This window comes from Chiloscyllium punctatum, chromosome 42 (assembly GCF_047496795.1).
Source record: "Chiloscyllium punctatum isolate Juve2018m chromosome 42, sChiPun1.3, whole genome shotgun sequence".
Taxonomy (NCBI): Eukaryota; Metazoa; Chordata; class Chondrichthyes; order Orectolobiformes; family Hemiscylliidae; genus Chiloscyllium; species Chiloscyllium punctatum.
Window position 1 is genome coordinate 6,523,534 of NC_092780.1, and position 1,086,413 is coordinate 7,609,946.

Sequence of the window (1,086,413 nt, forward strand, 5' to 3'; positions counted from 1 at the left end):
TACCTTCGCTCCTGAGGCCTGTTCAACTTGGTCACAGATGCTTATAAGTCTGGTTAATAATGGTGGATCCCTGCAGAAAACAGTGAGGTCATCCATGTATCGAGAGGCTTTGACCTGCACACCTCTGCTGTCTGGAATAGTCACTCCTCTCAGGCTTGCATCCTTCCTGATGGACACAGCAACAGGCTATATACAACATACATAAAGGCAGGAGAGAATGGGCAGTCCTGCCTGACTCTGGATCTGATTGGGAAGTTTTGATTCCAGCTCATTGATTAAGACTGCACTACTGATGTTGGCGTAGAGCAGTTGGATCCAATTGTGGATTAAACTGATAGTCGAGAGAAAATAAAAACTAAAAAAGAAAGGCCTTGTCTACTCACACAAGACAGATGGTGTCACAGAAACAATGTGGTTTTTCTTGTTTTGAACTTCAAAAGCTGAAGTCTGCCATGGCATATCCTGAGCAAAATCAAGTAAAATCTATTCCGTGATGTCACACCTGGAAACATTGGAATGTTACAGAAAGATTTATCTTATGAAGTAACTTCCAAACAACATAATTTTGTTCCTTTTTTCTTTTTTTGGCTCATTTCATTTTTAATCTAGAAGATTATAATTTTTAAAAAAGGTGATTAATCTAACCATTGAGAAACTAAATTCCAGTTTGGGTATTGAAATTATTACAGGTACAAGATCCTTTATCCGAAATGCTCGGGACCAGCTGTTTTTTGGATTTTGGAACTTTTGGTTTTCAGAATGTGACAAGTTTAATGGTGAGAATTTTAAAAAATCTTACGGGAGAAGTAGACTTCTAACTAAGAACGCACTTGGCTACGCCCAGCCACGTTGCACCTGAGTGACACACATCGAGTGGGTGTCGACTTGGGGGCGTTCACAGAGAAACCTCAGGCCTGTCGGTGCTTGGCCATGCCATGCCATGTCGCATCTGAGTGATACACATCGAGTGGGTGTCGACTTGGGTTAACTGTTTGCTCTCCAAGCAACCTTTGTTAATGAGAAAAAAACGAAAAAAATCTTTGGATTTGGAGATTTTCGGGTTTTGGATGTTCAGATAAAGGATCTTGTACCCGTATTTCATGTATTTGTCTAGAAAGTTGGTTTTAAAATCTTCATGACTTACTGCTGCCATTGACATTCTTAGTGCACACAGCTAGAACTGCAGTGAATTTAGTATTAACGGTCAGTTGCTTTTAGTGAGCTAGTGTGGATTGTTTATTATCAGCATACATCAAATCTTTGCTGAAATAGTTGCATGCTAAATATCTGTGGTATTTCAATGTAGGAACTGAAATGTATAGTGTGATTTCCATGGCGAGTCCATTTTGGGGGGAAAAACACTTTTTGATATAAAATATTATAAATTGGTATGGCACATTTGGTTCAAGCAATGACTAAATGAATCAACAGGGCCATTTTGCCCAAGGTGAGGGAGTGAGCTGTTTGCTGCATTTGTGTGCGCTCTGGGGTAGTGAGGAATACATTAACAGAAGAGAGCAATGATCTCAGTCACTGAGTTCTGTTGGAAATTTCCTGAAGAAGTCAGGATTGAATGCAACCATGACATTCTTTGTGGTAAATGGGCTGCAAACACTTCACATGGAAATGGCTGCTTGGAGAGAATACAAATAATCTGTGCAACTGTACCAACCTTGGAGTTCATTCATGCAGTTACATGAGAAAATGGGCAGAAATAAATACCTACACCTGTTTATAATCAGCATACAAATAAACAGGAGAGCTCTTGAGGCACAGTGGTGACATCCCTACCTTTAGAACGAGAAGACCTGGGTTCATGTTTCGTATGCTGCTGACATATGTCATATACACATCTGAACAGATTTATTAAAAACTTACAGATAAATAGGGAAAACTGTTGTGGTGCAGTGATAGTGTCCCTAGCTGTGCATTAGAAGGCCCAGGACACTGTCAGTGCGCCACAAGAGCTCCTGCAATTGCAATATTTTTAATCAGCCTGTTCAGGGATATAATTACACACCTTTTGAACTCTTGCTTCCAGTCTCAGGTGGGGACACTGCCACTGTGGCACAAGAGCCCCCAAACTGCAGTTATGCCATTACTGAGATGAGCTTTCAATTCCAGAGTCCTTAATTTAAATTCCACCAGTGGCAATTACAGGATTTGAACTTCCACCCAGGATTAATCTGCACCTCTGAATTACCAGTCTCATGATGTTAACCACTGCACCACCCTCTCCCTCTAGATCTTCAGCTAAGTTGCAGTTCTATATATCTGGAACTCAATTCCTGGTTGTTCTCATATACTGACTGACCAGCTCTTTTGTAAAATATAAGTCATTCAAAATTCTGTAGATCACACTCCCTCTCATCGCACAGAATTATGTGACCTCATTACTCCAGTTATTTCGAAGTTACATTAGCGTTCCAGCAAATTCACTTGCAATCATGCCCTTTTAAAAATATACTATTAGGTAATCTACCCTACTCCATAATTATTGAAGGTTCATTTGTCTTGTGTACCAAGCCCTGAAGAATTCCTTTCTGAGATGGGTATTTCTCAATTTCCCCTTTTGATTTAAGAAATCTCCTTTTTAAAACCATTTTAAACACCCAATACTTCACTCTTGTCCTCAACATCCTTTACATGAAGAATGCTTTATTAATTAATTTATTTTGTCCATATACCTTTTTGCTTTTATAGCACAGCATAGTAAGTAAGGTGCAATATAAGTGCAACTGCATAGTTAAGAATAAGACTTTTTAATATGTCAGTTATTTCTATCACACACAAATCTTGCATATAAGCCTGTTTTTAACATTTAAATTTGTGCATTATCTGCGAAATTGTAGGAGCAGCTATTTTGTGAAATAATGCAAATGTTCCTTTAAGGCAATACAGGGGTTACTTCAATTACTAACTGTTAATGAAAAATGTTTTGGAGGCACAATTTGGGTCTGCTCATGCACCAATTAGCTCATCTTAGCTCTTGAAAAGGAACTTTATGAACAGGAGAATGACATCATGTGTTTATCTAAAAGACAACAGCCGAACCCACAAGATTTTTATTAAGGCGGGAGGGGCAAGTGTAACAAATTTGTTTGACCGCTTGTTTATTCAGAATGCTCTGACATGTGACAGAATTTTCAGCAATGTGTAACTTCCAATAGTTTACTGTGAGCGTCAGCTAGCAAGTGGGGTCAGAGGTCAGTGGTTGGGGCCAACAACCCAGTACAGCTGCTTGTTCACAGTGTGCAGTATACTGGGAAGTGTACAGGACTGTTGAGTGAGTTTTCAGTTTACATTTGAATGTCTGACATTCTAGCTAAACAGATTGAGCCTGGCAGTCAGCAGTATGCCCTGTAGCATAATTGTTAACCATCTTTGGAATATATTTAGGATCATTGATGAATGATAGGAATGAGGAAGAATAAAGCATGCTGGATCCTGCATTGTTCTAATTACCAGATGAACATTTCATTGTGATATATGTTGTGTAGTTTGTTTCGTTGCGGATGGAAATCTGAAAAAAACAGCCAATCTCAAACTTCTGACAACCATTTCTGAAAAGATCACTTGCCTATGGGTTGAAAGTTGTTTTTTTTCAGTTGGATTAAAGTGAACTAAGGAACAGATGCAGATTTATCTGTGAAACTATGTCCAATATTGGAAAATCTGCCTGCAACCCAGGCTTGATCTACCAGCACTGGAACTGGGAAAGATCAGTGGGGATTGACTGCAGTTCTCCGGAGCCCCGCTGCATTTGGTTAGCTGCACTAAGGAATGTAACCTCTGAGGTAAATTCCAGGAAGAAGAGAGACAGTGATATCTCAACTGTCAAAAGAAAGCACAGCTTTCCTGTTTGGAAGGAGGAGGAGTTGCTGGTAAGGTTTTTTGGTTTGAAAGCTATGAAGTATTTGCATCAAAGTGTACTATGTCGAGGAAAAGGAGGATGCAGTCACATTTAATTTCCTAGATCCGGTTTTGCCTCAGGAAATCTTAAATAGAATGCAAGTGCAGACAGTCCTTTTGTCTGTGCAAACATGTACCACAAGTGTCTGCCTAACAAGACCCCTTTATGGCCTGTCACTGTAATCGCTCTTTGTGCTATTGATAGCCACATTAAACTGAGTGTTGAGATGATGCATTCATGGAAGATTTCTGTAAAATTCTTATGCTAATGATTAAAATGTATTTAACTAGCTTTGAATCAGCTACTTAGGCCTTGCTGGGCTAAAAAGCAGAAATCTTTTTTGTGACATGGACTGACCAAAGAAGCCCAGTTTTTTGGAAAAAAATCTTTATAAATATTAGTGTTAATCAGTGACCTATGCATACAACAATAATAGCACGATCCTTTTAAATATGTGCTGGTGCCTCCGCATATTTGAAAGTTAAATCCCACTACACTATAGAATCCTTTAGACTGCTTTATGTAACAGTTGTTGGTAAAGATCTTTTACTCTAGAGTAAAGGTAGTATTTGAAGCAGAACTCTAAGTCATCCAGAAAAAAAACAGTTGTGGTGAAGACATTCATATTTTCACAATCAGAAACTGTTTCATACACAGGATACTTATATATGCGCACTGCTGACCACCACTACTTCTGCTATCATTGACAAGAATCCAGAGCTGTAGGGTGGAGTCAGTGGTATGAGTATAACTCCTATTCCTGAACAATTAATAGTAGACTTGAAACCTTCACAGTATCTACCACTGGAGAAACATTAGTTAATGGACTTACTTCTATTCAACATTTATATCTGAAATAAGTCTATTCTGTAGTTCTTTCTGGATAAATAGTGTAATAGGTTATGTTGGATTTATAATCTATTGAATAAGAGTTCAAAACTCACCATGGCAGAGTAGTAGTTCTGAAAAAAAGACAGAATTATTTCTGCATTGGCATGAGGTGAAGGTGAATCTGTCAGATTATACGAAGAAGCCCTGGTTCATTACGTTTCTATAAGGCAAGAAACATGTTGTATTTCTACCTGCTGGCTGATTTAGGGCCAACACCACTGTTGTGCCCTTTTAATTAATAGCCATTTAGTCATAGCAAATCAGTATGAAGACAGCTGCAATGGTTCCAAGAGAATGGCTATTATATTATTTTTCTCATCACAAAACCGTATATAGAACAATACAGCACAGAACAGGCCCTTCGGCCCTCGATGCGCCGACCTGTGAACTATTCTCAGCTCGTCCACCTACACTATCCCAAAATCATCCATGTGCTTATCTAAAGATTGTTTAAACCTTCCTAATGTGGCTGAGTTGACTACATTAGCAGGTAGGGCATTCCACACCCTTAATACTCTGTGTTAAGACATCTGTCTTAAATCTATCACCCCTCAATTTGTAATTATGCCCTCTCGTACAAGCTGATGTCGTCATCATCCTAGGAAAAAGACTTTCACTGTCTACCTTATCTAATTTTCTGATCATCTTGTATGTCTCTATCAAATCCTCTCTTAGCCTCCTTCTTTCCAATGAGAACAGACCCAAGTCTCTCAGCCTTTCCTCATAAGACCTCCCCTCCAGACCAGGCAACATTCAGGTAAATCTCCTCTGCACCTTTTTTCCAATGCTTCCACATCCTTCCTGAAATATGGGGACCAGAACTGTACACAATATTCCAAGTGTGGCCGCACCAGCGTTTTGTACAGTTGCAGCATGATATCGCGGCTCCGGAACTCAATCCCTCTATGAATGAAATCTAACACACCGTATGCCTTCTTAACAGCACAATCCACCTGGATGGCAACTTTCAGGGATCTATGTACATGGACTCCAAGATCCCTCTGCACATCCACACTACCAAGAATTTTTCCATTGACCCAATATTCTGCCTTCCTGTTATTCTTCCCAAAGTGCATCACCTTCCATTTAGCTGCATTGAACTCCATTTGCCACCTTTCAGCCCAATTCTGCAGTTTATCCAAGTCCCCCTGCAACCTGTAACATTCTTCCACACTGTCCTCTACTCCACCAACTTTGTCATCTGCAAATTTACTAATCCATCCACCTATACCAGTGTCTAAGTCATTTATAAAAATGACAAACAGCAGTGATCCCAAAACAGATCCTTGTTGCACACCACTAGTAACCGGACTCCAAACTGAATATTTTCCATTAACCACCACTCGCTGCCTTCTTTCAGAAAGCCAGTTTCTAATCCAAACTGCTAAATCACCTTCAATTCCATGCCTCTGCATTTTTTCCAACAGCCTACCATGTGGAACCTCCTCAAAGGCTTTACTAAAGTCCATGTATACCACATCAACTGCCCTACCCTCATCTGCATGCTTGGTCACCTTCTCAAAAAAACTCAATGAGGTTTGTGAGACATGACCTGCTCTTGACGAAACTATGTTGACTATCTGAAATCAAATTGTTGCTTGCTAGCTGATTATAAATCTTATCTCTTATAATCCTTTCCAAAACCTTTCCTACAACAGCAATAAGGCTCACTGGTCTATAATTACCAGGGTCATCACTACTGTCCTTCTTGAACAAGGGCACAACATTTGCAATCCTCCGGCCCTCTGGTACTAAACCTGTAGACAATGACGACTCGAATATCAAAGCCAAAGGCTGTGTCATCTCCTCCCTAGCTTCCCAGAGAATCCTCTGATAAACCCCATCTGGCCCAGGGGACTCGTCTACTTTCACTCCTTCTAGTATTGATAACACCTGTTCGTAACTAACCTCGATCCTTTCTAGTCTAATATCTAGTACCTCATTCTTCTCCTCTACAATATTCTCCTTTTCCTGAGTGAAAACCGATGAGAAATGTTGGTTTTGCATCTCTTCGATCTCCACAGGGTCCACACTCAACTTCCCACTTTTGTCTTTGGCCCTATTCCTACCCTAATCATTCATTTATTCCTCACATACCTATAGAAAGCTTTAGGGTTCTCCTTTATTCTATTTGCTAAAGACTGCTCGTGTCTTCTCTTTGCTCTTCTTAACTAGAGTCATAGAGATGTACAGCATGGAAACAGACCATTACGTCCAACCTGTCCATGCCGACCAGATATCCCAACCCAATCTAGTCCCACTTGTCAGTACCTGGCCCATATCCCTCCAAACCCTTCCTATTCATATACCCATCCAAATGCCTCTTAAGTGTTGCAATTGTACCAGCCTCCACCACTTCCTCTGGCAGCTCATTCCATACACTTACCATCCTGTGTGTGAAAAAGTTGCCCCTTGGGTCTCTTTTATATCTTTCCCCTCTCACCCTAAACCTGTGCCCTCAACTCTGGACTCCCTGACCCCAGGGAAAAGACTTTGTCTATTTACCCTATCCTCTCTCTTTAAATCCTTCCTAGCTGATCTGTAACACTCCATTGCCTCATCTGAACCATATTGCCTCATCAACACATAAGCCTCCTTCTTCTTAACAAGAGATGCAATTTCTGTAGTAAACCACTGTTCCCTTACCTTTATCACTTCCTTATGTGACCTGCCCTCCATCCTGGCACCCTTACATTTGCTGCTGAAAAAGGGTCAGTCTCGAAAATGGTCTTGTAGCCAAGATGCAGCTTATAGGGAAGTAAAGAAGCAGCTATCAACTTCTAAGATGTTGGTATACTACCGTCCCAAGTGAGATGTGGGACTGACATGCAATGCCTCCTGTATTGTATTGGGTTGGTGTTAGCTCACCAGTGGCCCAGCAAAGAGGAATGCCAAATTGTATATGCTTCCCAGACTTCAGCTGATGCCAAATGAAGATATGCTCAGATAGAGAAGGAAGGTTTGGTGGTCATCTTTGGTGTGAGAAAGTTCTACTGAGACATTTATGGATGTAAATTTGTAATTGTAATGGGCTATTTAAAGAGAACAGGATTGTGCCATCCATAGCTTCAGGTTGAATTCAGCGGTAGGCTCTTATTCTGAGAGTGTACAATTACAAGTTGGAACACCATCTGGGACGCCAAGTGGCAAATGTGGATGCCTTGAACTGCCTCCCATTAGGGGAAAAAACCACCAATGGTGCCGCCACTGGAGAAGATAGTATCCTGGCAAAACTAAAACAGCTGGTGGTGTTGGGGTAAACAAGTGTTGTCATAGCCAGAATTGAAATCCTTCTGGCCCCGGCAAAACCAGACCACCATAGAGGGCGGCATGTTATCGGGAGCAAGAATGATTGACCCGAGCAAATATCGCCCCCAGAGACTGACTGAACTCTACCAGGCTTATCCAGGGTTTTTCAAAATGAAGATTCTTCATGTCTAGTGGCTAGGATTGGCTGTGTTGGTGGGGCAGCGCCCAGAGTGCCAACAAGGACAAATTACCACCAACAGCTCCCCCACATTCACTAGAATGTCCGGTTAAACCCTGGACTCAGTGGTACATCAACTATGCTGGTCCTTTTGTCGGCTCTGTTTTTAGTGATTATGGACATCCATTCAAAGTGGTTGGATATGCGTAGAGTTCATTCGTCAAACACCGGAATGATGTTTGAACCATTGTGAGCATCTTTTGCAATTCATAACACTTGGAGGTGTTGGTCACAGCCAACAGGCCATAATTTACCAGCAGGGAATTTGAGTATTTCTGAAAGTCAAATGGCATTTGGCATGTAAGGTCAATTCAATGCTAATGTCCAATGGTCTGGTGGAAAAAGCAGCCCAAACTTTGAAGGCAGGCTGAAAGAAACGGCCTACAGATCCACTCTATACGAAACCGTCCTGGTTCGTGTTTGGTTATTGGACTACCCCTTATGCAACTACAGAGACTGCACCAGCAGAGTTGCTTATGGGTAGCAGACACCGTATCAGATTAAACCAGATCTTCCTGGCCCTGGGCTGGACGGTAAAATGAAATCGATGCTGGATACAAGACACCTCTAAGTTAGACAGACAGTTCACTTCAGGGATTAAGATTTGTGTAGTAACCACCAGAATGGCAGTGAATGGGTAAGAGGCATGGTTGACTTGAGAACAGGTCTGGTGATATACAAAGTTCTGGTTGCTGTTAGAACCTGTGAGTTCTCACCCTCCACCTAGCATCAAAGAAATCTCTGAGGATGAGATGGACACAGCAGATGTTGCAGCCTTGATGTCATTACCTCCTGAAGAAGTAGAGAACTTTTGGCTGAAATACTCCAGTCGCAAGAGATGGATACTCGCACTGGATCGTAGCCTGAGGTTGAATTGGAGGAACTGGATTTGGTGCAAAAATGGCCTAGGAGCAGCTACAGGAAAATCAATGGGCCTACGTCCCAGGACAGGATGTAGTGTTTGGAGTGATGTCAACCAGGTGGATCTCCAAGAATTGAGTTCTGTGATTGGGGCTGTTAATGTGGTGCAATCAGGGAGTCCTGACTGACAGATATAAACAAGAGTATGTCTGTGGCCATACTAGTCTGAAAATACCCGATCTCATCTGATCTCAAGTTGAGCAGACTCAGGCCTAGTTAGTACTTGGATGAGAGTCTGCCTGGGAAAGCCAGGTGCAGCAGGCCCAGACAGAGTTCCGTGTTGGCCCGGCGATCCCATACTTGTACCTGTGCCCCACAACCTGAGCCACCTCAAGCGTATGTAGTATGTCTTCAGGAAATGCAAAATGGTGGGCCCTGTACAGACTGCTGCTGCATGCCATTCATCTCTTCTTTATCCACTGCCTGGACGTGACTTGGCACGCTTATTTACCACTGGGTGGTGGGGATCACTAGTGGAGGGCTTTTTATGCGGGAGTCCTCCCTCTTTCCCTCCGGTTTCTGAGGGTAGAGGGCATTGCATGCAGCAGTCCCTTGCAACCGTAGATTGTGGTGGTTTACAGACTCCCAACCCAACTGTTTGTTTTATAGAGCTGTGGAGTCCATGGGCCATGTGTATATTGGTTTTGGGTGTTTGCACTCCCTTTTTTAGTTATCTGAAGGACGACCTTCTCAGCATCATGCTCCTGATTTTTGGCACCCAGTGTGGAGGGATGCGGGCAGGTTGGAGGTACTCCAAATGGGTCTGCTTTTAGACTTGGCCAGGCTGGTTATAAATAGGTCTAGGCAACAGGCTGAGGAGGATGTCATTTCGGCCGATTGCCTGCCCCTCTTCCACGGTTATGTTCTGTCTGACGTGCCCTTGGAGAGGGAACACATGGTGTCCACCAAAGCTCTCACCTTTTAGGGAGAGGTGGGTACTGTGCGGTGGTGGGGTGGAGTGCTTTATTTTCCCCTCCAATTCTCTTTGGATTTGAATCTCTACCATTTCTCCGCCCCCCCCCCCCCCCCCCCCCCCCCCACATCTCTCTCTCTCTCTCTCTCTCTCTCTCTCTCTCTCTCTCTCTCTCTCTCTCTCTCTCTCTCTCTCTCTCTCTCTCTCTCTCTCTCTCTCAAGCGCACACTTTCACACACACCACTACTGTTGTATAGCAGTTGTGTGGGGGTTAATATATTTTCAAAAAGCAAAGGGGATAAAAAACAAAAAATATACACAACCAAATAGGAGTGTCAGGGATTCTGTTCACTCGAGGAGCAGGTGCTGAGCTAGCTGGGTCAGAGATGTACTGTGCATGTGTGAATAAAGGGTGACTGGATACTGGCCTTCGTGGAGTTATTTCAGCTATCAGTTTCAACATTGGGCATTATCCAATTTAATGGCCACATTACTCCACCATTTTAATTTTTACAGATCCCAGAGACTTAGAACATTTTTTTATTATTATTTGTTTCCCTGATTCATATTTCTAATTTGTCATTTTTTAATCTATTCTCTCATTTAGTAGTTTATGAAACTGAAGAAAGCCTGATTAATTTGGCTCCTTTTAAAGCATCAATACATTTGGATTGGTAAAGGATCCTTTTTAAATTAATCTTATGACCAAGTGAAAGAGGAGTCAGTTTAAGGAGGGAAGTTAGTTCCTTACTCTTCATTCAGGAGCATAACCATTTTGGAGTATCTTATTTGGAATCATAAGTTGGGGATCTCTGCCAATTGTCTGGTCATTACTCATGGATAGCAAAATCTGTTTTGTCGGCAGTTTGTAGCCTCTTACTATTTAGAAAATTTTCGGATTTGTCTGCTAAGGTTCAGATATGGCGCGGACTCTGAATTAACCATATAGACAGACAAAGTGAAGAACGACAGACCTGGAATGTGATGAAAGTTTTGTGAAGATATTGCAATAACTCCCAATTGATCTATTGCACAATTAATTGCCCCCAAGTTATATTTATCATGAAGATTGCTGATATTGTTGGTTTTACATAAGTAATAAATGGCTTTTCTTGTTTTATGAAAAGTAGTTTACAACATTCTAGGAATGAGAATAATAGAAACTCTTAAAACCATTAATTAACTGCCCTGGCAATTAGCCCAAAATCCCTCTTTTCTCTTCTCTCCCCCCCTCCCCCCCCTCCCCCCCCAGCCTGTTCTTAAACCTGACAGACAAGACAAAAGGCTAGTAGTGGAGGTTAGATATTAGGTTAAAGATAGAAAGAGGGAATGTTGGTAAGCTATATGCTGCACTCAATATTTGAATCTCAGGCTAGCAGTTTCAACTTGCAAATATGCTAAACTCCTCTGATCAGTTCTGCAACAGTTTGTTGAGGAAAGAACTGAAACTTTTGAAAGAGTTACTCAGTTGAGTTGGTTTTTCTGAACAGTCCCCACCTGGTACCCTACCACTTGGACATTTGTGATATGACTCCTCACTGAAAACAGTCTTTCACTCACCTTTTACTGCTCCAGTCAGTTATTTGTTCTTTGCTTCAAGCAGGCAAGCATGGTACTCCTGTCCAGGAGTCATTCTTTCTTAGATCTCACTGTTCAAATTCTAGCTGTTGTCTAACTGCATAAAGCTGCAGTATTTTACTTTAGACTCTGGCTCCTCATTTTTCCCTCCAGATTGTAACAGTTTTTAATTGATTATTTTGGACCCTGTTACAAGGTCGTAAGGTTAACCTTGCTCTTACCTTTGGCTTTCTGCAGTTGTCTCCAAAGTTGATTTCCTAACCAGACAGGTTGCTGACTGAATCATGAACCTTACACAGAATTCCAGTCTTCCTGACAAAAATCTTTTTCTAAAAGTTTAATATTAAAAGTTAATTGTAGAAGGAAAAAGTTCGAATGAATGGCTAGGGATATGACATATTACCCCATTAAAAGGAATGAAACACATTCCAGGGTATTTCATTACACTTAATTATGTGCAACAAACTCAACTTCATATCCCTTCTGTGAAATCTTTACAATCTTGAACCCCTATCTTACTCTAACAACAACAGTATACATTCTTAATTATTATGTATTTACACAGATAATTCAGACTTGTTTATACTCTTGTCAAGGCATCTTCTGTTCCATTATCCATACCCTTGATATGGCATAACTTAGTATAAAAATGGTTAATTGACAAGCCCCACTGGAACAACTGTGGTATTTTATGTTCAAATCTCTCAATAAAAGTTCATGGGTCGTAGTCTGTAAGCACCATGATGTACATACACCTTGAATTGCTGAAGGGCCTCCAATACCACCACTCTCCCTTCTTAATGGTGGAGCATTTTCTGTGATGAAAATTTAGCTTTGTTTCTTCGAAAAGTAGCCCACCAGCTTCTTGATTGTTTGGGAGCTATCGTATAGCATCTTAGCCACTTTCCCACATTTTCCCCAATACTTTAGTATCAAATATTACTGTTTGATATGCTGCATTTATAAATTTCCTTGTTAAAAACTTTGAATGATGAGAACCAAATTGCAAAATGGCAATTCTTTACATGTGCACAATACTGGATTCTGTAGTTCCATCAAGCATCATTAGCCAAAACAATTTCAAGTAGGGAAAAAAATAGTATTTCTTAATTGGTAACTATGAAGCTAACTTTATTGTAAACTTGCTGATAAAACCAATTGGGACATAAATACATAGATCCTCATCTAAAATCTCCATTTATTTTGTGCCTATTTAGTTCTAAATAGGTAGCAAATTCATTTGAGTGCCAGAATCAGGACCAGAAGTCTTTGATTTGCATTTTGCTGCACTTCATTTGGTCTTTTATTCTGTTTACATGGATATAATATTTCAATGTCTTAGAAGATGAACCGTGATCCTGCAGGGAGTCAATGGTCCGTACTGCCCAGTTTCAAAGTCTGTCAATGGTAATCAGTAGGGAACAGGTTTTATATAGGAAAATAAAGACAGACTTTTAGCCCTTAACATTACTCCCTTAACAGATCCCATGCCCTTACATGCACCGCATAGCCTTTCATACACTTTCTACCAACCTATGCCCTTGTAGCCAGCATGATGGCTGCTTACACCCTTGTGTGAAAATTACAAGCCCATTCACCCACTATGCATTCTATACAAAACCACCAAACATCATAGAACATTACAGCACAGTACATGCCCTTTGGTCCTTGATGTTACACCGACCTGTGAAACCAATCTGAAGCCCATCTAACATACACTATTCCATTACCATCCATATGCTGATCCAATGCCCTTTAAAGTTGGCGAGTTTACTGCTGCTGCAGGCAGGGTGTTCCACATCCTTACTACTTTCTGAACAAAGAACCTACCTCTGACATCTGTCCTATATCTATCACCCTTCAATTTAAAGCTATGTCCTCTTGTGCTAGCCATCACCATCAAAGGAATAAGGCTGTCACTGTCTACCCTATCTAATCAATCTTGTATGTCTCTTAAGTTACCTCTCAACCTTCTCTCTAATGAAAACCGTCCCTCAGACCTTCCTCGTAAGACATTCCCTCCATACCAGGTAACATCTTGGTAAACCTTCTCTGCATCCTTTCCAAAGCTTTCACATCCTTCCTATAATACTCAAAATGTGGCTGCATGAGAGATTAGTACAGCTGCAACATGATCTTATGGCTCGGAAGCTCAATCCCTCCACCAGTAAAACCGAACACACCATACACTGCCTTAACAACACCATTAACCTGGGTGGTAACTTTCAGGGATCTATGCACATGGACACACAGATCTCTCTGCTCATTCACACTATTAGGCACCTTACCATTAGCACAGTACTCTGTATTCCTGTTACTCCTTCCAAAGTGAATTGCCTCACTTTTCTGCATTAAATTCCATTTGCCATCTCTCAGCACATTTCTGCAGCTGATCTATGTCCCTCTGTAACCTGCAGCATCCTTCCATACTGTCTTCAACTCCACCGACCTTAGTGTCATCTGCAAATTGACTAATCCATCCTTCTACCCCCTAATCCAGGTCATTTATAAAAATGACAAACAGCCCCAAAACAGATCTTTGTGGTACACCAACAGTAATTGAACTCCAGGATGAACAATTCCCATTAACCACCACCTTCTGTCTTCTTACACCTAGCTAGTTTATCATCCAAACGGCTAAATCAGCCTCAAACCCATGCCTCCGTACTTTGAGCACTAGCCTACCATGGAGAACCTTATCAAAAGCCTTATTGAAATCCATATACACCTCATCAACCACTTTACCTTCATCCACCTGTTTGGTCACCATCTCGAAGAATGCAATAAGGTTTGCGAGGCAGGTCCTACCCTTCACAAAACAGTGTTGGCCAACCCCAATCAACTTATTCCTTTCTAGATGATTATAAATCCTATCTCTTATCATTCCAACATTTTACCCACAACTTAAGTAAGGCTCATTGGTCTGTAATTATGAGGGTTGTCTCTACTCCCCTTCTTAAACAAGGAGACAAAATTTGCAGTCCTCCAGTCATTGGTACTTTCCCTGTAGACAATTACAACATGAAGATCAAGCCAAAGGCTCTGCAATCTCCTCCCTGGCTTCCCAGAGAATCCTAGGATAAATCCCATCCGGCCCAGGGGACTAAACTATTTTCATGCCTTCCAGAATCGGTAACACCACCTCCTATGAATCTCAGTCCTATCTCAAGTTATAGCCTGTGTCTCAGTATTCTCCTTGACAACATTGTCTTTTTCCTGTGTGAATACTGGTGAAAAATATTCATTTAGCACCTCTCCTATCTCCTCTGACTTCATGCACAACTTCCCACTACTGTCCTTGACTGGCCCTAATCTTATTCTAGTCATTCTTTTATTTCTAATATACCTATAGAAAGCTTTTAGTGTTTTCCTTGGTCCTACCTGCCAAAGGCTTCTCATGTCCGCTCCTGGCTCTTTTTAGCTCTCTTTAGTTCCTTCCTGGCTAACTTCTAACTCGTAACCGCCGTAATGGAGTCTTCATGTCTCATCTTTACAAGCCTCATTCTTTGTCTTGACAAAAGATTCAACTTCATTAGTAAACCACTGTTCCCTCGCTCGAATACTTCCTGCTTGCCTGACAGGTACATACATATCAAGGACACACAGTAGCTGTTCATGGAACAAGGTTCACATTTCAATTGTGCCCATCCCCTGCAGTTTTCTTCCCCATCCTATGCATCTTAAATCTTGCCTAATCTCATTTATGATTACCTTCCCCCCAGCTATAACACTTGTATGTACTATCCCTTTCCATCACGAAAGTAAACATAACCGAATTGTGGTCACTATCACCAAAGTGCTCACCTACCTCTAAATCTAATACCTGGCCTAGTTCATTACGCAGTATCAAATCCAAGGTGGCTTTGCCTCTTGTTGGCCTATCTACATACTGTGTCAGGAAACCTTCCTGCACGCATTGGACAAAAACTGACCCATCTAAAGTACTCAAACTGTAGCATTACCAGTCAATATTTGGAAAGTTCAAGTCCCCCATAAGACTATCCAGAATCATCTTTGCAATCCTTTCATCTACATCTATGGAACCTTTTGGAGGACTGTAGAAAACTCCCAACAGGGTGACCTCTTTCCTGTTTCTAACGTCAGCCCATACTACCTTAGTGAATGAATCCTCACCAAATGTCCTTTCTGCCACTGTAATACTGTCCTAGGTTAACAATGCCACACCTTCTCTCTTACCAACTTCCCTGTTCTTAGTGAAACATCTAAACTCTGGAACCTGCAACAACCATTTCTATCCCATCTCTATTCATGTCTCCTAAATGGCCACAATATCAAAGTCCCAGGTACCAATCCATGCTGCACGTTCACCCACCCTATTCTGGATGCTGTTGGTGTTGAAGTAGACACACTCCAAACCACCACCTTGCCTGCTGCTACACTCTTGTGAAACCTTATTCATGACCTCACTACTCTCAGTCTCCTGTACACTGGAGCTACAATTCAGGTTCCCATCCCCCTGTTGAATTAGTTTAAATCCTCCCAAAGAGCATTAGCAAATTTTCCCTCTGGTTCAGATGTAGACCATTCCATTTGTAGAGGTCCCACCTATCCTAGAATGAGCCCCAATTATCCAGGTATCTGAATCTCTCCCTCCTACACCATCCCTGTAGCCATATGTTCAGCTGCTCTCTCTCCCTATTCCTTGCCTCGCTTGCATGTGGCACAGGTAACAAACCAGAGATAACAATTGTTTGTTCTAGCTGTAAGCTTCCACCCTAGCTCCTTGAATTTTTGCCTTACGTCCCCATCCCTTTTCCTACCTGTGCGGACCACGACTTGGGGCATGACTTAGGAACAATAATGTGCGTGATAAAGCTTAAAAGAAGCAAGTCTCTGCTTTCTTAAAACAAACTTGCTTTATAAACTTCGCAAAGTGTCAAATTATTCAGATATTTTAAAATGTCAATCATGGAAACTACGATTGAAATCTTTTTATCTAGTGGTATGACCCTGACTGGTGGTAATACTAAACAAGTCAAATGCCAGGGTGAAAAAAGACTTCATAGCCCTTGAATATTTATTTTTGTAATTCTTTGTGATGGAGTGCAGTCACCTACTATTCACAAGCGTCTACTAATGTTTTTATACCAAAATAATTTTGAAGTTTATCCCACAAGAAGCTGCGAAAGTTAACGGGAGACCTGAAAGAAGTGTATAAAATTATGAGGGGCATGGTCAAGTTGAATAAAAGTAGTTGTTTCCCTAGTCAGTTTGTCAATAACAATGGGGCATAATTTTAAAACGAGAGGCAGGAGATTTGAAGTAAAACATTTTCACTCAGGAGGGTGGGGGTCTGGAATGCACTGCATAGGAGAATGGTTGAGGTGGGAAACCTTATGACCTTTAAATAAAACTTGTATGAAGACTTGAAGTGTCCTAACATTCAAGGCTATGGGACTAGTGTAGGTAGTTGTACATTTTTGGTAGTACGTAGTTGATGGACTGAAGGCTCTGTTCTGTACTGTATGATTGTGTGACAATAAAATAAAAAAGCAAGAGTTATTTTACATGCTACAAGAGTTAGTTGGAATAATCCTATTATAAGATTAGTAAGCCATTCAGTTGTTTCAATTTTCTGTAAAGTCTCAAAAAGCAATAAAACTAGCCAGATCATGTGACTTTGAAATAGGCACTGAAAATGACTATGTCAAGCTGAATCCTGTTAACCCATCAAGGTCCTCCATGCCAACATCTTGGGTATGAGTGCTAGAATTGGAGCAATAATGTGGTATAGTCAAACCCATGAAATCAAACTTTAGACCCCATCCAAGATGTCATCCCAGTAGGGATGGTGACAGTCGTATATAATCAGGAGAAGTTAACCTGGGAATCCTTAAAATTCTCTGTGGACCCAGTGGAGTCTGATGCCCTAGATTATGCATGTGTATGGAAAGTCCTGTTTCTCTGGTTCTGTCTCTCTCACTCTTCTGTCTTTTGTTTTGTCTGTCCCTCCATCCCTCTCATTGATCTCCCTTCAAGGTCTTAACAGAACAACAGAAAACAAAGTAGAACTGAAACAAACTACCCTCCCTTGAGCTATGGATCTTTTCCTTAAGCTAAAAAAAACCTAATTCTAGAAATTACTAACAGACCTTTTAAGGCATAATGGTTTACTTTGCTCAGTTGTAAAATCTTAAATTAAACAAATACATTAAGCTGCCAAAGTAGTCCTCATAAATTATTTTCAAAGAAATCATTGTGGCTACAGAAGTGCTGTAAATGATTTTATTAACTTGATATACGTGGAAAACCTGTTTTGTTTTTAAAATTCTGAACAAATATCAGTACCATCTTGAATTTGGAATGTGTTGACTTAGAGAATGATGTCTTGGGTAAATGGTAGGCAGGGACTGTGCAAGATAGCTGTGCACTGATGTTGCTTGTCAGGGTGTACGTTGACATGTAAATATAGCACAGGTGCCAGAACCGCATGTGATGAGATGGCAATAGGACTGGACGTGAGAAACACCATAGAGCTCGGCATGTAATTAATGAGATGCATTTGGTAAGATATGGTGAGAAATCTCACGAGGCTTGTGAGAAATCCTCAAAAAAACTAGATGCAACTTGCATCAAAACATTTGAGATTCAACCACCTGAATCGAAGAGAAGCTTTTGCTGGGAATGAGGTAGTCTGACTACAATTTGATAGTAAAGGTGTGCTTGTACTTTTTTGAAAAGGTTTGTAGCTCAGTTTGTGGTTCAGGTTGTTAGATTGCTCGTTGAGCTGGTAGGTTTGTTCGCAGATGTTTTGTCACCATGCTAGGTAACATCATCAGGGAGCCTCCAGTGAAATGCTGGTGTTCTGTCCCGCTTTCTATTTATATGTCTTGGTTTGATAACGTGGAATATATCATTTCTGGATCTTTTTCTCAGAGGTTGGTAAATGGGGTACAAATTGATGTGTTTATTGAAGGGGTTCTGGTTTGAATGCCAGGCCTTTAGGAATTCCTGTATGTGTCTGTTTAGCCTGTCCTAGGATGGATATGTTGCCCCAGTCAAAGTGGGGTCTTTCTTTGTTTGTGTAAGGATACTAGTGATAAGCTGGTCATGTCTTTTGGTGGCTGATTTTCTGTCTGTCTGTCTGTCTGTCTGTCTGTCTGTCTGTCTGTCTGTCTGTCTGTCTGTCTGTCTGTCTGTCTGTCTGTCTGTCTGTCTGTCTGTCTGTCTGATGTAGTGTTTGTTGCAGTCCTTGCAGTGTGTTTTGTATATGACATTTAATTTGCTGATTGTTAGTATAGGGTCTTTTCGGTTTATCAGTAGCTGTTTGTATGTTGGTAGTTTTGTGGGCTACCATGATGTAAAGATGTGTAGTAAGACAGGCCAGACCATTAAAATTGACTATACTTGGATGAGGACAGCATAGTAATTCTTGATAACCATGACATGTTTCCAGGCTTTGTGTCTCCATTAAAGGGTAAGACAAGACAAGACAAGACATAAGAACAGTCAGTTCTGCCAAAATGCCATTTTCTTCAACACAAATTGGCGACTGGAGAATTTAGACCATTGTTTGTAGAATGCAAACTTCCCTTGCCTGTTTTGGCTATAATGCAATTCTGGCCCCATTAATTTAATGGCGATGCTATTGAGTGATTTTCTTATAACACGAGAACGGAAATATCATGTTATATCCGAACCGACTGTAATAAAAACCTAGTAGATGGAGGGGGTGAAGTGCAAAAAAGCAATGTGATGCATGTTGTTTGAGCATACAGGGTAGGATCAGAGTGAGTGAGTGCTCGGACAGCAAGTGAACTAGTCCAGTTCTTGATTTGGGTGTGCTCCTGACTGTAATAATTCCTTGCGCTAAGATCAAAATAATAGATGCCAGTGCAGCACTGAACTACAGGAGTATACTGTAAGTGGATCAGAAATGTGCCATGAGAGTTCCGAGAGACTGGCATGTCAGATGCCAATGCCTGTTGATATGGGTTTGGTGTTCATGAAGCCTGCCCTGAGATATTGGTGCCTGGTGTCCAATACGGAGGTCCTTTGGAGCCACCACCAAGCTGAAGTCACCAGGTACCTGCTATAAACATCTATGTTAAGAATTCATCGCATCTGGCAGGTATGGGAAGATAAGCTAAATATTAATAAGGCAAATTAGACCATAAATGAGGTGTTTATAAAGTGATTGGCAACTTGCCACTGTCAAGCAAGAAACTCAATTTTGCCACTGGGCAAATTGATAAGCTAGGAGAAAGTGAGGACTACAGATGCTGGATATCAGAGTCGAGAGTGTAGTTCTGGAAAAGCACAGCAGGTCAGGCAGCATCTAGGAAGCAGGAGAATCAACGTTTTGGGCATAAACCCTTCATCAGGAATCCCAAAACGTCGATTCAAAAAGTTACTCCTGATGTCGAGAAAGACATCAGACACACAGAAAACCCATATCTAACTAACTCAAAGTTCAAAACCTAAACATAAAAGAAATTGTGTTAAAAATACATATAAATCAGACAGTTTATATTACATATTCTACTAATTTGTTCAAGGATTCATTTCGATTAAATTAGATTCTCTACAGCGTAGAAACAGGCCCTTTGGCCCACCAAGTCCACACCGACCCTCTGAAGAGTAACCCACATAGACTCATTTTCCTCTGACTAATGCACCTAATGCTGTGGGCAATTTAGCATGGTCAAATCACCTAACCACATTTAAAATTAGTCCATATTAGTTAATTGCCTCATTTGCTGCTTGATGAGCTTTAAAGGATTATTATTTAGGATGGTTTTGATCAGTGCCTTTTTTCATTGGCTTTTGTAACATTTTCAGAAATTATTTTACAACTAATACTTTTTGAGTTATTATTGGTTAACTATTAATTTACATGAAAAAATTAATCATTTAATGAGCCGGTTATCCAAGCCAAATGTTTTAGATTGTACAAATTGAAATAAGTGACCTAATGGTTAGGGAGCTTTTAAGCAACTTTTGGGAAGATTTGTAGGGGCAGTTGAATGATTACAGCAATGAAGGAACTAATAATAAAAGAAAGGATAGTTTACTACAGCATGAACTTTGATCTTCATTTGACCCAGAAACATTGATTTTATTTTTCATATCCCATTTTAATAGCGGGTGCAGCACTAGAGTTTTTGGGGTTTTCTGTCTCTGCAAATTATAGTTTGCTATCTTGAGGCTTCTGGTTAAAGCATAGATAAACTGGGTGGAGTTTTGCTTTCTGTTTCTCTTTGGAAACACCACTGTCATCTTCTGTGCTTTTTTTTTTGAGGGGTAAATTAAGTTATATAAATCCTTAAACAATCTGTGCGTTATGTGGAGGTTGGAGCTGGAGCAGGGAATGATGCAGAGACGTCCTCTCTCAATCAGTAAAAATGGATGTAGTTTATAGTCTTGGGAGCTGATCCCTAAAGCCAGAAGTCAAGCTATAGAAGTCAAGTGGAAATACTTAGGGTAAAGTTTAATGTCCCTCAACCCCACTTGGAGGCAAGGTCGGGTATTGGGTCACTAAAGGGATTCATCCTGCTGCTGCTGGTAGTCAACCTTAAGCCTACAGGGAGCTTGTTGTTTAGCAGTGCTAACAGCAAACACATGTTTCCCAGCTGTGTTCTGAAGAGGGGAGGAGTTTCTCTCAATCATATACACTTTGTGCTTGGTCAAGGGACCCAGAATAGAAGACACTCTTTGCTCTTTGTTCTCAACCACTGCCTTTCCGCTTCAACAGTGAACTATTCCCACACTCTCGAACAAAAACAGAATTTGCTGATACAGCTCCTCCTAACCCACACAACATGCCTTATTATCACATAGTCTGCCATTACACACTACCTATTGTTAGTCACTAACAGTCTCCATTAACAGCCATTCACCCTCCTATCCAGATCGTTACCCACTTCTGTCTGTCCAACTGTTCTCCTCTCTCTTTGGGCTCTACCCTCACCTATCGTTTACTCCTTACCCCCTTCCCCTACCCTACCTTCTGCATATAAACAGACATATTCCTAGCTGCCATCAATTCTGAGGAAGGGTCACAAGACCTGAAACATTAACTCTGATTTCTCTTCACAGATGCTGCCAGACCTGCTGTGCTTTTCCAGCAACTTCTGTTTTTGTTTCTGCTTTACAGCATCTACTGTTCTTTCAGTTTTTATTCCTACACTCAACTTGGTGATTTGTGAGACAATCAATGTGAAGGTAACACTAAAATTTAAACAATGGCCAGAAGTCCCAGGCATCGTGGTACCAGAGAACTGTTGACCTCTGCTCACGAGCAGCCCTTAGCAGCATTTCCACCATACTTCGGACTTAATCCAATGGCATGATTACCTCAGAAAAACATTGGAATTATCCACCTATACCCCTGTCACACACCAGTCAAATCCTCTCGAGAAAGAATAGTGAAAAAAAATCTCCATTATTCCTGAAAGCTATTAAGCAAACTTTTGGGGACTAGTGACTGATATTATTGGTCTAAGTTTACCCACTTAACTTCAAATGATATCTTCCCCCAGCAGAAATTCATTCAACTTCCTTCTTGAAGGCCTTAAAAATGTAACTTATTCTGGAGGTGAGCGAATTGTGAAATGTAGCTTTTAATGGCATCTACTTTAACTGTTCCGGTTAACTTTTTACTAATTTCACTTTGTCCATCCCATACCTTGTCCAGCTCAAATAGTGCAGCTACAAGCACAGAAACAATTCCCCTGCTGCCTACATAACCTCAAATACCAAAGCTTATTCTGATAATTACCTTTTTGAAGCGTTCAGTAATCTCTCACTATCAGAATGGATCAAAACAGACACCATATCCTTGAAGTGTTTGAACCATGGCCCTAATATTTCATTGTTCTAAATGTATCTCTCAACTTATTCATTTCTGCCAGCCTTGCACACTGGTATTTCACCTTTTTTGACATTTTGTTAACTCCCAAGGTCCTCCTTTTTACTTCATCTCTGTTAGTGGTAACTAACCATGGAGAGTGTAAACATGCTTAGAATTATTTTGACGAAAATGCATTATTTGCACTTGAAATACATGTGTCAATACAGTTTCACTTTCCTAGTGTCTGGATCTGCCTCTTTATCTGTGGCCCTAATTGCTGAACATATCTTTTTGATCATCAGAAAATATGTGGACTATTACCTAAGGCTTTAATCTAGGTCATTTAGCTTAGGATGGTGAAAAACAAAGGATCAAACAAGAATCCTGAGTGACGTTAGTGACAGGCCTGACATACAGCCTCTAATATTAAAATCACCCTCTGCTTACACAGACACAAACAAATCTAGCTTGAAGCTAAAAGCTGCTGCAAAGCTCACAATGCAATTTTTGCTTAGTAGTCTTTTGTGCAGCACTATTCCAAAACCACTTTGAAAATGAGTATGGTCTGTTTGACTTCCTTTCCCTTCTAATTTTGTAATTTCCTCAATAACTTCCATTAGTTGGTGAGACAAAGCTTGGTACTAACTACTGCTCTTTGTTGATTATCAGACAACATATAATGCATTCCAATGACCTTCCTGTCAAAGGAAGGTACCTTAATGGACCTGTAGTTTCGAGAAGCCTTTCCCACATGCAGTGATGGAATGTACAAGCAGGCAGAGTGGCGGAGGTGAAAATCTTGGATTCCTTTTTAAAACTCTGTTGAGCTTATGATCATCATGAATAGATAAATCATATAGACTTTATCTGTAAGTCTTATGGTCATTGAATCTTTACAGTTCATCCCCCAAAATGAACAAGACTGAAGGTTTTAGTAAAATAAAATTTGCTAACAAGACCAGGAATGATTTGGAGACGCTGGTCTTGAACTGGGGTGTACAAAGTTAAAAATCACACAACCCCAGGTTATATAGCCCAACAGGCTTATTTGGAAGCACTAGCTTTCCAGGTGGTTGTGGCGAATAAGATTGTAAGGCACAGAATTTATAGCAAAAGTTTCCAGTGCGATGTAACTGAAGTTATATATTGAAAAAGACCGAGATTGTTTGTTAAGATTAGATTAGATTACTTATAGTGTGGTAACAGGCCCTTCGGCCCAACAAGTCCACACCGACCCGCCGAAGCACAACTCGCTCAGACCCATTCCCCTACATTTACCCTTTCACCTAATACTACGGGCAATTTAGCATGGCCAATTCACCTAACCTGCACATTTTTTGGATTGTGGGCGGAAACCGGATCACCCGGAGGAAACCCACGCAGACACTGGGTGAATGTGCAAACTCCACATAGAGAGTCGCCTGAGGTGGGAATTGAATCCGGGTTTCTGGCGCTATGAGGCAGCAGTGCTAACCACTATGCCGCCCACAAAGTCACTCATCTTTGAGAATGACCATGTTGGTTTCAGTTCTTTCATATGTAAATCATAAAACTTTAAAAAAAAATGTTACACTCTCAAGTGCACTTTAACAATTGGTATCATGTCAGCCCAGATAAGCTATTGAAGGTGTTAACTCCCTGTGAGGCTGTCTGTGCCACAATGGTCATATTGATTCTAATGTAACGAACAGATTTACAGAATCTTACATGGATTCATGCAGTTTTTGAGCAATATAAGTGTAAATTCTGCAAGTACAAGCAGTCACAAGTAGGAGAGACTAGTTTTACAAGTTGCTTTTTGTATAATGTATATTGAACAATTCTGAAAACAGCTGTCTCCACTTTAAAGCAAAGTTCTTTCTCATTTGGTTAGCAATCTAAGAGGCACTAATCAAAAGCTAGAAGGATTTGTAAAGCTTGTTTATGCTAGCAAGAATTGAGTAACAGTGAAAAGATATTATCTGGCAACAACAACCAGGTTATCCATTTCTGCTAAATTCAAAACAGCAGTTGTTGTGGAAAAAATATACAGAACCACCAGGAGATGCAGAGAGTTCTTCAAGTAGGTCTTTTATTTGCAAACAAAAAACCGTGACACTGAGAAAGCAGATTCTCGAATGCCCACGAACCTCGGGGTCTGTGGATTTTTATATTTTTTTTTAATCATGTTTCTGTTAGCTTATCAGCATGTCCAACTATATTAATCAAAGTACCTCACTCTAGCTACACAATCAACCAGTGATGTTAGTTCCCATTATCTCTTTAGTTGTATGTTCTACTTAATGTTATTCTAATGTCACAGTTAGATATTTATTGCTAACTCTGCTACAATGGTCTTTCATTCCAGACCCTACTTGATATTTTCCAGATGTAATGATTAGATATTTATTATCATTTCTGCTACAGTGATCTTCCAATGCAGCCTAACCTTTCATGATAGATATTTAGCTATTCCATCTATTACAATAGTCTCCTGTCTCAAGCTGACTCTACTAACTATTAATTAGGTATTTTAATGTCATGTCCCAAATATTTTATGGTCCCAATCCTGTCATAATAAAACTTAACAGAGAAACTTGCTTTATTACTTGTGTTATCACATCAAGCCATAGTGACCTTTCAGCCTTAACATTACTCTGCTGATTGGTGTAAGAATGTTCCACTATGGTTATCCCATCCTGGCTTCCACAGAATACAGATTGCCAGTGGTCTTCATGCTTTAGCCCTTCCCATGCTTTCATGTTCTTTATTTTCCATAAAGTTAGGCTAGATATTTTTGAATTTCTACATTTTGTATTTGTATATTTCAAATGCTTTGAAAGATTTTTTCTTTATTCTTTTGGCAAATAAATTAGCATGGTGCATCATTCATCAGTAGACATGCAACCTTTTCTATCAATAAGCATTAGTAGATGTGTAATCACAAAATTCTTCTATGTTCCTACTTTTCGTTGCAGGGAAACTCTTGCTGGGAGTTTACATGTGCGAGATTCTTGTCAAATGAACATGAGTTTATATAAGATTCAATAACTTTCGTTATGAGTTTGTGGTAATGAAATGAAAACAAATACTGTGGATAATGGGAGTCAGAAGTGAAAGCAGTAAGAAAAAAATCAGCAGGTCTAGCAGTATCTGCGGAAACAGAGTTAATTCTAGTGGCATGTGACTTTTGTTTGGAGTTTATAGCACTATGACTTGCAATTTGTTGTAAATTTTAATTTGTATTTTAAATCTACTTTCAAATAATTTGAGGCAGTTGACTCGTGAGGTCTGAATTTCACTTTTGAGGTGCAGGGATGTTAGCTAATGCATAATAGTTGGAGTATAGTATACCTCAAACCTTTTAGACAAATGTTGAAATGACGAAGGTTGAACCAACTGCGAACTTTCTCTAGATCAGTAGTTTCCACATCTCTTAAAAGACCCAATGAAGTCTTAAGGTTGTTAGAATGAGAATACTGTAAGGTAGAGCCAGTGTCGACATTGTGATATCCAATGCTTCCTGCACAACCTACGTGTTTCTCTGAGATTCACTCTAACGCAGAGGGTTTGGCCTGCCCTTAATGGTACACACAGCAACCGACAATACCACTTCTTAAGAGTTGACAACTATATTAAAAAGGTACGACCGATTTGACACCGACATTTTTTACAAACCCACCAAATCCCACAGCTCCCTGGATTACACCTCTTCCCACCCTACCTCCTGCAAAAATGCCATCCCATATTCCCAATTCCTCTGCTTCCGCCATATCTGCTCCCAGGAGGACCAGTTCCATCACAGAACACACCAGATGGCCGCCTCTTTTAGAAACCGCAATTTCCCTTCTCACGTGCCCTCCAATGCATCTCGTCCCCATCCCCTCCCCTCCAACTGTAACAAGGACAGAACGCCCCTGGTGCTCACCTTCCACCCTACCAGCCTTCGCATAAACCAAATCATCCGCCGACATTTCCGCCACCTCCAAACAGACCCCACCACCAGGGATATATTTCCCTCCCCAAAGACCGTTCCCTCCATGACTACCTGGTCAGGTCCACCCCCACCCCCAAACCCACCCTCCCATCCTGCCATCTTCCCTTGCCACTGCAGGAATTGCAAAACCTGCGCCCACACCGCCTCCCTCACCTCCACCAAAGACACTAAAGAAGCCTTCCACATCCATCAAAGTTTTACCTGCACATCCACCAATATCATTTATTGTATCTGTTTCTCCCAATGCAGTCTCCTCTACATTGGGGAGACTGGACGCACCCTAGCAGAGCACTTTAGGGACCATCTCTGGGACACCCGCACCAATCAACCACACCACCCTGTGGCCCAACATTTCAACTCCCCCTCCCACTCTGCCGAGGACATGGAGGTCCTGGGCCTCCTTCACCGCCGCTCCCTCACCACCAGACGCCTGGAGGAAGAATGCCTCATCTTCCGCCTCGGAACACAGGGCATCAATGTGGACTTCAACAGTTTCCTCATTTTCCCCTTCCCCCACCTCACCCCAGTTCTAAACTTCCAGCTCAGCACTGTCCCCATGACTTGTCCGACCTGCCTATCTTCTTTTCCACCTATCCACTCCACCCCCCCCCGACCTATCACTTTCACCCCCCCCCCCCCCCCCCACTCACCTATTGTACTTCATGCTACTTTCTCCCCACCCTCACCCTCCTCTCACTTATCTCTCCACCCTTCAGGCTCTCTGCCTTTATTCCTGATGAAGGGCTTTTGCCTGCAACGTCAATTTTACTGCTCCTCGGATGCTGCCTGAACTGCTGTGCTTTTCCAGCACCACTCTAATCTAAACTATATTGAAAAGCAAATTATTGTGCCCTGTACATTCAGTTTACTGTGAACTTCCAAAATGGGAATTTGGAACTTAATTATGATTGGGCGTCTTTTTGCTGAAGTTAAAACTCCAAGAGCAAAATCATCTGTACTCTGAAGAGACCACTGTCTGTTTATCCTTGGGAACTTCCTTTTCCCTGTATATTTACAAAAGTCATGAAGGGGATAGAACACCTTCAAAGTATAAATAGCGACATTGGTTTAGCATAACTTCCTGGGTTTTGTGTCCAGTGTAAAATCCTAGTTCAGCCTCAGCTGAACAATTCTGGGTTCACATTTTAGGTAGGACATGAAGACTTTGGAAGCAGTACAGAAGAGATTTACTAAAACATTTCCAGAGTTGAGGAATTATTGTTATATGGATAAATTGAGAGAAGCTAGCATGTTCCAATCAGAGAAGACTGCAAGGAGATTTGATAAGGATATTTAAAATCTGGAAGTTTAGATAAAGCAAACAAGGGGAAATTATTTTTATTTGAGGAAAATTAATAGCTAAAGGCTCCAGTTCAGCTGAAGGCCAAAGGTGACATCAGGAAAAACCTTTTTCTGCAACAAGAGGAGAAGATTTGAAATACTCTGCCAACTCATACAGCACCGAAACAGAGCCTTTGGCCCGACGACTCTGCATTGACTCCACATCCCATCTGCCAGCATTTGGCCCAAATCCCTCTAAACCCTTCCTAGTCATAAATCGACCCAGATGCCTTTTAAAGTTATCATTGTATCAAGCTTCACCACTTCCTTTGGCATCTCATTCCATAAATGAACCACCCTGTGTGTGCAAAAGTTATCCTTGGTCCTTTTTTTAATCTTTCCTCTCTCACCTTAAACCTAAGCTGTTGGGTTTTGGACTCCCGCACCCTAGGAAAGAGACCTTGCCTATTCACCCTATCCATGCCCTTTCTGATTTTATAAACCTCTTATAATATCACACCTCCGCCTCTGACATTCCAGAGAATAAAGCCCTAGCCTTTTCAACCTATCCCAATAACTCCAACTCTCCAAACCTGTCAACATCCTTGTAAGTCTATTCTGCATTCTCATGTTTAACAACGTAGAGTCATAGAGATTTACAGCATGGAAATAGACCCTTTGGTCCAACTTGTCCATGCCAACCAGATATCCCAACCCGATCTAGTCCCACCTCCCAGACCGTATCCCTCTAAACCCTTCCTATTCATATACCCATCCAAAAGCCTCTTAAATATTGCAATTGTACCAGCCTCCACCATTTCCTCTAGCAGCTCATTCCACACACTCACCACCTTCTGCGTGAAAACGCTGCCCCTTACGACTCTCTCATATCTTTTCCCTCTCACCCAAAACCTATGCCCTCTAGTTCTGGACTCCCCTGCCCCAGGGAAAAGACGCAGTGCGTCTCTAAAAGACATGCGCATCAATCAATCCCACCGCTCTGTGTCCGAACTCTTCAATTTGCCTCCCACTCTGCTGAGGGCATGCAGGTCCTGGGCCTCCTCCATTGCCACTTACTTACTACCTGATGCCTGGAGGAAGAACACCTTATCTTCTGCCTCGGGACCCTCCAACCCCATGTTATCATTGTGGATTTCACCAGTTTTCTCATTTCCCCTCCCCCCGCCTTACCCCAGTTCCAACCTTTCAGCTCAGCACTGTCCTCATGCCCTGTCCCATCTGTCAATCTTCCTTCTCACCTATCTGCATCACCCTCCCCTCTGACCTTCCACCTTTAGCTCAACCTCCATCCACCTATTGCACTCTCAGCTACCTTCCCCCAGCCCCAAACTCTCCCATTTAAACCACCCGGTACAACTATCTCCGCAAGAGGCCCAGCAATCACTTCCATAGCTTTCCACAGAGTTCTAGATTACACCTGATCAGATCCTGGGGATTTATCCACTTTTATGCATTTCAAGACATCCAGCACTTGCTCCTCTGCAATATGGACATTGTTTCAAGATGTCACCATTTTTTTCCCCTCCATTCTATACCTTCCATGTCTTTTTCCACAGCAAACACTGATGCAAAATACTTGCTTAGTATATCCCCATCTCCTGCGGCTCCACACAAATGCCACCTTGCTGATCTTTGAAGGGCCCGATTCTCTCCCTAATTTCCCTTTTGTCCTTAATGTATTTGTAAAAATCCTTTGGATTCTGCTTAGCTTTGGCAAATAGTTATCTCATGTCTCTTTTTTTGCCCTCCTGATTTCCCTCTTAAGTATACTCCCACAGCCTTTATGCTTTTCTAAGGATTCACTCTACCTCTCTTGTCTATACCTGACATGTGCTTCCTTCTTTTTCTTAACCAAACCCTCAATTTCTCTCGTCATCCAGCATTCTTTATACCTATCAGCCTTTCCTTTCACCCTAACAGGAATATACTGTCTCTGGACTCTAGTTAACTCATTTCTGAAGGCTACTCATTTCTGAAGGCTTCTCATTTAACTTGCCCATAGAAGGGCAACCAGAATTGAACATGCAGTATTGTAAATGGTGTCTCACCAATGTCCTGTTCAGTCGTATCATGACATTCCAACGGTGTTCTGACCAATGAAGGCAAGCATGCCAAATGCTTCTTCACCACCCTGTCTCCCTGTGACTCCACTTTCAAAGATCTATGCACCCGCACCCCTAGGTCTTTGTATGGCAACACTCCCCAGGGGCCTACCATTTAACTATATAAGTCCTGTCCTGCCTTACCAAAATACAATACCTAACATTTAACTAAATTAAACTCTGTCTGCCACTCCTCGGCCCATTTGCCCATCTGATCAACGTCCTGTTGTACCTATTTTGATGTCATCTGCAAATTTGCTAATCATACCTTCTATATTCACATCTAAATCATTTATATAAATGACGAAAAGAACATGATTTTATAACTCTTTTGTGACATAAGATTATAATTTATTGAAATGTGCACAGTTTGTTTTTACTGTACATGAGATGTGGATGTCAAGCTCCACCCTAAATCTCCTGGTGAATGTGGGATAAACTGCCTTTTGAGCCTTTGCAGTCCATGGGGTGTATAACACTGAAGGTGGTGTTAACAAGGCAACTCCAGGATTTTTACCCGTGACCGTGAACAAATGATGAAATCATGCCAAATCAGGATGGTGTGTGGCTTGGAGGGAAATTTGCAGGTGATAGTATTCCCATGTGTCTGCTGCCCTTGTCCTTCCAGATGGTAGATGTTAGAGGTTTGGAAGGTACTGTTGAAGGTGACTAACCTATGGGGTCGCTCCCTCAATTTTTGCACAAGCCCCAGAAATGGTTAGGAGGAACTGGTAAGCTTGGCAGTTCTAATTTGCTGTCGTTATTTCCAGTGTCTTAAGTAGTCCATGTGGTTGTATTCCTTTTTGTAGACTTTATAATGGGTTTTGATATAACTGAATGGTGTACTAGACTATTTCAAAGAGCGGTTAAGAGCCAACCATATTGTTGTTTATATATAGCGACATGTAGGCCAGACCAGTTAAGGTGACAGATTTTCCTCAAAAGGCATTTGTGAACAAGATGAATATTTTATTAAATTCAGATGTCACCATATGCAATGTTGGTTTGAAACCCATGTCCCCAGAACATAAACTTGGAGCTCTGGATTACTAATGCGCTCGTTTTACATAAGAATCTTTTGCACTTCAAAGAAAAATGTAATCCTAAATATTATTACATTATTATTCACGTATTATTATGTCACTTTGGTTGCTATAGAAGTCTCTTGTCAAATATGTTATTTAAACAGCCTGCGTAATCTTATCATGTGGTGCAGGAGGGAAAATAACACTTCAAGATTGCTTTTTGCCAAAAAGTTTGCCAATTTATAATTGCAACTTGAGATGTAAAGTGTGTGATTTTTAAAACTCATTTCTATAGAAATATGTACAAATATTTCATATTATTTTGTATATTTTAATATTATTTATTTTAGAGTTTGAAATTTGAATTAGTCATATATGAATTCTGGTCTGTATCGATGAAGAGTTTTAAAGATGTATCTGTTGTGCTTTTGGAGGCATGATTTCTTTGCAAAAGAGTTAGTTCCTGGTGTGCAAATGGAAATTTGTTTGTATTAAGAGAGTTTTTACAAACAGAGTAAACAGTGAAATGCATTAGGTTTCCAGTTCAAAGGATTTGGAATTTGTTTTTGACTTTAAGGTGACATCCATAGGTTGGAAAGCCTTCTGGTTTCAGTTTGCAGATGTCCTAGAGGAAGCCAGATGCATAAAACAATCTCCCCTGAAGGAAGGAGACAATTTTTAATTGTTAGGAAATAGGTTATTTCAATGGAAGGAGTTTAGTTTAGAAGTTCCAGACCAGAAGTTGTTTGTTCCAACCCTGAAGGAATTATTTGAAGCTACAGATGTCTAAGTTCATTCGTGTGAATACTCAAAGATGCTATCAAGCATTCAAGACCAGGAAATGAAAGCCACAGTTAAGCCAAATTCTAAAGATGTGATGAAGAAGGGAATTTCCTGTGGTGTTTGATTTCTGTGAAGGGGTGCAGTTGGGATACATGGAATATAGTTTTTTACCATGTTTTTTGAAATCTTTCATATCATATTTGTTGTAAATAGCTTGGCCTATTCTATTTTATATTCCTGTTTTTTTACATAATGAACTAATGTTTTATTGTTTAAAATCAAGTCTGCAACTTTGCTTATATTTCAATGAAATACCACCTCATTAAATAAACAAAACTAGTCAGATTTCAGTCTGGGATTTGACTTGTGAAGAAATCACATCAGCTGGGATTATAATAAACTGTATACCTTTTTAAACTTGATTTGAGATTTTAATCACTTTTCTTCATTTTTGGCTACAGACTAAAACTCAACGAGATGAGAAAAATCCCAACGAAAATGCTAACATGGTGCAGAATGAAATATTTTCATGGCCTGGTCCAAAGACTCTGCTACTACAGAAGAACTCTCAAGGTTTTGGATTTACGCTGAGGCACTTCATTGTCTACCCTCCAGAGTCAACTTTGCATCCGAGCTTTAAGGTAAAGTGGCATTTATTGTATGCAATACTAAATACTAAATTATGTTTCACACTTTGACAGAATATCTCCACAATAGAATTGTACTCATGGGTGGCTCAGTGTTTAGCACTGCTGTCTCACAGTGCCAAGGTCCCAGGTTCAAATCCAGACTTGGGCAACCGTCTGTGTGGAGTTTGCTCATTCTCCCCATATCTACATGGGTTTCTTCTGAATGTTCTGGTTTCCTCCCATCCTCCACAGATGTGCAGGTTGGGTGGATTGGCCATGCTAAATTGCCCAGAGTCCAGGGATGTGCAGGCTAGGTGGATTAGCCGTGGGAAATGCAGGGTTACAGGGATGGGGTGGAGGGTGGGTTGCTGTTTGGAAGATTGGTGTGGATTCAAACATTTGAATGGCCAGCTTCCATAGTCTAAAGATTCTAGGATTTGTGTAGACTGTAGCAGAAAATTATAAACAGATCCAATGAGGTAGTCATTTCTTCAATTTAGAGGCCGAAAAGATTTCCTGATTAAAACATGCAAACATCTAAGTTTGGAATAGGAGTATGCCGCCCTGCCCCTCAAATCAGCTCCTCATTCAGTAAGATAAGATATGATCTGGTTACTCCACATTCCTGCCTACCAATGATAAACCTTCATCCCTTTCTTAATCAAGAATTTATCTATTTCTGCCTTTAAAAAAAGATTCAAAGATTCTGCTTCCACTGTCTTGTGAAGAAAAAAATTCTAAAGCCTGTTGTTGTAATAGGTGACTTTAACTTTCCGAACATTGATTGGAACCTCCTTCGAGCAGATGGTTTGGAAGGAGCTGTTTCTGTAAGGTGTGTTCAGGAAGGTTTCCCAACTCAGTACGTTGACAGGCCAATGAGGGGAGAGGCCATTTTGGAATTAGTGCGCTGCAATGAGCTGGGCAGGTGTCAGATCTTGCGGTGGGAGAACATTTTGGTGATAGTGACCACAACTGCCTCACATTCTACATAGCTATGGAGAAGGAGAGAAGCAGGCATAATGGGAGGATATTTAATTGGGGAAAAGGAAACTATGATGCTATCAGATGTGAGTTGGGAAGCATGGACTGGGAGTAATTGTTCCATGGAAAGGGCACTATAGACATGTTTAAAGAGCTGCAAAAAGAGGAAGAACAACACCTATACAATGTATTCGCCAAAAACAGATACCCATGCAATTTCATCAACCGATGCCTAAGGGAAAGACAACGGAATGCGGACATGCCGCAACCCAAAGGACTAGCCACACTACCATATATCAGGAGCATTTCCGAACTGACAGCCAGACTACTAGGACTCATAACAGCACACAAACCAACAGCCACTCTCAGACAACAACTCACCAGAACGAAGGACCCGATACCCAGCATGAGCAAAACCAATGTAGTGTACAAAGTCCCATGCAAGGACTGCACAAAACACTACATAGGACAAACGGGAAGACAGCTAACGATCGCATCCATGAACATCCATGAAACGACACGACCAGCTATCCTTAGCCACACATGCAGATGACAAGCAACATTAATTCGACTGGGACAACACTACTATTATAGGGCAAGCCAAACAGAGAACAGCCAGGGAATTCCTAGAGGCATGGCACTCATCCACAGATTCTATCAACAAACACGTCGACCTGGACCCAATATACCGGCCACTGCAGCGGACAGCTGGAACTGACAACCGGAAGCGGCAGAGACAGGCCACTATGAATGCTGGAGGAAACCTCACAGAAGCGCTTCACAGGAGGCTCCCAAGCACGGAGGATGTCACCTAGACAGGGGATGAAACGTTTGCAATACAAATTCCCAGCTTGGCGAACAGAACCACAACAATGAGGTGTACAAGATAATGAGAGGCATAGATAGAGTTGATAGCCAGAGACTTTTTCCCAGGGTAGAAATTGTTAACACGAGGCATCATATTTTTAAGCTGTTTGGCGGAAAGTATAGAGGGGATGTCAGAGGCGAGTTCTTTACACAGTGTGTTGTGGGAGCATGGAATGCGTTGCCAGCAGCAGTTGTGGAAGTGCGGTCATTGGGGATATTTAAGAGACTGCTGGACATGCATATGGTCACAGAAATTTCAGGGTTTGTACATTAGGTTTACCTTACATGAGGATCAATGGTTGGCACAACATCGTGGGCTGAAGGGCCTGTTCTGTTCTGTGCTGTACTGTTCTATGTTTTAAAACACTTCTCCTTATCTCTACCTTAAATGGATGAACCTTTTATTTTTAAACAGTGACCCGCAAGAGGAAACATTATTTCTGTATGCATTCTGATAAATGTGTAATGTAGCCAACTGACAGCATATGATGTATAATCTAGTCTAAAAGTCAAGAATTTCTGCATAAAAATATTAACATGGTCCTGAATCTAGTGGATGTAACTGAATTTTGTTTTTTGATCTATTAGCTGTTCAGTAGAACAGGCTGTAGCTAAATATGCTCTCTATTTTTGTTGCAAAGACTCCAATTTCTTTTGATCAAATAAGAAACAAAAATTATTTGCAAACATCAGAAATAAAAAGCTTAAATCTTAGCAGAAATTAGCCGAGTGTCATTTCTCATTGGTTTCATGGAGGGCTTCTATCTGTGGGTCCTAGCGAATTTTCTCATGCTATCCACCAAAACTTTCCTCATTACTTCTACATACCTCATACATCTATGACCATGTTCGTCATACTCTCCGACTTGCTGCAGATGAAAATATTGACCACTCGTGTGACTTACCTGGCTACTGCAGCCAGGTTTGAATCTGTGCACATGGTCAAACAGTGGCAGTCTACAGCTGTCCTGTACAGTTCCTATCAATTGTCCCAGACATGTCAAGCAGAAACGAATTACCGCCATACTTTGCTGATGAGACCAGGAAGTCCTGATGGATTAGTGGTGTGCATGGGTTGCTGTCCATGCTGTAATTTGTTTGTGACTGGAGGGCCGAAGGAACAAGTGGTGCGCTGGAGTCATTAGATTACCGCTCTGACTTTCATGTCAGTAATTAGTACAGTCTGGTTTCTATCAAGTGGGTGGGAGATTGAGAAATTGCATATTAATAAGGCAAGATGAAATCATTGAGGATGTTAATTCTTGCTAATTTGTTCAGATTGGCTTCTCACTTTTTCACTCGTGTAAATTTTGTCCCACTATCCAACTCTTGGCAGGAAAACAGGACATTTTTCTCTCATCACGTGATGCTACCAACTTTCTCATTTTACTTGTCATAAATGGCTGCGCGAATTCCTGTGGTGATGATCCTCATTCAACCGTTTTAACTATAAATCTTGAAATCTTTGTGTTGACCTAACATGAAGAAATGCAATAAACAAGACAAGACAACTGCTTTTAGCTCTGCGATTTGCTCCCTTACTTTCCTCAGCAATTTGATGCATCCCAACCCTGCCTGATGACTTCTCTACCTGGAGTGCTACTAGCCTTTTTAGTACCTCTTCTTCATGTGTCACTATATTGCTCAATTGCTCAAAACCCACATTTTCAACTGGGCATCTTCTAATTTTGTAAAGAAGAAGCAAAGTATTAATTTATTACCTCTGCCGTATCCTTCACTTCAGTGAGCAGTTTACCCTTTTACCCTACTACTTTTAGTGAAGTCTGCCATCCTTTCTTAGTCGAGAGTACAGTGCTGGAAAAGCACAGCAGATCAGGTAGTATCTGAGGAGCAGGAAATTTGACGTTTCAGGCAAATGCCCTTCATCAGGAATCCTTCATCACCATTCCTGATGAAGGGCTTTTGCCCAAATGTCGACTCTTCTACTCCTCAGATGCTGCCTGACCAGCTGTGCTTTTCCAGCACCACACTCTCGACTGTGATCTCCAGCATCTGCAGTTCTCACTTTCATCCTTTTCGAGTGCTTCGTCTTACCCTTCCTAATTTGACCTTAAACCCCTCTTCTGCATTTGAAGTACTCTTTCTCATTTATACTGCTATTATTATTATTTGTCTTCCATATGCCGCCTTTGTCATCCATATTTTCTCATCAATGTCCTTAGTCATCCAGGATATCCTATCTTTTTGGGTTTCTTATATTTATTTCTCATGGTTGCTTCCTTTTCTCATTGCTTCCTCACCGTTGTTAGTATATAAACTATTCTGAAAGTATATTTCCAGTACAGTAATCAAAATATTTTTAATTCCCCATGTCAACTTTCAATATGCAAACTTGTTTATTACTCTGCAGGTGCAAGCATTTCACTTTTTGTCCTAAATATGGTAGTGGGAGTAAAAACAGGCAGCATACCCCCTCCAATATCATGGACAGGAAAGCTCACTGGATAACGTGCTTCTCAGATACTTAGTTGATCACCCGGTGGTCTTTCCATTGGAACGATATCTCAGCACAGTGATTTTCTACTCTGCCTGAAGCCACCAGCCAGTCAGAGGCTAGAAGCCACAGTAAGCTGCAGTTCAGCATCAGAGGCCATGGCTACTGGAGACATGGTGACCTAGAAGTTCAGGTTTGGAGACGCCGGTGTTGGACTGGGGTGTACAAAATTAAAAATCACACAACACCAGGTTGTAAACCAACAGGTTTATTTGGCAGCACTAGCTTTCGGAGTGCTGTTCCTTCATCAGGTGATCAATCACCTGATAAAGGAGCAGCGCTCTGAAAGCTAGTGCATCCAGATAAACATGTTGATTATAACCTGGTATAACTTTTAACTTTATAAGTTCAGGAGCAGTGGGCATTGTGAGGTACCTGTTTGGGTAATATCATGGGGTGGGATCGTGTGGAGGGTTGTGGTATTGGAAACCAGGATGGGTGGTGGCTATCAGTAGAAGTTAACTGTATCAATTATTACATCTATTTGTGTGTGTGTGTGTACATGGTGGTATGATAACTTTTTTTTGAGATTTGTATTTTTCTAATTCACAAGGTAATTGTAAAGTCGCCATTGCCCCACCAGACCATAGGGCTGCTCTCTCACGAGAGAGAAATAACTGGTGGTGAGTTTACTTTGATGGTCACCGTACCTCAGGCGAGGTTGAGAGGGTGGGACCTTCATGGTAATGTCAGCGATGCAGGAGTTGAATCTGTGCTGTTGGTCACTCTACATCACAAACCAGCCGCCCAGCCAATTGAGCTAACTGACTCCCAAAATGATTAACTATAATTTGTACGAATCGTGAAAAAAACTTTTTCCAGATTTTAAGGAATGAATCCACTCTGACACTTGGTAAATATTTGTCTGTTTCAGTCCAAACTGCCAGATACAATACTCCTTTGACTACACAACAATGCTTCCTCTAACTTGCTGTGAAATGTATTCTAAGATCAATTGCTATGTAAAAGCTCATTCCATAAAGTGATTTCTTGACACAACTGCATGTTTTCCAATTCACTGAGTCACAGGAGATGTGCTACTTCACTTAAAGGTATATTGAAAACAAACAGTTTTTGGACAGTTATAAATAATCAAATATAGCTGACAAAACTTGGCAATCAAAACCTGATTAAGTGGAGAACAATGAGTAATTGAAACAATCGCCTTTTCCATTTTAAAGCCTTTGTACTGCCAAATGTTTGCATAGATACGCAATTGCAACAGGATCATTGTATCTTTTACTATTTCTAAACACAATGATGTGCACAATATTGGGCCAGTACTTCTTTCAAGCTGACAATTGAATCGAAGAGTCAACAGTCCGAATTCTTTTTCTAATCTTCCACTCTTACTTAACCTAAAGATATTATTGTTGATATGATTGAAGACAATGAAATTGTTGATTAAGCACCATTTGTTCAGTACTGAATTTTATCTCCATATAACGTATGTTTGACCATAATTTACTAGCATTTCTTGGTGGGATCTTATTTATGGAATCTAATTTGGATAATTAAATTTTGAGTTGGTATTGATTGTAAATCAGACTGATAATTGAAAGATTTGCTGCTTTGCTGCCTATTTTGTGTGTGTATTAGGTATCAATCTTTCTGATTTTGTTGTTCAGAGAAAGTGTTTGAAATTCTGGCTTGCGGTTGAGGATTCAAAATCTGTGGTGATGTTGTAATTTTGCTAATATGCTGTTTGAACCGTTTAACTGACAGTTGGACTCTGGACTTGAAACAAAGCAGGAAATATTCAAGTTCAGCTATTCCAGGGTTCTTCCCCTTCTGCAATTGTGTGCATTTTCAACAGATAAATTAATAGTTTCCAGCTAAGTCATTTTAACTAATGTTATACTGCAGTAGTAAGCACAGCAATCCTTTCTGACTCTTTTTAAGTGTAAATGTCAATTGAACACTTCTCAAATGTGTCAGCTAATCAGTCATAGAGTCGTAGAGTAGTTCAGCATGGAAACAAACCTTTTAGTCCAACTTGTCCATGCTGATTAGATGTCCCAACGTAATCTAGTCCCATTTGCCAGCACTTGGCTCATATCTGTCTAAAACCTTTCTTACTCATATACCCATTCAGATGTCTTTTAAATATTGCAATTGTACCAGCCTCCACCACTACTTCTGGCAGCTCATTCCATACATGCATCCCCACTGCTTGAAAAAGTTGCCCCTTAGGTCTCTTTTATATCTTTCCCATCTCACCTTTAACCTATGCCTTCTAGTTCTTGACTCCCCCACACCAGGGAAAAGATTTTGTCTATTTATTCTATCCATGTCCGTCATGATTTTATAAACCTCCATAAGGTCACCCCTCAGTCTCTGAGACTGCAGGGAAAACAGCCCCAGCCTGTTCAGCCTCTCCCTATAGCTCAAATCCTCCAACCCTGACAACATCCTTGTAAATCTATTCTGGACCCTTTCAAGTTTCACAACATCTTTCCAATAGGAAGGAGACCAGAATTGCATGCAATACTCCAAAAGTGGCCTAACCATTGTCCTGTACAGCCGCAACATGACCTCCCAACTCCTGTACTCAATACTCTGACCAACAAAGGAAAGCATACCAAACGCTGCCTTCACAATCCTATCTACCTGCAACTCCACTTTCAAGGAGCTATGAACCTGCACTCCAAGGTCTCTTTGTTCAGCAACACTCGCGAGGACCTTACCATTAAGTGTATAAGTCCTGCTAAGGTTTGCTTTGCCAAAATGCAGTACCTTACATTTATTTAAATTAAGCTCCATCTGCCATTCCACAGCCCATTGATCCATCTGATCAAGATCCCGTTGTAATCTGAGGTGATCTTCGCTATCCACTACACCTCCAATTTTGGTGTTATCTGCAAACATAGTAACTATCCCTCATATGTTCATATCCAGTCTTTACATAAATGATGAAAAGCAGTGGACCCAGCACCGATCCTTGTGGCACTCCACTGGTCACAGGCCTCCAGTCTGAAAAACAACCTCCAGCACCGCCCTCTGTCTTCTACCCTTGAGCTAGTTCTGTATCCAAATGGCTAGTTCTCCCTAAATTCCATGAGATCTAACCTTGCTAACCAGTCTTCCATGGGGAACCTTGTCGAACAACTTGCTGAAGTCCATATAGATCACGGCCACCGCTCTGCCCTCATCAATCTTCTTTGTTACTTCTTCAAAAAACTCAATCAAGTTTGTGAGACATGATTTCCCATGCACAAAGCCATGTTGACTATCTCTAATCAATCCTTGCCATTCCAAATACACGTACATCCTGTCCCTCAGGATCCCCTCCAACAACTTCTGTCAGGCTCACTGGTCTATAATTCCCTTGATTGTCCTTACCACCTTTCTGAAATAATGGTCCCATGTTAGCCAACTCCAGTCTTCCGGCACCTCACCTGTGTCTATCGATGATACAAATATCTCGGCAAGGGGCCCAGCAATCACTTCCCTAGTTTCCCACAGAGTTCTTTTCGGGTATACCTGATCAGATCCTGGGAATTTATCCATCTTTGTGTTTCAAGACATCCAGCACTTCCTCCTCTGTACCATGGACATTTTTCAAGATGTCACCATCTATTTTCCTCCATTCTACATCTTCCATATCCTCCACAGTAAACACTGACGCAAAATACTCGTTTAGTATCTCCCAAATCTCCTGCTGCTCCACACAACAGTTGCCTTGCTGATCTTTGAGGGGCCCTATTCTCTCCCTAGTTACCTTTTTGTCCTTAATGTATTTGTAAAAACCCTTTTGGATTTTTCTTAACCCTATTTGCCAAATCATGACCCCCTTTTGCCCTCCTGATTTCCCTCTTAAGTATACTCACTCCTACTGCATTTATGCTCTTTGAAGGATTCACTCGATCTCTGCTGCCTATACCTGACATATGCATCCTTCTTTTTCTTAACCAAAACCTCAATTTCTCTAGTTATCCAGCATTCCCTATACCTACCAGCCCTTTTCACCCTAACAGGAGTATACTGTCTCTGGACTCTCGTTATCTCATTTCTGAAGGTTTCCCATTTTCCAGCTGTCCCTTTACCTGTGAATATCTGCCCCCAATCAGCTTTTGAAAGTTCTTACCTAATACTGTCAAAGTTGGCCTTCCTCCAATTCAGAACTTCAACTTTTAGATCTGGTCTATCCTTTTCCATCACTATTTTAAAACAAATCCATTTTGTAATCCTGCAGTTAGTGGTATATTCCTAGCTGGTGTGCAGAGCAGTCCCCCAAAATATTTCGATTTAATACATTTGCCTTATTGTACAGATTGATAGTTGTCATGTCATGGAGGCATGTCCATAAGACCATAAGTAATAGGAGTGGAAGTAAGGCCATTCGGCCCATCGAGTCCACTCCGCCATTCAATCATGGCTGATGCGCATTTCAGCTCCACTTACCAGCATTCTCCCCGTAGCCCTTAATTCCTCTAGACAACAAGAATCTATCAATCTCGGCCTTGAAGATATTTAGCGTCCCGGCTTCCACTGCACTCTGTGGCAATGAATTCCACAGGCCCACCACTCTCTGGCTGAAGAAATGTCTCTGCATTTCTGTTCTGAAATGACCCCCTCTAATTCTAAGGCTGTGTCCACGGGTCCTAGTCTCCTCGTTTAACGGAAACAATTTCCTAGCATCCACCTTTTCCAAGCCATGTATTATTTTGTATGTCTCTACTAAGTCTCCCCTTAATCTTCTAAACTTCAACGAATACAATCCCAGTATCCTCAGCCGTTCCTCATATGCTAGACCTGTCATTCCAGGGATCATCCGTGTGAATCTCCGCTGGACACGTTCCAGTGCCAGTATGTCCTTCCTGAGGTGTGGGGACCAAAACTGGACACAGTACTCCAAATGGGGCCTAACCAGAGCTTTATAAAGTCTTAGTAGTACATCTCTGCTTTTTATATTCCAACCCTCTTGAGATAAGAGACAACATTGCATTTGCTTTCTTAATCACAGACTCAACCTGCATGTTTACCTTTAGAGAATCCTCGACTAGCACTCCCAGATCCCTTTGTGCTTTGGCTTTATTAATTTTCTCACCATTTAGAAAGTAGTCCATGCTTTTATTCTTTTTGCCAAAGTGCAAGACCTCGCACTTGCTCACGTTAAATTCCATCAGCCATTTCCTGGACCACTCTCCCAACCTGTCTAGATCCTTCTGTAGCCTCCCCACTTCCTCAGTACTACCTGCCTGTCCACCTAACTTCGTATCATCGGCAAACTTCGCTAGAATGCCCCCGGTTCCCTCATCCAAATCATTAATATATAATGCGAACAACTGTGGCCCCAGCACCGAACCCTGCGGGACACCGCTCATCACCGGCTGCCATTCTGAAAAAGAACCTTTTATCCCAACTCTCTGCCTTCTGTTAGACAGCCAATCCTCAATCCATCCCAGCAGCTCACCTCGAACACCATGGGCCCTCACCTTGCTCAGCAGCCTCCCGTGTGGCACCTTATCAAAGGCCTTTTGAAAGTCTAGATAGACCACATCCACTGGGTTTCCCTGGTCTAACCTACTTGTTACCTCTTCAAAAGATTCCAACAGGTTTGTCAGGCATGACCTCCCTTTACTAAATCCATGTTGACTTGTTCTAATCAGACTCTGCTCTTCCAAGAATTTAGAAACCTCATCCTTAATGATGGATTCTAGAATTTTACCAACAACCGAGGTTAAGCTGATTGGCCTATAATTTTCCATCTTTTGCCTTGATCCTTTCTTGAACAAGGGGGTTACAACAGCCATCTTCCAATCGTCCGGGACCTTTCCTGACTCCAGTGACTCTTGAAAGATCTCAACCAATGCCTCTGCTATTTCCTCAGCCACCTCTCTCAGAACTCTAGGGTGTATCCCATCGGGGCCAGGAGATTTATCAATTTTAAGACTCTTTAACTTTTCTAGCACTATCTCTTTCGTAATGGCAACCATACTCAACTCAGCCCCGTGACACCCTTTAATTTTTGGGATATTACTCATGTCTTCCACTGTGAAAACTGACACAAAGTACTTGTTAAGTTCTCCTGCTATTTCCTTATCTCCCATCACTAGGCTTCCTGCATCAGTTTGAAGTGGCCCAATGTCTACTTTTGCCTGTCATTTGTTTCTTATGTACTGTCTCATCCTCCCATCTCTTCATTTCTCAGCTTTCGAGTGTATCAGTATGAGGAAGCAATGGCCTAGCAGTATTATTGCTGGACTGTTATTCCAGAGACTTAGGTAACGTTCTGGGGACCTGGGTTTGAATCCCACCACAGCAGATGTTGGAATTTAAATTCAATAAATATCTGGAATTAAGAGTCTAATGATGACTGTGAATCCATTGTCGATTGTCAGAAAAACCCATCTGGTCCACTAATGTCCTTTAGGGAAGGAAACTGCCATCCTTCCTTGGTCTGGTCAACATATGACTGCAGACCCATGGCAATGTGGTTGAGTCTTAACTGTCCTCTGGGAAATTATGGATGGGCAGTGAATGCTGAATGACCAGAGTAAAAGTATCATTTATTCTGGTCATCGCGTTCCCCGTATCGTGAAGGGTACTGTAATTTCTCATACCTGCTTACTGTTGTCATGTTGCCTTAGAGACTAATTGCACATAAAGAACGATAGCATGTGACAGAGAAGGGAATAGGAGTATTGAAATAGAAAACGCCAATTCATACCATCGAGCCTACTCTGCCATTAAGTTGGATAATTGCTGGTCATATGTCAATAGCAACGAGAGAAAAGCGCGCTTCTGAAGAAATTCACTTGCAACAGTTGTCTTTGAGTTGGGGTAAGCAGTTCTGGCATCATGCTGTTATTTGGAAAGCTTGACCCATCGAAGACTGAGCCCAGAATCTGGAAAGAATGTGTTATTATTTTTCCAGGCAAATAACATTGGAACAGATGAAAATCAATGCGTAATTCTCTTGACAGCTTGTGGACCCGCAGCTTTGTTGGATTATTAAGATCCTTACTTTCCCTCAGGCACCAGATGCTTCAAACCTTTCAAGAGTGGACTGACTTAGTTGAGGAATATTACAACCCCAAGCTGTCTCTAATTCTGAGATGCTATCGATTTTGCCCAGCGCTTTGAGAAGCAGGCAAATCTGTTTTGAGATTTTTGACTAAGCTAAGATAGAGGCATGTGACTTTGGTTTAACCCTTAATGAGGTGATGAGACACAATTTGGTATGTAGGATTAATGGTGTAACCAAGCAAAAGTGCCTACTAGCTGAAGCCCAATTGCACTTCAGACAGACATCACAGCTGGTCTTATGATTGGAAAATATGGTATGTGGAGCATACGAGTAGCAGTGTATTCCAGTGGAAGTGGACACCTTCACCAGGTCTACTGAGCTTTGGGTACACCACTTGAGTAAAGGCAATTGCACTGCCTCACTCAGAACAAAGGGACTCCAGGTCAGTCCAGAGCAAAACCTGAAAACAAAACCAAGCTTTGGCCAAATGGTTCAAATTTTCTTTAGGATTTGGGTTGGCAAGTCATTGCAGTTGCTACTGGAATGCAGACTTGAGACAGCAAAAAAGTCCCATGAGACTTAAAATGAGTAAGAGAATTCATAGGCCAGTGTCCAAGAGAGTGCACACCTTGGAAAGTCCACTTACATCTGGCTTGGAACAGTTAAATTGCTATGCAACATTCAAATTAAAACCAAACAAAATAAACATCTGGTTAAATAGTTACCTGGCTCTAATGGATGTTGATACCAGTGTGACCGTTTTCAGTGATCGCAGAACCAGTTTGCACAAAATTTGCTGTGGATTCCAACTTTTAAGTCTGCATTACTCCTCAGCCAGACTGAGAATATATACCGGGGATCCCTTGCAGATTAAAGAAACAACTTCAGTTGTGGTCTCCTATGAGGTGGACCTGATTCAGTTGCAGGGTAAAAACAATGACTGCAGATGCTGGAAACCAGATTCTGGATTAGTGGTGCTGGAAGAGCACAGTAGTTCAGGCAGCATCCAAGGAGCTTTAAAATTGACGTTTCGGGCAAAAGCCCTTCATCAGGAATAAAGGCAGTGAGCCTGAAGCGTGGAGAGATAAGCTAGAGGAGGGTGGGGGTGGGGAGAAAGTAGCATGGAGTACAATGGGTGAGTGGGGGAGGGGATGAAGGTGATAGGTCAAGGAGGAGAGGGTGGAGTGGATAGGTGGAAAAGGAGATAGGCAGGCAGGACAAGTCCGGACAAGTCATGGGGACAGTGCTGAGCTGGAAGTTTAGAACTAGGGTGAGGTGGGGGAAGGGGAAATGAGGAAACTGTTGAAGTCCACATTGATGCCCTGGGGTTGAAGTGTTCCGAGGTGGAAGATGAGGCGTTCTTTCTCCAGGCGTCTGGTGGTGAGGGAGCGGCGGTGAAGGAGGCCCAGGACTTCCATGTCCTCGGCAGAGTGGGAGGGGAGTTGAAATGTTGGGCCACGGGGTGGTGTGGTTGATTGGTGCGGGTGTCCCGGAGATGTTCTCTAAAGCGCTCTGCTAGGAGGCACCCAGTCTCCCCAATGTAGAGGAGACCGCATCGGGAGCAACGGATACAATAAATGATATTAGTGGATGTGCAAGTAAAACTTTGATGGATGTGGTAGGCTCCTTTAGGGCCTTGGATAGAGGTGAGGGAGGAGGTGTGGGCGCAGGTTTTAAAGTTCCTGGAGGAAGAACGCCTCATCTTCCGCCTCGGAACACTTCAACCCCAGGGCATCCATGTGGACTTCAACAGTTTCCTCATTTCCCCTTCCCCCACCTCACCCTAGTTCTAAACTTCCAGCTCAGTAACTGTCCCCATGACTTGTCCGGACTTGTCCGGCCTGCCTATCTCCTTTTTCACCTATCCACTCCACCCTCTCCTCCCTGACCTATCACCTTCATCCCCTCCCCCACTCACCCATTGTACTCTATGCTACTTTCTCCCCACCCCCACCCTCCTCTAGCTTCTCTCTCCACGCTTCAGGCTCACTGCCTTTATTCCTGATGAAGGGCTTTTGCCCGAAACGTCGATTTCAAAGCTACTTGGATGCTGCCTGAACTGCTGTGCTCTTCCAGCACCACTAATCCTGATTCAGTTGCTACTGGTTATAGTAAAAGGCTCGGACCCAAGCTTGATGAGGCGAATTTGATTGAGAAAGATTGGCTCAACATTTTTCAATTAGAAAATGGTTGCCTGAGTGAAGTTTTTCAGGGGAGTTTAGGAAGTGTCAAGGAGTCAAGGCCACCTTACATGTTGACCAGGAAGCTTTCCATGATTCTACAGGCAAAAGCAGAGGCAGAAATCAGAAGGTTGAAAAGCGAAGGAATCATCAAGCCGGTCCAGTTTGCGGAATTGTCAGCACCAGTCATACTGATTGTAAAGCTTGACTGTTCTGTTCACCTTCATGAGGATTTTAAATGAATGGTAAATTGCTTTTTGCAGCTGGATAAATACCCTTTGGATAGAAGATTTATATGCAAAGCTGGCAGGAAACTGTCCTTCACAAATCTGAACATGAGCCATGTGTACTTGTAATTGCAATTTAATGAGGATTCCCAGAAGTATGCTACAACTAATACCAATAAGGGTTTGTACCAATATGAGACTGAAAAATTGTACAGGCTGTTGATACCCCAAATGACAGTGGACAATGGAAAATATTTTACAAGGTCTACTCCAGGTAGCCATTTATCCAGATGACTTACTAATAATAAGGAAGGCAAATAAAAGCACTTAGAGAACTTGGACTTAATCCTTATAGGTTTCCCTCAGGCAGGTGTGTGCCTAAGAAGGGAAAAATGTGTTGCAAGCACCTCAAGTTACCTACTTGGGCTGCAGAATTAACAACACTGGGTTACACACATTGGAAATTAAAGTGAAAGTGATCAAAGGTGCTCCAGCTCCCATGTCAGTTTTGGAGCTTACGTCTTTCCTTGGGCTGGTGACCTATTATGGAAAGTTCATACATAACCTAGCCTCCATCCTGGGACCTTTTGCATCAGCTTTTTAAAAAAGGGTCAGCCTTGGAAATGGTTGTGTAGCCAAACCATAGCCTTCAGACGAGCGAAGAAATACAGCTATCATTGTCTAAGGTTTTGGCACACTATGATTGCAAACAAGATCTGGTATTGATATGCGATACCACCCTATGTGGCATCCGGATAGTACTAGAGGAATGCCCATTAGCGTATGTATCGGGGATTTTGGCTAATGCAGAGCACAAAATATGCTCAGATAGAGAAGGAATATTTGGCCATCGCATTTGGAGTCAGGAATACTTTACGGAAGTATATTTGTAATAATGAACCATGAACTCCTCCTAGTCTACCCAAAGAGAACAAGGCAGTGGTGGGCTGTAATACGAAGGTGTATGATTACAGGTTGGAACACGCTCCAGGAAACCAAGTAGCAAACGCAGATGCATTGCGCTGTCTCCTGCTGGCAGATACACTATCAGTAGTCCTGCCACTGGAAGAGTCTATAAAGAATTTAAATTTTATGGGCTCACGTCCAGTCACAGCTGACAATATCAGACTTTGGATGCAGAAAGATTTGGCCCTGGCAAAACTGAAGCAGCTGATGCTGATGGGGGAACTACAAAGGGCTGTCACAACTAGAATTGAAATCTTTTTGGAACCAGCGAGACCAGATCACCGTAGAGGATGTCATATTATTATGGGGAGCAAGTGTGGTTGTCCCAAGCAATGTTTGCCACCCGATACTAGCTGAACTCCACAGAGTCATCCAGGGATTTCTAAATTAAAGATATTGGTCAGAAGTTATGTCTGACTGCCAGGATTGGATGCAGTCGTAGCTGTGTTGGTGGGGCAGTGCCCAGAGTGCCAAAAAGGACAAAGATTACTGCCAACAGCTGCCCTACATCTTGGGAGTGGTCAGGTAAACCTTGGACTTGGTTACACATCAACTGTCCAGGTCCTTTTATCGGCTCAATGTGCTGATTCATTGTGGCTGTCCGTTCACAATGGCTGGATATGCAGAGTTAATTTGTTAAAACACTGGACGACGATAGAAAAGCTACGCACATCTTTGCGGTACTTGGACTTCCTGATGTGTTAATCACAAATAATGGGCCATCATTTTGAGTCTTTACTCCAGTCGAATAGTATTCATCATATGAGTGCAGATCCATACCATCCATCATCTAATGTCCTGGCAGAAAGAGTAGGCCAAATTTTGAAAGCAAGCTTAAAGAAATGGCCTACAGCTTCACTAGATAGCAACTGTCCCACCCCTCGTACCAGCATAGCTCCAACACAGTTGCTAATGGAGAGAAGACTCTGCACCAGGTTAAATCTCATGTTCCTGGACCTGGATAGGGAGTGTGAAATGGCACCAGGAATGCCAATGCTGGATACGAATCCATTAAATGAGAGAGACCGTTTACTTCAGGGACGAAGTTGGGTGTAGGAATCACGGAAATGGCTATGCATTGATAAGAGGCATGGTCAATGCAAGGTCAAGTCCAGTGACATATGAGGTTTGGGTAGGTTTCTCATCATTTTGGAAAGCCAAGTCTGGGCAGGACTTATACAGGTCCTGGGGAGTGTTGCTAAACAAAGAGACCTCGACGTGCAGGTTGAAAGTGGAGTACCAGGTTGACAGGATAGTGAGGAAGGCATTTGGTCTGCTTGCCTTTATTGGTCAGTGCATTGAGTATAAGAATTGGGAGGTCATGCTGCAGCTGTACAGACATTGGTTAAGCCGCTTTTGGAATACTGCGTGCAGTTCTGGTGCCCCCCACAATATGAAGGATGTTGTGAAACTTAAAAGAGGTCAGAAAAAATGTACAAGAGTGTTGCCAGGATTGGTGGGGGAGAAGCTGAATAGGCTGGGGCTATTTTCCCTGGAACATTGGAGGCTGAGGGGTGACCTTTTGGCGGATTATAAAATCATGAGGGGCATGGGTAAGATAAATAGACAAGGTCTTTTCCCTGGGGTGCGGAAGTTCAAAACTAAAGGGCATAAGCGTAAGGTGAGAGGGGAGAAATTTAAAAGGAACCTACAGGGTGGCGTATGTATGGAATGAGCTACCAGAGGAGGTGGTGGAGGCTTTTTAAAAGGCATTGGATAGGTATTTAAATAGGAAGGGATTAGGGGGATATTAGGCAAATCGTACTAGATTAATTTAGAGTATCTGGTTGGCATGGGCAAATTGGACCAAAGGGTCTGTTTCCATGCAATATATCTGTGACTCTGAGGGCTCGCATGCTTTTTCGCACTACCTTCCTAAATGCACTATATGAACTTCTACCCAGCCCTATGGCATTCCTTTGTCTAATTTGATTCTACCACCTGTTGTAGCCAGACCACCTTGCTAGTGCTGCTAGCAGTCAATTACCACTGTGTTCGGCAATGGAGACCACCCTGCCAGTGTGTTCTGAGATTGACACAGAGGTCCGTGCTGTCACCTCTATTTGGCAGAATGCCCAGGAGCACAGGAAGAAGATCAATGACCTCTCTACTCTGCCAGAATAAGTGTCACTGTCTTCTCTCTGATAGAAGACACTCTCGTCACACTCAGTCTATTGCTGCCACTGTGCCCACCTCCCACCCAGTCTCCTGTCTACCACTCTCACTATTTAGTGCAATATTATTTATCACTTGCTATTACCCAGCCCACTCACCCTCCATTCGACTCATGCATTTGCTTTTGTACTGATAAGTAGTCAGTCAGAAAACCTCAAACTTTTCCCACCTCAACCAATAGTGACAGATGTGCCACTCACTTTCATCTCACTATATCCCTGCATTTCGTGGGGGTGTAGCTCAGTGGTAGAGCATTTGACTGCAGATCAAGAGGTCCCCAGTTCAAACCTGGGCGCCCCCTTCCCTGCAAATGAGCCGTTTTCTAAATGTGAGATGATGCACTTTGATAACAGGAAGGCAGAGTACTGGGTCAATAGAAAGATTCTTGGTAGTGTGGATGTGCAGAGGGATCTTGGAGCCTATGTACATAGATCCCTGAAAGTTGCCACCCAGGTGGATAGTGCTGTTAAGGAGGCATATGGTGTGTTAGGTTTCATTCATAGAGGGATTGAGTTCCGGAGCCGCAATATTATGCTGCACCTATACAAAACACTGGTGTGGCCACACTTGGAATATTAAGTACAGTTCTGGTCCCCATATTTCGGGAAGGATGTGGAAGCATTGGAAAAGGTGCAGAGGAGAATTACCAGGGTGTTGCCTGGTCTGGAGGGAAGGTCATATGAGGAAGGGCTGAGAGACTTTGGTCTGTTCTCATTGGAAAGAAGGAGGCTAAGACAGGATTTGATAGAGACATACAAGATGATCAGAGGATTAGATGGGGTAGACAGTGAAAGTCTTTTTCCTCTGATGATATCTGCTTGCACGAGAAGGCATAATTACAAATTGAGGGGTGATAGATATAAGACAGATGTCAGAGGCAGGTTCTTTACACAGTGTGTGGTAAGGGCGTGGAATGCCCTACTTGCTAATGTAGTCAACTCAACCATATTACGGAGATTTAAGCAATCCTTAGATAAGCACATGGATGGTTTTGGGATAGTGTAGGGGGACGAGCTGAGAATAGTTCACAGGTCGGCGCAACATTGAGGGCCGAAGGGCCTGTTCTGTGCTGTATTGTTCTATGTTCTATTTCTCTCAGCGCAGGAGAAAAATAGCCCATATTAGGGCAAAGAAAGCAAAGAAAAGTAGTGGAGTGCCCAACATCCACATCCTACACAACTAGGGTCCTGATCCTGACTGCCTTAAGTGGCTCCCTGAGCATTCCCATGCCCAAGCCCCTGAACTGATATTGGAAGCTTGACTTTCGATACTGGAACCCCCATAATGTGACTCAGCTCCTTTCCAACTTTGAGCACATGCAGTATATTTCCCTTGTATGCTGCTATTACAAAGGACAAGGGTAGCATAGAAAACAAAAAAATGCTGGAAATCACAGCGGGTCAGGTAGCATCCGTGGACAGAGCATACTAGTGTTTCTAGTCTAGTTGACTCTTCATTAAAGCTGTTGTGAATTGGAGGGGGCAGCGTGAATGCAATAGTGAGGAGGGGGTGGGGGGGGTAGTAAATGCTGTGGGAGAAAGGGTGCTGATAGTACAGATTAACTGTTCCAAATGTGAGAATGGCAGAACAGTGCACTGTCTAACTGCCAAACTGGCAAGAACAGGTGGTCCTTTTGGTGTGGTGGAAAGGCAGAGAGGACACGGTGACCAAGAATACTTTAAATAAAGCTAAAAGAAAGTGAGAAGAAATGGAAATGAGTTCATTAATCTGAAGGTGTTGAACTCAATATTAATCCAGAATGTGTGTGTAAAATGCCTAGTCTGAAGATGAGATGTTGTTCTTCCAGTTTGTTTTTTGAATCATTGGAGCATTCTAGCATGCCAAGAACAGAGAAGTGGGCGTGCTTTGTAAAAATGACAGGCCAGGGGAAGGTTGGTGTTATGCGTGCGCATGGACAGGTGGTGTTCTGCAAAATGGTCTGTGTATGTTTTCTCCAATGTAGAGTAGGCCACATTAAGTACAGTGAATGCAGTAAACCAAATTGTAGGAGGTGAAATACTGCTTCACCTGGAAAGACTATTTAGATCCTTCGATGGTGAGCAGGGACAAGGTGAAAGGGCAGGCTTTGCACCTTTTGCAATTATATGGGAAGGTGCTGTGGGAAGGGAAGGGTGTTGTTGGTAGTTGAAGAGTGGATCAGGATGTCCTGGAGGGAACGGTCCCTGTGAAATGAAGACAGGGAGTGAGAAGACTGTGTTTGGGTTGGCGTTCTGCTGGAGTTGTCTGAAATGATGGAAAATGATTCTTTGCGGAGGCTGATGGTATGAAAAGTGAGAACAAGGGGGAACTCGATCACGCTGTTGTGAATGATAGGAAGGGGCAAGGATGGATGTACAGTTGATAGCTTGAATGCGTTTGAGGGCCTTGTCAACCACAAGGGTAGCCCTGATGTAATCACAATCTGGTCTGGTGATTGGTGACAGTCATAGCATGCAGCCTGGCTTTGTGTCTGCACGAAAAGATAAATCATGACAGAGCAAGGCAGAGATGGTTATGAGCATTGAAGGAGGCACACAGTTGAGTGAGTAGTCGGAGAATGAATGATGAGGTGCATCCTTGTCCAATCACAAACAGTTCCTGCAAACAGTGTCCTTGCAGCAGCATTGTGATGAGAGGTGCTGGTGCACTGCAAAGGGCAGCATTAAAAATATGGAAGCTTACTGTAAGTGGATCAGAGATATGCCATGATGGTGCTCAGAGGGCATTAAGTGTCAGATGCCAAGGTGCAGGGATATAGAATGTAGGATGTGTGCAACCAATGCCTATAGCCCATACACTGAGCCATTGGTGCTGGGTATCTAAGATGGAGGTCAGGGGGAGCTAGAATGACCAGATACCTGTTTTAATTTTCATGCCTGGAATTCTTGGCATCTGGTCTATCTGATGCAATAGGAACCTACATAATAAGGGTGATAATGAGCACAAATCCTGTCAATAAGCATCTCACTGCTCCAAAGTGAGAATCTTATCACAATGCCCAAGAGATTGCTGGAAATTGCTATTTGTTGCTTCCAATATTGGGAAAGGCCATGCTGGGCGCATTATGCAGTTCTCCCAGATTTCTAGCTGTAGCCCATGTCACCTCAGGATGTGTAAGATTCTGCCATAGATGTTAAAAAGATATCAAAAAGACAAAATTAAAGGCTCTGTATCATATATCCATGACAGTTTCGGGAAGAGTAATAACCACACAGTCCCTGTGGGGACAAAGTTCTGCCTTCACATTGAGAATGCCGTCTATCGTGTTGTGTGGCATTATCACAGTGCTAAATTGGATAAACTTTGAACAGACCTGGAAAGTCAAGACTGGGCATCTATGAGGTTCTATGGGCCATCAACAGCATCAGGATTGTACTCTAGCATGACATGCAACCTCAGCCTGACATATCTCCCACTCGACTATTGCCGTTAAGCCAGGAGATCAACGCTGGTTCGATGGAAAGTGCAGGAAGGCATGCCAGGAGTAAAACCCTGGTGAAATTATCAAACTACTTGCATGCCAAACAGCATAAGCAACAAATGATAGGCAGAGCTAAGCAATCCCATTTCAAATGGATTAGACCTAAGCTGTGCAGTCCTGCCATATCCAGTTGTGAATTATGGTGGATAATTAACAACTTACTGGTGGAGGAGGGTCCAGAAATATCCCCATCCTCAATGATGGAAGACATCAACACACTAGTGCAAAAGATAAGGCTGAAGCATTGGTAGCAATCCTCAGCCAGAAGTGCCAAGTGGATGATTCATCTTGACCTTCTCCAGTGGCTCCCAGCATCACAGATGCCAGTCTTCAACCGACTGGATTCACTCAATGTGATATGAAGAAGTGGTTGGAGGCGCAGGATTCTGCAAAGGCTATGGACCCTGACAACATTCTGGCAATAGTTCAGAAGACCTCTGCTCCAGAACTTACTCCTCTACTCAAGCTGTTCCAGCATACCCAAAATCTGGCATCTGCCTGACAAAATGTGGAAGATTTCCCAGGTCAGTGATCGAGATCAGAGAGAAAATTTTAAACCTCTGAATAAGTCGGCTCCTCGTTTTTAATGAAAGGGAAAAAATGTGGTCGTTTTCAGTTACAATTTAAATTGAAGAACAATTTCCATTCCCAAACTTTGACGTATCTTTATAGATATTGCGTAATCTGAAGTGCATTTCCAGCATTTCATTTCTTCTGAAAATTTGAATTAAGTTTATTTAACTGTACTTTCTGTAATTTTCAATTTGAAATGATTTGCCCTCAGATTATATGGTTGATATTGAATGGATATGTAAATATTCAGAGCATCGCAATTGCGTTCTGATGTTCAAGAATAGAACAAGCTGTGCAGAGATGAGTTGAATTTTATTATACTTGCTGCAAGTTTCAAATTGAAATGTTTTGTAATGTATTTCTACAAATGTTATGAACTGTACACAAAAACAGGACAAATCCAAACCAGCCAATTATCTTCCCATTAGTCTATGTTCAATCAGTAAAGTGATGGAAACTGCTATTGTCAACAGTGCTATCAAGCTGTATGTACTCAACAATATCCTGCTTGCTGTTGCCCCGTTTGGGTTCCATCAGGACCATTCAGCTCCTTACCTCATTTTAGCCTTGATTCAAGCATGGACAAAAGATATGAATTCCAAAGGAGTGAGAGAGATGGCCTTTGACAACTAGGTTACGTTCGAGCGATTCAGTTGAAAGATTTATTTGAGTTATCAATTCAAAAGTCACAGCTTACACAACTACTCTAAGGGAAGGTAATTTGTTTGTTCAGGTTTAAACTTGAGCTTTTGATTCAGAGCAGACACTTTCTAGGCTATGTTCATATTAGAAATTTGATACCTAGCCCTGGACATGTTGCTTTATTCATGCTTCCTGCACTGAATTGTTTTCTCAAAATGAGAAATGAATGACCTATTTCCGTAAATGCTGTCAATTGTATGATTATGAGCTAATTTAAGTCTGGAGTACTAAGATGACTGTATCCTCCTGGAAGTTATATAACATTCAAAGATTAGGATTAGCTTCAGGTTTCAAGCTGAAAAAACATGCTAACCTTTCGCATTAAATTAAATTTAAGACTCTCTGAAACCAAAAGTGGCAATGCAGTGTAAGCGCTTTCAAGCTTGGATGGAATTAGATTTTGTTGTATCAAAGTGTTCTCACTTTACTGTTTATTTGTCCATAGTTGTTTGCATTTCACTTGAAATAAGCAAGTTGAGAGTCTCATCAAAACGTAAGATTTGGACTTTGCCTGTTTTACATTTTAGTACAAAAGTGAATCTTCAATCTATTTTACACTTCACCATTTTGTTAAAAGGGGCTTTCGCTGTTACATTTAACACACTGGTCAAACCATCCTAACGACTTTCAAAAATAAACTTTTGACAGGCCTGAAATTTCATAGCTTCTACTTAATCTGCAAATTGTAGTATACAGAGAAAACCTATTGGTTAAATGTGACTGGAAACACAAAAATGCTGGATGATTATCAATAGAACACTTAGGGTTCCTGTCTTGTTCAAAGTAGTTATTCACTTTAAAGGGATGGTATTACCTGAATCCAACCAGTTCAGCTTTTGGAAGCTAAAAATATACAAAGCCATTATTTCATGCTGCATGTCTCTGTTTCTACTTGTGTTAGTGCACTTGTATAATTGCACTAGCCTTTGAATTAATTACTCTGTATAGCATAAAACCCTTCAAAGGTTACCAGACCCAAAACATTAACTTTGATTTCTGTTCACAGATGCTGCCAGATCTCTTGAGTGTTTCAGCAACTTCTGTTTTTATTTGTTCACAGCATCTATAACTCTTTCGGTTTTGTTTTGTGAAAGAGATAGGGGTTGTCTTTCTTGTGCCAGTTATGGAGGCATGCAATTCACATTATAGCAGTAACTATATTGGACAATCATTTTGACTGCAAAAATATAATATAGTAAAATAGCCAAATATCTTTTTCAGAAACAGATGCCATGTGTTTAATTGTTGAGCCTCACTTGTAGTTTGAGTCATATGGGTGGATGTAGAAACAGTTGACACTTGTGTATTGTGTGTGCATAGACGTGCATGTGATTGGATGTGAGTATGTAAGTTATTTATGTGTGGGAATGTATATGCAAACAAAAGTCAGGCAATTAGGCTATGTGAAAATTTGAAGTTTTAGAAACATTTTTAAGAATATTCACTGTTATGTATACTAGTTTCAGTCTCACATCTTGTAATAAAATTGACAGAAAATATTTGTCACTGAATGCTTTGATCACTGAAAGTTCGTGACTAAGGTTGCGAATATTTGCTGATGAAATAGGGGTTTAGATTAAACTGGAGATCCCAAAGTGCTGGCCAAGCAGGACACAGGGTGAAACAGAGTGCTGAGCAGGCTGTTAGCTCCCAGTGTTCACAATAGTCACAGCTTTGTGAATTCAGGAAAAATGAATTGGTTCTGTCAGTTGAGTTAAGAGCTTATTCATTTCAATTTTTACCTCAATTTTGGTATTGTTGCCTAGCTTTTGACCTTTCAGTCATTGCAATGTTTCTACAGCTTGTCAAAAAATATGGTGCTGGAAAAGCACAGCAAGTCAGGCAGCATCTGAGAAGCAGGAGAGTCGATGTTTCAGGCATAAACCCTTCATCAGGATGAAATGCCTGACTTGCTGTGTTTTTTTTCTAGCACCACACTTTTTGACTCTGATCTCCCTCTGCGGTCCTCACTTTCTCCTAATATTTTGACATTGTCAATCTGTTCAAGCATTGGCTATCCTTCATCCTTTTGAAGCCTTGGTTCCCAATAAAACTGTGTCTCCTCCCAAGCTGTACCCTTCAGCATGCTCCTAACTTCCTTAGATGTATTGGTCATGCTTAACCTCTAACAACCATATATAGTTAAAAATCATACAACACCAGGTTATAGTCCAACAAATTTAGTTGGAAGCACTAGCTTTTGGAGCACCACTCCTTCATCAGGTGGACAACCACCTGATGAAGGAACAGTGCTCCAAAAGCTAGTGCTTCCAATTAAACCTGTTGTACTATAACCTGGTGTTGTGTGATTTTTAACTTTGTACACCCCAGTTCAACACTGGCATCTCCAAATCACAACCGTACATAGTTCACCTTTATCACTAAGAGATAATTGTGTTGTTATCCTGCCTAACGAGTCCTGCCTCAACTGTGTTACGATCCAAGCTGATGGCATTACTAGACAAGTCAGAACCAAGAATGATAGCTGGCTTGCTCAATTTGTTTTCAGTTAACGTGGCGATCAGTCGCTGAATGAGAGTTATACGAGGCTGTAGAGTTGCTTTAACGATAGAACAAAAGTTTATTAGACAAAAGTAGAAGTTCATTTTAAAAAGCTATCTAAATATAGAACACAGTTAGAAAGATCTTAACACACTAAGGGCTGTGTCTTTCGGAAAAACAATTGTGGACTATAATGAGAAAGAATTGATTTTTAAAAATAGGGATCCAACAAGATGGCTGCACAGTTCCAAAGCAAAGAATTTTATGCTTTTTATGTACTTTGTTTTTGTGACTGCCTGTACTTTTCAGGAATCCAATCAGGAAACGTGGAGTTTTTTTTAAACAAGTGAAGTTGATTGGTTCTTAGCTATCTTAGCACATGTAACTGGAAACAAGTTACTAAGACACAGACACAGAGACCAGAGTGTGTACAGTTGTTCTTGTTTGCTTAAGCTGCCAGTTCTCTGCAAAAGGAACTAAGACTAAACTTCAAGGAAAAACATTTTTTTTAAATTCTCTTGAGCTGAGGGTTGGCTAGCTAGCATTTTTTTACCTGCTCCTTAGTGCCATTGAGAAGATAGCCATAGAGATGTACAGCACGGAAACAGACCATTCGCTCAAACTTGTCCATGCCGACCAGATATCCTAACCCAATCTAGTCCCACCTGCCAGCACCCAGCCCAAATCCCTCAAAACCCTTCCTATTCATATACCTATGCAGATACCTTTTAAATGTTGCAATCATACTAGCCTCCACCACTTCCACTGGCAGCTCATTCCATACACATATCACACTCCGTGGAAATGTTGCCCCTTAGGTCTCTTCTTTTTTATATCTTTCCCCTCATCCAAAACCTATTCCCTCTAGTTCTGGACTCCCCCACCCCAGGGAGGAGACTGTCTATTTATTTTTTAAACCTCTATAAGGTCACCCCTCAGCCTCCAACACTCCAGGTAAAATGGGCCCAGCCTACTCAACCTCTCCCTATAGCTCAAATACGCCGACCCTGGCAACATCCTTATAAATCTTTTCTGAAATCTTTCAAGTTTCACAACATCCTTCCAATTCTGGTCTCCTTCCTATCAGCAGGATTAGATTCCCTATAGTATGGAAAAAGGCCCTTTGGCCCAATATGTCCACACCAACACTCCGAAGAGTAACCCACTCAGACCCATTCCTCTACCCTATGTTTACCTCTAACTAATGCCCCTAACACTGTGGGCAGTTTAGCATTGCCAAGTCACCTGACCTGCACTCTTTGGATTGTGGAAGGAAACCCACGCAGACATGGGGAGAATGTGCAAACAGACAGTTGCCAAAGCCGTTGTGAAACTTCATAAGCTGCCTTTTTTTAGCCACTGCCATAAGTGTGCTGGAGGTGAGTCTCAATACCATTTGAGAGCGAATTCTGGCATTTTGACTGATTGGCACTGAAGGAAGGGCAACATTTTCAAGCCAGGATGGTAATTGGCTTGGAAGGGAACTTGTGGATGGTGGTGATCCCATGTATCTGCTGTAGTTGTCCTTCCAGATGGAAGCCGTTGTGGGTTTGGAAGGTGCTGTTTAAAGATCTTTGGTGAATTTTTGTAGTACCGCGTGTAGATGGTACTTGCTTCTACTGAGCTTTGGTAGGGGAGAGAGTGGATATGGTGCCAGTCAAGTAGACTGCTTTGTCCTGGATGGTGTCAGGCTTCTTGAGTGTTTTTAGAAGTGTACTCCACCTGACAAGTGGGGAGTATTCCATCACAATCCTGACTTATGCCTTGTACATGGTGGACAGGCTTTGGTATTCAGGTGGCGAGTTGTTTGTCATTAGTTTCCTAGCTTATAACCTCTTGTAGCCACAGTATTTATATGATGAATCTAGTACTGGTCAATGGTAGCCCGTTGGAATTTGACAGTGGGGGATGGTAATGCTATTGAATATGAAGGGGTGATGATAGTGAAATATGAGAGGAAATTAGTGTAGAGAGAAGTTACTGGTGATTTTAACAGATTTACAAGTGTCTGAATTCATAGGCCCAGATGAGATATATCCCAGATTGTTGAAGGAAGCTATCAGGAGATATCAGGACATTAATGCTAATTTTCAAATGGGACTAGATTAATTAAGGATATCTGGTAAACATGACAGTTGGACCAAAGGGTCTGTTTCTGTGCTGTACAACTGACTCTTTCCTTCCCATAGCAGGGTGACCAGAACTGTACACAGTGCTCCAAAAGTGGCCTCACCAATGTCATGTACAACCTCAACATGATGGCCCAACTCCATTACTCATTGGTCTGAACATTGAAGGCAAATGTGTTAAGCACCTTCTTAATCACTGTCTCCCAGTGATGCAACTTTCAAACAACGACGTACCTTAACCCCTTAGTCCCTCTGTTCAACAACACTATCCAGGCCCCACCATTAACTGTATAAGTCCTGCGCTTGTTTGTTATACCCAAATGCAATACCTCACATTTATCAAAATTAAACTCCATCTGCCAGTCCTCAGCCCATTGGCCCAATTGGTCAAAATCCCTTTGAAATCTTAAATAATCACCTTCGCTATCAATGACACCACCAATTTTGCAAACTTATTAGCCCTGCTGCCTAAATTCTCACCCGAATCATATATAAATGACAAACAAAAGTGAACCTAGCCCCGATCCCTGCAGGACACCGCAGGCCACGGGCTGCAAATCCGACAAACAACTCTCCATGACCACATTGTGTTTTCTATTGTCAAGTATCAAATTAGCAAGCTCTCCCTGAATCCCATGTGATCTAACTTTACTAATTGGTCTACCATGTTGAGCCTACTTAAAGGCTTTATAAAGTCCATGTAGACAATGTCTATCACTACCCTCATCAATCTTTTTGGTTATTTCTTTTCAGCTATTACAAGGGGGCATAGCTTTAAATTAAGGGGGGGTAGATATAGGACTGATGTTAGGGGTAGGTTCTTCACTCAGCGAGTCGTAAGTTCATGGAATGCCCTGCCAGTAGCAGTAGTGGACTCTCCCTCTTTATGGGTATTTAAGCAGGCATTGGATAGGTATATGGAGGATAGTGGGTTAGTGTAGGTTAGGTGGGCTTTGATCGGCGCAACATCGAGGGCCGAAGGGCCTGTACTGCGCTGTAATGTTCTATGTTCTTCAAAAAACTCAATCATGTTTGTGAGACCTGATTTCCTACACACCAAGCCATGCTGACTACCCCTAATCATGTACCTATCCATACCTCCAAATGCAAGTAAATGCTATCTCTCAGGATCCCCTCCAGCAACTTCTTATCACTGGTGTCAGACTCAGGTACACAGATAGTCACAGGGGATCATAGGGCTGACCTGTCATTAGAGAGATGACTTGTGGTGAGTATTAGCTGAGTCCCTCCAGGTGAGGGGTGAGGTTAAGAAGGTGAAACTGTCATGGTAATCTCAGCTGGTGTGGGAATTGAACCGGCACTATTGGTATCACTTGGCACTGCAAACCAACTAACCAGCCCTCAATAATGCTCTTGTGGAGGGCTATCAAGGCAAAGATCTACACTATGAATGGTAGCACCTTGGAAAGTAGTAATTTTTAGTGGTATCTTGTAGTCCATATCCACAGGTCCCTGAAGGTAGCAGATCAGGTAAATGTGGCAGGTTGAGAAGGCATTTTGAATACTTGCCTTTATTAGCCAAGACATAGAACACAAGAGCGGGGAGGTTATGTTGGAACTGTACAGTATGCTGGTTAAACTGCAAATGATGTGCTGTGTGCAGTTCTGGTCACCACATTAAAGAAAGGATGTGATTTCACTATAGTGGGTGCAGAAGAGATCAGAGTTGAGGGTGTGGTGCGAGAAAAGTACAGCAGGTCAGGCAGCATCCGAGGAGCAGGAGAGTTGATGTTTCGGGCATAAGCCCTTCATTAGGAATGAGCCTTATTCCTGAAGAAGGGCTTATGCCTGAAACGTTGATTGCGCTGCTTCTCAGATGCTGCCTGACCTGCTGTGCTTTTCCAGCACCACTCTAATCTAAACTCTGGTTTCCAGCATCTGCAGTCCTCACTTTTGCCTGGCTAAGAGGATAATTAAGATTTCTTTTCACTGAGGTTGTTGGGACTTACTGCTTGAAAGAGAAGTTGAGACAAAATTCTCCAAAGTTTTAAGCAGTATTTACATATTCACTTGCATTGCCATAATTGCCAGGGCTGTGGCCAAGAACTGGGTATTGGAATTACTGTGGTCATATCTTTGTTGACTGGCATGGACATGATAGACCAAGTGGCCTCCTTCTGCACTATAATCAACTATTTATATATGGGGAATTTTATGGAGGCATGAGTAATGTGGGATACAGCAAGCTTTGTGACACATTCAGGCAAGTCGTTCATTGACACTTATTTCTACTGTAATGCATTTGTCATGTGATGAGGCCGGTTTCTTACTTGACAGTCGTAAGTTGCCAATTAAAGGGGATTACAGGACAGTCCCTGATTTACGAACATCTGACTTAACCAATGTTCATTCTTAACACAATTGCATACAGGGGTGTAATTTTAAAGACTGGATATAACAAACATTTCCTGTACTTGCGATTAGCTGCTCACATTGTCCTGCATTGTGTTCCTACTTGTGTACAAATCAACTTGCGAACAGGTGCCTGAACCAAACCTATTTGCAACGCAGGGACTGTCTGTAGTGCTTGATAAATGCCTCATTAATGACTTAAATTGTCTCATTAATGGCTTCCTATCTTATTCAATGTACTGAACAAGCTAGACAACAAAAAATTGAGTATCTGGCAACTTCAGCTTGCTGTTAGCCCTAAAGGACCTCCATGTTGGACACCGGACACAAATATTTCAGGGCACACTCCATGGGGGCCAGCCACACACACTCATGTCTAAAAGATATGGATTCTGCCATGTGCCAGCTTCTAGAAACCCTCATGCCATACCTTTAGTCCACTTGCAGTGCACTTCTGCATTTCATTGTTGGACTTTGCACTGCACTACCAATTTTCATTGTAATGCTGCAACAAGGAAACAGAAAATAGTCCAGTGCATGCACCCAGCTAGTGGACTGAACCAGACAAGGTTAGCAGTGTTGGGATTGATGTTGGGATGGGTGAGAGTGAGTGGGAAAGTTGTTGCAGGCAATATTAAGAGTATGAGCTTTTGTGAGAGATGGGTGCAGTACCAGAGTGAGTATAAAGTATTTGCGGGAAGACAGTGGCACATTCGCTGTTTGAAGTAGGGGGCATTCCTGCATAGACTAAAACTGCACTGACCTAGATGGCAACCTCAGGCCAGCTGGCATGGTCTGGTGTGCACTTCTTTGCTGATCCTGGTGGATGAGGGCATCCTGTATCTGCATCACACCTACAACTCACCGATCATAAAGTTGGATGTCCATTTCTCTTGTCTCTCATATCTGGAGCAAATGTCAGGAAACATGCAGGAAAGTCCTGGACTAACGGTGCTTGTCCTAGTGCAGAATGGACTTTCAAAGATGTCTTGGGCACAAAGAATGCCATGGTTAGATGGGATGGAATTGGGCGAGAAGGATGCCACAAGAGATTGGTGGGAAGGCAGTGAGGTGAGTTTGGTCATTTACAGTGAGCATCATGCCGAGCATCCCTCTGAAAAACCAAATGTCACTTGCTTCAGAAATAGTAAGATTCAGCTTTGTGAGTCTGGGAAGCCATTGCTGGGAATAATGTAGTCAGAATACAATTTGACAATAAAGATCAGAAGTCCAAGAGGCTAGTCCCACGAAATGGATGACTACTGTTGTGTGTAAATCATCACAAATTACCTTTTAATTTGGCTACTTAGTAAAAAGATTTAAGACAATTAAGTATTGAAGCACCGATTTTAAACGTTATTGTATGTGGCAACCAAAATAAGACTCCTCAAGCAAGTTAAGTCTCTCCACTCAACTTGGCTATTACCTGATTAATAGTGGAATTTAGCTACAATTCCAATCAGCACTGTCTCTGAAAATGCCAGGGTTTGATTTGTGTGCAGTGTTGTTCTTTGAAGTTCTATCGTTGGATTCTTATACAGTTTCTTTTGTCCTTCATGATGTTATTGATGATTCCTTAGATTCCTTCATCCAAAAAATTCACTACGTCTCTGAAACAACCATCTATAGCTTGCCATCTTATTCAGAAGTAGCTTCCCTGCTTCTTACATTTAGCATCTACTATTTGTTTGAAGGCACAGTTTTCCTGCAATTGACTACTTAAATTCTTCTGCAGGGCAGTCAGTTATTCTTGTAGCATAAAGCAGTCAGTTATCAAACAGATATCAAAACAGTTTTGTCCATGTAGCTTCAACTACTCCTCCCAGGCATAGCTAATTGCTTTCAATTCCTGTCTAAGTTTGCCTTTATCCCTTTGCTGGGTTTGGAAGCCTAATGTGCAAGAAACACAATGTTTTGGGAAAGAGAGCCATTGTTTTCAAGGGACATATTTTTCCATGTTCTAAACTACAACAACCTGATGATTTGTTACTCCTTTGCTTGCTGATTTCTTTGTGTTTGAATTCATTTCTTGGCTCTTCCATATTGTTAATTACTTCAACCATGTATCCCAGGATAGAAGTCCGTGTTCTTCTAGCTGGCTTCTTGCATTTGCTGACAGGCAGCTGTCCCTTCAATCATCTAGAATCTTTGTCTTGGAGTTCTATATTTTAATTCCTCTGCCCTGCCATCTGCTTCCTTTGCCTTCCTCAAAACTCATCTATTTGACCAAGTTTTTGCTCACTCTTCCTAAGTCTACCTCTTTGGATAGTAATCTGTTGATATCCATTGAAGTTCTTTGAATTGCTTTTTCTGTGATGCTGCTTTATCAATCCAAATTATTGTAGATTTGCTTTGTCAGATCAATCATTACAAGGAAATACTTCATTCACAAGCATTGAGTAGTATTCTGTATCTCTGCTAACATGTTGGAATGGAACTGGAATCTTAATATTTAGCAGGTCCCTCATTCTTTCAAGTACATTAAGTAGTGCCAATTGTATTCATTGTTTGCTGCCATTGAAATCAAAACAGCAAATGTTGGAGAAACTCAGGAGGTCTGGTAGCTTCTATGGAGAGAGAAACAAAAACTACTGGAATTTTGTCTTTATCACTAATATTTAAAGCATTCCAACATTTAAATTTTGATATAAGTTCTGGGTATAAATTGTGAAAGCTAAATTATTTGAATCTCTCGATGGGATTCTGATTTATTAACACTATAATATCTAACTAACATGGTTGGTGATTAGATTAAGAAACTGGGCTCATGGGGCCACCTAATGGCCAGAATTGCAATTACATGATGAGGGCTGATGTAGCAAAATTGGTCCAAAATGGTTCCTTTCAGTGAGGTGGAACATGAAAGATGTGTAAGGGAGGAGAAAGTACCAGTGGAGTAAGGAGACAGACTAAGACTTGACTGGGTAATAAGAGTCATACCATCACTGTAATGTCTAGTTCGGCCAAATTGTGGAAAGGAGTAGTCTGGGCGATTTCATTCATCCCTTCAGCAAGGAACAGGGAATTTTAACAGCAAACCAGAATTTAAAATTGAAAGCAAGAGGAGGTAAAGTTTGTGAACTGCCAGTGTATACCTTAACCGATGGCCTTACTTTATAGTTACGCTTCTACTTGGAGTTAAAGCAAAATAATAATTTGGAAATTATTTAAATGCAATTCATTATTTTTGACATGTTCATATTTAATATTATTGTGAGTGCACCATTTTAGTGGGACCTAAATTGAACATTACATTTTAGGGTTCACAATACTTTTTCCCTTTGATGTGTGTAACAGACTCCTCACGAGCGAATCATTCCCCTCCAACTGTGTGGATTTGAGTTGCAATACTCTGAGTTAACAAATTGTCTGTCATAATGTTACAAATTGAAATTTACATAGAATTACTAAAACATCTTGATTCTATTTGAATGTGACAAAATTACACATATAGCAGACTGTTATAGACTGAAATGACTTTTACCATAACGTAATGAACTTTAGCAGATAAGCAGTATTGCAAGCACAAGTAAATAATGTGATGTGTATAAATGCAAGTAAGGCTATTTTAAAATCAATGAATGCTTACACCAGAGAAGGAAGTTATTTGGTCCATCATGCTGCTTGTCTGGTTTTCCTTTTTGGATAATTATTCAATTCCGTCTTGCAAGCCACATTTGAAGCAGTCACCATACACAGTCAGGAAATGTGTGCTAGATCCTAACCAGTTATCCTTGGAAGAAACAACACATTTTTCTTTTTGGATTATAAACTGGGGAAATAAAAAATTAACATTGCTGTGTAGCTAAAGGGCCACAAGAGGTGTATGAACGTAGGAAAAGGAATAGACAATTCAACATTTCAAGCTCACCCTGCAATTTAATATGATCATGGTTGATCGAACACATTTAAGACAAAGGAGTGGAGGTAAGGTCATTCAGCTCATTGAGTCCATTCCACCATTTAATCATGGATGATGGGCATTTCAGCTCCCCTTACCCGCACTCTCCCCATAGCCCTTAATTCCTTGCCAGATCAAGAATTTATCAATCTCTGTCTTGAAGACATTTAACATCCCGGCCACCACTGTGTTTCATAGCAATGAATTCCACAGGCTTACCACTCTCTGGCTGATGAAATGTCTCCTCATTTCCGTTCTAAATTGACTCACTCTATTTCTAAGGCTGTGCCTACGTGTCCTAGTCTCCCTGCCTAATGGAAACAACTTTTCAGTGTCCAACCTTTCTAAGCCAGGCATTATTTTGTAAGTTTTATTAGATCTCCCCTCAACCTTCTAAACTCCAATGAATACAATCCCAGGATCCTCAGCTGTTCATCATATGTTAGGCCTACCATTCCAGGGATCATCTGAATGAATCTCCACTGGACACGCTCCAGTGCCAGTATATTCTTCCCTGAGGTTTGGGCCTAAACTTGGATACAGTATTCTAAATGGGGCCTAACTAGAGCTTTATAAGCCCATCGCTGCTTTTATATTCCAACCCTCTTGAGATAAATGACAACATTACATTTGCTTTCTTAATCACTGACTCAACCTGCAAGTCAACCTTTAGAGAATCCTGGACTAACACTTCCAGATACCTTTGTACTTTGGCTTTATGAATTTTCTCACCATTTCGAAAATAGTCCATGCCTGTATTCTTTTTTCCAAAGTGCAAGACCTCGCATCTGTTTATGTTAAATTTCATCAGCCATTTCCTGGACCACTCTTCTAAGCTTTCTGCTGCCTCCCCACTTCAATATTACCTGCCTGTCCATCTAACTTTGTATCATTGGTGAACATCGCCAGAATGCCCCCGTCCCTTCATCCAAATCATTAATATATAAAGTGAACAGCTGCGGCTGTAGGATAAAAGGTTGGTACAAGGTTGATAAAAGGTTGCCGTGGGCAGCACGGTGGCACAGTGGTTAGCACTGCTGCCTCACAGCGCCAGAGACCTGGGTTCAATTCCTGCCTCAGGCGACTGACTGTGTGGAGTTTGCACGTTCTCCCCGTGTCTGCGTGGGTTTCCTCCGGGTGCTCCGGTTTCCTCCCACAGTCCAAAGATGTGCAGGTCAGGTGAATTGGCCATGCTAAATTGCCCGTATTGTTAGGTAAGGGGTAGATGTAGATGTATGGGTATGGGTGGGTTACGCTTCGGCGGGGCGGTGTGGACTTGTTGGGCCGAAGGGCCTGTTTCCACACTGTTGGTAATCTAATCTAATCTAAACATTTGAGGGCCGAAGGGCCTGTACTGTGTTGTACTGCTGTATGTTCCAAAGTCCTGGATCTTCCTTCCTGACTGTACTATAGGTGTACTTTGCACCCAAAGAAATACAGGTGTTCAAGAAGGCAGTTCGCCATCACCTTCTTGTGGCAAATTAGGAATGGAAAAAAATGCTAGTCCAGTTAGTGATGTCCACATCCTTTGAACAAACTTTGTTTATAAAAATATAGGACAGCTTCAAGTTGGTTTCTCCTGATACAGTTTGTGCAGGTTTAGGCAGATGAAGTCACCTCCACCTCGACCTTATTCATTGCTCTTTGACTTATGCTCAGAATGTATATTTTTCTTACTGCTGAAATTACAGTTAACATCAACACTTGGAGCTATCCACTTCAATTATTTTGTCTTGTTTTCATACACTCATTGTATGCTAGCTGGCTGTTGAAACCTGGAGTATCTTTTTAGTCCTTAGTGCCATTATTTTGAAACCATATGCAGAATTCCACCTATACTTATTTTTACAAAATAATTTATATTTACTGTTACATGTATCCTATTTGCTGGACATGCCTCAAGTTCCTTGAATTTTTTTCTGTTGCATCATTTATTGCACAAATTTTATTCACTGTGCTTTGTTAAAGCCAGCCCCATCCCAACATGTACATTATTTCCTTGTTTGATACATCAATAGTCATAGAGTGCTTTTGTATCAGATACAGGAAGTACATTAGCAGTATAATCGGACTACCTTTCCCTTGTTCTGGATCAGTGGTGCTGGAAGAGCACAGCAATTCAGGCAGCATCCAACGAGCAGCAAAATCGACGTTTTGGGCAAAGGGCTTTTGCCTGAAACGTCGATTTCGCTGCTCGTTGGATGCTGCTTGAATTGCTGTGCTCTTCCAGCACCACTGATCCAGAATTTGGTTTCCAGCATCTGCAGTTATTGTTTTTACCTTTCCCTTGTTACAGACTGGCTGGTGGAATTGAAGATATATTGTGATTAAAAACTTTTTAACAATCTTAGTTTGCTTTCAAAATCTGTCTGTGCTTTTCTGAGGCTTTGCTTGCGATGCCTTTGTTGCAGTTTATTTGCATTCTTGAATGCAATAAATTGTCTAGAATGCTACCTAGTAGTGGAAATTATATATTGAGAGTTAAATTTCTTTGAGGTTTGTTTTGATCACATCATTAAATGAAATAAGTTATATTAAATTCAGAATGAATTATTTTTCCATCAAGACTTTGAAAATACTTGGCTGTTCTTATTACTTTTTTGAATATAAGTTTTCGCCATTGTTCTTTGTTCCACCCCTAGAGGGTCATTACATTTATCTGGAAAATATAAACTGTACTTGGTGGTTCTGTAGACAGTCTCAGGTCTTATCACTAATATCCAGCACAGTAATTGCATGCCTCTGAAACCAAGTTTAGAATAGCATAGAAATAAAAAAAACTATAACACTTAGACAATTTGCTAAATTCATTTTTATAAATTAGAAATGAAACAAGTTGGTTAAAATTTATCAAAGATTTCAGTGCTGATTTGTACGAATGTTTACTGCCTAAAATATTTTTTTGAAATACTAGTTCTTTAGTGGTTTAATTTGTTTATTAACAATAGCGTATAGTATTCAATAGCTGTTAAATATTTTAATTCCCATAGTCCACTATTGGTACATACCCAATAATCAACTAAATGTAGAAGTTAAAGGAGAATTTCTGGAAAATCCAGCATCATTTAGTAAAGAGGCAAAGTTTTAATGAGCGGCTTTTTTAAAAAACATCGAGCTGCAAAAGTGTTATTGGAAATTTTGTTTTACAATTCATATTTCTGATGATACTGAATGTTGAAGGAATGTAAAACCACTCTAGATTACAGTATAATCTTTAACTGATTAACCATTAGTTATGAATATCTTAAGGGATGGTATTGCCTTTGTTGGAATTCATAGTATTTGCTTCACTTGCTTTCAATTAGTATTATATGTTGTTCTTTTTATCCTTTATCTGAATGAGAAACTAGGAGAAGCATGAAAGCCTACGTGCCTATTTATATCTCTCTGTTGCTAAAATGTCAGATGTAAATTATATCTAGTAAAAATTTACAAATTTCAATTTTCCAAGTAAACCCCTGGTCAACAAGCACCCCAGTTAAGGTTTAGTCAAAACGATAGATGAATAACAAATACTAACTGTCTGAGATAACATTATCAAGAGCGGTTAGGAGTTAGTGTTATTGTTGCCGGCAGTGCCAAATTCCAGAAATAAGACATGTTATTCACTTCTGGAATTGTTTTTATAAATCATAAGTAAAGTCAGAACTGTTACACATCAAATGATTGATCTTTTATAAACAGTGGAGCAAAATTGTGTTATCAAGTACGAACTTGTTTGCTTGTAAGTGTAATTTAGCTGAAGTGAGATATGAGTTCTTCTGAGATGTAACTTTCTGATTACTATGCCATTCTTGGAATTCATTACACACATGCTAAAAACATATCAGCAATGTGGTTAACTATAGCTACCAAAGGAATTCAACGGTTAATCCTTCCCTTGCCCCCGCAAGTCCTCCCAAGCAGTTGTTTTCAAAAAAAAATTTAGATCATGAAGCTTATAATTGCAGGGAAATAGCAAAATGAAGAATGGGCAAAATAAGACGAATATGAGGCATAATCTTTGACAGACAAAAATCCATGCAAAAGAAAGGAGTGTTGGAGAATTTTACAGGCAGGAGAAAGGAAGGTGCTAGAAATATATTAAAAAAAAAGTTCTAGCTGAGGGACCAAATACACTGATTATTTAAAGGGACATTACTGTCACAAGATAGTTGTTTCTGTAGAATATATACACAATGTGTGGCATTGACAGTTTTACCTTTATCACCATCCTGTTGTTTGAATGTTTTGTTTGACACCATGTAGAATATATTCTGTCCAACCACTGAGGAAATACTCTGATCTGGTTTACATTGAACCTTAAGCATTCTACATTTTATTATTCCAAACCTGATTCAAGCTGATTTGGTGTTATTTAAAGTTGAGCTTTGGTATCTGTTGTGTATTAGGAGAAGAAAAAAAACTGAGTGTTAAAGGAAAAATATGATTTGTGAAGTTCTTTTGTTTCCTGGTTTTAGTGTAAGGTCACTTTTTGTGTAGCATTTTGATTTTCCTCAGGACACTTTTGAAGTGTTGTCACTATCATCTAGGCAAAAACGATCAAGCTACTGAGAAAATCCAACAAAAAGCAATTAGGTAAACATAGAACCATAGAAAATAGGAACAGGGGTAGGCCATTCTTCCCATTGAGCCTGCTCTGCTATTCAAAATGATCATGGCTGGTTCATGCAACTCACTGCCCTGTTTCCACTTTGATCCCTTTAGTCCTAACATCTATATCTAAATATTTCTTGAAAACATTTAATATTTGATTTCACTGCTTTCTGAGCCAGAAAATTCTACAGGCTTACCACTCTCTGGGTGAAGAAATTTACCCTCTGTGCTGCTGTGGCTCTTGTATATCCAGCAGTGAGAACGTATCATTGTTCTTACCTGTTGATTGATATTTTCAGTGAAGTCAGCTAGTAGTTTGAATTTAAAATACTCCAATGTGAAGACCATATCTTTTAGTTTTTCTGAACTTTTGAATGTGGACTGAGAAGGGGGGGGATATTTTTTATAAAAACAAAGGATTGTTAGGGGATGGCTGTACTGTTTTGTAAAGCACGTAACCTGATATTCATTGTAAGTGATGTTTACACAGCTGCTGCTTCTTCAAGTAGTAGTGGAATGTTTGCAGACAAGCTGGAACCAATGGCCGTCTATAAATGGAAATTCAGTAGGCAATGCTAGTTTCTCTGTGGACAGGTGATCAATGACGAAGGATGTCTGCCTGCCAATATTTGTGTGATTGGTTCCTAGGTAGCTGAACAGCTTGGGGTTGTGAACAAAATATTGAGAAACATCAGGCCTTGCAAGTTCAGGAGTTGTCTCTGTTCTGTGCAGTTAAACCACTTTCAGCCTGAAGAAAACCACTTTTTTTTTCTTCAGCAGTTGTTCTAAGCTGTGACTTTTAATTAATAAATCCAAAGCATTTAACAAATGAAAACTGGTTACCGTGTGCCTTCTGCAAACAACTGAAAGTATTAATGAGGGAGATACACACAGCAGCATTCTGATCAGCTAAAGAATTATCTTAACAAACCCTATGGAGAAGGACCACTGAACTGCCTTCCCACTCTTTCTTTCCTTCCATGCATAAAACCCATGTATATTTCCTGTCTGTCTGAATGTGTGTGTAGAGAGTGGATCTATAAGTGGGTTTGGGTTTTAACTAGTAGAGCAGTAATGTGATGGTTCATAAATGTTTACCTGTAGTTGGAGTCAATTTATTTATAGTAAATGTGAATTGTTAAGTACAGTAACTTTGTCCATGCTTGCTGTCGACCTGCATCTGAAAATCAGCTAAATAGGGCAATTCTGTATACTTACTAAAATCTTTTAACTTCTGTGATGTCTCCAGCAATAGTAGGGCTTGACTGAAGCATAACACCAAATGTTACAATAATGTACATTTTAGTGTGATTTTTTTGGGTCAACTGAGGTCTTAATCTTTTTTTGCTTCTTGGCATTATAAAACTCAAATTTACCATTGGCTGTGTTACTCTTTTGTATGTTTGACACTTTGTTTGTGTATGAGTAGTCTGCATGTAAAAACAGGCCAATAGAGTTGTTCAATTAACTATTCCATACATCAAGGGGACCAGAACAAAATGTGTAAAACCAGTAATAGTTCTGATAATGTAACGTATCTTTTGAAGAAGGCACCACTGGTAAGATCCATTTAGTTAATAAGCTGATTGAATTTTGAGGGATTTTTTTCAACAGTTGACAAGCTAAATTGTAAAATTCACCTTGACAGTATTTACTCATTGTAAAAAAAAACTCATGTTTGTAAATAATCTGGTTTGTTTAGTATTACAACACAGAGACAGACAGCCAATTCAAATCAGCCTCCATATCTCTGTATTTGCAACATTGTAAAATTAAAACCTTCAAAGATCTTTAAAATTGACTTTTTGGATAGCTAGTACCATACTTTGGAAATAACTGACACCAAACTCTTTGAATAACGAATACTAGACACCAAGTTTATACTGTAAAAAAAAATTAATAATGCAGTAGCTTTAACAGAGCAAAATTAAACCATAAAGTAATCTAATTAATGTCTAAGGTTTAAACCTAGTCCTCTTTAATTCTAGCCCCCATTCTTTCTCAAAGACAACAAACAAGATAAGGGATAAATCAAGAGGAAAAAATAAATGAGATGTAGCTGGCCAGTTCACCTTTTGTCACCTCCACAATCTGTGTAATCACTGGCATATGGGATTATATCTTATTAGGTTTCTGACAACTCCAATGCATGTAGATACCCTCCAGACTCTCAAGAACATTTATTTCATTTAATTCTTACAACTGAGATTCTGTTCCTGAATTTTCAATAAGTTGATCATGAGAGGACAACCAGGGAGCAATCAAACCTCTGCCTTGTAGCTTTTACAAGCACAATCCTTTTCATCTAAACACAGTCCAAAAACAAGTTCAAAATCTGACACCTCCCTGCCACACTGACCATTTCCCCATGAGGGCCTAGTTAATGTTCAACATCTGCCATCCACTTGAGCATACAGTTGAAGCATCTATAGAGCATTTTTACAAGTCGAGCTGTAATTAACTTTTGTGCTCTCCATTTTTAAAAACAAGCTGCTGCTCATAGTGCAAAGATCATCTTCTTCAGCTTTCAACCCTCAGTTCGTAGCTCCAAACGAAAAATGATTTTTAAAAAATCAGCAAGGGCTCTAGCAGTAGCACTATTTACATCTAATAAGGCACTTCTGTAATGTAGTCACTGCTAATGTAGGAAATGAGACTTCCAATTTGTACACAGAACATTCCTTCAAACAGCAAAATGACAATTACCCAGCAGTCTGTTCAAATGATATTTATTGCTGACAAGTTGTAAGTTAACAGCAGGTTACTTTGCTTTGTTACTTTCTCATTTTTGAGAGTTTAGCGTTTTGTGCTTCCATTATGCCCTTGCTCGAGATATTCATTGCTCTGAACTTGCATAGCTGAATGTTCAACCATATGGTGATTAGTTTATCAGAATAATTTGTTGTGATATTAATATTGGTTATGTTGTTCAGATAAGCCTTTTTAAAGGTTATCAAAGAAAATTAGCATCTTTAATTATCTTATGTTCAAACAGTGGAATTGATGGAGTGCATGATAATAACTTCAAACAGACTAATACTAGTGATTTGAATCCAATAAGTTAAGCCTTTAATTGTTCATTACTGTGTTGAATGTATAAATGAGTTGTCAAATGTATTTGTTGTAATGATAAAACTATTAGCATCTTAATTGCAACTAACATTTTGAAGATAATTGAAACCAAATCAATTGCCTGTTAAACAGATGGGAATGTTTACTTTGTTTTTGGTAAAGCATGAAAACATTAACAGCCTAATTACACCTATAATGTAACACAAATCTAGAGAAGTAATAGTTTTAAATTGTCTTTGACAAATTCTGCTCAATCATGTGTTATGAACAATGCTTCAAGGTTCAGATGAGAGACTCTTTTTCACAGGAACACTAATTCTTATCAGTCTGAACATAGCTGCAATCCAGAAGAAGGGTCAGTGAATCTGAAATATTAACTCTGATTTCTCTCCACAAACGCTGCCAGGCTTGCTGACCTTTTTTTTAGCAATTTCTGTTTCTGTTGCTTTTTAATTCTTGTGTACCTGAATATTTTGACATTCCGTTATTAAACAAAATATATGCAGAAATGAATTATGAAGAAACAATGCCAGTTTTCTTTATTTTCATCAGATGAATTGGCAAACACAGCAGAATATAACAAGGAGACAGATTATGGAACTCAATTTTCTCCGTTCATGTTTAAGCAAAGCATTTTCATAGTGTAGTCTAATGACTTTTCTTTTGTATCTCCATAATATACATGATCCCTTAAGAGATAGAAAGTTATATTTTAAAATGAAATTAACATATCCAGTGATGTTTTTGTGTATTTTTGTGCTTTTTTAATTTGAGGTGCCAGTGTGATGTGGAAGTACACTTTTTCTCATTTTGGAATTCCAGCAGAAAGTGTGATTAAATAAAGTCTTAGAAGAACAAAGTGAAATAACTCTACAGAGGCCAGTATCCTGTCACCAAGTAACCCTTCATTCACATGTGGCAAGTTGTTAATGCTGATCCAGCTCCCTCAGAGCCAGCTGTCAAGAGTGAACTGAACCTCTGATACTCCTGTTCATATCTCCCTGATTGGGGATGTTAGTCTGGCCCAATCAGGGAACTCATTCTATGATGTCCATCTGGCTGTTCTCATTGTAATCACTACACAAAGCACACTCAACTCTGACCCAACAATATACACCAACGCAAAAGAGCAATTCTGGTCTCCCTGCTATAGGAAAGATATTAAACTTGAAATGGTTTAGAAAATGTTTCCAAGGATGTTGCCAGCATTGGAGGGTTTGTACTATAGGGAGAAGCTGACTAGGCTGGGGGTGTTTATGCCGAAGTATCACAGGCTGAGGGGACCCTCATAGAGTTTTATAAAGTCATGAGCATGGATAGGGTGAATAGTCAAAATCTTAAGCCCAGTGTAGGGGAGTCCAAGCCAGAGGGCATAGCTTTAAGGTGACAGGGGAAAGATTTAAAAGGTATCTGAGGGTCAGCTTTTTCATGCAGAGGGTGGTACGTGTATGGAACGAGCTGCCAGAGAAAGTGTAGGTGCAGATACAGTCACAACATTTGAATGCATCTGGATAGGTACATCCTATCCAAATAGGAACGGTTTGGAGGGATTTGGGCCAAATGATGGTAAATGGGACTAGATTAATATAGAATATCTGGTTGGCATGGATGAGTTGATCCAAAGGGTCTGTTTCTGTGCTGTGCAACTGTATGTTGCGTGGAATTAATCTTTCCACTTCTACCACTCATGATCCTGATTATTGTAGGAAAAATGTATTCTGAAATGTTTTGACAATTGCAGGTGCAAATTGTCAATGATGCAGCAAGGTCAGTGAGACATGTGGAACTTCAATGAACAACTGGAACCAACAATAAATATCTTTTAAACTATTAACTATAAAGATTAAGGCAATAACAGCAGAACGGCGGAGAAAAAGTCATGTGAATTTGAGTCAAATCCAATGGCTGAACAAACCAAAAGGAACATTTTTAAGCTAATTAGTAAAATAACTGTAGGAAATATTTCCTTGTGCAATGAGGAAGATTTGGATACAGCTTCAATGATAGCTTTCAAAATGGAATTGGATATATTGTATACACAAAAGAAAAAAAAACTGGGAAGTTGGTCTAACTGAGTTGCTCTTTGAAAGATGGTGCAAACATAATAGGCTAATTGATCACCATCTATGATGCACTTTTTCCCTGAAAGGAATTGGATTAGGACAAAGGGAGTTGTGAATCTGTGGCAGAGGCTATAGAGTCTGGGTTGTCAAGTATATCTCCGTCTTGAATAAATAGATTTTTAATCTGTAATGGACTCGAGGATTAGGGAGAAAAAAAATGTGAATATGAAAGTTATAAGAAAAGCCATCATCTCATTGGTGGAGTGATCCAGTGGATTGAATGGCCAACTTCTTTTGCAGCTTATAGTCTGATATAATTTTAAAAACAAGAAAAAAATTAAAAGAAAATCTGAATTTAAAAACCTCAGAGCAATTTTATACTTTCAGAAATGATTTTCAGTCATTTCATTTTATGGCAAGAGCGATGTGTGAGATTGCAAGAACGTAATTCGAGTCTTTAAAAGGAATCGTGCATCAAATACATCTCCTAACTTTCTGCCGTGAGTCTCAGAAATGACTGCCAGACTACTCTTGGCATCATGGTAGCCCACAAACCCACCAACACTTTAAAACAGCAGCTAATGAACTTGAAAGACCCTACACCGACAACAAGCAAAACTAAGGTTATTTAGATAATACCGTGCAGGGACTGTAATAAACACTACATTGGACAAACAGGCTGAAAACTAGCCACCAGCATGCATGAACATCAACTAGCCACAAAACGACATGACCCTCTCTCAGTAGTATCATTATGTACACATGAGGAAGGACACCACTTCGACTGGGACAACACATCCATTCTAGGATAAGCCAAACAGAGACATGCACGAGAATTCTAGAAGCATGGCATTCCAACCAGAACTCTATCAACAAACACATTGAGTTAGACCCTGTCTACCATCTCCTGAGAAAAAAGAACAGGAAATGATGTCACCACAGGAAATGGCATCACCAACCCAAAGAAACCCAAACACAAATAGAAAGCAGGAATTATCAGCAGTGCTTTGCCTGGAGGCCCACTGAAGATGTTACCTTGTAGGGTGACGAAACATCTGGAAATTAACCTTCCAGCTCAGCGAGCAAACCTATATCCAGAACTCTGTATATTCCGCTAGAAGAGCCTGAACAAAAGAATCATTTGTACAATTTGTTTCTCATAACACAGGAATGGGGGTTTTATCTAAGAGATATTTACAGTGACAGTCCAGTATTTGTAATGAATATTTGCAGACAGCAAAATCAAAACTGACTAATTATACTTGAATACCTGAAGGAACGTCTGCACATAATGCATGGATACCCTGGGTTCATGAACAGAGCTACACAGCCCAATCTTACTTTAAAATGAAGTCAATCTGTTCACCTATATGGATGGCGAGACTCCTGTTTATATACCTGTCAGTCAGGGCTCCTTTATTGGCCCAGATGAACAAGCCCAATCAGGGAACTCATACTCAATGTGATCCACCTGGCCAACCTTGTTCCATTCGCTTAATTCCCTTCACTAAATCCAGGATGTAGGCCTATAATTTTTCTCATTGCTTTTCTTGGGATGTTTTCATCCAGTTGCAGTTCCTCCCCCTGACCTGGACATGGGCAGCGCATAAGTAACTGCAGCCGTCTTTTGGGCCTGGAGGTTCTCAGGAGAAATTCCTCCTCTTCAGGTTGTAATGGAATCAAGGCTGCAACACCAGCTGTGTTCATCTTGGAACCTGAGTTTCTTTGACACTAGACTGAAGAGTGCTGGTTTCTGATGGCCTTTTTGGCTGTTCTGAGGGGCTAGGTATGTTTTGCTCCTGCCTTATGTGCAAGGTAGCAGTTTTCCTGTGATCCACATGTTTGTTCAGGAACGCCTCATCTAACAAACTTTGTATAGTCTGGGATTGGACCTTGCATCACCTTGTACCCATGCAAGGCCACTTCGTTGGTTTCAGTACTAAACCTTATCACCAAAGTAAACTGTCTCTCTCGCTTAGAGGAAGCATGTGACATTGGTGATGCTGTTTCACCCTCCCCTGCCCCAGGTCCGTGAATATCAAGTTGCATGTGGGGTGGTCCTATAGTCAAATAGGAATTGAGACAGTTTAGTATCAAGTGAAGCTGTAGGCTGTTTCTTTAAGCCTGTCTTTAACTTTTGGATTGCTCTCTCAACCAGATTATTTGAAATGAATGATGTGAAGCTGTCTAAACACTGAATATCATTTAACTATAGGAAATACTTAAAATCCCTGCAGGTAAATGATGTCCCATTGTCCGTGACCAATACTTTGGGGAGTCTACATGAATGATGCTCGCAGCCTTTCAGTTGTCATCCCTGAGTTTGACGAATTAATTCTATGCATATCCAGCCACTTTGAATGGTGTCTTCGATGAGCCCATGAAAGGACTGGCATAATAACGTGTAACCAACTCCAGGTTTACCCGGCCATTCGCGTGAATGTGGGGAAGCTACTGGCGGTAATTTTTGTCCTTGTTGGCTCTTTGGACACTGCCGCACCAATGCAGTTATGTTGGCATCCAGTCCTGGTCACCAGACATAACATCTTGCCAAAGTTTTCATTTTGGAATTTCCTAGATGACTCTGGTGGAGTTCAGCCATATCTGGTGGTCGCCTTTCCTCTGGACAATTACTCTCCTTTCCCATAATAATATACCGTCCTGTATGGTGACCTGGTCTCACTGGGTCCAGAAAAGTTTAAATTCTGGCTATGATGGCTGTTTTGTTTCCCTCATCAACACAGCCATTTCAGTTTTTCCAGGACAGGATCTTTTTGAGTCCACAGTCATATATTGTCAGCGGTGACCAGAAGGGTGTCCATAAAGTTTAAGACCAGAGTGGACTCTTCCAGAGGAAGCACTACCAGTGGTGCATCAGACCAAAACATCGACATTTCCCACTTGGCCTCCTGCACATTGTTCTAACTTTTAATTATATACACCGAGAATACGGGCCTACCACTGAATTTGACCAGAAGCTATCAGCGATACAACCTTGTCGTCTTTAAGTACCCCTAGCAGGGGTTTGCTGTAATTTACTATTACAAATTTACACCCGTAAAGGTATTGGTGGAACTTCCTCGCACCAAAGATGACTTTATCTATTTGACCATATTTGCATTCAGCATCAGCTAAAGTCCGAGAACCATTTGCTATCAGGTGTTCCACTCAGTTGGGCCACCGGTAAGTCAACACTACTCTGATACCGCTTGGGGAAGCATCTTGCTTGGGATCATAGTGGGCCAACACCCGAGATGATGATAGCAGCTTTTTCACTTTCCTAAATGCTACCTCTTGGCTACATGACAATTTCCAGTGCTGACCCTTTTTTTAATAACCGGTAGAAGGGTGTTAAGACAGAAGCCAGATTATGTATGAATTTTCTGTAATAATTCAACCCCAACCCAAGGAAAGACCTAAATTCTGGTGCACCCATGGGAGCCAAGGCATCTTTGATCACCGTCATGTTATCTTCCAACAGGTGTAGCCCTGTCTTGTTGGCTCTAACTCAAGTAAGTCACTCAGTGCCTGGAACACACACACTCTTCCCTTCTGAGGCATACACGCAGCTGGGAGAAACAGTTAAGCAATATGTCTAGGTTTTCCAAGTGCTCTTTATTGGTCTCTTTTATATGTTAAATTCATCAAAAAGTCCCGATATGAATTCCCCTGGTTCATGGACTGCCAAATAAAACTGTGGGAAATCATACTTTAATAAGATTGTAAAATATTGTTCAAAGTTTTGATTGTTAAAAGTTTTACTTTGGAAATTTTATGGGAATGTGTTTCATGTGGCTCTTCAGTTTAAAAGTATTAAAGGGGCTTGCACTGTGTTTAATTCAGGGAATAATTAAGAATATTGTCAAAGTACACAGGGAGGTGCTGAAGAAGATGAAGGACTGACAGCAAATGTAACATTAAACAGCCTTGCTGAAGCTGTACTGTGATATGAACAAGCTACAAATAGTGTAATCAGTTCTGGTCACATGACTAATTCCAAACCTGAAAATGTTCAGACAAATGCCATGACATTTGTCAAAGAGGATAGAGATTGAAGGTTGAGGATCCCATTTTAAATTCTGAATTGACTTTGGAGCAAATCAATAATTAGCAAAGTGAGATAGACCTTTTTTAATACTACTGCCCAACAGTACAACAGGCCCTGATGACTCTCTGATAGAGAAGTATCTGGTTAAGTTGAGGTATCTGACTACCATGCATACTGTGGGGTGATTTCTCATAAGACATTAGATATGTTGTGAGCGATGCATTTGTGATACATTTGGGCCAGCGAGACCTATCAACCAACTTCGAAAATTTCAAGGATTGACATGTATTGCCCTGACAACGGGTGTCTCTCCTTCAGTCCGTGTTGGTTTAAATTTTCCATTTTATTATGTGTGATGTTTATAGTGGATTCGGGAGCATTCAAGATCATCTGTTAAAGGTAGTTAAAATAGGGAATTATTAAAATCATTACAATCAAAGGTTCATAAGTTATATTTAACTACATTTATTTGGATTCTTTTGTAGGATGAAGAAAATGGAAATGGAAAAGGTGAGTTTTGCTTTAATTGTTTTTCTAAATTATGCCTATATAAAATTAGCTGCTACTGTATGGATGAAAATGCTTAGTAACTTTTGCCAGGGGAAGACGTCAATGGACTGTATGACAGGTGTGAATTTTAAGTTGTTTCTGACCCTGTAGAAGGCATTGATTAACATCATCTATTTGATCATAATGCATTCCAAAAACAAACTTGAAATGATATTAAACAGATTCCAAGCACTCTACAGGTTATGAATGGCTTTCGTTCTTGAGTATGTTCGTAATTCAATTTGTACACCAGTCAAAATGCAATACAAATAACTGTTCATAAGTAGAAGTTAATGAGTGTTGGATCTTTAAAATAAATAGTATTATGCAGTCTCATTCGTAAGTGCAAGCGTTCGTAAGTTAGAGCTCCTTTGTAAGGGTTACTTCCAGAATGTTGCTGCCCATTGGTGCCTTGTGTTTGTGATGACTAAACTTGGATTAAAATAATTTACTGTTTGGCGTTAAACTGTTTAGACGAAAACTGACCCCGTTACAATTTACTTTCCGAATGGAAAACTGTTGGAACCAATGAACCCCTGTGTTCTAAGTTTTTGTAAAGGCCATTTGACATCATAACCATTTTTTTCGTTCAAAACTTGCTAAGGCCTATCTCAAATTTTCCTTCGCTTTTCCTGCCCCATTCGTCAAACCCCTCCCATTATTCTACATGTATAGTGTTAGTGGAATCGATCTTCAATACACCTCAATTCTTTTCATATCTAAAACTCAGGTTAGACCACAATTACAGTATTGCATCCAGTTCTAGTCACTTCACTTACTTCGGATGTGATGAAGGTCCTTGAGAAGGTACCCAAGAGATTTACTTGAATGGTTCCAGGAATGAGGACTTTCAGCCACAGGGTTAGGTTGGAGACACTAGCATTGTTCTTCTTGGAGCAAAGGAGATTGAGAGGACATTGGAAGCATTTAGTATGATATCGAATTTGAATGAAGCAAGCAAAGAAAATTTGTACCTTTTTTATTCATGACACAAGAATTATGGGTCACAGGTTTAAGAATTTGGGTAAGTGATGCAGAAGAATGTGAGACTGTATTTTTTTAAATGCAGTGAGTTGTTGTAACCTGGAACACTCTACCTACGAGTGTTCCAGGTTAGCAGGAAATTGGATGGATACTTGAGACAAAAAGAAGAAAATGTGCATGGCTACAGGGATAGAATAGGGAAAAGCCTCTAGTGTACAAACCAGTTTCCCTGGTTCGGTGAATAAGGTGTGAATCTCGTGCCATGTCTGCATTTCAAAAACTTGTCAACACTATAGCCTGGATTTGTGCTCAGTGGAGAATTAGGGTTTTTTCAAATTCAATAATGGGGTTTCAGCTTCAGTGATTAGGCCAGCATTTATTACCTATCAATCCCTAATTGCCTTTGAGAGATGGTGGTGTCTTCGTGAATAGCTGCATTGTTTGGAGAGTTGGGTACTTTCAGGGTGCTGTTAGAAAGGGAGTTCTGGATTATAACTCAAAATGTTTGCCATTAATGAAAAGCACTAAAATTAATTTGAGTAATTTTTAAAGTTTTAGTGCTAAATCAGGAGATATACACTTGATAAAAATAAAGCTAAAATATCAAGAAATAAATAACTCTTTTTGAAAGATAAAATCTCGTGACTAATTATATGGTGTGTTCCAAACCTACAACACTATTAAAGATGGCTGCTGGAAACAGCTTCTATGAAGGTATCCCATGACTGGAATCTCTGTTGTCAGTACTCCTCTGCACATGTGCAAATGCTGTAATGTGCAATCAGGAGTGAGCTGACATTCAACGTTAATGTCCACTATCAAATAAGAGTCTGAACGCCAAATAGGTCAGCTTCAAATGTAAACTCAGGCCTCATAGCTACGAAAAACCTGCCTACTCCAGTATTTGCTCAATGGGAAGGCAGAGCATTTTCAATGTGATTTTCATGTTCATGATCAGGTGAATTAACTTTGCCAGAGACTATTAAGATGAAGTCGCAGAATTAAGATATTTGGCCCATCAAGTCTGCGCCGTCATTTGAACTTAACTGATGCATTTCTTGAGCCACACTGCTGCCTTCTCCCCAGAACCTTTGATCCCCTTACTAATCAAGAATCTACCTATATCTGTCTTAAATAGGCCAATGACTTGGCCCCCACAGCCTCTGTACCTATGAGCTTCGCACATCCACCATCGTCTGGCTGAAGAAATTCCTCCTCCATCTTAGTCTAAACGATCTTCCCTTCACTCTGAGACTCTACCCTCGGGTTCTGGTCTGTCCTACCAGTGGAAACATCTTATCTATGTTCTATGTATTAAGACCTCTCAGTATTCTGTAAAGTTCAATGAGACCCCCATTCATCCTTCTAAATTCAAAGTACAAACCCAGACTCCTTAACCCAGTACTTACATGACAAATCCTTCATTCCTAGGGAAGTTCTTCTAAACATCTTCTGTAACTCTTCCAAGGCCAGCACATCCATTCTTAGAAACGCAGCCCAAAACTACTTGCAATATTTCAAATAGAGTCTGACCAGACCCTTATACAGCCTCAGCAGTATATCCCTGCTCTTATATTCTAGCCCTATTTCTATTCTTGAAGTGAATGCAAATGTTACATATGCCCTCCTAGCTACCACTGAACCTGCATGTTAACCTTACGAGAATCCTGAATTAGGATACCTAAGTCCCTTTTGTGCTTCAAACGATTTCTAAAGCATTCCCCATTTAGAAAGTAGCTTTCACCTCTACTCTCCCTGCCTCACGTTTTTTCACATTATAATCCATTTGCCGCTTCTCTGCCCACTTCGGGTTCTTCTGTTTCCCTAGCTCCTCAAAACTACCTGCCCCTTCACCTATTTTTGTGTCACCTGCAAACTTAGCAACAATGCCCTCAGTTCCTTTGTCCACATCATTAATGTGTAATATGATTAATTGTGGTCACAACACCAATCCCTGCAGAACTCCACTAGTTACTGGCTGCCATTCTGAAAAAGACCCCCTTATCCCCATTTTGCATTCTGCTGCTCAGCCAATCTTCTATCCATACCACTACCTCGTCCCGAACACCATGGGTTCTCATTTAGCTTCCTCCAGCATGGTACCTTTCAAAGGCTTTCTGGAAATCCAAATAGATCACGTCCATTGGCACTCCCTTGTCTAATTTACTCATTACTTTTTCAAAGAATTCAATCAGATTTGTCGAGCAAGACTTCCCCTAAGCAAAGCTGTGTTTACACAGCCCTGTTGTACCATGCACTTCCAAGTACTCTACAATACCATCCTTAATAATGGTCCCTAAAATTTTACCACAGACTGAAGTCAGGCTAACTGGCCTATAATTTCTCATCTTCTGTCTCCCTTTCTTCTTACATAAGATGTTTAATTAGCCATTTTCCAGTCCTCTGGCACCCTCTTTGATTCCATCTTTCTTGAAAGACCACCACCAGTGCCTCCACGATCTCCACCGCTATCTCCTTCAGAACACTGGGATGAAGCCTGTCTGGTCTGAGTGATTTACCTCTTATCTCTTCCAGACTTTTCACCGTTCCCAGCAGAATCTCCTAAGTGATGGCCACAACACTCACCCCTGCCCCTGACTGTCTTGAAGTTTTGGTATGCTTCTGGTGACTTCCACTGTGAAGACTGATGCAAAAGGTCTATTCAATTCTTTTGCCATTTCGCCGTTCCTCATTGCTATTTCTCCAGCCTCGTTTACAAATAATCCGATGTCCACTCTTTCCTGTCTCTCTTACTTTTTATATATCTTTAAAAACAACTTTTGCCATCTTCTTTATACTACTATCTAGCTTCCCCTCATACTTCATCATCTTCCACTTATTGCATTTCTGGTTGTCCTTTGCTGGTTTTTAAAAACTTCCCAACCCTAATCTTCCCATTAATCTTCACCACATTGTATGTTTTCTCTTTTGCTTCAGTGCTGTCCCTGACTTTCTTGTCAGCCATGGTTTTCTCATCCGAACTGAAAACACAAAATGCTGGAGATCATAGCAGTTGAGGCAGCATCCATGGAGAGAAAGCAAGCTAACGTTTCGAGTCTAGATTACCTCATCAGATCTGAAGTGAAGTGTGGAGGGGGCAGCATTTATGCAGTTGTGTGGGGGGTGGGTTGGGGTTGGAGTATTAAGGGAGAAAGGATGTTGATAATTCAGATTAAGTGATCGGGATGTGAGACTGACAGATCAATGGTGTGTCTAACTGCTGGACTGAAAAAAACGGACAGTCCCACTGGAGGGGTGGGTGGGGTGGGAGAGAGCGGGTGGAGGGGAGGGGGGAAGAGAATGTAACAAGCAAGGCTAAAAGAAAGAAGAAATGAGTTCACAATTTGAAGGTGTTGAACTTAATATTGAGCCCAGAAGGTTGTAAAGTTCCTAGTTTGAAGATGAGATGTTGCTCCTTGAGTTTTTGCTATGATTTGCTGATGCGTTGCAGCATGCCAAGGTCAGACAAGTGGGCATACGAACAGGATGCTGTGTTAAACTACCGGCTGCGGGAAGGGCGGGGTATTGTTTGTGCACGGGCCAGAGGTATTCAGCAAAGTGGTCACCCAGTCTGTGATTTGGTTTCTCCAGTGTAGTGTAGGCCACACTGGATGTAGCGAATAGGATACACAAGATTGGAGATGGTACAGGTGAAATGTTGCTTCACCTGGAAAGGCTGTTTAGGCCCTTGGATGGTGTGCAGGGAGGTGCTGAAGGGGCAGGTGTTGCAGCTTCTGTGGTTACATGCGAAGGTATAGTGGGAAGCAGTGCAGTGTTGGTGGTCAAGCAATGGACTGGGATGTCCCAAAGGGGTTATCCTTGCAAAATTCAGATGGGGGGAGTGAGGAGAAAATGTGTTTTGCTGGATATTGACTGAAATGGCAGGGAATGATCCTTTTGAGTGCAGAGGCTGGTGGGATGAAAAGTGAGAATGAAATGAAAATGGTTTTCTCATCAACCTTATAATGTGTTCCTCCTTCGTTGGTATGAATATCTGCTAGCCCCAGAAACTCCTACCATTGCCGCTCCATCATCTTCCCTGCTAGGTTCATCTTCTAATCAACTCTGGCCAACTCCTCCCTCGTGTCTTTGTAGTTTCCTTTATTCAGTTGTAATAGCATTACATCTGATTCAAACTTTTCCCCTTCAAACTGCACATGAATTCCGTCATATTATGGTCACTGTCCCAAGGGATTCCTTCACCTTAAGCTCCCAAATCATGTCTGCCTTATTACACATCACCAAATCCAGAATTGCCTGTTTCCAAGTGGGCTTTATCATGGGCTGCTTCCAAAAAAAAAACCATCTCGTAGACATTCCACGAATTCCTTGTTTTGGATTTGCTACCAACCTGATTTTCCCAGTCTGACTTCATATTGATAATTGTTGTAATTTTTCCTTTGTTTTATGCCTTTTCTATCTCCTGATTTATTTTCTTTCTCATATCCTGACTATAGCTTGGAGGCCTGTACATAACTCCCATTAGGGTCTTTATTGCTTCACAGTCCCTCAACTCTATCCACACAGATTCAATACCTTTTGACCATATATTGCTTCTTGCTATCAATTTCATTTCATTTCTTACTAACAAAGCAACCCTGCCCTCTCTGCCCGTCCTTTCAATTGAATGCATATCCTTGGCTATTTGGCTCTCAGCCCTGATCCCCTTGCAGCCATGCTTCTATGATACCCACAACGCACTCAACAATTTCAATCTGCGCTGTGAGCTCATTTACCTTGTTTTGTATACTGTGAATTTGTATACTGTGAATAAAATTCTCATGCTTGCATTGACTGGCCACCTTTTTAGAGTTGTCACCTGGTCTGTGTCTGAAGTAAGCTTCCTGACCCTTTCCATTGTTTCTGTCCTTTTCTAGGTTTTGACAACTTTAATAATCGCTCCTGGGTGCTCGCCTCATCTTTTATTTAGTTTAAAGTCCTAATGACCTTGTTTAACTCTGCGCGCCATCAGTTCATGTACCTTATTCTTAATGCTTCGTGATTAAGCTTGTGGAAATTATTACCTTTTTCGTTCTTTTTTTTAAACTTATCCTCCTAGCTGCTGATATTCTCTCAGCAGATCTTCTTCCCTTGTTCTAACTATATCTGGGGTGCCTATGTGGACCGCGACAGCTGGATCTTTCTCCTCTTGACTCCAAGTTCCTCTGCAGCCCAGATGAGAGATCCTGAATCCAGGCATGAGGCAGGGAGCCTTTCAAGATTCTTGATCCTAACCACAGAACAGTATCTATTCCTCTGACCATACTACCTTTTGATTACAACTGCAATTCTATTTTCTCCCCCTGTGTTGAGTGGCTCCGTGCACCATGGTGATATGGTCAGTCTGCTCAAATTCCCTAGAGTTCCCATTCTCATCAAAACCGGGAACAAGAGCCTCAAACTTGTTCGATAAGCTCAAGGTCTAAGGCTCTTTCAGCATTATCTCATTGATCCCTCTACCTACCCAACTCATGGTCACACCCTTCTGTCACTGATCACTGACCGAGTTTGGGGTAGTTAATCTGACAGCTGAAACCACCTCCACATAGTGTCTCAGAAACTCTTCCCCCTCCCTGAAGTATCACAATGGTCAAAGCTGACACATTACTTCATTAATTCTGACCTGGAGCTCCTCAAGCAACCAACACTTGCTACAAATGCGGTCGCTATGAACCACAATGGGGTCCACCAGCTCCCACGTCATGCAGTTGCAATATGTCATCTAGCCCTGCTCCTCTATTGAATTTACTTCCTTTTTAGTTTGTTGGTTTTTAAATTTCCTGCTGGTCTTTTAGTTTGTAATCTACATTTTTTCTATTTACTTTTACTCTGAAAGTAACCTATAATTAATAATCAAAATTGCAGCTATTACCAAATCAGTGAACTAACAGTTTCTCTGCATTGCCAATCTTTGTTGTTCAGGGCCCTAATCCTGGGATTCAACTTATCCTTTTTTTAAAAAAAAAATCTTACAAGCTATGAGCCAAACAAAATGCAAACAGCATTACTTCCCCTCTGCACAAGATTCCAATACTGCCTCCAAAGTCCCCTAACTAAATATTCACTCAGGCTGTGTCTCACTCCAAACGTGATCTCTTCTTCCTGACTGTGCAAAGCTTACTGTACTGGAACTTTTGCCCTGTGACTATATGGTCAGCAACAGTTTTCCTATGGGTAGTTGCTGCTTCAAAACTTTATGGTGATGTAACACTGCAACGTTTTAATTCTGTGCAGATTTGTCGCAGTGTTGCACCTAGGGTAGCTTTGGTCTTAATTGAGGTAATTTTTGTATTTCAAGAAGACCAGGAGTCCAAAGTATTTAACAATAATTGGATCTTTATTAAGGAGCTGTATGCTCTGTAGGCATCAAGGTTAGATGAAACTATTTCCCTCTGTAATGTTCAATGACATCATCATCATGTAATGTGACTGGCCACCATATTTACCAAATACATCCCTCTCTTTTTAAATCAGGGGTTCCTGCAATGTAACAATTTTTATAATCATGCATACAACATTCAGTTGGTAGGATGTTCTGGATGATATTGATTTCCTTTGTGGCTGTTGGTGCACATTAACACACTTTTCTCCTTAGCTGTGGTGGAATATGACACTCACTCATTCTCTATTGGAGGCATCCTGCATGTATGGGCAATTTATCTTCCATGTGATATGTGGTTTCAGTTCTGGGGCTGTTGCTGTGATCCTGCCAGAAAATGCCACATTCTTCACCTTTGATGGTAATAGATTATTTCCAGTGTGCTTCTGAACGTGTCCTACCGTTACTGGAGTGTTCTGTACTTGTTTAAAATAGAACACTTCTACATAAGAACAGTTGATGGTCGACTCATTTGACAAAAGTAATCAAGAGCACCCATCAGTATCCATGTATAAGTTGATTGGCAATACTTAATTGTATAAGTGTGAGTTGATAGTAACAGCCCCTATGACTTGCTGCTTGAAAAAGTATCTTTGTATACAGTCTAAATATTGTGGTTTGAGGTTTGATGTTAGGGTAAACTACTGGCAGGTTAGGCAGCACCTGAGGAGCTGAAGAATCGATGTTTTGGGCCTAAGCCCTTCATCAGGAAGGGCTGAGTAAGGACATGCCCGAAACGTCGATTCTTCTACTCCTCAGATGCTGCCTGACCTGTGCTTTCCCATTGCCACATTTCTGACTCTGATCTCCAGCATCTGCAGTCTCCACTTTCTCCTAACCTACTGGCAGTAAAGGTAGGGATGGAATCATATGCCAATAAATGATCCTGAAAGCTGCTTTTACTCACTGTGCATAGTTCATTAGTCCTTTGTCTAATGATTTTGAAGCAAAAGCTATTGGCTTCCCTTCACCATTGGGTAATATGTGAGAAATGATTGCCCCTACTCCATACAGTGATGCATCACATGTTAGTTGCAATGTTAACTTTTGGGCCAGACTATTGACATTAATAAAGCCTCTTTGGCTTGTGCAAAGGCTCTGTCACATTCATTTTCCTATTTCCAGTTATTTCCGCAAAATAAATTGTGCAACAGCTTGGGAATGGTTGCAAGGTTTTAGACAAAACTGCATAATAATTCAGCTAAAATTAGTAAAATAATTTAGACGAAAATATCATCGAGTTAATACTGGACTCCTTGCAATCCACATTAAATCTATTCCATAGCACATTGGAATAATGCAGTTGTAAATGTGATTTCAAATGGAAGTGTCTTTGATTTGAATATTCTTTGTGTTACAATAGTCAGGTATTTCTGTGACTCCGAATCCACGTACATTGGAAAATAGGTTTGACTAAGGTCAATTTTACTGAAACGTTGACCTCCAGCTAGTCCACTGATTGGACTAAAGAATGAGAAAAAAAATCAATTGGAATCAGGTCTTGTTTTTCCTTGACACCTGAAAGCTTAGCTGAAGATATACTCCAGACAAAAAAAATATTGGTTGCTGTTGTAAATATAATGAGATTGAGTTCCCGGATTGGGACTGTTAACCTGGTCCAGTCAGGGAGTCCTGGCTGACAGATATAAACTGGAAGGTAAGGGATTCTGTTCACTCAGAGCTGACTTGGTACCGGGTTGTTGGCCTCTGCTGAGTTATTTCAGTTGCTGTGTCATTTCTGCATGGAGTCCTTATGAACTGTTAGCTTAATAGTACAACTTTATGAACTCGTCTTGCTTTACTTCACAGGTCATCAGAAAAGTCGAACAGAACCTATGGATACCATCTTTGTTAAAAGTGTAAAGGAAGGGGGAGCAGCATATCATGCTGGTTTGTGTACAGGTAATATGAGCTCATAAGAAATAGCAAGTTTTAATCTTCACTCTATAGCATTAAGCCAACGTCAACAAAAAGTATGCTTCTAATTTACAAGAATGGGTCTAATTCTGATTGGCAGGATGTGATGAGTAGAAGCATGTAGCTTCCAGTCTAATATGGCTTATTATCACCCTCCAAACCGGGAGTGGGGGGGTGGGTGAAGAAAACTTCCAATAAAGTGACTGCTGCTTTCCTGTTTCTCATGAAAAATTGCTTAATTTGCTCCTCCTTAACTTAAGAGTGCAGAGACTAAGTTATTCAGCTTATTTTCCATTAGTTACTTGGGTATTTCTGTTATTTGGTGGCCCTAATGTCTCTGTAACCCCTATATTCTATTTGTATGAGTAGCATCTCATGAGCTAAATTATTTGTTTCACATCTTCACAGCAAAACGATATAAATTCATTGTTTGACACAACCCTCTCAACTGATAATCACTTGCATTTAAGATTGTTTAATATATCTGAATTAATGCACCCACTCTGAAAACTAAAATAATGCAAAAGTAGTCACCATAGTTTTGCTAGACCTTAAGGCTGGTGTCTCATTGGAGAGAAATGACTGGTGGTGGTTTAACCTGAAGGCCACGAGGTCGAGAAGGAGAATCCTTCATGATAACCTCAATCAATCGGGAATTGAATCCATGCTGTTGGCATCATACTGCGTCATAAACTAGCTGTGCAATCAACTTAGCTAAGCTGACCTTCTTCTTTATTTATGAAAATGTGTGTTTACTAATAAAAATTTACACTACATACTAAGAACCTGCCTTTATTTTGAAAAGAACTGAAAGAAACAGGAGTAGGCTGTTGAGCTCCTTGAGCCTGTTCTGCCATTTATTAAGGTCATGGCTGATCTGTGGCTTTCTTATACTTGCTGTTGACCCATATCCCTTAACACCTTTGCTGAACAAAAATCCATCAATCTCAGACTTAAAGCTAACATGACTTAGCATCAACTGCCATTTGTGAAAGAGTTCTAAAACTCTGCCAACCTTTGTGTGTAGAAGTGCTTTCTAACATCTCTCATGAGTGGTCTAGCTCTAATTCTCAGACTATGCCCCCATTTCCAGAATATTCAATCAGTGGGAAATGTTTATCACCGTCTTTTCCTGTTAATATTTTGAAGACTTTGATCAGAAGAGGTTAGTGGGTTATAGGCCAAATGCTAGCCAATGGAGCTAGATCAGTTTAGGATATCTGGTTGACACGGAAGAACTGGACCAAAGGCTCTGTTTCCATGCAGTGTAAACTTCTAAATTCAAGATAAAACAGGCCTACTTTGCATAATCTCTCCACATAATGTAGCCCCTACAGTCCAAGTATCTTTCTTACAAATCTATTATACTTCCTCCGAGGCCAATGTATCCTTCTGAAGGTCCTAACATCTTAGCCCAGATTTACTCTCAGTATTCCAAGTGCGATCTAACCCAGGATTTGTGTGGCACCTCAACAACTTCTGCATCTTCATACTTCTGTCCTCTTGATATAAAGACCAGCATTCCGTTAGCCGCATTGATTATTTTTTAGCACCTGTTTGTTGCATTTTAAACATCTATACACCTGAACCCTCAAGTCTCTTTGGACATCCACTATATTTATCGAACATAGAACACAGAATGATATAGTGCAGAATAGGCCCTTCAGCCCTCAATATTGTGCCGACCTGCGAACTAATCGAAGCCTATCACCCGCCACTATCCCATCATCATCCATTTAGAGTAATTGAGATGTACGTCACAGAAACAGACCCTTTGGTCCAACTCGGTACATGTTGACCATATATTCCAACCTAATCTTCTCCCACTTGCCAGCACCTGGCCCATATCCTTCTAAACCCTTCCTATTCAAATACCCATCCAGATGATTTTTAAATGTTGCAATTGTACCAGCCTCAACCACTTCCTCTAGCAGCTCATTTCGTATATGTACCACCCTCTGCATGAAAAAGTTGCTTGTTAGGTTTTTTTATATATCTTTCTCCTCTCACCGTAAACCTATGCCTTCTAGTTCTGAACTTCCTGACCCCACAGAAATAACTTTTTCTATTTATCCTAGTCATGTCCCTCATAGTTTTATAAACCTCTATAAGGTTGCCCTCAGCTTCTGACACTCCAGGGGAAACAGCCCCAGCCTAGTCAACAACTTCCAATAGCTCAAATCCTCCAACCCTGGCAACATCCTAAGTCTTTACTGAACCATTTCAAATTTCACAACATCCTTCCGACAGGAAGGAGACCAGAATTGCAAGCAATATTCCAAAAGTGGCCTAACCAATGTTCTGTACAGCCGCAACATGATCTCCCAACTCCTTTACTCAATACTCTGACCAATAAAGGAAAGTATACCAAACATCATCTTCACTATCCTATCAACTGTGACCCTACTTTCAAGGAGCTGTGAACCTACACTCCAATGTCTCCTTTTTCAGCAACACTCCCCAGGACCTTACCATTTAGTGTATAAGTCCTGCTAAGATTTTCTTTCCCAAAATGCAGCACCTTTCATTTATCTAAATTAAACTCCATTTGCTACTCCTAAGCCCATTGATCCATCTGATCAATTACTGAGGTAACCTTCTTCGCTGTCCACCACACCTCCAATTTTGGTGTCATCTGCAAATGTATTAACTATATCTCTTATACTCACATCCAAATCATTTATATAAATAACTTCATGCAATCAAGAAAATATGTTGAACTGGTTTTTTGGCCCAAAATTGATAACCTCATACTTGCTTACATTGAACTCCATCTGCCACAGTTTTGCCCGTTCATTTAGTCTGTCAATACCCGCTTTCCCCTTATATAACTATAAAATTTCTTATTATTGACTTTGATGTCTCTTGAAAGTTTCCTTTTATAATCCCTTTTAGTAGCTCTTCTAAGCTGCTTTGTGGCTCCTTGCTAGTCTTTATAACTTTCTCATTTGGCAGGATCTGTGCTTCCCGCCCACCCCCATTTTTGTAAGCCCTTTTTGTTTTATGCTGTCCTGTTAGTTTGAGTTGTCTTACGCTGTTCTTTTCTGTGAAGTGGAGCTTTTCCATCTCTGGTATAAACAAGTCCTCTCTGCTACAATATGATATTTAGAAATGAAAATGTACTACTACTACTTCGACATATGCATTGGTGCTTTAGTCAACATATTTATACTAATGGTATAGTTGGTGGAGTAGTGGGGTTTGAGTATTAGAACATTTTTCCTGTGTAAGTCACAACATAATACTGTAAAATACAGAGAAAGATGCTCTGGATTTGACCTTCATGTACACTATTTTGCTGATCTTAATTTAGATTAGGATTGACAAAGGCTACAATTGGTTTCATATCCTCAGGATAATGGTAGTAGTGAGTGAGGGCAGGAAATAGAAAACAGTTGGCTAAGGTCCAGTGATCCTTAGAAGTGGTGATTGATAAACGATTGAACTGTTGGGATGTCTCTCTCATGGTTAAATAGCTTGGTCACATTTATACGGCTTGTATATTTAAGAGTGGTTACCTATGCTAAGACGTGAAAGGCTGGCTGCACCCAGTTAAGTGGAGGAGAACTGAGAAGAAGAAAACCAATATTCTTTTTGAAGAACTGCATGCTTGAACAGCTTTAGCATATTTATTGATTTTTGCCCAGTGCTGGGAAAGAAAAATCCATCTATTTTCTGCAGGTCAGGCAGCTTTGGAGGAGCAGAGAATCGCCATTTCAGGCATAAGCCCTTCATCAGGAATGAGGCTTGTAAGCCAAGAGGGTAGAGACAAATGGGAGGGGGATGGGGCTGGGATGAAGGTAGCTGAGCGTGCAATGGGTAGATGAAGGTGGGGGTAATGGTGATAGATTGGAGAGGAGGGTGGAGCGGATAGGTGGGAAGGTCAAGAGGGCAGTGCCGAGCTAGTAGGTTGCATCTGGGATAGGGTGGAGGGAGGGGAAATGAGGAAACTGGTGAAATCCACATTAATCAGGTGTGGTTGAAGGTTCCCCAAGGCGGAAGATGAGGCATTCCAATCATCTATTAATCCTTGTGCATGTCATTAATGTCTGCTTTGTGCATGCTTGTTCCTTCTCTTATTCTCCTGCGTAACTCTACCTAAATCTCTATCGCACATCTAGTGGAAGGCTGCAGATTCTTGGCAGCGCAGCCTTGGAAGACAGCCTCAAGCAGCTATGGACCTAAATTACCCTGCTATGAATGCTTTCTTCTTAGGGGCAATCATATTTGTATAGCGTATCCTCTTGATAACTACCTGCTATTTATCATTTATGCATGTTTCAGTGACTCCAGTATTTCATGGTTGCTCTATTTATGTTTTGTTAAAATAACACATCTGAGATTCCAGTGCATAAAATTGATCAGTTTTATATACTATGCACATTGCCGTTTCTCCTTGTTGCAAGTTGACAATAGATATGCAATGCCTGTTCTCTACTTTTCTGTGGCCCCAATCATTGTAATATGTACGTGGGTGATGGAGGAAGGGAGAGATAAAGCAATTAATGCGCTTCAGAACAGTTTTCTTTAATGTAGTGTTTCTGTAGTGATTGGAATGAGGGCCAGGTAGATCTCATTGAGTATGAGATCCTTGATTTGGATTGTCAATCTGGGCCAATCTGGTTGCCCTAGCTGACAAATATAGATATGAAATTCAGAGTCTCCTCATTCTCGGGATTGACTCTGAGCTGGCTGGCCAGAGTCCATATGCTGTACAATGTCCTGAAAAGCAGTTTAGTGCTGAGCAACATGGAGGCTCCTTGCAGTTAGCTACGAGCTGAAGTTGCCAGGAACCCATTCTCCCTTCCACATCGAGAATTTTCAACATCTAGTTTGTTTGATGCATTTAGTAAGATATGTAGCTGAATATTATTGAGATGAGTTGTGGTATTAATATGTTTGTTAATACAGGGTTTAATAAGCTATAATCCCCCTTAATTGGCAACTGACCACAGACTACAAGAAATGTACTTAACCACCTTGCAGATGTGTAAAATATACAGCAAATTGCTCCTAGTGTCGAGACAGGCCTCACTGGCTTTCTTATGCACTCCTATAATGAATCATCATTCAGGCCCCTATAAGATTCCACCCATTGTATATTTATGCATTTTAATGAAGTAACTTCTTGGGATATCAGAAGATGCTGATGCATTCATTCAGTGTAGGAGTTTATAGGAGTTGGGATGTCATGTTGTGCTGGTCAGGACATTAAGGCCACTTCTGAATTACTATGTACAATTCTAGTCATCCTTCTACAGAAAGGATGTTGTTATACTTGAGAAGATGTAGAAAAGATTTACAAAGATGTTGCAGAGACTGAAGGTTTGTGCTATAGGGAGAGGCTGAATAGGCGTGGCCTTTTTCCCTGAAGCGTCGAGCGGTGACCTTTATAGAGGTCTATAAAATCATGAGGGGCATGGATAGGGTGAATAGGCAACGGCTTTTTCCTTGTGTAGGGGAGTCCAAAACTAGAGGGCATAGGTTTAAGGTGAGAGGGGAAAGATTCAAAAAAGAACCTGAGGGGCCTTTTTCATAGAGGATGGTGTGTGTTTGTAACAAGCTGCCAGAAAAAGTGGCGGAGGTGGGTACAATTGGAACATTTAAAAGACATCTGAATAGAAAGGATTTAGAGGGATATGGGCAAATGCTGGCAGATGGGGCCAGGTCAGATTGGGATGTCTTGGCACGGCCGAGTTGGACCGAAGGGTCTGTTTTCGTGCTGTATGACTCCAAGACACACTCTATATAATGTGCTTTTTAGGGGGATATAACTGCACCTGTATGGTACAGTAAAGTTTTAGACATACAATTAAAAGAGTCTTTATAATAGTTAATGCAATTTTTTGAAATTAATTTCATACTGTTTCCCTTGAATTTATTTTGCAAATAATTTCCTTTTAATCAAACAGAAAATTGTATCCTCAAGACATGTTTTAAACTTCACTGTTTGAAATCAGGACTTTTATTTTGCAGGGGATCGTATTGTGAAGGTGAATGCAGAAAGTGTAATTGGCAAAACGTATTCTCAAGTAATATCCCTAATTCAGAACAGGTATGTTAACATAGTGAAATATTAACATATTTGGTTTCCAGTACATTAGTGGTCACTGCCATGCAGCTACCTTTACCCAGAAAATATTGTGGGAATGTATGCAAACTGCTTAATGTAATACAATTGGCCATCAACAAGGGATGTCATCCTGCAGGCAAAAGTAGGGCCTTTCCTTTCTGCTTTTATTATTTGCATAATGGCTGCTGCAATTGCAGTTTGGTGAGAAATCCTAGTTTCAGTTTTCTTGGAATTCTTGATGAATCTAATATACAGTTTGCAGGTTCTCAGCAGCCTTCCTAACAGTGAGCCACATTTGGTGTGCTTTGGGCATGCTAGTCTCTCATTTGAGCATCTGATAACTCGGGATATCATTGCATTAGCCATCCCATTGCTGCCTGTGGAATATTTGATTATCTCAGCTGCAGTTATCACAATAACCTGATTATTCCCTCAACCAATGTTAGGCTATTACGTTTGGGCAGTTAATTGGTATATTGTCAATTGTTTTTACTAGTTCTTTCTTCAAATGTCATTGATGGCAGTAAAGAATTTATTTGGGTTATTGTTGTGTTTTCCTTTTTAGGCATCCTTTATCTCAGTGATTTAAGTTTTATGGCAGTTCTATAGGCTCAAATATAAAAGGTATGAAACTAAGCCATTGTTTAGATTTTGTGAACCATATTTTTCTGTCCTCTATTTAGTGAGGATGTATTGGAACTTTCAGTTATGCCCAAAGATGAAGACATTTTGCAGGTGGTAAGTTATGAAGCTTTATTTTTTCTTCTGTCCTTATATTCAGTCAGTTATTGTTAATAAGTTCTAACTCCTTAAGTGCAACAAAGGAGATCTTGATCTCCAGATTCAGGGTTATGGCAGAAACACTGTTGCATTTTTGATAGTAAATTCTTTATAACAATTGAAATAAAATAGCTATCTGGATGAGGTGTAAAATGCCTTTATTGTATTCCATTAAGATTATTGTAAAGACCATATGAGGAATTACTGCATCTCTTTTAAATTAATATTTCAGGTTATGTGACAATTTGATGATCTACTCTCTTTTTGTTGGTTTTGCATGCAGGTACTTCAAGCAATTAGGAAAGCAAATGCTCCTCCTCATGTGTTCTATATTCTTATGCTTTAATCCAATTGTAAAATGTCTTGCTGCAATTGTAGAGGGCTTTGGTGAGGCCACACTTAGAGCATTCTATGCAACGTTGGTCTTGATTTTTAAGGATGTACTTGCATTGGAGGCAGATTGTTCTCCGGGATGAGACTGTTGTCCTGTGATAGACTGAACTTGTTGAAATTGTGTATGTTCTCTGCTGAGATGTGATCTCATTGAAACATTGAATATTAAGAAAGTGCTTCACAAAATCACAGGATTGTTATGGTGCACAATGAGGCCATTCAGCACATTTTGTCTGCATCAGCTTTGAGCAATTTCTGTTCTCACTTGCTTCAGTATCCTTGGATGCATCTTAACTATTTTTGGTATCCTATCATCTTTAAGTACCAATTGCTTATGCAATACTATCAATGAGCATCTTATCAATTTTAAACCCATTTTATGATTGAGTTTCCTCCTCCAAGACCATGGCGTGAATCTGCCTCATAGGTAAAGACAGATGCATTTAACACCTGTCCTTGCTTCCTTGTAAAGATCCGCTTTCAGGTTCCTGAGTGGCCTCACTCATTGTTTTACCATTTATTCCTTTTACAGTTTATTTATTTTTATTCATTCATGGGATGAGAACGTCACTGGCTAGGCCAGCATTTATTGCTATTCCTAATTACCCAGAGGGCAGTTAAGAGTCAACATTGCTGTGAGTCTGTAGTCAAATGTAGACCAGATCAGGTAAGAATAGTTTCCCTCCAAAAGGGTATCAGTGAACCAGATCAACTTTTCCGACAATCGACAATGGATCGATGGTCATTATTAGACTATTAATTCCAAATTTTTTATTGAATTCAAATTCCACCATCTGATGTGGTGGGACTTTAACGCGGGTCTGCAAAATGTTTCCTGTGTCTCTGCATTAACAGTCCAGCTTTAATCCTACTAGGCCATTGCCTCCCTTAATTTATGTGGCTATAGAAGACATTGAGATTTCCCTATCTAGAATCACTATAAGTTAATATATATTAAAGTGCTATATTTTTGTGCAATACTTCATTCTACATAACACTTATTTTCATACGCCCAAAGTGATTTAATTGTTCTTTAATCTTTTTTCTTTTATTATGGCATCTTTGTGATCAATGGGCGGCACGGTGGCTCATGGTTAGCACTGCTGCCTCACAGCGCGAGGGTCCTGGGTTTGATTCCCGCCTGTCTGTGTGGAGTTTGCACATTCTCCCTGTGTCTGCATGGGTTTCCTCCCACAATCCAAAGATGTGCGTGCAGGTCAGGTGAATTGGCTGTGCTAAGTTGCCTAGAGTGTTAGGTGCATTAGTCAGGGGTAAATACAGGGTAGGGGAATGGGCTTGGGTGGATTTCTCTTTGGAGGGGCGGTGTGGACTTGTTGGGCTGAAGGGCCTGTTTCCACACTGTAGAGAATCTAATCTAATCTAATCTCTTGACACCTACAGCTGACCTTGAGCAAGTCTGTTGCTACTTTTCTGGCTTCCCTCAGTTGACTGAAATATTCTAATGGTCTAGAGGGCTCCAGACTGCATGGGGTCAACCTTCTTGGCCTGACATGACTGAGACAATGGGTAACTGACAAAGGGAAGTTGAGAGGCAGGATGCCTCTGGAGTGTCCTGGTATGTCATTTCCTAGATGCCTGCTGTTACTACTTCTCATTATTGATGTTCAACAAAATTTCCCTCATCACCTGAGGTTATTTGCGCCCGGAGAGAGAAGTCAAAGGCCTTTAACCCCTTTTCACCTGTGCATTGAATGAATGTATCCATGGCTCGAGTGTTGGAGTTAAGATCTCTGTGCATTTTTAGTTAGAGCTGATTGTTCTGCTGGGCCTGGCTCTTAATGGTAGCAGCCATCTGTTGCATGGAGGCAGCCATGTGTTGGAGTCCCAAAGAGAAAACATCAGTTGTGTGCTGGTACCTCAAAGAGGCATTCTGCCAGGCTTCTCCATCCTTCAAAATAGTCTACACATGATCCCAGGCAGCTCATCCAGGTGTTGCCCCTGCTTGCTAATTCATCTTCGGCTCATTTACGGTCAGGTCGAGAGTTTAAATAATATGTCTTTTTATTTTTATGCTTTTTAAATATTACAATCTACAATGAGAAATAACTGTTTTGAAACCAGTATTATAAATGATTGCTGCATGTTTTGAAAAGCAGGTAACCTGACACTTAAGGCAAGCATGATGTTAAGAGTTTAAGCAAGCAATAAATGAACTGTTTGAAATGAATTGGAGCCTCGGAATTCTGTGCTGCCTAGCTAGACCTGTACATCAAGAAGTTGGTTGGTCAATGGACTAGTGACTAGTTATCAGTAACAAAAGCTTTTCGTACCAACAACTGTGAGATTAGTTCACCGATAATTGACCAACTGGGAGCTGGGAACAAGATATGAAAGTATTTTGATCTCCTCCAGTTGAGAGCTGTCTACTTTGTAGTCAAAACCCAATTTAAACCTGAAGAAAACCAGTTTGTTGTTATAAGTGGTGACTTTTAACTGACAGCCTTTTAAAATTAGGCACCTTGTGTCTCTTGTGAACCAGTGGAACCATGTGAAAAAAGACGACCAAAAAAGCAACACTCTGACCAGCATAATAAGAATCAAGATCATCTTAGCAACCCATGCATAGAAACCATTGAACTCCCAGTTTTGTTCTATTCCCCTTTCTCTTTTCTGTGTGTGTGCGTGTACTTTTAAGGGGAAACTTAAAAGGGGATTAGAGTTTAATTTGCATTATTATATGCTGACAGTTCATTTACCTGTAGGTAGTGTCTAATTACTTAAAATCAATAGTAACTTTTTTGTTAAGTACAGAAACCTAGTGCTTCCTTTCTATCAACCTGCATCTGAAAATTTGGTACATTGAGGAATTTTATGTTCTTTCTTTAAAATCTGTAACTTTAGCACTGATTCCAGAAATAATGGGGCTTGATTTCCAGCATGCTACCCAGGTAATTCATGATAAGAGACTCATCATCTCTAGTGGGCTCAGCCTGTGGCCTGTTCTCCAGCAGTCCTCTAAGTATCAGAGACTTCAGCCAGACTTAATTTGTCAGCAGTAGGCTCGCATCAGCGCTGAGCTCACATAATCCTGCACTTACTCTGGATAGGTTACTCACTCAGGAGCAAGTTGCTGTGCTTTGCAGGATGAAGGGGAATGCCTTGCTAGTGCATCTTCTGATCGTTCTGACTCTTTCTTACCGGTAGTATTGAAGGTGCTGGTGGAGGTGGGCCTGGCAGAAGGCGCTTTTTCCCCCTTGAGTTGGAGTCTGAGATTATATAGAAGAACATAACCATTTCATAGGCAAAAGTGAGGACTGCAGATGCTGGAGATTAAAGTCTAGATTAGAGTGGTGCTGGAAAAGCACAGCAGGTCAGGCAGCATTCGAGGAGCAGGAAAATAACCATTTCTAAGTCTGGCAAACCACCACCTTTACTCAGGACTTGCTGCTTCATGTGCAGTTAGGGGTTGCAGAGGAGAGACTTTCTTACTGGATAGCTGTACCAGTCCAGTCTCCTGTTCAGGACAGGTTGGGTCCATTGCCTTTCTGTCAGCTGTGCAAGCATACCTTCCTGCCCTGGCTGGGCATGTTCACACTACTTGAACCCATTCTTTTCCTGTGGACATAGAGAAGCATTGGGAGACATGGGTTCATTCATGTGCTCTTACCCTGAAATGATAGCTGCAGATTCTGCTGGTAGTCCCCAGAGCTGCTCAGTGTGTACTTTGTTTATAAGAAGAATGTGTTTGGCACCCAAACTTGTGAATAAATTAAGCTTAGAATTGTAATTTCTATGTCACGAAGATATCTTTGAGCTGTTAGGACTGAAGCTGCCTTTTGTGGTTGTGCCCTTGTCCCATTCAGCCTTTTGCTGAAAACCTATCAGATGTCAAAGTTCTCCTCGTTGTGAAGGGTCAGCTGATGTCTTACCTGCTGAGTGTTGTAGTTAATTATGTGTTTTTGCTGTGAACCCTGGCACGTATGGGAGCCACTACCAATTTTGTGCAGAAGTGCAACATTGAATATCACTTAACTATAGATTCCAATCAGCACACATGAGGCACGGTGGCTCAGTGGTTAGCACAGCTGCCTTGCAGCACCAGGGTTCCAGGTTCAATTCCAGCTTTGGGCGACTGTCTGTGAGGAGTTTGCACATTCTCCCTGTGTCTGCATGGGTTTCCTCTGGGTGCTCCCGTTTCCTCCCACAGTCCAAAGATGTGCAGGTCAGGTGAATTGGCCATGCCAAATTGCCCATAGTGTTAGGTGCATTAGTCAGAGCGAAATGGGGACTGGGTGGGTTACTCTTCGGAGGGTTGGTGTGGACTTGTTGGGCCGAAGGGCCTGTTTCCACACTGTAGGGAATCTTTTTTTTAAAAAAAGCATCTTACAGAGGTCTCTGTCACCCAACTGCCTGTGTTGCATTCCTCTTCAATTGTAAACTTACAATTAAATGGTTATGAAACATTGTATTTTCAATTGAGTGGCACATAGCGTGATTGAGGGCAGCAGCTGATTATTTGACACTTGAACCAGATAGTCACTGCAAATTGGCACTGATCTCCAGTGCTACCATCATATAGTCATTTGGGATGGCCTCCTGTTGCCATTTCAGGTGAAAAACATTGTCCTTTCCTGGACAGCCACTGAGGCATTGCTGAACTATGAGGTCAATTTCAGTCTCATGTCAGACATTTCCGAGAATGGTTAGAGGCAACTGCCACAGATTGGTGATGCTCCTTGCTTGCAGAGAATAGAGTGCTATCTGACATGCCTTTTAACTATGGTAGTCATGATATGGAGGTGTTGGTGTTGGACTGGAGTGGGCAAAGTTAAAAATCTCACAACACCAGGTTATAGTCCAACAGGTTTATTTGGAATCACCAGCCTTAGGAGCGCTTCTTTGTCATCAGGTGGTTGTGGAGCAGAATCATAAGACACAGACATTATAGCAACAGGATTGCAGTATATAGAACACAAAACACAAAGTTACTGCGCAGTGCAGGCCCTTCGGCCCTTGATGTTGCGCCGACCTGTGGAACCAACCTGAAGCCCATTTGTCATACACTATTCCATTTTCACCCATATGTTTATTCAATGACCATTTAAATGCCCTTAATGTTGGCATTCCATGCCCCTACTGCTGAGTAAAGAAACTATCTCGAACATCTGTCCTATATCTATCACCTCTCAATTTAAAGCTATGTCCCCTCATGACAGTCATCACCAGCCAAGGAAAAAGGTTCTCACTGTCCACCCGATCTAATCCTCTGATCATCTTGTCTGTCTCTGTTAAGTCACCTCTCAACCTTCTTCTCTCTAACGAAAACCGCTTCATGTCCCTCAGCCTTTCCTCATAAGACCTTCCCTCCATACCAGGCAACATCTTAGTAAATCTCCTCTGAACCCTTTCCAAAGCTTCCACGACCTTCCTATAATGCAGTGACCAGAACGGTACACAATAATCCCAAGTGCGGCTGCACCAGAGTTTTGTACAGCTGCAGCATGACATTGTTGCTCTGAAATTCAATCCCTTTACCAATAAAACCGAACACACCGTACACCTTAACAACTTTATCAACCTGGGTGGCAACTTTCAGGGATCTATGTAAATGGACACAAAGATCTCTCTGCTCATCTGCACTAGCAAGAATCTTGCCATTAGCCCAGGTTTTCCTTTATTCCTGTTGCTCCTTCCAAAGTGAATCACCTCACTTTTTCTCATTAAACTCCATTTTCTACTTCTCAGCTGCAGCTTATCTATGTCCCTCTATAAGCTGCAACACCCTTCTGCACCTGTCCACAACTCCACCAACCTTAGGGTCATCCGCAAATTTACTAACCCATCTTTCTTCACCCTCATCCATGTCATTTATAAAAATGACAAACAGCATGGCCCCAAAACAGATCCTTGCACCACACCATTAGTAACTGAACTCCAGGATGAACATTTCCCATCAACCACCACGCTCTCTTCTTTCAGCTAGCCAATTTCTGATCCAAACCTCTAAATCATCCTCAATCCCATGCCTCTGTATTTTCTACAACAGCCAAACATGGGGAACCTTATCAAACACTTTACTGAAATCCATATATACCACATCAACCACTTTATCCTCATCCACCTGTTTGGTCACTATCTCAAAGAACTCAATAAGGTTAGTGAGGCACGACCTACACTTCACAAAACCGTGTTGACTATCCCTAATCAACTTATTCATCTCTAGATGATTATAAATCCTATCTCTTATAACCTTTTCCAACACTTTACCCACAATGGAAGTAAGGCTCCCAGGTCTATAATTACCAGGGTTGTCTCTTACTCCCCTTCTTGAACAAGCAGGCAACATTCGCTGTCCTCCAGTCTTCTGGCACTATTCCTGTAGACAACAACGACAAAGATCAAAACCGAAGGCTCTGCAATCTCCTCCCTGGCTTCCCCTATCACCTCAGACTCCATCACAACTTCCCACTACTATCCTTGATTGGCCCTAATCTTTCTCTAGTCATTCTTTTATTCCTGATATACCTATAGAAAACTTTAGAGTTTTCCTTGATCCTATCTGCCAACGCTTTCTCGTGTCTCCTCTTGGCTCTTAGTTCTGCCTTTAGGTCTTTCCTGGCCACCTTGTAACTTTCAAACGCTCTAATAGAGTCTTCACATCTCATCCTAACATAAGTCGCCTTCTTCCTCTTGACAAGTCATTCAGCTTCTTTAGTTAACCACAGCTCCCTTGCTCAATCACTTCCTCCTTGCCAGTTACATACTTATCAAGGACAAACAGTAGCTGTTCCTTGAATAAGTTTCACATTTCAATTGTGCCCATCCCCTGCAGTTTCCTTCCCCATCCTATGCATTCTAAATCTTGCCTAATCACATCATAATTGCCGCTCCCCCAGCAATATCTCTTTCCCTGCTTGGAATGTAATATTAAACAAATTTAGCTTAAGTCTTTCACCTTGTAGCATGATCATGTTAGTTTTGGTTCCTTCATATATAAATCCCAGAACTTTTTTAAAGTTATATTCTCAAGATAGCTTTTAACAATAGATGTCTTTGGAGCTCGGATAATGCATTGAAGGTGAGAAGTTAAAGTCTGTGTCCGAGTGTTAGGTCAGACTGATTCTATGATTCTATTTCTAAAGTGCAAGTTACAGTATCTTGGATGGATTTATGTAGTTCTTGAGTAAAATAAAATGTAATTCTGCAAGTACAAATTCACCCCACAAGAGTGTATGTGTACGCGTGTGTGGAAGTGTCTGTGAGCGTGTCTGTTTGTATGAGTATAATGGGGTGTGTATCCGTGAGAGGGTGCGTGTGGGGGTGGTTGTGTGTGTGTGTGTGTGTGTGTGTGTGTGTGTGTGTGTGAGCGTATGAGAGAAGGTCTATGTGAGTGTGTGGGTGTGTGAGAGTGTGTGTATAGTGTAGTGGGGTCACCTGTAGTGTGACATGAACCCAAGGTCCCGGTTGAGGCCATCCTTAGTATTCATTCATTCTGTCTGTCTGTCTCTGTCTGTCTCTGTCTCTGTCTCTCTGCTCCTCCTTCCCCCCCACCCCATCCTTGTCTCCCTCTGTCTCTCACCGTACCACTCTCTTCACCCTCCCTTTCTCTGTCATTCATCCTCTCTCTCACACCATCCCCCCCTCTCTCTCTCTATCATTCTCCCACCACACACATTCCCATCCTCCTGTCCCTCACCACCCATTCCCGGTCCCTCTGCCCTCATTGTCCCCCCATATCGTCCCCTCCCTCATCTTCCACCCCCAGGCCTTCGCGTTCCCCCCCCCCCCCCCCCCCCCAAGCCCTGCCTGCCGTCTCTCTACCCCCACCTTCTCCCTCTTTCCCCCCTCCCCTCCCCTAACATTGGGCTGCAGACAGACTTTAACTTAACACTTTCAATGCATTATCTGAGCTCAGAAGACATCTATGGTTAAAAGCTATCTTGAGAATGTAACTTTTTTTTAAAAGTTCTGGGATTTACATATGCAGGAACCAAAACTAACATGATCATTCTAAAAGATGAAAGACTTAAGCTAAATTTGTTTAATATTACATTCCATGACATTACAATCCTGTTGCTATAAAGCCTGTGTCTTATGATTGTACTCCACAACCTCCTGATGAAAAAGCAGCGCTTCAAAAGCTAGTGATTCCAAATAAACCCATTGGTCGATAACCTGGTGTGTGATTTTTAATTTTTAAATATGGTGCCTGAAAATTCAATCCTGTAAATTCCTGATAAGGATAAGAACTGAGCCATTGACCACCTGGACCAAAATGCCTATTTTACTGGTGCTGCCAGTCAAAGGGCAGCCACTGAGTTCCCTGTCCAGTTGAAGCTTGTTAATACTGCTTATTTTTATTCAGATGCTGTCTGAACTGCTAGTTTCAGTATTTCCTATTTGAATATTGAAAATACAAGAGTTATGAGTAGCTCAGCTTTTTCGTCTTGATAGGCATAATCTTGCAGACAGTCCACAAATAAGGAGCAAAGAAAATATAAATGAATACTGTAAAAGCTGAATCGCTCAAAAAGGAAGAGAGAAGTTTGGAATAAAATGGCATTGATTTTATTCAGGTTTGTTGGTCAGGATTGCGTTTAACAAATCTGGGGTTTTTGATGATCAATTGTAGATAAGTGTAAACCAATGGATAGCATTTTCAGAAGGCATTCAATAAGGTGTCAGTAAGAGCCTGTTACTCAAGGTTGGAGTGTATAACACTGAGTTAATGTATTTGCATGAACTAAAGTCTGGCTATTAGACTAAAATTAGAGCCATGCTGTAACTGATGGAGTGCCACAAGAAGCATTCTTTGGGCATCAACTATTTATAATATATCATTAACTCTCACTCGGTCTCCTTATTTAAAATGCTTAGATTTACTTACATGAAGGGACTGCAAAGAGGTGGAGACTAGTTCATTGATTGGACAGGAAAGTGCCTAAGGATTATAATACTGGGAAGTTGGAAATTATAGAGTTTAGTGGGAAGATAGAAAAATAGATTTTTTAAAAGATCGAAGACTTGTAAGTACTTCTGAGTGCTTTGGGTACTGTATATCAGTCACAAAGTTAACATGCAGGTGGCAGTTACAAAGACAGATGTTCCAATAGGCTTTATAGCAAAGGGGTTAGCATATAAGAAACTCTTGTTATAATTGTACAGGACTTTTTAAGTCCACCACAGGAGTACAGTGCTATGTAAAACTTTGGTTTCATTATCCGAGAGAAATATAATTGCTTTAGAGTGTTGTAGTAAATGTTTAGCAAATTGATGCCTGGCTGAGAGAGCTACCCCCAGGAGGCATGGTGAAGCAGAATGAGCCTATATTCTCTGAGGTTTAGCAAGCTAAGAGATGATTGTAAAGTAGAAAATTCTTGGATAGCTTGACAGAATAACTGGTTTGTTTTTCCTTGGCTGGAGAGTCTAGAACTAAATGTTGATCATTTTCAATAGGGATGAGAATTCCTTTTGCTGAAAGAGTTGAGTTTTTGGAATTTCTCCCCTAGATGGTTATTGATGCTCAGTTAATGAGTAAATTGAAGACAGAAATCTGTAGATTTTTGACCACTCGTTCAATTGAAAGATGTGTATCAAGGTGGAAAAGTGTACAAGAACAATTTTGAAATTATTGAACTGTGGAGAATGTACAAGGGATGTGGCCCACTGATGCTTTTTTTAAATGCACAATGATCCAGTAGTACAGTTACTAGAATGTTGCTGTGAAGACACTTTTTATTATCTAATGCACTCAAGGAATGAAAAAACTCCCTAGACATATCAATGCCATAAGATTAATACCCATTGATGTCATTTATAGTATGTCATCTTGTAATTTTATTTTAATCTCAATTCTGTCTATTAATAAAATTGCAAACTTTTAATGGTTCAGACTGTTGGACGTTGTGTAATATTTAAACAGATATTCCACCTATAGGTAAAAATTTGTGATTTTAAAAAAAGTTGGAGAAAAGTCACGTTCCACACTGTTTAGAAGCTATGGCATTCTTAAAGTAAAATCAAGATTTAGATGTTTTATTATGTTTAAAATGGGAATATATTGACTTATTCAGCAATTGTATGCTTAGAAAATTAATGGTCAGAAGGAGCAAATTAGTGAACTGTGAAGAATGTACAAGGGATCTTGCCCCTGTACAGTATAAAAATTTCACATTGACTTTTGCGGTGCTACTACGTTTTTGAAGACTCCAGCCATTCTTTTCAAATTAATCTCTATGCTTCCTTTGCCAAGTCTGGGTGTAGCTACATTCCTGTGGTCTTAGGTGAATTGCTAATAAAGTGCGTATATGGATATAGGCAAAACTCCCCAGTTGTGACATCACAGAAATGTTGCAGGAAGGCCCTGATAGTCGAATCATTAGGGAAACTGCTGCTGTTCATAGTCCCAGACACTTAACAGAAAAACTGGTGATTTATTTCTCTGCATGCTAAATTGTGAAACCAAAGTAGAAGTGGTTTTCTAAGAGCTGGTTCAGTTAAGAAGAATTATTTCACTGGAAAATTCTACCTGCAATGAAGATAAGTTAAACAAGGTAATGAAAACTTCAGTGGTATTATTTTGTTACCATTTTTGTGTTGGTGTTCAGTTGGTAGTCTCGTGGTTATGCAACATGTTTGCAAACCTGCCTATGCTATTAGAAGATATGTTTGGCAGCCGAGGGGCTATCACAGAGGGAAGAAAATCAGAAAGCTTGTCTTTGCCTGCTGTTTTCGTGTACTTATTAACTGCCGCTTTAGGAGAGCTGTCAACAAGAACCAGGGATTATCAGCAACCGGAGATTTTTTGGAAAAAATTCTGAAGAAATTAGTTTATAAAATTATAGCTTATATAATTAGTTTATATTCTTTCACTATGAATATTATCTACACATTTCAAATGATGTAGATGTATTACATGAAAATTTGCTACTTTTATATAGCATTTAAATTCTGCATGTCGTTTATAAGTGTTTTTTCAGTTAGTATAAGTTAGTGAGCTTCTGATTAATTGTGGGGAAAATATTGGTAATGTTTTATAATATGAATATTACAATTTGATTAATTTTGGAAAAAAATACCTAGAATACGTGAAAGGAAAATGTGCTTCACAGTACACGCAATTCATCAGTAATAGAGGTTTCTTTTAACCCTTCACATTTGTATGAAGTCTTTGCTAAATGTGAAAAAATTATAAGAACAGATTTTTAAACTCCTACCCTTGAGCAGCCATTAAATGCCAAGGGAGAAGAGGTTGAGTTAATAAGACTCCTGATACCTTTGCGTGGCAAATTATCCAGCCCCTTGTGTTGGGAATGAAAGTGGATCACATCTTTAGGATCAAGAATTTCAAATTTACTTCAAACCTGCATAACTTCCAATAAAAAAAACTCTGCAGTTACACCACAGTCATTTTGTAACACTGCAGAAGTTTTACGTGCAGTACAAACTGTTCTTCTTTATATGTATGAAATCTGTCTGTACATCAAAAAAGTGTTTAATTGAGAGATAAAGTGACTATAGTAATTGGCAGGAAACTTGTTTTAATGACAAAATGTGTTTTTACTTCCCTTTGCCAGTGGAACTGAGTGAAGGGATATGTTATAAGCAAAAACTCAGCAGGTCTGGCAGCATCTGTGGAGAGAAAGTAGAGCTACTGTTTCAGTTCCAGTAACTCTTCTTCAGGTCACTGGACCCAAAATGTTAACTATGCCTTTTCTCCACAGATGCTGCCAGACCTGCTGAGTTTTTCCAGCAAGTTCTGTTTTTGTTCCTGATTTCCAGCACTTTCAATTCTTTTGTTTGTTTTGAAGGGATATGTTACACTTTTTACTGTTCTGATGATTTTACATGCTTCATTCTATAAAGGTGATGGGTTGTACAATGGTCATCTGTCCTTAAATTCAAACAAAATTTTAACTTTTCATTGTTTGACTGCAAGACATGTAAGTGTACAGCCCAGCACCTGTCGACCATTTCAGATTTTTATTTTTCAATGGTTGTGGGTGTCATTGGCAGAGCTATGATTCTATCCTAATTTCTCTCGAGAGGAACGAAGAGTTGGCCACACTAATGTAAATCTAGATTTATTTATAACACCTATATAAATAAACTTCAATTTTTCTTCAAATACCTATGTGACCCTTTTTGTTTTGATTGAGTCATTGTGAAATCCCAACCTGTATGTGTTGATATGGCATGAACTCAGCTTGCAGAATGCCAAGCAACATTTCAATATTCCTTTACTATTTTTGATTTGTTTTGAAACATGGATAATAAATAGAAAACATTGCAGAATACATATCTTCTGTTAGAAGATTTTATTGAGTAAGAGCCGCTTTCTATCGACTTGTGCTTTCTTATCCATTTTTTGTTGGTTTTGTTTGAACATGAAAATACACACAAGCATTTAACAATAAGTCATTTTGACATTGAGGGAATTGTTTCAGACAGTGAGCCCTTGAAGTGCTATTATGTGGGCAAAAAATTTGGAGGAATTACTGAAACTATATATGGAAGCATAAGGGGTGGTATGGTGGCTCAGTGGTTAGCATTGTTGCCTCACAGCACCAGGGACCTGCGTTTGATTCCACCCTCAGGCAACTGTAGAGTTTGCACATTCTCCCTGTCTCTGTGGGTTTCCTCCCACAGTACAAACATGTGCAGGTTAAGTGGACTAGCCATGCTAAAATTGTCTATAGATTCTCGGGATGTATAGGCTAGCTGTATTACCCATGGTAAATACAGGGTTACAGGGATAGGATAGGGGCATGGATTTGGGTCGAATGCTCTTCAGCAGGTCAGTGTGGACTTGATGGGCTGAATGGCCTGCTTCCATACTGTAGGCATTCTACGATTCATAAGCTCATAGAGATCATACATATTCCTGCAATGTTATTGAGCTGTTCTACTTGTTTATTCTTGGTTTCAAATTCAGCCAGGTTCTCCAATGATGCCACCAGAGTTTCTAAAGAAAGAAGAATATTCTAACGCATACCAATTATACATTCATGCTTTCTCTGATTTGTTGGAGATTGCTTCTCTTAAAATTGTGAATACATCTTTCAAAGAGCTTAACGTTAGCTTGTTTTCCTTTTGCTAATAATGCAATATCAACTCCTAGCTTTGTCTCACCATTTCATACAGCTCTAGGGAAATTTGTCTTTTCAGGGTACTCTTTAACTGTTTCCCATTGTTTTCTCCTAATTCTTACTTCTATGCAGCCTCCTTCAGTTGGGAGGGCAGGCGAGCAAGCTGTGTACTTCTGCCTGACTTCAGCATCAATGCCATCCCATGCTCATCTGACAGTAGATACCTGTGAGGTGAGATCGCCTAAGCTAGCCTTTAACCTGAGCCAAACCTTTCCCACCTTATCTCTTTGCTGTCATAGGTTTCTCTGCCATCCCCTTTCCAACCAAGTGGCTTGTCCTACAACTAAAGAACTTTGTTACTCTGAGCTGTTATTCATTACTAACTGTTACAGAGTCAATTAACAAAAAAATACCGTGCATTCAGTGAAATAACAGTGGCTGGTACTTTAACAGTTAATATTTACCATGGAGTGATTAGCACATTTATGGCAACGTTTTCATCTTTTCCCATGCTTAAGGCACACACAACATTGTTGATATGTGTGTTGGTTCTATTCTGCTATGGTTACTTAGCACAATGGTTAAGATGGAGTGGAGTGGAAGTTTGAAAAAACAGAATAGGTGATATTAAATATTAATAGAAACTCAGTAAATAGCAAATGTTCTGATAAAATGGGTTCCAAGACTTTATGGTATTTATTTCTTTGTAACACAGTTTGCATGAAAATTAAGTATGAAAATTGTTTTCTTGTTGCAATCTAATGATCAGTGGTTTATTCAATGTTTCCAATGGGTTTGCTTGTATCTATAATAAATGCAGTTTCTTACCTCTTTCATTGAAATTTTCAGTTCAAAGAAGTCAAAATCAAATAAAAGAAAAATGTTAGATGTTAGGCAGAAGATCAGTCAGCAATAGTGAAAAGATATAATGAAATTCTTTGTGTATGTTTGCCCTTCCTAAGAACTAAAAGTAAAATTGTAGAATTGCAGTACAGTCTGAGCCTATCTTAGTGTACTGTAACTGTCTTGGGAATTCGCTCTGCTGTGGTGATTGGTGATAGATTAGTTATCTCTATCTCCGTCTACGATAATACTGCCTGGTAGATGTGTGAATGGCTAACAGAATACAGAATCTCAAAAGTTCTTGCGCAATAGCTTAACTGCTAACATGATTAAAACAACCTGCTGAAGTGTTGAAAATTAACTTTACTTCGAGTTAGCTAACTAACAGTATTTGAGTGATTTTGTCTGCCAGATCTTCAATTTGCAGAGAATTTGGGATTACCTGTTGGCAGTTATGTAATCAGTAATTTCTTTAAGTATATTAATCTTTTGCTTTGTTCAATTTTACAGGCCTACTCACAAGATGCTTATCTGAAAGGCAATGATCCATATTCTGGTAGCGCTCAGCACATACCAGAGCCACCACCTATATGTTATCCTCGACATTTGGCCATGACCCAAACTGCAGAGCCTTTATGGACAGAGTCTTCGCGAAGCCGACAGGTGGACAATGCAATTTACAACACTGGCTCAGGTTCTGATAGGGGATTCTACTCCAACCCATCCTCACCTCCCGATAGTGTTACCACAACTAGTAGTATATGGTGTGAAAGACTGGCAAAAGCACGATCGTCAGATATTTTGGCTGAGATTGGAGTAGCTCATTCAAGTCATTTGCATCATGTGGAGGAGTTACAGTATGGGATGAAACAGAGATCAGTAGGAGTGATGAGTGGTGTACCTATTTCCTCCTCTTCAAATGCTGCCCATGGTAGCTCTGTTACACAGGGCCCAATGGGCAGTAAATATGGTTCCAGTATGACTACGGTGCAAGATAGATATGGGGGACATCTCAAAAATATTCCTTTTTCATCAATTTCAAACCACAACATTTATTCCATTCCAAAGAATAACGTAGATCAGAGGAGTCGCATCAGTTCGGAGGGTAAAATGAAAAATGACTGTTTTCATTCTGACATTAGGAAGTCACGGGAACGACTTGGCAGCCCAAAAACAACCAATCAACAATATAACCTGCCCAGTTGGCGATCAGCACAATTACCACGTCGAAGCTCCTCTGAAGATCGCTGCTACTCGGCTATGCCTCCAAAATACAGAAGTTTCTCCCAGGATAGACTTGAGGAGACTTCATTGCACAAACATTGGCTTCACAGTGCATCCCAGGACACTTTACTTTCCCCCATGAATGAATCATGGAGTTTGCGGTCTCGATCAGAAGATTATTTGGGAAAATGTGACAGATCTTTAGATAATTTGACTTGTGATGCCTTTACAGTAGCTGGGGATAGGTTGTTATGGACGCATTCAAGGACTGGAACAACAAATGATGGGATTTCTAGGTCTGGTAGACAAGAACAAATCTTTTCGCAACAGTATAGACCAGCAGGGCATTCATCAGGAAATGCTGCAATGCATGGCCAGAAGATTTTACCCCAACAGACCTCTAGCAAAACGAACGCATATTACAATGATAGGAACTCGAGAGTGACTATTCCTCCTCAGCAACAATGCAAGAACACAAGTGGTAATGCTCAATCTGTAAAGAGGACAGATGTGCTCGTAGATCATCTGCCTGTCAGTATTTCTCAAAACAAAACATCTCAGCTTTTAAATAGGGCAGCATTTGGTTCAGCTGTGACTGCTCATGCAACTAAGACTGACCGTTGTGCACCCTGTCAAGTACAGAGAATTGATGTTCCTGTGTTTCATGACCAAAGATTGACCAATCATGATCGGCAGGATGGTCTGTATCCAAAATCATCAAACAAGCATTCGAACAAGGGTGCAGCGCTTCAACATGCGATCCAACCATTTACTGTTACAAAGCCAGGAACATCGCAAATCACTGTATGTGTCAGTGATATTCCTCAGGGGATTGTACAGAAGGAACAGGAAACATCACAAACTAACGAAACTGTAATTTTAAGGCAAAAACCTCCAACGGGCCGTAGGATACCACATCCTGTCAGGCACCCAGCGTACATGGTAGCTGTGGATTTACCAGAACTGCCACCTGCAAATTTGATGCCAGCTGACAAATCTGAAAATGCATCTTTGGAGCAGACAAATGGAAAGCTGGTAAGAAGAGTTGCAAAGTCGTCAGAAGATTCCTTGGCCTCAATTCCATATATAGGTATGTATAAGAAATGATGAATAGAATGGTAGAATGAATAAGTTGTGTTAATTACATTTAGAAAATTTAAATGATCGTTTCTATTCAGAAATAAAACAGAATCCATTGTAGAAATTCAGCATCTGTGGACAGAGAAACAGTTAACATTTCGAGTCTGAGATGACACTTTAGAACTGAAGAGAGAGGTGCAAAAATTAGGAGTTTTATACTGTAGTAAAAGGTGGGGAGGTCCAAGGAACAGAAGAAGGGCAGAAGGTCAGGGAATATTAAAGGTGATTAGATATCACAGATGATAAAGGAGTGGTTGACAAGGGATTGGCTCAGAGTGGATGTTAGTAGCAGCATATAGATCAGCTCTGCTAAAAGCAAAAGCATGAAAACTAGATATGGGCCATGGAGGAAGGAGATTGAAGTTCATTGCTTAAAGATGCTCAACTAAATGTTGAATCCAAAAGGGTGTAAAATGTCTAAACAAAATAAAAGGTACAATTCCTGCAGTTTGCCATTAGGAGTATTCAAACACTATAGCAGACCTAGGGCACAAATGTGAGTACAAGAGCAAGATGGCTTATAAAAATACCGTGACCAGAAGGTCAAGGCCTTGCTTGTCAACTAAGCATAGGGCTTCTGCAAAGCCATCAGCCAGTCTATGTTTGGCCTCTTTTTTTTAGTGTAAAGGAGAATGCATTGTGAGCAGTGAATATAGTAGAATGGAGTGAAAGAAGTACAAGTAAATACGGATTCACCTGGAAGAAATGTTTGGAACCTTGAACAGTGAAGATGGAGGATGAAAAAGGCAAGTGTCGTACCAGCTGCAATTGCAGGGGGAAGTGTCAGAAAGGGGATAATATGTATAGGATGATAGAGGAGTTGACCAAGGTGTCATGGAGAGAATGCACCCCTCAGAATGCTGATAGGAGGGGAAGGGAAAATGTGCTTTGAGGTATTCGAAATAGCAGAGGATAACCTTTGAATATGGGTTCTATTGAAGTGGAAAGCACAGAAGTAGGAACTCTATTAAAGTCCTGGGAGGGAGGGAAGGGATGAAGGCAAAAATGTGTGACATGGATCAGACATGTTTGAGGGCATTGACCAGTACAGTGTGGAGAATTCCTCAGTTGACAATAAAGAACAGTACAGCACAGAAACCGGCCCTTTGACCCACCAAGCTTGCACCGATAAAAGAAGAAATATTGTAGACATCATTGTGAAAGATAGCATCATGGAACAGATGCAACAGAGATGGAGATATTGGGAGACAAGAGTATTTGCAAGAAGCATTTGTGAGGAAGTGTAATTGAGATAGCTGTAGGAATTGGTGAGTTTGTCAAGAATCGAATCTGCAGTGACTCTCTGAAGACCATCTCACCCAGATTCATCCTCCCCAATCCTGCATTTACTATCGTAAATCCACCTAACCTGCACATCTATGGATACTAACAGGGCAATTCAGCATGGCCAATCTACCTAACTTACACATTTTTTAGATTGTGGGAGGAAACTGGATGCAATGGTGGAAACCCACACAGTCGTGGGGAGAATGTGAAAATTCCACACAGCCATCACCTGAAGTTAGGAGTGAACCTAAGTCCCTTGTGCTGTGTGGCAGCATTGCTAATCACTGCACTATCGTGCTGTCTGTAAGTAAACTCCAACTATGTACAAACTGCACTTGCACAAAGATACACAATTTCCTCCAGAAGGTGTAAGCGACAACTACAATACAAAGGCTGATTCCTACTATAAGTGAGATGAGCAGTGGCATTCTGGTAATTTCACTGGACTAGCAATCTAGAGACCTAGGCGAATACTCTGGGGCATGTATTCAAATCCCCTACACTGGGAGCCAGTGAAATTTAAGTTGAATCAATTTATAGTCACTTAATGAAAATTTGAAGTTGAAACTAGGGTGGAATTTAATCCTTTCCTCCAAGTGACAAGGAGGCATTTTGTTGGGATGGTGCCCTGGTGGCGAACCTGCCTCTGAGGGAATGAAGTGATTAAGTCAATTAAAATTAAAAATAAAATACTACAGATGTTGGAAATCTAAAACAAAGACACAAAATGCTGGGGAAATTCAGTAATGCAAGCAATGTTTGTGAGAAGATATTAAGTCTAATATGACTCTTTAGAACTGAAAGGAGTTGGAGAATGGTGTTTTTAATGCTCTGATAGAGGAGGAGCAAGGGGAGTAGATGGTGGAGACCTGATGCCAAATGCAAAGAGATTGCTAATTGTGCTGAAATGGAAAAAGATGTAAAATATATTTAAATTAAGGTGTGAAATGGGGAAAATGGGTCCTTGTAGCTGAGAGCAAAATAACCATGACAAAGAGTATATTGGGAAAGGGAATGAGAGGACAGATATCACGTTGTCAGACTCTGAAGTTATAGAATTCAATAATGAATTCGAAAGGCTATAAAGTGCCGAAGCAAAAAAGTGTGGTGTTTTTCCTTGACTTTATGATGTGCTTTGTTGGAACATTGCAGTGGGCCCCGGAATGAAATATTGGCATGACAGCAAGGTTGTTTATTAAAATACCAAGCAACCAGAAGTTAGGGGTTATTCATATGGAGAGCGTGCATGTGTTATGCAAAGTGGTCACCCAGTCTGCTTTTGGTCTGAGAGACCACATTGTGAGCAGTGAATATTACAGACCAGACAAAAAAGTAAAATGCTGCTTCATCTGGAAAATGAGTTTGGGCCATGGCCAGTGAGGAATGGTCCATGCAGGATGCTGATAGTAAAGGGGAAGAAGAGATGTGCTTGTGGTTGTGGCATCCTGCTTGAGCTGGCAGAAATGGTGAATGACAATCCTTTGAATGTGACGACTAGTAGGATAGAAACTGAGAACAAGTGGAAAGCTATCATTCTGGGAAGGACGGAAAAGGATGAAGGCAGAAATATGGGAGATAGGTCAGGTGTGGCTAAGGTCCACAGTGGAGGAGACAGGGGAATCCTGTTTGAGGGAAAAATAGAGATTGTGTTGGAGGCACACCAGTGGAATTTGGCAACATAGGAACAGGTGTGGTGGAGATGAAAGTGGGAGAACAGAATTGAATCTTTGCAGGAAGTAAGATGCAAGGAAGTGTAATCGTGATAACTATGGGAATCAGTGGGCTGGTAATAGATATAGAACATTACAGTGCAGTACAGGCCCTTTGGTCTTAGATGTTGCACCGCCCTGTGAAACCAATCTGAAACCTATCTAACCTACACTCTTCCATTCTTGTCCATATACCTATCCATTGACCATTTAAATGCCCGTAAAGTTGGCGAGTCCACAGCTGTTGCAGACAGTGCATTCCACACCCCTACTACTCTTTAAGTATAGGTGGACAACCTGTCCTCACAAAGGAAAGCCAATCAGTCAAGGAAGGGAAGGGAAATTTCAATACGGACCAGGTGAAGCTGAGAGAAGGATGGAAATTGAAAGTGAAACTGATTAACTTTTCCAATTCCAGACAAGAGCAGAGAGCAGCACCAATGCCATCATGGATGTATCGAGAAAGAATTATTGGTGAGGATCCGAGCAGGTGGCGAGCGAAGTACTGCAAATTTTCTCCAGCCTTTGTAGTGCTCCCAATCCAATTGTTAGACTTGTTTCAGCTGAAATGAGTGGATTTTGCTTCATAACCACTGTCTGGAATTCCAGATCTTCATTCTTCCCATTGCACTGGATTCTGTGGTTCATTTGACCTCATGGTTTGAGTGTCATTCTGTTTAATAGGCTGAAGCTTAGTTTCAAGCTTTTGTTTTTGGGTCACTATTTTGAGTCCCTTCAAACATGTCTGTAAATTTCACAATGTTGTATAGTGTCAGCCTGCTCTCCCCTTGCAGTCATTATTATAACAGTCACAAACTATTTATCACTTTTAGACCTGATAATATGAATCTGGTGTAGAATAATTTATCCGAATCATTGGCCATATCCCTCCAGTGGCCAACACACTGATTGGCATGGCAAATCAAGGTGTGGATGCTATAAGCGTGGTGACTGGTGCTAAGACAGCAAGTGAGCAGCTGAGAGATAGAAGAAAGTGAGGGCTGGAGATCAGAGCTGAAAATGTGTTGCTGGAAAAGCGCAGCAGGTCAGGCAGCATCCAAGGGGGAAGGAAGAGAGCTTCTTCAAGGAAGGCATCCTTGTAAGAGGATTCACAGTAGGTTAAAATCTTCTAGAAGAAAGTGAGGATTGCAGACTGAAGAAGGGCTCATGCCCGAAACATAGATTCTCCTGCTCCTTGGATGCTGCCTGACCTGCTGCGCTTTTCCAGCAACACATTTTCAGCTGAGAGATAGAGCCTAGTCCAATCTGTGAACTGGATGCCTGTCTTTGCAGCAACCTTTTAATGTTAGTTGCTAGTGCACCCTGCAATGCAAGTAGGTGTTTCCTAATTGGACTGCAAATGAATTGGAAAGGTGCATAATGGCCCTGAGAGGGTAGAAAATGTCATATACCAATGTCCTTCTATGAGGGTCATGTACAGCTGGTGTTCATAGCTCATGGCCTGAAATTCTGCTTGGTACTGAGCAACCTGGAGGCTGTTAGCAACCAGTGGCGAGCTGAAGTCGTCAGGTACCCACTTTGACTTCCACGTCAGGAATTCTGAACTTCTAGCTTATTCAGAATGCTTGGTAAATTAAGAAACTCAATGTTAATGAGGTGATTTGTAGTAACCTATAATTATCCCCCTTTAACTGGCAAGTCGCAATCTCTCAGCAAACTTTTAAACAATTTAGCTGGAGTTGCTATGGATATTCAGTGCACTTTTCATATGATTCTGCCACAAAACTCACCATAGTCCAAATCACTCTGGTTCCTATAAGATTCTGTCCATAAAATTTATGTTCCATAGAAACAGACCATTCAATCTAACTGATCTGTATTTGTCCTGCACACAGTCCTCCGTAGGCCTTTATTCATCTTGCTTTGTCAACATATCCTTCATTTCTTTTCTCTCTCGTGTACTTTACAGCTTCTCTTTAAATGCATCAATACAACTCACCTCAATTGCTTTCCAAATTCATTCCCATTAACACTAGGTTATGGAAATAAGGTCATAGATGTTGCTGCCAAAGTAGGCCATTCAGCCTTCGTTCATTGAGATCATGATTGATCCATTATTCTCAACTGTACTTTCTTGCCTTTTCCCTTTAACCCTTGTTTTACCTTAATAACTAAAACTCTATTTCAATCTTGAAGGTACATAATGGCCCAGCCTCTACAGCCCTTTTTGGTACAGAATTTTACATATGCACTACCCTCAGATTCACTACTGAGATAAGACATTCCTCTTCATTTCTGTTTTAAATGAGTGACCCCATATCATGAGATTATGCTCTCTGGTCCTAGACTCTCCCACAGCAGGAAACAATCTTTCCGCATTTACTCTGTCAAGTCCCCTAAACACGCTGTTTGTTTCAATATCATTTCCTCTCATCCTTCTAAATTCCAAGGATTACAGGCCCACCACACCCAATCTCACCTCATAAGATGATTGAATTTTCTCTGGACTGCTTCCAATGTCGGTATATTTTTCCTTAGTTAAGGGAGCCTAAAACAGATCATAGTGTTCCTGCTGTAGTCTGATCTGTGCCTTGTATAGTTTTAGTAAGACCTCCCTATTTTTATATTCCATTCCCTTTGAAATAAAGGCCAATTTGCCACCCCTAAGACCTCCTGAATGTGGATGCTGGCTTTTTGTGAATTATGCACAAGGACTTCCAAATCCCTTTGTGCTAAAGCTTTGTGTAATCTATCTCCATTTCAATAATATTCAACTCATCTTATACCAAATGCATAACTTCCCATTTTCCCACGTATTCCGTCTGCCAAGTTTTTGTCCACTTGCCTGACCTGTCTATCCCTCTATATTGGGGCCTCCTCTATGTTGGGGAGACAGGCCACCTACTTGCGGAACGTTTCAGAGAACACCTCTGGGACACCCGGACCAACCAACCCAACCACCCCGTGGCTCAACACTTCAACTCCCCCTCCCACTTCACCAAGGACAATGCAAGTCCTTGGACTCTTCCATCGCCAGACCATAGCAACACAACAGCTGGAGGAAGAGCACCTCATCTTCCGCCTAGGAACTCTCCAACCACAAGGGATGAACTCAGATTTCTCCAGTCTCCTCATTTCCCCTCCCCCAACCTTGTCTCAGTCCCAACCCTCAAACTCAGTACCACCTTCCTAACCTGCAATCTTCTTCCTGACCTCTCCGCCCACACCCCCACTCCAGCCTATCACCCTTACCTTAACCTCCTTCCACCTATCGCATTTCCAACGCCCCTCCCCCAAGTTCCTCCTCCCTAACTTTTATCTTAGCCTGCTTGGCACACTTTCCTCATTCCTGAAGAAAGGCTCATGCCCGAAACGTCGATTCTCCTGCTCCTTGGATGCTACCTGACCTGCGCTTTTCCAACCACACATTTTCAGTTCTGATCTCCAGCATCTGCAGTCCTCACTTTCTCCTGTCTATCCCTCTGCAGACCTTTGAGGCATCCTCCCCATTTGCTTTCCTGCCTATTTTTGTCTCATCCACAAATATGCATTCAGTTTCCTCATCCAAGTTTTTAATATATATTATAAATAATTGTGCCCACAACACTAATCCCTGTGGCATTCCTTGAGTTAAAGCTTGCCATCTTGAATACGTACCTCCCCTCATCCCAACTCACTGTCTTCTATCAATTAGCCAGTTTTCCATCCTTGTCTACTACTGCCAACATCACAAATTCTTATTAAATAGTCTAACATGTGGTACCTTATCAAACTCGTTCTGAAAATCTAAATTACATCCACCGCTTCCTGTTTTTTGAATTTGCTTGCTGCCGCTTCAATGCATTATAATAAATTTGTCAGGCATGATTTCCCCTTTTGAAAGCCTTGTTAACTCTGCTTGATTGTATCATGTATTTCTGCTATTGTATCCTTTTGATGAAACTCTAATATTCTTTCAATAAGATATGTTAAGGTATTTGCCTATTGCTATCTGTTTTTCTGTCTCCTTCCTTATTCGAATAAAGGTGTTACATGGGCAGCTTTCCAGTCTGCATTCACTTTTGTAGAATCTAATGATTCGTGAAAGACCACTAGCAGTGGCTAGTCTTTGTAGCTGTTTCCCTTGATGCCTAGGATGAATCCTATCAGGTTTAGGGCACTTATTGGTCTTTAGCTCCATTAATTTCCCTAGCATGTTTTCTCTCATAATAGTTATTATATTTCTTTCCTCTTGTCCTTTTGCCCCTTGATTATTTAGTTAGCTTGGATTGCTATTAGTGTCTTCTATTGTGAAGATTGAAGCAAAATATTTATTCATCTCCTTTGCCATTTTCTTATTTATCCAGTCAATTTTTATTGGATTGGCCATTATTACTTACATCATAAAGCACAATTAAGAATTTCAAACTGGCATGTTGAACATCATATTTCATATCTCAATAGGTCTGGAAGCATCTGTGGAGAGAAACCAGAGTTAACGTTTCAGGTTGAACTGTTCTGAAGAAGGGCCACTTGACTTGAAATGCTAACTCTGATCTCTCTCAGCAGATGCTGCTAGACCTGCTGAATTTTTCCAGCAATTTCTGTTTTTGTTTCTGATTTATAACATCCGCAGTTCTTTCGATTTTTACCATATGGGGTATGCACTTTGCCATAAGGATACAGAAAAGCAATATTATGGGAACCAACAACTTTAAGGTCCGTCCTGTTTCACATGCCATTCTTCAATGTTGCTGGGACTATGTTCTGATATTCAATAACTAATATTGAGATAGCTGGGAATGTCCTAAAAACATGCTATGAATTTTGTTTTATTTTTCTATTGGATGTGAATGTTGATGGTAAGACCAGTATTTGTTGTCAAGTGCAAATTGCCTTTGAAAATGTGGTAGCATAACACCTTTGTGAACTGCTGCAGAGCACATTAAGTTTAGGTGCACCCAAAGTATTGTTAAGAAGGAAATTCCAGGATTTTGACCTGATAGTGAGCAAACAGCAAAATAGATCCAGGTCAGGATAAAATGTGAATTGGAGAAGAACTTTAAAGTGGTGGTGTTCCAATGCATCTGTTGTCTTTTTCCTTCCCTATACAGGTCTAAGGTTTGGAAAGTGCTGTCAAAAAAAAGTTAGTAAATATTTCCTTTCAATTGAAATTTCAGCATCACCACCAATAAACTTATAATCATTGAAAGTTTACAATACAGAGCAAGGCCATTTGAACCATTGTCTCTGTGACAGCCAAAATATGGTTCATAGCCCTGTAGGATATGTATGTTGGAGGTGCAAATTTAGGCACTTTTAAAATGTGTTCTGGGTTTCTGTCTCTCTTTTCAGACAGTTACCCTGCACACCATCTGGGTGAAAGTGTTTCCTAATTTCCCCTCTAATCTTTCTACCAATCACTTTAAATTTGTGCCCCCAGTCACTGACTTTTCGGCTAAGATAAATAAGCCCTTCCCAGCCTCTCTCCACACTCTTATCTCAATCTAACTGCCCCTCAACTGCTCTGTTCCAAAGAGAACAACCCCTGCCTATCCAATCTTTCCCATCTCTGCAATTTTCCAGTCCTGGCAACATCCTCATCAATGTCCTCTGTACTCACACAAGTGCAGTTACCTACTTTGTGTAAGGAGGTGCCCAGAATTGCGCGCACTAAAGATGTGGCCGAACTAATTATTTCTGTTGGTCCAGCCAATCCTCACTACTATTCTATCCTTAGCTAATAACCGTAAGGATTCCATTTGCCGCCTTAACCATCCTCAACCACCTGGCTGCTATCTTCAGGAATCTGTGTACATCCATTCTAAGGTCCATCACTGTCTCTATACCTCAGTATTCTTCCATTTATTTTCCTCTTGTTTGCCTTTTTGACCTACTTAAATGCATCACCTCACACCTGGTTGAATTCCATTTGCAATTTGTCTGCCAGCATGACCAGTCCATAGATTTTGTTTTTTGCAGTCTACAGCTATCCTTTTCACTGTAAACAGTTTTTGTGTCATCTGCAAACTTCTTAACCATGTCCAATACATTCATGTCTAAATAGTTAATATATTGTCACAAAAAGCAAACAATTTCATGCCTTTCCCTGTAGAATCCCATTGAAAACCACCTTCAAATTGCAAAAGCACATATCAGCAATTACCCTTTGTTTCCTGCACTGAGCCAGTTTTATATTCCGCTTCCTACACTCCACTGAATTCAAATTTTAAAAATCTGGAATTAAAAATCTGTTGATGGCCATGAAACCATTATTGATTGTCAGAAAAAAAGCCAGCTGGTTCATTCATGTCCTACAGGGAAGGAAATCTGCCATCCTCACCATGTCTGGCCTACATGTGACTCCAGAGCCACTGAGTTGTATTAATCACTATGAAGTCCCAACAAAGAAATCAACTGTAGACAGACCACCTGGCATTGACCTAAGTGCCATAAAAGACAATAGCAGAATCCAATCTGTTGACCCTGCAGACTACCATTTACTAACACCTGTGGGCTGGTGCCAAAAGTGGGAGAGCTGTCTCAGACTAGTCAAACAACAGCGTGACACAGTCATACTTAAGGAATCATACCTTATAGACGATGCCCCAGAAATCACTATTCTTGGATATGACCTATCCTAGTGACAGGACAACCTACAGAGCTGGCAATGCAGTTGCGTACACTTGGGAGAAAGTTGCCCTGCGAGTTCTCAATATTGACTCTGGAACCCATGATGTCTCATGGCTTCAGGTTAAACATAAGCAAGGAAACCACTTTCTGATTACCAAGTACCATTCTCCCTTGGCTGATAAATCAGTACTCCTCCTTGTTGAACAACACTTGAAGGAAGCACTGAGGATGGCAAATTCCCACTTAGATACTCTAGGTAAGAATTTCAATGTCCACCACCAAGAGTGGCATGGCAGCAACACTACCAATTGGGCTAGTCAGGTCCTAAAGGACATAGCTGGGTCTATAGATGGTGAGGAAACCAACAAGAACAAAAAAACAGACTTAATCTCATCCTTGTGAACTTGCAGATGTATATGTCCATGATAGCATCAGTAAGTGACCCATACAATTGGTGTTGAGATGAAGTACCCAAATAACCATGCTAAATGGAACAGACTTCGAACCAATCTAGCATCTCATGACTGAGTGTCAATGAAGTGCTATGGGCATCAACAGCAGCAGAGCTGTACTTCAATACAATCGGTGACCTGAATATCCCCCACACTGTCATTACCAAGCCAGAAGTTTAATACTGGTTCAATAGGGAGGGAAGGAGGGCATATCAGGAGCAGCATCAGGCATACTAAAAATGAGGTGTCAACCTGGTGAAGCTACCCAACAGGACTACTTACATGACAAACAGCATAAGCAACAAGTGATAAACAGAGCTAAATGATCCCACAACCAACAGATCAATTTAAGCTTTGCAGACCTGCCACATTTAGTTAGGAATGGTGGTAGATAATTAAACAACTCACTGGAGGATGGAAGAGCCCAACCAATCAGTGCAAAAGGTAAGGCTGAAGCATTGGCAGCAGTCTTCAACCAAAAGTGCCAGTGGATGATCCGTTTTGGCCTCCTCCAGTGGTCCCCAGAATCAGAGATGTCAGTCTGCAGCCAATTTGATTCACTCCACATGATATCCAGAAACAGTTGGAGGCACTGGATACTGCAAAGGCTATGGGTCTTGACCACATTCTAGCAATAGAACTGAAAGCTTGTAATCCAGAACTTACTGCTTCCCTAGCCAAGCTGTTCCAATACAGTTACAACACTGGGATCTACCTGACAATGTGGAAAATTGTCCAAGTATGTTCTGTACAGAAAAACCAGAACAAATCCAACCCAGCCAATTACCGCTTCATCAGTCTACTCCCAATCATCATTAAAATAATGAAGGTGTCACCAGCAGTTTTATTAAACAATACCTGCTTAGCAATAACCTCCTTAATTACCATGCTTTGGGTTTTGCCAGGGCCACTCGGCTACTGACCTCATTACAGCCTTGGTTCAAAAATGGACAAAAATGCTGAATTCTAAAGGTGAGGTGAGAATGACAGCCCCTGGCATCAAGGCTGCATTCAACCAAGTGTGGCATCAAGGAGCTGTAATAAAACTGGAATCAGTGAGTATCAGGGGTACAGTCTCTGCTTGTTGGAGTTATACCTGGCATGTAGCAAGATAGTAGTGGTTGTTGGAGCTAAGTCATCTCAGCTGGAGGTCACCTCTGCAGGAGTTCCTTAGGATGTAGTGGCTTGGGTGCAACCACTTTCAGCTGCTTCATCAGTGACCTTCCGCCCATTATAAGATTAGAAGTGGGGTTGTTCACTGATAATTGCACAATATTCAAAAGCATTTGTGACTCTTCAGGGACTGAAACAGACCATGGACACTATTCAGGCTTGGGCTGATAAGTGGCAAGTAACATTTGCATCACAAATATCAGGCGATGACTGGTGCCTATAAGAGCAAGTCAGGCAGCATCCAAGGAGCAGGAGAATCGACATTTCGGGTATGAGCCCTTCTTCGGGCTCATGCCCGAAACATCGGTTCTCCTGCTCCTTAGATGCTGCCTGACCCGCGCTTTTCCAGCAACACATTTTCAGCTCTGATCTCCAGCATCTGCAGTCCTCACTTTTGGCTATAAGAGCAAGTCAGAGGTTGGAAATACTGCAGCAAGTACCTCACCTCGTGACTCCCCAAAGCCTGTCCATCATCTACAAGGCACAAGTCAGGAGTGTGATGGAATGCTTCCTACCTGAATGGGTGCAGCTCCAACTGCATTCAATAAGCTTGACTCCATCCAAAACAAAACAGCCCACTTGATTGGCACCACATCCACAAGCATCTACTCCCTCCATGACTGATGCTTGGGTAGCAGCAGTGTATACCATCTACAAGATGCACTGTAGAAGTTCATCAAAGGTCCCTAGACGGCACCTACCAAATGCACGATCATCTTGAAGGACAAGGCCAGCAGATAGATGGGAACACCACTCACAATTCTGACTTAGAAATATATTGTTGTTCCTTCAGTGTGCTGAGGCAAAATCCTGAGTTTCTTTCCTTAACAGCATTGTGGATAACCATACAGCATATAGACTGCAGCAGTTGAAGAAGGCAGCCAATCACCACCTTCGCGAAGGTAATTAGGGCTGGGCAATAAATGCTGGCCCAGCTAGCAACACCCACATCCCATGAGTGAATAAAAGTTTGGAAGGTGCTGTTGAAGGAAACTTGTCAAGATGTGGCAGTGCATCTTATTTATGATAACCCTTGCTGCCTTTTTGTGTTGTATTGGAGGGAGTTAATGTTGAAGATGGTGGATCAATTGCTGATCAAATGGGCTGCTTTATCCTGATGCTGTGTTGCTGTGTTACTATTTTTGGAGCTATATTCATAACAGGTGGGAGGATATACAGTATACCCCTGACTTGTGCTTTTTAGATGATGGATAGACTTTGGGCAGTAAAAGTGAATTATCATAAACTTTCCAGTCTGACCTACTTTGAGACAAAATATTTCCTGGCTACAGATTAAAGCTCGGAATATATTCCTGGATCAGTGCCGTAATGTCAGGGACACAGGACAAACAGTGAGAAAAATATTTACAGAAGCATTCTTGATTGAAGAGATTAGAGAATGAGTAAAATGTTGCTGTGACAGACTTCTTCTTATCAATGACTGGGTGTGATAATTTTGAAGTTGGCTTCAAGGGAGACAAAGAAATACAGAAGCTGACAGATGGACATTTTCTCTCATCCATACTTTTGCTATCTTTAGGCTTGGCTATTCCAATGCACTTTTGATCAGTCTCCCACTCTCTCCCCATCACAAACTTGAGATTATTCAAACTTCTGCGTATATCTTAATTCACAACAAGTCCTAACTCTTAACACTTGCATTGTCTTTTGGTTAAGCAACACCTTGATTTTAAAATATTCCTTGTATTTAAAATCCATCAAAGTTTTGACCATCCTTATGGCAGTTTTCTGGTAGGTGAGTATTTTTCTATTAATCTTACCCAGTTTGAAATTCCCTAGTTAAGTAGGAAATGTACTGAAATGATAAGAATGTAAGCACAGACAATGTAGTGATCATAACAAGATCGGACAGGTGGTCTTTAATAGAATATAAGTTCCCTGAAGAAAACTGAGCCCAGTATGTGGAAAAAATGTGTTGTTATTTTCTAGGCAAATGACACTGGGACAAGTGAAAAGCAATGAGTAATTCTCCTGTAAACTTGTGGACCCGCAGTTTTTTCAATTAGGAGCTTAACGCTTCCTTCAGCACCAGATGCTAAAACCTTTCGAGAGTTGATAGATTTTGGAAAGAAAATTATAAGCCCAAGACGCTTCTAATTCTGAGATGCTGTCAGTTTTACTCAAAAGTTAAAGAACCCGGGGGCCACAAAGCAAATGCAGATACCTTAAGCCACCTCCCGCTGGCAGATACATCACTGTTAGTGCCACCACTGAAAGAGTCTTTAAGTAAGAGAACATCTAGGAGACAGTGATCAATATGGTAGAGTTCAGTCTGCAGTTTGAAAGAGAGAAAGCAAAATCTGATGTAATAGTGTTGCAGTTAAATAAAGGTAATTATAGGGGCATGAGAGAGGAACTGATGAAAATCAACTGGAAGCAGAGCCTAGTGGGGAAGACAGAGCAACAATGTCAGGAATTTCTAGGTATAATTCAGGACACAGTACAGAGGTTCATCCCAAAGAAAAGGAAAATTATCCGGGGAGGGGTTGGTGATTAGACAGCCATGGCTGACAAAGGAAGTCAGGAAGTGTATCAAAGGAAAACCGAGAGCCTATAAAGTGGCCAAGAGCACTGGGAAATCAGAAGATTAGGAAGACTACAAAAATAAACAGAGGATAACAGAGAAAAATAAGGAAGGAGAGGATCAAATCTGAAGGTAGGCTAGCCAATAATATTAGAAATGATAGGAAAAGTTTCTTTCAATACATAAGAAATAAACGACGGGCAAAAGTAGACATTGGGCCGCTCCAAATTGATGCAAGAAGGCTATCGCTGGGAGATAAGGAAATAGCTGAAAATCTTAATAAGAACTTATGTCTACCACTGTGAAGATTGAGACAGAGTAATATCCCAAAAATTAAAGAGCAGTTGGGGGCAAAGTTGAGTATGTAGCCATTACAAAACAAAGTGCTAGAAAAGCTAAAAGGTATAAAAATTGATAAATCTCTTGGCCCAGATGGGCTATATCCTAGAGTTCTGAGGGAGGTGGCTGAGGAAATAGCAGAGGCATTGGTTGTGATCTTTCAAAAATCACTGGAGTCGGAAAATCCCAGATGATTGGAAAATCGCTGTTGTAACCCCCTTGTTCAGGAAAGGATCAAGACAAAAGATGGAAAATTATAGGCTGAATAGGCAAACCTCGGTTGTAGGTAAAATTCTAGAATCCATTGTTAAGGATGAGATTTCTAAATTCTTGGAAGTGCAGGATTGGATTAGAACAAGTCAGCATGGATTTAGTAAGGGGAGGTCATGCCTGACAAACCTGTTAGAACTCTTTGAAGAGGTAACAAGTAGGTTAGACCAGGGAAACCTAGTGGATGTTGTCTATCTAGACTTCCAGAATGCCTTTGATAAGGTGCCTCACGGGAAGCTGCTGAGTGAGGTGAGGGCCAGTAGTGTTCAAGGTGAGCTACTGGCATGGATTGAGGATTGGCTGTCTTGACAGAAGGCAGAGAGTTGGAATAAAAGGTTCTTTTTCGGAATGGCAGCTGGTGACAAGTGGTGTCCCACAGGGTTCAGTGATGGGGCCACAGCTGTTCACATTATGTATTAATGATCTGGATGAAGGGACTGGGGGCATTCTGGCAAAGTTTTCCAATGTTAGGTAGTTAGGTGGACAAGCAGGTAGTACTGAGGTGGTGGGAAGGCTGCAGAAAGATTTAGACAGTTTAGGAGAGTGGTCCAGGAAATGGCTGATGAAATTCGACAAGAGCAAGTGCGAGGTCTTGCACTTTGGAAAAAAGAATACAGGCATGGACTATTTTTTCTAAATGGTGAGAAAATTCATAAAGCCACAGTACAAAAGGATCTGGGAGTGCTAGTCCAGGATTCTCTAAAGGTTAACTTGCAGGTTCGAGTCCATGATTAAGAAAGCAAATATAGTGTTGTCATTTATCTCAAGAGGGTTGGAATATAAAAGCAGTGATGTGCTTCTGACACTTTATAAGGCTCTAGTTAGGCCCCATTTAGAATACTGTATCCAAGTTTAGGCCCAAACCTCAGGAAGAACATACGGGCACTGGAGTGTGTCCAGCGGATTTTCACACAGCTGATCCCTGGAATGGTAGGCCTAACATACGATGAACCGCTGAGGATCCCGGGATTGTATTCATTAGAGTTTAGAAGGTTGAGGTGAGATCTAATAGAAACTTACAAGATAATGCATAGTTTAGAAAGAGTGAACATTGGGAAGGTGTTTCCATTACATGGGGAAACTAGGACACATGGGGAAACTAGGACCCATGGGGACAGCCTTAGAATTAGAGGGGGTCCATTTAGAATGGAAGTGAGGAGATGCTTCTTCAGCCAGAGAGTGGTGGGCCTATGGGATTCATTGCCATGGATTGCAGTGGAGGCCGGGGCGTTAAATGTCTTCAAGGCAAGAGGTTGATAAATTCTTGATCTGGCAAGGAATTAGGGCTATGAAGAGAGTGCGGGTAAGTGGAGTTCAAATGCCCATCATCCATGATTAAATGGCAGAGTTGACCCGATGGGTCGATTGGCCTTCCTTCCACTCCTATGTCTTATGGTCTGTTCTGGCATGAGACCCGATCACTGTAGGGAATTGCATTTTTATGTGGAAAGCAAGAATGATTGTCCCGAGCAAAGGTTGTAGCCAGATACTGGCTGAAGTCCACCAAGGTCAACCAGGGTGTCCAAAATGAAGATGTTGGTGAGAAGGTATTTCTTGTGGCCAGGGACTGTATGCAGACACAGCCACATTGGTGGGGCAATGCCCAAACTGTCAAGAAGGACAAAATGCATAGTCAGCAGCTCCCCCACATTAGTGGGAATGGCTGGGTAAACCCTGGACTCGATTACATGTTGGTATGCCAGCGCTTTAATTAGCTCAATGGTCTTAATCATTGTAGACACCCACTCAAAGTGGTTAGATATGCAAAGAGTTAATTCATGAAACATGAGGGCAACGATAGAAAAGCTGTACTGTCATTTACAAAATACCTTGCAAGAACTGTAACACCTTGCAAGAACTGTAACACCTTGCAAGAACATTGGACAAACAAGCAAAATACAAGCCACCAGGATGCATAAACATCAACTAGCCACAAAAACACATGACCCACTCTCACTAGTATCCTTACATACAGATGAGGAAGGACACCACTTCGACTGGGACAAGCCATCCTAGGACAAGCCAAACAGAGACATGCACGTGAATTCCTAGAAGCATGGCATTCCAACTGGAACTCTATCAACAAACACATTGACTAGGATCCCATTTACCACCCCCTGAGAAAAAGAGTAGCAAATGACATCACCAACCCAAAGAAATCTAAACACACAAATAGAAAGTAGGCCATGCCACCAGTGCTTCACCTGGAGGCTCACTGAAGTTACCGCCTACGGTGATGAAACGTCTGTAAATGATCCTTCTAGCTCAGTGAGCAAACCTACATCCAGAACCTCAACCTGAGCTACAAATCTTCTCAAAATTAGCTAAGAGCTTCTATTGGTATGCAAAAAGAAAGATTTTCAAACAAATATGGACCCACTGGCAGGAAACACAGGTGAATTCTTAATCATATCATCATTGGCAGCCCCTCACACATGAGGATGACTCTCTTCCACACTCAGGGTGAGTCAGCAGGTGGTTGTACAATCCGATGCAACTTCCGTAGGTTCTGTTACACTTTGGGCAGAAGGTGGTCGCTGGAAGTGGTGGGTGGGGTGTTAGCGTAGTAGACCACTCCTTACGTTGTTTTCGTCTGGCTTCGATTTTTTTTTCCAGATGACAAGTCTCAAAGTGCTCAACGCCTTCCCAGATACTCTTTCTCCATTTTGAATGATTTTGAGTCAGTGATTCCTAGGTATCTGTGGGAATGTTGCACTCTGTCAGTATTACTGAAGTGCTTCCTCTGTCCACCTGGGGCTCACCCGCTATTTTGAAGCTGGGAGTAAGGGACCTGCTAGGGGAATCTTCAGTTGGTCATGTAGCCAATGTGCCCAGCCCACTGTAGCTGATCAAGGGTGGTCGGTGCCTCGATTGTGGGGATGTTGGCCTGGTTGAGGAGGTTGGTGTTGGTGCATCTTTGTTCCCAGCGTATTTGCAGATCTTGCGCAGGCAGCAGGTGATACTCCTCCAGTGCCTTAAGGTGTCTGCTGTAGACAGTCCATGCCTCAGAGCCGCATAGGAGGGTGGGAACCACCAGAGCTCTAAATCATGATCTTGGTATCAGATCTGATGTCCTCAAACTTCCTTCTCAGGCGGACGAACGCTGTGCTGTCACTTTGGAGACCATGCTGGAGCTCTTCATCAATAGCCGCTTTGACCATCAGGACATTCCTGAGATGTTGGAAGTAATCGAAGTTTTCTAAGGCTTCCCTATGAACCTTGATAATCAAAGGTTTATTGCATAATGCTGAACCAGGTTGGACCTTCAACTTGCAGATATTCAGGTTGAGACCCATGCTCTCATATGCCTCTGTCAAGATGCTGACAATGGTCTGGATATATCCCTTGAAATTGCACAAAGGCATGCATCATTTGTGCACTGCAGCTGATACACTGGTTGGAGTGACTTTGGTTCTGGCTTGAAGGCGTCAGATGTTGAATAATTTCCTGCTGGTTCTGTAAGTTAGCTCAACTCCAGTGGCGAGCTTGTTGGAAATAAGGTGAAGCATTGCAGTGAGGTAGATAGAGAACAATATTACGGCAATGATGCAGCCCTGCTTGACGTTGGTCTGAACAGGGAATGGGTCAGTGGTGGAGCTATTTGTCATTACCACAACTTCCATGTTGTCGTGGAGCAGGCAAAGGATGGTGACAAACTTCATGGTGCATCCAAAGCAGAGAAGGATGCTCCATAATGCTTCCTGGTTGATGTCGTCAAAGGCCTTTGTAGGGCAGAAGGGAGTAAATAATAGGGAATAAACAAATGGCAGAGAAACAAAAATATTTTTTTTCTCATGAGAAAGACGTAAAAATAAAACTCTTGGGGGAAAAAAAACCAAAGGAAAAGTGAGAATGAGGAACTGAAAGAAATTAGTGAAAAAAGTAGAGGTGGAAAAATTAATGAGACTGAAAGTTGATAAATCTCTTCGACTTGATGATCTACTACCTGTGTGTTTAAAGATGTGGCTGTAGAGCTAATGGTTTGGTTCATTAGCAGCCATCTTCCAAATCAGTTCCTGCAGATTGGAAAGTGAAAAATGTAACCCTACAATTTAAGAGTGGATGGAGGGGGATCTTGGGAAAGTATAGATCTGTTCACCTGACATTGGCAGTTGTGTAAATGCTATAACCTATGAAAAAGAATGTAATAACTGGACGTTTGAAATAATGGGTTGTTGGGCAGGGTCATTGAATTCTATGACAATGAAGTTATGTTTAACAGACCCATTAAGAATTCTTTGAGGATGTAGCTAACACAATAAATAAGGGGATTTAGTATATTTGGATTTTCAGATGGCCTTGACAAGGTCCTACAAGAGAAGGTTAGGAAACAAAATTAGAGCACTTACTGGCATGAATTGAAATTTGTTTAATGGACAGAAAACAGAGAATAGGCATAAATGGGTCATTTTCAGTTATGGCAGGCAATGACTAATTGAATACTGCAAGAATTAGTGCTGGGCCACAGCTGCTCATAATCTAGATCAGTAATTTGGATTTGTGGCTGATGACACAAAATCAGGTGAGAATATGAGGAGAATACAAAGCAGCGGAGAGAGAGACTTATTGAGTGGGAAAGAACGTGACAGATGGAATATAATGTGAAAAGATATAACGTCCTCCACATTTGTTGGAGGAAGGGAGGTGCAGCGTATTTCTTAAATAGTGAGAGATTAGGAAGTGTTGCTGTCAATCTCTTACTCATAAACCACTGATAACATGCAGGCGAAACAATAAAAAAGCTAAAGGTAAGTTTGCCTTTTGTGCAAAAGGATTTACTCCTGGAGTAAAAATGGCTTCTGAAATTCTACCGAACCTTGGTAATATTATATACCTGGAGTACAGTTTTGTCGTCTCCTTAAGAAATTACATACTTACCATAAAGGAAATACAAAAAAAGGTTCACCAACCTGATCCCTGGGATGGTGAAATTGTTCTGTGAAGAGAGATTGAGAAGACTGGATCTATATTCTCTAGAATTTGAAAGAATGAATGGTGTTTTCATTGAAGCAATCAAAATTCTTGCAGGGATCAACAAGATAGATGCAGAAAGGATATTTCCCCTGGCTTGGGTACCTAGAATGTCAGGACACAGTCTCAGAATAAGCGATAGCTCATCACTTGTGATGTGGTGGCCCATCTTCATTTATGGAGGCTGAGTCACTGAACACCTTCAAGAGAAAGATTAATAGATTTCTAGATGTTAAAGGTATACTGAGATGGAAAGGCATTGAGGTGGAGGCCATGATTTTGTTGAGGAGCCAGTGACTTGCTGCTATTCACTCTGTTTTCCTGTCTTTGCAGTCTCTTTCTGTCCTACAACTTTGAAATATCTGCAGCCCTTCAATTCTGGCCACATGTGCATCTACAATTTAAGCACACTCCTCTACTGGAAGCTGCTGAGGACCTCAACTCTGGAATTTTCTCTTTAATTCTCTCTTTCCCTTTCCTTTAAGATTCTTCTTAAAACCTCTTTCCTTCCAGGTATATTTTCTGCTCATCATTTGGATACTACAGGAAAGTTTCTTTCAATTTTAAGCAAAATGACAATGAGTCAGCAAAAGGAAAAAAAAGTGAATTTCTTGAAGTACATTTTGTGAAATAATAGGAAGAGGGTTGGTATTTGGGTTTGGGTAGAACATGGAATGAACAGCTCAGTCTCTGGAACCTAAAATAACAGTTATTAAAAAATGATCTCAGTGGAAAAATATAGTTTGAGTAATGTCCTTAACATTGAATAAGAGCCAAGCATGTGTTTTGCATTTGCTTAGTTAGTTTCTCAAGAAACTGATCCATACAGTGTGAGGTAAAATTAAAGTTGGCTGTTTGTAGCTAAAATAAGGGCAATTATGTGAATGGATATTTAAAATTGCCTGGACGATTTAGTCACAGATTGCCACTCCCTACCAGAGATCTTCAATCCAAACCAGCAGGGTCTTTCTTTAAATAAGTAGTTTGGGCTGTAATTATGTCACTGGGGCCTGAGTGCTATTTTAACTGGTGAGCTGATCTGGGAATCTGTTACAGCTTTTCTGCCCCATAAAACTAGCAGGAACATGGATCAAAATAACAATAAGTATAGAATATATGGCTTTGAAATGAGGTTTGAATTATATCTATATACTCAACCAGTCTAGTCCCATTTAACTTCGAGTACATTTTGACTCCCAACGTGCATTACCTTGACAGCTTGACTGGAGTTCCAAAATTTCCGTCTTTTCATATAATATTTTAACTAGACCAAGTTATCATTAAATGTTTAAATAATTGCATCTGTGTTTGATAGGATTCCCTTTTTTTGTCTTAAGCGAATGTGAACACAGTGAATATGCAAGTCTGCAGAGTGCCAGATATAAGCTAATTATAATTGCTATTGAAATAGGCACTGGGTCCAAGCCTTTTCAGCTGGTGAATAATTCACAAAGTTGTTTACTGCAGTCTACAAACTGTGAAAGAAAAGATGATGATTGAAAAAGTCTTGAGCATTTCTCCAAACAAATTTGCCAAGAGAGACATTTTTGCTTTTGTTATTGAGCTGTCAAATGTTACATATCAGACAGAGATTATAGAACATAGAACAGTACAGGTCTTTCGGCCCTCTATGTTGTGACGACCTTTTATCCTACTAAGATCAAACTAACCTACATTGTACTATCATCCATGTGCCTATCCAAGAGTCGCTTAGTTGTCCCGAGAGTATCTGACTCTACTACCAGTGTTGGCAGTGCATTCCATACATCCACCACTCTCCGTGTAAAGAACCTACCTCTGACATCTCCCCACACCTTCCTCAAATCATCTTTAAATTATGCCGTCTCATGATAGCTGTTCCTGCCCTTGGAAACCGTCTCTGGCTATCCACTCTGTCTATGCACCTCATCATTTTGTACACCTCTATCAAGTCACCTCTCATCCTTCTTTGCTCCAATGAGAAAAGTTCTTTCTTCATAAGACATGCCCTCCAGTCCAGGAGCATCCTGGTAAATCTCCTTTACATCTTTTCTAAAGCTTCCACATCCTTCTTTTAATGAAGTGACCAGAACTGGACACAACATTCCAAGTGCTGTCTAACGCAGGCTTTATTGAGCTGCAGCATAACACGCAGCTCTCAAACTCAATTCCTCCTGTTAATGAAAGCCAACACGTTATACGGCACCTTTACGTATCAACTTGGGTGGCAACTTTGAGGGATCGATGGACGTGGACCCCAAGATCCCTCCTCTTCCACACTGCCAAGAATCCTGCCTTTAATTCTGTAATCTGCATTCAAATTGGACCTTCCAAAATGAATCACTTCACACTTTTCCAGATTGAACTTCATCTGCCACTTCTCAGCCCAGGTCTGCATCCTGTAAGTGTTCCGTTGCAACCTACAACAATCCCCCCAGACTATCCACAACTCTTCCAGCCTTCATGTCATCGGCAAGCTTACTAACCCATCCTTCCATTTTCTCATAGAGTCATTTATAAAAATCACAGTGCCAGAATAAATTCATGTGGAACATCACTGGTCACCGAGTTCCAGGCTGAATACTTTCTGTCAACTACCACCCTCGGTCTTCAGTGGGCCAGCCAATTCTGTATCCAGACAGCCAAATTTCCTTGTATCCCATACCTCCTGAATTTCTAAATGATCCTACCATGGGAACATTATCAAATGCGACACCACATCGACTGCTCTACATTCATCAATGTGTTGTGTTACATCCCCAAAACTTCAATAAGGTTTGTAAGGCATAACCTGCCCCTCTCAAAGATATGCTGACTCTCACTAATCAAGCTATGTTTTTTCCAAATAATTATAAATCCTATCTCTCAGAATCCTCTCCAATAATTTGCCCACCACTAATGTAAGACTGACTGACTGGTCTGTAATTCCCACGGTTATCTCTATTCCCTTTCTTGAAGTTCCTATTAGTTTTAAAATAGTGATGGAAAAGGATAGGCCAGATATAAAAGTTGAAGTTCTAAATTGGAGAAAGGCTAATTTTGACAGTATTAGGCAAGAACTTTCAAAAACTGATTGGGGCAGATGTTTGCAGGTAAAGGAACAGCTGGAAAATGGGAAGCCTTTAGAAATGAGATAACGAGAATCCAAGGACAGTATATTCCTGTTAGGGTGAAAGGAAAGGCTGGTAGGTGTAGGGAATGCTGGATGACTGAAGAAATTGAGGGTTTGGTTAAGAAAAAGCAGGAAGCATATGTCAGATATAGACAGAATAGATCAAGTGAATCCTTAGAGTATAAAGGCATGAGGAGTATAGTTAGGAGAGAAATTAGGAGGACAAAAAAGGGACATGAGATAGTTTTGGCAAATAGAGTTTAGGAGAATTCAAAAGGTTTTTACAAATACATTTTGGACAAAAGGATAACCAAGGAGCGAATAGGGCCCCTCAAATTTCAGGAAAATCGCTCTAGCCTGAAACGGTGATTTTCCTGCACCTCGGATAGTGCCTGATCTGCTGTGCTTTTCCAGCAGCACATTCTCAACTCTGATCTCCAGCATCTGCAGACCTCACTGTCTCCTCAAAGATCAGCAAGATGGCCTTTGTGTGGAGGCACAGGAGTTGGGGGACATGCTAAACGAGTATTTTGCATCGGTGTTTACTGTGGAAAAGGACATGGAAGATATAACATGTAAGGAAATAGATGGTGACATCTTTAAAAATGTCCATATTACAGAGGAGGAAGTGCTGGATGTCTTGAAATGCATAAAAGTGGATAAATCCCCAGGACCTGATCAGGTGTAACCCAGAACTCTGTGGGAAGCTATGGAAGTGATTGCTGGGTCTCTTGCTGGGATACTTGTATCATTGATACTCACAGGTGAGGTGCTGAAAGACTGGAGGTTGGTTAACGTGGTGCCACTATTTAGGAAAAGTGGTAAGGACGAGCCAGGGAACCATAGACCAGTGAGCCTGATGTCCGTGGTGGGCAAGTTGTAGGAGGGAATCCTGAGGAACAGGATGTACATGTATTTGGAAAGGCAAGGACTGATAGCCAACATGGCTTTGTGCATAGGAAGCCATGTCTCACAAACTTGATTGAGTCTTTTGAGGAAATAACAAAGAGGATTGATGAGAGCAAAGCAGTCGGTGTGATCTATACAGACTTCAGTCAGGGGTTAGACAAGGTTCCCATGGGAGACTGATTAGCAAGGTAAGATTTCACAGAATACATGGAGAACTAACCATTTGGATACAGAACTGGCTCAAAGGTAGAAGACAGAGGGTGGTGGTTGAGGGTTGTTTTTCAGACTGGAGGCCTGTGACCATTGGAGTGCCACAAGGATCGGTACTAGGCCCACAACTTTTCATCATTTATGTCAGTGATTTGGATGTGAGCATAAGAGGTACAGTTAGTAAGTTTGCAGGTGACACCAAAATTGAAGGTGTAGTAGACAGTGAAGAAGGTTACCTTAGATTACATCAAATGGACCAATGGGCTGAGGTGCGGCAGATGGAGTTTAATTTAGATAAAAGCGAGATGCTGTGTTTTGGGAAAGCAAATCTTAGCAGGACGTATACACTTAATGGTAAGGTCCTGTGGAAGTGTTGCTGAACAAAGAGACCTTGGAATGCAGGTTCTTAGCTGCTTGAAAGTAGAGTCACTGGTAGTTAGGATAGTGAAGAAGGCATTTGGTATGCTTTCCTTTACTGATCAGAGTATTGAGTACAAGAGTTAGGAGGTCATATTGCGGCTGTACAGGACATTGGTTAGGCCACTTCTGGAATATTGTGTGCAGTTCTGGCCTTCCTATTGGAAGGATGTTGTGAAACTTGAAAGGGTTCAGAAAAGATTTACAAGGATGTTGCCAGGATTTGAGTTATAGGGAGAGGTTGAATAGGCTAGAGCTGTTTTCCTGGAGCGTCAGAGGCTGAGAGGTGACCTTATAGAGGTTTATGAAATCATGAGGGGCATGGATAGGGTAAATAGACAGGTCTTCCTCCTGGGGTGGGGACTCCAGAACTAGAGGGCATAGGTTTAGGGTGAGAGGGGAAAGATATAAACGAGACCTAAGGAGCATCTTTTTCACACAGAGGGTAGTGAGTGTGTGGAATGAGCTGCCAGGGGAAGTGATAGAGGCTAGTACAATTGGAACATTTAAGAGGCATCTGGCTGGGTATATGAATAGGAAGGGTTTGGAGGGATATGGGCCGGGTGCTGGCAGGTGGGACTAGGTTGGGTTGGAATATCTGGTCAGCATGGACGAGTTGGACCAAAGGGTCTGTTTCCATGCTGTACATCTCTGACTCTATTTGCCATCCTCCAGTCATTTGGTACTACTCCAGTGGACAGTGATGATTACCAAAGTTGTAGCAATCTTTTCCGTCACTTCCTATAGTAACCTTGGATATATCCCCTCTGGCCCAGGGGACTTATCTATCCTCATATTTTTCCAAAATTCCAGCACATCCTCCTTCACACCTATTTCAAGCTATCCTCACAAACAAGGTGTCTCTCACTAGTGAATACCTGAAGCAAAGTATTCATTAAGGACCTGCCCGAACTCAGACTCCAGACACATGAAAATAGAATGCCTTGGGGGTTTTCCCTAATCCTACCCGTCAAGATGTTATAGAATTGGCCAAGCCACTCAAAACATTCTCAAGCAGGCAGTCCCGACCATAACTTTGCAATTTGTTTTGGTAAATGTGCAGTGAAAATTACCCAGAGTGAGGTAGCTAGGTTGACTACCAGGTTTTAAAACAAAAACTTATTCACAAGATTACCCATGAATCACTAAGAACAGAATAAAGAACCCCTACAGAACTCAGTCTATCCAAACTAGATTTAATTATGCTATCCCAAATATATACAACAGTCCTAATAAGCAAACCCTCTTGAAGCACAGTTAAAAACTAGAACAGATGCTCACAGGTTGATGTTAGAAGGGCAGAAAGAGAGAGAGTTCCACACAGTTCACTGTTGAATTCCCAACCAGTTCTGGACTGAACTAAACTGCTCAGCTAGAGACCTGACCACTCCCCTTTCATTATACAGGTCACTTCTAAAATATGACCACTTTGGCCTGAAGTCTCATCTGTTTACATATGAACAAAAAGGTCTTTGAATACACTTAATCTCTGTACCAAACCAGTCTAATTGGCATAGACAGCCGTTTATTTACTCCTCTGATAAAAACCAAGGACATCGTATCCTAGAGAAAAGAAACCAGCTTTGTGACCAAGGCTTTTTCATGCACCCTTCTAGCTCTCATAAATCCATTCTTCAGTTGCTTCCTGACTATCTTGTAACCCTCTGGAGCCCTGGCTGATCCTTGCTTCCTCAACCAAGTGTAAGCTTCCTTCTTTCTTTTGACTAGATGTTCCACAAATCTTGTCATCCAAGGTTCCTTCACCCTACCATTCCTTTCTTGCCTCAGTGGGACAAACCTATCGAGCACTCTCAGCAAATGCTCCCTAAATAATCTCCACATTTCTGTCAGGCATTTCCATGAAAATATCTGCTCCCAATTTATGCTTCACAGTTCCTGCCTAATAATATTGTAATTCCCCCCTCTCTCAATTAAATACTTTCACATACCATCTGCTCCTATCCCACTCCATGGCTATCATAAAGGTCAGGGAAATGTGATCATTATTACCAAAATGCTCTCCCACCGAGAGATCTGACACCTGATCTGGTTTGTTGCCAAACACCAAATCCAGTATGGCCTCCCCTCTAGTCGCCCTATCTACATATTGAGTCAGAAATCCTTCCTGGACAACCTAACAAAATCTGCTCCATCCAAACTATTTGCACTAAGGAAGTTCCAATCAGTATTAGGATAGTTGAAGTCACCCATGAAAACAACCCTGTTACTTCAACGCCTTTCCAAAATCTGTCTCCCAATCCACTCCATGTCTCTGTTGCTACTGTGGGGTCTATGGAAAACTCTCAAAGTAAATTAGAGTTATAGAGGTGTATAGCACGGAAACAGACCCTTCGGTCCAACTTGCCCATGCTGACCAGATATCCCAACCCAATCTAGTTCCACCTGCCAGCACCCAGCCCATATCCCTCCAAAAGCCTCCTATTCATATACCCATCCAAATGACTTTTAAATGTTGCAATTGTACTAGCCTCCACCACACTCTCTGCCAAACACACAACATCTTCTGCGTGAATAAACTGCCCCTTTGGTTTCTTTTATATCTTTTCCCTCTCACCCTAAACCTCTAGTTCTGGACTCCCTGACCCCAGGGAAAATACTTTTGTCTCTTTATCCTATCCATGCCCCTCATGATTTTATAAACCTCTGTACGGTCACCCCTCAGCCTCCGTTGCTCCAGGTAAAAACAGCTCCAGCCTATTCAACTTCTCCCTATAGCTCAAATCCTCCAACCCTGGCAACATTCTTGTAAATCTTTTCTGAACCCTTTCAAGTTTCACAACATCCTAACTATCCCTCTTTTGCTCACATCCAAATCATTTATATAAATAACAAAAAGTGGTGGAGCCAGCACCGATCCTTGTGGCACTCCACTGGTCACAGGCCTCCAGTCTGGAAAACAACCCTCTACTACTATTTTCTGTCTTCTACCTTTGAGCCAGTTCTGTATCCAAATGGCTAGTTCTCCCTGTATTAAAGTGACTGCTCCTTTCCTGTTTCTGACTTCCACATGTACTGACTCAGTCGACAAACCCTCCTCGATGATCTCCCTTTCTGCAGCTGTGGTACTATCCCTGATTAGCAATGCCACTGCCCCACTTCTTTTACCTCCCTCTATTCCTTTTGAAGCATCTAAATGTCGAAACATCTAAATGTCAGAACATCCAACAACCATTCGTGCCACTGTGATATCCAAGTCTCTATAATGACCACAACATGGTAATTCCAAGTACTGATCCATGCTCTTAAGTTCATCACCCCATATAAGTCACTATGTTCATTGTACTTAGTAGAGCTGTATTTCCAGGTAACTACTCTGAAGAAGGCACATCTTATGAAAATCCTTCAATTGATTCAGTAAAAGAATTCTAAACATTTGGTGATGATTTCATCTGAATTAGCCTGAGAGAAAACTGATGGAATTGGATTGACTATTTGTTTTACATCCTTCTCATTTTACTTGTTAATGAAATCAGGTGGACTGTTTTATAATGAACCCTTGCTCATTTGCTTTCATGAAATGACTTAGTTTGTTACAGAAATCCTGGATTGCTTTTCTTAAACCTGACGATTCTAGGAAAAAGACAGGTGTCACTAAATTGTTCCTGATGTCATGGACGGTTGGTGGTAGCAGTAGCAGTGGGAGGCAAAAATAACTCTATAGAGAAACTGTGAGATAGTCTCCTAATGCATATTAATGCTGTGGTAATTGTAACTGTTTTGAATGCAAAAGAAGCATCAGAATTTCTCCTTTAACTTCCTTTTGCTTCTCCATGTATTTCTTTTCTTAGTGCCTTTAACTTAAAACTGCACAGGTCATTCTGTTTTTTATCTGTCAGAGAGATCAAAAGTGAATATTGTGTGATATAATTTTATTTTCAGCATGAACCAAATGTTATAAAAAAAAGTTGCTAATTCTGGTGTACTCTCAAGCCTGAAGTGGCAGAATAAGTAACAATTTGTCAAAAGCTTCTGTTTGCGTATGGAATTTGTTCTTGAATGTAATCATGAATAATGAGTGTTAGGAAAAGCAAAAATAGGATCTAATAGTACAACTGGCACTAGACCTGTAGAAAATGGAGAGTTGAGATAGTTCATGAATCACATTCCTGGTGTGCCCTCCATAAAAGCACTATTGTTGTATACTACATGGTATACAGAAATCCTAGAAAGTCCCTCACAATGACTTGTAGGGCAATGGCGAATAAGCACTATCATTACCAGCTCCACCCACAACCCATGAATAATTTTTGAAAAAGCACATGCTATGGTACCTTTTATTATGCAGAAGCATATTAGTCTGAATCCTGTTTCAGACCCCAGATACCTGTATGAAACACAAGTCAAATTTACATTACAGGAGCTTTATTCTGCATCTAACAATGTTTCTTAACACAGTGTTCTATAACTTTAACTTTAGGTGAGTATGCTCCTATTGCACCAAAGGTAGCATTTTCACATTTCACATCCCAGTAATTCTACAGCATCTTAAAAGAAATTCATTAGTTATGAGTTTTATTGTGCAATAAACTTAACCCGAAAGCAGTTGAAGATATTAAAACTTATTTCACACAGGATTCAAACAATAAATAGATAGTGAAAAAGTTGATTATATAAACTGGTCACTACTCACTGATGGTGACTTTTAATTCTGTACTCACCACTCAACCCAGCTTGTATCAAATCATAAACAAATGAGCTGAATTCCAGAAGTTAGGGATTTGACCAAGTGTGGGATCAAGCTGCTCTGGCAAAAACTGAAGTTACTGGAAATGGTAGTGTTAAAAAAAAAAGTTGTTCAAATCTAGCAGCAAGGAAGATGTATGTTATTATTGGAGCCCAATCATCTGATACTCAGAATATTCAAGCAATCATATGGTAACACCCTAGACACAGCCTCCTTCATCTGTTTCATTCATGACATTCCATCTGTCATAATTAGAAATATTGGCTGATGATTCAGGACTATTCACAGCTCTTCTCGTACTGAAGCAATCTGTATGCATATGCAGCAAGAGCTAGACGATATTCAGTTTTGGGCTAGCGTGAAGCAAAACATTTCATGATACACAATGGCAGGCAAAGAGCCACAACAGTGAATCTATGCCCCCTTGATACCCGGTGGCACTACAATAAGTCAATCTTTCAACATCCGCATCATAAGGATTACCATTGACCAGACCGTTAACTGAGCCAGCCACATAAATAATGTAATTGCAAGACAAATCAGACACTAGATTTCTCCAGCGATTAACAAATTTCTTGACTTCCCAAATCCTGTGCATCATCTGCAAGATATAAGCTAGGAGTGTGTTAGAATACTCTCCGCCTGCTTAGATGAATGCATTTTCAACAATGCTCAAGAAGCTTGACAAGATACAGGACAAAGCTGCTCACTTGAATTTGGCGACCAGTTTACCACTTCAAACAATCCCTCTCTCCACCATGGCAAATATTGGCATCTGCAAGGTGCACTGAAGCAACTCATCAAAGTTTCTTCAACTGCAATTTCCAAACCCATGGCCTAAACCTTTAGAAGAACAAGGACAACGGGCATATAGAAATCCCACCAGTTACAAGCCACACGTTATCCTAACTTGGAACTTTATCATCATTCCTTCACTGTCACTGTGACAAAACCTACAGATAGAATGCAATTATTTGAGAGGGCACCATTCTTCATTCTCAAGGGCAATTAAGGATTGACAATGAATGCTGTGTTTCCAGAACACTCATATCCAGGATGAAAAATCAAAACCTTGTCAGCTTTATCTGCAAGCAGCCTGGGAATGTCTAAATAAATCTCTCAGCTCAGGAAGTTTTGAAAGCAAAACTACTGTGATAAAATTCACTTTTGTGTGCCTTTCAAAGTGATGCACTAGGATTATCACTTTTGTTATGATTACTTGAGTTCACTAATAACATGCGTTTACACAGTTTCTTTAATGTACTACATGTCCACAAGCACCACTTGGGGGAACACAGACAGGAAGTTTAAAAAAAAAATGTTGATTATAAGTGCGATTTGAAGCCTTTGGAGATTTAGTGCAGCTTTTTCAATGGCTTGGGGGAAAACAACAAGGACATCAAGTCTTGGAAAGGAATGGAAAGAAGTGAACTGAGAAAACTATAAACCATGCCAGAAATGGAGAGGTTCTGAGGTAGGGAATGGGATGCATGACCGCAGAGCAGTGGTTTTTCCACAGAAGGATCTACAGCACAGAACTAGAAAATTTGGTTCATTTTCTTCTCTCCTTCATTTGTTCATAGAATGTAGGTGTCACTGCCTAGGTCAATACTTATTGTTTTAACATTTGTTTCAGTTTTCTTAATCAATCGTTTTGAACATGTAATGACACAGCTCCAGGGCAGATAAGATTTGAAATGAACCTTCCGGCCCAAAGTTAGGGACACTACCACTGCACCACGAGACCCCTGGTCAACACTTAGGGGCCTATCTCTAATAACCTTTCAGAAGGTCATAGTAAACTGCTTTCTTGAATCTTTGCTGCTCTTTGGTTGTAGATGTACGAACAGTGCTGTTAGGAAGGGTAATCAGGATTTTGATAGTGAAAGAATGATGATATAGTTGCAAATCAGGATAAGTATGTAACTTAGGGCGATCTTACAGGTTATTCATATGCATCTGCTGCCCTTGTCCTTCCAGACAATAGAAGTTACAGATTTGAAAGATGCTATTAGTGGCGCCTTGGTGAGTTACTACAGTGCATCTTGTTGATATTATATATTGCTGTCACTGTGTGTTAATAGTGAGGAAAGTGAATGTTGCAAGTGGAGAATGAGGTGCCAATTAATGGGTCAAGCTTCTTGAGTTTTGTAGAAGCTGCGCTAATTCAGCCAAGTGGGGAGTATCCCATCTCACACCTGACTTATGGCTTGTAGATGCTGGATTGGCAGAAGAAATAGGAGCAGGTTTAGGCTATCTGATGGGGTGGATGGTGGGGGTGTGTCATGGGATGGTGAATGGGGAAAGAAGTAAAAATTGGTAAACCAAGAACAGGTATAAGTGGCCCAGACATTTGATAGAAGAAAAATGAATGGAACATTGAGGATGCAGATCATTCTACTAGAAATATGTTTCGTTGGAGGCTGCTGTGTCTTCAAAGTATTTGACATTACAATGGGTTCTGCTACAGCATCTGTTTCTTCAACGCAAATTGGCTTTAACACAATTGAAGAATATAGACCATTATTTGTAGAACACATACTTTCCTTATCCATATTAGGTATAACGTGATTCTGACCCTATTAGTTTAAATGGTGCAGCTATCACATGATTTTCTTACAATGGGAGATTACACAAGAATCAGTTATATCAGACCGACTGTATAAGGGTTAATTAGCTTAATTAACTTTAAAGGGGTAGGACATGACAGGAGAGCTCCAAATTGTAGTCTGATCCTTTTGCTCAATGTGGGAAGCCAGGCACATTTTCAGTGCTTGGGACCTGCATGCATGCAAAAAGTGTCTCCAGCTGCAGCTCCTAGAAGCCCGATGGATACTGGAGTATTCACGAGGCAGTGTGTGAATAGAGAGGTGGTCTCACCACAGACTCAGACTCCACAGGCAGGAAGGGAGTGTGTTTCCAGGTAGAGCAGGAGGGCTAAGCAGGCAGTGCAGGAATCTCCTGTGGCTATTCCCCTGTAAAATAGATATACCATTTTGGATATTGTTGAGCGGAATGGCCTCTCGGGATAACAGCAGCTGCCAAATTTGCTGCAGAGGGAAGGAGAAATAGGCATAGAAATGCTATAGTTATAGGGGATTCAATCATAGGGGGAATACATAGGCGTTTCTATGGCATAAATGGGAGTCCAGGATGGTGTGTTGCCTCCCTTGTGCTAGAGTCCTGGATGTCTTGAAGCAGTTGAAGGACATCCTGGAGGGGGAGGGCAAATAGCCAGTGGTTGTGGTACACATTGGTACTAATGACAGAGGTTTCAAAAAAAAGAAATCAGGGCCTAAAAGCAGAATACAGAGAACTAGGAAAATAGTTGAAATGTAGGACCTCAAAAGTAGTTAGTCAGAATAGAAACAGCAAAATATATAGGATGAACACATAACAGAAAAGATGGTATAAGGGGGAGTGTTTCAGATTCGTGGGGTATTAGAACTGGTTGTAGGAGAGGTGGGACCGATACAAACTTGACAGGTTACACCTGGGCAGGTCCGAGACTAATGTCCTTGGGTGATACTTAGTAGAGTGGTTGAGGAGGGTTTAAACTAGTGTGGCAGAGGGATGGAAACCAGAGGAGGCGGGCAGTAGATGCAGAAAGTGAAGGAGAGGTCAAAACCATGGCAAACATGACCAAAGAACACGAACAGGCAAGGAAATGCTGCTGAACAGAGCAGGGGCGGTGGTCTGAAATGCATATATTTTAGTGCGCGAATTGTAATAGGCAAGATGGATTAACTTCTTTGGTCAGTACTTTTAACAGTGACATTATTGCTATTATGGAGACTTGGTTGAAAGAGGAAAAGGACTGGCAGCTGGATGACCCACGATTCCAGTGTTTCAGGTGTGATTAAAAAGGTGTATAGAAGGGTTAATGGAGTTGCCTCAGGAATAAAGGAGTATCTCACAGCCATATTGAGGGAAGCTACATTAGAGGACTCATGCAGCGAGGCAGTATGGTAATTAGGGGCAGCATGATGGCTCAGTGGTCAGCACTGCTGCTTCACAGCGCCAAGGACCCAGCTTCGGTTCCAACAGTTTCTTCCCACAGTTCAAGGATGTGCAGGTTAGGTGAATTGGCTGTGCTAAATTGTCCATAGTGTTCAGGGATATATAGGTTAGGTGCATTTATAAGGGGGTAAATGTAGAGTAATGGGGAATGGGTTTGGGTGGGTTACTCTTCAGAGGGTCAGTGTGGACTTGTTTGGTGGAATGCCTGTTTTCATACTGTAGGGTTTCTATTTTTAAAAATCTATAAAACTCCAGAATAGGAAAGGTGAAATGACAATGCTGGGGGTAAAGTATAGACCCCTCAACAGCCAATAGGAGTTAAGAGAGAATATATAGACAGATTTTGGAAACATGTACAAACAGCAGGGTTGTTTCCCTTATATTGACTTGGGCTCACTTCATGCTAGGGGCTTGGATGGAGTAGAATTTAAGGATCATTCAGGAGGACTTCTTGACACAGTATGTAAAACATTCCAACCAGGGAAGGGGTGATGCTGGACCTGGCTTTGGGAAATGAGCCCATCCAGGTGAGTGAAGTTTCAGTGGAGGAGCATTTTGGGAGTAGTGACCATTATACTGAGAGGTTTAAGATGCTCATAGGGATAATAGCAGTCCTTGGGTGAAGGTGTGGAACTGGGGAAGGCAAACTGCAACAGTATTAGGTAGGAACTGGAGAATTTTGATTGGGTGCTGCTGTTTGAGGGTAAATCCACATTGGACATATGGAAGTATTTCAGACAACAGTTGATAAGAGTTCCAGAGTGGCATGTTCATGAGATAATATAGGATAGATATGGGAAGTTATGTGAATCTTGGATGACCTGATATGTTATGACCTTGATCAAAAAAGAAGTGTATGTAAGGTCTAGGAGGGTGGGAACTGACAAAGTATACAAGGAAAGTAGGAAAGAACTTAAACAAGGAATTAGAAGGGTGATAAGTGGTCATGAAAAGTCATCAGCAAACAGGCTTAAGAAGAATCCAAAGGCTTTTCATACGTAGATAGAAATCAAGAGGGTAGGCAGGCAAAGGTTTAGTCTACTCAAGGACAGTTAAGGAAATCTATGTGTGGAGCCAGAAGAGTCAGGTGGGGTCCTAAATGACTACTTTGTGTCAGTATTCACCAAACAGAGAATTGGTGGAGGATGATCTCCGGGAAGGGAGTGCCAACTTTCTAACCCAAGTTGCCATTGAAAAGGAAGAGGTGTTGTGTGCCTTAAAACTTATTAAGGTAGATAAGTTCCTGTGTCCTGATGGGATCTATTCCAGAACATTGAGGGAATTGAGAATAAATTGCTGGATCTTTGTATCCTTTTTGGCCACAAGTGAGGTCCTAGAGAACTGGAGAATAGCCAATATTGTCCCATTGTTTAAGAAGAGTTGCAGTGATAACCCAGGAAATTGCAAGTCTGTAAGCCTCACATCAGTGGGAGGAAAATTATTGGAAAAGATTCTCTGGGACAAGATCTGTATACATTTAGAAGCAAATGGACTTATTAGCAATACAGAGTATAGTTTCGTGTGGTGGAGATCATGCCTCACTAACTTGATTGAGTTTTTGAAGAGTAACAAAGATGATTGATGAGGAAAAAGTGTTTGTTGTCTACATGGACTTTGAAGTAAAGCCTTTGGCTAAGGTTCCTTATGGCAGACTGGCACAAAAGGTGAAGTCACCTGGTATCGGGGTAAGCTGACAAGATGGATACATAACTGGTTTAGTCATAGGAGACCAAAAGTAGTGGTGGAAGGATGCCTTTCTGGATGGAGAGTTGTGACTAGTGATGTTCCACAGGGATCAGTGCTGAGACATTTTCTGCTCGTGGTCCAAATAAAGATTTGGAGGAAAATGTAGCTGGTCTAATTAATAAGTCTCTGGATGATACAAAGGTTAATAGAGAATTGTCAGTGGATACAGCAGTTAGAGACATGGGCAGAAAACTCGCAAATAGTTTAATCCAGACAGATATGAGGTGATGCATTTGGAAGGTCAAGTACAGGTGGAAATTATACAGTGAATGACAGAACTCTTAGGATATTGATATGCAGAGGGATCTGGATGTGCAGGTCTACAGATCACTGAAGATGGCAGTGCCAGTAGATAAGGTAGTAAAGTAGGACTATGGCATGCTTGCCTTCATAAGAAGGGGCATTGAATATAAAGATAAACTAGTTATGTTGCAGTTTTAAATAACTTTAGTTCGGGCACGCTTGGAATATTGTGTACAGATCTGGTCACCCCACTACCAGAAGGATGTGGTTGCTTTGGTGAGGATACAGAAAAGATTTATCAGGATGCTGCCTGGTATGGGAGATTTTAGCTATGAAGCAAGATTGGATAGAATAGGTCTGTATTTGTTCATTTACTGTCTGAGCTATTGCGAACAATTACACCATTGTTTCAAGACTATGATATACAGTAGCTTCCATTGTGTCTGAAATAATGTTGAATTTCAGCACAAAAAGATCATGTGGTAAAGCACTTCACATTCTTCTATGATGAATTACATTTATTACAGATAACATAAATACAATTTCTTCACTCCATCACTTGTTACAGACTCTTAAGATGTACCAAAACAGTCCAACATTTTCTTTATAATCAATTATGCTTTGCTTTATCTTATCCTATTTTAAAAACACATGTTTTCTTTGCCTTCCTAAATCTTCTGATAATTCCTGTCTGGGATCTTACCCATTCAAAATATTAATATTCTTATTTTCCTATTAAGCATGACAAGTTAGCAAACAGTAGGGAAGTAATAGTGCCTGTATCTATTTTGTTATTCACATTTCACCATTCAAAGCAGTGACCTAATGGGTGCAAAATTAGTGGATCCATCTGGGACTGTTCACAATATGACTGGATTATGTGGATTTCTGGTCCATTAAGTTCTGTCATAAATCCTCCAAGATGGTTGGGAGGGATATGGGCCAGAAGCGGGCAGATGGGGTTCTGTTCGGTATGGGCTAGTTAGACCAAAGGGTCAGTTTCTGAGCTGTATGAATCTATAACTGTAAGTAAGGATGAGAAGATGATTTCGCTTTCTAAACAAATGTACATCTCTGCAAATACTTTCTTGCTTAGGACTAGAAGAGATCATGCAGAATGGTTGAATATCTCCCATACTAGGTTGTTTGGCAGCTCACCAATAAAACCTGGATGCTGAACTGGCCTTTTACAATCAAGGCATTAGTTTTTTTGGGCAAAACTTCTGAACCATCTGGGAGGAGGTCCAACCTTAGGGCCCCAGCCAGTTTGAATAATGGCCAGCTTTAGGACTACAGCCTGAACTTGGAAAAAGAGGACATTATAGGAGCATACTAGATAAGAACAGGAGTAGGCCATTCCGCCCTTCGCGCCTACTGTACCGGTCAGTATGATCATTATGAATCTTCCAACCTAGTAACTGGTTCCTGTTTTTGCCCCATACCTATGATCCCTTTAAATCCTGAGAACAATATCTATCTCCTTGAAAATATTCAATGTTTTAGCCTCAACCACTTTCTGTGGCAGAGAATTCCACAGCCCACCACTCTGGATGAAGATTTATTTTCCTTCTTTCAATCCCAAATGGCCTATCCTGTATCCTTGGACTGTGATTCCTGATTCTGGATTGCCTGCTGATCAGGAACATCCTTTCTGTATTTATCATGTCTAGTCCTGTTAGAATCGTAAGAGTTTCTAAGAGATTCCCTATTATCTATCTTAACTCCAGTGAATGTAGAGTCCTAACCCATCCAATCTCTGTTTCTCCATCTGTCCTGCCATTCCAGGAGTCAGTCTGGTAAACCTTGGTTGCATTCTCACCATAGCTAGAACATCCTTCCTCCTTTAAGGGGACCAACACTGTACACAGTATTAGAGGTGTGGTCTTACTGTAATTGTGCAAATTGCAATTTTGTAAGACATCTGTTGTTCTGTGCTCAAATCATCTTGCTGTGAAGGTCAACTTACTATTTGCCTTCTGCCCCACCTGCTGCAGCTGTATGCTTACTTTCAACAACTGGTGCTCAAGGACACCCAGGACCCATTCTAGCTCTCTTTCCCAATCTATCGCCATTCAAATTTGGTTTTTGCTACCAAAGCGGATAACCTCACATTTATCCACATTGTACTTCATCCGTCAAGCTGACTCACTCAACTTGTACAAATTGTACTAAAATATTTTTGCATCCTCCTCACAGTTCACCCTCCCATCCAGATTTGTGTCATCTACTAATTTGGTGATATTACATGTAGTTCCCTTATCTAAATCACGTGTATATATATGTGACTATCTGGGGTCCAAACACTGTTCCTTGCGGTAGTCCACTAACCACTGGCTGCCACTCAGAAAATGACTGGCTCTTTGTTTCTTGTCTGCCAGCCAGTTCTCTGCTGGATTATGTGGATTTCTGGCCCATTTAAGTTTTGCCATAAATTCTTCAAGAAATGAGGGTCAGTGAATTATATATCTTGCTTAAAAGATGTATAATTATGCAAATGTTGCTTGGGACTAGAAGACATAATGGAAGCTGGACTAAAGGCAAGTCCAGTGTATCAAAACAGCGTTGAGGCTGCACTGACTCTTCAAAAGATAAATCCCAATAGTCCCATTATCCAGCTGATTCTTTTAATCCCCTCAATTTTCCCTTCCAAGCGTTTATCCGTTTCCCTTTTGAAGATTACCATTGAATCTGCAACCACTACCCCATCAGTGAATTCCCAAACCTAATTATTTGATGCATAAAGAAGTTTTTCTTCATGCCATTTATTTTGTTTTGTAATTACCTTAAATATTTGTTCCCCAATGGTTGAACTGTTGGTGATCAGTTCCTCTTTATTTGCTCTACTCAAACTTTTCATAATTTGAAACACCTCTGTCAAGTTTCCTTTTAATTGTCTCTGCCCTGAGGAAAGTAGCCTGAAATTCTCCTATTTATCCATGTAAGCTATTATTCCTTATTCTCAAAAACATTCAAGTACATATCTTCTGTACCTCACCAAAGCCTGCTTTCAAATGTGAACTGTGTAAGAAAAGATATGTTACACAAGCAACTAAATAAAGCTTATACAGTAGTACCTCATTAACACTGGGTTGCTGCCTTTCACTGTAAAATTGAATCTACTTATGGAATTTTTACTACAGACTAGCTTCAGAAAAGTCTCTTGTGTCAATTTCAGATTTGTGAAATTATCCTGAAATAAACAGGATAGTTACAAAATGAACTTCCTGAAGAGGATTCTCTGCTAGGAAGAGAAAAGAAACAGCAGAAGGCCACAAAAAGAACACCTAAAACACATTCTCTCTTTAATTTAGAAGTGTTTCATATTCTGTAATATAAAATGTCACCCTTATGTCACTGAATTATATCCAACAGAAAACATGAAGCTGAACGGTTTTGGAGTCTATACCTAACAAAAGGGCTCCAAGTTTCTGGAACAGTTGTAATTCCAAGCAGATAGCGCTGCTTCTCTGAGAAATCTGCTAGCTTCCTCCAGCAGGGGATTGGGAGAACTCCGGAGAAGAAACAATATCCTCAACCCTGGAGTTTTCTTTGTAATTGTTCAGTAAAAGCAGGAGTAGGACATTTGACTGTTAAGCCTGCCCTACCATATGATATGATCATGGCTGATCAAACACTTCAATGCTTTTTACTTACCTTATTCCCAAAATGCTGTACACCACTAGCAAAAGAAATCCATCAATGTCTTAAATATATTTATAAGACTGAGCTTCAACAGCTTTCATTCTATTGATCACAACCCTCTGAGTTGAAAACAAAGTTCCACTCCTCTTCAACCTAAATTGCAACTGTCTTTATATTGTGCTGCTTGATTCTATATTCCCCAGGTAAAAACAATGACTGCAGATGCTGGAAACCAGATTCTGGATTATTGGTGCTGGAAGAGCACAGCAGTTCAGGCAGCATCCAAGTAGCTTCGAAATCGACGTTTCGGGCAAAAGCCCTTCATCAGGAATAAAGGCAGTGAGCCTGAAGCGTGGAGAGATAAGCTAGAGGAGGGTGGGGGTGGGGAGAAAGTAGCATAGAGTACAATGGGTGAGTGGGGGAGGGGATGAAGGTGATAGATCAAGGAGGAGAGGGTGGAGTGGATAGGTGGAAAAGAAGATAGGCAGGTAGGACAAGTCCGGACAAGTCAAGGGGACAGTTACTGAGCTGGAAGTTTAGAACTAGGGTGAGGTGGGGGAAGGGGAAATGAGGAAACTGTTGAAGTCCACATTGATGCCCTGGGGTTGAAGTGTTCCGAGGCGGAAGATGAGGCATTCTTCCTCCAGGCGTCTGGTGGTGAGGGAGCGGTGGTGAAGGAGGACCATGACCTCCAATATCCTCGGCAGAGTGGGAGGGGGAGTTGAAATGTTGGGCCACGGGGCGGTGTGGTTGATTGGTGTGGGTGTCCCGGAGATGTTCCCTAAAGCGCTCTGCTAGGAGGCGCCCAGTCTCCCCTTCACCGCCGCTCCCTCACCACCAGACGCCTGGAGGAAGAACGCCTCATCTTCCGCCTCTGAACACTTCAACCCCAGGGCATCAATGTGGACTTCAACAGTTTCCTCATTTCCCCTTCCCCCACCTCACCCTAGTTCTAAATTTCCAGCTCAGCACTGTCCCCATGACTTGTCCGGACTTGTCCGGCCTGCCTATCTTCTTTTCCACCTATCCACTCCACCCTCTCCTCCTTGACCTATCACCTTCATCCCCTCCCCCACTCACCCATTGTACTCTATGCTACTTTCTCCCCACCCCCACCCTCCTCTAGCTTATCTCTCCACGCTTCAGGCTCACTGCCTTTATTCCTGATGAAGGGCTTTTGCCCGAAACGTCGATTTCAAAGCTACTTGGATGCTGCCTGAACTGCTGTGCTCTTCCAGCACCACTAATCCAGAATCTATATTCCCCAACCAAGGGAAAAATCTTAACTGCATCCACTCTGAATCTATCGAAATACTTAGAGATAGACAATGAGATTACCTTAAATTCTTCAAAACTTAGAGAATTCGAATATTTTAAAATTAAATTGGACCTTTGTTTTATTAGAATGTTTATACTTTCTTTTGGCAGAACTATACCTATACCTAGAAAGGAATATGTAACTCCAGGTGCCGTACGTATAATGTCTATTTCCAGTTGCCTTATTATTTTTTAAATCTGCAGCGTTATTAATCTTTAATTAAGATTCTGCAACTATTTGCACTGGAACAGAGAAAGTTAAGCGAATATGTAAAAGAGTTTTTAAACTAATAAGGTATGTTGATAGAATAATTAGTGAAAGACTATTTGCTCTGATAGGGAATCAATGAATGAGAATAATCAATTGAAAAATTGCAATGGAAATGAAGCAAGGTTAATAATATGCCCGTGTTTGTTCTAATATGGAAGAAATGATTGAAACATAAGACTGTTGTTTTAATTGATTCGTGGGATGTGGGCATCACTGACCAGGCCAGCATTTATTGGCCAGGCCAGCATTTATTAGCCATCCCTAATTGTCCAGAAAGCAGTTGAGTGTCAACCTCATTGCTGTGTGTTTGCAGTCGCATATAGGCCAGACCAGGTAAGGATGGCAGTTTCCTCCCCAAAAGGACATCAATGAATTGCATTTCTTGACGGAATGTTGGATAAATATGTGATACCAATGAATGTACAAAGCTATGGGAAGTTTTATTTAAGATTGCTTCTTTCTGTACTGAGAAATTTGATAGCTTTATTCTTTTGTGGGAGTAACTATGAACTTACTGTGTACATAATCTCTGCTCAATGAGGCGTTTATGATTATCAATCTCATTCAGGTTTTTGTTCTGTTAATTTTCTATGTAAATCTGATCAGGATGAGAAAAATTCTTTCTTGTGTGGGTACAACACACAGCATAAGAAAGCAATGCTTCAGCTACCTGTGTTGTAATGCTGTTTTATGTGAGGAAATGGCAAAAATGTTGATACACAAATTTAAGCAGATGGTTGCCAGGCATATTATTTTGGCTGATAAATGTTTCAAAACGTTAGAAAAATTGAACAAATTGATCTGCGGTTTTATTCATGCAAAATGTATTAAATAATTGCATTGTTTCAAATTGGCAGACGCCTTGATTAAAAACAGCCATTGGTTCCACAAATTATTTTGGAGTGTAAATTGACTTTGGCCAAAAACTCTTTAAATTCTACTGCTTTGTTGGTTACACAACTAAGTTTGGTAAACCCATTTATTGATCAGCTTCAAATTTTACCATAATATTGGGAGTGCATAGTAATGGATATGTGTATGGACAATAATTGCCTTGAGTGGGGTTTGATCTGATCAGAGTTGATTTTAAATGAGTTACACTGCTTATAACTGTATGTACTTCACTGGCTGTAAAGCACTTTCACTCATGATGTTCTGAAAATGATTATAGAAATGTAAGCCAATATTTAGTGTATAAAACCAGTCAATAATATTCTTATTCCTATCTTTTCAGTAATATTATGAAATATTTCATTATGCAGTGCAGTTGATGATTAATTGTTTTATGCCTCCATCTCTTTCTCTCCACAGATGAGCCAACAAGCCCAAGTATTGACCTGGCAGCAGGTCATATCCCTGCTTCATCTGTTGTTTCAAGTGGTCAGAAGTTTGCTCCAACAATCATTACTAGTCCTGCTTCTCCAACTTTCACCTTTCCCCCTGTTCACTCACGTCATTTCTCTCAGGATTGCAGTGAGTTTTTATATGTACTAATTTTGCTAATGTTTTACAAAAAAAAATGAATCGGCATGATATAATATTTTAACAAACTGTTTCTCAGTGAATAAAGAACTATCATAGACAATAGGACATTTTAAGTGTATAATAGTCTGAGTGTAAAATGCTTGCCTTCTCTCTTTCAAAAAAAGTTTGTAGAAAAACTGTATTAAAGTATAGTCCAAACGTGGGAGGGACCTGTGAAAATTTAAAAGATTTTTGGTATATGATGGTCTGACTCAATTTTGCATCAGAAGATTGATTTTTTTTTCATTTAGTTTTTCCTTGACTCCCCTGTTGAGATGAATATGATTTTTGAAAGCTTCAATCACATCTCCTCTTAGCCTTATTCTCCAAGGAAAACAGTCCTAATATCTCCAGTCTATCGCCACACCTGAAGTTTCTCATCTCTGAAATCATTCTCCTAAATCTCTTCTATTCTCTCTCCAAAGTATTTCACCTAGAACTATACACAATGCTCAAGCTAAAGATCTGTCTTACGTAGGATCAGTATAAACCCCCTGTTCTTATATTCAATGACATTATTAAAAAAGCCTATGCTTTATTAACCACACTCTCCACCTGTCCTGTCTCTCCGCTCTTGCACAGCTTTTAGTATAGTACCTTTATTTACACTGTCCCTCCATACACGTTTTATCAAACTGTATCACCTCACATTTCTTCACATTGCACTTCATAATCTGTCACCTATCCACCAACTGTCCAAACACGTCAATGTATTTTGAGGTTTTACAGTGTCCTCCTCGTAGCACACAAGGCTTTCAAATTTTCTGTTATCTGCAAATTTTGACATTGTTCCATACACCTCAAGGGCTAGATCATTAATATATATCAGAAAAAGAAAGATCCAATACTGATCCTGAGGGATCTCCACTGCAAGCCTTGCTCCAGTTTGAAAATACCTATCAATCATCACTGTTTCTGACCAATTTTGTATCCATGTTATGATGTCCCTTTTATTCCATGAGCTGCAACTTCCCTCAAGATTGTGTGCAGCACTGTATCAAATGCCTTATGAAAGCACATGTATGCGCATCAACAGTGTTGCCTTCACCAACTTTCTCTGCGACTTCAAGAAATGCTCCAGCAATTTAGTTAACAGATCCATGCTTTCTCTTCTGAATTAACTGGCATTTGTCGACATGACTATTAATTCTGTATCATGTTATTGCTTCTAGATGTTTCCCCACTACTGAATTAAGCTGCCAGGTCCATGTTTGCTGGGCTTAATCTTAGAACATTTTTTTGAGTAAGGGCATAACATAACACAACATAACTCTTATTTTCTTCAATATCCTTGGATGAGTCCCATCTGCTCCCAGTGCATTATCAGTCTTTAAATACCAATCACTTATTCAATACAGGCACAGTGGTTAGTACTGCACCTCACAACACCAGGGATCTGGGTTTAATTCCACCCTTCGGTGACTGTCTGTGGGAATTTGCATATCCCTGTGTCTGCATGGGCTTTTCCCCCACAGTCCAAAGATGTACAGTTTGGGTGGATTAGCCATTCTAAGAATTGCTCCATAATGTCCAGGGATGTGCAGTTTAGGTGGGTTAGCATGGTTAAAAAATAAATAAAACCCACGGAGCCAAGAATAGGCCAAAATTGGTTTTGACTAGTACAACTGTTTGACAATCAGTATTACATTTTTTGAAGTTTTCTATGACACTGCAACCCAATATCCATCGCCAAGAATGAACAGGTTCGTAGCAAATGCCAATGTGCATACAATACTAGTAATTGCGGTTCAGCCATGGCATTCAAGTAGTGACAGACAAGCTAGCATTTCATGCTGTAAACACTCTTCTAGTTTCGTAATTTTTTTTTAGTTACCTAACATATTAGATGTACTATAAACCAACTTTACAGATAACAAAAGTAGGTTGCAGTGAAGAAATAAAAAATTTATAAATGGATAAGACTAGTTATGTGAATGGATCAAAATTTAGCAGATGGAGCTTAACATAAATAAGAATGAGGTTATCCATTTTGTTCTGAAGAATGAAAGGAAACTTATTATCTAAATGGAGAGAAACTTCAAAATGCTTCAATGCTGAGGGATCTGGATGTCCTTGTGCATGAGTTACAGAAAGCTAGCAGTGCAGGTACAGCTGGTAATAAGGAGGGCAAATGGAATTTTGGCATTTATTGCTGAAGGAATGGAGAATAAAAATAGGGAAGTGTTGTTGCAATTGTGCACGGCATTGGTAATACTGCATCGTTTTAGTTAGATGTAATTGCATTGAAGGCAGTTCAGAGAAGGTTCACAAGATTAATTTCAGAGATGAAATGTTTGACTTATGAGAAGAGATTGAGCAGTTTAGGCTGATACTTGAGTTTAGAGTGATGAGAAGAGATCTAATTGTGGTGTATAAAAAGCTAAAAGGGATTGACAGAGTAGACATAAGAGCGGATGTTCCCCTTTGTGGGGTAATTGATAATGAGAAGTTATTGTTTTAGGCTAAAGAGTGGCAGATATAAAACTGAGATAATGAAGAAAGATAGGAAACTTTGTTTTAACCAGCATCTTATGAACTGGCATTCTCTGTAAACTGCCAAAAATTATATGATGCAAATAATGCAAAGTTTGCTGCATTTTTGTGTCCAGCTATCAACAGTTGATTCAGGTTTGTGTCAGTTTCTCCTCAAGTGCTGCAATTTACTGAGAATGCTCTCGACTGGAAAATTTTATTTAAGACAAAGTTGCATTACTATTTCAGTGCTTTATGTTATAAATAAGGTATAATAGTAACGTATATACTCTCTGCATTACGTTTCTGTTATTTAGTGACTGTTTTACGTTGATTATGTGGACCTCTTGGTTATCCAGAACATTTGGTCACTTGGCACATGTTTGCTGTCGAGTTGTGAATCTGTAGAATTTACTACCCCAGAGTGAGGTGGAAGCTAGGGCACTGAATAAATTTAAGGGGGAGATGTATAGATTTAAATTAATAATGAGTTACATGGTTATGTAGTGTGGGCAAGAAAGTGGAGTTGAGGTCAAGGTGAGACCAGCTATAATTAAACTGCAGAGCAGGTTTGAGGGGCTTAATGGCCTATTCCCACTCATAGTTCCTATTTTCTAATGTTCATAATTACTGCTTCTAGGCAACATGAAAGCCAGTCGACGGTCGTCCTATCTTCTTGCCATAACAACAGAAAGGTCAAAGTCTTGCGATGAAGGACTGAATACGTATCGGGATGAAGGAAAAGTGTACTCGTAAGCTTTCTATTTTGCGGCTAGGTTCTTGAATTTATGCATAAGATATAGTTTATTTTTAAGGAATTCATTCTTAATATAATTAGATTCATAGCATCTTGAACCAATACTGACAAAGTACATATTTTGTTGTATAAGGAGTGTCTGGGTCATTTAGAAAATAAAGTAACAAACATGATATGAAAATACATTAGACAAATTATTTCTTTCTTTTATAAATTTGCTTGATGGTAATGATTATTAATGAGGCCTATTAAAGGGAAATTCTTATGTGGAGAAAGGGTGCCCCTGGAACAAGAGGAAAATCAGCAATTGTTTATATTCCAAGTAAGTGAATTTAGTAATTGCAAACTCTCATTAAAGAAACAAACCTGAACACTGAAACTTAATATTTAAAGTTTCTTATCTATTTTGTACAGGCTATCTGGCTTGATGATGTTTTAGTTGCTGGGTACAACTAAAGTACTCCTGAACTGCATACACAGTGGTCGTTTTGCAATTCAGTAGGATAATGGCTGATCCAACATTCTTTCAATCCATTTTCCTACCTTTTCCCCATAAACTTGATTTCGCTACTGATCAAGAATCTATCTCAGCCTTAAATATACGCAAGGACTCTGCCCCCACAGATTTCTATGACAAGGAGTTCCAAAGACATTCAACCCTCAAAAGAAATTCCTCCTCATTGGTGGCACGGTGGTTAGCACTGCTAACTCACAGCGCTAGAGACCGGGTTCAATTCCCGCCTCAGGCGAGTGACTGTGTGGAGCTTGCACATTCTCCCCTTGTCTGCGTGGGTTTCCTCCAGGTGCTCCGGTTTCCTCCCACAGTCCAAAGATGTGCAGGTTAGGTGAATTGGCCATGCTAAATTGCCCGTAGTGTTAGGTGAAGGGGTAAATGTATGGGTGGGTTGCGCTTCGGTGGGTTGGTGTGGACTTGTTGGGCCAAAGGGCCTGTTTCCACACTGTAAGTATTCTAATTTAATATAATGGGCAGCATGGTGGCACAGTGGTTAGCATTGCTGCCTCACAGCGCCAGAGACCCGGGTTCAATTCCCGCCTCAGTCTGTGTGGAGTTTGCACATTTTCCCAGTGTCTGCTTGGGTTTACTCCGGGTGCTCTGGTTTCCTCCCACAGTCCAAAAATGTGCAGGTTAGGTGAATTAGCCATGCTAAATTGCCTGTAGTGTTAGGTGAAGGGGTAAATATATGGGAATGGGTGGGTTGCTCTTCGGAGGGTCATTGTGGACTTGTTGGGCCGAAGGGCCTGTTTCCACACTGTAAGTAATCTAATCTAATCATCTCAGTCTTAAATTGACACTCCTTTATGCTGAGTCTATGCCGTCTAGTCCTAGACCCTCCCATGAGGGAAACCACCTCCTAGCATTTACCCTGTCAAGGCCCTTAGGAATCCTATATACTTCAATGAGCTCACCACTCATTCCCGCCTCAGGCGACTGACTGTGTGGAGTTTGCACGTTCTCCCCGTGTCTGCGTGGGTTTCCTCCGGGTGCTCCGGTTTCCTCCCACAGTCCAAAGATGTGCAGGTCAGGTGAATTGGCCATGCTAAATTGCCCGTAGTGTTAGGTAAGGGGTAGATGCAGATGTAGTTGTAGGGGTAAGGGTGGGTTACGCTTCGGCGGGGCGGTGTGGACTTGTTGGGCCGAAGGGCCTGTTTCCACACTGTAAGTAATCTAATCTAATCTAATCTTCTAAACCAGCGCGAGTAGAGTTTCAACTTTTTACTCATAAGACAATCCCTCCAAACCAGGGATGATCCCCGAGCACCTTTTCTGAAGTGTCTCCAGTGAAAATATATCTTTCCTTAAATAAGAAACCCTAGGACAAAAAAGTTAATGCACACCTTTCACACTAGATCTCAACACTAAATCCTGTGTGTAAGCATATCTTGAATATTTTTGTGAGCTCCAAAACATTTTATTTGATTACAATGTATACCTGTTTTAAAACAGCAATCAAAAATAGACTTAGTCATAGTTTTAACTCATAATCATATTCTATGATTATTGGATGCAGATCTGATATATTATGATCCTAGTCAAGATCTTGTTCATTTTTAATAGGAAATTGCCGAAAAGGGTTCCTAGTCTGAAGCTGCTGAGGAGCTTTTTCACAGATGGGGTAAGAGTCGACTTTAGAAATGAGAATGAAGAAAAATGAGTGACTCACTCTATTTACCAATAATATCAATATTAATAATAATCCGTACTAATGAAGTACAAAAGGACCTGTTCAGGCTTGTCCAACAAGCAGTTTGCAAGCCACAACAGCTACTGAAGGGACCTATTTGGCCCATCAAACCATTGTTCAAAATGCAATTAAATGTAACTATAAGATCCTGCTGGTCCTGTCCCACATTTGCTTCTGATCTTCTGATATCCATGACAATTGCACGAGAGAAGTAGTCCATGATTGGAGTCCAGCGTAAATCTCAACATGATAAATTTGACTCAGCTTAAGGCCTGGAGCCTCAAGAATGTCATTGGGAGACACTGGCTTGAGGGGAAGGTGTATGATAACAGGCCTGGAAGGGCATGGAAGGGGAAAGCATCATTTGGGGAAGGGAGAGAGTTGATTGGCAGAAATGGGGTGGGTCAGATTTGGAGATGGGAGGAGAAAGTCTAGCTGGCTGTCAGGTGAGGGAAGAGAATTGGCAGGCTGTCAGGATTAGGGAGTGCAGGGTAGATAGTGATTGAGAGAGAGGTCAGAAAGGATTGGGTGGGTGAGGTGTGAGGAATTAACTGGCTGACAGGCAAGATGGTTAAGTAAAGTACTGACTGATGGGGGCTGGTGTTGGCTGGGTGAGTGAGTGAGGGACTGCCTAGGGAACTGGTTGCCTGGTTGAATGAGGAATTAATTCACTCAGAGCTTGTGTGAGTGAGGAATGGATTGTCTAGGAGATTGTGTAAGTGACTGAAAGACTGACTACTGACTGTGCTGGCTGACCAACTGGGTGGCAAACTGGCTAGGTTAGTGATGGACTCACTGACTGTGGGACATGTTGGGTGGAAAAAGAACCAACTAACTGACTGATGAGCTGTCTGATTCAGCAGTGAACTTCAAAGCATGTGGCTAAGTGACCCTTATGAAGCTCCAATTAAGCATCATCCTTGTGAGGTAATGGTGGGGCTTCAGCTCAAAGTAGCATTCTTCAATGTAAGCCTTGCATTTTGTAGCTGTTCTTGTACTTTGAATTCCTTCTAAAATAAGTTTTAGTTGTGATTAAACAATGTAAACATAATTTCTGAGGGGGTGCCACAATGTATCTATTAATCGTTGCCCCCAAGTCTGAGGGTAATAGATGATGTCTCTTTAATGGATCAATATCATGATTATGCCAACTATTTTCTCCACAGCAGTTCAGGCAGCCCTTCATCAGGGCTTTTGCCCGAAACATCGATTTTACTGCTATTCCTGATGAAAGGCCTTTGCCCGAAACGTCGATTTTACTGCTCCTCAGATGCTGCCTGAACTGCTGTGCTCTTCCAGCACCACTAATCCAGAATCTGGCTTCCAGCATCTGCAGTCATTGTTTTTACCCAATATCATGATTATGCCAACTATTTTCTCCTTCTACATCCTTCAAACTAGAGAAGAAAATCCACCACCCTTTAAGTGGTTATGATTCCAAACCCAGAACAATATGATTGAGTTTAACTACCCTTTCAAATCACCAAGCAAGTCACTTGATTCAAGGGTAAAAAGGGAGGTGCAGTAAGTTCTGCCAGTGCTGCCCATGTCCCATGAAAAAAAAATTCAAACATTTTGTGGTTCATTTTATTTCTGGGGTTAATTATTGACTTCTATCAAGAAGAAAAACAGATTTTGGAACTCGACATCTGGTCTCTAAGCATCTGAAAGATGTTGATGAGTTAACTTTTCCGGTCAGAGTGTTTACCAATCCAGTTGATCACGACCAGAATTTTGGCCTCTGTCCTCTTTTTGATGCTGATTAGTTATAATACTAACATTTGCTTATTTATTTCACATTATGAGCATTCAAGTAGTATGTATTTAGAATACCGCAATTAAAATTCTTGCAGATTGTGCTTTCATCAGTGAGATTTTAAGCATATTTCTGGCTAGGAACGTTGTTAAATCTATGGCAACAATGAATTAATTTTTAATGTGCAGTAAAGTGATTAAAAATAACTATTGTCTTATTTAGAGAAAGTAAAGTTTAATTTCAACATTAATGAGTAAGAAAAAAAACATAGCATGTCGTAATGCAAAGGTGGCATAAATTTCCAATTTGTATGGATTGCATGTTATTTTCCAGAGAGCTGTATGGTGCCATGTTAGCAAAATTGCCATTATCTTTCAAGCAATATTTTGGAATAGTTCTTTGATATTCTTGATGAAGGGCTTTAGCCCGAAACATCAAGGGCGGCACGGTGGCACAGTGGTTAGCACTGCTGCCTCACAGCGCCTGAGACCTGGGTTCAATTCCCGCCTCAGGCGACTGACTGTGTGGAGTTTGCACGTTCTCCCCGTGTCTGCGTGGGTTTCCTCCGGGTGCTCCAGTTTCCTCCCACAGTCCAAAGATGTGCAGGCCAGGTGAATTGGCCATGCTAAATTGCCCATAGTGTTAGGTAAGGGGTAGATGTAGATGTAGGGGTACGGGTGGGTTACGCTTCGGCGGGGCGGTGTGGACTTGTTGGGCCGAAGGGCCTGTTTCCACACTGTAAGTAATCTAATCTAATCTAATCGATTTTCCTGCTCCTCAAATGCTACCTGACCTGCTGTGCTTTTCCAGCACCACTCTAATCTAGACTTTGATCTAGATACTCAGTCATAGAGATTTTAAGCCGTGAATCCTCAAGTCCTATCATTTAAATAGGTGCAGCAGGTCAGACAGCAGTAGCAGAATTAGGAAGATAATGGGCTAATTTCCCCATTTTGTAGCTATGTGATATTTTCCAGGATTTCATGGCAGACTTCCCACAAAGGCATGTGGCAACCTTTCTCTCTCAAACTTCTACTGCTCACATTATTGATTGTGCTTTTGGGCTCTGCGGTGCCCTTGTTTAATAATGTGACACCAGACGTTGAAGTGTTCATTGTTGCCAGAAATGTTGCACTGTTGACATTCTTGACTCCACATTTAAACTTTAGTTTTGTACCACTTCAAATGCTGCAAGCCAGGAACTGCTATAGGAATAGTTTGCTGCACCATTATTTTTGTCAATGAGATGTCACAGAAAAGGAAGTTAACACCATGTTTTGGAGAAAAGATCCTGCAGGTGCTGGTGAATGAGTTAGTGGAGAGGAGGTTTATCATTTTTTATTGTGGATTGTCAAAGGAGCCAATTGAATCCAACACAGTCAACCTGGACCAAGATAGTGACCAGTTTCAGTGGGGTTTTGCACACCAAAAGAACTTTCCAACATTGCTGGAAGACAGTTAATGATTTTCTGTGCTCTGCAAAAGTAAGTGCCATCATCATCTGACTGCTTCCTCACATTTCATTCCAACTCTGCCACTGCTTAGTAACATCAGTTAGACTACAGCTGTCACCATTTCATGCTGCACCTCCAATCAACATCTGTCACCCACCTCATTCTTCTTAATTAATAAATCACTGTTCTCTCCGGGCACCTTACTAGCCCTGCTGTTCCTGCACCACCGCTAACAATTATTTCTTCCATTACGTCTCACTCATTCCTACTTTTGTCTCATCGCAGGAGAAAACTTATCATGAGCAGAGATGGCCAAGATGGGAGCTGCTGTGGCTAACATTCTGCTCCTCTGCCCCTCCATCTCTGAGGATTCCTCAGAGTGCACTGGCAAGACTTTCTCCTGCACCCTTCAGCAGTTTAGAGTCTTTCACCTTGGTGGGTTCTCTATCTAGATTAGATTCAGGAACACATTCTGGTGAGCACATCACTGGCTCTGCAGATGGTTGAGGAAGAAATGTCCAAAGTTGCTAGCATTCAGAGGACTGCTAAAGACCAAGCATCTGCTCAGCCCCAGGCAGAAGATGACATCATATTGTCAACTATTAATTACTTAGTCTGTGCATTTATACTATCATTAGAACAGCAGGCAGGTTTGGTAGAGACATTCAGTGAACAGAGTCGAACATTGGAGAAATTCACCAACGTTGTTAGTACCATGGCTACAGCAGACATGCATATGATCATGTAAGTCTCCATGGACAGGTTAGTGACTGCCAGAGAAAGCCAGGTCCTGCAGACTGCACACTAGCTACCATAAATGCAGACATCACTCTAGTAATTGCGACCAGCATCAATGGAGAAATAAGAGAATGAGGAGAGTGAGCCTGCATAGATGATAAGATATCAAAAAGACAAAATTAAAGACTCTGTATAATATGTCCATGGTAAGAGTGACCACCACACTGTCCTTATACAGAACACCCTCCATTATATTGTTTGGCACTATTATTGTTCTAAATGGGACAGACTTCAAACAAATCTAGCAATTCAAAACTGGGCATCCATGAGGCACTCATTGGCCATCAACAGCAGCAGAATTGTACTCCAACACAATCAACAACCTCAAGGCACAGTATATCCCCCACTCTATTATTGCAAAAGTAGCCAGAGGATCAACTCTGGTTCAATGGAGAATGCAGGAGGACATGTCAGGAACAGCACCAAGCATACCTAAAAATGTGGTGGCAACCTGGTGAAGCTATCAAACAGGACTGTTTCTGTGTGAAATAGCATAAGCAGCAAGTTATAGACCGAGCAAATCAATCTGACAAGTGGATCAAACTCTGAACTCTGCAGTCCTCCCACAGCTGGTGGTGAATGATGGTAAACAACTCACTGGAGGAGGCTCCATAAGTATCCCCTTTCTTAGAGATGGGAGAGTCCAACACAATAGAACATAGAACAATACAGCACAGAACAGGCCCTTCGGCCCACGATGTTGTGCCGAACTTCTAACCTAGATTAAGCACCCATCCATGTACCTATCCAAATGCCGCTTAAAGGTCGCCAATGATTCTGACTCTACCACTCCCACGGGCAGCGCATTCCATGCCCCCACCACTCTCTGGGTAAAGAACCCACCCCTGACATCTCCCCTATACCTTCCACCCTTCACCTTAAATTTATGTCCCCTTGTAACACTCTGTTGTACCTGGGGAAAAAGTTTCTGACTGTCTACTCTATCTATTCCTCTGATCATCTTATAAACCTCTATCAAGTCACCCCTCATCCTTCGCCGTTCCAACGAGAAAAGGCCGAGAACTCTCAACCTATCCTCGTACGACCTATTCTCCATTCCAGGCAACATCCTGGTAAATCTTCTCTGCACCCTCTCCAAAGCTTCCACATCTTTCCTAAAGTGAGGCGACCAGAACTGCACACAGTACTCCAACTGTGGCCTAACCAAAGTCCTGTACAGCTGCAACATCACTTCACGACTCTTGAATTCAATCCCTCTGCTAATGAACGATAATACTCCATAGGCCGCCTTACAAACTCTATCCACCTGAGTGGCAACTTTCAAAGATCTATGTACATAGACCCCAAGATCCCTCTGTTCCTCCACCTGACTAAGAACCCTACCATTAACCCTGTATTCCGCATTCTTATTTGTTCTTCCAAAATGGACAACCTCACACTTGGCAGGATTGAACTCCATCTGCCACTCCTCAGCCCAGTTCTGCATCATATCTAAGTCCCTTTGCAAATGACAACAGCCCTCCTCACTGTCCACAACTCCACCTATCTTCGTATCATCTGCAAATTTACTGACCCACCCTTCGACTCCCTCATCTAAGTTAGTAATAAAAATTACAAACAGCAGAGGACCCAGAACTGATCCCTGCGGAACTCCACTTGTAACTGGGCTCCAGGCTGAATATTTACCATCTACCACCACTCTCTGACTTCGACCGGTTAGCCAGTTTTCTATCCAATTGGCCAAATTTCCCTCTATCCCATGCCTCCTGACTTTCCGCATAAGCCTACCATGGGGAACCTTATCAAATGCCTTACTAAAATCCATGTACACTACATCCACTGCTCTACCCTCATCCACATGCTTGGTCACCTCCTCGAAGAATTCAATAATACTTGTAAGGCAAGACCTACCCTTCACAAATCTGTGCTGGCTGTCCCTAATCAAGCAGTGTCTTTCCAGATACTCATAAATCCTATCCCTCAGTACCCTTTCCATTACTTTGCCTACCACAGAAGTAAGACTAACTGGCCTGTAATTCCCGGGGTTATCCCTATTCCCTTTTTTGAACAGGGGCACAACATTCGCTACTCTCCAGTCCCCTGGTACCACCCCCGTTGACAGTGAAGACGAGAAGCTCATTGCCAACGGTACTTCAATTTCCTCTCTTGCTTCCCACATAATCCTAGGATATATCCCATCAGGCCTGGGGGACTTGTCCATCCTCAAGTTGTTCAAAATGTCCAACACATCTTCCTTCCTAACAAGTATCTCTTCTAGCTTAACAGTCCGTTTCACACTCTCCTCTTCAACAATACGGTCCCTCTCGTTCGTAAATACTGAAGAGAAGTACTTGTTCAAGACCTCTCCTATCTCTTCCGACTCAATACACAGTCTCTCACTACTGTCCTTGATCGGACCTACCCTCGTTCTCGTCATTCTCAGGTTTCTCACATACGCATAAAATGCCTTGGGGTTATCCTTGATCCTATCCGCCAAGGATTTTTCATGCCCTCTCTTAGCTCTCCTAATCCCTTTCTTCAGGTCCCTTCTGGCTATCCTGTATCCCTCCACTGCTCTGTCTGAACCCTGTTTCCTCAACCTTATGTAAGCCTCCTTCTTCCTCTTTACTAGACATTCAACCTCCCTCGTCAACCAAGGCTCCCTCACACGACCATTTCTTTCCTGCCTGATAGGTACATACATATCAAGGACACATCGTATCTGCTCCTTGAAAAAGTTCCACATTTCCACCACATCCTTCCCTGACAGCCTATGACCTCCCCACCCCTCTTCCTACCTATGTCGTTGGTGCCAATGTGTACCACGACTTCTGGCTGCACACCCTCCCCCTTAAGGATTCTGAAGACACGGTCTGAGACGTCTCGGACCCTAGCACCCGGGAGGCAACAAACCATCCGAGAGTCTCGCCCATGTCCACAGAACCGCCTGTCCATCCCTCTAACTAGACAGTCTCCTATAACTAGCGCTCTCCTCCTCTCCCCCTTTCCCTTCTGAGTCTCAGAGCCACAGACCCCTTCACTGCAGCTTACACCTGCAAGGCTGTCCCCCCCAACAACCAAAGCTGTATACTTATTTTTTAGGGGAACCCTGCACTGCCTGCTTCTTCCCCTTCCCACCTCTAACTGTTACCCAGCTACCTCTGTTCACCGGCGTAACTATGTCCCTGTAGCTTCTATCAATCACCCTCTCAGCCTCTCGAATAATCCTTAGTTCATCCAACTCCAGTTCCAGTTCCCTAACTCGTTCGGTGAGGAGCAGGATCTGACTGCATTTCCTGCAGACGAAGTCGGCAGGAGTATCGGTGGTCACCCCTACCTCAAACATCCTGCAGGAGGAACATTCCACCGCCTGCGCTGCCATGACTGTACACTTTGTCTCCAAAAACAAGAACACTGAGTCAATAACACTGAGTCACTTACCTGTGGACTTTAAAGTTAGGTTAGAGGAGGAGGGTGGGAGGGAGGCCCTATGAAAGTAGGACCTGGGGTCTAGAACACACCCACTCAAATACTAATCACTTACCTTCCCGCCCAGCTATGCGCTCCAACCACACTTCCGCCCAGCTCACGCGGCTGCTCCCACTCAAATGACCGTTGGTGATTAAAGGGTGAGTATTTATACTCACTGTTCTCCTTCCCGGCTGCCCCTCTGTTTGCCGTCACTTCCTCTGCTGCTCCCGCTCTTTCTGTGAAGAGAGAGAAAAAAAAACAACAGTGCAAAAGGTAAGGCTGAAGAATTGGCAGCTATCTTCAGCCAGAAGTGTCAAAGGATGATCCATTGCAGCCTCTTTCAGTGATCCCAAGCAGCACAGATACCAGTCTTCAGCCATTTCAGTTGACTTCATGTGATACCAAGAAACAGCTAGAAGATCTGCAAAGAATATGAGTCCTGATAATATTTCAGCAATAGTATTGATGGATCTATTGTTTCCCCCAAGATGTTTTAGTTGAATCAGGACAGGATATTTTGTGTCCACAGTCTGATATTATCAGTGGTGACTGGAAGGATGTCCAGAAGCTGTAAAATCAGAACAGTCTGAGAATAAGGACCCAGAAGCAATGGGTGGCATGGCCTTTCCTTTAACTAGCTCTTGGAGGAGTTTGTGGTCTGTTACTATGACAAATTTACATCTGTAAGAATATTGGTGGTACTTTGTTGCACCAAACATGGCCGTCAAAACTTTCTTCTCGATCTGGTCATATTTGCATTCGGCATCATCCAAACTCTGAGAAGCATACGCTATTGGGCCCACCGGTAAGCCAACACTACCTTGTTACCGTATGGGGAGGCATCACATATCAGCACCACACCTCTCTTGGGATCATAGTGGGCCAACATCTTAGATGGTAGTAGCTGCATTTTCACTTCCCTGAAGGCTACTTTTTGGCTACATGACCATTGCCAAGGCTGACCCTTTCTCAATAGCAGGTGGAAGGGTACCAAGGCGGAGACCAGGTTACATATGGGTTTTCTGTAATAACTCACCAATCCAACAAAAAACCTAAGCTCTGGTACAGAGTGGGAACCAAGGCATCTTTGATCACCCTCCTTTTATCTTCTAATGGCTGTAATGTGGTCTTGTCAACTCTAGAGCAAGTAGGTCACTTGAGGTGCCTGGAACATACGTTTTTTTTCCCTTCTCAGGCACATGCCCACCTTGGAGAAATGTTTAAGCTGTATGCTCAAGGGCTTCAAGTGCTTTTTATTGATCTTCTTGGTTAATAGCGTGTCATCCAGATAAATGGTGGCCTGGAGTATATCTTGTAAAATGTTCTCCATCATGCACTGGAAAAGAGCACAGGCTGAATGATACCCCAAATGGCAGCCTTGTATATTAATACAAACCTTATGGGTATTAATTGTAGCGTAATTCTGGGATGACGACTCTAGTTGCAATTGCAGGTACGCATGGCTCATGTCCAGCTTCGTGAAGGATAGCCTCTCATCCAGTTTTGCATACAAGCCCTCTGTGCAAGGGATTGGGTATTTAACCAACTGTGAGGAGTGGTTTACCATTTGCATAAAATCCCAAAAAAGGTGAACTGAATCATCAGGCTTCCTAGTCAGTACAATCTGTACTGCCGATTTTGCAAATGATCGGCAAAATCATTTTACTGGCTTAATGATTCCTTCACTTTCCATCCTCCTGATTTCTGCTGCTACTTTTGCACACAACGGCAAATTGCACTGGGCAGACCTTGCAGAATCAAAAATTGATTAGATTCCCTACAGTGTGGAAACAGGCTCTTCGGCTCAACCAGTCCACTCCAACCCTCCGGAGAGTAACCCACCAGACCCATTTCCCTCTGACTAATGAACCTAACAATATGGGCAATTTAGCATGGCCAATTCACCTGATTGCACATCTTTGGACTGTGGGAGGAAACCAGAAGAAACCCATGCAGACACAGGGAGAATGTGCAAACTCCACATAGACAGTTGCCTGAGGCTGGAATCGAAGCTGGGACACTGGTGCTGGGACATTAGTGCTAACCACTGAGCCACCATGCTGCCCATAATTGCTTCCTGGTCAACATAAAATAAGGTGGCCTTAGCTCCTTTAATAGTCAGAATGGTCATCTGAATATTAAATTATGACTTCACTCAGGCAGCCGTTTTGTAATTGAAAAATGTTCAGCCAATCAAGGTGAATCTTTCGCAACCATTTCCAAAACGTGGGCCCAAGCCTTTTATTACCATCAGTAGTAACTGCACAAACTGCTTCTCAAACGAGACTGGAATTGAAGATGTATCTTTAATCTATAATGGTTCCCAGTATACGTTCTCAGTCTGGCTGAGGTCTTGCGCAGATTTAAAGTTTGGAGTGCAGAGTGAATCTTGTTGAAGACTGACTCTGCAACCACAGGAACAGCTGCATTGGTGTCTGCCTCCATGTGAAGTGGATGACTATTTAACCAGCTGTTTATTCTAATTTGGATGTGGCTAAGCAATTTAACAATCCAAACCAGATGAGGGTAGACTTTCCATGGTGTGCACTCTCCTAGCTACATGCCTATGAGCTGTCTTATTGAAGTCAAACCTCATAGGACTCCTTTGCTGTCACAAGTCTGCGTATTGGCAGCAACTACAATGGCTTACCAGCCCAAATCCTGAAGAACATTTCAGCCATTTGACCAAGGCTCCGCTTTGTTTTGGGGTTTTGCTATGGCTGACCTAGGGTCCATGTGCTCAGGACATGTCCTGCATGAGGCTCTGCAATTACCTGTTCTCAAAGGGTATTCTCCAAGCTAAGTCAGACAGGTGAGGATGTCCACTTCTTTTGGGATGCCCTGTAGTTCTCATGCTGCACTTGCTGCATTTTCTAATGACAAGGCCAGCTCCAGTGCCTGTTTGAAATTCAGTTGGGATTCAGGTATTAGGTGCTTTTGCAACATTACAACATTAATCCATGTACCAAATGGTGTCTCAGGATCTCATTCATGGTCTCTAACCCAAAATCACATGCCTCTGCCAGTCATCTTAACCTCATCAAAAATTCTGGTATGGATTTCCTTGGTTCTTGGACTGCTGAATAACACTGATAACGTCTCAGATTTAAAGGAGGCTTGGGGTCGTAATGTTCCTTCACTAAATTTGTCAACTCTTAAATTAGATTAGATGAAAGGTTTTAGTATCTGGTGCATCAGGGAAAGTTAGGCTCCGAATAATCAAAAATGCTGCAAGTCTGCAAGCAGTCAAAAGAATTACTTGTTGCTTTTCCTCTGCCACAGTGTCATTTGCCCAGAAAAAATTGCATTATTTTGACATGCTGAGCCCAGTCTTCAACAGGATCCAATGAGTCAAACTTCCCGAATAAAGGCACGATGCCAGAAATGCTTACCCCTACTCAAAGGCAACTATTATGAGTGAACTCCAAAAGCATACTGTTTTCTCTCACCACCATTGAAATAACTGTCCAGAGGCAGGTATCCTGTCACCAAGTCACCCTTTATTTATCAGCTCGCTCAGAGCCAATCCCTCGAATGAGGAGACTTTCTGAGACTGCTGTTTGTATCTGTAAACCAGGGCTCCCTAATTGGCCCAGGTTACTGGACCCAATCAGGGATCTCATACTCAATGAGATCCACTTGACCAACCTCATTCCAATCATTGCAATGGACAAAAGAGCTGAATTTCAGAGGTGAGGTCAGAGTGACAGCCCTTGACATCAAGGCTGCATTTGACTGAGTGTGACCATAGGAACCCTTACAGAATTGGAATCCGTGCATATCAGTTGGTTGGAGTCATACCTGGAGTACAAGAACATGGTTGTGATTGGTGGGGGTCAGTCGTCTCAGCTCCAGAACATCTCTGTAGGGGCTCCTCAGGGTAGCTTGCTTGACCCAACCATCTTCATTTTCACCAATGACCTTCCCTCCATCTTAAGGTCAGAAGTGGGGGTGTTCACCAAGGATTGCACAGTGTTCAGCACCATTTGCAACTCCTTAGATACTGAAGCAGTCCATGTTCAAATGCAACAAGATCTGGATAATATCCAGGCTTGAATTGACAAGTGGCAAGTAATATTTGTGCCACACAAATGCCAAGTTATGGCCATCTCCAATAAGAGGTTATTTAACACCTCTACTTCCTCAGAAGGTGAAGGAAAATTGGCATTGTCCACAATCACACTTAGCAATTTTTCTAATGCACCATGGAAAAAACCCTATCCGAATGCATCGTAGCTTGCTATGACAACTATTCAGCTCAAGACCACAAGAAATTACAGCGAGTTGTGAATGCAGCCCAGTCCATCACAAAAACCAGCCTTCCTTCCATTGACTCTTCTATATTTCCTGCTGCCTTGGGAAAGCAGCCAAAATAATCAAAGACCCCTCCCACCCCAATTGTACACACTCCCATCCTCTTCCATCAGGCAGAAAATATAAAAGTTTAATAGTATGTGCCAATAGATTCAAGAACTGCTTATTTCCTGCTGTTATCAGACTTGTGAACAGATCTCTTATATATTAGGGTTGATCTTTCTCCGTAGCAGTAACATTATGTTCTGCACTGATGTACTTATGTAAGGTATGATTTGACTGGATAACATGCAAAATGATATTTTTCACTTTATCTTGGTACGTGACAATAATAAATCAAATCCAATCAAACCACCCCATAATATTAGATGGTGTTACCATCACTGAATCCCCCACCATCAATATCCTTGGAGGCACTGTTGACCAGAAACTCAACTGGGCATGCCACACAAACACAGTGACTACAACATCAGGTTGGAGGCTAGGAATCATGCAACGAGTGGCTTACCTCCTGACTCCCCAAAGCCTGCCCACCATCTACAAGGCGCTAGTCAAAACTGTGAATGAGTATTTTCCACTTTCCTGGATGGGTGCAGCCCCAATACCATGAAGAACCTTGACACTATCTAGAACAAAGCAGTCCACTTGATTGGCACCACATCCACAGACATCCATTCTCTCCACTAATGATGCTCAATAGCAGCAGGGCCATCAACAAGATGCACTGCAGAAATTTGCCAAAGGTTCTTAGATTGCACCTTCAAACCCACAACCACTTCCATCTAGAAGGGCAAGGGCAGCCGATAGGTGGAAGCATCACCATCTGCGAGTTCCCTTCTAAGCCATTCACCATCCTAAATTGGAAACCTATCGCTGTTCTTTTACTGTTGCTGAGTCGGAACCCTGGAATTCCCTCCCTAACAGCATTGTGGGTCTACCTATAGGATATGGACTGCAACATTTCAAGAAGGAGCTCATCACCTTCTTAACGGGAACAAGGGATGGGCAATAAATGCTGGCCAGCCAGTGATGCCCATGTCCTACAAATTAATGAAAAATAAAATAGTAGTATTTTGTCCAATTCTGGGTACTGCACCTTTGGTAGAATATGAAAGCTTCAGAGACGGTGCAGGAAAGGTGATTAGAAATTTTCTAAGGATGAAGAGCTGTAGGTGTATGATGAAGTCGAGATGATAGGTATTCAAAATCCTTAAATGTTTAAAAGAATAGATAAATACTTTTCCTAAGGTGGAGGATACCAATTTAAAATGATTAGTAAAAGAACCAAATAACTTCCTTATGCAGTAAAAACACCCCAAATAACTCTGGATGCTAGTAATCAGAAACCAAAGCAGAAGTTGATGGAAATACCAGCAGGACTGACAGCATCTGTGAAGAGAAAGCAGAGCTAACATTTCTGATCCAGCAACCTTTCTTCTGAACTTTCGTAGATAGCAAGTAGTTAGGATCTGAATGCGCTGCCTGAGGTTGTGATGGAGGCTGATTCAATTCTACTTTTTGAAAGGGAATTGCATTAGCACTATAGTAATTGCACTTGAATTAAACACTAACGAATGTATGTAACATCAAAGATTAATTAATTATCAATTGAGCATCATGTATGCAATCCATTGGATTTGAATCTTGTTTAAATACATTTTCTGACAGCAGTGTGAAATGTCACATCCACAGTTTGCAAAGGAGAAATAATTTTTAATGCATTTGTGAACAGGATATCTTAATGTGCTGAAACATAGAAGTAAAACTTTCTGTAAAAAGTATAAGATTTACTTGTGCACTAGTATTTTCCTGGGATATTAGATGGTGATTGGATGTTAAAAATACAATTTAATTGTAATTAAACCTTTTAATTTTAAGAAGATCTTTTATTGACTTTAATCTCTGCTTGTGAGTGATGAATTCACTGGTTGTTGAATCACTATTTGAATTCAACTTGATCCCTGGACTGATGTGCGACATTAGCTAGTACAGCAGCAGGAGAAATAAGTTTGCTTCATTTCTTTTGGGTGGTTAAATCGTCCATTGTTTCCACTAGATCAATATTAGTGATCACTACTGTAAGATGTGTATTTTCATTGAGGATGGGATTCAACTTGGCTTTCTGCATCATTTCAAAAAGTCTGATAGCCTTCTGATTGACACTGACACTGTCAAGTCCAGAGTAAATAGTAACCATTTGCCAAGCTATTGAAGGTTGATAATGGCCAGAAGTAATGTGCTTCTCTCACGAAAGTAGAAACTAAACACTCTGATAACTCATGTATTCGCATGAAATTTCACAGAATTCATTTTCAGATTACTGAGGCCTAAAACTAATGGGAGTGGACTAAGTTTGATCAGCAGTGAGATACATTAGTGGGACACTCCTCATTGCTTTATATACTGACCTCAAAATGTATAAATAAAGTTCAAAGAAAACTGTGACAATACAATAAAACAAAAAAAGTTTTATTATTTATCAGAATGGACAATCTTAAGATCCAGTATCTCAGCTGTGATTAATAAGGTCTCAGTAGGCTGGAGGGCTAGTTTGCAATACAGAGTAATGCCTACAGCCTGGGCTCAATTCCCACAATGGCTGAGGTACCACGAAGAGCTCTCCTTTTTAGCCTCTCCACTCTCCTGAGGTAAGGCTTAAAATCTTCAGTGTCTAAATAATATGTATGAATTTTGTATTGTTAAACCAAAATGGTTCATACTTATTGGGTGGAAGGTTGATCTTTTGGACAAGAATGCAGCTGTCTATCTGGGAGCAATAAGAGGAAATGCAGATAAATTTATAATCTTGCCCCCATTAACATGCCAGTAGTTAGATTCGGAACTGAAAAAATCAGAAAGTCAGTGAAAGATAGCAAGAAGTCTGGGTTACTTGCTAGGCTCAAGATAGGATAGTTGAGAGTTAGCATCTAAGCAAGAGAATCCTATAGTTCTCAAGGTACCAGAAAGGTCGTCCTCCTCCGTCCTCCTCGTCCTCCTCCGTCCTCCGCCTCGGCCTCGGCCTCCTCGGCCGCCGCCTCCTCGGCCTCCACTTGCTTTACAATGCCTCTTCAGTGTTCGAATGCCTCCCTCACTGCCTTCCAGATTAGGATTCCATACTGATCTCATTGATGTAGTAGGATCCCAATCTGCATGAATGACTTTCTAGGAAAAAGTGAGGACTGCAGATGCTGGAGATCAGAGCTTAAAAATGTGTTGCTGGAAAAGCACAGCAAGTCAGGCAGCATCAAAGGAGAAGGAGAATCGACTTTTCGGCATAAGCCCTTCTGTCTGACTCTGGCCAGTGTCTCTCACATCTGCAAATGAACATTTTGAATATGCGAAATGAAGAAGGTACTAAAAATTCTGGTTTTCATTATTTTTAGGTATAATTATTTGCAATGTTATTATTTACTGTTTAGTCCTTAGATAACTTGGAAGATACTGAAAACAGGAGGTCTAAGCGACATTCCACATCAGAACTCTGTGACGTGACCTTCAGTGATGTCAGAAATGAAGGATGGTTGTATTTTCGACAGCTTGTCACAGAGAAGGGAAAGGCAAGTCTTAACTCTGCTTCAGCTTCAAAGGTTTTGTAAAGCAGATCATTTAACTCATTTAGACATAACTTACATTTGTGCAATGTTGCTTTTATTCAAACTATTAGAGCAGAAGTAGGCCATTTAGTCTGCTGGGTTCACTCTGCCATTCAGTGAGAGCATGGCTGATCTGATGATCCTCAACTCCCAACTTGCTGCCCTATCCCCATAACTCTTGATTCACTTACTGATTACAAATCACTCGCAGCCTTGAATGTCCCCAACAAACTAGCCTCTATAAGAACTTAGGAAATAGGAGCAGGAGTAGGCCATCTGGCCATTTGAACTTGCTCCACCATTCAATAAGATCAGGGCTGATCTTTTCATGGGCTCAACTCCACTTAGCTGCCTGCTCACCATAAACCTTAATTTTTTTACTGTTCAAAAATCTATCTAACTTTGCCTTGAAAACATTCAACGAGTTAGCCTCAACTGCTTCAGATATTGGAATTTCACAGGTTCCACAACCATTTGGGTGAAGAAGTTCCTCCTCCACTCTGTCCTAAATCTGCTACCCTTATTTTGAGGCTATACCCCCTAGTTCTAGTTTTACCTGTCATTGGATTACAATTGGATTACCCCCCGCTTCTACTTTTTCTACTCTCTTCATAATTTTATGTTTCTATAAGATCCCTTTCATTCTTCTAAATTCCAGTAAGTATAGCCCCAATATACTCAATCTCTCCCAATAACATAACTCTCTCAACTGCAGATGGAACATTATGAACCTCCTCTGCACCCCCTGTAGTGCCAGTATATCCTTTCTCAAGTAAGGAAATCAAAACCTGTACGTTGTATTCAAGGTGTGGCTTCAGCAGCACCCTATACAGCTGTACAATAACCTCCCTATTTTAAACTCCATCCCTCCAGCAATGAAGGACAATATTCCATTTGCAGCCTTAATTACCTGCTGCACCTGCAAACCAACATTTTGTGAGTCATGCACAAGGAATGCTGCAATGTTTCACCAATTAAATAATGATCTGTTTGTTATTTCTACCAAAATGGATTACCTCACTTTTACAAACATTGTACTCCATCTGCCTTACTTTCCCACTTACTTAATTTATCTATATCCCTCTGTAGACTGTGACCTCTACACCAAAGGATGCAGTTTAGTGTCATCTGTGAACCTTGACACACTACACTTGGTTCCCAACTCTAAATCATCTGTGTAAATTATAAACCATTGTGGTGCCAACACTGATCCCTGAGGCACACCTCTAGATATTGATTGCCAACAAGAAAAGCACCCACTTATCCCGACTCATTGCTTTCTGTCAGTTAACCAATCTTCAATACATGCTAATACATTACCCATGATGCTGTGCACCTTTATGTTAGGCAGCAGCCTTTTGTGTGGCATCTTTTTGAATGTCTGCTGGAATGCCAAGTACACAATATCCACTGGTTCCCCATTGCCCACCATGCTTATAATTTCCTCAAAGAATTTGAGTAAGTTAGTTGAACATGACCTGCCTTTCAGGAGCCCGATGGGACAATTTCTATCCAGATGTCTTGCTATTTCTTCCTTAATTATAGATTCAAGCATTTTCCCCACTACTGAAGTTAAGCTAACAGGCCGATGATAACCCGCCCTTTGTCCACCTTTTTTTAAACAGTAGTGTCATATTTGCTGTTTTCCAATGTGCTGGAACCACTCTAGAATCCAGTGAATTTTGGTATATTAACACAGGCGCATTTGCTATTTCTCCTGCCAACTCTCTTAGTACCCTGGGATACATTCCATCAGGGCCAGGAGACATCTACTGTTTGCCCCATTAGCTTGCCCAACGCTACCTTTTTAGCTATAATAATCACTTCTAGGTCCTCGCCTACCTTAGCTTCCTTGTCATCAATTATTGACATGTTATTTGTGTCTTCCACTGTGAAGACAGACACAAAATATCTGTGCTTAAAAAAATTCCACAATTTGTCAGCCTCTGAGAGAAAGTTTTCCTCCACATCTCTTCCTAAATGACAACTTCTCGCTCTAAGATTATGCCCTCTGGCTCTAAATTCTCCTTCAAGGGGAAACTATTCTCCATATCCACCCTGTGAAGCCCAATCAGAATCTTTCATTTTTCAACACGGTCCCCTCATTTTTTCTAAATGTCAATGAGTACAGGCCCAATCTAACAACATAAAGCATTTTATATATTTGAGGTTTAGCTACTGTTGGTAATGTATGGAAACTTTCATTTGCAGTTATGTATTGGTTAATCTCTTATAGAATTGCAGAAGGGAAGGCAGTGGCAGAGTGATAATGTCAGTGGGCTAGTAATCCAAGATTCCTGACTAATGTTTGAATCCTGTTGTGGCACCTGGTGAAGGTTGAATTCAATAAAAATCTGTAATTAAAATGCTGGTCTAATGATGATCATTAAAAAACCCATCTGGTTCACAAGTGCCCTTACCTGGTCTGGCCTGCATGTAACTCAAGATCTTCAATAATGTGGTTTACTCGTACCTGCCCTCTGAGGGAGCCAATTAGCTTAAAGGCAATGAGAGGAAAAAAAAATTGTTGGCCCTGTAGCAATATTCATATTCCACATAAACTTCAAAAGAAGGAAGAAACAAGTCACCGGCGCGATGTCTTCAAGTGAAGCTGTCCAAGATGCACACTCATAATGTGGTCTCCATTTTAACACTAAATTCTGTCTTTATTTTAATGAAAAATAGACAATCTAATTATGAAAGTAGAGATGTAGAGTTGAGTTGATGTATTATGAGTCCTCTTTGTTGCAGACTGATGTGTTTTAAAAGATTTTGCATGACCTGATGTTTTTTTTAGAGCCAATTAAGTATTGTTGTTATTTAGTAAATATGACAGCCAGTTTGCAAACCACAAGATCCCACAGCAACACTGAAACACATGACCAAGTCATGTTGATTAAGAGATAAATATTGGACAAGAAAAGATTAGATTAGGTTAGATTAGATTACTTACAGTGTGGAAACAGGCCCTTCGGCCCAACAAGTCCACACCGCCCCGCTGAAGCGCAACCCACCCATACCCCTACATTTACCCCTTACCTAACACTACGGGCATTTTAGCATGGCCAATTCACCTGACCTGCACATCTTTGGACTGTGGGAGGAAACTGGAACACCCGGAGGAAACCCACGCAGACACGGGGAGAATGTGCAAACTCCACACAGTCAGTCGCCTGAGGCGAGAATTGAACCCAGGTCTCTGGCGCTGTGAGGCAGCAGTGCTAACCAATTCATCTTTTAATATCATGAGATGTTTACTCTCTCTTTGAGAAGGAAGACATGGAAACAGTCCAGGCTAACTGGAGAAGGTGAAACAGCCAGAATGTTTAGTTATGGGTATCTACTCCAGGAGTCCAAGTAATGCTCCTGGCTTACAAGTAATGAATGCTTGTCCAGGTGGCCAGTAAATCTGGTAGCGGGACGATCGATTCCTTAAGATATCAGCAGGGGCATCATCACCTTGCCTAGCTCTACCATAAGGTTTGCAATACTCGTCGTGCATGCATACGGAATAAGCTGCGAACCACATATTGCTCAAGCAATGCCAACCGGCCCCAAGTAGAAATGATGTTCATTTCCATGCTCTCCACTTGAACCTGGACTGCATAACAGAAGAATCTGTCCACAAATGTTTTTATTATACCTATTTTTCACATAGGAAGTCAGTTTAATTTGTTCCATAAATGAGATGTAAGCAAAGGACAAGTCGCAACTCAAAGGCAGTTGTAATTCATGTATACATTTTGCATCTAATGGAACCACATAATATTTAAGAAACAGCAATTAATTGAAATTTTCTTAAGTTTTCCTTTCTTCAAAAAAAGCCTCCCTCATTCCAGAAGCCAGGATTAGTGAGTAAACTTTCCTGTCATTCCATTATTAACCAGCTCTATTTTTATGAAAAAAAAACAAATTCTGGACTGATGTCAGGAAGTTATTCTTACAGGAAGTGAACAGCACATAGGATATTAAAACAGACACTCTGGAATTGTTTCACAAAATTACCTACACTACTCTTTCTGCTTCATCATCTGTTTCATTCAGTCTTACATTGCTTATAAATACTTACTCCGCGCTACTGCTTTTCCCAAAGTATTATTAACTTATTCAAAATACTGCTGTGATCATTTTGTTATTTCTGTTCATTTTGTACCAGTTCTATTTTGTTGGAAAAAAAGGTTAACTGCTAACAATTTACCTTGTATGATGTGTAGTATGATCTTGAACCTAGGGTCAACACCGAATAATGAATAAATAATAATTAAACTCTGTGGATACATCATGTGAAGTCATTCAATATTGAGGAATCATAATAGGGTGGCACAGTGGTTAGCATTCTGCCTCACAGTGCCAGGGACCCGGGTTTGATTCCAGCCTCAGGCAACCATCTGTGTGGAATTTGCACATTCTCTCTGTGTGTGGGTTTCCACCAGGTGCTCCAGTTTCTTTCCACAATCCAAAGATGTGTAGGTTACGTGGATTGGCAGTGCTAAATTGACCATAGTGTTCAGGGATACCTAGGTTAGGTGCATTATTCAGGGGTAAATATAGGGTAGGGGAATGGGTCTGGGTGGGTTACTCTTCGGATGGTTGGGGTGGACTTGTTGGCCCAAAGGGCCTGTTTCCTCACTGTAGGGTTTCTATTTAAAAAATTGATTCTATAATATCCTGATCCAAGCATCTAAATATTTTATATAACCATAAAGTGGTTTAAGTATGAACACTTAGTGTGAGTCTGTGTAGGATGTGGTTTCGTTTGTCAGCATCCAGCAATTTTAAGCACAACACAAAATTATAACTCTATGCTTATAAATGTGTGACAAGGGAGTAAAGCAGGCAGATTTTGTTGTTGTTTATGAAATCACATATAAAAGTTGCAATTTGATAGCTTTAAAGTTCTGTGATCAATTAAAAATGTAATTAATGATATTTAAGTATATTCTTTGTTTATGCAACATAATATTGATTTCACTCATGCTGGAATGCATATTACAAAACCAGTAGCTGATCAGTAAATAATCATTAATGTGCATTTTAACAATAGAGAATTAATTTGGTTTAGAATACTTTGTCTGCCATTCACATCTTAAGCACATAATCTAATTAGCAAATAAATCCAAAAATATTCATAAACTCAGCAAGTCAGTCAGAGCCTTAAAGAGAAAGGTAGATGTACTTATAAATTGACAGCCTTTATCAAGTATTCTGTAGAATGGCTCCCAAAAACAGCATCCTGTTTTCTGCTGTTTATCTTCAGCACTCCTCTTTTTGACATATCTGGGGAATTTTTTATATGTTTACAGCCCCCTTATAAATGGTTGGTAAATCCCATACCTTCTATTGCAGCATGCATACAGAGCTCACATTTCACCATCATAGTACTAACTGTAAGAACTTGTGATATAACTATCACGCCAAAGAAAGGAAAACTAAAGTTAGTGCAGTTATTTGTCGTGAGTACTGATGCCCATTTCTGATGGAGTGTTGTGCATGTTATCCTTGAATACTACCATCGTATCCTTAGAGCAATGTAGTATCAATAATGGGCTAGAAATCTAGGGGAAGGTTTTTTTTCAGTGGTGCAGAAGGATGGTAGTATTTTCAATATGAAAAATCCAACACAAATATAAGTTGGCTGTTGATTTATAGTGATCCCTTATAAACATGAATGGTAATTGCAGTGCTGTATTGGTTAAGAAGAATACTGCTTTTCTGCACAATCAAAAATGAATGAATGACAATTACTATTGGCTATGAGTAAATGAATTGGGGTAAAAGGATGTTACAGTTTAATGTGATCTGCTGATTTATATTATTATGTTACGCTGTCTGTTGTGAAATTTGGCTGTCTGGAAACAGAATTGGCTGGCCCATAGAAGACAAAAGATGGTAGTAAGTGGAAAGTATTCAGCCTGGAGCTCGGTGACCAGTGGTATTCCGCAGGAATCGGTTCTGTGATTTTTATAAATGACTTGGATGAGGAAGTGGAAGGATGGGTTAGTAAGTTTGCCAATGACACAAAAGTTGGTGGATAGTGTGGAGGGCTGTTGTAGGTTGCAACGGGACATTGACAGGATACAGAGCTGGGCTAAGAAGTTGCAGATGCAGTTCAACCTGGAAAAGTGTGAAGTCATTCATTTTAGAAGGTCAAATTAGAAAGAATACAGGGTTAAAGGCATGATTCTTGGCATTGTGGAGGAACAGCGGGATCTTGGAGTCCATGTCCGTAGGTGCCACTCAAGTTGGTAGGGTTATTAAGAAGGCGTATGGAGTGTTGGCTTCCATTAGCAGGGAGATTGAGTTTGAGCCGTGAGGTTATGCTGCAGCTCTATAGAGCCCTAGTTAAACCACACTGGGAATATTGTGTTCAGTTCTGGTTTCCTCATTTTTGAAAGGACATGAGAGCTTTAGAAAGAATGCAGAGGCAATTTACCAGGATGCTGCCTGGACTGGAAGACATGAGTTATGAAGAAAGGTTGAGGGAGCTAATTCTTTTCTCATTGGAGTGAAGAAGGATGAGAGGCAACTTGATAGAGATATAAAAAAATGATGAGAGGTGTGAATAGTCAGACTTTTTCCCAGGGCAGAAATGGTTATCACAAGGAAAAATAATTTTAAGGTGATTGGAGGAAGGTTTAGGGGAGATGTCAGAGGTAGGTTCTTTACACAGTGGTGGGTGTGTGGAATTTACTGCCAGCAGCGGTAGTAGAGTCGGATACATTAGGGACATTTTAGTGACTCTTGGATAGGTGCATGGATGATAGTAAAATGAAAAGTATGTACATTAGTTTGATCTTAGAGTAGGATAAAAGGTTGGCATAACAACAATGGCTGAAGAGCCTGTATTGTGCTGTGCTATACTATTCTATACTCATTTACTCAGTTTATTTGATTTTCTAATGATTTATTCTTCTGTTTCTTTATTTGTCCATTAGTTCTGCTCATTATTTGATGGCCCACTGATTTTTCAGTTATTCGATTATTTATGTGTCGCTCACAAAACCTTCGCTTTCCATAAATTAGGAGACTTATTTCCTTTAGTTATGCTACTTTTCATTTTATCCATACATGGAGACTAAACATACTTATTTGTAAAATATTAAAATAAATGTCATTCTGTTATTAACCAATTCGGTCATTTAAAGCTAATCATTGTTCTATTTCTTTTAACAGAGAGTTGTGAGCAGCATTCGTTCTTGGAAAAAGATGTATGCTGTCCTGAGATCACATTCCCTATATCTGTACAAGGATAAAAGAGATGCAACAACTTATGATTGTGTGGATGAACAGCCCATTTGTATTAAGGCCTGTTTGATTGATATTTCATACAGTGAGACTAAAAGGAAGAATGTTTTCAGGTTGACTACATCTGATTTCTATGAATATCTATTCCAAGCTGAAGATCGAGACGATATGTTGAACTGGATTAAAATTATCCAAGAGAATAGTAAAACAGAGGGAGAAGTAAGTATGATAAAAATTACTTCTTTTTAATTCATGAACACAACCCTTCTAGGAGTTAAGGGTGTCACCTACAACACAAGATACACCTTCAGAAACCGTCAGGTTTCACATCCCACTCAGTACAAAAGCAACTTGAATTTCCACTCTAATACTTCAAAGCTGAATACCTGATGTTTTAATATTTCTAGTAGAAGGACACATAAACCTACGTTTATAATTCATAATGATGGCACAGCAAAGATTAAAAGTTAGTGGCCTTGGCATTCATATAAACTAGGCCCTTTGAACCTGCTCTGCCATTCAGTGCGACCATGGCTGATCCTCTAACTTAGCCCCATATTACCGTTTTCTGTCAATACCCTTGATGTCTTTAACATCTTTTTAAAAATTGTCAATCTCGTTCTTAAATATACTCAGTGACCCAGCCTCTGCAGCCTTCTGTGGTAGCAAATTCCACAGGTTGACCACCTTCTGAATGAATAAATGTTTCTTCATCTCAGTCCTAAATGGCCTACCATACATACTGAGACTGTGACCCTTGGTTTACACTCGCGACGAGAGCAAACATTCTTCCTGCATCTAGTCTGTCTAGCCCCTCTAGAATTTTACTCTTTTTAATATATTCTCTTTCATTACAAGTAGTTCTTCTATGATATGGTGGTGCCATTCTTGTGCAAACCTGTATTATAGAAAAATCACGCTTTAGAAATGTTGGCAACGTAATTAAGTTAGAGCCAACACATGTTTTAAAAGTTTGTGCTTTAGAAACTGTCCCCAATTCGTCAATCACGTTACAGCAAATTTGCGTTCATGAAATGCATGTTGTAGCAGAATGATCTGTGTTCTAAACTCGTGAGTATAGGCACAGTTGAACCAATCTCTCATCACAAGACACTCCTACCATCCCCGGTGGCAGCCTAGTGAACCTTTACTGTACTCCGTCAATGGCAAGTATGACCTTCATTTGATAGCGAGACCAAAACTGCACGTAATCCTTCAAGTGTGATCTTACCAGTGGCATATATAACTTGCGTCTTCTGAAGAACTGTGGAATACTATTCTCATAAATGCTCATACTCTGCTGATTTTACTGTAGCATTACAGCTTGACTTGCCATTGACCCACTTTCCAAAGGAAGGAAATTCCATTAAGTATCCATTACTCTATTTAAATAAGACATTTTGTACAATTTGCAGTCTCATTGAAATTTAATAGTTGCTGATGATGCTCCCTCAGACTTAGGATACATTGGAGTGAAATGACAACAGTGTTGCTGATCTCCGAAGTAAAGTGTTTTATATCGTCAGAAGTCAGGTGACACCAGGTTATAGTCCAACAAGTTTATTTGAAATCACAAGCTTTCGGAGCATTGCCCTTCGTCAGGCGAAGTGAGAGAGAAGCACACAGACACAGAATTTATGGGCAGAGAGATCAAAAAATCATACTAATGGTGTGAGTAGAGTGTCAACAGGCTGAATAATAGGTCTCCGCAGATGATCAAGAATGTTAGATGGTGTGGGTAAAGTGTCAACAGCTGAAACACAACCAAAGGGATGACCTATAATCTGATTAATTGGGGCAGAGATATAATTTTAAAACATAAAAATGAGATGGTTTTGGAGACAAACCAAATGACTGGAATAACATAATAGGTATAAGAGTTACATGCCAAGGGTCGAACCAAAGTAATAAGTAATCCAAAACTGAACAAACTAATTAAGGTAGAGAAATCATAACCATTTATCAAGGTGATGGTGTCACAACAGGAAGACTTTACAGATACAGAAGTGTGGTGGGGCCATGTAGCACAACATGAAACCAAGATCCTGGTTGAGGTCATCTTCATTGGTACGGAATAGTCCCTCCCAGTTGGGGAACAGTTAAGCAGTCCAGGGCGTTCAGCCTCCAATCTTTGGGTAAGCATTCTCCAAGGCGGCCATTGAGATACACAACAACGCAGAATCGCCGAGCAGAAACTGATCGCCAAATTCTATACATTTCCATGCCTCCCTGTGTATATCAGATCCATTATATGGAGAATTGTGGAATAAGTGATGCTAACCAAAGATTTCAGAATGGTTGATCATCCTTTCTTCTTGATTACATATTGGTGCTAAGAGATTACTTTTTTATATTTGTTATTTATTATTAGGACATAAGTTCAAGACTGATCGAAGTTAAATTAAAGGAATACAGAAACCAGAGGTAATGAATCAGCTATATATTGAATTATTTGATATTGTCTTGCTCATGAAACAACTGATCAGAATTTTTCATCATTTGCTACTGAGTTAGAGAATGATTATCTTCCTCCCAGTCTACTTGTGCACTGAAACCTTTACCCTTGTTAGCCAAGGACGTTTCAGAAATAGTAAATGCTCAGAAGGGTATGAACAATGCTCTAAATCAGTTTTCCTAACTGATATTTTTCTTTTTGGGTCAGTGGTGAATATGATACAGTATCAAGTGTCCTTTTAAAAGTTGATTTCAATTGAACTGCTAAGTGTCCTGCTGAAAAGAAATGAATTTCTTTATAGTGTTCAAATTCCATATATCTTTTGAAAGTTGATTGCTTTCTATATTTATGTGTGCAAAATAACCACATATAAAGTGTTACTGGTGGTGCTATTGTGGTTCTGTGTGACGACTGTCATTTTGTTACTATTTTAAAAAGGAGAAATTCCAAAAGGAAATATTTTGAATATTTACCAGAATTTGGCAAAGTTCCTTTGGTATTCAAACATTATGCAGTACTATATTTGGTCTAACAGTGCAAGTTGTATTAGAACTAATACTAGTGCCAAAATATTGGGAGGTAAAGAACTCTATGCCCTCACTTAAAAAAAAAGTTTAAATTTCTAAAAAAGGCTTGTTTCAGTATATCATCAGTGGACGTTGAGGTTGTACAGGACGTTGGTGAGGCCACGTTTAGAGTACTGTGGATAGTTTTGCCACAGGAAGGATATTACTAAATTGAAGCAGGTTCAGAAAAGATTTACCAGGATGTTGCCAGGACTGAAGGGTTTGAGTTAAAAGGACAGGCTGGGACTTTTTTCACTGGAGCATAGGAGCTTGAGGAATAACCTTATAGAGGTTTATAAAATCATGAGAGAAATAGATAAGGTGAATAGCACTGGTCTTTTCCCTAGGGTGGGAGAGTTCAAAACTAAGGGGCATCTTTTTGAGGTGAGAAGCGAAAGATTAATAGGGACCTAAGGAGCAACTTTTTCACACATGGTAGTTCATATGTGGAATGAACTGCCAGAGGAAGTGATAGATGCAGGTATATTTACAACATTTAAAAGACATTTGGATAGATACATGAATAGGAAAGGTTTAGAGGCTTATGGGCCAAATGCAGGCAAGCAAGACTAGTTTAGTTTGGGAAGCATGGTTGGCAGGAATAAGTAAGACCAAAGGGTTTGTTTCCATGCTATATGACTCTATATGTGAAGTTTTACAGAAGCACAGTGACCTTATTTTGTTCTTTTGACATTCCTAGACTAAAGGTGTTGATTACCTTAATGGTTAGGTTTCCCACACATTGTATGCTTATGACATCATACCCATTCTTTTTATGTGAACCTGATTTGATTACAATGAATTCTGAGCCTTACTCTTACTCTTCTGCCATTCATACAGCACATTTGTAGCAAGGGTTTGATGGGTCGGAATTTGGTATCTAACTAGGTCAATTGTAGGACACAATATTGCTTTTCACTTTGAAACAAAATAACTAGACTCCAACTGAAAATTAAGATTGGGCCTTTCCTTTAACCAGATAAGCTACCCAAGAGTCTGTCATATCCTAATTCTTTTAGAAACCTTAAGTAGTAACTTTGTTTACAAATTATTGTTTAGTTTTACTTGATGGAACTTCCAATCACACTATTTCGATTAGGGATGGTTATTTGCTACATAATGGGCAATGTTTAAGTCTATTTTGACATCCAGACTCGGATTATTGTCTGCTTATTATTATATGCTGCAAATGGGACCTTGCTGAACCCAAATTCAGTGTTGTGTTTCCTACAATTTTCAACAATAGGTACTATTACAACCAAGACTGGAGGAGTGTTGCATTGCTCTGGTCCCTCAATTCCATGGGTTGCATCATCAAAAAATATATTTTTCCAATTACCTAGATGACCAGTTAGATACCATTATGTCACTTTTTAAACAAAAAGGCCTTTCAACCAGCGTGGGTTGTTTTGGAGTCTGTTGCTTTGATGGACTGGCACATATCAAGTCACTAATTATGCACATTTATCTTTGAAGTCTTCTAGACACAGTTTGCTCAGAAATCATCATTTTGGAATTCTTTCAATTACACTTTCAAATAGATTTTACCCTGAACTTGTGTGGAGAATTTTCTTCTCAGTAACAGAAGAGATCAGCTGGTTTAAAGCAGGCTTCCCTCCAATTCAGAAACAAAACAGACATTGTTGGAAAAATTCAGCAGGTTTGGCAGCATCTGTAGAGAGAAAGCTGATTTAATGTTTTAGGTCAAGTGACTCTTCTTCAGAACAGACACTTCCACCTGCCAATTCAGCTTGTTCTCAGCAAGCCTCCCTCCAACTCTAACTTGTTTTTGGCAGGATTTCTTCTAATAGAGATAGATAAAGCAAGAACATCTCTGAGTTAGTCACTGTTCAGAAAATCCTACAGCAAACCAAGCAGTTATCACCAGTCAACCATGTTGCTGCTGTTTCTTTTATTCATGAGCTCTAGTTTTATTCAAATGTTTGAAGTGTGGCACTGTATTAAATATGTTATGGAAGCCCAAAGTATTCTGATCAACTGTTACCTCTTGGGGGGAAAAAAAACTCTAGCAAGTTAGTTAAAATTAATTTTCCATTAGGAAATTTATACTGGCTGTACTTAAATATTTGTCTCTGGTACTATTATGTTGTCCCAAATTATTGATTCTAGAAGTTTTCAGCCACCATAATTAGCTGACTGATCTGCAGTTGCTTGACTTATTCTTGCATCTTTTTTTTTGAATAAGACCATAATGTTTGCAGTTTGTAGTGTTGGTGTGGAATTGATGGGCCAAGTGACTTGGTTCCATACTGTGATTCTATGATCCCTCTAAACCTTCTATATTTACTGTTGTTTTAAATTATATTTTCTACCTGATGTCTGTCATAAGTGCATTTTTTGTCTTTTGAATCATATCTTTTACCTCTTTTGTCATCCAAATAACTCTGAATTTGTTTTCCTTACTTTCCCAATTAAGGAATTAACCTTAACTGTGCTTGAGTAGTTTTATTTTGTTGACCAGTGATTAAGAATGTTTTTCTTGGTGGAAATTTTTTTATAGCTCAAATTTTAAGAATATGATCAGTCTTTTGCCCGGAGGGGCAAGTCAAAGGAAATTCTACTGTAGAACTAGTTTCTGCTCATGTTGACTTTCTCAATGGTAAAGAGAAGAGATGGCTGAAGTTACCATGAAGGTCTTACCTTCTCAACTTTGTGAGGCATGGTGACCCTCAGTTAAAGTTCACCACCTGCCTTTGGCTCTCTGAGACTATGGCAGCATATTAAGCACTCACTGGAGGCGGAATGTCCACAGTATCCCCTTTTTCAACCATCAGTGCAAAAACGAAGGCTTCACAACAATCTCTAGCAGAAGTGCCAAGTAGATGTTCCTTCTTGGCCTCCTTTGAGGTTCTCAGCATCACAGATGCCAGTCATCAGTCAATTCAGTTTTCTCCATGTGATATCAAGAAATGGCTGGAGACTCTAGTTATTGCAAAGACTATATTCCAACAATAACATTGAAGACTAGGGCTCTAGAACTTGCTGCAGCCCTAGCCAAGCTGTTCCAATCTGTATCCCCTGCAGGCCAAGTTCAAGCAGGCCAATTATAGCCCCATCAATCTTCACTCAATTATCAATAAAATGATTGCTGGTTTGATCAATTGTGCTATCAAGAAGCACATGAGAACACCACCTGCAAGATGCCCACTTGCTGAAGCCAAGCACCATGTACACCTGGAAATGTATACCATTCCAACATTGTCATTGGATCAAGGTCCTGAAACTCCCCCATTAATAGAATTGGGTGCACCTGTCTCAAATGGACTGCAATAGTTCAAGACCAGAGTTCACACCATCATCTCAAGGCAATTCGGGATGGACAGAAAGTACTGGCCAAGCCAGCAGAGCCCACACCCCTTGAATGAACACAAAAGGGAATAAAAGATGGGTTACTATAAAATTGACTGAATGAAATTGTGTATTGTAGCTAAATCAGCAAAGTAATCTAACCAGGGGACAGTGAGATCTGCAGATGCTGGAGATCAGAGTTGAGTGTGTGTTGCTAGAAAAGCACAGCAAGTCAGGCAGCATCCGTGGAGCAGGAAATTCGAAGTTTCAGGCCAGAGCCCTTCATCAGGAATGAAGCTGGGAGCCTCGCAGTTGGAGAGATAAATGGGAGGGAGGTGGGGATGGGGAGAAGGTAGGTGGGGCTGGGGAGAAGGTAGCTGAGACTGCAATAGGTGGATGGAGGTGAGGGTGATGGTGATAGGTCGGAGAGAAGGGTGAAGGGGAATGGTGGGAAGGAAGATTGACGGGACAGGTCATGAGGATGGTGCTGAGCAGGAAGGTTGGAACTGGGGTAAGGTGGGGAGAGGGGAAATGAATGTGGTGAAGTCCACATTGATGCCCTGGGGTTGAAGTGTTCCAAGGGGAAGATGAGGCATTCTTCCTCCAGGCGTCGGGTGGTGAGGGAGCGGTGGTGGTGGAGGCCCAGGACCTGCATGTCCTCTGCAGCGTGAGAGGGGAGTTGAAATGTTGAGCCAAGGGGTTGGTTGGTGCAGGTGTCCCAGAGATGTTCTCTAAAGTGATCTACAAGAAGACATCCAGTCTCCCCAGTGTGGAGGAGACCACATCTGGAGCAATAAACTTTACCAGTTTCCTCAGTTCCCCTCCCCCCATCTTACCCCTGTTCCAACCTTCTTGCTCAGCACTGCCTTCATGACCTGCCAATCTTCCTTCCCACCTATCCGCTCCACCCTCCTCTCCGACCTTTCACCATCACCCCCACCTCCATCCACCTATTGCACTCTTAGCTACCTTCTCCCCAGCCCCACTCCCCTCCCATTTATCCTTCCACCCTCGAGGCTGCCAGCCTCATTCCTGATGAAGGGCTCCTGCCCGAAACGTCAATTTTCCTGCTCCTCGGATGCTGCCTGATCTGTGCTTTTCCAACAACTCTCAAAAATAATTTACCTGCCTACATTGAAAGGTTTACTAGTGAATTGGTCAGATAGCCTTAAATTCAATCCCGGAAATTTCTGAATTATTTGGACATAGCAATGTGTCAAAACACAGGTAAATAATTACTGTACTGTTACTTTAATTTTAGCTTCTTCCTTAACTGATAATGTACCTGTGTTGCCTTGCAGCCCCGCAAATAACAAGTCTGATTCTTCGCCAAAGGGATCTCGTCATCATGTCAATCGGCGTCCACGATCTCCCAGGCAAGATAATGTGAACAAAGGTAATGTAGTTCAACATCTTGTACTATAATTACCACAGGCATAATACCCATTTAGTGCTACAAATCTTATAACTTTCCATTCATTTCAATGATTCACATTGCAACTAAATCTCCATTTATTATTAGTTAAAACAAAGTTTAAAGTTACTTTGCAATGATTGTGATATTTTTACTTAAGAAATGAGTTTAACTCAGATATGACAAGCTGAAGGATTTTAATGTAAGGAAGATTATTTTCCCCAGTTTTGGAGTCAACCATATGTAATTTAAAGTTCAAGTAAGATAGTGAAAGGAAAGCTTGTCGAAAATTTCTCTTACAGTTGTTTTGCCACATTGCTTCCCTGGCAGGAACATTGCATGTAATTTTTGTTGGAAATTGTTGTTGTTGAGAAATTTAGTTGAAGAATTATGGTTCATGGAAGACATCACAGGTCAGGAGAGAAGACTATGTAAATATTACTTAGTTAATACAAAGAATAATATTTGAGAGTGTAAGATTATGGAAAGTGATCAAAGGAAGTGAGAGGTTTTATGGAAATTTTGAGGTTCATGCAAAGGTTTGAGAAGCAGACATATGTTTCTTAAATCCTATAGAGCTTCATTGTTCTAGTGTTATTCAGTAGGAATGTGGTACTGTTACATTTCCACAGCAGAACTACCAGTGGGATGAATTGCCAATAGAGCTGTTTCCCTCAGCAACCTAAAGATGTGTAAATAAAACACTTGCTTGACTGTATCTGCAAGAGTTAACTAATGCACCAGAGGGCACTCTTGTTCCAAGCACTATAGTGTCTTCATGCTTCGCAGACTTCCATAGAGAGGGAAGAAAAATGGAAGACTGTTGCTTCAGCTGAGGGTATTGCTGCACAAAGACTTGTCAGCAGGTAACTTCCCTAACCCAGCTGAAAAACATTTGGGTTACCTTGGAAACAAGGAATAAATGAAGAGGAATTGTTCTGAAAATCTGTAAATCCTTAATTCTGCAATGGTTTTAAATGAACTTTGTGTGTTTTTTAAAAAAAAGCAGATATAATCCGGCCTATGGCATACTCCTTTTCTTAATATACATTAGATCCAAATATTCCTTTCAAATTCTGAGAAGGGATGACCTTGTTAGTAGTTGGGATGCCTCTAATCCACTTCCAAACTGCACAGTCTAAATCTTACAGAAATCTATAAAATGTCAACTAGATTGCAAAAATTTGTTTGTGATGCTCTCTTCCTCAATTCTCATCAGTATGTACTAATGCAGAAGTATTAGTAGTTAAATTTTAGGTGAATTTTCATTATAACCAAAGCTGGATCCATGGACTTAACCTCTTCGCCCAACTTTTAAGAGTTACTGACTAATCAGTTGTTGTGCTTTCCAGCCAAGTATGCTGCTGGGAATGCAGTTGAGCAATTCTAGAGAAGCAGTGCCTGTCAAAGAATTCAATATGACCTTCTCTTTGTTACTTTTGAGAGTTTGCCTGTGGCAAAGATCACTAACTACATTTTGCTTGTATTGCAAAACTGAGGATCTTTGTAGGAATAGAAAATAAATAAAAGTTTTTAAGTTTTTTATTGAGAATAACAATTAGAAGAAATTTGCCCATTGTATTTATGATATTGCTAACATGCTACAATCAGAAAAAATCTCAAACATAAACAGAAATTACTGGAGCAATCCAGCAGATCTGGCAGCATCTGTGGAGAGAAAACAGAGTCAACATTTTGGGTCCGGTGACACTACTTCAAAAGAAATTTCACCTCACTTCCCTTAGTAAATGATCACATATCACCATAATAGAACACTGCTTTTGTTTTTAAAATGATATTTATTTTTTTAATATTTGAATTTAATTAGAAAATCACTTAGCTTACAAATATACAAATGTCCTTGAGGAAAGGAGACTGCCATCCTTAACCTGCAGCAATGTGGTTGATTCTTTACTTTCCTCTGAAATGGCCTTGCTGAAAATGTGTTGCTGGAAAAGCGCAGCAGGTCAGGCAGCATCCAAGGAGCAGGAGGATCGACGTTTCGGGCATGAGCCCTTCTTCAGGAAGGGCTCCTGAAGAAGGCTCCTTCCTGAAGAAGGGCTCATGCCCAAAACGTAGATTCTCCTGCTCCTTGGATGCTGCCTGACCTGCTGCGCTTTTCCAGCAACACATTTTTCAGCGCTGATCTCCAGCATCTGCAGTCCTCACTTTCTCCTCTGAAATGGCCCAGTAAGCCATTCAGTTGTCTCAATTGCTAGAAAGGAAATAAAATGAAATCAGACTGACAACCTGGCATTGACTAATGCATCAGAAACACAGTCCTGTCGACCAACAAAGTCCTCCTTGCAAATATCTAGGGGGTGAGCTATCTCACAGATTACTTATGCCTGACAGTCATGTTCTTAGATTCACCCTTAATACACAACATCCCAGACAATACCCACCAGAAGGACAGACCCAACATAAGTAGCAGTACAGTGTGATACAGTCACGAAGGTGTGTTCCAGTTTTCCTTACCGTGGATCGTAGACCCCACAAAGCCTTATAGCACCTGATTAGTCAGTACTCCCACGTGTTAAATATCACCTGGAAGAAGCAACGATGGTACAATTACTGACTGAACCTTCCCCATAAAGTTATCTGGCTTAGGTTTCACATTTTGGCTGCCTGTTTATTTTTCCAGATGAAGGTAGTCTTTCGAAGGACAAGAGTTCTTGGTTGAACATAATGAAGAAAGCCAAGAAAACAGTTTCAGGAGCAGCTTTTGGTGTTCGATTAGAAGAGTGTCAACCTGGTATAAATAACAAGGTAATTAGCTGTGTTTTACTAGGCTGTGAGTATTCACACTTTAACACCTTGACATAGATACCGGATTAGTATTTTAATTAGGGTTTTATTTCTGCTGTAGTTTTCTTTCCCTAAGTCGCTCCGTCACTCAATCTAATTCTCCTCTAAGACACACTGAAACTAAACTCTTTGAACAAGTTTTGGATCTCTACTCCTACTACCTTGTTAGTAGTTTGCCTTGGTACCAAATTTTGTTTGATTGCTGTGAGTGCCACAACATGTTTTACTATGTATTGAGCATTAGTGATTAGGGGTTTATAGCATTGTTGTAATGTTACTGAACTAATTGTCTAGAGATATGGAATAAGCTCTGGAGGCATAAGTTCAAATCCTTTCTTGGAAGATAGAAAAATCTGAGTTTGATTAACAAATCTGGAATGAAATGTTAGTTTAATTTATTAATGACCCTGAAATGATTGGATTACCATAAGTATTCATGCGGTTCATTAATATCCTTTGGAATGGTATTCTACCTTTCCGCACATCCACAGCAATTAATTGACTCTTAACTGTCCTCTGAAACAGCTACCAAGCCGCTCACTTGTATCAGGCCTCTACAGGAAATATGTTTGTGGGTACATTAGCTATTGAACCAGATAACTTTAAGAAGATGGTACTAAGTTAGTCAGTGATGAGCAAGAAATTCTGGCCTTGCTAGAGATGCACAGATCCCAAGGTCAAGTGAAAAATATAAATGTAAGTCCCTTGTTTAAATTTGTTTTGGTGGTGATGGATATAATTTCATCTATTATTTGTTTCCATTTTAGACTTAATGAAGCCATCACACTGCAATATTTAACCATGTTGTTCAAGTATTTGCGTGTTTGTGTTTGTTCTTTCAGTTTATACCACTGATAGTGGAGATATGTTGCAAGTTGGTGGAGGAGAAAGGTTTGGAGTACACAGGGATCTATAGGGTACCAGGGAACAATGCCATGGTTTCCAGCCTACAAGAACAACTGAATAAGGGAATGACTGATCTAAATACCTCCGAAGAAGTAAGCTTCTGATTCTTTTACAAGCACATTACTACCCCTTTTTCTTGTTTTGTACGTTCATCAGTAATTTAGAGGTATATTTGAAGGAAATTAGCTAAGAACCATTAACAGTTTGCTCACATTTCTGATAGGACTGTACAAAGTGCTCTCTGTTGAATATCAGCCTCTAACCACAATCTGTAGCTGTGGTGACCATGAGTAAAAGTTAAACATCATTTAGTACTGTTCATTTAGATAGATAGAAGAAACTTCAAATTTGAATCATGCCTTCAAGGAGGTATCTGTATGCGTAGTGGCAATTTTCTACTGTAGTTTCTATATTCCACAAAAGAATGGTTAACAGTGCAATTTATATTTGAGTAGTGTCTAATGGCACATAATGGCTGTCTGTATTGAGTAATTTTGTCTTTGCAGAAATGGCAAGACTTGAACGTGATTAGCAGTTTGCTTAAACTGTTCTTCCGAAAGCTTCCTGAGCCTCTCTTCACAGATGGTGAGTAAATCATTAATACTGTATTGTTTTCAGTTAGATAACAGTCATTATACTAAAGTTAGAGCAATAAATGTCTTTTTAAGGAAGTTGAAACCTGTAGTTGTAAAGTTGTTTAAAATGATCCATTAAGTTTCACATTAAAAAAAAATGTTTTTCAGTTATTTAGTGCATTTTCACATTTGACCAATGTGCCAAAATGTTTCTGAAATAACTCCAAGGAGCCAGGCATCTTGTGTCCAAGTCACCCTTTATTTACATGTATACAGTGCATAGGTGCTGACCAGCCAGCTTAAAGCCAGTCTCTAGAAATGAAGAGATGCTCTGAATCTCTGGTTTATGTCATCAGCTAGGTCTCCATGATTGGCCCAGGTTAACAACCCCAATCAAGGATCTCCATGAAGGAGATCCACCGCACCTTCAACCTTCATTACAATTACTACATTGCTCGCACCTCCACTTCCTCTCTTTCCCCCCCCACCCCAAAAAGGTCCAGAGGTGTAGGCCTGTTCTTTTCATTGGAGCTTCTCCTGGAATGTTTGTGTCCCAAGTCCAGTTCCTCCGACTTGGACATGGGTGGCGTGTATCAAACCATACCCTGTCTCTTGCACCCAGAATGTCTTGGAAGAGTTTCCTCCACTTATTCAGGTAGAACGGTATCAAGGCTGCAGCCAGCTCAGACTCTGAGATTTCTTCAACGCTAGACGGAGTTTCTGACAACCTTTTTCTGGCTGATCTGAGGGGCTAGGTATGTTTTGCTCCTGCCTTGTCTGCAAAAGTAGCAGCTTTCATGTGATCCACATTTGTTCAGGACTGCCTCACCTACCCAAACTTTGTATGTCATGGGACCTGCCCTCATATCAACCTTGCCTCAAAGCCGTGGTGGGCCATTTCCATGGTTTTTACACCAAAGTTTGTCCCCTGAAGTAAACTCGATCTTTCGTTTAGAGGAGGCATGTGGCCAGCATTGGCATTCCTGCTGTTGTCAGGTTTAACCTGGTGTGGGGTCTTATCCCCGTCAGCAATTCTACTGGAGCTACATCTGGAAAATGTTCTCCATGGTCCGCTGGAAAATGGCACAGGCTGATGATACCCCAAATGGCAGTCTTGTATATTGGTACAAATCCTAATGGGTATTAGTTGTGGCATACTTCTGAGACCCCTCATCTAGTTGCAATATCAAATATACATGGCTCATGTCCAGCTTCATGAAGGACAGACACGTGCACCCCCACCCCCCTCCCCCACCCCCCCCCCTGGTTTTGCATACAAGTCCTCCATGTGAGGGATTGGGTATTTGTCCAGCTGTGAGAAGCAGTTTACCATTTGCTTAAAATCCCCACAAAGATGAACTGAGCTGTCGGACTTCACAATCAGTATGACCAGTGCTGCCAATTCTACAGTCTGCGCTTGTTTGATGATTCCTTCGCTTTCTAACCTCCTGATTTCTGCCTCTACTTTTGCCTGTAATAGTCCTGGGCAGGCCTTACAGAATTGCGGAATTGCTTCCTGGTCGGCATGTAAGGAGGTCTGGGCTCCTGACAAACCTCTGCCTATTTAATTAGGACTTTACTCAGGCAGCCATTTTCTAATCTGGAGATGTTGAGCCACTCAGGATGAATCTTTCTCAACCAATTCTGCCCCATCAATCTTTGACCCAAGCCTTTTTCTACAATCAGTAGTAACTCCTTCTCATTGGAGACTGGAATCAGTTGTACCCTTAATTTGCAACAGTTTCCCAGTGTAGGTTCTCAATCTAGCCGAGGTCTTGAGCAAATGTAAAGGTTAGAGTGCAAAGCGAATCTTCTTAAAGACTGGTTCTGCAACCGCCGATATAGCTGTGCCAGTATCAACTCCCATGAGAATTGGGTGACCATTTAACTAGACATTTATTTTGAGTACTTATTATTTGGATGTTACTAAACAATTTAACTCTCCCAAACCACATGTAGGCCGACTTTCCAGAGTGAACATCTTCCTTGATACCAACCTATAAGTTCTCTTACTCATGTCAGGCCTCTTAAGCCGCCTTTGTTATCGTGAGTCCACATACTGGCAGAAACTACAATGGCTTTTTTCAGCATTACTCAAATTCGATGCAACCAAATGAGCAAATTAACCAGTAATTCATTGCATTGCTTTTAAATAATCATACTGTGCACACATTCTGAAGAAGGGTCACTGGACTCGAAATGTTAACTCTTTCTCTCCACAGATGCTGCCAGACCTACTGAATTTCTCCAGCAACTTCTGTTTTTGTTTCTCATTTCCATTAACCACAGTTCCTTGGTATTATTTTCTTATGCTATGTACATGTTGGCTTCTTTGTTTAAATTATAGCCACTGTACTTTAAAGTTGTTCTTTGAAACTTTACTCATTGGAACAAAGGCCAGGTGGATCTCATTGACCATGAAATCCTTGATTGGGGTTGTTAACCTGGGCCAATCAGGGAGCCCTGGCTGACAGATATAAACAGGAGATTTTCATGCACTTTGTGTCTCTCACTGTGTCTCACACCTGCACACACACACACCATGGGTACTGGGGAAAAATATTAAAAATTAAATAGGAGATTCAGAGAGTCTTTGTTTCAAGGGACTAGAGCTGAGCTGGCTGGTCAGAGCCTGTCCATTATGCACTTATAAATAAAGGATGACTTGGTGATGAGATACCTGCCTCTATAGTAATTTCAGGAGCGACAAGAGAAGACAGTATGTTCCTAAAAACAATTTGCTCGCAACAGTCGTCTTTGAGTTGGGGTAAGCATGTCTGGCGTCATGTCTTTATTCAGGAAGTTTGATCCATTCAATCCTGCCAAACATTGGGCCCAATATTTATTCCAGGCAAATGACATTGGGGCAGGTGAAAAACACGAGTAATTCTTACTGCTTGCTGACTGCAGCATTTTCAGTTATTAGCAGCCTAACTTACCTCCAGCACCAAGCGCTAAAACCTGTCAAGAGTTGATGGATTTAGAAAAGGAATATTAGAGCCCCTAATTCTGAGACACTATTGGTTTTATTTGGCAGTTTGAGAACCAGGGGAATTCATATTCAGATTTTTGATGAGATTAAGATGACTTGCAGAGGCATATGATTTTGGATTAACCCTGAATGAGATCCTGAGACACCGTTCAGCTGAAGCCCAACCGAACTAAACAAAGCACTACACCCAGCTTTGTCATTAGAAAATGTGGCAAGTGGAGCATGTGAGCTACAGTGCATCTCAAAGGACACTCACTTATCCGAATGAGCTTGGAGAATACCACTTGAATATAGGCAATCGTGGATACTCATGCAGGGCATAGGCTGAGCAAAGGGACCGTAGGTCAGTCCACAGCAAACACCAAAACAAAACAAAACAAAACTGAGCCTTGACCAAATGTCTAAAATGTTTCTTGGATCTGGCTGAAAAGTCGTTGTAGTTGCTGCCAGTATGTGGCCTCACGACAACAAAGGAGGCTTTAAGAGGCCTGACGTGAGTCACAGCCAGTTGTAAGACCAAACGGTGTCTCAGCATCTCATTTAGGGTCAATTCAGACGCAGTGTATGTACAGGTTCTTTTAGTCTACAAAGAGCAAAGCCCAGTGTTATTAATAATATGTAGTTACCAGTACATGGAAGTATGGCATAATTTTTCATATTCTCAGAACTACTTCCCAAATATTGCTTAATCATGACATCACATCTAATGTCAGACATCGTGTTGTGAGATTAGATGATCAGAATTTGTTTTGATAACATTTGCAAAATTATGAATGTGTTTAAATTTGTCACTGTTTGGTTCTGAGAAGTTCTCAATGTACCTCAGATTATTCCAAAAAGATAAGGTATCAGAAATTATTTAGCAACAAGTGAAACCAGCTGTTTTTCAGTACTACTATGGATTAGCAACACAAGTTGCTACAAACTGCCACAAACAGGATGCTGTCATCAACCAAAAAGAGACTATGCCAATTACACAAATAATTAATCTTCTATATATGCACCTGATGTGTGTGATACTAGGTATGTAGTTCAAAGTTTGGGAGAAGATTTGTAGCTCGGGTGCTCGTTGTTGTGGTTCTGTTCGCCGAGCTGGGAATTTGTCTTGCAAACGTTTCGTCCCCTGTCTAGGTGACATCCTGAGTGCTTGGGAGCCTCCTGTGAAGCGCTTCTGTGCTGTTTCCTGCGGCATTTATAGTGGCCTGTCTCTGCCGCTTCCGGTTGTCAGTTCGAGCTGTCCGCTGTAGTGGCCGGTATATTGGGTCCAGGTCGATGTGTTTGTTGATAGAATCTGTGGATGAGTGCCATGCCTCTAGGAATTCCCTGGCTGTTCTCTGTTTGGCTTGCCCTATAATGGTAGTGTTGTCCCAGTCGAATTCGGACCATCATTTAAATGGGAAGCATACCTTCGCAGCAGCCTCCTGGTCCCTGGTTCCAGAACGTTCCCTATAATATGTTTCAGCCACGGGGACCCGCGGATACGGGGTTGCCCTGTACTTCATTCACTATAAATGCTTAGGATGTTCTGAGGTTATGAAAGGTGCTTTGTAAATGCAGTTAGTTTTGCACTTTCTTGAGCATCCGGATAATATCCTGCAATGGCTTCTCTTCCTCACCATGCACCCTTGTCTCTGAAGTCCCCAAACGATCCAGCCTTGTACTCCTCCTGTGTCTTATCTACAAACTAGCCCTTGATGCTGAAGACATCACACTGTACCTAATAACCACGTCTTTTGACATATTCTATGTCTCTGTGTTGTCAGACAGCTTATTTGGCATTGAGGTCTCCAAGTATGCAATAGGAAAATTGAAACTATTGCTTCAGCACTAATCATAAATACCATTCCCCAGTTACAAATTCTATTCTTCCACCTAGTCACCAGTCAGCCTGAACCAACATAAGAACTGAACCCAGTCACATCCCATTTGACCTTGAGAGAAACTTCAGTGTTTCCATATTATCTCCATCAGCAGGCCTAGTTTACTTCCTCTTGTGCATTGATTTAATCACAAAATCTCCGTGTTTTGCTTTCTGCAGTGTTCTTCAGGCTGACCTCCCGTTTACACCTGTTGTAGTTTGAGATCAGCCAAAAGTGTGCTTCTGACCTAGATGTGATGGCAATACCAGCAGAACCAAGTTGCTAAATAGCTAACTATATATTGATGTTCCCTGTACTTTACAGATAAATACAATGATTTCATTGAAACCAACAGACTGGAGGATGCGGCAGAAAGACTTCAAAGATTTAAGAAACTGGTAAACCCGATAGATTACATATCCTCACTATAGCTCCTAGAGTATATTCTAATTCTAGTTAACTATACATGTACTTGTATTTGCAATTAACAGTTTCTATTGGAATGTCATAATTTAAATCCTTTCCTAAAATTAACTACAAACTCCTTTCTTCTAAGAAGATCAGTCCCAACTTCTGTAGTTTTTCCATATAACTGAGTTACTTCATTTCAGATACCTCTCCAAGACTGATTAAAGTGCAGTGCTGAGAATTAAGCAGTGTTCCCATTAATTACTCCATATTTTGTCATCGATTCCATCTAATTACTCCAAAGTTTGACGTATCTATGATAACTTCTTATGCTTTGATTATAAGGAATCTATCTATCTGTGCTTTAAAACTCAAAGATTCTTTTCTGACTGCTGACTGAAAGTTCCAAAGACTCATAGCCATCTGTAAGAAACAATTCAACACCATATTTCAAATAGTGAGTTCTTGATTCTCCCACAAGAGAAAACATATTTTCACACTATCCTGTCAAAACCTCAAAGAATTATACATTTCAATCAACTTGCCACTGACTCTTTCTAAACTCCAATCGATTCAAGCCTAGCCTAATCAACCTTTCCTTAAATGTTAACTTGCCCAAACCAAGTTTCCTCTAGAAAATCTTCTCTGAACTGTTTCCAATATTTAGAATTTCATTTCTTTTAAATTTGGAATTTTTAAAACAAAAAATGAACCTAAAGCAATGGTGTAACTGCCATTGATCATTACAAAACCCCATCTGGTTTACTCATGTCCTTGGAAGGAATAAATAAACCATTCTTACCCGGTCTGGCCTAGATGTGACTCCAGACCAATAACAATGTGGTGGATTCTTAACTATCTTCTGGACAAATAATGATGGTTTAGCCAGTGACGACCACGTCCCAGGAATGAATGAGAACAACAAATGTGATCTTGCCAATGCCATGTATAACTCGGGCATAATCTTACTACTTTATATTCAATTCCCTTCCTAATAAATAATATCAATAGAGTAATAGAGCTCTGGAGCACAGGAAAAAAGGGCCATTAGCCCATCGAGTCTGCACCAGTCAAAAACTTGCTCCTAACTATTCTAATCACATGTTCCAGCACTTGACCGGTAGCCACATATGCCTTGGCATTGCAAATGTACATTTAAATACTTCTTAAACATTGAGGATTTCTATCTCTACCACCTTTACAGGCACTGAGCTCTAGATTCCCACCAGCCTTCAGATTAAAACATTTTTCCTTATATCCCCTCTAAACCCCCTGCCTTATTTCTATGCCCTCTAGTCATTGATCCCTGCACCAAAGGGAAATGTTTCTTGTCTATGTCACTTATAATTTTATACATCTCAATCATGTTCCCCACTCTGTTTCCTCTGCCCCAGTCTATCTCATCTCTCCATAAAACTCTCCAGCCCAGGCAATATCATGGTAAATCTCCTCTGCATCTTCTCTAGTGCAGTCATATGCCTCCTATAATGTGGGTTCCAGAACTGCACACAGCACGGTAGCTGATGTTCCAGTATCACCTTCCTGCCCTTAAACTCTATGCCTTGGCTAATAAAGGCAAGTATCCCATATGCCTTCTGATCCACTTTATCTACCTGTTTTGCTACCTTAAGGGACCAGTTTACATATTCACTAAGGTTCCTTTGGTATTTGGTGCTCCCCATGGCCCGACTGTTCACCCTTGTTTTGTTTTGTCTTACCAAAGTGCATCACCTCACACTACCCTGAATTTCATTTGCCACAGTCCATCCAACCAGCCTGTCTATATCCTCCTGTAATCTCAGACTGTGTTTCTCTCACTATTTATCACCCCAACAGTTTTCATATTATCTGCAAACTTATTAATCAACTCTCGTATATTCCAATTTAAATGATTTATATATACCACAAACAGCAAGAGCCCCAACAGTGATCCCTGTAGAACCCCAATTGATTCATCTTGACAAATGGAAAATGGCCCATTTGTACCTACTCCTGGTTCCCTGCTAGCTGGCAAATGTCCTATCCACACCAGAAGATTATCCCCTACACCATGACCTTTTAATGTCTGCAATAACCATTGACCTGTCACCTTATCCAATGCCTGCTACTTCCTTCAACTTTTATATTTCTGTACAGGCGAGAAACATAAATGAAACACTTATGTTTTAGGCTTTAGACTCATTAGAATTGTAGTAATGGAGTGCATTGTTGAGTAGTTATAAGACTTATGTTATTTCAGCTTCGAAATTTACCGGAAAATTATTTTGAAACCCTGAAGTTCCTCACAGGACACCTGAAGACCGTAGCAGATCACTCTGAAAAGAACAAGGTATCCTGAGCCCTGTGAATTATAATCTTCACAGTTTGACTGTTGTTTGAGTACCAAAGTTAATATTGCCATTTCCACAGTATTTTGTGCATACATTGTGATTTATTGAATCCAGTATCAGCTTACAGTGCCAAACAGTAACGTGGAACATGTTTGGAGATTGCCAGACCTGTTGTTAACAAATAGTTAGATGGATTATTTTGAAAGAGAAAAGAAAGATTGTAAGTTTTGGAAAGAATTTGTACATTAGTCTCCTATACTGTTTGAATCTGTGTCCTCACACATAGTGCATTTGTATGAATTAGTTTCCTGTGCTGTTATTATTTTGCCCCATGCTCAGCATCAAGGGCAGAATTTTTCCATTTATGTTTTGGTAAATGAGATCATTGGCACCTGGATTGCCATGGCCCAGAGTGACTTTTCTCATGCAATCTTCCACCACTCACCCTACCACAATTACATAATTGAGTTCTTGGCCACCCCTCTTGGGAATTGTGTGGCTGGAGAAGCAAAAGTGCTCATCATCACCAGGATCTTCAGTTTTCATACCTCAGGTATCATTTTTTAAGCATACCTGCACAACATTTCAGACATCTTCACACTGAAGTGCTCAAGTGCCAATATTTTGGCGAGGTGATGACCTAGTGGTAATGTTACTGGACTAGTGTTCCAGACATCCAGGCTGTTATTTTGGGCATTTGGGTTTGAAAACCACCATCGCAGATAGTGAAATTTGAATATCAGTAAAATGTCTGGAATTAAAAGTTAACCTTGTAGCAATCGTTGGTGATTGTCATAAGAACCCATCAGGTTTACCGATGGCCTTTAGGGAAGAAAATCTGTCATCCTTACCTGGCTCCAGACTCTCCTACATTGCATTTGGCCTAGTAAGCCACTCAATTGTGTCAAATTGCCACAAAATCTAAAGTGAGTCATGAGGCAGCGGAGAGACCATATGTAGTGTTACTGGTATGAGGAATTAAAATGGTTAAGAGGAAGTGAGGAAAGATCCTGCATGCAATAGTGAGAATGGTAGATCATCAGTCTTAGTGGGAGGTGGGTGAAGAAGCAGAGACAAGGTGAATGTAAGATAGCAGATAGAAGATCGTGGCACTTACCTTGATGAACAAAGAGATCATTGACCTAGTGGCACTGCCGGCCATTCCTCCAGGCAGCTGATTGATCTTGGTGGCAACATAGGACCAAACTGGCAAGGTCTGGTGTTGTGGCCTCCTCTGCTAGTCCTGGGGAAGATATGTCCACCAGGACTTCCAGGTCCCTTGCTGCAGGGCAGGACACCAATCTCCTCTTGTCTGCCATGTCCTGGTTAGGTGTTACAAACCTAGCAGGGCTAACTGATCTGCTACCACTTGACCAGGTACAGAAAGTCCTTTATAAATATGGCACCAGCACCAGGGATCTGAGGAATTGGGATATCACCAGTCAAGTGGGCCACCATAAGGGTGTGATACCCTTGTTAATGAGGTGAGAAGAAAACCTGGTTCAAAAACACATTAGCTGAGTGGTTGATAATGGGGAAGAAGATCTTAGGTTACAGGAGGATATAAATGGATTGGGCAGATGGAATTTAACACTGATAAGTGTGCGCTAGTGAATTAGTTTCCTATGCTGTTATTCTGCTGCTCCATGCTCAGCATTTTTCCATTTATGTTTTGGTAAATGAGATCATTGGCACCTGGATTGCCATGGCCCAGAGTGACTTTTCTCATGCAATCTTCCACCACTCACCCTACCATAATTATATAATTAAGTTCTTGGCCACCCCTCTTGTGTGGCTGGAGAAGCAAAAGTGCTCATCATCACCAGGATCTTCAGCTTTCACACCTCAGGTATCATTTTTAGAGCCTAGCTGCACAGTATTTCAGACCTCTTCACACTGTAGTGATTAAGTGTAAACTCTCAGAAGAAGTAACAAGTCAAGGGAGTACTCACTGAATGGCAGGTTGCTGAGAGCAACAGAGGGATTTTAAGTGATTTTTCACAGGTCCTTCAAGGTGGCAGAATAGATTTTTTGTATAGTTAAAACCTTTATCAGTTGTAGCTTAGATTATAAGACCAGAGAGGTTAAAGTGGAGCTGTACAAAGTCTTGGATATGCCACAGCTGGAGTGCTATGTGCAGTTCTGGTCACTACACTACAGATTGAATGTGATTGCATTACAAAGGTCCAGTGGAGATTGACCAGGCTTTGCCTGTGTTGGAGCAGTTTAGCAATGAAGAGAGGCTGGATAAGCTTGGGCGTTTTTCTTTAGAGCAGAGAAGGTTGCGAGGGGACCTGATTGAAGTGCATGAGACAGTGAGGGACATAAACAAAGCAACTGTTCATTTAATTGAAAGGTCAATGACGGGGTCATGATTTTAAGGTGAAACACAGGAGGTTTTCAGAGAATTTGAACAAAACATTTTTCACCCAGAATGTGGTGGGAATCTGAAACACACTTCCTGGGAGGGTAGTTGAGACAGGAAACCTCACAATGCTTAAAAAGTATTTGGATGAGCACTTAAAAATGTCATGATGTTCAAGGCTATGGATCAAGACCTGGAAAGTGAGGCAGATTTAGAGTGGCTTAGTGGTGCACAGTGCAGAAGGGCCTATTCTGTATTGTATGATTCTGACAAGTTTAGGACAAAAGCTCAAGAAAATCCACTTAACTTCGCTGAGAGAAATCCTCCTTAAAATTCGACGAAAGTAATTTCTGAAAAGATTTGGCCCCTAGTGTTTTTTTCTTGTCAATGTTGTCTCTAGATTGTTTTGAGAGCCAGAAAGAAAAGAGCCTTTTTCAGTTTGTTACAGTTTTCCGTTGCACTTTTCCAAAAAAAAATTTGAAATATCAGCTTTTTGTTTCTGTCAGTGCTACTTCATCTCTAACTTGTGAAAAAAATCCTCATCATAGGTTAAATGGGGTGGGTCCTTGACTACTTTCATGTTTCATTGCCTCTGAATAATATGAATTGCAGCTCAGTTGTCTCTTATCTAATCCACATTGGTTTCCTGAAACTTGGTCAATTGTGTGGTCACAAGTTTCCTGTTGGCATTTTAAGCTACATTGTAGAATTATTTCAGTCTATGAAAGTGCCAAGAATCAAATCAAGTAATGGGATCATAAAATCAATTGTTCATGTGTTATGTTGTGACACCTGTAATTATCTTTTAGTAAGAGTAACTGTATCAAATTGAGTCTTGTCACGAGTCACTCTGCTCGTACACTGGAAATCAAGCCCCACTTTTCCTAGAGTTGTCACAACTGTGAAAATTTAATCAAACTATCCAAAGTCTCGGGTTTACCTGACTGCCATACCCAGGTAAAAGGTTTCTGTCCTTAAAAAGAATACAGCTATTGAAGATATATTGTTTTTAACCAAAGGCAGAAAGAATGAAATATTACTAAATTCTGTATAAACTCTACCCCTTTTGGAAAACAAAATCCTTTATGTTAACAAATAGACATACAAAGAGATAAGTTCACAAATGTTACAGGTGGGGAATAAACAAAGATAGGTCAATGAAACACAGTTCTGGCACTTGCCAGGATTACAGGGGTTGATCAGGTGTTTTTGTTTAGTTCCCTTTTAGTTTTTTTTAAACTCTTTGAGGTGGACCGAATTTGTGGACACACTAATTCTCAATCTTTCGTTAACTGGTTGAGGATTCACCCTTTTATTGTCTATGAATGTGGTTTTTCCCTTTCTCCTTTCAAGAAGGGAATTTGCAATGAGAGAGCGAGCATGGCTATCTGTATGAAATAATGTTTTACTACTTCACTCATAGAAGGGAGAGAGGCAGTGATATTTCTGCCCTCAGAGGCTGGATGTTTCTGCTCAAAAATGCAAGAACTAAATACGACATTTTGCCATGTTGTGTACTCCTGAAAACCTACAACTGGTCGTGGTTGAAAAACAAATCAAAAGTCTTGTCACTGGGCAAAAATGCCCATGGAGCCAAGATGTCTGGCTGGTTGAATGAAGTAAGCTTGCAGACAAACATGTAATGAGTTATAATAACTCACCGTTTTGAAAAACAGCATATGTGTTCTTCCACAGTCCCTTGGTTTTAAACAGTATCTTTTCCTATATTAATTCCTAATTTTAAAAAAAGTAGTCACTGTATAGTTTCATATTTTTAATATGCCCATGATTCTTCTTAACAGAAATTTGTACCCCAATCTGATATTGTATTTTCATTTTTTGCTTTCTCAGATGGAGCCACGGAATTTAGCATTGGTATTTGGTCCTACCCTAGTCAGAACATCTGAAGACAAAATGATTGACATGGTGACGCACATGCAAGATCGGTACAAAATAATTGAAACCTTAATACAGCATGTAAGTTTTTAATCTTTCTGTTGATGGTTGAATTATTTTTGAGGGGAATTAGGAAAGAGTGCTTCAAAGGACAGAATCTTACTGGAATAATGATATTACTCTGGATGACTGCATATATTGAGCCAAATGGTGTTTTCTCACACCAGACCTCCTAAATGAAGATTTATACCTGTGTTATTCTCAAGGCAGTCTGATTTTAGTAGCCTGAATTGCTAGGTCAACATGTCACAAAGTAGATAGGCTAATGCCTACACAGGAAAGACTGAATTGCTGATCATATTTATCAACTTTTCTTAGAGCTGCAGTAATGAACTTAGAGATCATGTTTGACCCAGGCTTTTATATATATTATATGTCACTTTTAATAGATGTTCATAATCGAGACTTTGAGATATCATGACTCCAGCAAATATAAAGGAAAATTTCAAATTCTGTTACAAACACTTACTTTCACATTTTTGTTTCATTATTTCCATTTTGATTGGTCTGGTTATAACTAATCTTCTTTATTGTTTGTCTTGAGCTTTAAATCAGTTCAGTTTACTGATTTATCCACATTTTCAGAATTCTCCCACGGCCATACTCTCATTGTTCATTTTCCAGTGTGCGAAAATGTTTTGAACTGAAGTAATTTCAACAATTCAGCTGTACATATTCATTGAATATAGTAGGAGGAAAGAAATTAACAAAAGCATAAGGCACTTAGTTTAGCATAAGTTTATGACTGACAAACTTTACGGAGATTAAATATGTAATGTGTGAAAGAAAGAGATGTGATTTGGTATGTTCAATGCTATCAATATCTATTAAAATCTTTAGAATTTGGTATTTCTTTGCAATAGTCATATTTCAGTTAAATTTGATAAAATAATTAATGAATTTATAAGTACGTTATTGATTGAACTAATTTAGATGTGTTATTGTACCTGTCCTTGTTTCTCAATTGTTAATGTTGATAATACTGTAAACATTTCTCTGCTTATATATAATTAATCATAAAATGACTCAGTCAGTTTTGTGGCCCTCTGTTTTCTGGGTTACTGCACCATTTGTAGATAGGCCAGCTGATATTAGAGCTTAATTTGATAATGGTCAACCTTCCCACCAGCGACAAGTTCCAAATTTTGTATGAAAATCTGATTAATGCATTTAAACACACAAATTTTCAGATGATAGGACTGCATGTATAACCTCTGTGTCACAGATGGCTTGATACGCAGTTAGCCAAATGCCCCTTTCCTGTAGAATAATTCATTCCCATCAATTTAGTTTGAGTATAAAGTCTGAAAAGAGCATCATTTTCTGATTCTGAACTTTCTTTGAAAACTTTGCCCTAAAAACAATCAACTGTACATGATACCTCAAACTTAGTTAGCCTTGTTTTTCTGTATTCTTGATGTTGGGCTACAAATATTCATGCTTAAAGCAAAAAAAAATTGAAAGCAATAATTCAGTTGAGATTTTTGCTGAGAATAGTTTCACAATCTAGTATACTGTTCTTTTATTTCTTAATGTAATCAGCTTGTTTGCATTTTTTCCAGTATGATTGGTTTTTTAATGAAGACAGGGATGTGGATGAAAAGGTAAGAGCTCTTCAATCTAATTTTCAAGCACTTAACAAGACAAATTAATACGATGCACGAACTATGGGCTCGAAGAGAATAATTAAGGATCTATTACAATTTTTAAAATCCTCTAACTGAAACTAATTTAATGAATAATGTCTTGCTGCTTAATAAATAAAACATTCGAAAAATACATAAAAGGATTTCCATATTACCAGAAGAAAAGTGTTGTCAGTAGAGACTGAACTCAGTTTGGATAATCTGAGTAATTTCTGCATACGAGCCTAAATAGCTTCAGAGAAATTAACCAAAATCTCAAAATGATTTTTTTAATTTTAAAAAAACTAAAAATAAACTCTTCAAACTTTGGAGGTGTCACATAAACAGCATTTTAATGATAAAAGACCATAGAGGTTTACTGCACAGAAGGATGCCATCCAAACAATTATTTATGCTGTAGCTTATTACAGCAATCTAAAACGAGGCCTTCTGCCCATAACCATGGATGGAATCTAATCCAGCCTGTCATGATGGGAAAGATAATTGAAAGAAAGGTGCATCAATTGTCTTGAGGCAGGAGACTTCCCTGCCCCACCATCAAATTGGAAGTAGGAAGGTGCAGTGCAGGAAACATGTTCACTCGCAGTAGAATGTCACTTAAACTCATTTAAGACATATTAATATACTGTACAGTGCATGAAATAACTGCACAGAGGCCCATATCCCATCACCAAGTCACCCTTTATTTACTTGCGCACAATACACTGAATGTGGCAACTCAGCTCAAAGTCAGTCCCCTGAACTGAGGAGATTCTAAATCTCCTCATTATATTTTATCAAACTGTACAAAATACGAACAAGCAGTCAATGATGAACAATAAGCAGCAGTTTGCAAGAAACAGCAATTTACAATGGAAAGGGGCGGCAAGGCCAAACCCCACCGTACAACCAATTTGCAGAGATATGCAGACAAACCCCAAATCCTAACCTTACCTCACCAAAAAGGAAACAGTAGACACAAGCACATACAAAACAGTGGGATCAACCGACCAATAAAATTGTGCATATTACATAGACACCCTTAGTAAACCAGCAAATGACAACCCCCCCCCCCCCCCGCCAACCAAGATTTTCAAGCCACTGAAAGGCAGCCTGCCCCACACCCCTTCTGGCTGTCGGGCTACCCTGACACATTTTCCGGCTACCTCAAGGACAGCCTGTCCCTATACCTCCCTGGGACGTCGGCACTCATGATGGCCCATATGCTTTTTGGCCCTGCACTGCCCCGTGGCACCTTCTGGCCACCTCTAGGACAGGCTGTTCAGCTCCTTCCTCAGCACGATGGTACTCAGGACTGCCTAGACATCTTCCGGCTCCTTGGGACAACCTACTAACCTTCCAGTTCATAGGATAGCCTACCCATCCTCTGGTTCTCGTTATGACAGCTTTCAGGATGACCTATGAACCTTCCAGCTCTCAGTAAAGCCTGCCAGACCCAGGGACACACAAGACAGTGCAGGTGATAAAACCAACCAACCAGCAAAAAAGCAGAGTTCGTTACTAAAAATGAAGTCCACATCCAAAGGCAGAGTCCACTCCTGAGGGCAGTAAATGCATGCCCCACAACGCGCACACAGGTGTTCAGCCTCCACAGAGGCCCAGGTCCACTCACTGGGATACAGTTAATTGTGAAGGTGCAGTTAACTCACAGGGGCTCAGTCCAAGCACCAAAAAGTGAAAACACACACAAAAAAAGGAAAGACACTTCAAACCAGAGTGCAAGGGCTAAGCTCTGCCACAAAATCTGCATATACCTCGCTCAAAAGAAAATTTTAAAAAGTAACACACAGGTTGCAATCAACCAGTGAAATAACAGTTCCCCAGTGAGAACTGAAATACAGCAGTAACACAGACTGTGTAGATCAATCAGCTCAGAAATCAGTCTTCAAAAGGAATACCAGGAACAAACTGGCTGTTGCAATCAGCCAGTCCAGGAATCAGTTACCAAAACAAAACTAACAGCAACACACTAGCTGTGGCCAGCCAGCTTGGAGTCAGTCCCCTGAACTGAGGAGATTCTTAATCTCCTGGTTTTCTTTTATTCATAGCTATACAAAATATAATACAACAGTAATAATAGACAAGAGAAATAGGGACACAACCATAAAGCACCTGAAATCCCATAAAACAAACACTACATAAAATATATAGAATTTTCACGCAAGTCACTGTCCTTTTAAAAGGTACCATAATGACAGCAATCCAAAAAATAAGTCTATTTCAGCCTGTAAGGGCAAGTTTACAGCAGACAAAAGCCTGCAGTATGCAATTACAAACACTTTACACATTGCCTGCACCCAGGCACGAAAGAAAACAGTCTACAAAACACAACATAGCCAAAAACGGCATTCAACAATGAAAACACTGATTACATAACTCAACTGTCCCCAATACCCTGTGGTCCCTGGGTACACTACACGCCTCCTGACACCAGTCCACATCAGGCCGTCCTTGGCTAGCTTTTCTGCAGGACGGTTATCGGCCTTCCAGTCTCCAGCCAACCTGCGTACTCACTGACTCTCCCCAGGCCTGCTTTCCTCCGGACTGGTTGTCAGCCACCAGCTGTCAGTCGCCCTGCGTACTGACTGAACCACCCCTGGGCAGCTTTCCTACAAACCAGTTGTCAGCCTTCTGGTCTCCAGCCACGCTGCTTATTGACGGACCCTTCCCAGTCCCCAACTTTCTTCCAGGCTAGTCGTCAACCTCCTGGCTCCCAGCCTCCCTGTGTACTGACTGTTCCTCTCCTGGTCGGCCTTCCTACAGGCTGACATCTGCCACTTGGCTCAGCCTTCCTGCATACTGACTGGCCTCCCCTATACCTGCATGCTATCGGTTGCCTGGCGCCCCTAGCCCATGTACTAAATGGCCCCTCCTAGCCCCCTTTCCTCCAGGCCAGTCATCGACCCTCCAGCCCCCTCCCGGCCCGCATAATGGCTGGCTCTCCCCTGGCCAGCTCTCAAATGAGCACACCGTCTGCTATTTTATGATAGAACCTATGGTTTCTGACAGGCCTTCTGGCTATTCTGAGGGGCCAGGTATGCTTTGCTCCCACTCCGTTTGCAAGGTGACAGTTTTCAGATGATCCATGCGTTTGTTCAGGACTGTATCACCTACCTGAACTATGTAAGTCACTGGACTTGACCTTGCGCCAACTTCACCCTGTACCCATATAGGACCTTTCCTGTGGTTCCAGCACCAAACTTCATCCCCTGAATTAAATAGACTCTCTTGCTTGCAGGAGGCATTGGTTGGCATTGGCATTCCTGCCGCTGTTTCACTCCCACATCCACCTCCCCTCCCCAGTCCAGGAGGATCAGATTTAACCTGGTGCAGAGTCATCTCCCTATCAGCAACTCTGCTGGAGCTATCCCTGTTGTTACATGTAGGATGGATCTATAATTGAACAGGAAACGGGACAGTTTGGTACCAAGTGATGCTGAAGGCTGCTGCTTTAAACCTGCCTTCAACATTTGGACTGCTCTTTCCGCTAGATTATTAGACATGGATGGATTCTGTGGAGATGTCTTTATGTGCCAAAAGCCATTTGACTTGAGAAATATTTGAATTCCCTGCTGGTAAATGACGTCCCATTGTCTGTGACCAATACTTTGGGGTCGGTGCATTGCTAATGATGCTTGCAGCTTCTCAATCGTCATCTCTTGAGTTTGCCGAATGAACTTTATACACATCCAACCACTTTAGGTGGGTATCCACGATAACCAGGAACACTGAGCCCATGAAAGGACCAGCATAGTCAACATGCAACCAAGTCCAAGGTTTACCTGGCTGTTTCATGAATGTGGGGGCACTACTGGTGGCAATTTTTGTCCTTGTTGGCACTGCCGCACCAACACAGCTTTGTTGGCATCCTACTCTGACCACCAGATATATCTTTTTGCCAGCATATTCATCTTGGAAACCCCTAAATGACCCTGGTGGTGTTCAGCCAGTATCTGGCGGTGACCTTTACTTGGAACAATCACCCTTGCTCCTCATGGTAATATGCCATCCTCTGTGGTGATCTTGTCTTTTCAATCCTGGTTGCAATGGTCCTTCTGTTCCGCCCATTGCCACAAACTGTTTTAGCTTTGCTAGGACAGGATCATTCGTGTCCACAGTCGGATATTGTCAGCAGGGTCAAAACCAAAATGGACTCTTCCAGGGGAGGCACCACCAATGAAATATCTGCCAATGGGAGGCAGCTCAAGCATCCGAATTAGCAACTTGGCTTCCTGGAAGGTGTTCTAACTTGTATGCACTGAGAATAAGGGCCCAACGTTCAACTCTAGTGGAAGCTATGCGCGGCATTACCTTGTCTTCCTTCAGTAGCCGCTGTAGAGGTTTGTGATCTGCTACTATGACAAATTCCCATCCATAAAGGTACTGGTGGAACTTCCTCACACCAAAGGTGACTGCCAAGCCTTCCTTCTCAATCTGGGGAAACATACGCTATCGAACATTCCTCTCTGGACCATCGGTGAACCAACACTACCCCAATAACACATGGGGAGACACTGCATGTCAGCTCTACCTTTCACTTCAGATTGTAGTGGGCTGACACCTTAGAACGGCAATAGCTGCTATTTTTCCCCTAAAGGCGGCTACTTGGGTATGCAATCATTTCCAAGGCTGACTCTTTTTGAATAGCAGGTGTGAGTATGAATTTTCTACAATAATTCACCCAAGGAAAGGCACACATTCCTGTGTCGACATGGGTGTCGGGACTCCTTTGATTGCCCTCACTTTATCTTCCAAAGGGTGTAGCCCAGTTTGTCGACTCTATAAGCCAAGTACGTCACTTGGAGCGCCTGAAACACACATTTTTCCCCTTCTAAGGCGTACGCCTGCCCAGAAGAAACATTTAAGCATTCTGTCCAAATTCTCCATGTGCTCTTTATTGGTCTTCGTTGTTATTAGTACGTCATCCAGATAAGTGGCAAACTGGCGTAAGCTTATAAAATGTTCTCCATGATCCATTGGTAAAGGACACAGGTTGATGATACTCCAAAAGGCAGTCTCGTATATTGGCACAAACCCTGATGGGTATTAATTGTAGCATATCTCTGTGAATCATCATCTAGTCGCAATTGCAGGTATGCATGGCTCATGTTCAGCTTTGTAAAGTATAGCCACCTGCCAACTTTGCATACAGTCCTCTATGTGAGGAATTGGGTATTTTTCGATCTGTGAAAATCAGTGTACCATTCGCTTAAAATCCCCACAAAGGCCAACTGAACCATCAGGCTTCACAGTCGATAAAACTGGTGCTGCACATACTGCAAACTGTACTGGTTTGATTCCTTCACTCTCCAGCCTCCTGATTTTCACCTTTACTTTTGCCTACAAGGCAAATGGCACTGGGCAGGTCTTGCAACATCTCTGAATTGCTTCCTGGTCAATATGTAAAGTGGCTTTGGCCTCTTCCTGAAAAACTCCTGAGCTGTGGGGTGGGGTCAAACTCCCTCTCCTTGGTGTTGAGGTTACGTGTTTGTCTTTTCCTTGTTATCACAACAAACAGTAAGACAAAGTATCGTACCCCTGATAACAAGGAAAAGACAAACACTTAACTTCAACACCAAGGAGAGGGAAGCACTAAACTCACTAAGAAACGATAAGAACATAATCATTCTACCAGCAGACAAAGGCAGAATGATGGTCATCCTGGACAAAGCAGAGTACATTCAAAAAGCGCAACAACTACTTGCAGATACCAACAGCTACCAAAAGAGGGAGTTTGACCCTACCCCACATCTCACCAATAGGATAAACAACACACTGAGGAGCCTACAAAAAAACGGACAGATAACCAGGTTTGACCTACAGAGAATGAAACCTGAAAGCAACAACACCCAGATTCTATGGACTACCTAAAGTGCACAAACCAGACATCCCACTCAGACCCATAGTATCACTCCCAGGGACACCATCACGCAAACTAGCTAAAGAACTACAGCAGAAACTGAAACACCTGATCAGCGGATCCAGACACACTATACAGTCAACACAGGAATTCTTGGACATCATCAGAAATATACACATAGACAAGGAAGAAACTGTGGTCTCATTCGATATAACGGCACTGTTCACCTCTATCGACAAAACCCTAGCCAGAGAAACAATAGCCAACCCGCTGGACAAACAGAACAGACAACAAGACTGGGAACCTATCAACAAAGACGGCATACTCAAACTACTGGACCTGTGCCTCACAACACACTTCACATTCAACAACCAAATATATGAACAAATCAACGGCACACCCATAGGCTCACCCATCTCTGGACTCATAGCAGAAGCGGTAATGCAAAGGTTAGAACAAACAGTCTTACCGCAAATTCAGCCCTAACTCCGGGTCAGATATCTGGAGGACACCTTTGTAATCATTAAAAACACAGAAATAGAGAACACACACCACACTCACAGGAATCCGATTAGAGAGGAAGAAAGGGACAACCAACTCCCATTCCTAGACATGATGGTACAGAGAACACCAAACGAAGCATTCACCACAAAGGTTTACAGGAAAGCCACACACACTACAGGAGAGTTTCCTGACACAATATGTAGATAAGCCAACAAGAGGTGAGGCCATACTGGATTTGGTTCTGGGTAACGAACCAGGCCAGGTATTAGAACTAGAGGTAGGTGAGCACTTTGGGGACAGTGACCACAATTCAGTGATTTTTACTCTAGTGATGGAGAGGGATAAGTGTGTACTACAGGGCAAGAGTTATAGCTGGGGGCAGGGAAATTATGATGCGTTGAGGCATGACTTAGGATGTGTGGATTGGAAAAGTAGATTCCAAGGCAAGAGCGTAATTGATATGTGGAACTTGTTCAAGGAGCAACTATTGAGTGTCCTTGATAAGTACGTACCTATCAGGCAGGGAGGAAAGGCTCGTGTGAGGGAGCCGTGGTTTAATAAGGAGTTGGAATCCCTTGTTAAATGGAAGAGGGTGGCCTTTGTAAAGATGAGGCGTGAAGGTTCAATAGGGGCAATTGAGAGTTATAAGGTAGCCCGGAAGGACCTGAAGAGAGAGCTAAGAGCAGCAAGGAGGGGACATGAAAGGTCCTTAGTTGGTAGGATTAGGGAAAACCCTAAGGCTTTCTATAGGTATGTTAGGAATAAAAGAATGACTAGGGAAGGAATGGGTCCAATCAGGGATAGTAATGGGAGGTTGCGTGTGGAGGCTGAAGAGATTGGGGAGGCGCTGAATGAATACTTTTCGTCAGTATTCACTCAGGAACAGGACATTGTTGTCGATATGAATACTGAGGCACGAATAAGTAGAATGGATGGCTTTGAGATATGTAGAGAAGAGGTGTTGGAAATTCTGGCAAGGGTGAAAATAGATAAGTCCCCTGGGCCTGATGGCATTTATCCTAGGATTCTCTGGGAAGCAAGGGAGGAGATTGCAGAGCCATTGGCCTTGATTTTTGTGTCCTCTTTGTCGACAGGAGTAGTGCCAGAGGACTGGAGGCTAGCAAACGTGGTTCCCTTGTTCAAGAAGGGGAGTAGGGATAATCCTAGTAACTATAGGCCAGTGAGTCTCACTTCTGTTGTGGGCAAAGTCTTAGAGAGAATTGTAAGGGATAGGATTTATGCACATCTGGATAAGAATGATGTGATCAAGGATAGTCAGCATGGTTTTGTGAAGGGCAGGTCGTGCCTCACAAACCTTATTGAATTCTTTGAGAAGGTGACTAAGGAGGTAGATGAGGGAAAAGCGGTAGATGTGGTATATATGGATTTTAGTAAGGCGTTTGATAAGGTCCCCCATGGTAGGCTACTGCAGAAAATACAGAGATATGGCATTGAGGGTGAGTTGGAGGTTTGGATTAGGAATTGGCTCTCTGGAAGAAGACAGAGGGTAGTAGTTGATGGCAAAGGTTCATCTTGGAGTGCCGTCACTAGCGGTGTTCCGCAAGGATCTGTTTTGGGACCATTGCTGTTTGTCATTTTTATAAATGACCTGGAGGAAGGGTTAGAAGGTTGGGTGAGCAAGTTTGCGGATGATACAAAAGTCGGTGGAGTTGTTGACAGTGAGGAAGGATGTGTCATGTTACAGCGGGATATAGAGAAGCTGCAGAGCTGGGCAGAAAGGTGGCAAATGGAGTTCAATGTAGCTAAGTGTGAAGTGATTCACTTTGGTAAGAGTAATAAAAAGATGGATTACTGGGCTAATGGTAGACTACTTGGTAGTGTGGAAGAGCAGAGGGATCTTGGTGTCCATGTACACAGATCTCTGAAAGTTGCCACCCAGGTAAATAGTGCAGTGAAGAAGGCATATGGCGTACTGGCTTTTATTGGTAGAGGAATTGAGTTCCGGAGTCCTGAGGTCATGCTGCAGTTGTATAAGACTCTGGTGCGGCCGCATCTGGAATATTGTGTGCAGTTTTGGTCGCCATACTATAGGAAGGATGTGGAGGCACTGGAACGGGTGCAGAGGAAGTTTACCAGGATGTTGCCTGGTATGGTAGGAAAATCCTATGAGGAAAGGCTGAGGCACTTGGGGTTGTTTTCACTGGAGAAAAGAAGGTTTAGGGGTGATTTGATAAAGGTGTACAAGATGATTGGGGGTTAGATAGGGTTGACAGTGAGAACCTTTTTCCACGTATGGAGTCAGCTATTACAAGGGGGCATAGCTTTAAATTAAGGGGGGGTAGATATAGGACTGATGTTAGGGGTAGGTTCTTCACTCAGCGAGTCGTAAGTTCATGGAATGCCCTGCCAGTAGCAGTAGTGGACTCTCCCTCTTTATGGGTATTTAAGCGGGCATTGGATAGGTATATGGAGGATAGTGGGTTAGTGTAGGTTAGGTGGGCTTTGATCGGCGCAACATTGAGGGCTGAAGGGCCTGTACTGCGCTGTATTCTTCTATGTTCTATGTTCTATGTTCTACACAGACCAAGTCCTAAACTACGAAAGCAACCACCCCAACACACACAAAAGAAGTTGAATCAAGACACTGTTCAAAAGGGCCACAACACACTGCAGTACACCAGAACTACAAAAAGAGGAAGAAGAACACCTATGCAATGTATTCGCCACAAATGGATACCCACGCAATTTCATTAACAGATGCCTAAGGGAAATGAGGACATGCCACAACCCAAAGGACTAGCCACACTACCATACATCAAAAACATTTCTGAACTGACAGCCAGACTACTGCGACCACTAGGACTCATAACAGCACACAAACCAACAGCCACTCTCAGACAACAACTCACCAGGACGAAGGACCCGGTACCCAGCTTGAGCAAAACCAATGTAGTGTACAAAATCCCATGCAAGGACTGCATAAAACACTACATAGGACAAACAGGAAGACAGCTAACGTTCCACATCCATGAATACCAACTAGCCACGAAACGACATGACCAGCTATCCTTAGTAGCCACACACGCAGATGACAAGCAACATAAGTTCGACTGGGACAACACTACTATTAGAGGACAAGCCAAACAGAACAGCCAGGGAATTCCTCGAGGCATGGCACTCATCACAGATTCAATCAATAAGCACATTGACCTGGACCCAATATACCGGCCACTGCAGCGGACAGCTAGAACTGACAACCGGAAGCAACAGATACAAATCACTATAAATGCCGGAGGAAACATCACAGAAGCGCTTCACAGGAGGCTCCCAGGCACTGAGGATGTCACCTAGACAGGGGACGAAACGTCTGCAACACCAATTCCCAGCTCGGCGAACAGAACCACAACATGTTCCCCAGTGAATGTACTCAGTCTGGCTGAGATCTTGTGCAAACTTAAGAGTTGGAGTCCTGAACAAATCTTGTTAAAGACAGATTCTGCATCCACAGATACAGCTGCTCCGATATCAATCTCCATAGAAACTGGGTGCCCATTTAATCAAACATTCATTTTAATCGGTTTCAATTTGGATGTCACTCAGCAATTTAATTGTTCCAACCCATGTTTAGGGGGACTTTCCAAGGTCTGCATTCTTCTGGGAACCAGCCCAGGAGTTTTCTTACGCAAATTGAGCATTTTAGGACTACTTTGCTGTCTTGAGTCCGCATACCAGCAGCAATTACAATGGCTTACTGGCCCAGATACTGAAGAATTTGTGAGCCACTTGGTCACAGTTCGCCTTGTGGCATTCTGCGATGGGCTGGCTTAGGGTCCCTCTGCTGAAAATATGCCCTGCAGTTGCCAACACACAGGTGGTGTTCCCCAAGCTCACTCAGACTGGTCAGGATGTCCACTTCCATTGGAATGTCCTGTAGCTCCCATGCTCCACTTGTTGCATTTTCTAATGACAAAGCTAGTTGTAATGTCCAGTCAGGCTTCAGGCAGTAGGCACTTCTGCATTGTTACATCATTAATCCCTCATACCAAACTAGTCTCTCGGCTTCTCGTTCAGGATTAACCCAAAATAACGCGCCTCTGCCAGTTGTCTCAACCTCGACAAAACTCCTGGTATGGATTCCCCTGGTTCTCGAACAACCGAATAAAACCCATAGCATCTGAGGAGATTTTGGGTCATAATATTCCTTTCCCGACTCCATCAATTCTTGGAAGGTTTTAGTGTCTGGTGTCTCTGGGAAAGCGAAGCCCTTTATAACCGAAAATGCAGCGAGTCCGCAAGTGGTCAGAAGGATTGTTCTTTTTTTTCTACATCTGCCCCAATGTCATTTGCCAGAAAAAGTATTGCATTCTTTCCATATACCGGGCCCAATCTTTGACAACAGGATCAAATGGGTCAAGCTTCCCGAATAGAGGCATGATGCCAGAAATGCTTACCCAACTCCAAAATGACTGTTGCAAGCAAATGTTCTTCAGGCATGTACTGTTCTCTCCCATTGCTACTGAAATAACTGCACAGAGGCCAGTATCCCGCCATGGAGTCATCCTTTACTAACTTGTGCACAATACGGTGGCTGTGACCAGCCAGCTCAGAGTCAATCACCTGGACTGAGGAGATTCCAAATCTGGTTATTTTTTTTCCACATTTTTAAGAACCAAGCTTATTAAAGATTTCTTCAAATGTATGGCATTTAAAACTATAAATGACAACTTAAGTAAATTAGCATAACTAAATCTGATTACTAAAACTTTCTAACTCTTTTCAACCATCCCTCACATTTTGCCCCAAACAGTGCCAACCCTCAGATGAATAAATTTCAAAATCTATAACAGCACAGTGTATCACCTGGTTATATTGGTCAGCCTAGCCTTTCATCTTTGGCCTAGGTTAACAACCCCAATCAAGGACCTCCTAGTCGATGAGGTCCACCTGGTTCCAACCACTAAAGTACATCAACCTAGCAAGCCCAGTTGGGTTTTCCAAAGTAGACAGGCAGGAGGCTGGAAGAGCACAGCAAGCTAGGCAGCATCAGGAGTGGAGAAGTCGACGTTTCGGGTGTAACCCTTCTTCAGGACTGGAGGTGAGCGTAGGGGATGCTGAAGATAAAGGGGGTGGCAGGGGCAGGGTGGAGAAGTGGGGATATTTGAAGACAAGTAGAGGGTTACAACATGGTTGGTCAATGGGAGGAATGAATCCGGTTGGTGGTTGGGAGCGGTGGGAGGGGGAAGCTGGGAAGGGAATCCAGGAATGGGAAGGGAGGTTATTTGAAATTGGAGAACTCCATGTTGAACCTGCCAGGCTGTAGGCTGCCCAGGCAGAAGATGAAGTATTGTTTCTTCAATTTGTGGTTTGTAGCAATGGAGGAGGCCAAAGATGGTCATGTCAGAAAGGGAGTGGGAAGGGAAATAAAAATGGGCGGTGACTGGGAGGTCCAGTCAGCCCCTGTGGGCCTGACTCTGATGCTCTGAACTATTCCCTAAGATTGCGTTTGGTATCTCAGATGTCGAGAAGACCACATCTGGAGCATCTGATGCAGTAAACTGTAGAGGCAGGTGAACCTCTTTCTCACTAGGAAGGACTGTTTGGGGCCCTGGATGGAGGTGAGGAGGGTTGGTGTACTGGCAGGTTTGCATCTTTTCTGGGGGAAGGTATCTGGGATTTCGTGGGGTGGGGGGGTGCAATGGAGCAAACCAAGGACTGTCAAAGGGAACAGTCTTTGTGGAAGGCAGAGAGGGTGGAGAGGGGAAGATATTCCTTGTGGTGGAGTTTAGTTGGAGTTGGTGGAAGTGTTTAAGGATGCTGTGTTGGATGCTGAGACCGGTGGGCTGTTAGGTGAGAACAAGGGGAAAGCTGTCTTTATTGCATGGGGAGAGGGGTTTAGGGCAGTGGAATGGGAAACGGTGGTGGTGCAAAAAGCATGTTGTTCAAAATAGGTGGACATCTGGGATGCTGGGAAGTGGAATGCCTCCTCATCCAAGCAGATGAGGCAAAGGAATTGGGAGAATGGGATGGAGTTCTTGCAGGATACTGGCTGGGAGGAGGTGTAGTCCTGGTAGTTATGGGAATCTGTGGGTTTGTAGTAAACATGTCTGGAGACTGTCGCCAGAAATGGAAATGGATAAGTCAAGACAGGTGAAGTAGGTGTCAGAGATAGACCAAGTGAATTTAAGCGTGGGGTGGAAGTTATGGGCAAAGTCGATGAACTACTCCAGTTCAGCACGGGTGCAGGACACTGCATGAATGCAGTCATCGATGTAATGGCAGAAGAGTTGGGGCACAGTTCCATGTCTAAATGCTGAAGAGGGTCTGTTCAACATAGCCAACAATGGACCTGTTTAAGGACTTCATGTCCATAGTAAGATAAAGTGCTGGGGGCCAGAGAACTGGAAGTTACTGAAGTGTTGGAGGGTGTTGTTGGTGTAGGTGGGAAGTGCCTGAACCAAGGGGTGGTGTTTGGACAAGGTGGGTTTGTGGATATTGGGGAGCAGGTAGAACCGGGCAGTGCAGGGCTGGGGAACGGAGTTTGGAGGCAGTTGGAGGTGGAGGGGGAGATATCTGGAGGCAATGAAGGCACAGAGAGTGCGGGTGATTTTGGCTTAATGGTTCGCAGCAGGGTCGTGGCCAAGGGGGTGGTATGACAGGATGTTGGCGAATTAGCATTCAGCCTCTGCGACGTAGAGATCCATTCTCCAACCTACCACTGCCCCACCATTATCAGCGGGTTTGATGGTGAACCAGGGCTTGTTGCGGAGAGAGTGGAGCATTGCACATTTGGAGGGGGTGAGGGGTGTGGAGAAATTGAGGCGGCCGCTTTCACGTCGGCAGTCTGCAATAAAGAGGTTGAAGGCAGGTAAAAGGCTGGCAGGGTGTGACCAAGTGGAGGAGGAAAGTTGGAGGTGGGAGGTGTCCTCAGAGGGAGGTTGGGAGTTTTTGTCAAAGGTGGCAACACAGAGGTGGAGGTAGCAGAAGAAGAGCACCAGATCCTGGTGAGTCTGGAATTCATTGAGGTGGGGACGGAGGAGTACGAACGTGAGCCCTTTCCTGAGTGCAGACAGTTTGGTTTCAGAGTTCAAGATCGGGGGAGAATAGTGAATGTGTGGCAAGGCTCGGGGGTGGGGTTTTGGGGGAGTCTCATAGTGGCTGATGGAGGGGAAGGTGTAAGGGTAATTCCTCTTCCCACTCTCTTTCCAATATGACCATCCTTGGCCTCCTTCATTGCCACAACGAACCAAGCTACAAATTGGAGGAACAACATTTCATCTTCCACCTGGGCAGCCTACAGCCTGGACATTTGAGTCTTCCAATTTCAAATAACCTCCCTTCCCATTCCCCAATTCCCTTTCCAGCCCCTTCCCCTCCCTTCCACTCCTCCCTGCCACCAACTGGATTCATTCCTTCCATCGACTAACCAGGTCGTACCCTCTATCTGTCTTCATCTATCCCCACGTCACCACACTGCCCCTGCCACCCCATTTATCTGCAGCTCCCCCTACACCCACCCCCAGTCCTGAAGAAGGGTTACATCTAAAACGTCGACTTCTGCACCTCCTGAGGTTGCCTGGCTTGCTGTGTTCTTCCAGATGCCTGCCTGTCTACTTTGGATCCCAGCATCTGCAATTTTTTTGCCTCTAACTCAGTTGGGTTTTCCAGCAGTCTTCCTGAGAAGTGGGGATTTCTGGATCTGTTATTGGCAGGAGTTCTGATCATGCAACCCAGCATCAGTAAGGAGTCTGCTGAAAGCCATCCCCTGCCCTTGCCATTGACTTCATGCACCACATCCCAGACCTTTCTCCCTATCCCCTCCCCACAACTTCAATCCCATCCTGATTCACTTGTGTCCAGGACCCAATGACCATCCCTGGTGAAATCATTGAAGCATTACTGGCAGCAATGGAGAGTTGCCAACCTGTATTATTTGTGTAGGTAGTTTCATCAACAGTTTAATAGCAGGTATATTTTAGAGGCTGATAAGTTTCACTTCAAGTTAAATCAGAGTAGTATTCTCTCCTGAGGATCATCCATGATTTGTGAACTACTGTGTAGCCAATATTGCAGTGTAGGAAATGCATTACTGAGACAAAATTAGTTTTAAAATTTATTTTGCTGTTCTAGGCTCCAGTTGACTATGTAGGTAATACAGAATTACAGCCAGTACCAAACATAGACCACCTGCTATCAAACATTGGGAGAACTGGAGGAGCACCAGGGGATATCTCAGGTAGCAGAAAATTTTCACTACTGTCTAATCCTGATTGTTTTAAACTGATATGTCAAACTGTAACATGGAAGGGATCAGATATTAGATTTGTGTGTATCCTGGAAATATTTCACAATAGTTTCAAGGTATTTCTTTTTGAACTTTTATTTTTTTGATTGTGTAAACATTAGCTCATTAAGAAGATTTGAAATGAATTGCTTAACATAATGAAAAATTGCTTGAGTTAGATATCTGTGCATTTTGGAATGGCACCTCATTGTTTGAGCTGAAGTGTAGGAATTAAATTTCATTGTGTTTGAGCTGTGCTCTTAAAATCCAATGTCAGAATCTGTTTCCATTCACGACTGATCTGATTTTGTTTATGTATTCAAATTATCCAGTTAGGCTAACAAGATATTTAAAGTGAATCAAATAAGACAGGAGCACACATTTTTGCTTAACTATGTTTTTCATGTGATGTGTCGTAGCACCTTGTAACGCATCTTGCAAAATTCTACACAATCTGTCTCAAGTGACTTGCTGTCCCCATACAGGTTTTGTATAAAACAATCTCTGAAAGTGAAAATGCCAGTTCCCAAGCAAATCTCACATCAGTTACACTATTCATTAAGTGAACAGTTGTTCTGAAGAAGAGTCACTGGATTTGAAAAGTTAACTCTGCTTTCTCTCTACAGATGCTACCAGAACTGCTGAGTTTCTCCAGCAATTTCTGTTTTTGTTTCAGATCTTCAGCATCTGAAGTCCTTTGTTATTTTAGTGTTTCTAACAAACTGTTTCAATGAAGTAAGACTTTAATACACTGCATGCTATTAAAATGATCACATGCCATCTTAAATTATTTCCTGAAATCTTGAGAATGAATTATGTAATCAATATTTAAGGTGACTTAGCAATATATGCCTGATATCTACAGTTAGTTCCCACGCTTTTGGGAGAGCTGCTCCACTGACTAATCAAACAGCAATCTGGCATAATCTTACTCTTGAATTATTATTTATACTTCTGCTTTGCCATCCTTGGACATATGTCTTGCTCCACCAGCGGACTGACTCACGAGAGGCAGCATAGGTTTGGAATTCCCAAACATAGACTCTGGATGGCATGAGGCCTCAATACTGGTTCACTTACTGACAAGGAAACCTCCTGCTGTTTATTGTCCATTGTTTTCCCTCAGCGGATGAATCAATGCTCTTTCATGTTGAATACCATTTGGAAGAAACACCGCAAGTTACAATAGTCCATAATCACCATCACCTAGAGTGACTCAGTGGGATCACCATTGATTAAATTAACTGAGCAGGGAAAGACATACTTTCCAGACTGAACTTGTGATTCTAGTGATTGTTCCCTCTTGTTGGTTCTATTTACTTAATCTTGACCTCACAATCTACCTGTCAAAAATGCATTTATTCAAGATAGAAATGACCACAATGTTGCCCTGTCTGAATGGGATTGATTCAGAACAGATCTAGCAGTTCAAAATTCATATCCATAAGATGTCTGTGGGCTATTAGCAGTAGAAACATTGTATTTGACTACAGTCTGGAGTTAACATCAAGTCAGGAGCTAACCTTTGTACAATGGAGAGTGTAGAAGTGCCTGGCCAGGCAGACCGAAAAATTTCATGTCAATCTAGTGAAGCTACAGCACAGAGCTTGCATGCAGGCAAAATAGTAAAGGCAATCCATAACCAAAAGCTATGCTGTCCCGCCATATACAGTAATGCATTGTAATGGGTAATTAAACAAACTGAAGGAGGAAGCTGCACAAGCATTGCTGTCCTCACTGATGCAGAGCTAGCACTTGAATGCAGAAGGCAAGGCTGAAAAGATGGTCGTTATCTTCAGCCAACAGTCTTAAATGAACAATCCATCTTGGTCTGCTCTTGAGGTCCTCAGCACCATAGATGCCAGTCTTCAGTTAATTCAATTCACTCGATGTTAAAACAAAAAACTGAAAAATGAGCCCTGACCTGATCCTGACTATGGTACTGAAGACTAGTTTTCCAGAACCAACTGCACCCCTAGCCCAGTACACTACAACAGCAGCATCCACACGTGAATGAGGAAAATTGCCCAAGTTGTGTTCTATAATACAAAAACTAGGATAAATCTAATCTGGCCAATTATTGCTCCATCAGTCTACTGTCAATGTGCAAAGTAATAGAAGGTGACATTGTCAATGTTATGAAGTGCCACTTACCTATAATCTGCTTAACAGCACTCCATTTAGATCTTACTAGGGCCACTGGACTCCAAATCACGTGACACTAGAGTCAAACATGGACAGAAGGTGAGGTGAGAGTGCCTGACTTTGACATCAGACAGAAATTTCCCAGTGTGCTATCTAGGAGTCTTTGAAAGCCTGTAGTCAATGGGAATAAGGGAAAAACTTTCCATTGCTTTGAATCATATCAAACACAGAGATGTAGTTGTGGTTGTTATAGTCCAATCATCTTGGCCCAGGAGGACATCACTGCTGAAGTTCCTTGTGTAGTATTATTGGTTCAATCATCTTCAGGTGCTTCATCAAGTACCTTCAAACCAACAAAGTTTAGAGTGAGGATGTTCATTGATAATTTCAGATTTCAGCACCATTTGCATTTCCTCTGATGCGGAACCATGGTTCATATGCAGCAAAACCTGGATAACATTTAGTCAGGCTGACAATTGTGAGGCAATGCCCTCCAACAAAAGAGAATGTAACCATTGCCCCTTACCTTCACTTAATCCACATTATCAATATTTTGGAGGGACCACCATTGACTAGAAACCTAATTGGACCAGCTACATAAATATAGGGTGTCAGTTAGCTCAGTGGCTGGAAGGCTGGTTTGTGGCAGTGATTCCAATAGCCACGTTCAATTTCCATACCAGATGTAGTTACCACGAATGTCCCATCTTCCGAACCTCACCACTTGTCTGAGGCATAGTAGCACTCAGGTTAAGCCACCACTAGTCACCTCTCTCGAATGAGAATGCTTCCCTATGGTCCTCTTGAACTGTAATGACTTTACCTTTTATCTTAATAAATACTTGTGGCTACAAGAGCAAATCAGAAGCAGAGAATTCTACAGCAAATATCCACCTCCTGTTTCCGAAAGCCTGTCTACCATGTGCAAAGTCCAACTATGGTGAAATACTTTCCAGAGGTCTGGATGAGTGTAGCTTCAGCTATGCTAAAGGAGCTCAACACCATTCAGGACAAAAGAAGCTTATATGATCTATACCCCTTCATTAGTTCAAACGTTTGCTCCTTTCATCACTGGTACAATACCTCCAAACTTCTTTCTGACAACGGACCAAGGCTCCTCTGACATGATGTGACAAAGCTGTGAGTTCTACCACCTAGAGGAAAGATACATCAAAAAAATACTGCCTCCACCATTTGCAAGTTTCCCTCCAAGTCAGACGCCATCCTAACTTGAAACTAACTTTAATCTTTCACTGTTGCTGGGTCAAAATTCTGGAAATCCCTCCTTGAAAGCACTGTGGGTGTGTGTGTACCAAATAGAATGCAATATCCTCTCGAGGGCAATTATGGATGGGCAATTGTTGGCCTTTGCAGTGATCCTCAAATCCCACACATTAACTAAAACAAAAAAAATATGGTGTATCTGTTTTTATCTACATTATTAGCAAGGTCTCTGAGTCAAAAACCTTTTTTTGTTTACCTTTCAATAATATAATGACTTGAGGAAACTGAGAAGCACAAACAATCTTTCGTCATTTGCCTCGTATTGATATAAGCTGGTGCCAAGCAGTAACATCCATTGATAAATCACTTGGTTGCACACAGTAATCATCATTGCTGTTCTCAACTGATTGTTCCAACTTTCAGCTGAAAGTCATTTGTGATCTGACTTTTTTTTAACCACTGATGTACATGTAATAGTTAAAATTTTATTATGTATATGTACTACAAATGTGCATAACTGTCAAAGCTATCTTGCTTGATTTTTAAAGAAATTAAACCCACTTCTCACCCATGTATCAGTGGACTGAAACAGCCAAGCTTAAACTCTAACTTCGCATGACTTTTGTAGTTGAGCCCCCATCAAATAAACTGTTGTTTACAACCCGGAGTGATAAGTGAATTGCAAAGCAAATGGTCGTGGAATCACTTAAATGGTGCTTCAGCCACCAGATTTACAGGTGTCCTCACTGTCTGAGCCACTTATCAGCCAGAGTTCAAGGCATACTGCTACTGCTACTGCTATTATAGACCGGTGAGCCTGACGTCGGTGGTGGGCAAGTTGTCGGAGAGAATCCTGAGGGACAGGGTTTCCATGTATTTTGAAAGGCAAGGATTGATTAGGCATACCCAACATGGCTTTATGTGTGGGAAATTATGTCTTACCAACTTGATTGTTACTTCTTAAAAAAAACTCAGAGGATTGATGACGACAGAGCGGCGGATGTAATCTATATGGACTTCAGTAAGGCGTTTGACAAAATCTTTTTTAGATTAGATTCCCTACAGTGTGGAAGCAGGCCCTTCAGCCCAACCAGTCCACACTGACCCTCCGAAGAGTAACCCATCCAGACCCATGTCCCTCTGACCAATACACCAAACACTATGGGCAATTCAGCATAGCCAATTCACCTGGCCTGCACAAGCTTTGGACTGTGGGAGGAAACCAGAGCTCCCGGAGGAAACCCACGCAGACACAGGGAGAATGTGCACACTCCACACAGACAGTCGCCTGAGGCTGAAATCGAACCTGGGACCCTGGTGCTGTGAGGCAGCAGTGCTGACCACTGAGCCACCGTGCCGCCCGTAATTGCTTCCTGGTCAACATAAAATAAGGTGGCCTCAGCTCCTTTGATAGTCAGAATGATCATCTGAATATTTAATTATGACTTCACTCAGGCAGCCATTTTGTAATCGAAAAATGTTCAGCCAATCAAGGTGAATCTTTCGCAACCATTTCCATCCCATCAAGCCTTTTATTACCATGTGAGACTGGTTAGCAAGGTTAGATCTCATGGAATACAGGGAGAACTAGCCATTTGGATACAGAACTAGCTCGAAGGTAGAAGACAGAAGGTGGTGGTGGAGAGTTGCTTTTCAGACTGGAAACCTGTGGCCAATGGAATACCGCAAGGTTCGGTGCTGGGTCCACCACTTTTCTTCATTTATATAAATGATTTGGGTGTGAGCATAAGAAGTATAGTTAGTAAGTTTGCAGATGACACCAAAATTGGAGATGTAGTGGACAGCGAAGAAGGTTACCTCAGATTACACGTGATCTTGATCAGATGGGCCAATGGGCTGAGGAGTGGAAGATGGAGTTTAATTTAGATAAATGTGAGGTGCTGCATTTTGGGAAAGCAAATCTTAGCAGGACGTATACACTTAATGGTAAAGTCCTAGGGAGTGTTGCTGAACAAAGAGACCTTGGCGTGCAGGTTCATAGCTCCTTGAAAGTGGAGTCACAGGTAGATAGGATAGTGAAGAAGACTTTGATATGCTTTCCTTTATTGGTCAGAGTATTGAGTACAGGAGTTGGGAGGTCATATTGCGGCTGTACAGGACATTCGTTCGGCCACTTTTGGAATATTGCATGCAATTCTGGTCTCCTTCCTATCAGCATGTTGTGAAACTTGAAAGGGTTCAGAAAAGATTTACAAGGATGTTGCCAGGTTTGGAGGATTTGAGATGTAGGGATATGTTGAATAGACTAGGGCTGTATTCCCTGGAGTGTCAGAGGCTGAAGGCTGACCTTATAGAATTTTATAAAATCATGAGGGGCATGAATAGGATAAATAGACAAAGTTTTTTCCCTGGGTTGGGAGAGTCCAGAACTCAAGGGTGTAGGTTTAAGGTGTGAGGGAAAAGATATAAAAGCGACCTAAGGGGCAACTTTTTCACGCAGAGGGTGATGTCTGTATGGAATGAGCTGCCAGAGGAAGTGGTGGAGGCTAGTACAATTACAACATTTAAAAGGCATCTGGGTAGGTATATGAATAGGAAGGGTTTAGAGGGAAAGGGGCCGGGAACTGGCAGGTGCAACTAGATTGTGTTGGAATATCTGATCGGCATGGACGAGTTGGACCAAAGTTTCTGTTTCCGTGTTGTACATCTCTGATGCTAAATCCTCTGAAGACCTGAAGAATATTGTTGTCAGGTGATTTTATAATTTATGAAGTAAAAGTTATGATTCATGGTCCTTGCTGTGTTTAGGATCCAGTCTGCCTATGATTTGAAAATAATTTTTGTCAGAGAAAACTTGAATTGTCTAGTAATTCAAAGTAAAGATTTGCAATAACACAGCACAGGGTTTTCAGAGTTTAAAGACATTGGCTCAGCTAGTGATTTGAAATATTTTATTCAGTCATGGGATTTGGATGTTACTGGCTGCATCAGCATTTGTTGTCCTTTCGTTGCACTTTAAAGGTGGTGATGAACTTTATTCTTGAAAGGCTGCAGCAGTCAATTTGGTATAGGTAGACCTACAATGCTGTTCGGGAGGGAGTTCCAGGATCTTGAACACAGCTATACTGAAAGAACAACAATATATTTCCAAGTTTGTGTGGTCTAGAGGGGAACTTGCAGTTGATGGTCTTCCCATGTATGCTCGTTACCTGGCATCTGTGTGGCATGAATACTACTTGCCACTTTGGTGTATTTCTGCAGTACATTTTGTAAATGGTACACACTACTGCCTCTGAGCTTTAGAGCTGGAGGGTGTGGATGTGGTGTCAGTCAAGCAAGCTGCATTGTCTAGCATGGTGTCAAGCTTCTTGGTGGTTGTTGGAGCTGCACTTATCCAGGTGACTGGGGAGCATTTCATCACATGTTTTACCTACACCTAGTAGATGGTGGAAAGACTTTAGGAAGTCAGGAGGCAAGTTTGTCACTTCAAGTTTCTGAGATTCTGAGCCACTTTTATACCTACAATATTTATATGGGTAGTCCAATTCAGTTTCAGGTTAATGGTAACTCCAAGGATGTTGATAATAGGAGATTCAAGAATGTCCAGGGACAACTATTAGATTCTTGTTAGAGATGGTCATTGCTTGGGATTTGTGCGCCATGAATGTTGCTTGCCAGTTCACAGTCCAAGCTTGGGTATTAGCCAGGTCTTGTTCGATTGAACACGGACTGCTTCAGCATCTAAGAAATCACAAATGACACTGAACACTGTGCAATCATGATCAAACATCCATCCTTCTGAATTGAATTCAATTTGTTGTCACGTGTTCCGAGGTACTCTGTTCTTGCGAGCAATACAGCCAGATCACATAGTTAAATAGCTTAGATAAGTAAATAATAGTTAAATAGTAAAAACCATAACACAGGTTTAGGTGAATGCTAAGAGTTTGAGTCCATTCGGTACTCTATCAACAGTAGAGTAGAAACTGTTTTGAAACTGGCTGGTGCATGTGTTCAGGCTTCTGTACCTTCTCCCCAATGGTAGAGGTTGTAGAAGAGCAGTATCAGGGTGGCATGGATCTTTGAGAATGCTGGTGGCCTTTCCTTGACAGCAGGCCTGGTAGATGGATTCTGTAGATGGGCGGTTGGCCTTTGTGATTGTCCAGGCCAAGTTCACCACTCTCTAATCGTTATGATGAAGGGAAAGTCATTGTTGAAGTAGCTGAAGAGGGTTTCTGTAGAGAGCTCTTGGAGCTGAGATGATTGACCTTCAACAACAACCATCTTCCTTTTTGTCAAGAATGACTCCAACAGAGTGTTTTCCCGTTTTTCCAATGACTGTTGTTCTCCTAGGGCTCCTTGAGGCCACACTGACTCATTGCAGGCTGCCTTGATGTTAAAGACAATCAGTCTTTCCTCACCTCTGGAATTCATCTTTTGGGTCCATGTTTCAATCAAGGCTTGAAGAGATCAGAAGCTGAGTGACCTCAGCAAAATCCATACTGAGCGTCATGAGCAGGTTATCCTTCATTCCATCACTTTTGATTGAGAGTAGACTGATGGAGGTAAATGGTTTGTCCTCATTTTTGTGCATGTGACATACTAGGCATTTTCTACATTGTGAGGTGCCAGTATTGCAGCTGAACTGGAAAGGCTTGGCTAGGGGTGTGACACGTTCTAGAGCACAGCTCTTCAGGACTATTGTCTGAATGTTGCAAGAACCCATAGCCTTTGCAGTATATCATGCCACCAGCCATTTTTTTTTATATATCACATGGAGTAAATTAACTTGTCTTAAGGCTGGCATCTGTGACACTGGAGACCTTTGGAAGAGACCGAGAAAAATCATCCTCTTGGAACTTCTGACTGAAGATCGCTGCAAATCCTTAAGCCTTATCATTTTGCACTGATGTGCTGGGCTCCCTCATTATTGAGGATGGGAATACTTAGAGTCTCTTCTCTTACAGAGTTGTTTAATTATCCTCCACCATTCATGACTGGATATGACAAGACTGCAGAGCTTAGATCTGATCCATTGGTTGTGAAATTGTTTAGCTATATCACTGCACATGCTCTTTGGCATGCATACAGTACTTACTTTTTAATCTCATGTTTATGGATGCTTCACGCTCCTCCCACACACCTCATTGACCTAGGGTTGATCTCCTGACTTGATGGTAATGGTAGAGTGGAGGATACAGCAGGCCATGAGGTTGCAGATTGTGTCACAGTACAAATCTGCTATTGTCCCACAGTGGGTCATGAATGCCCGTTCTTGAGCTGCAAGGTCTGTTCAACATCTACCCCATTTGGCACGGTGAAAGTGCCACACAACACACTGGAGGGTATTCTCAAAGTAAAGATGAGGTTCATCTCCACAAAGACTGTTCGATAGTCATTCTCTTATCAGTACTGTCACGGGTGAGTTCTGTTGAAAATGAAATGTTAACTCGACTATCTCCCCACAGATACTGACAGACCTACACAGTTGTGGCAGAAATTTCTGTTTTCATTCTTTTTTTGGCTATTTCCCTTCCAATATTAACCAAATTCATGTCTGAATGTTGCTGTTGAATCTGTTACTGTCATTTTCCAGTAGCGAATTTCAGGTAATCATTTACTACTTTACAACACCTCCTTACCCTCTCATTAGTTCTGGAAAATATTCAGTTTATTCTTACACTTTCATTTTACACCTGATACAAACTTATACAATCCCCTCTTAAAGTGCTGAAGGTGTAGTTTGTCGTTGCTATGATAGAAGCAGTAATCATGTGACAGCTTTCAGTGAATTTTCAAAAACAATAATGAGACAATCTATATGTCTGTGGTGTTCTTCAAATTGTACCACAAGATCAGAAAAATTTATTTAAGACGACAAATAAACTTTCAGGTTAAATTTTCATTTGAAAACAGCTCCTCCACTGCACCTGGGCAACAGCTGCCTCAAGCTTTAGTGTGTCACTCAGCATGTAATCCTGGGCTTTGGAATGTGCCAATTTGCCACACTCAGTTGAGGTCCCCTCTTTACACTGGGAAACCAACATATTTCGGGCAGACAGAAGAGCAGCTTTCACTGAGTTGATGTTCTTCCAGTATAATCAATATTTGTCTCTGTGTGCATCCCAGGTACAGACTTTTTTTTAATTTCAAAAATGTACTTTATTCATACCAGAAACAGACTATAGAGCACAGTGTCCTGCGTAATGGAGCTGCTTGGGATGAAATTGTATACACAACCGCAGGTGCAGGCCTCTCAAAAACCCTTTACAGTTGTAACAAGACTTTCCTATTTTTAAATTCCAACATCCAGAAATAAAAATCAAAATTCCACTTGCCACTAAATTATATCTCTATTTGAATATATATGTATTTATATGCTAATGTTTTTATTTTATGCACAAACATACCTAAATTACTCTGTGCCGCACAATGTTTGGAGTCTCTCCCTATTTAAATACCTTTTAATTCATCCTATCACAGCGCATGTCCTCATAAAACAAAGAACTGCGGATCTGAAACAAAAACAGAAATTATTGGTGAAATGCAGCAGGCCATGCAGCATCTGTGGAGAGAATGCAGAGTTAATATTTCAGTCTGGTCATTGTTTATCAAAACTGATAGCGGATAGAAATAAGAGTAGGTTGGGCATGGGGAGAGCCGAGTGGATCAGTGCAGACAAAGCTCAGAGAAAGAGAGATATAAAGGGTTACTCTGAATGCTTACTTTCTTCAGATCAAAGGTGTTGCCATGAGTACCCACATGGGCCCCAGCTTTGACTGATTCTTTGTACAGTCTGAAAAACATTTCTTGTTCCAGAACTACTGGGGGCCCTCTTTACAACTCTTTCTCCAGTATGCCGATGTCATCAGTGCTGCTTCCCTCTTGTTCAGAACTGGAAAGATTTAACAATATTGCTTTCAACTTCCACCATTGTCTCACCTTCACCTGGTCCATCTCAAACTCTTTCCTTCCCTTCCTTGGCATCTGTTTCTATTTCTGGGTGGCCACCGATTTCCACTATAAACCCACCAACTTCCATAGTTACCTGGGCTGCATATTCTCTCACCCTGCTTCCTGTAAGGACTCCATCCCATTTTCCCAGTTTCTCTGTCTCTGTTGCATCTGTTCTGATGATGCCACCTTTTGCAGAGGGCCTCAGAAATTTCATCTTCCCCAACCAAGGGCTCTATGCCACCACATTTGAGAGGGATCTGAGTCATGTCTGACCCATCTCCCACAACATTATCCCTTCGCTTCCCTCCCATAACAACAGTGTGTCTCCAGGTCCTCACTTACTACCCCACCAGCCTTCACATTCAAAGCATCATCATCTTCAGCGAGATGCCATGACCAGATACACATTCCCCTCCACTCCTTTGTCAGCATTCCACAGGGACTATTCCCTTCGGACACTGATCCCCTCCGCCTCGTTCCCAACACCTCCCCACACCCTCATAGTATCTTCCCATGCAATCACAGAAGGTGTAACACTTGTCCATTTACTTTCTCCCTCTTTACTATCCAGGGCTCCAGAGACACCATCCAGGTGAAGCAGCGATTAACCTGCATTTCATTTTTGCGCGCTCGCTCTGTCTGTCTCTTTCTCTCTCACTCTCTGCTCCACCTCAAGCTATCTGTTCACCTCTCCCCTCACCCCTAATATCATCATCAGCATAAATACTATGTTTTCCTAACTATTATTAGTTCTAATGAAATGTCAACAGGCTCAAAAGGTTAACTCTGCTTTCTCCCCACAGATGCTGCTACACCTGTAGAGTTTTGCCAGCGATTTCTGTTTTTATTCCATAACCTTATACTTTCCTACATTTAAATCCATTTGTCAATTCTTTTTCCACTCCCTCAACCTATCTATGTCCCCTTTCTGTGCTCTCCCACCTATTTTTGTATCATAAGCAAATTTGGATACACTACTCTCTGCCTCTTCCAAATCATTTATATACTGGATGTAGGTTTGCTCGCTGAGCTGCGAAGGTTCGTTTTCAGACGTTTCGTCACCATACTAGGTAACATCTTCAGTGAGCCTCTGAATGAAGCACTGGTGGTGTAGCCCACTTTCTGTTTATATGTTTGTTTCCTAAGGCCAGTGATGTCATTTCCTGTGGTGACATCATTCCCTATGGTGATGCCATTTCCTGTAAATGGTGGTAAATGGGATCCAAGTCAATGTGTTTGTTGATAGAGTTCCGGTTGGAATGCCAGGCTTCTAGGAATTCTCGTGCATATCTCTGTTTGGCTTGTCCTATGGATCGAAGTGGTGTCCTTCCTCATCTGTATGTAAGGATACCTAGTGAGAGAGGGTCATGTTGGTTTGTGGCTAGTTGATGTTCATGTATCCTGGTATGTATCCACAAACCAACCCGACCCGACCCATTCTCACTAGTATCCTTACCTACGGATGAGGAAGGACACCACTTCAACTGGGACAACACATCCATAGTCAGAGCAGTTTACAGCACAGAAAAAGTCTGTGCCAGTCAAAACAAAACCACCTAATATTCTAATCCCATTTTCTAGTACTTGGCCCAAAGCCTTGGCATCACAAGTGCACATTGAAATACTAAAATGTTATGAGGGTTTCTGCCTAAAACCATCCTTAAAGGTAGTGAGTTCCAGATTCCCACAACCATCGAGGTGAAAAAAAATTTCCTTTCATCCCTTTTAAACATCCTGCTTCTTCTCTTAAGTCAATATCCCCAGTTATTGATACCTCTATCCAGGAGAAAAGTTCTTCTTGTCTACTCTATCCAAATTCCTCATAATTTTATATTTTTCATCAATTATTGAAATGCTATATTTACCTTGACATTGTTTTACGTCTTGCATATTTTAAGTTGCTTTCAACTGATAGGCTCTCTAGGCCATTTTGTAAAGTAGTTAAGAGTCAACCACATTGCTGTGGGTCTGGTGTCATGCATATGGATGGCAGATTTCCTTCCCTATAGGGAAATAGTGAACCAGACAGGTTTTTCTATAATAATTGACTATGGTTGAACCCGTTGGGCTCTCGATTCCCAGCTCAGTGACATTACTACCTACCACCACTTCACCCTCAAATCCATTAACCTGGGGTGAGCACAGTACATAGTAATTAGCAGGAGGTTTCCTCTTCCAGATTTAACCTGTTGATATGAGACCTCAGAGTCTCATGTTGAGGACTCCCATGGTAATTCCCACTCAGCTGCATACACGTGCTGCCATTTCTGCTGTTGTGCCAGTGAGACAGAACATAACCAGGGATGGTGGTGATGTTGCTGGGACTTTGGGTGTAAGGTATGATTCCATGATAATGACTATGTCCGGTTGTTGCTTGAAAGGTCTGAGAGAAAATTTGGCACTACCTCCCAGATGTTTGTAAGGAGAACTATCAGGTCCACAGGGCTATGTTGACCATTTCCGGTGCCTTAGTTGACGCCAAGTGAACCATACAGTTTGTTCCTTTTTTGAGATTTTCTAGTAGTAGGTGTGACTGAATAACTTGCTGTGCCTTTTTAGAGGGCACTTAAGAGTCAACTATTTTGCTATGGGTTGGAGTCACATGTAGAACACACCAGGTGGGACAGCAATTCTCCTTCCCTTATGGACATTAGTGAACCAGATGAGCTTTTATGATAGTTGATAATGGTTTCATACTCATCATTAGATTTCTAATTCTATTTTTTTTATTGAATGCAAATTCTGCCATTTGTCATGGAAAGATTCAAACCTCGGTCCCTAGTATGTTACCTGGGTCTCTGGATTACTGGTGATAACAGTGATAAACTGAATGGCTTGCTGAGCTGTATCAGGGTATGGTAAAGACCAGTATTGGATTAATATGGAGCTACATATAGGACAACTGGGAACAGACACCGGGTTTCCCTCCCTAAAGAGCATTAGCTAAATAGCTGGGTTTTTATGACAATTAGACAGCTTCATGGTCACTTTCCAGTATTTTATTAAATTGAATGCAAATTTTAAAATTGTCATGGTGGAATTCAGCTTGCTGTTTTGGAATATAAATCCATAGACTAGTAGTATAGTAATATGGCCACCACAGATAACGCACCATTTTTCTATCCATTTATTAAAAAGTATTTAATTTTTTAGTGGAATCACCAAATCTTTAATTTTTAACAAAGAATACATAGGATGATCAGATATAAGAAGGAAACCATATTGCCAAACAATGTGTAGCTGCAAGCACAGTGAGGAAGCAGGTGTAATTGATGGGCATTTGGTGTAGAAATAAGGAAAAGGCAGAGGTAAGTCAAACAGAAATCGTCCCCCGCACTCCTTCCCCTTTAAACATTGCAGGTATGTATTGGTTCAGGGCTGCCCTCCCCAGCTGATATGTATCTTCCAGAACCTAAGTGTGGATTATTCAAGCAACCTTCCAACAAACTATGAATAATTTGTGAAAAGGCATCTTGACAGGGCATGTAGCTCATTATATTCAAGAGTGCAGGAGCACTAACTTCAAATGGCACAAACTTGATAAGGAGTTACAGGTTTAAAAAGCCCTGTTTTCAAAACAATTTTCCAATTTCCTCTGTGTTGGCTGTTTTGTTAAAATCTTTTCTGCTGTCTCTTATTCCTAAAGCAGACGTCATGGAGAAATAAACCGGGTATGATTTGGCTCCTCTGTTGCATTGTTGAGTTATAAAGAAACGCTTGTTTATGTTGGGAGTGTGCCTTAGACTTGAGTTTATGCGTGATAAGCAACATTTGTGTGCAATGCCAGTTAACAAATTAATAAAGAACATTCATTGACAGGTCCTTAACATTGTAATTTTCCTTTTACTTTAATTCATACAGATTTATTTTCACCAGAGTTTGCTACATAATGAGTGATTTTACCAAGTTTATGCCTCAGCAAGTATCTTTCTCCATTATACACTCATCTTAACTTTGAAATGTTGACCTGATTAAGCTTTGACTCAAATGGAAACTTTGTCCTGAGTCTGTAGTGTATTAAGATAAACTTGTATGGCGGACATGAATACATATGTGATTCACGAAATGCTCAAGTTTCTAAATTCACGTTATCCAAAAACAAACTATAATCAATAGAAAAGTAAAACCTGTCATTGACCACATAACTCGGGCCTTGATTCCAACCAACAAATGATAATGTTTTGAATTTCAATTTTCATTTGTGGTGGCAGGAAATGAAACATCACAACTCTCTCGCTGCTTCACTTGCACCATTTACTAAAGAACAAATTGCACCACATATGCTTTTTAAATGTTTCTGCGTTCCATGCATTCAGTTTCACAACTGTCCACTATAATATCTGACAGTATTATCCATTATCATTATCAAAATTCAGATAATTGGATCAATCTTACTAGTGCTCTTTATAATATAAGTTATTGTTGATGCACCAGATTGTATTCCAGAACATGCGTCTTTTCCCACTCTTCCATATGACTAAAGCTACAGTTGCCTTTTCATGCAGGGTGTAAACTATACCAATAGACTTGTAGGATTATTTATTGAATTGTCCATAAAATCAGAACAGGAGAATACATGCTATGTTAAGGTTAACAGAGTCCATGCAGGTAATTGCAGTGAAAGGTTTGTGTAACTACACATGCCTTGTGATATACTTGCTGCTTTGGCTAATAAGATCCTCATAATTGATATCATGCATCATATTAAGATGGTGTTTGAAATCAATGAAACGTAGAAACAGTGAGATTCTACCCAAGTGGATACTTTAGTGAACACTTCTGAAAGGAGGCTCTACTTCTGATGCTTTGTCCCTCAGATGGAAACAGTCAGGACCTGGGATTTGTCACACTTAGTTCTATTAATTTCCTCATTAGCGATGTTTCACTTAAGTTGATTTTATTCAATCCTTGTTCCCAGTCCTCAAATAATTTCTTCAGGGCTTCTGGCAAGCTATCCTCCTGTAGTAGGATTGTTTTGCATCTGAGTGTTCAGCCTCTTAAATCTGTTCTTATTCAATATAACAAACAGTTTAGGAAAAGGAAAGATATTGAGAGCAGAATGTTTCACTCTGCTTTTGGTGCGTGATCAAGTGTAATTTGTTGTATTTGTATTAATTTGGTGTCCTAGACACTGCCATCATCATCCCTGGGATTATCCTGATCCACCAGCAGGACAGACCCAGTGCTGATTACTACGTACTGTCTTCCCGCAGCTGATGATTCATTATTCCTCCATGTTGAGCAACCCTTGGAGGATGTCCTAAGAATGGCAATGGGACAAAATATACTCCAGTTGGGGATTTTAATGTCCACTACCAAGAAAGGTTGGGTCCAAAAGGGCATAGCTGCTAGGCTGGGTCTGTGGCAGATGATGAGGGAACCAATGAGAGAGCAAAACATACTTGACCTCATCCTTATCAGTCTGCCAGCTGCAGATGCATCTGCCCATGACAGTATCAGTAAGAGTAACCGTTACACAGCCCTTGTGAAGATGAAGTCACACCTTCACATTGAGAATTAGCTTCATCATGTTGTGTGGCACTATCACTGTGCTAAATGGGACAGACTTCGAACAGATCTAGCAACTCAAAACTGAACATCTATTAGGAGCTGTGGGCTATCAATAGCAGCAGAATTGTACTCCAGGGATCAACCCTGGTTCAAACGACAGTGCAGGAGGGCATGCCTAGAGCAGCTTAGGCATATCTGAAGATGAGTTGGCAACCTGGTGAAGCTACCAAAAAGGACTACTTGCATGCCAAACAGCATAAGCAGGAGCAAATGTTAGATACAGCTAAGCAATCCCACAACCAATGGATCAGATCTAAGCTCTGCAGTTCTGTCACATCCAGTCATGAATGGTGGTGGACGATTAAACAACTCACTGGAGGAGGAAGCTCAACAACAATGATGGAAAAGATAAGGCTGAAGCTTTCGCAGCAATAATAAGCCAGAATTACTGAATGGATGATCCACCTTGGCCTTCTCCTTCTTTTCGTCTCCAGCATTACAGATACCAGTCTTCAGCCAATTCACTTCACTCCATGTGATATCAAGAAATGGCTGGAGACACTAGAAAGTGCAAACACTATGGGTCTTGACAACATTTTGGTTATAGTATTGAAGACTTGTGCTCCGGAACTTGCCGCTCACCTATCCAAGCTGTTCTAGTTAGGTTACAATGCTAACATCTACCCAACAATGTGGAAAATTGTTCAAGAACGTCCTGTATGTAAAAAGCAGGACAGGTCCAACCCAGCCGATTACTGTCCCATCAATCTACTCTTGGTCATCAGTAAAGTGATGGAAGGTGACATCAACAGCCCTATCAAGTGGCACCTGCTCAGCAACACTCTGCTGAGTGATGCCCAGTTTGAGTTCCGCCAGGACCATTCAGCTCCAGACCTCATTACAGCTTTGGTTCAAACATGGAGCTGAATTCCAGAGATGAGGGGAGAGTGACAGGTCCTTGATATCAAGGTTGCACTTGACTTGCGTGTATTATCGAGGACCCCTAACAAAACTGAAATCAATTGAAATCTGAGGGCAAACTGGTGGTTAGGGTCATCCTTGACATATATGAAGATGGTCGTGGTTTTTGGAGGTCAGTCATCTCGCGGCCAGGGCATCTGCAGGAGTTACTGGCCCAACCATCCTCTGCTGCTTCATCAGTGACCTTCCCTCCATCATGAGGTCAAAGGTGGGGATTGTGCAATCATCAGCAAACCTGTTCAGAACCATTCATAACTCCTTGGATGCTGAAGCAGTCCGTATCCAAATGCAACAAGATCTGGACAATATCCAGGCTTGGGCTGACAGATGGCAAGTAGTATTTGCACCAAGCAAATGTCAGGCTATGACCATCACCAATAAAAGACAATCTAACCACTACTTCTAGACATTCAGAGGTGTTACCAATATTGATTCCCGCACTATCAACATCCTGGAGTTTATCATTGACTAGAAACACAACTGGACTCACCATATAAACACAACAGCAACAAGAGCAGATCAGAAGTGAGGAATACTGCGGCAAGTAACTGACCACCTGACTGCCCAAAGTCTGTCTATTATCTAGAAGACAAAAGTCAGGAGTGTGATGGAGCATTCCCTACTTGCCTGGATGAGTGCAGCCCCAACAACACTGAATAGCTTGACACTATTTAGGACAAAGCAGCCCACTTGATTGGCACTACATACACAAATGTCCCATCCCTCCACCACCAGCCGTGTGTACCATCTACAAAATGCACTGCTACAGAAATTCACCAAAGATCCTTAGCACCTTCCAAACCCACGACCATCTGGAAGGACAAGGGCAGCAGATATATTGGAATACCACCAGCTTCAAGGTCTCCTCCAAGCCACTCACCATCCTTTCTTGGAAATATATCACCATTCCTTCACTGTTACTGGGTCAAAATCCTGGAATTCTGTCCCTAAGGGTACTGTGGGTCAACCTATTGCAGGTGGACTGCAGCAATTCAAGAAGGCAGCTCACCTCTACTTTCTCAAGGGAAACTAAGGAAGGGCAATAAGGTTCTGGCCAGCCAGCGATGCATGCATTCCACAAAAATGAATAAATTAAAAGAAAAAATTGACTACATGGAGCAATCTTTTAAAAGAGACAATCATAGATTTAAACTACTTGTAGAATTTTAGTTTTGGATTTTGAAAAAAATATATATAGTTTACACTCTGCCATAATTCTGTAATTTTCTCCACATTTCATACTTGCGGTGTGAAATCTTGATGTTAACACTTTTTCATTCTATCAGCAGCTTTGCTTTCTATGCCCCAGCATTTCATTGCCTGACCTTTGAATCCTCAAACGTTGAAACAAAATTTGGGTAAACTAATAAATCAATAAATACTTAAAGCAAGTTGGATTCTTCAGTAAAAAAGAAACCTTAAACTGTGGTACAGTAGGAATTTCAATGGTTACAGTAGGTACCTGATCTTGGTTAGTTTGTTGAGGGAAGTCTCCGGAAAGGACCATATGCTTTGCAAATTTTATCTAACAAACGAAGCTGGGGTTAGTTAAATTACCCTACTTTCTTTTACAGTATCTAGACTACAGCCCCAAAGTGACAAAAATAATTTGAAATACATTGTTATAACATTTCTATTAGTTTAACTTGTGCATAGGGAAACTAAAAGATGCATTTAAAAACTGAGGATATATACAGAATCTTGTGTCCAAAAAGAACATATTTTATACCTGTAGGATCTGTGGAATATATTAAAATACTTCTAGCCATTTTCAGGACTGCTAATGTGCTCATTACCTACTGAGACTTCATACTTGCAGAAATACATCAATATTTCCAATAACTTCCAAAATACAAAAGAAACCTGAATACTATGGCTCTGAAAAAAATTCCTTTGAACAAATTCCTCTTCTACCCATGCAGTAGCATAACAAACTCAGTCAAATTTCCTACAACTTCATGCAATAATTAGAATGAATTTCTGCGTTTATACAGTACACACACTTTTAAGAAATTGCTAGGCTGGATTTTATTAGTTCATTGAAGGCTGAGAATTAGTAAGGTTTGTACTGAGGTAAATATCTTCAAGTAATGCTATGAAGTTGTAATTTTAACTTAAATAGGAAACCGAATGTGCTGGTTAAATGGATGTTGACATTAAACCTGGGAACTAGGTGGTGGTTAGTTAAGACATCAGTGTTTTTCCCAGAGTCTGAGTTTGAACCCTACTTAGATTGTTGGAGCCTTACAATAAGAAAATAATTTCATTCTAATGTGAAAGGAGTTTTGAACAATTACAATCCAGTTCCTGACTGGAATGGACCCACTGAGCAAAACTGCGTAAATCTGGATTAAATTAATAGTCTCGTTTGAAGATGCTACAAGATGACTGATCTGGAAAATGGAAAGTGACATATTAGCTCATTATGTTCTCTTCAGGCTTATGTACAGCTAGAGTAGGATAGAGCTAAGGATTATCTATTCTCTGCTGAACTCTTAAGATATAGCTTGTGTTTGAGGTTAACACTTGGTGTATGCAATTAGAAGGGATTTAGCTGTTCTGGTACATGAGTCATAAATGTTAGTTTGCAGGTACAGCTTCTATATCAAGAAGACTCATAGGATATTCTCCTTTACTGCAAGAGAAATTAAACATAAAAGTAAGGATGTTATGCTTCAGTTATATAGGGCATTGATGAGACCACTTCTCAAATACAATGTACAGTTCTGGTTTCCTTATTTAAGGAAGGATGTAAACACTTTAAACCTCCTCTGAACAGTTTCAGTAGGTTGATACCTAAAATGAATGGGTTCTTCTATCTGGATAGTTTGCACAGGCTGGACTTGTTTCTACTGAAGTTCAGAACAGCGATGGCTGTTAGCATCTAAATTCCTGAATGGTCTTGACAAGGTGGACATAGAAAGGATGTTTCCTTTTATGGGTCAATCAAAACTCAGAAGCACTGTTTTAAAATGAAGTGTCACCTCTTAGGACAGAGTTGAGGAGAAATTGGAATGTCTGCCTCAGACGTTCATGGAGATAAAGTCATTGAATATTTTTAAGGGGTGGGTAGATTCTTGTTGGACAGTGGAATAAGGGATTATCAGAAGTAGATGGACACATGGAATTTGAAAGACAAACAGTTTGCCGTGATCTTATTCAGTGGCAGAGTAGGCTCAATGGGCCAATTGGTCTGCTTCTATTTCTTATTTGTGGAGGTTTTCCATTATCCAGTACAAAACTAAGTGTGTTCTTTATTTTCTGAATGAGCAGTTCACCCCCTTGTTGATACAGTCACTGGGTGTAGTAATGGGTAGTATATTCTGATTTTTAGTGAACCTACAGGACATGTGGCCTTAAACAATGCCTACTAGATGGTTTGGGCGAGCACAATGCAGTGAATGGTACTAGCACTTGTTGCTGCCCTTCGTCTTTCATGATTCAGTTGAGGCTTCAGAGAAAATAGGCCAATGATGTCAATAGTGAGATTTGGCTCCATGAAGACTAATTCAGCAACAGATCAACAGCATGAGTATTTATTTACCTTTTTAAAAAAAAATCTGAATGATGTAATTATATTGCATGTTGTGATCTTAAATAGACTAGTTATTATGGTATATCAGGTGAATGGGAAACTAGCAGCTGGTGACTGACTTAGTTTATCTAGTGAATAAAATTGTACCTTATTTTAAAATTGGAAGATCTTAGGCTCAAGAGAAAATTTACCTAACATTGCAGGAAGCTTTGGATTACAGGATTGGATATTGCATTGAAAGTCTAACTCATTTAAAAACAAATTGGAGGATGTAAATTTAATACTTTTAGTGGAAAGCCTCTGATTTAATCCCACATGGTGATGTGTTGGGGCCATATTAAGAAGAGATATTTCCCCACAGACAGAGAACAAAAGAACAAAGTTGAATGTGAGTTCAACACATCTCCTTTTAGCCAACATGAGGAACATTGGTTGAACTTTGGACAAGATTGTTTGTTTACCTTAGCGTCCAGGGATTAATGAATATCAGAAGACACAAAGAAAAGAACATTTCTAACAATGGCTATTATAGATCACGAAGGATCACCATTACCCCTTAACTCATCCAAATAGTTCTGTGCTGCCTATAATTAGAAGTCACATGCTATATAGGTATCCATCACCTTCAATATATGGCATTCCAGCAAATTCCTCCTTGACAAAGTCACCAAATGAGAAATATCTAATAATTAACAATGGTTAATTCCCAGTGGGCTTGTTTGAATGTTTGTTTGTGTTGGAGTTCATAATACAATGCTTGCTGAACAAAGTTACTTATACATAATCAGAGATTTGCATTTTCATATTTTCTTGTTTTGGCTGAAGTGTCTTTTAGAAATAGCTATTGGGTACTGTGGAAGAAAATGGCTGTATTCATATTTCTTGCAGGAACCCTTTCTTTAAAACACAGGTGTAGCAACTGATTTCATCTTTTCCCCGCTGACTTAAATTGCATATTATTTTTGATTCTGATAATTAACTGATATCCTTAATGTCAACCATTTATTTCTTGCACTTTGACCTCCAATTTTAAGGAGAAAACCCTCAATTGTATTGTCAAAGCAAAAAATACTGAAAATGCAAATAATTACTCGTAATGTTTAATTTACTTCTGAAGTCCATTGCCATATGACAGCATTCTGCTTTATTTGTGGCCCATTGACACAATTGTTTTGTCTTGTGATTCTAATCTTTACCATTAACCATGTTAGTTGTACTGATAACTAGTATGCTGAGCAGGCCCTAATGTACACTTGTTTCTGTTAAACTTACAGATTCAACTACAAGTGATTCAGCAAAGTCTAAGGTAAGGACTAAAATATTTGGAGACTTTAGTTATTCATCTGTTCTGCCAGCAACTGCAGCTACTGTTGCTAAACATTCTTCTTTTACTGATGAAGGGCTTTTGCCCGAAAGTTGATTTCGCTGCTCGTTGGATGCTGCCTGAACTGCTGTGCTCTTCCAGCACCACTAATCCAGTATAAGATTTAAATGTGCCCACTGACTAACATGCTATAGCTTCTCCATGCATCTTAACTATATTTAAATCAAGACAAATCTTACTCCCTCTAACATATTCTTCCAGAAAGGTCAAAACTGAAAAGTTTTCATCTTTCTATAATCTTCAGATGCCGAAAATCTTATGTATAACCTGATTGGTGTAACTTAACTACCACTATTTGAGCGATCTTCGTAATTTTCATTAGCCTTGATAGTACTGTATCTTCTTTCTCTGAATTTCTTAAGAAGTAGGTACAACTAGATTACATAATTGTAATTAAAACACACATTATAATTGCATTCAGTAAGACTCAATTGCTAGTCATAGAGTCATACAGCATGAAAACAGATCTTTCATGCCGCCCATAATCCCAAACTAACCTAGTTCCATCTGCCTGCACTTGGCCCATATCCTTCCAAATATTTCTTATTCATGTACTTATCTAAATGTCTTCTAAATGTTGTAATTGGATCTGCATCCACCACTTCCTCTGGAAGTTCATTCCACACACGAACCATTAACCATCCTCTGTGTTTAAAATAAAAGTTGTCCCCTTGTGGCTTCTTTAAATCTTTCTCCTCTCAGCGTCACTAAGGGGAAGAGTAGGCAGGAAGTGGCAGATGAACGCAGAGGGACTGATGGTCTGAGGTGCGTTTGTTTTAATGCAAGAAGTATAGTAGGTAAAGCAGATGATTAGTGCTTGGATTAGTACCTGGGAATATGATGTTATTGCTATTACTGATACTTGGTTGAGGGAAGGGCCTGATTGGCAACTAAGAGTCCCAGGATATCAATGCCTAAGGCAGTATAGAGAGGAAGGTAAAAGGGATGGAGTTGCATCACTGGTCAAAGAAGGTATCACAGCTGTGCTAAAGGAGGGCACTATGGAAGACTCGATCAGTGAGGCAATATGGGCAGAGCTCAGAAATAGGAAGGCTGTGGTAACAATGTTGGGGCTGTATTACAGGACTCCCATCAGTGAATATGAGATAGAGGCACAAATATGAAGAGAGGTCATAGAAAGACGTAGGAGTAACAGGGTAGTGGTAGGAGAAGATTTTAATTTTCCCAACATTAACTGGGATTCACTTAGTGTTAGAGGATTGGACGGAGCAGAATTTGTAAGGAGCATCCAGGAGGGTTTTCTACAGCAGGATGTAAGTAGTCTAACTCATGAAGGGGCCATACTGGACCTAGTATTAGGAAATGAGCCCAGCCATGTGGTTGAAGTTTCAGTGGGGGATTACTTTGGGAATAGTGATCACTATTACATATGCTTTGGGATACTCATGGACAAAGACAAGAGTGGTCCTAAAGGAAGAGAGGTAAATTGGGGGAAGGCTACTATACTAAAATTCGGCAGGAGCTAGGGAATGTAGATTGAGAACAACTGTTTGAAGGTAAATCCACATTCGATATGTGGGAGGCTTTTAAAAAGAGGTTGATTAGAGTTCAGGAGCGATATGTTTCTGTGAAAATGAGGCATAGAAATGGCAAGATTAGGGCACCATGGATGACATTGTGAGACTAGCAAAGAAGAAAAAGGATGCATACATATAGTCTAAGCGACTGAAGTCAGACAAAGCTTTAGAAGAATATTGGGAATGTAGGACCAATGTGAAATGAGGAATTAAGAGGGCTAAAAGAGGTCATGAGATATCCTTAGTGAGCAGCGCTAAGGAAAACCTCAAAACCTTTTGCTCATATATAAGGAGCAAGAGGGTAATAAGGGAAAGGGTTGACTCGCTCAAGGACAAAGGAGGAAAGATATGCATGGAGTCAGAGAAAATGGGTGAGATTCTTAATGAGCACTTTGCATCAGTATTCACCGAGGAGAGGGACATGGTGGTTGTTGAGTTTAGAGATAGATCTTTGATTACTCTAGGTCAAGTCGGCATAAGGAGGAAGGATATTTATGTATTCTAAAAGGCATTAAAGTGGACAAATCCCCAGGACTAGATGGAGTCTATCCCACGTTCTGAGGGGAGAGAGGAAATAGCCGGAGCTTTAACAGATAACTTTGCAACATCCTTAAACATGGGGGAGGTCCCAGAGGATTGGAGAATTGTTATTGTTGTCCCCTTATTTAAGAAGGGTAACCGGGATAATCCAGGTAATTACAAACCTGTGAGCCTGACATCAGTGTTAGGGAAGCTACTGCAGAAGATACTGAGGGATAGGATATGTACCCATTTGGAAGAAAATGGGTATATATCCTATGTGATAGACAGCATGGTTTTATGCAGGGAAGGTCATGTCTTTCAAACCTAATAGAATTCTTTGAAGAGGTGATAAAGTTGATTGATGAGGGAAAGGATGTAGATGTCATATACATGGACTTTAGTAAAGCATTTGATAAGGTTGCCCATGATAGGCTGATAAAGAAGGTGTAGTTGCATTGGGTCCAGGGTGTTCTGGCTGGATAGATAGAGAAATGGTTGGGCAACAAGAGACAGAAGTAGTGGAAGAGAGTTTCTGTAATGGAGACCTGTGACCAGTGGTGTCCCACAGGGATCCGTGCTGGGACCACTGTTGTTTGTGATGAATATAAATGATTTGGAGGAAGGTGTAGGTTGCCTCAGCAAGTTTGCAGATGACACCAAGATTGGTGGATTAGCAGATAGTCAAGGGGACTGTTGGAGAATACAGCAAGATATAGATAGACTGGAGACCTGGGCAGAGAAATGGTAGATGGAGTTCAATCCGGACAAATGGGAGAAGAGGAATCTTGGAAGATGTAGTTCCAGAGTGAAGTATACAGTAAATTGAAAAGTCCTGGGGAAAATTGATGTACAGAGAGATCTGGGTGTTCAGGTCCATTGTGCCATGAAGGTGGTAACGCAGGTCGGTAGAGTGATCAAAAAGGCATATGGCATGCTTTCCTTCATCGGACGGGGTATTGAGTACAAGAGTTGGCAGCACCTACGCCCTCCACCTCCTCCATGATTTTCGCTTCTCCGGTCCCCAACGCCTTATCTTCACCATGGACATCCAGTCCTGTACACCTCCATCCCCCATCACGAAGGACTTAAAGCCCTCCGCTGCTTCCTTTCCCGCCGTACCAACCAGTACCCTTCCACCAACACCCTCCTTCGACTGACTGAACTGGTCCTCACCCTGAACAACTTCTCTTTCCAATCCTCCCACTTCCTCCAAACCAAAGGAGTAGCTATGGGCACCCGCATGGGCCCCAGCTATGCCTGCCTCTTCGTAGGATATGTGGAACAGTCCATCTTCCGCAGTTAAACTGGCCCCACCCCCCACCTTTTCCTCCGCTACATCGATGACTGTATTGGCGCTGCCTCATGCTCCCACAAGGAGGTTGAACAGTTCATCCACTTTACCAACACTTTCCACCCCGACCTCAAATTCACCTGGACCGTCTCAGACTCCTCCCTCCCCTTCCTAGACCTTTCCATTTCCATCTCAGGTGACTGAATCGACACGGACATTTACTATAAACCGACTGACTCCCACAGCTACCTAGACTACACCTTCTCCCACCCTGCCCCCTGTAAAAACGCCATCCCGTATTCCCAATTCCTTCGTCTCTGCCGCATCTGCTCCCAGGAGGACCAGTTCCAAAACCGTACCACCCAGATGGCCTCCTTCTTCAAGGACCGCAATTTCCCCCCAGACGTAGTCGACGATGCCCTCCACCGCATCTCTTCCACTTCCCGCTCCTCTGCCCTTGAGCCCCGCTCCTCCAACCGCCACCAGGACAGAACCCCACTGGTCCTCACCTACCACCCCACCAACCTCCATGTCCAGCGTATCATCTGCCGTCATTTCCGCCACCTCCAAAGGACCCCACCACCAGGGACATATTTCCCTCCCCTCCCCTATCAGCATTCCGAAAAGACCACTCCCTCCGTGACTCCCTCGTCAGGTCCACACCCCCCACCAACCCAACCTCCACTCCCGGCACCTTCCCCTGCAACCGCAAGAAATGCAAAACTTGCGCCCACACCTTCCCCCTTACCTCCCTCCAAGGTCCCAAGGGACACTTCCGTATCCGCCACAAATTCACCTGCACCTCCACCTCCACACACACCATCTATTGCATCCGCTGCATCCAATGTGGCCTCCTCTATATAGGGGAGACAGGCCGCCTACTTGCGGAACGTTTCAGAGAACACCTCTGGGACACCCGGACCAACCAACCCAACCACCCCGTAGCCCAACATTTCAACTCCCCCTCCCACTCCACCAAAGACATGCAGGTCCTTGGACGACTCCATGTATTCTAAAAGGCATTAAAGTGGACAAATCCCCAGGACTAGATGGAGTCTATCCCACGTTCTGAGGGGAGAGAGGAAATAGCCGGAGCTTTAACAGATAACTTTGCAACATCCTTAAACATGGGGGAGGTCCCAGAGGATTGGAGAAAGAGCACCTCATCTTCCGCCTGGGAACCCTCCAACCACAAGGGATGAACTCCAATTTCTCCAGTTTCCTCATTTCCCCTCCCCCCACCTTGTCTCAGTCAAATCCCTCGAACTCAGCACTGCCTTCCTAACCTGCAATCTTCTTCCTGACCTCTCCGCCCCCACCCCACTCCGGCCTATTACCCTCACCTTGACCTCCCTCCACCTATCGCGTTCCCAACGCCCCTACCCCAAGTCCCTCCTCTCTACCTTTTATCATAGCCTGCTGGACACACTTTCCTCATTCCTGAAGAAGGGCTGATGCCCGAAACGTCGATTCTCCTGTTCCTTGGATGCTGCCTGACCTGCTGCGCTTTTCCAGCAACACATTTTCAGCTCTGATCTCCAGCATCTGCAGTCCTCACTTTCTCCTACAAGAGTTGGCAGGTCATGTTACAGTTGTATGAGACTTTGGTTTGGCCATATTTGGAATACTGCATACAGTTCTGGTCGCTACATTACCAAAAGGATGTGGATGCTTTGGAGAAGGTGCAGAGGAGGTTCACCAGGATGTTGGCTGTAATGGAGGGGGCTAGCTATGAGGAGAGGTTGAGTAGATTAGGATTATTTTCATTGGAAAGAAGGCAGTTGAGGGTGGAGGGGGGTCATGATTGAGGCCTACAAAATCGTGAGAGGTGTAGAACAGGATGGATAGCAAGAAACTTTTTCCCCGAGTGGAGGACTCACTTACTCGGGGTCACAAGTTCAAAGTGAGAGGGCAAAAGTTTAGGAGAGATATGCATGGAAAGTTCTTCATGCAGAGGCTGGTGGGTGCCTGGAAAGCGTTACCAGCGGAGGTGGTAGGGGTAGCCACTTTTTAGAGTAATTTAAGATGTATCTGGGTATATACGTGAATGGGTAGGGAGCAAAGGGATACAGATCCTTAGAAAATAGACAGCATATTTAGATAGAGGATATGGATCGATGCAGGCTTGGAGGGCTTTAAAAATATGCCTCCTATTCTTGAAATCCCTTACGCAAGGGAAAAGACACCTGCCAATCACCTTATCTAAACCCCTCTTGATTTTATAAGCCTGTATAAGGTCACCCCTCAACCTCCTACATTCTAGTGGGAAAAGGTCCCAGCCTCTCCTTATAACTTAATTCCTCCGTTCATGGCAACATCTGGGTAAATCTCCTCTGAACCCTCTCCAGCTTAATAATATCCTTCCTGAACTGGACACAGTGCTCCAGAATGGGCCTCACCAATGTCTTGCACAGCAGCAACAAAATGTCCTATACTCAAATGTCTGAGCACTGAAGGCAAGTGAGCTAAATGCCTTCTTACCATTATGTCAATATGCGAGGTAAATTTCAAGGGATTATGTACCTGAACCCCAAGGTCTCTTTGTTCTACAACACTACCCAAGGCCCTACTTTTAATTGTACAAGTCCTTGTCTGTTTTACCAAAATACAATACCTTGCATCTATCCAAATTAAACTCCAACTGCAAGTCTACAGCCCACTGATCCAATTAATCAAGATCTCTTTGTAATCTTAGATAACCTTCTTCACTGTCCGCTGTGTCACCAATTTTGCACAATCAAATTTGTGAGACATGGTTTTTCTCGCACAAAACCATGTTGACCATCCCTAATCATTGCTTTACCTCTCCAAATGCATACAAATCCTACCTTTCAGAATCCCTTCCAACAATTTACTCACCACTGAACTCGAACTCACGGGTCTATAGTTCCCAGGCTCTGCTTACAGCCTTTCTTAAACAAATGCACAACATTAGCCATGCTATAGTCATCCAGCACCCCTCTCATGCAGTTATAGATGACATAATTGTTTCTGCAAGAGGCCCCACAATTTGTGTTAATCAAATGTCATTTAATAAGGTTAATACTACTATTATTCTGTTTAGTGAAATTGATTCTGACTGAAGAGATGCCCTGAGATGACTTGATTTAGGTAGGATAATAGATTTTACATAGCTCCTGCCATAGCATCAGCAACTCAAGAGTTTCATATTAATAATCCAATGATAGCAAATCAACATGCACTCAGAATAAATTAAACTTTTTTTTAGTGCTTTTTTAATCCATGGAGAATTTTGAAGCATGCCCTTCAAGGTCAAAAGGTGACAATAAATTGTAAGGTAATTGCAAAGAAAGACGGTGTTCATCTTTTAGTATATCCATCCAGTAATTTACTCCATTAAAACCAAATGAACTGCAGATGCTGTAAATCAGAAACAAAAGCAGAATTTGCTGGCAAAGCTGAGCAGTCTGGCAGCATCTGTGTAGACAAATCAGAGTTAATGTTTCAGGTCCAGTGACCCATTCTCAGCTAGGAAATGTCAGTTTATATGCAGTAGATGGGGAGGGGAGGGAAAGGGGTGTGGAAGCTAAGGAGTAAACGATAAATGGGGATAGAGCCCAAAGAGAGAGAAGAACATTTGGACAGAGAAAGTAGTGGATAATGATCCAACTAGGAGGGTGAACAGCTATTACTGGGTCTATTGGTGCTAACAATGGGTTGTGTGTAAGAGTGTGATAACAAGGCCTGGAGTGTAGGTGTTGGGGGAAGGACATGAGAGAACTCAACTCCTAAAGTGGTTGAATCCAGAAGATGTTGCATTCCCAAGGAAAAAATTAGGTGCGGTTCTTCCAGCTTATGCTGAATTTCACTGGAGCACTGCAGCAAGCCTGAGACAGAAATGTTGCCAGGGAATGGGGTAGTGTGTTGAAGTTACAGGCAACTGGAAATTCCGATCTTCTTTGCAGACAGAACAAAGATGTTCTGCGAAGCAGTCACCCAGTCTATGTTTTGTTTCCCCAATGTAGAAAAGAGTGGAACAGGTGTCTTGGAGGAAATGGTCCTTGCAGAAGGCTGACAAGGGAGGGAAGGGGAATATGTGTCTCATAGTGATATCCCGCTGGAGCTGGCAGCTAATGATCCTCTAGATATAAATGTTGGTGGGATGGTAGGTAAGGACAAGGGGACTCCTATTTCTATTGCAGGAGGGAAGAGAGGGGATGAGAGCCAAAGTGAAGAAAATGGATCAGACTCTGCTGAGGGCGCTGTCAACAATGGTGCTATTTTGTCACATAGCACTGGCTTCAGCCTTGGTCATTCACAGCTCCTAATCTCTCTATGCAGTGTCATTATCACCTCTTTATTGCTACCTTTGCTTCTGGAGCCATGACTCACCTTCTCTCAGCCTAGTATAAATACCTCCCTATTTCTCCCTTTTTTTTAGCTTTGACAAAGAGTCAGTTAGACTCGAAATGTCAGTTCTTTCCTCTCCTTACAGATGCTGCCAGACCTGCTGAGATTTTCCAGCATTTTCTCTTTTGGTTGGAGAATGGAATAGTGTCTTTACAGGAAGCACGGTGTGTGGATGTATAATCAAGATAACTGTGGGAGTTGGAGGTTTTTCATCTAAATAATTTATATAAATGACATCAAAAATGGGCCCAGTACCAATTCCTATGGAACACAGCTTTCAGTCCAAAAGAACAACCCTGCACTGTCATTTTTTTGTCTCGTGCCATTAAGCCAATTTTTTGTCCAATTGGCATGCTCACCCTGAATCACATGTGAAGTAAAGGGCTCCATCCCCACCTGTCATTTACTCCTCATCCTCCCACGTGGTACCTGCTCTCCCTCTTGTTTTAAAGTACTGTTTTGCTCTTTTTTTTCCCAAAGTTCCAAAGCAACATAACAGCTTAGAAAATAGAAATTACTGCCCCAAGAAACCAAGGAAATAAGCTCCAACACTGAAAAAGCTGCAAAAAAGGAACAGCTCTTACAGTCACAATTTTCCATCTTATTTAAGAAAGGTGGTAAGGAAAATCCAGAGTACTATAGACTGCTGAGCCTGACCTGTGTGGTGGGCAAGTTGTCGGAGGGGATTCTGAAAGGCAGGATTTACATGTACTTGAAAAGGCAAGGACTGAGTAAGGATAGTCAACATGGCTTTCTACTTTGGAAATTATGCCTCATTAACTTGACTGGGTTTTGTTTGAAGAAATAATGAAGAGGATTGATAAAGGATATTGTCTGTATGGACTTCGATAAGGCGTTTGACAAGGTTCCACATGGTAGACTGGTTAATAAGGTTAGATCACAGAATACAGGGAGAACTAGCCATTTAGATACAAAATTGGCTCGAACATAGGAAACAGAGGGTGGTGGTGGAGGGTTGCTTTTTGGCTCGAGGCCTGTGACCAGTGGTATGCCACAATAATCTGTGCTTGGTCCATTGCTTTTTATCATATATATAAATGATTTGAATGTGAATGTAGGAGAATGGTTAGTAAATTTGCAAATGACCCCAAAATTGGTGGTGTAGTGGACAGCAAAAAAGGTTACCTCAGAGTTAACTGGATCTTGATCAGATGGGCCAAGGAGTGGCAGATGGAGTTTAATTTAGGTAACTGAGGTGCTGCATTTTGGAAAGGCAAATCAGAGCAGGACTTTCTACATTTAATTATAAAAATGTAATACAATAATAATTCATGAAGCACTTATCCTAAAATTTGGTGATTTACAATAGCAAATTTACAGTGGCACCATTTACTTGAAAAATGAAATTCCCTCTAAATCGATGTCCAAGACATATCAGTTAATTTGAACAAGCAAAGACTGGCTGCTAAAGTGAAAAGGGCTCATTCCTACAGCTGATGTATCCCAGATGACTCTCAATATTGTTCTGAAAACAAAGTTGTGATCCAAATGAGATTAATACCTAAAATGGGAACTCCTAGTGGGTCTTCTGTGTAACATTAAGCTGCCTTCCTCATTTCAGACACTGAAAGATCTGCTGTGCATTTCCACAATATTCTGTTCTTCCTTTGAATTGTGTAAATGTCAACAATCCTTCTGGCCAAGAGAAAAAAGGAAGCAGACAGCTAAGAACAGAATGGGCCCTGGAAGAATATCGGAAGAGTAGGGACCAGTCTTAAATGAGGAATCAAGCATGCTAAAAGGGGTCATGAAATAGTTTTAGTGAGTAGAATTAAGGAGAATCCCAAGCATTTTCTTCTTATGTAAGAAGCAAGTGGGTAACTAGAGAAAGGATTGGTCCACTAAAGGATAATGAAGGAAGGTTATGTGTCAAACCTGAGAGAATGGGTGAGATTCTGAATGATTACTTTGCATCAATGTTCACTGAGGAGAAGAACATGATGAATGGTGAGATTAGAGATAGAAATTTGATTAGTTTGGATCACTTTGTCACAAGTAGGGAAGATGTGTTGGGTAGGCTAGAGGTTATTAAGATGGACAAATCCCCAGGACTAGATGGGATCAATCCCAGGTTGCTGAGGGAGGAGAGAGAGGAAATAGCTTAGGCACTGGCCGATAACTTTGTGGCATCCTTAAACACAGGTGAGGTGCCGGATGACTGGAAGGTTGCTCATGTTGTCCCCCTGTACAAGAAGGGTAGTAGGAATATTCCGAGTAGCTACAGACCAGTGAGCCTGGCGTCAGTGGTAGGAAAGTTGCTGGAGAAGGTACTGAAGGATAGGATCTATTTATATTTAGAAAAGAATGGGCTTATCAGTGATAGGAACATAGTTTTGTGCGGGGGGAGATCGTGCCTTACCAACTTAATAGAGTTCTTTGAGGAAGTGAGCAAGTTGATAGATGAAGGAAGGGCTGTTGATGTCATATACATGGACTTTAGTAAAGTGTTTGATAAGGTTCCCCATGGTAAACTAATAGAGAAAGTGAAGTCACATTGTGTGCGGGGTGTTCTAGCTAGGTGGATAAAGAACTGGTTGAGCAACAGGAGACAGAGAGTAGTGATTGAAGGGAGACTCACGAAATGGAGAAAGGTGACCAGTGGTGTTCCACAGGGGTCATTGTTGGGGCCAGTGTGGTTTGTGACATACATAAATGATCTGGAAAAGGGCACTGTTGGTATGATCAGCAAGTTTAAGATAACACAAAGATTGGTGGAGTAGCAGAAAGCATAAGGGACTGTCAAAGTATACAGGAGGATATAGATAGATTGGAGAGTTGGGTGGAAAAGTGGCAGATGGAGTTCAATCCAGACAAATGCAAGGTGATGCATTTTGGAAGATGCAGTTCCAGAGTGAAGTATACAGTAAATGGAAAAGTCCTGGGGAAAATTGATGTACAGAGAGATCTGGGTGTTCAGGTCCATTGTACTATGAAGGTGGCAATGCAGGTCGGTAGAGTGATCAAAAAGGTATTTGGTATGCTTGCCTTCATTGGATAGGGTATTGAGTATTAGAGCTGGCAGGTCGTGTTAAAATTGTACAAGACATTGGTTCAGCCACATTTAGAATACTGTGTACAATTCTGGTCGCCACGTTACCAAAAGGATGTGGACGCTTTGGAGAGGTTGCAGGGAAGATTTGAGGATATTGCCTGGTATGGAAGGTACTAGCTATGAAGGGCGGTTGAGTAGGTTAGGTTTGTTTTCATTAGATAAAAGATGGCGGGTGGGTTCCTGATTGAAGTTTACAAAATCATAAAGGGTATAGGCAGGGTGGATAGAGATAAGCTTTTTCCCAGGGTGAGGGATTCAATGACGAGAGGTCATGCTTTCAAGATGAGAGGTGAAAAGTTTAAGGGGGATACACGCGGCAAGTACTTTACACAGAGAGTGGTAGGTGCCTGGAACGCATTGCCAGCAGAGGAGCTAGAGGCAGGCAGGTAGATTCATTTAAGATACATCTGGACAGATGCATGAGTAGGTGGGGAGCAGAGGGATACAGATGCTTGGGAATTGAGCGACACGTTTAGACAGCAGACTTGGATCAGCTCAGGCTTAGAGGGCTGAAGGGCCTGTTCCTGGGCTGTAAATTTTCTTTGTTCTTTGGTAAGGTCCTGAGGAGTGTTGCTGAATAGAGATCTTGAAGTGCAGATTCAAAGTTTCTTGAAAGTGAAGTCACAGGTAGAAAAGATAGCGAAGGCGGCATTGGCATGTATGTCTTTATTGGTTAATGTATTGTGTATAGGAGTTGGGAGGTCATGTTGCAGGACATTAGGAAGACCACTTTTGGAGTACTGCATTTAATTCTGGTCTCCCTGCTATAAGAAGGATGTTAAATTGAAAGGGTTCAGAAAAGATTTACAAAGATGTTACCAGGTTTGGAAGGTTTGAGCTTCAGGGAGAGGCAGAATAGGCTGGCGCTATTTTCCCTAAAACATCGTAGGCTGAGGGGTGACTTCATAGAAGTTTAGAAAATCATGAGGAGCATGGATCGGCTGATTAATCAAGGTCTTCTCCCCAGGGTAGGGGAGCCCAAAACTAGTGGGCATCGGTTTAAGGTGAGAGGGAAAAGATTTAAAAGGGACCGAAGGGGCAACTTATTCACACGGAGGATTGTGCATGGAATGAGCTACCAGAAGAAATGGTGGAGGCTGGTACAGTTACAACACTTAAAAGGCATCTGGGTGGGGTGCATGAATAGGAAGGTTTAAAGGGATGTGGGCCAAATGCTGGCAAATGGGTCTAGATTAATTTAGGATATCTGGTCAGCATGGGTGAGTTGGACCAAAGGCTCTTTTTTCCATGCTGTATAGCTCTATGACTCTTATAATTTCCTATTGTAAACTTGTTTGTATCTTTGATTCTACTACCCTGCCTCCAGCCACAGATTAAGGTAGTCCCTTAATAAGACGATAAGACACGTGACTGGAAGTAAGGCCATTCGGCCCATCGAGTCCACTCTGCCATTTAATCATGGCTAATGGGCATTTCAACTCCACTTGCCTGCACTCTCCCCATAGCCCTTCATTCCTTGTGAGATCGATAATTTATCAGTCTCAGCCTTGAAGACATTTAACGTCCTGGCCTCCACTGTGTTCCGTGGTAATGAATTCCACAAGCGGCATGGTGGCTCAGTGGTTAGCACTGCTGCTTCACAGCACCAGGGTCCCAGGTTTGATTCCAGCCTCGGGCGACTGTGTGGATTTTGCACATTTTCCCTGTGTCTGCATGAGTTTCCTCTGGGTGCTCCGGTTTCCTCCCACTGTCCAAAGATGTACAGGTTAGGTGAATTGGCCATGCTAAATTGCCCATGCTCAATTGCCCATAGTGCTCGGTGCATCATTCAGAGGGGAATGCGTCTGGGTGGGTTACTCTTCAGAGGGTCAGGATGGACTGGTTAGGCCGAAGGGCTTGTTTCTGCACTGTAGGGAATCTAATCTAATCTAAGCCCACCACTCTCAGGTGTGGGGCCCAAAATTGGACACCGTATTCTAAATGGGGCCTAACTAGAGCTTTGTAAAGTCTCAGAAACACATCACTACTTTTATATTCCAACTATCTTGAGATAAATGAAAACATTACGTTTGCTTTCTTAACCACTGACTCAACCTTCAGGTTAACCTTTTGAGAATCCTGTACTAGCACTCCCAGATTCCCTTGTACTTTGGCTTTATGAATTTTCTCACCGTTTAGAAAATAGTCCATGCCTGTATTCTTTTTTCCAAAGTGCAAGACTCCCATTTGCTCACGTCGACTTTCATCAGCCATTTCCTGGACCACTCTCCTAAACTGTCTAAATCTTGCTGCAGCCTCCCCATCTCCTCAGTACTACCTGCCTGTCCACCTAACTTCCTATCATTGAAAAACTTTGCCAGAATGCCCCAGTCCCTTCATCAAGATCATTTATATATAAAGTGAATAGCTGTCCCAACACTGAACCCTGCGGGACAACACTTGTCACCGGCTGCCATTCCGAAAAATAAACGTTTTATTCCAATTCTCTGCCTTCTGTCAGAGAGCCAATCCCCAATCCATACTGGTAGCTCATCTCGAACACCATGGGCCCTCACTTTACTCAGCAGCCTCCTTATCAAAGGCCTTTTGGAAGTCTAGATAGATAACATCCACTAGGTTTCCCTGGTCTAACCTACTTGTTACCTCTTCAAAGAATTCTAATAGTTTTGTTAGGCATAACCTCCCCTTACTAAATCCATGCTGACTTACTCTAATCTGACCCTGCACTTCCAAGAATTTAGAATCTCATCCTTAACAATGGATTCTAGAATTGTACCTACAATCGAAGTTCGTCTAATCGACCTATAATTTTCTATCTTTTGTCTTGATCTTTTCTTTAACAAGGGGGTTACAACAGCAATTTTCCAATCATCTGGGACTTTCCCTGACTCCAGTGACTTTTAAAAGATCACAACCAACGCCTCTGCTATTTCCTCAGCCACGTCCCTTAGAACTCTAGGATATAGCCCATCGGGGCCAGGAGATTTATCGATTTTTAGACCTTTAGCTTTTCTAGCCCTTTCTCTTCTGTAATGGCTACATACACAACTCTGCTTCCTGACTGCCCTTTAATGTTTGGATATTACTCATGTCTTCCACTGTGAAGACTAACACAAAGTACTTATTAAGTTCTTCAACTAATTCCTTATCTCCCAGCACGAGCCTTCCTGCATCAATTTGGAGTGGCCCAATTTCCATTTTTGCCTCTCATTTGTTTCTTATGTATTGAAAGAAACTTTTACTATCATTTCTAATATTATTAGCAAGCCTACCTTCATATTTGATCCTCTCCTTCCTTATTTTTCTCTGTTATCCTCTGTTTGTTTTTGTAGTCTTCCCAATCTTCTGATTTCCCAGTGCTCTTGGCCACTTTATAGGCTCTCTATTTTCCTTTGATACATTTCCTGACTTCCTTTGTCAGCCATGGCTGTCTAATCCCCACCCCCTCCCTTGATAATCTATCTTTTCTTTGGGATGAACCTCTATTGTGTCCTGAATTATACCCAGAAACTCCTGCCATTGTTGCTCTACTGTCTTCCCCACTAGGCTCTGCTTCCAGTTGATTTTCATCAGTTCCTCTCTCATGACCTTTAATTCACTTATTTAACTGTATCACCATTATATCTGATTTTGCTTTCTCTTTTTCAAACTGCAGACTGAACTCTACCATATTATGATCACTGCCTCCTAAGTGTTCTCTTACTTTAAAGATCTTTTATAAAGTCTGGCTCATTACATAGCACTAAGCCCAGAATAGCCTGCTCCCAAATGGGCTCCATCACAAGCTGTTCCAAAAAGCCATCCTGTAAGCATTCCATGAATTCCTTTTCTTTGGATCCACTGGCAACATTATTCGCCCAGTCCACCTGCATATTGAAGTCCCCCATGATCACAGTGACCTTGCCTTTCTGACACGCCCTATCTATTTCCTGGTACATCCTGCGCCCCTAGTCCTGACCACTGCTGGAAGGTCTGTACATAACTCCCATTATGATTTTTTTTTGCCTTTGTGGTTCCTTAACTCCACCCACAGTCTCCACATCATCTGACCCTATGTCATTCAGTGCCATAGATTTAATTTCATTCTCAACTAACAAGGCAACTCCGACCCTTCTGCCCACCTTCCTGTCTTTTTGATAAGTTGTAAATCCTTGGATGTTTAACTGCCAGTCCTGAAGCCCCTGCAACCATGTCTCTGTGATGCCTACTACATCATCATCATTCACGATGATTTGTGCCGTTAATTCATCTACTTTGTTACGAATACTATGAGCATCTCTGGTAATATATCCTAAATTATCGACTTCCTTTTTGCTTCAATCCTAGTCTGCCTTGAACTTAAACCCTGCATACAAGCTAACCTGCTGCTTATCTTTCTACTTGACTCTATACTCCCTGCCACTGTTGCTTTCCCTTTCCCTTTCCCCTGACTCACAAGCATTGGTTTCAGTTCGGTTCTGGTGGAGACCGTCCCTTTGGTACAGATCCCCCCCGGTTCCAAAACAGATGCCAATGTCCCATGAAATGGAATCCCTCTTTCTCATACCAATCTCTTAGCCACATGTTTACTTCCCTAATTTTCTTATGCCTATGCCAATTAGCATGTGGCTCGGGCAGAAATCCAGAGATTATGACCCTTGAGGACCTGTTCTTCAGTTTCCTTATGAGTGCTTGATAATCCCCAAATAGGCAAGGCTAGGAAGGAGGGCCTATGTTGTTCATGCCAATGTGGACCACAACAACTGGATCCTCTCCCTCCTGCTCCAATATCCTTTCAAACCAGTCGGAAATGTCCTGCACCCTGGCATTGGGCAGGCAACACACCTTGCCAGAGTCCTGATCTGGCTCGCAAAGGATACTATCTGTCCCCCTAATTATAGAATCCCCAATAACAACTACTTGTCTTTTTGCTCCCCACTCTTAAATGGCCTTCTGCACCATGGTGCCGTGGTCAGCTGGCTTACCCTGTCCTTGGCCCTTTTCCTCATCCATACAGAGAGCAAAAATTTAATACCTGTTGGTCAAGGGTCAAGGGCTGAGGCTCCTCCACTCCTGAACTCAGAATCCCCCTACCTCTGTCGCTTACAGTCACACCCTGTTGTCCCTGATCACTAACTGAATTTGAATTACTTAATCTACCAGATGTGACTACATCCCGAAACAAATCATCCAGGTAACTCTCTCCTTCCCAGATGTGCTGCACTGTTTGAAGCTCAGATTCCAGAGTTCTTCCAGCAACCAACACTTGCTGCAGATGTGGTCACTGCTGTTCACAATGGGATCAGCCAGCTCCCACATCATACAGCTACAGCACACCACCTGTCCAGCCACCAGGTTAATCCTTATATGTCCTCTGTGTTTCTGCTTCATTAGCAGGGGTTCAGTTAGCTTAGATGGCTGGTCAGTTCATTTGTGATGCAGAATGATGCCAGCAGCTTGTACTGGTTGAGGTTACCATAAAGGTCGTTCCTCTCAACTGTCCCCTCTCCTGAGATGTAGTGACCCTCAGGTTAAACTCACCAGCAGTTGTCTCTCTAATGAGAGAGCAGCCCTGTGGTTCTGTGGAGTTATGGCGACTTTACTTGCTTACACAAAAGCAAACAGACTTTATAATTAAACACCAATAAGATAAAGTCAGAAATGTGAAAAATTTGCAGTTAATAAATCAGGTGAAAGGCCGGTTAACATTTTGAGAACAAACCCTTCATTAGAACGGAGTTAAGGTGAAGAATCTTTCCTCAAAATGTAACTTCTTTTACTATATTCTTATTCAGTAACATTTAAATAATATTAAGGGAACTAATTTTTGTTCTGCATAATTACAGGGATCATGGGGATCCAGAAGGGATCTGTACAACAGGGAGTTGATGATGTCAATCTTTGCAGCAGCCAACCGTAAGAGAAAAAAACAAAAAGAGGCAAAGGTGCTTGAAAGTAGCACAGATGATGATTCAGAACATGAACCTACTAAGGCTATTAACAAGGAAGGATCAGTAGACAAAACAGGAGCCAATAGACAGAAGGATGCAACTGAACAGAAGGAGAAACAGTTGGCAAGTACTAGGAACAGAAATGTACAGAAAATATATCAACCTATTGCTAATAAAGAACTTCAAAAAATGTCAGGAGAATCTGATAATTCCAAGCAGGACCACATTCAAAGATCCCAATGGGAGAGTGTTGATGAACCCACTCTGAACTCTTCATCTCCACAATGTACTCCATCCTCTGTTGGCCTTCAGTGTTCATTTAAGGAAGGAACTTCCCTCAAATTATTGGATTCAGAAAGAAGAAACAGTACAGATAACCAGACAACCATTGCAAGTCCTCAGTCTCATTGTAATAATGAAATGTTTTCCAGAAATTCCAAGCTGAAGATGTGGCAGGTGGAGCACAGAGAGACAATTCCCACTGATGCTAGCTCTGTTGTTTCAGGATATTCGACGATTTCATCCACAGTAACAACCCTAGATCACAACTTCAGTTCTGAGGTACAATCGATTGCTGAAAGCAGGGGTGATGAAGCTGATGATGAAAGGAGTGAGCTCATCAGTGAGTGCGGAGGTCCTGTCGAAACAGACAATGAAAGTAGCTATCTAATACGGACTCTACCAGGCAAGGTCTCATGCTCACAGCAGGAAAGAAGCAGGTTTTGTCGCCGTGAGTCAGACAGCAACACAAGCTCTGACAAAGAAGGGATTCCAGTACACAAGCTCAACAGTAGACCGTCTTTTAATTCTCACAAATTAATTCAGTGTGATACATTAGCTAGAAAGAAGTTGACTAAACCAAAAACAGAACATGACTTTAATGCAAAAATCAATGAAGATAATGACCCCCCAATGGTCGACAATTTGTTAGATAATTTGAATTATCCCAATCCCACCAACAAGCATAATGTCCTTAAGTGTGATCCTGACAAAAATGATGTAACCCAAACATCAAAACGAGCACTGACTGATCACACGAAACTGCGATTGAAAACTTCAGCAGATGATATGTTTGGGGTGGGACTGAGAAAACAGAACTCTCCAGAGACCAGGAGAAAGAAGAACATTAGGAGGAGACATACAGTAGTGGTGCAGAATGACTTATCAGAGTTTCACTTTAGAGAATGCAAGGATAAACCACTGGAAAGCAAAGACAGTGGCCACAGGTTGGGCAAAGTATGCACCATGCATCAGTTTGAGCAAAATGTTGATTCAAAGGAAACTTCAGATACTGGAGGAAACTCACAACCAATTGATTTAGAATCAAAAAATTGTTTGTTTCACCAGACTGGTAGTTTACAACCTCAACAACCAGGACCCAGTAATAAGCATTCAAATAGCAATAATAATTCAGAATGTCAGCACCCTACATCACTGTCTTCCCCATCAACTGGCTTGACATCAGGCCAAGCTAGAGACAGTGGCTCAAATTCTGCCAAGTCTGAATCCGGCACGAAAGCTCAGAAATATGCACCCTCCTCTCGATTCCATCAGTACCTCTGATTGAAATTAGTTTGGGCTAAAACATTCAGGAGCTAGGCCAATTTACAGGTTTGTCTTTTTCCCCAGATTAACTAGTTTTAGAAAAGGTGCCTTCTCCTTTAGAGATAAGCTACACAATAAAATCTAGTATTCCAGGTTAAGAGTAACAGTAATTACTGCTCTTTTACTGTCTTTCCTCACTCAAACAGTCTCCACGTTGTGAAATATTGACTATGTTACTTTGAATTTTTCTAATTTTCACTCTTCTTAGGAAGTATGCTAAAGATACATTCAAAATATTCCTCTTTTAAAAAGTGATAGCATTTTTTTGCAAATAACAACAGGTAATTATTTTAAAATGACTTCAACAAAAAATTCTTCTTCATTAAGAATACTTGCTGCAGAGCCTTGAATGATCTCTTGCTGTAACTGAAACAAATGCCATTAGAACTCCTGAAAATGGTCTTTTCAGCTCCCTCCACAGTTTCTTTGCAGATTTTACTGGTCTCCTTCCACAGGCATACAGAGCAAGAGTTTCCACTTGACAGTTAAGAATCCTGGTACAGTTCTTTCTGCAGGCAATGACCCTTACAAACATCAAGGAAATACAAACTGAAAATATAGGCCGTTCTCCAACCAAGTCAGAAGCCACATGACACCAGGTTATAGTCTAACAGGTTTATTTGAAATCTCAAGCTTTTGGAGTGCTGTTCCTTCGTCAGATGAAGTCAGATTTACTTGTTGGACTACAACTTGGTGTTGTGTGATTTCTGACTTTGTTCATCCCAGTCCAACACCAGCACCTCTACATCATGTACCCCAACTATATAGCAGATCTCAGCAAATTAAATTAGAGACCCATAAATTAACTATTCTGTTGCAGGACCTTTACCCAAACATTAATCTATATTTGCTTTTCAGGTGTTAACACAACTATGGGCTAAGTAGCGGAGCATTTTGTTCACGCTTTTCTAATTAGTATGAGAGAAACCATTTTTTTGAATTTGCTCCTCCTGCTATTATCAGTAGGTTTTAATTTTACAAGCCTCTATTTGGCTGCTCAATTTAACATGGTTGGCCTGGAATTCACTGCAGTTGTCTTATTTGAGTGTTTCCTGATCTATAGAAAATATGTCTCACTTGTTTTGCATCTTTTGCATGTAGAACTTGTCATCTTTCTGTTTCGGTTCAGAAAAGAAAAGAATTGAGAGTCATGGCTAAATTTCTATCTAGCAAAAAACATCTAATTAATGAAATAGCATTACATAACAATTATAGGCAAATATAACTGTTTCTCTACAGATTTGTCGAAGCATATAGCTATCTCACAGTGAAATCTTTGTTATACTGTCCTGTAATTCCTACTCTTTTTGGATTTGACTTTAAAGTTAGCACTTCTTATCAGATTTGCTGTAATTGAACCTTGCTGAGTGGGGCACAAGTCCAAGTGTTGTTTCACTGAATTTAAATATTGATAGAATTTGATATTTATTTGTCAAATATTTTACCATGTTTCCCACTTCACTTTCTTGCATTTTGCCCTTTCTGGACACCATCCTTGACTGAGAACTGATGAAGATGGCCACATTACAGCGTTGTGCTGATCTGTAAATGTTTGTTGTGAGGACTGTAAGAACAACTAAGATGTGTTTAATAGCCTTAGGCGTAGGTCCAGTCTGTTCAATGGCTCGATGACACCAATGCTGGATTTCCATTGATGAAAATTATCTCTGAATTTGACAGCATGTGGATTGAAGAAGCAATCAGAATAAAACCATGTTTGACTGGCTTAAATGTCCCTCCTCCAATAACCAATTGTGTTAGAAAGTCATCCTTAATTAAATAGTTCAACCAGAAATCAATATAATGTGCAACCATCAGAGCTCTGCAAAAATATCAACAGTAGGTGATTTTAGTGTTTGAGGCTGAAAATAAATGGTTACCGGGATGTTAAATCAAGTGAAGCACTAGGCCAGGATGTTCCTTGCAGCTGTATCCACTCTGCTGTCATACCTTCTCTAGAAATATGGTGTAAATTCTATTCATTTCCAAAATGGGGGTTTTGCTACACTTCCACAGAAATTACAGGGTGAAACAAGCACAGCCAAGGGGGCATTCCAAATCCATGTATAATTTTGAAGATAAGATTCATGACAATTGAAGTTGTCCATTCTTCCTTTTTAATCTTTGACCATCAGAAAATGAATGAATTGGTGGTGGACAGATTGGATAGTTGACAATGCTTGAATTTGTTTTAAATTTTGCTACAAAATTCAGTAATGGAACTCTCATCACAGGGAGTTTTCTAACCTATACAAGAATAAGTTCTGCTGACTTCAATTTAACTTTATACTATTCCAAAACAGATTTAATTTATATTTAGTTATTAAGAAATCAATTTGTAAAAAGGCTAAACCTATTCTCTTAAAACAAGTAACTAAAATTTTTCTACAACTAATGCACTAATCACTGAATTATTTATAATTTGTATTTATTTATTAACTTAAAGATTTGATTCCCAATCTAACAAGAAAACATAACATTTTGTTACTTAATTAAAATATCACTTTTGCGGATGCTGTCTCTATGTTAAAATATCTGGTAAATTGTCTTTATTAGTGAGAGAAGTATTTTGTGAATTGTGCATCTTTTTAATCATAGTAACAGGATGGTCCCAGTGTGTGATATAGAATTTTGATGTAAATATGATTTGAAGCATAGTTTAAAACATTTGCAAAATAGTTTTTCATAGAGCCAATGCGGATTTAATATAGATTTTTAATGGCATTTTACTATTTGATATGTAAAACGTATAGTATGAATTTGAACATAAATTTGATAATAATCACAATTCAATAGTACTTAATGTCCAGTACTCTCTGCACCTTTACAGGGGCAGTATAGTATCATGGAGTTCACATCTTTTCTACATGCTGTCTGTAGTCTCAACAGAGTTCAAACGTATCCTCAGATATTCTCCAATTGGTTAGCCCCATGACTGATTTTGGTAAGAAAGGTCTCAGGCTTGATCCTGGTCTTTATCCCTGGCTTTGCTGAGCTAATTGATCTCAACCAGGTACAGAAGTGCCAGTTAACATTGGCTTTGCACACCAAAAATGGCTACAAACCACATCTGCTGGTCCATTGGTAAATCTATACTTCAAAACTGGTCTGTCCTTTCTGGAACGTTGATCACGCAATTGAAATGCGGCTGGGCGGTTTTGGTGGACCAGAAGGTGTAATAAAGAAATAAAAAATGATTTTGTTAAGGGACCTATGCGAAAAAAGTTAATTTTGGAAATTTATTTCCATAGAATTCTTTTACATTTTTTTACCCATTTTGTTTTCCAGCATAAACATTCCACATCTTTTCTCCTCTTCAAGTTAGAAATAACATTTAGTTAACTTGTGCTTATGAATTTGTTATCTTGGTCACTTGTCATGCTAATAGCACCTTTACATTTCACAGGATCACATGAATATACTAATAATTGCACTAATTCACACATGAGATTGGGATGGGTTTATGCTTTGGAGAGGTTTTCAGTTGAACATCATGCAAGTTCATAAGCCAGTGGTAAACTGAACAGCTATCTCAAGTTGCTGATAGAAGCAGGCCTTGGCATTTTGAGATTTATTCACTAATGAGTAACTGATAAGATCAGATTCTTCTAAACTTGCATCACAGAAAATTCAAACAGGTCAAATAATTAGTCCAAAATAAAAGGGTAATTTTACCCTGGTTTCATGGGATGGCCTGTCTGTTTCCTATCAATTATAGATTGGATAGCCTGGTTGAACACAACACAATTAAGTTGTATATTCTGCACCATGTTAAATAAACTGTCATGGCATTAGAATGGCAATGTGGTTAATAACTCAGTTAAAAGTAGATAACTTAGACTAATTCCAAATTTCTGCCAAAATAGCACGTTTCCATGACTCAGGCAATTAGCAACTGCACAAAGTGAACACTACCTTTTTCACAAGCTGCCCAGTACTTTTGAAACAAATGGCACAGGCTCTGTATTGTGTCCCTGACTTGAATGTTCTTATTGTATGGAAACAACCCTTTAATTCTCTAAACCCATACACACCATCAATCAACGAAAAGTGACAAGGACATGTGTTTAACTTGAAACTTCACCCAGTTGTGTTCATGCACTTCACTCTCAAGATCGATGAAACATTCAGTCCATTTGAGTACATACTGTCAGGAGAATCTACAGTTCCTCATGCTCTTTGATCCCCACCCACTGCAACGTATAATAGGTTTGTTGTAAAATGCTAATTGCGAGATTATGGATTCGAGCTCCTTTACAGGACCTGTCCAATTTAATTCAGTGCTGCATTGATTGTTATGCCAATTTCCCTAGTCCATCGCTTGGTTTGTAAAGGGGACAAACCTCAACAAGATTAGTATCCTTTGACTCTTCGCAAGTGCATGAGAGGTTTGTATCAAGGCCTCACCAGTTCGGATTAGCTGAGAGAGAGCCCAGACTTGTCCTGAACCTGACACAAAAACTAAAATTGCTGGCAAAACTCAGTTAGTGTGGCAGCATCTGTGAAGAGACAAACAGTGTATATGTTTTGAGCCCAGTTGCCCTTCTTTAGAACTACAGTTAACTCTGCTTTCTGTCCACAAATGCTGCCAGATCTGCTGCATTTCTCCAGCAAATTGTTTTTTTCTAAAGATCTACAGTATTCACAGTTGTTATTTTGTTTTGTTATCCTGAACTTGGTTTAGTTAGGCCAACAGTCTGCCATATCAAATGTTGCACTTCATTGGTCAACTACTTGTTCTTTTGTTTACAAACCACATTAACCATTTACTATTAGTAAATCTAGCAATTCTCCCCTTTCCTGATATTACGTTTTGAAAGCTTTTCTATTCGAGGGGGAAGGGATGAACAGTTCATGTAGACCTGTATTTATTTTAGATTTCTGATGTCTTGAGTTTGGCTTGAAAAATTCCAGCCTTTTTTTTTCACACATTGATGACATCTACATTTAAATTGTTTTGCTGTTACAACTTGGCATAATGCAACTAAGAGTGTAAGAGATAGGAGTAGGCCATATGGCCCCTTGAGCTAGCTCCATCTTTACTTAAAATCATGGCTGATCTGATACTGTATATCATAAACATTAATGGCAGCATTGCAGTCATTGCTAAACTTGGCAGTTAGTTAGGGAGAAATAACAAACTATTATGTAAACTGGCTCCTGATGCTTTTAGCTTATTACAATTGAGGCGAAATGAATTTGTATGGTTTTTATTGAATATTGATCATTTAACCTATATGTGTACATATAAAACATATATAATATATTTTTGTTTGCATTGTTTACATTAGTGCTTTCGTGCACTTTTTTGTTTCTACTGTTACTTGAATTTTTAATTTTCGATACTATTGCTCTACGGCTTGTTCAGGTCGAATTAAAAACTCAGTAACAATCCTTAAAATGCATTTTTTTTTAAAAAAACTTCTAACTAGAGCCAGAAGTGAACTCACTTTAATGTCATGTTTCTGCATTAAAAGTCACTAAATTACAAACAGATACTTTGCTCAAGGGCTATGAAATGTCATCACATAATAACTCAGGTGCTTAGCATTGAAAGATATGTAATAATGAATAAGCAGGGGCTCTTGTGGAGTATCCCTCTGAGCCTGGAGGCCCATGTTCAAGTCTCTCCTGCTTCAGAGGGTTTTAATAACTTTTGATTACATTGATTAGAAAATATAAAGGATGAGCAGATAGATAAATTGTGGTTTTGGAAGTAGCGTAATGGGTATTTTTAATAAGAGAAATGGTAACCGCATATTCTACTTCTCAGTGAGTTTCCAGAGTATTGATTAACAGTATTCAGTCACACCTCTTTGATTTGACAAAGTGACAACTTTAACTGGATTCAAACAACTTCACTGAGTAAACCAGCCTAAATATTATGATTCCCCTTGTCTCCTGTACCTCAGTAATGAAAAATACATGTTATTTCATTAGTCAGGTTAAATAAGATTGAGTTCAATGCGATCTGTAATTTGGTGCTTTTGCAAACATGGTGCATTAAGTTGGCAAATATACTGTTTTGATACTGAACATTTTATGGGTACTGCGTTCAGAAATTCCTCGGATAATAGATGGTATTTCCCCCTAAGTATTAAATCAGTGCTGTTTAGATTATGGCTCATTCCTGTAGAAACATGGCTTTAAATGAAGATCTCATCTTTAACCAACGGTGTCGGATTTAAAAACATTATGCTGAACTCTTGCTTCATAACAGTTTATTCTAAAATATTATATTCATCAAGATCCACTTCCAAAATGATCAAGGTTTGCCAAAAGCTATCTTAATAAATATTTCTCTCATGACACCATCTTCAAAATACCTTGTGAATATTTGAGGGTTTGTGAAATTTTTTTCTGCATAATGTCTATGAAATTGAACATTACCCCATGATGTGCAAATGCACCTTAAACAGTGATTTCAATATGGTTTTAAGTTTGAGTTGTAATCTCTAATTGTAGTTAACTCTGTTTTATTTACTTTTCCCTGGAAAGTGCCTCATGTTTTCAAGTCATTTCTTAACAATGGTCTGTTTTCAGACTCCATGGGGTTTATGTTAATATAACTTGTTAATTTTTAAAAATATATATAAATGTTTCCTAGCTGCAGTTTTTTTCTATATAGTTCTAAATAAATTGCATTTTGCTTTCCATAAACAATGCTGGAATAAGTCTGGACAGAACTGTGTGGTACACCTGTTACGCAGTTTGCTTGTTGTACACATTTGTGCCAATGACTGACTGCATTATCCTAACATAGGCTCCAAATGGTCCAAAATCCAGTATCAAATTCAACCACCTTGATCCTGAGCAACTGGATTGAAACCACAGGAAGGGGAGTAGTAGGGGGCAATGGGAAAGGGTAGGATTGAGTAAGAGTAGCATTGAGGCAGAGAATAAACTACTGATTACCCAACCCTTGGTTAAAGGAGCAACAGCTATATTGTCAAAAGAAACGTTATACCACTCCAAGAAGGAAATTAGACCTGATGCCTAAAGGGAAATGCTTTAGCTGAACTTTTCCAGCTTGTATTATTATTATTTGTTTTATGTTGCTGTTTACCTGCAGTGTTGAGATTGTTTGACAGGCAAACATTTCAGAGCTTCCATTTTAAACAAAAAAATCAGGCATTCCAATGGAACGTTGAACAAAGCTGTCAACATGACCTTTCTCCATATACAACGTGCAGTTTATTGAATTATGCAAACTTGCTGTAAAGTTAACTGCTTATTTTGTAAATATGTTCTAGAATGTCAACTCTGACAAAAGCCATGTAACATAGATATATAAATTGATATTCCTCTTTGCCAACTGGCCATAAAAGAACAATGTGATATTGTTAGATTCTGCATGAACTTCTGAGTTTACAACTGTAAATGTACATTGAAAAGAAGATGCTTTAAATAATGCATCATCCTGTTTTTAAAAAATGGAAATAAACTGACTTCCCCTCCCAAAAGTTTTGTGTGGATTTTTATTTTTATTATTTGTTAATTATATAATTTGAATAAAAATACTGTTAATAGTTGGTCACGACTGTAATTCTGTGAAGATGGAACGGTATCCCTGTGAGGCTACAAAGTCTCATTGATATGGCATAGGTCAGTTGTGATTTGTTAGATTGGGGAACTGTACAGATTTGAATGTTCTTGTTCATTTTTCTTCCTGAGTTGCCCAGAAAGTATTTTTCCACTTTACAAAGGCATACGAAAATACATTTTCCCAAGCATAGTTTCCAAACTCACTGTGCATGCTGACTATCTGCATGAACATATGTCTGACCCAAACAGGCTTTGGATAGGGTGAAAAAATTGGTTTGATCCAGTGTTATGGGGTAGGGTCCTGTGGTGTTAGTCAAAGAGTGTGATGCTGGAAAAGCACAGCTGGTCAAGCAGCATCCAAGGAGCAGAAGAATTGACTTTACAAACATAAGCTCTTCAACGTCGATTCTCCTGCTCCTTGGATGCTGCCTGACCAGCTGTGCTTTTCCAGCACTACATTCTTAGAGTCTGATATCCAGCACCTGCCATGCTCACTTTCTTCCTGTGGTGTTAGGCTTTTCAATACTAAAAGGTGGGCTGTTGTATTGTGGAGATAGTTTATATTGACAAAGACCCCCTAGCAGAGGTCAAACATAAACTTTTCTGATGGACAAATGAGCCACAGGTGTTTAATTTGGATTCAAGACACACCCCTCCTTCACTTCTAAAGGTCAGCCCATGCCCCTTTGAGTGGCCCTAAAGTAAGACAAACTCAGAGGTGGGGCTCTTGTTTTTGCACCACAAGAGTTCCTTTTAACACTTTTGCTTAGTTATGAAATTATTGGAGATGGGGGAAAAGAGTGACAATGGTAAGGTGCCAGTCATATAATGAAACAGTCAATGAAACTACCAAGAATATATCTGACAAGAATTAGAAATCTATGGTTGAGAAAATATGTCATAGTCAAAGCTCCTGTGTTATATCCCGGTTTGGAGATGCCAGTGTTGGACTGGGGTGTATAAAGTTAAAAATCACACAACACCAGGTTATAATCCAACATGTTTAATTGGAAGCACACTAGTGTTATATCACAAATGTCACAATGATCATTGATGTTTTCCCATTGCCCATGATGGCAAAATATCATCTGTTCATGTGTTTTCCCCCGAAAAAACTCAAAGGGTGCTCAGCACACGAGTGGTAGAATATTCATAGCTGGCAAAACAGTACATGGGCAGGTTTTAAATGCGAACCTCTTGCCTCAACACCTCAAGTCCCATCCAAGAACATTTCCATTATATCAAGTGAGGTTGGAGAGTCCGGTTCGAAGTGGTGGTAGGAATAGTAGAGAAATTCTCAGTTCCAGAATTCGTGGTAATGAGACAGCTGGAGATCACAAGTAGGAGTGATGCCTACTGTAATTGAAAACCTAGTGGAAAATCAGACAACTGAGGGGTTACAAAAAGTATATCCTGGGATTTTTCTTGACTTTGGTAAAAGCCACAGAAACAGGAGGAGAAATCAAAGAATAAAGCTAAGGAAGTTGAAATTAAATTATCCAAGACTAGGGTTTTTTTTCTCAACCATTTGATCAAACAAAAACAGGTGTTCAAAGAAATTGGCTGAATTGCAATGCAAAGATGAAAAACTAAAGCAATTTCTACAGGTATTTGGAAAAGAAGGGATTAAGTAAAGTGAGTTTTGGTCATCTGGAGCGTGATAGAGAATTACTAGTCAATGTAAGAAATAGGCAGATGAAATGGTCAAATATTTTACTTCTGTATTTTCTATAGAGGATACAAAAGACATTCCAATAACAAGTATATGAAATTGTAATCACTAGGGACGTAGTACTGAGCAAACTGATGGAGCTGACAAATGAAGGTCTCCTGCCCGAAATGTTGATTTTCCTGCTCCTTGGATGCTGCCTGACCTGCTGTGCTTTTCCAGCACCACTGTAATCTTGACTCTGATCTCCAGCATCTGCAGTCCTCACTTTTGCCCAGTCTGTTTTGAAGCCAAACTCTCAGATGTGGTCCCAAAACTGCACAAGAACAAAAGAACTTTCACTACCATTCACCATATTATTTAGCACTGATGAGGGAGAAATAAACTCACTGGACAAACACTACCCTGACTATACAGGGCAGTCTTGACTAGTGACAAAAGTGGGATATATGAGGAGCTTTGCAACATCACCAGAACAAAGGTACACTTGACAATAACACAACCTCAAAATACTCGTACAAAAATGCAATCCCTTTATTTCATCTCTTCACACAAACCACATTAATTACAGATTGTCATGGCATCAACTTTCAGTACACATCTCACTAACTCTACAAATGGAAGATCCCAGTTTACAAAACTCTGTAGATATGTTCAATACAATAACCAATTACAGCTCTTACTGACCAAACAGTAAAGCCCCATGCAGCGGGAAAAAAAATACACAGTCTAACAAAAAGTGTTCCTATTGTATCCAGATTTTCACAAATTCTTTATATTAAGATTCACATACAGACATTAATCTAGATGCATCGTGCAATTTCCTAGCATATACATGCATAATTGAAACCCTTTATTATTTAAAGCAGGAATAAGGTGAAGTTCATGTTTTCTATGATTACTGACACATCCTTCAGGAGACTATGAAAAATGTCACATTTATGTTAAAAAAAGCTTAAAAAAGGCATTCCGTATGTTTTCACATACATTTTGTTTAAATAGAACTTTGTAAATGTTTTCTTCTAAACGCACACATTTGATACATCTCAAAACGATCACTGCCTTTTAACCAAATTGGAAAAGACCAAAATTTAGAACAGACATTCCCAGTATATTATGGTTAAAATCAAAAGTAATTCATTTTCAACAATAATTTTGAAAGTAATGTTTGGTGCTGTTACAGTTTGTTGGCTGTAATATTCTCAGTTGATGAAACTCTTAAGATTTGCGTTTTTTCCCCTATTTCCATGAGAGATGAGGTGAATCTTGTGAGAATACTCAATGATATAATTACTGACTGGTTTTTCATTGCATTTGAATGATTAACTGAATCATTTTAAGTAAAATATTAACAGTTCACAATTTTTGAAATAGGAAGTATTCTCTTGGAGTGGGAGGGGAGGTGGATTGGGAAGGGGTGGGGAGGCAAATGTGTTGCATCACGTTGAAAGTGTCGCTGCTGGAAAATGGTATACTTCATCCACATTTGCATCCAACCTCAATATAAAATCCTCAAGTTTGTTCAGAGAGAGAGACACCTTGCCTCTGCTGGCCTTCACCTTTGTGAGCCACACAATCAACCATTAGCCAAAGGGAAGTTCTTGATACCCTGGATGGAATTAGCATAGCTCTGTGGGAGGGATATTAGTGGAATAAAGCGAAAGATAACTTCTGAAGGGAAAGCATCACTTCTGGTGTTTCTAACTGATATGGGAGGAGGGAGTGGAAAGTATCCCTCCACTTGACCAAACATTTCTTTTCAGTTGATCATAGAAAGGCCATTTCCCAGTTTAAACAGAGACATGCACGAAAATTCCTAGAAGCATAGCATTGCAACCGGAACTCTATCAACAACTTGGACACCGTTTACCACCCTCTGAGAAAAAGAACAGGAAATAACATCACCACAGGAGATGACACCAGCAACCCAAGGAAATCTAAATACATAAATAAAAAGTGGGGCATAACACCAGTGCTTCACCGGAGGCTCACAGATGATGTTACCTAGTACAGTGACGAAACATCTAAAAACAAGCCTTCCAGCTCAGTGAGCAATCTTACATCCAGAACCTCAACCTGAGCTACAAATCTTCTCAAAACTCGCTAATACTGTGAACACTTCCAGTTCCTTGAGGTAAGAAAATGAAATTATTTAAACCTCCCCCCTCCATGTCACACCTCACCCTAGCCAATTCTTTTCTTAGTTGCAGAAACACTATTGGACCAATACCAAAATCTAGTCCTTACTGGCTAACTGCAGGTCTGTATAGGATGTATCCATTCAAAGCACACTTGGAACACTGATGCTTCAACCACCCCAGGTAGGCTGTCATTTCCTAGAGTGGAGATTTGGAATCATTTGCTGAAGAAAATAAATCTGTAAGAAATGAGGCCACTGTATTCCTCTCTCCCCAAACAAACAGGATTTATTATGAAATGATTTAAAATGGCGGATCATTATTCTTTGACGTCCTGTTGCACATTAAGTTCACTTTGGTCTGTGCACCTTTCACAAACAAGACTTAACACATTTGGAAGGGAGTTAATGCACAGCAAGAAGAATTTTTTTTGCATTAATTTCCATTAAGATAGTGAGCAGGACTTCATTATTGCCGCTCACTGGGACAGTGGGGGGAAATGACTGGTTGACAGGCCTTCCACAAAATTAAACAAATAAACACAATTTTTAAAAGCTTCTCCCCACTCACGCCTTCAATGAAAGTCTGCATCTTGTGATCGAGTGCAGATTGACCATCAACAGCGAACCAAACACCAGGACTCCAAAACAAAACTCCACCCACCCAACTTTTTAAAAGAATATAAGCAGTTTTACTAAACAGAAAAATCTTTCCTGTTTTTGTGTGTGGGGGGGGTGGGAGAAAGGTTTTAAATGGAATCAGGAGGAAGCCTTTGTAACAATCAGAGCTGAACTCCCACATCAAGAAAAACTGGCCCCTGTGAGATTGTATTAAGGAAGTGTGATTGAGAGTGGGCTTAATTATAAAGTGGGAGCTTATCAGGTCCAAACCAAACTCGCCTTCTTGGATCACATTCAAACACGAATAGTCATACATCAAAGGAGTCAATACTCACATAAACTTAATACAAAGTGTTAAAAGACTTCACTTAAAATGTAAAGAAACTTCCTGCAATTCCAATTAATTGCTTCATGAATACTATTCTTTGTACAAAAAACTATTTAAGACAATATACAAAAAGAATAAGTGAACATTGATTCTGCCAGTGATATATATACTCTGCAGCTCTAGATATCGATTTAACAGAAATAAATCATTCTTCATATTCTCTATTTTCAAATCCTGTGCTTTCATAAATATTATTTCTTCTCATGGATTTAATTTTATCTGTTTTAAGGTAAAGTTTTTCAGTTCATGGTGTTTCACCCACTGAGCAAGCCTGGGCCATTCTGTGGGCTAGTATTCAAATCAACATCAAGTACAAACTGTGTTTCAGAGCTGTACTGTGTTAAAGCGTGAGTATTCAGGTAAAAGGAAGTGAGCAAAGAAAGTGAGTGGGGAGCAAAAGTAACTGAGAGACACAGCAAGAGAGAAGGAGTGGGTAGAAGGCTGGATGTGTAAGAAAATGGCAGCTGAGTCTCATAATCATGTTTGCATTCTACCTAGCATGACTGTTTGTCAGAGTTGAGCTTTCATTTGACCATAATATTGTGCTCATACTTAATTTTGCAAATTAAACTTTTAAAAATCTTTATAAGAATAGGGTGATCAGGAGCCACCTTTAAAATGAAAACTTAGACCAAGGACTGATGGAAGAAGCTAGCTCAGTCGCAGTTTATGGATGCAGTTGGTGAGTACAGTGCTGACCCCCTCACCTCCACGGGAATAGGAGGCCATTGGGGCAGTAAAATAAGATCATACCAAAATGTTTGGAGAGCACAGGTGAAGGGACATTCTGCCCCTCCTTACAAGGGGATCGACATTCCAAGAACCAATGCAAACTTCAAACTGCCAACATTCCACCCAGCTCAGAGCATTCGATGTAATAAATGAGGCAACTGGTTTGCAATGTACTAACCACTGATTGCATGGCATTACAGGAATGAAACAGTCGCTCAGTGCTGACCTGTGTAATTGAGATCGTGGGCCTGAATTCATGTGATAAAGTGTAAAAGAAGATATAGAGACTAAATTTAGAGAGAGAGAAACAGGATGAGAATTTTTTTTGGTTTTCATTTTTTACAAAATATTTCATAATTTTCACATCTATTCTACTGTGATATATCCATCAATCACTTGTGCTGTTTCCACTATTAATATACAAACTGACACACTACAGCTCAGACACCAGTTTGTATTCTGGATCAAAGCAGGTGACGGATTAGCAGATAGTGATTGAGAGCAGAAGCATTGGAGCTCCACGATGAACACTCTCCATGGTCCTCTTCTCACAATCCCCTCGACTGGACACAGAGTGAGGAAGGGAGGGAGAGGGGAGGAAGAAATGGGGGTGGGGAGGGAGACTAGGAAAGGGAGTGGTGACTGCAGAAGATCACGTTGCTTAAAGCTGATGAAATGGAAGCTCTTTAAAGACTCTAAAGCCACAGGGAACCAGCACAAGTGGCAGCAGCAGCAGCAGGAACAAAGCGAGACATTTTGGGAAGACAGGGAAGGGGCTGGGGTGGAGAGTTTGTTGGGATTCATTAGCATCAACGAGTGTGCGTTGTACTGGCTTCAAGTACGAAAGCAAGCAATAGCAGGGAGGCTGGAGGCTGGGCAGAATGGTTCCGGGATAAGGAACATACTTTTTAACAGAGGTGAATTAAAGTAATAGGAAAACTGGCTGAAACAGGAAGGGGACCTAGATCAGAAACTGGAAGCAGGACAAGGTCCCTTAGCAGCAGTGTTTCCAAAGAAGAACGTTCATTTAATAGCCCCACCAGCAGAGACCCTCCATAGAGTCTCGGACACCGATTTCTGGAGGCAGTCTGGTCAGAGTGGGGAAGGCTTGCCAGGCCTTTGGCCCTGACAACAGAAAAGTCCCGAAACTGTTACAGGACGGGAAAACTGAAAAGGTGAGCACTGGGCATTACTGGGCCAGGCAGAGAGAGTCCAAAACACAGAATGGAAAGGCAGCAAAGCATAGCGGAAATAGCAAGGATAAGGAGGGAAAGAGACAAGAAATTAGCATTAGCATCTTCATACATGGAATACTCAATAGATCAGAAGTGACAAAGATAGTTAACACATAATTGACTGAGGACAACAGCTGAACAGGTATCATAGGGACATGAACATACAAATACAAAGTGGGATAGACACCTCCACCATTTAATAGTCAGGAATAAGCCTGACCTGGGGTTTTAACTCCACTTTCCCACCTGTTCCCATCGTTCTTAGATTCTCAGAAATCAAAAGTCTAACTATCTCAGCCCTGATCTGACCCAACAATGGAACATTTATAACCCGCTGGGGGATATGGAACATCTGTAACCTGCTGGGGGAGAGAGTTCCAAGGATTCACAAACCTCGGAGCCAAGATGTTTCTCCTCCTCTCAATCCTGAATGTTTGGTTCCTCACTCTGTGACGATGCATCCCCACCTCTCCATGTTCCTGATTCTGCAGCTGAGGAGGTCTACCTCCCAGAATCTATCCCATCAAATCCCTTCAGATTCTTGTCTGCAAGATCTTCTCAATCTTTGAAACTGTCAAGAGTAATAACCTGGTTCTTGAACTAGCTGATCTATACAGCCAGTTTGTTAAAAAGTATATATAAATGGGGAATATCTACACTGTTTTACTGTTTGGTTCATTGGACTGTCTGTATGTGATTATGTTTACTATTTCCTTTTTAAGGAATTTGGGATTGGAGGTTTGTCCTGGTTTCCCTGTGACCTGGATTAGTATTCCTGATGAAGGGCTTTTGCCCGAAACGTCGATTTCACTGCTCCTTGGATGCTGCCTGAACTGCTGTGCTCTTCCAGCACCACTAATCCAGTATTTGGTTTTCAGCATCTGCAGTTATTGTTTTTACCTTCCCTGTGACCTGGTTTGGGGAGTGCGTGGGTGGGGTCTGGCTTTGCTGCTCCTTTCCCCAGTACACTGCTGTTTCTTGCAAACTGCTGTTCATTGTTAACTGTTTGTATTTTGTGCTGGTTAATAAAGTTAAAAGAAACAAGTGATTCAGAATCTCAATTCAGTCAACTGACTCTGAGCTGGCTGGCCACACTGCTGCTGGGTTCTGGGTTTTTTGGGGGGAAACCTGATTCCTGAACTGGCTGGTCTACGCGGTCAGTTTGTTAACTGGTATTCCTTTTTTTTAAATATTGAGGACTGATTTCTAAACTGACTGACATACATCAGTTAGTGTGTAACTATTGTATTTCAGTTCTCACTAGGGAACTGTTGTTTCTCTGGTTGGTTGCAGCCTGTGTGTTACTTGTTTTCTCTTTGAGAAAAGGACCATGCTGATTTTGTGGCAGGGCTTAGCCCTTGTACTCTGGCTTCTTTCTTTTTTGCATGTGTTTTCACTTTTTCTGGTGTTTGGAACTGGGCCCCCCCCGAGTCATCTGTTCCTATGGGTAGGCCTGGTCCTTTGTGGGTGACTCAGCCTCTGTAAAGACTGAACACCTGTGTGTGCTGGGAGGTGAGCATTTATTGTGTCCTAGAGTGGACTCTGTCTGCAGGAGTTAACTGCATCTTTTTATAATGAATTGATTCCTATGAGTGGGCCTGGTCCTCTGTGGATGGACCAGGCCTCTGGAGACTGAACACCTGTGTGCTGCGAGATATGTATTTGCTACCTTTTGGATTTGACTCTGATCCTGGGAATGGACTCTGCATTTTGCAGAAACTCATTTATGGTAATGTACTCTGTGTGTACCAGAAGGGACTCTGTTTGTTGTGATAAACTCAACAAGACAGAGTCAATCACCGGCACTGCCTCGCTGTGAGCTTGGAGGTTCATAGGTCGTCCCAAATGCTGGAGGGGGGGTAGGCCGTCCTGATGCCGGTTGCCCTGAGAGCCAGAAGATGGGTAGGCCATTCTGAGCGCTGTCGCCCCGAGAAGGTGTAATTGCAATGGTTTGTCCTAGATGTGGTTGGAAGGTGTGTCAGAGCGGCCAAGAGCCAGAAGGAGTGTGGGGGAAGGCCAAAATCCGGATGGCTTGTGGACTAGCCTGCACACTGTCATCCCAGGGAAGGGGCCGGGCTGTCCCAGAGGTGGCTGGAAGATGTGTCAGGATAGACCACAGGCCGGACTGCACTTCAGGGTGGGCAAGAGCACGTAGGGGCAGACTGAGAGCCGGATGGTGGGTAGGCCATCCTCAGCCCTGTCACCCCGGGCAGGTCGGGGGAGGGTGTTGGGGAATCAGGACGGGCTGTCCTAGAGTGGTCGGAAGGTGTATCAGGGCAGACCAAGAACTGGAAGGAGCATGGGGTGGACCGAGAGCCAGAAGGTGCGTAGGGGTGGACTGCCTTAGAGTGACCGGAAGGTGGAAGGGACGGGCGGTTTGCTGGGTCGCCAGGGGTGTCTGTAATATATGCACTGTTTTACTGTTGGGTTTATCGGGCTCTCTGTGATTGTTTACTGTTTCATTTTTGCTGATAAGGTGGGATTCGAGGTTCAATCTCATTTCCCTCACAGCTGGTTGGGTGGTAGGGTTTGTGATCTGGCTCGCTGCCCCTTTCCCCAGTAAATTGCTGTTTCTTGTATACGGCTTGTTCTTTGTTAGCTGTTTGTTGGTAACTTGTACTGTTTAATAAAATTTTTAAAAACAGGGGATTCAGAATCTCCTCAGTCCAGGTGGTTGACTCTGAGCTGGCTGGCTACAGTCGTGCACTGTGCACAAGTAAAGAATGGGTGATTTGGTGACGGGATACCAGCCTTGGGACAGTTATTTCACAGCCTAACTTCCTGAGCTGCCTCCATCATGGCTGTTCCTGTTGGTTGCACTGGCCACAGCTCTCAGTGGTGCTAAGATTGCTGGCTCTCCAATCAGCTGTCACCTCTTGGCAAGGAGCAGACCCTGTCCTGGAAAAGGTAGGAACCGCGAGGGCAGGCAGTTAACATGCAACATCAGCTAGGGGGCGAGTGTGTGCTGTCTCTGACTCTCTGGCTGGTGGACACTGCTTCCCCATAACATTCCAGACCAAATACACTCTTGACCAAGTCTCATACAATTGTAACAAGGCTGCCTTACTGCTGTATTCCAATCCCCTGGAATGGATGAAAACTGCAAACAACTTGTAATGTTCCTTATACAAATATACCCAGACCCTCTGAACATCTACCAGAGCCACACAGAATGGGACAGACAGGGTATTGGGTTAATTACAGGAATCGGTGTCTGCAGGGTAGGATTCTGAGGGAGGTAGTGACAGAGTGGTCACATTTATTGGTTGGACATGTTCCTGGAGGCTTGATCGAGTGATATTGCCTCCGGCTAGTGAAGTTTGTCATCTCAATCAATGTGGGTGTGTCCTTGTATTTCCTCCAGATGGGAGGGAGAGCCCAGGGAACTGGACCAGGAAAGGTCAATGTGACTTTGGGGAGGGAGTGAGAGGCGGGGAAGGAAAGGGGACAGAATGCAATGGTATTGGTAAAGGAATGAGGGACATCAGAGTGGATTTCCTCAGTGTGTTTATTTAAGACCAATATTCCTCCCCAGAACCTTCCTTTGGTGTAAAGGAAATCCTAGGGTTAAAGAGAATGTGATGTTAGTAAGAGGGAAGCAAAACTATTTCTTTAGAAGATCTATTAACACAAAAGAAAGCTGTCTTGGCCATGGGATGGTTGTCAAGTGCTGTGCTGCCATCTTGTGGCAAGAATGATCAATTACTGCAGGTCCCTGTGGGAGACCAATCAGCGCACTGTGTTGGTGGAGTTATCCCAATAGTCCCTTTTACCCCACTGGTGTGCAACTCTTTTCATCTTAATGACTTTCTTTTTAACATGTTCCACTGAGTCTGCTTTCTCCAAGGCAGGAAACTTCTGATTATCACAGTGAGCTGTTACAAACGCACACTGCCTCCTCCATTAATCAGCAGCTTTCCTGCTTTACCAACCGCCAATTAATTATCTTTTTACACCTGGGGGGAGGGAGTGAGGGATGGGGAGAGGGGAACAAGTGTAAGGGAGAGGGTTGAGAGTGAAAGGGGAGGGAGGGGCGAGGGCAAAGGGTGCAGGGACAGGACGGGAAGAGTGAGGTGCAAGGCTGGGGAGAGGGTGAGGGGGAGGGGAGATTGCAGATGCACTGGTGCAGGGGGTGCAGCAGGGCCACCACCAATGAGTATGAAGCCGGCTTTGATCAAAATGCTCACTTTGTTGTCTAGAAGTAAACTACCTGCTGACTGCCTTGTTGGCTCTGTAGTCTTAGATACTCTTCCCGCTGTTTGTTATGTTTCAGTTTCTCGCTGCTGCTGCTGCTGCTGCTGTGCGGTTGCTTGAGCTTTGGAGAGGCTGGAATTGCAATGCGGCTTTGCAGTGAGGGATTGCTCCCAGTCTAGAGCCAAGAGAGAACAGAATAAACAGACAGTCAGCATAGGCCCACCTGGACTCAGACAGCTTTATGGCTCCTTCATTCCCTCTTCAAGACCATCTCCCAAACCCCTTTCCAAACTCTGCGCCCCCCCCCCCCCTCCCCTCCACTCCCTGCAACCTGAGCTCTCCCTTGACATAAACAAAGTCGTACAGTCTTACAGCACAGAAACAGACCCTTCAGCCCAACTCATCCATGCTGACTATATTCCCAAACTAGAGTCCCATTGGCCTGCATTTGGCCCATAAACCTCTACACCCTTCCTGTCCAGATGCCTTTTAAATATTGTAATTGTACCAGCCTCACCACTTCCTCTGGCAGCTTGTTTCATACACACACCACCTTCTGGGTGGAACAGTTGCAACACCAAGGATACAAGCAAAGGGTCTGGAGGAAGGGAAGGGGTCAGAGGGTCTCGATGATTCCAGGGCCTACCCCAACACTGCGAGAGTCTGGGTGTGGGACAAGGAACACTTCAGCTACTGCCATCTTACTAATACTCCCAGATCCCCAACAGCTCACCAACCACACCCCACCCCCACACTACTCTGGTCTCCCCTAATCTCCCTATTCCACCATCACCCACATCACCATCTCCCCAATTACCCACCAGCACCCACCCCATCATCCCTCCCCAACTCCCTGAAATCTTCCATTGTCCTCATTTCCCCGATATCCCCTATTACCTCACCCTGATACCCACCAGAGGCCCCTTGGTTTCCCTCATCCACCCTCACCTCCCCCCTCATCTCCGCCCCCCCCCACCCCAGATCTCCCCCATTCCTCTTGTTTTCTCCATCTGTCAGCATCCCACATCTTGTGTGCCCTCCCCCTTCCAACCAGCCCAAGTGTAAATCTCTCGAGTCAATGTTGTGGTTCTGTTTGTCGAGCTGGGAATGTGTGTTGCAAACGTTTCATCCCCTGTCTAGGTGACATCCTCAGTGCTTGGGAGCCTCCTGTGAAGCGCTTCTATGTTGTTTCCACCGGCATTTATAGTGGTTTGTCTCTGCCGCTTCCGGTTGTCAGTTCCAGCTGTCCGCTGCAGTGGTCGGTATATTGGGTCCAGGTCGATGTGTTTGTTGATAGAATCTGTGGATGAGTGCCATGCCTCTAGGAATTCCCCGGCTGTTCTCTGTTTGGCATGTCGTATAATAGTAGTGTTGTCCCAGTCGAATTCATGTTGCTTGTCATCTGCATGTGTGGCTACTAAGTATAGCTGATCGTGTCGTTTCGTGGCTAGTTGGTGTTCATGGATGCGGATTGTTAGCTGTCTTCCTGTTTGTCCTATGTCGTGTTTTGTAATATACTGGCCACTGCAGCGGACAGCTGGAACTGACAACCGGAAGCGGCAGAGACAGGCCACTATAAGTGCTGGAAGAAACAGCACAGAAGCGCTTCACAGGAGGCTCCCAAACACTGAGGATGTCACCGAGACAGGGGACAAAACGTCAGCAACAGAAATTCCCAGCTCGGCGAACAGAACCACAACAACGAGCACCTGAGCTACAAATCCTCTCCCAAACTTTGAACTCTCGAGTCAATCTCCTGCTGCCTCTGGGATCAGGATCCAGTGTCTCTTGTTTCAGATGTTAGCCAGGGAGCTGTGTATTTCAAGCAGTTGGAAGTTTTGTTTTAAATCTGTGTCGAATTATTCTTTGAGTTTGGGAACATGGGAACCCTGTGCCTGGAACTTTAGACTCCAGTCTCGGTGTCAGGAAGAGGGGTATCTGACAGAGGGAGGCGATGACAGACCAGGGTCTGCACTGATATTGAGGGGCTGCATTCCCACAAACTCCTCAGGGTGTTGCCCTCAGACAGTTCTGGGTTTTCAAAGTGCAGTCACTGCAGAGCAAGATTCCACAAACCCCAGTGGGGTGAATCGCTGACTGGGCCGCTTACAGTGACAAGGGGTGAGGGGAGGAGACATTTAGCTACAGCCCACCACGAGGTGCCAATGTTGGACTGGGGAGTGGACAAAGTCATACGTCACACAGAATCAGGTTATAGTCCAACAGGTTCATTTGAAATCTTTACCTGATGAAGGAGCATCGCTGCAAAAGCTTGTGATTTTAAATAAACCTGTTGGTCTATAACCTGGTGATGTGTGATTTCTGAAATAGTGGACTGGAGCAACTGGGGGATTCAGCTGAAAATGCTGTCGGGCTTTTTGATTAATGGGACCCGAAGGCGAATATTTGTGACAGTGTAGTGATCACTGGGATCAGCGATCAGCTGTGTAGCCCAGGGCTCAGCCATTACCCGGAGACTCAAGTGAAATGCCTACAGGACCCTGTGTCTGTGGTACACTGCCCCTCTCAGTGGGCAGAACAGGTCCTGGAGGAGAGGAAGTTTCCCAGGTCCCTGGCCCAATATTTTATTTCTCAAAAAAAAAGCTCTTTCTTTCTGCATGAGTCTTTTCAGGAGACGCATCAAAATAAGACAGGGCATGGGGTATATTTTTTTAACTTGTTCAGGGAATATGGGCTGGGCCAACATTTATTACCCATCTCAAATTGCCCCTTGAACTGGTTGGATAGGCAAAACCATTTCAGATGTGGTTGTGAGGGTCTGTAGGCCAGACAGGTAAGGAAGGCAGATTTTCTTATGTTTTAACAGCAACACTATTAAGGATAGCTTTTTATTCCAGATTTTCATTGATTCTAGGAAAGATATTGTGAAACTTGAAAGGGTTCAGAAAAGATTTACAAGGATGTTGCCAGGGTTGGAGGCTTTGAGCTATAGGGAGAGGCTGAACAGGCTGGGGCTGTTTTCCCTGGAGCGTCAGAGGCTGAGGGATGACCTTTTGGAAGTTTATAAAATCATGAGGGACATGGATAGGGTAAATAGACAAAGTCTTTTCCCCATGGTAGGGGAGTCTAAAACTAGAGGGCATCGGTTTAGGGTGAGGGGGGAAAAGACCGGAGGGGCAAATTTTTCACACAGGGTGGTGCATGTATGGAATGAGCTGGTAGAGGAAGTGCTAGAGGCTGGTACAATTACAACATTTAAAAGACATCTGGGTGGGGATATGAATAGGAAGGGTTTAGAGGGATATGGGCCAAGTGCTGGCAAATGGGACTAGATTAGGTTGGGATACCTGGATGAGTGGAAGGGTCTGTTTCCGTGCTGTATCACTGAGTGAAAATTTACCATCTGCCCTGGTGGGATTTGAACGCATGTCTGTAGCACATTAATATGGACTTTGTATTGTTAATCCAATGATACAATCACCCCCTAGTCACCCATAGTCCAAAACCCAAACTGGTCGAGAGAGAGAGAGAGAGAGAGAGAGAGAGAGAGAGAGAGAGAGAGAGAGAGAGAGAGAGAGAGAGAGAGAGAGAGAGAGAGAGAGAAAAAGAGAAATTAGAATCTGAAATGTCCGCAAAAAGACCCCAGACCCAGACCAAAGGAATGATCGAATCTTGTTTCTCATTGGATGCTAAGCACCAAGATGTCCCACTCCTCACCAGCACCCAAGATTAAGCACAGGGTTATGTAGTTATCAACAAGTTACTTTTCAAACGGCTGTTTAAGAGGTTGACCTAACAAGCTCTAATCTCACAAGTCAAAGCCTACACGCGCATTTGAAGAACAGACTGTAATTAATCTCTCAAAGACCAAAGGGTTAAGAAATTCAGAAAATAATTGTACATCAAGACACATTTTCTTCCAATCAGAGGGAGTGGATGCAGAAATGACATAGGAATGACATGCAGCGATTCTTCCCTTTCTGAGATTTAATAAAGACCAGAAACAGCAGTGGTGGCAAGCCACAAACAGCACCTCATTTAGCAGCTGGAACCTGGGAATGTTTGGTCATTTCTGCATTATTGTCTCTGTCCTGCTGCAGTTTTCAGTGTTAAAGGGGCGTTGCCTCCATTGTTTCTGTAATTGTTAGGATCTATAACCCAAACTTGCAACAACATCTCATTGTTTTATCCCAGATGATGTAAATGATGATGCCTATTTCAACACCCTCCCTCAAAAAGATGTAATCGATTTGATCCATCCCCAGAAAGGCAAAGCCCCTTTCAACTGCAGCAAGAATAAACTGCCAGACCAGGAGAGCACTCAATTTAAAGACTCTGAGAAATGCAACTTTAAAAAGATTAGCAGCACCCAAGAAGACACTTTTAATCAGCCTTACAAAAGCATCAGTGAAAGTGAACAGATTCAGACAGATCTAGGATTAAGCAAGGAATCAGTTTAATGATCATCATCACCCCATGACACATACAGGATTCTGAAGGAATCAGACAGAAAGTAAATCTAAATTGAGAAAAAGAAAGTCATTTGAGCTTCACAGGTAGAGTAGACAGTGTTAGAAATGTGAGCAGTGGATCACAGTAGGATTCACAGTGAAGTGAATGACCGTGTGCGTGGGTCAAACAGCCAGGAGCCAACAGGAGGAGATCGAGCTAAGGGTGAGGCCTAGAGGAAGCAGTGGGCAAAGTCTGTAAGGTAAAGATACAAAAATGGAACCTTTGCTTCTGTTGGTGGGAGCTGGGGCTTTGGGAGTAGGGCTGGCTTGACTTTCAAACTCGGAGACGGGCTCCTTAGCGAGCTGGACGGTTGGTCCATCAGGATTGGCACATCATCTTCCTTTTCGACATCAGGCTGGCAAGCAGCAGGACACTGCTCTTCACCGGGCCCTTCCACCGGCTCTCCACCGGGCCCTTCCACCGGCTCTTCACCGGGCCCTTCCACCGGCTCTTCACCGGGCTCTTCCACCGGCTCTTCCACCGGCTCTTCACCGGGCTCATTGACGTCGGGGACAGTGAAACATTCTTTGGCAAATGTGAACTCACTGCTTGGGTGTTGGCTGATTTCGGTGATGGTGGATTCCAATTCTCTGATGGTCTCCTCCAGACTGTCCATTGTTTTGTACGTGCTGTTCTTGATTTCCTCTGACCTGGAATAGCCTGTGCTTGTGTTTTGTGTTTTCGAAGTCCTACCCTGGTTCTGCTCGATCTGGTTGAGTTCATATTTTTTCACCTCCATTTGTCTTTCACCTGTTACTTTGTTTATCTTCTCCTCCTCTTCATAAACAACTACTTGCAAGATTTTCCGTCCAGTTTTTGATCCTGACTCAATGGCTTTTGTCAATGCGTTCAGCCGTTGCTTGGGAAACCGAATCTTAACATTCTTTGAGTTGTCATTTCCAGTCTCTGGGGATGTAACATTTGGAATGGAATGCAAAGCTTTCTCATCTGAAGCTGTGTCATCACCATGTTTCAGATCTCCTTCTGACTCACTCACTGATGTGCAGTCGATTGATTCTTCCTTGGAAGGCTCATTGACTCCCTCAGAAACAGCAGACAACATCAATGTTGCCATTTGTTCTTCAAACGGGATTGAAGATGTTTGTGCTTGTTGACTGGAGGCTTTTTCTCCCAACATTGTTTGAAATTCTTCATCATACTCTTCGAACACGGTTGACAACCTTTTGTAAGCTGTTTTGATGTCCATGGGTTCTTCAAATATGACAACAACTGGTTTACTGTCCAAAGAGACAAGGGGGCCTTTTCCATTGGATGGACCTTCTGAGGGATCTAGAGAGGGATCTCCGGAGAGGTCTTCCTTCACTGAGGAAACACTCCAGGTGTGGATATCCTCACCTTTCTCACTAACAATTTCCTGGACTTCCCTTCGGGATAAGGCCTGGATCTGGTTTTCTGTTATCATAAAAGCTACATTTTCTGCAGCGTCTCCAATGCAAGGTGCTTCCCCAGTGGAAATCTTGGCTGCAGGGTTTTCAAGAATCTCTTCCAGGATTTCTTTTGCCTTGGGATTTTCCCGGTCGGGAGGAGGGGACTGAGATCGAGTCTGGTCAGACCGCCTTAGGGCAGCTTCAATCATCATGAACTCTTCCAACACGATCGCAGACGGCACAAGCTGTGCCCAGGCCTCGGAGCTGGGCACAGTAAGTTGACCCTGCAGTGAGACAGAGCCCAGGCCCCTTCCAGCTGTTTCTCCGTTCTCCATGTTGCTGTCGTGTGTGGCAGTTGGTGCTGTTCCCTCTTGCTCCATGACTTCAACAGTAGGTGTACAAGACCCAGATGTCAGCTCAGTAAACACAATCTGAGGGAGCTGTAATGGACTTGGGGAACATGGGACATCTATTTCCTACAGATGCAAACGTGGATAACACACAAAGAAATAAATGAATAGTGAATCATTAATTCCAAGTAATTATCCTGAGCTTCTGCACTCACAGCTGTGATGGTATATATTGCTAGCCCCATCCACTATAAGGTTGTTAAAGGGAGCTGAAGGATGATTAATTGAAATCTGCAGGTAATCAGATCTCAAATATCTTCAAATGAACAGGCACAAAAATCTGATATACAACAAACAGAGAAAGAAATGCACAAACCAAAAGAAAATCCAGTGAAATTAACTGGGTGAAAGTGTGGAATAATGTAGCAAAATCTTACAAAACACTTTAACAATTCCACATTGGTAACTGGAAGGCAGATAAATCAGCTGACGTGGGAGTGAAGGATTTAGTTTTCCTCCTTCTCTTGCTTTTTCCTTCCCTATAAAATGTCCTGATGGATAATGTTGAACTGATCAGAGCAGAATCTGGTATCAAGGGAGAGGGGGATTGCTACATGGATTAAACATTGTTCCCAAAGGTCCAGGGAAGAGGGATCCCTGACGTTGTGGAGGAGCTGAGTGGGATCCGCAGAAAGTTATTCTTCACAAGCAGGGCTCGATTTCTCCCTCGAAGGGTTTTCTCGAGGTTTGGGAACTACAGCCTGCAGGGATTAAACACCAAACTCGACCTAAAATGGAGGCTCAACTTCAAAGCCACCCTCCCCCTGGAGAGCTCCTGTTTTCTAGCTTCCCTCCATTCAAACTAGAGTGGGCAACTTGGAGGTTGAGTTATTGTTTCTGAACTCCGATCTCAATGTCTGGTTTTGTGGGGTACAGGTCATCACTGCCTTCCCCAGTTCTCTACCCTCTATTCCATAATCTTTGTGCACCTCCCCAATTCTGGCCTCTCTTTCTGCAGTGGCTGTGCCTTCAGCTGCCTGAATCTTGAATTCTGGGATTTTCTTTCTAAACCTCTCCGTCTCTTTACCTCTCTTTCTCTTTCTATGATGTCCCTTTAAAACCTGGCCAATTGATCAAGTTTTGGGCCAATTGACCTTTAACTCCTTCTGGGAATTTGGTGTTGCATTTTGCTCTCGGGAAGCACCTGAGGGATGCTCTGCCAAGGTGCTACATGAATGCAAATCATTGTTTTTTTCTGAGAATTTCACGATAGATTTGAAATGCTTCCTAACTGCTTATCTGGAAATGTGTCAGAGATTTACATGAGACACATGTAGCATCAGAGGATTTTAAGGAAATCTATAACTGTTTCTCTTGTTTCTGGCAATCCAGAGGATGCATTGGGCTATGGAAGTGGATGTCACCCATTAAGTGAGTGACAGGGAAGGGGATTGTGACCCTTAAGGGAAATGCACATTTCACATAATGGTATCATTATCATGACAAATGCAAATAGAGAAAACCAGGTGAGATTAAACCAAGTCAGTGCAGACTTGATGGACCGAAGGGCTGAATGATTCTAACAATGGATTGGACTGGAGATTGTGAAGGATTCTCAACATTAATTTTAATTTTTCCAAGTGGAATAATGAGCAAGTTAAATTGTTTCTGTGATTTGAATTGATTTTCAAGGTAGATGACAGGGTTAGAATTACAGACATAGTGCCTGAATGGCCAGCTTCCAGGCTGGAACAATTCTCTGCGATTTGAAACAATTTCTATTCATCACAATAGGTTGAAAATATCCTAATGGGGAATGTCTCACAATCCAATGATTAGTTTGTTGAACAGGAAGTGCTAGAGGGCAATTCTTTGAGTCAAAACATGAATCCAGTCGCTTTTGGACAGAGGTTCGGATCTGAAATGGTGTTCTGCTCCATTCAGAAAAATGCCTTGGTTCTTTCCTGAAACAGTGTGTCGAGTCATGTACACTGGGCACATTGCCCACACATGCACCAGTGCATTCCCCAGACACATGGACCTGTCTGCTGCACATGACAAGATCTGAGTGTTTTGGTATAATGGCCTCTCTGTTGGGGAGGTGTGATTAAAGTTGCCAGCTGTTTGCAGTTGGAGCCTTACTCAGTGGGGATTGGTTTAGCTTGGTTGGATGGAGTGCTGTGATGCAGATACAACAGCGGAGGTTCAATTCCTGCACCAGCTGTGGTTACCATGATGGACACTTCCCCTGTCCCAAGGTGTAGTGACCCTCAGGTTAAACCACCCACCAATAATTTCTGTCTCTAATGAGAACACAACCTTAGGGAAACCTTAGTCTGACTCAACACAATCCACAGCTGATCCATGGACTATCACCTAATCTAGTCAATATCCCAAACCATTAGTACATGCCACATCCATCCCCAGGTCCGAAACAGTTTGATTATTCCAAACGCAAGTTTTATTGGACACGTTGACCGAACTTTTTCTTGGAATTTAATGGCCTGTAATTACAGATTTCTATTCTCCAGTATTTTTAAATTTTCTCTTGCAGTTTGTGCCTAAAACTGCCCGCAATCCAATTCTCCAACGTTAGTGTTACTCAAACCTAACAATCAGCCATTTCACAGCTGGAGTGATTATTTCAAAACAAAGATAGCTGCCAGTCTCTTGCTTAACCGGTCCAGCTAGGAAACACTCCCACCCCTCAGCAACGCTTCCTCGTTACTTACCCACTCTGTAGCCAGGTTACCAGGAAGGATATCCTCGGAGGCTTCAGTTTCTTCTGAATATGGGATGCCACCAGAACCCTGATGGGACATGTTTACAGGATTATTGCCTTCAGATTGAACACTGCCTGTTGGCTGTGAGGAGAATCTGCTGGGAGTCCTACACACTCCAGCAGCAGACTCCCAGATGGTTCAGCCCTGCCTCTAGCCCAGAGCAACTCCATCCTGGGGATCTTGTGGGGATTAGACAGTGAACTTCAAAACAGGGGAGAGGAGGTGGCATTTCAGTTGGATTTTGCCTCAGGAGGGACACAAAGGTTTATCGCCAGGTTTGAGGATCTGATAATTTCAGATTATTCCCATTTTCCCAGATCCCTCCTGCACTTACCAACACAAAGCAGCACTCCGGACAGCAATTTGACTCAATGTTTAAAATTATTGCTCTGGTTTTCAAATCACAGGAACATGGGAAATGGAAGCAGGAGTAGGCCATTCGGCCCCTTGAGCCTACGCTCCTGATCATGGCTGACCTTCTACCTTAAACTATATTCTTGCACTGACCTATCCTATTCCTTGCCACCATAACTATTTACAAATCAATTCTGAACATCTGCAGTGGTTAAGCCTTCACAACTTCTGGGGTTAGGCAATCCCAAAGATTCAAGTCCTTCTGAATGAAGAAACTTCTCCTCATCTCGGTTTTAAATAGTTTACCCCTAATTCTGAAACTATGCATCTCCTCCCATCCAATTAACAGGAAACATTCTTCCTGCATCTCTACTGTTGAGCTCCAGTGCAAAGCTTACATGTGGATCACCACTTATTCTTCTAACCTCTAGAGAATACAGGTGGAGTCTCCTCAATCACTTCTCATTAGAGAAATGCCCGCAACTCAGAAATTGTTGCTGCATTCCCTGTATGGCAGGTATATCATAGAGTCATAGAAACAGACCCTTCGGTCCAACTTGTCCATGCCGACCAGATATCCCAACCTAATCTAGTCCCACCTGCCAGCACCCGGCCCATATCCCTCCAAACCCTTCCTATTCATATACCCATCCAGATGCCTTTTAAATGTTGTAATTGTATCAGCCTCCACCACTTCCTCTGGCAGCTCATTCTATACACGCACCACCCTCTGTGTGAAAAAGTTGCAGCTCAGGTCCCTTTTAAAATTTTCCACTCTCACCCCAAACTCTCATACTGGACTCCCCCCAACCCAGGGAAAAGACCTTGTCTATTGACTCTATCCAAGCCCCTCATGATGTTATAAACCTTTACTCACACCTGGTGATGGGACCAAACCGTACACAGTATGCCAGGTGCTGTCTCGGAGTCTCTATACTTTTGCAGTGAGATACCTTTTCTCTTGTACTCCAACCCATCTGTAATAAAGGCCAAGAGACCATCTGCCTTCCCCACTGTTACTGCAGCTGCTTGTTAGCTTTTAGTGACTCAGAACAGAGACACCCAAGTCCCTTTGGCATTAATAATTCCCAATCTCGCACCATTTAGGAAATACTCTTTCCGACAAAAGTCAATAACTTCACGTTTTTCCGTCTTGCTGTCCACCAAAGGAGCCTGTGTCCATCTGTCATGTTCCTTTTCACTCACTCACTCGGTCTAAATCCTCTTGAATGTTCTCTGTGCATCTCCTCACAACTCACATTCCCATCTACTTTTGTGTCATCCACAAACTTGAAAGAACGTTGTATTTAGTTTCATCCAGATTGTTGGTCCAGAGGGAGAGCAGCTGGGTCCAGGCACTGACCCTTGAGGTAGCCCAGCAGTCACAGCCTGACCTCCAGTTATTCCTGCTCTTATGTTCTGTCTATTAATTAATACTCGCTGCAGGACCGTGTTGTGTTACATCAAATCTTGCCAAGGCTTCACCCCTTCCCCATCTCTGTAAAATTCTCCACATGACTCAATGCCAAATTGCTCTCCTGTAAGGCACTGTGGGGTGATTTACTCCATTAGGACAGTGACAGCTAAAGTGCCATTACTTAGCTCACATCCCTCTGTGGCATCAAACATCATAACTCGACTGGACATTTGAAGGACTAGATTGATGCATGTAACTGTGCTAGAACGGGGTGTTCCTATGCTGTATATTCATAGAAATGAACATGAGAAAAAGCTATCCAATTCTCAATGAATTAGTCTCTAACAAAATTAACAACCCTTACAACTTTCAGAAAATAACGGTAAACTTTTCAAACTGTTTTCTGAAGTTCTCGGTTTTAAGTGCAGTGAATATTGACACTGTTTGGACAATAACCTACAGCTGGAGATGGGAATTGGTTGTTGAATTCACAGTCTGAACTCCCAATTGAATATGCAGCAGGGTCTCCTGATAACAGTGGCATTATTCCTTTAGCACTGGCTGGAGGGTGTGTAATATCAATCCCAGTCAGTTATAGCAGTGCAGTCTCTGGGTGTACAGTAATTGGTGAAGGGGGTTCCCTATCAGCTCCATACCAGTCAGCTGGGGGTCACTGGACTGAAGTTAATGCCAGCAGTGTACACCCCACAGGACAAACCTACCCAGGGCTGTTCATAGGGACCCCTAATCTGTTCTATGCTCACCAGGCTATTAATGGCCCAGGTGTTGGGACCCCAATTCCTAACAAGGCACCAATCCTCCGTCCAACCTGACCAAGTGCAATTTGTTGGGGGGGGGGGGGGGTGTTGGAGTTGTCACCAGCTGCTGGATACGCAGCCAGACAGAGGCACCATCAGGAGAATAGACCTCAGATTGAAAGTAGGGAGAAGTGGGTGGGGGGGTGGGGGGGGGTTGGTATTTCCATTCACTGGGACCCATCGGGTAGATGGGGAAGGTATAGGAATTGGCGACAGTGAGGAGGTGCTCCCCCCATCATTATTACACCCACAGTCTGCTTCCAAAGTTGCCAGCCTCTGGGTTCACAGTGGATTAGAAACATTGACCTGCCCCCAGTGAGCCCAGGAGTTAGACTGACAAGTGATCCAGCCCAAATTCCCTCCCCGGGAGAAATGCACTCAACATGGTCAGGTATTAATCCCTCCCCCGTTACAGGATTGGACATTCGAGTTGATTAAAAGCCCAACCAAGAGAAACCGAGAGGGAGACTCCATTGATCAAGCTATTGTGATTGGCCGAAGTGACTGATGATGTTTGCGAAGCCAAGCTTCTCTTGGTAACGAATGTCATGGGAACCACTTCACATAAACTTCAGTTCCACCGAACCACCTCCAGTGGAGCTGCTCTTAATTCTAAGCCAAGCAAGTGTTACATAACCTCGACATCCATGAACAGCGATTAGTGTGTGGACAAAGCACACACATCAAATACAGACAGAACAGGTTTATACCAGAGCCTTGGGAATGAAGGAAAAGGCTAGTGAAAGATTGTTGGATGTATTGAAAAGATAGCAGAGGTACAGTCAGAGAGGGCAAGAAGGAAAAAACAATTCAGCAAGGTGATGGGAAACATCTCCATTTGGAATCTGATGGTATGGGATTGTGGTGCCATATTGGCATGGCAACATGCTGTGTCATCAAGTGGGCAGGCTCATGCCCCTCCCAGTTTTACACATTGCTGATTAGTTCCAGAGGAGAGGACGGGGAGGAAGCCCAATCAGGCAGTTTCCTTCCAATTTTCCAGCCTGACTGAAGATGATGTTGGATTTTGGATTCGTGGTGCTGGAAAAGCACAGCAGTTCAGGCAGCATCCGAGGAGCAGCAAAATCGACGTTTCGGGCAAAAGCCTTTCATCAGGAATAAAGGCAGAGAGCCTGAAGCGTGGAGAGATAAGCTAGAGGAGGGTGGGGGTGGGGAGAGAGTAGCATGGAGTACAATGGGTGAGTGGGGGAGGGGATGAAGGTGATAGGTCAGGGAGGAGGTGCCACCCCCACGCTGATTGATGATGTCACTTCTGTCCCATCATGGCCACTCCCACAACCACTTCCGCCCCTCACAATTCCTCATACATCACACGTGACATCACTTCCGCCCCTCACATCATCACTGATGTCACACGCTCAGTGACTTCCGCCACCCCTACTGCTGTGTCTGCCACCACTTCCGCCCCCACCAGTGCCATTCACCTGCATTCTGCTGACATGCCCCCCACAGACCCCACTGTCACTATCCCCACCCCCCAGAACCCTGAGGGGAACACCGCCCCTGCTCATGACTCCACCCCCATTCCCCCCACCATCACACCCACTCCAGTTACCGGCTCCGCCCCCCACTCCCAGCTCCACACCCACACCAGATCCCAGCTCCCAGCCCTGCCGAGTTTTCACCATCCCCCCAGACCTCCCCCTCACTGAGGACGAACAATCAGTCCTCAGCAAAGGACTCACCTTCATCCCCCTCCGTCCACGCATCAATGAATTTAATACATGACGTGATGTCGAACACTTCTTCCGTCGCCTCTGCCTCCGAGCTTACTTTCACAATCAGGACTCCCGCCCACCTTCCGAGGACCCCTTCGCCCACCTCCAACACACTGCATCCACCTGGACACCCCGCGCTGGCCTATTACCTGCCCTTGACCTCTTCATTTCCAACTGCCGCCGGGACATTAACCGCCTCAACCTGTCTACCCCCTCCCCCACTCCAACCTCTCACCCTCACGACGCGCAGCCCTCCAATCCCTCTGCTCCAATCCCAACCTCGCCATTAAGCCAGCGGATAAAGGGGGCGCAGTGGTAGTCTGGCGCACTGACCTCTACACCGATGAAGCCAAACGCCAACTCAAGGACACCTCTTCCTACTGCCCCCTCGACCATGACCCCACCCCCCATCACCAAACCATCATCTCCCAGACCAAACAGAACCTCATCACCTCAGGAGATCTCCCACCCACAGCTTCCAACCTCATAGTCCGGGAACCCCGCACTGCCCGGTTCTACCTCCTTCCCAAGATCCACAAGCCTGACCACCCTGGCCAACCCATTGTCTCAGCATGCTCCTGCCCCACTGAACTCATCTCTACCTACCTCGACACTGTCCTATTCCCCCTCGTCCAGGAACTCCCCACATACGTTCGAGACACCACCCACGCCCTCCACCTCCTCCAAGACTTCCGTTTCCCCGGCCCCCAACGCCTCATCTTCACCATGGATATCCAATCCCTCTACACCTCGATCCGTCATGACCAGGGCCTCCAAGCCCTCCGTTTTTTCCTCTCCCGACGTCCCCCACAGTACCCTTCCACTGACACTCTCATTCGTTTGGCCGAACTGGTCCTCACCCTTAACAATTTCTCCTTCGAATCCTCCCACTTCCTCCAGACCCAAGGGGTAGCCATGAGCACACGTATGGGCCCCAGCTATGCCTGTCTCTTTGTTGGCTACGTAGAGCAGTTGATCTTCCGTAATTACACCGGCACCACTCCCCACCTCTTCCTCCGCTACATTGATGACTGCATTGGCGCCACCTCATGCTCCCGCGAGGAGGTTGAGCAATTCATCAACTTCACCAACACATTCCACCCTGACCTTAAATTTACCCGGACCATCTCTGACACCTCCCTCCCCTTCCTGGACCTCTCCATCTCCATTAATGACAACCGACTTGACACTGACATTTTTTACAAACCCACCGACTCCCACAGCTCCCTGGATTACACCTCTTCCCACCCTACCTCTTGCAAAAATGCCATCCCGTATTCCCAATTCCTCCGCCTCCATCGTATCTGCTCCCAGGAGGACCAGTTCCACCACAGAACACACCAGATGGCCTCCTTCTTTAGAGACCGCAATTTCCCATCCTACGTAGTTAAATATGCCCTCCAACGCATCGCGTCCACATCCCGCACCTCCGCCCTCAGACCCCACCCCTCCAACCGTAACAAGGACAGAACGCCCCTGGTACTCACCTTCCACCCTACCAACCTTCGCATAAACCAAATCATCCATCGACATTTCCGCCACCTCCAAACAGACCCCACCACCAGGAATATATTTCCCTCCCCACCCCTTTCCGCCTTTCGCAAAGACCGTTCCCTCCGTGACTACCTGGTCAGGTCCACGCCCCCCTACAACCCACCCTCCCATCCTGGCACTTTCCCCTGCCACCGCAGGAACTGTAAAACCTGTGCCCACACGTCCTCCCTCACCTCTATCCAAGGCCCTAAAGGAGCCTACCACATCCATCAAAGTTTTACCTGCACATCCACTAATATCACTTATTGCATCCGTTGCTCCCGATGCGGTCTCCTCTACATTGGGGAGACTGGGCGCCTCCTAGCAGAGCGCTTTAGGGAACATCTCCGGGACACCCGCACCAATCAACCACACCGCCCCATGGCCGAACATTTCAACTACCCCTCCCACTCTGCTGAGGACATGGAGGTCCTGGGCCTCCTTCACCGCCGCTCCCTCACCACCAGACGCCTGGAGGAAGAACGCCTCATCTTCCGCCCCGGAACACTTCAACCCCAGGGCATCAATATGGACTTCAACAGTTTCCTTATTTCCCCTTCCCCCACCTCACCCCAGTTCTAAACTTCCAGCTCAGTAACTGTCCCCTTGACTTGTCCGGACTTGTCCTACCTGCCTATCTCCTTTTCCACCTATCCACTCCACCCTCTCCTCCCTGACCTATCACCTTCATCCCCTCCCCCACTCACCTATTGTACTCCATGCTACTTTCTCCCCACCCCCACCCTCCTCTAGTTTATCTCTCCACCCTTCAGGCTCTCTGCCTTTATTCCTGATGAAGGGCTTTTGTGTGAAACGTCAATTTTCCTGCTCCTTGGATGCTGCCTGAACTGCTGTGCTCTTCCAGCACCACTAATCCAGAACCTGGTTTCCAGCCTCTGCAGTCATTGTTTTTACCTGAAGAAGATGTTGAGCTTCTCCTGGGACTGTAGCAGAAATGTTAACTTAACAGGGAGCAGAGTGAAGGAAAGAAGTGATAAAAATAAATGACTTTAAAAGCACAAAAATAGCAAAGTATTCCTGGGGTTTGATAGTGAAAGAGTTAGCTTTTGTGAAGTTCTGAACTTAGAATGCAGAACTTTAGTTTGTAAATCTCTTCCTGCCCAAGACTAACTGGCATTGAAATGGACTGACTGTATTGAAGCCAGACACATCAGTTTGGTTCATCCTGAGATGGCAGTGCTGTCAGCTGAGAGTGTAGCCAGCCCTAAAGGGAAGGAGTTAATTTTTTCAGGATCCAGTGGGATCAGGATCCAGACAGACTCTACCAGGGGCTCGTCTACAGAGTGCAATGGAAGCTAAAGGTCACTGACACCACGACAAGAGAGACTGGAAAATGCAGGCAGGTGGAGGGGCTGAATCACCTACTATTCTCCAACTTTCTCCACGGAATGGATTGGAGATTCAACTTTGTAACATTGTGGAATCTGAGTCATTTGGCTGCAAGAGTACAGAGAGTGCGGCTGCTGAGTGACACATGACCAGGCAGCTCCATGAGGGAGCTGGGCATGTGGTGACTGCTCCACAGACACATGTGCAGCTTCTTCGGAAGGTTTCAGGCTATAAGGCTGCTTCAGAAGTAAGGTGCTAATCTTCAGGCACACACAGGCATCTCTCAGCTGCTTGATAACATGCTGCAGCAATTAATAAACAGGCAGAGCCTCAGTCAACACAAATTCCATGCTGCCAGGGTGACTGACCAGCTGTTGGGTTGGTGCCAACTCTACACTCCAAGTGCTCGGTTGGCATCAAAGGTTTGGTGAGAAGGTTCATAGTGAAGAGGCAAAAGAGTAAAGTAAGTGAGCAGGAGGTACGAGCAGCAGTGGTTAGTCAGGGAGGTGGAAGCAGGCTAGTTAGAGAAGTGCTCAGAAGAATTTTGAAGCCACAAGGCTTTACCTTTAGTCGTCTGCTTGGTAGGGAAACCCTGCAAGGTCTAGGATCTGGAGTGGGGAAAGCAGCCATCCCCTGGTCGTTTGAGCCTGTGAAAGGCACAGAGTTTCTCTGAAAAACCTAATGGGACCAGAAATTGGGAAGAAAGATAAAAGACATTGCGTAAAGTACAAGTTTTCTCTTCTCTGAAAGACCACCAACGAATAAAGATTATTTAAGGTCAAAATAAGGACAATCTGCAAATTGAAAACTGGGAGATTTGTAAATGTAATGGGTTACACTACAGAATCACATAGAGTGAATGTGTGTGGAATCCACGGGAACCCAGTGGATGTGTAAGTGGACTCATTGTGGACCCTGGAGGATTTTGGAGGCATGATCTGTAGGTCCAACTGAACTAAAACATGAGGAGTACAACAAAATGTCACCCTGGGCCTGGTCTATCAGAACCGTTTTGCCAGTCATGTGCAATATTCACGTGAGCAACAAGTCGAGGAGTGTCAGAGCCCTGGGAATTCCATCAGGGTCCACATGCCCAGTCACATTGCCAAGTTGAGCCGAGCTGAGCTGAGCTGGGCCAAGCCGAGCTGGGCTGAGCTGATGTTACAGTGCGGCTGGAAACAACCCAGCTCAAACCAAGCCTTCATCGCAAGTGAATGACAAACAGTTGCAGATGTATTCAGTGAGGAACACAACTTCTGAAACCAGTTAAGTGATCAAACATCGATATCATTTAATAGTCAGTCACTTGCCTGTTCATTAATTTGGAGTAAATGGCAACTTGTAATCAATAAACAATTGAAGAGATGACCCAATTTCCAGCACACAATGGACTTTGCTGCGTCACCCAACATTTGAGGAAGTAAATTGGTCCCAAGACAAGCTTCAGTGATTGCACTCCCTCTGCCCTGAAGTAATAGCAGAATTAATCCAAAACACAAACCTCCAGTTCAGCCATGATCCTATTCTCTTCATCTTCATCATCACGAACAGCTGATGCGACAATCGGTGGTGGTGTTGATGGAGGCTTGGCCTCAGACATGGTCCTTCGCAGCTTGACATGTGGTCTTGGTGCATCAGTTTCATCAGAGTCAGCCTTCTGGGAAAGGCAGGAAAGGGAGTCTTTAATGACAGCATTTCCTCCATTGTAGCTGAAAATGTGTTGCTGGAAAAGCGCAGCAGGTCAGGCAGCATCTAAGGAGCAGGAGAATCGACGTTTCGGGCATGAGTCCTGAAGGAGGGCTCATGCCCAAAACGTTGATCCTCCTGCTCCTTGGATGCTGCCTGACCTGCTGCGCTTTTCCAGCAACACACTTTCAGCTCTGATCTCCAGCATCTGCAGTCCTCACTTTCTCCTTTACTCCATTATACACAAGCACAGTCCCTGGTGAAATGAGCTTCTCATTACATTTTTCTTCAGAGGAGCTTGCATTTATTTTTCAATTGAAGAAAACATTCCAAGGTGCATCATGGGAATGTAACCAAACAATAATTACAACATCGACCGTGCTTCAAAAGTATTCTATTGGCTGCACAGCATTTTGGGACATGCTGAGGTGATGAAAGGTGCTAGATAAATGCAAGTTTGTTCTTTATTGAGGGTCACATCGGATTTCACACGGATGATGATGGTAACAGCTTGAACTTGCTAATACTCAATGAGGAGTTGTAGCAGTTTATTCTTTAACATTAATTTGCAGGAGCTCCAGAGGCAAGCAGTCAGGTTGCTGAGTTTAAGATGGTCAGTTGCTACTTCATCAGTAAAAGGACACAGTCATCAGCAACATGCAGCATTGCCTGTGTCCTTCCACAACCACACGAGGGGTTTGCATGGAATCCCTCACTGTGTAGACTCCATACCTTGTTCTGTTTAACAGAGACCACTCTTGTCAAGGGAGATCAAATCCCACCAATCAACAGACAGGGTTCGTCACAAAATATTTTTCAGTGATTCCTGTGTCTCCTGGTGAATTTGGCAGCTTTAGGGGGCACTAAACCGGAAGGCAGTTTGAACAGGCCAAAGAGTGAGCCACAGTGTCTAGTGTTTCACCATTTAGGGGGCGTTAATTAATTGGTGGGTTGGTAATCCACTGGAACTTGGCAATACAGTAAACAGTTCAGCACTGTCTCTCTCAATCCCTAACTAGAAAAAGGGTAAAGTCATCACAGTCCTAGAATACCATAGGGCTGCTCTGTCATTACAAAGAGATAACAGGTGGTAGTTTACCCAGAGGGTCACTGTGCCTCAGGCAAGGGGAGAGGTTGAGAAAGAGGGTCCTTCATGGTAACCTCAGCTGGCGGGGGTGGGTTGAACCCAAATTGGGGGGGGGGGGTTGAACCCAAATGCTGTTGGCACCATACTGCTGTCCAGCAGACTAAGCTAAACAACCCGCTGTTTTTACAGTCCACCTGAAGCCAGTGTCTGAAATAGGGCAAGGGATTCTGAGGATTATATAACCAGAAATACAGCTAGGTATTTGCATTAATAATCTCAAGGAAATAGGTTGAAATCCCACCACAGCAGCTGGGGAGTTTAAACACAGTTGTGAATAACGATGGATTTTAAAAAAAGGACTTTCTAACATTCATAATGGAAACCATTGCTTTATTGTAAATAACAACCTTTTTTAAAATTAATTCTGGGTATGTGGATGTCACTGGCTGGGCCCAGCATTTATTGCCCGTCCTAGTTGCCCCTTTGAGAAGGTGGGGGTGAGCTGCCTTCTTGAACTGCTGCTGTCCATGTGCTGTAGGTAGACCCACAATGCCCTTAGGGAGGGAATTCCAGGATTTTGACCCAGTGACAGTGAAGGAATGGTGATATATTTCCAAGTCAGGATGGTGAGAAGCTCGGAGGGGAACTTGCAGGAGGTGGTGTTCCCCAGTATCTGTTGCCTCAACGCCCTTACTGTATCCTGTCCAGTCTAATAGTGACTCCAAACCCACAGTGATGTGATTGGCTTTGAATGACCCTCTGACACAGCCATTTATATCAGGTTAGGTGAGACAGGCTAGTCCAGCCCGTGACACTGCTTCCTAATTATTAAGCTCAAAGCAAACTAGAAATATTGATTTTCTGGGAAATCTTCCAGGAAGCAGCAATATTCCTGCTCCCACACACATGGTCAAATTGTGCTGACCCACAGACACAGCACAAACCTTCACTTGGCTCTTGGTTACAAGGACAGGGGTGAGGTGAGAGTCTCAGGGTGAACAGGGATCGCACCAAACGGTCCAGCTCAAACTGAAGGGGCTCAGAACCTCAACAAGAGTCGAGGGAAGTTATTCAGAGTAACTTTCGTTAATGGAGGCCAGACTCAATGAAGGGCTCACTGAGCAGGAACAACGTCGAGAAACCACAAAGCAGATTCCAGGCTAGCTCCTATTCACTGGGGAGGCTTTTAACTACAGAGTCACATATAACTCCAATCACAGCAATGCCCTTTCAGGCAACAGCAGTCACCTGTAGTACAGCAGCAAGATTAAAAACAAGGACTGCAGATGCTGGAAACCAGGGTCTAGATTAGAGTGGTGCTAGAAAAGCGCAGCAGGTCAGGCAGCGTCCGAGGAGCAGGAAAATCAACATTCCTCATGAAGGGCTTTTGCCAAAAACATCAATCTTCCTGCTCCTCGGATTCTGCCTGACCTGCTGTGCTTTTCCAGCACCACTCTAATCTAGACTATAGTACAGCAGCAGACCATTCAGCACAAAGTGTCTGTACTAACCTTCATACCCCACAGGAGACGCCACATGTTCCAGTTCCCTTATCCTAGCCTCTCAATATCTTTTCCATTTCCTTTCTCTTGTCCACGTTACCTAATTCCTTTTCAAAGTAAACTTTGTCTCAGTCACTCCCAATGGTAGTGAGCTTCACTCTCCAGTCACTATCTGAATAAAGGAGTCTATCCTGATTTCTAGATTAGATTTATTGCCACTTGTTGTTTATAAATCCTTGTTTTTTTTAGATTAGATTCTCTACAGAATGGAAACAGGCCCTTCGAGCCCAACAAGCCCACACTGACCCTCCGAAGAGTAACTCACCCAGACCCATTCCCCTACCCTAGATTTACCCCTGACTAATGCACCGAACACTACAGAGCAATTTAGCGTGGCCAATTCACCTAACCTGCACATCTTTGGATTGTGCAAGGAAACTGGATCACCCGAAGGAAACCCACACAGACTCGGGGAGAATGTGCAAACTCCACACACATACACCCCCAAGGCTTGAATTGAACCCGGATTCCTGGTGTTGTGAGGCAGCAGTGCTAACCACTGAGCCACCGTGCCACCCCATGTTAAAGGGACACTCACATCATGAAAACTGTTTATCAAACACCTTTTCCCTCTGAGGCCTCTCTCCCTTTGAGACTTACTTTGAGGGTTGATTCTTTTTTGTTTGTGACGATGACCTCCCCCGTTCTTCCTGTGGTCAATCCATGAGACGATGGGAAACTGCGTCGGGGAGGAGGTGGAGGTGGTGATTTGGAGGGTTTCTCTGTTCGATATTTGTGGACTGTCAACTCCTCTATAAAACAAACGGGCCTGTTAACTGGTTAATATGAGGCACCAATTTATCCTCCATCCACCCCAGCGCTCACTCGCCATGGACAAGAGTCAGTAGGAATTTCACTCTAAGCTGATTGAGAAATAACTGGCTTTCCACAACAATCCAAGAGATCAATTGTATTAAGGGACTCTCTAGTCCGAGGTGCAGACAGACATTTCTGTGGCCAAAGCAGAATGGTGTGTTGCTTCCCTGGTGTCAGGATCAAGGATGCCTCGGGCAGGGTGCAGAATGTTCTCAAGGGGGAGAGGGGCCAGCAAGAGGTCATTGTCCACATTGGAACCAATGACATAGGAAGGGAAAAGGTTGAGACTCTGAAGGGAGATTACAGAGAGTTAGGCAGGAATTTAAAAAGGAGGTCCTCAAGAGTAGTAATGTCTGGATTACTCCCAGTGCTACGAGCTAGTGAGGGCAGGAATAGGAGGATAGAACAGATGAATGCATGGCTGAGGAGCTGGTGTATGGGAGAAAGATACACATTTTTGGATCATTGGAATCTCTTTTGGGGTAGAAGTGACCTGTACAAGAAGGACAGATTGCACCTAAATTGGAAGGGGACTAATAAACTGGCAGGGAGATTTGCTAGAGCTGCTCGGGAGGATTTAAACTAGTGGGGTGGGGGGGGGAGGTGTTGGTGGTGGTGGGACCCAGGAAGATAGTGAGGAAAGAAATCGGTCTGAGACTGGTACAGTTGAGAACAGAAGCGAGTCAAACAGTCAGGGCAGGCAGGCACAAGGTAGGACTAATAAATTAAACTGCATTTATTTCAATGCAAGGGGCCTCACAGGGAAGGCAGATGAACTCAGGGCATGGTTAGGAACATGGGACTGGGATATCATAGCAATTACAGAAACATGGCTCGGGGATGGGCAGGACTGGCAGCTTAATGTTCCAGGATACAAATGCTACAGGAAGGATCAAAAGGGAGGCACGAGAGGAGGGGGAGTGGCGTTTTTGATAAGGGACAGCATCACAGCTGTGGGGAGGGAAATACATCCAGGGGAGTTATTTGGGTGGAACTGAGAAATAAGAAAGGGAGTATCACCTTATTGGGATTGTATTATAGACCCCCTAATAGTCAGAGGGAAATTAAGAAACAAACTTGTAAGGAGATCTCAGCAATCTGTAAGAATAATAGGTAGGGGATTTTAACTTTCCAAACATAGACTGGGACTGCCATAGTGTTAAGGGTTTAGATAGAGAGGAATTTGTTAAGAGTGTACAAGACAATTTTCTGATTCAGTATGTGGATGTACCTACTAGAGAAGGTGCAAAACTTGACCTACTTTTGGGAAATAAGGCAGGGCAGGTGACTGAGGTGTCAGTGGGGGAGCACTTTGGGGCCATTAGAATTCTATTAGAATTCTATTAGAATTAAAATAATGATAGAAAAGCATAGACCAGATCTAAAAGTTGAAGTTCTAAATTGGAGAAAGGCCAATTTTGACGGTATTAAGCAAGAACTTTCGAAAGCTAATTGGGGGCAGATGTCCGCAGGTAAAGGGACGGCTGGAAAATGGGAAGCCTTCAGAAATGAGATAACAAGAATCCAGAGAAAATATATTCCTGTCAGGGTGAAAGGGAAGGCTGGTAGGTATAGGGAATGCTGGATGACTAAAGAAATTAAGGGTTTGGTTAAGAAAAAGAAGGAAGCATATGTAAGGTGTAGATAGGATAGATTGAGTGAATCCTTAGAAGAGTATAAAGGAAGTAGGAATATACTTAAGAGGGAAATCAGGAGGGCAAAAAGGGGACATGGGATAGCTTTGGCAAATAGAATTAAGGAGAATCCAAAGAGTTTTTACAAATACATTAAGGCCAAAAGGGTAACTAGGGAGAGAACAGGGCCCCTCAAAGATCAGCAAGGCGGCCTTTATGTAGAAACGCAGAAAATGGAGGAGATACTAAATGAGTATTTTGCATCAGTTTTTACTGTGGAAAAGGATATGGAAGATATAGACTGTAGAGAAATAGATGGTGACATCTTGCTAAGATGTCCATATTACAGAGGAGGAAGTGCTGGATGTATTGAAACAGGTAAAGGTGGATAAATCTCCAGGACCTGATCAGGTGTACCCGAGAACTTTGTGGGAAGCAAGGCCTCTTGCTGAGTTATTTGTATCATCGATAGTCACAGGTGAGGTGCTGGAAGACTGGAGGTTGGCTAACGTGGTGCCACTGTTTAAGAAGGACGGTAAAGACAAGCCAGGGAACGATAGACCGGTGAGCCTGACCTCGGTGTTGTGCAAGTTGTTGGAGGGAATCCTGAGGGACAGGATGTACATGTATTTGGAAAGGCAAGGACTGATTCAGGATAGTCAACAAGGCTTTGTGCATGGGGAAATCATGTCTCACAAACTGGATTGAGTTTTTGAGGAAGTAACAAAAATGATTGATTAGGGCAGAGCAGTAGATGTCATCTATATGGACTTCAGTAAGGCGTTCAACAAGGTTCCCCATGGGAGACTGATTAGCAAGGTTAGATCTCACGGAATACAGGGAGAACTAGCCATTTGGATACAGAACTGGCTCAAAGGTAGAAGACAGAGGGTGTTGGTGGAGGGTTGTTTTTCAGACTGGAGGCCTGTGACCAGTGGAGTGCCACAAGGATCGGTGCTGGGTCCTCTACTTTTTGTCATTTATATAAATGATTTGGATGTGAGCATAAGAGATACAGTTAGTAAGTTTGCAGATGACACCAAAATTGGAGGTGTAGTGGACAGCGAAGAGGGTTACCTCAGATTACAACAGGATCTTGACCACATGGGCCAATGGGCTGAGAAGTGGCAGATGGAGTTTAATTCAGATAAATGCAAGGTGCTACATTTTGGGCAAGCAAATCTTAGCAGGACTTATACACTTAATGGTAATGTCCTAGGGAGTGTTGCTGAACAAAGAGACCTTGGAGTGCAGGTTCATAGCTCCTTGAAAGTGGAGTCGCAGGTAGATAGGATAGTGAAGAAGGCGTTTGGTATGCTTTCCTTTATTGATCAGAGTATTGAGTACAGGAGTTGGGAGGTCATGATGCGGCTGTACAGGACATTGGTTAAGTCACTGTTGGAATATTGCGTGCAATTCTGGTCTCCTTCCTATTGGAAAGATGCTGTGAAACTTGAAAGGGTTCAGAAAAGATCTACAAGGATGTTACCAGGGTTGGGGGATTTGAGCGGATTGGAGGGAGAAGCTGAACAGGCCGGGGTTGTTTTCCCTGAAGCGTCAGAGGCTGAGGGGTGACCTTATAGAGGTTTACAAAATTATGAGGGGCATGGATCTGGTAAATAAGTGAAGTCTTTTCCCTGGGGTCCGGGAGTCCAGAACTAGAGGGCATAGGTTTAGGGTGAGAGGGAAAAGATATAAAAGAGACCTACGGGGCAACTTTTTCACACAGAGGGTGGTACGTGTATGGAATGAGCTGCCAGAGGAAGTGGTGGAGGCTGGTATAATTGCAACATTTAAGAGGCATCTGGACGGGTATATGAATAGGAAGGGTTTGGAGAGATACGGGTCGGGTGCTGGCAGGTAGGACTAGATTGGGCTGGGATACCTGGTCGGCATGGACAGATTGGACCGAAGGGTCTGTTTCCATGCTGTACATCACTATGACTCTATGGCTCTAATAGAGCAGTAGGACGCCATTTGGCCCATCAGAACTGTGCTGTCTGTCTGCAAGATCAACTCAGTTCACCCCCATTCTTTTGTCCTTTCATCTGAGTCTTGCAAATTTTATTTTTTCAGATAATTCTCCAATTCCATTCAAAAAGATCGAACAAATCCACCTTCACCAACAGGGAGGAACTGTTCCCAAATGGGGGAACAGTTAAAGAGCAGAAAGCCATGGTGTGAAAGCCAAAGTCTGGTCACTCTGTAACCGAAGAAGACTCTGCTGTATCACAGCTTTTCAGGGACACCAGGTGTTTGCGGGCAGCACTGACTGTCAATCTCGCCTTGGAGTCCGAGACCAGCGCCGGCACTCCAGTACAATCTCTGATACTCCAAGTGCTGCTCGGCTCAACGCTGAGGGAGCGCCGCACTGTCCGAGGGTCAGTACTGAGGGAGTGCTGCACTGTCAGAGGGTCAGTGAGGAGGGAGCGCCGCACTGTCGGAGGGTCAGTGCTGAGGGAGCGCTGCACTGTCCGAGGGTCAGTGCTGAGGGAGCGCTGCACTGTCGGAGGGTCAGTGCTGAGGGAGTGCCACACTGTCGGAGGGTCAGTGCTGAGGGAGCGCTGCACTGTCCGAGGGTCAGTGCTGAGGGAGTGCCACACTGTCGGAGGGTCAGTGCTGAGGGAGTGCCACACTGTCGGAGGGTCAGTGCTGAGGGAGTGCCACACTGTCGGAGGGTCAGTGCTGAGGGAGTGCCGCACTGTCGGAGGGTCAGTACTGAGGGAGCGCCACACGGTCCGAGGGTCAGTGCGGAGGGAGCGCCACACTGTCTGAGGGTCAATGTGGAGGGAGTGCTGCACTGTCTGAGGGTCAATGTGGAGGGAGCGCCGCACTGTCTGAGGGTCAGTACTGAGGGAGTGCTGCACTGTCAGAGGGTCAGTGCTGAGGGAGTGCCGCACTGTCCGAGGGTCAGTGCTGAGGGAGTGCCGCACTGTCAGAGGGTCAGTACTGAGGGAGCGCCACACGGTCCGAGGGTCAGTGCGGAGGGAGCGCCACACGGTCCGAGGGTCAATGTGGAGGGAGTGCTGCACTGTCTGAGGGTCAGTGCTGAGGGAGTGCCGCACTGTCTGAGGGTCAATGTGGAGGGAGTGCTGCACTGTCCGAGGGTCAGTGCGGAGGGAGCGCCGCACTGTCTGAGGGTCAATGTGGAGGGAGTGCTGCACTGTCTGAGGGTCAGTGAGGAGGGAGTGCCACACTGTCTGAGGGTCAGTGAGGAGAGAGTGCTGCACTGTCTGAGGGTCAGTGCGGAGGGAGCGCCGCACTGTCCGAGGGTCAGTGCTGAGGGAGTGCCACACTGTCTGAGGGTCAGTGCGGAGGGAGCGCCGCACTGTCCGAGGGTCAGTGCTGAGGGAGTGCCGCACTGTCTGAGGGTCAGTGCGGAGGGAGTGCCACACTGTCTGAGGGTCAGTGCGGAGGGAGTGCCGCACTGTCTGAGGGTCAATGTGGAGGGAGTGCCACACTGTCTGAGGGTCAATGTGGAGGGAGCGCCACACGGTCCGAGGGTCAGTGCGGAGGGAGCGCCACACTGTCTGAGGGTCAGTGCTGAGGGAGTGCTGCACTGTCTGAGGGTCAGTGCGGAGGGAGTGCTGCACTGTCTGAGGGTCAGTGCGGAGGGAGCGCCACACTGTCTGAGGGTCAATGTGGAGGGAGTGCTGCACTGTCTGAGGGTCAATGTGGAGGGAGTGCTGCACTGTCTGAGGGTCAATGTGGAGGGAGTGCTGCACTGTCCGTGGGTCAGTGCTGAGGGAGCGCCGCACTGTCTGAGGGTCAATGTGGAGGGAGTGCTGCACTGTCCGTGGGTCAGTGCTGAGGGAGTGCTGCACTGTCTGAGGGTCAATGTGGAGGGAGTGCTGCACTGTCTGAGGGTCAATGTGGAGGGAGTGCTGCACTGTCCGTGGGTCAGTGCTGAGGGAGCGCCGCACTCTCTGAGGGTCAATGTGGAGGGAGTGCTGCACTGTCCGTGGGTCAGTGCTGAGGGAGTGCTGCACTGTCTGAGGGTCAATGTGGAGGGAGTGCTGCACTGTCCGTGGGTCAGTGCTGAGGGAGTGCTGCACTGTCTGAGGGTCAATGTGGAGGGAGTGCTGCACTGTTGGAGGAGTTTTTAATCAACTGATGGTTACAAACGTTCCTAGAGCAATATTCCAAACAGCAGGAATTAATGTTGATTGAAGAACAGACGTTATAAGTAATGAGACTATCCGGAGGCCCTATTTTTAGATTCAAAATCAAAGCCATCAAATCCCAGATGTGTACAACACCAAAGGGGACCATTGTGCCCATTGGGCTTATGCTGGATTTTGGACTGAACAGTCCTCTGTTTTTTCTCCATTACTCAGTGATGCCCCTCTGCTTCCTGTGTAAACCTCCGCTCAGTCACCAGTTAGGGGTAACATTCAAGAAAACCTCCTGTGAACCTTTGAGCCCTTTAACGATTTCCTGAAATGTAGTGCCTAGATCTATCCACAGTCCGTCTCCTGAGGCTAATACAGAAAGTCACGGAGAATGGAAAGGGCTCCAGTCGAGGTTTTTGGAGAATGGTGGGAACCCACCCACCTGAGTGTCTTCGTCCATTGGGGTCCATCTTGGTCACTGTTTTCTGGGTATGCTGAGGTTTTGTCTGTTTGGACTCAGCTGTCAGCATAACAACTGTTTTTGGTTTGTTGGCAAATCCTAGATCAGGAATTGCTTTCATCAGCTCCACTTGCGTCTCTTCCAGGAGACGGTTAATATCTTTGTTACTGAACTGAGTCAAACTGGCTCGTTTCTCCTCCCAGTCCCTCTCTGCTGCCTGAACACCAGAAAGAACACATTAACGATCTGCATGCTTTTATACAATCCTTATACTCATTTACACCCTCACATACACAGAAACATATACTCTCACACACAGAGCAACACACCCACACACACACAGAAACACATACCCATACCATTACACACACACACCCACACACACACAGAAACACATACCCATACCATTACACACACACACCCACACACACACAGAAACACATACCCATACCATTACACACATACACGCACAAACGTACATCCTCACACGCGGTACAGAGTAATCAATATCACTTTCGTTAGCAAAATCAAAGTTTCTGGTGGGAGGGGAGAAGGGGGGGAGGGGGGGAGGGGAGAAAGGGGGAGGGGGAAGGGAGGGGAGAAGGGGGGAGGGGGAGAGGAGAAAGGGGAGGGGGAGGGGGAGGGGAGGAGGGGAGAAAGGGGGAGGGTGGGAGGGGAGAAAGGGGGAGGGTGGGAGGGGAGAAAGGGGGAGGGGAAGAGGGGAGAAAGGGGGACGGGGAGGGGAGAAAGGGGGAGGGGGAGGGGAGAAAGGGGGAGGGGGGGAGTGGAGAAAGGGAGAGGGGGAAAGGGGGAGGGGGGAAAGGGGGAGTGGAGAGGGGGACAGCGGGAGGGGGAAAGCGGGAAAGGGGGAGGAGGAGAGGGGGAAGTGGGAGGGGGAGAGGGAGAAAGGGGGAGAGGGAGAGGGGGAAAGCGGGAGGGGGAAAGGGGGAAAGAGAAAGGGGGGAGAGGGAAAGGGGGGAGGTGGAAGGGGGAGGGAGGAAGGGGAAAGGGGAAGGGGAGAGGGGGAAAGCGGGAGGGGGAATGGGGGGAGGGGGAATGGGGGGAGGGGGAAAGGGGGAGGGTGAATGGGGGAGGGTGAATGGGGGAGGGTGAATGGGGGAGGGTGAATGGGGGTTGAGGGGGAATGGGAGGAGGGGTGAGGGGGAATGGTAGGAGGGGGTGAGGGGGAATGGGGGGAGGGGGTGAGGGGGAATTGGGGGGAGGGGGAAGGGGGAAAGGGAGGGGGAAAGGGAGGGGGAAAGGGAGGCGGAAAGGGGGGAGGTGGAATGGGGAGGGGGCGAAAGGGGGAGGGGAAAGGGGGGAGGGGAAAGGGAGGAGGTAGAAAGGGGAGGGGGAAAGTGGGAGTGGGGAGGAGGAAAGGGGGAGGGGGAAGAGGAAAGGGGGAAGGGGGAAGGGGGAAAGGGGGAATGGGGAAAGGGGGAGGGGGAAAGGAGGGAGGGGGAAGGGGGGAGGGGGAAGGGGGGGGAAAGGGGTGGAGGGGGAAAGGGGTGGAGGGTGAAAGGAGGGAAAGGGGGGAGGGGGAAAGGGGGAGGTGCAAAGGGGGAGGGGGAAGAGGGGAAAGTGGGGGAAGGGGAGGGGAGGGGGAAAGTGCGGAGGGGGAAGGGGGGAGGGGAAAGGGGGAGGGGGAAAGGGGAAAGGGGGAAAGGGGGAGGGGGAAAGGGGGAGGGGAAAGGGGGAGGGGAAAGGGGGAGGGGGAAAGGGGGAGGGGGAAAGGGGGAGGGGGAAAGGGGGAGGGGGAAAGGGGGAGGGGGAAAGGGGGAGGGGGGTGGGGGAAAGGGGGAGGGGGAGGGGGAAAGGGGGAGGAGAAAGGGGGAGGGGAAAGGGGGAGGGGAGGAGGGGGAGTGGAAGGGGGAAGGGGGAGGGGGAATGTGGGGAGGGGGAGAGGGGAAGGGGAGGGGAAAGGGGAAGGGGGAAATGGGGAGAGGGAAAGGGGGGAGGGGGAAAGGGGTGGAGGGTGAAAGGAGGTAAAGGGGGGAGGGGGAAAGGGGGAGGTGCAAAGGGAGAAAGGGAAGAGGGGAAAGTGGGGGAAGGGGAGGGGAGGGGGAAAGGGCGGAGGGGGAAAGGGGGGAGGGGAAAGGGGGGAGGGGAAAGGGGGGAGGGGGAAAGGGGAAAGGGGGAGGGGGAAAGGGGGAGGGGGAAAGGGGGAGGGGGAAAGGGGGAGGTGCAAAGGGGGAGGGGGAAGAGGGGAAAGTGGGGGAAGGGGAGGGGAGGGGGAAAGTGCGGAGGGGGAAGGGGGGAGGGGAAAGGGGGAGGGGGAAAGGGGAAAGGGGGAAAGGGGGAGGGGGAAAGGGGGAGGGGAAAGGGGGAGGGGGAAAGGGGGAGGGGGAAAGGGGGAGGGGGAAAGGGGGGGGGAAGAGGGAGGGGGGGGAGGGGGAAAGGGGGAGTAGAAAGGGGGAGGGGAATGGGGGAGGGGAAAGGGGGAGGGGAGGAGGGGGAGTGGAAAGGGGGAAGGGGGAGGGGGAAAGTGGGGAGGGGGAGAGGGGAAGGGGAGGGGAATGGGGAAGGGGGAAATGGGGTGAGGGAAAGGGGGGAGGGGGAAAGGGGTGGAGGGTGAAAGGAGGTAAAGGGGGGAGGGGGAAAGGGGGAGGTGCAAAGGGAGAAAGGGAAGAGGGGAAAGTGGGGGAAGGGGAGGGGAGGGGGAAAGGGCGGAGGGGGAAAGGGGGGAGGGGAAAGGGGGGAGGGGAAAGGGGGGAGGGGGAAAGGGGAAAGGGGGAGGGGGAAAGGGGGAGGGGGAAAGGGGGAGGTGCAAAGGGGGAGGGGGAAGAGGGGAAAGTGGGGGAAGGGGAGGGGAGGGGGAAAGTGCGGAGGGGGAAGGGGGGAGGGGAAAGGGGGAGGGGGAAAGGGGAAAGGGGGAAAGGGGGAGGGGGAAAGGGGAGGGGAAAGGGGGAGGGGGAAAGGGGGAGGGGGAAAGGGGGAGGGGGAAAGGGGGGGGGGAAGAGGGAGGGGGGAGGGGGAAAGGGGGAGTAGAAAGGGGGAGGGGAAGGGGGAGGGGAAAGGGGGAGGGGAGGAGGGGGAGTGGAAAGGGGGAAGGGGGTGGGGGAAAGTGGGGTGGGGGTGAGGGGAAGGGGAGGGGAAAGGGGAAGGGGGAATTGGGGAGAGGGAAAGGGGGGAGGGGGAAAGGGGTGGAGGGTGAAAGGAGGTAAAGGGGGGAGGGGGAAAGGGGGAGGTGCAAAGGGAGAAGGGGAAGAGGGGAAAGTGGGGGAAGGGGAGGGGAGGGGGAAAGGGCGGAGGGGGAAAGGGGGGAGGGGAAAGGGGGAAGGGGAAATGGGGGAGGGGGAAAGGGGGAGGGGGGAAAGGGGGAGGGGGGAAAGGGGGAGGGGGAAAGGGGGAGGGGGGAGGGGGAAAGGGGGAGGAGAAAGTGGGAGGGGAAAGGGGGAGGGGAAAAGGGGAGGGGAAAAGGGGAGGGGGAAAGGGGGAGGGCAGAGGGGGAAAGGGGGAAGAGGAAAGGGGAGGGGAGGAGGGGGAGTGGGGAGGGGGAAAGGGGGAAGGGGGAAGGGGGACAGCGGGAAAGGGGAGGGGAGAAAGTGGAAAGGGGGAGGGGGAAAGTGGGGAGGGGGAGAGGGGAAGGGGAGGGGAAAGGGGGATGGGGAAAGGGGGATGGGGAAAGGGGGATGGGGAAAGGGGGGGTGGAGAAAGGGGGAGGGGAAAGGGGGAGGGGAAAGGGGGGGTAAAGGGGGAGGGGAAGGGGGGGTAAAGGAGGAGGGGAAAGGGGGGGTAAAGGGGGAGGGGAAAGGGGAGGGGAAAGGGGGAGGGGAAAGGGGGAGGGGGAGAGGAAAGGGGGAGGGGGAGGGGAAAGGGGGAGGGGGAGGGGGAGGGGAAAGGGGGAGGGGAAAGGGGGAGGGGGAGGGGAAAGGGGGAGGGGGAGGGGGAGGGGGAGTGGCGAGGGGGGAGGGTAAAGGGGGGAGGGTAAAGGGGGGAGGGGGTGGGGGAAAGTGGGAGGGGCAAAGAGGAGGGGAAAGGGGAAATGGTGAGTGGGGAGTGGGAAAGGGTGAGTGGAGGGGGGGAAGTGGAGGGGGAAAAGGGAAAGGGGGAGGGGGGAAAGGGAAAGGGGGGAGGGGGAAAGGGGGGAGGGGGAAAGGGGGGAGGGGGAAAGGGGGGAGGGGGAAAGGGGGGAGGGGGAAAGGGGGACAGGGTGAAGGGGAAAGGGGGTAAGGGGAAAGGGGGAGGGGGAGAGGGGGAAGCGGGAAAGTGGGGAGGTGGAATGGGGAGTAGGGGGGGAAGGGGAGGGGAAAGGGGGAAAGGGGAGGGGGAAAGGGGGAGGGGGAAAGGGGGAGGGAGAAAGGGGAAAGGGGAAAGGGGGAGGGGCATGGGGAAGGGGGAAAGGGACAAAGGGGAGGGGGAAAGGGGGAGGAGGAATGGGGCAGTGGGAGGGGGAATGGGGGCGGGAAGGGGGAAAGGTGGAGGGGGAAAGGGGGTGAGGGGGAGGGGGAAGGGGCGGGGGAAAGGGGGGTAAGGGGTGGGGGAAAGGGGGGAAGGGGTGGGGGAAAGGGGGGGAGGGGAGGGGGAAGGGGGGCAGGGGAAAGAGGGGAGGGGAGGGGGTAAAGGGGAAGGGGGGAAGGGGGTGGGGGAAAGGGGGAGGGGAAGGGGGTGGGGGAAAGGGGGAGGGGGAGGGGGAAAGGGGGAAGGGGAAAGGGGAGAGTGGGAAAGGGGGGAGGGGGAAAGGGGAGAGGGGGAAGGGGGAACAGGGGGGAGGGGGATGGGGCAAAAGGGGAAAAGGGGGGATGGGGATGGGGGAAGGGGGAGGGGGAAAGGGCGAGGGGGAAAGGGGGTTAGGGGGTAGGGGGAAAAGGGTCGGGGGAAGGAGGAAAGGGGGTGGGGGAAAGAGGGAAGGGGAAAAGGGGGAGGGGAGGGGAGTGGAGGGGGAAAAGGGGGAGGGGAAAAGGAGAGGGGGAAAAGGGGAGGGGAAAGGGGGAGGGGGGAAGGGAGGAAGTAGGGAGGGGGAATGGGGGAGTGTGAGGGGGAGGGGGAATGGGGAGGGGGAATGGGGAGGGGAATGGGGGGAGCGGGAATGGGGGGAGCGGGAATGGGGAAAGGTGGAGGGGGAAAGGGGGAAGGGGGGAGGTGTGGGGGTGAAGGGGAGGGTGAAAGGGGGGAAGGGGGGAGGGGGAAGGTGGGATGGGGAAGGGGGAGTGTGGGGGGAGGGGGAAGGGGAAAGGGGGAGGGGAAGGGGGATGGAAAGGAGGTAAGGGGCGATGGGGGAGGAGGAAGGGCGAAGGGGGGAGGGGGGAAGGAGAAAGGGGGGAGGGGGAAAGGGGGCAAAGGGGCAGGGGAAGGGGGAGGGGGAGGGGGAAGGGGGAGGGGGAGGGGGAAGGGGAAAGGGGGAGGATGGGAAGGGGAGGGGGGAAGGGGAAAGGTGGAGGGGGAAAGGGGGAGGGGGAAAGGGGGAGGGGGAAAGGGGGAGGGGGAAAGGGGAGGGGGAAAGGGGGAGGGGGGAAAGGTGGGAGGGGGGAAAGGGGAGGGGGAGGGGGAAAGGGGAGGGGGAGGGGGAAAGGGGGAGGGGAAAGGGGAAAGGGGAAGGGGGAAAGGGGAAGGGGGAAAGGGGGAGGGGGAAAGGGGGAGGCGGAAAGGGGAGGGGGGAAGGGGAGGGGGAAAGGGGGTAGGGGAAAGGGGAGGGGGAGTGAGAAAGGGGAGGGGGAAGGGGAGGGGGAGGGGGAAAGGGGGAGGGGGAAAGGGGGAGGGGAAAGGGGGAGGGGAAAGGGGGAGGGGGTGGGGGAAAGGGTGGAGTGGTAGGGGGTAAGGGGGGAAAGGCAGAGGGGGAGGGTGGAAAGGGGGAGGGAGGAAAGGGGGAGGGGGGAAAGGGGGGGAAGGGGGTAAAGGGGGGAGGGGGAAAGGGGGAGGGGGGAAGGGGCGAAAGGGGTCTTCCCATGACAATGTTTCTCACCACCAGCAATGCCCTCCTTGTGGCAGTGTGCGCTCAGTGCCGAAATAGGAGCCCCACCCCACTGCACCTCCCCAACTCCCCAACAGCAGCAGACCCTGTTCCTGACAGAATACTGACAGCCTGGGCCTCTTTGGCCTCAAAGATGAAGAGACCGACCTCCATATTTCTCCACAGAATCCAGGTCAGAGTTAGGAAACGTGATGGGATCTCACATTTCATGTCTCCAAATAATAGCAAAAACCCAAATAGATTTTCCTCATTTCTGGAAACAGATCCTCGTATGAAAGGCCATTGTGAAGATCCTTTCTCATTCGTTCATCGCAAGTGGGTTTTGCTGGTTGGCCAACATTCATTATCTAGGTGTCCAATGACCCAAAGAAACCACAACATGCAAATCCAGCATCCTGTGGTGATGCAAGAAGATGCCAGAACTTCTAGGTTCTTAAATGTTAATATCTTACTTCCACAGAGATGGTTTGGTCCATGTTCCTCTTGCTTGGTGTTATTGGAGCCTCCTCCAATGAGTTGCTGTGGGTTACGATCCCCTGGCCCATTCCAGACGGATTCTGGGAAGCAGCAGCATGAGCTGGGGAATTCTGGGTAAGCTGTGCCATGGCGGGATTGTGGTTCTGCCAGATTTTCACCCCAGTCGTGTTCTGTTCCTGGAAGTTCAAGGGTGGGCTGGTAGGGATTTCAAATTCGGAATTCCGTGAGTATGATTCAGTGCTCGAGTGCTTTGGTGATTGGGCAGTCACTTCCTCAATTCCCCTCATCGGGGTCTCATTTGTGGGTCTGTGGAGTAAACCGAAAATCAACTTAAACATGAATTCCCAACAAAGGACAGACTTCCTCCTCCTAACCCCATGCACAGATTTCCACCTTTTAGTCCTTTTTGTATCTACACTGACCAGGTCCTGATCCAAGGTGACCCTCCCAGCACCGGTACTGACAGAGTGCTGCACCATTAGAGGTGCCATCTTGGAGGAAATTAGAAACCAAAGGGCCCATCTTCCCTCTCAGTGATGAAATGAATCTGTCGCTATTTCCAAGGGGAGAAAGGGGGTTCCACCTGGAATCCTGGTCAACATTCATCCCTCAGACAACTCACCCAAACCTCCCTCATTATCTCCACGTCTATTCATGGCAGCTTGCTGCATGCAAATTGGCTCCTGTGTTTCCAACGTTACTCTTTTCAGAATGACATCACTGATTATAACAGTGTCTTCAGCTTATGAAAGGGGCTATATAAATGCAAACCTTTCTTTCTTCAGAGAGAGTGCCTTGGCTGAAGGATTTACATTCTGACCTGATGCATCTTAAAAAATAAATTTAACAAAGGGTTTGAGGCAGTGGTGGGTTCTCAAGGGGTAGCAGGAGGGGTAAAGTATCAGAACAGGATAACTACAGCTGGAACACATGGCAAAAACCATCACAGGAGCTCAGGGTGTGGGTGCGAGGAGGCGGCAACAGACCTCCCCAGGGTGAGAGGGTAAAAACAGGTACATTTACCTGCTGAAACGTCTTGGGCAGGTACCTGTGGAATAGGCGGAGTTGGAGGGCGAACAGCTGAATAAGAGAAAGAAAGAGTAAAAAGATGTCACCAAAATTGGGTGATGCAGTGCACAACAAAGAAGCACAACGGGACCTTGGATCAGATGGGCCAATGGGCTGAGGGGTGGCAGCTAAAGTTTCATTCAGATAACTGCATTTTGGTAAGGCAAACCAGGGCAGGACTTAGATAGTTAAAGGTTGGGCCCTGGGGAGTGTTGTCAAAGGGACCAAGGGGGTGAAAATACACCGTTCCTTAAAAGTGGAGTCCCAGGTAGACAGGACAGTGAAGAAGGTGTTTGGTATGTTTGCCTCCATTGATCAGAGCATCAAGTATAAGAGTTGGGAGGTCATGTTGCAGTTGGACAGGACATTGGTAAGGCCACTTTTAGAATACTGTATTCATTTCTGGTCTCCCTGCTATAGGAAAGATGTTGTTAAATTTGAAAGGGTTCAGAAAAGATTGAGAAGGATATTTCCAGGATTGGAGGCTTTGAGCTAGAGGGAGAGGCTGAATAGGCTGGAGCTGTTTTCTCTGGAGCTTTGGAGGTTGAGGGGTGACCTTATAGAGATTTACAAAATTATGAGGGACATGGAGAGGTTGAATAGCCAAGGTCTTTATTCCCAGGGTGGGAGAGCCCTAAACCAGAGGGCATAGGTTTAAGGAGAAAGGGGAAAGATATAAAAGACACCTAAGGGGCAACTTTTTCACGTAGGGGGTGGTACATGTATGGAATGAGCTGCCAGAGGGAGTGGTGGAGGCTGGTACAATTACAACATTTAAAAGGCACCTAGATTGGTGTATGACTAGGAAGGGTTTAGAGGGATATAACATCCTAGAATCACCACAGCCCAAAGTCACCACAGCCCTGAGGTGGAACAGCCTCTCACTGCAGCCGGTGGGACTGGTGCTTTGTGCTGGGACACTGCTCACTGACCTGTTGCTGGGCCAGGCTTTGAATTATTGGCTCATTCAATGGGAAATGGTCACAATTCGCCCAATCCCCAATCCAACAAATTCCAGTAATGGCGCCACCCTAAGGAAATGCTGTTCACTTCACAGGATCGGGGTTGGACATACATTTCTGAATTCCAACTGAAAGCTGCTGCTTCTATAACAGACACCAGGATCGGTTCCATTACCTTCTCAACGTGGCAAGGGCATCTGTGACAGTCTTACATCGTTTCAGCAGGATATCCAACCTGTGAGGCTCCTCCTTCAGGAACTTCACTGCTTCCACTTCAACACGGAGAATGACTCGCATTTTACTCTGCAGGCTGGGGAACTGAGCTACAGAAACAGGCACAAACCAAGTCAGTTCAACACAGACCAGTGCAACACCAATTCAGTCCCTCATTCCCCATGTCGAAACAGGTGGACATCTGGGATGCTTGGGAGTGGAATGTCTCCTCATCCGAGCAGATGAGGTGGAGGAATTGGGAGAACGGGATGGCGTTCTTGCGGGATACTGGGTGGGAGGAGGTGTAGTCCAGGTAGTTATGGGAGTCTGGGGTTTGTAGTAAACATCCGCCTGGAGACGGTCGCCGGAGATGGAAGCAGAGAGGTCAAGAAAGGTGAGGGGAGTGTCCGAGATGGACCAAGTGAATTTAAGGTTGGGGTGGAAGTTGTGGGCGAAGTCGGTGAACTGCTCCAGTTCAGCCCGGGTGCAGGATACTGCATGGATATAGTCATCGATGTAATGGCAGAAGGGTTGGGGCAGGTACTGAAGAGGGACTGTTCGACATAGCCGACAAAGAGGCAGGCGTAACTGGGACCATCTGGGTGCCCATGGCCGCCCCCTGGATTTGGAGGAAATGGGAGGAGTTCATAGAAAAGTACTTGAGGGTGAGGACCAGTTCGGTGAGGTGGAGGAGGATATTGGTGAGAGGGACTGGATAAATCTGTTGGAGAGGAAGAAACAGAGGGCCTGGAGGCCATCCTTGTGGGATATGGATCTGTATAGGGACTGCATGTCTATAGTGTAGATAAAGTGCTGGGGGCCAGGGAACTGGAAGTTACTGAAGTGTTGGAGGACATGGTTTATGTCGCGGATGTAGGTGGGAAGTGCCTGAACCAAGAGAGAGAGGATGGAATTGAAGTAGGACGGGATGAGTTCAGTGGGGCAGGAGCATTCCAAGATGATGGGTCAACCAGGGTAGTTGGGCTTGTGGATCTTGGGGAGCAAGTAGAACTGGGCAGTGTGGGGCTGGGGGGCTGAGTTTGGAGGCAGTGGGGAGGAGGCAATTAGAGCACGGACAGTGCGGGTGGTCTCTCCAGGGCTGTGGGGTTTACAGACCCAAGAATCAGGTCAGTACTAAACTCCTGTGGGTGTGGTCATAGCAAATATCCTAAAGGTGACCAGAGTCCTTAGACCAACACCACATGGAGGGAGTGATAGAGGATAGACTACCTGCCCAATACCCCACCCCCACCCCCGGGTCAGCTGACAGTGGCCCTTCCTCCCCTACCCCCCTCTGGGTCAGCTGACAGTGTCCCTGCCCCCTTCCCCACCCCCCCTCACCCCCTCTGGGTTAGCTGACAGTGTCCCTGCCCCCTTACCCTTCAGTTCAGTGAGGGTCTCTCCCAACTGACGTAAGACCAGCGCCTTGTCCTCCAGTTCCTGCACCGTGATCAGCTTCTGATTCAGGTTCGAGTCTCGCTGTAAATCATCCACGGCCTTCTCCAAGTCACTGTCAACAAGAAGACAAATTAAACACCAAGCTCCTTCAGAGAAACAAGAACTGAAGTTAAAACCATCAAGTGATTTGTCAATCTCTGGTGAATGCCCGTGTTATCTGCCTGGTTGCAATCAAGAATATTGAGCTTGAAATGTTGCTTTATCACTTCATCGATAAGTGCTGTTGTCGTTTATACGATGAATTATGTTTGGAATCCAGTCATTGCTATTAGGTTAAAAAGATGTTTGTCATTATTCTGAAATGAAGGGAACACTTGTTCCCTTCTTCGTCTGACCTAGACATCACTCCAACATAACTGACTCTTAACTACCCTCCAAATATCCAACAGTTAATCCCCGGGGGAAGTAGGGATGGGCAGTAAGTGTGACCCTGATTAGTCCCTGCCTAAGTTCTGTCCGGAAGCCTGCCTTCTTCATAGAAGTACCTCATTCAGCCAGTGAGAGGCAGTAGAGCTTCACACATGTAACTGGCTCACCGTAGAAACTTTATCCCTTTAGCTTCACTTGAACCGGGCAGTCATTTCAAGGTGAAACTTCATTGTTCATTGAGTCCTAAAGCAGAACCGATTAAAACAAATGGTTGTCATGTTCAGGATAGTTATGTCGAAGGGTAATCAGGACAAAGTAAAAATCTGGGTTAGCGCAACCAGTTACAGTCCAGAGGAGCCTTATAACGCAAGTTGCTGCAAATAATTATAGATTCATAGAGATGTACAGCATGAAAACAGGCCCTTCGGTCCAACCCGTCCATACCGACCAGATATCCCAACCCAATCTAGTCCCACCTGCCAGCACCCGGCCCATATCCCTCCCAACCCTTCCTATTCATATACCCATCCAGATGCCTCTTAAATGTTGCAAATCTGGTCTCCCTCCTATCGGAAGGATGTGAACGTACTGGAGATAGTCCGGTGCAGGTTTATGAATCGTTCCAGTTATGAAGATATATTAGAGAATTTGGGATGCCTTTTTTGAGAAAAGGCTAAGGGATTTGATAAAATTTTCCAAAATCATGAGTCAGCTGGATAGACCAGAGAATGTGTTTTCCAAGAATGAGATCAAGAGGATGCAAACATAAGGCAATTTTCAAAAGCAGCAAATGCCAAGCAAGGAAAAGCTTTTTTACACAGCGAGTGGGAGGGTTCTGCAACACTGCCTGAACGTGTGGTGGAGGCAGGTTCAATTCAGACATTCAAAGGGGCATTAGATGATACTCTTTTGCTTTGTGCTTTTTCTCCTGTTCTCTCTGCCAAAATATATCAACTTTCAACTCTATGTTTTGAACCTTACCTCCCAACTAGCTGCCCACTCCATCAGCTTGTCAACAACAGCTGTCCCCAATAGTTTTCCAAGTTTTGTATCATTTGCAAACTTGGAAATTGTTCACTTGATAGACACATCAGGAAAAGCAATTGTTCCAAAATCAACACCTGGGGAACTCCACTACACATTCCACCATCCCAAAAGATTCCATTAACCATTCCTCTTTCATATCCCTCAACCAATCCTTCAACAACAGGAATAAGCTGAGTAACTTTCAAAAATATCACAGAAGTACATGCCCATCACTCTCCTCCCCATAGGAAAAGGTGAGGATTGCAGATGCTGGAGATCAGAGTGTGGTGCTGGAGAAGCGCAGCGGGTCAGGCAACATCCGAGGAGCAGGCTTCGTGCTTCGGGCATAAGCCCTTCTCTTCCCGATGTCAAATACACAAGCAGTACACAATCTATTACACAGTGAGCTTTGCCTAAAACCTTTCATCTTTCAAAAGACATAAGCCGTGTTATTTTGTGTTCTTTCTTCAACCATCTATTGTACCATGACTCTGAAACAGATTCACCATTGCTCTGTATCCCTGGCTCAGTCAACAAAAAAAAGTTTGATTGGATCATATAAAACCCAATCCGATTACAATGAATTTGCTTTGCTTCACTTTGTAAATGGATTAGTTTCTGATTAATGCAATAAGTTGTTGGATGTCTTAGAGATGTGCAATAGAGCACTTGCTGTTGCTTGGTAACAGGATACTGCTGACAGGTGGGCAATGTACTTGCCCATCTGAGAAAATGATAAAACAGCCAGCCTGCAGACTTGCTGTGATGGAAGGTGCATGGTATGTATGGATTATATTTTTTTGGATTTGGATTTTGTAAAGAAAGAGGCAGATGGATCTGGGTCAGTTCTGTGAAGGCATTTTTTGTTAGACCGGGTCAGGAAAGCATTTGGAACTGGGACCTAAGTGCATCGATTCCAAGAAAAAATGTGATTAAGTGTCTGGTGGAATGCCTGGAGTATTCATGGATGGAATGTTTATCCTGCTGAGTTTACAATCGACCAGAAAGGCAGGAATTATTATTTTACATTTATTATTATTTTGCAACAATTAAACCTGTGATCTATCAAACCAGGTTCCCCCTGGGATCTGCCTTATCCAGTATCTGCATTAGCTCAGATGATAATATTTGGAGGCTCATCTGGGATTGATATTCAATGAATTTAAGAGGCATCTGAGTCTCTTTTAAACACAGGAATGTGTGAAGGTTTTGAATATAAAAAAAGTTTTGTGGCAAAATTTGTTGCATGGATTGGAATTTCAATTTGGCCTTGAATGTTGCTAAGATTTTCTCTGAGAGTAGAAATCATTAACAGTGGGTTATTTGAAATCTAGGCTTCAGGTGAAGCTGATAGAGCCAGCAGTAGAAATAAAAGCAGGATCCCATAAGGATGGGATAATTAAATTAACGACCCAGGATTTAGAATTAACAGGAAAGTCTGCAGTTGATGTGTCATTGCTAGAATTAGTAAGATTCAAACAAAAATGAAAATAAAACTTGAGACAGAAAGAGACATTTAAAAATCAGAAATGGAAAAGAAGAAGAGAAAAACAAAAGGAGAAAGAATGAAAAATTAAATTGGATTTAAAAATCTCGAGTTGAAGAGTGAGGAGAAAGATAAGCAAATAAAATTGAAAGAGAGAAAAAAGAAAAAACAGAGGAGAATAGGAAGATGGAATGTTAAACCTTGAACTCCAAAGAGATCAGGGATTCAGACAAGAGGACTGGGAGAGAGGCACAGTAGCTTAGAATAATGAATCAGGGATTTTGATTTAACTAAAAATAAATATCTGCAACATTTAAAAAGTGGAAAGATATTCCACCTCATATGCAAAGGACCTGGACAAATTAAGTGGCTAAAAAACATTTGGATCTTTAGCTGGGAGAGTGTTGAGACCTTTAGCTGGGAGAGAGTGTTGGGACCTTTAGCTGGGAGAGTGTTGGGACCTTTAGCTGGGAGAGTGTTTGGACCTTTAGCTGGGACAGTGTTGGGACCTTTAGCTGGGAGAATGTTGGGACCTTTAGCTGGGTGAGTGTTTGGACCTTTAGCTGGAAGAGTATTGGGACTTTAGCTGGGAGAGTGTTGAGACCTTTAGCTGGGAGAGTGTTGGGACCTTTAGCTGGGAGAGTGTTGGGACCTTTAGCTGGGAGGGTGTTTGGACCTTTAGCTGGGATAGTGTTGGGACCTTTAGCTGGGATAGTGTTGGGACCTTTAGCTGGGATAGTGTTGGGACCTTTAGCTGGGAGAGTGTTGAGACCTTTAGCTGGGAGAGTGTTTGGACCTTTAGCTGGGAGTGTGTTTGGATCTTTAGCTGGGAGAGTGTTTGGATCTTTAGCTGGGAGTGTGTTTGGACCTTTAGCTGGGAGAGTGTTTGGATCTTTAGCTGGGAGAGTGTTGGGATCTTTAGCTGGGAGAGTGTTTGGACAGATGTAGCTGTGAATGTACACACCAGCTTGTCAAGAGGGCAATCTGCAACTATGAACCTGTCAAAATGTCAAAATGTTAAGCTTATTAAGAAGCTTAATTAATTAAAGTATGAGATTTTAAGACAGCCTAATCAGACATTTCCAGATTTTGTAAGAGGCAAAAAAAATTGGATTTGTTGTTGCAATCACTGGATCTAAACCAATCAAAAAGAAGCTCAGTGATGTGCATCACATGGCGAGTCCGCCAGATAGGGTGTGGCTTATTAAAGTGTTAAAGAGAGGTTATGACAGGGAGTATCGTCACTAGAAAAGAGTATTAACAATACTGAAAGTAATAGCAAGTGAAATAAAAGTGTCAGACCAGTTGGAGATACTTAAAAGAAAGAAACGGAGGAGAATAGGAAGATGGAATGTTAAACCTTGAACTCCAAAGTTGGCTAAAGTATTATGCTATCATCCAGAAAACTATCAAAGTGAATATAGAGTCAGAGAACAATTTGGTTGAATAAGCCAATAAAACCTCATTGGCTATATATAATGTTAATGTTGGGCAAGTGTTACCAACAGAACAATATTCTTATAGACACAATCTAGAGTGTTAAGGAAGCTCCATAAATGCAAGTTGTTGTTATTTCAAATTGGGCTTCATCACACCAAGAATTTTTCCAAGAGTTTGATTTAAATTATCTCCTTCTGTTTGCATTAGGAATCCTTCCAAATTCATGGTCGAAATGTGAAAGCAAAGACTCGAGAGACAATCCTTTGTATTTAGCAGCAGTTAGCAGCCATTCAGAATCTCCTCCTATTTACTTACAGCCATGATCACCAGATGGCATTGGTTGTCAGTGAGTCAGGCTGTGCAATGTTTCTCTCCTCTGCCCCTCTTCAGATCCAAGTGTTATTGAGCTCAGCTGATGTTATTCATGGACAAGTCAGAAATCAAACCTGGCTTGATAGATCATATGATCATTTTGTTGTTGAGTTGTTTAACATGGTCAGTCACTGAAACATATCCACATGAAGCTGCAGGCTTTCCTCATTGATTACACAGACAAAGAAAATGACAAATCCTAAGCCATATAACTACAGATGGTTGTTAAATTATCTTAAAACACACAACAAAACAAAGTCACAACCTGTTTCCCAACACTATCCATGACAGAGACGCAAGTCCAGCGAGTTTGCACTGTTATCTCAACTCTTTGAGTTTCTCCTTAACTAATTGCTTCCAGTTTCTGTGCCATGGACTGCAGAGAAAATGAGTTTTTTCTGCTGACGTGTTTATTCACAAATTTGAGGGCTTATAAACTCAACTGTTCTAATAATCTACAGTTTCTGAGTAGACTAAACCCTTTGATTGGGGTGATTGGTTAACTGAAACTGCAAGGAGAAAGTGAGGACTGCAGATGCTGGAGATCAAAGCTGAAAATGTGTTGCTGGAAAAGCGCAGCAGGTCAGGCAGCATCCAAGGAGAAGGAGAATCGACGTTTCGGGCATAATTCCTGAAGAAGGGCTTATGCCCGAAACGTCGATTCTCCTGCTCCTTGGATGCTGCCTGACCTGCTGCGCTTTTCCAGCAACACATTTTCAGTAACTGAAACTGCACTCAATTCCTTCCAGGAGAGAAACTAAACTTGCTTCTGAAGTCCACTCTGATGCTGTCTGAAGTGAATTTTTAAAAAACACTTGCTCAATCTCAGATTATGCTGAACTGAATATAAAGCCTTAAATCCTTACCCTACCTGTTGTAAACTCAAACGTACAACCACTGGCCTCTGCAGTCACTTGCTTTTTGACAAATGCTGAATTTAAGACACTCTTTCAGAAGGAGTGTCCACAGAAGTAACCTACGCCCATTGGCCTTTATTTTGAAATTAAAAATCCGGAATATATTTAAGTTTTATACCTTTCATCACACTGTTTCGACTGCATTACAATTTAAACAGTGTCAGTGTCTACCCAGCTAATTCTTACCCAGAACCTCAAACTTTATTAAAATCCTCTGCCTTTCCTTCACATTCTTATCGAGATTTCTACCTGAAAGCACGCATCAGAAATTTGGGTCAGGCTGTCAGGTGAGACACTCAGAAGCTGTCACCCAGGTGGAGGGATGATCTGCCTGTCTGAATTCTGAACAACGTCGACCTCGCTACATGAGGCAGGAGTCGTTAGCCAATCCTAACTGCCTTTAAGAGGCAGCAGTGATCTGTCTTCTGAATTAAAACTGTAAGAGTTTCATCGGCATTTCAGAAAGCAGCTAAAACTTTTCTTTCATGGGATGTGGGAGTCACTAGTTATGCCAGCATTTACTGTCTGTCTGTAATTAGCCACGAGAAGGTGAGGGTGAAAAAACTTCTTGAACTTTGCAATCTATGTGGTAACACTTTTTGTGGTTAAGGATCAACCAGTCTGGAGTCACAGTTAGGGTCAGATATTTAGGGTAAGGAAGGCAGATTTCCTTCTCTGAAGGAGATTAGCAAATCAAGTGACAATCCAGTCATGTTAATATTATTGTAGTGTCACTGAGCTCAATGCTCTGCCCTTTCAAGTTATGGTTCATATAATCTGCTGTCAGTCCATTTGGCTTTGTAAATAACTTCCAACTTACTTCAGCTGCTGCACAATCATCTCTTCGTCATTCAGATACTTCTGTCTCTCCTCTTCTACCAGAGCACGCTGGCGATGGAGAGGATCTTCCTGCTTCCTTAGAGTTTCTGTCACCCTGATACTTATCTCTGACTCCAAGCGCTTCATCATGTTCTTCATGGTGTCTTGGCTTTGGACCTGTTAGAGAGGGTAATGACAATACATCAAAACCTGAACTGCAGGACTGAACAGACAGTGAGTATCTCCTTTGGGAATGATAAGGCTGAGGACTCTATAGAGGATAACAAATCCAATCAGCAGCCCTGTTTTAATGTCTGGATAGATAATCACACTGTTAAGTTTGTTAATATCTTTATTTAAGATGTGGGAGAAACTGCAGTAGCTATTAAGTATCTGAGTATGACTATACATACACAGGCTATGTATATGTCAATACCTCTGAGCTAGGAGACCCAGGTTAAAGTCTCATCTGCTCCAGAGGTATGTCAATAACATCTTTGAACAGGTTGGTTGGAAAAATACAAAAGTACACATATATAGGGAGTACCTATAACAGTGTACGGGGAGGAGGGGTGTGGTGGTTTTGAAAGGAGCTGTAAGATTGAGTAGTAAATAAACTCTATCCACAAAGGAAGGTTTCTCAGTTTCTTGAATAAAATCAAAATCCTGTGGATGCTGGAAATCTGAAACAAAAACAGAGAATGTTGGAGAAACTCAGTAGGTCTGGCAGCATCTGTGGAGAGAGAAACAGAGTTAACATTTCCAGTCAAGTATGACTCTTCCTCAGAACTGTACATCCCCAATGACGGGTCATATCCCAGGCAGGTATACCAGCTCTCTCTGCCTGTCCGAGTATAATGAAGCCAAAGTAGAGGTATTATTCATTCCCTCAATCCCCTGCTCACACTGCTGGCCTGGCTTCTAGCTCTACTTTTATTTAAAGTTTTAAACCATTGGTTGAGAGACAGAGTGGTGGTAGAGGGTTGTTTCTTGGACTAGAGGCCTGTGACCAAAGGTGTGCCACAGGGACAGGTGCTGGGTCCACTCGTTTGACATTTATATAAATAATTTGGATGAGAATTTCGGAGGCATGGTAAGTAAGTTTGTGGATTACACCAAAATTGTTTGTATAGTGGACAGTGAAGAGGGTTATCTAAGATTACAAAGAGATCTTAATCAACTAGACCAATGGGCTGAGGAGTGGCAGATGGAGTTGAATTTGGATAAATGTGAGGTGTTGCATTTTGGGAAAACAGACAAGGGCAAGACTTATACAATTGATGGTAGGGCCCTGGGTAGTGTTGTAGAACAGAGAGACCTAGGGGTTCAGGTACATAATTCCTTGAAACATGCATCGTAGGTAGATAGGATGGTTAAGAAGGCATCTTGCATGTTTGCCTTCATTGCTCAGAACATTGAGTAAACGGTCGGGATGTCATGTTGCAGTTGTATAGGACATTGGTGAGGCTACTTTTGGAGTACTAGGTATATTTCTGGGCACCCTGCTATAGTTTGCACATTACTAAGTTGGAGAGGGTTCAGATAAGAGTTACAAGGATGTTGCCGGAACTGGAGGGTTTGAGGTATAAGGAGAGGCTGGATAGGTTGGGACTTTTTACACTAGAGCATAGCTGAGGGATGACCTTAAAGAGATTTATAAAATCATGAAGGGCATAGATAAGATGAATAGCAAAGATTTATTTCTCTAGGGTAGGGGAGTTCAAAACTAGAGGATATATTTCTGAGGTGAGAGGAGAAAGATTTAAAAGGGACCTGAGGGGCAACTTTATCACACAGAGGGTGGTTGGTGTGTGAAATGAACTACCAGGGGAAGTGGGTAGATGCAGGTACAGTTACAACATTTAAAAAACATTGGACAGGTACATAAAAAGGAAAGGTTTAGAGGAATATGGGTCAAATGCAGGCAAATGGGATTAGTTTGGGAAATTGGGAAAACTTGGTACACATGGACAAGTTGGACTGAAGGATTTGTTTCCGTGCTGTTTGACTCTGTGAACTAAAGTTGGATCCATTTTCTAATACCCTCCACTGCATGCAACTGAACCTCACACCCAAGTGGAAGGCTCCTGATGGACTCTCTGACTTTGTGAACTTACCCATCCCCTTCAGACAGTGCCAGTGTGAAAACCCCAAAAGGTGACTGTTTCACCTGGGAGCACACTCAAGATCCAGAAACATTCCTGATTTCCATCTCCCAGCCCAAGAATCAAGGCAGCAACAATTCCAGGTTTCTGTGCCACCATCCCAAGATTCGGAATAATTCCCCATCCATTCCATTAAGAAAATTAGACAAAAAGAAATGGAAAATGATATATACAGGGACAATCCCTTGGATGGTTTCAATCTATTATTGCATTGTTTCAGTGCTAATGTTAACACGACACACAGGTTAATGTCCAGCAGCCAAGGCAGATGCTTCTATAAGTCAACATCAAGCCTCTAAAATGATAATTCCTTTAACGGAACAAAAAACCCCAGTCTCTGACGTTCAAATTCTCAGATAAAATCTAAAGTCATGGTGGAGTGAGTAATTTGGAGATCGTGAGGACTGCAGATGCTGGAGAGTCAGAGTCGATAAAGTGTGGTGCTGGAAAAGCACAGCCAGTCAGGTAGCAGCCGAGGAGCAGGAGAGTTGATGCTTTGAGCATAAGCCCTTCATCAGGACTGGTGAAGGGCTAATGCCCGAAATGTCAACTCTCTTGCTCCTTGTTTGCTGTCTGACCTGTTGTGCTTCTTCCAGCACCACACTTTATCAACTCAGAGTGAGTAACTTATCTCCTGTCTCTACATGACACAAGTCAGGAGTGTGATGGAAAATTGCCAATTTTCCTGGATGACGTAGCTCCAAAAACACTCAAGAAGCTTTCACCAGGATAAAGTAGCCCGCTTGATTGGCACCAGCTTGAAGCTAAACTGCCTCCACAACCGATGCATAATGCTGACAGTGTGTACCGTGTATGAGATGCATTACAACACTCCTTTGACCACACTTTGCAAATCCACAGCCTCTACCATTGAGAAGGACTAGGGCAGCAGATACATGATCCACCTATACCACCACCTACAAGTTTCCTGAGAAGATACTCACCAACCTACTTGGAAATAGATCACTGCTCCTTTAGCATTGCTGGATCAATATCTTAGAACTACATCCTGGGTCCGTCTCCCTACGGCAAATGGTCAGCAGTGGTTCAGGAAGGCAGCTCACCGCCACCTTCCTGGTGATTAGGGATGGGCAATAAATTAGTCAGTGATGCTCCCATTCTACTAATGAATACAAATAAAAGCCACACACCAGCAGCCCGTGGGCTAAGATCATTTCACAGACAGCTGACCTCTTCACCTCTCTCTCAGCTATCAGCAATCAATCCCGACCACCAGCTGAGCAGAGGAACAGGAGAATTCTCTTTGGTTCAGAGATGGGAACAATTGTTTCAAACAGCTCAAAAACAACACCTGAGGGCAACTTCAGATCAAATGAGAAGTGAGAGGGGTTTAAAACTCTGTTCCAAACTCTGTGCCTTCTGCTGTGAAATGGACCTCATGTTAAACTGAGGCTCCTCCTGCCGGCTCGAGAGGGACAAGATCCTGTGACACTATTTCACAGAAGAGTAGGGGAGCCACAAGAGAGTCACTTGGCCCTTCAAGTTTGCTCTGCCATCCAATAAGATCATGGCTGATCTGGTTTTTAACCTCAACTCTACATTCCTGCACACCCTGATAATCATTCATCCCCAGCCACAGCCTTGAGAGGAAGGGAACTCCAAACACTCTCAACCCTCATGGAGAAACCCCTTATTTATAAACTGTGACCCTCGAGTTCTAGACTCTCCCACAAGAGGAAACATCTTTTCCACATACATCTGGTCAAGTCCTTTCAAGATCTCATGTTTCAATTCAGCTACCTCTGACTTTTCTAAACTCTAAGGATTCAGGACTCACCTGCCTAGCCTTTCCTCATTGGGCAATATGCTCAGTCCAGGGATTAATTTAGGTGTCAGTCTCAGAAACTGACTTCAGTTATCATCTGGCCAATATTAATCCCTTGATCTAATCCCAAAAGGAACAGCTGAGCTCATCATTATCACACTGTTGTGGGAGCTCGCTGTGCGTTTACCGACCTTCCCACTTCCTATATTCCAGAATGTGCCGACTGTAATGCATTGCTATAAATACTGTGTCTTAGGGTCCTGCTCCACAACCACCTGATGAAGAAGCAGCGCTGCAAAAGCTAGTGCTTCCAAATTAACCAGTTGGATTATAACCTGGTGTTCTGTGATTTTTAACTACATTACAGAGGTGACAGCAGTTCAAGTTATTTCATTGGCTGTAACACACTTGAAATGTCCCCGGGTTGTGAAAAGTGGTTTATAAAAGCAAGTTCTTTGTGTTGTTGTCTGTGTGGAAGGCACTGGGATACCTGGAGTTTACGCAGCTGCTGGAGTTGATTGCGGAGATCACTGGCGTTTTGCTGGAGGTCGTGGAGATGGAGCTGCATCTGGAGCCTGGTAATGGCAGTGGGGTGGCTGATAGATGTTGTTGCTGCTGCTGGTGCTGCTGCCGTGCTGTTCACAGTGCTCCGCACAGAGGGGCTCAGAGCTGACAGGGTCAGAAACAAAGAAAGATGTGTACAATGCAAGAGAACTCTCAATCACAGGCAAAACCCCCAAAACCACCGGGAGAGGACCGCAAATAGAGGACAGTGCAGGAAGAGAGGTGCAAGGGAGATCTGAGCCACACAATGGGTGTGAAATGGCAGGCATTTCAACTAGCAGGTCACCCACATTCATCAGCTTTGCTTTCATCACAAAGTACATTGTGGAAACATCACATGCATATTCTGCTGTCGTCTGGGTCAACAGCAACACGGCCAAAGGGAACAGAAATAGGGATTCCAGCAAGATAACTAAACCCCATCGCAACTCCTGAGATCAGAGCGATACCACTGCAAATTCATTTTGCTTAGACTTGATTACTATAAATCGGTTTAGCTCAGTTGGCTGGATTGTTGATTTACAGAGCAGTGTAATGCGAACAGTGTGGATTAAATTCCCATCACCAGTTTGTGGTTACCATGAAGGACTCTCCTTCTCAATCTCTTCCCTCACCCTGAGGTCTGGTGGCCCTCAGGTTAAATCATCACCAGTCGCTTCTCTCTAATGAGAGAGCAGCCCCTATGGTTTGGTGAGACTATGGCAACAAAACTTAGAATATAACAGAGGTGCAAATGTTTAATTACTAGGTAGGGATTTACAACCATGTTTGCATAAAACGGGGGAAGGTGGAGTGTCCTATTGACATTGTATGTGAATGATATGGGTGGGCCCATATAGTACAACAGTGCAAACATTAACATATTCTGAGTAAATTCTTTGCCCTCACAGATAAATAATTTGCTTGATCCAAACTTGTTCTAATTCATTCTCGAGTTGCTGGCTAACATTTACTGGTTGGCCTTTAGCTGTCCGGAGAAGATGGTGGTGAGATCCTCTTGAATCTCAGCACTTGTTCTTGAGAATCTGAGAGAACCGAATGGCTTTCTTGGGCACTTCAGAGATCAGCCACATTGGTATAAGTGGGGTCATGTGCAGGTCACATCAGGGAAGCTTTCCTGTCAGTAGGAATGTGAATGAACCAGTTGGGTTTTATTTCCTGATTCTGATGCAAACCGTTGCCATGGGATCTGAAATCCCTCCATGAGATTATTCACCTGGGAATCTGGGTTGTATCAATGACCCAGCCACTATGCTGCTTCAGGCCTCTTACACCGGGAACATAACTTTCCAGGTTTCAGGTTCAGAGACCGTTCAGGAAAGTCCGGAATCCGTGTGCTTGCTGTGCACTAATCACTCAGGGCTGCATCAGCTCATTGCACTCTGTGTGTCCATTTGGTCCATCTTTCCTGCTGTCCCCATTTGCGAACGTGGCCTTCCCATGAATTGGGCCACACTTTCGGGAAAGCTACTGCTCTAGTTTGTGATCGATACTGATGGGTGGCTGATTGGGAGTCTCTCCCCCTTTCACCACCTGCCAACAGGAATGTCGGAAGGATTTACAAGTGGGTGATTGACCTATGATACAACTTTCATATAAACTTATAACTTGTAGCACAGTAGTAGAGTCCCTATCTTTGAGCAAGGAGACCTGGGTTCAAATTCCATCTGCTCCAGACGTGTGTAATAACATCTCTGCACAGGTTGATTGGGAAAATATCTAAAACTACAAGCCCCTGGTGGAGAACTCAAAGCCAGAGGTTCTGACTCAGAAGGAGAGATGCCATCCAAATGTGTCAAACAGCGTATCCCTGCGTCCACTGGGATGGGGAAAATATATCTTAATAAAACTAACCAAGGGTCCTGGAATCTTCCATAATGGAAAGTACAGATAGCTCGCTCAGCTATGAAGCACATTAAGGTGAAATATCTTGCCAGTACTCAGTCAGTGTCCAGTTCACATGAAGACTGACATTGTGATCTCTCAGCCATGGTCCTCACTAAAGCTTGTGGCTGGGCTTCAACACAAACATCAAGGCTGACTCTCGAATACGTACAGGGGGAGTGCTGCATTGTTAGAGGTGCCAACTTTCGAGTGAGACTCTGAACTAAACATCTGTCTGTCTAGGAAGAATGGGGAGAAAATTCAGAAACCTGAAGCACAAAGAGACTTGGGAGTTCTAGTCCAGGATTCTCTCAAGATAAACTTGCAGGCTGAGTCAGTAGTCAGGAAGGCAAATGCAATGATGGCATTTAGTTTGACAGGACTTGAATATAAAAGCAGGGATGTACTTCTGAGGCTCTATAAGGCTCTGGTCAGACTACATTTGGAATATTGTGCGCAGTTTTGGGCCCCATATCTCAGGAAGGATGTACTGGCCCTGGAGCGTGTTCAGAGAAGGTCCACGAGAATGGTCCCACGAATGAAAAGCTTAACATGTGAGGAATGTATGAAAACTCTGAGTTTACACTTGATGGAGATTAGAAGGATGAGGGGGCATCTAATTGAAACATACAGAATCCTGAATGGCCTGGACAGAGTGGATGTTGGGAAGATGTTTCCATTGGTAGGAGAGACTAGCACCCAAGGGCACAGCCTTAGAGTAAAGGGAAGACCTTGTAGAATGGAGAGTGTGAGAAACTTCTTCAGCCAGAGAGTGATTAGTCTATTGAATTCATTGCCACAGATGGCTGTGGAGGCCAGGTCACTGAGTATATTTAAGACTTAGATAGATAGGTTCTTGAGTATCAAGGGGAGCAAAGATTATGGGGAGAAAGTGGGAGAATGGGATTGAGAAACTTGTCAGCCATGATTGAATGGTGGAGCAAACTCAATGGGCTGAATAGCCTAATTTCTGCTCCTATGTCTTATGGTCTTATCCCACAGAATTTGAAAAAGAGAGGAACGTGATGAATTTGGCATCTTGTGAACATTTTTTGCACTGAAAGTCAGCATTCCATGAAAATGGCTTCAGAGGAGGAGGGAGAACACTGGGACAAAGAACCAAATCACAACGTCCATTTAATCATTTCATTATGTGGATAGCTAGATTGATTATTTAATTCCAGAGACACTGGCAATACTGTTCCTAGTGTGTATTAAAGTATGAGGATGTCACCTTTAACGGGAAGACCAGGAGAATTGCTGAGGAGGGACTAGCCTGGGGAGATGGGAATGGGAAAAATGGCATGGACATAGGAGGCGTCTGGAAACCTTTGACTGTCTAGGTGGTGGGTGGAGGTGGTGTTGGGGCAATAACAGGTGACCATGGAAGGAGCAGACAGGACTGCTGAAGGAGATACTGAAGGAACTACCTGGGACCAACATGGCCATTTCTTTCTATATGGTTAAGAATGGGCCAATCAGGAAGAGGGATTTGGCGATGCTTAGATTAATTCATAGAGACACTGGGACGTATCGACGAGGAATCATCACAAAGCTCTTCATCGTTCCTTCACTAGTTTTGTCACAGGAGAGCAAAGGTGAATTTACAGATAGGAAATAGTTCAACATTTACTCACTTCCGGTGCCTGAGCTCCCATTTATTGATTCAGATTTATCGCTGTGAGAAAAACAAAAATGTTACAATTAAGAAAAGCCATTAAAATCTGAAGCTAGCTGTGTCAAATGGAGCTGAACACACAATCTCTTGTCAATGTTGAACAACTATAACACTTTGTATAGTGCTTGCCTAATATTATCAAACAAAATTCAACACTTTCTGTGTTTGGGTTCTGCCCATCCTCCCCACTTCAAAAGGTCTGCAGTGTCTTCTCAGTTCCACAATAATCTGACCTCTAGTCTCACCCAAACATCTTCTCTACCCAATTGTACCAAATCATAATCGTAAAGACTCTACTCAGTCATCCCTGAGACTGCTCTCTTCTGGATAAAGGAGTCCCAGACTGTTTCATTTTTCGAACAGATAGAACCTCTCAGTTCTGGTATCAACCTAATTCTCCTGTGGGATGGTTTACTAAATACAGGGTTGCTGAAAAAATGATACATATTGGCAAAGCTTTTCATCTTGCAGTCATCAGGTCAGATTTGCAAGAATGCCAAATCTCAAAGGGAATAACAATTCATACAGCATCACAGCTGGGGACTAATGGAGAGGCAAGTGGCTCAAAGCTCCAACACGATCTCTGTCTTCTTCATCAACACTCAAGTTCTGTGCTACGAAGTGACTACTGAGATCTAGGATGCTCTATAAATGCACATTGTTCTTTACAGGAACAAGGGAGTATTCTGATACAGCAAGAAAAGAAAAGACTGGGACTCTTTACCTGGCAGGTTCCCCTTCACTCCCTCGTAAGAGTGCATTCTGTACAAGTCCTGTCAAACTGGCAATCTGCTTCTCCATGGCTTCCATCCGTTCTCTGTGTCGACAAATAAAGACAACAACATGGAGTCAACGTCATCGCAAACCATGGCAGGGGTCTACATACAATGCCTATGTATATATTCACAGCCAGAATGGGGTAACTGGGAAACTCCCTTGTGTGAATGACTGGGATTGAGTTCACATACAAATTGTATCTAGTTACGATCCTCCTTTCAAAACAGTTTGTTGGTGAAGTTGTTCGGTTTTTACCAGGGAACTCTGCCATTGGAGCTCCCTGCTGTAACTCATTTAGAGTCTACTTTCAGAGAGGCTGTTTTCTGTGGCGAAGGCTTCACAAGATTTTGTTTCCTGACTAATTAGATTCTGTTTGTGGTAAAATAGATTATTTTCTGTAAGTCCTGTCTTGCCTCCAATTGATTACCTGAGACAGTGGTGTAATTTGGATGTTTTGATTCATGTTTATATGCACTGCTGTTAGCTCCAGTCCCTTCTGGTGTATTTTTAACAGAGGCTTTTACTAGATATTTGGCTGCACTTCAGCTCTGCACTCCTGATCATTGTCCACCCCGTGTGGAGTGGGTAAGCAGATCGGAGTAGCCCACATGGGTGTGCCCCTGGGCCTGAGCATGAACAAATCCAGGCAGCAGGCTGTGGAGTCAGTTCCTGCCTGTCTCTCTTCAGTGATGATGTCCACACCCGGTCCCTGTACAGGGACAACACAGTGCTTATTGATGCACTTCCAGGGTTTCTGCAATCAGTGGGCACCGGGGGGGGGGGGGGGGGGGGGGGGTGGGGTTTGGCAATGCATCATCCTCCAACGAAACAGTGTTTTAATCTGAATTTGTAAATTTCCTTTTCGATTCCATGTTTGTCACAGTGCTTCTTAGCACCCATTTGACCTAATTTTGTTTGATTTGTTTAATTTAGTCCAGTAGACACTGGCATGAAGTGGGACTGGCAGAGCAGTGGGTTAGGCATTGATCGCACGTTTTCCGAGGAAGGATGTACTGGCATTGGAGGCAGTTCAGAGGCACCTCATGAACAGTGAGTTTTCTTGAGTCAAGATGGGCTACTCTGTGACCATGCTGGGCAGTGCATTGGTGGGAATAGCAGGGTTTGACATGACAAAGTTTGGAAATCACAAAAGATTTGAGACTGAGAGGTCCTCAGATAGTATGAACCCTGAGATGCCTATAGCAGCAACTAGGGAGTACCATTTATCCAATGCTACTGGAAGAAGATACATTCACTAGCATTCCTTCCTATGCCATTTTGATGCACTATTCAGAGCCTTTAGTTGGTTTTACCTGTAAATAGCTGTTTTGGTTCACTTCCCTGAATATCATGATATGACTTCCCTTTAGGCAAAAGGCTGAGGTGCCAGCCATGGCTCTGTTAGTAGCATTCACTTCTGAATCAGAAGGTTCTACACCAGGGATGAAGTACAAAGATTAGGCTGACACCCCAGCACTGAGGGAGGGTGCCATTGTCAGAGGTTCAGTATTTCAGATGAAATGTTCAAATAAGGTCCCCTCGCTGTATGGATATAAAAGATCCTGTGTTACGATTCTGAAAAAGAATTAATCCCGACATGGAAATTACAAAAATGATCCAATTACTGTTTTAGGGAGCTTGTGGTGACCAAATTGGGTAAGAGAAAGTGAGGACAGCAGATACTGGAGATCAGAGTCGAAAAGTGTGGCACTGGAAAAGCACAGCCGGTCAGGTGGGGGTGGGGGATGGGAGCTGGGAATGTGATAGGTAGATGTGGTGGGGTGTGATGGTGATCGGTCGGAGAGGAGGGTGGAGCGGATAGATGGGATGGAAGGTGGACAGGTAGGATTGTTCAAGAGGGCAGTGCCAAGTTGGAGGCTTGGATCTGGGATGAGATGGGGTGGGGAGGGGAAATGAGGTAACTGGTGCAATCCACATTGATGCCGTGGGGTTGGAGGGTCTCAAAGCAGAAGATGAGGTGTTCTTCCTCCAGGCGTTAAGTGGTTAGAATCTGGCAGTGGAGGAGGCCCAGGACTTGCATATCCTTGGAGGACTGGGAGGGGGGGTTAAAGTGTTCGACCACAGGGTAGTGGGGTTGTTTAGTACGTGTCCCAGAAATGTTCTCTGAAACATTCCGCAAGTTACCATCCTATCTCCCCAGTGTTGAGGGGACCACATCGATGGCATGTTTGGAAGTACAGATAAATTTCTGTCACATGTGGAAGGATCACTTGGGGCCTTGGACGAAGGTGAGGGGGTTGGTATGGGCACAGGTGTCCTGCATTGTAACCATGACTACACTGCATTATCTGAACACAATATCAATGTTAATCATTTTCGTCCCCCAGTTTTGCATTGAATCCCTACACTGTGGAAGGTAGCCATTCAGCCCATCAAGTTCTCAGCGACCCTCTGCAGTGTTCCACCCAGACCCAGACCTCCTACCCAATCCCTGTAACCCCTTCCATTAGCCATGGGCGGAACATCTTTGGACTGTGGGAGGAAACCGGAGCAAACCCACACACACATGGGTGAATGTGCATACTCTGCACAGACAGTCACCCAAGGTTGGAATCAAACCGGGGTCCCCGGCACTGTGAGGCAGCGCTGCTAACCACTGAGCCACCGTGCTGCCTCTTTTGGGAAGTTTGACCATCTTCAACATATGCCTGTCAGCAACAGTACAATTGTCTGGTTTCAAAATCCATTGGGTTCTTGAAATGGAACACATTACCAGCAGCAATGCAAGGAATAGTCAGTCCTAAGCATAAGTTACAAACGTGGGAGAAATGAACAGTCCAAATAAATCTTTTCATCTCTCATGGGAAACCGGGTAACTATCAAAATCTAAATATGCAGAAACTAACACAAAACAGGAGAGGGATGGAAATAACCATTTGAAAATATTTTACAAATAACTAAACAATGTTAAGAAGCTCGAGAAATGCTAATCAGCCTGTTCAGAGATGTTTGTATACATCTCTGGAGCTGCAGGGCTTGAACTTGGGTTTCCTAGCTCAGAGTAGGGACATTAGCACTGCTGCACAACAGTCCTACAGAGAAACTGAAAACTGCAACATCTGACTCAGCTGGGAATGATTATGAAATGGAAAACTCTGCTTAAGAATATGTACATATTTAGAGAGAGAGAGAGAGGGATATGCTTCATCTTAACATTGTGCAATTGGCAGGGTTTAGAATGGGTTAAAATCACTGATTAATTTGTGCTCAGGACAGGCATTGCTGCCGAGCTGTGTTTGCATCGAGGGATTTGGTGACTTTTGCAGTCAGAAATGACACTACTGCTGAACAGCATGCCCTGAAAATTAAACATGGACTAAACACTCAAAGATGGGGTAGGAAGATCAAGAATTGTACTCATACTGTGTTTGTGAAACAGAGATTGGGAGAGATAGTATATGGACCTGGGAGAAAGGGTTAGTGTGACCAATAGTCCCAGGCAGTTAGAAAGACGGCGATTGAAAGAGATTAACAAAGATGGGCAAAGACAGAGATTGAAAGAGTGAGATGCAATGTGAGGCAGAGATTAAGTGGGACAGAGAACAAAGTTTGGAAGAGTGATTGGCTGAGGAACAGAATGAGAGGGAGGAACAGAGAGAGATTGAAAATAAGATATTGAATGAGACAGACAGGCAGAGTGAGAGAGCATCAGAGTAAGACTAAGAGAGAAAAAAAAGGTGAAGTAAAAGACAGAATTAAGTGAGAGAGGTGCAGGGACTCAGTGCAGACACACTGAGTTGAGAGATCAGTCAGAGGGAGTGAAACCTGACTGAATAAGACAGACAAAAATTACTCAGAGAAGAAACGTTGACAGGCTGAGGGAGAGGGAGAGAAAGATGTAGACGCATGAGATGGTGGATTGAGAAAGTGTATCTCTGTTACAGTTGAATGTTGCATCAGAGAGAGAATAAAGGGAGGGAAGTGCAATTGAGGCTAAACTAAACAAACGCAGTGCCAATCTTCTTGATAGCTGGAAACGTCCGGTCTCAGGTCATTTTTATTACAGCCTTTGGGAATGCTAATAATCCTGGAACACAGAGAACAGCTCAAAACAAGAAGCTGTCTTTAATTCCAGCCTATCACTAGTGATCAGTAATGGAAATTAATGCTGCTGAGCTCAGTCCGCCAACTGAATCAAAAGTTCCAAGTCTCAATTCTGATGATGATTAATCTGACGGTGCTCTAGATTAAGGATGTCTTTCACATTTCTAACGCTGTGATTATATCCTTCTCTGTACAAGTAAGGTGCGACGTTTCCCCTCTCTTTCCTGAGGAACTTGATGGTGCAAATGGGTCATTGAGGTGCAGTCAAAGGGGGGGAGAGGAAAGATGAAAAGGCAGACACTTCAAATAACCGAGCCCCTGCTTCTTTAAAGTGAAATGATCTGGGACAATTTGTCACATTGACACTTTCAGCACCATGTACATTAACGGGTGGGTGTTAGTGCTTAAGAGACAATTCGTAAAATTGCCTAAAAACACACTCTCTGGGCACATTTTGAGCTTGTTAACACTTTGCTAAAAATCAACAAAATTCAGCAGATGTTCTCTTACATAAGCACTAGAGGTTGCATAAGCCATGAAGCAATGGCTCACCACCTGATTCCCCAAATCCTTTGCACCATGTACATGGCACAAGTCAGCACCATTTACATGGCACAACTCAGCACCATTTACATGGCACAACTCAGCACCATTTACATGGCACAAGTCAGCACCATTTACATGGCACAAGTCAGCACCATTTACATGGCACAAGTCAGCACCATTTACATGGCACAAGTCAGCACCATTTACATGGCACAAGTCAGCACCATTTACATGGCACAAGTCAGCAGTGTGTGAGAAAACACAACAGCATTCAAGAAGTTTTGTACCAGCCAGGACAAAGCAACCCCCTTGATTGGCACCCCATCTACTACCTTCACTTGCTTCACCACCGGTGCATCCTTCCAACAGAGTATACCAACTGGAAGACGCACTGTATTGATGTGTTAAGATTTTGGAAAACATCTCCCCAACCCACAACCTCTATCATTCAGAAGGACAATGGCAGCAGATGCATGGAAGCACAACTACCTCCAAGTTCCCCTCCATGTCACACACCATCCTGACACGGAAGCATATCCCCATTCCTTCAGAATCATTGGATCAAAATCCTGGAACTCTTTCCTGAATAGCAGATTTACACATAGACTGCAGGGGTTTAAAAAGACAGCTCACCACCAACTTCTCAGCTGAGGATGGTGATAGAGGGTGGGGCATGACTTAGGAGGTTGATGGAATGCATCTTGTAGATGGCACTCACTGTCACGTCTCACGGTCACTTTATTGCCTCTTGTGGAGCCACCCATTAAAAACTGTATCACTATCAGCTCCACAGGACATGGCATAATTGGAAACCAATGATCACCAGTAGGCCATACAGGGCCAAACTAGTTGACCATAACTGAACTCTGAAAACTAAATAAGAACCACAGGTTGGGGGTGGCTGCATTGAGTGAAAGTGGCTCATTGCTTTACCTTGTTTCTGGGTCGTTGACGGCCAATGGGGAGCTGTACCCTGATGCTGGCCTCTCACTTGCCCCTGTCCTTTCGCCGGGCCCTGGAAGAGCTTCCGTTGCGGCAGTGGAATTGGCATTCCTAGACTTTGTCACCATGCTGTCCATCACGACGGCAGAACCTGGCTCCTTGCGGAAGGGTTGCCGTACTGGGGATGACCTGCTGGGTGGCCCCGAGTATGGGCTGTGTGGACTCTGACCTTGCTGGATGTCTGCCATTCTGCTGTCGGTCATTTTCTGAGGGGATGAAGGAGCCATGCGGTAGCCCAGGCCAGTGCCGTAACTGTCGCCGTAGATCTGGGCGCTCGGTTTGTAAAAAGCGTCCTCGAGGTCAGCCTGCAGCCCGGCTGCTGAGTAGGTGCTGAGTGACCTCATGGAGCCTCGGCGGTAAAGACCTCCCGGGAAAGAGAAAGGGTCCTGCATTCCCGCCAGAGACTGTGTAGACGCGATGCTGAGGCGCCCGTCTGCCATCATGGCGTAGGGATCGGCGTACAAGCCCTCGTTCTTCATCAGCACCACGTTTTTGTTGCTCATGTCTTCGTCTGGCTTCACGTCTCTCCGCTCCAAGATGGCGCTCGGGCTGGGAGAGATGGACTGCGAAGGTGGCATACTGCCCAGGCGCTCAGGGTGGTGCACCGGGCTCCCGGTGTAGGATGGTGGACGGCCGCCACTGTACGACATCCGGGAACGGGAAGGGGATGAGGAGGGCAGGCCTGGGCCTGGGGAGCCCGGTACCAGGTGGGGAGAACCAGCGGCCACGCTGCTCAGACGACGGGAGGGTGACGATTCCCTCGAGGTGTAAACCATCTCCCTCTGTTTTAACGGAAAGAACAAACTGTCATTACAACGGGCCCAACAGACGGAAGTTTCCTGGAGTCTGGAGCTGAGATGGTCCAAAATATTCAGATGAAGATGGACATTTGTTGATCGTCTCCACCCATTCTGAAAGTTCCCACATCACACAATTCAACTGCTTGCTCAAACCTCCCAAGGAGATGTGGTGCTAATGTCAAAGGACACAGGCCGGGGGCTAATGTTCATTGCAGATGGTGGAATTTGAATTCAATTAAAATTTGGCCTGGTGAGTACGCAAGGAACTGCCAGAGGAAGTGGTGGAGGCGGGCATAATTACAACATTTAAAAGACATTTGGACAGGTACATGAATAGGAAAGGTTTAGAGGGGTATGGACCAAATGCTGGCATGTGGGACTAGTTCAGTTTAGGAACCCTGGTCAGTATGCTGCGTTGGGCTGAAGGGCCTGTTTCCATGCCTCTATAATGATGACTACATAACTATTGTCATTTGTTGTAAAAACCCATCTAATTCACTGCTACCTTGAGTGAAGGAAAGCTGCCATCCTTAACTGGGTCTGGCCCACATTTGACTCCAGAGCCACAGCAAATGGTTATCTCTTAAATGCCCTCTGGGCAATTCAGGATGAGCAATAAATGCTGACCTAGCCAGTGACACCTCCAGTCCTTGCACAAAACTTTGCAAAAACCCAGGGAAGTTTTGCCTCTGTTGTACTAGCTGGAAGTCCCTTCAATGCGGAGATGATTCTGATTTGTTAAATAAATTTCTGGCACTAGTCTGTATCTTACCTTGACTTGTTTGAACCTTTGGCCCCCCTGACGTTGCCGATGTACCTGTCCTGTATTGTTGAGCACACCCAGAACCAGTTAAGGTCACCTTCAGTCAATATTGGAAAGCCCATATCTCTTCAACTTGGTCTTGCCTGTGCTATGATTAATAGCCTATGCTTCTGGATCATTGGATTATTAATCTGAGATTTCGGTCCACAGGACTGTTTGTTGAAGTCTCTGGATCACTGAGTTATTAAACTGGGACTGGATTATTATTCTGAGTCTCTGGATCCCCAATCTACTACAATAGCAGCTCACCAACAAGTGGTTCATGTAAAAATGAAGACTTTTTTCAGATAAATAAACTTAGTGTATCCCATAGGGTGAAAGAAACAAAAAAAGTGGGTAAAAGAAAATGGAAGACATCAAGTATCATCTGTGAGTCAGATTTATTTGCAGTAAGATCAACTTCAAGAATCCAGAAACTGTTTCCTTTGAAAACAGCCTTACTGCACTGATTAACACTCTTCAGCAATTATCAGCACTTCCATATGCAAATAGTAACCTTTGCTGTCAGATCCCTCCGATGCATTGTCAATGACAATGTGATGAAGTGTTGCTGGAGAACGGCAGTGAGTGGGGCATCATTAGTATTCACTTCCCAAGCATCTCGTTAGTAATCAACCTTTATTCATTAGTTTGTTTTCCTGCCTTTTGACAGCATCATTCTCCCTTGTCACATCAGTTTACTACATCTTGAAGCTTAACCTGTTTTCATTCATGATGGAATTCAGCTTTTTATTTGGTAAAGGACTGGGCGATAGAGATAGAAATCCTGGGGTGGTTAAAAATACTCTCCACTGTTGGGATAGAAGAATGAGAAAACCTTGAGATAGGATTCGATGGACTAAAAGGCCTTTAACCCTTCATTGACTTTTCTTATACACTTCTGTGAGAGATTGCCTAAAGTTTGACAAAAACAGTTTACAATGTCTTACTCTCAGATCTCCATTGGTGATATGGGAAGCATGGGAAGGATATGGTGCATAGACAGGATCTTTCCTGAAAATTTTTATTATACTTCGTTCTTGGATATCCCTGGAAGAAAAGAAAAGTGTGGTGAGATATCGACGGTGATATTCCTGACAGTTAGTCATATTGACCCGAAACTGAAGAGCCACAGTAACAGAAAGGTTAGGCTTTTAATTCTGAGCCTACGAGGCGTGGATTCTGACTACTTAGAAGAAGTTGAATAAGTTCAGTCATGGGAACACAAGTGTGTTCCTCCTCCCAGAGTTACTACGGAGTACATCGAGGTGCTGCAACCCATATTGTTCAAATCTGAGACTTGGTCCCAGTACATGAGGAGTCAGATCTAGTCCAAACAAAGGAAGATTTGATATGGGTAATTCACTGGAACCCCAAAAACATGACCTTTTCCTCTCCTGCCTCCATCCTCTCGCCCATAGCCACTTCCCTCTTGAGACATCAAATGGTTTAGCCTTGCTTTTCCCAAGGGATGTGTTTCTGAAAAGTCACAAACACAGAGACATGCATCTTACAGCAACTGACCTTTCAGTCTGTACCAGCTCCTTAAAAAAGAATCCCACCCATCCCAACCCCAGCCCTGCGAATCTTTCCTTTGTGAGTATTTGCCCAATTTCCTTTTGAAAATCACCCTTTAAGGCAGTGAACCAGTAAACGCAGGTTCCCAGCTCATTGCTCCCAGCCTCACAGTCTTGCACATCTTCTTTTATTGCTTATAGGAGCTTTCCACTTTCAATTTTAATGAGTAATATAACGAAAGCAAAAAATGCAGTGATCTTGCTTTGCCTTAATGTGTGCTTAAAGGAAACGTAAGTCCTGTTCCTGAAGGATCCTTCACCTGGAAGCAGCCAATTTCATTTAGAGATTCTAACTCTTCCAACATTACCAGGGAAAATGTGCTGGTTCAAAGCCTTGAGCATAGGACCCTTACCTGGGCCTGGGCGTCTAACAAAATACCTTGCAAGAACTGTAACGAAGACTACATCGGACCAACAGGCAGAAGACTAGCCACCAGGACACATGAGCATTAACTAGCCACAAAAAGACATGACCCTCTCTCACTAGTATCTTTACATACAGATAAGGAAGGACACCACTTTACTGGGACAACATATCCATCCTAGGACAAGCCAAACAGAGACACGCACGAGAATTCCTAGAAGCATGGTATTCCAATTGGAACTCTATCAATAAAGACATTGATTTGGATCGTGAGAAAAAGAACCGGAAATGACATTACCAACACAGGACATGACATCACACACCCAAAGACACCTAAACACATAAATAGGAAGCGGGACATAACACCAGTGCTTCACCGGAGGCTCACTGATGATGTTACCTAGGACGATGACGAAACATCTGAAAACAAACCTTCCAGCTCAGCGAGCAAACCTACATCAGCTGTTTGGAAATATTACCTGTGATAGGGTTAGCGTTAGGGCTGAGTCACTGGGCTGACCTGAACACAGGGCAGATGTGCTACCATGGAACAGGTTGGAACTGTATTTTAAATAAATTACTAGGCATTTGATAAATTTCTCAAGCCATCAGTCGAAGGCACTACTTTGATGGAACCTGCTTTTTGTACCTTACATCTTCCAGTTCGTAAAAGACATTTCTTGTCTCATCCTTGATGAGGATTGCAGTATTCGGTGACTTTAGCATTCCCATTGTGAGTTTCTGAGGGAACATGTGAACAATCAGAGCATGCAGGGTGTCCAGGCTGCCGATTTCGTGAGTGACATGGACACGTCTGGTTTCATCACCGAACTGCAAGAACAACACCCCTGTGGGATAAGAAAACATTGACGTCAGTCAGGAACATATCCTTCACATAACCACAATCATAAATCACATGCTGGGCACAGGCTCTGCTTTATACATGAGTTTACTTTATACCTTACTGATAGTTTTTTCTCTTCGTCCCCTCTGAAGGTGCTAATTCCCACTGGAAATACTGCCTTGGGTTTACCACACCATTCACTTGTGGCTTCATTTCACGTGCAAAGTGAGACAGGGCATATTGATTCATTACCTCCACGATCAGGAATTAAAGTCCAACCCAATTTCATCCTTCTCTGATGTTGGGCTCACTTGCCTTACAGAATCCCTCCAGTGTAGAAAGCAGGCCATTTGGCCCATCAAATCCACACCGAAACTCCCATAAACATACATTTTCCCCATGGCTAATCCACCTAACCTAGGCACCCCTTTACATTATGGGCAACTTAATATGACCAATTCACAGAAACTACACATCTTTGGACTGTGGGGAAAAAGCCAGAGCAGTTAGAGGGAACCCACACAGACACGGGGAGAATGTGCAAACCCCACACACAGACAGTCGCCTGAGGCAGGAATTGAACCCACGTGCCTGGCGCTGTGAGGCAGCAGTGCTCGCCACTGAGCCACCGTGCCACCATGTCTATGCCCTAACCCCTGCCTCCATGATATAACTAACCTGCTGAGTTCTCATTGAAGGTTATCATTGGTTCAATTCCCAAGCATGACTATTACTGCTTTTAATTTGTTGCGTTTCTGTCAAAGATTGGTTAGATCTGGTTTTCTCTTTCTTTTCCTCAAGATATTTCCTTTTCCGTTGGCAGATGAGGGGGGTCCTGCTCCCAAGCCAGTACACCTTCACAAGCAGCACTTAAAAGCCTCCAACTGCAGCAGGGGCTATTTTCATTTTTGGTTCTTCTCTGGCAATCCTTCTTGTGTTCTCCAGAAACCCTCTCACTAACAATAGCTGTGATCACTGATGTATTATTCCACAGATCCCAGAAAGAGAGTGTACCTTTAAGACAACATGACAAGTAATGTTCCAGTCTAACAAGCCACATCCCACCATCAGAGCACAGCAGCACAGTGTAATGGAGTTAATGCAGGGAGTAGGCAGTGCAGTCTGCTTTGTGAAGTTATACAATTGTGTCAGGGAGCTGTAACAACATAAGAGTTATAGAGCTGTACAGAACGGAAACAGACCCTTCGGTCAAACTTGTCCATGCCAACCAGATAGTTTTACCTCCCAATGCTCAGTCCTATTGATGTAAAGTAAAATGCAGTCTTACTTGGAAATGAACCTTTTGTATTGAAATATATTTTGAAATGTGTATGATGAGACAGACCAGGTATTAACCAGCGAACGTGTCATTCACCAGTTTTAATGTGTTTATATTTTAGGATAACGTTAGAAGCAGGAGGAGTTGTTGCTTGCCCTTGAGGCTGCTCCAACATGCAATGTGCTCTGCATTCCTTTCCACACTGTAGCTGCATATCCCTTACAAAAAAAACCCTTGCTCCAAAAGTTCAAACTGAACGTCAAACTGTTCAAAGATCGTTTTGGAGGGAAAATCCCGTATTTCTACTGCTTTTCCTGTGAAAAGGTGTTTCTGGTTCCATTCCTGAGTGCCTGAACTTCAGTTTTAAGTTGATATCCCCTTAAGTAAATTCTATTTTTCTGCCCTATTGGATCCTTTACATGTTTTAAGAATCTCAAACAGATCACTACTCAATCTTCTGAAGTTAAAGGAATACAGGCCATGATTATACACCCTTACCTCATTAATCCTTTATACCCCAGCAAATTCATTCTCATGAGTTTGTTCTGCACAGACTTTAAGACCAACATGATCTCCTGAAGTCCAGTACACTACACCGAATAACATCACTGTGTAAACTTGTGCTTTAAGACAATACTCCTACCTGCAGATATACTGTACCTGCAGCTAGTGCTTTTTCCTTATCACTAGATAAGATACTCAAATTCCTTATGTACTCTGACACTCGCTTCTTTACACCTGTACTTACTAGGGTCTCACACATCGCTAGCTAGTACAGTATCTAGGTGCTCTCTCTTCACATGCTCATTCTAGAATGGTGTCTTCTCTCTAACTGATGTCAGAATCATATAGTTACATGAACATGATTTACATTAATCTCATTATACCATGCCAAAAATCACACAACACCAGGTTATAGTCCAGCCTGGTGTTGCGTGTGATTTTTAACTTTGTCCAGCCCAATCCAACACCAGCACCTCCACATCATTTACCACGGTTACTTGAGTCACAATATAGATCAAAGTTCTGTACAAGAACATGATAAACAAAAATTTGCATTCACAAAAGTGAACTAAACAAACAGTGAGGCGGTGGCACAGTGATAATGTCATGGGGACAGTAATCCAGAATCCCAGGTGTCACAAAGCTGGTCCTGTTTGTTAAAAAAGCTGTTCTTCTTCTCAAAGAAAACTGTGTCCTTGCATTTTTTCAGAGGGGTCATAAAACAGCCCGAGCTCCGAATCGGCTGGGTTGGTACAGAGGTGAAAAGGGTGTTGGGAGGCCTTTTTTTATTTACACGTAAACAAACGAATCATCAGTCCAAAAGCTTGAAAGCTCTTTTGAAAACTGGTACAGTGACAGGGGCAAGGCCAGCTCCGTTCAGCAGTTGTGTGTGGGAGTTGAGACTGGAACTTCTCTCTCTCCTTCTGTCCTTCTAACTTCGACCTGGAAGCCTCTGTTTCAGTTTTACTCTGTGTTTGTTTATTGAGACTGTTGTCTATTTTCAAAACAGCATAATTAAGTCTTGTTTGGATAGATTGAGTTCTGTGGGCACCCTATATTCTGTTCTTAGTGTTTCATTCTGTAATTTTGTAAATACATTTTTGTCTGTTTTAAAACCTGGTTGTCAACCTAGCTAACTTACTCTGGATAATTTTCACTGTACACTTACTGAAACAACTAGCAAAGTCACAGCCTGGGCTACCTGCTAAAGAATGTTTTGGGTGGTGTGGCCTAGTCCATAACACAGGCCAACACTCTGGGATCATTAGTTCAAATCCAACTGTGGCACATAGTGAAACTTGTATTGAATAAAAAGTTAGGCTAATGGCAACCATTGTCAATTGCTGTAAAAACCCACCTGGTTCACTAATGTCTTTTAGGGAGAGAAACCTTCCATCCTTACCTGGTCTGGCCTACATGTGACTCCAGACTCACAGCAAAGTGGTTGACTCATAACTGGCCTCTGGGCAATTGGAGACGGAGCAATAAACACTGGTCCAGCCAGCGACACCCTCATCCCATGAACGGATTTTTAAAAACTGTCACAAGGGGCTTCAGAGGAATGTGATCAGATAAAACACAACACACCTTGAAGCCAAGCACCTACTGAATTCCCATTACAGGGAGTTAACCTTTACAACTGAACAAATGTAAGACCTTGCAGATGAAAGCCTGAAATAACAACAGAAAATGCTACTCAGCAGGTCCAGCAGCATCTGTGAACAGAGAAACAGAGTAAGCGTTTCGGAGCAGCGACTTTTCATCAGAGCAATTTAAATATTACCTTCACAGTAAGGGGCAGGTGAAATTGCCAGCTTGACATTCTCATTAGCTTGAGCATGTCCCGCGAGATGGATAAAGTGTTGGTGTCTCATAATTAAAGTGAGCACAAGGGTGGAGACCACACCACTCAGTCTCAGCAGCAACTGGCCTACCTGGTGAGCGGAGTTTGGTCTGACTCGTGGACCTAGACAGGGGCAGGCTCTGTCTGAATCGGTTGGACCGGGTAAAACCGATTGGGACTTCAGCCTCGGACATGGTTTCCAAGGACTCCGCTGATGCGAATGGTAGCTTGGCTGCTTGGTCCGCCAGTCCAGACTGCTGGCTCTGGGAATGTCTGGGACTCCGAGTCTGTGAGGAAGCAAATAGGAGAGAGAGAGAGAACATTAACTCAGCATCACCACACTCCCCTGACCCAGGCCCTTCCTTCTGTTAGTCAGAATTTGATCCAATTTTGAGGGAGTTTTGTGTGGCCATCATGTTCCTGCTTTTCTATTTGGGACTGATGAGCTAATCTCATATTCTTTAGGCAGAGGTTGGTGGGTACCTGGAACACATTGCCAGTGGAGGTAGAAGAGGAGGGCATGATAGCATCATTTAAGATTAATCTAGACAGATACATGAATGGGCAGGGAGCACAGGGATACAGATCCTTAGAATATAAGTGACAGGTTTAGATAGAGGATCTGGATCAGTGCAGACTTGGAGGGCCGAAGAGCCTGTTCCTGTGCTGTAATTTTCTTGTTCTTTGTTCTTGTTTTTTGTATGATGGGATCCTCAGTGCCACCGTGATAAGGGAACCATGTTGTTGTTTGCTGCAGAGACCACGGGAAACTGGACTGGACAAGACATATTAATGCTATGGCAATAGCTACAGGTCAGAGGCTAGGAATGCTGCACTCCCAAAGCCTGTCCACCATCTGCAAGACACAAGTCAAGAGTATAGCTCCAACAGCCTTTAAGAAGCACAATACCATTCTGTCCACTTAACTGCACCCTATCCACCACTTTAAGCATTCACTGCTTCCACTACTGTGCACAGTAAATACAGTGTGCAAGATGCACTATAGCAAGTCACCAAAGATCCTGAAACAGCACCTTCCAAACCCACGATCACTTCCATCTGGAAGGACAAGGGCAGCAGATACATGGAAACACCGCCACCTCCAAATTTCCCTCCAACCAGACATCATCCTGACTGGGAAATACATCATCAATCCATCACTGTCGCTGGGTCAAAATCCTGGAATTCCCTCTCTAACAGCTTTGTGGGTCTACCTACAGTGGATGGATGGCAGCAGTTCAGGAAGGCAGTTCACCTCCACCTTCTCAAGGGCAACTAGGGACGGGCAATAAATGCTGGGCCCAGTTAATGATGGTCACAACACAAAAACAAATAAAAAACAGGTGCAATTTTAGTGAACCTGACGACCAGGAAATCTATGTGATCATGCAGAAAATGTAATTTTACACCCTCATGTAATACTGGTGTCCTGTGAGTTTAATAATGGTGATTAATACTGGAGGAGGGTGGGAGTTAATCCGATATTGTATCCAATCCTGTCAGTTTCCAGGTCGATGGTTAGGTTGAAATGATTCTGTTTGTTTCCCCCTTGTCAATAGCACTGGTCGCACCCCCAACTCCTTTTAAACAAAGCCAGATCACCAGGAAAAGTATTACCCCCCCAGCCTCCCCGGGAGATATTCAGAATAGCTGAGTCAAATATGCCACACAACTGAATCAGCTTCCCAGGGCTGTTCAATCATTATCCGGGAAGTAAACACATCTGTATGAATAATGAAGGAAACAGAAAACCAATCTTCGTCCAGACAAAAGCAGATTCCTTACAATCGCTATCTCATTCATTCCACCCTTTCTCAGCCGTTTATGCACTGACTGGAGGGATCATTTTTCATGTAATCTTTTTAAAAATGACTTCACAGATTTGATCAGTAGCTCTCCCTGCCACAGTGTGCTCCCATCCCTCCTGAGGACACAGATTTGTACCAGTTATATTTAGAACCTTCAGATGATCTGATCTAGACTTGATACCTGCTGGCTAACTGGTTCAGTATTGCCTCTAATTGACACTATCAGTTCTAATCCTGACAATGCAGTTCATGCATTAGAAAGTTTACTATCCTCTTCCATCATTGCTTGAAGACTCTCTGAGGACTACAAGCAAATTATTTTGCTGCATAGGCAACAATGAGAACTGTCTGTTGGTGTATCTGACTAGGATACTGGCCAATCTCTGTCCTCTGAGACTGGATTGCTACTCGTCTTCAACAGCAGAGCTTAATCCTTCACTGACAACTCTTCAAATCCTCCCCAACTTCTCCTCCAAACCACCTTTCCTGCATCCTTTCATTTCTTACCTCCCCAAAAACAGAACTTTTCAATCATTCCATTGTTGCTCCATTACTTCCCTCTTTTTCCTGAGCAGTATTTAGTTCCACTGTGAGGCTTTCCGAAAGGTTTTTCTTAGATGAGGTTGAAGGAAGAGACCTGGGAAAAAGGGAAGTAGAGGGCAAGGGCAAGGCCAAGAGTCAGGCTGAGGGCGATGTTCAGGGAGAAGGTGCAGGAGGATGATGGGATTGAGACTGAGGGTAGGAGTAAGTACAAGGAGGACAGGGGGAAAGGTGAGGGAAGGGAGAATGAGGGAGAAAGTGAAAGTAAGATGAAAGTGAGAATGAGAGAAACAGGGTGAGAGTGAGCTGAGCAGAGTTAGGGTGAGGAAGTTAGCAATAGCAATGGAGCGAGCAAGGCAAAGTATGGGCAGTGCTGGGTAAACAGAAACTGTTTATTTCAGAACTCTGTTAATTAGATGCTTTTTTAAAAAAAAACTAGTGGTGAAAGCTATTCTGAGTGTGAACCACAATCCCATTTTAACCTAAACCAACTGGCTCCAACCAGTATCTGTATCTTAACGTTTAGCAGCTGAAGCAGACCAACTAAGAGATTTTAGCCAGGTATTTGCTGCTTTCATTTCTGTATCTCTGTACTAGCTCATCAAGCCCTCCCAGGATAGGGACAGCACGGGGTTAGATACCTAGTAAAGCTCTCTCTACACAGTCTCCCCATCAAACAATCCCAGGACAGAGATGGCACGGGGTTAGATACAGAGTCAAGCTCCCTCTGCACTGTCCCCCATCAAACACTCCCAGGACAGAGACAGCACAGGGTTAAATACAGAGTAAAGCTCCCTCTGCACTGTCCCCCATCAAACACTCTGAGGATAAGAACATCACGGGGTTAGATACAGAGTAACGCTTGTTCTACACAGTCCCCCCATCAAACACTCCCAGGACAGGTACATCACGGGCTTATGGATACAGAGTAAAGCGCCGTTTACACAGTCCCCATCAAACACTGCCAGGACAGGTACTGGATTGACTCTGAGATTTCTAATTCTTGACCATTAAGGATTAAATGGAAGAAGGGAGTGAGTCAGTCTCATGTCATTGAGGTTGAGATTGGTGACATTTTATATGTTTCTGGCTAGTGTAGAGTAGATGGCTAACTGAACAAGATAAAACTAGCTGAGGCTGTGAGTTGATGTGTACAGATTGGCTGTAGACTCCTGCCATAGGATTCTGGATTAGTGGTGCTGGAAGAGCACAGCAGTTCAGGCAGCATCCAAGGAGCTTCGAAATCGACGTTTCGGGCAAAAGCCTTTCATCAGGAATAAAGCCTCCTGTCATAGGATGCATACAACTTAAATCCCTTTTGTAGAATTGCATTTCACGGACCCACTCTGGCGAACATGATTTTTTTATTGATATCTCAAATCAAGTCAATGCTGTAGTTCTAACAGAAGGATCTTTCTTTCCCCCTCCTGTAATCTTGTTACATAACTCAACACCCAACCAAACACCATGCGATTGTGGTCTCTGAATAAAGTTGGCATGTACATGGGCAGGCAATCTGATTGTCTTCTAAGATTTCTTTCATGCATCTCCCTCTGCATTCAAAGGTAATCATAACCACATAGCTCTTGTCCCTGCATGTCTGTCAAATTGCAGTCAGTTGCCTACACTCAGCTTTTTTTTTTACTGTGTCACCCAGTGCCTCCCATCTCCCTCAGCACTGAATCTCGTCTCCTACCCGGGACTTCTGCCACTCACATTAATTCCGCTTTATCTGTCCTCCTCTCTCATGTTCTGTGTCTTTATTCCCCCACTTCCCTCAGGTCCTTTATTACCTTCTTGACATCTTCCTCTGCCCCTCTCTCTATTTTTCCTACTCCTCATCCTGTTCTCCACAACGTTCCTGCCCCACTCTCCCTATGGGATTCTCAGTCACTCAGCCTCACCCAATCCCATCCACTAGCCTTTCCAGCCTCAGCTACTTTTGAGGTGCAGTATCTCGTTGTATAGATAGCCATTTAAGTACAGCATGATCCCACAATTAGGAAAACAAATGTTATTTTTTATGCTGTTTGTGGTCCTTCCTCAAAATGTACCCATTTTTGGAGTGTGGTCAGGATCCTTTACATCCCCCTGAGAGGGCAGTTGCACATCTCCACTGAGTGCAGCTCTGCCTCAGTGCCTGCACCAGTGGGCCACACTGAGTTGTATGCTCACGCTGCTGCAGTAGGAGATGAACCACAACCTTCTGATTGGGAGGTAAGAGTATTTCCCAATGACCCACTTTAAATAAGTAAGCATGCGCCACATACACACAAAAACATATCACTGAAAAATATATCAAAGTATACAGCAAAGGTGTCAACATATTCATGATGAGCCAGTTTTCATTACTGGGAAAGAAAGTTAATGAAGTGTTCGCAGTGAAAGGCACATCATGCAGCACTTCAAACAGCAAGTCATTGGTACGTGCAATACTTGTACTAAAGGAGAACTATTTTTGGTTTCCTTGTCAAATCAGATCTTGCTCAGTTTTTCTGCTTTCATATTAACTCCTTCAGAACTGAATTGGAGGGGATTACTTTTCTCTTTTTGTAAAATCAAAAGGACATTTGCATTTCTGTAGCATCTTTCACCTTGTCAGGACATTGCAATGCAAGTCACAGCTAAGGAAGTACTTTGCCAAATATAGTCACTGTTGTGATGTTGGCAATGCAGACTGCAAAAGCTGAGAGATCACTGAATGTGGCAGGACCAGTAATAGAACATGCATTATCATGGGTTTTGTCAATAAGGACATCGTGTGCAAAGACTGAACTTCGACAAGATGCTTATACACTTTTTAGCTGGAACCTTGCACGTAGTTCCAGGTGTCACACTGTATGAGGGATGTGAATGCTTTGGAGAGAGCGCAGGAGAGATCCAGGGATGAGAAACTTTGTTGTGTTGAGAAAAGATTGTGACTATTCTCCATGGACAGAAGGAGGCCAAGAGGAGATCTGACAGAAGTTTTCAAAATTCTGGGGGGTCTGGATAGAGTAGATAAGAGGGAATTGATCCCACTCATAAAACGCTCAAGAACTACAAGGCACAGATTTAAATGGATTTGCAATTGTAGCAAATATGGTGGGAAAAAGAATCTGTTTCCCGCAGTGATTTCGGTCTGGAACGCACTGTGTGGAAGTGTGTTGGAGACAGTGAAGTTTTTAAAGCCATTCGATAATTATTTAAACAGGGTAGTGTCCTAGGCCCGACCATTGTCAGCTGCTCCATCAATGACCTAGCCGCCGTCATGAGGTCAGATGTGGGGATGCCCGCTGATGATTGCACAATGTTCAGCACCATTCATGACACCTCAAATACTGAAGCAGTCCATGTTCAAATGCAACAAGATCTGGACAACATCCAGGCTTCGATTGACAAGTGGCAAGCAACATTCGCACCAAACAAATGCCAGGCTATGACCATCACCAATAACAAACACTCTAACCACTGTTTCCCTTGACATTCAATGGTGGTTCCATCACTGAAACACCCACTGTCAACATCCTGGGGGTTATAATTGACCAGAAACTCAACTAGACTCACCATGTAAACACAGTGGCTACAAGAGCAAGTCAGAGGCCAGGAATATCGCAGTGAGAAACTCACCTCCTGACTCCCCAAAGCCTGTCCATTGTCCACAAGGCACAGATCAGGAGTGTGATGGAATACTCCCCATTTGCCTGGATGGGTGCAACTCCAACAACACTCAAGAAGCTCATTGCCATCCAGGACAAAACAGCCCGCTTGATTGGCATCACATCCACAAACATCCATTCCATCCATCATCAACACTCAGTAGCAGCAGTGTGTACCATCTAGGAGATGCACTGCAGAAATTCACCAAAGATCCTCGGACAGCACCTTCCAAACCCATGATCACTTCCATCTAGAAGGACAAGGGCAGCAGATACATGGGAACACCACCCCCTGCAAGTTCCCCTCCGAGCCACTCACCACCCTGACTTGGAAATATATCACCGTTCCTTCACTGTCACTGGGTCAAAACCCTGGAATTCCCTCCCTCAGGGTATTGTGGGTCAACCCACAGCAGGAGGAATACAGCGGTTCAAGAAGGCATAGAACATGGAACATAGAACATGACAGCGCAGTACAAGCCCTTCGGCCCTCGATGTTGCGCCGACCTGTCATACCAACCTGAAGCCCTACACTGTTCCATGTACGTCCATATGCTTGTCCAACGACGAGTTAAATGTACTTAAAGTTGGCGAATCTGCTACCATTGCTGGCAAAGCATTCCATACCCTTGCGACTCTCTGAGTAAAGAAGCTACCTCTGACATCTATCCTATATCTATCACTCCTCAATTTAAAGCTATGCCCCCTTGTGCTCGCCGTCACCATTCTTGGTAAAAGGCTCTCCCTGTCCACCCTATCTAACCCTCTGATTATCTTAGATGTCTCTATTAAGTCACCTCTCAACCTTCTTCTCTCTCACGAAAACAGCCTCAAGTCCATCAACCTTTCCTCGTAAGACCTTCCCTCCATACCAGGCAACATCCTAGTAAATTTCCTCTGCACCCTTTCCAAAGCTTTCACATTCTTCTTATAATGCGGTGACCAGAACTGTACACAATACTCCAAGTGCGGCCACACCAGAGTTTTGTACAGCTGCAGCGTAACCTCATGGTTCCAGAACTCTACTAATAAAAGCTAACACACTATATGCCTTCTTAACAACCCTGTCAACCTGGGTGGCAACTTTCAAGGATCTGTGTACATGGACACCAAGATCTCTCTGCTCATCTACACTACCAAAAATCTTACCATTAGCCCAGTACTTTGCATTCCGGTTACTCCAACCAAAGTGAATCACCTCACACTTGTCCGCATTAAGCTCCATTTGCCACCTCTCAGCCCAGCTCTGCAGCTTATCTATGTCTCTCTGTAACCTACAACATCCTTTGTCACTATCCACAACTCCACCGACCTTAGTGTCGTCTGCAAATTTACTAACCCACCCTTCTACGCCCTCATCCAGGTCGTTTATAAAAATGACGAACAGCAGTGGACCCAACACCGACCCTTGCGGTACACCACTAGTAACTGGACTCCAGGATGAACATTTCCCATCAACCACTACCCTCTGTCTTCTTTCAGCAAGCCCTTTACTGATCCAAACTGCTATATCTCCCACAATCCCACTCCTCTGCATTTTGTACAATAGCCTACTGTGGGGAACCTTATCGAACGCCTTGCTGAAATCCATATACACCACATCAATCAGTTTACTCTCATCTACCTGTTTGGTCACCTTCTCAAAGAACTCAATAAGGTTTGTGAGGCACGACCTACCCTTCACAAAACTGTGCTGACTATCCCTAATCAAATTATTCTTTTCTAGATGATTATAAATCCTAACTCTTGTAACCTTTTCCAACACTTTACCAACAACTGAAGTAAGGCTCACTGGTCTATAATTACCAGGGTTGTCTCTACTCCCCTTCGTGAACAGGGGAACCACATTTGCTATCTTCCAGTCTTCTGGCACTATTCCTGTAGACAATGACGATTTAAAGATCAATGCCAAAGGCATTTCCTGGCTTCCCAGAGGATCCTAGGATAAATCCCATCCGGCCCAGGGGACCTACCTATTTTCACATTCTGTAGGATTTCTAAACTTCTTCCTTGTGAACCTCAATCCCACATAGTCCAGTAGCCTGTATCTCAGTATTCTCCATCGCAACATTGTCATTTTCTAGAGTGAATGGTGTCGAAAAATATTCATTTAGTGCTTCCCCTATCTCCTCTGACTCCACACACAACTTCCCACTCCTATCCTTGATTGGCCCTAATCTTACTCTCGTCATTTTTTTATTCCTTAAATACCTATAGAAATCCTTAGGGTTTACCCTGATCCAATCTGCCAACAACTTCTCATGTCTCCTCCTGGCTCTTCTGAGCTCTCTCTTTCGGTCTTTCCTTGTAACCCTCAGCGCCCTAACTGAGCCTTCACATCTCATCCTAACATAAGCCTTCTTCTTCCTCTTGACCAGAGATTCCACTTCCTTCGTAAACCACGGCTCCCGCGCTCTACAGCTTCCTCCTTGTCTGACAGGTACATAATTATCTAGGACACACAGGAGCTTTTCCTTGAATAAGCTCCACATTTCTAATGTGCCTATCCCCTGCAGTTTTCTTCCCCATCCTATGCATCCTAAATCTTGCCTAATCACATCATAATTGCCTTTCCCCCAGCTGTAACTCTTGCCCAGTGGTATACACCTATCCCTTTCTATCACAAAAGTAAACATAACATAATTGTGATCGCTATCACCAAAGTGCTCACCTACTTCCAAGTCTAACATCTGGCCGGGCTCATTACCCAGTACCAAATCTAAAGTGGCTTCGCCCCTTGTTGGCCTGTCTACATACTGTGTCAGGACGCCCTCCTGCACACACTGGACAAAAACTGACCCATCTATACTACTCGTACTATAGTGTTCCTAGCCAATATTTGGAAAGTTGAAGTCCCCCATGACAACTCCCCTGTCACTCTCGCTCCTATCAAGAATCATCTTTGCTATCCTTTCCTCTACATCTCTGGAACTATTCGGACGCCTATAGAAAACTCCCAACAGGGTGACCTCTATTTTCCTGTTTCTAACCTCAGCCCATACGACCTCAGTTGACGAGTCCCCAAACATCCTTTCTGCAAGTGTAATACTGTCCTTGACCAACAATGCCACATCTCACCCACTTTTACCATCTTCTCTGTTCTTACTGAAACACCTAAATCCTGGAACCTGCAACAACCATTCCTGTCCCTGCTCTATCCATGTCTCCAAAATGGTCACAACATCGAAGTCCAAGGTACCAACCCATGTTGCAAGTTCACCCACCTTATTCCGGATGCTCCTAGTGTTGAAGTAGACACACTTCAAACCAACCTCTTGCTTGCCGGTGCCATCTTGCGTCCCTGAAACTTGATTTTGGACCTCCCTACTCTCAACCCTTTCTATACTCGAACTACAATTTTGGTTCCCATCCCCCTGCTGCATTAGTTTAAACCCACCCCAATAGCCTTAGAGAATTTCCCCCCCAAGATATTGGTACCCCTCTGGTTCAGATGAAGACCATCCTGCTTGTAGAGGTCTCACCTACCCCAGAAAGAGCCCCAATTATCCAAGAATCCAAAACCCTCCCTCCTGCACCATCCCTGTAGCCACATGTTCAATTCCTCTCTCTCCCTATTCCTCGCCTCACTAGCACGTGGCACAGGCAACAAACCAGAGAAAACAACTCTGTTCGTCCTAGCTCTAAGCTTCCATCCTAGCTCCCTGAATTTCTGCCTTAAATCACCATCTCTCTTCCGACCTATGTCATTGGTGCCTATGTGGACCATGACTTGGGGCTGCTCCCCCTCCCCCTTAAGGATCCCAAAAACACGATCAGAGAGATCACGAACCCTGGCACCTGGGAGGCAACACACCAACCGTGAGTCTCTCTCATTCCCACAGAACCTCCTATCTGTCCCCCTAATTATGGAGTCCCCAAAGACTACTGCTCTGCTCCTCTTCCCCCTTCCCTTCTGAGTAACAGGGACAGACTCTGTGCCAGAGCCCTGTGCCCCACTGCTTTCCCTTGGTAAGTTGTCCCCCCCAACAGTAACTAAAACGGTATACTTATTGTTGAAGGGAATGGCCACAGGGGATCCCTGCATTGCCCACTGGTTCCCTTTCCATCCTCTGACTGTAACCCATCTGCCTTTTTCTACATGGGGGCAGCTCACCCCCACCTTCTCAAGGGGCAACTGGGGACGGGCAGAAAATGCTGGCCAGCCAGCCACACCCACATCCCACAAATGAATAAACAAAAGCAACAATGAAAGTGTACGGGGAAAAGGCAGGAGAACGGCACTAAGTTATAATGCTTATTGCTGAGTCACTGCAGACATGATGGATTATATGGCCTTCTTCTGCATAATCACAATTCAATAAGCCCCTGAAAATAGCACCACAGTAAGTACCAGATCATGACAGAGGGATAAAAATGGGGCTAAGGACACATATGATAAAACTCATCTGCTCTTCAAAATACTGTCACAAGGTCTGTTAAATGCACTCAGGAGCTAGGGCTGGCAAGACTACAGTGCAACATGTCATCTGAAAGAAGGCATGTCAGATTGTACAACATGCTACAAGACTGAACCCTGAACCCACTGTGAGTCAGCTCAGTCCCAGCTGGCTCTCCCTGCACCAATGATCAATGACTACAATCGCACAAGTTCCAACCATGTGATCTATCTGTTGTCTATCTTGTCTGTCTCAGAAATTTAGGAATGTGAACAGTTCGAGCAGATAGAGTGACTCATTACATTCTGAGTCTGAGTAGACAGGTCTGTTTCCCAAATTCACTGAAGCTTCTCTTCTCCCTTGAAACAGACATGCGACTCAACACAATGCACAACATCACAGAATGGGGCAATCACCATTTCTTTTATCGCCAATTCTGACTCAGGTATCCAGGATGGGGGGGAGCAGCACATATTTCAGCAGCAGAGAAGTACTGGAGGGACTGTCCACTGATATCGGGGGGGGGGCAATGTAAGGAGGTCCTCCTCCTCCTGGAGCCATTGGGATGTCAATATAAAGCAATCAAGGGCAGGAATTGGACTCTTGATTGCCTCGATGATGCCACGGAGGATCACGTTATTGACAAAATGCCATGACAGCAAGAGGATATCAGATTCCCCTTCCAGTGCCTTCCCTCACCATATTGCTAACCCGTCCCCTGGGCAGCACATTTCCAAAAGGTTGGGCTAATTCTGTTCAGAAGCACTCTCTACCTCTATCTCTGTGTCTCTCTCTGTGTGTCTCACACACACACACACACGCATTAATTACTCTGATTTCTTGTCAGGACTGTTTCACAGTTACTTTAATGATCAGATTCTCTCAGTATGAAGGCCTCACAGATGAGGGGTTGATTGAACATTCTTCACACACACTGGTCAAAGTACAAAACTCCACTGAAAGTCAAGGTCAGGGAGATTAAACACAATGATAGGGAACCAATGCGTGACAAGACTAATGTCACCCTTCGCAGTTCCTCACAGATAAGCCTGTCTGTGCCAAGTAAGCAGAATTCAATTTGTAAACTTGGAGAAATTTTCATTCCGGGAACACTGTGTCCTGTATTTCATTGTGAAGTAGGAGATCTCAGCATTTCCTTTGATCAGTGATGGGTACCTTTGCTCATGTGAGACCAGCCAAGCTCTTTAAATAAAACTTTTGTGTTTGAGCACTCAATGAATAGTCAGTCAAGCAATCCTCTGAAGATCACATAATGCAGGTCTTGTTTGAAGTGTAGAAATTTCAATAACATTAAATACTGCAACAACTAAAATGACAGCAGAGAGTACAATAGATCCATCAGATTGGAGACTATCTTAAAAAGGAATCTCCAAGGTGGACAGTGGAGACAAAGGTCACAGTAAACAACTTGTTTTGATCTTAGAATCCTTTTTCTCTCTGGGCTCTCAGACCTTTGAGAGGGATGAACATCAGGAGTATGCATCAAGCATATAGATGTACAATATCTTTCAGTTTAATGGGATAGAAAGTCTCCACTTAGCCAAAGATGAGAGCCAACTGATTGAACTTTACATGTTGAGGCCATTTTGCCTATTGTATCCATGTTGGCTTTTTGGAAGAGCTATGCAATTAGTCTCATTCCCCCAGCCTTTCCTCATTGCCCTGCAACTGTTCATATTCTCCTGAATTCCTGGAGTGAGGGCATTATTTGATGTGGAAAGGTTGGGTAGGCCAGGGCTGTATCCACTACAGTTTAGATGAATGAGAGAGAATCTTATTGAAACTTACAAAGATCCTGAGGGAACCTGACAGGGTGGATGCTGAATGGATGTTTCCTCTTGTGGGAGAGACTAGGACCGGGGTCTCCTATTCAAATAAAGATGAAGAGGGACTTTTGTCTCTCAGAGGATCCTGTGTCTTTGGAACTCAGCTCCCCAGAGAGCGATGGAGGTGGTGGTCATTCAATACTTTTAAGGAGGATGCTTGTTCAATGAGGGACTCCAAGGTTACTGAGGAAAGGTCAGACTGAGGGAACATTAGGTTCAGGCAGGGCCTCATCGAATGGTAAAGCAAGCTTGAGGGGCCAGAAGTCAGATGGTTCCTCCTGGTTTTATTATCCACCTTTATCTAGGTTCTTAGCTGTCCATTTTTTAAAAGAAATTGTGACTGTGTCAGCTTCCACCATTTCAGACAGGGCTTCGGCAGAATGCATGCTGCATGAACAAACAACTTCTCCTTATCTCCCCTCTGGTTCTTGTGTCAATTCCTGTAAATCTGTATCCTATGGTTAACAAGCTACCAGTCCCCGTGAAAACTGCACTCCCAATCTGCTCTCCAATCTTCTGATAAATTCGAACCTCATTACTAAATCTCCCCCTTTGCTGCTGGAAAGGTGAGCAATGGATCACCTCCTTGTCAATGCATTTGCAATGTTGTTGAAATGGTGTATCAGTGAGGAACAGTAAAGTTTCATAAAATTACACAGTGACTTTAACACATTCTCGGAGGAATATCTTAAAGCACACAGCACATTACTTTGCTTATAATGCCTATATTTACACAAGCAAATATAAAGCTTGTTTCATATCCCAGTGACGAGTTCAATGAACAGTTAAACTGATTCTTGTGGTATTGAATGAGGCAAGAACATTCACCAGAACAACTCTCCCTGTTCCTCTTTCAATCATTTGGCTCAGTGGCCTGTTTCTGTGCTGTAAATTCTATTACTGCAAATGGACTATGATTACAATGGAAACTGGATAGAATTCAATGGAATGGGGGGATCAAATGGGATAAAATGGGATCTCATTCATGCCTTATTATCTCCAGTCTCAACTCAATGCACACCTAGCTGATCTCCCACATTTTACACTTTGCAAACTTTAAAGTTCACATTCTGTTACACTCCACAAATATAAAATCAAACTCCTCTATTCCCAGTGTTGTCATAAGAGTTAAACATTTTATAAAGTACACCAAATTCCCCAATTTATCCGCCTTCTAAACCAAGGTTGACAGAAAGCATAAACCAAGTTTCTGTAATGAATAAGAATTAATTTTTATTACAAGTAGATAGATTCCATCTACAGGTAAACAATTATATACCATCATCATTTAATTTAACCAGTTAACATTCTAACCTCTTGCTGACTCTCTGTCACACACACAAACAGGATACAAAAATCATGGGAGTTATGACAGAGGGAGACTGGGCAAGCAGTCCAATAGCTCCTGTTCACAGGATCTGCTGAGATGATTGTTGCTTCTCTATCTTCCTTCTCTAGATCCTTTCACTAGTTTGAAGAAGGCACAGGGTGGCTGGTTCACACTTATGAAAAGTCTCTGTTAAAACCATAGCTTACAGCAACTGTTGAAGGAAAGATGGACTGGTTTTCTCCAGGCTTTTACCAGATCAGAAAGAAAGATCCTGAGCTAGTGGAACTCTGATGGTTTCTCTCTATCTTTTTCAAATACCACAAAAACCAACCTCAGCATTGGCAGGCTAAGGCCTTTGTCATCAATAACTGGTCACTAGTCCACAAACCAATCAGCTACCTGTTGTCAGCTGACAGCCCATTTGTGCATACTCCTTAGTTCCAGCTCATCTGCAAACGACATGTCAAGCAACTGTGTAAACTATGCAGACAATGATGGTCTTGCTTTCAAAAAACATTCAGGAATTCTTCAGCAATCCTTTGTTTTTTAAAACAATTCTTATCCCGTTTCAGTCCATTGTCAAATCAAATATGAAAAGACGCAGTCTTTATAATCCCATGTCTTAAATCATGCCAAATTCCATATCACCCCTGTGCTTACTGATTCACACTGGATCCTAGTCACGCAAATCTGTGGTTTTCAAATTCTTAGCCTTGGTTTCAGCTTGCTGTATTGCCTCAGCAGTAACCACCTGAGTTCTCCATGCTGCTCTGAACCTGGCCTCTTCAATGTCCCTGGTTTTAATCACTCCCCACTGACAGCTGTCCCTCAATTAGCAAGGGCCCTCCTGAATCCTCTCCACTTCTCTGTCTTGTTTTCCTCCTTGGAGACTCAACCTTAAAAACCTACATTTTGGGCCAAGTTTTTAATCACCTGACTTAATATCTCCGTGGTATCAGGTTGTGTTTATAATGTTCCTGTGAAACACCATGAGATGTTTCATTACATTAAAGGGTCAGTTTAGAACTGAACTTTCCTAGTATTTATGGTGTGGAATGAAATTTCATTTAACACCTACTACAGCAGTAACCAACTTCCCAAATTTCTAGTACATGATAATAAAACAAAAGGTTACAAGATTCACTGAGATCAAGCTCCCTCATTGAACTACTGCCATACGTACCCTCTGATCAATGCATTCATTGTTCGGGGAAATAAAATGAGATTGTCCTCAGAGCGAATGGTGAACTAACCCTTGGGTGAAGGAGGGTAAGGGGGCAACCGTCATCCTGGCATCGCGACTAGCTGCCCATGGTCTTTGGCTGAGAGGGTTTAGACAGGTGATTAACCTAGCAGCAATTGAGGGCATTTGTTTAGCTCAGTTGGGTGGACAACTGGTTTATGACAGAGTGACACGAACAGTGTGGTTCAATTCCCAGACTGGCTCTGAGATTACATAGAATCCCTATAGTGTGGGAGAGGCCATTCGGCCCATCGAGTCCACACTGACCCTCCGAACAGCATCTCAAACAGACAGATTCCCCTACCCTGTAACTCTGTATTTCTCATGGACAATCCACCTAGCGTGCACATCTTTGGACTGTGGAAGGAAACCAAAATACCTGGAGGAAATCCATACTGACATGGGGAGAACATGCAAACTCCACACAGACAGCCGCCTGAAGGTGCAATCAATCCGGGATCCCTGGTGCTGTGAGGCAGCAGTGCTAACCACTGAGCCACCATGCCACCCCCAACCATAAAGGATTCTCCTCTTCAACCTCCCTCCTCAGTTTAAATGACCAATCAGCTCACTCTAATTAGACAGCAAATCTTGGGCAATGGCAACTTTACCTTGTCAGCCTCCAAGACAAGGCATATCAACCAAGGTAGGTGACTGAGTGAGTGAGTGAGTGAGAAAGAGAGAAAGAAGATCCAGTGGAAAGAGCCACCATCTTCTTTGAAGAAGACCAGGAAGTCCCCTACATCAACTTGAGGGAAGAACAGAGACTGCTACCACCAAAGACATCAGGAAGGAATGCTTCATTTCCCCCCAGATCCATCACCCGTGCTCCCCTTCTGGGATCAGTGAAACATTCTCATGTGTCATGGTTGTCTGTTTACATTTTTTGACCAATTGAATAGAGTTTAGATTAGACTAGATTAGATTACTTACAGTGTGGAAACAGGCCCTTCGGCCCAACAAGTCCACACCGCCCCGCCGAAGCGTAACCCACCCATACCCCTACATCTACATTTACCCCTTACCTAACACTATGGGCAATTTAGCATGGCCAATTCACCTGGCCTGCACATCTTTGGACTGTGGGAGGAAACCGGAGCACCCGGAGGAAACCCACGCGGACACGGGGGAGAACGTGCAAACTCCACACAGTCAGTCGCCTGAGGCGGGAATTGAACCCGGGTCTCAGGCGCTGTGAGGCAGCAGTGCTAACCACTGTGCCACCGTGCCGCCCACAATCTATCTAGAGTATCATATCTAAGCAGCTGCTTCTTAACAACCTAAATACTGTTCTGAAAATTGTGTCCACAATAAATTATATTAGGAAACAATGATGCTATACAGATGTAAATTGTTTTATTGTTATAAATTTACAGAAAAGCAAGAATACTAAAGCTAAGAAAAAATGTGAAAAGCTGCAGGAAAGAAATTATTCTAAGTTACATAAAACGCTAATTACCTAAAATTTGACTAACAAAAGATAGATATCAAATGTTAAAACCCTCAGTACATTTTGCTTCAGGGTGAGAGTGGTAATAAATGGATCAATAGAGGGATATTTTCTCCTTTGGTGCTCTCAGATCTTCTAACACAGCTTCACATGTCCCCAGTATGTACTAGGAAGCTTCATCTTTTGACATCAAATTAATTAAATTGTCCAAAACTATGTCGCTTTAATCAGAGTTTGAAAGCCATTCCTGATAGAAGTGTGGAGCTGCGATTAGTGCATAACAGTCAGTGAGGGTTGGGTCATCGGTGCATGATTAGAGAATCACAAAAACCAGAAAATGAAAATGGTTAAGCTTATGGGCAGCTGCTAACCTGACCACATTCATCGATATTCCTTCACTGAAGTGTGGGTGTCACTGGCTAGTTCAGCATTTATTGCCCATCCCTAATTACCCAGAGGGCAGTTAAGACATTGCTGTGGGTCTGGAGTCACCTTGAGACCAGACTGGGTAAGGATGGCAGATTTCCTTCCCTCAAGGACATTTGTGAACTAGGTGGGTTTCACTCCACAATAGTTTCACAGGAACCATAAGACTAGCTTTTAATTCCAAGGTCATTTTAAGGAATTCAAATTTCACCATCTGTCACATGGGATTTAAACCCATTGCCCAGTTATGGATTACTAGCAGATTGACATTGCCATGACACAAACACTCTCTCCCTCGCAATGCCTGTGGACTCCAGTTTAGAATTTGACAAGACCCATGGCTAACTAAACACATTCAGAGAGTAGGAGGAAGCAGCTCATTGGTACAAAAACTTGCATTGTTATAACGCCTTTAACATACTAAAAACATAATCTAGATTAGAGTGTTGCTGGAAAAGCACAGCAGTTCAGGCAGCATCCGAGGAGCAGTAAAATCGACATTTTGGGCAAAAGCCCTTCATCAGGAATACAGGCAGAGAGCCTGAAGGGTGGAGAGATACTAAAAACATAGCAAGGTTCTTCACAGAAGCATAAAATCAAACTAAAGTTTGACTCAGGGCACAAAAAGAGAGAAATTAAGACACATGACCAAACGTTTGGTCAAGAACGTAGGTTTTAAGGAGTGATTTAAAGGAGGTGGAAAGGTTTAAAGATTGAGGCCAAAGTGGCTGAACAGTGAAAGCGAATCGGGTCAGATTTCAATCGGTGGAGATACCTCGGAGGGTTGTGAGGCTGGAGGAGGTTCCAGAGACAGCAAAGATCCAGACCATGGAGTGATTCAGAAACATCAATCAGGCATTTCTGAATGGGGGCCAATGTAGATCAGTGAGTGCCAGGGGTGATGGGTGAACAGGACTTGGTGCAGGTTAGAAGGCACGTAGCAGAGCCGGGCATGAACTGAGGCTTAAGGAGGTTTAGAAATGCCAACTTACACACTGCTGACTTGAGGAGCCTGGATACAAGTGGGCAGGATCTCCCTGTCCCCAGTGGGCAGCCTGGGGATGTGGGGGCTCTGGGAAGAGGAAGCCTGTAAGCCTTTACAGGAGAGCTCCCACATACAGTCCCACCATCAGAGACCTTTCCCAGCAGTGGGAGCTGATGAAGAGAGGCTGCCCATTGAATAGGGGCGTGCAGCCAATTCAACTACCCAAGGATCCAACGAAAGTCAATGCTTTGGGACAGCAACAGAGTGGCTTTAATTGTTTCTGATAATAGAATATTGACGTAAAACTGTAGATCAGCCCCACTGCCCACATGTGCATGGATCAGGACTCACGCATTGTCCCAATGCTGAGATTGTCTGTGGAAATACCCACCCAACATGATGCTTAAACAGCAACTCACAGCCATCCAATGACCACATCTAAACCCTGAATGCCAATTGATACATTGGAAATGTATTCATCAGGAAGACACTCCAAACTCACAAACAATTTGTAGCAGAATGAATCTGCCACTTGATACGTTCCTGAACTACAAAATGAACAATAGAAAATCTTGGATTTGTACCGTGATCTCTCCTGATTAGTTGACCTCCAGTGTAACAGATGGCACAGATCCCTATCTGGAGAAGAGGTCTCGGCTGGAAATAGTCCATTCCCATTCCTACCCAATCCCTCGGGAAGTGGCAACGTGTGGATCAGACTGGTCTCAGATATGATCCATGGCCAATGGTTCTACCAACAAAGACCCTCAGGCACATCCGGAGCTGGGCAACAATATGGGAATGAAGGGGTCACAAACATAAGCAAAGAAGAGGAAACATGGCAGGGAAGCGTCTCCCAAAAGGAATGACAACGTGGGAAGGACAAAGTCTACACGGTGGAAGTGACATTTTAAGGCAGTTGACCATTACATTCAGCTATTACACATTTGAACACAAACAGAAACTCTGTATCATTATCTCATTACTACCCTGTGAGCAATGTCAGAAAGCTTGCTTAATAGAAGTGATAATATACAAAAAAAAGAAATAAAATAGAAGTGGTAATGCTTTCCCACATCGCAGTGTCAGACACCGTCAATGCATTTCTGCAAAAACCTCTCACCTCCCTGGAAAAGGCAAGTCACTGAGCACTGGGGAGGGTTCCAGTTCTCTGGGTGGTGTTAATGTCCAGTTCGAGAGTGACTACAGCAGCAACAACAACCCTGCCTGACACAATTCCACTGCCAGTGAATTCATACAAAAAAATTCTGCATTTATATCATCCTTTTTACAACCTCAATGGCACTTCAGTGCACTTTAATATCCAATGAAGTACTTTGGAAGTGATGTCACTGTTGTAATGTAGGGAATATAGCAATTCCTGTGCAGCAACCTCCCATCAGCAGAAATGAGATAATGACCAGGTAATTTGCTGACTGTAGGATAAATATTGACCTGTGACACTGGGCTGAACCGCCCTGCCTCTTCTACAAATGTCATGGAATATTTTCCATTCAGCTGTGGGCAGATTGAAAGTAGGCACCTCCCACAGCTCTGCACTGGGTATGTCAGCCTCACAGTGTCCATATTCAATGGTGACTTGTTCTATTGGTCAGAGTAAGAGGAAGACATTTCACAATGAATGACTGGTGACGTTCGCCATTCCAGGTTGGTTTTGGCTTCAGCATCTGTTCATGTTGAGAACCAGTGGTTTTGTGTGGCAAAACAGTGATAGAAAATCACGGGACCAATTTGTCCCAAACCAGACAACACAGAAAGAAAGGACTTGCATTTACATAGTGCCTCTTCCAACCTCAGCACCCATCTGACTGCTTCAGACCCATTAGGATTCCATTTAGAAGAGAAAATCTCAGGTGCAAGTCTGTTCAGGGCAGACATAATCTTTCCCACTTGCCTCCTGTCAGGAATGGCTTGGGAATTGATGGATCAAAGAGAGATGTTGATTTTTAACTCCTTTGATGCTTTTTATGTAAATCTGGATTCGGCATTGACAGGAGTGGGGAGTACTACAGTGAAAAAGAAACAATAAACTACAGTTGAAACTTGTTTAACAAACTCTATTCCCTGAGCTGTGCACTGTACCTTAAACCAATTGTCTAATTGGAAAACTGTCAGACACTGAGTCTGTTGGGAATGCAGGACAGGAATCCCAACTGTCTACAATTCTGCACAAACACTGAAGCTGCTTCTATACACTTCTGATTTTACATAAATGTTAACCCTTTTATTCTATGTCTGCTGTGCAGGAACACAATAATATTCGATTGAACTTATTAAGCTTAGATTCCCTACAGTGTGGAAACAGGCCCCTCGGTCTAACAGGTGCACACCAACCCTCCGAAGAGTAAACCACCCCCCTCTGACAAATGCACCTAACATTATGGGCAAGTTAGCACGGCCAATTCACCTGACTTGCACATCTTTGGACTATGGGAGGAAACCAGAGCACCCGGAGGAAACCCACGCAGACACAGGGAGAATATGCAAACTCCACACAGACAGTCACCCGAGGCTGGAATTGAACCTGGGACCCTGGTGCTGTGAGGTAGCAGTGCTAACCACTGAGCCACCGTGTTGCCAAATTAATACAGACTTTCAAAATTTTGGAGGGCTTTGATACGGAAGATGTGAAAATGTTCCCCTAGCAGAAGGATCCATAATCAAAGGGGCACAGATTTAAGATAATTGATTAAAGCGATGGCATAAATTATTATATTGTGTGAAAGGACAATGGATAGATATTCAAGAATAACTTCTAAGATGAAATCGGATAAATACTTAATGGGAAAAATAGTATCAGGTCTTTAGGGAAAGACTGGGGGAGTGGAACTAATTAGATAGCTCTTTCAAAGGGCCAGCACACCTGTAAAGGACTAAATGGCTTCTTTCTGCACTGAGTTTTCTCTGAATCTGATGCTGTTTGAACCGTTAAGAGCATGTGACCTTACATGTGGACACAGAGGGAAGCTTGCTGCTATACATGAGCACTTGTATCATTAAGGAATGGTAATGATACAAACCAAACAGAATAACTTCATACAGATCAAAGCTTCAAACCACATTCTGTGCTGAGTTAACAGGGACCAGTGTGGAGCAGCTAGAACCGGAGAGACAATAATTAACCAGCATTCCCAATCCTGATCCCATCCTTTTGGGAAGAGGGCAATAGACACTGAGCAAGGATCAGGCAGAAGTAGGTACTGCAGATGCTGGAGATTAGAGTCAAGATTAGTGTGGCGCTGGAAAAGCACAGCAGGTCAGACAGCATCTGAGGAGCAGGAAAATCAATGTTTCAGGCAAAAGCCCTTCCCTAACAAAAGCCCTTCCTGCTCCTCGGATGCTGCCTGATTGGCTGTGCTTTTCCAGCACCGCACTAATCTTGACTGAGCAAGGGTCAGCTGTGACACCATCATTGACAAGGTGTTTCTGACCATTCACTGCATCATTCACTGTACAAGGGCAGCACTTGTAAAGGAAAAGTCTGGACTGTCAGTCTTCATACAACGGTGTCCTGCAGGAGTCAGTACCTTCAGAGGAAATGTTAACAACTGCACCTAAAATAGGCCCTTTCAGTCTTGTTTTTATGTCCAATATGGAGGCTTCTCAATAAGAAGTGCAGAGTCCCCATCAGATTTAAATGATATCATCAATTTGATGGTTAGCTGTGATCCAAGCCTTAATGGCAGAATCAGTGCTATTATATAATAGCGTTATTATGTAAAGTGAATGTAGGACAATATATAATGTGGCGAAAGTGAGGACTGCAGATGCTAGAGATTAGAGTCAAGATTAGAATGGTGCTGGAAAAGCACAACAGGTCAGGCAGCATCCGAGGAGCAGGAAAATCAACGTTTTGGGCAGGAGCCGTTCATCAGGAATCAATATATAATGTGCCAACACTAAACTTCTAATTGAAAGTGGGTTTTCGGTAAAGATTTCTACAAATAATTTGGCAAATTGTCAAACATACAAATGAAGGTGTGTTGTTGATGCATACTGTAGCCTTCCTCCAACAGACAGTGGTCCCAAAGGTAAGAAACAGCATTAGCTCTGTCATTCAGTGGCTTTGTCAATGATGCCCACATCCTGATCTAATAAATGAAAAAGCAGCTCACAACTCAGCCAGAGGAAAATCCCATGATGCCAAGGGACAACTCTTCATTTGTCAATATTCAACGTAAAAGGGAACACAAATATTGTTCACTCAAATAAAAGCAAAATAGTGTAGATGCTGAGGATCTGAAATAAAAGCAGAAATGGCTGGTCAAACTCAGCAGGTCTGGCAGCACTTGTGGAGACAGGAACACAGTTAACGTTTCAAGTGCAAAGATTTCCTCTTTGCAACCTGTAGTCCTAAAAAACAGTAATTGGAGTGGAAACGTTAAACCTGTTTCTCTCTCCATAGATATTGCCAGACCTGCTGAGTTTGACCAGAACCGTATTGATTACAGGAATACAAGAGCCTACCCAGCCACTACATAGATAGCTGGAAAACCCATCAAAAATACTTCCCACTGTTTGAATCCAAGGTAGACTTTCATTGGGTACTATTCGTCCCTTGACTATAAAGGCCTATTGAAGCTAATTTTCCTGGCTGACTCTCCCAGTGTAGGACAGAGGGAATACTACATTGCTGGCAGAGCTGCCTTTTATTCAATAGAAACCTGTCTTTCCTCGCTCGATTGTAGAAGGGTGCAGCACAGAAGGAAATCAGCCTATTCAGCCTGAGTTAAAATCTTTCTCCAGAACTCTAATGATCATCTTTCAAAATATATTACAGAATATTAGCCTAAAATATGAGCCCAAACTTAGCACGTGTTTTGGTAGCATAACGCTACCAGACGTGGTTGTTGCTGTTGTTGGAAGAGGCCTATGCCAACATTTTTAAAGCATCCCATAGCATTATATCAAAGGAGAAGGGTATCTACGAACAATGCTCCAGTCATTACCGGGTGGTTATGATAATAAGAAATAGAAACAGAAATTGCTGGAAAAACTCAGCAGGTCTGGCACGTCTGTGGACAGAAAACAGAGCCCCAGTGACCCTTCCCCAGAACAATTCTGCCATTCCTGCTGAGTTTTTCCAGCAATTTCTAATTTCCAGCATCCACAGCTCTTGGGTTTATTTTGTACTGTAGGACAGGTGGATTTATCAAATTTTAACTCGATTTGATAACATAATCTGACATAATTTGATTGGTATATCTGAGTCTTTTTGTAGACTTAAATAGTTTTAAGAAGTGGACACATACAGACTTAACATGATTGCCTGGCTGGAACAATCCTGAACCAGTTACGTCACTAAAAATCAATCACCTGATCATTGTTGTTGGTGGGATCTCACTCCTTGTGAATTGTCTGCTGCAGTTGCAACAATTCAAAAGTGGCTACACTTCATTAGTTGAGAGCACTCTGAGATTTCCTGAGATTATGAAAGGTACTATATAAATGTAAATGCATTCTTTATCAGTTTAAAACAGCCATATCGAACTCAACAGCAATAATGTAGTAACAGGAAATATGTATCAACAGAACATAGTCGGGGTTTGGTTCTTGTAATTGTTTGATTGAAGGAGACATTAATGGGGAGGCTGTTTGCTCTTGTGGAAGAGTCCAGGACTGAGGGACATAATTTCACAGGAAGGGGTCACATATTTAAGACAGAGACAAGGATTGTTTAAATTTCTCACAGGGTTCTGATTTCTGTAGAATTCTTTACCAAAGAGAGCTGTCAAGGCTGAGTTGTTAAGAATATTGAAGGCTGAGACAGAAAGACTTTTAATCAGGAAGGGAATCAAGGATTATGGGGATAAGGCAGGAAAGTGGAGTTGAGGATTATCAGATCAGCCTTGATCTCATTAAATGACTGATCGGGCATGATGGGTCGAATGGTCCTACTTCTACTCCAATGTCCTATGAAGGTATTGTGAAACAGCTAAACGACAATGACCCCTCATCAGCTCTACCCCTCCCATAGACTGTTACAATCAGCTCTATTCTGTACTGAACCTCATCCCGTTCAACTTCAAAGGCAAAATTCTGACAAGTTTTACCCCATCCTGCTCAAGGCGATTGCACCACATTCAAGGTTTAACTTCACACCATAATGAGCAGTTTTCTGCCAGAACCATCTCAGTCTTCAAGATATTGGAAGTCTGGTAAATATATGTTCACACAAACGAGGAGCAGGAGTAGGCCATTCAGCCCCCCCCCCCAGCCTCTCTGCCATTCTATATCATCATAGCTTATCTGTCTGAATTTGAAGTTCCACACCGATTCCCGCACCTATCCAACTCCAGCATAGAAATATTCAGTGACCCTGCCTCCACTACCTTCTGAGGCAGGGCGTTCCAAAATCTCAGAGAGAAAAAAATATATCTCCTTATCTTTGTCCTAAAAGGGCAATCTCCAATTTGAAGGATTTCCCTCTAGTTCTTGGCTCACCCACAAAAGGACACATACTTTCCAGGTCCACTCTGTCAAGACCACTCAGGATCCGGTACACTTCAATCATGTCACCCTTCACTCTTCTCAACTCCAGGGGAAACCAACCCAGCCCATCCAATCGCTCTTCATAAGGCCATGCACTCACTCCAGATATCAATCCAGTAAACCCCTGAACCATCCATCTCGTTTGGGTTAAAATGCTGGAAACTCCCTAATGGAGGAACTAACTTACTATCTCTCCAAACATTGCTGGCATCAGCACAACAGGCTGAAAGGCATCTTTCTGCACTAAACTATTCTATGACGATGGAGATATGAAGGGGTTAAATCGGCTGGGAGAGAAGAAAACATGCAGGGACAATAAAATGCAAAGAATGAATAATACAATAATGCAGCATTCCTTTAGTAAATACAAAAATATACTTTATAAAGATAGGATTATCTGAAAGCTTTTAATTCAATTTTTGCTTCATTCTGGATTAATGTAGATCAACCAACACAGGACATGGAATTTTAATCAGATGTCATGTGCATTTTAAAAGCACTTGTAATGCAATTAATGCATTCCACCAATTAAAGGAATATTCATTGCTGCAAGTCAATGCTTCTTCTAGGCACCCAATCACTTCCAAGTTCATAAATTAACTGAACAACACTGGCCTCATTACTGCAGACTCTCTTATTCCATAGAACCCTCCTTCTTCACTCAGGAGACAATGTCTTGCTTCATGTACACACAAAGATTAGTACTTGCGTAGTCAAACATGAAGGCACCATGATGCTTATCTGCCGAGTGCAGCATTATTAGTAAGATGGAATAGTACAGTACAGGCCATTTGGTCCATCGAGTCTGTGCTGGTTCTTTTCAAGAACTGTCCAATTTATCCCTTCCTGCATTTTCTCCATACTTTTTTTTGCTTCTGCAAGTTTTAATCCAATTCTTTTTTTAAAGCTAGCAATCTTTTCTCTGGGGTGGAAGAGTCCAGAACTAAAAGGCATAGGTGAAGGGAAAGATTTAAAAGGGATCTAAGGGGCAAATGTTTCAGACAAGGGGTGGTGCGTGTATGGAATAAGCTGCCAGAGGAAGTGGTGGAGGCTGGTACAATTACAACATTTAAAAGGCATCTGAATGGGTATATGAATAGGAAGGGTTTAGTGGGATATAGGCCAAATGCTGTCAAATGAGACTAGATTAGGTTAGGCCATCTGGTCAGCATGGATGAGTTGGACTAAAGGGTCTGTTTCCCTGCTATACGTCTCTATGACATTAATCAATCAATGCTGTAACTTCAAACACATGGGTCCCATGCCATTACTAATGGAATTATAGAATTGTGATACAACATTCCAAATTCAAATTAACTTAATGTCATCATAAGCTCTGAAATTCATAAATAACTCCATCTGCTGAAAATCTACGATGTGTGTTGGGTCAGTTTAGCTACTCAATGTCCCAGGATATTCCTCTGCTTTGCCTTATTTTTCACAGCAGGAACTTGGCTTGAGAAACACGATCAAACTCCAAAACAGCTCAAAACCTTTCTCCAGAGGCTGCACTGTTCATTTAGCAATAAGGCACTAATACCAGCAAGGCGTCAGCGTCCATTTGACCCAGTCAGTCTTTATAGAAAATTGGACTCAGTCATTCATTCACTCTGCCAATGTACAATCAGCATTTCAATAGTGAAGCCTCAGTAGATCAGCTCCTGGGGTTGGACGACACTGCAACAGAAAAGACTCAGCCCCTTCCTCACGCCATTTAACCACCCTGTCTTTATGTCCCTTAATGTCATGGGCTAGTGAAAATCTAATGGGAAATCTCATTACAGCAGGACAGGGTGTTGGTGAGGCTGTATCTGGAATACTGTGTACAGTTTTGGGCCCTGCATTTACAGAGGATGTTATGGCATTGGAGGCAGTTCGAGAGAGATTCACAAGGCTGAATCCTGGGATGGAGGGGTTGACTTTTCAAGCATTGATGAACAGGTTAGTCCCTTATTCATTAGGGTTTATAAAAATGAGGGGTGAACTTATTGAAACTTATAGATTTTGAGTAGATGTTGTGAAGATGTTTCCACTAGTGGCCATTCAGCCCCTCAAGCCTGTTCACCATTCAATATGATCATGACTGATCTGTGGCCTAACTTCATATACCTGCCTTTAGCCCATCTCCATTCATACTTTCTCTCAACAAAAAAAAAATCTTTGCAGATTTAAAATTAACAACTGATCCAGCACCCATTACCATTTGTGGAAGAGAGTTCCAAACCTCTCCCACCCTTTGTGTGTAGAATTGCTTCCTAACATCTCTCCTGAACGGTCTGGCCCTAGTTATCAGACTGTGCCCCTAGTTCTAGAATCCCCAACCAGTGGATATGGTTTATCTTTATCTACCCTGTTTTTTCCTGTTAATTTGATGACTTTGATCAGACCACCCTTCAACCTTCTAAATTCTACAGAAGGCAGGTCCAATTTGCATTGTCTCTCCTCATTTTCATTAGCAGAGGGATTGAATTCAAGAGTCGTGAAGTGATGTTGCAGCTGTACAGGACTTTGGTTAGGCCACATTTGGAGTACTGTGTGCAGTTCTGGTCGCCTCACTTTAGGAAAGATGTGGAAGCTTTGGAGAGGGTGCAGAGAAGATTTACCAGGATGTTGCCTGGAATGGAGAGTAGGTCATACGAGGATAGGTTGAGATTTCTCGGCCTTTTCTCGTTGGAACGGCGAAGGATGAGGGGTGACTTGATAGAGGTTTATAAGATGATCAGAGGAATAGATAGAGTAGACAGTCAGAAACTTTTTCCCCGGGTGCAACAGAGTGTTACAAGGGGACATAAATTTAAGGTGAAGGGTGGAAGGTATAGGGGAGATGTCAGGGGTGGGTTCTTTACCCAGAGAGTGGTGGGGGCATGGAATGCGCTGCCCGTGGGAGTGGTAGAGTCAGATTCATTGGCGACCTTTAAGCGGCATTTGGATAGGTACATGGATGGGTGCTTAATCTAGGATAGAAGTTCGGCACAACATCGTGGGCCGAAGGGCCTGTTCTGTGCTGTATTGTTCTATGTTCTATGTTCTATGTTCTATAACTTAGCGACTGAACTTCAGGTCTCAGAAACCTTAGTCTTGAGCTAGGGAACATAATAAGGGATTGGACCAGATTCATTAAAACTGTTGTGCCGAGAACAAGTTAGACCACCTGCAGCAAATGACTCCCTTGACACCTCAAAGCCTACCCAGACACAAGAGAAGGAATGCCCATTATGTACCTGGATGTCCAGAGCTCCAATAGCACTCAAGAAACCATGCACCACCTTCTCAAGGGCAATTCAGGATGGGCAATAAGTTCTGGACAAACCAGCAATACCTGCAATTCATAACTAAATTCAAACCAAGATGGAGGACAGCAGAGGGAGTGAGGAGGTGAGGTGGAGGGGGTGGGGAGGTGAGATGGAGGGGGTGGGGAGGAGCAGTGGAGGTGAGGTGGAGGGGTGGGGGGTGAGGTGGAGGGAATGTGGAGGGTGAGGTGAAGGGGGTGGGGAGGAGAGGTGAAGGGGGTGGGGAGGTGAGGTGGAGGGAGTGGGGAGGTGAGGTGGAGGGAGTGGGGAGGAGAAGAGGAGGTGAGGTGGAGGGGTGGGGGGTGAGGTGGAGGGAATGTGGAGGGTGAGGTGAAGGAGTGGGGAGAAGAGGTGAGGGGGGTGGGGAGGTGAGGTGGAGGGAGTGGGGAGGTGAGGTGGAGGGAGTGGGGAGGGTGAGGTGAAGGGGGTGGGGAGAAGAGGTGAGGGGGGTGGGGAGGTGAGGTGGAGGGAGTGGGGAGGTGAGGTGGAGGGAGTGGGGAGGGTGAGGTGAAGGGGGTGGGGAGAAGAGGTGAGGGGGTTGGGGAGGTGAGGTGGAGGGGGTATGGAGGTGAGGTGGAGGGGGTGGAGGAGTTGGGGGTGAGGTGAGGTGAAGGGGTGGGGGCTGAGGTGGAGGGAGTGTGGAGGTGAGGTGGAGGGCTTGGGGAGGTGTGGAAGTGAGTTGGAGGGTTTGGGGAGGTGAGGTGGAAGATACGGAGGGCATGGGTAGAGTCATTAAGAGGATGTGGGGAGGGGCAGGAAGAGGGCAAGGGGAGGGGTAGGAAGAGGGTGTCGGGAGGGGCAAGAAGAGGATTTGGGGAGGGGCAGGAAGAGGGTTTGGGGAGGGGCAGGGAGAGGGCGAGGGGAGGGGCAGGAAGAGGGCGAGGGGAGGGGCAGGAAGAGGGTGAGGGGAGGGGCATGGGGAGGGTGTGGGGAGGGCCTGGAAGAGGGTGAGGGGAGGGGCAGGGAGAGGGTGTGGGGAGGGGCAGGAAGAGAGCGAGGGGAGGGGCGGGAAGATGGACAGGACCGATATGAAAGGGGTTGGAGGGACTGGGCCTGATTGCCCATTGTACAGATGGCCATGTCCTGTCTGTGAGCTGATTGGCTGAATCCTGGCCCTTGCTGCTCAGCAACTACACAATGGACCATCCACTGGATCGTCTCATTTCCTTTGATAGACTGTACCAACAGATGCTGTATTAATTATTCATCACAACAGATGTAAAGCACTTCTCATTATTTATAAAATGAAGTCAGCTTAAGAGCTGCAGGAACCTGATCTCCAGGGATCACCACCTCAGATAAACCTTCCCTGTTCAGGTAAGGTGAGGGACTCCATCAACCAGACAGTTTGACAACGAGGCCAGGCTTAAAGGAGCAGAGTAGGCCATTAAACCAGTTAGCACCAAAAATAAACCTGCTCGATTGTACAGTCTCACTAGTACGGTGTCACAATGCCCTTCAATCAGAGAAGCCAGCAGTATAGAAGGAGAATTGCAGAGAGAAAGAGAGAGAGAGAGAGAGCAGGAGAGACAAACAGAAGCAGATAGAGAGACAGAGGGAAAACCAGACAGGTAAAGGAGGCCGAAAACAGGAGTTGAGAAAGGAGAGAGATGCGAGTGTAGGTCAGATCACTGAGCTACATTTTGGAAGAGGGTGCAGCACTGCCCCCCACACCTCAGTGCACTCACAATTCATCAGCCCATCCACAACACTGTATTTCCATTCAGATTCCTTTCTTTGTGCTGATGCTCAACGTCCAGGTGAAAGAAAGACTCACATTTCTCTAACACTTGCACAACCTCGGGACATTCCAAAGTGCTTCCCAGCAAACAAAGTACTTGCGAAACACAGTCACTGAGGTCATGGTAGGACTCCATGGGAGCAATGTGTGCACAGCAAGATCCCACAACAGTTACATGATCATTTGTTTTACAGTGATGTTGATTGAAGGGTGAATATTGGTCATGAAAATGGACAAACTCCCTTCTGATATGGGACGTTTTATGTTTGCCCACAAGAGAGCAGGTAGGACCTTAGCATTTTATCTTAAACATGGTAGGTCTGACAGTGCAGCACTCTCTCAGTGCAGTGTCAGCACAAGACAGGAACTTACACGTATGGCAAGAGCTGATACTGTCACAGAGACAGAGTGCACACTGGAAAGTAGCCAGAATCAAAACGACATTATTTCATTGAAGAGTGAGCACAGCTCACAGCCTCTGGCAATATTGTTCCAGATGAGATGAAATAATTTGCGGCCCATGCCATTTATTTAGCAATCAGATTTACAGGATTAACTGGGTGAAGTAATTCATTCCACAATGAACCTCGAGCCTATTCTCTATTAGCAGCTTGCTTGTGTTGTGTTTAACTGCCTCCTCTATGATTATTAACTTCTGAACTCGTCTCTATTGTTCAGCCTCATACCAAGTTGACTGTCCTCCCTCTGTTGAAATCCAGCAATCTTCACCCATCTCTTCTCCTTGCTATCTCAGACCTAACCTTTGTTAAACTCCTTCACTGTCAACCTTTGAAACCCAAACTCACCCAACTCCACCCAACCCATTACTCTTTGTCTTCTCTTACAGCTGCCCTCCATTGTGGACCTTCCTCCTCACTATAAAGGGAGTGATGAAGCTCACGGATTTTAGGTTTTGGATCAGTTTAGTTTTAAGCCATCAGCATCTTCTGAAGAGCACCGGGCTGTGTCCTCAGCCTGGGATAGGCTCCAGACTAAGTTCCTCAGAGAAACAAAATGAGGAAATTAAAGAGCTGCTATTACTGCAAAGTGGTTAAGTTAATTGGTTCACTGTGAACTCATTAATCTTAGCAACAGGGTAGGATATAATACTTTGACATCCAATCCAGGCTGATTTAACATTTATTTTTAAACCCTTTTCAAGCTGTGAACCACTCCTGGTTTTGATCCTGACAGTTGGGCCATATTTTATCACTACCTCTGACAGTGAACTTTTTGTCAGAAATGTTTTTCTTCCTGCCCTGAAGATGTCATTGAGTGGTGCAGCAGACTTGATGGGCTGAATGGCCTTATGGTCTTATATCCTTATTTCAAAATTTTAGAGTGAAATCTGCCGAACTCTGTTCTCCTCCTGTATTTGATGTCAGCATTAGCAGTAGGAAATTCATTATAAGCTATTAATATATAGTTGAAGTAACAATTTTCAATGCTATTATTCTTTTTGCTGAATTTATTTCACTTGACAAAAGAACTATAAAAATGTTTGATGACCTTTTATTATTTGGAAGATTCATGAATGTTTAAATTTTCAATCATTCCTGCAAGATCACACCTGGAAGTGAATGTGTTTCAAGGAAAAAGTGGTGAGAAACGAGGGGGAAGGAGATTGAAAATGATAATTTCTCCATTGCTGAGATTCTGAAGTGTTTTTTTGGGAGGATCGCCTTTGTGTTTTGTGGTCCCTTGAATTCAATGATCAATGTGAGGCTAAACTGAAAAACCAGCACAAGAGGGTAGGCCTGGCTGATAGAACTGATATGGAAACTCCGAAATGCTATATTGTGTTGTATTGGGCTCAGTGCTGACCAGAACGCTCTGTGCAAAGGAGCTCAGAGCTTAAACTCAGCCTGAAGTCCTAATCAACTGTCACTGGGTCAAAATCCTGGAATTTCCTCCCTAAGGCAATTGTGGGTCAACCTACATGGACTGCAGCAGTTCAAGAAGGCAGCTCATCACATTCCCAGCAAACAAAGTACTTGTGAAACACAGTCACTGAGGTCATGGTGGGACTCCATGGGAGCAACTTGTGCACAGCAAGATCCCACAACAGTTATGTGATCATTTGTTTTACAGTGATGTTGGTTGAAGGGTGAATATTGGTCATGAAAATGGACAAACTCCTTTCTGATATGGGACCTTTTATATTTGCCCACAAAAGAGCAGATTCTCAAGGGGCAACTAGGGACGGGCAATAAATGCTGGCCCAACCAACAACGCCCGTGCACCACAAATAAACATTTTAAAAAATAGATTCCACTATAGTTTGGCACCAATTCCCTTCAAAAGGACTTCAAGGTGAAAGAAAATGTTTCTTGAATGTTGCTCATTAACCTTTTGAACTGCCATCTTGATTTTCTGTTCACCCTTTCAGTACTTTACATACTTGGCAAATACTCCAACTTTCAACTGCTGCTTCCATGTCCTTTGGCAAACAGTCATGTCTTCAGTAAGCCAAGGACGTTATCAGGCCACTGTCTTCTGTCAAAGTGGGGGCTCAGGGCCCCAATTGCAGTCACAAGTAATTTTGAGGCCCTGACATAGGAATAGCTGATGTGTAACTGCTCCCCAGTTCGCCCGCACTCTGACAGACCTTCTACCCCTGAACCCTACTCTCAGGGACTTTCCTGACTCCTACCCCTCCCCAACACTGCCTCAGTTCTCACTGATGGGTAGCGACAATCTTCAATTCTCAAAACTGGGTCAAGGTGGGAGAAAGTTAGAGAAGTACTGCCTTATATCTTCTAGCATTTTTTTCTTAACAGAATTACTTTGCATTCTGTATGTCTGCGAAGTACGAGCTGTTTGTGATGTGGGATTGAATGTCATGTCAATGTCAGTACTTCCTTGGTGGGTACACTCCCTTTCTCTAAACTGCTGTCCGTCAGCTCAACGGTGTCAACAGTGATGTCTGATCACGTCCCAAACGCGGAGAGTCTGGAACTGGATGGGCATCCTCAGTCATTCCTATGACAAGTCATTTTGACATTGTCAATCCAACACTTCCCTCTACATCCTCATCATTCTTGTTCCATCTATTTCAAGGACCTAGTTATAATTTAACATCAGAAATAGGAGCAGGCCATTCAGCTCCATAAGACCAATCCACCAAGCTTCCACATCAACATTGTTTTCCTGCACTATCCCAGCATTGCTTGATATTTTTAATATGTAGAAATCTCAAACTTGAGCACACATAACAACTGAGGTTCCATTGTCCTCTAGGACAGAGGTTCCATGGATTTACCATCCTCTGAGTGCAGAAATTCCTCATCTCAGTCTGAAATAGTCAGCATTGTATTCTGAGACGACATCCATCAGTTCTATATCCCCCAGCCATGGAAAAACGCTTCCCTGGCCAATCCCTGTCAGAATTTTGGACATTTAACTGAGGTCACCTCAGTCTCAGAAACTCCAGAGGATCGAGATCTCGGCCTGAATTTTACTTTCTTTGGCCAATTGACAGTCGTGTTGCATTTTTTTGGAAGGTTTTGTTTTTCCGGGAGGCCTTGCAGGTTTATTCACTTCATCTTACGAAACCCACCTAGTTAACTACCCACTCTGCCCCTACAACACCATCCTGCCCTATTTTATGCCCATCTTACAGTGCGCCATTCCTGCATCAACTCATCACTGCCGAGATATCCCACAATTCACCGGTGCTTCAACACCATCTTAAGACAACCATTTTGCACCTGATAAGCTCAGCAGGAGGTGCCCCGCTTGGTTCCTGATATTTTTACCACAGGAAAGGGAAATGTGTCACTCCACATTGTGGACAGGGGGCCTGGGGGTCCTGCTGGATGGGGTGGTTCAGAGCTGGGACTTGACCTTCATCCAGAACTGGCAGTGTAGGCCATGACACCAGACCATGCCAGCCTGGGCTGAGGTACCACCCGGGTCAGTGCAGTCTCAGTGTCTGGAGCGATGCCCAGCAATGCAGGAAGGACCTTCTTCACTCTGCCAGTGTAAGTGCCCCCCATCCTCTCTCTGAGACCTCACCCTCACCACATCTCTGCTCCTGTACCCACCTGCCACCAAGGCTCGTGCTCTATCACTTTCACTATTGTCTGCCACACTTTCTCCCTCACCTTTAGCCCCTCCAGCCCCACCATCCCTCTCTGCTGCCCACTCACTCACTCAGGACACTTGCCCCACCCCCACCCTGGCACCAACAACGACAGCTTTGCCACCCATTTCCATCTCATTTCATTTCTGCCTCTCCCTTGTTCCATGAGGAAAACAGCTCTTAACTGAGTAGCAAGAGTCAAGATGGGGGTGATTCATCACCCTTTACGTAGAGAGCTCTGCCTGTCTCAAGTAGGTGACAGATGGTGCCCAAGCCCTGGGGAGGCTGTACTTGCTGTGCTGGGACGCCCTGACTCAACGCTGTCACCCATGTGGTGCTGGAAAAGCACAGCAGGTCAAGCAACATCCAAGGAGCAAGAGCATCGAAATAGGAGCAGGTAAGAGCCCTTCATCAGGAATTCCCGAAATGTCGATTCTCCTGCTCCTCGGATGCTGCCCGGCCTGCTGTGCTTTTCCAGCACCACACTCTCGACTCTGTTCTCCTGCATCTGCAGTCCTCACTTTCTTCTCCCTGAAGGCTGCCACCCTCAGCTTGGGCTGACAGCAATGACAATGTCCCTGGCTTTGCAGCTGTACTGAAATCTTCTAATACAACTGTGAGCATCCACGGCTGCTCAGAGAGAGAGAGAGCGAATGCTCTGATGGTGAGTGAAGAGCCCGGAGATCCAGCCCAGTGCAATCCCTGAGCTGAGGGAGGGTGTCCCTGACAGCACAGTGCCCTTGCTGCAGCATTTCAATGAGAGGTACCGGCACAGCCTGAAACATTGAAGGGCAGAGGCATCCTGTAAGTAGGTCAGAGATGTGTCAGGAGAGTTTTTAGAGGCTGGCACATGTTGGATGCTAATTGAGTTCCCTGGGACCAAGTGGTGAGCTGAAGGCACCAGGTACCCGCTCTGACTTCTCTGTCAGTGACTCTTACCATTTCACTTGCTTGGCAAGGTAGGAAACTGGATGTTTGTGAGGTGAGTTGTGACATTAATAAGGTATTTCACTACTTACAATCCCCTTTAATTGGCAACTTGCTGCTGCCTAATGCAAAATCCACCTCACTGTTCTGCAAATGCATAGAAAGTGCAGCAAGTTCCCCCCAACCTCAGACAGGCCTCACTGGGACTCTCGATCAGCTACAAATCTCCCCATAATCCATGTCCCCCAGAAGAGTCTGCCTGGAATCTGTTTAACCTTCTTTTGTAGGACAATCCCTCCATGCCAGGAATTAGTTTGGTGGACCCTGGTTGCACTTCCCTTTGGCAAGTACAACTTTCCTTAGCAGGCACTTGGGATGCAGCAGTAGTGCCCCTACCTCTGGACCAGGAAGGTCCAGTTCAGGTTGCACCTACTCCAGAGCTGTGTAATAACATCTCTGAACAGGTTGATTAGAAAATAGAGTATCAAAACAACATACTGACCTCTTGTTCTGATATCCCCCAAGCCAGAGGCAGTTATTTCTCTATATCGACCCTGTCAACTCCTTTCACTTCCCAAATACTTTAATTAGATCCTGCCCTCAGTCTTAATATCGAAGGGATGAGGTTGGAATCTCAAGGTACATTGGGCCACATTCATAGTGAAAAGTGAGGATCCGATATTACACAGAAGCACAGAATCATACAGCATAGAATGAGGCCATTAGGCACACCGTGAATAACTCCATAGAGGCTGGTATCCCATCACCAATTTCCCCATTAATTATACATGAACGGCCATAGAATCATAGAGATATACAGCACAGAAACAAATCCTTCGGTCCAACTCATCCACGACGACCACATATCCCAACCCAACCTAGTCCCACCTGCCAGCATTTGGCTCATATCCCTCCAAACCCTTCCAATTCATATACCCATCCAGATGACTCTTAAATGTTGCAATTGTACCAGCCTCCATCACTTCCTATGGCCCTTAACTTTAGTACTGCCTCATTCAGAGTTAGGTACCAGAGTGTCAGTACCTCTGACAGTCCCTTTTTAGCTGTCAGCCAGGGCTCCCCAATTGGACTGGATTAACAGCCCCAGTCAGGGAACTCATATTCTCTGAGGCCTAGCTGTCTGACCTTGTTACAATCACGACAACTGCCGTTGCTGATAACCCTAATCTTTCCTCCACACTTTTCTCCTTCAATTATTTATCCAATTCCTTTTGGGAAGTTATGATTAAACTTGCTTTTGCCACAGCCACATTCTCTCATCTATTTGGTACCAGTGATTTGACTGAGCAGTCATGAATGCTCCATCCATTAGGGAGTGTGTACCCGGTTTAACCTGTGCAATGACCCAATTGTGAGGCTGTTAACTCAGATGCTCCCCCAGACAAATAGAAACTTCTGTTCTTCAATGAATCATTGAAAAGTAGCGGTGTGAGAGAGGGCACAGCTGGCGTTTCATTCATTCTGACTGGTCTTTTGGATACTGGGGAACAAGGAATGGATCACTGAGGGTTGGGTGAGGGTTGGGGTTAGTAGGACCAGAGCACACCAGGGGACAGAATGTGAGTGAGTGGAGGCCGGAGTAAGAGAGCGACCAAACCCAGAATGAGATGTGGTTTGTGAAGAACCAGAGAATGACTGAGGGTCAACAGAGGAGGTTGGCCACTAAAGGAATCTGATAAAGTAATCATGACCTCTGACCTGACCTTCAACACAAGCTTTATTCCTGATGAAGGGCTTTTGGCCGAAACGTCGATTTCGAAACTCCTTGGATGCTGTCTGAACTGCTGTGCTCTTCCAGCACCACTAATCCAGAATCTGGTTTCCAGCATCTGCAGTCATTGTTTTTACCTTCAACACAAGCTCCCATCGCCACATACCAACACTGTGTTATTCAACCTTCTCACTTCAATCATATATTTTGTTGAGAGTCCAGCATCATAGGAACCAGCTACATATTTCCATATCAACCAAGCATCACACCTTCCCCCAAATTCTTCCTATAATTGTCAGAAGCATATTCAACAAAGGAGGGCATCACATGTGAGCCCAGCTACATAAATCAAACTGAGAACCTACAGTAAGCAGCTCTCTGTCACTTGGCTCTGTTTTAGTTATGTCAGTATCACAGATAAATATCCAGTTCTGCCAACGTTTATACAGATAGCATTAGCCAACTTGTTGTGGGCTGGCAGTCAAATATTTGCCATTAGTTCACCATTAGGTGAAATTAATCAGTTAAAAATGATCAAGCATGGAAGTTCTGCTTAGAGTAATGACATCCTGAAATATAAAGTTAAGTAATTATTCAGGTAATGATACTGCAATATTTTTACTAAAACATTCAGATCGATTATTAACTTTAAATTGTGTCTTGCACCTTTATTTGAAATAAATCTGCTGGATGGGCTATTGACTTTCTGCTGGCTGGGCCTCTACACATATTGAGAGATAATTTCTCATCTGTACAATGGACAGCTAAACACTCAACCACTGAGAGCTGGTGCTCCAAGCCAGAAATTCATATCACTGCATGACATGTGCACTTTACTCTGCAGCCTCTGGTGCTTATGAATTTGTGTGTTTATGTTGAGGACAGACAACAGAATAATAAAATAAATCCCAGATTTACACTCCAGGAACCTTGTGCTAAAGACAGAGTTAGAATGAGTGTTGAGGATGATTTTCTCTGTGGACAGTAGAATCAGATTAATACTCTTTCATAAATGTCTTTTTTTTTATTCACGACACACTGTTTCTGCAGATGCCTTGCTGTTATAGATAGTGCAATCCTCTCAATTCAAGTGGCCTGCACAATCACACCAGTGATTCAGTTCCTGGGAGGGTCCTTTCTTCTTGGCCAGAAGGTCTAGGTTCAATACCCAACATCTCCCTCCTCCACTGGAGGAATGTCAGAATATGTCCAAACAGATTGGTTACCAATAGCTACACATTGCCCTTCACAATTCAGTGACAAACATTCTGTCATATATCTGTGGCAGAAGTCTAAAAACAAAAGCTGGACCCAAAAACTCACTGTGGTGAATTTCTGTTGTAAGAGAGCGCGGGTTGTAGGGTGGGGGATAGTTTGGAGTTGGGCTGGGACAGCATGGGGAATGTGCAGGATACAGGGCCTGGTTTGATGAGTTCATCACTCCCAACAACACAAACCGTTCAGAGTTGGCTGCCAGGTTAGTAACTGTTAGACCATATGGCCCATCCCACGTGTCCTAAAGCCACCCTTCAATCTTGTGACACTGGTGGCATATTGAGTTTAGAACGGCTTGAAGAGGCAGGTAAAGATTACATTTTGATTTGTCAGGGCCAGTGCTTTATTCTTATTCCCAGCCCTGTAGACCTGTTAGAGACAGACGGCAACCAAATTAACGTCCTTTCTTGGCGAGCCAGCTCCGAATTTCTACAAAACAAAAATGAGTAGCAGAGCTGAAAATGATTCTTTTTGCGCAATTGACCGTCGATTTTACATTGGTGCTGCTGCTCTGTGTGTGTTCACAAGTGAAATCGTGCTAATGAACATTGGCAGGTTTATTAAATGGAAACACCTGACAGAAAATGATTCATTCATTCTCCAGTGAAGATTAACTACAACGTGAAGAGTTACATGGGCTCAGAGCTAAACTCACAACCATCCCAGCAAGGCTTAACCAAAGCAACTACCAGTACTCAGTACTGTCCCCAACCCCAAGCCAGTCATCTGGATTTCTTCGCCCATCCGATTGGAGAGCAGCAAACGTGACCGCTTTGTTGGAGGAGAAGGTCACAGAACAAGATACCACCCAGGCCATGGCAAAGGAGAGAGAAATCCAGTTATTATAAAGGCTTACAGCTGATAAGGAGGAGCTATTGCACTTGAAGTTAAACAAGGAAGCAGGATGAGATGAGATACATCCAAGGAAATCGCAGAGGCACAAACAATCACTTTTCAGAAGACGGGAAAATTGCAAATATTACATTCTTGTTCAAATGAAGTGCAAGGGCAAGCCTAGCAACTGCAGAGCAGTGCGTTTCACTTTGATTGTTGGGAAACTTGCAGAAACAATAGTTTGGGACAAAATTAACAGCCACATGGAAAAATATGAAGAGAGCCAGCATGGATTTTAGAATCATAGAATTCTTACAGTGAGGAAGCAGACCATTTGGCCCATTGAGCTCACAACAACTCTTCAAAATGTATCCAACCCAGACCCACACCCTCCACCCCATCCTATCATTGCATTCTTACAGCTAATCCACTGAGCCTACACATCCCAGGATAATATGGGTAACTTAGCATTGCTAATCCACCTACCCACACACCTTTGGATTGTGGGAGAAAACTGGAGCACCTGGAGAAAACCTAAATGTGATTCCATTTGGTTTGTTCTTTACCAGCATTTCCTCTCATTTTTGAGCTGGCTGCAAGTCTGCAGCAGTGCTTTCCAGAACCGAAACCAATATGATTATTGGTGTTCCAGTGTGATTATTGGTGTATCAATGTGATTAGCAGTGTGCCAGTGTGATTATTGGCGTGCCAGTGTGTGTATCGGTATGCCAACATGATTATCGGTGTGTCAATGAGAATATCGATGTGCCAGTGTGATTACCGGTGTGCCAGTGTGATTATCGGTGTGTCAGTGTGAATATCGGTGTGCTAGTGTGATTATCAGTGTGTCAATGTGAATATCGATGTGCCAGTGTGATTACCGGTGTGTCAGTGTGAATATCAGTGTGCTAGTGTGATTATCAGTGTGTCAGTGTGATTATCAGTGTGTCAGTGCGATTATCAGTGTGTCAGTGTGATTATCGGTGTGTCAATGTTATTATCAGTTGCCAGTGTGATTATTGGTGTGTCAGTGTGATTATTGGTGGGTCAATGTTATTATCAGTTGTCAGTGTGAATATCGGTGTGCTAGTGTGATTATCAATGTGTCAGTGTGATTATCAGTGTGTCAGTGCGATTATCAGTGTGTCAGTGCGATTATCAGTGTGTCAGTGTGATTATCGGTGTGCCAGTGTGATTATCGGTGTGCCAGTGTGAATATCGGTGTGCCAGTGTGATTATCAATGTGCTAGTGTGATTATCAATGTGTCAGTGTGATTATCAGTGTGTCAGTGCGATTATCAGTGTGTCAGTGCGATTATCAGTGTGTCAGTGTGATTATCGGTGTGCCAGTGTGATTATCGGTGTGCCAGTGTGAATATCGGTGTGCCAGTGTGAATATCGGTGTGCCAGTGCGATTATCGGTGTGTCAGTGTGATTATCAGTGTGTCAGTGTGATTATTAGTGGGTCAGTGTGATTATCGGAATGTCAATGTGATTATCGGTGTGTCAATATGATTATCGCTGTGTCAGTGTGATTATCAGTGTTCCCAGTGTGATTATCGGTGTGTCAATATGATTATCGGTGTGTCAGTGTGATTATCAGTGTTCCCAATGTGATTATCGATGTGCCAGTGTGATTATCGGTGTGTCAGTGTGATTATCGAGGTGTCAGTACGACTATCGAGGTGTCAGTACGACTATCGAGGTGTCAGTATGATTATCGGCGTGTCAATATGATTATCGAGGTGTCAGTGTGATTATCGGTGTGCCAGTGCGATTATCAGTGTGCCAATGTGATTATCAGTGTTCCCAGTGTGATTATCGGTGTGTCAAGGTGATTATCGGAATGTCAATGTGATTATCGGTGTCTCAGTGTGATTATCTATGTGTCATAGAACATAGAGCAGTACAGCACAGAACAGGCCCTTCAGCCCACGATGTTGTGTCGACCACTGATCCTCAAGTATGTACCCTTAAATTTCTGTGACCATATACATGTCCAGGAGTCTCTTAAATGTCCCCAATGACCCTGCCTCCACAACTGCTGCTGGCAACGCATTCCATGCTCTCACAACTCTCTGTGTAAAGAACCCGCCTCTGACATCCCTCTATACTTTCCTCCAACCAGCTTAAAACTATGACCCCTCGTATTAGCCATTTCTGCCCTGGGAAATAGTCTCTGGCTATTGACTCTATCTATGCCTCTCATTATTTTGTATACCTCAATTCGGTCCCCTCTTCTCCTCCTTTTCTCCAATGAGCTCTGTCAACCTCTCCTTATAAGATAAGCCCTCCAGTCCAGGCAGCATCCTGGTAAACCTCCTCTGAACTCTCTCCAAAGCATCCACATCTTTCTTATAATAGGGCGACCAGAACTGGCTGCAGTATTCCAAGTGCGGTCTAACCAAAGTTTTATAGAGCTGCAACAAGATCTCACGACTCTTAAACTCAACACCCCTGTTAATGAAAGCCAAAACACCATATGCTTTCTTAACAACCCTGTCCAATTGGGTGGCCATTTTAAGGGATCTATGTACCTGCACTTCAAGATCCCTCTGTTCCTCCACACTGCCAAGAATCCTATCCTTAATCCTGTACTCAACTTTCAAATTCGACCTTCCAAAATGCATCACTTCGCATTTATCCAGGTTAAACTCTATCTGCCACCTCTCAGCCCATCTCTGCATCCTGTCAATGTCACGCTGCAGCCTACAACAGCCCTCTATACCGTCAATGACACCTCCAACCTTTGTGTCATCTGCAAACTTGCTGACCCATCCTTCAATCCCCTCATCCAAGTCATTAATAAAAATTACAAACAATATACGCCCAAAATCAAAGCCCTGTGGAACACCACTCACCACAGACTTCCAGGCAGAATATTTTCCTTCTACTACCACTCGCTGTCTTCTGTTGGCCAGCCAATTCTGTATCCAGACAGCTATGTTCCCCTGAAACCCATTCCTCCTGACCTTCTGAATGAGCCTACCATGGGAACCTTATTAAATGCCTTGCTGAAGTCCATATACACCACATCCACAGCTCGACCCTCATCAACTTTTCTAGTCACATCCTCAAAGAACTCGATAAGGTTTGTGAGGCATGACCTGCCCCTCACAAAGCCGTGTTGACTGCATTTAATCAAGCCATGCTCTTCCAGGTGGTCATAAATCCTATCCCTCAGAATCCTTTCTAACACCTTGAGATGACAGACGTGAGACTTACTGGTCTGTAATTGCTGGGGATTTCCCTATTTCCTTTCTTGAAGAGAGGAATTACATTTGCCTCTCTCCAGTCCTCAGATACGACTCCAGTGGAGAGCGAGGATGAAATGATCTTCGCAAGTGGCGAAGCAATTGCATTTCTCGTTTCCCAAAGCAGCCGAGGACAAATCTGGTCCGGGCCTGGTGACTTGTCAATCTTAATGTTTGACAAAATTTTCAGAACATCAGCTTCCTCTATCTCTATCTATTTCAGCATGCACACTGCTCTTCAAAGGTTTCATTCACTACAAAGTTCATTTCTTTCGTAAGGACAGAAGCAAAAAACTCATTTAGGGCTTCCCCTACCTCCTCAGACTCCACACACAAATTCCCTATGCTATCCCTGATCGGCCCTACTCTTTCTTTGACCATTCTCTTATTCCTCACATAAGTGTAAAATGCCTTTGTGTTCTCCCTAATCCGTTCTGCCAAGCCTTTCTCATGCCCCCTCCTGGCTCTCCTCAGACCATTTTTAAGCTCCTTCCTTGCCTGCCTGTAATCCTCTAGAGCTGAGCTTGACCCTGGCTTCCTCCACCTTATGTAAGCTACCTTTTTCCTTTTGACGAGAAGCTCCACCACTCTCGTCATCCAAGGTTCCTTTATCTTACCACTTCGTGCCTGTCTCAGAGGGACATATTTATTCATCACTTGCAACAACTGTTCCTTAAACAGTCTCCACATGTCTATAATGCCTTTACCATGGAACAATTGCTCCCAATCCATGCTTCCTAACTCATGTCTAATTGCATCATAGTTTCCTCTTCCCCAATTAAATATCCTCCTATTTTGCCTAATCCTCTCCTTCTCCATAGCTATGTAGAATGTGAGGCAGTTGTGGTCACTATCACCAAAATGCTCTCCCACCACAAGATCTGATACCTGCCCCGGCTCGTTTCCGAGCACTAAGTCTAGAATGGCCTCTCCCCTCGTTGGCCTGTCAACGTACTGAGTTAGGAAACCCACCTGAACACACCTTACAAAAACAGCTCCATTCAAATCTTCTGCTCGAAGGAGGTTCCAATCAATATTGGGAAAGTTAAAGTCACCCATTACAACAACCCTACTACGTCCACACTTTTCCAAAATCTGCTGACCTATGCTTTCTTCCATCTCCCTGCTGCTATTGGGGGGGCCTGTAGTAAACCCCTAAAGAGGTGACTGTTCCCTTGCTATTCCTAATTTCCACCCATACTGACTTTTAGGCAGATCTTCCTCGACAATGGAAGCTTCTGTAGCTGTGATCCCCTCTCTGATTAGTAGTGCGACACCCCCTCCTCTTTTTCCCCCCTCCCTATTCTTTTTAAATGCTCTAAACTCTGGAACATCCAGCAACCATTCCTGCCCCTGAGAAACCCATGTCTCTGTTATGGCCACAACATCATAGCACCAGGTACGGATCCATGCTCTAAGTTCGTCACTTTTATTCCTGATACTCCTTGCATTAAAGCAAATGCACTTTAACTGATACCTTGGTTCCTTGCCAGGAAAATCCTTCCCACTAGCTGGTCTACCTCTTGCTATTACCTCATCTGCATCACCTCTAACCTCTGGTATACAGCTCAGGTTCCCACCCCGCTGCCATACTAGTTTAAACCCTCTCAAACTACTCGAGCAAACCTTCCACCCAGGACATTGGTCCCCTTCCAGGTCAGATGCAACCCGCCCTTCTTGTACAGGTCCCACCTTCCCCAGAAGGCATCCCAATTATCTACATATCTGAAGCCCTCCCTCCTACACCAGCTGCGCAGCCACGTATTAAGCTGCGCCCGCTCCCTGTTCCTCGCCTCGCTATCTCGTGGCACCGGTAGTAAACTGGAGAACACTACTCTGTTCGTCCTGCTTTGCAGCTTCCATCCTAACTCCCTGAAATCACTTTTTATGTCCTCGATCCTTTTCCTGGCTATATCATTAGTGCCAATAAGTAACATGATTTCTGGCTGTTCGCCCTCCCCTTTTAGAACCTTATACACCCGATCGGAGACGTCCCGGACCCTGGCACCAGGGAGGCAACATACCTTCTGGGAATCCCGATCCTGACCACAAAATCTCCTGTCGATTCCCCTAACTGTCGAGTCCCCTACCATGAGGACTTTTCTATTCTGCCCCCTTCCCTTCTTTGCCACAGTTTCAGGCTCAGTACCAGAGAACTGACTGCTATGGCATTCAATGTGATTGTCAGTGTGTCAGTGTGATTATCGTTGTGTCAATGTGATTATCAGTAAGCCAATGTGATTATCGGTGTGTCAATGTGATTATTGGTGTGTCAGTGAGACTATCGGTATGTCAGTGAGACTATCGGTGTGTCAGTGTGACTATCGGTGTGTCAGTGTGTTTATCAGTGTGTCAATGTGATTATCGGTTTGTCAGTGTGATTTTCGGTGTGCCAATGTGACTATCGGTTTGTCAGTGAGATTATCGGAGTGCCAGTGTTATTATCGGTGTGTCAATGTGATTATCAGTGTTCCAGTGGGATTATCGGTGTGCCAGTGGGATTATCGGTGTGCCAATGTGATTATCGGTGTGTCAATGTGATTATCAATGTGTCAATGTGATTATCGGTGCGCCAGTGTGATTATCGGTGCATCAGTGTGATTATCAGTGTGTCAATGTGACTATCAGTGTGCTAATGAGATTATCGGTGTGTCAATGTGATTATTGGTGTGTCAATGTGACTGTCAGTGTGCCAATGAGATTGTTGGTGTGCCAATGTGACTATCAGTGTGCCAATGTGATTATCGGTGTGCCAATGTGATTATCGGCGTGCCAGTGTGATTATCGGTGTGATAATGTGTTTATCGGTATGTCAATGTGACTATCGGTGCGTCAATGTGATTATCAGTGTGTCAGTGTGATTATCGGTGCATCAGTGTGATTAGTGGTGTGTCAAAATGACTATCAGTAAGCCAATGTGATTATTGGCGTGTTAATGTGACAAACGGTGTGTCAATGTGATTATCGGTGTGCCAGTGTGATTATCGGTGTGCTAATGTGATTATCCGTGTGTCAATGTGATTATCAGTGTGTCAGTGTGATTATCGGTGAGTCAATGTGATTATCAGTGTGTCAGTGTGATTATCGGTGTGTCAATATTATTATTCGTGTGTCAGTGTGATTATCGGTTTGTCAATGTTGTTATCGGTGTGCCAGCGTGATTATCAGTGTGTCATTGTGATTTTCAGTGTTTCTGTTTGATTTTCGGTGTGTCGATGTGTGACTATCGGTGTGTCAGTGTGTTTATCGGCGTGTCAATGTGATTATGGGTGTGTCAATAAGATTATCGGTGGGTACGTGTGATTATCGGTGTGTCAGTGTGATTATCGGTGTGTCAGTGAGAGTATTGGTGTGTCAGTGCGATTGTTCGTGTGTCCGTGCGATTATTGGTGTGTCCGTGCGATTATTGGTGTGTCAGTGTGATTATCGGTGTGTCCGTGTGATTATCGGTGTGTCAGTGTGATTGTTGGTGTGTCAGTGTGATTCTCGGTGTGTCAATGTGAATAACGGTGTGCAAGTGTGGTTATTGGTGTTTCAATGTAAATATCAGAGTGCCAGTGTGATTCTCAGTGTGTCAGTGGGATTATCAGTGTGCCAGTGTGATTATTGGTGTGTCAATGTCATTTTTAGTGCGCCAGTGTGATTATCGGTGTGCCAATGTTATTATCGGTTTGTCAGTGAGATTATCGGTGTTCCAGTGTGATTATCGGCGTGTCAATATTATTATTCGTGTGCCAGTATGATTATCGGTGTGTCGACGTGATTATCATTGTGCCAGTGTGATTATCAGTTTGTCAATGTGATTATCGGTGTGTTAGTGCGATTATTGGTGTGTTAGTGTGATTATCGGTGTGTCAGTGTGATTATCGGTGTGTCAATGAGATTTTTGGTGTGTCAATGAGATTATCGGTATGTAAGTGTGATTATCGGTGTGTCAGTGTGATTATCGGTGCGTCAATGTGATTATCGGTGTGTTAGTGGGATTATCAGTGTACCAATGTAATTATCGGTGTGTCAGTGAGATTATCGGTGTGTCAATGTGATTATTGGTATGTCAATGAGATTATCGGTGTGTAAGTATGATTATTTGTGTGTCAGTGTGATTATCGGTGTGTCAGTGCAATTATCGGTGTGTCAGTGCGATTATCGGTGTGTCAATGTGATTATCGGTGTGCCAATGTTATTATCGGTTTGTCAGTGAGATTATCGGTGTGCCAGTGTGATTATCGGTGTGTCAATATTATTATTCGTGTGCCAGTATGATTATCGGTGTGTCGACGTGATTATCATTGTGCCAGTGTGATGATCAGTTTGTCAATGTGATTATCGGTGTGTTAGTGCGATTATTGGTGTGTCAGTGTGATTATCGGTGCGTCAATGTGATTATCGGTGTGTTAGTGGGATTATCGGTGTGTCAATGTGATTATTGGTATGTCAACGAGATTATCGGTGTGTAAGTATGATTATTTGTGTGTCAGTGTGATTATCGGTGTGTCAGTGTGATTATTGTTGTGTCATTGTGGTTATCAGTGTGTCAATGTGATTATCAGTGTGTCAGTGTGATTATCGGTGTGTCAGTGCGATTATTGGTGTGTCAGTGCGATTATTGGTGTGTCAGTGTGATTATCGGTGTGTCAATGTGATTATCAGTGTGTCAATGTGATTATCGGTGTGTCAGTGCGATTATTGGTGTGTCAGTGCGATTATTGGTGTGTCAGTGCGATTATTGGTGTGTCAGTGCGATTATTGGTCTGTCAGTGTGATTATTGTTGTGTCAGTGTGATTATCGGTGTGCCAATGTTATTATCGGTTTGTCAGTGAGATTATCGGTGTGCCAGTGTGATTATTGGCGTGTTAATATTATTATTCATGTGCCAGTATGATTATCAGTGTGCCAGTGATATTATCGGTGTGTCGATGTGATTATCAGTGTGTCGATGTGATTATCAGTGTGTCAGTGCAACTTTTGGTGTTCCAGTGTGATTATCGGCGTGTCAATATTATTATTCGTGTGCCAGTATGATTATCGGTGTGTCGACGTGATTATCATTGTGCCAGTGTGATTATCAGTTTGTCAATGTGATTATCGGTGTGTTAGTGCGATTATTGGTGTGTTAGTGTGATTATCGGTGTGTCAGTGTGATTATCGGTGTGTCAATGAGATTTTTGGTGTGTCAATGAGATTATCGGTATGTAAGTGTGATTATCGGTGTGTCAGTGTGATTATCGGTGCGTCAATGTGATTATCGGTGTGTTAGTGGGATTATCAGTGTACCAATGTAATTATCGGTGTGTCAGTGAGATTATCGGTGTGTCAATGTGATTATTGGTATGTCAATGAGATTATCGGTGTGTAAGTATGATTATTTGTGTGTCAGTGTGATTATCGGTGTGTCAGTGCAATTATCGGTGTGTCAGTGCGATTATCGGTGTGTCAATGTGATTATCGGTGTGCCAATGTTATTATCGGTTTGTCAGTGAGATTATCGGTGTGCCAGTGTGATTATCGGTGTGTCAATATTATTATTCGTGTGCCAGTATGATTATCGGTGTGTCGACGTGATTATCATTGTGCCAGTGTGATGATCAGTTTGTCAATGTGATTATCGGTGTGTTAGTGCGATTATTGGTGTGTCAGTGTGATTATCGGTGCGTCAATGTGATTATCGGTGTGTTAGTGGGATTATCGGTGTGTCAATGTGATTATTGGTATGTCAACGAGATTATCGGTGTGTAAGTATGATTATTTGTGTGTCAGTGTGATTATCGGTGTGTCAGTGTGATTATTGTTGTGTCATTGTGGTTATCAGTGTGTCAATGTGATTATCAGTGTGTCAGTGTGATTATCGGTGTGTCAGTGCGATTATTGGTGTGTCAGTGCGATTATTGGTGTGTCAGTGTGATTATCGGTGTGTCAATGTGATTATCAGTGTGTCAATGTGATTATCGGTGTGTCAGTGCGATTATTGGTGTGTCAGTGCGATTATTGGTGTGTCAGTGCGATTATTGGTCTGTCAGTGTGATTATTGTTGTGTCAGTGTGATTATCGGTGTGCCAATGTTATTATCGGTTTGTCAGTGAGATTATCGGTGTGCCAGTGTGATTATTGGCGTGTTAATATTATTATTCATGTGCCAGTATGATTATCAGTGTGCCAGTGATATTATCGGTGTGTCGATGTGATTATCAGTGTGTCGATGTGATTATCAGTGTGTCAGTGCAACTTTTGGTGTGCCAGTGTGATTATCGGTGCATCAATGTGATTGTCGGTGTGTCAAAGGGATTATCGGTGTGTCAGTGTGATTATCAGTGCGTCAATGTCATTATCGGTGTGTCAGTGTGATTCTTGGTGTGACAATGTGATTATCGGTGTGCCAGTGTGATTATCGGTGCATCGATGTGATTGTCGGTGTGTCAATGTGATTATCGGTGTGTCAGTGTGATTATCGGTGTGTTAATGTGATTATCGGTGTGCCAGTGTGATTATCGGTGTGTCAGTGCGATTATTGGTGTGTCAGTGCGATTATTGGTGTGTCAGTGCGATTATTGGTCTGTCAGTGTGATTATTGTTGTGTCAGTGTGATTATCGGTGTGCCAATGTTATTATCGGTTTGTCAGTGAGATTATCGGTGTGCCAGTGTGATTATTGGCGTGTTAATATTATTATTCATGTGCCAGTATGATTATCAGTGTGCCAGTGATATTATCGGTGTGTCGATGTGATTATCAGTGTGTCGATGTGATTATCAGTGTGTCAGTGCAACTTTTGGTGTGCCAGTGTGATTATCGGTGCATCAATGTGATTGTCGGTGTGTCAAAGGGATTATCGGTGTGTCAGTGTGATTATCAGTGCGTCAATGTCATTATCGGTGTGTCAGTGTGATTCTTGGTGTGACAATGTGATTATCGGTGTGCCAGTGTGATTATCGGTGCATCGATGTGATTGTCGGTGTGTCAATGTGATTATCGGTGTGTCAGTGTGATTATCGGTGTGTTAATGTGATTATCGGTGTGCCAGTGTGATTATCGGTGCATCGATGTGATTGTCGGTGTGTCAGTGCGATTATCAGTGTGTCAGTGTGATTCTCGGTGTGTCAGTGTGATTATCGGTGTGCCAATGTGATTATCGGTGTGTCAATGTGATTATCAGTGTGTCAGTGAGATTATCCGTGTGTCAGTGAGATTATCGGTGTGTCAGTGAGATTATCGGTGTGTCAGTGTGAGTATCGGTGTACCAGTGTGATTATCGGTGTGTCAGTGCGATTGTCAGTGTGTCAGTGTGATTATCGCTGTGTCAGTGTGATTATTGGTGTGTCAATGTGATTATCGGTATGTCAGTGTGATTATCGGTGTGTCAATGTGAGTATCAGTTTGCCAGTGTGATTATCAGCGTGTCAGTGAAATTATAAGTGCGCCAGTGTGAGTATTGGTGTGTCAATGTGATTATTGGTGTGTCAGTGTGATTATCAGTGTGCCAGTGTGATTATCGGCATGTCAATGTGATTATCAGTGTGATTATCGGTGTGTCAATGTGATTAACGGTGTGTCAATGTGATTATCAGTGTGTCAATGTGATTATCAGTGTGTCAACGTGATTATCAGTGTGATTATCGGTTTGTCAATGTGATTATCGGTGTGTTAATGTGATTATCCGTGTGTTAATGTGATTATCCGTGTGCCAATGTGATTATCAGTGTGTTAATGTGATTATCGGTGTGTTAATGTGATTATCAGTGTGCCAATGTGATTATCGGTTTGTCAGTGAGATTATCGGTGTGCCAGTGTGATTATCGGCGTGTCAATATTATTATTCGTGTGCCAGTATGATTATCGGTGTACCAATGTGATTATCGGTGTATCCAGGTAATTAGCGGTGTGCCAGTGTGATTATCGATGTGCCAATGTAAGTCGATGTGCCAATGTGATTATCGGTGTGTCAGTGTGATTATCGGTGTGCCAATGTGATTATCAGTGTGCCAATGTGATTATGGGTGTGTCAGTGTGATAATCCGTGTGCCAACTTGATTAGCGGTGTGCCAGTGTGATTATCAGTGTGTCAGTGTGATTATTGGTGTGTCAATGTGATTATCCGTGTGCCAATGTGATTATCGGTGTGTCAGTGTGACTATCGCTGTGTCAGTATGATTATCGGTGTGCCAGTGTGATTATCAGTGTGCCAGTGTGAGTATCAGTGTGTCAGTGTGAGTATCGGTGTACCGGTGTGATTATCGGTGTGCCAGTGTGATTATCAGTGTGCCAGTGTGATTATCGCTGTGTCAGTGTGATTATCAGTGTGCCAGTGTGAGTATCAGTGTGTCAGTGTGAGTATCGGTGTACCGGTGTGATTATCGGTGTGCCAGTGTGATTATCGGTGTGTCAGTGCGATTGTCAGTGTGACAATGTGATTATCGGTGTGTCAGTGTCAATATCGGTGTACCAGTGTGATTATCGGTGTACCAGTGTGATTATCGGTGTGTCAGTGTGATTATCGGTATGCCAGTGTGATTATCGGTGTGCTAGTGTGATTATTGGTGTACCACTGTGATTATCGGTGTGTCAATGTGATTATTGGTGTGCCAATGTGATTATCGGTGTGCCAGTGAGATTATCGGTGTGTTAATGTGATTATCGGTGTGCCAATGTGATTATTGTTGTGCCAGTGTGATTATTGTTGTGCCAGTGTGATTATCGGCGTGCTAGACTGATTATTGTTGTGCCAGTGTGATTATCGGTGTGCCAATGTGATTATCGGTGTGTCAGTGTGAGCATCGGTGTACCGGTGTGATTATCGGTGTGTCAGTGCGATTGTCAGTGTGACAATGTGATTATTGGTGTGCCAGTGTGAATATCGGTGTGCCAGTGTGATTATCAGTATGTAGGTGTGATTATCGGTGTGTCAGTTTGATTATCGGTGTGCCAGTGTGATTATCGGTGTGTCAGTGTGATTATCCGTGTGCCGGTGTGAATATCGGTGTGCCAGTGTGATTATCGGTGTGCCAGTGTGATTTTCGGTGTGTCAATGTAATTATTGGCGTGTCAGTGTGATTATCAGTGTGTCAATGTGATTATCGGTGTGTCAGTGTGATTAACGGTGTGTCAATGCAATTAACGGTGTGTCAATGCGATTAACAGTGTGTCAATGCGATTAACGGTGTGCCAGTGTGATTAACGGTGTGCCAATGCCAGTTGCATGTGTGGTACATTTGAGTAGCTGCGCGCGTCCACAGCGTACAGGCAACATTGATCTTAACAGCCCTCTAACATGGCATCAACAGACACCCAGCTCGAGGTGTGCTTGGGGATAAATTCTAGCTTTGCCAGCAGTGCTCACACCCAGGAATGCATTTTAAAAATGTTAATACCAGTGCCAATCAAGATTCTCTGCTCTTTGAACTTTGTCAAAGGGTGAGTTAGACTCGAAATCTCAACTGTTTTCACTCCTTACAGATGCTGCCAGACCTGCTGAGATTTTCCAGCATTTTCTCTTTTGGTTTCTATGTTCTTTAACGCTGGTTTAAAACATATTATCCTAAAAGGAAGCAACATCCATTAAAAAAAAGTCAAACCCCATGAGACTGAATTAAATTTGGTTCTATTTTGGAAGTAATTCACAATCTGACTGTAAATTAGACTCAGAATCATTTTCACTCAGACTCGTTTGGATAATTACAAACATAACATGACATAATGTAATGAAGCATAAAACCTAGCATTGAGGTCTCTCTCATAGTCTCAATGACAGTGTTTATCATATCAATGTAACATTTCCCTCATGGTTTCAGTGATGGTCTTTATCACACAAATGTATTATTTACCTGATTGCTAACATGTAACGTACTTCATCTTGTTTAGGACAACAGCCTGTTCTCTTTAGACACCCGTCAGTTCTCCTCAACCAAACCAGACCTAGCAGATCCCAATCAGAAGCAAGGATGGTGACAGGAGATCTCCCAGGTGGAACGTACACCATGAGAAGCTGTGGTGAGGATTCATCTTAGAACATTTAGAACAAAATATTTGATAGTTACAAATATTATCATGAGAAGTCAACTAGCCATAGTTCACCCATCATGTTCCATTCGATTGTCCAGTTACAAAGGGACATGAGGATCACTCGTAAAAGCTTCACATCACAGCAGCTCTGACTCAGGGATCACATTCTGCTCATTGTTCAACAATCTAATACTCTGTTCAGTCTGCAACCTCAGCCCTAATCATCTCAAAATGGCTCTGCCAATGCAAGGTGAAGCTGGGGCAACAGAGAGAAATCTCTGTGATTGAGAATATCAGTTAGTAATCTTCAATGATGTATCCTGGAGCAACTGAGCTGCAAACATGATTTGACAAACTGATGGAAAAGAAATTAATGCAAGAGTTTTCAGCTCAGTTTACTGGAGATGTCAAATTAGATTTCCAAAAGCTTTGAGGACACAACTTCAACACTGGATGACAAATACTGGGAAAATGTCCTGTATTTGCTGTTTACTCACAGGAGTCATGTTAACTAAGAAAGCTTACCTCTAACCTGTAGCTTCAGTTTGTAGCACCATTGTATCTAAAGTTAGAAAGTGTGGGCCCACCTTCTTGCTTCAACTAAAGTCCAAAGACTTTGAGCAAAAGACTGACCCTTCCAGTGCAAAACTGAAAGAATGCGACATTGTTAAAGTTCATGAGCTTGCACAATATGGGAGCCTATGCCTTAAGACCATCACTTTTGCCCTGAAATGTCTGCCTCAGATTACCCTGGAATGTATCTCAAATCTTTGAGCAACAGATTAAGCTAGTTGTTTCATACTGCTACAAGCTGTAATGACACGAGTGGTGTTTGCCACTAACCAGGATGTTAAGCCAAAAAGATGTTCTTCCTATCATACAAATGAGCGGTATGGTCAATGAATTTCAGTGCCAATGTGATGCCTCCCGTACGGGCTGGATGTCCCAAAGACTGGTAGATTATTGGAAATAGCAGATCTTTTTGGCTGTTCACGACACACACTGACTAAACCCAGCCCGAGATTGCAAAATTCACAACCACGGGGTCCAACATTATTCCCTGGTTGGATAACATTTTGCTAAACAATTCAAAGCCTGAGAAGAATTATTCTGCCAACCAATTCTGGATTCTCTGTCAGGCTCACACTAAACACTTGTGGGCGGCACGGTGGCTAGCACTGCTGCCTCACAGCGCCAGAGACTCGGGTTCAATTCCCGCCTCAGGCAACTGACTGTGTGGAATTTGCACATTCGCCCCGTGTCTGCGTGGGTTTCCTCCGGGTGCTCCAGTTTTCTCCCACAGTCCAAAAATGTGCAGGTTAGGTGAATTGGCCATACTAAATTGCCCATAGTGTTAGGGGCAGGGGTAAATGTAGGGGAATGGGTCTGGGTGGGTTGCACTTCGGTGGGTCAGTGTGGACTTGTTGGGCCAAAGGGCCTGTTTCCACTCTGTAAGTAATCTATACCACAATTTTATGTACTGGAAGCGAGGTGTATGATCACACAGGCGCTGTTCTTTACAGACTGAAAGAACATCTACATACACTGCACCTGTTTCAATCAACAAGATCAATGTAAACCATTCTGTGGTTTACCCCTCAGGGCAATGCCTTGACCAATCTGAGTCACCCTGCCTGATTTAAGTTTTAAATAAAGATTTGCAGTTAACTGTCAGTCATCATTAACCAATGTATTTTATCAATCAGATTTAATTTGCCAACTAGTTTGCAGGCTTCCCTCAAAACGCTGTTTTCCCTTTACTCCAATATTTCTTGCGAATTGTCCTGGTGAGTGCAAGATGCAAAGCCTCAACAAAACATAAGTCTTTTCAGAATATTTCCAAAGTAAGTCACTGGCTGCAGAATGCTTTGGGGTTATGTGAAGGGTCCTATTTAATTACAAGTATTTCTTATTTGTTCAGTCACAGAGTTTCCAAGAGCTACTTGAAGACTGCAAAGAAAAGCCACCTCTTGCTCCTTGCCTCACAAGTGGAAAGGCAGGAGGAGTGGAAGCTGAATGGAGTGGCTTCATCATTATCCGAATCCAGCCTCTGCACTACAGGATGAGAAACAACCGCAAAGTTCGGGGGCAGAGCAGGGGTATAGGTCTAATTGGAAAGCTCTTTCAAAGAGCCATCAGCACAGAATGATGTGCTTTCCATGTCGTATTATGATTGTATCATTGGGAACCAGGGTAGTTAGTGAAAGAGTATCAGAAACCAGAATCTGATGAGCAATCTTGTCAGCAGATGTTGGAGTCACTGATGACAGATGATTGCCCCACAGTGCTCTCACTGGGATGTTAGCGTTGATAAATGTGTACTGCAGTCACAGCACCTAGGATATAATGGTGGCTATTATCAGAATCTACAGCCCATGGAATTGAAAAGATTCCATTTCCAGTCATTGCAGCATCTAAAGCTGGCAAATGATACAGTTCCCCTCATCAACCCCCATCTCAATCACATGGCAGCAGGAAGATCACCAACAGCAGCAAATCGTGCTTCTACTCACGCGAGTGGGATAAGCTGAGTAGCTCTCAAAGAGAGCTCAGTCAGACGCGAAGGGCTGAATGGCCAACCCCTGTGCTGTAACCGTTCGACATCTCTAATGGTGTAACACCTTTCACCCGAGAACGTTCACTCTTGCTGGGATATGGTTTCAGGTACAAGGGAACACTGCAATAGTTTATCTAATCAGTTTCTCTCTATGCATGACTCCAGGTAGCCAGCAAAGTCTATGCTTTTGATGATGATGACTGCACAGGCTGTTTCTCTCATACAAAACCCAAATGCGCTCACTTTCCAGGAGAGCTGGTTGGAAGTAATTCACTGATTATGTATTCCCCCTCCCTGGAGAGGTCAGGCTCCCTCAGGGATAACACTGAGAGATGTGAGTGACGCTTTGTATTTCGCAGCCTCACCATTGAGTCGCAGGCCCCACACCAGGGTTTGACCACAGCTCCAGAGGGAGTCCTGCCTGTTGGACGTGCTGTGCTTCAGATGGAACCAAGGCCTCACCTGCTCCAATCAGGTGGATGTGGCACCATCAGAAGAAGCGCAGTGGGGTTATCCCAGGTATCCTGGCCAGTAGTTATCCTTCAAACAACATCAATGAAATAATCTGGTCATTATCAGAGTTGTTTGTGAGAGCTTTCTGTTCACAAACTGACTGAAATGCTTCCTGAAGGGTTTGGCTGTAAAACCCTTTGCAAAATGTTGAAGTAGTCAAAGGTGCTATGGAAATTGAAACCTTCCCTCTTCCTTCTCGGTCTCTCAGTATTGCACCAATCACTCACATGCCTATTTTGAGTTAGATAGGAAATGCAAATATATATATTTAAAAAATCATGACAGACATTGGTGATGTCACACTGCAGATCCCATCATCCCGTTGAGAGATCTCTCTCCTTATGTCGGGACTTGACCTGAGGGAATAATAAATATTGGCTGCATTTGAACATGGTTGAAGCAAAGCATTGCCCCCTTGGAGCTACTAAAGTGACCTCAGGTCTGTTGTAATGTTCAGCAGAAATACAGCCTCCATCACTTCAGGGACCCAAGGGCTGATGGATTGATATTTAGCAAATTCGCATTTTTGTATTCACAGAGAGTTACGGAGATGACAGATGCATGGTTCAGAGAAGGCAGTGTGCAGTTTATGTGGGCGGTAGGTGTGTTAATCTCTGCTGAAGACATTATTCGTCTGTTTAGCTTTTCTTTTGAGTAGGACAACAATGGAAACCAAGACAGCCCAGCTTTTGTTAATCCCCTTTGTATAATAATATAAACTATGGAGGATTATCAAGGAATCTTTGAATGCTGTTCTCCTCCAAAAAAAAACCATCAACTTTACAGGCTTTTTAGATGCTGAGGTGCTGGAGAGTGGCCAAATGGCCTCACTTTCATCAATTGCCCAGCCCTGCCGATGTGGACATCCCCAATTTCAAGGTAAAAGGAAAATGTCTATTTTTGAACTTGATAGAAAACTTTCCAACTTTTATGCCAGCAATAGTCATCAAGATTTATCAAAAACAATGACCAAGCATATTCAGGCTTCATTTATTAGGACACAGCTGAATAAGGGATGATCGCATTGCAATGGGTGTGATTCCGGAGGAGCTTCAGAGGGTAAACCTTGAGAAGACATTGTCATACATGAGGGAATCTCAAATGAAGGAGCATCGTTTACAGAATAAAGGGGCATTTATTTAAAACAGAGATCATAGCAATTTCTTCTGTCGGAGGGTAGAGAATGTCTGCAGCTCCCTGTTCCAGGGAGTTGTGGAGGCTTGGTCACTATTTAAAGAGGAGCAAGATTTTTGAAACATTGCAAAGTTGAGGAACTGGCACAAAACGGATATCGAGGCCTAGGGCAGATCAGCCAAGATCTTATAGGATGGTAGTTCAGGCTTGATGGGCTGAATAGCCTCCACTGCTCCTATTTTTTTCTGTTCTTGTGCATTCCAAACATTATAGCAGTGACAGCACGATAAAACTGCTTGTAGAGCACTTTGAGAATCTGGAAAGTTGTGAGAGGTGACATATAAATGCAAGTCTTTTTCTACACATGTGGTTATCAGAATTCCTGTCTTTAAACAGGAGGTTTTAACAACTAGACCCCTCTCAGGATTTCTTTCCAAATTGTATCATTTACTCACAAAGTTTTGAGAATGTATCTAGCACGTTAGTATCTCTAATGGATAACAGGTTTATAGAACAGCGGCGTGCTTGTGCGTATCGGTGAATGTGTACGTGTGAGTTTGTGTGAGTGAGCGTGAGGGTTTGTATGTGAGTGTGTGTCTGTATGTTAGTGTGAGTTTGTATATGAATGCATGTGTGAGTGTATATGTGTGTGTTTATGTGTGTGTACAAGTTTGTGTTTGTGTGTGAGAGTTTGTGTCTGTGGGTGTTTGCGTGAGTGGGTGTTTGTGTTTGTGTGAGTGTGTGTGAATGAGTGTGAGTGGATGTGTGTTAGTGTGTATGTGCATCTGTGTTTGTATGTGTGTGCAAGAGAGTTTGTATGTGAATGTGTGTGTGTGCGCGCATGTGTATTTGTGTGAATGTATGAGTTTGTATGTGAATGTGTGTGTCTGTGTGTGTGTGAGTGAAGCAATGACACAAAGCAGCTCAGTCGTTTGAATATTTCTGCCGTTTCTATCATTCTCTCAGCAGGCAGATCAACACTGTAACTACATCCTCACATACTCAGAACTTTCACGTTAATTAAACCTGCCTGTGGAGAAGAAATACAGGAAAGACATCAAAGGCTGAAATTACACAGTAGTTCCAAGAATATCTCAAAGCCAAATGGAAAGCTTAATACTTCAGGTAGAATCCTACACTGTATGTGTATTTTCTGTTTCAGGCACTAACTAACCTGTTGTGAATTTCTGCTACAGCTTCTCTCCTGGATCGAGACTGATTTTAAATCTCTGCTGATTCAATTTAATTTAAATTGTAAAATTTCCCTGACAGCTGTTGGGGAGGGGGCATGGGTCGGGACAGGGGTGGGGTGGGGGTGGCGGTTTGGGGGGGAGGGGCCAGGGGTCGGGACAGGGGTGGGGTGGGGGTGGCGGTTTGGGGGAGGGGGGGCAGGGGTCGGGACAGGGATGGGATGTAGGGCAGGAAGGGAGTGGGGGTTAGAACATGTTTTAGAATAAGGGACTAATCATAGGGACTAAAGTGTGGAGGAATTTCCTGGTTGAGAGAGGGATGAAGCTTTTGGAATTCTCTGCCCCAGAGGACAATGCAAGCTCCCTTATTGACTATTATCAATTCCTGGATGTTAAGGGTAGTGGGACAATTTGGGGAAAGTGATTGAAGGTTCACCATGAACTACTTGGGATTCAAGGGGCCGAATAGTCTACACCTGCCGCTATTTCCTACAATCCTACGTATTGGAACATCTGCTGCGTAGTTCCTGCTACAGAACAAATTCTATCTATGTTTTAACCTACTAATGGCACTTCTAAATCATCCTGTGCATTCCTCTCAGCTTGAAATCAAGAGCCCGGTTACCTTGGAGCTTCAGATGGTGGGAGATTCTTTGAAATTCTCTACCCAATAGACTGTGGAAGTTCAGTCAATGCTTATATTCAAGACAGGGAACCAAAGAGATCAAGGGATATGGAAGACAGAGCAAGGGACCTACTCCATGTCAGACCAAGTTTAAAGGACCAAATGGCCTATTTTTGTTCCAGCCTCTTATGTTCCATCTATGGCTGTGGTCCTCCTGGGTGGCTGCTGGATGAATTCCAACAGCAAGTCCTATTCCTCCAACTGACCTGCATAGGCTCCTGGTTAAGAAATGCCTCATCCTTGTTTTCATACCCCTCCATGGCCTCACCCTCCCTATCCTTGTAACTTCTTCCAGCCCCACAACCCTCTCCAACTCTGGCCTCTTACATATCCCAAATTAAAAATCTCCAGCATTGGTGGTTATGCTTTGAACCATCCTGGACTTAAGTTCGACAATTCCCTCCTAAAGCTCTGTTTCTGACCCTTCCTCTTCTTCTTCAAACCTATCCCCTTGAATTGAGGGTGATAGTGGTACGGTGATAATATCAGCAGTCTCTTCACCCACAGGCCTAGGCTAACTCTTTGGGGAGACAGGTCAAGCCTACTTTGCCAGTTGATGGAATTGAAATACAACGAATTAATCTGAAGGATAATGAGTGTGTCAGTAAGAGTGAACACCCAGTCATCTTAGATGTGGTTAAAAGCCCATCTGGTGGATTAATGCCCTTTACAGAAATAAATCTTCCATCCTTGTCTGGTTTACATGTAACTCCAAACCCACAACAATATGGTTGATTCTAAGCTGTCCTCTGAAAAGACCTTGCAAGCCACTTGGTTTTTTCAGATCAAAAAGCAATGAAAACTTGCTTCCCAATGACAATGTAGTTGTGCCTACAGCACATGGACTGCAGTGGTTCATGAAGGCAGCTCATCACCTGCAAATGCTGGCCTAGAGGAATGTACCCATATCCAATGAATGAGTAAAATCAGCAGCTTCTTGGCCGATTCTGCCAATATCTCCTTATGTGGTTTGGTGTCATACACTGTCTGAGTGACCTACCTCATGACATTTACTATATTAAGGTGCTGCATAACTGCAATTTGATGTCTTGCATTTGCAAATTATGCAGCTGTACAATTTCTGTATAAACATAAATCCCTTTCAGGAGTTCACGATGCAGCATTATGCAGACATATTGACTTTAACTCATGGAAGGAATTAAACATATTGGCTTTCGAACATATTGGTGCTTTGCATTAATTTTGTGAAATTATTAGTGATGCATCAAAATTTATATATTCAGAGACATCCCTTCACTCTGGGAAACAAACATTAAACATGACAGAAGTGTCAGTGGGAGCATTCTCCTTCTGAGGTGGACGTTTGAGGGGGTTCAGGCCTTACTCATGTAATGCAGACTGACACTTCAGTGTAGTGCTGAGAGGAACTGTACATTTGGATATTTCATCTTTCAGACGAGATGTAAAACCCAGGCCCTGCCTATCTGCTGGGAATTCACCTAACATTTACCCTCAATCACCAAACTGGCTGCCAACATTTCAAAAGCAATTATTCGTTGAGAAGCATTTTTAAAATATATTCTGTGGATGTATGATATAAATGCAATCTCTTTTTGCTGTGATGAACATAGTTATCTGCTCAGAGATGCAGGTTAATTCTCAGCTGGGTGTCATTGGGACAGGTACAGATACAAATGAGTAGATCCCTGCACCATCTATTCCCCAATTTGCATCACCCTCTTCAGTACAATCCTCCCAGCAAAACCGTGACTGCTATCACTCAGGACAGTATGTCCCAGAGTGGCTTCAGGACCCATCTGGGGTCAGGGCTGACATTTTGGGGGTTGTGGGCTCTGATGTAGCAATGACTGACTCTCTCCTCCGGCTCTAATAAAATGTCTGCCCCCCTCCTCCACTCCCAACTGCCTACCGAGGGGTTTCGATAGATTTCAAGCCTTGAAGTGGAGTCACAGTGGGATAAAACTTGGGAAGCAGCACTGGTTAGAAAAGCATGGTGGGAAAGGCAGTGGATACCAACACCTGCAGGTTTCTCCCAAGCCACTCACCATCTTGACCCTGGGAATCCATCACCACTCACTCACTGTCGCTGGATTAAAACACTGCAACCCCTTCTCTACCAGCACTATGGGTTTATACACAGCAGACAGACTGCTGGGGATTACCATCACCTTCTCGGGGGCAATTAGGGACGGACAATAAACACTGGCCCATCTAGCAGAACCCACATTGTGTAAATGAATAAAAGACATTCAGTCCTGAAAATATCATAAGAATTGCAGGAAGCCATTCAGCTCTTCCAGACTGTTCTGCTGTTGTGTTAAAGTCTGATCTTATTTGGATAAAGGGTTTGGTACATTTCCCAGTTTTTAAATTCACAATGAATGGGGGCGGTGCAATTTTCTGGGGATTAAGAGGATGATCTCAAATTGGAAACGATATCTTTGCCCTTTGGAAATTAACTATTTTTCTTCATATTTAAAATATAATCCATGACTGAGAGAATTTGTTTAATTACTTACTAACAAAGGAGGATTCCAAACAATCCCAGTCAAAATTATGGACAGCATATTATTTAAGATCTGGTAAATGCTACTCTCATCAGCATTCTACATCCTATCCCCTCCCAATATTCCTATTGACAGTCCGTCCGTCCCTCAACCCCCTCACAATATTACAATTTGCTGCTGCCATTTTATCCCATCTATCCATCTACCTGCTGCCATTTTATCCCATCTATCCATCTACCTGCTGCCATTTTATCCCATCTATCCAAATTACCACTTGTCTCCTGCTCCAGTTCATGTTGAAATTCTCTTCTCCCTGCTCTTTCCCTCCATGGTCACTATCATTGTTAACTCTGTCCAATCAATAATGGCCATTCCAACTCCCATACCATCAGTTCCAATCCTGGTCTCTCCCTACCTTTCCTCTCAATTTCACCATTAATGTCCTCCATTCTGAGGCCTTTACCTCGTTTCATCTCCCTTCTCTGGGGAGCCAACGGCCTTGTGGTATTATCACTCAACTATTAATCTGGAGACCCAGGTCATATTCTGGAGACCTGGGTCATATTCTGGAGATCCAGCCATATTCTGGAGAGCCAGGCCATATTCTGGAGACCTGGGCTTGAGTCCTGGCAGATGGTGTCATTTGAATTCAATAAACATCTGAAACCATGAGTCTAATGATGGGCATTATTGACTGTTGGGGAAAATCCCATCTGGTTCATTCACTTCATTTAGAGAAGGGAATGTCTGGCCTATGAGTGAATCCAGACCCACAGCAATGTGGAAGACTCTTAACTATACTCTAAAATAGCCGAACAAACCATTCTGTTGTATAAAACACTGGAAAGGCTTTTCCCAGATTCTCCTCTCTAACTCTAAGACCCAGAATCCTCCCATGTGTTTCCTCTTTCCATCCATGGCCAACATTCCCACCAGTATCCCTGGCCCCTTCTCCAATTCTCCTTCTGATTTCTCTCTTCTAACATAATCTAGGAGCTCAGCAAGCACAGGGCTGATGGTACGCACAGATGTAGATGGTGTAGGCTCAGATGAACTCAGGTTTACAGTGTTGTAAAGATGTAGGTGTACTGTATCTTTAAAAGAGTTAAAAGCTAGCATTAGTTTTTTTTAACTTGGTAACAATAGATTACAATGTAAACATGTGGTCCAGCTACTGGGGTAGCTAGAGTAGCTGGTTGCCTGGAGACAAAAACAGATTCAAATTAGGCCAATCAGTTTAAATTATATACCTCTAAAAAACCAAACTCCAACCCAGTTTGAATTGAGTATATTGACAATCTTAAAAGCCAATAATATAATCTAATGATTCGGGGGTATAAGACCAGGGAAAATTGGACAGTTGAGAGGAGAACTGCCAAGCCAGCATCTGCAAACTGCCCAGAGAATAGCTCTCTTATAGGTACCTTTATGGAATAGTAACCTGTGAAGCAGAATCCCCAAGAAGAAGAAAAGAAGATAGGAATACAGAGAAGAACTGAAAGCTGCCTGGTTTTGAGATAAGAAGTTTTGTTTTGACAATCTTAATCGGGAGTTTATCGGACTAATATTATAGAAGGGAAGGTAAGAGATAGGTTAAATGAATGAGTTGTAAATAATTGTTAGTTAATTATTCTCTGTTATACTTTAAGAAATAAAGTTGTTAATTTTTAATTTAAATAGTTCTTGACCTCTAGAATTTTCACAGATTACCGCATGGGATAAATCTTTTCTGTGTCGCGGGTCTTAAATTAGCAGAGGGGTTTACCCCGTGTTGTAACAACAGAGAGTGGTGTCTGGACTCCCCCAGGAGCTGTGCGGTTATCATCGGGCTGGGCAGTCTCTGAGCTTCTGCCCAGTCTCGAATCTCAAACACCACGTTCCACGATTGGGTTCCTCATTGGCTGATCCCTGCGTGGCACTGTGAAGGCAAAAGGCTGTTCAGGCAATTGTTTGGGTGTTTTGTCTGTGGGCCATAGGTTGGGACTTCACCTGAAGAAGGGACAACGCTCTGTGATTTCAAATAAGCTTTCTAACTACAACCTGAGGTCGGGTGACTTCTGACTATGTCTACCCCAGTCCAGCATCGGCACCTCCACATCATAGACTGGGTACAAGCAATCGGAAGGCGGTGGCTGATCATATGCACGTTTGGATAAATCACCATGTTGTGGAAACCTGGACAAACATGAAATAGCGTTGTTTGGCTGACCTCACACGCACTATCATTTCCATTGCTTCCTGCATGGAGCTGACCTCAGACACACACTGCTGTTTGAAGGTGGAGGATGCAAGTAATTTAGAAAGACATAGGTTTAATTACACCAGCCTGTCAGTTCGAAAACAGCATAGAGCAATTACCAGCAATTCTCACAACAGGGTGATTGACAAAAACAGATTCTATTTAAACTTCGGAATTGGATTGAAGCAATTTTATATTTGAACTAAAATCTGACAGTGTGCATTCTTGTTTTGGACAGGTCCCTAATCATAGTCCTCAGATAACACCAGGTGGGAAAATTCACAATCTAGAGTTACGCTGGGGCCAACAATACACCATGCTGTATTTTATATGCTATGAGGTGAGTGAAAAGTATATTGCATTTACGTCTATCAAGGGGTTTTGATATCAGTAACCCTGAGATTAAATGACATGTTTGTTTCCCATAACATCATCAGGATTTATCAAGTCTTTCACACATAGAGAATTATTTTTTTGAACTGCATTCGCTCTTGTTCACTAGCCAAATGCAACAGCCAATTTACACATAGCGAGGCAGCAAATAGGATGAATTAATCTGTTTTTAATGCTGTTGTATTTTATCCTGTGCTTTAAGCCAATACTACTACCCACACATTGAGATACAGATCTGGAATATTTTGGATGTGGGTGTCTGCACTGAGTCTGTCCCTATAGCTGCTTGCTCCTTTATCACATATGAAGGTTCCTCAACACTTAATGTACCGTAACATTCCTTTATTTACATCCATACTGGGCTTTTGCCCGAAACGTCGATTTTCCTGCTCCTTGGATGCTGCCTGACCTGCTATGCTTTTCCAGCACCACTCTAATCTAGACTCTCAAATACAGTGTTCTAGTGTAGAGTATCAGAGAGGTGGTATGGTGGTTAGCACTGCTGCCGCACAGGGATCCCTGGTTCAATTCCACCCTCAGGTGACTGCGTGGAGTTTACACAATCTCCCTGTGTCTGCATGGGTTTACACTGAGTGCTCTGGTTTCCTCCCATAGTCCAAAGATGTGCAGGTTAGGTGGATTGGCCATGCTGTATTGCCCCGTAGTGTGTAGGGGGTAGGCAGATTAGCCATGGTAATTAAAGGGTTATGGGAATAGGGTAGGTGCTGGGTCTGGGTGGGAGGGTTGGTACAGACTTAATGAGTCAAATAACCTCTTTCTGCACTGCAAGGATTCTATCTTGCGATATGCTATACCTCCCACTCCATATATTCACTCTAGACTGATGTTTCTCTCTGACGGATGTCAGTGTCATGTGATCAGTTACATCAACAAGATGTACATTAATCGAATTGGGAATTGTAACTGTTTGAACTCTATGTTACAAATGACACTGGATGCTAGATCAGCCATTATTAGTTCTAAATCCGAGAAGGATATGTTTTGTTAAGTAGAGATATTAAGGGACATGGGCAGAAGGCAGGTATCTGGACTTCCGACTATTGATCAGCCATGATCTCATTGAGTGGTGGAATAGGCTTGAGGGGCTGAATGGCCTACTCCTGTTCCTAAGTCATAATTGGTTGAGGAAGAAGAGCTGGTCTCCATGGTGTTTTTGGACCTTTAGCATCAAGCTGAAGGATGGCAATTGGGAAGCACATTCTCGATAAAGTTCCACTAAATCCTTGAGTGGAACAGTAGCCCACAGCTTTCTGACTGAAAAGATCATCTTTACAATCAGTACTGGTGCTCAGCTAACAACTAATACAGAAACAAGGTAGCTTGTAAGTCAGCTCACAGCCCCTTACACATCTTGCTGTTTGTCCTGTGGATGCTGTAATCATTCAGATAAGAACAGCACCAGAGAAATGAACTGCACGCAAAGTGTTTTAGGCTATTTGAGTGATGCTACAATGTCCTTATAAGAATTAAGGTGGGGCAGTAGTAGTTTCCCTGCCTCTCAGCCAGGAGGCCAAGGTTAAGTCCCACCTGCTTCAAGGGTGTGTAATAATATCTCTAAAGAGCGTGGGCTTGTGTTGTTGTGGCTCATTTGGCGATTCTCCCACCTCCCAGCTCCAACATTGTAGGTTTCAGTGCCATGCAAAGTTTCAGGATGTCAGCCCAGGCTGACCCCACATCAGTGCGGCACTGTAATCCTCTGGGTGCACTGTTAAACTGAGGAGAGGTCTATCCTCTCAGGTAGAGGTTGCATGGTGAAGTAAAACAGGCTGTTCTCATTGAGTTGTGAAGAAGAGCTGCAGGGAGAGGCTGAATAGGCTGGGGCTATTTTCCCTGGAGAGTTGGAGGCTGAGGGGTGACCTTATAGAGGTTTATAAAATCATGAGGGGGCATGGATAGGGCAAATAGCCAAGGTCTTTTCCCCAGCGGTAGGGGAGTCCAGAACTAGAGGGTATAGGTTTAAGGTGAGAGGGGTGGTACGTGTTGGAATGAGCTACCAGAGGAGGTGGTGGAGGCTGGTACAATCACATTTAATAGGCATCTGGATGGGTATATGAATAGGAAGGGTTTAGAGGGGTATGGGTTAAATGCTGGCAAATGGGACTAGATTAGGTTGGGATATCTGGTCGGCATGGACAATTTGGACCGAAGGGTCTGTTTCCGTGCTGTACATCTCTATGACTCTCTGATTCTTAAAGTCATATCAGAGTTGATACGGTTAGAATGTTTAGAATCCCCACAGTGTGGAAAGAGGCCATTTGGCCCAACAAGTCCAGATGTACTCTCCAGAGAGTATCCCACCCAGACTCACACCCTACTCTATCCCTGTAACCCTGCATTTCCCGTGGCTATTCCACCGAACCTGCACACCTTTGTACAGTGAAATGTTAACTCTGTTTCTCTCTCCACAAATGTCAGCAGATCTGCTGGGTTTCTCCAGCACTTTCTGTTTGTGATTTTCCCTCAGGTCTTACATTTAATATTTAACCATCTGAACATTTGATAACCTGGTCAATGTATTGCTGTTTGTGGGATTATAACAACCACAGCCTGCCGTAGACCTGTGGCTACGATGGAGCAGCCAAAAACTGATGGAGATGTCCAGAGCTCCTAGTTTGAGCTTTTATCTACACTGCTTCTGGATCGCCTTACAGCTCACATCACATACAGTTGGTATTAATGAGAAGAATTTCGGCAATTAGAGAAAGAGTGTACAGTTTGAGGACATTTTGTTATTTGAGACATATTAAAGCCGCCGTCAGCTGTCAGAATTTAAATGGAGAAACAGGAGCAGGAGCACAGTGAAGCTCTCCCATCTCTTTTTCTCATCCTTCAAGAGATTTTTTTGTAAAACCTTTTTGCTCAAATGTCAGTGTCAATTTCTATCCAATGACACTCTCACTGATGCACTCTGGGATATCATGCTGCATCAAAGGTGTTACATAAATGTTAGTTGTTGTTGCAGTGCCCCATTTTTAGATGGAATGCAGTTCAGACATTAGAAGCCCCTTTCTTCGTGGCTTACTCTTAGAAGGAGTTTCCTTAAAATGATGAATAATAATTCAGTTCTGAGGAAGGGTCACTCGGCCTGAGCTGTTAACTCTGATTTTTCTCCACAAATGCTGCCAGAGCTGCTGAGTTTTTCCACCAACTTCAGTTTTTGTCCCTAAAATGATGCTTAGAGATGAGAGGCTTTACACAAAGGAGATACTAGCGAGTTTTGAAAAGATTTGTAGCTCAGGTTGAGGTTCTGGATGTAGGTTTGCTCGCTGAGCTGGAAGGTTCATTTCCAGACGTTTCGTCACCCTACTAGGTAACATCTTCAGTGGGCCTCCGGGTGAAGTACCACTGATAATTCCTGCTTTCTATTTATATGTTTGGGTTTCTTTGGGTTGGTGATGTCATTTCCGGTGGTGATGTCATTTCCTGTGGTGAAATCACTTCCTGTTCTTTTTCTCAGGAGGTGGTAGATGGGATCTAACTCAATGTGTTGTTGATAGAGTTCTGGTTGGTATGCCATGCTTCTAGGAATTCTCATGAGTCTTTATTTGGCTTGTACTTGGATGGATGTGTTGTCCCAATTGAAGTGATGTTCTTCCTTATGTGTATGTAAGGATAGTAAGAAAGGGTCATGTCATTTTGTAGCTAGTTGATGTTCATGTATCCTGGTGGCTAGTTTTCTGCCTGTTTGTCCAGTGTTGCATTTGTTACAGTCCCTGCACGGCATTATGTAAATGACATTAGTTTTACTTGTTGAGGCTCACTGAAGATGTTACCTAGTATGGTGACGAAACATCTGAAAATGAACCTTCCAGCTCAGCGAGCAAACCTACATCCAGAACAAAGAAGATACCCAATACATTTCTCAATGTTAAAGCAGAGAAGAGCAAGAGCTCAGCCATTCTGTACAATATTGGCTGGGTATTTCAGCTTCCTAAACAAAAGTAAGGACTGCAGATGCTGGAGATTAGAGTCATGATTAGAATAATGATGAAGGGCGTATACCTGAAATGTTGATTTTCCTGTTCCTCGGATACTGCCTGACCTGCTGTGCTTTTCCAGCACCACACACTTGACTATTTCAGGTTCCTGCACTGTGTGCTTTCAGCAGAACGGACATATTAAATAGGTTTGATCCTCAATCCACCAGTGCTCCCAGCCAATTGGTCCAGCACCCCCCGAAATACAGGAGGTTGGGGGCATGCTGAAGTCAGCAGCCTGACCATAATACTGTCCACGCACTGACAAAAAAAAGGTCAATTGAGTTTATTTAAGAAAATAAAATTTAATATTAGGCAATTCAGTGTCTACAGAAGTCTATTTCAGATAAAAATAGACTTTTAAACATTGAGTAATTGGGTGATCCAGTTACTCTACTCCAGGAATAGAATCGAAAATCCCGAGAAAGAGTTGTCAACTTTTACTGGATTTATTCTGAGAGGTTTCATCACGTGACCTTCTATCATCAGCCACCCCAAGCCACTGCCATTGATTCCCCAACTTAATATCCTTTTCGCGTTTTGCTTTCAGAAGCCAATTAAGAAGCGACCATTTCTCTTTCTTGTTTGAATAGAACCAGTCTTCTTCACTGTCACTGATATCTCTGTATTTAAGATTGAAAGTGTTCAACACAAATAGTCAACAACACCTAATGCCCCTGTGATTTTTATCTTGACTTGCTCCATATTTTGTCCAGGAGATTAATTTTCAATTCTGGGACAATTCTAGCAACATCAAATCCACAATGAGTTCTACAAAGATATAACAACACTTGAGATATTCAGGCAACATGAGTCATAGAGTCACACAGCACAGAAACAAACCCTAGTCCATACCAAACATAATCCCAAACTAAACTAATTCCTCCTGCCTGCTCCTGGCCCATATTCCTCCAAACTTCTATTTGTATACGTATTCAAATGTCTTTTAAACATTGTAATTGTATCCAAATCCACCACTTCCTCAGGAAGTTCATTCCACACATGAACAACCCTCTGCATAAAAACTTTGCCCCTCACATCTTTTTAAAATCTCTTTCTTAAAACGTTAAAAATACATCTTTGAACTCACATCCTCAGGGAAATACACCCACCATTAACCCTATTTATACTTCTCATGATTTTATAAACTTCTATAAGGTCATCTCTCAACCTCCTATGCTCCAATGAAAAAGATTCCAGTCTATCCAGCCTTCCATTATAACTCAAACTTTCCATCTCCAGCCATATCCTCGTAAATCTCTTCGACAGACCAGATAGGGTGGTGAGTTACGTTGATAAACCAACAGAACATAAGGCAGAGGAAATCATGGCTACCCATGTCATGGTGCAGCTGAGTCATGCATTGAGCACTTTTCCCAGTTCGGTTGCCAGGACATAAGAGTGACAAATGGTAGAGTCAGTGCAGACAAGAGGAATGAAGCTTAACTCGGGCACCAGGAGGAAATAATGAAAAGGAACTTGGATAACAGCAACATACTGCAGATGTTGGAGATCTGAGATAAAAAACAGAAACTGCTGGAGAAACTCAGCAGGTCTGCTGACATCTGTGGAGAGAGGGACTGATTTAGCATATTGCTGATGCTGGGGAGGTCCAGAACGAGGGGTCACAGTGTAAGAATAAGGGGCAAGCCATTCAGGACTGAGATGAGGAAGAATTTCTTCACTCAGAGTTGTGAACCTGTGGAATTCTCTCCCACAGGAAGCTGTTGGGGCCAGTTCATTCGGTAGATTCAAGAGGGAGCTGGGCGTGGCCCTTGTGGCTAAAGGGATTCGGGGGATGGGGAGAGGCTGGGAATGGGAGACTGAGATTGAACAAATCAGCCACAATCATACTGAATAGTGGGGCAGTCTCAAAGGGCTGAATGGCCTACTCTGCACCTATTTTCTATGTTTCTATGTAACATTTGAATCTAGTATGACTCTTCTGAAGAAGTTCTCCAGCACTTTCTGTTTTTACATGAAGAAACTTTCACTTGCCGTGCTTAAAGAGATGCTGGATCTGGGACCGTATTGAGATATATAGAATAGCAACTGGGAGACGATGGGTAATTCAGGATTGGTGGGTGTATTAACTGGACCCACCTTATTCTCATAGCATGTTTTGTTCTCCTTTCATACTTATTTCTTTACATTTATCATCATAGCTCACTATCCTACCTGCACTGTTGAAGAGATTTACCAGGATGTTACAGGGTATGGAAGGTTTGAATTCTAAAGAAAGGCTGGATAGGCTGGGACTTTCTCACTGCAGTGTAAGAGATTCACAGGTGACCTTATAGAAATTTTAAAATTTAATTCAAAAAAATTGAGCACAATTAAAAATAACGTTCCATGTTACTACCAGATAGTTTTAAGAGACTTTCCCAGACCCAGAAGGAGCAGGTAAAAGTGAAGCACTGCAGATGCTGGAAATTATAAAGAAAAACTAAATGTGTAGAAATATCTTTGAGTTGTCAGATTGAATATGAAAAGTTAACTCTCTCTTACAGATGCTGCCAGACCTGCTGAGATTTTCCAGCATTTTCTTCTTTCATTTTAGATTGTACGCAGCATATTGCCCCACAGTACTGCTGTGTGTGTCACTCATCCCCTCTCTCTCCTTCATTTATCTTTCCCTTGGGTAGGGTGCTTAGTTCTTCTTCATATAGCAGGACATCTGCCATCTCCACAGCAAATGTGATGGTCACAACCCACATTGACTAAGCTGACATTCACCTTTGTAAGGTTAACAAACAATGTCTCTTACTTTGGACACTTTAATCAAGGAAGGATATGCGTGCCATTGTGAAGTTCGACTGAAGCTCACCAGGCTAATCCTTAGGATACTGGGATTGTCTAATGAGGAGAGGATGTGAAAACTCAGTCTGTATTCTCTAGAGTTACGAAGAATGAGAGGTGACCTCATGAAAACCTATTAAATGCTTAGATTGTCTGGTTCATCTTGAACAAATGTACATGATCTCAGGATGAGGATTGGACCTTTAAGGATTGACACTGAGATGAGAAGGAATTCTTCACTCAAGGTGGGGCGAATCTTTGGAATTCTCTACCACAGAGGGCAGTGGGAGCTCAGTCATTGCAGAGGTTCATGACAGAAGCCAACAGGTTTCTGCAGATTAATGACATAAGGGGGTGTGGAGATAGTGCAGGTAATAAGTGTCATATTGGGCACAAACCACTGGTGCCTTTTGGTCAGAAAGATTTACTGCCATTAATCTCTCTTTCTGAGTGTAAGGGCCTGGCCAAGTATCAGTGATAAAAGACAATTCACTCCAGAGTCTTAGCAAGAAGAGGAGTTTGTCCAAAATAACACAGTGTAGTTTCTTGTATGATAGCAATAGATAGAATTGATATGAACCAGTTACGCATAATTACAATTTACAGGAGCCAGGAATGATGTCTCCATCGGGACTTCATGTTCGACTGACTGATTGAAAACCCAAAGACTGTTACATTTTAAGTTTGGTGAAGCTAATTCAGCTTCAAGGTAAACCCTTTCAGAACCATTACCTTATGCAACAATGATCAGCCATGATCTAACTGGTTGACAGAACAGGCATCATGGGCTGAAAGATTTATTCTTGCATCTACATTTCTGAGTCTCCACACACCGTCAGTTCTTCTGTAATGCAATCGTTGCATTCTTGTGCAGTGCCACATTATTGGAAAATCAGGCTATAGAAACAGCGCTTAAATTGTTGGCAAAGTAATCGCGTTACAGCCAGCGCACGGGTTTAAAGCTTGTGTGTTAGAAACAGCGTCCCCAGTTTGTCAGTCACGTTATAGGGGATTTGTGCTATTGAAATACGCATTATAACAGGATGATCTGTATTAGAGAATTTATATTATGGAGCCAAACTAGAGAGGAAGATGTGTACATAATACATTGGCTACACTCCCAGGATATAAAGCATCTTATAGTTGAGCCACTCAGTTCAGCCTTTGCTGAAATTCCATCGGCAACAATCCCAGACGATGGTAACACATGACATTTCAATACAAAACCAACAGAAAGAAAGAACTGGAAGCCATTCAGTCCCTCAATCTTATTCCACGATTCATTAGACTATGGCTCATCTCTATCTTAACTCCATCCTTGTGCTCAGATAGCTTAACTATCCCTCACAAAACAAAAAAGTCTACCAATCAGATTTGACATTTCCAGATAGCCTCCCAACTCAGGGGGTTTTCAGGAGAGAGAGTTCCAGATTTTCAGTGAGTGAAAATCTGATTTTCAGACTTTCCTTTGAGTGAAGGAATGTTTCCTATCATCAGCCTTGAATATCCTTCCTGTAATTTCCTTTGTTCTGGATTCCCCCAGCCTCTCCTCCCCAACAGCAAACAGCTCCCCCAGCCTCTCCCCCCAACAGCAAACAGCTCCCCCAGCCTCTCCCCTCAACAGCAAACAGCTCCACCAGCCTCTCCCCCTCAACACCAAACAGCTCCACAGCCTCTCCCCCCCCCCCAACAGCAAACAGCTCCCCCAGCCTCTTCCCCCAACAGCAAACAGCTCCCCAGCCTCTCCCCCCCAACAGCAAACAGCTCCCCCAGCCTCATCCCCCAACAGCAGAAATGGCTCCCCCAGCGTCTCCCCCCAACAGCAGAAATGGCTCCCCCAGCCTCTCCTCCCAACAGCTGAAACAGCTCCCCCTGCCTCTCCCTCCAACAGAAAACAGTTCTCACCAGCCTCTCCCCCCAACAGCAGAAACAGTTCCCTCAGCCTCTCCCCCCAACAACAAACAGCTCCCCTAGCCCCTCTCCCCAACAGCAGAAACAGCTTCCCTTCACAGACCCTATCCAAACATTCATCATCAGAAACACCTCTGATCGAACACCAACTCAGTCACTATTTTTAAGGAAATGTGAATCCAATTTCCACAACCTGCCCTCACAATGTCAACATTTCAGCCTCAGGATCATTCTGTTGCGATGGGGACAAAGGAAATACCAGTTTAAAAAGAAACGTTGCGGTTGTGTTTTCTTGTAATAGCAATTGTCCCTCTTTTCCTTACTCCATTGATGACAGAGTGGTATTAAATACACAGAGGTAATGGATCTTTTATATGTTTCCTACAACATGAAAGGTACATGAAAGGTGCACAGCATCTCACCTTTACTCAGGCATCTCCTTTTCTGCAGAAGACAACACCCCTTTAATGTACGGCCTGGGTTCTGTGAACATTGGCTGGAGTCTTGTGACTGCCTTTGACATCTGGGGCTTTTTTCTCAATAAAATTAGGTTAGAAACCTGAGCATTGAAGCAGCAACAACCAGACGTTCTCACACACCTCATTGTGGGCTGCTCACTCAATGCCATCCAGCAATCATTAAATCTCCAGTCGCCTGTCTCACTGATCTGTTCCTTGGGTTATCTACCAGGAAGCTCATTGACTGTGGCAGTGGGAGGTTCACTGTTAATTAGAAGCTGACTCTGTCCCTGTGTGAGACTATTAGTGTGTGCAGTGCACAGACATCAGACTATAGCTGAATCCTTGCCTCAACCTCTGCACAACTGTCACACATCCATCACTTCACAGGATCCTGACTGCTCTCCCTAATGTTGATTAGTAACCCATTTAATTACACTCCATTTTAACACTCTCTTTTCCATAAAATAGGATTATTCCAGCCTTCCATGCACCCCTCCCACCCCATGCCAAAAAAAGGCAGTTCTGGTGAATTTTGTGGTGAAAACATTCCCAGTGAATGCCTGAACACAGGTTCAGTTATCAATCACAATGACAGCAACCCTACCCTGCAGACTGATTCTCCTCCTCTTCTCCTGATCTAAGGATATCAATGTAATCTGTTTCTTGACATCTTGTTGTAACTAAATTAACACGATTCCATTCAATTCAATGAGTAATAATGATTCATGCAATTCAGTGGGATTGTAAACTCACTCTAACAGATCCATTCAGATTAATGGGATCATAATCTCACTAACACAGCTGCATCCATTGTAACAGCTTTGAAATCTTACTGTAACATACCTTCATTCAATTTATACAGAAGCAAAATAGTCACAGAGTCACAGAGATCAACAGGACAGAAAAAGGCTCTTCGACCCATCGAGTCTGTTCCAGTCAAAACCAAGCACCAACTATTCTAATCCTACTTCCCAGCACTTGCCTCATAGCCTTGTATGACCTGAAATCACAAATGCACACATCAAAATAACTCAAATACTCTGCTTTCACCACCTTTACAGGCAGTGAGCTCAAAGTTCCCACCATCCTCTGGGTGAAAACTAATTTCTCTCATATCCCCCCAAAACCTCCGGCCTTTCACCTTAACTCTGTGACCCCTGCTCAGTGAGCCTTCCCCCAAGGGGGTTAAATTACTTCCTGTCTATGTGCCACATAACCTTACCCAGTTAAAAATCACACAACACCAGGTTTTTAACTTTGTACACCCCAGTCCAACACCAGCATCACTAAATCATGATAACTTTACACAGTCTTCTGTGCTCCAAGGAGAACAACCCCAGTCTGTCTAATTTTTCCTCATACCTAAATTTCTCCAGCCAGACAACATCCTGGTAAATTTGACTCTGCACCCTCTGCAGTGTTATCACGTCCCTCCTACAATGTGGGGGATTCTAGAACACTCTAACCACCATTAGTACAGAAACCAGAAATCAGAAATAAAAGTAGAAAATGAACAAAATACTCAGCAAACCCAGCAGTATCTTCAGAGAGAGAAAAACAGTTAATGTTTCAGATCAAAGAGCTTTCATAGTACCTTTGACAAGTCATTGACCTGAGAGGTTTCTCTGTCTACAGATGCTGATTGATCCATTGAGTATTTCCAGCATATTATTTTGTTGTTTATTTTCCATTTGCTGTCTGTAAACAGCTCACTGTAATCCCACCACATGCACACGAAAGGTTTTGTAGTTTTGAAAGATCGCTGAAATCAGTGGGATACACTAACCCCCTTCACAGGCAACAACAACAAAGTGGCCGAGCAGAGGCTGAGAGCCAGGTTCGGTACCCATGGGAAGGGCCTCAACTGGGACCTTGGGTTCACGTCACACTATAGGTGACCCCACTGCGTGCGCGCGCACACACACACACACACTCCTACATATATAGACACACACACATACTGACACACACACACTCCTACAGACCAATACACTCACGCAGACCCTCTCTCGTATACAAGCTCTTTCTCATACACTCATACATTAACTCCCATACTCACACATGCACCTTCTCACAGACTTATACCCCTTTACACTCACACACATACACATACACACCCTCTCTCACACTCAATCATACATTTCCCCTCCGCCTCCACACACACATGCACACATACACATATAAGTTTGTGGGGTGAATTTGTACTTGCAGAATTACACTTTATTTTGCTCAAAAACTGCATGAATCCATGTAAGATTCTGTAAATCCCTTTTTTAGATTGGAATCAGTCTGACCATTGGAGCACAGATAGTCTCACACAGGGCACCTCACACCTTCAATGCAGTATCTGGGCTAACATAGCACCTATTATTAAAGTTCCCTTGAGAATGTAACTTTAACAAAGTTCTGGATGAAAGAACTGAAACCACCTTTCCCATTCTAAAAGATGAGAGACTTAATAAATAATCCAGGCCTTTTTCAATATATAATTTCAGTTACATCACACTGTAAACTTTTGCTATAATTCTGTGTCCTATGACCTTATACTCCACAACCACCTGCTTCCAAATAAACCTGTTGGATGTTGTGTGATTTTAAACTTTGTCCAACCCCAGTCCAACTCCACATCATCCCCCTTCACTCCAACATAATTACAATCTGTCACATTAGAATCAATACAATGGATTGTAATCCCTCAACACATACTCAACAAAACAGTGAAAGTCAGAAATATTTGATAAGGTGACTCGAAGTATGAAAATCATATATTCCTAATATTTAAAAAATGTATTAATTATTGAATGAGAAGGTAAATGAATTGGAATCACTGAAAGCTGAATGCTGTGTTAGGTGCTATCAAATATCTCCACAAACACCTCGACAAACATAACCCCACTGACCCCATCCACCAGCACACCCCCACTGACCCCATCCACCAACACACCCCCACTGACCCCATCCACCAGCACACCCCCACTGACCCCATCCACCAACACACCCCCACTGAGCCCATCCACCAGCACACCCCCACTGACCCCATCCACCAACACACCACCCACTGAACCCATCCACCAGCACACCCCCACTGAGCCCATCCATCAGCACACCCCCACTGACCCCATCCACCAACACACCCCCACTGAGCCCATCCATCAGCACACCACCCACTGAACCCATCCACCAGCACACCACCCACTGAACCCATCCACCAGCACACCACCCACTGAACCCATCCACCAGCACACCACCCACTGAACCCATCCACCAGCACACCACCACTGACCCCATCTACCAGCACACCCCCATGACCCCAACCACCAACACACCCCCACTGAGCCCATCCATCAGCACACCACCCACTGACCCCATCCACCAGTACAACCCCACTGACCCCATCCACCAACACACCCCCGACTGACCCCAACCACCAGTACAGCCCCACTGACCCCATCCACCAACAAACCCCGCACTGGCCCCATACACCAACACACCCCCCACTGACCCCATCCACTACTACACCCCCACCTACCCCATTCACCATCACAGCCCCACTGACCCCATATGGCAGCACAGCCCCACTGACCCCATCCATCAACACAACCCACACTGACCCCATCCATCAACACAGCCCCACCGACCCCATCCACCAACACTCCCCCTACTGACCCCATCCACCAACACTCCCCCTACTGACCCCATCCACCAGCACGCCCCACTGACCCCATTCACCAGCACACCCCCACCGACTCCATCCACCAGCACACCCCCACCGACCTCATCCATCAACACAGCCCCACTGACCCCATCCACAAACACACCCCCACTGACCCCATCCACAAACACACCCCCACTGAGCCCATCCACCAGCACGCCCCACTGACCCCATTCACCAGCACACCCCCACCGACTCCATCCACCAGCACACCCCCACTGAGCCCATCCACCAACACAGCCCCACTGACCCCATCCACAAACACAGCCCCACTGACCCCATCCACAAACACACCCCCACTGACCCCATCCACCAGCACACCCCCACTGACCCCATCCACCAGCACACCCCCACTGACCCCATCCACCAGCACACCCCACTGAGCCCATCCACCAGCACACCCCCACTGACCCCATCCACCAGCACACCCCACTGAGCCCATCCACCAGCACACCCCCACTGACCCCATCCACCAGCACACCCCACTGAGCCCATCCACCAACACAGCCCCACTGAGCCCATCCACCAACACAGCCCCACTGAGCCCATCCACCAACACAGCCCCACTGAGCCCATCCACCAACACAGCCCCACTGACCCCATCCACCAGCTCACCCCACTGACCCCATCCACCAACACAGCCCCACCGACCCCACCCACCAACACACTCCCACTGACCCCATTCACCAGCACAGCCCCACTGACCCCATCCACCAGCACAATCCCGACTGACCCCATCCACCAGCACAATCCCGACTGACCCCATCCACCAGCACAATCCCGACTGACCCCATCCACCAGCACAATCCCGACTGACCCCATCCACCAACACAGCCCCACTGACCCCATCCACCAACACAGCCTCCACTGACCCCATCCACCAACACAGCCCCACTGACCCCATCCACCAGTACAGCCCCACTTACCCCATCCACCAGTACAGCCCCACTGACCCCATCCACCAACACAGCCCCCACTGACCCCATCCACCAACACAGCCCCCACTGACCCCATCCACCAACACAGCCCCCACTGACCCCATCCACCAACACAGCCCCCACTGACCCCCACCCACAAATACAACTCTGCTGTCCCCCATTCTCTGTCCAGTCCTGTACCTTGAGTGTGGTTTTAGAATATAACAGGATACAATGCTTGGGACTGCAGCCACCCACTCAGGAACACTACTGTGCTGTCAGTCTAAATCCCCAATCAAGGTATAGGTGAAAAGGCCTCAGGGTTGGGTTTGTCTATTGTCAGGATTGGAGCAGCACAGGATGAAACTAGCAGCAGGTGCTACCTCATCCTCTTATTGAGTTAAAGTGGCTTCTTAACCATGGTCCAAGATTGCACAGAGTCTCTCACCACGGAGTCTAACTTTAAATTTGTGAGGTCACATTGATATAAAAATGTAATGTCTGGATCACTTACTCCACCTGGGAACACTTTAAGTTTTTTTTCTGTGATGGAATATTTTTCCACATTGACTTCTTTGTGTGAGTAGCTGTTGAATATTTTGTTTTTGTCTGAGACTGCCCCCATTCTACATATGCTGAACTAGCCAAAGATACCCACATCAAATGAATGAATGAAAACAAAGAACTGAATAGACTTTGCTGATCTCCTCTGCCAAGGTTGATCTTTTTCTCTTGGTTTTACTCTGTGATGCTTCCAAACTTCCCTTCATTCTCCACCTGAATGGCCCTTTCAAGAATTAGGTCTTCTTTAGATTGTTATAAATCTGATAGAGACTCATTAGCAATTCTAACAACTAATCTTCCTCTTATGAATTCTGACTGTAAATCAACATAGTTCAGATTTCCATGAATCTGTAAAAATATTTGATGAAATCATCAATGAATAGTGAACTCTTCTCTTGAATCTTGACCTTTCAAGAATTTGGTTCTGAGATTGAAGTAATTATCAAAGTAATGATCAATATTTCATCAGCAGTATCTGTTACTTTTTTCATGTCTTGATGAGCTAAACCATCATAAACAATCTTCACAGTTAGATATAGAAGTGTATTCACTTGTTCAACTTTTGATTCAGTATTTAGTTTGGACGTAGTCCTATATTTTCAGCATTGTTTTCTCCAAGATGTCCAATTATGTGTTCTATTCAGTGCATCTCCAAAATTAAATATTCATGTGAATAATATTTCTGATTAGTTCATCTAATGTGATATTTTATTTTCTTGCTTAGAAAAGTTATTCCTTCATCTTGTGAGCAAAATGGATGATCTTTTTTTTAATGGCTTCACAGGATGAATCCTGCTATTCACAGCCACAATAAATGCCTCCTGCTTACCCAATAGCTTTTCTAGATGAATTCCGCTAGTTTCCACTTTAATTTTAAAAAATGCTCACTTTAACAACAATTTTACTAAATGAATCTGACTACTAGCAGATTTAAGAGATGAATCTCACTTCTTTGATGGTTTCTGATAGCTGATTCCCAATGTTGGTAACTCTAATAATGATCACCATTGTTTCATGATTTTCTTCTTCCCTGGGTGATTCCAGTTTAAATAAATTCTTACATGTTTTAACCGTCACCATGGCCTTAATAAAATCTTCAAATTTTCTTTTTTCACTGGACTGGGCTGAATTCTGCACCCATACCTGCCCTCCCACCTCATTCATAATTTTACCAGCTGCAAGCCTGTCTTCCAATTAAGCTAACTACTCTCCCCCTGAGGACTTCCTGCACCCCCTGGCCTCTAAGATATAACCAATGCAAGGGATGCCTTGGTCTCAGACTTCCTGTGCCCACTTGATGCACCCTTGCAAGATAATTACCACCACTCGGATGTTCCCTCTCTCTCCCTGCACTCAGCACTCACTCCCCAGTTTCCAGTCCTGTCCATCTTGGCCCAGTAAGGTCCCAGGTTATGTCTATGGCTCCAAAGGTTGAGAGGATTGGATGCAGTCCTGGGAGTGGCCAGCACTCCCAATGGCTGCTGCAACAAAACAGGACTTCCTCCCAGATGAACACAGAAAACGTATACAAGCCATTCAATGATCCGACGGCATAAGAATCAGCCAAAAGCAGGAAGTAGATGCTTAAAGTCTATCGCACTCCCAAATATTGGTGCACTCCCCCCTTCTGGTTGGATGATTTGAAACCATGCCGCCCTGAATACAGCATTCAGCCAATGTTTCTGTTCTATTCCACTCAATACAGCTCATGACCAAATCATATGTTCACAGAGCTCCACGTTAATGTGATTAACAACAGCATTTAAACCAAATCTAAATGATCTCAAGGAGTAATAATCTACCTGAGTTGATGCAATCCTCTCTCGTTCACCTTGGATTAAACTACTTCTTCAATTCCCACTATCAATGTTTAGTACCACTTGCTCCAGTGCACACGGTCATCCATATTCTCCTTCTGCGCAGATGGTCACTGATCCTTGGAGTTTGAACTTGTACATTGTTATTGAAAATGCTCCAATCTGCAGCAAGGCAGACTTCAAAATAAGTTACACTGAAGATTAGGTTAGAAATGATTCTCTGATTGTATCATCTCAAACTGAAACGTTGTTTAGCCTCCCACACATTACACTGTGCACCCTGGCAGAACCAGCTCCTTCTAGGTCAAAGTTCTGACAAAATTTCTGTTCCATTATTTTGAGTTTCTTACACTGACTGTATCTGCTCTCAGCCAAGACAGCGATAGTCAGGTACGACCATCAGAGACCTTACTCTTCAGGCTGGCTAATGCACCTAATTGTGGATTCATTGATGCTGCATTTAGAATCAGTGCAGCAGCTCCAGCACATTTTTCAGTCTATTTAACACTGTCACCTTTTCAGTGATCGTCATCATTTTCTGAGGTCATTTAATGCTCGGTTGTAATCCACTCGTTTTCGAGAACACTAAGACCTAATAATGCCCTGTACTGTACTGACTGACGCTAACAGTGCTGGTAATGAACAGCATTGTACAGCTTTATTGTGTGGATGCAAATAATGTCACCCATTACAGCCCTGCAGTACACATCAATGCAACACAGCAGCTGCAACATCTGCATAGGCTCAAGATGCAGCACACTACACAGATCAATGGGTCTGTATGATAGGTCTTTCCCAGGGCTTCTGACATGTATTCTTACCACTTTCCATTGTACTTTGCCTCCCAGAACCACAGATAAGCAGAAATCGATGCTGCAGGAAGCAATATGGTGCACGGAATGCAAAGTCCGAGAAAGTGAATTTGTGAAGTTGGAACTACTGGTCTTTCCATTTTATTTCCCAGTTTTCCAGCACGGTCAGCACAACAGGCCCCCTCCCATTTATCTCTCCACCCTGGAGGCTCCCTGCCTTATTCCTGATGATGGGCTTTTGTCTGAAACGTCAATTCTCCTGCTCCTCGGATGCTACTCTAATCACAACAGGCCATTCAGCCCACCAATTTTAGACTAAGGGTCCACTTCCCTGTGAGCTGCCCAGGCTCCCACTCATTTGCCCAATTCATTCCATGTCCCTGTTTCACTAATTATCTCGTTCGTGAACTTTGCAGCGAAGATTTCCACATTCTGAATATTTCTGAGCAGCTGGAGCTGGTGGATGTATTTCAGATCAGAATGCAACGGGAGTCCAGTGGGACAGCAGGAAGGCCCATTGGCTAAACCAGGCCAGTGAGTGAAGGAACTTGCAGGTTTATAAGAGGATATTATTATTGCTATTTATATTATATATTCTACATTGCTATAGGAAGGATATTATTAAACTGGAGAGGGTTCAGAAAAGATTGACCAGAATGTTGCTGGGAATGGAAGTTTGAGTCATAAGGAGAGGTTAGATGTTTTTCCCTGGAGCATAGGAGGTTGAGAGGTGACTTTATAGAGGTTTATAAAATCCTAAGGGGGACAGATAGAGTGAATGGCGGGTGGGTGGGGGATTTCAAGGCAAGGGTCATAATTTTAAGGTGAGAGAAGAAAGATTTAAAAAGGACACGAGGGGCAACTTTTTTTACCCAGAGAGTGGTTCCTTTGTGGAATGAACGTCAAGAGGAAGGAGTGGATGAGGCTTCAGTTATAATGTTTAAAAAACGTTTGGATAAATTCATGAATAAGAAATGTTTGGAGGGATATGGGCCAAACACAGGCAGGTGGGGACTAGTTTGATTTGGGATTATGGTCAGCATGGACTGGTTAGGCCGAAGGGTCTGTTTCTATGCTGGATGATGCCATGACCCTAAGTTCTGGGTATTCCTCTAAGGAGATGTCACAGGAGATGTGGGCGGCACGGTGGCACAGTGGTTAGCACTGCTGCCTCACAGCGCCTGAGACCCGGGTTCAATTCCCGCCTCAGGCGACTGACTGTGTGGAGTTTGCACGTTCTCCCCGTGTCTGCGTGGGTTTCCTCTGGGTGCTCCGGTTTCCTCCCACAGTCCAAAGATGTGCAGGCCAGGTGAATTGGCCATGCTAAATTGCCCATAGTGTTAGGTAAGGGGTAAATGTAGATGTAGGGGTATGGGTGGGTTACGCTTCGGCGGGGCGGTGTGGACTTGTTGGGCCGAAGGGCCTGTTTCCACACTGTAAGTAATCTAATCTAATCTAAAAAGGTCACAGACAGACGGGAAGAAGCAGTTAAATCAAAGCTAAAGAATTGATATGGAAGTATAATTTCTTGGGATTTAAAATGCTGTAAATTTATGATGCTGGGGACTTTCTTTGTTGTGTTCTAAGATATTTCAAAATGTATCTACACTTAGTTAGCTTGGCCTGCTTTCTTTTCATGTAATAAACTTGTTTTCCCGTTAAAGAAACTGTGCAACCTTGTGTTCCTATATTGTAATGAATGGTTATGGAGGGGGCAGGAAAGTGACATTGAGACCAAGAGGAGATCAGCCACGATCCTATTAAATGATGGGGCAGGTGCGAGGCGCTGATTGGCCTACTCCTACTCCTCGTTCTAATGTCCTTATCAAATGAGATTTCATTCTGGGACCTGGTTTGTCCAATAGCAGCATCAGCTGGGATTCAAACGCTCAACTTTCATCTGCTTTTCAGGAGGAGAGCCCTAAAGAAGGACAACACTTCGTGAGAATGAGTTTCTCACGGAAAAAAAAATAAACATTTCTCTTTACCTCTCCTCAGAAACTGGCCTCTCACTAGTCCTCACTTTTGAATCACCTTTACCATTACATTTCTGCATTGCTTGATATCAAAGTGTGCTCATCAATATTCCTATGAAGTATAGTTTACTATGTCAAAGCTCTATATAAGTGAAAGTTATCATTACAGATTACATGTAGAATTTACAACATGGAAATAAGCCAGTCAGCATAGCTAATCTTTACAGAAAAAGAAAGAGTTGGGGAATATTGGAAAGCTTTTGGCCCCTTGGTACTGTCCGGTAAACACCTATCCAGCTGAATCCCACTTGTTCCTGGACCCTTCTGCTTCCTCAAACCTCATCACCTTAAACTTAGTTCAGACTCGAGAGTGTGGTGCTGGAAAAGCACAGCAAGTCAGGCAGCATCCGAGGAGCAGGAGAATCAATGTTTCAGACATAAGCCCTTCATCAGGAATGCTTGAAAATCGATTCTCCTCCTCCTCGGATGCTGCCTGACCTGCTGTGCTTTCCCAGCACCACACTCTCGACCGTGATCTCCAACATCTGCAGTCCTCACTTTCTCCTTACACCTAGTTCAGTTGGACAAGCTCCCACAACATCTATAAAATAGCCCATGGAGTCAGAAATAGGGCAAGACATTCTGCAGAGACAGTTCTGCAGTAGTTCAAATGATATCTGTTAATAGGTTTCTGGCTGCATTAAGATATAAGCAAACCTGATTTAACAGGGATTGTTATTTGTTTGTAGAAGGGAGTAGCAAGTCAAGCTTGCAACTCGACAGCAGCACAACATAGGTTTCTAGAAATGCATAGCCAGACTTATTTCCAAGCTAGGCACTAAAGAAAGATTTGCATTTATATAGCACCTTTCATCACCTCAGGACATGCCAAAGCACTTTACAGTCAATGAATTACTTTGTGAAATGTAGCTCCATGGAACCGAAGATGGGCTGTCAGTTGCTGTTTGGAGAGGATAAGCTGCAGTTATTCACTCAGTGAATGCATGTCAATATTATACACAGCACCAGGAGAAAGCTCAGCAAATTCACTGCAGATGGGAGGCATCTGTAAACAAAACAGCAGTTTGTCGGGTGAGAACTCGTCCTTACTAGTACAAGGCACTGTGAAGACTGACTGGTCTGCTCTGACTAACCTATGCAGGAATCAATCTTCCCTGACTGATTGATCAACACCTCCACTGAACACAACAATGTTCCTTAAAAATGATTCAGGTTACAATGCTCACACCTGCTACTTTGTGAAGTCAGTCAGGGCATCAGCATCATCTATAAAACAAAGACTGAAATTGCTGGAGAAACTCAGCAGGTCTGTGGATAGAAAGCAGAGTTAACGTTTCGGGCCCAGTGACTTTCTTCAGAGGCTTTTCTGAAGCTCTTCTCCAGCAATTTCAGTCTTTGTTTCAGATGGTCAGCATCTGTAGTTCTATATTTTATTTTAACATCACCTCCGGATTGGATCCAAAGTCTATTTACAGACAGGTATCTATCATGTTCAGGGTTGGCAATGAATGTCAGAAACACCCACGTCCCAACAATGAACTTCTACAAATTTTAAACTTGCGACTTGAAACAGGCCATTCCAAGTCTGGAGATTAGTTACTCTCGCCCTGTACTCCTCTTCCTATTTAGTTTAAGTTCTTACACATATTGAGGACAGGCATCTAATGAGGCTGAGAAGAGAGAGCTTCAAAGGGTGGCACGGTGGCTCTGTAGTTAGCACTGCTGCCTCACAGTGCTAGGGTCCCAGGTTCAAGTTCCATCTTGGGTGACTGTCTGTGTGGAGTTTGCACATTCTCCCTGTGTCTGTGTGGGTTTCCTCTGGGTGCTCCGGTTTCCTCCCACAGTCCAAAGATGTGCAGGTCAGGGTGGATTGGCCATGCTAAATTGCCCATAATGTTAGGTGCGTTAATCAGAGTAAATATAGGAGAGAGGAATGGGTCTGGGTGGGTTACTCTTCAGTGGGTTGGTGTGGACTTGTTGGGCCAAAGGGCCTGTTTCCATACTGTAGGAAATCTGATCGAACCCCCACGGAATTGGCTGATGTGCTATTTCTCCTACTGGGCAGTTCTGGGGGTCGTGGGAGCAGCTGTATGGAATGGAGTTTCAGGGGAGTAGGGCCCACTTTCTTGCCTCCTGTTGACAGGGTAGAATTGTTACTCTTCATTCAGAAAACTGAGGGTTCAAACTCCACTCCAGATAATAAAAACCAAGGCTGGTGCTAGCCTACAAGACCAAATCCCTGTCTGCCCTCTCAGGTCATCCTATTGCATGATTTCAAAGAGGAGCAGTTCAGAGCTCTCTGATGTCCTGGGCAATATTTATCCCTCAGGCAACATCACCCCAACAGATTACCAGCTCATTATTACATTCCTGCTTGTGGCAGCTTGTTGTACAGAGATTGGTTCCCAATGTTTGTACCTCAGCGAGTGCCTCTCCTTCAGAAACACTTTATTTTTCAGAAGCCATTCCAGGCCATGAGATGGCACTATTTAAATGCAAGTTTTCCATTTCATTCTTTCTTCATCTAACCTTTGTTGAAAGGTCAAACAATCCGCTGCCTGATAATGTGTTGCACAACAAGAAGCCCTGATCTCTGTGAGTTCTATTTTTGAACATCTGAAAATGAGAAATGATAAATCATGCTTTTGTAATGTTATTGTTTATGATCAGAGCCACAATGGAAAACAACCAGCACAAAGCATCAGGCTGCCTTTGGGGGAAGCTCTTCCTGCACTAAGTAATTTTAAACATCTTTTCTCATACAAACAGTGGAATCTTGAATTACTTTTTCCAAAAAGGCTGCTGACACAGCAGGGAGTCCATTGGAACTTTTAAAATGAAGATTGATAGACATTGCGTTGAATACCTTGGAGGTTTGCCACTCAAGCCCTCAAGTCTGTTCCACTTGTAACGAAGCTGAGGTACAAAAGTTGGGAACCAATCTCTGTCCAGCAAGTTACCACAAGCAGGAATGTAATAATAAGCTGGTAATCTGTTGGGGTGATGTTGCCTGAGGGCTAAATATTGCCCAGGACATCAGAGAGCTCTGAACTGCTCCTCTTTGAAATCATGCAATAGGATGACCTGAGAGGGCAGACAGGGATTTGCAAAGTGGAGGATGGGGGGGTGGGGGAGAGACATGGAGTTGAGTTGCAAATCAACTTTGACTGAATTAAATTGTGGACTGGGATATCAGGGGCTGAACGGCCCAAATCTGGCCATGGAGCAGGACTTGATGGGCTGAATGGTCTAATCCTCTTCCTTTGTTTCTGAAACGGAAGAGCTGTGACTACAATGCATAGGGAGCCAAAGCTTTTTACGTTTATGGAGTTCTTAAGCAGAGGTTTGGAGGCAGTGTGCTGTGTATTGTGCTAGTCCTGTGGGCTGGCAGCCCTGAGCCCTGTAACCCCATGACCCTGCGTGTTTACTCTGCCTGACTGATTTCTCTGGAGTGATTTGGAAGCCTCATCTCTGATCCTGTCAATGCTTCTCTGTCATGGTCTGTTCACCAGGAAAGTACAACATGTCAAAACATGCTGCATCAATAAGCACACGAACGCACAATACTTTGAGGTATGATTTACTATATGTCTTCTGTTGAAGATTTTGAATATACTTGGTGAAGGAAAATATAAGAGTTGAAAAGCACTGGAAAGAACAGAGGATTTTAAATCCAAACCCAAGACCGTCGGCACAGACAGGTAACTTGGAAGGTGCACTACATGCTGGATGAGCTGTTGGCTTCTTTAAATAAAGGCAAAGGGTTTGGAAACGAGAAATGCATAATATTTCTTTGCACTCATTTCTTAATCCTTGCCGGAGTAGTGCCTTCAATGTTCGGTATTCAATATCAGACTCTAACCGAAGATGCTAGGGACATAGTGAATGCGTGAAGAATGTTTGGATAGCAGGGATGCTGAGCCATTGTGTTGAGAGAAACCTAGATTGTTCTCCTCAAACTGAGATGGCTCCGTGATCATTTACAATTTTGAGAGATTTTGACATGAAGTGAGTGAAGCTGTTACACTGGAAGCAAGGTCAGTCCCACAGTACACAGGTGCAAGATCATAATCAAAGGATCTGATCAGAGTTACAGGGTGTTGCCATGAAAATGCACTACCTGAGTAAACAGCAGAAGCAAATTCTGTCATAATTTTCAAAGGCAATTGTCTGCACACAAAAAGAAAATATTTGCAGAACATTTTTCTCTTCATCCTGTTCAGGCAGAAATAATTGACTTTTTTAAAAAGGCTTTGAGTCACTTTACATTTTGTTACATTGGACACGTGGTACAGGCACAAGATGTTCAGCTCAGTGTGCGTGTTCCACATGAGCCTCCAAATAGCTGTCCTCATTTACATCTGTCGTCAGATCCCTCTGTTCCATGGTGCCCTCAAAAATGTTTATCGAGTTTCCCCCAAAGGCATCTAAAGTCATTACTTCAACCACTCCGTGTTGTATAGAGTACTCACCACTCACTGGGGAAAGACCTTCCTTCTGAATTCCTTTATTGATTTCTTGAGACTATCTACATCGGTGACCTATCGCTCCAACCTCCCCTGTCAGTGACAAAGCTCTGTATCCATGCCATCTGAATTTTCAATTTATAAACCTCTATTAGTCAGCTTGTAGGCAGGCAATGGTATTATCGTTAGACTATTAATCCAGTGACCCAACTAAGTTCGGGGGGGTCCTGGGTTCAAATCCTGCCACAACAGATGATGGAATTTGAATTCAATAAAGAATCTGGAATTAAGAGTCTAATGATGATTCTGGAAGCCATTGTTGGAAAAACCCATCTGGTTCACTAATGCCCTTACCTGGTCTGGCCTACATGTAACTCCAAACCCACAGCAATGTGGTTGACTCTTAACTGCCCACTGGATGGGCAATAAATGCTGGCCCAGCCAGTGATGACCATATTCCATTAGTGAATATTAAAAAAAGCTAGCCTTTGTTTTCTAAGAGAGAAGAAATACTACCTGCTCCTCTCTTCCCAATTAATATTATGCTTTCATCTTTGTAGATCCTCTGCTGACCCTCTCCAAATCCTCTGCATCCTATTTGTCTGACAATCAGAATCGCACTCAGTTATTCAACTCTTTCATTTCTCAAACAGGCAAATGGCTTTTCTCAGAGACACAGAAGTGAAGAGAGGGACCCTAGGGCTGAAGTTGGTCCATGTTTAAGATGGGGTTTGAATTATATCTGCTGTGGGCTATTTGCAGACCAGCAGCTATGGTTACCATGGTGAACGTCATGACATGACACCAATACTTCAGCCATACTGATTGGCAGATGCAAAGCGGTAGATTAGAGTGGTGTTGGAAAAGCACAGCAGGATCCGAGGAGCAGAAAACTCGATGTTTTGGGCAAAAGCCCTTCATCAGGAATGGAGGCAGGAAGCCTTGGGGTGGGGTTGGGGGGGCGGGGGCTGGGGAGAAGGTAGCAAAGAGTACAATGGGTGGATGGAGGTGGGGATGAAGGTGATAGGTCAGAGGGGAGGGTGGAGCGATTAGGTGGGAAGGGAGATTGGCAGGTAGGACAGGTCATGGGGACGGTGCTGAGCTGGAAGGTTAGAACTGGGGTAAGGTGGGGGGAGGGGAAATGAAGAAACTGGTGAAGTCCACATTGATGCCCTGGGGTTGAAGTGTTCCGAGGCGGAAGATGAGGCGTTCTTCCTCCAGGCGTCTGATGGTGAGGGAGCGATGGTGAAGGAGACCCAGGACCTGCATGTCCTCGGCAGAGTGGGAGGGGGGAGTTGAAATGTTGGGCCACGGGGCGGTGTGGTTGATTGGTGTGGGTGTCCCGGAGATGTTCCCTAAAGCGCTCTACTAGGAGGCGTCCAGTCTGCCCAATGTGGAGGAGACCGCATCGGGAGCAATGGATATCCCAGCCCCATACCCCCATTTATCTCTCCACCCTGGAGGCTCCCTGCCTCCATTCCTGGTGAAGGGCTTTTGCCCAAAACATCGATTTTCCTGCTCCTCGGATTTTCCTGACCTGCTGTGCTTTTCCAGCACCACTCTAATCTAGACTCTGGTTTCCAGCGTCTGTAGTCCTTACTTTTGCCTAAATCCAAAGCAGTAGCAAATGATCAAGTTAGGGGACGAAAGTAAATGGAATTGAAAAAAAACACAAGACAAAATGGATCTGTAAACAGAAGCTACAGGCTCACTTCTCATTAACAGCTCAGTCACACTGATTTGCTGCCGAAATTTCAACAGTTTGTGGATCCAGCCTCACTGTCAAAAATGCCAAACCCATCGGAAAAATAACACCTGGAATGTCTGAGCTCTGAATCCCCCAGCATTCGCACCCGTGTTCCGGCAGGAAGCTGCAGGTAGGTTTTCAAAGGATTAACTCTGTTACTGCTCCAAATGCCATTTGGAGTTCTCATTGAGGCCGCCAGATCCTCAGCCCAGAAGGCCTGCAGATGGAGCCACTGTCTGGGTTTCTAGTTCAGAGCAGCTTGGATCAGCATCAGGCAAACAGCTGGACTGCAACAACAAACAAAGGTTGGCCAGTCACTCAATCCTGCCAGTCCTACAAGCTCTCATGTAACCCTGCACTACGGACACTTCACCAAATGGCCTGTTGGGAAATGCAAGAGGCTGCAAAAAAAGCAAATAGACTTGAACCGCCTCAAATAGAGCAAGAGACTGGATTACAACAAATTCTACTGGAACAGATATTAAGGGGACAGGCTAACAGGCTAGGCGCTGAAAGGATGTTTGCCCTTCTGAGAGGGACTCAAAGTAGGGGACATTAAAAACAAGAGGCTTCACATTTAAGGTTGAAAATTACACAACACCAGGTTATATCCAACCGGTTTATTTGGAAGTACTGACTTTCAGAGCACTCCAATAGCTCAGTGCTTCCAAGTAAACCTGTTGGACTATAATCTGGTGTTGTGTGACTTTTAACTGTGTATACCCTAGTCCAACACTGGCTCCTCCACATCATGATTTCCCATTTAAGACAGAGATAGAGCTTTACAGCTAATGACGTACATTCCGGATATAATTCCTGTTGTGATGTAGGAAATGTAGCTGTCACCTTATACACAGCAAGCTCCCACAAACAGCATTAGTAGCCGGGCTACGCTTTTTCTATGTGTGATGTTGATAGTGAACTGAGTATTGGTCAGGATATCAGGGGGAATTTCCTCTGCTGGTCCATGGGATCTTTCACAATCACTCACATAGACAGGATTTCATTCTGACATCACTCTCCTCATCAGGCAATGTTAGTGTCAGCCGATCAATGTAGTACAGGTACGAGATCCTTTATCCAAACCTCCAAAAACTGAAAAGCTCCAAACTCCAAAGTTTTTTTTTGTGATTTTTCTTTCTCTCATTAACAAGGTTGTTTGGCGTGTAATCAGTTAACCCAAGTCGACACCCATTCGATGTGTGTCACTCAGATGCGACATGGAGGGGTGTGGCCAAGCACCCACTTTCCCAATCTATCACAATCCAAATAATAAGCTGCCTCGGTGGTTTTGCTATCAAAATGGATAAACTCACATTTAAGCACATTATACTGCATCTGCCATGCAGTTTCTCAAGATGAGGTAGTGAGATTTTTGGAACATCTGGGAGGTGAGGGCCATGAGGAGCTGACACAAAAGTCAAGTTGAGGCCAAAGGCAGATCAGCTGTGATGTTGTTGATTGATGAGACAGGCTTGAGGGACAGAATGGTCTAATCCTGCTCCAATTCATACAGTCCCTACAGTGTGGGAGCAGGCCATTTGACCCGCTGAATCCACACCAACTCTCTGAAGAGCGTCCAACTCCCTAACCCACCACTGTAACCCCACATGTCCCACGGCTAATCCACTTAGCTGCACACAATGGCCAATCCAACTAATCTGCACATCTTTGTGACTGTGGGAGGAAACCGGAGCACACGGAGGGAGGCCACACAAACATGGGGAGGATGTACAAACTCTACACAGACAGTCATCTGAGGGTGGAATTGAACCTGGGTCCCCAGTGATGTGAGGCAGCAGTGCTAACCACTGAGCCACTATGCCACCAACGTCCTCCGTTCAGATGCTCAACGTCCTCCACAATCAGTCAGCTCTGGCCCCCCCTGAGACCATTGCCCAATTGGAGCTTCAGTCAGTGCATGTTGTGCTGAAACGGTCTGTCTATACTCTGCATCTCTCAGCACCACTGAGCTGTTGGGGGAAAATTGGTCTTCTCGAGCTGTCAAGGCAGAAATGGTCCTTGAGGCGCCTGCTTTTGATAACAGAATTCATTTTAACTGCTTCCTGCTAAAATATTTCTCTTACTCAACATGACATCCCAATGCCTCCCCCAACCCCCCCACCAAGATGCTGATGATCAAAACCAACCCTCCGGCAAGAAAAAAGATTGCTGACTCCCAGCCCCTCACAGCCACTTGTGGTACTTGCTATTTGTTGGGCATGATGGAGGGGGAGAGGGCTAAGGTAAAGGGGAGGAATGGAGGCACAGAGAGGGTTGGGGACAGAGTGCAAGAATGGGAATGAGGTGGGTAGCTGTAGGAGGAAGGGAGGGAATAGGGGAAGGTCTGTGGAGGGTGGGAGTGGGGAGACATCAACAAAAAGTAGGAGAGAAAGAGAATGAGAAGGGGTGGGGGGGGAAAGAAAAGGAAAAAGGAGGAAAAGGGAGGAGGAGGTCAAGTGAATGTGAAGATAGGGGAGTAGGAGTGGGGTTAACTGAAGGAAGGGGGAGGCTGGGAGAGAAAGGTCAAGGATATGTGGGGAGGCGAAGGGGAATTGAGGAAGGGGAATGATTGAGGAAGGAAGGGAGTGGAGGGAGGAAGGAGACAGGAATTGGTAGAGGGATGGAAAAAGGAGGAGAGTGGGGGAAGAGATTCTGAATGTTGACATGATGCAGAACAGAGTTCTGACAGAGCCCAACTGCCTTCTGCAACCACTCGTGACTCACTCACCTCACACTGGACTTTACTCTGCTTCACAATCAGCTGCTGTTCAGACACAAGTCTGGAGCAAGTAAGACTTGAACCCAGCTCTCCTAGCCCAGCGATAGGGACATTACCACTGTAGCACACGAGACCCTCATCCTGCTGCTGTGCTTCCCCCGTTTTGGATTTTTAAAGCTCTTCACGGATTGGCAACTGCTCTCGGAGGTTCTGAGAGATGGGACAAGGGGTTCTGTAAATGCAGATCCTTCTATTCCTTTAGCAGACGAGAAAGTGCAGCTGTGCTGTGATAAACCTTTTCAGTTGGTTCCCTATCACCAGCCAAAAATGCAGTTTGAAATTAATTATTTTCACAAAAAAACCCATGAAATGGAATCAACAGCTGCTGGCTGGTTTGGTGCTGAGATGAAAACTGGAACTTGTGTTCCAGTATGGAATGGAACCTAGGATTGGTCCTTTCAGTTCTGTACTTCCCCAGGCCCTGGCCAGCCTCAGGTTTATCCCCCATCAGTATCAATAATGAATTACTTTGGCAACGTCAATTTTGTTGCAATATAATATGCACACCTTAAGTGACTGCTGAACATTTTGATTTATATCCAAGTAGGGTGAACACTTTGTCAGCAGGGGTGTTACAAGACAGCCACACTACTGTGGGTCTGGAGTCACGTATAGGCAGACTGGGTAAGGTTGGCAGATTTCCTTCCCGAAAGGATTAGTGGTCTAAATGGATTTTTTGACAATCAGGTCTTTACCTAACTGCCAATACAGTTGTGAGATTTTGTTTTCCGGATTTATTTAACTACATAAATTGAAGTTCCCCAGCAGGGGTGGTGGGATTTGAATTCATAACTCTAAATCATTGATCCAGGCCTGTGGATTAGTAATCCAGTAACATTAGGGAATCTAATCCAATCTACTCATGCAACTGTCCAGTCACATCTTAAACGAATCTACAGTGCCTACCTCTGCTGGCAACGCGTTCCAGATACCCACCACCCTCTGTGTGAAGTACTTGCCGCGTGTATTCCCTTAAACTTTTCATCTTTCACCTTGAAAGCATGACCTCTCGTTATTGAATCCCTCACCCTGGGAAAAAGCTTGTCTCTATCCACCCTGTCTATACCCTTCTTGATTTTATAAATCCCAATCAGGTCCTCCCTTAATCTCCTTTTTTCTAATGAAAATAAACCTAACCTACTCAACCTCTCTTCATAGCTACCTTCCATACCAGGCAATATCCTCATAAACCTTCTCTGCACCTTCTCCAAAGCGTCCACATCCTTTTGGTAATGTGGCGACCAGAACAGTACACAGTATTCTAAATGCAGCCGAACCAATGTCTTGTACAATTTTAACATGACTTGCCAGCTCTTATACTCAATACCCCATCCAATGAAGGCAAGCATACCATATGTCTTCTTGACCACTCTATCCACCTGTGCAACAACCTTCAGGGTACAATGGACCTGTACTCCCAGATCTCTCTGCCCATCAACTTTTCCCAAAGTTCTTCCGTTCATTGTATAATTTGTTCTAGAATTAGTTTTGCCTAAATGCATTACCTCACATTTCTCTGGATTGAACTCCATCTGCCACTTTATCACCCAACTCTCCAATCTATCTATATCCTCCTGTATTCTTTGACAGTCCCTTATGCTTTCTGCTACTCCACCAATCTTCCTGTCATCTTAAACTTGCTGATCATACCAACAGTGCCCTCTTCCAGATCATTTATGTATGTCACAAACCACAGTGGCCCCAAGAATGACCCCTGTGGAACACCACTGGTCACCTTTCTCCAATTCGAGAAACTCCCTTCAACTACTACTCTCTATCTCCTGTTGCTCAACCAGTTCTTTATCCACCTAGCTAGGACACTCCACACACCATGTGACTTCACTTTCTCCATTAGTCTACAATGGGGAACCTAATCAAACACCTTACTATATGACATCAACAGCCCTTCCTTCATCTAACAACTTAGTCACTTCCTCGAAGAACTCTATTAAGTTGGTAAGGCACGATCCCCCCCCACACAAAACTATGTTCCTATCACTGATAAGCCCATTCTTTTCTTAATATAAATAGATTCTATCCCTCAGTACCTTCTCCAGCAACTTTCCCACCACTGATGTCAGGCTCACTGGTCTGTAGTTACTCGGAATATTCCTACTACCCTTCTTGTACAGGGGGACAACATGAGCAACCTTCCAGTCATCCGGCACCTCACTTGTGTTTAAGGATGCCATAAAGATATCTGCCAGTGCCTCAGCTATTTCCTCTCTCACCTCCCTCAGCAACCTGGGATTGATCCCATCTGGTTCTGGGGATTTGTCCACCTTAATAACCTCTAGCCTACCCTACACATCTTCCCTACTTATGTCAACTTTTGCCTATCATACTTTTGCCCATTGACCTACAGTGTCTCCCAATCTAGAAATCTCTTATTAATAAAAATTCTCACATCTACCCATGGCTCTCAGCCCCTCATCGCTGTGACCTCCTCCAACTCTACCACCCCGAGATCGCTGCATTCCTCGGAATCTGGCCTCAGGGACATCCCGGATTTTAACTGCTGTGCATTTTGATACGCTGGTGATGTCACTGCACTCATTATCCTGAGGGCCATGACGATACCCTGAGAACACAAGTTCCAATCCCACAACTGCTGGAATTGAAAAATTTCATTTCTTAATCTGGGACTGAAAGTTAGTCTCAGCAATGGTACTGACCAAAGTGTCACTGATTGTTGCAAAAGCACAAATGATTCATGAATGACCTTTAGGGAAGGAAGCTACCATCCTTACCCAGTCTGGCCTACATGTCACTCCAGACCCACAGCAATGTGGTTGACTCTGAACTGCCCTCTGAAATGGACAAGTGAGCCATTCAGTGGAAGGCAATTGTGATAAGTAACAAATACTGGCCTTGTCAGCAATGCTCACAATCCAGGAAATCTAAAACATTTGGCAGAGTAGAAAGTTCATTAGGATGATAGAGGGATCGTCCTATAAGTAAAGGCTAAACAGGTTGGGACTCTACTCACTGGAGTTTTGAAGAATGAGAGATGACTTCATCCAAACACATCGAGTTCTCAAGAGGTTTGACAGGGTCAATGCTGAGAGGATGTTTCCCCTTATGGGAGAGTCTAGGAGCAGAGGACATAGTCTCAGAAAAAAGGGGCACCAATTTAAGACTGAGATGAGAAGGAATTTCTTTTCTCACCGAGTCTATGGAATGCCTTGCCACAGACACAATCCTTGTATACATTAAAAGCTGAGGTAGATAGATTCTTGATCAATCAGGGTATAAAGGGTTATGGGGAAAGGGCAAGAAAGCAGACATGAGGAATGCCAGATTAGTCATGATCCCATTGAATCACAGGACAGGCCAAGTCCTCTTTCCTATGGTCTAATCTTCAACCAGCTCTAATGTTTGTGGCTTCCTTGTACAAATCTGGTTATGTTTGACTCACTGAATGAGCTTCTGAGAAAACATTCCATGTGGTAATGAGAGGGCCCAGTGGAACAATAGGTTGGCTGAAGACTGATAATGTCACTCTGTTGCAGCTATAGTTAATCTGGACAGGGCATTGCTCAGAGGGAGGAGACTCCCAAAGGCTGCGGGACAGTCACCCAAGCCCGTCCAGTACACACACAGCAGAAGCACACTGCGCATCACTGTAAGCAGCAGCCTTTAGCAACCACCCCCAGTCCCTCCCTCAAACAGGATCACTGAGATCAGAAATGTCACCTGTGGAGGGTGAGCACCTTTTGTAAACTATCCGACAGCGAATGAACCCTACACATTCTGTCATCCGTGGCTTCACCACAGATATAATGGTAACACCCATGTCATCCCCTTAAAGACACAGTTGTTACATGGCCACATTTAATGGGCCCTATCTCTCTTACTCAACTAAACAGCTACAATCCCTGTAGGGACATCTTTGGCTGCACTGCAGTCTTTCAAATAAATATTCTTCCGTCTGTCTCCCTTTGGAAAGTTGATCACATCATTGGCAGAGTAGACATCTACCATCTTTGGGCTGGGTTGCTAGGAGACCGATGAGCAGGTTTCCTAGCAACCAGTTTGACTTAGCCCAGAGCGGTCATTGGGAATTTGGGAGAAATGCCTTCATCCAGGGAATGGTGAGAAAATGGAACTCCATCCCACAGGAAGTGACTGAAACAAACGTTAAAGTAAGGGGAAGGTGAACATGAGAGAGAAAACAACAAAGGAAAATAGATGAGAATGTTGTTGGGATGAGATTGAGAGCGATGTGAGGGGCTTCCTGTGGATCAGATACACTGGCACGTGCCATTTTCTAATCTGGGTGCATATTTTTGTAATTCTTAGTAAAATAAAGTACTTTTTGAAAGACCTGAGCAACAGATGTCAGCAAAACAATTGTCACCTACAACAACACACCAAAGAACAGGGCTTTCAATGGATCAATCTGTCTCCAAGATCACATACTCACAATGAAGGCAATAGCCCTGCATTGCAGCGGCAAATTCATTTTAATATTCAAAGGGACAGCGTTATTTTCACAATTACTCAGTAACTACTTAATGCAAACTATTCAAAGAACAGTGAAAATAACCTGAGTGTCTTTAATAAGGCCCTGAGGTTTCACTGAATGCAAACTATTTGTTGATTGTTTTCAGTAAATGAGTTATTATCCAAATGAAATGCTGTCATTTATTCAATGACCATTAGTGTTAATTTGCCCATCCCCTGCAGAGCAATTCAATGCACTGAGTTGTCATTTAACGGTACCGCTAACAGGGTCTAACATTTATTTAAACTTAAGTAAGGATTTTTTTTCAACCTCCCTGCAGCCTCTTCTGAACTTACTGAGTGTTCTCGTCACTGCCTCTCCTCGGATTCCCTGTCAGTGGTCATTCTTCAGATGGGAACTGAAGCACTGCGTGTGATAGAGCTCGAACATTATAGGCCCATCACCCTGCTCACCCAATTGTCCACCTTGTCACAAGAGGTTCCCATGGATCATACATACTGACATCAACCTTTTATCTCCACTGTGTGCATACTTTTGTAATTGTGTTTAAAATAAAGTAGTCCAGCCAAGTGATGATGCCGTGATTGGGACCAGGTGAATCTCATTGACTATGAGATCCTTGATTGGGGTTGTTAACCTGGACCAATCAGGAAGCTGACCAATAGAAGCCAAGGATTTAGAATCTCCTTGGTTCAGGGTCTGACTCTACAGTCAGTGTACTGTGCACAAGCAACATAATAGGACACTGGTCTCTGGGCAGTTAATTCAGATGGAAAGCGGAACTACTGCTGATTGAGTAGATGTTTGTTGGTACAGACTTGTTCAGCCTAATGGCCTTTTCTGTACTGTATGTTTCTGTGATTCTAGAAGAACATACTAACAGACAGAAAGAAAAGTTGAAGCCTTGATTTCAAAGTTCTCTTCCTGGTTTTCAAATCCCTGAACAGCCTCACTGCTCCCCATTGTTGTAATCACCTTGAGTCTCCCAACTCTCAGAGGTCTCAGTCCTCCTGGAATGCTGGCTGTGAGGATCTGTTCAGTTGCAGAAATCCTGGGGTTGCCTCCATATCACTGCCTCTCAACATCAAATTCCCCCTTTAAGACATTCCTTTGAAACCGCCTCTTTGTCCAAGTTTTTCAATGGTCTGACCCAACATCCTGATGATGTTTTACCATGTTAAAGGTGCCTTCAAAATTGAAGTTGTTGTTGGGGCTTGATCTGTTCAATGGAATATGTAACTTCAGACACCAAGAAATCCAGGTGAATAATCTCTGTCACATTCAAGCGCATGCCCTCCGTGAACCCTCCATACTCAGTAAGATGGATAACAGGGTCCAGAATCCCGTTATCAAGCTGCTGCAGGTTCGAAGCTATCTGCAAACTTCAAAATGAAGATATTCCACATTCTCAACCTGCTTGGGGTCGTCAGGGCAGATTCTGATCTCAGTGCTACTTCCCTGAGATGGTGCTGAGGTACACAGAGCGATAAAATACAAACTTCATTGGTATGAGCTCGGTTAGGGATCAGTGCGTAAGGATGAAGCCTGACCTTATGGAAATACTGTGCATTCTGCTTCCTAGCTACTCTGTCACAGGCTGTACTGTCAATGCCTGTAATTCAACCATCACATGAAAACCATACTAGCTCTTGATATCATCCCCAGTGTCAATTTTGCTTAAAACCATGCAGAAGCCTCTTGCAGGGTCTGTTACCGTGACAACAAACTATCGACCTGATAATAGGATCTGTGTTTGTGTTTGAGCACAAGGTTCCTTTTGCAGCCCATTTGACATTGGAGCACAAGTAGGCCATTCAGCCCGTTGAGTCTATGCTGCCATTTGATGAGCTCATGGCTGATTAAGCCTCAGCTCCAGTTTTCTGCTTTTTCCCACAGCCACCTGTCGAGGTTGGGTAGTTAAGTATATTTGAGGCTGAGCTAGACAGATTTTTAATCTGGACAGAAATCAAGGTCCCAGGGAAATCACCTGCGTCTGCTCCGATGTTATATGGTCTTAAAAAGGAATGCAATGCTCAAACATTGATACTGACACAGAGTTGTGAATCCAGTAAGAATCAGTAATCACACCCTGGCCAACTGAGGGACTGAGTGGGCTGTAGGGATGGAGCAAACTCCAGCCGAAATGCCAGCAACAGCATCGTGATTCCCAGTCATTTGCATGGTAAACATTCCCCAAGCCACCAGCGATTGCTTATAACCAACCTCCACATCCCAGACACTGCAGCTGTGCAGCAGGAGATCAAAGAAGAATTAATTCAGAATTAATACGGAAAAGTTAAAATTTATTCTATTGATTTATCTGCATAAACATGGTTTTCTTTTCCAGGTCAGATAACATATTGAGCAATAGAAGCCTCCGGAAAGAACACTCAATTCTAACCTCTTGAAAGAAGCACACCACAAAATCACCCTTTTGGATTTATTGGCAATTTTCAATTTACAACCTGTCAGAGAGAGATTGTACAATTCACACTAATCAGAGGTGATTAGTGTGTTGTTGTAGCTTTGCAGGAACCATGTACTGGAGTGAAATTGTTCAAAGATATTTGTCATTAACGACTGTACAACTGAAATCTCAAACCTACGGAAAAGATTTAAAACGAAGTGCTGGTGGTAACAAGACTGGATCGCGCACGACCCAGTCTCCAACTGAGAATGTCAAATATAGCCAGAAGATTAGTTTGACATAATGTCAGGTCAATGTGAACTCAATAAAGAATGAGAAAGCGCAGAGCCACTCACAAACTCAGGACATCTCAAAGTGCCCTACAGACGAATCATGATTGCAAGAAATGTGACAACCAATTTACGCACAGCCAGCTCAAAAAAGCAACAAAATAATATTAGCCAGATAAACAATGTTATCGAGAGGTAAATATTGGCCAGGGCACTGAGAGATGTTCTTTTGTTCTTTGAAGTAGTTGTATCGTATGGTTTGTGTGCACCTATACCATGAGCAGCATAACATGAACCATGGCCAGAAACCAGCTTTTATTTGATGTTCAAATGTCTAGGGTGGGATATAAATTGATGACATGTACACTCAGGAGAGATTGTTACCCACTGAGGAAAACAGACCCACAATGTCCCGAAATAGGGAAGGGAACCGTCGAGGGAGGGCAGTAGGGATTCAACAGAATAACACACGACAGCATCAAAGATGATGAGGCAAGTCTCACTTTCCCACAGACCTGACTGCTGAGTCTTTTCGTGTCACCACGATGTTTGCTTAGGTTCTGCCTGTTGGGCAACATCGCACAAATCTTGCTCAAATCTATCAAATGCATCAATGAGCAATGCAACAGCTGGCAACATTAGTATGCTGCATATTTCAAAGTTGGGCACCAATCTATGTCCCTGTTCCACCAGTTACAGACTGGCAAACTAGGCTCAGAAATCAAACATCTGTCTTTTCGTTTGGATTCCCACTAAATTGATGGATAACACCACTTTCCCGTAAATCAGAGGTTAGCACCAGGAGTAATAAGATGCCAACAATTAAAACAAAAACTGTTTGCTTTCCCAGCCACAGGAGATTTTAATGCACTTTTATAGATGATAGTGTTCAGTTACTGTTGTGCTGTGAGAAATGCAGCAGTTATCTTGCACAAATCAAGCTCTGACAAAAACAGAAATAAAGCTCATTTGATTAGTGTGATAGAGAGTTGACTATCACTATTCCCCAATGTTTTCAAGGTAGCGTCACTGGATGTCTCGCATCTGATTGTGACAAACTCTTCACTTTGTTACCTGTATTTCATGCTGTCATAACCAGCAACTGGTGAACATTGTAACATTCATGGAACAGGCAGGTTTGTGAAGTTGCTACATTTGGGTTCCACCTGCTGGTTATTATGTTTGGTTGTGTCTCGCGATGTGGGGGGCGTTAAGGAACAAGAGTGTGACCAACTGAGTCATAGCAAACATTTCTTACAGTTTTGGTCCTTAATTTTGGATTCCTGCCAGTGAAATATCTCGACAATCAAATCCCTTTATTATTTGAAAATTCTTCATTAAATCACTTTTTAAACCTGTCTTTTCTAAGCAATGATCCCAGCCTGTTCAGTCTTTCTCTACTAAAAGAAATTGAAACAGAAAAAAATAGATAGCAGACGAGGGTTACTTATGAACATAAATTGAATGGCACTTAGTGGGAATGTCCTAGGTAAGTGTCTCTTTTGAAAGAGCCAAGTAACAGCAGGGTGTATCTATAATAGACACTTCAAGGAATGCAGCTGCACCTCTCCTGCTATATCCAACAATAAAATAATAACTTAAGCAAAGGATATGAAGATTCAGAGGAGATATCATCAAAGCCATTTAAAAATCAAAAGGAGAAACTAAGTTAGCCCCTGTGGAGAATAAACACCACTGCTCAACAACGGAATTAAATGACCTGTTTCTGTACTGTGGAATTAATACCAAATAACGCTGGCAAAAACATTGGCCAAATAATTCCAGGGAGCTGGTAGCGCTGTGCAGGATAGATGTGAGATACCCTGTTTATAAGGGACAGAATCAGCCTAAGGATCTATATATTACACAGTCACTCAGGGGCTACTGTTACATGGTAGCATTGTTGCTGAGCATTGATATCAGAAAGATTTCAATATTGGAGTACCTCAAGCGTAGCATACAATAGTCATACAGTCGTACAGCACAAAAGAGGCCCATTGGCCCATCTAATCCATGTTGATATATCTACACTAATCCCACTTTCCAGCACTTGGCCCATAGTTTGAATGTTATGATATTTCAGGTGCTCAGCCACATCCTTTTTAAAGGTTGTGAGGTTTTCCACCTCAGCGCCCCTCCCAGGCAGCACATTCCATATTCCCACCACCGTCTGGGTGAAAAGAATTTTCCTCAAATCCCCTCCTGCTGTCTACCTTAATATTATGTCTCCTTGTTATTGACTCTTTAATTAAAGAGAACAACTGCTCTCTATCCATCCTGACAATGCCTCTCATAATCATCTGCACCACTATCAGGACCCCACTCAGCCTTACCTCCTCGAAGGAAACAACTCAAGCCTATCCAGCCTCTGTGATGTGGGGCATATAATTTACGTATATTTTAAACAAGTTTATTTTAGAATTTGGATATTGCACTAGTGGCATATGGGCTTTGGTCTGTGCATATGGGGGTGGGGAAGGATTTTTAATGATTAACTTGTCATTCTTTCAGGAGCTGTATTTTTGTTTTAAACTAATAGGAATGGCCACAATCCTGGGTGATAATGGAAATTTGTTTGCATTGGCAAAGTTTCACTGGTCAAGATTGAATGGCATTAGCTGCTTTAAGTTAGAATGATCAGGAGGGGTTTCTTTTGCCTATGACATACCCATAGCTTGGGAAGCTTTTGATTTTTAATTCACAAAGGTCCTGGTGGACATTAGATGTAAGGAATAGTTTCCCCTGAAGAAAGGAAATAGTTTAGAAATGTCAGGAAATAGATTTATTCAGTGTCAGGGTTTTACTGTAAACAATTTAAAGCAGAAGCATTTCATAAGAGCCTAGAATGGGTTATTTGAAGCTGAGAAAGTCTAAGCTTGGTTGTATGAATACTTGAGGGAGAGACTCTGAAGATAGGGAATTGAAACAACAAGTCAAGTTAAAGTGATTGAGAAACAAACTCTCTCTTATGTTTGAATACGGTCACCAAATTAATGTTAAGAGAGCTGGAATTGGATTCTGAATTTTTCCTTTCTTTTCCCTTATACATATTTGAAAAGGTGTCATGCCCTGTGGGTTACACTGGTGTCACACTGACAGTAGGCTGAAGGTGAGGGTTGCAGTGAAACGGCGAATGGGACTTGACAGCCACATGGGATTCTTGCAAGCGTGCTCCATGTCTTTTCCACGAGGGACAGATTCCTTCCTCATGGGGTGGGGTGGCAGGTGGGGGTGAGGGGTGCTGTGAGGAGCCTGATGTCAGGCTCCCTCCACCCACCATGGTCCTTCCCGCCTTGTTATTGGCTGGTTCATCATGGACTGAGAGAAAGGGAGGGGTTAAATGAGATGAAAGTGGGTGGCACGTTAGTGCTGGCATGGCTGAGTGAGTGAGGAGACAGCACAGAGGCCAGGCAGGGGTTTTTTTTTGTGTGTGTGTGTGTGTGTGTGTGTGTGTGTGTGTCTTAGGGGGGTGCAGGGGGCAGTGGTGGAGTGGGTTGAGGTGGGTGAGAGTGAGTGAGGGAAGATATTGAGTGAGGAATAGTGAGAGTGGCACAGGATGTGCCTTGGTGGCAGGTGGGTACAGAGCGTGAGGCAGAGTGCGAGGTAGCAGTGTGAGGTGAGGAGTGAGGTAGCAAAGTGAGATAGCAGAGTGTGGTACAGAGTGAGGTAGAGCCTGAGGTACCAGAGTGAGGCAGTGTGAGGTACATTGTGTGGTAGAGAATGTGAGGTAGGGATTAAGGGAAAATGTGAGATACAGAGTGTGAGGTGGCAGTGTGAGGTATGGAGTGAGGGAGAGTGTGAGGTACAGAGCGTGAAGTGGCAGAGTGAGGTATGGAGTGAGGGAGGATGTGAGGTATGGCACTCACACTGGCAGAGTAACGAAGGAAGAGTGATGTTCCTGTGGCACTGCTGCCCATTCCTCCGGAATGTGGAAGGTGTGAGGATCTTACACCAGGCTGCCAGGGTCTGGGGGCATGGGGTCCTCTGCCAGAGCACTTGGAGAAGGAAGCCCCCTCCTGTGCACCAGCCTGTCTACCAGGTAGGGCGTGAGCTGTCTCTTCACTCACCCAGCCATACCAGGACCAGGTCCCTGTTGGATAACTGTGGAGTCATTTTCCTCTTCTCCAACACCTTCACACGGAACGTCTGTCACCCAGCTTTGGAATGCCAGCAGTACACAGGCCTTTTGATATTGGCATGGGCGCCAGGGATGATGGTTTTTCAGTAGATATCTGACAATTAGCTAATTCGTCCAGGAACAGCGTATGGTGAGCTGGGGCTAGAATCGAACAAGAGGGGCAACACTGGGGCAGGCTAGGTCACGCATGAGGTGAGAAAAGTGCGGTGTTGGAAAAGCACATCCCAAACCGCATTCCTGATGAAGAGTTCATGCTCAAAACATTGACTCTCTTGCTCCTCGGATGCTGCCTGACCGGCTGTGCTTTTCCAGCGCAACACTAGGCAAGTTCTATATCCTAGTGATGGTTAAACAGGTTAAGGGGAACTTGGTAATTAACAACACTGGTTACAGCTAAACATCTTCCTGAGTAACTCGGGTTGGAATCTAACCGACAATTCCACAGGGTGGATTCCAGATTGTTGGTAGCCTGGCACTTTTCCACAAATTGTACCTTTTTTGAATATATAAATTTTCTGAATATTTTAAAAGCCTCACTGGACATCTGCAAACATCTCTGTTAAAACTACAGTAATTAAATCCCTTGCTCCATACCCATCAACAGCTTTCAACTGCAAGTCTCTAAAATCCCTTTCCAAATTATTAATTCAGCAGTAGTGGTGCTCTGGAAGGTAGTACAGAGACTCAAAGTAACAGATCTCTGTAACAACTGATCAGTTGATCTGTCTGAGGAATCCCAGTGGTTGGATTGTCCTCTGACTAAGCAAGGTCTAGAGTTAGGGAGATTTCAGCAATATAGTTAGGGAAAGAAAATCAGTTTCAGTGATGCCTGATGAACTTAGCAATCTTGTATTTAACATCTGACATGGGTAAGATCCAAACCTCAGCTACAGGCAGAGGCTGAATAAGCTGGAGTTATTTTCCCTGGAGTGTCGGAGGCTGAGGGGTGATCTTATAGAGGATTATAAAATCATGAGGGGCATGGATAAGGTGAATAGTCAAGGTCTTTTTTCCAGAGTAGGGGGGTCCAAAAGTAGAGAGCATAGGTTAAAGGTGAGAGGGGGAAGATTTAAAACGGACCTAAGGAGCAACTTTGCCACACAGAGGGTGGAATGTGTATGGAATGAGCTGCCAGAGGAGGTGATGGAGGCTGGTACAATTGCAACATTGAAAAGGCATCTGGAAGGGTATATGAATAGGAAGGGTTTGGAGGGATATGGGCCAAGTGCTGGCAAATGGGACTGGATTAATTTAGGATATCTGGTCAGCGTGGATGAGTTGGACCAAAGGGTCTGTTTCCGTGCTGTACATCTCTATGACTCTGTTACTCAGTAAAAGTAGCAACCTTATCCAATGGGACTTAATAAAGGGTCTACACCAGAGAATCTCAAGTGGTTCGCCTTTGAAGAGAAACAAACAGAAGGGTGTCTTATTCATGTTTACAAAGTATTGAGGTTCATTTAGTATTTCAAAGTAAAGCATGACTTCAGCAGAAGGAGGAGCTACAAAACACTAAAAGTAAATTCAGGACTGGGATCGGGAAGCTCTGGGGAAATGTCATCAGGAAGAGAAGTGTAATGAAAAATGACTTGGCCACTGATAAAGCATTAGTTTGAAGCAATGGTGTGGGACCAATGACTATTTGATGGGCTGGATGGCTTTTGTGCACATGCCTTTTCAAAGCTTTAGTCCATTAACAAAATTAAGTTTATTTAAGTAGATAGCTAATCATCAATTAATTGTTGATCCCTTAAATGCTAGACGATTAATGAGATTGGCTATGAAGACTCATACGGCAATGGTCACGTACAGTATTCTCAGACACTGTATTCGCCAGATTCTATAGATGTGTGCGTGTGTGTGTGTATGTTTCTGTGTGTGGCTATGCATGTGTGTGTCTCTGTGAATGCGTATGTGAGAGTGTATGTCTATGACTCTGTGTGTGTGATGGAGATTTTCCTTCCTTTAATGGCCTGTGCTCACAGGCATTATGTCTGGCAAATGCTTCCATTTCTCTCTTGTTTAGCAAGGAACCTGTGGTTACACTTCCTAGCAGACGTTATTCTCAGCCTTGGTGACAGGTTTGGGTTGGTCAGTGACAGTCTGCAATCTACATGGGAAAGAGCACACACACAGAGGATAGAAACTGACTGGTACCAAAGTAAGAGCAAAGGTCAGCTTATCAATGTCCATTCCCCATTGGCTCAGACATCTGCCTGTCCCATACCTTAAACTCATCTCAGACTAGTCCTGAAGAACATATCAGTGAGGAATTAGCAGAAACAGTTGTCATATGTAGGCTGAAAGGGTTAAATGATGAGCGCTGCACAGATCAGGTTAGTATTTCTTTCTTGACAATAACAGATTATGAAGAGATAATGAAAGAATTTGGTGGTGGAGATAGAGAGAAACTTTCTCCACTGGTGGGGGAAGTTTAGAACAAGGGAAACAGCTTTAAAATTATCGCTAGGTCATTCAGGAGTGACATCAGGAAACACTAACTGACCCAAAGTATAGTGGAAATGTGAAGTTTCTCACCAACCCTTCCCAAAAGGGAGAATCCTGAGACCAAGGGAAACTTTCAAAACTGAGAGATTTTGATTTGATAAACATTTTACTGGTTATGGAACCAGGGGTAAAATTAAATTCAGATATAGATCATTGAAAATGTAATTGAACAGCAGAACTGGTTTGAGAGTCTGAATGACTGACACTTTTTCCAATATTTCTATCAGGGATTCAATGAAACTGTGGAAGTAGAGAGTAGATATTAATGGAAGCAGCGATTCTGTGATGAACAACATGCCTTCCACTGTACTCAGTCTCTCTTCTCTTGGATTATTGTTTTATTAAAGATGCAATAGTTTCCTGCGGGATAACATTAAGGGAATTAAAACTAGCTGTGGTTGGAAGATAAAGCTTGGCAAGAGACTGAGGGAGAATTGGACAAGGGGGTGCAGATGTGATTTATTTTAAAATAAAACTTTCTGTTTCTATTTTTATATTTCTATTTTAAATTCTGCTCTGCATCTATTTAGGAAAGGAGAACACAATTATAGCATAAGTGGTTCACAGACACCAGCATCATTATAAATATGGATATAATGTTGACAGAAACTGTGTGAAAACATGTTAGGCTGAACACTGGATTACCCAGCAGCAAGGGGCAAGAGCTTAATGCTCAAGCTGCCCGATGAAGACTCCTAGAGTGATTCAAAGTTCCCAGAAAGCTCACTACCACCTATTCAAGGGGAGCTAGGGATTGCTAATAAATACTGACCCAACCAGTGACGCCCGTACCCAATGAGTGAGTTAAAGAAGCCTTTCAGAGTAATACTGACCTGGGAGAAACGTGAGCTCAGGATGAGGATGAATGAATTGGATTCAATAGACTTTGATGAGATTCTCAAAATGGGGAGTCATAGGCAGGTCAAGTAGTCAGGAGAGACACACAAAATGTTCTTGTGTCATTGCAGAGTTTGTTGTTGCAGGTTACTGTTCCAAATGGTAAGGAAGGGAGGATGAGCCTATGATCAGTTGCAGTGACATCACATTATGTAACCTAGGGACTGAGAGTCATCGAGTTAAACAGCATGGAAACAGACCCTTCGGTCCAACCCGTTGGTGCCAGCCAGACATCCCAATCTGACCAAGTCTCATTTGGCAGCATTTGGCCCATATCCCGCTAAACCCTTTCTGTTCATGGAGCCATCCTGATGTCTTTTACATTTTGCAACTGTACCCACCTTCACCACCTCCTCTGGCAACTCATTCCATACCCTCTGTGTGAAAAGGTGCCCCTAGGTCCTTTCCAAATCTTTCCACTCTCACCTTAAACCTATGCAGTTTACCTTTGGACTCCCAAATCTAGGTAAAAGAGTTTGGCTATTCATTCTATCTATGCCCTTCATGATTTTATCAACCCCTCAGCCTCCGATGCTCCAAGTAAACTAGCCCCAGCCAATTCAGCCTCTCCCTATAGCTCAAGCCTTCCAGACCCAGAAGCATTCGTGGGTGGCACGGTGGCACAGTGGTTAGCACTGCTGCCTCACAGCGCCAGAGGCCTGGGTTCAATTCCCGACTCAGGTGACTGACTGTGTGGAGTTTGCAATTCTCTCCGTATCTGCGTGGGTTTCCTCCGGGTGCTCTGGTTTCCGCCCACAGTCCAAAAATGTGCAGGTCAGGTGAATTGGCCATGCTAAATTGCCCGTAGTGTTGGGTAAATGTAGGGGAATGGGTGGGTTGCGCTTCGGCGGGTCAGTGTGGACTTGTTGGGCCGAAGGGCCTGTTTCCACACTGTAAGTAATCTAATCTTGAATCCTTATAAATCTTTTCTGCACCCTCTCAAGTTTAACAACATCCTTCCTATAGGAGGCCAACCAGAATTGAACGCAGTATTCTAAAAGAGGCCTCACTAGTGTCCTGTACAGCTCCAACATGACATCTCAACTCTTATACTCAATGCACTGACTAATGAAGGCAAGTGTACCAAATGCCTTCTTCACCACCCTGCCTGTCGGCGTTTCATTTTGAAGGAACTATACACCTGCACCCCAGGTCTCGTTTGCAACATCCCCAGGGCCCAACATTAACTGCATTAGTCCTGCCCTGGTTTGCCTTAACTAACTTGAATTTCCAATGATTTTTTGGGGCTTTTGATTTTTTCAGGGTCTTCCCTCTCCCAGGCTATTATTAATAATGCCTTTGCAGGAATGTGGTCATTATGGGCTACAAGGATGCAATGAATCAAAGCTACGGATCAGTGGGTAGCAATCTTGTCCCTCCATTAGAAGTATCAAATCCCATTCCAGAAGTGTGAGGATAAGATCCAAATGGACACTTCTAGTACAATACTGAGGGAGTGCTGCACTGTCAGAGGATGAGATCCTGAACCAGAGTGCAGTCTGCCTTCTTGGATACATTTGAAAGTCCCACTGGTCCCAGTTTGAAGTTGAGCAGGGGAGTTCTCCCTGGAGTCCTGGCCAATATTTATACCCTGACCAAATCACAATATCATACTGCTGTGTGTGCAAAGCAACTGGAGTAACTGACTTCAGCATTTGCAAACCCTAAGCTTACAAGATGTGTGATAGAAAGAAAATCTTTCATATTTAACGTCACAAAATCTCTGGGTACACTATCCAAGATTTTTGCCAACAGAGAAAGCTTCTCTATCACGGTGAATTAATGCAGTACAATTGATTTCAGAAGATACATTGTCACAGCATTGTGCCTTCCATCTCACAATTTGACGGACAGTAAGAAATGACTTTGAACTCTTTGATGTGGGAATGTGTTGTACTTGAAAGAAATGTAAAGGAAGCTTCACTGAAATGAAGAAATTTAAATGTAGCAATTGTATTTTTATTTCTGAGGTTGTAGGGATTTGGTTAGTTCAGTTGGTTGGATGGCTGGTTTGACACAGAGTGCTGCCAACAGTAGGGGTTCACTTCTGAGGTTACTGTGAAAGCCTCTCTTTCTCAACCTCTTCCCTCACCTGAGGCTCAGTGACCCTCTGGTTAAACCATTGCCAGCTGCCTCTTTCTAATTGGAGAGTAGTCTTCTGGTCTGATGACAACTTTACCTTTTTAGTGAGGACATTTTTCGCAATATAGTGAACTTTGCAGCGCACTTACTTTATTTATCAGAATGTTATTTCCTTCTCATCTGTACATGTGTGCTGAGGTCAGTCCATGGTGAATAGTAGATGAGTTGACATGATATGTGAAAGGGCAAAGGGCAAAGCTTCATGGGATGGGTACCTAGGTTGACATGAGGAGGCACTACATCGGAACGGGGTTTATAAAGGGCTAGAGAGTAGGTAGTTAGTCTTAGAAAGAGGGGAAGTCACCATAGTTCCTTTTCCTAATCCCTAATTCCTGTTGGGATGTGAAGATGTGCCAACACCTCAAGGACAGCCTCAAAATTAGCTTGCAATGACACCACATCATCTTCTCATCATCAAATGTTTCCAAATCTCTCCCCATCTCTGTAATCTCCTCCAGCCCTGCAACTCTCTGGCATCGCAGGATTGTAACAGTGCAGGACGAGACCATGCAGCCGATTGTGTCTGTACTAGCTCTCTCAGCATTTAACTTGGTGCCGATCTCCTCCCTTTCCCCACAACCCTACACATGGTTTCTTTTTAAATAATCATCCCAGACCCTCAGGGAAGCCTGGATTGAACCTTGCATCTCCACCCTTTCAGGCTGTGCATTCCAGTTCCTAACAACTCACAGAGTGGGAAAAAAAATACTTTTCCTTCACCTCACATTTACATTTTCTTTCCCAAAACAATGTAAATCTGTGCCTCTAGTTCTTAATCCGTTTATTAGTGGGAAAAGTTTTTCCCCATTTGCTCTGAACAAACTCCTCATGATTTTGAAAACTTTTAGCAAAAGTTTTAGCCCTCTGCTCTCCAAGGAGAAGTCCCAATATTTCCAATCTTTCTCCCGATCTGATGCTTTTCATTCCTGGAACTGTTCTTATAAGCCTCTCTTACACTCGCTCAAATGCATTGACATCTTTCCAATAGAGTGGCACCCAGAACTGGACACAATAGTTATGTTGAGTTCTAACCAGAGCTCATATATATATCTGGTTCAACATAACCTCCTTGCTCCCATGCTCCATGCACAAAGTTGTGAATCTTAGAATACTGAATGCTTTACTAAAGCTCTCTCCACTTGTCCCATCACCGTTAATGACCTGTGAACATATGCACCAGGTCTCTCTAATCCTTCACACCTTTCAAACAGTATCTTTTATTTTATTCTGTCTCCGTGATCTTTGTAGCAAAATGCATCACCTCACACTTCTCCTCATTGACCTTCACCTACCACCTATCGCCTACATCACCAACTTGCCAATGTCCACTTGTCAAGTTCTGCACTGTGCTCCTCAGCATTTAGAATTCTCTCAAGTTTTATGTCATCCACAAACTCTGAGATTGTCCTCTGTACACCAAGATCCAAGTCATTTGTATGTACCCGGAAAGGCAAAGATCCCAAATGAACACTGGGGGACTCCACTACAAAATTTCTTCCAGGCTGAAAAATACTTGCTATCTGTTACCTTCTGTTTCTTATCCTGCAGTCCATTTCATGACTTCGATATTCCTCCAATTCCAGCCACTTGTATGCTCCTGATTTTAACTGCTCCTCCAGGGACAGCTTGGGACACTTGCCCCAAGTTCTAAGCTTTGGAGTAACTTTCCTCAATCTCTCTGTCTCTCGAAATAAAACTGCGGATGCTGTCAGTTAGAAACGAAAACAGAAATTGCTGGAAAAGCTCAGCAGGTCTCGCAGCATCTGTGGAGAGAAATCAGAGTTAACGTTTCGGGTCGAGTGGCCTTTCTTTTGATTTCTCTCCACAGATGCTGCCAGGCCTGCTGAGCTTTTCCAGCAATTTCGGTTTCTGCCCTCTCTGCCTCAGTTTTTTCCTTGAAAGTGCTCAGTTTGATCAACCTCACTGACCAAGCTCTCAGTCATTTGACAGAACATCTCCTCAGGTGGATCAGGGTCATATCTTGGTTTAGAATGATTGTGTGAGTCAGCTTGGGTTATTTCTTTATTCCAGGAGAAAGTGAGGACTGCAGATGCTGGAGATCAGAGCTGAAAATGTGTTGCTGGAAAAGCGCAGCAGGTCAGGCAGCATCCAAGGAACAGGAGAATTGACGTTTCGGGCATGAGCCCTTCTTCAGGAACCTGAAGAAGGGCTCATACCCAAAACATCGATTCTCCTGCTCCTTGGATGCTGCCTGACCTGCTGCGCTTTTCCAGCAACACATTTTCAGCGCTTATTTCTTTATTCTCCATGCACTGTATAAAGAAGTATTGTAGAGGTAAAAACAATGACTGCAGATGCTGGAAACCAGATTCTGGATTAGTGGTGCTGGAAGAGCACAGCAGTTCAGGCAGCATCCAAGTAGCTTTGAAATCGACGTTTCGGGCAAAAGCCCTTTCCTGATGAAGGGCTTTTGCCCGAAACGTCGATTTCGAAGCTACTTGGATGCTGCCTGAACTGCTGTGCTCTTCCAGCACCACTAATCCAGAATTGTCTTTTGGTAACAAACTGCAGGAGGAACAAATCCCCTGAATGGGGAAAGAATTGAACAGAAATACAGAAAAGAAATGATAAAAGTCTCATCAATATCTCATCGTGTGAGACAAGGTTGACTCTCCATTTAATGGAAGGACACACCAGCAGATATATTCACAGCATGGTAGGAAATCCTCCACAGAAACAAGCAGCAGGATTTTCCAAAAGAAAGTTTCCTGTTTTTCAAACCACTCCTGGATTTTCCATTTTCTGTTTGGGTTGCGAGATTGTTTCCTTATGATAAGATGCAAAATTCTTTCTTTTCAAGTCACCGTCTTTTTATCTGCTCGTGGGATGTGGGTGTCGCTGGCTGAGCCAGTATTTCTTGCTGATCTCCAGCTGCCCCTTGGGTAGGTGTTGCCTCTCGAACCACTGTAGAGCATGGGGTGTGGGATACCCACAAGGTAAACAGCGAGGGCATGCCAGGATTATCACAGCAACCTGCGCTGGTTGTGTTGGTGGGAAGTGATTGGTGATGTAAAGGAATAAAAGAGGTACAATGTGATTCTGGGAGAGATGCATTAATGTTTCATAATGATGCGGTTCTGACATCTGAAAATTACCTGGAGGATATGAACTTGGACATGAGACTGACAATGGCCATTCACCTTTTGTACCATGGACTGGAATAATGTATGTTCAAGGCCTTAATATCTCCTCTCCACTAATGGTCAGAGGAAGGTCACCCATTGATGCTGTGTGTGAGACTGTATATGTCACTAGAATGTTTGAGGCTGGGATTGTTATACAGAGCACAAAGCCTTATATTACAGAGGTGTGAAAGTTATGCAACAGCTTCACAGAAGTCCAATTGGATCCCATTTCATGTACTGTGCTCAGTTCTGGCTAGTAGATCTCAGCAAGGCTTTATCGATCTGGAGAGGAAACACTGCAGAATGGGGCCAGAGGGTTAAACTGTGGAAATAGGTTGCAAAAACTCAACTTGAATTCTCTCAGGAATGGACAACTCGGGGAGGGATTGTCATTGATGTAGGTTGCAGTTTTCTCTGTGGGACAGTTCAGAACAAAGGTCGAAATCTTAAAATGAAAGAGGGACCATTCAGGGATGGTGTAAAGCTGCACTTTAGCACACAAAGGCAAAACGGAAAATCTCACTGCAAAAAAACTGTGAGAACCTGTGGGCCAAGTGAAAACTTCAGAACTAAAACTGATCGAGTTTTCTTTGATGCGGACATTAAAGCTGAGGGAACCAGGATAGTAGATAATGTTATCAAACAGGTCAGCCAGCATTGAATGGTTGAACAGGGCTGAATGGCCTCCTCTCATCAGGTTTCTCAGCAGAATGGCGTTGGGCTGTAATTTTCTGAGGGAAGCTTCTCTCTGGGGGGCCAATCCCTGGAATGTCAATGATCAGTGTCTCTGCCCAGCTTTTCCAAGTCTTGCCCCATCTTCATGAGGATTGCTTTCCCATTAATTGCATTATGACATGGGAATGGACAATGCTAAAGCAACAAGTGAATTCAGGGAACTGTCAGTCTTGGACATCCACTGAGCCCTACTTCAACATACAGGTAGGGACACCTGGAGCGACCATGCAATGACTACCACTGCAGCTGGAATGAAACAATGGGAACAGGTTAAAGCAATCAGGTCGGGTACCTCAGGGATGATATCATTGTAAGTAAGCCAGTTACATCCAGGGAGAGGTGTTGGCACAGTGGTACTGTCACTGGACTAGCGATTCAGAAAATTAGCAGGTCTGACAGCACCTGTGGACAGAGAAAGCAGCATTAATGTCTTCAGTCCATTGACCCTTCTTCAGAGGCTCAGAGGCTGAGGAGAAGGGCAAATAGACTCCAAATGTTAATGTTGCTTTGTCTCTTCCCACGTACTGTCAGACCTGATAAGTTTCTTCATCAATTTCTGTTTTTGAGTCAGACTTCCAACATCCACAATTCATGTTTTTGTTTAGTAATCCAGAACCCCAGACTAATGTTCCGGGACAAGAGTTAGAATCCCACCCTGGCAGATGGTGACATGAACTCAATGAAAATCTGGAATAAAAAGTCAGCAATGTGGGGACCATGTAACCATTGTCACTTGCTGTAAAACCTCACCTCGTTCACTAATGTCCTTTCGGGAAGGAAATCTGCCATCATTACCTGATCTTCCTTACAGGTGACTCCAAACCACAGCATCATGGTTGACTCCTAACCATTGTCTGGGCAAATAGGGATGGGCAATATATGCTGGGCCTAGCCAGAGATACCCCAGGTACAAATAAAGAAAGCTCTGTTGGAAGGTGCAGGGATATGTGTGCAATTCGGTGGAAGCAGTAATGATAGAGTGCAGACTATTCGAAATAAACCATTTCTAGATTGTGAACTAAAAAAGCAAAGATGTTTTCCTCAGTGGTTTTCAAATTTGTACAAACATTCCTGTGATGGCAGGGGTGGGAGGTAGATTGAAAGGAGTAAAGAGGAACTCCCATCCATCACACCACGCTGCTTGGAACCATCTGGTTTCAGCTCTGCTGATCACGAGCAACACATAAAGGACAAATCATTCAAATCGTTTGCCAAAGGGAAGTAACTGCACTGGGTAAAAGTGGAACAGACATTTACTGCAAACACAATACTGGATTTGCTATATCCACGATGAACACACCTTCCACATATCCCCGTTAGTTTGGGGAAGGTCCCCATTCTACCAGCTGTACTCTCCACTACAGTCTTCCCAAAACAGCACAGCTCAGACTTGGAGGGAGAAATGAAGTGCACAGACGGACAGGACAGATGGTGTTGAGATGTCCTCACAGCAACACCTTGGCACCATCCACCATCTCAACTTGTGGCTGTTCCTCTCTCTTCCTCTCTATTGCTTCCAGTGTCGACATCAATCACTCTCAGATCTAGGAACAAGTGTTAGCAAAAGGAAGAACAGGCTACCCAGGGAGCAAACCCACAGTGTGCACGACTCACTGATTTTCAACCCTCATCTTTTACACTCATGCATAAAACAATAACCCAAATGTAACTGCAAAACCATTACAAGTAAACATTGCAGACTTGTGAAGCTGAAACTGCTGTCAAGTCACTCCATGGAAGACCTTTACAATGGGTGGAGTGGATTAGGACTGGATCCAAACCCAAGTGATCAAGATGAAAGTGATATTGCTAACCCATTGCACCACCCAGGCCCCTGAACACGGAATGATTTACAGGCAGTTTCCCTGATCTTTAGCAGCTTTAATGCAAGCTGAAGAATGTGTTTGTTGTTTTAATTTCTTTTTTGGGGTGAGATGGAGGTGATGTTGTATAACTCCACATTGTTGCTAAAAGGAGGCTACGTGGAGAGGCAGTGTCATTGACAGAGTGTAGTTGGAGCCTGTGTGGTGCATGCTAAAGAGTGTATCCATGTACTGTATGTCCCTCCGTAGTTTGCTTTGTACAGGGAGATGTCTGACCCTGAGTGATGTCACTCTGTACATTGAGAGAGCTCACAGTGTGACTCTCCACAGTGTTGACAGATACATGGTGGGACAGTGCAAGGCTTCACTGTGTAAACTGCTGCTCTGCACAATGTGACTGTGTGTGTACTGTAACCCTGTGTGAGCTGACTGTTCATGATGTGACTCTGTGCAGTAAAACTCTCCACGGTGTGGCTATGCACACTATAACTCAGTGTGATGGGGCTATGCTGATTTTGACCATATGTAGTGAAACTTGGGTGTGCTGTAACTGACTATGGAGACTACAACCAGCAGACTGTGTGGGATGACTATGTGACTGTGTTTATTGACCAATAGATATTTCTACAAATGATGCGTTATGGACTTAGAATCCCTACAGTGTGGAAACAGGCCCTTCAGCCCAATACGTCCGCAACAAACCTCCGAAAAGTAACCCACCCAGACCCATTCCCCTACCCTGTTACTCTACATTTGCTTCAGGCTCACTGCCTTTATTCCTGATGAAGGGCTTTTGCCCGAAACGTCGATTTCGCTGCTCGTTGGATGCTGCCTGAACTGCTGTGCTCTTCCAGCACCACTAATCCAGTAACTCTACATTTACCCCTGAGTAATGCACCTAACCTACCCTTGAACACTAAGGGCAATTTTTTATGACCAATCCACCCTAACCTGCACATTTTTGGATTGTGGGAGGAAACATGAGAACCTGGAGGAAACCCACGCAGACACAGGGAGAACATGCAAACTCTGCACAGTCATCTGAGGCTAGATTCGAACCCAGCTCCCTAGCGCTGTGAGATAACAGCACTAACCACTGAGCCACCGTGCCGCCCACATGATCTGGTGACTACAACATTTTGTCAAGTTATTGCTTTGGTAATACACCCACTTTCCCTTCAATAAAATTTTCTCCAGTTTACTGGTTAAAGGTTTCCTGGTGCTGTTTGTTTTAAAGACATAAGCAGCACACACAGATGCACATGAGCCGTAATTATGTAGGGACATACCTGCAGTTACTCAGACCCACATGAGATGCTCAATCTGACAAGAAGAAAATGAACTGTTTAATGATTAACAGAGTATCCAGTTCTCAGCGGGTTTGGTTGGGAGAGATGACATATTCATCGACAGAACTGTTTGAGCAATGCAGGTTTTTTTTAGAAATATACCATTTATAGAGTTATAGAGTCATACAGCATGGAGACAGACCCTTTGGTCCAACCAGTCCATGCCAAATATAATCCCAAACTAAACTAGTCCTGTCTGTCTGCTCCTGGCCCATAACCCTCCAAACCCTTTCCTACTCATGTACCTATCCAAATGTCTTTTAAACATTGTAGTTGTACTTGCATCCATACTTCCTCAGGGAATTTATTCCATATGCAAACCACCCTCTGTGTAAAATATGTGTCCCCCACCTTTCTCCAAAATCTCTCTCTTCTCACCTTAAAAGTGTTTCCTCAAGTCCTGAAACCTCCCATCCTAGGGAAAAGACAACTACTATTAACTCTAACTATGCCCCTCATTATTTCATTGGTCGTAAACAGGAATAATCCTAAACAATAACAAATCTAAGATTTATTGGCGCAGTGTTCTGTCTGATGAAATAACTATCTGAGAGTCATCGGGATTATCAGTCACGTGCTATATAGTTTCATTCCTGTATGCCCAAGAAATATTGATGTTTGAATCCCTCATGCTTCCTAAAGAGAATGGTCTCAAATGATCTCAAAAAAGATCGAACCTTCTCTCTTTATCCTTATGTCTTTTCTCCTAGTATTTCTTCCATTCAATAACTTTTCCTTCTCTAATTCACGCACAATTTTTCTGACTTCCTTCCAAACTCAAACTTTCCCCAACAAGTATTTGAATGTTTTTCCAAAGTGACTTACAGGCCTTGGTTCACTCTCTTAATAAAACCATTTTCCTGGGCTCACTCTTTTGTACCTACATTCCTGAAGCAGTTTATAAGTTTGTGATTGTGCTCGGGAAAGGGGGAGGTTCTTAATACATTTCATAAGTTCCACAAGAGTAGCTGACAGTTCCTGACACGATGTGGTGAACTCCCTATTTGAACAATCCGCATCACAGGAACATTTAAGGGACTGCTATGTCAATCTTAAACATTTTCCAGTTCCTCAGTCACTTCATGTTCCCCCCAAGTGTCAATTTAATAACAGTACTTTAAGCAATTTGCTTGTGTTACTTTCTGTCATTATGTGGAGAGAGTATTCACTTGCAGCACTTTCCAGGCTGACCACTAAAAGCATGCTCTTAATTATTCTAGTGCTTTCCTGGTTGCCCATCACCCACCTTCCAGAAACCCTACTGTCTGCATTCTAACTTGCACCAAGTCACTTTCATCCACCAACCCTGTCACTGGCCTGCATTAACTCTCAGTCCAGCACTATTATAATTAAAACGTTTTATTCTCCCTCTATGGCCTTACTCTCCATGTTTCTGTCACCTCCGAGAGTTGTGCACTCCTCCACCCTGACCTCTTACATCTCCCCACTGTCAGCTGCTCTACTGCTGGAGGCCGTTCCTTGCTTTGTCCAGGTGTCAAGCTCCCTAAAGCTCCTCTGCTCCCCCCCACATCTCTTCCCCACACCCCACCCCCACTCCCCACACTTCTCTGTCTCGGGCTTTTCCTAAAACTTTTGACCAAGCTTTGGCTCACCTGTCCAGATTTTGTGAGATAATGCTCCTGTGCTGGGGGTGTCTCATCACATTCTTACTGTGTGAAAGGTGCTACATAAATGCAAGTTACTGATGCAATGAGTCAATGGCTGTTCTCAAGGACCAGTGCAGTTTGCGGACTCTCACCCCCCTTTCTGCTTCAGGGATCCACCCGGGCAACCGCTTTGCTGGCAGATCAAATCAAAGGACAGCCATAACCCTCAGCACCTCAATCACACACCACAGGAACGGGGTCACTCTCCCCATTCTCACTCTAGGACAAGGCATTGCGATTCAGACATCTTTTGGAGAAGTTTTACTCACCTTTGCTTGTTTTTCCGGGTTGATGAGGTGGAGGTCTCCTCTCCTTGTTGGCTGTAAGGGGTGTAGGGACACAGAGTGAGCTTGGGTGTGGACACCCAATACTGTCCATCAGACACAGAGAAAAGAAACTGCAAAATGATGGAGACCTGACAGGAGCACAATGAGACGCACAGCTAAGGTTGGGGGGGTTTCAGGTACATTGATGGGATGCAGAAAGGGGAATTTTGAGTTATCGAATCTATGGCACACATGGAGGCCATTCAGCCTATCAGTCCTGTAATGGCTCTTTTAAAGAACCAACTAATGTGTCCTATTCCACTGCTCTTTCTCCATAGCTGTACAATTTTCACCCTTTTCAAATACTTAGCCAATTTCTTTTTCCCAGTTACTACTGAACCTGCCTGGCCCATTCCATCAGGCAGCATATTCCAGACCACAACAGCACACTGTGTGAAAAGAAAACTCTCCATGTCTCTCCCGGGGACCCTGTCCACAATATTGACCATTCATTAAAATATTCAATAGTTCATAGGCCTCAGGAATGCTGCAAACTGCTGACATTGCAGGTGGGAATAAAAAAAATTCAGTGTCATTCTGGTACAGAGAGAGGCCATTTGGGGTTTGGAAGACCAGACATGTTGAACTTGAAATGTTAACTCTGCTTCTCTCTCCACAACTACTGCCAGACCTCCAGCACTCTCGGTTTTGTTGTTTAAAAAGTGGCTCCTATTGTCCCACTACAGGAAAGGTTACTGACCAGAGTGGGATAAGGTCCTTAAACAGCCATTAGCTCTATCTAATAAAACAAATAGTCTGTTTTTAGCAGTCTACTCTCGCTGCTTTGCAGAGTTGGTGAATGTTGGGGAGAAGTTCTGTTTTGTTTGACAGTTCTGCAGTCAAAAGCTGGGTATTCAAAAAAAAACTGTCATTCATTTATATAAAGTGTGCAGACTTGTCCTTTCATTCTTCCTTCTCTTATGTGCTACTTGCCTTGTACTCTTCTCCCTCTCTCACTCACAAAGGAAGACTCTGTCAGACACAGGCTGAAAAATCTCCACGGTCCTCGAAGGGATCCACTAGATCCTAGCCTAGAGAAATTAGAGCTTGTGCACAGGTTCTCAAATGCTTTTTGTTGTAGGACCCATTTCCATTGGATTACTAATGGTGCCACAATGGCAGAGTCACTAGACTAGTAATTCAGCAGGGTGAAAGTGGGGACTGCAGATGCTGGAGATTAGAGTCAAGAGAGTGGTGCTGGAAAAGCACAGCATGTCGGACAGCATCCGAGGAGCAGGAGAGTCAATGGTATGGGCAAAAGTCCTTCATCAGGAATGAGGTCAACAGTAATCCAGCAGGGCCAAGTGAATGCTTGACAATTCCTGGTGGAATTTAAGTTCAATTCCTAAAGCCTGAAAGTGAAATCTGGGGTGGCACAGTAGCTCAGTGGTTAGTACTGCTGCCTCGCAGTGCCAGGGACCCAGGTTCAATTCCAGTCTTGGGTGACTCTCTGTGTGGAGTTTGCACATTCTCCCTGTGTGTTTCCTCCTGGTGCTCCAGTTTCCTCCCACAGTCCAAAGATGTGCATGTTAGGTGAATTGGCCATGCTAAATTGCCCGTAGTGTTAGGTGCTTTAATCAGATAGAAATGGATCTGGGTGGTTTACTCTTCAAAGAGTCAGTTCAGACTTGTTGGGCCGAAGGGCCTGTTTCCACACTGTAGGAAATCCAATCTAAAGAAACATCTGCATGGATGCAATAACATTCTCTGTGTGTGTAGTATCAGTCTTTGTAATGGTGACCATGAAACAATTGGTGGTTGGCATTAAAATCCATCTACTGTCCTTTACAAAGAGGGGAAACCCCAGTACTATATGGAACCCTTATTTTAAGCTCCCTTTTAAAACATGTTTTCAATTTAAAGTTGTTTATTTTAAAGTCCTCACTCCCCATCAGAACTGCCATCTCTTATTTTAGCATCTTTGACTTTCTGGTCATACCTTATGTAATGGAGCCATTCACACCAGTGCCTGAGGCATATAATCAATAAAACCCCATTAACTACACTCCAAATGTTGGGGTTATTGTGCCTACACACTGCAATCAAAGATCATCTCATTTTGTTGCTCAGGTATTGAAGGGAATCTTTTCTGAATTTTTGCTCTTTATATTTGTCAGTGGACTATACAGTACGAGTAGACGTACTCCCCTGGACATAGTTCTTTAAAAGTATTTTCTGCAGTACTGAGCTCCATGGTGAGATGTTGGTTAGCTCAGTTGGTTGAACAACTGCCTTCCGATGCAAAGTGATGCCAACAGCATTGACTCAACTGCCACACCGGCTGAGCTTACCATGAAGGACTCTCCTTCTCAAGGTCTCCCCTCACCTGAGGCATGGTGGCCCTCAGGTTAAACTATCACCAGTCATCTCTCTCCAGTAAGAGAGCACCCTATGGCCCAGTAAAACCTTTTACTCCATAGTACAAGAATAATAGTTGAGGAACTTGTACTGGCTTATCATAGAGCTTTACAGCACAGAAACAGACCATCTGATCCAACTTGATCCATGCCAATCAGACATCCCAACCTAATCTAGTGTCCCATTTGCCAGCATTTGGCCCATATCCCTCTAAACCCTTCCTATTCATATACCCAGTCAGATGCCTTTTCAATGCTGTAATTGTACCAGTCTCCACCACTTCCTCTGGCAGCTCGTTCCATACATGCACCCCCCCTCCGTGTGAAAAAGTTGCCCCTTAGGTTCCTCTTATATCTTACCCCTCTCACCCTAAACCTGTTCCCTCTAGTTCTGGACTCCCCCACCCCAGGGAAAAGACCTTGTCTATTTACCCTATCCATGCACCTCAGGATTTTATAAACCTCTATAAGGTCACCCCTCAGCCTCCGACGCTCCAGGGAAAACAGTCCCAGCCTATTCAGCCTCTCCCTGTAGCTCAAACCCTCCAACCCTGGCAACATCCTTGTAAATCTTTTCTGAGCCCCTTCAACTTTCACAACATCCTTTCGATAGAAGGGAGACCTGAACTGCACACATTATTCAAAAGTGGCCTAACCAATGTCCTGCACAGCTGTAACATGATGTCCCAACTCCTAAATTCAATGCTCTGACGAATAAAGAAAAGCATACCAAACGCCTTCTTCACTATCTTATCTACCTGCGACTCCACTTTCAAGGAGCTATGAACCTGCACTCTAAGGTCCCTTTCTACAGCAACACTCCCCGAGACCTTACCTTGAAGTGTATGAGTCCTGCCAAGATTTACTTTCTCAAAATGCAGCACCTCACATTTATCTGAATTAAACTCCATCTGCCACTCTTCAGCCCATTGGCCCATCTGGTCAAGATCCTGTTGTAATCTGAGGTAACCTTCTTCACTGTCCACTACACCTCCAATTTTGGTGTCATCTGAAAACTTACTAAATATACCTCCTATGTTCACATCCAAATTATTTATATAAATGACAAAAAGCAGTGGACCCAGCACTTTCCTCTAAAGAATTTCCTGCAAGCAAAAAGCCTGTTTTTCTCACTGAAGTTTTTTGCAAGTTATTTCAGTGAGCACATGCTGCACAGTTATGACACAGTGTTCCAACTTTTTCATTGGCTTTTCCCTGTATAGTTGTCCTCAGGAACCTAACTCTGGTTTTAACATTGATTCCTACGGGAAACCATGTTTCTCTGAAAGTTGTAATTTTCAGGAAAGCAATTCCAACTTTAAGTGAGGACACCATGGATTTGAAAATGGTCATGCTGGAGTTCCATTTTAAAGTGTACATAGAACCCCGACAGTATGGAAACAGGCCCAACAATCCATATCAACCCTCCGAAGAGTATCCCACCCAGACCCATTCCCCTACCCTATTACTCTGCACTTATCCCTGACTAATGCACCTAACCTACACATCCCTGAACAATATGGGCAATTTAGCAATTTAGCATGGCCAATTCACCCTAATCTGCACATCTTTGGATTGTGGGAGGAAACCAGAGCACCCATTGGAAATGGGTAGTAGTTTATAAAGATCTAAGCCCCTTGATTATATTTTCTAATATGCATTCTGCAGAGTAATCAAACTAACTGAGTACTAATCACAAGAGAGGAAGACAAATGAACTGATTGATATCTGTCAGACTATCGTTATAGTACAGTTGCGTAAAGATGACGGGCAGATGACTCTTGGGAGGATGTAATGAGCAAGTGTTGCATCTCACATGAATCAGACCAGTGTCTGTCATCCAACAGTCTAGATGGGGAGGGACATCTACCATCCTTACCTCATCTCCAACCTACATGTGATGTCAGGATTGTGGTTAATTCTTTCTACCTGCTGTTATGGGCAATTAGGAATGGGTAACAAATGCTGGCCGTAAGAGTGGCATGGTGGCTCAGTGGTTAGCACTGCTGCCGCACAGGGACCAGGTTCAATTCCAGCCTCGGGCGATTGTCTGTGTGGAGTTTGCACATTCGCCCAATGTCTGCATGAGTTTCCAATGGGTGCTCTGGTTTCCTCCCACAATCCAAAGATGTGCAGATTAGGGTGAATTGGCCATGCTAAATTGCTAAATTGCCCATATTGTTCAGGGATGTGTAGATTAGATGCATTAGTCAGGGATAAGTGCAGAGTAATAGGGTAGGGGAATGGGTCTGGGTGGGATACTCTTCGGAGGGTTGATATGGATTGTTGGGCCTGTTTCCATACTGTCGGGGTTCTATGATACTAGTGAATGATAAAACAAATTACCAACAACTATTCTCTCCATCAAAATTATAAAATTACTTATTAGATCAATTGATATATAGGATCTCAGAAATAATTACCAGAGGTATATTTAAAACATTTAGTTTCTAATTTAAGCAGCAGAAAAAGATAACAAAAGGAACTTACGCTACACAACAACATTAAAATGAAAAAGAAAGTGCTTTACAAAGAAAATTCTGATACCAACCACATAAGGAGCTATTAGGACAGGTGAACAAAAGTGGTTGTTTTTAAGGAGTGACCCAAAGGAGGAGGGAGAGTGAGAGGAGCAGAATTAAGCAGAAAATTCCAGAGTTTAGGGCCGAGGCAGCTGAAGGTCCAGCACCATTGGTGAAAGAATGGAAATCGGGATTAATAATTAAAACAGAATTGGAAGATGGATGGAGGAATCCCGGAGGGTTCTGGAGCTGACTGAAGTAACACTACATCATGAGACAATAAAAACAAGGATGAGAATTCAAAACTGAGGAAATTCTTGACCAGGAACCAATGTATGTTACTGAGCAGAGAGGTGACGGGCTGAACATGACTGGGTGAGAGTGAAGATGGGCTGCAGAGGTTTCGATCAGGTTTCTGAAATGTAGAAAATGGGGGGGGGGTTAGTGAGGCCCAGTACACTCCCGGCCTGCCCAATGTACCCTGACCAAAGTTTAACAGCGGGTCACTGTGGGTTTGTGTACTGCTCTGAAACAATGTTCAGGCAGCACTGAACCAGGCAGAAAGGAAACCATTCCTGTTAACACTGGAACATCGGGCTCTGTTCTACCTGCCTTTAGGGTCTCACTTTAATCTACAGGGAGAGAGGAATCCAGACAATCAGTGGTACCTTGTGTCATAGACTCCCCAAGAGAGGTTCTCTAAGACAGAGAGTGTCATATTGGAGTAAACCAACTGCATCTGTCTGTTAAACATTGCACTATCCACCCACCTTTCAGCTCCAGCTCACTCATATACAGATTAGTTGTGGTTATGAGTGAGTAACAAGGCTACGCACTGTCTGAGGTCTAATGAATGAATGCAAATGACAAATGCAAGCACAAAGCTTGAGTAGTTTATGAAGATCTAAGCCCCTTGATTATATTTTCTAATATGCATTCTGCAGTGTAATCAAACTAACTGAGTACTAATCACAAGAGAGAAAGACAAATGAACTGATTGATATCTGTCAGACTATCGTTATAGCACAGTTGCGTAAAGATGACGGGCAGATGACTCTTGGGAGGATGTAATGAGCAAGTGTTGCATCTCACATGCAAAATTAAAGGATAATTAAGAGCCTTGTTACAAAGTGCTATTTCATCTCTTCTTTCAACATTGCATTCGAGATAGACCTCCCTGGAATCATGTGAGTTAAGTTGCAAGTGGTTAGATGAAGCTAAGCCAGAAATCAAGCAAGGCTACACTGAAAGGCAGAACAAACTAGAGGGGCTGAGTGGCCACTTCCTAATGACTGCAAAAGCAATTCCACTTCATTTAAATTCCCTCAATCTACCTCAACACTCAGTCAAACTGCTAGCCTGTCATCTATCATCTATTATCTCAATTTATATTTTTAGTCATGCAGTTAATCTCACTCTCAATTTCTTTAATTTCTCAGAAAAGGGCCTGTAATTTTTAATGAACAAGTGATTATAGTAGCAAGTCTGTACAGAGAGGCTATGTCCTAGTTTACAGAAATCCCCGACAGCATTACCTGTTCAATACCTTGCCAATTTTGTTGTTTTTTTTCACAAACACGTCCTGTCACAGCAGACAAATTATTTCCACATCAATATCGTGCGTCTCTTTTGCTCTTCATTTTGCTGATGCCTGGGGTACTGCAGGGAGAGGTGGCGGCTTCCCACCAGTCCCTCGGGTAAACAACCAATCAACATTCTCGGTGGATGCTGGGGGAAACTTAACTGTCGAGGCATCATGAGCCAGACACAACATGCAACATCCAATAAGAACTATCTATAATTGGGAGCCCGATCATTGCTCTGGGAGGGAGGAGGAAGCGCAATGGCAAACTCGGAAGAAGGAGCAACTCTCTGAAAGCTAGTGCCACCCAATTAACCAGTTGTTGTGTGATTTTTAACTTAGTAAGAACTCCTCCTAGTTGGGAATCGAGAGCAGAAATGTCACACTGTTTTCTTGTTGGGACCTTGAAACTGATTGTCTCACTGGTAGAGAATGAGTAACCAACAGGGCTTGATGCCAACAAATGAATTATCTCACCAGTCAGTATACTGTGGAGCATTAACCCATTAGGGAATTCATTTACAGAATGTTAATGGATATTATCAGCTTGCTCCTAGTGAGCTCCAACTTAATTCACAACGGATACACTTCAGTCTTCTGAAAAGATGAAACAAATAGTTTACTCTCTTACCATATTTCTGAACACAGTTGTGGACCCTGGCTGACACCAGGATTATACAGGCCCTCAACAAACATATTAACATTGGTGGAGATATCAGAAAAAAAAACTTTCAGCAGCTGAAATCCGATATCCCGCATGTAGGTTGGTCACTTTACAAAACTTAATTCGGAGAAAATCCATTGCAGATCTTACCTGAGTGCTGTTTAAAAACCAACTACAGTCCGACTATCAGCTGTGCAGGTTCCAGAGTCAGTGTTCCTCCCCAACACACTCTGTACCTGTCAGTAAGATCACTTGAACCCTTAAGGTCTAAGTGGGAGACTCATTGCAAACGCTGACCATCACATATTAAAAAAGAATGCAGCCCATGTTTAAATCGTTCCCCCAGAAATAGAGACACACTTGTCCCTGATACCAGAAAATGCTATGAATGGGAGAGTCATTGCAGTTGCCTGGAGTGAATCACTTTGTCAAACAAGCCCTTGTAAAGCTAAATTCCTGGCAAGTTCTCAAAGGGGAGGAGAGACGCTCTCCGAGGAGATTACTGCTTGCACCAAGCAGGGAGGGACGGGAACAAATCAAACTGAGGGAGGAGACAGGGTGGGAGAGAGTAAGAGAGCATGAGGGAGAGGCAAGAGCAAGATAATATCTCCAGGGTGTAATGACAGAGAGTGGGGGAGAATGTGAGGGAGTGGGGAGAGAGAGTGGTGGAGAGTGTGAGGGAGTGGGGTGAGTGAGAGGGAGTGGGGGGGGAGAGAGAGAGGGAGTGGGGGAGAGGGAGAGGGAGTGGGGGGAGTGTGAAGGAGAGGGGGAGAGTGAGAGAGAGTGGGGGAGAGTGTGAAGGAGAGTGAGAGGGAATGGGGGAGAGTGAGTGGGAGTGGGGGAGAGTGAGAGGGAGTGGGGGGAGAGTGTGAAGGAGTGGGGGAAGAGTGAGAGAGAGTGGGGGAGAGTGAGAGAGAGTGGGGGAAGAGTGTGAAGGAGTGGGGGGAGAGTGTGAAGGAGTCGGGGAGAGTGAGAGGGCGTGGAGGGTGAGTGAGAGGGAATGGGGGAGAGTGAGTGGGAGTGGGGGAGAGTGAGAGGGAGTGGGGGGAGAGTGTGAAGGAGTGGGGGGAGAGTGAGGGGGAGTGGGGGGAGAGTGAGAGGGAGTGGGGAGAGTGAGAGAGAGTGGGGGAGAGTGTGAGGGAGAGTGAGAGGGAATGGGGGAAGAGTGAGTGGGCGTGGAGGGTGAGTGAGAGGGAGTGGGGAGAGAGTGAGAGGGAGTGGGGGGAGAGTGAGAGGGAGTGGGGGAGAGTGAGAGGGAGTGGGGGAGAGTGAGAGGGAGTGGGGGAGAGTGAGAGGGAGTGGGGGGGAGAGTGTGAAGGAGTGGGGGGAGAGTGAGAGGGAGTGGGGGGAGAGTGAGAGGGAGTGTGGGAGAGTGAGAGGGCATGGAGGGAGAGTGAGAGGGAGTGGGGGAGAGGGAATGGGGGAGAGTGAGTGGGAGTGGGGGAGAGTGAGAGGGAGTGGGGGGAGAGTGAGAGAGAGTGGGGGAGAGTGAGTGGGAGTGGGGGAGAGTGAGAGGGAGTGGGGGGAGAGTGTGAAGGAGTGGGGGGAGAGTGAGAGGGAGTGGGGGGAGAGTGAGAGGGAGTGGGGGAGAGTGAGAGGGAGTGGGGGAGAGTGAGAGGGAGTGGGGGAGAGTGAGAGAGAGTGGGGGAGAGTGAGAGAGAGTGGGGGAGAGTGTGAGGGAGAGTGAGAGGGAATGGGGGAAGAGTGAGTGGGCGTGGAGGGTGAGTGAGAGGGAGTGGGGAGAGAGTGAGAGGGAGTGGGGGGAGAGTGAGAGGGAGTGGGGGAGAGTGAGAGGGAGTGGGGGAGAGTGAGAGGGAGTGGGGGAGAGTGAGAGGGAGTGGGGGAGAGTGTGAGGGAGAGTGAGAGGGAATGGGGGAGAGTGAGTGGGAGTGGGGGAGAGTGAGAGGGAGTGTGGGAGAGTGAGAGGGCATGGAGTGAGAGTGAGAGGGAGTGGGGGAGAGGGAGTGGGGGGAGAGTGAGAGGGAGAGTGAGAGGGAATGGGGGAGAGTGAGTGGGAGTGGGGGAGAGTGAGAGGGAGTGGGGGGAGAGTGAGAGGGAGTGGGGGGGACTGTGAAGGAGTGGGGGAGAGTGAGAGAGAGTGGGGGAGAGTGAGAGAGAGTGGGGGAGAGTGAGAGAGAGTGGGGAAGAGTGAGAGAGAGTGGGGGAGAGTGTGAGGGAGAGTGAGAGGGAATGGGGGAGTGTGAGAGGGCATGGCGGGAGAGTGAGAGGGCGTGAAGGGTGAGTGAGAGGGAGTGGGGGAGAGGGAGTGGGGTGAGTGAGAGGGAGTGGGGGGAGAGTGAGAGGGAGTGGAGGGAGAGAGAGAGGAAGTGGGGGGGAAGTGTGAAGGAGTGGGGGAGAGTGAGAGAGAGTGGGGGAGAGTGAGAGGGCATGGAGGGTGAGTGAAAGGGAGTGTGGGGAGAGTGAGAGGGAGTGAGGAAGAGTGTGAAGGAGTGGGGGAGAGTCAGAGAGAGTGGGGGAGAGTGAGAGGGCATAAGGGGAGAGTCTGAGGGAGTAGGGGGAGAGTGAGAGGGAGTGGAGGGTGAGTAAGAGGGAGTGGGGAGAGTAAGAGGGAGTGGGTGGAGAATAATAGGGAGTGGGAAGAGTGAGGAGGAGAGTGGGAGTGAGTGGGGGGAGAGTGAGATGGAGTAGGGGAGAGTGAGAGGGCGTGGGGGAAAGTGAGAGGGAGTGGGGGAAAGTGAGAGGAAGTGGGGGGAGAGTAAGAGGGAGTGGGGGAGAGTAAGAGGGAGTGGGAAGAGTGAGGGGGAGAGTGAGAGAGTGTGGGGGAGAGTTGAGAGGGAGTGGGGGGAGAATATGAAGAGTGGGGGAGAATGTGACGATGAGGAGAGAGTGAGTGAGATGGGGAAATGTGAGGGGGTCAAATTGAGGGACAGTCAATGGAGGGAATGGGAGTGATGGGGAAGGTTGAGACTGTGGTATAGAATCAGTGTGGTGTGGGAGAGTGGGGAGGACTGAGGGAGGAGAATGAGAGAAGGTGGGTAGGGAGAGGATGTGCAGGGGAGGGGAGGATAGAGATGACACTGAGAAGGTGGGGGGAGGATGTGAGGGGGTGGAGAGTGGGAGGGGGGGAAGGATGTGAGGATGGGTAGGGAAGAGAGTAAAGGGTTGGGGGAACGGATGAGGGGTGGGGGAGGATGTGGGGGTGGGAAGTCGAAGGGAGTGAGGGGTGAGGGAGGATGTGAGGGTGGGAAGGGTGAGGGGGTAGGGAGGGTTGGGAGTGAGATGCTAGGGGATGGTGTGGGGTTGGGGAAGGGGAGGGTGTGAGGGGATGGGGAGGATGTGGTGGTGGGAGGGAGTGAGGGGCTGAGGGAGAATGTGGGATGGGGAGAGGGAGGGAGTGAAGGGCTGAGGGAGGATGTGGGGTGGGGAGGGGGAGGGGGAGGGAGTGAGGGGATGGGGAGGGAGTGAGGGGCTGAGGGAGAATGTGGGGTGGGGAGGGGGAGGGACTGAGGGAGGATGTGGGGTGGGGAGGGGGAGGGAGTGAAGGGCTGAGGGAGGATGTGGGGTGGGGAGGGGGAGGGAGTGAGGGATGGGGAAGGAGTGAGGGGCTGAGGGAGGATGTGGGGTGGGGAGGGGCTGAGGGAGGATGTGGGGTGGGGGGGAGGAAGTGAAGGGCTGAGGGAGAATGTGGGGTGGGGAGGGGGAGGGAGTGAGGGGCTGAGGGAGGATGTGGGGTGGGGAGGGGGAGGGAGTGAGGGGCTGAGGGAGGATGTGGGGTGGGGAGGGGGAGGGAGTGGGGAGATTTCTGGCAGCTTCCAGATGAACGATGTCCTGTTAGGAAGCTGGGAACATCACTGTTTACATCAGGGACCAAAACAAACAGAAAGGAAACACTTGCTGCTGTAATTCCTGACTCGGATTTTACTTTCAATAAATACAAACCTGATAATTACAGGATGTGCTCCCCTGGGAAAGTCAACATGGTGACACATTTGATTGACCTCTTTCAGGCTCCAGTGTCCAGGGAACATTTAGCAACCTTTGCTCAGTTGCAAATATTCCAATGTGCTTTTGCTTTTCCTTATTCCCTCCTCTACTGGAGGGACTGTTGTTTTCTGGAATATCTTTGCATATCTGTAACATATGCCCCTCATCTGTCTGATGCCAAAACTTTAATCCACATCTTAATCACCCTAAGGACTCAAACATTCTGCCTGCATCTCTCGTTTGATCTATTCCTTCTAGTGACAATCTGCTCTTAGACACCAACTTGAATGGAGAAACAGACTCATATACATCAGCAAAAAATGAACAGACCTTCAGAAATACAGAATATTGATGCGCTGTTCTCTTTAACTCAGAGGGTCATCTTATCAATTCTGACTCCCCAACTGATTGATTCCAAGAGTCTCATTCTCCTTTTCAAGTTTATCTGTGGTTTTTACCTCTCATTTGCTGAGCCAGTTTTATCAACTGGTTTCCGATCCTGCCACTCCCCAATCTCCTTCTCCTCCATGGGAGACTAAGTCTTCAGTCAATGAAGCCCTTACTCCGACAAGAGTCTCCTAAAATCTGCTACTACTACTTGCTCTGAACTGTTGGGGGAACGCTACATTTCTTATTGTAAAACAACTTCAGAGATGGCCCAAGAAAATGGCTCAGTGGGAGGAGTGAAGAATGTTCAGTGCTCCAGGCCAACGTTCGTTCATGCCTTGTTCCAACACAGCTGTAAGCCTCTTATTTACACTGTTTAACGCCTGCATTTAAATGGCAGACAAAGGCCATGGCAATAGTTTTGGCATTTGCCAGCTGATGCTGCCAATCACTTGATGCCTGTGCTCCTCAGAAGATTTCCAAAGATGTTGCCAGGGCTGGCCCATTTGAGCTATAGGGAGAGGCTGAATAGGCTGGGGCTGTTTTCCCTGGAACGTCGGAGGCTGAGGGTTTATACAGGTTTATAAAATCACAAGGGGCATGGATAGGGTAAATAGACAAGGTCTTTTCCCTGGGATGGGGGAGTCCAGACCGAGAGGGCATAGGCTTAAGGTGAGAGGGGAAAGATTTAAGAGGGGACTAATGGGCAGCTTTTTCACATTGAGGGTGGTCCGTGTATGGAATGAGCTGCCAGAGGGAGTGGTGGACGCTGGTAAAATTACAACATTTAAAAGGCATCTGGATGGGTATATGAATGGGAAGGGTTTGGAGGGATATGGGCCAGGTGCTGGCTACTGGGACTAGATTAATTTAGGATATGTAATCGGCAAAGTTGAGTTGAACTGAAGGGTCTGTTTCCATGCTGTACATCTCTATGACTGTGCAAAATTAAAGACGTGATGTTGAATAACATGAGGTTTGAGCACTGCTTTGAAACAAAATGGTCTCTGGCGTCATGGTGCAATCCATGGCACTGAGGAAACATGGTGGCTCAGTTTTGGTAAAATAGAGATGTTTACATCAAACTTGGGGCAGGTTCTTTGGAAACTCTTTCTAACCAATTTGTCCTTAGTGAAGCACAGCTGCAGAAATGAAAACAAAAACAAAATCGGATACACACCCAGAAAGTAAGCATGATCTACTGCAAGACATTCCTGGAGAAGGACATGTAAAACATACTGAAGTGACCTGGTTAGACGCTCTGACCGACTAAACACTCAAACACAGCAGGAAGCAATTAAGCTGGGATCAGAGTCCTACTTTAAATATTATGTTTGGATCAACAACACCACATAACAGGGATGGACGTGTCCTGGCTCACCACAATGCCGCAAGGATTGGGAGAGTGACAGGGAACGTGGCCAAGTGTTGAGATCTAAACACTGGATGGGGAAAGGAGCCACCCCACTGAGCTCTCAATATTGTGAGGGTGAAACTGCCCCTTTGGGAATTGATAACTGGGAATATCTGGTATGAGCTCTTGGATTAATAGCCACAATGATGAGCAGTAAAAGTGCCTCACACATTGGGGTAAATGGAATTTCATGCATTGGGTTTGTATGTTGGAGTGAGATTATACTGAGGTTCAGGGAGGTACTGATCAGCTGTTCAGGAATGAGGTCAGAAATTACACAAGACCAGGTTATAGCTCAACAGGTTTATTTGAAATCACAAGCTTTCGGAGCATCGCTGTGGGACTATAACCTGGTGTCATGTGACTTCTGACCTTGTCTACCCCAGTCCAACACTGGCACCTCCACATCATATTAGCAAACGATACGGGTAATGCTGTTAGCTTCTCTCCAATGCTGTACTCCAGCCTACACTGAGAGCCTCCAGTTACTCTGAAAATTACGTCCCTCCTACAGCAACTGAAATATTTATCTAAAGTGTATTGACCCAGATTACCCTGAACTAGAACAATCTAATATTCCTGCTCAACATTTTCTTTAACCAGATTGTTTATGGTGCCTTTTGCCTCACGTTAAATTACATTCTGCTCCAAGTCGGATAGATCCTAATGTGATATGATTCACCGCCAAAACTAGCAAGCTAAAATTAAGCAAAGCAATTAAGCAATTGATGAGTTCTCAGTGCTGAGGTTAAACGTACAGTTATGTTTTGCTGTAGAGTTGCAATGCTTTAATACAAACTCAGTTGACTTTTTTTTCAAAAGCAACAATCATTTTGTGACAAATCCCATTATGTACTTAAGGCAGAGGCTTTCACAATTCTAGACTGTTGAATGGCTACTGAAAAGCTCTGGCTTTTCAATACAAGCTCATTAACAAAGAGAAATGAACTACCCCTGTTGATACCTGCACTGACCACATTGTTAAATAGACAGTCATCTGTTTATGTAACATTTCATGAAATACATCGGAAACATCTCAGAAATACTTCAACTGAATTTACTCCTGAAGTATAGTCACTGTTCTTTTTTCCTCAGAACCCCTACAGTGTGAAACAGGCCCTTCGGCCCAACAAGTCCATACCAACCCTCTGAAGAGTAACCCACCCAAATCCCACTCCCCTACCCTATTCCTCTACACTGACCCCTGACCTATGCATTCCTGAACACTACGGGCAATTTAGCATCGCCAATTCACCTAACCAACACATCTTTGGATTGTGGGAGGAAACCAGAGGAAACCCATGCAGGCACGGGAGTCACCTGAGGCTGGAATTGAACCCAGGTCCCTAGCCCTGTGAGGTAGCAGTGTTAACCACTAAACCACCATGTTGGGGTCATAACTTTAACAGCCAAGTGGTACACAACAAGATCCCAGAACCAGCAATGAGATGTAAGAGCGCTTTGGTTGCTGCTGATTGGTGGACGAATGCCACCCAAGTTATTCACAGAGCTTGCTATTCTTTGTAAAGCTCCACGGGATCCTTACTGGCCATGGGCACGGAGGATAAGGCCCAGTTTTGTCTCATTGAAGGCTAACAACTCAGACAATGCCTAACCATGGCTCGCCCACACTAGATTGAAGATGGAAGTGTAATCTAACCCAGGAGTTTAATTTAATGAAAGGCATTTATAAAGCTAGAGCAACTATTTCCTCTGATGGCGGAAATGGGGGCTTGGGGAGGAGACTAAATAAAAGAGGCAAAACCTTAAACTTAGAGAGAGGACTCAGAGTGGGAGTTAATGGCCTATTGGACTGTTAATCCAGTGACCTAGGTAATGTTCTGGGGACCTGTGTTCAAATCCTGGAATTTGAATTCAGTAAAAACCTGTGTAGAAGAGTCTAATGATGACCATAAATCCAATGTTGATTGTCGGAAAAACCCATCTGGTTCACAATCCATGCTGTATGACTATGACTAAATGCCCTCTAGTGAAGGAAACTTCCATCCTTATGTGGTCTGGCCTACATGTGACTCCAGGCCACAAAGGCATGTGGTCGACTCTTAACTGCCCTCTGGACAGTTAGGGATGGCCAATAAATGGTGACCTGGCCAAGCAATCCTCTGAATGATTAAAAGGACATTAGGAACACCCTCCCCAGAAAAGCCTTGTGGAGCTGGGTCAATAGAAAATTTGGAAACTGAATGATAGGCTTTTTATTGGTAAGTATTTAAAATAGATAAAGTCAGTGCAGCTAAATGGGGTTGAGGTAAGCACCTAACATGATGGAATAGATTTGCAAAGTCTCAGAGGCTTGTGGACTGGACTGAGAAGGAATAATGAAAATGTTGGATACCAAACCTAGAAATAGCTCTCTGAGCCTAAGACACAGTTTCAGACCATAGTGGTAGTGTAGGCTATTGCTTTGCTCAAGGTGGATGAGAAATGATCAGCCAAAAGACCTTGCTTATCCACATCCATCTTGTGATCCTATAAACCAAAATGTTCATTTTGACAACATGTGTCTCTCTCCATTCCTGGCCAATACCAAGAAGTGCATTCAGGTAGCTGACCTGAGAGAGGTGTTCAACATTGCACATGGGATTGATAGCTACATTGCACTTGCAGGGAAGACAGATGCAAGGAGCGCTAGATCTTGGGTAGTTGCTAATAAATCCAAACTAGATTTGAGGAGTGACAACAGCACCTCAGTCCTAGTCTGAGCTGAGGCTGAACAGGAATATGATGGTCACATTGACACAAGAGGCAATGGCCATCTCCAATAAGTGATTATTGATCAACCCTGGACATTCAGTGGCATTGCTATCACTGAATCCCCCACTCTCAACATCTTTAGAGTTACCACTGACCATACACTGAACTGGACTTGCCATATAAACACTGGCTACAAGAGCAGGTCTGAAGCTAGGAATACCAAAACAACTAAGTCACCTCCTGACTCCCCAAAGCATGTCCATCATCTACAAGGCACAAGTCAGGAGTGTGATGGAATACTCCCCATTTGCCTGGATGGGTGCAGCTCCAACAACACTGAGGAAGCTTGACACCATCCAGAACAAAGCAGCCCACACAACAAATGCCTGTCCCCTCCCCCACCGACACTCAATGTGTACACTATCTACAAGATGCACTGCAGAAAACCAAAGTTCTTTAGACGGCATTTTCCCAAGCATTAACTACTACCATCTAGAAGGACACGGACAGCAGATCCATGGGAACACCACTCCCTGCAAGTTCCCCTCCGACCCTTTCACCATCCCGACTTGGAAATATATCACAGTTCCTTCAACATTGCTGGGTCAACATCCTGGAATTCCCCTCCCTAAGGGCACCATGTGTCTCCATACATCAGGTGGGCCTACATACAGCAGCTGAGTCTCCATACAGCAGGTGGGTCTACATACAGCAGGCGGGCCTATATACAGCAGGTGGGCCTACACAGAGCAGATGGACCTATATACAGCAGGTGGGCCTACACAGAGCAGATGGGCCTATATACAGCAGGTGGCCTATATACAGCAGGTGGCCTACATACAGCAGGTGGGCCTACATACAGCAGGTGGGCCTATATAAAGCAGGTGGGCCTATATAAAGCAGGTGGGCCTACAAATAGCAGGTTGGTCTACATACAGCAGGTGGGCCAATATACAGCAGCTGGGCCCACATACAGAAGGTGGGTCTACATACAGCAGGTGGGTCTACATACAGCAGGTGGGTCTACATACAGAAGGTGGGTCAATATACAGCAGCTGGGCCCACATACAGAAGGTGGGTCAATATACAGCAGCTGGGCCCACATACAGCAGGTGGGTCTACATACAGCAGGTGGGCCCACATACAGCAGGTGGGTCTACATACAGCAGGTGGGCCCACATACAGCAGATGGGTCTACATACAGCAGGTGGGCCCACATACAGCAGATGGGCCCACATATAGCAGGTGGGCCAATATACAGCAGGTGGGTCAATATACAGCAGGTGGGCCAATATACAGCAGGTGGGTCTACATACAGAAGGTGGGTCAATATACAGCAGCTGGGCCCACATACAGAAGGTGGGTCAATATACAGCAGCTGGGCCCACATACAGAAGGTGGGTCAATATACAGCAGCTGGGCCCACATATAGCAGGTGGGCCAATATACAGCAGGTGGGTCAATATACAGCAGGTGGGCCAATATACAGCAGGTGGGTCTACATACAGAAGGTGGGTCAATATACAGCAGCTGGGCCCACATACAGAAGGTGGGTCAATATACAGCAGCTGGGCCCACATACAGAAGGTGGGTCAATATACAGCAGCTGGGCCCACATACAGAAGGTGGGTCAATATACAGCAGCTGGGCCCACATACAGAAGGTGGGTCAATATACAGCAGGTGGGTCTACATACAGAAGGTGGGTCAATATACAGCAGCTGGGCCCACATACAGAAGGTGGGTCAATATACAGCAGCTGGGCCCACATACAGAAGGTGGGTCAATATACAGCAGCTGGGCCCACATACAGAAGGTGGGTCAATATACAGCAGCTGGGCCCACATACAGAAGGTGGGTCAATATACATCAGCTGGGCCCACATACAGAAGGTGGGTCAATATACAGCAGCTGGGCCCACATACAGCAGGTGGGCCAATATACAGCAGGTGGGTCTACATACAGCAGGTGGGCCCACATACAGCAGGTGGACCCACATACAGCAGGTGGGTCTACGTACAGCAGGTAGGTATGCATACAGAAGATGAATCTACATACAGCAGGTGGGCCTATATACAGGAGGTGGGCCTACACACAGGAAGGGGGCCTACATACAGCAGGTGGGCCTACATGCAGCAGGTGGGTTTACATTCAGCAGGTGGGCCTATATACAGAAGGTGGGCCTACATACAGCAGGTGGGCCGAAATACAGAAGGTGGCCTATATACAGAAGGTGGCCTATATACAGAAGGTGGGCCTACATACAGCAGGTGGGCCTACATGCAGCAGGTGGGCCTACATACAGAAGGTGCGTCTACCTACAGGAAGGGGGACGCTGCAGTAAATCAAGAAGCTCACTACCACCTTCTCAAATGCAACTACGGATGGGCAATAAATGCCAGCCCAGCCAGTGACACCCACATCCTATGAATGATTAAAAAAGATACAAACCATCCAGGCTTTCAGAATTATTAGTTCATCTGAATCCTTGAGTTACATTGAAAGGACAACACAGAATCTGATCATTCAGAACAACTAGTCCATAAGTGTTTCTGTTCCACAAGACAGTCTCTCCCAAACCTTTTACATCTCACCCTGTCAACATACCTCTCTATTCATTCATTCCTTCTAAACTTCCCATTACATGTGTCTGTGCACTTTGCCTCAAATACTTAATGCTGTACCAGCATCCACATTTTAACCACTCTCAGGGTCTAGGTTTTGTCCTGTACCACGTCACTCAATCCCCGTGGTAATAGGCTGTTCTGGGACAAGATCACTGTTACTTGACAATAGGTTGACTGTCAGTCTGCTGTCTAACCAGAGCTGATGCTTTCCCTACCTAGCTGGTGTATTGAGATGAGGGCAGCTGTTTATGGATTTTGCCTGAGGGCAATAATTAACCAGAGTCGAGCTGTTATGAAAAGGCATTGGGAGTCTGGAATGATTACACAAGAAAAATACTTTTTAATCAAGGCCTTGCAATCACATGCAAATTCACTCTCTGGCTGTTAAAAGTAATATTTTACAGCTCAGAATCCAACAACTGGACTGAACTTTAAACTGTATTTAATTCAAAACTAATGGGCCGCACTGTGCAGAAATATATTTAAAAGCTAACCAGTCAAGTAGAATATCACATTGCCGACGAGGTGTGAGACAGTGTCTCAGCATTATGACATTAATGCCCACAATGTTCTTTAACTCAGGGCCATTGTGTGTTTTTGTTCTGTGATTGTCAAAGTGAAAATGTAATCAAGATCCTTGGATTCATAAATAAAGTATAAAAGCAAGAAAGCTACGGGTACATCTTATAAACGGAGGAGGCCATAGGAAGGTATGGTGGCCAATTACAAGCGCCACACTCCAGGAAGGAAGTGACGGTCTTGGGTATGAAGGTTAAAAATCACACAATACCAGGTTATAGTCCAACAGGTTTATTTGGAAGTACTAGCTTTCGGAGCGCTTCTCCTTCAACAAATGTTTGTGGAGAATAAGATCATGCTCACAGAATTTACAGGCAAAGGAGTCCAGTGTCATGGAGATGTGATACAGTAAACAAACTGAGATTAAAACTTTCATCTTGATACAGAGCACTCTATCACGTGCACTCACACCCGCACGCACACACTCAATCTGTTGTTCTTGCATAGGCACACGTATAAATTTATGGGGTGGATTTGTTTTTGCAGAGTTACACACATTTTATTTTGCTCAACAACTGCATGAATCCATGTAAAACTCTGTAAAACTATCCAGAGAGTTTGTCAGTCTGACATAGCACTGGGACACAGACAGATTCACTCCTATTGGTTAAAAAACTGAGCTATCTTGAGAATGTAATTTAAAAGTAGTTCTGGGATTTACATCTCAAAGAACAGAAATCAGCATATCCCATTCAAAAAAGTGGTAAAAGCAATGACTGCAGATGCTGGAAACCAGATTCTGGATTAGTGGTGCTTCAAAAAAGTTTTAACCTCCGTTTGCTTACTGTATCACATCTCCATGAAACTGGATTCCTTTTGCTATATGGTGAGGTAAAAACAATGACTGCAGATGCTGGAAAGCAAATACTGGATTAGTGGTGCTGGAAGAGCACAGCAGTTCAGGCAGCATCCAACGAGCAGCGAAATCAACGTTTCGGACAAAAGCCCTGCTATACATTCTGTGTGCATGATCTTAACCTCCACAACCACCTGATGAAGGAGCAGCGCTCCAAAAGCTAGTGCTTCCAAATAAACCTGTTGGACTATAACCTGGTGTTGTGTGATTTATAACTTTTTACACCCCAGTCCAACACCGGCATCTCCAAATCTTGGGTATGAAAGGGTTAATTTGTGTACTAAGCTAAAGCCCTGCCCATTCTGGGTGGAACATTGGACAGATTAGCAGCGGCAGCAACAGTTGGAGTAATTTGTTGTTGGATGCAGTTGCCCGTGGGAGACAAACAGAAATTCTTTTAAAATGTATTTTGAGGAAGAGGACATCATGGGCTAGGAATGATGTGGAGATGCAGATGTTGGACTAGGGTGGACGAAGTGAAAAATCACACACCAGGTTATAGTCCAACAGGTTTACTTGGAAGCTCCTTCATCAGGTAACTAGCTACTTGAAAAAGAGCAGCACTCCGAAAGCTTGTAGTTCCAAATAAACCTATTGGATTATAACCTGGTGTTGTGTGACTTTTAATCATTGGCTAGAGAAGCATTCATTACACATTCCCAATTACTCAGAGGGAAGTTCAGAGTCAACCATGTTGCTGTAGGTCTACAGCCACATGTGGGGCCAGACTGGATAAGGATGGATGATTTCTTTCCCCAAAGGATATACTGAACCAGATGGGTTTTGACAACACTCGACAGCAGTTACATGGTTACTATTAAAGAGGCATGTTTTTAAGGTGAGAGGAGAAAGATTTAAAACGAGGCAACATTTTCACACAGAGAATGGTTTGTGTGTGGAATGAACTGCCAGAGGAAGTGGTAGATGCAACTGCAGTTACAACATTTAAAAGACATTTGGACAGGTACATGAATAGGAAAGCTATGGGTCAAACACAGGCAAGTGGGACTAGTATCGTTTGGAGAATTGGTCGGTGTGGACAGGTTGCCCATAGGGTCTGTTTTGGTGTTGTCTGACTCTCAGACTTTATTAGGTCAACTTGATATTTCAGATGACCCCAGATCATGAGCCAGGCGTCATGGATTATCCTGAAGACTGTTCTGAGGAAGGGTCACTGGACACAAAACTGTGATTTCTCTCCACTGATGCTGTCAGACCTGCTGAGCTTTCCCGACAATCTTTGTTTTTACTTCTCGACTACCTGTCCAGGGACACTATCCCTTCACCACCACTTCCTCCGAGAGTCCTAACTATCTCAATGAGTCATTGTTAACATGCCTTCAAGTAATTGTGACCTGAATGGAGTTAGCGTTATACACAAAACCTCAGCTTGTAATGAAAGGCAACTGAGATTTATTAGTGGTCCATCCTCGACCAGGGATCACTGAACAGACCTCGGGCTTACAGAGGGGGAAGGATTGGTGGCAGCATGTGAACCTAATCAGTGATTGGTACCCAAAGCATCACATCATATTTTAACCCAATATCAATCAAATCCTTTCACTGTCACATGTACTCCATTGTAGGAGTGCAGTGAAAAACTTTTACAATGTCTGCCTTCTTATGGTGACATCTTAGGTGTAAGTAGCTCAGTTCAGTTCTTGGATACAACAGAGAAATAAAAGTGGTTGCATTACTTACAGAGTTCGGAGAAAGTGAGGATTGCAGATGCTGGAGAGTCAGAGTTGAAAAGTGTGGCGCTGGAAAAGCACAGCAGGTCAGGCAGCATCCAAGAAGCCCAAAGAGATTATACCTGAAACACTGACTGTCCTGCTCCCCGGATGCTGCCTGAACTGCCGTGCTTTTCCAGCACCACATTTTTTGACTCTTAGAGTTGAAAAATAAGTTAAAAATAGGACAACATGAAAGGACGAGGTAAAAACAATGACTGCAGATGCTGGAAACCAGATTCTGGATTAGTGGTGCTGGAAGAGCACAGCAGTTCAGGCAGCATCGAAGGAGCTTCGAAATCGACGTTTTGGGCAAAAGCCCTTCATCAGGAGGGCATTCTCTTCCAGCACAACTAATCCACAACATGAAAGGACAACATGTTACAATAAGGTAGGAAATAGACATTACAGTGTAGCAGCACAGCATGGGGCCTCCACACGTGGTCTGACTACCTGCGCCAGACCCCAGTCCAACAGCCCCAGACCACTCTGCAGAGGCAGAGAGGGGCCAGGGAATAGACATTTCAGTTTTGTGGAAAGATAGAGAAGCTTTGAATATTCTCCTTACGGGAGATTGGAGCAAAGTATGCAAAATTAGGAAGAGACTCCAGTATACTCTGGAAGGTTGGTGACCCTTACTGCTAAGCGGGAAAGCCAAAAGTCTCATTGTTTGCCATCATTAGTGTTGGCATATCTGGAATCTGGGAACTGTTCAGAAACTTGAATTTTGCACAACCCCATGTTATCAATAGTGGCAGACAGAAATGGATCGCAAGTAAATATTTGCAGGAATGGAATCTTCTGTATTAACAGAGTGATCTCCTTGGGGAAAACAGTAGGAGTTATGCCAACCAGTTAATTGTACACCCATGGCTGATATCCCTCGGCAGCATAGTGTCAAATTACAATGAACAGATAACCCACAGCATCATTTATAAAGACACAGTGAGTACAGCTTTAGAAACAGAATTCATCAAAATAAAACTAGGCCATTGACATATGCAATTTGTAACAGTCACGGATATAGAGAGAAAGAAGCAAATAAAAGGGTTTGTAAGGTGTGCTGAGGGTACTGTTGTGGTCTCTGTTGTAACAGATTGTCCTGCATTGTTCTACCTCTTATTTCTTGATGTCTCCCAACAGCACACTGTGAGGTAAAAAGCTGCAGAATGTCTTATCGTCTTTCTGGCCTGGGGCAGTCATACAGGCAATACATTCTGTATCTGTATATCAGGACAGTTTCTTATGTTCGAAAGCAGAGAAGGGGAATGGGATTAGTTGGGTCACTCTTTTCAAGAGTGACCATTGGCATCATGGCTCCAATGGCCTCCTTCAGTACTCTACCATTCATTGATTCCAAGAGATAACTTATCAACTCATTCCTAGACACATTGCAGTGCTTCTAAGACAGAGAGGTATAGTACATAAGTACAAGCTCCTTTCAGAATGTCCCTCTTCAGTTCAACCCTAATGTGAGGGACCAAAGTCCCAGTCCTTGCCTCCTGTGACTGAGATGAAGGAAATGGACCTTGACCATCTTATACCAATTTATAACATTTGTCCATGAATTATCCAGAGCTAGAGGAGGAAAATGAAGGAGCCAGAGACTAAACACAACAAGGGAGATGGAGACAGTGCAGGAAAGTGAAAATGAAGCCCATAACCAGCTGTGATCTAACTGACTTTGATGGGCTGAATGGCCTTTCCTCCTCCTATACATAAATGGCTCATATCCAGAGGCTGAAATACACAACTATTGTTATACTATCTAGGCAACAAAATGACCTATGAGCTTTGTGGAAAGTGAACATTTGGTCTTTAGAAGATATCCATCAAATTATGGAGAACCTAGCTTGGGACAATTTCAAACTAGGTTTCAATTTAATCTCCATTGCACTTACAGCACAGAAACAGGCTATCCAGCCCAAGTGGTCCATTCCAGTATTTAAACTTCACACAAGTCTCCTTCCAACTCACTTCATCTCATTCTATTAGCATAGCCTTCCATTCGTCTCTCCCTCTTGCTTCCCTTTATCAGTGCTCTTTACCCAAACCACTCAATATGCTGGTGAGTTCCACATTCTCACTAATCTCTGGGTAAAGAGATTTCTCCCAAATTCCCAGTCGGGTTCATTAGTGGCTACCTTTCACTCATGCTCCTCTAGTGTGGGTTACTCCCCATTCATAGATCAATCTTCACTCCTCTTTATCCCTTCATAAATCTAGAAGCCACCAGAAAGTCATCCCACAGTCTTCTCTTTTAAGAATCTCAGCCTGTTCAATCTTTCCCCGCAGTTATAGCCTCATTAGTCTGCTGTCCTCATTGCAAACCTCTTCATGAATCTTCTCTCATGCCTCCTGTTGCTATAGCTGTGGTCATGCAGGAATTCTGTTCACTGAGGCTCCTCTGATAGACTCAGTTTGGTTTATCCACTGGGTGCCATGCCATGGAGACAGCCACGATGGCTGGCACACACTGTCAGTATAAAACTCCATTAAACTTTACGTCTCTCTGTGATGAAAGAGAAAGTAGCTACAACATTAGCGTCACTCAGCTCAAAGTTACATGATCCTTCATTTATGAAGCATTAAATTCCCACTTTGCTGTTAGTTTTAATTGGTTTCGTTTCAGCACAACTGAGAAATGTCCTTGATCACTCCTCATGCCAGAGCTGCTGGGCACGCCCCATGATACTGAGGCTGTGATAAAACTGTCCTGAACTGAGTACACTCCTCCCTACTCTAAAGGGCTGGCACAGTGATGGGTTTGAACAGAGTGGGTCTCACTGTGATTCACGGCCAGGTTTGGTCAATGGAGCCTGTCAGCTCGGTTTCTCTCTCTTTGTGTAAGACACACCACCCTGCAAGCCATCCAGACTCCTCCGACATCTCCAGGAACTAGAGACTGATTGGCTCCTCTCAGCACCATCTCCGCAACCCAAGAGAAATATTACATTCAGATTTTTTTTAAAAAGTGACTTGTTTTTTTCCCAACACTTTTGCTCATACTCTATGTAAACATTGACGTTGTGGGGGGGGTGGGGGGGGGGGGGGTGTAGAACGGTGCCTTTTGATTGGTGAGGAGGGGGCTTGACAATTGGACTATGCAACCCAACGTTACCAATACTACTGCCCACTCCTCAGATTGGAAGGACACGTGTCACTCGATGTTATTACCACATTTAAATCACTTTATTTAACTTTATTCAAGGTCTGAACGCTTCAGGCCTGGGCTTGGGTGGTTTAAGACCCCCTGTGTGTCAAACACTTGGTCGGAATGTCACATATCCTCTACACTGGGGAGACAGGATGCCAACTTATAGACTGTTTCAGAGAACATCGCTCAGACACCCGCACCAACCAACCCCATCGCCCTGTGGCTGAATACCTCATCTTCCACCATGGGACCCTCCAACCGCACGGGACCAATGTGGATTTCACCAGTTTCCTCATTTCCCCTTCCCCCACCTTATCCCAGATCCAACCTTCCAACTTAGCACCACCCCCTTGACCTGTCCTACCTGTCCATCTTCCTTCCTACCTATCTGCTCCACCCTCCTCTCTGACCTATCACCTTCTCCCCCACCTTCAACTACCTATCGCATTTCCAGCTACCTTCCCCCCAGCCCCAGCCCCACCCCCACCCCCTCCCATTTATCGCTCAGCCCCAGCCCACAAGCTTCATTCCTGATGAAGGGCTTATGCCCAAAACGTCAATTCTCCTTGAATGCTGCCTGATGTGCTGTGCTTTTCCAGCACCACACTCTCGACACTATCTGAATGAACTTAGACTGCAACAAGGAGGAGCTAAGGCTGTGATCTTCATTACATTCAGACAACTCCCCCATTACTAACTACCACGATGTACACAAGTGTCTCATTCACATTGTGTAACTCTCCATAGCATTGGTTGACTGGACTGATGTTGAAAGCCCCATTCTGGGCTTAGAAGGAGACAGTGTAGAAGGAAACCATTCACCCCACTGTCTGGGTCACCTCTTTGCTTGTGCTACACAATTAATTGCACTCTCCTGCCCCTTCCCCTTGTCCCTCTAAACTCTGTAAAACCCAAAAGAACTGCAAATGCTGGAAATCAGAAAAGCTCAGCTGGGGCGGCACAATGGCTCAGTGGTGAGCACTGCTGTCTCCCATCACCAGAGGCCCCGGTTCAATTCACACCTCGGGCAACTGTCTGTGTGGAGTTTGCACATTCTCCCTGTGTCTGTGTGGGTTTCCTCTGGGTGCTCCGGTTTCCTCCCACAGTCTAAAGATGTGCAGGTCAGGTGAATTGGCCATGCTAAATTGCCCATAGTGTTAGGTGAAGAGGTAAATATAGGGCAGTAGGTCTGGGTGGGTTACTCTTCGGAGGGTTGGTGTGGACTTGTTGGGCTGAAGGGCCTGCTTCCACACAGTAAGTAATCTAATCTAGTCTGACAGCACCTATTCTGACCAAGGGTCACTGATGAAGGGCTCATGCCCGAAATGTCTATTCTCCTGCTCCTCGGATGCTGCCTGACCTGCTGTGCTTATCCAGCGCCACACTCTCGGCTCTGGTCTCCAGCATCTGCAGTCCTCACTTTCTCCCAAGGGTCACTGGGCCCAAAATGTTAACTCTGATTTCTTTCCACAGATGTTGCCAGACCTGCTGAGCTTTTCCAGCAATTTCTGTTTTTGCTCCCTAAAACTCTGTTTCCTTTTCAAGTATTTATCCCATCCCCTTTGAAAGTTACAATTGAATGTGCTTCCCCATCCTCTCACGCAGCATATTACAGATCACAATAACTCGCTAGGTAAATTAATATTTCGCACTCCATCCTGGGTTTGCTTGTAAATCACCTTTCGTCAGTGTCTGCTGATTATCCATTGGAAACTGTTCCACCCCCTTCTTCTCCTTAACATGCAAACTCAGCTCCACTTTGTGTCAGACAAAGGAAATAGCAAAACCCCCTCTCCAGAATTGCCTGGAGTCTCCAGGAATGATGGAGGATTAATCTCCAGGACATGCATGTGTGTAACACAGGAGAACAAAGGCTGAATGTATATACACTGACACACACACACACACATACACAGTCTGACACACACACATACACAGTCTGACACACACACACACACACACACACACAGTCTGACACACACACACACACACACACACACACACACACAGTCTGACACACAGTCTGACACACACACACACAGTCTGACACACACACACACACACACACACAGTCTGACACACACACACACACACACAGTCTGACACACACACACACACACACACACAGTCTGACACACACACACACACACAGTCTGACACACAGTCTGACACACACACAGACACAGTCTGACACACACACACACACACACAGTCTGACACACACACACACACACACACACACACACACACACACAGTCTGACACACACACACACACACACACACACAGTCTGACACACACACACACACAGTCTGACACACAGTCTGACACACACACACACACAGTCTGACACACACACACACACACCTGCATTTCTGGGCCTACAGTAGCAGATTGCTGCAGGCAGGGAACACTCGAATAAGAGTAAAGCTTTATTGCAGTACCATTACAGTGAGACATAATAAATGGCGCAGTAAATGTCGGTAATCCTTTAACAATTGTCAAGGCAGTAATTAACCTGGTAGTTTTCGGAGCTTTGGACAGTTCTGTAGATAAGGGGAACAAGTGGGTATTTCACATTACTGAAAATATGTAAACTGTCAATCAACAAAGAATGTCTGTTACTTGGAATGATGCAACTCCTCATATATCAAGATTCAAATGATGTCACAGAAATAGTTTGCTCAATGCTTCAATTGGCTCATATGGCTTCCCATCAATTTGTTCTTGAGGTTTGGTAAGGGGAGTATTTATTCCCCATCCCTAATTGTCCCTGAGCCGGTGGTAATGAACTGTGACCTTAAGCCCTGCAGTCCTTGGAGTGTATGGTGATTTTTAGAAGGGAGTTTATGTTTTTGTCCCATGGACAGGAAAGGAATGACACCATGGTTCCGAGTCAGGGCTGTGTGTTACTTGGGAGGGAACTCGGAGGTGGTGATGTAGCCATGTATCTGCTGCCCATGTACCTCCAGATGACGGAGTTTGGAAGGGCTGGGTTTGGAAGGTGCTGTCAAAGGAGCCATCATGGGTTACTGCAGCACACCTTGAAAATGGTCCATCCTGCTTCACCACGGCATTGGTGGTGAAGGGAGGGAGGGTTGAAGGTGGTGAATGTGGTGTCAGGCAAGCGGGCTGCTTTGTCCTGGATGGTGTCAAGATTCTTAAGTGAGATTGGGGCTGTACCCATCCAGACAAATTGAGACTATTGTGTTTCACTCCTGACTTGTACCTTGTAGATGTTGGAAGGCTTTGAGGAGACAGAAGATGAGGTTATTTTCTACCAGTGGTGGTAATGCTATTGAAACTTAAGGGGAAATGCTACAATTGTTTCTTGTTTGGAGAAGCTCGTTGCTTGACACTTGTGTAATGCAAGTTTTATTTCTCACTATCAGTCTGAGGCCGGCTGATGGTCTGCTGTGTTTAGACAAGGACTGCTTCAGTAGCATAGAACATAGAACAGTACAGTACAGGCCCTTCGGCCCTCAATGTTGTGCCGGTTTTTTATCCTACTCTAAGATCAGACTAACCTACATACCCTTCATTGCACTATCTGCCATGTGCCTATCCAAGAGTCGCTTAAATGTCCCTAATGTATCTGACTCTACTATCACTGCTGGCATTGCATTCACTACACCCACCACTCTCTGAGTATAGAGCCTATTTCTGACATCTCCCCTAAACTTGCCTCCAATCAGCTTAAAATCATTCCCCCTCGTAATAGACATTTTTGCTCTGGGAAAAAGTCTCTGACTATCCACTCTATGCCTCTCATCATCTTGTCCACCTCTATCAAGTCACCTCTCGTCCTTCTTCACTCCAATGAGAAAAGCCCTAGCTCCTCAAACTTTCTTCAGAAGACATACCCTCCAGTCCAGGTGTTGGACTGGGTTGGGGGTGGGGAGCAACAGTGTTGGACAGAGTTGGGGGGTGGGCAGGGGGTGGTGTTGGACGGGGTTGGGGGGTGGGGAGCAGCAGTGTTGGACAGAGTTGGGGGTTGGCAGGGGGTGGTGTTGGATGGGGTTGGGGGTGGGCAGGGGCCGGTGTTGTTCGGGGTTGGGGGGGAGCAGCAGTGCTGGACGGGGTTGGGGGGTGGGCAGGGGCTGGTGTTGGACAGAGTTGTGGGGTGGGCAGGGGTGGTGTTGGACGGGGTTGGGGGTGGGCAGGGGCTGGTGTTGGACGGGGTTGGGGGGGTGGACAGGTGTTGGTGTTGGGCGGGGTTGGGGGGTGGGCAGGGGTTGGTGTTGGACGGGGTTGGGGGGTGGGCAGGGGTTGGTGTTGGACAGGGTTGGGGGGTGGGAAGCAGCAGTGTTGGACTGGGTTGGGGGTGGGGAACAGCAGTGTTGGACGGAGTTGGGGGTGGGCAGGGGGTGGTGTTGGACAGGGTTGGGGGGTGGGCAGGGGACGGTGTTGGACGGGGTTGGGGGGTGGGCAGGGGACGGTGTTGGACGGGGTTGGGGGGTGGGCAGGGGCCGGTGTTGGACAGGGTTGGGGGGTGGGCAGGGTTACGGGGTAGGCAGGGGCGGGTCTTGGACGGGGTTGGGAGGTGGACAGGGGCCGGTGTTGGACAGAGTTGGGGAGCGGTGTTGGATGGCGGCAGGGTGGGGGACATTGCTGGATGGGGGTGGGGGGTGGTGTTGGACGGTGTTGGGGGGTGGGGAGCAGCAGTGCTGGACGGAGTTGGGGGGGTGGGCAGGGGACGGTGTTGGACGGCGGCAGGTTGGGGGGCGGTGCTGGATGGGTGTGGGGGGGGGCAGTGTTGACGGGGGCAGGGATGTAGTGGCTCATGCCCTGTGTGCTGTTGCCTCTGCTCCTGAACAAGAGCAGACTTAAAAAACGCCGAGCCCCAGAGGAAAGGCATTTAATCGATTAACCGAATAATTGATTATCTGAATGAAATAGTGCCCGCCTATCTCTTCCTCTGTACACCACTTCACTCTCATCCACCTGTTTGATCACCTTCTCAAAGAACTCAACAAGGTTTGTGAGGCACTACTTACCCTTCAGAAAACCATGTTGACTATCCCTAATTCACTTATTCCTTTCAAGATGATCATAAATCCTATCTCTTATAACCCTTTCCAATACTTTACCCACAACCGAAGTAAGGCTCATTGGTCTATAATCTCTAGGGTTGTTTCTACTCCTCTCTTGAACAAGGGGACAACATGTGCTATCCTCCAGTCTTCTGGCACTATTCCTGTCGACAATGATGATATACAGATTTCCTGATGTGTCTGACTGCCATTCACTGGGACAGTAGAGAGTGATGGGTGCCTCCTTTACTGCATGATTTTAAAAACACCGTCTCACTCACCCTCTCACAATGATGAGTCCCAATACAGAAGCAAACTGAACTGCTCAAATGGTGTCATTGATTGCAAGAAGTAACAAATTGGGCTTTTCTTTTGCAATTAAATCCTTAGGAGAGAGCTTAAATTCCAAGTGATTCAGAGGCTATCTTCCTGTTGCACAAGGAGTCCTTCCACAAGTGTGTCCTTCAATCCTGCTTTTGGCCACTTGTCAGTTGAAAGTTGAACCAGCCTCTTTTGGCCACAGTGGCTCCTCCTGGCTCAGAGTGCAAACTGCAGCCTCACTGCTACCCCACTCCTACCCCACTCAATCAAGGAAACAACACCAATGAACACCGGTGTGGAGAAAAGGAATTGGTCCAACCACAGTCTCTTCCCAAGGCATGGTGAGACTGAAAGGGGGTTGGGGCCAGAAAATTGATCGAAGATTTACACAGATTTCACTCATTTCATTCACAGCCCCATCCAGTCAGCAACAACTCAGAGTTATCACTGTATGACTCCCCAAAATGACAGTGGTAGTAGGAAGCCATGGAATCTCTCAGTCTTTAATCATCGTAGGGCAGTCAGAGTAAGGACAAAGTCCGAATAAGTGATGGACAGTAGGTAGAGACAGCATGGCAAATGAACTGAGTCCTTTGTAACTGTCTTGAGTACAGAAGAGGTTGCAGTCACAGTCCAAGGGAGAAGGTCATAAAGAAATTGGATCGGATAGATCCGTGATGAAGCATTGTGAAACCTGGCAATGTTCAGGGTGGAATGATGGAAGATCTGGAAATCTGGATGGAGTGCAACTCAGCTGCTGAAGGAATGAAGCTCTAGGCAATGGAGATTCTGGCCACACTATTCCAATCCTTCTTCAGAATGCAAGTGGGTGCCAGGGAGCTGCTGAACTGCAAAATGTCAGAACAGAATTCCAAATGAGGAGGGAGAGAGAGACAATTGCAGCAACGATAGGATTGATGGTCTCACTACTTCGACAGAAGAACAATCCTGGAGAAAACAAATTGTCATTTGGGGAAAAACCGAGGGCAATGATAATCTGCATAGATTTGCTAAAGGTACGTCATTTTACTACCTGGACCATATTTGTTGATGTAAGGCTGGAAGGGATTGCTGAGGCTACATGTGGCTGATGGAGACATGAGCTCTTAAAATCCAATAGATAAGGTACCACATAATAGACTACCTACCCTTAATAAGGTACCACATAATAGACTACCTACCCTTAATAAGGTACCACATAATAGACTACCTACCCTTAATAAGGTACCACATAATAGACTACCTACCCTTAATAAGGTACCACATAATAGACGTGTAAAACCAAGGAATTAAAGGGATTGTGGATCATAATTCATAATTGACCCAAGACAGAAAACAGATCACCGCAGTTGGTTTTCAGATTGAGGTACAAGTGTTGCCTGGGGTCATTTCGATACACATGCTCCTTTTGATAACCATTTGTGACCTGGGGGAAGTTTGCGTGTGCAGGACATAAGTACAACGTTAGCAGATGGCACAAGATGGAAAAGTATTATGAGGAGGGTAGTGTCAGAAGTAACAGACAGGCTGGTGAAATGGGCAGATACAAAACAGACCTCATTTAAAGCAGAACCAAGTAGAAGATCGGAATGATGTTGTGAAACTTGAAAGGGTTCAGAAAAGATTTACAAGGATGTTGCCAGGGTTGGAGGATTTGAGCTACAGGGAGAGGCTGAACAGGCTGGGGCTGCTTTCCCTGGAGCGTCGGAGGCTGAGGGGTGACCTTATAGAGGTTTATAAAATTCTGAGGGGCATGGATAGGGTAAATAAACAAGGTCTTTTCCCTGGGGTGGGGGAGTCCAGAACTAGAGGGCAAAGCATTAGGGTGAGAGGGGAAAGATATAAAAGAGACCTAAGGGGCAACTTTTTCACACAGAGGGTGGTATGTGTATGGAATGAGCTGCCAGAGGAAGTGGTGGAGGCTGGTACAATTGCAACATTTAAGAGGCATCTGGATGGGTATATGAATAGGAAGGGTTTGGAGGGATATGGGCCGGGTGCTGGCAGGTGGGACTAGATTGGATTGGGATATCTGTTTGGAATGGACAGATTGGACTGAAGGGTCTGTTTCCATGCTGTACATCTCTATGATTCTATGACTTTAAGTGATTCACATTCAGTAGGGAGGAACGAGCCAAGGCAACATATAAGATAATGCAATCTTCGCAGTGACCCAGGAACAAAGGGACCTCGAGTAGTTGTGCACCAACCTTTGAAGGACAGATTGGGAACACTTCTAAAAAAAACACTTGGAGAGTGACTGGATATAAGGAAATGATGGTAAGTTTTATACGTCACTGGTTCCAACCCAGTTTGATTATTGCATCCAATTCTGTGTATCCTTCTTTCCGAAAGATCATGCAATGTTGGAAGGGGACTTTTAAAACTTCTTGCAACGTGGGCACCAGTGGGAAGGCCAGTGTTTGTTTCCCACCCCTCTCAGCCATTTCAGAGTTGGGGGGAGATGGGGTTAAGAGTTAACCTCATTGCTGTGGGTCTGGAGTCACATATAAAGGACAGGAGTTCCCCTCCCCTACAGGACATGAGTGAACCATTACATTTTCTTTGTAATGATTGATGATGGCTTTCATGGTCATCATTACAGTCAGTTCCACTATAACGCTGTCATTCCGTTCTGTGTTATAAGAAAATCATGTAATAGCAACACCATTTAAACTAATGGGGCCAGAATCGCGTTATAACCAATACCCGCTTTAAAACTCCACGCTTGAGAAGCAATGTCCCCAATTTGTCCATCGTGTTATAATGAATTTGTGTTAGTAAAACATGAATGATCTGTGCTGAGATGAGATTTCATTTCCACATTTGATAACTGAATTGAAATTACACCAGCTGTTACTGTGGTGCTGGGATTTCAGGGCACATTCCCACAGCAGTCAGATTGGACTCGAAGCATTAACTCTCTCCACAGATCCTACCAGACCTGCTGCATTCCTCCACCATTTTCTGTTTTCACTTTCCCAAAGCATTGTCCTGATCCTGTGGATGACCATTCCAATCACATGACCACTGTGACATTGCATCGTCTCCCCATAGCGTAGGGAAGACTTACAAGAATATTAGCAAAGAGGCAAGACTTCAGTAAAGTGAAGAGAAATTAAACATTGCTATCAGGAAGTTGAAATTTTTTGTCTTGCACTCATCAGAACAGGGATACAAGAAATAGACTTGGGAAAGATTGAGAGAGACCGTTGCCATGGCATCCTCTTTAGGCCATGTTCTCACTAACATCTTTGTTGGTTACCAGGAGAAATACGTCTTTGATAGAAAGACCATTAACCTCCTACCCCTTGCATACTTCCATCATGCAGAGAATGTCTGAAATATTTCAACGTTACGTGACAAATAATTTCTTTACACATCTGAATAGACTACAAACTGCACTCGAAGTTACCACTGAAAGACAGCAATCAACAAGCTTCCCCTCTGTAAGGTTTTCGGTGAGAAATCAATAAACGACCTGTCAACCACTACGGAAACCTACGCTCACCGCTATGTACATACGGTGGGAATCCTAAAGTCCCACATGCTGTAAGATCAATCTTATTGGCTATCTCATGAGTTGGCCCTTGCCATTTGCTTGCTGTATAAACATGACACGACAACAGGCTGTATCAAAACTGTCCTGTGTGATAATGGATACACTGATCAAATCCTCACTCGTTGGGCTTCGCAGACACTCAATAAATGGGTCTACATGTTTCTTCATGGCCCTGAACCGTGCCCAGACTACTTCAGGTTACCCTGAAAGAGGTATGTATCTCAAAACGTGAACAACTGGTGAAGCTATCTGTCTTGTGCTGTTGTTGTGTAGTAAATCCCCAAGTGCTTTTCCCCACTAATAGGATACTGCTGTCAAGCCAAAAAAGACATTTGCCTACTGCACAGATATGTCATGTTCTCTGCCAGTTTCAGTGCCAGTGTGCTGCCAGGTATGTAGGGCATATAGCCCAATGACTGGCAGACTGTATTAAACTATATATTCATAGCAGGCAGCATAACACTCAGGTTCAACTCAGCCATATCTGCATGCCTTAGAAAAGTACATCCACCGTTAGAAATAATGATGGCATTGGAAACCATTTGTTAAGTAATCTCAAATGTGCTGTGAGATACATCAGAAACCAATTTAAGATCACCAGTTCGGCTCACATTTGCACGTGCTGGAAATTCATAAGTACGTACACAAGGCCCTGTTTTATGTGGGCAAAAGGAATTTGTACATATATCGCATTGCTTTCAATCAATGGAATCATGGAGACAGCCAAACCCTGTGGCATCTCCGTGGCAATGCCATAATCAATCAGAATGTACCTGCCTGGCTAGAGAATGAAGATTGACAGTTAACTGTTCTTGCCACATCTCCATACCATTGACAACCCAACCAACCAGCATCCTCTCCTCATTCCCCACAAACTGCCATTTCCTTCTTTGAGTGTGTTTCTTGTGTCCTGGTTCTGATGAGGGTAGACATCAGCTTCAATTTCTAATCTTTTAGCAAAATGGAGAGATTGGAGAAACTGAGGGCCTCCATTAAAAATAGAAAGTTCAGGGCGATGCAATAGAGGTGCTCAACATCATATAGGGTTTTGATTGAATACATAAAGAGCAAACAGTCAATGATCTGAGGACATAAGTTTACTTTAATTTGCTAAAGAACCAAGACTGAAAGGAGAAGAGATTGTTTTTATACAAGTAGTTATGATGGTCTGGAATTCTCTCCCTGAAGAGCAGGAGCAAGTTCAAAACCAATATTCAGAAGGGAATTGGGTAAATTCTTGAAGCGGAAAACTTCATAGATTTATTGGGCTGAGCTGTAGGACTATGATTCTATGACTAATTGGATAACTCATTCAAGGAGCACGACGAGTATTTTTAATCATTCCATGAGCTCAGCAAGAAGTTAGTGACTCAGAAGCCAAGAGAGGCAACTGCTGACAAATTAAAACAGGATTTAATACACCCCACCCTTCCTCATTACAAGTTCAAGGTTTGATGATTTGATGAGGATGATGATAAGTTTGATGATTTGAGATGATCTGTCTCCTACTGACAGATACTTCCAATAATCATCAGGAATCACCAAAAGTTTATGGAATAATTACTCAGATGGATATATTAGTATCGGACAAGTGTTCGTGAGAAGAGGGACAGCGACTTTCAGTGATAGACTGCAGCATTAGTTCCTCGTAAGCTGCCCAGTAATAATCAGGTACAGGCCAGAATTAAAATTCTATAAACTCATGTCATCACTGATTCCCTCAGAAGAGAAGAAACTCACCTCAAATAAATAACAGACTGAATGGTCAATCTAATTTAAAGACCAAAATCACATGCATGGTCTCTTCGTGAATGATCCCGAAAAACTTGCATTTTTGTAATGCCCTTCAGGAGAATAGGGGATCAGAAACCACTTTACTACCAATACAGTCACTGCTGTAGGAATTGTGACAGTTGACTTACATACAGCAAGCACCCACCAAGAGAAATATAATAATGATCCAATAAAAATCTAGATTTCACTGCGAGTAGCACATGAATGTCTTATCCCCTTCACTTCACTTCACATATATTCCCGCAAATATCTCATGGGATTGTCAGCAAAGATTTGTAGTTCTCGTCACCTATTACACTGGGTCTGTGACATTAAGAGAAGGATAAAACAATGGTGCAGGGGGGTGGGGGAACAGATTGAAAATTCTTGACTGAGGCATGCAGTTGGCAACAGTGGAAGGGAGAAACAGAAAATATGAATATGTAAATCTTCAAAAAGCAAAGTAATAAATATTAGGGAATGCTGGGATTATGGGAGACATGGAAGAGAAAACTTGAAAGGCTAAAAAAAAGCTTTATTTTACAAATCTGTTACATTTAATTTCTTCAGTGGAAATGAAGTTTCATATTCACAAAATGAACTGTTCATGGCCAGAGATATTGCTTATCATTAATGATCACTTTTTACAACAGGGTATACAAGCCCTAACTTTATCATCAGTGCCTGGTACCAGGCTAATGGAAAAGGATCTCCTGTTTACATCATTACAGCAAAAAAAAACTCTGCAGATTTCATTGGTGAAGACTACAACAAGATATCACTAACATCAACACCTGGTTTTCTACCTTCAACTGCATATACAATAGATGCTTGATTTTGCTGTCGGTTTTATCCTGTACTAACAGCAACTATTGACAAAATCGCCATTACTCATTAAAAAAAAATGCCTTTACTCAGCACACCTAAGAGAACAATCCTGGCTCACCAACAGTGCAGCATTCCCTCAGTCTGTACTGGTCTGTGAATGTCAGCAAACATCATGAGTTTTTGGCCTTGAGCGAGATTTGATCTTTTAACCCTGAGCCAGCCTATGTACACTAGTAATGGACATGTCGTTCACACCATTTTGATACCGTGACACTATGTAGAATGGAGACACCTTCCCTAAATTAAAGGTTAACCCGCATTCAAGTCCATTGGCTTTGTGTGCAAAACTGCTGTTACATGTGACTGATTTGCTCTTATACCAATTTACAAGGAAAATCAGCAGAAATGTATCTAATTGCCAGTAAAACTGACCTTTTTGAAGCCAATGCCCATTAGGTGTAATGGTGCAGGACCCTATCAAACAGTTTTCCCTCAGTATTGTCTAGGATCACATACTCAATTCCTTGCCGTGTGGCGTGAATTAGGTTCTGACTTGGAGGCGAGCGTGCAGCTTACTAACCTATTGCCATCACCAAGGTTAGACACCATAACTGCAGATACAATCTGCCGTGTTCCCTGAGGTGCCCTCGGCTGGTGGGCTTGGATCCACCTTGTCAAGGAAGGGTCAACAAAGGTTCCACTTGCAGAATTGTTACTTTTTAGCAGGTTCGAGTCTCACTCCCGAGTCTACAAAATAGTGTTTAGATTAGCACTTCACTCCAGTCTTAGAAATGACTTTGTGTAAAATGAATGATGATACAATACCACCCAGAGAGAATTTCTCTGGCGACCGTCTATGGACTAGCTGATTTCCTGGAATCAAGTCATTTCATTCATTGTACTCGTAAGCTAATTACATCAGAAATCCCCGAGTGTCCTTGAAATGTTAAATGCATGAAAAACTTACAGACGTCTCTCTCAGGGGCTATTCTCAGATACAATTGATAGTTAAGTCAGAAGTAATACAAAGCCCATCAGAATTATGTTGTTCATATCTGTCTGAATGGCACACTTAATAAATAAAATGCCTCTCTGCCTGGAGATAAAGAGTTGTTTTTTTTCTCTCAGGTTAATGGCATTTAATTCAAAGAAAGTCAGGAATTATATCCGAGCACTGGTCCCAAGATGTTCAATTTGCTGTTTGCCTGCAGGTTCCCATACCTTGGCAGTGGGAGAGGCTCTTTAGATTTGAATTACCCATCCAACATTAATCAAAGACAGTTAGAGGATTCTACAAAAGACACCAGTGTTGGAGGGCTCTTATTTCTCAACCCCCTTCCAATCCTTCATCCTCCGCATTCAGTTTACTGAGGCAACCAGCATCCCCTCCATTAATCTCTCTGATATCGTCAGGGTTTTGGACCTTTCATTTGAGGGATAAAAACAAGAGTTCCCTTCCTAACAGCGCTATGGGTGGACCCATAGCACCTGGATTGCAGCATTCAGGGCAGAAGATCACCAGCGCCATCTCAAGGGAGATTAGGGATTGGTAATCAATGTCAGTATTACCCACATTTCATGAAAGAAATATATTAAAAGATAAGGGAGCCATTTCTTCTACTATTCAGTCAGGTCACTGCATATCCAGATGGTCACCCTATGTCCCCTGGATGGGATTTCCATGTCCCTTGATAATCTAACCGAAGAAAAATCTATTAACATCAGCCTTGAAAATGTCAACTGACCCCAAGCAGCCATTTGATTAGACTACTCACAGTGTGGAAACAGGCCCTTCGGCCCAACCAGTCCACACCAACCCATTTGCCTTTGACTAATGCACTTAACACTATGGGCAATTTAGCATGACCAATTCACCTTACCTGCACATCTTTGGACTGTGGGAGGAAACCCACGCAGACACGGGGAGAATGTGCAAACTCCACACAGCCCAAGGCTGGAATCAAACCTGGGGTCCTGGTGGTGTGAGGCAACAGTGCTAACCAATGAGCCACCGTGCTACCCTTTTAGAGACAGAATTTCATACTTTGACTGCCTTTTGCAACAAAATATGTTTCCTGATTGAATGCTAAAATATCTTGCACTAATTTTTGTTCAGTTTCTCTATTTAAAGTTCTATGGCGGTCAATTGTTTTCTAATTGTCTGTTATGTTCGTTTGCTTCTTTGTAATTGTATGTCTTACAAATAAATCCAATTACTAGTTCTAGCCTGATGAGCATTACACCTCAGTCCAACACTGGCATCTTCAAATTATGATATGAAATGTTTTCTGCATTTCAGACTGGGGAAACTCCCACAAAGTTCCATGCACAAGAATGCAATAATAAAATTATTAGCTCTTCAATTAGCTTTTCCTCTTCAGTAGATGTACAAGTTGTAAACTTCAGATTGTGAGCAATTCTCTCTGATATCCTCAAGATTTTGGACCTTTCATTTGAGGTATAAAAATATCTTGCATTAATTTTTATATTGTATCTGCTGATGCAAAAGATTATTTTCTCTGATCATGATTAGTAAACATTGGAAGGAGTATGAATTGTAATTGAAATTACATAGTGATCTTTGATGGCAATCTGGCTGCATTTTTAAAGCCCCCCTCTAATTTAAGGTCACTTATAATCTCTCAAATATGCACGATCAATGGCGAGGGAATTAAGAATTCAAAATTAGCTTGGGAAAGAAAATATCAACTAAAAATAGAAAAGAACTGTTGAAGCCTCCATCTATTGGATTAGAGATGCTATCTTGTTGATGAATGAGACAGCAACAATTTTCTGTTTATGTGGTGAATTGAGTGGTTTGAAGATTTCAAGTGATCATACTGTTCACACTGTGAGTGTTTTTAGTTTGCCAACCAAAATGACACTTCTGCATAAGATGGGACCAGAGTTTGAGGAGCTGAACCAAAGGTGGGTTTCAAGTCAGGTTAGACTTGAATTCATTGGTTTCTTAGACAAAATAAATCTATCAAATACCAGCCATCAGCTGGTAAACACATTGCTAAATCTGTATGGTGTTAACCAGCTCAGGGGGATGTTGTTCTACCATGTTTCATCATGGTCTCTGATCTTTTCCAAGCTGGACTCTCACTCATCCTTCATTTCCTTTATGAGGTGTAACTTTCGGATTGTGAGAGATTTGTATCTGCTGTCACTCCATAATTGAGAGGCGTGACCCCATTATAAAGTCAGTAACTCAGAAACTCTCTCCCTGAATTTCTCCACTTCTTCATTCACATTCCCTTCAAAGTTATTCTTTGGCCAAGCTTTTGGACAGGTGCACTGCCATCTCTCGTGTCTCAGTGTGAAATTACACCTGGCAGTGGTCCTTGGAAATCCTGCCATATCGAGTTGTGAATGGTGATGGACAATTAAACAACTAAGAGTGGATGGAGGCTCCTCAACTTTCCACATCCTTAATGAAGGGAGAACCCAATGCACCCAACACACACAAGGTAAGACTGAAACATTTGCATCTATCTTTAGCCAGAAGAATCAAATGGATAATCAATCTTGGCCCCCTCTAGAGGTTCCCAAAATCACCGAGCATCACCAGTCTTCAGCCAATTCAAATCATTTCACATGATATCAGGAAATATCTGAAATCACTGGAAATTGCAAAGGCTAGGAGTCCTGATAGCATTCTGGAAATACTACAGAAGACATGATCCAGAACTTATTACACCTCTAGCCAAGTTTTTCCAGTTCAGTTACAACAGCGTCTATATGACAATATGAAAAACTGCCCAAGTTATGTCCTGTACACAAAAAGCAGAGCTCTTGAACATCAGTAACATAATGGAAGCAATCATCGACAGTACTATCTAGTGGCAGTAGTGAAGCAATAACCTGCTTGTTGATGCTCAGTTTGGTTTCCACCAGGACCATTCAGCACCTGGCCTCATTACATCGTCAAAAGAGCTGAATTCCAATGACTGCCCGTGACATCAAGGCTACATTCAAGAGTATGGTCCATGCAATATTACCATCCCCACACTTACACTCACTCATCGTCAACAGTTCATTTGCAACCTGAAGTTTCCGAACAACTATGCTCATTTCTGGACCTCCAACCATTCACAGGGGTTGGCACTCTATCCTGGCATATCACATCATTATCAATACTGCTCCCTGATAATGCCAATTCCCCAAAATTCATCGCAAGCAACCCATCAGATCATAATTTTTGTTTTGAACAGTCACTGAAATTTTACTTGAAGCACTTCACAGGGTTTCCTCTCTTCACTCCTGGTGGAATATTTTCATTTAAACATCTCATCTTTCTTTGTTACACAAGCTGTATTGAACATGAACTGCGCATCAAACGTTGTTCTGGAGACAGTGCTTTTTAAACAGATCAAGGGAAGGGAGTGGGTGAGGTGGGGGAGGGTGTCAGACAATCTCATAAAGGGAAGCAGACCAGCAGATATGCAGACAGTGCCACAACATCTCAAAAGTAAAATGAAAGCCCTCGCCTTTATCCCTTAAGCCCCATTTAAATGAAGACACAGCACAGAGAATGGTGGTTTCAGTAGCTGAGCGGACTGACACTGTACATGCAGAGCACATGCAGAAATGGCTGCATAGAAGGTGGTACTGACCTTGAAACTCCAATAGTTTGACTGCAATGGGTAAAATTAATAGATGAGTTATTGGTTAGACTTATTCAGTAAATGTATCAAGTTACGAATATCTGAAATGAATCCCATTAAAAGATCAAGAGGTTATGAAAGGGAGGAAAAAGCTATTGGTTGCTTCTTTCTCCTCCAATTGTTCTACATTTCTGTCTGCCATGAATGATTAAAGGCATTTACTATTGTTGAGCAACACATCACGAGCACCAGCAGCAATCCCAGACTTTAGGAAGTGATTGGAAATGGAGAGGCAATTCAACCACGGGGGCAATCACAGTTGAGCCGACTCTTGTCTCTCCCCACATCCCAAAACATGTCGGTGGTGAGCAGGTGCAAATGGGTATTTTGCCTCCCACCCCCAATAGTCCAGAGGGAGTGAGGTCAGAGTATAATTTACTTAGCAAGGTCTGAGGTCGATTAAATTGGCTGCTTATTGGGAGACTGAACCATGCACATCACAACTGCAGTAACCCTTGGTCCCGCACACTGCTACACCACAAGTTGCATTTCAGGGTGATATATAGCAGTGCACTATATATACACCTTTATGTAAAGTTCCTTAATGTCCTCGTTCTTGTCAGCTTTAGCTGAGATTCTGTTATGATGGAAAGCTGGCCCAGGATGGACAAGGCAAAACTAAACTTCTGTCACTTTTCCATGAGCAGGAGACAAAGCACAAGCAACATTTGGCAAATCATTTCCCTCCTCCCTGAGAATTGTTCATATTTGAAACTTTCCTTGTTTTAAACTTTGCCCTTGATTGGATCAAATTTTGTTAAACTTAAGGATTTTCTCATCCTTCCCAACATCTTAACACAGAATTAATGCTGGAGACCAGGAAGGTGAGAGAGAAAGGGATTCTAGTTCAAGGTCTCCTGTAAACAGAAAGCTATTTTTAAGAAGGTGGGGGAGGGGAATTTGGACTCATGAACCCAAACATTGTTATCTGCCACACATCCTGTCTCTCAAGAAAACTCATTAAACAATGCTCCCCAGTGTCAACATTGGAACACCAGAACCATCCAACTCACTGCTTCTCAGATTGTTGACTAATAGAACCCTCCTTCCCTGTTTTGCATAATTTATTCAGTTCTTAAATAACTTACGCTGAGGGAGCTGTGTGCTTTTGTGAATGAATGAATGAACACAGAATTCCTGCTTCTGCTGCTTTTTGTTAAAAAGAAAAATCAATTCCATTCAGAACGCTGGCTGTGGCTGATGGAATCATAGATTCCGAAATGGGTAACACCCTCATCTCAAAGTCAGAAACTCAAGTCCACTCCAGAACCTTGGGTCCACCACCCAAGCTGAGCCAAGGGAAATGCAAGTATAACAGTAAGCTTACTGAATCAACAATGCAAAGCACCAAACATCGAGAGGCAGTCATTCAAACACTGAGTTTGTAAAATGTGTGACTCCTCACCCATGGCAACGTGGCCGGCCCATTTACGGACTTTAGAAATGGCCAAACAGACTGTTCCTTTGTATTCAAGACCCAATGTCCATCTCAAGGACAATTTGACACAGACAATAAGTACCAGAATGGTCGCATTCCCTGGATTAATAATAAAATCAACGAAGAGAATCTCCAATGGTGGATTTCGAAGAAGAATTGGACAACAACCCAAAGAGAAAGGAATTGCAGGAAAAGGCAATGAAGTCTGAAAGCCGTCGCGCACTGATGGAGGGCCAGTGAGAACATAAGAGGCATAATAGTCTCCCTCTATGCTCTGACCATTCTTATAATTCTACAGCCAATGTCAGGATTTTTCACGGCATTACTTACGGGCTGGGTGGGGGGGGGCTCGATTCTCAGGACTTCACAACCTCTGGCCTGACTCCCACACTCTCAGGCAAAAGATCATTTTGGAGTATAATTGAAAGGCAGTCTATTTCTCAAACACTTATTTTGTTCCATTGGATAAAGTGCTGTTTGGTACTAAACAGTTAAGATCTTCGGGACCATGATCTGTACACAGTAGCCTGTCCACACTTGGGGTGCAGCGGGACAGGGTGGGGTGTAGCTGGAGTGGAATATTGTATCCAATTCCGGGCGTCCCTTTAGAAATGATAGCAAGGTCTTGCAGAAAAGATGTATTGGAATGGGACCGAGATGAGGGGTTTAAATTCAGTGACATAGTGACACTTCAAAAAGTTGGGATTGTTTTCATGAGAGCTGAGAAGCATAGAAACGAGGACACAAGGAGGAGGAGGCCATTCAGCCCTTTGAGCTTGATCATGACTGATCCTCTATCTCTGCACCACTTTCCCCCATTCTCTCCACACCCCTTAATATCTAAATGTTACCATCCTCTTTCTTGCATATACTCAGTGACCTAGCCTCGACAGCCTTGAGTGGCAGCAAATTCCACAGTTTGACTACCCTCCGATGTTTCCTCATCTCAGTCCAACATGGTCTACCCCGTATCCTGAGAACTGTGTCCCCTGGTCCTGGACTGTCAACCAGGGGAAACCATCCTCACTGCCTCTAATCTAACCAGCCCTGTCAGGATTTTACACATTATAATGAGTCTCTTCTCATTCTTGGAAACTCTAGTCATAGCAAAGTTACTGTAGTCCCACAGGACTATGAGTCTGCTCTCTCATTACCAGGAGGTGACTGGTGTTGGTTTAACCTGAGGGTCATCAAGCCTCAGGCCAAGGGAGAGGTTGAGGAGAAGCGTTCTTCATGGGAATCTCAGCCAGTGTGAGATTTGAACCCAGGCTGTTGATGTCATTCTGCATTCCAAACCAACCAACTTAGCTTTTATCTAGTGAGTACAGACACAGTCAGACTGATCTCCCCTCACACAACATTAAAATTAAAGGGGGGATTTAATAGGATGGTCATTATAACAAAGGGGCTTGATTGAGCAGATTTGGTAGCACAAGCGGTTGGGATACAGATTTCAGTCAATTGTTAAAATAAGGTGGAACAAAATTAACAGAATCTTTTTTACATCACAAGTTATTAACAGCACAGAGGTGGAACGAGTGGAGACTGTCAAGCACCTGGGAGTGGCCATCTACAACCAGCTTTCTTGGATTCTTCACGTGGACGCACTGGTTACAAAGGCCCAACAATGTCTCTTCTTCCTCAGGCAGGTGAGGAAATTTGGCATGACAGTGAATACCCTTGCCAACTTTTATAGGTGCACCATCGAGAGCGTTCTGCCTGGATGTATCACTATCTGGTATGGCAACTGTACCATTCAAGATTGGAGACGGTTACAGAGAGTGGTGAACTTGGCCTGGACAATCACAAAGGCCAACCTCCCATCTATAGAATCCATCTACCAGGCCCGCTGTCAAGGAAAGGCCGCCAGCATTCTCAAAGATCCATCCCACCCTGGCAATGTTTTTCTACAATCTTCACCATCGGGGAGAAGGTACAGAAGCCTGAACACACGCTCCAGCCAGTTTCGAAACAGTCTCTACCCGACTGTTGTTAGAATACTGAACGAACTCAGTAACTCTGAGCATTCGCCTGTACCTGTGTTTTTTGTTTTTGCCGCTGTTTACCTATTATTTACTATCTCTGCTACTTAACTCTGTGATCTGCCTGTATTGCTCACAAGACAAAGCTTTTCACTGGGTCTCGGTACACGTGACAATTAATTCAATTCAGTTCATTCAGTTATCTGGAATGCATTGCCTGAATTTGCTGTGAAAGCAGGTTCAATAAAAACTTTGAAAAAAAACCGGAAAATTCTTGAAAGGAGGGAAGATGTTCAGGCAAGTGTAATATGCAAACAGAGAGAATGTGTTTCTAGAGCATGGTCTCACCTCATTATTTTTTGGGATGGGCAATTGGATATAGTTGGGGGATGGATCAAACTCCCCCAACTGTATCTTCACTAATCACACTCTTTCCTGTGTAACAGGACATTGTGGAATACTGTGTACAATTCTGCTTGCCCTTCTGTAGGAAGGATGTCGTGAAACTTGAGAGAGTGTAGAAAATATTAACAAGGATGTTGCCGATATTGGAAGGCTTGAGTTACAGGACGAGGTGGTATAGGCTAGGTCTTTTTTTCCCTGGACCATCAGAGGCTGAGGGGTGACCTTATAGAGATTTATAAAATTATGAAGGGCATGTTTGGGGCGAATAGCCAAGGACTTTTTCTGAGAGTAGGGGAGTCCAAAACTAGAGGACATGGGTTTAAGATGAGAGGGGAAAGATTGACAAAAGGTCCTGAGGGGTAACGGTATCACGCAGAAAGTGGTACGTGTATGGAATCAGCTCTAGAGGAAGTGGTGAGGCTGGTACAATTACAACATTTAAAAGGCATCTGGGTGTGTATATGAATAGGAAAGGGTTAGAGGGATATGGGCCGGGTACTGACAGATGGGACGATGTCTGATCGGAGCAAATGGGTTGGACTAAAAGGTCTGTTTCCATGTTGTATAACTCTATTCAGAGCTGGGTCACAGTCCTTGAAACACAATGAATTATTGTTTGAAACAATCTCCTCCAGTCAACATAAACCTCTAAGGTCAATGTTTCACCAATCCTCGCCTTTTAATGGGTCCCCATTGGAAAGCTGTGACTTAATCTGTTCAAACCTCTGGAATTCCATTCCGAAACCTGTTTCCTCCCTTTTACTCACCCTTAGAATCCAACACTTTGACCAAACTCTCTCTTATCACATGGCTTAGAGTCACATTGTATCTGAACACACACCAATGAAGCAGTCCATCATTGTAAAGACAATATATTAAGTACACATTGCTTTTGAACAATTTGACCACATCCTCTCTAGTGCTCTGTCATCAAAAAGAGATGCAATGTGACAACTTTATTCAGCATCAGTGCATTTGATATCCAAGTCCCTTTAACATGCTTTACTGTCATTCAGAGATTTGAATGACTTACTGCCAAAAACTTTCCCTAATTGTGATAAAATTTTGAGAAGCTTCTTGCTTTAACAAAAAATAATAAAACTGTTGAGAGTAATTAGCTGGCAATGATTACTGTTGTCAGTTCAACCAAACAATTCAGGTGTTATTTCACTCATTTGAATTTCCGAGCCCATGATTTTAACCGGTAATTGAGGATTAACATTTTCCATGGATCCATGGGACTTTTTAGCTGGAGGGGTAAAGTAGATGTTGTCTCCCGATGTGGCAATGCTCATATTATTCATCTGTAACATGAGAAACTAGAACATGCATGAAGTGGTATTAAAAAATCTGACAAATGTTTATTACAGTTCACTAATCTCTACAAATATTACATTGACAGGCACTTCAGGTGTTTGGGCTCACATTCAGATATTTTGTTACAAGGAGTAGTATGCTTGTATTGGCATGTCATGCTTCAAGTGACCCTGGTGAAGACAGAGTCTGAAACATTTTTTACCCTCCAGTCATACTCTGTGAGACAGCAATGATATCATGAGCATGTCTCTTAGAGGTAGACCACACCCCTACACGTGCAACAAGGGGAGCCATGTGTTGGCTCTTTGAGAAGATCTGTTTTCCACTCACTCCGCAGAAACTTTCCTGAAAATCCTGATCAAGGTTGAATTCAGCTTGACCAACATAAAGAAATGAAAAGAGTTGTTTCTTGCTGTTTCCCTGGTACAGCTTGCACTTCAAGCAACCTCTGAACAAAAGGGTTTTGAGAGTGTGAGCTGCTGTTGCTCTCAACAAGATGTTGCATGGAAACAGGGCGGGCAGGAGTATAGTCTGCTGGATGTGAGCTGTGGGTCACAGTGACCTGTCTGAAACCAACGCTGAATGAGAGCATTTTTCTGCCAGAGATTGGAGTCAGGGTCAGGATTCACATTCCACAAAACTAGATCCATCGCTTATGCACTGAAGGAAGAGTTGCTGTTATCTGCCTTTACATCATTAAAACCACCAGACCACAGAAAGAATACTCGCTGTAACCTTTTTGTGACCACAGGACACTCCTCCACATGTTACAGCCCAATTAAATTGTTTTGAAATGTAGTCACTCTTATAACCTACACAAACTCCAAGATAGACGAATGAGCTGGGAGGGAAGGTTACTTGTGATTCCGTTCCTAATTTTCTGAGGAATCTTTCCTTCTATTCATGCACCACAACTGTGGGGTTTATCCTTCCCACAATGTGTTGAAGATGCTCATGAACAATAAAGGGACCCAGCACTGATCCTTTTGGTTCACCACTGGACACTGGCCCTTCAGTCACACAAACAGCCTTTTCCCAATACCCTCTGTCTCCTGTCACAAAGCCAATTTTGATCTAACTTACCAAGTTACCCTGGATCCCAGGTGCTTTTATCATCTTTATCAGTGTCCCATGTGGGACCTCGTCAAAGGCATTGCTAAAATCCATACAAACTACGTGAATTATATTACCCTGATCAACACACCCAGTGTTAGAAAAATACAATCTTATTTGTTAGGCATGACATCCCTCTGACTAAACCCATGCCATGTGCACCCGATCAAACCTCACCTCTCTAAGTGGAGATTAATTCTCTCCTTCAGAATTTTCTCCGATAGCTTCCCTACCACTGACATGAGACTCACCGGTCTGTAATTCCCTGACTTATGTCTACCACCCCTCTTGAACTGCAGGATCACATTCATTGTCCTCCAGTCCACGGGCCCCTCCCCTGTAGCTAGAAGGGAATTAAAAATGTGACTCAGAGCCCCTGTGATTTCCTTCCTCATCTCCCACAACAGCATGGGATACAGCTGAAGTCATTCTGGGCTGAGTCCACTTTTAAACCTAACAAAATGTGCAAGACCTCCTCACTCCCGATATCAAGCTGCTCAAGAACCTCACAGTGCCTCGCCCCAAATTCTGAACCTACATTCTCCTTCTCCAAAGTGAAGACTGATGTGAATTACATATTCAATACCATGCCAATGTCCTTTTGCCTCACACATAGATTGCCCCCTTGGTCCCTAATGGACTCTACTCTTTCCCTGGTTGTCTTTTTCCTTGATACACTTGTAGAATATCTTGAGATTCTTCCTAACCTGATCCACCAGTGATATCCCAGACACCACCAAATCATGTTTCCATATTAGGTGCTGAATTAGCTTAACCTGGGCACACAGTCATTGCCTTTTAGGCAAGATAATGAACCTTTGCACTGGCCTAGCTATTAGTTGGAATGGTGTCATTGTCAGTTTTTTTTCCAGGTGAGATAGAAAGCTATTCACACCTCGAGGGAAAACCATTGTCAAGGAGTTTCTGTTTATGTTTTGGAAGTTGAATTCCAAAAACTATTTCTTTTTGAGATACAGTCTAATCCCAGTATCAGTATCCTCAAGGAATAGCATATGTTTTCTGTAAGCCATCTTCTTTGTCCATTTTAAAGACACTTTGGCTTTCTTTAAAAACATACAGCATGATGGTTACACTGTTAGGACAGGCCCAGTCCTGCTGTACTGAAGAAAAACAGGAACAGTCTCTGTGACTGGGAAATGTTTATCCTCAAACACAAACACTCAAACAGATTATCTGGTTGGTATTTCACAGCTAGTGTAATCTTCATACACTCGCCTTTCTTACTTTCTACATTACAATACTAACTCTTCCTACCTCCCTCAGTAAAATAGGTTAATAAGCTTTTCTTATTGGAGTAATGTATCTATCTCCATTTTGAAATTTTCAATTGACAGCAAAAGCCTCAACAGCTTTAACTGGGCTTTCCCAGCATTTGTTTAGTTTTGTGGAAATCATTAACCCGCTCCGCATTTTCTCTCCAATAATTGTCCAAACTTTGCTGAGCTTCAGTTTCACACCAATCCAACATCACCCAGTCAATGATATGACACAAGGAGGACATCAGCGAGCTCAAATCTGATTCTACCTTCCCACTCACATCCAAAAGAGCCAATTACACATTTGGAAAAGAAAACTTTGTGAAATGATTCACCGATCTTTATCGCCTCCTCTCCACAGCCCATCTCTTTGTATTGCTGAAGGGTAGCAATGGGGTGGGGATATTTTCCCAAGTGTACTCCAGATTTCAGGACAATAGTTAAATGGATGCTGGAATCAACAATATTTTGATGAAAACAAATGGGAAAACAAATTTGGTATAAATCAGAAAAAGAAACGATTTCCAATCTGTAAAGAGATTAAAGCCCAACAGGGAATTCTTAAAATAATTTGGAATTTGAGCAGAGAGTAATGTTCTAATCTTTTATTTAAGTTAATTCTTCTATTGGATTTCACGTATTCATTTTTCAACACAAGTGTCATTTTTATAGAAAAAATAAATTTGTTGTGTTTTGTAATTAAATTTAAACAAGAATTAGCTCTGATATAAGATTAATGCTGTGTTACCTGTGCAGCTAACAGAGTCAGGAATTGTTCTGGGGAATTTTACTTCATGAACTATATGCTCTTCTCATTCTGTGTATACACACACACACACACAAACACACAAACAACATACATAAACACACACAGACACACACAAACAACATACATAAACACACACACAGACACACACACAGACACACACACAGACACACACACACACACCCCAACACACCCACACCAACACAAAAATCCCCGCCCACACACAAACCATATTCTTTAAACCAATTGATGCTGATATAAACTGTCCATCTTTCTCATTGCTGTGTTGCAGTGTGCTTACCTCAGGCAAGGTGAAAGGTTAAAGCAATGCCTTTCACTGTCTATGTAGCTCAGCATCACAAAATAAACATGTAGTTCCTACTCTAGGCTGCCATTTCTCCTTCACATGAGTCTCCTCCCAACACCAAGTCGCCCTTTACTTACCTTGGCATTGAACTTGACACTGGCCCAGCTCCCTCAGAGCCGGCTCTCAGAGTGAACAGAACCTTTGCCAGGGCTCCCTGATTGGACCAGATTAACAGCCCCAATCAGGGAACTCAGATTCTAGGAGATCCACCTGGCTGACCCAGTTACAAACACTGCACTGGCCCTCTTCATCTTATCTGCATTTCCTGTTTTTCTCCTTTCTGTATCGATCTGGTTTCCCTTTACATCTGCGTGTGCCAATACCAGGTATAGGTATTGATGGAGGTTCTACTTGGTTACGATTGGGATGTCCCCCCATTTCAGGATACAATGATCTCTCCAACCACAAAGTCAGCCCTACTTACTTAACTCCCTATCATTTTCCAATCCTGGATTCTCACTATCCACCAATTGAAAAATCTGTTATGCAGTTCCCTCAGCTATTTACTCTCAAATTCGCAACTCCTCCTCCTCTACGTTTCCCTCCGACACTCCTCAATCTCACCACATTACATCCCTTCTCTCACTCTGATATTCATGCTGGACAGTCCTGTGCAGCCTCTTGCTTGTCCACCTCGGATTCAAGCATCTGCAGTTTGATCATCTCTGTACAGTTCCTGTCCACACTCACTAAGTTTAGAGCCAGTAACAGCAGTGAACAGCTTAACTCATCTTCGTTGTTTGATTTGGTTCCATCTCACCCAGCGATTCTTTGTTTACTTTTCCTGAACCAACATTCCTTACTCCAGGATTATTCTCTCAGGCAAGGATCTCCTGAAGCTCCTTCTCCCCACAATTAACTACCGCCATTTGTTACTCTCAACCCTCACTTCTAACAGCGACCACCTGGAACCTGTGGACTCTGTGCCAAAGGTTCCAGATCCTCCACTTCAGCTCTTCCAGTACTTTTCCCACTTTCCGCTCCCTGTTTTACACATGTACAGTCTTCCCCTAAATGTCCATCACTCTACAATTTATCATCATTCTCCCTCTTGGGCCAGCCCTTCCATCAGGACCTGTCTGCTTTGATCTCCACCTCACTCTTTTCCTGAGCACTCACTCACAGCCCCAGAGTAAGAGCTTTACTCAGGAGCAAGCTGGTGGTAGATGGACATGCCTCAGTCACACATCCATCAGCATGGGTGGCATAAAATACACAAACCAAGAACTTATGTGAAGAGCACCCCCTTTGGATTCCAAAACCATGAGACTGGCGTTCTGATAGGAGCCAGAAAACACAAGCAAATGCTCAATTTTCACTGGTCAATTCTTCACCTTTGTGGCTAGCTTGGATACCCTTTCTTGAGAAGCCCAGCATTCCTGGCAGAGAGAGTAGTTTGGGGGAGCAGCCAGTGACAGGATTAACAATCAAACTTACTAACAACAGATTAGCTGATGGCTATCACATTGCTACCCCTGTAAACACAAACTGGCCAGAGTGCTTCCTACATCACTGCAGATGTACTGTACTGGCAATAACGTGCTTTGGGATTTACTGAGGACGTGATGAGTGTTATCAAGATATGCGTTATTTCTTTGAGCAACTAACTAAAGCTGCAACGTAAACTTGAAGGAGTAATATTTTCAAGCATATTCTCTATTTATCGAGCGGGGAGCACTAACTCTGGGTGCTGGTGTTGTACAGCTTGTTCAGGGGTCCAAGTTACTCCAGCGACAGACACCTTTTTTCTACCTTTGTGTTGCAGACTGGAGCTGTGAATGGTGATGATGGAGGCTGATTCCTGGGAATGACTGGACCAACATACGGGGAGGGATTAGGATTATACTTACTGGAGCTCCATAGCATAAGGAGGAGTGATCTCAAAGAAACCTGTACATTTCTGAGAGGATAAGACAGGGTATACACAGGAAGAGTGTTCCTGATAGTGGGAGAGTCCCGAATGAGGGGTTCACAGTCTAAGGATACTGGATAAGCCATGTCGGATTGAGATGAGGAGAAATTCCTTCACTGTGGTGAGCCTGTGGAATTTGTAATCACAAAAAACAGTACAGGCCAAATCTTTATGTTATTTCTAGGAGGAGTTGGAGGCAGCGCTTGGCATTAAAAAGATCAAAGGATTGGGGGGGGGAGCAGAAACAGGAGATGGAATTGGATGACCAGCCATGGTGACAGGCTTAAAAGGATCCACTCCTGCTCTTATTATTTATTATTTCCCCAATATTCTTTCCATCACCTGGCTGACTAAGAATCACTTCTGCTCTGATTGCCTCCCTTTGGCATGTACAGAAAGGATTAAAAGATTGTTTGGTTATATTCTGAACACACCTTCCCCGACCATCAAATCCTAGAGTGGGACTTGATCCCAGAGTATCTAACACAGAGGCAGGGACATTACCCACTACGCCACAACCTCCAAATACCAAAGCGTTTGAAAAGGGTTTTCAATTAGTTTCTTGTTTAACAAAGGTGCTTCTGTGATCAGAAGGAAGGCAGTGAAAGTTATCGGAACAGGATATGGTCGTTGGGGTGAAGCAGATAGCCCTAATGACTACACCATGGTTCTCTGATTGACTGTGGAACTCTAGCTCTATGATCTGTAGACAACAGGAATCTCCAATGTCAGGTTTGGCATCAGAATATCTCCCGAAATATTCTGAGAAACAGAGCAACAAAGATAGATTTCAGATGCTATCTCTGCCTGGAGCCACAGTGAACTGAAGTGTAGCACAATCTGGCTTGAATTTGTTTAACTCCTTCCTGGACAGGCCACGTTCCTTTACAGTCAAGAGTGTGGTGCTAGTAGAGCACAGCAGGTCAGGCAGCATCCAAGAAGCAGAAGAATCGACATTTCAGGCATAAGCCCTGCATCAGGATAGCCCAAAACATCAACTCTCCTGCTCCTCAGATGCTGCCTGACCTGCTGTGCTTTTCCAGCACCACACCCTTAACACTGATCTCCAGCATCTGCAGTCCTCACTTTCTCCCATGATCCTTTAGTGGTTAGATTTCAATTCCAATTCCCACACTCATATTTTGAGGCTATTCTCTTCATCGATATCACACTCCTGTCCTCTTCCCCCACCAACTGGAATCTAATTTCCAGCCAAATAGCTGAGTGGAAGATTCATTGCCATGACAGCATCACCATAACCTGGCTGTTAGGAAATAGGAAGGATGTAATTAAGCTGGAGAGGGTTCAGAAAAGATTTACCAGAATGTTGCCAGGATTGGAAGGTTTGAGTTATAGGGACACGCTGGGACGTCTTTCACATATAAGGTTCAGGGGCAACCTTACAGAGTTTGATAAAATCATGAGGGGTATAGATAAGGTGTCTTTTTAGATAAGACAGGTGGCTTTTCCCTAGTGCGGGGGATTTCAAGACTAGGAGACATTTTTCAAGGTGGGAGGAGAGAGATTTAAAAAAAAACACGAGGGGCAACTTATTTGCACAGAGAGTGATTCCTGTCTGGAATGGACTTCCAGAAGAAGTAGTGGATATGGAGACAATAACAACATTTAACAGACATTTGGATAAGTACATGAATAAGAAAGGTTTGGAGGGATATGGGCCAAGCGCAGGCAGGTGGGACTCAGTTTGTTTGGGATTATGGTCGGCATGGACTGGTTGGACTGTTTCTGTGCTGTCTGACTCTATGATTTAACGAAAGGTTGACATTGAGATTTCCTTAGGGAATTGTTGGAGGCTATTCAGCCTCTTGAGGCAGCTTTCCTTCCAGTAGATTATGACTGCCGTTATCTTTAGTCACGTTATCCCCCGGGTCTTGTAATCCTGAATATCCCTGCATGTTCTGTCAGACACAATCTGAATGTTGATCTTAAGCATCCACAGTCCTTCTTGGGAAAGATTCCAGACTAACCTTTGTCTAAAGATATGTCCTGACAGCAATCCTAAAATATTTCATCCATTCATGGGATGAAGTTATCACTGGCAGTGTCGGCATTTCTTGTCCATCTTGAACTGTCCTTGAACAGAGTGGCTTGCTCACCCATTTCAGAGGGTTGTTAAGATTCAACCACATTGTCGTGGGCCTGAAGTCACACGTACGCCTGGTAAGGATATTGGTGACCCAGATAGGTGTTTACAACAATTGACAACTGTTGTCCATGGTCACCATTACTGAGACTAGCTTTCAATTCCAGATTCATACATTGAATTTAAAATTCTAGCAGCAGCTTAATTAGGTTTTGACCCATGTTCCCAGAACATTAGCCTGGGCCTCTGGATGACGAGTCTAATGACATTAACACAACACCACCATTTCCTCACCAAAATAGTGCATTTATAGTTTTAGATGTAAGTCTCCCCACCTCATCATTCCAGACACCCCTCACCTGAGACAATTGTTTCCCTGGATCAAACCTAACTCCTCCTGAATTCCATCACACTAGGGAGTAAAAAATGAGGCTGTGCAATCTCACCTCATCATTACGCCCTCGAGCTCATCAAATTGGAGTCTGTCCTTGTCAAATATTTACTGTCTCACCCACTGTTTGACACACAATCCCTATACCATGGTCTCTCCTCCCATCTGTATCACATCCATTAGGTGCCCTGCTGCGTATGTTTCTGTTCCATTGTCCTCATTGGGGTGGTCAGTCAAAAATGCGCAGCTCATTGAGTACAAACAGCCTTCATTGCTATGCCTTAATGGTGGGCCTAGATTCTGTATGAAGAACACACACACACACACACAATGGTTCCTTAGTAACACCAGACTCAGTATCAACACTGTGTCAGTCTAGAACTTCCACTAATCATCAGCCCCTTTGTGTCTTCACTTGAACTCAAGTAATTACAGGGGCAGACATTGCAACAATAGATCGACTTAGAAAAATATTTGGAAAAGATCCTTCGGAACTGTCCTTTCTTCAGAAGCACTTTGTTGCTATGGGAACAGGTAATGCTACCCTCATTACTGTGAAGTCTTAACCAAGACTTGAAGAGATTGGGTTAACCTCGTCTTCAGAGCTTACCATCGAAAGCTTTCCTTTTGAAATAAAAACCTATTTGAATCACTTTGTATGACTGCAAGTAAATTATAAATGATTTCGAAGTACATTCCAAAGAGGCCAGACCAAGTATTTAGTAAAAAAAATGAGGGATATGAAGAGAATCAGATTTGTGTCACTCAGCGATGTTTAGTTAATGTTAGTGGATTTGATTCTCTTATTCCCATTTTCTATTCCATCCCAGGGTTGCCAATCCTTTATGATTCACTTGAAGATTCCTGGGATTGAAGATTAATCTCCAGGACACTGCTGCAACGAGAACGAGGAAGAAAAATTATTGATGCTTTCAACAACACATTGTATTCTTTTTCTTTGAAACCTTTCATTTACAGAAATTTAAATATAGGAGAACAATGAAAGTTGGTTGCACTATCAAGATTAACCCAATTGGATACCAAAGAGCTTTTTCCAAATGGCTGTGTAAAGGTAAGACATTCAAAGGATGGACCAATGAGGGATGAATGGGGATGTATTAGATGTTATGAAGACTACTTCAGGAATTTAGCCTCCACAATCTGCAAACTTGTCTTTATCACTCTTGTTGCAGTAATTGGGCGGGGGGAGGTTCTGGCTGTTTCTTGACAGGAAACATGCTGATTGTAAAAACCAAAGGGATTGACATCCACCGCCCTGGCTAAGCTTGGAGCAGATTCATCCTTCTCTCAGTAGCTTTTCCAAATCATCATTGTTAAAACCAGGTGAGAAAGAGTAAACTGGCTCCTATCTTTTCATCACTCAACATCAACCTTACGACTAAAATCATGTTTCTTTTTAACATACCTTTCCCCCAGTAAAATGTAGTTAAACAACTTTTCTGTAAATAAGGAGACAATCGCCAAGATGAAAGAAAACACAACGCATACAGTCTTCATGCAGTCATATGACACAGACAGACACACACACACGCACGCACACAGGCACGCACACACAGACACAGACACACACACAGGGTAGTATAAGATTTTAACCTGAGAACACGGTTAGTTAGATGCTCCTTTTGACCATTGACCATATTTCAATTCTCTTTTAAGTTCTGGTGTTTCTTTCCAATCAAGGATTTCACTAACTACTTCTCTTCTAGACACACAGAGACAGACCTCTCCAGCCTGTGTTCAGTTCTGCAGCTAAAATCCATCTGTTCTCTTCTGCCAAAGAGAAAGCTCCTTAAAACAGCAGTTTGTACGTATAGTTTGTTTGTTAAAGATCTATTTTTCAGGACTGATAATTTCAGGAGTTGTCTCATCTGCACCAGGTGAAGATTCTCTTAACAATGCAAATCAAATAGGAGAGGAGGACCTTTTTAAGTGGGGTCCTATCAGATTGATTGCATTGGCATTGGGTAAAATGTTAATTTCATCTCAGGTTTCTTTTGTTTCAGTCAGATTGGTTTCATGAAGTTTAGGCAAACTCAGAGGGTCAGATGACCCTGTGGCCATTTCTCGGTCCACATTTTGGTCCAGTGTCAGCCCATGCAAAGATCATGAGTCCATTCCTTATAATCATCATGACATAATCCAGAAATATGAACTCAGAAATCGAGACTGACATTGGAGCTGAGATTAGAATGGTGCTGGAAAAGCACAGCAGGTCAGGCAGCATCTGAGGAGCAGGAAAAAACCCTTCAGTCTACTGAGGGAGCACTGTCAAAGGTTTCTGTAGGGGTTTGGTCAACAGATTAAACCATTCCTGCTCCCTCTGGGTGGGATAAAACACCCCAAAGAAGAGCAGGAGTGTTATCCTCGGCCTCCTGGATAATATTTATCCCCAAATTAGAAAAATCATCTCATCAAGGATCACATTGCAGCTTGTGCAAACTTGCTGTACACCCCTTGCTTGCTACATTTCTGCACGACTTTTCCTAAAACAGTACTTCATTGGCTGCACAGAACTTTGATATATCTTTTCACACAAATTTGGTGAATCTGTTTAGGGATCGGGCAACACCACACAACATCAAGAAACACAGTGTGATGTGATGTGTGGTGGACCAGTCATACCTCAGAGCATTAGTAGCTGGATGACCTAGGTGTGTTGCCTCAGGACACCAGGGCAGTAGTGAACTCTGATAAATAAAATGACAGCATCTCTGTGTTTTATACTGCCATGACAGGAGAAATCAGCACTAACTAGCACAAAAAAGCGATTAATTTTTGAATTCTATTAATATCATGGTGAATTAAAAACCTAAAGCTTGATCCAAACCAAACACCTTGTATTTATACAGCACTATTTCAAACTATCCAAAGGTACTTCACACGAGGACTGATGTTGGCAACAAGTGTTAGAACAGGTGACCACAACCTCAGAAAATGGGTTTGTTTTATAAAATAGCTTAAAGTAGGAATGGAGGAGACAGAGACGTTTTATGGAGCCGGTTGCAGAGGATACAGCCTGTCAGCCTCATTCCAATACGGAGAGGCCTGAATAAAGTGAATGTGGAGAAGATGTTTCCACCAGTGGGAGAGACTAGGACTGGAGGGAACCGCCTCAGAGTGAAGGAGGTGTGGAGGAACGTCTTCAACCAGAGGATGGTGAACCTAAGAAATCATTGCCTCAGAAGGCTGTGGAGGCCAAGTCATTGAGTATATTCAAGACCGAGATAGATAGGTTCTTGAGTAACAGGGAGATCAAGGATTGTCGGGACAAGGTAGGGGAATGGGGTTGAGAATTATATCAGCTATGATAGAATGGCAGAGCAGACTCAATGGGCTGAATGGCCTGATTCTGCTCCCATATGTTATTGCCTCATGGCATGACTGCCAGTCTTCGAACAATGAGGGAAATACACTGAAGGAGGATAGACCTCTCTGAGGTGGCCTCAGAGACAGGGTGAGGTCAGAGAAACCAATTTAAAGTTCCAAAATGCGCTGTTCATTCAGTGGTGACATAAAGGAACACAAGGAGGACTAAAGAAATAGTAAAAGGTCAACCCTCATTCAGAGAATATTGTTGTAAATTCAAGAACACAAACACAAAGAGAAAAGTTTACATGTTGATCTATCACCATGGTGGAGACTTCGCCTACTTTCTCAACCTCTCTCCTCATTGGAGACATGTTGACCCTCAGGTTAAACTTACCATCGGTCCTCTCACTCTCTCCCTCGCTCTCTCTCTCTCTAATGAGAGCGGTCCTCTGGGACCATAATGACTTTAGGACCCTTAACATAAGAACTGGATATGGGTAATGTTGTACTGCCACATTCACTCGAGGTTAATTTGAGCTCCTAGTGTCACAGTCACAGGCATTCCTGTGCTTGGGTTAGTAATAAGCTGGGAGAAAGTGAGGACTGCACATGCTGGAGATCAGGGACGAGTGTGATGCTGGAAAAGCACAGGTCAGGCAGCATCCAAGGAGCAGGAGAATCAATGTCTCGGGCATAAGCCTTCATCAGGAATGATGCTTGGCGGGGGGGAGGGGAGGGGAGGGGAGGGGGGGGGGGGGAGGGGAGGAGGGAGGGAGGGGGTGATAGTTAAATGAGAGGGGGGTGGGACTGGCGGTAGGTAGCTGAGAGTGTGATAGGTGGATGGAGGTGGAGGAGAAGGCGATAGGTCAGGGAGGAAGGTGGAGCGGATAAATGGGAAGGATGATTAGATTAGATTAGCACTGCTGCCTCACAGCGCCAGAGACACGGGTTCAATTCCCGCCTCAGGCGACTGACTGTGTGGAGTTTGCACGTTCTCCCCGTGTCTGCGTGGGTTTCCTCCGGGTGCTCCGGTTTCCTCCCACAGTCCAAAGATGTGCAGGTCAGGTGAATTGGCCATGCTAAATTGCCCGTAGTGTTCGGTAAGGGGTAGATGTAGATGTAGGGGTATGGGTGGGTTACGCTTCGGCGGGGCGGTGTGGACTTGTTGGGCCGAAGCGCTTGTTTCCACACTGTAAGTAATCTAATCTAACCTAATCATCTAATCTAATGATGGACAGCTCAAAAGGCCGGTGCTGAGTTGGAGGCTTGGGGCTGGGATAAGGTGGGGGGAGGGGAAATGAGGAAACTGGTGAAATCCACATTGATCCCATGTAGTTACCATCAGCTACCCTCTTGCACCAGCATTGTCAAGCTTCAAGTGGCCCCCGCTAGGTTAGAGTTTGAGACTTTTCTATCCTCAGGTCAAATGCTATGACACAGTGATTTTATCATGAGCATGCCTCTGAGAGGTACACTGCTTGGGAACTGGGAGACAGAATCCAACGCATTGCTGCACAAAATGCAAACAGGCCACAAAGAGATAAGCATATGACAGACATATGTAAACTATGAGGCAACGTGGCTGTAATGGGCAGCAGGTAAAGAATGCTGAGTGTTTACATAACGTAGTTTTATTCAGTGTTAATGGAGCAAAATTCCCTACAGAAAAATATCTGGACAAAAAATTAAGAGTGAATCTCATTAGGGGACATTGAGACAGAAACAACAAAAAGTTTGGATATATTTTGGGAGAGTCTTAATTTGGGGGAGAGACGTTTAAGGAGGGTCTGTGGATTTTGGAGATAGGACAGCTTCCAATAGTGGGGCAAAGAAACTTGGGGGAGGGGGGGGGGGGATGAGAGAGACACGCCAGTGTTGGATGAATATAGAGTTCTCAGAGGCTTGTATGATATTTCGGAGCAGAATGAACCAAACCCTCTCTTTGCTGGAGGCAATGCTCATTAATGAGCAGAGATGAATTTGTTGTAATATTTTGGCAGTGCAGACAAAGAGACTAATCTGAAAACAATTCCTGCCAATTCAAGTACACGGGGCTTTGTTTCCACAGACGTTTGTGTCATGCACCTCTGAGAGTGAGCCTCACCTCGTTTCTAACCGAGCAGGAAGGTGAAGGCAGTGTTCCATGACTGTACTGAGCACTGTGGAGTTTAATTACACAATAGCTCTTACAAACTATATCTAGTTACCATGCCGACAAGTCATGAAACACAGACTTTAGCATGAAGTGTGGGGATTCTCTGCCTCAATTCCTGTCCTCTATAGGACGTGAACAAAACAGCTGCAGCAGTTTGCGATTGGGGTTTCTCTACCTTGTCTGGCTCGATCAGAATATTGCTTTTACTGGGCACAACAAGGATCATTGGTTAGCTCAGTTGGCTGGATGGATGGTTTGTGATGCAGAGTGACGCCAACAGTGTGGGTTCAATTTCTGTGTAGTTTGAGGTCACTATGAGGTCGCTGGAGGTGTGGTGGCCCTCAGGTTAAACCCACCTCCAGTCGCCTCTGACTAATGAGGGACAACAGTGACTTTGCCTTTATTTGAGAACAGAGTGCTTGTGACTACAGCAGGAGGGGACTAAGAGATACTGGGGATATCCACAGAGACATCTAGAAGCTGTGAGATAATGTGTTCTAGTTCCAAAGTCTGCAGCTAATTTGAGAAAGTTTGTGACTTGGTGAGACAGAACCTGAGGAGCACATACAAAAGAAAATCAACACCAAACGCTGTTTCCTTTTGTTTTGAAGGTGACATGGTTCCATTGAAATGAATTTGATCTCCCAACATAACACTCTGAGAGCTCTAGCTAATGTGTGAATACCCTTTGAGAAGGTGTAATCACAGCACAATACAAACTGTGAGAATTGTTTACTCAGGCAGTATATTCCCAGTTTGTGGATAGTTCCTGTACCTTCAGTGGATTTATATCAGGCCCATTCTGTTAGAAACTGGGAATGAAGGTCATAGAGCAAAATAAGAAAGTGGGCTTTCTGCTATTGTGGACTTCTTGCCTTCCAGAGTGTAGGTGTGTGACTGAAGGTACATACCTTCCAGGAGCTCAGTGTCAATGTGACCTCTAAAGGCAAAGTTGCAAATCACACAACACCAAGTTATAGTCCAACAGGTTTATTTGGAAGAACAAGCAGAGCTCTGAAAGCTAGTGCTTCCAAATAAACCTGTTGGACTATAACTGGTGTGTTATTTTTAACTTGGTTTACCCCTGTCCAACACCAGCACCTCCACATCATTGTCAAAGGTAAAGGCAGTGACCAACTCAAAACAGCCATATCTATAGGTCTGATAAAAGGCAGGTGAAAAAAAGCACTTGTCGTCAGAAATGTGCAATCCCTGATCTCAGGATGTCCTGAAGACCTGAACCAATGCATGTTTCAGAGATACCGGTGTTGGACTGGGGTGTACAAAGTTAAAACTCACACAACACCAGGTTATAGTCCAACAGGTTTAATTGGAAGCACACTAGCTTTCGGAGCGATGCTCCTTCATCAGGTGATTGTGGAGGGCTCGATCGTAACACAGAATTTATAGCAAAACTTTGCAGTGTGATGTCACTGAAATTATACATTGAAGAATTCTTCAATTATACATTCTTCAATGTGTAATTTCAGTTACATCACACTGCAAATTTTTGCTATAAATTCTGTGTTACGATCGAGCCCTCCACAATCACCTGATGAAGGAGCGTCGCTCCGAAAGCTAGTGTGCTTCCAAATAAACTTGTTGGACTATAACCTGGTGTTGTGTGATTTTTAACTTTGAACCAATGCAGTATTTGTGAGGTGCAGTCACTGGTTGTAAAGCAGGAAATTTGGCGACCATCTGGACAGAATAAACTATTGTGAACAGCAAAATCACAAATGGCCAGCTATCTGCTTTGGAGAAATTGGGGGGAAGGAGAACGGGCAGCCAAGAGACTGGGAATAACTCTCCGACGTAAGGAATCTGTGGGATATCTTATGTCTATCAGAGCAATCTGATGTCCTACCTGTGAAGCTCAATGCAGTCTCAGGAGAAGAGATTGTACAGCCAGGTAGTGTGTAGTTATTCACAATGGCAAGGCTGAGGAGCTGGGACCATGCCTTGTCTAAACATTGGAGTATAGCTTGACCAAAATAATGGGATACACACAGTCTCAGGTACAGGCTCCTAGGCCTGGGATCTCTGGGATATGCAGTGAAGCTAGTAGAAAACTAAAATTAGTTGGATATTTGTGAGAAATTCAAAAAATTATAAGGAATTAGGTCTCAGAAGAAAAAATTGAAGTACCGGGATGTGGACAGTGACTGAGGCAGACCAAGTCAGAGCAACGTTTGAGGAAACTTAGAAGCTACACCTTTGAAAGTGAAGGTTTTCTATTCCTTGTGAAGGGGGAAAGTTTTAATGAGGTTTGACGCCCCACTGTGGGTGGATTCCTGTAATATCCAATAACATCTGCCCTTGACTGCAAGGGTATTCAAACAAGTTTTTCTATTACCCACCTTTGCCTCATGTTAATTCTGGATATTAGAGTAGGATGTTTCCCATTGCATGTACGATTCAGGCAGTGATCAGAAACTCTGCTAAAGGAATCCAACGACAATGTTAATGCTGACTTTTTAAAAATGTATCCACGAAATGTTGTTGCTGCAGGCAATGTTTACTTCCCATCCTTCAGAATGTCGGGACAAATATCTTTCAAGAGTTAAATTGAATGTAAGCTCCTTCACGTTGCTGTTCAGCTGGAGTACATGTAGGCCAGACCAGGTAAAGATGGCTGATTCCCTTCCCCAAGCGGACATCGCTGACCACATGGGGATTTTTTTTAACCATAATCCTCTGATTGGCCAATAACTCTCAACAGCTGGGTCTTCTGCCTGAGGGGTTCTCGATGCTGATTGGCACATGACGCTATGAGCTTTCCTGCTCTGGCCAGCCTTCTCTCCATGTCCTAGATCCCCAAGAACTCCAACTAGAACCTGGCAACTGTCCTTGGTTTCAACCAGGACATAGTTCCAGCTCAAACCCTCCAGGAATTCCAGCAGATCTCCCAGGAACCGGGCAATCTGATTGGATTGAAAGGAAAAAGTGATTCCCCATTTCCTTATGTTGAGTGTGGAAAACATCCATCAGGCAGTAATATGAGGCCCTGGCACTAAATACAAGCCTGCTCCTGTTCAACCTGGGGCCTGTGGAAATCCAACAAATCAGGAACAAAATCGCAAAGGAACCCAATTTTTTCCAGCACTCCCTGTGTATTCGTAAAGCTTCATTGCCATGAAATCGATACAAGATAAATATTATGTCACTGGGTTGAGGGAGTTCAGTCTTCACCAACTCAAATGCATCCAAATGTGTTGAACAGCTTTGTTTACCAAGTGCCCTTTGTCAAGTTAAAAAATAAGAATAGTCTTGCCTAGTACAAAGCCAAGCCTGTGAATTTGTGAACTCACAAGGGACTTACTCCTGTCGGTTTGTGAGATCACCAGCAGCCTATGGCCAATGCCCCCCTGAAAAATATCACTGTCATGTGTGGCCACTTTGTTTCCCTGCACATGAACTATCGATGGTTTCTCTTCTGTGTGTCCATCCTACGTCGGACCCAGAACAGGGCATGCAATGTTCTTGCAAGGCCATACATGTGATGCAATTGAGCGAGACAATGACCTGTGACTAATGCCAGGCCACGTCTAACACTCTCAACTCATGCCAGTCTCTGAGGAATGCAAGTCTGTGTCAGCCTGTGACTAAGGCCAGCGCGAACACAGTTCAAATCCCAGCTCAAAACCAATATCAGTGTGTGGCTAGCTTCAGTTCCCCAGCACATAGGCTGGCAATACTACAGTTTACGTTCCTGAATAATGTTGCAGCAGTTAGTGTTGCCAGTCTGGCAGGTTTATAACCATTTATAGTTTTGGGATTTTTATTGCCTTTCCGTGAAAAGAATTCTCTGTCAGGGATGGCTGTGCCTTTTGCTCAATGGGAAAGTCCATTTTCCCAAAATCTTTTCCAAAAGTAAGTTGACAAAGTCCAGGGCTCCACTGGAACACAACGTACAGTGTTCAAACTGAACAGGCCACTGGAGCGGGACTGCAGTTATACTGTATGCAGTGATTGTAATGAGGTCAGCCAGATGGATCCATATAACGAGTTCCCTGATTGGGTCAGGTTAACAGCCCCAATCTGGGAGCCCTGGCTGACAGGTATAAACTGGAGTGTCAGGGGTTGGGTTTGCTCTAAGAGCTGGCTCTGATCTAGCTGGGTTGGCATCATGTGCTTTGCAAGTTTAAATAAAAGGTGACTTGGTGATGGGATACCGGCCTTTGTGGAGATTTTCCACTGTACATGACATCAAGTCCAAGTGACCCAGTCTCCTTCAAAGTGTTTCTCATTACAATGATTTGCAGCGATCACTTCACAACCCAACGGGAGGACAATCGTTTTCCAAACCATTCACTTCCTTGTTTTACAGTTCAGAGAAGAACAGTTACCAGCTTCATTAGTGACTTTCAAAAGGAATTGGATTCTACACTTGAATAGGAAACTATGAGGGCTCTGGGGAGAGAGCGGGGGAGTGGGACTAATTGGATAGTCCTTTCAGAGGTAATATGTGGTTTGACCTCAATGCTGCTGCCATGGTTTAGAATTGTTGACAGCACCTCTGCAGCTCCGCGCTCCATCTGTCTCACTGATTGTCTTGCCTGTACTGCCGGCTACCATGAGTGTTGAGGTTCTGGGGTTTGAACTTGTAATGCTGAGAGAGAGAGAAAGAGAGAAAGAGAGAGAGAGAGAGACTGCTCCCTTGAGACTATAATTGTCTCCACACTGTGCGCCTCCCTCTGCTTTATCAAGAGTGGCTATAGTGTGACACTCAAGAGTTTGAAGAAACTCTTTTATTTACACATGAATAGTAATTTACCCTCATCTTTGGAACACATGCTCTTCCATTCTGTCTTCTCAAAACCTCAGATTGTTGATGTAAGCATCATAGTATTAGCGTGTGTTCTCATTACATACTGGGGCACATTTCTAATGTCCTGCATGGCCACTTTCTCTCCTGTATTGTTCTCTGTGCCTCAGTGACCATGCAATGCCCAGGGGTACAGTCTCAATGGGACGCTGTCCAGGTTAAAATAGGACTCCCTGAAAACAGAAAATCATACTCATCTTTCAAAGAGCAATTTGTGCTTAAAAGTTGGGCAGCACAGACAAGCCACTTTGCAGAGTTGAAACATCCGGTATTTTGTTAAGGGAAGAGGATTATTGATCACTCTCCTGAGCAAGTGCAGGAGCAGAGATTCTGCAGAAAGCTCGATTGCTCAACAACAGATGCACACAGACAGAATTAAAGACTGAAGCTTTCTGCGATGTAATGAGATGTGTGTCTGCAGATCCTCCAATCCTCCATGGGTTGCAGTAGCCTTTCTGCAGCAAAACTAAAACAGTCATTTTCACTCTCAGAATCCTCTTTGCCCCATGTTTAATTAATAAAACATCCTTTTGTGTATTTTTGGATAAACTTCCGAGATCAGCAGTGTCAGGGGTATTGTAACCTGGTCTGGTAATGCATACTGGTGATATTAGCTAATGCTTAGTTTCAATCCTATTTAAGTTTTTAACAAGATTGTTAATCTACTTTGTCTCAGCTGATTAATATTGTGGGTGGTGTAACTCCGCACTGCAGGAAGTTTGCCACATGTGGTACCAGAGGGTGACAGGGTAAGGTGGCTACAATGACCTCAGCTTGACTGTGCCAACAAATCCAAGTCCTGGTTAACGGTCCAAGTCTGACCAATTCACCCACATGTGGTCCAGGTACATATTCAAGAGATATTTGATGGTAGATTGGGGTGAACACCTGGCATTCCCTGTGAATGTCAATGAGCCCTGGAACTGAATCTCCAAAAACTTGAAATTCCAACAGGGTTCCAAAAACAAAGCTCCTTCACCATCGAATCCCTCCCCATTGACCCCAGACTCATCGAGTCCCTTCCTATCGGGGCCTGTGAGACTGAACCATTCCAGTGTCTGACCCAAAGCTGTGGCACTCAAAATGAGTCATCAGCAAATTCCCTACAGCAACAAATCAGGAAACAGTAACAGGACTCTGATTAAGAGTCATCTAGACTTGAAACGTTAGCTGGCTCTCTCTCCATGGATGCCTGACCCACTGTGATCTCCAGCATCTTTTATTTTCAGTACAGATTCCAGCATCTGCTGTAAGTTGCTCCTCTAGCAGTAATAGCTACAGAGCATTACATTTCTAAAGCCTTGGAGCTACTGATACAGATGGGAGCCCCAAGTTCATTACAGCATCTTAAATCAGTGTGTCCTTTCTTCATCCCCTGGAAGTATTCCATGTATGTATGCGTGTATCTGCATGCATGTGCATGTATCTGTGTGTGTGTGTGTGTGTATATCTTTGTGTGCACACGTGTGTTTGCCTGTGTGTGTGCCTCTATGTGTCTGTGACTGGGTGAATATGAATGCACAATACTAAATGCATGTACACAACATCACAATTAAACTCATGATAGAAAAACAGGAATTTGTACTTGTTTGGCGTGCTTGTAATCCAAAGATGATGGAGTGATTTCCAGAGGATGAAAAGATCATTAAGCAGATCCTCCCACAATCCAAAGATGTGCAAGTCAGATGAATTGGCCATGCTAAATTGACCATGCTGTTCAGGTATGTGTAGTAAGTGGCATTAGTCAGGGGTAAGTGTCAAGTAATAGGGTAGGGAGAATGAGTCTGGATAGATTACTCTTCAGAGGGTCAGTTTGGCTTTGTTGGGCCAAATGGCCTGTTTCCACACTGTAGGGATTCTATGATTCTATATTTTTGGGAAGTGAAGAAATGACACCTTCCTTTCAGATGGACCTGGGAGTGTGGACCATCAGCAACTCCAAGCTGTCTGAAAGCTAACAAGACATCTTGGTCCTGACATTATTTCCTGACTGGGAAGAGGCCAAAGGTACCACTGGAGGTAATTGTTTTTAAAGGGTTGATTACAAAGCAAGGAGTTAATAAAGGTAAAACTTGCAAAGCAAATTGCAAAAGCAGAGGTGGGAGATTGTGGGTAGTGGGAGGGGTTTGCTGGGAGTTGGAACCAAATATTTTCACTTGGTTCACAGGAAAACTGCACATGCAAAACACCCTGTCCCTTCTGATCCAAATCAGAGTAAAGAAAATCCCACAGGACACCGCATTCCTTTTCCTCTTCATGTCTCTGAGTTGGGATCCAGTAACAGCTGTTTGACATGCCCTGCACTCAGAAGGTCAGGTAATGGTTCCAACTGGGAATAGCACAGTATGTGCTTCGCCAGACCACTCCAAGACGTCACAGAGTCATAAAACTTAGAAGAAGCCCTTTGGCCCATCGGGGTCTGCACCAGTTTATCTATACTAGCCCCACTTTCCAGCACTTGGTCCAATGATCAATGGCTCCAGCTGTAGTTGGTCCTCACTGACCCACAGTACAACTTGATGCAGTACAAAATACCTAATGTACAACTAATTTGTCTTAATATTGAGTCGTGCTCTGCCAGGGAGTCCATCCAACAGTTATTAACTCTGGGGAATATTTTTCAATGCTGCTTTCTAATCTCAATTACCTTAATAATGAGACTGATAAATGATTATTGATAAAGATGTGACATAATGACAACACATTAGTCCCAACGTCTAGGGCCAAAACCAAAACCTTGCCAACAGCTTATTGCATGATTGTGGAACAGTCTTTACAGCTTTTAAAAAGGTAATTTTACCCTCCACTGCAACTCGCCCCAAAATTGCACAAGGGTCAGGGGTCACTTGTAACAGACAGAAAGCTGCTGTAGAACACTGCTGGAAATGCACTGTCCAGGTAGTGGATCAATATCAGAGAGGGTCAGTGACCCAGTGATGACAGTCTGCGTCACATTGAATATTGACATTAAAGGGCAAGGTTTCATTTAAGCCAGAAAGATTCCATTTTAAAAAGAAATAATAAGCCTTCACCCATTTACATTTCGAATATTAATAGAGCTCAACCCTTACAAGTCAACAAAGCCTTCTGTACTTCAATCCATTGAATTCTCTACGGTAAATAATCACAGTCAAGGTTTCCTCAATGCTAACTATTGTCATTGCTGGAGATTCAACATTCAGAGATGCTCTCTAATGTCTCGAATTGTTTGGCATCAACAGGCTAGACCTATTTGGGAACTGGTCATTGTGTACCGCTCTCCCTCTAGAATTCTTCCAGCCCCCTTCACATCGAAAAGTAGATGTTGCAACTTGTTGTGAGTGTGAGCTGTGAGTTTTGGAACAGCCCATGACACAGTGAGAGCAACGGGGCATCAGGGCACCGCGTGAATAGTAGGACCAGGAGTCTGTCTGGTTCAAATGATGTGATTTCAACAAGATGAGTCATGTCAATCAGGTCAAGAAAGAAATAAAGGGAGGTTTAAAAAAAAGCAAGCAAAAAGGAAGATCAAGAGCAAATATTATTCCAAATATTTTAAGTCTCGAAGAGTTCACCACCTGCAGGATTGAGATTTGTCCTTTTAAACAAGTTATCTTCTCCCCAGGAAAAGTTGATTGGCAGACATTGTTAATTAGCTCGTCGTGATGATTATAACTGTGCTGTTATGTACTAACTTTCAGCAGTGAGTTTAATGGGTAATTAATCTACAAATCCAGCAGATTGTTAAAAACAATGAGGAGGATGAGATGCTGCCTGTCTGGTGGCAAACAGCAGTGAGGTAAATTAACCAGTCACAACCCACAGTCTACCTCTTTATCAATAACAATACCCTACATTCATATAGCACCTTTCACATAATGAAGCATTCCAAGAATCTTCACTACAGTGTTGTGAAATTAAACATGCTATAAGGAAATAATTAAATCGGATGACCGGTGGGTAAGAGATAGCAGAGTATCATTAATGTTCTGGGGAAAACCAAAAGACCTGTGGCTGTTATAAATCATGACGTTAAAAATGACACAACTCCAGGTTATAGTCCAACAGGTTTATTTGGAAGCTCTAGCTTTTGGAGCGTCGCTCCTGTTGACAGCTACCTGATGAAGGAGCAGCGCTCCAAAAGCTAGTGCTTCCAAATAAACCTGTTGGACTATAACCTGGTGTTGTCATTTTTAAATTTGTTCTCACCAGTCCTATACCAGCTCCTCCACATCATAAATCATGATATCTCTGTTTCCATTTCTGGAGAAAGACTGGCCACTAGTATCCACTATAAACCCACCAACCCCCACAGCTACCTGGATTATACATCCTCACACCCTGCTTCCTGTAAGAACTCTATTCCATTCTCCCATTCCTCCGGTTCCATCACACATTTTCCAACAATGCCAACTTCAATAGGGAGCCTCTGAAATTTCCAGCTTCTTCCTCAACCATGGGTACCCCTACGTCATTGTCAACAGAGCTCTTAACCAGGTCAGACCCATACCCGTGGGTGGCACGGTGGCACAGTGGTTAGCACTGCTGCCTCACAGCGCCAGAGACCCGGGTTCATTTCCCGGAATGTGGAGTTTGCACATTCTTCCCGTGTCTGCGTGGGTTTCCTCCGGGTGCTCCGGTTTCCTCCCACAGTCCAAAGATGTGCAGGTCAGGTGAATTGGCCATGCTAGATTGACCGTAGTGTTAGGTAAGGGGTAAATATAGGGGTATGGGTGGGTTGCGCTTCAGCGGGTCGGTGTGGACTTGTTGGGCCGAAGGGCCTGTTTCCACACTGTAAGTAATCTAACACCCCACACTTCCATCTTCACCCCTTCTCTTCCGTCCCACAAAAGTACTGGTCTCCCCTTGTCCTTACCTACCATCCCACCAGCATCCACATCCAGTTCATCAGCTGCCATTTCCGCTACATCCAGCGAGATGCTACCACCAGACACATATTCCCCGCCCCTTCCTTGACCACTTTTCGCAGGGATTGCTGCCTCTGGGACACCCTAGTTCACTCTTCCCTCACTCCCAACACACGCCCACGGCCCCACGGCCCCTTCCCCTGCCCATTTACCTCCTCCCTCCACTGTATCCAAGGGCCCAAACGCACCTTCCCAGTAAAGCAGCACTTTACCTGCATTTCCCACAATCCACTGCATTCCCTGCTCACCATGTGGTCTCCTCTACACGGGGGAAACAAAGCGGAAACTGGGTGACCAATGACCCTGACCTTCCTGTTGCCTGCCACTTTCACACCCCAGTCAAAATTGTGGTGCTGGAAAAGCATAGCAGGTCGGGCAGCATCCGAGGAGCAGGAGAGACGACGTTTCGAGCAAAAGCCCTTCACCAGGAATCACTTTAGTACCACACCCTGTTCCCTGGCCAACACCTCTGCCTCAGGCTTGCTGCAGTGCTCCAGTGAAACTCAGTGCAGGCTGGAAGAACATCATCTCATTTTCCGCTTGGGTCAGCTGCAGCCCTCCAGACTCAATACTGAGTTCAATCATTTTAGGGCTTGAATTCCCCCATGTACTAGCCCTCTACTGCACACACCAGGCCTTATTATCACATCGTCTGCTATTACACACAATTCATTGTTAGCCACTAACAGCCTCCATTAACGAGGTAAAAACAATGACTGCAGATGCTGGAAACCAGATTCTGGATTAGTGGTGCTGGAAGAGCACAGGAGTTCAGGCAGCATCCGAGGAGCAGCAAAATCGACGTTTCGGAAGGGCTTTTGCCCGAAACGTCGATTTCGAAGCTACTTGGATGCTGCCTGAACTGCTGTGCTCTTCCAGCTCCACTAATCCAGAATCCAGCCTCCATTAACAGCTACTCACCCTCCCAGCCAGATCATTATCCACTTCTTTCTCTGTCCAGCTGTTCTCCTCTCTCTTTGGGCTCTACCCTCACTACCATTTACTCCTTAACCCCTCCCCCTACCCTATCTTCTGCATGTAAACCAACTTTTTCCTGGCTACCCTCAGTTCTGAGGGTCACCAGACCCGAAACACTAACTTTGATTTTTCTTCATCGATGCTGCCAGACCTGCTGAGCTATTCCAGCAACATCTGTTTTTGTTAATGTTCTGGGGTCCCAGGTTCAAATCCCAGCACGGTAGTTGGTGGAATTTGAATTCAGTGAAAATCTGGAATTAAGAGTCAAATGAAAAGCCCATCTGGTTCACTAATACCCTTTGGGGAAGAATATTGCTGTCCCTACCCGATCAGGCCAGACCCATAGCAATGTGGTTGACACTTAACTGCCCTCTGGGCAATTAGAGTTGGGCAATAAATACTGACCCAGCCAGTGATGCCCTCATCCTGTGAATGAATATACTTTAAGGAGTGGCTGAAAGGAGGAAAGTGAGCTAGAGATGTGATGAGGTTTAGGGAGGGAATATCAGAGTTTGTGGTTTTGATAAAAAGGCATATCCACCAAACGTGCAGTAATTAAAGCTGCAATGTTTAGACACTCAGAATGAGGTGTGCACGGATATCTGAGCATTGTGCAATGAGAGGAGGTAGCAGAGAGCAGAGGGAGTGATCCACTGGAGCAAACAGAAAACATTGATGAGAATTTTAAAATTAAGACATTGTCAGGCTGGAAGCCAATGTGGGTGACCGAGCACAAGGGTGGTAAAACAATGAGATTTGGTGGGATTTATAACACCGGAGGCAGTATTCTGAATGACCTCAAGTCTCTGGAATGGGGTACTGCCACCAAGTGAAAACATTTTATTGGTGTTGGAAGTGGGAGGACAGCTGGGAGCGTGTTTGAATCCTCAACAATTCTTGAAATATAATGGCTGATTTTCACATTAATAACAGAGTGTATTGCTTGCACAACGAGTAACACAGCATTATGGTTCCTTATTTAAGGAAGGATGCAGATGTGTTGCAGGCGGAGCAGAGGAGGTTTACTTGGTGATATGGAAACAGAAATTATTGGAGTAACGCAGCCCAGTGATCCATCTGCAGAACTTGAAACATTAACCCTGTTTCTCTCTGCACAGATGCAGCCAGACCTGCTGAGTTTCTCCAGCGATTTCTGTTTCTATTTCAGATCTCCAGTTCTTTGCTTTTTTAATAAATTAATATCTGGAATAAGCAGATTGTCTGATGAGAAAAGATTGAAGTTTAGAGGAGTGAGAGGTGTCTTGGTTTACAAAGTTTAACAATCCCACAATGCCAGGTTATAGCCGAACAGGTTTATTTGGAAGCACTATCTTTTGGAGGACTGTCCCTTCATCAGACAGCTACCTGATGAAGGAGCGTCGCTCCAAAAGCTAGTGATTTCAGATAAACCTGTTGAACTATAACCTGGTGTTGTGGGCTTTTTAAACTTTGTCCACCCCAGTTCACCATCGGCACCTCCACATTTTGAGTTACATTGAGGAGATTGTGGACTGTCTTGACAAGATGGAGATGGAAAGGATATTTCCTCTTGAGGGCAAGCCCAAAACGAGGGGGCACAGTTCAAAACTCAGGGGCTGCCCTTTTAGGGCAGAGATAGGCAGGAACATTTTCTCTCAGTAGGTTGTGTAACTTTGGAACTCTGCCTCAGAGAAACTCTCTGTGTTTGAATGTTTTTTAAGGTAGAGGTGGATAGATTCTCATTAGTTAGAGAATCAAGGGTAGATGAGAATGTGGAATCTAAAACAGTAACAGATCAGCCGTGACCTTACTGAATGACGGAGCAGGCTCCGAGGGGCTGAATGGTCGACTCCTGTTTATACACTCATGTGTTTTGGGAAGGCAATGGGATAGTAATAACGTCACTGGATGGGTCGCCCAAAACCTGGCAACCTGGGACTGATTCCTGCAAAGGCAGGTGGTGGGATTCAAATTCAATAAAATCTGGAATTAAAATCTAGCCTCATAGAGACCACGTGCTGATTGTTATAAAACCCCATCAGGTTCCCGAATGACCTTTAGGGAAGGAAATCTGCCATCCTTGTCCAGTCTGATCTACATTTGACTCCAGACTAACAGCAATGTAGTTGGACTCTTAACTGTCCTCTGCAATAATGACAAGGCACACAGTTCAAGAGCAGTTAGAGATTGGAACCAAATGCTGACCTTGTCAGTGACCCCAGGTCCTATGAAAGAATAAAAACAGAAAGCTGGGCTAATGCTGCGATGAAGTAATTAGCATCTTTCAGGTTGGAGGCAACTTCCACTTGACAGTTTTTGGCAACAGCTGAGATGTCATCACTAGGGTAGTAAACAACTGAACACAAAACTTCTTAAAACCACATAATAAGATCAGCTCATGCTGAACAATAACTAATCCCAGCTATAACATAATAGAACATTAGTGAGCGAGTTATGTTGCTGGACAACTCAGACAGCATGACAGGAGAGAAAACCTGATACCAGATAATAACTCACAGCGAACCCATTGGACCTTCACCAGAGCACAGCTCAGTAACAGAAACCAGACACTAGCACCAGACTCTATTCTCACAATCACCGCTAACTCTCACACAGTGCCATAGGTGGAAAACCCATCCCCAGAGGTTCATAGTAATGTAATTTGACAAAACAAAAAGGTAATTCTGAACTAAAGGAGGAGAGAAGAGGAGAGGTACAAATGTAGTCAAAGAAGGAAGCTTGGAGAAAAGGAGAGCAAGGCAGAGAGATTTACTGAAGGAATTATACAGCATAGGAACATTGCAGCTGAGCACATTCAGTTTAGGCTCCAAGTCCATGACTACTCAATATTTAGAATGTTTCCATATATGGATATGGAGGGGAAAGGCATGTGTAGCCATGTGGCCCAGGCTCCTGGTCCCTGGTGTCCTGGCCAATATTTATCCTTTGACCAACAATCACGGCAAACAGATCATCTGGTTATCATATATCTGATTGTGGGAGCTTGCTGTGCACAAACTAGTGTCGTTTTTACAATATTACAACAATGACTACACTTAACATAGCACCCTATTGGCTGTAAAGCATTCAGGAACATCCTGTGGTCATGAGAGAGAGGAAGAGAGAGACGGATAGGCAGAGAGACAGGGACAGAGACAGAGAGAGAGAAAGAGAGAGACAGAGAGATACAGAGAGATACAGAAAGCGACAGAGAGAAAGAGAGAGAGAGAAAAAGAGAGACAGAGAGAGAGACTGAGAGGCAGAGTGATACCGAGAGAGAGAGAGAGAGAGAGAGAGAGAGACAGACAGAGAGACAGAGAGATAGAGAGAGAGAGATTGAAAGACAGAGAGAAAGAGAGAGACAGAGATTTACAGAAAGAGACAGAGAGAAAGAGAGACACAGAAAGAGAGAGAGATGGAGAGAGAGAAACGGTGAGAGAAAGAGAGAGAGAAATGGAGAGAGAGAATTGGTTACGTATGACATGAGGAGTTGTATTCTGCAAGGATGGGCAAGGGAAGGACGTAACACTCCAGTATCTCAGCTTGCACAAGGACAGAACCAATGCCATTGGCCTCAAGCTAAGCCAACTAACCCCATGGTTGGTCATGAAAGGCCCAAGATAAATGCAAGTCCTTCTTATTTTGTTGTGAAAAAAATCACAAGGTTAATTGATACACATGTGAAAAGCATGGCTCAATAATCTGCTCAGATCGTCTAAACTGTCCTTACAGCCGCTGTCAACTTTCCAATGATTCTTCCTTCCTCTGACCTACCGAAATGGCACAGTCCACAAGATGTAAACGCTGACCCAGTAACTGGAAATCAGTCACTTCTTCATGCTGAGAGATTCTGGAACTTTTTAAGCCGAGTTCCCCTATCAATGTACTAAACCTTCCATTAATAAAACACTTTTGAATATAAGAGATAGAGGCTGGTTGTATTGTAGAGAGATGTACAATGATTCTAAAGACCACAATAAAAGCTGGTCATTCAATAGTTAAACATAAAGGTGACCATTCAGACCATCTTCATTGATTCATCTCAAAATTCCTGACATTCCCCTTTGCAGCATCCAATTGGTTTTTTGGAATGGTTCCATGGTTTCCACATGTGATACTATATCAGGAAATCCACTCTGTGTGAACGAGGATTCACTGAATTCAGGCTTCAGTTCACCTATTGTCAATTTCAAATTGCATTTTGCTTTATCTTTCCAATGTAATTACAGCAATATTTCAGATTCTGGAGAAAGTGAGGACTGCAGATGCTGGAGATCAGAGGCAGGAGTGTGGTGCTGGAAAAGCACAGCAGGTCAGGCAGCATCCGAGGAGCAGGAGAATCGATGTTTCGGGCATAAGCCCTTCATCAGGAATCTGACCTTCCTGATGAAGGGCTTATGCCCGAAACGTCGATTCTCCTGCTCCTCGGATGCTGCCTACCTGCTGTGCTTTTCCACTGCCACACTTTCCAAAAATATTTCAGATATACCCATTTCACTCCTTAATCTCACTTAACTCTTTAATATTACCTCACAGATAACTTCCTGCAATGTAGAAGTGCTCCTGTCTTTTGACATAATTCAGATCTTTAACACTTTAGCACGGCACACAAGATGTGATTTTCATAAGCAGGACATTTCCATTTCAGCGCTTAAGGGCTCTGGTGGTGCAGTGGTAGTGGTCCTCTCTCTAAGCCAGGAGATATGGGTTCAAGCTCTACCTGCTCCAGATCTGTCATAACATTTCCGAACAGGTTGTTTGGAAAACATCTGGAAGACATGATCTGATCAAGGCCCTGTACAGTTTGTTCCAATCTTTTCTAGCTTTCATTACAAAGAATACAACATTTAAAAGGCATTTGGATGGGTATATGAATAGGAAGGGTTTGGAGGGATATGGGCCGGGTGCTGGCAGGCGGGACTACATTGGGTTGGGATATTTGGTCGGCATGGACGGGTTGGACTATAGGGTCTGTTTCCATGCTGTACATCTCTATGACTCTATAATACAACAAATGAGAATGTGGGTGGGCTGTTTGGGCCCTCCGCCCTGCTCTGCTATTCCATAAAATTATGAACAACATTTCTCAGCTCAACATTCCTGTCTTATCCCTGAATCCTACACTTTGTTGATCTCAGTCTTGACTGTATTCAATGACTCATCATCCTCCATAGAACATAGAACATAGAACATAGAACAATACAGCAAAGAACAGGCCCTTCGGCCCACGATGTTGTGCCGCACTTCTATCCTAGATTAAGCACCCATGTTGCACAATGTAGTGAATACCTGAAAGTCTTAACTGATATGGGCGGCATGGTGGCTCAGTGGTTAGCACTGTTGCCTCACAGTGCCAGGGACCTGGGTTCGATTCCAGCCTTGGGCTGGGTAACTGTCTATGTAGAGTTTGCACATTCTCTCTGTGTCTGCGTGGGTTTCGTCGGGGTGCTCCAGTTTCCTCCCACAATCCAAAACAATGTGCAGGTCAGGTGAAATGGTCATGCTAAATTGCCCATAGTGTTAGGTGTGTAAGTCAGAGGTAAATATAGGGTAGGGGAATGGGTCTGGGTGGGTTACTCTTCAGAGGGTGGGTGTGGACTTGTTGGGCCGAAGGGCATGTTTCCACACTGTAGGGAATCTAATATAAAATATCAGAAGGCAAGTGAATCAGTTTCTGGGATGCAGTTCTTCCTGTTAACAGCATGTAGCTGCAAAGTCATAATATGTACATCTTCTCAAGTTGCGCTTGATGTCCCATGGAGATGACAATTGTATATTTTAGATGAAGGAAAATAGCTACTAACTACTAGACACAAACCCAGAATTACATGCAAAACACTACAAATGCTGGAAAACTGAAATAAACAGACTGTGTTGCAGAAACTCAGCAAGTCTGGCAGCATCTGTGGAGAGAGAATCAGAGCTAATGTTTCAGGTCGATTGTGAATCTTCTTCAGAATTGTTGAAAATTGGTCCGTTCTGCTAACCCACAGTTCTGAGGAAGTCAGACTAGACTGTGACGTATCTTTCTCTCCACAGTCGCTGCCAGAGCTGCTGTATTTCTGCAACATTCTCTATGCTTGTTTGGAATACACGTGTTTCATTGAGATGGAGCCTGTCTTCTGTCTAAGAGTGATGTAGGCATCCTTCCCAATAAGTAGCCGAGGGTAGTGTCAGCAAGAGGCTCTGGTGATGGTGAACCTCCCAATGCATCCCAGATGATGTTAGCGGAAACCAACATTTATAATATTCTGGGGTAGACAATTTTAAAGATTCACAAGCCTCTGTGAAAACACTTCTCGTCTCAAAATGGTCAGTCTCTTGTTCTGAGACTGTGACTCCAGATTCCAGACACTGCCAGCCACAGAAACATCCTCTGAACATTGCCCTGTCAAGTCCCTGAAGAGGAAAAATTTATTTGTCCAATAAATTCTTCATCAAGATCACTGAAGGGCACCTCACCAGGTGGTGACCTGCCTGGGGAATTGATGGAGGTTTGTGTCGTGCCACTGTGAACAGTTCGATACCAATATGCATTTCAATGAGACCATCTCCCAGTCTTCCCAATGCTAGGAGATACAGATCTAGCCCAGTCAGCCTCCCCACGTGGGACACTCCCCTTATTCCACTGCATTTGTTCTGCCATATTTAAAGAAATATTTGGAAGGCACAGAGTTTCCTATCCAGCCAGACCTCATTCTTGAATCTGTGTTGCATTCTCCAGGACAGTTTAGGCAGGCTGCTTTTTGCAAGATCTTCAGAAGTCCCACTTTAGTTCACGATTGCTTCGTACAAACCCTCAGCAGTGCTCAGATTAGACTCACAGCATGAGAACAGCATACATCCCCCTAAAACAAATCCTCAGTCTTCTGACAAGCGACAATCCTAAATAATGGGGCGGCACAGTGGTTAGCACTGCTGCCTCACAGCGCCAGAGACCCGGGTTCAATTCCCGCCTCAGGTGACTCTCTGTGTGGAGTTTGCACATTCTCTGCGTGGGTTTCCTCCGGGTGCTGCGGTTTCCTCCCACAATCCAAAAATGTGCAGGTTAGGTGGATTGGCCATGCTGAATTGCCCATAGTGTTAGGTGAAGGGGTAAATGTAGGGGAATGGGTCTGGGTGGGGTGCGCTTCGGAGGGTCGGTGAGGACTTGTTGGGCCAAAGGGCCTGTTTCCACACTGTACGTAATCTAATCTAATAGGATTGATTCTTTGAAAAGGTAATTAAGCCGAGGTCTCTCTTAGAAGTAACAGAAATGGGCAATGATTCCCAGCACACCCTCATGACAATGGCCCTTCCTTCTAATGACATAATCCAACTTAGGACCTCTGTCATAAACTTCCCATTGAATTAGATAGAGTTAATTGTTATTATCTTTTCCCTAGGAAAAGAGGATTTTAAGACTAGGGGGCACATTTTCAAGGTGAGAGCAGAGAGATTTAAAAAATACACAAGAGGCAAATATTTTACACAGAGGGTGACTTGTGTGTGGAATGAACTTCCTGAGAAAGTGGTGGATGTGGGTACAGTTACAACTCTTAAAATACATTTGAATAGATACATGAACAGAAAAGGTTTGGAGGGATGAGGGGAAAAAGCAGGCAGGTGGGACTAGTTTCATTTGGGATTATGTTCAGTATGGGTTTGTTGGACCCAAGGGTCTGTTTCTGTGCTGTATGACTCTATGTGCCACACCTTTAACACTTTGCACACAAAAAGACATTTTATTTTCTAAAGTATTCCCTGGAGAAAGCAACTGCCAAATTCTGGAAACAATAGGTGGTACTGTATATAAATTATACCAGGCAAGGTGACAAAAACAGCAGGAGGAAGCTCAAACATGGTAATTATTTTACTTAAAGGCTGCAGGGACACAGGTTCTCATTGCTGTTTGTCTCACAGACATGTTGGCATCCCTGGCAAGTTCATTCTCAATAAGTGTGGAGGTGGTAGGTTGGGAATTATGAAACATGTGTAAACTACTACTATTGCCTGGCAGGAAGGTTATGGGGAGGAGGACATTAAAGGGGTAGATTGTGGTCATGTAATTGGATTAGTAATCCAAAGGACAAGGCTAATATCTGGGGTCATGGGTTCAGGTGCCTCCCTCCCCATCCCCCAACTCCCTTCCCAGCCCCTCCCCCTTCCCTTCCACTCCTCTCAGCCACCAACCAGATTCATTCATCCCATTGACCAACCAGGTCATACTGGGCAGAAGTGGGTACTGCAGATGCTGGAGATTAGAATCAAGATTAGAGTGGTGCTGGAAAAGCAGGTCAGCCAGCACCCAAGGACAAAAGCCCTTCATCAGGAACGTACAACCAGGTCATACCCCTCACCTGTCTTCACCTATTCCCACTTCATCAACCTGCCCACGCCACCCCCTTTATCTGCAGCTCCCTCTATACCACCCCCAATCCTGAAGAAGAGTTATAGCCAAAACATCAACTTCCCCACCTCCTGATAGCTGTGTTCTTCCAGCCTCCTGCCGGTCCACACTGTTGCCATGATGGCAGTGGGTGAAATTTGAATTCACTGAATAAACCTGACCATGAAACTATCATGAATTGATGTGAAAACCCATCCACCAGGTTCGAGAATTCCCTTGAGGGGAGCAACCTGCCATCATTACCTGATCTGGCCTACATATGACTCCAAATTCACAGCAATGACTCTTTGCTGCCTGCTAAAATAATTGAGCTAGTTTAGGAGTAATTAGAGATTGCCCATAAATGCTGGCCTTGGTCAGTGACACACATGGTCCAGAACAGACTAAAGAAACCTACAAACAGAACTTACATCTGCACTGTGCTCACTGCCTTAGTTAGACCAACTGATATGAAGCTACACAAGGAACCTGCCCTGAACCCTTCCTTAACATATTCATCACCAGATTTCCACCTCATGATCAGAAACATGAGATCTCCATGAGGTTAGTGGATGTTTCACCATCCCTTCCACTCCAGGAACAACAGGACTGTTCCTCGCTCTCTCCTCAATAAAGACTTTGACTTTCATACAGCTCCATTTTCAGCTTCCACCTCCACCACAGCCACCCCCCCCCCCCCCCCCCCCCACCGAGCTTAACTCCAGATTCGCGTTCCCACCACCTCTAGCCTTCTCCCTCACAACCCTGAACTCCAGTAGACATAAGATCATAAGAGCAGGAGAAGGCCATTGAGCGCTTCTAGCCTGTTCCACCATTCAATAAGTTCATGGATGATCCAACATTCATCATATCCATTTTCCTACATTTTCTCAAACTGATCAAGACTCTACCTGCCTCAGCCTTAAATATAGACAAAGACTCTGGCCCACAGCTCTCTGTGGCAAGGAGCTCCAAAGAATTAGAATCTACAGTGTGGAAACAAACCATTTGGCCCAACAAGTCCACACCAACCCAGACCAATTTCCCTACCCGATTACTCTAAATTTCCCCTGACTAAACGCAACTAATCTACACCCCTGAACACTATGGGCAATTTAGCTTGGCCGATTCATCTAACCTGCATGTCTTCGGATTGTGGGAAAAAAAACCAGAGCACCCAGAGGAAACTCACACAGTCCACAGGGAGAACGTGCAAACTCCACTCAGACAGTCGCCCGAGATTGGAATCAAACCTGGGTCCCTGGTGCTGTGAGGCAGCAGTGTTAACCACTGAGCCACCATGCTGCCTGACTCTCAGCCCTCAGAGAAGAAATTCCTCCTCATCTCAGTCTTTAATTGGAGCTGCTTTATCCTGCGACTGTACCCTCTGGTCCTAGACTCTCCGAAGAGGGAGAAACATCCTCTCAGCATTGACCCTGAGAAGCCCCTTAAGAATTCTATATGTTTCAATGAGATCGCCTCTCATTCTTTTAAACTCCAGTCACCTGTTCAGCCTCTGTTCAGTAGACAATCCTTCCATTCTGGAGATCATCCAAGTCAACCTTCTCTGAACTGCCTTCAAATAAATGGTGGATTAGTGATGCTGGAAGAGCACAGCAGTTCAGGCAGCATCCAATGAGCAGCAAAATCGACGTTTCGGGCAAAAGCTCGTTCAAATAAATGGTGTCTTTCCTGAAATAATGGGACAGACATTGTTCACAGCACTCCAGGTGTGGTCTCACCAGCACCTTGCACAGTTGAGCAAGACCTTCTTCTCTTATACTCCAGCCCCCTAAAACTAAGGGCCATTCTCCCATGACCCTTCCTGATTACATACTGACCCCGTGTGCTGGCTTTGTGTGTTTTGTACACACCGAACCGCAAGTCCCTTTGTGGTGCAGCTTTCTGCCATTTTTCTCCATTTAAATATTACTCTGATCTTTTGTTCTCCTTTCCAAAAAGTGAACAACTTCACTTTTTCTTACTTTGTACTCCTTTTGATTACATTTTCCACCTACCTAAGATCACCCCAAACTCCATGCTCCTTCCCCCAGCCGTGGTGTATAGAGCACACCCCCATCGCCCCAGCACATTCCTCAGTCCTGACTGGAGTGGACTGGCCTGCAGGTAGCCTTAGCTGTGCCTAGCTGCTTTTTACACTCCCCTCTTCCTCCAGCTGATCAGATCGTCCACTTGTCCAAGTGTTGAGTGGGAAATGGAACAAAATAATGTTCATTAAGGAAATGTTTGTTACTTCTGTGAAATCAAAAAGAGATCCTTCTCTCCAAACCCACTGTAAATAGTTATATTGAGGCTTTATGTCCACTGACTGGGGGGAGTGGGGCTACAGCCTGGTGTCTCCCATTTCCTCACTAAGTCTCCAGGCTGATGTTAGGAGAAAGTGAGGACTGCAGATGCTGGAGATCAGAGCTGAAAAATGTGTTGCTGGAAAAGCGCAGCAGGTCAGGCAGCATCCAAGGAGCAGGAGAATCGACGAGAAAAGATCGCAATTTCCCCTCAGACATGATTGACGATGCTCTCCACCGCATCTCCTCCACTTCCCGCTCCTCCGCCCTTGAACCCTGCCCCTCCAATCACCACCAGGACAGAATCCCACTGGTCCTCACCTACCACCCCACCAACCTCCAGATACATTGTATCATCCTTCGCCACCTCCAAACAGACCCCACCACCAAGGATATATTTCCCTCCCCTCCCCTATCAGCGTTCCGGAAAGTCCATTCCCTCCACAACTCCCTCGTCAGGTCCACACCCCCCACCAACCCAACCTCCACCCCACGGCACCTTGCTCTGCAACCACAAGAAATGCAAAACTTGCGCCCACACCTCCCCCCTCACTTGCAGATTTCTCCAGCTTCCTCATTTCCCCTCCCCTCACCTTATCTCAGTGCCAACCCATGGACTCAGCACCGCCTTCTTGACCTGCAATTTTCTTCCCGACCTCTCCGCCCTCATCCCCTCTCCGGCCTTATCACCCTCATCTTAACCTCCTTCCACCTATCGCATTCCCAACGCCCCTCCCCCAAATCACTCCTCCCTACCTTTTATCTTAGCCTGCTTGGCACACCTTCCTCATTCCTGAAGAAGGGCTTATGCCTGAAACGTTGATTCTCCTGCTCCTTGGATGCTGCCTGACCTGCTGCGCTTTTCCAGCGACACAGTTTTCAGGCTGATGTTAGCAATAGTCAGGTTCACTCTGAAGCTGATCGATGTGGCTGGCTGTAATAATATCATGAAAGCATAAAAACATGCATTGCAGGATGTGTATAGACTATTTAAATCTAAAGGTTCCATACACTATCTCCTGGTTTGTAACTGTCTTTGAACTCAACTTGGCACCTCATCATCTAGGATCTCAGTGAACCATTCGAACAGTACAAACAGACTCCAACCTGTAACTCACTTTATACATAAACACTCTGAACTTTGTAATTTGATTCCAACTTGTGACTCACTTTCAACATTCCAGTATTCCACTTCAAAAAAGAAACAACAAAACACCTTGGATTCAATTCTGTTTATTGCTGACTGCCTGTTACCTGCTGACCTGGGCTGCAGAAGAAATTTAAGGTCTCTGACTGCAACAGAAAATGGTCAGAACTTTGTTCGGTTTGTTTGTACTGTCCCACCAACTAAATCGTTTCACAGTACTCAACAGGTGCTGGCAGCAATATTTTAAATGATCATTAATAATGATTGCACACTTTTAAAATCAACAGATGGCAGTCACAGCACCATAAAAAGTAATAGGAACAGGAATAGGCCATTCGGGCTGGTCACACTTTCCTCACATCCATAAACAGCCCTTGAGACCCCAAACTCTGATACCTAACTCAGCCTTAAACATACATAAGGACTGTACCCCTACAACTCTGTGGCAAGGAGTTCTAAAGACTCACAGCTCTCGAGAGAAGGAATTCCCCCTCATCTCACAGTCTTACATTGGTATCACTTTATTCTGAGGTTAAGCCACTCTGGCCCGAGACAGCCATGCTCCAGTTTCAAAAGAACAGTGTGTACACTAGATATGTCAGTCCGCACACAGTTGCAATCAGGCGTGACAGGCCAAAGTTGCCTGGTTTTAAATACAAGTGAAGTTCAGCCTCGCTCTTACCTGCACAACAAGCGATGTTGTGTTCAAACAGAAATCCTCAGCCACCTGCAAGGATCCATCACAGTGACAGTGGGCACCCAAACATTCTCCCTGTCACACCGTTCGGAAAGAACTGTTTACACCTTTTACAGTCTCACAGACAGTGGGTGTGATTTATTTCAGCTCAACAGCACACCCAGGAAGTCAGCACTAATATCTTTCACAACACTGACCTTTGCAATGTGATCTCACTGCATTCCTGACAAAAAAAATAGCATTAGCTATGGTTCACACTCCTCCACCTAGCTGTCTTTCACACAGACACTAGCTCCAGCGTTTGCTCGCTCTGCACAGCGTTTAACTGCAGTGCTCTCTTTCTGCAGTACAACCTCCCCTTTACCTCTCTCTGAAAACCCAGAGCGTCCACTCCCGGCTACACTCAGATCTCCTGCTCCTTGTGTCCATTCACTTGGAATCGAATTATTGACCGACTTCTCTCGGTTTTCCCCTCCATTGGTCCTTTCCTGCGGGTTTGCCCTGGGTTGGTGTTGACTGGTGAATCCCGCTGGCGTCATGGATGGGCAGGATCGGGTGTAGGAGGGAGGGACTGAGATTTCTCACTCCGTGAAACCGCTGAAGGATCAATCAGCTGATCCCGGCACAAAATCACTGCCCCATGGGCAGCCAATCCACTCAGGGCTGCGAGCTGGCTCATCTCTGCTCAGTCTACCTCCCCCCCCCCCGGGTCTCCTCTCCCTGTCTTCCCCCCCCCCGACTCTCCCCCCTCTCTCTGACTCTCCCCGTCTCGCCCCTCCTGTCTCTCCCCTCTCTCCCTCCCTGTCTCCTCCTCTCTCTCCCTCCCTGTCTCCTCCTCTCTCTGACTCTCCCCTTTCACTAACACTCCCCTCCCTGTCTCCCCCCTGATACTCCCCTCCCTGTCTCCCCCCTGATACTCCCCTCCCTGTCTCCCCCCTGATACTCCCCTCCCTGTCTCCCCCTTCTCTGACTCTGAACTCTCTCCTCTCTCTCCCTGACACTCCCTTCCTTGTCTCCCCCTTTCCGTGACACTCCCCTTCCAGTCTCCCCCTCTCCCTGTCATTCTCCCCTCCCTGTCTCCCCCCCCTTTCCGTGACTGTCCCCTCCCAGTATTCCCCCTCTCCTAGTATTCCCCCTCTTCTAGTATTCCCCCTCTCCCAGTATTCTCCCCCCCTACTGATTCTCCCCTCCCAGTCTCCCCCTCTCCCTAATTCTCCCCCTCTCCCTAATTCTCCCCCTCTCCCTAATTCTCCCCTCCCTGTCTCCCCCCTTTCCATGACTCTTCCTCCCAGTATCCCCTCCCCCTAATTTTCCCCCCTGTCTCTTCCCCCCGTCTCTTCCCCCCTCCCTATCTCTTCCCCCCTCCCTATCTCTTCCCCCCTCCCTATCTCTTCCCCCCTCCCTATCTCTTCCCCCCTCCCTATCTCTTCCCCCCTCCCTATCTCTTCCCCCGACTCTGCCTGTCTCTTGCTCTGACTCTCTCACTCTTGCTCCACCCTCTCGCTCTCTCTCCTTGTCTCCCCTCCCCCAGACTCTTCCCTCCCCCAGACTCTTCCCTCCTTGTCTGTCCCCATGCTTGGACTCGCTCCTTTTCTCTGTCTCTGCTCCCCCTCCCCCTCACTTTGTTTTCCCCCCATTTCCCTCTCTCTTTGTCTTCCCCTTACTGTCTCCCCCTCATCCTCTGTCTTCCCCCCCCATCCATCCTCCTTTCTACCCCCTCCCTCCATGTCCCCCTCCCTCCATGTCCACCCATTCACCCCATCCTTCCTTTTCTTTGTCTTACTCTCTGTCTCCCTCCCCCTCGTTCTGTCTGTCCACCCCTCTCCCTCCCTCTCACTCTTTATCTTCCCACCCCTCTCCATCCCACTCTCTAATCTCTTCTTCCTCTCTATCTTCTCTGTCTCCCCCTCACACACTGTTGCCCCCAACTCCTCTTTTCATCCCTCGCTTGCTTCCCCTCTGTCTTCCTCTTCCCTCCATCTCTTCCCTTTCTCTCTCCCTCTCTGTCTCTCCTCTTTCTCTCCCTCTCTGTCTCCTCCCCTTTCTCCCTCCCCTTCTGGTGTTATCAACACCAAATGCTCCATGTGTTCAGCCCAAGACACTGAAACCAGCTCCTGCTCAGCATCTTCCAGGACTGTCCCGGGAATCTCTCAAGTTCAAAGATTAATCTCTGAGATGCTGCGGTGAGTAACACCCAGGCGAAAAATCAGAGGTGATTGGAGTGAAGAAAAATCATTGGATCTTTTAAAGAGGAAGAGCATTTTTATAGCAGCTGAAGTTATGTCAGCAACGCAGGATCACAAAAAGGATTCCACTGTCCCTTTGGATTGAGTAATTGTCAAATCCTTCAGGGCATCAACATCAGTGACTCACCTCGGACACATCAGGTGAAGATAGTAGTCCTGGTGCTGATGTACAGACATTTCATTTTCTGAATTTTTGATTGTAAAAATAAAATGAAATGACTCTTAAAACCAAAGGAAGGAATTGCTACATTTTTAAAAAACAAGTTACTGACAGTCATGGTGTATGACAGTGGGGCAGATATGTATAGACAACATGGGAGCAGGGTGTGTGCGGAGTCAGACTTAGCTGGCCACAGGTAGCTGTTTGGTCTATCTACATATGGATGCCAATGGCCATCAGCCTGACAACAACTCTCTGATTGGTTCCTGGCAGCCAAACAGCTTTTGGATGTGGATGACAAAGGGTGGACCCTTTGGAATGCCGGAGAGGCAGGTAGTTAGTCTCTCTGTGCAGTAAGAATCCCTGAAACCTGAAGAAAGCCAGTTATTTTCTCCCTGCAGTTGCTGTAAGCTGTTGCCTTTAACCAGGATCGAAGGGACTTTGTTGTTAGTGTACCAATTGCCCTGTGCCTTCCTGTGAACAAGTGAAAAAAGCTGGAAAAGGAAGAGTGAAGAGCAGAAAGTTCTGGCAATCTGAGGAAACATCTCATTGAACTCTGGGAACTGCTGCTATGTAAATGTATTTCCCAGTTTTATCCCTCAACTCATAAAGCCAGTTTTGTTGTGGTTTGCCTGTGTCTGTCTGTTTATTTGTGGGAGAAAGTGAGGACTGTAGATGCTAGAGAGTCAGAGTTGAGAGTGTGGTGCTGGAAAAGCACAGCAGGTCAGGCAGCATCCGAGGAGCAGCAGAATCGACGTTTTGGGTATAAGCCCTTCATCAGGAATGCCCGAAACGTCGATTCTCCTGCCCCTTGGATGCTGCCTGACCTGCTGTGCTTTTCCAGCCTACACTCTCGACTCTGTTTATTTGTGCACTGGTTTTAAAAGGGGATTAAAATTTGATCTGGCAGAAGCCACATGTTGATAGCTTGTGATGATTTACTTGTGTTTAGAATTTGCTTACATTGTGAGTCAGAGAATCAAACAGCACAGAAACAGATCCTTTGTCCATGTTGACCAGGTGTCCTAAACTGAACTTGTTCTATTTGCCTGCGTTTGGCCCGTGTCTCTCTAAAGCTTTCCTACTCATATACCTGTCCAAATGTTTTACAGCCACTAACAGTGAGGTAAAGGAAATAGAGTAAAGGCAAAAGAGGGGTGAGTTTGAGGGTCACGGAGATCTCGGAGGGAGGTAGGGCTGGAAAAAGTGACAGAGGTAAGGAGGATGTGACTGTAAAATACTCCACGCATTGTCCTCTCAATCGCCTGCTGCTAGGCTAGGAAACCCATGCTGTACCAAACATTCTTTACAAACTTGTGAGATCTCATCGTTCAGAAAGCAGAGTTCTCAGGAAAGGTCGAGAACTTTGAAGGTACAGTAATGCTTTTGGATGAAAATGGAAAATGATTAATTGTGTTGATTGTTATTTTTTTAATGGGGAGTGGTAATGACGCCAAAAGGAATCTGGACCCAGAGGGTGCCTGGTACAAAATAGCTGACATGATATCCCCAGAGAAACATGAGGTCAGGGCAGTTATGAAACAATCAGCTATAACTGTTTCGGTTAAATTGAGGAGAATGCAGATTGGTAGAGTTATTTAAAATTGCAAAGGGATAAGACATTGGAGTTAGAATGATATTGCTTCCAGGAGTTGCATTTCTAAGACGGAGCTGAGATAAAAGTTTAAATGTAAGAGATTCATGAGAGAGAGGCAGCAACTTTATTTTACATTGAGGTTATGGAATGTACGATCGGAGTCAATGACCATGGGCTGGATAAATTGTTCTGGATCAAGGACAGGCAAAAAATATTGCAGAGAACTTTGAATTCTCAGTGTTTGGATGTTTCTCCAATTTATTTTGTCTCTGGGCTTTGATCTTCCTGAGACAGCAGAGAGATACAGACAGAGTGGTCTCTAGTTCCAGACACAATCCATCTCCTCAGCTCTACCAAAGCAGTTGTTTAAAATACAGCTCACTCGTACTTTCCTGTGTCTGGTTTTATTGTCTCCAATCTGAAGAGCTGCTGGTGATGTATTTTATCTTCAACTTCTCAGAAAGGTTTAAATCTAATTGGAGAGATATATTCTTCACACCAAGTTGGTTTCAATCTCTCCTGATAAGAATGCGAATTTCGTTTCAGATTGGTTCTTGTTTATTGATTGTCTGTGTTGAGATGGTGAGGTAAAAACAATGACTGCAGATGCTGGAAACTAGATTCTGGATTCGTGGTGCTGGAAGAGCACAGCGTGTTGAGATGGCACCTATTGTTAGAAAAGCTGAAGCTATCTTGTGAAAGTAACATAAAAGGGGTTCTGGGGTTTACACATTAAAGAACCTAAACTAGCATCTCCCATTCTAAAAGATGAATTACTTAATCTAAATTTGCTTCATATATCATTACAGCTCCATGACACTGTAACCCTTTTGTATAAATTCTGTGTCTTATGGTCCTGTTCCACAATCTGATGAAGAAGCAGCACTCTGAAGGCTAGTGCTTCCAAATAAACCTGTTGGAATACAACCTGATGTTGTGTGATTTTTAACTTTGTCCACCTCAGTCGAACACCGGCACTCCAAATCTTGTTTATTGATGTTTTCATGAAGCCTGGCTCAATCCATGGTCAGATGATTACTGCAGCCATTTTTAAGTCAATTAATTTTCCTTTTTGAAACAATTTCAAACCTTGGTATGAAAATCAGAAAAATTGATAGTGCGTATTTTATCACTATCCTGACAATAGCAAGACCTGCCCTTTAAGCTTCTTTTGACAATTGTCTTCCATATTGTAAGTGGTATTTCTGACAACTTCTATAGCATCATTGAACTTCCTTTGACAACATCTTAAAATGGAGGAAAAGTTGACTAGATTCAGAAACAGAAGGATTAAGAGAGGATAGTGTCAGGTATTAACCTTGCTTCTGGAAGCAGAACTGATCAAGTAGAAAGAGTTCTGAGAAAAGAGAGACGAACCTAAAAGGGGATTTAAAAACCCTTAAACTGATAGAATTGGGTTCCTCGTATACAGTCTTCAGTTGCACACTACAATGCATACTTTCCAGATGGGCAGCACAGTGGTTAGCACTGTTGCCTCACAGCGCCAGAGACCCAGGTTCAGTTCCTACCTCAGGCTACACTCTGTGGGGAGTTTGCACATTCTCACTGTGTCTGCGTGGGTTTCCTCCCACAATCCAAAAATGTGCAGGTTGGGCAAATTGGTCATGCTAAATTGCCTGTAGTGTTAGGTGAAGGGGTAAATGTAGGGGAATGGGTCTAGGTGGGTTATGGGTCGGTGTGGACTTGTTGGGCCGAAGGGCCTGTTTCCACACTGTAAGTAATCTTAAAAAAAACACAAAGGTACTTCGTACTGTTACTAATATGTTTTGTCCATTTTAGGAGCTTCACTTTGTCATAGAGTCATAGAGATGTACGGCATGGAAACAGACGCTTCGGTCCAACCCGTCCATGCCAACCAGATAGCCCAACCCAATCTAGTCCAACCTGCCAGCACCTGGCCCATATCCCTCCAAACCCTTCTTATTCATAAACCCATCCAAATGCATCTTAAATGTTGCAATTGTACCAGCCTCCACCACATCCTCTGGCAGCTCATTCCATACACGTACCACCCTCTGCGTGAAAAAGTTGCCCCGTAGGTCTCTTTTATATCTTTCCCCTCTCACCCTAAACCTATGCCCCCTAGTTCTGGACTCCCTGACCCCAGGGAAAAGACTTTGCCTATTTATCCTATCCAAGCCCCTCATAATTTTGTGAACTTCTATAACGTCACCCCTCAGCCTCCGACGCTCCAGGGAAAACAGCCCCAGCCTGTTCAGCCTCTCCCTATAGCTCAAATCTTCCAACCCTGGTAACATCCTTGTAAATCGTTTCTGAACCCTTTCAAGTTTCACAACATTTTTCCGATAGGAAGGAGACCAGAATTGCACGCAATATTTCCAACAGTGGCCTAACCAATGTCCTGTACAGCCACAACATGACCCCCCAACTCCTGTACTCAATACTCTGACAAATAAAGAAAAGCATACCAAACGCCTTCTTCACTATCCTATCTATCTGCGACTTCACTTTCAAGGATCTATGAACCTGTACTCCAAGGTCTCTTTGTTCAGCAACACACCCTAGGACCTTACCATTAAGTGTATACGTCCTGCTAAGATTTGCTTTCCCAAAATGCAGCACCTCGCATTTATCTGAATTAAACTCCATCTGCCACATCTCAGCCCATTGGCCCATCTGATCAAGATCCTGTTGTAATCTGAGGTAACCCTCCTCGCTGTCCACTACACCTCCAATTTTGGTGTCATCTGCAAACTTACTAACTGTACCTCTAATGCTCACATCCAAATCATTTATGTAAATGACAAAAAGTAGAGGACCCAGCACCGGTCCTTGTGGCACTCCACTGGTCACAGGCCTCCAGTCTGAAAAACAACCCTCCACCACCACCCTCTGTCTTCTGCCTTTGAGCCAGTTCTGTATCCAAATGGCTAGTTCTCCCTGTATTCCATGAGATCTAACCTTGCTAATCAGTCTCCCATGGGGAACCTTGTTGAACGTCTTACTGAAGTCCATATAGATCACATCTACCACTCTGCCCTCATCAATCCTCTTTGTTACTTAAAAAAACTCAATCAAGTTTGTGAGACATGATTTCCCACGCACAAAGCCAAGTAGACTATCCCTAATCAGTCCTTGCCTTTCCAAATACATGTACATCCTGTCCCTCAGGATTCCCTCCAACAACTTGCCCACCACCGAGGTCAGGCTCACTGGTCTATAGTTCCCTGGCTTGTCCTTAACACCCTTCTTAAACATTGGCACCACGTTAGCCAACCGCCAGTCTTCCAGCACCTCACCTGTTGATACAAATATCTCAGCAAGAGGCTCAGCAATCACTTCCCTAGCTTCCCACAGAGTTCTAGGATACACCTGATCAGGTCCTGAGGATTTATCCACTTTTATGTGTTTCAGACATCCAGCACTTCTTCCCCTGTAATATGGACATTTTGCAAGATGTCACCATCTATTTCCCTACAGTCTATATCTTCCATATCCTTTTCCACAGTAAATACTGATGCAAAATACTCATTTAGTATCTCCCCCATTTTCTGCAGCTCCACACAAAGGTCTCCTTGCTGATCTTTGAGGGGCCCTATTCTCTCCCTGGTTACCCTTTTGTCCTTAATGTATTTATAAAAACCCTTTGGCTTCTCCTTAATTCTAATTGCCAAAGCTATCCCATGTCCCTTTTTTGCCCACCTGATTTCCCTCTTAAGTACATTCAGTTTAGAATTTGCCCTTGCTAATCTCTGAACTAAATTTTAAAAAAAGCAACAAAGCAAGAGCAGGCGAGAGATTGATGAATTGTTCAATTCTCATCCCATCAAATTCCTCCACCATCTGCAAGGCCTCAAGTCGAGACTTTGATGCAACATTCAGGGTGGGCAGGTTTGCAACAGCACACCAGAAGTTTGGCACTGTCCAAGACTCAACAGTTTTCCTGGTTGCTGCCGTTGAACTCAAAATACTTAGATTACTTACAGTGTGGAAACAGGCCCTTTGGCCCAACAAGTCCACACTGACCCGCCGAAGCGCAACCCACCCAGACCCATTCCCCTACATTTACCCCTTCACCTAACACTACGGGCAATTTAGCATTTCCAATTCACCTAAGCTGCACATTTTTGGATTGTGGGAGGAAACCAGAGCACCCGGAGGAAACCCACGCAGACACGGGGAAAATGTGCAAACTTCACACAGAGTCACATGAGGCGGGAATTGAACCCGGGTCTCTGGCGCTGTGAGACAATAGTGCTTGCCACCGTGCTGCCCATAATCTATCCATTATAGTGAACTGGAGTTGGCAATGCTCTTCATGAAGCAACTGCATCATCTCATCGAGATTACTTCAAGAAAACCTCCCTACCCTCTGATATCACCAAGGGTAAGAGCAGCGACATTTGGGGAACACCATCTCTGGGACTGCTGGGGATCTAGACAAAGCTCAGAACAACCACTATTCCAGCATAAGTGGTCTTGAGCAATAAAATTACCTTGCCGCATCCCGCATTCAATAATAAAGCCCTGAAGTTCTTTTGTTAACAAAGTCCAGAGCAGTTCCCCTTTTTATTTGGGTCAAATATTGTTTAGTGGTAGACATAATACCAACTTACCACACAGCAACACCCCCCCCAGACACACTGCAAAAAATAACTTTTAACAAAGATTCCAAATTTGAGAAGGGTCACCCCATTTCTGAGAAAGTCTGGTAAACAATGAAATATTACAGTGTGACTGTGTAAACTGGGTTTTACATCAGACTAAATATAATTTGAAGATTCAAATTCTTCTTCATGGAATGTCTTGGTGTCAGGGTCTGGTTAGCTCAGCTGGCTTACGTGTGGTTCAGAACAACCTGGGATCACAGTGGCTCAGTGGTTAGCACTGCTGCCTCACAGCACCAGGGTCCCAGATTTGATTCCAGCCTCGGGTGACTGCGTGTGTGGAGTTTGCACATTCTCCCTGTGTCTGCGGGGGTTTCCCCTGAGTGTTCCAGTTTTCCCCCACAGTCCAAAGATGTGCAGGTCAGGTGAATTGGCCATGCTAAACTGCCTATAGTGTTAGATGCATTAGTCAGAGGGAAATGGGTCTGGGTGGGTTACTCTTTGGAGGGTCAGTGTGGACTGGTTGGGCAGATGGGCCTGTTTCCACACTGTAAGGAATCTAAAATCTAAATCAATTCCTGCTCTGGCTGACATAGATATGGGACATGTCTCCTTGCCTGTCCACAGCTGAATGCAGAGCAGTGCTCCTCATGTTACACAACGTATTGTCTCTCTCTCTGTTTATGATCCCTTGCGGTCTATGGTTAAGGACCTCCCTTCATGATACTCAACAGTCTTGTTTACATAACTAATTCCACAGGTTTTCAACATTAAGGTTTGGTTAAGAAAACAGAACATTGCTGATATTTTAGTTCAAAAACACTGGTTACAGTTCCAGAATTTACACGTCAGGGCTTCAGTGATGCATTCCCAATTTTCTGTCTCACTTCCTATGGCTCCCATTTTGATCATATTTTCTGGTGCAGATGTCACTATCCCCACCACCCCAAACGCAACATCCAACCACCAGTCTGGGTTTTCCCGTTAATCCCCATTTTTTTTAACAGTAATCTCACTTACCTTAGCCTCAATCTTGTTCCCTCCATCCCTGAACTCGCAGGCGCTCCAAGCTTCAAAGCCCTGCTGTAAGAAATATCCAAAGCTTTGAAGTAGAAAAGATCAAGTTTCATTGCAACTACAACGATTTGAACATATTGCATCACATTCGGCCGAGTTCAAAGACTAAACTCATTTACGTCACCTGCTATTATCCAAAAAGTAAGTTTTGGGAACAGAAGTTTGATATTTGTGGCAATGCCTCATTTTGCCCCTTTCCTTGTACAAAGTTCAAACATCCAGTGTGCCAGTGGAAATTATCAACTGCTCAATTTCCAACAGCCCACTATTTTGTGACTCACTGTGTCTCAGGAACATCTGGGTGTCAGTGTCTGAGCGGGGTGACTGACCGAATGGACATTTCCCTGACTGTTCCCATGAACAACTCCAATATTATCACTGCTCTCCACTTCCCAGAAAAAATCCTGAAGAATCCTTCAGCGTTTTACAACATTCAGTCCAGCGATGCTTCGAGATGAAGCATCAATCCTCAGGGACCAGGCATCAAGTTTAAATCAATATTCCCATTAACCTGCAGATATTTCAAATGGCTAGTACCAGGGTCCTGGTTTTGCACTGAGGCATAAGCAATACAGAAGCGGCTTCTCCAAACCTTCAGCTCCTCAAAATTCAAAATAATAATTTTCTAGTCTTGAAGGAAGAAGAAATGGAATGGTGGCATTTAGAGCTTTGGAAATTACGTTTCCAGGTTGGTCACTACAGGTCCAGTAGATCAGCTATCTCTGGAATAGAAACGATACTCCCAATGTCTTTGTGGTTTCTTACAGTATGAAAACAGGATCCTTTCTTGCCTCTCAAGCATTTATATAATGCCTTGAAACATAAGCCTGGAGTCACCGGTAGAGAGGGTAATGAAGAAGGCATTTGATATGCTTGCTTTTATTGGTCAGTGCATTGAGTATAGGAGTTGGGAGGACATATTGTAGCTGTATAGGACAATGGTTCGGCCACTTTTTGAATGCTGCACACAGTTCTGGTCTCCCTGCAACAGGAAAGATGTTGTTAAACTTGAAAGGGTGCGGAAAAGATTTACAAGGATGTTGCCAGGGTTGGAGGATTTGAGCTATAGGGAGAGGCTGAATAGATTGGGTCTGTTTTCCCTGGAGTGTGGAGGCTGAGGGGTGACCTTATAGAGGTTTATAAAATCATGAGGGGCATGGTTAGGGTGAATAGACAAGGTCTTTTTCCCAGTGTAGGGGAGTCCATAGGTTTGAAGTGATAGGAGTGGATATAAAAGAGATCAAAGGGACAACATTTTCATGCAAAGGGGGTGCTTGTATGGAATGAACTGCCAGAGGAAGTGGTGGAGGCTGGTACAATTGCAACATTTTAAAGGCACCTGGATGGGTATATGAATAGAATCCCTACTGTGTGGAAACAAGCCCTTCATCCCAACAAGTCCACACTGATCCTCCAAAGAGTTACCCACCCAAACCTGTTCCCCATTACTCTACATTTACCCCTGACTAATGCACGTAACCTACACATCCCTGAACACTATGGACAATTTAGCACAGCCAATCCACCCTAACCTGCACATCTTTGGATTGTGAGAAGAAACCAGAGCACCCAGAGGAAACCCACGCAGACACGGGAGAATGTGCAAACTCCACACAGACAGTCCTCTGAGGCTGGAATCAAACCCAGGTCCTTAGTGATGTGAGGCAGCCGTGCTAACCACTGAGCCATCATGCTGCCACATGGAAAAGGAAGGGTTTAGAGGGATACTGGCCAAATGCTGGCAAATGGGACGAGATTAATTTAGGGTATCTGGTCGGTATGGACGAGTTTAATCTGGTCTGGTCTGTTTCTGTGCTGTTTACCTCTATGACTATATGACTCTCATGCCCTGAGGTATTTTACAGGAGTTTGAGTAGACATTGAGCCACTTAAGGAGAAACTGGAACAGATAATCAAAGAGATAGGCTTTATGAGTTGGTGGCACGGTGGCTCAGTGGTTAGCACTGCTGCCTCACAGCACCAGGGACCTGGGGTAAAATCCGGGATTGATTAACTGCCTGTGTGGAGTTTGCACATTCTCGCCGTGTCTGCGTGGGTCCCCTCTGGGTGCTCTGGTTTCCTCCCACAATCCAAACATGTGCAGGTTAGGTGAATTGGCCAGGCTAAATTGCTCATAGTGTTCAGTGATGTGTGGGTTAGGTGCATTAGTTAGGGGTAAATGTAGTGTAAGAGGGAGGGGAATGGATCTGAGTGAGTTATTCTTCGGAAGGTCAGTGTGGACGTGTTGGGCCGAATGGCCTGTTTCCACACAGTGGAGATTCTATGAAATTTTTAGGCAGACTACTCTGTTAGACAGTTGAAGGTAGACACCAATTGTAGAGCAATAAAACAAGAGGCCAGGATTGGAGCAGTGCAGAAATCCTGGAGGGTCACGGGGCGAGGGTATGTTATGGTGGTGAGAAGTGCACAAGGCCAGGGAGGGATTTTAACAAGCAGCATCAAACTATGAGATACACAGCACGGCTCCATCTGACCCCAAACAGTGTTGGAGGTTCTCCATCAAACTGCAATCAGTGGATTCATCAAAAAGCTTCTAGTAATTGAAAAGCTTATTGCATCTGGTCTGTCTGCCAATTTTCTCTTTACCCTTTTCCTCAAATTAACCCAAGCAAGATGGAAAACTTTCCCAGGAAGAAAATCATGTGCACGAACCATGTAGTAAAATGTCAGGTTGCTGTATGTGTGAGTTTCAGTTTGAGTATTCCAATGTGCTCCCCATCTATGATCCCTGCCCTCAGTAAACAGTCAATAATTCCAATACAGCCCTGCCCAAGGTGAGGAGAAAGTGAGCACTGCAGATGCTGGAGAGGCAGAGTCGAAAAGCACGGTGCTGGAAAAGCACAGCAGGTCAGGCAACATCCGAGGAGCAGGAGAGTTAACGTTTTAGGTATAAGCCTTTCTTCAGGAAGTGAAGAAGGGCTTGTACCTGAAACATCAATTCTCCTGCTCTCAGATGCTGCCTGACCTGCTGTGCTTTTTCAGCACCACGCTTTTCGATTCTGCTGCATGCTGAGTATGACTCAACCCTGTCTCCATCCTTTCATAACTATGGCTGGTTTCTGCCTTCTCCAACCTGAAATTTAATTCCATATTTTAGTCCTCAAAGCTGCGGAGACCATGTAGTTACAATTGGACTCTCAAGCCGTCCCCGCACACCAGCACACACACACACACACACACACGCGCACACATAGACACACACAGGTACACACAGACACACACACACACACACACATAGACACACACAGGTACGCACACACACAGACACATACACACAAACACACACACACACACATAGACACACACAGGTACGCACACACACAGGTACGCACACACACACATACATAGACACACACAGGTACGCACACACACAGACACATACACACAGACACACAGACAGACAGACAGACACACACACACACACACACATAGACACACACACACAGACACACACACACATATTACAATGCTTTTCCCTTGACCTCAGCACTGAAGCCTGTCCTTTTAGCTGCTGTGACCTCAGTCTCTCTACATTCCTCCTATTCTTTCCTCTTTTAATAGTATGGTATTGCTGTTCTCCTGTTACTGAGCAAATGACCTGGAGGCAAGAGCTTTTTTTTAAGTCCACATTATTTGACTTGTTCAAATCTGATGGAATTTAATTTCAGCTCTTTTTTATTCATTCGGGGAATGTGGGCTTTCCTGGGTGAGGGGCATATTTGTTTTTATCAATTTTGAGTTAATTAAATAAATCTAGACAAAGCTGCCAGTGTTGGCAAGAAAATGAAATGACTGGATTGTCAAGAAGCTCCACACAGATCAGAAATGTCCTTTCGAGAAGGACATCCATGGAGAGTCTGCCCTCCATGTGACTCCAGACCCATATCAATGTAGCTGACCATTCAATGCCTTCTGCAATGGCTTTAGTTGTAAAAGAGAATCTCACTGTGAGGGGGCCTTCACCAGAAGAGCAGCAGCAGTTCAAGAAGGTGGCTTTAATGATTGGAACGGGCTCAGCCAGGTGGACCTCATAGAATATGATGAACAGCCCCAATCAGGGAGCCCGGGTGACAGATATAAAGAGGAGTGTCAGACATCCTGTTCACTCTGAGAGCCGGCTCTGAGGGAGCTGGGTCAGTGTCAGGGACTTCAGGACGGGATACCGACCTCTGTGTAGCTACTTCAGCCACCAACTTCTCAAGGTCAATTCTGGATCAGCCTATTACACTCCTGAGGGGCTGAATGGCCTGCTCTGTGATATAACACTTCTGTAATTGAATTGCTCTGAGCCCTGCCACCTATGCTCAAATCCTGAGAATGTAATTTAAAAATCAGTTTTTCATTCTATGACTTTCAGTCCACTGGCTGATCTGCTGAATGTAAACATTGTGTTATTGGAAACTTGTATTGTTTTGACCAGAGAGTGAAAATATACATCTCAATGAAATATACCCTCCACACTTCGCCAAGGAGACACCATGTCAAAGGGAAACCCATAACGTGCCTTTTATTAGTTCATGCTGGATATGTGATATCCTTCAAGTACTGAGTGAGTAAAGACAATGCCACATTTTACAACTTGCCTCAAACTCCCTGGACATTAAACTCTCAAAGTCAGCTTCAGGGCACCGCCCTAGGCCATTTGTCCATCTCTAAACCAAGATCAACACTGAGAAATATTCTAGCCACAGGATCCTTCATAGAGGAACAGCCTGGCCTCTGTTCAGCTTTTTAAGCTGAACATCCCCTTGGCATTGCCAACGTTTCTAAATCGCGTAGTTTTTGTTCATTCATTCAACTCTCTCTTCCTCTTCACAGTCTCCATCCTTTCTCTCTTCCTAACATTTTCACCTCACGGACCTTTATCCCTCTTCCTGTTCCCCACCACAGTCTCACTCCACCTCCCATTCCCGAGTTTCACCTCTTCATTGAATTTCCTGATGATCTGGGAACAGGAGGAGGCTATTCATCTCTTTGAGCTCCTTCCTCTATTTAATTAGATGGGTGGCTGATGTAAACATGATATCTTCATCAACTTGTACAAGCACAATGGGCCAAATGATCTCTTACTGCCCCATAACAATTCTGTGATTCTGAGAGACTTGCTTCGGTTCCATAACCATTATTTTCTTCACATAAAATCCATTCAGATTTTTTAAAAAGTTCAATTGACCCTTTTGTCTCAATAGCTTTCGATGGGTCAGAGTTGCAGGTTTTTACTATCTTTTGTAGTCATAGAGTCGTGTCCTGAGATCACACTGAACAGCCTAGGAACATGGCTGGCCCCTTCAGGTTTTCAATGTCTGAGCTCCATCTTCCTGTCTTTGTTCCATCCCAACCCAATTAAAAACCTACCCGTCCCAGTCACAAACTCTCAAACTGGTTTAGCATTCAGTTTCTGGGGGTAGAAAGATCTAGATTTCCACCTGAAAAACTGCTTTCTGATTTCACTCTGGGGTAAAATCATGTCCTTTATTCTTAACCCAACCCCTCCAGTGAAAATGGTCTTCTCCAGATCAAGCCAATTAAATCCCTTCAACACCCTGCAGACTTCCTCAGGTAATTCACTCCTCAATCTGCTACATTCAAAAGAAATACAAGCCAGAGCAACCTGCCTTCATAATATACCCCTTCAAACCCTTCCACCCTCATCGCCCACCCCATCTGGCTGGCCTCAATAAGGCCCTAGGATTTGACTCCTCATGTACAACACCACTGAAGACTGGTTTGCATTAAAATAATTCCCATTACTTTTGATAAATGAAAGGTTTTCGCAAATCTCCAAAGCCCCTTCCTGGCACAGTATGGCCCTTGGGTTCGTGTTGCTGGTACATCAACAATCCATTCAGCATCTAAATAAACATTACTGTGATCGAGAAGATATAGATAGGTTGGGAGCCCTTGACATTCAAGCTTTCGTACATATTTATTCAATAGCCTATGCTCTATTTTTACCCTGTTGTCTGACGGACTATCTCTGCAGGATCAAGACAACTAAAGAAATCTGGTCTCCGTGCCCATCTTTTATGAACACGTGCTTTTCTCAAACAAGATGTGGAGGTGCCGGTGTTGGACTGGGGTGGACAAAGTTAAAAATCGCACAATACCAGGTTATAGCCCAACAGGTTGGAGTATGACCTGGCATTGTGTGATTTTTTAACTTTCTCAAACAGGGGGGAGTTTTTGCTACTGCTGTTGGGGAGGTTTTAAACTAATGTGGCAGGGGGCTGGGAACCAGAAGAGAAAACAAGTAGACAGTGAGATGGAAACTGGAGACTGTAAGGATCATGAAGATAGCATTATAAGGGGAAGAGTAGGCAGAGAGCAGATGAATGCAAAAGAACTGTTGGCCTGAAATGCATCTACTTTAATGCAAGGAGTAGTGTGTAAGGCAGATGAACTTAGGGCTGGTATTGGTGCCTGGGAGAATGAAGTTATTGCGATCACAGAAACTTGATTGAAGGAAGGGCTTGATTGACAACTAAATGTTCGAGGAAATAGATGATTCAGACAGGACAGGGAGGGAAGTAAAAGAGGGGGTGGAGTTGCATTGCTGATCAGGGATGATGTCACGGCTGTGCTAAAGGAGGACACTATGGAGGGCTTGTGTAGTGAGGCATTATGGGTGAAGCTGAGAAATAAGAAGGGTGCAGTTACATTGTTGGGGCTGTATTACAGGCCTCCCAGTGGTGAGTGTGAGATAGAAAAACAATTAGGTAAACAGATTATGGAAAGATGTAGAGCAATAGGGTAATGGTGACGGGAGATTTTAATTTTCCCAGCACTGACTGGGACTCACTGAGCGTCAGAGGACTAGATGGGATAGAATTTGTAAGCAGCATCCAGGAGAGTTATCTAGAGCAGTATGTCAATAGTCCGACGAGGGAAGGGGCCATTTTGGACCTGGTAATGGGGAATAGGCGAGGACAGGTGGTAGAAGTTGCAGTGGGGGATTTCTTTGGGAACAGTGACCACAATTCTGTAAGTTTTAGACTACTCGTAGATAAAGATGAAAGTGGTCCTAAGGGAACAGTACCAAACAGGGCCAAGGTCAATTGTATCAAAATTAGGCAGGAGCTGGGAAATGTGGATTGGACACACCTATTTGACGGGAAATCCACATTTGAGATGTGGGAGGCTTTCAAAGATAGGTTCACGGCAGTGCAGGATAGGCATGTCCTGTTGAAGGCAAAGGATAGCAAGGGCAAGATTTGTGAACCGTGGATGACAGGAGAAATTGTACGACTAGCCAAGAGGAAAAGGGAAGCCTACATAACGTCTAGGAAGCTAAGAACAGAACGGGCCCTGGAGGAATATTGGAAGAGTAGGACCAGTCTTAAACAAGGATTCAAGCGGGTTAAAAGGGGCTGTGAATTAGCTTTAGCGAGCATTATTAAGGAGCATTCCAAGCATTTTATTCTTATATAAGAAGCAAGTGGGTAACTAGAGAAAGGATTGGTCCACCAAAGGATAATGAAGGAAGGCTGTGTGTCAAACCTGAGAGAATGGGTGAGATCCTGAATGATTACTTTGCATCAATGTTCACTGAGGAGAAGAACATGATGAATGGTGAGATTAGAGATAGAAGTTTGATTAGTCTGGATCACGTTGACATAAGTAGGGAAGATATGTTGGGTAGGCTAGAGGTTATTAAGGTGGACAAATCCCCAGGACTGGATGGGATCTATCCCAGGTGCTGAGGGAGGTGAGAGAAGAAATAGCTGAGGCCTTGACAGATATCTTTGTGGCATCCTTAAAATACAGGTGAGGTGCCGGATGACTGGAAGGTTGCTCATGTTGTCCCCCTGTACAAGAACGGTAGTAGGGATATTCCGGGTAACTACAGACCAGTGAGCCTGACGTCAGTAGTGGGAAAGTTGCTGGAGAAGGTACTGAGGGATAGAATCTATTTATATTTAGAAAAGAATGGGCTTATCACTGATATGAACATAGTTTTGTGTGGGGGGGGGGGGGTGATCGTGCCATGCCAACTTAATAGAGTTCTTTGAGGAAGTGAGCAAGTTGATAGATGAAGGAGGGGCTGTAAATGTCATATACATGGACTTTAGTAAGGTGTTTGATAAAGCTCCCCATGGTAAACTAATAGAAAAAGTGGTGTGCAGGGTGTTTTAACTAGGTGGATAAAGAACTGGTTGAGCAACAGGAGACAGAGAGCAGTAGTTGAAGGGAGACTCTTGAAATGGAGAAAGGTGACCAGTGGTGTTCCACAGGGGTCATTCTTGGGGCCACTGTGGTTTGTGACATACATAAATGATCTGGAAGAGGGCACTGTTGGTATGATCAGCAAGATTAAGATGACACAAAGATTGGTGGAGTAGCAGAAAGCATAAGGGACTGTCAAAGAATACAGGAGGATATAGATAGATTGGAGAGTTGGGTGGAAAAGTGGCAGATGGCGTTCAATCCAGACAAATGTGAGGTCATCCATTTAGGCAAGTCTAATTCTAGAGTGAATTATACAATGATCAGAAGAGCCTTGGGAAAAGTTGATGGGCAGAGAGATCTGGGAGTGCAGGTCCATTGTACCCTGAAGGTTGTTGCACAGGTGGATAGAGTGGTCAAGAAGACATATGGTATGCTTGCCTTCATTGGACAGGGTATTGAGTATAAGAGCTGGCAAGTCATGTTAAAATTGTACAAGACATTGGTTCGGCCGCATTTAGAATACTGTGTACAGTTCTGGTTGCCACATTACCAAAAGGATGTGGACGCTTTGGAGAGGGTGCAGAGAAGGTTTATGAGGATGTTGCCTGGTATGGAAGGTGCTAGCTATGAAGAGAGGTTGAGTAGGTTAGGATTGTTTTCAGTAGAGAAAATGAGATTGAGTTCTACAAAATCATGAAGGGTATCGACAGGGTGGATAGGGATAAGCTTTTTCCCAGAATGAGGGATTCAATAACGAGAGGTCATGCTTTCGAGGTGAGAGGTGAAAAATTTAAGGCGGATACATGTGGCAAATACTTTACACAGAGAGTGGTAGGCGCCTGGAATGCGTTGCCAGCAGAGGAGCTCGAGGCAGGCACGGTAGATTCATTTAAGATACATCTGGACAGATGCATGAGTAGGTGGGGAGCAGAGGGATACAGATGCTTAGGAATTGGGCGACAGGTTTAGACAGTAGACTTGGATCGGCTCAGGCTTGGAGGGTCAAAGGGCCTGTTCCTGGGCTGTACATTTTCTTTGTTCTTTGTTGAAGGTCCTGTTTTCGGGGATCTCAGACATTGAAACCGTACTCTCTGGAAAGCTATAGAGGCTGTGTTGAGAATCAGTTCCCTCGATGGACAGACACTGATTCTGTGCAGATATTCCTGACTGTAACAACTCACACGGCCTATTTCTGATGACAGCTTACACTAATGAGACTTCTATCCCTGGAGTGTGTAAAGTTAGGAGATGATCTAATTGAGGCGTTTAAGATGATTTAAAATGTTGACAGAGCAGACAGTGAGAAAGTATTTCCTTTGTAAATCCAGGACATGGGGCACAGCCCTTGAGTCTAATGTGGACAGTTATAGGGTGATGGTAAGGAGTATTTCCTTACACAAACGGAAATCTGGAACTCACTCTGAACTAAATTACTGTTGGGTGGGGGAGAGTCCACTTTAATTCCAAACTGGGATTAATAGATTTTTGTTAAGGCAATTACATCGAAGGTTACAGAACCAAAACAATACAGCGAGACACAATGATTTGAGTCTAGATGACTCATTAGCTTGCTCTCTCTCGGCCTGACCCACTGTGGTTTCCAGCACCTTTTGTTTTCCGCTCAGATTCCGGAATCTGCAGTAATTTGCTCAAAGACAAACTACATCTGAGTCACATTCCAATTCAATGCCTGCTCCTATCAGTGACTTAACGGAAAATATCCCAGGATATCAAAGCTGTAAATCCTGGGTTTATGACAACCTCCAATGAGGCAAGAGACAGGTTGTTGTTTGGCTCTGGTCTATGGAACAAAGGTCAGTAAATGGATCAATCAGGATCTGCCTGGTTGGCAGCATTGGCTCAAAGGGCTGAATGGCCTCCACCTCTCCCTCTGCAATAGATTGCCATTGGATACTATCGCCAACAGATTGGGATTTTCTCTGCATTTTGATATTGCCTTTGCACAGCTTGGTATTATTGTCAGCCTGAATATTATTAAACACTTTGTACTGAGCCAAAGCTAACATTCCACACATCTTACTTGGCAGGACATCTGGCCATTTTACAATGTCAAAAATGACCAGCAAAACGCAATGGCAGGTGAGGTAGATGGGAGCTAAATGGAAAGTACCCTCTTTACTGCCCCAACAAGGGTAGGTGTTAAGAGAAGTGGGGAGAGTTTGGTCACATCGTTCCATCTCGGTAACATTATAATCAGAGCAGGAAGGTTTGCTCTAATTGTTTAAAGCAAAATTGTCAAACTGTTCTCACATAAATATTCATACTGTGCTTCCAGCTTCATAAAGGCAGATACAGTGGAAAACCATCATCCCCCCACTCTCTGCTCCCATCCCCATACTCCTCCCTCACCCCGGGAAGCACTGAGGGTCAGAGGGACCCTGGTGTAGATGAGTTCCTTAAGATAGCAGGACATGTAATAAAGTCATTACAAAGGCATATGGGATACTTGCCTTTATTAGCCGAGGAACAGAGTTTGAGAGCAGGGAGTTTATGCTGGAACTGTAGGAAACTGTAGCAGTTCTAACAGATCAACAACCACATAGAGATGTGACCTCTGCGACCGGGACTGTCAATCCAGCATTGGTCTCTTCAGTCACAAGCGACATTGCTTCATGGAAGCAGGAAGCTAGAACAACGAGGATGCAACCCATGGTCAGCCATGACCGAAAAGGGGCCTCTTGTAGGAAACTTTGGTTAGCCCACAGCTATTGTAGAGTATTGTGTACAGTTCAGGAATCCTCATTATAGGAGAATGTGTTAGCATTGGAGAGAGTCAGAGGAAACTTACTAGGATGTTGCTGGACCGGAGAGTTTCAGTTATGAAGAGAGATTGCCTCGACTGGGGGTGATTTCCTTGCAGCAGAGGAGATTGAGAAGGGGACATGTATAGAATTGTGAGGGACATAGATAGGGTAGACAGGAAGAAACGTCTCCCCTTGATGGTGGAATCAATGACCAAAGGGCATAGATTTAAAGGAAGGGGCGGGAGGTTTCGAAAGGTTTAAAGGGGTTGTGAGGAAAAGCGTTTTCACCCAGAGGGTAGTGGGAATCTGAAACTCACTACCTGTCAGGATGACAGAGGTCGACACCCTCATAATGTTTATGAGGATGTGCGCTCGTGATGACAAGGCGTAAGCCAAGTGCTGGAAAATGGGATAGAATAGTTAGGGCAGGGATGGGGAACCTGCAGCCTTCGAGGCCATTGTGTGTGGCCTTTTGAATGAATCCAAATTTTGCAGAACAAATCTTTTTTTTATTAATATGTTTTTCGTCCTTTATTATTTTCATTTTAATCTTAAAATGAATGTATTTAAAATACCAGAGAGTAAAAGAAAATTCAACAAAATAATCCCCACTTATTGCTGCGAATCCACATTCTCCCACTTAACCAAAATCAAGACGCCCTTCAGGTCACAAATGGTGGATACCCATCGAGAGGACCAGCTAAAACTGTAGACCTCCATGCTGCAACCAGATATTCAAATGCTTTCCTACAAAAAGCAGTCACAACAAAGTCATTAAAAGGTTAGTTAACTTTAAAATTCACATTTTTTTCATTTTTTTAGTTAGTTATTACATAATAGTTAGATTTTTGCAAAATAATTTGAATTTTGAAGAATAATAATTGAAGTTTCTTGGATGCGGCCTTATTAGATTACAACTAACATAATGCAGCTTCCAACATGAAAAGGATCCCCACCTCTGAGTTAGGGGTTGTTTTTGACTAGCAAAGACTTAATGGACCAAAGGGCCTTTTTCAGTGCTGGAGACCTCCTAGACTCTCAAGTATCTGACCCATATAAGGCCACAAACTGGGGTTCCTCCTATCCCAATCATTCCATTTTCTGCTTCAGGGACGCTATTCTCATCTAGCTCATGCAGAGTCCACAATTAGCAAACAAATGAGTGACAGGAAAATAAAACCTAAAGGGCTATTGTAAAAAGAGCAAGGGAATGGCATTACTTGGATAACAAGTTGTAAGTTCGCTCACTGAACTGGAAGGTTTATTTTCAGACGTTTCGTCACCATGCTGGGTAACATCATCAATGAAGCGCTAGTATTCTATCCTGCTTTCTATTTATGTGTCTTGATCTCTTATGTTGGGGTGATATCATTTCCGGTTCTTTTTCTCAGAGATTGGTAAATGGGATCCAAATTGATGTGTTTGTTGATGGAGTTCCGGTCAGAATGCCAGGTCTTTAGAAATTCCCGTGTGTGTCTCTGTTTAGCCTGTCCCAGGATGGGTGTGTTGTCCCAGTCAAAGTGGTGTCCTTCTTCATCTGTATGTAAGGGATACTAGTGAGAGTGGGTCATGCCTTTTTGTGGCTAGTTGGTATCAAAAATTGCAATTGGATAACAGTCCCAAATACACCAGCATGAAGGCCAGTGGGCTGAATGGCCTCCTTCTTTTATGCTGCATAGTGGAGTGATTCTTATATTTGATATCAGGTCTTCAGCATACAGCACATGGTTTTCACGTCTCCTCCCCCGCTTTCCCTTTCTCACTCAGCAGGGAGAGCTGCTTCTGACTTTGCACTGCAAATGACAGCCCAAAACCTGACTGTGACCACGTCATCATGAACTGCTTACAGCCACCGTGCACCAGTGGGAACTCTGCATCTGTTTGCAAGGGCTGAGACTGTCTGCACGCTGAATATATCACCCACCTGGCAGCTGAGAGATCTCCTTTACCAATCCCACTGGAGGGGGTGGGGGGGTTCCAGGAATCATACCTGTGCGACACAGATGCCAGGTGAAGATACATGAGGCCGCACTTTATTCTCGGAGTCAGGCATACACGCATTTCGCATGGGGAGCTGTGTGATAATCACATCGCTCAGCGCTCACTATACAAGGTGCTCAAATACCATCAACAGGGTGAAAGGAGTTGCCAATATTTCAATGTCACATGAAGTGGTACATAGGTTCTTGTCTCCTGAGCCAATTTATACCATTTGCTTCAGTATCATCTCGAGTAACACCCAAATAAAACCTGTCTGCCTTGGCTCACTTGGCAGCCTCTGACTCAACAGATTGTCAGTTGACTGAAGGGACCAAGCCCACCCTCTGGATGTAGGACTGAGGAAGTACTGCTCTGTCAGGCTTACTGCTTTTTTCAGATGAGATGTTAAATCCAGGTTTCTGTCTTCCTTTCTAGGAAGATCCCAGCGTATTTATTTGCTGGTGTTTTGTGCAATAATTATCTCCCAACGCAAAAGCAGTCTGGTCACCATCAGATTGCCATGTATGGGATATTGCTGTGTGCAAATTGGTTCCTCTGTTCTATGTTACAACAGTGACTATCCTTCAAAAAGTATTCCTATTGGTTGGAGAGTTTTCTGGAACATCCAAAGGCCAGGAAAATCGCTCTATCAACACTTGGCGTGTGCCTCAGTCTCTGTGTAACCTGGGGATGGGAGACTGCTGTTGAGCACGGGAAATGGGGGTTTGTTCCAGAGAGAGAGGGAGGGCAGGGAAAGAAAGAAAAGTTCAGCATCTTGGAAATTGTTTAAATGGCAGGGTCTTTACAAACCAAACATTGAACTTCTCATGAGTTTCTTGTTGGCAGAAATAATCATGGGCCATAGCCACCAACACAACATTACACAAAGATTTTAAGAATCATAGAATCCCTATAGATTAGATTCCCTACAATGTGGAAACAGGCCCTTCGGCCCAACAAGTCCACACCGACCCTCTGAAGAGTAACCCACCCAGAGCCATTCCCCTGTGACTAATGCATCTAACACTATGGACAATTTAGCATGGCCAATTCACCTGACCTGCACATCTTTGGACTGTGGGAGGAAACCGGAGCACCGGGAGGGAACCCACGCAGACACCGGGAGAGTGTGCAAACTCCATACAGACAGTCACACGAGGCTGGAAGCAGGTCATTCGGCTCATCGAGTCCACATCGACCCTTCAAAGAGCATCCCACCCAGACCCCATTCCTGTAGCCATGTATTTCCTATGGCTAACCCATCTAGCCTGCGCATCCCTGGACTGTGGGAGCAAACTGGAACAGTCGGAGGAATCCCACACAAACACAGGAAGAATGTCTGTGTAGAGTTTGCACAGTCACCGGAGGCTGGAATCGAACCTGAATCCCAGGCGCTGTGAGGCAGCAGTGCTAGTCCCTGAGCTACATTTAAGGGACCTTACAGCTGTCGGCATACAGTCCAAACTGCATGGGTCATTGCTGCTTCAGGACTTGTCACTCCAATATCGCATTTCATGGCCTACAATTTGGGAAGCTCTGAACTGTATAAAGGAAGTTAGTTCTTTCTTTGAACTTAAAGCATGCTCAAATCTCGCTTTGTTTCTTAAGTACTTCAATGAGTGGGGGTATGTGGGATGAGAGGTGAGAACAATTCTGGCTTCACCCATGACCCACAAGAACAGAGAACCCAGTCGATATCACTCGATGGTCTTGCAGGACATGAATGAACCCTGGGTGGGTTTCTCTTCTGCTCTTCTTGCAGTGTTAGGGTTAGTACTCAGCTAGGACAAAGTGGGCACTGCAGATGCTGCAGATGCAGAGTCCAGAGTGGGGTGCTGGAAAAGCACAGCAGATCAGGCAGCAACCGAGGAGCAGGAGAATCGACTTTTCGGGCATTCCTGATGAAGAGCTTACACCCGAAATGTCGATTCTCCTGCTCCTTGGATACTGCCTGACCTGCTGTGCTTTTCCAGCACTACACTCTCGACTTAGCACTCAGCTATTTCACTCTTACCTCCAGTTAGCTAAAGTTAACCAAGTGATGTTAGAATAGGATAAAAGGTCAGCACAACATCGAGGGCTGAAAGGCCTGTACTGGGTTGTACTGGTCTATGTTCTATGTTATCATGGGCTGAATATGACTGTTCCCCAGCTGATAGGTAAGGTCGGTAAAGGAGAGCATGAACCCACCACTGAAAGAACTAACATTCTCTTTAAAGAAAGAACTTCAAAGCAAAAGCCAACACATGCAAATCAATAAGTTGCATTGTAGGGTCGATAGTCAGAGACTTTTCCCCAGGGCAGGATTGACTGGTACAAGGGGTCACAGTTGTAAGGTATTAGAAGAAAGGTATAGAGGGGACGTCAGAGGAAGGTTCTTTACACAGAGAGTTGTGAATGCATGGAATGCGTTGCCAGCTGTGGTGGTGGAAGCAGAGTCATTGGGGACATTTAAGCGACTGCTGGACATGCACATGGATAGCAGTGAATTGAGGGGTGGGTAGGTTGGGTTATTTTATTTTACATTAGGATTAATCCTTGACACAACATCATGGGCCAAACGTCCTGTTCTGCGCTGTACTTTTCTATGTTCTATGTAGTGTCACTGAGAGAGGAGATGTCAAGCTGCATGCTACCTTCTCACATCAGATCAAATGTTAATAATGAACCTGCTGGAAGATGCCATTCAGGTCTGTTGTCATCGATGCTAAAAATGGCAGCATCTCAAAAAAAAATACATACATTTGTATAGCACCGTTGGGATGTTTCAAAGCACGATGCAGCCACTGAAATGCTGATGAAATGCAATCATCATGTTAATGCAAGAAGCACAGCAAGCAGCCACAAACACGGTCACCTTCTCTCAGTGCTGTTGGTTAAGAAATAAATATTGAGCAGGACAGTGGGGAGAGCTCACTGCCTTTTTAAATTCATTCAGTGGATGTGAATGTTGCTGGTTGCATTGCTTGCCTGTCCCTGGTTGTCCTTGAGAAGGTGGGGGTGAGCTGCCTTCTTGAACTTCTGCATGTAGACCCACACTGCCTTTAGGGGACGTTCCAGGATTATGACCTAGCGAAACTGAAGGAACGATGATAAATTTCCAAGGATTGAGGGGAACATGCAGATCGTGGTGTTCCCATGTAGCTGCTGCCCTTGTCATTCTCAATGACAGTGGTTATGGGTTTGGAAGGCACTGTCTAAGGCGTCCTGGTGAATTTCTACAGTACATCTTGTGGATGGTACATGTTGTTGCTACTGAGTACACGGTGGAAGGACTGAATGTCTGTGGATGCTGTGTCAATCAAGCTGCTTTGCCCTGAAGAGTATGAAGCTTCTCAAGTGTTGTTGGGGCTGCCCCCATCCAGGCAAGTGGGCAGTATTCCATCACACTCCTGACTTGTGCCTTGTAGATGGTGGACAGGCTTTGGGGAGTCAGAAGGTGAGTTACTCACTGCAGGATTCCTAGCCTCTGACCTGCTCTTATAGCCACAGTGTTTATATGGTGAGTCCAGCTGAGTTTCTCATACCCAGGATATTGATAGCCAGGGATAAGCAATGATGATGCCATTGACTATCAAAGGGTGGTGATGAGTTTGTCTCTTCTTGGAGATAGTCATAGCCTGACATTTGTGTGGCACAAATGTTACTTGCCACTTGTCAGCCCAAACCTGGATATTGTCCAGATCTTACTGCATTTGAACATGGGCTGCTTCAGTATCTGAGGAGTCAGGAATGGTGCAGTCATCAGTGAACATCCTCACTTCTGACCTTACAATGGAGTTAAGGTCATTGATCAAAAGGCAGAAAATGTTTGGGTCTAGGACACTCCTCTGAGGAACTCCTGTAGAGATGACCTTGAGCTGAGATGATTGACCTCCAACAACCACACCTACCTTGCTCAGTGCCAGGTCTGACTCCAACCAGAGGAGAGATTTCCCTGATTCCAATTGAATCTATTGTATCATGGATGCCCTACTGGTCAAATGGACCTTGACGTTAAGGACAGTCACTCTCTTGTTTGAAATTTTGCCAAGCAATCTTTTACATCAAGCTTGCAGAGGAAATGGGGTCTCAGGTATTATCTCAGCAGTATCCTCCCCCAACAGAAAAAATTGAGGGTAACAAAGCCAGCACTTGCTGGAGAGACACCATTGACATGTTGGAGTCATAGCAATGTACAGCACAGATACAGACCCTTCATTTCAATTTGTCCATGCTGACCTAACCTAATCTGGTCCTACTTGCCTGCATTTTGCCCATATTCCTCTAAACCTTTCCCATTCATGTACCCATCAAGATGTCTTTTCAGTGTTGTAATTGTACCAGCCTCCACCACTTCCTCTGGCAGCTCATTCCATACATGTATGATGTTCTAATTTCACTGCTAATGAGATCCTCAAGGACAGGACTAGCCTTGACATTCCCAGGAAACTGCTGTCTCTATTGAGTGCTGTGTCTTAGTATCTTTAGAGGACATTACAGTAAGGTGGCCCCTTTGTAAAAATAAAACTTGTATTGATAGAACAGCGTTACTATGGTAAAGCAGTTCACAGGATGGGATCTAGATTGTGGTTCCTTCACCGTCACTGAGTCAAAATTCTGGAACTGCCTTCCGAACAGCACAGTGAGTGCCCCTACGCCCCGTGGACTAGTTCAAGTAGTTCAAGAAGACAACTCTCCACCATCACCTTCCCCAGGGCATGGTGGCTCAGTGGTTAGCACTGCTGCTTCATAGTGCCAGGGACCCTGGTTCAATTCCAGCCTCAGGTGACTGTCTTGGTGGAGTTTGCACATTCTCCCTGTGTCTGCGTGGGTTTCCTCCGGGTCCTCCGGTTTCTTCCCACAGTCCAAAGCTGTCTCGATTAGGGTGAATTGGCCATGTTAAATTGCCCACAGTGTCACAGGGATGTGTAGGCTAGGTGCATTAGTCAAGAGTAAATGAAAGTAATAGGGGAGGGGATCTGGGTGGGATACTCTTTGGAGGGTCAGTGTGGACTTGATAGGCCAAAGGGCCTGTTTTCACACTGTAGGGATTCTATGATAGGAACAATAAATGCAGACCTAGCCAGTGGCACCCATATCCTGTGAATGAATTTAAGAAAAGGAATACAATTCAGCACAATTTGACCCTAAGCCATTAAAGACTGCAGCTTAGTCAGAGCGGTAAATCTTAAGGGGCACTTTCAAGGGGGAAAGAGAGGTAGAGGACGGTGAGATTTAGACAGAGTTGCAGAGCTCAGGGCTGGTTGAAACATATGAAATCCTGAAGGTTCCTGACAGGGTGAGGTGTGAGATAATCTAAAACATTGGGGCAACGTTTGAAAATCAGGGTTGCTCATTTGAAACAGAAATTAGTTAAAATTTCTTTTCTCCCAATGAGTCTTGAATCTTTGGAACTATCTTTCTGTAAAGATGGTGGACGCAGAATCTTTGAATAGTCTTGTCAGCGAGCGGTTGCCAGCTTATCAGAGATGTGTGGCAGTGTGGATTTGAGGCTACAATTAGATTGGCCATGATCTTAATCAATGGCAGCAAGGGATGGAGGGGCTGAATGGCTTGTTTCTGCTTGAAATGATTGTACATACAGCTGAAGACATGACCGCCTATGGTGGAGTGATTAAAGAGATGAACAACAGGCTAGAATTGCAGAAGCACAGATATCTTGAGGGCTGTGGAACTGAAGGGGTTTGAGGCAGAGGGAGGGGTGAGGTCGGGAACGGATTCAGGAACATCGATGAGGATGTTACTGCGAAGGTTGATGACATCACTCAGGGAAAAGGACACAAGCGCGAGAAACGTCACAAACCCTCACATTGATTACCACTTTGTTCCATGGACTATGTCAAGTAATCAGTTAGGCAATCGAGATGAAACAAGATTAAGTTTGTGTGTAAAGTTCAATGTTTGTAAAATGAATGCTCTGATAGAAACTGAGAAAATAGGGGCAGGAGTAGGCCATTCAGCCCATCAAGCCTGCTCTAGCATTCAGTACAATCATGGCTGATCCTCGGTCTCACTGCCATACTCCCATCTTCTCTCATACCCTTTCATGCCTTTAGTATTTATATCTATTGAATGTCTGATTTAATCAAAATATTCTGAGTGGGCTATTACCTGTATCAGACTGAAGATGGTGGTAGAACTGAAGATTTCTTAAGGTGCCTCCATGACCTTGCCCCCATTGACTTTGTAAATGATTTCCTCATCTCCTGACCCCACATTGTCAATTATCAACCTCCAAGTCTCTTACAATTCTCAATCTGCGATATCCAGTCACTACCCAGATTTCCAGCCTGGATACTGTTGTTGAACAGAGAGACCAGGGGTTCAGGTATATAATTCTTTGAAGTTTGCGTCACATATAGACAGGGAGGGTAAGAAGGTGTTTAGCATGCTTGTCTTCATTGCTCAGTCCTTTGAATATAGGAGTTGGGAAGTCACGTTGAGGCTATACAGGACATTAGTGAGGCCTCTTCTGGAATAATGTGTCCAGTTTTGGTCTCCCTGTTATAGGAAGGATATTATTAAGCTGGAGAAGGTTCAGAAGACATTTACCAGGATCTTGCCAGGAATGGAGGGTCTGAGTTATAAGGAGAGGCTGGGTAGACTGGGACTTTTTTCACTGGAGTGTAGGAGGTTGAGGGTTGACTTTATTGAAGTTTATAAAATCATGAGGGGTATAGGTAAGGTGAATGGCAGGTGTCTTTTCTCTAGGGTGGCAAATTTCAAGGCAAGGTGGGGTATTTTTAAAGTGAGAGGAGAAAGATTTAAAAAGACAGGGGGGTAACTTTGTTACACAGAGTGGTTCATGTGTGGAATAACTTCCAGAGGGAGTGGTGGATGCAGACACAGTTACAAAGTTTAAAAGACATTTGTATAAATACATGAATAGAAAAGGTTTGGAGAGATGAGACTGACAAATGAGGAAAGACTGGATTGACTGGGCTTGTACTTGCTGGAATTTAGAAGAATCGAGGGGAATCTCATAGAAACCTATAAAACCCTGATGGGACTGGCCAGGCTAGATGTGCGAAGAATGCTCCTGATGTTGGGGAAGTCCAGAACTAGAGGGTCACAGTGTAAGTGTAAGGGGTGAGCCATTCAGGACTGAGATGAGGAAGAATTTCTTCACTCGGAGAGTTGGGAACCTGTGGAATTCTCTCCCACAGGAAGCTGCTGGTGCCAGTTCATTAGATAGATTCAAGAGAGAGCGGACATGGCCCTTACAGCTAAAGGGATCAAGGGGTACGGAGAGAAAGCGGGAGTGGGGTACTGCGATTGCACGATCAAATTGAATGGTGGTGCAGGTTCAAGGGCCAAATGGCCTACTCCTGCACCTATTTTCTATGTTGCTATGTAACTGGGACTAGTTTAGTTTGGGATTATGATAAGCATGGAGTGTTTGGACTGAACGGTCTATTTCCATCCTGTATGATTCTATGGCTCTTGTAGTTGATTCTTACCTGCCCTCTGGGCAATTAGGGATGGGCAATAAACACTGGCCCAGCCAGCGATGCCTACATCTTGTGAATGAATTTTTTAAAATTTCCAATCCTATCACAGCTCCAGATTTGATCAGTGGTATCGGTTTTTCAGACCCTGCCCACTGCTATGGCCCTAACCCAAGTCACCCATGTGGCCATCATCACCCTCCAACATCTCTCCTCCATTATCCAGTACAGTGTGACTGCTCTCACCTGGGTCCCACTCTTAGCCAATCAGAGCCAAAACTTCTCCTACAGTGGGACTTCTCTTCCAACCCCTCCCTCATTACCTCTGGAGCTCCCCAACCATTTACCCTTGGCCTATTCCACTTTCTTATATATGTAAACGCCGCCTCCCTACTTCAGCAACACATCAATGGCACCCGGCTCTCACCAACCAACCTCGCTCCCAGACACACCACCACCTGATATTTCATCTTGGATGAGCTGTTCCATTTGGTAAAACATTGAAAAGGCCAAAACCATAGTCTTCAGCCTCTGACTCAAACTCTGTACCTTCACCACCAATTAAGAAAGAGTTGGGTAGATCTCTCAAGGATAGTGGAATCAAGGATTATGGAGTTAAGGCAGGATACTGATTAAGGATGATCAGCCATGATCATATTGAATGGTGGTGCAGGCTCGAAGGGCAGAATGGCCTACTCCTGTACCTATTGTCTATTGTCAATTCTAGCACATCTCCAAGTAATGTCCCTGACCTCTGTTTGGCTCCAGACTGGTACCGTCAACAAATCAAAATCTGCTACATAACATGGTCTTTTCTAAACCCCCTCAGCTCAGCTCGTCTGGAAACCCTTGTCCGTATAGCTCTTACTTGAATTCTCCCCTGGTCAACTTTCTCTGTAAACCCTAGCTCGCTTAGACCTCTGATGCCCATATCCTATCCTGCACCCATCAGTGCTGTCCTCCCTGAACTACATTGGTTTTACTCAACTGAAGTTTAAAATTTCAATCCTCACGTGTAACTTCCCTCCAACACCTGACTGTCCCTGAAAACTCTCCAGAGCCCTTCCTTCCATCACCTCTGGCCTTCATGCATCAAATGTTGCCAATAGTGACCACGCTTTCAGCTAGAGCCTGGGACCCTCTCTCTCCTTGCCCCTCCTTTCCCTCTTGATCAATCTTTTAGCATTGCCATCAGAGACAATAGCTGAATCCTTCATTAAAGTGATGGGCATGTAATAAACCTGTTGGTATTGGGGATACTTTCATTCAGAGGAAGCTTGCTGATGGCTAAGGAGAGCAAACCATAAAAGGTGGGTTTGATGACAAGAATTGAGCAATTATCATTTCAGAGTCTTGCAGTCACCCTTATACACATCCCTTTGGCTCTGTTGTATCAAATCAGGCCTTTCATTTGCACTTGGTAAAGTTTCTCAACGTTGGCTGCTTGAGAATTTTTATTTTTGTCTGTAAAAAGGACTATAGCACATAAAGCCTGAGTCACAAGCAGCTCTGACTTAGCATCAACAGGATTATATAGTCTGATCCAACAATGGATCCTGATATGTTCAACAAGGCCTGATTTCACCAACTTGTTAATGAGTGAGGAATTAGTACCCAGCTGTTTAGCATTTTTGTGTTATGAGGTCATGGGTACAATGAACCAGCTCACCCTTTGCTGAAGACGTTTCAGACCGAGCTCGAACAGTATGAGGCAGAGAGAGCAGCGCTTATCCCTTAAGTCTGAGTTAAATGTAAATTCCAGATGAAAGGACATAGTGTTAACTTGCTAGAGCTACCCTGGCTTAAAATGCACCCAAAGCTAGTTCTGAAGAAGAATCACCTGACCCAAAATGCTAACCCTGATTTCTCTCCACTTTTGCTGTCAGAGCTTGCTGAGCTTTTCCAGCAATTGCTGCCTTTGTTTACAATGCAGCAGTCTGCCTTTGAGTTACAACATTCTGTTTTGCTTCACTTCTTAAATTGGCTGCATATGACCTCTGGGAATTCAATGTGAGATGTTGGGTTTTACACAATGGGGAATGAGTATTGGTGTTGTACCTGTTCGCGAAGCCGTTCCTGTTGCCCACGGATGGCTGTGGCGTGGTGAGGATATTTGTGCTTCAAGTGGTCCAGGAAAGCCTCCCTCTTCCTTTCCATGTCCGACTTCTGCATGCCGGTGAGAGCCTCCAGGCTTTGTGCCGCGATTACCGTGTGCCGCCTCTCCGAGGTATGAACCAGGCCCACGTTGGAAAAGCGTCGGGTTCCATTCCCCAGGGTCCTGTACTCCCTGGGGTATTCCGCATCATCTGCAGAGATCATGTGTGAGCTGGATTTATCTGAATCTAGAGGAGAGTAAGAGGACAGGTGTAAGTAAGGCTCACATTGTCACCCTCATCTCATTCAACCTCAGCTGAAGGATCATGTCTGTGTCTGGTCACCAGACGGTAGGTGGGGGGTTAGTGAGGGTTCAGGAGACAGTGTGGAGGCATCGACAGGAAAGGATGGCATGGTGGCTCAGTGGTTAGCACTGCTACCTCACAGCACCAGGGTCCCAGGTTCAATTCCAGCCTTAGGGGACTGTCTGTATGGGTTTGAGCATTCTCCCTGTCTGCATGGGTTTCCTCCCACAGTCCAAGGATGTGCAGGTGAGGTGGATTGGCTGTGCTAAATTGCCCATAGTGTCTAGGCTAGGTGGGTTAGCCATGGGATATGGATGGATGAGAATAGAATAGTGTAGGTAAGATGGGCTTCAGATTGGTTCCACAGGTCGGCGCAACATTGTGGGCTGAAGGGCCTGTAATGCACTGTCAGGTTCTATGAAATGCAGGGCTGGGGGAATGGGTCTGGGTGGGATACCCTTCGGAGGATTGCTGTGGACTTTTTCCACACAGTAGGGATTCTATGTACTGGGATGGAGGGACTTCAATGATATGGGGAGCAGCTGGGATTATTCTCCTTTGAGTGGAGATGGGGAGGGTGTTCATCAAGGTGCTGGAAACTGTATTGGTGTATACAAGTAGGAACTGTTTGCACTGGCTGGACAGATGGGAATCTGATGACACAGATTTAAGTCGATTGGCAAAATTGGTCACAGTTGGGGGTGGGGATCAAGATTGGGAGGAATTTTTATTTAAACAAGAACTGGAATGTCCTGCCTGAGCGGGCAGTGAAAGCAGATTAAACATTAAGGAATTCGATGAATATGTAAATAAGAAGTTGTTGCACGAGTGGGGAAGAACAAGGAAATATCGCAGGGAAATAGGGCTCATCGGAGAGTCCTGCCAAAGAAATACCACAGGCACGATGGGCTGAATGGCCACCATCAGAGCTGTGAGATCACATTGCAGCAGCCATTCGTTGCGAGTCATAGAGTCACACGGGATGGAAACAGACCCTTCAGCCCAACTCATCCATGCTGACCAGATTTCCCAAGCTTATCCTGTCCCTGACCCTGACAGTGGGGATGCTCTGAGGTGTGTTGGAGATGGACACCCAGCTTCTGGCTGAGGTCAGTCTGCCCCTCCCTTCCTCTGGAGGGACTTTAATCTTGTGGCAGGGGGGAGGGGTGGGGTTGGTGTGTAATGGACTGACCAATGGATTGCTGTAATGGTCACTGCCCTCACAGACAATGTGCTGATTGTGAAAGAAAATTTTTAGTTTGAGGCAGAGAGCCAAGAGAATGTTCTTCAAACAAGATATCCTTTATCTATTTGGGGCAGAAGTAACAATTTCAGCAGACCGGAGAATGTAACCTCTCTTTCTTCCAGAAGCTAACTCCTGCCATCCCACGAATTGTAGGAAATCCTCATGGCCCACACAAACAGACAGCCCCTGGTCCTAGCCCCAAAGTCATGTTTAAAGACTGCCTTCATTATCCAGAATCTATTTCTTGCTGATATTTGCCTCAGGCTAAGTCAGGCTTCTTACTTTTTTGTGTAAGTTGTGGTTGTAAATTGCTGACTAAATATAGGTCTGTTAGACACACTCTCAAGTCTCATGTGACACCATTTACTGCTGCATCTCTCTCTCAGCTTCCCCTACCGTCTCCACTCCCAGTTTAATATTAAACTAGCCACATTCTCACATCGCTCTTCTGCTTTATAATTCTGTCACGTGAAATCCTCGCCCTCTCTACGATGTGCTATTAGAGGCTAAAGCACTGAGATTTATACAATTTCCCAGGTGTAAAAGGTCTGCTGTGAACTGGATAAATTCACAATCCCTTTGGGAAATCAAACCATGTTTCAGCCCAGCTTCACTTGTAAGGCTGAGGTAAAGTTTCCCTTATACTGAGCTGGCCTGTGTTAGTCTATTCATTAGAACTGGATAAGGAGAACAGACACAAAGACGGAAAGCACCCTCTTAAAGAAAGTTCTGGAAATGAATGACATCTGAATAAGTGTTTAACATAGAAGCATTTCCTCAGAAGCTGCCAAGGGGATCCGCTGCCTGAATGTTAACACTGCCTTTCAGAGGCTGTGGGACGGCCTGTCATTTGGCCAATGCAAGTCCATTTGTATAGATTCAGAACTGAAAATATTGGAAATGCACAGCACCTCAGGCTGCAGCAGTGAGAAAGGAGCAGAGGGCAGGGGAGTGACGGTGGGGGAGAACTCAGCAGTTTGGCATTGGGGGATACCCACTAGCCTTCTCACTCCCACAGGGACTGAGCACTCAACAGTAAGGCCCCAAGTCAGCTTCCCCAGCCTGCACTCAATTTGAGGCCATTGAGAGCTCAAGTGACAACTACAAAAGGGCCTCCTCCTTCCCTCAGGCCTGCAATGACTTCAGCTCCTGATCAATGAGGAAGACTCACCCTGATCCTACCCTGATCGACCCTAATCTGTGCAAGATCGGAGGATTGGTCCTAGAGGACAGGGTAGCTCCTGAGAGTCAACCCTCACTTTGAAACATCCTACCTTCCCAACCCCCTCACTGTGACCTCCATACACTGAAACCCATCCCTCAGGGGTTACGGGGAGAAAGCGGGAGAATGGGGTTGAGAAACTTATCAGCCCTGAAAGAATGGCCAGGCAGACTCGATGGGCTGAATGGCCTAATTTCTTTCCAATGTCCTCTGGTTTTAATACCTGCCTTTCCTGGCAGTGATCCCCTACTGTAGGGTCGGAGTGGATCTGCTGCAGTGCTGACTCTGATTGGCTGACAACTCCAGGACAGGGTCCTAATTTCGATGGAGAGCTCAGCAGCAGCCAGTCAGGAACGGGAATGCCGGAAGATTTAGCAGACCTTCTTACCTCTGTAGTCTCCAAGTTTCCCTCACGGAGGGACTCCAGTTCTCAGACTAAACCCCTGGTCAGAATCAACATTGCAGACCAATGACGTTCTGATGAAAGGCCATTGACCAAACACTTTGAGCTGAATGCTACATTTTGCGGCTGTGTCCGGATTGCTTTGAGATGTTTGGAGCGAGTTGCACTGTGAGGTCTACTGTGTTTTCTCGCCATGTCCTTCCAAACTTGACCTCGTTAACTTTCTGTCCTGCCTACGGCATCGCTCCTCCAATTCTTGCTTTGTCTCAACACGAGCCATTCCCAGAATGACTCAGCACTCAGCAGATGTCCCAGAACTTCCTGGCACCCTTCATGTCAGTGCCATCTTTAAAAGCACGTTGTGCATCCGGGCGGGCACTGCGTGGATCCTGCACTCCATCTGCAGCTGCCCGTAATATTAGCGCTGTGTCATTGACTGTGCTGTGACATTTGCCCCGGGCATGGCCGCCCGGAGGAAGGCAGCATCCTAATTGGTCAGCAGGGGCCTGGGGGTCCTACTGGATGGAATATGCAGACCTGGGACCTGACCTTCTCCCAGGACTGGTAGTGGATGCCATGACACTAGACTGTGCCAGCCTGGGCTGAGGTACACCCGGGTCAGTGCAGTCTCAGCGTCTGGAGCGATGCCCAGCAATGCAGGAAGGACCTTCTTCACTCTGCCAGTGTAAATGCCCCCCATCCTCTCTCTGAGACCTCACCCTCACCACATCTCTGCTCCTGTACCCACCTGCCACCAAGGCTCATGTTCTATTACTCTCACTATTGGCTGAACCATCTTTCTTCCCTCACACTCACGCACCCTGTCAGCACTAACCCTGCCTGGTACCTCACTCAGGGCACACCCCCCTCCGTTGTAAGGACCATGTGACCTGCTTTCATCTCCTGTTTACAGCTGCCTTTCTCCCACTCCTGTTCCTTGGACTGGTATCAGAGCTGTCCTCGACTTAGTGAGGTTGGCCCCCACCGACTCCACCCCGGGTGTAGGTTCTTCCCATTGACGTGACTGAAACCTGCTGACAGTAGTGACGAGGTGTCTCCCTTTGTGTCTGTGCTAAACAGCAGTGCAGAAGGCAGCAATCCTGGGAACCTGGCAGCCCGGCCTGAGGGGGTAAAGTGCAGATTGGCAAAGTAAGGGGGGCACAGTGTCCATAACGCAGCATTACAATGAGAGTTATTGAGTTCTAGAAACATCCTTTAAGGGGATTATTTTAAAAATTCATTAATGGGATGAGGGCATCGCTGGCTGGGCCAGCATTTCTTGTCCATCCCTATTTGCCCAAAGGGCAGTTAAGAGTCAATCTCATTGCTGTAGGTGTGGAGTTACGTGTAGGCCAGACCAGGTTTTGATAAAAGGCAATTTCCTCCTCTAAAGAACTTTCGTGAGCCAGATGGGTTTTTCCCGACAATTGACAATGGATTCCTTATCATCATTGACTCTTAATTCCAGATATTTATTGAATTCCAATTCCACCATCTGCCGTGGCAGCATTCGAATCCAGGTATGCCATGAGGGTTCTTAGAGGCTGGCACATGTTAGATGCTAATGTCTGTGGACACAGGTTTCTTGTGACCAGTGCCCATGGAGCGGTGGCTATTGTCCAACATGGAGGTCATTTGGGGCAATTGGCGAGCTGAGATCACCAGGTACCTGCCTCTGGTTTCCTTGCTGCATGTCCTTTACGACTAACCTGTTGGAGTTTGGTGAGATAGGAAACTGAGTATTAATGGGATGAGTTGTATTTAACAAACAGCAATCTCCTTTACTTGGTCATTCTCTGCTGCCCTATGAGGAATTTGCTATTTATCAAAACCAGAAACAATGGAGAAGATGGCTCCCAAAATTGAGACGTGTCTCCCTGGACATTTTGTCAAATTCTGTCACAAATCTCACCAAAGCCCACACCACCTTTAAGATTCTGATCGTTAATTCTGTTTCCTTTCTACAAGAGCTGATGAACCAGCAGAATATTCCTTGGTCTTGTTTCGTTTCAGATTTCCAGCATTTGCAGTATTTAACTTTTCAATTTCCAAAGAACCAGTCCATCCCAGTCCTTTCATCCCAGTCCTTTGATTTGGTTAATACATTCACCTGACAAATCCAGGCCATGAGATCCTTGAGTCAGACAGCCATACTAGTTATATCAAGTCCATTATGCAGAACCAGACCATGGTTTCCTCAGTCCAAAGTGTAGTTATTTTGACTAATGTAGCAGTATTTCACAGAGTGCTGTGTGCATTCAGAAGATCTCTCTCTTCACACAAGAGCGATTTGGCATAAAAATAATTGAAGTTGAGGCTGGAGGGTAGGAAAGATATTAAGGATTATGAACCTAGAGAGGAGTCGGCAGGAAAGGCTGACACAGCAGGCAGACTGTGGGCATGTTGAGAATAAGAGAATTGATTTATGTTAAACGGGTGAAGAGAAACACATTACTCTCAAGCGACTTAAGGTACAATAGTTTTCATTTCTCTGGCATTCCAGAGAAACTGGTGAGTATTTTACAGCATAACTCTTCTGTTATTCTCCAATGGGCATCAGTGGTAAGGCCAATGTTTATTGTCCATCTGTAATTGCCCTTGAACCAGGTGGCATGCTTGGACATTTCAGAGGGCAGATAAAGGTCAATCACATTGCAGTGGGTCCGGAGCCACATGTAGACCAGGTAGGGATGGCAATTTCCCTCCCTGAAGGACATTAGTGAACCAAATGGGGTTTTTTGACAATTGATGATAATGATCGCAACTCAGTTATTACGTGAATGTGTCACTCAGTCTAGGGAGGACAGTGGGAACTAACAGGAGGTTGGTTTTGGACCTGTTTAAAAACATAATGGGGGTTTGTCAGAGTGGGGGTTCAGGGGTGGGAGAGGAGGTATGGGTGAATCCATGGGTGAAGGTGACAGGCCTGGGGAACAGCAATCCTGGTGTCAGACTGGTTGCTGGCTGATGTGAAGGTTCGGGCTGTGGGAATTGAGTGCAGGAGGATCTGGGAGTTGCTTCCCGGTCAGTCATAGAATCATCCAGCATGGAAACAGACCCTTCGGCCCAACCAGTCCATGCTGACCATAATCCCAAACTAAACTAGTCCCACCTGCCTGCGTTTGGCTTAAATCTCTCCAAACACTTCTTATTTATGAACTTATCCAAATGTCTTTTAAATGTTGTAACTGTACCTGCATCCATTACTTTCTCTGGCAGTTTGTTCCACATGTGAGCCAGTCTCTATGTAAAAAAGGTTGCCCATCATGTCCTTTTTAAACATTTCTCCTCTCACCTTGAAAATATGGTCCCAGTTTTGAAGTCTGCCACCCGAGGAAAAAGACACCTGCCAATCATCTTACCTATACCTCATATAATTTTAAAAGTCTCTATAAGGAAACCCCTCTACCTCATACTCTCCAATGGATAAAGGTCTCAGCCTATCCAGCTTCTCCCTAAAACTCAAATCTTCCATTCCTGGGAAATCTTTACCGAATCCTCTCCAGTTTAACGATATCCTTCCTTTAACAGTGTGACTAGAACTGCACACGGTACTCCAGAAGGGGCCTCACCCTGTTCTACCTCAACAGAGCACCCCAACTCTGATACTCTAAGCTCTGAGCAATGAAGGCAAGTATCCTAATCATTTTGTTAACCACCCTGTCTCTCTGTCCTTTATCGTTCATTCACACACCGGGCAGTGATGATTGCAAACTCTTTCCTGGGGTTGTCAGCTCAATGATTTTGTTCCTGCAGCCTCCTGATCTCCTTCCATTCGCTAGCCCTGAGCTCCCACACCAATTGCAGAGTGAATACATTCCCATTACCCGATTCACTGGCCTGTGTCCCCCTGTCTGATAGTTTCATCGTTAATAAACAGATAGATTCCGAGAAAATTTGTAGCAAGGTGATTTCTGAAGGGGCCTCTGATCTCTTCCTTGGGTTGTTGAGGAGACGTGAATTCAATACCTGAGGACAATCGTGCAGAGGTAGCACCCCTTGAATGTACAATCAGAGAATAGCAGCTGGTAATTATTGTGTGTTGTAGAAGTAATTCTGAATTCATGAAATAATGTTCTTTTTCCTGTGCTTTAATTGATCTACCACAATGACATTGACTCATCTCACTCTCAGCCTGGCTGTAGAGGGAGTGCAACAATAGTTTACCAGCCTGATTCCTGCGATGGGTAGGACAGACATACGAACAGAAAGCCAAATCGATTACGATTGTATTCACAGGAGTCTAGAAGAGGGGAATCTCATAGAAATCTATAAAATACTAACAGAGCCAGACAGGGTAAATAGAGGAAGTTTGTTCCTGATGACCAGGAAGTCCACAACCAGGGGTCACAGTCTAAGGATAATAGGGTGGGTGGGCTATTTGGGGCTGAGATGAGGAGAAACGTCTTCACCCAGAGAGTGGGCAGCCTGTGGGATTCTCTGCCACTGAAAGTGGTTGAGACTAAAACATTTTGTTGGGGGCGAGGGGTGTTGGTGTTGCAGAGGTGGTTGGGCCGGGAGTGGGGGAGGGGAGCTGGGTGTAGAGAGGCCAGCTCTCAGGGGTAAGGGGGGGTGGGATATGTGGCGAGGATGGGATTCGGATCCGGAGCTGAGGAAGGATCAGGTTGGGGGAGGACGGGTAGTTGGATGCTTGAGGTAAATATGAGCAAGGGAAGCTGTGTTCAGTTAAACAGCTACTCAGGAGTAGGCAATGTATTTAATAGTCTGACCTTTCCTGAGTAACTATTTACTTAGCTGAAGCAGAACTCTCCATCTTTTCTGATTTAGGTGGAGTGGAATCTTCAATTTCCCCGAGCAATTCCTTCAGAAAGTCTGCTATGATGGGAATTCCGCAGGGTCCCCTGTACAACTCCCATTTTCACTGCAATAACAACTCTCTGACCATTGGAAGCCCTGGACCGAGGATCATTCCATTAGCTTGCTGTTGCTTCACCATTGATGAAACTCACTGCCTGCTGATGCAAATGGACAGTGAGGGTCTAAACAGCAGCTTATCACACACTCTCTGGGGCAGTTAGGGATGGACAATAAATTCTGCCCCAGCCAGTTGGTGCCTGCATCTTGTGCATATGTAACTAGAAAGCTCAGCTCCATCTGCTGGATAGAAATATAATTACACAATACTGTATTAAACCGAAACACGTTACTTGGACAGCACAAAAGAGAAAATGCTGGAAAATCTCAGCAAGTCTGACAGCATCTGTAAGGAGAGAAAAGAGCTGCCATTTCTAGTCTAACTGACCCTTTGTCAAAGCTGAGATTACTGAGATTTTCCAGCATTTTCTCTTTTTTTGGTTTCAGATTCCAGCATCCGCAATAACTTGCTTTTATCCAGTGTCACTTGGACAGTATTTACAATACAAAGGGCAGGCTATTTGGCCTAAATGATTCAAACTGGCACTATGCTTTATACAATTATCCTCCCACCCTTATTCATTTCATCATATTAACTTCTGTCCCTCTATACCTTTCTCAATCTTGGGCTTTAGCTAGCTTCCCCTGAAAAGCATTGACTTTTTTTAGTCTGAACTGTTACTGACAGCAGCTAATTCCTCATTGTCAGGACTCTTCAGGTGAAGTGAGTTCTCCTAAACAATAAACCAAAAAACTGCGAATGCTGGAAAATCGTACAAACACAAATTGCTGGAAAAACTCAGCTGGTCTGGCACCTTCTGTGGAGAGAAATCAGAGTTAACGAGTTGGGTTTAGTGACTCTTGTTTAGAACTGGATTCTTTGATTTCACTCCACAAATGCTGCCAGACCTGCTGAGTTTTCCCAGCAATTTCTGATTTCTCCTGAGATGACTTTCTGATGCTTTTATGAACTCTTTACCTGTAACGCCTCTCCCCCGAATGAGTGGAAATATGTCCATCTGAGCAAATCTTTTTAAAGACCCCCATTGGGTCATTATCCAAACCTTTCTCAGAAGAAATGGGCCGGTCTGTTCACTTTTCTATTCCCTAATAATGTACTGAGGTCAAACTAGATAAGGGAATTCAAATTAAATTGGAGCAAACTGCAAAGTCTACACTCTGTCAGTTTTCCACATGGCTGCTGGAAAGCTTTGCACCTGGAGGATAAGTTAAGGGCAGGCGTATGGAGACTTATTGAGGGTCCCTCCCAGGGAATGCATCCAACTGGTAACACCAAACCAAGCTGTCAAGTAGAGAGAAGGACAAGCAAGTCAACAACAGGACTACATTTGTCTGTCTGGATCCCCCATTGAATAGTTACAAATAACTCAGGTCACACCATGAACATTTACCCACTGAACAGCTCGAGAATAATATAGATTCTTGAGGAAATAAGGATAACATTCTTTACAGATCCCTGGTTAAGGCTTCACATGAGTACTCAGGGCATGACACTTGAAGAACGTTTTAGAAAGGGTACGTGACACATTTACCAGGATCATCCCAGTGCTGAGAGACTACTGTTCTGTTCAGAGACCGAAGAAGCAGGAATTTGGGGGACTGCAAATAGTTTTGGTCCCTGTACTTGGGGAGGAATGGAACTGCATTGGAGGCAACACAGAGAAAAGGTCCACAGAGGAATACCTGAGGTGAAATGCTTGTCCTATGAGGACAGATTGAAGAGTATAGACCTGTACGCAGACAAGATTCGAACAATAAGAGGAGATCGAATTGAGATAGGTAAGGGGATTGACAAAGTAGACAGAGAGAGGATGTTTCTCCTTGTAAAGCAAGTGAGAATGAGCAGGCATAGATTGAGGCTAAGAGCTGGCACTATTAAAACAGAAGAGGAGGAATTATTTCTCTCAAAGGGTCATGAATCTGTGGAATTCCTTATCCCAGAGTGCTGTGGAAGCTGGGTTACTGAATACTTTAAAGGAGGAGATAGCCAGACTTTTAATCAGTAATGGGTTGAAGGGTTATGGGGAGAAGGCAGCAAAGTGGAGTTGAAACTGAGATAAGGTCATGATCGCATTAAACAGCAGAGGAATCTCTAGGGGCTGAATTGGCTCCTTCTGCTCTGAGTTCTCATGTGAAAGAAAATTGAGTTAATGTAAGACCTAACAGTAATATACAAAATGATGCAGGGGTTTCGACATGGTGGGCAGAGAGAAATTGATTTCTCAAGTAAAGGGTCACCAACCAAAGGTCGAAATAATTCGCTAAAGGTGAAATCACGAGAATTGTTCTCACCCAAGTAGTAATGATTTGAAATGCACTGAAGGGTGCTGGAAGTGGATTCAAACTCTTTCTAAAACTAATTGGTTATGCATTTGGCGCTTTGCAGGAAGATAGGGAGAAAGCTTGAGGAAGGGACTGTAATCAGCTCTTTTGTCCAGGGTGGGCTGGATGGCCTCTTTCTGTGCTGGTGGATTCTCTCCTTTGTATGAGGAAACAAGATAAGCTGCTCCCGCTGGACGGTGATAAGGTGCAGACTGAGAATCTGGAATCCTACTTGACTAACAGCATCCCCAATACAGCTCTAACTCTCACTGATACAGGTCTGTAGATAAGTGTGAGAAAGAGCGACACTGAGATGTGAACATGGTTTTGTTTAATCTGTTCTGCTTTCCTGTACATTGCTGCAAAATGTCGTTGAGTCTAAGTTCCATTAAGCATTACATCAAACTATTTCTCTCTTGGTACCGTTCATTGTTAATGCTTTCAGATTCATAAACTACAGCTGCAGTGAACTTAAAATATCGAGTCATACAGCACGGAAACAGACCCTTCGGTCCAACAAGTCCACAACGACCCGCCACCCACACCCATTCCCCTCCATTTATCCCGTCACCTAACACTATGGGCAATTTAGCGTGGCCAATTCACATAACCTGCACATCTTTGGACTGTGGGAGGAAACCGGAGCACCCGGAGGAAACCCACGCAGACACGGGGAGAATGTGCAAACTCCACACAGTCAGTCACCTGAGGCGGAGAATTGAACCCAGGTCTCTGGCACTGTGAGGCAGCAGTGCTAACCACTGTGCCACCGTGCCGCCCAAAGTTCTTAACGATAATTGAACATTACTGAATCCGATCAAACCCATTCCTCAGATTTTTGATCACATGATGTCCAGCCTCAAACTGCCCAAAAGGTTCAAATAGAATTTTCCTCTATATTCAATTTGACCACTATATCCTATATTTGACCACTAGCAAACAATACAACTGAATTACGATGAGTCAGTATTGGACGTGGTTGGGGTGACTGGGGATGCAAGGAGCAAGTTTTGTAAGTTATTGTCCTTTATCTAGATTGTCTTCAGCTTGATGCCCTTTGCTTCTTATTTTCTGTCCCAGTCTCGTTACTGAAGCTGAGGGAGCACCCGAAGCATGATGGGAAAATAGAACTTTCAACCACATGCAATGTTGTTTCCATTCAATGTAACACCATGTTCTTGAACTGATTGTTCTCTGCGCAATGTTTATCATTGTTCGATGATCTTGAAAGGAAAGCTTTGTTGGAGTATATTCCTGTTCTTTGTTGAAAATCATTCAACAATGTTCATGCAAACATTCACCAAACCTTCAAAGACAACTCAATTTTGCATCTTGTTACTGCTGAAGTTGAGAGTTCATCTCACAGCCTCTCATATATTGTTTTTAAACAGAATTGAAAAGAAAGTAATTTGTGGGGCTATGAGGAAACAGCAAGGATAAACTTTGTCAAAATAAGCCACACAAAGATGACGAGTCAAAAACGTGTTATCTGTAACCAAATACTTTAACTCATAGAGTCATAGATTCAGAGAGATGTACAGCATGGAAACAGGCCTTTTGGTCCAACTCGTCCATGCTGACCAGATATCCCAACCCAATCTAATCCCACCTGCCAGCACCGGCCCATATCCTTCCAAACCCTTCCTATTCATATACCCATCCAAATGCCTCTTAAATGTCGCAATTGTACCGTCTCCACCACATCCTCTGGCAGCTAATTCCATACACGCACCACTTTCTGCGTGAAAAAGTTGCCCCTAACGTCCCTTTTATATCTTTCCCTTCTCACCGTAAACCTATGCCCTCTAGTTCTGGACTCCCCGACCCCAGGGAAAAGACTTTGTCTATTTATCCTATCCATGCCCCTCATAATTTTGTAAACCTCTATAAGGTCACCCCTCAGCCTCCGACGCTCCAGGGAAAACAGCCCCAGCCTGTTCAGCCTCTCCCTATAGCTCAAACCCTCCAATCCTGGCAACATCCTGGTAAATCTTTGCCGAACCATTTCAAGTTTCACAACACCTTTCTGAAAGGAAGAAGACTAGAATTGCATGCAATATTCCAACAGTGGCCTAACCAATGTCCTGTACAGCTGCAACATGACCTCCCAACTCCTATACTCAATATTCTGACCAATAAAGGAAAGCATACCAAACACCTTCTAGGAGCTATTAACCTGTAGTCCAAGGTCTCTTTGTTCAGCAACACTCCCCAAGACCTTACCATTAAGTGTATAAGTCCTGCTAAGATTTGCTTTCCCAAAATGTAACACCTCGCATTTATCTAAATTAAACTCCATTTGCCACTTCTCAGCCCATTGGCCCATCTGATCAAGATCCTGTTATAATCTGAGGTAACCTTCTTCGCTGTCCACTACACCTCCAATTTTGGTGTCACCTACAAACTTAATAACTATACCTCTTATGTTCACATCCAAATCATTTACATAAATGATGAAAAGCAGTGGACCCAGCACCGATCCTTGTGGCACTCCACTGGTCACAGGCCTCCAGTCTGAAAAACAACCCTCCACCACCACCCTCTGTCTTCTAGCTTCAAGCCAGTTCTGTATACAAATGGCTAGTTCTCCCTGTATTCCATGAGATCTAATCTTGCTAACCAGTCTACCATGAAGAATCCTACCGAACGCCTTACTGAAGTCAATATAGATCACGTTCACCGCTCTGCCCTCATCAACCCTCTTTGTTACTTCTTCAAATAACTCAATCAATTTTGTGAGACATGAATTCCCACACACAAGGCCATGTTGACTATCCCTAATCAGTCCTTGCCTTTCCAAATACATGTAAATCTGGTCCTTCAGGATTCCCTCCAACAACCTGCCCACCACCGACATCAGGCTCACCGCTCACTGGCTTTTCCTTACGACCCTTCTTAAATAGTGGCACCACGTTAGCCAACCTCTAGTCTTCTGGCACCTCACCTGTGACAATCGATGATACAAATATCTCAGCAAAGGGCCCAGCAATCACTTCCCCAGCTTCCCATAGAGTTCTCAGGTACACCTGGCTTTGATGACCTTCACAGTGCATAAAGTTGGGTTGGTACATTCCAACCATGCAGCACCATGGAATCACAGAATTGTTACAGTGCAGCAGGAGGCCATTCAGCCCATCACACCCACCCCTATTATCTATTGCTAATCTCCAGCCTTTTCCCCATATCGCAACACACGATTTCTCTCCAAGTAACCATCCAAAGCCCCTCCTGAATGCCTCACTTGAACCTGCCTCCACCACACTATGCTGTGCCATCCACTCACTGAGTCAAAAGACGTTTTCTCACATCACCCTTGCTTTGTTTGCTCGTCCTTTTAAATCTTGTTCTTTTTCTCTTTGACGTGGGGTCGCGACACCTCCCTGTTTACTCTGTCCAGCCTCCTGTTTGAGCTTATCAATTAGTTTCTACTTTTCATGTCAGCAATCAGTGAGAACAGAGGAGATCATGGAAAAAGAAAAGGCCACTCTGCCCCTCAATCCCATGTACACTCTGCTACACCCATCCATCCATCTAATCTCCCCTGTTGGGATGGTTCTGTCTGATTCCCAAAGATAATCCAATGAAATTGCAGGAATTTTTCCAACCTCCAGTGTCCTCTGCAGGGAATCATATCGTGCCTGCTCCAAGTGCCCAGTGTGCACGGAGAAGTTCATCCCTTTAATACACCAGGAAGGTGAGCAATCACAGCTATCTCACTCTCCGTCCATCAGTCAGCTATTTCCATCGGAATGATTCCAGATTATCCAAATGGCTGGCATCATGCTCCATGAAGAAAGAGAGGAGTGCAGATGCAGGAGATCAGGATCAGGAAATGTGATGCTGGAAAAGCACAGTTGGTCAGGCAGCCTCCGAGGAGCAGGAGAGTTGACATTTTCGGCATAAGCTCTTCATCAGCCATTCCTGATTAAGGGCTCCGGCCCAAAACACTGACTCTCCTGTTCCTCGGATGCTGCCCGATCCGCTGTGCTTTTCCACAGCCACACTTTTCAGTCATGCTCCATGAAACCATTGACCAAGGAGCTTGCCATCGACTTGACATCATCATTTTCACCAGGAATAAGTCAAGAAGAGAGTTTGCTCTCTGAGTCTCTGTGGCCAACAGAACTCAGCAAAATAGTCTGAAGCTCAGAACGCTGAGCCCAGAGCTGCTATCCTCTGGAGGAAGGATGTTCTAGCTCTGCAGGCAGTACAACAAGGAATTACCAGGCTGTTTCCTGTGAGGGGAGGACTGATGTATGAAGAGAGATGGGATTTTTTTAATTCACTGATGGGATGAGGCCATCGCTGGCTAGGCCAGTGTTTATTGCTCATCCTTCATTGCCCAGAGGGTAGTTAAGCGTCAACCACATTGCTGTGGGTCTGGAGTCACATGTAGGCCAGACCAGGTAAGGATGGCAGATTTCTTTTCCTAAAGCAGGAGACTAGAAGAACTCAGCAAGCCAGGTGGCATCAGGAGGTGGAGAAGCCAATGTTTTGGGTATGACCCTTCTTCAGGACTGGGTGTGTGGGTAAGGGGAGCTGCAGATAAGGGGGTGGGGGGCTGGGTGAGGGTTTGGGTGGGGAGAAGTTGAGATAGTGATAGTTGGACACAGGGAAAGGGTATGGCTTGATTGGTCGATGGGAGGAATGAATCAAGTTGGTAGCTGGAAGGAAGAGTTGGTCAGAGGAATGGAAGGTCAGAGAGGAAGAGCCAACCAGATGGGTTTTTCTGACAATTGAGGCTTCTTGCTCATCATTAGACCCCGAATTCCAGATTCCTTATTGAGTTCAAACGCCATGGCGAGATCTGAACTTAGGTCCCCAGAACATGAGCTGAGTTTCAGGATTAGCAGTTTAGTGATAATACCACGAGGTTATTGCCTTGCCAATAGGGAGGACTATATGCACTCGAGTTTCACAGACTGTTAGTGGGGGTGGGGGAGGGGCAGTCTCAATCCTTCAACTGCATTTGTTCAGAAATATCATTGTCCTCTTCTTCATTTTGTGATGTTCAGATCTACAAAACAACACAATTATATCCTTGTGATGAACCTAAACCAAACAGATCGTTTCCAACTTGATCATCACTAAATGAACCTTTCTCTTAACCTGAAGGAATGTTACACACACACACATCACAATGCAGGAAACTTCACAGAGGAAACTCTCTGGCAGGTTATACTGATTATTTCCATAGATATTATTTGTTCCTCTGCTTAAGATTGAGATAAATGAAAATCGGCCCATTTTCCAAAAGTCTGCTTTCCAGTCTGTGGTGATAGCACCTATCAACATTCAGAGTCTCAGCTGAGAATTACTGACTTAATGAAGTCATCATAAGGTGTTAGAAATATGTCAATCTGTTTCACAAATTTACATTCAGAACAGTCAGACACTCAGTGATTGCCTTATGCTACATTTGTGATAGTTATATTTATCATTAAGGTGTCAATTTTCATATTCTCACCTCTGAGTCAGAAGGTCATGATTTTAAGCACCACACCAGAGATTTGAATATCAAATCCAGGCCAACACTTCCTGAAGTGCTGCAGTGTTGGATCTTTGATCTTTGGGTTGAAACGTTAAAGCAAGGATCCTTTGTCCCTCACAGTGTTTTTTAATTCACAAATGGGACGTGGGCATCTCTGGCCCATGTCCCATGTGTGCCCTTGAACTGAGTGCTTAGCTAGGCCATTTCAAAGGGCAGTTGAGAGTGAACCACACTGCTGTGGGTCTGGAGTCATATGTAGGCCAGACCAGGTGAGGATGGCAGATTTCCTTCCCTGGAGGACATTAGCTTAGATTCCCTACAGTGTGGAAACAGGCCCTTCGCCCCTACAAGTCCATACCGACCCTCCAAAGAGTAACCCAGCCAGACCCATTTCCCTCTGACTAATGCACCTAACACTATGGGCAATTTAGCATGGCCAATTCCCCTGACCTGCACATCTTTGGACTGTGGGAGGAAACCGGAGCACCCGGAGGAAACCCACGCAGACACAGGGAGAATTTGCAAACTCCACACAGACAGTCGCCCGAGGCTGGAATCGAACCTGGGTCCCTGGCACTGTGAGACAGCAGTGCTGCCCACATTAGTGATCCAGATGGGCTTTTTCATTTCATGGTCATTAGTAGATTCTTAATTCCAGATTTTTAAAAATTAAATTTAAATTCTACCATGGCAGGATTCAAACCAGCTTCCCACATTAGCTGAGTTTCTCGATTAACAATCTATCAGTAAGACCACAAGACCATTGCCTCCCCCTGAAGTGGCTGTAAAAGATCCAGTGATGTGACTGCGAAAGCAATTTGACAAATTCTGTTTCATCCCTGAGTCATTTCTAAGTTGTTCCAACAGCAGTACAATGATGATGTAAGAAATTCTATTTAAGACCTCAGCATGTTCCATGACACTTTACAGGCAATGGAGTATTTTTGAAGTGTCGTCATTGTTGTAATGTGAGAAAATGGCAGCCAATTTATGCACAGCAAGCTCTCACCAACAGCATTGTCCAATCAGGTTAGGTTTTTTTGGCCATTGAGTAGCAGGCTCAGTATGTTCCAATGAGCAGTCCTTGCTCGATTTCCCCTTGCACACAGCTTCTGATTCAACCCCTATCAGTAAGATACTTCACTCTTCCAGGCACCATTTGCTTTTAACTTCCAACATTCAAAATCCTCTGGGATGAGAAACCTTGTCTGACGCTGCACAGATAACTGTTTCAGTTCATACAGATTCCACCACAGAACAAATATTTTAAAAAGTGAGGGTTAAGTATTGCTCAGACACTGGGGAGAACACAAATACTCTTGAAATAGTGCAATGGTATCTATTACATTCAGGGGACAGATGGAGCCCTTGGTTTAACGTCTCATCTGAAAGTCTCCAATTTCTTTGTAAAATCTCTGTGTACTGTCAGATTCACCTTGATAAAATGCATATTAATTCCCCATCTCCACCATACACAGCTTAACGGATTGTAGAGATATTGAATCAATATCCAATTCAATGAGAGAAACAGATTGCAATTGATTTTTCATTCTTCTTATCTTGGTGTTTTATTACTGAAACATTCGTTCCCAGTTTCTTGCAACTCAGCGTTGGGAGTCTGGGAATATTTTTCTTGACTTGTGTCTTTTTGTGAATCTAGCAATGTTGTTGACTCCTTGGGCTAGCTCAGTGTTAATTTAAATACTTCAGCACAGTTGGGTTGGGACTCCAAGTCTCAAGGCTGTCTGTCTCTCCAAACCTGTCAGTCTCGCCTCACTGGGTTACATCAGCTTATAGTCAGTTAAGTGAGAAAGAAATGCTCTTTGAGAGATACAGACACCACCCAGCACAGGGGGTTAGGCTGTCCACTAAAGCCCTGTACTCGTCCACCCTCTATGCTTCGGTGATTTGCTGATCCATCAGGGAACTCCAGCAACTGTGAAACTCTTTAATGCTCTGTGCTCAATCCATTGTCTGTACCAACATGTTACTCGGTGTTACAATTAATGTTGTACCTCTCAGAGGGGCAAGTTAATCACTATCCCTTGCATGTACACGATTATACAGAATATGCAGCCGTGGAACAGAGTTGAGAGTGTGGTGCTGGAAAAGCACAGCAGGTCAGGCAGCATCTGAGGAGCAGGAGAATCCTGCTGAAGGGCTTATGTCCGAAATGTCAATTCTCCTGCTCTTCGGATGCTGCCTGACCTGCTGTGCTTTTCCAGCATCACACTCTCGACTCTGATCTCCAGCATCTGCAGTCCTCACTTTCTCCTAACAGTGGAACAGACTCAATCAGTCCATAGACTCCCCACAGTGCAGTACTGCCCATTGAGTCAATACCAGCCTTCTGAAGACCATCTCATCTAATCCCATCCATCCATCTGCAAAATTCTGCATTTATCTCAGCCAACCCACCTAGTCTGCACAGCCCTGAACTCTACTGGGCGACTTAGCATGGCCAATCCACTGAACCTGCACATCTTTGAAATGTGGGAGGACACCGGAGCACCCGGAGCATACCCATACAGACACGGGGAGAACGTACAACCTCCACCCAGACAGTCACCTGAGAGGGAAATCAAACCCAGGTCCCTGGCTACCCACTGTGCTGCCCTCTGTCGGCCATTTGGCATGTCCATGTTGGTATTTATGCTCCACTCAAGTCTCCTCTGGTCTTCCTTCATCAAACTCTCTCTCTTCTCCCTCACGTATTTATTTAACTCTCACTTGAACGTATCTTTGCTAATCACCTCAATTCCATCTTGTAGGAATGAGTTTGATCTTCTCACTGTTGTACGGGTGGATATTTCCCTGGTAAATTTGCCCTTGCTGCTGCTGCTGCTCATTGTGAAGGTTGCTGTACCCACCATGGTGTTCAGCTGCTGGACATGATAAGGTCTGTTCAGGAGAGGAACACCATTCCCGGGTTTGGTCTAACGAGAAGAGTCTCATGGTCAGCAAGACATACTTTACTGTATTCTAGCAACGACTTACAGGTTACATTGATATGATCGATATTGACGCAGAGGCTTTGAGGACCAGAGAATAGTCCTCACTACTTCAAGATCCTCAACTGTTCTATCCACAGCAATACATGACATCATCATAGTGGGTGGTGCTTATGACACTCCTCAATATTAACCCTTTCAGACCCATTTTCAACATCTCCCCCAAGCTTTCCCTTTCATCATGAGTGATGGATATTGCTGTGTATAACTATACTTACTACCACCTTATCTCCCCTCAAGTCTCTGATTTTACAAATTCAGATAATCTACAGCTTTCACAATTCTTCGGACTGGAGGATTTGTAGTTTGCTGTAGAACACTGAGATTTTTGATTCTCTTCCTAACCATCTAAAATCTGCAGGTCCTGTTAAACAGAAGGATCTTTAATCTCTTGGAATTCCTTCAAGGGGACATCTTCCCTGCTGTGACAGGCAACTTCTTCCTTGCAGTGTCTTGAGTTGTTGGACAATGGCCATTCCTTCTCAGTGGTGGCTTCCATTGAGTTAAAAGCACCACATCTTCATGCTGTGTCATCAGAGCTTTGTCCTTAATGCGCCTGTGGATTTATACAGAGGATTGTCAATTTTTTATTTCAACATATTGATTGTTTTGGACTCTCACATCCACCCTTAGAGAGTGCCTTACTGATGAATCCACTTCCTCAGCTCTGTTATTAGAGATTTGGCAAGAACTACATCATATTTATTGAGAAGTCTTCCTCAGGTACTCTGCTTGGTCATGTCTCCTCCAACTCACCTCAGCAGCTAACATCAGACTTCAATTGTCCTGAGTATTTGTTCACCAATCTGCGTTATATTTATCAGTTGACCCAAGTGGGCATGTTTCTCAGTGGCTTTCTCATTATGTGTTTTCCCTCACACCATGGCTGGCTCTTGCATTCTGACCTCTCTTGTACCCTCAGCAGGGAATAACATGTGCAACAATCCAGTATGATCACTGTATAATCCATCTTGTGGACAGAAAACCAATTTCTTATGCCAACACATTTAATCTCAATAGATTCGGTTTTGTGAACAAGTTTCACCCTGAGTTTAGGGAGTCCTATGAAAGCATCTGCCAGCTAACCTTTGACCAGTTGTTCCTTACCTTATGTAGTTTAACTCCTTCCACCTTTGAAGAAGACTGAGTTCAAAACATACCTTCCTATCCAAGAGTGACAATACTTAAATATGAATTAGATATAGGTTTTCTATTATTTGGCATCTCCCATATTGGTGAGTTACTCATAGAATACTGACTCTTAAGTGCTATACCTCCTGTCCTATGTAATTACTCCAATGCTGACTGTAGACAAGTCTTTTTTACATGGCTCACTGCTAATATCGTGACATTCGCCCTTATGACTAATGTGACATTTGTGAGATAGTCATTGACAGAAATATCAGCGAGCCAAAATGTGCATTCCGTATCACCTATCTCCCCAAAAACATCTTCCTTTTCTCTTCTGCTTTAGGGTGTTCCATCTCATTGACTTCTTACAGTAGCTAGGTTTGATTTCTCATTTCCTGAAACTGTGTCCCTTTCTGCACATTTTGTGAAGTTTACTTTTGCACAAACACAGTAAGCCAGCACACAGGAACAACAGGTAATCAGGAAGGCCAATGCAATGTTGGCCCTTATTTCAAGGGGGTTGGGGTCTAAGAGGAGGGATGTCTTACTGAAACTGTACAAGGTGCTGGGGAGACCATATGTGGAGTACTGTCAGCAGTTTAATGGACAGATATCATTTCATTGGAGAAGGTTCACAAGGATGATCTTTGGTCTGGAGGGATTATCTTATGACTGTTATTTATTCCTCAATCAATGGTGGTGTAGTGGAATATCTCTGGACTAGTTTCCGAGCCTCTAGACCAACATGAGTCCAATCCCACCAAAGCAGATGGTGAAATTTGAATTCAAAGCGAGTGTCTATTGCTGTAGAAGCTCACTTTTTAACAAAATTCACTCTTGGGATATCCCTGGCTGGACCAACATTTATTGCCCATCCCTAGTTACCCTTGAGAAGGTGGTGGTGAGCTGCCTTCTTGATCCCCTGCAGTCCATGTGCTGGAGGTAGACCCACAATATTGTTTGGGAGGGAGTTCCAGGATTTTGACCCAATGACAGTGAAGGAATGACCAATATATTTCCAAATCAGGATGGTGAGGGGAATGTGCAGGCGGGGTGTTTACTAATGTCCTTCAGAGAGGGAGACCTCCAGACTCACAGCAATGTGGTTGATTCTTAACTGCCAGGAGAAAGTGGGTACTGCAGATGCTGGAGATCAGAGTCGAAGAGCGTGGCACTGGAAAAGCACAGCAGGTCAGGCAGCTTCCGAGGAGCAGGAGAATCAACATTTCAGGAACTGATGAAGGGCTTATGCCTGAAATGTTGATTCTCCTGCTCCTTGGATGCTGCCTGAGCTGCTATGCGATTCTAGCACCACACTCTCGACTCTGATCCTTAACTGCCCTCTGGGCAATTAGGGGTGGGCAATAAGTGCTGGGCAGGAATGCCCATATCCCATGAGTGAATCAAACAAAAAAAGCAACATAAAAACATGATTAAATGGTGACGGGGAAACGTGCACATTGGCGACTGTCAGTCCTATGTGACAGCTGTCCTTCGGTTTCAAAATGTGATTCATTGTCTTGAGCAGCTTTGGGGAAATTCCTGATAGTCTGCAGGTTCTTTGTTTCTCTTGTTACCAGCAACTGGTCAGGTGCTTTTCCATTGATTGACCTGCAGTGTTTCTAGAATATTCTATTTCCCCCAGGTGTCATGGGGCGGCCAGTCTCCCTTTATGCTCTGACACTCCATGCTAAAAGCTCCATACATCTGCAGAATACCACGTGGAGAAACATTGACCTGATATCAGCTTCTCTGTCAAGCACACAAGAATTCAGTAAATAATTAATCCATGGTTCCACAAAGCATAGGATTTCCACATTGGAATTTATGGAATTTCAAGGGGCTGTCTCGATGCATCTGAAAACTGATTATGATGAAGATCAGACCCACACAGTCCTGATAGCATTGAGAAACACACAGACATATTAAAGACAGTTATTGATGCTCCCAACTCGGTCTGACTGGAATCATTCATTTGCTCAGTGACAAAACAGGGTTTAACCGGTGCAAGGATCCACCATCACACTACCATCAGCCCCACCATTCCTGTCCTTCAAACCCCTTGCACTCCACCTTCTTCAGAAATCAGCAATAAAAAAGCAAATAAGGTGCTGCTAAAAAGTACTTTAATGCATTGTCTGAGCTGAGATGTCACTTTTTAAAAATAAAACCTTAAGTTATCTCAAGTATGTGTCTTGAAAGAAGTTCTGGGATTTACATATTAATGAATCAAAACCTGCAACCCAACTTAAAAGATAAAAGACTTAGCAGCAATCTAGGTTTGTTCAATATATCGCATCATATGTATGATACTATGATCTTTTGCAATAAATTCTGTGCCTTATGATCCTGCTCCACAGCTACCTGACGAAGGAGCAGCGCTCAGAAAGCTAGTGCTTCCAAATAAACCTGTTGGACTATAACCTGGTGTTGTGAGGTTTTTAACTTTGCTAAAAAGTACAATTCTGTGGCTGAAGATTCTGTGAGTGGGAATGGTCTATCTAAACTGTGCAAGGAAGCAACAGCTAAACTGATTGTCATCAACATTCTAAGCTTGAGATCTCTGTCTATTGAAGGGGAAGAACTATAGCGATAACTTGCATTTATATAGTGCCTTCAATATAGTAAAACATCCCAAGGAGCTTCACATGACTAACAATCCAACTCTCTCTCTCTCTCTCTCTCTCTCATATACACACACACACACACACTTAGGATAAATAACTGAAAGCTCAGTCATAGATGTATGTTTAAACAAATTTTAAAAGATAGCAGAGATGTTAAGGGAGAGAATTCCAAGGACATGGGATCCATGCAGCACGATACATGGCTGTCAGTGATGGAGCGATTAAGCACAAGGTCAGAACTGAAGATCTCGAAGGGCTGTGTGATTCAAGAACATTCCTCAGACAAGGAGAGGCTGAACACATGGAGGGATTTGAACACAAGAACAAACACACCATGAGGAACAGAAAATACATCACACAAAAATCTTTCAAGGTGAGATCATGATAGACGCACTACATTTTACCTCAGTCAGTCTACAACCTGGCTAACCTTGTCATTGACATTAGTTTTAATTCATTCGAGGAATGGGAGCTGGCCTTATTAAGCTGGCATTTTCTTGTCCAATCCTCTTTGCCCCTAGGAGACAATGATGGACATACCTCTCCAGCAATTGGGAGCCATGTCTTCTGACCCCATAATCGTCTTTGAGCTGGCTCCCGCTGCCAACCAGCTGGTTTTTATAACAATCATTTCATGGCTATAACAATGGCTATCACAAGGGGGCATAATGTTAAGGTGATTGGAGGAAGGGTTAGGTTTACTCAAAGAGTGGTGGGTGCATGGAATGCACTGCCAGCTGTGGTAGTAGAGTCAGAGACATTAGGGATATTTAAGCGACTCTTGGAAAGGCACATGGAGAGATTGTACAATGTAGGGTATGTGGGTTAGTCTGATCTTAGAGTAGGATAAAAGGTCAGCACAACATTGAGGGCCGAGGGGCCTGTGCTATTCTATGTTTCTATACGCTATTCCATGGTGTCACCTTGGGCCTCTAGAATTAAAATTTTACCATCAGCAAAATTATGCTTATAATTTATACTTATACTTCTTATACTCTTATACTTCCTATACTTTCTTATACTTTCAAACCTTTTATACTTTCAAATGACTGTCCTTCCTCCAGTGCCTTTCACAACCTCAAGAACTCCCCGAGAGCTTTACAGTCAATGAAATATTTTGAAAGTGTAGTCGTTATTGTAATGTAGGACACGTGACGACGCTGTCACTTTAAAATGGTTATTTTGTTCTGGTTCTTTTTGAAGAGAGGTTGTAAGGCAGAGGCGTGGAACTGGCTCCTGAAGGTCACTTAAGTCAACAACTTGTGAAGCCTTTTTAAAGTTGGAACAATGGAAGCAAACTCGGTGTTATTAGCTCTCACAGACTGGGCTTTCTATTTTTACCTTTAGGATCAGAAACTAGGATCTCAAAAGAGTTGGTGAATAGCTCTTGGCTGCTACACTGTCTGAATTTTCTCTTGATGTTTCTTCCTCCTGGATTAGAGAACTGCATGTAAGAAATTGTGACTGAATTTGCCTTTTTGCCCAGGGATGTGTTTATGGGATGTTACTAGATTGGAACAGTTAATTAGTAATCGGTACTGTATCTATTATTCAATTAAGGTTTTGAATAGTTAAATTAGTCTAAATTCCTCTTTCTTTTGTTTGCATTTTCACTACATTGTTTGAATAGATTACATTTTACTGAACTTTGAGTAGTTTGGCCAGCCATATCGTATCTGGAACCCAGCACTTCACACCTACCTTTAAAATAACAAAAAGTTAGGGTCAAGGCTACCTTCTTAAAATGTTTTGAGTGGGTCCAGTCTGGTCCATAACACACAGCAGAATATGATTTTGCAACAGAAGTTCTCACAATAGCAATGTGATAATGGTCAGCAGATTAGTTGTGGTGTAAACATTGGTCAGAACACTGGGTCAATAATGCCTTATTTCAAAACAGAACAATGGGGGTTTTTATATCTGCTGAACAGAGAAAACAGGGCCTTGGTTTGACATCTCATCGAAAAGATGACTCCACCACCAACACAGCACTCTCACAATGTGTCAGCCTAGATTTTGCACTCAAGTCTCGGCAATAGGGGTTCAACCACATCATTCTGAATCAGAGATCTGAGCGCTAACCATGGTGACAGAGGAGAAATGATTAGTTTTGTACAGATTGGAGATGTTTGAGCAAAAAAAAGCTATTCACCACACGGTCCTGTCAGGAGGTCACAGATCTGTTTGTTTAAGTGACCCCGGCCTCCTACACAGCAGGAAATCATCCAGCATTCTTCACCGGACTGGCTGTTCGTGAGCTACGCAATCATCTGAGCAACTTTGAACAGAAATGAATCCAGCAACTCAACACTGTTCACAGCCACAGAACCAAAGTTTCCCTTAACCATGATTATAATTTGACACCAAGTCACTTGGAGACAAAGTTGAGATAATGGTGTGAGCTCTGAACTTGGCTTTTCCTTCTGATGTGAAATTCACTGGAAATTTTAATCATTAATTGTGTCAGCGAACTGCAGAGTCCAGAATTCACAAAATGGACAAACTTTGGGAAGAATCATTTTGATGACAACCTTATTCAGGGAGAGAAGCTCTGCTGGTTTAGCAGCTGTGTTAATGAGCTAATGACCTACAGAACGAGTTTAAATATTACCCGCAGGACAAGTTGAGAGTTGAAAGTTAGTCTCAGAAACATCTTAATCTAAAAATAAATAAAGAAAATTTGCCTCATGAAGTAAAAGTGACAGTGCAGTTGTTGAGAAGGTGTTGGGGCATTGCTCTCTTGAATCATTCTTTCGGATGTGTGTATACCCACAATACTGTTAGGGAGGGAGACCCAGGATTTTGACACAGATCTGTCATCAAAGTCCATCTGATTTACTAATGGCTCTTGGAAGAATAGCTACTATTGTTAACCCTATATGTGACCTCAATCCCATGGCAACAAGGTCAATTTTTATCTCATGAGTGCAAACGCCCCTGACAGTCATTAGGGCAATTCGAGTTGGACAATAGAATGCTGGCCTTACACATCCTGATTACTTAACACTATCCTAAATCAATGATTACTAGCAAAGGAAGCTTGCCCAGCATCATAGAATCCCTTTAGTGCAGATAGAGGCCATTCAGCCCATTGAGTCCACCCTGACCCTCAGAAGAGCATCCCATCCAGATCAAACACACCTCCCCTTTGACACCTCATTTCCCATGGCTAACCCACCTAGATTACACAACCCCTGGACACTATGGGGCAGTTTAGCATGGCCAATCTACCTAACCTGCATATCTTTGGACTGTGGGAGGAAACTAGAGCACCCGGAGGAAACCCGCACAGGCAAGGGAGAATGTGTAAACTCCACACAGACTGTCACTCAAGGCTGGAATTGAACACGGGTTCCTGGTGCTGTGAGGCAGTAATACTAACCACTGAGCCACCATGCTGCCCTGTCATTAGACTAGGGTTCTGGATTACAAGGCCAATTACAAGTCGATGTGAGCAAATGGGAGTCTTGCACTTTGGAAAAAAGAATACAGGCATGGACTATCTTCTAAACGATGAGAAAATTCATAAAGCCACAGTACAAGGGGATCTGGGAGTGCTAGTACAGGATTCTCTAAAGGTTAACCTGAAGGTTGAGTCCGTGGTTAAGAAAGCAAACGTAATGTTGTCATTTATCTCAAGATGGTTGGAATATAAAAGCAGTGATGTGCTTCTGTGACTTTATAAAACTCTAGTTAGGCCCCATTCAGAATACTGTGTCCAAATTTGGGCCCGACACCTCAGGGAAGGACATACTGGCACTGGAGCGTGTCCAGCGGACATTCACACAGATGATCCCTGGAATGTTAGGCCTAACATACGATGAATGGCTGAGGATCCTGGGATTGTATTCATTAGAGTTTAGAAGGTTGAGGGGAGATCTAATAGAAACTTACAAGATAATGTGTGGCTTTGAAAGGGTGGACACTGGGAATTTGTTTCTGTTAGGCGGGGAGACTAGGACCCGTGGGTACAACCTTAGGATTAGAGAGGGTCAATTTAGAATGGAATTGAGGAGACATTTCTTCAGCCAGAGAGCCATGAGCCTGCAGAATTCATTGCCACGGAATGCAGTGGAGGCCGGGATGTTAAATGTCTTCAAGGCCGAGATTGATAAATTCTTGATCTCAAGGAATTAAGGACTATCGGGACAGTGCAGGTAAGTGGAGTTGAAATGCCCACCAGCCATGATTAAATGGTGGAGAGGACTCGATGGGCCAAATGGCCTTACTTCCACTTCTATGTCTTATGGTCTTCTGGACAAATCTGGTCCACCGAAGGGCGCTGAATACTGATTGTTTTCAGACTTATTGATAATGGGTTGAGGTGATCAGATCTCTGTCTGATTTCCATAGCACAGGAGAACTGCAGGAGTCAAGGTCAGGGATCCACTGGTTTAATGGATTTGGAGTTGGTTCCCATCCTCGATCTTCCTTGTTTCACTGTTGACAATGATCAGCGCTTGATCATTGGGGGCCGAAAGGGGAAAGGTGCCCAGGATTCTGAGAGTATTGGGATTAATCTGATGTCTGGTTCCCTGCAGCTTTGCTCAGATCAAGCAGTACATCTGGACCTAACAAGTCAGAAAATAAAACCTCTGTGACTCAAAGAAAGAAGACACTAGAAGTGAATACTGTGTGGAATGAGCCCAAGGGGCAACTCTGATTTAGCTATGCCATTTCCAAACCTCTGCTAACAGCCAGGAGTGGGTTTGAGTGTGAGAGAGAATGAGGAGAAGAATGTGCCTTTGCTGAGTCAATTTTCGGTGTACAATCCCAATGCCAACCCACCACAACACAGTACAAAGACCACAGGCCCAATGCTGGAAACTGGAATTAGCATTAATTGAGTGCTTGTTTTTAACCAGTGCAGATTCGATGGGTCAAAGGGTCTTTTTCTGGGCTTTGGACTTCGATGACGCCATAACAGGAGAACTTTGTGAGCTGAATATCTCTTCCCTATTCTTTCCCATTCCCTATGTCCCCATAATCATCCTTGCGCTGTGTCACTGAGCTCAATTTTATGGAGCACCTCAACCTTTTATCAATGAGTCTGAAAATGACCAAGGTTGTGAGCTATTTTGTACACTGCTTGGTAGGCGGCCCAGAAGGCAGTGAATTTGCCACATCCTCACAGGCAGTGACATGGTGAATGATTGATTAATCGTTGTCTGAGGAGGATACTATTCTCCAGTTTCCCAATCGGCTTCAGGGGGATTGTTAATGTCACCTGACCAAACAGAAGGTGTCCTCACCACAACCTCCCTCAGCTGTTGCAGCTCTCTCTCATTCTTGCACAGTCAAGACCTGGGCTGGACTTTATTATGGATTGAAGGGTTGAATCCACTAACCTCCAACCCAGAGGGAACACATTGCTGGCTGAGACAGCCTGACCCACAGATCAGACAACACAAGGCAGCCGCGGGAACATCACCACAGCCCTATCTTGGATTTCTGCTACCAATATTTCAGGCTCGGTTAATCAGGAGGGTTATCGCACAAAGTATAGTGGAAATCTGAGACTGTCTTTCCCCAAAATTAAATATTTTGAAACTGAGGTTGATGGATGTTTGCTTGGCATAGATATTCTAGGTTATGGAAACAAGCCAAGTGTATGTGGTTAAAATTTTAATTGAAGTGTAGAACAAGCTTGAGGGACTAAATAGTCTGCTTCTATTTTGATAACATGCAGATATGGGACTAACTTCACAGAGGGCCGCTAAGGAGTCGATGGGCAGATTGGTCTCTTTATATGCTACCATGACTCACTGTTGGGAATTCTGTCTTTAGCTCACTGGTGACATTTCTGACTCTGAATCAGAAGGGTTGGCTTGAAGACCAGTCTCAGCAACCTGCTGGAGGGGAGACGGACGCACTGACTCTGTATTCTCCACTGATGTCCAGTAAGGACCATGTCTGATGGGTGTGTGACCCTGCACTCATTATCAGGATTAGGTGGCCACAGGATAAATAGAATAAATCTTTTCCCTGGGATGGGGGAGTCCAGAACTAGAGGGCTTAGGTTTAAGGTGAGAAGGGAAAGATATAAAAGGGAGCTCAGGGGCAACATTTTCACACAGGTGCGTGTATGGATTGAGCTGCCAGAGGAAATGGTGGAGGCTGGTACAATTGCAACATTTAAAAGGCATGTGGATGGGTATATGAATAGGAAGGGTTTGGAGGGATACGGGCCAAGTGCTGGCAAATGGGATTAGATTAGGTTGGGATATCTGGTCGACATGAACAAGTTGGACCGAAGGGTCTGTTTCCGTGCTGTACAACTCTATGACTCTATGACTCTATGACTCTATGACTCTAGCTGATGATCAAAACAAGGAGGAAGTGCAATGGGACATCACCCCAATTCCTCTTCCCAATAAGCAACACATGAGTTTCATGCATGAGACTTGTATGTGTGAGGTACCTTGTCTACATAACATTCACCTGTAGGGTGCATGCTAAAGATATATGCCAGGTTTATAACTCTGAGACAAACAGCAAGTGTAAGGAAAATCTAGTCTCCCTGGCTTGAATATTGTGGCTGAAGGGTGTGATTACTGCATCAACTGGCAGTGCCAACCAGCCTTAAGGATGGAAGAAATGGCATGTTGGTGTGGTATAAAGTAGCTGGCTTTACGGATTGAGGGGTTGAATCCACAAACCTCGAACCCAGAAGGAAACTCACTGCTGGATGAGACAGCCTGACCCACAGGTCAAACAACGCAAGGCAGCTGCGGGAATATCACCACAGCCCTACCTTGGATTTCTGCTACCAATATTTCAGGCTCAGCTAATCAGGAGAGTTATCGCACAAAGGAGCAACGATACAGTCTAACAGGAATGAAATTGAACTCGAGCTGCCCATAAATTGAAGGTGGACTATTTCACTGCACTAATAGAACTCACAAATAAGGAGGCCTTTTAGCCCATCATCTACATTTTGACTGATTCCAGTCTATCCCAGCTCTTGGTCTGTAGCTCTATGGATTAAGTATGTTTTCTTTTTCTAAACATTAAGAGAATTTCTCCCTCTAATACCTTTCAGGTAGTCAGTTCCGAATCAGCACTACCTTCAGGGTAGAAATATTTCTCCTCAACTCCCAACTAATCTCTGTACCATTGACTTTAAATCTATGACCCCCTCCCCCCAACCCCCGTCTTTTGTTACTAGAAAGTCAGTCTTGGAAAATAAGTCACTGTTTCCATGTGAATTACTTAGATGTGGAATCTGAAAGGGTGTCCAAACAAACAGACTGGCCAATGAATCCAAACTAATCATCATAGGAAAGTTAAACTTTCCAGAGCTCCCAACGTATTCCCTTCTTACATTCTATGGAGAATCATGCAGTCTTGTTATTCTGCATCAATATAACAAACTATTTAATAAGTATAATTTCAGCTCTTCTAAGTGCCATTAACAGTGATTGTATCTGATTGATACCGCGATATGGATTATAAAAGAATTACAGATGGTGCAGTAAGCCAAACCTATAATTTAAATCAAGGTGTTCAGTTGATCCCTGTAAAATACTTCATTCTCTTTCATGGCTTAAGGTCAGTCTTCCATTTTTATTACTTGGTGTCAGTTGTCCTGCTCTCTGATACGATAGCGTCTATGCTGCTTTTGCTCTCTATTTATAGATGGATTTTACTACTCATCATACAAATGCAGAACATCAGACCTGGGAAAGAACAAATTCAAGGCTATTGCGAATGAACCTCATGATAAATGTGGAACAGTTTCGGCATAGAGCACATATCCTGCCAAACTCTTACTGCATTAAAATGAGCAACGAAAATGGGAGAGAAATGGGGTTCAATCAAAAGTAGGTGGCAATGAATTTGTGTTTCTTCTCTGCAAGAGGGAATGTTAAAAATTGAGAAGCAATTGTGAGTGTTCCTGATTGAAGGAAGGGTTTAAGAGTCATTGACTAATACAGCATGGAGAGGCTATTTGGCCCATTGTGCCTGTACTCACTCTTTGAAAGAGCTATCTATCTATTTCCACTCCTCTGCTCCTTCCCCATAGCCCTATAAATGTTCACCTTCATTATTTATTCAATTTGAAAGTTCTGTTTAGAATCAACAAAATATACTAGGAGGCCATTCAGCCTGCTGAGTCAATACTGGTTCTTTGAAGGAGTAGCTGTGCCTTAATCCCTCGTCATGTTTTTGGTCTTGTGCTCTGTACATTTCTCATTTCTAAATCATTCAAATTGAAGCTGCTGTCTGACCATGTAGAAATGGTTTGTTAAAATGTGAAGCATGAATATTTATGCTAACGTAAACACTCTGTATGCTGCGGAAATGGCCAGACTTTTCATACCTCGCACAATGCAGCTGTAATCAGTAGTTAGACCTAAAGGCATTCAGAGGCCCATTAATACTCCAGTCAGGTAGGGACTCAGAGACAGAATATTAATTATTTCCCAGTCTTAACAACAGAGCTCCTCTCCAGAGATAATGGTTCTTCCTGTGGTTGGGTGAACAGGTAGAGAGGTGATATTCACACTTAAACTAATCTGTGCTAGCTGTAGGTTGGACAAAAGTGACTGATGCTATGCCAGTAGTGACCTTAATATTTATTCAGAATTTAACACGAAGACGTCTGTATAAATCAGATTACAACTGTGTCAATAATCCAAACAGGAAGGTTTTGGTTTTGCAGCACTGCTATATTTCACTGTATCTCTTGGGAGATTTAAACATCATAAGAAATGGATTTTTAAAAGAAAATTGCAGCCAATTCATTGCATATTGCCTAATGCATGTACCACCAGAATCCAACGGCATTTTAAAATCTAAGATGTTTTGGATAAAAGAATATTGTTTGAGAAATATGGCAACTTGGTAAATGTTGATTAATGCAGTTTAAAAACTGATTATCAGAATGAATATGCATTTTAGTCGAATATATAACTCATATATGAGTTAACTTACAGAAAATGAACTTTAAAAAATGCCCAAAATTATCTGCTAGTCAGATTGGAGTTCAGCACTGGGTATCTTAAATCATTAGAAACTAATGTTTTCCAAAACCATTCAAACCCAACCTGTTAATGTCTTTAAGCCTTAAAGTTCTGGCTTAATTTCTGGAGATTGCTTAAAGTTCAGCAAACAAGCACAGTTTAACAGAAGATGGAAATGAATACATCTTGTGGTGGGGCCAGGTTCTCGCACAATCTGTTTTTTTCCTTTATTCATTCATTGGATGTGGGAGTCACCATCCCTAATTGCCCAGAGGGCAGTTAAGAGTCAATCACATCGCTGTGGGTCAGGAGTCACATATAGGCCAGACCAGGTAAGGATGGCAGTTTCCTTCTCTAAAGGATATTAGTGAACCAGATGGGCTTTTCCAACAGTTGGCAATAATTGATGGTTATCATTAAACTCTTCTAACCAGATATTTATTCAAATCAAATTCCACCATCTGCCATGTGACCATTGCTTCCCCTTTTAAAATTAGTGCAAAAGATTGTGGAAACCCAATTTGTGCAAAACTCAATTTATCCTCTGATCTGTGATCTTCTGTGCTGGTTACATCAGGAGAATTATACTCAAAATGGATAAATGCAACAGAGCACAAATCTGAGGCCTATCAACATTCTGTGGTATTCTCTGTCTTGCACATACCTGTGAGTCTATGAGTTTGAGTGGCCCTCAGGTGAACTGAGCACAAAATCCAGGCTGACACTCTCATTGCAATGCTAAGAGAATACTCCAGCATTGGAGGGTGCTGTCTCTTGGATGGTGAGTTAAACTGAACTTGCCACCTGTCATCTCAGTGTCAGCATTTTGAAACACAGCAGGGAAAGTCTCCCTGGCAATCTGGTGAAAAGTGACCTTACACACACACACACACACACACACACACACACACACACACACACACACACACACACACACCAGCATCACATTTGATCTGACCATGAATTAATTGATATTTGTGGGAGCTTGCTGTGTGCAAGTTTGCTGCCCAATTTCCTGCATTGGCTATTATTCAAGAAGATTGGCTGAAATTCTCATTGGGAGAGAGTGAGGACTGCAGATGTTGGAGAACCAGAGTCGAAAAGGGCGACGCTGGAAAAGCACAGCAGGTCAGGCAGCATCCGAGAAGTAGGAGAGTCAATGTTTCGGGCATAAGCATTCCTGATGTGCATTCCCAGCGCTAGCCTTTTTGACTCTGAAAATCTCATTGGGTGATTTGGGTTCCCAAAAGTGGAAATATAATATGAAGACAAAGAGGATAATAAGCTAATGGGGTTAAAGTTAAAAGATTGGGTGTTTGAGTGGGAGAAGGCCAAGGGGAGTGCAAACAACAGCAGAGATTAGTCGGGCTGAATGGCTTCTTTCTGTGCTGAGTTGTCTTTATTTGCTTTGCACGATATAACCAGGCCTCTAGCTTTCTGTAAGTTACTTATTGAGAAGGAAGGTATTATTTAATAGGCTCTTCTGGTGAAGGAAACTTACCACTGGGAGAATTTAAAGCCTTTTCTTATTTTCTCACATTAACCCTCAGCCTGCCAGCAACATGAAAGAAAATTCCCATTTAAGAAAAAGGTTTCAGTAACTTTGTCCCTTATTCCCTTATTCACTCATTCAGAGTCAAGTAATGCATCAATTTCAGAATTCTCAACCTCAAATCTCTCTTTATCTCCACTCCTCCATATTTTTGTAACTTTCACCAATCGTGTTTAACTTCCAGTGATGTCTGTGATTCCCCCAGATCTTGTCCCCTTGACCAGCATCAATTTCTAACTGTGGATGTGCTTTCAGCAGTTCAGTCTGAGCTCTGAAATTCCCTCTCTTAGCCATTCCACATCCTCGTCTCCCTTTCCTTATGTCAGACGCTCCTTACAAGCTGAAACCAACACAGACACTGCAGGAGAAACTCAGCAGGTCTGGCAAAATCTGTGGAGAGAGAAACAGTTATGTTTTCAACTCTGGTATGATCTTCATAACATTTAAGAAGTATTTAAATGTACATTTGTGATAGCGAGTTTTGAGAAGATTTGTAGCTCAGGTTGAGGTTCTGGACGTAGGTTTGCTCGCTGAGCTGAAAGGTTCATTTCCAGACGTTTCGTCACCCTACTAGGTAACATCTGGAGATGAACATTCTAGCTCAGCGAGCAAACCTAAATCCAGTACACTTGTGATGCCAAGACACACAAGGCTAAAGGCCAAGTGTTAGAAAATTGAATTAAAGGCGTTAACCTTTTTCTGTACTGTTGACTTCTAAGATTCTCTTCTTCAGATCTGAAAAGTTTTTGAAAATAAAAATATTTCTGACAGAGGCAGAGACAGACTTAAGTGGGCAGGCAATATCGAGTCTCAGTGCATAGAATCCCTACAGTGTAGAAACAGGTCATTTGGCCCAACAAGTCCACACTGACCCTCTGAAGAGCAACCCACCCAGACCCAGTCTCCTACCCTACCACTCCACATTTACCCTTGACTAATGCACCTGACCTACACGTCCCTGAACACTATGGGCAATTTAGCATGGCCAATTTACCTAACCTGCACTTCTTTGGATTAAAAGACAAAAGAATTGTTCCTGGTGGTGAATGAACTTCAGTTGGAATCTGTGTGGTGTAAAGTGGAGCCTGAGAGACAGTCGCTAACAAAGGAGATGTGGCTGCAAAATTGATTTTTAGCAAATACTTTATCTTGCGCCAGGAGCTTCTTAAAATCAACCTTTCTTATGTTTCCCTATCTGGCTCGGTATTGCATTTTGCCTGATTACATTTCTGAAGCACTTTGGGACATTTTGCTCTGATAAAGGTGTCATTGTTGTGACCACAAGCCCACGGGGTACTTTGTCACGTGAGCGCACAGCTCAGGTAGCAGTATAGGCAGGATATTGGACTACAGAAGGAATCACGGCCAGACAACGGGCTGCTCTCAGTCATGTGATCAACAGATGGAAAGGCCTTCATATTGAGTCCAACACCTTTAAATTGTGAACAATTCTTCCCTTTCTTTTAGTTTGTTATCATGTCCTCCCCCCGCCTCTCCCCGCCACCCCCCATCACCCACCACCCCATCCCACTTACTATCCTTTCAAATCGGGGAGGAGATACACCAGTATTTTGCCATTCTCACATTCTGATCACTTAATCTGAACTATCATCATCTTTTCTTCACCAGCCCCCTACACCCACTACACCGCCCAACCCCACCCCCCCCACCCTAACCATCCCCACCACACACAAACATATACACACCCACATACATACATACACAACCACACAAGCATAAATGCTGTACTCTCCCCACTTCAACTCTGATGAAGAGTCATCTAGACTCGAACCGTTAGCTTGCTCTCTCTTCATGGAGGCTGCCTGACCCGCCGTGATAGAACATAGAACATAGAACATAGAAAAATACAGTGCAGTACAGGCCCTTCGGCCCTCGATGTTGCACTGACCGAAGCCTACCTAACCTACACTAGCCCAATAACCTCCATATGCTTATCCAATGCCCGTTTGAATGACCATAAAGAGGGAGAGTCTACCACTGCTACTGGCAGGGCATTCCATGAACTCACAACCCGCTGAGTAAAGAATCTGCCCCTAACATCTGTCCTATACCAACCTCCCCTTAATTTAAAGCTGTGTCCCCTAGTAACAGTTGACCCCATACGCGGAAAAAGGTTCTCACTGTCAACCCTATCTAAACCCCTAATCATCTTGTACACCTCTATCAAATCTCCCCTAAACCTTCTTTTCTCCAATGACAACAGTCCCAAGTGCCTCAGCCTTTCCTCATACGATCTTCCTACCATGCCAGGCAACATCCTGGTAAACCTCCTCTGCACCCGTTCCAGTGCCTCCACATCCTTCCTATAGTATGGCAACCAAAACTGTACACAATACTCCAGATAAGGCCACACCAGAGTCTTATACAACTGCAACATGACCTCAAGACTCCGGAACTCACTTCCTCTACCAATAAATCCCAGTACGCCATATGCCTTCTTCACAGCACTATTTACCTGGGTGGCAACTTTCAGAGATCTGTGTACATGGACACCAAGATCCCTCTGCTCATCGACACTACCAAGTAGCCTACCATTAGCCCAGTAATTCATCTTCTTATTACTCCTACCAAAGTGAATGACTTCACACTTAGCTACATTGAACTCCATTTGCCACCTTTCTGCCCAGCTCTGCAACTTATCTATATCCCGCTGTAACCTGCCACATCCTTCTTCGCTGTCCACCACTCCACCGACTTTCGTATCATCTGCAAACTTGCTCACCCAGCCGTCAAGCCCCTCCTCCAGGTCATTTATAAAAATGACAAACAGCAATGGTCCCAAAACAGATCCTTGCGGAACACCGCTAGTAACTGCACTCCAAAATGAACCTTTACCATCAACTACTACCCTCTGTCTCCTTCCAGCCAGCCAATTCCTAATCCAAACCTCTAATGCACCCTCAATGCCATACCTCCGTAATTTTTGCAGTAGCCTACCATGGGGTACCTTATCGAACGCCTTGCTAAAATCCATATACACCACATCTACTGCTTTACCCTCGTCCACTTCCTTAGTCACCTTCTCAAAGAACTCAATAAGGTTTGTGAGGCACGAACTGCCCTTCACAAAACCATGCTGACTATCCTTGATCACATTATTCCTATCCAGATGTTCATCAATCCTATCCCTTACAATCCTCTCTAAGACTTTGCCCACAACAGAAGTGAGACTCACTGGCCTAAAGCATTTGTTGTTTTCAGATGGAAAGGGTTTCCTGGCTGTCTAATAAGCATTGGGCGAAAGTGAGGACTGCAGATGCTAGAGATTAGAGTCAAGAATGTGATGCTGGAAAAGCACAGCAGGTCAGGCAGCATCCGAGAAGCAGGAGAATCGATGTTTTGCCAAAAGCCTTTCTTATCCAGCTAATCCTGGGAACTATGCTTCTTCAGAAGAAAACAAAAATCACATTATTCATGGACAATCTAGATACATGTCTTATCCACAGCCAATAGGAAAGATAGAGGTTTATAAATGCTCGGGCCACAATTCATCACGTGGTGTTTGCTTATACATTATGGTGTATGTTTGAAGCTTTTAATTCTCATTATTGCAACATTCCTCCTCTGCATCTTACTGACTTCCCCTCACCTATCGGTGTCCCAGGACTCCCACCTCCCCTCCCTTTCCCTAACCCAACGTTTGTGGCTCTCCGGTCAGCGGTTTGTTCCCAGATTCTGCTCCATTCCTGATGTATCATCCCTCACCATACCACAATGTTCCACCATCCTGTTACCGGGTGGAGCCAAGGAGCGAAGGAGGCGGATTTTTGATTTGCGGAAGTTGTCATTGAACAACTGTTACCATGGTGACACGGCGGAAGCAGCACATCGGATTGGAACCTGCTTGATAAAAAGAAATTCTCCATTTCTTTCAGATCTCGCTTGCCAAATGCACAAAGTAACCCCTTCAAAATAAAGAGATAAAGAGAAACAGAGAGAGACACAAAGAGAGAGAGAGGATGCAGTGGATTGAGATCCCCTCCAGATTGAGAAATACCTTGTGTAACAGGTGGGTGGTTATAGGTGGTTTTGTACTTGTATGATCCAAGTTTCAGAGGAGTCATGGAGAAATCTATGGAAGACAGAAAAAGGTATGAAATTTATTACACCCAAAACATGAACTCAAAGCAGAAGAAAATATGGAAGATGGCGTCCAAAAATGACAGAATTAGTGGTGACGTTGAGGGGAGGTGGGGAAGCCTCTGCCCAAATTTGCCACCCACCTCCCCTTCTGTTTGGTAGAATAGCTGGGTGAGTCAAAGTGGAGAAAGCTCCGGAAGGTCATGACCCATTGGCACTTGATGCACCGACTTTGCCTGGCCTGGTTCTGCACTCTGCCTTCCCCTTCCTAGATGCCCCGCGACAAGTTATAAAGACAACAAGTTGGTATGACTCACTGCCATCTCAAATTACCACTCGGTTACCATTGGCAAATACAGGCAAACCATATGGATTTATCACTCAAGGAATTCTCACAGCACAGCCTCAGTCATGAGGCTTTCTCACATCAAACCTCCGTAATGTTTGAACACACGTTCCCTTTGCCGCTATCTCTGCATCGAAACTGAAGCTTCAGACTATGGCTAAGATCAGATGCAAAATTTGGAGACTGTCATCAAATACAAAGCTTAGAATGGATTTCACGGCTACTTTAGTCTCAGAAACAAAACATGTAGCAGATTGCAAAACTAAGTTCATGTCAGATACAGCATTTGGAATGGGTCAATGTACTGGGACTGGAATTTTCTCATCCTGAATCAGGATATATTGGAGGTGAGACATCCTGCCATTCCCAACTCTGCTTATTTTCTTGCGGTTGCCGGACTGTGAGGGATGGGGGTTGGGGGTTGGGAATGTGAATTTGAGGTGTGCAGAGGTCTCAAAGGATTGTAGCAGGAGGAGGTTTCAGAGCGAGAGAGAGATAGAGAGAAAGAGAGAGAGAAAGCATATGGACGAAGCCTATTGATCAATTTGAAAATGAGGATGGAACTATCAAAATATGAGGCATTGCTGGATTGAGGGCCAATGTAATGAGTGTGCAGACAGTTAATGGGTGAATGGACTCAGTGCAATGAGCAGATGGACACAATAGAACTCAGAATGAAGGAGACCCTCAGGATCTCTCCTCTGTAGGTAAACAAGAGGGTAAGGGGTTGGGTTTGGCTAATAGGCAGGTATGTTGATCAACCTCAGATATAACTGAAGTAGAATCCTGACCCTGGGAAATGAGAATTACATGTGCAGCTTTTCAATAACGAGCAAACACTGAGGGGTCGGGGTGATATCATTGGAACGTGGTAACAATGTGCACCCCGCTCAGTTCTACCCCTCTCCTGACTCCAGCAGGACCAGATGGCTACATTGCAGCAGATCTAGTGTTCCAACATTTTGTCGGCAAGCTACTCCACTTCAAGGGCATCACAGTGGAACTCCAACCAAGCTGACACACAGAGCAAGGATCACCACACGGTAAACAGAAACAAAACCACCAATTCAGTTCCCTCATCTCTAAAACTGTATTGATGAAATCACAGAATCATTTCAAACGGAAGATGACCTTGCACTTGAGGAGATCACAAAGCTCAGAGCAGCCAGTCAAGTGCACAAGAGCAAGATCCAACAGCAGCAACAAAACCACGCATCAGGTAATTTGAATTTTTTTTAGCGGTTGGGAGTTAAACCTTGGTCAGGAAACTGGGGAAGGATCCCCTGCTCTTCACTTTGCGTCATTGACCCTTTCAAATCCCCTTGAGAGGTTGGATGGAGCTTTGCTTCAATTGCCTTCCCAACGCTGGCATGTGTGGCAGTGCAGCACTATCTCCCCACGGAGCTGAGCTTTAAACCTGGAGTCAGCAGCTTGGAAAGTGGTGTGGGATCATTCCCAACACAGAGTGGCACATTGACCAGGGAACATTCCGGGATGCATTTCCACTGCCAACAGCGCTGCAAACACAGTCAGGAGCCTTGTCTCCCCATCCCTCCAATGATTGGCATTTCTTGAGGAACAATACACAGAAAGGGGTGATACACTGGGGGGGGGGGGGCGAGGTAGGTCGAGAAGAGTGGAGGGAACAGGAGGTAGGAGGTGAAGGTGGAGGAGTGGGGTTGCTGGTTGATAGCGTTAACTGAGCAAACAATCATCAGGAACCTGGCAAATCTGTTTGCTAGGCCAAAAACCAAACTGACATTGGAGCAATTGAGGACACACAAGCTCCAGGACGGGTGAAGTTGTTGAATATTCAGCAGGGGAAGGATCACTGCAGCGACTATTTGAGAAAACTGAGTTCTGAAAAACACGAGGGGAGATTAGAGAACAGGGTTCAATCCCAGGAGACTGACAAATTACTGAGCGTGTTACTGAGCTAAAGAGCCACAGACATGGGTGCTCAGTCAGGGAGGAATGAACATTTAAGGTGAAGTCCATAGAACCAAGAAACAGTATCCAGAGTCATCCTTGTCAAATAGAAATTCATTAAAGCTGCAAGTCAGGCACCGTTGTGTTAATTGGCAACAATATTTTTTATTAATATTGCCTCCTTCTATTTCAGGATTAGAAAGTAACTTTAAAAGGTGTGGAGTTCCACTTGTCAGTCACACTGCCAATCAATCACCACTGTCTCTGTGCTTTTGTGCAAATGTCCAATACCAAATCCCTGGGCTCAGAGACTTGTGGAGGTTGATGTCTGGGACTAAGAGGAAGCAGGAAGCAAGTCTCAGGCAGTTGGTGAGGCCAGGAGCTGGGACTCACTCACATGAGGTCAGGCCAGGGGGCAGTGAGACTGGGATGGGCTCAGTGGGATGGGTTGAGCCAAGTGTTTATTGTGATTCAGTTGCATGGTCTGGCCTACACATGACTCCAGACCCACAGCAATGTGGTTGACTCCTAACTGCCCTAGGGCACTAAATGCTGGCATGGCCTATGAAGCCCACACCCCACAAATGAATAAACAAAAGTCACACAGAGCTATTGGATATGACACTGATGTTGTTATCTAAACATAACATAAATGATTGGTATAGATTCTGTTTATTGAAGACCTTGCTATACTTACGGCTAAAGCATTCAGTCAAGCAATTGCCAGGCACAGCCTGTGCCTAGAAAGCTGCACAGCAGACAGCGTGGGGCTCATGTGCTAATATCCTGGTACTTGGCTCATTTATATTTTGACTCTCAAGGGGACATCACTCCAAAAGTGATAATGCAACAGAATTGCATTCAAATGAACTCCAGTCCTGTTTCCATGACCCATTTAGTCATCAGTCATGAGACCAAACAGGTCTTAGGGACTGGAGGAGGTCAGAGGTTTTCACTAATTGAAGTGAAAACTCTGAATCATAGAATCCAGTACAAAGCTTTTAATTTGACAGAGACATGTAGGTCACCTTGAGAAGCCTGTTTACAGTACAGTGACTGGCAGCAGTCACTTTGATGGTGAGCGATGGGAAGAATTACACAACCAAAGCAGCTCTGTTTCCAGCACTGAACTAGATCAGGGAGAGTTGAACATTAGACAAGTGTATGTCTAACAGCAAGTAGCACACAGCCTCACTTCAGGGTGCCGAATGTTTTAATAGGAAGCTGGGAGGTCTATAGTGCCCTAACCACTTGTATTCCATCTCCTGAGGCTATCCTCTTTACGCAACCTTGACCTTCATCATTTTACTTTCTCCTTTTGCTTTTTGGTTGCTTTTATGCCTTAGGTTTCCTGAGAGGAAAGGGCCAATTAGCTGACTCCAGTGAGGCAGTCTCTCTCACTCTCTCTATCTATCTCTCTCCTGTGCTTCTTCTGAAACCTCTGCCATTTCACCCGAGCTGCAAATGCATGACAAGTTTAGAAATAACTCCAGACGGCATGGCCTCCTTCCACTACCTTGGTCTCCTTTTATTTTGCTTGATTTCTTTAAACATTGACTCAGGGAGACAGTGGGGGTTGGTGCGGTGTTGACACTGCTAATCATGAAAATGTGAGTTTGAGTCCCGCAAATGACAATTCAATTAAAAAATCCAAGAGTATCAATAATGTCTTCGAAGGAAGAAAACCTACTATCCTTGCCTTGCCTGGTCTTCATGTACATCCGTGACCTGTATTCATGTGGTCGATTCTTAAATAAAGAGGATAATGCTGGTAATATGCAATAGGTCAGGCTTGTTACAGCTTCTACCTTTGTGGTTGACCATTAGCAATACAGTTTCATTTAAACAGTTAGTTGAGGAAGAACCCAACTTCACTAAAACCTGCTCTGGGCAACACTTTTGCTATATTTGTTCATGGAATGTGGGCTTCACAGGCACTTATTGACCATCCTTAGTTACCCTTGAGAAGGTGGTAGTGAGCTGCCCTCTTAAGGACCTTGAGGTGCTTTTAGGAGGGAGTTCCAGGACAGACCCAGCAGCAAGAAGGGAATGACCGATATGTCTCCGAGGCAGGATGCTGAGTGGCTTGGAGAGGAACTTTCAGGGCACGATGTTCCCAGACATGTTATCCCTCTAGATGGTAGTGGATTCATGTTTGTATGGTGTTGCTGAACAGTACATGCAATGAATACGGTCTGTACCTTTGACACCCACAGCTCGAGAGCGGATGTTAATTTGTTTTAATGGCTAGAGTTCCAAGAACACACAAAGATGGAGAAATGAAAGCAGCAAAGAAATAAGTCCAGGCTTTAAATCCCACACAGGTCATGGCTCCTTGTCATTGTGACAGGTGGATCAGCTGGTTATAGGCCTGATCTTCACTCTGTGCCAAGGTATCAGTGATGGCAGTAACCAGAGTCTACCTGACAGCTTCTTGTTGGAGGTGGTTGGGCTGTGGGTGTGGTGGGGGTGATGTGGGTGTGGGTGTGTGGCTTTGGTGGGGGTGATGTGTGTGTGGTGGGGTATGGGTGTGGCGGGGATGGTGGGGGTATGGGTGTGCCATGGTGGTGGGGTTGATGGGGTGTTGGTATGCTGGGGGTGATGTGGGTGTAACTGGGAGGTGTGGGTGCATTGGGGGTGGTGGGAGTGTGGTGTGGTGGATGTGGTGGGGGTATGGCATGGTGGGTGTGGTGGGGGTGATGTGGATGTGGTGGGGGTGTGGCATGGTGGGTGTGGTGGGGCTGATGTGGGTGTGGTGTGGTGGGGGTGTGACATGGTGGGTGTGGTGGGGGTGTGGCGTGGTGGGTGTAGTGGAGGTGATATGGGTGTGGCATCGTGGGTGTGGTGGGGGTGATGTGGGTGTGGGTGCGGTGGGGGTGTGGCGTCGTGGGTGTGGTGGGGGTGATGTGGATGTGGGTATGGTGGGGGTGTGGCGTGTCGGGTGTGGAGGGGGTGATGGGGGTGTTAGTATGGTGGGGGTGATGTCGGTGTGGGTGTGGGTGGGAGTGTGGGGTGATGGGGTGGTGGGGATGATAATGGGTGGTGTGGGCATTGTGGGAGTGGTGGATGTGATGGGCGTGGTGCAGGTAATGGGGTTTGTGGGGGTGGTGAGGGTGCAGTAGGTGATGGTGTTGTGGGCGTGGTGGGGGTCATGGTTGTAGTAGGTGTGGTGTGGGTAATGGGGTTGGTGGGGGTGTGGGTGCAATGGGGGTGGTGGGAGCAATGAGAGTGGTGGAGGTGTGGGCATGCTGGGGGTAATGGGGGTAATGGGGGTGGTTGCGGTGTGGGCGTGGTGTGGGTAGTGGGTGTGGTGGGCGTTGTGTAGGTAATTGGTGTGGTGGGGTGGGTGGGTGTGATGGGGATGTTGGGGGTGTGGGTGTAATGGGAGTAATGGGGGTGATTGGGGTGGTAGGGATAATGGGTTTTGTGGGGTTGGTTAGTGTAATGGGGGTGTTGGGGATAGACCTCTCTGTTGGTCAGGAAACACTTTTGCCTTATTTATTCTAAAAATGTCCCCCTCATACCATCTCTGATTGATCATCCCCTTTCATCATCTCTGCTCTACAGAAGAACAATATGGCACCTCTGGTCTCTCCCTCATCCTTGATATTATTCGTTCAACAACATAATCTCCTCAGTAACCGGAGGCAAGTGAAAGTGAAAGGCAGAAGGTTTAGAGGGCTATTGAGCAAGAGGTATATCACCGAAAGTGTGGTGGGGGTCTGGAATGCACTCCGTGGAAATGCAGTGAGATAGGAAACATCATAACCTTTAAAAAGTACTTGGATGAGCACTTGAACATTTAAGGCTATGGATCTAGTGTGGAAAAGGGGGATTGATGAAGGTAGTAATGTATTTTTGGCAGTACAGACTCAATCAACCAAAGAACCTCTTCTGTACTAAATGATTCTGTGGTTTTGATAGAGTTAATGTTTTACATATTTTACACTAGCCCCATCCATATTACTGACATCACATCCAGTCTGCAGGTGACAATAGGCATTTTACTATAGAGTTTGGAGGAAGCAGATGGATCTGTACGAGCTCCCTAAAGTCCTAGTAATAATGCCTGGCCAAATATGGTATGTATTGCAATCAACGGGGGTTCAGTTAGCTGGACAGGTAGTTTGTGATTGAGACTGTGGTGCTGGAAAAGCACAGCAGGTCAGGCAGCATCCGAGGAACAGGAGAGTCAACGTTGCAGGCAAAAACCCTTCATCAGGAATAGTTTGCTGTGATGCAGAATTGATGCCAACAGTGTGGGTTCAATTCCTGCACCAACTGAGGTTATCATGAAGGACCCTCCTTCTCAACCTCATCTGAGGCATGGTGACCCTCAGGTTAAACAACCACCAGTCGTCTCTCTCTCTCTCTCTCTCTCTCTCCAATGAGAGAGTAGACCTTTGGGATTATGGTGACCTCACCATGCAATACACCTTCTGGTTATCTAAGAACAGCCCCTTTTGTGGAGATGGTGGTGTATCCTGTAACACTAATCTCTAGATAGGCCCATGGCAAAGAAGGTATGGTAGCAGCAAACTACCCCAAGCAACCTTTACCCAGCACCATGTGCCAATGGAGGTGGCAAATACCACGAGCTGCTAGCAATAGTCATTTGGAAAGCTACCAAACCATTCTGGTAACTCTGACGGCAGCCTCCCCCAAGATTTAACCAGCCCTTCTAAAGTGAGATTCCCAAAATTGGACACAATTCCCCAACTCAGGCTGAATCAGTTATTTCTAAAGTTCAGCATAACTTTCTGTTTTTTGTGATCTAAGAATTAGAAAAGAATTTAAAAATCTCTTCCCAATGTACCTTGCTACTCCCTGAGTTCATTAACATTTAAAAGTGAGGGAGCAGTGAGGAGAGGTCAGTGCGTCTGATGTTGAATAAATTTACAGTTAATAGTTTGATTGATCCCAGTGGAGAAAAACATCAAAGTAATTTCAGTCAAAGCCCAGGCTCAAGAATGTTTGGTCCAGGTTTGTAGTGAAATATTAAAAAGCTTTCTCCTTAGATTCGGAAAGGTGATTGAAACAAAGCCAATTCAACACTGGCCACCAGATATTTCTTTCTGTATTAATTAGCCAGGCTGAATTATGTCAGGTGCATAAATTGGCACTTAAACTATTTCGAAGTGTTAAAAATACAAAAGCTCCAAGGATTTACTCTGTAAAATAAGAAAATGAAGGGCATGCAAAGCCTTGGGAAATCTGGGACACTGTTACTTGAAGACTGTGCAAAACAGAGCCATGCAGATCCAAACGACCCCAAGGTTAATACCTAGTGAATAAAAGCTTGCATTTAAGTACCACCTTTACCACAGGGATCTGTCCAATGTTTCTTCATAGTAGTCGTCTCAGAATCAATGTCATACGCAGCCATGTACATATTAGGATGAGTGATCAAATGCTTGGTTAAAAAGGTAAATACTAAGTAGCAACTTTACTGAGTACAGCAGTAAAGAGAAATGGAGAAATTTTGGGAAGAATGCTCAGTGCTTAGAGGCCAGAGTTTGAAGGTACAACTGCCAATGTTGAAGCATTAGGATTTGAAAATACGTTAGAGGCCTGACCTAGAGCAATGTGAAATTCCTGGAGGATCATTAGGCCGGAGAGATCAAGGAAGGCAATGCCACAGGGGAATTAGAACACAAAGAAAGAGTTTTGAAATTTGGGATGTTGTTGGGCCAGGGGACTACAGTCAGTGAATGCGAGTTTGATGTGAGCCTGGATAAAGACAGCAGGATTTTGAATGAGTTGAACTTTACAGAAATTGCAAAATAGAAAGCCAGTCGGGAGAATAACAGAATACTCCATTATTGCTGAGTTAGCTGAGCTCAAATCTGGAAGGAATTAAGGGTTGTTTTAGATGGCCTCAGTGCCATGAACCTGCCTGGCTTGCTGTGTTCTTCCAGCCTCCTGTCTGTCTACCTTGGACCAAGGGCAGCAATATTAACCAGGATTTCCCTCAGGACCACCCTGCCAAAGGTGCAGCAATTCCTTAACACTGCCCGTTTAACACTGTAGCTTTGCCACAATACAGACCCTCTGATAATACAACACTGCCTCAGTACTGACACTCTGATAATACAACACTGTCAAAACTGATCCTCTGACAGTGCGGCACTCTCTCAGTACAGACCCCAACACTCCTTCAGTACTAACCCTCTGGTTATACAACAATCTGTCAAAACTGACCCTCCAACAGTGCAGCACTCCCTCAGTACTGGCCCTCCAATAGTGTGGCATTCCCTCAGTACTGACCCTCTGACAGTGCAGCACTCCCTCAGCACTGACCTTCCTACAGTGCAGCACTCCCTCGGTACTGACCCTCCAACAGTGCAGCACTCCCTCAGCACTGATCCTCCGACAGTGTGGTGCTCCCTCAGTATTGACTCTCCGACAGTGCACTGCTCCCTCAGCACTGACCCTCCGACAGTGTGGCATTCCCTCAGTACTGATCCTCCAACAGTGCAGCACTCCCTCCGCACTGACCCTCTGCCAGTGTAGCACCCGCTCAGCACTGACTCTCTGACAGTGCAGCGCTCCTTTAGCACTGACCATCCAACAGTGTGGCACTCCCTCAGTACTGATCCTCTGACAGTGCAACGCTCACTCAGCACTGACCCTCTGACAGTGTGGCACTCCCTCAGCACTGACCCTCCGACAATGCACTGACCCTGAGACAGTGCAGCACTCCCTCAGTACTGACCCTCCGACAGTGCAGCACTCCCTCAGCACTGACCCTCCGACAGTGCAGCAGTCCCTCAGTACTGACCCTCTGACAGTGCAGCGCTCCCTCAGCACTGACCGTTCAACAGTGTGGCACTCCCTCAGTACTGATCTTCCGACAGTGCAGTGCTCACTCAGCACTGACCCTCCGACAGTGTGGCATTCCCTCAGTACTGACCCTCCAACAGTGCAGCACTCCCTCAGTACCCACCTTCTGATAGTGCAGTGCTCCCTCAGTGCTGCGCTGGAATGATGGCCTGGATGTTTGCTTCAATTTCTGGAGTTGACCCTGAATGGTTTCTGGAGTTGACCCTGAATGGTTTCTGGAGTTGTCCCTGAATGGTTTCTGGAGTTGTCCCTGAATGGTGGAGCTCTGACTCAGCGCTGAGGACACTAACCACCTTACCTTACCTGATGCAGATAAACCCAGTAACATAACGTCCAAAGTAGAGGCAGACCATTCATGGGTGATGTCAGTGCAGGCCGTTCTGTTATAATGCCCGTTTGATTAATGTGAATTCACTGTTACGTGACTGACGAATTGGGGACGCTGTTTTCACAGCGCGAACTTTTAAAATGTGTGTTGGCTGTAACGTGGTTACAGCACCAACACTTTAAGCGCTGTTTGTAAAGCGTGATTTTTCTATAATGTGGGGTTGTACAAGAACACAACTACTGTGTGACAAAAAACTGCTTCCCACAAGGCATTGTGACCCTCTGGAACTCTCTCCCCCAAAAAGCTGCAGTCAATTTATTATTTTGGAGCTGGGCAGATCTTTGGTAGGCAAGGGTGTATAACCAAGGTGGGCATGTGGTATCAAGATACATATCAGCCATGATCTGGCTGATGTGGAAACAACAAGCTCAAGGGGCTGAATGGCCTCCTATTGCTGCCATTTTCTTGGTGACTTAATTGTGAAACCAGCCCATATTGGGGCAGGTTGCTGTTCAGTCTGAGAGAAGATTTCCTTCGGAGAGACCATGGACAGTCTGATCCAGGCAGCTACTCTGGTACAACGATGTGTGTACTGACCACTAAGGAGGAGTACTGCTAAAATGCTCACTGAGATCAACAAGAAACCCTTTATCTCTGGAATAATAAATCCACATGCTCATTTGCAATCGTGCTAGATGTATACTCTGCTTGAAAAGGTTTGCTCAGCTTGCAATCAATAACTCAACAGGAGCCCTGAAAATACATGAAAATACAGGGTTTTGTCAAATGCCTGGGCCCTGGCTTATGTTTACTTACAGCTTAGACCCAATAAAGAAACAGCCAAAACATTGGGACTGAAGGCTTCCCTCAACTATTGGCTCTTGTTCTATATCCAACTTGGAACTCACCTCCCTGATAGTTTGCTTCGCCGAGGGTGCAGGGATCCTTTAGCATCGCCTGAGACTTCACTCAACCTGATCTCTGTCCTGTTACCTGGATACATAGAGTCATAAAGCTTTTACAGCATGGAAAGAGGCTCTTCGGCCCATCATATCCACCCAGTCATCAAACATCTATGTACTCCAATCCCCATTTTCCAGCACTTGGCCCAGAGTCTTGTATGCTGTGGTATTTCAAGTGCTCCTCCGAATAGTTCCTAAATACCTCACAAGTTCCTGCTTCTTTCTGGTAGTGACTTCCAGATACCCACAATCGTCTGGGCAAAAATAATTTTCCTCAAATCTCCTGTAACCCTCCTGCTCCTGAATTTAAAACATTGAAAACATTTAAAGCTGTCCTTATGAAGCATGATGGGAGAAGCTTCCTGAAGGCCCCACTAAGTGGCTCCAACAATCCCAGACACATTCCCATTCATTGGTCACTTGACCTTTCCATCGAGACTGTGCTCCACCTCCCAATACTCAGTTGGAAAGTGGATAGGCTTATCTTCATTACCCAAGAGTTATTGACTGTCAGTCATACAGCGTTGTCCCCATCCCTGTTACTTTAATAATAAAAAAACAAATGAGAATTTAAGAACATTATCAGTGCTGCTGTGACTTTTTTTTTCCCCCAGGGTGTTTCTTCATCTGGGACATTCCAGTTCCTGGGAATCCCAGGGCCATCCCAAGGGATTGGCCAATTAACCAGTTACAATCGATCCTTCAGCACCTTGCCACCTCTTTGTGTCTCAATGGCCAACACAGGCGAGATGAATTGTAAAGGTCTTCATCAAAAGCTTGCCCCACTGGGTCCCCTAGTAACATACCTAGGCTCAGGACCCCCATATCACCCTGGCGGAAGTGGGTACTGCAGATGTTGAGATTAGAGTCAAGATTAGAGTGGTGCTGGAAAAGCACAGCAGGTCAGGCAGCATCTGAGGAGCAGGAACATTGACGTTTCGGGCAAAAGGCCTTCATCATCGATTTTCCTGCTCCTTGGATGCTGCCTGACCTGCTGTGCTTTTCCAGCACCACGCTAATTTCGCCCCATATCACCCTGGCATTGGGGTTCTGCTGAGTCTCTCTATCTAACAATGTCACCTTGCTTATCTTACTCTGCACTTCATGGAAGTCTTAGCAAACAAAATATACGACAAAAGTTTAGCACAAATCACAATAAAGTTTTAAGGAACAACTTAAGAATGGAAACAGAGGTTTCGGGAGGAAATTCCTGAAATCAGGAAAGGTGCTGGTGTATTGTCCCTGGGCTAGAAAGCTAGAGGTGCGGGCTGGTGTCTTTGGAACTGAGCAAAGAAGTGGAGATCTGAAACAAAAACAGAAAGTGCTGGAGAAACTCAGCAGTTCTGGCAGCCTCAGTGGAGAGAAGAACAAAATTAACCGTTCAAGTCCAGCGACAAAGGGTCACTGAAAAACTTGCCAAGAAAGTTTCTCCAGCACTTTGCTTAAATTAGTGTCCTTAGGACATATGTGAAATCCCACTACAGTAGGTGGTGAAATTTATTTCCGTAATAGTGACAATGAAGCATTCATTATTTGTCATAAAAACCCAACCAGATCATTAATGTTCTTTAGGGAAGGGCTGTCTTAAAAAGGGTAAAAAAAAGGGTAGGGCGGCACAGTGGCACAGTGGTTAGCACTGCTGCCTCACAGCGCCAGAGACCTCGGTTCAATTCCCGCCTCAGGCAAGTGACTGTGTGGAGTTTGTACATTCTCCCAGTGTCTGCGTGGGTTTCCTCCGGCTGCTCCGGTTTCCTCCCACAGTCCAAAAATGTGCAGGTTAGGTGAATTGGCCATGCTAAATTGCCCATAGTGTTAGGGGTATGGGTGGGTTGCGCTTCGGCGGGTCGGTATGGACTTGTTGGGCCGAAGGGCCTGTTTCCACACTCTAAGTAATCTAATCTAAACTGCTCTGGCCCAAATATGACTCCAGACCTACAGCAATGGGGTTGACTCTCTGACATGGCAAAACAATCCCTTGCCAAATGTGTCCACATCCCATCAAATAAAAACAGAACACCTGAAGGCAGGATAACTAGCAATGGGCTGGTCAATATTGGGATTAGGCAAAAGTCTAGAATTTCAGTGTAACATCTGATGGACACTTCCTTTTCAACTTAACTAATGGGAGACCATTGTTTCTGAAAAAACTCAATAGTTGGCACAAATTGCCGCCTGCCTCTATGAAGTAATGTGATCACAAACACCCAGAATCAACACAGCTCAGATGTGCTTGGATTGTCAGAGGTGACAAACCACCATCAGAAATGTAATCCCCCTCTAGAGTGGCTCAGGTCTTGTCCTGCTTTGAGGGAGGTCTTGCTTTTTTGATGATGGACTCAGCAACCTTCAAGCAGTTAGAGACAGTGAAATCTGCTGGTGCCCTGACCATCAGGACTCACCTAGACAGGCAGGTCTCCGTGTGTGAATCCTGCCTTGCTTTCATCAGCATGCTGCCTTCAAATTGCCAACTGTTATATAGGTGCAGCAGCAGAAAGGAATGAACACCATCTTCCTTTATCAAAAAGGGTTTGTGTTTATTCCCTAAGCGGAGGGAACTCTTATTCAAGTTTAATGACTGTTTTTCAGTCTCTAAGCACACCCTCTGCTTCTCTGAGATTGTGTTATGCTGAAAGCCTGGCAGATCATTTTGCCCTGCAATAAAGGTGCCCTTGTTGTATTTGCAATCCTTTACATTCAGTTCAGTACAGTGCGAGGCACAGCTTGCTGACAAAAGGAGTGACAATGTTTTGGGCTGCGTCCTGATTGCGCCTGATACTCGTCCTGTGGCTCCTTTTTGTGTTCATTGTTCAACACCGCCCCCCCCCCCCGGTTTTTTCTCCTGAGTATTACAAAGCAACAGTGTTTACTTACAGACACTGTTTACTTGACAAAATTCCCACAAGCCTCTGTTCATGTTTGTTGATTGGGAACGGAAACAGATGTGGACTTGGCTTCCTGAGTGACACAGACCCTCTGGGTTCAGAGCATCGAGTGGTGGATCAAATAGCCGTTAGCTCTGCCACTGATCTGAGCAGTTCTCTTTCGGGAGATGAGGAATATCTCCTACAGTCATAGGGTGAACTTTGGTGTGGCATGACGGCTCAGTGGTTAGCACTGCTATCTCACAGTGCCAGGGACGCTGGGTCGATTCCTGCCTCCGGTGTTTATCTGTGTGGAATTTGCACATTCTCCCCGTATCTGTGTGGGTTTCCTCCCACAGTCCAAAGACGTGCAGATCAGGTGGATTGGCCATGCTTAATTGCCCATAGAGTTTGATGTGTTAGTCAGAGGGAAATGGGTCTGGGTGGGTTACTCTTCGGAGGGTCGGTGTGGACATGTTAGGCCAAAGGGCCTGTTTCCACACTGTAGGGAATCTAATCTAAAAAGGCTTGCTCTGGAGATGGCCATTCAATCCTTCATCTGCACTGGCTGTCTGGAAGAAATATCTAATTATTTCCACTCTCCTTGCTCTTTCTGCATAGCCTATAGATTTTTCCCTTTCAAGCCACCATCTTATTTCCTTTTCCAAGTAATGGTCAAACCTGCTTCCAGCACTCTTTCAGCCAATTGATTCCAAATAAACACTGAAACAACTGCGGATGCTGTAAACCAGAAACAAAAACAGAAGTTGCTGGAAAAGCTCAGCAGGTCTGGCAGGAGCTGTAGAGAGGAATCAGGGTGAGTGCTTTGGGTTCCCCAGTTCTGAGGAAGGGTCACCTGACCTGAAAAGTTAACTCTGATTTCTCTTCAAAAATGCTGCCAGACCTGCTGAGCTTTTCCAGCAATTTCTGTTTTTATTCCAAGTAGTGACTTGTTGCTGAAAAATATTTCTCCTCACTTTCCTTCTAAACCTCTTCTGATGATCTGTGTCCTCTAGTTACTGATCCATTGCCCTAATTACTTTGTCAAAGCCCCTCAATCTTGTTGAATATCTCTCTGTGAAATCTCTCCTCAATCTCAGTTAACTCCTGGAAGTCACTGGTGAGCGCTGGATTGAGTTTCTGCAATTATAGGCTGCCTCTCCACAGCAATCGCCCTTTATACACCAGCCTCGACAGTGAATGGTACAAGCTGAAGACCTTGAAGGAAGAGGGAGAAGTTGCAGAGGAAGGTTCAGGTTCGAGGTTGACACACACATCCATGTGTCGAAAAGTGTGGAGCTGGAAAAGCACGGCAGGTCAGCCAGCATTCAAGGAGCAGGAGAGTTGACATTTCGGGCATAAGCCCCTCATCACATTGCTAGTGAAGGGCTTGTACCCGAAACATCGATTCTCCCGCTCCTCGGATGCTACCTGACTGGCTGTGCTTTTCCAGCACCACACTTTTCAACACTGATTCTCCAGCATCTACAGTCCTCACTTTTTCCTTCACACGTACAGGTGTTATCTGCCAGAATCCCAACATGATGACATCTCAGTGACTCAGAGGATATGCTGACACATAGAAAGCTACCTGGAGAGCAGGTCTGTCTGAGGGTGTAACTTTGCAAACCGTTTGATAGAATGCTCTTTTTCCCTGATGTTCTGCTCACATTCCTGGCCCCCCTCTGGAGACAGCATGACAGTGAAAGGAAGGCAGTCATTGCATTGTTTCCCCTCTTGACTCTGTCATCCTCCTTCCAATTTCTCATTTTGTTTCAAGCTCCTTTTGAAGTTCTTGCTCTCGAATACTGACCTGCCAAGCCCTGCTCCAAGTCTCCCACCAAGATATCCTCTGTCATAGAGTCATATGGATGGGCAGCATGGAACCAGACCCTTTGGTCCAACTCATCCATGCTGACTAGATATCCCAACGTCATCTAGTCCCATTTGCCAGCATTTAGCTCTTATTCTTCTAAACCCTTCCTATTCATATACCGATCCAGGTGCCTTTTAAATGCTGTGATTGTATCAGCCTCCATCACTTCCTCTGGCAGCTCATTTCATGCACGTACCACCATCTGTGTGAAATGTTGTTCATTAGGTCCCTTTTAAATTTTTCTCTTCTCACCCTAAGCCTATGCTCTCTAGCTGTAGACTTCCCCACCCCAGGGGAAAAAAAACCTTGTCTATTTATTCTATCCATGTCCCTCATGATTTTATAAACTTCTGTAAGGTCACCTCTCAGCCTCTGACACTCCCGGGAAAACAGCCCCAGCCTATTCAGCCTCTCCCTGTAGCTCAGATCCACCAATTCTGGCAACATCCTTGGAAATCTTTTCTGAACCCTTTCAAGTTTCACATTGTTCCGATAGGAAGGAAACCAGAATTGAGCACAATATTCCAACAGTGGCCTAACCAATGTCCTGTACAGCCTCAACATGACCTCCCAACTCCTATACTTAATGTTCTGACCAATAAAAGAAAGCATACCAAAAGCCTTCTTCACTATCCTATCTACCTGCGACTCCACTTTCAAGGAGCTATGAACCTGCACTCCAAGGTCTCTTTGTTCAGTAACACAGCCCAAGACCTTACCATTAAGTGTATAAGTCCTACTCTGATTTGCTTTTCCAAAATGCAGCACCTCACATATATCTAAATTAAACTCTATCTACCACTCTTATCTACCACCATCTGATCAAGATCCCACTGTAATCTGAAGTAATATTCTTCGCTGTCCACTACACCTCCAAATTTAGTGTCATCTGCAAACTTACTAATGATACCTCTTATGTTCTCATCCAAATCATTTATATAAATGAGGAAAAGCAGTGGACCCACTACCAATCCTTGTGGCACTCCATTGGTCACAAGCCTCCAGTCTAAAAGGCAACCCTCCACCACCACCCTCTGTCTTCTCTTCTATCCAAATGGCTAGTTCTCCATGTCTTCCATTAGACGTAAACCTTGCTAACCAGTCTACCATGAGGAACCTTGTTGAACGCCTTACTGAAGTCCATATAAATCACATCCACTGCTCCGCCCTCATCAATCCTCTTCTTCAAAAAACTCAATCAAGTTTGTGAGACATGATTTCCCACGCACAAAGCCATGTTGACTATCCCGAATCAGTCCTTGCCTTTCCAAAAGCATGTACATCCTGTCCCTCAGGATTCCCTCCAACAACTTGTCCACCACTGACGTCAGGCTCACTGGGCTATAGTTCCCTGCCTTGCCCTTACCACCCTTCTTAAACAGTGGCACCACATTAGCCAACCTCTAGTCTCCGGCACCTTACCTGTAATAATCGATGATACAAATATCTCAACAAGAGGCCCAGCAATCACTTCTCTAGCTTCCCACAGAGCTCTCAGGTACACCTGATCAGATCCTGGGGATGTATCCACCTTTATGTACTTTAAGACATCCAGCACCTCCTCTTCTGTAATATGGGCATTTTTCAAGATGTCACCATCTATTTCCCCACATTCTATACCTTCCATGAGCTTCTCCACAGTAAACACTGATGCAAAATGCGGTTTCACACATTGGTTGCCTTGCTGATCTTTGAGGGGTCCTATTCTCTCCCTAGTTACCCTTTTGTCCTTAATATATTTACAAAATCTCTTTGGATTCTCCTTAACTCTATTTGCCAAAGTTATCTCCTGTCCCCTTTTTGCCCTCCTGATTTCCCTCTTAAGTATACTCCTACTTTCTGCTCTTCTAAGAATTCACTCAATCTCTGCTCTTTATACCTGACACCTGCTTCCTTCTTGTTCTTAACCAAGCCCTCAAAATCTTTAGTCATCCAGCATTCCCTATACCTACAGCCTTTCCTTTCACCCTAACAGGAATATACTGTCTCTGGACTCTCGCTATCTCATTTTGAAACATTCCCATTTTCCAGCCGTCCCTTTATCTGCAAACGTCTGCCCCAATCAACGTTTGAATGTTCTTGCCTAATGCCATCAAAATTGGCCTTCCTCCAATTTAGAACTTTAACTTTTAGATCCTGTCTATCCTTTTCCACCATTATTATAAAACTATTAAAGTTATAATCACTGGCTCCAAAGTGCTCTCCCATTGACATCTCAGTTACCTGCCCTGCCTTATTTCCCAAGAGTTGGTCAAGTTTAACACCTTCTCTCATTGGTACACCCACATACTGAATCAGAAAATTTTCTTGTGCGCACTTTACAAATTCCTCTCCGTCCAAACCCTTAGCACTATGGCAGTTCCAGTGTATGTCCTTCCTTCGCTCAGTGTCCACACTCAATGATGAACTATCCCTGTGATTTCAATCTCCGTCTCACTGCTTCTGACTGCTATCCCAGAACTTTCCCTCCAAATGTTTGACTGAATGTAGCATATGTTGGGATGTCCTGAGGTTATGAATGGTGCTATATAAATGCAGGCTCTCCTTTGTTCTCCTTATTCATGCCACCACTGGACCTTGCCATCCTTGGCACACCACTCCTGTGGTTATAATCAAACCAAGGACCATTTTGGAGCAATTCTGCTCTCCTCATCTCCCAAATTCCTCAACTTCTCCTTTCCTGCAGCATGTACAATGGGACAGTCTCCTCTTGTTCTCAGTTATATTTTAAGGTGTCAAATGCCTTGTCTAAGACAGTACTAATAATATTTCATATTAATCAATCACGTTATACTTATGGGCCCTCCAATCACCAGGATATTTCTATTGCTGTCAACCTGCTTAGCCAATCCTCATCTCCACACTCTTGTCTTCTATGAGCCTTCCACGTTGCCCTATTTCAGTTTGATGCCTCTCTGTGGTCAATGAAGATAAAAAGCCCACACTGGTTTAACCATCAAACCCTACTTTGGGTTCCAGCATCTGCAGGGTATTTTTGTCTCTAATTGTCCAGAGGGTGATAGAGTCACATCGAGGCCTGGCCAAAAGGTGGCACTTGCCTTCCATATATGATGGTAAGTGAACCAGATGGCCTTTACAATCATTGACAATGGTTCCAAGGTCATTAGACTCGTAATTCAAATTCCACCATCCACCATGAGAGGAGTTGAACCCAGATCCCGAGAACATTACCTGGGTCTCTGTCACCTCCTCTTCAAACCTTTGGAATGGGGTCCACATCCTCCTGTCTCTGAGGTAGGTTGTGCTTTGGGTCACGTAGTGAGTGAGGACCCCCTAAAAGAACCAGGACTCAGGATGCTAGTACTAAATTAGAAGGAATCAAACAGCACTCAAAAATCATTTGTGTCTTTCAGAGGTGAAATAATTTGGTTAACATTTCAAAGTGAGAGACCTTGAAGTACTTAAAAGTCTATGTTGTCAATCCAAGCAGGTTGCTGACATTGAGCTGATTGGAATGCATGGGAGTCAGAGTCTCGCTAACTGAGAGGACCCATCAGCATGTGCTGATGTCAAATGAATGTCAAGCAAATCCCTTGGGGCTATAACTACAGTGGCTATGGAAATGGGTAGAATTTGAATAGGAAATGAAGGAACTATTCCCTACTACTGTGTCTGCAGCATCTCTTCAGTTAGAGTAGAAGGATATAGAACAGCTGAAATCCAGGGACTGATGGGGCTGGGGTCTGAGTTACCTCTAATTTCATGCTGCTGTCAATGCCATGATTTTCTCATTTCTGGTAACTCATTGGGACTGGATTATATTGATCATGGTTCTCAAACAGAATACAATTGTGTGTAACTCTCAGGGATAGAAACTCTCATTCTGACGAGTTCTGGGTGGTTTCTACCCTTTATTCTCGCTGACAAGGCCAGTATTTGTTGCTCGTCACTAATTGTCCTTGAACTGATTGGCTTGTTCAGCCATTTCAGGAGGCAGCTAAGAGTCAGGCACATTGCTATGAATCTGGAGTCATACGTAGACCCAGATCAGGTCAGATAAGGACAACAGATTTCCTTCCTTAAACTGTGTTGGTGAATCAGGCAGGTCTCTTTAACATTGATGGTAGTTGTCATTAACTTTATAATCCACAGCCATGTAAGCTGCCTCAGTGAGATTTGAGCCCATGACCCAGAGTATTACGATAGGCTGCTGAATTACTTGTGCAGCGACATTCACCCCCATCCCCAATAATAATTCATTAATCTTCATCAGAAAGAATAAAATTAGAATTAGATTGCATTGTCACAAATAGTCAAGTGTAGGAATACAGGAGCATAGCAAAGTCTGTACAAAGTCACTATTCTCTGGAGGAGGCAATGGTCTCATTGTATTATCGCTGAACTGTTAATCCAGAGACCCGGGTAATGTTCCAGGGATCTGAGTTCAAATCCCACCACGGCAGATGGTGTAATTTGAATTAAACAAAAATCTGGAATTCGTCACCTAACGATGACCATGAATCCATTGCTGATCGTTGGAAAAACCCATCTAGTTCATTAATGTCCTCAAGGGAAGGGAAATTGCCTTCCTTACCTGGTCTGGCCTACATGTGACTCCAGACACACAGCAATGCGGTTGAATCTTAACTGCTGGATGGGCAATAATTGCTAGCCTAGCCAGTGACACCCTCATCCCATGAATGAAAACAAAAAAAAAATTCTCTGGCAGAACCTCCTTGGTTACAAAAAGCAGTAGCAGAATTAAAAGAAACAAAGCCAAAAGGGAAGTAAACACCCAGGTCTAAAAGAAAGAAAAGTGTCCAGTTATTAAAGTCCCATTTAATAAAGGTGCATGGAACATTTGGACTCTGATACCAGCACCTGGGCCTAGTCACAGCCTATAATTACAAAGTTCACGAGCGAGCTTCCATTTTATAGGCTCACACGGCATAGTAGAAACTTTGGACATATTAGTCTTTTGAAAGTGTCTTCAGTAGTCTTTCTCTAATTTGTCTCACAGCCTGTAATTTCAATTTTCTCCTTTTCAGATTTGGAGGTGGTGGTGTTGGACTGGGGTGCACAAAGTTAAAAAATCACACAACACCAAGTTATAGACCAACAGGTCTATTTGGAAGCACTAGCTTTCGGAGCGCTGCTCCTTCATCAGGTGGCTGTGGGGCCCTGGGTTTGATTCCTCCCATGGGGGATGGTGGAATTTGAATTAAGAGTCTAATAACCCTGAAACCATTGACAACCATCTGTTGAAGGAGAAGCGCTCCGAAAGCTAGTGCTTCCAAATAAACTTGTTGGACTATAACCTTGTGTTGTGTGATTTTTAACTTTCGCCTTTTAAGGTACTTATTCGATTCCCTTTGGAAAACTGTTATTGAATCTCCTTCCAGCACCTTTCCTACCAGCACATTCCACATCTTAACAACTCATTATACTGAAAAAAAAACTCTAATTGCTTTCTGCAATAGTTTACTAATCATCTTAAATATATGTATAACAGTAAATAACCTTTTTACCAGTAGAAACAACATCGCCAGGTGTGGCACAGCGACTCAGTGGTTAGCACTGCTGTCTCACAGCACCAGGAGCCCAGGTTTGATTCCACCCTCGGGGAAGTGTCTGCGTAGAGCTTGGATATTCTCCCCATGTCTGCATGGGTTTCCTCTGGGTGCTCTGGTTTTCTCCCACAGCCCAAAGATGTGCAGGTAGATGGATGGGATGTGCAGGCTAGGTGGGTTAGCCATGGGAAATGCAGAGTTACAGGGATGGGGTGGGTCTAGGTGGGATGATCTTTAGAGGGTTAGTGTGGACTCAATGGGCTAAATGGCCTGCTTCCAGCCTGTATGGGTTCTATGAACTCAATCAGAAATCCTCATAAGTCTTGAACTTATCTATCAAATCTTCCTCTGAATCTGTCTGCTTCTCGCGGTCGCCCACATTATTGAGGCTCCTTGTTCCTAAATGGCAGTCACGTGCTCTGATACATGATCTGGGACTTGAACTGGTTAAAATTCAGGCCTTGTTTCTGGACTGGTAAACACTTTCGATATGGTCTGACATTTGTTTTTGCCCAAACTATCAATCAGAAGACAGGTGTACTCGTCATATTTATCATGGTGCTTTCACGGGTAGCTATGTTTGAGATTGGGTTATCGATTCCAGGAACATTGTTCTTTTGGAAAGACAAAATATGAATCATCAGGTATGAATATGTTTATAGTGTAGTGTTTTAAAGAAGGATTTGAAAAGGCACACGGTAGTACAGCTGGCAGTTAAAGTGGAGAAAAAGGAAGAGGAAAATAAATTATCATAATGAGGTAAAAACAGACACAACATGGGTAACATAAATAGTGATAAGACTTGTCTGTTCTATATCCATCATTCCCTGCACACCCCCTCCATTATTCTAGGTTAAAAAATTGGAAGGATTCCAGTTAATTTTAATGATATTGTACATTGGTGTGGTAAGAAAATAATTTACATTTATGTAGCACCATTCATGGCCTTTGTACAACACAAAAGCACTTCTATTTAGTTGCTCATGGGCTGTGAGCTTTTGTTGTAAGTCCCTAGCTGTCTTGGAGAAGGTGGTGGTGAGCTGTCTTCTGGAACTGCAGGTGTTTGTATGGTGTAGGTGTACTCACAATGCCAGATTTTGACCCAGTGGTATTGAAGAAATGGCGATATATTTCTAAGTCTGAATGATGAGTGATATGGAGGGGGACTTGCGGGTGGTGATGCTCCCATGTATTGGTTCCCCCTTGTCCTTCTACTTGGTAGAGGCTGCCAGTCTGAAAGGTGTTGTTGAAGGAGGCTCGGTGAGTCTTTGCAGTGTGCCCTGCAGCTGGTACACACTGTGCCGCTGTGCTGTGGCAAAGGAGAGAGTGAATGTTTATTGTGTTGGTTTTGGTGCTGATTAAGCAAAGTGGTTTGTCCTGGATGGTATCAAGCTTCTTAAGTGTTGTTGGAGCTGCACCTGTCCAGGCAACTAGATGAAACCAAAAAGGATTATTTCTGAAAATGTGGCACTGTTATACTGCATGAATTGCAACAACCAATTCACCCCCAGCAAACTCCCACAGACAGCAAATTAACATTGGACAGATCATTGCTTTCAGTTATGTTGATTGAGAGATAATTGTTTTGGACACTGGCAAAAACTCCAGTGCACTATATCAAAATATCACCGTGGGGTCTTTCCTTCCCACCTGGTAGATTTGCTGTCATCTCAAAGTCAGCACCTCTGGCAGTGCAGCACTATCACTGGGAGTACTGATGCCTCTGCAGCAGGAATTTTCACAAATTCATAACTTTCTGATTCTGAGGCCAGTGTGCTAACCACTGAGCCAAAGCTAGCTTTTCATAAATCCATGAGCTACTTATAAATGTCGCTACTGTTGCTGTACAAGTGTCCTTGCTAATTCACATTGTTGTGAGTAGCCAATCCTATTGATTCAGGAATACTGGAATGCTAGCCAATAGACCAAGAGAATCTTGTATCATGCCTTAGTTTAACATCTGTCCAATAATGCAGCACTCCCTCAGCACCACCCAGGAACCTCAGACTCGATCACATCTTCAAGCAGAGCACAAATACCTGTCAGGAACATCTGTTTCTGAGGCTTCAGCATTGGCAATTGTGGGAGCTATGAAGACAACTGTGCATCATCAGTCACTGCACATTATACGGTCGAGAAGAAACTCCTAAATATTTAGTTATGCTCCATCTCACACCTCACTGGGAAGGTCAACATTAATGATTGGGTGAGGGTGAGTGACGGGGTTGGGGGAAAGATGTATTGGGTCAGACACCAGATCCATTTGTCCCCATCAGCAACACAGATAGTGGCTATGCCTGAGAAGTGAGCTTGTCTGAGATTATTAAAACACAATTTAGAAAGATCTTTTAGAATGGGTGACCTTTATCTCTCAGGTTTTTCTACAGGAGTGAGTCCAACAAGAGGTTATTGATTACTGCAGTCAGCATGGACTTTTCTGGGCTAGTTTTCTGACCATGATTTGCTTTTCCCCCACAGGTTGCGGCTGTACAGGACATTGGTTAGGCCACTGTTGGAATATTACGTGCAGTGCTGGTCTCCTTCCTATCAGAAAGATGTTGTGAAACTTGAAAGGGTTCAGAAAAGATTTACAAGGATGTTGCCAGGATTGGAGGATTTGAGCTATAGGGAGAGGCTGAACAGGCTGGTGTTTTCCCTGGAGCGTCGGAGGCTGAGGGGTGACCTTATAGAGGTTGACAAAATTATGAGGGGCATGGATAGGATAAATAGACAAGGTCTTTTCCCTGGGGTCGGGGAGTCCAGAACTAGAGGGCATAGGTTTAGGGTGAGAGGGGTAAGATATAAAAGAGACCTAAGGTGCAACTTTTTCCACACAGAGGGTGGTACGGGTATGGAGTGAGCTGCCAGAGGAAGTGGTGGAGGCTGGTACAAATACAACATGTGGGCGGCACGGTGGCACAGTGGTTAGCACTGCTGCCTCACAGTGCCAGAGACCCGGGTTCAATTCCCGCCTCAGGCGACTGACTGTGTGGAGTTTGCACGTTCTCCCCGTGTCTGCGTGGGTTTCCTCCGGGTGCTCCGGTTTCCTCCCACACTCCAAAGATGTGCAGGTCAGGTGAATTGGCCATGCTAAATTGCCTGTAGTGTTAGGTAAGTGGTATATGTAGATGTAGGGGTATGGGTGGGTTACGCTTCGGCGGGGCGGTGTGGACTTGTTGGGCCGAAGGGCCTGTTTCCACACTGTAAGTAATCTAATCTAATCTAATCTAATCTAACATTTAAGAGGCATTTGGATGGGTATATGAATAGGAAGGGTTTGGAGGGATATGGGCCAGGTGCTGGCAGGTGGGACTAGATTGGTTTGGGATATCTGGTTGGCATGGACGTGTTGGACTGAAGGGTCTGTTTCCGTGCTGTACATCTCTATGACTCTGATTCTAATAACTACTTGCATTTATATGGTATCTTTAACATAGTGTATCATCCCAAGTCAATTTACAGGAAGGCTACCAGGCTTTTAGACAGGGAAGAGACAAGTTTCAAAGAGAGTCTTAAAGAAGGTTCCAGCTGACAGCCGCCTATCATGGAGAGGTGGACATTAGGATATGCAAAAGAGCAGAACTAGAGGAGCACAGGGTCCAAACCTCAACAACAATTCCCCAAATTCTAAACCTGCAGAGGGCAAAGAAAGAATCTCAGTTTGTATAGCACCTTCCACAACCTCAGGGTGTGTAATAGATTTCACATGAATTATGTTTGAAGTGTTCAACACATTCCCAAACAAAACTCCATCAATCTCTGATTTGCTTTCGGTTTAAAATGTATTTGCTCTTCTCTACTGAACGGATGGGTCTCTGTAGAATGTTAGGGAAAACCTGGAGCATCACTGGCACTTCGAGTTGTAGAGTCATACAGTACAGAAACAGACCCTTCAGCCCAACCAGTCTATGCTGACCATAATCCCCAAACTAACCTAGTCCCACCTGCCTGCGCTTGGCCCATATCCCTCCAAACCTTTCTTGTTCATGACTTTAAATGTCTTTTAAATATTGTAACTGTACCCACATCCACTAGTTCCTCTGGAAATTCATTCGACACACAAACCACTCTCTATGCAAAAAAGTTATCCCTCATATCTTTCTAAATCTTTCTCCTCTCACCTTAGAAATATATTCCCTTGCCTTGAAATTACCCACCCTAGGGAAAAGATACCTGCCATTCACCTTATCTATACCCTTCAGAATTTTATAAAATCTTTACACGGTCATCGCTCAACCTCCGGTAAAAAAAGGACAGCACATTTTTGTCACTCCCAATCAATTCAACTCTTCTTTCAGACAATTGCAGGCTTTTAACCTTTCCTGTCAGACTCAATACTACAGTCAACTGTGTGAATTGGCAAATTGGCTGAGCCATTGACAAAATTCTCCTTAAATATTAGTATGTCTTTTTTTCAATTCTTGGCAAAGCTGGTACAGCATCATTATGTTTAACATGTAACTCGAGGGATAGTTTTAATGGAACAGCAGGCAGACAATAGACAGTCTGAAGAAGACAGCGATGTCCTTTGTGAAGGAGATTTTAACTGAATTGCTTCCAGTTTGCTTCCAATGTGCAACAGTCAAACTCAAAAAGAGAAAGGAAGAACTCGTATTTATAAGATTCTACAGACTCTGTCGATCAGACGGTAGTTAATGTAACCCTCTGTGTATTAAAAAAAAGGATGTAGACAGGGAATTACAGATCAGTTAGCCTGATCTCAGTAATGGGGAATAATCCATGATAAAACATGTAATTGTAGAGCACTTGGAAAACAGTGGCAAGGTCAGACAAACTTAGCATGGACTTACGAAATGGGACTCATACTGGAAAAATCTACTGGAATCTGTCGAGGATGTAATGAGTAGAGTTGATGGGGGGGGGGCGGGGAGCGAATGGATGTGATTCATTTGGACTTTCAGAAGACTTTTGAAAGGTCCCACATAAGAAATTAATGTGTAAAAGTAAAGCACATGGGATTGTGGGTAGTGTACTGACAAGGATAGAGAATTGCTTGGCAGACAGGAAACAGAGTAGGGTCATTTTCCATGTAGTAGGCAGTGAATGGGGAGCAATGGCCCATCATTATATTGTTAATCTAGAGACCCAGGTAATGTTCTGGCAGATAGTGGAATCTAACTTCAATAAAAATCTGGAATTAAAAGATTTTAATGATAACCATTGTTGATTGTTGGAAAAAACCCATTTGGTTCATGAATGTCTTTTTTGGGAAGGAAATCTGCCACCTTTACCTGGTCTGGCCTATGTGTGACTCTAGACCCATATCAATGTGATTGATTGATTGTTTGTCACGTGTACCGAATGTGATCTGGGCTATGTGAATGTGACCCTAGTCTGTATTCCTATGTTGTATTCCATTGCCACTCCTTTAACCATTTGCCTAGCATTTACAAGACCTTCCTCATCCTTCCTGCTTCCTCACCATTACCTGTCCTTCCACATAACTTTGTGTCATCTACAACCTTACCAACAATACCTTCAGTTCCTTTGTCCATATAACACGAATAGTTGTGGTTCCAACATGAATCCACTAGTTACCGGCTGCTCTTTTACCCCTACTCTCTGTCTTCTGCCAATCAGCCAATCCTCTACCATTACCAGTATCTTACCCGTAACAAGTTGGGCTCTTGGTGTGGCACCTTGATAAAGGCTAAATGGGAAGCTACATACATCATGTCTACTAAATCTCCTTTGTTCTGTAGTTAAGAGACATTTGAAAGGCATCCAGATGCGTGTATGAATAGGAAGGGTTTAGAGGGATATGGACCAAGTGCTGCCAAATGGACTAGATTAATTTAGAATATCTAGTCAGAATGGACGAGTTGAACCAAAGGTCTGTTGCCATGCTGTTCATCTGTATGACTCTAAGAAGGCATATGGGATACTTCTCTTTATCTGTCGTGGCATGGGTTATAAGAGCAGGGAGGTTATGTTGGAGCTGTACAGAATGTTAGCGAGGCCACAGCTGGAGTACTGTGTGCAGTTCTGGTCACCACACTGTGGGAAGGATGTGATTACACTGAAGAGAGTGCAGAGGAGATTCACCGGGATGTTGCCTGGGATGGAGGAGTTTAGCTATGAGGGGAGGCTGGATAAGCTCAGGTTGCTGTCTTTAGAGCAGGAAAGGCTGAGAGATGGTCTATTTGAGGTGTATAATGTTATGGGCATAGACATGGTGGATAGAGAGCAGCTGTTCCCTTTAGTTGAATGGTCAATAACAAAGGAGCATTAGATGTTGATGGAATGCACTGTCTGGGATGGTAGTTGATGTGGGAAAGCCTCACAACCTTTAAGAAGTTCTTGGATGATCACCTGAAATGTCATAACATTCGAGGGTGTGGGTCTTGTGCAGGTTTAGTGAAGCTTGGACAGTACAGACTCGATGGGCCAAAGTGCCTCTTCTGCACTGTATGATGTTATTGTGCTTCAAAATTCAGGATCTCAGTGTAGAGTAAACAGTTAAGACTTGAATATGAAATAGGAAATTATGTCAGTAGTGATGTAACAGATTGCCGATGATGAAGAAACTGTGCAGACAAATCACTGTGGACCTCATAAAAAGCTGAAGTTTAAATAGTCCCTCTGAGCTAGATGACCTGGTTTCAAGCCCCACCTGCTCCAGAGATGTATAATTAGAAAATATCTACATTGTTGTTAGAATGTAAATCAACTGTGACCTTGAAAAGACCTCAGGCTCCAGCAAGCTCTCATTATTAAGATAATGCATCCAACATTCTCCCAAAAAACCCATCATAAAACAGACTCACAATATTTCAAAGAGCTTCAAATCCAGTATAACAGATTTGGAATGTAGTCACTGCAGTAATATAGGAAACACAGCAGCCAATTTGCACACAGCAAGTTCCAACAAAGAGCAATGTGATACACACTCGATAACTGATTTTAGTGATTTGTGTTGGACAGGACATTGGGTCATCTATGCTCCAGATCTCAAGAGTGCAGTGATATACCTTATATTCATCTGAGAGGGCTCAGTTTAAAGTCTGATCTGCATGGTGGCACATTCAACAGTGTAACACATACGTGTCATGACGTACTTACTGAATCTGGAGTGTGATTTGTACCCACGATTCTCTGACTCAGAGGTGAAAGTGTTACCTACTGAGTCAGAGCGTACAAGATGGCCAGGTGACAGGGAAAGGAGTGAACAGGAGACACCCCTGTCCGTGACATTTGACAAACACAAAACTGTTGATAACAGTTTTGAAAATGCCAAAGGTCTAGGCTTTTTTGGAGATAGAATTTAAAATTTCTACGGCCCATTTGTGGAAAGGTAATTTCTGTTGTCCCATTCCACCTGGACTAGATTTAATGTTAAGACACTGCCCTGTCAGGCACAGTCTAAGCATGCAGAATAGATCAGTTAGGACTGGGATGGGAAGAGATTCCTTCACCCAGGGAGCAGTGAGTCTGTGGAAATCTCTGTCACTGAAAGTGATTGAGGCAAAAACATTGAGCATTTTCAGGAAGAAGCTAGATCTAGTTTTTAGGCTTAAAAGCATCAAAGTTTATAGACTGAAAGCTGGGACTGGGGACGGAGTTGGATGGTCAGCCATGATCATACTGAATGGTGGAGGTGACTCAAAAGGCATGAATGACCTCCTCCTGTTCCTAATTTCTATGTTTCTCTCAGTCTTGTTATATCCACCAAAGAAAAGATGTTTTCTGTGTCAAGCAATTAAAACCTTTTAATATTTTGTAAACCTTGATCTGATCACCCCTCATCGCTGTGAGTGGGACATTGTGAATGGAAAGTTGCTTTACCTAGCCAGAACTCCAACGCAAATTTATTGTGCAGACTACTTTCGAATATTCTGAGAATGTGACATATTGCTTTCTAAGCACAAATAGTAAATTCCTCTACTCATTCTCACAGCCATGATGTGGAGGTGCCAGTGTTGGACTGGGGTGGACAAAGTCAGAAGTCACATGACACCAGGTTATAGTCCAATTGGTTCATTTGAAATAACAATCTTTCGGAAAAGCGTTCCTTCAGTTTGTGATTTCAAAGAAACCTGTTGGACTATAACCTGGTGTTGTGTGACTTCTGACTTTCTTACAGCAATTATAAATAAAGGGTTAATGGCGAGATTTTGATCCTTTGAATTTTAAAGGATTGGTTCACCCCTGACTGGAACAAACTGTTGGATTTTTCTGTTTGATGTGGGTTTTATTTCAAATTGACAAAAAGCTAATTTGATTGACGCAGAGGTTTAAAGGTGAATTTCCTTTTGAAATGGCTCCTTGTCAATCTTGGCATAATCAATGTGTCCTTGAGAGAAAGTGCTTTGAGAGAGAAGTCCTTCAAGTAACTTTTTCTCCTCAAATATACCCTATCTTTTCTAATCCCAGTGGCTCACTCTGGAGTAACATTCCAAAATGTATTTGCTGTTCTTCTCTGCACGTGAAAACAACTGAAAGTCTAGGCATGGGGGATTATGGGGTGTGTTTCAATCTCATATATCCATCATCCAAAAATCATACAGGGACCACCACTATAAGGGACTTCAGCTTGGGCTTTCCACTCCTGGTAACATTTCTGCGTGTCTCTAGTTCTCACATGCAACTGAAGGTATTGGAGATCCAGTTCCTTGAAACGGCGCACTTTGGATTCATTAACATTTTGCACTGAGTGCTGCCCAGATTTTATTCCTTCTGTTATCTGCCATCTACAAACCCTCTAGCAGTCCCTGTTTGAATACTGATGCCTTTCGATTCACGAGTCAGGGTGAAAATAAAGATGGTAATGGCATGTATATGCTGGGACTTTCAAATCCATTTTCTGTGCCAGTGGGCTGTGACATTGTAAAACTGCCTTTTTGCCCGATGTGTGATAACTGGTTCACATCCTGCAGCTAGGCCTCAGCATTCAAAGTGGTCTGGAGTGTTCTTGGTCTAAGGCAGGAAATGATGAATTGTAGCTGTCTGTAATTTTACTGCAGAGTTCAGTGGGTCAGGTCTCAGGTGTCACAGTGGGTTCATGAACCATCTGATCATCTCTGGACCCAAGACTGAAATATGTCCCAAACTGACAGATTAAAGCCCTGAACCCTATGTGAGATTATTCACGTTCTTACTGCTCACGTGCACATTGTACAAAACTAAACTGGAAAGCTCATGTGACACACTGATAGTGTCCCTATGTCTGTGTCAGAAGACCCAGGTTCAAGTCCCACCTATTCCAGAGGTGTGTAATACCATCAGATTAGGAAAATATCTACGAAGCTGGTATGTATAAATGGTCTAGATCTTCATGTGTAGGGGACAATTGCAAGTTTATTAATAGACAAAAATCAAGCTGTTGTAAGTCATGTAGAGGACAGTGTAGAACTTTAAAAGGGCATTAACATATCAGACTGGGCAGACAGATGGTAAATGAAGCTTAATATGGAGAGGTGTGAGGTGATACACTTTGACAGAAAAACAGCATAAAATAAAGGTTCTATTCTGAAGGATGTGCAGGAGAAATGGAAAGAGCATTTAATAAAGCGTACAGTGTCCCAGGGTTTATCAATTGTGGTGTACAATACTGGAGCATGGAGGATAAGCAGAACCTGTAATCGACACTAGTCAGACTGCAGCTGGAGTAGACACCAGATGTGCCACATTGGAAAGTGCAAAAGAGGTTTACTAGAATAATTCCAGGGAGGAGAACGATTAATTCTGCAAATGGATTTGTGATGTTATGACAGTTTATCCTGAAGAGGAGAAGGGAATGATTTTAAAATCTTGAGTAGTCTGGGCAGAATAGGCAGGCAGAAACTGTCCTTTCTTATACGTGGAACAAGAATGAGAGGGCACAAATTTAAAATGCTTTCCAAAAGAAGAACGTGCAACGTATGAATATATATTTCACTCAGTGAGTAGCTCAGCTCTGGAATGCAATGGAAGTGTGGTGGGGGCAGGCTCAATCAAGGTAGACTATTTAGATAGAAGTAATATTCAGGGGTGTATGTTTGCTCGCTGAGCTGTAGGTTTGATATCCCGACGTTTCGCTACCTGGCTAGGTAACATCAGTGGCGACCTCCCAGTGAAGCGAAGCTGTTGTCTCCTGCGTTCTATTTATATCTTTCTCCTGGATGGGGTTCCTGGGGTTTGTGGTGATGTCATTTCCTGTTGGTTTTCTGAGGGGTTGATAGATGGCATCTAGGTCTGTGTGTTTGTTTATGGCGTTGTGGTTGGAGTGCCAGGCCTCTAGGAATTCTCTGGCATGCCTTTGCTTAGCCTGTCCCAGGATAGATGTGTTGTCCCAGTTGAAAAGGTGGCTTTTTTTATCTGTGTGTAGGGCTACGAGGGAGAGAGGGTCGTGTCTTTTTGTGGCTAGCTGGTGTTCGTGTATCCTGGTGGCTAACTTTCTTCCCGTTTCTCCTACGTAGTGTTTGTGGCAGTCCTTGCATGGAATTTTGTAGATGACGTTGGTTTTGTCCATGGGATGTACTAGGTCTTTTAAGTTTGTTAGTTTTTGTTTGAAAGTGTTGGTGGGTTTGTGTGCTAGTAGGATTCCAAGGGCTCTTAGTAGTCTGGCTGTCATTTCTGAAACTTCTTTGATGTATGGTAAGGTGGTTAGAGTTTCTGGCTGTGTTTGGTCTGCTTGTCATGGTTTGTTCTTGAGTATCCGTTCTTCTTGAATACGTTGTATAGGTAGTTCTCCTCTGTTTTGCGTAGTCCGTCTGTGCTGCAGAGTGTGGTGGCTCGTTGGAATAGTGTTCTGATACAGCTTTGTTTGTGTGTGTTGGGATATTTGCTGGTGTAGCTAAGTATCTGGTCAGTGTTTGTCAGTTTTCTGTATACACAGGTCTCCGTTGTCCTTTCTTTCGACTGTGACGTCCAGGAATGCGAGTTTGTTGTCGGTTTCTTCCTCCTTGGTGAACTTTATGCCTGTGAGGATGTTGTTGATGACGTTAAATGTCTCTTCTATCTTGTTTCGTTTTGTGATGACAAATGTGTCATCTACGTAGCAGACCCAGATTTTTGGTTTGATGGTTGGTAGGGCTGTTTGTTCTAGTCTTTGCATAACCGCTTCTGCTATGAATCCTGATAGCGGAGATCCCTTGGGTGTGCTGTTGGTTTGTTTGTAGACTATGTTGTTGAAAGTGAAGTGGGTGGTGAGGCACAGGTTCACTAGCTTCATGATGTTTTCGTTGGTAATGTGATTGATGGTGGTTGGTGTGTGTGTGATGGTCTCTTCTAAAAGTGTGGTAAGTGTTTCCTTTGCCAGGTGGATGTTGATGGAGGTGGACAGTGCTGTTACATCGAATGAGAACATTGCTTTGTGTTCCTCTATTTTGGTGTTTTTGATGATTTTAAGGAATTCCTGGGTGGAGTGGATGGAGTGCTGTGACTCTTCTACTAGTTATTTCAGTCTTGCGTATAGGTCTTTGGCCAGTCTGTAAGTTGGTGTCCCGGGTAGTGCGACTATAGGTCTGGGGAGGGCTCCTGGTTGATGGATTTTTGGTAATCCGTAGAATCGTGTTGTGTTGGTCCCACCAGGTTTCATTTTCTGGAATTCTGTCTTGTTTAATTGCCCGGAATTGAGTAATTTTTTAGGGGATATGTAATTTTGTTTCCTCGTTGTGGGGTCGGGTCTAGCACCACCTATTGGTAGGTGTTGGTGTCTGCGAGTAGTGCATTGGCTTTCTCGATGTCGTCCCTTCTGTTCAGGATGACTGTGAGCCAACCTTTGTCTGCAGGTAATATAACGATGTTTTTGTCTTTTTTGAGGTTTTCTAGGGCTTTCTTTTTTTGTGTGTTCAGTTTGTTTCCTTCCCTCTTTCGGCTCAGAGTAGGTGCAACTGTCTGTCTGATCGTTTGTTGTATTTCTTCTGTGAGTTTGTTGTCCTTCAATGTGGTTGCTAATGTCGCTAGGAAATCCTTCTTGTCAGCGTCTCGGTAATTGAAATTTAGTCCTTTGACTGGTACCGCTTTTTCTGTGTCTGATAGGGTCTGGTCCGATAAGTTCTTTATCCATGCCCCTGTGTTATCGGTTTTGTCTTTGTTTGTGAGTTTGTCAAGTTTTTTCTTCAGGTCCCGATTTTTCTTTATCTGTGTTTGTCGTTGTTTGGTGTTTATGCCTCGTTCTACCGCGTCTGTCCATTCTTGATTTGTTGCTTGTTTGAATAACGGGTTTTGGCGCACAATTTCCCTGTTGTATTTTTGGAGTCTGTGGTGGGCGTCATTGATTAGTTCTCGGAACATTCTGCGGCCATTTTGTTCTGTTAAACTTCTGGCTTGAGGTGTTTTTATCGGCGGTTTATATTGGAGACATTTTGGCAGTACCTGTTTTCTTAAACATTCATGCAGGAAGTACAGTTGTTCGCGGGTGGAACTCTCTCAGATGGCATTCCTTTCCCATCTTCGGGCAAGTTGTAGCGTGTTGCGCCCATAGGCTTTTGCAAGGTTTGTGAAGGTTTGTAGCTCAGGTTGAGATCTAGGGTGTAGGTTTGCTCGCTGAGCTGTAGGTTTGATATCCAGATGTTTCGTTACCTGGCTAAGTAACATCCCTTTTCGACTGGGACAACACATCTATTCCCGGGACAGGCTAAGCAAAGGCATGCCAGAGAAGTCCTAGAGGCCTGACACTCCAACCACAACGCCATAAACAAACACATAGACCTAGATGCCATCTATCAACCCCTCAGAAAATGAACAGGAAATGACATCACCACAAATCCCAGGAACCCCATCCAGGAGAAAGATATAAATAGAAAGCAGGAGACAACAGCTTCGCTTCACTTGGAGGTCGCCACTGATGATGTTACCTAGCCAGGTAACAAAACGTCTGGATATCAAACCTACAGCTCAGTGAGCAAACCTACACCCTAAATCTCAACCTGAGCTACAAACCTTGCAAAAGTAATACTCAGGTTTATAAGAGGAGGAGGAGAGCATTAAGTCATGATGCTCACTTGGAGAACCCGCACAGACCATGAGACAATAGGAAATAGGAATAGGAGGAAGATCATTGAACCTGCTCCAACATTCAACAGGATCATGGCTGATTCAACATTCCTCCCATCCACTTTCCTGCATTTTCCCTGTAACTTTTGATTCCGCAACTGATCGAGAATCTATCTCCACCTTAAATATACACAAGGATTCTGCCTCAGAGTTCTCTGTGGCAAGGAGATCCAAAGACTCACAAACCTCTGAGAGAAGAAATTCATCCACATCACAGGCTTAAATTGGCACCCCTTTATTCTGAGACAATGCCCTGTGGTCCTAGACTCTCCTTTGAGGGGAACCATCCTCTCAGCACTGACCCTGTCAAGCCCCTCAAGAATCCAATGTGTTTCAATGAGGTCACCTCACATCCTTCTAAACTCCAGTGAGTAGAGTCCCAACCTGCTTAGCTTTTGGTCACATGACAATCCCTCCATCCCAGGGATCATCCAGGAGAACCTTCTTTGAACTGCCTCCAATTAAATGATGTCTTTCCTTAAATAAAGAGACCAAAACTGCTCACAGTACTTCAGATCTGACCTCATTAGCACCTTGTGCAGCTGAGCAAGATTCCCCTGCTCTAACACTGCAGCTCCCTTGAAATAAGGGCCAACATTCTGACAACCTTCTGATTACCTGCTGCACCTATGGGCTAGCTTTCGGTACTTTGTGCACAGGTATCCCCAGCTGCTTTCTGCAGTTTTTCTCCATTTATGTAATACTTCTGTTCTCCCGTTTAAAATGAACACTTTCCCACATTATATCCTGTTTGTCGACTTTTCACTCATATATTTAACCTATCTCTATGTTAACTGTGTACATAGCTCTTGCAACCAGCCTTTCCACCTGTTTCTGTGTCATCTGCGAATTTGACTATAGTGCAGTCCTTTCCTTCTTCTAAGTCATTAATATATATTGGAAACAGTTGTGGTCCTAGCACTGATCCCTGTGGAATCCCATTGGTCACAGGTCACCAATCTGAAAACACTTATCCCCACTCACTGTCTCCTGTCCATGAGCTAATCCTCTCTCCCTGACAATATACTACCTCCAGCATCATGGGATATTATCTTATGACTTAATTTTTTGTGAGGTGCTCTGTCGAATGCCTTCTATCCCTGTGTTGAAATAGACTGCACTGGATGGGTGCACCTTGGAGGCAACAGTTCACTTGATCTCTGTTTCCTGATTCAATTCCACCTGCCCCTCCAAGCAGTACTGTGATGATGGTGCATCTAATCCACAGCACCCACTGTCGCAACTCTTTAAGGTGATCCACCAACATCAGCCCACTCCTAGCAGCCTGCACGGTCAAGAAGCCAAAGAACAGCTGGGCTGTAGCTACATCATCACCTCCCCAAGAACTATTCCTCTAAGACATCATTGCAGTAAAGATCCACTGCTGCCAAATAGTTGGTGATGCAAGTTTGCAGTATGTCAGTTTCTTGTAAGTTTTTGACTGCAGGCTAATCTGCGCACTTCATTCACAACAGCAATTAGCCCAAAATTGACCTCAGCGTGAAGTATTTGCCTTTCATGCTCTCTTTTTAGTGCTTGTGGCATTACTGTGTGAAATATGATGGATGGTCTCATAGTGATGATACAGATAGACTGAGACCCCTCCGGCACAGCACATAGCTCAAGATTTTCTGATTCCATTGATAAGATAGATGGCAGGTGACTCTGGAGGATATTGTCATTGAAACATACCGTTCCACCTGCACTGGTAACATCAGCTTCTTCCTTCTTCCTTTCCCTGAAGGTATTGAGAGCTTGCTGGAGTTGCAGAATTGTAGTTCCTGACATGGATCCATTCCTGGCAAGGCTAGCATTTATTGTCCATTCCTAATTGTGCTGAGACATTGGGAGTTGACGGCATAGCTGGCAACAGTTTGGCTCAACTGAATGGTTTGGAAGGAAGTTGGCAAGGTCACTGAGAAATGCAGGAAAATGGGACTGAAGCTTCACAGGAGGCTTCCAAGCACTGAGGATGTCACCTAGACAGGGGACGAAACGTCTGTAACACAAATTCCCAGCTCGGCAAACAGAACCACAACACCTTGTTATTGTTATGCTCCTAATTTGAAGAAATAGAGGCATTGATTTCCGTAAAACATCAACACAAGAGGTCAAAGTTAAATTCTGATTTACCTGAGGGTCAGGCTATAGTCAGTGTCTTGCTGTTTCTGGATTAGTGGTGCTGGAAGAGCACAGCAGTTCAGGCAGCATCCAACGAGCAGCAAAATCGACGTTTCGGGCAAAAGCCCTTGCCCGAAACGTCGATTTCGCTGCTCGTTGGATACTGCCTGAACTGCTGTGCTCTTCCAGCACCACTAATCCAGTATTTGGTTTCCAGCATCTGCAGTTATTGTTTTTACCTCGTCTTGCTGTTTCTGCCAACGATATGTTCTTTTTTAGTTTAGTGCCAGATTAGCAGGAAGTGCTGAATTGCACCTATAAGTCCTTTTCAGTTTGAAGACTAGATTTAGTGAGAAAGTGAGTGTTGTTTTTATTATTGTGTATATTGAGAGAAGTACAGTAACAGCTTCACTGTACTATACTCACCACTATTCACCATTTGTCATGTACAAATAAAATCATTTGTTAGTTCAAGAGCCAGTGCATCAGTTTAGTGAGAGTACATATTCAAAACAAGCAGAATCACATAGTGCCACATTGCAAATTCTATTAGGGACATTGCAATAGTAATTATACTTCAAAAAAACCCATCATTGACGCTTTGAGATTTCCCGAGATCATAAGCGGTGCAGCATTAATGCAAGTCCTTTCTGTTTAGTTAAATATACTGCACTGTGATCCTTGAGTCATGTCATTGGTTACATTCACAGGAGGTTGGCATTCCAGATCAAAGGAGGCACAAATACCACTTGGGTGGCTGGTCAATCTGAGAGAATCGCCCGTATATAATACATCAATGTGACTGGTGAATCCACCATCTCTTTGAGATAAGTGCATCTGTTAAATTTTCACCCATTGCTTTAGGTCCTGGTTTCAGGCTGATTCGACACATTATTCACTGCTTTGTATTTTTTGAAAATTCTGTTGAATTCCACCTGACTGATCAAGCCCAGCTTCTTGTGCATCATGATCAGAAAGGAATGACGCTAGACTTAAAGCATGCGGGAAACGAGATGTGACAGCACATCAGCACTCAGTGACAAACACCCAGGGCTGAGGAGGAAAAGCAGAAAGACTCACCTTTATTTAATTCACAGTGCTTTTTCTCAAAGTGCGTGATGTCTGATTTATTCTGAAGAACAGAATCTTGTGCACAGATCTATCCACAACAACCACATTTAAAAAGCATTTTATTGTAGGAAGGCATCCCAAGTCACTGACATGCAAATAAAAAACATTAATAGCAGGTGCTGTCCACTTGGCCCTTCCAGGCCAATCCACTATTCAATAATATCATGGCTGATGTGATTAAAGCCTCAACTCTATATTCTGAAAACCTTTGACTTGCTTCCTATTTTCAGAAGGTATTTGATAAGCTACCACACATTGTTCTACTTCATAAGAGCTCATTCATGGTGCTAGAGGCAGTACATCAGCATGGATAGAGGATCAACCTGACTAGGGGGCGGCATGGTGGCTCAGTGGTTAGCACTGCTGCCTCACAGCGCCAGGGACTCGGGTTCAATTGGGCAACTGTCTGTGTGGAGTTTGCACATTCTCCCCCTGTGTCTGTGTGGGTTTCCTCCCACAGTCCAAAAATGTGCAGGTTAGGTGAATTGGTTGTGCCAAATTGACCATAGTGTTAGATGCAGGGGAATGGGTCTGGGTGGGTTGCCCTTTGGAGGGTCGGTGTGGACTTGTTGGGCCAAAGGGCCTGTTTCCACACTGTAGGTAATCTAATCTAATATAAAACAAGAGTTGGGATAAGGGGGACATTTTCATGTGGCAACCTATGACTAATCGAGTGCCACAGGGATCAGTACTGGTGCCATAATTATTGACAATATATATCAGTGCCTTGCATGAGCAAAGTAAATGTACTATGATTGATCTGTGACTCGTTACCAGTTATCACGACAATCATATGATTGGCTCCCAGGTAATAAAACAGCTTGGGGGTATGAATGTTTTGGCAGAAACTGTCAGACTTTTGAAGGAAGAGAAATTGTTTTAGATTTGATATAAAAAGCACCTTGAGCGTGAAGATAGGCAGTTTATTTTCCTTTTCCAGTTTCTGTAAACTGTGACTTTTAATTTATTGACCTTTATACATAAGCGGGATGTCATCACCCTGTACATCCTGCAAACTAGTGAAAACATCTGGAGAAGGAAGATCAAGATCAGCATTTTGATCCACACTAGAATCATCTCAGGAAAGCCTACGAACAGAGACCACCATACTGCCTTCAGAGTGTGTGTGTGTGTCTGTGTATCTGTGTATGTGTGTGTGTGTCTATAAAGATGGAGTTTGTAAGGAAATTAGAATTTTAATGAATAAAGTTATATTATAACAGTTGTTTACCTGCAGCCACACTCTAGTTATTTGTAATGAATAGTAATTTTTGCTAAATACCAAGGTTTCTGTCATCATGGGTCTTAAAGGCTGTTAAACTGTGGAATCAAGGAGCCCGAATAAATCTGGAATCAGTGGAAATCATAGGAAGGTGATTATGGTTATTTGAGATCAGTCATCTCAGCTCCAGGAAGCCTCTGCAGTTCTGAGGAAGGGTCACTAGACCCGAAATGTTAATTTTGATTTCCCTTCACAGATACTGCCAGACCTGCTGAGCTTTTCCAGCAACTTCTGTTTCTGCTTCTGATTCGCAGCATCTGCAATTCTTTCGGTTTTTATCTCTGCAAGAGTTCCTCAGAGAGATGTACCAACCCAATCAACATCAGTTGCTGCATCAATGCTATTTCTTTCATCATAAGGTTGGCTTGGAGGTATTCACTGATGATTGCACAACATTCAGCACAGACTCCTCAAATATTGAAGTCTGTGTCCATATTCAGCAAGACTGAGGCTTGGGCTAATAAGTGGTAAGTAAAATTTGCACCACACATCAATGCCTGGAAATGACCACCTCACACAACAGAAAGGCCAACCACCTCTCCTTCACATGCGATGTAATTGCCAGTGTAATCACTGATTACCCCTCCGATCGACATCCTGGGGATTACCATTGACCACAAACTAAACTGAACCAGTTATGTATCCTGTGGCTACAAGAGCAGGTCACAGACTAGAAATTCTAAAATAAGTAACTCACATCCTGTGTCTGAATTGGCACAACTCAGAAGTGTGATGGAATCCTGTTCACTTGTCTGGATGAATATAGCTTCAATACAACTCAGTAAACTTGACACTAAGACAAGAAGTCTGTCTGATTGACACACCATTTATCACCTCCAACCTTCACTTGCTTCAGTGCAGATGCACAAGGGCAGCAGGGTGTACCATCTACAAGAACGTTGCAAGAACTCACTGATTTTCTTTTGACAAGATTTTCCAAACCCATTGCTTATACCAGCCAGAAGGATAAGGGCAGAAGATGCAAGGGAAGACCACCATCTGTGAGATCACCCGTGAGTCACACACACTCCAATCCTGGAACTTCATTGCTATTCTGTCACTATCACTGGGTCAAAATCCTGGAAATATAATGTATTCTTTTTGTCTTATATATTTTTTCTTGATATCTTCTTGTCCTTTGTTCCTCAATCATAACTTTAACCATTTGTCCCTGTGGAAATTGCAGTAATAACTAAACTTAACCTGTTTAAACATGAACGACAGGTGTGCTTTAAATTAAATCATTAGAAATTAAAAGAAGCGACACAAGTTATATTTATCAGCAGTTCCCTGATCATGGGACAGCACGGTGGCTCAGGGGTTAGCACTGCTGCCTCACAGCGCCAGAGACCCAGGTCCAGTTCTAGCCATGGGTGACTGTCTGTGCAGAGTTTTCACATTCTACCCGTGTCTGCGTGGGTTTCCTCCCACAATCCAAGGATGTGCAGGTTAGGTAGATTGGCCATAGGAAATGCAGGGTAACAGTGATAGAGTGGAATGGTCTTCAGAGGGTTGGTGTGGATTTGATGGGCTGAATAGCCTGCTTCCACATTATAGGGATTCTATGTGGTGGATACACCTGGTGGTTGTGACAGTAGTGATGATTGAGTGAGATAGTCATTCTGCTATAAATATTAATATGTGATCTTCAATACAGGAAGTCACCGGGTTAAATTAGATTAGATTCCTGACGGCTTGGAAACAAGCCCTTCGGCTCAACAAGTCCACACAGACACTCCGAACAATAACCCATCCAGACCCATATCCCTCTGACTAATGCACCTAACACTATGGGCAATTTAGTGTAACCAATTCTCCTAACCTGCACATCTTTAGACTGTGGGAGAAACTGGAGCACCCGAAGGAAGCCCGCACAGACACAGGGAGAATGTGCACACTCCACACAGACAGCCACCCGAGGCTGGAATCAAACCCAGGCCCCTAGCGCTGTGAGGCAGCAGTGCTAACCACTGAGCCACCGTGCCACCTGACTTACAAATGTCCCATACTGACCTTGGCTTCTCATTTTTAAAAATTATTTTTAAAAATCTGAGTTACATACAACTTTTCATCTTAACGAATGAGCGGACTAATTAGCCGTATCTGTTTCGACTTACGCACAAATTCGGCCTACGAACAGTGGAAAAAATGGAACTCATTTGTAATCTAGGGACTTCCTGTATCCATCTATTTAGGAAAGAATAACAACCTATCTGAATAAAGGTGTTTCTGACAGGGGAGATTGTGCAGGGTTGGAGGTCAGATTCATAAACACTTGAATTACTGAGTGCCACCAATTCTGTTGAAAATGTTCTCAGTAAGAACAATGGTTCTCGAATGGCCAGCAATATTGGACTATTGATATAAGGAGTGAAGCTGCATCTTTTCTCTGATTGCAACTAATTGCTTGGCAATGCACTAGCCAGCAGATTAAAACCTCCCACAGCAACAATGGAAACCTGTGGCACCATAATTGTAAATGGTTAAAGAGCGACAGTCTGGAGAAGTGAAAAGGAGACAATGAATTTCTCAGAGTGATGTGATAATACATGCTATTTGCTGTGATGTCTGACATTGAAAGGAGTATTCTTAATAAGAATACTATTGTGAGCCATCTCCCATTCTCTGTCCTTATAGGGACAGTGCAATCTGTGTTGAGCAATGAAGGAGAGTCTGCTACCAGCCTTGGATTTAATTGCTTCGACCAAATTGCTGCCTTTGGCTCTCAAACTGTAAATGCAAGGCTGTATTTTACACAAATTGTTTGTTATCTTTATCCATTTGGTGCAATTTCATATTTTCAGATAACTTGCATGGAAGTCAGAGATTAACTAACTGATTGATTACTTTGAAACAATTACCTATTGGTTAACTGGGCATCAGAAAAACGTGTTCGCTGTTGCTGACCCAGTGGACTCCATAAATGTTATCCAACCATTAACAAGAGGTATTCATAAAGTGTATTTTGGACAGTTTTGATATGCAAGAGGACAGGCAATAATGTAGAACATAGAACATTACAGCACATTATAGGCCCATCGGCCCTCAATGTTGTGCCGACCTGTGAAACCAATCTGAAGCCCATCGAACCTACACTATCATATTCTCATCCCTAGGCCTAGTCAAAGATCATTTAAATGCCCTTAAAATTGGCAAGTCTTCTATTGTTGCAGGCAATGTGTTCCATGCCCCTGCTACTCTCTGAGTAAAGAAACCACCTCTGACATCTGTGCTATATCTATCACCCCTCAATTTAAAGCTATGACCTCTCGTATTAATCATTGCCATACTTGGAAAAAGGCTCTCCCTGTCCACTCTGTCTAACTCTCTGATTATCTTATATATCTCAATTAAGTCACCTCTCAACATTCTTATCTCGAACAAAAATAGCCTCAAGTCCCTCAGCCTTTCCTCATAAGACCTTCCCTCAAAACCAGGCAACTTCCTAGTAAATCTCCTCTGAACCCTTTCCAAAGCTTCTACATCTTTCCTATAATACGGTGACCAGAACTGTACGCAATACTCCAAAAGTGGCCGCACCAAAGTTTTGTACAGCTGTAGCATGATCACATGGTTCCGAAACTTAATTCCTCTACCAATAAAAGCTAACACACTGTACATCTTCTGTGTGTATTTTGCACAATCTCCCTGTGTCTGCGTGGGTTTCCTCCGGCTGCTCCGGCTTTCTCCCACAGTCCAAAGATGTGCAGGTCAGGTGAATTGGCCGTGTTAAATTGCCCATAGTGTTAGGTTCATTAGTCATGGGAAGATATAGGGTAGGGGAATAGGTCTGGGTGGGTTACTCTTTGGAGGGTCGGTGTAGACTTGTTGGACCAAAGGGGCCTGTTTCCATACTGTGGTGAATCTAATCTAATCTAATCTTAACAACCCAATATGTAATGATCTCGGTTTATTAAATGATCTCAAAGTAAAAATTCCCAAAGGAACATAGGAACAAGGAGCAGGAGGAGGCAATTTGGCCCATTGAGCCTGCCATTCAATAAGATCAGGGCTGATCTCAGCAACCATAAAATAGTAGAATTTAGCATTCAGTTTGAGAGTGAGAAATTTCAGTCAGAAGCAACTGTGCTGAACGTAACTTAGAGTAATTCTAAGGGAATGACTGGAGTGGACAGGGAAAGTAGTTTAGCAGCAAAGACAGTTGAGGAACAATGACAGACATGTAAGAAAATTGTTCAGGATTCATAACTAAAAATATATCCCATGAGAACGAAGGATTATAGGAAAGGAATAATGGAATCGTGGCTAATTAGGAGTGTTAGGAATTGAAAGGTGGTGCAGTGGTAATGCCCCTAACTCTGGGCCAGGATCTCTAGGTTCAAGTTCCACCTGCTCTAGAGATGTGCAATAATATCTGGTTGACTAAAAAATATCAAATTGAAACAAAAATCACAGTGTGGCAATGATTAGGAGCAAGCCAGAGAAATGGGAAAGATGTTAACAAAAGGTGAGCAAAAAATAATAAAGAGGGAGAAAAAAAGGGTTTGAGAACAATCTTTCAGGTAATATCAAGATCAAAGGCAAGAGCTTCTTTAAATACATAAAAGGGAAGAGAGTGGTCAAATTGATCACAGGCCCCTTACAGAATGAGGCTAGGGAAATACCGATGGGGAGCCCGGGAATGGCAAAAGAGTTGAATAGATATTTTATATTTCTTGCCAATAGAAGACACCGACAGCATTGCAAAAACATAAAATAATCAATAAATACAAAGCAACCATTACAGTAAATGGTACCAGAGAAAATAATAGAGCTAAAAGCTGAAAAGTCCTTTCGACCTGATGGGTTGTACCCGAGGATAGTAAAGACCATAAGAAATAGAAGTGGAAGTAAGGCCATTTGCCCCATCAAGTCCACTCCGCCATTCAATCATGGCTGATGGGCTTTTCAACACCACTTACATGTACTCTCCTTCTATCCCTTAATTCCTTGCGAGATTAAGAATTTATCAATCTCTGCCTTGAAGCCATTTAATGTCCCAGCCTTCACTGCGCTCTGTGGCAATGAATTCCACAGGCCCACCACTCTCTGGCTGAAGAAATGTCTCCTCATTTCCATTCTAAATTGACACCCCCCCCCCCTAATTCTAGGGCTGTCCCCACGGGTCCTAGTATTCCCGCCTGATGGAAACAAATTCCCAGCATCCACCCTTTCTAAGCCATGCATTATCTTGTAAAAGAAGTAGCGACAGAGATAACAGATGCACTGGCAGCAATCTTCCAAGAATCATTAGATGCGGGAAAAGTCCTGGAGGATTGGAAAACTGCCAACGTAACAACCTTATTCAAAATGGGAAAGAAATAAAAAAGGTAACTATATATCAGTTGGCTTAACATCTGTTACTTAACATCTGAAAATATTACAGTCTATTATAAAGGATGAAATAGCAGGTCATTAAGAAATACATCATATCATCAAGCAGAGTCAACATGGTTTCATCAAGGGAAAGCCATGCTGCCTGACAAATTTATTAGAAAGCTTTGAAGAAGTAGCAAGCAGGATAACTAAATGGCAACCAATAAATGCAATGTATTTAGATTTCCAGAAGTTAGGCCATTTAATGAGATAAGAGCCAATGGTGTCAAGGTGATATCAGCATGTGTCAGGGATTGGCTGACTGTGGAAGACAGAAAGTTGGCAATAATGTGAGGGTGGGGAGGTGAGGGGGGAGATATTTCAGAATGGCAACCTGTCACCAGTGAAATGCCAAAGGGATCAGTGCTGGGGCCACAATTACTGACAGCATTTACAGACTTTGATGGTGAAAATGAATAGCCAAAGCTGCAGAGAGAAACAAGGATTGGTGGGAAGGCAAGAATTGGGAAAGCACAAAGAGTCTACAGAGGGATACAGACTTATTAAGAGATTAGATTACTTACAGTATTGAAGCAGGCCCTTTGGCCTAACAAGTCCACACCGACCCTCCAAACAGCAACCCACCTAGACCCATTCCCCTACATTTACCCCTTCACCTAACACTGTGGGCAATTTAGCATGGCCAATTCACCTAACCAACATCTTTGGACTGTGGGAGAAAACTGGAGCACCCAGAGGAAACCCACGCAGAAACATGGAGATGTGCGAGGCAGGAATTGAACCCGGGTCTCTGGTGCTGTGAGGCAGCAGGGCTAACCACTGTGCTACCGTGCCACCCACAGAGAGTGGGCAAAAACTTGGCAGACAGAATATATTGTGGGGAAATGTGAAGTTATGCGCTTTGGCAAGAAGAACAGAGGAGCTGGATATTATTTAAATGGAGTGAGACTGCAGAGGACTACAGAACAGAGGGATTTCGGATGCCTTTTCCATGAATCACAAAAAGCTAGCACACAGGTTCAGCAGGTAACAGAGAAGGCAAATGGACGGCAAATTTGTCTCTCTCAAACTGAATGCTAAATTTTACTATTTTATAGTTGCTGAGTTTACAAAAAGATCAGCTTTTATTTCAGAGTGAATGGAAAAACTACACAAGGCATAAGATGAATCACACCTAGAGCACTGTGAATGTTTTGGACCCCTTTTCTCAGGAAAGATATGCTGGTGTTTTGAGGTAGACAAGAGAGAGTTCACTTCAGTTAATTCCAGAAATAAAGGGACTTTCACATGAGGAGAGGTTGAGTAGGTTGGGGCAGTTTAGCAGAATAAGAGGTGATATTGATACATACAAGGTCCTTAAGGGACTCGATGGTGGTGTGGGGGGGATGTGGAAAGGTTCTAGAACAGTCTCGGATCAGAGGGCATCATCTCAGAATAAGGGATTGTCCAGTTAAACCAGAGGTGTGGAGGAATTTCTTCTCTCAGAGGATTGTAAATCTGTGGAATCTTTTACTGCAAAGGATTGTCAAGGGTTGGTCATTAACTATATTCAAGGCTGACATATACAGATTGTTACTGAGTAAGGGAATCAAAGGTTGTAGGATAAAAGTCAGGAAAGTAGAGTTGGGGATGATTAGATCAGCCATTATCTCAATGACTCAAATGGACTGCATGGTCCACTCTGCTTCCATGTCTTATGGTCTTCTGTGCTGATTGAAATACAAAGTCCAATTTCACAAAAAAAACCATTTAGCTTGCTTATTCTTTTCCATCCAGCGAAGAGCTGGTTGCTAAAATACAGTAATGTTTAAGGAGCCCCTTCAGAAAGGAGAGGTAGACAGCAGAGAGGTTTGGGTCAGGAATTCCAGAGATTGAAGCCTCAACAGTTGATGGCTCATCCACCATTTGTGGGATGAAGCAAGCTGGAATTGAACCATTAAACAACACCTTCTTCCTAAACGATCCCTGTCTCCTGATCTCAAACACCCTTCCTCATTAATAGCCCCAACATTTCCGCTGTAGCTCAGTAATAACTACATGGTCATTATAATCACTCACAACTTTATACAATACAATTTGGAATCATTCATTTTTGAATGACCAGTCATTGGTTAGCATTTTCCTGAAACAACATTGTACAACTTTACATTTCAAGTTGCTTCACATTAGTTTAAAATGTCAGATTAGGTCGTGCACACACACTGACAAAAAAGATTTTGATGGGTTTGAAGGACAACTAGGACTGAACATTTGCTTCATATGTCCCTCTAACCCAAAATGCTGCCACTTGATCCCATATCTCTCTGACACATGTGGAACAGAGGCCGCTGAATTAATTTGTGTAATCCAACTCTCATTTGCATAATTTATTCAGTAGCTGGAGCCAAAACTAATTTCCTTTTGGTCTACTTCAATAATTTGCCCTTGTGCTAATCTTATCTCTCCCTCTCTTTCAAACTCATTAACAAGTAAAGTAGCAGTGGGTGTTTTTCATTTCCTGGTGATTGTTGAGGTGTGGAGGTCTTGTGGTGCTGTGGGTAGTATCCCTACCTGCAGGCAAGAAGTGTCAGGTTCCAATCCCACAGCAGGACCTCATGGTCATGGAAGAGCAGTTTGTGACATTGCCAAGCAGATTAGTTCCCAGTCTGTAAATCCTTCCGCCATAGGTGGTGACAACAGGAGGGTTTCCTGGTCAGACATGCTACAGGGGATAATGGCAAGTTATTGCAATATCTTGCTGGAAAAGCGCAGCAGGTCAGGCAGCATCCAAGGAACAGGAGAATCGACGTTTCGGGCATAAGCCCTTCTTCAGGCTTATGCCCGAAACATCAATTCTCCTCTCCTTAGATGCTGCCTGACCTGCTGTGCTTTTCCAGCAACACATTTTCAGCTCTGATCTCCAGCATCTGCAGTCCTCACTTTCTCCTATTGCAATATCTTGCTAAGCATAATCACAGACCAATCCAACATGGTCCATGATTGCCAACATTGTCTTATTGAAGTGGAATGCTAAGGTAGTATTGAAGAGTGGGAAGAAAATGGAACTCACTACCAACTTTCAGGTGAACAGCATTGATGGCTTGAAGGGGAGTGTCCCCGAGGTGGTTGGATTGCAAAGAGTATGTCATCCACCCCCTCCTGAAACATGCCCTTCACAAAGATGGTCTGGAATGGGATGCAATAGTTTTTGTCCTGTACAATTCCGCAATACAGAACTTTGTTCTGTGGATTGTTGCCAGGGTAACAGAATGAGCGAAACATCAACTATGGCTGGGAGACCATCGACACAACGAAAGACGCACTTCAGTCTGCCTGAACCTTGCTGGTCTTCCAGTGCAAGGAGTTGCCCATAACTAAGTGTTTCCAGACTGGCACTGGGACCATTCCAAAGTCCTGGAATATGCACTGAGGGATGCACTAAAGCCTGAGGCAGTCACCACAGAATGGGGAAAGGGTGTCAACTGAAGCTACTCTGACCTGGTGTATCCAGTGGCTAGAAACCAGATAAACCCCACCAGGCTGCAAGTTTCACACAAACGACTCTTCCAAACAGTAATGATAATTGTATATGTGACTAACTACAACATCAGAGGAAATTGATTTGGTTTGCTCCTTACATAACTTTGACCATCCATGTAATGAAGTATTCTATATCGTAGGAATAAAGAATATTCTTAGAAAAAGACCATGTGATAGAAAGGGATACAAACAGCTGTTGATAGGGTTCAATAAAGATGGGGGGGGGGGGCGGGGGGAGCGGTGATGGTTTGCATTAGATATGAACAAGAACTTAGTTACTGGTCCTGGTGAGACTGTCTCTGCTTATCCACTGACTATTCATAACGACACTAGACCTGTCATTTCTGGATCCTTTCCCAATGCTCCCTGTATTAATGCCAATGCCTCCAATCTATATTAGCTAAAGAATTGGATGGCGCGGTGACTCAGTGGTTAGCACTGCTACCTCACAGCACCAGGGTCCCAGGTTTGATACCAGCCTTGGGTGATTGTCTGTTTGGAGCTTGCACATTCTCCCTGTGTCTGTGTGGGTTTCCTCCCACAGCCCAAAGATGTGCAGGCCAGGCGAATTGGTCATGCTAAATTGCCCATAGTGTTAGCTGCATTCGTCAGAAGGAAATGGGTCTGGGTGGGTAACTCTTGGGAGGGTTGTTGTGCTGAAGGGCCTGTTCCACACTGTAGGGAATCTAATCTAATCTAAAAATTATACAGCGCAGAAAGATCCATGCAAGGGTGGGATCACTGAGATAGACCACAGCAGAAAGGTTGGGGAGAGAGGCAGGAGAAGATGGCTTGAGTGCTCCTGGTGAACACTGTCAAGATATCATAATAGACAAGGGATGTTTAAATGGAATGGTCCCAGCCCAATGTGTTTCATGGGGAACTTCGATCTGAGTGCATTCAATGCCACGGACAGTGAAGAAACCAAACTCAAAGAGTGAATTGAGGGATGGGTGTGCAAGTTCACGGGGCCATGTCACGTCCAGGGACCTGTATGGTCAAAAGGGGAATGGTAGCGGGGAGGGGGTAGGTGGAGTTATAAATTGGATGGTGAATCGAGGGGTGAGTAGGGATTTGAAAGGCTCTTTATAAAACATTAACAAAATGGACCACAAATGGCATTAGTGAGCAATGGAGACAGGGTAAATCATCAAGTACTGTGGCTGTGGAGGGGAAAACCAGGAGGGGCTGCCACTGGGGAGCAGGACACAAGATGAGGAAGATGCCTCAAAGAGATACAGGGTTGAAGGAGGAGATGGGGGGACAATGGGGTAGAAAGACAGAACGGGGGCTTGAAGGAACTGCCTGGACAGTCTCAATCTTTGAAGCAAAGAAAACCACAAACTACTCAGAATTTTCCCAGGAAATGCTATCCTGGGGGCTTGCGAGTGATCATGTTTAACCCACTGTATGTAACAGAACAGGGACATCTCCTGAATAGGAATTTGCTGGCACAGACCCGTAGCACTCCAGCCCGCTCATCTACTATTTTCAGAGATATTTTTTAAAGTTTTTAAATTCCGTTCCTTTGTTTGTGCACTTCTAGCTATTTTCAATCCTTATCTCTCTCTCTTTCTCTCTGTCTCTCACTGTGCCTTTCTCTCTCTCTCTCTCTGTCTCTCACTCTCTCAGATACACACGGTCTGAAGTATAGGTGTTCACTGCATTGCCTGTCAGTAATGTCCAGTTGTCTGAAAGCCAGAGAGTGTTCAGTATCTGGCAATGAACCAAATTATCATAGTCACTGAGTGAAAGAACAACTGGGGAAAGGTGGTGAGAGGAAGGGACATTTTGATTTGACTATCAACAAAGACCAATCTTTAAAAACCAACAGGTCCTTTCATTCATGAAATTGAACTCCAGCCTACACAAGAGTCATCATGACTGAAATCAGGAAACAGACTTTGCACCTTACGGAGTATAAAAATAAAACAGTACAAAAAGAAAGGCTAGTCACAGTGCAATCTGCTGAAACAGTCCTGCAGAGCTGAATTCCTCCACCCACAGTCAAATCGTTAACAAGTCTTCATTCACTCCTCTTTACAGATGTCAGTATTAGGAATGGGATACTTACGAAATGACTGCTTCCAAAGATCAGCTCTGAGACCAGGCGCAGCAGAGCTAAAAGTAAAACAGTGTTGATTGCTGGAAATCTGATATAAAATTCAGCGATTGCTAGAGAAACTCAGCAGATCTGGCAGCATCTATGGAGAGTGACAGAGTTAGAGTTTTGAGTCAAATATGACTCTTCTAAAGAATGCAGGCTATTCTTCTTCCAAAGAGTCACATTGGACTCATAACATTAATGCTGTCACCGCGCTCCCCATGGACGCTGCCAGCTATGTTGCTCCAATTCTGGCCTCTTGCGAATCATGTAATTTCTTAAATTGCTCCACTATTGACGATCCTGGCAATGCTGCGTAGTTCCTAAACATTAGAACTCCTCCTCCCCAGTCAAACCTTTCCATCTCTATCTTCTCTGAATTGGCTGCTTTGGCCATGTCAGCTGCCCCTGTGACTCATGAATACAGACAATTGATAGGTGATCACTTTCAACCACAAGATTGATAGAGGCATTGACAGAATGGATTCTGGAACATTGTTTCCACTGTTCGCAAAACTTCAACCACAAGTTATGGGGCTGGATTTAAGCTGAGAAAGACTGGGAGCTTGGATCAGGTAACTTAAAGTCTGAACAGTATGCTTCCAAACCTCAAACCTTTTCTAAACTATCGTCACTTAACCAGGTCAGCCAGTCAACCATATAGAATATGAATTCCCTGATTGGGGCTGTTAATTTGGTCCAGTCAGGGAGCTCTGGCTGACAGATATAAGCAGGAATGTCAGAGGTCTATTCACTCTAAGTGGTGGTTCTGAGGAAATTGGACCAGTGTCAAGTACAGTGCATGTGTAAATAAAGGTGACTTTGTGACAGGATGCTGGCTTCTGTAGAGTTATTTCACAAACCATCCATTCCTGGCTGTTGCACACTATGTGTGCAATGATGTGTTCTGTTGGGTAGGCTAAAGGATATTAAGGTGAACAAATCCCCAGGACCAGGTGGGATCTATGCCAGGTTGCTGAGGGAGGCGAGACAGGAAATAGTTGAGGCCCTGACGGATATCGTTGTGGCATCGTTAAATACTGGTGAGATGCCGGAGGACTGGAAGGTTGCTCATGTTGTCCCCCTGTACAAGAAGGGCAATAGGGATATTCCAGGTAACTACATAGCAGTGAGCCTGACGTCAGTGGTGGCAAAGTTGCTGGAGAAGGTACTGAGGGATAAAATCTATTTAAATTTGGAAAAGAATGGGCTTATCAGTGATAGGAACATGGTTTTGTGCGGGGGGAGATCGTGCCTTACCAACCTAATAGAGTTCTTTGAGGAAGTGACCAAGTTGATAGATGAAGGAAGGGCTGTAGATGCCATATACTTGGACTTTAGTGAGGTGTTTGATAAAGTTCCCCATGGTAAACTAATGGAGAAAGTAAAGTCACATGGTGTGCAGGGTGTTCTAGCTAGGTGGATAAAGAATGGTTGAGCAACAGGAGACAGAGAGTAGGAGTTGAAGGAACTTTCTTCAAATGGAGAAAAGTTACCAGTGGTGTTCCACAGGGGTCAGTGTTGGGGCCACTGTTGTTTGTATTATACATACATGATCTGGAAGAGGGCACTGTTAGTCTGATCATTAAGTTTCCAGTTGACACAAAGATTGGTGGAGTCACAGAAAGCGTAGGGGACTGACAAAGAATACAGGAGAATATAGATAGACTGGAGAGTTGGGCAGAGAAGTGGCAGATGGCGTTCAATCCAGACAAATGTGAGGTGATGTATTTTGGGAAGTCTTATTCTAGAGGAGAAAGAGAGGACTGCAGATGCTGGAGATCAGAGCTGAAAAATGTGTTGCTGGAAAAGCGCAGCAGGTCAGGCAGCATCCAAGGAGCAGGAGAATCAATGTTTCAGGCATACATCCTTCTTCAGGAATTCTAATTCTAATTCTAGAGCCAACTATACTGTAAACAGAAGAGCCTTGGGAAAAGTTGATGGGCAGAGAGATCTGGGTGTTCAGGTCCATTGTACCCTGAAAGTGGCTGCACAGGTGGATAGAGTGGTCAAGAAGGCATATGATCTGCTTGCCTTCATTGGACAGGGTATTGAGTTTAACAGATAGCAGGTCATGTTAAAATTGTACAAGACATTGGTTTGGCCACATTTAGAATACTGTGCACAGTTCTGGTTGCCACATTACCAAAAGGATGTGGACCCTTTGGAGAGGGTGCAGAGAAGGTTTATGAGGATGTTGCCTGCTATGGAAGGTGCTAGCTCTGAAGAGAGGTTGAGTAGGTTAGGATTGTTTTCATTAGAAAAAAGGAGATTGAGGGGGGACCTGATTGAGGTCTACAAAACCATGAAGGGTATAGACAGGGTGGATAAAGACAAGCTTTTTCCCAGGGTGAGGGATTCAATAGCGAGAAGTCATGCATTCAAGGTGAAAGGTGAAAAGTTTAAGGGGGATACACATGGAAAGTACTTTACACCGAGGGTTGTAGGTGTCTGGAATGCGTTGCCAGCAGAGGCAGTAGAGGCAGGCACGGTAGATGCATTTAAGGTGCATCTGGACAGATGCATGAGTAGGTGGGGAGCAGAGGGATACAGATGCTTAGGAATTGGACGATAAGGTTTAGACAGTGGATATGGATCGGCTCAGGCTTGGAGGGCTGAAGGGCCTGTTCCTGGGCTGTAGATTTTCTATGTTCTTTGCTCTTTGCACTTCAGGCTGAGAGATCAGTCATTTCATATGAAGGTAAAGGGAAATTTCTCCACTTTGAGGAATATAAATCTTTGGAATTCTCTACCATAGAGAGCTATGGATCCTCAGTCATTGAGTATATTGAAGACTGACATTGATAGATGTCTTAGGTATTTAGGGAATTAAGGGGGATAAAAGGGAAACTGGAATAGATGGTGAGGATCAGACGAGGCCTTGAGTGGACATGAGCAGCTGTATGGCCAAATCCTGCTCTAATTTTCAAGTTCTTAATTCTTGTTACATTGCCTCCTTTGGTTCTGCATAAACCTGTTGTTTGTTATCCTTCTGCAAAGTCCCTTGGGATGTTTATCCACATTATTAATTAAAATTGTTGTTGTAATCATTGATTAATTTTAATTTAACCTTATTTTTGCAATGCACAGAAGTAAAAATCTTTTTCAAGCCTGAGATTGAATTTGGCTTCAGGGAAAGGGCTTATTAAAACACTCTAAAGAGCATGCTGAGGTTAATCCAAGGGAACGGCTTCCCTGTGCATTACAAACCCCTGAACGCTGCGTAAGGTTCAAGAAGCCAGCTTGAAATATTTCTCTCCTCTCTCTTTCATCTGTAACGAAGTGTGACATTTCCAACGGAGACAAACTCAAAAACGGTTGGTTTATGCTTACATTTTACAAATGAGTATTTTATGGAGCAAGAATGAATTGTTCAACGCTTTCATTGTACAAACACGGTGCCGGAATTTCGCAGCGGTCCTGTCAAGAATGGCACGTTTCCCTCTCACTCTTTCCAGGAAATGTGATAACGGCACGACAAAGGGGACAGAGCATCTGGACACTGATAAACAATGTGATCAATCATCTCCCCCATCCATTTGCTCCCTGATGCTCAGACTCAGCCCTGACAGTTCATTACAGGCCTTGTTGGACTCTGCACATGAGCTGGGAGTGACCGCCCTTGATATCAAGACAATATTTCATCAAACAGGCCACCATGAAGCAGCATTAAAATCAAGAATCATGGGGAGAAAAACCACTGGGGTGGGATCAAATCTGGCACAAGTGAAGATGGCTCTTGCTGTTGGAGACCAATCGTCACAGCCTCAGGCCATTAGTGCCGGAGTTCCTCAGATGTATGTCCGAGGGATAACCGTCTTCAGCAGTTTCATGAATGGTATTCCCTCTAATGTTGGTCAATACATGTAGCAACTCCTGGACAATATCCAGGCTTCAGCTGATTGGTAGCAAGTAACAGTCATGCCAAAAGTGTGCCGGGGTAATGACCATTTCCTATCGGAAAGATTTTGTGAAACTTGCAAGGGTTCAGAAAAGATTTACAAGGATGGTGTCAGGATTGGAGGATTTGAGCTATAGGGAAAGGCTGAATAGGCTGGGGCTGGTTTCCCTGGAGCATTGGAGGCTGCGGGTGCTCTTATAGAGGTTTATAAAATCATGAGGGGCACAGATAGGATAAACAGACAAAGTCTTTTCCCTGGGGTGGGGAGTCCAGAACTAGCAGGCATAGGTTTAGGATGCGAGGGGAAAGATATAAAAGGAACCTAAGGGAGAGGGAGATATGTGCATGGAATGAACTGCCAGAGGATGTGGTGGAAGCTGGTACAATTGCAAATTTAAAAGGCATCTGGACGGATACATGAATAGGAAGGGTTTGGAGGGATATGGGCCGGATGCTGGCAGGTGGGACTAGATTGGGTTGGGATATCTGGTCGGCATGGATGGGTTGTGGGTCCGAAGGGTCTGTTCCTGTGCTGTGCATCTCTATGACTTTATGACTCTAAGAGGGACTGGCATTCAACAAGATAACCAGGATCAGGTCCCACACAAACAACGTTCTAGTCAATAGCATTCACCAGAAACTGAACTGGACCTACCACATCAATAATGTGTCTACAAGAGCTGATCAGAGGCTTTGAATTCTGTCCTGCATTTTATGGCAATTTGCAATTCATAATGTATTTCTTCTAAATTACAAATTGATGGACAATTTACACATCAGTAACAATAAGAATATTAAAATTGCATTCTATTTGGCTACAAGGTCTTAGTGAAAATATAATTGGTAATCATTCCAATTAGAGTACATGGGTCATGCATTGCCAATGAGCTCTTTAACAGCGTTCTGGGTCTGTTTTCAATAGTGTGCAATTCAGAACATTACTCCCCAGAAATAAATTTCTTGGGAAGAGAATGGCATTGGAACTTTGCGATGAGTGTTTACAAATTCACAAAAACATAGCAAAGGCAATTTTAGACTATTTACTGGGGCTTAGATTTCAGAGTAGACGGCATGGTTTTCAATGGTTTTGCCTTTACATTGGGAATGTGCAAGAGGGCAGATTTGGAAGTGCACAGAGAGATAAGGAGAGGTGTTGGAGGTAACAAGAACAGGGAAGAGCAAAGCCACAGACAGAGTTGAAAACAAGGATGAGAGTTTTGAAACTGAGATACTGCAGGGCTAGGAGCCCCTCCAGGTCAGTGAGAACAGGGGGGATCGGGTGAACAGGACTTGCAGTGAGTTAGCACATCAGCATTGAGTGAAATCAAATTCACCGAGAATGGGAGATAAGAAGTTGGTCGGGAAATCAGTGGAACAGCCAGATCGAGAGATAACAAACGATACAAGTATAACACCATACTATATTGCTCTGAAGACTTGACATTTCAAACTTCTCTGGGTACCTAATTGTGCTCATTCCTCTGTACACCAATGGCTAACTTCAGGTTCAACACCCCTTTCCTCATTTTAAGAAAAATTAAGTTGAATATTATCTTCTTTTACATTCCTTTTGTACAAATCATGAGTGTAATGTGTGCTGCAAGAACAAGATCAGTGTTGTCAGCCACTTCCATAACTATTTAAACCAAACTTGCATGATTCACAACCTTTCAACTCCACAAAGTAATCAGACAACTCAACAACAAACCAAGGAGCATTCATAACATACTCATGGAGAATTCCTCCCGTCTCTCTGCCCACACTGTGCAGGTACATCGACAAGTCAAGAAAGGAGACTAGGGACAATTGTTGTCCCTTGTTGCTCCTCATCTACCGCACACAACAGTGAATATACATACCCACACAGACACACATAGGCACACACTCACATTCACAACCATTGGCACAAGTGTGTACACATGCCTTAATGTGCACACCTCATCGCTACAAGAGGAGGTGAAGCTCAAATGCATTGAAACTGGAGTTCTGTAGATGCTGCAATACAATGAATGTGCTGACCAAACTGAATCATGAACCATATTCCTTGGGTCAAATGAGAATTCAGTGTTGGTTAGAGAGTAAGTACATCACCCATTGTTACAGTTATTGACAACTAGGGAAGGGACATTGTGTGGGGTTAGCACCAATCCATGGTTAAACTCGAATCTCCAGCAGCGACTGATTTTTCTCCAAGATACAGCAACAAACAATTCAGGTGAACATTCACTGCAGCCCGAAAAATTATTATTGTTTTCATTGTCTTTGAGCACTTCTGTTCACCAGCTGGAAATATGGAAGATGGAAAGAAAACTTGGCTGTTTAACTGCAGAGGGGGTGGTTGCTGAAGGTTCTTATAATGAAACTTCCAAGCATGTATCCAATCAAAGTTGGCATCTCTAACCCTTGTGCAATGTCTGAGGTTTGTACTGCCAAGAGTGGCTCACAATAAGAGCCTGAGGAATTAGCTCACAGAAAAGGACAGCCTTTCTGAGGACATACCGCTCATCTATCTTATTCCTTCCAAAGAACAACATGGGAGCTCCACCTGTCTGTACAATCTCTTTGTGTAATGCTTTGAAAATTGCTTCCCTGACTCCTGAAGATAACCAAGAATTGAGTTACAAAAAAGCACTCTTAGTGAGAGTGGTTCTTGCTGTAAACACAGTCCAGACAATGACAAGCCCAGACAGACAGCAGCTCAAACCTCAGGCCTGCCATTCTCTGTCCTACATTCAAGCAGGTGAAACAACTGGATGGGTATAATAATAGGAAGGGTTTATAGAGATATGGGCCAGATGCTGGAAATGGGACTGGATTAATTTCGGATATCTGATTTGGCATGGACAAGTTGGACCGAAGGGTTTGTTTCCATGCTGCACATCTCGATAACTCACTGGCAGATCCAGCTCTCAAGCTCCAAGCTCTACCACTGAGTCTGTTCAATTGCGGTTCACAGTTGGCAGGTCCTTGGCTTCTCAGTAGTGCAGTGTTTGTTTTTGTTATTACTATTAACTTGTTTTTCTCATAAACCTCTTCAAAGATGTTATTTCCCCACCTCTGGAGCAGGTGGGACTTGAACCCAGACCACTCGGGGTTGGGACACTACCACTGTGCATTCACCTGGACATGTCTCACCTGTAACCTTTCACAGTTATGGAGCTGGGAGCGAGAGCATGTCACTGGGCTGTAATTGAGAGGTCCAGATGAATTCTTTAAAATAGGGGATCTCATGGTAGTGCCACTGCCCCGGGGCCAGAAGGTTCAGGTTGACGTCCTACCTCAGGATCTGATAGTCATGGACGTTTGTAATAATACATGAAGAAAGGCAGATGTTAAAAATTGGTGCAGCACAAACCTTTCACTGCAACGTTAGCATCTGGAGCAGATTTGTGATCATTATGTTAATTGACAAGGTGCAGCCAATTTTTTTGTTTGCACTATAATGTTTTGCCTTAAAGGAACAGTTGTGAAGCAAAATTACAGTCCATAGAAACCCAAGCATATAAATAGGAAGCAGGAATCATGTACAGTGCTTCACCTGAGGCCCACTGATGATGTTACCTAGTAGGGTGATGAAATGTCTGGAAATGAACCTCCCAACTCAGCGAGCAAACCTACATCCAGAACCTCAACCTGAGCTACAAATGCTCTCAAAACTCGCAAAGTTACAGTCTGTACCCCTGAACCAAGAGACTTGGGTTCAAGTCCCATCTGCTCCAGAAGTGTGTAGTTATGTCTCTGAACAGACTGATTAGAAAAATACATGAAAAAATATGTGATTCCCACTAATGATGAGTGTACTATAGTTTGTCCATGTATATCTCCTCATTCGAGGCCCTCTTGCAATGCAGTGATAGTGTCCCTACCAGTGGACTAGGAGCACGGAGTTCAAGTCCCACCTGCCCTGGGAGTGTGTAATAACACCATTGAACAGGTTGATTAGAAAAAAATAGTGAACTTCTTTTTAAAAATGCTTTGCCTTATGGTGCAGTGATAGTCTCCATACCCGTGGCCTGGGAGACTCAGGTTCAAGTCCCACCTGCTCTAGAGACATGTAATATCATCTGAAAGCAGGTTGCTTTAGAGAAATAGGTTAAATTAAAAATAATTTTTTGTCTTACGTGCCCCCTTGAGGTGCAGTGATAGTGTCTCTACCCCTGGAGCAGTAAGCCTGGGCTCACATCCCACCTGTTCCAGAGAGATGTAATAACGTCTCTGAGCAGGTTGATTAGAAACATCGGATAAAGAAAGAAATCTTAATGTCTTGTGTTCTTTAAAATAGCTTAAGGCTCTCGACAATGTGCTATTGGATCCAGTTATTGTTAGGCATATAACAGAGCTCAGAAAGAAACAGAAAAGGCTTGTCATTATACAGTAACTATCATAACCATCAGACATTTCAGAGGGTTTTACAGCAAAGGAATACTTTTAAAGCATGGTCACTGGTTTAGCATGGAACACAATTTATGCACATACAGAATATTCCCTCGCCTTATTGTGGTGCATGCAGGAAAATTACAACATTGTGATAAAGACCAAATAATCTACTGTTGTGATGTTGATTTACTGATACATAGAAGCATAGAAAATAAGAGCTGGAGTAGGCCATTCAGCCCATTCAAGCCTGCTCCCCTATTCAATATGATCATGGTTGATCATCCAACTCAGTCCCCTGTTCCTGCTTCTGCCTTTTGATCCCTTAAGAACTATATCTACATCTTTCTTGAAAATATTCAATATTTTGGTCTCAACGATTTCCTGTGGTAGAGATAAATATTGGCTGAATACCAATTTTGTGATCTTCTACATCTGCCTAAGATGACAGACAGGACCTTGGGTTCACTACCTCATCTGAAAGACAGTCCCACTGAGAGTTTGCTGTTTGCTGCCCTAGAGCACTGGTCTTGATCTTAGTGTATCATTTTGGGAAGGGGACTTGAACCTACCACCTTCTGACTCAGAGCCAGGAGCACGAGCAGCTTGAGCTACACCTGACAGCTAAACAAGGCAGGACATGAATGCTGCTGTTAGGTGAGAATACAGTTCTAGTCACAAGCTCTGAATGCATTTGCACACTGGGGAGACGGTATTTCAGCTCGGTTCCCAGATACTGGGCCAGCAGTCACAGCACTAACTTTTTTTAATGAGAGTCTACTCAGCATGTGCATTGCTTAATGAGGGGGAAAAAATATTGAATTATCTGAGTCATTTTTGAGCCTCATTAATTTTAGCCTCATGTCCTCCAGTTCTGTCCAAATTAAATAACCAGCTAACGTCTGTATTACCCAGAGCTTTCAGCACTTCAACAATCCCGCCCCTTTTTAATCTTTTTTTGGTAAGGAATGAAAAATACTCTAACTCCGTCTTTGTAACTTAGAAAATCCTTGAATCCCTGTAAACCTCCCTCAGACTCCTTCAGTTTCTTTGGAGAGTAAGGATGTCTGAAGTGACTCAGATGCAGCTTTGCTAACAAGCCATGCAAGATCAGAATACCAGACCCAAACTGTAGTTATACCTCCAACCCCGTTCTATTGACACATCAATAATAGTTTCACACTAAAGGAAACTCCAAAGAGCTTTCTATTTCCACCATGCTAACGCACACACATTTCATGTTTCCAGTTCCTACAAGATCACAGTTTTGAGAGAGAACAGAGAATCAAGTTCTGTATGCCTTGCAGAATAAGAGGAACATTGGTCAAGGAATATTGCACCTCTTTCCTCATAGAACAAAGTTACCGTTTTTAATTCTGTGCTTTATTTCCAGGAACAATTGTCGACCTTGAATTGTTCGATTCACCAACTCATCCTCCGGTTGTAAGCACTCACCTCTGTTCCATGTACTCCAGCCAGGTAAGTGGGCGAGAGGGTCACACACTCCTTCGCAGTTTCCAATAGCAATGCTGCTCTGTGGCTCAGCAGGCAGGAGGCACGTTTCTATGGGGTAAGGCAGACAGTGACAGTTTGTGCCAGCAATTTGGGTGGTGCCAGCAGGCTGCTTGGCCAATGAATACAAGGACACCCCACCGGTGATGGTGCATTACTGGAGTCTTACCCCAAGTGAGAAAGCCCTGTAATGAATGAGTGGAGTGATCGAGGGAGATGGTGATTGGGTGGAACGGGGGATTCTTTCACATGAGTGACCCAACCTTTGTAACACAGCATCAGTGGTGTAATGTTCTACTTATTCTGCTGGTCATTGTACCAACATGCTACGGGACCATCATAAACAATGAAAATTAACTACTGTTTTGTCACATTCCTAGGCTGTAAAATTCGCACCAGCTTCCATCAGATTAAGGCTCCTCATTCAATAGTCTAACTATAAACAGGATTAACCATTCAGATTTGACTTTAGCTTTGGTTGTCTCTCACTATAGCGGAACATTCTTTTAAGAAAAGCAGAGACACAATATGAAAACTTGGCATCATTCATATTAGAATACTCTTTCTTTCTGCCTAATTGTATCACGGAGACTTTATTTAATGAGTGAATTCTGACAGCGTTACTTAGCTTGCAATCAGTACTTCATGAATAGAATGAGGAAGTTGCACTAACTGGTCGCATTGAAATTGCACAGCCCTCTTCCTTGGAGTTGTTCAGTTACTTCATATTGTCAGGTACAACAGCAACAGAAGCTATCCTGATTGGGCAGCGGCCTACACTGTGTTTCCCCCTTGCAGGCTCCCTCTCCCACAGGAACACAAAACAAGCCAATGTTAGTCAGCATGTTAACAGGAGATATTGGAAGATTGGCTTGAGTGTGTGCTACATCCCCCAAATTAATGCTTCATCCAAATCCTGTTCATCTGATCTGCGCTGTTCATGAACCAACAGTACATGCTAATTAAGAATGGTTGAGTAACAGGATCAAACAGAGCCAGCATGATCTATGAAAGAAAGATCATGGCTGACAAATTTACGGAATTTTTTGAGAAGGTAACTAGTAGAATTGATAAGGGAGAGCCAATGGATGTGGTTTACTTGAACTGCAAGAAGATTTCTCAGCAGGTCCTACATAAGAGACTAACATATAAAATGGAAGTGTATGGGATTGGGGGTAATGTACATATATGGATAGTGAACTGGCTGGCAGACAGGAAACAAAGAGTCGGATTTTTTTTTAAGTGGCTGCCAGTGACAATTAGGGAACCACAGGGATCAGTGCTTGGACCCCAGCTCTTCAAAATAATAGACAAGGGCACTAAATGTAAACTCTCCAAGTCTGAAGATGACACAAAGCTGGGTGGGAGGGTGAGTTATGAGGAGGATGCAGAGAAGCTTCAATGTGAATTGGACAGACTGAGTGAGTTAAAATCAACAAGGTAAAAACAATGACTGCAGATGCTGAAAACCAAATACTGGATTAGTGGTGCTGGAAGAGCACAACAGTTCAGGCAGCATCCAATGAGCAGCGAAATCGATGTTTCGGGCAAAAGCCCTTCATCCTGATGAAGGGCTTTTGCCCGAAACGTCGATTTCGCTGCTCGTTGGATGCTGCCTGAACTGCCGTGTTCTTCCAGCACCACTAATCCAGACTGAGTGAGTTGCCAAATGCATGGCAGATGAAGTATAATGTGTAGAAATGTGAGGTTATCCAGTTTGGTAGCAAAAACAAGAAGGGGGAGGTACAATAAGACTGAGGTATCCTTGTATCCCAGATACAGAGTAAGCATGCAGCTGCAGCAAGTGATGAAAAAAGCACATGGTATGTTGGCCTTCTTAGCAAGAAGATTAGAAAGCAGGAGCAAGGATGTCTTGCTGCAATTATACATGGTCTTGGTGAGACCACACCTGGAGTACTGTGTGCAGTTTTGGTTTCCTTACCTGAGGAAGGGTGTTCTGGTGATGGAGGGGGTACAACAAAGTTTTATCAGCATGATTCCTGTAATGGCAGGATTGATGTACGATGAGAGATTGGATCAATTAGGACTGTATTCACTGGGGTTTAGAAGAATGAGGGGGATTGCATAGACACCTACCAGACAGGATAAATGCAGGAAGGATGTCCCCAACGAACAGGGAGAGCAGAATTAGGGGTCACAGTCTAACAATACAGCATAGGTCATTTAAATCTGAGATAAAGTGAAATTTCTTCACTAGGGAGTGGTGAACCTGTGGAATTCTCTGACACAGGAAGTGGTTAAATGTTTTCAAGAAGGACTTAGATATAATTATTAAGGTAAAAGAGGGAGAATGTGAACAAGGTACTGAGTTGGATGATCAGCCATAAGATATAGGAGCAGAAGTTAGACCATTCAGCCCATCAAGTCTGCTCCACCATTCAATCATGGCTGATAGGTTTTTCAACCCCATTTTCCCGTCTTCTCCCTGTAACCTTTGGTCCCCTTGGCAATCAAGAACTTAGTATCATATTGAATGGTGGAGCAGGCTAAAAGGGCTGCACAGCCTACTCCTGCTCTTACTTCCTTTGTTTTTATGTTTCTAAAATATAAAATGGCCCCCTTGGTGGGCAAATGATTTACTGTGGAACTAATCAGGTCTATCTCAGTGCAGGATTAGCTGTGTTGGCAATAGTTAACCTCAAATGGATTGGTCCAAGGAAAAGAGGGTTGTGGTTGGATAAAAATTCAACCAAAGCTCCACCTCTCGGGGACTTGCCATGAACCATTGCAAGTGATGACAGAATCTGACTGAATTTCATGATTCAAATGGCTGGTCAACACTCAATGTCTAGACTCACGCATGACAAGTGACAGTTTGGAAGAGATATAGGGGCAAGTTCCTGGGACAAGCATAAAACAAAAAATATGATTGCCAAAAAAAAAGGTACAAGATGGAGAAAACATGCAAGGGGGTCCTTTGTATTAATTTTGATGCTTTATTTGAAGTTATACCGTAACATTGACCTACAATTCAATGTAAATCCAAGCAAATATATTCGAGATTTGCAACTTGAATAGGAGACACATTAGCTTACTTAATAATAGAAGAGCCTGTGATGACAGGGCGAGTATATTAGCATTGATAGAGAATCAGCTAACTAATAGATGACGGGGTAAAGATAGACCATGAATTACAGAGCACTGAGTCTCATCTCAGTGGTACAGCAACTTTCAGAGAAAATTCTGAAGGAGAGAATTAATCCCCACTTAAGGAGGCAAGGATTGATTATAGAGAGTCAGCACAGCTTTGTCAGAGGGAGGTCATGCCTAATAAATCTGCTTGAACTTTTCAAAGTGGTGACTAAGTGTGCAGATGATGGTAGTGCAGTTGGTGTAGCTTGTATGGATTGTAACAAAGCCTTTGATGAGGTCCTACATGGGAAGCTGGTAAAGAAGTTAAAAGCACATGGGATCCAAGTTAACCTGGCAAGTTCGATCCAAAATTGGCTTCATGACAGGACACAGAGTATGGTGATAGAAGGTTGTTTGTATCAGATGGACTACGATATGGCAAAATGCAAGGTTATACACCTTGGCAGGAAGAATAGCAGAGATGAACATTATTTAAATGGAGAAAGACTGTAGAAAACTACAGGGCAGAGGGATTTGGAAGTCATTGTCCATGAATTATAAAAGCTCGCAGCCAAGGTCAGCGGCTAATTGGAAAGGCAAATGGAATGTTGGCCTGTACTTCATAAGGAATGGGATTTAAAAGAGGTTTTGCTAAAACTATACAAGGTACTCGTCAGAACACAGCTAGAATACTGTGAACAGTTTTGGGCACCTTATCAAGGACAGGTATATTGGCATTGGAAGCAGTCCAGAGAAGGTTCACTTGGCTTCTATGAGGTGTGGAGGGATTGTATTATGAGGAGAGGTTGAGCAGGTTAAGCCTGTACTCACTGGAATATAAAAGGATGAGAGATGATTTTATTCATACATACAAGATTCTTCGAGGACTTGACATGCTAGATGTGGAAATGTTATTTTGCTTTGTGGGAAGAGTCTAGGACCAGAAGTCATATTCTCCTAATAAGGGGTCACACACTTAATACAGAGAAGAGGAAGAATTTCTTTTGTTAGAAGGTTATGAATTTGTGGAATTCTTTATCACAGAGAGCTGTTGAGGCTGCCTTGCTAAATATATTCAAGGCTGAGACAGTCATACTTTTTTAATGTCATTGTGGAGGGTTGTTTTTCAGACCGGAGGAGTGCCACAAGGATCGATGCTGGGTCCACTGATTTTCGTCATCTTTATAGATGATTTGGATATGAACATAGGAGGTACAGTGAATAAGTTTGCAGATGACAGGTAAATTGGAGGTGTAGTAGACAGTGAAGAAGGTTACCTCAGAGTACAACAGGATCTTGATCAGATCCGGCCAATAGGCAGATGGAGTTTAATTTAGATAAATGTGAGGTGCAACATTTTGGAATGGCAAATCAGAGCAGGACTTATACACTTAATGGCAAGGTCCTAGGGAGTACAAGTTCATAGCTCCTTGAAAGTGGAATTGCAGATAGATAGGATAGTGAAGAAGGCGTTCCAGAACGCTTTCCTTTATTGGTCAGCATATTGAGTACAGGAGTTGGGAGGTCATGTTGCAGCTGTACAGGGCATTGGTTAGGCCACTGTTGGAATACTATGTGCAATTGTGGTCTCTCTCTCCTAGAGGAAGGATGTTGTGAAACTTGAAAGAGTTCAGATTAGATTCCCTACAGTGTGGAAATAGACCCTTCAGCCTAACCAGTCCACACCGACCCTCCAAAGAGTAACTCACCCAGACCCATTTCCCTGCGACTAATGCACCAAACACTGACCGTACATCTTTGGACTGTGGGAGGAAACCCACGCAGACACAGGGAGAACATGTAAACTCTACACAGACAGTCACCCGAGGCTGGAATTGAACCTGGGATCCCGGTGCTGTAAGGCAGCAGTGCTAACCACTGAGCCACCGTGCCACCCAAAGGATGTTGCCAGGGTTGGAGGGTTTGAGCTATAAGGAGAGGCTGAACAGGCTGGGGCTGTTTTCACTGAAGCGTTGGAGGCCAAGGAATGACCTTATAGAGGTTTATAAAAATCATGATGAACATGGATAGGGTGAATAGACAATGGTCTTTTCCCTGGGGTGGTGGAGTCCAGAATTAGAGGGCATAGGTTTACGGTGAGAGGGGATAAACTTAAAATAGACTTAAGGGGCAACCTTTTCATGTAGAGTGTGGTGCATGTGTGGAATGAGGAAGTGGTGGAGGCTGGTACAATTACAACATTTAAATAGGCATCTGGATGGTATACGAATAGGAAGGGTTTCGAGGGATATGGGCCAAGTGCTGGCAAATGGGACTAGATTAGGTTATGATATCTGGTCAGTATGAACGAGTTGGACCAAAGGGTCTGTTTCCGTGCTGTACATCTCCATGACTCCATAACTTTATGAGTAAGAACATTAAGAGATAAGGGGAAAGAGTCAGGAAAGTAGAGCTAAGGATTATCAAATCTGGCTTGATCACATTGAATGGCAGAGCAGACTCGATGGGCTGAATGGCCTTTATCCATTCCAACGTCTTATCTCATGGTAATAAAGAAGGAAAAGCATCGTCATATCCAAGTTATTCAAAAAATTATGTTTTGGTCAAAAATTGTGGGTTGGTTGTTGGGATGACAATTGGGATAGAGAGAAATGACAATGGACCAACTGAATCATATATTAATAGATTCAGCTCAGTTGGAAAGACCAACAATGTGCTTAAAGAGGTGGCAAGATCTAGCTGCATTATTCTGTATATTTGAGTGAGGGATGCATCCAGCAGCGCTGTTACAAAGCCTGGATCGCTAATGGAAATCAGTAAAGTTACTGATCAGAAATCTATCTGATTGTTGACTAGTCCTGGGCCCCAAATCATAATATTGGACTAAAACACTTCAGTGGAATTGGTCGAGGAGCTTTGGCATGGAAGATGTTTACTGGCTTCACGGTGGCAACTTGAACTTAAAGCGTTGGTTCAGTTTCTCTTTCTGCAGATGCTGCCAGACCCGTCAAGTCGCCCCCAGCACTTTCTGTTTCCATTTCGGTTTTTCAGTCTCTTCAGTCTTTTTATTTTATTGGCTAATTGAGGTCAGCAAATGGTATTTGAGCTAAGGGCTGTTGATGCCACTCAAACATATTTTGCAGTAAGTAAGGGGCAAAGGTGTCACAAACTAAACAAACACGCTTTCAATCTTTTGAATAAATGCTTGCAAATATTGCCTGTGTTTTTATAACTCTTCCACAAGCTTATAGCAGAGAGCTTGTTCAGGGAGAAGCCAACAGATGTATTAATGATTAGCATAGGGCGTGTTGCTCAGAGGCAGAAAGACAAATGTTGTGATGTGTGTGTGTTTCCTGGCCCGATTCTGACTCTTCTGTCCAAGGGTGCTCTAATAGGTCATTGATCTGAGAAGTTAACTTTGCTTCTCTCCCATCAATGTTGCCCGGCTCACTCCAGCATGTTCTCATTTTATTTCAGATTTCCACCATCCTCGATATCATTAAATTGGAAAGGGCACAGAAAAGGTTTACAAAGATGTTGCCGGGACTGGAGGGTTTGAGTTATGAGGAGAGGCTAGATAGACGGAGACTTCTTTCCCTGGAGTGTAGGAAGCTGAGGGGTGGCCTGATCGAGGTTTATAAATATATGACGGGTGTAGACAAGGTGACTAGCAAAGGGCTTTTCCCTAGGGTGGGAGGAGTTCAAAACTAGAGGGCATATTTTTAAGGTGAGAGTGGAAAGGTTTAAAAGGGACCTGAGGGGCAACTTTGTCACACAGTTGTGATTCATTTGTGGAATGAACTGCCAGGGAAGTGGTAGATGGAGAAACAGTTACAACATTTAAAAGATATTCAGACAGATACATGAATAGGAAAGGTTCAGAAGGATATGGGCCAAATGTGGGCAAATGGGACTAGTTTAGTTTGGGAAACCATTACAGTTGCTAGAATCTATCAGAATTAATAATTAATCTCCAGGATACAACTGTGAGTAAACTGAGGAGAAAAGTCACAGGGTGTTATGAACAAAACTATATGTTCCTTCCTTTCCTTTCAGCGTTGTTGTTTATTAGTTACATAAAGTTGGAAGTGGGACATTTAGCTGTTTGTTGGCTGGTTGACAACATAGAATCTTCCAAATGGGTAAGAAAAAGTGTTCAATTTACAATTGACCTGAGAAGCAACATCATCCTTGTGATGGGTGTGTTAGGTGACCAATGGCAGGAGAGTTGGGGGGGGGTGGATATTGATGGTATAGGATCGCATAATGAAACTTGGAGGAATATCATTGAATCATAGAATCCCCTTAGTGTGGAAGCAGGCCATTTGGCCCATCAAGTCCACACTAACCCTCCAAACAGCATCTCACCCAAACCCACACCTCCATCCTATCCCTGTAACCCTGCATTTCCCAAGGCTAACCCACCTAGCGTATACTTCCCTGACATTATGGACAATTTAGCATGGCCAATCCACCTAATCTGTGCATCTTTGGACTGTGTCCAAATGGAATGAGCAGGATTGGTTTTATCTGCTTTAGAGATGCAAACCATGATGGATTCCAGTCAGAAAGAAATAGTCCATAAGACCATGGAGTTATTAGAAGAGCGTGTGCCATTACCTAACGATGGAAAGCCAACAACACCCACTGAACAGCACTTCTTCATTTCTCCATTTGCAGAGTTGTCCAGCTATTGTCACAGCCAAGGCCTATTCTATTTCTTGATGTTGGAATGTGAATATTTATGGATTTCTTCTTCTTCTTAACCATTCCCCAGAACGTCTTCCAGTCTGAAATTGTGAGATTTCAGGTGACTCTACTGCTCTACCTGAGTCATTTGGTCAACTGCAGATGTGGTCAATGGACAGTGATCTTGAAATCCAGGCTAATCCTCGTCCATTGAAACCACAGAATCTGACACTAATTGTACCACCTTCACTTCTGCCCCTTACTGAGACCAGTGACACAAAGAATTGAATCTGGATCCTTCCTCTTTGGGGAGCTCATTACCACACAATACAGCATCTAACCACTAGGGGGAGCAGGGAGCACAACAGAAAGACCTTTTAGTCTTTAGGTTATGGATTTGAGAGTTTATGGATTTGACGATTTGATTAAATCAGTGGATAGATACAAAGAGATTATTTCTCTGGTGAGGGTTAGGGTTAGAATAAGCAACAGTAAGCAATCATTAACTAAAAACTGGCTGTTCAGCAATGATGTCAGGAAACACCTCTTCACTCAAAGGTTAGCTACACTGGGAGCCCTCCTCTGCAAAACGTTGTAGAGGATGGGATTCAGTTGTCAAAACTGTGTTTGATAATGTTTAATAATGCAAGGCTATTCAGACAGATAGAATACCAAGGATGGTGAGTGTCTGGAACAGACTTCCATCACTACAATCTGGCAGCAAGTACAATTTTATTATCGAAGAAACATTTAAATAGGTACATGATGGGATAGGTAGGGAGGGATATGGGCCAAGTGCAGGCAAATGGGACTAATTTAAATTGTGAAAACTGGGCAGCATGGCCAAGTTGGGCCATAGGGCCTGTTTTCATGCTGTAGACCTCTATGACTCTCTGATTCTAACTGAGGAGGGGAATGTACAGGTTAACCACGAGCTCACTGAATGGTGGTTCCAGACTCAAGGGTCTGAATGGGCTGATCCTACCACAGCCTGATGGCTGTCAACATAATGGAAAAAACCTTTTCTCATTCTCTGTAAAATTGGTATCTTTGAGCTTATGTACAGAAACAGGTCAAATTTACAACAATCCTTCAAAATCACAGACTTTGGTTTTAAGATCTGGCAGCTTACTAATGTATCCTGTATGTCTCTGGCTATTAATCGAAGTGGCAACAGACAGTTTTACAAAAATGTGATAAATAATGAAGTGGTTTAAGAATGAAAGGGAAGCCAATTTATCTTCTGTATCTCATTCAGGATCAATTACAGGGGAAGGTGGTGAAGAGAGGGAGTGGGGTAACTATTCTTTCCCAATCAAATGGGGCATTGGTTCTGATTGAATATAAATAGGTCGTTTGGTGAACATGCAGTGAGTAACTTCAATGTTATTTTCGGGAGTAGGTCTAAATCAGACTTAATGTGCTGTCATTCCCATTTTCACCTTGTCTGTACTTCCACGGCCCAGATTGTTGCATTTCTTTCTCCTTCCCCATGTGGCCAGCAGCTCACCACATTTAGCATTTTATGAACAGTTAGGAACATACATTTATTCATTTCTCAAGCAGCTAGTAAGTACAAACATCAACAGGAAACACCTCCGTAAGAACAATTACCAACTCCTCTAATTGTCCCAAACCCATCTAGAACAGAGCAAACAAGTTTATTAAATAACTGTCACTTTCAATAATTATTCAGTTCAAATAGCTGGCAGCTATTTAGTGTCCGTACAACACAAACGTTGCTGGGAATGCTGAGGACTCATTCTACCACACATTTCCAATTTACCCCAGTGAAACCTGCAAGGCACAGACACTCGTGAGTCGAAAAGCACCAGCTCAAGAAGAAGCATTTTTCTGTAAAATCTGGACATTCCTTCACCTCAAGTTCTCCAAATGTATAAGACTTGCACTTTGGTGAGGCTTAGAGTCCAGATCTTACAGCAACTCGTACAGTGATGACCACAGCTCTGTCTGTTGTACTTGGAGCCTCATAATATTGTCTTCTCCCTGTTCCACGTGCCCAACTCAGGGAGAAGTATCATTTAAGGGTCTTAGAAAGTCCATATATCAAGGATAGCTTTGGAGAAGATTTATTCCGCATTAGTTCAATGGCACACAGTTTATGCAGGGTCCAGGCTGACTCCATATTTAAAGTGCAGAGAGAGGACAATTGTTGGTGAGGCTGCCATGGCTTGGGAGGTTTATTCCCATCTCCAGCACAAACATAGCTGCATCGAATCTCCACTGTACAGAAGCCATACATAAACCAGGCCCAAGGGGCTCCCGTCAACATACACACAAACACAAATATAAATTAACAACCCCAACTCAATACAAATAAGAGGCTACCAGCATTACACAGCAGAATGACATTGAGCTCTTCAAAAGCAAAGCATAGACTAGAGAAGAGCTAGCAACACACAGCACGAAAACCTTCCGAAGTATCTCAATACGTTGGCCTGGGATAAGTGCAAATAGCAAAAACTCCTGCATTCATTAGTCCCAATGATTTGTTGACAGAAAGGTTCAGGTGGAAGAATCAATGGTATTTCTGTGACAATGGTACAAAGACTTGAAGCTCCTCTAACTAACCAAACAGTTTTCTGAGATGAAAGTCATGTTCAAGTCCACTGTCTGTCTACCTCTCAATGTTAATAGTTCTGAGGAAAGAGAAAGGAACTTCACAAAACACAACATTTGAATGTATTGTGCAAAGAGCTAATTAAAAATGGACCTAGTCATAGAGTCATAGAAATATACAGCACAGAAACAGACCCTTCAGTCCAACTTGTCCATGCCAACCAGATCTAATCCCACCTGCCAGCAGCTGGCCCTTCCTATTCATAGCAAACCCTTTCTATTCATATAACAATCCAGATGCCTTTTAAACTATGTAATTGTACTAGCCTCCAACACTTCCTCTGGCAGTTCATTTCATACACTTACCACCCCCTGCTTGAAAAAGTTGCCCCTTAGGTCTCTTTTATATCTTTCCCTTCTCACCTTAAACCTATGCCCTCTAGTTCTGGACTCCCCGACCCGAGGGGAAAATACCTTATCTATTTTCCTCTCCATGCCCCTCATGATTTTATAAACCTTTTATAAGGTCACCCCTCAGCTCCGACACTCCAGGGAAAACAGCCCCAGCCTGTTCAGCCTCTCCCTGTAGCTCAAATCCTCCAACCCTGGCAACAGCCTTATAAATCTTTTCTGAACCCTTTCAAGTTTCACAACATCCTTCCAATAGGAAGGAGACCAGAATTGCATGCAATATTCCAAAAGTGGCCAAACTAATGTCCTGTACATCCCAACTCCTGTACTCAATACTCTGACCAATAAAGGAAAACACCTTCTTCACTATCCTATCTACCTGTGACTCCACTTTCAAGGAGCTATGAACCTGTACTCCAAGGTCCCTTTGTGCAGCAACGCTCCCTAGAACCTTACCATTAAGTGTACACGTCCTGCTAAGAATTGCTTTCCCAAAATGCAGCATCTCGCATTTATCTGAATTAAACTCCATCTGCCACTCCTCAGCCCATTGGCCCATCTGATCAAGATCCTGTTTTAATCTGAGGTAACCTTCTTCGCTGTCCACTACACATCCAATTTTGGTGTCATCTGCAAACTTACTAACTGTACCTCTTATGCACACATCCAAATAATTTAGTTAAATGACAAAAAGCAGTGGACCCATCCTTGTGACACTCCACTGGTCACAGGCCTCCAGTTTGAAAAACAACCCTCCACCACCACCCTCTATCTTCTACCTTTGAGCCAGTTCTGTATCCAAATGGTGAGTTCTCCCTGTATTCCATGAGCTCTAACATTGCTAACCAGTCTCCCATGGGGAACCTTGTCGAACGCCTTACTGAAGTCCATATAGATCATGTCTACTGCTCTGCCCTCATCAATCTTCTTTGTTACTTCTTCAAAACACTCAATCTAATTTGTGAGACATTATTTCCCACACACAAAGCCATGCTGACTATCCTATCCCTAATCAGTCCTTGCCTTTCCAAATACATGTATGTCCTGTTCCTCAGGATCCTCTCCAACAACTTGGCCACCACTGAGGTCAGGCTCACTGGTCTGTAGTTCCCTGGCTTGTCCTTACCGCCCTTCTTAAACAGTGGCACCACATTAGCCAACCTCCAGTCTTCCAGCACCTCACCTGTGACTATCGATGATACAACTATCTCAGCAAGAGGCCCAGTAATCACTTCCCTAGCTTCCCACAGAGTTCTAGGGTACACCTAATCAGGTCCTGGGGAATTATCCACTTTTACACGTTTCACCTTCCCCTGCAACCGCAAGAAGTACAAAACTTGCGCCCACACCTCCCCCCTCACCTCCCTCCAAGGCCCCAATGCATCCTTCCATATCCATCGCAAATTCACCTGCACCTCCACACACATCATTTACTGTATTCGCTGCACCCGATGTAGTCTCCTCTACATTGGGGAGACAGGCCGCCTACTTGCGGAATGTTTCAGGGAACACCTCTGGGACAACCGCACCAACCAACCCAACTGCCCCATGGCTGAACACTTTAAATCCCCCTCCCACTCTGCCAAGGACATGCAGGTCCTTGGCCTCCTCCATCACCAACCCTGGCCACACGACGCCTGGAGGAAGAGCGCCTCATCTTCCGCCTAGGAACCCTCCAACCACACGAGATGAATGTAGATTTCTCCAGCTTCCTCATTTTCCCTCCCCCCACCTTATCTCAGTCCCAACCCTTGGATTCAGCACCGCCCTCTTGACCTGCAATCTTCTTCCCGATCTCTCCGCCCCCACCCCCTCTCCAGCCTATCACCCTCACCCTCACCTCCTTCCACCTATCGTATTCCCAGCGCCCCTCCTCAAATTCCACCCCCCCCCAACCTTTTACCTCAGCCCGCTTGGTACACCAGCCTCATTCCTGAAGAAGGGCTTATGCCCGAAACGTCGATTCTCCTGCTCCTTGGATGCTGCCTGGCCTCTGCGCCTTTCCAGCAACACACTTTTCAATTCTGGTCTCCAGCATCTGCAGTCCTCACTTTCTCCTGGTTGATCTTAACCTACTGCGAATCCTCTTGCAAGGATGCTTTCCTTTCACCCTGACAGGAATATACTGTCTCTGGATTCTCGTTATCTCATTTCTGAAGGCTGTCTGAAAGAAAATCCCACGTGTGTGGGATTTGACAAGTGGCTGATTTATCTTAGCTCACAGGCTTGTTATTGTCAATATAGTATAAATCAGGCAAGGTACTAAACCAAAGTCCTGCTCTCCTCTGAAGTGAACTTACAAGATACCTTGGCAGTAACTGAAGAGAGTCAAACAGCGTGGTGCTGGAAAAGCACAGCCAGTCAGGCAGCATCTGAGCAGGAGAATCAATGTTTCGAGCATAAGCTCTACAGCTCCTGCCCCTCGGATGCTACCTGACCTGCTGTGCTTTTCTAGCACCACATTCTTTGACTCTGATCTCCAACATCTGCAGTCCTCACTTTCTCCTAGTAACTGAAGAGAGCTGGGATGTGTCCTGGTCACCATTTATCCCCTGACCCACATCATGAGAAACAGGTGAGTTGGTTACATATCTCTGTCTGCCTTCCCCATAACCCTTATCTCCCTTGTACATCAGGAGTGTATCTCACTCAGTCTTTATTAAATTCAACGTCATCTGTTTTCTGAGGAAGAGAATTAAACAGGTTAACATATCAGTGAGAGAAAAGAATCTTCTTATATCCATCTTAAAATGGAAACCTCTTTATTCTTAAAGTATGTTGCTAAATTCTAGTCTTTCCCCTCAGGATCTTATATGTTTCAACAAGATCATGTTTTATTCTGCATAAGGCCAATGGGTAAAGGCTTCTCCGTAAAATAAGCCCTTTATCCCGGGAATGAGTTGACCAAATTGTCTCTGAACTGCTTTTAACACAATTATATCACTTTACAAATAAGACAACTAACATTGTCATCAGTACTTCAGATCTAGTCTCACCAAGGCCCTGTACAGTGCAATAAAATTTGGTCTTCCTATCTTCCATTTCACTTATAATAAAAGCTAACATTTGAATTGCTTTCCTGATCACTTGCCGTGCCTGAAAACTACGTTGCCTCTTATTTTTCCCTCCCCTGTGTGGACCTGCGAGGTGACATTTGCCTCTGGAACTAGATGCCAATGTACCTAATTCATGTGGATGGGCAGTGCACAGACCCACTGAATGACACAGCTTAGAAGGAACATCACCTGAAAACCCACTCTTTGTGGTTCATGTGCCTGGACACCCAGATCCCTTTGTACCTCGGAGTTCTGCAATCTCTCTCCATTTAAATAGTGGACTGCTTTTCTATTCAAGTTCACATTGTCCCCCATTAGACTCCATCTGAGAATTTTTTGCCCACTCAAGTAACCTCTCCACATCTTCATATTGATTCTCTACCTCCTGTGACACTTTTCTTTCATATCTTGGTGGTTTTCAGCAAATCTAGCTATCTTACATTTGGTCACCATATCCAGGTCACTGATCCACTGGTTGTAAGTGTTTGAAGCTCCAACACTGAGGTCTGTGGCACTCCACTAGTTACAACCAGTCAAGCCAGAGGGACATGCCTACAGTGATCATGCACTTCATTTGCTGCAAAATGTTACTGGATATCATGGAGCTGTGAAATTTAGCATCTCTAGCAGCTCGTCACTGTCTCTGCACCAAGTATAAGACTAGATTATGTGATCAAAGCACTAGGGTGCGATTGAACACACAACCTCCTGATTGAACAGAAGAGAATGACTCTGATAGAGTCTAGTAGACTCGACAGAACAGGGGATCGCAGTAAATCATCAATCATCGATTGGTCAGAGGGAAAACAGGGGAAAAAAAAACAGGAATGAAGATTGATGCATTCTAACCAAATGGATCATAATCTGCCCCACGGTTATTTAATAATAGATTTTCTGTCTTGCCTCAACATCCATCAGTCTTTCATTCATTTAGTTGCCAAGTAAATGACTCTATGGCAAAACTTACAAAGTGCAAAGTGGGTCTGAAAGGGTTAATACTGAGGAATTTGATTCTGAATCTCCAGAATCTGCAGTCCTCACTTTCTCTAGGTTTAGGATATAGAACATAGAACAGTGCAGTACAGGCCCTTCGGCCCTCAATGTTGTGCCGGTCTTTTATCCTACTCTAAGATCAGACTAACCTACACATCCTTCATTGCGCTATCACCCATGTGCCTATCCAAGAGTCGCTTAAATGTCCCTGATGTACCTGACTCTACTACCACTGCCAGCAGCACATCCACACACCCACCACTCTCTGTGTAAAGAACTTACCTCTGATATCTCCCCTAACCTTCCTCCAATCACCTGAAATGTATGCCCCCTTGTGATAGACATTTCCTCTCTGGAAAAAAGTCTCTGGCTATCCACTCTATCTTTGCCTCTTACCATCTTGTACACCTCCGTCAAGTCATCCTTCTTTGCCCCATTGAGAAAAACCTTAGCTCGCTCAATATTTCTTCATAAAGCATACCCTCCAGTCCAGGCAGCATCCTGGTAAATTTCCTCCACACCCTTTCCAAAGCTTCCACATCTTTCTTATAATGAGGCGACCAGAATTGAAAACAATATTCCAAGTGTGGTCTCAAATGGGCTCTATAGAGCTGCAACATAACCTCACAGCTCTTGAACGCAATTCCCCTACTAATGAAAGCCAACACACCGTACCCTTTCTTAACAACCCTATCAACCTGGATGGCAACTTTGAGGAATCTATGGACATGGACCCCAAGGTAGGACAGAAAGAAGTTGTTTGTTCCATCAGGGAAGTTGTCATATGTGAAGAACATCCAAGAGATTAAAGATTGTCCCATTTAAAGGGATCTGTAGGCCTTAAACTGTTAAGAGATTTTGTGATAAAGATTATCGACCCAGTAAACTTCCAATCTTCCAACTGCAAACAGACGGCTTTCCAAGAGAATAGTGAAACCTGATCATGATATTTTAAAGTCAGAGACTTGTGGGTGGTGATGAGGTACTAATAAATAGAATGATCTAAACAGACATATAATATTAATAATGAAAAATAGTTTTGGAGGAAATGTTATTAAGGAATATCATGTGTACCACCCACTATGATGAAATCATATGGTCTGGGGAGGAACTGTTTCGAATCACAAAGGATTAAGCCCTAACATCTGGTGCCCTCAAAATCTCTGTCACAATATCAATTGATTTGGCAGCACGGTGGCTCAGTGGGTTAACACTGCTGCCTCCCAGCACCAGGGACCCAGGTTCAATTCCACCCTCAGGCAACTGTATGGAGTTTGCACATTCTCCCCGTGTCTGTGTGGGTTTCCTCTGGGTCATCTGGTTTCCTCCCACTCTTCAAAGGTGATTACAGTTTAGGTGGGTTGGCTGTGGGAAATGCAGGGCTATGGGTGTACGGTAGGGTGTGTCTGGGTAGGATGCGCATCGGTTGGTCACTGTGGACGCAATGAGCTGAATGGCCTGCTTCCAATGTAGCCTGTTGCCAATGTGTTGTAAAAACTCCACAGTGACCTTTGCTCAGGACAATCACTCTTCCTCCCCATATTAATATGCCATCCTCTACTGTGATCTGGTCTCTCCAAGTCCAAAAACATTTCAATTCTGGTTATGATTGATCTTTGGTTTCCTCATCACCACCAGCTGTTTCAGTTTTCCGCAGCAGCAGTGGGAGCAGTGAGAGCGAGCACTGGGGGGTGTGGGAAGGTAAATTAATCAGTTAAAAGCTTACCTCATGAATAGATGCAGTGCGTGCTGAGCAGGAGCGAACACGGGACTGCTGAGTAAGTGAGGTAATATATTTGGGTGATTGCTTGTGGAAATGAGATAGACTCGTAGTTGGTGTGTTGTCTCCCAGGTGCCAGGGTCTGTGATGTCTTGGATGATGTTTTTGGGAACCTTGGGGGAGGGGATGCAGCCCCAAGTTGTGGTCCACATAGGCTGCAATAACATAGGTAGAAAAAGGGATGGGGATGTAAGGCAGAAATTCAAGGAGCTAGGGTAGAAGCTTAGAGCTAGAACAAACAGAGTTGTTACTCTGATTTGATACCCGTACCACGTGCAAGCAAGGCGAGAAATAGGGAGAGAGAGCAGTTGCACACATGGCTACGGGGATGATGCAGGAGGGTGGGTTTCAGATACCCTGGATAATTGTGGCTCATTCTGTGGTAGGTAGGACCTCTACAAATGCAATGGTCTACACCCGAACCAGAGAGGAAATTTCCTCATGCTCTTCGGGAGGGTTTAAACTAATTCAGCAGGGGATGGGGATCTGAATTGTAGCTCCTGTGTACAGGAGGTTGTGAGTAATGAGGTCATGAATAAGATTTCAAGGTCGCAGGAGTGTACCAGCAGGCAGGAAATTGGTTTGAAGTGTGTCTACTTCAACACTAGGAGCATCCAGAATAGGGTGGGTGAACTTGCAGCATGGGTTGGTACCTTGGGACTTCGATATTGTGGCCATTTTGGAGACATGGGTCAGGAATGATTGTTGCAGGTTCTGAGGTTTAGATGTTTTAGTACGAACAGGGAAGATGGTAAAAGAGGAGGAGGTGTGGCATTGTTAGTCTAAGACAGTATTACAGTGGCAGAAAGGACGTTTGGTGAGGACTCATCCACTAAGGTGGTATGGGCTGAGGTTAGAAATAAGAAAGGAGAGGTCACTCTATTGCGAGTTTTCTACATGCCTCCGAAAAGTAGCAGAGATATAGATGAAAGGATTACAAAGATGGTTCTGGATAGGAGCGAAAGTAACAGGGTAGTTGTTATGGGGGCCTTTAACTTTCCAAATATTGACTGGAAACGCTATAGTTTGAGTACATTAGATGGGTCAGTTTTTATCCAATGTGTGCAGGAGGGTTTCCTGACACAGTATGTAGACAGGCCAACAAGAGGCGAGGCCACATTGAATTTGGTACTGGGGAATGAACCTGGCCAGGTGTTAGATTTGGAGGGAGGTGAGCACTTTGGTGATAGTGACCACAATTCGGTTACATTTACTTTAGCGATGGAAAGGGATAGGTATATACCGCAGGGCAAGTGTTATAGCTGGGGGAAAGGCAATTATGAGGTGATTAGGCAAGATTTAGGATGCATAGGATGGGGAAGAAAACTGCAGGGGATGGGCACAATTGAGCTTATTCAAGGAACAGCTACTGCGTGTCCTTGATAAGTATGTATCTGACAGGTAGGGAGGAAGTGGTTGAGTGAGGGACCTGTGATTTACTAAAGAAGTTGAATCTCTTGTCAAGAGGAATAAGGAGGCTTATGTAAAGATGACATGTGAAGGTTCAGTTAAGGCACTTGAGAGATACAAGTTAGCCAGGAGAGACCTAAAGAGAGAGCTATAAAGAGCCAAGAGGGGACATGAAGTCTTTGGCAGGTAAGATCAAGGAAAACCCTAAAATTTTCTGCAGGTATGTTAGGAATAAAAGAATGACTAGAGTAAGATTAGGGCCAGTCAAGGACAGTAGTGGGAAGTTGTGCATGGAGTCTGAAGAGACGGAAAAGGTGCTAAATGAATATTTTTCATCAGTATTCACACAAGAAAAAAAATACTCTCAAGGAGAATACTGAAATACAGGCTGATAGACTATACAGGATTGAGGTTCATAGGAGGTGGTGTTAGCAATTCTGGAAAGTGTGAAAATTGATAAGTCCCCTGGGCCAGATGGAATTTATCCTAAGATTCTAGGGAGGAGCTAGGGAGGAGATTGCAGAGCCTTTGGCTTTGATCTTTATGTCGTCCTTGTCTACAGGAATAGTGCCAGAAGACTGGAGGATAGCAAATATTGTCCCCTTGTTCAAGAGAGGAGTAGAGACAATCCTGGTAATTATAGGCTAATGAGCCTTACTTTGGTTGTGGGTAAAGTGTTGGAAAGGATTATAAGAGATAGGATTTATACTAATCTAGAAAATAATAATTTGATTAGGGATCATCAACACAGTTTTGTGAGGTCATGCCTCACAAAACCTTACTGAGTTCTTTGAGAAGGTGACGAAACAGGTGGATGAGGGTAAAGTGGTTGATGTGGTGTGTATAGATTTCAGAAAGGCGTTTGATAAGGCTCCCCATGGTAGGCTATTGCAGACAATATACAGGCACAGGATTGGAGGTGATTTAGTGACTTAGATTGGAAATTGGCTAGCTGTAAGAAAATGTTCATCCTGGATTTCAGTTAATACTGGTTTACCTCAAGGATCTGTTTTGGGGCCACTGCTGTTTGTCATGTTTAAGATGAGTTGGATCAGGGCGTAGAAGGATGGGTTAGTAAATTTGCAGATGACACTAAAGTAGGTGGAGTTGTGGACAGTGTGGAAAGATGTTGTAGATTACAGAGGGACACAGATAAGCTGCAGAACTGGGCTAAGAGGTGGCAAATGGAGTTTAATGCGGAAACGTGTGAGGTGATTCACTTTGGAGGGAGTAACAGGAATGCAGAGTACTGGGATAATGGTAAGATTCTTGGTAATGTGGATGAGCAGAGAGATCTTGGTGTCCATGTGCATAGATCCCTGAAAGTTGCCACCCAGGTTGATAGGGTTGTTAATGAGGCATACGGTGTGTTAGGTTTTATTGGTAGAGGGATTGAGTTTTGGAGCAATGAGGTCATGTCGCAGCTGTACAACTCTCTGGTGCGGCTGCTCTTTGAGCATTGCATACATTTCTGGTCGCCACATTGGAAAGCGTGCAGAGGAGATTTACCAGGATGTTGCCTGGTATGGAGGGGAGGTCTTATGAGGAAAGGCTGAGGGACTTGACTCTGTTTTCATAAAACATAGAATATAGAAAAGTACAGCACAGAACAGGCCCTTCGACCCAGGATTAAATCTAATCTAAAATAAAATAACCCAACCTACGCACCCCTCAACTCACTGCTATCCATGTTCATGTCCAGCAGTCGCTTAAATGTCCCTAATGACGCTGCTTCCACCACCACCGCTGGCAACGCATTCCATGCATTCACAACTCTCTGCGTAAAGAACCTACCTCTGACGTCTCTTCTGTACCTTCCTCCTAATATCTTAAAACTATGACCCTTTGTGCTAGGGAATCCTCGCGTGGGAAAAAGTCTCTGGCTGTTGGCTCTATACATGCCTCTCATTACCTTGTACACCTCGATCAGGTCACCTCTCTTCCTCCTTCTCTCTAGAGATAAAAGTTTGAGCTTAGTCAACTTCTCTTCGTAAGACAAGCCTTCCAATCCAGGCAGCATCCTGGCAAACCTTCTTTGCACCCTCTCCAAAGCCTCTGTATCTTTCATATAATAGGGTGACCAGAACTGGACACATATTCCAAGCGTGGTCTCACCAAGGTTTTGTAGAGCTGCAGCAGAACCTCGCGGCTCTTAAACTCAATCCCCCTGTTAATGAAAGCCAAAACATCATATACTTTCTCAACAATCCTATCCACTTGGGTGGCAATTTTCAGTGATCTATGTACTTGTACACCAAGATCCTACTGTTGCTCCACACTGCCAAGAATCCTGTCTTTAATCCTATATTCAGCATTCAAGTTCAACCTTCCAAAATGCATCACTTCATATTTATCCAGGTTGAACTCCATCTGCCATTTCTCAGCCCAGCTCTGCATCCTGTCTATGTCGCGCTGCAGCCTGCAATGGCCCTCGATACTATCAACGGCACCTCCAACCTTTGTGTCATCTGCAAACTTACTAACCCACCCTTCAACCTCCTCAGCCAAGTCATTTATAAATACTACAAAGAGCAGAGGCCCAAAAATAGAGCCCTATAGGACACTACTCCCCACTAACCTCCAGGCAGAATACTTTCCATCTACAACCACTCTCTGCCTTCAGTCAGCCAGCCAATTCTGAGTCCAGACAGCCAAATCTCCCTGTATCCCATACCTCCTGACTTTATGAATGAGCCTACCAGGGGGAACCTTATCAAATGCCTTACTGAAGTCCACATACACCATAGCCACTGCCAGACCTTCATCACCCTGTCTCATTACCTTCTCAAAGAACTCAATAAGATTTGTGAGGCATGACCTGCTCCTCACAAAGCCAAGCTGACTGCTTTTAATCCCGCTATGCTTTTCCAAATAGTCATAAATCCTATCCCTCAGAATTCTTTCCAAAACCTTGCTGACCACAGATGTAAGACTGACTAGTCTGTAATAGCTGTGGATTTCCTATTCCCCTTCTTGAACAAAGGAACAACATTCGCCTCCCTCCAACCCTCCAGTACGACTCCTGTGGAGAGTGAGGAAGCAAAGATCTTCGCCAGTAGCTTAGCAACCTCCTTTCTCGCTTCCCAGAGCAACCTAGGATAACTCTGGTCTGGCCCTAGGGACTTAATGCTTGCCAAAATTTCCAGCACATCAACTTCTTCAATCTCGATCTGTTCAAGCCTGTTTTCCAGCTCCTCAAAGTTCTCATTCACAACAAGGTCCCTTTCCTTCGTGAAAACCGAAGCAAAAAACTCATTTAGGGCTCCCCCTATCTGCTCAGACTCCACGCACAAGTTCCCTATGCTAACACTGACTGGCCCGACCTTCTCCCTGATTATTCCCTTATTCCTCACATATGAGTAAAATGGCTTTGGGTTCTCCCTAATTTGTCTTGCCAAGCCTTTTTTGTGCCCCCTCCTGGCTCTCCTCAGTCCATTTCTGAGCTCCTTTCTAGCAATCCTGTAATCCTCTAAAGCTGTGCTAGATCCTTGCTTCCTCAACCTTACGTAAACTGCCTTTTTTCTTTTGACAAGAAGCTCCTCTATTCTCATCATCCAAGGCTCTTAACCCTTCTTACCTGTCCCAGAGGAACACATTTATGCATCACTTGCAACAACTGCTCCTTAAAGATTTTCCACATGTCTCTTGTGCCCCTTCTGTGGAACAATTGCTTCCAATCTGTACTTCCCAACTCCTGTCTGATAACGTCATAATTTCCTTTTCTTCAATCCCCCAATTTTCTTATTGTTAGAGGGAAGAAAGTTGAGAGGTGACTTAATAGAGACATATAAGATAATCAGAGATTTGGGTACGGTGGACAGTGAGAATCATTTTCCTCGGATAGTGAAGGCTAGCATGAGCTTTAAGTTGAGGAGTGATAGATATAGGACAGATGTCAGAGGTAGGTTCTTTACTCAAAGTAGCAGGGGCATGGAACGCCCTGCCTGCAACAGTAGTTGACTCTGCTTCCACCACCACCGCTGGCAACGCATTCCATGCATTCACAACTCTCTGCGTAAAGAACCTACCTCTGACATCTCTTCTGTACCTTCCTCCTACTATCTTAAAACTATGACCCCTTGTGCCACGGAATCATAAGACCATAAGACCATAAGACATAGGAGTGGAAGTAAGGCCATTCAGCCCATCGAGTCCACTCCGCCATTCAATCATGGCTGATGCGCATTTCAGCTCCACTTACCAGCGTTCTCCCCGTAGCCCTTAATTCCTCTAGACAACAAGAATCTATCAATCTCGGCCTTGAAGACATTTAGCATCCCGGCTTCCACTGCACTCCGTGGCAATGAATTCCACAGGCCCACCACTCTCTGGCTGAAGAAATTTCTCCGCATTTCTGTTCTGAAATGACCCCCTCTAATTCTAAGGCTGTGTCCACGGGTCCTAGTCTCCTCCTCCTGCCCTGGGAAAAAGTCTCTGGCTATTGGCTCTATCCATGCCTCTCATTACCTTGTACACCTCGATCAGGTCACCTCTCTTCCTCCTTCTCTCCAGAGATAAAAGTCTGAGCTTCGTCAACCTCTCTTCATAAGACAAGCCTTCCAATCCAGGCAGCATCCTGGCAAACTTTCTTTGCACCCTCTCCAAAGCCTCTGTATCTTTCATATAATAGGGTGACCAGAACTGGACACATATTCCAAGTGTGGTCTCACCAGTTCCAATCTGTACTTCCTAACTCCTGTCTGATAATGTCATAATTTCCTTTTCTCCAATTCCCGAATGTTCTTATTGTTGGAGAGAAGAAAGTTGAGAGGTGACATATAAGATAATCAGAGAATTAGACAGGGTGGACAATGAGAGTCGTTTTCCTCGGATGGTGAAGGCTAGCACGAGCTTTAAGGGCATTTAAATGGTCATTGGATAAACATATGGACAAGAATGGAATAGTGTAGGTTAGATGGACTTCAGATTGGTTTCACAGGTCAGTGCAACATATAGGGCCGAAGGGCCTGTACTGCGCTGTAATGTTCTATGTTCTATGTTTTTCTCGGACCAGATCTTCCTGCATCCAAAGTCTGATATTGTCAGCTGTGACTGTATGTGTGTCCAGAAAATTTAAAACCAGAAGGGAATGTTCCAGTGGTGCACCACCAATCGTATATCTCCCAGTGGGAGGCGGCTCAATGCATCGGTATCTGCTACTTGGCCTCCTGGATGGTGCTCCAACTTGTAATTATACATATTTAGTGTAAGAGCCTACTGCTGAAGCAATGGGTGGCAGTGCTTTGGCCTAGCAGGAGTCTGTAGTCTGTTATTATTATAAATGTATGTCCAAAAAGGTATTGGAACTTTCTGACTCCAGAAAGCACTACCTTTGTTTGTTTTACCAAAATTGCCATACCTCACATTTATCCATCTGCCACTCCACAGCCCATTGACCGAATGATCAAGATGTCTTTGTAGTCTTAGATATCCTTCTTCACTATCCACTATACCATCAATCTTGGTGTTATCCACAAACTTATTCATCATGCCTTCTATATTCTTATCTAAGTCAGTTTTACAAATGACAAACAAAAGTGGACCCAGCACTAATCCCTATGGAGCACCCTGGTAACTGGCCTCCAGTCTGAAAAACAACCCTCCACCATCACTCTGTCTCCTACCATTAAGCCAATTTTATATCCAATTGACAAGCTCACCCAGAATCCCATGTGATGTAACTTTACTACTTAGTCTACCATGTGGGAACCTTGTTAAAGATTTTACTAAAGTCCAAGTGAAACCAATAGCATCTCAGATTTAGTGGAAGCTTGGGGTCATAATATTCCTTAACTAAGTCTATCAACTGTTGAAAGGTTTTAATATCTGGTGTGTCAGCCTAACTTAGGCTCCTAATATCTGAAAAAGCTGCAGGTCCGCAAGCTTTCAGGAGAATTACTCATTGTTTTTCATCTTCCCCAATGTCATTTGCCTGGGGAAAAAAAACACATTCTTTCCACAGTTTTCAACAACAGGATTGAATGAATCAAGCTTCCCAAATAACAACATGATGCCAGAAATGCTTACTCCAAATCAAAGACAACAGTTGTGAGAAAATTCTTTCAGGTGTGTACTTTTCTCTCATCACCACTAAAATAACTCACCAGAGGCCGGTATCCTATCACCAAGTCAACCTTTATTTACAAATGGAGAGTCCTTAGCACTGATCCCGCTCCCTCAGAGTCAGCTCTCAGAGTGCACAGAATCCCTGACACTCCTGTTTATATCTATCTGTCAGCCAGGGCTCCCTGATTGGACCAGATTAATAGCCCAGTCAGGGAATTCATATTTTATGAGGTCCACTTGGCTGACCTTGTTACAAGCTTTTATTTAGTCATTCATGTGATGAGGGTGTCACTGGCTAGGCCAGCATTTATTGCCCATCCCTAACTGCCCAGACGGTGATTAAGAGTCAACCACATTGCTATGGGTCTGGTGTTATATGTAGGCCAGGCCACATAAGCATGCCATTTCTTTCCCTATTAGTGAACCAAGACACATCTTTCCAACAATCACCAATGGAGTTATGGTCATCGTTAGACTCTTAATTCCAAATGTTTTAAAATTGAATTCAAATTCCACCATCTGCTGCAGCAGGATTTGAACCCAGGTCCCCAGAACATTACCTAGTTTTCTGGATTATGAAGTGGGGTTGGGGCTGGGGGAAGGTAGCTGGGAATGTGATAGGTAGATGAAGGTAGGGGAGCTGGTGATAGTTTGGAAAGGAGGGTGGAGCAGATAGGTGGGAAGGGAGGGGCACCACCAAACCCTAACCACCTGACGCCTGGAGGATGAACGCCTCATCCTCTGACTTGGGACCCTCCAACCACACGGCATCAAAGTTGATTTCACCAGTTTCCTCATTTCCCCTCCCCCGACATTATCCCAGATCCAAACTTCCAACTTGGAACCACCCTCTTGAATGGTCCTACCTACCCACCTCCCTTCCCCCTTATCTGCTCCGCCCTCCTCTCCCACCTATCACCTTCACCCCCATCTTCATCTAGCTATCACTTTCCCAGTTACCTTTCCCACCCCCAGCCCCACTCCCCTCCCATTTATCTCTCAGTCCCCTTGGGCCACCCCCCTCATTCCTGATGAAGGGCTTATGCTCGAAATGTCAAGTTTCTGCTCCTCAGATGTTGCCTGACCTGCTGTGATTTTCCAGCACCACACTCTTTGACGCTGATCTCCAGTATCTGCAGTCCTCACTTTCTCCCAAGGGAATTTAATGTCAGTGTTTGGGTCTGCTTTGTAGTTAATCTGGAGTTAAATTAGAAATTTTCTGCATAACGTTTCCTGGGTAATACTCTGGGTAACGTGACCACCTGAAGTCTCTGATTGGACCTCATGCCCATATTTAATAGTGATAAAAATATTTCTAACTGGGTGAGGGAGAGGCTGTTGGATTGAACGTGAGCTAGTTGGTGATGGGCACCACCAGGAACATCGCCAGCAAGAGTTGACAACCCAACCTTATATAATCCAGGGAATTCTGTGATTAAACATCGCCCCTTTAAACAAACTTTGTGCAATCGAGTGCGCAGCAACAAACAGACGGTCAGTTTGGTAGGAGGTGTGCCAGCTGTACAATGTGCCATGCTAGCAACAATCCACATCATTAATCCCAACAGCCCTGTCACTCAGGCAGGATGTTTGAGACAGACCTAGAGACAATACTGCCTGGCAACCAACGATCCTGTCACACTGACTGAATCTGATCATTATTTAAGATCCTGCTTTGCTCCTACTATTCCTTCCTCTGTGTGTAATTATATTATAGCATCTGACTTTTGCTGCACTTTTTTTTTTGCATGGCCAGTGAGCTGTCAGTGTGCAGGTCTTCAGGAACCAGTGTGTCACACAAAAAGCACAGTAAGGCACAAGTGAGAGGAAAACATAGGGTTACTGATTGTAATCTGGGTGTGACCTGAGAAACTCCTTCACCTTCACCCTGGTTTAATATTGTCTCAAGTACTATGTAGCTTCAGCCTTCAGTTGGTCAACAACTCCAGGCAAATCTCAATTTCTTCAGGCAATTAACATCATTGCGATTTCATTAACATTTACAAACTGTGATCAAACTCATTGAGAGCAGTAGAATTAGGTTTCTTCCTGAAATATGAACACCATGTTAAGGAATTTAAATTCATTATCTTTATTTTTCCCTTTTGTATTATCCAACTATTCCTTTCCTCCTCCTTTCCCTGTGGGAATTCTAATTATACAGGCCCGGCCACCATACTACCCCACCCCCTCCATACCCCTCCCAAATCTGGAATCCATCAGTACTAAACCATTATACAATAGACCAGTTTATCAAATCATTGAAATTCATTGCATTTCATTACCCATTTATCCTCAACTTTCAGCTCTATCTTTCTCCCCTCATTTGATTTATCCACAATGGCCTTGATTCCTGGCTTGGCTTCAGTTCTATGGTTTTCAGTTACTCTGTGAAGGGCGGAGGGGTTCACATTTGGGTTAACAGGTGATTGGATCAGGACAGAAGCTATTCCTCTCAGCCATTACTCAGGCGTGTAAATGGCTATCAGGGAGAGGCACCTGGGCTAATCTTCCATTCATGGACTCCAGGTACCAAGGTACGCAACCCAGAGTCCTACCAGAATGACCTAATGCTGTACAGACTTGCACATCAAATGTTGCAGCCTCCTGGTCTGTTGGCTCACCAGTTACTTACCAATCTAAAAATCAGTCAGCCTAAATTTGGGATTGATAGTTACCATCCAGGGATGTTGAAGGAAATGGAAGATCAACAGGTAAATAACGAATAGGCTGAGCTCTACTTGAAACAGGCTCAGGGGACTGGATGATCTCCTCCTGTTCCTGTATCCCTAATCTCTGTACATCTCCTTTTGAAAAAGTAAGTATTTTTCTTTCCTGATAAAAACAACAAGTGCTGGAGAAACTGAGCAGGTCTGGCTGCACTGGTGGAGAGAGAAAAACAGAGTTCACAATTTGAGTCTGATCTGACTCTTGTTCAGGGTTTTGAAGAATTCTCTTTCTAAAGAAGAGTCATATCAGACTTGCAATGTTAACTTTGTTTTTCTCTTCACAGATGCTGTTGGACCTGCTGAGTTTCTTCAGCATTTGCTGCTTTATTTCAAATCCAGGCCACTTTGCTTTTATTTTTTTGTCTAATCTATCAAACCTTTTATTCTCCCATGCATTGTCACGTTGGCCTGATCACCTACTTCTCTCCCTCCATCTCTACTGGAATTGAGAACAAGTCTACAAAAGCTGAATTCTTATCATTGGGATTATCCTAAACCAGCGATTTTCAGTCAACCAACAGCTCAGCTTAAAGTCCATTGCAGGGTGTGCAGGAGGCTTTTAGGGTCCTGTGATACAGTGGTAGTGTTGCCACCTCTGGCCCAGAAGATCCAGGTCCCTGCTTTGAAGCTGTATCAGAACATTTCTAAAAATGTTGATTAAAAATAATCTATTTGCAGGAGGTAGGGGTGAGAGGGATGTGAGAGTGCATCACCAAACTTGAGGAGGGTTAATGATTATCTTCCCCTGCAATCAATAGGACAAAAGTTATGAGAAAGGAAATGTGATGCAGGAGAAACAAGAAGGAAAATAGCTTGCCTTATTTTTCAAAGAAAAAGACAGAAAGAGAAAAACAATAATTGAAAAATCAATTCTAAGTCCATACATTGGAAGAAGAGAAATGAATTCATTCTTTTGGAAAGCAGCAATAAATACCCACTTAAAAGATGGCATGCCAAGACAATATTAAACAGACTGAGAGATTTTATTTCCCCATTCTAGGCCAGCCTTAGAACGTATCCATTAGATCTGTCAAAGTACATATGACAAAATAATCACTGTGTAAAGAGGGAATGTAAGAAAGAGCTTGTATTTAGATGTACCTCTCTTGACCTCAAGACGTTCAAAAGCACTGCACAGCATTTTCCTAAGTAGACACTATTATGATACAGGAGGCACAACGGTTTCATTGCACACTGCAAGGTCTCACAAATAGCAATGAGATAATAACTACATAATCTGCTCCAGTGTTCTGGCTGATGGATGAATATTGGCCCAGGACACCGGGAGAATTATAAATTGTGTTCCAAATTATGAAGTGATTTGATAGAGTAGGCAGGGAGAAACTGTTTACACTGGCGAGGGGGATCAATAACTAAATGACATCGATTTGATGCAAGACAGAAGAATTTTCAAATGCAGTGAGTTGTTAATATTCTTGAACACTTTGCCTAAAAGGATGGGCAGAAACAGATTTATTTAAATCATAATAACTTGGATTTACATAACACCTTTAACATAGAAAACATTGTAAGAGAATAGTTATCACACTAAATTTGGCACCAAGCCACATTAGAACTGGAACAGGTTTTGTCAAAGGAATATCTCCGGTCTAACTTTCAAAAGGAAATTGGATATATTAGTTGAAAAAGTGGAAAGTTTGCAAGGCTACAGGGAATGTATGAGATTATTCTTTTCCAGGGGAGACATTACTGGCTTCATGGATTGAATGTCCTCTTTGTGCTCTAAGAGAACTCTGTTTTGTTCTTCAAATACCATCATGGGACTATCTACATCCCCCTGATAAGGTGACAATCTGAAAAGCAGCATGCCTGATAGTGATCTGAAGTATCTGTTGAAATATAGAAAGACAAAACATTCTCCATTCAAAATGAGACTCCTGTAAAGTATGTTGGAGCATTTTAATTACCTAAAAGGTACCATATAAATATATGTCTATTTTTGTCTATGTTGCTGTGTGCAAGACAGCCTATTAACTGAGCTACTGAAGTAAAGACGTTGTAGATCATAATAGATCTAATGGATCTGCTTGTTTACCACTTTCTCAGTTGGTCACTGGATTATTGGAACCCTTAACAACAATAACAGTACACAGATACATACTGAACTCAGCCAGGGTTAGGAGCGGGCACAATTCCCGTGTCCACCGTGGTCAACAATTTGTTCCTGAAAATGGAAACTGACCATTTGGGTGACAGCAGTTACTGTCCAGGTCGCTCAGCATGAAGCAGTATTTTACAGAGAGGCCAGAAAATGGGAGCATCTTCAGAGCAGAAAATGATGCTGGGTTGAAATAAGAATAGGGTGGCACAGTGGCTTCAGTGGTTAGCGCGGCTGGGTTTCATCTGGGTGCTCCGGTTTCCTCCCACAGTCCAGGGGATTGGTCATGTTAACTTGCCCCATAGTGTCCAGGGATGTACAGATTAGGTGGATTGGTCATGCTAACTTGCCCCATAGTGTCCAGGGACGTGCAGGTTAGGTGGACTACCCATAGTAAATGCAGAGTGGGTTGAGATGAGTTGCTGTTTGAAGGGTCGGTGTGGACATGTTGGGCTGAATGGCCTGATTCCACACTGTAGGGATTCTATGATATCAGAATTTATAAAAAAAGGCAAATTGAATCAAGCTTCAAAGCTTTAAGTGCATTGGCTTCCAGCCTAAGATTCCACTACCACCATCCACTCCCACCGCCCCCACCCCCACCTCCCCAAGCAATGGAATGGTAAAGCAATTGCTAAATGAGGTTTGAGGGACTGGTCAACCAAGTTTTACAAACAAAGTGGAATTGTCAGAGTAATTTAAAGTAACAATACGAGTGGCTCACCGTGTGAAAAGAAATCCTTCCACTTGGCCAAAGATTTTATCCTTCGATTTGAAAAGGGATCAAGCAGCAAGTGATATTTTAGCAGCATAATATCTTGTTACCAATCCCACACAGTGTAGGACAATTCACTCTTTCAGGAATGGTTTTGAATATTCTGGAGATGCCAGTTTCTGGAGGATTTAAATGATGACATCTCATTTACTGAAACAGTCACCGTGACAACTCAGTGTCCCAGATTCTGAGCAAGAGTCACTCAACCCAAAACGTTAACTCTGATTTCTCTTCACAGATGCTGCCAGACCTGCTGAGCTTTTCCAGCAATGTTGTTGCTGTGACAACTCACTTGGCCCAAGAGTTAGGGAACTTTGAGGATTTGGGCAAATTCAGGCCGAAGAGGTTACAATAGAAAGGGAGCAGACGATCTTACAGTATCCAACCACTGGCTGAGGAACTAGACAGGCACAAGGCTAGAGTCACAAGATTTTTATATGTTGCCAGCGAAAGGACATCGGTTGCCCTAGACACAAGGGATAGACTGGGATAGTCAGGCCAGGTTGCTTCCAAATCATTCCATGGTCCTATACCTCCCTCCACTTGTAACTTCCTCCTGGCCACAATCCTCCAAGATCTATCTGGCCTCTAGAGCATCCCCATTATCATTCCTCTGCCATTGACTGCTATGTCTTCAAATGCATAGACTCTAAATTCTAAAATTCCCTCCCTACTTAAACCCATCTCATTAATCAAGCTTTACCAAATCTTCTTATACGGCTTTGTGCCAAATGTTATTGATAAGGTTCACTTTACTATTTTAAAAACACCATATAAATACAAACCATTGTTGATCCATCAAATATACTTTTAGCTTTCATCATGTAGCCTAGAACAACCATTTATTTACCTTATCTTCCCCCCTCAGACCATTCCACTAAATCTCTTCTGCACTATCCCCTCAGCCTACACCTCCTTCCTAAAGTATGGTGCTCAGAATTGGTCTCAATTTGTCACCTTGAGCTAGTGTTTCTACAGGTTTAGTGCCCTGGCTGCCTATGCCTTCAATCATAAAATCCAAGATCCTTTATGGAATTTTAGAATCAGACAACGTGGAATCAGACCCTTCAATCCAACTGGTCCACACGCTCAGGTACTCCGGTGATTTACGCAAACACTCCCAGTTCTCATTGAAATTGTATTAATGAGCTTGTACTGCTTCTCTTCACAAAGTTACTCACATTTACATACATTGAATTTCATTGCCTACATGGGGTGGCACAATGGCTCAGTGGTTAGCACTGCTGCCTCACACTGCTAGGGACCTGGGTTCAATTCCAGCCTTGGGTGATTGTTTGCACATTCTGCCAGTTACTCCAGTTTCCTCCCGGAGTCCAAATTTGTGTAGGTGAAGTAGATCAGCCATTCTAAATTTGTGTCCAGGCTCGGCGGATTAGCCACAGGAAATGCAGGGATAGGGTATGGTGAATGGGTTTGGGTGGGATGCTGTTTGGAGGGTCACTGTGGACTCAATGTGCTGAATGGCCTGCTTCCACACCGTAGGGAATAACACCTCGTCTTCCACTTGGGGACCCTGCAGCCTTCTGGACTAAATTTGGATTCCAACAACTATAGGGCTTGAACTCTCCTATGTCCTAGCCCCCAACCCCACACACCAAGCCTTGTAATCACATTGTCTGCCATTGCATACAACCCATTGTTAGCCACTAACAGCCTCCATTAACAGCTACTCACCCTCCTAGTTGGATCATTATCCACTCCTTTCTCTGTCCAACTGTTCTTCTCGCTCTTTGGACTCTATCCTCACCTATAATTTACTTCTTGCACCCTCTCCCCACCCTATCTTCTGCATAAAAGCCGACATTTTCCTAGCTACCATCAATTCTGAGGAAGGGTCACCGGACCCAAAACATTAACTTTGATTTCTCTTCACAGATGCTACCAGACCTGCTAGGTTTTTCCAGCAATTTCTGCTTTTGTTTCTGAAAGGATTATATACGTCAGTCCATCCCACCGGCCTGTCTATGTCCTCTCCAGGTCTACCACTGATTCCATGACATTCTACTTGCTCTCTCATTAGAGAACCTGGGATGTTGGCCTTGGGAATTGATTAACGAGTTAGTTGGATCGCTAGTTTGCAATGTAGAGTCATGCCGACAGCGAGGATTCAATACCTACACCAGCTGAGATTACCATGAAGGACTCTCCTTCTCATCTCTCCCCTTGTTTGTGGCACGATGAGTCCCAGGTTAAACCACCACCAGTCATCTCTCTGTAATGAGACAGTAACCCTGGTCCTTTGAGACTATGGGGACTTTACCTACATTTTACCACCGCTGAAAATTCCAGGTCATCTACAAATTGTAAAAGTGCACCCTATACTCACGACTCCAAGTCATCAACGTATATCAAAGCAGCAGTAATTCTAGTGCTGAAACCCATGGAGTAGCATAGGTATACCTCCCTCCAGTTAAAATTGAAGGCAATTCTCTCCAATTTACCAGGTTCCATCCCTTAATCAATCTTTTTCAGTGCTAACGCTGCACCGTGCTAATCCTGCTGATTATTGCTACGGAACCAATGGCTTTTGAAAGTCTGTGTACAAAACATCAACTATACTGCCCCTATTAACCCTCCCTCCTACCACACTGAAAAACTCAATGAGATTAGTGAAACCTAACCCAAGAAACAGCAGGTGCATCAGTGGTTAGCACTGCTGCGTCGCAGCGCCAGGGACCTGGGTTAATTCCAGTCTCAGGTGACTGTGTGGACTTTGCTCATTCACTCTGTGTCTGCGTAGGTTTCCTCCGGGTGCTCCAGTTTCCTCCCACAATCCAAAGATGTGCAGGTTAGGTGGATTGACTGTGCTAAATTGCCCATAGTCAGGGGAAATGTAGGAGAATGGGTCTGGGTGGGTTATTCTTTGGAGGGTCGGCTTGGACTTCTTGGGCTGTTCCTACACTGTAGGGGATCTAATCAAACCTGTGCTGGCCTTCAATGACAGAAGCACAACTTTGTTGTTTATAAATTTTTTTTGGTGAATTTCCTGATGGATAAACATGAGCGCACTGAAGGTTTGTACTGGGAACCAGATGTTGTCTTCATTAAAATGCGGTGAAATTTTTTTTTCAGTTGACAGCAGAACCGATTGCACGATATGAAGTGGAACAGTGACAGTCTGTCAATTCATCCTGTGCTACAGTGCAAGAGCAAACTTTCTGTTTTGCAAAAGCAGCAGTTTGTTGATGCAGAGGTCTTGTCAACTGTCGGCTGAAATACGCAGCTTGTGAAAACAATTAAAGTTTCCTCACAATCAACGAGCACCAAATTCTGGAGAAATCTGTTTATCAAATTTCTGAAGAACAGTCACACAGGACTTGAACCATTAACTCTGTTTCTCTCTGCACAGCTGCTGCCAGACCTAGAGTCACAGCATGGAAATAGACCCTTCGGTCCAACTCGTCCATGCTGACCAGATTTCCTAATCTAATCTGGTCCCATTTGACCCATGTCTCTCTAAACCATATCCATTCATATACCTATCCAGATGCCTTTTAAATGTTGTAACTGTACCAGCCTCCACCGCTTCCTCTGGCAGCTCATTCCATACACAAACCACCTTCTGCATGAAAAAGTTGCCCCTTAGGGCCCTTTTAAACTTTGCTTTCTCACCTTAAACCTATGCTCTCTAGCTTTGGGCTCTCCTAATCTGGGGAAAAGATCTTGTCTATTTACCCTATCCATGCCCCTCATGATTTTATAAATGTCTATAAGGTCACCCCTCAGCCTCCGAGGCTCCAGGGAAAACAGCCCCAGCCTGTTCAGTCTCCCCATACAACTCATATCCTCCAACCCTGGCAACATCCTTGTAAATCTTTTCTGAACCCTTTCAAGTTTCACAACATCTTTCCTATAGCAGGGAAACCAGAATTGCATGCGGTATTCCAAAACTGACCCAACAAATGTCCTGTGCGACCATAACATGACCTCCCAACTCCGATACTCAATGCTCTGACCAGTAAATAGCCAAATGCCTTCTTCACTATCCTATCTACCTGTGACTCCACATTCAATGAACTAAGAACCTGCATTCCAAGGTCTCTTTGTTCAGCAACACTCCCCAGGATCTTACCATTAAGTACTGGATTAGTGGTGCTGGAAGAGCACAGCAGTTCAGGCAGCATCCAACGAGCAGCGAAATCAACGTTTCGGGCAAAAGCATTCTTACCATTAAGTGTCGAAGACAGTAGTTCCTGTTTTCATTTGAGTTAATGGAAGTTTCATGCATTCTGGATTCTGGGGTTGTACAACTGTGTTTATGAAAACACCACCTGAAGGATTTAAAAGTATTCATTCAATGTTTCGCCAAACAGAGGAAAATGGAGAAGTGGGGAGAATGCATAATTCAGAGAGTGTCATTTAGTTTATGTGTTAAAATATATAATGAGCTGGAGTCAACCTGACCTGACTTCAGATTGGGATGGTGACTTTACCCTGCGTAGCAGGTGAATATTCTGCTTTTTATTTGACCCCCACAATCCTGATGAATGCTGGTACCAACTGCAAACCTGTCCATATCATGCTGTAACTGTACCAACATCTCCTCGAATCACCTCAAAGGCTCTGAGTGAGGAAGGTCACTGGTCCTGAAGTGTTAACTCTGATTTCTCTTCGCAGATGCTGCTGAGCTTTTCCAACAGTTTTTGTTTTAGTTTCTGATTTACAGCATCCGCAGTTCTTACATTTTCTTTTACCCAAAATCATCTGTCCATTTTGCTCTGTTATTGTGCAATTACTATTCACTTCAGGTGGGTGGCAATACAGTGGTTCAGTGGTTAGCACTGCTGCCTCACAGCACCAGGGACCTGGGTTCAATCCCACCCTCAGGTGACTGTCTATGTGGAGTTTGCATATTCTCTCTGTGTATGTGTGGATTTCCTTTGGGTGCTCCAGTTCCCTCCCACAATCCAAAGATGTGCAGGTAAGATGGATTTAAATTCCCCCATTGTGTCCAGGGATGTGCAGATTAGGTGGATTAGCCATGGGAAATGCAGGGTTACCAGGATGGGGTTGGGGTCTGGGTAGGGTGCTCTTCAGAGGGTCAGTGTGGACTTAATGGACCAAATGGCCTGCTTCCACACTGTAGGGGCTCTATGATATGATTCGTCCTCGTACCATCTTCTGAGGTGATTTGAAAACTCCATAAAGGAGGTTGTTTGAGTTTTCTTCAGTACTGGACACAAAGGCAAGGCAGGTTGATGGAGTTAAGATGCAGATTAGAGTGGTGCTGGAAAAGCACAGCAGGTCAGGCAGCATCTGAGGAGCAGGAAAATCGATGTTTCGAGCAAAAACCCTTCATCAGGAATTGGGCTTTTGCCTGAAATGTCGATTTTCCTACTCCTCAGATGCTGCCTGACTTGCTGTGCTTTTCCAGCACCACTCTAATCTAAATTCTGATTTCCAGATCTGCAGTCCTCATTTTCGCAGTAAAGTTGCAGATCAGCCATGACCTAGCTCAACAACAGAACATGTTGGACGGGCTGAATGGCCTATTCCTATTCATATATTATTTACGATTTAATTATTTTTGACCTCAATTTCTCACTAACCTTCCCCTTTGTTTTCTCCCAAATCTACTCTTTCTTTGAATCTGCATTTATTTCACAAACAGCTGACATTCCAATTAAATGTCTTTGCTCTCTCTGCACAGAGGATTCCAGCACTTTCTGTCTCAATCATAAATATCTTTTCCACGTTCAGCCACCTTGATCTTTGTATTTCACTGAGTTTAGGAACAGCAAAATCACAGCTGAGAGATGCCAGTTGCTCTGTTGTTGGAAATGCCGGTCTTGATCATCAGTATCCACATGTATGATGGATACACAGCCAATCCGGGGAATGGGGAGATGTTTACACGGGTGATGACAGAAGAAAGCAGTCCATGAAATGCAGGTTTTGCCAAAAGTGAGGCAGATTATGTGGCTGTCAGGCGTTGTGTAGGGCTGGTGTCGATACTGGAGGCTGTTGCAGTCGTAACGGATTGTCACTGCTCCCCAGCTAATATCTATAGGCTGTAGCTGTCAATATTTAGGGCCATTATATGTCACACTTGCAAGTACCATTGAAGAGGAGCTTTGGATGTTCTACTGGTCTTCTGGCTCGGATCAGTACCTAGAGAATCCTTCAGTATATGTTTGCCTTCCACACTGTGAGTGTCCACCTTACTTACGTATTTGAGAAGAATGCTGCTTTCAGGATCTCATCCTCTAGTGGGAATTCCCAGAATGTGCCACAAACAGCAAAGCTGAAAGTTGCAAAGCTCCCTTTCATGATATCTGTAAGCTGCCAATGTTTTAAAGCTGTACGCTAAGGTTCTGAGAGAACTAACCTCGGCCTCTTTATCTTAAGATACAGTTTGATGTTCTTCTATATGCATTTTATAATTCGGCTACAGGTAGTCTGTCTGCCTGTACTGAGTGAGCCTTGATATAAACAGCTGAATGCAACTTGCCTGCTGTTAATAACAAAGCTTTTCTTTTTATATAACCCTCTGATCCATTAAGTCAGTGTATACTTTCTGAAAAATATCTGTGAATGTCGTTAAGCCAAAATTTCAACATAGCTGGCTTGATTTAATATCAGGAGATTTAAATTGTAAATCTAAAGCTGAATGTGGGACTCCAGTTACATGGAGCGATGGGAGATAGCTCTTTAAAGTCAAGAATGTAAAAGGGGAAGTTGGATAAAGATGGCACGATTGCTTTTAATAGAATAATTGTGGAGATTATTTTCTTGTGCTGGACACAGATTTAAGGTGATTGATTAAAAAAAAGCAGAGATAGCATGAGGGACCAAAATTTAGACTGCATTGCAATGATCAGAAATGTGCACTGGGAAGCAAGATCAAAACCAGCTTTTGAAAAGGAATTGGATAAATACTTGAAGAAGAAATATCTGCAGGACCATGGAGGAAAGAACAGCGAATGTGGGTCTAATTGGGTAATAGTTTCAAGGGGCTGGCACATGAACAACAAGCCAAACAGTCTCCTTCTGTGCTTTGTAATTCTACGATTCTAGATCATGTTGGCAAAATTGAGACTGTGTCTCCCTGCTCAAACAGACAGGGCAGATCAAACCCAGCGAGCACTGTAACAGGGCAGCAGTTTTTAAGGCCTGAATATATTTTCACAGGAGTTGGCCACTCTTTTGATAATGAATTGCAGCCCAGAAGGAAACAGATGGCTAAATACCTTCAGGTCAGAAACGATGGCTTCTCAGATCCATCTCCTGGAAAGAGAAGCTTGGCCACATCTCAAACTGCTCCTCTCCTCTTGGCGAGTTACCATGGTTACCCTGTCCTCAGCTGCTGACGTGGGCTCTTGATTGAAAATGCAGGGTGTCAGATTTGGATTGTGTCTCAAAAATCTCGAATGAAAGGCAGGAGGAATGAGTTCCTAACCATTTGGGAAGAATATGTAAGGGTACGGTACCATGTAAGTCGGACTTCAGTTCTGTGAAAAGATAGTGATAATTGAGGTTGTTGTTGGAGCAGGGATGGTGAAATGCACAAAATCATTAATCATCTTCACGGAATAAAGAGGGAGACACAACTTCCAGTGGCAGAAGGCAGATCCAAGGAGAATAGCATTAAGGCAATTTCGAAAGGATCCAGATGTGGGAGGAGGCACCTTCCTCATAGGGGAAGTTCTTGTCTGCACTACATGATAAGCTGGAGGCATATGCTACAGTATCACTCAACAGGGAATTCAAAATGGCCCAGGCTGAAACATCGAATCTCCTGCTCCTTGGATGCTGCCTGGCCTGCTGTGCTTTTTCAGAACCACATTTCAATTCAAAAAGCAAGGCCACAGAGAATGCAGACTGGGGAATAGTTCCATCGAACAGCCAGCACAGTAATGATGGGCTAAATGGTCTCTGTTTGTACTGATTCATCCAGTAAATTAGTGAGAGAAAATGCAGCTGTTCCCCTGGCTCCTTGCACCTTTATTTGCTCAAATCCAAGCCCCGTTTTCTGCTCCAAATTCATCTTTCCCACCCTGTCTTTTTCAGTCCTGCCACCTCCTTGTAAATATGGAAGCTTTTAAAGTTAAATATTGACAACAACCACCTCACTGATCTCTTCCACTCCTTCCCTTCAGAATTCAAACAGGACGTAGATCTTTTTCTCTTACTCCCTTCCTTCCGATATTTCTTTTCAATTACCCTCAGTTATGAAGGGTATGAATATTGAACAAATTCTGCACAGCATTCTTCAAGCATCAAGCCTTCCAGATGTTAGATGGTGGATTCAGATCATGTCCGTAAGGTTAAACACTGCAATGCTCAATAGACTGGTTCCACTGTATTGTGACAACAGTATTTCTAAACTATCTGTTGATTCAACCTTTTTAATTCTTTAGTGGCAATTATGGAAATTGTGGTAGACTCACTGTTTGGTATTGTGTTGGAAGAACCCTCATGTGTATTCCAACATTAAGCCTTTTGATGCTTATCTCTCTACTGCCTGAACTCTGACACCACTCCAATGAACCAGAGCAGCTCTGATTCTTCAACTCTCAGTCAGATTATTCCAAATCTGTCTGAAACGTTTTTCAGGGTATTTCTGTTGCACAAAATGTAGTTTAATTCACATAGAATTTAGCAGGATATACAGTAACTGGACATTGTCCAAACTGCTGTACACTGGTGTTTCTGTTCCTTAGGAGTGTACTCTCACCAGTTGTTAATCTCATGATGAATTTAATTAAAAATCCCACAACACCAGGTTATAGTCCAACAGGTTTAATTGGACAACCACCTGATGAAGGAGCAGCACTTCGAAAGCTAGTCCTTCCAATTAAACCTATTGGACTATAACCTGTTGTTGTGTGATTTTCACTTTGTACACCCCAGTCCAAAACTTTCTTCTCCAAATCATGATGAATTTACAGATCCTCCTCCTGTTTTCACCCTCTTGTGTTTATCCAGTTATATTCCCTCCAATCACTCATTATAGTTGCACATTCCACATTTGAAACACGAAAGAGGTTTCTGATAAACTCCCTACTATTTTATTTACAATTATTGCGGCACCTCTTTTCCCCTCAACAATAAGTGAAAATGGTTCACTGTGTCAACTCTACCAAATCCTTCCTCGATCAGGTCACCCTCTCTGCTTCCAGAATGATTAGCGTTTCCGAATGATTCTAACCTTTTCACTTCATTGCTCTGATCTGTCACAGCGCTGACTGCAGCCCCAACTGTCCAACAGTTGAAACAAAAAGGAGAATCATCTAGTTTAGTCTCGACGATTAATCTTTGAAAAGCTGAGAGTTTTGCTTTGCTTTGATGTAAAATTGATGTGGCACAGAAGCTGAAACATGATCCTCTGAACAGCCCAGGGTAATGGTTGTAGAAACAGCACAGACACTCGAAACAAATTGCCTGATGAGACTGAATGACCAGCTGTAACTAATTAAAACTTGCATTTATATAGTGCCTTTTACATGATGAAAAGGGGGAGGGGATGGCCTAGTGGTATTACTGCCAGACTGTTAACCTAGAGACCCAGCTAATGTTCTGCAGACTCAGGTTTGAATCCCGCCACAGTGGATAATGGAATTTGAATTCAATAAAAAATATCTGGAATTAAAAGTCTAATGATGACCATGAATCCATTGTCAGGAAAAACCCATCTGGTTCACTAATGTCCTTCAGGGAAGGAAACTGCCATCCTTACCTGGTCTGGCCTACAAGTGACTCCAGAACCCCAGCAATGAGATTGACTCTTAACTGCCCTCTGAGCAATTAGGGATGGGCAATAAATGCTGGCCTAGCCAGCAATGCCCTTATCCTGTGAATGGATAAAAACATTTTAAACGTCCCAAGGCAATCTACAGAAATATTATCAAACGGTATTTCCCATTCAGGCTGAATAAGGAGATATTACAACAGGTGACATTAACAACTGAGCTAGCCAAAAGTAACTTTGAAAAGAGAAAGGATGTGTGAACAGCAAGAAAACTGAAGCTTGTAACAAGGCAAACACTCCTAGCTGCATGCTATCCACTTTCCCATAGACATGAGAAACCTGCACAATAAGATCTGTGAGAGGGAATACAGACCTCTGAACAATGGATGGCAAAAATTCCATATCTCGACCGTAAAACGAAAGAGGTGCTTGAAATGACAAGAGCAAAACAAAATCTAAAAAGTGCCATCCAGTCAAGAAATTATCACTGTTTCAACCATTACATCAGAGCAGAAAAGCTGCAGAGATCTCTTCACGAGGGTAACATGCAAGGTGCCAGAAACAGAGTGCAATTAAGGCATAATGGTATCATGGATATTGCCAAATGGTTGCAGATGAGCTGGTGCAAAGGTGACATAAGATAGTCAAGTGTGACATACCATGACAGCAGACCCCTTGGCAGGAGTAGCTACAATTAGCAGCAGCAGACACCACCAACAGTTTATATTTACAATGCACCTTTAATACAATGAAACCTTCCTTGATGCTTCATGGGAACTTCAAACAAAATTTGACTCCAGGAAGATAACTGGTTCAGTCACCAAGGTCAAAGAGGAGGGTTTGAAGAACATTCGAAAGGACCAGAACGAGATGGCGAAATGGCGAGTGGTGAGATTTCATTTAGGACCCAGGCAGATGAGGCACAGTTACCAATAGTAGAGCCATTAAAATCAGAGATGTGCAAGATACCAGAATTCAAGAAGCAGAGATATCTCAGAAGGTCGTGGAGCTGGTGGATATTACAGAATAGAAATGGGCAAACCCATAGAAAGATTTGAAAATGAGGATGAGAATTTTAAAATTCTATACATTTACTGTAGTCATTGCCACTCAACAATAAGTTAGGGGGCCAAATGTTCTTACTCATTCACCAGGCCCAGCTCTCCCTATTGCAGAGACACTGGTATTCCTTTCAGCCCGCCTTAATGAATCGCCTATATGTTGAAAGTGAGACCATTAGACCATAAGACATAAGAGCAGGAGTAGGCCATTCAGTCCTTTGAGCCTGCTCACAATTCAATTAGATCATGATCGATCTGATAACCCTCTACTCCCTTCCTGCCTTTTCCCCGATTAAAAATCTATCTCAGCCTTGAATATATTTAATAACCCAGTATCTGTGGTAAATAAAACCATTGACTCATTACCCTCTGAGAGAAGAGATTTCTTCCCATCTCTGTTTTAAATGGAAGGCCCTTTATCCTGAGATTTTGCCCTCTGATACTAGACTTTCTCTCAGTCTCAGCCCTGTAAAGCTCCTGAAGAATCTATTGACAGTCATTGCCCAATACACAATTCTAGCTCATTATTTGACGTCAGCAAACTTAAGGTCTTCCAATCTCTTGTTCTTCTGTTCCTCTAATAATTTCTAGGTGACTGTGGCCGTACTTCAGAATGGGAAACTGCAGGTTCAATTCCCGCTGCAGAGAGTTGAACAACATTTAGTGTCAAATTGAGAGCATGCTGCGTTACTTGGAGGAACTTTCTGTTGGATGATAACTCAAACCAAGGTTCCATCTGCTATCTTGACTGGATATAAAAGACCTTGTGATATTGTCACATAGCTAGATTTAGTTTTCACTCTTTTCATTCTGTATGACATTACAGGCTATTACCACGTTCTTTCAATTACAATAAAAAATAGTCCACATATAGATTCAATTCAAACAACCCATCATGCCATCTACTCAAATGCATTTATTTGTTCTATATGCTCCCTGACCTCTCCACTTTACCCAGCAAGACACCAAAATATCAATCCAACTCTAGTGTGCTGAGCTCTAGGCAATTGTTCATCTTTTTCTAAAGCAACATAGAATCCATTATCGTGTACTGGAACATCTCTGTCTGTAATCTTGGTAACAAATCCATTTCTCATCAAATATTCATGCCACTCCTTTTGGAAAGGGTTCTTGTTTTGTCGGATATCTGGTGTTGGGAAAGGCAATGCTTTTCCAATTCCCAGTCACCTGCGTCAACCTATGCCATTTCGTTGAGAGTTCAAGATCTAAGTTAAAAAAAGGTAAAATCACCATCAGTCCTGCTGGACGTCATTCGAGAGAGACAATTTGTGATGGCTCACCATGCCTCAGGTAAGGAGAGAGGTTGAGAAGGAGAGTACTCTATATACTTTATATTGCAAATCACCCATTCAGCCAACTGAGCTAACTGACTCACCTCAACTAAAGAGCAATTCTGTGTCCACATTACTTTCACTTTTAGTTGTAACATCGAAGGGAATAGTCCATTTGATTGATACTGAGTTATATCTTCTCTCAATCTTTTCCTCCACAATGACAGAGCTCTGCTGCATATCAACAGGAATAGACATTCTTTCAAATTATTATAAAGGATTTGAATGTCTTAGGGGCATGTTTAGGAAGCATTTCTTTCAATCTTGTGATCCTAAATAATTATGTATCATACAGCAAAGTGGCAAAATGGGAATAATTCTATATTCACAGTGGATTATTTGAGTTGCATTCCAAGGAAAAGTCTGAATTCCAAAGAGCCTCTTAAGGTTATTTCAATCTGCTGATTAACTAGGATTGTATTGCCTATGAGTAGGCTATATCATTTTTACTTGTTTAGCAAATGCAATGGCCTCATTATTTGCTGAATATAAGGTGATTAATCCACCAGCGAGCCTATAAACCCCTCAGGAAGGTGCAGCATTGCTTCTCTCCTTCCACAGGTGAAGAAGGGGTTTGTACTGAGGTCACGGTGCTGGGGCCCTGGCTTGTCCTGAACCTAGTGTCATACAGGATGGAAACAGACCCTTCAGTCCAACTCATCCATGCCAGCCAGCCATCCCAGTCTCACCTAGTCCCATTTGCCAGCACTTGGCCCATACCATTCTAAGCCCTTCCTTTTCATATACCCATCCAGATGCCTTTTAAATGTTGTAATTGTACCAGTCTCCACTACGTCCTCTGGCAGTTCCTTCCATACACGTACAACCCTCTGGGTGAAAAGGTATCCCACAGGTCCCTTTTAAATCTTTCCCCTCTCACCTTAAACCTATGCCCTCTCGTTTTGGACTCCCTCACACGAGGAAAAAGGCCTTGGCAATTTGCCCTATCCATGCCCCTCATGATTTTACAAACCTCTATAAGGTCACCACTCAGCCTCTCCTGATAGTTCAAACCCTCCAGACCCAGCAAGATTCTTGTAAACATTTTCTGCATCCTCTCAAGTTTAAAAATATGCTTTCTATAAAAGTGTGACCAGAATAATATGCAGTATTCCAAAAGTGGCTTCACCAATGTTCTGTACAACCACAAAACCTCAACTCTTATACTCAATGTTATGGCCAATGGAGCCTGCATAATGCCTTCTTCATCACCCTGTCTCTGTTCAACTCCACTTTCATTGAATTATGCACCTGCACCCCTAGGTCTCTGTTCAGCAACAATCTGTAGGGCCCAAACATTTACTGCATAGATCCTGCCCTGATTAGCCACACCAAAATGCAACACCTCACATTTATCTTAAATTATACTCTATCTGCCACTCCTTGGACCATTGGCCCATCTGAACAAGGTCCCATTGCATTCTAAGATAATCGTTACTGACCACTGCACCACCTATTTTGGTGACATCTGCAAATTCACTAGCCATACCTGCTATATTCACAACCAAATTATTTAAATAAATGATGAAATGCAGTGAACCCAGCATGGATTCTGTCTTTGTTATTTAAATCTGGTGCTTACAATTTGAAATGTTTTCACATCCTCGCAATTCATTCTATATCTACAGTAACTCCTGAGGAGTGAGGGCTGTATTGGCTGCCTTATTTACGGCTGGATGTAAATGCATTAGAGACATTTCAGAGAAGGTTTCCCAGACTAATACCTGGAACAAAGGGGTTAATTTATGAGGAAAGGACAGGCAGGTTTAGCTTGTATCCACTGGAGTTTAGAAAGTAAGCGATGACTTGATTGGAACGTGGACGATCCTGAGGGACCTTGAGAGGGTGAATGTGGAAATGATCTATTCTCTTGAGGAAGAATCTAGAACCTGGGGTCACTGTTAACATATCAGCGGGTGTCCATTTCTGACAGACCTGGGAAGGAATTTGTTTTCACCGAGGTCCATCGCCATCAAATGCTATTGGAAGGGGAGACTGAAAATGTTTTTAAGGCAGAGACAGATGCATTCTTGATAAAAGGCAGCATGGGGGTAAGGGGGAGTAATCAGACCAGCATGATCTTATAGAATGGTGGAGCAGAATCAATGGGCAAAATGGCCTAGTTCTTGTCCGAATTCATATGTACTAAATGTGGCCTGAACAGATCATAGAATTCCCACAATGTGGAAGCAGACCATTCAGCCCATCAGGTCCACACCAAACCTCTGAAGAGCAGTCCACCCAGATCCACCCCATCCCTATAACCCTGTGTTTCCCATGGCCAATCCACCTAACCTGCACATCTTTGGACAGTGGAAGGAAATCAGTGCAACTGGAGAAAACCCACACAGACACAGAGAGAATGTGCAAACTCTACATAAACATTTGCCCGAGGCTAGGATCGAATTCAGGTCCTTGGCGCTGTGAGGCAGCCATGCTAAGCACTCAGCCACCGTGCTGATGGATGGATGAAGCCCCATTCACCTACTGCCTCTGTTCTTACTGACATACATTGGTTTTTATTATGACAATATTTTGAATTAAAAATTCTTATCTTTGTTTTAATTCCTGCCACAGACTTGCCACCTCTCCATCTCTGCAGTCTCTTCCAGTCCTACAACCCTCTGAGATCTCCGTGCTCCTCCTAATTTGTCCTCTTCCTCTTTCCCATTTTCCTTGGGGCACAGAAAGAAAACTCTCAGCTACTCTGAGATTTTTGGAAGCAAGGCCACCCTGAGCAGGTACTTATCACTTGGTTACTGATGGACTAAACAGTCTGCTGCTTAGCAGTGTGCCAGACAGAGTGCTTCAATTGTCTGCTTGTCAATAACACTGTGTCTTTGTCAGACACACACCTCTACAAACCAGTGAACATTGATGGATGGGCTGAACCACGAGCTGTACCTTAGAGCGAGGGAATATCTTGGGAGTGTTCCTAGCCTTCTGCCAAATAGATTCGCTGATATCGTTTGCTGAGACACAGCACAGATGTTTAACTCTACAACTGCATGTGTTTATCTGATCTTGGGAATAGTTTTTATTGTGAGGACAAGAATACAAGGGTGCATAAGTTACACTGTTACTAACCAAAGCACTATTTAAAGCTCCTATTTTGGTTGCTCCACCATCATAGGAAGATTGGAAATAGGACCAGGAGAAGGCCATTCAGCCCTTTGAGCCGGATCCACCATTCAACTAGATCATAGATGACCTTCTACCCCGAGGGTATTTTCCTGCACTATTTCTAAATCCCTCAATTTCTTTAAGTCTTGAGTATTGCTGAAATAGGGTATGCAGTATAAATATTGGTTCTTTCCTTTGTTATGATCCCAACTGATGTTATTTCTGGACACATCCCAGACGGAAATCTGACCTGATAATTTTCTTTTGGTTTTAGCTAGGTGGTCTTCCATTGAAACGCAAACATACAATGCTGCAGATCTGTTTATTAAGCAACTGAAATGAAAACAGAATGAAGACAAATTAAGATAAAATATAATAGACCAAAATTATGTACATATAAAATGCCTTTAAAGATTAAAGTAACCTGATATGTAATTTATGTATTTTTAATATAATTTACTGTAAGTTTGTGTTTTTATATTTTGAGTGAGTAACATGTTAGTTTTCTATATATTTATATCAAGTTAATAATTAAGTATTTCTCAGGCATGGTGGTTTCTTTTAAAACAGTTTTCAAGGCCAAACTTTACAATGAATGGGTTTTGTGTACAACTGCTTTGGCTTTCCAACTAAACAAGATAAACAAACATGAGCTTAGAAAGTCAGTCATAGAGCCAGCATGGAAACAGACCCTTTGGCCCAAACTGGTCCATGCTGACCAAAACGCTAACCCCATTTCTTTGCACTTGGCCCATATCCTTCTAAACCATTCCTATCCATGTTGTTAATGTACCCGCCTCAACCAATTCCACTGGCAGCTCATTCTATATGCATATCACCCTCTGTGTAAAAACGTTGCCCCTCAGGTTCCCTTTTATTCTTTCCCCTCTAACCTTACACTGATGCCCTGTAGTCCTTGATTCCCCAACCCTGGGAAAAAGACTGAGTGCATTCACCCTATCCATGTCTCTCATAACCTTATACACTTCAATAAGGTCCCCCCTCAGTCTCCTATTATTTAAAAAAAAAAAATCCTAACTTATCCAACCTCTCCCTATAACTCAGACCATTGGCAACATCTATGTAAATCCCTTCTGCACTCTTCCCAGTTTAATAACAGCCTTCCTATAACAAGGTGACCAAAACGGAACACAGTACCCAGTGTGGTCTCACCAACATCCTGTATAACCACAACATAACCTCCCAACTTCTGTACTCAGTGCCCTTACTGATGAAGGCCAGTGTGCTGCTCTGTCTACCTGTGACTCCACTTTCAGAGAACTGTGCACCAGAACTCCAAGATCCCTCTGTTCCACTACACTCCTTAAGGTCCTGGCATTCACCATGAAACCCCAAATTGATTTGACTTTCCAAAATGCAAGACCTCACACTTATCTATATTAAACTCCATTTGCCAATTCTTGGCCCTTTCCCCAGCTGATCAAGGTCCTGCTGCAATTTCTGATAACCTTCCTCACTGTCCACGATACCGCCTGTTTTAATGTCATCTGCAAACTTACTAATCCTGCCTTGTACATTCTTATCCAAATCAGGAATTTTTTAAGCTTAAAGAAACCACCCAACTTTCAGAGAGATTGTTTTTCTTGATTTTGACGTTGATCTTTACTTTTATTTTAGGTAATCCTTTAAAATTCTTTGATGAAGATGTTTGTTTAGAACAGTGCTCCTGAGAGTGAAGGATATAGTGAAACCACATTATCATTGAGTAAAGAATTAGTAACAGTCTCAGACCAGATTGTTGGGATAAAACACTGAAGAGGTTACTCAAAGCTGAGAATATTTAAGATCAGGTTTATAACATCTCCAGGAAGAAGCTATCTGTAGTTCTAGCCTATAATAAAGTCAGAAGAGGCTTAAACATATCAAGATGTAGAGACAGGGACTCTGATGTGAGTACTCAATGAGTGGTGTTTTCAGGTAATATATAAGGCGTGTGTGTTTTTTTTAGTACTTTATAAAAACAGTTGTTTTGCTTTTCAATTTAATAAAGAATTTTTGTGATTAATGGGATTATGGTTTTACAGTGTGTTTAAAAAATCTTTGGTTTATTCTATCTTATGGTCATTTCTTAATATTCAGTTAACATTTGTTAATGTTCAGTTTTATTGTTAAGCAAAATCTATGGCATTGTGGGCATGTTTCGGAAAGAGACCACTTCACTTGAATTAAAACAAAGCAAAATATGATCTATCAATCCAGGTCTCAGTCTGGGATCCAACCTGTCCAGTAATAACATCAGCTTGGATCATAACTGTAGAAATATAATCCCATTAATCCTAAAAGCCACTTCTTTATAGATCTCAATAACCATAGTTACAATATCCGAAAGAACCTCTTTCCAGAATTTACACCAGAGAGAAACTTCTTTTCTAATAACTTGATAAGCTTAAGTTAACTGTGATTTCAAATCAAGAAACCTTTTCCTGGAGCTGTTGGACATCTGAATTTAAACATTTTCAGCTTTAAATAACCTCTTCAGGGTTCATCCAGACATCCTGGTTTGAGACAATCACTAAACTCCTAACCGATCTTCTCACTTCTCAGGAACATTAATTTATCCATGGATGTCTGTATACCTGTCCCAAACTGAAAACCAAAAAATGCTTTATCCATAAGCTATGGGAATTTCCTTTAAGTCAAAGAAAATCCAGAATTTTTAAGCAGAAGTTTGTGATGTACAGTTGTTCATCTTGGTTTGTTTTAAATCCTTCCACGGTAAATAAAACATCCTTAGTACCGAAAGCTGCTCCTTCAAGCAGTTTCAAAATAAATCACCATGGTTACAGAAATACCAAAATATTAATCATTTATCTCTTTCAGGCACACAGAAAAAAGCATATGTCACTCATTCAGAATTCAAAAATCTAAACTTAAAATCAATTATATTAGAAATATTTATGAATCACACAATCTACATCACATCTTTAGATTGGAATTCTTGTGAAATGTTCAGACAAGTGCAAGATGAAAAGCAACAATATATGAATTTTTTCAGTAATGCTTCCCTTCTGTACTAACAAATGACTATCTAGTAATGTATTGATCTGTCTTGATAGAAGTGTACGAAATTATAAGAGCATGGATAAAATTGGCTTGGTGTCATAGGAAACAATAAGTGGTCTCAGGGGTTATAATGAGCTAATATATTTGTTGGCTGTAGTTGTTGTGTCACACAGCATAGAAACAGACCCTTCGGTCCAACCAGTCCATGCCAAACATAATCCCAAACTAAACTAGCCCCAGCTGCCTGCTCCTGACCCATAACCCTCCAAACCTTTTCTATTCATGTACTTATCCAAATGTACATCCAGCATTCCTCAGCAACTTCATTCCACATGCAAACCACCCTCTGTGTAAAAAAAATTGCCTCATGTCCTTTTTAAATCTCTCTCCTCTCACCCTAAAAATATGTCCCCTAATCTTGAAAACCCCTATCCTAGGGAAAGGACAACCATCATTGACTCTATCTACATGTCTCATTATTTCATAAACTTCTATAAGGTCACCTCTCAACCTCCTACACGCCAGTGAAAAAGTCCCAGGGCGAAAGTGTGTACTGGAGATGCTGAAGATTAGAGTGGTGCTGGGAAAGCACAGCAGTCAGGCAGCATCTGAGGAGCAGGAAAATCGATGTTTTGGGCAAAAGCCCGATTCCTGATGAAGGGCTTTTTCCCAAAACATCGATTTTCCTCTCCTCGGATGTTGCCTGACCTGCTGTGCTTTTCCAGCACCACCCTAATCTTGAAAAAAGTCCCAGCCTATGCAACCTCACCCTATGACTCAAACGCTTCATTCCTTAGTAAAATCCTGGTAAATCTCTTCTAAACCCTCTCCAGCTTAATAATAACCTTCCTATGACTGGGCGACCAGACCTGGACACAGAATTCCAGAAGAGGCCTCACCAATATCCTGTACAACCTCAACGTGACTTCCCATCACCTGTACTCAAAGAACTGAGCACTGAAGGCAAGTGTGCTGAATACCTTCTTACCCACGCGTGTGGGACTTGCCACAACCATTTCTGATTTTTTTTTAAAAGCAAGACATGAAGGGGTGCCAGCAGGGTTACGAGGTCGGGTATGAATTTCCCCCAGTCATCCAAGAGACCTAGGAAAGATTACAGTGGCTCAGTGGTTAGCACTGCTACCTCACAGCTCAAGGGACGCAGGTTTGATTTGAACCTTAGGTGACTGTCTGTGTGTAGTTTGCATGTTCTCCCTGTGTCTGCGTGGATTTCCTCCCACAGTTCAATGAAGTGCAGTTTAGGGTGAATTGACTATGCTATGTGCAGGCTAGGTGGGGTTAGCCGTGGGAAATGCAGAGGGGGGGGGATCGGGCAGTCTGCTGCCCCTGAGTAACTGGGGTCACAGTACTCCCGATAATACATAAGGCCTCCTCAGTGCATGAGGCCAATCCAGTCTTACTATCCGCAGACTTAGAGCCAAAGTACCCACAGGTTCACAGTGACAGTAGGTCACCAGAACAGAAATCATTTATTACTGCAGATCTGCCTTCACCTTGATGGGTACAGAAGTTAAAAAAACCACTCAAACCAGGGCCTCAGTCACCAGGCAAACAGGACTTAGGAGCGAGAGCTTTCGGTAAGTTTTACTTGCACATCCACTGATATCATTTATTGTATCCGTTGCTCCCGATGCGGTCTCCTCTACATTGGGGAGACTGGGCACCTCCTAGCAGAGCGCTTTAGGGAACATCTCCGGGACACCCACACCAATCAACCACACTGCCCCGTGGCCCAACATTTCAACTCCCCCTCCCACTCTGCCGAGGACATGGAGGTCCTGGGCCTCCTTCACCGCCGCTCCCTCACCACCAGACGCCTGGAGGAAGAACGCCTCATCTTCCGCCTCGGAACATAGGGCATCAATGTGGACTTCAACAGTTTCCTCATTTCCCCTTCCCCCACCTCACCCTAGTTCTAAACTTCCAGCTCAGCACTGTCCCCATGACTTGTCCGAACTTGTCCTACCTGCCTATCTCCTTTTCCACCTATCCACTCCACCCTCTCCTCCCTGACCTATCACCTTCATCCCCTCCCCCACTCACCCATTGTACCCTATGCTACTTTCTCCCCACCCCCACCCTCCTCTAGCTTATCTCTCCACGCTTCAGGCTCACCGCCTTTATTCCTGATGAAGGGCTTTTGCCCGAAACGTCGATTTCGAAGCTCCTTGGATGCTGCCTGAACTGCTGTGCTCTCCCAGCACCACTAATCCAGAATTCGGTATCTCGAGCCTGCTCCACCATTCATTACCAACTCGGCTGGTGTGATCGTTATCTGTGCTCTGCTATCATGTTACAAAGTATTTGTGTGAAATCTGTAAATCATTGTGGCCCAACCTCATCTAACCCACACCACTCCTGTGCCCCTTACAACCCACAACCCACAGGTGGCAATGACAGACACTGCTGTCACACAACTAAGTGAACAAATCTATTGGGCATTTGTTTCTATAAAACTCAGCAATCTAAATCCTAAATATATCACATTGCAATGCAAGATTGTCATTCGGTTTTTTTGCAGAGTCAGGTTATAACAATGTCCCAACAGACAAGTGAGCTTCAGATTCTGTTTGTTTATTTTATTGGATGGCATTGTAATTCACCAGGATTTGCTCAGATTCATGATGTTGTGCCTTTATTGTCAGCTACGAAAAGAACCTCATCAACTCTGTGTTAATGGTCAATGTTTTCCTGCTAATGCAGCTGACCCTGTGAAGCCCCCTGGATTCACAAACACAAGCAGAAACAGAAATTGCTGGAAAAGCTCAGCAGGTCTAGCAGTATCGGTGGACAGAAAGCACAGTTAACATTTCAGATTGAGTGACCCTTCCTCAGAACATTACCTCTACTTTCTCTCCACAGATACGGCCAGACCTGCTGAGCTTTGTCAGTAATTTCGGTTTTTGTTTCTGATTTACAGCATCTGCAGTTCTTTTGGTTTTCACAAACACAGAGATGTCTGCAGAACCTGCGGAATACGATCGGAGATAGTGCTGGATATTCTATCACATGACTTGCCTTGTTCTAACTTCCCAGCCCAGACTGTCTTACTCCTGCCCTTCCCACAACTAACAATTCAATTCGGAGACAGTGAGGACTGCAGATGCTGGAGATCAGAGTTGAGTGTGGTGCTGGAAAAGCACAGCAGGTCAGGCAGCATCCAAGGAGCAGGAGAATTGACATTCCGGGCATAAGCCTTTCAGTAGGAATACCCGAAACGTTAATTCTCCTGCTCCTCGGATGCTGCCTGACCTGCTGTGCTTTTCCAGCACCACACGCTCAACTAACAATTCAATACTTCTATTATAATGACATTCAGGATGAATCAACAAAAATTTTTTTGGAAAGATACATGTTTTATGCCCATGATTTTTCTCTGATTAGTTGCTGCTGGCAACTTCCATTTTATAGCACCTTTCATGTCATGCAATGTCCCAAGATGCTTTGTAGGTATGTAACCATGTGAAAGCGACAACAAGGCAAGCAATGAGGTATTAAGACAGATGACCAAAAACTTGGTCAAAGAGGGGAAGAGTTGATGAAGTTCAGGGAGTGAATCTAGAATTGAGGGCCCAGGCAGCTCAAACCAAGAATGTGTACAGACTGATTAAAATCAGAATCGTGTGAGGGGGGGGCAGGATGGGAGATGTGAGAAGATCTCAGAGTTATGGGTCTGGAAGAAATTACATGGAGGAATTAATCTTTAATTCCTGAGGAACCTAGAACAATTTGTAAGAAGCAAAGGGGTGAAAGGTCAGTGGGGGAGGCGGGGAATGTGGAATAATCTGATCAGCTGTGATCTTATTGAATGGCAGAGCAGGCTCAAGGGGCTGAGTGGCCTCCCCTGTTCCTAATTCGCTTGTTTGTGTGTAATCCTGGGAGGACTGGCAAACAAATTGGAGAATTTTGCTTCTTTGCAAAACAAAAGTAAATCCGAATGAGACCAAAGACCAGGTTGTGGTCTTCTTTGACACCCTTGACAGACCTAGTATTTACAACTGAGGGAGGAGCGCCCCCAGCTGGAGGGATATGGGAGAGACATTCCATTAAAATGATTTCCATTCAAATCACTCCAAATGAGCAACAAAAGGAGAGAACAAACAGCCCACCACATAATCTAGCTGCAGGCCCTCCCTTCCCAGCCCAGCCAGGCTACAATCCAAGAGCTGGCCTGATGTGACTTGTAGCTGGAACAAGCAATCAGCCACCAAGCGTAAAAGTCACTCAGTGCTACATGCTTTTCTGTGACGCGCTGCTTTTCCAAAGAAAGTACGTGCACTGAATAACAGGCAGCTTGCTCTACTGCAAGATACCAGCTCAGCCTGCGTTACAGACATCGTGGCTCACACAACCTCATCATTCAGATACCATGGAGGAGCTGTTGCTGATTTTTATTTTCTAAGCCCTTCTCCGCGTGTTCACCTACATTTTAATAAAGTTAGAAATCACACAACACCAGGTTATAGTCCAACAGGTTTTTTTGGACGCACCAGGTGTACCTGGCGATGTGTGATTTTTGACTTTGTCCACCCCAGTCCAAACACTGGCTCCTCTACATTGTACATTTGAATAAACAGGGCCCGGTGCTTCTAACATTTTTGGGAAGTAACCACCTGGGGTAAAGTGCAGCCGGCTGGGGAAGAGGGGTGTGATCTGGAAGGGCAGGTTGTAGGACAGGCAAAGAAACAGGGTGGAAAGCCATATGCTGAAGCCTGGCGGTGATCACTGAAGCTGGGAACAGCTTCCCCTTGCTTCTGTTCCAATGCCCATTCCATCACATTGGCAAACGAGAGGAACTGGGTGATATAAGACTTTGCTCCTGCATCACTGCCCCATGCAATGCCTTTCTTCCAGCCAATGCTGTGTGGGTCTCCCATCCTGCCGCAGCAACTTGCATCAAGAGTTAATTTGTCCCAGGGAATTAGATTAGATTACTTACAGTATGGAAACAGGCCCTTCGGCCCAACAAGTCCACACCGACCTGCCGAAGCGTATACCACCCAGACCCATACTCCTACATTTACCCCTTCACCTAACACTACGGGCAATTTAGCATGGCCAATTCACCTGACCTGCACATTTTTGGATTGTGGGAGGAAACCGGAGCACCCGGAGGAAACCCATGCAGACACGGGGAGAATGTGCAAACTCCATACAGAGAGTCGCCTGAGGCGGGAAATGAACCCGGGTCTCTGGCGCTGTGAGGCAGCAGTGCTAACCACTGTGCCACCGTGCCGCCCACCATGTCATGGGGTTAAGCACCAAATCTGGATGGGCGGGGCATATTTCCAGGAGGTGTCTCCCACAGAGGTAGAGAGGCAGAGGAAAGGGATCCCAGAGTCTCGGACCCTAGGCAGCTGAAGGCACAGCCACCACTGCTGGGAGGATGGAAATTGGAACGATGCAGACATTTCAGAGAGTTGTAATCAAGGAAAGAGGAATAGGTCACTAGGCTCTTTGAGAGATCTACTTCACCATTCAATAGGATCATAGAATCCCTACACTGTGAAAACAGGCCCTTCGGCCCAACACGTCCACACCAACCATCCGAAGAGTATCCCACCCCTCTGCATTTACCCCTGACTTATGCATCTAAACTACAAATCCCTGAAAACTATGGGCAATTTACATGGCCAATTCACCTAACTTGTCACATCTTTGGACTATGGGAGGAAACCAGAGCACCTGGAGGAAACTCACACAGACATGGGGAGAATATGCAAACTCCACACAGACAGTTGCCTGAGACTGGAACCAAACCCATGTTCCTGGTGCTGTGAGGCAGCATTGCTAACCACTGAGCCACTGATCATCCAACCCAACCTCTTGTTCCCACACTGTTTGATCTCTTCAGCACCAAGGACTATTCCTTCTTGAAACCAGACAATGTTTTGGCTTTGATTGCTTTCTGTGGGAGCATAATTACAGAGTAAGCAGGAAATTGTGGGATTTACATGGGAACTTGTACATGAGATGCTCCAGTTTCCTCCCACAGCCCAGAGATGTGCAGATTGGGTGGACTGGCCATGCTAAATTTCCCATAGTGTCCAGGGATATGCAGGCTAGGTGGGTTAGCCATGGGAAATGCAGAGATAGGGTAAAGGAGTGGATCTGGATGGGATGGTCTTGGTGCCTGCCTAATATTCAAGCCCTTAAGTTTACAGAGGGTATAAAATAGGAGGCTCAGGTAGTATCTGCTCCATTTATGTGGAAGAAAGCACAAGGCCAAGACACAGCTGGATTCCAGCCTGCCAGATGGAAATCTGTAAAATTTATTTAGAAAGTGGCCTATTTTTATCTTGCACGGCGTGGATTAATTATTAACATGGAGATTCAAAGGTCATAATTGCAACACCATCTGCTTTCAACTCTCAAGAAGCTATGCCCTGCAGCTCTATTAGATCACTTGCACCTTTCTAAATAAAAAAGTATCCTCTCTTTGCAGGAGTTGAGAAGCTGTAGATTTTGCACCAGATTTTATTAATTACATATTAATCGTTTAATTATGTCCAGGAGTTTGGGCAATCGCTGGGGAACAGATCGCTTAAGGCCCTTATAAATAGATAAAGATTGATGTTGTGGTTTATCGATTAGGAGGTGTATGCTTATCATGTATAACTCTTTCAATAAATACAGAAAATGTAAAGATTAGCTCCTGTTCTATCCTTCACCAACATGCTTTCTGGAAATTTCCCAAGCCTAAACACAGGTGTGTGTTGAGCCAACACACCCAACATCTCACAAGATCTTCAGTAAAACAAAAGGCCAGCAAATGCTGGAGATCTGAAGTAGTTATCACATTGGAATTAAAATTTAACTCTGCTTCTCCGTCCAGCTCTTTCTGTTTTATTTCACCAGCTCTTCAGTACTAGTCTCCAGAAATTGGTCAAGGTCCTCCAAGAGTTAACGATGAATCTCCTGTATGTTATTGCAAGAATAGCCAGCAGAACAATCAGTGGATCGTTCAAAAAACAGTGCCATTTATTTTCCTTTTCTGAGTTTTTCCACTGATTAAAAAGACATTGGTGACTGGGGAAAGCTGTCTATTGGGTCAGTGGATAAAGGTCATGTGATGAAACCTCCAGGAATTATTCGAACAGGAGTTTGCAAGCCTACCTGTGCTCTGTAGTATGAACAGTGCCTTCAATAAGACATGATGTGGGTTGGTTTCCTCCAACAAAGTCAATGGAGGGAATCATTATGCAAATGGTAGGGTCTACGTCAGCAACTTAGCAAGGATTCAATGGCAGGATCATCAGAACAAATGACTGCCCCAAGAATTTATATTTTTATAGCATCTTGAATGAAATGTGCCAAGGAACGTCATAGGAGCATTATAACACAAAGTACAGCACCAAGCCACTTGAGGATATATTACCCTAATAAATAAGGATATGTTATAAACAAAAAGGACAAGGTGAATGGACATTGAGGAGAATCATTGCCTTGAAGCTCCCCTCTCATCCCCACCCATCCTAATTTAGACAGATACCCTTGTTCCTTCAGCCAGCCATGTCAAAATTCTGGACGTCCATCCCTAACAGCACTGTGGGTGCATCATCCCAATGCCAGCTTTCACCAGCTTTTCAAGCACACTTAGGGGTGGCAAGAATTACGTTCCTAATTCAAGAAACATTAGCATTCATTAACCCAGAGACCACAAAAAGAAACTTGACTTCTAGCTTATTCTTGTTACCTGACCCAAAACAACCCTTGCGATATGACTCCAGAGAGAGTACCCTCCAAACGACAGTAATAAATCAACCAGATAAAAACTGATTGTCTCCATTCTCAGTGAAATGTTGTGAAAAGGTGTTGTCAGCAGTGTAGTCTGCAATAAACATCTCCCGCACGTTGATTAAATACCTCACTAGACTGTCTCTGCATCTCATCAGCAGAGGAGTCATCAGGCTGCCTTGTACATGCTAGACAAATGGAAGCTGTTGCAGGAGAAGAAAAGCTAAATAAATAATTGTCTCTTCACGGTGCACATATATGAACATTCGAGGACCTGACGTGAGTATGCAGTGTTGCTGTGTAAATAGATAGATCACTCTGAAAAGGAGTTACATCAATTATTCCAGGAGTGTGGAAGAGACATAACTCACAAACTCTGCAGGCACATTTGAATTTTAATGAGCCATTCCATGACGTAAATTATATCATAACTTTCCTCTTACAAGTCAAGTCTTTGATTTATTACACAGACATGCAGGGTTTTTTTGTCCAAAAATCCCTTTCTAATGCTCTCCCCACGCTTCCTGGAGTGACTCGAGGGAATGGCCTAATATACAATATGCCCACAATGCCTTCTGTATTCATTGTGCATCCATGTAGACAGTACACTGGCATGTGTATGTGCTTAATGGAGGCAGAGAACAAAAGGGAGGAAAGAGTATTGTTGTGGCTACACCTTAACCTGTCCTAGACAGATTTCCGAAATTCCCACATTACTCCTCATTGATCATGACATTTCTTAGGCCCAGCAGCTCCAGAGTCATCCATATTCCTGGCAAAATTTAATTACCTGGTCCAATACAACAGAACAAAGATAAAACATTTTATGAGCAAATAAAAGAGAAAGCGGGTTTGCAGCTTTTTACAGGCCTAAATCTGCAACCCCGCAAGCAATGAACTTGTCAAGAATAATACTAACCAGGGCTGAAGAAAATTGTCAGCATTATGTGTTGGTTTAATGACCAGAAGTAGGGAAAAATTGTGATAGCTCCCAAGAGTTAGGAAGTTTATAGAAAATACTAACATTGCAAACTGTGTACCAACATACCTCTCCCCTATTCAGTGATTTAAGCCACAATAATGTGAGAAAAAGGAGCTTTAATGTATTGTCACCAAAGTTATCCTGGGAACTCATCAGGAGTTCTCACCAAGTCTCATTGGAACGCAATCAATAACTCAAATAAGAAGCAAATCCTATTAAACATACAACACAGCATGTGAGAAAAAATGGGAAAAAAAGAGGAATGGGAGGATGAGGTAATGGTCCATATAGAACTACTATATATAAATCATATATGTATACAGTTATATATCCCACAAAGAGGAGAGCACTGATAACACAGAACAGATTGATCTGCAAGCTGGTGGACATGAATAGTCTCAACATATTCAGAGAGGACTGAATCAAGATCTGGCTGAGAATGTGATTAGTGTGACCTAAAGAAGGGATATGAGGCACTTTTCCAGCTTTGGAACTAGCCAGATGGACCCACTTGATTTTCCATCCAGTTTTATTCCATTTTGTGTTCTGACCAGACATCAGTAGGTGCTGGGTTTGAAATGTCATGTGAACCTCAGCGTGAGCTTCTGCTGGTGATGGGCAATGCTCAATTTGTTTTCCCCATGATAAATATTAGGGTCATAGAAAACAGAAACAGACCCTTCAGTCCAACTAGTCCATGCCAACCAGATATTCCAACCTAATCTAGTCCCATTTGCCAGCATTTGTCCCATATCCCTATAAACCTTTCTATTCATATATCCAATCGGATGCCTTTTAAATGTTGTAATTGTACCAGCCTCTAATACTTCCTCTGGCAGCTCATTCCACACATGCACCATCCTCTGCGTGAAAACTTTGCTGCTCAAGACCCTTTTAAATCTTTCCCCTTCAACCTATGCCCTCTAGTTTTGGGGAAAATATCTTACCTATTCACAGTATCCATGTCCCTCATGATTTCATAAACTTCTATAAGGTCACCCCTCAGCCTCAGATGCTCCAGAGAAAATAGCCCCAGTCTATTTAGCCTCTCCCTATAGCTCAAACACTCCAACCCTGGCAACATGTTTGTAAATCTTTTCTAAATGATTTTAAGTTTCACAATATCTTTCCTATAGCAGGGAGACCAGAATTGAATGTAGTATTCCAAAAGTGCACAGCCACAACATGTCTTCCCAATTCCGATACTCAATGCACTGACCGAGAAAGGTGAGTTTACCAAACGGCTTCTTCAGTATCTCGTCTACCAGCAACTCCACTTTCAAGGAACTATGAACCTGCACTTCAAGGTCTATTTGTTCAGCAACAGTCCCCAGGACCTTCCCATTAAGTGTATAGGTTTGCTCTGATTTGCCTTTCCAAAATGCAGCACTTCGCATATATCTAAATTAAACTCCATCTGCCTCTCCTCAGCCCATTGGCGCATCTGATGGAGGTCCTGTCGTACTCTAAAGTAACCTTCCTTGCTTTCCGCTATATCTCCAAGTTTGGTGTCACCTGAAAACTTCCTAACTATACTTCCTATGTTCACATCCAAATCATTTATACAAATGACAAAATGTAGTGGACCCAGCACCGGTCCTTGTGGCACACCACTGGTCACAGGCCTCCAGTCTGAAAAGCAACCACCCTCTGTTTTCTACATTCAAGCCAATTTTGTATCCAAATGGCTAGTTCTCCCTGTATTTCATGAAATCTAACCTTGTTAACCAGTCTACCATGTAGAACCTTGTCGAATGCCTTACTGAGGCCCATATAGACAATGTCCACTACTCTGCCTTCATCAATCCTCTTCATTAGTTAGAGTCACAGAGTCATACAGCATGAAAACAGACGCTCCGGTCCAAGTGTTCCATAGTGACCATAATCCCAAATGAAACTATTCCCACCTGCCAGCTCCTGACCCATATCCCTCCAAACCTTTCCTACTCATGTATCCATCCAAACGTCTTTTAAACATTGTCATTGTACCTGTATCCACCACTTTCTCAGGAAGTTCATTCCACACACAAAGCATCCTCTGTGTAAAATATTTGTCTCTTACGTCATTTTTAAATCTCTTTCCTCTCACCTTAAAAATGTACTTCCTAGTCATGAAGACCCTAGGGAAAAGACAACTGCAATTAACTCTATCTGTACCCCTCTTGATTTTATAAACCTCTATAAGGTCGCCTTTCAACTTCCTACGCTCCAGTGGAAAAACTCCTAGCTGATCCAGCCTTTCTTTATAACCTTCCATACCAGGCAACATCCTGGTAAATCTCTTTTGAACCCTCTCCAGCTTAATTACATCCTTCCTATTACTGGGCGATCACAACTGAACACAGTACTCCAGAAGAGGCTTCACCAATATTCTGTACAACTCAACATGACTTCCCAACTCCTATACTCAAAGGACTAAGCACTGAAGGCAAGTGTGCCAACCACCTTTTTAACCACTCTGTCTTCAAAAAACTCAATCAAGTTAGTAAGACATGATTTTTCACACACAAAGCCATGCCCTAATCAGTCCTTGCCTTTCCCAATACATCTAAATTCTGTCCCTGTGGAAAGAGAAGAACAATCTAACTTTCAGATTGGTGACCTTCCATCAGAACTGTTCTCGTAACAGGTCACAGGTTTGAAATGTTGGCTGTCAATCTTGTTGAGGTACCTGCTGAAAAATGTGTTGCTGGAAAAACGCAGCAGGTCAGGCAGCATCAAAGCAGCAGGAGAATCGATGTTTTGGGCATAAGCCCTTCTTCAGGAATGTTGAGGTACCTGGGTGCTGGGTGAATCTTCCAAGGAAGGCTCCCTCCAATCACAAGTCACTCAGACAGCTACAGGGCCACCAAAAATCAAGACCCTAACTATGGAGGTCCTGTTTAGTGACCTCAGACCAGCAGCATCTCCACTCAACAGTGCCCCAGAAGGGGCTGTGGCTGCTGGTGGAATAGCACCCATGGTTGTACCAGGATCATGGTGGACCCAGGACGAAGGTAAGTGATGTGGGAGTGAGGAGGTTGGACTTTCTCAAATTGGAGAGAGGGAAGATGGGAGTCAGAAACAAGGTCTTGGAGTTTGGTCCCAGCAGGAACAGCTCCCTCCCCTCAACCCCCTAGCCGGATGTCCAGTTCCTTGTATAAGCACTATCCTGAGGTGACACACTGCCTGCAGGGTCACAGCTGTCAGAAATGCTGCATAGTAAAAGGCTAACAATGGCAGGCTGTGGTCTTTCTCTGGTCCTTGAATGTCCACTTAAGGAGGATGGTGAGAACGTAATGCTGTGGAGGAGAGAAAGATGGCGATATTTGGGGATGCCACGTCCCCATCCAATTATGTACCATTCCCACCTCCAAATCTGCCACAACTAGGAGCTGATTCGTTTACTGTTTCTCTCCACGGATGCTGCCTCACCGACTGAGAATTTCCTGTCTTATTTCTGACTTCCAGCATTTGCAGTATTTTGCTCTTGTGATTTTATATTAACTGCATGTCCAGTATCTAAGGAAACTGTTCACATTTTGACAGATGGCACAGAATAATTATAAGACTGGCACCTTGTCTTTGCCATCCAGCACTAACACTGTCATGCAAGAATTTACAGAGCTCTGCTTGGAAGATTAAATGAAACTTTCAAATCTTTTTAAATTCTTCTGATCCTGTAAATAATTATCAGGAATGTAGGGTGAGATATGATTTCACAGGGTATACCAGAGCTCCATAATACATCAGTTGTGACCAGTGGTGTACTACAAGGATTGATGCTGGGTCCACTGCTTCCAGACATTTATATAAATGATTTGGATGTAAACATAAAAGGTATAGTTAGTAAGTTTTTGGATGACACCAAAATTAGAGGTGTAGTGGACAGCGCAGAAGGTTATCTCGGAGTGCAACAGGACTTCGATCAGATGGGCCAATGTGCCAAGTAATGGCAGATAGAGTTTAATTTAGATAATTGTGAGATGCTCCATTTTGGAAAGGTAAATCAGGGCAGGACCTAGACACTTAATGGTAAGGTCCTGGGGAGTGTTGCTGAACAAAGAGACCTAGGAGTGCAGGTACACAGTTCTTTGAACGTGGAGTTGCAGGTAGATAGGATAGTGAAGAAGGCATTTAGTATGCTTTCCTTTATTGGTCACAGCATCGAGTATAGGAGTTGGAAGGTCATGTTGCTGCTGTACAGGATATTGGTTAGGCCACTTTTGGAATACTGCATTCAGTCTGGTCTCCTTCCTATCAGAAAGATGTTGTGAAACTTGAAAGGGTTCAGAAAAGATTTACAAGGATGTTGCCAGGGTTGGAGGGTTTGAACTATAGGGAGAGGCTGAACAGGCAAGGGCTGTTTTCCCTGGAGCATTGGAGGTTGAGGAGTGGTTTATAAAATCATGAGGGGCATAGATTGGATAAATTGACAAAGTCTTTTCCCTGGTGTAGGGAAGTCCAGAACTATAGGGCATAGGTTTAAGGTGAGAGGGGAAAGATAAAAAAGGGACCTTTGGGGCAACTTTTTCACGTGGTGCATGTATGGAATGATCTGCCAGAGGAAGTGGTGGGGGTTGGTACAAATACAACATGTAAAAGGCATCTGGATGGGTATATGAATAGGAAGAGTTGAGAGGGATATGGGCTGAATGCTGGCAAATGGGACTAGGTTAGGATATCTGGTCGACATGGACAAGTTGGACAAAAGGGTCTGTTTCCATGTTGTACATCTACTATGACTGCAGATAGCATCATCTCAGAGACACATCAGTAAAACATATTGCACTAAGACTTGTTTCTTCCAACATGACAAGAGACTAAAGTCATACAGTCAGAGAGTCATAGAGATGTACTGCACAGAAACAGACCCTCTGGTCCAACTTGTCCATGCCAACCAGATATCCTAAAGGAATCTAGTCCCGTTTGCCAGTGTTTGGCCCATATCCCTCTAAACCCTTCCCATTCATATACCCATCCAGATGCCTTTTAAACGATAGCCATGTTGTGGAGGAGCCGGTGTTGGACTGGGGTGGACAAGGTCAGAAGTCACACAACACCAGGTTACAGTGCAGGTGAACCTGACAAAGCAGCAGCGCTCTGAAAGCTTGTGATTTCAAATAAACCTGTTGGACTATAACCTGGTATCGTGTGACTTCTGACCTTTTAAATGTTGTAATTGTACCCTCCTCCACCAGCTTCCTCTGGCAGCTCATTCCGTATCTGCACCTCCTTCTACATGGAAAAAGTCGTCCCTTACATCGCTTTTAAATCTTGCGCCTTACACCTTTCGCCCTGAAAGTTTGTATTTTTCAAAGCTCACTAACTTCATTCCGTTGCCAAGACGGGATGACTCCTTCCTGGACCAAAGCTGACCAGTTTCTAATCACCTTCTGATACCACATCCATTCGGCTATTATACATCTGTAAATCTGATAAGACAAGTGGGCAAAAGAAACACGAGGCTAGGAGTTCAATCCCACTGCAACATCCATATTCTGCAATGATACTTTTGTACATTATTTCTTTATTCTTGCATGGGCATCACTGGCACAGCCATCAGATGGTGCTCATCCCTATTTGCCCCTGTATTGAGTTGCTTGCTTTGTCCTTTCGGGGGCAGTTCAGAGTCAACCACATTGCTGTCGGTCTGGAGTCACATGTAGACCGGACCAGTTCATGGCAGTAGATTTCCTTCTCTAAAGGTCCTCAGTGAAGCTGATGAATTTTTACAGTGATGAATAAATATTCCAAAGAAGTGTCACATTGGACTCAAAAGGTTAACTCTGGTTTTCTCTTCCCAGCTGCCAGACCTGCTGAGTTGCACTGGCACTTTCGGTTCTAATTTCAGATCTCCAGTACTTTACTGTGATTACGATGAATAGATATTTAATGAGCACCATTTACTGAGACTAACTTTCAATTCCAGATCTATTAACTGAATTTAATTGAATTTGAATCCTTGTCCCTAGAGCAGTAATGTGCCTCTCTGGATTACTAGTCTGGATGACAATGGCAGCAACTTTCCCAGATCTAGCACCTATAATTTGTCAATTGTGGTGCTAGAAAAGCACAGCCAGTCAGGCAGCATCCGAGGAGCAGATGAAGGGCTTATTTCCGAAGCATCGATTCTCCTGCTCCTCAGATGCTGCCTGACCAGCTGTGCTTTTCCAGCACGACACTCTTCGACTCTGATCACCAGCATCTGCAGTCCTCATATTTTCCTTTAATTTGTAAAAAGATCAAACTGCCATTGTTAAGAGTATTATCAATGAAAATATGCTACCGAGCCATAAGGGTATTAGGATGAGTGACTGAAAGCTTGGTTCAAAAGATGAGTTTTAAGGAGCTTTTTAAAGAAGATTGTATCCATTTTGCTTCAAGGCTCCATCAAGATTCTTCTTTGGTAGAAATGACCCCCCTCGAGGCAAGGTTCTTTCAGTCAATTATTTCAAGATCAAGTTGCTGCCATTATTTTGCCCCAGTATTAAAACCTCTGCTGAGTACAAGCCCAGCTCTGGGACAACGTACAGTTGGAAGGTTTTCATTCTGCGGCCACATTCTGGGGATGGATATTATTGAGCCAGTGCGCAGCAAATTGTTTTTGAAAGCCTTTCTGTGACATCTCTCAGTTGAACGCAGTGGATAAGGACAGGACCTTCTCAGAGCAGGGACAGTTTAAAAACATCCTGGGCCATCCAGTGATGGCCATGTCCATGAGAGTCCCATTAGCAGTACACATGCACTACTGCCCTCAGACAGCAGCTTCAGGGTAGTTTGCTGCATATTTTGATGGAATAGACAGAGTGGCTTCGAAAATGAATGTCAGGATTTTGTTTTTAAAACATTCTGGGATATTGATTGGTTGAATGATGGTATCACAGATCCTCATTTTCAGCCAGCAGGCTCCTTGTTAGATAAATGGACTGTTGTTGTTTATCAGTGTGGCACTGGAAAAGCAGAGCCGGTCAGGCAGTATCCGGGGAGCAGGAGAGTCGATGTATCAAACATAAGCTCTTCATCATTTCTGACGAAGAGCTAATGCTCAAAACATCAACTCTCCTGCTTCTCGGATGCTGCCTGACCTGCTGTGCTTTTCCAGCGCCACCCTTTTTGACTCTGATCTCCAGCATCTGCAGGCCTCACTTTCTCCTCCCTGTTGTTGTTTATCAGTTGAGCAGCCTATCCCGTCTCCAGCATTTCATAAGGAGAATGAATTTGAAAGCCCAGTCATCTTTCTCCTGGGTTTGCTCAAAGCAGTATCATGGAGATCCAATTAACATCTAAAGACTCCAGATCAATCTTATATTATTCCCTGGACCACTGGAGTGACCTAGATACTGAGGGTCTACGGTCTTGCCAGCACCAACCCCCCAATAGGAGAAGGTGGAAATCACGTGTTGTCGGTGGTCACAAACCATTTTAACTTTTAAGTACCAATCTATTCCATCCACTTTAACTTTGTTTGTTACACATTCTATCAACATTTTTCTCCTCTATTTTGGAAGAATATTCTACAGCATTAGGACAAGAATAGAACCCAGCAGCAAGACTTGCACTAACACTTGGAAGTCCAAAAGCGTGGAGGGTGACAGAGTTGAGACAAGACAAGAAGTAAACCTGGAAGGGCGGGGGGTTGGTGGGGTGGTGGTGGTGGTAAGGGTCAACTGGAATTTCTCAGAACTGGTCTTTCATACAAAGCGAGGCCTTGGTGTCAGTTCATCGGCCTGACTCCAAGATGCTCTTAGCTGTCACCAAAGACTTAATGCAATTAAACTATTAGCATCTAATTTTACTCCTGTCTCCTGACAGAGACAGCAGCCCTCCCACTGCAAACATGCACTGCATCCCAATGGCAGTCCTGACAGGCACTTCATCCAGAACAACATCATATTGATGTTGTTTCCTTGACAACCGTGCAAGGCAGTATCATCAGCCAAGGCACAAAAACTAGAGTTTATAAATTACCGTGTCACTTTCTCCCCTCTGCACCAACATTGTCTGACAATGACCATTTTCCAAGGTCTAGCTGGTGCCTCAGCTGTTAACCCTTCCATTACCAATCAATAATCAAACAGCACAGAGATGCTGCAAAAGAAGAAACTGTGTGACTTTGATATAAATAGTGCCAAGATCCCCAACTTGGTCCTTGAATCTTTCTCCTCAAATGTTCACTCAAGTTACAGTGGCATCTTCTGAAGCCACAAGATCATTGAGATCATATCCAATTATCCGAGTGATCCACGCTTTATAAACACTCATGCTGTTGGCAGGGTGGTGATCCGGGGAAGGAACAGAGTCACAATTTATCAAATAATGAGTCACAATTTTGCTAGTAAGGCGTGAATTGTAATTTCTTTCATTGGTTCCGAACCAGAGCTATTTCAGATCAGTTAGCTACTTCTTATAACCGACTGGGTTAGTTCGTAATAACATCAAACTACATTCAAAGGGGCTTTTAAGATTGTCATAGAGTCATACAGCACAGAAACAGATCCTTTGGTCTAACTTATGTTGACCAGTTTTCCCAAACTGAACTAGTCCCATTTGCCTGCATTTGGCCCCTATCTCTCTAGTATTTATGTTACTGTCCAAATGCCTTTTAAATGTTATACTACCCACCTCTACTATTTCCTCTGGCAGCTCATTCCATACACGCACCACCCCCTGTCTGAAAAGGTTACCCCTCAGGTCCCTGTTAAATCTTTCCCCTCGCATCTTAAACCTATGTCCCCTACCCTGAGGAAAAACGCCTTGGCTATTATCTAGGCCTCTCACGATTTTGTAAACCTCTGTCAGGTCACCACTCGGAAAGGACATGGGGATGAACACCAAATGCAGGTATTTCCGCTGACTCTGATATTCCAAGGACAAGTTTTAAAAAGACCTATTTGCCAATTTCTCCTCTCCATCATCTGGAAAAGAGAAGAGATCTACATTAGCTCCTTCCAATAGCCTGGCCAAGTTCAGTGAATTCAATGTAAACTAGAACCTGGTTATGTGTGATTCAGCAATGGTGGTATTTCTATCCAGTGAACCATCAATGCAGCTCCCCTACTTACAGTGTGTGATATTGAAACGCTTGGCAGATAATGCATTTCCACATATTCATTAACACCTCCCAAAAACCAAAGGATGATTTTGGATGGCTCAAATCTTCCCAATGCCCAAATGGTGTTCTAAGAACATCACCTCCTACCAATTCCTCTCCAAGCCATTACCATCCTGACTTGGAAATATATTGCCGTTCCTTCATGCCGCTGGGTCAAAATCCTGGAATTCTCTCGTTGAGGGCATTGTGGGTCAACCTACAGCACACAGACTGCAGCAGTTCAAGAAAGTAGCTCACCACCACCTTCTCAACGGCAACTAGGCGTGGGCAATAAACGCCCACATTCTACGAATGAAGTTTTCAAAATCAACTCAGCTGCCAGTAGACCCTACAGTCAGGAAATCCCCATGATAGGGGTCACTTGACCAAACATTCGACCTTCTTCACATCTGCCTTTCGGCTTTATGAAGAGACCAAACTAAAAGATGCACTCACATTCACTGCATTCTGAACCAAAAACAGAAATTGCTGGGAAAGCTCAGCAGGTCTGGCAGCATCTGCGGAGAGAAATCAGAGTTAGTGTTTCAAGTTGAATGACCCTTCCTCAGAGAACAGTTCTGAGGAAGGGTCACTTAACCTGAAATGTCAACTGTGATTTCTCTCCACACGTGTTGCCAGTCCTGCTGAGCTCTTCTGAGCAATTTCTGTTTTCATCTCTGATTTACAGCATCCACAGTTCTTTCAATTTTCACTCCACTTTGGTTAATCTCCCAGTGATGCAACAGGTTGTTGAATATATTTTTGCTCTGCGAATGAAAACAGCTTGTTTTAAAATACCAACAAGATGTGGGTTTGTGGCTCACACTCACCCCTGAGTCAGAAACTTTGAGATTCAAGTCTCTTTACAGAACTGAAGGATAAAAATCAAGTCTGAGATTCCTGGCTGTGCCATAGGAGTAGTCTTTCAGGTGAAAAGCTAAACAAAGTGCTGTCTGAAATCTAAGTGATTAGATTAGGTTACTTACAGGCCATTTGGCCCAAGAAATCCACACCAACCCTCTGAAGAGCAACCCACCCTCCTACATTTACCCCTTCACCTAACACTACGGCCAATTTATCATGGCCAATTCACCTAACCTGCACATTTTCGGACTGTGGGAGGAAACCAGAGCATCCAGAGGAAACCCACACAGGGAGAATGTGCAAACTCCACACAGACAGTTGCCTGAGGCAGGAATTGAACGCAGGTCTCTGGCACTGTGAGGCAGCAGTGCTAACCACTGTGCCACCATGCTGCCCCTTTTTTTTAAGATTATAAAAGATCTTGTGCTTTGAAGAGCAGCAGACTAGATCTCCCTTGTGTGCTGGCCAATATTCATCTCTAAACCAAACTCGACCAAAAAAAAAACAGATTGTGTAGTCTTTTACCAGACTGCTGCTGTGGGGATATACAATGTGTAAACTGGCAGCCATCTTTCCAATATTACAACAGTGTTTAAAACATTGCATTGACTGTAAGGCACATTGAGACATCAGGTCATTCTGAAAGGTGCTGTTTAAATGCAAGCTTTTCCCTTTAGCCAGAAGTACCAGTGCACTCCAGCTTTTACTTATCCTTTTATCAAAACATTCTCTTGTCTACTTTCCAACCATTTTTTTGTCCATCAGTACCTGCTCTTGAACTGAGTGGTTCGTGATGTGGGGGGAATAGGGTGAGTAAAGAGTCAACCACATTGCTGTGGGTCTGGAGTCACATGTAGGCCAGACCAGGTAGGGACAGCAGACCCTGAAAGGGTCTGCATGAAGTAGGTGGGTTTGTACACCCACAGGTGACAGCTTCATGTTGACTGTCACTGAGATTAGTTTTCTATTCCAGGTCTTTTAGCGAATTTAAGTTCTATCAGCTGCCATTACATGAGATAAACTCCTGGCCTTAGAGTCTCCGCTGACATCTCTTTATGCAAGGTAAAAACAATGACTGCAGATGCTGGAAACCAGATTCTGGATTAGTGGTGCTGGAAGAGCACAGCAGTTCAGGCAGCATCCAAGGAGCTTCGAAATTGATGTTTCGAGCAAAAGCCCTTCATCAAAGCCCTTCATCAGGAATCTGATGAAGGGCTTTTGCCCGAAACGTCGATTTCAAAGCTCCTTGGATGCTGCCTGAACTGCTATGCTCTTCCAGCACCACTAATCCAGAATCTCTTTATGCAATATCTGGTCATTTAGCTGTTCTTGATCAATAGGAAAATCATTGTGCTGGTGAGGAGACAAGAAGTGTCGGAATGGCCTAATAAGAAGTGCCTTACTAGAAAACGATATTGACTCTTCAGAATTCTTTCCCACTGAGGTCTAACAAGGTTGGGTCATGAGTATGTTCAAGGCTGAGATAAACAGATTTTTAAATCAGTAAGGGAATCAAGAGAAAAGGCAGGAAAATGGAACTGGAGTTCATCAGATCTCATTGAATGTAGTAGCAAACGCGATGGGCTGAAGAATCCACTTCTGCTCTTACACCTTACAGTTTATGGTCTAAATCATTAGCTTCTGTTGTAAATTTCTGTCGACCTCTTGACATTTTGTTCCAGTGCCCTGAACCAGGGACTGTCCAATCTAATACTATTAATTTTAAAAGAGCATAAAGTACTAGCCAGGTAGCAACACATAATGAGCTACAATTCTCATCCAAACCAGTGGGTGGTCGATCTGAACTGGTCACCGGGATCACTGGGCTAGTTCCCAACTGGGTAACTGGTCTAATGTCACCCACTCCAGGTTAATTTAGAAGGTCTTGTCTGCCCCCTTCTGGATACTGTGGGGAATAAAATTAACTGTCAAACCAGGGTCGCACAATTAGATATGGTGACATAACAAGAGAGGAAATCTCGAATTTAAATGTTATTAATGTGTATTAATTTTTGATAAGCATTCTATGAAATAAGGCCCTCCTTTACTTCTTCTGTTATTTAATAAGATGGAAGAACAGAAGTAGGCCATTCAGCCCATTGAATCTGCTGTGACACTCAAGGAGATCAGGGATGATTTAATAATCCTCAAGTCCACTTTCCTGCCTTTTCTCCTTAGCTCTGAATCCCTTTCTGATAGTCAGATTTTCAATCTCGGGCTTGACAGCCATCACTGGTAAACCAAAACTCCACCGATTCACTGAGGTGAAAAAGTCCTCCTTATCTCTTTCTTAAATGTGTGACCTCTTACTCTGATGATGCCCTCTAGTCCTAGATTCCCCCACAAGGGGCAACAATCTCTCCACAATTACCCTGTCAAGGAATCTTATAGGTCTCCTCTCTACCTTCTGAACTTCAATGAGTACACGCCCAACCTACTGAACTTCTCCTCATTTAAAAATCCCTCCATGCCCAGGATAATCACAGTAAACCATCTCTGGGCTGCCTGTAATGCCATTCCCTATCACAGACCCTCCCTTTTTGTGTTCTCCTCACTCCCCATCCTCCCCTCGCTTTGCGACTAACATTTAATACCTCTAGCATCTCTCATTTTTTCCCAGTTCTAATGACTGTCATTGGCCTGAAATATCAAATCAAAATCGGAATGCAGGACATTGGAGATAAAACCAGAAACTTCGAGGGAACCTCAGTAGGTCTGGCAGCTTCTGTGGGGACAGAAGCAGAGTTAAAATTTCAAGCCCAGTGTCACTACTTTGGAACTGAAGTGGATGACAAGTTTTATACTGTGTCGAGAGTGTGGTGCTGGAAAAACACAGCAGGTCAGGCAGCATCTGAGGAGCAGGAGAATCAACGTTTTGGGCATAAGCCTTTCATCAGGAATGGCTGATGAAGGGCTTTTGCCCAAAACATCGATTCTCCTGCTCCTCAAATGCTTACCTGACCTGCTGTACTTTTCCAGCACTACGCTCTCGACTCTGATTTCCAGCATCTGCAGTCCTCACTTTCTCCAAGTTTTATACTGTGCCTGCAAGAAAGCAGGAGAAGGCCACTCAGCCTGTCTAGCCTGTTCCACTGTTCAATCAGATTATGACTGGTCTGATTGCTCCATAGTTTCACCAAGACCTGATCACCTTTCACCCTTTTGCTCAACGCAGGTCCGTCCACTGCTCCTTCAAAAAGGATCTGTTTCCTTTTGAGGAACAGAATTCCAAACAGGCCAGAACCTCAGAGGGAAAAAAAAGTCTCCATGAAGCATAAGATATAGGAGCAGAATTAGGCCATTTGGCCCATCGAGTCCACTCCACCATTCGATCATGTTTCTCAACCCCATTCCCCTGCCTCCTCCCCATAAGCCTTGATCCCTTTACTGATCAAGAACCTATCTTCCTCTGTCTTAAATACATTCAATGACCTGGCCTCCACAGCCTTCTCCACACTCTGGCTGAAGAAATTCCTTCTTATTTCAGTTCTAAAGTGCTGTCCCTTTACTCTGAGGCTGTGCCCTCGGATCCTAGTTTCTCCTACAAGTGGAAACATCTTTTGACCCACTCTGTCCAGGCCTCTCAGTATTCTGTAACTTTAATGAGGTCCCTCGTTTGTCCTTCTAAACTCCATCGAGTAGAGACTCAGCAGTCTGTCTCTGCTCTTGTATTCTAGCCCTCTGGAAATGAAAGCGAACATTGCATTTGTCTTCCTAACTGCCAACTGAGCCTGCATTCTAACCTTAAGAGATTCCTGAATTAGTACTCCCAAACTCGTCTGTGCTTTAGATTTCCAAAGCCTTTTCCTGTTTAGGAAATAGTCTGCAATTCTATTCTTCCTAACAAAATGCATAAGCTCACACTTTCCCACATTGTATTCCATCGGCCACTTCTTTGCCCACTTCTCTAGTCTGTTCAAATCCTGCAGCCGCCCTGTCTCCTCAACACTACCAGTCACACCACCTATATTTGCATCATCTGTAAACTTAGCAACAATGCCCTCAGTTCCTTCATCCACACCATTCATGTATAATGTGAATGGCTGTGGTCCCAGCATGGAACACCACTCAGATGTTAACTGTGTTTCTCTCTCCACAGTTGTTGAACTTCTCCAGCGTTTTCTGTTTTCACAGTCATTATCGTGTTTCTGTTTGGGGTCCTCGTTTGTGCAGTTGGGCTATTGCTCCTGCCAAGTTGCAGCAATGCCTGCTTCAAAAGAAAGACATTCAGAGGTGATGAAAAGGACCAGATAAAATGCCTTTCTTTGATGTGTCAGATTAACATTGAGATAAATGTGCTAGATAATGAAGGTTGTTTAATAATTACTAGAAGTTATTCTGCGGCCGCATTCAGAAAGTCTTCAGATGTGAGAAACAGGAATAGTTGTCATGTGTGAACAAACACATACAAACTGTTAACCCTGTGAGGACTGCCACAGAGATGCTGCACCAAGTTCCGTTTTGTTATTACGGATCACAAAATTGTCACGGCGCTGAGGGAATCCATTGGGTCTGCACTGGCTCTATTACCTCATGTCAATCTTCTGACCTTTCTCCTTATCACTGCTCACCATTTCTATCCAAATAATCATCCAATGTTATTGCCGTAGTGCTCTTCCAGGATGACACTGAGCTAAGGCTAAACTAAGAGTATTGTCTCTTATGTTCTGTTCAATTGACCCCCTCCCCCCCCAAAAAAATGACCTTCCTTTGACATATTACTCAAAGATCAAATATTGCAGAGTTCCCTCAGTACTCCATAGGTTCAAGTATCAAGTTGGGAAAAAGTCCTATAGCAGGACCATATAGAGGTTTATTAAATCATGAGGGGTATGGATAGGATAACTAGACAACGTCTTTTCCCTGGGGCGGGGGAGTCCAGAACTAGAGGGCATAGGTTTAGGGTGAGAGGGGGAAGATATAAAAGAGATTTAAGGGGCAACTTTTTCACACACAGGGTGCTTTGTGTATGTAATGAGCTGCCAGAGGAAGTGGTGGAGGTTAGTAAAATTGCAGCATTTCAAAGGCATTTGGATGGGTATGTGAATAGGACAGGTTTGGAGGGATATGGGCCGGGTGCTGGCAGGTGGGACTAGATTGGGTTGGAATATCTGGTCGGCATGGACAGGTTGGACCAAGGGTCTGTTTCCACGCTGTACGTCTCTATGACTCTATGATTTGAATCTATAACCTTCATGCAGAAACATCAAGAAAGCTACCAAATGAGCCAAGCAACCCATTGCTGACTAATGCTTGCACCACTCTGAATGCCAGGGTTTAAGGAGACGTTGAAGAACTGCATCTGTGCATGTTCCAGATTTGACAGTACAGTGTGTCAACTCACTTTCATATTTACAGTTATCGCTGTGAGATCACATTGTCTAAAATGCGTTATCACTCAGAGATTAAATCAGGACATTCATCTTCACTATATTCTTTCACTAGTCTCCAGTTTAATTAAATCAGAGAAGGAATTTGAAACAGTTATTTCTTTTAGTTGTCAAACCCTGTACGTTATAGAATCATGAGGAGAAAGTATCACATATAGCGAGCGATTATGATCTGGACTGTGCCGCCTAAGAGTGCACTGGAGACAGGTTCCACTGAGACATTCAAGAGGGAATCGGATTATCATCTGAGAAAGAAGAACCTGCAGGAATACCAAGAGAAGGTGGGACAGTGACATTAGGTCAATTGCTCATTTGGAGAACTGACATAGACGGCATGGGCCAAATGGCCTCCTTCCATACTATAATAATTCTGTACTTAGAGTCATAGAGATGTACAGCTCAGAAACAGATGCTTTAGTCCAACCCATCCATCCCAACCAGATGTCTTAACTTAATCCAGTCCCATTTGCCAGCACTTGGCCCATATCTCTCTAACCCCTTCCTATTCATATACCCAACCAGATGCTTTTTAAATGTTGTAATTGTACCAGCCTCCACCATTTCCTCAGGCAGCTCACTCCATATATGCACCACCATCTGCATGAAAAAGTTGCCCCTTCCATATCTTTTCCCTCTCACCTTAAACCTATGTCCTCTAGTTTTTGATTGCCCGACCCTGGGATAAAGACTGTGGCTATTCACCCTATCTATGTGCCTCATGATTTTATAAACTTCTGTAAGTTCACTCCGCAGCCTCTGATGCTCCTGGGAAAATAGTCCCAGCCTATTCAACCTCTCCCTATTGCTCCAACCCTGGCAATATCCTTGTAAATCATTTCTGCACCCTTTCAAATTTCACAATATCCTTCCTATAACAGGAAGATCAGAATAGAACACAGTATTCCAAAAGTAGCCTTAATCAATGTACAGTCTCAACATGACATCTCAGCTCCTATACTCAATGCACAAATGAATTTAGGCAAAACTTACCAAATGCCGTCTTCACTACCCTGTCCACCTGTGACTCTAACTTCAAGGAGCTATGAACCTGCACCCCAAGGTCTCTGTTTGTCAACACTCCCTAAGACCCTACCATTAAGTGTATAGGTTCTGCTCTGATTTGCCTTTCCAAAATGCAACACCTCACATTCATCTAAATTAAACTCCATCTGCCACTACTCAGCCCATCAGCCAATCTGATCAAGGTTCCTTTGAACTGTGAGACAGCTTTCTTCATTGTCCACTGCACCACCAACTTTTGTGTCATCTGCAAACTTACCAACCATCCTTCTATGTTCACATCCATATCATTTATATAAATTCCAAAACAAGCAGTGGACCCAGCACCAATCCTTGTGGCACACCACTTCACAGGCCTCCACCACCACCATCTATCTCCTACCTTCCAGCCAAAATTTGTATCTAAATGGCTGGATTCCCTGTGATCTAACCTTGATAACCAGTCTACTCTGCAGAACCTTGTTGAATACCTTGCTCAATTCTACCTCGACAATATCCACTGCTCTGCCTTTATCAATCGTCTTTGTCACTTCTTCAAAAACATTCCATCAAGTTAATAAGACACAACTTCTCACGCACAAAGCCATGTTGACCATCCTTAATCAGTCCTTGCCTTTCCAAATACATGTAAATCCTGTCCCTCAGAATCCCCTCTAACAACTTGCCCACCACCGATGGCAGGCTGACCGGTCTATTGTTCCCTGGCTTTTCCTTACCACCTTTCTTAAATAGTGACACCACATTAGTCACCCTCCAGTCTTCCAGCACCTTACCCGTAGCTTTCTATGATACAAAGAACAAAGAACAAAGAAAATTTATAGCCCAGAAACAGGCTCTTCAGCCCTCCAAGCCTGTGCCGATCTAAATGTACTGTCTACAAGTATCGCCCAATTCCTAAGCATCTGTATCCCTCTGCTTGCCATCTACTCATTCATCTGTCCAGACACTCCTTAAATGAATCTACTGTGCCTGCCTCTACTACCTCTGTTGGCACCTACCACCTACCACTACAAATGCGCAAGGGACCAAGCAATCACTTCCCTGGCTTCCACAAAGTTCTGAGACACATCTGATTTGTAGAAGCTCTTTGGATTCTCCTTAACCCTAACTCATGTCTGCTTTTGCCCTCCTGATTTCCCTCTTGAGTATACTCCTACTGCCCTTATACTCCTTGAGGGACTCACTTGATCCCAGCTGTCTATACCAGATATATGATGCCTTCATTTACTTAATCAGCACCTTTTTTCTCTAATCATTCAGCATTCCCTACACCTACCAGTCTTGCCCATTACACTAACAGGAACATACTGTCTCTAGACTTTCGATATTTCATTTTTAAAGGCCTTCCACTTTCCAATCACCCCTTTACATGCGAGTAGTCTCTCCCAATCAGTTTTTGAAAATTCTCGCCTAATACCATCAAAATTAGCTTTACTCCAATTTAGCACTTTTACTTCTGGTCTATCCTTCCCCATAACTATTTTAAAACGAATAGAATTATGGTCACTGGCCCCAAAATGCTCCCCAACTGACACCTCACCTTATTTTCCAAGAGTAGATTAAGTATTGCCCCTTCTCTAGTAGGGAGCATCCATATACTGAATAAGAAAATGTTCCTGTACACACTTAACAAGTTCCTCTCCATCCAGCCCTTAGCACTATGGCAGACCCAGTCTATATTTGGAAAGTTAAAATCTCTACCATTACAACCCCATCATTACAGATATCTGAGATCTCCTTCCAAATATGCTTCTCAATGTCCCACTGACTATTAAAGGTGTCTATAGTATAATCCCAATAAAGTGATCATCCCTTTCTTATTTCTCAGTTACACCCAAATAACTTCACTGAATGCAGTCCCTGGAATATCCTCCCTAGTACATAATATTAACCCTAATCAAAAACATCACTTCCCCTCCTCTCTTGCCCCCCCTTTCTATCCTACTTATAACATCTGTATCCAAGGACATTAAGCTGTCAGTCTTGTCCTTCCCTAGCTAAAGCCTCTTGAGCAGCTATAGCAAATTTTCCCACCAGGATATTGGTCCCTTTCCAAACCCTCCTTCTTATACAGGCCATTTCTACCCTTGAGGAGATTCCAAAGATCCAAAAATGTAAACCCCTGCCCCCTGCACCAGCTCTTCAGCCACGCATTTATCTACTCCATTCTCCTTTTCCCATTCTCACTAGCTCAGGGCACCTGAGTAATCCAGATATTACTACCCTCAAGGACCTACTTTTTAACCTCCTGCCTAATTTCCTGTGTTCTCTCTTCAGAACCTCATCCCTTTCTCTTCCTATGCCATTGGTACTGATGTGCACAACGACCTCATGCTGGTCCCTCTCCCCTTTGAGAATATTCTGCTCCCTCTCCAAGATACCCTTGATCCTGGTACCAAGAAGACAACACACCATTCTGATGTCTCGCTGTCGGCTGCAAAAATGTTTGTGTCCCTGACTAGCGAGTCCCCAGTCACAATTGATCACTTGGAACCTGACATACCCTTCATTACAATAAAACCAGTCTCAGCACAGAAACCTGCTACATTCCCCAGAGAGTCCATCACCCCCTACATTTTCCAAAACAGCATACTTGTTTGAGATGGGGTTAGCCACAGGAGACTCCTGCACTACCCATCCCTCCCACCTACCTTTCCTGGAGGTAACCCATCTACCTGATTGTATCTGCAGTTTTTCTACCTTCCTGAAACTGCTATCCATCACACCCCTGACTGCTGTAAATTCCTCTAAGTGCCTCTCCAACCGATCCACGTGATCCAATAGGATTTGCAGCCAAACACACTTCCTGCAGACATAATCATCAAGAACATTGAAATTCTCTCTAATTTCCCACATCTAACAGGAAGAGTACATCACTCTACTAAAGGCCAACTCTGCACCCTAACAATCTACAGACCCAGAAAATAGCACAGTCTTACTGCTCTATAAACACTGCTCTAGAATAACTTAATACCTAAGTGTTTAATTATTTAAAACAAAAGACATTGATCTCAGTAAAACATAAAAAATACCCTATTATAAATTTACAAAAAAAACAGTTTAAATAAAATTGAATTATGCAATGATTTGAATAGAGCATCATAGATAATATAAAGTAGACAGGCAGGAGGCTGGAAGAACACAGCAAGCCAGGCAGCATCAGGAGGTGCAGAAGCCAATGTTTCAGGTGTAATCCTTCTTCAGGACTGGGGGTGGGTGTAGGGGGAGCTGCAGATAAAGGGGGTGGCAGGGGCAGGGCGGTGAAGTGGGGATAGATGAAGACAGGTAGAGGGTATGACCTGATTGGTCAATGGGAAGAATGAATCCAGTTGGTGGTAGTGAGCAGTGGAAGGGATGGGGAGGGGCTGGAAAGGGAGACACGGGGATGGGACGGAGATTGATTGAAATTGGCGAACTCAATGTGGAGTCTCTCTTCTCAACCCCAGACTCCCTTCCCAGCCCCTCCCTGTCCCTTTCACTCCTCCCTGTCACCAACCAGATTAATTCCTCCCACTGACCAATCAGGTCATACCTTCTGCCTGTCTTCACCTATGCAAAAGTGAGGACTGCAGATGCTGGAGATCAGAGTCAAGATTATAGTGGTGCTGGAAAAGCACAGCAGGTCAGGCAGCATCTGAGGAGCAGGAAAATTGATGTTTTGGGCAAAAGCCCTTCATCAGGAATGAGGCTACTCTAATCTAGACTCTGTCTTCACTTATCCCCACTTCACTACCCTGCCCCCGCTACCCCCTTTATCTGCAGCTTCTCCTACACTCACCCCCAAGTCCTGAGGAAGGGTCACACCCAAAACGTCAATTTTCCATCTCCTGATGCTGTCTGGTTTGCTGTGTTCTTCCAGCCTCCCACCAGTCTACTTCGGATCCCAGCATCTGCAGTGGTTTGTCTCTAACCATCACAGATAATATAGCAATGCAAGAATTTAGTGGCTGAAAATGCACAATCATATTAGGATGAAGTGACTTTTGAAGAATTCCAGTCTGTATAATCAGGTATTTGCCTTGTGCTTGATGCTGCTGCAACAGGAAGGTATTTTGCTGATCTCCTTTTCATAGTAGGCATAGTTATGGAATAAATATCTTTGGTCTTCCACTGAGATTTTGTGCCAATTTGTAGATGTTTCCTTGACAATGTGTGAACCAACTTCAACACACTAACTGATTTTCATATAATCCCCATGGTTACTGCTATGCAAACACTCACAGTGAAGTAGTATTGAGGGAGATGTTTTATCAAATGGGATAATTATCAATGTGATATTCGTTCTGTCTCTCGGAGATAATCTACTGTTATCGCCTCATTGATTTGTATGGAGGGCTCTGCTGCCTTTGTCACGAACCTGGTTGCAATAAGTGCATGTGTATTTGACAAGATAAGACTAGAAGTGGACTCATCTTTGACAATAGCTACCTTCAGCTTTCTTCATTCAAAATCAATTGGACACATGAGTGTCATCCACGTTTCAAGACAATGCAAGTTCATGACTAAGTCTAGCAACATGGCCAAAAAGAGTAGCACTGGAAAAGCACAGCAGATCAGGCAGCATCTGAGCAGCAGCAGAATTGATGTTTTGGGCATAAGCCCTTCATCAGAAAGGTACGACGTTCAACAACCTAATATGTGCACAGCCAGCCCCTACAAACATCAGTGAGGTAATGGTTTTTGTGATGTTTATTCAGGGATAAGACATCAGGAAGAATAACCCTTTTCTTTTTCAAAACTGTGTTGCCGGATAGGAACCTGAAAGGGTTAGAAAAGATTTACAAGGATGTTGCCAGGGTTGGAGGATTTGAGCTACAGGGAGAGGCTGAATAGGCTGGGGCTGTTTTCCCTGGAGCATTGGAGGCTGAGAGGTGACCTTATAGAGGCTTATAAGATCATGAGGGACATGCATAGGGTAAATAGACAAGGTTTTTTTTCCCTATGGTAGGGGAGTCCAGAACTAGAGGGCATAGGTTTAGGGTGAGGGAGGAAAGATACAAAAGGGACACCAGGAGTAACTTTTTCACACAGAGGGTGTTGTGTGTATGGTATGAGCTGCCAGAGGAAGTGGTGGAGGCTGCTACAATTGTAACATTTAAAAGGCACCTGGATGGGTACATGAATAGGAAGGGTTTGGAGGGAGATAGGTCAAGTGCTAGAATAGGTTGGGATATCTGGCCAGCATGGACAAATTGGACAGAAGGGTCTGTTTCGTGCTGTACATCTCTATGATTCTATGCCTATATGTTCCAACCGCCTGAGAGACCAGAACAGTTCTCAGTTTACAGCAACCAGGAGCACAGACATAACGAGACCATCCAGCCCCTTGAACAGTTTCACTATTCGATGAGTTCATGTCTGAAATGCAACCTAACTCCCTATGCCCAGCTCTGCTTTACTACCTTGGGTTATCGAAAACCTATCAGTCTCAGATTTAAAATTAAGAATTGAACCTGCATCAATTGTTAATATGAAAAGAGTTCCAAATTCTTTTGTGTGGTGAAGCATTTCTTAAGTTTTGCTAACAAATTTCTTTAATTTTCAGGCAATGTTCCATAATTCAAAGCTCATAAATCTCCAAAAAAATAAATCTTTTCATGTACCCTCTTAAATCATTAGAACTAGAATCACATCACCCTTTAAACGTCTAAATTCCAGCGAATACAGCTATATGTTGTGCATTTTCTGCTCAGGATCTAATTCTAGGGAGTTCACATATCATTCTGGTAAATCCGCATTGCATTCTCCAAGGCAAGTAGGTCTTTCAAACAGAGGATTAGATCCAATGGACAGTGAGAGCCTTTTTCCTCAGCTGGTGATGTCAGCATGAGAGGATATATCTTTAAGTTGAGGGGTGACAGATATCAGAGGTAGTTTCTTTATTCAGAGAGTAGTAAGGGTGTGGAACACCCTGCCTGCAATAGTAGTAGACACACTAGCAATAAGGGCATTTAAATGGTCATTGGATAGACATATGGATGATAATGGAATAGGCGAAAGTGAGGACTGCAGATGCTGGAGATCAGAGTCAAGATTAGAGTGATGCTGGAAAAGCACAGCCGGTCAGGCAGCATCCAAGGAGCAGGAAAATCGACGTTTCGGGCAAAAGCCCTTCATCAGGGCTTCATTCGTGATGAAGGGCTTTTGCCCGAAATTTCAACATTCCTGTTCTCGGATGCCGCCTGACCTGCTGTGTCTTTACCAGCACCACTCTAATCTTGACTCTGATCATGGAATAGTGTACAATGATAGAATCCCTACAGTGTGGGAACAGGCCATTAGATGGGCTTTCGATTGATTGCACAGGTCGGTGCAACATCGAGGGCTGAAGAGCCTGTACTGCGCTGTAATGTTTTATGTTCTTTGTTCAGTATGGCTGACAGTACAGCACTGCCTTGGTACTGCACTGTAGGTCAGCAAAGGCTACGTGCCCAAGACTCTAGAGTTAGTCTAAAATCCTCAAACTCTGGCTCAGAAGTGGGAGTGCCACCCACACAGACAAAGGAAAGTCTTCTTATGAATGTAGGAAAACATCTCTTGACTATGAGATGGTTGAAGGTGAACTAGATAGATTGGGTTTGTTGTAAGCAGTTTTTGTTTTCTTAACATGTAATTTCCCACAGAATAGCTTTTGGTTGTTGCACTGAATCATGCTGAAAGAAATGGGATGGCCCAGTGGTTAGTGCCACTGCCTCACAGTGCCAGGGACCCAGGTTCAATTCCAGCCTCAGGCAACTGTCTGTGTGGAGTCTGCACATTGTCCCCGTGTCTGCATGGGCTTCCTCCCATAGTCCAAAGATATGCAGATTAGGTGGATTGGCCATGCTAAATTGTCCTGTAGCTTTGTCCTTGGTGAGCCTGCTATGGTACATGTGGGGTCGCAGAGAGAGGGTAAGGATCTGGGTAGGATGTTCTTCAGAGGGTTAATGCTGACTTGATGGGCCAAATGGCCTCTTTCAGCCCTGTACAGATTCTATGATTCTCATTCTCAATTTCTCCCCTTGCCTGAGGCATCCCATCCTATTGTATCCAGGAATGTGCAGGCAAGGTGGATTGGCCATGAGAAATGCAGGGTTATGGGATAGGCAGCTGGGTCTGGGTGGGATCTTTGGAGGGCCGATGGGCCAAATGGCATGCTTCCACATGGTAGGAATTCTATGATGAAATATCTATCCAGTAACCACAGGCAATGATTAATTTGGAATAAGTCTCGGAGTCAGTTGGATGGCTTGAAGCAAAATCGTTTGGTTTCTCAGTTAGTTTGAAGCCAATGGCAAGAGGGATTAGGAATTGTGCTCGAAATAAGGCTCATCTGTATCTGAGCAACCGGACCTGTTTCCCAGTAATCAGCTGCAGCTTTTGTTAGCTGGAAACAAATGAGTTGGCTGTGCCAATGAAATCTTCCCATGGCTTCAACCCCAGGAAGCATCAATATTGAGGAAGAAGAAAAGACATGTGCCGTATTGAAGCAACACTTCACTGGTGATTGTGTCATCTTTCAGATGAAATGTTAAAGTAAGGCTCCTTCTGGTCTCTCAGGAGGGTATGAAATGTCCCATATCACTGCTTGAAGAAGAAGAGCGAGATTTTTGTCCATCACTGAAAACATTTATCCATCAACCGACATCACTAAAACAGGTCATGTGGTCATTTCTCTCATTGATGTTTAAAACCTTGACAATAGTAACCCCACCCCCAAAGTTACTGCATTACCGATCAAGTGTTTTATGATATGAAAGGTTCTGTAAAGGTGCACTTCTTTCATTTGTTCTTAAGTACTGATGCTTATCATAGAATCTTACAGCACAGAAGGAGGTCATACAGATCGTCATGCTCATGCAGGGTATTTAGCAAGGTCATTGGAATGGTCCCACTCCCTCCCATATCCCTGCACACTTCACCTTTATAAATATTGATCCATTCAGGAAGTGGAATCCAGATCATAACAATGTGCTGCATCTCAAATTCAAACCATCGTTATGATGACGGCAGAGTCCAGGCCATTAGACAATCATGGTGCCATATATCAGGATGACAGATGGGCATCAGGCACAATCTGAGAATTAGGATTAACACTATTTTCATCCCTCTCCAGTTTCTTCTCAGTTAAATCTTGCTTTCTGACAATTGCCACATTACTGAAATGGTTGGCAAATTCAAGCGTTAAGTGTGTGAGATGCAGGTTCCACTCAAAATGACTTCTCTCTTTTTTCCCTACCAATTACTGTGCTACAAACCAGTACTTGGCCTTTCAGAGTATGTTTCCAATTACTGCTTAGGTTGTTCAGTTAATGGAACAGTGTGAGAGCTGCTGGAAGAGCTGGGGAAGCGTCATTGCCCAGACCTTTCATTACAGCATCCTTACACTTGGAAAGAAGACCTGGGTTTCACTGCTCCATTTATTTGATGTTTAAATGAGTTTTTCGTTGGTGCAGCTTTTTCTCATGACTGGAGGTGACAAATGATTAATTCAGATTCCACTGCTAATTTAAGAAAGCTCCCTGGTGTTTGCAATTGGTCTCAAGCCCTTCCATTGCTTTCTGATGTTTTCGTTTGCTAATCAAGCCCCAATTAAGACAATAATTTGTGACTGGTTTGTGAACAGTCTATGGTTTTACCCAACAATACTAGAGTATTTCAACTTTTCTTTTGTATATGCATCATCAGAACTGGGAGGTTCAAAGAGGATAAAACAGGATATCGATGATTTTGTTTTAATTTAAAGAGAGTGATTTGCCCAGATCTCATTCGTCTGCTGCTAAACCCTTCCTTCATGCCCTTATTACCTTGAGAAGCAACCACTTCTGCTGGTCTCCCACATTCTACCATCAATACTGAATCATTTACAGCCCTATGATCCAGGTCTGTTTCAAAGGTAATAGCTCTGAAAGGGTTAATGTTGGAGACCACATTATATAGCATCATCAGATTGGGCAAGGCTTAGTCTTGGGTGAGGAAATCAAGACAACAGCTCTGGATCTCATAGGGGTCGGACATGTCACTCTCATCAGTCTTGCTAACAATACCTAACTACGTAATGTTGATTTTTTAATCAATCTGATTCAGAAATGCTAGGACGTGCTCTGGAACAGGTGGGACTTGAACTCTGACTCCTTGACCAGAGGTAGGGACACTACCATTGCATCAAGAGCCTTCTAACTAGATCATGCCAATTGCCTTCTTGTAATTAACTACATTCTGTTAATGTAACAGTCTCTTCTTGTTAAGTCTTGACTAGTGGTTGACTCTCAATAGTGTTAAACCTAAAGTTTACCGATCAACACATTCATTGGGAATTTTTCTGTTCCACATATTGACAGCCAGCTGAATAGGGCTCTAGTCAGCTGTCCACCATGTAAGCTTGACACTGGACCAAAAACTATCCTGCAATGATATCAGATACCCTGATCAAATCAGCACTGGTTGTACATCACAAAAACTCAATAAAAGGGTCTATGTCCACCATTATGGCCCTGAGCCACACTCAATCTACCTCAGATTACCCTGGATGGGGAAGATGTCTCAAAATATGAACGTTGCTGAAGCTACCTGTCTCATGCTGCTACTGTACAGTAAAACCATGTGTGATGTTCTCCAGTAACAGGATGCTGCTGTGAAGCCATAAAGTTGTTGCCTGCCACACAGATAAATAATGTGATACGGCAGTTGAAGTGCCAGGTATGTAGTCCCTATATCCCAATGATTTGCAACATGCAGCATACCAACCACACTGAACTGACCTATGCTTGCACACCTCAAAAAGGTAATTAGCAATGATTCTGCAATTGGAAATCTTTTGTTAAATAATCCTGAATGGGTGACGATTTACACCAGAAACCAATTTAAGTTCATCAGAATCAGGCTCACAGTGTGATGCATTGCATGTTTAAATAGGCAAATGGAATTTGTACACACATTGCACCTTTTTCAAAAAACTGAGTTACACAGACAGCCAATCCTTACTGTACATCATAGCAACACCCTGACCAATCAGAATCTACCTGCCTGATCTGAAATTAAGATTGACAGTTAACTATCCATGCCAGTGACAACTCAATCAATCCTCATGCTGTTTCCCTTTATTCAAGTCTGTTTCTATGTCATAGTTCCGGTCAGTGCAAGATAAAAAAGTTCCAACTTCTTGTCTCCTTTTATCAATGAGTAATTCCACTGTAAACCAGCCAGGCCCTTAGGCCCCATCTGCCATTAGGTACAATAGTGAGAAAAATCCATTGGACGCAGGAGGAAATAGTTCCAGAAGATCAAGTGAACTTACAGCTCAAAAACCTTTGCCACTTCTAAGATATTTTTGGATTAACCTGTTCAAAGATGTTATTACACATGACCAAAGCAGACAGGACTTGCCTGGGTTTCCTGACTCAGAAGTTAAGTACTACCACTGTGTCACAAGAGCGCTTTTGACACTTTATGAACTACTCCCCAGATAGTCACTAGCTGCAAACCCTTGAACTAACAAGTAGTCAGCATTAATTTACAGAAGACTAATAAGTGAAAAACAGCAAGCTGGGCTAAATTCTTTACTTCCAACCTGATAGGAAGCACAGATAGAGCTGATTAAAGACTAGTCACACCTGGCAGTTACCAATTCTATTTGCAAAGCAAGGATCTATTGCAGCTCTCCCAGTTAAATGCCCCAATGCATTGGAGCTCCACGAGTGAAGTTAAGAATTCCCGTTGGGCAAAGGGAGAAATGTTAGATTAATTGTGCAAAGAGGCTGAGAAGACTAGGAATAAGAGGAGGAAGTACTTACAGCTCATAATGAGTATTTGTGCCATAGCGATCATAAAGCAGAGTTGCAATAGGGAAATCAAGAGCTACAGAATTATTGGAAATATCGGATGGCAATGGTTTAGTGGTACAATTGCTAAACTATCATACCAGAGACTCAGCTAATGTTCTGGGATCCTGAGTTCAAATCCTGCCACAGCAGATGGTGGAATTTGAAATCAATAAAGAATCTGGAATTAAGAGTCTAATGATGATCATGAAACCATTATTGATTGTTGGGAAAAAACACATCTGGTTCACTAATGTCCTTTAGGGAAGGAAATCTGTCATCTTTACCTGGTCTGGCCTACATGTGATGACAGACACAGCAATGTTGGTTGACTCTTTACTGCCCTCTGGGCAATTAGGGACAGGCAATGAATGCTGGTCTAGCCAGCAACACCCTCATCCTGTGAATGGATACCAAAAACATGCTACACCAAGATCATAGCATTGGGAATGCTGTGAGGCAGAATTCAGAGGAAAAAAAGAACAATTTAAAAACTAACGCACATGAAGTCTAACAAAAGATTTGAGGCTATGATTAAAGCAGGAGATCCACAATTTCAAATCATGGTTCTGGTGAGGAGAATTTGTTGAGACCACAAGTGTAAGGCTTTATTTGTGGAAATCATGGATAAGAACATTGGTTATTAGATTGCAAAACATGGGAAATCATTCCTTCTGACTGTGAAAACATGGGAACGTCAACAATAAGCACCACAGTTATGCAGCATTGTTATTTCACAGAGTTAAAGGGATTAAAACAAGCTGGCTATGCTGCACAATTTAAAAGCTACAACACAAAAAAAAATGCAATTTACAAGAATAAAAGTCTTCACCGGAAAGAGATTACAGCAGCTTTATGATATGGCATATTTTTAAAAATCATAGGAGGAAGACCTGGCAGGCAAAGTAATATTATCTGCCAGTCTTAATATCAGGAAAAGATCAAATAGACAACACGAATGGAGATCTTGAAGAAAACTGTTTCTAACATACAGAATTCAAATTTAACTATTAAATCACAAACTGAGCAAATAAATTCACTATTGTATTCAATAGGGCCTATAGCTGATGTTATAAATCATGAAAATATAAAATAAGGCACAGAGATTTTTGAGGCTGTTCTGTAAGTTTTTGTTAGGTATTTTAATCTTAAAAGAAATACAATTTTTGTAACAGCAAGCCTTAACAAAAGCATTCAACACATAGGGGAAGCTGTAGTTGATTTTGTTAATGCTCGCATCAGTCCAGGAAAAATTGTGACTATGGAGCTTTGAAATCAGAATTTACAAGAGACTGAATTGTTGTTGGAATTATTGATGAGCTTTATCAGATTTATTACATACCAAAGAAGTTTGAAAGCTACTTAGAGTCAATTAGAAGCAGAAACCAAAAAGCAACACAAACAAATCCTGAGAGAGGATAAACTTATCACAGGAGAGCAACAAAACCTACTTCCTTCATAAGCTAACAATTTAAAGACAAATATAACAAAAACAACACAAAGAGTTGTTAAATAGCAGAAACTAGGAGTCAGTAGCAGCACTATGGAACATAAAATCCTCAGAAGCGATCTACTGAGAATCTATTGAGATTGCCTTTGTTAACATAACAGAATTGCTTCATAATGTCAACAAGAAAGAAATTCAGGACTTGCTGAATTGTTGTCCATTCCTATCATCACTGACAGAAATCAGCAAAGTTTGCAAGCACAAATGAATATTGACAAGAATGAGTGCTCTAGCTTACTTCAGCTCATTGAAGAATCATTAACAGACATTGTTCAAATAACAAATCTTCTACAGAATAAATTGTTCTTGCCAATTTTGGTTTAATGTCAGAGGATGATGAGATGACACAAATTCAAGAAAAAACATTTCGATTTTTTCATCTTCCAAAGCAGAATTTTCAGAGATAATGATAAGTAAACAGCAATCCTCCAACACCATGACTGGGGATGGGAGAGTGCTCTGTCCATCAGTACAACAACCACAGAGAATGTGCAAAGACATCCAGCCTAACCAAGCAATTGAAGTAAAGAGTTTACATACTGCAGATTGAGAATAACCAATCTGCTTAAACTAAATCAAGGAGTGCTGCAAACAATACCACAGAAATTAGACCAATGTTTACCTGAGGGTGATCTTATAGAAGTTTATAATATCATAAGGGGCATGTATAGGATAAATAGACAAAGTCTTTTCCCTGTGGTGGGGGAGTCCAGAACTTGAGGGCATAGGTTTAGGGTGAGAGGGGAAGAATATAAAAGAGACCTCAGGGGCATTTTTTTCACGCAGAGGGTGGAAAGAGCTGCCAGAGAAAGTAGTGGAGGCTAGTGCAATTGCAACATTTAAAAGGCATCTGGATGGGTATATGAATAGGAAGGGTTTGGAGCTATATGGGCTGGATGCTGGCAAATGGGACTGGATTAGGTTGGGATATCTGGTTGGCATGGACAAGTTAGACCAAAGGATCTGTTTCTGTGCTGTCCATCTCTATGACTCCTTGACTCTAAATCACAGGATACTGTGAAAAATAAAGCACTTTTTTCACTGAGCATCTATCTTTCATGTTGGAAATTGATGAGTTTTGTTACTGGGCAACTTCTTGACTTTGCAAAGAGAAATTCCTCTGAAAAAGACATCCTGGAACTTAAGGATTGTCCAGAGGTAATGGACTCAGCACTTGGGTTAGTAGGAATTACGCCCTCTGCAAAGGAGATCCAAAAGATAAAAGACCTCCAGTGGAGAGACAGTTTGCAGACCATAAATAATCAAGATCAGAATAAAGGTCAACAATCCTTGAACTATAGGTTTACTGGTTTTCCAATTCTGAAGACAATGCAACCTGGAAAGGTGATGAAACCTCAAGCCTACCTGAATTTGTGAATGCAGAGACTCAGTGGAGAGATGCGGTAGTGGTAAATGTAATTATGTGCATGAATGTACAAATGTTAACAACTTGGATGAAGCTTGGGGGATAAATCATATAAAATAAAGATTCTGAAATAGTTAATGTTGCAGATTATATTAAGCTCCACCCAAACTGATGACACCATACAGTCCTGGGTGGGGAAACCAGGGGTACAGTTCAAGATGTGAAAAGGGTTCAGATGTGTCACTCTTGTCTCCTCATAGGATTCCTGATGAAGGACTTATGCCCAAAACGTCGATTCTCCTGCTCCTCAAATGCTGCCTGACCTGCTGTGCTTTTCCAGCTCCACACTCTTTGACTCTGATCTCCAGCATCTGCGATGCTCACTGTCTCCTCCTTGTCTCCTCATAGCCTTAGTAACAGTGCCTGGCTAGGTCATGCAACTTGTACCTAATTGCAACCATGAAATAAACTACATATTATTACGACAAGAACCTCTTTGTGTTAAGACTCAATAATGTCCTCCATCACTGTGAACCAAATTGTCCCTCAGACCCTGTCAAAGGAAACAGGAGAGTGGCAATATTCTTCTACTCATAAATACTCTTATTTACAGTCCCATTAATCAATTATCATCAGTTATTCATCAGATCTCACTGACTTACACTGGTTTTTCAGTCACGTAATGCTATTTTTTAATATTCACAAACTGTTTTTCACATTTCTCCCTGGTGTGGCCTCTCCCTATCTCTGTAAACTCTTGCAGGATCACAAACCTCCTCACCTCCTGCACTCCTCCAATTCTAGTCTCTTGACAATCCCCCAATTTTAATCACCGTAATATTGGTGGTGATGCTACAAGCTGCCAGTGGTGAAAGCTCTGAAATTCTCTCGCTAAATCTGAACACCTCTTCAGCTCTTTCTCAACCTCAAAGACATTCCTTGAAACCAACCTCTTTTGGCCAGCTGCCCTGATATCTCCTTACATAGCCCTGGGTCCTACTTTGTTCAATGATGCTCCTGTGAAGTGCCTTGGGACGTTTTAATACCTTAAAAGTGCCGCATAAAGATCAGATGTTGTGGAAGGATACGGTTCGTTCTGTTTTCACTTTGAAAGGCTCACCTGCCGAACTCAAGCAATTTCATTTGAAGGTGAATGTTCTTACTCAGGTACTGGCAGCCTCTGTGTGCCTCACCCCCTTGGCCAATTTTCAGGTGTGATCCCTGGGCAGTGGCTGTGAGTTGACCCTAGAAGCATCATGGAAAAGCCAGTCCTAGTCATGCTTTCAACAGCAACTACTGCTTCTGGCCAAATTTGAAGTTGTAACTCTCTTTCTCAGAATCCCAGTAGATGCCACATTGTTTAACTAATGGCTTCAGGGTGTTGCTAACCTTGTGCTTCCTCAGGAACTAATGTGCTGTGTAAACATCAGGCATTCCAAGTTCCTCATTACAGGTTGGCTGCATTAATTTTCTAGATTTCATTGCGAGTTTTCCAAGAAAGTGAGAGCACTGCTCCTGTGTAGAGTGTCTTACATGGTCTCAGGGTTTGCGGGAACAGAGTGGCGCAGCGGGAGTATGCTAGGCCCATAGCCCAGAGGTCGATGGATCGAAACCATCCTTAGGGCGGCACGGTGTCTCCGTGGTTAGCACTGTGCCTCACAGTGCCAGGGACCTGGGTTCGATTCCAGCCTTGGACAACTGTCTGTGTGGAGTTTGCACATTCTCCCCATGTCTGCGTGGGTTTCCTCTGGGTTGCTCCAGTTTCCTCCCACAGTCCAAAGATGTGCAGACCAGGTGAATTGGCCCTGCTAAATTGCCCAAAGTGTTAGGTGCATTAGTCAGAGGGAAATGGATCTGGGTGTGTTACTCCTCGGAGGGTCAGTGTGGGCTTGTTGGGCCAAAGGGCCTGTTTCCACACTGTAGGAAATCTAAAAAAAACCTACAGCCATTGAAATACATTTGAAATGTAACTAATGTCCTAATGCAGCCACATCAAGCACAACAAACTCCCACAAACAACAAGTCCCCAACCAAAGAATCTATTTGTTTAGTAAGATGGTTGGAGAATTATTGACCAGGAGGATACCTGTTGAGGAGGAGAATTTTCCTGTTCCTCATATGATGCCATAGGAGCTTTCATGCATCAGCCTGAGTGGATACATAAGGTTTCAATTTAACATCTGACAGGACGATGGATGGTGTTGGTGTCATGGCAATCTCATTGGTCTAGCAATCCAGACCAATGTTCAGGACATGGGTTCAAACCCCCGCAATTGCTGTCACAGGTGAAATTTGTGTCCAATCAGGGAAAACAAAATCTGTTATAAAACACCTACAGATTCATGAAGGCCCTTGAGGGAAGGCAATCTGCTGGCCTTACCTGATTTGGCCTGTATGTGACTCCAGACCCACAGCAAATGGCCTGTGGGCAACAATGGGATGGGTAATAAATGCTAACCTAACCAGTGATGCTCCCTGTTGCTGGTAGCTCAGATTACTTTGGTCAGGGTCTGACTCAGGTGAGAGGTCATCCGCTACAGCCATGACCCTGGAGAAGCTTTCTCTATGCTGTTTGCTCACAGCCCTACAAGGTGCCTTGAAGCAGTCCTGTAAAATGAATATTTTATAAAACAACATTGACTTTAAATCAAACCGTCTTTGCGTGTAGATGTTGACTTCTACCCCATAAAGCAAACTCTCGGGCACCTTCCACGAAATCTCTCTGGGAGACCCGAACTCTCAGGAATGATGGGAGTGTTTGTGTTCGAGCTGTACACTAAGCAGTGTTTGCTGCATGAGTGCTGAGTAATTTGAGCTGAACTCAAGTGGAATGGGTCCTCTTGTGCTCTCTGCGTAAACATTTTCTTCTAAGTTTCACTTTAGTATGAGACCCCTGAGTTTATAACTCTGTTGTTGCTGACTTGACTGTCACCGGAAAGTGCCCTTCCAGATAAATTGTAAACCTTTATTCGGATTCTCATCTTAATTTTGTTCCACTGAGAGTATTCAATATTTCAAGCCTTCCTTTGAAACTTTTATTTCTTATTCTGAGCCTCAGCCTAATGATTTGTCACTGCATCGTTTTCATGGTTGTGAACATTTTTCAAGTGCTCTGGCCATTATCATTGTGTACATAATCCTCCAGCTGGATATGCAACTGTATAATGACATTTTTTTCTGTGCATGACCTTGTCAAGACCAAAGACACTGGTAAGCAATAGAGCAGCTTGTGTCTCTTCTACTGACATACCAATGTCCTCCAGAGGTAGAACATGGGTTAGAAAGTGTACTCACTGGTATTGTGAAACTTGGTGAGAGTCCCCCATGTTGTGGGACATGACATCTCTACCAATCACCCTGTGACCTTGAAACTTAAAGGCAAAATTACACACACAGTTCCTTCTGTGCTTTGCATGTCACTTCGAGCCAACCTCATGTGAACAAACATCTCCATCAACACAACATGCAATCCAATTTTGCTGGAGAGAACTAATCAGTTGGAAGCATAACATTACAACCTAACATTATCATGAGGTTACCTTCAGAGAGCTGCAATGACTGGGGCGTTAAGAGTTTTTGCTTAATCCAGTGAGGTGCTAACACAGTGTGAATATCAAGAAGAGGTTTTATTTCCCATCTGACAGCCTGGTTTATGTATTACGTAAGGAGAGACCATAGCTCGTTCCCAGGTTGAAGGGAAATGCTGGTACGTCAGTCAAATTCACTGACGAGTGAGGGAGCTTAAGCTCCGGTGTGTCTATTTATTTACCTGCAAGTAAAAATGTAAATGACAGAGCATGCCAGTCACCCATTTGCTCTCTCAATCTTGGTTATTTCCAAACTAATAGTGTCTCCTGCCACCTTTCATTCCATCATTCCCCAAACTCCTGCCTGCGCCCCCCCCCGCCATCTACCGCAGTGTGTTACAGCTGGTGACAGACAGTCAGTGCAAGTACCATGAAAGGTAGAATAATTTCTCTCAACTTTTAACTAAGGCTTTGGTCTGGTTCCACTACAACAACCACTTGCATTTGCACACTGCCTTTTGTGGTGAAACAGTGAGGTAAGTAACAGACAAAACTTTACATGAAGAGATATCAATGATAGCTGAAAGGAATAGATTGTAAGGAATAGTTTAAACATGTGAGGATTAGGGGCTGCATTCCTAATGAATGCAAGCAGCAATCAGCACTTTCCCCCAGTGAGCACAGAACAATTTATTTTGTTTTCCATTCTTACTGTGAGCCTGGTATTGCTGGGCTGCTGGGGAAAAGGGTAAACAGTTCAGGCAGGTATACTGTGAGGATCAAAGTTGGTTCAAAGTGAAATGAGCAGCCCTGAGATACACCCTGGCCCAATCTGTGAGCTGGGTGTCTGTTCATACAATCATAGGATCCCTACAGTATGGAAAGAGGCCATTCAGCCCATCAGGTCTGCACTAACCCTCCAAAAAGCATCCTACCCACTAACACTTGCCCTTAACCTTGCATTTACCATGGCCGATCCACCTCACCTGCCCGTCTTTGTTCCTGCCGACAAAGTGTCCTTGCAGCAGCAATGCAATGTGAGTTGATGGTCCACCCTGTAGTGCAGTTTAAAGAACAGAGGCATCCTCTAAGTAAATGGAGAGGTACCATTAGGTCCTCAGAGACTGGTAGCTGTGAAATGCCCATTTCTGTGAGCAGAGGGTTATTACATCTGGTGCCCTGGAGCGTGTCTTGAGATGGACTAGTGGAACAAGCAGCGAGAGGGAGACTCCAGGTACGCATCCAGACTTTCATACTGGGAATTCTCAGTGTTTAGTTCTTTCGTTGCAGGTGGTAGGATAGGAAGGTGCATCTACTGAGGTGAGGTTTGTAGTAAATGAGGCTGACAACAAGCAATAGACCTCCTAAGTAGGCAACTCAATACCGCCTGGCAGGAAACATCTTTCATAGAATCCCTATTGTGTGGAAATAGGCCCTTCGGCCCAACAAGTCCACACCAACTCTCCGAAGAGTAACCCACCCAGACCCATTCCCCTATTACTCTATATTTGCCCCTGACTAATGCACCTAACCTACACATCCCTGAACACTATGGGCAATTTAGCAAGTCCAATTCCCAGACTTGCACATCATTGGATGGTGGGAGGAAACTCACCCAGACACAGGGAGAAGGCATAAACTTCACAGAGACAGTCACCCGAAGTTGGAATGAACTTGGCTCACTGGCACTGTGCGGCAGCAGTGCTAACCACTGAGCCACCATACCACTCTTTAATGGAAAATGCAGTGAGTTGCTCCCAATGCTGGGAAAGGTCTCAGTGGAGTTCTCACATGATTCTGCCAGGAAGCAGACTTCTTCAGGGCCCTACATGATTCTGCCCCATATTCTGATAACTACCAGAGACTCTTCAAGTTAAACCAGGCAGTGGTTTTGCTCTCCCACACCAGACTGAGCTGGTCCTGTCATTTGTTACTCTAAAACGGATGGTAGCAGCAATCTTCAGCCTGAGACAATGCAGTGAGATGGCGCTGCCCACACACACACAGCACTTCAGAAACTCCGTGCACAACCCATATTTGGGCATAGCAAACACGTCTGCTGTTTCTTTTAAGGAATTATAAATTTACACAATAAGACCTGAAGAAATAAGAACAGGGGTAGGCCATTTGGCCAGTCAAGCCTGCCCCATTATTACATGGCTGATCCAACGTTCCTCATGTTCACTTCCCCGAGTTTTAACCCTTGATTCTCCAATTGATCAAGAATCAGCTTTAAATATATACAAGGACTCTGTCCCCACAGATTCTGTGGCAAAGAGTTCCAAAGACTGTCAATCCCCTGAGAGAACAAATTCTTCCTCACCTCAATCTTAAATTAGCACCCCTTTATTCTCAGACTGTGCCCTCTGGTCCCAGGCTCTCCCACAAGGAGAAACATCCTCCCAGCACTTACCCCGTCAGGCCCCTTAAGAATCTGCTATGTTTCAATGTGATCAGCTCTGACTTAGTGGGACAATATGTTTTAGTGACAATGTTGAGGGATTAACATTGGTCAGGACGTTACGGGGAATTCTCCTGCTCCTCTTTTGAAGGACATACTTGTGACAATCCAAGAGGGCAGATTGGGTGTTTGTTTCTGAAGGTCAGCACCTTGGGACAGTGCGGCAGCACCCTCCGTGCTGGGCATTGAAGTGGCAGCCCAGTTTATTTGTGCAACTCTGTGGAGTGAGACTTGAATCTGCAATATTCATTTCTCTACCACTACCCCCATCCCAGCACCATGATCTGTAGTTGACACCTACCTGTTCAACACTAACACTGTTTAACATCTACACAGAGTAGAGAGAGGAGACAAGGTTTAATAGCAGGACAGGCTTGAGGTAGGGGAGGAAGGTGGTGAATGGTAGCCAATTAGCTGTCTGTAACTTTCCTAATCCATTATCTTTCTCTCCAATGGAGTGAACTCATGCTGAATTAAACAAGATGCTCTTGAAATATCTTTTGAATTCCTTTAGCCAAAGTTCATCCTTGTAAACAATCCAGGGTAAAACAGAACAGCTTCAGGAGCTGAAAAAGCCTGTCTTTTTGTTCCTATCTTTAATTCCCTGGTCTTGATGTAATTATAGTTTTCCTTTTATGAATGAAATAAAAATCAATGAAATAATATTTGACTGAATTTTGATCATGAATCTCAGCTGATAGCAAGGTGTGTAAGCAGTGAGGAGCTCAGGGCTGGGATGGTAGGGTCAGGCAGAACTCAGCCTGACTAATTGTTTCATTTCTATCCTTGTGAAATGTTTAAATTCATCAGGCCATTCAGTCCACCATTGCTGCACCTCTCCCTTGCATCACCTAATTTACACATCAATTTTTAATGTTGAAGCTAATTTTTGTTTGATGGACTTGCAAAGCTCTTCACAACCACTGAAGTATTTCCTGAGTGTACTCACCATCTGTAATATAGAAAACATGGCAGCTGATTTATGCACAGCAAGATCTTATAAGATTCTTAACCTGTTTCTATCATGTTAGTTGAGGGATAAATATTGAGCAAGGAATAAGCAGAACTCCACTGATCTTTTTTTAAATTGTTGTTTGGTCATACAGAACTTGAGTACTGCTAAAAAGGGCACATTTTGTCGAAGTTTTTGTCTTGCATTCATCAGGACATTTTGCAAGGATGCAATTTCAAGGGGAAACCAACATTTATACTGCATGAGAGATCAGTACTGATTGATTAGCAGATGGACTTTGATTGGTATAGGCATTACCATGGAGAATGCACACATTAATGCTGATTGGCAGTTAACTGCCAGGGATTGTTTAAAATTTGAAACCAGGCAGGTTGACTCTGATTAGTCAGGGCATTGACCTGAGAATTGAACTTGCGAATGGGTTGAGTTGAAAGAGCTTTTTGTTGAGTTGAAAGAGCTGCAGCATGTACACATGTTCAAATAACAGCACCCTGTGTAATCATACATTTAGTTTCATACACCCAAATGTGCCACACAATATAGGCCATTACATCCTGAAGCTTAGTCAATCATATCAAATAGTATATCTTTTTGACTGTTCATAGCAAGCAAGGTATTGACCACACCTAACCAGCTTGCAAAATATGTACCACAATGTCTAATATTAGATGTAATTCTGCAATTGGCAGCATCTTTTTGGATAATGTGCAAGAAAATGCACCAACACTAATTTGGGATTGTCAGTTGGGTTTGCAGAGTGATGCAATCTGATGCAGATATTAGGAACTATATAATACACATGGCCCTGTTGCTTGCAGACAGAAAGAGCCTGCACATGTATCATTCAACTCAAAAAACCAGGGAGTGCTATTCAGAAATTAATTTCCAATCACAGTCAATCACTGTTTAAAACTTAAGCATAGCCTGGCTGTAAACTTCAAACAGCAATAACATGTGTGTTCCCAATACCTTCATCTCTACCAAACAGAGTCCACTTGCTGAGGAATGAACACTCTCCACTCTTATAGAAAACATGTTGTTTTCCTCCTTGAAAGTGTACTCTTGCAAAATGTCCTGATGAGTGCAAGATGACAGCTTTGGCAAAATGGGTCTGTTTGTCCTCAAAATAACGCAGTGGGATTTTTGTAACTAGCAGGATAGTCTTGGTTAAACTCATGCTGGTGTGAAAGACACCTTCAACACTATAGCAGCTTTCCAGTTCAGGTTTGTGAAGGGGCGTCAGTGTGAATCATGTGTTCAAGTCTCTGGAATGGAACTTGAACCCACATCCTTCTCATTTCTTATAGCAAAAGAGCAAGGGAGTTGATTTTATTGGACAAATGCTTCAAACAGTCAGCTGAGATGTGAAGGGCCAAAGAGATTCCTTCCACACTGCAAGATTCTAAGGACAAGCAAAATCTGCTGAAACTTGGAATCATTTGGGCTCTTTTTCTTCATTCTTTCATGGAATGAAGGTATCATTGACTGAATCAGCATTTCTTGCCCATCCTTAATTGACCTGGAGAAGGTGTTGGTGAATTGCATTGTTGAACTGCTACAGCCCATTAGATGAAGGTACAATCAAGAAAGGAAGCGCTAGATTTCTGATTGAGTGACAGTAAAGGAACTATACTTTGTTGAATGCAAACCCAGTTACTGAAAGTGTACACTGCACTCCTGCTATAACCTGACCTGTGCTTCATACAACCTCAGCACACCTCAGTCTATTCATCCTCCACTTTCCTGGCTATATATCCCAGCACCCTGTTAGATTTTGTAAACTGTCTTGCCAGACTGAGAGCAATGGCTGCTCTGTTACACCTAGGTCCCTACTCGTATCTCTTTATGCTAACTATATTCCATTAATTTTGTATTTAGATTGCACATTATTTCATCCAATAAGCAATACTTTGCATTTGTCATTGTTAAATTCAATCTGCCATCTGTCTGACCAGCTGTGTAACTTGTCCAAATCCCAGTCCAAATCCTTGGCTGCATCTTTGGTTTTCATTATTCTTCTTGCTTCATTCTCAGGCCCAGATCTAGCAATCTTACAGTTGGCCTAAACAAGGAGAATGTTAATTTAAATGAGAAAAGTACCACTGGTCCACATTCTATCTCGTGAGGGCTGTTGTTAAAAGCCATTTTCCCTCATTACAGCTCCCACTGAGTTCCAGGGGCTAGTTTTAATATTCGCTGCCGGCAGAAAACAGAACAATATTGGATTAGCTCTTATATACTACCGCATATGATGGCCTGCACTGATTGTAGACTCAATATATTCTACACGCCCCCAGCCAGGTACATATCCCTCCTGTTACATTACACGTTTTCCCAGCCAGAATTCCACAGGTGAGATGGGAGTGACAGCTCTTCACATCAAGGCCACATTCGACCACGTGTGGCATCAGCGAACCTGAGCAAAATTGGAACCAATTGGTATCGGGGGCAAACTCTCTGCTGGTTGGAGTCATAGCTGGCACAGAGGAAGATGGTCATGGTTGAAAGAGATCAGTCATCTCAGCTCCAGGATATCTCTGCAGGAGTTCCTCAGGGTAGTGTCCTAGGCCCAACCATTTTCAGATGAAATCAATGACCTTCCCTCCATCAGAAGGTCAGAGGTGGGGGTGGTCACCGATGATTTCACAATGTTCAGCATCATTTGTGACTCCTCAGATACTGAAGCAATCTATGTCCAAATGCAACAAGATCTAGACAATATCTAAGCTTGGGCTGGCAAGTGGCAATTAAGATTCATGCCACACAAATGCCAGGATATGACCATCACCAATAACAGACACTGCTCCTTGATATTCAATAGTGTTACCACAACTGAATCCCCCACTATCAACATCCTGGGGGTTACCATTAACAAGAAACTCAGCTGGACTCACCACATAAACACTGGGTACAAAAGCAGGTCAGACACTAGGAATACTGTGGTGAGTAACTCACCTCCTGACTCCCCAGACCCTATCCATCATCTATAAGACAAGTCAGGAGTGTGATGGAATACTCCCCACTTGCCTGGGTGAGTGCAGCTCCAACAACACTCAAGAAGCTTGACACCATCCAAGACACAGCAACCCGCTTGACTGACACCGCATCCACAAACATCCACTCCCTCCATAACTGAAGCTCAATTGCAGCAAGATGGATGACAGACCTTCACAAATGATCCTGACACAGTTCCTTCCAAACCCCTGACCACTTCCACTGGAAGGACAAGGGCAGCAGTTGTATGGGATCACCACCACCTGAACATTCCCCTTGAAGCCACTCACCATCCTGACTTGGACATACATCGCCTTTCCTTCAGTGTCACTGGGTCAAAATCTTGGAATTCCCTCCCTGATGACGTGGAGGGTTAGCCCACAGCAGGTGGACTGCAAAGGTTCAAAAAAGCAGCTCGCCCCCACCTTCTCAAGGGGCAACTGGGGACAGACAATAAATGCTGACCCACTCACATCCCATAAATTAATTTTTAAAATGCTCTCTTATATAGATACACAACGTGTGAATGGACTGTGACCATGTTAATTGACCGTTGGAATCCAAAGGCCTCAAATGGGCTATATTTCAAATTCTATGTATTCAGATTAGATGGGTAATGATTTGATTTTGGGAATGCTTAGGGACTGAGTCTTATATAATGGAAATGACTGGCAAGTAATTTTCCAACTAATGAATCAGGAAGAATATACAGTCTAGCCAAACTCGCGGGGGTTCCCTATTTCCTGTCATGGTTTTTGTAAAACCATAAACCATACAGAGTTTTACTTCAAGTTATCTTAAGTATGTCTTGTATTTACTTTTGTTTACATAGAGATTGCTAGTGACACTGTTGGAATGGGAGTATTGACTCTTCATGTCCTAGGAGGTACCACCTGCTTTCTCTTATTGATGTGACCCATAACAAATCCCTGAGCACTGGTAAAGTGTTCCAGCTGGATAGTATACCATGTGTTTTCAGGTGACCCTCTGAGAGCCGGTTAGTTCAGTCAGCTGGTCAGCAAGTGTATGGATCACATTAGATACCTGTTAGATCTGAGGTAGACTCGGATTGCTTCCTCACCTTAACAGAAAGGTCTCAACACTTTGCCAGGTTTCAGTGAATACTCATCAAGGACCTGCCTTTGCGCGGACTGCTGAAAAAGGGAGCATGCCCAGATTCTTTGTGAACACATAGAATATTCAACTTGGGAACAGGAAGTGTTCACTCAGTTGGTCCTTGCCTGACTATATGATCCACAAGAGCTTTTTTGCCATCCATCTGCATCTAAGCTCTCAATATATCTATAATTCATCCCTCAGTGTGATTGCCTAGTTTCCTCTTATGCAAATCACCTCAGCTACTCTTAGTGACAATGGCTTCTACATTCTAAACAGTCTGCAAGTGGACAAGTTGCCCCTGGACTTTGTGACACATGTGCTTGGTTTATGGGGGAGAATGAGGACTGCAGATGCTGGAGATCAGAGTGAAAAAGTGTGGCGCTGGAAAAGCACAGCCAGTCAGGCAGCATCCAAGGAGCAGGAGATTCGATGTTTCGAGCATCAACTTTAATAATTGCTCTAATAAACTCTGATGAAGAGCTTATGCTCAAAACGTCGACTCTCCTGCTCCTCAGGTGCTGCCTGTCAGGCTGTGCTTTTTCAGCATCACAGTTTTTAAGTGTGTTTGATTTATGGCCCTTCCACCAGTGGAATCATTCCCTTAACATCTATCCCATCAGAATCCTTTAATAATTTGAAAGACCTCTTCCCAGCCAAGCCACCTCCCAGCGTTCCCTTAGTTAAGAAAACAGCACCAGTATGTTCAACTTTTCCAACAGTTTCAATCTCAGCTATTTAGGGTGACTCAACTTTCAGAGTTATCTGCTGTTAACTACAGATGGGAAAACTGTACACTTAAAGCATTGGGCTGTAAGTGAAGTAATAGCACACTGGATTTATGACAGTGTTTACAGAAACAGTTCCACTTGTGTTAGTTGTAACACCAAGTGATAAATCTTAAACTCAATCATCAAGCCTGAAAATCCTGCTCTCTCACTGGATGGATGTTAAAACATTCAAACTGAACAGTGAGCAACCAGACCTTATTGAGCATGTAAACCAGCACCAACCAATGAGCCACTTTTTTTCAGAATAGATTCTCTATAGTGTGGAAACAGGCCCTTCAGCCCAACAAGTCCACACCGCCTCTCCAAAGAGTAACCACCCAAACCCATTCCCCTACCCTATATTTACCCCTGACTAACACTATGGGCAATTTAGCCTGGCCAATTCAACTAACCTGCACATCTTTGGATTGTGGGAAGAAACCCACGCAGACATGGGGAGAGTGTGCAAACTCCACACAGGCAGGCGGGAATCGAACCCAGGTCCCTGGTGCTGTGAGGCAGCAGTGCTAACCACTGAGCCACCGTGCCACCTTATCATTTCTGCTATCATTTCAAACAGCTGAGTGATTTACAAAAGTAAGTAAACAATAAGTGGTAAAATTGGAGTTATCCAAAGACCCTAGTTTGTGGAAGAAATTGGAATACTCTGTTTGGATCAGATGAAAGTGGTCTCAGAGCTATTGGGAATGATGCCCATAATTGGCCACTCAATGCATGATCACTGGAATTGTAATAAACAGATCACCACAACAAGAACCATAACCACTGCCATGCTTTTGCCTGTGAAGGTCCTCCTGGTCATTTTCTAGTGATCCCAATGGATGTCGTTCCAATTTTGGTCTGAATTGTGATGACCCCCATGGTTACTCAGGAAATCAACAATTAGGAGCTGGGTTCACACTTGAATGCTGGTCACCTGAGCAAAGAACAAAGAGCTTTGGCCTAAAAACAACAAAAAGGGGAACAAAAAATGTGCTGGGAAGTGGGACAACACAGACTCGGTGAGCCAAAGGGCTCCTTTGGTGCTCTCTGACCTCAAGTAAATTCCACTAATCTCTAACTTTGACTGTGTCTGCATGGTCTGGCTCTACTCTTACCCATCCTAGCTTTGCTATCTATAATAACACAATGTCACTCCAAAGCTGGTCGCTTGTGCAACCTCCAATCTCTTCGTCTGTACTACACACCCCAGCCCCAATGGCAGTGATCTGGCTTGAGGAGCCGTGAGGCCCCAAGCTGGAATTCCACCCTCAACCTCTTTATCTCTCTCCTGCATTTTTGAGATTATTCCAGGAAACTAAATATTTTGTTCACCTACCCTAATGAGAGACCTTGGATATACTTTAGGATCCTAAACTCTGGCTGGGGAGAATTCCAAATGTCCTTCTGCCTTGTGACATGCTCTTCTGTGTACTCGCATGAAACACAACTTTGGGCTTGAAATGATAAATCACGAAGTAAAGCTCAGGACCATTATCTGGGCCGTCAGACTTATATTACAGCACACAATTCTCTCGGGCTTAATGTCTGTCTTCGATAATATATAGGGGTCACTGTTATTTGTATGAGTGGGTGGAGTGTTGTAAATTTTGCTGTTTATTTTAAGTGCTTGTACAATTGAGATGACAATTTTCAAAGAAGGATTGTAGTTGCATCACAGAGTGAGATGTCAGGCTTTTCGAAGCCCTGGTGGAACAGTTCGGCATTTCTAGGTAATATTGCGAGAGGCACCACTGGTGAAGATAATGATTTTAACACTGTGCTACTGGTAGAACTTGGGCTGTCATCATCCATTATGTATATAATACAACGATTATGCAGTCATAATAGATCACGATCGTATCACCCACCTCAAACCATCGCAAACTGCAATGCACAAAATTGTTACCAGATAAGTTCTTCAACAACAAATATCCCAAACAGAAAAAACAGTGGCACTGGGCCAGCACAAGACAGTGCCTACAATATATATAAGACACATCTGCGTGTTGTGGTGGGATGTGGGCAGGGTGCTTGAGGGGGACAGTAACAAAGATTTTTAAAAAAAGGAACAGATGCCAAATCCTGCAGGAAAAGGGTGTTGTAAGCTGAGTGGAAAAGCTGGAATTTGAGAGGGTTTTTAAAGACTAAGGTTGGCATGGATTGAAGGTGGAAAGTGCAGCAAGTCAGAGTCAGGTGGTTGAAGGCACTGGCTGCAGTCAGGAAGAGGTGGAGAGGAAGGCTGCACAGAAGGCAGAATTTAGCAGATTAACCGTTGCAGGGGGCAGGATTTAGGGAGGAGAATCATGAGCAAAGATCATGGAATAATTTGAAACTCAATGACTTGGAGATACCGGGGAACAATATGAAGGAGGTGAAGAAGGGTGGGAGGAGGTGACTGTAGAGCACAGATCCTGGAATGGGTAAGTTGGACTTGGTGTAGATAACGATAGTGCAATTCCTCTGTTGCAGTGGCTATACAATGAAGAATTGAATTTACATTCTGGCTCATCAGTCTCTCAGAAATGTATCACAGCATATCCATAAAAATGAGTTGGTTAAAAGTAACTACTTCGAACTGGAGAGACTCTGATAAGAGTTTCTGATGAGAGAAAATCTCTTATACAGCAGCTGGGAGATTGCACATAACCTGGAGAAATGCTGAAATATACAACGGTGCAGGTAACAGGTGCAAGATAGAGACTAGTTATTGCTGCCAGCTACTCAGCTCATCAGACTATTCCTGTCACTAGGTTGTTGTGCATTTCCAGCATTTTCTGATTTCTAGTTTTCCTGTTTTACTTTCAGGCTAAATATCCCCACCTTACTGCTCCCCTGCCTCATGTGTGAATTGATACTTTCCGGGGCCCTTAGTTACTTGCTCTTAAAACCTGTCATTTGTGTCCAAACTTTTGGAACACACTCTCTGCAGTGCCTTTTGCAATGGTTGCCATGTTCTTGATGACCCACAACCATTACAAGTTTCTGTGCTCTTCCAATTCAGACCTCCTGCACATCCACAATCATTGTCATTCCACCACTGGCCACTGTATCAGGAAATACCATCATCCTAAGCTTTTGTCTTCCCTCCTTACACCTCGCTGCTCTTTTATGTCTTTTTTACAACTCTCCTGAAAACCTGCCTCCTTGATCAAGCATTTATTGGTTGCTGTAATATCTCCTGATATTGAGTTTGAAAGGGATGCATATTTTATTAATGAAGGGTGAGGTTGCAGGTCAGCCATGATGTCATTGAATGATGGAAGAGGTTTGAGAGGCTGAATGGTCTCCTCATGTTCCTAAAGTGACTCACTGTCTTTGCTGCTATGAAGCACCTCACGATGTTTTATTACGTTTTACTGGAATAGGCTTAATAGACCAGCTGCTCTTTTCCTGAATGACAATTTTAGTTGTTCACATGTTAAAGACACTTTATAAATGAAACTTGTTGCTTTGAAGGAAACATGCTCTTTCCACCTGAGACTGCGAGACGAGGAATGTAAATTGGCCACGTAAACACTGATGAAGTTTGCAGCTGCTTCATTTTGATTTAGCTATGAGCAGCTATGTCATCCGCATCTCAGCATTTCTTTTTCTTTGACAACCCAGCAAACAGGAAAAGGATCTGTCATTCTCACACTGCAGGCTGCATCCCAGTGTGAGACCGCAACATTCCTTAAATGATAAAGTTCCTTTGCGCAAATAGTCCAGAAGAGAAAGGAACAGACAGTTAGATTGATGAGCTTTGAGGAACAAGGATAGGAGAGGGAACATAAAATTCAACATGAACTAGTTGGGCTGAATGGCCTGTCTGTGTGCAATTTGAGTATAATACATTGACAATACCCGAGTTCAATCCCTGAGTCTCAGCCGCAAGCAGAAGGAATGTTATGCTTAGCCTTCACATTCCGAGGCGATGGAAAAAATCAGCTGACCAAAGACTCTATTGAGTATTATGGATGTTGGTGCTTAAATTTGACTGTGATAGGTCCCCCATTGTTAAAGAGCCTCCCAGCACCCACTGCTTACAAAGATGAGCAAAGCACTGCAATGTGACTGATGATCATTTTGGATTTAGGAGAGCAGGAGAACATCGGGCAAAAAATACACTTTTACTTCCAATCTAACCGGAAAGATTTTGTCATCTTGAAGAGTTCAGCTAAGTGTGGCTAATGGAAGAAATCCCATGGGGCTGAAGAACGTCACAAAGATATGAGATTATGGAGAGGTTAGATTAACATTCAAAATCTGACGGACTCTGAGATGGGATGGGGTGATACTGAGACAAAAAGGGGTTAGGTTATGAAGACAGGTTGCATAAACACAGCTTATATTTCTGTGATTATCAACAATTCAGGGTGACTTTACTGAGGTGCTCAAGATGATGAAAAGAAATCATTTCCTCTGGTAGGAGCAGTGCAGAATGTGGCACAGTGACTCTGTGGTTAGCACTGCTACCTCACAGCACCAGGGTGCCAGGTTCGTTTGCACCCTCAGGCAACTGTTTGTATGGAGTTTGCACATTCTCCCTGTGTCTGTGTGGGTTTCCTCCCATAGTCCAAGGATGTGTAGGTAGTTGAACTGGCCATGGAAAATGCAGATTGCAAGGGTATGGTAGTGGGGTGGGTCTGGGTGGGGTGCTCTTAGGAGGATTGGTATGGACCTGTTGGGCCGAATGGCTTCCTTCCTCACTGTAGGGATTCTGGCAAAGGAATATCACCTTAAAATTGAAACTAAACCATGCATGGATGATGTCATGAAGAATTTCTGCACACAAAAGGATAAGGACAATCTGGAGCTCCCCAAAAAGAACTGTTGATGTTGGAGGACAATTTAAAATTTCAAACACAAGATGTAGAAATGTTATTGAGGGTTAATGGAGATGACATACAGATCAATCGCAATCTAACTGAAAGATAGAACAGATTCAATGGGCTGAATGGTCTACTCTGGTTTCTATTCCTATATTCCTTGATGCTGACCTTAGTAGGTAACTCAGTTTTCTGGTATTTCTTTGTAAACCAGTAAAACGCCTCTTCTAATACTGGTATAACTGAGGGACAGAGGAATATGAATGATCTCACAAAGTTTCAGACAGACAGCGTATTTTTTGTCCAGTCTCTGTCACAGATAAGTCTTCAACACTGGGAGACAATACTTGTCATTTTCTGGTGTCCCTGGTGATATAATTCAACATTTGTTGAACACAATAAGTTAAAATGGCTAATCCAAAAAATGCACAGCCTTAAAAAGAGCAAATTAGTCTTCTAATTGTTCCAGTCATTGATTGGTGGATAATGTGTGTAATTTGTTTGTCAGCAGACTTTAACAGAGAAGCAGAAATGAAAGCTTCATTACGTAGGAACAAAGCTAAAATTTACACAGCTGCTTCACTCCATACAATCCACCCTCTGCAGCATTACAAAACTTCATTAAAAATCTTCCAAATGTTATATTGCAGCCAGTGCACAAGCTGCAACTGTCAACATTAGCTCAATAGACAGTCGACTTGGCCCTCTGTCAAAGGGTCATGGGTTCAAGCTCACTTAAACACAAAATCTAGATTTATGTTCCAGCATAGAGTCACACAGCATAGAAACAGACCCTTTGGTCCAACCAGTCCATGCTGACCATAATCCTGTACCCAACTAGTACCACCTGCCTGCTCCAGGCCCAAAATGCTCCAAATATTTCTGATTTATGTATTTATCTAAACAGCTTTTAAGTGTGGTAACTGTACACACATCCACCACTTCCTCTGTAAGTTTATTCCACACACAAAACCACTCTCTATGTAAAAAGAAAATTGGCTCTCATCTCTTTTTAAAATCTTTCTCCTCTCAGCTTAAGAATGTGTCCCCTAGTCTTGAAATCTCCCACCCTAGGGAAAAGACAACAGCTATTCACTTTATCTATACCTATATCGCACAGGGTGCTACATTGTCAGAAGAGCTGACTTTTGGGTAGAACATTAAATGCCTGTGTTTTCAGAGATGCATCAAAGATCCCGTGGAGCTATTTTGAAGCAGTGTTCTCCTTGGTGTCCTGTGCCAATGTTTACCTCTCAACCAACATAACCAAATCTAATTATTGCTAATTTCCATATTACTGTTTGTAGGAGTTTGTTATACACAACTTGACAACTGTCTTTCTCACATTACAACAGTGGCTAGACTCCTGAAAAGTACTTGATTTACTGTAAGGAGCTTTGGGATATCCTGAAATTGTGAAAAACATGACATAAATGTAACTCTTTCAGTCTTTGTTATTTCTATTATACATAGATAAAAATATTATCTATCAAATTAATTAACCCTCAAGCTACCAGCTAAAATTGGGTTCGTTGTGTCACTGAAATTAGCACACACATAATGGTGTATAAACAACTGCAATTGAAATTGCAACAGATCTATCACTGAAATATTAACTAAATGCTAAAATTAAATTGCCCATAGTGTTAGGCGAAGGGGTAAATGTGGGGGAATGGGTCTGGGTGGGTTGCTCTTCGGAGGGTCGGTGTGGACTTGTTGGGCCGAAGGGCCTGTTTCCACACTGTGAGTAATCTAAATCTATAATGTTTTTTAAAAAATGTTAAACAAAAATGCTAACTTAAATGCTCAAGAATTCGTTCAACATATTTAGACACATGCTCACCAGAAGTTTGTAAGTTGCACTGCAAGACTGATCTGGACTGACGTTCAGTGTGGTGCGAAGGCTGCACTATCTTGGAGAATTAATTGCCTCCACATAGATGTTCAAAAAGACCCCAGAACGCCACCTAAAAGGCAGCGACGACTGCCCAATGTGGCCTGGCCAATGTCTATTCCCTTCTCCTGCACTGATGGCTAATCTGGTTTGAGAACAGAAAATTCTGGCAACACATTCAGCAGGTCAGGGGACATCCAATGGTGAGAGATAGCCTTAACCTCAGCTTGGTGAACTTTTGTCAGAACTGGAAATTTAGAACAAGTATTTATCTCCTTATTTTTTGCTTGAGACCTTGCTATTCACACAAAACACTTTACAATAAATTTATTATGAAAACTTTGGGATGTCAGCGCTTGATAATGCTTTATACAAATGTATGTCCATTTTTACAAACAAGCTTATAGATTAGAATAGTTTGATGCTTTGGACAATATTATACCATTGATCCATCAAGCCTGCCCTTAAGCCCCATCAGGTTTCTAACTGCTATTCTGGAACCAACAGTTCATCATTGAATCATAGAGGTCTACAGCACAGGAAAAGGCATTCCGGCCCATTTAGTCTGCACCAGTTAAAAACACCCACCTAACTATTCAAATCTCATCCTTCGTTACTTAGCTTATTGCATTGAATGTTTTGGCGCCTATCTGATGCCAACAGATCTCGGTCATGGCCAAAATGGGGCCACTGTTGGAAAAGACATGGGCAGCACTGGGATAAGGAGATGCAACATGCTTTTCTAAAAAAGCTACCATGTTTTCCAATTGATAAACTGCTTCACATTCTAAATTTTTTGTATTTTAATTCATGGGATATGGCTGTTGTTAAGTTTGGCAGCATTAACTGCCCAAGCCAAGTTGTTCCTTGGAAGGTGGTGGGGAGCTGCCTTCTTGAACTTCTGCAGCCACCTGGTGTTGGTAGACCCACAATGCCTTTAGGGAGGAAATTCCAGGATTTGACCCAGTGATGGCAATATATTTCCAAGTCAGAATGGCAAGTGGCTTGGAGAGGATCTTGCAAGTGGTGGAGTTCCCATGGATCTGTTGCCCTTGTCATCCTACGTGGGTTTGGAAGTTGCTGTCTTAGGAACCTTGGTGAATATCTCCAGTGTATCTTGTAGATAGGACAGCGTGCAGCTACTGAGACTCAGTGTGGAAAGAGTGAATTTTTTGTGGATGATATGGTGCCTATCAAGCAATGTGAAATGTTGCCTAAACCTAACCTTTCCATTGACATCTTAATGTTCTGCTGTGTCCTCTTGAATCCTGTGACAAATATAAGTAAAGGAATCTCCTGGTTGGAAATGGTCAGGAGTTACCAGGTCCAGTTTTCTATCCCGTGTTCCCTGACCAACAACATCTCCTGATCTGTTAATACTTTGATTTCAATGTTTTCAAATCCCTCCATAGCCCTTGTTCTTCCTTAGCTCTAATGTCCTCCATACTGACAAACCTTTGTAATCTTTTGTGCTCATTCAGTTCCAGTTCTGTGCACATCCTGATCTGTGTCGTCCACCAATGACAGCCTGGCCAACACATTAGGTTCCAAACTTGGGATTTCCCTGCTTAAAGCTCAGTGCTTTTTTACGACCCTCTCATCCTTGGAACCTAATTCTCTGACCCAACTTTGGGTCATGTGTGCTAATATCACCTCAACCCAATGCTTGCCCGGCCTTTTTCAATGGCATCTGTTGGAGCAGGAGGGAGCTGGACTGGGAGATCACGGAGTGTGGGTGGAATGGGGTGGGGAGGGATCTGTGAGAGTGGATGTGATGGGGAGGGTAGCAGGACACTGTTAGGTAGTTTTTGGGTTGCGTCTACTTTTTCTTGAAGAACTCCAACATTTTAGCAGCTGCTAGTCTTCAGTCAGTGTCCACAGCAGCTACTGCTGCCTCAGAACGTGTGACACCAGAATGTTAGCTGGATCACAACCTACAGTTTGGGACGGTTTTCCTTCTGTGGTTAGGAGTCCAACTCTCTTTGATAATTGCTCTTGTGAAGCCTTAGAATGTTTAATTGTCTTAAAAGTGCTTATATGAATGTAAGTTGCTTTTCTTTTTGTTGCTTCTCCAGGACATGTCGACATTCTCTGGAAAACATCTTACCAGAGAGTCAGAATATTCTCAGGTATGGTACTGTTACTATGACAACCTTGGCTCAAGGACTTCAGCAGAGCCACCCAGGGCAGTCTCTGGATGGAAACTGGGATGCGTATAACAATTTACCCTCAAAACATTTGGAAAGTAATGGGAGGAATGGCTGAGTAGGGAAGAAATGGAAATTTTGAAGAAGTACAGGTAGTGAATACGGAATGATGAATGGAACACAAGCTTTTACTATAGGATCATGGGAGAATCAAGTCCAAAAACCAATGGTTAACATAGTATGTGAGATTAAATAAATTCCAACATTTCAAAGAATGATTGTATCACTTAACCAAGAATCACTGATTAAGTATTTAATCAACAGATTTAAGGAATGGTATGTACAAATGGGCATTACTAATTCCAGGGATCCTAATGTATTTTGATTCATTAACAGAACTTGATCTTCTCCAATTGATGAAGAGAGAGAAGAAGTCTTTTCTCCCTCCAGACCCAAATTTGATTTCTATTTTACTTTGAATTTTAAAACTCATTTGAAATGTAAGTAAATGCAGCAATCTTGATGATGAAATGACATCCCAAAGTATTCTACAACTAATTGATTTCTTTTTAAATTCATTCATGGGATGTGGATGTTGCTGGTGAGTCAGCATTTATTGCCTGTCCCTAGTTGCCCTTGAGAAGGTGATGGAGAACTGTCTTCTTGAACCTCTGCAGTCCTTTAGGTTAGCCAGGTGGACATTATAGAATATGAGTTCCCTGATTGGAGCTGTTAGTCTGGTCCAATCAGGGAACCCTAGCCGACAGATGTAAACAGGAGTGTCAGAGGTTCTGTTCACTCTGAGAGCTGTCTCTGAGGGAACTGGATCTGAGAGGGCATTCTGGGATTTTGACTCAATGACAATGAAGGAACAGCGACATATTCCCAAGCCAGGATGGTGAATGGTTTCATGGGAAGTTTGCAGATGGTGGTGCTCCCATTACTCTGCTCCCTTTGTCTTTTTAGACTGAAGTGGTTGTGTGTTTTGAAGGTGTGGTCTAAGGACCGTTGGCGAATTTCTGCAGTGCAATTGTAAATAGTAAACATTGCTACTACCTAGAGTCGGTGGTGGAGGAATTGGATGTTAGTGGGTGTGGTGCCAATCAAGTGGGCTGCTTTGTCCTGGATGATGTCATGCTTCTTGAGTTTTGTTGGAGCTGCACCCATCCAGGCAAGTGGGGAGTATTCCATCATACTCCTGACATGTGCCTTATAAATGGGGAAGAAACGTTTGGGAGCAGGACTTGAGTTACTCACTGCAGAACTCCTAACCTCTGACCTACTCTTGTAGCCATTGTATTTAAATGGTGAGTCCAATTCAGTTTCTGGTCAATGGTAACCCCCAGGATATAGGTGATTCAGTAGTGACAACACCATTTCATTCATATCAAGGGGCAGTGGTTAAATTGTCTCTTATTGCCTGGCATTTCTGTGGCATGAATGTCACTTGCCACTTCAATCCCAAACCTGGATATTATCCAGGTCTTGCTGCATTTGCATATGGATTACTTCAGTACCTAAAGTATCGTGCCTGAATGTTACAATCATCAAAGAACATCCTCAATTCTGACCTTCACATTTCCTGACTCCAAATATGACTGCAAAACCTTCTTCTCTTTCTGGACATATTTACGTACTGTATTAGCCTGCATTTATGCCCAACGTTGGATGCAAACACTATTGGGCCTTCCTCTCCATTGAGTGTGAATGCAGGCCTCTACCTATTAGTTAATACTATCCTATTGACATATAGGGAGGCATCGCTTGTCAATACTAGATCTTACTTGGGATCATAATGTGCCAAAACCTTAGAGGATGATACCAGTTTCTTGACTTCTCTGAAGGTTTTGGCTTGGCTACATGACCGTTTCCAAGGGTGACCCTTTTTTAAGAGTTGAGAGTCCTTGACACGGTTCCAGCTCCCTCAGAGTCAGCTCTCAAAGTGAACAGGGTATATGTCAGCCAGGGCTCCCTGACTGGAACAGATTAACAGCCCCAATCAAGGAACTCATATCCTGGCTGACCTCACCACACATCTCACATTGGTTTATGAAGTAAAGGCACTGTTTGAATGTAGAAATAGACAATTTGCGAACAGCAAGCTCCCACAAACAGTATTGTGACAATATTCACAAACCTACAAACAAGAGCAAGCCACTCGACCCTTTGAGCCTATTCTGACATTCAATAAGATCATGGCTGTTATGAATTGAACCTATATTTTTGCATATCTTGGATCATCTTTCATGCCCACCCCCCAACAACTAACAAGAATCTATCTCCCTCTGCCTTAAAAATATTGAAACCATTTTCAACCATTGCCATTTGAAGGAGGAAGTTCCAAATACTCTCAACCCTCCGAGAGAAAAGAAATTCCTCAACCCCTTATTTTTAATTTATAACCCCTCATTCTAGATTCCCCAAAAAGATGAAACGTCCTTTCAATATGCACCCATAAAAAAACTCTCAGGATCTTACATATTACAATTGGAGCCACTGAACCATAGAAATTATACATTCGACCCATCTTGTCCATGCTGACCCAAGGACACCTAGATGGTCTTTCTAATCCCATAATTCTGCACACGGCCCTTGGCCCTGCAGCTAACAACACTTAAGGTGCAGACCCAGGTACGTTTTGAAAGAGTTTAGTGTCTCTGCCTCCTCCACCAATTCAGGCAGCGTATTCCATATACACACATCACCCTCCACATAAAAATGATTTTCCTCGCTTTCCGCCCAATCCTTCTCCACTTAGTTTGAATCAATAACCCCTGGTGTTTGAACTCTCTGCCAAGGGAAAAGGTTCCTCCTGTGTACTCTATCTCCACTCCTCACAATTTTGGTTACCTCAATCATATCACCCCCTCAGCCTTCTCTGTTCCAAAGTAAACAATCTCAACCTTTCCAATCTCTCCTCGTAGCTACAATTCTTCAGCCCTGGCAACATTCTCACAAATCTTCTCTGCACTCTCTCCACAGCAATTACATTCTTCCTGTGATGTCATTACCAAAACTGCACATAGTTCTCCAGGATGGCCACACCAGTGTCTTAAGTCATCTCAGACTCTTATAAAGACCTGTTTTAGTGACTTGAGGAATAAATATTGACCAGAAAACTGATCCCTACTCTTGTTCACATTGTGCTGTTGCAATGTTTATATCCACTCAAGGCAAGACTTCAACATCTAAAGGGCAGCTTATCAGTCTGGGGACTGCAGTGTCAGCTGAAATTATAGGCTTGAATTCCCACAGCAGGGCCTGAGACCATGATGTTTGAACTCAGAGGCAAGGGTGCTAACCAGTGATCCACGGCTAATGCCGACACTGTCCCTGAAACATATTCTCAGGAAAAGGTAGGGCTCAAGCTCACAGTATGTGCTTGCCTTAGGTATTGCTGTCTTGCGTTCACCTAGAGGGATTGTCCCATCGACCTCCTCCCAAACGCACTCTTTAATTGCCAATGCTTCATGTGTGAACGCTAACGCAAAATGGAAAAAAAATCTCTAAATATTTTATGTACGGGACATATAAATGTGCAGCGCAGGCAGATTTTATCTTAGCACTTTGCACAGCCTCTTGTAATTATTGACTGTGCTGCACAACTGACACTACAATATGACAAGCAAGATGTGTTTAAACTGTTATCTGAAATAAATTGTCTGTGTGATGAATGTCTTTCTTTCCTTCAAACTTTATTCAGTAGCTTTTTCGTGATAGTCAAGGTAAATTTGCTGTGATGAAATCTGCTCTGCACACTGCTGCGATCCACAGGGACTGCACCTGGGAAATAATGGCCCGGATGTTCACAATTTCCTAAATTGTAATAGCTATGAGTGCCTCCATCCAGTGAAAGTAATCTCAGCATTGTCACCTCTAGGTTTGTAGCACCGTCAACAACAACATATTCATTGACGAAGGTTAGGGGTGGGAGGGTAATGGAAAGGTTTTGGGAGTGGTCATAGCAATACAGAGCAACAGAATATTGATAAGATTGGACTAACCACCCATTTTACACTCCAAACAACATTAAACACAATTTCATACCAGAGCTTATAGAGTCATCAACTCAAAGTTAACTCTTTCCTACCCAAAGCCTCCATTTTATCTCCAGGTCACAAATTGTTATCATCTTTCTGAGTCTCAATTTGTACTCTGCTCTTCAGACATCTTACTGACCTTCAAAACACAGGTAAAATAGGAGCTATTCAGCCCTTTAAGCCTGCTCAGCCATTCAATATGATCATGGCTGATCATCCAGCTCAGTCCCCTGTTCCTTGCTTTGGTCTCCCATACTGTTTGATCCCTCTAGGCTTTCTTGAAAACATTCAATGTTTTGGCCACAGCTGCTTTCTGTTGCAGAATAACAATTTGCATTTATTCAGCATTTTTAACAAATCAAGTAAAATCATCCTCTGTTAGAACCATTATCAGAGAAAATATTAACAATATTTGAACAGAGGCAAAAGAAGGCCATTCAGCCCACAGAGCATGCTCTGCCATTTATTACGATCATGGCTCAGCAAACACTTGGATGACTTTTAGCCACATTATCCCGATAACCCTTATGCCACTGTAACCGGAAATCTACTGATCTTTAAACATACCCATAGAATGAGCTTGCACATCCCTCTGGGGCAGAGGGTTCCAAAGGTTCACGACCCTCTGAGTAAAGAAAAGTTCCTCATCTTGGACTTGAATGTATCGCTCCCCCACCAGAGGAAACATCTTTCCTGCAACTCCCCTGTCTATCCCTTTAAGTATTTTGTGAGTTTCTATGTGATCACCTCTCATTCTTCAAAAGTCTAGAAAATACAGCTGGGCCCAATTTGCCCAATCTCTTCATAGGACACTTCCACCATCCTGGGAACAAGTCCCTCTATAGCAATAATATCCTTCCTAAGGTAAGGAGACTAAAACTGCATACTGTACTCCAGGTGTGATTAACCAAACTCCTTCCTATTGAAGCAAGACATCGCTACTCCTGGATTCAAATCCTCTTTCATTAAAGGCTAACATTCAATTAGGCTTCCTAATAGATTGCTGTATCTACATGGTAAAAACAATAACTGCAGATGCTGAAAACCAAATACTGGATTAGTGGTGCTGGAAGAGCACAGCAGTTCTTCATCATCCTGCCCGAAACGTCGATTTCGCTGCTCCTTGGATGCTGCCTGAACTGCTGTGCTCTTCCAGCACCACTAATCCAGTATGCTGTATCTACATGTTAGCCTTCAGTGACTTCTCGGTCCTTGTGTACATTTAAACTTTCCAACTTCATATCATGAAAGAAATACATATCTGTTTTTCCTGCTGAAGTGAATAACCCCGCATTTTGCCACATTATGTTTCAAAGACCATGTTTCTGCCCATTCACTAAGCTGTTTCAGGGAACATTCCTGAGACACACGCACCAAACAATCCCACCACCCTGTGGCTGACCACATCAACTCCTCCTCCTAGTCTGCCAAGGACATACAAGTTCTGGGCCTCCTCCACCCCCAATCCTAGCCACCCGATGCCTGGAGAAAGAATGACTCATCTTCCAGCTTGGGACCCTTCAATCACACAGCATCAATGTCGATTTCACCAGTTTCCTCATCACCCCTCCCCCCACTTTTTCCCACATCCAACCCTCCAACTCGGCACCACCCTCTTGAACTGTCCTACCTGTCCATCTATTCCCACCTATCCGCTCCACCCTATCACCACCACTCTCCCACCTGCATCAACGTGTCGCCTTCCCAACTATCTTCACCCCAGCCCAGCCCCACTATCCCATTATCTCTCAGCCCCCTTTTCCTGTCTCTCACATTCCTGATGAAGACCTTATGCCCGAAGCATTGACTCTCCTGCTGCCTGACCTGCTGTGCTTTTCCAGTGCCACATTTTTCAACTCTGATTGCCAGCATCTGCAGTCCTCACTTCTCCAAACCCTCCTGAAGCCACTTTACATTTCCTTCACACCATACATTCCTGGTTGCCTTTCAATCATTTAGAAATTTAGAAACATTATACAGTATTTGGTCTCCACATCCAAATCATTGATATACGTTGTGAACAGCTGGAACACAATTACTGATCCTTGCTGTTCCCCATTAATCACAGTCTGCCAATGTTAAAAGATCCATTCATTCCTACTCTCTGCTTCCTGTCTATTAGCCAATCTTTAATCCTTAATCCATTGCCTCCCATTCAATATGCTTTAATTTTGTAAGTAACATCTACGGGGAGAAAGCCTAAACAGGTACTGAGTTGGATGATTAGCCACGGTCATAATGAATGGTGGCGCAGGCTCAGAGGTACAAATACCCCTTTTCTATGAATACAGCCCAAAGACAGTCGTTAACATAACCTCCCATCCTTCCCACAATATAGAATCTTCGGCATCCATAACCCTGCAGCTGTCAGGATACATCCATAGACTCAACTACATCAACATTTCAAACGGAAATCACTCATGAAACTTTTAATAGCAACCATCAGATCATGTGACATGGCACCAATACTGACATCTATTGGCTTTTGAACATATTTAAAGCTGCTGGCTGACTAACACTATGTTGATATGCACAAAACGTATAAGCACGTCACTGCACATACCAGTCATAGCGATCAGCACACTATCCTACCTTGTTTTATCTTTTCAGAAAGACTGAGCTGTTTAAGCTTCATCTACACTGGAAAGCACTTACAACTGGATTTCTATTCACAGCCCAAACTATTCCATTTTGCTGGAGGCATCACTTCAGCTTATTTTCTAATTAATCTGCTCAGTGATGTTATTACACATCTCTGGAATAGGTGGGACTTGAACTCCTGGCTTAAAGATAGGGTTACTACCACCATGCCACAAGAGGTACTACTTCAGTTAAACAGGTAGCTTCAGTCGTTAGGTACAATATGGTTGTGCTACAAGTGCTGGGGCGTTCTGCTGAGGAAGATGCTATTTTAAGCCTTTTTGTAGCAGCTGAACTTCTTGCAGAGCTAAGTGCCTCAATGGTTGGTCACTATCGTACTGCATCAAGCTTCAATTCCAGTTAAAGTGTCCCACCCTCAGCCCACTCCAAGTCCTTTACTTAAGGAGACGACACTTCATGTCTCAACAACAATTTTCATTTACAAATAGCAACAACAACTTGCATTAATGCAGCACCTTTAAAAGCCCTTATCAGGGGCATCACCAAGCAAGAACTGAAAGAGGACCATATGATTCGTACAAAAGCTGAATCAAAGAGAAGGTTTTACACAATGACATAAATTAGAGTAATCTAGTAGCAGATAACTTGAGTATTGCTGGAAAAAAGTCACATTTTGTTGCAGCTTTTTGGTTTGCACCCATCAGGACAATTTGCAAGAATACCAATTTGAGGAGAGAACCAATTTATGCTGCATGACAAGAGACTGCTGATTGATTGGATTCTAGTATGTACAGGCATTGCCATGGAGAAACCTTTATGTCAACACTAATAAACAGTCCACTTTCCAACTGATCACCTGACAAAGCTTATATTCCCTGGTTATCTCAAAGGGATTTGAACTCAAATCTCTAGGTCAGGTTTGGGAGCACCAACATGACCATGATACTACCCCACAGTTAATATTACTGCTGGCAGGAAGATAGACTCAGGAGAATGTCAGTCCAAGAGTTGGAATGAAATGCTGTGACTTTACATATGAGTCTACTCCATTCAAGCATGTGGTTAGTGAACTTGATCAATCTCGGAAGAAAACGGTGAACAGGATTAGCGTTTAGAATAGAATCCCTACAGTGTGGAAGCAGGCTATTTGGCCCATCAAGTCTACACTGACTCTCTGAAGAGCCTCCCACCCAGGTCCATCACATTATTCCACTTGGCTAATCCATCTGACCTACACGTCCCTAAACAATGGGCAATTTAGCCTGGCCAATCCAGGTAATCTGAACGTCTTTTGGACTTTTGGAGGAAACTGGAGCAAACACATGTAGTCACATGGAGAACATGCAAACTCCACATAGACAGTCACCTGAGACCGGAATCGAACCAGGTCCTTGGTGCTGTGAGGCAGCAGTGCTAATCACTGAGCCATCATGTCACCCTATGGTAGTTGGCCAGATATCGGTAACAAACAAAAAAGCATCACTAACTTGTCATTACAATATTTGAAGTTTATTTAATCACGATCTGGTTTTGAATTTGAACTTTCATTTACACAGCACCCTTCTCAGTGCCCAAAGTGCTTTACAGCAAATACCGCACTCGAGGCTGTTGTAATGTTGGGAACATAGCAACCCATTTTTGTACCATAAGTGACAATGAAGCAGTTATTTTAATCAACACACTGGTTCATGTTATGATACAATTCTGGGGAGGCTGGGACCTGTACCTGGACCAACTAGCCCAGAGATAGGCACACTACCACCATGTCACAAGAGCCAAATGCAATGACATAATTTTTTCAAAATTGTTGAGTTAATGTGTGAAGCTTTTTGCAACGTGAAACTGAAGTGAAATTATATGATACTAGAGTCGATATTGAACTTAAACTCCTCCTTCAAACTGCTATTCCAGTTACATGGTGCAGTGCAGTTAGAGTCCATTACAGTTATTTGATCTGTTACTGATTTTTGGAGGAAATTCTTTTTTATTGATTTATTTCCCTCTGTTGCAAGCTGATCAGCACCAAGTGTGTGTGCAGCTCATGACCGACATTCTTTATCTGTTCATTGGAGCTTGCAGCGAGTTCAATGAGCTCCAGTCACACTGGGCCAAATAGGCTATTTATTAACTGCAAGCCAAAACAATGCGAGTCAGCACACTACTGAACAGCATCACTATCAGGACCTGCTCTGTCTGGTTCTCAGCTGAGATCCACTCAAGTGTCCTTTCAGGAGGGGTCACTGGACAAAGATCCAGTTTATTTCCTCCTGCCTACTGCAGGAGTACAGAGGTTAATTGTAGCACCTCGGTATCATTAGCTGACCCAATAACATACAGGACTTGTGAACTTTTGTTCAAACTTATTAGAAGGTGGATTTGAATACAGAACTTACAAAATGTTCCTTCAATTTTATTGGAGCTTGGTTAGATATTCCTTGTACACATGCTTGGAGTACTGTGCGCAGTTCGAGGCTCTTTAGCTCATAAAGGGTATTGTTGTCATAGAAGGCATGCAATGAAAGTTCACCAGACTTGTTCCCAGGAAGGTGGGACTATCCTAAGAAGAGAGATTTGGCCCAAATTCTCTGAAGTTCTAAATAATGAGAGGTGATTTCATTGACACTTAAAAAATGATTAATGGGACAGATGGGGTGGATGCAGAGAAGATGTTTCCCCAGTCCACTGGCTCTTCCTAACATAGCCTCCACATAAAGCGACTGATTCTGTTGGAAAGGGAGGGAGGGGGTGTCCTGGATTCTTCCCAGAAGCTTCTACTTCTCACTGTCCTTGAAAGGCCCTTGGAAGTGTGCGGAAAGGCCCGAGACCATTACCACACTATACTATTGATTCTCCAGATCGATTCTCTTGTCTGGGGGCTGAGTGTCTCCTTTCGCAACAAAATGAGAGAAACGCTGAAGGGACCTCATTTGGGAGCTGTCTGGGTTATGACTGTCAGCTGTCCTGACATTGCAGTGAACACACAGCCACTACTGCAGGGAGTAGCAGGGTCCGCTTTCTAACAACACACCCACCTCTGTGATACCAAACCCCAGAAATTTCACAATTTCTGGTTTTTCTTTGGTATTTTGTGGCCCACAGTCTCGATTTACCATGTTCGGAAAATTCACTTCTTTGTTATAGTTTGAAATTCAGGATGGAGAAAATTCCTGTAGCCTCAGGCCAGGGAGATTTACGGAGTATCGCATTCCAATTAACAGCCTCAACCTGCTCAGAGGATGGCAATTCCTGTGATGGTCACCAGGCTGTCTGTGAACACTGGTTCTTTGGAACTGCATGAATCCCACTGGAAATGTACAACAGCTGGAAACACAAAGCTAGATATCAGCACGCATAGTAAACAGAAAATAGGTGAATTTTGTCATTGTCCATAGAATGTATTTAAAAATATACAGCTATAAGTACACATATAAACATACACATGTATGCATTAACACACAATTATATGTACACATATAAACAGATATAAATAGACATCTGTATGCACACTGCAGTGCTACAGTGAGCTGTATGTCAGAGCTTTGAGAAGCGAGTTATTGACAGGCAGACTAATGAGACACAGTATACACCATCATAGGAAATATAGCAATGTCACATGATCTTGCTCAAGAAGGAAGCCACAGTAAGATGTTTCTTAAAAAAAATTGTTTTCCTTAGCTCAGTATGACTTTAAATATTCTTTAGCAGCACAACAAGCCCAAGAATATTACAGAACCCACTCTCACCTCTAATTCAGAGGAACATGGTCTCGAGCCCCAGTAATAATTTAACTTCACTGAGGCTGGCGTGCCTGATTCCAATGATGTGGGAGTGCTGCTCTGTCAGAGGAACTGTTTTTAGGATGAGACCTCACACAGACGACCATCGGGTGTATAGGGTGAATGCAAGAAACATCCCCTGGCATTATTTCAAAGGAGAGCATAGAGCTTATCCCAAATGCATTGGTCAAAAAGAAGTCCCAAGTGCACATAAGAATAGAAGCGTAAGTAGGCCATTCAGCCCATGGAACCTTTTCTGTCATTTCATAAGAACTTGGCTGATCTGCTTGGGATATATGTTCTCCAGTCCACCTCCGATAGCCTTTGAATATTCTGGCAGTCAGGAATTCTGTCTAATTCTAATTCACCCTTAGAAATATTCAATGACATTACCTCCATTGCTATCTGGAAGAATTCTGTTGAATATTGACACTTTGGGAACAAAACAATTCTCCTGCTCTCCCCCTCAAAAGGAAGGCCACATTTTTTTTTATTTATGTGGTCATTTTTCTTTTAATTGCATTCTAGTAATGGCCAATGTATGGCAGCTTCCTTTGCAGAGATCAGCTGCCATATTTTCTACATTGGAGTTCAGGAGGTGACTTCAATGGTTGGAGAATGCTTTAGGATCTTGATAGGTTGTGAGGCACCCTCAATAAATCCAAGTATTTTCTTTTCACCTTGCAAGCAGCAACATCATGGAGACAACAGAATGCAAGCAATGTTCAACTGCTGAAATTCCAAAAATATATTTTAACATCAAGAAAATATATTTCCCAGAATTAAGGCAACTACACATTACATTATAGAACATACATAATTTGACCATAAGTTAAAGTGCTTCAAACAACCAAATTTCTGTTTCAGTCTCAATGCCTAGTTATTGCACTGTGACCTTGAATTAATGACATAAGACTTAGGAGCAGTAGTTGGTCATTCAGTCCACCCAGTGTGCTCTCTCATATATAAGTGGCTCTAATTTACAAGAACCATATTTAAAAATTACATTTGACATAAAGTAATTATTTTTGTGTAGTAATGACAGTAATTGTAGTTATTTATTTAGGATTCCATTTTCAGCAGAGGTAGTTGTTATTCTGAATTACACTTAGTCATGGAGTCATAGTGATGTACAGCACAGAAACAGATCCTTCGGTCCAACTCGTCCATGCTGACCAGCTATCCTAACCCAATCTAGTCCCATTTGCCAGCACTTGGCCCATGTCCCTGTAAAGCCTTCCTATTCACATACCCATCCAGAGCCTTTTAAATGTTGTACACTTGTGGCTGATAAGCTAGAATCACAGAATGAACCAGTATAATAGGAGACCACTCCATGAAGGAATTCTCCAATTATTCTCACTCCTCTGCACTTTCTGTCAGCCTATAATTTCACTTCCTTTCGCAAAGTTATGCAATTCCCTTTTGGAAGTTGCTATTGAATCTGCTTCCGCCTCCCCCACCCCCTTTCAAGCTGGGTCCTTCCAGATGATAACTCACTGCACGATAATAATTCTCTTCAAGTCACTAATATACAAACACACGAATGTGGAACAAGAGTAGGCCACTCTGACCCTGCTGTACCACACAGTAGCTGATCTGATTACTCCCCTACATTCCCACCTAGCCCACGATAAACTTTCACCTTCCTTACTTTTTGACCAATTGTCTTAAATCTGTCCTCTGGTTAGGACCCTCCTACATAGAAGCAGTTTCACTTTAAGTAGTCTCATAACTCTGAACAGCTCTCTTGAAACCGTCTCACAACCTAGTATTTTCATCATTCCCTTGGCACCTCTGCCTTGCTGGGCACTTTAATCAGGTTGTGGATATAAATACAGGTGATAATATCATCATTACCATGTGTCCAGTTCATTTCTTTAAACAACGCTGTCTTACCCTTAGACTGAACCAAACAACTTTATTTTGTAATTGTTTCTCTGAAGTACTCTCTCTTCTCAGAAAACTCCCCCTCCTAGCCACCAGCAAGAAACCTCCCCATTTTAATTCCTGTTGTGGGCTCCACCACATTAATGCTCTACACAGCGTGACAGATTCCCAGCTCAGTCTTCTCGTCAATTGCATCTCATCGTTTAACTAATATTTCAGATCATTTCCAAAAAGGAAACCGAATAAATTATTTACATAACCACTCAAGTACAGGCAAACCAGCTGTCAACATTCCGAGGGGAAATGGGGGGGGGAGTCAGCAAAGAGAATAATTCAATCCTGTCATTTCCAAAACTGCCCATCCTGTTTCTTTGTCTCTGACAAATGTCAGTGTACCCCTTCCCCATCTCACTTTCTTCCTCCCCAACAATGCATTGAGCCTGGCTGGGGACTTCGATGACTGGACACACCTAGCTATCTGAAACAGACCGAGTGCTTGTAGTTTTGAGATACACCAACGATGCAATGCATAGATGGAGCACACACCCCCCCTTGCAGTCAAGCACTGTATGTACATGTGTACAATCTACTTAATGCAAAATCAAACATTTTTTTGCAAAAACTGAAAAGAAAATTGCAATTCAAATAAAAAAGGGTTGCAAAATATATTTAATTCGTAAAAGCAATAGATTCATTGCCAGTGGAGGCAGAGTAAGTCTGATTCCCCCAATTTGCACAGGTTGTTCTGGCTCTTATGTAGAACATGTCAGTTAAACCCTGCTGTCTTTCTGGCAATAGAACCACATCAAATGACAACGAGCAAACACATTATATTGAGTTTGCCTGCCAACAAGAACATTCCTTCCACAGACAATAGCAGTTAAAATCAGGACTTTTTTTGCCATTGTGTTCAATGCCAGCAGCTTCACAATCAGAGACAGAAACAGAAGGAAAGAGAAAAGAGAGAGGAACAGCCACAGCCTTCCTTTACTGAATAAACCATCTCATCTCGCAACAGAAACCTCTCATCTAGATACCACGAGATAACGACATTGTGCACGAACAACAAGATTAATATCCTTCAGGCATGCAATACACACACAGGGATAGATAGTGAGCTTAGGCAGCAATGCTTTTTCTTCTTGCAAGAGCTTGCCTTGTCTACTTACCTGGGAGAGAGTTGACAGAGCCCCCCTTTTTTCCCCCTCCGTGCCATCAACAGAGTCAGCCAGCTTCTGTGACCATTTACAGATTTTCCCCCCCATATCAAGTCACCAGCAACGCTGCATTTGAGAACACAAATAAATACCTTCTATTTAACAATGCATGGAGATTTGGATGACATGCCTTGAGAAGGAGTATTTCCCATCTTGTAACACAACTCTGCGTGTTCAGATCCAGCAGACCATTGACGATGTTCAGTTATGTGTGTGTGTGTGTGTGTGTCTGAGTGAGTGTGTGTCTGAGTGTGTGTGAACACAGGAGCGGAGCAGAAATGAAAGCGAAAAAAAAATCAGCCCATGACAGATTAATGTGTTCTCCAGTTAAAGGACCCTCACTCCTCACTGCGATAGGTGCCTTTGTTTGTGCCAGCCCCTGCAGTCTGGATGATAACGTGCGTTGGACCACTCCTCCATCAGAAGCCTCAGTGCAAGCGGACTGCTGCCTGGGATTAGCTACTTGAGGCAAGATCTCAGGAGCGCAGCAACCCAACTGTTTCACCGACCCCCCACCACAGCAGCCATTTGATTTTTGTCAAATAAAGACTGTGCCTCATCCTGGGGGTGGCCAAGAGTATTGCCGACCTCCCACTGATGTTAACGCCTGCAGCTCAATTAAAGCGGGATGCTGGTCTTTTGCTGCTAGGCTCAAAGGGAGTGAGTGTGACGAGCACCTTTGCTAAACAGCACTGTCTGTTACACTGAAGACATTTAGCTGAGGATCAGGCTTGTCCCTCCAGCTGGGGTACCCCCGAACAAAAGCTTCTTTCTCCTATTCAGTCCCATTCATTGCAACCCTGGAATCTCCAGAAATGGAAGGTGAACTTCCACAATCCACTGCAAAACAACCCAAAGAAATGATAGGGGCATTAGGATAAAATTATGTGTTTTAACAAAATAAACCAAAACTTTTGATGGGTGGGGAGGATGTTACAGAACTGCTGGTTGACAGGTTGTCAAAATTAGGGTCGGAATCTTAGTTTTGTATTGATTGTAGGAAGGTGGGGTAAAGCAATGATGGACATGCTAGCTGACCAATGACAGTCGTGCAGGGGTGGGACAGTTTGAGCCATGGCTCATACTGTGCGCAAGAGGTCCTTCTGCCCATCGACTCTGTGCCCACCTATCTACATTAATTCCACTTTCTAGTCTTCTAGCTTTGATCGCTGTGACATTTCAAGTGCTTATCCACGTCCTTCTTAAAGGTTATCTGATTTCCCTCCCTCAACAGTGCTATGCAGATTCCTACCACCCTCTGGATGAAATAAAGGTTTTCTTCAAATCTCATTGAAACCTCTTGCCCCTCACCTTAAAATTCTGTCCAGTTTGACTAGAGGAACAGTTGCTTCCTATTCACCCCTGTCTATGCTCCTCATTATCTTTTACAACTCGATCAGACCCCCCCTCCCCCCCCCCCTCCTCTGAGCTTTCACTGCTCCAAATAGTCCTGGCTTAACCCACCTCTCCTCATAACTAAACTTCTGCATCCAAGACATCATCCTGGTGAATCTCCTCTGCAACTCCTCCAGTGTAATGCACACAGTACACCAGTGTGGCCTAACAAAGTCCTATACAGCTCCAACGTAACCTCCTTTTCTACAAATAAAATATACTGTGCCTCGAATGACAAAGGCTAGTGTTCCCGTATACCTTCTTTACTGCCCTATTAACATGCCCTGCTCCTTCAGGAATTTGTGGACAAGCACCCCATGATACCTCCATTCCTCAGAGTTTCCTAGTATCCTGCCATTTATTGAGTCCTCCCTTGTCTTGTTAATTCTTCCAAAGTGCATCACTTCAGATCTATCAGGATTAACTTCCATTTTCCACTCATGTGCCAATCTAACCAATCCATATGTATCTTCCTGTGTGCTAAGAAATCACTATCATCCACCAGGCTAGTAGGTAGGTAGGAGGTCATGTGATGAATGCTCCAGGAAAACATCCAACTAGAGTTGGCAACTATGAGGGTGTAATAGTTTCACAGTCAAAACCAATCCAAATGCATTGTTGATTATTGGGAAAAACCCATCTAGTTCACTAATGTCCTTTTGGGAAGGGAACTGTCATCCTCACCTGGTCTGACCTACATATTACTCCAGACCCACAGCAATGTGGTTGACTCTTATCTGCCCTCTGGGCAATTAGGGATGGGCTGGTGTAGCCAGAGACACCCACTTGTTGTGAATATATTTAAGAAAAGGTCCTCCCTGCTCCGAATGCCACTCCTCTGGAGGTTGGAGACTGACACACTGAGAGTAGTACTGAGGAAGGTCTGGTTTTCAGAAGGACTATCTTAAGGAACAGTAATTAGAGCGAGTCTCCCTCCATCCTCTCAGGTGAACACAGAAGTTGCATGGGCATTCTGTTGAAAAAGAGCAGGAGAGCTCCCCCTGGAGTTAAGGCCAATATTTACCCATCAACCAACATCGCAAAGAAATGGATTAACTGGTCAATATCAAACTGATGTTTATGGGAGCTTGCTGTGCACATAGTGGATGCTTGCTGCCTACATTATAAGAGTGACTACATTCCAAATGTACTTCACTTGTTGTATAGGACTTTGGGAAATACTGAGATCATAAAAGGCACTATTAAAGTGCAAGCCTCACTCTCTTTGGTGCTAGGTCACAAGGTGTAGATGTTACAGGTGGGATTTTCAAGGGGAGACTGTGTTTCTCATAGCCTGATGGCTGACCATCCATCAGCATGAGGTTAGCAGTTGGACCAATGAAAGTGTCTATTGAGGGCACCTGTCAGACACTATCTGGAATTTTCCAAAAGGCATACCAACCCTTTCTGAGGCTGAAGCATAGCCAACAGATGGAGGGAAACTGTAAGAACCTGTGGCTGCAGTGAATTAGAAACAAAAATAGAAATTGCTGGAAAAGCTCAACAGGTCTGGCAGCATCAATGAAGAGAAATCAGGGTTAATGTTTCGGATCTGGTGACTCTTCTTCAGTTCTGAGGAAGGGTCACCCCCAGACCTGAAATGAGGTGGTTCGAGTGATATTTGAGGATGATTTAATGAACAGTAATTATAATAATATGTCAGTTATTGTTGTGGTTCTGTTCGCCGAGCTGAGAATTTGTGTTGCAGATGTTTCGTCTCCTGTCTAGAAGACATCCTCAGTGCTTGGGAGCCTCCTGTGAAGCGCTTCTGTGATCTTTCCTCCTGCATTTATAGTGGTTTGTCTCTGCCGCTTCCAGTTGTCAGTTCTAGCTGTCCGCTGCAGTGGCCGGTATATTGGGTCCAGGTCGATGTGCTTATTGATTGAATCTGTGGATGAGTGCCATGCCTCTAGGAATTCCCTGGCTGTTCTCTGTTTGGCAAAATCCCATGCAAGGACTGCACAAAATACTACATAGGACAAACAGGAAGACATCCGCATCCATGAATACCAACTAGCCACAAAACGACATGACCAGCTATCCTTAGTAGCCACACACGCAGATGACAAGCAACATGAATTCGACTGGGACAACACTACTATTAAAGGACAAGCCAAACAGAGAACAGCCAGGGAATTCCTAGAGGCATGGCACTCATCCACAGACTCAATCAATAAGCACATCAACCTGGACCCAATATACCGACCACTGCAGCGGACAGCTAGAACTGACAACCGGAAGCGGCAGATTCAAACCACTACAAATGCCAGAGGAAGGATCACAGAAGCACTTCACAGGAGGCTCCCAAGCACTGAGGATGTCACCTAGACAGGGGATGAAACATCTGCAACACAAATTCCCAGCTCGGCGAACAGAACCACAACACCAAGCACCCGAGCTACAAATCTTCTCACAGAATGTGTCAGTTATTTATGGGAAAGGAACAATCTAGATTAAAAATATTTAATTTGGAAGAGGGACTATCTAAATTGAATGAGAACGTATTTGTTGAAATCAAAGGTCAAGGCAAAACATCAATAGAACATTAGATTGTATTTAAAGAGAAGATGGATAAGGTACTGGTGAGGAAGAATGGTGGGGTATAGACAGCTAAAGTTTCCTGGATAATGAAAAAAATAGAGAATTTGGAATAAAACTATCTTTCTGAGGGGGAATGTCTGAAAGATAATATAAATGAGAACCACATCTTTTATTGCTAATATGCCTATAACCTTTATGATATCTGCAACTGTCTTCTCATGCTCCCTATTTGCGTCTCTTGTTTGCCTTTCCACTTCCCCATTGAACTTCCTATACTCAACCTACTTCTTTTATAGAATCCCTAAAGTGTGGAAACAGGCCCTTCAGCCCAACAAGTCCACACAAACCTTGTGAAGAGTAATCCAACCCAGACCCATTCCCCTACCCTACTACTCTACATTTTACTCCTGACTAATGCACCACACCTACCCATCCCTGTACACTATGGCCAATTTAGCATGGTTCAATTTACCTAACCTGCACATCTTTGGATTGTGGGAGGAAACTGGAGTACCCAGAGGAAACCCACGCAGACACGGGGAGAATGTGCAAACTCCAAACAGACAGTTGCCTGAGGCTGGAATCGAACCCATGTCCCTGGCACTGTGAGGCAGCAGTGCTAACCACTGAGCCACTGTGCCGCCCCATTTCTCATTTATATTATCTTTCAGGGATCCCCAGAAAAATGTTTTTTTTCATATTCTCTATTTTTTCCATCATCCAGGAAACTTTAGCTGTGGAATAACTACCATTCTCCCCCGGTAGTACCTTAACCATCTTCTCTTTAAAAGCAACCTAATGTTCTATTGATGTTTTGCCTTGATGTTTGATTTCAACAAATCCGTTCTCATTTGATTCAAATCATCCCTCCTCCAAATTAAATATTTTTAATCTAGATTGTTCCTTTCCCATAAATAACTGACACTTTTAGTATTATAATCACTGTTCACTAAATCTTCCCCAACTATTACTTGAACCACCTCATTCCCCAGAAACAAATCTAGGCATTTGTTCTTTCATGTTAAAACCAAATCATACTAAGCAATAAAGTTGTCCTGAAACCAATTTTGAAACTCTCTTGCTCTCTGCTCTTTGCAGTATTGCAATCCCAGTCTAATTAAAGCCTCCTATTATCATTGCTCAATAGTTTATTCATCACTGTATAATTTTCTTCTCCATATCTTTCCCATGTTTTGGATGCCAATATGCATCCATTCGCATAATAACACCAATATTTCTTTAACTCTAACCAAATAGCTTGTGCCCCTGATCCCACCACACCATTATTTTCCCCCTGCAATGTAATATTTTCCTTTACCTTACTGCTATTTCCTTACTTTATTTCCTTTCTTTCCTGATCACTTTGTATCAAGAATTTTTTAATTTACTTATTGATGAGCTGTCAGCTTTGCTGGCTGGCTGGTATTTATTGCCCGTCCCTATTTGCCCTTGAGAAGGTAACGGTGAACTGCCTTCTTGTACTGCTGCAGTCCACCTAATCTGGGTGGAACCATAAAGCTTCCCAGGCAGGAATTTCAGGATTTTGACACAATGACAGTGAAGGAACGCTAATATATTTCCCAAGTCGGGATGGTGAAAGGCTGGGAGAGGAACTTTTCTAGTGGTGGTGTTCTCATGTATCTGCTGCTTGTAGGCAGTACACACTGCAGCTACTGAGCATCGATGGTGGAGGGAGTGGATGTTTGTGGATGTGGTGCCAATCAAACGGGCTGCTTTGTTCCAGATGGTGACAAGCTTCTTGAGTGTTGTTGGAGCTGCACCTATCCTGGCAAGTGGGGAGTATTCCATTACACCCCTGACGTGTACCTTGGAGCTGGTGGACAGGCTTTCAGGAGTCAGGAGGTAAATTACTTGCCACAGTATTCCTAGCCTCTGACCTGCTCCTGTAGCCACTGTATTTACGTGGTGAGTCCAGTTGGGTTTCTGGTCAATGGTAATTCAAAGGATGTTGACAGTGAGAGATTCAGTGATGGTAATACCATTGAATGTCAAGGGTGGTGGGGGGATGGTTAGATTGTTTTTTATTGGTGATGGTTGTTGCCTGGCATTTGTGTGACATGACTGTTACTTGCCATTTGTCAGTCCAAGCCTGACTATTGGCCAGATCCTGTTGCATTTGAACATGGACTGCTGAAACTTTGCAAATGGTACTGAACATTGTGCAATCATCTAGTACCTCCTTGAGTTCTGAGCCGGGTCAGTGTTATACCCAAAACACTATATATGTATGTGGCTATCTGATCTTTCACTCACCAAACCTTTTTACCACACAACACAGGTTTACTCCTGTGCAGCTGTAACCTTGTATGCTTCGCCCTGTCTAAGCACCCTATGCTCTCCATGTCCTTGTTTGTTATGATCTGTCAGTACTGCTCACCAAACAATGCTTTTCACTGTACTTAGGCACATGTGGCTACAATAAATCAAATCAAATCAAATCAGCTGGACTGTAAACCTCACTTAGACCTTATTGTATTCTCCATTCCACCTCATGTTACCTTTACCAATCTTTCATGCAACATGTTCCCCTTTCTAAAGCTGTATGCTGGCAGGTTATTTTAAACGCTCCCAAAAGTTACAGGTACTAGCAAATTGCATCAAGAGGACGTTAATTGTAGGTATTTTATTGATGCAGAGGTACAGGTCCCCGTGCTCCCAAAACTAGCTCAATATTCCAGGAATCTACATCTTTCCCCAGAAGGACAATCAGTCACCAATATTCAGAAATAAAGAGTGGCTGAAGAATGGAATGCATTCAGGAGATTCCTGCATTACTGGCCTGGTCCTCCTTGACTGCCTGATCAGTTGTTCCCTCTCTGCCTACACTTTCTTTTAAACTGTGTGTGACCAGATCCAGCAGCATGCCATCCCATGTACCTTTTGGTCTCATAGAGGCACGGCAATAAAGCCATGAAACCACTGCTTAAGCTCCAAAGCCCAGAGTTTGAGCTTCAAAGACCGATATTATTCAAAGTATCCTGAAGTTTTGGGAAAGTGCAGGATGCACATTCCACAGGACTGAGCTGCCCTGTGAAGCCTTTGTTTATCAGATTAGCTAAACTTCAATGGAAATAAACGAAAGAATTAGTACAAGTAATGATTGAAAGAGAACAGCTAGTCAGCAATTAGTATCTTCCCTTTGGTGATATCACTTTTAAAGTCTGATATTCCCCCTCCCTGTTGGGAGATGGTGGGAAGGCCAAATAATTGTGCAAGTTGCCCAAGTCGCTCTGTTTTACTGTGTCAGCATTAGACAGGTGGCTCTGCCAGTGACTTTCTCAAAGTGCCACTCATTAAGGTCCATTGTGATCAATGACTGGCCAGTTCAGGGCCTCACTCAGCCCCACCATTGCCCTGAATAGCCAGTGTCCCAGCAGATGGCTGCTTTCCTGAGAGAGAAACTGAGCTGCCTGCTTGGGCTGGGGGAGGGGTTGTGGGGGGGGATGTACATCTCGGTTACTAGGGGTAGATTCCTGAAAGCCAGCCTTGAACCTCCAGCAACACCCCTACCCACGATCTCCCCACTTACTGATGCTGCTTAACCAGGCCCTGGCAATGCTTTTCCGCATCGTTTGGTAGCTGGCCTCTGATTGGCCGGCAGCTTCAGGCAGGGCAGGTCTTCAGCTTTAAGGCTCCTGATTGGATGAGTAGAGAGGCCCTACCTGGCTGACTGGCATGTGATTCGGTGTGATTAAGCACCGATAGAGGAAGAGTATAAGCCAGGAGCAGGCTCTTCAGATCACCAAGACTGGGCCGACACATGACACCTTCCTAACCCACAAACCTTTCACCTCTACACTGTCTGTATCCCTCTATTCCCCACCTATTCACATATCTGTCAAGATGCCCCTTAAACATTGCCAGTACAGTTCGCAGTTTAGTTACCCACCCCCACACCCAGCATCGAATCCTGGCCTGTCTTTCTTTATGGATATTTTCAAGTCGACCTGTTCAAAGACACATTCTGACACATTTCTGGAGCAGATGGGACTTGATTCCAAGCCTTCTAGCCCAGAGGAAGGAACACTACCACTGCACTGCAAGAGCTTTACTGTCTTCCTTTTTAATCTTGCTCCCTGGGCAACCGACACTTCCAGACTGTGGCTGCTTTATTCCTTGATCCCCGCGTTCCTTCAGTTGCTCTCTCATTGCCACAGTGCCCTCTGAACTTGTTAAAAAAGGACATTATTTTGAGGTTTAGTCAGTCGCTTTTCTTTGTCTCAGAGTTTCACCTGTATACGTTCTGAGATGCCAACATTGGAGTCTCTCTTTCAGAGAGGCACCTGGGAGTGGTGCTGTCCAGCTCATCCCTCAAAGTTCCACCTGACTGAGGTCTCCCTCATTACTGCTCCTGTGGGAATGGGCCAGGCTTCTCTCTCCTCCATTTGACATAAAGTACCCTGTAGGTTGGGATGACAACATTCTAACAACCAATATTAATTATTTCAATGGTCTGGGCAGCCTGTGTGATTTTTATCACTTATCATACAATGGATTGAAGGAATTTAGTAGCTGGTCCCATATTCTCTCAAGTGTAATTGAAGGTGTCTGTAATCGCACGGTTCATAAAGCTACGGGCCATTGATGCTGGGGTCTAGTCAGCATTTCTAACCCATTTAGACAGACCACTCACAGCAGGAAATAGAAGATTTAAGACAGTCACAATACTGTCTGACTTCAACAAATTAACATTGGGAATTGGTGGCTGATTTCTGAAAATAGGATTGTCTAAAATTGGCTTGTATTACCTTTAACTACAAATGATCGAGGGAATGAATCAATTGCTTCATCAAATCAGAAAATGGTTCCAGCCCTGGTGGAGGTCATTCAGCCTGTTGATTCTGTGCTACCTCAGTACAAATGCAACTCAAAGATTCCCATTTGCTGTCATTTCCCTCTAACTCTGCAATTCTCTCACACTGCAACTAGTACAATGGATGGGAAGAACCCAAAGCAGAGGAATACAACATTAAAATTAGATCTGGTAAATCTGGAGCAAAACCATGAAGAGCTTTCACCAAAGTGTGGAAGAAACTTGTAATGCCAGTAAAAGAATGGGATCCTTGATATCAGTGGGGAGGTTCGAAACTGGCATTGATGTGTTTTGGATACCAGGAGATTGGGTTCAGAGGCTGGCAAATGGAGCTGAGGTAGAATTCAATCCTGGTCTAACTAAATGTTGGAAAAGACTCAAGGAGAAGGATGGCCTTCTTCTGTACCAAATGTCCCCTATCCCCAAAACATGATACAGGGTTGTTGAACAAGCCTATCAGAAAATGAGCCATTCCACTAGATTACAGGAATGACTTTTGGGGGGAATGTGTGATGCAGGAGTAAATCTGGAACTTTCGGGGAGACTGCTCATCAACTTTGTTGAAAAGAAAAATAGGACAGATCATAGTGTCCATTTTACACATAACCTTCACTGCTGAGCTTCAGGACTTGGTGAACTCCCCAATTTCATTGAGGGGAAACCATCATCTTAAGGGCACAGTCGGTTCAGCCATTAACCAGTGGCATCAATCCCTCGCAGGTAGGGAGCCATCAATGTTCAATGCCGAGTTGCTGTTGAGCTCACTGATGCCAAGCAAATGGAGCCCAAAGTCTCAGTGCCCAATGGGCATTCAGAAAAGAACACCAGAAACCAAGATTTTCTTTCATGCTAGAGACATTAAAAAATACAGGAGTACAGATATCATGTAAGAAAATGATCCAGATAAACAATGATGGCTTCATAAAAAGGAAATGATTTGCATTTATATAGCAACTTCCACAACTCCAGGAGCTCTGAAACATTTTACAACCAACAAAGGACTGTTGGAAATTTTATATGTTTCTATTATTTCCCCCCTCAGTCCACTCTGCTCCAGCTCAGGCAATATCTTGGCAAATATTCCCTGCACTGTCTCCAGTGCAATCACATCCCTCCTAGAATATGGATTCCAGAACTGCACACGCTACTGTAGCTGCAACCTGACCAAAAGTTTATACAGTTCCAGCATAACCTCGAAATAAGAAAAAAAGAATTGTGGATGCTGGAGATCAGAAACACAAACAAACAGCCCTGCCCTTAATCTCTATGCCTCAGCTAATAAAGGCAAATTTCCCACATGCCTTCTTAACCACGTTATCTATTTTAAGTGACCCAGTGTGCAAGGTCCCTCTGATCCTTGCTTCCAACTGTTCTACTGTTTATTGTGTATTCCCTTGTTTCAGGTGCATCATCTGATATTTACTTGGATCAAATTTCCATTTGCTTCTGATCAGCCCATCTCATCCCAGTGCATCTATATCCTCCTGTAATCTTAGTACCACAATATACAATGGGGAGGCAATGGCCTAGTGGTTTTATCACTGAAATATTAGTCCAGAGACGTTGGGAATGTTCCAGGGATCTGGGTTCAAATGTTACCACAGCATATGGTGGAATTAAGTCTAATGATGGCAATAAATCCATTGTCGACTGTTGGAAAACCCCATCTGGTTCACTAATGTCCTTCAGAGAAGGAAACTGCCATCCTTACCTGGTCTGGCCTACATGTGACTCCAGACTACAGCAATGTGGTTGACTCTTAACTGCCCTCTGGGCAATTAGTTATGGACAATAAATGCTGGCCTAGTCAGTGATGCCCTCATCCTGTGAATCAGTTAAAAGAAAATACATGTTCAGTTCTTACGTTATGTGTATAATGGTAAAATGTCCTATTAGAGTTAAAGCCTACATCACTTCTGTGAAAGTTATCTTTATGACGTTATGACTTATGAAGTTAAGGTAATTTAAGAAAACAGGGCTTCAGCGATTGCCAGAGTATCTTGAGAAATGGAAATTCAGAAGGTTATCCATGTGTTTTAGCTCAGATTAGACAATAGATAGAACAGCTATAAAATGACAAGTGGGCTTACCCAGCTGGAGAAATTGTCATCGAGGGATAAACAACTTAAAGGTCATTTGAGGATAACCCACAGCCATCATGGAGGTGGAAAGACTTTCAGAAGGTTTTCTGGTTTCAATTGATCTGGGTGTTAGCTGGCAAACATTTTAGTTGTGGTTTGGCCATTGTGAGTTCTGCAGCCCTCTGAGAGAAGTTCACTAAAACAAATGACTTAATCATAGAATCTGTACAGTGTGGATGCTGGCCATTCAGCCCTTTGAATCCTAACTAACCCTCTGAAGAGCATCCTACCCAAACCCAGACCCCTGCTCTATCCCTGTAACCCTGCATTTACCCTCTCTCATGCACCTTGCCTGCACATCCCTGGACACTATGGACAATATAGCCTGGCCAACCCACTCAACTTGGACATAGAGTCATAGAGATGTACAGCATGGAAAACAGACCCTTCGATCCAACCCGTCCATGCCGACCAGATATTCCAACCCAATCTAGTCCCACCTGCCAGCACCCGGTCCATATTCCTCCAAACCCATCCACATGCCTCTTAAATGTTGCAATTGGACCAGCCTCCACCATTTCCTCCAGCAGCTCATTCCATTCTGTGTGAAAAAGTTGCCCCTTAGGTCTCTTTTATATCTTTCCCCTCTCACCCTAAACCTATGCCCTCTAGTTCAGGACTCCCCAACCCCAGGGGAAATACTTTGTCTGTTTATCCTATCCATGTCCCTCATAATTTTGTAAATCTCTATAAGGTCACCCCTTAGCCCCCGACGCTCCTGGGAAAACAGCCCCAGCCTGTTCAGCCTCTCCCTATAGCTCAAATCCTCTAACCCTGGCAACATCCTTGTAAATCTTTTCTGAACCCTTCTTTAGACTGTGAGAGGAAACCAGAGCATCGGGTGGAAACCCATGCAGGCACAGGTAGAATGTGCAAACACCACACAGACCGTCGCCCGAGGTTAAAACCTTTCTGAGTCCCAGGTGCTGCGAGGCAGTAGTGCTAACCACTGAGTCACCATGCCACCCCTGCATTGCAAACAGAGGAAAGCACTAACTTCATCATTGGCTCATGGAAAGCAGGTGAAGTTTTGAATTTTGTGAGGACCAGAAGCTTGAAGATTGTCTCGTGGGAGAATCTACAGAGGAAGTCACAGTGGCTGACTGTAAAAGAAAGTGGATAGCACATTTCTTGGAAGGATTGGAAATGTAACCAAAACAAGACACTGTGGCTTCCAAAGTCCAGAAAGGATACGTGAAAACTGAGAACAGCTGGAGCTGAGGACAATTCTCCAAGAGTGTTGTGCTTTACTTATGGATGGTCAGCCCAGAAATAACGAATGTGAAAATTAATGTGACATATAAGGTAATTCTTGGGTAAGTAAGAAGCAAACCTGAATGCTTAAGTACTTCCAAACTATATTGTTAATTTGTTAGCTGTTATTTAATTTTTTGATACACAATAAAGTTTCTATTTTAGTTTTAAAAGATTAAATTGAATGGTGTAGCTTTATAGATTAAAAGGTGATCAGCTTTCTTTTTAAATGCGCATGTCAAATAACTGGATCGTAAAACATCCATAATCCTAAACCCTTTATCAGGTCATACCTCAAAAAAGTTGCAAAAAGGGGCAGAGCACATAAAAGAGGCATTATCAGATAGTTTGAGTGGAGCACTTAGGTCCACAAAAGAGGGTCAGCACTTTTCAGGAGAAATGTTAACATTTTGGAAACAAAGAATCTTACTTGTTGCGTCAAGTCTCCTCTGGATATATTACCAGCATATTGCAACCTTCAGAACTCAAATCCTGGCTTTGTCGGGTTAATTGTCCATTGTAAGGTGTCTTCAGTGAGCTGTGCAACCACATTCTCAACCTGTAGAAATCACCCTCGAGTCCTTTTTGCTTATGTAATGTATGTTCCGGGAGGGGTGACAGAATATACACAGTACCTGTGGAATTTTGCGTCACACAGTCAGAAAGAGGATATATTCTGGACTTGCACCAACATTAGAAAGATTCTGCATGATGCTTCGTCCCCATTTCCTCACCCTGGTCAACCTGAGACCCATCACACTGTCTCCTGCATTAATTCAGTCCAGCAAACATGAGGCCCTTGAACTGGCAAATCTCTCCAAATCTTCATGTTTTGGAGATTCTGAGAGGCTGGGGTCAGCTAATAGATGCTTTGCAATTCAGCCTACCTTCTTCTCCACTCTGTTCAAACTCGTTGGCTTGTCTACAGCATAGAATTTGGTTCAGTTTCCCCAACAATAGGGGGAATACCTGGAAGTAGACAAAACAGTGGGAGAGAGAGCAGGGAACAGCACAGTTAGCTTTACACTGATCAGTGGGTGAAGTGAACAGAATATATTGGACTCAATTTCAAGGCAGTAATTCCACCTGCGGATGACATCATAAAAAGTCTTAAATTCACTTGTGTGTATCTGTTCTCATTAATAATACAGACTCAACAATGAACTGATCTAAATTAATCTTTCTTCTGGTTCCCCTACAGACCTCACCTTTTGAGTGGAGGTTTCCCAATGTTATTTCAGGCTGAAAACAGTGTTTGTGGATGTGACAAAAGGGTTTTTATAATGTGGACTCTGAAGGTTTACAGCATTGTCGCAATATGAATAGTGATAGTGGTTTCATACTCAATTACCAATTCCATTCATTAAACTGTTCGGATCAGTACAATCAAGCTACTGTACTCACACAACTGTTTTTCTTTCATGAATTGTTTGATGATCTCCTCTCCATTTCTGAAAGTGCTGGCTCATATTCACTGACGGGATGTTGGCATTGACGGCTGGGCCAGCATTTATGGGAAACATAAACTATCAACCAACTGGCCTGATCATGAAAGGATCAGCTCGGTGAATGTGGCCGAACCCACCTCAGAGATGGTGGGGGAAGGGACAGTGCAGCCAGATTGAATCCTATGTGCAAATGAAAAAGAACATTTGAATCTAAATAGCGCAGTTCACGGCCAATCGGCACAGAGCTTGACAGTTAATGACATATTTCTTTGGAATGCAGTTAAATTGCAGGAAATGCATTTGTCAGTTTGTATACAGTAACTCTCATCAACAGCCACATGATTATGAGGGAATAACCTGTTTTCGTGATAATGTTGAGGGGTATATACCTTCCTGTTCGTAATAACATGGGTGACATGGTGACTTAGAGGTTGGCACTGTTGCCTCACAACATCAGGGACCCAGATTTGAATCCAGCCTTGGGTGACTGTCTGTGTGGAATTTGCACATTCTCCCCATGTGTGTGCGGGTTTCCTCCGGGTGCTCCAGTTTCTTCCCACAATCCAAACATCTGCAGGTAGGTGGATTGGCCATGCTAAATTGTCCCATAGTGTCCAGGGATATGTAAGCTAGATGGGTTGGCCATGGGAAATGCTGAGTTTTGGGGATAGGGTAGGAGGCAGAGTCTAGTTGAGGGGGTCAGTGCAGATTAATCGGCCAATTGGCCTCTCTGCACACTGTAAGGATTCTGTGAATGTCTTGGGTTCTTCTCCATCCATCTAACAAGGCAGGTAATACCTCAACTTCAAACTTCATTCAAAGCACCTGTGGTAGTACAACACGACTACACAAAAAAGCCATGCTCAAAATCCTGGAGTAGTGCTTTTCCTTTTGTTTAGTTCATTCGCGGGTTACGGGTGTTGTTGGCAAGACCAGCAGTTAGTGCCCATCCCTGTTGGTTTAAGGTGGGAGCAGAGTAAGTCATTCCAGCCAGAGCTCCATTGTGTGTTTGTCTTGGACTTACACGGAGGAGCTGGCAAGGCCCAGCGGTGAATCCCAGAGCAGAAACCCGCATGGGGAGAGAGTCCCGGAGCAGAGACCAGCGCGGGGAAAGAGACACGGAGCGGAGACCGGCACGGGGAGAGAGTCCTGGGGCAGAGACCCACACGGGGAGAGAGTCGCAGAGCAGAGATCCGCACGGGGAGGGAGTCCCGGGGCAGAGACCCACACGGGGAGAGAGTCGCAGAGCAGAGATCCGCACGGGGAAAGAGACACGGAGCGGAGACCGGCACGAGGAGAGAGACATGCAGCAGAGGCCGGCATGGGGAGAGAGACACGGAGCAGAGACCTGCACGGGGAGAGAGTCCCGGAGCAGAGAGCAGCATGGGGAGAGAGACCCGGAACAGAGAGCAGCACGGGGATAGAGACCCAGAGCGGAGACCCGCACAGGGAGAGACTCCCGGAGCAGAGACCCGCAGGGGAAGAGAGTCCCGCAGCGGAGTCCCAGAACAGAGACTCACATGGGGAGAGAGTCCTGGAGCAGTGAGCAGTACAGGGAGAGAGTCCTGGAGCAGAGACACGCATGGGGAGAGAGTCCTGGAGCAGAGACCCGCACTGGGAGAGAGAGTCCTGGAGCAGAGACACGCATGGGGAGAGAGTCCTGGAGCAGTGACCCGCACGGGGAGAGAGACCCGGAGCAGAGAGCAGCATGGGTAGAGAGTCCTGGAGTGGGGAGTGGCAATGGGAGAGAGACCCAGAGCGGAGACCAGCACCGGGAGAGAGTCCTGGGGCGGGGAGCAGCATGAGGAGAGAAACCCGGAGCAGAGAGCAGCACGGGGGGAGAGTCCCGGGGCGGAGGCCCACAGTGGGAGAGAGTCCCGGAGCAGAGACTCACACAGGGAGAGAGTCCCGGAGCGGAGACCGGCACGGGGAGAGAATCCCGGGGCAGAGACGCACGGGGAGAGAGTCCTGGAGCAGAGACACGCACAGGGACAGAATCCCGGAGCAGAGACACGCAGTGGGAGAGAGACTGGGAGCAGAGACCCGCAGGGGGAGACAGTCCCGGGCAGAGACCTGCAGGGGGAGAGAGTCCCAGGGCAGAGACCTGCGCAGGGAGAGCGTCCCGGGGCAGAGACCCGCACGGGGAGAGAGTCCTGGAGCAGAGACCCACAAGGGGAGAGAGTCCCGGGGCAGAGACCTGCACGGGGAGAGTCCAGGAGTGGGGAGCAGCATGGGGAGAGAGTTCCGCAGCGGAGAAATGCACGGGGAAAGAGACCCGGAGCGGAGAGCAACACGGGGAGAGAGACCCGGAGCGGAGACCGGCACAGGGAGAGAGTCCCAGAGCAGAGAGCAGCACAGGGAGAGTCCAGGATTGGAGGGCAGCACAGGGAGAGAGTCCCAGAGCAGAGAGCAACACGGTGAGAGAGACCCGGAGCAGAGACCTGTACGGGGAGAGAGTCCTGGGGCAGACACCCGCACGGGGAGAGAGTCCCGGGGCAGAGACCCGCACGGGGAGAGAGTCCCGGGGCAGAGACCTGCACGGGGAGAGAGTCCCAGGGCAGAGACCCGCATGGGGAGTCAATCCCGAAGCAGAGACACGCAAGGGGAGAGAGACCCAGAGTGGAGAGCAGCAGGGTTAGAGAGTCCTGGGGCAGACACCCGCACGGGGAGAGAGTCCCGGGGCAGAGATCCGCACGGGGAAGAGAGTCCCGGAGCAGAGACCCACATGGGGAGAGAGGCCCGGGGGAAAGAGACCCACACGGGCAGAGAGTACCGGGGCAGAGACCCGCACGGGGAGAGAGTCCTGGGGCAGACACCCGCACGGGGAGAGAGTCCTGGGGCAGACACCCGCACGGTGAGAGAGTCCCGGGGCAGAGACCTGCATGGGGAGAGAGTCCCGGAGAAGACACCCACACGGGGAGAGAGTCATGGAGCAGAGACCCGCACGGGGAGAGAGTCCTGGAGCAGAGACCCACACGGGGAGAGAGTCCTGGAGCAGTGACCCGCACGGGGAGAGAGTCCCAGAGCAGAGAGCAACACGGGGAGAGAGACCCAGAGCGGAGAGCAGCATGGGGAGAGAGTCCTGGAGCAAATACCCGCATGGGGAGAGAGTCCCAGAGCAAAGACCCACAGAGAGAGAGAGAGAGAGAGACCAGAGCAGACAGCAGCACGGGGAGAGAGACCCGGAGCAGAGACCTGTACGGGGAGAGAGTCCTGGGGCAGACACCCACACGGGGAGAGAGTCCCGGGGCAGAGAGATGCACGGGGAGAGAGACCTGGAGCAGAGACCCGCACGGGGAGAGAGACCCAGAGTGGAGACCTGCACAGGGAGAGAGGCCCAGAGCAGAGACACACACGGGGAGAGAGTCCCGGAGCAGAGACCAACATGGGGAGAGAGACCCGGAGCAGAGACCGGCATGGGGAGAGAGTCCTGGAGTGGGGAGCTGCACAGGGAGAGAATCCCGGTGCAGAGATCAACACGGGGAGAGAGTCCTGAAGCAGTGACCCGCACGGGGAGAGAGTCCCGGAGCAGACACCCGCACTGGGAGAGAGAGCCCCAGAGCACAGAGCAGCAGGGCTAGAGAGTCCCGGAGCAGAGAGATGCACGGGGAGAGAGTCCCGGAGCAGAGAGATGCACTGGGAGAGAGTCCCGGGGCAGAGACCGCACGGGGAAGAGAGTCCCGGAGCGGAGACCCACATGGGGAGAGAGGCCCGGGGGAAAGAGACCCACACGGGCAGAGAGTACCGGGGCAGAGACCCGCACGGGGAGAGAGTCCTGGGGCAGACACCCGCACGGGGAGAGAGTCCTGGGGCAGACACCCGCACGGTGAGAGAGTCCCGGGGCAGAGACCTGCATGGGGAGAGAGTCCCGGAGAAGACACCCACACGGGGAGAGAGTCATGGAGCAGAGACCCGCACGGGGAGAGAGTCCTGGAGCAGAGACCCACACGGGGAGAGAGTCCTGGAGCAGTGACCCGCACGGGGAGAGAGTCCCAGAGCAGAGAGCAACACGGGGAGAGAGACCCAGAGCGGAGAGCAGCATGGGGAGAGAGTCCTGGAGCAAATACCCGCATGGGGAGAGAGTCCCAGAGCAAAGACCCACAGAGAGAGAGAGAGAGAGAGACCAGAGCAGACAGCAGCACGGGGAGAGAGACCCGGAGCAGAGACCTGTACGGGGAGAGAGTCCTGGGGCAGACACCCACACGGGGAGAGAGTCCCGGGGCAGAGAGATGCACGGGGAGAGAGACCTGGAGCAGAGACCCGCACGGGGAGAGAGACCCAGAGTGGAGACCTGCACAGGGAGAGAGGCCCAGAGCAGAGACACACACGGGGAGAGAGTCCCGGAGCAGAGACCAACATGGGGAGAGAGACCCGGAGCAGAGACCGGCATGGGGAGAGAGTCCTGGAGTGGGGAGCTGCACAGGGAGAGAATCCCGGTGCAGAGATCAACACGGGGAGAGAGTCCTGAAGCAGTGACCCGCACGGGGAGAGAGTCCCGGAGCAGACACCCGCACTGGGAGAGAGAGCCCCAGAGCACAGAGCAGCAGGGCTAGAGAGTCCCGGAGCAGAGAGATGCACGGGGAGAGAGTCCCGGAGCAGAGAGATGCACGGGGAGAGAGTCGTGAAGCAGTGACCCGCACGGGGAGAGAGTCCCGGAGCAGAGACCCGCACAGGGAGAGAGTCCTGAAGCAGTGACCCGCACAGGGAGAGAGTCCTGGAGCAGAGAGTGGCACTGGGAGAGAGACCCAGAGCGGAGACCAGCACCGGGATAGAGTCCCGGGGCGGGGAGCAGCATGAGGAGAGAAACGCGGAGCAGAGAGCAGCACAGGGAGAGTCCAGGATTGGAGGGCAGCACAGGGAGAGAGTCCCAGAGCAGAGAGCAACACGGGGAGAGAGACCCGGAGCAGAGACCTGTACGGGGAGAGAGTCCTGGGGCAGACACCCGCACGGGGAGAGAGTCCCGGGGCAGAGACCCGCACGGGGAGAGAGTCCCGGGGCAGAGACCCGCATGAGGAGTCAATCCCGAAGCAGAGACACGCAAGGGGAGAGAGACCCAGAGTGGAGAGCAGCAGGGTTAGAGAGTCCTGGAGCAAATACCCGCACGGGGAGAGAGACCCGGAGCAGAGACCTGCATGGGGATAGAGTCCCAGAGTGGAGACCTGCACAGGGAGAGAGGCCCAGAGCAGAGACACACACGGGGAGAGAGTCCCGGAGCAGAGACCAACATGGGGAGAGAGACCCGGAGCAGAGACCGGCATGGGGAGAGAGTCCTGGAGTGGGGAGCTGCACAGGGAGAGAATCCCGGTGCAGAGATCAACACGGGGAGAGAGTCCTGAAGCAGTGACCCGCACGGGGAGAGAGTCCCGGAGCAGACACCCGCACTGGGAGAGAGAGCCCCAGAGCACAGAGCAGCAGGGCTAGAGAGTCCCGGAGCAGAGAGATGCACGGGGAGAGAGTCCCGGAGCAGAGAGATGCACTGGGAGAGAGTCCCGGGGCAGAGACCGCACGGGGAAGAGAGTCCCGGAGCGGAGACCCACATGGGGAGAGAGGCCCGGGGGAAAGAGACCCACACGGGCAGAGAGTACCGGGGCAGAGACCCGCACGGGGAGAGAGTCCTGGGGCAGACACCCGCACGGGGAGAGAGTCCTGGGGCAGACACCCGCACGGTGAGAGAGTCCCGGGGCAGAGACCTGCATGGGGAGAGAGTCCCGGAGAAGACACCCACACGGGGAGAGAGTCATGGAGCAGAGACCCGCACGGGGAGAGAGTCCTGGAGCAGAGACCCACACGGGGAGAGAGTCCTGGAGCAGTGACCCGCACGGGGAGAGAGTCCCAGAGCAGAGAGCAACACGGGGAGAGAGACCCAGAGCGGAGAGCAGCATGGGGAGAGAGTCCTGGAGCAAATACCCGCATGGGGAGAGAGTCCCAGAGCAAAGACCCACAGAGAGAGAGAGAGAGAGAGACCAGAGCAGACAGCAGCACGGGGAGAGAGACCCGGAGCAGAGACCTGTACGGGGAGAGAGTCCTGGGGCAGACACCCACACGGGGAGAGAGTCCCGGGGCAGAGAGATGCACGGGGAGAGAGACCTGGAGCAGAGACCCGCACGGGGAGAGAGACCCAGAGTGGAGACCTGCACAGGGAGAGAGGCCCAGAGCAGAGACACACACGGGGAGAGAGTCCCGGAGCAGAGACCAACATGGGGAGAGAGACCCGGAGCAGAGACCGGCATGGGGAGAGAGTCCTGGAGTGGGGAGCTGCACAGGGAGAGAATCCCGGTGCAGAGATCAACACGGGGAGAGAGTCCTGAAGCAGTGACCCGCACGGGGAGAGAGTCCCGGAGCAGACACCCGCACTGGGAGAGAGAGCCCCAGAGCACAGAGCAGCAGGGCTAGAGAGTCCCGGAGCAGAGAGATGCACGGGGAGAGAGTCCCGGAGCAGAGAGATGCACGGGGAGAGAGTCGTGAAGCAGTGACCCGCACGGGGAGAGAGTCCCGGAGCAGAGACCCGCACAGGGAGAGAGTCCTGAAGCAGTGACCCGCACAGGGAGAGAGTCCTGGAGCAGAGAGTGGCACTGGGAGAGAGACCCAGAGCGGAGACCAGCACCGGGATAGAGTCCCGGGGCGGGGAGCAGCATGAGGAGAGAAACGCGGAGCAGAGAGCAGCACAGGGAGAGTCCAGGATTGGAGGGCAGCACAGGGAGAGAGTCCCAGAGCAGAGAGCAACACGGGGAGAGAGACCCGGAGCAGAGACCTGTACGGGGAGAGAGTCCTGGGGCAGACACCCGCACGGGGAGAGAGTCCCGGGGCAGAGACCCGCACGGGGAGAGAGTCCCGGGGCAGAGACCCGCATGAGGAGTCAATCCCGAAGCAGAGACACGCAAGGGGAGAGAGACCCAGAGTGGAGAGCAGCAGGGTTAGAGAGTCCTGGAGCAAATACCCGCACGGGGAGAGAGACCCGGAGCAGAGACCTGCATGGGGATAGAGTCCCGGAGCAGAGACCCGGAGCAGAGACCCGCACGGATAGAGAGTCCCAGAGCAAAGACCCGCATGGGGAGAGAGTCCTGGAGCAGAGACACGCAAGGGGAGGAGTCCCAGAGCAGAGATCCGCACGGGGAGAGAGACCCAGAGCGGAGAGCAGCACAGGGAGAGAGTCCTGGAGCAAATACCCGCACGAGGAGAGAGACCTGGAGCAGAGACCTGTACGGGGAGAGAGACCTGGAGCAGAGACCTGTACGGGGAGAGAGTCCTGGAGCAGAGACCTGTACGGGGAGAGAGACCTGGAGCAGAGACCTGTACGGGGAGAGAGTCCCGGGGCAGACACCCGCATGGGGAGAGAGTCCCGGGGCAGAGACCCGCACGGGGAGAGAGTCCTGGGGCAGACACCCGCACGGGGAGAGAGTCCCGGGGCAGAGAGATGCACGGGGAGAGAGACCTGGAGCAGAGACCCACACGGGGAGAGAGACCCAGAGTGGAGACCTGCACAGGGAGAGAGGCCCAGAGCAGAGACACACACAGGGAGAGAGTCCCGGAGCGGAGACCGGCACGGGGACAGAATCCCAGAGCAGAGACACGCAGTGAGAGAGAGACTGGGAGCAGAGAGATGCACGGGGAGAGAGTCCTGAAGCAGTGACCCGCACGGGGAGAGAGACCCAGAGTGGAGACCTGCACAGGGAGAGAGGCCCAGAGCAGAGACACACACAGGGAGAGAGTCCCGGAGCAGAGACCAACATGGGGAGAGAGTCCCGGAGCAGAGACCGGCATGGGGAGAGAGTCCTGGAGTGGGGAGCTGCACAGGGAGAGAATCCCGGTGCAGAGATCAACACGGGGAGAGAGTCCTGAAGCAGTGACCCGCACAGGGAGAGAGTCCTGGAGCAGACACCCGCACGGGGAGAGAGTCCCAGAGCACAGAGCAGCAGGGCTAGAGAGTCCCGGAGCAGAGAGATGCACGGGGAGAGAGTCCCGGAGCAGAGAGATGCACGGGGAGAGAGTCCCGGAGCAGAGAGATGCACGGGGAGAGAGTCCTGAAGCAGTGACCCGCACGGGGAGAGAGTCCCGGAGCAGAGAGATGCACGGGGAGAGAGTCCTGAAGCAGTGACCCGCACGGGGAGAGAGTCCCGGAGCAGAGACCCCCACAGGGAGAGAGTCCTGGAGCAGAGAGTGGCACTGGGAGAGAGACCCAGAGCGGAGACCAGCACCGGGATAGAGTCCCGGGGCGGGGAGCAGCATGAGGAGAGAAACGCGGAGCAGAGAGCAGCACGGGGGGTGAGTCCCGGGGCGGAGACCCACAGGGGGAGAGAGTCCCGGAGCAGAGACTCACACACGGAGAGACCCCCGGAGCGGAGACCGGCACGGGGAGAGAATCCGGGGGCAGAGACCCGCACAGGGAGAGAGTTCTGGAGCAGAGACACGCACGGGGAGAGAGTCCCGGAGCAGAGAGATGCACGGGGAGAGAGTCCCGGAGCAGAGAGATGCACGGGGAGAGAGTCCTGAAGCAGTGACCCGCACGGGGAGAGAGTCCCGGAGCAGAGAGATGCACGGGGAGAGAGTCCTGAAGCAGTGACCCGCACGGGGAGAGAGTCCCGGAGCAGAGAGTGGCACTGGGAGAGAGACCCAGAGCGGAGACCAGCACCGGGATAGAGTCCCGGGGCGGGGAGCAGCATGAGGAGAGAAACGCGGAGCAGAGAGCAGCACGGGGGGAGAGTCCCGGGGCGGAGACCCACAGGGGGAGAGAGTCCCGGAGCAGAGACTCACACACGGAGAGACCCCCGGAGCGGAGACCGGCACGGGGAGAGAATCCGGGGGCAGAGACCCGCACAGGGAGAGAGTTCTGGAGCAGAGACACGCACGGGGAGAGAGTCCCGGAGCAGAGACTCACACGGGAAGAGAGTCCCGGAGCGGAGACCGGCACGGGGACAGAATCCCAGAGCAGAGACACGCAGTGAGAGAGAGACTGGGAGCAGAGACCCGCACGGGGAGAGAGTCCTGGAGCAGAGACCCGCAGGGGGAGACAATCCCGGGCAGAGACCTGCAGGGGGATAGAGTCCCAGGGCAGAGACCTGCATGGGGAGAGCGTCCCGGGGCAGAGACCCGCACGGGGAGTGAGTCCTGGAGCAGAGACCCACAGGGGGAGAGAGTCCCGGGGCAGAGACCTGCATGGGTAGAGTCCAGGAGTGGGGAGCAGCATGGGGAGAGAGTTCCAGAGCGGAGAAATGCACGGGGAAAGAGACCCGGAGAAGACACCTGCACAGGGAGAGAGTCCCAGAGCAGAGACCCTCATGGGGAGAGACTCCCGGAGCAGAGACCCGCAGGGGAAGAGAGTCCCGCAGCGGAGACCAGCACGGGGAGAGAGTCCCAGAGCAAAGCCCCGCAAAGGGAGACAGTGCCGGAGCAGAGACCTGCATGGGGAGAGAGTCCTCATGCAGAGAGCAGCACAGGGAGAGTCCAGGATTGGAGGGCAGCACAAGGAGAGAGTCCCAGAGCAGAGAGCAACACGGGGAGAGAGACCCGGAGCAGAGACCTGCACAGGGACAGAGTCTCAGAGCAGAGACCTGTACGGGGAGAGAGTCCTGGGGCAGACACCCGCACGGGGAGAGAGTCCCGGAACGGGGAGCAGCACGGGAAGAGAGTCCCGGACCAGAGACCCGCACTGGGAGAGAGTCCCGGGGCAGAGACCCGCACGGGGAGAGAGTCCTGGAGCAGAGACACGCACGGGGAGAGAGTCCCGGAGCAGAGACTCACACGGGAAGAGAGCCCCGGAGCGGAGACCGGCACGGGGACAGAATCCCAGACCAGAGACACGCAGTGGGAGAGAGACTGGGAGCAGAGACCCGCAGGGGGAGAGAGTCCCGGGCAGAGACCTGCGCAGGGAGAGCGTCCCGGGGCAGAAACCCGCATGGGGAGAGAGTCCTGGAGCAGAGACCCACAGGGGGAGAGAGTCCCGGGGCAGAGACCCGCACGGGGAGAGTCCAGGAGTGGGGAGCAGCATGGGGAGAGAGTTCCAGAGCGGAGAAATGCACGGGGAAAGAGACCCGGAGCGGAGAGCAACACGGGGAGAGAGACCCGGAGCGGACACCTGCACAGGGAGAGAGTCCCAGAGCAGAGACCCGCATGGGGAGAGACTCCCGGAGCAGAGACCCGCAGGGGAAGAGAGTCCCGCAGCGGAGACCAGCACGGGGAGAGAGTCCCAGAGCAAAGCCCCGCAAAGGGAGACAGTGCCGGAGCAGAGACCTGCATGGGGAGAGAGTCCTCATGCAGAGAGCAGCACAGGGAGAGTCCAGGATTGGAGGGCAGCACAGGGAGAGAGTCCCAGAGCAGAGAGCAACACGGGGAGAGAGACCCGGAGCAGACACCTGCACAGGGACAGAGTCTCAGAGCAGAGACCTGTACGGGGAGAGAGTCCTGGGGCAGACACCCGCACGGGGAGAGAGTCCCGGAACGGGGAGCAGCACGGGAAGAGAGTCCCGGACCAGAGACCCGCACGGGGAGAGAGTCCCGGGCAGAGACCCGCACGGGGAGAGAGTCCTGGAGCAGAGACCTGCACAGGGACAGAGTCTCAGAGCAGAGACCTGTATGGGGAGAGTCCTGGGGCAGACACCCGCACGGGGAGAGAGTCCCGGAGCGGGGAGCAGCACGGGAAGAGAGTCCCGGAGCAGAGACCCACATGGGAAGAGAGTCCCGGAGCAGAGACCCGCACGGGGAGAGAGTCCCGGAGCAGAGACCCTCACAGGAAGAGAGTCCTGGGGCAGACACCCGCACGGGGAGAGAGTACCGGGGCAGACACCCGCACGGGGAGAGAGTCCTGGGGCAGACACCCGCACGGGGAGAGAGTCCCGGGGCAGAGACCCGCACGGGGCGAGAGTCCCGGGGCAGAGACCCGCATGGGGAGTCAATCCCGAAGCAGAGACACGCAAGGGGAGAGAGACCCAGAGCGGAGAGCAACACGGGGAGAGAGTCCTGGAACAAATAGCCGCACGGGGAGAGAGTCCCTGAGCAAAGACCCACAGAGAGAGAGAGAGAGAGAGACCAGAGCAGACAGCAGCACGGGGAGAGAGACCCGGAGCAGAGACCTGTACGGGGAGAGAGTCCTGGGGCAGACACCCACATGGGGAGAGAGTCTCGGGGCAGAGACCCGCAGGGGGAGAGACACCCGGAGCAGAGACCCGCACGGGGAGAGAGACCCAGAGCAGAGACCCGCACGGGGAGAGAGTCCTGGAGCAGAGACCCACACGGGGAGAGAGTCCTGGAGCAGTGACCCGCACGGGGAGAGAGTCCCAGAGCAGAGAGCAACACGGGGAGAGAGACCCAGAGCGGAGAGCAGCATGGGGAGAGAGTCCTGGAGCAAATACCCGCATGGGGAGAGAGTCCCAGAGCAAAGACCCACAGAGAGAGAGAGAGAGAGAGACCAGAGCAGACAGCAGCACGGGGAGAGAGACCCGGAGCAGAGACCTGTACGGGGAGAGAGTCCTGGGGCAGACACCCACATGGGGAGAGAGTCCCGGGGCAGAGACCCGCACGGGGAGAGTCCTGGGGCAGACACCCGCACGGGGAGAGAGTCCCGGGGCAGAGAGATGCACGGGGAGAGAGACCTGGAGCAGAGACCCACACGGGGAGAGAGACCCAGAGTGGAGACCTGCACAGGGAGAGAGGCCCAGAGCAGAGACACACACGGGGAGAGAGTCCCGGAGCAGAGACCAACATGGGGAGAGAGACCCGGAGCAGAGACCGGCATGGGGAGAGAGTCCTGGAGTGGGGAGCTACACAGGGAGAGAATCCCGGTGCAGAGATCAACATGGGGAGAGAGTCCTGAAGCAGTGACCCGCACGGGGAGAGAGTCCCGGAGCAGACACCCGCACTGGGAGAGAGAGCCCCAGAGCACAGAGCAGCAGGGCTAGAGAGTCCCGGAGCAGAGAGATGCACGGGGAGAGAGTCCCGGAGCAGAGAGATGCACGGGGAGAGAGTCCTGAAGCAGTGACCCGCACGGGGAGAGAGTCCCGGAGCAGAGACCCGCACAGGGAGAGAGTCCTGGAGCAGAGAGTGGCACTGGGAGAGAGACCCAGAGCGGAGACCAGCACCGGGATAGAGTCCCGGGGCGGGGAGCAGCATGAGGAGAGAAACGCGGAGCAGAGAGCAGCACGGGGGGTGAGTCCCGGGGCGGAGACCCACAGGGGGAGAGCGTCCCGGAGCAGAGACTCACACACGGAGAGACCTCCGGAGCGGAGACCGGCACGGGGAGAGAATCCGGGGGCAGAGACCCGCACAGGGAGAGAGTTCTGGAGCAGAGACACGCACGGGGAGAGAGTCCCGGAGCAGAGAGATGCACGGGGAGAGAGTCCCGGAGCAGAGAGATGCACGGGGAGAGAGTCCTGAAGCAGTGACCCGCACGGGGAGAGAGTCCCGGAGCAGAGAGATGCACGGGGAGAGAGTCCTGAAGCAGTGACCCGCACGGGGAGAGAGTCCCGGAGCAGAGACCCCCACAGGGAGAGAGTCCTGGAGCAGAGAGTGGCACTGGGAGAGAGACCCAGAGCGGAGACCAGCACCGGGATAGAGTCCCGGGGCGGGGAGCAGCATGAGGAGAGAAACGCGGAGCAGAGAGCAGCACGGGGGGTGAGTCCCGGGGCGGAGACCCACAGGGGGAGAGAGTCCCGGAGCAGAGACTCACACACGGAGAGACCTCCGGAGCGGAGACCGGCACGGGGAGAGAATCCGGGGCAGAGACCCGCACAGGGAGAGAGTTCTGGAGCAGAGACACGCACGGGGAGAGAGTCCCGGAGCAGAGACTCACACGGGAAGAGAGCCCCGGAGCGGAGACCGGCACGGGGACAGAATCCCAGACCAGAGACACGCAGTGGGAGAGAGACTGGGAGCAGAGACCCGCAGGGGGAGAGAGTCCCGGGCAGAGACCTGCGCAGGGAGAGCGTCCCGGGGCAGAAACCCGCATGGGGAGAGAGTCCCGGAACGGGGAGCAGCACGGGAAGAGAGTCCCGGACCAGAGACCCGCACGGGGAGAGAGTCCCGGGCAGAGACCCGCACGGGGAGAGAGTCCTGGAGCAGAGACCTGCACAGGGACAGAGTCTCAGAGCAGAGACCTGTATGGGGAGAGTCCTGGGGCAGACACCCGCACGGGGAGAGAGTCCCGGAGCGGGGAGCAGCACGGGAAGAGAGTCCCGGAGCAGAGACCCACATGGGAAGAGAGTCCCGGAGCAGAGACCCGCACGGGGAGAGAGTCCCGGAGCAGAGACCCTCACAGGAAGAGAGTCCTGGGGCAGACACCCGCACGGGGAGAGAGTACCGGGGCAGACACCCGCACGGGGAGAGAGTCCTGGGGCAGACACCCGCACGGGGAGAGAGTCCCGGGGCAGAGACCCGCACGGGGCGAGAGTCCCGGGGCAGAGACCCGCATGGGGAGTCAATCCCGAAGCAGAGACACGCAAGGGGAGAGAGACCCAGAGCGGAGAGCAACACGGGGAGAGAGTCCTGGAACAAATAGCCGCACGGGGAGAGAGTCCCTGAGCAAAGACCCACAGAGAGAGAGAGAGAGAGAGACCAGAGTGGAGAGCAGCACGGGGAGAGAGTCCTGGGGCAGACACCCGCACGGGGAGAGAGTCTCGGGGCAGAGACCCGCAGGGGGAGAGACACCCGGAGCAGAGACCCGCACGGGGAGAGAGACCCAGAGCAGAGACCCGCACGGGGAGAGAGTCCTGGAGCAGAGACCCACACGGGGAGAGAGTCCTGGAGCAGTGACCCGCACGGGGAGAGAGTCCCAGAGCAGAGAGCAACACGGGGAGAGAGACCCAGAGCGGAGAGCAGCATGGGGAGAGAGTCCTGGAGCAAATACCCGCATGGGGAGAGAGTCCCAGAGCAAAGACCCACAGAGAGAGAGAGAGAGAGAGAGACCAGAGCAGACAGCAGCACGGGGAGAGAGACCCGGAGCAGAGACCTGTACGGGGAGAGAGTCCTGGGGCAGACACCCACATGGGGAGAGAGTCCCGGGGCAGAGACCCGCACGGGGAGAGTCCTGGGGCAGACACCCGCACGGGGAGAGAGTCCCGGGGCAGAGAGATGCACGGGGAGAGAGACCTGGAGCAGAGACCCGCACGGGGAGAGAGACCCAGAGTGGAGACCTGCACAGGGAGAGAGGCCCAGAGCAGAGACACACACGGGGAGAGAGTCCCGGAGCAGAGACCAACATGGGGAGAGAGACCCGGAGCAGAGACCGGCATGGGGAGAGAGTCCTGGAGTGGGGAGCTGCACAGGGAGAGAATCCCGGTGCAGAGATCAACATGGGGAGAGAGTCCTGAAGCAGTGACCCGCACGGGGAGAGAGTCCCGGAGCAGACACCCGCACTGGGAGAGAGAGCCCCAGAGCACAGAGCAGCAGGGCTAGAGAGTCCCGGAGCAGAGAGATGCACGGGGAGAGAGTCCCGGAGCAGAGAGATGCACGGGGAGAGAGTCCTGAAGCAGTGACCCGCACGGGGAGAGAGTCCCGGAGCAGAGACCCGCACAGGGAGAGAGTCCTGGAGCAGAGAGTGGCACTGGGAGAGAGACCCAGAGCGGAGACCAGCACCGGGATAGAGTCCCGGGGCGGGGAGCAGCATGAGGAGAGAAACGCGGAGCAGAGAGCAGCACGGGGGGTGAGTCCCGGGGCGGAGACCCACAGGGGGAGAGAGTCCCGGAGCAGAGACTCACACACGGAGAGACCTCCGGAGCGGAGACCGGCACGGGGAGAGAATCCGGGGGCAGAGACCCGCACAGGGAGAGAGTTCTGGAGCAGAGACACGCACGGGGAGAGAGTCCCGGAGCAGAGAGATGCACGGGGAGAGAGTCCCGGAGCAGAGAGATGCACGGGGAGAGAGTCCTGAAGCAGTGACCCGCACGGGGAGAGAGTCCCGGAGCAGAGAGATGCACGGGGAGAGAGTCCTGAAGCAGTGACCCGCACGGGGAGAGAGTCCCGGAGCAGAGACCCCCACAGGGAGAGAGTCCTGGAGCAGAGAGTGGCACTGGGAGAGAGACCCAGAGCGGAGACCAGCACCGGGATAGAGTCCCGGGGCGGGGAGCAGCATGAGGAGAGAAACGCGGAGCAGAGAGCAGCACGGGGGGTGAGTCCCGGGGCGGAGACCCACAGGGGGAGAGAGTCCCGGAGCAGAGACTCACACACGGAGAGACCCCCGGAGCGGAGACCGGCACGGGGAGAGAATCCGGGGGCAGAGACCCGCACAGGGAGAGAGTCCTGGAGCAGAGACACGCACGGGGAGAGAGTCCCGGAGCAGAGACTCACACGGGAAGAGAGCCCCGGAGCGGAGACCGGCACGGGGACAGAATCCCAGACCAGAGACACGCAGTGGGAGAGAGACTGGGAGCAGAGACCCGCAGGGGGAGAGAGTCCCGGGCAGAGACCTGCGCAGGGAGAGCGTCCCGGGGCAGAAACCCGCATGGGGAGAGAGTCCTGGAGCAGAGACCCACAGGGAGAGAGAGAGAGAGAGACCAGAGCAGACAGCAGCACGGGGAGAGAGACCCGGAGCAGAGACCTGTACGGGGAGAGAGTCCTGGGGCAGACACCCACATGGGGAGAGAGTCCCGGGGCAGAGACCCGCACGGGGAGAGTCCTGGGGCAGACACCCGCACGGGGAGAGAGTCCCGGGGCAGAGAGATGCACGGGGAGAGAGACCTGGAGCAGAGACCCGCACGGGGAGAGAGACCCAGAGTGGAGACCTGCACAGGGAGAGAGGCCCAGAACAGAGACACACACGGGGAGAGAGTCCCGGAGCAGAGACCAACATGGGGAGAGAGACCCGGAGCAGAGACCGGCATGGGGAGAGAGTCCTGGAGTGGGGAGCTGCACAGGGAGAGAATCCCGGTGCAGAGATCAACATGGGGAGAGAGTCCTGAAGCAGTGACCCGCACGGGGAGAGAGTCCCGGAGCAGACACCCGCACTGGGAGAGAGAGCCCCAGAGCACAGAGCAGCAGGGCTAGAGAGTCCCGGAGCAGAGAGATGCACGGGGAGAGAGTCCCGGAGCAGAGAGATGCACGGGGAGAGAGTCCTGAAGCAGTGACCCGCACGGGGAGAGAGTCCCGGAGCAGAGACCCGCACAGGGAGAGAGTCCTGGAGCAGAGAGTGGCACTGGGAGAGAGACCCAGAGCGGAGACCAGCACCGGGATAGAGTCCCGGGGCGGGGAGCAGCATGAGGAGAGAAACGCGGAGCAGAGAGCAGCACGGGGGGTGAGTCCCGGGGCGGAGACCCACAGGGGGAGAGAGTCCCGGAGCAGAGACTCACACACGGAGAGACCTCCGGAGCGGAGACCGGCACGGGGAGAGAATCCGGGGGCAGAGACCCGCACAGGGAGAGAGTTCTGGAGCAGAGACACGCACGGGGAGAGAGTCCCGGAGCAGAGAGATGCACGGGGAGAGAGTCCCGGAGCAGAGAGATGCACGGGGAGAGAGTCCTGAAGCAGTGACCCGCACGGGGAGAGAGTCCCGGAGCAGAGAGATGCACGGGGAGAGAGTCCTGAAGCAGTGACCCGCACGGGGAGAGAGTCCCGGAGCAGAGACCCCCACAGGGAGAGAGTCCTGGAGCAGAGAGTGGCACTGGGAGAGAGACCCAGAGCGGAGACCAGCACCGGGATAGAGTCCCGGGGCGGGGAGCAGCATGAGGAGAGAAACGCGGAGCAGAGAGCAGCACGGGGGGTGAGTCCCGGGGCGGAGACCCACAGGGGGAGAGAGTCCCGGAGCAGAGACTCACACACGGAGAGACCCCCGGAGCGGAGACCGGCACGGGGAGAGAATCCGGGGGCAGAGACCCGCACAGGGAGAGAGTCCTGGAGCAGAGACACGCACGGGGAGAGAGTCCCGGAGCAGAGACTCACACGGGAAGAGAGCCCCGGAGCGGAGACCGGCACGGGGACAGAATCCCAGACCAGAGACACGCAGTGGGAGAGAGACTGGGAGCAGAGACCCGCAGGGGGAGAGAGTCCCGGGCAGAGACCTGCGCAGGGAGAGCGTCCCGGGGCAGAAACCCGCATGGGGAGAGAGTCCTGGAGCAGAGACCCACAGGGGGAGAGAGTCCCGGGGCAGAGACCCGCACGGGGAGAGTCCAGGAGTGGGGAGCAGCATGGGGAGAGAGTTCCAGAGCGGAGAAATGCACGGGGAAAGAGACCCGGAGCGGAGAGCAACACGGGGAGAGAGACCCGGAGCGGACACCTGCACAGGGAGAGAGTCCCAGAGCAGAGACCCGCATGGGGAGAGACTCCCGGAGCAGAGACCCGCAGGGAAAGAGAGTCCCGCAGCGGAGACCAGCACGGTGGAGAGAGTCCCAGAGCAAAGCCCCGCAAAGGGAGACAGTGCCGGAGCAGAGACCTGCATGGGGAGAGAGTCCTCATTCAGAGAGCAGCACAGGGAGAGTCCAGGATTGGAGGGCAGCACAGGGAGAGAGTCCCAGAGCAGAGAGCAACACGGGGAGAGAGACCCGGAGCAGAGACCTGCACAGGGACAGAGTCTCAGAGCAGAGACCTGTACGGGGAGAGAGTCCTGGGGCAGACACCCGCATGGGGAGAGAGTCCCGGAACGGGGAGCAGCACGGGAAGAGAGTCCCGGACCAGAGACCCGCACGGGGAGAGAGTCCCGGGCAGAGACCCGCACGGGGAGAGAGTCCTGGAGCAGAGACCTGCACAGGGACAGAGTCTCAGAGCAGAGACCTGTACGGGGAGAGTCCTGGGGCAGACACCCGCACGGGGAGAGAGTCCCGGAGCGGGGAGCAGCACGGGGAGAGAGACCCGGAGCAGAGACCCACATGGGGGGAGAGTCCCGGAGCAGAGACCCGCATGGGGAGAGAGTCCCGGAGCGGGGAGCAGCACGGGAAGAGAGTCCCGGAGCAGAGACCCACATGGGAAGAGAGTCCCGGAGCAGAGACCCGCACGGGGAGAGAGTCCCGGAGCAGAGACCCTCACAGGAAGAGAGTCCTGGGGCAGACACCCGCACGGGGAGAGAGTACCGGGGCAGACACCCGCACGGGGAGAGAGTCCTGGGGCAGACACCCGCACGGGGAGAGAGTCCCGGGGCAGAGACCCGCACGGGGCGAGAGTCCCGGGGCAGAGACCCGCACGGGGCGAGAGTCCCGGGGCAGAGACCCGCATGGGGAGTCAATCCCGAAGCAGAGACACGCAAGGGGAGAGAGACCCAGAGCGGAGAGCAACACGGGGAGAGAGTCCTGGAACAAATACCCGCACGGGGAGAGAGTCCCTGAGCAAAGACCCACAGAGAGAGAGAGAGAGAGACCAGAGTGGAGAGCAGCACGGGGAGAGAGTCCTGGGGCAGACACCCGCACGGGGAGAGAGTCTCGGGGCAGAGACCCGCAGGGGGAGAGACTCCCGGAGCAGAGACCCGCACGGGGAGAGAGACCCAGAGCAGAGACCCGCACGGGGAGAGAGTCCTGGAGCAGAAACCCGCACAGGGAGAGAGACCTGGAGCAGAGACCTGCACGGGGAGAGAGTCCCGGGGCAGAGACCCGCACGGGGAGAGAGTCCTGGAGCAGAGACCCGCACGGGGAGAGAGTCCCGGAGCAGAGACCCGCATGGGGAGAGAGTCCCGGAGCAGAGACCCGCACGGGGAGAGAGTCCCGGAGCAGAGACCCGCACGGGGAGAGAGTCCCGGAGCAGAGACCCGCACGGGGAGAGAGTCCCGGGGCAGAGACCCGCAGGGGGAGAGAGTCCCGGGACAGAGACCTGCACGGGGAGAGAGTCCAGGAGTGGGGAGCAGCATGGGGAGAGAGTTCCGGAGCAGAGAAATGCATGGGGAAAAAGACCCGGAGCATAGACCCGCACGGGGAGACAGTCTCAGAGCAGAGAGCAGCATGGGGATAGAGACCAGGAGCAGAGAGCAACACGGGAAATAGTCCCGGAGCGGAGACCCACATGGGGGGAGAGTCCCGGAGCAGAGACCCGCATGGGGAGAGAGTCCCGGAGCGGAGACCCGCACGGGGAGAGAGACCCGGAGCAGAGACCTGCATGGGGGGGGGGGAGAGTCCCAGGGCAGATACCCGCACGGGGAGAGAGTCCCGGAGCAGAGACCCGCATGGGTAGAGAGTCCCAGAGCAGAGACCCGTACGGGGAGAGAGACCCGGAGCAGAGACCCGCACGGGGAGAGAGTCCCGGAGCAGAGACCCTCACGGGGAGTGAGTCCTGGAGCAGAGACCCAAACAGGGAGAGAGTCCTGGAGAGTGACCCACACGGGGGGGAGAGTCTCGGGACAGAGACCCGCACAGGGAGAGAGACCTGGAGCAGAGAGCAGCACGGGGAGACAGTCCCAGAGCAGCGACCAGCATGGGGAGAGAGTCCCAGAGCGGGGAGCAGCATGGGGAGAGAGTCCCAGAGCAGAGAGCAGCACGGGGAGAGAGTCCCAGAGCGGGGAGCAGCATGGGGAGAGAGTCCCGGAGCAGAGAGCAGCACGGGGAGAGAGTCCCAGAGCACAGAGCGGCACAGGGTGAGAGACCCGAAGTGGAGAGCAGCACAGGGAGAGAGTCCTGGAGCAGCGAACGGTGTGGGGAATGTCCCAGTGAAAACCTACGTTGGAGCAGCTGAGAGCCGGTGTGGAATGGACTGGAGGCTTGGATTGGAGTCGGGACGATTGTTGAACTGGAGTCTGTGAGGGCAGTCAGACCACGTGGGGAAGCTCCTGCGCTGAGCCACTGCAATGTAATGTTTATCTGTAATTTGTTTATCTGACTGTAATGTTTGTGTTCTTAACCATATCATATTTGTAAATTATACCATGAATCACTGTATACCTCGATCAGGTCTCCTCTCTTCCTCCTTCTCTCCAGAGAGAAAAGACTGAGCTTAGTCAACCTCTCTTCATAAGGCAAGCCCTCTAGTCCAGGCAGCATCCTGGTAAATCTTCTTTGCACCCTTTCCAAAACCTCTGTATCTTTCCTATAGTAGGGTGACCAGAACTGGACACAATATTCCAAGTGTGGCCTCACCAGGGACTTGTAGAGCTGTAGCAAAACCTCGCGGCTCTTAAACCCGATCCCCCTGTTAATGAAAGCCAAAATATCATATACTTTCTTAACAACCCTATCCACTTTGTGGCAACTCTGAGGGATCTGTGTACTTGAACACCAAGATCCCTCTGTCCCTCCACACTGCTAAGAATCCTGTCTTTAATCCTATATTCAGCATTCGAGTTCAACCTTCCAAAATGCATCACTTCATATTTATCCAGGTTGAACTCCATTTGCCATTTCTCAGCCCAGCTCTGCATCCTGTCTGTGTCGCACTGCAGCCTGCAATAGCCCTCGATACTATCAACGGCACCTTCAACCTTTGTGTCATCTGCAAGTTTACTAACCCACCCTTCAACCTCCTCAGCCAAGTCATTTATAAAAACTACAATGAGCAGAGGCCCAAGAACAGAGCCTTGCGGGACCCCACACAACACTGACCTCCAGGCAGAATACTTTCCATCTACAACCACTCTCTTCCTTCTTTCAGCCTGCCATTCTGAGTCCAGACAGCCAAATCTCCCTGTATCCCATACCTCATGACTTTATGAATGAGCCTACCATGGGAAACTTTATCAAATGCCTTGCTGAAGTCCATATATACCACATCCACTGCTCAACCTTCATCAACCTGTCTTGTCACGTCCTCAAAGAACTCAATAAGATTTGTGAGGCATGACCTGCCCCTCACAAAGCCATACTGATTGCCTTTAATCATGCTATGCTTTTCCAAGTAGTCATAAATCCTATCCCTCAGAATTCTTTCTAAAACTTTGCTGACCACAGACGTAAGAATCACTGCGATATCTAGTGTGTAGGAAGCCCCACAGTGCTGTTAGGGACAGAGTTCCAGGATTTTGACCCAGTGACACAGTGGGAATGGCAATAACGTCCCAAGTCAGGCTGCTGCTTGCCTGGGATGGGAATTTGCATGTGGTGCTTTCTAGTTTGGAGAGATCATGGGTTTAGAAAGCGCTGACAAAGGAGCCTTAGAAGATCACAGCAGTGATTTCAAATAATACATATTGCTGCTGCATGTGCCAGTGGGAAAGGAGGTGAATGGTGAAGGTGATGGATGGGGGCCCAGGCTGCTGGGTCTTGGATAGTGTTGAGATTCTTGTGCATTTCTGGAGCTGTAGGCTCAGGTAGAGACAATTCCATCACACTCCTGACTTGTGCCTTGTAGATGATGGACCAGCTTTGGAGAGACAGCAAGTGAGTTCCCTGAATTCCTAACCTCTGTCCTGCTCTTGTAGCCACAATATTTATATGGTGAGTTCAGTTCAGTTTCTCAAGAATGGCAATCCTTAGGATGTTGAGAGGGTGGCATTCATCAACAGTATTGCCTTTGGACATTAAGGGGTAATAGTTAGACTCTTTCTGTTTTATCTTAAGGTCTCAGTGTTGTCCACATGTTTTTTGTCACTATGGTTATGTTCCGGATACTTTGGGTGGATTCATTGGCACCAACCCATCTTACTGGTACTAGCCTATGTTATGATAAAGGGGAGAAAGACACCCATATAATGTTTAATGCAGAAGATGAGTTCAATCTTCATTTATCCCATGGGGCTCAGCTAGCTCAGTTGGGTAGCCAGCTGGTTCTGTTCCCACATTGGCTGAGGTTAGTATGAAGGACCCTCCTTCTCAACCTTTCCCCTCACTTTAGGTTAAACCACCATCAGTTATCTCTGTCTAATGAGAGAGGAGCCCTTTGGTCTGGTACGACTATGTCCATTTTACCTTATCTTACTTAATATCAAGTGACGTTCAATTTAAGTTACATGAGAGTTCATGGTAAGACTTCAGGCTATACTTGAGATTGTGCACACACTCCTGCGACTGAAGTACTCTCTCACTGAACTGGTAAGTAATACAGAACTGGCTATTTAAATTATGATGGGCAGAGCTTAGTTCATGATGTCAGGTGACCCTTTCAGCTGCTGAATTTATTTCCCAAAGTATTCCTTTATTCATAAAATTCGTAAAAGAAGAACGCATTCCAAAACATTTCAACTTGCATACTACAGAATTTTCAATTGTCCCCATGCAGTATGTTCCACTCAAAATGCTTGTAATAGTTTTAATATTTGCAAAATGCATTCCATTTCAGAACACAAACAAAGTTAAAAATGATTCAATTAGTTTAATTACATAACATGCAATGGAAATAAAATTCTCAATGCACCCTGTTTAACTCTGAAGTGTGTTACACATTCCAACATTGTAACTCGGGGTCAGGTATGCTACCAGCTGAGCTGACCATAAACACAAGACAACAATCAGCACCTGAATCACACCCTCCATCTGAATTGGGAGCAATTGCAGAGATGCTAAAATGCTGATCAGCTCAGCTGTAAAGCTGTTTTCCCAAAAGACTGAAAACAGTTACCAATTTATTAGACAAACCAACAAATGACTCTTGTGTTAGGAAGCTTCAAGTCCCAGATATTCTCTGGGTCAGGGCGCTCAGGTGCTGAATACAAGGAGGTTAAAAATAGGGATAGAAAGAGAGGTGAAAATCAGGTGGTGCTTGGTGGCATCCATCCAACCTTGGAAGATGAAGATAGTTAAAAACAATTTCTCCTCTCAATATTTTTCATGGTGTTTCACCTGGTCACTACAATGTAAACGTTTTCACACAGGTCTGCACAGGCAATCTTAAAGAGAACAACTTGTGGCTTGTTATACAGCCACACACACACACACATTACAGGAGATGTTGGTTAGAGGGATGGAGGGGATGCTCTTCAGAGGATTGGTGCAGACTCGATGGGCTGAATGGCCTCTCTCGGGATTCTGTGATCGACGTTAGTTTACTTAAGCAACTAACACGGTAAAAACAATGACTGCAGATGCTGGAAACCAGATTCTGGATTAGTGGTGCTGGAAGAGCACAGCAGTTCAGGCAGCATCCAAGTAGCTTCGAAATCAACGTTTCGGGCAAAAGCCCTTCATCAGGAATAAAGGCAGTGAGCCTGAAGCATGGAGAGATAAGCTAGAGGAGGGTGGGGATGGGGAGAGAGTAGCATAGAGTACAATGGGTGAGTGGGGGAGGGGATGAAGGTGATAGGTCAAGGAGGAGAGGGTGGAGTGGATAGGTGGTAAAGAAGATAGGCAGGTAGGACAAGTCCGGACAAGTCATGGAGACAGTTACTGAGCTGGAAGTTTAGAACTAGGGTGAGGTGGGGGAAGGGGAAATGAGGAAACTGTTGAAGTCCACATTGATGCCCTGGGGTTGAAGTGTTCCGAGGCGGAAGATGAGGCATTCTTCCTCCAGGCGTCTGGTGGTGAGGGAGCGGCGGTGAAGGAGGCCCAGGACCTCCATGTCCTCGGCAGAGTGGGAGGGGGAGTTGAAATGTTGGGAGAGTATGAATTCTCCTGAGGATGTAGTACAGAGTGGGTCCTTTGCAATTCTGAGAGAGTGTGGCCCTCAGCTGAGGCAGGGCTGATTGGAGAGAGGTTAGGTGCCGGCGCATTGCTGCAAGCGTGGAATGGAGGATCTTGAAGGATAACAGCGAATCATAGTGTCATGCTTAGTTTGCATTTTTATGAATTGAAACAGGCTAATCTGACCAGTACGCTTGTACTTGCAGTCTGAGAATTAAAACAAGCTTCTGGGAGCAATGGGCATCACAAACGTGACGTAGTGTGTGAGAGAGATTCTCAATTTATTGTATTCTGTACCATAAAATCAATTGAGATTGAGTTAAATCCACAAAAATTGAATATAGCAGAAATGTCGAGCAGAAACATTCTCGTCCTCTGAAAGAACAGTTTTTCCAGCATCTACACCTCCCACTGGGCTGAGAGGAAGAGTCACTTCAGTTGCTTACTGTCAGGTCTTAAAGCAGCCCTGAAAACTGCTTTCAGCGAGTTTCCTTCTCAATGAACATTCACTTCCTCACTCAAAGCAGAGCAGCCTTTGATTAAAATCACTGGTGAACGTTTCCTTAATGTATGGAAAAATGGGAGATAAGAAGTCACAAAGCTGCATTAAAATGAGAAATCCCAATGGTTGCCTTATTCCAATGGGAACTCACCTTTGAAATGTTGGGAGAGTATGAATTCTCCTGAGGATGTAGTACAGAGTGCGTCCTTTGCAATTCTGAGAGAGTGTGGCCCTCAGCTGAGGCAGGGCTGACTGTAGAGAGGTTAGGTGCTGGCGCATTGCTGCAAGTGTGGAGCGGAGGATCTTGAAGGAGAACAGCGAAACATAGTTCGCTGACAAGGTTGTGGAGATTTAGCATTGGGGCAGTTAGATGTTAGTTTGGAAAGGCTGTCCAACTTGATAAGGGGCTTAGTCTTAATTTTGCTCATATTCTTGTGATTGAAAGTCTTACTTTATATGGTACCTTTCCCAGTTGTAGGATCTCCCAAAACATTTTCCAGCCAATCAAATATTTCCTTTGAAATGAGTTCACTCCTGTAATGGAGGAAATTGGGCAGCCATTGTCACACAGCAAGATCCCACCAACAATGATGTGGTAACAACCTGATCACCTCTATTTGTGATGTTATTTGATGGATAAATGTGAAGTCATCCATTTTGGTAGGAGTAACAGTGAAAAGGACTATTACTTGAATGGTAAAAAGTTGCAGTAAACTGCTGTGCAAAGGGACTTGGGTGTCCTTGTACATGTTGTCTGCAGGTACAACAGGTAATTCAGAAGGCAAATGGAATTTTGTCCTTCGTTGCTAAAGGCAATGAGTTTAAAAGCAGGGAGGTTATATTGCAGCTGTATAGGATGCTAGTGAGGCCACACGTGGAATATTGCATGCAGTTTTGGTCTCCTTACTTGAGAAAGGATGTACTGGCACTAGAGGGGGTGCAGAGAAGGTTCACTAGATTGATTCCGGAGTTGAGAGGGTTGGCTTATGAGGAGAAACTGAGTAGATTGGGATTATATTCATTGGAATTTAGAAGAATGGGGGAATCTCATAGAAGCATAGAAAATTATGAAGGGAATAGGTAAGATAGAGGTGGGGGGATGTTTCCACTGGCGGGTGAAACTAGGACAAGAGGGCATAGCCTCAGGGAGCAGATTTAGGATGGAATTGAGAAAGAACTTCTTCACCCAGAGGGTTGTGAATCAATGGAATTCCCTGCTCAGTGAAGTGATTGACGCTACTTCAGTGAATGTTTTTAAAGCTAAGATAGATATTTCTTGATCAGTGAAGGAATTAAGGGTTAGGGTGAGCAGGCAGGTAAATGGAGCTGAGTCCACGAAAAGATCAGCCATGGTCTTATTGAATGGCAGAGCAGGCTCGAAGGGCCTGATGGCCTATTCCTGCTCCTAGTTTTTATCTTCTTATAAATAACAGCCAGAAAACAGGGAAGAATTCCTCTACTCTTCAAGATTGTACCAAAGAGTCTGTCATGTTAACCTGAGAGTGTAGATGACATCTGGGTTGTGTATCTCATCTGAAAGTCAGCACCTCCTCTCAGTGCTATGTGTGTCAGCTTTGATTAAATGCTAATGTTTCTGAAGGGACTTGAATCCACATCTTTGTAAGTTAGAGGCATGAATGTTACCCAGAGGTAACACCAAACATGCAAGTAACTGTGAAAAAATGAAGGAAATGCCAAGAATTCTGCTCAAGTTTCAAAGTCCCTGTTTTACCTCAGCTAATCACTAAAGGCCTCGTCCCAACCATTGACATTTTACCCTCTGCAGAGATGCGATTGCTGGCAGTTGTTCTATAATGTTAGGCTCTGTTTGACTGCAGACCTGACATTGGGAAATGAAATGGTGCTGGGAAGTTTGAGACAGGGTGAGGTCAACATACCCAGAAGAAGCATTCAAGGAGCGTTTTGAGTTCTCATTACAATAGTTGCAATTTTAGAACTTTTAAAACATTTAAAAAGCTCTCCCAATGGGGAATGGGGAGGGTGGCTGTTTTATATCCAAACGAAAGTGGGTCCTGCAGATGCTGGAGATTAGAGTCAAGGTTAGAGTGATGCTGGAAAAGCACAGCAGGTCAGGCAGCATCTGAGGAGCGGGGAAATCGACATTTCAGGCAAAAGCCCATCATCAGGAATGTTTTATATCCAGGCTGATTTAACTCTCCATTAAATGTAATGGAAATTGGAGCATTACAGCAAGGCATCACACGCAGCAAAGAGATTATTTTAAAAAGACAATCATTTTTCAGCAATTTTGGGCGAGGGTTGAACTTCTCCTGAACCTAATCAGAAATTGCTGGAAAAGATCTGGCAGCATCTGTGGAGAGAAATCAGAGTTAACATTCCGGGTCTGGTGACTCTTCCTCAGAACAGCAGGACAACCTGTCTGCTCTTCCTCAAATAATGTGTCTGAGAGATTCACCTGTAAGGGACCTCACCTGAAGGCCAGCAACAATGCAGCATTTCCTCAGCACTGCACTGGAGAGTCAATCCCTGGAGAAAGGCGACAACCTCCTGCCTCAGAGACAAATCACTGGTTTGTCAGAGACAAACCCTTCAGCCCAACAAGTCCACACTGACCACCCAGTAAGTAACATCTGAAAGGAACTCCTGCGATAGGATAAGGATAAAACAATTCCCTATTCTACTGCCATGTACCATACTCAACAACAAATTGCCTCATCACAGAGAACAACCAACGGCCATTGGCCACACTAAATTGCCCATAGTGTTAGGTGAAGGGGTAAATGTAGGGGAACATGGTGTTTAGATGAGGAGAAATTTCTTCACTCAGAAAGTGGTGAGCCGATGGAATTCTTTGCCACAGAGAGAAATTGAGGTCAAAACATTGAATCTTTTCAAGAAGGCAACAGATGGGAACAGGGGACTGAGTTGGATAAACAAACGTGGATGTATTGAATGGTGGAGCACGCTCAAAGGTCTATGTTTCTATGGTTGTCAATTAAAACATTGAGATCCACTGTATAGCTTATGCACTATCATTCAAAGATTCTATCTGATTGTATGAGTCAGGGATAATTCATTCAAATGTCTGAATTTGATGTGCAAATAAACCTAGGGCAGAGCTATTTTCTGCATTGACCTTCAATGTCCCTATTCTGGTATGGGAGATGTAGCTGTTCGTTTATTGTTATATTCGTGGCTCGGGTTTGGTCTTCTATGCAATAGATTAGATTTAGATTACTTATAGTGTGGAAACAGGCCCTTCGGCCCAACAAGTCCACACCGACCCTCCAAAGCGCAACCCACCCAGACCCATTCCCCTACATTTACCCCTTCACCTAACACTATGGGCAATTTAGTGTGACCAATTCACCTAACCTGCACATTTTTTGGACTGTGGGAGGAAACCCACGCAGACACGGGGAAAATGTACAAACTCCACACAGTTAGTCACCTGAGGTGGGAATTGAACCTGGGTCTCTGGTGCTGTGAGGCAGCAGTGCTTACCACTGTGCTGCCCAATAATTATGGGAGTGGGCATCTTTAGAGGTGACTGGCTCCCCATCCCCCAAACCAATGAAAAAGTTCACCTGATCAAGCTCGGAGATCTGACTGGTGAGCTTTTCAACCAATCACAAGCCTCAATAATGAGGTCAGAAACTGCTGGCCAATCAGAGGCTGGTGGTTTTCGTGTACTAGATATCATCACTGGAGGTCCTAGGCTTTAAGGGACACAACACAAAAAGGTGAGGTCAGTACTTTTGGGTCTTGGTGGGGGTGTGAGAAGTGACTGGTTGGGGGCAAAGGCAGAGTGGTTAGCCTTTAGTGGACCACCTGCTCAGAGCCCCATCCCTGCCCCTCATTTGCCCCAGATTGAGGCAAACAGAGGCCTGCCTCCATCCCAACAAGATGGTTGTCCTGGTTTCAGAGTCATGAAACATAGAAGATAGGAGCAGGAGGATGCTATTTGGTCCTTCAAGCCTGCTCCATCATTCACCATGATCACAGCCTGATCACCCAACTCTTTCTCTTAATCCTGCTTTCTCCCGATAACCTCTGATCCCATTTGCCCAAACTGCTATATCTAACTGCTTTTTGATTACATTCAATGTTTTGGCATCAACTATTTCCTGTCATAATGAATTCCACAGGCTCACCACTTTTTAGGTAAAGAAATATCTCCTCACCTCCGTCCTAAATGGTCGACCCCAAAACCTGGGACCCCTATTCTGGTCACCCCCACCGTCAGGAACATCCTCCCTGCATCTAACCTGTCTACTCCTGTTAGAATTGTATAAGTCTCTATGAGACCCCCCTCATTTGTCTGAACTCCAGCGAAAATAATCCTAACCTAATCAATCGCTCCTCATATGTCAGTCCTGCCATCCCTGGAATCAGCCTGGGAAACCTTCACTGCACAGCATCGAGAGCAAGAGCATCCTTCCTCAGAAAAGGAGATCACATTTGTAACACAATATTCTAGGTGTGGCCTCACTGAGGCCCTGTATAACAGCACATCCCTGCTCCTGGATTCAGAACCATGAAACCAGCCAATGTTCTCAACACCAGGTGCTGAGTTGAGGGCCTTATATACGGCCTTTAATTCAACATTTAATGTCATTAATTGATGGCAGATCAAGAAAATCCCCAATAGACCCAGCACCTATTTAGTGAGGTGGCAAAAGAGCACTTGCATATCTCTCAGGCCAACTTTCCCAACTATTTACCTTTATTGCTACCTTCCTCACTGGCTCCAGTGAGAATCATAGCATAGAATCCATAGTGTGGAAACAGGCCGAATGAGTCTACACCACCCCTTTGAAGACTATTTCCCACAGGCTGACCTCATTCCTGTAACCCTGCATTTCCCATGGCTATCCCACCTAGCCTGCACCTCCCTGAATACTATGGGCAATTTTTACATGGCCAATCCACTAACCTGCACACCTTTGGACTGTGGGAGGAAACTGGAGCACCTGGAGGAAACTCACGCAGACACAGGGAGAATGTCCAAACTCCACATAGACAGTCACCTGAGAGTGGAATTGAACCCGGGTCCCTGGCGCAGTGATACAGCTGTGCTAACCACTGAGCCACCGTGCTGAGAAGAATCATGATCTGGGGGATGGGGATGTTGTGATGCAGTGGTCGTGTCTATACCTCTGAGACAGGAGGCCTGGTTTCAAGTCCCATCTGTTCCAGATGTGTGTCATAACATGCCTGAAAATTAGAAATCTGTATAATCATATGTTGATGCCTGGTTACAAATCTATGAGAATCACCAGATTCAGACTTTGTGTGGTCTACCTATTAACAAATACCTGTATACATTTCATAAAACTTACTAAACTAAGAAACAGACCAAAGGTGCATGCTGCTGTTTTATCTTCCACCAGACCTTTGCTACTCGACTTCATCGAATTATATCTCTTATTCCAATCGCCTTCATGTGTTTATCAGGCTTTCCTGTCAAGGCATCTGATGATATTCACCTCAAGCACTCTGTCCATAGCAACCTCTACTCTTTGAGTAAAACAGTCTCTCCTGAATTCCCTGTCACATTGTCATGTGTAGAAGGAGGCCATTCAGCTCATCATGTCTGCAATGATTGTAACAAGGTCAGCCAGGTAGATCTCATAGAATATGAGTTACCTGATTGGGCTGTTAACCTGGCTGACAGACATGCATTAACAATGGAATCCCTACACTGTCGAAACAGGCCCTTCAGCCCAATAAGTCCACAATGACTCTCAGAAGAGTAACCCACCCAGAGCCATTTCGCTACATTTACTCCTGACTAATGTACCTAACACTATGGGCAATTTAGCACGGCCAATTCACCTGACCTGCACATCTTTGAATTGTGGGAGGAAACCGATGCAGACACGGGGAGAACGTGCAAACTCCACACAGACAGTCGCCCAAGGCTGGCATTGAACCCAAGTCCCTGGCACTGTGAGGCAGTAGTGCTAACCACTGTGCCACCCCTAAACAGGAGAGTCAGGAGTTTCTGTTCATTCTGAGAGCTGGCTCTGAGCTAGCTGGGTCAGTGTCATGTACGACACCCGTGCACATAAAGGGTGGCTTGGTGACGGGATACCAGCTTTAGTTGAGTTATTTCAATAACTTCACTGGCTCTCAGAATGACCATTATGACTGAGTGCCTTCACCTTTTTTTTCCCTATGACCCTGCACATTGTTTCTATTCAAATAATCACCCAACATCCTCTTGAATTCCACAATAAAGCTGGATTGTAACTTACCTGAACTGAAATCCTACCCCATGCAGTTTGCCAATATAAAATGTTTACCATAGCTGCTGGTTAGGATATTTCATTAAATTCAAAATTCAGGCACCAAAGTAATAGTTTGGAGTCATACCTGACAGTAAATTAGTACAGCCCCAGGGTTGGCTGCTCATTTCCCTTTTAAAATGGCAGTGTGCAACATGCAAGCTATTTTTATCTGCTTGAAGTTCAAAGCAAGGTGAAGATTAATAAGGTGTTTATTTTGATGCATTACTGCAATGCAGTTCTGTCTTTCCAGTCATTTGCATGTCCAGATTTCAAAGCTAAACTCAAGTTGCAACACCACAGCTGAATTTTGAATCATATTGCTTTTCAATAAAGAAAGCAGGAGATTGTTTGTAAGGTATGTCAACTCCACTCAGTTGATTTTGGAGTCTCCATGAAGGACTAACTTTGAATGTGAAGGATTTGATTCTTGCAGAGTCATGGAAACTACACACCTTATCCAAATGGCATTGGGATCCCAGATCTAAACGTTTCTCCTCTATTTCTGACAGGTTGTATTTTCACCTTCAGGGGAATGGGGAGGTTGCAACTCAAACAGTGAGGCCATTTGAACTCAGTGCTGAGTTCAAGCGGATCTCATTTTCACTGGACCCAGGGCTTTACCCCGTAGCGGTGACTTACGATTATTTTAAAATAGACATAAATGCTCATAAAAGGCAGACAACGACTGTGGACCTGTCAAGCTGTCTAGTTATTAAATGCCCTGTCCTTCAAGCTTAAAAAACATCTTGCCTGTGTCTCCGAGATGTGAAGAAAACAGTGCTTGCAGTTTCTATAGTTGTTTGTTGGCATAAATCGTAATGACTATCATTAAAGCATTATTAATGCTAGACTGCTCCCACAACGGAGCATTATCACAGTGGGTAGCTACAAAGAGACACAGTAAAAAGTTATAAACAGATTAGTCGCCTTTGCTAGTGAACACTATTGTTTTCCTAGGCACAGGATCAATTACTTGAGATTTAATGTATTGAATGATGTTTTGACAGTTATTACCTATTGAAGTCTGTAACAGATGCTACAATAGATATTTTATTTCAGCTCAGCATGGCCCCTGATGTCTACGCACAGTTGGTAATGGATGAGCTGGCATAAAGAAAGTAAGGGAAAAGATTGGTGGGTAGGGGTTTTTGGCCTGGGTTACCACTAAGGTAGCATAGAGGTAACAGGAGGCTGTGGTAATCAGTAGAGGGGTCATGAGGGGCTATTAGGAGTGGCAGTGTGAGCATGCGTTGGCATGGCAGTGTTTTTACGTATTCAAATCATTTCAGTCCATGAAGTGTTCCAAATATTAAAAATTAGATGAAAGTTGATCATCGGTTTTTGCCTCTACCACAGCAATGCATACTCCCATAGAGAAAAGCAATGAAAACATGCTCCTTGCAGTTTTATGTTGTCTTTCAGTTCATGTTCTCCATCATACAGTAAACAACATTGAGCAAACCTCCCCATATCTTTATTTGGAGATGCACCTGATTGGCTCCTGCCCAAGTCAGTAAATAATTAGATTGAGCACAGCTGCAATTGCTCAGTGATAGGGTGTCCACTGTCATTCAGATGTTATTCAAATGAATCATTCAGATCATTTGCCTTATACACATTGATGGATTGACTGTACTTCTTTGTCAGTTAATGCAACACAGTTCTCAATAGTCTCCAGGTTTTTGGTCTTTGGGCTGTGAATGCTGAGTTCTCTAATTTGGCTTTCCACACATTCCACACTTCCCCATCTGTTTCTAAGTGAAAGTTATTCCTTTCCAAACACAGACTATTCTCAGCCTGCCCAAACAGCCCCCTGCCAGATCTCATATCTGACTCAGAATAGAAAAGACAACGAGAAGAAATCATGGACGCAGATTTAACATATTACCCTCTGACTTACCATCAGATCTGGGAAAGGTTAGAGATTTAACAGTCTTTAAGTAAGAACAGAGGCCGTGTGGGAGGAAAGAACACCACGGAAGAAATCCAGAGGGACTAAATAATAAAAGGATGCAATTGATGTAAAAAGAGATGGGTCTGGAGGAATGGTAGATGGTAACAGCAGAAAGATTGCCAGCACTTTCTGTCAGATAAAAACTGAGGCAATTGGCGTGATCTGAAATTATTGAATTCGATGTTGAGTCAAGAAGTATGTTTAGTGCAAAACAAAAAGATCAGTGCTAAATAATAAAAAAAGCAAAGAACTGCAGGGAATCATCAATAAAAGCAAACAGAGAAACTGCTGGAAGAAACTAAGCAGAAACTTCTTCTGGAGAAGGGTCACTTGACACAAAACGTTAACTCCGCTTTCTCTCTACACATGCTGCCAGACCTACTGCATATTTCCAGAAAAGGTAAGTGCTATTCCTCAAGTGTCCATTGAAATTCATCAGAATAGTATGGGAGTCCCAGCGAGAGAGATCAGGGTCGGAGTAGGGTGTGGCTACAAATCCAGGGTCAAACCTGCAGACTGAGTGGGGGCGTCCTGAGTAACTGCACTTGGCCTCCCAATGTAACAGAGACTACACTACAAACAGCAAACACAGCAAGTCAAGTTGGGGGCACTACATGCAGCCTGACCTTTTGACACTGCAGATGCTGGGACTCTTTTAAAAAAAGGGTCAGAAAATGCTGGAACATCACAACATCTGTGGAAAGAGAAATAGCTCTTAAATGGAATATACAAGGCTGCCAGTGTTATCCACCCTTCTAAATATTTAAGGAAAAAACAAAATGTTGTGATTGTTAGAAATCTAAAATAAAACAGGATGTCCTGGAGATACTCAGAGGATATGGCAGCATCTGTGGAGAGAGAGTAACCGAGTTAATGCTTTGAGTTTAGTATATCTCTTTCCCAGACCTGAATAATAATGTTAAGCTTGCAACTTATGAACATCTGGGAGTCTGTACTAAATCTGGGAGAGCTGTTTCATAAACTAGTCAAATAGCAACCTGACATAGATCCTTACCTTACAGACAATATCCCAGACATGTCCATCATCATTCCGGATATGTGCCGTCCCTCTGGCAGAAAGAGTCAGCAGAAGTGGCAACATAGTGGTATATAGTCAGGAGGGAGTTACCCTGTGAGTTCTCAATATTGATTCCAGATCCCACAAAGTCTCATAGCTTCAGATCAAACATGGAAGAGGAAGTCTCCTGATGAATACCACATATCACAACACACACCTCAGCTGATGTATCAGTAGTCTTCCATGCTGAACACTATTGAAGGAAGCACTGAGGGTGGCAGAATGTACTCCAGGTGGGGAATATGCAATGCTGAGGAGGTCATGGATAGCATGTTTAGCGAATCGGTCACACTGCAGATCAGGACTGCTGAGGGAGAAAGGGAATGGATGACCAAAAGGCAGAGAAAGAGCAGGAAGGCAGTGCAGGTGCAGGGGAATGGGAACCAAATGAGGAGGTTAGTGGACAGTAAGGAGGTAGGTAAAAACAATGACTGCAGATGCTGAAAACCAAATACTGGATTAGTGGTGCTGGAAGAGCACAGCAGTTCAGACAGCATCCAACGAGCAGCGAAATCGACGTTTCGGGCAAAAGCCCTTCATCAGGAATAGAAGGGCTTTTGCCCGAAATGTCGATTTCGCTGCTCGTTGGATGCTGCCTGAACTGCTGTGCTCTTCCAGCACCACTAATCCAGTAAGGAGGTAGTAACTAATGCCTGTAAGGAACTAGATAATGAAGTTAGCATGACTAAGGGGAAGAGTAGGGAGGGAGCAGATGATGAATGCAAAGAGACAGGCCTCCCAGCAACAAGCGTGAGATAGATGTACAAATATGTAAACAGATTATGGAAAGATGTAGGAGCAACAGGGTGGTGGTGATAGGAGGTTTAATTTTCCCAACATTGATTGGGATTCAATTAGAGGTAGAGGTCTGGATGGAGCAGAATTTGTAAGAAGCATCCAGAAGGGTTTCTTAGAGTAGTAAGTAGTCCAACTCGGAAAAGGACCTATAATGGACCTGGTGTTGGGAAATGAGACCGGCCAGGTAGTGGAAGTTTCAGTGGGGGATTACTTTGGGAATAGTGATCACTATTACATATGCTTTGGGATACTTATGGACAAAGACAAGAGTGGTCCTAAAGGAAGAGTGCTAAATTGGGGGAAGGCCAACTATACCAAAATTCGGCAGGAGCTGGGGAATGTGGATTGGGAGCAGCTGTTTGAAGGGAAATCCACATTCGATATGTGGGAGGCTTTGAAAGAGAGGTTGATTACAGTTCAGGAGAGACATATTCCTGCTAAAACGAGGGATAGAAATGGCAAGATTAGGGAACCATGGATGACAGGTGGAATTGTGATACTAGCTAAGAGGAAAAAGGAAACATATGTAAGGTCTAGGCGACTGAAGACAGACAAAGCTTTGGAAGAATATCGGGAATGTAGGACCAAACTGAAATGAGGAATTAAGAGGGCTAAAAGGGGTCGTGAACTATCTTTAGCAAATAGGGTTGAGAAAAACCCCAAACCTTTTATTTGTATATAAAGAGCAAGAGGGTAACTAGAGAAAGGGTTGGCCCACTCAAGGACAAAGGAAGAAAGTTATGCATGGAGTCAAAGAAAATGGGTGAGATTCTTAACGAGTACTTCACATTGCTATTCACCGAGGAGAGGGACATGACGGATGTAAAGGTTAGGGATAGATGTTTGATTACTCTAGGACAAGTCGGCATAAGTATTGGGTATTCTAAAAGGCAATAAGGTGGATAAGTTCCCAGGTCCAGATGGGATCTATCAAAGGTTATTGAGGGAAGTGTGAGAGGAAATGGCTGGTGCCTTAACAGATATCTTTGTAGCATCCTTGAACATAGGTGAAGTCCCAGAGGACTAGAGAATTGCTAATGTTGCCCCCTTGTTTAAGAAGGGTAGCAGGGATAAACCAGTTAATTATAGACTGCTGAACCTGACGTCAGTGGTAGGGAAGCTGCTGGAGAAGATACTGAGGGATAAGATCTATTCCCATTTGGAAGAAAATGGGCTTATCAGTGATAGGCAGTATGGTTTTGTACAAGGAAGGTCATGTCTTACCAACTTAATAGATTTGTTTGAGGAAGTGACAAAGTTGGTTGATGAGGGAAGGAATGTAGATGTCATAGATTATAGAGGAGGAAGTGCTGGATGTCTTGAAACGGTTAAAGGTGGATAAATCCCCAGGACCTGATCAGCTGTACCCGAGAACTCTGTGGGAAGCTAGAGAGGTGATTGCTGGGCCTCTTGCTGAGATATTTGTATCATCGATAGTCACAGGTGAGGTGCCGGAAGACTGGAGGTTGGCAAACATGGTGCCACTGTTTAAGAAGGGTGGTAAAGACAAGCCAGGGAACTATAGTCCAGTGAGCCTGACCTCAGTGGTGAGCAAGTTGTTGGAGGGAATCCTGTATTTGGAAAGGGAAGGACTGATTTGGGATAGTCAACATTACTTTGTGCATGGGAAATTATGTCTCACAAACGATTGAGTTTTTTGAAGAAGTAACAAAGAAGATTGATGAGGGCAGAGCAGTAGATGTAATCTATATGGACTTCCATAAGGCGTTCGACAAGGTTCCCCATGGGAGACTGATTAGCAAGGTTAGATCTCATGGAATACAGGGAGAATTAGCTATTTGGATACAAAACTGGCTCAAAGGTAGAAGACAGAGGGTGGTGGTGGAGGGTTGTTTTTCAGACTGGAGGCCAGTGACCATAGAGTCATAGAGTCATAGAGATGTACAGCATGGAAACAGACCCTTCGGTCCAACCCGTCCATGCTGACCAGATATCCCAACCTAATCTAGTCCCACCTGCCAGCACCTGGCCCATATCCCTCCAAACCCTTTCTATTCATATACCCATCCAAATGCCTCTTAAATGTTGCAATTGTATCAGCCTCCAACACTTCCTCTGGCAGCTCATTCCATACACGTACCACCCTCTGTGTGAAAAAGTTGCCCCTTAGGTCTCTTTTATATCTTTCCCCTCTCACTTAAACGTATGTCCTCTAGTTCTGGATTCCCCGACCCCAGGGAAAAGACTTTGTCTGTTTATCCTATCCATACCCCTCATAATTTTGTAAACCTCTATAAGGTCACCCCTCAGCCTCCGACACTCCAGGGAAAACAACCCCAGCCTGTTTAGCCTCTCCCTGTGGCTCAAATCCTCCAACCCTGGCAACATCCTTGTAAATCTTTTCTGAACCCTTTCATGTGTCACAACATCTTTCCAATAGGAAGGAGACCAGAATTGCACGCAATATTCCAACAGTGGCCTAACCGATGTCCTGTACAGCCGCAACATGACCTCCCAACTCCTGTACTCAATACTCTGACCAATAAAGGAAAGCATACCAAATGCCTTCTTCACTATCCTATCTACCTGCGACTCCACTTTCAAGGAGCTATGAAACTGCACTCAAAGCTCTTTTTGTTCAGCAACACTCCCTAGGACCTTATCTGTATGGACTTCAGTAAGGCATTTGATAAAGTTCCCCATGGTAGGCTGATGGAGAAAGCGAAGTTACATGGGGTCCAGGGTGTACTCACTAGATCAATAAAGAACTGGCTGGGCAATAGGAGACAGAGAGTGGACGGGAGCTTCTCAACATGGAGAACTGTGACCAGTGGTGTTCCACAGGGATCCAATGTAGGTATACCGATGTTTCGGGCACATGATACCAAGAAAGGGTTTGAGCTACTGAATGCTGCACCATTTAAGGGCCCTGATAACATTCCAGCAATAGAACTGATGGTTTGTGTTTCAGAACTTGCCAAGCTCTTCCAGTATGTATACAACACAGGCATCCGACCGTCAATGTGGAAAATTGCCCAGGTGTGCTTTGTTCACAAAAAGCAGGATTAATCCTACCTGGCCATCTATTGCCCTATCCATTTATTCAGAATTATCAGTAAAGTGATGGAAAGTGCCATCGACTGTGCTCTCAAACAGCAGCTACTCAGCAATCACTAGGTCAGTGACACCTGAGCTCCTGCCCAAATTATAGCCTTACAGGAGCAAAACTCTCAACTGCTTCAAGTCATACCTTGGAAGGTGGTTGTGGTTGTTGGAGGTCAGTCACCTCAGCTCTCGGACCACTCTACAGGGGTCCCTCAGGACAGTGTCCCAAACCCAACTTCAGCTGCTTCATCAATGACCTTCCCTCCATCAGAAGGTCAGAAGTTCATATATTTGCGATGTTCATCAACATTCATGATTTATTGGACACCAAAACAATCTGTTTCCGAATGCACCTGGACTTGGAACCTATCCAGGCTTGGGCTGATAACTGGCAAGTCACATTCACACCACATAAAGGCTAGGGCATGGCCATATCCAACAAGAGAGAATCTAACTATCACCCCCTTGATATTCAGTGACATTGCCATCACTGAATCCCCTGCTATCAACATCCTAGGGGTTACTATTGACCAGATAGAGAAGTAGACAAGCCACATAAATGATATGACTACAAGAGCAGGTCAGAGGCTAAAAATCCTGCAGCAAGTGACTCATCTTCTGCAAGGCACAAGTCTGGAGTGCGATGAAATTCTCTCACTTGCCTTTCTTTTATTCACAAGACAAGGGCATCCCTGGCTAGGCAGCATTTATTGCCCATCCCTATTTGCCCAGAGAGTTGTTAAGAGTCAACCACGTTTCTGTGTGCCAGACAAAGTAAGGATGGCAGTTTGCTTCCCTAAAAAGCATTAGTAAACCAGATTGGGTTTTCCAACAATTGACTCCTTTATCATTAGATTCTTAATTCCAGATACTTACTGAAGTCAAATTCCACCATCTGCTCTGGTGGAATTTGAGCAGATCCCCAGAATGTTACCCGGGTCTCTGAATTAACGGTCTGGCGCTAATACCACTAGGCCATTAGTCTAGATGGTGTAACTCCAATAACACTCAAGAAACCTGATACCATCCAGGACAAAGCCAACTCATTGTTGGTACCATATGTACAAACATCCACTCCCTCTACCATTGAAGCAGAGAATCCAAGGCTCCTCAGGCACCATTTTTCAAACCAACCATCACTTTCACTTAGAAGGACAAGGACAGCAGATATATGGGAACATCACCCCCTGAAAGTTCACCTCCAAGCCACTCACCATCCTGACTTGGAAATATATTGCCATTCTTTCACTGTCGCTGGATGTAAGTCCTGGAACTCCCTCCTTAATGGTATTGTGGGTGTACCTACAGCAAATGAATTGCAATCTTTCAAAAGCCGTACATCTCTAGTAGGATAAGTGAGCATGGGCGATAAGTGCTAGCCCAGGCAGCAATGCCCACATCCCTGAATGAATTAAAAAAAGACTGATCCATCTTCAAGTAGTCAATTGGTAGTACAGTACTCAAGTATTGCTGAAAACAGATACAATTTGTTAAAGCTTTTCATCCTACACTCACCAGACAAACACTTTTTGTTACTGTATGAACGTTCGTATAGCACTCTCTTCTCATTCAATAAAAAAAATCCAGTTCTCCTTCACTGTAGTGTTCTTGTAAGTGCCTTCACGATCAAGGCTAAAAGCTTCAACAAAATGTGCTGCTTTCTTTTCAGCATTATCCAAGTTACCTCGCTACCCCTTTAACATGTCTATGTTAATAAGCGCAGCAGCTCCACACGGGTTGTCAAAAAGAAACAGAAAGTTGACTGGTATTACAGAATCCACCAGAAGAGACAGTGAGTCAGGGTCTTTGACTGAAATAAATCAATGTCACAGTCACAACCACAAAGTGGAAATCGGAGTCAAAATTCAGGGCAAAGCCAGAGATGTTGAGAGACAGTCAAGCTAATGGAAATGAAAGGGAATGATGAGACAGAAAGGAAAAGAAGCCAAATAGATTACTTTAAATTTTATTTGAAAGAAGAAGAAAAATGGTTCTTCTCAATATTTCTTGTCGTGTGAAGATGCTTTTGTTCACAGAACAAACATTCTTCTTATTGGTCATGTTGCGGCTGTACAGGACATCGGTTAGGCCACTGTTGGAATATTGCATGCAATTCTGGTCTCCTTCCTATCGGAAAGATGTTGTGAAACTTGAAAGGGTTCAGAAAAGATTTACAAGGAGGTTGCCAAGGTTGGAGGATTTGAGCTATAGGGAGAGGCTGAACAGGCTGGGGCTGTTTTCCCTGGAGCGTCGGAGGCTGAGGGGTGACCTTATAGAGGTTTACAAAATTATGAGGGGCATGGATAGGGTAAATAGGCAAAGTCTTTTCCCTGGGGTGGGGGAAGTCCAGAACTAGAGGAGATAGGTTTAGGGTGTGAGGGGAAAGATATAAAAGAGACCTAAGGGGCAACTTTTTCACACAGAGGGTGGTACGTGTATGGAATGAGCTGCCAGAGGAAGTATTGGAGGCTGGTACAATTGCAACATTTAAGAGGCATTTAGATGGGTATATGAATAGGAAGGGTTTGGAGGGATATGGGCCGGTTGCTGGCAGGTGGGACTAGATTGGGTTGGGATATCTGGTCGGCATGGACAGGTTGTACCGAAGGGTCTGTTTCCATGCTGTACATCTCTATGAGTCTATGACTCTAATTGGAGAAAGACCAAAGAAAAAGCTGCACCACTGAGGAATTTGCGAGTCGTCATGCATGAATCGCGGTGGCTCAGTGGTTAGCACTTCTGCCTCACAGCGCCAGGGACCTGTGTTCGATTCCAGCCTCAGGCGGCTATCTGTGTGGAGTTTGCACATTCTTCCCCATGTCTCTGTGGGTTTCCTCTGAGTGCTCCAGTTTCCTCCCACAATCCAAAGATATGCAGTTTAAGTGAATTGGCCATGCTAATTTGTTCATAGTTCTCAGGGGTGTGCAGCTTAGGTGCATTAGTCAGGGGAAATGTAGAGTACTAGGGAAGGGGTCTGGGTGGGTTACTCTTTGGAGGGTTGGTATGGATGTGTTGGGCTGAAGGGCCTGTTTCCATACTGTAGGGATTCTATGAATCGCACAAAGCCAACATCTAATTTCAGCAGATAGTAGGAAAAGCAAATGTAATGTCAGTCTTTGCCACGATGGTATTGGAATATAACAGCAGGGAGATTTTGCTAAAACTATCTGGTACTAGTCAGACCACAGCTGGAATGCTGTTGAAAGCTGTTGAAACAAAAGCAGAACTTGCTGGAAAAGCTCAGCAGGTCTGGCAGCATCTGTAGAGAGAAATCAGAGGAAGGGTGACTCAACCTGAAATGTTAACTCTGATTTCTCTATGCAGATATTGCCAGACCTGCAAAGACAGAGACAAAAACCTGCTGATGCTGGGATGCAAGGTAGACAAGCAGGAGGCTGGAAGAACACAGCAAGCCAGGCAGCATCAGGAGGTGGCGAAGGGTTACACCCAAGCATTGACTCCTCCACCTCCTGGTGCTGCCTGGCTTGCTGTGTTCTTCCAGCCTCCTGCTTATCTAGACCTGCAAAGACATACTGGCATTGGAGGTACTCCAGAGAAGGTTCACTCAGACAATCTTGGATGTGGAGAGACTGCCTTACAAGATGAAGTTGAGTGGGTTGGGGCTGGCTTTTAGAAGAATGGGAATTTATGGCATTTATTGAAGCGGACATTGTTCTTAGAAAAAGGAAGCCTTGGCAGGTAGATGTGGACAGATTGTTTCCCCTTGGTGAAGAGTCTAGGATCAGAGGGCATAAGGGATCACTGACTTAAGACAAATTAGAATGCCTACAGGTCCACACCGATCCTCCGAAGAGTATCCCACCCAGACCCATCCCCCTACATTTACCCTGACTCATGCACCTAACCTATACATCCCTGAACACTATGGGCAACTTAGCATGGCCAATTCACCTAACCTGCACATCTTTTGATTGTGGGAGGAAACCAGAGCACCCAGAGGAAACCTCCGCAGACAAGGGGGGAATGTGCAAACTCCACACCGAGTTGCCTGAAGCAGGGATCGAACCCAGGTTCCTGGTGCTGCAAGGCAGCAGTGCTAACCACAGAGCCACCATGCCATCCCAAAATGAGGGAGAGGTTTTCTCTCTGAGGAATTCTTTACCACAGAGGCCAGTCAAGTCTGTATGATTCCATGTGTTCAAAGCTGAGTGAAACAGATCTCATTAAGAGAACTGAGGGTGACATGTGAACATATCAACAAGGAACAAGACCAGGCCACTCTGCCCTTCAAGCCCACTCTGCCATTCAATACAATCATGGCTGATCTGATTTTAACCTCAACTCTATTCCTGCATACCTCTGATAACCTTTCAATCCCCTTGGTCATCAAGAATCTATCTTCCTCTACCTTAAAAATATTTGAAGATTCTGCATCGCTGCCTTTTGAGGAAGGGAATTCCAAAGTCTCTCTACCCTCTGGGAGAAAAAAAGGTTTCCTCACTTCTGTCTTAAATGGGTGATCCTTTAGTTTTAAACTATGACTCCTGGTTTGAGATTCTCCCACAAATGCTGTATAACTGTAGCATTATCTCCTTGCTCTTGCATTCAGTTCCCCTCACAATAAACCATAATATTCTATTAGCTTTCCTGAACACTTGCTGTACCTGCAGACCAACCTCCTGTGATTCATGCACTAGGAGATCTCGGCATTTCTGCAATTTCTCACCATTAATATAATGTGCTCCTTTTTTATCCTTTCTGCCTAAATGGACAACTTCTCACTTTGCTTCATTGTACTCCATTTGCCAGATCTTTGCCCTCCCACTGAACCTATTAATATCTCTTTGCTGGCTCTTTATGTCCTCTTTGCAACTCACTTTCCTACCCAGCTTTGTGACATCAACAAACGTAGTTAACATACCTCAGTCTCTTCATCCAAATCATTTGCATAAATTGTAAAGAGTTAAGGGGCCCAATGCAGAACTCTGCAACACACCAATTGTGAAATCCTGTTAATCTGAAAATGACCTATCTATTCCTACTCTCTGCTTCCTGTTCGCCAAGCTTCTCTCCTGGGGAGGCAATAGCCTCGTGATATTATCACTGGACTGTTAATCCTGGGGTCCCAATGCAGGGCTTTTGCCTGAAACGTCAATTTTCCTGCTCTTTGGATGCTGCCTGACCAGCTGTGCTTTTCCAGCACCACACTCTTCGCTGTTAATCCAAGGAACATTCCGAGGACCTGGGTTTGAATCCGACCATGGGAGTTGGTGGAATTTGAATTCAATAAATATCTAGAATTAAGAATCTAATCATTGTCTTGAATCCGTTGTCAACTGTCAGGAAAAACCCATCTGGTTCACTACAATCCTTTCGGGAAGGAAACTGCTGTCCTTCCCTGGTTTGGCCTCCATATGACTCCAAATCCACAGCAATGTGGTTGCCCCTTCACTGTCAGATGGGCAATAAATGCTAGTCTAGCCATCGACACCCTCATCTTGTGAACGAGTAAAACAAAAATGCCAATATGTTATTTCCTATGCCTTGATAGTCATTTTCACAATAAGCTTTGGTGTGCCACCTTGGCAAATGCCTTCTGGAAATGTAAGTACAATACGTCAACTGGTTCCCCTTTATCTATGGAGCAAGTTAGTTTTTACATCATAGAAGAGTACAGCATAGTATAGGCCCTTCAGTGCTTGATGTTGTGCCAACCTTTTATCCTACTCTAAGTTCAGACTAACCTCCATACCCTTCATTGTACTATCCTCCATGTGCTTATCCAAGAGTTGCTTAAATGTCCCTAATGTATCTGACTCTGCTGACAGTGCATTCCACGCACCCACCACTCTCTGTGAAATGAACCTACCTCTGACATCTCCTCTAAACCTTCCTCAAAACACCTTAAAATTATGCCGCCTCGTGATAGTCATTTCCGCCCTGGGAAAATAGTTTCTGGCTATCCACTCTATCTATCCCCTTCTTCGAAGACCTCCAATAAATTAAATAAAAACCAAAAGAGCTATGGATGCAGGAAATCAGGAACAAAAGGAGAAACTGTGGAAAGCTCAGCAGGTCTGGCAGCATCCATGGAGAGAAATCAGAGTTAATATTTCAGGTCAAGAGACGCTTCTTCCGAAAATCTACATTTCAGATATTGTGGATGTTTGATTCATCATTTTGTATTCTGAGAAATTAAATCCATGTACATGTACCAATTCACATTTTGATGGCCCAGTTCAATAGGCAGCTGAGCATCTGTTATTCATGGCGTAATATCCAACAAAGGGAACATTTAGTCACCATTATTAAATTAAGAATAAAAAGCATATCTTGCCCTTCCTTCCCCATGCGTTTGTTAGTAACTCATGTTAAACAAGCAATTAACTTTAAAACTTGGCAACAAACCATTCAGAAAATAGGACACCACTTTAAAATCATCTTAAGCCGACCTATCCTAGATTCCAAACATCTCCTACCCAAAGATAAAATGTGGAACTCTGTACCACATGAAGTGGTATAGGTAACTGATGTTGATGCAATTAAAGACAAAGTAGATAAATGCATGAGACAGAAAAGAATGACAAGGACTAAAAACATGACAAGCTGCATTTGGAATATTGATAGGATTGGGTGAAAAGGGGGATGATGGTCTTGTGGTGTGCTTCATAGTTACTATGCAGCATCCGTTAATGGACATGTTCATGATATCATCACTGTAACATGTCACCTGAGTTTGGAAAGGTCTTCGACTCCAACCTACCTTGAAACTTGATGTGCTGATCAAGGTGTTTGTAATCGAAAACTTAATACTAGTCCAGACACAGAAGTACACACTGCAATATATACTGCTATATATATATATATATTACACTGCAAAGTGCACACTGTAGTAAAGATAGAATCCTAGAGAGCTACAACACAGAAAAAGACTCTTCAGCCTATCAAGTCTATGCCAGTCAAAAACAGCCACTGGATCATTCAAATCCCATTTCCCAGCTCTCAGCCCATGGCCCTTGCATGGCATGGCATCACAAGAGTATACCTAAATATCTCTTCAATGTTGTGAGGGTTTCCACCTCTGCCACATTTACAGGCAGTGAGTTCCACCACTTTCTAAGTGAAAACATTTTTTTCACATCCCTTCTAAACTTCTTGCCCTCCTGTCTGTTGAATCTTTCAATAGCACTTTACACACGTTTTTATTTAGAGCTTACTAGTTAATATTTTACTGGGTCTAACTGAAGCATTTCCAGATCAGGCGCAAACAGCCTGCCGAGGGAAAGCCCACATCATGGTAATGGTTCCGATTATAGATGCTTTGTTCTCTCTTACTCAGATGTAAGGAGCCAACAACTGTACCTCAGGATGCTCAGATCTCCATGCAACCATCCAGCCAGATTCCAGAACAGGAAGGGATTTCACTCCCTCAATATCCAGATTGTTTGTCTGCCTGTATACCCGCTATTCAGGAGCTGTCACAGTGATTACATTCTGCACATCTCCCAGGTTCCTTGAATGTTTGCTCTCCTGCACCATCTCCAGAGCTAGCTGTGGAGACAAGGGGGGATCCCCAAACGATGTGATTATTGGCCCAAATGCAAGAACACAGACTGATGCTGAAAAGTCTGCATCTAGGGCCAGCATGGAATAGACGATTGATCTTCGGAAATACTCCAAATGACTGGACCAGTCGAGAAAAGCACTCCAATACTCATCAAACAGTGTCTTCAGGATAATAATTGCTTGTTATGCCTATGCGCAATGATTTGGTGCAAACTTGGAAGAGGGGAGATGGATCATCCAGTTATTTCCTCAGATAAGGAAGAAGAGGAAATGTTGAGGGGGCTGATGAGGAGGCCACTGTAGAAACAAGGGCAGAGCTGAAATAAGGCAGACTGGCCTGAGAGAACCTAATAGTGGTTATATTTGAGATCAAATAACTTTGTACGAATATATGTAGACGATTAGAAATACGAAGCTATTATAGAACAGTAGTGTTCCTTTCCTCAAGGGAATATTTGCTTTACACTTTTAAAGCTTTAAGATATTTTGATGCTCCTCTGGCCCTGATAACCTCCTTTTCCTCGTCAGGGCATCAATCTGCAGACGTGTAGAATTACATAGGGGTTGTAGCTGTATGGCTTGAATCTCAGTTTGAATATGGTCTTCATGTACTAGAGGGTATAGACTATGCTAAATGACTCCTTAAAATCATCCATCCAGCTTATATTCCTACTTTCGAGAAGTTATGTTCCTCACAGAGGATATTGGGAAATGATATCCTCAATACTCTTTGCACTGCTCCATACAATGCACAAGTTAGGTTCTGAACATTGAGGGAAATAAGGCATTTAGTGAGAATAGGAAGCTAAATAAAGGTGGAGTAGTGGCACTCCTTACCAAATATCAGTATTGGTGCAACAGTTAGGAGACTCAGATGTACGGTTAATTTAAGTAAAGATGAGGGACAGTAGGCAAAGAAGTCACTAGAGTAGTGTTCTACAGGTCCCTGAACAGTAATCATGACGTTGAAAGAGGTATTTGAGAAGAAATATTGGGAGCATGTGGTAAGAGGACAGCAATAATAATGGGTAACTTTATTTACATACAAACTAGAAAACTCAGATTCATAATGATAGCCTACATGAAAAGTTCATAGATATCATAGATACCTTAGAATCCCTACAGTGTGGAAACAGGCCCTTTGGCCCAACAGGTCTACAGCGACCCTCCGAAGAGTAACCCACCCAGGCCCATTGCCTTACCCTATTACTCTACATTTACCCCTGACGAATGCACCTTACCTACATATCCCTGAACACTATGGGCAATTTCCCATGGCCAATTCACCTAACCTGCACATCTTTGGACTATGGAAGGAAACTGGAGCACCCAGAGTAAACACACGCAGACACAGGGAGAATGTGCAAACTCCACACAGTCAGCCGAGGCTGGAATCAAACCTGGGGTCCTGGCGCTGTGAGGCATAGAACATTTTTGAGATAGTACCTTAGAGTAGTACATTCTGATACCAAGCAAAGGAACAGGAGAATCAACGTTTCGGGCATAAGCCCTTTTTCAGGCTTATGCCCGAAACGTCGATTCTCCTTCTCCTTTGATGCTGCCTGACCTGCTGCGCTTTTCCAGCAACACATTTTTAAGCTCTGATCTCCAGCATCTGCAGTCCTCACTTTCTCCATTCTGATACCAACCAGAGAGCAGGTTATACTAAACTTTGAGTTGTGTAATATGACAGGATAAATTAGAGACCTCAGAGCTAAGGTACCTCTTGCTGGCAGTGATAACTCATGATTGAATTTTACATCCAGTTTAAAAGAAAGGACAATAGGTCTAAGACTAACACTTAAACTTGAAAAAGGGCATCTAAGTAGGCATGAAAGTTGAACAAGCTGACGTGAACTGGTATTGAGCCAGCAGACATCTCAGGAGAGAAGCAGAGGCAGATATTTAAAGGTATTTATTAAATTTATTATATTATTATTTAAATATACCTTTAAATACCTTTATAATAAATAAATATAATATATTAAGGTATTTATTTATTATTAAGGATATTTATTTCCAGAAAAGGTTCATTCCTACTGTAAAGAAATATGCCAAGGGGGGGACCTACCTTCTGTGAACAAGTAAAGTAGTTAAAAAGAGCATCAAACAAATAATTGCACAAAAGTGAGAAGTGGGTCAGATGATTGGGCAGAATACAAAGAACAGTTGAAATGACTAAAAGGTTAATTAAGACAAATTAGAGCATGAACTCTAATTATGATTATAGGAATTGTGACATCATTTTGACATTGCACTGGATGTTGGTGAGGCCATTTTTGGAGCACTGTGTAGAGGGTTGGTTGCCCTGCTATGGGAAGGATATTATTAAATTGCAGAGCATTAGAGAAAAGATTGGCCAGTATAATGTCGGGGCTACAGGTTTTGAGTTCTAACAATAGGCTGAGCCGTTTTCACTAGACAGTAGGAAGTTGAGGGGTGACCTTACAGAAGTTTAATAAAACCATGAGGGGCATAGATAAGGTGAAAAGCAAAGATCTTTTCCCTAGGGTTGTTCTGTTCAAAATTAGGGGGCATATTTTTAAGGTGAGAGGAGAAAATTTTAGAAGGGACCTGAGGGGCAACTTTTACACACAGAGGATGGTTTATGTGTGGAATATACTGCCAGAGGAAGTGGTGGATGCAGGTACAGTTACAACGTTTAAAAGACATTTGGACAGGTGCATGAATAGGAAAGGTTTAGACAGATGTAGGCAAAAGTGAGGACTGCAGATGGTGGAGATCAGAGTCAAGATTAGAGTGGCACTGGAAAAATACAGCAGGTCAGGCAATATTCAAGGAGCAGGAAAATCGACGTTTCGGGCAAAAGCCCTTCATCAGGAATAGGGCTGGGAGTCTCTGTGGCTCCCTGCCTCATTCCTGATGAAGGGCTTTTGCCTGAAATGTTGATTTTCCTGCTCCTCCGATACTGCCTGACCTGCTGTGCTTTTCCAGCACCACTCTAATCTTAGACTGATGTAGGCCAAATGCAGGCAAAAGGGCTAGTTCAGTTTGGCAAACTTGGTTGGCATGGACAAGTTGGAGCGAAGGGTCTGTTTCCTTGCTGTATGAGTCTATGACTAAAACCTGACCAGCTCCCAGTCGAAATCCCTTCCACTTTTAAACCCAACTCCATGCTTTGTTTCAAAGATACAACATTCCAAACTGCATCTCTGATTTTGTGATTTCATTCAAAATTAACTATTCTCTGCAATGACTTATTACTGTCAGAATACACAGAGGCACACACTCATGTAGACATGATACAGCTACATGCTTATCTTTACAATTATACACGTGAAAACAAATATTTCACAAAGAACACATGGTAAACAAGACAGCACTAATGCATGTGTACATATTTACCCACAAAATGCAGATACGCTTAACCACCCACGCAAACCCACACGAAATGCACAGACATGTATTCCAGCATATGTAAGTGCTGTCAGAGTAAAGACGGTGATAGAATGATATTGCAATTACAGGAGCTGCACCATAAAGTTTGCTTAACCAAAATCAATGAAGGATTAAAACATTAAATGTCAACATTTTTTTCTCAAGGATCTAATTAAAATGTATAAATCCAGTGGATGTTTGGTGGTGACATTCAGTGTAATTTGGAAGACACAATAAAACATTAAGAGAGATGGTTAAATATAGTGATAGTGTCAAGTATCATTTGACTCAGCCAATCAGAAAAATGTGAACGATCATTTTGTCTCTGGGCAGTTAAAGTGGAACCAAACGAACAGTCCAGACTTAATACATAAGCAAGCTAATTTAACAGCTTACAACTTAATACTACCTTCAGTATTTTTTTGGGTTGCTTTTTAACAGAGCAGTAGAGCATGGATTAAAAATATAACAATAATAGTTGAAATATGTTTTCACAAAAACTGCCAAACAATGCCAAACAAACAATCTGGAATATTGTGTGCAGTTTTGGTCGCCATACTATAGGAAGGATGTGGAGGCATTGGAACGAGTGCAGAGGAGGTTTACCAGGATGTTGTCTGGCATGGTAGGAAGATTGTATGAGGAAAGGCTGAGGCACTTGGGACTTTTCTCATTGGAGAAAAGAAGGTTTAGGGGAGATTTGATAGAGGTGTACAAGATGATTAGGGGTTTAGATAGGGTTGACAGTGAGAACCTTTTTCCGCGTATGGAGTCAGCTGTTACTAGGGGACACAGCTTTAAATTAAGGGGTAGTAGGTATAGGACAGATGTTAGGGGTAGATTTTTTACTCAACGGGTTGTGAGTTCATGGAATGCCCTGCCAGTAGCAGTGGTGGACTCTCCCTCTTTATGGTCATTTAAGCGGGCATTGGACAAGCATATGGAGGTTATTGGGCTAGTGTAGGTTAGGTAGGCTTCGGTCGGCGCAACATTGAGGGCCGAAGGGCCTGTACTGCACTGTATTTTTCTATGTTCTATGCTTTCCCATTTTCTATCTCAGCCAAATGTCAATATTTCTAAATCTTTCTCTCCTCACCTTCAAACAAGAGTGAACAAGATTAATTTCTGCACGGAGCTTTAGATGATGTAATTGGAAACAAATTTTCTTTTCCCTTCTCTCCATTGCAATTGTCACCTTGACTCAAGTTCAGAAGCCACATAATGGCTGAAATCCTGATATCTTTCCCTCTTTTAAGATGCTCCTTGACCAAGCTTTTTGTCACCTATTCTAATATTTCCTTGTTTACCTGTTAATGTTCCTGTTAAACACATTACAGCCTCTTTCTATGCTGAAGTCATTACATAGATGCACATTCAAGCAGCCCACTCAATCAGCATCTATTCACCATCTGAAACATTGAGTCCCTGTACGAACAGTGCATGGTGATAGTTTCGTGTACCACCTAGAAGAGACATTGTTGCAATTAAACTAATCTTCAATAGCGCCTTCTAATCCCACAATCTATCACCTATATCCATGGGAACACCAGCCCTGAAAGTCCCCCTCCGCTATCCTGGCTTGGAAATACATCCTTTATTGCCGCTGGGTCAAAATCCTGGAATTCCTTTCCAATTAGCACTGTGTGTCTACCAACACCATGCATACAGAAACTGTTAAAAAAAAGCAGCTCCACATCATCTTATCAAGTGTAATAAGCGGTGGTCTGGATGTCATATACCACAAATGAATTTGAAGAAGTTGTTGCTATTGTTGTCAGACACCTATTCATACAGCAGAAGCATTAAACTTCCTTCCAGCTAAATCTTTCTTAATCTCTTACTGTGTCTTCCAAAATCACAGTGAACATCACCAGCAAACATCGGTTAGATTTATATATTTAAATTAATCTTTTGGGGTTAATATTGTGAACACTGAATGTCTCCTATCTCAAATTTCAAATCTAATGTTGATCTTGGTTTTTGTACACCTTCTTTGCGGTTGTAACTTTGTATTCCTCACTCTGTTCCATCACCCTACGATCTGTGCCTTTGTATGTTATGGTCTGCTATACTTTTCACTGTACTTAGGTACATTTGACCATTATAAATCAAATCAAAGTTTATATTGTGCAACTTTGTAATTGCAATATCTGGTGGCATTCCATCATTGCCTTTAATTAGGACACTTGGACTGGTACTGCAGCATTTCTGCATGTATTTTGAGTGTAGGTATGATGGTATATTTATGGCTGTGTAGGTCATGCTATTTAATGCCATCCAATAGGGTTCCAACACTTGCCAAACTTGTGGCAAACATTCACCAGATGATGGAAGACAAATGCAAATTTTTTTTAAAATCTCTCAGCGATCACCTGGGATTCAGGGAGCAGGACAAATGATGAGCAGTGATGTATTGCACTCTGACTGCAGCTCGAATATTTTTAGAAGCAGCGACTGATCATCACACTGCATCCAGTTGTGGTGCTGCCACTGAAACATTGTAACATGCCTTCACTTCATTCCTTTGCCACATACCTCGGTGAACCTAGAGTACTTTTGTGTTAAAGATTGTCTTTTCTGCAGGATCATTTAGCTATTTTTGGTCAGGCTAACGTATTGGAATAGGATGTTCAGTCAAATGGAATGTTGCAAAGTCCTAACGTCCATCTGATGAAGACTGAATTGAAAAAAAAGTATTAATTTGCTGTGTGTGAATAACAGGTGGTGACTGGATTCGACAACACTAGTCAGGAAGAAAGGAATTGGTTTTCAATAATGGTTCACTCTATTTTGCAGCGAATGTAGAACTACACATGAACTGGATTTAAAATTGACATGGAAGTGGTAGTGTAACCTGACACTGGGTTAGCAACGTGATGATGAATTGCAGAATTAGTGGAGTTATGTCCAATTAATAAGTTCAGATTTATGTGGGTGTCATTCCCAGCCCTTGGGTATAGTCACACTAACCTGATACCCTGGGGAACATGAAAAACTAAAGCAATTCTGGCATCCACTTCACGCTACAATCAAAACACACGATAAATCAAGCTACGCCCAATTCTCTGATTGATTTATTACTAATTAGGCCTTCAGCACATTCATAAATTTTCAATATTAAGAAAAAGGCAAGTGAAGTCAATGCTCACATCATTAGCAGACGTGGAATAGGGTGCAGAATGGGCGTCCTGCATCCCATCTCGTCAGATAGCTTTTTGAGAGTGGTAATGTCCATGAGGGCCTACTGCCATGTCTCCCTCTGTTCAATAGAAATAACTGGTTACCTGGCTGGAGGGACAACACTCCACATCAGGCAGCACAGTGGCTCAGTGGTTAGCATTGCCACGTCACAGCGCCAGGGACCTGGGTTTGATTCCTGCCTCGGGCGACCATCTGTATGGAGTTTGCACATTCTCCCCATGTCTGCATGGGTTTCCTCCCACAATCCAAAGATGTGTAGGTTAGGTGAATTGGCCATGCTAAATTGCCCTGTAGTGTTAGGTGCATTAGTCAGGGGTAAATATCAGGCAGGGGAATAGACCTGGGTGGGTTGCTCTTCAGAGGGTTGGTGTGGACGTGTTGGGCTGAAGGGCCTGTTTCCAGACTGTAGGGAATCTAATCTAAGCAGGCATGGGACTTGACATTGAAAACCATGCTGTTGGTGTCATTCTGAGCCATATTCAGGCTGACTAGGTTAACCAACCCTCACTTTACAAGAGGCACCTATCAGAAAAGAATGTCCAGTCTACACGCAGTTAAACCATTTACCAGATGGAGAGCAACATAAGGACTTAAGAACTAGGAGCACGAGTAGACAATTCAGCCCTTAGAATCTGCTCCAACATTTGATTTCATCTCGGCCTCAACTCCTCTTTCCTGCCTGCTCTCTGTTACTCCTTATAAATCGATGTATCTCATCCTCAAATCTACAGAGGAACCTCGATTATTGGAACGAGACGTACAGGCAATATTTTGTTTGGATGATTGATTATTTGGATAATCGATTTGACCTTAAACAAGGGAGTCATACTGATCAAACGCTGTGCTCTACCAGAGAGACTGTTTAAATCTATAATTTTGATGAGTCTGCTATTTAAGCAAACTAATCTTTGCATTCTGCAAATTGCAGGTTAAACTGAGAAGGACTAAACCATTATCATCACATAAATATATGAAATCCCAACATTAATCAAGGTCCCAAACAACTTCCACAATCATAAGAGCATTTATTAGTTTCTGTGAACTCAGTGTCACAAGAGAAAGACAGAAACACTGCCTCATGCATGTGTTTACTTTCTCTGTCATTTCTTTCATGAACGGCCCAGTGAAGTGACGGGAATAAAGAACTTCTGTTTGCAAAGGGCTGTGTAACTAAGCCTTACACTAAAAAAAATCCAGTCACAGTTGCTTGAGCTGCTTGTGTTTCTTTGTTTTTACCAGCATTTTCACATGTTCCTCAGTACAGGTAATCCAGATTCACTTACCTCTTTGATGCAATGCTTTTATGGAATCTTGAGATCATCTTCAGATAATCCAAATTTCGAATAATTCATGTTCGGATAATCGAAGGTCCTCTGTATTCAGTGTCCCGAAATCCACCACACCCCAGGCTAATGAATTCCACAGATTCATGATCCTTTAAGAGAAGTAATTCCTCCTTATCGCTGTATTAACTCTGCTTATCTAAAACTATGACCTCTCATTCTACATTATTCCACATTGGGAATCAAGTATTCTACATCTACTTTTCAATCCTCTTTAGCATCTTATATACCTTAACTAGATCTCCTCTCATTCTTCAAAATCATATAGATTCACATTGCCTGTATTTCCACCTTTACATTTTTGTCTTGTTCAGATTTCTGTATAAGTTTCTTGGACTTGGAACATCAGATCATGACATAACTAACCATATAGACTACGCATATCAATACTGTGGCTACAAAAGCATTTCAGAAGCTGGGAAATATGTGGTACATAAATCATCTGCTAACTCTCCAAAGCCTGTCCACTATCTGCAAGCCACAGTGAGGAGTGAGATAGATCTTGCAGGAGACTTCTGATGACCTTCTGCAATCCGCCACCGTATGAGAGACCAGTTCTGGTCGCCCTGTTAAAGGAAGGATATTATTAAGCTAAAGAGGGTTCAGAAGAGATTTATCAGGATGTCGTCAAGCGTAGAGAGTTATAAGGAGAGGCTGATAGGCTGAAGCCTTTTTCAATGGAGCGTAGGAGGTTGAGAGGTGACCTTATAGATGTTTCTAAAATCATGAGGGGTATAGACAAGGTGAATGGCAGGTATCTTTTCCCTAGAGTGGGAGATTTCAAGACTGGGGGGATATTTTTAAGATGAGAAAAGTAAGGTTTAAAAAAGACATGAGGGGCAATCACAGAGGGTGAATTGTGTCTGAAATGAACTTCCAGAGGAAGTAGTGAATGTGGATATAGTCACAATGTTTAAAAGACATTTAGATAAGTGCATAAGTAAGCAATATTTGGAGGGATGTGGGCCAAGTGCAGGCAGGTGGGACTAGTTTAGTTTGGGATTATGGACTAGTTGGACCGAAGGATCTGTTTCCACACTGTACGTCTCTAAGACTCTATGACCCTAAGTGCCCCCTTCCACTAACCAAAACTTCACTCTGACTCTATCTCAGCTACTTTACTCATATTTCACCAAGGCTCCTGCTCTACCACTCTCACTGTTGCCTACAACATCCTCCCACTCACACTCAAACACACCAGCTCCTGACACCATTAACCTTGCACGCCCTCCTCACTGCCGATTCCTTGGCTCAGGACACCTCCTCCCCAAGGTAACAGTTGTACCACCACTTTCATCACCTGCCTCTCTCTCATTCCAGGAGGTAACCACAATAGGGCAAACAGAGGCAAGGCAGATGGTGAGCTGCCCAACATTCAGCTCCTATGCGGAGAAGATTCTGACTCTGGCCACCCAGAGTTGCTGACTGACCATGTCCAAGCCTTTGGACTCTATGGGAACCTGCCCTTGAACTGCTGTACCAGGACCCTCTGACTGAAGGCAATCTCCCTCAACCTGACTGACAACTGCCGACAGCCATGACAAACGTCCTGCCTTTTTGTCTGTACTAAACAGCACAGTATACTGTTGTACTGTAAAGTTGGCTCAGGGGCAAGGTGCAGAAAGACAAGATAAATTTGGAGTGCTGTAAGCAGTCAAGTCAGCCCAAACTGAGTGGGCACTAAGAGAGTAAATGAACAAGCCGGAGAAATAACCTCTCCAGTCCATGAGCTTGGTGCATGTCCCGGAGTATATAGTATCCTTGCTGCATCCAATTTACTCTTTTGTTCAACACTCAAGTGTAGAAATGTTCTGTAAGTGGATCAGAGATATACCATGAGGGTTCTTAGAGGCTAGCACATGTTGGATGCCAATGTCTTTGGATATTGAGTGTGTGTGGCTGGTGCCTTATGTGAAACCATTCAGAATAAAGCAGTCCATGTGATTGGCACCACACCCACAAACATCCACTCCCTTCACCACCAACACTCAGTAGCAGCAGTGTGTGTACCATCCACAAGATGAATTGCAGAAAATCACTCAGGGTCATTAGACAGCATCTCCCAAACCCACAGCCTCTTGCATCCAGAAGGACAAGGCCAGCAGATACTTGGGAATGCCACCAACTTCAAGATTTCCTCTAAGCCACTCATCCCCCCTGACTCGGATATATATTGCCATTCCTTCAGTGTCACTGGGTCAAAATCCTGGAATTCCCTCCCGGATGGCATTGATGAGGGTGGTGTAGGGGATCTATCTACAGCACATGGACTGCAGTGGTCAAGTAAGCAGCTCACCACCACCTTCTCAAGGGCAACTAGGGATGGTTAATAGATGCTGGCCCAGCCAGCTACACCCTCATCCCAGGAATAAATGAATCAAAAGTAGATTAGACTCCCTACAGTGTGGAAACAGGCCCTTCAGCCCAACAAGTCCACACTGATCCTCCGAAGAGCAACCCTCCCAGCCCCATTCCCCTACATTTACCCCCGATTAATATGCCTAACACTATGGGTAATTTAGCAGGGCCAATTCACCTAACCTGCGCATCTTTGGACTGTGGGAGGAAACCAGAGCACCCAGAGGGGACCCACGCAGACACGGGGAGAATGTGCAAACTCCACACAGACAGTTGCCCAAGGTGGGAATTGAACCTGGGATCCTGATGCTGTGAGGCAGCAGTGCTAACCACTGAGCCCCCGTACCACGTATCCTGAGAATACTTTTGAAATGTTCTACTGCCCCCCTCTCTGGCACTTCAAACCCTGCAGGTTTTTGTCCAAACTACCCACAAATCTTCAAGATTGGTTTTAAAACTCAGAGATGGCATTGCCTGCCCAATCACTTCCTGCTCAATGACATTGTCTCTCTTCCTGTTGCTTTTCGGCCTGGTTATTCCCGACACTCTTGGCCTTCCAGCTGGGATTCTCCATTATAAAGAATGCCAGGTGCTTTGTGTGACAGAGGGAGGAGGGCACAGACGCTGAGACCCAGAATTATCACTCACTGGCTAACAATTATCAATGATCGGCAAAAATTGAAATTGCTGGAAAAGCATTTGTTGAGAGAATTCAGAGTTGATGTTTCAGGTCGAGTGACCTTCCTCAGAATAGTTTTGAGGAAGGGTCACTTGACCCGAAATGTTTAGTCTGATTCCTCTCCACCGATGCTGCCAGACCTGCTGAGCTTTTCCAGCTATTTCTAATTTTGTTCCTGTCTTACAGCATCTGCAGTTCTTTCGGTTTTTAATTATCAACTAACGCTGTACTCTGGCAGAAAGGTTTGCAGTATCATTGTGCAAAGGTGACTGCCTCAACCACACGTCTGAGGCTGGGCAAGGGCACCGACAGTCAGCATCTGTCCTGAGTTTTTCTCCTTACAGAGGGCAGAGGGTGACAGTGGGAATAACACAAACAGTTGTTGCTGGTCTTCGGGGAAATCACTTTCTGAAACCATTAGCAATGAACTGCTGGTAACAATTTATTAAAAATTAACTCCTTTATTATCTCCTCCTTTAGCATGCAGATGGGGTTAAAGCAATCATGTCATGTTAATCTGCTCTTTTTAATAGTCCCTTTCAAGATCTTCAATAGATTAATTCTGATAGAAAATGCATTGGTTGAGCTCTGTGAAATATGACTTTGATGTACTAGGACCGTTATAATGCCAGCAGCACAGTATAATTTATTACATAGCACTCTCATAATTTTTAAATCCATAGTGCCTGATTTATGGAACAACACTGGGGTTTTCCCATGGATTTCAGTAGAGCAACATCTCGTGTAGTACTAACACCTAGATTGCAGCATCCTGTATAACCTGAACATGGGACAGGTCTGACTGGATACCTCTTGTAGTGTTACCACCATTCTGCCCATCTAGGACAGAGATGAGAAATTTCTTCACTCGAAGGCTCGTGAATCTTTCGACCTTTCTACCCCATACTGAGTCAGTGAATATTTCAACAACAAGGCCATTTGAATGTAAGAGGATTAAGCAATACAGAGATCAAGAAGGAAGGTAACATTAAGGTCCTATAGTTTGTGTTGAATGGTGAAGCACACTCAAAGAACAGGAGCTTTCGTGTGTTATTTCGTTAACTTCCTATAACATCATGTAGTCTGAACCATTAGTGTCACAGTAATCTTACAGAGCTTGGTGACCAGCCTTAGACTGAATCTATGCAGAACAGAAGAGACTCTTACTATAAAAGACAAATATCGCTGTTATTATTATTGATCTAAGCGAAGGGTTTCAGCAGTTTTAATCTAAGTTCTCATAGACTGGTAACTACAGCATGAAACAGGCATTAAATCTGAGACAGCTGACAGAGAATTGGCCACAGGGATGGATTTGCTGAAGATATAAACATTGCTACTGTGTGAGCAGGGAGGCATTGAACCTGGATATAAAGTTTGTTTTTCAGGCAGAATAACAGAATCTTTCCCTGTACATGGACCCGTGCTCACCTCAATTTGAAAAGTCTGCTTTGGCACTGGATTCTCCATCTGTGTATTATACCGACTCTGTTAATTATTTGGCCCTTTTATCAGTTTGAGTCTGACCAATTTATTGATTATAGTGTGTTGATGGGTTCATTTGGTAAATGATAAGACAGGGAACAATGTGACAATGAGATGAGGAAATGCATTTGCCAGAGTGCAGTACTCAATGTTTGCCAAGGCAAAATCCATGCTGCAAGTATCAACTGTTCTATCCTTTAGGTTGTTGAATTATTGATCTGGCTGTGCTGATGTCTGAAGGCTTCTGGCTACAGTCTGTGGGTGCCCTTGTCCCAAATTGTCTAAGGGAGAAATTACATAAAACGTTTGTACGGCCAAATTTGGCATCAGCCATCAAACATTTGTCCCGAAGAAGAGTCAAACTGGACTTGGAACGTCAGCTCTGCTTCTGTCACCGCAGATGCTGCCAGACTTACTGAGTTGCATTGGCATCAGTCACTTGCTGTCTGCAGATTGGCTGATGTTACTGAGTACCCGGTGACAGGCTGGAATGAGGCAAAGTCAAAAATGTTTAAGCTGGAGTGACCTTGATCATAATGAGAACGGATGGATTAGGTTTTTCTTAAACAGTATACTGGCTGGGTAAGTCACTGGCTCGATCCAGCATGGATCATCATGAGAAGGTGGTGGTGAGCTGTTTTCTGGAACCACTGCCGTCCTTGTGGTGTAGGGATGCCTACAGTGTTGTTAGAAAGGATGTTCCAGGATTTTGACCCAAGGAAGGGTGCCATCATTTTAAGTGAGGATAGCGTGTGGCTTTTATGGGGATCTTGCAGAGTTCCCACGCACCTGCTGCTCTTGCCCTTCCAGATGGTTGACATCATGGGTTCAGAAGGTGCTAATAGGGACCCTCAGTAAGTTACTGCAGTGGATCTTGTATATAGTACACACCACCACCGCTGTGTGACAGTGGTGGAGCAGTGAATGTTGAAGGTGGTGGATGCGGTGTCGATTACCCAAAGGAGTCTGGGTAATGTTGAGCTTCTTGAGTGTTGTTAGAGCTGCATCCTTCCGGGCAATTGGGGCACCTTCCATCATACCCCTGATGTGTGCCTTGTCGATGCAGACTTTGAGATGATTTATATCTGTGGAAAATAGCTGGAAAAAGTGACACACTCCACTGGCACCCTCCCTGGAAAAGTGCAGAGTTCCTTAGAGAACTGCCGTCCTATTGTCTTCACCCCAACAATTTGTTTGTGACCCTCACTGTACCTTTATCCTTTCCGTTCACTGCTCGCTCCTTGAAACTAATGCATCATCAACACCTTACACTTAAATAGCATCTAAGATCCCAAGCTGCTTAACAGGGAGCATTATCAAGTTAAATTTGATGCCAGACTACATATGGAGACATTTGGGCAAATGAACAACATCTTATTCAAAGATCTAGGCACTAAAGTGAATCTGAAAGAATGAGACAATTGTGGAGGTGTTTGAACAAGGAATTTCAGAGCTACGACCCAGGGTGCTGAAGGCAAGGCTGCCAAAGGTTTTGCAAACGGTAGATACACATGAGGCCAGGATGGAAGCAGCACAGAGGTCTCACAAGGTTGCCATTGTAGTGATGGTCCCTGGGAGGGCAAGATCATGGAGGAATTGGCTGAGGAACACCCAAAAGGATAATATCTGTTACTACAAACTCCAAGATGTTCAAAAGGATGTGACACCACTGGAAACACCTCAAAATGATCCCATTGAGAAATTACACTCATTTCATAGAAACAAAAGGAAATAAAAAAAACTCCTTTAGGTGAGGGGAAGACTGGTTCAAAATGGATGGGAGTTACACTAGTAGCATTTCTTGAAAAGCCAGGAACATGCAACCGTTCCTTTTCAGGCATTACAGTATAAAAGAAGAAAACTATTCTCAACTTCAACTTGTCCCACAACACTTTACAGTCAATGTATGATTTTTGAAGAGTTTTAATGCAGGAAATGCAGCAGTCAATATGTGTACTCTCACAATCAGCAATTAGATAATGATGACATTGTTTAAGGGATAAAAATTGGCCATAGAAAAAATAAATAAAAACTGGTGAAGAGACTTGATATACTTTGAAATAGTGTCCTGGAATATTTTAGATGTCAGATAGGGCCTTGGTTTAATAGTCCTTTCAAAAGACAGAACCTTCCACAGTGGAACACTGCCTCAGTTCTTGTATGGGGGCTTTCAGCCTGGAATTTGCCCCAATGTAAGACTGGGACTGACAATTTTCTGCAGAGGTAAGACAATGGGACAGCCGTGTGAGACACGGTATAAGACAATGGCCAGGCATTCTTGAAGAATGAGCTGTCAAATACACAAGGGAAGAAAATGTCATTATCATGGTATATGAGAACTGTCAGCTCGATGTTCTGCCTAGTATCTGATAAGAGCTCTTAATTCAGGAGATATTCTCTTGATTTTATGAAGATTCTTGCACAAATCACCAAGTAGCAAAGGCTTATTTTATGGAGGAGGTCATTTGGCCCATTTTATCAAGTATTGGCTGTTTGGCAGAATTTTCCAAGTTGCTCCACTCACCTGCCTTTTATCCACAGCCCAGCAAATTTCTTTTCCCTTCAAGTATTTGTTTGTTTCCCCTTTGAAACTTATGATTGAATCTGTGATCACTGCCCTTTCAGACAGCATATTCCAGATCACAGGAATTCACTGGGCAAAAACATGTTTCTGTCCATTGCTTTCTGCCAGTTACTGCTAATCCATGCCCCCTGCAACCCCTGGGGGAACAGCAAAAAGATATTTCAGTGCCCACACTCTCAATCTCCTCTAATCATACTAAGAGGCAGACTCCATAGTCTTACCTGACCATAGGATCTCATTTAAGAGACAACTGGTGATGAATTAACGTGAGGGTCACCATGCCTCAGCTGAGGGGAGAAAATGGGAAGGAAAGACCTCCATAGTTACTTCAGCAGGGCAGGAATTAAACCCACACTGTAGGCAACACTCTGCATTGCAAACCAGCCATCCAAGCTGGACTATAGAGCTGTTCTCTCAGTCGCGTGAGACAGCTGTGCTGGTTTAACTTGAGGGTCACCATACCTCAGATGAAGGGAGAGGTTAAGTCGGAGTGTCCTTTATGGTAACCTCAGCCAATGTGAGAATCAAACCCACACTATTACCTTCACTCTGCACTGCAAACCAGCTGTCCCCCAACTGAGCTAACCAGCCCCCGATCATGCTATATATTTCAGTACTGTTAACCCATTTGATTGCCTCATGATATATCCTGGACATTAATATGTTAAGTTCACAATTAATCTGCTTCTCATGGCTGGTGAGTCTAGATCTAGGTACTACAGTCTCAGGTCAAGGAGTCAGTCAGTTAGGAGGCTGTGAAGTTTTGGAATTCTCAATGTCAGACCATGGTAAATGTTCAGTTATTGAATATATTCTAAAAATAAATTTTTGAACTCTAAAGGAATTAAGCAATATGGAAATAGGGTGGGAAAGTAGCATTTTGGTTGAAGGTCAGGCAAAATGGTGTTGAGTGATGGAACAGACTAGTGGAGTTTTCATTAGGTCACAGTCCTGGACCTTCTTCCCATAGCACGATAGGTGTCCCCGCACCATTTGGACTGTAGCGATTCAAGAAGACAGCTCATCCCCACACCTTCTCAAGGACAATAAACATTGGTCTTGCCAGTGATGCCCAGGTCCTTCTCAGGTCCTTCTTGCAACCTGACCAGAGCATCTCATGAGGATATCCCCCATGAAGTCCACTTTTTGATTAAGTTTGAAAGTATTCAATTGAAACACAACAATTGAAAATCATATAAAATACATTTACTTTTATTACATCAATGATATTAAATTTTCTATTAGAAATAGCATTTACAATTCTATTAATTAAAGCAATAAAATGTCTAGCCATAGTCATTGATTAAATCTTTAGTCCATTTTATCTTTTTTCTTCCAGTATTCCCTTAAAGCATGGAAGACACTTGCCGATGAGATAAACCCATGACAAGAGCCTATGCATGGAGACTTCTGATCTGCGGAGGCTGTTCTGACTGAGCAGGAGACTATCCCACTCTTATGGCTTTCCAGAGTGATTTTCATGTGGATTCATTTAAATGATCATCAAGGGATCAATGTTGATGTCAGTGCATCCACTCTCTCCTGCACTTCTACCTTTCCTCCATTTCCTTTTCTTTATGATGTGACACACACACACACGCAGACACACACACACGCAGACACACACACACACATACACACACACACAGACACATAGACACAGACATGTAGACACATACATACACACGTAGACACACACATACACACGTAGACACACACACACATACACTCACATGCAGACACACACACACAGACACACACACAGACACACACACACACACGCACACACAGACACACCCAGACACACGCACACACAGACACAGACACGCACACACACAGGCATGCACACAGACACACACACACTGACACGCACATACACACACATGCAGACACACACGTGGACACACACAGACAGACATACACACAACACACAGGCACACATGCACACAGACACACACACACACACACAGACACGCGCACAACACACAGGCACACACACACACACACAGACACAATCACGCACACACAGACAGACACAGATATATATACACACGCAGACATGCGCACAACACACAGGCATACACACAGACATGCACACAACACACAGGCACACACGCACACACAGACACAGACACAACCATACACACAGACACACGCATGCATGTCCACACACACACAAACACACACACAGACACACGCACAACACACAGACACACACGCAAACACAGACACACACACAGACACACGCACAACACACAAGCACACGTGCACACACAGATACAACCACGCACACAGACACAACTACACACGCACACAGACACATGTACGCAGACACACACACACACACACACACACACACACACACACACACACGGACACACACAGACACACGCACAACACACAGGCACACACAGACACAGACACAACCAAACACACACAGACACATGCATAGACATAGACACAACCACACAGACACACATACGCATGTGCACACACACAGACGCAGACACAACCACACACACACACACACACACGCACACATAGACACAGACACAACCACACACACACACGCGCGCACACACAATCACATGCACACAGACACATATACATACAGACCAATCAATGATGAAACCTCCTGGTTTCCCAGTCCAAAGTCTTGTTGATGACTGAGTGTTACCGACAGACACAAGGTTCACAAGCACTAGGTTCAGGAAGCACTGAAGATTGGGGCAGCCACTGAAAAAGCTCAGTGGGAAAAAGCTGCAGCTGAAGGTATTTCTGATGTGGTGTACCAAGAGACAGGAAACCACATAAAGTCCCTCAAGCTGCAGTTTGGCATTAAATGGCCAATGTAATAAGACTCCTCATGTATTGCATTAAAATAAACTATTTTATATTGCAGATTTTATGAATAAAGTATCCTTTTAGAAGAATAACAAAAGTTGGTTTTGCCAGCAGTGCCCACATCTCATAAATGAGTAAGTAAGTTTTGAGACATTAACATATTTGTAAAAGGAGATACAAATCATTCTTTAATTTCTAACGTTTAAGTGTTAATTTTTGCATTTGAAGTCTGGATTATTTAAAGCTATTTTAAACTACCAGCACGACATTAATGGGATTTCATTAGTGTGCATATTGAACTAGTAGGAGAGAATTATTCTTCTGGAAGTTATGACTGCATCTGCTTCCACCACCCTTTCTATGTTGTGCCTTACCATAATCACAATAATCTTGTGTAAACAATGCTGTCACCTGTAAATTCTGGGTCTTTTGCCAAGCACCTTAAAGCTGTCTCCTCGTTACTGATTCTTCTGCCATTGAGAATTGCTACTTTATTTGCTCAATCAAGCACGTTCAAGATTTTAAGCACTTCTATTAAATGTCCTCTTAACCTTTTGTGCTCTAATACCAGCTTCTCCAGTCTCTCCACAAATCTGAACTTTCCTCATCCAGAGTAAATTCTAGTAACTCTCTTGTGCCTCTGAATTTCTGCTGTGGAATATGTGGTGTAGGTACACAGACGATGAGAAGGGGTGAGCCACAGGAATCAGTGCTGGAGCCTCAACTATGGCATGTCACTATTGCTACCTCTTGTGTCTATATTGACCCATCTACTCTTTGGCACCCTTTGTGCTCTCCAATAGCCTCCAACCACCCTACTTCATGCAATTTTATCTGTAACATCTTCTATTATTTTCTTCCTCATGGAATCTCAACAGTGGAAACTGGCCATTCAGCCCACTGATTCCACACTGACCCTTCAAAGCACATCTCACTCAGACCCATGCACTACGCTGTCCCTGTAACCCTGCAATTCCCATGGCTAATCCACATAGCCTGTACATCCCTAGACCCTATGGAGCAATTTAGCATGGCCAATCCACCTAACCTGCACATCTTTGGATTGTGGGAGGAAACCAGAGCACCCGGAGGAAACCCATGCAGACACAGGGAGAATGTACAAACTCCACATGGACAGTCACTTGAGGCTGGAATTGAACCCAGTCCCTGGCACAGTGAGGCAGTGGTGCTAACCACTGAGCCACCCCCAAAAAATTTCACTTATTTAATCTAATTTTCTCATCAAACTGCGATTGTACAACTCTGAAGCAGGTGGGACTTGGACCAATGCCTCCTGGTCCAGGTGTAGCGACACTGTCTCTGCATCACAAGAGGGCCCCACATGTACTTGTGTAGTTTCTCTTCCCATGCATGTCTCCTCCATGTGGTTAAAAAGTCTGGAATTCTGGCAAAAACCTCAGTCATAGTGACTGTGAAACCATTGCCATTGATTGTAAAAAAATCTACCCTGTGCACCAATCTCCTTCAGGGAAGGAAATCAGACTCTTACCAAGTTATGACTCCAAACCTTAGGCAAAGTGGTTAACCTTTAGCTGGTCTCTGAAATGGCCTTGTGAATGATTCAGATGGACAATTAATTCTGGGCTTACACATCCCATGAAAGCATTAAGAAGAACAACATCTGTGTTCAAATACTCTCTGGGTAAATTACATTTGTGCTTAACCTGGTGACAGTGATGAGGAGGAACCCATGACCAATGTAAGGTTGCATTAACTGATTTTCCCTTTTCTGCCACTTGGAACAAATCAAGACACAAATCTGAGTCCTTCCTGCTTTACTTCTGGCAGCTCACTTAACAAAGCCAGTCATCGCTGTGACTCTTTTAGTAATCCTTTATCCATTGACCTTTATCGAGTCTTACATCCTGCACTTAATGGGAGATTTCTCTTGTGTATTGTGTGTGAAAACTCTTAAAAGCTCCTCACTCAGAAATCTCCCTGCATCGGTATCAGAGTCACAGAGAATTTACACACCAAAAAACCGAGCATTTTTCCAGGAATTGTCACTATCTCTGCACAGGGCAAAGTGTTAACTCTAATATGCTGCAAAGAGTGATCTAATCTCAAGGTTCGGATCATTTACTAAACCAGAAGGGCAAAGCTCGAGTAATTTATAACATTCATCAGAACCAATCAATTACGCAGAACCTCATAGTCACCACAAGAGATTGGCTTTGCTTCGAATAATTTATTGCACAAGTTTAATTTAATGGGGTGTGTCTGGATTTGTCCCTAAACCTGCAACAGTTCTGAGCCCAGACGTCAATAATCAGCAAGCACATCTTGCAGAGAGCCTACTCTCACACAAGCTGCAATACACCGTCAGAGGAATGTGGATAAGCTCCAGTGGGCAGTTATCAAATGAGAGTCCACAACAGAGGAAATAAAACCCCTACATCAATATTTTGAGCTATTTTATTTGCTGTGTGAAAGCTGCAATAATCCTGATGGTGTCCTGATAATATTCCTGGTCTTGTTTTACTTGTAAGAGGAGCAGCATTAATGCCCAACCACTCACAAACCCAGAGTCAGTTGACTGTGAAGGTTGGAGTCCTTTCGAATTAGTATTTGCTTGTGGAGAAGGCACGCTAAGCTAAAGGGACCATGTCACCTCAGCTTAGTTGGCTGCACTGTCACTATTGAACCGAAAAGTTATGAACCAAATTCATTCTGGATTTCAGCAGGTATTCCAGGGTGACACTTCAGGGCAGCAGCAACATTGACTTGCATTTGTATAGCCTCTTTAAAGTAGCACAAAAGGCACTTCAGGAGTGTATGTCAACAAACTTGATCACAAAAGGAGTATTTCAGGATTGGTGACCAAAAGGAGATAGATTTTAAGGAGGATCAAAGAGTCCCTACAGTGTGGAAGCAGGCCTTTTGGCTCATCGAGTCCACACCAACTTTCCAAAAAGCAACCCACCCAGATCACCGCCACCCCACCCTATCCCTGTAACCCTGCACTTCCCATTGCCAATCATCTAAACCTGCACGTCTTTGGACTGTGGAGGGGAAACCAGAGCACCCGGAAGAAACCACGCAGAAACAGGGAGAGCGTGTAAACTCCACACAGAGAGTCACCCAAGTCTGGAACTGAACCTGGGTCACTGGTGAGGCAGCGGTGCTAACCACTGAGCCACCATACCTTAAAAAAAGGTGAGAGGGCGGGAGATGTAGAAAGCATTAGAAAGAGAATTCCAGAGCTTGGGAGCACGGCAGTTGACCAACAATGGAAGAGTGAGGCAAGTAGCGCATGAGCAAAGGATGTTCTGTAAAACGTTGCGTATTCTGTTGTTTTTCTCCCCCACGTTACCATCAGTGAAAGCACCTTTAAAATTTGAGCAAAGCTGTCTGGAACTCTCTCTTTCAGCCTTGGCCTTCTGAAGCTTCCATGCTCAATAGCTTGGTCTGTCAAACTGCATTCTACAAACAACGATTGATTTTCTTCTGGACAGTGCAGTTCCACATAATAAATCAGACAGGAAATGGAGCAGACTTCTGACAAATTGTCTTAAGTTCTTGCTTTGAGGGTTCTGTGGTACCATGTGAAATCCTTGGTGTACCAGTGACTGACAGCAAGCTGTTATGCTGTCTGGATCTGCTGCTTCCTTAGTTAATGAATCATTATTCTAGTCTTCAGTAAACACACAGCACAAGCCTCGAAATGAGATGCCAAGACTGTTGATACTCTGTGTTTGCCTTTGCTGTTTGAGAATCTCAAGCTTACAACAGCTGGTACAATGACAGTGGGACATTTCATATTTATCCTGTGGGAACTGGAATAACTGAAACACGTAACTGGAAAGCAGTGCTTTGAATGAAGACAATTCATCTTCTGACTTCCAGCTTCCAGGTTGATGGGGTCATAGAGGTCAAGACACAGAAGGAGAGCCCATTGACCACAAGTCCATCAGGCAGTGATTAACCGAGGTCCTGCAGGGAAAGGAAATGGTTGATCATTTCCGATGGTTCACTGAGCACACTATCAAATTGGCAAATTGCCTCCTCTCCAGAACTGGCAGACAAGCATCAAGAATTAGCTTGGCTGGTGGTGAAAAAGGTCCTTCCAGTCAGATCCATTCCTATGCCCCCAGAGTCTCCCTTTCTGCCTATGGTCTGAAAGGCGGTTGTGATGGGGAAGAAGCTGTAAGCCCATCTCCTTAGGGAATGTGCCTTTGTAAAAATATTTAGCGACTGAGGCAGTGGTTTTTGTCGAGGTTCATGCCGAGCAGCTCCGTGATGCAGGATGCTTGTGCTCTGTGGGCTGTTTCCATGAACACACACTGAGACCAACACCGACTGCGTCTGGAAGATCAACAACTTGCTCTTTGGTCTGTCTGACACCTTCAGGTCTCTCAGTGCAAGGAGTTGTCCTCGACTGTGTGTTGCAGACAGGTGTCAAAAAGTGTAGTACTGGAAAAGCACAGCCGGTCAGGAAGCATCCGGGGACCAGGGGAGTGGATATTTCAAGCACAAGCTCTTCATCAGAAACTCTGATCTTCAGCATTTGCAGTCCCCACTTTCTCCCTGTTGCAGACTGGCACATTCCAAAGTCTGGGAAGAACCACTGAGGCCACTAAATCTTGGAGCAGCTGCTGTGGAGATGCAAAGGGGAAAGGTGACTGTCTAGGACCTTTCAACCATGTACATTGTCAGGCTGGAAAAGGTAGAGAGACTCACTAAAAAAGTACATTACAAGTTGGGAGTATTAAGGCACTTCAGAGTGAGGTGTGCAGTTTGGAGCAAATTCCTACTGCACCTTCTGTAATCACAATTTGAAATGTTTTTGTCCTTGGTTTTTTTAATCCAACACAGAATTAATTTTGTAAATATTACATCTACTCCAACTATAGAGTTTTGGAGTTGTACAGCATAGAAACAGACCCTTCGATCCATCTCATCCTGTATCAAATAGAATATGCTGTATTTGGATTTTCTTTCAAATATTCAAGTTGAAATATTTCTTATTTTATAAAGTTTATGAATGAAGTTCTTTTTAGTGAGAAAAAGGAAGAAGGCCACCGTGCCAATTGTATTCATATGGACATACCTGTTCTAATCAGTTCATGGGGGCCATTATTACCCCATGGCTGTGGAGTAGTCTCTCAAATGGAGAGATGTCTATAGTCTTCTGCAAAGTATCACTCCGTACCTGCTCTAGTCACCATTTCCACACACATTCCTAGAATTGTACATGTTCACAAGCACTTGTCTTTTAAGTGAGGTTAGAGTTTCTAACACCTTAGTTCCTTGCTGGCACAGCCTGCATCACCTGCTCTGCTGGAACTCAGTTCCGTTGACTCATCCAACTGGCTATTTTTCAGATGTGAGCCTTGTAGTTGATGAGTGTAAAATAGAACAGTGCCTGCAGAGAGAAATAAAAGCTCGCTCCAGGAGGCTCCTCGGTGATGAGCAGGAGGGGAGAATGGATTTATTTTTATTTCCTTGTGGGATGTGCCCATTGTTGGCTAAGTCAGTATTTATTGTTCATCTCTAATTGCCGTTGACAAGTATAATATGCTAATTGTCATGGCTGATCGCCAAAACTCAGAAATCAATACAATATTGTCAGAGATAAAACCATTCAAGTTTTCAAGATAAAATCCTTGACAATGGAGGTGGTGGAAATGATTATTTTGAGGGGGAGGATTGGGATGAAGCTCCTTTGGAGTATGTGCTCCTTTGGAGTTAGATCGAACAACCTCCTTCTGCGTTGTAAATTCAGTACAATTGTTCCCCTGGAATACAATTGCTCCTGCCCAGTGTCTGGTGAAGAATGGAAGGATGTCGTATAGTGAGAGTGACTGACATCTGCTGCAGAAAGTACAGGGTTGTCTGCCCGATGCCAGGGCTCAGGATATCTGCTCAGAGTTGGAGAATAAGTTACAGTGGGGAGGGGAATATCCAATAGTCGTGGTTCACGTTGGTACCAATGACACAGGCAGAATTAAAAAGAAAGTTATGCTGAGGGAATATGAAAAGTCAGTTGCTAAATTACAAAGCAGAACCTCAAAGGTAATAACTTCTGGATTACTACCTGAACTACATGGCACAGGGAAATTACGGTTAGGGAAATGAATGAATGGCTAGTGTGGGAAATTGGATTATGGTTCATGGAGTGCCAGCCAACACAAAGAAGTATTGCTGAGTAAAAGGCACTATATAAATACAAGCACTTGTTGTTGACTGGCTACACCAGTCTCTCAGCTTTTCTCCCTTGCTTATGATCCAATATTCTTCAATTCTTCAGCAAACACTGGGTATGTTTTGTTTCAGAGGAACAAATGGAATTTACAGAAAGGAGAATCAAGCCTGTGCTCATGAAGTGAAAGAGTTTTATTCCATCCCTCCCAACACATGGTTATGGTCCCACCACTCCCATTGTAAGGGAACTTCTTCTGAATAGCTCACTGGCTTTATCTGTGACATTATCACATTGATAGCCTCTATATTGCTGAATAGTTATATGATGTTTTCCATGTTCGAGGGCAGATGAAGGCACAGCCACTGAAGATGGAGCAACAAAAACAGACTTACAATGCAAAAACACCTCATAAATACAAGACCTTCTCTTGTGCAACAGGATGAGACATTGCTAATTGATCCCATCTGATTTTGAACCAGCAATTGTGCCTGTGAATCTTAACATTGCATTTTGTCAGACATAAATCTGGCTCTTGTCAATAGTGCTGGTTGATACGTGTGAAAGCACTTGGGAACATGTTCTTAATCAGCTTGCCGTGCCCCTAGTGATAATAATATTTTATTGCATTTTCTCGTACAGTGTTTTGGTGCCACCTTTCTTTGACCTGTCCCACCTGACCCACATTGGTATTTATGCTCTACGTGAGCCTCCTCCTATCTCATTTTATTAAAACCGATCAGAAGCATCCTTTTTTTATGCCTTGCAGATGTATCCAAGTTTCCCTTGATTACATCAACTCTGGTGTGAATCGTGACCTCCTCCTGTCTTTTAAAACATGATTTGAAGTATCTCTTTTCTCAAAGTATTGGCAAGTCCTCCAGGTTGTGCACTAACCTATGTTCAGGGGTGGGTGAGGGGGCAAGGAGGCAACATAATATTTAAAACCAATTGGCTGTGAAACAGAGTATGCATAAATGAGTGGAATGAGTGATTTAAGAGTGACCTCATTGGTGTTCATATGGCAATTAAAGCAATTGATAGATTTGAAAGAAAGGAAACAAGAGAGCAGAGTCCAGAACAAGGGAGCTTAAAGTTAAAATTCAAGCCAGGCCACTTAGAGACAATAACAGGAAGCACATCTTCACACAATGGGGAATGGAAATCTGGGACTCTCTCCTACAAAAAGCTGCTGAGGTCATTTGTCAATTTGAAATTCCAAACTGAGTGCTGATATTTGTTGGGTAAGATTATTAAAGGTTACAGAATCAAGGTAGGTAGGAGCTAAGACATGGCTTGCATTAACTGAATTTTAGAATCGAGTCATGATGTTGAGTGGCCTCCTCCTATTCCTAAATCTTACTGTGTCACTGTATGTACATATTTATTAATTGTTTATCAATAGGAGCTTGTCAAAATGTTTTAGGTTTCCACTGGGGCAAGGAGGCTTAGCTGTCCCTGCTTTAGGTTAGGCTTTTCCTCAAAAGAGTCAGTGCTTAAAACTGCTTCATTCCAAGGTGTGAGCACTGTTTACAAGGTTAGCAATTCATGCCCATGTCTATACACCCCTAAGAAGGTGATCACTGTGGTTTTGCTATAACCACGTGACTCACTAGGACATTTCCAAAGAACAGGTTAGACTGGAGTCACATATTGGGTATGGGCATATTTGGATGACATTTCCTTTAAAGAACATTTCGAACTAGATGGGTTTTACAATAATCTGGTAGTTCCATAGTAACCCCTACTGATAGTAGTCCTTTATTCAATTAACTGAATTTAAATTCTTCAGATATCATGGTGAAATCCAAATCCAACGTTCAGGTTATTTTTGTAGGAGTCTCGATAATTAGTTCAATAATGTAGCCACCATGCAGATCTGATAATGACTGAAACCTATAGCTTGATGTCATCAGATTTTGCAACTTGTTTTGACCATGGACAGTCTTGTGGAAAACTAGGAGGCAAGCATTCAGTTCCAGACTGTAACGATCTCATAGGAAAAAAGCATCTGTTAATACTTTGTTTACCATTTGTCAATGCTTAGTTATATTGCACTTAATATTGTATCGAGGACTGTAATCACTGCCGGGATGAATTCCTTCTCTGTTCGCTGAATCAGACAACTTTTTAATTTCCTGGATCTCTCTGCATCAAATGTACAAGAACGTGCACAGAATAAAGTGTTGATAGAATATGTGTGTCGTCCCTTCAATCCCCAGCAGAATGGGTATCCATCAAGGCTAGTTAATTTGATACTTCAAGCCTCTTAATTGAATGCAGTCTTGCTAATTGGAGATCTATGGATGATTTAGCCTGTACACAACATGGGGAATATCATGCCATTGCATTCAAATCAGCTTGAGCTCACCAGATAGCTGAGTGAACAAAAGGCACTGTGCAGACTTACTGAGCTGTACAGGTCATGGAAGGTTGCTCATTCAATTCTGCTTCTGCTGTTGACTTAATCTATTTTAACAGTAACACTGTGGAGGTCAGGGCGCTGGAACCAATATTAACAACTCTTATCTGAAGCGAAATTTTCAGCTTGTGTTCCATTTTACATGTTACATTTTGAATGTCTCTTGAATCAAAATGATAAGGAGAGGAAGCCCAGGGTCTTTGGTTTTGCCTCAGCCGCCCTTCCAGGTCGAATTGCCAATTCCAGTTGGGTGTAAAACTGGAGGTGACAATCAAATGACCAACTAGCCCTATCTTAACACCCCTGCCAGTGGTCATGTGGCAGGTCAGATAACTCAGTATGTTGAACAGCTGTTCTCCGATGAAGAGATAGAGCCAACAGCATGGCTTCAGTTCCCACACCAACTGAAGTTACCATGAAGAACTCTCCTCTCACCTGAGGCATGATGACCCTCAGGTTACACCACCATGAGTTGTGTGTCTCTCTCACTCTCTAGTGAGGGAGCAGCCCTATGGTCCAGTCAGACTATGGTTGCTTTACCATACCATGTAATTGGATGATTTTTGACTGTCAGCCAAGCTGCCTTTGTTCTTATGGCCAACAAATAAAGTCATAATCATAGAGTTATTCAGTGTAGAAACAGGCCCTTCAGCCCACCATGTCTATGCCAACCAATAAACACCAAACTACAGTCATCCCATTCACCTGCATGTGGTTCAACCTATGTCCTGGCATTTTAAGTGTTCACTCAGATGCTTCTTAAATGTTATGAGAGTTACCTGCCTCCACCACCCTCTCAGGCAGCACCTTCCATACATCAACCACACTCTGAATGACAGTACTTTTCCTCAGATCTCCTCAAAACTCCTTACCTTAAACTTATGCCTTCTGGTCTTCGATACATCTGCCATGGGGAAAAGATTCTCACAATCTACCGTGTCCGAGCCTCTCATAATTTTGTATAAATCAATCAGATGCCCCCTCAGCTTCCTCTGCTCCAGTGAAAACAAGTGTAGCCTATCTCATATCTGCTCAAAAACCGAGACTTTTCAACCCATTTGGATCCTGGTGAATCTACTGTGCATCCTCTCCAGTAAAATCATGTCATTTTGATCATGTGGTGACCAGAACTGCAGAAAGTCTTCCATCTGTGGCCTAACTAATGTTTAATAAACTTGTAACAAGACTTCCTTGCTTGTACATTCTAAGCCCCAGTTAATGAAGGTAAGCATCTCACAGGCCTCCTTCACCATCCTGTCTACCCTTGTCTACCTGGCATGGGCTGGTATTCCAAAATCACCAAAGTCTACACCAAACTTGTTTTCATAAGTTTTGAAAGTTTCTCATAATCATAGCTGAATCAGCAGGTCAGTTATGTTTCAGCTAACAGCAATGACATCAATTTTAATGGGATGCAAAGGTTAGCGAGTGATGCCAACATGACTGAAGGAGAAGAGAGTTTGTGGATTACATACCAGCTGCCATGTTTCCTACATTACAACATTTCAAAATATTTCATTGGGTGTAAAGTCCTTTGGGTAGGACAGTGGTTGTGAAAATTCCTACATAAATGCAGTGTTTCTCTTTTTTTTCTTGGACACTCCTGCAAAACCCTGGCAGATGGAGAATGGTTACTCAGCCTTGGAATCATAGAATTGTCTCTGCCCTTGGAGCTGGGAGGCAGGCGTGGTAAAGGGAAAGGATAAAAGCAGAAAAAAACCCAAAATGTGAGCTTTTTTTGGGAGGGCATGCATCTTTTGCATAAAGTACTGTCAATTTAATCTAGTGCATGGTAGAGTAACATTGAAATACTGTTTACACTATAAAGAGTTTAAAACCAGGGATCTCAGCTGGCTGGTAGGAAAGTAATTTCAATGAAACGGATTTTACAGGGGTTCATAAATTTGTGCAATTTGTGCAACTGCTCCAGTTAAAGCCATTGGCATGAATGGTGTAGAATGCTTAAGAGACAATTAGGTGTGTTTCTAAAAATATAAAAAATATTTGCCTGTTTTACAAGCTATCCAAAGCTTTTGAAAGTGCAAACACTATAGAAATGTAGAAAATACAACAATTTATATATGGGAATGTCCCTCAAAGAACAATGAGGAAATGACAAGATAATGACAAGACAATTACAGATGATGTGGGATACATATTGGCCAGACCACACTGAAGAATTTCCCTGCTCTTAGTTTCTCTCTGTGAGAGAAGTGAATAATAGATATGGTTGAGGCATACATGGAGAATGTGTTCATTCTCACAGTCTTATAATAAAATCTTACCTTCTGATGTTCTCAATGCTCCATCCAATGGAAGGTTGCATGGAAAACCTTGTGATGGTGATCATTGCATGAGACAATTTCATACAAGTGTTAGCCTCGCATCAATAGTAATCCAGACCTCTGTAGCCAGGTCAATATTTCCTATGCTGAGGCCATGTTTTCTACAACCTCTACGATCGGGGAGAAGGTACAGAAGCCTGAACACACGCACCAGCTATTGTTAGAATACTGAATGGACTCACAAACTCTTAACATTCACCTCTACCTGTGTTTTTGTTTTTGCTGCTGTTTACCTATTATTTACTTATCTCTGCTACTTAACTCTGTGATCTGCCTGTATTGCTCACAAGACAAAGCCTTTCACAGTGCCTCGGTACACGTGACAATAAATTCAATTCAATTCAATTCATTCAATTCTCTGCTTCTCATCTGTTTAATCTGTTTTTGTCAATTGACTTGCAGTTTGCTCAGGATATCATAGAGTTGTGGTATTGTTACTAGATGGACTGATCCAAAAGAACATCATTTCAAATCCCATCACCAATTGTTTGACACTATTAAAATGTGGAAGTTAAAAGGTAAAACTGGTCACAAAGTTGTCAGATAAACCACCTGGTTCACTAACATCCCTTAGTGGAAGGAGACTGGCCATTCGTGTCCAGACTTTGTGTAACTCCAGTCCAAACACTGGTTCTTAATTCTCTTTGTAACTGAGTAAGTCACTCAATTATATCAAATAACTCTGCATTTGTAGAATTCCAAAGCCAACCATGATCTCAAGCGCAGTTGGGGAGTGACAGGAAATATCAATGAAGCTCAGATCTCAAAAATGTATTAGAAAAGTGTAAAATTGTGTAGTTAACCTCTCAAAGAAACACAAAAATCAGTGCTTAGATTCAGCAGCTGAATAAAAACAGGAAACTCCAAGAAGGTCACATGTTGCAGTAGATTGTTGACCCTCATTACATCTGAACCTGAGTTTGTATCAAATCTGATCCTGATGGATTCAAAGTCCAAAAGGTTGATATGACAGCAAAATCAATTTGCATCGAAGCTAAACGTGGAGGCGCTAAGAATTGAACTGATCCTAAACTGAATTGGAAGTGTGACAAGTTCCTTCTAGCAATCTCCTTTAACTTCCAATGCCAGAGGGATTCTGGTTTTACAGAAATTACACTCTAACTGCATTTCTAGCATAAAGCTACAGCACTTTGTATCAAGCTGTGAATCCATCATAAGGTTATTCATCCTCAAATAAGTTGGAACATTATGCATTCATTTTTTAATATAAATGCACATGAGAATGTAGAGTGGGAGAAGACCGTTCAGCCCCTCAAGCCTTCATCATTATTCAGCCTACCCCAGTAGCCTTTCAACTTTTGCTTGACAATAATCCATCTGCCTCTGCTTCCATCACCTTTCAAAGATTCACATCCCTCCGAAAGGAAATAATTTTCCAATCTCCATTTTGAATTAATCACCCCTGATTTTTTTAAACATCGATGCCAAGATCTCGATTCCCCCCTATAAGGAAAGATTCCTTCCACATCTACCCTTGTGAAAATCCCCGCCACCTGATCTGTCACAATCAAGTCACCTCTTGTTCTTCTAAGCTACAGTGGTTACAAGCCCAGCCTGTTACAACCTTCCCTCATAAGCGAACCCATTTGTTCCAGGCCTTTTAACTGTTTCCAATACGTTTCCATTTTTCCATAAATAAAGAAAACAATATTGCACTCAGTAGGGTCATAAAGTCATAGAGATGTACAGCATAGAAACAGACCCTTCAGTCCAACTTCTCCATGCCGACCAGATATCCAAACCTAATCTAGTCCCATTTGCCAGCACTTGGCCCATGTCCTTCTGAACCCTCCCTATTCATATACCCATCCAGATGCCTCTTAAATGTTGTAATTGTACCAGCCTCCACCACATCCTCTGGCAGCTCATTCCATACACGCACCACCCTCTGCGTGAAAAAGTTGCCCCTTAGGTCTCTTTTATACCTTTCCCCTCTTACCCTAAACCTATGTCCTCTAATTCTGGACTCCCCCACCCCAGGGAAAAGACCTTGTCTATTTACCTTATCCATGCCCCTCATGATTTTGTCAACCTCTATAAGGTCACCCCTCAGCCTCTGACATTCCAAGGAAAACAGCCCCAGCCTGTTTGACCTCTCTTTTTAGCTCAAATCCTCCAACCCTGGCAACTACCTTGTAAATCTTTTCTGAACCCTTTCAAGTTTCACAAAATCCTTCCGATAGAATTGCAGAATTGCACACACCATTCCAGAGATGGCCTAACCAATGTCCTGCACAGTCGCAACATGACCTCCCAACTCCTGTACTCAATAGTCTGACCAATAAAGGAAAGCATACCAAACACTTTCTTCACTATTCTATCTACCTGCGACTCCACTTTCAAGGAGCTATGAACCTGCACTCCAAGGTCTCTTTTTTCAGCAACACTCCCCAGGACCTTCCCATTAAGCATATAAGTCCTGCTCTGATTTGCTTTTCCAAAATGTAGCACCTATCTAAATGGGTGGCACGGTGGTTCACAACACCAGGGTCTCAGGTTCAATTCCAGCCTTGGGCAACTGTCTGTGTGGAGTTTGCACGTTCTCCCCGTGCCTGTGTGGATTTTCTCTGGTTGCTCTTGTTTCCTCCCACAATCAAAAGATGTGCAGGTCAGGTGAAATGGCCATGGAAAATTACCCATAGTGTTAGGTGCATTAGTCAGAGTGAGGTGGGTTATGCTTCGAAGGGTCAGTGTGGACTTGTAGGGCCGAAGTGCCTGTTTCCACACTGTAGGGAATCTAATCTAAATTAAACTCCATTTGCCACTCCTCAGCCCATTGGCCTATCTGATCAAGATCCAGTTATAATCTGAGGTAATCTTCTTCGCTGTCCACTATAACTCTCAATTTTGGTGTCATCTGCAAACCTACTAACTAAACCTCCTATGCTCACATCCAAATCATTTATATAAATGATGAAAAGTAGTGGACCCAGCACTGATCCTTGTGGCAAATCACTGCTCACAGGGCGCCAGTCTGAAAAACAATCCTCCACAACCACCCTCTGTCTTCTATCTTTGAGCCAGTTCTGTATCCAAATGACTAATTCTCCCTGTATTCTGTGCGCTCTAACCTTGCCAGCCAGTCTCCCATTGGAAACCTTGTCGAAGGCTTTACTGAAGTCCATATAGATCACCTCCACTGCTCTGCCCTCAGCAATCTTCTTTGGTCCCTCTTCAAAAAACTCAGTCAAGTTTGGGAGACATGATTGCCCACGCACAAAGCCATGTTGACTACCCCTAACCAGCCCTTGCCTTTCCAAAAACATGTAAATCCTGTCCCTCAGGATTCCCTCCATCAACATGCCTGCAACCTATGTCAGCCTCACTGGTCTATAGTTCCCTGGCTTGCCCTTACCACCTTTCTTAAATAGTGGTACCACGTTAGCAAACCTCCAGTCTTCCGGCACCTCACCTGTCACTATCGATGATATAAGTATTTCAGCAAAGTCCTAGGTCTCACCAGTGCCCTCTATAACTGAAAAATAACCTCTTTACTTCTGTATCCAATTCCCCTTGTGATAAATGATAAAATTCCATTAGTTCTCATAAACTCATAGAATCTCTACAGTATGGAAAGATGCCAGTTGTCCCAACAAGTCCACACTGGCGCTCCGAAGAGTAACCCACCCAGACCCATTCTCCTTCCCTATTACTCTACATTTACCCCGACTCATGCACCTACCTAACCTACACATCTCTGAACACTATGGGCAATTTAGCTTGGCGAATTCACCTAACCTACACATCTTTGGATTCTCCTACCTGCCTATCTTCCTTTCCACCTATCCACTCCACACTCCTCTCTGACCTATCACCTTCATCCCCACCCCCATTCACCCATTGTACTCTTTGCTACCTTCCCCCACCCTCCTCCCTGACCTATCACCTCCATCCCCACCCCCACTCACCTATTGTACTCTATGCAACTTTCTCCCCACCCCCACTCTCCTCTCATTTATCTCTCCACCCTGCAGGCACTCTTGCCTCTATTCCTGATGAAGGGCTTTTGCCCGAAACGTCAATTTTCCTGCTCCTCGGATGCTGCCTGACCTGCTGTGCTTTTCTAGCACCACTATATCTAGACTCTGGTTTCCAGCATCTGCAGTCCTTGTTTTTACCAAATTACTTACTGTACAAAGCATTTTGTGATTCAAACACCAGGATACCAAGATCCCTTTGCAGCTCAGAGCAGTACAATCTCTCCCCATTTAGATAAAATACTTTTTATTTTTGTCCCAAAATGGACAATTTCACATTAAACTCCACTTGTCACATCTTTGCTCACTCAATTAAGCCAACAATTTTTTTTTTGCAGTCTCCTTTTGCTGCGTTTCCAACTTTGTTTCCTACCTAACTGTGTACCATCAGCAAATTTAGGTTCATACCTTCCATCCCTTCATTGTCTTTATAAATTGGAAACAGCTGAGAACCCCCACTGATCCCTGTGGCACACTATTCAGTATGTTCTGGCAATCAGAAAAAGACCGATTTGTGCCTATCTTCTGCTTCCTGTTAACTAGGCAATCTTTTAAATAAGCCAATATATTACCTCCACATCATGAACTTTTATTTTCCGCCATAATCTTTGAAGTGTCATTTTATCAAATACTTTCTGGAAATCTGAATGAAACTGCTTGTAATTGGCACAAATTGTCACTAAATTAGCAGTTCAACTCAGAGAAGGCACAGGACGATTGGTGTGGTAAACGGGGTGACATGGTGGCTCAGTGGTTAGCACTGCTGCCTCACAGTACTAGGGACCCAGGTTCGATTCCACCCTCAGGTGACTGTCTGTGTAGAGTTTGTATGTTCTCCCTGTGTCTGTGTGAGTGTCCACCTGCAGTCCAAGGATATGCAAATTAGGTGGATTAGCCATGCTAAATTATCCATAGTGTTCAGGGCTATGTAGGTTAATGCATTGGCTATGGGGGAGGGGGGGTGGTAGAGGGATGCATCTGGGTAGGATGCCCGTCAGAGGGTTGGTGTGAATTTGTTGGGCCAATTGGCCTGTCCCCACACTGCAGGGATTGTATAGAGTAAGTAAATTTGGCAGTTTGCATTTGTGATGGACATCATTGAGGTGTAGGGATATAAGTGGGATGCCCAAGTCAGCAGGGAGCGATTGAAGAATGGACAATTCACAAAAGAAAACCATAGGAACACATTACCATCATTGTTCTGTAGCTTTGTGGGAGTTATGTCTTGCTTTGGGAGTGCTTTTGTGGGGAAGAGTGATTTATGGAGATTAGATTAGATTACAGTGTGGAAACAGGCCCCTTTGGCCCAACAAGTCCACACCGACCCGCCGAAGCGCAACCCACCCATAACCCCTACATTTACCCCTTACCTAACACTACAGGCAATTTAGCGTGGCCAATTCACCTGACTTGCACATTTTTGGACTGTGGGAGGAAACCGGAGGAAACCCACGCAGACACGGAGAGAACGTGCAAACTCCACACAGTCAGTCGCCTGAGGCGGGAATTGAACTCGGGTCTCAGGCACTGTGAGGCAGCAGTGCTAACCACTGTGCCACCGTGCCGCCCACTGTGGTGATGTTGTGATGTAGTGGTAAAAATCACTGGCCTAGTAATTCAGAATTCCAGGTTAATGTTCTTGGTTCGAATCCATTGTGGCAGGAGACGAAATTGGAATAAAAGGCTAGTCTAATAATAGCCATGTAAACACTGCCAATTGTCATTAATAGAAAAACTCATCTAGTTATCAATGGCTTTTAAGGAAGGAAATCTACCATCCTTACCCAATCTGGCTGACGTGTGAATCCTGAGCCACAACAAAGTAGTTGAATCTTAACTGCCCACTGGACCTTTAAGAATGGACAATAAATCCTGGTCAATTTATTGCCCACAGCCCATGAACAAATGAAAATAAGTTGGAGTTCAATTTGGATCCACAGCTCTAAATATCCAACATGTTGGTGAATTTTGAAAATGCTTGAGCAACACAAAGAGAGGGGGATTGCACAGCAGTAAGCGGTAGTGACAGAATTTGTAACTGCTGAACTAGTCGATGATAAGTTGCCGGCAATAGCTTAGAAGGCTAATGTTCATTTCTCTCAGGAATGGAAGTCCCATTCCAGCACTTTAAGCACATGTCTCGGCAGGTGGCCCAGCACAGTACAGTGTGTTATGGATTAAGCCAGACCACTCAAAACATTCTTAAGCAGGCAGCTCAGACCATAACTTTTCAATTTGTTTTGGTTAGTGTACAGTGAAAATTACCCGGATTAAGTTAGCTAGGTTACCTACTGAAGTTTAAAACAGACAAAAATTTATTCACAAAATGGCACAATGAAACACAAAGAACAGAATAAAGAACAGAATAAAGAACCCCTACAGAACTCAACCTATCCAACTAGACTTAATTATGCTGTTTTGAATATACATAACAGTCCCAATAAGTAAACTCCTTTTAAACACCAGTATAAATGGAACACACACTTACAGGTTGAAGTTGAAAGGCAGAAAGAGAGACAGAGAGTTTTCACAAAGCTCCCTGTTGAACTTCCAACCAGTTCAAGACCGAACTAAAACAGCTCAGCCCAGTTAGAGAGCTGACCACTCCCCTTCCATTATACAGGTCACTTCTAAAACATGAGAACTTTGGCCTGAAGTCTCGTCTGTTTACATATAAACAAAAGGCCTCTCAAAATCCTTTTTGTCTCTGTACCAAACCTGACTGATTGGAGCCCGGTCTGGTTTATTACCCCTCTGAAAAAAAAATCAAGGGCAGTGTATCCTTGAGCCAAGGAACAACTTTTAGAAAAAAAAGGGGCCTAGCTTTGTGACAGGAGGGAGTGTTGCACTGGCAGAGGTGTCATCTTTAGGTTGTTCATTAAAGTGAATCCCTGTCTGCCCTCGCATTGGATGGAAAGTATTCCATGGCTCTAACCTGAAGAAGCACAGGGGAGCTATTCCCAATGCCCTGGCCACTATTTATTTGAAACTGTTTTTATCTCTTGCTGTTTGCAAGGTTTCCTCCCATTTTCCTTTGTTATGTGCAACTCATTTGTTGCACTGCATGCAGACAACTAAATAGTGGCACAACCCACAACCCAGAGGAAAATTGACTATTTGTGAAATTTTGCTGCTCACAAAATTCACAGGAGGGTTCTCACAATCAGGACTACATTTTGTAACAACTTTATTGACTGTATCATGATTCAGGATGACTTGAGGTGAAAAAAGACCGATTGAAATGCAACTTCTTTCTTTTAGGTTATCATCATCAACAAGAGAAGGGATGTGCAGCAATGCTGAACTATCCGTTGTTACAAGTTCAAAAGTAAAGCTGCTCTGAATCCAAATATAGCCAGCATTATTCGCAAAGAGAAGCCAACTTTTCCCAGTGGAGTCTCTGAAAGCATTTCTGAGGCTTTTACATAAACTTCTGCTCGCTGAAACTTCTACAGTAATCTTTATAAAAATAATTCAAATAATCTACAGAAAGAAAAATAGCCCAGGGGGACCTACTTTTAAAGGGGGGAGGTATCTCTTCTTAAGGAGATGCTGGCAACTGAATCCAAAGGGATTGAAGGATTTTTTTAGCGATGAGCTCTATTCATCACTAATCAGTCATGGAGCTAATGGTAAAACAGCAACTGCTGGTTGCAATGGTGTCTCCTCAGTTTAAATTGACTTTGAGTTTACATTACAGAAAACTACTGATCAGAATGGATTTACAATATGCTGCTGCTCCAATCACCATGGAATTGATATTGCACTGCAATGAACAGAACAAAGAGAAAGTCTTTCATTTACATGGTACCTTTCACAACTTTAGGATGTTACAAAATGTGAATTAAATCTCTTGGAAGTGTAATTGCTGTAGTATAGCAAGGGAGTATTTGTGCACAGCAAGATGTCACAAGCAGCAATGGGTTCATGCCCAAATCACTTGATTTAGTGATTTGGTTGAGGGGTAAATACTGGCCAGAAATTTCCCTCTGACTCTTTGTGGAAATAAAGCTGAAAGAGCTTTAGGTTTTTCCCAGAAATCTGAAGAGCAGGAGAATCAACATTTTGGAAGGGTTTATGCCCGAAATGTCGACTCTCCTGCACCTCGATGCTGCCTGACCTGCTGTGCTTTTCCAGAACCACAATCTCGACTCTGATCTCCAGCATTTGCAGTCCTCACTTTCTCCCGGAAATAGTGGACAGGTTTACATATCATCTGGGGCTGCACTGTGGTTCAGTGGTTAGTACTGCTGCTTCACAGCACCAGGGGCTCAGGTTTGCTTCCACCCTCAGATGATTGACAGTGTGAAGTTTGAACATTCTCCCTGTGGCTATGTGGGTTTCCTCTGGGTGCTCCAGTTTTCATCCACAGTCCAAAGATAAGCAGGTTAGTTGGATTGGCCATGCTAAGTTGCTCATAGTGTCCAGGGAAGTGCGGGCTGGGTGGGTTAGCCATGGGAAATGCAGGGTTACAGGAATAGGGTAGTGGGGGTGTAGGTCTGGGTAGGATGTTGTTCATTTGATGGGCCAAATTACCTGCTTCCACATTATAGATTCTCTGAGAAGTGTAGAAATATTAAGGAAAATATGCAATTAGATTCATAGAGTCATAGAGATGTACAGCATGGAAACAGACCCTTCGGTCCAACCTGTCCATGCCGACCAGATATCCCAACCCAAACTAGTCCCACCTGACAGCACCCAGCCCATATCCCTCCAAACCCTTCCTATTCATATACCCATCCAAATGCCTTTTAAATGTTGCAATTGTACCAGCCTCCACCACTTCCTCTGGCAGCACATTCCATACACGTACCAATCCTCTGTGTGAAAAAATTGCCCCTTAGGTCTCTTTTATATCTTTCCCCTCTCACCCTAAACCTATGGCCTTGGTTTCTGAACTCCCTGACCCCACGGAAAAAAAACTTTGCCTATTTATCCTATCCATGCCCCTCATGATTTTATAAACCTCTATAAGGTCACCCTCAGCCTCCGACGCTCCAGGGAAAACAGCCCCAGCCTGTTCAGCTTCTCCCTACAGTTCAAATCCTCTAAGCCTGGCAACATCCTTGTAAATCTTTTCTGAATCCTTTCAAGTTTCACAACATCTTTCCGATAGGAAGGAGACCAGAATTGAACGCAATATTTCAACAGTGGCCTAACCAATGTCCTGCACAGCCACAACATGACCTCCCAACTCCTATACTCAATACTCTGACCAATAAAGGAAAGCATTCCAAACGTGTTTGAACTTTTTTAGTGATGATAGACATTCTTGACCCCACTGTTCAAGGAAAATCTACTCAAGCTCCCGGAGTGAGTAATGAGAGTAGAATAACGTTTTATTTATCATTTTGACCATATATAACTGATACAGTAAAAACAAGACAGCGTTCCTCCAGGACCAAGGCTGCTACATAGACAGTACAAACTATATGATCGTACATGGCACAACGTGCACAAGATGTGAAAAACAAGCAGGTAACATTGTAATTGAAGAATAATAAATAATACACATTTTTCTAGCAGCAACTCAACGTTGTGCAAAGAATTTCAGATGGGAAAGAGTCCGATCATTATGTGTTAAGGAGCCTGATGGCTTGGGGGAAGAAATTGTTGCTCAGTCTGGCCATGAAAGAGCGAATGCTCCAATATCTTCTGCCAGACGGCAGGATGGAGAAGAGTTTGAGTGAGGGGTGGGTGGTGTCTTCCACAATGCTCTTAGCCTTTTGGATGCAGTGAGCACTGTAAATGTCTGTAATGGAGGGAAGAGAGACCCCGATGATCTTCTCAGCTGTCCTCACTATCCGTTGCAAGGTTTTACGATCCAACACAGTGCAATTCCTGAATCAGGCAGTGACTGAGGCAGTAGGTTTAGAGAGGAAATTCTCGAATTGAATGCTAAAATATTAAATGAGGTGCTACCAATGACGGAACAATGAAAAGCTGGTTTAAAAAACAAATGGTTGTTCCTCATGGTCTGAGTAGATTATAAATTTGAACGACTATTAGAAAGGAGGAGAATATGTTGGTTGAAAGATAATCTATCTGAGAGAGCAGATGGAGTCTCACTATAATATCACATTTGAAAGGTAGCAATTCCAAAGGTGCAGATGTGTGGTCAAGATTCCCAAGCAGGATTCAGATCCTTAACATTCTGACAGAAATAAACAAGGAACCAGCTCAGTTATAACTCGGTGGTGTTCTGACAAGTAGACATTATGTTTTAATCTGAAAATGAAAATAGGAAGAGCTGGAGAAACTCAGCTGCTCTGGCAACTTCTGCGAGGAGAGTTAACGTTTCCAGTCTAATATGACCCTTTTTCAGAACTCTTCTAAAGAGAGATGAAATGATGTTCTGAGTGGCCAGTGAATGGATTTATGCCCTCCTGATAGTCCATTAAGATGCCACTTTGCTACTCCTTGTGCTGAAAAATTCCTTCTGTACTTCAATAGCAAAAATAATCCAATAAGGTCTAAACAATGGTGACTTTCATCTCTGTGAAGTTTATCCTCATGAGATTATTTAATGCCAACCTTTATTTCAGAGTTCTTTCTTCCAACATGTTCAGAATAACTTTAGCCAGAATTTTATTTTAAGAAGAATTTTTTTCCCTTGATTTCCATGAATTTAATTAGATAACTTGAAAGAAAAATTATTTTCAGACATGGCACTGCCATGTCTGAATATTTCCCCAAAATGAAAATGAGATATTTCAGGAACTAACTGTTAGAAAAAACAGGTGCTCAACTCTCTTAAAAAAAAGTCAAAATTTCAGAGTAACTCAACAGAAATTTTAAAATTCTTCAAAGTTACAGAAGGATTTGAAAAGAGTACACACATAGTGAAGGTGTTTCCACTTGTCAAGAGATCACGTCCAAGGGTCGTAAATTTAACACGGTCTTTAATAAATCAGTCAGGAAATACAGGATAAACCTATTCCTCAGAGAGAAGTTCAAATATGCAACTTGCTACTACGTGGGGTCATTAAGGCAAGCATCATAGAAGAATTGAAGGACAAGTTTGATAGTTACATGAAGGACAAAGGAATTAAATTATATGGTAATAGGATAAAATGTTGTAGCTTGGAAAGAGGTGCAACATGCAGAACACAAACTCCGTCATGGATCTGTTAGGCCAAGAGATCTGTTTCTGTGCTGTTTAAATCTATTCCAGCAATCCACAAGCACACGGTTGATCCGTATCTTAGCCAGCCTTGGTTCTGCAACCTTTCATACTCTTACCTAAAAAAATCTCAATCTCAGTTTTATATTTTCACTTGATTGTCCCTCACACTTGCGCAGTGTTTTGGGGAGAGAGACGGAGAGAGACCACAAGAGCCAAAGACATTGTTAAAGCCACCAACTTCCTAAAAATACAGTTAGCTAATCAGAAACAGCACTGTAGCTAAGGATGTCTTGGCCTATTATCACAGTCTCCTTAAAAGTAAATACTGCATCAAAGATTAAATGATATTTGATTTTGTGTTAGCCTGCTGTTGTTCCCTTTAATTCAAACATCATACAAAGGAATTTAAAATTTTATCTGCATTCAGAAGTCAATAATGTGTTACAGCCTTCCAGATAAAATGCCTCTAATTCCTATCACTCACTCTCCCATGTGGAGCTCAAATACTAGAAGAGACCTATTGGGCCGAATGGCCTGTTTCTATCCTGTTATTTAATTTGACATATGCACTGGGTGATTACTGCAGATCAGAAGTGTCAGATAAAGGCAATAAAATTGATTCTTTTTATGGTTGAATGACTCTCTTGATAAAATTGACGACCAGCCAATGTTATTATCATTTTAATAAGGATTTGAATAAGGATGTAATGAGGATGGTAGAATATTGGTTATGAACTGGAGTAGTAATCCAGCAACTTCATTGAAATTCTACGATAGCTGCTGCAAAAGCATAAATTAACACGACAATCTCCCCCTGACATTCAATTGTATTGCTATCATTGAATACCCCTCTATCTAAATCCTGGGAATTACTATTTGACCACAAAGTGAGCTGGATCATCATGTATATGCTATGACTATAAGAGCAATTTGGAGGTCAGGAATCTCGCAGTGTCCTGTTTTCCCAATGCTAGTCTGCCATCTACAAGGGCAAGGGTCAGGTCTGTGTTGGAATACTCTCCATCTGCCTGGATGAGTATGTTTCTAACAACATTCAAGAAACTTGTCACTATCCAAGCCAAAGCCACCTATTCCTTCCAGTCCCATGACTTCTACCATCTAGAAGGACAATGGCAGCAGATACATGGAAACACAAATCTGCCCTCAAATTGCTCACCATTCTAACTTAGAAATATATTGCTGTTCCTTCACTGTTATTGGGTCAAGATCCTGGAACTCCCTCTTTAACAGCACTGGCTGGTAAATCAGAACTGCAGCAGTTCAATATGGTGACTCATCACCAATTTTGCAAGAGTAATTAGTGATGAGCAATAAATGCAGACATGGCCAGTGATGCCCACATTCCATGAGCAATGGTAAACAATTTTTTTTATTCATCCGCGAGACATGGATGTCACCAGCTGGGCCAGCATTTAGTGTCCATCCCTAGTTGCCCTTGCAAAGGTGGTGGTGAGCTGCCCTCTTGAACTGCTGTAGGTTGACCCATAGGAAGGGAATTCCAGGATTTTGACCCAGTGACATTGAAGGAATAATGATATATTTCCAAGTAAAGATGGTGAGTGGCTTGGAGAGGCACTTGCAGGTGGTGGTGTTCCCATGTATCTGCTGCCTTTGTCCTTCAAGGGTTTGGAAGGTGCTGTCAAAAGATCTTTGGTGAATTTCTACAATGTATTTTGCATATGTTACTGTTATGAAGATTTGGGTGTACTGCACCTTTAAGAGAGTTAAGAGCTAGCAGAACTACCTGACTGCACCAAGTGTTCTGAATAAGATGCAATATTACACGTGGCCAGCAGCTAGTGTAGCTGGTTGCCTGGAGATAAAAACAAATTTGAATTAGGCCAATCAGTTTAAATTATACTCCCCAAAAAAACTCAAATTCCAAACAAGTTTGAATTTAGTATATTGATCACATTAAAAGTCAATGACACAACCCGATGATTTAGGGGTGTAAGACCGAGAAAAATTGAACAGTTGAGAGACAACTGCCAAAAGACCAACAGATGTTGGCTGCTAGTCAGAACTCTGAGAAGTACCTGTCTGGAGAAAGAGTTTGCACAGAGAAAAACATCAACATCGACCTGAAGAGCAAATCTACCGAGGAAGATAAAGAGAAGATTCGACCGCGGGCTGGTTTTGAAATTTGAATTTTTCAGTAAATCTTAATCAGGGGTTTTATTGGACTAGTATTATAAAAGGGAAAGTAAAAGATAGGTTAGAGGAGGGAGTTGTAAATAGTTGTTAGTTAATTATTCTCTGTTATATTTTAAGAAATAAATTTGTTAATTTTTACTTTAAATAGTTATGGAGTCATAGAGTTACAGCACGGAAACAGTCCATGCCAACCAGATATCCCAACCCAATCTAGTCCCACCTGCCAGCACCCAGTCCATATCCTTCCAAACCCTTCCTATTCATATATCTATCCAGATGCCTTTTCGATGTTGCAATCATACCAGCCTCCACCACTTCATCTGGCAGCTCATTCCATACACATAACACCGTCTGCATGAAAAAATTACCCCTTAGGTCTCTTTTATATCTTTTCCCTCTCACCATAAACCTATGCCCTCTAGTTCTGGACTCCCCACCCCAGGGTAAAGACTTTGTCTACTTATCCTATCCATGCCCGTCATGATTTTATAAACCTCTATAAGGTCACCCCTCAGCCTCTGACGCTCCAGGGAAAACAGCCCCAGCCTATTCAACCTCTCCCTATAGCTCAAATCCTCCAACCCTGGCAGCATCCTTGTAAATCTTTTCTGAACCCTTTCAAGTTTCACAACATCTTTCTGATTGGAAGGAGACCAGAATTGCATGCAATATTCCAACAGTGGCCTAACCAATATCTGTGCAACCGCAACATCACCTCCTAGTTCTTGGCCTCTCGGATTTTCACAGATTACTGCATGGGCTAAATCTTTTCTGAGTCATAGAGTCATAGGGTCATAGAGATGTACAGCATGGAAATAGATCTTCGGTTCAACCTGTCCATGCCGACCAGATAGCCCAACCTAATCTAGTTCCACCTGCCAGCACCCGGCCCATATCCCTCCAAACCCTTCATGTTCATATATCCTTCCAAATGCCTCTTAAATGTTGCAATTGTACCAGCCTCCACCACCTCCTCTGACAGCTCATTTCATACACATACCACCCTCTGCGTGAAAAAGGTGCCCCTTAGGTCTCTTTTATATCTTTCCCACTCACTCTAAACCTCTGCCCTCGAGTTCTGGACTCCCCCACCCCATGGCTTTGCCTATTTACCCTATCCCATGCCCCTCATAATTGCTAACTTATGCTCGCATCTAAATCATTTATGTAAATAACAAAAAGTAGAGGACCCAACACCGATCCTTGTGGCATTCCACTGGTCACAGGCCTCCAGTCTGAAAAACAACCCTCCACCAACACCCTCTGTCTTCTACTTTTGAGCCAGTTCTGTATCCAAATGGCTAGTTCTCCCTGTATTCCATGAGATCTAACCTTGCTAATCAGTCTCCCATGGGGAACCTTGTCGAATGCCTTACTGAAGTCCATATAGATCACATCTACTGCTCTGCCCTCATCAATTTTCTTTGTTACTTCTTTAAAAAACTCAATCAAGTTTGTGAGACATGATTTCCCACACACAAGGCCATGTTGACTATCCCTAATCAGTCCTTGCCTTTCCGAATTGTTGTACATCCTGTCCCTCAGGATTCCCTCCAACAACTTGCCCACCACTGAGGTCAGGCTCACTGGTCTATAGATCCCTGGTTTGTCTTTACCACCCTTCTTAAACAATGGCACCACGTTTGCCAACCTCCAATCTTCCAGCACCTCACCTGTGACTATCGATGATCCAAATATCTCAGCAAGAGGCCTTGCTGGTTTATATTAAGCAGGAGGGTTTACCCCGTGTCATAACACTACACAGCTGCTACTGAGTGTCAGTGGCGAAGGGAGTGGATGCTTGTGGATGGTGAGCCAAACAAATGGGCTGCTTTGTCCTTGATGGTGTCAAGCTTCTTGAGTGTTGTTGCAGCTGCACCAGGCACATAGGGAGTATTCCTGAAATAACTGGAATCAGCGGCAGTGACCATGAAATTCCAGGATTATCGTTAAAACCTATTGGAGGTCATCTCCTACACAGATCACAGGAAGACTCATGTATTCAGTTTAAGTTAACATTTACTCAAACAGACTGAAAGAAAATCTGTCTTAGACTGGCTAAACAGAACACTGTATTACACTGTCTCCAGCTCTGTCCCACCACTGGTCAATACACAAAAAAAGCCATCAACCATGATATCTCCACAATCCTATACACAAACCTTGTTTACACTCAATTCTTGTACAATAAACAGAAATCTTCTATCCTAGATCTTTTTCTTATCCCATCCACAGGAATCTGTCATAGTCTTTAGTCTGTTCCCAAGGCTGACATAGGCCTTAGCATTCAGAGAGTGGTGCTGGAAAAGCACAACAGGTCAGGCAGCATCTGAGGAGCAGGAGAACTCCAGCACCACGCTCTCCACTCTGATCACCAGCATCTGCAGTCCTCACTTTCTCACAGGACTTAGCATGTTTAAGGTTCATGCCTCTTAACGGGTCAACAGTACCAGCTTGTAAGGTGTCAAATTACTCCTGTTGTAACTGTTTTTTATAAATTAATAATTAATTCTCACTATAAACCTGTGTGATTCACTACAGTTTATTCAAGAAGGGAACCTCCTGTTCTATGGACGTGACTCAATCCCCCAGCAACACGGTTAATTTGGAATTCCTTTCTGAACTGTCTAGCAAGCCATTTGGTTGCTATGCTCACCACAGCTTCCCGGGGGCAATTGGGGATGGGCAGTGAGTGCTATCCTTATCATTCATGCTCTCATCCTGTGAATGGATAAGACAGAAATAATATTTCCAGCATTTTGGCACTTTATATGCTCACTGTTTCTGTCCCCTCCCCCATACACAAGAACAAGTGTTTTCTAATTATTCTCAGTCAGTGAAATAAGTGACCCTGAGAATGGCCGGGTTCAAAAGAATTATGAGACATTTCTGTGCATGAGAGAATGAAATGATTTTACAGAATGTGAGAGGCTGCCTTGAGCATCAATACAATGATGTAAATCCCTGAGATTTGTTAAGTGCCTGAATCTCATTGCTGCTCGTACATTAGGCTATGTGTTATGAGTTTAAAGTGCACCTTTATTGAAGAGACTCATTTGGATAGACTAGAGTAGCACTGCATATAAAGCACTCGCTGATTTAAAGGACCATTAACTTTGTGAAAATATTTCTCAGCACGTGATGTAAGCATCCAAAACATGTCTGTCATGGAAGTAATCTTCAGCCGATCTGCTTTGCCGAACAGAGGAAAGCTTTATCATCAACCAAAAAATCTGACTTTGATAAATACCGCACTTAGCTTCAAGTTCAATGCTGAGTGAGTGCTGTCCTGTTTACTGTGCCATCCTTCCAATGAAATGTTAAACAAGACTTCATCCACAGCCTCCAAAAGATGTTAAAGACCCCACAGCACTATTTCAAAGAAATATGTAGTCACATGACACCAGGTTGTAGTTCAACAGATTTATTTGAAATCACGAGCTTTCAGAGTCTTGCTGTTCACCTGATGAAGGAGCAATGCTCTGAAACCCGTGATTTCAAATAAACCTGTGGGACTATAACCTGGTGTCATGTGACTCCTGACTTTGCCAGTCCAACACTGTGTCTCCACATCAAATAAACATGAGGGGTATAGAAATGGTTAATCATAGGTGCCTTTTCCCGAGAGGGCACATTTTTAAGGTGAGACGAGAGAGATTTTAAAAAAAGATGAGAGGCAATTTTAGTTACACAGAGGTGGATCGCGTGTGGAATGAGCTTCCTGAGGAAGTGGTGGATGTGGGTACAGTTACAATGTTTAAAAGACATTTGGACAAGTGTATGAATAAGAAAGGTTTGGAGGGATATGGGCCAGGAGCAAGCAAGTGGGACTAGTTTAGTTTGGGATTCCATTTGGCATGGACTCTGTAGTTCCATTCTCGTGCAATCCCGTGTTATAAAAAAACCATGTAATGGCAGCACTATTTAAACTAATGGGGCCAGAGTCACGTTATAACCAGAGTCGCTTTAAAACTTTACACTTTCAAAACAGTGTCCCCAATTTGTCAATCATGTTATAGCCAATTTGTTTTTAACTAAACATGCATTATAGCAGAACGACCTGTAGTCAATAGACAATAGACAATAGGTGCAGGAGTAGGCCATTCTGCCCTTCGAGCCTGCACCACCATTCAATATCATCATGGCTGATCATCCTTAATCAGTATCCTGTTCCTGCCTTATCTCCAAAACCCTTGATTCCACAATCTTTGAGAGCTCTATCCAACTCTTTCTTAAATGAGTCCAGAGACTGGGCCTCCACTGCCCTCTGGGGCAGAGCATTCCACACAGCCACCACTCTCTGGGTGAAGAAGTTTCTCCTCATCTCTGTCCTAAATGGTCTACCCCGTATTTTTAAGCTGTGTCCTCTGGTTCGGCACTCACCCATCAGCGGAAACATGCTTCCTTCCTCCAGAGTGTCCAATCCTTTAATAATCTTATATGCCTCAATCAGATCCCCTCTCAGTCTTCTAAACTCAAGGGTATACAAGCCCAGTTGCTCCAGTCTTTCAGTGTAAGGTAATCCCGCCATTCCAGGAATTGACCTCGTGAACCTACGCTGCACTCCCTCAATAGCCAGAATGTCTTTCCTCAAATTTGGAGACCAGAACTGCACACAGTACTCCAGGTGTGGTCTCACCAGGGCCCTGTATAGCTGCAGAAGAACCTCTTTGCTTCTATACTCAATCCCTCTTGTTATGAAGGTCAGCATGCTATTAGCCTTCTTCACTACCTGCTGTACCTGCATGCTTACCTTCATTGACTGGTGTACAAGAACACCCAGATCTCTTTGTACTGCCCCTTTACCTAAATTGATTCCATTTAGGTAGTAATCTGCCTTCCTGTTCTTGCCACCAAAGTGGATAACCATACATTTATCCACATTAAACTGCATCTGCCATGCATCTGACCACTCACCTAACTTGTCCAGGTCACCCTGTAATCTCCTAACATCCTCATCACATTTCACTCTGCCACCCAGCTTAGTACCATCAGCAAATTTGCTAATGTTATTACTAATACCATCTTCTATATCATTAACAGATATTGTAAAAAGCTGCAGTCCAGGTACTGATCCCTGCGGTACCCCACTGGTCACTGCCTGCCATTCCGAAATGGAGCCGTTTATCACTACTCTTTGTTTCCTATCAGCCAACCAACTTTCAATCCAAGTTAGTACTTTGCCCCCAATACCATGCGCCCTAATTTTGTTCACTAACCTCCTATGTGGGACTTTTTCAAAAGCTTTCTGAAAGTCCAGGTACACTACATCTACTGGATCTCCCTCGTCCATCTTCAGAGTTACATCCTCAAAAAATTCAGGAAGATTAGTCAAGCATGATGTCCCCTTCATAGATCCATGCTGACTCTGACCTATTCTGTTACTACTATCCAGATGTGTCATAATTTCATCCTTTATAATAGACTCCAGTATCTTTCCCACCACTGAGGTCAGACTAACTGGTCTATAATTTCCTGCTTATCTCTCCCTCCTTTCTTAAAAAGTGGTACAACATTAGCCACCCTCCAATCCGCAGGAACTGATCCCGAATCTATCGAACTCTGGAAAGTAATCACCAACGCATCCACGATTTCTCAAGCCACCTCCTTCAGTACCCTGGGATGTAGACCATCAGGCCCCGGGCACTTACCAACCTTCAAACCTAACAGTCTCTCCAACACCAATTCCTGGCAAATATAAATTCCCTTAAGTTCAGGTCCTTCAGCCACTGTTACCTCAGGGAGATTGCTTGTGTCTTCCCCAGTGAACACAGATCTGAAGTACCAATTCAATTCATCTGCCATTTCTTTGTTCCCCATAATATATTCCCCTGTTTCTGTCTTCAAGGGCCCAATTTTAGTCTTAACCATTTTTTTGCCTTTCACATACCTAAAAAACTTTTACTATCCTCCTTTATATTATTGGCCAGTTTACCTTCGGACTGAAGGGTTTGTTTCTATCCTGTATGACTCTGTTAAAGGAGTTAAGTTGTCCCTGGTATCCCAGCCAATGTTTGTTTTCTAACGGTCAACATTTATCATTTTGATTTAACCTATTTTCACAATGCAGGCGAAAGTGAGTACTGTAGATGCTGGAGATTAGAGTCAAGAATGTTGGGCTGGAAAAGGACAGCAGGTCAGGAAAAATCTGAGGAGCAGGAAAATCAACGTTTTAGGCAAAAACCTTATGTGCTTTTCCAGCACCACACTCTTGACTCTATTTTTCCAAGTAACCTGCTCGAAGACATTATTATACATCTCTGGAGCGTGTGGAAAGTTGACCTAGGCCTCCTGGTCTGGAGTAGGGATATTACCACTGCATCACAAGATGGCCCCTCCCACCTTTTTTAATTTAACCTACTTTTCTAATCAACCTATAATGCCCTACATTATAGCAACAACTGTCGCTTCTAAAGTGCTTCAATTGGCTGTAGGGTGCTTTAAGAGTCTTCAAGATGTGGACGACATTATATGAATTCAAATCTTTCTTTTCACTATTTGCCTGATTGTTGTTAGTTCCAAAATCCATTTTGCCACAAACTAGAATAGAATAGTCACTTATTGTCACTTGTACTTTTACAAAAGAAAACAATGAAAAGTGTTTAATTCGGCACACAACAGAATCAATATTAATAACAGAAGCCATGGAAACTTTTTAAAAATTAACACAAAGCCCGTCTTAGTTCAACTCATGGCTCCTGGCTTCAGGAAAAGACAGTACATCTGGAAGACTGCCATGCTGGGCCACTGGAATACTGGGCCAAAAGTTGCCCATCCACCCCATACTCCCAGAATCCTGGTTTGCAAGACTCTACAAAAGCTGGCCAAGGAGCAATCTCATTTCCGAAGCCAGCCATCCACACCATCGATCCGTCCAATGGAGTCCCAGGCCGTGCTGCCGAAGACACTGAAACAGCCCACCACCAGATGCGGCCTGCAATGGCCACAAGGAACCGCTATCGGTCCTGCAGCAGCTGCCCGAACCACTCAGGTCCCTGTGTGCTTACCTCTCACCCAGCTGCCTCCTCAACGCTGCTGCCAGAGTCTCGCTCCAGACCCACCAGCTGCCTCACTTATGAGACTTAACAGCCTTCCATGAATGAGATCAACATCAGCTGGACTCTTTCTGACAGCTATTCATGGCTATGAGCTCTGAGCTCCCAAACAAGTCAAAGCATCTGCTCAACACCTTATCAATCAAATTCCTTCCTCATTCTAAAACCACGATGAAATCTCTCCTGAGTATTCTCTTTCTAGAGAAATGAGCCCTGGTCTGTTTAGTCTTTTCTGATTGTTAATTCCTGTAAAATTACATTTGAATCTTAGGGAAATATTGAGCTTGTCTACTGTGATGAATCAAAATAGAATCATTGCTTTGTTATTTGATTTAATTAAATTCATTGACAATCCTGTTTTCAATGGGAAAACTGTTCTTAAAATAAAATTCTGGCTATAGTTGCCTTCTTATCCTGAGCACGTTGGAGGGTAGAGATCTGAAATGAAGGATTGCATTAAATAATCTAATGAGAAGAAACCTCACAGAAATGAAGATCATTATTGGTCAGACCTTATTGGACTATTTCTATCATTAAAATGCAGAAGACAGTTTTCTGCAGAGGGAATAGCAAAGTGACACCTTAATTGAACATCAGGAGGGAGCAAATGCATGTCTAAGTCACTCAGCACATCATTTGACCTCTGAAAGGATTAAGAAGTTGTTATGTGCCTTTGTTATCAATGTCAGTTGCGACCCACAGGTAGAATTCTAGCTGCTGAGGCCCACTCAGAAACCAGAGCACAAAGTCTCAGTTGGTACTCCGTGATTGATTGACTTGGTTTTATTATTGTCACATGTACCTGGCTACAATGAAACATTTTGTTTTCCATGAAGTACAGGCAGATCATACCATACAAAGTGCATTAGAGTAAAAGAACAGAGCGAGGAAATAGAATGTTACAGCTTCAGAGAACATGCACGTAGAGCAAGGTCAACATTAAATTTAAACTTTGAGAGGTCCAATCAGATAACAATGAGGAAGAAGCTGTTCTTGAATCTTTTGGCATGTATGTTTAAGCTTCTGTATCCTCCTCAGTACCAGGTTTTAAATGCATTGACAAAGGTGCTGTTTTACACATAGTCCTATTAATTCTCTCAAGTGGACTTCAATCCAGCATATTTTCCCTCCCTATCTGAAACTATTCCAAATTACGTGTTGCTACATCAGGCCGATAGGGACACATATGTATTTTTTTAAACAAGAATTTAGTTAGTCTGCTATAGGCAGCTATGTCTTCAACTCTAGAATTCCCTGCAAAGACTCCACTCTACCCTGGCAGTGATCTGATTTTCCCCTTTTGACAGCCTGTGTGAATATTTACCAAATATTCAGAACAGAAAAACAATTTATTTTTGCAATGTTCAAACAACAGCACCCAGACAAGCTTGGATTTGTATTTCAGTGTCATTGCTTCTATTAAGTGAGAGGTTAAATCAATTAAATTGGGATCCCATAGCCTTCAGGTGGATATAAAAGGAACATACTGTTGCCAATTTTACATATACACATATTAGACTGCAAATAACTCAGTGTCAGAAACAAATGAACCAGGTTCCTTGAGCAACATACTAAGAATTAGTTTATTGCTTGCAAAAGTCACTCAAGTGGTGATGTAAACATTATTAATGAAAGCTTTAAACTGTGTGAATATTTACAACTACCATTTTGAAAGTAACATATACGCACATCATCAAAAACACCATATTTGGTCATAAACTCATGACTGTTTGTCAGATCTTACTGCCTACACATTGGTGGCTGTGTTACTTGTTATAACAGATACTGCATTTCAGAAGTACTTAATTGGATGTAAAGCACTTTGGTATGTATCAAAGTGAATGGTGTTATTTAGATCCAAATCTTTCCTTTCTGTTATTTATATATTTAAATTGAAGGTAATAACGTGCCCTATTCATATTCCCGAACATGCTGTTCCATTACAGCTCAAGAATGCAGAAGATTGTCCAGGTATGTCCTGCCTGCACTGTTTTATCGGTCTACTCACAATCATCAACTTACTCACAGCATTGGGCTTGTGACAATAACCTTGAGGAAAAATGGTTGGCTGACAACATTCATTAGTTTTTGACAAATGTATCTTTTTTATCTTGGGATTTTGATGTTGATGTTAAGGTTAGCATTTGTTGCTCATCATTAATGGTTGAAGAAGATGATTGTCAGTAGTGTCATCTATGTTATCAAGTGGTACATTCTCCAGAATGGTCTGGATTCTGACACTGAGGTCGGGTTCCACATGGTCACTCAGCCCCTCTCATCATTACAGCCTTGGTCCAACCATGGATGGAAGAGGCTGAATTCAAGGTGGGTGATCAAATGGCCTTGATGTAAAAGCAGCTTTTGGTTACCCATGGCAACAAGGAGACCTAGTGGAAAAGGAATAAACTAGAACCAGAGAAGAAGTTCTCCACTTGTTGCTGTCAGAACCAGCATAGAGTCAGAGAATCCTACAGTACAGAAACAGGCTCTTTGGCCCAAACTGGTGCATGCCAGCTGAAATGTCCATCCACACTAACCCCATTTTATTGCACTTGGCTCATAAACTTCAAATGTTTTCCTATCCATGCATTTGTCCAAATGCCTTTTAAATGTTATTAATGTACCCGCCTCAACACTTCTGCTAGCAGCTCATTCCACATGTGTACTACCCTCTGTGTAAAAAGGTTGCCCTCAGGTTCCCTTTTATTCTTTGCCCTCTAACCTTAAACTGATGCCCTCTATTCCTCGATTCCCCAACCCTGGGGAAAAAAACTGAGTGCATTCACCCTATCCATGCCTCGCAGGATTTTATACATCTCTGCAAGTTCTCTCCCCCTCAGTCTCCCAGGCTCTAAAGACAGAAGTCCTAGCTTGTCTAAAATTTTTTCTAAATTTATGTAGGGAATGTAGACATCATTGACTAGGCTAGCATTCATTGTCCATCCCTAGTAGACCTAGTAGAGGTGAATTGCCTTCATGCACTGCTGCAGCTATTTAGTAGAGGTACACCACAGTGTTGTTAGACTGGAAGTTCAGGGGTTTTAACTCAGCAATCTGAAGGAATGGTGCTGTATTTCACAGTCAGGATGGTGAGTGGCTTTGTGAGGAACTTGCAGGTGGTGGTGTTTCTATGTACGTGCTACCTTTGTCCTTCAAAACCCTAGTGGTTGTGGGCTTGGAACATGCTGTTTAAGGAGCACTGATGGATTTCTGAAGTGCATCTTATATATGGTACATTCTGCAGCCACCGTGTGTCAGTGATGGAGGAAATGAATGATTGAGGATGTGCTGTCAATGAAGTGGGCTGCTTTGTCTTGGATGAAGCCAAACTTCTTGTGTACTCTTGGAGTTGCAGGCAAATTGGGAGTATTCCAACAATCCAACATACTCTTGACTTGTGCCTTTGATGGTGGGCAGGTTTGGGGTATCAAAGGGTGAGTAACTCACTGCAGAATTCTTAGCCTCTGGACTGCTCTTGCAGCCATTGTATTTATATGGCCAGTCCAGTTGAGCTGCTGGTCAATGGTAACAACCAAGATGTTGATAGTGGGAGATTCAGCAACGGCAATATCATTGAACGTCATGGGGCAAAGGTTAGATACTCTTCTGTTCAAGATGATCATTGCCTGACACTTGTGTGATACAAATGTCACTTGCCACTTGATGGCTTAAACCTTGGCAATGTCCATGTACTTCCATATTTGCACATGGGCTGTCCATGAGTCACAGATGGTGTTGAAATTGTACAATCTTCATTGAAAAGCGACTTCTGACCTTTTGATGGAGGGAAGGTCATGGATGAAGTACCTGAGGATGGTTAGCCCATGATGTTGGGAAAGCCCTGCAGAATTAAGGAGTTGAAATAACTGACCTTCAAAGACCACACCGTCTTGTTTTATGCCAGGGACAGTGAGACAGCAGAAAGATTTCCCCCTGACTCCAGTTTTGCGAGTGTTCCTTCATGACACACTGAGTGCACAGGTACACCCAGGGGTGCACACCCAGGTACACCCGCACAATGGCTTTGTTTGTTTGTGGCCATTCGTCTCAGCCCCTGGAGCTTGCTGCAGGAGCTCCTCAAGGTGACACCTGCAGCCCTAACCCCTTCGGCTACTTCAACAATCACCCCCTTCCATTACATGGTCAGGAGTGAAGATGGTCACTGCTGATTTCATAATCTTCAGCATGTCTTGCAACTCCTCAGCCACTGCAGAAACCCACAGTAATATGCAGCAAAATCTAACAAGTGGCATGTCATATTTGTATCACATATGCATCAGCCAATAACCACCTCCAACAAGAGACGCTAACCATCTCCCCTGGACATTCAATGGTACCAGCATCAGTGAATTTATCACCAACATCCAATCAAATTCTTGGGTTTACCATTGACCGGAGACTGAACTGAACTGAATGAACCACACGAATACCTTGGATATGCGAACAAATTAAAGTCATAGAGTTATTGTCATACAGATGTACAGCACAGAAGCAGACCCCCTGGTCCAACTCATCCATGACCACCAGATATCCTAAATAAATCTAGTCCCATTGGGCAGCATTTGGCCCATATCCTTCTAAACCCTTCCTATTCATATACCCATCCAGATGCCTTTTAAATGTTGCAATCATATCAGCCTCCACCACTTCCTCTGGCAGCTCATTCCATACAGACTCCACCCTCTCGTGAAAATGTTGACTCTTAGGTTCCTTTTAAATCTTTACCCCTTCACCTTAAACCTACGCCGTCTAGTTTTGGACTGACTCACTCCAGAGAAAAGACCTTGTCTATTTACCCCATCCATGGCCCTCATGGTTTTATAAACCTCCATAAGGTCACCCATCAGCCTCCGCTGCTCCAGGGAAAATAGCTCAGCCTGGACTCCTGCATCAAATAATTTACTTCCTGACTCTCCAAAGCCGAACCATCATCAACAAGGTGATGGAATTCTTTCCGTTTGTCTGGAACAGGTGCAGCTCCAATAATACAGAAGGATCTCAACACCATCTAGAAGAAAGCAGTTCACTTGATCAGCACCCCATCTACCAACTTAAACGTTTACTCCCTCCATCAGAAAACACAATGGTAGCAACACATACCCTATATAAGATACACTGCAGCTATTTGATTTGATTTATTGTCATTTATACTTTGTTCCAAAATTCAGTGAAAAGTGTTGTCCAGTGTTGCCAATCTCCACCATCATCTTAGAATACTGAAGAATAAACCAGAGCATCGAATATAAAGGCAGAAAAATGAAAAAAACATAAAGTATCTAACTTTACAGTCCTTCTTGTTAGGTGCATGGGTCCGAGGTCATGGGTCATAGGTCATGGGCCTGGGGGATGGGCACAAGTTCACTTCATCACGCCACCATCGCTGGTATCAACATCACCCACTCTTCAGCACCATCGCACCTGCACCATATATCCGGTTACACACCTGGTTACAAAAACAAATTTTTTAAAACTGCAGAAATAAAGGAAACAAAGCCATAAGGAATGAGAAATGTCCAGATAATAAAGTCTTAGTTAAGCCTTACCTCCACGCAGGCACCTGGGCGAGGCACCAGCCTGGGGTCCCGGGAGGAGCTGAGTGCTTTCTGCCACTGCCTCCAATCTCCTCCTGCAGACACCGCCTCCAATTCTATAACTACCAGGAGCTGGAACATGCTCGGGCAAGATCTGCTCATAGCCTCCAATCACCAGCTCCCTCACCGGATCCTGGAATGTGCTTGGGTCGGCTCACTCACAGCCTCCAATCACTAGATCCCTCACTGCAACATGCTCGAACAGGACCTGTCACCAATGCCTAACCGCAGCAGAAGATATTACACAAAAGGGGGAAAGGAAAGAGCAAACAAATACAAAAGGAAAGAAAAGCAGACAGAAGCGAGTGACTCAGGCGAGCAGCTGCAGCATTGCTACTCTGCCACATCCTGCCGCAGATTGGCCATGGCATCTTCAAGACCAGTGAGCTCTACTGCTCGGAAGGACAAGAGCATCAGGTTATTCTGAGAGCAACCTCTCGTGCCTATTCCACTCAAAGCCTCATACCATCCCGACTTGGAAATACATCGCCATTCATTCACTACCAAATCCTGGAACCCTCTTGTTGACAGCATTTTGGATGACCCCTCACCAGACAGACTGCAGCTCACTCCCACCCTCTCAAAGGCAATTAGCAATGGGGGACACATGCTAGGCTTGTCAGCGACACCCACACCTCTTGAAAAAAAATGTTACATTCTGTCAAAACCCAATGAGACTTGTCGGTCAGACACCTTCAGTGAAGGTTATTGTCACAAGCCTGACACTTTAGGTGAGATAATTCCTTCCTATGTTGCTTTGGTGACAGCTACCTTTTATTAAAACCTGTGGCTCTTCTCCTTTATTCCAGTTCAGTGGATCTGATTGCAGGTTATCGATCAATAGGTCTGATCTTTTTTAATTTTATTCTCGACAGTGTTGCTCTGATGTTTCATGTGCGAGCCTAGATGCAGCTTTACTTGTACATTCACAGTGAGAATACTGTTGTACTTGTACTGTCTGCCCTCTGCTTCAAAAAGACGTTTCAATCCACTTTGCACGCTTCACAGAGCTGAACAGTCTGCTGACATAGTCCGCAAGGACACTGTTCAGAGAAACATCCATCTGGTTCCTCGATGCAGCCATTAAAACCAGCTCTGCCCCTGGCTCAGTGTTTTATTTGGGTATAGCAACTGTATTTATATTTTGCATTTTGTCTTTAATCTAGTCCAATCATTCCAAAGTGATTCCTAAAAGGGGGCAAGTTCAAAACTGTTGCATGTGAAGTGGTGGCCTAGTGGGATAATTTGCTGACTATTAGTCCCGAGACCCAGGTAATATCATAGTCTCCTCTACATTGGGGAGACTGGACACCTCCTCACAGAGCGCTTCAGGAAACAACATACCCCACCGCCCTGTGGCCCAACATTTCAACTCCCCCCTCCCACTCTGCTGAGGACATGCAGGTCCTGGGCCTCTTCCACCACCGATCCCTCACCACCCAACGCCTGGAGGAAGAATGCCTCATCTTCCGCCTTGGAACACTTCAACCCCAGGGCATCAATGTGGACTTCCCCAGTTTCCTCATTCCCCCTCCCCCCATCTTACCCCAGTTCCAACCTTCCAGCTCAGTACTGTCCCCATGACCTGTCCTACCTGCCAATCTCCCTTTCCACCTATCCACTCCACCCTCCCCTCTGACCTATCACCTTCATCCCCACCCCCATTCACCTATTGTACTCTATGCTACCTTCTCCCCAGCAGCCCCCCCACCCACCCCCCATTTATGTCTCCACTCTGGAGGCTTCCTGCCTCTATTCCTGATGCCTAAAACGTTGCTTTTCCTGCTCCTCGGATGCTGCCTGACCTGCTGTGCTTTTCCAGCACCACTCTAATCAAATATCATAGGGACCCAGGTTCAAACCCAGCAGATGGTGGAATTTGAATTCAATAAAAATCTGGAATTAGCATTTAATGACCACCATGAAATCATTGCTTGACGTGTCTCTCTGGTTCACTAATGCTGTTTAGGGAAGGAAGTTACCTGACCTATAAATGCGCCCTGGAATCTTAGGGATGGATAGCCTTGCTAACAACGCCTGTATCCTGTGAAGGAATATTGTGAGCTATCAGAGCAGACTAAAATATTAATTAAACCTTAAGAAGGGGGGGAGAATGTTTAGAGAGGGAATTCCAATGTTTATAGTGCCATATTTCCCAACTCCTTCCGTAGCAACCCCGCTTTGGCGTTTTTGGATTAATGTGATCTCAGATATAAGGGAAGGATCTCAGACAGGGGAAGGCAGGGGTGTTCCCCTAATAGTCTCTGTAAGTCAAGTAAGCAAATATTCTTATAATCTATAAGTAGATGCAATGATGCAATAAATGTCAAATTATGCATCAAAGAAGATTCTTTTAGTTAGGGCAGAAATGTAGCTATTCTTCTCTATACCATAACACTTAGGGCTTGAAGGAACCCTCATATGCAACCTGGCAAGCAGTGGAGTAGTGAGCAGCATTCAGACTAATTTCTTTTTCTTCTGTGCAGAACTGGAAATCAATGCTGTAAATGGTGTTGGCCCGTCGGTCACAGTGCAGCTCTGAGGGAATGTTAATGGTGACAATGGCAGCCCCTGCTACAAACTCATAAGCAGCACTTTCAAAATGGTACCGACTAAAGGAAATTAAACTTCAGACTTTCAAGAAGAAAAATCAGATAATTGCATGCTGCTAACCTGGAAGACTTCAAGATAAACAGATACGACTGATTGCTGATGACAGCAGTATCTTCTGTGTTACAGAAAAATACTTCAGAGAATGGCACAGAAAACATTCCAGACCTGACAGGGGATGCTCAGAACAGAGGAAATCCACAGCTGTGAGGCAGAGGTGCAGGCTGTGGTCTGTGGCAGGGATCCCAAGTCCGAGTTGACCTGCTGGCCTGACCGGACAAGGATTTTGCGAGTTAAAACAAAAATTCCCTTGTACAAAGGAGGAGCCTATAAAGGGTGACGTAATTCAAGCTAGAAGTACAGTCATTTAAAAATAACAGTGCAGCTCTAATCATACATTATCATCATGGCACAGCAACCAAAAGACTGGGCTGGAAATACAAAAGGAACAAGGCCCTGATAGAGAACTATATTCCAGGAACAGAGAGCCAGGGAATTTGCTAACCAAAACATCTCAAACAGCAGCTTAAAGAGGTTTGGAATTCTGGTCTCACACCTATCGTTTTTCAGGAGACAAGGAGAGTGCGGCAGGAAAATAACATAAAGAACTGTGCTGGCAATCTGAAACCAACACAGAAATTGCTGGAGAAACTCAGCAGGTCTGGAAGGATCTGTGGAGAGAAAACAGAGTTAACATTTCAAGTCTAGTGACCCTTCTCAGAACTTTCTGAACCCTCTGAAGAAGAATCATACTGGACTCGAAACGTTAACTCAGCTTTCTCTCCACAGATGCTGCCAGACCTGCTGAGGTTCTCCAGCTATTACTGTTTTTGTTTGAGAATGAAGTAGCATTCTTGGTGAGGCCCAAGTATATAGCTATTGCAGCCAAAATCCTCGGAAAACCTCTAATGCAGCAGCAAGGACTGGGAGAAACATCCTTGCTGCAAAATAAAAATTATAAAAGAATTTGCAACTTCAGAACTACAGTGATGTGGTGACCTGTTAGCTATTCTCTGAAATGTCCTATCAAGTCATTCAGTTAAGGGCAGTCATGTATGGAAAGTGACTCTTGCTTTGCCAATGATACTAACATTTAATGAACAAATAAGACAAAATTCAGTTATGCCATGGCTGATTTATCTATTAATACCATTCAATCATTTTGGATCCATACTTCTTGATAATCTTGCCCAACAAAACTATCCATTTCAGTTTTACAATTTTCTAAGGATGCCCCTTCCTACCCCAACCAGGCTCAACAATCTTGTTGCTGGAAGAGTTGCAGATTTGTACTTTTTTTGTGGAAGTGATTCCTGACCCTGCCATTTAATCGACCAACTCTAACTTTAAGGTTAGGCCTTGAGCCCTCCCCACGCCCCTGAGAGGAAATGAAGATATTCTGCTTCTCTCAGCTCAACCAATTAAGCCTTGGTGCTTTCATTAGAGTTTGTCATTACCGAGACTCTGAGCGGAAACACCTTTGTGATAATTTAAAAATCAATGTGTTTGTTATAAGGAGCCATTACTCTCCATCTCCCTCCCCCTCCTTTACACATGACAGTTCTGAACAGATGTCCCCTGAAGACAGTCAATTATTAATGAGAGAAACATTGATGTTTCCACTCGATAAACCTCTGTCGAAAATAAAGATAAAACTCTCCACATTTTAAGCATTCATTTGTTTTGGTGTCCAGGACTTTTGAGCCATTCGAGTTTGTGTTTGTGATGTATACAAACTCTGGGAGCTATTTTGAGCCTCACACAACTTAGGTATTTTTCAATTATTTGCTTTAAAGAAAAGGGGGGATTGAGGAGAGAATCTGTCTGTAACAATTGCCTTCTATTGACTGACTGTATGAATGGATATCTTTTGCCAGTGAGCTTCAGTATAAAGAACCTGGTGACTCTGATAATAGTATTGGATCAGTCATATGTCATATAGATATCTCCTGATATCCAGCTCTTTTGTAATTGATGGAATTAAATATCAGATGCTGCCTATAATAGGAATCTGATCATTTTATACGCACCATCACCCAAAAGTGAATTTTCACCCACTTCTCCTGACTTGTGAAATTTTTAATGCTTGCCCATATGTTCCATCTGGACTTACTGCAATGGGATTCCTGTTTAAACAGTCTTTGTATTGACTCCTCTCCACATCTTGTAAAGCCTCAAAGTGGCTCTTTTAGTAACTCCTTCCAGGAGCTGGTGGGTTTGAAATCGCACAAAATGTCACTAAATCCAGACTAACCCTCCCAGTTCAGTGCTGAGTGGGAATGCCGTGCTGATAATGGTGCCATTCTTTGAATGTGTGAAAACCAAATCCTGTCTGTGCTCTGAGGTTCATATAAAAGGTCCCATGGCACTGCTTCCATGAACAGTAGAGGAGCTACTATCCTGGTGTTCTGGGTGATATTTACATCTCGGCTAACAACTACAAAGAGATCATTTAATGACCATTCCATTCTTGTTTACAGGATCTTATTGTATAAATGTTGACCACCACATTTCTAACATTACCTCATTGGCTGTTAAGTGCTTTGGGACATCCCATGCTCCTGAAAGGCTCAACATTAGTGCTTTCCTCTTTTATTTTGTGCTTCCAGTATTGTTCAACTGATAATAATCTACAATGACACACTTGTGCACTGCGATGGTCTACAGTGACGTTTTCATCTGTGCATCCTGTCTGAGAAACTGTTTTGTTGAGAGTTCTTCTTGTTTCATTTCCCAGGAAGATTATTTTTCAGTAAAGGATAGGGGCCTTTTGTGACCAGTGTACAGCAGAGTACAGATGTCCAGTTACCCCACAACTATATCTCTGATCCCAAAGGAATCACACAGGTAATTTTTTGGAGTTCCTGATTCATCATATTTTGCAGTAATTCTAATGTTTATTTTGCAAGTCCATTTACCCGTGAAATATTGGTATTTTAAATAAGTCAGGATACTGAAAGATACCACGGGAAGCTAGGTTCGAAGATTTACCAAAAAATTTCAAAATATCACTTTAGAATTTAGGTCATCCAGTGATCTAATCAGATTGACTGATGAAGGACTTAGCAAATGGCAAGATCATTCTGGCAGTTCAAGTCAAACTGTGAATTCTAGTCAGACTGATTGTTATAAAGTTCACTGCAACCTTAGAGTATGAACCAGAATAGAAGCCAGATGGTGTAGTAGTTTTGCATCATGTTTGACACTGGGTTACTATAACTATACATCATCCTATACATGTATTTGGAGTAGAGTTAGCAACATTGCTGAAACTGTTGATTGTCAACCAAAAGGTCAGGATTTTGAAACTAGACCAGCAAATGACGTTAATGTACTTGCAAAGTTCGCTGAGATTTGGCAGCTCTTGTAGAAGCCTGATCCTATCTCGTTGACATTTCACTTATCTTTCATGAGTCTCTTTCTCTGATTACTGGATTAGGTCAACATTGAACTGCAGCTCCAAACCACCCTGTCTTCAATCAGGAATGATGTAGAGGAGCCGGTGTTGGACAGGGGTGGACAAGGTTAAAAATCACACAATACCAGGTTATAGTCCAACAGGTTTATTTGGAAGCACTATCTTTGGGAGCACCAGTCCTTCATCAGATGGTTAAGACCATAAGACACAGAATTTATAGCAAAAGATTACAGTGTCATGCAACTTAAATGATATATTGAACAAACTTAGATTGCTGTTAGGTCTTTCACCTTTAAGAATGGGTTGCAGGTTTTGTTTAATTAATATGTAAATCACGAAGCTTCTTTTAAGTCACCTTCTCAAGATAACTTAAGGTTTTATATAAAAAGGTGACGCCTCAGCTGAGACAATGCATTAAAGGTGTGAGGTTAGAGTCTGTCTGTATCTCTGCCTGATCTCTCCACGCTTCAGGCTCACTGCCTTTATTCCTGATGAAGGGCTTTTGCCCGAAACGTCGATTTCGAAGCTACTTGGATGCTGCCTGAACTGCTGTGCTCTTCCAGCACCACTAATCCAGAATCTGGTTTTCAGCATCTGCAGTCATTGTTTTTACCTGTCTGGGATACAGACAGACTCTAACCTCACATCTTTAATGCAATGTCTGAGCTGAAATGTCACCTTTTTTTATAAAACCTTAAGTTATCTCAAGAAGGTGACTTAAAAGAAGCTCTGTGATTTACATATTAATGAACTGAAACCTGTAAACCCATTCTAAAAGGTGAAAGACTTAACAACAATTCAGGTTTGTTCAATATATCATTTCAGTTCATAGAAAGATGTACAGCATGGAATCAGACCCATCAGTCCAACCCGTCCATGCCGACCAGATATCCCAATCCAATCTAGTCCCACCTGCCAGCACCCGGCCCATATCCCTCCAAACCCTTCCTATTCATATACCCATCCGAATGCCTCTTAAATGTTACAATTGTACCAGCCTCCACCATTTCCTCTGGCAGCTCAGGCTATACACATTCAACGTGAAAAAGTTGCCCTTTAGGTCTCTTTTATATCTTTCTTCTCTCACTCTAAACCTATGCCCTCCCGACCCCAGGGAAAAGACTTTGCCTATTTACCCTATCCATGCCCCTCATGATTTTGTAAACCTCTATGAGGTCACCCCTCAGCCTCCGATGCTCCAGGGAAAACAGCCCCAACCTATTCAGCTCTCCCTATAGCTCAAACCCTTCTATCCTGGCAACATCCTTGCAAATCTTCTTTGAACCCTTTCAAGTTTAACAACATCTTTCCAACAGGAAGGAGACCAGAATTGTTGCATGACACTGTAATCTTTTGTCATAAATTCTGTGTCTTATGATCTTATGCTCCACAGCCACTTTGGAGCAGCACTTTGAAAGCTAGTACTTCCTAATAAACTTGTTGGACCAGAACCTGGTGGTGTGTGATTTTTAACTTCAATCAGGAAGGTTTACTGGCAACCCCTTCAAATGAAGGCAAGGTGGGAGATGTGATTAAAAATGACAGGACTCCTTGCAACCTTTCCCAGGCATTGTGATGTTACAAAAGCACCACCCTACTCCAATTCATATTGAGGGAGTTCTACATTGTTGCAGATACTAGCTTTCACATGAGGTATAAAACATCAGGTGAACTTAAGCTATCGCATTTTGCAGAAAAATTCCTTTGCCCTGGTGTACTGGGCCAATATTTATCCTTTAATTAACATCAGTATCCACAGATTATCTAGTCATTAATCTCATTCCTGTTTTTGGAGCTTTCTGTGCGTACATTGGCTGTCATGTTTCCTACATAATGACAGGGGCAACACTTAAAAGTACTTTATTGACAGTGAAAGAATTCAGGATTACTTCAGGCTGCAAAAGGTGTTGTATCAGTGTAAATGATTTTATTTCTTACTCATATTTCAGGTGGAATGAGGTCCCGAGTTCCGAAATGTGCACAAAAAATGAAGGTGCAGATAGGAACCAAAATATGATCAAACCAACCTATCCCATGTCCTCTTCCCAGCTATTGCATTCAACAAAATGTGGGGTGATAGCATGACACAAGCTGTTGCTACATTTTCCACTTTCTTACAAAGCAGTTTTTTTGGTAAACTTACTGAATTTTTGCAGTCTTACCCTTGTACGTGTAACTCCATAATCCATGCGGCCAAAGTAGTGGGGTCACAATCAGACCCTGAAGATTTACCACATTCCTGATGAAGGGCTTTTGCCCGGAGCGTCAATTTTCCTGCTTCTCGGATGCTGCCTGACCTGCTGTGATTTTCCAGTACCACTCTAATCTTGACTCTAATCTCCAGCTTCTGCAATGCCCACTTTCACCCTTGATGGCAGGGAATGTCCAAGTAAAGCTTTGTTTTTCCCAATGACCCAAGCTCCCAAGTTCATTCAGCACCTTCTCCCATCCCACAATCAAATGTACCACAATAATCACAAAGCAGCTCAAGGCGGCAGTTAAGCAAGACAAGCTTGCATTTCTGCAAACATTGAACAGAGCAAAAACATTCCAAGACTCTTCACAGCAATGTTATCACACAATATTTAATATAAGGAACATAAGGAGCACTTAGATGAAGAGAATCAAAAGCCTATTCGAAGAGGTAGATTTTAAGGAGCAACTTCACTGAGGGAAGATGGAGAGGGGAGAGAGCTTCAGGGAGAGTCTTCCTTAAGGGAGACCCCAAATGGTACAGCAAAAGAAATTGGAGGTTACACAACAGGAGAGGATGGGAGGAGTACAGAGATCTCATGGAGAATGGAGTCTGCAGCCCCACAAAGCTGTGCATTAAGATATCAAGGTTCAGTGCTTGAGCATCACCCAATAGAAGTTTCCAGATTTTGATTTGGGATTTGATCATTGACTTTTGAAGAATCCATTTAAGGTAGCATTTACCATCCCAGCTGCCTCTGTCCTCAATACAAGATTCAACTCCTAACCACAATCTCATTCCAAAGTCTGGTCTTTGTTAGCTTTATGCTTGGAGTGTTTTCACAAGTGCAATTTACTCAGCTCCTAACCGGAGCTGCATTGAGATCTGCTGATTATTGTATATTTAATTGAGGAGTTGGAGATGGGAAATGTGTGTGTGGGCTTAGGAAAAATGAAAGTTTTATCTGGACAATCCATTATCTATTCCAGGTTAATCTTAAAATAAGAATTTAAATTAAGTGATGCCAGAAGTGTATCAATGTGAAATTTAGTGCAAAAAAGTATCTACTATCAGATCGTTCCAATTAAATCATTGAATCATTATTTATGCATCACAGTCAGAGGCCATTCAGCCCATTGTATCTGTAACAGTTCTTCAAAAGAACCCTCCCCAACTATCCTGCACTTTCCTCATAGCCCTGTGAATTTTTCTCCTTCAAATAATTATCTCATTCCCTTTTGAAACTTACTATAAGACATTTTTCAATCCTTTCAGGTGACGCATTCCAGACCATCATGACATTTTGAATAAAAAAATGTATTTTACATCCCAGCTCTATTTGCTAATTATCTTCAATCCATGTCCTTTGGATCCTGAGCTCTCTCCCATTGGAAACAGTTTCCTGTTATTTACTCTGTCAAAATCTCCAATGAATTTGAACACCTCTGTTCAATCTCCCTTCAACCTTCTGTGCTGTCAAATAAAGAATAGTTGCTGTATGATTTCCGTTCCCACTTGCCACTGTCTCTAGAGTGCTTCAGACACACTTCTTTGTCAAACTAACAGAGGAGAAATTGCATTCTTCAGTTGTTGTGGCAGTAACCAGTGTGCATGTGGGGGTAATATTTTAAAAATATTTCCTTTTGTCACCATTATCCTCCAGACTTTGGTCATCACAAAATACACATCAAGATTTTACAAAAATGAGGAATCAAAGCATCAGCCTTGCTGCTGTTCTATATTTACTATCAGCAAATCTTTATTTACAGAATGTGTTGGCAACATAAACATCAAGTACAACAGAGACAGTTGAACAATGGCTTCATCACATCTGGTGCCTGCAAAATAACCATTACCCAAGAGTTTCAGATAATAGCTCTGTATCAAACAGGAAATCATTGAAGCAGGAGGGGAACATTCAGTTCTTGGGTGTTGTGCCAAAGGACAGCATGGTGGCTCAGTGGTTAGCCCTACTGCCTCACAGTGCCAGGGACCCAGGCTCAATTCCAGCCTCGGGTGACGGTTTGTGTGGTGTTTGCACATTCTAGCTGTGTCTGTGCAGGTTTCCTCCCACAATCCAAAGATGTGTAGATTAGGTGAATTGGTCAGGTTATATTGACCATGATGTGCAGGCTAGGTGGATTAGCTGTGGGAAATGTACAGTTAGAGGGACTGAATGAGTTGAGGTGGGATGCTCTTTGGAGGGGTAGTGTGGACTCGATGGGCAGAATGGCCTGTTTCTACATGTATGACCTGCATGCAGCTCTACATAGTTTGAAAGAAATTTGTGAATCTGATAGAGAGTAGTCTCTTGCACTGTGAGCGAGTCTAGGAAAAGGGGACATCCCTTTAACATCAAAACAAAGGCACTGAAAAAAATACAAAATCAAAATCAAAATGCTGTCTCAAACCTTGCTGGCCAAAAATTGGAACCAACTGAAAACCAGACATTTTTAGAAGGCACTGTGCACCGATGTAATTGAGTAAAATTTTCAAAAAAATTTTATCTGGGGAATTCAGCTAAGCACTGAATTAACTCCACACAACACTCAAATAGTCATTCACCTCACTGCTTAATTGTCTGTAAATCACAGTGTTCTATGCATCCCTTGACCCTTTCTGACCTGAACTACTGATTGGTCAATCCACTCAATCCAAAATCTGAGAAGTTCCAAAATCCAGCACCATCCCATTCCTGGGATTGCTGGTTTTGAAGTGTTGAACCTACACTGTGGATGATGGAAATGGCATAGATTGTGAAATCAAGGATTAAAGAGAGAAGTTAGGAAACACTTCTTTATATAAAGGGCAGTAAGACTGTGGAGTTTTGTCCTTCAAAACAAAGTAAATACTAGCTCAATTAGTATTTGTAAGTCTGGGACTGGTAGCTTTAGTCAAGCGTATTCATGGATTTGGAGCTACAGGTAGTGAGCAGTGACAAGATATAGATCACCTGTGATCTCACTGAGTGGCAGAAAAGTTTGGGAGGGTTGAATCACCTGTTCTGACTTTTCTATCTGGAATTCAAATCCATCTTCCTCCTATATGAAAGAAACCTAGCAATAAACTGAAGGCAGCAGAAACATGCTGTACTTTATTACAGCTGTCCAATTACTGGTGACCTGGCTTTGCTCATTTGAAGCATTTTTAGAGTCGTACAGCATGGAAACAGGCCATTTGTCCAACTCACCCATGCTGACCAAGTTTCCCAAACTAAAATTGTCCCATTTGCCTGCAATTGGCCGATATCCATATTTGCTCCATAGTCACCTTATTTATTTGGTCCCTATTCTTGCATGGGATGTGGATGACACTGCCAAAGCGCAGCTTTTGATGCCCTTGGACTGAGAAGCTTCCTAAGTCTTTTCAGAGGGCAATTAAGAGTTAACATTGTTAACAGACAGACAAAGACAGTACATTTCCTTCCCTTAAGGACATTAGTGAACCAGATCAGTTTGTATCACAATCAATAGTAGTTTTATAGCTCCATTAGTGAGACTAACATTATACTCCATACATATTCATTGAATGTTAAATTCCACGAGATGATTTGAACCCACATCCCTAAACCCTTACTCTGAGCCAACTCGATAGCAGCTCCCATGACATTGCCACAATGCCAATACCTCCCCAGCACAATGAGATACCCAACATTTCTAAGCCTGTGCTTTCTATGTTATTTTCCCAGATGACTACTGCTGGCACCTTGTGATATTTGCCACCTCTACAAGTATATGGTATTAGGTAAGGATTGTTTGAGGTGCAACACTCTAACCAATCTTCATAGAACTTAGAACATAAAACAGTACAACACAGGAACAGGCCCTTTGGCCCACCATGCCTGTGCTGGCCATCTTGCCAATGAATAAACGAACCCCATCTGCTTGCACATGGTCTATATCCCTCTACTCCCTGACTATGTCTATCTAAATGCCTCTTAAACTTTGCTATCATATCTGCTTCTACCATCTCTCCAGCAGTGTGTTCCAGGCACCTACTACCCTCTGTGGAAAAAACTGTCTTCACATATCTCCTTTAAACTTTAAACCTTAAACCTATGCCCCCTAGTATTTGACATTTCCACTCTGGGAAAAATACTTTGACTATCCATCATAACAAAACCTCTCATAATTTTATACACTTCTACTAAGTTACCCAAAAGCTTCTGAAGCTCTCGCAAAAATAATCAAAGTTTGTGCAACTTCCCCTTATAGCTAATACATTCCAATCCAGACAGCATCCTGATAAACCTCTTTTGCACCCTCCTCAAAGCTTCCACATCCTTTCTCTAGCGTGGGAACCAGAACTGCACACAGTAACCCAAATGTGGCCTAATTAAAGTTTTATATAGCTGCAACATGACTTGCCAACTTTTATACTCAATACCCTGACTAACGAAGGCAAGGATGTCATATCATATGCCTTCTTTATAACCTTATCCAGTTGTGTTGGTTCTTTAGGGAGCTATGGACCTATGCCTCAAAATCCCTCTTTATATCAATGCTCCTAAGTGTCCTGCCACTTACTGTATACTGTACTTCCCTCTTACATTTGACCTCCCAAAATGCATCACCTCATACTTGTATAGATTAAACTCCATTTGTCATTTTTCTGCCCAACTTTCCAACTGATCTATATCCTGCTGGATCCTCTGACAACCTTCCTCACTATCCTCAACTCCACCAACTTTTGTCTTGCCTGCAAACTTACTAATCAGACCACTTCCATTTTCATCCAAATCATCAATATATATATTATAAACAACAGAGGTCCAAACACTGATCCTTGCAGAACATCAATGGTCACAGAGCTTCAGTCAGAGAAACACCCCTCCACAACAACAGTCTGTTTTCTATGATCAAGCCCAGTTTGCATCCAACTTACCAACTCACCATAGATCCCATGTAACTTAGTCTTCTGGACAAGATTCTCATGAGGGACCTTGTCAAATGCTCTTATGTTAAGCCTATGTGGATAACATCCACTACCCTACCCTCATCATTCATCTTTGTCCCTTAAAAAACACAAATTTTTGAGACAAAACCTCCCCTGTACAATGCCGGGCTGACTATCCCTAATAAGTCCATTAATTTCTGAATAAGTCTAAATCCTGCCCCTAAGAAACTTCTCCAAGAAGTTTCCTGCCACTGATTTAAGGCTCACTGGCTTATAACTTCCTTTGTATTGGGCTTATCCTGTGACCAGCCAGAGACAATATATTGGAGCATCTACTGAAGAGGGAGAGTTGTGAAGTAACAAGAAGGCTTATTTCAGACAGCAACAACTATATTTGGTCAGGCATAATTACTAGGACCTTAGGGGGCTGGTAGATTTATCTGCTCCCTCCAAAACTCACAATGGAATTCTTTATCCCCATACTACATGTGACATCAGTAGACTGGGTGAAGCCAACATAACTTGAACATTAATCTCTTCAAAGCTATTATATGGTACAACACTTCCAATGAAAATGTACACAAACATCTGAAGATAAGAAAATTTTAAAGTTTGTGGAGAAAGACCTAGGGAGTGGAACTGATTGGGTAGCTCTCTTAAAGATGAGCTGAATGGCTTGTTTCTACAGTGTCATGCTATGAAACTTAGTGTTAGGCTGCAGCAAGGCTTCCCATTTCCTTCAGAGAGTAGAGCAATTTTAAATCATTGAAATTAATTCTAACCTTTACCTGAGTGCTGAATATTTGATGCAACTTTGCATATATCCAGAGTTTGATATTAAGCTAATTGACAAGTGAAATGAAAATCAGCCAAGGAGGTAATGAATTGTTTACCCACTACAATCAGATTAGTTCATGAGGGAGATCTTTTGGAGCAGACTGTCTTTGCTTTGATCACTGTCTTCATTGTTACAAACTTTAGTAAGAAATGTGATTGTCAGCTATTAGTGTGTTTTGAGTTGAAATGTGGCCTAGTGGTAATATTGGGTTATCTAGAGAAGTAAGTTAATGCTTTGGGGACACAGGTTCAAATCCTTTATATCTGGTAAAGTTTAAATCAAGTTAATAAACTTGGAATTGCAAAGCTAGTCACAGTAACATAATCTGTAATCAATTGTGAAAACCCATCTGTTTCATTAATGTGCACATCTAGTCTGTGTGTGATCTGGACACACAGCAAAGTGGGTAACTCTTAAATTCCCCTTGAAATGGCCTGACCAAGTCATTCACTGGATTAGTGGTGCTGGAAGAGCACAGCAGTTCAGGCAGCATCCAACGAGCAGCGAAATTGACATTTCGGGCAAAAGCCCTTATTCCTGATGAAGGGCTTTTGCCCGAAACGTCGATTTCGCTGCTCGTTGGATGCTGCCTGAACTGCTGTGCTCTTCCAGCACCACTAATCCAGTATTTGGTTTTCAGCATCTGCAGTCATTGTTTTTACCTTGACCAAGTCATTCAGTTAAGGACAATTAAGGATGGGTAATAAATGCTGGCCTTCAGCAACACCCACAACAAATGGGGGAATAAAAATAAATAATCAAGTAAGAAACAATTGCTGACTGCACTGTCAAAGTAATCGAGGATTAACTGGTGATTTGTGCAATTTGTATTCAAGTCATTTCCTTTGATGCTTTGTGCACTGCAGTCCCTTGGGAACCCTTGCAATATCAACAGCCTCTCCATGCTTAAGAGTAAAGTTAAATCAAATTAATATTAATAAAACACTATTCCTCTTGGCTGCTCCTACAAATAACTCAAGCATCAAAGCAGACCTTCATACAGACTGCACCTCAGTGTGACTTGTCTCATTAAAGGAAACCCTAGATGGCCTGGCACAGTTGGTAAAGGCAATGTGTATCTAATTCATGAATGCCAGCGGTTGCAAGTGTCTGCATGACTGAATTACAGCCAACCATTTGATTGCAAGAGTTTCTGTAGATATTTTAAAAGGGAAAAGTTAACAAAGTGAGCATCAATCCTATAGAAAGAGAACCTGAGAACTAATCATGGGAAATAAGGAGATGGATTGAACAGATGTCTTGCATCAGTCTTCACGATACAGAGTGCAAGCAACATCTCGAAAGGGGCTGTAAATTAGAAAATAGAAGGGAGGGAACAACTTCAGAAACTTTACTAACAGCAGGGTGCTGGTACTGAGTAAATTGTTTGAGGCAAGTACTGACAGGTGACAAGGTCCTGATGGACTTCACCAAGGATCGGCTAGTGAAGAGTCAATCCACTGGTTCTAATTTTCCAAAATTCCCTTCAGTCAGGGAAGATTCTGTTAGAAGGGAAGATAATGAATATGAGTCCTTTAATCAAAAGGGATAGAGACAGAACACAGGAAACCACAAGTTGGTTAGTTTGACATCTGGCCAACGAGAGGTGTTAGAAGCTATTATTAAAAATGCTGCAGCCAGGCACTAAGTAAAATTCAAGACAAAGTCATCATTGTTTTATGAAAGGGGATTTCTGTTTAACCAAGTTATTGAAGTTCTTTGAGGTTAGATAGTCAGAGTATCTTTCCCAGAGTGGAAATGTCAAATACTAGGGAGCACAGGATTAACCTGAGATGGGGAAAGTTTAACGGAGATGTGCAAGAAAATATTTTTACACAGAAGGAAGTAGATGCCTGGAACACACTGCCAGAGGAAATGATGGGAACAGAAACAATAGCAACATTCAAGAGGCATTTAGACAGAAACATGAGCAGGCAGACAATAGAGGGATACAGACCATATACAGGCAGATGGGATTAATTTAGAATACAGAACAGCCTGTCAGCATAGTCAATTTGGGCTGCAGTATCTGTGGATGTGCTATACTGTTCTATGTTCTATGTCTAGGTAACATCTGCTATAAATATAGGACAAAGGATGGATGTACTATAATTTGATTGCCAGAAAGCATTTGATAAAGGGTCACAGGAAAGGAAATTGTCAACATTAAAACTTCATGAGAGGACTAAGAGATTTGCTCGCTAACAGGAAACAGAATAGGGATAAATAGGTCATTTTCCAGTTGGCAAGATGTAACGAGTGGTGTGCCACAAGGATCAAAGTTGGGGGCTCAACGTTATACAATTTATATAAATAAATTCAATGAATTATGTCTGCTATATTTACTAATGACACAAAGGTACATTGGGAAGAGGACAATTGAGCAGGCAAAGATTTGGTAAATGGAGCGTAATGTGAGAAAATGTGAAATTGCCCAATTCGTAGGAAGAACAAGAGAAAGTTTATTATCTAAATAGTGTTTCAGGATGATCTGGGTACTGTCAGGCTTGAATCTCAACAACTTAAAATGTAAATGCTGCAGATAATTAGGAAAGCAAATAGAATATACTTGTTTATTCTGAGGGAATTTGAAAACAAAAGTCGGTAGGTTATGCTTCAGTTACACAGTACACTGGAGAGACCACATCTGGAGTACTGTGTACAATATTGATCACCTTCTTCAATTGTGCAAATGCATTGGAGAGAAAGTTTACTGGATTATCATGTACATGTTGTCTTATAAAGAAAGGTTGGATGAGAGAGGCATTTATCTGCTCAAACTGAGAAGAGAAAGTTGCGATTTGATTAAATCATGTAAGATCCTGAGGGGTTTTGACAGAGTGGAAGTGGAGAGGATGTTTCCTCTTATGGGAGAATCTAGAACTAGGCAAGGGTGTCACTGTTTGAAATTAAGTGATTTCCCATTTAAGACAGAGATGAGTAGAACTTTTTTCTCACAGAGAAACTAACTCTCTTCCTCAAAGGCCAATAGAAGTAGACTGGATTATTTTTAAAGCAGAGGTAAACCATAAGATATGGGAGCAGAATTAGGCCATTTGAACCATCAAGTCTGCCCCAACATTCGATCATGGCTGGGGTATTTCTCAACTCCATTCTCCCACCTTCTTCCCGTAATCCTTGATCCCCTTATTAGTCAAGAATCTATCGTTGTCTTCAGTACACTCAATGACTTGGTCTCCATGGCCTTCTGGAGCAATTAGTTCCACAGGTTCACAACCCTTTGGCTGAAGAAATTCCATCCCATCTCAGCTCTAAAAGGTTGTTCCTTCACTCATAATCTCTCCTACTAATGGAAACATCTTCACCATGTCCACTCTATCCAGGCCTCTCAGTATTCTGTAAGTTTCAATGAGAATCCCCCCCCTCATCCTTCTAAACTCCACTGAGATCCAGAATCCTTCAACCTACAGACAAGGCCTTCATCCCCAGGATCATTCTTGTAAACCTCCTCTGTACCCCCTCCAATGTCAGTACATCCTTCTTTAGATACAGGGCCCAAAATTGCTCACAATATTCCAAATACAGTCTGACCAGAACCTTATACAGCCTCAGTAGTACATCTCTGCTCTTGTATTCTAGCCCTCTTGAAATGAAAGCTAACATCGCACTTATCTTCGTTAACTGCTGACTGAGCCTGCATGTTAACCTTAAGAAATCCTGAACTAGGACTTCTAGGTCCCTTTGTGCTTTAGATTTCTAAAGCCTTTCCCCAGTTAGAAAATAGTTGACATCTCTATTCTTCCAACAAAAGTGCATAAACTCACACTTTCCCATATTGTATTACATCTGTCATATCTTTACCCACTCTCCTAGCCTGTCCAAGTCCTTCTGCAGTCTATCCTATTCTCCCACCAAGATCTGACCCTCCACCTATCTTTGCATCATCTGCAAAATTAGCAACAATGCTCTCAATTCCTCCATCCAGATCATTAACGTATGACATGAATAGTTGCGTACCCAACACTGACCCCTGTGGAACTGCACCAGTCGCCAGTTGCCATCCTGAAAAAGGCCCCTTCATCCCGATTCTCTGCCTTCTGCCAATCAGCCAATCCATTATCCATGCCATTTCTTGCCCCTAATATCATGTGTTCTGAGCTTGTTTAGCAGCTTCCTGTGTGGCATTCTGTCAAAGTCTTTCTGAAAATCCAAACAGATCATGTTTACTGCCTTTCCTTTGCCTAATTTGCCTCCTCAAATAATTCTAACGGATTTGTCAGACATGACCTTGCCTTGATGAAGCCATGTTGACTCAGCCCTATTTCACTAAGCACTTGCAAGTACTTCGCAATCTCATCCTCAATAATACACTTTAAAATCTTACCAATGACTGAGGTCAGGTTAACCAGCCTTTAGTCTCCTGTCTTCTGCCTCTCTCCCTTCTTAAATAGGGATATTACATGAGCCAATTTCCAGTCCTCTGGAACCTTCCCTGACTCTAGTGATTTCTGAAAGATCACCATCGATGCCTCTACAATCACCTCAGCTAGCTCCTTCAGAACTCTGAGCTGTAGTCCATCTGGTCCAGGTTATTTATCAAACTTCAGAACTTTCAGCTCCTCAGCACCTCCTGAGTGAAGCCTCTACGCGCATCTCTACCCCTGACTCTCTTGAAGGTCTGGGATTAGATTAGATTCCCTACAGTGTGGAAACAGGCCCTTTGGCCCAACCAGTCCACACAGACCCTCCAAAGAGTAACCCACCCAGACCCATTTCCCTCTTAATGATGCATCTAACACTATGGGCAATTTAGCATGGCCAATTCACCTGACCTGCACATCCTTGGACTGTGGGAGGAAACCGGAGCACCCGGAGGAAACCCTTGCAGACAAAGGGAGAATGTGCCAACTCCACACAGACAGTCACCAGAGGCTGGAATCAAACCTGGGACCCTGGTGCTGTGAGGCAGCAGTGCTAACCACTAAGTCACCTCTACCCCTGACTCTCTTGAAGTTCTGGGATGTTGCCGGGATCTTCCACTGTGAAAACTGATACAAAGTACTGATTCAGTTCTTCCAGCATTTCTTTGTTCCCCATTACTATGTTTCCGGTCATATTTTCCAGTAATCCAATGTCCATTCTTGCCTCGCTCTCTCTCCCCATTTATATATCTAAAACAACTCATCTTTTATACTGCTAGCTAGCCTACCCACACATTTTACCTTCCCCCTCCCAATAACATCCCCACCCCATTGATTTTTTTTTAGTTATCCTCTGCTGGTTTTTATTGACTTCCTAAATCTCTGTCTTCCCATTAATCTTCCCCACATTGTATGCTTTTTCTTTTTCTTTTATGCTGTCCCTGACTTCCCTTGCCAGCCATGGTTGCCCTGGTCCTCCCCTGGATAGATTGGTTTTAGATTTTAGATTAGATTAGATTACATTTCAGTGTGGAAACAGGCCCTTCAGCCCAACAAGTCCACACCGACCCACCGAAGCGCAACCCACCCATACCCCTAACCTAACACTACGGGCAATTTAGCATGGCCAATTCACCTGACCTGCACATCTTTGGAGTGTGGGAGGAAACCGGAGCACCCGGAGGAAACCCACACAGACAGGGGGAGAACGTGCAAACTCCAGACAGTCAGTTGCCTGAGGCGGGAATTGAACCCGGGTCTCTGGCGCTGTGAGGCAGCAGTGCTAACCACTGTGCCACCGTGCCGCCCACATGAGAGAAGCAAGATCATCAGATTCCACAGAATGTGGAGTAATCATATCAGCCATGATGATCTTGAATGACAGAGCAGGTTAAAGGGGCTGAGTGGTCTCTAATTTGCATGTTTGTTTGTACGTTCATAGGTTATGATTGCCAATATATTATTTATCTGTGAGACAACACCGTTCATCCTGTAATGTAGATGCATACCTGTTCCTTTTCCTAGTTGGACCTGTATCTCTCTCCATGTCATGTCCTCATTGTTACAACAATTGCTCTTAGTTGCCCCAGGAAGCAAGGGGCAAGGAGATTAAGCAAATGCCAACACCAAGGTCAGTCAGAATGCACACTCTTCGTGTTATTAAGCACCTTCCTGACCAACTGAGCTAACCAATTCCCAGCATCTGGATCACATCATAATACCCCAATTAACTTCTCGCTGTGCTCCAGCTAGTCTGAGGCCTAATGCAACACTTCAGTTGTGATTGACTGAGATCACCTTGGATCTGCATGGTTCAGTCTCGAACCTCATTTCAAGGTCAAGGCCAGGCCATTCGAAACTGATGTAAAGAAGCAGAGAGTGGAACCTGGAACAGTGTCTCCCAAAAAACTGCTGAGGCTGGGGTCAATTTAAAATTTAATGAGTTCCAGCTTACTCTTTTAGTGCAGGTTGGAGTTCAAAACAACCACTGGCTCGAGACCATCCATATACTTAATTTGTTTCCCTGGGTCTAAAGGAACAGCAGATTCATGATTCATGAACTGCATTAAATTACTAAAAGCTCTATCATTAATGTCAAGCAGCCCTTAGACATGATTGTCCAGCTCTTCTGACTGGCAGTAATGATTTCTCTGACTGCCTGTGCTGGACCTTACCAGTCTGACCACTGAATAGGTCCTGGGCTGCAGTTGGTGAGTGTCCCAAGTGGAACTGAGCATGATAAAGCCCCTGCCCTAGACTGTGTGTGCAAAGTGCCTGTACTAGGACCCCCTTTCCAACCCCTCCACTCTCCCCTCCCTCCCTATGAGTGCACTGAGGACTGATCCCATGGCCATTTGGTTGAATAAACGTGCACTCTGTCTGCCGCGTTGGCATCCAGCACATCCTAGGGGTGTTGGATTAACGGCTAGGTCTGTGCCGTACCGCACGTTGTCTCCCTCTGCCCCCAGGCAGACTGCAACTGAGATGCAGTCTGTCTATGGGTCTGTGTGAAAGAGGACATCAATATTGCAGTATTGATAGCCTCTGGCTGTGGCTGATGCACCAACCTGCTAATAGGCAAGGCAAAGACCTGGATGCTGTGCGTGTGTAGGTAGGTGCTAGGTCAGCCAGTGATAAGAGAAAAGGCCCTGAGATACAGCACGCTCTAATCCAGGAGCTCAGCACCCTATAAGATTCCACCCACGGAAACTTACATAAAACCTCCAATGAATTTATATTTAATGGATGGATTAAAATATTGAGAGATGCTTTAAAATGTTGAACAGGGAAACAGCATACAAATGAGTTAGGTTTTGTCCTTTAGTATGGACAGCAGCAGGAAGTTGCTTTTGTTGCTCTCTGTTTTCGTGTAGGAGGTCAGTTCACTTGTTTAGACAATCAGGTCAACATCCTTCTTAAGCTGCCCCTCAAAGGACTAATGGAGGAATGAATGCAAGCCACATAGACAGAGTCATACCGTCATACAGCACGGAATCAGAGCCCACAGCCCAACAAGGCCAGCCAACCATGTTTCCAAACTACACTAGTCCCACCTGCCTGCATTTGGCCCATATCTCTCCAAACCTTTCCTATTCATGTTTTTATCCAAATGTTTTTTAAACACTAACTGTACCTTCATCCCCACTTTATTTGACAGTTCATTCCACACAGGAACCACTCTTTACATAAAAAAGTTGCCCTTCATATCCTTTTTAAAACTTTCACCTCTCACCTTAAAAATGTGCCCCCTAGTTTTGAATTCCCCAGTCTATGGAAAAAATTGTTGCTATTTATGCCTTTTCTACCTTATCTATGCCCCTCATATTTTTTTAAATCTCTATAAGGTCACCCCTCAACTTTCCACAATCCAGTGAAAAAAAAGTCCCAGCCTATCCAGCCTATTTTTATAATTCAAACCTTCCATTCCCAGCAACATCCTGCTAAATCGTTTCTGAACCTTCTCTAGTTTAATAATATCCTGCAGAATGACCAGAAGAGCAGACAGTACTCTGGAAGAGGCCTCACCAACATCCTGTGCAATCTCAGCATGACTCCTGCTCAGTGCAGGGTCAATCTCCACTCTGTAAATGCTAAAAAGGATGTGATGTATGGCAGGGAGGGTGTGAATAAGGATATGCTAAATACCCTAACAAGTCTTTTTTTTATTCATGCATGGGACATAGACATTGCTGCCTGGCCAACATTTTTTATTGCCCTTCTCTCGTTGATCTTGAGAAGGTGGTGGTGAGCTGCCTCCTTGAACCACGGCAGTCCACCAGGAGATGCCGTAGATTGGACTGTAATGCCCTTAAGAGGAGAATTCTAGGACTTTGACCCAGCAATAGTAAAGGAATGTTGATATATTTCCAAGTCAGGAAGGTGAATGTCTTGAAGGTGAACTTGAAGGTGGAGGTGTTCCAATGTATCTGTTGCCCTTTTCCTTCTAGGTGGAAGTGGTCGTGGGTTTGGAAGGTGGTGCCTAAGGATCTTTGGTGAATTTCTGCAGTGCATCTGTTTGGCTGCATCCCTTCACCATGAGCTCTGCTCCCATGATTCCCATGGTAGCTCAGTATGTCCATCCCTATGGAAACCTAAACTCTCACGGCCAATTGGAGAATGAAAAGATTTCTCAGTAACTAATTGGATGATGTATGATTGTCAAACAGTCAATTTTTTGCAACACAACAGTTTCTATAATTAATATTTTTCCAATAAATGGAAGAAATGTAATATGTTTATAAGATTTATCTTCCTGAGTCTGTTTGTCACTATGTCTTGGAGATTAAACTTTAATTCCTGGAAATTCCAGAACAATCCTGGAGGGTTTTCAACCCCTAAATGTAAATAAAAGCATTTAACATGGAAACACAGAACAATCTGAGAGTTTCATTGCTGCCAAAGCTTCACAACAACCAGAACGTGCATTAATGTAGCCTCTCTGATAATGTGAAATCACCCAAACATTTTCACAAAAGAATTGTCAAACAACATTATCTATCTACCTGCGACTCTACTTTCAAGGAGCTATGAACCTGCACTCCAAGGACTCTTTGTTCAGCAACACGCCCTAGGACCTTACCATTAAGTGTATAAGTCTTGTGAAGATTTGTTTTCCCAAAATGCAACATCTCACATTTATCTCAATTAAACTCCATCTGCCACTCCTCAGCCCATTGGCCCATCTGATCAAGATCCTGTTGTAATCTGAGGAAATCAGAGTTAATGTTTTGGGTCCAATCCTCAGAACCTGCTAAAGTCCCTTGCTAAACATATTGGGTTTATGGATGATCTGATGAGGTAGCAAGTCAAAGATATTTAAAGAGGAAATTCTAGAGCTTAGCTTTGGCAACTGAAGGAACAACTATCATTAATGGAGTGATATCAACCTGGGATTTGCAAAAAGCCAGAATTGGAGGTGTGCAGCAATCTGGGAGAGTTATAGGAAAGAGGAGGATTACAGTGATAGGAAAGGGGAATGAGGCCATGAAGGAGTTTGAAAACAGTGGTGAAAATTTTAAGTCTGGGCTGTTACTCGACTGTGAAACAGTGGAGCGAAAGTGAGGACTGCAAATGCTGGAGATTAGAGTCGAGAGTGTGGTGCTGGAAAAGCACAGCAGGTCAGGCAGCATCTGAGGAGCAGGAGAAATCAATATTTTGAGTAAAAGCCTTTTATCAGGAATGAGGTTTCCTCAGAACTTGCTCAGACATTATGAAACAGTGAAGATTAGTGTGTACTGGGACTTCATGCAAATTAATGCAAGTTGACAAATGAAGAGGATCTGCAGAGCAAACACATCCACCATGCAGCGTTAACTCAATGTTATTACAAGTCATCAGGAATGACTGATGAAGGGCTTATGCCTGAAACATTGACTGTCCTGCTCCTTGGATGCTGTGTTACCTAATGTGCCTTTCCAGCGCCACACCTTTTGACCATAAAGTGGTGACACTACAGCAGCTGCAACAACACACGACTTTGCAAAACAATGAACAACATTCTGTGTGAAGTAATGCAAAAATTCTAAAAACACATTAATCCGCATCCCCTCACAATGTTAATGGAGCCTTTAGAAGATTCCGCATACTGGACTCAGATGTGCAAATTTATCAAAAACAAATCAGATCTTCCTTGGACCAGAAGACATTGTAAAATAATTTTGCTGAAATTCATCAATTAGCTTTTGAGATATGTTGTTTACTGACAACAAACTATCAGACTAACAAACAGTAGTGAAAATATTATCTCTGCAGGCTTTGTCAAACATTTGTTAGAAGGACAGCACCCTGTTAAACTATATCAAAGACACAAAGAGAGGAAATGTCAAGCTCAGTTCTTTCACCGCCTCCGCACACACAGAAAAGATTTAATAAACTTAATTAAGGCTGTTCTTGTAATTAAGGCTTTGTCTCATTAGTTGAAGCAACAATTTGATGATTTAACCATTGAATACTGTAATTGGAAATAGTTTACAATAGGCAGGAATTAGATTAGGCTCAAGATCTACTGAAGAAGTTGCTTTGTTTACTCCACAAGCTTTTGATGCTTGTTCCCATGAGGAAGGGCAAACGAAGAAATAAAAGGAAAGAGAAAGAAGAAGGGAGTAAGAGAAAAAGGAGGAAGTGAAGAAGGAATTAATGGAAGGAAAACAAAACGTTGGACAATAGAGGGAGAAGTCGATGAAGGAAAACCTGAAAAGGAAGGATAAACGGGATGAAGGAAGTAATGGAGAGCAAACGGGTGGATGAAAAAATGGAATCTAATGTAAAATGAATGGATGAGGAAAGGAAGGGAACTGCTTGGAGTGAGATGGATGGATACAGAGAGAAAGACAAACAGATCAGCGAGGATTTAAATGGGCCTTTTGGCCCCTCAAGCCTGTTCCAATATTTAATAAGATTATGGCTGCTCTGATATTTCCTCAAATCTACATTCCTGCCCACTCAAGAAAACATTTTACTCCCTTCCTTAACAAGAATCTATTCATCTCTGCCTCCAAAAATATTCAAAGATTCTCCTTCCAGCAGCTCTTGAGGAAGAGTTCCAAAGATGCATGACCATCTGAGAAAAAGGATTTCACCTCAAGTGTGCTTTGAGTGGATCCCTCAGAAGCTTATTTGCTTCAATTCAGGCAACACTTACTTTTCTAAACTTCATTACTAAGTAAGAACTAGGAGTAGCACTAGGCCATTCAGCCCCTCAAAGCTGTTCCACCATTTAATATGATCATAGCTGATCTCATCTTGGACTCAACTCCACTTTCCTTAACCCTTCAACTTATTACTAATTAAAATTCTGTCTACCTCCTCCTGAAATTTACCCAGTGTGCCATAATCCATCACACACTGTGGGAGTGAATTCCACAGATTAATGACCCTTTGGGAGAAGCAATTTCTCCTCATCTCTGTTTGAAATCTGCTAACCTTATCCTAGAACCATGGTCTCTCATTCTAGATTACCCACATGAGGAAACGTCCTCTCTACTTTTATTTTGTCAGTCCCTTTAGCATCTTTAGATACTTTCATTCAATCTCCCCTCATTCTTCTAAACTCGGAGAATATCGGCCTAAACTGCTCAATCTCTCTTCATAAAACAAACCCCTCACCTCTGGAATCAATCTGAATTGCCTCCAATGCAACTACATCGCTCCTGAAGTTAGGGGAGCAAGACTGCACAGTGTAGAAGATACTAGCTGAGCTTATCCAAGCTTTCCTCAAAAGACAACAACATCAACCTTTTCGGAACTGCTTTCAATACATTTACATCATTCCTTAAATAAGGTGACTAATACTGTGCACAATGTGGTCTCACCAATGCCCTTTATAACTGAAACATAATCTCCCTATTTTTGTATTTGACTCTCTTCCCTATAAATGATCACAATTTAGTAGCTTCTTCATTACTTGCTGTACCTGCAAACTAACCTTTTGTGGTTCATTCACAAGGACACCCAGATCTCTCTGCAACTCGGAGCTTTCACAATTCAGATAGAATGTTTATTGCTTATTCTTCCTGCCAAAATAGACAATTCCGCATTTTCCAAATCACACGCTACTTACCAATCATTCGCCCAGTCACTTTACCTATCTATCTTTTTGTAGCAGGCGGCATGGTGACACAGTGGTTAGCACTGCTGCTTCACAGTGCCAGAAACCCAGGTTCAATTCCTGCCTCAGGTGACTGACTGTGTGGAGTTTGCATGTTCTCCCCGTGTCTGCGTGGGTCTCCTCCCACAGTCCAAAGATGTGCAGGTTAGGTGAATTGGCCATGTTAAATTGCCCGTAGTGTTAGATAAGGGGTATGGGTGGGTTGTGCTTCAGTGGGTCGGTGTGGACTTGTTGGGCCGAAGGGCCTGTTTCCACATTGTAATGTAATCTAATCTAGCCTCTTTAAGTCATCTTCACAACTTATTTTCCTGCCGATTTTGAGTAATCAGCAAAGTTAGCAAATAAACTATGTCCCTTCATCCAAGTTATTTTTATAAACTGAAAATAGGCGAGGGCCCAGGACACGGTGGCTCAGTGGTTAGCACTGCTGCTGCACAGTGCCAGGGACCTGGGTTCAATCCCTCCCTCGGGCAACTGTCTGTGTGGAGTTTGCACATTCTCCCCGTGTCTGCGTGGGTTTCCTCCGGGTGCTCCGGTTTCCTCCCACAGTCCAAAGATGTGCAGGTTAGGTGAATTGGCCATGCTAAATTGCCCATAGTGTTCGGTGGATTAGTCCGGGGTAAATATAGGGGGGTGTGGGTTTCTCTTCTGAGGGTTGGTGTGGACTAGTTGGGCCGAAGGGCCTGTTTCCACACTGTAAGTAATCTACTCATTACTCACTACATCTTGCAGCCTGTTAGCCAACCTATCATTTATCCATGTTAACATACACACAGAAAGAGCGTTAATGTTCTTCAATAATCTCTCATGTGGCACTTTATCAAATGCCTTCCAGAAATTAAAGTGATACATCCACTGGCTTTCCTTTATCCACAACAATGTAATTTCCTCAAAGAACGCCATTAACTCCAATCAATGGACATGATTTCCCTTTCACAGAGCCATGTTGACTCTGCCTAATTACTTTGAACTTACCTAAGTTCCCTGCTATCATTTTTTTTAATAGCAGCTTCTAATACTTTTCCTATGACAGATATTATGGTAATTGACCTGTAGTTGCCCACATTCTGTGTCCCTCCTTGTTTGAATAAAGGAGTTACATTTGCTATCTTGTCATCTAATGGGACATTCCCGAAATCTAGACAGTTTGGGAAAATTAAAACTAATACATCAACTATCTTATTTGTCACATCTTTTAAGATTCTAGGATGAAATCCATCAGGACACATGCACTCTCAGCCTGTAGGCCTAACAATTTGCTCAGTTCCACTTTTCTGGTTCTCTGCATTCCTTGCTCCCTTTCATTTCCTGATTCATAGTTGCTTTAAGAATGTCACTTGTACCCTCTGTAGTGGAGACAGATGCAAAATACCTGTACAATTCAGCTGCCACATCCTTATTTTCCATTATTAATTTTCCAGACTCACTTTCTAAAGGACCAACGCTCACTTTGTTAACTCTTCTTTAATAAGTCCTTATAGAATCTCTTATTATCTGAATTAACATTTCTGGCTAGCTTTCTCTTGTGCTCTTCCATTTTTCCCTCATTTTTAATTTTTTCATCAATCTTTGCTTTCCTTTGTATTCTGCCCAACCTTCTGACCCCACTACTTGTTTTTGCACAGTTATATGCATTGCCTTATTGTTTGATATTACCTTTAACCTTATAATTAATCATTGATGATGGACCATCTTTTGGATATTTTCTTATTTGTTGGAATGTAGGTATTCTTTGTATTTTGAAATATCTCCTTAAATTACCATCACATATCTATTAACCTGTCCTAAAACCTAACTAATCTGCTAATTCACTTTAGCCAGCTCTGCTTTCACGCCCTCATAACTGCCCTTATTTTAGTTTAAAATACTTTCTGAACCTGCTTGTAAAATTCAATGCATTACGATCACTGCTAGCTAGGGGTATTTTCATTATGAGATCATGAATTAATCCTATCTCGTTGTACAATGCCAGGTTGGAGGAGATTCTGAAGATAGGATATACATGCATTTGGAGAAGCAAGTACTGATTCAGGATACTCAGGTTTTGTGCATGGGTAATCATATCTTACAAACTTGATTGAATTTTTTGAAGAAGTAACCAAAAAGATTGATAAGGGCAGAGTGGTAGACATTGCTTACATGGACTGTAGTAAAGCCTTTGATAAGGTTCTGCATGGTAGACTAATTAGTAAATTGAGATCACATGGGATTCATAGACAGCTTGTCAATTGCATTCAAATTTGGCTTGATGGTGGAAGACAGAGGGTGGGTGGTGGAAGGTTGTTTTTTGGTCTGGAAGTCTGTGACCAGCAGTGTCCCACAGTACTGGGTCCACATGCTGTTTTCCTGAATTTAGGTCATTTCTTTCCATTTTTAACTAACAGAACCACCCCTCCATCTTTTCCTAACTTCCCATCCTTCCTTTGTACCTTGTAACCTTCAAGGTTCAGGTCCCAATCCATAATGGCTCCTAGACCTTACATATTTCTCTCCAGCTGGGTTCACAGTTGATCTGTTGTAATTAGATGCATTCAGATAGAGAAACTAAGTGTGAGTTTTATTGAGATTTTTTGGACAGCTTCTCACCATGAGGCCTAGCAAGATTTCTCACCCCATCTTACCAAATGTTACTAACAAACCCCTACGGCGTTCCTCACAACTGACTCTATCCCCATCTAACCCTGTCCCATTTTCAGAACAACTCACCACTTAGCAGCTGTCCACTGAAAGGCCAGTATACCTTGAGCCTGCTCCACCTTTGAAAGCTGCTCTGCACCTTGATAAGCATTCACAATCCAATGCTGCCTCTCACCAGCAATGTAATGCCACAGCAATCACAAAACCGTGCTGCTCACTGCACACAGCCAGCGTTCCGTCACGGATACAGCCCCATTCTGTCATCCCAGTTGCTGTTTAACCCCCCCAGGCCATTCCATTTACCTGGCCATAGTTACATCCTGTCTGAACACCCTCTCTAAATTATCACAACTCTGCCCCAATGTCTATTGGAGACCTGCATCTTATCATTGTCCAATAAGGAACCATCGTATACTGGCAAGTGATTGGAAAATTCCAAACCAATTAAACACAAATAACTTTTCACTTTCCCCAGTACTGGGGCCAGGACCCTATGAATCAGAACCCACTTCTCCTTCACCAGTCTTTGAGCCTGCATTCATCTCTCTAATCCAATTCCCTTTCTGTCAATTTGCAAGTGGCTCAGTTAATAATCCACAGTTTAATGTTCTGCTTCCTCATTTGGTGCCTAGCTCCTCACACTGATTGTGAACAGTCTCTGCAGAGTCCTGTCTATGCTGTTGGTACTTACATGGACAACAACTTGATCCTCCACTTCCCACTGCATGATCTTCTCCAGACCCGAACAGGTGTCCCAAAGCCTGGCCACATGACCTACTGAACTCTGCTGCAGGGAATGGTGTCAATCCCCCCAACTATATTGTTTCCTCCTCCCTTCACATCCCTTTTAGCTCTCCTCCCACACAAATGGTTTTCTGTACCATGGTCAGTTAGCTCATCTACCCTGCAGGCCCACTCTCATCCAAACAAACAGAAAAAAGCTCAAACCAGTTGGACAATTGAAAAGGATAGGCTTCTTGTGCTCTGACCTGCCTCACTTCACACACATACAAACAAACACACACTCACAGACACAGACACAGACACAGACACACGCATTCACACACACACACGCACAGACATAGACACAGACACATGCATCCACACACACACACACACAAACACACTCACACACACACGCACACTCACAGACACAGACACACGCATCCACACACACACTCACAGACACAGACACACGCATCCACAGACACACATGCACAGACACAGACACAGACACACGCATCCACACACACACACAGAAAGACACAGACACACGCATCCACACATACACACACGCAAACACACACACACACACACACACACACAGACACACACATCCACACACACACATACGCACACATGCACACTCACACGCACACACACACTCCTCCACTACTCTGTCCACTGATCAATTCAGAGGATCTGGTACAAAGAATGCATGTGACCTCTCTCCTCACTGATACATCTGTAGTTCAGCCTCCAGCTAATAAACTCTGAGCCAAAGCTGCTCAAACTTCAAATACTTGCTACAGACTTGTTTGACGTAAACTAAATTGGCATCCAGGAGCTCCCACATGCTGCAGCTGTGACACATCACCAGCCCTCTCATCCTTTATGTGTTCTAATTTTTAAAAATTCATTCCGTTACATATTTAATTTTGATTTTGTACATTTTATTGACATCATTACCATTTGCTATATTACTTTAAATCTTAGGAATAGAATAATCCTTAGTCACACAGCAAATACTGTCCAAATAACCAGCTTCTTCCTTTGCAGCAGAATAAAAACCAATGCCTGGAACCTGAAAAAGTTTGAAAAAAACAAAAACAAATTGAAGAAAACAGGAGGATGCAGGGTAACGTGACAGAAGGGAAGGTAAAAGGGTAAGTCGAACTACGGGAGGAGCAGATGAATGCTAAAATGGAAGGATAAAGCGACAAAAGTAAATTACACAGAATAAAAGATGAAAATAGAGAAAACAAGGAGATAGGAAGGTTACAGCAGTGAAGTGCCACAGCACAGAGATGTACAGTGAGAATTGTCCAATTTGGTGTCACATTCTGTACCAAGATAGTGAAACCTTTAACGAAGACAATGTATGCTGTGTGCACACCAGCTGAACCAGGGCTCCCACTAACCTAGTAAATCGCATCTTACTCTACTTTCTGTATTGCTCTGCTCCATTGTGTATTGTTGCAACCACTTAATAATATTTACATTCAAATACGCAATGTCATCTGCGAAATTCAGACCCCTGAATCGAGGGCAGTGTGTGGATCAGACTAAAGGCCAGGAATAGTTAGAAATCATTGAGTTGAACAGATTTTGAAAATGTGCCAGTGCTCGCAGTTGAAGGTGGTTTATTTTTATTGAATTTGAAACACTGATGCACTTGATCCTTCTTTAGCTTGTGGTTTGCACTATGTTGCAAACCTCCCTAGTTAGGCCATAGCCATTGTAAATGTGATTTCTTTTTTCCTTTTTATCTGCCCAGAAATGTTATCACACACAACGGAGTGACCTTCCCAACACCAAAAGTATTACCGTGATATGTTTTGTTTCATTGTTTTTTAACTACTAACCAACAGCAGTAAAAACACCCATGTTGCCAGTTCAATATTTATATGCAAGACTCATAGAGTCATAGAGTCATAGAGTCATAGAGATGTACAGCATGGAAACAGAGCTTTAGGTCCAACTTGTCCATGCTGATCAGATATCCCAACCCAATCTCGTCCCACATGCCAGCACCCAGCCCATATCTCTCCAAACCCTTCCTATTCATATACCCATCCAAATGCCTCTTAAATGTTGCAATTGTACCAGCCTCCACACTTCCTCTGCCAGCTCATTCCACATACACACCACCCTCTGCGTGAAAAAGTTGCCCCTTAGGTCTCTTTTATATCTTTCCCCTCTCACCCTAAATCTATGCCCTCCAGTTCTGGACTCCCCCACCCCAGGGGAAATACCTTATCTATGTATCCTATCCATGACCCCATGATTTTAAAAGCCTCTATGAGCCTCCGACTCTCCAGGGAAAACAGCCCCAGCCTGTTCAGCCTCTCCCTATAGCTCAAATCCCCCAACCCTGGCAACATCCTTGTAAATCTTTTCTGAACCCTTTCACATTTCATGATATCCTTCCGTTATGAAGGAGACCAGAATTGCACGCAATATTCCAACATGAGGCCTAACCAATGTCCTGTACAGCCGCAACATGACCTCCCAACTCCTATACTCAATACTCTGACCATTAAAGGAAACACCTTCTTCACTATCCTATGTACCTGCAACTCCACTTTTAAGGAGCTTTGAACCTGCACTCCAAGGTCTCTTTATTCAGCAACATTCCCTAGGACCTTACCATTAAGTAATTAAGTCCTGCTAAGATTTGCTTTCCCAAAATGCAGCACCTCGCATTTATCTGAATTAAACTCCATCTGCCACTTCTCAGCCCATTGGCCCATCTGATCAAGATCCTGTTGTAATCTGAGGTAACTTTCTTTGCTCTCCACTACACCTCCAATTTTGTGTCATCTGCAAACTTATTAACTATACCTCTTATGCTCACATCCACATCTTTTATATAAATGACAAAAAGCAGTGAACCCAGCACTCCACTGGTCACAGGCCTCCAGTCTGAAAAACAACCCTCCAACACCACCCTCTGTCTTCTGCCTTTGAGCCAGTTCTGTATCAAAATGGCTAGCTACCCATGTATTCCATGAGATTTAACCTTGCTAACCAGTCTCCCATGGGGAACCTTGTCTAACGCCTTACTGAAGTCCATATAGATCACTTCTACCACTCTGCCCTCATCAATCCTCTTTGTTACTTCTTCAAAAAACTCAATCAAGTTTGTGAGATTTCCCACACACAAAGCCATGTTGACTATCCCTAATCAGTCCTTACCTTTCCAAATACATGTACATCCTGTCCCTGAGGATTCCCTCCATCAACTCGCCCACCACCATGGTCAAGCTCACCGGTCTACAGTTCCCTGGCTTGTCCTTATCACCTTTCTTAAACAGTGGCACTACGTTAGCCAATCTCCAGTCTTCCAGCACCTCACCTGTGACTATCGATGATACAAATATCTCAGCAAGGGGCCCAGCAATTCAGAAGTGAGGAAGAGGTAGAAAGAAGGGGAAGGGATTAAATTAAAATTGAGTTGGTGGAGCAGGCTCAAAACACAACAAACATTTTTCAAATAACTAAAATGGGAGTGCAATCACCGTAACATGATCCACAGACTCCACAGCCCCACAAAATAAACAGTTGGGCATAAATGTGACTTTTATGAGTGATTAATTCATCTGAGGAAGGTGAGTAAGCTATAGAATTGTTTGATACAAAAAAGTTTGGGAACCACTGGGTTTGAGGAGGAGAGACTTGAATACTCCGATCTTGCAATATTTCATCAGGATTGGTAGAATTTAGCATCATTCTGCTTGCAGTATAAACATTTAATGCAAAGTAAAACTATTTATCTTTTTACTTTCACATTGCATTTTTCAACTGAGATCCTTGTGACACATTAAGAGGCCATTTCCTGCAAATCAATAACCATTCTCTACCTCATTATTATACTGTATGTATCAGCCCGTGAGGTTTAAATGACTCTATGGCTTTACTCTTTCTTATCTCTGCAACCTCCTCACCCTACGACCCTTTCACTCCATGTAAGGCACTCCTTAAAACCTCCCTCATTAAACAAGCTTTCAGCTGCCTGTTCTAAAATCTCCTTAAGTGGCTCATGACTGATCTTGTTGATTAAGTCTCTGTGAAATAGCTTTGGATGTTTTATTATGTAAAGTGATATAAAGGATGGGGGTTTTTTTGGTGTATTCACATCCTTCTATAGAACATTCTGTGGCAGAAGCTTTATCAAAGTTTTACATAGTTCTATTTATTTGTTGCTGTGTGGTATGGGGAGCTGTGAGAAGAGGGGTGTCATCAGGTGTAGCACTTCCTTTGTCTACTGGGAATGAACTGGCAGCCAGTTCCAGCGCAATATTGTCGAGCAGAATGTGCTCCATTTGGGGACAATGTCATGTTTCATCAGGATTATTAAAACCATGATACTGATCAACCAAGAATCTTACCAGGCAGTAGAATGGATTGAGGGGTTGAATACCCTATTCATTTTCTGTGTATTCTTTCAACAGATGTATGTTTCCAACAAGGCCGGCTGTGTCCCCGTTCCTAATTACCGTTTAGATTCTTGCACGGCTGCAGACAGAGCACAGTGCTGTTTCAGTATCAGGATTTACACCCAGCAACAGTGAAGGAATGGTGATATATCTCCACATCAGGGCGGTGTGTGACTTGGAGGGGCACTTGGTGATCCCATGTGTCTGTTGCCCTTGTCCTTTTAGGTGGGAGATGTCACAGGTTTGGCAGGTGCTGTCAACGGAGCCCTGATAAATTGTTGGAGTGCATCTTGCAGACAGTACACACCGCTGCCTCAGTGCTCTGCTGGTCGAGAGAATGGATGTTTAAGTAGGTGGATGGCCAAGCTTGTGGGTTTACTCACATCAGAATTCCTAGCCTGTGATCTGATCCTGCAGCCACAGCCTTTACAACACTGGTCCAGTACAGCTTCTGGTCCACAGTAGGCCCCAGGATGTTGACAATTATTTTTTATTAACTCGTGGGACATAGATATGGCTGGCTGGGCTAGCATGTACTGCCTTTCTGTAGTTGCCCTTAAGAAGGTATTGGTGAGTGAGGAATTCAGTGATGGTAACGCAACTGACTGTCAAATGGATTTGGTTGGATTTTCTCCTCTTGGAAATGATCATTACCTGTCACTTGTGTGGGTGAATCCTACTTGCCTCTATGAACTCATGCCTGAATGCTATCCAGGTGGTGCTGCCTATTGGAACAGATTTCTCCCTTATCCATGAAATTGTGAACGATACTTAATAATATGTAATCATTAGTGAGCATCTTATCTACTGACCTTATAATTGAAGAAAGTTGAAAAATGTGGTGCTGGAAAAACACAGCAGGCCAGGCAGCATCCGAGGAGCAGGAGAATCGACGTTTCGGGCATAAGCCCTTCTTCAGGAATGAGGCTGGTGTACCAAGCGGGCTGAGGTAAAAGGTAGAGGGAGAGGGAATTTGGGGAGGGGCGCTGGGAATACGATAGGTGGAAGGAGGTGAGGGTGAGGGTGATAGGCCGGAGTAATGTGGTGCTGGAAAAACACAGCAGGCCAGGCAGCATCCGAGGAGCAGGAGAATCGACGTTTCAACTCTGGTACTGCAGCATCTGCAGTCCTCACTTTCTCCTTATAAAGGTTATTGACAAAGCAGCTGAAAATAATTGGGCTCAATACAGTGCCATGAGTAACTCAGGGCTCTTTGGTACAGTGGTAGCAGTCCTCTCTCTAAGCTAGGAGACCTGCGTTCAAGTCCCACCTGCTCCAGATGTATGTAGTAACATCTCTGAACCAGTTGATTAGGAAAGTTCTATCATTAGTAACTCCTTCATCGGATTGAGGTGATTGACCTCCAACAACCACAACCAGCTCCCTTTGTGCCAGGTATTGAATTAGATTAGATTACTTACAGTGTGGAAACAGGCCCTTCAGCCCAACAAGTCCACACCAACCCGCCAAAGCACAACACATCCCCGCCCCCCCCCCCCCACATTTACCCCTTCACCTAACACTATGGGCAATTTAGCATGGCTAATTCACCTATTATTACTCTCTAACCAGCAAACAGTTCCCTCCTGACTCTCAATGACATCTGTTTTCCCAGATCACTCTGATACCATTCTCAGTCAAATGTTGCCTAAATATCAGGGGAGTCACTCTCACCTTGCCTCTGCAACTAAGCTCTTTTGTGCAGGTTTGGACTAAGCTTGGCTTCAAAGCTGTCTGGAGTAGAATTCCTGCACAAACTCAGGGATTATCTCAGCATTATCCAGTAATATAGGAGTGTAGCCATTGGGATTCCATCTCAACCCTTTGTGCAATAGAGAGATAGTAGATAAACATAACCAGCTAGGTTCCTGCTCCTGAATATGGGATCATAAATCATTCCTTTATAGAGAGAATCTAGAATTCTCTCCTTCAATCCAGAAAGAAAATGGTCAAAATTGGGCATCTATTGTATACTGTATTTTAAAATGTAAGATTGTTAAGGAATAGTTTTAAAGGGCCTGGAACCTAAGTAGTAGATAAAAATTGAAACTGGAGAAACTCAGCCTGTGTGGTGTAGAGAGATGTCACCAGTAGAGAGATACACAGAGCTAACATTTGAAGTCCAGTTGGATTCTGCTTCAGAATGAATGGAAGATACGGATTAACCATGATAATATTGAATGGTGAACATCTTGGAGGGGCTGAATGGTCTCCTCCTGTTTTCATGCTTCTTAGTGGAGGTTGGCCAACTCCTGTGGAAGAGTTTCCTCCAATGAGTTGTCTGCAGATTAAAGGGTTTTAGACATTTGGCATCCCACAGAGAAATGCCCATCATCATTGTCTCAAATCTGTTCCAAGTATAATCCAGTAAAGCTCAGGTACTGACAAGCGAATCAGGAAGGATTAGCAATTAGCTACTGGGCTAACTCACATCACTATCACACACCAGCTGTTGGAAAAGTTGAGATGAACATGCTGAAACATTCAAAAGTTATTCCTGAATATCCTGTACCTGTGTTTTTAAATGGGCTGGTGGGTTGATATGAAATCCAAGCCAAAAATGGTCACAGTATATTTAATCCTAGAACAGGGAACTAGACGTCTCCATCAGACTATGTACAGAAGCACTGGAACATTGAATATCCAACATTTGGAATATTATACCCTGCACTGCAGTACTTCCTCAGTGCAAGGGAATAAGCTCAGAACTACACTGCCACCTTGTGGATTATCTGTAAAGAACAACTATCTTCTCTTACCCCTGATTTGGATCCCAATTAAATAGTCCTTACAGCAAGTACTTGGGAGCTTGCAAATAGAAGGTTATTTATTCTCAGAAAATAACGCATTACCCGGACAATCTTTCTCACATATACATACACACAAAGATTAGTTACAGGGAAAGGAAGTAGACTTTGACAAATTATGGTGAACACTATCAGACTTCCAATGAGGCAAGCCTAGTTCTGAGACTGAAGTTGATGCTTTAAATTTGAAGGCAGAACATTGTAAAGCAAGTTATTCTCGGTGGGCTGTAAGATTTCCTGTAATCACGTTTCTTGAGGGTTGATTCTCAGGTGAACATTACATGGCATAGCTTGGGAAACTCCTTCTCTCCTGGGATTTCCTGCTTTCAATATAGTGTGGTTAATTACCTTGATTTGGAGATGCCGGTGTTGGACTGGGGTGTACAAAGTTAAAAATCACACAACAACAGGTTATAGTCCAACAGGTTTAATTGGAAGCACACTAGCTTTCGGAGCGCCACTCCTTCATCAGGTGATAGTGGAGGTAGCTTCCAATTAAACCTGTTGGACTATAACCTGGTGTTGTGTGATTTTTAACTTAATTACCTTGGCTCTTGATAGCTCACAGCTAACTCAGGATCTGATTTCCTCACCACTGATCTGTTGGCTTGATGGTTTTTTTGTAGAGCTGCGTGGAATTAGTTTCTAACTTGAAAGGGTTCAGAAAAGATTTCCAAGGATGTTGCCAGGGTTGGCGGATTTGAGCTATAGGGAGAGGCTGAACAGGCTGGGGCTGCTTTCCTTGGAGCACCGGAGGCTAAGGGATGACCTTATAGAGGTTTACAAATTATGAGGGTTCATGGATTGGGTAAATAGGCAAAGTCTTTTCCCTGGGGTGGGGGAGTCCAGAACTAGAGGGCATAGGTTTAGGGTGAGAGTGGAAAGATATAAAAGAGACCTAAGGGGCAACTTTTTCACACAGAGGGTGGTACGTGTATGGAATGAGCTGCCAGAGGATGTGGTGGAGGCTAGTATAGTTGCAACATTTAAGAAGCAGTTGGATGGGTATATGAATAGGAAGGGTTTGGAGGGTTATGGGCTGGGTGCTGGCAGGTGGGACTAGATTGGGTTGGGATATCTGGTCAGCATGGACGGGTTGGACCCAAGGGTCTGTTTCCATGCTGTACATCTCTATGACTCCATAACTGATTTTTAAAGCCATAAACAACATGGCTCACTCATGATGTAAAATCCTTCAAATTCAAGCTCTTTTTTCCAAAGAGAAAAAGGGTGATCACTTATACACATCTCAGCCTATCCTCAGACTCTACTGAAGACATAGCACTTGAATGTTGTGCTGTGCTTGCAAACAGTAAAGTCATTAGAATCCATTGCGGTTCTGCACTAGTTATCTTAATGTAATATATGCAATCCTTAATGAGTTACTGATAATTTTCTTTAGTCAGCCTAATCTCAGTCTATCCAACACCTGACTTGTCTACCTCACCATCCTATGGACTCTATTTTGTGGGTTACATCTGAGACCATCAATCCCAAACTGATCTGAACTTCCCAATCACCTTAAAACTGTAACAGTCTTACAGTTTATCATGCAATGTGCAGGAATTCCAAAGCTTAGGTCCTTGGCAGCTAAAAACATGAGCACCAATAATTGTATGACATGAGCTCCAAATGTATAATTTTCTGATAGGCAAACTCACCAGGGGTTTAACCTTTCATTGCAGAAAGACAGGACAATATTCCCTCAAACTCTTTCTCATGTCTCATTGCCTATGAGGCAGTCAATCCTTATACAGTAGCGCCTCGACTTAAAACTTAATTTGTTCTGGGACGTGGCTCGCGAACCAAAAGGTTCGCCAACTGAATCAATTTTTCCCATTGCTCGGATAGCGTAAGAATGCTTGGACGTAGCAACAAACGCTGTTCACAGCGCACGCGCCAAAGATGAACTGAATGAAATCACACAGGGCCCGAGAGCTTTTGCGTTCAACAAGCACGTAGCAAAGCAGAACAATGAAACCACGTGTCGCACACGGGCTTTTTGCGTTCGTACCTTCGTTCATACCTTGAATTTTGTACGTACATTGAAGCAAAGTTTTACATACAATCCTGTTTGTAAACCGATTTGTCCGTGAACGGGGTCGTTCGTATGTCAAGGTGCTACTGTATTTGCATCAATTTCAAGGTTTTTCTTTGGAAGAGGTCTCTAGTCTGTCACAAGAGGCTGTAGCTTGAGGGAAATCACTTGGTTAACTAGGAGATAAGGGTCACTGGATCTGAAATGTTAACTCCGCTTTCTCTCCACAGATGCTGCCAGACCGGCTGAGTTTCTCCAGCATTTTCTGGTTTTGATTCTTCCACTCTTCCTACTTTCCATCGGTATATTGGAAAGATTTACCATGAAAGGGTAGATGTGGAGAAGTTGTTTCCTTTTATGGGAGAATCTGGAACTAAGGGTCACTGTTTGAAAGCCAAGTGTTGCTCATTTAAAACAGAAATTAGGCTTGTTTTTCTTTTTCAGAGGATGGTGAGTCTTTGGAACACAAAAGGCAATGGAAGCAGAGTCCTTGAATATTTTTGGGATAGACTCTTGTTAAGCAAGAAGGTGAAAGGTTATCAGGCATAGGCAGGAGTGTGGATTTGAGGTTATAATCAGATTCACCACAATCTTATTAACTGGTAGGTAAGCATTTTTTATTAATTCACAAGAAAAGGCACCTGGATGGGTGAACAGGAACAGGTGCTGGCAGGTGGGACTGGATTGGGTTGGGATATCTGGTCGGCATGGACGGGTTGGACTGATGTTTCACAATTCTATGACTATGAGGGCGTTATTGGCCAGATGAGCATTTATTGCCCACCCCAGGGTTAGTTAAGAGTCAACGACATTGCTGTGGGTCTGAAGTCACATGTAGTTTGTCCAGAGGTTGGCAAAGGTTTTATGGTCATCATTAAACTCTTTTAGATTAGATTACCAACAAGTCCACACCAACCCGCAACCCACCCATTCCCCTACATTTACCCCTTCACCTAACACTAGGGGCAATTTAGCATGGCCAATTCACCTAACCTGCACATTTTTTGGACTGTGGGAGGAAACCAGAGCACCCGGAGGAAACCCACGTAGAGAATGTGCAAACTCCACACAGAGAGTCACCTGAGGTGGGAATTGAACCCAGGTCTCTGGCACTGCGCAGTGCTAACCACTGTGCCACCGTGCCACCCAAATTAATTCCAGATTTTTACTGAATACAAAATTATGCCTGTTGTCGTGACAGGATTCAAACCCAGGTCCCCAGCAAATTACCTACGTCTCTTTATAACGGTCCAGTGATAATACATGAAGCCATAGCCTTCCCAGAATGGCTGAATAGTTGGTCCCATTAAGAATAACAACCTTCACCCCCACCCCTTCCAATGACAATCAAATACCTGGAGTGGAGCAGGTCTGCTGGCTCAGCGGTGGGGTTGTTCCCCACTGCACCTAGAGTCCTCACTCCCTGTGCTCCCTCCTGCAAAATACTGTCCGTGCTGGAGATCTGTGCCAATCTTGTCTGCATGCTATTGCAATGCCGCTACCCACCAAAGAGTGGCGCTGGAAGCACATTATCCACAAGGATGTGTGAGTGTGTGTGTGTCTGTTTCTCTTACTGTGGGAAACAACGCACAGACATTCAGGTTTCTCTGGCAGCGCAAGCTAATCAAGTATTGACATTTTTATCATCACCTACTAAAACCTCAATGTAGACTCACCTGATTTTTTTAAAAAACTGCATTAATTTTGTGGCGTGGGGTAGTCAGTGGAGAATAGCATGTTGTATTTGTGTGTGTGTGTCACTGTTGAGATGGTATGTCCATTAAAAATTAACAAATTAGTTTGCAAATCAAGTTAGCTCTGGGATTCAGATATGCACAGAACCTGGCGCAGAAAAGAACAGCCAGGAAGCGATGGGAGGTGTGTAGAGATGTTCAATTTATAAAGAACAAGGCAGGAGGGTACAACAATTAACCAGGACAAAGCTTCACTTCTGGCCCAGTGAAGCAAGTTGGTGTCAGGGATTTTTATTTGTTTTAGACATTGTTCAAAATCGCAAGCCACTTCCAGCTGAATCTGTATTCAAAACATCTGAAACTTTCCATCAGACTCACCCTGTGATAGTTGGGGATGCGGGTGAGGGTCTCAGGGCCAGTAAAGGGGATTCTGTTTTGGGTATAGAGTCATAGTCTTAAAGTCATAAGAGATGTACAGCTTGGGAACAGACCCTTCGGTCCAACTTGTCCATGCCAACCTGTTCAGTTACCATGTCAACAGTGTTTTGGGCGACGTTAAAGGTGCCTCAGTTCAAAGGAAGTGTCACTGGACCCGAAATTTCTCTCCACAGATGTTGCCACACCTGCTGACCTTCTCCAGCAATTTCTGTTTGTGTTGTTAAAGGTTACAATATAGTTTAGGGATTTAATGAGCCTTGTTGAGATCCAGGTTGGTGCTAGTTAGATACAATGTGAGTGATAGAGCATAGGAACAGCAATAGGCCATTCAGCCCTTTGAGCTTGTACCACCATTTAATGAGATCAGGGGCCTAACTCCATATGCCTGTCTTTTTCATATCCCTTAATATCTTTGCTTAACAATAATGCATCTAAAGCAGATTTAAACAATTGAAATGAGATTTTAGCTATAAGGCACTCAGCCCTGCTTACAGTGAAGCGTTCTGAAGAAGGATCAAATGTTAATTCTGTTTCTCTCTCCCCATATGCTGCCAGACCTGCTGTGTTTCTCCACCAATTTCTGTATTTATTTCAGATTTCCAGCATCCACAGGATTTTGCTAATGGTTAATCAATTACTCTAGGATCTTACACTAAAGAAACTTTAACTCAGTATGTTTGTTTGTTTTATTATTCTTACAATCTACTGCCTTTCAAAGCCTAACTTTTGTTTAAGCCAAAGGTGAATTCTATTCTATCCAATCCCCGGAGTCATAAAAGAAACTAGGAGAATGTGAGGACTGCAGATGCTGGAGATCAGAGCTTAAAAATGATGCTGCCTGACCTGCTCTGCTTTTCCAGCAGAGTCATAAAAGCAAAGGATGAGCCCTATTCCAAGGAACTGGACCTGCAGTCCAACATTCAGGAATGTTGCACATCCTCTACAGAATCACAGAGGTCTTATAATGCAAGAAATGGCCATTCAGCCCATTATGTCTGCGCTGACCCTCCAAATGAGCATAAGCAGAGTTTTTTGGATACAATGTTCAACCAAGGCTAGTTCTAATTGTTGAGAGGTAGGGAGGGAGAAGAGGGAGATAGAAGTCATAGAGTCATACAGCACAGAAACATATCCTTCAGTCCAATCAGTTCATGCCAAATGTAATCCATGCCAAACTAAACTTGGCTCACATCCCTCCAAACCTTTCCTACTAATGTCCGAACCTACGTGTTTTTTTTAATGTAGTAACTGTACCTACATCCTCTGGAGGTGCATTCTAAGAACCACACTCTCTGTAAAAAAAGAATTGTCCTTCATGTCTTGTTTAAATTTCTCTCCCATCACCTTAAAAATATGCCCCCTAGAAATCCCCCATCCTAGGGAAAAGATACCCTGTGACATCATTGCAAAAAAATGAAGGGCAATTTCTTGGTCCCTCTTAACAAACAAATCAATTGTAAAACAGATTAAGCATTTACCTCATTGTCATCTGTGAGATCTTATGCACAAATTAAAACCATATTCACCTACATTACTTCCAGTCCTATTCTAGTCCAAGCCAGCTGGTGAAATATCAAGCTAGGTATAAATGATATTACTTGAAAAAAATAGAATTATTCACAGAATGCCATGCTGAATATGTCTGGAAGCATAGAAAATAGGAGCAGGAGTAGGCCATTCGGCCCTTCAAGCCTGCTGTACCATTCATTGCGATCGTGGTTGACCATCCAACTCAATAGTCCAATCTTGCTTTTCGTCTCTATCTTTTGATTCCTTTAGCTATATCCAACTCCTTCCTGAAATCATACAATGTTTTGGCCTTGACTAGTTTCTGTGATGGAAAATTGCACAGGCTCACCAGTCTCTGGGTGAAGACAATTCTCCTCATTTCACTTCCAAGTGGCCTCCCGCGTATCCTTAAACTGTGACCTTTGTTATGTGCTCTCTGGTCATCGGGAACACCCTTCAGTGTTTATCCTGCTGAGTTCTGTTAGACATTTATAAGTTTCTATGAGATCCCCCCCTTATTCTTCTAAACTCCAGCGAATGTAATCCAAACTGATTCAACCGCTCCTCATATGTCAGTCCTGCCACCCCAGGAATCAGTCTGGTAAACATTCGCTGCACTCTCTTGGTAGCAAGAACACCTTTCCTCAGATAAGGAGACCAAAACTCCATATAGTCTCCACTTCACTTTAATGACCCAGCAGTCTCACCTTATACTACTTTGATCGAACAAGATCTAAATTAACTCGATAGGTGGCAGCCCCTCAGAGGGACACTGTAAAAACAGAAAATCTCAAAATGAAAGCTACAAAATGTACGTTTGGTGTGGGAGCTGATCATGCAGTGCCCATCAGCTGCAGGGGGCACCAAACATATCAATGGACTCTGAGCTGCTTTTCCAAGGACACTCTGATATGAACATTAAATAACGAACCCACGTTAAATGAAATTGAACCAAATTAAACTGGTGGCCATTCCTTAATGCAATGGTGTAACTAAGGACAACTTCTCAAGAGAAATTTAATAATTTAAATTAAAATGTCATTTCAAAGGGTAATGATAAACCCAGCCTCTGTCAGTCACAGTGCACCTGAAATGTACAAACAGCCATTGCTTGCTTACCTTTCTATGGACACCCTGACATGGCCAATCCTGCAATTTCAAAATCCTCTAAATATTTGATTAAATTATTCCCTTCACTGATATTTCTTGAAATAATAATTAATATACCATTGGCAGTTGTGACTACTAATTGTCGGACAAGTGTTTTGGAAGGTTTAACATGACAGGAGAAAGATTTAAAAGGGACCTGAGGGCCAACTTTTTCACTCAGAGGGTGGTGCGTGTATGGAATGAGCTGCCAGAGGAAGTGGTGGGGGCTGTTATAATTACTGCATTTAAAAGGCATCAGGATGGATATATGAATAGGAAGGATTTAGAGGGATATGGGCCAAATGCTGGCAAATGGGACTAGATTAGTTTAGGATATCTGGTCAGCATGGACAAGTTGGAGGGAAGGGTCTGTTGTAAATCTCTATGACTCTAATATCATGAACATGGCATAGCAGTTATAAGTAAAATTCTTGACTCTTGCAATGCAGTGGTAGTGTTCCGATCTCTAAGCTAGAAGCCTCAGGTTCAAGTCTTACCTGCTTGGAGATGTGTCATAGCACATCTGAACAGATTGATTAAAATATCTACAAGTGAATTATTTTATTCTGAATCTGTGTGGGTTTTCTAGTTTCTTATCCATGGTCTTTATGGTGAGCTTTTATATCACAGATTGCTTTTGTTTTTGTTGAATATCTGACTCTGGTGAGATTGTTTTGTCTATCAGCCACAATTCAATTGCTAACATTTTTGCATCTGAGTCAAAAGGTTGAGGAGTTTAACCCTGGGAGTTAAACATAAAACTCAAAGTAGATAACCAGGTGAAGTACTCAGGGAGTGGTGCACTGCCAACAGTCTGCTCTCACAGATGGAAGGAATGTTAACTTTCGAAGAGTCTCAGGGATTAATCCTGATATCATGGCTACTATTTCTCCCTCAATCGACATGAAAAGACATTAATTAGCTGGTCACTTTCTGATTGTCGTGGATGCTTGGTGTGAAGTTTCCTATTTCCTATTGCTGATGACCAATGGCTACGCTTCAGGAAGGATTTCATTGGCTGTAAAGTGCCTTGGAACATCTATTGGTCATGATAGTTGCTATGTGTACCTTCCTATCATAAAAGCCTCGGTAATCCAATCTTTAAAATTGCAGTTAAAGGGTCATAGAGATGTACAGCGCAGAAACAGATCCTTTGGTCCAACTCATCCATTGCCGACCAGATATCCTAACCCAATTTAGTCCCATTTGATAGCACTTGGCCCATATCCCTCCAAACCCTTCCTATTCATATACCCATCCAGATGCCTTTTAAATGCTGCAATTGTACCAGCTTTCTCCACTTCCTCTGGCAGCTCATTCCATACACGCATCGTGCTCTGTGTGAAAATATTGCCACTTAGGTCCCTTTTATATCTTTCTCCACTCACTCTAAACCTATGCCATTTAGTTCTGGATTCCCCCACTCTGGGGAAAAGACCTATCTATCCTATCCATGCCCCTCATGATTTTATAAATCTCTATAAGGTCATCCCTGAGTATTCAATGCTCCAGGGAAAACAGCCCCAGCCTGTTCAGCCTCTCCTTATAGCTCAAATCCTCCTTTGGAATTTACATATAGTTTTATTCTGTTTTCTGTTTTTGAAACAGTGAGCCACTTCATTATAAGAGAGACTCTTGTTATAGCTATTCCAGTGTTTAATGATGGAGCAACCACTCCGTTTGTGAGCTGTAGAAAGCTCTGATAGAGTTAGGAGTCTAATGGAATACTCTACACTTCAACAACACACAAGGAGCTGGACACCATTCAGAGCAGTCTAATTGACTGATGCTACATCCACAAGCAACCACTCTGTCCACCTCACATTCACCACCACCAACATTCTGTAGCAGCAGTGTCTATTACCTACAAGATGCACTGGAGAAATTCACCAGAGATCCTTAAATAGAGCCTTCTAACCCACAACCACTTCCATTTGAAAGGACAAGGATAATTGGGAACACCACCACCTTCTAACTCCCCTCCAAGCCACTCACCATCCTGACTTGGATATAAATCACCGTTCCTTCACTGTTGCTGGATCAAAATGCTGGAATTCTTTCTCTAAGGACATTGTAAGTCTACCTACAGCATATGGACTACAGCAGTTCAAGAAGGCAGCTCACCACTACCTTCTCAAGGGCAGCAAGGGATGGGCAATAAATGCTGGCCCAGCCAATGATGCCCATGTCCCACAGTGAATAAAAATAATTGACAGGGTGTATTAAATTTTTATTTGATGTTGTGACAAACAAGTGAGGGGAGGGGGGTCAGATAGCCTCGTTTTCTACTCCTCATATGAGTGCAACAGGTTTTATTTTAATAAATGTGCCAGTTGAGTCAGTGTTTAAATGTTTATATGCTGTAACTGTAAAACATGCAGAAAATAACATTTATTGTACTTAATCCAATCTAAATTAAACAATAAAAATTCACACACTCCAGGATTCATATACACACAGACACAAATATATGACAGAGTGGGAGGATAGTTAGGCTTTTCAAAGTCCTGTAAAATGAAAAGGGGTGTGGCTCCTGAAGGTTAGTGACTTGACTAACTGCAAGCTGAACCCAGTGGTCCTTGTAGGTTAGTACTGAAGTCCTTGGACAATGTGTCTGCTTCACAGAACAGCTATAGGATTGTGTTCTTTCTAAAACCTGTCTGTTACAAATAGAGAATAGAGAAAAGACAGCACATAAGTTTTGAAAGTTTGCAGGTTGTCATGAGGAAGCGAGAGAGAGAGAGAGATGGACACTCCCAGAGGGGTTTTACTTCTTCAGTGTCCAATGTACTTATTGTGGTTTGCGAGACAAAACAAAGAGTTAGCTCACTTGTGACATATCCTTCTACCCCAAAAATGGTTCTGCTTCAGTAGATTCCAGGCACATGGTTTAGAAGATTCAATAATGTCTGGACAAATTCCTTTCAAAGCTAGAGTCCCATTGTCCAAGCTATTACATTTAATATCGAGAGCGTGATGTTGGAAAAGCACAGCAGGTCAGGCAGCATCTGAGGAGCAGGAGAATCGACATTTCAGCATAAGCCCTTCATTTGAAATGCTTATGCCCAAAACGTCAATTCTTCTGCTCCTCCGATGCTGCCTGACCTGCTGTGCTTTTCCAGCACCACACTCTCAACTCTGATCTCCAGCATCTGCAATCCTCACTTTCTCTTATTACATTAAATGGTCTATTTTCACCAAGTTGAGTTCCCAGGTGATTATCTGGATATTTTCTGAATGGGATAGGACATGGTCACTCTCCTTCAATGGTAATTGTTTCTGGTGACGCTTTCCAGACAAAGTTGTCTCCAGTCTGAAAGTTTGCAAATTAGAAGGTACAGCAGTGCAAATGTTTGCTTATCTTTCACTGTGAATTCAAGCCCTTGGAATGTGCCTTGTGTCTATTTTTTAAAGTCAATTTGTGGTTCCCATGTAGTGAAATTCATAAATTTATTTTTCACTTTGAATGTCTTCATAACAGTGTCAAATTTTCTGATTAGGTTTCCAGATAGATCATCAATAATATGGTCAAACCTTGGAGTCCAGATACTTTTACAGATTTTAAATAATTTTTAAATACTCTACAATATCTCCACTAGCATGATGACTAGGTACAGTCAGTATGCATGTCAAATCTCCTATACATTTTTATGCTGCATTTGAAATATTTTTGCAGTAAATTTGCACATCAGAGGACAAATCTACTCTCCACCCTGGACAGGAAAATGTGCAAATACAGCCACTTGCATTCCAATCCAGCTTCCTGTAAACACAACGGAGGCAGGAATGTTTATGGGGAGGCAATGGCCCAGTGTATTTTCATTAGACTATCAATCCAGAGACCCAGGTAATGTTCTGGGTTCAAATTCAGGTGGAATTTGAATTCAATAAAAATCTGGAATTAAGACTGTAGTGACACTGTTGTCAATTGTTGCAAATACTCAAGATGTTCAGTAGTTTATGGGTGGCTCAATGGTTAGCACTGCTGCCTCAGGGTCCCAGGTTCAATCCCAGCCTTGGTTGACTGTCTGTGTGGAGTTTGCACCATGTCAGCGTAGGTTTATTCCAGATGCTCTGATTTCCTCCCACAGTCTAAAAATGCTAGATTGTCCATAGTTGTTAGGTACATTAGTCAGAGGGGAGTGGGTTACTCTTCGGAAAGTCGGTGTGGTCTTGTTGGGCCGAAGGGCTTGTTTCCACACTGTAGGTAATCTAATTTAGGGAAGGAAACTGAGCCTTCATGTGACTCTAGCACCACAGCAATGTGATTGCCTCTTATCTGCTCTCTGGGCCATTAGGGTTGGGCAATAAATGCTGGCCTAGCCAGTGATGTCCACATCCTGAGAATGAATTTAAAAAAACAATTTATGTGGAAAAAGAGTAAATCCCACATCTATTACTTTTGTATTGGCTATTGTTTCCAGACCTCTACTATCTGGAAGGATGTTACTTGGGAACATCACCACCTGCAGGTTTCCCTCCAATTACCTGCCCTCGACCTCTTCATTTCCAACTGCCGCTGGGACATTAACCACCTCAACCTGTCTGCCCCCCTCCCCCACTCCAACCTCTCACCCTCACAACGCGCAGCCCTCCAATCCCTCTGCTCCAATCCCAACCTCTCCATCAAGCCAGCAGATAAAGGGGGCGCAGTGGTAGTCTGGTGCACTGACCTCTACACCGCTGAAGCCAAACGCCAACTCAAGGACTCCTCCTCCTACCGCTGCCTCGACCATGACCCCACCCCCCATCACCAAACCATCATCTCCCAGACCATACAGAACCTCATCACCTCAGGAGATCTCCCACCCACAGCTTCCAACCTCAGTCTGGGAACCCCACACTGCCTGGTTCTACCTCCTTCCCAAGATCCACAAGCCTGACCACCCTGGCCAACCCATTGTCTCAGCATGCTCCTCCCCCACTGAACTCATCTCTACCTACCTCGACACTGTCCTATCCCTCCGAGTCCAGAAACTCCCCACATATATTCGAGACACTACCACATCCTCCACCTCCTCCAAGACTTCAGTTTCCCCGGCCCCCAATGCCTCATCTTCACCATGGATATCCAATCCCTCTACACCTCCACCCGCCATGACCAGGGCCTCCAAGCCCTCCGTTTTTTCCTCTCCAGACGTCCCCAACAGTATCCTTCCACCGACAATCTCATTTGTTTGGCCAAACTGGTCCTCACCCTTAACAATTTCTCCTTAGAATCCTCCCACTTCCTCCAGACCAAAGGGGTAGCCATGGGCACCCGTATGGGCCCCAGCTATGCCTGTCCCTTTGTTGGCTACGTAGAGCAGTTGATCTTCCGTAATTACACCGGCACCACTCCCCACCTCTTCCTCCGCTACATTGGTGACTGCATTGGCACCACCTCCTGCTCCTGCGAGGAGGTTGAGCAATTCATCAACTTCACCAACACATTCCACCCTGACCTTAAATTTAACTGGACCATCTCTGACACCTCCCTCCCCTTCCTGGACCTCTCCATCTCCATTAATGACGACCGACTTGACACTGACATTTTTTACAAACCCACCGACTCCCACAGCTACCTAGATTACACCACTTCCCCCCATACCTCTTGCAAAAATGCCATCCCATATTCCCAATTCCTCCACCTCTGCCATATCTGCTCCCAGGAGGACCAGTTCCACCACAGAACACACCAGATGGCCTCCTTCTTTAGAGACCGCAATTTCCCTTCCCACGTGGTTCAAGATGCCCTCCAATGCATCTCGCACCTCCACCCTCAGATCCCACACCTCCAACCACAACAAGGACAGAACACCCCTGGTGTTCACCTTCCACCCGACCAACCTTCGAATAAACCAAATCATCTGCCGACATTTCCGCCACCTCCAAAAAGACCCCACCAACAGGGATATATTTCCCTCTCCACCCCTTTTCGCCTTCCGCAAAGACCATTCCCTCCGTGACTACCTGGTCAGGTCCACGCCCCCTACAACCTCATCTTCCACCTTGGAACACTTCAACCCCAGGGCATCAATATGGACTTCAACAGTTTCCTCATTTCCCCTTCCCTCACCTCACTCTAGTTCCAAGCTTCCAGCTCAGCACTGTCCCCATGACTTATCCTACCTGCCTATCTTCTTTTCCACCTATCTACTCCAGCCTCCCCCCACCCCCGACCTATCACCTTCATCCCCTCCCCCCACTCACCCATTGTACTCTATGCTACTTTCTCCCCACCCCCACCCTCCTCTAGCTTATCTCTCCACGCTTCAGGCTCTCTGCCTTTATTCCTGATGAAGGGCTTTTGCCCGAAACGTCGATTTTACTGCTCCTCGGATGCTGCCTGGGCTGCTGTGCTCTTCCAGCACCACTAATCCAGAATCTGGTTTCCAGCATCTGCAGTCATTGCTTTTACCTTGGAAAGATATCAGTCGTTCCCTTGATGTGGCTCAGTCAAAATCCTGAAACTCCCTTCCTTACAAGATTGTGGGTCTACCTACACCAAATGGACTGCAGTGGATCAAGAAGGCAGCTCACCGCCATCTGCTGAAGGGCAACATGGGATGAGCAATCAAGGCTCGTCCCAGCCAGCGATGCCCATATCTCATGAATGACGAAAAATCTCCCTCTGTCCCCATCACCTTCCAGCAATATTATTACCCAATATCGAACATTTGCGAATGCAATGCATATGTAATATTAATCCATACATAAATATTTGATAGTTGGCATTCCTATATTTACATGGACAGTGTGAGATAACTGAGAAACCCAGAAGATACCCTTTTGAGCAACCTCAGCAATAAGACTAACTTATAAAGAGATGTGTGTGAAGAATGTATATATCCATTGTACATATGTATTTTATATATATATATAGATGTCACAACTGACCTATGTCAATAAAGATGGCTGCCTCTTCACGAACAAATGCTTGTAAAAGAAATGTGTAAACAGTTGTTAAAATGTATTGTCAGTTTGTGGTATCAGGGTGAGGATTCTAATGCACGATGCTTGGCTTCTCTCTCTCTCAAAGATTCTGTGCTATGCGTTGTTTTCAATAGAGGTAACCCTATCACCTTGTTAATTATACTCTGATTGCTCTTACGAAATGAAAACTGAAACTCTAGCCCAACAACTAGCTCCATTCATCACCTTGGAATTGATCAATTAGTGTAATTTTTAGGAACAATGCCGATAAACTGTGAGCAACATCCTGCATCATGGCCAGGAATATTGAAGAGATCTGGGAATCTGCTTCCAATTATAGTCCATTGGCATGGCATGACCCCCAGCTTGGTCCTCATGCCTGTTCTCTGATACCTGCACACAATACATGTTTGGGTGATTAATGCTTTCATGTAAATGAAGCAAGTGAAAGAGAAATTGTAATGGTTACAGGGCCATTGGGAACACAATGTGCAATGTGCTCCGGGGGCTTGGAGAATGAGAGGATAAATCTTCACAGCATCTGCTCTCTGGGACAAATACAACTGTTGTACAATTATATCAATCAACTCCTTTAAATAAACTCCATCCATGTTTGTTAAAGAATACGGCCAAATTAATTTTATATGATGACCCTGATGGCATTCCAAAGCCCTCCACATCCAATGAAATAGGTAAAGTGTAGTCACTGTTGTAATATCAGGAAACGCAGCAGGTAATTTGAACATAGCAAAATTCCACAAGTAGATAAATGACCAGGTTATCTGTTTTAGTGATGCTATTTAAGCATTCCATCTCTAAAAACCGTTTAGGATCTCTTAAAGCCAGCCATGAGGGTAAATAAGCGAGACATTTCTGGACAGTTTAAAGAAATGAAACTGGAAGCTGCAGTTTCCAATTTTCCCTGCAAACGTGTTGCTGCTTGCTCATAATCCACTTGGAGTTTTCTACATTTGAGCCCAATTAACTCCAAGTCCTTGGTCACAGACAGACCTACAATATACTCAGATTCATAAAAACTAAAGAGAATTGGAATTGAAACCAAAATGAGAAATGTCTGGAAACATACTGGTCAGTTAACAGTAGTGTACAATGTTAAAAATCACACAACATCTGGTTATAGCCCAACAGGATAATTTGGAAGCACTAGCTTTCGAAACGCTGCTCCTTCATCAGGTGGTTGTGAAGAATAAGATTGTAAGACACAGAATTTATAGCAAAAGTTTACAGTGTGATGTAACTGAAATTATATATTGAAAAAGACCTGGATTGTTTGTTAGATGAGAGACTTAACAAACAATCCGGGTATTTTTCAATATATAATTTCAGTTACATCACACTGTAAACGTTCGCTATAAATTCTGTGTCTTACAATCTTATTCTCCACATCCACCTGATGAAGGAGCAGCGCTCCGAAAGCTAGTGCTCCCAAATAAACTTGTTGGACTATAACCTGGTGTTGTGTGATTTTTAACTTTGGACACCCCAGTCCAACACCGGCATCTCCAAATCAGAACATTCACAGAGTCACACTGGACTCAACGTATTAACTCTGCTGCTCTCTCCACTGATGCTGCCAGACTTAGAGTCATGGAGTCATATAATATGGAAACAGACCCTTTGGTCCAATCAATCCATGCTGACCATAATCCCCAAACTAAGCTAGTCCCACCTGTCTGTGCTTGGCCTATATCCTTCCAAACATTTCTTACACATGTACTTATCCAAACGTGTTTTAAATGTTGTAACTATATCCATACCATCACTTCCTCTGAAAGTTCATTCCACAAACAAACCACGCTCTGTGTAAAAAAATTGCCTCTCGTGTCTTTTCTAAATAATTCCCTTCTCACCTTAAAATTGTGCCCCCTAGTCTTGAAATCCCCACCCTACAGAAAAGATATGTGCCAATCTCCTTATCTATACCCCTCATGATTTTATAAACTTCTATAAGGTCATCCCTCAACTTTTTACACTTCAATGCAAAAGGTTCCAGTTTATCCAGCCTCTCCTTGTAACACAAACCCTCCAGGCCCAGCAACATCATGGTAACCCTCCTCTGAACCCTCTCCAGCTTGATAAGATCCTTCCTATTACAGGGCTACCAGAACTGAACACTGTAATGGCCTCACCAATGGTCTCCCCAATGTCCTGTGCAATCTCAACAGAACATCCCAACTCCTATACTCAAAAGTCTTGCTTAGCATTTCCAAAACCTTCCTGTTTCTATTCCCAGTTTTGTTTTATAATCTGCATTCTTTGGGAAGGGGGAGATGACCGAGTTGGGAAGGGAGTGGAGGGGAGGAGTTGAGAGTGAAATTCTAGTCTGAAGGGAAATTGTTTCATTCAATGTCAAATGTCAGAGCAACATAATATTTGACCAGCAGAATGTTGCACTCCATGATGTGTATGTGTATGATAGAGTAAATGAGGGTGTATTGAGTCTGTTTGTAATTGTAGCTGTGTATCTGAGAGTTGTGAAACTCTGTGAGCGTATGAGCATGTGGAAGTCAGCAAGGGCATATCTGTGAGTCTGTGTGTGAGTGAGGCTGTGTGTGGGTGTGGGTATATAATGTGTGGGTCTGTGTGGGTGTACAGTACCTTGCTGATTTCATAGAACTGGAGATTTGATGAATATGCTCAAGATCATGAGAGAACTGGACAGGGCAGGCAGGAAGACATTATTCCACTGGTGGAGGTGTTAAAAATGAAAAATTGGTGAAATAAAAGTAAAACAACATGAGAAAAAGATGTCTTCGTGAAATTGTTTGTTAGGATCCTGGAAGCACTGCCTGAAAATCTGCTGGAGGAAGAGTGAACAAAGGCATTTGAGTGAGAATTGGATCATTATCTGCAAAGGAAGAATGTGCAGGTTTATGGGGAGAAGGTGGGTGTATGACATTATGGGAGATGCATATTGAGAAATCATGTGTACATGATGGGCCTTGTGGCCTCGTTCTGCACTGTAACAATTCTATGATTCTGGATGTGTGTGCGTGTGTTTGTGTGAATGAGTCAGAGAGACAAGGTCAAAAGTCACACAACACCAGGTTGTGGTCCAACAGGTTTATTTGAAACCACTAGCTTTGGGAGCATTCCCCCTTCGTCAGGTGAACCCCCTTCGAAAGATCGTGATTTGTTGGACTATAACCTGGTGTCATGTGACTCCTGACCTTGTCCATCCCAGACCAACACCGGCACCTCCACATTGTGTGTGTGAGACAGTTATGAGTGCCTGGACAATAGTCTGTGTGTGTGAGGTGTATGCATCTGAGTGAGGTGGCTGTGCATGTATGTACCTGGTTGTAAGAATGAGATTGTATGTTGAGTGTGTGTGCAACAGCAGAGGATCATGGGTTTGAGTTAAGTGTGTGGATGAAGGCAAGTGAGATTCTGAGTGTGTGTGAACAATGTTGTAGAAAATCAGGTTGGGGATGGTGACTCCTATACACTTCTGCAGTTATCTTTAAGTAATTACTGAGACAGGAACACGCATGTTACCAAAGATAAGCATCAGTTACGAAGTAAAAAGTACTCCAATGACATGGACAGCACTGGAAACATGCTGTGTTTTGTGGGATTCCTTTAACCAGTGAAGATGAGGCTTCAAGCCCTCTCAGAGCTTCCATAGAGGTGTGGCTCCCTGATACAACATTGCAACAACAAGTACCTTCATTGCTGTTGCGCACAGGGCTGTATGATGTCATCTGGCCTTTCTCTGAGAACAGGAATGTTAAAACTTAGAGTGGCCTATTCCCAAAGAAAATGCAAAATTGTCAAGTCAAACTTTTGTTTGATCTAAAAGGAACAAATAAAAACAGAAAGTGCTGGAGAAATTCAGCAGGTCAGACAGCATCTGTGGAGAGAGAGAAAAACAGAGTTAACGTTTGATGACTTCTTCAGAACTGATTCAAAATATCAACTTTGTTTCTCCAGTGCTCCCAGATCTGCTGAGTCTCTCCAGCACTTTCAGCTTTTGTTTCAGATTTCCAGCTTCTGCGGTATTTTGCTTACAATTTAACAAAAAACAGAAAATGTTTTGTTTTTGAGGTGGTTGAGCTGGTAAATAATTTGTGTAAACTCAACCAAGTGGAGATTCTACTGATGAGCAGTTTGTTGTATTTAACGTCCCTGTTTATATCTTATATTATCCTACTATATAGTGGAAGTTAGAGAAATGTGGTGGCAATTCTGCACACAGCAAGATCCCACAAGGACATGGATGAAGCAGTCAATGTATTTTGCCAGTGATGTATCTGATTTGTAAGGTGAAGGTAGGGAGCTTCAGTGATTTGCTTGTTTTTGCTACAAAATCATCTGGAGCATTGTTTTGAAATATCAGTCTGGAATTCATAGGATCCCTACAGTGTGAAGCAGGCCATTCAACCCATCAAATCCACACCACACCCTTTTCAGTGCATCCCACCCAGACCTACCCCCAATCCTGTAATCCTACATTTCCCATGGCTAATACACCTGGCCTACACACTATGAGGAATTTAGCATGACCAATCCACCTCACCTGTATATCTTTGGGCTGTGGAGAAAACTAGAGCACTTGGAGGAAGCCCACACAGACACCGAGAAGACCTCTTAGAACGGAGATAAGGAGAAACTTCTTCAGCCAGAGAGAGGTGAACCTGTAGAATTCATTGCCACAGAAGGCTGGGGAGGCCAGATCATTGAGTATATTTAAAACTGAGACCGATGGAATCCTGAGCATCAAGGGGTTCAAGGGGTACAGGAAGAAAGCCGAAGAATGAGGTTGAGAAATTTATCAGCCATGATTGAATGGCAGAGCAGACTCAATGGGCTGAATGGCCTAATTTCTGCTCCTAAGTCTTATGGTCTTATAATGCTCCACACACAGTATCGAACTCAAACCCTCGGCACTGTGAGCCACCATGCCACTGCTAGTCAGAGAGTGAAAAAAAGCATTTCTGTCTGTCCAACATGAAACATGCCTCATTGTCCAAACTGCTTTTAACAATGCAATTTTGCAGAAAAAAATCAGTCAGATGTTCCGCATCCCTTGGCCTCCCATTATTATACTCAGTTATTGCTGTTACAGAATCAAACCGCATACATCCCAGTTGTAAACTGTCATTAAACCAGTCCGTGTCTGTCCAGACCTCCGGGAATCCTGCCGGCAGCTGTGGGGAGGAACTGCACTGAGTGGATGGTTGAGGAGGGCAATGTTGCATTGAATGGCAGCATTCAAGAGGAAACAGAGTAAAACATTTCTTGGAGCCCTTTGGAGCGGAAAGCTGTTATTAAGGTCGACTTAAGATCATGCAATGATTCATCTCAAATGTGGTTAGTTGTAACCACAGCCTGCATTGCATTCCTTTATGATCATAGTCTTCTGGCTTCGGCACAGAGCATTCGAACTGCAGCTTTATTTATGTTTTTACTCTACGTAAAATGCCCAGAGACCAAACACATACATCGAAACACACTCATCCAGTCTAAGGATAAGGAGTAGGCCTTGTAGGACAGTGATGAGGAGAAATTTCTTCACTCAGAGAGTGCTGAGGCTGTGGAATTCCCTTTCACAGGAAACTGCTGAAGTCAAAACGTTCAAGAAGGATGTAAATAGAGCTCTTAGGCTAAAGGGATCGAAGGGTAGGGGAGAAAGCAGGAACTGATTTGAATGATCAGCCACGGTGATATTGAAAAACAGAGCAGGCTTAAAGGGCAGAATGGCTTACGCTCGCTACATTCTATGTTTCTAACACAGAACAGCGAGAAGGTGGCCATTTGGCCAAACATACAAGTTCCACACCTTTGATACAGTTATCCAATTAGTCCCCCACTCCTAACATTTGCCTGATTCTCTTTGAATATTACTGTGAATCTGCTTCCATTCCCCTTTCAAGCAACATTTCAGATTCAATCTTGCTGCAGGAAAAGCTTTCCTCTTCTGATCAACAATTTCCTGAAATGAACCAACCTTCTTCTACCCTTTTACCCTCGGGGTAACATTCGATTCCAACCATATTCAGCCACTTCATCAATGACCTTCCTCTTATCTTATGCTCTGAAGTGGGATACTCACCGATGATTTCATGAAGGTCAACACCATTTAGACTTCTCAGACACTGAAGCTGTGTCCATCAGCAGCATCGGACATTATCCAGGTTTGTGTTCATGAATGGCATGTAACATTCACATCACATATTTACCAGGCAATGACCATCTCCAACAAGGAATTAGCCCGTCAAATTCAATGACGTTACCAGCACTGAACACCCCACGACTAAATCCTGAGGGGTTACCACCAGCCAGAAACTGACTGGGACCAGCCACACAAATACAGTGGCTATAAAAGCAGATTGGAGACTAGGAATTCTGCAGTAGCTCACTTCTTCACTGGCCACCATCTAAAAGACACAAGTTAAGGGTATAATGGAATACACCCCACTTGCCTGGATGAGTGTGGCTCCAAAAATACTCAAGAAGCTTAACACCATCTAGGCTAAAGCAGCCCACTTGAGACCACATCCACCATCTGCCACATTCCCTTACTTGACCACCAATAGGCAGTGCCTCAAAGTTTAACCTTTACAAGATGCACTGCAGTAACTTAATACGGTTACTTTCACAGCAGGTTACAGACTTGCATCTCTACCACATTGTAGGACAAATGCAGCAGATGCAAAGGAACACTGCTACGGTCAAGAAGAATCAGGTCAATCTGTCTGTGCAAACAATTTCCAAAACAAGGCCAAGGAGAAATTGGCAACCTCAAAACTTTTAAAATGTTGCACTGATGGTGCACTCACCACTTTTCCTTCCCAAGCATGTTGAATTAAGAATGTAAGAAATTGGAAAAATAAGGAAAAAAGAAAAAAACTGTAAGAAATGGGAGCAAGGATAAATCACAAGGAGCATTGAGCCTGTTCCACTATTCAACGTGATCATGCCTGATCATCTGTCTTACCTGTTCTTTACTGTGGGCTCCCCATATGCCTTTATTCCTTGAGAAACCACAAATCTGTCTATATCACTTTTAATTATGTTCAATAATAACATGCATTATATATGTTCAATTTTATGGTTAATAGTGCGACATTCACAGACTTTTGGGTTAAAATTCCAAAGATTTGCAATCCCTTGAGGGATCCGTTTCTCCTCCTTTCCATCCTGACCAATCAGTTCATTATCCTGAAACAGTGTCCCCTGAGTTCCAGGCTGAGGATTATGTGAAAAGCTTAAAAATCATCAATGAATCAAATGTTTACATGGAATTGCAATTGCAAAAAGTATAGCTGAAAAATAGGGCACTCATTCAAGACTTGATGCTCAAATCAAAGCGCTGCCTTTGGTTGTGCAGATTTTAATAAATAATGTTACCCAACCTCTGTTCATCATAAATTACTGAGGTGCAGAAAGAGATCATTCGGGCTGTTGTATCATCATCCTGCACTTAATGGAGCACACAAGCATTTGACTCAATCACGTGATTTCTAGAACCGAGACAAGGGTGATGGCTCATGCAGAAACAGCAGACTTTGCAAACACTCTTCACTTGACATCATTCACAAAGGAAAGTGGAGGATTCAAATATAGTTTTTAAAAATGTTACACTGAAAGTAGAATGCACAGGCCACCTCAAACCAAAGTTCAGGCCCCAGGGTGGACAATGAAATCTACTGTATTATGTCAATGAAGAGGTGGGGTAGGAATCAAATTGGAGTATGCAGCAGGCATCTTAGTGGTGAAAGAATATATTTTCTTGCTGGAAAAGTGTCATAATTATGGAAAGTACATGTGAAACTGAGGTGGTCATCTATTGCATCATTTATGGGTAAACATAATTTTACATTGCTTAACTAATGGGGGTATAGCTCAGTGGTAGAGTATTTGACTGCAGATCAAGAGGTCCCTGGTTCAAATCCAGGTGCCCCCTCACTGTATGCAATTTTAGTGAAAACAATGCAGATTAAATATTTGTTCTCTTACCAAACATGCAGAGGAAGGTTTTGCAGGTTTTTTCCTATATTCCTTGTTAGTGTGTATCAATTCATTCCAGTCTTAACATCTTTACTCTTTACCATATAAATTATTGCACTTTACATATTTATTCAATTTGCTTTACTGAGTCTTGCAACGTTACATGAGAGGTGTACACCCTAGTGGTGGAGCAATTGTCTCTACTTCACATCCAGGTAGTCCCTCGCTGAACCACCATTTGCTGCTTGGCATGAAAGTTGCATACCAAGATGTGCATGAGACAGATAGCACTTAAAGAGAGTGTCAATTTAATAGGTTGGGTCCAAGGACAGGAGAAAGTCATGAAACCCAAGTCAGGGTTATAGTGTATTTGTGTGAAGGTGCAAAGTGGCTGATGAGTTGCATGAGAAAGGGAGGACTGCAGACGCTGGAGATGAGAGTCAATAAGCTCTTCATTAGGAATGAGCATCCTTCCTAATGAAGAGTCTATGCTCGAAATGTCGACTCTTCTGCTTCTCGGATGCTGCCTGATGAGTTACAGGTACAGGTTGTCAAGTGGGAATATGATGTTGCGTCTATTAACAGAACCTTGTTTCAAGGAAGGACAGGAGTAAGTGTTAAATATTCCTGGTTGCAAGTTGTTTAGGAAAGGATGTGAACAGGAGTGGTGGTGGTCCTGATTAAGTAGAGCATTGTAGTACTGAGGAAAGGGCATGACCCAGAGGGGGTCAAGGATAGAATTGATTTGGCTTGAGCTAATGAACAAAATAGGTATAATTACACTGCTGAGAATAGTCAATAGGCCACAAATTATACTAAAGATTGTAGAGGAAATAGTTTCCAAGCAAATTACAGATAGATGCAAAAGTTATCCAGGAGCTGTAATGGGGGAGTTTAGTTATCACAGTGAAACTGTTAGTCATAGCTTAATGGACAGAAAAAGCAAGAACTGCTGGGGAATTTTTCAGGACAATTTTCACCAGCAATATGTGCCCTGTATACTGGAAGAGAAGCATTGTTAGACTGTGTTGTTGGAAATGAGGTGGGCCAAGAAAATCAAGTTTCAGTGGGAGAACAGGTGAAGGATAGTGATCATTATATCATAAGGTTTAAGGTGACAATGGGAAAGAATAATGAACAATGCAGAGCAAGAATAATTAATTGTGGGGGAAAGCCAAGTTCAATGGGATAAGAATAGGTCTGGATCAAATAAATTGGAGTCAGTAGTTGGGAGGAGAAAACAAAAGCCGAATCATGGACCACCTTCAAATTAAAGGTCCCCAGGCAGTTCATTCTCCCACCTCACTCAGCATCTCCCTCTGCAGCTCACCACTGCACTCAGCAGCAACCCTCTCACTCATTGCTTCAATCAGTGCCTCAGACACCTTAATTGCCTATTCATTCAGTGCCCCACTCCACTCTTCAGCATCCTGCTCACCATCCTGCTTGCAAACTTTCTGGTCACCCAACTCCCGACACCTCATTGCCCCCCTCCTACTCGCCACCTTGCTCCTTCACTCCTGGGGGATTGTGAACAATGAGGCAACACAACAGTGGGCAAAAGGGAGGCAGTGACAGGCTGGAGCAGCTTAGACAAGTAATTTTTTTGTAATTCATTCGTAGTGCATGAGCGTTGCTGACTGGGCCAGTATTTATTGCCTGTCCCCAGTTGCCCTTGAGAAAATATTGGTGTGCTGCCTGTTTGGAGTGGGCAGTGAACAAATTGCAAACCCAGGATTGGAATTTATTTTAAACACTTGAAAATAATCTTTTTATTGCCCCATTCTTGGTACAGACATTTTGCTGCAGCATTACAGATAGCGACAACACATATGCTGCAACTACATGGGTTCAGAGTGCACCCTTGTAATCAAGGTGGCAGCAAACATATTTTAGATTAGATTCCCTACAGTGTGGAAACAGACCCTTCGGCCCAACAAGTCCACAGTGCCCCTCTGAAGAGAAACCCACCCAAACCCATTCCCATACCCTATATTTACCCCTGACTAACGCACCTAACACTGTGGGCAATTTAGCATGGCCAATTCACCTTGCCTGCACATCTTTGGATTGTGGGAGGAAACTGGAGCACCTGGAGGACACCCACGCAGACACGGGCAGAATGTGCAAACTCCACACAGACAGGTGGGAATCGTTTGTGAAACAAATCTGTGTGCATGTGACTTTACCAAGGAGGAGGCTGCTACCCAGGTCATGGTAAAAGAGAAGGCAGTTCAGTGACTATGAGCTTACAAAATTGATAAGGAGGAACTATTGAATAGACTGTTTGTAACTATCACTGACAAGGCACTAGGACTGGATGAGATGCAACCAAAGGTGCTGAGGAAAGTAAGAGTAGAAATTGTAATATTTTATTATACACTGGCAATAGATTGTAGTCTTCCTTAGACTCAGATATGCCAAATGTTATTCCCTTATTTGAAAAGGAGTGGAAGGCTAAGCCAAGCTAGTACAGTCACATCAGTTTAACTTCGACAGTTGAGAACTGCTGGAAATAATAATTTGGCTCAAAATTAATAGCTCTATGGGCAAGAGTGTTTAATTAAGGAGAGCTATTATGAATTTTTAAGGGAACACTATGTTTACTTAACCAGCTGGTCTGTTTTCATGAGGTAACAGAGAAGATTGATCAAAGCAATGAACCTAATATGGCGAACACAGACTTCCAGAAGGCTTTTGATACAGCTCAATGCAACAGTCCTGTGAGCAAAGTAGAAGCTCATGGAGTAAAAGGGGCAGTCCTAACATGGGTATACAGTTGACTGAGTGATAGGAAAGACAGAGTGGTATTTGATGGATGTTTCTCAGGCGAGGGAATGGCTTGCAGTGGAGATCCCCAGGGATCAGTGTTGGGACCCCTGCTTGACCTGATATATATTAATGATCTAGACCTTCCAAAATTTGCAGATGATGTGAAACTCAGGAGTCTTGTAAACTGTGAAGAGGACAGTGTAGATTTGTAAAAGGAGAAAAGCAAGTTACTGGAGCACACAAATAGGTTACAGATGAAATTTAATGCAGAGAAGTGTGAAGTGCCACATTTTGTTCAGAATAATATGGAAAATCTATATAAAATAAGGCATACAATTCTAAGTGGGCGCAGGAATATAGAAATGTCAGTGTGCATGTGCGTAAATCACTGAAGGTGATAGGAAAGGTTGAGAGAACAGTTAGTAACACTTGCAGTATCCTAGGACTTATATAATAGGGGCATAGAGTACAAGAGCCATGTAAATGTAAGTGTATGCCAAATTAATAGAAGAAGGTAAATGCATTGCATTCAGTTCTGTGCACTTTACTTTAGGAAGGATACTAATGTATTTGACAGACTGTAGAAGAGGTTTACAAAAAGGATTCCAGGGATGATGAATTTCAATTATGAAGATAGTTTGGAGAATCTGAGACTTTTCTCTGTGAGGAAAAATATATCTGAGAGAAGATCTGATTGTGAACTCTGGGGACTAAGTACATAGGGAGAAAAAGTTTTCACTGAAGGAAGGATTGACAATAGGAGAGTATAGATTTAAAGTAAATAGTGAAAAAAGCAAAAATGAGAAGTGAAAAGTCATTTTTGTGCAATAAATTTATAGGATCTGATTCTCACTGCCTGAGGGTGTGGGAGAGGTAGGTTCAATTAAAATATTCAAAGTGAAATCAGCTGGTTCTTTGAAAAGGACCAATGTGCAGAATTATGAGGAGAAAGGAACCTGATGAGATTCTCATTTGGATAACAATGCAGACATTGTTGGCTGAAGGTCCTCCTTCCGTAATGTAACTATTCAATGATTTTGTAAAATGGATTCTCACTAAATAAAAAGCATTCCCTGCAGAGAAAGTTGCTCCAATTTATTCTGGTGATCCTGACTCTTCTGTGCAGATTTTGAATTCGTCCCAGTCCATATTCTTTCACTCCTCAACTTGGAAATTGTTCCACATTGGGTATTCACCCTGAAAATCGAACAACTGAAGCTTTCAAGTACTGCTGTTGAGTTTGGACCTTGTAGCTTAATGGTACAGCATTTGACTACAGGTCTGGTACTCTCAAATTCAAATCCAGGAGCTTTCCCCTTGTAAATAAGGGCTGATGCAAAAGCAAAAATTGCTGGAGAAACTCGGTAGGTAGAGGGAAAGCAGAGTCCAAAGACACTCCCTCAGAAATAAGAAGCTCCACAGATGCGGCCTGACCTATTGAGTTTCTTTCGCAATTTCTATAGTTGTTTCAGATTTCCAGCATCTGCAGTTCTTCAATATAAATAAGATTTGATATTTAGCCCAGCTCAAGAATCACAGAATCGAACAGTATTATTTACAAGAATTGATCCAGACCCCTTTTTCTGTACTTGCACCTTTTGTCTTTCAAATATTAATCAAATAATTATTGACTGTTGTAAATTATTATGCTTCCACCGTCCCTTCAGTGGTTGCATTTCAGTTTATTTGTCTTGTCCGGCTGATGGTATTCTGAAGCAGTTAACAATCCTGAGCTTTGAGGATCCAGCATACTTGTTGATTAATTGGCTCCACATGAATGGGTCTCCAGTTGTAATCTGGTTTCTTTGATGAGGCTGTACATGTGTTTGCAAATAAAATTCATAATGATGTCCTTCTTGATCACCATCAGAGGCAAAATGCTGCCTAATGATTTCTCACCAAAAATCACTCCCTAAAATGGTGAAGTTACAGATAGAAGCAGTGATGTGCTTGTCAAAAAGCAATGAAGCAATTTGGCAAACACAATGAGCTGGTTGGCCTGCTGCTATGCTGTAACAATACTTTCTTTCTATTTTTCAGTGGCTATCTTCAAAAAGTCCATAAATCTGAAAACTTTACTTCCAAATACAAACAGTTTAAACTTTGATCTGGATTCAGCTCCTGCAGAAAAGCAACACTGAATCAGTACTGCACTAAATTGTCCGCCTGGGTTTACTAACGCCTTGTGCTTGGAGGGGACGCATGGACACAAAGTCTTATCTCAATTGTGTGAAAGCTGCCAGTGAAAGTGAGCTAATGAACAGAGCAGAACAGCCTGTGCAAACAAAGCTCTACATCCAAGAAAAGTGAAAATGTGAACAATAGCTTGAAAATATTTGCCACCATCAGTGCATTGGCCTGTTCTTTTTACACCAGTTGAAGTCTGGATATTGACCAGTGAGTCCTTCCCACACATGTCAGCGCTCTGCTGAGGTGAAGTCATCTCAGGGATTGGTGAATATTTCATTGACTGGAATTAAGAAGAGTTAAGTGTTGTGTGGGAGACTCATTACCTACTGCAGTATTTTATTGCAAAGTGATTACCAGTCAGTCAGCCAGGATTGAGGGGTGACAGCTCAGTGGAAGATATTAGCCTGCCAAATGCATTCTTCCTCGCTCAAATCCCATGAGCCCCTTATCGTTGCTTCCATTTCCACAAATAAGGTTTGCTGATATTACAGCATCTGTGGAGTCAAATTATACAGCGCCAAATTTTGTTATTCGTGCTGTTGTGCCTTTATACCAGCTCTACAAGAGAATTATCTGATTGACCCACAAGAGTTGCTCCGTCCTCATGGTCCTGCAGGAATTAATTAAATTCCTTTTTGACTGGTGCTATTGAATTTGCTTTCACCTGCCCTACTGACAGCACATTTGGAAACATATTCACAGATTCACAAAGAGGCTGTTCATTGTCTCAATGATTTCTTGCAAAGCCCTATCTCTTCATCGATTTCCTATTTAGCCTTGATCTAGGCTTGAGTTACAAACAATCTTATTTTGGAATAGGCAGTAAGCAATTCTAGGCATCTAGCTTAGTGGAAGAGAATTCCACAATAGACCAAGTGGTTTGTAGTTCAAATCCACACATGAATTGGTTAATCAAAGTGTGCATAGATGAGCTACTTTTCACAGAATTCTGAGTAGCTCACAAAGAGCGCTACTCTGATTATGTCGCATGAGTTTTGACTCTTTTGGAGAGACCTCACCCCAACTTTTCCTTGAAATTTCAATAAAAACAGAATCCAGCTGAGGAATCCAGCAGGTCTGGCAGCGTCTGTGGAGAGGCAAGCAAAGCTAACATTTCAAGTCCAATGTTACCTGAAGAAGAGTACAATTTACTTTTTCTTTTTATTCTTTGCCCGAAGAAATGTTAAGTATGTAATAAGATGATGAAGTGCAGATGCTGAAGAGCTCAAACAAAAACATGAATTGCTGGGATAACTCAACAGGCCTGGTAGTATCTGTTGAGAGAAAACAGAGTTAATATTTCATGTCCAGTGACCTTTCTACAGAACCCAGATTTGCTGAATTTCTCTATCTCTGCGCAATTATAGAATTACCTCTTGAAATCTATTATTGGGATGTAAAAGAGGGGGTATAGCTCAATGGTAGAGCATTTAATTACATACCATATGGTCCCTGGTTCAAACCCCTTTAGCTCTACATATTTTGATATGAAAATATTGTTCTCGGAATTGTACAGCGAGAGAAGTAAACTCTTTTCAGCCTGTTGCTTTGCCAGATCAGTCCTTTGAGTGAACTAACGAACTAATCAATGCAGTTGGACCATCTTCAAATTCCCATAGAATTTTACCCTGGATATAGTAATCAGTTTGTTGTTTGGACGCTGCAACATTATCTGTTTCTACCTCCTTTCAGGCAATACATATCGCGACTTAAACATTTCCCTCATCTTCACAATATTTTCTTGAAAAGATTCCATTTATTATTGTATCTTTTAATGAAGCCTGATGCTGAAATATACATTTTACCATTTTACTTTCAAGTAAACAATGCTGTAATTTAAGAAAAACAAAGAACAATGGATGTTGCAAATGAGAAGCAATAGCAAAATGTGCTGGGAAAGCTCAGCAAGTCTGGCAGCATCTGAGGAGAGAAAGCAGAGTTAATATTTCAGGTCCAGTGACCTTTCTCCAAAACTGATCGTAGCTGGGAAAGGTATAGTATACGTGCTGAAGATGGGATGGGGAAGGGGGGAGGGGTAAACAATAGATGGAGATGGAGCCCAAAGAAAGAGATCAGCAATTGTGCTTCAAATGGATGGGTGAAGGTCCCTGTGTCTGTGTGGGTTTCCTGCAGGTGTTCCAGTTTCCTCTAAGAGTCCAAATATGTGCAGGTTAGGTGGACTGGCCACGCTAAGTTGGCCAGGGATGTGTAGGTGGATTAGCAGTGAGCAATGCAGGGTTACAGGGATAAGAAACTGGAATGGCTCAGGGTGGAATGTGCTCAGAGGGTCGGTGTGGACTCAATGGGCCAAATGGTCTGTTTCCACACTGTAGCGATTCTATGAATAGCTGTGAATGAAGACTGTTAGTGTCTGACAATGAGATGGTTGTAGAAGCAGCCGATGTGATGGCAAGGTCTGATATGTGGAGGGTGGAGTAAGGGCATGGGAAAAGCTGCTCAGGTCCTAAAATTATTGAACTCAATATTGAGTCCCAAAGGCTTGCAGAGTCCCTGAGCAGAAAATGAAATGCTGTAATTTTGCTTCTTTGGGATATTACTTAATAGTCATTGCAGGTCAAAAGATCTCTGGTTCAACTGTCTTCACTTTATTTCACAAATAAAGTGTGAAAATGCGATGCCAGTTCATTAACCCCCAAATAGTACTGATCAGAAAGAGACCATTTGGTCCGTTCTGCAGTTATCCCAGCTGTTTAGAATAACAAACAAACAAAGAAATGTAGGATGCTGGAAATCTGAAACAAAAACAGAAATTGCTGGAACTGTTTCTGAATCCAGTTAACTCTGCTTTCTCTCCGCAGTTTGGCCAGACTTGCTGAGTTTTGCCAGCAATTTTTGTTTTCATTCTTTTTGGCTATTTCCCTTCGCATATTAATCAAATTCATGGCTGAACATTGCTATTGAATCTGTTCCCAACGTCTCTCCAGCTTTTCAATTACCACTTTAAAATATCTGCTCGCCCTCACAATTATTTCTGGAAAATAGTGCATTTATTCTTGTACTTTCATTTTACACTAGAAACAGACATATACCATTGGCCACTTCAATATGGAATGCTTATCTTGCCCTGAGCCTTTAAGGTTCTATCTCAAATGATAAAGTATTTAAAAATAAGTCAATACACCCTCAAAACAAACCCAAGTGCACAGAAATATAGATTATCCCCTTGCTGTTTTTTGAAATTTGCTGTATGCTGTCACATAATCACTGCCTCCATCATGGCAACTTCAATGTACACCTTCAGCACTTTAAGGGTGACTTCCAGTGAGAAATCCATCTAAGTGCAGAGCTTTATCACTGATCTTTATTATCACTACATGACGTGTACGAAGGAGGCTCTTCTCCAAATAGTACCACAAGGTCAGAAAAATCTACTTCAGAGGAGAAGCAAACTCTCAGGTTAAACTTTAGTCTGAAATCAGCTGCTCCAATAATGCAACATTGTACTGCAAGGGCACCTGGATTCAAGCCAGGGACATCTTGCCATGAAATCAAACGCTTTGCCCCTGAGTGGCCTTGCCTTTAGCCTATTGAATGTTGTTGAATCTAGCAATCAAGTCGCCTGATAGTCAATGCCCGAAGCATCCAATGCAACCCTGTACTGTACTAAGTTAACAGCCTAAATTCATGGAAGTTTTGTGATTGTGGGAGCATGAACAACAAACATTTGGCTCAATTGTACAAAAGCTACCACTGAGTACCAGCTGATAAATGGAGTGCAGCAGCCTGTGCAAATATCCTCCAAGCAAGGTTTTTGCACCAAGAAAAGTGGACCTTAACAATAGTTTTAAATAAATTGCAACTGTCAATGCACTGTCCTGGACTTCTTCCCACAGTAGATTGCACCATGGTTACTAACTGGTGATATCTTTCCATATCTGTCAATGCTCTGATGTTAGGAACAAAGTCGAGACATTCCAACAATGGGTGAATCTCACTCCTGGCTGGAAATGTGATTCCATCAAGATGAGGTAAGGCTTGCGTGGGATGCTTTGGGCATTGACTATCAGGCGACTTGATTGCTAGATGCAACAACATTCAATAGGCTAAAGGCAAAGCCACTCGGTGGCAAAGTGTTTGATTTCATGGCAAGATGTCCCTGGCTTGAATCCAGGTGCCCTTGCACTTTTGTAGATATTTATACAAATAAGTGTTGATAGTTTAGCACTTCATAGTTTGCAGTTCTACTCGATGTAATCACTGATCTTCATTGTTGTAGTTCAATGCAGCTGAAGAGATAGTGAAGGCATTAGTGGTAATCTTTCAGGAATCACTAGAATCAGGGAGGGTCCCAGAGGTGAATCGGTAAAACCACAGAGCAATTAGGTAAAAACAATGACTGCAGATGCTGGAAACCAGATTCTGGATTTGTGGTGTTGGAAGAGCACAGCAGTTCAGGCAGCATCCAAGGAGCAGTAAAATCGACGTTTTGGGCAAAAGCCTTTCATCGGGAATACAGGCAGAGAGCCTGAAGGGTGGAGAGGTAAACTAGAGGAGAGTGGGGGTGGGGAGAAAGTAGCATAGAGTACAATAGGCGAGTGGGAGAGGGGATGAAGGTGATAGCTGAAAATGTGTTGCTGGAAAAGCGCAGCAGGTCAGGCAGCATCCAAGGAACAGGAGAATTGACATTTCGGGCATAAGCCCTTCTTCAGGAATGAGGAAAGTGTGTCCAGCAGGCTAAGATAAAAGGTAGGGAGGAGGGACTTGGGGGAGGGGTGTTGGAAATGCGATAGGTGGAGGGAGGTCAAGGGGAGGGCGATAGGCCAGAGTGGGGTGAGGGCGGAGACGTCAGGAAGAAGATTGCAGGTTAGGAAGGCGGTGCTGAGTTCGAGGGATTTGACTGAGACAAGGTGGGGGGAGGGGAAATGAGGAAACTGGAGAAATCTGAGTTCATCCCTTGTGGTTGGAGGGTTCCTAGGTGGAAGATTAGGCGCTCTTGGCCCAACCGTCGTGTTGCTATGGTCTGGCGATGGAGGAGTCCAAGGACCTGCATGTCTTTGGTGGAGTGGGAGGGGGAGTTGAAGTGTTGAGCTACTGGGTGGTTGGGTTGGTTGGTCCGGGTGTCCCAGATGAAGGTGATAGGTCAGGGAGGAGGGTGGAGAGAATAGGTGGAAAACAAGATAGGCAGGTAGGACAAGTCATGGGGTCAATGCTGAGCTGGAAGTTTGGAACTAGAGTGAGGTGGGGGAAGGGGCAATGAGGAAACTGTTGAAGTCCACATTGATGTCCTGGGGTTGAAGTGTTCCAAGGCAGAAGATGAGGCGCTCTTCCTCCAGGCGTCTGGTGGTGAGGGAGCGGCGGTGAAGGAGGCCCAGGAGCTCCATGTCCTCAGCAGAGTGGGAGGGGGAGTAGAAATGTTGGGCCACAGGGCGGTGCGGTTGATTGGTGCGGGTGTCTCGGAGATGTTCCCTAAAGCGCTCTGCTGGGAGGCATCCAGTCTCCCCAATGTAGAGGAGACTGCATCGGGAGCAACGGATACAATAAATGATATTGGTGGATGTGCAGGTAAAACTTTGATGGATGTGGAAGACTCCTTTAGGGCCTTGGATGGAGATGAGGGAGGAGGTGTGGGCGCAGGTTTTACAATTCCTATGGTGGCAGGGGAAGGTGCCAGGATGGGAGGGTGGGTTGTTTGGGGTCGTGGACCTGACCAGGTATTCACAGAGGGAATGGTCTTTGCAGAAGGCGGAAAGGGTTGGGGAGGGAAATATATCCCTGGTGGTGGGGTCTGTTTGGAGGTGGCGGAAATGTCAGCGGATGATTTGGTTTATGCGAAGGTTGGTAGGGTGGAAGGTGAGCATCAGGGGGGTTCTGTCCTTGTTACGGTTGGAGGTGTGGGGTCTGAGGGCGGAGGTGCGGGATGTGGACGAGATGCGTTGGAGGGTATCTTGAACCATGTGGGAAGGGAAATTGCAGTCTCTAAAGAAGGAGGCCATCTGGTGTGTTCTGTGGTGGAACTGGTCCTCCTGGGAGCAGATACGGCAGAGGCGGAGGAATTGGGAATATGGGATGGCATTTTTGCAAGAGGTATCTGGGGAAGAGGTGTAATCCAGGTAGCTGTGGGAGTCGGTGGGTTTGTAAAAAATGTCAGTGTCGAGTCGGTCGTCATTAATGGAGATGGAGAGGTCCAGGAAGCGGAGGGAGGTGACAGAGATGGTCCAGGTAAATTTAAGGTCAGGGTGGAATGTGTTGGTGAAGTTGATGAATTGCTCAACCTCCTCACGGGAGTACGAGGTGGCCTAAGTCATGGGTAAGACCCTGGTATCCACCGTGAAGGATGAGATTTCTGAATACTTGGAAGTGTGTGGTAAAATAGGGCAAAGTCAGCATGGTTTCATCAAGGGGAGGTCATGCCTGACAAATCTGCTAGAAGGTGGGTGGCACGGTGGCACAGTGATTAGCACTGCTGCCTCACAGTGCCAGAGACCAGGTTCAATTCCTGCCTCAGGCAACTGACTGTGTGGAGTTTGTCCCTGTGTCTGCATGGGTTTCCTCCAGGTGCTCCGGTTTCCTCCCACAGTCCAAAAATGAGCAGGTTAGGTGAATTGGCCATGCTAAATTGCCCGTAGGTTAGGTAAAGGGGTAAATGTAGGGGAATGGGTCTGGGTGGTTTGCTCTTCGGAGGGTCAGTGTGGACTTGTTGGGCCGAACCGCCTGTTTCCACACTGTAAGTAATCTAATCTAAATAAATTTATTTGAGGAAGTAATGAGCAAATTAGATAAAAGAGAACCAATGGATGTTATCTACCTAGACTTCAAGAAGACCTTTGACAAGGTGCCACACAGGAGGCTACTGAGTAAGATAAGAGCCCATGGTGTTAGAGGCAGGAAGGTAGCATGGATAGAAGCTTGGCTGTCTGACAGAAAGCTGAGAATGGGGATATAAGGGTCCTTCTCAGGGTGGCAGCCGGTGACAAGTGATGATCCGCATGGCTCAGGGTTGGGACCACAACCTTTCCCTTTATACATTAACAATTTAGATGAAGGAATGGAGGACATTCTGTCTAAGTTTGCAGATGAGACAAAGTTAGGTAGAGGGGCATGTAGCATTGAGGAGGCGAGGGGGCTGCAGAAGGATTTATATATGTTAGGAGAGTGGACAAAGAAGTGGCAGATGGAGTACAACATGGGAAAATGTGAGGTCATGCACCTTAGTAGGAAGAATAGATGCATGGACTATTTTCTAACTGGGGAAAAAATTCAGAAGTCTGAAGTACAAAGAGACTTGGGAGTTCTACTCCAGGATTCTCTCAAGGTAAACTTGCAGGTTGAGTCAGTAGTTAGAAAGGCAACTACAATGATGGCATTTATTTTGAGAGGACTTGAATATAAAAGCAGGGATGTACTTCTGAGGCTGTGTAAGGCTCTGGTCAGACCACATTTGGAGTATTGTATGCAGATTTGGGCCCCATATCTCAGGAAGGATTTACTGGCTCTGGAGCGTATTCAGAGGAGGTTCACGAGAATGATCCCAGGAATGAACAGCTTAATATTTGAGGAACATTTGAGAACTCTGGGTCTAGACTCGATGGAGTTTAAGAGGATGAGGGGAATCTAATTAAACTTACAGAATACTGAATGTCCTGGACAGACTAGATGTTGGGAAGATGTTTCCATTGATATGAGAGACTATGACCAGAGGGCACAGTCTTAGAGTAAAAAAAGACCTTTTAGAATGGAGATAAGGGGAAACTTCTTCAGCCAGAGAGTGGAGAGTCTATGGAATTCACACTACAGAAGGAGGTAAAGGCCAGGTCATTGAGTATATTTAAGACAGAGATAGATAGAGAGGTACAGTTAGTAAGTTTGCAGATGACACTAAAATTAGAGGTGTAGTGGACAGCGAAGAGGGTTACCTCAGATTACAACAAGATCTGGACCAGATGGGCCAATGGGCTGCGAAATGGCAGATGGAGTTTAATTCAGATAAATGCGAGGTGCTGCATTTTGGAAAAGCAAATCTTAGCAGGACTTATACGCTTAATGGTAAGGTCCTAGGGAGTGTTGCTGAACAAGGAGACCTTGGAGTGCAGGTTCATAGCTCCTTGAAAGTGGAGTCGCAGGTAGATAGGATAGTGAAGAAGGCTTTTGGTATGCTTTCCTTTACAGGTCAGAGTATTGAGTACGGGAGTTGGGAGGACATATTGCGGCTGTACAGGACATTGGTTAGGTCACTGTTGGAATATTGCGGGCAATTCTGGTCTCCTTCATAACAGAAGGCTATTGTGAAATGTGAAAAGGTTCAGAAAAGATTTACAAGGATGTTGCCAGGGTTGGGGGATTTGAGCTATAGGGAGATGCTGAACAGGCTATGGCTGTTTTCCTTGGAGCGTCAGAGGCTGAGGAGTGACCTTATAGAGGTTTACAAAATTATGAGGGGCATGGATAGGATAAATAAGCAAAGTCTTTTCCCTGGGATCGGGGGGTCCAGCACTAGAGAGCATAGGTTTAGGGTGAGAGGGGAAAGACATAAAAAAGACGTAAGGGACAACATTTTCACACAGAGGGTGGTACATGTATGGAATGAGCTGCCAGAGGATGTGGTGGAGGCTGGTACAATTGCAACATTTAAGAGGCATTTGGATGGGTATATGAATAGGAGGGACTTGGAGGGATATGGGCCGGGTGCTGGCAGGTGGGACTAGATTGGGTTGGCAAATCTGGTCAGCATGGGCAGGTTGGACCAAAGGGTCTGTTTCCATGCTGTACATCTCTATGACGCTACAGGGGATCAAGGGTTACAGGAAGAAAGTGGGAGAATGGGGTTGAGAAACTTATCAGCCATGAATGAATGGTGGAGCAGACTTGATGGGCTAAATGGCCTAATTTCTGCTCCTATGTCTTATGGCCTTATGGTCTCCACCAAATATTGTCCATAAAGCTGTCACAGATGTCACACAGTGTCTGGGATAATGAGGCAGGAATAAAGGAACGGTCATAGCAAATGATCACTGACAGCCATGACATAAATCAACAGGGAAGCTGCTCCTTCTGTGATGGTTTCTTGATCTGTGTAGCAAAGAACTCATTTCCAGATATTGTCATACAATTATTCATGCCCTCCTGACAGGGCAGACAAGTCCACAGTTTTACATCTCATCCGCCTCCTTTGACAATGAACTGTGCTTCGCTGTCATCCTGCACTAGGTTCTTTGGGAGAAGGGAGAGGGCACCCACAACCATTTGGCATCATGTGCATCCTACTGCTGAGGAGTGGCCTGTTCAAATATTCACTTCATGAGGACAGCACCAAGAGAAGTGGAAACTTAAAAATAGCTTTTAGAAACTTTCCTAAGCTGTGCACTAATCACTTACCTATTCTACAGTGGGGCTCTGTGTCACTGGCACAGACCAATGGCAATCTGTATGGCAATAACCCTGTGCCATGAATGAGGTTAAGAGCATTGAGTAAAGCATTAAGGCATAAGTGTAACTTCTGCCTGGCCAGAAACATTTGGCAATTAAATAACGGTGATGTTGTAAGAAGCTTAGTCCATTATCTCTTGGATGGCTTGACTGTAAAATGTTTCAAGCATGCTTAGAGTCAAGTAATTGGAACAATGTGGCAAGGCAATAGCCTGCACTCCGAGTAGCTCCTAGTTTGAACCACAAATTGGCTGGTGAGACACATATTCCACAGAAAATATATAAACAAATATCCAGGTCAACCCATTCTGCTCTTTCATAAACCAGTACTAGAATCGCTAAAATGCACATCAGAGAAAGGGGGCGTTCAGACAATACGATGTTATATCACCTCGTTCAGGGGGCCATCTAATTGCATTTTCCTCAAAGGCCCCCGGGATTTTCCTCTTCAATTATTAATTAAATTTCTTTTTTGAACAGTACTTTTAAATCTGTTTCTGCCAGCCATTCACACAATGTATTTCAAAACATAATCACTGCCGATGTCCCTCCATCTCCTCAATGGTTTCTGGAAATGATTCATGTCTACTTCAATTTTCCATTGAGTTCTGATATGGTCTTGAGTTATGGACAATTTTGATTTGAAACAGGTAGTAATCAATGCTGGGGTAAAACTCAATGACAGAGCACATAATTACAGATTAAGCAGGCCCTTGCTCAAATCTAGATACCTCCTCAAAGCAATTTTGCAGATAGAAAATCCTCATGTAATTCTTTTTGTATGGGTTCGACACTATCATTAGTGATTGTGGTTTGATACAGAGGCTTTGCACCCAACATCATCCTGAAGGTGATGAATGCAACAATTGAGATTTTCACGTTGGAATGTTCACAGCATAGAAGGCCTTTGGGTGTAGATTTGCTCGCTGATCTGGAAAGTTTGTTTTCAGACATTTCATCACCACATTCGGTAACATCATCAGTGAGCCTCTGGATGAAGCACTAGTGACATGGTCCACTTTCTATTTATGTGTTTAGATTCCTTTGGGTTCATTGATGTCATTTCCTGTGGTGATATCATTTCCTGTGATGATGTAATTTCCTGTTCTTTCTCTCGGGAGTGGCAAATGGGATCCAGGTCAATATGTTTGTTGTTAGAGTTTCGGTTGGAATGCCATGCTTCTAGGAATTCTTGTGCGTGTCTCTGTTTGGCTTGTCCTAAGATGGATGTGTTGTCCCAGTCAAAGTGGTATCCTTCTTCATCCATGTGTAAGGACACTACTGAGAATGGGTCATGTCTTTTTGTGGCTAGTTGATGTTAGGATAATAGAGGCCTTTTGCCCATTGTGCCAGGATTGGTTTCGTATAAGTGAAATTCAGCAAATCCGACCTCACCCCACCTCCCCAACACCCCCACCACTTTGTTTTTCCTCATAGCCAAGCAAATTTTTCTCTATTTAGATAAATATCCAATTGACATTTAAAAGACGTGATTGAATCTGCCTCCACCATACTCATAGGCAGTACATTCCAGAGCTTAATCATTCACTACATTAAAAGTTTTGTTTTCTGGACATGCCTTCACTTTTGCCAATCACTTTAAATCAGTTTGCTTTGGTTCTCAACCCTTTTGCCAACAGGAAAGCTCTTTATAGGAGAGCAGGAATACATATCCAGAACTAGAGGGTGTGAGTTTAGGAGGGGAGAGGAAAGATTTAAAAGGGACCTAAAGGGGCAACTTTTTCACGCAGAGGATGGTGTCTGTATGGAATGAGCTGCCAGTGGAAGTGGTGGAGGCTGGTACAATTACAATGTTTAAAAGGTATCCAAATATATATATATGAATAGGAAGGGACATGAGCCAATGCCCATTAATGGGACTAGATTAATTTAGGATATCTGGTCAGCCATGGACAAGTTGGACTGAAGGGTCTGTTTCTGTGCTGTACAGCTCTGTGTCTGTATAACCCTTGGATTCTGTGGTGCAAATCCCAACCCTCAGCCTTAGCTGATAAATAGAGGGGACAGCCTTTTCAAATATTTTCTAAACCATGCCATGAAGAGTCAAAATTGTAAAAATAGTTTCAAAAATGTTTCCTCTGGCAGTGAACTAGCCATCTCTTTTTCCCACAACAGGTTGGATTCTGGATATATACCACTGAGCTCTTGTCAAATTTGTCAGTGTTCTTGTGCCAGGAATGAAGTTGACTGCATGGATGGGGCCAACCCAATGGATAGCAAACTGGCTGGAAATGTGCCTGCATTATGTAGGTGTGACTGTTATGTGGGAAGCAAAAGCCATCATCCATCAGATTATTCATTTACAAAACACATAAGCCATAATTAAACGTGAGGGGATGGAGATCTGTGGTCAAGCATTTGACTGCACTCAACTGGTTCCCCTAGTTCAAATTTACATTTTATTTCCTAAATAAAAACTTATCAAGCATAGCAACTCTGTGAGAATTAAAATCACAACCCCTAACAGAGGCTATGCTGTAGGACACAGAATAAATCAGGAAATAATGAGAGCATGTGAAACAAAAGCAGTACATTAATCATGGTTAAATTTAATCTTTATGTAGATTGGGTCAGATTGGCAGAGGTAGCCATGAGAAAAAATTCATATAGTGTGCTCAGGACAGGTTCCGAGAACTATATGTAGTGGATCCAACCAGAGAGCAGGCTGTTTTGGATCTGGTGACATGTAATGAGGCAGATTGAATGAATCATCTCAGAGTAAAAGGCAAGCTAGAAAACAGTAGCTATAAATGGTCAAATTTAGCATTCAGTTTAAAACCTGGGTCAGAAACAAGTGAAAAATCAAACAATTTAAATAAGGGTAGTTACAAAGGAATAAGGGGCTCGAGTGAACTGGAAAAGGGTCAAGGAGCAAAGACCATTGAGGAACCATGATAGATATTAAAGAAAATACTTCATGGCTCTCAACAAAGTGAGAAAGAAGAATTTTAGGAAGGACGTAAGCCAACCACAGTTCACCAATGAAGTAAAGAATAACTTCACATTGAAAGAGTAAGCATAACATGGTAAAACTTAGGATCAGGACAGAGAATTGAGAAAATTTTCTAAAACTAACAGAAAATAACCAAAAATGGGTGAAAATAAGCTTTGAGGGTGAACTAGCAAGTAATGTGAAGACAGACAAAAGCTTCTTTAAACATAGCAAAAGGAAGAAAGAGGCCAAAGTGAACATAGGCCCCTTAGAGACTGAGGCTGGGGAAATAATAATGAGGAACCAGGAAATGGCAGAGCATTTGAATAAATACTTTGCATCAGACTTCACAGTCGAAGACATAAATAGCATTCCCAGAAGTACAAAATAATCAAGGGGTTAAAAGGGAAAAAAGTATATATAACTATCACTAGAGAAAAAGTACTAGGGTATCTAATGGGACTAAAGACTGATACATCCCTCGGATCTGATATGATGTATTATAGGAACTTAAACAATGTTATACAGTGATAATGGATGGTAGAAATCTTCAAAGAATCCTTAGATTCTGGCAAAGTGCCAGAGGATTGGAAAACTCCCAATACAACACCTTTATTTCAAAGAGAGATATCACAACCAGATAACTATAGGCTAGTTAGCCTGTTAATGGGAAAATGTTAGTGTCAACTAAAAAAGATGTAATCAGAGAGCATTTAAAAATACACGGCTTGATCAGACTGCCTTAAAAATGGGGAGAGCATGCCTAATAAATTTACATGATATTTACTACAACTCTTCAAGGAGACAACAAGCAGGATAGAAAAAGGGAAAAGAGTGAATGCAATATGTTTGGATTTCCAGAAGGAAATTTGATAAGGTACCACACCTTAAGATAAGAATAGGATAAGAATGCATGGTGTTGGAGGTGGCATTTAACATGGTTAGAGATTGGCTAACAAATAGAAAACAGAGTTATGGTCAGAAAGGCATTTCCAGAACGACAAACTATAGCTCGTGGAGAGTGATGGGGTTTAGTGCTGGGCCACCATTATTTAGATTAGATTCGATTACTTACAATGTGGAAACAGGCCCTTTGGCCCAACAAGTCCACACCAACCCGTCGAAGCGTAACCCACCCATTCTCCTAACACTACGGGCAAATTAGCGTGGCCAATTCACCTGACCTGCACATCTTTGGATTGTGGGAGGAAACCGGAGCGCCCGGAGGAAACCCACACAGACACGGGAAGAACGTGCAAACTCCACACAGAGAGTCGCCTGAGGCGGGAATTGAATCCGGGTTTCTGGTGCTGTGAGGCAGCAGTGCTAATGATCTATATTAGTGACTTGGATGAAGAAAGTGAATGTACAATCTCCATATTTGTGAATGACACAAAAATAAGTGAGAGAGCAAGTGCTGAGAGTGAAACATAGAGCTACAGATATAGATAAGTTCATGAAATGGACAAACACTCGGCTGGTGGATACAAGTTGGGAAAATATGAGGTTATGCACTTCAGCAGGAACAATCGTGGAACTGAATATTATTTACATGGATACAGACTGCTGCAGAAAGCTACAGCACTTAAGGATTTGGGAGTCCTCTTGCATAAATTTCAAAAAGCTCAGCAAGTAATACAGAAGGTAAATGGAATATCATGTAAAATTAGAGAAGTTTGTTAAAACTATACAAGGCATTAATCAGACCACATCTGAAATACTGTAAAATATTTTGGTCTCCTTATTTAAGAAAAGATATGTTCCCAATTGTGGCAGTTAAGAGAAGCTTCACTAGATTGATCCCAGGTGTGGAGGGACTTTCCTGTAAGGGTTAGATCTGCGCTCATTGGAGTTTTAGAAGAATGAGAGTCAAAACATGATTGAAACATTTAAGCTTCTTAGGGGGCTTGGCAAGGTAGATGTGGTGAGGTTATTTCCCCTTGTCGGAAAGTCTAGGACCATACTCTCTGAATAAGAAGTCTCCTATGTAATGCAGAGATGAGGAGGAATTTCTCCTCTCAGATGGTCGTGAACCTGAGTTGTTAAGTATATCCACAGCTGAGCTAGATAGTTTTCCAATCAGTAAAAGAATTGGGGTGGTTCAGTGGTTAGTACTCCTGCCTCACAGCACCAGGGATCCAGGTTCAATTCCAGCCTCAGGTGCCTGTCAGTGTGGAGTTTGCACATGCTCCCTGTGTCTGCGTGGGTTTCCTCCGGGTGCTCCAATTTCCTCCCACAGTCCAAAGATGTGCAGGTTAGGGTGAATTAGACATGCTAAATTGCCCATAGCGTAAGGTGCATTAGTCAGGAATAAAATGTTGGGAAATGGGTCGAGGTAGGTTACTGTTCAGAGGGTCAGTGTAGACTTGTTGGACCAAATGGCCTAGGGAGTCTAGAATTAAATATTAGGGGATTAGAGCAGGAGTTAGGGGATGATGACCAGATCAGCCACAATCTCATTGAATGGTGGGGCAGACCTGATGGACCAAATGGCCTACGTCTGCTCCCATCTGTAATGTGTATGTCTTATAGTTAGTGATATTTATTCTTGAGTGGTTTGCATTAGAGTACAGTTCAAATATGGGTGTTCAATCCATATTTACATTTTTCCACAAATGTGATCCAAAATGTACTCATTGCAGCGCACCCAGTCTGTGGTTACTACCAGCTCTTCGCCATGTTCTTCTCACCAATGATAACCACAACCTAGGACAAGGGCAGCAGCTGTATTCGAGCACCACTACCTGCAAACAACCCAAACACCATCCTGACTTGGAACACCTCCTTCACTGTCACCGAGTCAAAACCCTGGAAATAATTCCCGGCAACATTGTGGCTTAGCTACTTCCCCAGGACTGGAATGACTAACCAGCACCTTCTCTCGGACAATTAGAACAATAAATACTGGCCCAGTCAGTGACACCCACATCCCATGTAAGTATTTTTAGAAAGTGAATTGAGAACTCTGTGATTTCTGTAGCTTTAGTGGTGGTGGCAGTAATCAAGATGTTGCAAACAGACAGCTCCCACAGACATGAGCTGAATGAAGAGAATTATTTTTGTGATGGTTTGGGGATAAATATACTCTGGAACTCTTCTTCAAGAAAGATCATAAAATATTTTATACTCAGCAGTAAAGGCAGACAGGCCCTCAGTTTTAACATCTCGTCCTGGTAACGCCTGCACTGTCAATTGCAGCAATGCCTCAGTACTGCACTGAAATGTCACTCTGGCTTACACAGTCCGGAGCACACTAATATTCTATCCATTGATCCTTGGCTGCTAATGAGGCGAGCAAATGGTGTGAGGACCCTCAGAAACAGCCTATCCACCAAGAACACAATGGGATTCAAAAACAGGTACCCTCCGTAACTGGGGTCCTTTTGCAATGTTCATTGCAAACTGATGAAGCACTGTCAGTTGCCACTTGAGCTGCCCATAGTAGGGGTATTGTGACACAATGGTAACGTTATCTACCTCTGAGCCAGGAGGTCGGAGTTTAGGTTTCAATTGCAACAGCATCTCTGAGCAGGGTTTTTGGGGAAATATCTAAATCCCAAAGCCACTGGTGTAAAGACTTCCTTTTGAGAGTTATATCCTCACAAAGGCTATGAATTATCCACACCTCCTCCTGCAACAACGTTATTAGAATTGGGTATCATGTGTGAAAGAACTACACATTTCCAGAGCAATGTTCAACATTTTGCAACAACTGTTCGAAATGAAGCTTATTCTGTATCTTTCCCTGGTTCCGATGGTGTTCTGGTGGGGTTTTTTTAACACTGGGGTAACTAATGCAGCAGAGTGCCTCTGGAAATAATTCAGCTGTTAAGCAGTCGAACTGCAGATTGTGTGATCCCTAGAGCAAACTCAGGTGTCCCTAATACCATTTCTTTACCAAGACGGTCTGCTCATCTTAAGCAGCGCCGTGACCACTGAATGCAATAGCTCGGACAGGAGAAACCTTTTCCTGAATCCATCTCACCCGCTATTCCCCCAGGGTCCTGCAAAATTCCCCTTTTCAACTGCCCTTTGAAAGGTTACAACTGAATCTGCTCCCATCACCCTTTCAAACAGTGCATTTCCAACTGGGAGTCAGCCTCAATGGATTCTCTTCATTCTCTGCACATATATATTTGCCAATTACTTCAAATCTGTGTTCTGGTTACCGACTCTGCGACGGAACAAAAATTTGCTGCGTATTTACTCTCTCAGCATCCCTTGGAATATTGAACGCATTTACAATCTCACCCCCGCTTCTTGGCTCGGCGGAGAACAGTCGATGTAGCAACTCCACGTTGGGAAAGTTACATTTATAGAATGTTATAATTCTGTATGTTGAAAAAAATGGAGTCTAAGGATATTTTTGCATCGACGTACAGCAGTTGATGAAATTGGATACAGAATGAAAAAAGGATTACTTTTATTTTAGCTTTAAAAGGATATTTTATTTAATTCTAGTCACAGAAGGAAAGCGGGATAATGAAAGTGATATTAGACATGTCGATTTGAATTTACGACTTTAACGCAGGATGCCCATAACCTTCTAAATAACCCAATACAAAGTTATGGCCTTCCCGGAACTAATGTATATAATTAAACTAACCTTATAGTTCTGGTTTAGGATAACATAGAAATAGAACAGGAATCAACCTCTTTAAACCACCGCTTGGGCATTATAAACTTATTCACTTCACATTGTGGGCGGCACGGTGGCTCAGTGGTTAGCACTACTACCTCATAGCTCCGGGTATCCAGATTCAATTCCAGCCTCGGGTGCCTGTCTGTGTGGAGTTTGCACATTCTCCCCGTGTCTGCGTGGGTTTCCTCCGGGTGCTCCGGTTTCCTCCCACAGCCCAAACATGTGCAGGTCAGGTGAATTGGCCATGCTAAATTGCCCGTAGTGCTAGGTGCAGAGGGAATTGGGTCTGGGTGGGATACTGTTTGGAGGGTCGGCGTGGACTGGTTGGGCCGAAGGGCCTGTTTCCACACTGTCGGGAATCTAATCTAAATGTATCTCTCTGGTGTCACTCATATTTATTCAGTGCACACCTTAAAGCGCCTGATGGCGTTTCAGTGTCCGATTATTATGAGAATTGGCTTCATTATTCTCTGTATGACATATTCAGTTAGGATTACGATGCCTGGTGTCACGATAGTATTCCATTTAAAGGGGATGGATAATAAATGCCAGCCCAGTCAGCAACGTCCACATCCCCATGAACGAATAAAAAAAAGAATTCATACCTACGTCCTTCCTAGTAATTGCAAACAATTGTTTCTGCTTTTGGTTGTTTTCGTTGCTTCCTTCCAATTTATTCCAGAAAAACCTGAGAAAGAAACCAACAATATTAGAGTCAGATCATTTATCTCATTGGGATCTTGCTGCGTATTAAATAGGCAGTATTTTTTTTAACAATGGTGCTGCACTTCCCAGTGTAATTCATTAGACGTGGAGTACTTTGGGTCATTCAGACAATGTGAAATATCTCTCTCTCACACACACACACACACACACACACCTTCAAAAACAAACAGGCTGTTTTTTTCCCCTGCAGCTCTGATGAGCACAGTTAAGTGTAACTTTCCTTCTATGCCAAATTCACACATAAAACGGCAGAGCCTTCAATTAAAACACTTCTTCCAGATAAAATGAATTAAAATAGTTCCATTCCTTGCGTTCCAATTCAAATATATTTCCCAATTCGATTTGATCACGCGTGCTGTTAATGTCCCGTTCAAATCAATCTCAGATTTGACTGAGTGCTGAGCGCTTTCCATAAATGGTTAATGGTTTGAGTTTTACGCCCGAGCAGTTTTATGGTAAATGATGCCTGTAAAAAAGAGATCTTCGGTTCGTCCAATGATTTGTTAATTGTATACATTTGGTCTGCAGAGATCTTCCCGTTTAATTATTCAGTAGGCGAAGGGCTAAAGCCTCCCAGAATGTGGGAGTGAGTGGTATAAATTTAATACTGCAGCAGGAAAGGCTTCAAAGACATGCCAAGGGATTAGCGCTTTGAAAGCAATCCTGATGCTGAGCTTAGTGTCACTAGCGTAAACTGCAAACAGCTGCTGCAGTGTCAGCTTAATGTTTAATCATTGTTGCTACGCTGATGATGTCATGGGACATGTTGCTGTATTTATTACAGGGAATTCCTCTGTTGTGTTCAGGTTGTCTCATATCGAGTTGCTATGGTGACAACACTTCATGTTGCTATGACTAGACGTCATAAATATTGTTATTGTGATGGCGTCATGCATTTCCAGTTGCGATGGGAATTATATCATCAAAGGCATTATTTTATTACATGGTGCTCTCCAGACCAACCTGGCCTGAGAGGGTCCCTGCACTGTCGGCTCCAGTGCCTCACCTGAACACAGAATTCAAAGGCCACAATCCTGGGCAGAGTAGAGAGAGGTCTGCACTGTCTTTTGGATGAGGCACTAAATCTTGATTCAATTGGTCTCTCAAGTGGGCATACAAGATCCCATGTCATGGTCTCGAAGGATTTACCTCCAGTGTCCTCGCCAAGATTTGCCCCTCAAACAACATCCTAAAACTTGATTAATAAGGCCATACAGTGTAGGAGCAGAAGTGGTCCATTTGGCCAATGGTGGCTAGCATTGCTAACTCACATTTGGGTTCAATTCCAGCCTCAGGTGACTGCCTGTGTGGAGTTTGCATATTCGCCCACAACTGAGTGGGCTTCCACTAGGTGCTCCAGTTTCCTCCCACAGTCCAAAGGTGCAAAGTTCAGACGGATTGGCCATGGCAAATGCAGGGTTAAGGGGACAGGGTGGGGAGTTGTGTTTGGATGGAATGCTCTTTGGAGAGTTGGTGCAGAATCAACAGGCCAAATGTCCACTTTCTGCACTGTCAGAATTCTAGGATTCTAGCCAAATATGTCTGCTGGTCATCTAATACACTTATAACTGATCTGATAACGCTCAACTTCAGTTTTTCCCATTACCCTTGATTCCCTCACTGTGTATCTCAGTCTTGAATATACTTAAGGACCCAACCTTGACAGTCCTCTGTGGTAAGCAATTTCACAGATTCACTATCCTCTGGGAGAAGATTATCTTGTGATTATCATATTCTTGCTTGTGGCAGCTTACTCCACACAAATTGCTTGCCCTCTATCCTCCATTAAACAGTTTTTTATAATATGATTTTGCGGGAATCACTGTTAAGGACAGTATTTGTTACATATATTTAGTTGTCCTGCAGAGAGTCAACCAACTTCTGAAACTGCTGCAGTCCATCAGTAACTGCATTTTAAAACCAAACTTCAGTGGTTGTAAAACAAGTCAAGTCATACCGTTGTCATGTCAGCAATAACATAAATTTATGCTTTTATCTTAAAGCCATGCACTTGAGTTTATCATGAAAACCAGAAAGTTGAGATCAAGTGGCAGCCCCTTTGGTTATCAAGGTCATAGATTGACCTTGAAAGTGAAGCTTAGAACAATAGACAGAGAGAATCTTGTCATGGTTCTTGAAGAGAGTGAGTTTTTTGACTGCATGAACTGAGAATTATATTATTAGTTTTTTAAACCACCCCAATTTTGAATGTAAACATAGTAATGTATCCATTTAAATCTGAGAAATTCTTTGAAATTTTAAATCCACTTTTTAACTTTGGTAAATTTGTCTCACACCCACCAATTTCTATCTTGAGTTAAGGTCAAGACAGGTATTCGTATCACATACTGTCAGGGGCACAAATAAAGCAACAACACTGTCATAGCAAAGTAATTGAATGCATTAAAACATTATTGTCTCCCAACAAAACAAACAAAATAAGGAATTCACACTCAGCTACAATAAATATTCCAATCTTTATTTTACTCTGGAAACCACTACATAAATCCAAATAACTAGATAAACAGTGTATTCTTTGGTTTTTCGTTTGTACACTGCCATGTCTGAACTGGAGTGTTCACAACTTCTGATGAATTTCTCATGGAATACAGGGAGAACTAGCCATTTGGATACAGAACTGGCTCAAAGGTAGAAGACAGAGGGTGGTGGTGGAGGGTTGTTTTTCAGACTGGAGGCCTGTGACCAGTGAAGTGCCTAAAGGACCGGCACTGGGTCCACTAATTTTCATGATTTATATAAATGATTTGGATGTGATCATAAGAGGTATAGTTAATAAGTTTGCAGATGACACCAAAATTGGAGGTGCAGTGGACAGCGAAGAGGGTTACCTCAGATTACAACGGGATCTTGATCAGATGGGCCAATGGGCTGAGGAGTGGCAGATGGAGTTTAATTTAGATAAATGTGAGGTGCTGCAGTTTGGGAAAGCAAATCTTAGCAGGACTTACACACTTAATGGTAAGGTCTGAGGGAGTGTTGCTGAACAAAGAGACCTGGAGTGCATGTTCATAGCCCCTTGAAATTGGAGTTGCAGTAGCTAGGATAGTGAAGAAGGCGTTTTGTATGCTTTCCTTTATTGGTCAGAGCATTGAGTACAGGAGTTGGGAGGACATGTTGCGACTGTACATGACATTGGTTTAAGCCACTGTTGGAATATTGCATGCAATTCTGGTCTCCTACTTTTAGGAAAGATATTGTGAAACCTGAAAGGGTTCCGAAAAGATTTACAAAGATATTGCCAGGGTTGGAGAATTTGAGCGATAGGGAGAGACTGAACAGGCTACGGCTGTTTTCCCTGGAGCATTGGAGGCTGAGGGGTAACCTCATGGAGATTTATAAAATCATGAGGGGCTTGGATAGGATAAATAGACAAAGTCTTTTCCCTGGGGTGGGGGAGTCCAGAACTAGAGGGCATAGGCTTAGGGTGAGAGAGGAAAGATATAAAAGAGACCTAAGGGGCAACCTTTTCATGCAGAGGGCAGTACGTGTATGGAATGAACTGCCAGAGGAAGTGGTAGAGGCTAGTACAATTGCAACATTTAAAATGCATCTGGATGGGTATATGAATAGGAAGGGTTTGGAGGGATAAGGGCCAGGTGTGGCAGGTGGGACTAGATTGGGTTGGGATATCTGGTCAGCATGGATGAGTTGGACTGAAGGATCTGTTTCTATGCTGCACGTCTCTATGACTCTACTTCCAGAATACCTTGCTCAGATAGTCCTTGGAACAATGACAATTCATTTTCTCTGTAATTATATCAGCATCTTGCTACTGATGTCATCTCAATAAGGAAGAGCTCTGATCAGCATTCACCTCAAAGCAAGTAAATTAATTTCAGCTGTCATGGAAATGCCAACCCAGGTGCCAATTTGAGCAAAGATTGTTATAGAATACAAGCCTCCTGCAGATGGTAGCTGAGACACTTTTGCAATGTAATTGGTGGCTTTCAAAAACAGTGGAAATCATAGAATGGTCAAAGAACAGAAGGTGGTCATTTGGCCCTTCATATTTGTGCCCACTCTTTGCAAGGAGTATTGAGCTCATCTCGCTCACTGATCCGTTACCCTCACCTTGCAAATTCTTCCTCACCAGTGCTTATTTAATTTTTGTAAATCTATGACTAAATCTGTATCCACCATACTTGCTGGTCATACACTTCTCAGATCTACCAAGTTATTGTTTCTAAATGTATTTCCACTATCAAGGTCAAGCTGATTGGACTGCAGTCACAAGGTTTAGCCTTACATGTTTCTTTGAATAAGTCTGTAGCATTAACATTTCACCAGTCTACTAAAGGAGGAATGAACAATTATTGCAAGTACCATAGAACTTCCAAACTTCATTTCCTTGGATGTCCTCAGATGTATTTGATCTGGTCTTAGTAATTTGCTATTTTTAGGTACTGCGAGTCTTTCGTGTATTCTCACTTCTCATTTTTAGACTTTTTTTTCAAATCATTTCCTCTTTCACTTTGACTTCCTCAAAATCTGCTTCTTTAGTAAAGGCAGATGCAAAGTACATACTTAATGTCTCAGTCATGCCCTCTGCCTCGATGGTGGTTCGTAAGGAGGTCTACCATTCTTTTACTACAGTTCTATTATTTAAGTGTTTAAAGGAGACTGAGAGTCATAGAGTCATAGAGATGTATAGCATGGAAACAGACCCTTCAGTCCAACTTGTCCATGCTGACCAGATATCCCAACCTAATCTAGTCCCACCTGACAGCACTCAGCCCACATCCCTCCAAACCCTTCCTATTCATATACCCACCTAGATGCCTGTTAAATGTTGCAATTGTACTAGCCTCCACCACTTCCTCTAGTACCTCATTCCATACACGTTTTGGATTTTAATTTATATTCACTGCCATTCTCTTCTCTTTCTGTACTTTTACCGCTCTTACTTTATTTTTAATTCCCTCATAAACTTTTTTTCTTCAGCATGGTTTTCAACTGATTTATCAATCTAGCATGTATTGTATGCTCTCGTTTGCTGCTTCATCTTGCCCTCTATCTCTTTTGTCATTGTCCCTGTTTGTCCTACCTTTCTCCCTCATAGGAATGTGCTCCACATCCAAACAATTTAATCTTTGAAGGCAACCCATCGTTGTATTAGAGCTTTGATGCCATTTACATGAGATAGATCCATTTTCACCCCATTGACATTGGTTCTGTTACAATTAAGTTATTTTTACTCAAAATTGTTCCTTGTTCTTTTCTATGATTAATCTAAACCTTATAATATAATAAACAATTTAAAGGGTGTTGAATTAAAAGAAAGCTTAGAATATTCACTTAGAAGCTTCAATAAAAGTACAGTTTGGACTTGCTGAACAGTGATACCCTGCAATAAAAAAGAACAAACCTAGAGATTTTGTTTTAATCCATTTTGACAGACTGCAAAGAGCAGTCGACTAGACACACTGAATCTGATTGTCCCACATCTTAGACCAAATTATAAATATCAGTTCAGTCCTAGATAATTTCTTGCTCATCTTTTTATATCTGTCCATTTTATATCTGTCCAACCAATGGAACTCTAATATCAGACACACTTAAAATAATCATTCCATTCTGCTCAGTCAGTCTGCACCTAACTTGGTCCTGTGGCTTTAGTTAAACTCAAGACTATAATTTTGTCTGTCTGGGTAAATGGAAGCACGTGTTTATACAAGGGTACTCTATATTTTGGAGCATGCCAGTGTATTTGTTATCTGTCTGCCTAGTACAGCAAGTCTGGCATTTATTTGTTAGTACCATCTGAAGAATAAGGCTCCTGTCTGTAGGTGTACGTGGCCACCATTATGAACCTTGTCATATGTAACTATGACAAATTATTCGATTGTTTATTCTATTCCGTGGAATCTGTCACACTAACTGTTGTCAGGGTACAGACAGTATGGATTTGCATGCAATTGAGAAAGCTGATGTTACAAATAACCACACAGCTCACACTTCCATAATCTATTCCAAAATTATCAGCTGTACCTCAGTGACGTCATTTTGCCCTTTACATAAGGAAGATGGAGTTTCAAATCTTATTCGAGAGTGTGGTGCTGGAAAAGCACAGCAGGTCAGGCAGCATCCGAGGAGCAGGAGAATTGACGTTTTGGGCAAAGATCCTTCATCAGGAATGAGGCTGTGAGCCGAGGGGTTGGTGAGATAAATGAGAGGGGTGTGGGGCTAGGGAGAAGGTAGCTTGTCCTTGGCAGACTGGCAGATGGAGTTGAAGTGTTCGGCCATGGAGTGGTGGGGTTGGTTGGTGGGTGTCCCAGAGATGAGTTCAGTGGGGCAGGAGCAGGTCAAGACAATGGGTCAGCCGAGATAGTCAGGCTTGTGGATCTTCCTGCTCAGCCTACTCCTGCCCTGCCAAGCTCATTTCCACATACTTCAATACTGTCCTATTCCACCTTCCCCCCCCCACCCCACCCTCCCCCAACCTGGTCCAGGATCTCTCCACATACTTTTGGGACACCACTCACACTCTCTACCTCCTCCAAGACTTTCATTTCCTTGGGCCCCAACGCCTCATCTTCACCATGGACATGTGTTCCCTAAACACCATGACCTCTAAGCCTTCTATTTCTTCCTCTCCCGACATCCCCACCAGAACCTTCCAGTGACACTCTCATTCATTTGGCTAAACTGGTCCTCACCCTCAATAATTTCTCCTTTGAATCCTCCCACTTCGTCCAGACAAAAGGCTGGGCCCCAGCTATGTCTGTCTCTTTTTAAGCTATGTGGAACAGTCCATCTTCCGTAGTTACATCGGCACCAATCCCCACCTTCTTCTACATTGATGACTGCGTCGGCGTCACCTCGTGCTCCCACGAGAAAGTTGAACGGTTCATCAACTTCACCTACACATTCCACCTCAACCTTAAATTCACCTGGACAATCTCAGACACCTCCGTCCCGTTCCTGGGCCTCTCCATCTCTATCAATGGTGACCAACTCAACACTGACATTTTCTACAAACCCACTGACTCTCACAGCTACCTGTACTACACTTCCTCCCACCCTGCCTCCTGTAAAATTGCTATCCCTTATTCCCATTTCCTCTGCCTCTGCTGCATCTGCTCACAGGAAGACCAGTACCACCACAGAACACACTAGATAGCCTCCTTCTTTAAAGACCGCAATTTCCCCTCCCACATGGTTGATGATGCCCTGAAGTGCATCTCATCCACTTCCTGCACCTCTGTCCTCAAACTCCACCCCTCCAACCATAACAAGGACAGAGCCCCTCTGGTCCTCACCTTCCACCCCACCAAACTCTATATATCGCATCATCCTCCACCATTTCTGCCACTGACAAATGGACCCCACCACCAGAGATATATTTTCCTTCCCTGCCCTATCTGCTTTCTAGAAAGATTGTTCCCTCCGCGACTACCTCGTCAGGTCCACACCCCTCCAACAACCCACCTTCCCCTCCCAGCACCTTCTCCTGCCACCACAGGAATTGCAAAATCCTGCACCCACACCTTCCCCTCACCTCCATCCAAGGCCTCAGAGGACCCTTCCACATCCATCAAAGTTTCACCTGGATTTCCACATATGTAATATACATATCCGTTGCTCCCGATACAGTCTCCTCTACATTGGGAAGACAGGACGCCCACTCACATAGCACTTCAGAGGACATCTCTGGCACACCTGCACCAACCAACCCCTGTGGCTGAACATTTCAATTCCCCCTCCCGCTCTGCTGAGGACTTACAGGTCCTGGGCCTTCTCCATCACCAATCCCTAACCACCCAACGTCTGGAGGAAGAATGCCTCATCTTCCGCCTCGGAACCCTCCAATCCCATTGCATTGAAGTGGTTATCACCAATTTCCTCATTTCCTCTCCCCCCACCTTATCACAGATCCAACCTTCTAACTCAGCACCACCCTCATGACCTGTCCTACCTGCCCATCTTTCTTCCGACTATCCACTCCACTCTCCTCTCCAAAATATCACCATTACCCCCACCTCCATCTACTCCCACTCTCAGCTACCTTACCCCCAGCCCCATCCCTCTCCCATTTATCTCACCAGTCCCTCAGCTCATAGCCTCATTCCTGATGAAGGGTTTTTGCCTGAAACATCAATTCTCCTGCTCTTTGGATGCTGCCTGACCTGCTGGGCTTTTCCAGCGCCACACTCTCAACTCTAATCTCCAGCATCTGCAGTCCTCACTTTCATCTTTCAAATCTTAAGCGCAGAAATCTTAGACACATGTTCTTTAAGGTGAGATATTAACAAACTAAGACTTATCTACGCCCAGAGGTGAAAGCAAAATATTCCATTGGACTGTGGGTCCAATGAACCAACTAAATTAGGTTAAATGATCATGATCTTATTACTATTCATGAGAACTTGATGTGTCCAAAATGGCTATGCGTTCCCTAAATTAATGCATCTCCTTTGTAATCCCATAAACACAAATTTGCAGGAAACTCTTGGTGTAATGATTTTACTGCAATGCCAATTGATTGCAGCTGCAGCCATATTGAAAGAGATATGAATAATCCATGTGTACAGCATGTGTCCATGATTTCTCTAAACTGGATATTCTTTTTTTTATTTTAGTCTATTTTTAATTGTAATCACTGGTGTAAATTAATTATCCACTGTTAATGGATCAGAGCTTAAATCATTGCCTCCTTTTCTAAACTCATGTCCTTATGTCACAAAGCCTCCCCATGGTTTATCCCATTGTCTCTCAATTGCCTTCAGCCCTACAGCACTGGAGAACAATGCATTCCTCCAACATTGACACATGTGTATCCCCCACTCCCTTTTCCCAACCATTGGCAACATTTCCTTTAACAATCGGAGTTCTAAGTTATCACATTTCCTCTTGAATTCTCTATCTCTGGCCCCCATTTTTAAGACAAGTGGGGCCGGGGTTCAGAATCAGATGTGAGTTTATTGAACAATTAATGTATAAGCCTTTTTCTTGATCCAATTTCCATTGAAACTTATCTCATTGACTAAGATTCTGGTGGGCTGTCCTGATGCCTTTGGCTAAGGCTCAATTCTCTGCTGATGGCTTTTCTTCAACATGATAGCATTGCAAATACTGTGAGTACAAGAGCAGGTCAGAGGCTGGGAATTCTGTGGTGAGTAACTCACCTCCCAGTTCCCCACAATCTGTGTGTCTTCTGCAAGGCACAATTCAGGAGTGTGATGGAACACTGTCCATTTCATTGGACGGGATCAGCTCCAACAGCACTTGAGACCAACCAGGCCAGAGGAAGTGGTGGAGGCTGGTACAATTGCAACATTTAAAAGGCATTTGGATGGGTATATGAATAGGAAGGGTTTGGAGGGATATGGGCCGGGTGCTGGCAGGTGGGACTAGATTGGGTTGGGATAGCTGGTTGACATGGATGAGTTGGACTGAAGGGTCTGTTTCCATGCTGTACATCTCTATGACTCTATGACAATAACAACATTTCATTGACGTTCTATCCACCAGTTTTAAACATTCAATCCCCTCCACGGACATGGCTGCAGCAGAATGTACCACCTACAAGATGCACTGCGCCAATTCACATTGACTCCTCAGACAGCATTTTAGAAATCTTCAGAACAGAGACAACAGAGATATTGAAGCATCTAAGCAAACGCTTAGATACCTATTGCCCTTCTTTCACTGTTGGCCGGTGCAAATCTTGGAACTCTGTCTCTTAACAAAACTGTGGGTAGACTTCAGAGGGTTCCCATGGGCAACAAGAAATGGGCAATAAATACTAGCTTTGCCAGTCTTGCTCACATCACAAAAAAATTTGTGGATGTCCCTGGTTCTATATAAATGTAAGCTATGGGGATTTGGTAATGCAATCGAGAAATGCTTGAACAGTTGGTGAACAGTTAGTTTCCAAAGTTAAAAATCACACAACACCAGGTTATAGTCCAACAGGTGTATTTGGAAGCACTAGCTTTCGGAGCGCTGCTCCTTCATCAGGTCAGTTAGTTTCCAGGCAACTTCTAATGGCACCTCGAGAGGAACAGGCTTCGAGGCATCGCTGTGGCTGATGAAACACGGGAGCCGTACTAGCATTAGCAGGGCAGCAGTCATTAAAACAAAATACTTTGAACGGTTCCATCATTTCCACTGTTTACGTTGACCCCCAACTCCCAAACGCTGGGAAAAAGAACACGTCTGTTGTAACTTTATCGGCACATTATGGAAAAGAAGGTAAAGTGAGCCACTAAAGGTGCAGGTATTCGGACCAGGTACAGTATTAGTGTACAGTATCATGTGCCATTCAAAAAGTGCCAGCTGCTCTTGGAGCGGGGGAGCGGGGGGTGGGGGAAGGTGGGTTAAAAAGACCGAGTCCCATCTCCTGTCATTCAGATCTGACGCTCATTCCCCGAAACGCGGGCTCCGCCGCCTTTATTATTTATTCATGTCATTCTAAGGCGCATATGTGAAAGTTTATCTGAAGTGGAATAATCCATTCGGGAAACCTATCCGCCTGTTTCTGGAGACACGTGTTGACACCGCAGCTGTTCGGAATCTTTCTGTAAAAGGATTTAAACAGAAAACGCTTCCAGAATGTTAATCAGCTTCTCCACAGCGAAGCCTAGACGCTCTCTGCTCTCTGAAGTACTTCTGCTTCTGAGAGATAGTCAAGGATGGTGCGGAGGTCCTGATGCTGCAGCACTTACCATTAATGTGGCAACTCCTCGGGGAGGGTGGGGGAGGTCCATCAGCTGGGGGAGGGGTTCTGTCTGCTTCCAATGAACTTCCAAACTGTTGGGTCTCAGTTTTACCATCATCTTCCAAATGTCTCCTGGATCGTTGTAGGATCTATTTCGAATCTGGAAGTTAACTGCATTATCAGCAACCACGGTATTTTGTTTATATAAACCGAGAAGTGCTATCACGCGTCTTTCCCACCATTCTGACTTCTTGCGTTCCCCCCTCAACCCCACCCCACCCCCCACACGCCTCCCACCCCCTTTGTAACTACTAACCGCCACCAGTAATCACCCAATTCAATACCTACAATCAAAATCCATTATGGGTAATGCATACCATCAAAAGTGAAGGAGGGGTGGGAACAGCAGAAGGGATTAAACTGGAGTTGGGGGGAGTTAAAGCCATCTACCACCACCTCCCCACCCCCTTCAGTGACCCCACCTCTCTCTAAAGACATCGAGAGTATTGACGGGCACTGCGTGCTCCCTCTCCAAGGGCATCCGGGCATGAACATAACCATGGAAATGGACAATAAGCAAGTGCTGTCAATCAATGGAAACATTTCACCCGATGGATATTTGGAAAAAGAAACCATGTGCGGCGTGGGGACGGTACAGGGGATCCAGGCCAATTGGAAGAGTTAGTACTGACTAGATGGACCGAATGGTCTCACTGAAACATTTCATTCACTCATCATGATGTGTGAGGTCGAGTGACCGGGTGTGAGTGAGTGTGTGACTGAGTGTGAGAGGCTGAGTGTGTGTGATTGAGTGTGAGAGGCTGAGTGTGAGTGTGTGTGATTGAAGATGTGAGAGGCTGTGAGAGTGTATGTGTGTGTGACTGAGTGTGAGAGGCTGAGTGTGAGTGTGTGACTGAGTGTGAGCGGCTGAGTGTGCGTGTGATTGAGTGGGAGAGGCTGAGTGTGAGTGTGTGTGACTGAGTGTGTGACTGAGTGGGAGAGGCTGAGTGTGAATGTGTGTGACTGAGTGTGAGAGGCTGAGTGTGGGTGGGTGTGATTGAGTGTGACTGAGTGAGAGACTGAGCGTGGGAGGCTGAGTGTGAGTGTGTGTGACTGAGTGTGAGAGGCTGAGTGTGTGCGTGATTGAGTGTGTGACTGAGTGTGAGAGGCTGAATGTGTGTGTGATAGAGTGTGTGAGAGGCTGTGCGAGTGTGTAATTGAGTGTGTGAGAGGCTGAGTGTGTGATTGAGTGTGTGACTGAGTGTGTATGTGTGATTGAGTGTGTGAGAGGCTGTGTGAGTGTGTGTGTGAATGTGTGACTGAGTGGGAGGCTGAGTGTGAGTATGTGTGGCTGAGTGTGAGTGAGCGACTGTGAGGGACTAAGTGAAAGGCTACGGCTGAAGGAACGAATGTGAGTGAGCGTGAGTGAACTAGGCCTGAGCGTGAGTGTGTGCGTGTTGTCGCGACCTTTCTGTTTTTAGCGTGAATTACAGTGACTTTGGAATCAGCCGATTTACTGAGACCGGCTAATCTGGATATTTTTCAACAATGAAACAGTAACGTCATTTTGTCGAAGAACTACGTGCAAGAAGACCTCGAGAACCCTCGAGAAAGTGGGTCCGGTAGTTTACAGTGGAAAGGAGGACGAGAGAGACCATAGGGACAGTGGAAAGAGATTTGGCGAGGCGGGGGCGGGGTGGGGGGGGGCGGTGGGTAGCGTGGTGACAGAAACATAGGAATGATATAGTTTTGGAATAAACTGCACAAATTTATATAAAACAAAGAACTGTGAATGCTAAAACATCTAAAACAAAAACAGAAATTGCTGCAGGAACTCAGCAGGTCTGAGTGGCGAGAGAAACAATGAACCTTTTGGTGACTTAGTTCTGAGGTTTCTGCAACAATTTCAGTTTTTGTCTCAGGGCAGAGTGGAAAGTGCGTCTCAAATCTGGTCGGCGCGAAAAACTTTCACCAGCTGACGGAAATGGAAAGAGACTGGAAGGCAAGGCCAGGATTTAACACCAGAAACCGATTTGTGAGTGCATAGCTCCCACCTCCAGTGACATTGTCCGGCATTTGACACTGTAAGTGTGATAGCTCCGCTTTTCCAAGGGAATGGGAAGAAATATCCTGGGCACAGAGGAAACCAAGCTACAAAGTTGAATTTCTACAGCAAACACTAGCTTCAGTGAAGAAAGTACATTAATCAGTCTGGAAACCGAAGGGAGAAGAAGGTACAATTTAATCAAAACTTGGCCTCTCTTGGCTTCCAATACAGATTTCCTTCTGAACTGACAGACATGTTAGTGAATTTGTAATTCCTCTTGGAATTTCCAGGAGACCTGTACATGTACCAACAGGATGAAGAGTCACTGGGCCTGAAACTCTGCTGCTCTCTCCGCAGATACTACTGAGTTTCTCCAGCAATTTCTGTTTTCGTGTTTGACTCATCAATTCGCTCCAGCGCAGACTCACGCCCACCGGCTTCCAGACTCACACAGCACAAACTCCTGTCCACAATCGGACACCGATTCTCAATCCCACGTCCAGGCGTGCAGACAATCACAGGCCGCCCACCTTAACACCAACCCCTTCCTACTCTCAGTGGGTCAGACAACACCCCTGGGGAGAGTTGAGAGTGTGTTGCTGGAAAGTCAGGCAGCATCCGAGGAGCAGGAGAATCGACGTTTTGGGCCGGAGCCCTTCATCAGCAGACCTCACTGTCTCCATGGAGAACAAGCTAGCGTTTCGAGTTGAGATGACCAGTGCATCTCCAGGGATGCTGCCTGACCCGCTGTGATCTCCAGCGTCCGTTGTTTTCAGTACAGGTTCCAGTATCTGCAGTAATTTGTGTTGCTGGAAAAGCGCAGCAGGTCAGGCAGCATCAAAGGAGAAGGAGAATCGACGTTTCGGGCATAAGCCCTTCTTCAGGAATTATGCCCGAAACGTCGATTCTCCTTCTCCTTGGATGCTGCCTGACCTGCTGCGCTTTTCCAGCAACACATTTTTAAGCCTCTGATCTCCAGCATCTGCAGTCCTCACTTTCTCCCTCTGCAGTAATTTGTTCCTACAGTTCCTAATCTCGCCTTCCTTCACTTCACTCAAGGACCCAACTAGATGCCTCAACATAGGGACATGGCAGTACATGGACTGCTCTGAGTCCCAAAGCTTTTTTTTTAATCTTAAATCGCATGCATTTCCTCCACCCTCCTCCCATCAGTAGTCACATTATCCTAAGCCTTTGGGGGTCTAGTGGGAGCAGCAACGAATCCATTCCAAAACTGAACCGAGTTGCCAGCAGCTTGGTCCGATTTTGGTTCTGAATCTGGTGCTCCATCTCAGTGTTGCAGCGATTGTCCACCGCAGTGCTCCCAACCCTGGCCAGGGCTCACCCGGATCCCTGCTCCGGTTCTGGGTCTGAAAGCAGCTGCAAACTCCCGCTGAAAGAGTATCTCACACACACAAAGGAACACAACTCGCCGCAGCGCCCGCACCAGGTGGATCAGCGCGGTCCCTGCTCCGGGACTGGGGATCACTTTTGGCCCCTTGTTGGCTCCATCGTGTCCACACGGCTCGGGCCCGGCTTTTCCCCACCCTTCAAGCTGCCCTTTAGAAGGAGGGTGGCGGTTCGCCTCTCCCGCTGTTAACTTCTTGCTTGAAGCCGGCCTGCATTGATTCCCACGTGCTTTGTATGTCTCTCTTATTGTTCGCCGTATTCCAGGAAATTGCAGCGGTCAATCATTTCCTTCAACGCATTATTTTCGAGATTAAAACAAAAAAATCCTGTGCCCTCTCTGAGGAAATTTAGCGTCCGTGACTACCGCTTCGACCAAGCGTGACCCATCCTGGATTAAAGATCCCAATAATCAGTCTTTTCTTTTAAAAAAAATCAAAAATCAGGTATCACTTACCTACCACTCTGTAACATGAAATGGCTAATAAAGTGATAGGCTGCAAGTTGTCTGTGTGTGTGTGTGCGGTTTTTGTGGAGTTCTGTTCCAACTCACTGGGCTATGTGAGGGATATATGCCTGATCCGAAAAGCTTCAAGCAATTCTCACGTTTGGAAAGTGTTTTGAAAGAAATGCAGACTCTAATCAATCCTTCACAGAAATGTTGCTCCTTGTACCCAACCACCCACAGCTCTGACTGCAGAAAATACCAAGAAATCCGAGAGATTTAATGTACTTTCATGGCAAAACGAAGTTCTTTTTTTTAAAATGTTTGCCTTCAGCGAGCCAGCTTGTTTGTATTTGTAAACCTCCCTCCCCCCCCCCCCCATCCTGTTAACGAAGAACAAAAGCCAGGCCTTTGTGGACACGTCCCTGCCCCTTTAATGGTGGATTGAGTTCGCTGAGGGTCAGGGGTCAGCCAGAGGTCAGCTGGGTCATTGTATTGTGATCGTGGGTCAATAGGCAACCGCATAGCCACTAAATCCACATCATTACCTAAGTAGTCCAGGAATGCCCGGGGACCATTCATTGCAGAGTGGCTGAATTTTTAAAAGAAATCAATACTTTGAATAAAACTAGGCTCGTTTTGTTACGTGTCTGTGCAACTGCGTATCTGTGTAGGTATCACTATGTGTCACATTGACTCAGTGTCTCTGTGTTTGTGTGGGTTTATGTGTCTGTACCTGTGGGTGTGGATATGCTCTGTGGCTGGCTGGCTGTATCTGCCTGTGTAAGTGTTTGTGTCTTTGGATGGGTGTACACGTGTGCATGTCTTGCCTGTGTACATGTGTGACCACCTCTGAATGTCTGTGTCTGTATATGTCTGTGCCTGTGTCTCTGTGTCCGTGGACGTGTGTGTGTGTGTGTGTGTGTGTGGAGGGTGGGACTGTGTGTCTGTGCCTGTGTGTGTCTGGATCTGCCTGTGTGCATCTATGCTTCAACTTTCACGGTTTTAAAAAGGTTGGTCAAAAAGTGTGAAACATAACACACATACATTTTCAGAGGCTTCTATTACAAACTCTTCGTGATGTAAAAGTCAATGTTTTTCATCAGTACTGGCATTGCCCAACCTAGAATAAAATCACGGGAGTTGAGGATCATTAAGCAGTCATTCGGCCCATCAGCTGCGTCGATGTTGGCATAAGGCCCGCTTCCCTGCGGCTTTTCCCCATCCTTCCAGCCAACTGCCTCTCAGATTCCCTCTTCAGCGGCTTATTAATGAGTGCCGGGAGAACTCAATAATGGTTCTGTGCTTCTAATAATAACGAGTCCTGCGCTTCACTTGAGGTCACTGTGATTCGGAAAGTTGACGCTAGAGTATTAAATCTGTGGAAACATTGAGCGCTGATCCTGTTCCAGTTGGTCCTGGTGGAATCTCCGAGCTACAAAGCTGATAACGTCGCTAGTGATCCTTAGAAACGGAATTCCTGTGTTAAAAAAAAATCCATTAGCTGGAACTCAGAGATAAAAAAAACAACGCGGGAAACTACTGCTAAAACTGAGTAATCAGGTCACGTTGAATTCTAAGAAGCAGGCTGTAAATAATAGGTTTCTGACAACCTCCATTGGGAAAGTGTGGAAAATAAAACAAGATTACAAATGGAAATCAGTGCACCTTGGACTCAGTGTTATCACAATCAGCTATCCATGTCCTGTTTATCCAGAGAATGATCTACTTGCACCCTCGATAAGTACTTGCTTATTTTAAAAATTCATCAATTCCGTGCATTGCCAATTAACATTAGCAAGTAGCAGAGAATTGACATTCGGTGCTAAAGATGTATGCAAAACGTACCCAGTTTTCATAACCGGATTAAAATTCAGATGATTCTGTCAAGATTTAACTCCAAATAGGCCACATCTTCAACCAGTCAAAGTAATATTTCTAAAGTTAGTATGGGTGGTTTAGAAATCTCCTGAAAAATGTGACATTTGCTTCTTTGGAAAGAGGGACTCCATACTCCATTTCTTACAAAGAAAATATTCACTGCTTTATGACCAACCAAAACATCCAAACTATCGGTACTAATTGTGTACAAGTTAGACACTGCTAATCGATACTTATTCTTCCGCTACATTTCACATAACCTAGTCACGGATATATAAACCAGTCGGTCATCTTGTACTAATCCGATGCTAGTTAATCATTATCAAAGTATCAGCAAACCCACGCCAAGGGAAATGGAGAAACTGAACTAGGTCTTACACGAAATAGTTCATTCTTTAATACGTCCGGCCGAGTGTGAAACGTGACTGAGGGGTTTCTGCTCATTACTCCTGGAAGAGTTTCAAACGTAAATGACAGCGTTCCGAAAGGGCATCACTCGAAAATGATGAGCATTGCTGCAACAATAAATACGAGAAAATGTAATCGCTGCCTTACATTAATAGATAAATACTTTCAACAGCCCAACTGTTTAATTTGATAGTCTGTCAAAAAATCTATAATTAATTTGGGATAAGTGATCCCTGCGATATTTTCTGCGAGTTATTTGATGACTGTTACTTCAAACCCTATCGTAAGTCAATGCTTCCAGTACAGAGACTGACAAGAGATCGCCGATTTTTCACGTCCCAGTGATCAATACTGGGTATGAGCAATGTTAGGTTCTGAACACATTTCAACATTTGTCCCATTTTTGATCGTTGCTCCAACTGGGCCTTTATCATTGCGATGTTCAAGAAGGTCTTTATGTATTTTTGAGCAGCTTGGAGTTTGGTGGAAACTCACACAGCCAGTACTTCGCATCCATATGGAGCCTTCTCATGGTGAAATCTTGCATTTATACAGGGTCTTTTAATGTCATGAAGAGAGTGGGGAGAATGCTGTTCGACAAAACAAAACTTTACACTGTACTTAGGTACACGTGACCATAATAAATCAAATCAAATCAACTCCTGATACGTAAAGAGATGTTGGGCGTGCGACCAAAGGTTTGGTCAAACTTTTAAGGGTCGTCCTAAAAGGCGTGAAGGCAAAAATGTTAAAGGAGGGATTTCCAGATCTGAAAGCCCAAGCACCTGAAAGAGAAGCTCGCTGTTGCTGATTTGTTTAGCTCCCACGTTGAGGCAACTTTCAGATAACCTGGCTCCCTCGCTACATTTTTTTAGCTTTCATTATTGTGACTGGAGATATAAATACATCTCCCAAATCATCTCGGTTCACTCTCAAATTAAGGCGGTGTCCACTCTCCACACTGAGAATACCGCTGTATTAAAGCAGAAGTTAATTTCTATGTTAATCATCGTGAGGTCATGGTAAAACTGGTCTTTTTAAACTAAATGTGGCGCGTTCAGTACAGACGACCACAGAATTTTCTTTCTGTCCCTCCAGTCTAGGCTATTTCCCGCGTCTTCGCGCACTGGGTTTACAGGTTATTTGAAAAAATTGCGAGTTACTGAATTTAGGAAAGTCCAACGGATTTGTTTGATTGGATCAGCCAGCAATTCTTAGACTGCACGCAAACACCGTAGTTGCAAACTGTGTGCAGGAGAGACCTAGCGAGACCAGACTGGCTTTATAACAACGTGGTGAATATTTTCCAGATATGGGCAAGTTCATTTGAAGCCAGTTCAGATTATTGCTATCGCCCTTCTCTAGGAGAAACCAGATCATGTTATTGTTGAAGCTACCTTTCTAGGAACGAGAAGTTCTGAAGACCCAAACAATTCTGTTCCCTTTCGTTTCAGAGTACGGGTTAGTTAACACTTTCCCCTTTTGGGGAATGGTCTGCAGAACGTTAGCCTTAAATTTGACGCAAAATGGACCGGAAATAGAGTGGGGTATCCTTTTAAAGCTTTGTTAGCGCGTGTGTGTGAAGGGGAAGCTGTGAAAACAGCTCGAAAGAACAAGGAGGAATACAAATAGCAAGTAACAGAAGGTTATATTCCTTACAGTCCTCCGCGAACTAAACACAATCTCATTACCAATTAAATGAAAGACGTTAAACTGAGAGTGCGAAAGTCAGAAACATCTGAACTCAAAGTTGAATTGAATTGAACATAGATATCGTTGATTCAAAACAGGATCAGCTAATATAAAAATAATTACAGCCTGCTAGTTTGGAGCAAGCCCGGTTCATGCTATGATGTGCATTTAAATTCAAGTGCCATTAATCTATTATACCGCTGAATCGGTGGCTATAGCAGTAACATTGTCTCATCATACGCGAGGAAATGACTGTGCTAAATAATGATGGTGCTTCCAATAGAATACTTCAATGAAAAGTAAAACATGGGGGGAAATCAATGTCGGTTTGGCCTCGGTTTGGGAAGAGTTAAGAGAAAAAAATGTAAGGTTTGTGCGTGCCTAGTATCCCATAATGAGTGGAGGCAATGCAACACTTGTTGTCTTAGTTGAGATAGGAAGCTGACAAAGGATTCATTCTTATGTTTCGGTTCCCTTTCCTCGGTGGGGGTGAGGGTTCGAGTGAGGGGGTGGCTGGGGAGAAGGGCTGGGGGTTGGTTCATCTCGGTTGACAACAGAGAAAGGCAGTCCCTGTCAGGATGTCTGCAAGGCCAGGGGCTAGCGAAAATCTCCGCAGACATTTTTAAAAATCTAAGTATTTGAATCGAGGTTCAATGCTCCTGAGCTGCAATTAAACTGTTCACAAAGCTTTGAGTGTGATGTGGGAAGGCAAAGGAGAGAGAAAATATCTACGTGTTCTGTATATTATTAGAAAATGTGTGCTTCATTATGCACGCATTAAACAGTGCACGTGTGAGTAGGTACATTCATTTGCAGATATGAATGTGTGCATTTTTGTTTGTTACTACGTATTTTTGTGCGCAGGGCATGAATGTGAGAGTTGCAGACAGGAATATGCATATGAGAGCGAAAGCGTTGGTAGGTATGGTATATGTGAGAGAGAGTTTTGCAGGCCAGAGTATGTATATTCGAGAGTATATGGAAAGGTGGAATTGTGTGTACCGGAAAGATATCTAAATATTTAGAAACTTATAAAAATCGAAACAACTCAATAAACGTTAATTCAACTTTGCACGTTCCCAAGAGCCTACTCTGCGTGTTCTGTGAGATTGATAAACAGGGACCCAGCGATTATTCCAGCATGAGAAATTAGAGGCGTCGCCGCTTGCAGTTCCGGAAACAAAACCACAGTGAAATCCAGAATGGATTTTTGTCGATTGTGATGAGATGGAAACAAGAGGAGAACTTGTTGGTCCAGCTTGGCATGTTGTCTGACTGCTTCAAACGTGTAAATATTGAGCAGAATGTGCCCTCTCTTTTTGACAAGAGAAGTAAGATATGTGAGGGGCCTAGCTCTCAATAGGGGATAAACTGGAACCGAACAAGAGACAGGTTGCACAGGTTTGTATTCTTTGTGCTAAGAGATGAGTGTGTGCACTGGACCGTGTCAGTGTGCTCCCCTTCCCTCCCCCAACCCCTCGAACGCCTCTTGTGTTAGCATGCAATGTACAGTGTAGGTGTTTGATATGCGTTTAAACGCGTTTAATACCATATACTTAACTAATTAAGATTGTAGTACTTTAGAACACCTATTTAGTGTTGGCAGAAAAGCACTGATTTCAGTTTAGACACGCCGGGAGAAATGACAATATGGATACATTAATTTTAGCGCAGGGAATCGTAGAACCCAGTGTAAAACTCTGCAGATAGTTAACTTCCAGTGACAATGTAAATATTGTTAAGATCAATTCGACTTGCACCGTGGCTGATGCAGGACTCACGTTTACTGACCTGAGGATTGATCTATCCTGTAGCCTGGACTTAACTAGACTCAAGTTGCTTTTATTCGAATGACTTGCTCGATCATCTGCTGCAGGATCTACTCCTTACATCTGCATCCTGTTACTGGGGGCGTTTGCGGCAGAAACTGATTTTGTTTTACTTTAATAATTTGAAGGGCATATGCTGAATAGAATTTGGAGGATTTCACTGGCAAGATGGCTGATTGGGGATTTAGATATAGAGAAAGGATTCCTTGGTATATTGGAGAGCCCCGGAACCGTCACAGTTTAATCTTCCCTAATCCATATCAAACGCATGTACACACAAACGGATACAATATTTAGGTAAAAACACATACATTTACAAACACACACGTACGTGCAAATACATACGCACGTGCATGTACGTACACACATACTGTACACCCATTTTATATACACACGCACATATACAGATTCAAATATGGGCATATAATCGCACATACAGATGTCGAAACTTACGTACATACATGAAAATGCACATACAAATAAGTACACATGCATATAGAAACACATACATAGAAACACATAATAAAAACTAGGGGAGATAGTGGCCTGGTGGTATTATCGCTGGGCTGTTAATCCAGATAATATTCTGGGGACCTAGATTCAAATCCAGAAAAAAAAAAGTCTAATCCATTGTCGGCTGGTTCACTAAACCCTTCAGGGAAGGAAACTGCCATCCTTACCTGGTCTGGCCTACATGCGACTCCAGACCCACAGCAATGTGATTGACTCTGAACTGCCCTCTGGGTAATTAAGGGTGGGTAATAAATGCTGGCCTAGCTAATGCCGCCCTCATCTTGTGAATGAATAAAGGGGAAAAAAAAGGCACGTACCCAAAATACTAAATGCAGCTTGGTGTACGTGCATTGGTGTCTTTATGTTAATGAGCGCTTATATTTACTAAATGCAGTTGTGCACGGCTCGAGCTAACTGATCTGCTACAATATCAAACAGAGACTCAGACTGAACACGTCCCAGTGGCCAGCCTGTGTGGAACAGGGTAGGGGACCTAAAGGTCGAAACTGCATCTCAACTCTGCTCAGTGTCTGCCTGACCTCTGACTGTGACATAGCATATTTGCCCTCGTCACTGAACTAGATTGGATTAACCCCTTCCCCGCTCCCCCACATTCACTCCCCGATCATTTTAAAAATCAACATTTTGAAAGTGAAGGCAACCAGTGCAGCCTCGAAGGCTCAGAGTAATCCAATCAGGAATGAAACGCGGCCGGAGACAGAGGGACAGACGAGCGGATGCAATGGTAAATTACATGGATTTGGTAAAATATTCGCAATCCTCATTTGATTTGCAGAGAGATGCGTGCAGCCCTCACCTCGTTTAAATCCGAGCCCGTTAGCTGAAAAATAATCAGCGTTTCGGTCTGATTTCATCCAGAAATTCATTTCACCAGAGGATTGCGCCGCCGATTCCAGACGCACAATAGCTAATGTCAGGAAAGATAAAGCGCCGAAGTGTAACCGACTTCCTGTCCTAATACACAGACATGCTGAGCGAGAGAGGGAGTGGGGGGAGAGAGGGAGAGAGAAGGGGAGGAAACACGGGCTGTTACAAAAAAAAAGTTCATTTGATGAACCCGGACAGCAGTCTTCCTGGGCTCTGTAAATACTGCATAGGACTGATAGATAGCATTACTAAATATCCCCAGTCTTAATGTTGGTTGTACATTTAACACAAAAGGCGGTTCTCGCTGTCCGGCGATTGGCAGGGGTTGGTGATGTATTGAAATATTTCACGTTAAGTTTGAAATAGTCCCAATATTTAGAATTGGTGAGCGTGGGTTTGTGCCGGGTAAGTGCAGTTTGACAGAGTTCAGGATCAATGGACGGATTACCAAACGTAAGGTGCTACAAAACTTATTTAATTTTTTTTCTAAGTAACATAACCCCTCGAGTCCCTCTGGGTTTAAGGGCTGTGTTGAATGTTAACATCGTAAGCGCATGATCAATAGCATTGACCGTTGCATCACTTTTAAATGAAACAAATTGAAGTTGTTAAGCCCTGGGCCACGCTTGGCAGAATGAGCGGAGAATGATAAATTCACCTTTGTGATGTCCACGGCTCTATTCTGCTCTGCAGCCACATTGCAAGGAAATAGATATGAACTCTGACCACACATGCGGTTTACATTTTGTAAACTTATTCTCTGTCATAATGTCTGTCCAAACTGGGCTTTAAAGATTCAGTATTGCCTCTGGTCACTTACACCTTTTCTAAATGAAGCTGGTCACGTTTAGAGGTAATAAACTGAGTGGATCTTGATGATGCTCGCTCTCACTGGAGTGACCATGTGTGTGATGCATCTGACTGTATAATTTACATATGATTTCACAGAATAGACAGACATGCATAAAATACCGAATAAACATCGAATGCATTAATTTGGAAAGATTTTAACCAACCAACTAGGCGGGGTGGAGGACTGATAGCGAGGAAAGGAATGGAGAGCTGTTTTGTTGTGTAGCTAAGCCGCACTTCTACGAGCAGTTACTATCATTGACATTTTCCACTGTTAACCAGCCCAGGTGGCAATCTTTTTGTGTTTTAACGGAAGCGTCCCTAGCTTCTCACACTGCTCTGGAAAACATTATTGACGGTGAAGTCATGCTTTATGGTATTCGAGTTTGAAATCAGATGTAGTTATCGGTTTGATTTCCCTGAACCCATCCTCCAGGTGGTCCCATTTAAAACAATGGATCAAACCCAGACATGACACGTGGTGCCCAAGGAAGGCTGGAGAACTATTCAACATATAATTTCAACACAATAAGGCCCGGATTTATTTTTGATAATTCCGCCAAACGATGAACAATAGAGGAAAGTTTGCATAAAAATCGAGCCGAACGGAAAAGGGAATTTCTTCCACGCTTTCCGCTGTGCGATAAATTGCAACATGACTGGGGGGAAAATAAGACGGCTGATCTGCACAGCGTTTTCCAACCCCCCGGACAGATAGATTTTTGAGGAGACCTGCTAAATTTCCTTATTGCAATTGTCGACTTGTAGTTTGGAATCGCCAGCATTTTGTTTATGGTGGGGTGGGCGGGGGGGAGATCACAAAACATCTTCAGTCAAGGCGGCCTGAACAAATCTCTATTAATGATTTTATCAGGAACTGTTCGAATTTACTGCATTACCTATACTTTGCTAAAATTTCGAATCTAGGAGAATAGGAAATGGGAGTTTAAAATATTAAAAACTCATGGAGACACGCACGTTTTCCTGCCAAACCCGGCCGCTTAAAGACTCCTGGCAGCTCTAATGATAAAGAAATTGCTATTCAGCAGCGGCAGGGAGTGCGGGTTATATTTAATGTGATGTGTACTTGCTGCTCGGGCGGTTATGAATGTTTCGGGGGCGGGGTGGGGTTGGTGTGTGTGGTGGAGAGGCGTGGGGGGGGGGGAGCAGAATATCAGCTTTTCTTACATCACATGTAGAAAGTATCCAATCAGCTTGGAGTTGAGGGGAATGCTTTGGTGGAGTGGTGTGTGGACAAGTGCTAATACTGTGAACTTTTCTACAGGAAGGAAGGAAGCAGGGAGTGTAGTTGGCAGGTTCATCTTAAAGAGCTCGTTAAACCTCCAAGTGTGTGTGTGTGTGTGTATTTCATCTTACCGTTTAGTAAAATGCTGCAGTGAAATGCGGACACATCTTGCTCATTTCAATCATCGCATCTTTTAATTTGGGCCATTTAGTTTCGCCCAAAAAAGTAATTAATGGCAGGACTACCCCTTTGCTTTTTTGCATGGCGAACACAATGGTTGGGATTATCCCGGGATGTGTGGATTATATCCCCAATGTTGCACTGGGAGGATTTCAGTCAGGTCATCTGGAAATGGACGGAGTTAGACTGGGTTACCTGCGCATCAATGGGAAGCAAATGTTCGCCCTGTCGCAAGTTCTAGCGGATCTGTTCAAAGACGTCCCGAGGACCACGATTCGCAAGAGGATGGAGCACCTGAAGATCAAACGACGCCGGTGCGATTTGAGGGAGTTGCGGACTCTGAAAGCCATGAACTCGGTACCGACGCGAGCGGTCAAGTGCTCCCTCATTTCCAAAGAGGATCTGGAAGTTTTATACACGGTCTACAAAACGCCAGACGTCAGCAAGAAGAAGATCAAGGTAAAGGTGAGGAGTGGCGGACAGCTAAGCAGCTCGGAGGGACACGGTTTCTACACCGGGCTCTGTACCGAGAGGGCGGTGCTGCTGAGGACACGGGCACCGGGAGAATGCGCTCAGGTCAGATACCCGACACCGAGCGGGACTGAGCTCCCCGATTACCCCTCGGCGATCGTACCGGCCGGTAAAGACTTCCCGGAGTATGGAAACGCGGAGAAAGCCGGTATGTGCCCGGTGTACCGGGAGCAGGAGGTGTTTTACCGGGACCTGGTCTGTTGCTTCCCCAGAGCGGTGCAACCCTCCATCGCGGTTCGGGTTCATGGAAACGAGCAGCCGGTTCATTTCACGGCGAAATATTCATGTTGTAACCGGAGCAAAACCGTGGGAGGCGGTTTTCTCAGTAACGGCAATTCATCGCTGAGCCCCGCAGATTTCCAGTCGGTGAAGACCATGTTCCTCTCTGGAGATATAAAGACGGGAAATGAAAGGGGCTTTGCACCGGGCGGTCAGGTCGCCTCTTTGGGATATTCCAGTGACTCGGACTGCAGCCTGGAGCCGGGAAATCTCTCGGATTTCGGTTCCACGGACGAAGACGAGGAAGACGGAGAGTCGGTGTTTTCCGCCTCCAGCAGCGGCGATGAGAGCTCCACCGCCTCGGACTCCAGCTCGGCTCACAGCGGCGTCTCCCTGCACAGTACCCGCTTCAGGAGAGCCACCTTACCCAGCGTCAGCGCGAAGATTCCGGCGGTGTTCCCCAGCCCTGCGCCGCCCGACAGAGTGGAGCTCCCGGCGGTGGACAAGTCCCAGTCGCGGCCGCTGTTCCTGCAGGTAGCCTCGAACTCTCCCACCCGAACCCAGTCCAAGGGGAGCCCCGGCACCGGGCCAAAGGGCAATTCTCCTGCCGGGGAGAGGCAGCCAGGAGCCAGGGTCCCATCTCAACTGCCCGGTGCCTCTCGGACCGGCCTGTCTTTACAACAAAGGGATACGTTACAGTGGAGAGCGCGGTCCGGGAGCTCAGCTCTGTCCTGCTTTAATACAAACGCTGGGAAATTCGACAGTCGGGACAAAGCGGCCCTGTTCGGTTCCGGAGCCCATTCCCAGGGCGGGATTAACCACAGGGTCGGCGGCTCCAGAGAGCGCCCTGCCATCTGCAGTCGCCCCCAGCGAGCGAGTGTCCAGAGCCCCGGCTCCGGGCCGGGCTCAGGGAGAGAGGGACCGGGGCGGAGGTACAGACCGAGAGTGAACCTGGGGGTTGACTGGGAGGAGGAGGAGGAGGAGGAGAGTGGAGTGATACAATCAGTGAGCGAGTTTCCTGGATCTGTCCATCCGCTCCAGGATCCCACCTCGACAGGAATACAAAACCAGTGCACTTTAGCGAATGGGCCGCCGGCCGCTGGCTGGGGGAACGCTGCCAAAAAGAGACGCATCTCTTCCAGCTGCCGCCGCGGTCGGTCCAAACGCTGCCCGGGGAGGGTGCAACCCTGGGTCACAGCGACCGGCCAAAGGCCGAACCTACTGAAAGACCCTGCCAAGTGCAGACGTGCCAGCTGCGGATTAGTAACGCCGGTTAAGAAAGCTTTCAGTTTAATGGGCAATTTCCCCACACCGCCCTCGCTGATTGTAGGTGACGATGGGGACCTGTGCCCGGCCTATTCCTTCAGCTCGGAGCCCTGTGACACAGTCCAGAAAGCTCACCCTCTCTGGGCCTGGCAAATCGGCCGTTCAGCGATTCCCCTTCCACCCAGCCTGAAATTCAGGGGCTTCAGCCTTTAGGGGTCAGTGACTGATTGTGGACGTGAAATTCCTTCCCCTCCCCCTCCCCCCCCCCCCCCCGTTGTCCATTTGCAAAAGTGTTGTAACACCATCCGCAGGCTGTTCCAATACCCTGATCAGAATATGCAGTTCACAGCTATTTTAATTATTTCATCCCCAAACCGAGCACGGCAATTTTTTTTTAACCAAAAAGTGATCCTAATTTATCGGCTACAGTAGGGCTACAGTAGATGTGAGGCTCTTTGAAGATCGGTGTGTTTAATAGAGAAATAGGGAAGCAGTCAGGTCTGGCCCCCAGTACACGCCTGGATGTGGCTCTTTGCACTAGTCTTTTATTTTCCCCTGTGCAATCGACCTATTAAAGCATTGGGAGTGACATTTACTGAACGAACAGCCTCTCAATCGAGAGAAATTTCAAATATATCAGAACGATTTAAAAAAAACACTTTCCAAGTAGCCTCCCACAGTCATCAGACTACATTGTGTTGAGGGGAAAGAGAGAATGAGAAGATTATTCTACGTGCCACCCCCCGCCTCCCCCACCCCCTTCCATCCAGCTGGGTCTAGATTATCGGGATTTAAAAAAAAATCTCCTGACACAGTGATCTCTTGTACTCACCTCAGTTCCTTCTTTGTTCCTTCAGGAAGCTTTAATTAAAAGTAGTCAAAAATACTGGTGACAGGACAAGGGAGTAACAGCTGTCATCTTTTAAATGGACGGGGAGCTCACTCGAAATGAATTGTACTGCAGTTGGTTCTTTTAAAGGTTTTATTTTAGTCGTTTTGATAAACTATTGTCAATTTTAATTTAAAACATATTTGAACTGAAGTCTCAGTGAAAGCGGAGAGGGAGGGAAGTGTGATTGGGGTGGGGGCGGAGGATACCTTTACTTGACTCTGTAGACGGGCCAGTGAGTAAATATCCTGAGCTCTGTGTGTTGCTTCTGTCCCCGCTTAATAATCGGATGTATAATTTGCAAGGGAAACACAGTAACCTTCCCTTTAGATGCAAATCAGTTGAACTCTGAAGGAAAGGAGGTTAATGCACAGAGGCATGCATTACTGATCAAACCCCACGTAAAGTTCCAGTCAATAGTTCCCCATTCAAAAGGGGGGAAAAAAGACTGATGCTTGAGTTGAAATGCAATTGTAATTCCTTTTTTTAAAAGAAAATAATATTAAAATTTATTCCTCAGTTGTTGTAAGTTTTATTTATTTAGAATTTGATAAAGGTTCCTTTCAAGAACACAGAAAACAAACTTTAGCAAGTTTTTTTTTAGTCCCTGTTCTTTGTGATGTTGACAGTTTACAGTGAGGTTACGGGGGAGGGGAGAAGGCTACTCCCCCTCAGTGAGTCCTCATCAGGAAGAGTTTAAATTATGCTTATTTCTTGCGAAAAAAAACAATCAAGGGCAAAACGTGGCGAGGGTGTTGTGCTGTCTAAAGGATTATTGACACTGTGATTCGCTTCACAATAACGGCACGGGGTGGAGGGGGAGGGAATCCGTTCAAACGCCAGGTTTGAATTAATGATGAAAAACGTGTTTGGAACAAACAGATGTGAGGAGAGTGGGGATTTTTTTTCTTTCTCTCTCTCTCTCTATGGGAGGGGGAGGCTGAGCTCCTGTGCTGACATTTTAAATCTGTTCTGCTCTCCCCATCCCCCACCCCCGCGACCACCACCAGGATTCTGGAGAGAGAGAAAAAACGCGGACAATTGCAGTTTCAGCCAAGATGGTGGTCGTTTGTTTACATAGGGCCAGCCTGGCAAGGAGGAGAGGTCCGTGCAAGTTACTCCCAAACTTAGAGCTGCATCATGTCATGGGAACCATGCAGCCTGGAATGTTTCAATTCCTTTCTTTTTATCGCGGCGGGAATTGGACGATAGATTAGGCTGGAGTGGAGAATTGAAGAGAGAGAGAGAGAGACGTAGCGAGGGACAAAATCCAGGGAGATGGAGGCAGACTGTTGATCCTGTTTTCCGTGAAGCGGTGAAAGGAAGATGGGGTAGTTTCGCTGGGTGAGTGTTTTCAGGAGCTGGGACCCGATTTCAGGATTAAACCGAAAGCAGTTAGTGAGGGACGGGGACAGGGAGAGGAGGGATAGACACAAATCTAACGCTCACAATGTGGATCGTCACCCGCCGTGCGCTCGCTTTGCTGCGGCTGTAGGACAGAGGCGGAACCTTTTCCACCATCAAAGTCTGAGTGGCTAAAACGAGCCACTTCCAGGGAAATTGTAAGTGGATCTCGAGGCACTCAGCCACACAGACTGCAGATCTAACTGGCAACCCCTGCCAACTATCCTTTCTCCAACACTGTGCCATCCACTCGGAGGTAAACCCCCACCTGCAAAACAAAAGCGCACATGATTCCATGCTCAATGTATATCGTTGGTGAGAGAGGCGGTGGACCCTATCGATTACCGAGACCCGCAATTAAAAAGCACCAGAAATAGCTCGTCTGACCACTGTTAGAAACCACACGCCTGCAAAATTGGCAATGCTCATTCAATTGCAGTCTTGGTCTGACACCCAGCCGGCTGACCGCCCGATGGTCCACGCCGCTTTTAATTGGAATAATATTTGCATTCAACAGTTTGAGGGATTGTCCCGGTGCTATCTGACACACCCTGTAAAATCCTGGGATTGGAATTGGAAAATGTAGCATGAAATAATCATAAATGAGGCAGAAATTAGCAAAAAAAAATGCTTACATTTAATAAAAGCTACAACAGTTCATCTCGTGTTATAGCCACGTATCAATGCATAACATAGGTAGATAGGTAGATAGATAGATAGAATTCTGTAAGAAGAGTCATTTTGGATTTGAAACATTACCCCTGTTTCTCCCTCCGCAGATGCTGCCAGATTTGCTGAGTTTCTCCACCACTTTTTGCTTTTGTGTCAGATCTCCAGCATATACAGCTCTTTGCATTATTGTAGATAGATAGACAGGCAGACAGACAGATAGAAAGAAAGAAATGTTTTGCTGTGCAAAGCCTGCATCCATTGCTTCACGATGGTTCATACTGACAAATCCCATTGGATTTTATTGTGCAGCGACAATTCTTTCATATTGATTTTCTCATTTGTCTAATTGAACATTTTCGGTCCGTTTGTACCGCTAATGTTGACAAAATCTTGCGTGTTACCCGTATGCTCTACACTCAGTCTCGAACCGCATGTTTTCTGACTTCGGGAAGAGATGGAAAGTAATTGGACTCTCATTTGGTCACAACACTTTTAACTGATTTTAAATCTGCAGGCGGAGGCTGAATAATCCTCCCAATCCATTCTTAAAAGGGGAACTCGTCTATCGTGGTTAGATTAGGAGATGGGCCCTGGTTTGCAGAGTTCAGGAGTAACATGGTCACTGCGATTTGAAACATCGATTGATTTGCCCTATCTCATGTGTTTTTTTAAAGATGCTACTGGGGATCAATTTGCATATATTTATGTAGGGTGTGAACAGATGAATTCTGACTATTATTCCCTCGGAAGATTTCATAATGATTTGTCGCGCAGCTCTAATTTGAAAAGGGCATAATTTGTAAAATATGCACAATGCAGCAATTGGATTGTTTTGGGGTTGGTCTCAATACCTAATGTTTAAAACTAGAGTCAGCATTTATTTTTGTTAAACTTCCGGCAGCAGCGGGCTCTTCCCCTACAACAACATCAATTCGAGTTCTTTGGTTTACAGACGCTTAGACTGGCTGGGCCCGGCGGCTTGGTTGCTCGATAAGGTATAGGTTAATCCTTTTTTAGTGCTGAGAACCCTGAAGAAAGGTTCAAGGCTTACAAACTACCAAGGTTGCCGAGAGTCAAGGATACTAGGGATCCTGGGTTTTAACAGGCTGCGGGTGTGCAGAAAATAAGTTAATACGAAAATAAGTGAAGAAATTTTTAAAAAGGCACCGGAGATCTCGGAAGAATGAATCAGAATGTTCTTCAGTAAAAAGAGGGGAGATGTGAGCTGGACTAGCGCGTGATGAGCTCCCAGGAAGGAGTGTGTACTGGGTGTAACGTAATATTTAAAAGAAAGAGTTGCATTTATAGGACCCCTCTCGTGACCTCAGGCCGTCTCAAAGCCCTTTTACAGCCAATGAATTCGTTTTGAAATTTGGTAATTTCGAAGGGAAGGAATCAGACTCTGTGTTTGTATGGTCGCAGTAACTGGAATATCTTCCGAGCTGCAGCCGGTACTGACAGAGAGAGCTTCTTAAGAGTCGAGGAAAGATAAATGTTCGAACGCCAAGGAACAACCAGGTCCATTGAATATCAGAAATAAGAATGTGTAGACAATCTCAATGAAAACAGAATTTCTCAGACGAGGGATGGTACTTTTTTGTTATGGTTCTTATAGTCTTTACTTTTACATTGCCTGTGATGAATTAATATACGTGACTCTTAAGAACAAGAGAAAATGCCATACCTCCTCCATTCAACCGTTTATCTCGCTCATTCACAACAATCATATGTTTGCTGGACAGTTTCGCCTGGGGTATTCAAGCCTGTGCTTTACTCGGGGCGAATCCCATAGATGAGAGTAGATTCAGTCTCGTGTTTTTACAAAACTGACGGCGTGGGTAATCATGTAAACTAAAATACAATTCCCATACCTTGGCACCGCGTACCTTATCTCACATTGAATTGAAAATATAAAATATACGATAATAACAATGCGACTGCAAAAAAACCCTACAAATTTAAAACATTGAATGTCTCCCGAAGTAGGAGACGAAATTCAGATCTCCTACACAATATGCCAACTGAACTTCAGGTAATGTATGTGTGATTACAAATCATTCGAATCAATTAGTCAGTGATATTTCAGCATGAGCTTGTTTGGTTAGGTCCATCTCCAACACTTTCTCTCACCATTGTGGCACCCCGTTCCCCACCATCCAGCATTCTCTTCCTTCACCACCGATGCACAGTGGGAGCAGTGTATAGATCAACTGAGGTGATTCACCGACGTCCCTTGGACATCACCTTTCCAACCTACCACCTCCACTATCTAGAAGGACAAGGGCAGAAGACGCATGGAACACCACTAGCAGCAAGTTTCCCCTCCAAGCCACTCAGCATCTTGACTTGGAAGAAAATATATCACTGTCCCTTCACGGTCGCTGTGCAAAAATTCCGAAAAGCTTTATGTGTCTCCTTATGAGTGATTCAAGAGACAGCTCACTACCATGTACTCCAGGGTAATTTGAGGGTGGGTACTCAGTGCTGGCCTTGTCGGCAATGTCTATGTCCTCTGCACGTTTTTTTTTTAACAACTGCTTTTCTGACCATGTCGTTTTGCAAGACATCTCACAATTACATGGACATTAGAATTGGCGATATTTACTAGGTTTGTTAATAATTATATCTGTTCACCAGAGAACCGGTATACCAAAGTATTAGAAAATTGTAATGTGTAACAAATGGAAAATTCACTTGTCTCTTAATTCAGGATGTGAAGTTATACCGAACCAAAGTTAAACTGAGCACTGACAATTTTTACCTTAAAACAAACAGCAATGCAAAGTTACTAGTATATTGGATTCGGTTTTTAAAAAAAAGCTCGCCTTACGGCTTTTAGAATTGTCTATTACTCAGATGTGGAGATTGTGGGTCAAATGGATCATTGACAAGTACAGTTGACAAAAGTACACCAATTCCCGAAAGTGGAATACGCATTAGTTTTTTTTTAAATGCTGATTTCTGTCATAAATTCTATTGATCAATTAGCTTTTGTATTTCCTAGGTGTCAAGTGTATTGCAATAAAACTAATGTTGAATTAAATTTATAATACCAGTGAATGCATCAATGAACGGAGCAACATAACCCGTTTTCTTTCTGTTACTTCTCATTCTGCCTCCTGCATAGGCAAGGAAGAATTTCCGTGTTGTTCTTCGTTTAATATATTGCACAGAAAACTACCGGTGAAATAAAACACTGTTTGGATGATGTTGCAAAGCTCTAGGTATCCCATGCTCTGTATAGTTCTTTAATACAGGAACAAGAGAGTCTTGATCTCCAATGCAAATACACTGAGGTTTTATTTTTGTAGCATGTGGGTGGAATTTCTTCTGCTGCTGCTTACAATTCATTAAGAGTTCCTCTGAGCTCCCTGTTTCCAGTCTCTTTCCTCCACCAGGATATTTTTGCTTTAAAAATGTAGTTAATGGAAACTTTAATCACTTTTTTCGTTGTTTTGTCTCCTTGTTATCCCCAGTTCATTTCTCCTCTGTTGAGATCAGTGGTCTGGGGGCTGAAGTTGACTATTATTTTAAAGAAACTTTGCTAGTTACTGTCAGTGCAGGCCCGTGAAATACACGATTATCTAACACTTGCATCCACGTGGCGAGAGTTTAGTTCTTACTTGTCAGCCATCATTTTTCTAATATTTCTTTGACTGATGGCCAATCGCTTTGCCCCGGGCATCAAAACGTTAGCATTCTGATTTTAAAAACACGTCTGTCCAATTACTTATTACTCTATCTCAATGAAGACAGTGCTCTATCTTTCCATAGACATAGCTCCTTCTATATTTATTGATTTCAATCTCTTTATATTCCTTTCTCCTCTCTTTTCCTATTCTCCCGCGCCACATACCTCAGTCTATGTAGAAAAGTGGATCAGTTCTGAAGATACAGAAACAGAAATTGCTGGAGGAACTCAGCAGGTCTGGCAGCATCTCTGGAGAGAGAAAGAGTTAACGTTTCTAGCTCAGAGGGGATTTCTGAAGATGGGCCACTAAACCCGAAATATTAATTCTGCTTTCTCGCCACAGATGTTGCTAGACCTGTTGAGTTTCTCCAGCAATTTCAGTTTTATCTATCTATCTATCCATCATCGTCTACCCATCTATCATGTATTTGTCCACCAGCCACGTACATATTATCAACCTATCACCTGTCTATTCGCGGTTTACACATTGCAGTGGATAAATGGCTATGTCATTAGATCATTAACAGGTTCAGTTAAACTTTAAGCCTACCCCTCCCATCCACATTCACGCCGATAATTGGCAACTTCTTGTAATCTTCTTGGGTTTGAGTCGGTACAATTACTTTGTGAAACATTATTAGATGAGCATTTCAATGTTTTTGGTCAACAGACATAATCCTTAGTGAAATATAAACCCTCTCTGAAAGGACCCGTACAATATTGGGAAGACCCTTCTAAAGTAAGGTTAGAAACATTGAACATGGCAGGGACAGATGTGTCGGTCAGGAAGCTGCGCAATATGGTATTGAGATAAACAATAAATATCAGAGGCAAATGGACATCGAGAGAAGTTATTATGTTCCCCTAAAGAAACATATTGGAAGCTCTTCATGTCGAGTTGATTTGGGCATTTTACAGCTGGCTTTCTGTCAGTGACACAGTGTTCTTTGGGGGTCGGGGGGTGGGGGGGGGGGGTGAAGAGTGACGAGGAAAGCCAGATGTGGCTTAGGAATTCGACGCTGTTGTAAAAAAACAGAGTTGGGGTGGTGTCGAGACGATGTAGGCCCAACCGAGGAGGAAAGAAATGTGTTCAAGTGGCGTCAATCCTCCTCTGGACGAACAGCAAACCCCATGCAAGGCCCGGCCGGCGGTGTCAGGTGTTTATAAAGAAAAGAGACCACTGTTTTTCTTTGAAACTTGAAGAAAGGTGCCCCCGCTCTGTTTGAGTAAGTCCCCCACCCCCTAACTCAGCAACACCCACTGGACAGGGAAGTGTTCAGCCATCACAGCCAGAAGCTGAAACGTCATATGATCCAAATTTCAAAACGTATTAAACTGAATGAAAACATTCAAATAATGTCAGATCAGGCAATACATTTCCGGAGATGTTTCCCTCCGCATAAAGTGAAGCCCTCCGGAAAATCTAAAAACCCTCCCTCAGGAAATGAGCAGCTGACTTTTCTCTGCTCACCTCCACCTCGGCTCTTTATATTATACTGGATTAGTGGTGCTGGAAGGTGTCCCTTTCAGTTATGGATTTGTTGTATGCTCTGTCCATTCATCCCTCTATGTTTAATATCTCACTCTCTCTGTCCCTCAGCTTCAAGGCAGTAAACGTTGGGAGTTTAACGCTCTCCACCTCTCTCCAACGTCTTTCCCTAAATGCTGCCAGCCGTGTACCATTCTCTGTGTTTATCTCCTTTTGGAGCTTACCCCTTCGGTGTCTTGAGAGCTCAGGTTGACGGCTCACGCTGAAGGCGCTATATAAATGCAAGTTGTTGCTTCCGAAACATCGGCACCTTTGTGTCTGTCTCTTTCCGCAAAAACATCCTCTTGCTTTTTTCATACTTTTTGTTTGGCTGTTGCCTGTTCACCTTGCTACGTATCAGCTTCTTAAGTTGTATCTCTGGGTTTATCTGAATCTCTCTATTCTGGCATTGCTAGATTTGCTTCACTTACCTTTAACATTGGAACCGAACACCCATCCATTAAAATGCAATCGTTTATTTTATCCGAATAATTCCACATTATAGTCAATAGTTCACTTTAAACTGGTTCCGAGCACAGCAAAATACAAGTTTGCACGTGTGTATAAACATTGTTGAAAAGAGCATCGTTCCAGGGAGTTTCCCCAGTGACTGCGGTAAGGCGCCTGTGTTAGTTGCAGTATTTTATGAGTGCAGAACTGGAGTAACCAAGCGTCTCAAGCCTGTCATTCCTTCTTTCAGAAGTACCACACTCCACTGCAGGGTGTGGAAGGTCTGGTTTATATTTTCAAGCGCTTGTAGATAAAAAAATTAACTAAGAAGCACAATGTGAAGAACATCTGTTAATTGGTCAGCGACTGTGGGAGAAATAACATGATACTTTGTATCTTTAATTTACAATCACCATGTGAAAACCTTTCAATGATCTCTGAAAGAGCTGTGTATTAATTATTACTTAAGTTTCATTCTCGATGGCATTCCTGTTTCTTTTTCATGTCAAACGGCTGAAACTGAACTTCTCTGCTTCCCTTTTACTGGTGTGCGTGTGTGTGTGTGTGAGAGAGAGAGAGAGGGGGGCAGAGAGAGTGTGTATGTGCGTGTGTGTGTGTGTGTGTGTGAGAGAGAGAGAGAGAGAAGGGGGGCAGAGAGTGTGTGTGTGTGCCCCTGTGTGTATCTCTGTGTGCTCCTGTGTGTATATCTGTATGTCTATATCTGTGTTTATCTGTGTGCTTGTCTGTGTGTGTGTGTGTGTGTGAACTTTTATTGAATGTTGCTACGAGTATGCTGATAACTGGTATTGACCGGATTACCTCGGGCGGGGCGGGATGAAATCGATACTGTCAGACTTTACAAATTCTTGATGGTTCAATCATGGAAAACCTAGCAGCCTCGCACCTGGGCTGCTTCATGATTGACTTACCACGGAGAATAATCACTTCAGAAAAATTCATTGATCTAAGACATTCCTGGCAGACGTGACCCATAAAGTGCGGAATGAATGCAAGATCTTCTAATTTTGCAGTTTGAAAATGTGTTACTATTACCTGACACATTGGGAAATATTGTGTTTATTTAAATGTTCCTTCAAACGTCGCGTTTACTATTTAAAAGTCTTACCAGACAGTCAAGATCTTCAAAGACAAATACAATCAGCCAGGTTTTTGAAAACCTATTGGATGAAACAAAACTATCAGACACAGAAACACAGAAATTAGGAGCAGGAGTAGGCCATTCGGCCCTTCCAGCCTGCCCCATCCTTTAATATGAACATGGCTGATCATCCAGGTCTCCTGATCCCACTCTTTTCCACATCCTTTGAACCCTTTAACCTGAAGAACTGTATCTAATACCCTGAAAACATTGAGTGGTTTGGCCTCAGCCGAGTTCTGTGGCAGAGAATTCCACTTACTCTTCATCTCAGCCTTACCCCGAACTCAGAGACAGTGATCTGAGTTCCTGATTTCGCACATTGGGGGAACCATCCCGTCCTGCATCAACCTTGTCTACTTAGCTGCCAATTGCTGAGACCTTCCGCTCTTCCCTCTTCCACGCGAGTACATCCAGATGGTGTATAACCCTGAAGGAAATGCCTGTGAATCTCAGAGTAATTCTGATGTGAAATGGGAAACAGGGGCAACTGGATGTTTTAGAAGAATATTTAAATTGAAGTGTCTCAACAAATAATATCTTGCTTGGATTCGGAATTGGGAATGGAGAGTGATAACGCCCTTCATTAGATATAGGGGGCACGTGAATGGACTCTCTCCACCTCTCCCCTCCACAAAACAATAGGGAATATACCAGACTGTCCTGACTCCTTCGGTTTTAACTGCCAGTGGATTCCGAGGTACAGGCTCATTTCCATTTTGATGAGCTGATCTTATCTTTCAGTTAGTTGTTTATTTTGGAGCCATTATCCCTCGGGGTATTGATTCTGAATCTCACCCCCACCCACCCCCACTCCCACAACCACAACTATTACCTCTTTCTCTCTCACACAAACTCTCGTTTTCTCTGACTTTCTCCTTCCCTCTCACCCTCTTCTCTCACTCTCTTTTCTCTCAATGTCTCTTCCTCACACACACTCTCTCTCTCTCTCTCTCGTGTTGTCCTGTCCACTTCTCTGTTCCTGTCCTTCTGCCTTGTCTTTCTTAATATCTCTTATCCATTCTGTCTACGTTCCGCTCTAGTTTTCACGCTTCCCACTCTGCTGTTTTGTTGCCCTGATCTCACACGTTGCTATTCCCCACCCCATCCGTCTCTTCCTCAAACCCCCGCCCCTGTGAACGAGATGAACTGCTTTCACAGCTGTATTTGTAAATAGAGCTCCGGACTGGGAGCATCCAGATGCGCTGCAAAGAGTCTCCTTACTTGCAACTGACTATCATGAGGGACTGTTCGTTACAAAAGAGACTGGGGCCGAGAGGCACGCTGTTTCAGAAACGCCGTACTCCAATTAAGGCTAGAATTTAATCAAACACAGAAGGCGAATGAGATGCAAACCTTTTAATATAATGATTTTTCTGTGTGGTACATCTCTAGGAAATAAAACGCCTGGACACGGTGATTAAATAATAAGCGTTTGTATCAGTCTGAATTTATGACATTGCCTAATTGCAGGCAGGTAAATCAAAACATCCACTTTAAAGATTTTTTTTCAATATGTTTCATTTCAGTGAAATTTATTGGCGAATTATCAGTTATATTTGAATGTTTGGAAGGTCCATTAGTTAACGGGAACTTCAAAGCGTGTGCCTTTATAAAATCGATGTCTGTTTGTTAAATGAGGATTTTTTAAAAAAGAGAAATTGCTTCGTTTATCGATTCTGAGCCGTGTTGTCGTTTCTCATTCTACGAGCAATAACATTCAGGGAGCTGTGTTTCCTTCTTTCCCTCCGAGATACATTGGCGATTTACAACCCACGGGAGTGTCATAGACACGGAACTGCTCCGAAAAGTCATGTCTGAAGATTACATAAAATCATCAACTCTAGCAGCACGAGGAAAGGCCATTCCGCCCTCGCGCCTGCGACTACCCTCTGCGAGACTTCTCCGACTCATCTCAACCTCTTGCTCTTTTTCCATTCCCCTGTGAATACAACCCATACCCCACCCCAAGCACTGGTCCAACTCTGAATTCTCTGCCAGGCGAGAATGTCAAGCCTCTCATAACGTTGTGAAACCCCCAAACTCTCAATGTGTTAATTCTGAGTGTTTCGACTTATAAAGTAGCGACTAAGCGAAATAAACAATTGAAAATCAGCATCAAAGGCATGAGTTCAATTTATTGAGGCACCGGACTACGGGGAGAGAGAGACATTTTAAGGCAGGGTGTGTTCTAGCTGAAGGAATGGGGGCGAAGGCGATTGCAACGGGACCCACGCAGCCAGTCAGTTTACTTCGCGATTGGCAATGGAGGAACGTGCCTAATATCTGGCACCCGTTTTGGGTCAGTAACTCCCACCAGTTATTTAATATCCCGGTTGGAATATCGTCTGTGCACTTCTGCCAAGGAACTGCAGCCAGTCATTAAATTCTAGCTTTATTTTAAATCTACCGTCAGGAATTGAGAGTTCGGAGACATTGGAGATGGTCAAAAAAAAAAGCAAAATGCAGAGACTACTGATAACTGCATTAATGTAGCAACATCACAGATATTGGTAAAGTAACAATTGACAAAACAATAATAAGTTTAACACTCTAACCTAGTTTATTTATGTATTTGCATAAATACTTTATTAACCAGCTCTGTGTGCTGCAATTAGTTTAAGATACAAACGTTGGAATTTCACACGTCCACATTGTTAATTGACATGCTGAGCAATAATTAGGGCAGTTTGCAAAGCTACACTGCAATACAATTTTCATTTCACTGTGAAATTGCTCCGCCTTCTGTGTGAAACAGAAATATTTTCTTGCTGGTAAAGTTGCAGATATCCTTAAGCAACCTTTCACATTGGACGCGAATCAAGTTGTTTCAGACTGCACTGTAATCCAAAACTACTGATAACACTCACACACCTCCCACTAAATTAGCTTGACTCCCACAACTTGTTGGAATTTTCGCAACTTACTGTTCGCTGTGTTCTCCGCGATTATGAAAGAGTTCTTTTTGGGGAATTTACTGGGTTTTTTTTCAAATAAATAAAATTTCGGTATTATATCTTTAAAGCCATTTTCACAGCACCAATAGTTCCTCCCGTTCAATGTTCGTAACTTTAGCAAATAATATTCCATTCAAAATTAAAAGCGCATTGTGCGAATTAATTGCACTTGCAATAAGTATACGCAGCAAGGCATTGGCCCTGCGTGTTTAGGTGGTGTGTCGCTCGAGTCTGTGTGCTGCTTGTTCCATTTTATTGTGCGCTGTATATTGCGATTATTTCTGTGTATTCGTGTGTGATTGTTGTATTCCTCCGTGTGCGCGTGCATTTTATTGTGTGGTCCAAGTCAATGGATAACACTCTGAAAATTCAGAGTTGCAACAGAAGCAGTTCCTTTCCCTCTTTGGTCAGGCCCAGGAGGCTATCAGCATCATTTATAATTTATAACCAATGCCACTGAGTCAGACTGTCCCAAAACAGCCTGGGTGCACTCGGGACGCTGGTGCCAGGTTCCCGGTCATGCCTGGAACCCTGTACAGTCCATACTCAGTGTGAAGAGAGAGTGTGTATATGAAGACAGTGAATGCAGAGACAGCGTATGTGGATACAGAGTCTTGAGAGTGTATACAGTGTGTGTAGCGTGTGTCGAGAAAATGTATAGAGAAAACGTGCGTGTAGAGAGAGTGCGAGAGAGAGAGTGAGACTGTCGAACAGACATTAAGGTCAAAACGAACATTATTGATCACCCGGTTTAAACTGCAAGCAACGGCAGATTGTGTTTTGAATGCGCATAGTGCTGGTTGCAAATATAAAATATATTCCCTCCCGGTATCTAGAGGGTGAGAAGGAAATGCTTATTTGTTATTTGTAAAGTTGCCAGTCAAGCCCAAGCCAAGGCAGAGAGAGACACATGAGACAAAGAAATTATCTGGTTCGAAGTGACCCCAACCCCACCACCTCCATAAAACCTCTCTGAATTTTTACACAATTTGGAAATGATTACAGAGAATTCACTCACGATGACTACTATAGCAACAATAACTTTATTTCGCGTACCAGCAACTTATATTTCATGTAGCATTTAACAAAACGTCCCCAAGGTTCCATAGCTGTCTTATTTTTAAAATAAAATCACCAAACTCTTCGAGCTGCCATTAGTCCGGTTGTTTTGAGATGGGAAGCCGTTCTTGCTTCAGTTATTAGAAATGTGTGGTTTTTTTCTGACTGATGTGATGTTACAGCGGCTCCGGATCAATGTGAAATCGAAGGTGTTTATTTCCACTCAACTGGAGCGATTCCAGTTATTCCTGAAACACCGTCATTTATTTTGAAAAAAAAAATGAACATGTAAAAGTTGACTAAAATGAATTTAGCGATTCAAACCTCAGCGAGGGATGAATTCCCTGGTAGGGACTGCCGTTTGTGTACCTTACTGCTCTCTCTGGTTGACGTGGATACCCGGAGCTTGAGAAAAATCAAGTGTCTACGCTTTGTTTGTTTTACATCGAGAAGGAATGAAACAAATAAGGCGATAACGAACACCAGTCTACAAGTTTAATGGAAAAGTTGCGATTCAGTATCCAAGCGGCGTGGACTAGAATTGCCCCAAACGTTACGATTTTCCACATATTGGGCTCTCCTGCTTAAAGTGTTCCTCTCTATCTAAATGCCCAGATTTTTCTTAATTTGCAATTAGGGAGCGAATTTGTCGATCCTGAGTTTCCTGGGAAGGTATGGGGAATGTAGGCGAACCAAGGGAATCGGTGTAACTGGACAAAGAGTATCTATCAGCGCACCGGGCTCAATCAGCCCCTTGCTCTCGGCTCCCTGCCCCACTGTCTTTGTGTGTCCCTCGGCCGTCGCCATATTTCCAGCTCCGAGCTCTTCACCACGCCGCCTGTTTTCTTTCGAGTTAACGCTACAACCCAGCAATTAAAATCACCAACCGCAATTCTTAAAACCAACCAGCCCCAGCGAAAGAAGGCAGTGTAATTGCGGAACACCGGACACTGTCTTTTAAGAAGTTTGCTGTCTGCAGCGGACTGAAATCACAAGAGGAAAACAAATAGAGGGGGAGACGGAACTTGGTGGCAATGGCGTGATTGAAAAGATGCAAAACCCTCCTTATGAGTACCCTGTCCTTATCCCAGCTTTGCGCTGCTTCACATTTAAACGTTTCCTTTTCATGACTTTAATTATTCTCGGCGGAGATTTCAAAATCTCACCGAGTAAACGAATAGTAATTTAATAAGATAAAGGATAACCCGTGCAAACTGCAGTATTCCCAAATAATAAAGCGAAGAGCGAATTATATCCCACGATCCTGTTTTGTTGTGAGCAGATCATTGTAATTATCAAAATTAAATAATAATCGCCAACTCTGTGATCTTAAACCATCGCCACGCAGTTTGATAAAAACATTTCTGAACAATTGCCACTCCTAAAACTGCGAATATAAGTGTCAAATGTTGAGAGGGGTTTACTGAGGTTGGCGCGATACAATGATCACCGAGGCTGGTTACAAATCCATGCCAATATTCCAGATTCAGAACAAAGTAGTTGAATAAAATAAAGACCTACACTCTAGATGTACCTTTTAAAAAAAGCAAAACATTTATGTTGAAGCCATCTTCAATTTAAAACAAATAACTCTTGAAGAGACTGCAGAACCAAAAAACCTCAGCGTGTACACATTTCCGTATTGTTTTCGTGCCTTACAAAGTTGGAGATTTTTACCTCGATGGTAAGCAAAATGTACAGATTGTTTGAGGAAAATTATTAAACAGTTCCGGAAAATTATTCTTGAATTAAAACTCTCGTCTATCGGAGGGTCCAACATTAAAAAAAAACTCGCCAAATGTGACCGGGGTAACATTGGAATTTTTAATCTGTAACTTGTGGTCCACGTTGCACATTTTGATTTCATTGTTTCTATATCTAAACCTGCAGACGTGAGCAGCTCAACGTGGGCATGCAGACTTTGGTCAAATAAATATTCACGTTGGGTCAAAAATACAATAATAGTTTTCTGTTCGCTTTCCGAGGTCCACGTTTTAACAGGTTAGCCGAATGCACTAAAAGTACACACTCCAATTTATAACCCAACTATTCAAGGAGAAAGTACCCCAGTGAGTAAAATGGTTTTCAATAAACGTGAGGTAAGGGATCAGAATTATTCCATATTATCCATCAACATTATCCTCTGACCAAGAGCTTTACATAACTGGTAGTCAAGACTATTTTAGCTCATTCCCATTTTTGTAAAACTCCCCGTCAAAGGATAACATTTGATGTATTTTCCCCCGCATTTATCTAGAACCTGGTGTACGAAGCAGATTGTGAATGAGTGCACCACTACAGACATCACAAAATCTTCCTGCTGGGCGCTGTGTCAAACTTCATTCTTTTTTGTTACATCGGCATCTCTAATTCAAAGTCATAAATGGTATAACGACTCGCATGTACCAATTAAATTTTGGGACTGCTTTATTGACGATTATTTTGTCTTAAAAAAGGTCACTTTATCTTAAATAAACATTTCTTTCTAACATGCATTCAGGGCTGTGTATGATCAATTACGTTCTGCGTCAAAGCTAGGGCACCAGAGACAAACTTTTCCAAAACGGTTCAGCAAAACATTGTGCACAGTTTGAATAGACATTAATCGTTTATCGATTGCTAGTTATGATTAGCGATGATTGGCAACTAGCTACACTTTATAACCGGGATAAATTGACTGCAAGAATTGACCATCATTAGAATAGTGGGCATTTCATACAGTTTTGACTGCTCCTTCAAGTGGTGATTCCCAGTCGGTTCTAACTATTTAGAAAGCATTGGAGAAAAATAAACATCACAGATTTCTCTCCCTACTTTGAGCGCTTTCTTGCAGTCAAATAAACAACTGGGACTTTACAGTAGCAAAGCACCACATTAAGTAACCAGACGTGTAGTCTGTCTTAAATACTCTACATACTATGTCCCAGTTTAAGCTACCAGAAATTTCAATGTAATAGGCTATCATTGTAACAATTCTGCCGTTTAAATTCAGCTAATTTAAAAAAATAGAACAGTGACAAAGGGAACAATCTGACCACATGATTGGATTATAATCAGGGCCTCTCATTAAAAGGGAAGTTCTAATATTCAGATAAAGCCGAAATTAAACCATAATATTAATGAGCAAACACTTGGACGTTTACGCTTTACAGTCTTCCCTGAAATTGAGAAGATAATAATGACTTCCTAGCTGTTCTTGTAAAATAAACTAGAACTATCATCAGATTTAGTGACACAAGCTGCCCCAGAAGCAAAGGATGACATCAGAAGTGAGATGCTGTTGAGCATTTTGAAGTCCTGTTTTCTGAACTTAGAACACTGAAGCAATGTTTATGGTGGACCCTGCCATCTACAACAATGTTCTGCTGGAGGCAGAGTCACCACCGGGCTGCTAATTAATTCCAGGGAGCTATGATATGTTTGTTAAAGCCCATGGCACGGCTCTAGCTGACTCCCCTCACCTTTGGCAAGAAATAAAGGCCATCGTTTAAATTATTTCTCTGTCTGTGTGGATGGCAATGCAACGTTTACTTTTCTATTGCACTCACGAGACAGGGGAGGGGAAAGATTTAGCTCACAAGATCCACTGGCTCGCGCTCACCAGACTGCAGGACTGAGCTGCTGGCGACCTGCAAATGCCATGTAATTCTAATGAGCGTCGAACACTGAACAAGGGTTTCAGTCATTAACAAGTTTCGCAACGGGACTATTTAAACTACAGCTATTTAAAGGCTGGAAGAGGCGCTTGTGCTTCGGGAGGCCCGCGTTCAAGTCCCACCTGCTCCCTCAGAAGTGTGTCCCAACACCACTGAACAGGTTGATTAAAAAATAACTCTAAAAGGCTGGTTTGTTCTCGAAGTAAACCGCTTGTCGAATTTTTGCAGCTTTCCAAACTCTCGGCGATTGAAATAACCGAAACATTCCTGAATGTCTATAATTGATTAGAACATTCCAAAATACGGATCAATCATTCTAATCTCTGCCCTTTCGAGGTGAAAGCGCTTTAAATCAGTTCCCCTCAATGAGCCTTGGACATTATTCTAATTTTGAGGAAAAGTTTCTATCGGAAGCTGAATTAGACTGTTGCTTGCGTGTCTTTAAGGAGAATTTTTTTTCAATTCTTATTGTCCGCAATCCAGGTTTAATCTGGGATGACTCAAATTCCTTCGCCATGATCCAATGATTAATTTATTTCTTGATTAAAATTGAAATTATGCAATTTATGCACTTATCGCAACTAAAACAACATCTCTCATTGAATGGGTGACTTTTAAGCATTCAGCTCATACGTGTTAACTCTTTCCCTATTGTCAAAGGGACCAACCTCGATAAACCATATCTTAAAAGATAAATATATCGAGCGCCGGTTAATGGGGATGCTTCATCATTTCCAACGTAGAACTGAACTCAACATAACAGGAGGTGAGGTGGGATTTGTTCCCACAACACGTCCACTGAGAAACCGTTTTTTTCTCCTGAAATAATGCCATTACCATTTTAAAAGATATTCACTCCCTTGAACCAGGAATTCATATTTGGGCTTCTATTGTTCTCAGCTGCTTGTAACCTGCAACCAAATCCGCAGATAATTTCTAATATACATGTTCACAAATATCTGAGACAGGAACAGGAGGGGGCCAATCAGCCCACGAGCCTGTTCCACCATCTGACCAGTTCTTGCGGCCTAATTCCTTTGACCCTATCCTTCAACACTTCACCCTAACAAAAAAAAATCAATCTCAGATTTGAAATTGACATCTGATCCTGCATCCACGGCCGTTTGTGGAAGGGAATTCCAAATCTTCCCTACACTTTGTGGGTAGAAATGCTTCCTAACATTTCTGCTGAATGGTTGGCCCTAATTCTGAGGCTGCGCCTCTTAGTTCCAGAATCACCAACCAGTGGGAATAGTGTACCTTTATCTAACCTGTCTTTTCCTGTTGTTGCCTTGAAGGTTTCAATCGGATCGCCCTCTGGTCTTCTAAATTCGAGAGAAAACAGATCTAAGTTGCATAACCTCTCCTCCTAAGCTTTGAAGTCCAGGGCTCATTCTGGCAAACACCTATGTAAACCCTCAAATATTCATATATCCTTCCTAAGGTGTAGTGCTCAGAGTTCTGCAAGTGGGGTCTAAGGAGGGTTTTGTATAACCGCAGCATAACTTCAGCGGTTGAAACTCGTTTCTGGATCAGGTGCCAGGCCTCCTGGTTCGGAAGGAGGGACACTACAACTGACAGGAGGGAGATTTAATCAGGAGTCACATGTAAAGATTGTGTCTATGAAAATCGTAGGAGGTGAATCATGCTGCACTAGGACAAGTTGAATTTTCTTGAAAATATTGTAATATTCAAGTTGAAATTTTTTAAATGTTGTAAACAATTTTATGAGTGGAGCATATTTGGGGGGGAAATAAACGTGTAAACAGAGATGGAGTGGGTCTGTGTGTTTGACTTCATTAGGTCTAATTGTGTTTGATTTTGCTTTGACTGAACTGCATCATTATCGCCGAATCACCCACAGATCTATCACTGCTCAGTATTAGAATTCCCGAATACAAGTATCCTGAGAGGTGGAGTCTGCAATCCAGCCGGAGCTGATGTTCTGTTAACAGGCCACCGACCTGAAAAAAATTATCCTGGTTTTCTTTCTACAGATGCTGCCCGATCTGCTGAGCATGTTGCTGCAATTCTTATTTGCTACAGCAGAGATGTGCAGCTTCCCGCGTTGTTTTGCTCTTGCTGTGCAGTGCTCTCGTTCCCCTGTGGATCTCCAGCTCGCTGAGGTGATGGGATTCCGGGAGCTGGGCTTTTCTCTGTTTTTCGGAACGTCTCCATGGATCAGAAACTCTGAGCTCGGATTATCGAGACACATAGGTATGTTTTCATCCTGGTCCAGTTTACCCCAAAGGGGAAATAAAATTATTTTAGGGCTTCAGCTATCAGGGAACTCGTTGGCATCTCGATTAACCGGCACTGAGTTTGATATCCATTGTGTCTTAAGGACATCCTGTTATCCTGACCCCAAGTCAGGTATCCCTTTGTAAGGTCTGTTTATTATTCAGCAGGATGCAATGTTTCTGGCCTCCACTCATTGATTTGCATTACAAACGGCACCTCTCATTCCTGGTCTGAAACATGCATTTTTCTCATTAAGACCCACTTTCAGTAGATAAGAGGGTTTCTCTGCCATTTGTTTTCACAGTTAATCCCGTTGACAAGTATTCGCTAAACAGTAAATCACAGGAGTGTGGGAACTCTATTAGAGAAAAGGAGTCTTTTGCTTTAATAAATGCTGGTAATAATCCTGCTCTAACCAGACACTGCAATTCCTGTGTACGCTGTTTGGTAAGAATGCCACTGAGCAACATTGCATTCTTAGGTTTGCACAGGTACTCTTTAGTTAAAAATCACACAACACCTGGTCGTAGTCCAACAGGTTTAATTGAAAGCACTAGCTTTCGGAGCGCTGCTCCTTCATCAGGTGGTTTGTTTCTCTTTAGAGCTGTGTAATTCTAAACAATTTTTATTTCCATTCCAGATTTTCATCATTTATGGTTATATTTTAGCATCTTACTTGGTCCTGAACCCCTCTCAAAATTAGCTTGGCAAATCCTTTCCCTTATTGAATAGGGTGGCGCAGTGGCTCAGGGTGGCACGGTGGCTCAGTAGTTAGCACTGCTGCCTCACAGCACCAGGGTCCCAGGTTCAATTCCAGCCTTGGGCAACTGTCTGTGTGGAGTTTGCACATTCTCCCTGTGTTCCAGTTTCCTCCCACAGTCCAAAAATGTGCAGGTTAGGTGAATTGGCCATGCTAACATGCCCTTAGTGTTCGGTGAAGGGGTAAATATAGGGGAATGGGTCTGGGTGGGTTGCTATTCAGAGGGTCGGTGTGAACTTGTTGGGCTGAAGGGCCTGTTTCCACACTGTAAGTAAGTAATCTAATCTAAGAACTTAACATACCAACAAGCCACCTAACTGTCAAGTGGGCCCTATGTATATTTAAGGCTGAGATAGATCCTTAGTCAATGGAGGAATCAAGGGTTATGGGGAAAACAGCAGGAAAGGGAATGTGACCAGTGTGGGATCAGCCATGATCATATTGAATGGTGGAGCAAGCGGGAGAGGCCAAATGGCCTACTCCTGATCTTATGGTCCACAAGCAATTAAAGTCAACCTACATTGGCCTCAACTAGTGGCAGGTCAACCCACATGGTTAGATTGTGGTAATAATAATGACAAGGTCTAAGGTTTGATCCCCATACTAGAAAACATTGCTGGTTCTGATTCCTTTTAGTTTAGAGGTCTCTTTAATGTCGTGGTAGTATCTATAGCTATGGGCCAGAAGTCCTGGGTACGAGCCCCACCTGGTCCAGGTGTGTGTCTGAATTGGTTAGGAAGTTTAATTCCTATTGGCAAATCCAATTTGTTTCTATAGTGAATACATGATGTCAGAATACAGCAACAATTTGCATTATACAAGTACAAGATGTTTCATAGAGAGTAGGCAAAATTTGACACAGTGTCACCAAAATAAAAATGCAGCACCAAAAATAAAGACACAGTCTTACCAAACATAGGGCTGCTCTAATTAGAAACATTTGACTGGTGATGGTTTAATCTGAGGGTCACCATGCTTCAAATGAGGGGAGAGGTTGAGAAGGAGACTCCTTCACAATAACCTCAACTGGTAGAGGAAGTGAACCAGTGCTGTTGGTGTCTCTCTATATTGTAAACTAATCAACCAGCAAACTGAGCTAACCAACTCCCTCCCTAAGCAGACACCAGAACAGGGCAACCACAAGTGTGGTTCGGTTTAAAGAGCAATTTTAAATGAGAAAGCGAAGATTAGGAAGGAAATTCTGAAGATGTGTCCTGGGTATTCACTATAGAAACAAATTGGATTTGCCAATAGGAATTAAACTTCCTAACCAATTCAGACACAGACCTGAACCAGGTGGGGCTTGTACCCAGGACTTCTGGCCCATAGCTATAGATACTACCACTACATTACAAGAGACCTCTAAACTGAAAGGAATCAGAACCAGCAATGTTTTCTAGTATGGGGATCAAACCTTAGACCTTGTCATTATTATTACCACAATCTAACCATGTGAGTTGACCTGCCACTAGTTGAGGCCAATGTAGATTGACTTTAATTGCTTGTGGACCATAATGATGCAAGGTTGAGAATCAAGAGCACACACAAGACAAAATTGAGGAGCCAGGGATCTCAGGTACAAGGCCAAGGAGTGATCGGAAAATATTCTATTTGACAACTCTATTGAAATCCCAGTAAAATAGTTTAATTTTAGAGAAAAGAAAAGCATTTTAAACATAATCCGAAAGATAGGCAATCAATTGAGGAACTAATTTAGATCAGATTATTATTTTTCTCAACTCAGTCTGATCAATTTGAATCTCTGGAACCCAAACAAAGGCACATGATCACTCTCTGATCTGACCTTGTAAAAACAAACATCATGAATGAATTGCTAACTGCCCAGTTTTAATTTTCCAGCACTTTATGGACTTCCTCCAACAGAACATACAGCTTCTCAATATCACCCCACAGAAATATTAACAAGTTACAAATTGCATTATCATTTTAAAGACCTTGATTACTAGAATACCATAAGTGAAATGTTTGTGGCATCCAAGACCTCAAGGGGGTCCAAACCCCAATATCTTGGTGTTCTTCTCATGCCTTTGATACTGAGCTGTCAGTCTCAGAAGAATGTCTTCCTCGATTGCAATGCCTGCTCACCTCTCCACCCCATTGTCAATGTTTATTGTTGAACAGTTTTAAATTATGCATCCAGGGAGCACTGAGCAGTCGCTGGTCATAAATTGCATCTTTTTTTATTCAAAAGGTCAGGAAGTTCAATGTTCTTTTCCTACCCCATCTGCAGCAGCTCATCAAGGCTTGGTTGACATTCTTACTTTAGCCTTATGTGAAATTTATGCTAAAAAACAAAAATAGCTTATTTTTCAGCCTACTTGGAAAAAAACAAATATATCAACTTAAATTTGTAAAGTTATTTAACAGTGAGAGTCTGTCACTTAAATATTGATCACAATAATCTTGGTTCTGATTAAGAACTGAACTAAATTCACCATGTTCAAATTTTACCAATCCTCTCTAACATGTCTCCTGAGTTGTGCCTTGAGCTAATGCGAGGACAGTTCTGTTAGGTGGTGCCAGAGTAGTATCATTTCAATCTACAACTCAGTTTGCTTAATTTTGTTTCAATTGATGAGGTATTTGCCAAAATCTAATTTTAGGTATGCTTCCCCCTCAGCATTTACCAGAAATACATCAATAAATAAATATGTGAACAAACGTTATTCAGCCCTGAAGCCTGTTCAATCATTGCATTATATTATGGTTGATCTGCTCCTCAATTCCATTCATGTGCTTTAGCTACATATTTTTTGATGTTCTTAACTATCAAGAGTGGACTCCATATTCTGCTGAATTGTTGATGGATTACTGACCAAACACTAAGACTAGGAGAATGAAGAGGTAGCTAGAAAAAATATTTTTCAAACAGAGATCTATCTTACAATGGCTGTGGTCAATATATTTAATAAGGGTTTGAACAGACATGGAGCTAAGCAAGGCAAACTGAGATACAAATCCACTATTATCCAATTTTTGAGTGACAGAGTCAAAAAAGGCCCAAACCACCTACTCCAATTCTTGTCTTTTTATGTAGGAGATCCTTAGAATATGGGCTGCTTAACCACAAGCTGTGAAGTGAATATAGTAACATCATCTAAAATGAACTTGGATATGTTTTATATCAGAAGAATATAAAAAGGCTGTACAGGGCAAAGGAACTGAGAAATAAGATTAGATTTAGATAGTTCCAGTTAAGATAATAGCAAGAGCACAGCCCAATGGATTAAATGATCCCCTTCTGTGCTGTAATTTCCATAATCTATGAGGTTCACACTTCCTGCTCCCTTGGGACCAGGAAAGGTCAGAAGCCAAACATTACAGGGCCTAGATTTGTTGTATTCCTGGAAATTTATCAATGAGAGCTCTGTCTTCCTGGCTCCCACAGTAAAAGTTTTTTAGAGGTAGCTTCTTCTGAGTTGCTTGCACTCAGGCTCATTAATCAAACCATCACTGAGTTGTTTGCGGTTGTAATTAGAACCTTTTATTCAAACTGAAAATAGATTACACATTCCAGTTTATTCTTTTCTAATCTCTATGGGTGGTCAGTGCAAAATCAGTCTCTGTTACACTTTTGGGAAACTATAAACAGAGAATGGGCCGGAAATAGTCTGCATGGTGTTTTGGTTAACAGCTGATTTTGGTCAACAACAGATGTTGCTAGAGTTTATAAGGATGAAGAGAAAGACTGAATGGTCAATCACAGAACACCTATTGGTACTGGTCAGACAGCTTTATGTGAATCTTTGTGGTTTGCATCAGAAGTGGCCCTGCTGACTTAAGAATGTTTTCACCTTAATCATTCATAATAAATCATATCAAAACTTGATGCAATTTTCACTCTATAGTGAAACCTTTTCAGTTTTAGAGCAAGAACAACCTGTTCTTTTATAGAACAGAAAAAAACACCTCAAATCATTAAGTCTCCCTTTACTCATGCTGGTCTGACAACTTACACTGAACAATCAACAATTTAGTGCTGTTGATTTGAGCCCATTAGGTACATGGCTCAGGCTACCCGAGCTTATTTCATGTGGAACTCAGACAGCTGGCTCTGTGTGATTATGCTGATCAGGTTCTGGAACTGAAAGAAGTCACCTGATGGTTTCTTTTATTTGCCAGTGTTAACGAAGGACAGATCTGGAGTGCCAGGTGAGACTCCAGCTTTTTTACTAACAGTGACAGTAAGTTAAATTTTCTGCAATGTTCTGACTGATAAAATCACCCACTCACTCAAGTTTTGGGACAAATGGTATCAAAGTTTGAGCCTTTTATTAAGTCTTCTTAATGGAATAAAGTACAGTCAAAAAGGAAAAGTACAGCATCCAATGTTTAATCTTTGTTGGCTATGCAGATGCATGCCTCAGAATTTAATCGTTACATGTATTTTAATCAGAGACTGACTGTAATTTTTAAAATCACAGTTTTATAGAATGACACAATATCAGTGGAGGCCACTTCGCCCAACATGACTTTATCAGTTCTTTGAAAGACATATCCAATTGATTGGCGCCACATCCACAAACATTCACTCCCTCCACACCAATGCTCAGTAGCACAGTGTGTACCACTGTTCTTTAGATAGCACCTGCCTAACATATGACCACTTTCATTTAAAAGGACAGGGGATCAGATACATAGGAACACCACTGCCTGCAATTTCCCCTCAAAATCACTCACCATCTTGAATTGGATATTTATCACTATTCCTTCACAGTTGCGGGTCAAGTTCCTGAAATTCCCTCCAAATGGCACATGCGCACCTTCACATCATACCTACAGTACACATGGACTGCAGCAAATGCAGAAGGCAGCTCGTCACCACCCTCTCAAGGGCAATTAGGGAAGTCAATAAATGCTGGCCTCCCAGCGATGCTCAGGTCGAACAAGTGAATAAAAAAAATTAGTCCCATTCTCTGGCTCTTTCTCTGTGGCTCTGTCCTATTTCCATTTCAAGTATATATCTAAATTCATTGTTGAAATTTATAATTGAATCTGTTTCCATACCCCTTAGGCTGTGAATTCCACATCATAATAACCCATCGTATATATTTTTTTCCCTCATGTTGCCTCTGGTTCATTTGCCAATCACCTTAAATCCTTGCCCTTTGGTTATGAATCCCTCTGCTCCTGGAAGCAGTTTGTCTCTAAATCCTTCATAACTTTGAATGCCTCTGTCAAATTTCCCCGTAACTATCTTTTCTATAAAGAAAATTGCTGTAGTTTTTCTTATTGCTCCACATTAATTTGCTTTTACATCACTAGCCACATTCTAATACATTTGTTCTGCAGACTCAGAATTGACACCATGCGTAAAGTACGATGCTGATAAAAGTGTGTTACACACCAGCTGGGGTTCTGTTTGTATTGTATAAAGTTTTAGTACCTTGACCTTGTACTTGTAACACCCCAGTTCCCTGGTTTGGGACCAGGTCGATAAGATGTATAAGTTTAGGAAATCTTGAACTGGACCCCAACCCACTTTGAACTCCCACATTTCAAGTTTTAACACAGCTGGAAACAGGAGGTGAGGCGAGGGGGTGGGAATTGTGGGTCAGGATGTTGTATAGCTGGGATGGCCAGTACATGGACTGGTCATTTAAATACTTGTGTGAGTCAAGCTTTATTGAACTTTCAGGCCTAACTCAAACTGCTAAATGGAGACGAAGGCAATTTCTTGGAAACGTGCAAGTGATTTCTGGGACTGCTTGTGGGCCAGGACGAACGTCTGCCTACCATTCCATCCCAGCACCATCACAGAACTGAGAACACGATCTCATAATCTGTCAATCTTCCCATGATGAATGCATGTCCCAATGATTAATCTCCCTACCCTCTCACTCAGGGTCAGAATTCCCACAAGATCTGATTTCCCCTCCCTCCACTCCACCTCTCTCAACTCCCAGAACCAAATTCCAAGCTCAGCTGGAGGTTACCTTTCTGGCCTCTCTGGAGCTTTACCTGCCCGACAGGGAGATAATCAAAACCTCTGAGCCTTCTGAGCCAAAAACCTCTCTGGAATAATGGTGCACACTTTGATGCAACTGACCTGACCAGAAGTCTATCTCTCCACTCATAAACTCAATCATAGGCAAGATTGAGGCTTTTGACTTCATTTAGAAAGCTGAGATCTTTTGAACTTGTCCTGCTGCCGACAAATGGATGTGTACATAGACCCACAGGCTGTCTGTTCTTGCAACAACTTTAAGTTTACACCATTTACTTTGCAGTGTAAACAGCTTGGATACAGGTAAAACAATGAGAACATGTAATTATATTTCACATGTGAGTTTGAAGTTCCATAGCTGACATCAATCTGTAATCCCTTCAAGGCAGTCCAGTTTCTGAGTCAGTAGGTTGCAATTCCAAACACATAATCTAGCTGATGCTTCAGTGTTATACAGAGGGAATTCTGCACTGGCAGCGATGCTGTGTTTCAGGAAAAATGCTAAACAGAAATTCCATCTGTCCCCTCAGGTGACATTATTGACACAAACTCCCCTGTGCAAAGTATTCATTCCTCAACTGGCTTTACTGCCAAAATTGATTGTCTGTACATTTACCTTCTGCATTTTTTTGTGGGTGATTGCTGTGTATAGATTTGATGCTACCCTATAGCAATATCTACATATCAAAAATACTTTGCTAGCTGTAAAGAATTTTGAGTCTTTCTGATCTGGTGAAACCTCTTTCCCATGTTGAGTAATTCAGTATAATGTTAATAGTAAAATAATTTTTAAGTGTCAATTAAGGTTCCATCTTTCATTCCCATGGAAAATGATTGCATTGCATACTGCCTGCAGGAGAAACAAAGCTTGCAACGTTTTCTGGGATGGGGTCACCTAACAGAGGCGAATGCAACACACCACAGAGGCTTTAATGATAAAGAAATTTGAAAAAGGTTAATACCCCGTGCACTTAGTGAGCACAGTGCTACATTAGTGAGGACTTTACAGTACTCATCAATTCACAATTTACAGCACGGTAGAGAGGAATTCAGTCAGCACTAAGTAGTTCTTGATTTTGATCTTTTGACATTTGATAACAATAATAAGCAAATAAATCCCAGAGGTTTTGTCTCTAGTGCAGTAGTGGAGATTGTTGGAGGCCCTATCTTTAGCGCTGAAGGACTGGCAGGTATAATATACATTCCATTGCTACAATCCATTTATTACTTATCTAGTCTAAGTGCACAGAGTTCACTGGTTAATCTCATTTTATGTACTTCATGTGAAACAGACTATCATACAAAAAGTTACTCATATTTTTTGTAAAAACTGTAATTCTTGCCAACCTTCATTTTTAGGCGCTTTTGAATTACGTGTAAATGGAGAACAGCATTATCTATTACAACAGCAACTTAAAATCCCCAAGGCACTTCATAATGCATAATCAGCCAGAAATTGACACAGAGCCAAGAAAGACACATTTGGTCAAAGAATTTGGATTTAAACAGCATCTTAAAGGAGGAGATAAGATGAAGAGGCCCTGAGACTTTGGGAGGCAATTTCTCAGTTAAAGTCCTAAAAGCTGAATGCACAGCTGCTAATGGAGGGGGGGGGGGAATGAGGTAAGAGATGGATACATAAAAAGACTGAGGTAGTTTGGAGGGATAAAGAAGGTTACAATGTTAGAGAATGGACAATCTGTCAAACATGAGGTAACATAATCTTTCTGGTGCTGGGAGTGCAGCGTAGATATTATGGGGTAATGTTAAAGAAACTAACCAGATGGGAAACACATGAAATCCAGAGCAATGCTGTTTTAAACTGCAGCCTTTGTTTGCTCTGTGTGTTACATCTAAAATCATTATCTAGGCAAAGGGAAGCAAGAGCAAAATTGTCTTCAAATTCCATCAAAATTGACACTGAAACTGCATTCAATAATTCTGTTGGCTGTCATCAGGAGTCAAATATCATTGCCAAAGCATTCTTAAATTGCAATCAACATAGTTTATTAATATTCTTCAGTGACTTTAATTACATCATAGTAGTCTGTTACTGAGTTAGCAAACCATTTATGACCAAATACACACTGCCACATTCACAAGGCAACTCCAGGTGAGATGTAGACATAGTTTTGCTAGGAGATACTCAATTTTTTAATAGAATATTTCCTCATCGGTGCAAAGCTATAAAGAATCATGGAGTAAGGGCATTCAATTGTCCATGGGTAGCCTAGTGTATAGGCTCTAGAATGCCAGCACTGTGGTTGTGGTACAGGTGTAATGTCTCTAGAAGACTCAGGTTCAAGTCCTGCATGCTCCAAAGGTACTTTATCACATGTCTGAACAGGATATTTAAACACATCTATAGGTGTAACCAGAAGACCACACACACAGCAAAAAAAACTATGCACAATATTGAGTATTAACTGTAAAGCACTTTGGCCAAGTAAGTTACACTCATGAAAGAAGGAAAGGCATGGATTGACCAAAATGGTGTCGTTATTCTGTATCCACACAGACTGATGACCCTGGGATATCTTCCTGGAACAGTTATTCTACCTATGGAGAAAAAGAGGACTGCAGATCAGAGTCGAGCATGTGGTGCTGGAACAGCACAGCAGGCCAGGCAGTATCCAAGGAGCAGCAGAATCGATGTTTTAGGCATAAGCCCTTCATTAGGAATTGAATTTGATTCTCCTCCCTCCTCAGATGCTGTGCTTTTCCAACACCATACTCTCGACAGTTATTCTATCTATTCCTTGTGTTGCTATGGATGTTTCTGGCCACACCGCCACAGAATGCTCCAAGTAGTTGGACCTTGCTGTGTTACTTTTCCCCTTGGAGTAATTTATGTAGAAGAACAAGCCCATCAGTCAGTGGTCAGCACATAATATCCTTGAAGACCTGCAGGAAAAGCAGGCTGTGGACCTTTCATGTAGTTCCTTGCGCAGGCTGTCAAAATAATTTGGCAAAATGCTTCATTGCTGGAATGTACAAACAAACACAGACACATCGGTTGGCTGGGGTTCAGAAAGACCCTCTGCCAACTCCTTCTTACATATCCCAAGTCTCTCCTCTTCCTTATGTAGCCCTTTTCTTGATGTGGTAGGAGAGAGACTCTTGATCACTTTGTTGTGAAATATGCCATTGCAAAGAAGGTCTAGAGTAAATACATTTCTCTTCCTCATTTAAGCAGCCTCATGACACAGGATTCTGTGTTCTACAAGCTATTCCTCTGGCTTGGAGGACCATCAACTTGGTGAAAATCTTTGGTCTTCCCAAATCCTGCTAGCCTTCCAGTGTATGGAAATTATCCTTGACAGAGTGTTGCAAACTGTCTCATTCTGATGTTTAGGACGACATTGTGAGGGAAGCACTGAAGTTATGGATAGTGACAGCAAAGCCCATTGTCGAATGGCTTTCAGACATAGCACAACAAGGAATTTAAACTGCAGAACTCTTCAGACTTACGACACCTTCCAAGAATGTGCCTTACTCTGAATAAGAACACTGAAAATGTATTGAGATGCCTCAGAGTGGAACAGTTTAGTGAAGCAGTTTATATCCATTGAACTTGCTTTAATTTCCAACTTAAACATTGCTAAAGCGAAAAATACATGTTGAAGTCTTATGTCTTTATTCATCTCAGTCATAAGAAACAGGGTTGTGAAAAGAGGTACAATTTACAAAAAGTACAAGAATGGAAAGAGGATGCTGATTGGTTGGACGATAATGTCACGGAGAGCAGCAAGAACAATTAACTGTCAATGTTAATTCTCAGATCAGATAGGTAGAGTTCCAATTTGAAATGATTTTGCCTTTGGGCTGTCTATCTAGCACTGAATGTATTTTATAAATATTAAGTTCATTACAATTAAATTGCATGTGAAGGGACAACTTAAATTTTATTGCAAAATATGTAAAATTCAAGTTAAAATGTTTAGTCATTATTTTTACGACTATATGAATAAAGTATATGCTTCGGGGGAAAAGTCTTCACAAAGCAGTTGTTGTTGACTTAGTCCCCTTTGCTTCAGATTGTGGGGAAGATTCCAAGGAAATCCTTTTGAGAAACTCTCCCTGAGTAGTAATGATGACTGTTGGTTTTTTAATAACTTACACACTTTATCAGAAGAGTTGCAAAGAAACAGAGAGGAAGCAATGGGGTGATGCCGTTCAAGAAGGTCAATGTTTTTTCACCCTCTGAGTTAAAATAAAGTCTTATCTCAGTCACAAAGTGGGTCACGTGACCCCTCCCTGAAGAGTCCTCCAGACAATACATCCGAGCACCTTTGCTCCTTGCAGGTGCAGCATTGGTTGCTGTTGAACCCAGTGTCTTTTCCTTAGCAAACTGCCCTTTGTTTCAAAATTCAATTTATATCCAAATAAGTATTTGTTTAAAAAGTAATATTTGGATCACACATCTTCGTAGCAATACAAACAGAATTGCTAATTCGGATTTCTTTCCCCCAAAAGCCATTGAATATTGGGTCAGTTGGAGTTTTTACAGCTGAAATTGACAGATAAGGACATTAAGGGTGTATGGTGCAAAGAATAGTAAATGGAGTTGGGGTATAATGAACCATAATTTAACAAATTCCTGAAATAAACTCTTGGTTTCTCTCTTCCATTTGTGATTTTGTGATGAAAGGTGTGTAATTTATATATAATAATGTCATTTTTGGAAGTTGGATTTCAAAGTAGAACCAGAAGGGTGTTTGTTATTTTTGTAAAGAGTTTCCTTTTAGGAAAAACACATCAGAGATTCCTTCCAGAGCAGTGACTAAATCCATCATTTGTCACAAAGCAGGTGATTGGAGATTCCAATGGTGTTAATGGAAAGGCACTTATATTGTAGGATTTATGATGGATGGGGTAAATATGTAAGGTCATTAGCTTTGTTTTCAGGTCGGAAGAATCTAGGATGAACAAGTTTATTTTTAATTCAGTTCAAATGACAGCAGGATTGACTTTAGAAACTCCTGCAAAAGGAGTTCAGGGCACTTCATGGAACAATTACTTCAACAGCAAGGTTGAGTTTGTGAAACTTCCAAATCAGGAGAGTTTGGTTAAAAATCTGCAGGTCATTAGAACTGAGGCATTTTGGACTCTTTTGTGAGAATTTTGGCAGATTTGGAAAGGACTCACTGATTAATTTCCAAAAATCCATAGGAAAGAATGTGGAGTGAATCAGATAAGTAGAAATCTAAAATGTTGAAATAGGGGTGTTATTTCTCTGGACTCAAGTGTCTGTAATGGATAATAAGGGAAACAAATTGAAACACTATTTTGTTGTTAGTTTGAGTACTTCCTAAGTGTCCTCTATATTTAGTTTGGTTTTAATTTAACTTAAATTTGTATTGTAAACTTCTGTTCCATTGTTAAAAGAAATCTGCAGACTTATACACAAACACCTCAGTGGCTAACTACTATATTATCTAACTAAACAAAAAATACTAATGACATATCGAGTTAAGTTTAATTCTGGGATATAACTTGTCAAATTGGGCTACAAGCTAGGATCATAACAATTCATTCTCAATGTAAATTGTGAGACTCAATGTCTGGGTGAAATCGCAGCAGCATTCTAGCCCTGTAATCCAGTGGTTACTTGGCTCAAGTGAGGGGTAAAGGTTGGCTGCATGGAATAGCCTGTTTCAGTGCTATAAAGTGGTCAGTTAGCTCAGTTGGCTGGACAACAGTCTTTTTAATACTGCAGTGTGATGCCAATAGCGTGAGTTCAATTCCCACACTGGCTGAGATTACCATGAAAGATTCTCCTCAACTTCTGTCCCCTCACCTGAGACGTGGTGACCCTCAGGTTCAACTACCACCAGTCTTCTCTCTTGAAGAGTGAGCAGCCGTTTGATGACTCAAAGAAGCTCTATCTTGACAATTTTGTATCCAAGGAATGGGAAACAAGACGGATTGTTCTCTTCCCTAACTCACTGGTGCTAGAGCCAAATGTAACACAACTGCCCAGACTGAGTTGAGATCTGGTTAACTTTCTTGGGTGGAACATGAGAACTCTTGAGTCGATAAGGTTCTGAATAACACATCTAGGGGTGCACTTACAAAGTGTGCCATGAGAGGGGGCAAAATTAAGCATGCTTCCACACCCAGCTAGGTCACAGGAAATTCAGGGTTATGAAAGATTTTTTTCGCCAGAACAGAAGACAATACACATACAAGAGAACATGAACCTGAATGTCTCTGATATCATATCATTAGTACTATAGAGATTGTTTATAAAAGTATGAATTCAATCTACTGATGAATTAAATAAAAAGAAAATACACAGATACCAAGGAACCTGAAACATCAACAAACCTCCTGGAAATGTGAAACAACTTGGGAAAATCAATTTGGCTAATTTTTCTTAAAACGTTCTACCGTGGCATTAGCCTACACCTTTTTTGAAAAGGTTGAAGTGCTATGTCTATGCTGCCAAAATGTGAGTCTTCTGCAACAAGAATTGCCAACAATAACCGAATATATTTTTGAAAAATTTATTATGTTTACTGACCTCTACCTGCCTCCCTCCCATGACCCTACTGACACATTCCACCCCACAAGAACCTTTTACAGTCAAAGATTGAACAGAGTTCATATTACTTGATTAGATGATTATTGACTCTTGGTCAAACAGCCTTTTAATCTCCATCATCTCCAATGTTTTTGATAACTAGTAAACAAATAATTGCAAACAGATACTGTTATGGACCAGACCAAAAGCCCCTTCAAATATATCAAGGAGATGATCTCGACCCTAACTTTTTCTTCTTGAAAGGCAAGTGTAAAGTGCCATGTTCCAGATGTAATTCGATTGGTTACTCCACTCAGCCTCAAACAAAACACTCCTTATTCTTACCCTTTTGTTAAAATACAAAGAAAAGAAAGGAGATTTGGAATTAGTTAACGCTATTGGAAAACTTAACAGAATAATAGATTCTTACTAAAGAGTAACTGTTCCAACATAGTAAAATCTCATAAACTCACCCTTGGCAAAAGAAATTCAGTAAATTGATTGTCTCCCATGCAATTCCAGCAGCAGAGAGAACTCCAGCTTCTGGCTGTAACAGGGAGAGGAATAACCACTTCAAGACCCCAGCAACAATGAAAGCTAAAACCAAAGGCCTTGTGGGAGCCTGTCTCCACCCATTCAGACTCCTTCTATTGTTCCAAAATTTAAAAAAAACAAGGTCTCACAAGCTATTTACTTTGTTGATTGGAGGAGACAGTTTGGTACCTATGGCTCAAAAGCTCTTCAAAAAAAAGGACAAAATGCACCTCTTAAAGCTATAGTGTCATCACAGTGCAGAGTCAATATTTTTAATGCTTTAAGATTGCCATGAGCAGTTAATTTTTCAGTCCTTGAGATTCCAGAATGTTTCGCAACCCCACATGCAAGACAACTGCTCTTGGCAAAACTAACAGCTTTATTTTGACGTTACCAATCTCTGCACACAAATGGCTTCTCTCTTTCTTTAAGAGAATCAAGGAACAACTCTTTACTGGGTGGAATAACATGTGGTGAAATGGATAATGGTTGTGATTGTTGGAGGTCAGTCATATCAGCGCCAGGACATAGATGGAGGAGTTCATCAGGGTAATGTCCTCAGTCCAACCACCTTCAGCTGCTTCATCAACGACATTCCTTCCATCAGAAGTTCAGAAGTTGGGATGTTCTCTGATGACTGTACAATCCTGAGCTCTTGTCATAATACCTCAGATATTGAAGCTATTGTAATAGATCGCATGTGTTTTCTTTTTTGGGGGCTGTAAACTGAAAAAGAAATTGGACTGTCATGTAACTGAAATGATAGGAAAGTTTTGCAACTTGAAAATCAATGCTGCATATTTTTAACAATGCAATATAATCACATCCACATTTCACACTGAGGTGATGGGGGAGAGATGTACTGATGCCACTGGATGCCACTAACCTACATCCGTGGTCTTTAGTTTTGCTTACACCCTCCCCAAGCATTGCAGCTATCAATCCCTTACACAATTTTTAAAAACCACTATCGGGTCACCCACTCAACCTCCTGCTCCTTTGGGAAAATATTCAGTTTCAGTTCACCAGGAAGTGCCTCAGGCCTTTTTGTCATATTCTGAACGTTATGTGCATTTTTGTTTTACAAAAATATACTTTATTAATAAAAAATCTTTTTGTACATGCACAGGTACAAAAGCAGTTTGATACAGTCTTTGCATATCAAGACAAACAAACACTGGCATTCCCTGCAGTTGTAAATTGTGAAGACTTTTCTTATTTATGCAAGACACTATTTACATACATTTGAGGCAATAAGAGGGTCTGATAACTGACTGGACCCCCTTTGTTCTTTGGTGGTTAGTGGTCTTTCCCCCCTGCACTTTGGCTGCAGCTATCCCTTGCTTTAGTGCATCCCTTAACACATAGTCCTGGACCTTGGAATGTGCCAGTCTGCAACACTCAGTTGAATTTTGCACTAGAGGACCATCATGTTTCAGGCTGACCAAAAAGTGTCTTTCACCAGGATGATGATCTTTGAAGCGCAGTCTTGATGTGCTTCCCAGGAAACAGATCATAGGGCACAGAGTCTGCATCACGGAGTTGCCCAGGACAGATCCTAGACAAAATCTCTCTGCATCTCTCTCCAGACTTTCTTTCCAAAGGCACATTTCAAGAAAGAGATGTGATGGTCTCTACCTTCCTGCAGCCGCTTCAAGGGCAGTGTGTGGTGGTGGCGAGAGTGTGAGTGTACATGAAGGATCTGATGGGTAGTGCCTTTCTCACCACCAGCCAAGCAATGTCTTGGTGCTTGTTGGAAAGTTGTGACGATGAGGCATTTTGCCAAATGACTTTGAATTGAATTTATTGTCACGTGTCACATGGCACAGTGAAAAGCTTTGTCTTGCAAGCAATACAGGCAGATCATATAGTTAGATCCACATAGATAAGTAACTAACAGATAAACAGCAGCAAAAACAAAAACACAGGTAGAGGCGAATGCCAAGAGTTTGTGAGTCCATTCTGAATTCTAACAACAGTAGGGTAGAAACTGTTTCAAAACTGGCTGGTATGTATGTTCAGGCTTCTGTACCTTCTCCCCAATGGCAGAGGTTGTAGAACATCATTATCAGGGTGGGATGGATCTTTGAGAATGCTGGCGGCCTTTCCTTGACAGTGGGCCTGGTAGAGGGATTCTGTAGATGGGAGGTTGGCCTTTGTGATTGTCCGGGCCGAGTTCACCACTCTCTATAACCGTCTCCAATCTTGAATGGTACAGTCGTCACACCAGGTACTGATACATCCAGACAGAATGCTCTCAATGGCGCACCTATAAAGGTTGGCAAGGGTATTCACTGTCATGCCAAATTTCCTCAGTTATCCGAGGAAGAAGAGACGTTGTTGGGCCTTTGTAACCAGTGCATCCACATGAAGAGTTCAAGAAAGCTTGTTGTTGATGACCACTCCCAGGAGCTTGACACTCTCTACTCATTCCACTTCTGTGCTGTTAATGTGTACGGGGAGCATGAGTAACATCCCACTGACAGTCAATAATGAGTTCCTTGGTTTTGCCGGCATTGAGAGCTAGGTTGTTCTCAGTGCACCATTTATCCAGGTCTTCCACCTCCCATCTGTAGTCTGTTTCATCGCCATCTGAGATTTGACCAACTATCGTGGTATCATAGCAAACTTGTAAATGGCATTAGTCTGGTATTTGGTGACGTAGTCTTGGGTATACAGTGAGTACAGTAGGAGGCTGAGTATGCATTCCTTGGGGGCTCCAGTGTTGAGTATTAGTGAGGATGAAATATTGTCCTCAATCTTCACTGATTGTGGCCTGTGGGTCAGGAAACTGAGGATCCAGTTACAGTGAGTGGGACTTAGTCCGAGATCACTAAGTTTAATAATCCCCCACTATTATCAAGGGGATAATAGTGTTGAAGGCTGAACTATAGTCAATGATTAGGATTCTTACGTAGATGTTCTTGGTGTCAAGGTGTTCTATGGAGGAGTGAAGAGCAAGTGATATCACATCTGAAGTGGATCTGTTGGTCCAATAGGCAAATTGGAGTGGGTTAAAAGTAGTGTGGAGGCTGGAGTTGTTTAATGCCATGACCAGCCTTTCAAAGCACTTAATGACCACCAAAGGTAGGGCCACTGGGCGGTAGTCATTGAGACATGCTGCATGAGCCTTAGGCACAGGGATGATGTTGGCCCTCTTGAAACAGGCAGGGACAGTGGCCTGCTGCAGGGAGAGGTTGAAGATATCTGAGAAGACCTCTGCCAGTTGATCTGCACATGCTCTGAGTGCACGGCCTGGTACTCCGTCTGGTCCCATTGCTTTCCTTGGATTCACACGAAGGAAAACTGATCTGACCCCTGATGCAATGACTGTTGGGATAGGTTAATCGGGACTTGAAGAATAGGTGTTACCTCTCCGCCAAAATTCTGCTCAAAGTGAACATAGAAGACGTTGAGGAGATCTGGGAGGGATGTGTCATCGTCTGCTATCTTGCACTGTCTCTTTTTAGAACCTGTGATGTCATTCAGTCCTTGCCATAGTTGCCGGGTGTCTGTCTGGGTCCCTAGTTTGGATCAGTATTGGTCCTTAGCTGTCTTAATGGCTCTGCGATGGTCATACTTGAATTCCTAATATTTGAGTGGGTCTCCTGATCTGAAGGCCTCACGTCTGGTTTTAGCAGGTTCTGTATGTCCTGCCAAGCAATGTCTTGGTGCTTGTTGGAAAGTTCTGGTGATGAGGCATTCTGACAAATGAATTTGACAGTCTGCTCAAGGAACCATATGACAGGATCCACCCTCTCTGTTTCCTGCAGAGTCTCAAGGATGTTGCATGCTGACCACTTCCTGTTAGACTTGTGGGCAAGGGTGATTTTCTTCACATATTTTTCCACATGGGATGGATGATAAGGAATGGCCCAACTACTTTGAGTATTCCATGGCAACAAGGCCAGGCCCATCCTTTGTAACACTGGGGACAGGTAGAACCTTAGTATGTAGTGACACTTGGTGTTTGTGTAGTGAAGTTCTATGCACAGTTTGATGCAGCCATGCCGGGGGGAGGTGATAGCCTCGTAGCATTATCACTGGATTGTTAATCCAGAGACCCAGGTAATGTTCTACAGTGCGGTAATGTTCTACATCATCTGTATGGCAGATGATGGGATTTGAATTCAATAAACAAAAATCTGAAATTAAGAGTCTAATGATGACCATTAAACCATTGCAAATTGTCAGGAAAACCCATCTAGTTTACTAATATCCTTTAAAGAAGGAAATCTACCATCCTCACCCAGTCTGGCTGACATGTGACTCCAGACCCACAGCTATGTGGTAGACTCTTAATTACCCTGTGGGCAATTAGGAATGGGCAATAAATGTTGGCCTATCCAACCTCATTCTGTGAATGAATTAAAAAAACAAGAAGGTGGTCATCAGGATGAGGGCAGTGTAGGGTGAGTCTTCCCCCCCAGGAGACAGTGAGGTCTGCAGATGCTGGAGATCAGAGTTGAGAGTGTGTTGCTGGAAAAGTACAGCAGGTCAGGCAGCATTTGAGGAGCAGGAGAATCAATGTTGATGAAGGGCTCTGGCCTGAAATGTCAATTTTCTTGCTCCTTGGATGCTGCCTAACCCGCTGTGCTTTTCAAGCAATATACTCTCAACTCTGAGTCTTCCTCCCCACCTTATCCAGAGCTTTGTACATGGTGTCCCTGTGGACACGGTCCATCTTTGATCACCAGATGAAGAGGAAGATGACTTGGGTGACAGCAATGGCACAGGTTCTGGGAATGGGCCAGACTTGCGCCACGTGTAGCAACACTGAGAGTGCCTCACACCTGATTACCGGGGTTTTTTCCCCGCAATAGAGAGGGAGTAGGACTCCCATCCACCCTCCCAGTTTCTGCCTCACCTTGGCGATATGCTCCTCCCAAATTTTAGCACACCACCCAGCCTCTCCGAACCATATTCCCAGCACCTTTATATAATCTGTCTTCATGGTGAAGATGACAAAGGATCAGTCCAACCAATTCACAAAGAACATACCTTCACTCCTGCCTCGATTTACCTGAGGCCAGTTCAAATTGGTCATAGATGCTCATGAGTCTGCGCACTGATAGAGGATCCAAGCAGAAATTGGTGACATCATCCATATGCAGGGAGTCTTTAACCTGCAGGCACCTCGCCACCTGAAACAGTCGCCCCTCTCAGGCTCGCATCCTTCCTGATGGACTGTACAACACGCAAACTAGGCAGGAGCGAGTGGGCAGTCCTGCCTGACTCCGGATCTGATCGGGAAACTTTCTGATTCCGATCCATTCATTGAGACTGCACTAACAATGTTTGGTAGGAGAATGTGAGGATTGCAGATGCTAGAGACTTCAAATCAGAAAGTGTGGTGCTGGAAAAGCACAGCAGGTTAGGCAGCATCCAAGGAGCAGGAGAGTCATTTCTGATGAATGACTCTCTTGTTCCTCTGATGCTGACCTGCTGTGCTTTTCCAGTGCCACACTTTGCAACTCTAACAATGTTGGTGCAGAGCAGTCTGGTCCAATCGCAGATTCCCTGCCCAAAGCCCATGTTGGAGAACAGGTTCCCCCATGTAGGTGTGTCATATCCTGTCAAAGGCCTTCTCCTCGTCCAGGCTGATGAGTCAGACGTCCATCCCACCTTCCCATCCTTGCCCATCCTGCACGTCGGCGCGAGGCCCTCAGAGATCGTCCTGCCCAAAACTGCACAGATTCGGTCCGGGCGCTATGCAATGCAGTGTTTATTGACATCCCATCAGCAGCGAGCCCTGCGCGTGTTAATTAGGAGAGTCGTTTAAGCTTCTCACTCATGTTGTTCGTAACCAATATGGGCAAAAGAGAAGCGACTGGTACAACTGTGGCCGTGTGATTCCAGACAAAGACTTTTAAAACACGCTGGCGCGGGATTATTTAATGTAAACCGTTCTGAAGGGTCACTCGTCCCTCCCTGAAGGGTCGCCACCAATCAAAGTCCTCTGGGCAGACTATCAATAAGAAATAGCAACACAACAGACCAAGCAAGGGAGCAGCCAATCCTATTTTTTTAAGCGATAAGCTTCCAGTAGAGAGAGTGAAAAAAATACAGGTTGAAACAGGGCTTTATTCAGAAATATATTTTGTACGGATTACTGAATCAGAAAAAAAAACATAGCTCTGGGCAAACCTTCCACCCTTTACACTTCACATCGATTTTTCATTCCGTGACAGTGAATCGGTGCTTTAGGAATGAAGTGGTTTCAGAAAACAGAAGGCATCTCCATCAGGTGAAAATTAACAGATAGATGTAGAACAGAAAACAAAAGATATGGCGGAACTTTTTCTTTCCCAAAAATCAAACCACAAAAACAGGTTGAGGTTCGTTTCTCCCCCCACCCCACCTCAGGCAAAACCGAAAAAACGTAAGCAAGAGAAAATAGGCAGGTCATTCTGATCAAACAGACCATTTACGTGAAGCGGGAGGAAATTCTGCCCCGTAGACAATACCTTCCCCATTGTCTAACCATTATTGTGAGAGAGGGGTGTTAAACGTTTGGGGTTTATTCCAGTAAGAGAGAGGGGAGGGGAAAAAAAAAGCAGAATCCATTTAAAATAGAGGAAATCGAGGCTTAATTCCGATTTTTCAAAAAAATATCATCTTAAAAGGATGGGGAGGGAGAGGGGAAATTTCCTCCTTGTCCTATTTCCTATTGACGCACATGCAGCGCCCGGAGATTAGCGTGGGTTTAAATTCACCACTTCCATTAAATTGCAAAGTAACAAGAAAATGGCAACATTTCAAGTCCCAGATTGACAGCTTCCGGCTCACCCACTTGTTTACCCACAATCCTGTTCAAAAGAATTTATAAAAAAAAATTTTTAGTTTGTAAGATCTACCCTAGCATTTTTACTGGCAGAGAGGCAGCGCCGTGTCTATTTTGTTTAAAACAGGGTTCCCCGTATCATCCGGTGTGTGTACTCCATGTGTAAATGCAGTTTGTTGTTGGTGCTAGTAATCCCAGCCCGCGACATGATAAATGGGGAGGTGGAGGGGCGTGTTGCAGTGTATTTCAATGCATTTGTTCCCTTGCAATTGTCGCTGGAGATGCTTCTGAATTTGAATGGGGCTCAATTTCTAATTTATTTCTTGCCGTTTAACCCCGACCCGAGTTCTGCTCAAACTCTCTGGCTCATTCTGGATTGAAACGCTTCCCTTTTCTGGTACCTTCACCAAGGTTTATTATTTTGGAGCGGGGCTATTTGACCCTGGCAGGCATCACCACCAAGTCAATCAACTTCTGAACACACGCGTGCTCCAACAAAGCCCGGACAGGACTTTTTTGTAAAAAATGGTTTGCATTCATATAGCACCTTTCACAATCACCAGGCATTTCGAAGTGCTCTGCAGTCTTCAAATACCGTCTAGTGGAGTTGTAATTTAATGGATAAAGCACAGCAGCCAAGTTAGGCACAGCAAGCTTTATAAAATCTTGAGGGGTATGGATAGGGTAAATAGACAAGGTCTTTTCCCTGGGTTGGTGGAATCCAGAACTAGAGGGCAAAGGTTTAGGGTGAGAGGGGAAAGATATAAAAGAGAGCTAAGGGGCAACCTTTTCATGCAGAGGGTGGTATGTGTATGGAATGAGCTGCCAGAGGGAGTGGTGGAGGCTGGTACAATTGCAACATTTAAAAAACATCTGGGTGGGTATATGAATAGGAAGGATTTGGAGGGATATGGGCCGGGTGCTGGCAGATGGGACTAGATTGGGTTGAGACATCTGGTCGGCGTGGACCGGTTGGACCGAAGGGTGTTTCTGTGCTGTACATCTCTATGACTCGATGACAAGCAGTTTTAATAACCAAGCAATCTGTTTTTGTGATACAGATTATTGAAGGATAAATATTGGCCATGTAGTGATTGGAATGAGATTTTCCAGGTGGATCCCATTAAGTATGAATTCCCTGATTGGGGCTGTTAACCTGGGTCAATCAGGGAGTCCTGGCTGACAGGTAAAAGTAGGAGTCTCTCTACTGCAGCCTGGGCTTTGCCTACACATCAGCACTGGGGCATGCCAAAGCAAAAACAAGGAGTCTCCAGGATTTTCCTTACTTTCGGGAGTGGCTCCGACCTAGTTGGTCCATGTACTGTGCATACTGTGTCTGTATGGGATACTGTCCACTGTGGAGTTATTTCAGGCCTGAAAGATATAACTTGGGGCTCAAATCTTCTATTGCATGGCTGGCATTGCAACGGCGACCAAATTTCAGAAGTGTTAAATTGGTTGTAAAGCACTTTTGGATGTCCTGAGAGGGGCAAAATGTGCTGGATTTCAAATGGATTTATCGGGGCGAGTTGGTGAGCTCTCCCCACTGTGCTGTCCATTACATATCACATTGCAGTTTGTGGGAGCTTGCTGTGTGCAACTTAGCTGTTACTGGTTTCCATAATCAACATTTCAAAAGTAGCTTACTTGCTTTAACAATCACCTGATGAAGGAGCAGTGCTGTGAAAGCTAGTGCTTCCAAATAAGCCTGTTGGACTATAACCTGGCGAAGTGTGATTTTTAACTTTGTACACCCCAGTCCAACACCAGCACCTCCAAATCATAATGCTCTTTGACATTCTGAGCCAGTAAAAGGCTTTCTCATTTTGATTTAATGTGTGTGAACATTGAGCAGTAAAGAGAGAGGAAAATCACGTGCAAAAATCTCATGATTTAGAAAGCCCTGACCTATAACATAGTAAATAGTCACAGGCGTACTATCAAATAAAATTGGCATCCAACCACATAAGGAAATACTGTATTCGGACAGAGGACCAAAGGCATGGTCAAAAGGCAAATTTTAAGGAGTATCTTACTGGAGGAGAAAGAGAGAATAGTACAGAGATGGAGAAATTATAACTAGGATTATAGGAATCAGTGCAGAGCAGCTAACCTCCCATACCAGAGGATAAGACCTGAAGACATAGGAGCAGAACTTAGGCCATTCGGCCTATCGTCTACACTGAGTCCCAGAGACTACACTGCTATTCAATCATGACTGATCGAATTTTCAACCCCATTTTCCTGCTTTTTCCCCGAAACCTTTTGATCCCCTTGGCAATCAAGAACTTATCTATCTCTGTTTTACATACACTCAATCACCTGGCCTCCACAGCCTTCTGTGGCAATGAATTCCACAGATTCACCTTTCTCTGGTTGAAGAAGGATTAAACTTTAAAATGCACAAAATGCCAGAATTGAAGGAGAGGAGAAAGCACAAAGGATTGTGCAGCAGGACGAGCTTGTAGAGATCGCAAGGAGGGGCAATGTAGGGATTTGAAAAAAAGGTTGAGAATTTTTAAATCCAGGAAGTGTTGAACTGGGAGCAGTGTTGTTTAGTGCAAGCACTGGGATGGTCGGTCAGGACTGAGAACAAGTTCGAATATAGGCAGTATTAAACCTGGCTAGAAAGCATATGAGTCTGCGTATCAGATGAGAACCAGTATCAGACTGAGCTGTGAGGTCTCTGATATAGGCAGGCCTGGTTAGTAAGTTTACAGATGACAGCCCAAAATTGGTGGTGTAGTGAACAGTGAAGAAGGTTATCCCAGAATAGATTGTTGACCGGTTAGTAAGGTTAGATCACATGGGATCCAGGGGGAGGGAGTGAATTTGATACAAAACTGGCTTGACAATAGGAGACAGAGATGGTGGTGGGTTGATTTTCAAACTGGAGGCCTGTGACCAACGGTGTGCCATAGGGATTGGGGCTTTTTGTCATTTATATAAATGATTTGGATGTGAATATGGGAAGTACAGTTAATAAGTTTGCAGATGGCACCAAAATTGGCGATGTAGTGGATAGTGGAGAAGTTCATCTCAGAGTACAATGGGACTTTGATCAGCTGGGCTAATGAGCTGCGGAGTGGCAGATGAAGTTTAACTTTGATAAATATGACATGCTGCATTTTGGTAAGGCAAATCAGGGCAGGACTTATACACTTAATGATCGGGCTCTGGGGAATGTTGCTGAACAAAGAGACCGAGGGGTGCAGGTTCATAGTTCCTTGAAAGTGGAGTCACAGGTAGACAGGTTGGTGAAGAAGGCAAAAGTGAAGACTGCAGATTAGAGTTGAGAGTGTGGTGCTGGAAAAGTACAGCAGGTCAGGCAACATCCGAGGAGCAGGAAAATCGATGTTTTGGGCAAAAGCCCTTCCTCAGGAATTTGGCACGCTGGTCTTCCTTGGTCAGTGCATTGAGTACAGGAGTTGGGAGGTCATGTTGCAGCTGTACAGGACATTGGTGAGGTCACTTTTAGAATACTGCATTCATTTCCGGTCTCCCTGCTATAGGAAAGATGTTGTTAAACCTGAAAGGGTTCAGAAAAGATTTACAAGGATTAGAGGGTTTGAGTTATAAGGGAAGGCTGAATAGGTTGGGGCTTTTTCCTTACAGTGTTGGAGGCTGAGGGATGACCTTAAAGAGGTTTATATAATCGTGAGAGGCAGGATAGGGTGATTAGCCAAGGTCTATTTCCAAGGGGAGGAGAGTCCAAAACTAGCAGGCATAGGTTTAAGGTGAGAGGAGAATGATTTAAAAGTGATCTGAGTGACAATATTTTCAAACAGAGGGTGGGGCATGTATGGAATGAGCTGCCAGAGGAAGTGATGGAGCCAGTTACAATTATGCAAAAGTGAGGACTGCAGATGCTGAAACCAGAATTTAGATCAGAGTGGTGCTGGAAAAGCAAAGCAGGTCAGGCAGCATCCGAGGAGCAGGAAAATTGACGTTTCAGGCAAAAGCCCTTCAGATACAATTATGTCATTTAAAAGACATCTGGATGTTTATATGAGTAGGAAAGGTTTAGAGGAGTATGGGCCAATACATGTCAAATAGGACTAGATTGGTTTAGGATATCAGGTCAGCATGGACAAGTTGGATTGAAGATTGCTATATAACTCTATGACTCTCTGTCAAAATTACTCATTGACACCCACTTTCTATATTGATGATGTAGAACAGGAGGTTGTAAAGGGGTTGTTGTGTAGCCTTTCCCATTACTTATTTTCAGGAGTGATGTGGTGAAGCAATATCAGCCAGGAAATTGAGGCAAGATATTTCATTATCATTTGATTACATAAGGTTCATCCAGTTGTAACAACAGGAGACTGTAATGTTGCAAGTGCTGTGATCACATCACTCACAGTATGGCATCCAGCGCTGTTTCACGCTGCAAAGCACTACTGATGCAAATGAGTTTGTTCATTTCATACTGTACTGAAACAGACATCTGTGTAAATTGCATCCTACAGAGCGCTACTTATTGTCATATGTTGTGTGGTAACAAAAGGCATGTTGACCTGTGAGGCTCATTCACAAAATCATATCATTTAGGTAATTTGAATTCAAAGTAATATGTTAAACAGTTTTGAATATATAAATGATTCCAAATTATTGGTCATCCCACTATTTTTTGCATTTGGCAGAGTCTTTCACTGAGGAAGAAACCAGGTAAGCAATGCCCCTCCCAGTCCTCACTTACTGCTGCTCTGCCACCAGTTTCACAATAGTAAATAAAGGCATTGCACGTTTGATATTCACCGGGTGATGCTGTTCCATGGTTCTGCTCAGAAACAGGTTTCACAATGTGGAGGAATGGCTGGCACAGACCTAGAAATTTATATAATCATGAGGGGCATGGATAGGGTGAAAGTCAAGATCTTTTCCTCAGGGTGGGGAAGTCCAAACCTAGAGGGCATAAGTTTAAGGTGAGAGGGGAAAGATTTAAAAGGGATCTAATGGGCACCTTTTTCACTCAGAGGATGATGCATGTACGGAATGAGTTGTTAGAGGAAGTCATGGAGCCAGGTACAATTACAACATTTAAAATGCACCTGGATGGGTACATGAATAGGAAGGGTTTGGAGGGATGTGGGCCAAATGATGGAAAATGGGACAATATTAATGTAGAATATCTGGTCACAAGGACGAGTTGGATTGAAGAAGATGTTTCCATGCTGTACATCTCTTTGACTCTATGACTCTACCCCCTTTTAATTCTTCTATGATAATTGTAGATTTATGCTCTGTTTTTACTTCAGACTAGTAACATGCATACATATACATTATTTTTTATTTGTTCTCAGGTTGTGGATGTCACTGACTAGTCCAGTTTTTTGTTGTCCTTTCCTGACTGCCCTTAAAAAGGTGACAGTAAGCTGCTCTCATGAACCACCACAGTTTGAGACCTGGGTTCAATTCCCACCTCAGGTGACTGACTGTGTGGAGTTTGCACGTTCTCCCCATGTCTGCGTGGGTTTCCTCCGGGTGCTCCGGATTCCTCCCACAGTCCAAAGATGTGCAGGTCAGGTGAATTGGCCATGCTAAATTGCCCATAGTGTTAGGTAAGGGGTAAATGTAGGGGTATGGGTGGCTTGCGCTTCGGTGGGTCAGTGTGTGGGCGGCACAGTGGCACAGTGGTGAGCACTGCTGTCTCACAGCGCCAGAGACCCGGATTCAATTCCTGACTCAGGCGACTGACTGTGTGGAGTTTGCACATTCTCCATGTCTGCGTGGATTTCCTCCAGGTGCTCTGGTTTCCTCCCACAGTCCAAAAATGTGCAGGTCAGGTGAATTGGCCATGCTCAATTGCCCGTAGTGTTAGGTAAAAGGGGTAAATGTAGGGGAATGGGTGGGTTGCGCTTAGGCGGGTCGGTGTGGACTTGTTGGGCCAAAGGGCCTATTTCCACACTGTAAATAATCTAATCTAATCCTTAGGGTGTAGTAACACCCACAGTGCTGTTAGGAAGGGAGTTCCTGTCATAACAGTGTGTGGAATTTAAATGTTATTTGAATTCTGCAATTGCAAGTTTAAAAATAGCACTGTCAATTGTTAGAAAAACTCATCTGCTTCATTAATGACCTTTGGGGAAGGAAACTGCCTTCCTTACCTGGTCTGGCCTGTATGTGACTCCAGATCCACAGCAATACCCTCTGGGCAATTAGGGATGGACAATCAATGCCGGCCTAGGTAGTGATGGCCACATCACAATAATTTAGAAAGACTCTGCTTCGAAAGGGGTTTCTTGTTATAACATTTTGGTCTTTTGTCCTCCCTCTAATGAAGACGTTCCTGGTGCTGAGACATTAGGTATCCTCCTGTCCCTTTCTTGAGTGATCAGTTTTTATTTGTTTAGAAAACTGATTGGCCAAATTTTAGAACAAAGTCGAGGTGTTCACAAGCAGACTTTCAGACAGGAGGCTAGAGGAAAACAGGAACAGCAACACCGACTGATGATTTTTCAATTCCAACTCGAGTTCGTGAGGCTGCTGTATGGGCCCATTTGACTTCTTACTTGGCTGTTGAGATTTGTGGATCCAGCTGAAGATTGAGTGAAGAATGATTGACTTTTCAACCTGCTGTCTTCCCTTTACCAATGTAAAATCCAGACAAATGGACAGACAGACCTTTGATTTAAGGGCAAAGTTGGGTTTGGGGATGAAGGGGAAAGAGGTTGAGAATCTTCGACTCAATGGTCAACATAACTGACCAGTGAAAATCTTTTTTTAATTTATTCTTTCATGGGGTGTGATTGCCACAGGTAATGTCAGTGTTTGTTGATCCAAGTGCCCCTGAACTGAATGACTTACCAGGGCCATTCAGAGAACACTGTGGGATCAATATATTCTGCACGTCAGGAGCCACGTGTCGATCTGACCAATAAGGGTGGCAGATTTCCTACTCAGAAAGTATTAATGACACAGAAGCTTTTTGTACCTCTCAATGTTAGATTCATGGTCACCATTCCCGGCCCTGCCGAGTTTTCACCATCCCTCCAGACCTCCCACTCACTGAGGATGAACGATCAGTCCTCAGCAAAGGACTCACCTTCATCCCCCTCCGTCCACGCATCAATGAATTTAATACATACAAGAACCTCATGGTCACCATTATTGAGACAAGCTTGATATTCCAGAATTATTAACTGAATTTAAATTCTACCAGCTGCCATGGTATGGTTTGCATCATGCCCCCACAGAATTAGCCTAAACTAATAACCAAGTGACATTACAATGACACCAATATTTTCTCGAGTCAATAAATGTAAAGCTATACTATTTAAGCTGTGGAATTCACTCTCAAAACTGCTTTTGTTTGTGTGTCCCAATAAGTCCATATACAGAATCATAGAGATGTACAGCATGGAAACAGACCCTTCGGTCCAACTCGTTCATGCCGACCAGATATCCAAACCAATCTAATCCCACCTGCTAGCACCGGCCCATACACCTCCAAACCCTTCCTGTTCCTATACCCATTCAGATGCCTTTTAAATGTTGCAAATATACTAGCCTCCACCACTTCCTCTGGCAGCTCATTCCATATACATACCACCCACTGCGTGAAAATGTTGCCCCACAGATCTCTCAAATATCTTTCCCCTCTCATCCTAAACCTATGCTCTCTAGTTCTGGATTCCCCCACCCCAGGGAAGAGACTTTGTCTATTTACCTTATCTATGCCATTAATGATTTTATAAATCTCAATAAGGTCACCCCTCAGCCTTCAACACACCAGGAAAACCAACCTATCCAGCCTCTTCCTATAGCTCAAATCCTCAAATCCTGACAACATCCTTGTAAATCTTTTCTGAACCCTTTCAAGTTTCATAACACCCTTCTGATATAAAGGAGACCAGAATTGCATGCAATATTCCGAAAATGGCCTAGCCAATGTCCTGTACAGCCACAACATGGCCTCCCAAATCCTATACTCAATACTCTGACCAATATAGCAAAGCATACCAAATGCCTTCTTCACTATCCTATCTACCTGCAACTCCACTCCTGCAGCTACAAACCTGCACTCCAAGGTCTTTTTGTTCAGCAACACACCCTAGCACCTTACCATTAAGTGAATAAGTCCTGCTAATATTGCTTTCCCAAAATGCATCACCTCACATTTATCTAAATTAAACTCCATCTGCCACTTCTCAGCCCATTGGCTCATCTGATCAAGATCCTGTGGGTCTATGCCAAATCTCGTTAATAGTTGTCCTGTGATCCACCTTTATACCATATTAAAGGTTTGGTGTTACTGCAGTTTGTTGTCTTTATTGAATTAAAACAAAATTCTGGAAACAGTCTCCTGAAAGGTCACTGACCCGTAACATTAGCTCAATTTCTCTCTACACAGGTGCTGCCAGACTCTTTATCCAGCATTTTCTTTTTATCTTTCCAGCACCTGCACTGTTTTATTGCCATTCAGTCTCTTTCTTTATTCCTTTATGTATTTCTTAAAACCTACTCCATTGACCAAGCTATCGGTTATAACATAATAAATCTTTATGTAGTCTTGTCAAACATATTCAGAGAATGTTCCTGTGAAGCACATTGTAACATTAAAGATGCTATAAAAATATACGTTGTTATAGTTATTTATGGTAAAAACTGCAGACTACAACTTAGAGGAAGCCATTGTTTAAACTACATGAACCTTTTGTCAGCACACACCTTGAGCAGATGCTTATTGTGGGCCATGGGAACTCAACACAGCTATTCACATATAAAAATTATGAAGAGCTCTGTGCTGCTCCCTAATTCCAAAGACCTGAAATATGAAAAAGGCCTGGAGGAAAGTACGCTTTACAGTTATTCTGTGTAGATTAATGTTGACCAATATGTGATCACTGTGAGACTAATTGGGAGCACAAATGTGGCTAATTAGATTTATGATTAATAAATAAAAGATGCATGACAAGCAACATCATGTGACAAACCACATGCATGTGAACTATGACCTTTTTATCTGTTTGCTGGTAGAATGGTAAGACAAAAAAGCAGAGTTTACAAGTGTTTGTTTTATTGTGTGGCTGCTTTACTTCCTTGTTTACTGATTGTCGACAGATTGTTATTACATAAATATAAATATGTAAAGTACATTTACTTAGCTTGTGAGTGTGTGTAAAAGTGTGTTCTGCTAAAATTAATATACATGGTTGAAACAGTGTCCTGTCATCACACACCCAGGAGACATCTTGAGAAGTTTATTACAGGGGGTCAACAAATGCAAGATTGCCGTATTACAGATTTTACTAAAGATTTTGTACACTGCTTAGGGCAGCTGTGAGAAAATAACTGGCCCATTGTGGGTGGCTGTTTTCCCTACTATTTTTTCTGTTTTCCCTTTCAGCCTAATAGCTACAAGTCTGTCTGCCTCCCATCTTTATTCATACAAGCCAGTTTACGTGAGTGTACATTATTTGTAATTGCTCAATTATCTGGAAATATCTAATAGTAGGCACCTGCCACAAATTCACTGGGGAATTGTTTGTAGTTCACCTATCCTCTCCCTTTATGTAACATTTAATGCCACAGTCGAGTTTCACATGCTTTCTAATAGTCTGGGTACTCTGTATTTCTCCTTTGCACATTCACTATTTTTGGCACTTCAGTTGGCATTTGTGCCTGTTCCAAAGTCTCTTTATAAAAATGTGATCACAATCCTAACCAGCAATTTTACTACTTTTGAAGGAGCTGGATAAATGAAGATTGTTGTTGCTCATTGCTTTGTGTTCTAGCACCTTATTCAAGACCTTACTTTTTATGTATGCTGGAATGATAACAGTCCAGCTACTGTCTGGTTGCTTGTCACTGTGCTGTTATTGAGAGTATGTAGTGCACAACATTTCTATTGTGTTTCCTACATTAAAACAGTGACTTCACTTCAAAAATACTACATTGTAAAACACTTTTGAACATCGTGAAGTTGTGAAAGATGTTAAAAATGCAAGTTCTTCCTCATATTTTAAGTAGCACAATGTATATGTGTTTAGCCAATGAGTCACTGGTAAAACCTTTATAAGGTAATGATTGGAATAAGACTGAATGTGTAGTCAGTGCTGAAGTCAGGAATCAAGAGGGTGAGTAGGTAATTTACACCAAGACAATGTCAGTTAGAGTCCTTGATTTTCCTGGCACTTCCAATTACGTGATTGAGATAAGTTTTTCCAATGATAAATTTTGCCACACCAGCGGACTTTGTTGCAGTGTTACCATGCAAAATGACTATTCATGCTTTAATATGCAAAGACAGAACCTAAGACTATAACATGTAGGTGCAAAAGAACTATATGCAGATAAAATATTTTTGTCTGTTCTGGAATAATGTAATTAGATCTAATTCAGCCCATTGACCTGCTCGGCCACTCAATGACATCATGGCTGATTTGATAGTTCTCAACCCGACTTTCCTACCTTTTCCCCATAACTTTTGATTCCTTTATTGATTAAAAATCCGTCTATCTGAACCTTGAATATAAATAAACCAAAATCTTCTGACAGCCTCACACAAAAGTCAGCCACCTTATTTCTTAAGCCATACAGCCACCACCACATAGCTAGAGCTCCACAGTGAGGAATACAATCAGGAACTCAAGATTAATGTACAGGTCACTGCTGTAAGTAAGCCGCCAGAAAAGTCATTAAAACAAGGTTGAGTTATCTCTGCATTTTGATAACTCTTTGAAGGACATGAGAAAGGATTGACAATCAAGGAACATCCATTCATGCAAGGAAGAGTTTGTTCATTTTCCAATTCGTGAGGGAAGGTGGGGCACTGTGAGGATGGATGTGTCAGATGACCAATGAAAGAAGCTCAGCTGTCAGAGCATTTGGAGTTAGAAGATCAAAAAGTAAGAGAGAAGTCATAACCTTCAGGTAAGGAGGAGTTGAGGGAAAAAAGTGTGCAGTGGCAAAAATGGACCTGTCTTCATTTGGATCAAATTTAGAAATTCTCATGAAATGAACTACACAATTGGATTGGGAATTAAAACCGTGGGAATAGGAAGAATGTGAATTTTTTTTCCCCCAGGAAACAAACAGGATTAAAATAAAAGCGAAAAATAGGCATGTCAAGAACTATATGCAGATAAAATATTTTTGTCTGTTCTGGAATAATGTAATTAGATCTAATCTGAAATGATGGGACCATTCTGTTAATGGGATGTTTTATTTGAAATCAACCCACTCTAGTAACTTGAAAATTGGATGAACAATTTTTGACGTGCAAATATTGTGAATCAATTGGGGTATCACAAAGCAATCAATCATTTCTTTGTTGTATAGACAAGAGATCATTTAAATGTTTGTCTAGCACAGGGTAATACAATGAGAATTCCAAAGGACATTCAGGCACACCCCAGCATTGTTTAAATAAGATTAGATATTCATCCAGCACAAAGTTTTCCCAGGAAGTAGCCGGTGCACTTATATAAACTCACCAGCGCAGTGGTAAAAAACTCAGCTATCTCAGAATCATTTCAACACTCTCCACAAGAATGGTGAATTAACAAGATGCACCTAAATTATACTGGGTGCACTTGAGTTGGAGTCATCTCATCAGAAATCTAACTTATCTTTTCATATACAACTGCAGAGACAAACATTTAACTGACTTTGAATTGGCTGTACCATGGGCCTTCAATTTTAATGCTGGAAAGGCTGCGGCAGCATAGAGCATTTTACTCCATGTTCTGCTCCCTCCCTATTCTCAGATTTTGGGGTCTGAAAATCTAATTCTAAGTAGATAGCAGTGTGGGTTTTTGACCAATTAAACCTGCCGAAACAGCACCAGGGCTAGAATTGACATTATATCCGCAAACATTCACTCATTCTGCTACCAACGCATAGTAGCAGCAGTGTGTACTGTCAATAAGGTGCAGTGAAGAAATTACCCAAGACTCCTAGGCATCAAATTAACAACCACTTCAATATAGAACAACAGGGCAGCAGATACATAGGAAAACCATCACTTGCAATTTCCCTTTCAAACCACACACCATTCTGACTTGGAAATATATCACTGATCCTTCAAGGTGGCTGTGTTAAAATCCTTGCACTGCCTTCTTAAGGGCATTGAGGGTCTACTTAGTGCAGCATTTCAAGAGAGGAGTCACCACCATTTTCTGAAGGGGGATAAATGCTGATCCAAGGAAGCAATGCTCACGTTCCATGAGTGAACAGGAAATAAATAATAAATAAAAGGAAAAAGCTCATCGGAAAAAGTTGGTTGTTCAGGAGAAAGCAGTGCCCCCAATAGGAAGTTCTGGAACACCCTTCACATTCATTGAGGCGTTTTTATTCAGGAATTCCCTCCTTAGGACTACATAGGGCTCTCCCTGCCACCTGAATTCCTGTTGCTGCCTGATTTTCTTCTGGAATAAAAAAGTGGAAAATTCCAGAAAGGTTCAACATCTTCAGGCAGAAAGATAAAGCTAACATTGCTGATCTGTGGTCTTTCATCAGATTTATTTCATCATTCCAACTTCCCTGATATTTGCATTTTGATTTTTTTTCTGGGATTGGGCAGGAGTCTAATCCTGAATATCAACATTATAGTTGCTGTCTCACTTGACCCACACATACCAATCCCACCCAAGCTGAACTGAAGGTGATAAACTGTACAAACAAAGTGGGAAGAATTTGCGTAAGGACGTTGGGAGATTAAAATAACTATACAGAGGCCAGAATTCCATCACCAAGTCATCCTTTATTTGGATGTGCATAGTACATGGGCTCTGACCAGCCAGTCCCTAGATAGAGGAGACTCTCTGAATCTCCTGTTTATTTTTTTTTCACTCATGTTTATTTTTTTTTGTTTTTTTTCTTATTTTTTCTTTTATTTAACCCCCACACTACCGCCTAACTGCGGTGGTGCTTATTTTCCCCCAGCACCCATGGTGTGTGTGTGCAAGTGTGAAACACAGTGAAAGACACAAAGTGCACAAATCTTTATTCAATTTCCACCACCAGGAAGATAGGAAAAACACCCGAGTGGCCAGTGACAAGCACTGCCCTTCACATCAAAGGGAAATGCTGTGTGATCAAAACAGAATCTCCTGTTTATTTTTTTTTCTCTTTTTTCTGCCCTTCACATCAAAGGGCAATAAAACTCTTTTTTAAAATTTATTTATTTATTTTTCTCTCTTTTTTTTTATTTAACCCCCACACTACCGCCTAAGTGCGGTAGTGCTTATTCTTTCCCCAGCACCCATGGCGTGTGTGTGCAGGTGTGAGACACAGTGAAAGACACAAAGTGCACAAATCTTTATTCAATTTCCACCACCAGGAAGATAGGAAAAACACCCGAGTGGCCAGTGACAAGCACTGCCCTTCACATCAAAGGGAAATGCTGTGTGATCAAAACAGAATCTCCTGTTTATATCTGTCAGCCAGGGCTCCCTGATTGGCCCAGGTTAATAATCTCAATCAAGGATCTCATAGTCAATAAGATCCACTTGGCCCTCGTTCCAATCACTGCAGAGATATTTCTGCTAGTTCCTCAAAGCACGAGTGACACTTGTTCACGGCAGGAGGATGCATTTGGAGACTTTTAACCTGGGGAAGCTGTTTCACTCCAACCAATACACACTTCAGGCTGGTCAGGCAACTCTCTTGCTCTTGCCATCTGCCGTAGGTGTAACAGAAAGATTTACAGATTGTCAATCACCAACTCTGGACACATGTTCCACTTTCCTTTAATGGCCATTGAGTCCTGAGATGAGACTTGAACCTGTCGCTGTGCAATAAGATCACTGTTTGGAAATAGAATAGTAAATGAAACTTGGATTCATTGGTGCTGTGTGAGAGTGACTGGATTCAGGTTACGTGTATAGATGTATTGGAAATGCTTTAACTTACATCGTTTCCAACCAGCATGCATAATCTGGAAAAAGTACACCACATTGCTGATTTTAGGTTATTGTTGGGTACATAAACATGGCATAAAGAATCAAACTTTTTTTTTACAACTCTGCAAGAGCTTTGCATTGCTCAATCTCTGGGAACTTGTACATGCCCCATTTCCAACCTCCCACCTTTGACAATCATCTGGACACAAACTGATCTGAGTCACTCACAGAGGATCACACCAGCACAGGATTGTCTATATATTGTAATGCACAAGGCAGTAAAGCTGTGTGGAACAGGCTAGTTTGAGCAGATGGTTTATTTTCTCTTAGTCATTGTTTATGTTTACATTGGTTTTTAAGGATATCTGTAAAAACAGTGTCTGGTGGAGTTAGCTGCAGTGGAATGTAAAAAGTAAAAACACACGTGTATTGCCGGATCTACTTTGTTTGGGGATAGCACCTCTTTGACAGGAGCAAAATGGACTTGACTTTGGAGCTGTCTGTCCCCTTAATGGCAGCAGCCAGTGCCTGTCCATTTTGCCCACTATCCCAGCCAATTTACATTGATAACCAGTCTGGCAATGCCTCAAATGTAAAATTCTCATTTCTGTCTTCAAGTCTTTCTCTGGCCTCACCCTCTCCCTGTCTCCAAAACCTACTCCAGCCTTTCAAACTTCTGAGAACTCTCAGCCATGCGGAACTGCTGAAGATAAGGCACATTCCCAATGATAATTGAGGCTCTATCAGGGAGGGTCCCTCTCTCACACAATGCAGGCTGGTAATTGTCAGATAGCAGGTCACCTTCTGAACTCGTCATGCGCAGAATGCTCAGTAGCAAAAAGAGATCCAATGACTCGGAAAAAAAAAGAAATGGACTCATTTATTGCCTCATTCCTCCAATAAAGTGTCCAAATCAATACAACAAATTGTATTGTTTTCCCTGTCTTTTAAATAATGTAAATTTGTTCTTGCTACCACAGCTATTTGAGGTGACTCACGTACACTGTAAAGGGAAAACGAGATAAACAAATAACCAGTAGTAATAGAAAGACAATAATAAGGTGAGATAGAGTGACTTGTCTAAACCATTAACATCAGCACAGACTCACTGGCCTGTTTGAGTGCTGTAAGTATCAAGACTATGTAAAATAATAGAGGAGAAATTGAGGACTGCAGATGCTGGAGATCAGAGCTGAAAATGTGTTGCTGGAAAAGCGCAGCAGGTCAGGCAGTATCCAAGGAACAGGAGAATCGACGTTTCGGGCATAAGCCCTTCTTCAGGAAGCCCTTCTTTCCTGAAGAAGGGCTTATGCCCGAAACGTCGATTCTCCTGTTCCTTGGATGCTGCCTGACCTGCTGCGCTTTTCCAGCAACACATTTTCAGCTATGTAAAATAATAGACTTTCCCACTGCACCACCATTGAACGCATTCAGGTACGGGATTATGCAGAACTTAGATGTAGATCATTCAGCCCAAAAGGTTTTTGCAAACATTTATGTCATAGATGTGTCTCTCCCATGTCAGTCTACATTATTTTCTACTGTTTTCTCCCTCATGTATGTATTCAGCTGCCCCAGTTTCAACATCTCATAAAAATGGCAACTCTTCACATGCTTGCCTTGATGGAATGGTGAGTATTTGCCCAGATGTTTTTTCTTCTGCTCTGAGATTCTGTCCTCATCCAATTTAAAAGATGATACATGAGGCCAAATAGTTGCACATCTAGTTCATTATTTTGTTACTTCTGAAGGGCAGATGCCTCTTCTATGGTAACAATGGAAGGTGTTTGTCAGTCTGTGAGCTTTGTGATATTGTCTATAAAACATAGCCAGGTGTGACTTATATTTAAAAAGCATCTGGATGGGTATATGAATAGGAAGGATTTGGAGGGATATGGGCCAGGTGCTTGACAAGTGGGACTCGATTGGGTTGGGATATCTGGTCAGCATGGACAAGTTGGCCCAAAGCGTCTGTTCCCATACTGCACATCTCTATGACTATGATTCTATAACTATTGGTGCCTTCATCTGCCTAGGCCCTAAAATTCAACAATGACAAACTGCTTTACTTTTTCACCTCTGTGTCTCCTTCTGTAAGAGGCTCCTTAAAATTTAATTCATTGACCCATCTTTTGTTCATCTGTCCTGCTATATCCATCTGAGGAGAAAGTGAGGACTGCAGATGCTGGAGATCAGAGTCGAGAGCATGGTGCTGGAAAAGCACAGCTGGTCAGGCAGCATCCGAGGAGCAGGAGAATCGAAGCCCTTCTACTCCTACAAAGTCACTTAAGGAAAATAAAAGGAGAGACTCACATTTATATAATGCTTTCACAACGACTAGACACCTCAAAGCACTTTCCAGCCAGTGACTTGCTTTTTGAATTGTAATCACCTGGTATAAGGCAGGAAATATGGCACCCAGTTTGTACACAGCAAGCTCCCACAAATAGCATTGTGCTAATAATCAGAAAATTTGTACTTTTTTGGGAAATAAGAACAGAAAATGCTGGAAATACTCAGCAGGTCTAGCAAAACCTATGGAGAGAAAAGCAGGGGACTGAATTTTACCAGACATCAACTAAGTATCATTTTCACAAGCTTCTCAGAGAGTTTCTCTCCCTAGGGCTTTGTATATTTTCTCACAAGCGATTGTCCCAAACGCACCTCTTTTACTGGATCACTTTAATCTTGACTCTAATCTCCAGCGTCTGCAGTCCTCACTTTCACCTTGTAACACTATGGTGACCTGCTCAATCAATGCATGCACATTTCTTTCACTCATTGTAAGTGGAATTACTCACCACTGCTGGGATATCCCAGGATCCCTGGCACCAGCACCACCTTTGTCTTTTTGTGTCTGTGTGGGTTTTCTCTGGGTGCTCTGGTTTCCTTCCCCACTCCAAAGAAGTGCAGGTTAGGTGGATTGGCCATGCTTAAAAAAAGATTGTCCGATAGTGTCCAAGGATGTGCAGTTTAGTGGATTAGCCTTTAGTGGATTAGCCTTGGTGAGAAACCTCATGCAGGATTACAGGGATGGTGTGGTGGGTTGGGTGGCCAGTGCAAACTCAATGGACTAGATGGCTTCTTTCTGCACCATCGGTATTGTCTGGATGGAGTAGTGTGTTTGGAAGTATTTATTGATTATAGCTGTGGGTGGACCACTGATTGATCCCACATAGATTCCCAGTGGATCTTTGGAAGCAACTAGTTGCATGAAATGTCAATGCAGCTGTCACCTTGATGGCCATGGGGATAGGATGGTCACCCACTCCTTCAGATCCAGCAGCTGACAAAGTTCCATGATAGTAATGATGGGACATTCTGATTCTATGTTCCTCATTCATCTGGAAGAAATGGAATTAAGGCTGTCCCTCCTGCAGATCTTCAGCATTGACTTTCTCATGCAGTGGCTAATCAACAGCTGCTTGAATTTGCTGTTGGCTCTGGGTTTTTCTGGTTCATTTGTTGCTCCTCCATGTCTGTGTTGTCATTGCGTTACAGCAACAGGGACTGTAAACCCTGCTGTGGCTGGATCCACCAGCTACACTCACAATGAATATGTGTCGGGTACATTGGGAACAGCACAAGTCCTTAGTAATGTGAGCAGTCGGTATTCACATCACTCACAAAAAAATACAGCTAAGCTCCTCCTCCATACAGAGGCACATGGAATACTCCAATAGGGAGGACCATGCAATGTTCCTGCAATACTTGACATTGCACCTTAATCTGATGAATGCAGCACCAGCCATGTCACAAAGAGATACCATGAGACTGTAGTTGCTGCCTGAGTACTGAACCCTACTTCATCTAGCCCTGCACCACTCAGGTAAGGCATCAATGCATGTGCCTTGCATTATACTTGCAGTTCAAATTGAAAAGGAATCAGTTCCTTATCCCTCTGCACTCTTGCAGTATCTTTGTGCTTTGTGGTCCATAGGCACCTCTCTTCAGGTCACCTGTGATTACTTCTCCTTCATGAAAGTGATGATTTCAATCTGCAAGGATGGTCAAGATTGCTGGTGACCGGCACCCGCACCTCACCATCTGGCCTCCACCCAAACACGATGATACTTTGGAAATGATTGCAATTGCTCAGAAGTATGGCCTGTGTGTTGGACAGAGAAAACTGTGGGTGTGTTTCCAGCCTTTCTCCATTCAGAGATTGCATTTAGGAATCGAGAGATTCTGGAAGATAACACAGGCTGTGGTTGGCTCTTCAGTCCCAGGCTCAGGTTGGTCACCCCCGAAGCTTTATGCCTCTTTCTACCTGGCATTCCCTGAGCAGCCCATCACTACTGATCCGCAGCAACCCAGAGTGACGGCTGCAGTTCTCAACATTACTCCACGAACTCCATCACGACAGTTAGGTCTGGCCCATCATCATCATCATGCACACTGTCCCCATCAAGGCCAGGTTCGCAGAGAATGCCAATAAAATGCCTCTCGTGTTGCATCCCATGTCCTTCCATGCACCACTGTGTCTCCCTGACCCCACCAACTTTATTGAATTTCCCCCTTTACACTGCCCTTGTTCTCTCTGCATCCCACGTCGTTGCATTCAATCCCCTCAATGGAGATCACAGCCCACAGCCCACCCTTGATGCCCCATGACTTACATTCCACTGACCCCACCCAGGACTGAATATGGCTCAATCCCCACTCATCAACTTGAACAAACGGCCCCTATTGATGAGTGAAAAGACTCTAGACCAATCTCCGGGCGGCTGGACTCACTATACCAAGATCCCTGACTGATAGCACCCAACCCCCGCTGTGACTTGACTGAAGACTTGTCCCCTTCAACTTTGCAACTTGGCTACTTGTTGATACATGCAGAGTGTGTTTGCTGTATAGACTATGGTCACGTGGTCTGGTGTGAGATTGACACAGCATGATGCCAAACAGCAACATGTTCACCCTCTTGACTAATGCTTGCTGATAAGCTGAACAAGCTGTCTGGCTTTAACAATGAAAGATAAGCCATATTAATAGACCCTTTGCCACTCACTATGGGGAATCTCGACTTAATATTCCAACATCAGGTTAGAAAATGCAACTTTTTGGTCTGGATATCGAGAAGTGTCTCACTGAACCTCTCACCCAGTTTTCACAATTTCTTGCCATAACCCAAGCTCTGGGAGAATTCAGTCCTTTGGAAGATTTGTCAAGAGCTTTGAGACAAATACGATTCTTAGTAAATTGAGGGAAGGTAGAAGTGTGGTGGATTTTATGCAATTGAAATGGAGGGATAAAGAACAAAGAGGAAATTCTGAGATAGGGTAGAGGATGAGGGATATAAGTTAAATACATAATAGAATGCAAGGCAGAAGGACTGCTAATGACCATCATAAAACAACGAACAAATGGTCCAGTGTGAGTGTCAAGAGCAGAGTAATGAACAGATTCTGTGTGAAAACATAATACAGATGGCATACAAGCAATCAGGCAAACAAAAATCCAAACAGAGGAAGGAGTTCATGGTCCAAAGTTGTTGCTGCCGAGTTCAGACTCTGCAAGTCAGGAGCAGTGGAGGTCATTCAGTCCCTCAAGCCTCTTCAGCCATCCAATAAAGTTATGGCCAGACTCATTGCAACCTCAAGGTAAAAACAATGACTGCAGATACTGGAAACCAGATTCTGGATTAGTGGTGCTGGAAGAGCACAGCAGTTCAAGCAGCATCCAAGGAGCAGTAAAATTGACGTTTTGGGCAAAAGCCCTTCATCAGGAATAAAGGCAGAGAGCCTGAAGCGTGGAGAGATAAGCTAGAGGAGGGTGGGGGTGGGGAGGAAGTAGTATGGAGTACAATAGGTGAGTGGGGGAGGGGATGAAGGTGATAGGTCAGGGGCGGGGGGAGGCTGGAGTGGATAGGTGGAAAAGAAGGTAGGCAGGTAGGACTAGTCATGGGGACAGTGCTGAGCTGGAAGTTTGGAACTAGGGTGAGGTGGGGGAAGGGAAATGAGGAAACTGTTGAAGTCCGCATTGATGCCCTGGGTTTGAAGTGTTCCAAGGTGGAAGATGAGGCATTCTTCCTCCAGGCGTCTGGTGGTGAGGGAGCAGCGCCTGCGCCCACACCTCCTCCCTCACCTCCATCCAAGGCCCTAAAGGAGCCTTCCAAATCCATCAAAGTTTTACCTGCACATCCACTAATATCATTTATTGTATCCGTTGTTCCCGATGCGGTCTCCTCTACATTGGGGAGACTGGCCGCCTCCGAGCAGAGCGCTTTAGGGAACATCTCCGGGACACCCGTACCAATCAACCACACCGCCCTGTGGCCCAATATTTCAACTCCCCCTCCCACTCTGCCGAGGACATGGAGGTTCTGGGCCTCCTTCACCACCGCTCTTCCAGCACCACTAATGGGTGGCACAGTGGTTAGCACTGCTGCCTCACAGCGCCAGAGACCCGGGTTCAATTCCCGCCTCAGGCGACTGACTGTGTGGAGTTTGCACATTCTCCCCGTGTCTGCGTGGGTTTCCTCCGGGTGCTCCGGTTTCCTCCCACAGTCCAAAGATGTGCAGGTCAGGTGAATTGGCCATGCTAAATTGTCCGTAGTGTTAGGTAAGGGGTAAATGTAGGGGAATGGGTGGGTTGAGCTTCGGTGGGTTGGTGTGGACTTGTTAGGCCAAAGGGCCTGTTTCCACACTGTAAAGTAATCTAATCATTGCAACCTTGAATCAGCAGTCCTGCCAAACCCCCGATAACCTTTCACACCCTTGCTTACCACGGATCTGCATTAAAACGTACTCAAGGACTGTGTTTCCACCAGCTGCTCAGGAAGACAACAATCACATGAAAGAAAAAAATTCATCTTGTCTTGTTGTTATATGAGCAACCTCTGATTGTTAAACAATGACCCCCTAGTTCTAGATTCTCCGATGGAAGGAAACATCCTCTCCACATCTACCCCATCGAGATGCCTCAGGATTTTATTCAAACAAGTTGCCACTTCCTCTTTTAAACTCCAGTGGTCACAAGCTAAGCCTGTCCAATGTTTTCTTATTAGACAACCCACCCATCCAGGCATTAGTCTGGTAAACCCTCACTGAACTATTTCCAACACATTTACATCCTGTCTTAAATAACAAAAGTAACACGACACACAGTGACCTCACCAGTTCCCTGCAAAAGTATAACCTCCCTGCTTTGGTATTCAATCCCTCTCACAATAAATGATCACATTCTATTCACTCTCCCACTTACTTGCTGTATGTGCATATTAGCCTTTTGTGATTCATGCACCAGACACTCACATCTCAGTGCATCTTGCAGCTCTGCAATCTCTCACCATTTCCACAACATACAGCTTTTTTATTGTTCTTGATAAAGGGGATAAAAAGAAAAGCAATGGCCGAGTGCTATTATCACTGGACTATTAATCCAGGAACTCAGTTAATGTTCTCGAGACCTGGGTTCAAATCCTGCTATGGCAGATGATGGAATTTGAATTCAATAAAAATCTGGAATTAAGTGTCTAATGATGACCATGAAACCATTGTCGAGTGCTTGAAAAATTCATCTACTTCACTAATATCCTTCAGGGAAGGAAACTGTCATCCTTATCCGGTCTAGCTTACATGTGACCCCCAAACCCACAGCAATGTGGTTGAGTCTTAGCTGCCCTCTGGGTAATTAGGGACAGGCAATAAATGCTGAACTAGCCAGCAACATCCTCATCGCATGAATGAATTAAAAAAAAACTATAAAATGCCTAATCGGAAGAAGAAGTGCTGTTAAAACATAGAACATAGAACAATACAGCACAGAACAGGCCCTTCGGCCCACGATGTTGTGCCGAACTTCTATCCTAGATTAAGCACCCATCCATGTACCTACCAAATGCCGCTTAAAGGTCGCCAATGATTCTGACTCTACCACTCCCACGGGCAGCGCATTCCATGCCCCCACCACTCTCTGGGTAAAGAACCCACCCCTGACATCTCCCCTATACCTTCCACCCTTCACCTTAAATTTATGTCCCCTTGTAACACTCTGTTGTACCCGGGGGAAAAGTTTCTGACTGTCTACTCTATCTATTCCTCTGATCATCTTATAAACCTCTATCAAGTCACCCCTCATCCTTTGCCGTTCCAACGAGGAAAGGCCGAGAACTCTCAACCTATCCTCGTACGACCTATTCTCCATTCCAGGCAACATCCTGGTAAATCTTCTCTGCACCCTCTCCAAAGCTTCCACATCTTTCCTAAAGTGAGGCGACCAGAACTGCACACAGTACTCCAAATGTGGCCTAACCAAAGTCCTGTACAGCTGCAACATCACTTCACGACTCTTGAATTCAATCCCTCTGCTAATGAACGATAATACACCATAGGCCTTCTTACAAACTCTATCCACCTGAGTGGCAACTTTCAAAGATACTTCCTTCAACTTGGGTTGAGCTTCAATGAAACATTACAGCAGATCATGGTTAGAAACATGAGTGAGGGAACAGGGTGGCGGATTAACATGGAAAGCAAGCTGCTTGCAGATGAACACAGCTGATCCTCAAAGTACTCAAGCAGTTTTCATCTAGTCTCCCCAGTTAGGAGACTCGAACGCAATATATATAAACTGAAAAAAGTATAAGAAAATCACCTCTTCCTCTAAGAGGAGTATCCAGGAACTTTAATGGAAGGAGAGGAGGTAAAAGCAAGGATGTTACAACACCATTAATTCCATGGTTTTTTTGTGTGGGAAGGGGTGGAGGTGTGGGCATCATAGAGGATGTTAGGGACCAGGCCAGACCCCCCCAAAACATTTCAAGCAGGAAGCCCAGACTCTAACATTTCTAGTTGTTTTAAGCAGGTGTAAAATGGAATTCCAGCAGTAATGCAGCTGGCCCAACCCCTCGGTTTTAAACAAAACAGAATTTATTTACAGATTACCGAATGAAACACAAACAAGAGAGAACAGAATATAGAACTTAATCTATCCAAAAACCCAACAACTGTCCCAACTTAATGATGCTTTCCAAATGCCTGCAACAGTCCCCATAAACACCCCTTAGCAAAAAGGTAAAATCAGACACAGGTTCTGACAGGAGAGAGAGAGATGGCAGAGAGATTTAGCATGGAACCTCCTTCCACTGTGACTGTTTCTTTGGATCCCACAGGTTAAACTGACCAGCAGCTCTGAACAGCCAGACTGCTAAAAACCAAACCAAACCAGAGAAAATCTGAGCTGGGAGAACTGTCACTCTCCTTCCATTGTACAAGTGTTTTTTTTTATAAACTTGAAAGCTTTTTGCCTGAGGCAGTATCTGTTAGCTTTAATCAAATTGGCCCTAAAACCCACGTAAACCAGACACATTGGAACCTCTGCGTTTATGACCCATCTCAAAAACAAAACCATGAACTACCTAACCTTGTTAAAGGAGCAGCATCATCACAAAGAGTGGACTCTTCAAAATGCTAGCGAGGAGGGGACAGGAAGATTTTATTTTCTGCAGTTTATTGAGGGATAATTGCCATGACACCAGCAATATCACCTCTGTTTATCTTCAAAATAGCCCCACGATCTTTACAGCTATCTCTGCAGACTGGCAGAGTTTGACATCTCATGCAATATAACATTCCTGCAGTGCTGTAATGGAATGCCATTTTTAACTGCGGTGTTCAATCTCTGGAGTGGTACTTAAATCCAGAATGATAGGCAAAAATACTACCAACTGCACCATAAACAATGCTTTTGTTACGTTAAAGGCACCATATAGATACAGATTATTATTGAGTGTGTGGCGGAGTTGGGAGATTTCAATAAAATGATGGTAATCCTGTAAAGCCCACAAGCAAAGATTTTTATTTTTAATTATTTAGTTGTTACTTAAATAAGGTGTAGACCAGATAATGAGCTCTGTTCAAGCATAACAACTGTCAACAGGCAGCATTTTAAAAATTAACCATTGATAATTAGTTTGGGCTTTCTCACTAATTGCAAGTATTTCCCATTTACATGTACTTGTATCAGAAAGGATTTGGTCTAAAAATATCAGCAGTGCAGCACCTATGAGTTCTTTATTGCACACAGCTGCCAGTGCCCAAGGGCCCAATGCTACGTCTATTTAAGTTGCAGTGCAGTCTCCATAGCAGCTCACTCAACATGAAAAAATAACTGCAGTACAAAAAAAAATTGTGATTGATAAGTCTCCCTTGTGGCTTAATAATTTACAAATAAACGTTGTCCTCTGTGGTAAATGTTAGGCCCCAGCTGGGGCATTATATCCAATTCTGGGCACCAGACCTTTGGAAGGATAATGAGGCCTTGGAGAGGGTGTGGAAAAGATTTGCTCGAATAATAGCAAGCAGTTTTTAATTTTTGAAAAATTTATTCATGGGATGTGGACATTGCTGGTTAGTCCAGAATTTTTGCCCAACCCTAATTGGTCTGGTGAAGGTGATAGTGAGCTATCTTTTCAAACCATTGCAGTCCAAATGGGGTAGGTCGTACAACAATGATGTTAGGAAGGGAATTCCTGGATTTTAATCCAACAATAATAAAGAAATGCTAATATATTTCCCAGTCAGGATGATGAGTGGCTGGAAAGGGAACTTGTAGGTGATGGTGTTTCTGTACATCAGCTGCCTTCATCCTTCAAGATAATAGAAATCAAGGGTTTGGGTGCACCTTGGTGTGGTGTTGCAATGCATCTAGTAGATAATACACACTGCTGCCTCCTTCTGTTGCTTGTAGTGGTAATGTTGAAGGTGTGGATGTGGTGCCAATCAAATTGGCTAATTTATATTGGACAGTGTCAAGCTTCTTGAGTGCTGTTGGAGCTGCAGGAAAGTGAGGAATATTCTATCACACTCCTGATATGCTTTGTGGATGGTGGACAGGTTTTGAGTAATTAAGAAATGAGTTACTTAGCACAGAATTTACAGCCTCCCACCTGCTCTTACAGCCACAGTATTTATATTGCTGGTCCAGTTCAGTTTCTGGTCAATGAATACCCCAAGGATGCTGGTAATAGGAAATTCATTGATGGTGATGCCATTGAATAAAATGGGTCAGTGGTTGGATTCTCTCTTATTGGACATGTCATTGTCTGGTACTTTTGTGTTGCATGCCACTTATCTAAGCCTAAATATCGTCCAAGTCTTGCTGCACGTGGACATAGATGCTTCATTATCTGGGGAGTTGCAAATGGTGCCGAACGTTATGCAATCATTAGCATACATTTCCAGTTCTGATAGAAACAAAATATTACAGATGCTGACTTCTGACTGTATGTTGGAAGGAAGGTAATTGATGAAGCAGCTGAAGATTACTGGGCCCAGAAGACTACCCTGAAGAATTCTTGTACTGACATCCTGATGTCCTGATTGCCTTTCACCAACCACAACAATCTTTCTTTGTGGTGGCTATGATTACAAACAGTGAAGAGTTTCTGACTGTTTCCCATTAATTCAAGTTTTGTTTGGGTTCCTTGATGCCACATTCAGTCAAATGCTACCTTGATGTTAAGGCACTCAACCATCACATCTTCTCTTGAGTCCAGCTCTTTTGTCCATGTTTAGACCAAGGCTGTAGTACACTCGGGAGTTTAACGGCCCTGGCAGAACCCAAACAAAACATCAGTGAGTGGCTTATTGCTGAGTTAGTGCCGCATGATGCAGCAATTCAATGAAGCTCATTGCTGTATTCATATTATGAGCAGGTTTGAGGAAATTTAGAGAGACAAAAGAACTGGACAGCATACTCATGCAAACTGTTGCATGTTCACTAACTATTTACGTTACGTACAGGGGCATGGTTGTTCTGGAGTTCACTAGAGCTGTCTTCAATCAGATCCCAATCCAATGTGAACTAATATCACAATAATCCAGTTTTTCACATACAGCTATTAATCCCATATACTACAATTGCTTGCTCAATGAACTACACCCCAATCTGTCAATTAAACATTTTGCAAACTTTTGGATTCAACACTGAGAATGACAATTTCATATGAACATACATGCAAACACACGATTAGGAGCAGAAGTAGGCCATTTGGCCCCTTATGTGTCAGCCATTCAACAAGATTGTATTGATCTGATTGCATTTTTATTTGCATATTCCTGCTGACCCCTGATAGATTATAATCTCTGCCTTTTTTATCCTTTCCATTGTACCTTATAGAGTCAAAAAATTGGACAGCACAGAAACAGACCCTTTGGTCCAACTTGTCCATGCCGACCAGTTATCCTAAACTGATCTAGTTTCATTTGCCAACATTTGGCCAATATTCCTCGAAACCCTTCCTAGTCATGTACCCATCAAGATGCTTTTTATATGTTATAATTGTATCAGCTTCCTCCATTTCCTCCAGCAGCTCATTATATACATGCACCACTCTTCGTGTGAAAAAGTTGCCCCTTAGGTCCCTTTTAAAACGTTCCCCTTTCACCTTAAACATACAGCCTATAGTTTTCGATTCCCTTACCCTTGGAAAAGGACCTTGGCTATTCATCCTGTCCATGTCCTTCATGATTTTATAAATCTGCATTAGGTCACTTCTCAGCCTCTGACATGCCATGTAGAATAGCCCCAGCCTATTCAGCCTCTTCCTTTAGCTCAAACCTTTCATTTCATCTGCTGTTTTTACTTTTGAAGAGTAACTTTTCATCATTCTGCCTGTCATGCCCCTTCATGAAATGTTATCTATTTTGTTCAACACCACTCCTTTGATGTTACATCATCAACGTATTTGAAATTTCATCCCTCCTCCCTTCCACTCTATCACGTTTATTTACCCCTTTGTCTATCATTTGGTTAAACCCCATTATAAATCCAACTTTTCTCAGTTCTCATGAAAGGGCATCTACCTGACACATGAATCCTATTTCTCTCGCTCCATAAATGCTGAGTATTTCCAGCATTTTTTGTTTTGATCACACTTCGCATGTCATGTTTTATTTATGATAAACTTGTGAGATTTGACAAGCTGATTGTAGCTTCATCACACAGCCTGCTCCAGCCTAACTGTTTGAAAACAAAATAACTCACTTTAACTTTCTTCATCATTCATTCCACATTTCAAAGCAACTTTTTCACGCAGAGGGTGGTGTATGGAATGAGCTGCCAGAGGAAGTGGTGGAGGCTAGTACAGTTATAACATTTAAAAGTCATCTGGATGGATATATGAATAGGAACAGTTTAGAGGAATATGGACCTAGTGCTGGCAAATGGATTAGATTAATTTAGGATACCTAGTTGGCGAAATTGGACCGAAGGTCTGTTTTAGTGCTGTATATCTCTGTGACTCTATGACTCTTTTCAGACCACCCAGAACCCAGTTTAATTAGAAACCATCCAAGACCTTCCAGAATCATTATTTATGATTGGTCAATGAGAGTCAGGAGCTATTCAATCATGAGAATTGTAATAGCTGAGCTTAATCTTGCTTTCAAAGTTCACATATGCATGAACAGTACACTTCTTCATCTCCTTCTTTAGCAATCCATCAGGATTGAAGATGACTTGCTCCCATTCTGTTTTGATAGACTTTGACATGGCTAATGGGCCTAAACATGATCTCTGCCATATATGGGGCTGATCATGCTTGGAGGATGGAATAGTTGAATTGCTTGGAAGTTTGTCCACTCTTTCCAATGCCTCAAATTTACCTTTGCATGCTCCTGACTGCCCTCCTGGAGGCTTTATGCTGCATAAACACCCCTTAAGTGACAAGCTTGTTTGTCCCCAGAATTGCAGCAATGTTGAAATGAACCAAGCAGCAAGAGTCTCTGGGTTAAAAATCACACCACACCAGGTTATAGTCCAACAGGTTTAATTGGAAGCACACTAGCTTTTGGAGCGCCGCTTCTTCATCAGGTGGTTGTCTCTTGTGTGACTTTCCTTATCATAGTCTCTTGTGCTGATAAGCCTCTGGCTTCTTTCTTGCAGAGGCACAGAGGATCAGAGTTGAGATTTGCGTGTAACACCATTGTGCATCCACACACATTGATGCTTTACTACATTGTTCAACTGCACATGAGCACTTGGAGTTGCACCGATTCTAGTTTCTTGTATGCACTAGCATCCCAAACTTCCACCAACAAACCATATATGATTGTACAATGCTTTCTCTCCACAGCTGCTACCAAACCTGCTGAGTTTTTTCCAGCAATTTCTGTTTTTCTTTCTGATTTCCATCATCTGCAGTTCTTTAGTTGTTTTGGTTGCTATACCACAGTGGTCTAGGTCATAGGTTCCAAAATCCCCTTTGAAGGTAAAAAATGTGGATTAATTTCAGAGTGCCGGTCAGTCCCAAATTCAATTGCTTAACCATAATGGTCAAAATGGTAAGTTATGAAATCTGCTTCCTAAACCTTTGCAGGTTTATCTCATTCTCTCCTCCTTTAAGAGATTCCTGAACCTGCTTTTTGGCCAAGAGTTTGGTCACCTCTCCTAATAGATTTTCATGTGGCTCGGTTTCAAATTTTTTTGTATAATCTGAAATACCTTGGGGCATTTTTCTCTAAAGTTGCTATGTGATCACACATTGTTGCTGTCACGTGTCCTCTGACTACTTTAACACCTGAAATTATCCTGTCTGGAGAACTTCAAAGCTTCAGGACTATTTCCAAGTAAGATTTATTGACTTCAGGAGAGAAAGAGGATTGGAGGAATAAACTGGCAAAAGCATGTTTCTGTGGTGAAACCAGAGGAAGTTCTGTTTGTGTTAATAATCGCACTAAACTCTGCTGAAGAAAAACAAACAGACATTTAAATCACAAAACAGGCCACGATTTGCATCCTTTAAGCCGCTAGTAAGTACTGTGAAAAGTCATGTGGTGATAGCAGCAGCCTGCTACAAGCACAGCACCTCTGATAGCTAAGGGCCTCCCAGAGATTGCCTGACTCTCGCAGTTAAATTTATTGTGAATTAGCAATGCAGTAACTGATTGTGGGGGAAAGGAGAGGATTGTTCACCAGACATCAAAGTAAAAATGCCCAAACAAACTTGAAATTTTTATTTATTTCATTAGCCTTCATCCATAAAGGACCATTGGCATCTCTCTCCACTAGAGAGAGAGACAATTGGTTTTATGTAGCTTGAGGGGACCATTGCACAGGGGTGGAATAAGATGACGAGGGAGGCTTCCTTGAAACAGCTTGATTATGTACTGAATCCACACTGTTGACATTATTCTGCATCACATGCTGGACAAATGAAGCAACCAACTCCTTGCTAATTTATATATATATATATTTAAAATTAACACTCAAGAGATTTATTATTTACAGTGTTAAAGATATTCAGATTGGATCACTGGTTGGTCATTAATTTTACTTGATTGTTGTAATTGGCATTTTGTAGTGCCCTAGGGATAGGGCAGGGAAAATTAGCAAGGGATCCTGGCCCTGAATCTCTGTAGTTAAATGAGTATGTCTGAATTGGTATATTCTAGGCAAAATTGGAATATCCCATGAGATGGACACATGTAAAATGGTCACTTGGATTGAAGTCTAGAGAGTTTTGGATACCTGTACATTTAAACACACAGAGAGAAAATCGTGTTTGGAGTGGACGTGGTGGCTGCAGAAGTTTTTATAACTATGTGAAAAGCATAAAGGCCAGAATTGGAGGGACACAGAATTCCAAGAGAGTTATGGGCTGGAGTAATTTATAGAAATTGGGAAATTGAAAATTTTAAAATGGAGATAACACTTCAATAAAGTAAAAAATTACTATTTCAGTGGCACCTTATGTGAAAACATCTGAAAACCCTAGAGAATACATAAATTTTTGGAATGCAGCAATGGGCAAACACATCAAGATTCTAGCACTAACAATATTCTATAGACAGTAATGATACAATTACAAATTATTTTATTTTCAGGTGGTGTTAGTGAATATGAATAGTTGAATATTCAATGGAATAACCATAGAATCTTACTGTATAGTATGAGGCCATTCACCCATTATATCTATGTTGGTTCTTTCCGAATAGTTCTGCTGATTTTTCCCTTTCAAATCAAATTCCCTTCTGAAATTTAAGACCATAAAACTCAGGAGCAGAAGTCTGCTTTGGCATACAATGAGATCATGGCAGATTTAATAACCCTCAAGTCCACTTTCATCCCTTATCCCCATGACCCTTGATTAAAAATCTATACATCTCCATCTTCAATATCCTTAATGACCCAGCCACTACAGTCCACTGTGATAAATAATTCTTCAGATACACTACACTCTGAGAGAAAAACATCTTCCTGATCTCTGTGCCAAATGGGCAATCCCTTATTCTGAGATGATGCGTTCTGTTCCTAGACTCTCCCACAAGGGCAAATAACCTCTCTGCAATCACCCTGTCACAAGCCCTTAAGATTCCAAATATTTCAATAAGGTCTATTCTCATTCTTCGAAACTCTAAACATTACAAGCTAAATCTACTCAACCTTTCATCATAAGAAAATCCCTCCAACCCTGTGGGTCACCTCTTAAACCTTCTCTGGATGGCCTCCAATGTTAATCCATCTTTCCTTAGATAACGAGCCCAAAACTGTTCACAGTATTCCATGTTTAGATTTAGCAAGACCTCCCATTTTTGCACTCTATTCCCTTTGAAATAAAGACGAACAGTACATTTGCCTTCCCTATTATCTTCTGAACCTGGATGTTAGCTTTTCGTGATGCATGCATAACAAACCCTAAATCTCGATGTGCTGCAGCTCCTTGCACCCATTTAAATAACATTCAGGTCTTCTATTCTTTCTGCCAAAGTGTTTAACCTCACATTTTACCACAATATATTCCATTTGCCAAGTTTTTGACCACTCAATTAACCTATCTGTATCCCTTTATAGACTCCTTGCGTTATGTTCACGACTTGCCTTCCCACCTATTTTTGTGTCAATGCAAAGTTGGCAATTGTACATGAACTTCTGTCATCTAAGTTCTTGTTGAATATTGTAAATAATTGTGGCCCCAACACAGATCCCTGTGGCAATCCAGTGGTTAGATGTTGCCATCCCAAAATGTCCCCCTATCTCAACTCTGTCTTCTATATGCTACCTTATTGAACACTACTAACTGGTTTCCCTTTACCTTTTCTGCTTGTTACTTAGAGTCATAGAGCTCTACAGAATGGAACAAACCCTTCAGTCCAACTCGTCCATGCAGACCAGTTATCTTAAATTAATCTAGTACCATTTGTCAGCATTTGGCCAATATCCCTCTAAACTCTTTCTATTCATATCTAGGTGCCTTTTAAATGTTCTAATTATACCAGCCTCCAGCACTTCCTTTGGCAGATGGTTCCATACACACATCACTCTCTGCATGAAAAAGTTGCCTTTTAGGTCCCTTCTAAATTTTTCCCCTCTCACCCTAAACGCTTTAGCTTTGGACTTCCCCACCCTAGAGAAATGACTGTTTCTATTCATCTTATCCATGCACCTCATGATGTTATAAACCTCTATAAGGTCACCCCTCAGCCCCCCCCCCACCCCCCTCCCCCCCCTCCC

General features: G+C 43.6%; 3 protein-coding genes, 1 long non-coding RNA gene, 2 other non-coding genes and 1 pseudogene across 35 annotated transcripts; 5 read left to right on the forward strand and 2 right to left on the reverse strand.

Annotated features, from left to right (window-relative positions):
• The first annotated feature begins 3,282 nt into the window (after positions 1-3,282).
• Positions 3,283-269,074, forward strand: LOC140465691 (rho GTPase-activating protein 23-like). The gene is made up of 25 exons (XM_072561302.1): positions 3,283-3,884; positions 32,166-32,345; positions 79,143-79,167; positions 88,379-88,471; positions 94,463-94,541; positions 95,243-95,297; positions 108,914-109,012; positions 110,135-111,938; positions 153,190-153,351; positions 156,515-156,626; positions 158,709-158,766; positions 174,009-174,146; positions 181,356-181,646; positions 183,799-183,851; positions 189,059-189,153; positions 191,816-191,940; positions 192,822-192,977; positions 193,392-193,470; positions 198,636-198,709; positions 200,959-201,048; positions 205,266-205,391; positions 206,933-206,974; positions 221,469-221,574; positions 243,211-243,242; positions 259,902-269,074. Exons 1-25 carry the CDS (start codon positions 3,657-3,659, stop codon positions 261,567-261,569), a joined length of 5,970 nt encoding a protein of 1,989 aa, XP_072417403.1. The 5' UTR covers positions 3,283-3,656; the 3' UTR covers positions 261,570-269,074.
• LOC140465957 (5S ribosomal RNA) lies at positions 9,360-9,476 on the forward strand (annotated as a pseudogene).
• On the forward strand, positions 49,447-49,518 carry trnac-gca (transfer RNA cysteine (anticodon GCA)). Its single transcript has one exon. It is a non-coding gene; the product is annotated as a tRNA-Cys (tRNA).
• Positions 269,075-270,174: 1,100 nt separating the features above from the next.
• On the reverse strand, positions 270,175-795,178 carry srcin1a (SRC kinase signaling inhibitor 1a). Of its 29 annotated transcripts, none has more exons than XM_072561305.1 (27): positions 794,981-795,178; positions 673,884-673,991; positions 614,902-614,976; positions 577,676-577,959; positions 555,178-555,237; positions 503,748-503,768; positions 463,022-463,072; positions 346,784-346,979; positions 342,872-343,070; positions 341,232-341,331; positions 338,611-339,461; positions 333,014-333,106; positions 332,249-332,289; positions 328,654-328,832; positions 324,214-324,389; positions 317,705-317,835; positions 316,288-316,435; positions 315,106-315,162; positions 314,058-314,388; positions 307,677-307,911; positions 301,273-301,424; positions 297,839-297,994; positions 296,902-297,015; positions 289,076-289,153; positions 284,826-286,469; positions 280,149-280,307; positions 270,175-271,141 (listed from the first exon to the last, which is right to left on the reverse strand). In XM_072561305.1, the coding sequence occupies exons 1-27, from the start codon at positions 795,000-795,002 to the stop codon at positions 271,124-271,126; spliced, it is 5,679 nt and encodes a 1,892-aa protein (XP_072417406.1). In that variant the 5' UTR covers positions 795,003-795,178; the 3' UTR covers positions 270,175-271,123. The 29 variants fall into 29 exon arrangements, with proteins under 29 accessions (XP_072417406.1, XP_072417404.1, XP_072417413.1 ...); XM_072561303.1 differs by having other exon boundaries at positions 555,178-555,240; XM_072561315.1 differs by lacking the exon at positions 794,981-795,178 and adding an exon at positions 794,943-794,961 and having other exon boundaries at positions 270,176-271,141; positions 555,178-555,240.
• A 170,785-nt stretch (positions 795,179-965,963) lies between these two features.
• On the forward strand, positions 965,964-966,035 carry trnac-gca (transfer RNA cysteine (anticodon GCA)). Its single transcript has one exon. It is a non-coding gene; the product is annotated as a tRNA-Cys (tRNA).
• A 35,616-nt stretch (positions 966,036-1,001,651) lies between these two features.
• Positions 1,001,652-1,010,230, reverse strand: LOC140465697 (uncharacterized). 2 transcript variants are annotated; one of them, XR_011955145.1, is made up of 3 exons: positions 1,009,817-1,010,230; positions 1,005,586-1,005,722; positions 1,001,652-1,004,806 (listed from the first exon to the last, which is right to left on the reverse strand). It is a non-coding gene; the product is annotated as an uncharacterized lncRNA (long non-coding RNA). The 2 variants fall into 2 exon arrangements; XR_011955146.1 differs by lacking the exon at positions 1,009,817-1,010,230 and adding an exon at positions 1,009,099-1,009,181.
• A 2,389-nt stretch (positions 1,010,231-1,012,619) lies between these two features.
• On the forward strand, positions 1,012,620-1,016,239 carry LOC140465696 (SKI/DACH domain-containing protein 1-like). The gene has a single exon (XM_072561335.1). It carries the CDS (start codon positions 1,012,897-1,012,899, stop codon positions 1,015,042-1,015,044), a length of 2,148 nt encoding a protein of 715 aa, XP_072417436.1. The 5' UTR covers positions 1,012,620-1,012,896; the 3' UTR covers positions 1,015,045-1,016,239.
• The last annotated feature ends 70,174 nt before the right edge of the window (positions 1,016,240-1,086,413 follow it).

Excerpts from the sequence above, each read along its gene's own strand:
- srcin1a (XM_072561303.1), bottom strand. The coding sequence starts at position 795,002 with ATGGGAAATACTCCTTCTCAAG. Across the intron at positions 463,073-503,747 it reads CAAACTATTGGAGTTTCAAG|CCAACAAGGAGAGGAGACCT; the intron begins GTCAGTACCACC and ends CACCCCTTACAG. Across the intron at positions 328,833-332,248 it reads TGGGAGCTCAGGCACCGGAA|CTCTGAGCCCCTCTGTGCGG; the intron begins GTGAGTAAATGT and ends TGACCCTGTCAG.
- LOC140465691 (XM_072561302.1), top strand. The coding sequence starts at position 3,657 with ATGTCCAATATTGGAAAATCTGCCTGCAACCCAGGCTTGATCTACCAG. Across the intron at positions 3,885-32,165 it reads GGAAGGAGGAGGAGTTGCTG|ACTAAAACTCAACGAGATGA; the intron begins GTAAGGTTTTTT and ends TTTTGGCTACAG. Across the intron at positions 181,647-183,798 it reads ATAGTAAAACAGAGGGAGAA|GACATAAGTTCAAGACTGAT; the intron begins GTAAGTATGATA and ends ATTTATTATTAG.
- LOC140465696 (XM_072561335.1), top strand. The coding sequence starts at position 1,012,897 with ATGGCGAACACAATGGTTGGGATTATCCCGGGATGTGTGGATTATATC.